The 1153433-nt window shown below is 39.7% G+C and overlaps 7 protein-coding genes, 7 long non-coding RNA genes and 3 pseudogenes across 22 annotated transcripts; 8 read left to right on the top strand and 9 right to left on the bottom strand.

Moving 5' to 3' along the window:
* Nucleotides 1–197641: 197641 nt before the first annotated feature.
* On the bottom strand, nucleotides 197642–293695 carry LOC306659824. Its single transcript, XR_013763461.1, has 6 exons — nucleotides 293556–293695; nucleotides 247217–247315; nucleotides 239127–239166; nucleotides 227489–227634; nucleotides 226059–226161; nucleotides 197642–198215 (listed from the first exon to the last, which is right to left on the bottom strand). It is a non-coding gene; the product is annotated as an uncharacterized lncRNA (long non-coding RNA).
* Nucleotides 293696–321534: 27839 nt separating this feature from the next.
* On the bottom strand, nucleotides 321535–324240 carry LOC306659805 (signal peptidase complex subunit 2-like; annotated as a pseudogene). Its single transcript has one exon. The product of its transcript is annotated as a signal peptidase complex subunit 2-like (transcript).
* A 6786-nt stretch (nucleotides 324241–331026) lies between these two features.
* On the top strand, nucleotides 331027–1115447 carry LOC306659826. Its single transcript, XR_013763463.1, has 3 exons — nucleotides 331027–332323; nucleotides 1095048–1095095; nucleotides 1114453–1115447. It is a non-coding gene; the product is annotated as an uncharacterized lncRNA (long non-coding RNA).
* On the bottom strand, nucleotides 469045–475975 carry LOC306659827. The gene is made up of 2 exons (XR_013763464.1): nucleotides 471058–475975; nucleotides 469045–470746 (listed from the first exon to the last, which is right to left on the bottom strand). It is a non-coding gene; the product is annotated as an uncharacterized lncRNA (long non-coding RNA).
* Nucleotides 483646–495792, bottom strand: CXCL12 (C-X-C motif chemokine ligand 12). The gene is made up of 4 exons (XM_079137609.1): nucleotides 495568–495792; nucleotides 491453–491570; nucleotides 489084–489170; nucleotides 483646–486471 (listed from the first exon to the last, which is right to left on the bottom strand). Exons 1-4 carry the CDS (start codon nucleotides 495626–495628, stop codon nucleotides 486378–486380), a joined length of 360 nt encoding a protein of 119 aa, XP_078993735.1. The 5' UTR covers nucleotides 495629–495792; the 3' UTR covers nucleotides 483646–486377.
* Nucleotides 502462–504704, top strand: LOC306660263 (solute carrier family 2, facilitated glucose transporter member 10-like; annotated as a pseudogene). Its single transcript has one exon. The product of its transcript is annotated as a solute carrier family 2, facilitated glucose transporter member 10-like (transcript).
* Nucleotides 782981–805136, top strand: LOC306659335. Its single transcript, XR_013763273.1, has 5 exons — nucleotides 782981–783309; nucleotides 787509–787608; nucleotides 793078–793164; nucleotides 803184–803316; nucleotides 805015–805136. It is a non-coding gene; the product is annotated as an uncharacterized lncRNA (long non-coding RNA).
* LOC306659232 lies at nucleotides 874685–882060 on the bottom strand. The gene is made up of 4 exons (XR_013763248.1): nucleotides 881995–882060; nucleotides 878967–879158; nucleotides 875171–875208; nucleotides 874685–874925 (listed from the first exon to the last, which is right to left on the bottom strand). It is a non-coding gene; the product is annotated as an uncharacterized lncRNA (long non-coding RNA).
* On the top strand, nucleotides 969967–998584 carry TMEM72 (transmembrane protein 72). Of its 2 annotated transcripts, XM_079137495.1 has the most exons (5): nucleotides 969967–970335; nucleotides 990385–990451; nucleotides 993930–994001; nucleotides 995459–995598; nucleotides 997033–998584. In XM_079137495.1, the coding sequence occupies exons 1-5, from the start codon at nucleotides 970029–970031 to the stop codon at nucleotides 997509–997511; spliced, it is 1065 nt and encodes a 354-aa protein (XP_078993621.1). In that variant the 5' UTR covers nucleotides 969967–970028; the 3' UTR covers nucleotides 997512–998584. The 2 variants fall into 2 exon arrangements, with proteins under 2 accessions (XP_078993621.1, XP_078993622.1); XM_079137496.1 differs by lacking the exons at nucleotides 969967–970335; nucleotides 990385–990451; nucleotides 993930–994001 and having other exon boundaries at nucleotides 995466–995598; nucleotides 997022–998584.
* On the top strand, nucleotides 1005953–1007671 carry LOC306660494 (ADP-ribosylation factor-like protein 6-interacting protein 1; annotated as a pseudogene). Its single transcript has one exon. The product of its transcript is annotated as an ADP-ribosylation factor-like protein 6-interacting protein 1 (transcript).
* RASSF4 (Ras association domain family member 4) lies at nucleotides 1020403–1059874 on the top strand. 4 transcript variants are annotated; one of them, XM_079136485.1, is made up of 12 exons: nucleotides 1020403–1020534; nucleotides 1023808–1023902; nucleotides 1029997–1030090; nucleotides 1032014–1032089; nucleotides 1043538–1043680; nucleotides 1044993–1045084; nucleotides 1045746–1045903; nucleotides 1050394–1050495; nucleotides 1050812–1050863; nucleotides 1052045–1052166; nucleotides 1052992–1053089; nucleotides 1054268–1059831. In XM_079136485.1, exons 3-12 carry the CDS (start codon nucleotides 1030023–1030025, stop codon nucleotides 1054326–1054328), a joined length of 972 nt encoding a protein of 323 aa, XP_078992611.1. In that variant the 5' UTR covers nucleotides 1020403–1020534; nucleotides 1023808–1023902; nucleotides 1029997–1030022; the 3' UTR covers nucleotides 1054329–1059831. The 4 variants fall into 4 exon arrangements, with proteins under 4 accessions (XP_078992611.1, XP_078992610.1, XP_078992609.1 ...); XM_079136484.1 differs by lacking the exon at nucleotides 1023808–1023902; XM_079136483.1 differs by lacking the exons at nucleotides 1020403–1020534; nucleotides 1023808–1023902; nucleotides 1029997–1030090 and adding an exon at nucleotides 1030119–1031113 and having other exon boundaries at nucleotides 1054268–1059873.
* Nucleotides 1037749–1039393, bottom strand: DEPP1 (DEPP autophagy regulator 1). Its single transcript, XM_079136487.1, has 2 exons — nucleotides 1039040–1039393; nucleotides 1037749–1038445 (listed from the first exon to the last, which is right to left on the bottom strand). The coding sequence occupies exon 2, from the start codon at nucleotides 1038416–1038418 to the stop codon at nucleotides 1037780–1037782; it is 639 nt and encodes a 212-aa protein (XP_078992613.1). The 5' UTR covers nucleotides 1038419–1038445; nucleotides 1039040–1039393; the 3' UTR covers nucleotides 1037749–1037779.
* Nucleotides 1060266–1065651, top strand: LOC306658814. 2 transcript variants are annotated; one of them, XR_013763157.1, is made up of 3 exons: nucleotides 1060266–1060685; nucleotides 1060785–1061494; nucleotides 1063703–1065651. It is a non-coding gene; the product is annotated as an uncharacterized lncRNA (long non-coding RNA). The 2 variants fall into 2 exon arrangements; XR_013763158.1 differs by lacking the exon at nucleotides 1060266–1060685 and having other exon boundaries at nucleotides 1060695–1061494.
* A 1314-nt stretch (nucleotides 1115448–1116761) lies between the features above and the next one.
* Nucleotides 1116762–1118834, bottom strand: LOC306659823. The gene is made up of 2 exons (XR_013763460.1): nucleotides 1117790–1118834; nucleotides 1116762–1117436 (listed from the first exon to the last, which is right to left on the bottom strand). It is a non-coding gene; the product is annotated as an uncharacterized lncRNA (long non-coding RNA).
* Nucleotides 1118835–1132237: 13403 nt separating this feature from the next.
* On the top strand, nucleotides 1132238–1133932 carry LOC306659818 (uncharacterized protein). Its single transcript, XM_079137623.1, has one exon. The coding sequence runs from the start codon at nucleotides 1133122–1133124 to the stop codon at nucleotides 1133449–1133451; it is 330 nt and encodes a 109-aa protein (XP_078993749.1). The 5' UTR covers nucleotides 1132238–1133121; the 3' UTR covers nucleotides 1133452–1133932.
* Nucleotides 1133933–1134702: 770 nt separating this feature from the next.
* On the bottom strand, nucleotides 1134703–1144510 carry LOC306659811 (olfactory receptor 6C74-like). The gene has a single exon (XM_079137605.1). It carries the CDS (start codon nucleotides 1139448–1139450, stop codon nucleotides 1138512–1138514), a length of 939 nt encoding a protein of 312 aa, XP_078993731.1. The 5' UTR covers nucleotides 1139451–1144510; the 3' UTR covers nucleotides 1134703–1138511.
* A 3483-nt stretch (nucleotides 1144511–1147993) lies between these two features.
* Nucleotides 1147994–1148950, bottom strand: LOC306660634 (olfactory receptor 6C74-like; the record flags this gene model as incomplete). The annotated part of the gene is made up of 1 exon (XM_079138998.1): nucleotides 1147994–1148950. One exon carries the CDS (start codon nucleotides 1148948–1148950, stop codon nucleotides 1147994–1147996), a length of 957 nt encoding a protein of 318 aa, XP_078995124.1.
* Between the last annotated feature and the right edge of the window lie 4483 nt (nucleotides 1148951–1153433).

The raw sequence follows: 1153433 nt of genomic DNA, 5'->3' as shown, positions 1-1153433 counted from the left end.
GGGGGAATATAGACAATCAGTTCATAGCACCTGGCCTTCAGCCCTGGAGCCAGCACTGTGCCCTGGCACTGGCATCACCTGGCACACTCATCCTACTATGACCCTACCCTATGCTCATGGATGGTTTGCTGTCCAATTGGGACATCACTTTCTCACCTTTCCCTACATCTGGCTCCAAAGCCAGCTTTTCCACACCTCAGGTTCCTGTGGTTAAAACACAACTATTGTTACATCATCCCCAGACCTCCTCTTTCTTGGTTCTCCCAACTCTGCCTGGTTCTCTTTGTTGCGTGGTGACCTTGTTGAGTATGGATTTCATCACAACAGACTCAACATCCTTTGCTGACTCCCAGCTATTCAAGGATGCAGCCCGTGGCCCGCCCTTACTGCCCAGACCCCATCTCTCTCTCTCCACTCTCACATTTCATCCTCCTACCCCTCACTGCTTCCCTAGCACTGACACCTGCAAGCTGCTCACTCAGTGCCCTGGTTCTTCTCTTTCATCTCTCTCTGCCTGGCAAATCTCATTCATTTTTTAAGTTCCAGGACACAGGACTCCACCTTAAAATGCTACAATGCTTTCACAACTTGGGAAGATTAATTGCTTTGTATTGGGGTTTTGGAAGTTTCTTGGCCATTCTCCTATAGAAAAACATCCTGGATTTGAGTTTCAGTACTGTCCCACATTTGCTGGTGACTCTGGGTAAGTTATGATGGCCCCTGGTTAACTGAATCTATTAGAATCTCAGTGTCCTCATCTGTAAAGTAAGGACAATAGTGATTAATTCAGGGTCATGGATTGAATTGTAGGTCCCCAATTCATATGTTTAAGCCCTAATACCCAGTGTGATGGTATTGGAGATGGGACTTTTGGAGGTGATTAGGTTCAGGTGAGGGTGTGTAGGGATGGGGTCCTCATGATGGAATTAGTGCCCTTTCAAGAAGAGGCACCATAGAGCTTTCTTACTCTGTCTGCCATATGAAGAAACAGTGAGAAGGTGGCTATTTCCAAGCCTAGAGTAGAGACCTTATCAGGATCCAACCCTGCTGGAATCTTGACCCATGGTTTTCAGTCTCCAGAATTAAGAGAAAAATTTTTCTTGTTTAAGCAAGTCAGCTTGGGGTATTTGGTTATGGCAGCCAGAGCAAATTAAGACACAAGTTACTTATTGTGTGGTTTAAATATAATTATAAATGTTGTATACTCTAGTACAATCAACGGCCCATATACCACAAAAACTGATATCTACTGATACTCTAAGTTATTGTTTTTCTTATTATTATTTCAGGTAAGTGCAACTTTTTTTCTTTCCCATTACTAGCTCTTGGAAGATAGTTCTTATATCTTAGTAATTTTTCTATAACCCAGAACTAGCCTAGAGTTTTGGCACATAATAGTTGACTACTGAATATACTACATAAATAAACTTACTTTTAATACAACATACTATTGGTTACAGGAAGATCATCAACATAATGAAGTAGCTGAGAGGTAATAATAAAATAATGAGCAATTATTAATTGCTTCCTTTGAGCTAGGTACGTTACATGTGGTACTGAACTTTCTCTCATAGTTGACTCACATAGTTAGAGGAAGAAACTACTAACTTCATTCTGCAAATGGAAACATTGAGGCTCAGCACTAAGACAAACTAACTAAAAACCTTAGCCTAGATTTGGCCCCTTCCTCAACTCAGGGTGTCTCACACCAAAGCCCGTGTTCCTCACTACCAAGCTGCCAGACACTGGAGCAGATGCTGTGGCATCCGGTTTCAGAGGTGTGGTGAGAATGGTCCCCAATCCCGAGCCACTTCCTGATCTGATGGTAATATTTAACCCTTAACCTGGAGCCCTGGGTTCCTTAGCCTAGATTCTAATCAATAGCCTCACACTTCATGCACATCCACCCTGAGTGTGACCACTTAGGGAGCATCTGTTCTGGAGACAGCCACCCCCATGGGCGCCTCTGCTTCCTGTTGCCCTTAAGGCACTGATTTACAGCATGTAGCAGAGGAGGATTTGGCTGCCTGTGACTTGATAACTATCAGTATCATTTTGGTTGCAGTGAAATTAAAGATTAAGTGGAGCTTTTTATGTGATTCAGGAGTGTCACTCCTTTGAAAGTAAAAATGCACTGTGACTAACTTACAGTAATCTCTAGGAAGTGCATAGGAAAATGATATTTGACTGGGAAGACATCTTAAATATCAATTAATTTGGATATGTTTACTGGGCTTGAATTAACCTAATTAAATATAGAATTAACATTTAAGTTATACATGGTAGTTTTGTTTTATCCTCATTGATAAAAATAGGCCCATTTATTTCTGCTTGCTTTGAAGCCACAGAGCTCAACAGCAGGGCTGCCCATGGAATTTCAACTATTGTGGTCTTATTGAATGTATTTCCAATGTCATTTTTTTTTTTTTTTTTGTGGTGCTGGGGATTGAACCCAGGGCCTTGTTGCTACAAGGCAAGCACTCTACCAACTGAGCTATATCTTACGTATACTACTTTAGTTAAATGGTCTGTAGTTAACCAGGATAAAAAAGAAGGGGGGAAAAAAGCCTAAAAATTTTTTAAAAATGCAATTAAATGTACTTAAAATTGTAAAATTTATTTTCAAAACAGTCTTCTTTGATGTTTGTTATGATTTGGAGCTCAAAAGCTCATGTGTTGAAAGCATGGTCTCCAATGCAGCAAGGTTAGAGGTGGGGCTTTTAGGCAATGATTGAATCCTAGGGTGCTCTGACCCCATCAGTGGATTGATCCATTGATAGCTGAAAGGACTACTGGGAGATGGAACCTAGTAGGAGGAAGTAGGTTGCTTCATGGTGGTGCCCTGTAAGGGTTTATCTTCTTCTGCTACTTTCCTCTGCCATACTCTTCTGCCATGATGTTTCTGCCTTAGAGTCAACCAACCATGAACTGAATCCTCTGAAACCATGAACCAAATCCATGTTTCCTTCCCTAAATTGTTCTTGTCAGATATTTTTGTCACAGAGCCAACTAATATTGTTCCAGTGACAAAACAGTTTTGTACTTAGAGTTCCCAATTTACGTGTTCTTTCTTTTTTATACAAAGCCTTCTTCTCCCCTTTCAGCAAAACACAATTTGGATGCATTTGTTGAGATGATAGTCTTCCCAAGGGCTCGTACAAAGTCAAAGGCAAGGGTTGCAAACGTTTTCATAAAAGGCCATAACTATTTCAGCCTTGCAGCCATATGCTAGTCAAAGTTGTTCTTATAGTGTAAAAAGCATCTGTAAACAATACATAAAAGAATAAACTGAGACTTGTTTCAATAAAACTTTATTTGCAAAAATAGCAAGCAGATCGGGACATTAGGTCAGACTTTGCCAATTCCTATTTTATTTTATTTATTTTTTAACTCAAAATTCAGGTGAGGTCTTTTAATATTGAGGTATTATGAAGAAATTTGAAATAAAATAGATTTGCTTTACAGTCTATCTATTACAAGTGAAAAGAGAAAGCACTTAGATTTTTAAAAATTTGTTTCAATTAATTATACATGGTAGAAGAGCGCATTTTGACTTATTGTACACAAATGGATCACAACTTTCATTTCTTTGGTCATACATGATGTAGAGTCATACCATTCATGCAATCATACAAAGGGTAATAATGTCCATCTCATCATCTCATTCCACCATCTTTCCCATCCCTAGACCCCCTCCCTTGCCTCACTAGCCTCTGCCCAATCTAAAGTTCCTCCATTCTTCCATTGCCCACCCCACCATTATGAATCAGAGAAAGCCTTTGACCTTTGGGTTTTTGATATTGGCTTATTTCTCTTAGCATGTTATTCTCCAACTCCGTCCATGTACCTGCAAATGCAATCATTTTATTCTTCTTTAAGGTTCAATAATATTCCTCTGTGTATATATACCACAGTTTCTTTATCCATTCATCTATTGAAGGGCATCTAGGTTGGTTCCACAGTTTAGCTGTTGTGAATTGAGCTGGTATAAAACATTGATGTGGCTGTGCCACTGTAATATGCTGATTTTAAGTCCTTTAGGTATAGACTGAGGAGTGGGATAGCTGGGTCAAATGGTGTTTCCATTCCAAGTTTTCTAAGGAATCTCCATACTGCTTTCTAAAGTGGTTGTATCAATATGCAGTACAATATGGTTGTACCTTTTCCCCCCAATCCTTGTCAACACTTATTATTGTTTGTATTCTTGATAATTGCCATTCTGACTAGAGTGAGATGAAATCTTAGAGTAGTTTTGATTTGCATTTCTCTTAATTGCTAGAGATGATGAACATTTTTTCATGTATTTGTTGATCGATTGTATATCTTCTGTGAAGTGTATTTTTAGTTCCTTAGCCCATTTATTGATTAGGTTATTTGTTTTTTAGTGTTAAGTTTTTTGAGTTCTTTATACATTCTGGAGATTAGTGCTCTATCTGAGGTGCATGTTGTAAAGATTTTCTCCCATTTGTAGGTCTCTCTTCACATTACTGATTGTTTCCTTTCCTGAGAAGAAGCTTTTTAGTTTGAATCCATCCCTTTTATTGACTCTTGATTTTATGTCTTGTGCTTTAGGAGTCTTGTTAAGGAACTCAAATCCTAGGCTGACATGATGAAGATATGGGTCTACTTTTTCTTCTACTAGGTGCAGGGTCTCTGGTCTAATTCCTAGGTCCTTGATCCACTTTGAGTTGATTTTTGTGCAGGGTGAGAGATAGGGGTTTAGTTTTATTTTGCTGCATATGGATTTCCAATTGTCCCAGCACCATTTGTTGAAGAGGCTATCTTTTCTCCAGCATATGTTTTTGGTTCCTTTGTCTAGTATAAGATAGCTGTATGTGGGTTTGTCTCTGTGTCTTCTGTTCTGTACCATTGGTCTACCTGTCTATATTGGTGCCACTATCATGCTATTTTTGTTACTATAGCTCTGTAGTATAGTTTAAGGTCTGGTATTGTGATGCCTCCTGCTTCACTTTTCTTGCTAAGGATTGCTTTGGCTATTCTAGGTCTCTTATTTTCCCAAATGAATTTCATGATTGCTTTTTCTATTTCCACGAGGAACGTCTTTGGGATTTTAATTGGAATTGCATTAAATATGTATAATGCTTTCAGTAGTATGGCCATTTTGACAATCTTAATTCTGTCTTTCCAAGAATATTGGAGATCTTTCTGTCTTCTAAGGTCTTCTACAATTCTTTCTTTGGTGTTCTGTAGTTTTCATTGTAGAGATGTTTTACCTCTTTTGCTAGATTGATTCCCAAGTATTTTTTTTATTTCAGGCTATTATGAATGGAGTAATTTTTAAAATTTCTCTTTCAGAGGATCCATCACTGATGTACAGAAATGCATTTGATTTATTGACTTTATTTCCTGCTATTTTGCTGAATTCATTTATTAGTTTTAGAAGTTTTCTGGTGGAATTTTTTGAGTCCTCTATAGAATCATGTTATCAGCAAATAGTGATAGTTTGAGTTCTTCTTTTCCTATTTGTATCCCTTTTGTCTACTTTCTCTGGCTAGAGTTTCAAGAACTATGTTGAATACAAGTGATGAAAGAGGGCATCCCTGTCTTGTTCCACCAACTCCTATTTTGAAGAGTCAAATAGATGTTACTTCAAGCCTTGTCTACCACCTAACAGATCTGTGAGTGCAGGCTATGAGCCTCTGTAAAATGGGCATTAATACAAGTACTTTGAAGAACCACCAAGGTTTAGATGGAGTGTTTCATTTCCAAAGACTAATTAAATGTGTGCCTTAAAATAAAGAAGAAAGAGAACATGACCCACACTGTAAATGTCACCAATGCAAGAACTTTCTGGCAGATGTGAGGCTACATTAGAAATAATTCCTACTTCATGACTATTCTTTGGAATTTTAACTTTAGTTTCTTGAAAGGATTAAAGAAGAGATGACTGCATCAGACTTGGTTATTTATTTACCACAAAGATAGCATTAAACATATTTTATCCAATATGATCTGACAAAATAAGTGCTCAGTAATCTTATCTTACCCTGAAGAGTTTCTGTGTTTTTACTTTGTGAATAATATGAATCATAATATTTTCTTGTTTTTCCATGGCCACTGTGAAGCTCCAAATGATATAAAAATCTGTGGTTCAGTTTTGGAAAACCCGCAGTTCCAACTTCATATTAATCAAATAATAGCGACTATCTTTCACGAATTACTATGTGCTTGGCGGTGTTCTAGGGACCAGGAATGTGGTAAGATACAAGACAATCATGTTCCTAATCTCCTGGATCTTACCCCTTAGTGAGGGAACTAGATTTAAAAAAATGGTAACAAATTCTATACAATTTCAGAAAGTAATGAAGTGTTGTGATGAAGATAAAGCATCTTGACATGATGATAATCAAGGAGGGGCATATTTTAGAGGTCATGCAGAGGTAAAAGACCATGGGGAGGAGCCATGTGATGAGGCAGAAGAAAGGAAGCACAAAGTTCCCGTGTGCAAAGTCTACTGCTTGTGCAAAGTGTGTGCTGTGTGCAGAGCTTGCCCACCTGTGGAACACTCTGTGTATGCAGAGAACACATGTAGCATGTGGGGGCTCAGCAAGAAGTCTGGGGGTGCTTGAGAGAGTGGGCAGAAGATTGGGCCAAGTGGAGGCGGAGGAGTTTATCGATTTCCTGCTGGGTCATTCTCAGTGTAATGAGGAGCCACTGGGAGTTTTGAACTGGGGAGTCTGAAGCAGCCTGAAAGATTCCCCACCCCAAAACTTGTATTTCCACCAGAACCACTTCTCTTTCCCCACCTGTAACTCCTCTTGAGGTGCTTCTCTTGGGATCACTGATGCTTCCCTAATGGCAAATCTAGTGGACTTGTTTCTCAATTTATTGAAAAAAATATATAAATTTCACTTTTGTTTTGGTATGCTGTGCTATTGAGTTTTGATGAGTGCATAGACATGTAACCTTCCTCCCCCAATCTAATAGAGCTCATGGTGAGTCCTGATTTTATTAATATAAGAAGCATCCACACATTACCCACTTTCTTTCCTGACCCCTTCCTACCTATCTGGCTGTTCCTCCTCGTGCCCTTTAGCTTCTTGTTAAAATGTTGGATTTCTCAACATTTCACCCCATCACCTTCTCTTCTCAATCTTTGCTTTCCGCTAGGAATGCTTATGTGCTCCTGCTCCAGTTGCTGGTCCCCGTGTAGAGACACAGGAGTACCAACTTGCTTCACTCTAGTGAGATTACCTGTGTCATCCCAGCTCCTTAGCTTGTTCTGCTCTTCTCCTGTATCATGCAAATTTGCTAATTTAGTTGTTTTTTGTCTATATCCACCAATTAAATTCCATGTGGACAGGAGATTTTACCTATCAGTTCCCATTTATAGCATCTAGAACCTTGCTTGGCACAGAATGAAGACTTAACAGCCATTCTGGAATAATTGACCTGTACTCATTCGACACCTCACTCTGATGTTCCTGACTCCTCAAAGGCTGGGCAGTTCTCATGTCAAACTTCCCTTTGACGTCAAGAAGAAGCTAAGGGCTCAGTCAGTATTGTTCGTGTCTTCGTTCATTTGTGTGGATGTAACAGACTACTGTAGACTGGGTAATTTACAGAGAAAGGAAATTTATTTCTCTCAGTTCTGAAGGCTGAGAAGCCCAAGATCAAGACTAAATAGCTTTGAAGTCTGCACTCTCCAAAAGAGAGGAAGGCTGTGTCCTCACATGGTGGAAGGTAAAAGAACAGACAATGCTGTGTGAAGTCTCTTTTATGAGGATCTTATTCCTACTCCTGAGGGTGGAGCCCTCTTGGCCCAATCATCTTGTGAAGACCTCACCTCTTAGTGCACATTGGCAACTTCTGAATTCTGGAGGGGACACGTTCAAACCACAGCAGTTCCTGAAGCTGGGCTTGGTCTGAGGAGACAGGTACAGGGAACTGAAACTGAGTCCAAGTGTGTGCACTAGGAATGGGTGGCATCTATCAGGGAAGGGCCTGGGATGTAGAACAGGATGTTATACTGGGGCCTGTCTCTCCTTTTGACCCAGAGTGAGACCGTGGATCACTTTCTTGGGAACAGTGAGTTTAAAAGATTGAGAAATCATTTAGATTCAGAAAAGACATTGGTGAGTGATTTTATTTCATCTCTTCATCATATACTCTTTCTTCAAGCCATGGGAAGGAACTTCAAGTAGAATAATCAGAAATCTTTAATTTGAATCTTCTATGGCTAAGGCCCCAAAGCCCTATCTGGCTGCCTCAGGAATGTCCTAAAGTTTTAGATTTTGTCAGTACAAAGGGTATACAAGTCTGTCCCATCCATCATAGGAGACCAGACTGGAGACACCTTCCACGGATTTTGCCTAGGTGGACTGACCCCAAGGGCTGTGGGGCCCAACATAGGGGGTCTGTATAGGGGGATTACCAAAGCCTAGCAGCTTTACTGGTCAAGGGGCGAGAGAGAGGGTCTTCCTGATCTGGGTTTAGACACTAGGGAGAAACAACATCAGATGATGACAGATTATTCAGTAGGACCTCAGCTGCCTTCCTCTTTTCTTTCTTTCCTCCCTAAATGTGGAGGAGTGAAAACCTGACTAGCAAAAGCAAGAAGGGGTGTGGAAGAATCACACAAGGCATCCATGGTGGCCTCAGCCTGAGACATAACTGAGCTGAGGATAAGATTTCCCTTCAGTAAAATTCATGGTTGGGTTTACTACAGGTGATTGCACCTCCACAGATTGAGAAGAGACTGTTTCTATAAGTAGTAGTGATCAGAGAACTTTATTATCTTAGATAACCTGAGAAACACCAAGACTTTCTCCAGGCACAGCAGATTGGGAGGAACAGTTGGGATGTTGTCTTAGTCTGTTTCTGTTGCTATAACAAAATACCTGATACTGGGTGATTAATTTGTAAGGGACAGGTACTTATTTCTCACAATTCTGGAGGCCGGAGCCTAGAAATCCAAGATCAAGGTGTTAACAAGTTGAGTTTGGTGAGGGTCTGGCCTCTACTTCCAAGATGATGTCTTATGACTGCATCCTCTGTTGGAGACAAATCCCATGACCTCACAAAGCAGAAGGAATGGAAGGGCAGAGGGCCTAGCTAGTTCTCTTAAGTCTTTATTAAAAGGATATCCATACCACTCATGAAGGCTACTTCCTAAGGGCCTCAACTCTATCACATGCAGCTCCTACATGCAATTTTTTTTTTTTTTTTTTTTTTTTTTTTTTTTTTTTTTTTTTTTTTTGGTGGGGAGGTACCATTCAAATGGCACAGGCAAATCCTGATGCTTTCAGGTCTCAGTGACTGAAGTCTGACATTTTCCACCCAGCTGACTGAGGTGAAGGGGCCGGGAATGTAAAGACCTGTGGTAGAGAGGTTTGAGAATGTGGGCAGAAGCTTGGGGAGGAGTGGGGGAAGTGGATCCTGGAGCAGGGAAGGGATTACAACAGCATGAAAGGGTGTTATGGACTGAATTTCCAAGTTGCTATGTTGAATCCTTAACCCCTGGTACTTCAGAATGTGACTGTATTTGGAGATGGAGAGTCTATAAAGAGGTGATTAAGTTAAAATGGGTTTGCTAGGATGGGCTCTAATCTAATATAACTTATAAGAAATGGAGATCAGGACACACAGATGCACACAGAGGGTAGGCTACATGTGGTCACAGGGAGGAGACGCCATGTGTAAACTAAGGAGATTGGTTTTCTGGCCTCCATAACTGTGAGAAAATACATTTCTGCAGTTCAAGTTACTCAGTCTGGTACTTTGTCTTGGCAGACGAAGGGCATTTGGAAAGTTGCTTTCCTCACCCACTCTCCCAGCTCTATTGAGCAACTGCTGCCTCATATTCTGTGGACCTCCAGAATGAAGACTTAACATGACTTGCTCCTCTTGGTCAGACCCTTCTTTCCTAACTCAACTTGCCAAGGCCTGTGAGTTTCTGCCTTCTAAATATCACTAGGAATAGTGTGGCAACATAATTTACTATCAAACCAAGATACTCAGGAAGGGAAAATAGTTAATAATTACACAGGACAACAAGTATCTCTTCTAAGACCCAAGGTCAGTGTGCTCTGATCACCTCAGTGTTTGGCCAGGAACAGAGTAAACCATGATCCAGGCCACACCTTCCTTCTGGCAGTGGAAGCTTCCTGAGCTTCATGAAGCCATGGCAATGCCTGTTCATTACTTTATTCATTCATTCATGTACCAAAACAATTTATTAAACTTTCACTGAGGACTGGGAGACAAGAGACTCAATCTCTGCACTTAAGAAGTTCAGTGTTTAAAGGGGAAATGAATCAAGTAAAAAGACTATTGTTTTATTTATGTACTTAAGAAAATACATGAAGTTGATTAATGGATTTAGGAGTCAGTGTTACTTGGGGGATGAGGGCCTAAAAGACAGAAAACCATTTGGGGCTAGGAATGTTTGTTCTAGTTACACTGAACCTGCTTTTGCTTTGGCTAATGGTCCAGCCCTTTCTAATTTCTGGGACTTTCTACCACATCACTTGGACTATTTTTCCCATCCCCTTCACTTGCAGAACCTGACTTCTTCAGGTGCTAGATCTCCCAACCAAATGCTTCCAAATTGTCTGACACAAACACTTCCAGGATGATACCAGGGTGGAGATGTGTGTGATTTTGAAGCTTCCACAGGTCTACTCCAGTGTCCATGAGACATCTGACAATGAAGCAACTTGAATTAAATCTGTATGTTCCATGTGCTAGACCTGAGAGTGCCCCAGACTGATTCCCATCTGCAGTCTTTGGAAAAGGTTTGTTATCAGCCTTGCCTCACTTTCTGTCACCAAAACATGTCCTGATACATGAGCACAACCAAATTCTGAAGTCGATCAGTGAACATGACTGCTCTGGGTCTCTGTTGTTCCCTGAGGTCATGGGTAGGGTTGTTTTTCATTGGCTGCAGATTTCTTTGTGTGCTTATAATGCTGGGGTCTCTAAACTATAAGATTGTTAACCAAAGGATTAGGTTTTCCACTTTTGTATCCTTCCTCAGAGATTAGATCATTATGCATATTTATAATTTCCCCTCTGTTGTACATCTTGGACAGTAGGGATGAAGCTTACTTCTTCCTGCTTTTCAATTCCATTGCCAACTACTGATCTGGGGCTCATTAGGCAGGAAAGTAATTTTAAAAGAAAATTATGTTAGAAGTCTCTTGAATTACCTTAAACATAAAGATTAAATAAGAGTACAATGAAACTGTAGTATGTATAGTGGAAAGATATAAGGATGGGGTTGGTGGGGGAGGGTTATTCAGTATTGTTCTGCAGTGTACTGAGTTCTATACACTTGAGGGCATTTAATTAGTGGGGAAGTTTCATATCATGACTCTAAGATAGGTATCAGGGGAAAACATCTATATTGTTGGGCCACAATTTTCAGAATGCACATCATGGCCCCAGGACTGACTTTATGGGCCTGTACTTAGATAGACATTGAGTTTGACTTAGTTCTCTGATTGCCATTGTCTTGAAATTCTTCACAATTTTTAAACAAGGAGCTTGAATTTTGATTTTGCACTGGGTCTTTAAAATTATGTAGTGATTCCTGCATTGCTTTCATGTTAGACCTATTGAAGTCTCCAAATGTGGTCCCAGGTGGATATCCTTTGAAAGGAGCCCACTAGGTGGCTTATCTCCTGAGCTGTCTTGGTTAGGAACTGGGAACACAAACTTAGGTGAAAACTTCTATTCCTAGTCATGGCTTCCTGAGGGACTCCAGTCTTCTAAGGCTCCCCTGTGACCATTTGCTTTTCTGTAAGTACTTGTGGTAACTAAGAAGAACATGTCTTTGAATTATGACTTCCCAGTTTACTCCCACTGAACTAAAAAACAGTATGCTAAGGAACCATTGGTTTCTTCTGAGAGTCCAGTTATTGCCCTTGGTTCTCAGGCTCCAATTCTCATTTAGTTTCTCTATGTTAGTACCAGCATGTCGCACATCTTGGAACTTGGTTGGCCTTAGTTTCCAAATATTCTGCAGCTGTTTATAATTTCCTGATGATTTTGAAAATTAGTAATTCTATATTTGATTCTAACGATGTTTATGGCACTGTGCCTTCGATGAAGATACCGTGCCGTCAGAAGAGCACCATGGTCTCTGACTCTGGAAACTATGGAATCTGTGGGGAAAGACAATGGTGCGTCAGATAAGGTCAAATCAGGTGGCTGACTTGGGGTGAGAGGAAGCCTGGGGTTACATAGGAGGAGACAGAGTGATATGTAGACTGGGCACTAGGGAGTGAAGTTTAAAAGGGTATTAAAGATTAGTAGAGTTTTGGGTGAGCTTGGGCCATAGCTGAGCACTTCCAACAGAGCAAGCAGGACTCCGTGAAGCTTGGAGGAGACCCTTCTGAGCAAGTTCTATATGGCCAGAATGTAGGGTTTGCTGGGAGAATGGGAGGGGATAAGAATAAGAGATGCACAGTGACTGAATCCTGGGGCAAAAGGCTGGTTCCTTTACTTAGGACAGATTTTGAGGGGAAGCTATTGCAAGGCTTAAGAAGTGATGTGAATTGATCCACACTCTGGCTGCAGAGTGAAGAGCTGATTCCATACAAGCAGGGTTGAGGGAATAAAGGGACACAGGAAGAGTGGATTCTGGGTTTTGCAAAGTTGGCATTTGTATTTTACTTATTAGGTGGCTTGATCTGGAATGATGGCAAGAGAGTGACAGCTAACAGAAAGTTCTACATTTGTTTAGAACTAGAACTTGGAGACTGAACTTAGGGAGACTGAAAGCAAGAGAGGGACTGGTGACCTGTTACCTGCTTGGGACTGTGTGGAGGGCCTTGCTATCAGGTGAATACAACCTCCAATAGAGCAGGTGTGTGTGAGGGGGAAGGGGAGCGAGTCCCACATTGAAAGAGACATCCAACAGGTAGCCTGGAAGCTGAGACAGGAGGGGCTGAGGTGTGGGAGCAATCAGCAGGCAGGTGTGCATTGCATTCATTCTGCCCTGGAGACTGTGCACCTGAGAGGGAGGGTCCAGTCAGCACATACAGGTATACCACCTTGTGGAAGGGTAATGAAAGAAAGAAGGAAGTTTCTGGAAGTTTCTTTGAAGCTTCTAAGCTTCCAAGGAAGTTTTCATTTATTCTACTCTTTTCTGACATGTCAGCAGATGCCCTCTTCAACATTGCCTCCTTTTGCCTGGGTCTTCTTGTCTCAAATGTTTAAACTGATCCCAGTGTCTTTAGTGGGGGTACCTACTCAGTGGTCCTGCACACAGAAGTCCCATTAGCATATTAATTTCCCCAGAATATCAAGAAATAAGATGGCTATCATGTGCAAGGATTAATAGGGATTCTTCCAACCATGAGTGCAGTAGTCATTCAGTAACTATTCATCCAATAAATGAATATGTGCTTAGCAATTTTAGATATTTCCAGTGTAAAACTGACTCATCCTCAAATATGATCTGGGTACTTAGTTCCTTCCTTTGGGACTGAGGACAGCTGACTTGGCTCCAGTCATCCATCAGCTTTTCCTGCCTGGAGCTTACATTTCTCAGAAGGGTTCAGTGTGGTTAACATTTCCCTCTGAGTAACAACCAGGGCCCTAAAGGACAGATACAGCTGCTTTGAATCATAGCACAGACAGGAGAACAAATGATACTTACATTCCTGTGTGATCAGCAGGGTGCCTGGCTACTGACCTGAGCCAAGACACTGCCCTGGACCAGACAAATTTTTCTGAAGTAACAGTGTCTTTATTTTTTCCAATTAAAAAAATTGTGGTAAGATATACATAACACCATCTCTATCAATTTAAGGTATGCAGTTCAGTGGCATTAAGCCCATTCACACTGATGTGCTACCAGCACCACCATCCATCTCCAGACCTTGTCATTTTCCCACATTGAGGCTGTGTACCCATCAAATAATTCATTCCATATTATACCAGCCTCTGATAACCACCATGCTACTTTACACCTGTATAAAATTAACTACAGTAAGTACCTCATAGAAGTGAAGTCACACAGCATTTGTTCTTTTGTGGCAGGCTTATTTCACTTAGCATAATATCCTCACAATGGTGCATGTGTCAGAATTGCCTTCCTTTTATGGCTGAATGACATTTCATTTGTATTATACACTGCTTTTTGTTTATCATTTCCTCTGTTGATGGACATTTGGATTGCTTTCTCATTTTAGCTATTGTGAATAATGCTCCTATGAACATGGGTGTACAAATATCTCTTGGATACCCTGACTTGCTTTGGGTATATGCCCAGGAGTGGAATTGTTGTTTAAAATTTTGAGGAAATTCCTTATTGCTTTCCACTGTAGCAGCACCATTTTACATTTTCATCAACAGGATACAAGGGGTCCAATTCCCACAAACCCTTGATAACTCCTATTATTATCCATTTTTGAGAGTAATGATTACTCCTTATTATTAATAATCATCTTAATGATGTGAGGTGCTATCTCATTGTAGTTTGCATTCCCTGAGAGTTAGTGATATTGAATATATTTTCATGATATTCACCTGGATACCAAATGTCTCTTCGAGTACCTATCAGGGTGTGTCAGAAAGCCAGATGGACAATATTCTGCCCAAATATGGGGCAAATATTAAAAATAAAGGTACAAATAAGTAAGAATGGAAAAAAAATACCATTACAGCACAAATCAAAAGAAACCAGTAATGGTTATTTGAACATGAGGCATAGTAGATTTCAGAACAATAAATATTAGAGATGAAATACATTTAAAAATATAGGATTGTTATATCCTCTAGATAATTGGACATAATCCTACATTTTTGTGCATGCCATGAGAAATTCAATATGCATAAAGTGAAAGGTGGTGGAACTTCAAAGAGATAAATCTATAGGTATAGTTAGAGATTTCTACTGCTTTTTTCAGTAATGGATAGATTATGTAGATTATGTAAACAGAAAATCAATAGGATATTGAAAATTTGAATGCACCAACCAAATTGAACTGACACAGAATATTCTTGTCAATGACAGAATTCAGAATTTTCAACACTGACAGAATTCTCCTGAAGTGTGCCTAGGACACTTACCAAGTTAGATAACATTCTGACCACAAATTAAGTGTCCATTGACTTAAAAAACATTCAAGTCATATAACGTATGTTCTTGATGACAAGATATTAAATTAGAAATAAATAAAGAAGTCTCTGTGAACTTCTCAAGTATTTGGAAACTGAATAACATACTTCAAAATAAAGCATTTATAAAAAGAAGCCTAAGATGAAATTATAAATTATTTCAAACTGAATGAAAAAGAAAACACTACATATCAAAATTAGTGGGAAGTCACTGAAATAAGCACCATAAGCATTATGACTCTACTATAGAAAAGAAGGTCTCAAGTCAATGACAACAGTGTCCACAATTAGAAACTGGGGAAAGAAGAACAAATTAGAAACAATTTAAGTAAAAGTAAAACAGGATCAGAGTAGAAATCAGCGAAATCCAGAATAGAAATAGAATAAATACAAGAAATCTATACACGGTTAAGAATATTAATCAAATCTATAAACATTATTTTGAACTGATTAGGAAAGAGGAAACAAGTTACTAGTCTTAGGAATGAGAGAAATGGCATCGCTACAGATTCTACAGAACCCAGTGGCTTGGGAGGCTGAGGCCAGAAGTCGCAAGTTTGAGGCCAACCTCAGCAACTTAGTGAGGCTCTGAGCAATTTAGTAAGACCCTGTCTCTAAATACAAAATAAAAAAAGGGCTGGGGATGTAGCTTAGTAGTAAAGTGTCCCTAGTTTCTATTCCCAGTTCTCTCCCCCCAAGAAAGGAACGTTTGGAACAATTTTAGGCCAATAAATCAATAAAAGCTCACCAAAGTAGAAATAGCTCTAAGTCAAAGAAAATTAATTTGTTATTAAAACCTTCCACAAAGAAAATTCTTGTACCATTCTGGCAATTCTTCTAAACATTGAAATAAGAAATGATACCAATCTATACATATTATTCCTTTAACTTGAAGAGGAGTGGATACTTCCCAATTTATTCTTTAAGGCCAACTTTACCCTGATATCAAAATCAAAGACTGTTAGGAAAGAAAACTACAGATCAACATGTGAACATAAATGCTGTATGAGTTTCCGTAGGCTGCCATATCAAAATTTCACAGATGTGTTTCTGAAATCACAGACATGATCTTTTTTCACAGTTATGGAGGTTGGACATCTAAGATCAAAGTGCCAGAAGGGTTCTGATGAGGCCTCTCACCGTGGCATACAGAAGACTGTCTTCTCACTGTGTCCCCACGTGACGTTCTCCTTACATGCACTACTGGTATCTCTTCCCTCTTGTAAGTGCACTGATCCCATTGGATTAGGGTTCCACCCTTATGAGCTCATTTAACCCCAATTCCCTCATCAAAGGCTGCTGTATCCAAATATAATTGGAGGTTAAACATCAGCATGTTAATTTTGGGGAGGTACAATTCAGTCCATAACTAGTATAAAAATCTTAAAAAGGTTTTTGGTCTTTTTTTCTTAAGCAAATTGAATCTAACAATATATAAAACATATCATGGCCAAGTAGATTAATCTCAGGAATGCAGGTTTGATGTAACATTTGTAAATCAATGAATTCAATTAATCATATTAAAAGACCCCAAAAGAAAAACTCACGTGATCATCTCAAACACACACAAAATATTTGACAAAACCCAACATATAATCTCAACAAATTTGGAATAAAGAGGAACTTTCCTAACTCCACAAAAGATAGCTAGGGAAAAAGCCTACAGGCAGCATTCCTCTTTAATACTGAAAGACTTGAGGCTTTCCTACTGTGATCCTACACAAAACAAGGTTGTCTACTTCTGCCACTTGTATCTGACATTGTACCAAAGGTTTCTTGTCAAGGAAATTAGGCAATAAAATAGATAAAATTATCTAGAGTGGTAAAGAAGAATGGTAATCATTCAGCAGATAACGTGATGATCCAGGTAGGTTTGATGGCGTCTACAAAGCCTAATGTATACATAATAAAGAATATACTTCAGTAGAAGGAGGTTTTGAGATCAGAAGGCAGATTCCTCCAATGAAACAAAGTTCAGAGCGGGAAAAATTAAAGCAATTCTTTTGGGAATTTTTCAAATGAGTAAGATTAGAGTTTAAAAAAAATAAGCTTGAAGGAAAACCCTAGACAATACTATAAGTTGGCAGATGAAAGAAGGAGATACATTGGGATAATAAGCATTCTAAAGTTCTTGTATTGTCTGGGAGGAAGTTAAAAATATTAACTTTGAAACTTTGTAGGGTCTAGTGTGCCCATTAAAATGTAATGGTGGCTAATAAAAATAATACAAATAGAAATGTAATACTAAACCAGTAGAGAGCAAGGAGGAAGGTGAGCTAAGCCTGAATAAAAAACAATGGTGAGTAGAAAGGGGAAAATACAGAAAGAAAAATGGGCTGGGGTTGTAGCTCAGGAGTAGAGTACTTGCTTAACAGGCTTCAGACCCTGGGTGTGATCTCCACACAGCAGAACAAGAAAAGACAGGAAAACACTTAAAAGTGAAAAATCTAATGGCAAAATATGTCTAAATATATCAATATTTTAAAAAAGTAAAATCAGTTAATTAAAAAACAACTTTTTTCCAAGTTAGATTTTTCAAAATGTAATTTTATTGTATTTACAAGAGAATCATCTATACCTAAAGCCTAAAATAAAAGCGAAGAGAAGAAATATGTCCATATGGAAATTATGTAAAAATAAAGCAATACTCAGACAAAATTTACTTTTACATCAGAAAGCACTAATAGGAATATTATTATATTCCTATTAATGTTAATATATTAATATTAATATTAATTAATCATGAAGAAAAAGAAAGTACTGATCATGAAGGCAAAACAAAATATTTCTCAAAATCAAAGCACAGCAACAAATAGAAAATTGTGGAATCAGATCAAATTTGGTTAAACTGGTGCATTGAAATTGATAAATCTATGATATAATAGATTTTTACACAACGTTGTCATCTTGGTGTGTTAACTGAATAAGCTTAATCTGGGAAATTCTGAGAGAACTCTGTTATAAAACTAAGAAAGAAATAATGATTTTTGACCACCTGAAAAGTACACAAAAGTGGAAAACTCAGTAAATACCAGTGACTGCAGAAGTCCAACCAAGAATCTCCAAAATTTATAAAGAACTTTAAAAACTTACACCAAAAATACAAAGACCCAATCAATAAATGGCCTAAGGAACTGGGAAGACACTTCACAGAAGAATATATACGGGTGATCAACAAATATATGAAAAAGTGCTTATCATCTCTAGTAATTAGAGAAATACAAATTAAAACCACCCTAAGATTTCATCTCACTCCAATAGGAATTGCTATTATTAAGAACACAATAATAAGTGTTGATGTGGATGTTGGGGGAAAGGTACACTCATACATTGCTGGTGGGGTTGCAAATTGGTGCAGCCACTCTGGAAAGCAGTGTGGAGATTCCTCAGAAAACTTGGAATGGACCCACCATATGACCCAGCTATCCCATTCCTTAGTTTATACCCAAAGGACTTAAAATCAGCATACTACAGTGATGCAGCCACATCAGTATTCATAGCAGCTCAATTCACAATAGCTAGATTGTGGAACCAACCCAGATGCCCTTTGATTGATGAATGGATAAAGAAAATGTGGTATATATACACAATGGAATATTACTTAGCCATAAAGAAGAATAAAATTATGGCATTTGCTGGTAAATAGACGGAATTGGAAAATGCCATGCTAAGTGAAATAGGCCAAGCCCAAAAAACCAAAGGCCGAATGTTTTCTCTGATAAGTGGATGATGATATATAATGAGGAGGGGGTGTGGGGGGGGAGAAGAATGAAGGAACTTTGAATGGTGTAGAGGAAAATGGGGCTGGAGGAGGTGGGGGAAGGAAAGATAGTAGAATGAGACAGTATTATCCTATGTATATGTATGAATCTACATTGTGTACAACCATAGAAATGAAAAGTTGTACCCCATTTGTGTACAATGAATCAACATGCAGTCTGTAAAAATAAAAAATTAAATAAAAAAATGGAGTCCAACAAAGAGGGGGCGGGGGATGGATGTAGCTCAGTTGTAGAGTGCTTGTCTAGCATGTGCAAGATCCTGGGTTCAATCTCCAGAACTGGAAGGGAAAAAAAGTAGAGAAGTCTGACCAAGAAATGACTGTAGCTTTAATAAGGCAAGAGAAAAAGAAGAAAAGGGGGCTTAACAGAAATTTGGATGGTAGTAATAAGCTTTGGTGCTTGAGAATAAGTACATTAGTTAGGGTCTTGATCAGAAGACAGAAATCACACAATAATTTGGGCTGAGAATGTTTAATATAAAAATTCTTAGATATAAAAGTTGGCACTAGAATGAAAATGACCAAGAATACAAACAATAACAAGTGTTGGTGAGGAAAAAAGTACACTCATACATTGCTGGTGGGACGGCAAATTGTTGTAACCACTCTGGAAAGCAGTGTGTAGATACCTTAGAAAATTTGGAATGGAACCACCATTTGACCCAGTTATCCCACTCCTTGTTTTGTACCCAAAGGACTTAAAATTCAGCATACTATGGTGATGCAGCCACATCAATGTTTATAGCTATTCAATTCACAATAGCTAAACTATGGAACCAACCTAGATGCCCTTCAACAGATGAATGGATAAAGAAACTGTGGTACATATACACAATGGAATATTACTCAGCCTTAAAGAAGAATAAAATTATGGCATTTGCAGGTGAATGGATGGAATTAGAGATTATCAAGCTAAGTGAAATAAGCCAATCCCAAAAAACCAAAGGCCCAATGTTTTCTCTGATAAGCGAATGTTGATCCATAGCGAGTGTGGGTAGGGAAAAATGAAGGAACTTTGGATGGTGCAGAGGGGAGTGAGGGGAGGGTTGGGGCAGTGGGGATGAGAAGGATGGTAGAATGAGACAGACATTATGACCCTACATACCTGTATGATTACACTACTGGTGTGACTCAGCACCATGTACAGCCAGAGGAAGGAGAAGTCACGCTCCATTGGGGAAAATGTGTCAGAATGCTTTCTACTGTCATGTACAACCAATTAGAACAAATAAAAAAAAAAATAAGAAAAGGCTGGCACTACAAAGGATTGAAACAACAACTTTAAAGAAATGCTCAGGAGATGAGGGAAAGTACCTGGGAAAACTTGGAAACGGGCCCCTCCGAAAGGCTGGGATCCAGACTCCACTGGAGAGGGTGTGGTTACTGCCACTGCATGGCAGGAAGGAGGTGGGTGACAAGGTGCCACTGGTCTGGTCCAAGGCTATGAGTTCACTGAAAGTCGATGTGCCCTGGCTGTGTGGCAGAACAGAGAGCGACTGGGCCCCAGCGCTCACCTCTGCTTGCACATCCCTGATGTTGTGCCACACGGTAGCAGGGAGAATAAGCCAGCCGAAACGTTCTGGCACCGGGAAGAGGGCCACTTCTCTCTGCAGAGTCTCTACAGTGTCATCTACTGATGGTTTGACTCGGTGTCCCCTTGAAGATGAGAACTGCTTATAGCTCCTTCTTTTGCTGAGGAAGAAATAAAGCATGGATTTCGAACTGAGAGGCCGTCACCTGGTAACTGGTACAGATGGGATCCGGGGATGAAGAACCAGTTAAGACTCCCAGGGAACCCACTGAGCCACTGGAGGTTGTTCCTAGAGATGGGAGCCACAGGAAAAGAGGTTCGGAGCAAAGCAGATGAACGTCACTTTGAAATTGCGGGTTTAATAACACCCCGAAACGCCCAGTGAAACGACAGGCAGTCAGTTTGTTTCTCCAAGCTCTGGTGCCTGGAGGGAGGCTGGGCTGGCGGGGATGGGGTGGGTGCGGGCTCGTACGTGACTGCAGCGTGAAGTAGGTGGAGCACCGACAAAGGACGGAGAACCCTGGAGCAATCAAGCTTTTGAGGTTTTGGTAGAAGAGTTTGAGCAGAACAGTTAAGATGGTTGGAGGAAGAGAGAGGAGAGAGAATGAGGGTCACAGGTGGGTGAGTTCTATGGAGGATGCGATGGCGCACAGTGTCACGTTAGAGAAAGGTTGAAAAGGGGTCGTGAGCCTTAGTAACCCTGTGGTCCTGGATGACCTGTGGCTAGAGGATTTTCAGTGGAGGGGTGCAGAAACGAGTGTGGTGGAGAGGTGGGTGGGGGCTGAGGGAACAGTCAGCGATGATTTATGGATGAGTTTGCCTGTGAATGGGAGGAGGAAGGATGAGAATCGCTGGGGGAGGGGCGGGGTTGAGACATAGTTTTATTGTCGCTGGAGAGGGGGAGTGTGTTTATGTTGGTGAGGGGACTGCAAAGAGGGGCACGTGGAAGTTACATATGGTTATCTGTGTGAGTGAAGGAGGAAAGGACCAGGCAGCAAGACTCCTCCAGAAGCTGGCAGTCAAGGAATGGCTTAATGTGCTTGCCTTCCAGCTGGGAGGCCTATAAATGTCTTTCGGATGTCTTCCAGGAATGAGCCAAGGGACACAGAGGGATTTAGAAAAAGATGCTAGTAGATAATTCTCCTTTGAAGCAAGGTCACATGGAAGTGCATTGTGTGTGTGTGTGTGTGTGTGTGTGTGCCAGAGCTAAGGTTTTAAACTGAAGTCACTTGTAAAAGGTGAGTGTGGAGTGTGGATGTGGGGGTAGGGGTGGAATCAGAAGGTGGAAGACCAAACATTTAACAGGATCTTTGGTTCTGACATGTGAGCAGTAAGAAGATATCATTATCAAAGTCTGACTTTCTTTCTCCTACTTTAATTTCCATCCATGATGAGGCTTCTAACAGTCCACTGTGTCTTTAGCACTGACCATCCATCTCATTTCACATACAAAATACATAATCCCCATATCTGCTTTCCAGAATGCTTCCTTGGGTTTCCAGTTCCCTCTGGATAGCAGGTTTATTTGTTTTGCACTTATAATTTTGTTGACTTATTTTCCACTGTATCAGTCTGTTAGTGTTTTTCTTTCCCTTACTTGTTCTCAGATGTGACCAAGCCAGGTCTTCTACCAGGAGGGTTTTCACATGGCTGTTGGAACCTTAGGAAGGTTGTGCTCATATCCCTGCAGCATGGGCAACTGGATAGTAGCTCCTTTCTTCCAAGAATCTTTCAGGAGAGGCAGTGAAGGAAGTGTGAAGATGTTGTGTTTGCAAAGTGCTCTGCACACCTCAGGTTAAAGATGCTACATTGATAGTTCAGAATTAATAAGGCACTGGGGGCTCCATTTGTATTATAGCAGGCATTTTGCATTGTAGTGGACAAAAAAACATTGCCAGAGCTGCCTTGAGGCATGTCCTTTGCATTTTGGTTTGTGGGAGCATGTCAGCTTGAGCAGAGCAGCTGCTGAGGACCTACTTTCTGACTGTTTCTGGAGGCAAACTGCATTGTTGGACTTCCAGGTGTCTGGGTAAGATTACCCTGTACCTGGTAAGATTGTTACCATTTCAAGACTCTCCCTAATAATTTATTTCCAGAAAAGACTAAAAATGGACTGAATGCAGATGCCAAGAGCCCTGCTGCCTGCCCCTCTAGGCTTTAGGACCCTGATCTTTCCCTAACTTTATCTTCCTAATACCCTTCCTCCACCATTTGTTCAACAATGCTGCCTTTGCTCAGTGTGAGCATCTAGCCAAATCTTGCATGTTTGTATTCCTCTGATAACATTCAAGGGAATCTGGCACCGCTAATTGGAGTTAATGCTCCATTTAATTAACTGAGGTCCTAGGGGGTGCCAGGGACTTTCCTTGGAGTTGGAGAGCAAAGATGGAGTGGATGTGACTTCTGCCCTTGAGTGGCTCACAATGCAATGGAGGAGATGGTTCACAAGGTGTTGAAGTAAGTGACCTAGGGGAGGTATGTGCAAAAGCCATGGGGACACAGACAAAAAGAGCAATTTGATGAGATAGAAAAATGGAATGAGAGAGGGAGTCAGGGAAGACATTCTGGGCCTAGAGGAATGATTAGGAGCTCATCAGGTAAAGAAGGGAAAAAGGGAAAGATTATTTCAGGCAAAGGGAAAAAAAGACAAAGAAGCAGAGGTGGAAATGTGTACCAAGAGTATGGAGAAGAGGTAGTGTCCTATGAGGCAGGGAGGAGGGGGAGACGGAAGGGTGTGGTGAGAGGGGCCGATGGGGATTAACACCAAAGGGAATGTTGGGTGCCTAGTTTGGACCAGACCTCAATGCTGAGTTCCCACCTTGTCTGTGGGAGCCATAAAAGGATTCTGAGCAAGGGAGTGATCAGAGGAAGCTGTGGATGCAGCAGTTGGAGAAAGTGAAGTTGCTGGAAGCAGGGCACAGCTGCAGGACTCCTGGCTCACCTGTTGGTGGGTGAGCTGGCGGGTCAGCAGGCACAGTCACCGTAGAGTTCTTGCCACTTTCCACGAGGCCAGGTGTTTCTGAAAGCTGCTCTGTTGTTCAGGCACTTTCTGGAAGAGCACAGAATACTCAAGAACCTGGATCAACTATGCAAAATCCACATTCTTGGGCACTGAGCTGGGTAAAGTTGATTGTAAGCACTTTGCAGAGATCCTGCAGGCCAGGGATACTGTGGCTCCCTCTGGTAGCGGGGTCTGTCTGAGAGCACTCTTGTTAGCAGGAAGGCCCTGAAACATCCCCCGGGGAAGGACGGACCCAGAGTGGTGGAGGCCTGGCCATGCCCTTCTTAGCACCTTCAGGTTAGCATGTGATTTAAAGAGAACCCTCTTATCCTCATTGATGGGAGGCTGTTGCCTTATGAGGCAGAAGCTGATTATTTATTTATTTATTTATTTATTTATTTATTTATTTATTTTTGTGTGGTGCTGGGATTGAACCCAAGGCCTTGCTCATGCAAGGCATGCACTCTACCAGCTGGGCTATATCCCCAGCCCAGGAGCTGATTTTGAAGCAATTTTCAAACTCTGATCCTATCAGCCTCTAGCTTGCACTGTTGGTTTTAAACTCTTACAACCAACTTAACCCAGCAGTGGCAAAGAATACTTTCTTTTGGCTCAGTGCCCCAGAATATGTGGATTTTGCATAATTAATACAAGATGAGGTCATGACCCTTTCTTGCCAAATGGTGAGTGCTTCCTCCTGGGATCCCTTCAGACTGAAACTTCCTGCTCTCTTCCGCCCACGGGACCTCTAAGCAAACTCAGAATACAACTTAAAAACCTGTGGCCCTAAGACTGATCCTGAGACACCAGATGATACCACAGGGTTGCCTACCTCGCTGAAGATTAATTCAGTATAATTTAGTTTTAGCAGCAATTGACTATTCTACATTTTTGTAAATCAGTGTTCCCTGGAAAGACTGTCTGTGGAAAGTCTCTAAAAAGACTGGGCACAAGAATGTGAGTAGCTTGAGTGCCATTCAGCAGGGCTGTTGGGTGGTGATATTTAGAGGGTGGCATCCCCTGACTCCTACCATGTGCCAGTGCTACCGCAGGTTGGGCAGTGGGGATGGAATGACTATTCTGTGGTTGCAGTAGGCAAGAACATGAAATTAACTCCATTCTTTTTTTAAATGTTACTTTTTAAAATTTGTTCTAATTAGTTATACATGACAGTAGAATGCATTTTGAAATATCACACATAAATGGAGTATAATTTCTCATTCTTCTGGTTGTACATGATGTGGAATTACACTGGTTGTGTAATCATATATGCACATAGGGTCATAATGTCTGATTCATTCTATCCTTCCTACCTTCATACCCCCTCCCCTCCCTTCACTCCCCTCTGTCTAATCCAAGGTATCTCTATTCTTCCCTAGCACCTCCTCATTGTGAATTTGCATCTGCATATCAGAGAAAACATTCAGCCTTTGATTTTGGGGGGTTGGCTTATTTCACTTAGCATGATAATCTCCAGCTCCATCCATTTACTGGCAAATGCCATAATTTCATTCTTTTTTAAGGTTGAGTAATATTCTGTAGTGTATATGTACCACATTTTCTTTATCCATTTGTCTGTTGAAGTGCATCTAGGTTGGTTCCATAGTTTAGCTATTGTGAATTGAGCTGCTATAAACATTGATGTGACTGTCACTCCACTGTAGTATGCATATTTTAAGTCCTTTGGGTATAAATGGAGGAGTGGGATAGTTGGGTCAGATGGTAGTTCCATTCCAGGTTTTCTGAGGAGTCTGCATACTGCTTTCCAGAGTGGCTGCACCAATTTGCAACCCTACCAACAATGTATAAATGTGCATTTTTCCCCACATTCTTGCCAACATGTATTGTTGCTTTTAACTACATTCATAATGAAAGAAAATTGTGTTTGTATTTTTTCCTGCCAATATAGACCATCACAAATTTAAGATTTTCAATGAAAAGAAGAAAGAGGAACATGAATGTCAGGTGATAGCAGCGGCTGCCATGGCCTCCCCGACCCATGCTCTGCTGGTTTCATCACCCTGGTAGGGCTGGAGTTGTGTAGGAGTGTGGGGGCCTGATGCCAGGGACTCTGCTTTCCCCAAGCTGTGCTGCTTCTGGATCCTGACTCCATGGATAATCAGAAGTTCTCTTTGTCCAGAGTGAATTGAAATAAATGAAGTTCCAGCTCCTCAGGCAGATTCTAGTTGAGAAGTACTTTGGAGGCACTTTCTTTAGGAAAGGAATATTTTTTCTGTTTTCTTTTTTTTTCACAAACCACCACTGATTTAGCCTTGAGGTACCCAGCAAGGGACCAACTGATTGTCCCTACTCCCATCCAAGAGGGAGCCTCAGGCCACCTATTTCAAGCCTTTCTGTCATGAAAAGCACTGGAAGAGTTCTGGACCTGAAAGCAAATTCTAGTCTAAGAAGGTGCCCAAGAGCAGCAGGGACTGACCAAAAGTCAGCCAAGGGTGACGCTCTGTCTCAGGAGGTGGGCCTGTCTTGTGAGAAGGACCAAGGAGGGGTTGTACAGCTGCTTTCATGTCCCCCAATGCCCTGCATCCCCGTATGTATGCAACGTCCACTGAGAGTCTGGTATTGGTAAGGGATGTGAATGACCACAGCTGCCAGGGTCACGCCCTGTGGGGTGAGGGGGACAGTGAATCACCCAGACCTCAGTGCTTGGGACCACACTGCATGCTCATCAGGGGAGATTGTTATGGTTTAGATATGAGGTGTCCTCCAAAAGCTTGTGTGTGAGACAATGCAAGACGGTTTAGAGGTGAAGTGATCGGGTCAGGAGAGCCTCGACCTAAAGACGCGTCAGTCCTCTGACAGGGATTATTGACTGGGTGGTAGCTGTAGGCAGGTAGGGTGTGGCTGGAGGAGGCGGGTCCCTTGGAGTGTGTCTTCGGGGTTTATATTTTGTCTGTGGTGAGGGGAGCTGTTTCTCTCTGTTTCCTGGTTCCACGTCCTGAGCTGCTTTCCTCCTTCACACCCGTCCACCATGATGTTCTGCCTCACCTCAGGCCCAGAGCAATGGAGGCAGCCATCTATAGACTGAGACCTCTGAAACTCTGAGCCCCTAAGTAAACTTTTCCTCCTCTAATTGTTCTTGTCAGGTCTTTTGGTCGCAGTGGTGGAAAAGCCAGCTCAAACAGAGGTGCAGTGGGGCACATATGCCTGACCACTCATGGAGTGAGTGCCACAGAATTTACCATCAGGGTTAAAATGCACTGGACCCAAAACCCTTCAGACTGTGATCCTGCCTCATCAGGAAGTGAATGTGATTTCAGTTGCGGTTTCTTCCCATTTCTTTTGTCCTCAGTAAGGATAGAGAACTGCTGGCTAGCTCCCAGAGGAATCGTGCTCATCGTTAGCAATGTCAACCTTAATCTGAAAAGTGCCTTGCAAAAAAGGTACCAGACAAATTGCACATAGTTATTTCCAGCCGCACACATTTACTTCTCTATTTGTCTCCACATCTTGGCTCCTTTTCTCTGAGATAAGCATAAGGAACCCAGAGAGACACATAAATTATCTGGCTCTTTTACTACTCTGGTTCTCATAATAGGCTACATTGTGTGACCCGACCATATCTTTTCCAGGAAATTTATGTTGTGGCAAGAAGAATTCTCCCAACAGAAACAGCCCACACCAGGGGAGGCTTATTAAGAGAGTATTTATGGCTAATCAAGCTGCCACAAACACTCTTTTCACTCTCAGGATGTCATGGAGCAGATGTACATGGGGACAGTAGGCATGTAAGGAAAGGGGTCGATTCGAAGGCAGGAGACCCACTAGGGGCCTGAGGCCTCAGCACCCATGACATGGTAACCATGGATGAGGCACTTCCCGTCTCCTAACCAAGCTTTGTCAACAGGAAATAGATGGCTTGAATTAGACGACCTTCATGCTCTGTAATTGTGAATCTGAGGGTGGAGGAGAAGCTGTTTGTATAGGGATGTGATATGAGTAAAGGATCCCAGGACTTTGAGACTTCAGCCCCCACCACTCACCAGTCGTAAAGGTGACAGATGTCTTAAGCTATTCCAGCAGCCAAACCTGAAAGTAAAAATAAATCGCACAACCCAGAGAATCATGTCCTGTGTATGCGTGTGTGTGTGAGCTCCCAGCATCTGTCCCTGATCCACGCTGAGAACACCATTAGGTAAAAGCATACCAAGTGACCTAGCCAGAGGCCATCTGTTAGCAGCAAAGTGCCCATCATTCATCACCTCCCTTAAGTGTGTTTGCTTCCACACTGGGGAGGTGCATGACAGTCTTCCTGCTCAGGGATCCTCTCTCTCTCCTGTCTCAAACCCTCCAGACAGATTGAGTTGGAAAGAAATTATTCTCATTTGGGAATGAAACATCTTTCTTGATAAACTTCTTAGCACATAGAGGCAGGATTCTGCCCACTTGTTGAGGTGTTGAATATGTCCCAACCTCAGGGAGTCCAGTTGCAAATGACCTACCTCTCCCCACCCCATGCGTCTACCTGGAAAAGTGACTCCAGCTCTTGTTTTCTCAGTAAGTCTCCCATGTCCAGTGATGGTCTGATGCATAGTATTCATAACAATTCTGAGCAGACTGGACTGACAAGCCATTTTAACCAAATCCACAAACAACCTCTGACCTCTGGTTGATGATGGCTTCATCACCGTCGCCTTGGAGGTGCAGTCTGTGTGCCTGCCACCCATGGGCAGGCTGTTGCAGGTATTTGCAAAATTACTTAAGATATGGCTCAGACCCTGAGGAGGCTTGCTGATTGAGAAACTTCCTCTTAAAGAGAAAAAAATATCAATATAATTTTTACTGCTATCTGCTGTAGGAGGTGATCTTTGGCCAGGTCGGGAGTAAGGATGAGGGAGTCTGCACTGTGGGCTTGCTGGTCTGACACTGGTTTCCACTTCTCCGTGTGTTCTCACCCACATCCTTGAACCTCTCCACCCCTGTGTCTACAATGGGAAGGCAGTAAATGACCTGACCCTAATTAATAGTCAAGGAGCAAACATTTGGAAAGGTTGTACCTTTTCTTACAGCTACCAGAAAATCCAACTGCTCATTTCAACTGGATGCCTAGCAGATCCTTGGCTATGAAGAGCCTCTGTGGACTAGTCCAGCAATAAATCCCAAATGTATTTTCTCATAATTTTCTAATAACACTTCAAAGAGTAGAGTTAGAGGTACTTTTCAAAAAGATTCTGAAGACTTCTAAAGTGCAAGAAGTAAAATCAAGAATCAATAAATGGAATGGTTTCAAACGAAAAAGATTCTTTTCAGCAAAGGAAACAATAACATGAAGAGAGAGCCTACAGATGGGGAGAAAATCTTTACCACACGCACCTCAGGTAGAGCATTCATCTCCAGTATATATAAAGAACTCAAAAAACTTATCGCCAAAAAAAAAAAATAATAATAACCCAATCAATAAATGGGCTAAGGAACTGAGCAGCCACCTCCCAGAAGAAGAAATACAGTCGATCAACAAACATGAAAAAATGTTCAACATCTCTAGCAATTAGAGAAATGCAAATCAAAACTACTCTAAGATTCCATCTCACTCCAGTCAGAGTTGAAACTATCAAGAATACAAGGAATATTGTTGGTGAGGATGTGGGGAAAACAGTACACTCATACATTGGTGGGACTGTAAATTGGTGCAACCACTCTGGAAAGCAGTATAAAGATTCCTTAGAAAACTTGTAATGGAATCCCCATTTAACTCAGCTATCCAACTCCTTGGTTTATACCCAAAGGACTTAGAATCAGCATACTACAGTGGTACAGCCACATTAGTGTTTATAGCTGTTCAGTTCACAGTAGCTAAACTATGGAACCAACCTAGATGCCCTTACAGATGAATGGAAAAAGAAAGTGTGGCATATATACACAATGGAATATTACTCAGCCTTAAAGAAGAATGAAATTATGACATTTGTGAGTAAATGGATAGAGCTGGATGATATCATCCTAAGCTAAATAAGCCAACCAAAGGCTGAATATTTTCTCTGATAAGCAGATGCTGGAGGTGGGGTAGCGGAAAATGAAGGAACTCTGGATTGGGTAGTGGGAAGTGAGGGGAGTGGAGTGGGTGTGGGGGTAGGAAGGATGGTGGAATTAACTGGACATTATTACCCTATATACATGTATGACTACACATCTGATGTGACTCTGTACCATGTACAGCCAGAGGAATGAGAAGTTGTGCTCCATTTGTGTACAATGTGTCAAAATGCATTCTACTGCATGTATGACTGTTTAGAACAAAAAATAAAAAAAGATTCTGTAGATATTTGAAAGATTAACAAATGAAAACCAACTCTTCTCAGTAAATTTAAGGCAAAATTTCTTAGAATGAAATAAAAATATGAACGACTGCACTCTAAATAACTGGATGATTGCACCCTATACATAGCCCTTGGGTGCTTGTAACCATTGGGTGCTCAAATATTTGCTATGGTCCAATCTTGTCCTGTAGTAATGATGATAACAGTAATACTATTAAATAGTTATCAGTTACTGAGGTTTATCATTTAACAGGTGTTATGCTAAACACATTAAGCATGGGACCTACTTGAATACTTTCAATGACTATGAAATAGACACTAATTTCTCTAGAGAGGCACAGAGAATTAAGTGACTTAGAAGCATCAGAACTGGGGTTTGAACCCAGGTTCTTGAGCCCATCATCTGGGCTGCTTTACCCTGAGTTCATCCATGCAGTCCTGATGTTGTATTGATCGAGATTTCATAAAATGCTAGAGGTGTATACTCCGTTTTAATTCAAAATCTTTTGAAGGCTAATATGCAGTGTCACACCTTTATTTTTAACATGCACACACCCATAGACACATATAAACATATACAACACTATTCACTCATTTAAAATGTACCTTTAATGATTTGATATATTCACAGAGTTATGCAACCATCACCACAATCTATAGGATTTTTGGCTTTCCCCAAAGAATTCCTGTATCCTGAGTAGTGCTGCTGTGGACATTCATGTACAAGTTTTGTTTGAACATGTTTTCATTTCTCTTGATATTTAGCTAGGAGTGGAATTGCTGGTAACATGCTTACTCTATATTTAATTGTTTGAAGAACTGCCAAAATGTTTTTCAAGGTGGCTGCACTATTTTACATTGTCATCAGCAACATATGAGAGTTCCAGTGTCTTTACTTCCTTGCCAACTCTTATTGACTTGTTTTGATTATAGCTGTTCCAGTTGGTGTGAAGCATCATCTCATTTTGGTTTTGATTTGCATTTCCCTAGGAGCTGAGTATGTTGATCACTTTTTCATGTGGCTATTTGGTATACCTTTGTTGGAGGAATGTCTATTTAATATCCCTTGTCAATTTTTAATTGATTAGTTTGTCTTTTCATTATTGGTTTATAGAGCAGATTATACATATTCTTGATATGTCCCTTATGAAATTATGATTTACAAATATTTTCTGTCATTCTGACATTGTCTTTTCACATTTTTCATTATGTTCATTGAAGCAGAAAGATTTTTAACGTTGATAAAGTCCAATTTACCTATTTTATCTTTTGTTATTTGTGTTTTTGGTGTTGTATTAAAGATATTGTTCGCTTAACCCATTACTATGAAGATTTATCTCCAAGTTTTCTTCCGAGTTTTGTAATTTTAGTTTTTACATTTAAGATGTAAATGTAAAAACATTGAGTTGATATTTTTGACATTGAGTTGATATTTTTGAATGGAGTAAAGTGGAGTCCCAATTCTTTTGCATTGGATATTCAGTTGTCTGAGGACCATTTGCTGAAAAGATTCTTCTTTCTCTCATATGAATTATCTTGACCCTTAAGAATTTTCAATTGAATTGTTGAAAATCAATTAACCATAAATGTAAGGGTCTATGTTTTGGACTTTCAGTTCTATTCCATTATCCTATATATCCTTACATGAATATAACCTTGATGTAATTGCTATAAGTAGCTTTGTAGTAGACCTTGAATGAAATTGAAGTATGTGTCCTCCAACTTCATTTTTCATTTACAAGATGATTTTGGGTTTTCTGGGTAATTTATAATTTTTCTACAAATTTTAGGATCAACTTGACAATTTTTGCGAAAAAAAGTCAGCTGGTATTTTGAAAGAGATTACCTTAAATTTGAAGAACAGTTGAGAAATATTGCCATATTATGAATATTAAGTCTTCCAATTCATAAATATGGGCTGTTTCTCAATTGTTATGCCATTTGTTTTATTTGGTGATGTTCTGATAGTTTTAATCTATCAGATTACACTCTTTCTGCAAAATTATTCCCAAATATCTTATTTCTTTTGATGTTATTATAATTGGATTTTTAAAAAAATTTGCATTGTTCACTATATATATTATATTCTGTAATCTTGAATGACTCATCTATTAGATATAGTAGTGTTTGAGCATTTTTTTTTTTTGGAATTTTCCATATACAAGATATGATATATGCACATGGAGGCAATTTTACTGACTTCATCCCAATCTGAGTATCATTTCTTTCTGTTTCTTTCTCTTTTCCCTTCATTGCCTAGATGATAACCCAGTACATTATAAAAAAAAAAAGGTGATGAGAGTGCATACCTCTGTTTAGTTTCCTGAATTTAAGAAAAGCACATTCAGTTTCTTGCTATTAACTGTGAAGTGGAATTTTCATAGATGGAATTCATTATATATAGAGACAATTTCTGTCTATTCCTAGTTTATTGAGTCTTTTTAAAATGAATCATTGGAGTTTTCAAATGCTTTTTCCTTACCTATTAATTATGTGATTCTTTCTATTCTGTTAATTGGATTACTACATGAATCAATGTTCAGATGTTAAATGGACTGTACATTCAATGGAGTATCCCATTTGGTCCTGGTGTTTAATCTTTTGAAAAGTATATTTGCTGGATACAATTTTCTATTTTTCTGTTAAGGATTTTAATACCTATATAAAGTGATATTGACTGTAGTTTTTTTTTTTATGTGTGATGACCTTGTTTGGTTTTGACATCAAAAGCTGGCCTCATAAAATATGTTGAAGTGTTCCATTTTATTCTATTTGTTTGTGAAGGACTGGCATTATTGATTCTTCTTTAAATGTTTGATAGCATTCACTAATGAATCCATGTGGAACTCTATGAAGTTTAAGTTAATGAATCAATCTTTTCCTTTTACAGGGCTCTTCTGATTTTCTATTTCTTGTTGTTAGTCTTAGTAGTTTGTGAGTTTCTAGAAGTTTGTTCCTTTTGTTTAAGTTATCTAATTTGTTGCCATGGAGTTGTATATAAAATTCATCTGTAATTTTGTTTATTTCTGTGTCAGAATGATGTCCTGTCATTCTTGATTTTAGTGATTTGAATCTTCTTTATTTTTTATTTGGTCAGTTTAGCTAATCATTTGTTAATATTATTGATCTTTTCAAGGAACTGACTTTGAGTTTCACTTATCTTTCTCTTTTTTTTCTATTCTATATTTTATTTATTTCTTCAGTTTACTTATTTATTGTTTTTTTTTTTTTAATTTCCTCTTTCTGTCTTCTTTGGGGTTTCATTTTGTTTTTCTTCTTTTTCACTTTATAGATATTTAGAGCTATCAAGTCTCCCCACCAAGCACTACTTTCACTGCATCCCATGAGCTTTTCTATGTTGTGTTTTTATTTTCATTTATTTCAAGTATTTTCCAATTTCCCTTGTGATTTCTTCTTTGATCTATTGATTACTTAATAGTATATTATATTTCCACATATTTGTGAATTACCCAAATTTATTTATGTTATTGCTTTCTATTTTCATTTTATTGTGGTCAAAGAAATATTTCATATGTATTTAAACCCGTTTAAGTTTATTGGTTCTTGTTTTTGGGTCTAGTAAATTCTGAGAATGTTACATGTGCACTTAAGAATGTTATGCATTCTGTTATTTTGGGTGGATTGTTTTATAAATGTTAAGTCTAGTTGGCTTGTCTTATTTTCTAGTGTTCTATATGTTCTTTGATCTTCTGCCTGCTTATCCTATTCTTCACTGAAAGTAGCATATTGAAAGCTTCAGCTATTATCAAATTGCTAATTTCTTCTGTTTCGTCAGGTTTTGATTCATCTGTTGTTAGGTGCCTGGATTTATAATTGCTATTTTATCCTGATGCATTGATCCTTTTATCTTTACTGAATTTCTCTTTTTAGCTCCAGTAACTTTTTCTTTGCCCTACAGTCTATATTTTCTGACACTAGCATAGCCACTCCAGTTCCATTATTGTTGCTATTTGCATAGTACATATGTTCTACCATCTTGCCTTCAGCTCGTTTGTATCTTTCAATCTAAAGTGTCTCCTGAACCAACATAGAGGCAAATCTTCTTTTTCTTCCAGTTTTATAATCTCTGTCATTTGATTGTTCTTTCTGGTTCTCTTTATTCCTTCTTGAAGACTCAAGATACTATCTGGTGTTATCTTCTTTCCAATACATATTTTTTCTCTTTGTCTAAATATTTTCGAATATAATACTCTTCTGTATGTTATAGACCCAGCAACATGATTATATGCATAGTTTTATGCAACTGGTTTTTAATCCACTAGAAGAAAATATGCAATTATACAATCTTTTAAAATTATCTAAATAATTACCTTACTGGCACTGTTTGTTTTATTGTGTGGATTTAATTACTAGCTTATATCACTTGTTTTAGGCCTGGACAGTTCTATTAGCATTCCTTTCAAGGAAGGTCTTTCAACAATGAATATTTTTATTTCTTTTACTTGGAATTTTCTTTAATTAGCCTTTATTTTGAAGAAAAGCTTTCCTAGCTATAAGGATCTTGGTTGATTTTTTAAAAAATTAGAGCATTATAGTTATACATAATAGTTGAGTTCATCCCAACAAAATCATATGTGCATGGAATTCAGTTTCAATTCAGGACCCACCCTTCTCTCCCTCCTCCCCACTCCCCAATCTCCTACCTCAACTCTATTAGACTTCCTTTTGCTCATTTGTTTATTTTTGATTGGTTCTTTATACTTATACATAAAGGTTAAATTCCTGTGGTATATTTATTTATGCACATAACATGATTTTTAAGAACTCATTCGGCATTTCTCTCCTTTTCTGCCCCTCCACTCTGCCTCTCTATCTCTTCATTTTACACAACTGATCTTCCCTTAATTTTTATGATATCCTATCTTTCCCTTGTCCTTTCCTTTCTTTTACTCTAGCTTCCAAATATGAGGGAAAACAACTGACTTTTGATTTTCTGAATCTGGTTTATTTCACTAAGCATGATTTTCTTCATTTCCATTGTACCAGCAAATGCAATAATTTTGTTCTTCTCTACGTCTGAGTAGAACTCCACTGACTTTTTTTTTTTTCTTTCTGTAGTTCGAATCCAACCATCTCCTGTCAACTTTTTTTGTTCCCTTGTGTGTCATTTTTCTTGTGCTGTATTCAAGATTTTCTCTTTCTTTTGCCTCTCAATTAGTTCAGTGGAGTCTATTTTACCTGAACCGTACAGTCTCTGATGACTCTTCTCTGAGCACACAGACCTGGCATGGTAAACAGTCTGTGGTTTATTTGGGCTCTCTTTGACTTTCTCTTTCCCTGATTTGCCAGTTAAGCTTCTGACTGTTCTGCCTCTATTGGCATCTCACACGAATTAACAGTCTTTAACAATCACTAGCTGTTTATTCTGTGGTTTTTGACAATACCTCGATGTGTAATACTCGTTATTCTGGTTCAATTAAAGTCATGCCTCTTCATAGGAGCAAAGATTCATAATTTATATCTTCCTTTGACTGTAGGAGGGCTTTTCTTAGTCATCTTTTCCTCTAGTTACTTCTGGTAAACTTCTAGCTGGTATACCATCATGCTTACTACTACCATTCTTCCCAGAGAGCCACCATCCTCCTCTTATTTGCCACTAAGATCTCTATTGTTTTTAAAAATGTCATTAGACATGATATTCCTGAGCTATGTTGTAAATAAAGCTAGCTCCTCTGGGGAAAGCCGAGGACCTCCCTGTTCTTAAAACTGCTTCTTTCTCTAGTTAGAATCCCCATGCCACTAAACATGAATAAAGAATGGGGACAGTGGCCCTCTACTAAGCAGTAAGGAGAGACCTTACTGCTCCTTAAACGAGAGAACTTCTCCCCTTGCCTCTCCTGGCTTTGAGCCTTTATCCTATAGGTGATTCTGGACGGGGGTATCGAGTTCCAGTATTCTCAGCTGCAGGACTTGCTGCAGGAAGGGAGCCCCCGTCCTTGTAGTCATGCCTCCCTGGAATAGAATTCCTGCAGCATGTACCTAGGGTAGGGGATGAAATTTGCTGAAAACGTTCCTGTTCTAGGGTAAACTCATGATCCTATACTGGGATCTTGAGGGAGAGGGAGCCTCCTTTGTTTGACCACACCCACCTGGAGTAGAGTTTCCATCACACTGAGTTGAGCCCAGGGATGTGAGCTGGTTGTGGCTCAAATGCCACAGACTCTGTTTTTACTGAGATTTTGTAGATTTTTTTTGAACAAATGTTTATCTACTGTATGCCCCTAGGACAATTCCCAGGGCCTTTAAATAACTGTTTATATAACTTTCTCCACTTGATTGGTTGTTTTGCTACAAAGAAGGTTTCCCAAGCTTCTCTTAGCACAATTCTTTTTTCAGTGTCTCCTATTGCTACACCTTTTATACATTGAAGATGAACCTGAATCATCTTCTTGATCTTTCAAAAATCACAATAATACAGTTCCATATTGAATGTTACAAATGCTGTGTTTCTTCCTTTACACAGTAAGAACCCAGTTGTTTCTTTTTATTTTGGCAGCCACTAGGTTTATAGTCTCCCTCTTTCATGACTTCTAGTTTTCTCCTAAAAGGAGATTGGAATCTTATCAGCACTGTGGGACCATTACACTGAAATTATTCTGACTGAATTCTTAGAGACATGTCCAATGAATCAAGTGTCCACATCATGTCACCCTATGAAGACTGCTGATAGCCTTTGTTGGGCCCTGTTTACTTCTAGTATTGATGACTTTACAGATGTGGTGGGGGACACCAGGTAGCTGAAAACCTGGTACCTAAGAGACCTTGGCAACTAGTCCAGCTTCAGCAGTGATTATTGGGTCAAGCACGGGCTTTGTCTATCCCATGGCAAAAAGTATCCCAATTCTCATTATCCAGTCATTGAATTTTCTCTGCATCTGAATATTGCACTGGAAGACTACTATTTTCAGAACATCTCTACCCTGGAGAAATATTTCACCTTTCCTTAAGTCCTTGTTAGCGATTTGCAAAAACAGCATGTCTTGACTGAACTCTGCTACTTGATGACCAGCTTTCCTAATGCTCACTGCTAGCTGTCCAACCATATGAGTTTCTGGCTCATATCTGTGCCTGGTGATTTTTCTGCTGGGTCTTACTATCTTCTGTGTTCTACTAGCTCATTGTGAAGGTCTCCTACAACCTTCCTATTGCTGGTCTGTTGGCCTGTGAACGCTCAGTCTCAGTCCAGCAGTACTTTTTTTTTTTTTCTTTTTCTTTTTTTTTTAATCTTGGCCTTTTTCAGCTTATTCCTCCACAGTTTAATCCAGCTGTAGTTAATGGAGACCTGGCAGAAATAATCACAGTGCTTCTCAAACTTCGGCATTCATCAGAATCACCTGGGGAGTTGTTAGTACACAGGTTTCAGGGCTTTCTGATTCAGTGTATCTAAAGCAGGGCCAGGAATTTGAATTTCAAAGAACTTGCTAGGTGATGCTCAATGCTGTCAGTCTGTTCGGGGGTCACACTGTGGAAACCACTGAACTAGAAGGTAACATTGCTAACATGGTTCTAGTTGTCATCCCTGGAGAGATTGCTGAAACTGATTTTTAATATTGTGCTGAAGTTTTAAATTAGCATTTCTATTTTCATAATTTAAAAAGTAATTAAAAGTAACAAAGTAACATAAATACCTACTCAAAAGGCATGTCCTCATATTCTCCCCTCAACCTCTTGACTTTGGCCTGTTGAACTCTCTTCCTACTTGACCAAAACATTCTTGTTCTTTCGTCAGCGATGGTGACCAAGCTGTTCTCTCTGCCTGTAGAGAACCTCCCAGAATGTCACTGTCAGTCACATTGAATAATTTTCTTCATAGGGAATTATCCTAACATATGCCACTTTCTGCCATCTGAGATTTTATATCTTATAGTACAGGTTGAGTATCCCTTATGAGTATCCCTTAATGCTCGAGACCAGAAGTATTTCAGATTTCAGATTTTGGAATATTTGCATATACCTAATAAGATATTGTTGGGATAGGATCCTAGTCTGAACATAAAATTCATGTATGTTTCATAGTCATCTTATACATGTAGCTTCAAGGAGATTTTATATAGTATTTTAAACTTTGTACATGTAACACAATTTCATGGTATGGAATTTTCCACTTCTAGCATCATGTTGTCACTCAAAAAATTTTGAGTTCGGAAGCATTTTGTTGTTTATATTTTCAGATCACAGATGTTCAAAATGTACTTTTCATAACTGTAGAGTATCTAATTTCTTTGTTTAGTGTGTTTTCTGTTCCTAACCTGCTATTTTTCCTTACCACAGCCACCTAAACACGGGATCAGTAAATCTTCCCAGTTTTTACTGAATCTCAAGGGCTTCCAACAGTGACTGTCACATAGCAGATGCTCAATAAATATCAACTGAGTAGCTAAATAGCAGTAAGAACAAAAATGTGTTCTGAAAACAACAGAACCAGTTCTCCACCGTGCTTTTGGTACATTTATTAAGCTAGAGTGTGTCTGTGTGGAGATGCTGTACTATGGCTGGAATATGCTTCCCAAAGGTCATGAGTCAGAAACTAATACTCAAACTCACATGTTGATAGTATTTGGAGGTGAGTCCTTTGTGAGTTCATTATAGTTAGATTGGGGTCATGAGGGTAGAGGCCCTCATGATGGCATTGGTGGCTTCATAAGAAGAGGAAGAGAGACCCTATCTCATGGCTTGTTAGTGGTAAAGCGGGGTCTTTGTGCTCTGCTCAGGTGATCTTTGCATTACGCATGGCAAGTTTATTTTATTGGAACATGCTTACCATCAGTGAACCTTTTGTCCAAGGCTGGAAGGCATCAGATGGAGGCTGGAGTATAGGCAGTGAACTCAGTGTGGAGGACCCTCTGTCCTTCAGAGGTCATTCATTCATCTGTATATAGTTCATGAATGTTAGTTAAGTGCATATAAAACACATACAAAGTACGGCAAGGACACTATCCCCACGAAGCTTTCAGTCTCATAGTTTCAGGCATTTGCATTCAACATTATGACCTTAAGCAGAGGAATTCTGGGGATAGCCAGTTCATGCAGACAAAAGGCTCTTGCTTGAGGATGAGCCCACTGAGCCAAATACAGAAGGTGTCTAAGAGCTAGGCATATCATGGACAAAATTCTGGAAGAGTCAAGGAATTGTCTCCAGGAGTTTGGACCATGAGGAAAAAGGAGTCACAGGGATGACTTGGTGGTCATCAGAGGTGAGACTTCTAGGAGCCTCAAGGTTATGTGAGGAACAAGACTTTTCATTCAAGTGCTCAGAGAGTTGGGGGGTCGTTGAGGGAGCAAATGAGATGGGGCAGTAGATAACCAAATACTCCACCCTGCCAGACAGCTTCCCATTCACCGTGCCTGTGATCCAGGGCCTGGCATTTCTCAGGGTCACCTTGGGCTTCCCACCCTGCAGCTACAGTTGGGTTGTGCTCTTTTATAGCTGGGGTTACACTTTATTGGGGCCATGAACCCTGTAGGATCCTTTTTTTCTAAATCTGTGATCAGAAACATGCCATGCCTGGCAGAACAGGGGGGAGAAGCCTTGTTATCTCAGCAGCCTAGCGAGCGGGGTGTGCACTCTAAGCTCTTGATCTGTGCCTTCAACATGGTCACGAAGACTATGGGGTCTGTATGTAAAGAAACTAAGATTTCCTGAGATATGGTGGGGTTTTATAGGGTCCTTATCTGAGGCATCCATTCCACCATTCACTCAAGCATTAAATAATTATCATGTATCAACCATGTGCTGGGTGCCTGCTTACTACAGGGAAACAGAGGTAGAGAAAGATATCCCCAGGCTTCAACTTGCCCACAGTGCAAAGAAGCAGATGTTCAGAAGGGTTTCAACACACATAATTTTTGTGATAGAGGAGGGTATAAATGCAGATGAAGGAGTCCATATCAGAGAGTAGTCAAGTTAGATGCTGAGTCCTCAGTCAATGAACAGCAACATGGATTCGGCCCAGTTTTGTCTGAAGTTGATTGAATTACTGCTCTAGGGCAGGGTTCTACAATGAGAAGCTCCTTATTCCACTCCTTAGAGTCTACTTCACACAAATTGAGATGATGGTTTAGAGGAAAGATGCATCTCACAGCAATCCCTTAGCTTCAGACCCACAAAGTGAGAGAAAAATTTCTCAGAGAGGTGGCAATTAATGTTACAGATGTCAAAGCAGACTATGGACATTTATCTTCATATACCCAGTTACTGAAATTAGTTTGACTTCTTGTTTACCCTCCCTTTATGAAGGGCTGGAAAGTGACTAGGACATTTCAAGCCTACAGAATAGAGACTCTGCTGCTGAGAAATTCTCACAACTTAGCCAAAAAATAATGAATCTTAGTCCACACAAGATCTAACCCCACTTAAGCCTAAACATACCTTCAAACAGTGGGAAGAAAAAAGTCTCCAAAGCAAAAATTAAGGCACAAGTGCAGGACCCCTGAAAACATGAGGAAACAGGCAAATGAATCTCCCCTCAAAACTCAGAACTCTCCAACAAAGAATCTCACAGGTACAGAAGTGGATGAGATTCTAGAATGATTATAAAAAACTGATTATTAAAATGTTCAATGAACTAAAAGATGATCTAAGGACTAAATTAACAGAGAAAATTCAGGAGATGAATGACCATTTAAACAAAGACATAGAAATAGTAAAAACAAATCTATCAGAACTTCTGAAAATGAAAGAGACAATGAGTCAAATTAAAATTCACTTAGAAACATCACCAACAGATTAGATTGTGTAGAAAATAGAACTTCAGCCCCGAAAACAGAACCTCAGGCTTTGAAGACATTGTACGTGAATTTGAATTTATGGAATACAATAAAGGAAAAAAATGATAGAACATGATGAAAATATACAAGAAATCTGGGACAACATTGAGACTAAATGTGAGAATCACTGGAGTAGAAGAGAAAATGGAGATAGACACTAAAAGCATTAAGAACATATTCAATGAGATCATTGCAGAAAACTTTCTCCACCTCAGAAACAAGAAAGACTTACACATACGAGAGGCATGAAGGACCCCAAATACACTGGACTGAAAGAAAAGTTTTCCAAAACACATTATAATCAAATGTCTAACATAGAAAATAAGGAAAGAATATTAGAAGCTAGAAGAGAGAATATCATGTAACATTTAGAGGCAAACCAATAAGGCTCACTTTTGACCTCAACACAGACTCTAAAATCAAGGAAAGTTTGGAATAAAATATTCCAAGCTCCAAAAGAAAACAACTGCTAACCAAAGTTGTACCCAGCAAAACTCTTTTCTGTATTTGATGAGGAAATAAAAACTTTACATGACAAATATGAATTAAAATAATACTTAACAATCAAGACAACACTATGAAGAATCCTCAAAGATTAATTACACATAGACAAACCCCACAAAAATCCAATCCTCTCAAACAAGGGATGTGTAATAGAAGACCAACCAGCTAAATGAGAATTAAGGCAGAATTAAATATAACAAAAAATGTTGGCAAACCACAAACACCTATCCATGATAACACTGAATATAAATGGCATCAACTCTCCAATTAAAAGACTCATATTAGCAGAATGAATCAGAAAACAAGATCCAATTATGTTTTGGTTTCAAGAGACTCATCTCATAGGCAAAAATGCTCACAAGCTAAAGGTAAAAGAATGGAAAAAAAGTATTTTATGCAAATGGAATTCATAAACAAGCTAGAGTAGCTATTCTTATCTGATAAAGCTGATTTCATGCAAAAATTAATCTGAAGAGACAAAAAAGACCATTATGTCCTGGTAAAGGGAAAAATCCATCAAGAAGATATAACAATAATAAATACATATGCTCCAAATGTCAATGCACACAGTTATACTAAAAATGATCCTTGATATTAGATCCCAGATAGATCCCAATACAGTAATACTGGGTGATTTCAACACACCCTTATTACCAATAGACAGGTCATCAAAGCATACAATCAATAAAAGTACATCCAACTTAAATAATATAACAAATCAAATGGACCTGAAAGACACAGAATATTTCACCCCCAAATTGCTGAATTCACCTATTAGCAGCTCATGGAATCTTTTCCAAAATAGACCATATTCTATGTCACAATACAAGTCCTACAAATACAAAAAATAGATATAATTCCATCTCACCCCAATTAGGATGGCGATTATCAAGAATACGAGCAACAACAGGTGTTGGCGAAGATGTGGGGAGAAAGGTACACTCATACATTGCTGGTGGGACTGCAAATTAGTGCAGCCACTCTGGAAAGCAGTGTGGAGATTCCTTAGAAAACTTGGAATGGACCCTCCATTTGACCCAGCTATCCCACTCCTTGGCCTATACCCAAAGGACTTAAAATCAGCATACTACAGAGATACAGCCACATCAATGTTCATAGCTGCTCAATTCACAATAGCCAGACTGCGGAACCAACCTAGATGCCCTTCAATTGATGAGTGGATAAAGAAACTGTGGTATATATATACAATGGAATATTACTCAGCCATAAAAAATGATAAAATTATGGCATTTGCAGGCAAATGGATGAAATTGGAGAATATCATGCTAAGTGAGATAAGCCAATCTCAAAAAGCCAAAGGACGAATGATATCGCTAATAAGTGGAGGATGACACATAATGGGGGGGGAGGGAAGGGTTAGAGTTAGGGTTAGGGAGGGGGGCAAGTATGGAGGAAGGAAATACGGTATAGAGGGAAAAGAGGGGTGGGAGAGGTGGGGGAAGGGAAAAATAACAGAATGAGTCAAACAACCTTGTTCTATGTAAATTTATGATTACACAAATGGTATGCCTTTACGCCATGTACAAACAGAGAAACAACATGTATCCCATTTGTTTACGATAAAAAAAATAGATATAATCCTAAGCATTATTGAATCATAATGGAATGAAGCTAGAAATCAATAGTAGGAAAAATAAATAGAAACCACATAAATACATAGAAATTAAGCAATACTTTTTAAAGTGAAAAATGCATCAAAAATGAAAGAAGAAATCGAAAAACTCTTAGAAACAATTGAAAACAAAGATATATCAAATCTTTGGAACAGAATGAATGCAATACTAAGAGGAAAATTCATTTCTTTGAATACATACATTAAAAAACATAGAGAAATCCCAAATAAATAAGCTTATGCTCCACCTCAAAGCCTTAGAAAAAGTAGAACTAAATAAGGGATAAGGAGGGAGGTAAGAATGGAGGAAGGAAGGACTGTATAGAGGGAAAAGTGGGCTGGGAGGGGTGGGGGGAAGGGAAAACATAAACAGAATGAATCAAACAATATTGCCCTATGTAAATTTATGATTTTTAATTAAAATAAATAAATAAAAAATAACTCAAAAGTCAGTAGAAGGCAAGAAAAAAATAAGAATCAGAGCTGGAATTAGTGAAATTGAGAAAAAAATACACAAAGTCAATGCAACAAAAAGCAAAAAGTTGGTCTTCAAAAAGGTGAATAAGCTTGATAAACATTAGCCACACTAACCAAGAGAAAGGAAGAGGAAACCCAAATCAAGATTAGAGATGAAAAAGGAGAGATTAGTATAGGCACTTCTGAAATTCAGAAGATCATTAGAAACTATTTTGAGAATGTATACTCCAATAAATCTAGAAGACATTGACAGATTTCTAGACACATATAACTTGCCCAAATTGAACCAGGGAGATATATAAGCTTAAACAGAACAATCAAATAATAAAATTGAAATGGCAATTAAAAGCCTACCAACAAAGAAAAGCCCAGGACCAGATGGATTCTCAGCAGAGTTCTACCTGATTGTTAAAGAAGAAATAGTCCCAGTATTTCTCAAATTATTCCATGAAATTGAAAGGGAAGTAACACTCCCAAACACATTGAATAAAGTATGTATAACCCTGAGAACCAAAACCAGACAATGACCCATCTAGGAAAGAACACTATAGATCAATATCCATCACATACATAGATGAAAAATCCTTAATAAAATATTAGCGAACCACATTAAAAAACATATTAAGAAGATAAAATAACATATTGAGAAGATGAAACTTCATCTCAGGGATGCATGTCTGTTTCAACATATGCAAATAAATAAATGTAATTTACCACCAAATAGAATTAAGAACAAGAATAGATGCAGAAAAGGCCTTTAACGACAATCATTCATGTTAAAAACACTGGAGAAACTAGGGATAGAAGGAACTTACCTCAAAATTATAAAGGTTATATACAATAAACCCACAGTCAACATCAAGTTGAATGGAGAAACAATGTAAGTTTTTCCTCTAAAATCAGGAACAAGACAAGGATGTCTACTCTTATCATTTCTATTCTATATAGTCCTTAAAATTCTAGCCAGTGCAATCAGGCAAGAGAAGGAAATTAAAGAGATACAGATTAGAAGAATTAAACTATCACTGTTTACTGATGATATGATCCTATGTCTAGAAGACCCAAAAAATCTACCAGAAGACTTCTACAGCTGATAAGTAAGTTTAGCAAAGTAGAAGAATACAATATCAACACTCATAAATCAATGGATTTTCTATATTCCAACAGTGACTCACCTGAAAAAGAAATCAGGAAAACCAACCCCTTCACAACAACCTCAAAACAAAACAAAACAAAACTCAAATCCTGGGAATTAATCTAACCAAGTAGGTGAAGGATCTTTACCATGAAAACTATAGAACACTGAAGAAAGAAATTGAAGACAACCCCAGAAAGTGGAAAGACCTCCAAAATGTTCTTGAGTAGGCAGAATTAATAAAGTCAAATTGGTCATATGCCAAAAGCAATATACACATTCAATAAACTCAACATCAAAATACTAATGTCATTCTTCACAGAGCTAGAAAAATAGTCCTAAAATTCATTTGGAAGAATATGAGAGCCAAAATAGCTAAAGAAATTTTGAGCAAGAAAAGTGATAAAGGAGGAATCACAATACCTGATCTCAAATTATACTACAGAGCTATAGTAGCAAAAACAGCATGAAAATATACATTAAGACCAATGGAACAGAATAGAAGACAGAGACAAATTTACATACCTATAGAAGTTTGATATTTAACCAAGGTGCTAAAAATATATCTTGGAGAAAAGATAGCCTTTTAAAAATGGTGCTGAGAAAACTGGATATATAGAAAAATGAAATTAGATTCCTATCACTCAGCTGGCACAAAACTTTAATTGAAATAGATTACAGACTTATGGTCAGACCAGAAACTTTATAATTGCTAGAAGAAAACATAGGTCAACACTCCATCATTTAGGTGCTTGTACCAGCTTCCTTAACAAGACCCCAAAAGTACAAGAAACAAAACTAAGTAAGTGGAGCACCATCAAATTAAACAGCTTCTGTACAGAGAAAGGAAATCATTAAGAGAGTGAAGAGGGCTTGTGTAATGGGAGAAAATCTTTGCCAGATATTCCTCTGACAAGGGTCTAATATCTAGAATAAGTAAAGAACTAAAAAATTCAATGCCCAAACCCCTAATAGCTCAATCATTAAATGGGAAAAAGAACAGAAATTTCTCAAAAGAAGAAGCACAAATGGCCAACAAATATATGAAGAAATGTTTAGCACCTCTAGCAATTAGGAAAATGCAAATCAAAACTACACTAAGTTTTCATCTCATTCCAGTCAGAATAGAAATTATCAAGAACACAATAATAAATGAGGATGTGGAGAAAAAGGTACAATCATACTTTTTTTGGTGGGACTGCAAATTAGTACAACCATTCTGGAAAGCAGTGTGGAGAGTTCTTAAAATACTAGGAGTGGAACAACCACAAGACCCATATATCCCACTTCTCAATGTGTTTATTCAAAAGATCTAAAATCAGCACACCATAGTAATCCAGCTACTACAATGTTTACAGCAGCAAGATTCACAATAGCCAAATTATGGAATCAGTCCAGATGCTTCTCAATAGATGAATATATTAAGAAAATGTGGCATAAAAACACAACAGAGTTTTACTCAGCCGTAAAGAAGAATAAAATAATGGCATTTGCTAGTAAATGGATGGAGATGAAGAAAATCATGCTACGTGAAATAAGCCAGACTCAGAAATCAATTGTCAAATGTTTTCTCTCATGTATAGAAGCTAAAGAAAAACCAAGGGAATGAAGGCAGTGGGGGAGAGGGATTGGATATCATAAAGATACCGGAAAGATCAGTGGAGTAGCTATAGGAGAATGAGAGGGAGGAAGGGAAAGAGGAAGTTAAATGAAATAAATTTTACAAAATCATGTTATATTTGTATATAAAGATGCCAAAGGGAATGCCCAGTTATTACATATAATTATGATGCTCCAATAAAAATCTCCTTCAGACCGTTCCCAAACCTTTAGCTTAAGTCTTCCTACCTTACTATTCTAACATGACCAAGGAGACAAAACCAGCCTGCAAATGTTGATACGCCCAAACACCTTAGCCTTCAGCCTTGGGTCCCCAAGTTCTATCTTCTATCTACAAGTTGATGACTCACAGGAGGATATCTTCAGTCCCAACTATGTCCCAGACTCTTCATCTGCCCCTCACTCACATGATACTTTAAACTCAACTTGCCTCAAATTCAATATTTTCTCACACCAAAGAAACATGCTCAGCTCTCTGAATTTCATAATCTTGTTAATGGTGGGGATGCTCACTCAGCTCACTAATTCAAAAATTTGAGCATCGTCTATGAATTTCCTATGTGGTCCTTCAGATGGAAGAAGTAACTGAGTATCCCTCCCTTCTCTCCTCTCCTCCTCACCTCACTTCCTGTGTTACAGCCACATCATCTTTCTCCTGAATTATTGTCATTGTTTGACTGTTGATTCCTTGCTATAATTTCTCCTTGCTAGTTTACCTCCATGCAGTCTTAAGGACGAGTTTTCTAAAAGTGCAAAAATTAAATCCAGCCTTACTTTCCATTAAAACAAAAACAGAGATGGTCCTTCAGAATTTGCTCCCTGCCTACCTGTACTCTGATGTCCCTAACTTTCCTCACGCCCTTCCTCCCCACCTGTATCTTCAGCAGTCCAGATATACTGGTTATGGGCACCATTGACAGCTTGCCCCATGCCTGCTCCCACCCTCTCCATTCTTTCCAAGACCACATCAGACTATCACCTATCCAGCTCCTGGGAGGAGGATCACTTTTCTTCAAATGCCTCTGCACGTGGGATCCTCCTGCTACAGAATTGGCTTTGAGTGCACAGACAGGCTAAAGGGAAAGTTGACTTTCTCTTTGTGTTACTGGGTGAAAGTAACCAAGTTTTACTGGGTGTGAGTAAAATAGCTCATTGATGAAACCTCTTGCCACCATCATAAGACCACTTAGGAGACAGACCTGGGAGAAGCTGATGGTGAGGACAGCAAAACACATAAGAGGTAAAGCACTGGGTCTCTCGTGGAAACATTAAACTGCTGAATGACACCTTATCTGAGACAAGAATGGACTCTAGTTACATGAACTTAGCAGTCCTGATCTGATAGGTGCTATTCAAATCTTCAATTCATGTGCATAGTTTGCTTAAATGTAGGGTGAGCACATGGTCCATATGGATGAAGAGAGTATGTTTACATGTCCATCATTTGAGCATAATTAGAAACAGATCCCTTTCACTTTCCAGAGTCCTGAGATCTGAATAATAGAATATTGGTTCATACTCATGGAATTACTTTCCACAGAATACTTCTGTCTGGAGAACTCCTACTTATCTAGAACATGATTAAGCATTGTCTCCAGCTTATCCAGTTCCCTCTATTCATCTCTGTTTGCCCAGAGGGACTCCTTCCACCCCTTTGTAACAACCGTGGTTATATGAACTTGACTGGTACTGCAAGTACTAGACTGCAACAAAATTATTTATAAGTATTTCCATTAGATTGTGAGTTTTAGAGGAAGTATCAGATGTGCTCAATAAATGCTTGCTAAAGGCACAAATGATTTGTTCAAAGTATGTTATTTTCATATAGTAGGTTCAGAGAGAGATCTCTGAGTCACTAAGTGGCTACTGAAGGGGTCTCAGTGAAGGTGACTGAGACAGTGCTGTCAAAGACATCCCAACATTCTCCTAAAGGTGACACTACCTGTGAGACTGGCAGAACCATGGTCACGGAGACATGTGGTGTGTGTCCTGTGGCCAAATAGCAGCTCAGTTCCTGGGAGAGGTGTCCTGCCCAGGTTGCTCTGCCTATGGTTCCTTGTTTAGTTCTCAAAGCTCGTAAGTGTAGGGGCTGGAGATTTTGCAGAGGGTTATCAGAAGTAGGATACACTCATTAAATTAAAAGCCTAACTCCGTAACATGCACTGAAAGTCCTTTCCTAGCATTGTCTCTGCACACAGAGCCTTCTGGTCCTGGATGCAGGTGCTTCTGTTATCTCAGTATCACCAAGTATCCACACAATTCTCAACCTATCTTTGCTCATCCATCTAATTTGACCTGGAATGTTTCCCTTTCTTTCCTCTACAGCAAAACTGTGAACAAACTTGAAAGCCCAGTTGAGATACCTTCTCCTGAGGGGTCCTACTGTTATTGTTTGGATCTGGAATGTCCCCCAAAATCTCACAGGTTGAAGACTTGATTCCCCAGCTGATGGTGCTATTGGGAGATGGTAGAGCCTATTTGGAGGAAGGAGGTCACTGGAGGCATGTCATTGAAGGAGTAATCTTGTCTCCACTCCTCCCTCTCTCTCTTTTTTGCTTCTGGTTGCCATGAGGTGAGAAGCTCTGCTCTGCTATGTGCTCCCTGCCATGATGTCTGCCTCACCACAGGCCCATAGCAATGGAGCCAAGCAACAATAGACTGAGATCTCTTAAACTGTGAGCCAAAATAAATCTTTCCCTCTTTAAGTTGTTTGCTCAGTTTTTTTTTTTTTTTTTTTTTTTTGTTACAGAAACAGAGAGATGATTGACACATCTTTCTTCTAGGAGTACACAAACTTAAAATAAAAAGAAGGGGTGTTTTTCACTGCTAAAACCTTTGTATACACATTGACTATAGATGTTGAGGTACTAGAATGACTGTGTGCATGTCTGTGTGAACATGTGCATGTGTACACATGTACATCCCAGCTACTACCTGAAATTCCTTAGGGAGGAGATGCTGACCTGTCCACACTTCCAGAATATTCTTGTCTATACACTGAAATGTCGAATGAGTTGATTACTTGGCCTAGTGCTGTGAGGAAACTGTGATTGTCAGGCAGATAAATTTCAAAATGATGAAAAATTGTCTTTTTTCCCTTCTGGTTTGGCAAATAACTTTCACTCTCTAATGAGAAGCTTTAATTGGGACCTTGACTCTGTATTTGGAGGTAATAGGCCTTACTAAAAATGGATTCAAGCAGTTCATAAACTCTCCCTAAACATTAACATATTACAGGGCCTACAAAGGTCACTTAGCTTGGCACGAAAACTAGTATTAAAGATCAAAATAACAATTTCCTGGATTCCTGTGTAGGCTGCTAACTTGTCCCAGTATCCTTGGGCCATGTGTGAACAGCTGTGATATAATCAGTAACTGCTGAAAATCGACAGGAACCCGAAAATCTTGCAAGGAAGATGGAGGAAGAAACAGGATCGGTGAGAACCTAGGAATAATTACTGATAGCAGCCATCTTTTAGACTCCCTGTTGGCTTGTCTCCTTGTGGGTTTTACCTATTGACATTGGTAGCCCTCCTCTGGGCTTCTTTTTGCCTGAGATGGTGGTTGGGCCCCTTCCCTAGGTCATAGAACTAAAGTCTAATTGGTCACATTTGAATTTGGAGTCTATGTTCCTAACTATCTGCTACTATCTCCTTAATTAGAAACAATAGTTGGTTGAGTTTCAAGTTCAGAGAGCTCAGTCGAAACAGACAAAAAGATGTGTTCTGCAGGCTTGGATTTCATGTTCTTTAGTCCAAGACAGGGACCATAGTTCCCCAGACCCAGAGCAGCTGGGCCCCAGAACAGGCTTGGACAGGGATCAAACCCGGCTCTGTTGAGAGACAGGGTGTGCTTCTTGAGCCCTCGATGCATCACTTTCCTCATTTGTAAAACACAGTTGCTCTGAGGGTTGCTATGGTTTGGATATTGAGCATCCCTGAAAGATCCATGTGTTAAAGACTTGGTCCCCAGGGTGGTGCAATTGGGAGGTAATAGGATCTTTAGGAGTGGGACTTTATGGAAGTCCTTAGGTCATTGGGTGCATGCCTTGAAGGGGAGGGAGACCCCTACCCTCTTTCATTCTCTTTTGATTCCTGGCCACCAGGTGAGCCGTTTGCTCTGACGTGTACACCTGTAAAAATGTGCCACCCATGCCACAGGCCCAAAGACACGGAACCACTCCAGAACCATGAGCCAAAAATAAACCTTTTTTATAAGTTAATTGCCTCAGGTATTTTGTTATAGTAACCTAAAAACTGACTAATACAGGTTAATTGAGATACTTCTTATGTAGAGTTCAGCATGGTACCTAAAGAAATGAAAAGAGAAGAGAAAGAGGAGGGAGAGAGTAGTGCTGAAAGGCGATCTTCTAGGGCTGGGCAAGGGCACTGTCTGCCATTCTAAATGAGTTCCCAGTTCTGTGATCATATGAGTGTCCTAAAAAAAAAAGAAAGAAAGAAAGAAAAAATTCCAGATAAACACAGGAATCTGTGTCTTTCTATTGGTCACTCTGCCTTTTAGCAGTTCTTGGAGCTGATGATGACCAGTTGCCACTAGTCACTTATCTTGTTCCCTCACCGACTGCCTTGCTCACCTCCAGGACTGTGGACTGACAGTATTGACCCTTGAGTCTGAGTGCAGCCCTGGGTTGAACCCAAATCTTGAGCATGGCATAGACACAGCTGTGTACAAGTCATCTTTCCCAACCTGCAGTCCAGCTGAGTGTTATCTCACCAGCCTGCATCCATAGGGGGACAGAACACTGAAGCCTCTCATCGGAGTGTCCTGAGCCCTCGTGGGTGGGGGCCAGCAAAGCAAGGCTCACCTGTGAGCAAAGTCATTGGGAAATTTTCTATGAGGGAGGAGGCTTGGGGCAATTTCACTGAGCCAGCACATTGACCTATAAAGCAGATGGAGTGATTTATGGATTTCCAGAAAAAGTCTCAAAGTTAATGATGCTCAGACACTAGTGACCAGAGCTACAGTGGTAGGTATGGTCCTTCTTGTATCCACAGCTCTGCCACTTTCACAGCTTGAGCCAAGGTGACCAAATTCCTCACATAACCATAACACTCATTCATCATGTATGTTTATAATAACTGACACACATCAAAGCCATTGACAAAAAGCAGCCTGCTGATGGCCCAGGGTCTCGCCGGTCACACAATGGGAAAGGCCATTGGCCAAGCCCCCAGATCTGGGTAATATGTGACTTATCTCAGGAACGCCCGGCTTTGAAAAATATACACAGTGTGACCCACAATGGACCTTTAAAGCCCTGTTGCTGGCCCCCGTGCATTCTCTGCCTCATTAAAAATGTTGGTGTTTAAAATTGCGGAGGGATAATTAAATAGGCCTGCAGTTGATTTATGGGAGACAAACAGTACTATGAATGCACAGAAATATTGTGCTGTGGGGGAGGTAATTTATGAAGATAAAGTTAAATGCTGACAGGGGTAAGCCTGACTCAAAGTTGGCCATAAGAAGTTCTATGACTCGACAACCATCCAAATCCATCGGGGCCAACGGCGTCCAGGTGAGTGTAACATGTTGACATCCTAGCCTATGTTTTGAGTTTAGTGGCTTTGTAATCTCAATATCTGAATAAGAACAAAAAAAAAAAAAAAAAAGGAAAACAGACAAACATGCTCTCTCTCACACACACATGCAAATGTGCACATTTGGAATTCCAAATGGAATCAAAGGGAATGAGGTCTGAGTGAATGGCCTTGACTTTCAGTCTAGCCTTTCCTAGCAGTATGGGCAATACTCCCACAAGATTGTTTATACAGCTATGACTTCAAGGGTGTGGAGGCTGCTCAGGTGTGTCTAGGCCTTCACTGTGGGCATTCTTTAGAGCTGGTGGGAGGGGAATCATTCTCTCATTGTGTTGAAACTCACAGTAAGAGAAAGAAACGGAGAATGGGACTGAAGCTGAATGCCACAGGGAAAATTATCTTGGAAGGCAGAGCACTTGACTTTCTTAGAGCACTACTGGTCCCAGAGTAGATTTGGTGAGTGGTCAGGTGTCCTGATGTTGGCCCACATCCTGTGGCTCCTGGCTATGGCACAGGCTTCAGCAGGTGAGCATGGGTTTAGTGTTTTGAGGCTGCAGACTCTTGTGCTCTTTCAGTCCCTCAGTGGTCAGTTGACACAAAGCACTGACTTACCACTACTTTGAAGGGATGGCACTCCTCTGCTTCAAAGTCTAGGTCCCTTCACCTTGAGAGCTGGTCCCAGGGAAGCCAGCTAGGACCAGCCTCCACCTGAACACCTTCATGCCCTTATCCATTGCTCACTTTTGGTTGCTTTTATTCTCTTCAACTTGACCCTGAGCATATAGTTTTGCATTCTGAGAAATGCATAATTTTTAAAATTTTTTTTAAAAAAATTTATTCTACTTAGTTATGCATGACAGCAGAATGCATTTCAACTCACGGTCCACAAATGGAGCATAACTTCTCATTTCTCTGGCTGTACACAAAGCAGAGTCACAGTGTTCATGCAATCATACATGTACATAGTGTAATAATGTCCATCTCATTCCACCATCCTTCCGACCCCCACATCCTCTCCCCTCTGCTCACTCCCTTCTGCCCAATCCAAAGTTCCTCCATTTTTCCCTAGCAGCTCCCCCCATAATGGATCAGCATCCACATATCAGAGAAAATATTTGTCCTTTGTTGTTTTGGGATTGACTTAGAGAAATGTACCTTTATGTGATTTTGTTATTGTGTGAACATAATAGCATGTCCCTACACAAACCTAAATGGGACAGGTCAATCACTTGATGTGGTCTCTTGCTGCAATCACAAGATGTGTAAGGCTGCTGCTGGAGTCACAGAGCACACAGTTTCACAGTTAACATTTGTGTCATAAGTAGAAGGAGTACACTCTAAAATAATGACAGAGTTATGATATAGTAAATACTTAAGCCAGGAACACAATTAGTTTCTTATCATCAAGTATGATGTACTACATGTAATCACATATACTCTACTTTTATACAGCTGGCAGTGCAGTAGGTTTATTTATGCCTACATCATCACAACCACATGAGTAACGCCTGGCATTACGACATGAGTGCTTCCACATCACTAGGCAGTTCCATTATAATCTTATGAGATCACCATTGTATATTCACCCTGTCCTGCAGTGCATGGCTCTATCTCAATCCTTGACACCCTCAGAGACTTACCCTAGAGTCACTTGGGTTCACTACCTGAACTCTGGGATCCCAGCTCCACTTTCTCTGCCTTGGTATTCTCTGGGATTATACCTGAGTGCCTCATAACTTCCAATGGAAAAAAAGAAAACTGAGCTCTAGGACCCACTGAAGAGGACAACTTCATTTATTAAATATTTTCCTGGCATGTGGCCTTTTATGAAGGTGCTCCTAACAAAATCAGGATAATACCAGAAAGTGCACTGGTCCCAACTTCCTTTGTGGTCTCATCTCTCTCCCTTCTGTTTACCAAGTCAGACACCCCATCATTTGACACCCACATTTCTGCTTCTGTGACTTTTTAAATGTCACTCTCTTCATTGGGAATGAACTTTCCCCAGGTTCTGATTAATTAAAAATGTCAGCTCCAGCATTAAGTCCTCCCCATTTCCTCCTGTCAGAAACTACTTCAGAATCTAAATTGCTGTCTGATCTGAACCCTAAAGCCATCCACAAATCGCCACCAAAGACCTCTTTGTTTTAGTGAAGGAAACACATTAGCAACCTGCTTTGAGTTACATGAGTGCTTAGAAATGCTTGAAATGCTCAAAATGCTTTTTCATATAGAATTTAAGTTGATTTAAACTGTCCTTGTCCTCAGTTTGTCTGGATTGGTAAATTTATTGTATGGAAATATTAAAATCAATGACTCTACCTTGCACTCCTTCCTCTCCCCAAATAAGAGTAGCAAATGGCTTACTTTATCCTAGGGAAGCATGAGACTTAATATGGCAATTGCAAACTTGAGGTTTTAATGTTTCTGTCATATATATCAGTAATTCTAACCCGAGAGTCATTAAAAGTAGAACTTATTGTTTAGATTGGAAATTGAAGTGACTCCTGTTCTAAAAATCACCAAGGCCACTCCTGTTCCTGCCCATAGTGTCCTGAGCTTCTCCAGCCAGACTTGGGAAAAAAGTTGTTTCCTTTTGAAATAAATGAGAAAGTTCTACTGCTGTGCATGTGACCCTGCAGACTGGCTTCTGCAGTTCCCTCTCAACTGGTAAAAATGTCCTTCTCTCCACAAATGTTAAAGTATTTGGAAGGGCAATAAGCTAGAACGTGAAGCAGAGTCAGAATCATCAACATTTGTTTTAATAAAATCAAATTGGTGATTCAGGGAGTACTGGCTCTGAGGTTCCCAGGAAAATCAGAATTGTCCAGACTGAGCCTTTGTGCTCTGGTTGTCCCCACAAGGTCTGAATTGTATCTGGGGGTGGGTGAGAATTGGGGATGTGTAAGGGGAAGGGTGCAGTGTGGGGTGGAGAAGTATTTATGACTTTTAAGATTTAAAGAAGAGAAACCTCACATTGTCATCTGGAAGAAGATAAACAGCAAATTGTTGAAGCAGTAGTTCTCCAGGGGCTAATTCAAGGGTGCCCTAGTGACTTACATTGACTTGACATGTCAAAAGTCAGTTCTGTGTTATGGAATAACAAAAATACATGTTCTTTCAGTGTAAACAATACAGAAACATTCCCAAATGTCCCAAGTCATTAGTCACCTTGGACACATTCAGAGCCCTACGATGGATCCCCATGACTCTATGACAAGAGGTCACCAAGCATAAAAGTAGTTGACCAATGCATCCACATTGGTAAGTCTAGGTAGGTGCCTCATTCACCTGGGCTGAGGATCATCCAACAACCCCTCAGACACACCAGGATTTGCCTGCCACATGTTTCTACACTTTTAGAATCAATGTATGATTTGAAATAAATGTCCCCAAAACTTGCTATCTCTATTCTGCTTTGGTTTTGTGTAGGTTGTTGCAGGAGACTGACAGGGAGGCTGCTGGCTAACTGGTGCACCTGGTAGGGTTTGAGCTTGCAGTAGAGGGATAATAAACAGCTTGGTGTTCTCATCACACTGTCTGGTTTCCTGGTGCTACTCTACACTGTATGAGCTGCCTTTGTTTCTTATGGAATATTATGTGGATTAAATTCAACATATATGTAAAGCAGGCCAGGAAGCAGGTACATAGTGCACACCTGGTACAAACTAGCTCTATTTAAATGCCTTTCAGCAACAAACATGCACTGATGCTTGTTCTGTACCAGGCTTTGAGCAGGGTGAAGAGTGAGGTCATGTGTTCAGGAGTACAGGTCCCTGCCCAGCTGCTTTACTCTGTCACTTGGCTCAAATTCTTAAAAATAAATAAATAAATAAAAAGAAACCAGAAACCCCCAAATATTGTTTGGCTTGCTTTTCATAATTCAAAAGCAAATAATATTAGTTATCCAAGGTACAACTGGGGAGAGAGAGGCCAATTCAGAACAGAGAACATTGATTACCCAGGTGATAAGAAGTCTATGAGGCCAGAGCACAGTGACTTTGGAGGAAGCTGCAGCCCTCTGTGGGCTGGAGGTGCTATGGGGTCAAGGAGCAAGGGTCACCCTTGGGAAAAGGGGGACCTTGGCTTACTTGGCAGGAGCAGGAGCCCTTCAAAGGTTCCCAGAGACACTGTTTTGGTGTAGGAGAAATGGTGATGAAGAAATACCCTGACTTCTCACACTCTCTTCACCAGCGACTCTCTCTGGATGAATCCTGTCAGAAGCTAATTGGCATGGGATCCAGGAATCACAGCCTGAAAGGGTCAGCCCCTCTTTCCCTGAGGTCCATTCCCATAATGCAGAGGGAGAGGGATTGGAATGGCTCTGAGGACCTTAACAGAATTGGCACATCTTATGTTGGCTAGCCCTCCATAGCCTATTATCAATTTCCTGAATGTACATCATCCTGGAAATCCCACAAAAGCTCTGTGAATGGTGCATTCTCACTTTATTTCATGTGTGAAGAAATTAAGGTTCAGAAGCTTCTGGTAAATTATTTTTTGCCTTCCCCCCACCCCTACCACCCTTCTTTTCCCTCTATACAGTCCCTCCTTCCTCCATTCTTGCCCCCCTCCCTAACCCTTACCCTAAACCTAACCCTAACCCTAACACTAACCCCTCCCACCCCCCATTATGTGTCATCATCTGCTTATCAGCGAGATCATTCGTCAGGTAATGCATGGCCCAGCAGGACTCAGGGTGGGTCCCTGGCCTCTAACACTGCTTGATCTCCACATAACTCTCAAAGAGTTACTTTTCTTCTCCGAAGAACTTGTAAAGTGTTTCTTTTACTTACAAAGGTTTTACCTTTTATAGTGTTGTTCAAGTCCTCTATTTTCTTGTGATCTTCTGCCTAGATGTTTTAATTATAAAAGATAAATTTTGATGTCTCCCTTCATCTTATAGAAGAAAAAGTAGGTCCAAATCTTCAACATGTCAGCTTAGGATCAGACTTCCTTAACAGAACTCCCATAGCACAAGAAATAAAAGCAAGAATCAACAACTGGGATAGATTCAAACTATAAAGCTTTCTCTCAGCAAAGGAAACCATCAGCAATGTGAAGAGAGAGCCTACAGAGGGAGAAAATCTTGGCCACTCATACTTCGGATAGAGCACTAATTTCCAGAATATATAAGGAACTCAAAAAACTCTACACCAAGAATACAAATAACCCAATCAATAAATGGGCTAAGGAAATGAACAGGCACTTCACAGAAGAAGATCTACGAGCAATCAACAGATATATGAAAAAATGTTCAACATCTCTAGTAATAAGAGAAATGCAAATCAAAACTATCCTAAGATTCCATCTCACCCCAATTAGAATGGCTATTATCAAGAACACAAGCAACAATAGTTGTTGGCAAGGATGTGGGGAAAAAGGTACACTCATACATTGCTGGTGGGGTTGCAAATTGGTGCAGCCACACTGGAAAGCAGTATGGAGATTCCTCAGAAAGCTTGGAATGGAACCACCATTGACCCAGCTATCCCACTCCTCGGCCTATACCCAAAGGACTTAAAATCAGCATACTACAGAGATACAGCCACATCAATGTTCATTGCTGCTCAATTCACCATAGCCAGATTGTGGGACCAACCTAGATGTCCTTCAATTGATGAATGGATAAGGAAACTGTGGTGTATATATATACACACAATGGAATATTACTCTGCCATAAAGAATGATAAAATTATGGCATTTGCAGGCAAATGGGCGAAATTGGAGAATATCATGCTAAGTGAGATAAGCCAATCTCAAAAATCCAAAGGATGAATGATCTCACTGATAAGCGGATGATGACACATAATGGGGGGTGGGAGGGGTTAGTGTTAGGGTTAGGGTTAGGTTTAGGGTTAGGGTTAGGGAGGGGGGCAAGAATGGAGGAAGGAGGGACTGTATAGAGGGAAAAGAAGGGTGGGAAGGGTGGGGGGAAGGGAAAAATAACAGAATGAATCAAACAACATTACCCTATGTAAATTTATGATTACACAAATGGTATGCCTTTAACCCATGTACAAACAGAGAAACAACATGTATCCCATTTGTTTACAATAAAAAAAATAAAAATAAATAAAAAGGGCTGCAAGGAAGCATCTGAGGATAATGAAAACGTTTTATGCTGATGTGGTAATGGTTTATATATTGTCAAATTTTATAATTTAAATATATGCATTTTTTTGGATTTCAATTATACTTCAATGAAGTTCACCAAAAAATAAAAAAAATTTTGATGTCTCCAACTATTTTTGTTGAATAATTTCTCCCTTCATTTCGGTCAGTTTTCATGTATTTTGGGAGCTCTCTTGTTAGGAACATATGTATTTATTTATAATTATCATATTTTCATGGATTGACCCTTTATCATTATAAAACATTTCTGTTTATCTCTGTTATGGTTGAGATATGAGGTATCCCCCAAAAGCTCATGTGTGAGATGATGTAGGAAAGTTCAGAGTTGAAGTGATTGGATTACAAGAATCTTAACCTAATCAGTGCATTAACCCACTGATATGGATAAACCGTAGGCAGGTGGGGAATGGCTGGAGGAGATGGATCACTGGGGGCCTGCCTTTGGGTTTTATAAAAATAAAAAGCGAGTGGAGTTTTCTTTGCTTCCTGATTGTCATGCCCTGAGCTGCTTTCCTCCACCACACCCTTCTGCCATGATGTTCTGCCTCACCCTGGTCTCAGAGCAAAGGAATCAGCTGTCTATGGACTGAGATGTCTGAAACTATGAGTGCCAAATGAAATTTTCCTCTAAAATTGTTCTTGTGAGGTCTTTCAGTCGCAGCAATAAAATAGCTGACTAAAATAATCTTAATAATAAAAGTCTTTAGTTATAATATTTTGTTTTAAAGTCTATTTTGTCTGATAGTCACTTCAGCTTCTTTATCTTTGCTGTTTGAATGGTATATATTTGCTCTTGCTTTCAATCTGTATCTTTAAAGTTTCTCTTGTAGACAACATATATTTGGATCTTGTTTTCTTATTCGATCTGACAATTTCTGCATTTTGATTGTGTTGCTTGATCTAATATTCACTCTTATTATAGATGAGTCGGATTTACAGCCAATGATTTGCTTTATGTTCTCTATATAGCTCATGTCTTTGTCCCAGCATAAAAGGGCATATTATAAAATGTAACATTTGGGTTTTGAATTCTAAAATTTACTAGTATAAAGTATCATTTTGCTTTCCTTCCTTGTGCATAACCCTGCTTCAAAGTCTGCCTTATGAGTAACACAGGCACCTCTTCTCTACCTTGCAGGTCCTGGTGAGCTTCTCTAAGCAGGGGTACAAAAAGGGAGGTCAGGAGTGTTACATGTGTCTGGTACAGGAAGTAAGATGTGATTGGGAAACTGCTTAGTAGCACCTCAGTCAATACTCTCTTTTCTTGTATCCCTTTAAGGAACTATCATGTCAGTTCAAGTGCCCTGAGAGGGTGGTATCTGAATGGCAAAGATATTCTCCTTGGATTTGGTTATCAGTGTCTACAAGGAACAGAAGGGCAATTCTCTGACCAAAAGGGCAGATCACAGTGAGTCTAGAGCATTCCCCACAAATTCCAACACCAAGGCACCAGCCAAGGCTGTCCTATCCTGGGCCATAGGCCTCTTCCTGAAAATCACAGGCTTGTAGCCAATGGCAACAGAAAGCTGATTTGGCAAAGTACAAAACATGCTTATGAAATCATGGTATAAATAAGGCAAAGCTCACCATCTACTCATTGCTGGAACTACCAGGTGCAAGTAAGGAGGCCTGTGGATAGGACCAATGGGGAACAATCTTGGAAGACAGTTTTTGTCACAGTTTAACAAAAAGAATGCTGCTTTTCTTTTATTACATATTCTTTATTATTGTTATGATCTTTTTGTGTAATAAGCAATAGAAAATAAGAAAAGAAAAATTAGGGAAATCCTGGTAGGAAAGAGGAGGGAGATATGAGATAGGGAAGGAGAAAAGACAAGAAAAGGGAGGTTCGATTTCATTGGGACTGTAGGAAAGAGATAATCCCCTCAAGTTTTAGGCCAGCTATGGTTGATGAGTAGTGAAAGGAGATCTGAACCTCATTTGTGTTTTAATATTTACTTAGTGTAGTAAAAAGTTGGGGAAAAGTAAAGTGAAGTGTCATGGGGAGTTCAAGACCTAAAATGGACCATCTGAAATGTGATCTAAAAAAAGAACACTGTGAATTCAATCCAAGGGCTTTAATTCCACATAAGGGAGTAGGAAACCTCTTGGCCTTTAAAACATATTTTATGTTTGGTTATTTGCCCTGGGGGAGGAAGCTGAAGGCTCATCTCTTCATCCCTCGTCCACTCTAAACTTTAGGTGTCTGACACTGGTCCTGCACTGCAACACCCTGTCCACTGCATCTGTCACTGAATCCTTGTCCTTTAACTTGTTCCCCTGCCTTTGCCTCCATGCCCCCTCTACATTGGATCTCCTATATCTAAGCTTCCAAATCTAGATACTACTTTATTTCCCAAACCACTGTGTATGAAACCACCTCCTTGACCTTGGACTCTATTTCAAATGGGCAATTGAGTTTCCTACATTAAATTCCCAGAGCTCCTGGACTGTCTTCCTCAGAGAAATGAGGACTGCTAAGGTTGTGTCATGGAATTATATTGTTGTCTGGATTTATATTGTGGTTTCTCAGCTCATCTGAGCTCTTATTCCTCAGAATTGTCTTCTCTGAATGGGTCCAAGGGAACTTGGACCACACATCACATGATGAGGAAGGCCACAGTGAAGGAGCAGCCTATTCCCTTAGAGGTCAGGGCAGGCTTACCAACTTACTTGGTCAGCATGGGGCAGCCTCTGGTGGCTATTCACATGTCCTTCTGTGCCTTTGCTCCAGCTCCTCTTACTAGAGACCAAAACAGTTCCTTCAGGTCCTTGTAGGTCTGATGCAGCTTTGGGGCCCACTAAGCCTTGTAGCCCATACTTGGCACCTGTCATCTCTCTTGACTGCCTGCATCATGCTACAGGCTCTGGGCTGTGGCAGCTGATAAAGAAGTTGCATCCTCACAGACTGAGTGGCCAGCCCCATGACTGCTTGCCACCAAATATCTGCAGAAATCATCTTATTCCATAGCCCAGGCATTCTGCTGAGTAGTGGGCCCTGATTGAGGTCCACCTGTGAGCTGCCAACTTCCTTTCAGGCTGGGCCACAGCTCCACTCTTATTCTTCTTCCTTTGCAAGTTCAGGCATGCACCAGCTGCTCACAGCACGACAGGCTCCCTTGAGGCTTCCATATGTTCAAGCAGAGATGACGTTGCAGGATCCTGCTAAATAAGTCTGGGCAAAGCAAGGACAGGCTGTTATCCACAGCTGGGAGACACCTGCTCTCTTTTAGTTCCCCTCTTATTGGGACCAGTTCCCAGGGCAGGTGCTTGGTGAAAGGATGTATCCTGATGGCAGTGATTTCTCAGATGCCTTTATCTCATCAAATGGTATTCATATGTGTCCTGGGGCTAGGATGGACACCTCCTGTACAGTGTGGCTCTGCAGACTGCCTTGTTGCTCCCTCCTGGAGCCCCAGGAAGGGAGCTGCTCCTTTGCTCCCTTTGGAAGAGATATCTTTTCCTCTCTGGTCTTTCTAATTTGGCCCTAAGCTCTTCCACAGAAGGGCAGACTATGGCTGCCGGCCTTGTTTGTGGCTCCTAATAATAAGGTCTGTATGATGCCCCGGGTCCTACTGACATGTTTCTTCTCACATAACCCTGGGTCAGTGCAGCCAACACAAATCCTGAAGATCAGTCGCCCACCATGTTAAGCATCTTCTGTAGCCCAGTGCATGTCTGTGTTTGGGACAAGAAGAATCATGGGGACCCTAATTAAATCAAACCCCGAACTACCCTGAACTAGTCCTCCCTCAGTTGGAAACTCCCAGTGTAAGCTAGTACCTTTAATTAAAGGAGGATGTCCAAATGACAACAGGAAAAAGCCATCAGCACCTGTGTCTTGCCTCTGCTACTAGGGCCTGAGGACAGCACAGGTATCCCTGAGGTCACAGACAACAGTGCCTAGCTGGTTAACCGGTGTTAATCTCATCCTTCCTGCCATCAGTGCTCCAAATGATTAGAGACTTTCTCCTGTCTAGTGACTTTCTGTCACTATAGAAAGGGACCTGGGTGTCCATAAAGGAGAAGCATTATGATAGACATGGGTCAATCCTTCCAATGGTGCTGCACTTCCAGATTTGGGACTCTCAGGTCTGGAGTGGGGTCAAGGGCTGAGTCATTTTCTCCAAAACCTCAGATGTAGAAGGCCTTATTTTCAGTGCTCCAGAATGTGACTGTATTTGGAGACTGAGTTTTCAAGGCACTTAAGTTAAATGAGGTCATAAGGGTGGACCCTTATCCCTAAGACTGGTGTCCTAAGTAAAGATCAAAACACAGGTACAGAGGGAGGACCATTTGAGGACACAGGGAGAAGTTGCCATCTATAAGCCAAGGAGAAGCTTCAGGAGAAACCAACCCTGCTGAGACCTTGAACTTAAACCTCCAGCCTCCAGAACTGAGACAATAGATTTCTGCTGTTTAATCCTCCCAGTCTGTGAAATTTGTTATGGCGGCAGGAACTGACTAATAGAGGTGGTGAGTTAACCCCCCTCAGTTTCCTCTAATGATCCTGCCAGGGACTTTAATGTATTTAGTATCTACACAGTGAGGGCTCTTTTAGCAAAATGACACTGCACGCACATGGCTGTCTTCCCTTCCCACACTTTGTGTGTTCCCACACACCCAACCCACACATCCCCATGCTCCCAGCCTTTTAGCCAGTGGTTTTGGAGGCTGCTGCTATTTGCCACCATTGTTGGCCCCAGCTGTGTGTGGCTTGCACTGGGCCTCCTCTCCGCAGTTGCAGCTTGCATTGGCATTTCCTCCTGAAGGACATGGAAGAATGAGGACAGGGGTGAAATGCACTGAGAGTAGCAGCCTGCAAGGTTGTCCACTCTGTGGAATCCTTTCCCTACACCTTGGCCCAGCACTTGCTCATGCAGTTTATGGTCCTGTCCTCCTTCCTCCCTGCCTCTGCCTCAGCCCAAGGAATCCAAAGGCCCAGAGTAGGGATAGATGGGAAACCAGGTTTCCAGGGCAACCCGCCTCACAGACTTGGAGGGAACTGTGCCTTGAATATGGATTTCACTGATTCAGGATCTTCCTCATCTTAATTTCTAGAGGCAGCAAGTAGTACTTGCCATCTTCAATGTTTTGGCACAGGAATATGAAACGCACACACACAAACTAAAAAACAATGTCTACTTTCTATTGAGTCACATGGATGGTTGAAGGAGCAATGTGACAATTTGTCTACAAATAAATCAGAGTATTTCTAGTCACTGAAGCTGCCCACTTATGAATATTCGGTGATTTCTGCAAGATGGTTTATGGTTATAAGCATTTAAGAACTCTCCCAGAGTTCACCCAGCTGTGCTGACTGCTGATCCAGGGTGGACACCTCCTTGTCCACCTCTGGCCTCTGCCATGGCATCATTCCAGTCACAATCACCTCTGGGATGCTCATTCTACCCGTCAGACCCCATGTAGCTCAGCACAGCATGTTGCTTTTCAGATGTCCTACAGGAAAAGGCCTCCCCCCAAATGTGTGACAGCAGGAGTGTGCTTTTTCAGGGAAGCCTGCTTTTGACCTCACTGGCATCTACCCAACTTCACAGTTCCTAGGGCCCCAGTCTGCAAGGAGCCACACTGCTCTGCCATCTTCAGGCCTCAGGCAGCCCATATTAGCCTAAGCCTCCAGTTTTGACAGGGGCTCAGGACATCAGCTGCTGCCTTTCTCAGCCAAGATCATACTCTTTCTCCAAGTCCAGGCCACACACTGGAGAGTAGAAAGGAGTGCCCATTTCTGAGAATTTTGGCACCTTTTTTTACCTGCAGTGCTGAGAAACTATGGTCTTCCTTTCTGAGGAAGTTTGGTGATTTATGTGTGAAATTCTAGTATGGTCCAGAAATTCTCAAGAATTCTGATTATCTGCTCATGCTCTGTCTTTTTTTTTTTTTTTTTTTCCTTTTCTGTCTTTTGCTGGACAGTCCTGCTGCATTCTTGCCCTGGGCTCCAGCCAGGGCTGGACCAAGAATTGCCAAATCTTCTAGGACCCCACACCTGCAGCTGGGAGAATTCCACATAATCCTCTCTCCTGGATGGAGACAGAACTGAGAGCAAGATGGCCTTTCCTATAGGAATTTGGTTTCAAAGGCAGAGACTTTGCAGATGTAATGAATCTCCCCAATCAGTTGACTCTGAGATAATCAAAAGGAAGATCATCTGAGCCATTAAAAAAAATCATGCTCTTTCTAAAGACAGAGATTCCAAACATAAGAGAAAACCACCTCCTGGCCTTGAGGAAGTAAGCTGCTCCTTCTGCCCCTGGCAGGGAGCTGAGTCACCTACAGGAACTGAGAACAACCCTTGGGAAGTGTCAGGCAACAAGCCTAGACCCAGTCCTACCATCACAAGGAAACTGAATTTGACCAACCACCATGTGAGCTTAGAAGGGAACCCAGAGCTCCAGAAGGGGACACATCCCAGGCAATGCTTTGATTTTGCCTAATGAGATCTTAAGTAGAGTACCCAACCCAGACTTCTGATCTACACAGACTAGGGGTTAAACATGTTGTTTTCAGCTGTTGAGTTTGTGGTAGTTTGTAAGACAGCAACAGGAAACTAATACAGCTACCCTGCTTCTATCTCCCTTGCCATATGGGTCAGTCTTTTGGCCCAGTTGTTAGAATTTCTTCACTCTTTCTGCCATTTCATGGCTTATTTTACTTTTTTGTTTCTTAGTTTTTTTTAATTTAAAAAAATTTAATGGGAACTTGATTTTTGTACATGGTTATGAAGCATAATTCAATAATTTAATACATTTATATAATGTATAATAATCAAATCAGGGTAATTTGCATTCCCATTTCCTCAAATATTTATAATTCTATGTGATAATAAATTTGGACTCTTCCAGTTATTTTGAAATATATTGTAATTTGTTGCAGAATATAGTTACCCTACTGTGCTATACAGCACCAGAAGAACTTCTACCTATCTCTATTTTGATACCAGTTGGTTGGCCTAGTCCTGTAATTCCATCCTTATTCAACCTGTACATTAGGCTCATGGTCCCAATGGCAACCCAGGGCCTTGAGTTATAGCCTTCCCCACCAAGTTGGACCCTTTTGCCCCAAGTACCTGAGCTAGCAGGGAGGAAGTAGCAGGTTGGGGTCCTAATGGTCCCTCTCCAGCAAACTCTGATCCCCATGGCTCTGTGTTTTGTTCCCATTTGGTCCTTTCTAGGAGTTTATAGAGACCACAAAACTTAGAAATGATCTCCTGAGGCTTCTCTAAATAAAATTAAAAAGTCACCTTTCCTCTAAGCCTAGACCATAGTAACTTGAGAACAGAGAGGAGTGAACATTTAATAAAATTAAAGTACCTTCAACCATCTGTAGGGTTGAGAATTTGTTATCATTTTGCAGAGGACTGGTGATTTATTTGTGAAATTCTAGGGAGGGATTGCAATGAGAAGAGAAATCTCACCAAGTCTCAAAGCTGCTGACCAGCTTGTTTAAAAGTATGTAATATATTCAACAAACACTTAAGGCAAGCCAGAGGAAAAATATGGGAGAAAAATTCATTCATTTTCAAAAACAATTAGAAATGTTAAGTTCAAAAATGTGTCAACAGAAATGGAAAATGCCTTAAGATCCCCACTTGATCTCTGTTTAATGGAGTACAAACTTTTTTACTAAAAGTCTTTTTACTTTGATGTAATTATAGACTCATAGGAAGTTGCAAAAGTGATACACAGAATACCAAGCCCTTTAACCCAACTTTCCCCAATGGAGGCATTTTAGATAACTGCAGTACAATATCAGAAATAGGACATTGACATCAGCACATGTTACTGGTTGAATTGTGTATCCCCTATTCTCCTCAGCTAAAGCACCTGTTGAAGCCCTAATCCCCAGTATCTCAGAATGTAACCTGGGATAGTCATTAGAGACACCATTAGTTAAGGTGAGGTCATATTGGGGCACGGAAGACCCTAAGCCAACATGATTGGTCTCATGTGGAGACCGAGACACACAGGAAAAACGCCATGTAATGATAAAGGCAGGGGGGATTCAAGTTTTGCACTTGAAAGCAGAAATGCCAAAGATTATCAGAAAACAACCAGAAGCGCAGAAGAGGCAAGGAAAGATTATGACTTGCAGGTCTCAGAAGGATGCTCAGCTCCCAATCAGCCTCACCGACACTGTAGCAGCATGTTTTCCATTGGTGTATGGCCGTGGCAGAACAGTCATTGTCAAAAAGACTTTCTGTTCTATTGGATTGACCTTTCCCAGTCCCATGACTACAGTATGTGGGCTTCTTTTAAAATTGGTTCTTTTTAGTTATATGTGACAATTCAATCATCTTGACATCATTATACAAGCGTGGAATATTTCTTATTCTCATTAGGACCCCAGTCTTTCGGATGTATGTGATGGGATTCACTGTGGTATATTCATATAAGTTCATAGGAAAGATATGTCAGATTCATTCCACTGCCTTTCCTTTTCTTATCCCCTCCACTCTTCATTCCCCTTTGTCTAATCCAGTGAACATCTATTCCACCCCGACCCCATCCTCACTTATTGTGGGGCATTTTTGCCTGTATCTGTTGGTGGTTGCAGGTTGCAGGCTTGTCTGGTGCTTTGACTGAATTACATGGATGCCTAAAGAAAACACAGACACCTCACTGTGGTGTCATTCTTCACATCTCTAAGAAGTTGCTGGGTTCTTTTCACTTTTCACACACAATCTTCCTAAGTTTGACACTTTTTCCACCCCCTTGTGCTGGAGATCCAGCCTAAGGCTTTGTGCATGGTAGGCAAGCACTCTATCATTGAGGTACATCCTCAGTCAAGCGTTTATCTTATTTTTTAAAAAGAAAGACTAGGAAGAAAGTGTGGCTACTCTACCGTGTCTGGAACTGGCAGGCTAAATAAATTTTAAAAATCATTTTGTCAAATAAACCACATTTCTAACATAACAAATAAGTATCCTTTGAATTTTATTTCAAGAGCACCATCATCCCAGTGGCTCAGGAGTCTGAGGCAGGGGGATTGCAAGTTCAAAGCCAGTCTTAGCAACTCAGGGAACTTAGTGAGACCCTGTATCAAAATAAAAAATAAAAAGAGCTGAGGATGTGGATCAGTGGTTAAGCACCCTTGGGTTAGATCCCTGGTTAAAACAAAAATAAAAACAAAATATAAAAAATGAACAAAAACACATCTCCTTAGAATCCTTTCTTGCTTCTGAAACTCAGGATCGTTTTCCAAAGAATGATTAGTTTCCAGGCCTTGTGGTCAACCATGGAGGACAAATCTAGTGAGACAAATTAGTTTCTTCTTTAGTGTGAGCCTCTGCCCCCTTTTAGAACTGCCACTATGAAAAACGTAGTTGTTACAATAGAGGTCATAATCTTTTTCATTTTTCAAGAAACATCCATTTGTGTTACCTTTTTGATCCTCACAACATCACTGTGGAGGAAACAGGGTCAAGATTTTTTATCTTTACTTTATAGACAAAGAATCAGGCTCAGGAAGATTTAGAATGAAAATTCTAAAACTTCAGATGCTTAAGCTAATGCTCTTTCTTTTAAACATAGTGTCTATGACATTTTATTAAATTAGTGATAGTAGGACCATTTTAGCCTTGTAGATTATCAGTCCCATCTCTATCAATAGAGAATATCCTATTAATGGGGCTGTACCTTATTTTCTAGCCTGGAGTCTGTAGGGACAGGGGAAGGATGGAGGGAACACATTGAATTGAGAACATCTGGTTTTCATTTGACACTGAAAGGGATAATGACTTTGTTACCCAGGCCTGTAATTTCTTTCTGATTTATCATTGTATACCCTGGAGTAGGACATTAGCCTTATTATGAACTGAAGTTCCTTTATTGTGAGCATTTGGAGCTTACAGTCACCTACAGCTGATTGTGTGTGTGGATGGTTTAGTGATGGGACTGCTTATGCTGGAACAGGGATAATGAAGAGAAAGACAGCAGGAGGGGGTTAGAAAATTTCACCGGGCACTTTTACCAGTGGATACACTTGAGTCTCAAAGTTATTTGCTTTGCTTGGACCTGGGATTTCTGGTGGGCCATTGGCCAAATTACCTCATGCAACTCCTCAAATAAAAGGTCAGATAAAGACTCAGAGCACTACACCCCAGAGCATGATAAGATTAGGATGTCCTGAAACCCCTGCATGCTGCTAGGCTACATAGTCCAAGGGTCCCTGTTGACTGACAGCCTCTCTTTGGAGCCTCTAGCTTCCCTAGATTGCAACATGAAGTTCTCATGGAAGTGCCCAGGGACCAAGTCAACTCCATGAGCAGATTTTATACTAACATCAGTGTTCTCACCTGATTTCTTATGAACCATTCCAAACAGAGGCAGCAGAGCATCGACATTCAGCTCTGGGAAGATGAGCAAGATATGGGATCACTGCCTGAAGGCTTTACTTGGCCATCCGCCCTTTTAAAAATCATTCAGATAGTTTATCTTCTTTGTTCCTCTTGCTGGACACACAGTAAGTTTGACAGCAACATGATTGGGTTGTGTAATTTTCTTTACCCTAATTTTCCATGCAGTGGGATAATTTAGTTCTGTCTTTAATGGCTTTGTCAAATGAACAGTTTGGGGTTGATGCATTTGCTACTCTGTGCTTCTCTGGCAATAGGAAACCAATAGGAATGGAAATTTAGCTTCTATTAGAATCTTTACACTTAGAAGGTTATTGTTAAAATATTAAGGGCTGGGGAGATAGCTCAGTTGGTAGAGTGCTTGCCTTCCAAGTACAAGGCCCTGGGTTCGATCCTCAGCACCGCAAAAAAAAAAACCAAAAAACAAAAAAATTAAGAAAACATGTGCTACCTCTGAATGAAGGAAATAGCAAAAGACTCATGTCAGAGTGACATGACTGAGAAGAACTCAGCTGGCCTTTGCTGGCTTTGAAGATGAAGGACAGGATCACATATCATTAGTCACATGTTTAGGCTCTGAGAACTTCAATCACATTAGCCTCTTAAGGACTACTCAGAGCCCTACCACTAAACAGTCTACACGCACCCTGTTAAACCATCCACACACACAACCCTCCAATGTAGATGACCTCGAGTCCTAGTAGTCATGAGAAATATGCTTCATTTCATTATAAGGTTAATGTCCTACTCCCAGTATACCACTGCCACTTGCAATGACAAATCTGATAGAAACTACGTGCCTGGGCAACAGTCATCATCCCTTCCAGTGTCAACCGTCATCATCCCTACCTGAGAAAAGGGTAGCAGGCACTAGCAAGAGAACATTCACATTAGTGTCTAGATTTGGTTTCTAGGAGTGGCACCCAGACATTAGGCTGAAGAACTAGCTCAACTCCATAGTAAGAATGGGGACTCTACCCATTTCTTCCCCTGTAATTGTAGTAGGTACTGACATGTTCTAGGCTCCTGTCTCATTCTAGTCCTTCAGACTAAAATTTATGGACATTTTGCAGAGGAGATTCCCTTAGATTCTCCTGGATACTAGTTTTTAAAAATTGTATATGTCTAAAATGTCTAAAAAGTTTAGCAGTCTCAAATGGAACAAAAGCTAAATATTTATGGGATAAATTTTTTACAAAATATTGTTCAAAATGATTAGGAGGTTTTAAAAATTACTGGGAATGATAACTGTGCATAATTGCTCTTGAAAAATATCCACATCCTGCTCCCCAACACCTGTAAGTATATTGTTACATGGTGCTATGGTTTGATCCCATAAAAACTCATTTTGAGGAGTGTTGGGACACTTTAGGACTTGTTTTTGGATCATGGATTATCACCCTTGGAAGACAGTGGGTTATCTTGGGATTGTATTAGTTACCTTGAGGGTGGACTGTTCCTCATTTGCTTCTCTGCCATGTTATGTCATACCCAGGGGACTCTTGCCAGACCCTGTGCCATGCTGTTTGGCTTCTTAGTCACCAGAATAATCAGTCCAATAAACTTCTTTTCTCGATTCATTGCCCAATATCAGGTACTCTGTTATAACAACACAAACTGGACTAAAACAAATGACAAAAAGGAATTAGGGCAGAAATTGTTTGCCAATCAGGTGACCCTGAAATGGAGAGATTATCCTGGATTACCCAGATGGGCCCTTGTTATCATGAGGGTCCTTGTTATAGTTTAGATATGAAGTGTGCCCCAAAAGCTTATTGTGAGACAATGCAAGAAAGTTTAGAGGTGAAGTAATCAGGTTATGAAAGCCTTAACCTAATCAGTACATTAATACACCTAAATGGATTAACTGGGTGGTACCTGTAGGCAGGTAAGGTGTGAATAGATGAGGTGGGAGCATGACTTTGGAGTTTATATTTTGTCTGAGGTGCTTGGTGCTTCCTCTTTCCTTAGTAGTGGCCATGTCCTGAGCTGCTTTCCTCTGCCATGCCCATCAGCTATGATGTTCTGCCTCACCTCAGGCCCAGAGCAATGGAGGCAGCTGTCTATGGACTGAGACCTCTGAAACTTTGCGCCCCCCCCGGAAAATTTTTCCTCCTCTAAAATTGTTCTTGTCAGTCATTTGAACACAGTGGCACAAACAAATAAACAAACAAAACTGACCAAAATAGTCTTCCAAGTGGAAGAGAGGCCGAAGACTTGGGTTAGAGTGAAGTGGCTGAGAAGCACTTCATAAGCCTTGGCTGGAGGAAAGGGCAACCCATTATGGAACATGGAAGTCCTCTAAAAGCTGGAATAGGCAAGGAAATTGGTTCTTCACTAGAGGCTTGGGAAGGATCCAGCTCTTAGACATCTTGTTTTCATGCCAGTGAAATTTATTTTAAACTCCCAATCTCTGGTACTGTAATATAATAAGTTTGTGGTAATTTGTCATAGGAGCAATAGAAAACTCTTACAGTAACATAACAAAACACCTAATTTTCCAAGTCCTCTGGGATAGGTGAGAATATAATTGTAGATTATGCAGGGATACCAGAGATTGGGTCACCTGCAGCAGTGGTCAGTGTGCACAGAGTGCTGACATCCAGCCTTATCAAAGGATAGAATCTATTTCCTTTCTTGCTTTTATAAAAGAATGGAGCAGAATCAACCCGAAACTGCTAGACAATTTACACCCTCTTGGAAGCAGCTGTTGTGTAGGAAGTCTGAACATCTTTCTGGAGGTGGAGGTCTGATGGCAACCGAAGGCAAGTAGGGAGCCCCAGCAAGGGCTCCAGACAAGGGTGAAGCCCTCATGACCTCCAGCCCCAATGTACCTGCAATGCAACGTGCAGCAGCAACAACCAAGCATCCTGTGCCATGCATGGCCCCAAATGCCGTCTTCTGAACAAATGATGCCAATCATGCACACTGAATCATTAATTGAGTTTCTCCCTGGGCCACAGGCTTGTTAGATTCTGTTCATGAGGGTAGAGAACTGATGAGATGCTTGTTCTGTGTCTCCTCCTGCCTGCTGAGGTGGAAGCACAATGAGTTAGTAAACATTCAAACATGTGTCAGTTCAGGGGAAACTGAACTCCAAGGAGTCAAAATCACTTTCTCAAGGCCACACAGCTAAGTGAAAATAAGACTTCATACTCAGGCTTAGGGCTCCAAGCCTGCTGGGTAGGTTGTTTGCTACTGTAAATCATTTCTTTTATCCAAAAATGATCTGGGACAAGCACCAAAGGATGTTCCATAGTTCTGCTTCAGTAAGGTTTAATGAAGTTAATGTTCATACTTTCCACATACCGTATTTTTCCATTCTTCAAGAATCCAGATTTTCTTGGTGTAGCCTTATATAAAAGTGTAACTGTTATAAAGATAAACCACAAAATTTGATTAAGTTTCAATGGGTGGAAAACTATGTAGTCCAAATAAATGGTTTTGAAACCAATGAATAAAATGCTCCCACTGCAGTAATGCCTACTCTACCTCTTTAAAATAATTTATAACATAGAAAGAGGCTGAAGAAGCAGAGATGTCAATTAAAATGTGTTTTCACTTCTGAGACTCATACTGATGAAACATATAATACAGTCATGCTTAATTACTATGTGTAAGCATTTTGTGAAATGTCTTCTATTTCTTGGGGTTATGTTTCATTTTGTTTTAGTATAGGGATGAGATTGCTCTTTTTCTAAATCCACAGAATTCTCTTTGGTGACCTACCACCAAATTTCAAACATTAAATAATAATTCAGGGAGATAATGGGATTTTGTTTTCCCTTTGCTTCCTGCAGTTGGAGAGCACCACCAAGAACAGAGATAATGAGCATACATGTTGGCATCTGGGTCATATTTGAGAACATTTTTTTTCCCACTTCAAAGCAGCATTTAACTGTGTGTATTGGTCTGCTATGGCTGCTGTAACAAATTACTGCAGACTCAATGGCCATTACTTCCAGGGATTTTAAGGAAGCCTACCAAAGTTGATTGTATGCATCAACATTTAGACAACTTTGCTGTTGACTGTGGCATTCATTCCAGGCTGCTTTGTTCTGCAATGGCCCCTTCACCTCAAGAGGAAGGATCTTCCAAGGCATATCGGAGACACAGTCTTCTCTGATCCCTTACCTGTACTGGCTTCTTTTTAAAAATTTTTACGGTAAAATACACATAAAATTTACTATTTTTTAAATAATTTTAAAGTATACAGTTAGTGATGTTAAATACATTCATATTGTGCAATCATTACAACCATCCATCTCCAGAACCCTTTTCAAACTATAAAACTGAAACTCTACACCCATTGAACAGCTCTCTATCCCTCCCTCCCCAAAGCCCCTGGAAACCATCATTCTACTTTCTGTCTCAATGAATTTGACTACTCTAAGAACTTCAGAAATACAATTACACGGTATTTTTTTTTTTGTGACTGACTTATTTTGCTTAGCATAATGTCCTTAAGGTTCATCCATGTGACAGCTTATATCAGAATTTATTTCCTTTCTAAGGCTGAGCAACATTCTACTGTATGTATGTATCACTTTTTTCTTAGGTTGGATTGATGGACTCTTGGGTTGTTTCTGCCCCTGCCCTGCCCCTGCTTTTAATGCTTGGGGTACAAGCAGAATTGATGGTGATTTTTGTTTAATATTTTTGAGGCCCCAACATACCATTTTCCACAGTGGCCAGATCATTTCACATTCCCACCAGCAATGCACAGTGGTTCTGGCTTCTCCACATCTTAGTTGACACAATTTCTTTCTTTCTTCTTTCTTTCGACAGTGGCCATCCTAGTGGGTGTAAGGTTGTTTCTTGCTCCTTATTTACATAAGTCTCATTAAAGTTTTCACCTGCCTGCTGGAATCTACTGACTGCTCCTTGGCCCTGTGAAGTTAACTCCTGTACCCTGCCAGATACGCACCCTTTAAATCTCTGTATGGGCTGCTGAGTGGCTCCTGTTAGCTCACTTAAGTCTGGCAGGATGAACCCACCTGTTTCCTCTAGGGCCTGCCCTACCCTGATAAGTTCTTAGCCCAGATCCTATCTCCTCCTGGGATGGGCATAGCTTGCTGCCTCTCTTGGTGCTCACAGCTGAGCAAGCAAAAAGCAAGCCAGGTTTTGCACTTCTTGGATGAAAAAATACATGCTGGCATGAAAAATATAAAAGTATTAAATTGAAAAATAAATGAGTTAGCAATAATTTATAAGAAAATCATCTGAGATGGTACTTTGAAGTATCAATCTATATTTATTCCATATGGTATGACAAGTCAAATGTAAAAGTAAAGTAATGAAAAAAATTTAGATAGAGATGAATATTTGTCAGACTCCAGGGTGAACTTGATCTTTGTAATTGTAATGCTTTGGGGAAAATTAATTACCCAGTTCCACTCCTAAAATCCAAGAAGAGCATGGCTAATTGTTTGGAAAAAATGCCTGATAAGCTACTAGAGGGGGAAGTCTACCCCTCAGGGAAGGTAAGGGGACTACAGAGCTGCCTTCCAGAAAGCAGGAGACCTTGCTGGTGAACTAGCTTTATTTCTGCTGAGGACTAGGAGACAGTTTAGGGACACATATCAGACCCAGTACCATGCAGGGGAGGGAATTTGAGATTTCTGTGGGATTAGGGAAGATATTCTGGGGGGATTGATTTAAATTTTATAAAAATTGGAAACAAAAAAATGTACAATCAGCAGAAATAAAAGTACATAATGAACCAGGGGAATGTTTGCAACAAATATGATCAAGATTTAGTTGATATATTTTTACTGTTTTCTATGAAAATAACCAATACTCTAAAAGGAAAGTGACCAAGGGTCAGTTGGGCCTCTGAGAAAAAGGGAAGAAGGTGGGATAAACCAGAGCCCTTTATTAGGGAAAATAAATACAGGAGAGAATAGAGGGAGATGTCAAACTGGAAGGAAAGAGAATGGGAAGGTTGAGATGGAGCGTTCTGAGTATTCTGGGAATCCAGATGCCAAAGTCAGAGGAGCAGTTTTTTTGGAACAAGTTGGGGCTTGATGTCCTTGATACACTCTAGTGGGTGACATGCCCTCCTCCCCAGTGCAGTTTGGGCTTCAGAGCTGGCAACTGGGCATTTGGCCATCTGCACTCTGTGTAGCTGGAGCACATAGTACATTTTCAAGGTCACCTCAGATGTGACAAGCATCCCAAAGAAAGGCCTGAGGATGTCCCAGAAGCAATTTGTGTAGGGTGCTCTCACAGCCTTCTGATAAGTCAGGACTGGGAATGGAGTGCTACAGGTGCACAACTTTCTACTGTCTTCTCTGCTATGGTTTGATTGTATTCCCCAATTTTGATTGTGTTGGAAACCTCATCTGCAAATACATAGGTTGATGGTATTTGGAGATAGGAGCTTGGAAAGGGAGGATTGGATGAGGTCATGAGGATGGGGCTCACATGATGGGATTAGTGGCCTTCTAAGAAGAGGAAGAGAGACCTGAACTAGCATGCTTGGAAGTTCAGGTCTGAGCCAACACTCTTGCCCTGTCTCTCCAAGTGATGTCCCCTACCATGTGGTCATGCAGAAGGAAGGCCCTTACTAGATGCTGGCACCTTGATATTAGATTTCTTAGTCTCTAGAACTATGAGCTGAGTAACTTCTATTGTTTATAAATGAGGCTGTGGTATTCTGTTATCGCAATTGAAAATGGACTAATATTCTCCATGCAGCAGAATAGAGAATTTCCATGCTGTCAGAACCCAAGTCTAACCCCAGCAGAATGATGAATCTCTGCATCTCAAACAGGGATCTTCTCTTCATGTAAAAATTGAAAACAACAAAAATATACCATGAGCAGAAATAAAAGTATAAAACAAACTAGGAACCCCTTTATCTTTCTCCATGGCCATCCTATGTGTGCTTGAATATCACCATAGGGTGCTCATTCATATCTGAAAAACTTCTGGACAGGACTTGAAGAACCACTCAAAGTGGAGAAGATAGGCCACAGCATCTGCATAATCATTTCAGAAATGCAGAGCTTCAGTCCCACTCTGGACCAGCAGAGTGAGAATCTGTGTCTTGGTAGACACCAGGAGTGTTGCTAGCACATTCCAGAGTGAGAAACAGTGCCTCAAAGCAGCTTCTGTAGATGGAAATAACATAAGCTTTTCTCTAACTCCTAACATTGTTTAGCATCACTGTTTCACAAGAAAGGAAACAGGGTCCTGGAATGAAATTTCACAAAGCAAAACTAAGAACAACCTATGACTAAGAACAATCTATCTACTGATAGCACTGCCCTGGCTGGGAATCTGCTATTGTTTGAAAATGGGTCTTTCCTCTCCAAAACCCATATTGACTACAAGACTGGTATAATTCCACATCAGGTACAACCAGAAGAATGAGAAGTTCTAGAATTTTTCTAGTGGAGTTTTTTTTTTTTTTTGGTTCTTCTAAATATAGAATCATGTCACTGGCAAATAGTGACTGCTTGAGTTCTTCTTTTCCTATTCATATCCCTTTAATTTTTTGGTTTGTCTAATTGCTCTGGCTAGAGTTTCAAGTACAATGTTGAATAGAAGTGGTGAAAGAGGGCGTCCCTGTCTTGTTCCAGTTTTTAGAGAAAATGCACAGTTTTTCTGTTTAGAATGATGTTGGCTGTGGGATTAGCACAGATAGCCTTTACAATGTTGAGGTATGTTCCCACTATCCCTATTTTTCCTAGTGCTTTAAGCATGAGGGGGTGCTGTATTTCATCTATTGAAATAACTATATGATTCTTAACTTTAAGTATGATATGATGAATTGTGTTTATTGGTTTCTGGATATTGAACCAACCTTGCATCCCTGGGATAAACACCATTTGATCATGGCGCACTATCTTTTTTTTTTTTTTTTCACTGAGCCACATCCCCAGCCCTTTTATTTTTTTTTAAATCATTATTATTTCTTACAAATTATTCAACTGTTTATCATACATAAGACCACATAACTATAATACAAAGGGGAGTTCTTTTTCATTTAACTTTACAATATACACAGCAAGTCTGGACTAGATCTTACAATCTGAACACAGGTATTTAACCTTTTCCATGCTATTTATGTTTACAATGCGCAGAAGTCCTATTAGCAAACTGTGTAGTAAAGCACAAAACTGGACTGTAACATAATAGAGTATGCAGAAGCATTGGATTTTATGATTTTCTTTATAAATATTGGTTTTTTTTTTTTAAATTCAGCATCTATTTTGGATGCACTTCTTTTTTTTTTCTTTTTTTTTTATTGTCAACAAATGGGATACATGTTGTTTCTCTGTTTGTACATGGCGTAAAGGCATACCATTTGAGTAATCATAAATTTACATAGAGTAATGTTGTTTGATTCATTCTGTTATTTTTTCCCTTCCCCCCACCCCTCCCACCCCTCTTTACCCTCTATACAGTACTTCCTTCCTCCATACTTGCCCCCCACCCTAACCCTAACTCTAACCCTAACACTAACCCGTCCCTCCCCCCCATTATGTGTCATCCTCCACTTATTAGTGATATCATTCGTCCTTTGGCTTTTTGAGATTGGCTTATCTCACTTAGCATGATATTCTCCAATTTTATCCATTTGCCTGCAAATGCCATAATTTTATCATTCTTTATGGCTGAGTAATATTCCATTGTATATATATACCACAGTTTCTTTATCCACTCATCAATTGAAGGGCATCTAGGTTGGTTCCACAGTCTGGCTATTGTGAATTGAGCAGCTATGAACATTGATGTGGCTGTATCTCTGTAGTATGCAGATTTTAAGTCCTTTGGGTATAGGCCAAGGAGTGGGATAGCTGGGTCAAATGGAGGGTCCATTCCAAGTTTCCTAAGGAATCTCCACACTGCTTTCCAGAGTGGCTGCACTAATTTGCAGTCCCACCAGCAGTGTATGAGTGTACCTTTCTCCCCACATCCTTGCCAACACCTGTTGTTGCTCGTATTCTTGATAATCGCCATTCTAATTGGGGTCAGATGGAATCTTAGGGTGGTTTTGATTTGCATTTCTCTTATTACTAGAGATGTTGAACATTTTTCCATATGTTTGTTGATTGCTTGTAGATCTTCTGTGAAGTGTCTATTCATTTCCTTAGCCCATTTGTTGACTGGATTATTTGAATTCTTGGAGTAGAGTTTTTTGAGTTCTTTATAGATTCTGGAGATTAGTGCTCTATCTGAAGTATGATTGGCAAAGATATTCTCCCACTCTGTAGGCTCTTTCTTCGCATTGCTGATAGTTTCCTTTGCTGAGAGAAAGCTTTTTAGTTTGAATCTATCCCAGTGGTTGATTCTAGCTTTTATTTCTTGTGCTATGGGAGTCCTGTTAAGGAAGTCTGGTCCTAGACCAACAAGGTGAAGATTTGGACCTACTTTTTCTTCTATAATCTGCAGGGTCTCTGGTCTGATTCCGAGGTCCTTAATCCATTTTGAGTTTAGTTTCGTGCATGGTGAGAGATATGGGTTTAGTTTCATTCTGTTGCATATGGATTTCCAATTCTCCCAGCACCATTTGTTGAAGAGGCTATCTTTTCTCCATTGCATATTTTTGGCCCCTTTATCTAGTATGAGAAAATTGTATTTATTTGGGTTTGTGTCCGTGTCCTCTATTCTGTACCATTGATCTACCTTTGTATTTTGGTACCAATACCATGCCGTTTTTGTTACTATTGCTTTGTAGTAGAGTTGAAGATCTGGTATTGCAATACCCCCTGTTTCACTCTTCCTGCTAAGGATTGCTTTAGCTATTCTGGGTTTCTTATTCTTCCAGATGAATTTCATAATTGCTTGCTCTATTTCTGTAAGGTACGACATTGGGATTTTAATTGGAATTGCATTGAATTTGTATAGCACTTTAGGTAGTATGGCCATTTTGACAATATTAATTCTTCCTATCCAAGAACATGGAAGATCTTTCCATCTTCTAAGGTGTTCTTTAATTTCTTTCTTTAGTGTTGTATAGTTCTCATTGTAGAGGTCTTTCACCTCTTTTGTGAGATTGATTCCCAAGTATTTTATTTTTTTCGAGGCTATTGTGAAAGGGGTAGTTTTCCTAATTTCTCTTTCTGAAGATTCTTCACTTATGCATAAAAATGCGTTGGATTTATGGGCATTGATCTTGTAACCTGCTACTTTACTGAAATCACTTATGAGTTCTAAGAGTTTTCTGGTGGAATTTCCAGGTTCCTCTAAATATATAATCATGTCATCAGCGAACAGGGATAGTTTGAGTTCTTCTTTTCCAATTCGTATCCCTTTAATTTCTTTGGTTTGTCTAATTGCTCTGGCCAGAGTCTCAAGAACGTTGTTGAATAGAAGTGGTGAAAGAGGGCATCCCTGCCTTGTTCCCGTTTTTAGGGGGAATGCTTTCAGTTTTTCACCATTTAGAATGATATTAGCCATGGGCTTAGCATAAATGGCCTTTACAATGTTAAGGAATGTTCCCACTATCCTGATTTTTTCTAGTGTTTTGAGCATGAAGGGGTGCTGTATTTTATCAAATACTTTTTCTGCATCTATTGAAATAATCATGTGATTCTTGACTTTAAGTCTATTAATATGGTGAATTACGTTTATTGATTTCCTGATGTTGAACCAACCTTGCATCCCTGGGATGAAACTCACTTGATCATGGTGCACTATCTTTTTAATATGTTTTTGTATGCGATTTGCTAAAATTTTGTTGAGAATTTTTGCGTCGATGTTCATTAAGGATATTGGTCTGAAATTTTCTTTCCTTGATGAGTCTCTGTCTGGTTTAGGTATCAGTGTGATATTGGCTTCATAGAATGAGTTTGGGAGGGTTCCCTCCTCTTCTATTTTATGGAATACTTTGAGAAGTATTGGAATGAGCTCTTCTTTAAAGGTTTTGTAGAACTCGGCTGAGAACCCATCTGGTCCCGGACTTTTCTTTGTTGGTAGGCTTTTGATGACTTCTTCTATTTCAGTACTTGAAATTGGTCTATTTAAGTTGTTTATGTCCTCCTCGTTCAGTTTAGGCAATTCATATGTCTCTAGAAACCTGTTGATGTCTTCGAAATTTTCTATTTTGTTGGAGTATAGATTTTCAAAATAGCTTCTAATTATGTTTTGTATTTCAATCCTGTCTGTTGTGATATTTCCTTGTTCATTCCGAATTTTAGTGATTTGGGTTTTCTCTCGTCTTCTCTTTGTTAGTGTGGCTAAAGGTTTATCAATTTTGTTTATTTTTTCGAAGAACCAACTATTTATTTTGTCAATTTTTTGTATTGTTTCTTTTGTTTCAATTTCGTTGATTTAAGCTCTGAGTTTAACTATTTCCTGTCTTCTACTACTTTTGGTGCTGTTCTGTTCTTCTTTTTCTAGGGCTTTGAGCTGTAGTGTTAGGTTGTTTATTTGTTGAGTTTTACTTCTTTTATTAAATGCGCTCCATGAAATAAATTTCCCTCTAAGTACTGCTTTCATAGTGTCCCAGAGATTTTGATATGATGTTTCTTTGTTCTCATTTACCTCTAAGAATTTTTTAATTTCCTTCCTAATATCTTCTGTTATCCATTCATCATATAATAGCATATTGTTTAATCTCCAAATGTTGGAATAGTTTCTGTGTTTTACTCTTTCATTTATTTCTAACTTCAATCCATTATGATCTGATAGAATACAAGGTAGTGTCTCTATCTTCTTGTATTTGCTAACATTAGCTTTGTGGCATAATATATGGTCTATTTTAGAGAAGGATCCATGTGCTGCTGAGAAGAAAGTGTATTCACTCTTGGTTGGATGGTATATTCTATAAATGTCCGTTAAGTCTAAATTATTGATTGTGTTATTGAGCTCTATGGTTTCTTTGTTCAATTTTTGTCTGGAAGATCTGTCCAGTGGTGAGAGAGGCGTGTTAAAATCACCTAGTATTATTGTGTTGTGGTCTATTTGGTTTCTGAAATTGAGAAGGATTTGTTTGACATACATAGATGAGCCACTGTTTGGGGCATAGATGTTTATGATTGTTATATCTTGCTGATTTATGCTTCCCTTAAGCATTATGAAATGACCTTCTTTATCCCTTCTGACTAACTTTGGCTTGAAGTCCACATTATCGGAAATGAGGATGGATACTCCAGCTTTTTTGCTGAGTCCATGTGCATGGTATGTTTTTCCCCATCCTTTCACCTTTAGTCTATGGGTATCTTTTTCTATGAGGTGAGTCTCTTGCAGGCAACATATTGTTGGATCTTTCTTTTTAATCCAGTCTGCCAGTCTATGTCTTTTGATTGATGAATTCAGGCCATTAACATTCAGGGTTATTATAGAGAAATGATTTGGTTTCCCGGTCATTTGGTTCATTTTTTAAATTTTGTTTATTTATTTGTTTGACACAACTTGTTTCCTCCTTTATTTGACAATTCCTTTAGGATAATTCCTCCCTTTGCTGATTTGCTTCTTTGTTTTTCATCTCTTCCTCATGGAATATTTTGTTGAGAATGTTCTGTAATGCTGGCTTTCTTTTTGTAAATTCTTTTAGCTTTTGTTTATCATGGAAGGATTTTATTTCATCGTCAAATTTGAAGGTAAGTTTTGCTGGGTATAAGATTCTTGGTTGGCATCCATTTTCTTTCAGGGCTTGAAAAATGTTGTTCCAGGACCTTCTAGCTTTTAGGGTCTGGATTGAAAAATCTGCTGATATGCGTATTGGTTTCCCCCTGAATGTAATTTGGTTCTTTTCTCTCACAGCCTTTAAAATTCTGTCTTTATTTTGTATGTTAGGTATTTTCATTATAATGTGCCTTGGTGTGGGTCTGTTGTAATTTTGTGTATTTGGAGTCCTATAAGCCTCTTGAACTTGATTTTCCATTTCATTCTTCAGATTTGGGAAATTTTTTGATATTATTTCATTGAATAAGTTGTTCATTCCTTTGGCTTGTTTCTCTAGGCCTTCCTCAATCCCAATAATTCTTAAATTTGGCCTTTTCATGATATCCCATAGTTCTTGTAGATTCTGTTCATGATTTCTTACCATCTTCTCTGTTTGTTCAACTTTGTTTTCAAGGTTAAATATTTTGTCTTCAATGTCTGAGGTTCTGTCTTCCAGGTGTTCTATCCTATTGGATATGCTTTCTATGGAGTTCTTAATTTGGTTTATTGTTTCCTTCATGTCAAGGATTTCTGTTTGGTTTTTTTTCAATATCTCTAACTCTTTATTGAAATGATCTTTTGCTTCCTGTATTTGCTCTTTTAACTGTCGATTGGTGCGATCATTCAATGCTTGCATTTGCTCTTTCATCTCATCGTTTGCTTCTCTGATCATTTTAATTATGTACATTCTGAACTCCTTTTCTGTCATTTCTTCTGCCATGCTGTCATTGGGTTTTATTGATGTAACATCTAGATTTGTTTGCAGCATTTTCTTTCCTTGTTTTCTCATATTGTTCAGGTATCAGTGGACCGCTGAGATATTGCAGATTTCCTCTATTGACTTACAATGTTCCTGAAGATTTCTATATATATCCCCCCTTAGCCTTCAGTAGGCTGAAGTCTTGGAGGAAGTTGATAATGCGGTGCTCCACAAGGAAGCTGCCTCTCTAGGAGTGGTGGCCTTCAGGTGGGGTATAATCCCTGCTAGTGGGCAGAGGTGCCTCCACTTGTTGACCAATGGTCATCCAAAGGGGACCTAGGCTGCGGGCTGAGGCAAGGCCTGTTTGGGCTTGAGTCTCTGGTTTTACCGTCCTTGTGGGGAAACCTCACCCAGCAGGGAAGACTCACCCAGTGGGGAGGTCTCGCTGGTCAGTTCCCTCCTAGAGGTTCCCCTCAATTTACAGCTACCACCTGGGCTGGGCTGCCTTCCTCTGCAAAGTTCCCAGGGACCCGGCCCTACCTCCTGGGCCTGGGAGCCTCACCCTTCGCAGATGAATCTCCTTAGGCTGCCCCTCCTCAGAGAATTTGCCCACAGGCCTGGAACCTTCGCTCCTCCCTAAGCCTGTCTCTGTGTGGCTCTACCACCCAGAAGCCTCCTAGATCCTGGGACCCTGCTCTGCACCTAATCGCCTGGCTGTGTGGCCCCTCCTCTGAGCAGCCATCTGTGGCCCCAAACAATCGCTCTGAGTCCCAGAGACCCGCCACAGGCCTCTTCCTCCAGACAGCCGCCCAGTATTCCGGTGCGGTCACTAGGAGTCCAAGAAACTCACTTCGTGCCTCCTCCTCCCACCAACCACGCGTAGCCCGGGGCAATCAATCACTCCGAGTCGAAGTGACCCTCCCCGTTCCTCCTCCTTCTCCAGATAACCCCCCGGGTGTTCAGGAGCGGTCCCTCTGAGTGGCTCTGAATCCACGTGACCCGCTTCACGGGTCCTCTGGGCAACCGCCCGGAACTCTGGTGCGGCCACTCAAGACCAAGCGTCCCACCATGCTTCTCCTCCAGGCAGCCCCCCTGTGTTCAGGAGCTGTCACTTTAAGACCAAACAACTCACCACTCGCCTTCTCCTCTGAGCAGCCGCCTGGAGCGCTAATGCAGTCACTGCGAGTCCAAAGGACCCGCCGAGCTCCTCCTCCTCCTACTCCTACTCCTCCGGGCAGGCCCTGGGGTTCAGAAGTGGTCAGAGTCCAAACAGCTCGCCACGCAGCCCCTTCTCTGGCAACCGCCTGTAGCTCTGGTGTAGTCACCCGAATCCAAGCGGCCGTGCTCCTCTTCTTTCTCCTCGTCCTCACAGCACGCCCCGGGGTTCAGAAGCATCGTTCTGAGTCCTAACAGCTTGCCGCGCGGCTTCTCCTCTGGCAACCGCCTGTAGCTCTGGTGTAGTCACTCCGAATCCAAGTGGCCACGCTCCTCCTCCTCCTCCTCCTCCTCAGGGCAGGCCCCGGTGTCCTGAGTCCACACAGCTCTCCTCGCCACTCTTCCCCTGGGCAGCCGCCGGAGCCCCAGTGGTTGCTCCGAGTCCCAGCGCTGTGCCGAGCGGCCTCCTTTACGGCGCTCCCAGCTGTCCGAGTTCACTGCTCCAGCGGGGGGAGGGGCGTCTCGCCGGCAGTTCTACTTCACAAAGTTTCCTGCGTTCTGGGACCACCGTCCCATCCGGGATGCCTCCCCAGGGGATGAGAGTCACCCGGCTGCTTTGAGTTGGTCCCAAGCGTCTCAATATCTCCTCTTTTGAATCCTGAGTCCTGGAGCAACATGAAATGCAGCCTCCCTCTAGGCCGCCATCTTGAAAACCGCACTATCTTTTTAATATATTTTTGTATGCAATTTGCCAGAATTTTGTTAAGGAGTTTTGCCTTTTTGTTTATCAGGGACATTGGTCTAAAGTTTTCTTTCCTCCATGTGTCTTTGTCTGGTTTTGATATCAGAGTGATACCAGCTTCATAGAATGAGTTTGGAAGGGTTCCCTCCTTTTCTATTTCATGGAATACTTTGAGGAGTTTTGATATTAGTTCTTCTTTAAAGGTCTTGTAGAATTCGATTGAGAATCCATCTGGTCCTGGGCTTTTCTTGGTTGGTATGCTTTTGATGGTTTCTTCTATTTTGGTGATTGAAATTAATCTGTTTAAATTGTGTATGTCTTCCTGATTCAGTTTGGGAGGATCATATGTCTCTAAAAATTTGTCAATGTGTTCGACATTTTCTATTTTGTTGGAGTATAGATTTTCAAAGTAGCTTCTAATTATGTTATATATTTCAATGGTGTTTGTCATGATCTTTCCTTTTTCATCAGCAAAATAGCAGGATATAAGATCAATACTCATAAATATAAAGCATTTCTATTTATAAGTGATGAATCCTCTGAATGAAAAATTAGGAAAACTACTCCATTCATAATAGCCTCAAAAAAAAAAAAAAAAACCTGGGAATCAATCTAACAAAAGAGGTGAAAGAACTCTAAAATGAAAATGAAAACTATAGAACACTAAAGAAAGAAATTGAAGAAAACCTTAGAAGATGGAAAGATCTCCCATGTTTTTGGATAGGCAGAATTAATATTGTCAAAACGGCCATTCTACCAAAGGCACTATACAAATTCAATGCAATTCCAATTAAAATCCTAATGACATTCCTCATAGAAATAGAGAAAGCAATCATGAACTTCATCTGGAAGAATAAGAAACCTCAAATAGCCAAAACAATCCTGAGCAGAAAAAGTGAAGCAGAAGGTATCACAATACCAGATCTTAAATTATACTACAGAGAAATTTTAACAAAAATGGCATGGTATTGGCATCAAAATAGACAGGTAGATCAATGGTACAGAATAGAAGACATAGAGATGAACCCACATAAATACAGTTACCTCATACTAGACAAAGGAGCCAAAAACATACAATGGAGAAAAGATATCCTGTTCAATAAATGGTGCTGGCAAAATGGGAAATCCATATGCAGTAAAATGAAATTAAACCTCTATCTCTCACCCTGCACAAAACTCAACTCAGAATGGATCAAGGACTTAGGAATTAGACCAGAGACCCTGCACCAAATAGAAGACAAAGTAGGCCTGAATCTTCATCATGTTGGCTTAGGATCAGAATTCCTTAACAAGACTCCCAAAGCACAAGAAATCAAAACAAGAATCAATAAATGGGATGGATTCAAACTAAAAAGCTTTTTCTCAGCAAAGCATATAATCAATAATGTGAAAAGAGAGCCCACAGAGTGGGAGAAAAATCTTTTCCACACACACTTCAGATAGAGCACTTATCTCCAAAATTTATAAAAACTTACAAAACTTTACACCAAAAATACAAAGAACCCAATCAATAAATGGGCCAAGGAACTGGACAGACACTTTATAGAAGAAGATATACAGGCGATTAATAAACATATGAAAAAGTGTTCAATATCTCTAGTAATTAGAGAAATGCAAATTAAAACAACTGTAAGATTTCATCTTACTCCAATTAGAATGGCTATTATCAAGAACACAAGCAATAGTAGGTGTTGGCGTCAATGTGGGGAAAAAGGCACACTTGTACATTACTGGTGGAGTTGCAAATTGGTCCAGCCACTCTGGAAAACCATGTGGAGAATCCTTGAAAACTTTGGAACGGACCCACCTTTTGACCCAGTTATCCCACTCCTCAGTTTATACTCAAAGGACTTAAAATTAGTATACTGCAGTAACACAGCCACATCAATGTTTATAGCAGCTCAATTCACAATAGATAGATTGTGGAACCAACATAGATGCCCTTCAACAGATGACTGGATAAAGAAACTGTGGTACATATACACAATGGAATATTATTCAGCCATAAAGAAGAATAATATTATGGTATTTGCAGATAAATCGGAGAATATTATACTAAGTGAAATAAGACAATCCCAAAAAACCAAATGCTGAATGTTTTCCCTGATAAGTGGATGATGATATATAGTGGGGATGTAGGGGTTGGGGGTGAGAGAAGAATGGAAGAACTTTAGATTAAGTAGAAGGAAATGAGAGGGAAGCGGGTATGAAAAATGGTGGAATGAGACAGACATCATTACCCTATGTACATGTATGATTACATGAATGGTATGAATCTACATCATGCACAACCATAGAAATGAAAAGATGTACCCCATTTAGGTACAATGAATCAAAATGCATCTGTAAAAACAAAAAAATAATTTAAAAAAAGAAAGAGAAGTTGTACTCCATTCAAGTATGATGTGTCAAAATGCATTCTACTGTCATGTACAACTAATTAGAGCAAACAAAAAGAAAAAAATAAAAAAAGAAACATACACACACAAAACAAAACCTATATTGAAACTTTTTCCCTGGTTAACAGTGTTGAGATGTGGTGGGACCTTTAAGAGGTTGTTAGGTCATTAAGAGATATTAATGACTTTCCCACTGGAGTGGATTTTGGGGTTTTTTATAATACACTTTTCCTTTGTGGTTTGTCTCTTCTACCCACATTTGCTTTTCTTTGCATTTTTCATCTTGTTATAACTGCAGCCTGAGGATCTTACTAGATGGCAGTCACTTGATCTTGTACTTCCAGCCTTTGCAACAATTAGCTAAATAAACCTCTATTCTTTATAAATGATCTAGTCTCAGGTATTCTGTCATAGCAATAGAAAATTGGCTAAGATAGTGTCCTAACCCGGGGCAGTGAGTAGTTCATGGAGGAGTTCACATTTCATATGGGCAGAGGAGGGAAGGAATGGCTGTCAGGGACAAGGTAGGAAGACTTTGTGCTTATGATTTAAGGTTTGCTAAACCTTAAATTGCTCAGAGTGTCAAGGTCTTTGAATGTCAATCTGAGGACTTTATTCTGTGAACAAAAGATGGGTAAATTGTGGGGGAGTGCATTAATTGTGGGCATCACTCCACAGCCGGAATCTTCCTTCCTCTGTCCTAGATCTAAATCCTCTGTTGCAGGATTCACTTGGATGGCTCCCAAGTTAACCATGTTCTCAAATTTATACGAAGCCCAAATCACCATATAACTGCACAGTTATGAATTGCTTAATGAAGGGAAGTTCTGAGAAATGTGTCATTAGGTGAATTTCCTTTAGTGTGTATATCTTACCATGTGTGCACTTACACAAGCTAGATGGCATATGTCAATCACCTGACATGGTCTCTTGATGTATTCAAGAGATGCAGTAATTAAGAGATGCAGTTAGCATGAGATGGACAAGGCTATTGCTGGCATAACAAACAAAAGTTTTTTAAACTTTTTTAAAAAAATAAGAATATGCTCGACCGTAACGATAAAAGTATAAATATAAATCAGAACAATAATCATTGATTGTCATCAAGTGTTATATACTGGAGGAAATTGGATGTGCTGTACTTTTATATGACTGGTAGTGCAATAGGTTTGTTTATACCAGCATGACCACAAACACAGGGTTACATGCTGCCCATCAGGGTTATAATGACTATGATGTTACTAGCAATTTCTCAGCTCCGTTATACTCTTATGAGACCACTATCATTCTATGTGGTCTATCCTTGCCTGACACGTTGTTATGTGGCACACAACTCTATTGGAGATATGACTTATACGAAGGTAATTAAGGTAAATGAGACCATAAGTGTGGGGCCCTTATCTGATAGGATTGGTGTTCTTATAGAAGGGACAACAGAGCACCTCTGTCTCTGTCTGTCTCTCCAACATGAAGACAGTGAGAACGTGGCTTGCATTAGTCGGGAAATGTTCCTCACTAAAAACCAAATTAGCTTGTACCTTGATCTTGGATTTCCACCCTCTGAAACTGTGAGGAATAAATAACTGTTGTTTAAAACACCTAGTCTGTAGTATTTTCTTATGCAGCCTAAGTTGACCAAGAAAAATCTCAAATGCAGTATTTTCTTAGGAAGACAATGATTTCTCCCACAAAACCTGTCTTCTTTATTCACCATTTCATAGACTTGTACCATCACACACCCATTTTCCAAGCCGAGACGCTCTGACTTTTCCTCTGTTACATCAGATCAGTCATCTGATTATTTTGCTTTCAATTGTTTGCATCCTCTTGAATCCATCCAATGGAACCCTCAACCCCTACCATAGAACAAGATAGTAATCTCAGGATACTATCCAGGATAGTATCCTGGATAGTATCTATCCAGATAGTATTACTATCAGGATAATATCCAGGATAGTAATCTCAGCTGCTTTCCAGGTGATGGATGTTCTGCCTCTAAGTCCCGCCTGCATAGCTCGTCATTCCACTCTGCACACCAGGGCATCTTTCTAGATCTTTCTATAAATGCCCTTCTGACTAATTCCCCTCATTGTCCACATAATTCCTGGGCCCCTGACACTGGAGTACATGCAGGCTTATGCTCTCGAGACCCTGCTTGGTGCTTGCTGGCTCTTCAGCTCACATTGGTCATTTTCCTTGTTCCCTGCCTGACCTCCCCAGAACCTCAAGGTGAGCATCCGAATCCAACCAGGCTCCCTGATCCATGTGGAGCCTCTGCACATGTGCTTCATTCTCCTTGGTGTGTCCTTTCAACTTTCCTTGTCACCCTCTTACCCTCTCATGTTTTAAGCTCACCTAAGCTCCTTTAGGAAACATCTCCCATTTCCCTGAATGCAGCTCCCCAGGACAATAACTTTTAGATCCATGTGGCTTCCAGGTCCTTGAAATGTGACTAATGCCACTGAAGAATGGAATTTCCAAGCTTTAAGTATGAAGTATGCAGCAGATTTAGCATACATTTTTTTTTATCAATTACATGTGGAATCTAGAATCACATTTTTATACATTTAGTTAAAATAAATTATTAAAATTAATTCCACATTTTTACACTTTTAAAAAAATGTAGCCACGAGACAATTCAAGATAATGTTTGAGGCTCATGTTGGTGGTTCCCTTTATGTTTCTATTGGACAGTACTGCCCGAAGGGGCTCTCCTGTGTGCTCCCAAAAGTCTCCAATTCCTGGTATAACACATATTTAACTGCCTTGTAATCACTGATCTGACTTCCTGATTATCTTCTTCAATAAGGTCTGATTTTTGAAGGGAGATGTCACAGTTTGGATCTGGAATGTGCCCTTGGTCTAAGCCTCAGTTCTCAGTGTGGTACTATTGGGAGGTGGTGGAACATTTATGAGGTGGGGCCTACTGGAAGGAAGTTGAATTGTTGTGGGCATGCACTTCAAGGAATTTGGGGATCTTGGCCCCTATTATCTCTCTCTTTTGCTTCCTGGCCATCATGAAGTGAGCTTCTTTGCTCTACCATGTGCTCCCCACCATGATGTGCTGCTTCAGCACAGACCCCAAAGCAACAGTGCCAGTGTACCATGGACCGAAACCCCCAAAACCATGATGAGCCAAAACAAACTTTTCTTACTTGTAAGTTTATGTATCTCAAGTGTTTTTTCACAGTGCTAGAAAGCTGACTCTCACTGGTGTCCTGGGTCCTGACACAAGGAACATCCTCACTCAGAAATGATACACAGAAGCTGCTGAGGAAAGATTGATGGGAAGAAGAAAAGAGGGAATGAAGGAAGAAAGGAGAAAAGAATGGAGGGAGGAGGAAGTTAGGATTTCAGGAGGAAGTAACATGAATCCTAGCACATGGAATCTGTCAGCTATATACCCAGGGCACTCTGATCAGAAAAGGGTCCTTTTCCAGGTTAAGAGGATGTGAAGCTCTTATTATCCTGGATCTAGGGAGGGAAGATGGCAGAATAATGATGTTGCTATCACTGGAACTAGAGTGGGTTTTGTGTCAGTGATGGCTACCTATGGCAGTGAACAGCTAAGTAGTGTTAGATGTTCTTTTCTGTACATCCCCAGAGGTCTGCAACAGATATGCTTGATAGCCTAACATAATGTAAAAAGTCATCTTCCATTCACTATTATTTCAGAGGAAAGCACCTTCTCTATCATCTTTGAGTTCATATGATGAGAGCATAATGGATTTTATGATTTATCTGCCTGGCAGTACTTTTTATATTTCTTGTCTCATTGGCCATAAATCACACCAAGTTTATTGAAGTATGGAAAGTTCAATTTTTGAAGGAAGGTGGTGCTCAGGTGCAGCACTGCCTCTGCAGTCATATCAGGGGAGGAAGCTCACTGTGTTGACAGCTCTTGCTGTGAACAGAGCATTCCATGTGGTGTTATTAAATGCATGCCCTCCATATCCAAGTAAGGTAAGTTGGATAAGTTAATGGAGTCCATGCAATAGGTAAGATATCAAACAAAACTGTTCCTATCATTCTAACATAGTGGACTCAGTTCATTTATAACTCATACATATAATTCTCCTAAAAATGAGAAGACAAGACGTATTTTGAACATACCTAAATTTGATAACACCTCTTTACTCTTCTTCCACTATTTCCAAATTGTCCAATTCTACATATGGTCTCCAGTTACCAGTGCTTGGTAAATTCTTTCCCTGTGAGTGGAGTATATAAAAATTTTTTTTCAGTTGATGTTTAGTCAAGAATCCTAATCTAGATATGTTAAAGATTAAAATGTTAATGTCAGGATCCTGCAGTGCCAAGGGCCAGGGCAAATCCTGAAGGGTGGAGCTCTTTGTGGTCTCAGCTGCCTTCAAGGTCCAGTTGAATCCTCTCAGGAAGATGCCCAAAGTGTTAAGTAGGTCTGGGTGGAGTCCAGGGGCCAAGAGCCTTGATGTGTGGAATTTACAAATGATGCTTCATGGCATAGGAAAAATCCCATGATCTCCATGTGTCGAAGGCACAAGCCTGCCCTCAGCTGCAGTGGGAAAATTAGATGGTGCTGTGGTTTGAAAATTCCTACCCAAACTCTCATTGAAATTTAATTGCCCCTAAGATGGTTTTGGGAAGTGAGACCTTTAAGAGGTCATTCACTCATGAGGACTCCTTCCTCATGAATGGATTGATGCTGTTATCAAGGGAGTAGTTTACTTAATGAAGGTTTGGCTGTTACAGAAGCAAGCTCTCTTGCATGTTTATACTCTTACTTGCCTTCCCACCATCTTATGGTGTAACATGAAGGCCCTTGCCAGATACCAGTGGTATTCTCCTGGATTTCTCCATTCTGCCCTGGCATATATATTCATAAAACTAATAGAAAAATTTTTGTTCAAAATAGGAGTCATGGCCTGCTAATTTCATCCTTAAGTATGTTCTGAGTTGGAGGAGAAGATAGGAAGTTGAGGAAGTTCTTGCCCTGTATCTATCAGATTCTTTAGGAAATAAGAAATATTTACATGCAAGAGACTTCTTGGTATGATTTCAGGAACAACACCTTGAAGTATGTGGGAACTGAAAAAGAAGGAGATGTTGAACTGTGATGCAGCTGCAACAGAGAACTGAAGAAATCCTACTGGGAGTTCTGGCCTAGGATGACCCTTCAGAGTTGTCCTGCCTGAGGCAGGGGATCTGGACTTTTATACCCGTGTTTCAAATAGTCACTGGATTCCAGCCATTTCTGGGAAGAAGCACGATCTTGGGAGAGGAAGTTCTCTGTGCACTGGGGATATTCCTTGAGAGGAATTCAGTTCAGAGCCATCAGCTGCCAACACTACTAGAAGTCAGGACAATGAAAACATTAATCCTGGAAGAAAGGTCTGAATTGCAGATATCAAATCTCCACTACACCTTTTGTTGACGATGGGAGTGAAGAGGGACGATATGAGTATAGAGAACTTAAAAGGAGTGGTTAAGATTAGAAATAGTTTTGTTTTGAATAATCTTTCAAGGGGATAGTTATGGAAACAAAGTTGTAGAACAAGAATTCTATGGGCATCAGTGTTAAGTTTGTGTAAGTTCATTGGGAGAACTCAGAATTTCAGGTGTAGGTGTAAGGAGAATAAGAGAGATGGATTCATTTAAGGTCAGGTGAAGCAGAAATTTAAAGGTTCGATAAAATTGAGTATATTCTCAAAAGATCTCTAAGAATTATGGCATCCAATGGAAACAAGAAGGTATCGTAGATGGTGGATCATCTACAACATATTCTCAAATTGTTGGGAATCCTCAGGTTCAAGACATTTTATCTTCTTCTGTATGGTTCTGCTAATTCATTTTAAATACTATCAATTCAAATTTATTAATTTTATTGTTAAATTTGAATCCTAAATGTATATTTTCTGTTCAAAGAAGACCTCTTGATAATCCTACCTATGCAGAAATTCTGGTGGCAAATCACCCCATTATTTACCTAAAAATGTATATATTCTACCCACATTCTTGAAAAATATTTTTGCTAGATATGGAATGCTAGTTGTTAGTTATTTTCTTTCATCATATTGAGGAAATCATTCCATGTTTTCTACTAATCATTGTTTCCATTGAAAATTGAGCCATCAATTTCATGGTTTGCTTTTTTTGAAGTAATCGCATTTATCATTTTAAAATTCTTCAGCTTCTCTATTTGGTGCTCTTTAGATCTGCTACATTTCTTTATAATTTCCAGTTCTCTTGAAAATTTCAGGCTTGTCAAAATGTCAGTCTTTAATGTTGGAATTCAGGTGTCTGAAGTGAGATGGTACCAGGCAAGGACACGCCGTCTGGACGACAAGAGTGGGTATCTGGAGGAGAATGCAATGGAGAGCATTAGACTGGGTAGGCATGTGAAACCCCATGACCCTGAGGTAAGGGAGGATGGAGAATAGTGATTAAGTCAATTGGTAGGAGGGGGAATGAGGAAGTGAATGAGAGAAAGGCAACCACACAGATGTGATCCTGAATGAATGAATAATGAAGTATGCAGGTAAGGGAGAAGTAGAAGGGAGGAGTTATGGTAGCCAGTGAATAACATATGCTGCATAAAAGAAGGAAAAAAGAACATAGTGAAAAGAATGTCAACTTCTCATCTGTCCCTGAAGTGAGTTGGGGTATTTCTCTGTCCATTTGAGAACACCATGGGAGAAGTGGGTTTTCCAGTGTAGTGTCACATTTCAGTGCAGGCAGGAGAGCTGATCTGTTCTGTAGAGAGGGCAGGGGTACAGTGGAGACTATCTAGCAAAAAGAGGATTTATTAGGCACAGTGGCAAAGATAGGGTCTGAGGAATGAGGTGGGGAAAGAAGCAGAGCATTATAACCGGATGACATATGATCAAAAAGGAGTAAGGGAGAAGGGCTCTGCCATGGTCAGGGTTTGAAGGTGACAATAATGTAAGAAGGTGAGTTGCCGTGGGATCATTGGTCTTGTGCTTTTTGGTTGTTATGAAGCCAGAGAAAGTTTGCTGTGAGCATATGGGCTGGTGGATACATTAGCTCCAAATACACTGAGCTCATGCTGGAAGCAGCAGTGGTCCCAGGTGAGTGAAAGAGAAGAAAGGTTCATTCCACAATTCCTTACCTCATGTCAAAAGAGCAGCCAGAGTCCTTGTGGGCTTGAGATGCAACTCAAGTCTTGCTTTGTGTGGGAAACAATGCAGAAGAACTCAGGTTATTAATGAGTTGGCAAACTCAACTTCTTCAATAAAATAGAAAGTTAAATTCATGTCCAAGATTAATTGTGATTAAAACTTGAGATAACATAGATGACTGCATTTTAAAGACTGTATTACACAAGTGGCAGGAATCACCTTCTCATTTTAGAAAAGCATACTTTATAAACCAATCAATAGTTTTTTAAAATAATTTTAGAATGAAGGGTCTTAGAAATGCCAAATTCCTTCTATAATGCTATTTTAACGTAAGTATAATTTTCATTGAGAAAATATCTACATATATGAATAACAATTCAAATACCTACTAAAGAGAATAAGAGGAGGACAAATCCCTGTCCTCTATGAACCACCATTTCCCTAAAGATGATTCCTCAAAGCAGCTACTTTTAGAATTTTCTTACATAGCCTTTCAAAAAAATTTTAAATAGATGAAGTCAAACATTTCAATCTTTTAAAAATGTTGTCAGGAATACTCTGTAAAGAATTTTGTATGTGCCTTTCATTTTACAATATTAGGTTTCATTTTCTTTTCTTTTTTTTAATTTATAAAATTTTTATTTATAAAATTTTATTTTTATTGTAAACAAATGGGATACATCTTGTTTCTCTGTTTGTAATGAAGAAGAAGCATACTATTTGTGTAATCATACATTTACATAGGTTAGTGGTGTTTGATTAATTGTTATTTTTTCCTTCCTCCACACCCCACCCATCCCTCTTTTCCTTCTATACAGTCCCACCTTCCTCCATTCTTGCCCCACTCCTGCCCCCCATTATGTGTCATCATCCGCTTATCAGTGAGATCATTCGTCCTTTGGTTTTTTGAGATTGGCTTATCTCACTTAGCACGATATTCTCCAATTTCATCCATTTGCCTGCAAATGCCATAATTTTATAATTCTTTATGTCTGAGTAATATTCCATTGTATATATATACCATTGTTTCTTTGTCCATTCATCAATTGAAGGGCATCTAGGTTGGTTCCACAATTTGGCTATTGTGAATTGAGCAGCACTGAACATTGATGTGGCTGTATCTCTGTAGTATGCTGATTTTAAATCCTTTGGGTACAGGCCAAGGAGGGTAAAATGGTGGTTAGGTTTCATTTTCGATTATGACATTGTAGTGTTTGTTTTCTGTTGCTGTGATATAATACCTGAGATGTGGTACTTTATACATAAAAGAGACTTATTTAGCACATAGTTTGGAAAGCTGAAAGTTCAAGATTGGGAAACCCTATCTGTTCAGCCTCTGTTGAGGGCCTTCTTGCTACCTCACAATATGGCACATGACATCATAGTGGGAATATATTCAAAAGGTAAGTGGGTGTCACACGGCAAGATAGGAAGACAAAGGGACTCAGAGGATAGGATTGCTCTTTTATAATGACTTGCTTTATAGGAAATAACTGGGAACCCTCAGAAACTACATTAATCCCTCTGAGAACAGGACCCTCTTGACCTAACCTACTAGACTATATCTCTTAAAAGGTTCCACCACTTAACATCACCACACTGAGAAGTGAACTTCCAGCATATGACCCTTTTGGCGACACTCAGACAATACCCAAACCATAGCAAACACATATGACTAATTTATTCTTTTTGGGGGGTCAGGTACTCAGGATTGAATCCAATGGTAGCTTTACCACTGAGCTACATTTCCAGATGTTGTAATTTTTTAATTTTGAAAAAGGGTCTCCACTAAGTCGCTTAGCACCTTACTAAGTTGTTGAGGCTTGCTTTGAACCTGTGATCCTGCTGCTTTAGTCTCCTGAGTCATTGGGATTATAGGCATATACCTCTCCAACTGTCTCTAATTTATTATTCTACATGTATTTCCTTGGGGACCATACTGTTATTTCTCTCATCCGATCTTTACTAATAAACTTTGTTTCCAGCCTTTGTATTGCTATGAAAGTCAGAGTCAATATCAGTATACTTGGAACTTGCACACAAGCAAAGTCTTATCCATGTCTGTAGGCTAGGAGACTTGCAGCACCTGAGCTGCAATAAATTATAATTTATTTAGATGAAGACATATGACCTCCAATGAGATCAGTTGGATTTCTATATAACCATAAGTTGTATATAATCAAAATTTTCTTAGGTGAACAAGGGGAAAATGAGGTTTTAACTTGCAAATATTTAATTATGAGGTATTGAGTTTCTTTTTAATTATTTATTTGTATTTTGTATATTTATATTAATAGAAATAGCTCATTTCCTCCTAATTTTCCACTGTTTTTGTTGATTTGCAGAGTTTTCATATATTAAGAATAGTTTCCTCTTTCTTTCACTATTTACATATTTTCTATTTTCTTCTTGTTGGCTTTCTGATTTTGATTTTCTTGTCAAACTTATCTCTTTTTCTTTATTAGATCTGACTACTGAGTTTCTGGTTTAAAATACTTTCTGTATCAAAAGTTTATGTGTATCTGTTTTTTCCTAATGTATTTACATATTTAAACATTTGAGTCTTTGATTTGTGGTAATTATTTAAACAAAGGGGAAGAGGTAAGGACTGAGCTTCATTTCCCCCATAACTTCTGTTATCCCCTTGTTATTTATTTAATAGTCCATGTTTGTCCAATGATTTTAAATTCTGACATTAAATTATGTTACAATGCTACAGGTAGTCAGTTCTGAATTGTCCTTCTAATTATCAATTTGTCTTTGTGTATTTCAGAACAAAACTTTTGATTACTACCCCTTTAGAATATGTTTCGATATTTAACAGATCCTGACCTGATTACTCTCTTTTTTCCCTTCAAAATTTTCTGACTGTACATGTGTAATATTTCCAGATGAACTTTAGAAACAGGTTCCATGGTCTTCAAAAAAGTTAATATGAAGGATGAAAGCTGACATTTTTATAATGGTCAAGGTTAGGGTGCAACTTCCATGTATTAGGTCTTCTTTTCTGTTCCTCAGAAATTTGTTTCTCATCAAGATTCTTTAATTTTTCTATTTAGTTTATTCTAGACTTATTTTTTAAAATTTTTATTTCTTTTAGTTATACATAACAATAGAGTATATTTTGACATATTTATACAAACATGGATTATATTTTTTATTATTGTTTTTATATGTGGGATGCCCCCTAATATTTTATTTTCCAAATACTTGTTTATGTTTAAGCAATGTCCTTTGATGTTTTGTAAACTGCTCTTTTACTCAAGGGCGTTTTACTAAATCCCATGTTGTTTCTAATGATTCTACTTCATTGGAATGATTTTCTTGGGTGAAGGCTCAAAAATAAAGTCCTTTATAAAACTCTTTATGAAGTATTCACTCATTCTGTCATCATCACCTTCATCATCATCATCATCATTACCACCACCCTCATCAGTAGTGGTGGTAGGAAAGCAGTAAGAGCAATAATAAGAGCATCAACTGTCAGGTCTGACTTAACCCTATTCTGCCCATGTAAAATCAGAGCAATGCAGAATGAGTGACTACTCAGGAGAGGTGGATCCCACTACTAATAATACAGAAAAATACTCATTCAATAAAATATTTATAGATGGACTACTCATTTACTTGTTGCCAAATATACACAAATAATCAAAAAATAGGATGAAAAAGGGATAGGCTTTATTTTATTTTATGCACTTTATCTCATACATTTCTCCCCCAAGAAATTTATTGGATATATTGCTAATCCTGTTAATCCTTAGGCTACCAGAGGCAGAGCGAGTATGGTTTTATTTAGACTTTGGGTACCTGTAAAATCCTAACTATGTCTGTAGATCAGCAGGATCACAGTATCTCAACAATTATAATTTATTCAGATTATTTATGAACATGTAACTGAGGCCCAAAGAAGCTAATTCCCTTGACCAAGAGAATATAATGACACATTTGGAATTGAAATTAAAATCTGTCTAATTTATAGTCTTTGTCTTTCTTTTGCCTCTTTTCCTTTCATTTAGGGGAAGCCCAGGACTTGCATTATTAAATGGTGCCATGACAGAAGTGGTGTAAAGGAACTGCATGCAGGGGAAGGTCAAAGGCCACCTGGTTGGAAGAGGTGCTGGAGAATGGGCATTCATCAGACAACAATAATTTGGAGAGAAAGAGATCCCAGTGATGGGAAATAATATGCACCAATAATAGGGACCATTAGGAAACACTGAAGTTAAGGAACTACTGTAAGCTCTCATGAATTTCCAGATCCGAGATGTAGCATGCAGAAATAGAGGAGAGTTGAAGTTGCAACTGTGGCTGGAGGCTACAGAGGTTAATATGCCACGTGTGGTAGAGTAGTGCATCAGTGAGCTGACATTGACTTCTTTCTTCTTAACATCCTTATTAAGATATAATTTATAGACCATAAAGTTCATCCATTTGAAGTATGCAACTGGGGATGTACATCCAGAGGAAGAAGTATAGTTCTAACCTGGAGGAAGAAGTATAGTTCTAACCTGGAGATATGGATTTAAGAGTCATTGCGGCATATGGAGGAGTGGAGTGAATAAAAACACTGGAGCAGTGTGAAGGACAGGAATGGACTATATGGGAGCCTAGAATTGTAGGCAGGCACGGGAAGAAAAGAAAAGCTCATGAAGGATGTAAAGAAGGAGTAATGGGAGAGGAGGAAGAGGAGAGGCTGTGTGACACAGAAGCATAGATCTAAAAGGGTAGCATCTATTATTTCAGAGAAGACTGGCACAAAGAGGACTGGAAATTCTCCAAAGGACATCATGGCCAGGAAACCCTGAGAGCACTTGGTGAAAATGGGTCTGTGGGTAATGATGCCCAATTAGAATGGAGAGGCTTGGAAGAGAGAAAGAAAATTGAATCAGCATGGAGATCTGTCCTCTGGGGACGACTTCATAGTGAGATTCAGAACCTTTTCTTAGCCTCTGTGTTCATGAACTTGGGACAAGCTGGAGGAACTTAAAGTAGTCCTGTCCCCTTTCTGGCTTAACTTAGATGGTACATGGGACCTGAGCTTGCCTCTGGGTGGGCCTCACATAGGCCATCTCTGTTGGTTTCAGGAATCCAAGATAAAAAGGGAGGAATTCTGGTGACACACAGCAGATAGTGCAAAGAAATTTAGCAAGATCTCACTTTGGTTCTGAGCTATATTCACTAAGATAGTGTTCTTGGGATCCATTAAAATAGGTGGGCCCTGTTTTACCTAGAACCTAAACTATGATGAAGGCCAGTAGCTAATCAATTCAAGATATTCTGTGGATTTACTCAGAAGAAGGCTTCTTCACCAAATTTAATTCATCAATACTTTTAGAGCAAGGAGTACTGAGCCCTGGGTCTGATACCTTTTACCACAGTTTAGGGTGATGTGTTTATTCCTTGGCAATTGCAGTTGGATTCCATAAAAAGCCCTTCTCCTCGCCAGTGACCCAGAATCAGCAGAGTTGGATGAGGCCTAGTCCTAGAACTCTGGACCTCTCTGGCGGCAAGCATTCAAACAATGGTGATCCACTACCATCATCATGGAGCAGATCTAGAGTCACTCTGGGAAAATGTGAAATCTTCTCTGGGCTCAGAGACAGGAATGATCTTGCCATGCCACAGGGTCTGGAAGACATGTCAAGACTTTTCCACTGCCCAGATCTTTGACCACTGTGTTCTCAGTAACCTGGACCAGTTGGGCTGGGACAGAGGTCATTTGTAGACAACCCACCTAATTAAGCCTGACTTCTCATTTATAGACCCCAAGGGCATACAGAGCCACCCAGAAATGTGTAATTCCAGAAATGTTACTCCTCTTCTCTCAAGAAAATTTGGCAAGTGCTCCTGTCTTTTTTTCTAGCCTCTTGTCATTCTGGCACTGATTATTCTTATTTTCCAGATTTTAATAAAAATCATATAACATTCAGATCTAGGCCCTGTTGTGCAAAGTTTCTATGCTTTCCTGCATAAAAATTCACATTCAATTATATGTGTGTGTGTACTTTAAATAATTACAATGAACTTTTTTTATCATAAATCCTGATTAAAAAAAAAAAAACACACACAAATCTACATTGCCCAAAAAGTTTGGTTTGGCAAAAAAGAAAAAAATTCAGCCATTGATTTAAAACAACTTGAAAACTTTGAGGAGTTGCTTCATTCCTTTGCTCATATTGTTTCCTATATGTAAATAGCCTTCTGTGGCCTCATTTATCACAGTGACTCCTCCAGGGAGCTGCCACTTCCTGCCACCTCAGACTCCTACTTTTACAAAAACATTAGAATAGGGAACTAGAAACCCCAAATTGAACAATTCAATGAAAATAAAAAAGCAATCAATTACATGTGTAAATAATCTATGAGTAGGCAGGGTTGTTTATTCAAGGGAATCTCAGGGAGAGTAGGGGTAAAAGATTTGTATAGTATAATACTACAAGAAATTCCATGCAGTCCAGCACTCTGGCCTATCTCCTCCATTCAAGCGATGACTGGAATTCTTGGAAGTGCTGTCTGGCTGTGGAGGAAAACCAGGTGGTAGTAACTGCTTCACCATGTGGCACTGAGGGGCAAGGCTTGGGGACCAGCATGAATTAATCACAGGCTTTTAGAATGTCATCACGTTCCTTGGGTCTATCCTTTGGTGAATTCCAAAGTGAAAGCTGGGAGAGAAAACCCATTTTGCTTTTAGCATTTTCTTTTTTAAATGCCAGCATTACAGTCGCAGGCTTCCTTTGATGTTAGGAGCTCAGAGCCTTTGGAGAGCAGGAATCCACTGCACCTGGTAGATGCTGTGTCTTCTTGGAGAAGGGGCCCTGAGCGACAGGTGGCCTGAGATAAGGTCTCCACCAGTGAAAAAGCCAATGAGCATGCGGGGCTTCACTGTTGAGCAGCGGGGCTCAGATCTTCCTACTGAGTCATTTGGCCTAAAATAATCAACACAAAGAAGTCCAATTAACGTTCTGCCCCGTCAGCCTTTTAAAAAAGAGACACATTTTATACATCTCTACAGGTCAGCACAGAATGAATTTGGCACTGCAATTTCAAATTGCCAGTTTGCTGAGTGACCTTAAGCATGTGAATGAACAAGAATATAATAATCTGTCTCTCTTCAAAACATACCACAGGGAGATATGCTCAGGTAAGTTAGTCTGTTGATGAGCCAAACAAAAGTCCCATTTAGATAATCTACCTTAAGGAAAACACTGAATGGAATTTAACAGAGCTTATATTACATTAACAAGATAAAGAATAGATACAGTTAAGTGTTTTGGAAAATTGCTTCTGTCTTTAGCAAGTACTACAGTCTTGGTTTTCTGAGACTTAGTTTTAATTATTTTGTTCATGTATAGCATATGTCATTCAATGAAGTTTTTGATGCCATTTACACACCATGTAAGATAAAGTATACATAATAGGAAACTTCCAGGCTGTAAATGAAAATTGCTACCTATGCTTAAATAAATCTCTTCCACCTTCCACTGGAATTCTCAGGAAATGAAGAAGGTGCAAAGCCTGTAGCACTAGAAACAAGAAGTTTGCTCATTGAGCCCAGCTGTGGAACTTTCACACATGATTTATATACAATTCATATCTAAAAGCTCTGAAACAGTATGAGACTGAGAAGAAGGTGGAAGGAGACTATTTGCATTCACCCCATCTGTTCTACCATGGAAGCCAGGTCCCAGGGGATCAACCAAAAAGCCTGACCACCAACACCTAGTAAAAGGGTTTGCTTTGGAGATGCCCAAGTATTTTCTTATTCAACCTCTCCCTTAGTTACACTTTCTCTCTGATCACATCTATAAAGGGTTTTACTTGGAGTGAGAGTGTTTGCACAGTGAGTAGCATTGCATTGTGGAATTGAACTCAATAGGAGAGATGATGGAAGCAATACACTAGCCCTCTAGGAACCAATAGTCTGAGTGAAGTATCTCCAGAAAAGATGAATAAAAGGACAGTGTGTGTGTCCACCTAACCAGGAACACTCTCTCCTTTATATTGACCACACTTGGTAATGTCAACAGAGGACTGTTAATACCACTTCAACAGAGGTGAGTGAATTAGATGCCTACTAGGCAAGAGTAGCATAGCATATCCTGCCCCTCAACTTCAGATCTCACAGATGAGCAGGGTATTAAATACTTCCTAGTTGCTGGCAAAAATCCTGAGGGCATTTTTCTTGCTGTTATGACTTCAATGAATAATGGGAAGACATTGAGACTAAAAGAGGGAAATAATTATCCTAAGGAATGGAGAAATGATTTACCTCCTACAACAAAAGACATACTTATTATATACAAGTTCTATGCTCAGAATAACATATAAGAAATGAAGCTTAAGAAATAGAAATTAACATCAGAAAGATGATGAGGTAGAATGAGATTAAAAAAAAAAAGACTAGACAAAAAGTAAAAGAAATCTAGGAATGCCAAAGACTCCACTCTGGAATTAAATTAAAGTCTATATGGTGACGAGGGAAGAAAAGAGTTGGCAATGGAAGTCAGCCACCTGGAGGCCAAATTACACAGGCTAAGAAAGCACAATGAATACACAAAGTAGAAATAAAATGAAAGGGAATATAATAGAAGTCAGAAATGGAATATTCAATTTATGACTATTTGAATTTGGCAAAATATAAGCTAAAAGAAATGGCACAGAATAAAAATCATCACACAAGAGAAAGCTTTCCTGAAGTAACAAAAGAAAATCTGTACTTTCTGAACAAAATGGATGATCTTGTAAATAGAAACTTGTACAGAGATCTAAGTGTTGTACTGAGATCTAAGTGTTTTGATTTCAACGATACCAAATAATGACTCCAAATCACCCTTGCAGGAAGAAAGAAAAATTACAGGGAAAATATTTAGAAAAAATATCTTTCTGAGATTTTTAGAAATCTCTTCCAACATTGAACATTAAAAGATGATACAGGGATTCCTCTGGACTTTCTTGGGGAAAGAGAAATTCAAACTTCCCATAGCCAGCCGGTAGAAAGCCATGCTTGGTTATCTAAGACCTATGTGCCTTTTGGGGAAAACTTACTATTAGAGTGAGAAATAAATCAAAGGTAAATATTTAGATATGGGCAAATCATAACATAAGAGGCCTGTAATTAACATTTTTGCCAGTTACACGCTTAGAGTTAGATATTGAATAGATTTGTAAATCAAGAGTCAAATTTGTTTAAAAAAATCAAAAAAATCTTAAATTATAATATATATGACATTTAAGTAGTAAGTTAGTAAAAAGAATCATACCAGTATAAGCAAATGGATAGCATGAGTGACACTGGTGTTCCTCATCTAACAGGGAAGTAAAAAGTGATTAAATGCTCTTAAAAATTTACAATTAAAAAACAAAGAAAGTTGTATATCTTGGGAAATCTTAAAAGGTACAAGAAGTAAATTGAAAACAGGATAGATGCTTACAAATCACTGGAGAAAATAAAAACAAAGGAAATGTTCTTAATAAAGGCAGAAGGGAAATAGTGAAAGCACACCAAAGTAGAGAGCATAAAACTAGATAATAGAAATAAGTAAAAAAATAAGTTGTGTGTGTGTATAGATTACATATACATATATACACACACACACATGCACACACATATATTTGAATTCTATTTTTAACCTAACCTGAATGATTAGATATACATAAATATGTATATACACATATACATATTCATGTATATATGCTTACATGCATATATATAAATATACACATGTAAATATACAAATATATATACATATAAATATATGTATATATGTGTATGTAATCATTCAGGTTAGGTTAAAAATAGAATTCAGTTATAGTCAATATAAGATAAAACACTTAGAACAAAAAAAAAAATGACAAAACTAGGCAAAAATACCCACCTCTTTCACTGCTGTCCCAAAGGCAACCTCTCTCCAAAAAAGAGTATAAAGATTATTTTCATAAAAAATCAGCACTCAGTGCAAAAAAACATAAAAACTAAATTAACTGGCATAAAGAAAGGTATATTATTGATGGAAGGTACAAGTAGCAATAACAAAACAATATGAATAGACTTTTGTGTTTCAAAAAAGACATCATAAAAATAAAGTGAAAATTCCTAGGAAGCTTGTAGATGAAGTATTATTTATATAACTTCCATCTTGGTATGAACCCAAATGAACAAAAAGCCCCCAAAATATAGAGAAAAATTGTTGGTCATTGATGAAACTAAGAAAGAACCAATCCCTGTAATGGATGGGGGAAAAGATGCAAAATACAGCATGTTTTAGACCAAATTAAAGAAGGATGGGTATTTCTTATGGTTTGGATGTGAGGTGTGCCCCCAAAACTCATGTGTGAAACAAAGCAAGAAAGTTTAGAGAAATGATCCAATTATAAGAGTCTTAACTCAATCAGTGAATTTATCCCCTGAGGGGATTAACTGAGTGTTACCTGTAGGCAGGTTAGGGTGTGGCAGGAGGAGGTGGGCATTGGGGCATGCCTTGGGATATATATTTTGTATCTGGAGGGTGGAGTCTCTATCTGCTTTCTGACCATCACGTGAGCTGCTTGCCTCCACCATACTCTTCTGTCATGTTGTTCCACCTTGCCTGGTGCCCTGAGGAATGGAGCAGACTATCTGTGGACTGAGACCTCTGAAACCACGAGTCCCCAAGTAAACTTTTCCTCCCTTAAAATTCTTCTGGTTGGATCTTTTAGTAACAGCAGCAAAAAAGCTGACTAAAACAGTATCTCTTCTAATCCAGAGGAACATTCAACTCCTGTTTGGGACCCTACAAATATCTTTATATTTGGATAGGGAGTACTGGGTTATGGATGTCCTAGGATCTATTTCCATAGCATTAAAGAAATCAGGAAGGTGTAGCTGAAGAGGTCTCACCATTTAAACTTTTTCTGATTGGGAGGAATGATTGGAGCTGTAGTGGAACAGAAGAAAAATGGGGAAAATACCTGGGAATCAGTTGCATCCATGGGACCCAGTTGCATCCATGGTACCAAGTCCAATCAGAAGAAATAGATTGGCATTGGCCCCCTCCTCCCCAAACGGGATGTTTGTACTTCATGCTTGTGGCCTGCATTTGCAAGAGAAATGGTTGAAATTGGAAGGGAGACTTTAATATATACATGTACACCATCAACCTGCAAAAGGAACCAGCTCCTGGGGCTGAGGGTTCTGCATGTTAAGTGGAAAATTCTCTGAGATAATATTCAGAAAGTCTTCAACACTCTATTCCAAGGTTTCTAACAGGTTCTTCATCTATATCTACCTGCCTTTTTGTGGGGTTCATCTAAGATTTCTGCACTGGGAACATTGGGCAACTTCTAAGAAAATTTCAAAAGGAATTTTCTAACAGCTTTGCTCCTTCTTGTTCCTTCCAAAGGGACTAAAGGCCAAAAGCCAGGAGGAGTTGGAGTTCAGCTAAACAAAAAGAAAACCACAATAGTGAGGAATGTGCAAAGATGGCAGGTTCTGCCAGGGAGGGACCAAAGTCCCCAAGGTTGAAAATTTATAAGCAGAGGCTAGCCACCTAAGTGTTTAGAATTCCATCTCTCCAGCTTAATTTTTGCTGGAACTATAAAAACTGGGACACAGGAGTTGAATGTGACAAGAGCAACTTCAGTCCACCTTCTGCATCTCAGAAATACACTTGTGTGTTGAATCAGAGCTCTGCAATGCTCCTCCACCATGGAGTATGAAGGCACATGCTCCAGTCTTTCCCCAGAGTTGTGGTGAGGACGGAACCCTCCCTGCCTGTGGAGTGTGGGTGGTCCCCTCTTCCCTGGCTCTGGAAGTCCACTGTCCAAGGTAAATTAGCATCCACTGAACCTTAAATCTGCAAGGCAGAACTCTGGATACATTTGCCACCTCCTTTCTCCATCAACATTTAAGACTGATGGAAAAGGAACTGTTTATTTTGTTTCCTTTAATTTTACATCTTTGGGTTACCTTTATTGCTATGGATAAGTAAGATAAATGGCCCCATAGTTATGGAGAATGACTAGTGCAAAGAACAAAACATGTGCCAAGTTTATGAACAGAAAGTTGGAACTAGGTGTGCTTCTCAGTGACCTGGATACCCCAGCCCTCTGCATCTGAATTTCCTCTTTTTTCTATTTGGTCCTATAAAAGCACATGTGAAGGATAGAACTTCATCTTATAAGAAAATATTTGTCCCTTGTTTGTTGACATTATATCATAGCTATCTCAAGGCCACCTGCAACTCCCATTTCTATATTATCACTTGCAAGAGGAGAGTTATGGTGCATCCGCCCTGCAGGTTCCCCTCTTCTCTCATCCCATTGCTGATTCCCTGGCAATGACAGGCACTTACTGATGTGCACACTGGCGGGAAGCCCTGGATAACATCCGTTCTGCATAGCCGATGCCCACGTTGTCACAGTGATCAGGTGTTGGAAATGTTTCTGCTGTTATGTACAGCCCTCACTGTCTTTCCCATCACCCCAAGACCTTTGTACACCTATTTCCTGGTTCTCCACATGTTGTCAGGTACTCTACATAAAATTCTTCATCTAGTTGAATTCCACAATGTTCCTTAGAGTTGTGGACCTGGGCTCATCCAACTCATAAAACTCTGCCTTTCAAACTTCTTCGTTACTCACAAGGTGGAACCACTTCTTTTTCTTGTCTCAGTTTCCATGACTTCTTCACTTGACCCTTGGCTTTAGGTGAATCTGAGTACTCATACTTTCCCTCTACCTCCTCTACCTGGTATTCCCAAAAGGTGTTGTCCTGCCTTCCCTGTTAGACTGTAAGCTCTGCAGAGAAAGAAAAACATCTGATTAATCTCAAAATCCCCAACTGTCTCAGGAAGCCAGAATTTGTTGGTTTTTCTCTTTGTCCTTTCCTTCCTATGCTTTTCCTTTGGCCCCTTGCAAGGTCAATGCATCTCAGTCATCTTTGGCACAGGTCTTCCCTAAACAGTGGACTTACTGTCTTCCTCAGCATCTCCTGTCAGATGGTCCACAGGCACATCAAAGTCACACACTCCAGACACAAACAAAGAGTCTTTTTCGTTCTTCCCCCACTTCATGTTTGCATTGATTCTCCTTTATTCCTTACCCAAGTGGAGGAAATCAAAGCCAATATTCACATTCCTTACTTCCCCATTTGTCTCCTCCACCTCCATTTTCTACTGTTTGCTAAGACCTAACAGAGTCCTTCCTTGACATCTTTTATATTGCCCAACTCATCATCAACCCCCAATTTCATGATCTACTGGATTCTCAATGTACTAAAATACTTTCACTTCTTAAATTTCTTTGAAGACTTCCACTTGCTTGCAAACATTCTCAAACTGAGATACATGAACCCCTGTGGGGTAGGTACTTTTTTGGGTTCTATGAAACTGAAGACTCTTGAGAGATGTTATTATTCTGTAGTATCAATTTTACTTGATACTTAAAACTGTTTTAAATATTAAAACAAATCTCAACATACTAGAGTGTAGAAGATAAAATTGGAATATTTTAAGGTATTTAAAATTAATCATGTGTACAGGAGTTCCCTTTGACTATGACCAAAGACCCATAGTGGGTACAAGATCATTCTTCTTAGACATGTTGAAGGTTTGAAGGACACCATTCTGTCCCAACACAAACATCTTGCATGGCCTCTTAATTCTTCCAATCTTACTTCTTATTGTCTTTTCTTTGACCTATGCTCTGGTCTCACTTCCTTCTGCCATATTTTTTTTTTTCTGTTTTGTTTCTATTCAGTTTCCTCTGCCAAGATTGTTCTTTCTCTGTGACCCTCAGATATTCTTTCTTCTAAGTTCAGTGTCATGCTAACCTCCTTTCTGAAACTGCTATCTTTTCTTCCCCAAATGGGGAAGGGGTTGTTCCCTCCTTGCCTTGTTCCTAATGTCTCCCTTACCCCAGATTCCCAGTAGATTTATTTTGGTAAAGTTGATGTTTTGCATTCTGCATCTAAAGCATTGGTGAGGAATTCTTTCCCAACTGTGTGTGTTTCTGGAGATTGAGGAAAACCAGCATCCAGCTCAAGAGGCTCCCTGCCTAAAATCCCTCAGTGGTGACCCTTCATGCACAAATGCCATGTCTTACTCTTGTAGTCTTGTCTCTCCCATTTGGGGGATAGTGCTAGGGTTCTCATTCAAGGTTAAACCCCTAGATGATCTTTTTCACACTATACCACCTATTCCCACCCAGGTCTTTTGGGGGAATCCTACTTTCTTGCTGTCACCCTTGATAAATACTCAGGCCACTGGGGATCCTCTCCTCACTTGTCTGCATTGTTCATTGTGTTTTGAATTTGAGAAAACCTCTCAACAATGCCTCTTTCATAATCCTTTGGGAGAACTTTTACTCCAAGCGTTCAGGTATTTGCACTCCACCCTTAGAACCTAGTACTGTTCCCACCCACAACAGGTGCTTCTGAAATGCTAGTCAGTCAGCCCCAGAGAACCTACATCTCTATCTGGTTCCTTGAAAGCAGGGAGCCTCTGGGAGTCACGGTGTTTTCCTCCTTTCTGTAGTTGTGCCTTCTCAGAAAGAACAGCACAAAATTCATGAAGAACCCCAGGTTGAGAAGTTAACTTTGGCTTTTCGCTGGCTTGTGTAATATAGGAATGAATGTGGCCTGACCCAGTCAGGGCACTTGACCCCACATGCATATCTGAAATCTAGCCAAATACCTAATGTTTCTCTCCAGATCACTCCCTGTATTCTCATTTACCCAGCTACCTGGATCAATCCATCTGGCCTCCAACCCGACCTCCTAGACACTATGGTTTTCTCTGTCTTGTGGTTTCCAGGCTTAGTTTTTGCTTTTCTCTTTTCAGGACCAGCAGCCTTCCTATTATATCAGCATTTCAGGTCTTCATGAAGTACTTGATTGACTTGAAAAGTGTGGTTTATGTAGATAATTAAGGGATAATCAATGCTATAGCTATGGCAAATGAAACAAGTTATATAGCTATCAACAGAGCATTACTGATTCTTTTGGGGAGGAATTGTAGAGTTGGGAACATTATCCACAAAGTGGCATTATTGGAATACAAAGATGGGTCGTGGTAGCAGAAGAAAGTAGAAAAAGATGAAGTAATCTTCTAAATAGAAGGAAGAAGCATGAAAAGAAACAAAAACATGCCTAAATTGCAAACACAGTGACTTTTCCCCACAGTGCTGGGAATTGAACCCAGGGTCCTGTACATCCCAGGCCCTGTACATCTACCACTGAGTTTTACACCCACCCTAGAATATATTTCTTTACACACATAACTGTTCTTTTCTCTTTTCAGGGGTAATTCTATACTTTTATGGAAAACTATTTAGAAGAATTTATTTATGAGAATTACAAAATCTAGAAGAGAAACACAATAGCAGTAAAGCAATGCTATCTCAGATAATCCAGAACAATTTAAATTGCCATTTGGAAAGCTCATCAGGGACAGAGCCTTCTGTTGCTCCCTCACTCCTTCTTTTCTGACATCAGGGTTTTCTGTTACCTAGATACATGTGTACACATGCTAAGTGTGGCAGGGAAGGTCATTACATTAGCAGGTTGAACGGTGACTTGAAGTTGGCAATAGTCACAGTATGTGACTTGGAATTCCCCTGCACAAGTGGGGTGACATCATGCACATTCTGCATTGTGATATGGTTGGAGTATGTGAGTGTGAACTTTCTTTATGCACAGGAAGCAAAGGAAGGAAAGTGAATTTAATAATACAATGGTCATCTTAAAAAGGTGGTCAGATTTTAAACAAAAGTATGCCAACCTGTTCCAAATTTCTACTTATTTGGAAAGAGTGCTGTTGAGTGGACTTGAAAGGCTTCTCACACTGAACTGGAGTCCTTCTGGTGCCTTCTTATGCAATCCTTTATGGAGAAGTTTGATGCAATGAATCCCTTGGAGTCCACAGCCTACACAGTACAGGGAAGTCAGAGAAAACTCTCTTCTTATAAAGGGCTCTTTTGGATAATGGCATTAATCTTAACTATCTTTCATAATCCTGATAGGTAGGTTTTAACTTCCAATATGAAAAAGGCTCAGAAAATTGCTCCTCACATGAGCTGTCAGCATGGTGAGGGGCAGAACTTTACTAAGATTCATCCAAAGCCAAATACTCTTAACAATAGAGTTTGGACAAAGAAAAGAATGGGATTGGGAAGAGAACCAGTAAGTAGGTGACTGGGGTCAAAGTTTTCAATTGTCCTGTGGTAGGTTAGCCAAGACTGTCCTGCTCATGAGTATGTATGACCAACAATTGATCCCAATTAAAGTACCTGGGAAGATAGGGGGAAAAAAAGCAGTCATGTGTAAAAGTGTTAGGATTTGCAGATGCAATGAATCAATGACAGAAGAAAATAGTCAAGTTGGAAGATGAGAAATAGCTTCCCCAACTTGCAAACTTAACAAATTTGCCTTTGGTTCAGGCTTCCACTCTTGAGTCCAAATACTACATCATGTCAGAATGTTCTTGTCTTGAAATGGTAATCTAATAATCTCCAAAACCTTTAGGGAGATGGAGCATCATTTGTTCCTTCACCTTTGGCCCTAAGACAATATAGCCTTTTAGAAAATTCTCTCTGATTCCTTAGATTTAGGCACCAAGGAGATGGCAGACTTGCTGTGGTTCAGAAAAAACACATGGGCTCTCCTCAGGCCTGTTCAGCCCCAGCTCCAGGCAGCTACATCTTGGCCTCAAACTTTTAATCTTGGCGGGTTAAACTGGACCCTTAACCTTCTTTACAAATCATGAGGGGTATGCAAACAGGGAGGTGATCCTATGTAAGCTGGAAATAATGTTCTTGGCTGCCGCTTCCCTCTCTTTCTATTTTAGTCCTAAGGGACGTGGCTTTTTTACTTCTTTGAGACTTAGGAGTCTTGAGGTTTTATTGCAAAAAGAAGAATTCTGTGTGGTTTTAGAAAGCAAGTCACTTTGAGTAATTCAAACCCTCCTTTATCCAAACACAGGGGCTGAGGAACTCTTAGCAAACTGGGTCCCATGTGATATAGTTTTTGGCAAAGATATGTCATCTGTTCTGTGCACTGCCTGTATTTTTACCTAGCAAGTCAGTCTTCATCTTTCCAAGTCAGTTTGGCCCTGCTGGTTTATCTTCACAGGTGTGCATGTATGTATGTATGTGCAGGTGCCTATGCACGTGAACATGAGTGTGTACATGGGGTCATGTTAGAGAGAGGAAAGGCACTGGCTGTTTACTCAGCCCTGCAGCAAATGAGGTTCTGGGATAATTAAGAGAAATCTCCCTTGGCAGAAATGTGCCTCTTTGGGTCTGCTTCTCATTTTGGACAATTGGAAAAGGCAATCACTCAAGTTTTATTGATGCCAAAGAGTTTTTCATAGTAATCAATATGGGCTACAAAAACGAAGTTGTTGACATCTTATTTCTGGGATTTTTTTCTTTCAGATAATTGTGGGTCCTCAGGCATCATATATTTTGAAATAAGGCAGTTCCACTCCATAACTGAGAATTTTCAATGCATGCCTGCAGTTGATCTTACATTCTGCCAAATCCTGGGCCAATGACATCTGTATCTATCAAGCCCATTCAGATTTCTCCTCTGTTGTAAGATTTATCTCTCTATTTTTAATCTTACTCAAAGGGGCAAGAGATAAAATTTAAATCACTCATGAATGCTTTCAGCTATTTCTTAACCAGGATGTATATATTTTGGAGATCAGTTCCTAAGTTGTTGGTTTGCTCTCTCAAGCGCCATTTCACAGGTCTTCTGGGCTATTTTGTTTTTTCTCTGGATAGAACTAGGCTGGTACCTCAGGTGGATAGGAGTTCACACTCAGCTCAGTTCAGCAACTGTGAGCACTGATAATTGTTTTCTGCAAGTCCTTGGACCCTCTGATGTCTACCAGAATTCCCAGCAAATGCTCACCTATCTCTATAGATTGGAAGAAGACCTCATTCCTTTCCAATTGCAGAGTGACAGTAGCTGGACCTGTGCCCTTGGCAGAAGCCTTTTGTCCCTGTCATAAGAAGGCTGGCTGAATGTCAAATATGGTTAAGATGGGAGCCCGAGGCTGGCTAGTCAATGGAGAGCTGCCCACAGCAAACTCAGGGCAGATTTGAGTTCAGCATGCTACAGAGGTCCAGCAGGGTCTTGTTGCCCACCCTCAGGGTTGGAAGCCAGGCTGAACTCATTAAGGGGGTACCACTTCCTTCAGGTTACCTCCCCCAAGGGATCAGACTTGACACCAGGTGCACAGGAAGCTGAGTCATGAGTGGTAGCCATGGTTGTTCTCAGCTCAGGAGAACATAGGGGAGCTCACTGTGGCTTCCAGAAGTCCACACCATAAAAGTATAGGTATTCACTATCCCAGGAAGGAAATGGAGTGACCCATACAATAATATTAGCTACTGAGTAACTCCATGAAGGTCACAATGTAAGCCATCTCTTGTTTAAAATCAAAGAGCTAAGTGGAATAATGGGGTAAATAGGAGGTATGTGTCAGGTCATAGGGATGATTTCATTTGCTTTCTATCATTACTAAAACTGAAGCCAGTTTCAGAAACTGAAGCCTCTTCTTGCCAAATTACCCTCCACAGGCATTTTATTCATTAGCAGATAAATAACATTGCAGACTGCTCTTATCAATCTCCATTGAAATCCGTGTGCACATTATGTGAACATCTATATCTCATTTTCATGGAGGGGAAGCTGAAGGCTAAATAAGATTCCCAAGACCAAAATAGATTTTAACAAGATCTGGACATTTTTCTCAAACCACCTCCTCCATCACCCACCTAAATATGGGTTTCTACCTCCAGATGTGTGTAATGGGCCATCAGTTACCATGGAGACCACACTCTGGCCCCTTACCCTCAATACCACAGTCAAATAAATGGTAAGTTAGACATCTTGAAACATCTTTGCAGCCTGGATCCACGTCCCAGAACTCTAGCCAGCATAGGCATAGCCAGCGTGGGAGCTGTGCTGGGAGCTGGGGAGCCTGGGTGGTCCAGAACATCCCTGCTCAGAGTTTAAATGCTCACTTCATGAGAGGGGCTGCCCTGGAAGGCTGGGGTGGAGAAACCCCTTCAGTGAACTGCTGATAGGAAAAGAACATTGTAAAAATTAATTGTAAATGTCTGATGTAAGAAATTCTTACTCTGCTTGTTAATAGGTCTGGATTCATGATATGCAGAATGACCATGACAAGGATTTCATAATCCAGCAAGGTCCCAAACTGTGTTCATGAGCTTTTGTTCTTTGTCTTCCTCTTGCCCTTCTGATACCACTTACACAATGTCCATGCAATGAGTTATTCTCTTGAATACCCAACCCACTGAAGTCACACCCAATGAATTAAAATCTGGAAGTATTCATGAGTATGTTGACCGCTGAAGGTCAACAAAGATCTTTTTAAATATGATTTTTCTATAAATGATGAAACTGTGGGTTTGAACAGCAGTCTTTAGGTTCTCTGTGCAGTAGTCTTTTGCAACAGCCTTGGCCAGCCAGGTTGCTCCATAGGGCACTATATTGACCCACTTAAACCCTCTTTCTTCTACATTTTAAAAACGAGACCCACACAGAGAGATGCCAGCATTAGATCAGTACAAGCCAAATGACTAGCAGAAAGAGGCTTTAAGCAGAAGACTTCAGACAGCAGAGGCCCTGGGAGCAGAAGTTCATTTAACTATGAGCAACCAAAGATGATGCAGAGTCAGAGAGAAGCCAAATTGCCATGGGTGGGATGCAGGAGCAGAGTGCAGTAGACCCTTACTGCAACCAGGCTGTGGTGTGCTTACTTGTGGTTGGTGGGGTCTGGCTTATTATTTTCTCCACTTTATTCCTCTGTCAAGGTGAACTACCAGTAGTGTGGGCATCTGAAGCTATTTCCATTTTCATTGCCACAGTGAGATTTCCTTAAGAGAGCCACCAATTGATAATAACTTCATGAACCCACATTGAGACAGATCAACAGCACTTGAGGATCTATGGCATGTGGGAGAAGAGAGGACAGACCTGGAAAGATGAGGTGCCTTTCCCTCTGCTTGATCATGGCCACAGAGGATGGGTCATGAGGGTAAAGATGGAGCGGAAGGCCTGGATGTGCCTCGAAAGACAGTTTTCAACTTTGTGTGACAATAAAATGCATCTGAAGTTCCTTTAAAACTTTTTTGGTTTTCTTCCACTTGCTGTCTATTTTCTTCCCTTCCCCTCCTCTTCTTACCCTTGTCCATGACACCACATCCATTCATCGTTTTATCAACTACTCTGGTGTTCTCAAAGAAAACAGTCCATCCTAGTCCATCCCTCTCAGGAGAATCTGTGTGATCGCATTTCTGGCTCAGAGCAAGGCATGTTCAATATAATTAGTTGGCGACTTTGTGGAGTGGAAATGTTCTGCCAGAAATGCTCTGAGTTCAGGGTGAGTGCCTGGATCATTTCTGAGCTCTGATCTACATGCTCAAGGGCAAGAGATCACAGAAAATAATAATTTGCCTCTTTTCTGAAGTCAATTTTCCTCTGAAGGTCAGCAGTGAAAAGATTTGCCTCGGGAGCAGATTTGTAAAGCCCAATAAGATACAAATACCTCATGTAGTGCTGCACTCTCTGGTCTAAGCTCTATTTACTTTTCAAGACATTCATGTGAAGAGGTACTCTTATTATTCCATTTCATGAATGAGGAAACTGAGACACAGAAAGGTTAAGTGGCTTGCATAAAGACACAGAGCTAATAAGAGCTGTTTTCTGAGTTCAAGCTCTGTGATCATGGCCACAGCACCTCTCCCTGCCTCTCTGAGAATCTCTGCATCTTTCTTTGCTCTTCATTTGATGAACCACATGCTTGGCTACATTTGCAGTACTCTCAGACTGCAGTCAAGTTAATTTGCTTTTCCAGAAGAAGATAAACCATGAGACCAACATCTAGGATAGACTTCAAGATTTAGAGGGGACTGAAATGAAATTGAAGACAGTAGAGGAAAAAGAACAGGGGGAGGGAGAAACAGAGGGAAAGAGAAAGCACTGGGGACTGAGGTGGAGCAAATTACATTTCATGTGTGTGATTATACCAAAATCAACCCTAAATTTATGTTTAACTATAATACACTAATACAAACATTTAAAAATAAACATAAAAAGATTTTAGGGTGAAAAATTTCCTCTAGACTTAAACCACAAGAAATATCTGCTCAGAGAATACCCTTTGCCTAAGTTCTAGTTTCATGAGCCACTGTCTGGTGAGTGAAGAAAAGGCTGAACTTGACCCTTCTCTGCTGGTTATAGCACACCGAGAGATATAATCACCTCTGTGCTGCCATGCCCTTGCTATGGACACCAGATCACCAGTTGAAACAGGGCTGCCTGTGTACATGAGATCATTTGGTCTTCATGGGAATGCAGTATTCAGCACGAGGGTGGAAACTTTGGGATCATCCTCCATCTTCACACCTCCATATTCCTCCCTCCCGTTTTTCCATTTTTTCTTCCTTTCCCATCCCATTATGATGCATATATCCTTTGCCCATACAACTCACTGAAACTATATATGCTCAAAGACACCAGTCTGGTAAGTCTGGATTAAGGGCATATTCTCCTGAGCTGGGAACTGCCACCTTCCTCTAGTGAAGACACCTCCAGATTTAGGGTGGACAGCAGAATGAAATTGACCAAATTAGACCATGTACATGTATGAATACACCACAGTGAATTTTGCTTCTATGTATATAAATTGCCAATTAAAAAACAATAAATAAATAGAAGGAAGACCAGTAAAGTAGAGGAAGAGGAACAGAAGTGGGGGAATTGTCTTTGCTCAAGACAGGCTGCTACAGGTTCCTATGGCCCTTAGCAAACTGCCAAATCAGCCCCCCTCTCCTTCTATAAGCTTTTGCCCTTCTGGGAAAGCTGAGCTCTCGCTTGTTCATTTTTCTGTCTGAGTGCACAGGATTTGGTGCCTTGACCTGTCTTGTGATCCACCATTCTTTGCCTTACACACAGGGACTGAAATTTTGCTTTCAAAATAGAGCAGTATATAGTTCAATTCTGCCTCTTTAGGGGGGAAAAAAAACCCCACCATTCTTATCTTTTCATAACTCATTTTCTCCTTCCAGGACATCTTTTTTCTTACATAGTCTTCTTAATACTCCCAAGTTTAAGCCCAATTTTGTACATCCTCATCCTACATAATATACATTCACTAAGAACAGGATAAAGATGCTCCTCAATTTATGAGGGACCATATCCTGAAAATCCCATTGTTAAATTGAAGATATTGTGAGTCAAAAATGCATTGAGTTCACCTGACCTACTGAATATCTTAGCTTAGCAACACTGCACACTGTAGAATCCCATTGTTCACCCTTAAGATTATGTGGCTGTGGGGGGCTGTGGCTCTCTGCCATGGCTCAGCTTTGTAAGAGAAGATTGGATCACAGATTGCTAGCTTAGGAAGAGATCCAAATTCAAAGGTGGTATATAGTTTCTAGTGGCTGAATATTGTTTTTGCATCATTGTAAAGTTGAAAAATTATAAGTGGACTCATTGTAAGTCAAGAGTTGTCTGTATATTGTTCATGTGACAGGAGACTAGATATTGTTAGTACAAAACTTTCTCCAGATTAATCAATAGAGTCAAGCGTATCACTGTTGTTGTTATGGTTTAGAAATGAGGTGCTTCCCTGAAGCTCATGTGTGAGACAATGCAGCAGTGGAATGGTTGGATTGTGAGAATTATAATCTAATCAATATATTAATCCACTGATATGGATTAACCATGTGGTAACTGTAGGCAGGTGGGGAGTTGTCTGCAAGAAGCAGGTCGCTGGGCTTTGTTTAGGGGTTTATATTTTTTACCTGGTGAGAGGAGCTCTCTCTCTCTCTCCTTCTTGTTGTCATGTCCTGAGTTGCTTTCCTCTGCCTTGCCCTTCTGCTATGATGTTCTCTTTCATTTGGGCCCACAGCTGTGGAGTAGGCTGTCTATGGACCGAGACCTCTTAAACTGTGATCCCCAAATAAACAGCTCCTCCTCTAATTTGTTCTTGTCGGGTATTTTGATAATAGTTATACAAAAGCTGACTAAAACACCAGTAAAACTCTCAGCAGGCTTCTTTTTGGTGAGTGAGGGAAAAATTGGTTAAGTCGATTCTAAAATTCAAGTCAAAATTTAAAGTTCATAGACTAGCCAAAACAATTTTGAAAAAAAAAAAAAAACAAATTTGGAAAACAACACTATCTGATTAAGAAACTTTTTATGAAGTTATAGTTATAAAAATGTGTGGTGTTGGCATCAAGATAGATAAATAGGTCAATGGAACACAGTAAAATGTCAAGGAACAGGAACAAATCTTTGTGAACAACTGATTTTCAAGGAAGGTACTAAGGCATTTCAGTGGAGAAAGGATTGTCTTTCCAATGAATGGTGCAGAAACAATGGAAATTCATATGCAAAATAAAGTGAAATTTGATTCATATCTTGTAACATAAAAAAGTTAAAATGGATCATAGAGTTAAAAGTGAACTCAAAAATTGTAAATCTTCTTGTAGAAAACAGGAGTCTCAATGATTTGGAGAAGGGAAAGATTTTTCTATGTTATTATGTCAAAACCTCAATCCATAAAATAAAAAAAAATAGTTGTAGTGCATCAAAATTAAAACTCTTGTCCTTCAAAGGCAGAGTTAGTGGAATGGAAAAACAAATCACTGTCCAGGACAAAGCATTTACAAATCCAAATATCTGAAAAATTATTGAATCCTAAGTATGTAAAGAGCTCTCAATACTCAATACTAAAAAAAAAAGAACAAAACAAAAAAATAAAAAACAAAAACAAAAAAAACCCCTCAATGTGCAAAACAATTGAATAGACCACAGAATGTATAGGACAGTGAATAAGCACCTGGAAAGATGTTTAGTATCTTAGGGAAATGCACATTAAAACCACAAAGAAATATCACTACTCATCTATTAACTAAGTCAAAATGAGAAAGGTTGAACATATCATGTTGTTGCCAAGGATGTTGGAGTAAAGTAGTCTGGTAGTTTCCTGAAAAAGTTAAATATGGATGTCTGAAAATAATCCACCCATCACACTCTTATATGTACCCAAGAGAAATGAAAGCATATGTCCATACAAAGCAAACTAAAACAACTCTAAGATTTCATCTTACTCCAATTAGAATGGCTATTATCAAGAACCAAACAATAATAGATGTTGGTGTGGATGTGGGGAAAAAGGCACACTTTTACATTGCTGGTGGAGTTGCAAATTGGTGCAGCCACTCTGGAACACCATGTGGAGAATCCTCAGAACATATGGAATGGACCCACCTTTCAACCCAGTTATCCCACTCCTTGGTTTATACCCAAATGACTTAAAATTAGCATACTACAGTAATGCAGCCACATCAATATTTACAGCAGCTCAATTCACAATAGCTAGATTGTGGAACCAACCTAGATGCCCTTCAACAGATGAATGGATAAAGAAACTGTGGTACATATACACAATGGAATATTACTCAGCCTTAAAGAAGAATAAAATTATGGCATTTGCAAATAAATGGATGGAATTGGAGAATATTATACTAAGTGAAATAAGCCAATCCCCAAAAAACCAAAGGCTGTATGTTTTTCCTGATAAGTGGAGGATGATATATAATGGGGGTGGGGGATATGGGGGAGTGAGAGAAGAATAGAGGAACTTTAGATTATGTAGAAGGAAATGAGAGGGAGGAGTGTATGAAATATTGTGGAATGAGACAGACATCATTACCCTATGTACATGTGTGATTACACCAATGGTATGAATCTACATTGTGTACAACCACAGAAATGAAATGATGTACCCCATTTGTGTACAATGAATCAAAAGGCAGTCTGCAAAAAATAAAAGTAAATTAAAAAAATAATTATACTATAAGTTCACAGTGTCTTTAATGCCCAACAACAGGTTAATGGATAAACAATCTATAGTGTATACATACATTGGATTACTAATCACAATAAAATGAACTACTGATATGAGCAAAATGTGTGAATCTCAAGATAATTATACTGAATGAAATAAGCCTGGGCAAAAAAAAAAAAAAAAAAAAAAAAGAGATACCACATGATCTATTAATTTGCATTCCACGTCCCTTCGCACTCTGTGCTATGGTCCCTGGTGACAAATCTTTTGTGGACAGTGATACAAAGTAAATGTTCAGTTCCTGGACTCAATTACCATTTTTTTGGCACCTCTGATGAAATATTTAACTTCACTATTTCCCTAAATCCCAATCCAACTTTCCTAACAGAAAAAAATTTACTCAAGAATCAAATAAAGGATGGTTCAGGAAACATACCAGGTACTTTTCACATGGTGCTGGATTGATGGAAGGAATCTCCTACAGCTTCCAGCTTCTGAAGACAACTAAGTCGGCATAAACAATTGTCAACTTGAACAGCAAATAAGTGCCAGTGCCAGTCTGAATATGGCTTGTCCCCTCCAAAATTCATGTTGAAACTTATTTCCATTATGGGATATTCATAGGATAGGTGGGGTCAGCTGGATCTTTAAGAGCTGATTATAGCTCTGCCCTCATGACTGATTGATCCATTCAGGTAATTAGTAGATTAATAGGTTAATGGATCATCTCGAGGGCAGGTCTACTATAAAAAGCCAGTTTGGCTAGATCTCTCAAGTGTCCCTGCCTTTCACCATGGGTTGCCCTGTGCTGCCTGGGGAATCTGACAGCAAGAACATCATCACTAGATGCAGTCCCTTGACCTTGGACTACAAGCATGAGGCAAACTAAACACACTTCCTTTTCTTTATAACTGAAAGCTGTCTGTGATAGTATGTTATCAGCAACAGAAAATGGAAAATCCAACTTCCCTCAGCTGTTAATGGTGCCTTCACTTCATTTTATTGCCTGTAGCTTTGTCAATTTCCTTGGCTAAAAAGAAGGTTGAGGCATCCTTGAGATCCAACAGACATCGGCAAAGCTGGCTGTGCAGGGAGAATCATCCTCCTATCTCTGAGATTCACCTTTACCTTGGTTTTTTATTTTATTTTATTTTATTTTTTGTGGCTATCCTTACTTTCCTAATTTTCTGCAGAGTACTTCCCATTCTTGAACAAGTCAGGTTTAATGAAGACAGATGCCCCTCCCCCTGCTGCAGGATGGAGCCAAGCCCATGTCATCTAGGCAAGCTTATGCCATTTAGTTGGGGATAACATAAGGAAGACAAATAGAAAGAATGGCATGAAGTTCTGGATGTTTAGGGGGCTTTTGCGTTTAAGCCCCTGATATCCTGTCAGTGGGCTACTTTGAGCTCCCTAGTCAGAAGCCCACGCTTGGTGATCAATTCTCCAAGTCCAAAAAAAAAAACCAGTGAGCTCAGTGAGATGCAAGAGAGCTATTACCTGTCTGCCTTAGTAGAGAGAGGAAGTTCTTATTTCTTTTCTGATAAACTCTTTCTCCCAATTACTGATGTCAGGAATGCTGGACAGCCTCATTCCCTTTAGGGGAAATCTCATGTAACCACCTGACTTTTCAGGTCTTGCCATTATAACCATAAAAGGACTTAATTCAAAAGGCTCAAATTTTATGGCCTTGACAGAAATCTATAGGCCCAGGGCCTATCACATGTCACAGAGGAGCAACAGGGTGTGGCCTGGTAGAAATGGTATCTACATAATCAAACTAGCCAGCCTCATACTTTATCAGTTGGACAGGACAAAGGCAGGCACATTTGCACTAAGATCCCATAAACACTGGATTCCTTTACAATGGTACAGCCCTCCCTTCACATCCTCCTGAGCAGTAAGAGTTCCAGTATTGCCCTGGGACTCCACTCCATAGATATTCCCAGGAGTCCTGAAAGGGAGCACACCCTTGACTTGGGATCTGGCCAGCTTGTCTGGGACGGGTGTTTTGGACTTGGACATGCCTCAGAAATTCAGGCCTGAAGGGTGGGAGCACGGGAATTTGCCCCTCTCTCTGGCAGCTGTCACAACACCAAGTTGCTGCATAACTTTGCCATCTCTGATAAAGTATTCCTGAGAACCCTGCACTTTTCCCCTCAGATCTGTGAGTTCCTGATATTGCCAGCTGTACAGGGGTGTCTCAGTCAATGACCTCTGACCCTCAGGATCTAGCATCCTTTGGGTTCACCATTAAGGAGGTATCTCAAAGGCAATCATTCCCCTTCCTTTTGGGATGAGTGGTTTCAGCACCCATCCCTGAGTCCTGAAAGATTATTGTTAGATTTTTTTCCTTTAACTAAAAGATGTACATTTTCCCCTGGGTCCACAGGTGTTATGAATCATGTTGTATCAAGATGGAATCTAAGGTAGGTTTGAAGTAAGATGTCCCCCTCAAATGACCCTGGGTAGGTCATTGCACATAAAGTGATTTCCTTTGTTCTTTCTGGCAACTTGTCATAGGGTGGGACATCAGGGTCTGCCACCTCGGGGAAAGGATGGAAGGGCCCTTTTTCTGGCCATTTCTTCCCAGGGGTCCCCTCTGTTTCTAAATTCATGGAAGTGTGTGGATAAAGGGGGAAGAATCCTGATCTAATTTTATTGGCCTCTGAGTGTGTCTAGAGCAGTCAGTTCTGAATCAGAGACCCTTGAGAGGTTGGAGCCTCATCTCTCCAATAACTAAGGATAAGGAGGTACCCAGAGTCCCAATTTAGGTTTGATTTTATATGGTAAGAAAAGGCTGACACAACACTTTGGAGAGATAAGCTGTCTGGAAATATCATTGTCAGCAAACTCAACTGAGGTGAAAGAAGAAAAATGTAGTTTCTTTTATTTTTTCCAGTGGTGGGGTGAGAATCTTCATTTTTTAATAATTTACTTATTTTGATTTGTTGTAAACAAATGGGATAAAACTTATTTCTCCGGTTGTACATGAAGTAGAGTCATACCATTTGTGTAGTCATATATGTACATAAGATAATGATATTTGTCTCAATCTGTTATTTTTCCCTTCCCCCCACCCCTCTTTCTTCTACACAATCCATCCTTCCTCCATTCTTGCCTCCCTCCCAACCCCCATTATATATTATCATCCACTTATCAGAGAGATCATTCAGCCTTTGGTTTTTTGGGATTGGCTTATCTCACTTAGCATGATATTCTCCAAATTCATCCATTTGCCTGTGAATGCCATACTTTTATTTTTTTTTGGCTGAGTAATATTCCATTGTGTATATATACCACAGTTTCTTTATCCATTCATCAATTGAAGGGCATCTAGGTTGTTTCCACAATCTAGCTATTGTGAACTGAGCAGCTATGAACATTGATGTAGTATGTTGATTTTAAGTCCTTTGGGTATAGGCCAAGGAGTGGGATAGCCGGATCAAATGGTGGTTCCATTCCAAGTTTTCTAAGGAATCTCCACACTGCCTTCCAGAGTGGCTGCATTAATTTGCATCCCCACCAGCAATATATGAGTGTACCTTTTTCCCCACATCCTCGCCAACACCTATTGTTGCTTGTGTTCTTGATAATAGCCATTCTAATTGGGGTGAGATGGAATCTTAGGGTAGTTTTGATTTGCATTTCTCTTATTACTAGAGATGTTGAACATTTTTTCATATATCTATTAATTGCTTGTAGATCTTCTGTGAAGTGTCTGCTCATTTCTTTAGCACATTTATTGATTGGGTTATTTGTATTCTTGGTGTAAAGTTTTTTGAGTTCTTTATAGATTGTGGAGATTAGTGCTGCATCTGAAGTATGTGTGGTAAAGATTTTCTCCCACTCTGTAGGCTCTCTTTTCACATTGCTGATGGTTTCCTTTGCTGAGAGAAAGCTTTTTAGTTTGAATCTATCCCAGTTGTTGATTCTTGCTTTTATTTTTTGTGCTTTGGAAGTCATGTTAAGGAAGTCTGATCCTAAGCCAACATGATGAAGATTTGGACCTATTTTTTTCTCCTATAAAGTGTAGGGTCTCTGGTCTGATTCCAAGATCCTTGATCCATTTTAAGTTGAGTTTTGTGCAGGGTGAGAGATAGGGGTTTAATTTCATTCTGCTGCATATGGATTTCCAGTTTTCCCAGCACCATGTGTTGAAGAGGCTATCTTTTCTCCATTGCATGTTTTTGGCACCTTTGTCTAGTATGAGAAAACTGTATTTATGTGGGTTTGTCTCTGTGTCCTCTATTCCTGTACTATTGGTCTACCTGTCTATTTTGGTGCCAATACCATGCCATTTTTGTTACCATTGCTCTGTAATATAGTTGGAGTTCTGGTATTGTGATACCCCCTGCTTCACTCTTCCTGCTAAGGATTTCTTTAGCTATTCTGGTCTCTTATATTTCCAAATGAATTTCATGATTGCTTGCTCTATTTCTATGAGATATGTCATTGGAATTTTAATTGGAATTGCATTGAATTTGTATAGCGCTTTTTGTAGTATGGCCATTTTGACAATATTAATTCTGTCTATCCAAGAACATGGGAGATCTTTCCATCTTCTAAGGTTTTCTTTAATTTCTTTCTTTAGCGTTCTGTAGTTCTCATTGTAGAGGTCTTTCACCTCTGTTGTTAGATTGATTCCCAATTATTTAATTATTTTTGAGGTGATTGTGAATGGGGTAGTTTTCCTAAATTCACTTTCAGAGGATTCATCACTTATGAATAAAAATGCATTAGATTTATGAGCATTGATTTTATATCCTGCTACTTTACTGAATTCTTTTATGAATTCTAAAAGATTTATGGTGGAATTTTTTGGTTCCTCTAAATATAGAATCATGTCATCTCCAAACAGGGATGGTTTGAGTTCTTCTTTTCCTATTTGTATCCCTTTAAATTCTTTGGTCTGTCTAATTTCTCTGGCTAGAGTTTCAAGGACAATGTTGAATAGAAGTGGTGAAAGAGGGGATCCCTGCCTTGTTCCAGTTTTTCGGGGGAATTCTTTCAGTTTTTCACCTTTTAGAATGATATTAGCCATGGGCTTAGTGTAGATGGCCTTTACAATGTTGAGGAATGTTCCCACTATCCCTCTTTTTTTTCTAGTGTTTGGAGTATGAAGGGATGCTCTATTTTATCAAATGCTTTTTCTGCATCTATCAAAATAATCATGTGATTCTTGATTGTGAGTCCGATAATATGATGAACTATATTTATTGATTTCCGGATGTTGAAGCAACCTTGCATTCCTGGGATAAAACCCACTTGATTGTAGTGCACTGTCTTTTAAATATGTTTTTTGTATGCAATTTGCTAAAACTTTGTTGAGAATTTTTGCATCAATGTTCATTAGGGATATTGGTCTGAAATTTTCTTTCCTTGATGTGTCTCTGTCTGGTATTGGTATCAGGGTGATATTAGTTTCATAGAATGAGTTTGGAAGGGTTCCCTCCTCCTTTATTTCATGGAATACTTTGAGAAGTATTGGAATGAGCTCTTCTTTGAAGGTCTTGTAGAACTGTGCTGAGAATCTATCTGGTTCTGGACTTTTCTTTTGATGACTTCTTTTATTTCATTGCTTGAAATTGATCTATTTAAATTGTGTATGTCCTCCTGGTTCAGTTTGTGTGGATCATATGTCTCTAGAAACCTTTTTGATGTCTTTGAGATTTTCCATTTTGTTGGAGTATAGTTTTTCAAAATAGCTTCTAATTTTATTTTGTATTTCAATTGTGTCTGTCATGATATTTCCTTGTTCATCCTGAATTTTAGTAATTTGAATTCACTCTCTCCTTCTCTTTGTTAGTGTGGCTAAGGGTTTATCAATTTTGCTTATTTTTTCAAAGAACCAACTTTTTACTTTGTCAATTGTTTGTTTCAATTTCATTGATTTCAGCTCTGATTTTTAACTATTTCCTGTCTTCTACTACTTTTGGTGTCGATCTGTTCTTCTTTTTCTAGGCTTTGAGCTGTAGCGTTAGGTAATTTATTTGTTGACTTTTTCTTCTTTTATTAAATGCGCTCCATGAAATGAATTTTCCTCTGAGTACTGCTTTCATAGTGTCCCAGAGAATTGGAAATGTTGTATCTTTGTTCTCATTTATCTCTAAGAATTTTTTTATTTTCCCTCCTGATTTCTTCTGTTATGCATGTATCATTCAGTAGCATATTATTTAATCTCCAGGTGTTGGAGTAGTTTCTGTTTTTTATTTTGTCATTGGTTTGTAATTTCATTCCAATATGATCTGATAGAATACAAGGTAGTATCTCTATCTTTTTGTATTTGCTAAGAGTAACTTTGTGGCATAACATAAGATCTATTTTAGAGTAGGATCCATGTGCTGCTGAGAAGAAAGTGTATTCACTCAATGATGGATGGAATATTCTATATATGTCCGTTAAGTCTAAATTATTGATTGCATTCTTGAGATCTATGGTTTCTTTGTTCAATTTTTGTTTGGAAGATCTGTCCAGTGGTGAGAGAGGTGTGTTAAAGTCACTAGTATTATCGTGTTGTGGTCTATTTGGTTCCTGGAATTAAGAAGGATTTGTTTGACATACATGGGTGAGCCGTTGTTTGGGGCATAAATATTTATGATTGTTATGTCTTGCTGGTTTATGCTTCTCTTAAGCAGTATGAAATATCCTTCTTTATCCCTTCTAACTTTGGCTTGAAGTCCACATTATCTGATATGAGGATGGATACTGCGGCTTTTTTGCTGAGTCCATGTGCATTATGTTTTTCCCCATCCTTTCACCTTTAGTCTGTGGGTATCTTTTTCTGTGAGATGATTCTCTTGAAGGCAGCATATTGTTGGGTCTTTCTTTTTAATCCAATCTGCCAGTCTATGTCTTTTGATTGATGATTTCAGGCCATTAATATTCAGGGTTATTATTGAGATGTGATTTGTATTCCTGGTCATTTTGGCTTATTTTTGGCTTTTAGCTTAACTTGGTTTGTCCTTTATTTGGCTATTTCTGTAGGGTAGTTCCCTCCTTTGCTGATTTACATGGTTGATTTTCATCTCTTCCTCATGGAATATTTTACTTAGAATGTTCTGTAGTGTCGGCTTTCTATTTGTAAATTCTTTTAGTTTTCATTTATCATGGAAGGATTTTATTTTGTCATCAAATCTGAAGGTACGTTTTGCTGGGTGTAACATTCTTGGTTGGCATCCATTTTCTTTCAGAACTTGAAAAATGCTGTTCCAGACCCTTCTAACTCTTAGGGTCTGGGTTGAGAAATCTGCTAATATCTGTATTGGTTTCCCCTGAATGTAATTTGATTGTTTTCTCTCACAGTCTTTAAAAGTCTATCTTTATTTTGTATGTTAGGTATTTTCATTATAATGTGCCTTGGTGTGGGTCTGTCGGAATTTTGTACATTTGGAGTCCTATAAGCCTCTTGTACTTTCCATTTCATTCTTCAGATTTGGGAAATTTTCTGATATTATTTCATTGAATAGATTGTTCATTTGTTTGTTTCTCTAAGCCTTCCTCAATCCCAATAATTCTTAAATTTGGCCTTTTCATGATATCCTATAATTCTTGTAGATTTTGTTCATGATTTCTTACTCTCTTCTCTGTTTGATCAACTTTGTTTTCAAGATTAAATATTTTATCTTCAATGTCTGAGTTTCTGTCTTCCAGGTGTTGTATCCTATTGGTTATGCTTTCTATGGAGTTTTTAATTTGTTTTTTTTTCCTTTATTTCAAGAATTTGTTTGTTTGTTTTTTTTCTTCCAGAATCTCTATCTCTTTATTGAAATGATACTTTGTTTCCTGCATTTATTCTTTTAACTCTTGATTGGTGCGATCATTCAATGTCTGCATTTGCTCTCTCATCTCATAATTTGCTCTCTGATCATTTTAACTATGCACATTCTGAACTCCTTTTCATATATTTCCTCTGCCATGCTGTCATTGGATTTTATTGATGTAGCATCTAGATTTGTTTGGGACACTTTCTTCTCTTGTTTTCTCATGTTGCTCATATATCTTCCCCTCTCCTAATCTTCAGTAACCTAAAGTCTTGGAGGAACTTGATAATGCAATGACCCAAAAAGTATGCTGCCCCTTTATGGATGGTGGACTCCAGGTGGGGTATATTCCCTGCTAGTGGGCAGAGGCACCTCCATGTGTTGACAGATGGTCAATTGCAGGGGTACTAGACTGTGGGCTGGGGCCTGGCTGGTCTGGTCCCGGCTCTGCTGGCTTACCTCCCCGGCGGAGAAGTCTCACCTGGAGGCTCTGTGCTGGTCTGAAAAATGCAATTTCTATTACCATCCCCTGAATAAAGAAGGAAGCTCACTGGGAGAGGTAGAGAGCTGCTCTCCAGCATACTTGGGTTGGTACTAGTGAATCCAGAGGGTTCCATCTACAAAGCAGAAAGGCCTTTGATGAGTTGAGCAGAGGGGCTGGCTTTATAGGCAGCAAAGGTAGAGGGAAGCAGAAACAAATACCAAAAAACAGATGATTTGTTTCAAAGTAGCTTTCTTGTGAGATTAAACCAAAAGAGACTTCCTTATCATGCAGGCTCAAGTTGACTGGGTTCATTTTGACTGGTCACTGTGGCTTTTCTGTTCTTTTGGAATCTCTGTTTCTTAATTGATGATGTGGCACCTGTGCAAGATACATCATTCTGCTTTGGTCTGGTCCCCTGGGCCAAATGCAGGAACTTTACCAAACCAGCGCTTCCTATAAATTTTATTGAACACTTATAAAGTCTGACATGGCCTGATTATCTCTCTTTTTCCATGACTATCTGATCAAATCCTACATTTTAGGGACAGGATCAAAGCTGGATAAGTAATTGGTAATGTGTGCCTTTGATCATTATTTAACATCACTGATAAGAGAGGCACTGTCACCCAATGGCTGGCATGGCCCTTAGCCCATCCTCATGTGGCACATATGATGGAAAGGGAGTGCTTCACTTCCCCTGGCTTCTGCCTGCTTGGAGAGTTTTCTGTTCAATTGCCAGAATGACTTCAGGTGATTGTCCTGATCTTACTGCTTGGAGACTCTTGGGTGCAATGTCATATTATCGCTTAAGTAGCAAAGGTGCTTCCCTAACTTGGAAACCAGCCTCCTTTCCTTTCTTTCAAGTTAGGAAAGAAACACATTCTTCTTTTTTTAAATGCTTTTATTAGTACTTTATAGCAATACATAATAGTTGTGTTCATTTTGACATAATCATGAATGCATGGAATTTAATTTGCTCAGTTTCAATGCCTGGTGCCTCTTCTACCCCTTACCCCATTCTTCTTTAAACTCCACTCTCCCAGCTTGTCACTATCTATCATAATTTGCTCCAAGCTTAATCTCAGTTCTTTTTAATCTTCCTAGGTAACTGCATTCTAACCCTGAGGTACTAATAAATAGTGCCAGCATTGGGGAGAAACCAAAACAAATTTGATAAAAGCATTTCATAGTCATTGGAGCTTGAGCATTGGAAACTACAGATGATATTCATTTTCAGATTTAGCCAAGGGGTATATTTGAAGACTATATCATCTTTTCCAAACATATTTCTGCCAGTCCCTCATGTAAGCAAGAACATAATGAACCTAGGACTTTCACTTACAGACAGTGGATTTTAAAAATGTATCTTTGAAATATTTTTTCACGAGTGTTTGAATACCTGCTGGTAGACTGTATATGGGGTCAAAATGAACACACTAGGTTCAAAACAACAAAAAGGACACTGGATTGAAGTGTATCCTGAACTGAAGGGACATATTGTTCTAGGGACTGCAGCAGCTGCAAACATACCCTAGAGCAGAAGCTGGGACTACTACAGATTTTCTTAGAGGAAAACACTAGGTTTGACCAAAAAGAAAACATTGGAATCCTCACATGTCTTTCTCTTTTCTTCACATTCCTCACCCACCTCCTCTCCCATTGATGCAGCTCAGTGAGGACATAGCAGATAAAACATTAGAGAAAACAGTCACTGCTGAATACAGCATGCAGGAAGAAGTCACTTTCCAGACCCCCTTTCTCTGTGGAAAGTGGGAACCCACAAGTGCTGAGTTGTTCCCTCCCAAATCCAGATGTTGCAGTCCTAACCCCCAGTACCCCAGAAGGTGGCTATATTTAGGGATGGGGTTCTTTAAAAAGGTGATTAAAACACCTTTAGCTTAGGTATTAGGGTATTAGGGTGACTTTAATACGATAGAATGGTTGACCTTGTTGGAAGAGGCGATTAGGACACAGTCATGCACAGATGGTGTGTGAAGATGCAGGGAGAAGACTGTTGTCTACAAGCCAAGGAGAGAGGCCTCAGGAGAAAGCAGCCCTGCTGATGCCTTGAGCCTGGACCTCCAGCTTCCAGCACTGAGAAAATGCATTTCTGCTACTAAAGCCTGTCAGTCAGTGATATATGCTGTGGCAGCCCAAGCTGGAGAGTAGAGGTGATAACTTAATCACTGTCAGTTTCTTCTAATGCTCCTGCCCTGGATTTTGTTGTGTTTAGTATCTACACAGTGAGGGCTCTTTTCCCAAAATGATACCATGTGCATATGGCTCATGTCCCTTTTCATACTTGCTGTGTTTCCCCTATATTCCCAACTTTCACAGGTCTTGGAGGCTATTGCCATTTGCCATCTTTGCAGGGCCCTGTATAGGCCCTTCTGAACTCAATTCTGGAGTCACAGGGGAATTGGTACCTACTATAGCACAAGAAGAAAATCTGGGCCCAGGACGGCCACAGAGGGACTTCTGAATTCAGCACAATCCTCAGAAAGTCCTTTGGGACAGGGTACCGTGAGGAAGAAGTCCATTGTTGTAGTGACAAAGGCATCAGGAATGCTCAGTTTGGAGAACTAGCTAAAATCTAAAGTCTGGGTACAGACTGAGGTTAATTAATGTTTGGCATGTGGGACTTTCAAAGGGACTATGAAAGAATGTTGGGAGTGGTGAGAGAGAAGTGTGAACCCTGAATTGTTCTCCCAGACCTGCCTCAAGCCAATTCTCCTACACACCTGACTTCAGGTTCTTGCATTCAAATTGAAGGTTGCTTGTAGGCCAACACTTCTGAAACTTCACTGTGTTGTGAATCTCATGGGGATTTTGTTAAATTGAAGATTCTAATTCAGTAGTTTGGAGTGGGTTTCATGAACTTGCATTTCCAATCAGCCTCAAGAGACACTGATGCTGTGGGATGAAAAGGTCAGGTTTATGTAACAGAACACAGTCTCCATGCACATTCTAAGCTGCATGCACATCCAGTGCAGTGGTGGTCCTCATTCCACCTTCTGCTCCATAAACACTAATGATTCCCAGTGTGCTCCAGACCCTGGGGTCAGGAACACATGAATAGGACAACAAGCCATCGGTGCAAGTGTGGAAAGAGAATGCATGGAGTTAGATGGGTTTGCAGCCGGACCCTAAAGAACACCTCACTAGCTCAACAATATTACCTGAGAGTTTTAACCACTTGGTGATGTAGTTTTACTTTCTGAAAAAGGGTCAATAGATCAACTTAGAGCATTTTTGTAAGGATTGATGAGATGACATATATACAGATCCCTAAAACAGGACCAGGAAAAAGAGGAAAGCACAATAAGTGTTGGCCCTTTCTTTTCCTATCTACAAATAAGAAACTCACAATTCATGTGGGAAAGTCTTGAGGGCATAATATTTCAGGAAATGCAGTCACTGATGTGCATATGGGGTCACACAAAAAAAGGGGAGGAAGGTCTGCCCTCCCCTCCAATGAGAGCCTGGGCATTGGGCAGACTGGGCTCTGTGTAGCATCCCGCATCACCAAGGAGTGTGAAGAATGTAGGAGGTGATCACACAGCACATGAAGGTGTCCAGGATCTGTTTCAGCTGCTAGACCTAAAGAGGGAACAAGATTAAAATCTCTGTCCTCCAGGATCTTAGCTTCTGTTGAAAAAATCAATAGAAATACTCTGATAAGGTGAGTGCAGGGACCTGGGGACACTGGCAAAGGAACTTTCTACTGCCTGCGGAGTACGGGAGGTCAGGGCAAGGTTCAGGGAGAAAAGTGTGTGTGTGTGTGTGTGTGTGTGTGAGAGAGAGAGAGGGGGGGGGAGAGGCGGGGAGAGAAGGAGAGATCGAGAATATGGGGGATATCTGGTGGAAAAATTGCAAAGAACATTATGCTTAATAGAACTAAAAATTTTGATACTTCACTAACTTTAAACAAAAAAAAAAAAAAAGAAAGAAAAGAAAAAGTAAAGAAAAAGAAATCTTTAGGTGTCCACTGAGGGGGGCGCGTTCCACCCCAGTGTTGAATGGGAGATGGGATACTGAACTATAGTAAAAGGGTAGTTGGAATTGTGGCCGGAGTCCAGTCCAGAGCTTCATCAAGTCCCTTAGTTTAAGTAGAAACTCAAAACTCAAGAATTCTGTAAGAAAATTATTTGCTATCTGGGGGAGGGGAGACAGAAACTCACCCATGAAAAATTGAATCGCTAGGTCTATGCACACACAGATGTGCAATTCACATTTGTATAGTCAGTCTGGTGTGGGAATTCCAAGTGGAGAAATTAAAATAACTGTTCAGCATCATTAAAGTTCTATGTTCTTAGCAGAAGCAAATGTGAAATTATTGCTGTAGGGAAACTTTTGCAGCCCAGGGGTCAAGAGGTCCCATAGAAAAACCAACCTCATTGAATATGAGCTGACAATCAGAATTACAGACCCACCACTCAAGAAAATGAACCACAATGAGGAGAGCTGACAAGTGCCATAAACACAATCAGCACCTTCAAAATTGGACCTTAACTGTGAATTAATCTGAAAAGAATAATGATGCAAGGATATTTCAAAGTATTAAAGAGATAAGAGAATGGACAAAAAACATACTCAAAGCATATTAGTCAGTGTGGAAAGTGATTTGAATGATTGCCATATAGAAGTTATTAAATGAAACGTGTAGCCATTAATAATAAAATGGAAGGATCTAGCCAGAATTAAGCACAGTTGAAGGACTCAAACTGCAAGAAAGGACTAACAACGTTAAACAGAATTCAGCAAAGGAAAGGGAAAAAAAAAAAAAAAAAAAAGGAGCAGTTAAGAGATGCCGAGGGAAGAGGGATTGATTTCTTGAAATGTGAGTTCTCAAATGAAAGGACAAAGTAAACTAAGGACCAATGATATTCATAGAGAAAATAACCAAGGATCTTCAGATTTGGAAGAAAGCACACATTTTCATTTTAAAGAAACAAGGAGTTCTGAGATGAATGAATAAAACTAGAACTATTGAAGATGTATTAAAACTGGAAAATATTAGAGAAAAAGATAATCCTTTTTACAAAGACAATTATATTGGCAGAAGATTTTTCACCACAACAATTAGGGCCAAAATAGGGGAATAATGACATCAGAAAAACAGAGATTAAGAGTTTCTCCTATATGTTCCCATTAAGAGGAAACTATGAAAAATGGGTTACAATCAGATGGAATTGGCTGTGAAATAGGAGTCATTTGCCGGCATCAATGGTGACAAAAACAAATAAGCGAACCAGGCAACACATGAGGAAATACAGAGGAGAGTTCTATGGGGAGAAAGAGACAAATTTTGAGAATGTTTATAGAAAAAGAGGTATGATTAAGATCCTGCTACAGTTTGGATGTTGAATGTCCCCCAAAGGCCCATGTATTAAAGCCCTGGTCACCACGGTGGTGATTTGGGGAACAGCTGAGGACCTGCAGGAGGTGGAGCCTGGTGGGAGGTCCTTAGGCCACTGGAGGTGTGCCCTCACAGGGGATTGTGGGAATTCCGTTTCTCTCTCTTCCTTCTTGCTTCCTGGTCTATGAGGTGAGTGGTTCGCTGCTCCATGTTCTCTTGCCAGAGGCCCAAAGCCAGGGGGAGACTTGATCATGAGATGGAAACTCCAAAACTGTGAGCCAAAATAACCTTTTTATAATTTAATTGCTTCAGGTATTTTGTAACAGTTATAGAAAGCCAATTAACACACATTAAAAAGCAAAAGTATAGTAGGTGGAAGGTAGAATTCAGAAATAATTGTATTTCAATAGCTTTGTATCGTTCAGGAAGAAAATAAAAGTGGTTTACTAATTGATGTATATAAAATGGAAATTTGGGGAGAAATCATTAAATGGAAAAATGAGTTAAGAAAACTTAATCGATTTGAAAGAAGACAAAATATGACAGAAAGAAAACACCAAATAAGATGGTAAAGATAATTATAAATAGAAATAATTGCCATGTAAGCATCTAAATTTGGATTACTAATTGAGGGATTTTATATTTTTCCCCATATTTTTTATTGATGTATTATAGTTGTACATAATGATGGGATGTGTTATTACATATTTGTATATGCACATGATATAACAATGTAATTTGGCCAATATTATTTTATATTTTATTATAACAAATAAAATGAAAGAAAGATCAGTCCTAACTTTCCATTTAAAATAAAATGGTAAAGAAAAAATTAAAAGTAAAAAGCTGGAAAAATATGCTCTGGAATTCTAAACAACAGGAAGTATTAACCTGAGGCAGAACTAGTATTTAAAGTGAAACCTTTTAAATATTAAACAATTTATTACTTATTAATAAAATACATATTTTAGTAAGATACAGTAATCCTCAGATAAACATCACTAACAGCATAGCCTCAAAATCTGTAAGCCAAAATTCATTAAATTATAATTAGAACTAATAATGAAAATTAGAAATAAATTATGAAAATTAAAAATAAAATATGGTCACAGTGGGAGAAATAATGAAACCAACTAGAAGTGGTAGCAAGGATGGACAAAATTAGAAAACTGTTAGTAATTTGATCTAATGGATATTATATAAATTCTACATCTAACAATGAAAGAGCATATTTTAAAGAATTATAAGCATGTTTTTGATTTATGTTTTTGAAGAATTAGTTTTAAAAGATGCCACTTTAAAGTGTCATTAATTTCAGTAAGAGCAGTAATGGCTCAGCCTATCCAAACAGTAAGTCTCCACTTAATCTGGGGAAGGATGCGACGCACAGGATGTGTGAAGGGGTGTTTTAATGAAGTAAGAATAGAAGTCAAGACAAGAGTGACAGTCAGAGTCAGAAACATCTGTGTTTGAATCTTGGCCTCACTGTTTTCAGTTCTGTGACTTCAGGCAATTCACTTAACCTCTTTGAACCTCAGTTTCCTCATCTGTGTGACAGATCTAACAAAAGCACCTACATGAATTGAATATTATGCTGTATTTTAAGAGTCCAGTGCCATGTCTTTCCCCACCTACCTGTGCAGTAAGTTAGCCATTTTCATATTTGTTGTTACTATTCTCATGTTCTCCCCTCCCATGTCAAATCATTTGAATATACTATGTTATTTACAGGATAACTTATTTTCATTTTCTCAGCTATCTTCTTTCAAAGAATCTAGAGGATGAGATAAATATTGGTGGCCTGAACATCCTTTGTTTTCAGGTATTTTCTCAATATTATAAGATTAGGGCACTTTTATTTATGTAAGAGAAGTGAGGAGTCACAGAAAAAAAAATACCAGATATATCTGGGGACTATATCAATGAGAATATGAAACAAAGTGAACCTTTAAAAATATATAAGGATTCTACACATTATCAAGCAGCTATTGAGATTTTCAGAGGCAAATATTAACCAGAAGATGTTTCCAATTCTAATATAGTGAGTAACTCAGAGTTTGGGAACATCTCAATTTTTTTAATGGTACTGGGGATTGAACCAAGGGTCACTTTACCACTGAGCTACATCTCCAGCACTTTTTATTTTTCACTTTGAAACAGGGTCTTGCTAAGTTACCCAGACTGGCCTCGAATTTGTGGTCACCTGCCTCAGCCTCCCAGAGGACATCTCAATCTGTCAAAGAATCACAAACACATTACAGTACCTCTGCAGAACTATCAGAACTAAGGAAAGAATTTTTTGCAAAGTTTCTTTCTATGTTAACACCAAACTCCTCATGTAAAATACTGCTTTGCCCTCCAGGGTGATATAAGTTCATTAGATAAAAATTGTAAAAATTTCTCCTGAAATGCATATAGTTTGACTTTCATGTCTGCAAGTTCCACATCCTCAGATTCAACCAAATTAGGATAAAAATATTTAAAAAAAATTACCTCTGTATGGAACATAGACTTTTTTCTTGTCATTATTCCCTAAATAGTATAGTAGGTATAGTAGACATAATAAGTATCTACATGAGCTAGATATAATAAGCAATCTGGTGATGGTTTGAAGTATGCAGAAAGACATGTGTAGGTTATAGGCATATACTGCAGCATTTTATACAAGGGGATTGAACATCCATGGATTTTTTTATCTGGAGAGGTTCTGAAATCAATCTCCTGTGGACACCTTTGGCGACTGCCTTGCCTCTCAGGAACTGCACTAGCAGTGACCTACTGCTTTAGTGCAGATACCAATGTGGTCTTAGCTAGAACTGGGTACTGAGTGCAGGGCTTAAGGCAAAAGGAAGGGATCTGTCAATGTCCTTGCAACTGCTGGGGCCTAAAGGTCAGTTAGTGCATACAAGATTTCTTTCAGGACAGCCCTGGGCTGTCCTTTAGGAACCTGGGGTGGTGACTGCAGACAGGGCTCCTGGTACCTTGAGTGAGCTGCAGCCTAGAGGGCTAGAACACCCTTGATGTATAGGACAAAAAGGGCATGACACAGGGAGGGGCGTCCTCGGTGCATCTAGGGAATATGTGCATGACTGCTTTGGCACTATTATATAGTTGGGCCTCCTAAAATGCCAGGTCCTTGTGGTGACTTCCTAGGGTGGGGAGCCATGGACAGGTATCATGCAGCGAGTGGTCATGATGCTGTGTGCTACTTTCAGGCTCAGCCTGAGGATAAGTGATGGTGGGGGACTTTAACTGAGAAGCCAGTGGACATTCTGTGGTCTTCTGCTTGTCAAATCTGGATTTATTGGATAAACACACTCAATTACATGATTTAGGTGCACACACAGAGATACACTAAGCCATGTTATGCTGTAATTCCTAGCATCTATTGTGGGAGTCAGTCATCTCCAAAGTGGGGTTACATGCATCTTGGGGTGCTTGAGATAAACTTATCACTTTCTTTCTTTCATGTAAGGAAATACATTAGACTTTAACAATATTTAATTTGTGGAATGGCCTTGGCTGCCTGCCCTTGGACACTCTGCAGAAAGGGTGTCACACACGCTTGAGGAGGGGCTTCAGCACATGTGGGATGGCTGCTTCTTCACACATTTGTTTGCGTCCAGCACACCAGAATTTATCTACTTCCTTGCACCTAGTTATAGATTTATAGATTATGTTATCTGGGGCCATGGAGCAAAGTTAGGTGATTTGGGGTGGGCAGAGACTTAGGATCCCACTGCTAACAACTGTGCTAACATCTGACTGCTGAGTATCAGTCTTACTTTAGTTTTCAGAAACTTGTGATGACTCCAAACTGCACTGTAGTCTGTGAACACAGCTCAACTCAGAAGTCTACTGAAAACATCATCCAAAAGCTTTCATCTTCATTAGTAGTCAAGATGTCTGACCTTTTCCAGGCTGGGACTTGTTTCAGGCAAAGGATGCGATCAACTTTACCCTCCTTTCCCATTCTCCCACTTGCTAAATGCTGGGAGAGAAGTCTAGGGTGGCAGCATTGTTCTCTCAGATTCTAGAATGTGGTAGGAGTGGTCTCTTGGTCTCCACGGCACCATTGACAATTCTGTAGGGAGTCTTTGCATGTGATGTTTCTTTTTAACCAAGAAAGATGCACCTGATACTCCTTCCTCAGCCCCTAAAATTCAGGAGCTTCTCGCTATTGGATTCCTCTGTCTTCCCAGGTGATCCTTTGGACAGAAACTAACGACTGCTTCATCTCTTTCTTTTTGGTGACCCACATCTAGTCCTCAAGAAGCATGGTAGTGTCTAGTCACTGAAATCTTTGTAAGTGGGCTCACCTTCTCTTGTCTTGTCTGTCCTATGTACAGGTCACTTTAGATGTCTCAGTGTAGTCAGGCAGCGAGCCCACGTACTCTCTGACTTTCAGGAAGCATTTTGAGGCTTCACATGGAGGACAGGCACCATCTGCTCCTTAACTAGGATTTCTCTGCCAAGAAGTGAGATCAGTATGCCTGTGCCTTGGTCTCTGAACCCTTCTGATCCTTTGTCAGGTTGCAGGTTGGTCAAAATGGAGCCATTTCTTGGAAGTTTACTTTATAAATTATGGTGTTGTTGTTCCAGTTTGCAACTTCATATTCATGGTAACTTCAAAACATCGGTGATGACTCTGTGTTACATGTAAACTAGGGTAGCAGTTGCCTAACTTTCATTTTTATTTGATTGATAGGAGTCAATTGGAAAGGGCTGGGTACCACTGGTCTAGTGTATTTGCTGCTTACCTTAATTCTCCATTCTAAGAGAATTTGGCACTCAATAAAAAAAGCAGAGCTCAGGTTTTCAGACAAAATCCATCATTTAATAGCCCAGCCTCCAAAAGAACATTCCAAATAATTCTCCTTCAAGACTCAGACATTCCAGGCCCTATCACAGCTTAAAACGTGCCTTTTCTGTTTGGTCAGTCTGAGTTAAATTACTCTGGGCATTTTTTAGTTTCACGAGCAGGAAAAAAATAAACTTTTTCGGCTTGAAAAATAAATGGAAGCCATTCTTTTTGGCCGCAGATAACTCCAAAAGATGTGACCTTTCTAAGTTCATACTACCCAAGTGGATTATTTCCTTGGAGTAACAATCTGCATGAGTTCAATCAAATAATGTCAAGCAGAAAATGTTAAGTGATGGAAGAAGAAAAAATATTTATAAGACAAGTAAACTTTGGAGCCAATTATTCTCCTTGATTTCCTGTAACCTACTCTATGCCTGGATTTCAGTGTTGTTCAGGATGTTTTATATCATTTTAGAATCCAAATTCATTTGGCTGAATACATACAATGATTTGATTTAGAAGGAGTGATCATAATGGTGACTAGAAAAATAAGTTTCTACAGAAATAGGATAATTCAATAGCTGCTGGGTAAGACAGATTTGTGTCAAAGCTTGCAAAAACAAATCCAAATGGCACTTTTCCCCTTGGTGGATTCCTCTGGTAATCAACCTGCTAGGTTCTGGAAATGAACCATTATGCAAATTCACAAAATACAACTAGATCTTTTCACCTTGGGATATTTATAATTCTTTCCCTTGGAAATAAGATCCTTAAATGAAAACCTCAGTGGTCATGCTTCACGAAGAGTAAGATCATAACTGCCTCGCTAGGCAAAAGAAAATACAAAAAATTAGGCTACTCAGAGAAATAGTAACTCAATTTCGTGGCTGAGGTATTATGGATTCTCTTAAGGGCTATATTTTACAGATATTTTACTATAATATTGCAGTGGACATTGCTATTTTTATTGCTCCTGATGGCCCAGTGGTAGGTGTAGGAGATGAGATCAGGAACAAGCGTTGTTTTCTTGCCTCTGAGAGCTGAGGTACCCCTGTTTGCTGGATGAGGCAGACAAGTACCTTGATAGCTACAGCCCAGAGTGCATTCTTGCAATGGTATGGGTAAGGTGTACTGAAAGTGGAGAGGAGTATTATTAGCCAAAATTTTAAAGGCATCTTGAAGCTTACAAAACACTCTCACATTCTGCAAATATTTATTGGATGCCCTCTATAAACTAGTTGCCATACAAATTCATTTTAATTACAAATGCATCTTCCAATATTATAAAGTAAAATTCTACAAAGATTAAAACACACACACACACACACACACACACACAACTACAACTTTCATAATTAACTTTTGTCTTTACTGGCATCATGTGTGAGAAATTCTCACGGCCTGCAAAATCAAAGCAAGTGGTCAGATGTCAAAGGAGACACTTCCAGGAGATACCAGGAAAAACATTGGGGGGAAAAAAGAAAAAGAAAAGAAAATCTTTCTTAAGATTGTTCTTAAAAACAAGCAAAATATGCCCGAAAGCAAAGTACAGAACCCAAGGGTCCAATAAAATATTTTGCAACTTCAGGAAATTTCAAAGCAGAGCATCTTGAGAAATTCCCATGTTTCCAAGGCTGAACCACAACTAAAACTTAGGGAATGATTCCAATCCCTTAAGAACTGAATGCAATGAGACAGACAGCATTGCCCAAGGGCCAAGAAGAAAACTCTGTGACTCTGCAACCAGAGGATATTGAGGGTACTCTTGGAAGTCAGGAAAATACCAGAGACCCCACCAAACAGTTAGGGAAAAATTGGAAACATGAAACCAGAAGAAAAGCATTAAGTCAATAGTTGATGTCAAGTGAAGTTGATTATGAAACAGGTGATATGGCAAACAGTAATATGGACTTGCTGAGAACATGGGATGAAGAGAAGGAAAGAATGACATCCTTCTAAATCCACCTGATCTACTCACCTATGGGAGCAGTTGTTATGCTTTGCTTTTAATATTCAGGGGTTTTACCTTATGTGCATACATAATAACCTACATATTTTGACAAATGAATGTTAACATTTTAATGTGTCTTTTTCAGGTCTTATCACCAAGACCTTAATCTACCATGGATTTCTTCACAAATCTAATCTAATCTATCTTGACTGTACTTCACAAATATTTTTATTTTTTTCATCTTCACCCCCTGCACATTCCCATAGAGCTATAACCAGCGTGAGTGTGGAGTGCTAAACGAGTTAATGTTATTTTTCATCTAGAAATGGAAGCTAAACAAACCATTGCCAACCCAAGTTCTTGTTGAAGTCATCTATAGACTCTTTAATAATGAACTGACATCCTTCCAGACTCTGATCACTGGAAGTTCTTACCCACTCACTCACTGACCAGCAGTCTGTGGCTCCGAACTTAATACCTGGGTCTCTTGGAATGAAATGAAATCTGCATAGACCTGCAGACCCTCCATGTGAATTAGGTACACTGCTTGCTCTCTGCTCTGGTTTCTAGCTTTCTCTTAATTATCTGATAATCTCCAAACCACATGCCTGTTAAGACCCACAATTCTTATTCTAGCTGCCTTTCATCCAATCCACCCAACTCTAAGTCATCTATCTGCCTTTGGAAATAGCCCCTTCTCTTGAATAATTGTCCTCATTGTAAGTAGAAAACCAAATTTTCCCCAGCCTCCACATCTCTGTGTGCCCAGAAATGTTTGTTCTCAGGATGATTAGGTAATTTACTTTCTTCTTTCCACACTATCACTGACCTTTACACAAAGTTAAGGGGATGCTTGATAGGTCAATTGGCTTGCTTAGCTTGCCCCTTCTTCTAAACTCTGTTTTGGAGTCACCCGCTCCCAGGATCCATGCACATCCACGTCTCAGTCACCAGTCCCTTCAGGTCTTTACTTAAATGCTACCTTCTCAGTGAGCTCTTCCTTGGTCACCTTATCCAAAATTTTGTTTCATCTCTAACCCTTAACATTCCCTACCCCAATATGCTGCCTTAGTTAACATTCTTTACCCACTTCACTGTTTTAATATTTTGTTAACACACAGTACTATTTAATATATATACAACACTCATATACACACATACACACACACACAATAAGAATCTTTGAACATAAATTGTCAGTTATAGTGATATATGATTTAAGATTAACCAAATTATGCTAGAAGGGTCTGGGAAATAAATTTATGAGGATTTTGATGATATTCCTAAAACCAAAGTGATATGAAGATGCTTGACCAAGTTTATCTAATATTAGAATCTTAGATATTAATTTTCTTAAATTAATTAATGTTTTAATTTTTAAAGAATGATACTATGGACCAGTGGAATAGAACCCAAAACATTGCTTTCTTTAGATACATACAAATTTAATATGTAAATTAATAATCATCAACATAGAATGGCAGTTAAAATGAATTGTGGATAATGTGTAACAATATGAAGAAAAATTAATTTAGATTCATACTTCACATTATACAGAAAATAAAGTCCATATGAGTAAACTAATAAAAATAAAGTACCTAAAAATTAGAAAATACATTTAATCTTAAGATTGTTAGGAATGAGAATTTTCCAGGGGTTAAAGCAATAGAAAAGATTATGAAGAAGCACAACAAATTTAAGATTAACTAGAGTTTTAAAAATTCTGTTCCATAAACACAAACTGAGTTAAAACAAAAAGCAAGTTTTCACAACTATGACAAATATAATTCTGTTAAAATTATCCCAAACTATAAAAGCACTGTGAAGTCAGAGGCTAAAGACTATAATAAGTAATGTTTTTAAAATATAAAGCATTGTACAAATGATGGACACACACTAGGGAAAACAAAAATCAGTTCAACCTGCTTATTAATTAAAGCAATGCAAAGAGGGATTTTATTAGGAGATTATTACTTAGTTCAAGTCTCTTTTCCTTTGTTGCACCACCTGGATGGTCTCTATTTTAATTCTCCCATGCTTTCATTGAGTTATTCATTGATCCAAATGTGGATCTCAATTTGTCCATTCCCAATTCAGTTATAGAGATGCCAAAGGAAATATCAGAAGCTTGCCAAGGTAACCAACAGATCCTAGAGCTGATGTGTGATTGTATTGTCCTGAGAGATATTAGAATAACATTTTCTTGTTCTTCCTAAAGAAAAGCAAAGCCTCAAAGAGGCAATAAGCCAGAAGCAAATATATTTCAAATCCAAGGGCATTGCCTTGAGGTCATATCACTTTTGGTCCCTATGTAAAGTTTAAACACAGATTTTATATACGCTTTATATGCATTTATGTACTTCATATGCGTTATGATCCTCTAGTGCAATTTTATCATAATAGCAATGTCACTGGTGTGTACTGAACTTCAGTGGTGGCCGTAAGTCATTGAATCATAGACTGACAGGGGTTAGGAAGAGAGTCAGGTTAGCTCTGATTGATTCAAACCTCCGTAGAGGGGCTATTCACTAACCTGGTAAATTAAACATCCAAGGTACTTCCTTGGCATTTCATTTTCTGTCCTCTCATCAACAGGCTTTTTGGTTGTCATGATTCTGAATTGTAGCTGATGAGATTCAAAGGATTTAGGGAGGAAAGAAGCACTTATAATATTTTGAAAAGTAATGACCATGGTGATAAATAGCTGGCTATGATTTTTGAGAGAAGGAACATGGGGTAAACTTGGTGTTCTCTTGAATTTTTACATAGAGGCACTTTCTAAAATGTGACAGAAGGAAGTAGAGCCAAGCAGACAGCTGTGGTCACACTAGTCAGAGGAAGCAGTTTGATGTTGAGGGCCATGGAGAAGGCTTAGATTCTGTGGAGGATGAAACTGGAGCAGAGAGAACTTCACAGAAAAGGAGCAATAATTGCCATTCTACAATATATATACATTTCAAAACATTATGTTTTATAGCATAGATATAATTTTATTTGTAAATAAGCAAATAAAAATACAACTATATGGGAATCAAAAGAGAAAGAAAAGAAAGTGGGCATGAAAATTTTTTCTGGGGAACCCTCTGAGTTTTGACTGAACACTAACCTTCATAGGCCATAAGGCAAAAATGAGAGACCTGATTGCTCCTGGGAGACAATGAACTAAAAGGAGGTTTCAGAAATCATATAGTCTGGGAGATATGGAAATTCTAACCAGCAAGGTTATAAAGATCTCACTATATGAGAGCCCAGATAGTCAATGCCTTAAAAGTAGGCCTTTTAAACCTTTTTAATAAGAGCTACATGCCTTTACATGGCTTGAGATACTTAAGATTCATCCTGGACAGGCTGGAGCATATCTTTCAGTAAATAAACTTCCTGCCCCAACAAAAAACAGTTTTTGAAGTATGAAAAACTAAATTTATTTCCTCACATGATCAAAAATTACTAGACCTGAGAATGAGCAGAAAAATGTGATGCATAACAAAAAGAAGTAAATATAAACAGACCTAGAAGTGAGTTAGATTTTTTTAATGAGCAGGTAAGGACTTTAAAATATAATATAAATGTAATAAAATATAGAAATGAGAAGGTAGACAGAATGATTGCACAGAAAGGGAAATACGGAAACTAAAATGTGAACCAGTGGTTAAGTGTCCCTGAGTTCAATCCTTGGTACCAAAAAAAAAAAAAAAAAAAAAGTGAACCAAATGATGTTATAAAACTAAAACATTGTATCTCAGGTGAAAATGTCAATGAATGAGTGTTTTAGTCCACGTTTTTCACATCTGTGACTTAAAGACATGACAAGAAAAACAGAGAGGAGGAAAAGTTTATTTTGGTTCACAGTTCCAGAGGTTCAGTTCATGCTCAGCTGAGTACATAGTTCTGGGCCCAAGGTTAGGCAGAACATCAAGGTGGAAGGGCCTGACAGAGCAAAATAGCATAGGACATGGCAACCAGAAAGCAGAGAGAGCGTTCCACTCAGTAGGAACAAAATATAAACCTCAAAAGCATGACCCCAGTGACCCACCTTCTCTTGCCACTCACCACCTGCCTGCAGTTACCACCCAATTAATCCATGTCAGTGGATTAATACACTGATTAGGTTACAACTCTCACAATCCAACCATCCCATCCCTGAGCATTCCTTCATTGTCTCACATGTGGGCTTTGGGGGGATACCTCATATTCAAACCACAACAATGAGTTTAAGATAAGGCTGTATACATTACGCACTAAAACATGAGTAAACTGAAAGAAGAGCTATATAAACTATCCAAACTGAAGCACAAAGAGAATAACTTAAAAGAGAGAGATAGAGAAAGAAAGAAGAGCCTCCTTATTGAGAAATAAACAAACATTGATGTAGTGAAAAGAGTATGGGCTTGGTTGAGTTGGGACTTCAAGTTTTCATACCTAGACATACCAGTTAACTTCTCTGACCTGATTTTTAGGTGGAAATATTGAGAGGTGGAGAGAAGGCACTTATTAAATGAAAAGTGAGGTAATAACAGATATAGACAGAATTAAAAGGACTATCTCAAAATCATGGAAGCAGAAATAAAAGATTTATTTTTCTATTCTCAGTCTAGTAATTTTGTCTAAAGAAATGTCATAGGTCAAGGCAATGAATGTGTTGATGCTCTTTGGTTGGTTTGACCAGTTAGGGTTGTGTTCAACCTGATATGTAATGCAGCAACTATATAGTATTTCTTCCAGAAAAGGTTTTGAAGAACTGTGACATTCTAAATGCAGAGCTATACAAAAATTCTAAGTCTTGCTACTGGTTAGAAGTTGATGACATTTATGTGAAATAGACATCAGCTACTATATGCATGGAATTTGATTAATATCAAGTAGAAACACATAGGAGCAGCCAGCCTCCATCATGTTAGTCTTTTTGAACTCTGGATCAAGAATATGGAAACACTATCCATCAGCACACTAAGCTCCTGAGACCCAGGGGCAGATGTTCTGTAACATTTTCTTATTCTGCAAAAAAAAAAAAAAAAAAAAAAAAAAAAAAAAAATCATTATCACTAAATAAGAGTTGAAGTGGATGTGGGTAAATGAGTCTTCTATAGTAGTTCCAAAACCCTTTGGCACAGAACATATGCCACTCAACAAGGTCCAGGTTCCCAGATCACACCATAGCATCTTTACTCCACCCCAGTGCTGAGGCAGGTATACCAAGCTGAGTGTCAATAGAAACACAGGAAGCTGACACCTCCCAGTTTCTCTATTAAGGTAATATGAGAAGATGAAAAGACTGGTCAGATTTTAGATCCATCTGGAAAAGCATGGGAAAGGATGGTAGTAGTTGTGTCTGCTGCATGTTCCAAAACCTCAAGAGGTGAGTGGCCCACAAGTACCCGTTGGTTCAATCAACACTCACTCATTCAGTGCCAGCACTGTGCCAGGTGCTGCACCAGGACTTGGAGGAACAGCAGTGGAGAGGGCACATCTAGTTCTTGCTCTTATGATCTATCACATTGTGACCAGTAATTCCCTTAATGATCTGGAAGCTTGGTTTCCAATATTCTTTCCTCCCTTTTGCCAGACTTCTAATGATAAGCGGAAATGTGCAAACATAAAGCATCAATTAAGAGGTGAAGAGAAGTTTCAGGGACAGAACTTTAGGGGTCTGGAGGACCATATTTAGAGGTCATATATTCAGTCCCCACAGGTGGTCCAGCAGTGCTCACCCAGTGTGGACACCTGATGATGTAGCACTGCTCCCGTCGAGTCCCACTTCTTGGCAGCTCCTGCTATTATTCCTCTAGTTCCATCCCCTGTGCCTGGCATGGTTCACACCCAACTCTGAACATCCCAGGCTCCCTTTCAAGCATCCCGATACAGATAAAGGAAGTGCATGTGAAACAAACATAAGCCAGTGATGAGATGAGTCCACATTTTGAAGGCATGTTTTGGTCCGTGTTAGGGAGGCCATCTGCTCCCCACAACTGATTGTGTCTGACTTCATAAGGTGAGTTTAGCCCCAGAGAGCCTGTAAACGAAGGTTTAATGCCTTGCCAGTCTAGCTGCCCTGTCCTCAAAGTGTTCTAAGATACTGCATTCTCTCCATCACTGTGTGTGGATTTAAAAAGAGAAATTTTCATCTTTTGATCTGATGAGGAAACTGGGTCAAACAAGGAGCCTCAGTGATGCACCTGGTAAGACAGAGAGGGAGAGCTGTGGTCTTTCTCAGAAAGCCTATAGTTCCTAGCTGTGGCTTTCCCTCCCCAGGCCAGGATCTGCTCTGTGGAGGGCAGCAAAGTATTCTCTGGTGTTAATTTGGCACATCTTCTGATAAAAGCATGGCTTCTGACTTGTTTCTTCTGCCCAGATCCTATTTTGAGCCCTTCTTTTGGATGAAACAAGCAGGTGCCTGTGCCATGACTCTGCATTTGGTGGGACCTGGGTGGCTTCTGGCTCCCACTCTCTTCTCACCGAGGGAGCCAGTGATGCTATCGCAGGCCCATTGAATGCTGGGCTAGCTGCCAGGCACCCGCTCTGCACAGGGCTGTGCCACATCCCCACTTTCCTGGAATTCAAGGAGTAAGAATCAAACTGACTCCTGATTCACTCCCCAATTATTTCTAGCTTCGTTTTTCAGGCTCCCCCTATGACATTGTTTTTCCAGGAACTCTGGAGCAATGAAACTATGAAAAATTCAAATGCTGTGGATGGACTGTTTATCAAGAAAACAATCATAGAAAAAAGATCCTGCAAATTTGTGCAACCAAAGTCTCAGTGTGGAGAGAAGGACATAGGAATGGCTTTGGAGAGGGTCAGTTCTCTCCCAGAAATGTTGACCCACTGGACTGAGCCAAGGGTGATGCTTCCTTAGAGACTGGTCCATGCACCCAGTGTTATATATGTCCTGCTGTCCTTGTAGGACTCTTTTAAGAACTAGAAAGATTTGAATTTCCCTTTGATAATTTATAAAGAAGAATTTTAAACACAACTAATGCCTTGGAGATTTTTTTAAAGCAAATCTCTTTTGTTAATAGATTTTTGGATGTTAAGGGACATTAATTCAGTATGATTCAGTATGAGTGTTCAGTTGAAGGGAACAGGGTATGCCCAGCTTGCTCAGTAGAGAGACACCTAAATTAAGCAAGTCCTGGGCTGCTATTGTCTTCCCAGGTCCTTCCTGGGCTCCTTCCCTTTTGAGTGCAGGTCTGGTTGTCTTCCTTGAGAGGTGTCACATTTGTGAGAGGTATTTCCTGACCTCCTTTTTTCCCTGTGTGGTAATTACTCCTCTCATCTTCACTCTGTTCGTTTAAATCAAAGTGGACAACAGGACCCCAGTCTTAGACCAGGTATACCTCCCTAGGAGTGGCTCACAGGGGATGAGGTAGACCTAGAGACCAGGTTGGGTTGGGCCATTATATCAGTGCTTGCTGATTCATCTGCACTGGTGTTTAGATGCTGTGGCACACAGAGCTCCAGGGGTGGATGAATGGGCCACTTGAGGCCCAGAGGATTTTGTGGCCTTTCCTCCTCCAGTTCATCTATTTGTGTCACAGGGATGCTACCTGTGACCAGCAGCTCAGCCACTACAGTAGAGTACAATTGTGATAGGGAGCTTTACCACCTCAGCTTGTAGAAACCTAAGGCTCTCCCAGAGTACAAAAGGAAAAAGCAAGGAAACACTCAGGAATGTAATTAGAAGACTTGAGTCTCTCCCACCACTGGTAATCCAGTCCTCCCCATCAGATCCTCAAGTGACTGGGTGGGTGCTGGTAGGCTCCCATTGAAACACACAATTCCTCTGCAAATCTCCTCTATCCTGTGGCTTCAGTGGCTCAAAACCTTAGCCTTCCCTTGGAGTAGCATCCAGATGGCCTGCATGTTGTTCCCAGGCCCTGAGGCTCCACACTGCTTGAACTGCCGCTTTTCCTCATTTGGGAGAGTAAAAACACGGGCTCCAACCATCTCTGAGCCTTCTAATTGGGCCACCAGCTGATCCACTCAGCTTTTTTCCTTTGAACCAACTTGACCTTCTAACATGAATAGGGAAATGCCTATTTGCTTAAGCTTATATTTTCCATCATTATATAGCAAAATCCCATTTTTATAAGCATAGTTTAGCTTATAGCATAATGAGGCCCCATTGAGCTGTCCAAAAAAAAGTCAGTCAGGCTTCCTTCCAGTTTGGGTATGAGGATGTTGGGAGGAGGTGGAGGTCCTGGGAAGAGAGGTGGCCCCTTTTGGAATGCATGTGAGGGTCTTTCCTCTTGCACATAAAAAAGGTGGGAATCATATGACATGGACGAACCTGTAAGAAATTATTATAAATGAATCAAGCCAGTCACAGAAGGGCAAGTAACGTGTGATTCCACTTTTAGGACATATCTAGGGTCCTCAGAGACATAGAGAAAGGGTATGGGGGTTTCCAGAAGCTGGGGAGGGGCCAAAAAGCAAGGGGTTCCTGTTCAGTGGGGACAGTGTGTCAGTTTTGCTAGATGAAGAGTCCTGGAGGTTGTTTGCACAATAACAGGAATGCGTATACCACTCCTGAACTTAATGCTTAAACATGATTAAGATGGTAAATTTTATGTTATGTATTTTTTATCACAATTTAAAAGATGGGAGGGGATTGACTTAACCTAGCCAGATACCATTTTACTAAGGAGGGTGGAAAATGTCACTAGGCTTTGTGAATCTCTGACAAAGTAGTAGTAGTAGAATCCACTACTTTCTGCTTCTTCTCAAAGGCAAGGTTGACATTGTAAATTCTCATTTGTTAGGGATATTAAGTTATGATTCTTGTGTAAAATAAAGGACAAGCAATCAGTAGGACCATTACTCAGGAATGGAATCTGGGCTTGGTTAGATTGTCCCAAGTTTTGACTTCAGCATGAGCTGCCACTCATTACCTAGTTGCTTGAATTATACTTTCTTTTGTTCAATTATTCATTCTTTCCTTCATCATCTAGCTTGCTCTTCCTGGGAACAGAGTCAGGCCAGCACAGCTAGGGAAAGGCAGTGAAATGCCTTGGTCCTAGTTTGGAAGTGATGTGGAGTCTGACATTCACTTGCCCCATCCAAGGCTACAAACGTTCTGACTTCAAATTTTTAATTTGTTCATAGAAAATAAATAGGATTTTGGTAGATGAGTTTGAAGAGTGAAGAGCATGGATCTGCAGGTGCCTCTTGTGTGGGAACACTTACAAATGAAAAATTGCTATTTCGTCCATACCCTCCCACTGTTCTGCCCTGAGAGGCAGCAAGGCTGATCAGCTCACAGGGTCCTGGTGCCCCTCTCTTCATTAGGATGTCAATTTTGGGAAAGCATGAAGAAATTCTTTCAGGTATACAACGAGGGAGGGGCATACTCAAAGTTGGTAACACATGTTTGGTATAAAACCTTACTAATTCACTGCTAACAATGACTCAGTTCAGCTAGCAGGAGCCAGAAAAGCCCCTGGCGAGCTCTCAGTTGGAACTGGCATCTGCTCAAGTAGAAGAATTGCTTCTTTGAAAAAAAGAAAACACACGTGAATAACAGGAGGCAGACAGACCGCCTCTACAGCTCCTCTGCGCCTGAGAAGGAAGGGCTCCCAGGGAGTCTTGGGATTATAACGGTGATAGCATCTTGTCCACTTGTGGAATTGGCTCTGCCAATGTGGAGCTATTTAGCCATTGCACAGACAAAATAGGAAACATACATTTTCTATACTAGGAGGCAACGGTTTATTTCCGCTGGCTTCATCATAAAAACCTCAAATGCTTCAAATGTATAGAATAAGAATATTTGTATTCTGTATGAACCTTATCATCTCAGTACACAAAGGCCAACTCCAGAAGCCTAAAGTCCCCTAACAATTTTGGCAAAAAATCTCCATTCAGGCAGAAGTCTCTGTTTGGAGCAGGAAGGTTGTAAGTGTTTATGTTCTTCTATCTAGACCAAAGACTTTTGTGGAGCTGTTGTTTATTTTTCCGGCTCAAAGAGCAGAGCCTCCTATATAATAAAATAGGTAATATAATAAAAATACTTTATAAATCAGAAGCTCTGTCCGGTTAGGCCCATGCCCTGTCAACTCTGAAATAAACACACAGGAACCCTCGCTGACTTCATTTCCTCATCAATTGCTGCCAAAGCCTCTTTTTGGTTTGTTTTTGTTCATTCCCCCTGGTCCGTCCTACCCCAGGTCGTTCCTGCTGCAATTACGAGTGAACCTTGTCCTGATCTGCAGTGTGGCATGGAGGGCCATGTTTTTCTTCTTCTCCTGGCCAGTGGAAGGGACAGGGCTGCACAGCAGACAGCACAACTGGTCCATCAAACACACATCCATCAGCTTGTACCAGGAAGGTCTTCTCACAACAGCACTCTCTCTCTCTTGGCCTTCTCCCCTCTGTAAACACTTCCTTTAGAAAGTGGTACTTTGCATAATAAACAGTTGTCTTTAAGTAAGGAACACCTTGAATGCTAAGTATATGGGGTCATCATCCTGCTTCTTTGGCATAAGGAAAATAGACCCAGGAAAGGAAGCCATTTGTTCAGCAAATTACTGAACTGAGCTGAGAGTCTGGACTTCCATGTTTGAAAGAGAACTTTGGGGAAAGCTACTGCAAATACTGAGGCACTGTGGGGCCCCACCCCTGTAACACATGTTCTGCTTTCCCATTATTTCATCCCCTGGACTTATTGATGTTATTGTGGTTTGGAATCTTTTTGCATTAGTTGCAGATCTACCCAGATCCTTAGCTGCTAATCACTATGATTTGGTTTGAATCTCATATGTCTCCCAAACGCTTGGTTACCAGTTAGTGGCATTACTGGAAGATGGTAGAACCTTCAGGAGGTGAGGCCTAGTGGAAGGGAGTTAGGTCATTGGTGTGTGCTTGAAGGGAATATTGGACCCTAGCACCTTCCTCTCTCTCTTCTTTGCTTCCTAGATGCCATGAAGTAAGCAGACCCTCTCTGCCATGTGCTCCTGTCATTGTATACTGTGCCTTCATAACCAAAGCAATGGGGCCAAGTGTCCACTTACTGAAACCTCTGAAACTGTGAGCCAAAATAAATCTTTTCTGCTTTAATGTTGATATCTCCACTATTTTGTCTCAGCAATAGGGAATTAACTAACACACACTGGTTCTAGTTCTATTGCCTGAACTGAAACAGAATAAGTACATTCTTTCCTCCATGTGATTGCTCTTCAAAAGTCCAAAGACCATTATAATATTCTCTGGAATCTTTTCTTTTACAGTCTGGGCACCTCTTCAGTGCTTCCTCACTTTCCAGATGATTCTCCTATCTTCTCTTCTTCTGATGTGTTTGAGGTCATCTGTCATTATCCCTAAAACATGTCTGGAACAAATCACAATATTTTAGGTAATGATCTGACCAGTATTGGTAAAGATGTCCTGAAACATCTGACGTAGATTGTGCAGGCACTTTCAGCTTACAGGGTCTTAGATCCTCTCATTTTATAAACATGAACTATTATTTGTGCTTATTTGTTAAACTATTACTTCTTCTCATTTCTAAATGAATTTAAGGTGACATTAAAAATATGATGCAGCCATATATATAAATATTAATTTACAAAGTAAAGAGATAGAGAATAGGGAAAATAGAGAAAGAAGTTATAGCTCTGCTATGGGCCCATTTGACTGAATTTCCTAGTGGCAAGTAGAAAGATGGTAACATTGTCATTTGCATGTCAGGGTTCATAGAAGGAAGCACAAGTCAGTGATTCAAGGCAAGCATAGTTATTTCTGGCACTGGCACCTGATAGAGGACACTATGTGATGTAGCCCTCAGGACATTCCTTTAGCAAGCCCAGTGCATTTCCTAAGACTCTGCTTGCTTTCAAAGTCCCTGAGCTTCTGCTGATTTCATGCCACATCCAACAGGATGCTCTTTGGCATTTTTTTAACTACATTCTTATCTCTGCCACATTTTAATGTGTAGATTGAGAAATTCTTATTGAAAAAAAAAAAGATGGAGAAACTGCACGGGAGTACCTGTTTTACCCAATGTTCTCTAAGGTGTCCCTTGATTTGGAAGTTCTGTGATATTCGACCCTTTTGCAATTGGATTATATCCTTGTAATTTTCTCCTAGGACCTGTTATAATGATTATATTTTAAAATAAAAGATGTTTTTAAGTCAGAGACATTTAAAGGAAAATAGTTCTGAATTCAGGTGTCTCCATTGAGGTACAGAGAGGGGAAGGAAAGGCCACATCTCACACATCAGCCTGAGAAGATTAAATGACAGGGAGAGAGGAGAACTTCATGGGTGTTCCTCTGGTGAAGGATGTGATTGGGGATTCCACTGAAGGAATTCACTTAAGACAATGAATGGTCATAGGCTTTCATATGCTGGGCACCCAGCCTCCTTCATCCAGGTTGACTGGCAATGAGGCTTGGGTAGCTTCACCTCCATGATTGTTTTAGTTAGTTTCTTGGTTGTTGTGACCAAAAGACCTGGAAAGAACAACTCAGAGGAGGAAAGTTTTCTTTTGGTTCATGGTTTCAGAGTTACAGTCCAAGTAGGTCAACTCCATAGTTCAGGGTCCAAGGTGGGACAGACCATCATGGAAGAAGTATGTGGCAGAAGGAAGCAGCTCAGGACATAGCATCCAGGAAGCAGAGAGAACTCTGCTCACCAGGGACAAAATACAAGCCTTAATGGTACATCCAGTGACCTACTTCCTTCAGCCATGCCCTACTTGCCTACAGTTACCACCTAGATAATCCACATCCATAGATTAACCCACTGATTAGATTATACCTTTTATAATCTTTTACCTTTGAAACTTCTTGCTTTCTCTCACAGATGAACTTTTGGGGGATACCACATATCTAAACCTTAGTAGTTGTCTATCCCAGAGCTACTTAAATGTATATCACATGTCATTCAGTCTTTCTAACAGCTTGTCCTTGGATTCTGGCCTCTGCATTGGTTAATTTTACCTGTCAATTTGGGTCTTGGATTGGCAGATTTTGACAAAACATTATTCTGGAGAGTATTTTGGTATGAACCTAACAGTTAAATTGACAGAATGAGTAAAAGAGATTGGCTTCTCTAATTTGGGTGATTTTCATCCAGTCAGTTGAAGGCAGGAGTAGAACAGGATGTCTGATTCTCCTAGAGTAGGAGAGAATTCTTCCTGCTTGATGCCCTTCAAATTGGGCCACTGCCTTTTTCTGTCTTCAGACTTGAACTGAAGCATAATGTCTTCCTTCATTTCAACTTTCAGGTGGCAACCATCAGCTTTCTTAGGTCTCCAGCTTGCCAACCTCTGATCTTGGTATTTGACACCTGCCACAGTTGCATGAGTTCCCTATAAAACCTTTCTCTGTGTTTCTCCTTGTGCCTGTCTGTCTTTGTCTGTTTCTCTCTATATAAACATAATACTGGTTCTACTTCTCTGGGGGACCCTTACTAATATAGTCTCTAATTGCCTTTTGTAACCTCCTTGCCACCTCGCTCCCCACCACCACCACAGCAAAGTTCCAGGTCACTTCATGGTTACCCAATCTACAAACAAACCTCAATTTTGTATGCAGTCAGTCAGTGTGGAAGGAGAGGTTCAGACTTGGGTTTGGAAACGTTTTTCATTATTATCTGAGCTTTTTCTTTGCTTTGCTTTCGGGTTCCTCTATTCCTATTTGTGTCTGCAGGGGCCATCCTGAAGCACTGTATTTTCCTTCTTGATATTAATATCACCCACATAGGCAAGCATTCATATACTCTCTCAGTCAAGAATTCACAGGTAACATTTGTGAATTCTAACTCTAAACATCAATATCTTTAGACTATTTTTCATCTCCATGATTATCTGAACACTTTACAAATTGTGTTTTCAGTATAGATCAGTGAATTCCCATGAAGAAAGTGCATTTTTGATGGCTTTTAATTTCTGGGTTTTTACCCCCATATGGTAAAGAAATTAGCAAAAAAGATTACATAAAATTTGAGTCCAGAACTTGACCAAACAAATTACCTAGTTTTCCAATGAAACTAGCCAAGATTTTAATTTCCATTTTGTAGATAAGGTCACCCAGGCACAAATCAGCCAGGCAGTTTTCCCAATTAAGGGTGAGGTTAAAAACAAAACTCCAGTAGTGTCTGGGTCTGGAAATGAAATGAGATACAATTTCCAGTATTGGACTAGGTCATTCCAATCTCCAACCTGCAATAACAAAGGAACAGTGATAGCTTCCCTTTTGTTTTCATTTAATGATGACCCAAGCCAAGACATAAAAAGTGAGGAGAAAGGGTTTATTTATTCTGATGGACCCAGCTGGTGAGTTTGTCTCTGTGTATCTGAAAACCCCACCTGGCTTTAGTCTTCAGATCCAGGAGTACTGTGTAAGGATGACAGGGTCAGTGAGTGTCACAGATTTGCTCTTCATGTTTGAAGAGGGTATTTTGCCTTGATCCCAAACAAAAACATGTTACAAAAGTTTTAAGGGAATCATCCATCTAAAACTGTTATGTATGCACTAAGTATGTAAACAGTAATTTTTGAAATTATAAACACCTTGAGTAAATTGTGTTTCATTTAATCTCACACACCTCTGTGATGTAAGAATTATTAACAGTAGCATGATTGATACTATTTCCCAGATAAGAGGTTTGAAGATAAGAGGTGTTACATTTACATTTGCCATAAGGGTCTTGAACCTTCCCTGAGACCGTATGGTTCCACTTGCTCATAGACCTGCCTCTGACTATTGCTCTCTGTCACTTGCCTCACCCTGGATATTAGGCTGGGATGACCCAATGCTGAATGCAGCCTGAATCATTGCTCCTTCTTTGAATGTGGGATTCCTTTATCTTGAAGGTAGCCACATTCAGACACATTGGGCCTCCTAGAAGCAGCTTTAGCTTTGGAGAAGGGATTCTGTGGCTCCTGGTAGCTGTCCACCTGGAAGAATGGGAGAGAATGGGAACTTTTAAAAAGATGACACATACTTTGTTATTTCTGGCACTGGTGGTGCTGAGTCTGTTTCAGCTGAGTAAGCACTAGTGACTCATTCCTAAGGCACACGTGGACTTCAGCCCACACTATGTGGAAGGTTTAAGGGTTATTGAGTGCTCTCTACATGGCCCCTTAGATCTCTGAAATAAATCTCTGTCCTTGGCAAACACACTGAGGGCTTTTCAGTTTCTGTGCCCCACTGCAATGTTAAACGTATAACAGGAAGACTCAGTTCTTTTGTATGGAAGGCTTGATAGAGCAAATCAATGATGTGTGCAACTGGAGGCTTTTCTAGGCATTTTCATAAAAACGCACAGACTACTACTGAATATTGCCTTTGATATGTTAGCATGAAAATGAGTTTAAGTTATAAGTCTAAGCATCTGATAGATGTGTATTTACTCTAAAATAGGAGACTGAGTTTACAGTCTCTATTCTCTGTGGAAGAACTATTAGAATTGCTCTTTCTAGGCAGCTCACTTGCTCAGAGCAATCATTGCCAGGAACCTTTTGATTTGGGACAGCACATTGGGTTTCTTTCCTCCCTTAAACCCTTTTGAGTTAGGTCACACTTTAAGTTTAGCCAGATCTTCCTAATGGCTGTTCTGTGAGAGAAAGTAGGACCTGGAACATGTTGCTTTTTATAAGGCAGAAGAGCAAGAATCAATGTGGGAGACATCCAAAGAGGAAAGGTCACCTCCACCTATGTGTTTCACTAAGGGAATGAGCAATGGGAGGCAAATGTTGAGTGGGAGAGGTAACATTGAAATGTATATGATGTTTGTAGGCACTGCATGAACACAGGGCTACCTGGCTGTCATAGCTGAGTGGAGAGACATCCTAGAGATTCTGGTTCCTGTATGGGATTGTGGGCAACATGTCATGCTTGGTATCATCTGAGTTAGGGTAAAAGGCAGATGAGAGTGTGCAGGGGATCTCAGAAGAGCACTTGAGGAATCTGGAGAGGTGGGGACATGACAAGTGACTGGGATTAGGTAGTGATTTTCAACCAAATATCAAGCGATTCCCCAGTGGGAATATTTGACAATATCTGTTCTCGCTCTCACAACTGGCTGGGGTGGAAGGTGGTTGAGGATGGCTTCCAGAACAAGGAATCATCAAAATATCAATTGTGTATAACCTAAGAAACTGTGATTGAGGAGTTTGTGTTAGTGAATGTCTCCATTGGAATACCATGTCACTTTTGATTTGCATTTATCAGTTAGTTCTACCATCTTGATTTGAGAATCATGCTCTCAACTTTACAGAGTCATTTCCCAGAGAAGATAATGGCATCATTGTATAAGGGGAAAATGGTTTGGAAATAGTCAAGTTCATTCTGCCATAGTATTTAAGGTCCAGCTCTTTTCCCCATGCTCTCTCTCCTTGATGCTCCTTAGAACTCCATCTGTCCTACTAGGGACCTTGAAGACTTTGAGTTACCTGGGCCTGATTAATGTTGTACCTTTCCTGGTAACCAGCCAACACCTTGTCAATAGAAAAGTTTACTGGATACTTGCAATCTGCAGTGGCCACTGAGGCCCACCTAAACCTCAGTTTCCAGGCATTAATTCCACTAAAGATAAATTCCTAAGTTTATCTTTGACTTGGGAAGAAAGGTCATATGTAACTTCAGGGCCTCTCTCCACTGGAAAAACTCTCAGCAAGGACAGAGTCACATTAGTGTTCTTTCCTTGTCTCAGCATTTTATCTCTTTGAGACTCCAGCAGTTTGTCAAGTTTATGACCTTGAGACCCCATTGGGAACTGAATATGATACACTTCTCACCCTCCCACCCCCTTGGACTCTGCCCACATGCGAACACTTGTTGTATACCTCTATACACTCAGAAAATGATTCTGAACTTGTATATGTCTCTGAGGCTGCATGTTAGATGATGGGGACATGAGAGATGAATTAAATTCCATGGTGGAAACACATACCTGGAGTAGGTACAAGTAGAGAGAATGCAGATTGTCACTGTGATTGGCAGAAGGGAAAGGACAGAGAGTTGGGGAAGGCTACATTTTGACTGATTTCAAAGGAGACACAGCAGGTGATCATTCAGAATGATGTGCCTAGAAGGAAGATCTTCATGTATTTAGCCAAGAAAAGAAGACTTGACATCTACATTGCTGACAAGGCAGGCTGGCCAGTTCTTCCTGTGGCTTTCACATTCTGGACAGGTCCACTGTTGAGAGTTTGAAAACAGTGGAGTAATATCCAACTCCCTGAATCAGAAGACACTCCACAGCCTGGGTGCCATTGAGCTGCCCCATCATCTCCCCTCTTGCCAACAATCCAGTTGCCCCTTCTAATTCCTGGCTATGGTAGATTATTCTCCTCTCCTTGATGGCTATGTGCTGAGCTTGATTATGGTGTTTCCTTATTTGGAAAGCACCTTCATCCATGGGCAGTTTTTCTTATTTATCAGTTGGAATGTCAAAGGCCAATTTCTTCTGAGGTTGCAGGGTTGGTGGAGGGGGGAATACTTACCTACCTTTGTAGTAGTTCATCACTCTGGGGCTTTGTGTCACACCAGTGCTAAGGATGTTGAGTTCTGTCTCTATCTCTCATATGCTCCTTGTGTCCATGCAGTGTTTGAAAAATGTATTTGCATATTTGTACCATAATATCCACCCAGTGGTAGTACATAGTAGATAGTAGGTGCTGGATTAATGTTAAGACAGTAAGTAAATATAGTAAGGCTTCATTATATTTTTCAGGAACGAGTACATCTTCCTACCTAAAGGACTCAAATGCTTAAAAGGAGGGGTGGAAATGGGGGTGTGGTTTAGTGGTAGAACATGTGCTTAGCATTCATGAGCCCTGGATTCAATCCTCAGGACAACCCTCCCCAAAAAACAGAAGAAAAGAAAAAGTTGAATCTTTCGAACTCTACCAGCATTCAGCTTTTAATGGTGTTCCTAAACACATAGACTCCTGTGGTGTGGAGGGGATATTAGAGTTCAAAGAGACCTAGGAATCAGGTTGAAGATGGAAAGTGATCAGGCTCTTAAGGGAATAAGAGCATTTCCTCATTTTTGGACTGAAGCAGAAATGTCTGTAATCCAGATATTTAAAACTTGTCTGGGTGAATAGGTGCAGGGGGGTTCACTGAATAGCCTGGGGTAGGGCCCTCAGGGATAAAACTGATGTGATCGTAAAGGTCATATCTAACCCGGCACTCGGATTCTATGATAGCACATCTGCTTTTGATTGTAGCAGGTTCTGAGCACAGGGCTTAGGGCGCGACGCCATCTGAAGGAGGAAACACTCAGCCTGTCTGCAAGTCTGGATGTTCCCACAACAGGAGACCACTAAACCCTGTGGCTGCAGGAGAGAGACGCTGCAGCTTTGTCTGGGGCTGGGTTCGCTCTTCACGGCCCCACACGTGGAGGACTTTGCAGCCCACTCAGACCTCTGTCAGAACAAATGAATTGGAGCAGGTGGGATGCAAGGTGCACCCAACTGGAACTGGATATGGCCGTTTGACATTCAGAAGAAAGGTCTGGAATCAGAATCAGACCTACAATAAAATCCTGGTAGCACCACTCACTGGACCTAGCCGTGATCTCAGGAGGTCCCCCAGTTCCTCATTTGTGAAGTGCAGGTTTATTGAGATACTGCTCCTAAGCATTCAGTGCTGTGTGGAAGACCTACTGTTCAGTTACGTTTGGCTATATTATTTTACAATTTAACTCTGGCTTCCTCCATCTGTGGAGACAAAATGACCCTCAGTGCTTTCTTTTCTAAGAAAAAAAAAAAAAAAAAAAGGAGGAAAAACCCACCCCAGAGTATTGTTTAGAATAGTAGAAACCTTACTAGGGTGAGCAGTGCTTATTCCCTGCTGGGCCCAGATGTGAGGGACCCACAGCCTCCTCCATCCAGCAAGTGCACTGACTACACAGCCTGAGCAAAGGCCCCAGTCACGTGAACGGAGGCTGTGAAAGCTGCAAAAACACAAATGGCAGGAACAGGCACACGGAGGAGAGGCCAGCCCCAGGAGGTCCCTGAGGCTGCCTGGGACACAGATTCCTTGGAATGCTGCAGAGCAAAGGACTGTGTAAACAAGAGATCAAAACAACGGCCTTGCTGGCCCTTCGGTGTGATAAATGTTTGTCCTGAATGTTCAACAGAAGTCAGACCACCACCATCTTTTTGTAGTCTGAGTTTTAAGAGGACCCTGGAGAAAATTCACTGGTATGGGTTGGGGGACTCCTTACAAGTTTGCATGTCTGCTTGGTGACTGGACCCACCTTCCCAGGGCAGACAACCCCCTGCATTTTCAAAGCCCAGCGTGCCCAACTGACCCCTCCAAAGCAAGGGGGGTGGCACTGAGCAAGCTGCTAGGAGGCTTTTCATCATTTTGAGGCAACTCTGGACCCTTCCCCCACAGCGTGGGAACAAGGGGCACGCTTAGTCCAAATTACACCCATTGTCCCCAGACCACCGAGGAGCCTGTCTGTGAGCTCAGCAAAGGGAAATTTAATGAGAAGAAAAACAGCTCACCCAGGTGTGCCCAGTGTCGTAAACCCCAAATAAGTTTCAACAGCTCTTCCTTCCACATTTGCTACTGATCATGGTTGCAGGAAGACCAAAACCCTTTCACCATGGCTGTTACTGACTCTGTACCTCACTGTTTAACCTCGGGGATCTTTTCTTGCATGCAGAAGATACGGGAGAAAAATGCTTCCTGTTAAATATGGAAAAACATAGGGCTTCTCTGGATCCTGCCTTATCACATGAAACTGACAGGTGATTACAGCAGTCTCCTGGATAGACAGACAGACAGACAAATTGACACAAAAGCAGATGGTATACCAACTGATAGGTAATTTACTGACTGGCAAGGTCCCCACCATGATTGGAACAATTCTCTAAGATCTAACCGTCTTCTTTATTTTGAGGACTGAAAACCTTATCATCTCTTTGACCATTTATCATTTCTGTCTTTTTTGTCACAAGTTCCAAATTAATGTTAAAACCATTGCTATGTTTGTTATTTTGTTTGGAAGGTATTAACAAGAAAGCCATTTGTCTGAGAATGTTTGACTTGCTTTGTTTTTGTTGTCGTCTGGCCCCTATGTTGTAGTGTTTAGGGACAGAAAGTGATTACCAACATCATGCCTGGAAGGAAGTGCTCAGATTGACTCCAATAAGGGACCAAAAGAGAGAGGAGAGCCAGTGGAAAAGCTTGTGTGAGGGCTGTGGGTGGAAATGGTCTGGAGGGATCTCAGAGAGATGTGTGTCTCCAGATGTGTTTGTGCAGGTGTGTGCATGTGTATGTATACTTGTGTATGTGTGTGTAAGTGCATGTGTGGCATAGCTGGGGGATGATGATGATGTTGACCTGTGACTTGGTTGTCAGGATGGTGTATGAGCATTCCTGAGGGTGTCTACCCTGGTAGACTCAGTGTCTGTATGTGTGGAGCCCTACATTGTCTTCCATGAACTCCAATAAACCACTGCACCATTTAGTACTGTTGGCTGCAGAACCTTGACAAGGTAGCTGCCTTGGCTTCCTTTGAGGGTTCCTTTCTTTCTTTCTGGTTCTTTTTGGTGTTTGGGCACCTCTCAGGACTGGAGTACTTGCATAGGTCCTGACACCAGAGTAGCTCAGCAAACTTCAGATCTCAACAAATCTTAGACTTCACTGGGCTGAAGGAGCTTCAGGCCTGAGCTGGGGAAGGAGCTTGGCTGGCACCCTCTGTTGAGTGCCTTTTGGACAAGCCCTCCTCTCTGTACTCAGTTTCCTTACTTGTTAGTTTGCAGATAGCTACTTCTCAGTGTGAACACAATAAAGTAAATGAAATCATGAATGTGACACCTTCTTAGAAAGTAATGAATTCTGTTCTGTATTTGGATTAGTTAAGGGCAAATGTTATCCACAACTGAAATCAGTCTACCACCAAAGAAGACACAACTGAATGAGGAAACCTTGGGGATTTGGATGTAAGGCACTTTACTTCATTCACTACTTCTAGATGTTTCTATATGATGTTGACTCTGTACCCTGCATTGTGCCTGAAAGATACAAAGATGAAGGGGGGGGGGCTGGTTTCTGTGCTCCAAGGTGTCATAGTTTCATTGAGAAAACTGACAAACTGACAATATCTCAGTCTTGGTTTACCAGAAAGCAGAAGATTTAGGGGTTATCATTGTGTTGGAAGTTGTTAGGGTCTGATATGTGACCCCTAACAATTCATACTTTGAAGCCCTAACCTCCAGTACTTCATAATGTGACTTTATTTGCAGAAGGGGATCTTTAAAGAAGGATTAAAATTAAAGTCATTAGGGTGGGCACTTCTTCCTGTGACTGGTGTCCTTTTAAGAAAAGGAGATCAGGACACAAGTTCACACAGAGGAGGACAAAGCGGGGAGAAGGATGCTTGCAAGCCAAGGAGAGAGGGCCCAGGAGAAACCAGCCCTTCTGACACCTGGATCTTGGACCTCCAGTCTCCAGCACTGTGAGACAACATGTTTCTGTTCTTTAAGCCACCCCATCTGTGGTATTTGTTATGTCAGCCCAAGTTGCCCGACCAAGGTCAACCTGCTCTCTGGGCCTGTTGCTTCCTGACTCTGAAATGGGCTAGAGAAGTCAACCTGGCTCCCAGGGCACCAGAGGCTTCTTCAAGAGCTTCTGGGCAGGCAGGAGGTGGGAGCCCAGCAGGTGGTATTTGGTGTGACCAGGATTGCTGGGAGGGTGGGATCAGTGGGACCAGATTATTGGATTCATGGGCGGAGAATATGTTTAGGTTCTATTGTGAAAACAATGAGCTGTCTTTAAAGTATCTTTAAGCAGGGGATGTCTGGCTTCAGTTGGTGAAGAACTATGGTGGATGTGTGTTCAGTAAGGGACCCCAGGAAGGTGCACTCAACAGAGTCCAGGAACCAGAAGCAGAGTGGATCCAGGAATCCCCTGCCCTTCTCTCCATCATCCTCTCCTTTGCAGGAAGGAGAGAAGATGGAGCAGGTAGCTTAGCCTCAGCCTTGCATCATGGTGTTGAGATTTACTGATGAAGGGTGAGATATAGGTGGGTCCAAGAAGCTTTTGATTCAGTAGAAGCCAGAAAGAGAAGGGAAGGACTTCAGTAGAAGCTAGAAAGAGGAGGGACTCCTTTTTCAGAGACCTGAGAGAGGGAGAAAGTGGTAATAAATAATATTTACTTTCAATTATTCCCTCTCTGGAGAAGGTATTCCCCATGATCATGTCTTCTCAAAGCCCCATATCTCCTTAAAACAGCCACATGCAGAGCTCACCTTCCTATAGACTTCAATATTGAATATCATTCACTTCTTTCTCCAGGCAAATACATTTGATCAGTTATTTCTCCAATTTTCGGCCCCAGCTTTCTCCTATCCCTGGGAATGAGGGTCCAGGTTAGGTTGAATAGATGAAAAGGACACCAAAGGTCATTTCTGTATCTGGGGGTTTGGCAGGAAGGGCACCTGGGAAGATCATTGAGGAAGGGACAGGAGACCCCCAGAGTGATATAAGCTGTGGTGGCAAAAGCAACTAGTTCACAGAGTGTTCATGATAGGCAAGATGTTCTGGTCCCTGGGCCCCCACAGAAATCCCATTCCTGAGGACGGTGCAGACATCCAGGCCTACCTGGACTTCCTACTCTCAGATCTATCCAGTGCCAGGACTGCAGGGTGCTGGCTCCTATCAACTCACAGCCAGGTTCCACCCTGCTCTCCTGGAGCCAAAATCTAGACCCAAATATCCAGCTGCCCTCTCTGTTCCAAGAGTTCAAGTGTCAAGCCATGCACAAACTGATGCTGTGAGCAAGAAGCCTCTGGCTTTAGTTCTAAGGACCATTCAGGTCTTGAGGAGACAATTAGAAGTGGGGCAAAACCGCTTTGTACAAGCCCTATGGGCTCCATTCTCTTTAACTTCTTTGTGACTCTCTCCAGTATTCCACAAAAGCAAAACAAACCACCAATAGCAAACTGGCCAAGGAGCCTCAGGCAGGTTACTTCTAAATTTGAAGTCTGTTCACTTACTTAATTTAAATAAAAGAGAATTTTTTTTTCCAGTTTCCCTCCTGAACCTCTAAGGACTGAGTGGTATTTCGGTTGTGAAATTTGAAAAGCTTAAGGACAGAAGTTATGGTTAGGAACACTAGGACCATACTTGAGATTGTGGCATCAAGTGGGCAGCTTGGGAAGGGAAGAGTCACATGCCAAGTTCCTGAGGTTTCCATCATGTTAAGCACCCATCCACTTGTCCAGAACTAGGAACCTATTATGACCTGCCCCTTGTTATTTTTAGAATTTAAAATGATATTTTCCTATTTTAGTTAATGGCCTGAGAATGAGATTTTGGTTGTTTGCAATAAATTGCCTATTTGGGAGTATTGGTGCAGAGGGACTCTATAATTCAAAGTCTTTTTATAGCTCGTTTTTTTTTTTTTCTTTTTTTCTTTTTTTTTCCTGGTCTGGAGAAATCCTTTAATCAGGTGGTGGGAGTGATTAATGACCCCATGTGCCTATGTGCACATGGGGGCCCACGTGTTCTCAGAATGAGGAGCTCAGGGATCCCGGGTAACAACACTGTTGCAGAAAAGGAAATCCCAATACCACATTATCTACCGGAAAATGAATGCATCCAATTAAAGCCTTGCCAAGTCCCACCCTAATGCAAATTGGGATGAATAGATTAATTGGTGAAATGTGCTTGAGAGGCTATATCCTCAGATGTGCTAGCCCAACATCCCTCTCTCTGACTCAGAAATGCAAAGGAAGCGAAAGGTGTAGAATATTCCACATCTTTTAATTTTTTTTTTTTCCTTCCTTCCTTCCTCTGGTTATTTCGAAAGGAAAATACTTGACACTGTCAATCAACATCTACTGAGCACTTATCATGTGCTAGACACTAAATGGCAGAAGTCCTGTTCTGGAGTGTTCTGGGGGAGAATGGAAGAACTCCACAGACATGCATCAGGCTGGGAAGAGGGGAAGGGGGTTCTCAGCAGCATTAACAAGAGGCACAATTGCCTTGAAGCATGAAAAGCAAGAACATCCCTGTGCCTGAAGGGAGCAGGTATAGAGTCTGAGGCAGCCCAGAGGATGGAGCAGTGGGCAGGGACAGGACGGGCAGGTTGGGACTGGAACCTGTGGGATTCATAGGATGCTCTGGAGCAGAGGAATTGAGATAGGATTGATGTTTGAGAACTGACACTGTAAGGATGTGAGTCAAAGCCAGTGCAGTTGTGATAGAACCAAAGGCACACAGTCAGTGGATGGCAGAGTCTGTTTGAGAACTCAGAGATCCTGAAAGGAGCCTGAACTGAGGTTCAATCGGGGGGGGGGGGGTTCTCATGCACTCTCTTATTCTGATTAATTTATTGTGCCCCTCTTTCTCTTTAATGGCATTTCTCATGGAAGCCTCCCTTATCTTTTGGGGTTGTGTTCCAAGATCTCCAGTGGATGCCTGAAACTGGACAGCACTGGACCTTTTAGATATTATGTTTTTCCCTATACATACATAACTATGATAAAGTTCAGTTCATAAATTAGGCAAAATAACATCTTAGCAGAACAATAATAAAATATAATAAAATAGAATAAGTATTAACTATAAACTGTAATGAAAGTTGTGAATCTTTATCTTTCACCCTCTTCCTTTCTCTGTCCCCCTCTCAAAATATCCTGAAAATCCTGTCATACTGTAAATCTTTGTAACCCCACATTCTGGTTTTTTTTTTTTTTTTTGCCTTATTAAGTCAAGAACTTTCACCCTTTCACCTAAAGAAAACACTTTATAGATTCTCTGTTATTTCCAAACTGCCAATTTTGCGACTCTTTTGCTTTGGGGCCATTATTATTGTTATTATTATTTATTTTTATTGGTTCTTTTGAGCTACACATAGCATTAGGATCCATTTAGACAAAATTATAAAAGCACAGAATATAATTTGCTCTAATTCATTCCCAGTACTTCTCCTTTCTCTTTCCTCCCCCATCCCCTGTTCCTTTCCCTCTGCTCTACTGATGATCTTTCTGCTATTTACTTATAGTTTGGTTTTTGAAATTAGTGTCTTGTGGATATACCTGATGGTGAGATTCACTGTGGTAGATTCATATATGTATATAGGAAAATGAGGCCAGCTTCATCCCACTGTTCTTCCCTGATCACATCCTCCTCCATCCCTTTCAACCTCCTTCCTCTACTCCATTGTTCTTTCTTCTATTTTTTATCCCTCCTTATTTTTGATTAGCTTTTAAATGTCAGATAAAATATTCAACCTTTGACTTTTGGGGGGTGGCTTATTTCACTTAGCATGATAGTTTCTAGTTCTATCCATTTGCTGGCAAACTACAGGAGATGCAGCCACATCAATGGTTATGGTAGCTCAATGAACAGTAGCCAAGCTATGGAACAAGCTTAGGTGCCCTTCAACAGAGAAATGGAAAAGAAAATGTGGTATAAATATAGAATGGAGTATTACTCAGCCATAAAGAAGAATGACATTATGGGGTCATTATTAATAAGTTAAAGTAAGAGTTACTTGAATACAAGTACTACAACTCTACAATAGTCAATCTAATAACTAAGATGGCCAGAAGATGACTAAAGGTCAGGTAGCAAATATGGTATAGATACTTGTGAATTGTTCATTTCTGGAATTTTCTGTTGAGTATTTTTTGACCTAGGTTGACTACAGATCACTGAAACCTTAGAAAGGGAAACTATTGATAAAGGGGGAACTACTACTATATGTGCTAGCTGCAATTTCATTATACAAATCCCACTTTTCATATTTGTTCTGCTTTTACTGGATATGCTGATGTGGACTGATGATATTTGCAACTGAAAGAACAACAAAACAGTCAAGTTCTTCACAAGGATAACACAAAATTTTCAAGGGGGGTGGATTTATGTTGGCACTCTGTCTGGGACAGCATTCTGGAATGTTCCTGAAAGGGCTTTGATTCTGTTCCAACCCTGTCAAAAGGCTTCTCACAATAGTTGGGGTGTAGATTCCCCCAGACATCCTCACCAGTGGGACAGATATGGAGTCCCTTTCACCTCTGACTCATTCTTCCCATTGCTCAGGAACTCAGCTCCAACCTCACAGTTGAAGCAACTTATTTCCAGAACACAACTTCATGCATCCCAGTTTTTTTGGACACCAGAGGGTTTTACTGACCATGATTAGCAATTAACCTTGAACTAGACACGGACAGACCCTGAATCACAGATAAACCCTTATCAGAATGGGGAGCCTGGTTACCTGCTATAGCAGGATCCTATATTTTTCCCAGGCCTGGGCACTGGACATGGCTTACTATCCCCTGATCCTGGCAGATCATATCTTCTCCAGGGGAAATGGCCAAGCCATGAGCAAGAGCTGTGCTGAGTAGGATGCTCACCCTGAAAGGAGATAAGCAAATCATTGTGGTAATCTTATGGGGTAACCTGGGTTTTAAAATGAAATAGGCCTGAGTTCAAAAAACAATTCTTCATAACAGGAAAATGCAAATTGAAAATAAAGGAGATACCACTACAACCTGGCCAGGACAACTGGAATGGAAAGGACTGATGATGGTAGATGCTGGGAGGATGTGGTGTGCTTAAACTTTCACCCATTGCTCAGGGAGAATAAAGTGATATGTGATATAACTGCTTTGGGAAACTGAAATTATCTCTGAAGTTAAATGTTCATTCCCAGCATGACCCAGAAGGTTTAGGCCTACATGTACCTCCAACAGATGGGACAATGTACCACCAAGGGAACACCAACATGTTCCTGCAATTTCATTCAATGTAGTAAAAATGGACAGAATCCAAATGTCTGACAGCAGGAAAGGAATAAACAAATTATAAATTATCCATCAATATAAGACAAAAAAATATTGCCCTGTGCATCAATCTGGATGAATCTCACATAATATACAACATAGGTAACACATGGGTGCAGATGCTGAATCCTGTTTACGTGTAAGACTCATATATGGAAGTAGAATACCCTGGGCCCCTGCAGGCAGAAGTGTAATTAGAGCCCTCTGGGAACTGGATGGCAGCTCCTGGTCTTAGTTTCTCCATTATAAAATGGGATAATAAAATGTGACTTGGGGAGCTTAAGAAATAAATGAGTTGATAGATGACAGGATTCAGCACTCTGTGTGGTAAAACATAATCCTAAATGGTTATAAGGCAAGTGTTTGTTCCCTCCTGTCCTTTGGTCCTAGATCAGAAAGACTTGGGGTAGAATACTGAGTCTAGAGACTGTATGTGGGTCTGATTGATAGAAGGGCATCTCCTGCAATTCCATAGCCAGAGAAGCTCCAGAAATAGCTTCCTCACAGGGCTCCACTGCTTTGCAGCTGGGGAGCTCAGGCACTATTATCAGCTCATCCTCCCTGCACACCCCCATGACCTGTTGCCACCAGACACTATGGGGAGTCACCTCTCAGCAAATGGGACATGTGGAGGGAAGGATTCACTCTGCGAGGGAAGCCTGAGGCCCAGCTGGCCCCACATGGCCTCTTGCTCACCTTGTAACATCATCATTAACCTCTGACAGGTAGGTCTAGTAGGTGCATCTGCCCATAGTTAGACATTCCCCTGACCAGTGCACCTGGACTTGAGTCCCATAGTTAGGGGCAATGATTCCTTGAAAAGACCAAATACTCTTGGTTCAGTCCAGTCTCGTGCCTTAGCATTTTGGGCCTTTTTCTAGGATACTCCAAGTGCTTCAAGGAGTTGAAGTAAATGACGCAGTGGGCTTCTCTCCAGAATCTCATCATTAATGGAAACACATAGATCTGAGATCCATCTCTGGTTTTCACTCTCTCTTCTGCTTGTTAACAAGAACCCGAACACACAGTCAGCATCCATGTGCCATGGATAGGCACATGTGTCATCATGTGAATTTATATAAATCATGCTTGTAGGATTCCTAGACACCAACATGGATCTGTCAAATCCTTGATTAGAGGGAATAGTTAAGGGCTGCAGTACATAAAGAGTCAGACCACTCCTTTCTGAGTGAATCAGGACTCTGAGCTGCCTTCCCCTCCATATTACAGCTCCCCAGAGCACAACCTGTCCTCCTTTCTCCTGCAAAACAGGGTAGATACAAAAAGGGGCACACAGTCCACTTCCAGAACCCAGAAAAGCAGTCCCCATCAGGCACGGTGGTGTTAGGATGTTCTGGTGGCAGAACTCATCTACCCCCAGGCATAAGCCAGGTCACCAAATAACTCCGAAGCTTCACCTTCAGCAGAAGACACTGGGATGTGCTGATGTGTTGATTAAACAGATGGCATATTTGTCTTTAGAAGGCAAAAAGTGATTGATGGCTTTTTATCTGCTGTGTGTTACATGTAACTCAGTAAGTAGAATGATTTCCACATGGATAAGTGGTAATATTTGTATATTCAATTGTTATAGCTCTGCCATGTACATAATTTCATGTATTTATGTATTTTTTATTATCTGTATGTTCAAATGTGTGCATGCCTTCTACTGAAGTATATTCAGTCAAGAGAAAGGGGAAAGAGAACTATTATTTATTGAGTGTTTAACCTCTACTTAAATGCTTTATATAGATACCAGTTCATCTTCACAGTAACACATTCCAGTAGAGTCTCAAACGTGGGCATGGGCCTTCAAATCACCTGGGGGCTTAATAGAACACAGGTTTCTGAGTTCCATCCCCAGTATTTCAGTAGGTGAAAGTTGGGGTCTGAGAAGTTACACTGCTGACAAGTTTTCAGGTGAGACTGCAGATACTGGTCCAGGGACCCCACTTTGAGAAGTACAACTTTAAAGTAGTAACCTGAATTTTCAATGAAGAATTTGAGGCTCAGAGATGTAAAGTCACACAGCTAGTGACAGTACTGGGATGAGGGCCAACAACCTTCTGCCAGCCTACTTAGCACAGAGTTAATTGACTATTTTTTAAATATGCAAGTGGACTGCCAGGTTGCAGGACTTGTGTTGTCTAGTATAATGTACAGAGGTTGACAATTTGGCTGAACAATGTGGTTTGAAGTTCCACAGCTATGGTTACCCTCTGGGCATCTGACTATATCTGTCAGCTTTAGCCTCATAACTTAGTGGTTTATAAACAACTATTTATTATTGCTCACAAGTCTGTGTGGGCTGCAGGGCAGTTTTGCTGATCAGAGCTAGGCTCAAGTGATGCAATCTGGGCTTGCTCACGTCTGTGGTCAGCAGGCAGGTGGGGTGGGCTCTGCTGTTCTGGGTGGCCTCTTCACTTGTCTGGAGTTTGACTTTATTTTGGCTGAGGAATAAATAGGGGAGAGCAGGCCACCAGCTTCTCATATAACCCAGCAGGTGACCTGGACTTGTGTGGCTGCAGGATTCCAAAAATGAGAATGGAACCTTTAGTGGCTTGCTGAGGGTTTGATGCAAATCTGTCAACCCACTTGTGCCCTGTAATGTTTGACTTAAACATTAGATGAGCCAAGATCCAAGGTTAGAAAAAGAAGTCTCATTTCTTGATGGTGATTATAGGAAGGGAGAGAATTTGTAGCTGTTTATAAAAATGGACCCTAATTTGTGTTTTACATGATACTGTATGTTAACCTCCTTGTATCTCTGTTTCTTACCTGGTTCAGAAGCTCAAAATACGAAAGAGGACAGCTCTGCACCTTGCATTTTGCTCTCTATATGGAAGTCAGGAAGACAAAAATCTCTCTTTAACAACAGCATGCTACCAGGTTTTCCCCCGAGAAATAAGTTTTTCATTTTTCATGGAAAGTTTCTAAAATGACGTTTCCTTGGAATGTCAGTTAGAAGCATAAATATAGAGCTCAAATGGAATATCCAGTTTTCACAGCTGTATCTGTACTAAATTAAAAAAGAACAGAAAAACAAAGAGAAACAAAAAAAGTGACCTCTGGCTTTTCGTAACAGAATGGGGGCACCAGGAAGGAACCATTCCAATACCATGCTGCCTGTTTGGCGACCCCATCATTTCCAGATTGGATTCTTAATTAATCATGGCTGGATTTTTGCACTTTTACTCTCAGGCTGGTGTTTTATTTTCTTGTTCTAGTGCCCACAAGAGCATCCTCTAGCAATAAAACATCCAGGGAGAAGTTATAAAAACATGTCATCTTGGTTACAACATGTGGCTAATTGATTTTTGAGAATCGCTTAATTGTGCGACTTTAGTTAACTAAACAACAATGCCTGTTTTCACACCCCTGATATTAGCTCATACTATTTCATGACCTGCTCCCGCTGAGACACACTCCATATTTCTGACCGTAAATCTGGCCTCTGCCTAGGCTTGCATATTTGTTTCAGCTTTGTTGTGATGGTTTTACAGCATTGGGTGCCTTTTTAAAAAAATTTATAGTGGGCAATAAACATGGAGAAAGGTTTAAGAGTAGAAAGTAGGGTTTTTTTTGTCCAATCGATGTAAGCTGTATTTTTAATTTCTTCCTTAAATAAAATAATAAAAGGTGGTTTTCTTCACTACTTGGCCCAACATGGATCTCTGTAGGCTCCACTTAAATGGTATGTGAGAGAAACTTGAGCTGTAACTTATTTTTTTTTTTTTTTTAACAGATGTTCCCAAAGGCTCTGGTGAGTTAGATTAATTGCTGAAGTTTCACAGGGGTCCTCGTCAGATACGGGGAGGGGGGGTGGTTAATGCAGGAAAATCAAGGTGATAGGCATGTGGGAAGAAGGAAAGGATGGGCCTGGGAGGAAGGAGTCAGGGGAGGAAAATGAAGCATTGGAGAGCAGCTGGAGAAACCCATTTGGCAGATACTAAGAAAGTGGGACAGAGGACTGCAGAGCTTGTCCCAGATTATGATTCAAGCTACGAAGATGGGGGAAGGAAGAGATCACATTCCAGCTTAGCCTCTCTGGAAAATGCCTGATGGATCCAAAGGCTGCCCCCATGGTTATTCAATAGTGTCAAGATCCTCAGAAAGTCACAAGTTGGATGTGAGAGGCAGACCTCAACTTTCCCAAGCTAAACCTGAGACAACTGACTTTTAATTTTCTTCCACATTATAAAAGAGACCCAGAGTAACAATCACGACCTCTGTGTAGCTGACACTTTCATGATCCTTACCACATGGCAGGATGCTTGCTGTGGTTTGCCCCTCCTAAATCATACAGGAGTTTAATCCCCAATGTCTTATGTTAATGATATTGAGTTATTGGAAACTTGATGCAATTATGGTGTTGAGAGGTGGAACCTTTGGGAAATGATTGGATTAGATGAAGTCGTTAGAGTGGAGTCCCCATGGTTAAATCCTGGTGACCTTAGAAGAGAGACAGAGACACTAATGGATGCACATGATTCCTGTCTCATATCATGAGATGTGCAACCTCTGGACTCTGCCAGCAAGAGGCCATTACTGGAACCAAGCCAAGTCAGTACCATGCCCTTGAACCTCCAAGACTGTGAGCTAAATAAACTTTATTTCTTTATAAAGTTAGCGTGCCTCAGCTATTTCATGATAGTAATGAAAAATTGATTAGTGTTTGGGGTACTTTAATTCCTTAAAGTCGCATAAGGACCCTATGATACAGGCATTATTATTACACCACTTCATAGATGAGATTACCAAGTCACACTGAGTTAAGTGACTTGCATGAAGTCACCGAGGTGCTGCTAGCTCCTGAAGCCTGGCTCCAACCTGGTTTCCAACCCTGATAAATAATTGCTACCTTTTTTCCTAGTGTGGATGATTTCCAGACAAAGGTTTCAAAAAAAGTCCTTACATGTTGGACCCATGAAATTTTTGGTGCTAGGAAAATACACTGGGCCCAATTCTTGAGGTAGAGAAATAGATGCCTTTTATTTCCTTTGCTTGACTTACGGCCCTGACTAGAATTTGTTGGTGATTTTGAGTAGCAGTCCTAACCTTACTCCCAACACATGGAGGAAGTGTTCAATCTTTAACCATCAGAAATGATGTTAGTTGTAAAATCTTTGTTGATAGTCTTTATCAAGTTGAGGAAAGTTTCTAGGAGTTTTTAATCATAAAATGTGTTAATTTTTTTCAATGCTTATTCTGCTTCTATTTATTTATTAATTTTTCTTTTCACATTTTTTATCAGTGCATTATAGTTGTATATGATGATGGGATTTCTTATTGTTTATTTGTACATGCACACAACATCCCAACATAATTTGACCAATATCACTCCCCAGTACATCCTGCCTTCCTACCCACTTCCCAATGCTTGGCCCCTTACCTCTGCTGATCTCCCTCAAACTTTCATGCTATCCTCATCCCCCACCTACTTTTTCATTTTTACTTCATAGCTTCCACATTCAAGAAAACATAGGACCCTTGATATTCTGAGTTTGATTTATTTTGCTTCTATCCATTTTCCTGCAAATGACATAATTTCATTTTGGTTTATGGTTGAATAAATCTCTCTCTCTCTCTCTCTCTCTCTCTCTCTCTCTCTCTCTCTCTCACACACACACACACACACACACACACACACCACATTTTCTTTATCCATTCATTTGTCGATGAACACCTAGTTTGGTTTCATAGTTCATTGTGAACTGTGCTGCTATAAACATGGGTTATACATGTATCATTATAGGATGATGACCTTAATTTTTTAGGAAAAATACTGAGGAGTTGTATATCTGGGTCACAGGATGACTCCATGCCTAGTCTTTTAAGGAACTTCCACAGCAGTCTAATTTACACTCCCACCAACAGTGTAAAAGGATTCCTTTTTCTCCATATCCTCTTCAGCTTTTTTTTTTTTTTTTTTTTTTTTTTTTTTGTATTCTTAGCTGCCATTCTGACTGGAGTAAGATGAAATCTCAGTTAGTTTATATTTTTTAACCAGATTTTATTTCAGACTGTAACTAGCATCATTTGTCTAAAACTGATCTATTTTTTTTAATTGTAAACAAATGGGATGCATGTTGTTTCTCTATTTGTACATGGAGTCAAGGCATACCATTTGTGTAATCATAAATTTACATAGGGTAATGTTGTTTGATTCATTCTGTTATTTTTCCCTTCCCCTCACCCCTCCCACCCCTCTTTTCCCTCTATACAATCCTTCCTTCCTCCATTCTTGTCCCCCTCCCTAACCTTAACACTAACCCCTCCCTCCCCCCATTATGTGTCATCATCCACTTATTAGCGATATCATTCATTCTTTGGTTTTTTGAGATTGGCTTATCTCACTTAGCATGATATTCTCCAATTTCATCCATTTGCCGGCAAATGCCATAATTTTATCATTCTTTATGGCTGAGTAATATTCCATTGTATATATATACCACAGTTTCTTTATCCATTCATCAATTGCAGGGCATCTAGGTTGGTTCCACAATCTGGCTATGGTGAATTGAGCAGCTATGAACATTGATGTGGCTGTATCTCTGTAGTATGCTGATTTTAAGTCCTTTGGGTATAGGCCAAGGAGTGGGATAGCTGGGTCAAATGGTGGTTCCATTCCAAGTTTTCTAAGGAATCTCCACACTGCTTTCCAGAGTGGCTGCACTAATTTGCAGCCCCACCAGCAATGTATGAATGTACCTTTCTCCCCACATCCTTGCCAACACCTATTGTTGCATGTATTCTTGATAATCGCCATTCTAATTGGAGTGAGATGGAATCTTAGTGTAGTTTTGATTTGCATTTCTCTTATTACTAGAGATGTTGAACATTTTTTCATATATCTGTTGATTGCTTGTACATCTTCTTCTGTGAAGTGTCTATTCATTTCCTTAGCCCATTTCTTGATTGGATTATTTGTATTCTTGGAGTAGAGTTTTTTGAGTTCTTTATAGATTCTGGAGATTAGTGCTCTATCTGAAGTATGAGTGGCAAAGATATTCTCCCACTCTGGAGGCTCTCTCTTCACATTGCTGATAGTTTCCTTTGCTGAGAGAAAGCTTTTTAGTTTGAATCTATCCCAGTTATTGATTCTTGCTTTTGTTTCTTGTGCTATGGGAGTCCTGTTGAGGAAGTCTGATCCTAAGCTGACATGTTGAAGATCTGGACCTACCTTTTCCTCTATAATCTGCAGGGTCTCTGGTCTGATTCCGAGGTCCTTGATCCATTTTGAGTTGAGTTTCGTGCATGGTGAGAGATATGGGTTTAGTTTCACTCTGTTGCATATGGATTTCCAATTCTCCCAGCATCATTTGTTGAAGAGGCTATCTTTTCTCCATTGCATATTTTTGGTACCTTTGTCTAGTATGAGAAAATTGTATTTATTTGGGCTTGTGTATGTGTCCTCTATTCTGTACCATGGATTAACCTTTCTATTTTGGTACCAATACCATACTGTTTTGTAGTAGAGTTGAAGATCTGGTATTGCGATACCCCCTGTTTCACTCTTCCTGCTTAGGATTGCTTTAGCTATTCAGGGTTTCTTATTCTTCCAGATGAATTTCATAATTGCTTGCTCTATTTCTGTAAGGTACGTCATTGGGATTTTATTGGAATTGTAGTGAATCTGTATAGCACTTTAGGTAGTATGGCCATTTTGACAATATTAATTCTTCCTATCCAAGAACATGGGAGATCTTTCCATCTTCTAAGATTTTCATCAATTTCTTTCTTTAGTGTTCTGTAGTTCTCATTGTAGAGGTCTTTCACCTCTTTTGTGAGATTGATTCCCGAGTATTTTATTTTTTTCGATGCTATTGTGAAAGGGGTAGTTTTCCTAATTTCTCTTTCTGAAGATTCATCACTTATGTGTAAAAATGCATTAGATTTATGTACATTGATCTTATATCCCGCTACTTTACTGAATTCACTTATGAGTTCTAAAAGTTTTCTGGTGGAATTTCCTGGTTCCTCTAAGTATATATCGTCAGCAAATAGGGATAGTTTGAGTTCTTCTTTTCCTATTTGTATCCCTTTAATTTCCTTGGTCTGTCTAATTGCTCTGGCTAGAGTTTCGAGGACAATGTTGAATAGAAGTGATGAAAGAGGGCATCCCTGCCTTGTTCCAGTTTTTAGGGGGAATGCTTTCAGTTTTTCACCATTTAGAATGATATTAGCCATGGGCTTAGCATAGATGGCCTTTACAATGTTAAGGAATGTTCCCACTATCCCTATTTTTTCTAGTGTTTTGATCATGAAGGGGTGCTGTATTTTATCAAATGTTTTTTCTGCATCTATTGAAATAATCATGTGATTCTTGACTTTAAGTCTATTGATATGGTGAATGACATTTATTGATTTCCTGATGTTGAACCAACCTTGCATCCCTGGGATGAAACCCACTTGATCATGGTGCACTATCTTTTTAATATGTTTTTGTATGCGATTTGCTAAAATTTTGTTGAAAATTTTTGCGTTGATGTTCATTAAGGATATTGGTCTGAAATTTTCTTTCCTTGATGAGTCTCTGTCTGGTTTAGGTATCAGGGTGATATTGGCTTCATAGAATGAGTTTGGGAGGGTTCCCTCCTCTTCTATTTTATGGGATACTTTGAGAAGTATTGGAATGAGCTCTTCTTTAAAGGTTTTGTAGTACTCGGCTGAGAACCCATCTGGTCCCAGACTTTTCTTTGTTGGTAGGCTTTTGATGATTTCTTCTATTTCAGTACTTGAAATTGGTCTATTTAAATTGTGTATGTCCTCCTCGTTCAGTTTAGGCAATTCATATGTCTCTAGAAACCCATTGATGTCTTCAAAATTTCTATTTTGTTGGAGTATAGATTTTCAAAATAGCTTCTAATTATGTTTTGTATTTCAATCGTGTCTGTTGTGATATTTCCTTGTTCATTCCGAATTTTAGTGATTTGGGTTTTCTCTCGTCTTCTCTTTGTTAGTGTGGCTAAAGGTTTATCAATTTTGTTTAGTTTTTTGAAGAACCAACTATTTATTTTGTCAATTTTTTGTATTGTTTCTTTTGTTTCAATTTTGTTGATTTCAGCTCTGAGTTTAACTATTTCCTGTCTTCTACTACTTTTGGTTCTGGTCTGTTCTTTTTCTAGGGCTTTGAGCTGTAGTGTTAGGTTGTTTATTTGTTGATTTTTACTTCTTTTATTGAATGCGCTCCATGAAATAAATTTTCCTCTAAGTACTGCTTTCATAGTGTCCCAAAGATTTTGATATGATGTTTCTTTGTTCTCATTTACCTCTAAGAATTTTTTAATTTCCTTCCTAATATCTTCTGTTATCCATTCATCATGTAGTAGCATATTGTTTAATCTCCAGGTGTTGGAGTAGCTTCTGTTTTTTACCCTTTCATTTATTTCTAATTTCAATCCATTATGATCTGATAGAATACAAGGTAGTGTCTCTATCTTCTTGTATTTGCTTACATTAACTGTGTGGCATAATATATGGTCTATTTTAGAGAAGGCTCCATGTGCTGCTGAGAAGAAAGTGTATTCGCTCTTGGTTGGATGGTATATTCTATAAATGTCCGTTAAGTCTAAATTATTGATTGTGTTATTGAGATCTATGGTTTCTTTGTTCAATTTTTGTTTGGAAGATCTGTCCAGTGGTGAGAGAGGTGTGTTAAAATCACCTAGTATTATTGTGTTATGGTCTATTTGGTTTCTGAAATTGAGAAGGATTTGTTTGACATACATGGATGAGCCACTGTTTGGGGCATAGATGTTTATGATTGTTATATCTTGCTGATTTATGCTTCCCTTAAGCAGTATGAAATGTCCTTTTTTATCCCTTCTGACTAACTTTGGCTTGAAGTCCACATTATCTGAAATGAGGATGGATACTCCAGCTTTTTCGCTGAGTCCATGTGCATGGTATGTTTTTCCCCATCCTTTCACCTTTAGTCTATGGGTATCTTTTTCTATGAGGTGAGTCTCTTGCAGGCAACATATTGTTGGATCTTTCTTTTTAATCTAATCTGCCAGTCTATGTCTTTTCATTGATGAATTCAGGCCATTAACATTCAGGGTTATTATTGAGATATGATTTGTATTCCCGGTCATTTGGTTCATTTTTAAATTTTATTTATTTATTTATTTATTTATTTGACACGACTTGGTTCCTCCTTTATTTGACAATTCCTTTAGGATAAGTCCTCCCTTTGCTAATTTGCTTCTTTGTTTTTCATCTCTTCCTCATGGAATATTTTGCTGAGAATATTCTGTAATGCTGGCTTTCTTTTTGTAAATTCTTTTAGCTTTTGTTTATCATGGAAGGATCTTATTTCATCGTCAAATTTGAAGGTAAGTTTTGCTGGGTATAAGATTCTTTGTTGGCATCCATTTTCTTTCAGGGCTTGAAAAATGTTGTTCCAGGCCGTTCTAACTTTTAGGGTCTGGATTGAAAAGTCTGCTGATATCCGTATTGGTTTCCCCCTGAATGTAATTTAGTTGTTTTCTCTCACAGCCTTTAAAATTCTGTCTTTATTTTGTATGTTAGGTATTTTCATTATAATGTGCCTTGGTGTGGGTCTGTTGTAATTTTGTGTATTTGGAGTCCTATAAGCCTCTTGAACTTGATTATCCATTTCATTCTTCAGATTTGGGAAGTTTTCTGATATTATTTCATTGAATAGTTTGTTCATTCCTTTGGTTTGTTTCTCTAAGCCTTCCTCGATCCCAATAATTCTTAAATTTGGCCTTTTCATGATATTCCATAGTTCTTATAGATTCTGTTCATGATTTCTTACCATCTTCTCTGTTTGTTCAACTTTGTTTTCACTGTTAAATATTTTGTTTTCAATGTCTGAGGTTCTGTCTTCCAGGTGTCTATCCTATTGGATATGCTTTCTATGGAGTTCTTAATTTGGTTTATTGTTTCCTTCATTTCAAGGATTTCTGTTTGTTTTTTTTTTTCAACATCTCTAACTCTTTATTGCAATGATCTTTTGCTTCCTGTATTTGCTCTTTTAACTGTCGATTGGTGCGATCATTCAATGCCTGCATTTGCTCTTTCATCTCATCATTCAGTGCCTGCATTTGCTCTTTCATCTCATCATTCAGTGCCTGCATTTGCTCTTTCATCTCATCATTTGCTTCCCTGATCATTTTAATTATTTACATTCTGAACTCCTTTTCTGTCATTTCTTCTGCCATGCTGTCATTGGGTTTTATTCATGTAACATCTAGATTTGTTTGGGGCATTTTCTTCCCTTGTTTTCTCATATTGTTCAGGTATCAGTGGTCCACTGAAATATTGCAGATTTCCTCTATTGACTTATCATGTCCCTGAAGATTTCTAGTATATCCCCTTTTCGCCTTCAGTAGGCTGAAGTCTTGGAGGAAGTTGATAGTGTGGTGCTCCATGAGGAAGCTGCCTCTCTAGGGGTGGTGGCCTTCAGGTGGGGTATATTCCATGTTAGTGGGCAGAGGTGCCTCCACTTGTTGACCAGTGGTCATCCAAAGGGGAACTAGGCTGTGGGCTGAGGCAAGGTCTGTTTGGGCCTGTGTCTCTGGTTTTACCGTCCTTGTGGGAAAACCTCACCTGGCAGGGAAGACTCACCCGGTGGGGAGGTCTCGCTGGTCAGTTCCCCTCCTAAAGGTTCCCCTCAATCTACAACTACTGCCTGGGCTGGGCTGTCTTCCTCTGCAAAGTTCCCAGGTGCCCAGACCTACCTCCTGGGCTTGGGAGCCTCACCCTTTGCAGATGAGTCTCCTTAGGCTGCCTCTCCTCAGAGAATCTGCCTGCAGTCCTGGAACCTTCGCTCCACCCCTAAGTGTGTCTCTGTGCAGCTCTTCTACCAAGAAGCCTCCTAGGTCCTGGGACCCTGCTCTGCACCTAATCGCCTGGCTATGCAGCCCCTCCTCTGAGCAGCCACCTGGAGCCCCATACATTCGCTCTGAGTCCCAGCGACCCACCACACACAACTCAGTGCATGCCTCCTCCTCCCGCCAACCGCCCGTAGCCCTGGACAGTCACTCTGAGTCCAAGTGACCCGCCCCATTCCTCCTCCTCCTCTTCCGGACAGGCCCCGGTGTTCAGGGGTGGTCCTTCTGAGTCCACACAGCTCTCCTCGCAGCTCCTCCTCTGGGCAGCCGCCCGGAGCCCCAGTGGTTGCTCCGTGTCCAAGTGCTGTGCTGCGTGGCCTCCTCTACGATGCTCCCAGTTGTCCGAGTTCACTGCTCCAGCAGGGGGAGGGGTGTCTCGCCAGGCAGCTCTACTTCACAAAGTTCCCTGCATTCCGGGACTACCGCCCCATCTGGGATGCCTCCCCAACGGGAGAGACTCACCCGGCTGCTTTGAGTTGGTCCCAAGTCTCTCAATATCTCTTCTTTTGAATCTTGAGTCCTCTGAAAACTTTCTGTTTAAAGTTCCCTGCTTTCATTCAGGGTAGTGTCTCTCCAGTTTTCTGAACCATTTCTGGGTGTTCAGGAGCCAGTCCTTATCCCTGGGGTTCTTCAGCCCCTGCACAGCAGAGCAGCATGGGGTTCCTAAGGAGGAGAGTGAAGCCTAGAGCCTCAGTTAGTTTTGATTTGCATTTCCCCAAGTGTCAATGATGTTGAGCTTCTTTTTCATATATTTGTTGACCATTTGCATTTCTTATTTTTGGAAGTGTCTCTTTAATTCATTTGCACATTTATTAATTAGGTTATATGATTTTTGATTTAAAGTTTTTTAGTTCTTTATGTATTCTAGATATTAATTCTCTGTCAGAAGAAGAGGTAGCAAAGATTTTCTCCCATTCTATAGGTTCTCTCTTCACATTCCTAATTGTTTACATTGCTGTGCAGAAACTTTTTAATTTGATATCATTCCATTTATTACCTCTTGACATTATTTCCTGAGTTTTAGGCTCCTACTGAGAAAGTCATTTCATTTGCCTATATACTATTATAGCATATTGACCCTACAATTTTCTTCTAGAAGTTAAATGATTTCTGGTCTAATTCTGAGGTCTTTGATCCATGTTTATTTACTTTTTGTGCAGGTTGAGAGATAAAGATTTAGTTCCATTCTTCTATACATTATAACCAGTTTTCCCAGAACCATTTGTTTAAAAGACTGTTTTTTCTCCAATATATATTTTTGGCAACTTTGTCAAGGATCAGATGACTATAGATGTCTAGGTTTGTCTCTGTGTCTTCAATTTTGTAACATTGGTCTATGTGTGTGTTTTATCCAGTGCCATGCAGTTTTTGTTATTATAGCTCTGAAGTATAATTTGAAGTCTGTTATTATGATGCCTCCAGCATTTCTTTTTGGGGGTTAGAATTGCTTTGGCTATTATGGGTCTTTTATTCTTTCAAATAAATTTTGGACTGTTTCTTTTAGTTTTGTGAGGAATGTCATTGATATTTTGATGGGGATTGCATTAACTGTGTATATTCCTTTTGGCAGTATGGCCGTTTTAAGAATATTAATTCTGCCTATCCACAAACATAGGAAATCTTCCCATATTGTGAGTCCATCTTCTATTTCTTTCTTCAATGTTCTGTAGTTGTCATTGTAGAATTATTTCAGCTCTGTGGTTGGATTTCTTCTGAGGTATTTTATTTTGGTGTTTTTTTTGTTTTTTTTTTTTTTTTGTTGAGGCTATTTTGAATGGAATTTTTTTCACAATTTCCTTCTCAGTGAATTGGTTGTTAGTATATAGGAAAGCTATTTATTTTTGTAACCTGCCACTCTGCCAAATTTGTTGATTAGCTCTAGTCTTTCAGTGAAGTTTTTTTTTTCTCTTCTAAGTATAAGATCATATCTTCTGCAGTGATAATTCGACTTTACTTTTGTTCCTTTGATTTCCTTCTCTCTTCTAATTGCTCTGGATAGAATTTCTAGCACTATATTAAATAGGAGAGGTGAGAGTTGACTTTCTTTCCTTGTGTCCAGATTTTAAAGGTATGGTTTTAAGTTTTCTTAAATTTTCTTATGGTTTTAAGTATGAGGTTGGTTTTGAGTTTTTTGTAGATAGACTTTATGATGATGAGATAGGTTCTATCAATCCCATTTCTTCAGTGTTTCTATCATGAATGGATGTTGTTTTTTGTCAAAGATCTTCTCTGCATCTATTGAGATGACTAAGTAATTTTTGCCCTTAATTCTATGTATGTGATAAATTATATTTATTGATTTGCATATGTTAAACCATCCTTGCATCTCTGGAATAAAACCAACTTGGTTGTAATGCAACATCTTCTTAACATATTGTTGAACATGATTTGATAATGTTTTGGTAAGTATGTTTTTGCACCTGAGTTCATTAGGGATATTGGTTTATAATTTTTTTCCTTGATGTGTCATTATCTGGTTTGGTATGAGTGTGATATTGACTTTATAGAATGAATTTGGATGTATTCCTTCCCTTTGAATTTCATGGACTATTTTGAGGAATATTTGCATTAGTTTGTTAGTTGTGTGGTAGAATTCAGCTAAGAATACATGTGGTCCTGGAATTTTCTTTGTTGGCAGTCTTTTCATTAATTCTTCTACTTCAATACAAGTTTTTGTTCTGTTTAGGTTTTCTATTCCCCTTGATTCACTTTGGGAAATCATATTTGTATAGAAATACAACCATTTCTTCTATGTTTTCCAATTTATTGGAGTATAAGTTTTCAAAATAGTCCCTAATGATCTGAATGAGATGTCTATGGTGATTTCTCCTTTCCAAAAATTTTTAAAATTTTTATTTCTACTTTTTTATTTTTAGTTATCTATTACAATGGAATCTATTTTGATACAATTACTCAAGAATGGAATATATCTTATTCTTATTAGGATTCCATTCTTCTGGATGTACATGATGATGGGAGTCAACTATGATGTATTTATATATGTACAAAGGAAATTATGTCAGATGCATTCCCCATCTTTCCTTCTCCTATCCCTTCCCTTTATTTCCCTTTGTCTAATTTACTGAACTTTTGTTCTTCCCTTTATTGTGGGTTAACTTCCATGTATCAAACAAAACATTGGACCTTTGGTTTTTGGAAATTGGCTTATTTCACTTAGCCCAACAGTCTCCAGAGCCATCTATTTACTGGCAAATGTCATAAAGTCATTCTTCTTAATGACTAATAATTCATTGGGTATATATACTGCATTTTCCTTATCCATTCATCTGTTGAAGGGCACCTAAATTGGCTCCAGAGCTTAGCTACTTTTTTCCATTTTTATTTTTAAAGACTGTATTTTGATTCATAGTACACAAATGGGGTACAATTTTTCATTTCTATGGTTGTACACAATGTAGATTCACACCATTCTTTCAATCATACATATACATAGGGTAATATTGTCTGTCTCAGTCTACTATCTTTCCTCCCCCAGCCCCTCCTGCCCCATTTTCCTCTACACCATCCAAAGTTCCTCCATTCTTCTCTTCCCCCCTGCCACAACCCCTTGTTATGTATCATCATCCACTGATCATAGAAATTTGACCTTTGGTTTTTTGGGCTTGGCCTGTTTCACTTAGCATGATATTCTCCAACTCCATCCATTTACCAACAAATGCCATAATTTTATTCTTCTTTATGGCTGAGTAATATTTCATTGTGTATATATACCATAGTTTCTTTATCCATTCATCAATTGAAGGGCATCTCGGTTGGTTCCACAATCTAGCTATTGTGAATTGAGCAGTTATGAACATTGATGTGGCTGCATCACTGTAGTATGCTGATTTTAAGTCCTTTGGGTATAAACCAAGGAGTGGGATAGCTGGATCAAATGCTGGGTCCATTCCAAGTTTTTTGAGTAATCCTTTACTGATTTCCATGGTGGGTACCCCAATTTTCAACTCCACCAGCAATGTATGAGTGTACCTTTCCCCCCACATCCACACCAACTCTTATTATTGCTTGTGTTCTTGATAATAGCCTTTCTAATTGGAGTTAGATGAAATCTTAGTGTGGTTTTATTTGCATTTCGCTAATTGCTAGAGATGATGAAAACTTCTCAAATGAATTCAGCAAAATAGCAGAATATAAAATCAACACACATAAATCTACAGCATTTCATAAGCAATGAATCATCTGAAAGGGAAAACAACTTCATTCACAATAATCTCAAAAAAAAAAAAAAAAACCTTGGGAATCAATCTAACCAAAGAGGTGAATGTTATCTACAATGAGAACTACAGAACATTAAAGAAAAAAATTGAAGAAGACCTTAGAAGATGGAAAGATCTCCCATGTTCTTGGATAGTCAGAATTAATACTATCAAAATGGCCATACTTTCAAAGGCGCTATACAGATTTAATGCAATTCCAAGTAAAATCCCAATGACATTTCTCATAGAAATAGAGAAAGAAATAATGAAACTTGTCTGAAAGAACAAAAGTCCCAGAATAGCCAAAGCAATCCTGGGCAGGAAGAGTGATGCAGGAGGTATCAAAATACCAGACCTTAAATTCTACTACAGATAGTAACAAAACGGCATGGTATTGGTACCAAAATAGACAGGTAGACCAATGGTACAGGATAGAAGTCACAGAGATAAACCCACATAAGTACAGTTATCTCCTAGTAGACAAAGGTGCCAAAAACATACAATGGAGAAAGATAGCCTCTTCAAGAAATGGTGCTGGCAAACTGGAAATCCATATGCAATAAAATGAAGTTAAACCCCTATCTCTCACCTTGTACAAAATTCAACTCAAAATGGATCAAGGATCTAGGAATTAGACCTAACACCCTTTACCAAATAGAATAAAAAGTTTGCCTGAATCTCCATCATGTTGGCCTAGGACCAGACTTCCTTAACAAGACCCCCATAGCACAAAAATAAAAGGAAGAATCAATAAATGGGATGAATTCAAACTAAAAACCTTTTTCTCAGCCAAGGAAACAATCAGTAATGTGAAAAGAGAGCCTACAGAGTGGGAGAAAATTTTTTCCACACACACTTCAGACAGAGCACTAATCTCCACTGAGGTAGTCAATGAGAATGGATGGTTACTGCCTATGCCCAACTGTCTTTCTTTTTGTTTCTCATATACATATATATATATATGTAATATATATGGAAAGGGAGGTGGGTGGGGAGAGAGAGAGGGGACTGGTGGTTGTGAACACCTTCCTCTTTTAGTGTTGCTCACGGAGCTGTCAGTTGGAATGGTCTAAAACTGAAGCTGGTTGAAATAAATCTCAGTTTCCCTTCTTATCAGTATAAGGCAGGATGAAATGGGAAGTACCTTCGTTGGAGTTTTGTCTGCAAGACCAGATCAATGCATTCCCAGGGTGGGGCTGCTGCAGAGGAGTTCCCTTGACTGGGACCTAGGTATAATCAGGCCTTAGGGGATTTGTTGGATGATATCTGTTCTGAAGAGACCCCCTAGGGCCTGGCAGTTACCCACATCTGTTGGGAATCTGGATCTTAGGAGCCTCCCAAGAGTTCTACTTGTGAAGCAGGGGAGTCAATCCTGCACACACAGGAACATAACCTTCCTAGGTTTAGTCCCTGAGTACATTCACACCTGCCTTTTCAGATACCCAGCCTACTTCAATTGGTCACTTGAGTCACCAGACTTAAAGGAAAAGAAGGTTGGCCTCCCTTTCACTTTTCCAACTTGAACCCTCCTGGGTACAATCTTCTCTATGCCCATGTCACTCATTTTCTGCTAGGTACACCCTAGGTTGCCTGGTAGGTGCTTATTGGGACACTGTGACAAAGTTTGCTATGATCTCCCAGCTCCCACAGCAATAGCTTCAGTGGTGACCGCCTCAACATGGTTCCCACCTCAGCTCTCTGAGGCCAGTTGAGAAACACAGAGCACTTTTCAAACACCAGTTTGCAGTGCACTTTCTGGATCAGCTAAGTACAGGCTGCTTTTCTGACCTCAGATTTCCATACCAAATCTGTCCATTGTATTTCTTTCTGTTATCCACCCATAACCCCTGCCCTGTGGTGGACCAGCACCACTACTGCTGTTACTGCCACAATTGACTTGCTCCCAAGTGCTCTCTCTTCTTTGTTCAATCTATCAAATTTCTGAGTTTCTAAGACACTCTGACTGCCCAATATTGAATTTTTCTCTTTCACGCACTTCATGGAGAAGCACTACTTCCACTACTTAAACCCCCAGCCTCAGAGCAACTAGAATGCAGCCTTCTCTAAACTGCCATCTAGAATCTCTTTATCCATTTATTTTTTGGATGTGGCTTCTTTCTTCCAATAATGTGGTTATATGAATTGATTTTTTGGTATTGAAGTAGCCTTGCTTCCCTGGAATAAGCCTTCTTGGTCATGGTGTATGTTCTTTCTACATATTGCTGAATTCTGTTTGCTAATATTTTATTAAGGGCTATTGCAACAGCAAAAGGAGAAAAGCTGTACTCAGAATGAAGCTATCTGAACTGTAGGTACACCCAGGACTGCCTGAAGTTTCTGGCTATTGGGACCTTGTCCAGCCAGATTCCATTGAGGAACCCCACTGTGCCACTGTGCCCAAAGGGCTATACCACACAATGAAAGAAAACAGAACACACATGATGACGAAGACAAACTGAAGCATTCTCCTGTGGACCATTCCGTTCTTGTAAAAACAAATAAACAAAAAAGTTCAAGGCCTTGTATGCTTCTAAGGGAAAGGTCTTGGCCAGAGTGCTAGGACTGCATTCCATGCTGGATGCCAAGCAAGACCCAGAGAAAAACCAAGTAAGTCCACTTTTCTACCCTTATGTATTAAAATAAAAAATTCCAGCAATTTCCATTGAACAGAGATGAAACTCACTATAGGCATTCAATCCCCTCAGTGATTAATACTTCCCTCAACCCCACCATGACCCCATTGTGAGGGTCAAATGTGCCGCAGGTTTTGTGACTGGCTCCAAATGTAGGGGAGAAAATCTCTGGGGCCCCTGGGTAGGGGACCAGGAAGATTTTCTTTCCATGTCTAGCCAAGCATATATCTGACCTTCCTGGGCAACACAGGCATTGCTCTGTGCATTTGGCCTAATTCTTCATGCTAACCCTTGTATTAGTAACCTCCCTTAATAATATCTAAGGTGACTATATCATTTATCTTCCCAACCAAGAAAATGTCGTTCCACAACAACAGGCCTAACATTGAATTGTTTAAGGTAAACTGGAGCTTAAATATTTTGAGCAAACTGGAACTTACATTTTTCAGGTTCTCTGGAACTGAGTTCTAGATGATGATTTTCAGACTTTTTAGCCACCATGTTGGGCATGGAAGTTTTACCTGCTCCATGCTCTAGCTGGGTCCCTTCCCCTGTCTTCCAAAAGCCTCTACTGCTATCTTGCTCTGGGGTCTCTAATAACTGATTGCCTGACCCTTGAACTGCACTGTGAAATCTTGCTGGCCAATACAGAACTCATTTTCCTGACTGGACTGTGACCTTCTGGTACCTGAACTTTGACTTTTGTCTTAGGTGGCCTCTAGTGATCTTTTGGATTTCATGTCACTCCCAGTGAGGAATCCAACTTGGCACCTCCAGGCACACCCTCTTGGAAATTATTCCTCACTGTTGGTTATATGGTGGTGGACTGAATGAGCCTTCATGGGTTTGTAAGCCAAGGGTCTCAGCAAACCAAAATGTGACTTTACTAGTTTCTCTACTATTTACACTGGTTGTATCATGATTTTCCTTTTATAGATTTGATGATGAGGCTTAGAGAGATTAAGGAAACAAGGTCCCTTGGAAGTAGTCTCAGATTGGAAAACTAGGTATAGCTAAGGCATTTCTAGGTCTTCATTGCCAAGAGGACTATTAAGAATGTTCTGGGCATGTCAGATACCTGTACAACAGTGTGCATAGAGGGTACAAGCAACCCAGTGTCCATTGATGGATGAACTGATAAAATTCAGCACTTTGATAGAATGGAATATTAGTCAGCCTTAAAAGGAAGAACATTTTGACACTTTCTACAACATACATGAATCTTTCTTTTGTCTTCAAATGACTTTTCATTACTTTATCAAACTTTTGTAATTATTGCAGTTTGGGGAGTTGAACCAAATTACCTAGTTTACCGTTATGGGAAGTAAATTCCAAATTGGTACCTCTTTATCATAGCCCGATATGTATCACTCAATTATTTTGTTCATTTTGTTTACTCTTGCATACTACATAGATCATATCCCATAATATTTTGATATATTCATTTTTCAAAATCATGAGAATTGAAAAGTTTTCTCATTCTCTACATCAATAAGTGCTATTTTTATGTTTGAAAAAGTGTTATATATACATAATGGAATATTATTTAGCCATAAATAAGAATAATATTATGGCATGTACAGATAAATGAATGGAATTGGAGACTATCATGCTAAGTGAAATAAGCCAATCCCAAAAAAACAAAGGTCAAATGTTTTCCCTGATAAGTGGATGATTATATATAATGGGGGTGGGGGGTGGGGGTGAGAGAAGAATGGAGGAACTATAGATTACATAGAGGGAAATGAGGGGGGTATGAAAAATGGTGGAATGAGAAAGACATCACTACCCTATTTACACGAATGGTATGAATCTACATCGTGTACAACCATGGAAATGAAATGACGTACCCCATTTGTGTACAATGAATCAAAATGCAGTCTGTAAAAATAAATAAATAAATAAATACTGGATTTTAGATGTCAATGCTAGCAGAGGCAGACAAAATAATTGTATCATGAAAGAATGTTTCATGCTTATCTTTAAGATGTAATACTGTTTCATATGTGAACATTAAACGAGTGTTATTTTAAACTGAAAAAAAACTGCATTACTTAGTACGATTTATTTTAAAAGATGTTTCGTTTATAGTATTATTGTTATACAGCCTGAAGTAACAAAGATCTGAGTGTGCTAGAGCCATAGAAGTTTAATTGATGAGAACATACACGACTCTTGATGACATTAGGTGAAATAAGTCAGACACAAAAGGACAGAGGTGGCATGACTGTATACAAAGTACCTAGTGGAGTCAAATTCATAGGGACAGAAAGTGGAACTCTGGTCCCAGGGCCTGGGGGTAGACAAGAGTTAAAGCTAATGTTTAATGGGCACAGAGTGCTGGAGATGGAGGGTGGTGGTGACTGGACAACAATGTGGATGCACTTATTGTCCCTGAAATGTACACTTAAAAAAGAGTTAACACAGTAAACTTTATGTCATGTATGTTTTACCACAGTTAAAAAAAATATGAAGAGTGTTCTGGGACATTCTACTTCATGGGGCACAGTCTCGTTTGCTTGTTACAGGCATCCACCCCACCCCACCCCATTCTTCCCTTCCTGCCTGGGAGCCCTCACCTTCTGACCTCAATCTGATGATCAGCAGCACGTGCTGATAATGGGCTGCTCTGGTCTGGTTATGACCGTGCAGGAAAGTCGTGGTACCCTTCCTCTGAGGAGCCATAGGCAGGAGTAGGAGATTGCTCTCGATCCCAGGAAGTTTGGAGAGGCCTGGCAGAAGTGATGCGTTCCAACCAAAGTTTCAAGACACGATGTACTCTTCCAGTCCAGCTGCATACTGCCAGTGATGTTCATTTCCTGCAGCAGGTCTGGGGTCCAGGGACAGGCTATTTCTCTGTGCCACTCTGTGCCTGGTGCTGCTGCAGCGGACCAAGGAAGGCAGAGGATAGATGAGCATGGCGCTCTTAGACTTGTGGACCCTCTGCCTCTGAGTGCGAGGAGGAAAGGCAGCCACTTTCTACCAGGCATCTGCACAGATGTCGGGAGCTTTGGCCAGAAGAGGACCCTACCCAGTTCTCCTGATGTCATGTCCTGGATGTTGTGTGCAGCTATGAGGTCCTTGTGCAGCTGGCTCTGGGAAACAACTCAGGAGACTAAGACCTCTTTTCTCTTCACAACCAGCTTCTACTTAGCTTTACTTCTACTTTTTGGTGTTCTAATTTTCTTCAAATAGAGTGCATCTAGGGCTCTGATTAAATAGCCTGATGCCTTTCCTATTCCTAACATCTTTCAGACAAAAATCCAAAGCTTTCACTATATGTGAAAAGCTTATATATATAATGTATATAGCTTATACATATAAGATATATTATAACTATATATTAACTTTTAAAATATTATTATATATTCATGGAACATTGCAAAGACTGTACTTATCAGATTTTGTGTGCCCTTCACCCAAGGCTTACAATTCACATGAGATAGTTTGACATCAGAACCAAGACTTTGGCACTGGTGCAAAGTGTGTGTGTGTGTGTGGTTGTGTGTCATTTTATCGCATGTGTGGTTTGTTGAAACCACCACTGCTTTCAAATGCAGACTGTGTTCCATCACAGAAATCTCCCTCCAACTCCTTCTAAAATTTACAGTCTCCCTCAGCCTTCCTTTAACTCTTAGTAACCACTAACCTGATGTCCAATTCTATGATTTTGTCAATTTGAGAACTGATGGAATAGAATGATGCAGTATGTAATCTTTTGAGATCAGCATTTTTTTCTCATTCATATTGCTCTTAAAATCCATCCAGGTTGCATGTACTAGTAATTTCTTTTAATTGCTCAATAATATTCCCGGGTTCTACAATTTGTTCAACCATACTCATCCATTGAAAAGCATTTATGGTAAGTTTTGACTATGACAAATACAGTAGCTGTGAATGTTTAGGTACACATTTGTGCTATGAATGTTTTTGTAGACTTTTTATTTTTGGTACCAGGGATTGAACACAGGGGTGCTTAAACACACCTGGAGCTACATCTCCAACCCTTTTTAATATTTTATTTACAGACAGGGTCTCACTAAGTTGCTTGGGGCCTCACTAAATTGCTGAGTCTGGCTTTGAACTCACCATCCTCCTTCCCAGCTGCTGGGATTATAGGCATGCTCCACCAAGCCCAGCATACACACATTGTCATTTATCTGGGACTAATACCCAAGGAGCATGATCCTGGTTTACAGGGCAAGTGGATGTCTGTCTAGTTTTCAGAGAAGCTGCCAGACTATTTTCTAGAGTGACTAAGATTTTACATTTCCATCAGTCATGTATGAGTAATCTAGTTTCTCCACATCTTCATTGCATTTTATATTATCAATATTTTGATATTTACAATCTTTTACAAATATTATGTGTATGTACAGCACGATATTGTTAGCCATGAGCACAGTGCTGCACAGCAGATCTCTAGAACTCATTCATCTAGCATAACTGAAAATTTTGCCTATTGAATATAAACTCCCCATTTTTCTCTTTCTGCATCTGCTGGAAACTCCATTCTCTTCTCTGCTTCTATGAAGTTGACTATTTTAGGTACTTATATGAGTGAAATTCAGCAATATTATCCTTTTGTGATGGGCTTATTTTGCTTGGCATGATGTCATAATGGTCTGTTTATTCATGTTGTCAAATATGGCAGGATTTCCTTTTTAAAGCTCAATAGTATGCCATTGTATATGTATATTGCCTTTTCTCTATCCATTCATCCATTGGTAGGCATTTTATGTTGTTTACATATCTTATTTCTTGTGAATATTACTGCAATGAATATAGAAGTAGGTCTCTTTGAGACACTACTTTCAATTGTTTTGGATGAATACTCAGATGTGGAATTACTGGATCATATAATAGTACTATTTTTTAAAAATGTTCGAGGAATCTACTGTTTTCCACAGCAGCTACACCATTTTATATTTTCAATAGTGCACAAAGGTTCTAATTTCTCCACATGCTTATTATTATGATTTGGATCTATAAATGTCCCCTGAAAAGTTCATATGTTAGACAAAGCTAGAGATGAACACATTAGATTATGAGAGCTGTAACATCACCAGTGGATTAATAAATAAGTGGTAACTGTAGGCAGGTGGGAATGGCTGAAGAGGTAAGTCACTGGGATATGTCTTTGATGACTGTCTTATCCCTGGCTCCTCTGTCTCTCTTTGCTGACTGCCATAAGCTGAGCAGCTTTCTCTCCCACATATTTCTGCCATGATGTTCTGCTCTCCTCAGACTCAGAGCAATGGAGTTGCCCAGCCATGGACTGAGACCTCTGAAACCGTGAACTCAAGGTAAACTTCCTCCTCTAAGATACTCTTGTCAGGTAACTTGGTCACAGTGATTAAAAGTTGATGAAAACACTCACCAACAACTATTATCATTTTTAATGTTTTAATTAAATGTATTAAATTATATATGTATCCATCCTAAGAGGTGTGAGATGATGCCACATTGTGGTTTTAATGTGCATTTCTCCTGATTAGTGACATTAGGCATCTTTTTGTATATCTATTAGGTATTTGTATGTGTTCTTTGAAGACATATATATTCAAATCATTTTCCCACTTTAAAATCAGGTTATTTAATTTTTTTCTTTTGAATTGTAGAAATTCCTTATATCTTTTGGGTTTTAACTTCTTATTATATATATGGTTTGCAAATGTTCTCTCCCATTCTATGGGTTTCCTCTTCACTCTGTTACTCTCTGTGCTGTGCAGAAACTTTTTAGTTTGAGGTAGTCTGTTTTGTCTATTTTTGCTTCTGTTGCTTATGTCTTTGGCATCAAATCCTACAAATCATTGCCAAGATAGATGGAATGATGCTTTTCATCTGTGGATTTTTCTAGGACTTTCAGGTCTTATGTTTAAGCCTTTAATCCATTTTGAGTTTACTCTTGTGTTTGGTATAAGATAGATATCTAATTTCAATGTTTTGCTCACCAATATTCAATTTTTCCAACACAATTTGTTGAAGAGACAATTCTTTCCTCATTGAGTAGCCTTGGTGCCCTTGTCAAAGATCAGTGGTCTGTATATGCATGGGTTCATTTTATTTTTTCCTTTTAGCTAGCTTAATGTGTATAGTGATCTCAGTGTAGCTTTAATTTGCATTTCCATATGGTAGTGATTTTGAAGATCTTTTCACAGCCTACATCTACATATGCATTTTCATCTACATATGCATTTTGGCATACCTTTTTGCCTATGTTTAATTGAAATACTTGTTTTTTAATGTTAAAATCTTAGACCCATATTGCAGATAAATTCTTTGTCAGATGACTTAGTTTCCAAGTATTTTCTTCCAGTATGAGTCTTGTCTTTTCATTCTTTTAACAGGGACATTGGCAGAGCAAAACTTTTAGATTTTGATGAATTCCAATTTATGGTTTTTTAAATGTACTATTCTTTTGGTATTATGTCTAAGATATTTCACCAAGTCTTAAGTCTCAAAGCTTTTCTTCTTGGTTACCTTCTAAAAGTTTTACATTTTTTGTTTTACATTTGAATATATGATGCATTCTGAGGTAATTTTTGTATAAGATGTGAAGTTTAGGGTGAAATTTATGTTCTTTTTTTTTTTTTTTTTTCTAATTGCTCCAGTACCATTTGCCGAACTCTCTAATGAGTTACTTTTACACCTTTGTCTAACAACAGGTAGGCTTATTCCTGGGTTCTGTATTTTGTTCCGTTGACCTATGTGCACATCTCTTACCAATACTATATAGTCTTGATTACTTTTACATTTTATTTGAGTATTTAATATTTTGAGGTTTAAATGAGGTTCCTTGTAAAATTTTAGTTCCTGTATATTTGTTGGTCGTATATAGAAGTAAATTTTTCAAAATATTTCTCTTGTCTATTAGTCTGACTTTGATTACTATAGTGAAATATCAGTGGCAGGCTCTGTTATAAAGAAAAGAGGTTTATTTGGGGTCATGTTTCTGGTCCATGATCAGTCTTTAATGTTGGCAGTGTTCTAAGTTGACAAAGAGTGTCATATGGCAAGAGATGAAAAGTGAGTGAGTCTGGCCATGTGGTCAATCTCCCTCTTCAAATCATGATGGCTTGATGCTAACTACTGAATCTAATTCTAGATGACACTCAAATTATACTTTTTGTTATGGTCACAAATGTCCATGAGGCTTTGCTAGTTTTTCAGCCCATTATCTCTTCATTATTCTGACTGCATAATTTCTATTGTTCAGCATCCAAGTTTATTGATTTTTTTTCCTTTGTCCTTTCCTTTCTGCTGTTGTGCCCATTCACTGAATATTAGTTATTGCATTTCTCAGTTCTGAAATTTCATTTGGTTCTTCTATCTTCTTTTTTCATTGTGATTTAAAAAATTTCTTTGAACTATCTATATTTTCATTTGTTTCACACTAGTATTTAATGGCTAGTTCAAGCATTTTGTACAAAGACTGTGATAATTCTAGTCAGATTATTCTAACACTTGTATCATCTTGTGGGTTGGCATCTATTAGATGACCTTATCATGCACCTTGATATTTTTATTGGTTATTGGAATGATAAGTGATTTTGTACAATTGAAATATGGACATTTTGGTTATTTTTAGGCTACAACCCTTATCTAAATTATGTGTTTTGATAGACTTCCCTTGACATTTCTCCAGTGGATAGAAGAGGAGGTGCTGCCTCTTTATTGCCTGTCAGGGATGGAATGCAGGTTCTCCATTTGACTTGCTTTGGTACCTGGTTTGGGGAAGGGGATCTTTGTTGCTGCTGGAAAGTAGTGGCACTCAAGCTCCCAACATGGTCTCCACTGGCAGGACAGGACAGGAGACTTGTTACTGCCCAGCAGGTTGTCAGTCATGGCTCTCAACTCAGCCTTCATTGACAGCACCTGACAAGGGTGTTGGGCTGCCTCAGGTCTGCATAGCAAGAGTGTAGGCCCCATGCTCAGCCTTTTTGGTTTGCGGGGAGGTAGGGCCATAGATTTTTCTGTAGAATAGAGATTTATTCTAAACGTCTTTTGCCTTGCTTGGCTTCCCCTTTTCTGACTTTTTGGATATAAAGAGAGTCCTGTTATGGTTTTAATGTGAAGTGTCCTTCAAAAGCTCATGTGTGAGACAATGAAAGAAGGTTTAGAGAAAAACTGGGTTATAAGAGACTTAACCCAATCAGTGAAATAATCACCTGATGGAATTAATTGAGTGGTAATTGAAGGCAGGTGGGGTGTGAGTGGAGGAGGTCAGGCATTGGGGGCATGGCTTTGGGGTATATATTTGTAAATGGCAAGTGGATACCTCTCTCTCCACTTTCTGATCATCATGTGAACTGCTTCCCTGTCCCAGACTCTTCTGCCATTAATGTTCTGTCTTACCTCGAGCTCTGAGGAATGGAGACCTGAGGAATGGAAACCTCTGATATTGTGAGCCCCTAAATAAACTTTTCCTCTTCTATAGTTGTTCTGGTTGGGTTCTTTAGTCACAATGGTGAAAAAGCTAACTAAAACAGGTACAGACTTTTCTTATGTCTCTTTTGGTCTCCATTCATTGGTGCTTCTAGGTTGCTGGATTTTCACTACCCAATCTGGGATATATGACACAGTAAGCAAACAGGAAATTTACAGCTTTGTCATTCCTTTTGTCCCAAGTTCCCCGGTTAATCTTCCTTCTTTTCCCCGATTTTTAGTTTATTAATATTTGTTTTAAGTACAGTGTCCAGGGGTCTTTGCTCTACTTTGCAACAGGAATAGGGAAATGTTTACTTACTTCATCATCTTTGAAAATTGAAGTCTTCTTTCATAGACTTCTAGAGTTGGGATGGCCTCATGGGATAGGGGGGAGTCCCATCCTGTGAGATTCTTGAGTCTTCCCAAATGAATGTGGAATGTTCTAACTTCTGTTACCATGGGAGGCAACCCTGCAGGGCCCCTCAGACAGACAAATCCTTTGTCTTTGTGCTTGTTCCCTTTTACCTTAAAATGTGTTTCCTTTGTCTAAGTCCTGCTCACATACCTGCAGGTGTGTTGTCAGGATGCCTTCCTGGTACCAGTGTGGCCCTCTACAGCACAGTCCTGTATTCCAGGTATGCTTACAAAAGATGCAGGGCAGTTTAAAACTCCTCTGGAATTGCTTAAACACTTGGAAAACTGCCCATTTTCTTATATACTTGTTTACCCCTTTTCTCAAAGTCCAAATAAGAGGATCAAGGATTTTGCTCAGCAGAGGACAGCTTAGTCTGATTCTGATTGGGAATTTTTATGTCTTAAGAAATGAACCTTTGTGTTAAAAAGATTTAGCATGTACCAAAATTACAGGAAGCCCCAGGTGGAAAAAAAAAAAATAAGATAACATGCAATGTGTTTGGTTTCTTGGGCCTCCAGGACCGTATCGTGAACAGTGGAATCTAAAGAATCAGCTTTCCTGACATCTGCATTAGACTTGGGTGAGGTCTTTGGGAAATAGAAGCTGGGTTTTCACATAATTAGATTTCCCATATCATGGGCCAACTAAGATCAGTTCCCACCATCTCTGTTGGTCCCATGCCTAGTGCTCATTTAGTGAAGAACTTTTGATAAATTCTCAAACCTGTGAGCCTCAGGTGTGGGGAGGATAGAGCAGAGCATGTGTTGCCCTAGGGATTGTCAGTTGCATCATGAATTCCCTAATGCCTGGCTCATGCCAGTGGGCCTAGCAATCCCATAGACCTGAGTTGAATTCTACAGACTAGCTATCCTCGGCTTCCAGCAATGTTTCCTGGCATGGAAAGCCTGCCCCCATTAACTCCCTTATTCAATTCTACCTCCTCTCTCCCTTCCCTGTGAAAGGCTCAAATAAGCAGACCAGTCCATAGGCATGCAAAGAAATTCCCTTGTCTTAGTTTTCTGTTGCTATAAAAAATGGCCAAGGCTGGAAGTTATATATATATATAAAGTATATATATATAGGTTTATTTGGAGAATTTGAGTGGCTGGAGGGTCCAAACAGTATTGTATGGATATCCTGTCAAGGTTTTCCCTGATTACATCACAACATGGTAAATGGAATCATGAGTGGAAGAGATCACACATAAGACAGGAAGCCAGAGAGATTCAGGGGCCAGGCTTAGAACAACCTGCTCTCATGGATCTAGGTCCCATGAGAACCACGTTAATCCCTTCTGAGGCATGCACCTAATGATCACTTTCTACTAGCCCCAGCTCTTAAAGGCTCCACCACCTTTTAATACTGCCTCATTGGAAACCAAGCTGCCAATATGTGAACTTTGGGAAACATACTTAAGCAGTATCCAAACCATAGCAGCTTCCCAATCTTTGGGGTAGTATCAGCACTCTTTCAAGGGCAAAAGGAGATGGAGTCTCAGGCTTTGCTTTATTTTTCCTAACTTAAACACCTGTACCTGAGGAGGATCCCTTTGGACATTATACTCCAATTATGTAGCAAGAGCTGGGTTGGAGGAGCTGAGTTCTAGGACAGACTTTTCTTTCAGAATGGACAGGTCCCTGGCAACAGACCTGAAGTTTCTGGTAGGATGTAGGTAGATAGGAGAGGTACAGAACTGGAGGTAGCCAGTTGTTTTTCCAGGCCAGCAAAATCAAATATGTGTGCCATGGATTAAATATGGTTTAGAAAATACAGAGCACTTCACATTTCTAATAGCCTGTGGTGGTCACATGCTTATGTGTTGGGGAGGTGGGTAAGGAGTGGGGGGAGGACACTAACACCTCACAATAGCAGTCCCTTTCTTGCTCGTTGTCTTTTCCAAAATCCTCAGAGGAATTTGAGGGGAAGCATTACCCCAATACTTTGTCAGAGAAAACTGAAAGTCAGAGCAATTAAATAACCAGTTAGCAAAATGTTAAGCCAAGGGTTCCCAGGTTCTGACTAATTAAATGTTTGATAGGGTTCTTTCTCCTTAGCAGACCTACCCAATTAGGCTGTGACATGGGCACCTGGGTGGAGATTGGGACAGACTAATATTTCATTGGCTTCTCAAAATGCTTTCTGAACTATGCTGGGGTTGGCCATCTGCAGAGGTTCTTGACAGCAGGCAATGCTTGGGAACTTGCCTGGAGAGGAAAGCAGGCTTCTGAGGGCAGCACTCAGATACACAGAGCCCTCCCTGGCTCCGAGAGCCATTACCAGCGGCACCATTCTCAACCACACAATCCAGAAGAATGACTTCTGCAGTTGTATTTTTATCATTTGTATAGTAGGCATAGGGAATGCTTATCTCATGGGAATGCTGCGAAGAATACTAAATGTAGTAATCACAAGGCACCCAGTCAAGTTTATAAAGTGCTATGAAGAACAAACACAGAAGTAAATACAGAAACGCACATTCTTTTTCCAGGAAATTGGTTATTTTGGAGGTTAAGAAAGAATGAAGTCAGTGAAGACTTTTAACAATGGGCTGTCTGACTGAAAGGACTGTCCCTAGTGCCGCCTTCATTTACAAACCTTTCTTCCAGGGTTCGCAGACTGAAGAGGGTCAGCTGAAACCTGTGGTAGTTAAATGTCCCAACAGAGCTCATTGCATCCCGCTCCCCCATATATGGAATATTTTCCCTCTTTATATTTTGCTCAGATTTTAATTCCCTTTGAACTATGGACCATTCCCTTCTGGTTTTAATTACATTTGTCTCTGATTAATCCCTTGGTGTTCTTCGCCTTCTCTGTTATCACTGGCAGAATATGCTGCAAAGTGCAAATGCATTTTGGTGTGTTTACTTGTTTAACTGATCCCAAATGTCAAGAAGAGTGTCCTCCTGTAGTTGAGAACTGGGATTTTCACCTAACCACTTGAATTTGACAGGTGTTTTTTGTTTTTGTTTCTGTTTTTTTTTCTCCCCCTGCCCACCCGTGTCTTCAATTAAGGCTTTTGGGATATGCTTTGGCATTGTGGTTTTTGTAATTAGGTGTTTCTCTATATCTTCTTATGTTTTTATCAACAAGAATATGATACAAGTCAAAGGCTTCATCTGCTTTTTCTTCTCATGAAAATTTTAGTTACTATCTGTGCCTCATAAACTGGTGCTGCTAGGTGAATAAGCATGCAAGTTTTGACTTTCTTGCAGTCTGAATCATGTCCCTCTCCTTCACCATAGAGTCTAGGGAGAATCTGCTGCACATAGTTTCAGGAACAAAAAATCAGCATGCAGGTCTTATATGGGTGTTAATAAAGGAGATGGACTGAATTGTAAATGCTTTGAATTACTTGTATGTACTTTATCCTGGCTACTTAAGAGACTGAGGCAGGAGGATCACTTGAGCCCACGAGTTCAAGGCCAGCTTGGGCAACACAGTGAGACCCCCCCTTTTTAAAATGAATTTACTAAGATACTGTTTGACTCTTTGCGTGTCTGTTTCTCCCTTTTCTTCTCTTTTTCCACAAACACACACACACACACACACGCATCCACAGGGGCCCCTTTATTAAGCTGATATCAGAAGTTAAATTGTCAATTGACTTAGAAGTAAAGTTTGTAATTGTTTACAGGTATTATGCTTTAGGGAATTTGATAATAATATTTATTTATATGTTATTTGAAAGTGAATCCATGTGAAAATGCTGTATCCACATAGAACTATACCATAGCCATGAAATGATTTTTTTCATATTATTTTGTTTCTCAAATAATTTTATTGTTCTTTACTACTGATTACTTCTGAAAGAAAAATTTCAAACCCCTTGCATATCCACACGTCATGATATTGTGTTACCTATATGTATGATTATTTTTGGAAACTAGATGTCAGACTTCATAGTGTTTAATGCAAAACTTGGTATTAATCATCTATGAGTTCTTTAATTCCATTCAGTTTTTCATTTATTTCACAAGAATGTTATTAGTATATCACAAGATAGTTCACTATAATGTCTTATATTATCTGAAACAAGATCAAGTAATCATACTTAAAGTAAAGAAAACTAATTTATCTCAGCCTATTGTCTAGGAATGTAGACTGGATCCTTGTTATAACCATTCTCTTTTCTAAATGCTAATGGGTAATTTGTATGTTAGAACATCAGTGTGGAATCCACTTTATGATCCTAAATTTTTACTTTTGAATGTATATAAAAACCAAATAAATGAATTTTGTGAGTTTAAATTGGTAAGAAACACCAATAGGAATTTATGATGTATGTATTTTTTTTCTCTAAAAGGAAAACACATTTTCTACCTCTATCCACTGAAAACACCTAGAAACAATGAGAAATACATCATAATTATTATCCTTGGGATCCAGCTTTTGAAAACTAAGTATAATTTTTCAGTAAATCAATTCTGGGTTTCTTGCAGAAACAGTTGATTACAAATTTGTGACAGAAAATGTGAAAAATAAGCTTTCATGTGCTTTCAACTTGAAAGACTTAGTGGCCCAAGAAGAGATGATTTGAGCACCAAACAAACAAACAAACAAACAAAAATGCTGTAATTGATTGAAATCCAGTAGTGAAGTTTAAAATTTTTATAAATTCTAATAATAGAAAAATATTTTAAAAAATGTCCTGGGTCACTTTTCAGTATTGCAAGGTCACAAATACATTATTCTGAAAGTTTATAACTGAAGTAAAGGAATAAAACATTTATCCTGAATTTTTTACACATACTATAGTCAAATAATTTCTTCTTTATAGATGATGCTTGTTCATGCAAGTTTAAGAAATGAGAGAAACAGAAAATCACATCTTTGTAACACCTACTGAAATAATGGAGGTGAATCACCCTTTTAGGCAATGATAATCCATAGTTGTTGAAAACTTCAAGTGAAATTTTGCCACAAAAATTGTCATGATAGATAAAAGTGACAGTACCTGAGATCACTGATCAATCCATATATCACAACATGAAAGGAAATCAGATCTCCAGTTTCTGCTGGTGTAACAGGAAGTACATAGGAAATATTCTTTACAAAAAAAAAAAGTTGAACCTGTATATGATTTCAACTAGATTTTTCTACCATTTACAGGAAATCAGAGGTTGGAGTAATGAGTTAAGTGACACTACAAGGATGTCAAATATAGACCATGGTAATCTTTATAGGACAGTTGACGTGCATTTTCTAATAAACTAGTGGCAAGAAAAAAATGAGAGGTAAGTAAAAGTTAAAAAGGGGAGAAGGTGGGACTTAATGGGAATCTTAATGAACATACTGATCAAATGTAATGTGTGAACCTCATCTGGATCCTAACTTATCTAAGTCTACTGTAGAAAAGAATTTTGGAGACGGAAAACTTTGTACCCTGCCTAGACATTTTACAATATAAAGTAATTATTTTGGTAAGTGGGATACAGGTATTGCATTTATTTATTCAGGTACTAATCTATTGGACATTAAAATAACTGAGGCGTTTTCTGAGAAAAAGTGATTCCTAGCACTTGATTTTAAATGTTCCACTCTGTAATGGAGATAACAAAAATTTGTGGGAGGCATATATCATTTACCATCCTAATTGGAACACTTGAGAATAATGTGGGTGCTAGTCATAATTCAGGCATAAACAGGCATCTACAGGTCTTGGCCATGTGTGTATGTCTGCTCAGACATGCAGAATTCTGTTCTAGATGTGTATATTTAAGTTCTCATTGGAGCATCTCCTGGGATGCTCCAAGAAACGTTGCTCCTTCTAGATGGTCCAATAGCCATGAGATGTCTGGCTGCAGATGAGATGGCCCCCAGACAAAGGAGAGGCTATGTGTGGTTTGCAGATCTCTAAGCTTGTCTTCTTTCTTCTTTTGGCTTAGCTGAAATAGAGAACCCCCTGTCTTAGTGAGGAAGATGAATGAAGAAGGATGATTTCATGTTCCTCTCAAGTTGGTGGGATACTGGTCTTGGCCACTGGCTCTTCATTATAGACTAATGACAGAATTTGAGGGTAGCTGTGTCCTGGTCCTAATGAAGGGATAGGAAGAACAGGAAAGCAATTAAATATCTCCATAGCTGATCTGTGATATGAGGTTCTCCACCAAAGTACCCTCAGCACTATCTGTCTTAGCAATTTTGTATTTATTCCACAAATATTTATTGAGTCTTCATTATTACATTTTGGGCTCCAAGCTAGGTTATAGGAAGACTGAAATAAGAGACACATTCACTGTTTCCAAAGAGCTCATGGTCTAGTGAGGCAGGTGGGCAAATTATACAGACAATTTCCTGCAGAGTATAAGCTCAGACACACATATTTCATTAGTTCAGCCAAAGATATCTATGAGTGTGGGTATCTGGAAAGCTTGAGCATCATTTCACACACAGGAGAAACAGTACTGGGCCAGACATCCACTCATCTTCCCTAAGGGAAGATTAACATCGGGCTTGTATGGTCAGGAAGGGCTTCAGAGATAATGAAAATGCTGGCCAAATAATTAAAGGAGAAAACCTGGGAAAGGAAATGAGAGTCAGAAATTCTAATCAGAGGGAATAACCCAGTCCAAAAGACAGAGTCAGAGAAAAGCTCATGCAAATGTCAGAGGGGGGAAATGTTAAATTCTCACCCTTGGATGGATTCTGGACTTTCAGCTAATAGCCAAATGTGCTAATTGATTGTTTTATGAGCTGATTATTCCATGGACACAAGCTTCTTTCATTGAGTTGAGCAGAAGCTCACATCTAACCTGTGTGCCTCCCCCAGCCTGGGAAAGAAGTCAGAATGAGTAAGACAAGCCTAGGCAGCGCCAGACTTTCCATAAAGTTGGGGCAAGCCTTTTGGTTAGTATTGCCTTCAGGGTAGTTGCTGGGCTTTAGGAAAATCTAAACATTTTCACAGGAAATGGATTCTTACAAATGATAAAGGAGTTATTGTCAATAGCATAGTTTCAGTTACCATAATTGATCCCATATAATCGGGGGACTCCCTAGCTAGGTTTCCAGTTTTATAAACATTGTTTAATTCATGCCTACTAAATCTGGATGTGGGGACTTGGATTCAATTGCTAACTCCGTGGGTCACTAGAGATGATCAACATTAAATAAATGGTCTGGCCAGAATCCATCACTTCTATCACATTTCTCCTAGGACCTGTTTTTATAAAGCACCCATCCTTCGAATGACACTTAAATGCAGTCTGATAACCTGGAAAAGGTAAAGCAAGTGGCATAAACTGAACATTTAAGCCTATGGTAAAAGCAAAGAGAAAAATAACCATTTGCATAGATTTATATCTTAAGGTCCAAGTAATTCTTAATGGAAGTGTAGAAAAAGCTGGGCATGTGGTGACATCTGTAATCCCACTAACTCTGGAGTCTAAGGCAGGAGGATCATAAATTTGAGGTCAACCTTGGCAACTTAGGAAGATCCTGTCTCAACAAAATTTAAAAAGGGGGACTGACGATGTAGCTCAGTGGTAGAGTGCCCCTAGGTTCAATCCCAATTACTTAAAACAAAAATAGAAAAATGAATAAGTATGATTATAGAGCAACATTTTGTCTATCATTTAGTTAGGGGATCACAAAGAATGGACAGGTTCTGGTTTTTGCTCTGTATATAAGTCATTACATCCACACTTACGAAAAGAAAAAACAAACAAACCTGAACTACCAAAATCAACATCTCAGTTTACACTTAACAGAGAACTAAGGTCACATGGAAAAATGACACCTGTCTTCCAAATTGGGGAGATAATTACAGCAGAAGTTGCTTACAGTTAACAGAGATGTGATGCTCAGACACTATTTTAGAGGAGTATCTAGGGAAACTCAAAGATAACAAAGAAAACAAAAATAAAGACTAAAGGAAATCAAAGCCTCAGTTACCTGCAGCTAAAGCACAAGGTAAACACAGACACAATAGCTTCTAAATTTTTAATAAAGATAAACCCTTACCCAAATTCTTATAAATCTCAGTTCCTATTATGCAATGCACAATGAACAGGTTTTGACGAAAATTTGCAAAGTATGCTAAAAGGCAAAAAAGAATTGAACACAGTAGGGAGAGAAAAATCAAACAACAGAGCCAGATTTAGGTATAGTTCAGATTTTGGAGTTATCAGAGCAATAATTTAAAATAGTAATGACTGCCAGGGATGGTGGTACAAGTGTGTAATTCCAGTGACTCTGTAGATTGAGGAAGGATCACAAGTTAAAGACCAACCTGGGCCATTTGGTGAGAACCCATCTAAAATATGAATTTAAAAGGTCTGGAGATGTAGCTTAGTGGTAAAGCACCACTGAAATCAATCCTCAGTACCACAAAAGTAAATAAATAAATAATAAATAAAATAGCAATAGTTAAAATATGCTAAGAGCTCTAGTGGAAAAAGTGTACAATATACAAGAGCTGGGTAATGAAAGCAGAGAAATGAAAAGACTATAAAAGAATTCACAGGATATTCTGGAAATTAGAGACATTATAGCAGAAAGAATGCCTTTGATGGACTCATCAGTACATTGACACAGTAGAGGAAAGAGTCAGTGAGCTTGAAAATTTATCAATAGAAACTTCCTAAACTGAAGTGCAAAGGAAAAAAGAATAAAAATTAAAAAATGTTTAGAACACCTAAGAATAATGAGACAATTACAAAAGATTTTAATATATGCATAATAGGAACCAGAATTTTAGAAAAAGAGAAAGAAACAGAAAAAATATTTGAAATAAAAATAACTGAGAATTTTCCAAAATTAAGGACATACTCCAAACAGGTTCAGGAAACTCCAAGAACACTAAGTAAGATAAATATTACATCTTAGGTATATTGTATTCAAGCTGCAGAAAACCAAAGACAAAGATAAAATCTTGAAGTCAAAAGAAAAAATACCCTATGTTCATAGACAAGCAAGATAAGAAGTAATCAGACTTCCTTGTAGAAACCACATAAATAAGAAGAGAATGAAATGAAATACATTAAGTGATGAAAGGAAAAACAAAACTCCATCAAGCAAGAATTTTGTATTTAGCAAAATTATCCTTCAAAAATGAAAAGGAAATACTTTTCCATACAAAAAAAGAAGGAATTTGTCTTCAGTAGACTTCCTTGAATGAATTATCAAAAGAATACTTCAGAGAGAGGAAAAATGATATAGGTTAGGAATTTGAATGTGCCTAAAGAAAGAATGAATGCTAATGCTGGAAAAATAAAATAATTTAAAACATTTTACTTATCTTATTCTTAATTGTTATAAAGAATATTCATTGAAAATAATATTAATGCACTGATTATAGTGATTATAGCGTATGGATAAATGAAATGAATGGCAGCAATGTTATAAGCCATGGGAGGAATAATGGGGGATATTTTGCTATAAGGCAACTGCACTACCTGTGAAGCGGCAGTGTTATTTGAAAATGGATTTAGTTTTAAATATATACTGCAAATTCAAGGGCAGTTACCCAAAATGTGTAGAAATAGGGGTATGGATTTGCTAGAAAAGGATTAAGTGAAATTATATAAAATCTCTTTTAAAATAGTTAAAATCAACAATAATGAAAAGAGAAAGAACAAAGACAACAAATAGAAATAGTAATAAACATGAGAGAAATAAGTCAAACTATATCAATCATCACTTTAAACATCAATGATCTAAATTTGTCAATTAGAAAAGAGGAACATGCAGAAGAGATAAAATACAAGACTAAAATACATGTTCTCCACAATAAACCTATTTTAGAGACACAGAGAGATTAAGAGTAAAGTTGGAGAAAAATATGCCATGCTAACACAACTCTTAAGAAGGCTAGAGTAACTTTATTAATTTCAGAAAGGAAAGTTATCAGGGGTAAAGATGGACATACATAATGGCAGAGAGTCAATTCTTCATGAAGACACGGTACCCAACCTGAATACACCTAACAGCAATATATGTCAAAATACAGGAGGAAAATGCTGATAGACGGGCATGGAGAAATAGATGGATCCATTATTATAACTGAAGATTTAATAGCCTTCTATCAGTATTGACAGATCCAGCAGGCAGAAAATCAGTAAGAAATAGTTGAACTGAATAGCACCATCAATTAACTGGACTGAACTGACGTCTATAAAATATTTCATCCAATGACTGCAGTAGAATACACATTTTTTCCAAGCTCTCAAGGAACATTTATCAAGATAGATCCCATTCTGGGCTATAAACTGCATTAAACAAATTTCAAAGAATATAATTCATACAACATATGCTCTCAGGCCATGATGGAATTATCTAGAAATAAGTAACAGAAAAATAGCTGGGAAATCTCCAAATATTTGGAGATTAAACAACACACTTATTACTAACACATGAGTCAGAGAAGAAATTTCAAAGGAAATTAAAAATATTTTGAACTAAAGTGAAAAAAAAAAAAGACAACACATCAGAATTTATGAAATACAGCAAAAGGAGTGTTTAGAGGGAAATTTATAGCATTGGATGCATATAACAGAAAAGAAGAAATAAATAAAACATAAGATTCTACCTTAGGAAACTAGAGCAAAAGCAATATAACTCAAAGCAAGCCAAAGAAATAACAGAAATTAAAGCAGAAATAAATGAAATTGAAAACAGGGAAATAACAAAAAAAAATCAATAAGACCTGAATTTTTGAAAAGATCAATAAAATTGGTCACTTATAGCTGGGTTACAAGGAAATAAGTGAGAGATACAAAATATTAGATGAAATGAAAGAGGGCCAATCACTACTGATCCTGTGGACACAAAAAAGATAATAAAGGAATACTGTGAACAGTTTTTGACCACAAATTTGATAACTTAAATGAAATGAACTGATTCTTTCCAAAGAATGCAGAAGACAAGAGGTGAGGAAATGATTATTTAAGTGAGAAATAGCATAAAATAAAACTAAGATACAAATAGATATAATAAAAACATTTCAGTACATAATTAGTTTCTTATCATTTGTAATAAAATAATCATCTGTGATGATTACAAAGAGGAATCATGAAGCTCAGTAAGAGTAAATAGCACTAGGATATCTCCAGTTATTTTAACAATATAACTACATATGGGAAAAATGAGAATGCTTTGGACTATATGTCTTAATTTTCTAAGTGACAACAATCTCCTAGGAAATACTAGAGAACAATATAATGAAATATATTCTTTTCAATACTACTCAAGGAAAAATATGTAACCAGTTTAGCGACAACAGTTAGTTTGATTGATAGCTTAGTCTTTACACAGTCTTAATATAATACTATGTTTTGACTTTCTCATGTAAAACTATTATCAAATAATGGAGTTAAAATCAAGAAGAACTATATATATATGAAATATATATATGTTAAGATGTATATATAATTTTAAATCCTCTTTTAATACTGAGAGAGAAAAAAAGATTTGAAATGATTAAGTTTAACAGGAACAAACAACATATACACCCTGTGTTGGGGGTCCCCAAGACCACCCCCAGGTTCAGTGGTTTCCTAGAAGACTCAGAGGAATAAGCATGTAGTCATATTATGGAAATGATTTATTGTAGTGAAAGGACACAAGCAAAATCAGCAAAGAGAAAAGGCATATGGTACAAAATCCGAAGAAACCAGGCACTAGCTTCCAAGAGTCCTCTCCTAGAGAAGCCACACAGGATGAACTCAAGTCCTTCAGCAATCGTGTGTGTGTGTGAGACAACATGTGCTCCATTCTACTAGGGGAATTCTCAGTGCTTTTGATATGAAGTGGCCATGTTGGTATCCCCTCTGCCTAATTTATACCCAAATTCCACACACCAGAAAGGAAAGCACATATTTAGCATAAACCTGTTCAGACCAAACAAACAATGGGAGCCATTTTTATAAAAGAATGATGGTAACCCTCACGAAATCTAAGTTCCCAGAAACTTGGTCCCCATTAAGGGCCAACTTTGCAAACAAGTCTTTCTAAGGACCTCACTCTCAGGTTTGATGTATTATTTTCTACACGTCCCACATTAAGAAGAATTCACTGTACAAGTAGACAGTGTGAACAAAGCAGTTTATACCTATTTAAATGAAGTAGATCTGATGATTTCAGTTGACCTTAACAATGGAACATGGACTACAAATCAAAGATATCTGAGGTCAGATGCCAATTTGATCACTGACTAATTCTAAGGTATTTTCCAAGTTTCAGCTTCGTTGCTTGCCTGTAAAATGGTTTATTAATGATAATTAATTTTGAGAATTACCGTAGAAATTATAAAAAGTTATCTAAAAATTCTGGTACTTAACCTTAGCTTATGTTGTTAAGCTTACTATTAACCAAAATAGAAATGTGACTGGTAAAAATTAACTGACTTTGGGGTTTACTATTGGGAGTGATAAGCAAATTTTAATCCATATTTAGAAACTATTTCCAATACTTGAGACATTAAATTATTTGATGGTATAATATATACAAGGAAGTGAAGTTCAAGAGATCTGTGGAGTCAATTGAAGCTGAAAATAATATCCTTGATCTGAGATGGATATTTTATCAAAAATCTTCAAAAGGTGCTGGGAAGGTAGAACATGTAATATCATGAGATTTGTAACATTTAGATTTGTCTCAAATGTATCAAGCACCCTTTGGGTAAAATGAGATTATAATTTTATCTTGTCCAGTTATGAAAGATAGAGTGAAGACAGTTCTTTAGAAATTACTGTAAATAGGGGTGGGTAGGGAAGAATGAAGAAACTTTGGATTATGCAGAGTGGAGATTATGAGTGGGGAGGTGGGGATGGGAGAGACAGTAGAATGAGACAGACATTATTATCCTGTATACATATATAATTACACTACTTGTGTGACTCAGCACTAGTGACTCAGTATAGCCAGAGGAATGAGAAGTTATGCTCCACTTTTTACAATGTATGAAAATGTATTCTGCTGTCATATATAAACAATCAGAACAATAAAAAAAATTTAAAAAAAATAAATTACAGGAAAATTCAGACTGACTGAAATAAAGAATGCTTTTTTCTGATAACTGACTCTGTCTCACATTGGAATGGAAGTAACTGGTGGTGAGTTCTTCATTCTGGAATATTCTCAAAGAGAAACCAGATGAAACATCTTGAGGAGAATATTGAAGAAGCTATTCCTCTACTAGGGAAAATGAGGTCCCTATTCTTTAGAAACCTTTTTAAGAATGTGTACAGAAAATTAGGAATTTTCCCCTCCTTGCTCTCCCTTTCTACTCTCAATACACTCTAATTTTCTAACCCCATGCTCTGTCCATGAAATTTAGTGTCATAACTCAGGCTTCAGCATTGAGGAAGCCATGTGACTCAGAACTGACTATCCAGAATGCATTCATTCTGCTGGACTAAGTGGTCCAGCATTAGGAACATCCAGCAGGACAGGCAAAGGAGAGCATCCCTGAGGTTAGGCTGGACCCACTGGGATTTCCAAAGAGGTGTCCTACAAATTGGCCCTTCCAGGATCAGTTTTTTAACTGATGGAGGAACCTACTGAGAAAATCACCAGTACAGAGGAATGAAAAGCTATAGAGATACAAAATGAGAGAGACAACCCAGGTAATATCTTGTAAAGGCCAGAAGTTGAGCCATTCATCCCAGTTTTATGAGCCAATAAAATCCCCCCACCTTTTTGTTTAGTTTGAATCCAGATCTGTAAGAGGCAACCAAGTAAGTCTTTTTTATAAATATTTTTTTGTTGATGAACCTTTATTTATTTATTTATATGTGGTGTTGAGAATCAAACCCAGTGTCTCACATGCTATGCTGCCACTGAGCCACAATGCCAGCCCCCAAGCAAGTCTTAATAATGAATATGTTCTTTTAGCTGACTGAAATAGATATTTTAAGAAATGAAGCACAGCCAGACCCCTGTATCTGCTCTTTCACATCTGCAGATTCAACCAATTTATGATTGAAAATATTAGGGAATAAATGAACTGCATCTGTATGAATATGAACAGACTTTTTTTTTAATCACAATTTCCTAAACAATAGAGTACCATGACTATTTAGATAACATTTACATTGTATTAAGTATTATAAATAAATATTCTAGAGTTGATTTAATGTATGTAGGAGAATGTGCATAAACTATATGTGAATACTAAGTCATTTTATACAAAGAACTTGAGCTTCTGATGAGTTTGGTATCTGTGCGTGTCCTTGAACAAATCCCCCATGGATTACAAGGGATGACTATGTATGTGCAAACCTCCTCTCATTCCAAAGAGTTTGGATGCCACTTACAAATAGTATAGGGCAGTCTAATTGGTACTCAAAAAGTTATACCAGAAAGTCCTGCACATTTGCCACAGCTGGATTGCACATTTACCTTGAAGTTTCTAAGGATTAAGAGAAACACATAAAGATCATCTGTTACAAGACCAGCAAAAGAGGATTACTTTCAGTGTTCATGTAATGCAAGCAGTGCTTGGGGAGATATTTGTTTCAGAGCACTAATGTTAGAGACAAGTTTCTCCTGTGGGTAGTGATGAGGATACCATATCCTCAGCAACTCCCTATAACAAGAATAACTATCAAATGAGGTTAGTAGGTCTTCATAGTAATCTTTTAGCATATACTGTGGGAGCCACAGAAAAGCTAAGGGCAAGCAATGCCCATCTATAAAACATCAAACCACTTTGTACATTTCAATTTTTAATTCATAAGGGATGGTCAAGAGTTATGATGATTGGAGCTGGGGAGATAGCTCAGTCGGTAGAGTGCTTGCTTTGCAAGCATAAGGCCCTGGGTTCGATCCCCAGCACCCAAAAAAAAAAAAAAAAAAAAAAAAGAGTTACGATGATTGACTTCATAAAGAGCAGAACTGATATAATCTAGAAGGCTGAATCACTCAGATGTCCCTTAGGCAGTATTTGGTGAGTAGCAGGGCCTCCATATCTGACTGTTCAGACAGGTCCCCTCAAATAGTTTCTCAGGTTAGGGGCCAGTGTTGCTCAGTATGCTCTGGCACAAGGCTGCATCCCAGAGGGAACAAATGCCTTTTCCTTATTCACTACAAGTTCAGTCTCTCTGAATAGTCAAATCTGTCTTAAAGGAACAAAGTTGGAGGTGTTATCCTTCCTATTTCAAAACTTATTACAAAGCCACAATAATCAAAATGCTGTGGTACTGGTATAAAGACATGCATGTAGACCATGGACTAGTATAGAAAGCCTCACATATTTGATTCAGTAATTTGGACAAGGGAGCCAAGACTATTCACTGTGAGACTCAGGAATGGTTTGGGGAATGCATATCTATGTACGAATGGCTGAGGTTAAATCCTCATCCTATATACCTTGCACAGATTTACTCAAAATGGACTATAGGCCTAAAGTCAAGTTAAAACTATAAAACTCTGGGAAGAGAGGAAAAATATCAAAGCATTGAATCTAATGATCTCTTTGGCAAGACAGGAAAAGAACAGGCAACAAAAGCAAAAATAGGTTAATTGGACTCTATCAAAGTTGAAAATGCATCATCAAAGGATCCACTGAACAGAATAAAAAAGAATCCTATGAAATGGAAGAAAGTATTTGCAAATCATATCTCAGATAAGGGATTTCTATCCAGAATATAAAAAAAAATGTTTTATAACTCAACAGTTAAAAAGCAAACAACCTGATTTTAAAAGATGTGCAAAGAACTTGAATAGACAATTTTTCCAAAGAAGATATAAAATGGTCAATAAGCATATGGAAAAGTGTTCAACATTACTAATCCTTTAGGAAATGTCAAACAAAACCATAATGAAATATTACCTCACACCAATTAGGATGCCTGCTATATAAACAACAACAACAACCAGGAAATAACAAGTTGGCAAGGATGTAAATCAGAATCCTTGTGCTCTGAATGTGAATAGACACCATGAAAAACACTACTGTGGTTCATCAAAAAAATTAAAAATACAATTACCATTTGACCCAGCAATACCACTCCTGCGTATATAGCTAAAATACTGGAAAGCAGCATCTCAAGGAGATATTTGTACACCCATATTCATAGCAGCATTGTTCACAACTGCCAAAAGGTGGACGCAATAAGTAGATAAGTAGAAAAACGAAATGTGGTATATCCATCCACACAATGCAATATCATTCATTCTTTCAAAGGAAGTAAATTTGACACATGCTAAAACATGGATGAACCTGAAATACATTATGGTAAGTCAACCACAAAACGATAAATACTATGTGATTATACCAATACAAGGTATCTATAGTCAAATTCACAGAAAGTATAGTGATGGTTTCTGCAGGCTGGAGAGAGAGGGAAGTGAGTTGTTTAATAGGTACTGTTTTAGTTTTAAAAGATGAAAAAAATTGGAGATTGACTGTACAGTGATATGATTCTATTAACACTACTGAACTGTATACTTTAAAGTCATTAAGATGATAAATCTTATTATATACATTTTACACTTTACACATCTCTCCAAGCCATGCTTTTATGGAACTGTGTCCATCAGGGGTGTCCCTCACCAAATTTGTGCAACTGTGTCCTGTAAGATACCAGTGGGTCAGGGAATATGTTTCATGATGAAAATTTGAACAAACTTTGGGGAACAGGTTGAAGTTATAGTATGGAAAGATTGGGAGCAAAATTAATGTTTGTTCCAAAGGAGATCATATCCAAAAGTGCAGAAACACAAACAGTGGGTTGACTTATTTTAAGGAAAACTGTGGTGTCTGAAAAGACTTGTTCCTGAAAAAGGCCATTCAGTTATTACATAGATGAAACAAAGAATCATATTTGAGCAGGATTAAAAAAACAGTACTGATATGCTTGAAGCGCAGGACAAACAGGGGCCAAGGCCCCTGCAATGATTCAGAAAATGTTCTGAATAAGTATTTACAGTCTCCCACCATGACCATGAAACCTTCCAATAATTCACCCAGAAAATGATTAATTTTAAGCAATATCATTTCCTAATGAAACTTCAAGATAAATTAGTTGCAAAAATGTACATTCAGGTACTAAATGAGTTGACCTACAGAGCACAAATATTAGATCTAAGTCAATTAAATGTTGGCAGATGGCTGATTTATAGTGTAGAGAAGTTGTTCTTAATACATTCTTTCAAACTGAAATTAGACACAAGGGACGATGGTCTCTTGGGGTCACTCCAAATTTATGACTATTAATGAGAGAACAGTTCCAGTTTACCTAACGGGGCTTAGGTAAAATTTAAATAGAATGTAGTAAAAAACACATTTCTCTTTTACCCCCATGTAAGATAATGTCTCACTGATAACATTCCCGTAGACCACATTTGTTTCAGTGACATTGAAGGATATTTTTATGTATAAGCATCAGTGTTTAGGTACATGCTATTAAATGCCTAAAGGAAAAGACATTATGAAAGATGTTGATTCTTCCTACTTTTCTATATATTAAAGAGATTTCAATAAAATACCACATGACTACTTTTTTGTGTATGTTGGGCATGAGATGCTAGGGATCAAACCCAGGGCATTATGAATGCTATGCAAGTTCTATAAAACTGAGCTACATAACCAGCCCTTATAAGTACTTTTCTAAAGCATAGCAAAAATAAATAAACAAATAAAAAATAAAACCCAAAGTCACAATTGCTACAAGCTAAGAAAGTACTGTATAAAAGTAAAGAATATTATTAACAAATGTGAAACATTATGTAACTCATAAATGAAAGTATATTGATAGGGTTTACTCTTCTAGAATGAAATTAGGTGAAAGAGAAAAAAGGTGGATTCATCATTTAGAAACCAAATTTGAACTGGATGATCCTTTAAAAAAAATTGGATGTAGGATGCTACCTCAGGTTAAATTTAATTCAAAGTTGATTCATGTTTTAAATAGAAAACACAAAATATTAGTTATATTGTATTAATCATCTCTCCATCACTGTGACAAAATGCCTGAGAAAATCAAGTTAAAAGCAGGAAAACTTTATCTTGGCTTCATTTTCAGAGTTCTCATTCCATGGTCGCTTGACCTTGTTGCTTTGGGCCTGTAGTGGCCTAGTGCGTTATGGCAGGAGCTTGTAGCAGAGAATGCTGCTCATCCCACAGAGGGCAGGAAGCAGACAGAGAAACAGGGAGAGGCTGGGGTTCCATTACCTCTTGCGGCACACCCCCAGTGAGCTAATTTTCTTCTGCGAGGCTCCACCTCATAAAGGTTCCACCACTTCCCCAAAGTGCCACAGACTGGGCACCAATCCTTTAACCCATGGACCTTTAGGGGATACTAACAATCAATAGCAGTCCTAAAACAATGTAATGTGTCTTCATATAATGTTGAGGGGATGGTGTCTCTAAACATGGCCACGGAAGTAGACTCCTCAAAGGGAGGACTTTGAAAGTTTTTACTCATATTTATACACATTAGTACACATTCTTTTCAAATACTCTTGAAAAGTTATAAAACAGACTATGAATAGTACACAAATGACATCTTCATAAATCCCCAAATGTCCTTTGACTATAATTGTGTGTTTCTAGAAAAAAATATATTTTTACTCCCAACTCCCATTCCCAACCAAAACAAAAAATCTCCAACACTTAACACTTATAAAGCAACTTCATATGAAATTTTTGGCTTAAAATAAAGATTGAAACAGAAGTTGAGAAATGATCAATAATTATAGGACTAGACAGTTACACTTATGAGTGCACATTACTGTAGGGATATTTCACAACTGAAAAAGTTTTTTGTTAGTCATGACAATAAATGGCAGCCAGAGCACATTTTTTGTCCTCCCCTGGCTTCATTAATGAAGTCTCAAGTTGACACATCACCCAAAGTGAAGAGAGTGGAATGAAACGACCCAGTGCAGGTCACCAGCTGACATGGAGTTTCAGCAAATTTTCAGGTGATAAAAAGAAAAAGAATGTCTAAGAATATGAAAAAGTTAAAACCGAGAATCAGGTCACAACAGGGGACACAGTGGAGGTGGGCACCCCTTATCCTTACATCTCTCTGGGACTCTCAAGCTCTCAGCACCTGGTCTAGAGACCAGGTCAGTAACCTGACCCTTATGCAAATTTATTTCTTCCTACACCTCCAATCACAGAATGAATACCTGTCTAGCATTTATGTCAATGCTAGCGAATAAAACCAAAAGACAAAACATGAGTTCCTTTGAAGAAAATGTAAACAGTGAGCCTGATCCATTAGAATATGGGTTCTGACATCCCAAATCAAAGCCATCTTCATTTAGGGGCTCCTCTGTGCACAACTCACTTCCTACTCCTAGATGTTATCTTAAGGAATGAAGAAGGGAAAAGCTAGTAAGAGGCTTAGCTCTGCCTTCCGCACCCAACTCCATAAAAACTATTTGGATTAAAGACTGAATCAGATTTAAATTCACTTGAACACATGGAGTTTTATTTACCCCACTTACCAGAAGTCGGGTCTTATGAAGAGCAGTTCAGCTGGAGACGAACTCAGTACTTTCAGTGTGAGTTAGGGAGGAGTGTGCAGTATCTCAACCCATCTAGTTGCTTTCCTCTCTCTATACTTGCACAAAGGCCTTTGAGCAGCCATCTCCACAGACTGGTGTACCTAATAACTTATGTTTTCCAGTCTCTAGAAAACACATAAAAACTGTGTGGCTTGCCACGTTTTCCCTCATTCCAGCTTTGTTGGATAGTTCTCTCTTGTTTCAGTGATCAGATGGTCACCACTCTTGATCCCATGGCTACCACCTTTGAACCATGGTCACCAACCTTTCTTTCTATGATGCCATCATCTCTTGCCTTCTCATTCTTTAAAAACAGGACATGTGGGGACAACGATTTTTGCCCAATCTCCTTTCAATGTCACTTTTCTACATTCAGATCCATGAAACTTTTTCAGTGGTTAGGAGCTACTACAAGGCCCTGCTGCTCCCCAGTTGATTAAGCGTTGGGCTAAGCAAGGTAGATAGCAAGTAGGGAAGGGGCAAAAGCCAGCCCAGATAGCCTGCACTGCAGGTGGAGACAGTTAATTGCTACGCAAATGACGTTCTGAGACTTGTCTCCAATGCTGCTTCCTTCTAACTGGATTGATTCTGACTAACACTCGGGAATAAGGAAAGTGGAGAATATGTTTTCTAGTTGAACTCAAAGTTCAAGTAGAGGCCAGAGCTCCAGAAATCCATCTCCAGAGATGCATGCAAACTGCAAACTGCTTAACACCTCTATTCTCTTATATTTTCTTTTGTCTGAAGACTGGTGGGGTTGTTTATTTCTTTCTCTTTCTCTTTCTCTTTCTCTTTCTCTCTCTCTCTCTGTGACTTAGTATGAACAATTCCTAGCAGGAGTTGGGTGTGGTCATCATTCATACAGATAGATTGACTGCTATGGAATTTCAACCAGGGAATGAAATATGGAGATTCATTCCATCCATCCATCCATCCATCCATCCATCCATCCATCCATCCATCCGTGAGCAGTTATTTCTTCATGTACATGTAGAAAAAACAACTTTAAAATTTTATTTCTAAAAAAAGAAGAAGTTGATTTATGGAAAAAGTGAGTGATCAAAGGTAGAAAAGAGTAGAAAAAACATCTGTACTTCTAGGAGGTGTTTTCCAGGAGGAAAGATGAAGGGGACACATGGAGCCACAGTGGGAGTGAGAGGCACCGGCAGCATGTTAGCCTCACTGCATATCCAGAAAGAGGAACAGATCTTAGTGTACTGAGCCTCCAGCTTCTTTGTCTTCCAGAAGGCTTTAGGCAAACTGTACTCCAGGAAGTTTCTGGAGATACACATTTGTCCAGATCATTTTCATATATTTTTAATTTGAAAGAATAAGTTCATTAAAAACAAGAGCTTTGACTACCTGGAAATTATACATAAATGAACAGAATAGATCATCAGTGGCAGCAATCAAGGCTATTTATAGAGCAATTAATGAAAGCAGCATACCCACATGATTATGGAAGCATTTCCTGGAGGATGGGGAAGTGGAGGAGAAAGATCAGGGACTCTCTGAGCCACAGAAGAAACAATCCTGCAGGGTTCTGGAAGTAAAGGTGAATCAAGCCTTTACTCACCACTTTTTAAACATGTATTCTTCTGGGTTGTTGGAAATGTCCTATGTCCATGCTGTCTAACACAATACCCAGTAGTTATGTGTGGCTATTGAGTAGATGAAATATGACTAGTGATACAGGAAAATCAAATTTTTAACTTTATTTCATTTTAATTACTTTGCATTTAAAATAAAATAGCAACCTATAGGCACAGTCACCAACAAGATATATTGAAAGGTCTTTATGAATGTTAAAATGAATAGGAGCTTATTTTAATAAATAAGAGGGAATTTTAAAATGTTTTGTATATTTGTTGATACACAATCCCACAAAGTCTTTCATAGGCAAGCCAAACAAAACAGAAAAAAAAAACAAAAAAACAATTATTGGCATACCAAGTGTTATTGGCATATCATTTTAAAACCAGAAGCTGCTTGGCCTCAGGATTAGTCAGCTTTAGCTGAAGTTTTCAAATGCAATAAGAGAGTCAATAGTGGTTATTTTACACATGGGTTTGAAGGAGACAGTGCAGAGCACAGAGATCATAAAAAAGGTCATGGGACAAAAAAAAGGCTGGTGGTGCTAACAGAAAAAAGCAGTTGTTTTTTCCTTTGAAGTGAGATTGTGCTTTGCTATGGCTTAGATAAATGTCTCCAAAGGCCTGTGTGTTAAAGTATTGGTATCCAGTGGCACTGTTGTGTGGTTGTGGGACCTTTAAGAAGAAGAACCTAATGGGGGTTATTAAGAGTGTTCAATTGAAGGGGATATTGGGACTCTTGCCCCTTTGCCTCTTTTTTCTTCCTGCCCACCATAAGGTAAGCAGCTTCCTCCACTATATGCTCCTTTCTGTGATGTACTGCCTGGTCACAGGACCAAAGGCAAAGGGGCCATGAGTTACAGACAGAAGCCTCTGAAACTGTGAGCTAAAATAAATCTTTTCTCTTTTTAAGTTGATTATCTCAGGTGTATTTTGTTACAGTAAAGGGAAGCTGACCAACATATTCTCTTCATTCTCCCCACCTGATGTCCTTTCCTAATCCTTATGATGGCACCTTGGGCTACCTTAATGAACTGGGAGACAACAAACCTAGGGGGCAGCAGCATTTCAAGTATTGGAAGTCAACTTGGAAATACATGGTTTCAGATCATTCTCTAATCCAACAGAACAAAGAGAGGTAAGAGATATAGTCATAGTGTCTAGGGCTGCAGACATGGGAGACTGAAGATGGTAAGAGAAAGGCAGGAGGCAGGGTGAGAGGTTCTTTGGGGTTTCCAACCTGAAATATCGAAAGTTTCCATTCATCTTATTCCACTGATACTTATTGAATACAATAACATTTGTGTGAGTCTAGGTGCTAGGAATGAAGGGGTAAACAGACGAGATAATTCTTGCCCTTGATCAACTATAAATCTACTAAGCAAGAAAGCAACTAGATACACCCTCATACTAAGAGTGAATTCATCAGGATTGTATCAGAAGCTATGAAAACACATGATTAGCAAAGCTGACCTAATGGTGATGGGGGGAAGAGTAGAGCCACATGGAGTTCTTGACCCAGAAATGTCAGTTGTTACCTGAAATATTAGTAGGTGTTTTCCAGAAGAAAGGAGAGTAGGATACCTGGAAAGGAAATCACATATAGTGCCCTCTAAAATTCATGTTGAAGTTTAAATGCTGACAAAACAATATTAAAAGGTGGAGCCTTTAAGAGGTGACTTGGTCATGAAAAGGCTTTGCCCTCATCATCGGTGAACACCATTACTACAGGAGTGGGTTTGTTCTCCGAAGAGTGGCTTGTTCTAAAAGTAACTTTGGCTTCTTCATTTTTCTTTTCCTTGTGCCTCTTCTCTCTTGTGTGTTTTCTTGCCATGTGATGCCTTCCACCATTTTAGGACTCAATGAAATGGCCCTTCAATCTTTGACTTACCAGTCTTCGTGACTAATAAATTTCTTTTCTTTATGAATCACCCAGTCTGTGGTATTCTGTTATAGCAGCAGAGAACAGACTAAGACATATAGGAAGTCTCAGGCTCCTGTGGGGATCTGAAAGACCAGTGTGCTTGGAGAAAAGGCAGGGCTACCCACAGTGCGTGGCATGTCCTGGGGTTTGGGCACTTTATTTCCAGAGGCTTTCAGTGGACTTTGCCTTGAGAATGTGCCTGTGTTTGGAGGGCCTGAAGAGCTTTCTGGGAGGAGCACATCCTCTTCTCTAGCTACTGCCTCACAGAAGGGATGAGGGAGAGCCCTGCAGCATTGTGACTCGGCACGCTGTAGGCTAGCAGTGGTGTCCATCTGTCCTGGTCAACTTTGTTTGACACAAAAAATAAATTTTGAGTCCACATAGCCCAGTTTAGGGTTGTGGCTAATTTGTCCACCCCATGGCTTCCATCCAAGTCATTATACACCAAATCTTGGTGGGTTTCTTCAGGGGCAGATGGAGGACAAAAGAAGGTGAGTCTGTAAAGGAGACTTTGCCACAGAAAATCCACAGAACACCTGGTCTCCACACTCTAAAGGAAAAGAAGTAAGTTGTCTAACTGTAGTATTTACCCAAGGTAGAGAAGGGGGTTTCAGTTTAGGGTCAGCCAAACCTCTAACTTCCCTGGTATTGACTTAATTCATGGTAGAATCACAATACTGAACATTTCCGTAATTTAAGTTCCATATCCATTTTAAATGTTGTGAAGAACTCAGAAATGTTAGTCTGCTCAGTTCTTCAAAAACTGGTGTAGAGAGAGTTTTATGTATTTTAATCCATACTCAATGGATGCTCAATTAATTTGCATTTCAGATAAACAGCAAACTGTTGGAGCTTAATAATGTCCCAGGATGAGGAGATATTGCATGAGACAAATTTATACTAACAAAATTAGTTTTTGTTTCTCTAAAACACAAATTTGACTGAGAAGTCTATGTTTTATTTGTCAATTCTATGTGTGGGTGACATGGTATTATCATAAATAAGGGTGGAAAAGTCTTCTGGGAACAGTTTGCAAAGGATCTGATAGAGCTGGGGATAACTTAGATGATTGCTGACTTCTGTAATCAGGTGGATCTGAAATAAAACTCTAAGAAAAGGCAATATTAAAATATCAGGATGCAGATATCCTGAAATATCAATGTTAGGATATGGAGGTGTGGAAAGAACAGGATGTGGGGGCCAGTCAGCCTAGTTGGGCACTTTAGTTCTATCATTGTTTGATCTTATGCAAATTCCTACATTTCTCTGTGACTCAGGCCTCTTATTTACAAATAAGAACTAACAAAGCCTGCTTATCAGAGTTTAAGTAAAGATTAAGGCTCATTCATGTCAAGGATGAGGCATCTTATAAAACATGAATTGAAAAAAGAAAATACCTTAAAACTGGCCTTAAGTATTCCACACAAAGATTAACTTGATTGAAGAGATTAGGCCTAATTAGAAAACGAAAGACCAGATGAAGTCAGCCAGCCAGGCAGGTGTAAGGAAAACTCAGGTGGACTGGGGTTTCATGGGGAAGGTTTTAGGTGCAGCCTCATCTGGTCTAGGGGTTTTGAAAGTTGCATCTTGTCTATTGCAGTGGATTTTCATCATCAGGCTGCCCTGTATCCCCAAGGACATTGAAGATGCTTTTGTACTAAAATGAAGAAATTTGAAATAGATTGTATTGAAACAAATTTTGTGTTTGCCTAGTTTTAAAAATACGTGGTTTGATTTAGCATAAAATTGGAACTAACAGAATTCTTGTGTGCATCTAGTCATGATGAAGACGATCTGGATTTGTAGAAATAGGATAAGGTTCACCAAAGACATATCAGTAAACAAATATTCTGGAATACTTTCTTGGTGCAAACCATATACTGAGAGAGTCCTAAGGTGGGGTGGGGGTATTCCCAAAGTTGGGCATTGTGAGGGTTCCTTCTGCATCTATGCAGTGTTTTACAGAATATGTACAAATTCTTTGATACTAATTCTCCTTTCCTTAAATGAAAATTTCCTTTCCTTGATGACTTGATGACTCAATTTTAAGAAATAAATTCGAGCAAAAGTAGTGGTGTGTGATTTCTCCAGAATCACTTGCTCCCAGAGGAATCAGACACCACTCTGTAAGAACACTCCATCAACCCTACAAAAAAGCCCATGGTATGAGATACTGAGATTTCCTGCCAACAAGTGCCATGTGAATATTTTGTACCATTTTAGAAGCAGATCCTTCAGTCTAAGTCAAGCCTTCAAGAGACTGCAGCCCTGGCCAGCATCTTGACTGCAGCCTTTTGAGACACCTGAAATTGATAAATGCTTGTTATTTGAAACTGACAAACGGTGTGGTAATTCATTATGCAGCAATAAAAAAATGAATATAAACAATAGATAAAATGCATTGAGTTTTAAATATGTGTCAAGGACCAGTCTAAGTAATATATACATATTGACTATTTTCTTTACTTCATGGATAAGTAAACTGAGGTACTTGGAGAGGTTACACAACTTTCTCAGGGTAAATAATACTAAGAGAACCACATATAGCAAGATTCTCCTATATGCATACTCTTTCATGTATGTTTATACTGTGTTTCTTGCTAAAGTATAAATATAAGGTAGGGGAAGATACTCTACCAATATCACCAGAATCTAGCAGAATGCTTAGAATACAATAGGCCTGAAATAAATATTTAGATAAATTGAGTAAATGCATGATGAGGAAGTAAATTTAAAAGTCATTAAACACCAATTCTTTGCCCATGAGGTTTAAGCTTTGGCCTAACCTAGAGCCACATGTGGGAATTTAATTCTTGGGTGATAATAGTGTTCTTTCATTCAGAATCTAAAAAATTGAACTACATTTGGTTGCCAATATTAGAGGCCCAGATTAGGGCTAGATTAAGCCCAGAAATCCAATGTTTTACCAGTTCACATTTAAATCTAATGAATATTGGAAATAACCTAAATACCCAACATTGGAGTTTAATAAATCATGGCACTTCAGTGCAGTGAAATTTTATGCAACCACTTAGTTATAAATTTATGTTGAATCAAGAAAAATGTTTCAAACAATATTTAATTGAAAACAGCAAAAACAAAGTACATTTTAGAAGAATTCATTGTATGTGTGTTATGTAGTTACTAAGTGATAAAGCATCTTTATTTCATCTCCAGGGATGGAGAGATCTCAAAGACATTTTTCTAAGTTCTAATTTGAGTACATATGGATAGTATTGTGTAAAATGCTATTTGCACAAAAAATAGAATTCTTTCTAAGAGTGGCCCCTACAGTAAATGATAATTCACAAGAAACTTGACTCTCATGTGTAAACTTTGAAGCAAGGAGGCATGTTGGTGAATGTGGTATGTCATGCAAATGGCATGACATGTTAATGAGCACATAACCTAGTACAAAGTAAATGGACTGGATATTAACAGATGTGAACTATTAGACTTGCTGGAAGGGTGCCTGAGGTAGTATTTTCTGGTTAAGACCCTTACTTTATAGATGTAGAAACTGAGGCACAGAGAGGTAAAGTGTTGAATCCTATGACAAACTACTAATAAGTGCAAGAGGTAAAACAAATAATACTCAGGTCATGGGAATCTCACTTGAATGCCACACATTCTATAACTGTCTTATATATCTCATGTACAACATATACTATGATGATAATATACTTATTACATGTGTTTTGCAGATGGTAAAATGAGGTGGAGAGAGTTTAAATAATAATTTGTTGGTCCAAATGTGAATTTGTTGGATTCACATGTTCTAGTGCTAATGTTCAAATCTTTCCCATACCTTTAACAAATATGCAGCTTGGGAAAGTTGTTTAGTCTCTTTAAGACTTGGAGTTATCAGTGACCCTGGTTGCAAAATAAAGGAAGATATTCATAAAACATCTGAAGAAAGCCACCTGCACAGTGGGCATACAACCTATCCTATATATTTCCCCTGTTTGTAGGCATAGTGTGGTTGTTTAGTGCTAAAGAGTAAATAATAAAATATTCAAAGTATCTCTCCTTTAAAAAAAAAAGACTTGGAGTTTCTATGAAGTGGAGGCAAAAGTAGTTCTAAGTTCTAGGATTATTCTGGGAATCAAATGAGAAACTTTACCTAGAGTTCCTGGCAGAGCACCTGCCCAACATGATAATTCCATCAAAGTTAACTGTTTTTGTTTGTTTATGTATAAATGAGGAAGACTCAGAGTTGGGATTTCAAATTGATTCAGTGACTCCAAACTCAAAATTCTTTTGGTAATAACTTAGCTGTTATCTGATACTAAGGCTGCCAAAAATAAGGGATGTGACCTTGTGTATTTGTGTGGGTTTTTTCTCTGAAGGTTTATCTCACCTGCACAATGGACTGTGGGTACCTGGGGCTGTACTTCATCAACTCTGAGACTGCTTTTAGCTGTAGGACACTATTCATTCATTTATTTATTCTTTCCCTTGTGCATTCCTTCCTGAATGTCCATCATGTAAAATGAATAACCTCAGGACCATACAGGACACAGAAATGGTCTTGTATCTCAGAAAAGATGTGTGACATGCACTATTGCAGGATCAGGTAGAAAATGAAACTTGCTATTAGAGGGAGAGAAGGAGAAACAAGTGTGGATCTTTGCTACTTCAGAGGGGAGTAATGGGCTTTCAGCATGTGGAATTAAGGGAGGTTAAGTGGAAAAGATAACTTTCAGGCATAGAAATGAAAAGTTGTACCCCATTTGTGTACAATGAATCAAAATGCAGTCTGTAAAACTTAAAAAAAATTTAAAAAAAAAGATAACTTTCAGGAAGGGCCTTGAAAAGTAAGTGGATATGGGTGCATGGAATTTCAGACAGAAAGAACAGAAACCCATGGAAACCCTTGGTTCATGCAGGAAGAACAATGGAGAATGAACCTAGAAAGGAAGGCCTAGGTCATGAGGATTCAAATGCAGATAAGGTAGAATTACATGAAATGATGCTGAGAAGAGATGGACAGTCCAGAGCTGCGGGTGTGGGCTAGAATAGATGTGTAAGAAGGGAGAATAAGGAGAAAAAAGAAAGAAGAAGAATTCGGAGAGACTCTTTTCTTCTGACTGTGGGTCCTGGGTCCCAGGGATGTGCTGACATTGTTTGTTAGCCCCAAGGAGGAGCAGACTGGAGAAAGGGGCTTACAGAGTTCTGCCAAGAACCTGTTAAGTGTGGGTGGGACATCAGGCTGGCAACGGACAGGAGAAAAACAGGCAAAAGGAACTAAATCACTGCAGGGAGGCCCTGGCCTTCCTTGAAATTCATATTTTAGATTAATGCTCTTAGAATCACAAAACTATTGTAAGGATGTTTCAGAAATTTTCCATATACTCCACAACCAATTTTCCCCAATATTAACATTGTATATTAGTGTGGTGCATTTGCCACAACTAATGATATGATATTGATTCATTATCGTTAACTTAAGTCATATTTTATTTATGTTTCCTTGTTTTTTATTTAATCTCCTTTCTGTTCAGTGTTCCATCCAGGACATTGCATGATATTGAGTCTTCATTTTTCCTTAGTCTCCTCTTGGCTGTGACACTTTCTTAGGCTTTCCTTGTTTCTGATGATCCTGACCATATTGAGGAGTACCAGCCAGATATTTTGTAGGATGGTCCTCTTTTGGCATTTGTATGGTGTTTTTCTCATGATTAGATTGTGGTTATGGGTTTTGGGGAGGAAGATCACAGGGCTAAGTGCCATTTTCATCATCCTATCAAGGCTATATACTGTCAACATGACTTGTCACTGCTGATGTTGACCTTGACAACCTGGCTCAGGTAATATTTATCAGATTTCTTTGTTGTAAAATTACTAATTTTCCCTCTTTTATACTGTAGTTTTTGGAAGAAATTCACTATGTGCAGCCCACAGTTAAGGAATGAGAGTTATATTCCACCTCTTTGAGAGCCAAATATTTACATAATTTATTAGAATTCAGCAAAGGACATTTGTCTCTTCTCAACCATATGTTTATTTATTCAATAATTTATTTACATCAGAATGAACTCATTCATGTTTACATTACACTTTGAGTTATAATATGGTGCTACTTTATTTATTTTTGTTATTCAAATTGTTACATCTTTGACCATCAGGAATTCTTTCAGAATTCTTCTGTGCATCTTTGACATACCATTATCATTGTAGTTTTGTTAGAACATTTTCTCATTTTCTGGAATTCAAAGGATACTCTTTCAGCTCATCTTTATGCTTCCTTCCCTAGTCTTAAAATGTGCTATTTCTTTAAGGAAACTTGAATCTATTTGTTGATTTTTGTGGAGAATGGTTTCAGAAAACAAGGTGTGGATACTAGGTATGCTCTTTCACACTGGGACATCCTTGCTTCCAGTCCCTTTTAGCTGACAGAACAAGAAATATATATTAGTACACTAGCAGGTTGCCCCCCACCACAGACCTATGAATAGCAAGTTGTGAATGTAAATATAAACCTATAAATAGTAGACTGTAGATTATTTGTATGTATTCACCTGTATCTATATTAAGCTAAATATTAATTCAAAATGATTTCCCCAACTCTAGTCCATTACCACATGGTTCATTTTAGACTCCTCCCCTTCTTTATTTGTAAATTCCCACTCCAATTGTGAGGGATCTGGCTCTCCTCATCTACGTTCAGCAAAAATTATCCTTCAAAAGTTAAGAAGAAACAAAAACTTTCCCAGACAAACAAAAACTAAAGAAATTAATCACTGGTAGACCAGTCCTGCCAAAAAGATGTCTAAAATATTTTTCAGGTGGAAGGGAAATGATATAAACAGGAAACTAGGATGTACATTAAGAAGAGAATTGAGGAAGAAATGCATGAATGTAAAATAAAATCTTTTATTTTTCTTATTCCTAATTGATCTAAAGGACAACTCTTTAAAATAGTAAAAGTAACAATTACTGGGTTGTGTTAGCATGCAAATAAATGAAATAAATGCCTGCAATCTCATATAAAGGACCGGGATCTCCTTGATAATAGCTTGGATCTACTTATTCTCCATGGAGAGCAGTCTCTATGGTAATACTTGCAGTATTTGATAAATCTGGGGCCACTGGCACAGGGACTTTCCACTGTGGGATTTCTTCCCAGTGTATACCATGATTTTTCTGAGGCAACTTGCTGTATTCACCTCAGCTGTGTTTGTTCTGGTATCTTCTCTTGAATGAGTGACTTGGAGTTAAGTTCTTTCATGTCCAAGAGCTGAAGCCATGTAAATCTGAAATTTAGCTCAATTAAAAGATGGAAAGGGTTGGCCCTAGGATGTTCTACCAGAGAAGTTAGGGAAGAAGAAACTGGTCTACTACCTCACTTGATGCATATCATGCAATGTGTTCTTCTTGGTGAGTACATAGAGGAATGACTGCAGAGACTCATGAATCTATTTGAAGCAAAAACATTTACAATAAACCCTATACCCATTGTGGATTTTGTTGTATGGACTTTCACTTCTGACAAAACCCTGAGGGCTAGGATGAAATGTCCCGGGAACCTGAAAACAAATATCTCTTCTGAGATTCACATGTCATAAATTGAAGAAATACTTTCTTTTTTAAGCATTTGTTACAAGAATTTTTTACTCAGAAGGGACTTGGCTTTTTTGGGAGGAGAAATTAGTTTTATAAGTCTACTGAGGCGATAGATTCAAGCTTCCAGGACCTGGGTTTTGGGCTGGTGCCTAGTTTCCATGAGGAAGAGAAAAACTTCTCTGCTTAATAAATAGGAGTGGGGGTATTTGATGTTCCTCCAGAGAAAAATACAGGCAGCTAAGTGGAGGGAGCAAGAATGATCAAATCTCATGGGAAGTATGATTGAGAACAAAAGGCTACTCTGGAGTAACAGCAAATCAAAAAAGGACAGAGTTGTTTTGTTGTGTGTGTGTGTGTGTGTGTGTGTGTGTGTGTGTGTGTGCACGCGTGCATGTGTGTGCTTTTGGTTTTGTTTTTATCATGATGAGTTTGGATGATAAGCCTGCCATTGTCTTGTCAGAATTTCTCTTGCTTTTGGCTATGTAGATTGGGAGTGGGGAAATATGAAGCCAAGAAGGGGTTCCAGACATCAGTCTGCACCTGGGCAATTGATAAGATAGGGGCTCCACAAATGTCAGTAGGAAGAACCAGCTGGTTTGTCTTTTGATTCTTCATCAAGGCACAATGGGTGAAGCCTTAAACTCCTTTCAGTCTTGACTGAATGTGAAAAGCAGCTGCAACCATTATAAACTTACCTAACAATTATAAACTTACCTATGTGAACCTAAGTGTAAAAATTCAAACAGTACCAGAGTATTTCTCAGTGCTTATGAGAGGTGGATAAATTTTCTCTTACATCAGGGAAATGTGTGATTGTCCAATTTATACATTCTGGATGTCTGTTTTCATGATCCTGTAAATAAAATAGGCTCACCCAGAAAAGAATAGGTGAGAGCCAGAGAAAGCCATGATTTCAGAAAGGAATAGTCTCTTTTGAAGAGTTTTCCATAACAATTGAAAGTTAAATGACTTTTCCTTTAATCTTTCAAGAAGTTGTTTTTGAAGTGTGGAACTTTAACACCACAGAAGCTTCACCTGAAATTTATTGTCAATGTCAATTACTCACCACCATCCTGAACCTACTGAATCAAAAACTGGAAAGGGGTCCAGAAATCTGTGGTATAACAAGTCCTTCTATTATATGGTAATGTTTGAGAACAGATGCTCTAAAGCAGTTCTCTTAAACTGGTTTTAGGACTTTAGGAATCAGAAAGGAAACATATACCATTATTTTCACTAACATTTAACTGAAAGTTAGCATGTCTTCTGTTGCAAATATGTAGGTAGTTCTCTACTTAAAATGGTTGGTCTTAAAAAATTTTTCAACCATATGATGGATCTGTTGGAGTATTAAATGCCTTCTGGGCTTATGTTTTCAACTTACGATGCGTTTATCAGGAAGTAACCCTATTATAAGTCAAGGTGCACCTGTACCTCAAAAAGCACTGTGGTATGAACAGCACCTGGAATTTCTTTTTTTTTTTTTTCAGTACTAAGGATTGAAGTCAGAGGTGCTCTGCCACTGAGCTCCATCCCCAGCCCTTTTTATTTTTATATTTTGAGGCAGGATCTTGCTAAGTTGCAGAGGTTGGTCTTAAATTTGTGATCTTCCTGCTTCAGTCTCCAGAGTTGCTTATAGGCCTGGATCACCATGCTTTGGTGATTAGGTCAGGGTATATCCTAGTGTTGTAAATAACTAAAAAGAATAAATAAAAATATAGTGAACAGTATAAACATAGCAATTAAAAGACAGAGATTTTCAGAATGGATAAACATGTGACCCAACTACATTATATCTACAATAATGATACAAGTATAATATGAAGAAAAAGAAAATGTAGACCATGGGAACTCTAATGCTGGAATGACTATATTTATACTGATATCAAAACAGACTTCAAAGTAAAGAAAATTAGCAGGATCAGAGGGACATTACCTAATTATAAGAGTCAACTTACCAAGAAGACATAAGAACCCAAATAATATTGGCCAAATTATATTGTTATATTGTTATATTGTGTGCATGTATTGTGTGCATGTATGAATATGTAACAATAAATTCCACCATTATGTACAACTATAATGAACCAGTAAAACTATAGAAAAAAATAAAAGCTAAAACCAGCTTCCAAAAGCATCATGCAAAACTTATAGAACTGAAGGATTAATAAAGAAACTCACAATCAAAATTGGAAACTTCAACATTCTGTTAATAATAAATAAAACTAATAGAAAGAAAATCAGCAAGGATATAAAAGATCTGAATATGCAATTAACCAAATAGATCTAATTGACACATAAAAATTTCCATTCAAACACAGCCAAATATACATAACTATTCTGAGCTGAGCAAAAATGAAAATGCAATATAGCCAATGTGTGGAATGTAGATAAAGGAGTGCCGAGAGGGAAATTTTGAGAATGAAATGCTTACATTGGAAAAGAAGAACAATTTTGAATAAATTATCTAATCATCCATCTTAAGATGTTCAGAAGAGTAAAATAATTCCGAAGGAAATAGAAGGAAAAAAATAAAAAGGAACAGAAATCAGTGGAATTTAAAACAGATAATAGAAAGAAATCAATAAAACCTGAAGCTTGTTCTATAAGATAAACTTGTAGAAAGACTGACAGAAATGAAAGGAAAGAAGATACACATTATCAATCTCAGAAGGAAGAGGGTTATCACTATAGACCCTATGGATATTAAAAGAATAAAAAGTGAATAATGTGAACAACTTTATCTTCATAAATTTGATGACTTAAAAGAAATGCATCGAGAAGGGGATGTGCAAAGAGCCACAATACAGAGCAAAGCTTCTCTCCAGAGGACCTTTCTTTCTCAGACCTTCCAGTGGATAAAAGTGCAATCATATCTGAGGAAATAGTAAACAGTCTCTCAGCACCAAAAGCCTACAGAACCAACCATTCTCCTCTTCTGCAATTCCTTGTAAACCATAAATTACCAACTCACTTAAAATTAGATAATCTGTATAAAAACAAGTTGACTTTGTATATAAACCCTTCTGAAGAAAGAATTGCCCAGGTTTATTTATTTTTTATTTGTTCTTTTTAGTTACACATGACAGTAAAGTGTATTTTGACATATCATACATACATGGAGTATAACTTCTCATTTTGTGATTGTACATGATGTAGAGTTACATTGGTCATGTATTCATATATGAACATAAGGGAGTAATGTCCAATACATTCTACTGTCTTTCCCATTCCCATTCCCTTTTCCTTCCCCCTATTTCCTTCTTGTTCAATCCCCCACCCCTGCCTATGCAGGGAACATCCAGCCTTTGGTTTTTTGGATTGGCTTATTTCACTTACCATGATAGTTTCTAGTTCCAATGAAATGCCATAACTTCATTCTTCTTGACGGCTTAGTTAAATTCCATGGTGCATATATATCACATTTTCTTTATCCATTCATCTATTAAGAATTTTCAAGGTTTAAATGGTTTCTAATAAGCATTTGAAGTAGAAATAACATGAGGTTTACAAAATGTCTTTCAGGAAGCAGAAGAGGGGGCAACGTTTCCAAACTCATTTTATAAATGGTGGTATTGCCAGAACCCAAGTTTGTCCCAAGGTTGGAAGGGATAGGACAAGAAATCTTTTTTTTTTTTTAATATTAAGCCTTTATTGTTCAGAGGGGTATGTGATTTTAATTGTGTACCTACATTACTTTAATTATACTTGTAATTAAATGTAAGCATCTTGGTTGCAGGTCAAAGAAATGCCCAGCACAAACCTACAGGTTGTATTACCCTGGACTCTACCCTGGGAAGCTAGGTAATCTTGCTGTCATTTTCACCTACTAAAATCTGTTCTTCCTTGCAACTGCAGGGCCATTCCAAGGTACTTTCAGTTGAAGGTCATCTGGCATGTCTCATCTCAGCTCTTATTAATTTATTAATTTCCTCCAAATGAGGTCCTTGGTCCACCAAAATAGGGTGAGTTCAGAGTTTTGTTTTTTTTCCACAATCTGCCTCAGGAGAACAATCAATGAGGTTCTCAGAAAAGAATGTCATTGAGGAAACCCCCTTTGAGCTGACTGTCCATGAACTCTAGCTGTGCTTGTGGTTTTTGTATTTGCCAAGCACCCAGTGTGTATCAGGGGAATCAGAGATAACATGTGGGTTGCTCTTGGGAGGTCATGACACCATGAATTGGGAAATGCACTGGCTGGCAGTGTGATTGACCTTGGGAAAAATTAGTTTCTGGTAGGTGAGAGGACCCTGGCCCATGCCATGCATCCCACTTGGGAGAACGATGATAGCATGGGGACAGGATGGAGTTAAAAGTTCTGAGGTCATGAAATAATCCCATGGCTCTTGCACAACTTGGATGGAACCTGGAATAAAGGAGTCAGAGCCACATAGAATGGATCTAGGGGTTTTAAAGGAGGAGAATTGGTTGGCAAAAGTCTGGTCTGTGTCAAGAACAAGATGTTTTAAAAAACATTCTGAGCCTTTTGTTCAGGCCAGATGTCTCTGGACAGAGCTCAGTTTTATTTCTTGCTAGTCTTTTGCAGAGGCTTATGGGACGTTTCACAGTGTTTGAGATTGTCGATTGTTTTCTGATTATCTGAAATATGTAATGACAATTGTAGGAGGTAGGGTTTCACAACTGGGAACTGATTTCTCCCATGTCTTGTCCCAAAACTGACTGTTGGGCATGATTGGAGGTCCTTGAACATCTCTCTGTGAGAACTCAGCACCAGCCACACCACCAATAGCCCAGTGAGCATAGACTACCTCTTGGGGGTCTGGTGTGAGTCCCTGTCTCTTCTGCCCAGGAGCATCCAGAAGGGGATGCGCAAAGAGCCACAATGCAGAGCAAAGCTTCTCTCCAAAGGACCTTTCTTTCTCAGAGTGTCCAGTGGATAAAAGTGCAATCACATCTGAGGAAACAATAAACAGGCTCTCAGCATCAAAACCCTACAGAACCAACCATTCTCCTCTTCTGCAAGCATAGATAAATTAGAATATAAAAAATTAACAATTTTAGTAGCAAATGCATATGGTGTATACCCTAATCTGTGACCTTTGGAACCCTACGATTTGTAACTATCACCATCTGTTAGACAAGAGGACTAAAGAGCATAGGAATTCAACTTGCTAGTAGAAATCCCTCAATTAATAAATGGCAGAGCCAGGGTTCAAAATTTGATGGGTTTACATCAGTTCAACTCACAATAGCCAAGCTATGGAAACAACCAAGGTATCCTTACACAGATGAATGGATAAAGAAAATGTGGTATATATACATAGTGGAATATTACTCAGTCATAAAGAAAAATGAAATTATGGCATTTGCTAATAAATGGATGGAACTGGAGAATATCATGCTAAGTGAAATAAGCTAATCCCCCCAAACCAAAGGCTTCTCTCTGATATGTGGATGCTAACCCAAAATAAAGAGAGTTGGGGAGGGGAATAATAGAAATCCACTGGACTAGACAAAGGGAAATGAAGGGTAGGGAGGGGGAAGAGGAATAGGAAAGACAGTAGAATTAATTGGTCATAACTTTCCTAGCCTTGCATTTGTATACAGGACCAGGGTAACTCTACATCACGCACGACCATAAGAGTGGGAATCTAAATAGAATAAGTTGTACTTTATGTATGTATATTCTTCCAAATTACAAATAAATATATAAAAACAGTTGTATGGACTGGTCCTAGAGTCTGCACACAATGCCTGGTGTAAATGTCCTCTCTCCTTGCACAAAGCAGTGCCCACTAGGATGTTCAAAAGCCCCTCTCCACTAACATCATGGTTTATTTTTGTGTAGGATAATCACATTGTAACTTGAGCAGTGTGGTAGTGCTTAGAGAACACTTCCATTTAAAATTATTGGTCCCTGATGATGCTCAGGCATATGTGAGCAAAGCTTTATTCTCAAGTGGTATTTAGCACTATTATTGCACCCTGAAGACTTGCTGTGCTTTCAAGTCTTGCCTCTTTCTGTCCCTCCACCAGAGGGCTGGGTTGAGAGTAAGGTCGTGGGACAGGATTCCAGGGCTTAAGTGTTCTTGGGAGAAACTCTGATCCTTGTGGGGTGTAAGTCAAGGCAGATGTGAATGCCTGGGTTGAAATACAGAGGCAAAAGCATAACTAGGAGAGCAACGAGTGCCAAGCTGACAACAGAAACACATGCACAAAGCTGGGAGGAAGAACGGACAGACAATAAACCAGTCGATGGTAACTTAGAAGTCCAGATGGGGAATGAGGAGCAAGTTGCAAACAGATAAGATGGCTGGTTCTCAGTGTCAACTCATCTCCAGGAGGGCTCAGAGTGGCCTGCCCCAGACCACCTTCCTTACAGTCGGTGGTGAGGTGGATGTGGCCACAGTAAACACAAACAAAATTTAAATGAAGCTACTTTCTTTTGCATAATGGTCTGCAGCATTTTCCCCACTTAGCTGATGCTCCTCTTCCTCTTTTTCTCTCTTTCTCCCCCTCTCACTTTCTGTCTTTCTCTTTCCCTCACACCTTCACTTTAAGTGCATACCATCATTTTTGGTTTGTTACATTATCATCACTGGTTAACAAGTGACCCTCTTTATTCGTATGTTTATGTATTTAGTTTCTAATTTTTATGATTATATGAATTTATATAATTTTATAACACCCATGAGATACTATCTAACATAGAAAGCAGGACCTCATCAATACCTATATCTACTGGCCACCCCATCCTTTTACTCACTTTGTGCAGACTTTGGTGGGCTCTCAACACTTTGTTTTAGTGAGTCCCTTTCCTTAAAAATTGTATATGTGCATATAAGAATATGTAATAATTGTAATGTAATACATATGAAACATGTGTGGGTACATATAGAGTTATATTTTACAACTGCTTTGTTAAAAAGATGCATAAAAGGACTAGGTATGGAACACAGGGACAAAGTGCTTGCCTTGCATGTGTGAGAGGCCCGAGGCTCAATTCTGAGCACTACCTTAAAAATTAATAAACAAACATGAGTAAATCCAAGCTGAGTTTATTACCATTATATAAATTTCTCTCTTCTGATCCTAAAAGGAAGTAAAAACATTTTCATGGGACCTTAATATTATCATGGACTCTATTGTGCTTATTGAGTTTGATGAAGAAGTTCACTCTGTATCAACCTCATTTAACCATCTTTCTACATTTGGTTTAATTATTAATTTCTTGCCTTCTTTTTTCTTTTTTAAAATTTGTTCTAATTGGTTATACATGACATTAGTATGCATTTTGACATACTGTATACAAATGGAGCATAACTTCTCAATTCTCTGGCTGTACATGGTGCTGAATCATACCAGTAGTGTAATCATATGTGTATATAAAGTAATTATGCCTGTCTTAGTCTACCATCCTTCCCATCCCCACCACCCCAACCTTCCCCTCACTCCCCTCTGCACAATCCAAAGTTCCTTCATTCTTCCCTCCCCACCCCCCACTACGGATCAGCATTTGCTTATCAGAGAAAACATTTTGCCTTTGGTTCTTTAGGATTGGCTTATTTCACTTAGCATGATATTCTCTAGTTCCATCCATTTACCTTCTTGCCTTCTTTTTAATTTGACTTAATTTACGTATTTGTGTGTGTGTGTGTGTGTGTGTGTGTGTGTGTGTGCGTGTGTGTTGTGTGTGTGTAAATAGTTATGGATAAAGAGAGCATGTGAAATGTCCAAAATGTAAAAAAGTTTGGAAATTATCTTCCCTCTCCTGATGACAAGAAATAGTTGAATAAATTGAAAAACAACATTTTTTTCTTGAATGTATAAGAGAACTGAAGACACAGCAAACTACTATTCTGAAAGCTGGAGGGACCAGAAAATACAGTTACAGCCAAAATCTGCTGTGAAGCCATATGCTGGTAGGCACACGTAAACAATAATTTTGATCAATTTCTGGAAATTGAATGGGGATTAGTGTGAGTGAGAAACTCCTAAGGGCACAGTCTTGAGGTGGTTGTCTCCAAGCTTTTGTTGACTTCATCTTGTATAACCTTACCAGATTTTCATAGAGCAGGGCCAGGAAAGCTCTGCTAGCTATGGCAGAGGAAGGGGAAGAATAATCACTTAAAAGTAATCACAGAGCATTCTCCAAAAGAAAGGTGTTCTCTAGGATAAAAGACTTTATTAGAGCCTTATCAGAAGCAAAGAATGCTTCTCCAACCCCAGTTTCCCCAGCTATTCTGTTTCACTTATGGGCAGTGGATTAGCAACACTCATGAGGTCTTAGGTCAGGGACACCAGCCCAAAAGAAACTGAGAGCTAGTCACATGACTTTAGAACGCTTCTTCCCTCCCTACCACACATACCTAACCCCCCAAACTAATGGGCTCTAACATAACAGCTGAAAGAACTTCAAGCCTCAAACTCCACCTAAGGAGCAGGTCTTAGAGGAGCCTGAAGCCAACAGGAAGGACAAATGCAATGATGGCAAAGGAATTATAAGTCTCTGGTACCTATAGCTATAGAAACCATTAAGCATTATCTAACTCCTAGACAGATTAACACAAAATCTCACACTAAAAACTTATTTATCTCAGCTCCTATTACCTAATACGACATCAACATCTTTCAATGAAAAATCACAAGGCATACTAAAAGACAAAATAGTCTGAAGAAAGAAATCTGCAGAACCAGACCTAGACATGACACAAATTTTTGAATTATCAGATAGAGAATTTATAATGACTGTGATTTGGCCTGGGGATGTAGGTCAGTAACAGAGAGCTCTCCTAGCATGCACAAGTCCTGGCTTTGTCCCTCAGTACTGCGTATACATGTGCACACATACATAGGAAAACGATGGTTAATATGCTAAGAGCCATGGTGAAAGAGGTAAACAGCGTGAAAGAACAGATGGGTGATGTAAACAGGATGGGAACTTTAAAATAAAGAAAAGAAATGCTTTTCCCAAGGACATTTGAAGTACCAGGGAAGAACTGTGTCTATCAGTTGAACCAATAGTAAACATTAACATCAAGTATGTGTAAGTGAAGTCTACAAGGTTTCTATCCTTACCCTCATGAAGTAACAGTCAGGAGGAGAAATTGAGGAATATTTGAGAAGAAAATTCAAGGGATGCATGGAACTGACATCATACAAGCAAAAAGTTCATGGAGAGAGAGGTCCAACGGGCATTTTTAAACAGGTAGGATTAATTCAGGGCCATATGATATTGGAGGATAAGGTTTATTTAAAGGAAAAATGTAGTGATCCTGTAAGAGAGAATACATTGAAGTTGGTTTGGTGGTAAAGTGAAACTGATTGTCAGCAATTACAAGTTGAATTTGTCGTTACCTACAGGAGAGAGCCTTGCCACTCTGCCTTATATTTTAGGCCTATCTTTTCTAGAGCCTGGAATATAACCCATGCTCATTAGGAACTTCCTACTTTCATTAATTAAATCATCTTGGAATATGTAGAGCTATGTACCCTTATACCCTCATCTACCATAGCAACCCAGGTGCATATCTTCTTTGCTCACTCTTAGAATGTAAGGGAGCATTGTGATTGGTCCAGAGACATTGCATTTAAAATAACTTGAAATGGAACACCCACAATCTCTTGTGTCACCTTGTGAGGACATTTGAATTCTAACTCTGGGTGGTGTGGCTGTTTCCTTTCTGTTCTTAGACTGGGTTGATTCACAAATATGAACTAATTTTGACTCTGGTTAGAATAACATCCTCTTGCTATGGCCACTGAATATTGCAGATGTTGATTAGTAGTAAGCACAAAATAAGAACTCTGGCCTAAGCAAACAAGTTATTCCAGTGGTTTACACACATTTTTCAGTAGTGGTTAACTTTTTAAACAAAACTTTAGGGGAAATCCCATTATAATCACAAGAGCTAATAGATTTTGCACCCCAACTATATGCCAAGGGTATGATAAGAAGTCTCTTCATTAATCAATTAATTTCATCTTTACAACAGTCTCATGAAAATAGAGTACTACTGTCATTCCCAAATTACAGTTGTGGAAACTGAAGCCAAAATAAGTAAACTGGCATGCCCTAGGATACCCAGAGAGTCAGACTACTGAGACAGAGCTACGATGTCTCCCAAGTCAGCACTAGTAATCATTACACACTACTCTCCCTCTTTTGCTAGGTGTCTTAGTCAGAACACTCCCGAGAAATACAGCTAACAGAGAGGGGGGGTGGGGAAAGAAAGAGAGCGAGAGTGAGAGTGAAAGAGAGAGAGAGAGTGCTGTATGTGCTATTTAAATTACATATAGGTCTTATTTTTTTCTATGTAAATTGGGGAATAAATATAACAATAGGGTTACATCCTGATAAGACCTTCATAAATTGAAAATTATAAATTGAAAATGCATTTAAGATACCTAACCTACTGAATGTCATTAGCCTCACCTACCTTTCACATTCTTAGAACAATTATATTCACCTACTGTTGGATAAAATCCTCTAATTTTATAATGATGTGTTGAATATCTCAGGTGATTTATTGAATATACTTTTGAAAATGAAAAACAGCAAGGGGCGTCACTGCTTATCATGAACGTACATAGAAGAAGACAGGCAGGTGTTTTTATGGACATGATGGGACATGAAAACAAAACAGCAAAAACAGCAATGAAAAACCTCAGCAATATCCAAAAATGCTGGCATGCTGCCACTCTCCACCATTCTGAGAGCATTGTAAAACATATTGGCAAACTAGGAAAAGATCAAAATTAAAAATATGATTTTTACTGGCATATTGATTTTACCACCATTGTAAAGTCAAAAAATCATAAGCCAAACCATTAATTTGGGGACCGTGTGTGTGTGTGTGTGTATGTGTGTGTGCACATGCACATTTATTATAAGGAATTGTTCCACACAATTATGGAGGCTGACAAAATCTGCAGTGTGGACTGGCAGGCTGGAAACTCAGGAGACTCAGGAGGTGATGTCCAAAGACCATCTAATGGATAACCCTCTCTTGCTTGAGAAGGGCAGTCTTTCCATACTGTTCAGATGTTCAACTGATTGGATGAGTATCACATTATGGAGGTCAACTGACTTTACCCCAAACTCACCAATTTAAAAGTTAATCTCGTACAAAGATACCTTCTAAGTTGACAAATAAAATTAACACTCACACCAGCTTAAAGAATAAAGGGGTTCTATAGATGGTTCAATTTCTCTCCAGTAAAAAGTATTTTAATATACACATAAACCCTGAACCATCCTGCCTAGAATATAGGTGCTATTTCTCTTCCATTTCTTCTACTCCCATCAGCCTGACTTTTCTCTCTGAATGTCTTTGTCTTTTAATCTTGGACAGTGCTTGCTTTTCTATGCTGGGCTGCCAAGGCCATTTAGATCCATGGCTTCCAAAGTTTCTGGTTCCTCATCAATATCAATAAAAAATAGCTTGGAACACATACTCCTACTATTTCAAAATACATAAAAATACCCCCTCCAAATGTCATAAAGCATACATAATAGAAAACCATGAAGAAAGAAACAGTCTTTTAAAATATCTAATTTTGAAGGTCTTATCTCAAGCTCAATACACAATTGGCTAGATGGTCACTCTTAATGACACTCTTAATGAAATTATTTTAATAATTTTAGTTTGACTTCTTGATGAATTTAAATAAATTTTGGCTAACTATATGTCACATATGATTATATCTTTATTGTTTTACTTCCAAAAGTGGCTGATAATGAGCTCTTCTGAGAAGTATAAGAAATGACAGCTTTGACATTTTCTTATTTCCTTGGCATTTCCAGTCCACAGAGTCTTTATCCTTGTGTTAGTTCATTTAAAAGTGTATAATTTTATCTGTAATTCTACTTGTCAGGATAAATTGTGAAAGACTTTGCAATGGGCAAGAAAAAAATTTACTGGGTATCCTGCCTAATGCTACATTTCTTTACCATTGAACCATTCTACAACCCTGAGTTGTAGAAACCTGGTAAGTACACATACAATTCTCTTCTATAAGAAATGAAAATGATTATGTCCAATAACAAGCACTTGATTATTGACCTAAAGATGAGAGCTGCATCTAGTTGTAAATTTGTTTCAGAAAATTTCCCCAATGGCCTATATATGTGTTCTTCGAGTTCTTCTTTGAAGGATTCTGAAAGATAGTAGGTAGAAGGCGAGATGGTTTGGTACCCAGGCTGGGGGAGCAGTTCAGTGCAGGATATCCTGTACTTGTCACCTGACAAAGGAAGCATTCTAAGACAACAATGGGCCATTCCTTCCTGAGATCAACTGGAGTTCTTGTGCCACAGCAGGTATGGATGACATTGCTGGCTAGAGTCAACCATGTGGAGCCCTGACATCAATCAGCAGCCCTCTAATTTCCTACACTTCTACCAGACATACTCAGGCTGCTGGAGGGCAAAGCAGACCTGAGAGACCTGGCTACCCCAGGTAGCCTGCTCAGTAAGCCTCTGTGTCCCATGGGAAGAGACCCCTTTCCCCACCTAGAGATACTGTGTTGACAAATTGAACTGGAGGAAAATAACTAGGTACAGCAAGCACCTGACTCAGAAGGTCTTTTGATCTTTGAGTATCTAAGACTTTTAACCTTACACATCCAGAAACATCAGGACAGACAGGAGAAGGACCCAGACATAGTAGGCAATATGGTCCAGGAAGCCTCTTTGTTCCTGCAGGTATGAGAGTGTCTTCCTTCCTGCTGGAAGTAACTGGGGCTGAAGTGGGGAGTCCTACCACATTTCTTCCCACCAAGAAACCCTCAGGCCTGGCCTGAAGAAATCACTTCTACTTTCTTAAGCAGGAACCTGGAAACGCCAGATAAAGTAACAGATGAAGATAACACTCAGAGATACTGAAAATGGAATTGCATTTGGAACCTCAGCCCAGATGTTGACCTAAACAAGGTGATAGCATACTAAAACAAAAGTATTAATGACAACTCACAGTCTCCTAAAGTAATAGATAATACTCCAGACTATCTGTTGATATTTATTTATCTATCTATATTTATTATTACCCATAACGCCAAGATGTAAGAAAGTCATAATTTGAATAGAAGAAGAAAAGACATCTGACGTGGAGATAAACCGTATGTTGGCATTAAATGATAAGGGTTTGAAAGCGGAGGTCTAATAAATGCTTCAATAATCAATGAAATTTTTTCTTAAAATGAAATAGTATGGAGTCTCAACAAAGAAATAAAAGTAATAATAAAAAATTAAAATAATTGAACTGAAAATATAATAGCATGTTTTTTCTATTAAAAATGGTAATAAACTTTTATTGAAGGGTTTATATCATAAACTAAACATTTTAAATAAAGTGAATAAATTCCTAGACAGACACATGGTACTAGAATTTCTTTCCTTTTTAGTTTTTTTAATTTGTTCTAAGAAGTTACACATGACAGAATGCATTTCGATTCATTGTACACAAATGGAGCCCAACTTTTAATTTCTCAGTTTGTACACAATGTAGTCATACCATTTGTGTGATCATGCATGTACCTAGAGTAATGATGTCAATCTCATTCCATCATCTTTAATAACATGTTTTTTAAGAAACTTGCTGAATTAACTCAGAAGTACAGTGGAGATGTTAGAATATTGAATATTTGAGGATAAGATGTAGATTTATCTTACCTAATTTGAACAACAGAGAAAGATTATGCTGAAAAATATTAATAGAGTCTTAGGGATCTGTGGGACATGTAATGAATGATTTGACATTTGTATCATTGTTATGCAAAAAGAAAAGACAGGCTGAAAGAGTAACCGGAAAAATGATGGCTAAAATTTTCACCAAATTTGGTAAAAGACAAAGTCTCAGACCTGGGCTTGCAAACTTGAACTCAGGCAAAGTCAAATCTATGCCAAACCACATCATAATGAAACTTTTGAAAACTAAACATAAAGAAAATGTCTTGAAAGCAGCCAGAGTGGGAAAAAAACATATTACATATGGGGAAACACCAGAGTTCAGAAGGAAGTGCCAACTATTTTTCAAGTTCTGAAAGAAAAGAAATATCAACCATAAAGTCTATTTATAGCAAAATTACCCTTCAGAAATCAAGTGGGACTAAACATTCTCATATGGAATAAAACTAACAACTTTTTGTTAGCAGATCTATCTATAAAGATGGGCCAAAGGAAGCTCTTCAAACAGAAAGAAGATGATAAAGGGGGAATCTTTGAATACCAGGAAGGAAGAGGAAATCACAGAAAAGAAGCAGAAATAAGGCAGAATGGACTATTTCCTTGAGAGATTTATAAATCTTTTTTTTTTTTTTTTTTTTTTTTTTTTTTTCAGTGCCAGGGATTGAACCTAGGGCCTTATATTTGCAGGGCAAGCACTCTACCGACTGAGCTATCTCCCCAGCCCATAAATCATTTTTGATAAAAAGTAAAAATCTCAGTCACCTTCTGATACCCAAGATATGGTGGGAAGATAAAGGAATGTAAGTGGAAGGGAAGCCTCCACATTTCATCTGGGGTGGTAATATTGCAATATCCACAGGATGCTGTAGGCCCCATTAGTGTCTTGTAATTCTCAGAGAAACCACTACAGAAATGATGCAAAAACATTGAAAATCACTGTGAACATATCAAAATGGAAAACTAAAAAATGGTCAAGACACCCACAGAAAGGCACAAAGGGAAACAAGAACATGAGGAAACAGATAAAAAACAAAAATAAAATTGTCCCAGACTTAAGTGTTAATGTGTCAGTTATTATCTTAAATGTAAATGGTTTAAATACACCAATCAAAAGACAGAGTTCACCTGAATGGGTCAGAAGACATCAACTAATTATGTGCTACTTAAAGGAGACTCACTTAAAATTCAATGAAATACTTATGTTGAAAATAAAAGAATAAATGAAATAAACCCCGAAAACATTTTTTACAAAAGAATTGATTACAGTAATATTTAATAAAATTGTCTTCAGAGGAAAAAAAATATTAGAAACAAAGAGGGACATCACATAATGATAAACTGTTAATCTACCAGAAGACACAATCTCAAATGTGTGTGTTCTACACAAAAAAAAATCCTCAAAATATATGAAACAAAAACTGATAGAGCTAAAAGGAGAAGTAAACCAATCACACGTGTTGAATATTTAACATCTCCCTCTAGGCAAGACAGAAAATCAGAAAGTGTATAGAAGAGCTGAACAATTCAATCAAGAGAAATCAATTGATGTATGTGGGATGTGCCATCCAATAGCTACAGCATATATAGTTTCTTCAAGTGTCTATGAAATGATCACCAAGATACACCATGGTCCCTAATACAAACTTCAATGAATTTAATGGAAGTGAGACCACACAGAGAGCATGTTGTCTTAGAACTAGAACTAAAGCTAGAAATAAATAAAGCAAGCAATAGGATCATCTCTAAACATGGATGTTAAATGACACATTAGTACATAATCATGTGGATCAAAGAGTTAGTCTAAAAGGGAATTTAAAAACACGTATAACGGAATGAAAACACAACATGGAAAAATAAATGAGGTGTAGCAAAAGCAGGGCTGTGAGGAAAATTTATACCACAAAATGCTTCCATTAGAAATAAAGAAAATCCTATTCATAGGTTTTCATCTCAAGACACCAGAAAAAGAAGAGTGAAATAGTTCCAAACAAGGTAGAAGAAGAGAAATAGTGAAAATAACTGCAAACAATTAAAAGAAGGGAAATAATGAAAATAAGAACAAACAAAAAATGAAAGAGAACATCAGTAAAACACAAAGCTGTTTCCTTTAAACATATCAATAAAATAAATAGCCCTCTAGCAATACTGACAGAAATAAAGACACACATCATCAATATCAGAAAAAAAATATGACTGTCATTACAGAACATTCAGTCATTGAAAAAACAATAAAGTTACAATTTCACACTCACTAATATGATAACTTATAAGAAGTGAAGAAATCCTTTAAAAACAACAAGCTACCAAAGCATGTAAAAAGGTAAAGAGGATTCTATCCCATGACCAAATGGGAATGTACATCGAATTGTTTAACATTAAAAAAAAATCAAACAATATAATTAATCATATCAATAAAGTAAAGCAGAAAACTCAAGTGATCAGATCAATCACATTATTTGCCTTATTGGATGATTTTGAGAATGAAATAAATTAGTGAATATGGCTGGTAATAAATATGCTAGCTAGTATTATTTACTCTTTAGGACCACTCTTAAATGGGCCTGATTGTGTTCTCCAGAGAGAGAGGAAGGATTAATTACAAAGGGATATTAAAGAAATATTTTCATGCAGAGATCTCCAAGAGGGAAAGGGAAAACTACCTACAAGCTCCCAACTCTCACCAAATTCTTAGGGCATCCAGAGAGCACACAGCCAACTGACCCATCTGTAGTCTACCAGCAAAATGCAGAGATAGTATCTACCATGAAAACCCAAGGACTTCACCATACCAGAGAGCTGGTCCTGCAGATTGGGAGGAGATAAAGATGGTGATTTGGGTATTATCATTTAACATCATTCCATCTTCTTAGGGATGTCACATGTGTTAGTAGATTTTGGACCCTGGAGAATAGATATCAACAGAGACATTAGGAAAGGTCCAATGGAGTGAAAATACCAACCATTATGTTGGCACCAAGGGATGTGGTAACATAACATCTCAGAACTCCCCAGGGATTTTTAGAATTGGTTCAGGAACTGTGCAGTCAGAGGTGGTAACAGAGGCAAAGAGAAACACTTCAGTTTTGTAAATGCAGCCCCAGTTCTACCCTAGACTGAACTAGCCTGCAGAATTGCAAGTGATACTTTTGATTTGCAATCAAAACTAACCACTTTTCCACTTTTCTGATCAGCTCTGTTTCTATTAGCTTCTCTTCTTACAGGACTCCTTCATTTCCTCTTTTCTTCATATACATTTTTCACTAGAATTGATTGAGTTATTTACTTAATTTCATTTTTGATACTTTACTATTGCTAGTAAGTATGAATCAATTGATTTTTGTATTCTGATCTCATATCATACAGACTTGGCTGAATTTGTCTACAAATTCTAATCATTTTATGTGTAATTCTTGGTATTTAAAATGTATAAGATCATGCCAATGGCAAATATTGATACTTTCCCTTCTTCCTTTCCAATTTGAACACATTTTACTTCATTTTCATGCCTAATTAATTGCCCTATCTGGAACCTCCATTACAATGTTAGAGAAGTTGTTAGAATGAACATCCTTGTCTTATTCCTGATCTTAGTAAAAAGCATCCATTACGCATGATGCTATTGGTGGATTTTGTAGACATGCTTCATCAGGAAGAACTACCCTTCCATTCTCAGTTTATTGACTGTTTTTTATCATGAAAGAGCATTTGATTTTGTGCATTGCTTTTTCTATGACATAAATTATTTGGGTTTTATGCTTTAATCTATTGATATGGTGCATTATGCTTATTTTTATTAGTTAAAATACCTTGCAATTCATGGATAAGCCCCACTTGCTTATGGTGTACAGTTCTTTTTATATGTTGCTGGATTTGGTTAGCTTGTACTTTGGTGAGGATTGCTGTACCTATATTCACAAGATACATTAACCAACAATTTTCTTTCTTTTGACATCTCTGTTTGATTCTAATATCAAGACAATATTGGCCTCGTAGAATAAGTTAGAAAGTGTATGCTTCTCATATATTTTGGAAGAGTTTGTGAAGGATTGTTATCAATTCTCCTTCAGATGTTTTGTAAAATTCCTCAGTGAAGTTTTGTTTTTTTCTTTGGGTGGGTGAAGTTGATTAATGGCTAATTCCATTTCTTTATGTGTTACAGGGCAATTTTAACTTCCCATTTTTTTCATGAGTCATTTTCAGTAGTGCATATCTTTCCAAGATTTTGCCATGTGATTGAGATTGTCTCATCTTTTTGGCATAGAGCTGCTGTAGGATTTCTTCATAAGAAGATTGTTAGTCATATGCTTTCATTCCTATTATTAGTAAGTTGCGTTTTCTCTCTATTATTTTTGGTTGATGTAACTAAATCTTTTTCAATTTTATTAATCTTTTCAGAGAATCTGCTTTTGATTTCATTGATGTTCTCTAAACATTTTCTATTTCATTTGTTTCTATTCTAATCTCCATTGTTTTCATTCTTTTGCATTCCGAGCTCGCTATAGTTGTCTTTTCTAATTTTTAAGGTGGAAGTTTAGGTTATTGATTGGAGACTTCTGATGTTTGCTTCAGCTTTATCCCATCAATTGATACATCATATTTTCATTTGCACTCATCTCTACCTATTTTCTAACTGCCCTGTGATTCCTTCTTTGATCCATTGGTTATTTAGGAGAGTGTCATTTAATTGTCACATCATTGTGAATTTCCCACATCTTCTCCTGTTATCAATTTCTAATTTTATTTCATTGTGATTTTCTAATTTACTTTGAATGATTTCATCCCTTTGTAATTACTGAATATTTTTTATGACCTGATAAATGCTTTACTCTGGAGGATGTTTCAAGCACATTTGAGAAGAATGTACAAACTACAGTTCTTGATTGGAGTTATTTATAAGTACCTGCTATGTCTAGTTGGCTTATAGTGTTGTTGAAGTCTTCTTTTTCCTGTATATCTATTTGTCATGCCCATTACGTAAAAAGATGTGTCAGTGTTTCTATCATTGTTGAATTATCTAGTTTTTCTTTGTTTCTTTAGGTTTTATTTCATGTATTTAGGAGTTGTGCTGTGAGGTACATGTGTATTTGTAAATTTTACGTCATTGATAAAATGACACTTTTATCATAAAATAGTCTTCTTTGTCTATAGTAACAATTTTGTCTGAAGTCTATTTTGTCTGTTATTTGTGAGAACACTTTCACTCTCTTTCGGTTACTATTTCCATAATATAACTTTCTGCACACATTTATTTTCAACCTATTTATTTATTGTTGTTTATTGAACCTAAGCATGTCTCTCCTAGGCAATACCTAGTTGTCTTATGTGCTTTTTAAAATCTATTTGGTTAACTTCTGCCTTTTATTTATTTTCCCCTCATTTTTATTGGTGGATTATAATTTTACACAATCATGGAATTTGTTGTTATATATTCATGCATACAATATAACAATGAAATTTGGTCAATATCAGTCAGCAGCAATCCCCCATTCCCTTACCCCTCTCATCCTCTACTGATCTAATCTCTGCCTTTTTTATTGAAACATTACAATTATTTGTTTATGTAATGACTGATGACTTTTTTTGCTTCTGAATTCCTTCATTACTACCCTCTTCTGTGCCAAATATATATTTTTTCATTAGGTCATCTTATTCTTCTTGTGTTTGATTTTATTATGTCTTATCGAGTTATTTTCTTAGTGGTTGTCCTAGGGATTAAAATTAATAAACTAACTTAAAACAATATAGTTTGAGTTTACAAATATGAAAAAAAATTAGGGAAGGTTTAATGGATCCTGGTAGTAGTTGTACAATGATATGAATGCATTCAATCCTACTGAACTTAACTAATTTGAATTAATGTGATATGGCAACTTTGCCAAACAGTTCAGACCCCTTTCCTGGGTGTGTAGCAAACAGCCTTCTGATGTTGTTGATGCGGTTGGTTAAGTGACTTCTTTATAAAGTCTCTATTCTTTATGTAGAGACTGAAAACTCTACTGAGTTGACATCTTGGACAGCTTAGGACTGGAAGTAGATTTCCTTAAATGTTTGAATCAAGTCGTCAACCTTTTGCCAAATTATGTTGGGCATGCCTTCAAAGCTCTGGCATCTTATGACCCTTACCTTCTCTTTCTGATTGCACAGCTTGTTAAGGTCTGCTGGAGGTGAGAGACAGGTCCTTTTCAGGTCTTCCCTGGGCATGCAGATAGCCCTGCCCAGGCACTGGCCTTCTTAGTTCTCAGAAATGTGTCAGAGCTTTCCAAAGCTCTTCTGACCCAGATTTTCTTTTGAAATTTTTTAGCTGTTTTTGCATTTGCCACAGCTGTCGTTCCTACCTTAGGTTTCTTGGATGCCAAATAATTGCAATTAATGTTTTTCAACAAATACCCTGGGGATGGGATTCTATGCACTGAGTTAACCTTGAACCGGATCAAAAAAATAAATAAATAAATAAAAATGAAAAGCTTTGTTATTGGAACTTTGTCAGAGAGCTATCAAGTCAAGTAGCAACAATTTCTCAGAATGTGGGGTTTTGGAGAGCTCCGAAACTATTCTTTTACCTGATGTGTGTTAAGCACCTGTTTCCCACATGCACCATGACCCTGTATCTTCTGGTTTTCAAGGCTACAGTAGACCTGAATGTAGAAGGATGGGAACAGGGCAAATTACGATGCTCCAAAGCTTGCCATTTTGATTGAGCTTTAGACATTTTTTAAAATAAATAATCCTTGGGGAGTTTCAAGCCTTTAGGTAATTTCCAAAGTTCTGAAAAATGTTGATTTTGACATATTTTGCCAATATTCTAGTCTGCCTTAGGAGGAACATACATAGGTGATCTTTCTCCATCATTTTGGACATACTTTTTATGAGGGATGTTTTATAATAATAAAAATATTACTTTATTAGGAAGAAATTGTAGTCATTAATATGAGTTTCAAAATACATGAAACAAAACTGAGTCAATTGAAAGAGTAATGGAGAAAAATCATAATAATATTCAAGATTTCTAAACACTGTACTTTCAGCAATTCATAAAGCAATGAGATAAAATGCATTAAGAATATTTTGATTTGTATAGAACGAGAAGTGGGATAACTGGGTCAAATGGTGGGTCTATTCCAAACTTTTTGAGGAATCTCCACACTGCTTTCCAGAATGATTGCACCAATTTGAAACTCTACCAGCAATGTATGAGTGTACCTTTTCCCCCACACCTTGCCAACACCCACTGTTGCTTATATTCTTGAAAATATCCATTCTAATTGGAGTGAGATGAAATCTTAGGGTAGTTTTGAAAAAAAAAAAAAAAAATTTTCCAATTAAACACTCTATGCTTGCTAGTTATTAAAAAAAAAGATTTTTTTAACAATTGGAAAAACACAGTCAATACACTTGATTGAATGAATTTTCCTAGGCTAATTCATCCAACAGTTGCTGAGTACATTTTGTTTAAAAGCACACACAGGATGTTTATCAAGAGAGACAGGAGAGTGAGACAGACATTATTACCTCATGTACATATATGACTGCATGACTGATGTGATCCTACAATATGTACCATCAGAAAAATGAGAAATTACACCTCATTTATATATGATTTATCAAAATGTATAAATGCATTCTACTGTCATGTACAGCTAATTAGAACAAATAAAAATAAAAAGAGAGACCATCTGTAGGATCCCAAGTATTAATAAATATATAAAAATTAAAATAAAAAAATATTGAACCACAGCAGGATTAATTAGATAGAAAAATCTTTGGAAAAAACTTTAAATAGTTGACAATTAAACAACAGCTTAAAAATAATTCCTGGTTAGAGAAGGGAATTTATAAAATGTTTTCACTTTTGTAACAATGAAAATATAATGTATCAATATTTGTGGATGCAGCAAAAGTAGGAGTTGAGCAAAATGTATACCTTTAAATGACTATGGTACAAAAGAAGAAAGATATAAAACAAATCTTAAAAGTAACTTTAAAAAGTTGGAAAAGGGAGAGGAGCCAAGTAAAGCCAAAAGTAGTAGACAGAGGGACATAGTAAAGAACAGAAATCAATCAAACAGAAAATAAGCACACAGTAGAGAAAACAAAGTCAAGATATGTCCTTTGACAATATTAATAAAATTAGGAATTTTCTGGCAAGACCAGAAAGAAAAAGAGAGTCAGTACAAATTACCAATATCAGGAATAATAAAGATACTATCACTATAAGTCCTAAAATCATCAAAAAGATAATAAGAGAACTTAATGAATAATATTACACTATTTAATTTGATGAAATGGAAAAATTATGTAGAAAATACAACTTGCCAAAAGCAACAAGAGATAAAATAGGAAATCTAAATATATTCATATGTACCTTTGAAAATTGAATTAATCATGAAAAATTCCCACTAAGAAATTTGAGTCTAGATAGACTCACTGATAAATTCTGTCAAACATACAAAAAAGAAACTTACTCAAACTTTTATTGAAAATGAATGTGAGAAAACTTACCAAGTGTTGAGGTCAGTGTAACCCTGATACCCAAACCAAAGAAAAACATTACAAGAGAAGGAAACTACCATGTCCCTTCTAACACAGACACAAAATTCTTAACAAAACCAAAGGAAATTAATCCAACAATATATAAAAAATATAACCACAATCAATGTGGTTCTACCCTGGGAATTTGGATTCATTAATATTTAAAAATTAATCCATGTAATTCATCACATTAACAGAATAAAAGAACATTATTCTGACAGATTCAGAGAAACCTCTGACAAAATTCAACTATCACTTATGATTTGAAATTGGACTCTCAGCAAAATAGAAACAGTAGGTAAGGACATCAATATGAAAAAGGGCTAATGTGATATTTAATGGTGAAATGTATCTGTTCTTGTTAATTCGAGTCAACACTGTTCAGGAGAACCTATCATGAACAATAAGGCAGTTAAAATAAATATTTAGCAAAAAAGAATGGATAAAAAAGGAAACTATAATGATCCATTATTATTCATGATAGTAAATGGATATTGCTTAAAAACTAGAGGATCAGATATAGTTTTATGGAGAGTAATTTGGGATACCTATCAAAATTTAAATGTGCATATCATTTGACTGTATTTACTTATTTATTTTTATTTTTAAAATTGATATATAAAAATGGTACAAATTTATGGAGTATTATGTGATATTTCAATAAAAATTCCATGTCTAAAAGTTTTTCCCAGAGATATACTTGGCACACATGGGAAATGATGTACGTACAAGAATATCATTGTTCTTTCTCTAACTTCAGCTCTTTAAATCTAGCAAATGTTTGGAAGCAAGCTAAATATTCATTGCCATGAAACCATCTAAAATATATTAGGAGATAATCTGCAGCTGTAAAAAAAAATAGCAATAGGCACCTCAATGTGTTCTGATATGGAACAATCTGTGAGACATTTTTATAGTTTAAAAAACTCCAGTTGAAAAATAGTGAATAGATTCTGGCTCACTTCTCATTGAACTATGCACATCTAGTCCAATTTCACATCAAGACTCTCTAAGATCTTTGGTAGAAACATATTCTCTCTCCATCCCTGCTCTCTTCCCCATATATTGTAATGCATACTTAAAAGATGAATGAATGAATTAATGCTATAAATCCCATTTTATTTCTTCTCCCACAGGGTTCTGAAATGTTTCTGCTTCATTGTTCACAGTCAACCAGCAACTATACTTTGTGTACTTCACAGCTCACGGCAACCAATGCTGTGCAAAGGTAGTGTGACCACTAGCCAAAGGGCAAGATGCCCTTCTGTTTTTGGCTTAAGTATGACATGGAAATGTGATGTCCTACATGACATTTCTTTTCTGTGCTTTTGTTCATGCATCTGCTCAATGGGTAAAATGACACCCCAGGGAGAAAATATAGAACCCAGTGAATTTTTTTCTTAAATTTCTGATTTCAGATTATGTGCTAAGTACTTTTTTTTTCTTTTATTTATCTTTTAGTTTTTACAGACTGCATTTTGATTCATTGTACACAAATGGGGTACATCATTTCGTTTCTATGGTTGTACATGATGTAGATTCATACCATTCGTGTACAATTCAGAATGCTCTTTGAAGAAACAAAGTACCACTTCTCAGTTTGTTGGGCTGATTAATCCACCTTTTAAATTAAATTTTGTTTTCTTTATTGCTTAGGGTTTCATTGTAAACCACAAGTGAAACAACTCTTTGCATTGAAAACTCACCCCGTATTCATTCCAATAAAACCAGTACCTGGATGCATTGACTGTTCACTACTGTTAGGTGAAATGTTGGGCTCGGTACAATGGGAATGTCAAGGTAAGTGAGGAAGACATAAGCTCAGTTCACAGAAAAACTTCTAGTAAGAGAAAGGCTCATGACCTAAATAAAGGCAGAATCTGACAGCTGTAAGAACAGTCAAAGGTACAGGAAACCTCCACTACTAATGTGAAGAGAAGGACTTGAACTCCATTGAGGGGAAGTTCAGACAATGGAGGACCTGAGCTCAGCCTCACAGTTAGACAGGCTTCAGGAGGGCAGCTGAGTATCAGGGCAAAGGGAACATATCACAAAAGAAAATCATGAAGTGTATTCAGGATCTAGTACTTTGGAATACATTGTTGTTGTTGTTGTTATTATTATTATTATTATTATTATTATTATTATTATTATTATTATTATTATTTTGGCACCAAGGATTAAACTCAGGGATATTTAACCACTGATCCACATTCCCAGCCCATTTTTTAATTTTATCTGTGTTTTTGAGATATGGTCTTGCCAAGTTGCTTAGGGTCTCACTAAGTTGCTGAGGCCAGTCTTGAACTTGTGATCCTCCTACCTCAGTCTCCCAAGATGCTGGGATTACCGGAATGCACCACTGTGCCCAACACATGGAACATTTGAATAGATATCTGGTCAGGGTTTGTGTAGGAGAGAACTGAAAGATAAAGATAAAATGGACAGGGTTTTAGGTGGAGACTTCTTTCAACTTTGTGAAAAGCACTTAATTAGATCTATGACATACAAAACTAGGAGAAAAGATTCCCAATGATGAACCATCTTTGTTGTGTTTTCTCCCATGCCACCAGTAAGTTTAAGCACCAAAAGGGAGAGAAAATAAAATACTTCTTGTGATCCTCATTGTGTACAGTTGGCGTTCAACAAGTGTTTGTCAAACCATTAGAGAAATAGAAACAAAAGTTGCAAGTCAGAGATCTGCTGCTTAGTGTCATACTGTGTCACTGAACAAGCTGTCACCACTGCAATCCAGAGTTCTCCCAAAAGTGGGCAAAGAAAGGATGAGTGGCAGAGTCAATTTTAAAGGGAGAAGTTTGATTATAACATATTGTCTTCAAATACAGTACTGCAGAAGAAGGGTCCATGTTTGAGAGGAAATACACTGAGCATCCTGGAGCTTTCAGGATTGCTTTGCCGATGTCACTTTAGAAATTGGACTTGAACAGGAGGAGGCCAGAGGAGCTCCATGCTGTTCTGTTCTCCACATCCTGGTTAAAAGGAAGCAAATGACTGTTGCTTCATAGAATACAGTCATCCTTCATATCTTCGGGGGATTGTTCCAGGATCCCTGCAGATACCAAAAATCTGCAGAAGCTCAAGCTGTTTATAGGAAGTGGTATAGTGTTTGTATATAACCTACATCTTCCCAAATGCTTTAAATCATCTCTAGATTACTTATAATACCCAATACAAGGTAAATATTATGCATATAGTTGTTCACTGTATTTTTAGGGAACAATAAAAAACTTCGTGTATGTTCAGTCCAGAGCACACAGATATGGATGCCTGATTATACTATTTTTCCCAGTAATAATAACCACTTTAGTATCTTTCATATCACTAGAGCTTTGTGGCTTTTAAAAGTTCTTTTGTAACGTTATTTCATGAATTTTCATGATCTACTATTTGTAGTAGCAAGGGGAAGAATTGTTTTCACTTGGTTTGACCATGAAGAAGTTGAGGTCTAAAGGAATTTCATGGCTTTTCTAAAATACAGTTGCCAAATGGAGAAGGTGAGATTCATCTTAGGTTTTTATTTATTTAATAGTCAAAAAAATCTAAGTATCTTCTACATTAAAGGCATTTATAAGAGGCTGCAAAGCCTCAGAGTCCAGTGGGAAGATTCTAGTTCATACAACTGGAGGACAGAAGTAATGTGTTGGATATTTCCAGACATATATGCATAAAAATATTAGATAAAAAAATAAAATTTTTTCCAGACACATAGCTGAGCTTTGTGAAAGAAAGAAAAATCCCTGTATGCCAGGAATAAAAAATAACCTAAAACTAGAAAAGTAAACTTGTGGTCAGATGTTTTAATTGATAAGAAAGTGAAATCTGGATGCAGGTTCTAGCAGCTAAAGATGGGAATCAGATGCCTTTGCAGGATGGAAGATAGGGTGGAACATCTGCAGAAAGCTGAAACCTGGGGTGGAATGTTCCACCCAAAGTCTGAAATCTGAAAAGGCGGTTGTCCTTCCGTAAAGGGAAAATCATAGCATAGAAGTGATAAGGAAGCCCATTGTCAGCCTAGATCTCTCAGAGGTAAAAAAGAAAAAAAAAAAAAAAACATGTATCCTATATGGTATCAAAATATCAGAACTGTACCATGTATAGGGGTGGCATAGAGTTCAAGTGCATGGTATGGGGATTCCTAAGAAATGAGCATGAAACCAGACCAGACCTGGGCAGGTGCCCTGCAGTAGTGAAAGCCGAGCCACCCTTACAGAACCTTCCACAGTGCAGGTGCCTGGAGAATCCATAGATAAAGAAATCCTTTACAAGATGAACTTTAAAACATAATTATGAATTCCCAAAAACCTGTCAGCTATGAGTAAGAATCAGCAGATACAAACACCAAAGAAATAGTACACATGACCTTGAAAGAGCGGAGTACCCAAATGAGAATAAAAGCAAGCATATTTCAATGCATTAAAGAGATGAAGAAAGGACTGGAAGTCTAAATGGAGTAATAAAGTGTATGTAGAAAAACAAAACAAATAACTGAAAATTAAGCAAACTGATTTTCCAGAAATAAAAATTTGATAATCAAGATAAATGAAAAGATAATGTACCAACAGGCTGGACTTAACTCAAGAAAGAATGAATGTTGGTTGATTGAATGAGGAAACTATCCAGAGATAGATAACAGGAACCAACATGTTAGATATATGGAGTAGACAATAAGAATATCCAAAGTACACCTAATGCGAGTTCTGAGCATAGACAAAAGCAAGCATGTGGGAGGGGCTTTATGAAAGTTGCTGTACCTGAGAACTTTTCTGACATCATAAATCCTTAGTTGACTTTGTATCCCAAGTCTTGAGAATAGCGAACACAAATCTAAAAATAGCACGATGGTAGTTATACCATAGAACACTTCAAACTAGCAGATATGAAGAGGAGACAGATGGTTAAAGGACGAAGGAAATGAGTTGCATGGTTGACCCACAAAGGAAGGAGAGAGCAGCCTCCAGGGGATGTTGGAAACAAGCTGTATTAGTCAGGTTTCATTACCTCTCTTTTTAATACCCAATGTCAAACATCATTGATTAACAATGATTAATTCACTATCATGAATCATTTTGAAAGAAAATCCTTGTTTAGTTTGGGGTTGGTGGTGAATATGATGTTCTTTGTAGGTAATATTACATAAACGGGTAGCAGCAGAATGTTTAAACTGTTTCTTTGCTATGTAGGGATGCCTCATTAAAAAGGAAAACTATTTCTTATAAGTATGTAGATTCCTAGAACATGAAAACAATGGTATTTGAGGTGGAGGATTGTAGGGAAGATTATGTTTACAGTAAGAGCGATTTCTTAGCATACTTAAGAGGAATGACAAGGGAAGACATGACAGGATTTGACTGAAATCTCATCTACTCTTACAAGGAGATACTAGTTTGGCCCTGTTCATTCTCCCCTGGCTTCCTGCTGGGCTCATGGCAGATGCTGGGTTCTTAATCCAGAAGTAAGAGTAAAAAATATTCTTCTAGCTGTGAGAAGTTGCAATGTCAGAGGTGGACAGCATCGCTGAACCCCCATTATGTATTAGAGATTTTTCATATATGAGTCTAAAGGAAAAGAATTCAAAGACCATTATGAATTTAACTATTTTAAAAGTGAGGAAATGGGATTCAGAAAAGTACCTTGGCCAGAGCCCTGAGTAGAGAGAGATGCTTGAAGGCAGTAATGTGGAGTTCCTGCTATCACCTCACTGAGTTGAGTCCCCTGCCATTGGCAGTGTGGTGTGTGCCCCTCCAGCCAGCCACCACTTCTTCATGAGGCAACTAGTGGATACAGCCAGTGGAGCTCAGGGCAGGGGCCAGGCCTGGCTCCTCCATACCCTCGCTGTGTGGGCTCCAAAAATCAATCAACCTCTTGCTGCCTTGTCCTCCTCATCTGTGAAACGGGGATCAAATTACTTCACTGCAAATCTTTCTGCCCAACTGAAGTTTTGATGAGTAATCATATAAGGGAGGGTTGTGTCACCTCGGGGCAGACCCATTTATTATGGAGCAGGTCCACCTTTCTTCTTTCCTCCACATTCTGCAAAAGAACTTTAAAAAAAAAAAAGTAAAATAAGCTAAGGGGGAAATTTTTCAGAATTTCATTGTATAATATTTAATAATTCCAACCTAATTTAATCTAAAACCCTTTATCTTAGTTAATAATGTCAGATTACTCTGAGAAAAACTGACTTGGTTTTGGCACTGGCATAATTTCCAAGAGCTTAACCAGACTTAGTTCTTTTATTTCCTACATAAAAGGGATTATGTGCAAAGTGACATTTCAGATTACCATAGTTTCCAAACACCTATAGGGCTCTGAGGTTTAGTCATTTCTCTAGGGAGCATGTGGGGAATAACTTAAACAATTCCAAGCCAACTTCAGCTTGCTATGACATTTCCATATATTAGTACTGCATAAATTTGTATGTTTCTCTATAAAACTAAGACTAAGAGTTAAGCACAGAGCAGTGTTACTAATCTTTAGAAATATTAACAGATACTCATAAGAGTCATTAGATTGAATACTTAGTCATTGTTCTATGTGGGGCGAGGTAAATACTGTCTTTCTGGGGTTAATTCAGAACCTACAGGGACATATATGCACATTTGTCTCTTTAGTATCTACAGGGGATTGGCTCTAAACCCTGGCCAGAATAACAAAATCTGAGGATTTTGATGTAATATTTACATATAATCCATACACATCCTCCTATGTACTTTAAATCATCTCTAAATTATTTATAATACTTAATACAATGTAAATGCTGTGACAATAGTTGCACTGTTTAATTTAGGAAGAAAAAAATGTCTGTACATATTCCATACAGATGCTATTTTTTCCCAATATTTTCCATCCAGTCGACTGAATCTGTGGATGTAGAACTTATGAGACATTAGTTGTTGACCATAGACAGATCATATTAATCCAAGGTACCCCAAGAACAAGCTGCTTTAAGAGGAAAACATGAGATTAGAATTTTGAGGGGAATTGTCTGCGAGTGATTTTGGTCTGAGGACCAATTTTTGCAAGTGGCATCTGAATCTTTACTGGATACCACAGATTCTTTCAAACTTTTAACATACTTGATGGAAGTGTTGATTGTGCGCCAGAGCGGGTTGTGAAGACCAATGGGCACCAGACTTGTAGAAGACCCAGAAGCCTACAGATGGGATGATGGGTGGGGGCTGGGCAGCGGCACTCTCGTGAAGAGGACAGCCAAGTCTCTGTGCTGGCAATACCATAACCAAAGTGAGAAGTGCTTCCAAGAGACCACAAAAGTTTGAAGTTTTCTATGAAGCAGCCCGATTTTTAAATATTGGTATTGATGGCAAAACCACAATACTTTTAGCACTGTTCACTGTTTAGGGCCAAATAAAGCTAGTTAGCTACCTCTGGATGTTATTCCTGTCCCCAAACAGTTGACTTCCATCAACTACTTTCATCATTGCTAACTGGTGACCATGAGACCTCTGAGTAGAGATGCTGCACATGCATTTGAACACGTGAGGACTCACTTGTGGTTCTTATATGCTGACATAGCTGCATCATTTCATAAAGAGAGAAATTCCATTTTTAAGTAAGAGAAGGCATTCTGATCCGAACATATTATTCGAGGGAACCAAACTCAAAATGAATATACTTCAGGAATCCAGTCAAACACTCTGCTGTGCAATATTTTTACTTTTTCCTTCTTCCTTCCACAGAAGCCCATAATGCATTATTTAAACTCTCAATCTGTCCATTCTAAGAACTTTTTCTTTAACAAAAGATAGAGAGAGGGAAGTTTGGAGTCCTTATTATGTTATGGGGCGCAACTTAAGAACAGACCGATCACCACTGAGAAGTCCAAATTTGAGAGTCTTTATTAAGCTGGCCAGCTGACTGTCTCACACAATGCCCCAAAAAATAGTTATTGGGAGAACAGCCCCGACCACAGGGTTGTAGGGGTTCTTATACCAAAAATCACATTAATCATAAGTGTCTGTTGCTATGATTTGAAATTACACATTAACATCATGAGATCATCCACAGAGGGGGAAGTGGGTCAAAATGACCCTTACCTATGTACAAACTAAAGAATGGTTACTAACATCCACACAATCACTGTTCACATGGTATATTGTTTAGGAGCAATGGGAATCAAAAGAGAGCAATTCTTTACTACATAGGAGTTGCCATTGTATATTATTAAACAAGTCACACCAAGTAACTGATGATGGGCACAGAGGTGGGGTATTCCCATGGGAGAAGCTTATTTCCTACATAACATGGAGTCTCAGAACAAAATAGAGTCTATTTAGTCATTTCCTGTAGAGTCTGGCCTATAACATTCTCATGGAGCCAGATCTGTCAGCCCTTCACAATTAGAAGATGGTTTCCTATGCATTTCTGTTATCTCCCTCTGTGAACAAGCAGATAAAGACAAAAGGAAAGGCAGAATCCCCCATCAGCAAGTCCATCAGTCCAGAATGAGACATATGTCTCCTAAACTGCAGTCCAACCCACTGTGGCAATCCTGGGATTCTGGTGGCCTTGGCTCACCATCTTTCAGTGACTATGCCTGCCAGTGTGGCCAAAGCAGACAACTATGTTGAAGGACATTGCACACATCCGCCAGCACCAGTTAGGCCAGCAAGTATCTGTAATCTTGTGTGGGGGATGCAAAGAAGCAAAAGATTCAGCAATGTGATCAGGAAAAAATATCTTTTTTCATTCTGCTGCTTATTTAGGTACACTGGGCAGAATACCCTGGGAGGTCATAGCACTTTCCCACAACTCACAAGCTAATAAACAGTAAATGCTCTTGAAGGACTCTTACACATATTCCCAAAGGCAAGTCTAAGTGAGGCAGAGAAAAACAGAAGGCATTGCCTGTGCCTCCTTTGAGACTGGAAGACCACCCTGGTCTCATGGAAACACAGCTGGTCAAGGTCTCTGGGCCTCTAAGTTAGAGGTGAGGAAGGGCAATTTGCAAGATGGCAGCAGTTTGATGTTAGCTATTCTGTCAAGGGAGAATATTTGCTGAATTGATGCTGTCTTTCTTTTTGAGTAACACCATTTCCTGCCTTGAGAAGCTATGGGTGTAAAAGAGAGTTCAGAAATATTTCAAAGTAGTGATAGTTTATTTGGGTGCAAGTGAAACCAGAATATATATTCATATTTGAAAACCACAAACCTGATTTGTTAGTCTTATTTTGAATTTGTCTGTGATTTGGGCACTCACTATATAACATTGCAACTGAATGTAGATATTGACAGAGACCTCTGAGAAACCTAGGCTATCCAAATATGTTCTAAGACTTTCTTAATGAGAGCTAATGGGGATTTAGACTAGCAGAAACTGCTCATGATCTAACCAGTTTCTCCAGGAAATAGATTTACTGAAAGGCGCTCTAGATGGTTGCTTATTCTCTGTGTTGCTTAGACATCTTTCCTCTTTTGGTTTTCACAGGGAAAATCCAATGATACTAATATTTCATTTAAGACTTAGCTACCTTATAGAGAATCAATAGCAGATTTAATCACAAATGACAATATTATCAGTCTTTGCTTAAATAGTGGACTTTGCATAAGAGCTAGCTATTCATGCATAGGTCTACCTTTATTTGAGTAAATGGGAAAATATAAAAAATGGATTTTAAGGTCTTCAGAGGATTAATGCAGGGACAGGAATAGAAAGATTTGTGCTTATTTAGGTTATTTCTGAGCATGCTTTTAAGAGCAAATGCCCAATCTTTGGAAAAAGCCCTTACTCAGGGGGATTTTAATATCTTGTGGTTTCAATCTCTCACATTCTACTTGCCTAAGTCCTCATTAGGGTCTCAAGTTTCCCAGTCACCAGACAGCTACTACAGCTCAGATTTAATCAGCAGCAGATGCCCCTGACGAGGAAGGAAGGGCCATCCCTGCCCTCTGGTAGCCCTCTCATTAATGAAATATTCACCAAGAAAACAGTGTTCAAATGCAAACAAACAGCATGGACCATATCCTTGCTCCACTTCTAACCTCCTATGATCTTTGGCTTCTGTTCAGTAATGGCATTTATTTTTACTTCATTAAAAATGTGAGAGATGGAATTTCATTTAGGTCTAAAGTTCAAAGATTTACAGCACTGATATAGCAGAGAGAGTTGTCTTGGCATTTGTATCAATTTGGGGTTAGAAGTCCTGGTCTATTTAAGATGTTTTCTTGCAAAGGAGCTAGCAAAGTCTCCTCATATTTTGTCAGCAATTTACCAACAATTTAGAACATTCTGTCACAATCATTTTCCTCACTTGATCTTTTCAATCACTCTGAGTTAACTGTGGTCATTTTCCTTTTATAGATTTCAAGTCACCTCATTTTCCCAGACTTTGTGAGATTAAAGATAAAGTGCTTCTAAGGCATCCCAGATTGAAATAAGCACTATTTCCATTTATAGGTGTCTATAAACTCAAAGTGCCCCTTCCTTGTACCAAGTCCTACATGCTGCACCTACAAATACAAATATTTAAAGCCTTAAGTCCAAACAGTGTTAATTATAATGAACATGTCAAAGAAGAGGGAAGACATTGACAATTTTACTATTACATATTAAATTGAAAATCCAATTTGAAAATAATTCATAAATCTATGTTTCTAGATATAGTTTAAAAACTGTAATATGTTTTTGAATTATTATTTTCACCATTGCCAGATGTCACCCATTCTTTCTATCCCCCTGTTTTTACATGTAATGGAGCAATGTCATATGAAGGCTCTACCACTAAATGGGCAATGTATCTTTGTCCTGAGTCTAATCTGACAGGACTCTATCAACTATGGGAAGCCATATGTTTGTCCCTGACAGTGCAACATTCTGAAGAAATTACTGTATCACTAAAATGTTGTAAAATATCTACCAAACTCCCAAACAGAAATGCTAAATCTAAGGTTTAGAAAGGTTAAGTGTTTAAACCAAGTTAGGATTACTATATGTGACAAAATTGGAGGGGAATCTAGGTTAGCTTGATGCATGACAGACTTGATGGACAAGTCAAGAGCACAGTAGAGAACATGAAATGGGACATGAGATGTGTTCTGGGGACAAGAAAAAGGCAAGTGCTAACCACAGCAGATGTGGACTGAAGACACTGAGTACAACAAACATTTATTGCAAATGGGGACATTTGTTGAGGAAGGAAGGACACTGCGCTGTGCAAGAAGTGTATTTTGTGAACTTGTATTTTAAGCATCTTGAAGTCCTCAGTGGCCAACTTAGTGCCTGACTCAGAAGAGCATTAATAATAAAGGTTATGAATTCTAGGTCAGCTGAATGACTACGACACCTGGGTCAGAATCTTTTTTCAATAGAAACAATGCATGTATGTTCAGGTCTTTTCCATTATGGTCGTCAGACTGACACACTCAATGATAGTTGTGTGGTACTTAAATTACTATTATTCTCTACTTCAAAATGTTTACCTTTTCTTTCCATTGTGAATTGAAAGCAAAGTCCCTAAACGTTGATCTTAGTGATTTTTTTTCTTGTTTACTGCTTTTACAGCTCCCAAGAGTGGCTCTGAAATTCAGTATGAATGTGATTGTTTTTTATTTCCTCGGCTTATTTCTATCAGATGACAATAAAAAGCTTGTCCTTGCTCATCTAGATTAAAAAAAAATTGTTCAGATCAGGCATGGTATTAGCACCAGTTTATGACTCTGTATTAATGTGTCTCACATTTAGGATGACAAATTTCTTTGAAATTCAGGACTGTATGAGACATAAATAATGGTGTCATGGAGACTAGTGGAGATTGTCAGTGTCTCACCCTGTGAAGATTCACAAGGTTGAGCTCATTGAGACTCCAGCCAGAGAGAACTGGCCTGATGTTTCTTTCCTCTTCATGTTGACAACTCTTTCACCATTTCTCCAAGAACTTACAGAAACATAAGAGTTGGCACTTTAGGGAAAAGAAAAATCACAATTATATGAACACACTTGACTAGTACGAAAGAAGAAAGGGGGGACATAAATCTGAAAAGCTAAGGACACAAAAGAATACTAACCACAGACCTCAAAATTTAAAAAAAGAATAAATCCAAATTAATGTGTTTTAAAATATTCGTGAAGTGAGCTATTTCCCAGGAAAAGAGAAATGACTAAGATAAGCTAAAGAAACATAGAACTTGAAAGAATTATAGTAATAGAGATAAGGGTGACAAGAACATGGTAAGAATGTCTCTCTGGTAGCAATATTGATAATTTTTTAAAAAAATACTTGTAACATTTACATTATATTAACTGTTCCAGAAAATACAGAAATGTGTAAATTTTTCCAAATCACTTTTCATGTTAGCATAACTGTGGTATCTAAATCTGAAAAACTAAAACAAATAAGAAAACGTCAGTCATGCTTCAGTTATAAAAGGCAAGATACAAATTTTATATTGAAGACTAGCAAATAGCATTCAGCAACAGATTTCAAAAATAACACCCAGGTCTAAATTTTCCTTGGGAATGCATTGCTGACATTAAAAGTAAACCCATTAGTAGACTTTTTACTATAAGTTGGCAAAACGGGAAATTATACGTTTATTTAAAAAATTATCAAGGGCCATTCAAAAAATTTCAACACATATTCTTTTTTCTTGTTCATTCAGTTTAGTTATACATGAGAGAAGAATGCATTTTGATTCATTGTACAAAAATGGAATACAACTTTTCTTTTATCTGTTTGTATATGATGTAGAGTAATACCATTTGTGTAATCATACATGTACATAGGGTAATGATGTTTTCTCATTCCAAAATCTTTCCTTCCCCTCTTCCCCTTCCCTCATTTCCCTCTACACAATTCAATGTTCCTCCATTTTTCCCTTACGCCCTCCCCCTCATTATGAATCAGCATCCACTTATCAAAGAAAACATTTTGCCTTTGGTTTTTTTGGGGATTGGCTTATTTCACTTAGCATGATATTCCCCAACTCCATCCATTTACCTGCAAATGCCATAATTTTATTCTTCTTTATGGCTAAGTGATATTCCATTGTGTATACATACCATAGTTTCTTTATCTGTTCATCTATTGAAGGACATCTAGGTTGGTTCCACAATCTAGCTATTGTAAATTGATCTGCTGTGAACATTGATGTAGCTTTGTCTCTGTAGTATGTGGATTTTAAGCCCTTTGACTATAAACAAGGTATGGGATAGCTGGGTCAAATGAGTTCATTCTAAATTTTCTAAGGAATCTCCGTACTGCTTTCCAGAGTGGCTGCACCAATTTGTAACTCCACCAGCAATGTATGAGTACCTTTTTCCCCACATCCTCACCAACACCTGTGGTTGCTTATATTTTTGATAATAGCCATTCTAGTTGGAGTGAGGTGAAATCTTAGGGTAATTTTGATTTGCATTTCTCTAATTACTGGAGATGTTGAATATTTTTTCATATATTTGTTGATTGCTTGTATATCTTCTTCTATTAGGTGTCTGCTCAGTTTCTTAGCCCATTTATTGATTGGGTTATTTGTATTTTTGGTGTTAAGTTTTTTGAGTTCTTTATAAATTCTGGAGATTAGTGCTCTATCTGAAGTGTGTGTGCCAAAGATTTTCTCCCATTCTGTAAGCTCTCTCTTCACATTATTGATTATTTCCTTTGCTGATGAAAAACTTTTTAGTTTGAGTTCATCCCAATTATTGATTCTTCCTTTTATTTCTTGTTAAAAATAACTCTGGGAGTCTTGTTAAGGAAGTCTGATCCTAAGCCAACATGATGAAGATTTGGGCCTACTTTTTCTTCTATTTGGGGAAGGGTCTCTCGTCTAATTCCTAGGTCTTTGATTCATTTTGAGTTGAGTTTTGTGCAGGGTGAGAGATAGAGGTTTAATTCCATTTTGCTGCATGTGGATTTCCAGTTTTTCCAGCACAATTTATTGAAGAGGTTATCTTTTCTCCATTGTATGTTTTTGGAACCTTTGTCTAGTATGAGATAACTGTATTCATGTGGGTTTTTCTCTGTGTCTTCTATTCTGTACCATAGGTCTACCTGTCTATTTTGGTGCCAATATCATTTTTGTTACTATTGCTCTGTAATATAGTTTAAGTTCTGGTATTTGATACCTTCTGGTTCACTCTTCCTGCTAAGGATTGCTCTGGCTATCTTAGGTCTCTTATTATTCCAAATGAATTTCAAGATTGCTTTCTCTATTTCTATAAGGAATGTCATTGGGATTTTAATTGGAATTGCATTGAATCTGTATAGCACTTTTGGTAGTGTGACCATTTTGACAATATTAATTCTGCCTATCCAAGAACATAGGAGATCTTTCCATCTTCTAAGGTTTTCTTTAATTTTTTTCTTTAGTGTTCTGTAGTTTTCATTGTAGAGGACTTTCACCTCTTTTGTGAGATTGATTCCCATGTATTTCATGTTTTGGGGAGGGCTATTGTGAATGGGGTAGTTTTCCTATTTCTCTTTCATTTATGAATAGAAGTGCATTGAATTTATGAGTGTTGATTTTATATCCTGCTATTTTGCTGAATTCATTTATTAGTTCTGGAAGTTTTCTGGTGGAATTTTTTGAGTCCTCTAAATATAGAATCATGTTATTGGCAAATAGTGACTGCTTGAGTTCTTCTTTTCATATTCATATCCCTTTAATTTCTTGGTCTGTCTGATTGCTCTGGCTAGGTTTCAAGTACAATGTTGAATAGAAATGGTGAAAGAGGACAGCCCTGTCTTGTTCCAGTTTTTAGAGAAAATGCACAGTTTTTCTCCATTTAGAATGATGTTGGCCTTGGGCTTAGCATAGATAGCCTTTACAATGTTGAGGTATGTTCCTATTATCCATGCTTTTTCTAGTGTTTTGAGCATAAAGGTGTTCTGTAGTTTATCAAATGCTTTTTCTGCTTCTATTGAAATAATCATGTGATTTGTAACTTTAAGTCTATTGATGTGATGAATTACATTTATTGATTTCCAGATGTTGAACCAACCTTGCATCCCTGGGATGAACCCCATTTGATTATAGTGCACTATCTTTTTAATATGTTTTTGTATGTGATTTGCCAGAATTTTAAAAAGAATTTTTGCATCTATGTTCATCAGAGATATTGTTCTGAAGTTTTCTGGTTTTGTTTTGTTTTTTTTTTTCCCCCCGGCTATACTAAGGATCGAACTCAGGGCCTTGTGCTTGTGAGGCAAACACTCTACCAGCTGAGCTATCTCCCCAGCCCTAAGTTTTCTGTTTTTGATGTGTCTTTGTCTGGTTTTGGTATCAGGGTGATACTAGCTTCATAGAATGAGTTTGGAAAGATTTCTCTTTTTCTATTTCATGGAATACTTTGAGGAGTATTGGTATTAGTTATTCTTTGAAGGTCTTATAGAACTTGCGTAAGAATTCATCTGGTCCCGGGCTTTTCTTGGTTGGTAGGCTGTTGATGGCTTCTTTTATTTCATTGCTTGAAATTGATCTGTTTAAATTGCGTATGTCCTCCTGATTCAGTTTGGGTAGATCATATGTCTCTAGAAACCTGTTGATGTCTTTGAGATTTTCTATTTTTTTGGAATATAGATTTTCAAAATAGCTTCTAATTACGTTTTGTATTTCAATTGTGTCTGTCATTGTATTTCCTTTTTCATAACAAATTTTAGTAATTTGAGTTTTCTCTTTCTCTTTGTTAGTGTGGCTAAGGGTTTAACAATTTTGTTCATTTTTTTCAAAGAATCAACTTTTTGTTTTGTCAATTTTTTCAATTGTTTCTTTTGTTTCAATTTCATTGATTTCAGCTCTGATTTTAATTATTTTCTGTCTTCTGCTATTTTTGGTGTTGATCTGTTCTTCTTTTCCTAGGGCTTTGAGATGTAAAGTTAGGTTATTTAGTAAATGTTGACTTTTTATTCTTTTATTGAATGCACTCCATGCAATGTATTTTCCTCTTAGTACTGCTTTCATAGTGTCCCAGAGATTTTGATTTGTTGTATTGGTATTCCTTTCTACTTCTATGAATTTTATCTCATCCCTAATGTCTTCTGTTACCAATGCATCATTCAATAGAGTATTATTTAATCTCCAGATGTTGGAATAGATTGTATTTTTTCATTTTATCATTGATTTCTAATTTCATTTCATTATGATCTGATAGAATATAAGGTAGTATCTCTACTTTTTTGTATCTGCTAAGAGTTGCTTTGTGGAAGAACATATGATCTATTTTACACAAGGATCCATGTGCTGCTGAGAAAAAACTGTATTCACTTGTTGATGGATGGAATATTCTATATATGTTTGTTAAGTCTAAATTATTGATTGCATTATTGAGTCCTATGGGTTTTTTTTCTTTTTCAGTGTTTGTTTGGAAGATCTATCCAGTGGTGAGAGAGGTATGTTAAAATCACCCAGTATTATTGTGTTGTGGTCTATTTGATTCCTGAAATTGAAAAATGTTTGTTTGATGTACAAAGATGCTCAATTGTTTGGGGCATACATATTTATGATTGTTATGGCTTGTTGATTTATGGTTCCCTTAAGCAGTATGAAAAGTCCTTCCTGATACTCTCTGACTAATTTGACTTGAAGTCCACTTTATCTGATATGAGGATGTAAACCCCTGCTTTTTTATTGAGCATGTGTGCATGATATGTTTTCTTCCATCCTTTCACCTTCAGTTTGTGGATATCTTTTCCTATGAGATGAATCTCTTGAAGGCAGCATATTGTTGGGTCTTTTTAAAAATCCCATTTGCCAGTCTATGTCTTTTAATTAATTAGTTTAGGTCATTAATATTTGGGGTTATCATTGAGAAATGATTTGTATTCCCTGTCATTTGGCTTATTTTGGGGTTTTAACTTGACTTGGTTTCTCCTTTGATTTGTTTTTCCTTTAGTGTAGTTTCTCCCTTTGCTAACTTTCATTGTTGTTTTTCACTTCCTCCTGATGGAATATTTTGCTGAGAATGTTCTGTAGTGCAGGCTTTCTATTTGTAAATTCTTTTAACTTATGTTTATCATGGATTTTATTTTGTCATCAAATCTGAAGGTTAGTTTTGCTATGTATAAGATTCTTGGTTGGCATCCATGTTCTTGCAGAGTTTGAAATATGTTATTCCAGGCCCTCCCAGTTTTTAGGGTCTGGACTGAGAAATCTCCTGATATCCATATTCTTTTCCCCCTATAGATATTCTGGACTTTTCTCTCATTACCTTTAAAATTGTATCTTTATTTTTTGTGTTGGGCATTTTCATTATAATATGTCTTGGTGAGAATCTGTTGTAATTTTATACATTTGATATCCTGTAAGCCTCTTGTATTTGATTTTCTAGTTCATTCTTCAGGTTTGGGAAATTTTCTGATATTATTTCATTGAACAGATTGTTCATTCCTTTGGTTTGTATTCCCAATAATTCTTAAATGTAGACTTTTCATATTATCCCATAATTCTTGGAGGTTCTGTTCATGATTTCTTACCATCTTCTCTGTGTGGTCAACTCTATTTTCAAGATTAAATATTTTGTCTGAAGGTCTGTCTTCCAAGTGATCTAGTCTGTTGGTGGTGCTTTCTATTGAGTTTTTAATTTGGTTTATTATTTCCCTCATTTCAAGGATTTCTGGTTTTTGTTTTCAGAGTCTCTATCTCTTTATTGAAACAATCTTTTGCTTCCTGAATTTGCTCTTTTAACTGTTTATTAAAGTGATCATTCATTGCCTGCCTTTACTCTCGGATCATTCTTTACTTCACAGATCATTTTAATTATGTACATTTTGAATTCCTTTTCTGACATTTCTTCTGTGCTGTCAATGGATTCCATTAATATAACATCTTGTTTTGTTTGGGGTGCTTTATTCCCTTGTTTTTTCATGTTGTTCATGTATCTGCCCCTCTAGCAGTGTGGATCTGAGGTATTACAGCCTTCCCCCTATAGGTTTATAGTGTCCCTAAAGATTATCAGTACCTCACCATTAAGGAGGAGATAAATATTTACAGAAACCAGTACAAACAATATACAGTCTTAAACCAAACAGCCCTTATTAAGATGTTAACAGTTTTGTTGTAATAAACAGAAATGATGAATTCAATTATTATCTATAGCATAAAAAATAGGTTTGCAATAAGGTCTACAATTTCTAATGGTGGACAAAGAGATTGGGGGAGGAGTGTAGGGTGTAATGTTAATGAGGTAAGAAGTGAGAATATAGAGGTACTACATCATACAAAGAGTGAAAGTGGATTCAAAAGAAGTTATTTGTTAGCATGAGGAAAGGGAGAAAGATACTTTGAGGAAATAAGAGAAAAACAAAGAGAGTGAGAAAAATAAAAACATATAAAATTTAAAAAAATCTATAACAAACCTCCCAGTCTTCAGTTACCTGATGCATGAAAGGTCCTTGATTTCAAAGATGATGGAGATGTGAGAGTGGGAAATGAAAAAATAAAAATGAAAAAGAAGAGGGGAAAGGAAAAAAAAAAAAAGAAAGAGTCTTGAAGGAAATTTGAACAATTATTTCTGTTGGATTTCAATATCTTCTCTCCCTCCCTTCTCTTCTGGTAGGCAGAGTTGTCTGGAGTTTGCTGGTAACTCCACACTCAGGATGATGACAGTTACTAAGGTAGGAGGATTAGACTTGGAGACAAGACTCCTGGAGGAAGGGTGTACCAATTGCCAGTCCCTCTGGAAGACTGCACCCCAGGATTCTCCTTTGGGGTCCACTCATGTGATATAGGAGCCTAGTCTTAGCCCCTTCCCTCACTTGTGGACCCCACAATTCCTGGTCTATAATTTAGTCTCTAAATGGTATCTCTCCTCTCCCTTCCCTTTTGATTTCCCAATCAGGGAAATTGAGTGGGGTTGATGCTACTTTGTTGTGTCACAATCATGATTCCAGTGAGAGGAGAAAAACAGTCTCTTCCTTTTCAAATTCACCCTACTCTCTGTGCTTCCACATTCTCTCTCAGAGCCATTTATCTCTGATGACTCGTATTGTGGCAAGCGACTGGTGGCTGCAGTGCCGTGGGTTCTCCTTCCAAAAGTCATGTGGATCAGTGCCTTGTCAAGCTCCACAGGCTCTGCGTACTCCCTGATCCCATAAAGTCCGTTCTGCCAGTCTCTCAAGATCCTGAGGCTCCTTGTGTTTCTGGAATAGCTCTGACACTGATGGTGTCAAAAAAAAAAAAAAAAAAAAAAAAAAAAAAAAAAAAAAACAAAAAAGTTTCTCTTATGCTCTGAAACCCCTCCCAAAATGAGAGACAATGTTGTTCTAATGAGGAACAGATGAAGGGCACCAATGTTTAAGCCAAAACTCTGAGAAAGTTGAGAAAGAGGAAAATACCAATATTGCTAAATCCTTATGAGCTACAAGTTCAAAAGCAGGTCTCATTCAGCTATTGATTTTCACTTTGGTAATTCAATAAGAATAACATGCTTTTTTAATTATGTGAAAATGGATTCTACTGTCATGTATGACTGAAAAGAACCAATTAAAAAAAGAAGAATAGCATTGCCCCATTAAGGAGTGCTGAATCATGTAGGCTTGAGGCAGAAATGAATTTAATCAAGAAACTGCCATTTGGATACATTGAGGAGAAGGCATCTTTACTTGTTCATAGAGCTTAAGATTCACTCTAAGAAAAACTACAGTAATCCAAACAAAAACCCCAAAACCCGTGACTAATCACCATGTTTTAGCCGGGTGGGGAAAATACAATGTAGCAAGAAGCCAATTGAGAGTGTGATGTCTTTGTTCAGGCAATGTCACACATAATTATTTTGCCACCGGGGCTCTGAGCCAAATAGACACATAACAATAGATCCCTTCACGTCGCTCTTCACTTGCTTAGCTTACAATAGCCTCTGATCCTTGTTTGGGCTTTGCCCTGTGAAAGTGCACTGCTTTGTTGCTGGAGGGACTCTGATGACAACAACAAAAATAACAAAGCTGTGAAGTTTCTTCTCAACGCTCTGTGCAGGATCACAAAGACATGTACATAAATTGGTATAATGCAAAACCCAATCATTGGATATTCAACAACAATACCGGTTTTTATCAATTGACAGAGGAGGAAGTGATATCAGAGACCTAGATTTAGGGCTGAGGATATGGCTCTGTGGTAGAGCACTTGCCCAGCATTGCAAAACAAACAAACAAATAAACAAATAAGATGGGGGGTGGGGCCAGGCCCAGGTTTGCCTTTTTTAAAATTCTGCTTAAGTCTGTCTCTTCTTTTTCGCCAGTCTCTCCACCTCAGTTCTGATCCTGAATTCTGAAATGTTTTCCCAGAAGCCATAAACATTGGCTTAAAATGAATTGAAAATATTTTTATAAAGAAAATGTTCTTTAAACAGTTCTTAAGGTCCAGATCCTTTCCTTTTGTAGTGTCTTTTTTTACTAATACAAAAGTAAATCAAATTCATTAAGAAAATTAGAAAAATGCAAAAAAGCAAATGAACAACAGTAAATAATTCTATAGTCTCACTAAGATGGTTGACATCCACTAGGACTCAGGTTGGATATGTCCTTACATACCTTTCTTATTAAAATTAAATTATATGGACTGGGACTGTAGCTCAGTGGCAAAGTGCTTGCCTAGTATGTGTGAGGCACTGGGTTTGATCCTTAGCACCACATAAAAATAAATAAAAGAGAGGCATGCTGTCTGTCTACAAAAATAATTTTAATATTAAATTATATATATATATATATATATATATATATATATATATATATATATATAGGATTATTTGTCTGAGAGATTGTCCCAGAAAATCTACTGAGGGACATCCTTAGTTCTATCTTTTCACTACTTAAAATTTCTATACAGAATGGAGAGTAAGCTAAAATGTAATTAGATTTATAAACATTAGGAAAAGTTTCTGAAAAACCAGTAAAACTCTTTTAGAGATTGTGATAGTGTATAATATGTGTATTTGGTGTTCATCTCAGTTTCCTGGCATACAACTCCTAAAATCTTCAGACATAAGTGATTTTTGTATGCTAATGATTGACTGGAAGCTCTGAGGTAGCTCTAAGATGGGACTGGTCACTAGAAAGACCACTAGGATTAGAGAGCTGGGACTTTCAGCCCTGTTCCTAGACTCGGGAAGAAGACAGTGACTGAAGGGTCAATTGATCACAAATGGTCAAAGATTAATCAGTCTTGCTTTTCTAATGAAGTCTCCATAAAACCCCAAAAGGACAGGAATCAGAGAGCTTTCAGTTTGCTGAGCATGTGGAGGTAGAGGATGGCACCTGGGGAGGGTGGGAAAGTTCTGTCCCTTCCCACATAACCTCACCCTATGCACCTCTCCATCAGTATCTTTGTGATACTCTTTATGTCTTCGGTGCTTACTCTAGTAAATTAGTTAAATTTGAGGGGGATTGCTGGAATGCCTATTTATAGCGAATCAGTCAAAACCACAGGTAAAATAACCTGGGACTTGCAATTGGTATTTAAAGTGTGTTGAGGGGTGATCTTGGGAACTGAGCCCTCAATCCGTTAGGTGTAATGTAATCTTCAAGTAGGTAGTGTTAGGACTGAATTGAATTAGAGAACACACACTTTTTGTTCACTGTAGGGGCCTTGTGTGGAAAACCTCAGTGTATCTGAGGTCACAGAAGTGTTTTGTGGCCTGAGGATACGGGAAAAAAACTGAGTTTGCTATTTCTATATTCTCAGAGAGATGGATCAAGGTTTACAAAACTACCTACCAGTATGCATCCAAAATGACCCAGAAGTTAGATGTTTCTTTCTGAACCAGAGGTTGTTTGATCAAATTGTGTTTCTAACTTGAATACGCCGGTTTGTTAAGCCAACACACCTAAGATTGAACAAAATTGCCATAATTTTGTGCAACACATCTAAGACTTTCTCAATTTTTATAGTAGTATTCTTTTCTAGAAAATTTGATCCCCTTTGTCTCTGCCTTCTCCTTGGCCCCTTGGAAACATCCCCTGATTCTCCACCTGGCTTTCTGTTTTAATTTGTTTCTTCAAAGTCCCTGCTCCTGAGAAAGTCAAATCTGTTGGAGAGAAACCTAGGGATGTATGTGAAAGGATGTACCTAGTAAGTACCACCTTCCCCCCGCCAAAAAAAAAAAAAAAAAAAAAAAAACCCAAAACATCATGTACCTACTGTTATTTTATCAGTCTCTTTTTCAAGAATGTACTTTTAAAATCTCATTTAGAATTTAAAAATCATGATATAAGCTCCTTTCCCCCATGTAAGAATGGAGGATACCAAGATGGGGAGGATGCATGTGATTTGCCTGTGTACAGAGGTAGATTTTAAATAGATCTAACTATTAGAAAGTCATTTTCTATACAGAACTGGTTGCACGATAAGTATATGGCAGTTAGTTTTGTATGAAAATGAACAAAATTTTAAAAACTAAACACAAAGCTAAAAACTTACTGAGTTTTCAAATTCGATTATGGCAAATTCTTTCACAAACCTTAAATTTACAAATGTAAATAACATTCCTCTGGGCAATGCAGAGCTATTATTTAGTAGTTAAGAAAACAGACTTCCAGAGGAGCAATTGTTTTTGTGAACTTGGTTGGCATAACAGTATGTGTTTGTAAAAAGTCAAAGCAACATATTTACAGGGAGCCTGCTGCTCAACGTGGCTTCGCATGTGTGTTCACACAGTTGAGGTTCAAAGGACACAGAGGAAGTGCTCATATCAGGATCGGATGGGGCCAGAGTGCTAGACACCAACAGCTTTGGATGTGAGCTAATAGAGGATAATCAATAGTGTTACTCTGAGAGGCAGTTATTACTGGGTGCATTTCACTTACTCTTCAAAACAAACCCGGGGTACACATCATTGTGATTTTGGGAGATGGACAGATTGAGGCATAGAAAGGATAAGGACCCAGCCCAAGATCACCAGCTAATCCATGGAGTTCAGCCTAGGCAACCTGGTTTAGAGTCATCCTAAGACATTGCTTTTTCTTGTGTTCCAGTGCTGTCAGGCATTCGTACAGAAAAATAGTCCCTCTAGTTCTTATAAATAAAAGAAAATAATTTTCGCTAAAGAAGGAGAGGGAAATATACTGTACTCATTCCATGTCCATGTGAATTCTGTGGCTAGTCCCAAGCACCCTCTTCCAACTGCACGGTTAGTAGGAGGGAGATGGCCCTCTGTTGAAGCCATGAGTATGGCCCCTTTGTCCATCTACATCATCAGATCCATGCTCTCAGTCTTTGCAGTTTTCCACTTGCACCTATCTCCTGCTCCTGCACTGGAGGCCCTTCCACACCCAGAGTATAGTTTCACCTGTTTGTTAGAATCAGAACAGCAAATTCTGGGAATGCCACTGTAATTCCAGGAGGAAGCCATAAACTTCTGCTGGGGAGGGTCAGGGAGAACTGCTGAAGGAGGAGACTTGGTCCTTGACTACAGGTAGGATTTCCATCAGACAGCAATGAGTGAGGAAAGGTTTACTTTAAGAAGGGCAAAAGATATCATGAGCAGAAATCCCAACCCTGAAGGGCTGGCATAGTTAGAAGCAGAGGCATGAGAGCTCATCAGAGCCCAGAAGGGTAGGAAAGGAGCCACTGGAGAACAGTGGAACAAAGAGTGATATGGTTTTCCACCTCTCTGTCTTCTGCATCCCGTCTTTTCCACACCTACATAAAACATATGCTTTCATGCTCTGTTATGGAGCGATCCTTAACTTCCCACCCTTCTAACAAGGTGATGAGGTTAGGAGGGCACACAGTGGAGGAAACCAAATGCCAACCTAAAAAGTTTTAAGATCCTATAATGGAAGCAGAAGTGTGGTGGGCACAGTGTGGCATGATGTAGGCAGGTATTATAGACCCGAGGGCTGTCAAATGAATGGAAAAGGGAGAAAGGAAGGGGAGGAAGTGAGGGGAGAAAGGGAGACAGTGAAGGAGGGAGGCAGGAAAGAAGGGATAGGGAGGAAAGAAGACAGTAAGGAAAGTGGAGAGGATGGGAAGAAGGAAGAAAGGAAGGAAATCAGGCAGAAAGGAAAGAAGAAAGGAAGAAGAGGAAAGAAGGATAATGGAAAACGGAGACAGGAGTCCTGTGCAGAGGCAAAGGGCGTATTCAGGCTGTGGTGAGGGAATGGAAGGGACCAGAATATTCTGGAGCTCATCCCTTGTAGAACTTGCTCTATCACAGGTTGACCACTCCACTTCCACTTTCCTCTCAACATCTCATAGGGGAAAAGGGGAAATTTTCTATTTTGCAAAAGAAGAAATAATCTCATAGGAAGAAGGACAAAATAAGTGTTGAAACTGGCAAAAGATGGGTTAGTCAAGCAAATGCTTGAGGAAAAAAAATAAGATTCTTTTAGGTTCCATCATGAACACTGAATTCAACTCTTCTGAGATTATTCAGTTTTGATTGTCTTGAAATATATAACAAAAAAATCCAATTTATATCCCTAACCTCTGTCCAGCCCCAACTTTGTGCATTTGCTGTACTGGGCATGGCAGGAAACACAGTGATAAATAAGACGCAGGCCCTTGATTCATGCCAAAAAAGGGAAGGGTGCTCTGAAGTGGTGGGAGAATGAACCTCTCAAAGTCTAACCACTGTCAATGCCCACTGAACTCATTCACTCACGTGCGTTGTGGTTTCATTGTGGGTAAGGATAGAGAACATTTTGAAATATTTATATAAGACACTCTGCAGCTTTGCAACCTTCACCTACATATTTGCCAATGTCGGTCTGATCCGTGTGTTAAGCTAATTGCACATGTTGGTCTCTGGCGAGACATACAGGATCCAATGTCAACCGCTGGCAACTGTACAAATGGAGAAAAACCTCAGCACAAACATTGTCTTTTTCTGTCCATGGGAAGAGGCTTTTACAAAGAATTGGAGGGGACAATGATTCTGGCCAAACTATGGGAGTATGTTGCAAGACAGGAAAAAGTCTGCAATTCCAGCTGGAGATCCCACCACCTTATCCCAGGATTATGCTGGTTTCCCATTTCAAACCCTGGCCCCAGGTCTGTAGCTTTTGAATTTTAATGAGAATGTCAGAGCCTAGAGTATTGTTTGCTCAATGCAAAGCCCAGTGTCACAGGCTGGGTAGATCTGCTCAGAAAATGGACATCATCTTGCAGAGACTTCAACTCACCTGGAGGAGTAGGTACAGAATGGGCATTGCCTCTTGTGCACGGAGCACCATTTATATTTATTCTGAAGTAGTATCTCTATAGACAGTGGTTTTAAAATTTCCCTTTTCTATACACATTATAAAAGGAAAAATTGTCTTTGATTTCTTAAAGAACAAGTCTGGCTACAACCATTTCAGTGACCTATTGTGAAGTTGTTCCTTCAAACAAAGACAATTGTGATCTTTGTACATCTTTTTAAAACAATTTTAAAATTTGTTCTGATTTGTTGTACATGACAATAGAATGCATTTATACATTTTGATAGATCATACATAAATGGAGTGTAATCTCTCATTTTTCTGATTATATATTGTAGGATCACATTGGTCATGCAGTCATATATGTACATGAGGTAATAATGTCTCACTTTGTACATCTTAAGATCATGAACTCATCTAGACAGTCCTTGGCCAGGGGCCTTTTCTTCTTTATAAGAACTTGAGAAAAGGAAGTTCACCCCCAGAAATAGGCTGAAGTTGTCTGCTATTTGTCAGTTTCTTGTACTGCATGAGAATTCCCCACCACCAGTGGGCACACACACACACACACACACACACACACACACACCTCATACTATGCACCTTACTGCATCATGGTGTCAGGAAAGCAAGTTACCTTAAGGCCAGAGGCAAAAGCAGCATTAGGGGAAATCTCTCTACCTGCATCACCCATCACCAGAGGCTTTATTTTGGAAGGAATCTTAGGGAAACGTCAAGGGTACGGATGCTGATTGACTCCCCTGAGAAAGAGGGTTTGTGTAAATGGTGGCAAGGCCTGACACTCTCAAAGAGGCTCCACAACCTTATACAATCTCCTTTCCCATGGAACCTTTGATCTCTATCACCTGGGTACCAGATGAGAATCCACTCTAATTAAGGGCATCCTGAGGCCCTATTGCCAGTAGGCGCAGGGTCCCTAAGGAAAGGGAGAGGGTGAGGATCACTGGGCAAGGACCTCTCAGATACTTCCTACTGCAACCCCAGCAGAGCAGCTGGTGTATGTAAATACATACTGTAAAGTGGGCACCAGCTTCACCAGTTCATCCAGAAGATTTCCTTTCTAATTCTAGGACTTTTTACTGCTCTGCTGCAAAGAGATACATAAACAGACTTACCCAACAATGGGTCACTTGTTCCTCCCTCCTTTCATTTGCCCATTCTTCCCTATACTCAAATCCATATAGAGCATCATAGTGCACCAACCGCTAAATCTCCCTCAGGAAAACAGATAATCTCAATCTAGTAGAGGAACTGAATGTGTGGTGAAAACCTTTCCACAAAGAAAACTCCAATACCAGAAAGTTTTACTGGTGAATTCCACCAAGAAAGAACTAATATTCTATCTATAAAAATCACTTTCAGGAAAGGGATGAGGATGTAGTTCTTAACTCAGTCTTTGAGGTCAGTGGTGATTCCAACTCAAACAAAGGAAAGACAAAAAAGAAAATAAAACTGCCTATCAATACACTCCATGAAATAAGATACAGGAATTCTAAACAAAATGTCAGCAAACAAAATCAATGATATGCAAAACAGACATACACGATGGTAAGGTAAAATAAGGTTCATCTCAGGAAAGCTGTGTTGGTTAGTGTTTTGAAATCTATCAGTTAATTCACCATACCAATAAGTTAGAAAGGAAAAACTATATGGTCATTTAAATAGATGTCCATTTTTTAGAAAAATTGTTAGAAAGTTTTACACCCCTTCCTGATAAACTTTTAACAAACTGGAATAGAAGGGAATTCCTCAATTTTATAAAGAACATCTACAAACCTCATGCTATTATCATACTAATGAGTGAAAAATTGAATGAAGCTCTGTCTCAGAAGTGCCACTGAGAGCCATACATAAGTTTCTAGCCTATGCATCCATGTTGGAAAGAAAGAAGCAAAATGATTTTCTGTTTTGTTTAGTTTAGTGATTTTATACACAATTTGATTGACTAAGTAGAAAATCTAATGGAATCTACAAAAAGCTACTAGAACTAACAAGTGTGGTTAAGAATACTTGTATAGAACAAGATAATACACCAGTTGTAAAAATCTCTCATATTTCTATACACTAACATGAACAATAAGATATTTTTTAAAATTTAAAAATAGGGCTGTTATACTACAGTGATGCAGTCACATCAATGTTTATAGCAGCACGATTCACAACACCTAAACTATGGAGCCAACTTAGGTGTCCTTCAACAGATGAATGGATAAAGAAAATGTGGCATATATACACAATGAAATATTGCTCAGTCATAAAGAGGTAACTTTATGACATTTGTCAGTAAATGGATGGATCTGAAGGATATCATGCTAAGTGAAATAAGCCAATCCCAAAAAACCAAATGTCAAATGTTTTCTCTGTTATGTAGTTGTTAACCCACAATAAGGGGGCAGCAAGAATAGAAGTTCAGTTGATTAGACAAAGGGGAATAAAGGAAGGGAGGGGTAATAGTAAAAGGAAAGACAAGGGAAAATCTGATGTAAGCTTCCTATGTATATATATGAATACACCATAGTGAATCTTACTATTGTGTACATCCACAAAAATGGAGTCCTAATTAGAATAAGATATATTCCATACTTGTATAATTGTATAAACATGGATTCCACTGTCATTTATTACTAAAGAGAACCAATAAAAGAAAGAATAAATTCCATATTAATTTAAAAAACAATACTGTTTATAATGACATTGAACAATGTCAATAAATCTAACAAAAGATGTGAGAAATCTACACATTGAAAATTGTAGAGGTGTAATTTGTTCATATTAGAAGGTTCTATATTGTTACGATATCAGCTTTCCCCAAATTGATTCATAGATTCAAAGTAATTACAATAATAATCCCAGAAGGTTAAATTTTGTAAAATTTACAAACTACTTCTTAGAATTCTTATGGTAACACACAGGATCTAATATTACTCAAACACTAAAACACAGGTGACTGGACAGTGCAAACTAATTTAAAGATTCATTACAGAGTTAGGGTAATCAGAACAATGTAGTATTGGGAAAAAGGTAGAGAAGTACTTCAAATGTAACATACTAGAGTTCAGAGACAGACTGAAAACTATAGGAAGTGACTGATTTTTGAGAAACATGCACAATCAATTCAGAGGAGAAAAGATCACCTTTCCCACAAGTGGTGCTAGAATGAGTGGGTCCTCATATGCAAAAAATGAACTTTGATTCATATACAAAAACTAACTCAAAATGGGTCTTAGATCTAAATGTAAAACTCCACATTAAAAAAATTCTAGAAAAGAACATCGAAGAAAATCTTTGTGAAATTGTGTTTTGTAAATCTTTCTTAGGTATAATAGCAGAAACACACCCCCACTAATAAAAAGAAAGATGAATTTACTCCTTTAGTGTTCTGCTCTTCAAAAGACACTGTGAAGAGAATGAAAACATGCTACTTTTTAAAATATTTTATTTTTACAGACAGCATTTTGATTCATTGTACACCTGCTATTCTTGTGTGAAAATGCTTGCAGAGAAAATATCTGATGAAGGAAAATATCCAGTATATAAAGGACTCTCAAAAGTTAGTAATAAGAAAGCTGAGAACCCAGTCAAAAGATAGGTAAAAGATCTGAACAGATTCTTTTCCAAAGACCAAATAACGCAAGAAAAAATGCTCAACATAGCCATTTGAAAAACACAAATTAAAGTCATGAGAATCCACTGTACACAGATTAGAATGGCTCGCAGAGAAGAGTGACGGCACCACGTGCCGGGTGTGTGTGGGGAGGCTGGGACTTCCACGCGTTGCTGGGTGTGAGATGATGAAGCCACTTTGGAAACAGTTCCAGTTTCATACAAAGTTAAACACACACCTGCCAAATGATTCGTCCATTTTGTGCCTAGGTATTGGTTCAAAAGAAATGAATGTATGTATCTATAGAAAGACTTGTACATACCTGTGGACATAGCTTTATTTTATTTATTTTTTTTAAAATTTTTTTATTTAAATTTTTTTTATTGTGAACAAATGGGATACATGTTGCTTCTCTGTTTGTACATGGCATAAGGCATACCATTTGTGTAATCATAAATTTACATAGGTTAATGTTGTTTGATTCATTCTGTTATTTTTTCCCTTCCCCCACCACCCCACCCCTCTTTTCCCTCTATACAGTCCTTCCTTCCTCCATTCTTGCCCCCCTCCCTAACCCTAACTCTAACCCTAACACTAACCCCTCCCTCCCCCCATTATGTGTCATCATCCACTTATTAGCGATATCATTCGTCCTATAGTTTTTTGAGATTGGCTTATCTCACTTAGCATGATATTCTCCAATTTCATCCATTTGCCTGCAAATGCCATAATTTTATCATTCTTTATGGCTGAGTAATATTCCATTGTATATATATACCACAGTTTCTTTATCCATTCATCAATTGAAGGACATCTAGGTTGTTTCCACAATCTGGCTTTATTTTTAACAGTTAACAACTGCAAACAATTCAACTCTCTATCAACATATCAGTGGATAAGCAGATTGTGGTATATCTGCAGGGTAATACTACTTCACAGTAAAAAGGACTGAACGATTTACCTATTATTTACAAAAATAATACACTGAGTACAAGAAGCCAGAATATAAAGGTTTCTTTTAGTGTAGGATTTTATTTACAGAAACTCTAGGAAAAACAAACTAATTATTAATGACAGAAAGAAGATCAGTTGGATTGCCTAGGCATAGGCAGGGGTTTAAATGGATATAAAGAAACTTTTGGGGTGATGGATGTGTTCACTATTTGACTGTGATGGTGCTTCATGAATACATACTAGGTCAAAACTTATCAAGTTGTACATTTTCAATATGTGCAGTTTTTGGTATATGAATTATATTTTAATAAAGGTGCTAAAAATAAGAGAGAATTAAAACAATAGTGAGATACCATCACACACCTATTAGAATGGCCAAAATACAGAATACTGATAACATCAAGTGCTGGTGAGGAGGTAAAGCAACAGGGCTCTCATTTATTGCTGGCGGGAATGCAAAATGGTCCCCACACTTTGGAAGATGGTTTGGTGGCTTCTCACAAAACTAAGCACGCTCTTGTCACATGATCCTGTATCTGTGTTTCTTGGCATTTGCCTGGGAGTTGAAAACTCATGAACTTAAAACCACATAAAAACCTGTACTTGTATGTGTACAGCAGTTTTGTCTATAATGGCCCAAACTTGGGATCAACCAAGATGTCTTGACTAGATGAAAAGATAAATAAACTGTGGGATATCCAGACAGAGGAATATTATTTAGTTAAAAAAAAAAAAAAAAAAAAGAAATGAACTATCGAACCAGGAAAAAAACATGGAAGAAGCTTCATGGCATATTATTAAGTAAAAAAGTCAGTTTGTATGATTCGAGCTATGTGGCATTTTGGAAAAGGCAAAACTATAGAGATAGTAAAAAAAGATCATAGTTAGCAAGAGGCAAGTGAAGGGATGAATGGGCAAAAGCATGGAGGAATTCTCAGAGCAGTGAAATCACACTGGGTGACACCATAATGGTGCATGAACATCACCATGCATGTTTCCACATCCTAGCAAGTACAACACCAAGAGTGAACCCTCATGTGAACTAAGGACTCTGGGTGATGCTGATGTTTCAATGCAGGCTCACCAGTTGTAACCAATGTGCGCCTATGGGGGGAGATGCTGATAATGGAGACCTCTGAGTACACCCGGGTAGGGGGTATATGTGCCAACCTTCTGCTCAGTTTTCCTATAAACTGAAAAATAAATTCCATTGAAAAGTAAAATAAAATAAAAGGGGAAGAAAGGAAGAAAAGGAGAGATGGATAAAGAGGGCCAGAGGAAGAGGAAGACAGGAAGAAAATAAAGAAAGGTGGGGAAAGGTACAGAAAGGATTCTCTGGATTAGGTGACTCTCATTTCTTCTACGGGCTCTGTTCCTAGGCTTGGGCACAGCTTTCCCAACATCTTTGTGGCCTCTGAAGAGACATTTCATATGTACTGATCTCTGTAACATGCCCAGACCATGATAGGGAACTTTCTTTTATTTCTTAGTGTGGCTTACAAGAAAAAACTATGAGATCCAGTCCACTTCTTTAGCTCTTTCTCTGCTATCTCAATGCTCTTATTTAATGGGCTTTGACCTTCTCTCTGCCTGAAGTCAGCTAAACTCTCTGCCTCAGGACATTTGCATCTGTAGTTCTTATGCCTGGAATACTTTCTTCAACATTTTAAATTCTATCTACATCTAAAGGTCAAAGGTATATATTACAGACATGGGAACCTTTTCTTTACCCTCAGATGCATTTAAATGCTTGACATCAGCCACAAACTTCAGTTTCTGATATACCACTAATTTGAAATCACAGTGCTGCCTTAAAACAAAAGGTGAAACTTGGCCTTTTCACTTCATCTCATTTTCAAAACCACCCCAAGGTGTTATGTTGGTCTGAGTAAAAGCCAATGCCAACCTGCATGGGTGCCTGTCCCTGTTTTGCATCAGGTGCCAGCTACCCTTAAAAGTATCTCTTCAGTGAATACAAATCTTGCAGCAAATCACCTGCCCTGCATAGTTTTGAACTCAAGGGGAAGGAATTCCCTAGATCCCCCTGACTCGCTGGGTTCATAACGGGGTTGCTGCCCACTGCATTATAATGAAATGAGTGACTGTGATTTTGAAATCTGAGAGCAAAGAGCAGCAACTTCAACAGTGAAACACAAACTCAACACAGTTCCCCCTGGAGGCTTGTGGGTTCTTCCCTAAAATCCACAGGCTCAGCTTCCCAGCTTTGCCTTGAATCTGTCTATAAATTACTTTTATAGGAACGTTATCACATTATTGAAAAATAATAAAAATCCTCCTGGACATGTAGTTCTCCTGTTTTTGTAATCTCGCTGTGAATGAGCGCCTGTGCACTGCCTCTCTTGTCCTCATCCAAGCTACTCTAGCCTTTTAAAGCCTCCTTCTAGATCTATCCCATAGTCACCTTTTAGCTAAGGAACATAAAATATGCTCCAAATGAAATAATATTACCACCAGATTATTTCTATATCTCAATATCTATAGGGAGCTAACAGTTAGCTGGGTCAAAGAACGCAATAACATGTGGATTTTATTTGAGAGTGGATTCTTATCAACAGGAAAGCTGCCTCCCTCTTCTAGTTGCTATAAAATGCTTTCAAATGCTTGAGGTCTTCAGTGCTCTCCCAACTTTGCACACTACTTTGCTCTTTCGTTCTGAGAGTTAGAGAATCATCCCCAGGGCTGGGCTTTCCCCACTCCCAGGGACTGGGCAAGTTCACCTGGAGATGTGGTTGCTGAACCTACCTGCATCCCCTATTCTGACTCTTTACTCAGCTACTGTGGAGAGCAGCCCTGAATTAGAAAGGACAGTATGGCATGTGGTTGTCCCAGACCTGTAGCATGCCATCATTGTTCCTGGGGGGTCCACTGGAGCCATCTCCCCCAAGGCGTGCTCTGTAAGTCTCCACCCCAAAATCCATGTCTCTGTTGCCAGAATGCACTGCCCAACACTAAATCTGATCATGTCACTCCATATCTCAAATCCTCAGGACGCCTGCTATTTGCTGGATAAAATCCCACATCCTTCCCTGGGAAGCCAGATGCACCAAGATCTGGCCCTGCCTACTCCTCACCTAACTCCTGACCCACTCTATCTTGTGTATCCCAGAGCTGTGAGACTTCTAGTGACCCCTAGCTCCTGCCAGGCTGGCAGTGCCCCACATGAAACACACACACACACACACACGCACACACACACTCTCTTTTTTCCCCCCACACTTGAAGAGAATACAAATCCATCCAGGTAAAAATGAGAGGGTGGAAGTCTTGAGCAGTGGACAGAGCAGAGACCCGAAGGCCCAGGAGCATTCCACTGACCACATCCTGCTGTGTAATTTAGAGTGTGAGAGTCTGCTAGGGCCATGGCAACAAAGTGTCATACACTGGGTGACCTTAACATCACAAATTTATTTTTTTATAATTCTAGAGTCTGGGTGGGGACCCAAGATTAAGGTGTTGGCAGGGTTGGTTTTTCCTAAGGACTCTTTCCTTGGACTGTAGATGGTGTCTTCTTGTGTCTCCACATGGTCTTCCCTGTGTGTGTCTGTGTCCTGATCTCCTCTTCTTATAAGGGCACCATTCATGTTGGATTAGGCTCACCCATAAGACCTCACTTTATCTTAGTCATCTCCAAACTGAGTTCTGGGACTTCAACCTAGGAATTTTGGTGTTTTTTTTTTTTTTTTTTTTTTTTTTTTTTTTTTTTTTTTTTGGTGATGTCGGGTGCACAGTTCTGCCCAAAATGACTGTATATGGGTCCTTTTACTCACTAGTCTCAATTAAATATCTTTATCTATAATATGGAGGAGGCAATTATACAGGAAATCTTGTGGGTCTTTTACATCTTTAGATTTTTCTGGATTAAAAATCAAACAATGTGAAATAGAAGTTTACATATTTAGATTCTTGTGTGTTAGAAAACAAACCAGGTGTTCCAGGGCCAAGTTTCTTGTGTAGGTGCTTAAATTGTTTTTCTTTTCATGTTATATAGTTTTCCTGCTCATGTGGGGATATGAAAGAGAGAGAGAGAGTATGAGGGGGAGAGAGAGAGAGAGAGAGAGAGAGAGAGAGAGAGAGAGAGAGAGAGGGAGAGAGAGAGAGGGAGAGAGAGAGAGGGAGAGAGAGAGACAGACAGAGAGGAGATGGGGAAATGCCCAGATTTGCAAGTGATCCACATGCAGGAGAACCAACCTTTAACAGTTTAAGAGACAGAGCAGGTAAAGGAAAGAAGGCAACAGTGCTAGCAATATCCATGCCCCAAAGGGATCACAAAATTCCATTTGAGATCCACAATGGCTGAGGAAGTGGCTACTCAAGAGGAGCCTTAGTCAATTCCTTCCTCTCTCCAGTCTTATGGGATTGCTCTAACACTGCCTCTGTCAACAAGAGAGAGAGTCCTCCCTCTCTGCAGGGGATAGCCCTCTGGAGTGCACAAGGTTTGCAAGCCGTGGGCTAGGGAAAAATCTCTTTTTGGATTTCTTTGAGTCATCCTGGGTGGGTATCTGCCCTGGAGCATGTGAGGCATGGAGCCCAGGGGCTATGATATGCTTTTTTGGATGAGAAGTACCTAACACTGCTTTTCAAAAAAGGTTTTGGTGTATTTACTTTCGAAACTATTTTCTAGTCCATTGATTGGAAATAACTTGCTGGTTTTGGAAATAGGTGGAACTCTGCTTCTACTTCAGGTCTAATTGGAAACATGTTCCTAACAAAGGCCAAGGGAGTGACTGTGGATTCTGTCATGAATAGTATCGATATAGCCATGGTCACATAGATGCCCATTATTAATTTTATTAACAATTTTATTTTCCTCCATTCAAGCCCATATGTGAACTAAGCATAGAATACTCTGCTAAGGTTATACAAAGGAAGGGCTAACTTGGCACCTCCTGAGGTTTCCTCCCAAGGAAACCTTTTTGACCGTTCGCCAAGCTTGCACAATCCTCTCTGCCTCTCATGTTCCTTCCTGAGGTCTCCGTGTATTGTATTGGGGACTGTGCACAGAGCACAGTTCACATCCATATATCACATACTGTGAAATGACTTGTTTTCCATGGATGGTAGTTACATGTCTGTGACTGGGGGGCAGTCTAACCATCGTAATTAATTCTAACCAAGATATCTGTGGGCTGCCTGTAGAGCTGAGAACCTGGTGACTTGTCAGTCTCCTTATGGACTGTGAGCCCGGCAAGCATCAGCTACATCTGCAAGACTCATGGTGGGTCCCAGTTTGTACACAGGGCCTTCAATGAAACGAATAGATTGATCTGAGTGAGAGAAGAGTCTCTGAAGTTGGTACAGGAGAGGGGATGAGTGGGGCTCCAAGGCTTGAGTTGAAAGCAGAGGAGAGAAGGCTTAATAGGGTGCTTGAAAGCATGGGACCCATGTGTGACCTCCGGCAATATCCTCACTTGGTGTCCTTGGGTTTTCTCATTTAAGAAAAATGTACAGGAATAGCAACATTGGCAAGGAGTCTTTAGGAGAATTAATTGAGTTAATATTCCTTTTTTCACTGGTCAAGTTTTACTGAAATTAACAGTATGTATTCATTGTGTACAATGCGATGCTTTGAAGCATACAAATTGTAGAATGACTAAATCTATGCATATTAACATATGCATTACGTCACATAGTTATGATTTTGTGATGAGAATTCTTTGCATCTATTCACTTACCTTTTTGAAGAACACAATGTTTTACATTGTTATTGACTATAGTCACTGTGTTGTTGAACATGTCTCTGGAACTTATTCCTCTTGTCTAACTGAAAGTTTGAATCCTTGCATCAAGTTCTTCCCAATCCCATCCCTCATAACCACCCCACCACCTGACAACCACCATTCTACTCTGTTTCTGTGAGCTCAATTTTTTAAGATTCCACATATGAGTTAATATTTCTAAAGTGCATAAAACACCACTTGGCATAGAGATGGAAGGATACAAGTGTTGAATAAAGAAATAAATAAAATAAAGAGAAAAAATAATATTAGCCTTGACAATGTAAAGTTTAGCAGGAGCTAACAGGGAACTGGAAGGCAGAATGCAGTGGGGTGGTTGAGGGAGAAGGAAGTGCAGATGAATCTTCTTCAGAAAGGCCTGTGAGGAGACCCTGATGATGGGCTTAGCTCTCTTGGGCATTTCTAGCCTCCAGGATAGATATCAATCTTTTGAGCACCTTTATCACCTCTACTGCCCTAACTGGAGAAGGTGCTAATTAAATGAACTTTTTCCCCAAATGTATTTAGGCAAGAAACTTAAGCCTATCTAATTGTAAAAAGTCACTTATCTCCCTGAGTCTCCAGGTGGTAGGATGACTACTGCCTCCCTCCCTTCCTGTGATCTTCTTCCTGACTCCTGACACCACTCATGTGATTTCTGGGTCTCCCACATAAAGAATCTTATAACCAACCCACCTCTGAACAAAGCAATTGCTAGATTCCAAGGCCAAAATTCATGTAATTTGTGAGGACTGGATTTTCTAGTTTGTAAGAGGTAGATAAGAGGCAGAGACAGATGTGCCAGGAAAATTGTGAGGTCTCAGAACCAGCAACTGTGGCCAGTAAACCTTCTTTCCCTGCCCCCAGGTGACTGAGACCCCTGCAGGACCCTGCAGGACCCTGCAGGATGTAGCCCAGAGGTCATGAAGGTAGGGCATGGCAGCTGGCTTAGGTTCTCTCCTTCAGGATATGTATCATGTTAACCAGGAAGACACTCTCCATCCTTTTCATGGCATACTTCCATCCTGTGTCAGACACTGTAGCACATCCTCTAAAGAGAATGGTATCTGTCGTTCATAGTTGAGGAGATTTATCCTTTTGGAATGCAATTGTTTCTTCTCATAAGAGAAGAGAGAGCGGTATCCTCTGACCATGCCATGGTGGGTCCCAGACTCAGGGCAGGCCAGAAGCTGGGGCTCTGAAAAGAAGAGTTGGCCTCAGATCACATTGGTGTTTGCTTAAACTTCTAGAGCACCTGGGTACATGGAGTGAGGAGGTCATGCTATAGTTTGAATAGGGGTTGTCCTCTCCAAAAATTATATTGAAGTTTAATTCCCATAAGAGATAGTAAGAGGTAGGTCCTTCAAAGGGTGTTTAACCCACTCATATGATTAACAGATTAATAGGTTAGTGGGTTATCTCCAGAGTGTTTTTGCTATAAAAACCAATTTGTCTAGGCCTCCTGTGTGTTTCCTGCCTCTTGCCATGATGCCCTGTGTTGCCTTAGAACTCTGCTAGCAAGAATGCCATCACCAGATGTGGCCCTTTGACCTGGGACTAGAAACAAGAGCCAAAATAAACCTCTTCTCTTTATAATTTACCCAATCGGTGGTATAGTGTCATTAGCAATAGGAAATGGGCTAAGATAGGTGGAAAGGAGCTTCGTATACCCACAACCATAACCTGTTTTTGAAATACCTGAGTTGTTTTAAAAACTTACATTGAGGGAAAAATGATACAAATACTATAAAAACATCAAGGGGGTTGTCAGAATGAGGAAATAAAAGCCCAATGCAAGAGCCTGGTTCATTCAGTTCTCTGTGGTGCTGCCTCACTGTGTGGGGCAGCTGTGTGGGTGAGTGGGAAGGGTTGTGTCACACAGGCTGAATACTCCAGAAAGTCCCTACTCATTCTGCAGGAAATGTAACAGACAAGTAGCTTCTAATATCACAAAAGTACAACCTGTGAGTTGGGGCAGCTGGGCCCTGGATTTAGCAGTGAGGGAGCAGTTGTTAGCCCTGAGTCTCTCAGCCAGGAATGGCTGTCACTGACCTCCAAGACCATACTACCTTGCTTAGGGGACATGGGGTCATTGCCCACCTTTGCGTTTGTTGTAAATGATAGTGGGTAACATTCTGCCTGACCCATATCCTGCTTCTTCCCTGCACTTCCTTTAGAGCAGTCTGGAGGTCTTCCTACCTCATGGGTGGATAGGTAGAACCCCTCAGGGATGCTGTTCTGGCTTTGTTTGCCCTTCCCCAAAGAAAGTGCCCATCCATGGCCTACTTTTCCTTCTATCTCACCCCAGTGAGCATGCAAATAGTCCTTGGTGAATAGTGCAGATATGTGTGAATGTGGGTAGTGACCTTGGCTCCCTCCTGTTGGATGCTGTAGACTCCGTTGAACTGAGAGGGTAAAGACATCTCCTTTCTCTCTTCTTGCTTCTCCCAAAGGTAGGTTAACAGAGGACAGGAAGGGAAGAAGGACACCTTAGCGGAGCTAAGGCAGATCTTCTGTTTTTAGTCTTGGACAAGAAGTCTACTTAGATCTCTTCAAGTAGCCCTGAGGACATTTTTCATGTACTTTATGGGAATAGGGTTCAAACTAGGGATGTAACAGATCCCCTCCCCAATACTGAGTTTGTTACCTGACTCCCTCAACCTTAGCAACTCAGCCCAGAGCCAAATGAGCTTAGAGACAGGAATATTTTCCTAAAATTAGTGGCTTTCTGTACTTAGAAAATTCAGACAGTGTCTGGTGGATACAGAGCTGGATGGTACTGGGTAAGTAGGTATGCTTGGGGTTGGAGGCATTACACCAGGGGACCCTGATAGGGCTGGAGCAAGGCCTAGAAAGAAGCCTTTTGTATGTGAGATGTCAATTTGTCTATGAACAACTTTATCTTGACCCTGAGTTCTGCATTCTAAGTGAGCATCTCCACTCTAAGAAGGGGAACCCTCCTTATGGAGTCTTCCCCTGGTACCTGGCTGGGGACTTCATGGCAGAAAAAAAGGACGACCCACCATCAATAGCGATAGTGTTTGTGGTGCAGTGATGTGGGCCCTGGGGAAAATGGGACAATGAGGTAAAGTCAGGTGGTAGAAAAGAAGGAAGAAGGCACCAGCAGGTGGGAAGGAATGGGGTAACTCCATCATTACATACAACATCCTCCACCCTATTCCATCCTTAAGCAGGTACCCTCCTGGCACAAGTGTGCATGGTTTTGAGTGTAAGGACAATATGCACATGGATATTGGTGGTGGTAGCATAGCTGAGTTTGGGGAATGTGATCTTGGTGCCTTTATATAGTCACACTTGATGACAACATACCAGATCTTGTCCTTGATACAGTTTGCCAATTGGGGTTGGGTCTCTATCTCACAATTTTCACTCACTTGGAAAAGTCCATAGCAGATGAGATCTTAGGTAGGTTCTGGATCATGTGCTGAGTGGTCCTGGGCTTTCCCTGGCCTTTACTCAGCTCTTTGGATTTGACCCAGTCATTGTCACCTAATATCCTCCAAGTCACTTCCTCCGTTAGGCCAAGCTGGGTGGCTGCTTACAAAGAAGGTACTACAGAAGTTGGAGCCACTAAAAAATGAGGCAAAGGTGTATGTGGGTTCCTCTGATGGGAGCCCAACCCTTGAACTGAATATTTAAGAAAGATTCACCCTCTTCTATCTCCTGGTTCATGGCGGTTGCTAGCTCTGCCAGGGTCAGGTGGGCTGATACGGTGAGAAAGTCCTTCGGTTCACAGAAGTTCTGTCCTTCATCATCTAATTCTATGCTACATCCATGTATAACATGAGTTGTGTTTTCCCGAATTGAAGTTCAGGGGAACCTAATTAATTAGTAGGTGAACAAGTCAGGGTTGGAGACCTTGGGAGATGCAGTTCTCAGTCCTGTGATGTTTTCTTGTATGTGAGACTAAGACTTCATGTTATAGAGAGGTGATGGCTACAAAGGGTGGAGGGACTGGTTTGGGCCACAGAGAAAATCATTCCTGAATTTTATGTTTTGCTTATCTCCAGAGACCTAGAACCTGAGGCAATGAAACAGGATTAACACATGAGGACAATATTAAGGGTGACATTGCACCCTCCCCCCAAATTTATATGTTGAAGTTCTCACCCTCACTACTTCAGAAGATAGGGTCTTTACAGAGGCAATTAGGTTAAAATGAGGTCATTATGGTGTACACTAATTCAACATGACTGATGTCTTCATAAAATGGTGACTTTGGACACAGATATACACAGAGGGAAGACGATCTCCAGTTCTCAAATGGTTTTCAGCAAATAGCTTTTCTTATTGTCATTTGAATTCCTCTCTCCTAGAGCTGAGTAGTTCACATGGTTCAGGCCAATATACACATAGAAGAGTCCACCAGACTGGGTTCAAAACCACCTCTCACTGCCACACTGGATCACATCCTTGCTCCAAGTTGTCATGGTCCATTCAACATTCATGTGAAATGGAAATAGACAAAATGACCCTGCAGGTGCAGCCAGTTAAGCCTGAATTAAAGAACAAACAGGCTTAGCCTACCAAGTTGGAGTTATTATTATATCTCTATTGCAAAAACAGAATTTAGCACCTATAATAAAAAGAAACAGACAAAATGTTTTTAGCAGGTAGAATGTATAGAGGTGATAGGACTCTGTCCTGGATGAGAAAAAAAGTGAAGTGTGAAGGTAAAGCAAAGTGATTTCTAAACCTTGTGCATTTGTTTATTTCTTTGCATAAAAATACCTTTATTTGGAGCCTGTAGCACATGCCTGTAATTCCAGCAGCTGGGGAGGCCTGGGTAGGAGGATAGGGAGTTCAAACCCAGCCTCAGCAATAGCAAGGTGCTAAGCAACTCAGTGAGACCCTGTCTCTAAGTAAAATACAAAATAGTGCTAGGGATGTGGCTCAGTGGCTGAGTGCCCCTGAGTGCCTGGTTCTACCACCCAAAAATAGATTAAAAAAAAAAAATCCTTATTTGGACATTATGCAAAGTATACATGAATTGAAACATCACAGAGTGCCCCATAAATATGTATAAGTTTTATTTATCAATTTTTAAAAAGATAACTCCATGAAATGGATGTGTTAATTAGCTTGGTTTGGTAATCACTTTACAGTCTATACATCTATCAAAACATCATGCTGTATACCTTAAATATATACAATTTTTATTTGTCCATTATGCATCAATAAAGCCAGAAAATAAATTTTTAAGAACAGCAGTGGCTATTTATTAGTTCTCGTTCATGTGCCAGGCTCTCTTCTAGGCATTCCTCCATACTTTATATACTTTATATGATGCCAGAAGGAAAATGTTATTATTATCTTGTAAGTGAAGAAAAGCACGGCTTACAGAAGTCACAAGGTTTGCCCAAAGTCACAATTAGTAAGAAGTGGATCCTGGATTAGTGTGGCCCTATAACACATCTGTTTTTCTTCGCACCCTTCAACAAATGCTTGCAGAATGAGTTCCCCTAATTCCAGATGGCAGAGCGAGAAACAATGGCCATTCTTGCTAGAATCTAGGAGCTGCTACACAGAAGTTTTAGCTTGAGGAATCTGCAATTCAAGCAGAACCTGGGGTCCCTGTGGATTGTGACAGTGAAGACAATTCAGCATAAGGTCAGGCAGAGACTGCGGAATTTATAGAAGAGGGTCACTGAAGCCTAAACAACACAGGATCTTGGGAGACTGCCACTTGGCTTAGAAACCCAGCATGGGGCAGCTGCCTGCACTGCAGAGGGCCAACGGGGGCATCAGAAAGCCTGGCCAGCATAGGCAGCTCTTCTTTGGCTAGAATCTAATATTTCAGAGAAACTTCCCAGTGGACCTCAACAAATATGGCAAGCCTTGTGTGCAATCTACACCTCTGTCCCTAAATTTAAAGTGCTAGGTACATTAAAATATGGGAGGGAGAAATGTTTGGGAGTTTGGAGTGCTCAGGACCCTGAAAAGATTTAGTGCCGATACTGGAAAATTCGGAAGGGGTACAGATGGTGCCCTACAGTTGAAAAGAAAGTCCAGTGTCACATATTTCAGCATATAGCATTTTCAATCCTGTTGAAATGCTGTATCACAAGTCGGAAACTGAGACTCAGAGATTTCAGTAGTTTACTCCATGGGCTGCTCATGCCTGGTAGAGAGTAGCAGTTTCTCAAGGACAATATCAAACTGTAAACTGGGCACAGCTAAAAGGAATTTCCCCTGCCACTGAGAATATCCCTCAGAGCAAAACTGGCTATTGGGGTTGGAAAGAATGAACCATTTCAGCTTGCTTTTTCTTGTTTTGATTCATAAAAGGTGTAGTGAATCTGGGGTAGAAGATGGGAAATCCCTGTGTCTGGGGCTAGACTTTAAGGATAATGGAGTCCAATGAAGCTCTATGAAGGAGACTAGCAAACTATGAGCCCAGGGTTTCTTTGAGGAGAGCAGGGCTTCTGGGATGGAGCAAAGGTGGGAATGTCAGCTCTTCAGGATTCTGAGGTACAGTGATAATATAAGCAAATGCCTGACCTCCGGCAAATTCTTAAACCTCTCTATGCTTCCATTTCCTCCTTGTAATTGGGAATTATTGTTCATTCCTGATATGTGTATGAAAAATTTAAATAAATTAGCATATGATAATATAAGTATACTAATACAGTAACATGTAAATTTATATATGAGCTGACAACCCTAAATTTTAGGCCCTGCAGTGGTGAGAGGTGGTGGAGCTAGGATTTGACCCCTGGAATTTGAACTCCAGAGTCTGTGATCTTTGCCTCTGTCAGTTCTTCCCTAAGCTCAGGTTTTCCCTTTCTGTATCAGAATGAGTCAGAGATGGGCAGAGAAAAGTGTACCAGAGGTTTGCATTGCAGCTGACCCTTGACCACAGTTGGCATATGTGAGGAATTGGGCATTGTGGAATGGGAAGAAGGGAAGGCCGTGTCTCTTGACCTATGTATGCAGCTAGAATTCTCATCTGCTGCTCGCTAGCATAGAACTTGAGTGAGTGTGGTATATCTCTGTGGCTCAGTTTGCCACCTGTCAAGCATGCTGATATCCAACCTTAAAGGTCCCTGACAAGATGAAGGGATGTGTGTACAAAGTAGTAGCTGCTTCTGGCATGTGACAGGTGCTCGGTGAATTCCCAAGGAGCTAGCTGCCTCTCCTCTTTTTTTTCACATCTTCTTTCCTTTTATTTAAAAATAAAATTAGAAAACAGCAGTTAGTAAAGGGCACAAACAAATTGACAGAGATAAACAGTGGAAAACAGACAACACCACAAACTAAAAATGCCACTCCACTGCTGTCTTCAATTGGTTAAGAGCACAAATATAACGGGCAGGTTGGTTTCAAACAAATTAAAAAACTGTATTTTTTTTTGTAATTCCCTAAGTCAGATATATACAAAAATTCATAAGATAATGTGTGAAAGAAAGCTGTCATACACAGAAGTTGTATCCTGAATTCTTCAGAGAAACAGTTATTGAAACAGGAATTAACACAAAGTCAGCAACAGGTTAACTATTTTTTAAAAAAATGGAGTCTTGAAATGGTACAAAGTTATACTATGGAAAGTACTACTAGGTACAAAAGACTTATATAGCCCTTAACAAGAATGCTTTCCCAAAGCAAATCAAAACAACACAATCAGCAGACCAAGGAAGCTACAGCTAGACATAAGAGCTACAACTTCTTATATCTGTGCTAGAAAATCCTATTTTTCCAGAATAGAAAAAAGGGACATTTTAAACATTTCTTACTTTATCCATTTTAAGTTCTGTTTCTTCCCCTACCCAAACAGTAATTCAGCATAAATCAGCAGGAAGAGGGTTGCTTTTAGAATTGCCATTTTATTTTTCTTTCTGTGGCAAGACTGTCATGGAGCCTGGGAATTTCAAGCCCGTATGCATCCATGACCAATGTCCCCTTGTGGTCAAAAATCTTAACGATAGACTTGGAGAATTTGGCTTCCTTCTACTGCTTTGTTCTCCCACTGATGAAGGTCAGGTTTAGGGTATATTTGTCATGGAGCCTTTTGAGACTGGAGGACAGTTGCCAGATATTATCAGGATCCATCCCAGTAGGATCTTTCCTGTGAGCCACAAGAAAGATGCTCTTCTCACTATGTTGGTATAAATGGTCAGAATTCCCATCATCACAAAATAGGATATGACTGCAAAGAACCAAAACTGGCTTGTATTCTGGAAAAAGGTGCATATAATCCCAAATTAAGTCACTATGGCAAAGACACAGGGAGATGGTACTGATAGTGAGGCAACCAGCAATTAGCCCAAAATTCCCCACATACTTGTACTTTTCCAGAAGTACCATTTTGGCAGAATTGTCCAAAGAGTTTACACAGCTGATCTATCCCATTTGTCAGTTTTTGCAAGCTTATCATCAATTTCCATTTATCTAACAAGGCAGTGTCATTGATGCCTGTCCCACAGCTGGTGCCACCACCTGCCCAATACTGCTTTCACTGCTACCATTTCGCCTGCCCTGCGCTCCTGCCACTGCCACCTTACCTGCTTCTGCATCTCCCTCCCCAGCTTCACCTCTTCCCAGTATCCCTGCTCCCTATTCATTACCAGCATGGGGCTTTCTCTCAATTATCCTTGCTCACTTTTTCTATCCAGGAAATTTCTTCAGAGTTCCCCCTCATTTGCTCTCCTCATTGGCTCACTCCCCTCATCTCTTTCTCGAGCAACCTTTGCAGGCTCTTTCTCTTGCGTTCATTCTTGAACACTGGGGTTCTCTGTAGTTCTACCCTTCGTCATCTTCTCTAGCCCCACCCTTTACACCATCCCCTCATAATCTGCATATCCGTATTCTGACAGCTCCTAATCTTACACACTTAGCCCTGGCTGTCTTCTGAATGACTGACTTGTATTTCCCATGAGCATTGCTACTCTGATATCCTCTTTGTTATGTCTGAATGGAGACCCTCTTTCTCACCCCTTTATTAGTGAGGGATAGAACCAATAACAGGAGACAGACTGATAGATAATAGATAGATGCAGATGAAAGGATATGTGTTACAGGAATTGGCTCACTTGGTTATGGAAGTTGGGAAATCTCACAGTAGGTCACCTGCAAGCTGTAGAACCGGGAAGATGGTAGCCTGGCTCCAATGACATTCAAGTGCCTGAGAAATGGGAAGCAGATTGTGGAACTTTCAGGTCAAAGCTGATGGCCTGAGAACAAGAAGGACAGAGATGCATGTCTCTGGTCTAAAGGTCAGAGAACCTGCAGTTCTTACATCTAAGACAAGGGAGGCTCCAAGAGAGAGGAGGTAGTGTGCCCTGGGGGCCACCTGGGGACTCTGGAAGGCAAGAGAGGCTCTGCATGGAGGCAAACTCTAGAGGCTTTCCTGGATATTTTACTCTCAGATTAGATAACATTTCTATTACCTCTTTACATTTTACGAGTAATAAAATTCTTTAAAGGAAAGTATTTATGGAGTTATGTTTTTCAACTGCATGTCTTTTCCTGCTTTTTGGACAAGGGGCCCTAATTTTCATGTTGCCCTTGGTCCCACAAATAACATAGCTAACCTTACTAGTCTAGACTTGAGAGAGAGCAGGGAAATTAAACAAAACAAAACAAAACAAAAAAAACTGGAGACCAAACAGCAAGGAATTAGAAGGTAATATGAAAATACATACTGACTTTGCAGAGGCTGAATAGAATAAAGGAAAATAAGTAAAACAGATTGTGTGAGAAAGACAGGCTGTTTCCATAAAATGTTTATTGATAAAATTTTAGCAGTAGTGATAGATAAAGAGAGAGGTTTTAAAACTGCAGAATCAGCAAAGATCCTATGAAATGAAAGGAGATACTGAGTGTAAAAATTAGCCTCGGAGGTGGAAAATACATTTTTTAGTTGATTTCATCAAAGTGAATGATACCTAAGGGATAGGAAGAATGAGTTGTCAATAGAAAGAAACATTATTTCCAGAAGGAGAGAAACTTGGGAAAGGAAGAAGTAAGGAGATATATATGTATGTATGTATGTATGTATGTATATATATAAATCTGTATTCCAGTTGATTAAAAAGGGAAAAAGAAAAATATTTACATAGTCAACACTTGAATGTTTAGTTCCTTAAGGCATTTAAATAGATTGGTAAGGTTTAGATAGATAAAGATAAAAATATCTTATAAAGAACTCAAAAAACTTAACACCAAAAAACCAAACAACCCAATCAATAAATGGCCTAAGGAACTGAACAGACACTTCACAGAAGAAGAAATACAATCATATACTTCCCTGCCGGGTCAGTGGATCCGGACAGCAGGGAACTTCCCAGAGTCCAGCTGTCTAGCAAGGCTTCCCCGCTGGAGAGGAAGAATAAGAGACCCAGGCCCAGACCAGCTGGGACACAGCCTAGAGTCTAGTGCCCCTACAGCTGACCATCTGTCAACATGTGGAGGTGCCTCTGCCCACTAGCAGGGAATATACCCCAACTGGAGGCCACCACACTTAGAGGGGCAGCTTCCTTTGTGGATCACTGCATTATCAAGTTCCTCCAAGACTTCAGGATACCGAAGGCTAGGAGGTGAGTTATTGGAAACCCACAGGGACATTATAAGTCAATAGGGGGAAAACTGCAATATCTCAGATTTTCACTACTAGAGGGGAAGATACCTGAGCAATATGAGAAAAGGAGGGAAAAAAAGTCCCAAACAAACCTAGATGCTACATATTAAAATCCAATGACAGCATGGCAGAAGAAATGTTGGAAAGGGAGTTCAGAATATACATAATTGAAATGATCAGAGAAGCAAACAATGAGATGAGAGAGCAAATGCAGGCACTGAGTGATTGCACCACTCAACAGTTAAAAGAGCAAATGCAGGGATCAAAGGATCATTTCAATAAAGAGACAGAGATTTTGAAAAAAAAAAAAAAAAACAAAGAAAATTTCTTGAAATGAAGGAAACAATAAACCAAATTAAAAACTCCATAGAAAGCATAACCAAAAGGGTAGAACAACTGGAAGACAGAACCTCAGACACTGAAGATAAAATATTTAATCTTGAAAACAAAATTGACCAAACAGAGAAGATGGTAAGAAATCATGAAGAGAATCTACAAGAATTATGGGCTATCATGAAAATGCCAAATAAAAGAATTATTGGGATTGAGGAAGGCACAGAGAAACAAACCAAAGGAATGAACAATCTATTCAATGAAATAATATCAGAGAATTTCCCAAATCTGAAGAATGAAATGGAAAATCAAGTACAAGAGACATATGGGACTCCAAATATACAAAATTACAACAGACCCACACCAAGGCACATTAAAATGGAAATACCTAACATACAAAATAAAGATAGAATTTTAAAGGCTGCAAGAGAAAAAGTCAAATTACATTCAGGGGGAAACCAATATGGATATCAGCAGATTTTTCAACCCAGACCCGAAAAGCTAGAAGGGCCTGGAACAACAGTTTCAAGCTGTAAAAGAAAATGGATGCCAACTGAGAATCTTATACCCAGCAAAACTTACATTCAGATTTGATGATGAAATAAAATACTTCCATGATAAACAAAAGCTAAAAAAGTTACAAATAGAAAGCCGACACTCCAGAATAGTCTCAGCAAAATATTACATGAAGAAGTGATGAAAAACGACAATTCAAATCAGCAAAGGGAAGAAGTACCCTAAAGAAATAACTGAAGGGGAAACCAAGTCATGTTAAAAAAGAAAAACAAAACGGGGAAATCCCACCAGAAAACATTTAGAACTCATAAGTGAATTCAGCAAGTAGCAGGATATAAGATCAATGCTCATAAATCTAATGCATTTTTATACATAAGTGATGAATCTTCAGAAAGAGAAATTAGAAAAACTACTCTATTCACAGTAGCTTCAAAAAAAAAATACATGGGAATCAATTTAACAAAAGAGGCAAAAGCCCTCTACAATGAGAACTACAGAACACTAAAAGAAATTAAAGAAAATCTTAGAAGATGGAAAGATCTCCCATGTTCTTGGATAGGCAGAATTAATATTGTCAAAATGGCCATACTACCAAAAGTGCTAGACAGATTCAAAGCAATTCCATTTAAAATCCCAATGGTGTACCATACAGAAATAGAGCAAGCAATCATGAAATCCATCTGGAGGAATAAGAAACCCAGAATAGCTAAAGCAATCCTTAGCAGGAAGAGTGAAGCAGGGGGTATCGCAATACCAGATCTTCAACTATAGAAGAAGATGAATGGATAAAGAAACTGTGGTATGTATATACAATGGAATATTACTCAGCCATAAAGAATTGTAAAATTATAGCATTTGCAGGCGAATGGATGAAATTGGAGAATAATATGCTAAGTGAGATAAGCCAATCTCAAAAAACCAAAGGACGAATGATCTCGCTGATAAGCAGATAATGACACACAATGGGGGATGTGAGGGGGGCAAGAATGGAGGAAAGAGAGACTGTATAGAGGGAAAAGAGGGGTAGGAGGTATAGGGGGAAGGAAAAATGTAACAGAATGAATTAAAAACTATTACCCTATGTAAATGTATGAGTACACAAATGGTATGCCTCTACTTCATATACAAACAGAGAAACAAGATGTATCCCATTTGTTTACAATAAAAATAAATTTTTAAAAAAGCATCATGGAGCAGCATACTAAATAAAATGACAACAACAAAACAAAACAAACAAACAAACAAAAAAATACAAAAACAAAAATAAGCCTAATGAACAAGAATACAAAACATATCTCAATAAGAACCCTGAATGTTAATGGCCTGAACTCATCAATCAAAAGACATACACTGGCAGATTGGATTAAAAAGAAAGACCCAACAATAGGCTGTCTGCAAGAGACTCATCTCACAGAAAAAGATACCCACAGACTAAAGGTGAAAGGATGGGAGAAAACATACCATGCACATGGACTCAGCATAAAAGCTGGAGTATCCATCCTCATATCAGAAAATGTGGACTTCAAGCCAAAGGTAGAAGAATAAAGAAGGACCTTTCATATTGCTTAAGGGAAGCATAAATCAGCAAGACATAACAATCATAAATGTGCCCCCAAAAGTGGGTCACCCCTGTATGTCAAACAAATCCTTTTCAATTCCAGGAACCAAATAGACCACAACACAATAATACTAGGTGATTTTAACACACCCATCTCAACCTGGACAGATCATCCAAACAAAAATTGAACATAGAAACACCAAAGATCTCAATAACACAATTGATAATTTAGACTTACCAGACATATATAGAATATTCCATCCAACAATGAGCGAATACAGTCTCTTCTCAGCAGCACATGGATCCTTCTCTAAAATAGACCATATATTATGACACAAAGCTACTCTTAGCAAATACAAAAAGATAAAGATCCTACTTGTATTCTATCAGATCATGAGGGATTGAAATAAGAAATAAATGACAAAAAAACAAAACTTCTCCAACACCTGTAGGTTAAATAATATGCTATTGAATGATGAATGGATAACAGAAGACATCAGGGGGGGAAATTAAAAAATTCTTAGAGGGAAACAAGAACAAAGACACAACATATCAAAATCTCTGGGACACAATGAAAGCAATACTTAGAGGAAAACTCATTTCATGGAGCACATTCAATAAAAGAAGAAAAAGTCAACAAATAAACATGACCTAACACTACAGCTCAAAGTCCTAGAAAAAGAACAGATCAATACCAAAAGTAGTAGAAGACAGGAAATAGTTAAAATCAGAGCTGAAATCAATGAAACTGAAAAACAAAAGAAACAACTGAAAAAATTGACAAAATAAAAAGTTGGTTCTTTGAAAAAATAAACAAATTTGATAAACCCTTAGCCACACTAACAAAGAGAAGGAGAGAGAAAACTCAAATTACTAAACTTTGGGATGAAAAAGGAAATATCATGAAAGACACTATTGAAATACAAAACATAATTAAAAACTATTTTAAAAATCTATACTCAAAAAAAATAGTAAATCTCAAAGATATGAACAGATTTCTAGAGAGATATGATCCTCCCAAACTGAATCAGGAGGACATACACAATTTAAATAGATCAATTTCAAGTAATGAAATAGAAGAAGTTATCAAAAACCTACCAACAAAGAAAAGTCCAGGACCAGATCGATTCTCAGCTGAGTTCTACAAAACCTTTAAAGAAGAGCTCATTCCAATACGCCTCAAAGTATTCCATAAAATAGAAAAGGAGGGACCCTTCCAAACTCACTCTATGAAGCCAATAGCACCCTGATACCTAAGCCAGACAGAGACACATTGAAGAAAGAAAATTTCAGACCAACATCCTTAATGAACATTGATGCAAAAATTCTCAACAAAATTTTAGCAAATTTAATACAAAAACATTAAAAGATAGTGCACCACGATCAAGTGAGTTTTATCTCAGGGATGCAAGGTTGGTTCAACATCCAGAAATCAATAAATGTAATTCACCATATCAACAGACTTACGGTCAATAATCACGTGATTATTGTGATAGATGCAGAAAAAGCATTTGATAAAATACAGCACCCCTTCATGCTCAAAACACTAGAAAAAATAGGGATAGTGGGAACATTCCTCAACACCGTAAAGGCTATCTATGCTAAGCCCATGGCCAATATCAATTTAAATGGTAAAAAACTGAAAGCATTCCCCCTAAAACCTGGAACAAGGCAGAGATGCCCTCTTTCACCACTTCTATTCAACATTGTCCTAGAAACTCTAGCCAGAGCAATTAGACAGACCAAAGAAATTAAAGGGATACAAAGAGGAAAAGAAGAACTCAAACTATCCCTATTTGCTGATGACATGATTCTATATTTAGAGGAGCCGGAAATTCCACCAGAAAACTTTTAGAACTCATAAGTGAATTCAGTAAAGTAGCAAGATATAAAATCAATGCTCATAAATCCAATGCATTTTATTCATAAGTGCTTAATTCTCAGAAAGATAATTTAGGAAAACTACTCCATTCACAATAGCCTCGAAAAAAATAAAATACTTGAGAATCAATCTAACAAAAGAGGTGAACGACCTCTACAATGAGAACTACAGAACACTAAAGAAAGAAATTAAAGAAAACCTTAGAAGATGGAAAGATCTCCCATGTTCTTGGATAGGAAGAATTAATATTGTCAAAATGGCCATACTACCAAAAGTGCTATACAGATACAATGCAATTCCAATTAAAATCCCAATGGTGTACCTTACAGAAATAGAGCAAGCAATCATGAATCCATCTGGAAGAATAAGAGACCCAGTATAGCTAAAGCAATCCTTAGCAGGAAGAGTGAAGCAGGGGGTATCGCAATACCAGAACTTCAACTATACTACAAAGCAATAGTAACAATAACGGCATGGTATTGGCACCAAAATAGACAGGTAGATCAATGGTACAGAATAGAGGATACAGACACAAACCCAAATAAAATACAATTTTCTCATACTAGACAAAGGTACCAAAAATATGCAATGGAGAAAAGATAGCTTCTTCAACAAATGGTGCTGGGAAAACTGGAAATCCATATGCAGCAGAATGAAACTAAACCCCTATCTTTCATCCTGCACAAAACTCAACTCAAAATGGATCAAGGACCTTGGAATCAGACCAGAGACCCTGCATCTTATAGAAGAAAAAGTAGGTCCAAATCTTTACCTGTCAGCTTAGGATCAGACTTCTTTAACAGGACTCCCATAGCACAAGAAATAAAAGCAAGAATCAACAACTGGGATAGATTCAAACTAAAAAGCTTTCTCTCAGCAAAGGAAACTATCAGTAATGTCAAGAGAGAGCCTACAGAGTTGGAGAAAATCTTGGCCACTCATACTTCAGATAGAGCACTAATTTCCAGAATATATAAAGAACTCAAAAAACTCTACACCAAGGATACAAATAACCAAATCAACAAATGGGCTAAGGAAATGAACAAATACTTCACAGACGATCTACAAGCAATCAACAGATATATGAAAAAATGTTCAACATCTCCAGTAGTAAGAGAAATGCAAATCAAAACTACCCTAAGATTCCATCTCACCACAATTAGAATGGCGATTATCAAGAATACAAGCAACAATAGGTGTTGGCGAGGATGTGGGGAGAAAGGTACACTCATACATTGCTGGTGGGACTGCAAATTAGGGCAGCCACTCTGGAAAGCAGTGTGGAGATTCCTTAGAAAACTTGGAATGGAACCACCATTTGACCCAACTATCCCATTCCTCGGCCTATACACAAAGGACTTAAAATCAGCATACTACAGAGATGCAGCCACATCAATGTTCACAGCTGCTCAATTCACCATAGCCAGATTGTGGAACCAACCTAGATGCCCTTCAATTGATGAATGGATAAAGAAAACTGTGATATATATATATATATATATATATATATATATATATATATATATATATATATATACAATGGAATATTACTCAGCCATAAAGAATAATAAAATTATGGCATTTACAAGCAAATGGCTGAAGTTGGAGAATATCATGCTAAGTAAGATAAGCCAATCTCAAAAAACCAAAGGACGAATGATCTTGCTGATAATCAGACGATGATAAATAATGCGGGGTGGGAGGGAGGCAAAGATGGAAGAAGGAGGGACTGTATAGAGGGAAAAGAGGGGTGGGAGTGGTGGGGGGAAGGAAAAAAATAACAGAATGAATCAAACACCATTACCCTATGTAAATGTATGAGTACACAAATGGTATGCCTCTACTTCATGTACGATCAGAGAAATAAGTTGTACCCCATTTGTTTGCAATTAAAAAAAATATAATTAATCAACAAATATGTGAAAAAAATGTTCAACATCTCTAGCAATTAGAGAAATTTAAATAAAAACTACTCTAAGATTTCATCTTACTCCAGTCAGGATGGCAATTATCAAGAATACAAGCAATAATAAATGCTGGCAAGGATGTGGGCAAAAATGACTCATACATTGCTGGTAGGACTGCAAATTGGTGCAACCACTCTGGAAAGCAGTATGGAGATTTATCAGAAAACTTGAAGTGGAACCACTATTTGATCCAGCTATTCCACTCCTTGGTTTATACCCAAAGGACCTAAAATCAGCATACTACAGTGACACAGCCACATCAAGGTTTATAGCAGCTCATATTTGACTACACAACTGGTGTGTTCTACATCATGTACAACCAGAAGAATGAGAAACTACTCCATTTATGTATGATGTGTCAAAATGCATTCTGCTGTATGTATAACTAATTAGAACAAATATTTTAAGATACAAATATGTATATAAATGCATACACATTTGTCCACGCACATAGATGAATATATCTCAAGATGAAATAAATAAGATACATTTAAAATTATAAAATTGATATGTAAATGTGTAATTTATGTATAACCTATATGAATCTATATGGGGAAATCAATATAAATTTATATATGTATAAATAATGAAATGGAACTAAAATTTATTAATTAATAAATTGTCCTAGATGAAACACAGAAACTGGAGTTCAACTCAGGATTCTCTGGTTCAGAATTCTGCAGATGCTGCTTCTCTGGTGATCTAGCTCCTTTGAATCTGCCATAGGATCTCTACAGTTTGACTACATTTTTTTTTTTTTTTATTTTTTGTGGTCAGATAAAACTTTATTTTATGAGTTAATACTGAGCTTACATTGTTTTAGAAGAGATAATTTTAATATTTTGGAAAGTTTAGATGATTTTAAAATCACCTAGTTTATCTCACGTAACCACAACCTGAAAAAAAAAAAAATGCAGTTCAACTAGAGTTAAATATTGAGAATTCTGAAACACAGAAAATACTAGGCACAAGGAAAGGAGAGGAGCTGCATGAATGAACAGCAAAATAAAGGGCCCAGGGGAAAAGATGAAGCAAAGACAAACCATCACTGAGATTGGGGAGCCTGATGGTCAATGAGCTGGAAAGGCCCAGGTCTCCAGAAGCACTCTGCTGAGACTTGGTAAGCACAGTCCCACTTCCTGCTCTCTCCACATGACTAAACTTGAAAAGGATTTCTGTGTTTCTTTTTTTTCACTCTTCAGCTCCCCATTATTGTCTACAAAAACCTACTGAAACTGTTTCTAGTCAAGGCTTCCAATAATTTTCATATTACCAAATCTAATGGTTGATTTTTTTTGCCTTGTCTTACTCTGTAGCTTAGCAGTATTTGACAGAACTGGCTACCTCCATGTTCTAGAAATGCTCTCCTTTCCCAGATTCTGTGATGCCCCATTACACGGATTTTTCACCTGTTCTCATTTGCAACTTTTTCTACTTAATCCTGTTTTTGTAAAGGATGCTATAAATTCCATTCATTACAATAACATTAACTAAAATGAGTATGTCAATTTTATAGCTGCAATGCCTTCATATTAGTAAACATATTTTATAAATTGTTTGCTTTTTCTTATTACTTTTTTCTCCAGTAAAATATAAGCTCCAACAATCATATGACTATAAATTTGGTCACTCAGATGTAAAGTAAACAGGTTCAAGTTTTTAAAATTAGTAAGTGGTAATTCCAGAAATGGATCACGGATCTTCTTAATTCTAGGGTCTTTGCTGTGTTTCATTCTACCACTCATAAAACAAAAATTAGAGGGGATTTCTGTGCTTGGCCATACAGAGTAGCTTGAAGTAGACTACCACTCTTGCCAAGAAAAAATTTAAAAATCCAGATACAATGCAAAATAAATAGCTGTTGAAGGCATTGAAGAGATGCCAACATAGCAAAGAATTAAGTGGGAAAAATCCCTGAGAGAAGGAAACCACATAAAATAAGCTCAACACTTGGTGGTTTTCCCTTTAAGGTATCTGCTGAAATCTTAAACTTGAACAAGTTAAGAGATCAAGAATTGAAGCAGAAAGAATTGTATAACAGAGAAAAAAATTTCAGAACTTATACTGGGCCAAGCAAACAAACAAAAGGAAAGTAGTTAAGGATCTAACAAAGATGAGGGGATCTGGAAATACCCAGTCTCTTTATTGGGGTAAATGTAAGGCTACCAAGGAAAGGTGGGAAAACAGATCTGAGAATGACTGCCACCCTCTCTCATGATGGCTATTCCCTGGTTGAACTAAAGTATTGCATCCTATTCTAGTTTCCTGCCTAAAGAAAGGGCGATTCATTGTCTCTGGGAGAAAATGGCAGCATTCAGAACATATTCAGTGTTTCATACTAAATTTTTTCTATTTAACCAAATTGTCAGAGATACCAAAAAATAAGATCAATAAAAAAGTAACACAATTAATATAGATCCTAAAGTGTTAGAAACATTGGAGTTAAACAGCATGGATTTTAACATACTTATGATTATCATTTTCTAAATAAATAGATTATAAAATGGAAAATGCCACTGGACAACAGAAATTTTTGCTTAAAAAATATGAAAAGGAAAATCAAAATAAAATAAATAAAAAAAACTTACTGGGATAAAAGCAGATCTGACACAGCTGAAGAGAATATTAGTGAACTGGAAGATAGATCAATAGAAAAATGCTGGTATACAAAGAAAACTCACATGAAACACAGAAAGATTAATAAAAGACATGTGAGACTCAATGTAAAAGTTGGATCCAGTGGTGTGTTCACTGGCCCATACAAGCTGGTCAGAACTGACTGGTAATTTTCATGAATTTGGTGAGTGCCTTGTTAAATTGTTGGTATTTTGAAATCAGAATGGAGAGAGTATATATTCAAATGTTACTTATTCTAATTCTGTTTTTCTTTAAAGAAAGTCAGCTAAGGATATTGCTTAGTGGTAAAGCACTTGCCTAACATTCACAAGGCCCTGAGTTTGACCCTATTACCCTTACCACCAAAAAAGTAATACCAAAAGCAGAAATAAAGTAAAATGATCTCATTTGAAAAGATATAAATGGAGGAAGGTCTGAAAAATAATGTAAGGCTAGATATGTGGCGAACACAAATGAAAATTGACTACATAACACAACAAAATGAATAATGAAAACACAAAAAAAGCAAATAGAGTTCAATGAAATAAAAGTGATTAAATTCTATTATCAGCAAGTGAGCAAATTTGTCACATATAAGACTCTTATTAAAAGTATATGTTTTAAAAAATAAAAAAAGTATATGTTTTAATCTGTAGAATAATCACAAACAAGATAATGAAAGAACACATAGCAACAAGTTAACAGAAGAAAAAAAAAAAAAAAACCTGAACATAAACTAGGTAGAACAAATTAAAAAAGAAATAGATAATTAACATAAACCCAATGTATCAGTAATGATGATTAATGTTAATAAAATCTAAATAGCACATTTAAAAGATAAGATTCACCCTGGTATCACGGCATATACCTGTAATGCCAGCTATTTGGAAGACTGAGGAAGGAGGATTACAAGTTTGAAGCCAGCCTGGGCAATTTAGTGAGATCCTGCCTCAAAATAAAATCACAAAGGAGTGTGGTTGTACATCAGAGGCAGGGCACTTGCCTAGCGTGTGCAAGGCTGCCAGATAGGTTTGAAAAAATCTGTGTGCTACAAAATTGAGACTCACCATATGAGACAGAAATAAATCTTGAATCTTGCTTTCCATAATAGGAAGTCCATCAATATTAGATAAAGATGTAACTCTAAAACATAATTTCTAGAAGAAAATTATATTAACTCTTCATAAAACTGGATTGAGAATCATGTTCTAAACAATTACAAAAATTGGTGTCAAAAAAGTAAAGGATGAATTGATCTATGCAATATGATTAAGAATTTATGACTAAAACACTCCTTTAATATGGCAAAGCCACAGTTTTGAGGACATTTTCACTATTTATGTATCTGACAAAGTTCTCATATCCAAAATACATAAAGAACTCATACATAAAATAATACAAAGCTTTAAAAAATGGTTAAAAGTCTTGAAGAGGAGCTTCATACAAAAAATAATTAAATGGCCAATAGACGTGAAAAGGCACTTAGCTTCATTAGTCATGAGGAAAAGGTAAAGACCATAAAAGCTACTGAGAGAATGGTTAATACTAAAATACTAATAACATCCCTTCTAGGTATTACAGAAAGACATATATGTGCATATGAGAGGATATCTTAAGGATATTTATTGTAAATTGTAATAATAAAAAAATAAACAAAATGTCCATCACAACAGAATGGATAAATAAAATGTGGTAAAATCATACAAAGATGTGTTTGTAAAAAGTCAAAGCAACATATTTACAGGGAGCCTGCTGCTCAACGTGGCTTCGCATGTGTGTTCACACAGTTGAGGTTCAAAGGACACAGAGGAAGTGCTCATATCAGGATCGGATGGGGCCAGAGTGCTAGACACCAACAGCTTTGGATGTGAGCTAATAGAGGATAATCAATAGTGTTACTCTGAGAGGCAGTTATTACTGGGTGCATTTCACTTACTCTTCAAAACAAACCCGGGGTACACATCATTGTGATTTTGGGAGATGGACAGATTGAGGCATAGAAAGGACAAGGACCCAGCCCAAGATCACCAGCTAATCCATGGAGTTCAGCCTAGGCAACCTGGTTTAGAGTCATCCTAAGACATTGCTTTTTCTTGTGTTCCAGTGCTGTCAGGCATTCGTACAGAAAAATAGTCCCTCTAGTTCTTATATAAAAAAGAAAATAATTTTCGCTAAAGAAGGAGAGGGAAATATACTGTACTCATTCCATGTCCATGTGAATTCTGTGGCTAGTCCCAAGCACCCTCTTCCAACTGCACGGTTAGTAGGAGGGAGATGGCCCTCTGTTGAAGCCATGAGTATGGCCCCTTTGTCCATCTACATCATCAGATCCATGCTCTCAGTCTTTGCAGTTTTCCACTTGCACCTATCTCCTGCTCCTGCACTGGAGGCCCTTCCACACCCAGAGTATAGTTTCACCTGTTTGTTAGAATCAGAACAGCAAATTCTGGGAATGCCACTGTAATTCCAGGAGGAAGCCATAAACTTCTGCTGGGGAGGGTCAGGGAGAACTGCTGAAGGAGGAGACTTGGTCCTTGACTACAGGTAGGATTTCCATCAGACAGCAATGAGTGAGGAAAGGTTTACTTTAAGAAGGGCAAAAGATATCATGAGCAGAAATCCCAACCCTGAAGGGCTGGCATAGTTAGAAGCAGAGGCATGAGAGCTCATCAGAGCCCAGAAGGGTAGGAAAGGAGCCACTGGAGAACAGTGGAACAAAGAGTGATATGGTTTTCCACCTCTCTGTCTTCTGCATCCCGTCTTTTCCACACCTACATAAAACATATGCTTTCATGCTCTGTTATGGAGCGATCCTTAACTTCCCACCCTTCTAACAAGGTGATGAGGTTAGGAGGGCACACAGTGGAGGAAACCAAATGCCAACCTAAAAAGTTTTAAGATCCTATAATGGAAGCAGAAGTGTGGTGGGCACAGTGTGGCATGATGTAGGCAGGTATTATAGACCCGAGGGCTGTCAAATGAATGGAAAAGGGAGAAAGGAAGGGGAGGAAGTGAGGGGAGAAAGGGAGACAGTGAAGGAGGGAGGCAGGAAAGAAGGGATAGGGAGGAAAGAAGACAGTAAGGAAAGTGGAGAGGATGGGAAGAAGGAAGAAAGGAAGGAAATCAGGCAGAAAGGAAAGAAGAAAGGAAGAAGAGGAAAGAAGGATAATGGAAAACGGAGACAGGAGTCCTGTGCAGAGGCAAAGGGCGTATTCAGGCTGTGGTGAGGGAATGGAAGGGACCAGAATATTCTGGAGCTCATCCCTTGTAGAACTTGCTCTATCACAGGTTGACCACTCCACTTCCACTTTCCTCTCAACATCTCATAGGGGAAAAGGGGAAATTTTCTATTTTGCAAAAGAAGAAATAATCTCATAGGAAGAAGGAGAAAATAAGTGTTGAAACTGGCAAAAGATGGGTTAGTCAAGCAAATGCTTGAGGAAAAAAAATAAGATTCTTTTAGGTTCCATCATGAACACTGAATTCAACTCTTCTGAGATTATTCAGTTTTGATTGTCTTGAAATATATAACAAAAAAATCCAATTTATATCCCTAACCTCTGTCCAGCCCCAACTTTGTGCATTTGCTGTACTGGGCATGGCAGGAAACACAGTGATAAATAAGACGCAGGCCCTTGATTCATGCCAAAAAAGGGAAGGGTGCTCTGAAGTGGTGGGAGAATGAACCTCTCAAAGTCTAACCACTGTCAATGCCCACTGAACTCATTCACTCACGTGCGTTGTGGTTTCATTGTGGGTAAGGATAGAGAACATTTTGAAATATTTATATAAGACACTCTGCAGCTTTGCAACCTTCACCTACATATTTGCCAATGTCGGTCTGATCCGTGTGTTAAGCTAATTGCACATGTTGGTCTCTGGCGAGACATACAGGATCCAATGTCAACCGCTGGCAACTGTACAAAGGGAAAGAAAAACCTCAGCACAAACATTGTCTTTTCTGTCCATGGGAAGAGGCTTTTACAAAGAATTGGAGGGGACAATGATTCTGGCCAAACTATGGGAGTATGTTGCAAGACAGGAAAAAGTCTGCAATTCCAGCTGGAGATCCCACCACCTATCCCAGGATTATGCTGGTTTCCCATTTCAAACCCTGGCCCCAGGTCTGTAGCTTTTGAATTTTAATGAGAATGTCAGAGCCTAGAGTATTGTTTGCTCAATGCAAAGCCCAGTGTCACAGGCTGGGTAGATCTGCTCAGAAAATGGACATCATCTTGCAGAGACTTCAACTCACCTGGAGGAGTAGGTACAGAATGGGCATTGCCTCTTGTGCACGGAGCACCATTTATATTTATTCTGAAGTAGTATCTCTATAGACAGTGGTTTTAAAATTTCCCTTTTCTATACACATTATAAAAGGAAAAATTGTCTTTGATTTCTTAAAGAACAAGTCTGGCTACAACCATTTCAGTGACCTATTGTGAAGTTGTTCCTTCAAACAAAGACAATTGTGATCTTTGTACATCTTTTTAAAACAATTTTAAAATTTGTTCTGATTTGTTGTACATGACAATAGAATGCATTTATACATTTTGATAGATCATACATAAATGGAGTGTAATCTCTCATTTTCTGATTATATATTGTAGGATCACATTGGTCATGCAGTCATATATGTACATGAGGTAATAATGTCTCACTTTGTACATCTTAAGATCATGAACTCATCTAGACAGTCCTTGGCCAGGGGCCTTTTCTTCTTTATAAGAACTTGAGAAAAGGAAGTTCACCCCCAGAAATAGGCTGAAGTTGTCTGCTATTTGTCAGTTTCTTGTACTGCATGAGAATTCCCCACCACCAGTGGGCACACACACACACACACACACACACACACACACACCTCATACTATGCACCTTACTGCATCATGGTGTCAGGAAAGCAAGTACCTTAAGGCCAGAGGCAAAAGCAGCATTAGGGGAAATCTCTCTACCTGCATCACCCATCACCAGAGGCTTTATTTTGGAAGGAATCTTAGGGAAACGGTCAAGGGTACGGATGCTGATTGACTCCCCTGAGAAAGAGGGGTTTGTTGTAAATGGTGGCAAGGCCTGACACTCTCAAAGAGGCTCCACAACCTTATACAATCTCCTTTCCCATGGAACCTTTGATCTCTATCACCTGGGTACCAGATGAGAATCCACTCTAATTAAGGGCATCCTGAGGCCTATTGCCAGTAGGCGCAGGGTCCCTAAGGAAAGGGAGAGGGTGAGGATCACTGGGCAAGGACCTCTCAGATACTTCCTACTGCACCCCAGCAGAGCAGCTGGTGTATGTAAATACATACTGTAAAGTGGGCACCAGCTTCACCCAGTTCATCCAGAAGATTTCCTTTCTAATTCTAGGACTTTTTACTGCTCTGCTGCAAAGAGATACATAAACAGGACTTACCCAACAATGGGTCACTTGTTCCTCCCTCCTTTCATTTGCCATTTCTTCCCTATACTCAAATCCATATAGAGCATCATAGTGCACCAACCGCTAAATTCTCCCTCAGGAAAACAGATAATCTCAATCTAGTAGAGGAACTGAATGTGTGGTGAAAACCTTTCCACAAAGAAAACTCCAATACCAGAAAGTTTTACTGGTGAATTCCACCAAGAAAGAACTAATATTCTATCTATAAAAATCACTTTCAGGAAAGGGATGAGGATGTAGTTCTTAACTCAGTCTTTGAGGTCAGTGGTGATTCCAACTCAAACAAAGGAAAGACAAAAAAGAAAATAAAACTGCCTATCAATACACTCCATGAAATAAGATACAGGAATTCTAAACAAAATGTCAGCAAACAAAATCAATGATATGCAAAACAGACATACACGATGGTAAGGTAAAATAAGGTTCATCTCAGGAAAGCTGTGTTGGTTAGTGTTTTGAAATCTATCAGTTAATTCACATACCAATAAGTTAGAAAGGAAAAACTATATGGTCATTTAAATAGATGTCCATTTTTAGAAAAATTGTTAGAAAGTTTTACACCCCTTCCTGATAAACTTTTAACAAACTGGACTAGAAGGGAATTCCTCAATTTTATAAAGAACATCTACAAACCTCATGCTATTATCATACTAATGAGTGAAAAATTGAATGAAGCTCTGTCTCAGAAGTGCCACTGAGAGCCATACATAAGTTTCTAGCCTATGCATCCATGTTGGAAAGAAAGAAGCAAAATGATTTTCTGTTTTGTTTAGTTTAGTGATTTTATACACAATTTGATTGACTAAGTAGAAAATCTAATGGAATCTACAAAAAGCTACTAGAACTAACAAGTGTGGTTAAGAATACTTGTATAGAACAAGATAATACACCAGTTGTAAAAATCTCTCATATTTCTATACACTAACATGAACAATAAGATATTTTTTAAAATTTAAAAATAGGGCTGTTATACTACAGTGATGCAGTCACATCAATGTTTATAGCAGCACGATTCACAACACCTAAACTATGGAGCCAACTTAGGTGTCCTTCAACAGATGAATGGATAAAGAAAATGTGGCATATATACACAATGAAATATTGCTCAGTCATAAAGAGGTAACTTTATGACATTTGTCAGTAAATGGATGGATCTGAAGGATATCATGCTAAGTGAAATAAGCCAATCCCAAAAAACCAAATGTCAAATGTTTTCTCTGTTATGTAGTTGTTAACCCACATAAGGGGGCAGCAAGAATAGAAGTTCAGTTGATTAGACAAAGGGGAATAAAGGAAGGGAGGGGTAATAGTAAAAGGAAAGACAAGGGAAAATCTGATGTAAGCTTCCTATGTATATATATGAATACACCATAGTGAATCTTACTATTGTGTACATCCACAAAAATGGAGTCCTAATTAGAATAAGATATATTCCATACTTGTATAATTGTATAACATGGATTCCACTGTCATTTATTACTAAAGAGAACCAATAAAAGAAAGAATAAATTCCATATTAATTTAAAAAACAATACTGTTTATAATGACATTGAACAATGTCAATAAATCTAACAAAAGATGTGAGAAATCTACACATTGAAAATTGTAGAGGTGTAATTTGTTCATATTAGAAGGTTCTATATTGTTACGATATCAGCTTTCCCCAAATTGATTCATAGATTCAAAGTAATTACAATAATAATCCCAGAAGGTTAAATTTTGTAAAATTTACAAACTACTTCTTAGAATTCTTATGGTAACACACAGGATCTAATATTACTCAAACACTAAAACACAGGTGACTGGACAGTGCAAACTAATTTAAAGATTCATTACAGAGTTAGGGTAATCAGAACAATGTAGTATTGGGAAAAAGGTAGAGAAGTACTTCAAATGTAACATACTAGAGTTCAGAGACAGACTGAAAACTATAGGAAGTGACTGATTTTTGAGAAACATGCACAATCAATTCAGAGGAGAAAAGATCACCTTTCCCACAAGTGGTGCTAGAATGAGTGGGTCCTCATATGCAAAAAATGAACTTTGATTCATATACAAAAACTAACTCAAATGGGTCTTAGATCTAAATGTAAAACTCCACATTAAAAAAATTCTAGAAAAGAACATCGAAGAAAATCTTTGTGAAATTGTGTTTTGTAAATCTTTCTTAGGTATAATAGCAGAAACACACCCCCACTAATAAAAAGAAAGATGAATTTACTCCTTTAGTGTTCTGCTCTTCAAAAGACACTGTGAAGAGAATGAAAACATGCTACTTTTTAAAATATTTTATTTTTACAGACAGCATTTTGATTCATTGTACACCTGCTATTCTTGTGTGAAAATGCTTGCAGAGAAAATATCTGATGAAGGAAAATATCCAGTATATAAAGGACTCTCAAAAGTTAGTAATAAGAAAGCTGAGAACCCAGTCAAAAGATAGGTAAAAGATCTGAACAGATTCTTTTCCAAAGACCAAATAACGCCAAGAAAAAATGCTCAACATAGCCATTTGAAAAACACAAATTAAAGTCATGAGAATCCACTGTACACAGATTAGAATGGCTCGCAGAGAAGAGTGACGGCACCACGTGCCGGGTGTGTGTGGGGAGGCTGGGACTTCCACGCGTTGCTGGGTGTGAGATGATGAAGCCACTTTGGAAACAGTTCCAGTTTCATACAAAGTTAAACACACACCTGCCAAATGATTCGTCCATTTTGTGCCTAGGTATTGGTTCAAAAGAAATGAATGTATGTATCTATAGAAAGACTTGTACATACCTGTGGACATAGCTTTATTTTATTTATTTTTTTTAAAATTTTTTTATTTAAATTTTTTTTATTGTGAACAAATGGGATACATGTTGCTTCTCTGTTTGTACATGGCATAAGGCATACCATTTGTGTAATCATAAATTTACATAGGTTAATGTTGTTTGATTCATTCTGTTATTTTTTCCCTTCCCCCACCACCCCCCCCCTCTTTTCCCTCTATACAGTCCTTCCTTCCTCCATTCTTGCCCCCCTCCCTAACCCTAACTCTAACCCTAACACTAACCCCTCCCTCCCCCCATTATGTGTCATCATCCACTTATTAGCGATATCATTCGTCCTATAGTTTTTTGAGATTGGCTTATCTCACTTAGCATGATATTCTCCAATTTCATCCATTTGCCTGCAAATGCCATAATTTTATCATTCTTTATGGCTGAGTAATATTCCATTGTATATATATACCACAGTTTCTTTATCCATTCATCAATTGAAGGACATCTAGGTTGTTTCCACAATCTGGCTTTATTTTTAACAGTTAACAACTGCAAACAATTCAACTCTCTATCAACATATCAGTGGATAAGCAGATTGTGGTATATCTGCAGGGTAATACTACTTCACAGTAAAAAGGACTGAACGATTTACCTATTATTTACAAAAATAATACACTGAGTACAAGAAGCCAGAATATAAAGGTTTCTTTTAGTGTAGGATTTTATTTACAGAAACTCTAGGAAAAACAAACTAATTATTAATGACAGAAAGAAGATCAGTTGGATTGCCTAGGCATAGGCAGGGGTTTAAATGGATATAAAGAAACTTTTGGGGTGATGGATGTGTTCACTATTTGACTGTGATGGTGCTTCATGAATACATACTAGGTCAAAACTTATCAAGTTGTACATTTTCAATATGTGCAGTTTTTGGTATATGAATTATATTTTAATAAAGGTGCTAAAATAAGAGAGAATTAAAACAATAGTGAGATACCATCACACACCTATTAGAATGGCCAAAATACAGAATACTGATAACATCAAGTGCTGGTGAGGAGGTAAAGCAACAGGGCTCTCATTTATTGCTGGCGGGAATGCAAAATGGTCCCCACACTTTGGAAGATGGTTTGGTGGCTTCTCACAAAACTAAGCACGCTCTTGTCACATGATCCTGTATCTGTGTTTCTTGGCATTTGCCTGGGAGTTGAAAACTCATGAACTTAAAACCACATAAAAACCTGTACTTGTATGTGTACAGCAGTTTTGTCTATAATGGCCCAAACTTGGGATCAACCAAGATGTCTTGACTAGATGAAAAGATAAATAAACTGTGGGATATCCAGACAGAGGAATATTATTTAGTTAAAAAAAAAAAAAAAAAAAAGAAATGAACTATCGAACCAGGAAAAAAACATGGAAGAAGCTTCATGGCATATTATTAAGTAAAAAAGTCAGTTTGTATGATTCGAGCTATGTGGCATTTTGGAAAAGGCAAAACTATAGAGATAGTAAAAAAGATCATAGTTAGCAAGAGGCAAGTGAAGGGATGAATGGGCAAAAGCATGGAGGAATTCTCAGAGCAGTGAAATCACACTGGGTGACACCATAATGGTGCATGAACATCACCATGCATGTTTCCACATCCTAGCAAGTACAACACCAAGAGTGAACCCTCATGTGAACTAAGGACTCTGGGTGATGCTGATGTTTCAATGCAGGCTCACCAGTTGTAACCAATGTGCGCCTATGGGGGGAGATGCTGATAATGGAGACCTCTGAGTACACCCGGGTAGGGGGTATATGTGCCAACCTTCTGCTCAGTTTTCCTATAAACTGAAAAATAAATTCCATTGAAAAGTAAAATAAAATAAAAGGGGAAGAAAGGAAGAAAAGGAGAGATGGATAAAGAGGGCCAGAGGAAGAGGAAGACAGGAAGAAAATAAAGAAAGGTGGGGAAAGGTACAGAAAGGATTCTCTGGATTAGGTGACTCTCATTTCTTCTACGGGCTCTGTTCCTAGGCTTGGGCACAGCTTTCCCAACATCTTTGTGGCCTCTGAAGAGACATTTCATATGTACTGATCTCTGTAACATGCCCAGACCATGATAGGGAACTTTCTTTTATTTCTTAGTGTGGCTTACAAGAAAAAACTATGAGATCCAGTCCACTTCTTTAGCTCTTTCTCTGCTATCTCAATGCTCTTATTTAATGGGCTTTGACCTTCTCTCTGCCTGAAGTCAGCTAAACTCTCTGCCTCAGGACATTTGCATCTGTAGTTCTTATGCCTGGAATACTTTCTTCAACATTTTAAATTCTATCTACATCTAAAGGTCAAAGGTATATATTACAGACATGGGAACCTTTTCTTTACCCTCAGATGCATTTAAATGCTTGACATCAGCCACAAACTTCAGTTTCTGATATACCACTAATTTGAAATCACAGTGCTGCCTTAAAACAAAAGGTGAAACTTGGCCTTTTCACTTCATCTCATTTTCAAAACCACCCCAAGGTGTTATGTTGGTCTGAGTAAAAGCCAATGCCAACCTGCATGGGTGCCTGTCCCTGTTTTGCATCAGGTGCCAGCTACCCTTAAAAGTATCTCTTCAGTGAATACAAATCTTGCAGCAAATCACCTGCCCTGCATAGTTTTGAACTCAAGGGGAAGGAATTCCCTAGATCCCCCTGACTCGCTGGGTTCATAACGGGGTTGCTGCCCACTGCATTATAATGAAATGAGTGACTGTGATTTTGAAATCTGAGAGCAAAGAGCAGCAACTTCAACAGTGAAACACAAACTCAACACAGTTCCCCCTGGAGGCTTGTGGGTTCTTCCCTAAAATCCACAGGCTCAGCTTCCCAGCTTTGCCTTGAATCTGTCTATAAATTACTTTTATAGGAACGTTATCACATTATTGAAAAATAATAAAAATCCTCCTGGACATGTAGTTCTCCTGTTTTTGTAATCTCGCTGTGAATGAGCGCCTGTGCACTGCCTCTCTTGTCCTCATCCAAGCTACTCTAGCCTTTTAAAGCCTCCTTCTAGATCTATCCCATAGTCACCTTTTAGCTAAGGAACATAAAATATGCTCCAAATGAAATAATATTACCACCAGATTATTTCTATATCTCAATATCTATAGGGAGCTAACAGTTAGCTGGGTCAAAGAACGCAATAACATGTGGATTTTATTTGAGAGTGGATTCTTATCAACAGGAAAGCTGCCTCCCTCTTCTAGTTGCTATAAAATGCTTTCAAATGCTTGAGGTCTTCAGTGCTCTCCCAACTTTGCACACTACTTTGCTCTTTCGTTCTGAGAGTTAGAGAATCATCCCCAGGGCTGGGCTTTCCCCACTCCCAGGGACTGGGCAAGTTCACCTGGAGATGTGGTTGCTGAACCTACCTGCATCCCCTATTCTGACTCTTTACTCAGCTACTGTGGAGAGCAGCCCTGAATTAGAAAGGACAGTATGGCATGTGGTTGTCCCAGACCTGTAGCATGCCATCATTGTTCCTGGGGGGTCCACTGGAGCCATCTCCCCCAAGGCGTGCTCTGTAAGTCTCCACCCCAAAATCCATGTCTCTGTTGCCAGAATGCACTGCCCAACACTAAATCTGATCATGTCACTCCATATCTCAAATCCTCAGGACGCCTGCTATTTGCTGGATAAAATCCCACATCCTTCCCTGGGAAGCCAGATGCACCAAGATCTGGCCCTGCCTACTCCTCACCTAACTCCTGACCCACTCTATCTTGTGTATCCCAGAGCTGTGAGACTTCTAGTGACCCCTAGCTCCTGCCAGGCTGGCAGTGCCCCACATGAAACACACACACACACACACACGCACACACACACTCTCTTTTTTCCCCCCACACTTGAAGAGAATACAAATCCATCCAGGTAAAAATGAGAGGGTGGAAGTCTTGAGCAGTGGACAGAGCAGAGACCCGAAGGCCCAGGAGCATTCCACTGACCACATCCTGCTGTGTAATTTAGAGTGTGAGAGTCTGCTAGGGCCATGGCAACAAAGTGTCATACACTGGGTGACCTTAACATCACAAATTTATTTTTTTATAATTCTAGAGTCTGGGTGGGGACCCAAGATTAAGGTGTTGGCAGGGTTGGTTTTTCCTAAGGACTCTTTCCTTGGACTGTAGATGGTGTCTTCTTGTGTCTCCACATGGTCTTCCCTGTGTGTGTCTGTGTCCTGATCTCCTCTTCTTATAAGGGCACCATTCATGTTGGATTAGGCTCACCCATAAGACCTCACTTTATCTTAGTCATCTCCAAACCCAGATACATTCTGAGTTCTGGGACTTCAACCTAGGAATTTTGGGTGTTTTTTTTTTTTTTTTTTTTTTTTTTTTTTTTTTTTTTTTTGGTGATGTCGGGTGCACAGTTCTGCCCAAAATGACTGTATATGGGTCCTTTTACTCACTAGTCTCAATTAAATATCTTTATCTATAATATGGAGGAGGCAATTATACAGGAAATCTTGTGGGTCTTTTACATCTTTAGATTTTTCTGGATTAAAAATCAAACAATGTGAAATAGAAGTTTACATATTTAGATTCTTGTGTGTTAGAAAACAAACCAGGTGTTCCAGGGCCAAGTTTCTTGTGTAGGTGCTTAAATTGTTTTTCTTTTCATGTTATATAGTTTTCCTGCTCATGTGGGGATATGAAAGAGAGAGAGAGAGTATGAGGGGGAGAGAGAGAGAGAGAGAGAGAGAGAGAGAGAGAGAGAGAGAGAGAGAGAGAGAGAGAGGGAGAGAGAGAGAGGGAGAGAGAGAGAGGGAGAGAGAGAGACAGACAGAGAGGAGATGGGGAAATGCCCAGATTTGCAAGTGATCCACATGCAGGAGAACCAACCTTTAACAGTTTAAGAGACAGAGCAGGTAAAGGAAAGAAGGCAACAGTGCTAGCAATATCCATGCCCCAAAGGGATCACAAAATTCCATTTGAGATCCACAATGGCTGAGGAAGTGGCTACTCAAGAGGAGCCTTAGTCAATTCCTTCCTCTCTCCAGTCTTATGGGATTGCTCTAACACTGCCTCTGTCAACAAGAGAGAGAGTCCTCCCTCTCTGCAGGGGATAGCCCTCTGGAGTGCACAAGGTTGCAAGCCGTGGGCTAGGGAAAAATCTCTTTTTGGATTTCTTTGAGTCATCCTGGGTGGGTATCTGCCCTGGAGCATGTGAGGCATGGAGCCCAGGGGCTATGATATGCTTTTTTGGATGAGAAGTACCTAACACTGCTTTTCAAAAAAAGGTTTTGGTGTATTTACTTTCGAAACTATTTTCTAGTCCATTGATTGGAAATAACTTGCTGGTTTTGGAAATAGGTGGAACTCTGCTTCTACTTCAGGTCTAATTGGAAACATGTTCCTAACAAAGGCCAAGGGAGTGACTGTGGATTCTGTCATGAATAGTATCGATATAGCCATGGTCACATAGATGCCCATTATTAATTTTATTAACAATTTTATTTTCCTCCATTCAAGCCCATATGTGAACTAAGCATAGAATACTCTGCTAAGGTTATACAAAGGAAGGGCTAACTTGGCACCTCCTGAGGTTTCCTCCCAAGGAAACCTTTTTGACCGTTCGCCAAGCTTGCACAATCCTCTCTGCCTCTCATGTTCCTTCCTGAGGTCTCCGTGTATTGTATTGGGGACTGTGCACAGAGCACAGTTCACATCCATATATCACATACTGTGAAATGACTTGTTTTCCATGGATGGTAGTTACATGTCTGTGACTGGGGGGCAGTCTAACCATCGTAATTAATTCTAACCAAGATATCTGTGGGCTGCCTGTAGAGCTGAGAACCTGGTGACTTGTCAGTCTCCTTATGGACTGTGAGCCCGGCAAGCATCAGCTACATCTGCAAGACTCATGGTGGGTCCCAGTTTGTACACAGGGCCTTCAATGAAACGAATAGATTGATCTGAGTGAGAGAAGAGTCTCTGAAGTTGGTACAGGAGAGGGGATGAGTGGGGCTCCAAGGCTTGAGTTGAAAGCAGAGGAGAGAAGGCTTAATAGGGTGCTTGAAAGCATGGGACCCATGTGTGACCTCCGGCAATATCCTCACTTGGTGTCCTTGGGTTTTCTCATTTAAGAAAAATGTACAGGAATAGCAACATTGGCAAGGAGTCTTTAGGAGAATTAATTGAGTTAATATTCCTTTTTTCACTGGTCAAGTTTTACTGAAATTAACAGTATGTATTCATTGTGTACAATGCGATGCTTTGAAGCATACAAATTGTAGAATGACTAAATCTATGCATATTAACATATGCATTACGTCACATAGTTATGATTTTGTGATGAGAATTCTTTGCATCTATTCACTTACCTTTTTGAAGAACACAATGTTTTACATTGTTATTGACTATAGTCACTGTGTTGTTGAACATGTCTCTGGAACTTATTCCTCTTGTCTAACTGAAAGTTTGAATCCTTGCATCAAGTTCTTCCCAATCCCATCCCTCATAACCACCCCACCACCTGACAACCACCATTCTACTCTGTTTCTGTGAGCTCAATTTTTTAAGATTCCACATATGAGTTAATATTTCTAAAGTGCATAAACACCACTTGGCATAGAGATGGAAGGATACAAGTGTTGAATAAAGAAATAAATAAAATAAAGAGAAAAAATAATATTAGCCTTGACAATGTAAAGTTTAGCAGGAGCTAACAGGGAACTGGAAGGCAGAATGCAGTGGGGTGGTTGAGGGAGAAGGAAGTGCAGATGAATCTTCTTCAGAAAGGCCTGTGAGGAGACCCTGATGATGGGCTTAGCTCTCTTGGGCATTTCTAGCCTCCAGGATAGATATCAATCTTTTGAGCACCTTTATCACCTCTACTGCCCTAACTGGAGAAGGTGCTAATTAAATGAACTTTTTCCCCAAATGTATTTAGGCAAGAAACTTAAGCCTATCTAATTGTAAAAAGTCACTTATCTCCCTGAGTCTCCAGGTGGTAGGATGACTACTGCCTCCCTCCCTTCCTGTGATCTTCTTCCTGACTCCTGACACCACTCATGTGATTTCTGGGTCTCCCACATAAAGAATCTTATAACCAACCCACCTCTGAACAAAGCAAATTGCTAGATTCCAAGGCCAAAATTCATGTAATTTGTGAGGACTGGATTTTCTAGTTTGTAAGAGGTAGATAAGAGGCAGAGACAGATGTGCCAGGAAAATTGTGAGGTCTCAGAACCAGCAACTGTGGCCAGTAAACCTTCTTTCCCTGCCCCCAGGTGACTGAGACCCCTGCAGGACCCTGCAGGACCCTGCAGGATGTAGCCCAGAGGTCATGAAGGTAGGGCATGGCAGCTGGCTTAGGTTCTCTCCTTCAGGATATGTATCATGTTAACCAGGAAGACTCTCTCCATCCTTTTCATGGCATACTTCCATCCTGTGTCAGACACTGTAGCACATCCTCTAAAGAGAATGGTATCTGTCGTTCATAGTTGAGGAGATTTATCCTTTTGGAATGCAATTGTTTCTTCTCATAAGAGAAGAGAGAGCGGTATCCTCTGACCATGCCATGGTGGGTCCCAGACTCAGGGCAGGCCAGAAGCTGGGGCTCTGAAAAGAAGAGTTGGCCTCAGATCACATTGGTGTTTGCTTAAACTTCTAGAGCACCTGGGTACATGGAGTGAGGAGGTCATGCTATAGTTTGAATAGGGGTTGTCCTCTCCAAAATTATATTGAAGTTTAATTCCCATAAGAGATAGTAAGAGGTAGGTCCTTCAAAGGGTGTTAACCCACTCCTATGATTAACAGATTAATAGGTTAGTGGGTTATCTCCAGAGTGTTTTTGCTATAAAAACCAATTTGTCTAGGCCTCCTGTGTGTTTCCTGCCTCTTGCCATGATTCCCTGTGTTGCCTTAGAACTCTGCTAGCAAGAATGCCATCACCAGATGTGGCCCCTTTTGACCTGGGACTAGAAACAAGAGCCAAATAAACCTCTTCTCTTTATAATTTACCCAATCGGTGGTATATAGTGTCATTAGCAATAGGAAATGGGCTAAGATAGGTGGAAAGGAGCTTCGTATACCCACCAACCATAACCTGTTTTTGAAATACCCTGAGTTGTTTAAAACTTACATGAGGGAAAAATGATACAAATACTATAAAAACATCAAGGGGGTTGTCAGAATGAGGAAATAAAAGCCCAATGCAAGAGCCTGGTTCATTCAGTTCTCTGTGGTGCTGCCTCACTGTGTGGGGCAGCTGTGTGGCGTGAGTGGGAAGGGTTTGTGTCACACAGGCTGAATACTCCAGAAAGTCCCTACTCATTCTGCAGGAAATGTAACAGACAAGTAGCTTCTAATATCACAAAGTACAACCTGTGAGTTGGGGCAGCTGGGCCCTGGATTTAGCAGTGAGGGAGCAGTGTAGCCCTGAGTCTCTCAGCCAGGAATGGCTGTCACTGACCTCCAAGACCATACTACCTTGCTTAGGGGACATGGGGTCATTGCCCACCTTTGCGTTTGTTGTAAATGATAGTGGGTAACATTCTGCCTGACCCATATCCTGCTTCTTCCCTGCACTTCCTTTAGAGCAGTCTGGAGGTCTTCCTACCTCATGGGTGATAGGTAGAACCCCTCAGGGATGCTGTTCTGGCTTTGTTTGCCCTTCCCCAAAGAAAGTGCCCATCCATGGCCTACTTTCCTTCTATCTCACCCCAGTGAGCATGCAAATAGTCCTGGTGAATAGTGCAGATATGTGTGAATGTGGGTAGTGACCTTGGCTCCCTCCTGTTGGATGCTGTAGACTCCGTTTGAACTGAGAGGGTAAGACATCTCCTTCTTCTTTGCTTCTCCCAAAGGTAGGTTAACAGAGGACAGGAAGGGAAGAAGGACACCTTAGCGGAGCTAAGGCAGATCCTTCTTTTTTAGTCTTGGACAAGAAGTTCTACTTAGATCTCTTCAAGTAGCCCTGAGGACATTTTTCATGTACTTTATGGGGAATAGGGTTCAAACTAGGGATGTAACAGATCCCCTCCCCAATACTGAGTTTGTACCTGACTCCCTCAACCTAGCAACTCAGCCCAGAGCCAAATGAGCTTAGAGACAGGAATATTTTCCTAAAATTATTGGGGCTTTCTGTACTTAGAAAATCAGAACAGTGTCTGGTGGATACAGAGCTGGATGGTACTGGGTAAGTAGGTATGCTTGGGGTTTGGCGGCATTACACCAGGGACCCTGATAGGGCTGGAGCAAGGCCTAGAAAGAAGCCTTTGTATGTGAGATGTCAATTTGTCTATGAAACAACTTTATCTTGACCTGAGTCTGCATTCTAAGTGAGGCATACTCCACTCTAAGAAGGGGAACCCTCCTTATGGAGTCTTCCCCTGGTACCTGGCTGGGGACTTCATGGCAGAAAAAGGACGACCCACCATCAATAGCGATAGTGTTTGTGGTGCAGTGATGTGGGCCCTGGGGAAAATGGGACAATGAGGTAAAGTCAGGTGGTAGAAAAGAAGGAAGAAGGCACCAGCAGGTGGGAAGGAATGGGGTAACTCCCTCATTAACATACAAACATCCTCCACCCTATTCCATCCTTAGCAGGTACCCTCATGGCACAAGTGGTGCATGGTTTTGAGTGTAAGGACAATATGCACATGGATATTGGTGGTGGTAGCATAGCTGGAGTTTGGGGAATGTGATCTTGGTGCCTTTATATAGTCACACTGATGACAACATACCAGATCTTGTCCTTGATACAGTTTGCCAATTGGGGTTGGGTCTCTATCTCACAATTTTCACTCACTTGGAAAAGTCCATAGCAGATGAGATCTTAGGTAGGTTCTGGATCATGTGCTGAGTGGTCCTGGCTTTCCCTGGCCTTTACTCAGCTCTTTGGATTTGACCCAGTCATTGTCACCTAATATCCTCCAGTCACTTCCTCCGTTAGGCCAAGCTGGTGGCTGCTTACAAAGAAGGTACTACAGAAGTTGGAGCCACTAAAAAATGAGGCAAAGGTGTATGTGGGTTCCTCTGATGGGAGCCCAACCCTGAACTGAATATTTAAGAAAGATTCACCCTCTTCTATCTCCTGGTTCATGGCGGGTTGCTAGCTCTGCCAGGGTCAGGTGGGCTGATACGGTGAGAAAGTCCTTCGGTTCACAGGAAGTTCTGTCCTTCATCATCTAATTCTATGCTACATCCATGTATAACATGAGTTGTGTTTTCCCGAATGAAGTTCAGGGGAACCTAATTAATTAGTAGGTGAACAAGTCAGGGTTGGAGACCTTGGAGATGCAGTTCTCAGTCCTGTGATGTTTTCTTTGTATGTGAGACTAAGATCATGTTATAGAGAGGTGATGGCTACAAAGGGTGGAGGGACTGGTTTGGGCCACAGAAGAAAATCATTCCTGAATTTTATGTTTTGCTTATCTCCAGAGACCTAGAACCTGAGGCAATGAAACAGGATTAAACACATGAGGACAATATTAAGGGTGACATTGCACCCTCCCCCCAAATTTATATGTGAAGTTCTCACCCTCACTACTTCAGAAGATAGGGTCTTTACAGAGGCAATTAGGTTAAAATGAGGTCATTATGGTGTACACTAATTCAACATGACTGATGTCTTCATAAAATGGTGACTTTGGACACAGATATACACAGAGGGAAGACGATCTCCAGTTCTCAAATGGTTTTCAGCAAATAGCTTTTCTTATTGTCATTTGAATTCCTCTCTCCTAGAGCTGAGTAGTTCACATGGTTCAGGCCAATATACACATAGAAGAGTCCACCAGACTGGGTTTCAAAACCACCTCTCACTGCCACACTGGATCACATCCTTGCTCCAAGTTGTCATGGTCCATTCAACATTCATGTGAATGGAAATAGACAAATGACCCTGCAGGTGCAGCCAGTTAAGCCTGAATTAAAGAACAAACAGGCTTAGCCTACCAAGTTGGAGTTTATTATTAATCTCTATTGCAAAAACAGAATTTAGCACCTATAATAAAAGAAACAGACAACATGTTTTTAGCAGGTAGAATGTATAGAGGTGATAGGGACTCTGTCCTGGATGAGAAAAAAGTGAAGTGTGAAGGTAAAGCAAAGTGATTTCTAAACTTGTGCATTTGTTATTTCTTTGCATAAAATACCTTTATTTGGAGCCTGTAGCACATGCCTGTAATTCCAGCAGCTGGGGAGGCCTGGGTAGGAGGATAGGGAGTTCAAACCCAGCCTCAGCAATAGCAAGTGCTAAGCAACTCAGTGAGACCCTGTCTCTAAGTAAAATACAAAATAGTGCTAGGGATGGTGCTCAGTGGCTGAGTGCCCCTGAGTGCCTGGTTCTACCACCCAAAATAGATTAAAAAAAAAATCCTTATTTGGACATTATGCAAAGTATACATGAATTGAAACATCACAGAGTGCCCCATAAATATGTATAAGTTTTATTTATCAATTTTTAAAAAGATACTCCATGAAATGGATGTGTTAATTAGCTTGGTTTGGTAATCACTTTACAGTCTATACATCTATCAACAACATCATGCTGTATACCTTAAATATATACAATTTTTATTTGTCCATTATGCATCAATAAAGCCAGAAAATAAATTTTTAAGAACAGCAGTGGCTATTTATTAGTCTCGTCATGTGCCAGGCTTCTCTTCTAGGCATTCCTCCATACTTTAATTACTTATATGATGCCAGAAGGAAAATGTTTATTATTATCTTGTAAGTGAAGAAAAGCACGGCTTACAGAAGTCACAAGGTTTGCCCAAAGTCACAATTAGTAAGAAGTGGATACCTGGATTAGTGTGGCCCTATAACACATCTGTTTTTCTTCGCACCCTTCAACAAATGCTTGCAGAATGAGTTCCCCTAATTCCAGATGGCAGAGCGAGAAACAATGGCCATTCTTGCTAGAATCTAGGAGCTGCTACACAGAAGTTTTAGCTTGAGGAATCTGCAATTCAAGCAGAACCTGGGGTCCCTGTGGATTGTGACAGTGAAGACAATTCAGCATAAGGTCAGGCAGAGACTGCGGAATTTATAGAAGAGGGTCACTGAAGCCTAAACAACACAGGATCTTGGAGGACTGCCACTTGGCTTAGAAACCCAGCATGGGGCAGCTGCCTGCACTGCAGAGGGCCAACGGGGGCATCAGAAAGCTGGCCAGCATAGGCAGCTCTTCTTTGGCTAGAATCTAATATTTCAGAGAAACTTCCCAGTGGACCTCAACAAATATGGCAAGCCTTGTGTGCAATCTACACCTCTGTCCCTAAATTTAAAGTGCTAGGTACATTAAATATGGGAGGGAGAAATGTTTGGGAGTTGGAGTGCTCAGGACCTGAAAAGATTTAGTGCCGATACTGGAAAATCGGAAGGGGTACAGATGGTGCCCTACAGTTGAAAAGAAAGTCCAGTGGTCACATATTTCAGCATATAGCATTTTCAATCCTGTTGAAATGCTGTATCACAAGTCGGAAACTGAGACTCAGAGATTTCAGTAGTTTACTCCATGGGCTGCTCATGCCTGGTAGAGAGTAGCAGTTCTCAAGGACAATATCAAACTGTAAACTGGCACAGCTAAAAGGAATTTCCCCTGCCACTGAGAATATCCCCTCAGAGCCAAAACTGGTATGGGGTTGGAAAGAATGAACCATTTCAGCTTGCTTTTCTTGTTTTGATTCATAAAAGGTGTAGTGAATCTGGGGTAGAAGATGGGAAATCCCTGTGTCTGGGGCTAGACTTTAAGGATAATGGAGTCAATGAAGCTCTATGAAGGAGACTAGCAAACTATGAGCCCAGGGTTTCTTTGAGGAGAGCAGGGCTTCTGGGATGGAGCAAAGGTGGGAATGTCAGCTCTTTCAGGATTCTGAGGTACAGTGATAATATAAGCAAATGCCTGACCTCCGGCAAATTCTTAAACCTCTCTATGCTTCCATTTCCTCCTTGTAATTGGGAATTATTGTTCATTCCTGATATGTGTATGAAAAATTTAAATAAATTAGCATATGATAATATAAGTATACTAATACAGTAACATGTAATTATATATGAGCTGACAACCCTAAATTTTAGGCCCTGCAGTGGTGAGAGGTGGTGGAGCTAGGATTGACCCCTGGAATTTGAACTCCAGAGTCTGTGATCTTTGCCTCTGTCAGTTCTTCCCTAAGCTCAGGTTTTCCCTTTCTGTATCAGAATGAGTCAGAGATGGGCAGAGAAAAGTGTACCAGAGGTTTGCATTGCAGCTGACCCTTGACCACAGTTGGCATATGTGAGGAATTGGGCATTGTGGAATGGGAAGAAGGGAAGGCCGTGTCTCTTGACCTATGTATGCAGCTAGAATTCTCATCTGCTGCTCGCTAGCATAGAACTTGAGTGAGTGTGGTATATCTCTGTGGCTCAGTTTGCCACCTGTCAAGCATGCTGATATCCAACCTTAAAGGTCCCTGACAAGATGAAGGGATGTGTGTACAAAGTAGTAGCTGCTTCTGGCATGTGACAGGTGCTCGGTGAATTCCCAAGGAGCTAGCTGCCTCTCCTCTTTTTTTTCACATCTTCTTTCCTTTTATTTAAAAATAAAATTAGAAAACAGCAGTTAGTAAAGGGCACAAACAAATTGACAGAGATAAACAGTGGAAAACAGACAACACAAAACTAAAAATGCCACTCCACTGCTGTCTTCAATTGGTTAAGAGCACAAAATATAACGGGCAGGTTGGTTTCAAACAAATTAAAAAACTGTATTTTTTTTTGTAATTCCCTAAGTCAGATATATACAAAATTCATAAGATAATGTGTGAAAGAAAGCTGTCATACACAGAAGTTGTATCCTGAATTCTTCAGAGAAACAGTTATTGAAACAGGAATTAACACAAAGTCAGCAACAGGTTAACTATTTTTTAAAAAAATGGAGTCTTGAAATGGTACAAAGTTATACTATGGAAAGTACTACTAGGTACAAAAGACTTATATAGCCCTTAACAAGAATGCTTTCCCAAAGCAAATCAAAACAACACAATCAGCAGACCAAGGAAGCTACAGCTAGACATAAGAGCTACAACTTCTTATATCTGTGCTAGAAAATCCTATTTTTCCAGAATAGAAAAAAGGGACATTTTAAACATTTCTTACTTTATCCATTTTAAGTTCTGTTTCTTCCCCTACCCAAACAGTAATTCAGCATAAATCAGCAGGAAGAGGGTTGCTTTTAGAATTGCCATTTTATTTTTCTTTCTGTGGCAAGACTGTCATGGAGCCTGGGAATTTCAAGCCCGTATGCATCCATGACCAATGTCCCCTTGTGGTCAAAAATCTTAACGATAGACTTGGAGAATTTGGCTTCCTTCTACTGCTTTGTTCTCCCACTGATGAAGGTCAGGTTTAGGGTATATTTGTCATGGAGCCTTTTGAGACTGGAGGACAGTTGCCAGATATTATCAGGATCCATCCCAGTAGGATCTTTCCTGTGAGCCACAAGAAAGATGCTCTTCTCACTATGTTGGGTATAAATGGTCAGAATTCCCATCATCACAAAATAGGATATGACTGCAAAGAACCAAAACTGGCTTGTATTCTGGAAAAAGGTGCATATAATCCCAAATTAAGTCACTATGGCAAAGACACAGGAGATGGTACTGATAGTGAGGCAACCAGCAATTAGCCCAAAATTCCCCACATACTTGTACTTTTCCAGAAGTACCATTTTGGCAGAATTGTCCAAAGAGTTTACACAGCTGATCTATCCCATTTGTCAGTTTTTGCAAGCTTATCATCAATTTCCATTTATCTAACAAGGCAGTGTCATTGATGCCTGTCCCACAGCTGGTGCCACCACCTGCCCAATACTGCTTTCACTGCTACCATTTCGCCTGCCCTGCGCTCCTGCCACTGCCACCTTACCTGCTTCTGCATCTCCCTCCCCAGCTTCACCTCTTCCCAGTATCCCTGCTCCCTATTCATTACCAGCATGGGGCTTTCTCTCAATTATCCTTGCTCACTTTTTCTATCCAGGAAATTTCTTCAGAGTTCCCCCTCATTTGCTCTCCTCATTGGCTCACTCCCCTCATCTCTTTCTCGAGCAACCTTTGCAGGCTCTTTCTCTTGCGTTCATTCTTGAACACTGGGGTTTCTCTGTATTCTACCCTTCGTCATCTTCTCTAGCCCCACCCTTTACACCATCCCCTCATAATCTGCATATCCGTATTCTGACAGCTCCTAATCTTACACACTTAGCCCTGGCTGTCTTCTGAATGACTGACTTGTATTTCCCATGAGCATTGCTACTCTGATATCCTCTTTGTTATGTCTGAATGGAGACCCTCTTTCTCACCCCTTTATTAGTGAGGGATAGAACCAATAACAGGAGACAGACTGATAGATAATAGATAGATGCAGATGAAAGGATATGTGTTACAGGAATTGGCTCACTTGGTTATGGAAGTTGGGAAATCTCACAGTAGGTCACCTGCAAGCTGTAGAACCAGGGAAGATGGTAGCCTGGCTCCAATGACATTCAAGTGCCTGAGAAATGGGAAGCAGATTGTGGAACTTTCAGGTCAAAGCTGATGGCCTGAGAACAAGAAGGACAGAGATGCATGTCTCTGGTCTAAAGGTCAGAGAACCTGCAGTTCTTACATCTAAGGACAAGGGAGGCTCCAAGAGAGAGGAGGTAGTGTGCCCTGGGGGCCACCTGGGGACTCTGGAAGGCAAGAGAGGCTCTGCATGGAGGCAAACTCTAGAGGCTTTCCTGGATATTTTACTCTCAGATTAGATAACATTTCTATTACCTCTTTACATTTTACGAGTAATAAAATTCTTTAAAGGAAAGTATTTATGGAGTTATGTTTTTCAACTGCATGTCTTTTCCTGCTTTTTGGACAAGGGGCCCTAATTTTCATGTTGCCCTTGGTCCCACAAATAACATAGCTAACCTTACTAGTCTAGACTTGAGAGAGAGCAGGGAAATTAAACAAAACAAAACAAAACAAAAAAAACTGGAGACCAAACAGCAAGGAATTAGAAGGTAATATGAAAATACATACTGACTTTGCAGAGGCTGAATAGAATAAAGGAAAATAAGTAAAACAGATTGTGTGAGAAAGACAGGCTGTTTCCATAAAATGTTTATTGATAAAATTTTAGCAGTAGTGATAGATAAAGAGAGAGGTTTTAAAACTGCAGAATCAGCAAAGATCCTATGAAATGAAAGGAGATACTGAGTGTAAAAATTAGCCTCGGAGGTGGAAAATACATTTTTAGTTGATTTCATCAAAGTGAATGATACCTAAGGGATAGGAAGAATGAGTTGTCAATAGAAAGAAACATTATTTCCAGAAGGAGAGAAACTTGGGAAAGGAAGAAGTAAGGAGATATATATGTATGTATGTATGTATGTATGTATATATATAAATCTGTATTCCAGTTGATTAAAAAGGGAAAAAGAAAAATATTTACATAGTCAACACTTGAATGTTTAGTTCCTTAAGGCATTTAAATAGATTGGTAAGGTTTAGATAGATAAAGATAAAAATATCTTATAAAGAACTCAAAAAACTTAACACCAAAAAACCAAACAACCCAATCAATAAATGGCCTAAGGAACTGAACAGACACTTCACAGAAGAAGAAATACAATCATATACTTCCCTGCCGGGTCAGTGGATCCGGACAGCAGGGAACTTCCCAGAGTCCAGCTGTCTAGCAAGGCTTCCCCGCTGGAGAGGAAGAATAAGAGACCCAGGCCCAGACCAGCTGGGACACAGCCTAGAGTCTAGTGCCCCTACAGCTGACCATCTGTCAACATGTGGAGGTGCCTCTGCCCACTAGCAGGGAATATACCCCAACTGGAGGCCACCACACTTAGAGGGGCAGCTTCCTTTGTGGATCACTGCATTATCAAGTTCCTCCAAGACTTCAGGATACCGAAGGCTAGGAGGTGAGTTATTGGAAACCCACAGGGACATTATAAGTCAATAGGGGGAAAACTGCAATATCTCAGATTTTCACTACTAGAGGGGAAGATACCTGAGCAATATGAGAAAAGGAGGGAAAAAAAGTCCCAAACAAACCTAGATGCTACATATTAAAATCCAATGACAGCATGGCAGAAGAAATGTTGGAAAGGGAGTTCAGAATATACATAATTGAAATGATCAGAGAAGCAAACAATGAGATGAGAGAGCAAATGCAGGCACTGAGTGATTGCACCACTCAACAGTTAAAAGAGCAAATGCAGGGATCAAAGGATCATTTCAATAAAGAGACAGAGATTTTGAAAAAAAAAAAAAAAACAAAGAAAATTTCTTGAAATGAAGGAAACAATAAACCAAATTAAAAACTCCATAGAAAGCATAACCAAAAGGGTAGAACAACTGGAAGACAGAACCTCAGACACTGAAGATAAAATATTTAATCTTGAAAACAAAATTGACCAAACAGAGAAGATGGTAAGAAATCATGAAGAGAATCTACAAGAATTATGGGCTATCATGAAAATGCCAAATAAAAGAATTATTGGGATTGAGGAAGGCACAGAGAAACAAACCAAAGGAATGAACAATCTATTCAATGAAATAATATCAGAGAATTTCCCAAATCTGAAGAATGAAATGGAAAATCAAGTACAAGAGACATATGGGACTCCAAATATACAAAATTACAACAGACCCACACCAAGGCACATTAAAATGGAAATACCTAACATACAAAATAAAGATAGAATTTTAAAGGCTGCAAGAGAAAAAGTCAAATTACATTCAGGGGGAAACCAATATGGATATCAGCAGATTTTTCAACCCAGACCCGAAAAGCTAGAAGGGCCTGGAACAACAGTTTCAAGCTGTAAAAGAAAATGGATGCCAACTGAGAATCTTATACCCAGCAAAACTTACATTCAGATTTGATGATGAAATAAAATACTTCCATGATAAACAAAAGCTAAAAAAGTTACAAATAGAAAGCCGACACTCCAGAATAGTCTCAGCAAAATATTACATGAAGAAGTGATGAAAAACGACAATTCAAATCAGCAAAGGGAAGAAGTACCCTAAAGAAATAACTGAAGGGGAAACCAAGTCATGTTAAAAAAGAAAAACAAAACGGGGAAATCCCACCAGAAAACATTTAGAACTCATAAGTGAATTCAGCAAGTAGCAGGATATAAGATCAATGCTCATAAATCTAATGCATTTTTATACATAAGTGATGAATCTTCAGAAAGAGAAATTAGAAAAACTACTCTATTCACAGTAGCTTCAAAAAAAAAATACATGGGAATCAATTTAACAAAAGAGGCAAAAGCCCTCTACAATGAGAACTACAGAACACTAAAAGAAATTAAAGAAAATCTTAGAAGATGGAAAGATCTCCCATGTTCTTGGATAGGCAGAATTAATATTGTCAAAATGGCCATACTACCAAAAGTGCTAGACAGATTCAAAGCAATTCCATTTAAATCCCAATGGTGTACCATACAGAAATAGAGCAAGCAATCATGAAATCCATCTGGAGGAATAAGAAACCCAGAATAGCTAAAGCAATCCTTAGCAGGAAGAGTGAAGCAGGGGGTATCGCAATACCAGATCTTCAACTATAGAAGAAGATGAATGGATAAAGAAACTGTGGTATGTATATACAATGGAATATTACTCAGCCATAAAGAATTGTAAAATTATAGCATTTGCAGGCGAATGGATGAAATTGGAGAATAATATGCTAAGTGAGATAAGCCAATCTCAAAAAACCAAAGGACGAATGATCTCGCTGATAAGCAGATAATGACACACAATGGGGGATGTGAGGGGGGCAAGAATGGAGGAAAGAGAGACTGTATAGAGGGAAAAGAGGGGTAGGAGGTATAGGGGGAAGGAAAAATGTAACAGAATGAATTAAAAACTATTACCCTATGTAAATGTATGAGTACACAAATGGTATGCCTCTACTTCATATACAAACAGAGAAACAAGATGTATCCCATTTGTTTACAATAAAAATAAATTTTTAAAAAAGCATCATGGAGCAGCATACTAAATAAAATGACAACAACAAAACAAAACAAACAAACAAACAAAAAATACAAAAACAAAATAAGCCTAATGAACAAGAATACAAAACATATCTCAATAAGAACCCTGAATGTTAATGGCCTGAACTCATCAATCAAAAGACATACACTGGCAGATTGGATTAAAAAGAAAGACCCAACAATAGGCTGTCTGCAAGAGACTCATCTCACAGAAAAAGATACCCACAGACTAAAGGTGAAAGGATGGGAGAAAACATACCATGCACATGGACTCAGCATAAAAGCTGGAGTATCCATCCTCATATCAGAAAATGTGGACTTCAAGCCAAAGGTAGAAGAATAAAGAAGGACCTTTCATATTGCTTAAGGGAAGCATAAATCAGCAAGACATAACAATCATAAATGTGCCCCCAAAAGTGGGTCACCCCTGTATGTCAAACAAATCCTTTTCAATTCCAGGAACCAAATAGACCACAACACAATAATACTAGGTGATTTTAACACACCCATCTCAACCTGGACAGATCATCCAAACAAAAATTGAACATAGAAACACCAAAGATCTCAATAACACAATTGATAATTTAGACTTACCAGACATATATAGAATATTCCATCCAACAATGAGCGAATACAGTCTCTTCTCAGCAGCACATGGATCCTTCTCTAAAATAGACCATATATTATGACACAAAGCTACTCTTAGCAAATACAAAAAGATAAAGATCCTACTTGTATTCTATCAGATCATGAGGGATTGAAATAAGAAATAAATGACAAAAAACAAAACTTCTCCAACACCTGTAGGTTAAATAATATGCTATTGAATGATGAATGGATAACAGAAGACATCAGGGGGGAAATTAAAAAATTCTTAGAGGGAAACAAGAACAAAGACACAACATATCAAAATCTCTGGGACACAATGAAAGCAATACTTAGAGGAAAACTCATTTCATGGAGCACATTCAATAAAAGAAGAAAAAGTCAACAAATAAACATGACCTAACACTACAGCTCAAAGTCCTAGAAAAAGAACAGATCAATACCAAAAGTAGTAGAAGACAGGAAATAGTTAAAATCAGAGCTGAAATCAATGAAACTGAAAAACAAAAGAAACAACTGAAAAAATTGACAAAATAAAAAGTTGGTTCTTTGAAAAAATAAACAAATTTGATAAACCCTTAGCCACACTAACAAAGAGAAGGAGAGAGAAAACTCAAATTACTAAACTTTGGGATGAAAAAGGAAATATCATGAAAGACACTATTGAAATACAAAACATAATTAAAAACTATTTTAAAAATCTATACTCAAAAAAAATAGTAAATCTCAAAGATATGAACAGATTTCTAGAGAGATATGATCCTCCCAAACTGAATCAGGAGGACATACACAATTTAAATAGATCAATTTCAAGTAATGAAATAGAAGAAGTTATCAAAAACCTACCAACAAAGAAAAGTCCAGGACCAGATCGATTCTCAGCTGAGTTCTACAAAACCTTTAAAGAAGAGCTCATTCCAATACGCCTCAAAGTATTCCATAAAATAGAAAAGGAGGGACCCTTCCAAACTCACTCTATGAAGCCAATAGCACCCTGATACCTAAGCCAGACAGAGACACATTGAAGAAAGAAAATTTCAGACCAACATCCTTAATGAACATTGATGCAAAAATTCTCAACAAAATTTTAGCAAATTTAATACAAAAACATTAAAAGATAGTGCACCACGATCAAGTGAGTTTTATCTCAGGGATGCAAGGTTGGTTCAACATCCAGAAATCAATAAATGTAATTCACCATATCAACAGACTTACGGTCAATAATCACGTGATTATTGTGATAGATGCAGAAAAAGCATTTGATAAAATACAGCACCCCTTCATGCTCAAAACACTAGAAAAAATAGGGATAGTGGGAACATTCCTCAACACCGTAAAGGCTATCTATGCTAAGCCCATGGCCAATATCAATTTAAATGGTAAAAAACTGAAAGCATTCCCCCTAAAACCTGGAACAAGGCAGAGATGCCCTCTTTCACCACTTCTATTCAACATTGTCCTAGAAACTCTAGCCAGAGCAATTAGACAGACCAAAGAAATTAAAGGGATACAAAGAGGAAAAGAAGAACTCAAACTATCCCTATTTGCTGATGACATGATTCTATATTTAGAGGAGCCGGAAATTCCACCAGAAAACTTTTAGAACTCATAAGTGAATTCAGTAAAGTAGCAAGATATAAAATCAATGCTCATAAATCCAATGCATTTTATTCATAAGTGCTTAATTCTCAGAAAGATAATTTAGGAAAACTACTCCATTCACAATAGCCTCGAAAAAAATAAAATACTTGAGAATCAATCTAACAAAAGAGGTGAACGACCTCTACAATGAGAACTACAGAACACTAAAGAAAGAAATTAAAGAAAACCTTAGAAGATGGAAAGATCTCCCATGTTCTTGGATAGGAAGAATTAATATTGTCAAAATGGCCATACTACCAAAAGTGCTATACAGATACAATGCAATTCCAATTAAAATCCCAATGGTGTACCTTACAGAAATAGAGCAAGCAATCATGAATCCATCTGGAAGAATAAGAGACCCAGTATAGCTAAAGCAATCCTTAGCAGGAAGAGTGAAGCAGGGGGTATCGCAATACCAGAACTTCAACTATACTACAAAGCAATAGTAACAATAACGGCATGGTATTGGCACCAAAATAGACAGGTAGATCAATGGTACAGAATAGAGGATACAGACACAAACCCAAATAAAATACAATTTTCTCATACTAGACAAAGGTACCAAAAATATGCAATGGAGAAAAGATAGCTTCTTCAACAAATGGTGCTGGGAAAACTGGAAATCCATATGCAGCAGAATGAAACTAAACCCCTATCTTTCATCCTGCACAAAACTCAACTCAAAATGGATCAAGGACCTTGGAATCAGACCAGAGACCCTGCATCTTATAGAAGAAAAAGTAGGTCCAAATCTTTACCTGTCAGCTTAGGATCAGACTTCTTTAACAGGACTCCCATAGCACAAGAAATAAAAGCAAGAATCAACAACTGGGATAGATTCAAACTAAAAAGCTTTCTCTCAGCAAAGGAAACTATCAGTAATGTCAAGAGAGAGCCTACAGAGTTGGAGAAAATCTTGGCCACTCATACTTCAGATAGAGCACTAATTTCCAGAATATATAAAGAACTCAAAAAACTCTACACCAAGGATACAAATAACCAAATCAACAAATGGGCTAAGGAAATGAACAAATACTTCACAGACGATCTACAAGCAATCAACAGATATATGAAAAAATGTTCAACATCTCCAGTAGTAAGAGAAATGCAAATCAAAACTACCCTAAGATTCCATCTCACCACAATTAGAATGGCGATTATCAAGAATACAAGCAACAATAGGTGTTGGCGAGGATGTGGGGAGAAAGGTACACTCATACATTGCTGGTGGGACTGCAAATTAGGGCAGCCACTCTGGAAAGCAGTGTGGAGATTCCTTAGAAAACTTGGAATGGAACCACCATTTGACCCAACTATCCCATTCCTCGGCCTATACACAAAGGACTTAAAATCAGCATACTACAGAGATGCAGCCACATCAATGTTCACAGCTGCTCAATTCACCATAGCCAGATTGTGGAACCAACCTAGATGCCCTTCAATTGATGAATGGATAAAGAAACTGTGATATATATATATATATATATATATATATATATATATATATATATATATATATACAATGGAATATTACTCAGCCATAAAGAATAATAAAATTATGGCATTTACAAGCAAATGGCTGAAGTTGGAGAATATCATGCTAAGTAAGATAAGCCAATCTCAAAAAACCAAAGGACGAATGATCTTGCTGATAATCAGACGATGATAAATAATGCGGGGTGGGAGGGAGGCAAAGATGGAAGAAGGAGGGACTGTATAGAGGGAAAAGAGGGGTGGGAGTGGTGGGGGGAAGGAAAAAAATAACAGAATGAATCAAACACCATTACCCTATGTAAATGTATGAGTACACAAATGGTATGCCTCTACTTCATGTACGATCAGAGAAATAAGTTGTACCCCATTTGTTTGCAATTAAAAAAAATATAATTAATCAACAAATATGTGAAAAAAATGTTCAACATCTCTAGCAATTAGAGAAATTTAAATAAAAACTACTCTAAGATTTCATCTTACTCCAGTCAGGATGGCAATTATCAAGAATACAAGCAATAATAAATGCTGGCAAGGATGTGGGCAAAAATGACTCATACATTGCTGGTAGGACTGCAAATTGGTGCAACCACTCTGGAAAGCAGTATGGAGATTTATCAGAAAACTTGAAGTGGAACCACTATTTGATCCAGCTATTCCACTCCTTGGTTTATACCCAAAGGACCTAAAATCAGCATACTACAGTGACACAGCCACATCAAGGTTTATAGCAGCTCATATTTGACTACACAACTGGTGTGTTCTACATCATGTACAACCAGAAGAATGAGAAACTACTCCATTTATGTATGATGTGTCAAAATGCATTCTGCTGTATGTATAACTAATTAGAACAAATATTTTAAGATACAAATATGTATATAAATGCATACACATTTGTCCACGCACATAGATGAATATATCTCAAGATGAAATAAATAAGATACATTTAAAATTATAAAATTGATATGTAAATGTGTAATTTATGTATAACCTATATGAATCTATATGGGGAAATCAATATAAATTTATATATGTATAAATAATGAAATGGAACTAAAATTTATTAATTAATAAATTGTCCTAGATGAAACACAGAAACTGGAGTTCAACTCAGGATTCTCTGGTTCAGAATTCTGCAGATGCTGCTTCTCTGGTGATCTAGCTCCTTTGAATCTGCCATAGGATCTCTACAGTTTGACTACATTTTTTTTTTTTTTATTTTTTGTGGTCAGATAAAACTTTATTTTATGAGTTAATACTGAGCTTACATTGTTTTAGAAGAGATAATTTTAATATTTTGGAAAGTTTAGATGATTTTTAAAATCACCTAGTTTATCTCACGTAACCACAACCTGAAAAAAAAAAAATGCAGTTCAACTAGAGTTAAATATTGAGAATTCTGAAACACAGAAAATACTAGGCACAAGGAAAGGAGAGGAGCTGCATGAATGAACAGCAAAATAAAGGGCCCAGGGGAAAAGATGAAGCAAAGACAAACCATCACTGAGATTGGGGGAGCCTGATGGTCAATGAGCTGGAAAGGCCCAGGTCTCCAGAAGCACTCTGCTGAGACTTGGTAAGCACAGTCCCACTTCCTGCTCTCTCCACATGACTAAACTTGAAAAGGATTTCTGTGTTTCTTTTTTTTCACTCTTCAGCTCCCCATTATTGTCTACAAAAACCTACTGAAACTGTTCTAGTCAAGGCTTCCAATAATTTTCATATTACCAAATCTAATGGTTGATTTTTTTTGCCCTTGTCTTACTCTGTAGCTTAGCAGTATTTGACAGAACTGGCTACCTCCATGTTCTAGAAATGCTCTCCTTTCCCAGATTCTGTGATGCCCCATTACACGGATTTTCACCTGTTCTCATTTGCAACTTTTTCTACTTAATCCTGTTTTTGTAAAGGATGCTATAAATTCCATTCATTACAATAACATTAACTAAAATGAGTATGTCAATTTTATAGCTGCAATGCCTTCATATTAGTAAACATATTTTATAAATTGTTTGCTTTTTCTTATTACTTTTTTCTCCAGTAAAATATAAGCTCCAACAATCATATGACTATAAATTTGGTCACTCAGATGTAAAGTAAACAGGTTCAAGTTTTTAAAATTAGTAAGTGGTAATTCCAGAAATGGATCACGGATCTTCTTAATTCTAGGGTCTTTGCTGTGTTTCATTCTACCACTCATAAAACAAAAATTAGAGGGGATTTCTGTGCTTGGCCATACAGAGTAGCTTGAAGTAGACTACCACTCTTGCCAAGAAAAATTTAAAAATCCAGATACAATGCAAAATAAATAGCTGTTGAAGGCATTGAAGAGATGCCAACATAGCAAAGAATTAAGTGGGAAAAATCCCTGAGAGAAGGAAACCACATAAAATAAGCTCAACACTTGGTGGTTTTCCCTTTAAGGTATCTGCTGAAATCTTAAACTTGAACAAGTTAAGAGATCAAGAATTGAAGCAGAAAGAATTGTATAACAGAGAAAAAAATTTCAGAACTTATACTGGGCCAAGCAAACAAACAAAAGGAAAGTAGTTAAGGATCTAACAAAGATGAGGGGATCTGGAAATACCCAGTCTCTTTATTGGGGTAAATGTAAGGCTACCAAGGAAAGGTGGGAAAACAGATCTGAGAATGACTGCCACCCTCTCTCATGATGGCTATTCCCTGGTTGAACTAAAGTATTGCATCCTATTCTAGTTTCCTGCCTAAAGAAAGGGCGATTCATTGTCTCTGGGAGAAAATGGCAGCATTCAGAACATATTCAGTGTTTCATACTAAATTTTTTCTATTTAACCAAATTGTCAGAGATACCAAAAAATAAGATCAATAAAAAGTAACACAATTAATATAGATCCTAAAGTGTTAGAAACATTGGAGTTAAACAGCATGGATTTTAACATACTTATGATTATCATTTTCTAAATAAATAGATTATAAAATGGAAAATGCCACTGGACAACAGAAATTTTTGCTTAAAAAATATGAAAGGAAAATCAAAATAAAATAAATAAAAAAAACTTACTGGGATAAAAGCAGATCTGACACAGCTGAAGAGAATATTAGTGAACTGGAAGATAGATCAATAGAAAAATGCTGGTATACAAAGAAAACTCACATGAAACACAGAAAGATTAATAAAAGACATGTGAGACTCAATGTAAAAGTTGGATCCAGTGGTGTGTTCACTGGCCCATACAAGCTGGTCAGAACTGACTGGTAATTTTCATGAATTTGGTGAGTGCCTTGTTAAATTGTTGGTATTTTGAAATCAGAATGGAGAGAGTATATATTCAAATGTTACTTATTCTAATTCTGTTTTTCTTTAAAGAAAGTCAGCTAAGGATATTGCTTAGTGGTAAAGCACTTGCCTAACATTCACAAGGCCCTGAGTTTGACCCCTATTACCCTTACCACCAAAAAAGTAATACCAAAAGCAGAAATAAAGTAAAATGATCTCATTTGAAAAGATATAAATGGAGGAAGGTCTGAAAAATAATGTAAGGCTAGATATGTGGCGAACACAAATGAAAATTGACTACATAACACAACAAAATGAATAATGAAAACACAAAAAAAGCAAATAGAGTTCAAATGAAATAAAAGTGATTAAATTCTATTATCAGCAAGTGAGCAAAATTTGTCACATATAAGACTCTTATTAAAAGTATATGTTTTAAAAAAATAAAAAAAGTATATGTTTTAATCTGTAGAATAATCACAAACAAGATAATGAAAGAACACATAGCAACAAAGTTAACAGAAGAAAAAAAAAAAAAAACCTGAACATAAACTAGGTAGAACAAATTAAAAAAGAAATAGATAATTAACATAAACCCAAATGTATCAGTAATGATGATTAATGTTAATAAAATCTAAATAGCACATTTAAAAGATGAAGATTCACCCTGGTATCACGGCATATACCTGTAATGCCAGCTATTTGGAAGACTGAGGAAGGAGGATTACAAGTTTGAAGCCAGCCTGGGCAATTTAGTGAGATCCTGCCTCAAAATAAAATCACAAAGGAGTGTGGTTGTACATCAGAGGCAGGGCACTTGCCTAGCGTGTGCAAGGCTGCCAGATAGGTTTGAAAAAATCTGTGTGCTACAAAATTGAGACTCACCATATGAGACAGAAATAAATCTTGAATCTTGCTTTCCATAATAGGAAGTCCATCAATATTAGATAAAGATGTAACTCTAAAACATAATTTCTAGAAGAAAATTATATTAACTCTTCATAAAACTGGATTGAGAATCATGTTCTAAACAATTACAAAAATTGGTGTCAAAAAAGTAAAGGATGAATTGATCTATGCAATATGATTAAGAATTTATGACTAAAACACTCCTTTAATATGGCAAAGCCACAGTTTTGAGGACATTTTCACTATTTATGTATCTGACAAAGTTCTCATATCCAAAATACATAAAGAACTCATACATAAAATAATACAAAGCTTTAAAAAATGGTTAAAAGTCTTGAAGAGGAGCTTCATACAAAAAATAATTAAATGGCCAATAGACGTGAAAAGGCACTTAGCTTCATTAGTCATGAGGAAAAGGTAAAGACCATAAAAGCTACTGAGAGAATGGTTAATACTAAAATACTAATAACATCCCTTCTAGGTATTACAGAAAGACATATATGTGCATATGAGAGGATATCTTAAGGATATTTATTGTAAATTTGTAATAATAAAAAAATAAACAAAATGTCCATCACAACAGAATGGATAAATAAAATGTGGTAAAATCATACAAAGAAATAATAGGTAGCGATAAGAAAGAATGAAATATTGCTACATGCACCAATGTGCAGGCATCTCAAAGACACAATGTTGAGTGAAGGCAGCCAGGCCCTAAACAATATGACCAGTATGATTTCATTTTTCTCAGTGGAGGAGATAATAAGTGGGCATTTATGGTGCTGGTAATATTTTTTTTATCTTGGTGGTGATAATATAACACATTCATTTTGTGAAAATTCAGTGAGTTGGACACCTATGGTTTATACACTTGTAATTGTGATATTCTTCAATAAAAATTATTTCTAGAAGTGTAGAAAGAATTAGAGAAAATATGAAGTAACAGCATTTGTTTCAAAATCTGGAACCCCAGTGGGCAGAAGGCTGAATAATTCCACACAGGTACATACAGTCAGCATTTCTCCATTTACAGAAGCAAAGATGGTGAGCATCTCTGAAAACATAAGTTGAATTCTGCAAATGAGCATTTTGATCTTTCAATTTTTAGCTCAACTGCGTATTTCAAATATGCCATGCCTTTGTTGTCTGAGCAGGAAAAAAATTCAGGCTTCATCAGGTAATCTTTTGTCTTAGCACCACAGAGAAGAACTGGTGCTCAATTACTTGTCTTTCTTCTCCTATTGAGATACACAGGAAAGGGAGGGCAGGCTTTCTCACCAACACAATCCCAAGTGTGCAAATGAAAATGCTTATCTCCAGTCAATTTTCTAAAAGTCTAGGTTAAAAATAATCTCTCTGGTAACCAGTATTGAGGCTGGGAAGATGAGGGGAGGATGTTGGAGAGAGGATGGTTAACAGGTACAGGGGTGCAGTTAGAAAGGAGGAAAAAACTCTCATGTTCCTAGTAAGGTAACTCTGATTGACAACTTTTAAATATGGTAGTTAAAAATAACAAGTTATTATGATTTGGATGTGAAGTATTCCCCCAAAGACTAGTGTGTCGAAGGCTTACTCTCCAATGAACAATGTCTAGAGGTGGGGTTTCAGGGAAGTGATTAGATCAGTAGGTCTCATCCTTAACCTTATCAGTGGATTAATGCACATAGCTGAATGAACTACCGGGAGATGGCAGAGACTGTGGGAGATGGAACCTGGCTGCAGAAAGTGGGTCACTGGGGGTCATGCCCTGGAAAGGTATTTCTTGTCTTTGGCCTCTTTCTCTCTCTGTTTCCAGTTTGCTAGGAGACAAAAAGCTTTCCTACACCATGCCTTTCCACCATGATATTCTGCCTCACCTCAGGTCCAAAGCAGTGGAGCCAGCCAAACATAGACTGAAACTTCTGAAACTGAGCCAAATAAATCTTTTCTCCTCTAAGTTGTTTTCTCAGATATTTGTCATAGTGACAAAAAGCTAACTACTATGAATGAAGAGGAGTTTGAATGTCTCTAACACAAAGGAATGATAAATGTTTTGAGGTGATGGGTATACCAATTAACATAATAAGATGATCATTGTAGATTTTATACAGGTATCAAAATATCACATAGTACTACATCATGTACTTATTATATAATTGCACATGATGTACAATTTTCATGTTCTAATTTTAAAAAAAGTTAAAAAATAACTTTTCCACCATTTGTTCTCATGGTCAGGGTCTTTGAGACATCAACAGGTTAAACTACATAACAAAATTCATTCAGGTTTTGGGGGTTGGAGACAGTTCCAGGTAGAAGCTCCTGCTGTCACTCAAGTGATAGGTATTTGACAGGTTAGACCTAAGTTGAGGCTCTTGAGTTTCAAAAATGGTGAGGATGATCCAGAGGGGCTTCCTGAACTCAGCTCTTTCTCATGGCATGTTGTAATAGTTCATGTATTCAAGATCTGAAACCTGATCCTGATACTGGGGTTTGATTCAGTTGCTTATGGCTTGTGACCTTGAGTTAGTTCCTTAACTTCAACTACAGTTCCCATTGAAGAATTATTCACTCTCATCAAAGGTGGAAAAATATCTCAGGAACTTCTATTTAATCTTGGGACAAAGACCAAAAATGTTAACAGAATCTTCAAATTTCTACATAGGGAGGGATCATGGAGAATATGTGCACATACCTTGGGGCAGGTGGCTCTCTGCCACACAAGTTCCTGGGCTGACCAAGGGGCTGGATAATGTGATAATCCAGGTTTGGCCTGGTTTTGCTTGCTTTGAAACTTCTTTGTCATCTCTGAAACTTGCTGTCAAAAAAGGACCTGGTTGTATCATTCCAAACCAGGTATGACCCAGGTTGCTGTCAGATCTATTGTCAATGAAAACATTATCCCAATGTCTATACCCCAGTTTTTATCTGGGTCCTTAACTGTAACTAACTGTCCTCATCCCGACTGGTGGATTTGGGTGCTCTTACTCTGGCAAGCTCTGAAGAGTGGACTTTATAAGGGGGAAGAATTTGGGGGATCATACATCTACTATATGGTGAGTGCTTTATATAGAGATCGGCTATTTCAACATTTAGCATTTTTGGTGTATCATACATGTTATTAGCCCCCACTTACAAAGAAGGAAACAGTTTTACAATAGATGAGTAGAATAGCTGGTAGGTGCAGGCCTCGGAATCCAGCCCAGACCTGGGTAACCTAAAGCCAGTTTCTCTATTGTACTGCCTGGCCATGCCACTAGGCAAAAGAGCTGCTGATAGTTGAGAGCTTAACTGAGACTTCCTCTCCCTCCTTCCTATCATATTTTCTGTATTCCTTAGAAAGACTGCTCTGTGAAGAGAATTAAACTGCCATGAAGATCTAATCTTTGCCTGACAAAACCTGTGGTGCTGCTTAGAAGATTCATAATAGTGCTGAGGGTTGAGAGTGGCCTTTCCTTTGGTCCATAGGTAATGCTTAGGTCTGGTGTTAATAAGTACTGGGATTTAAAACACATGGTGAATGGGGTCAAGGCTACACCATCATCCCAGCCAGAAACATTGCAAAATGTTCTTCCAGCAATCAGGCTGACTCTGAAAACTTGACAGCAAAATAGCTCTGGGAGTCTGCTGTACTTCGGGTGGTCAATACCATCACCTTCATGGTCTGAAAGCAAGCACAGCCTTGTTGCAGAACTTCTCACAAGGACTAGGCAGAGAATGATGGAGTCCCAAAGGAGGCTTGCCTGCCTCTATTCTAGATGAAGTCCCTGGAGAATCTACTCTGACAGTCTAGTGAATGCATCTCAGCCCAGATTCCTAACATCTGTCCAACTGTGTGGTCACAAGGGCTTCAAGCTGCCAGTCACATGGGAACTTCAAAGGCTGTGTGACCTTCAGATAAACAAAGCAAGAGTTGAGGTAAGAACAAAAATCAGGCAAATATTTGCCATAGGAACTGTTTCTGAACTTTGCCCTGTTGTATAGGTCCTAATTTGCCAGCACAACCTGACCTCAGCAACCTTGCTCTCTGCTCTCTATTTTGAGATAATTTGTATTATTGCAGGGGTTTTCCATGGGCTTAGTCTGAGTCAACAAGTGATCTTGTGACCCCCAAAGCATGCCATTTGGAGATCCTCTATAGGGAGTACAGTGTATCTCCTAGACAGATTGGTAATGGTTTTGTCTTTTCTGCTCTGGTCAGAGCAGTTAGATACTTTAGCTCTTGTACCCATATGTTAGAAAGGTTGTAATAAACTGGAAAATGGCCCAAGAACTCTTCTGAATTATCAGGTGGCTCAAATGAATGAACTTATATAAAATATAACCCATAGCCTTTGCCCATTACTTCTTTGTTCTTACACTGTAGCTTTTATTTTATTTATTTATGTCTGTTAGAAAAGAATCTTGATCCTTAAAAGATGTGGGTTTATTATGAATACCATCATTAAGAAGAAAGAAGGCTGGGGGTGTATCTCAGTGGTAGAACACTTGCCTAGCACATGTGAGACTCTGGGTCCTATTCCCAGCACTGAAAAAACCCCACCCAAACCAAAACAACAACACACTAAAAGCAAAACAAAACAAAACAAAACAAAAACTCCCAGAAGAAGAAGATTGGGAAGAGGAAGAAAGAAGGATGAGGAGGGGAGAAGGACATGGAAGATGAGAAGGAGAGGAAGACAAGGGCAGGAAGAGGGAGGTGGAAGAGGAGAATGGGAAGAGGAAGACAGAAGGAGGAGGAGGGAGGGGAAGAAGAGAACTATTATTTACTGAGTGCTCAATCATCAAAACAATCTTATGAGGTAATACTAGTATTTCTCAGTTTTTCAGATGAGAAATTCAATCCTAGAGAGGTTTGATAACTTCCCCCAGGCCAGGCATGCCGGAGTGATGGGTCTGGAGATGAGCCAGCAGGGCGCTGTGACTCCAGAGCTGTACCACTGCCCTGTTCTTTTTGTAGTGTCTCTGTCTACACAGGGTGGCACTGTGAGGGTGGTAAGATCACCCTTAGAGGGAGAAATCAATAAAGGAGCACACAGGACCCCCATCATTATTAGCTGAGTAAAAATAAAAAGTAGACCCACAAAGAGATGGAGGGGACCCACAGAGAAGTGGGAGAATGAGGGGACTGTGGTATTGCAGAGTTAAGAGGGCATTTCTCAAAGGCTGAGGACAGGAGGGACATTTTACCAAGCTATGAATGTTATGAAGCAGCTATGAGGACCAGTTTCCCTCTGCCTCACATCCTTTCTCCCGAGTAATGCCTACTGGGCTCTCAGTGAGAAAGTTTGAATAATTCCATTGAAGTCGATCTAGAATAGAATAGAATATCCTATTCTAGAATATTCTAGAATATAGTATTCTAGAATATTCTATAGAATATAAATAGAATAGATATAGAATAAAAATAGAATAGAAAAATATTATAGAAACTTGTTCTGTGTAGAATCTTAAAACTTCTCACCAGAGCCTCAGAGTTGGTTGTACCACAAGTTTCTCTGCAGCCAGACAAGGTCTTCCAAGGCCAGATGGGGTCTCCTCTGAGGCAGGAGGCACTGAGGACCTCAGACTCCTGCTCTCCTCTCTACCTTGAATATCTCTGAGGTCACCAGCTCGAACTTCCTGAATGACCAGGGTTGCTTTACTTTAGGAAAAATTGAATAAATAAAACAAAGCAAAACAATGGATAATAAGCCTGATGAGATCATCAGGTATATTAATAGTGACAAGAACTAGTTGGTTACCTGTTTGGCACACTTTAGGTGCATAAGGTGGATATTTCCACTCTTCGAAGGCAAGAACCCAAGTCGTGGTGCCATTGAGTGGAGGCAAAGTTGTTTGTAAAACGGGTCTACTCTTCCAGTCTACCTTGCTGTGACTCATAAGTGTGCAGGCTCTGCTGAAAATTAAGCCCTGGTTCCTGAGTGATGGGTAGAGATTCTGGGGTGAACCTGGGTCTATTCATTTCCATAAACATTCATTGACCTCCTCTAGCCAGGCATGTTGGCATTTGATCAGCAATACAGACACAGAGGACAATTCAGTCAGGTTACCTTCTGGATGACAGAAACAATAAGTTAATGGGCAAATGATTTCAGAATGTGATAAATGCTATGAAGCAAATAAGGTGAGGTGATGAAAAATCACCAGGTCAAAGGGCTGTTGAAAACTGAGCTGTCCAAGAAAGTCTCCTCTTGGACATTGCCTAGGACAAGACATAACAATTTTACCTGAAAGATAATCTTAGAGACTAAAGAGACCCAAATTCTAGGAATCAACCCGGATGCTCAAGCCACTGTGGAACTTCCTCCAGGCTTTTGACTTGTTCTGATTCATTAGTTCTGCATTCTGATGCTAAGCCCTAGTAGGGGCATTAACACCTGGCCAGGGACCTGGGGTCTTCTCACCTGTAGTATTGCCAGAGGGACTGAATGGATTTCATTTCTAAATCAAGGTAAATACTTCAATAGTCAAACAGAGCTTACCTATAATAAAGAAGACGTGAAAATATAATGAAAACAATAGGATGGGTTGACTTATCCTTAGTGATTTCCAAGCTCTTTACACCATGAGAACTTTCAAAAACATCTTACTGCTAAGACATTGACTAGAACCAAGACATCACAATTTTACCTGAAGGAAAATCTTGGAGACTGAAGAGACCATACAGTGGCCATACAGTGCCTTCTAAGCATAGATGGCACCTGTGAGAGAAATCATTTGTGTGACAAAAATCCATATGAAGGGGTCAGAGCTGAGATGGATCCTCAGCTAAACTAAGAAAGGCACATGGATTGGAGTCTCCTGGGGTAGGAATAATGTGTGAGGAAAGAGAAGAGTTAATGATTTCAGATAGAAGATCCCTCTGCAGAGCTCGGTGCAAATGGAATAAGTTTTTCCTTCTTAGTTTCACAGAAAGGAAGGGAAGGAAAGAAAAGAAAAATAAGGAAAGGAAAGAAAAAAGAAAAGAAGAAAAAAGAAGAAAGAAAAGAAAAGGAGAATGAATTCTCAGTAGCAAAGATGCCAGGATTGGCTTGGGGGGATTTCTGACTTTAATGAAATGAGCTCTGAGAACTGCACTGATTACTGGGAGAGGCAGGAGTTTGTGGGAAAGCCTTGGGACTTGCTGATGAGGAAATTGGGGCTCACACACACTAGGCACTTGTGGGAGGTTCAGCAGGTATCTCCTCGGTGGATGAGCCTCCTAGACGCTCAAGTCCCTGTAAAGATCCATCATTTCTTTGGGGCTAGAGATGTCCTGGCAGGCTCAGGCCTGAGAGAGTGGGGAGGGAACCCATGGTCCAGCCTGGCAAGGGCTAGGGTCATCTATGTGCAGGTGGAGGACACACTTGGGCAGGGTTTGAAGACTCCCCCTCAGGAGATCAGGAAATCCCCTCCTAAAGAAATTGTGTCTCCTGTAGGAGAATTGTATTCTTTCCTCAGAGAGCATGTATCTGTCCTGGTACAGGTGGGGGGATGCTTCCCACGATTTGATGATCTAAGCCATTACAGTTAGAGGAAGTGAACAGAGTAAGCAGGCTCAGTGCTGTGGGAATGTATGGAAAGGATGATGCTGAAACTTCCCTCCCAGGCCTAGCAGTTTTCCTGGAAGAGGGACAGGTGAAAACAGAGACAAGGAACCTGGGCACTGTTCCTACATCTACGTTTCTGGGGATTATATCCACCTGCTTGAGGATCTTGCCATGACAGGGAGCACCAGGAAGGAGAGGTCCCATTGCCTCATGTGGACCTTTCAGGCCTTGCACATAGAGGTATGTTAAATCAATCACAGGCTCTGGTTTTCAGGAAGTCCAGGGAATGTCCTGACTTAGCCTTACTGGCTTTGGCAAGGTCTTGCCTCTATCTCTCCATCTAGAGTCAGACTCAGTTTTGTCATGGAGATAATTCTTTGCTAAATGGACCTACCTATGCTGACCCTGGAGGTGCTCACAAATGGAACATACCTGCATCCTGCCTGCCTCCACCTGGAAGTTTGAATGAAAAGTTGCTCAGATGTGTTCCTCCGTGTCATCTGACTGGTGGTCTTGCTCACCTTTCCTCTTCCATGATCTCTCCCTGCTTCCACTTTCCTCCCCTCAAACCCTCATTCTCTAACCTCATTAAGCTTATGAGGGCTGCTCACGTGTTCCACTGATGCCTCACTGCCTCCCATGAATGCTCTTGGGTGCCAGCCAGTCCCCAGTCTCCTGGGGTTCTGACTACCATCTCTAGCTTTTTACCTCACAATCTGTTTGCCTTGGCCAAGGTCTTTTCCCAAATCATGGTGGGTAACTGAAGGTGCCCCTGCTGGCCTTTCTCCTGGTCCCATTTCCCCCTGAGATCTTTCCCTGAAGTCTTACAGTTGGTTCTACTGGGTTATTAATTTAACATGTAACTCACATTGTCTTATCTCCTTCCTTAAATAGAAATCTCTTGAGATCAGGGGTCAGTGATTTCATCTTTAAGTCATCAGCCAATTGCCCACAAGACACATCCATGTCAAAAGAAGGGTCCTAGTGAATTTGACAATCCCTAGGAGAAAGAAAACAAAGTGTCCCAGAAAATTATAAGTTAACAAATGAAGATTCATTTGAAGAAGTTGGGGATATTTGTAGAAGAAAGAAAATAATACAGATGAGAACAAAAGTTAATGAAATAGAAAAATATACCCTAGAGAGGGTAAGTAGAACCAAGGTTGTTTTGAAAAGACTATGAAAAATGATGCATGCCAGCAAGATAGACCAAGGGATCAGTGAGCAGCTCTTGATGGTTCTTCATCCAAATGCCATCCAGATGCTGGGCTTAATTTGTCAAAACAAGTCTGAAATCCCTGAAAGACATTCCACTGGGAACCTGCTGGTTCATTAACATTTACTTGGCACTCCTCTCCAGGCATCTCATCCCATTGCTCCAGGGTCTCAGACTCCCAAACCCGTGTGCTGAAGAGAAGCGGGGGCAGGAAGGGAGCTGGGAGGAAGAGGAGAAGAAGGAAGGGGATGAGGAGGAGGGGAAGAGGAGGTACAACTGGCAGAGCTCTGGAGTACATTAAGCTCTAACCTTTCCTGGATTCAGAAATCTTAAGCAACTTGGAAGATAGAGATCCATCCCCAAGTCCCTAAATGACTACAGGTCATGAAAGATCAGAGAGGAGGCCAACCAACTTTTAAGTAGAGAATGTAACTCAATTCCACACTTGGACACAAATGCCTGGCAGGCATGCGAGGAGGTGACCCGCTGAAATGCCCCTAGAAGACAACACTGCCTTGGAAAGAGGAAACCAAGATCAGAGTTCCGGCCTGCCACCAAGCTGAATAATGAGCTCCCACTGACTGAGATATGATAGCAAAATTTCAAATCTCTATTTTCTAAATGGATAATTTGCCTTAGTGAAACACGTGCACGTTTTACTAAATATTTATTGAAATACTGTGAGCATCTACTCCAGGACTAATGGAGATGTTTCTTAATTTGTTAAAAGTAAAATAAAGGGTATCATCAGGAAAGAACAACTCTAGCAAGCTGCTTGGATGTGGGTAACATGAGAGAGAAACTTCAACTGAGGTCCTTCCTTTCCCCTTGATAATCTGTCCACCAAATTAAGGAGACCCTGAAGTCTCCCTTCTCCCTCCATACACAGAGAGCACAGAGGAAAGGACTTTTTGAGTGTTCAACACAAATTCCTGACTTTCAGTTGAAACTAGGACATCTTGCAGTTCAGCAAATATCTGCTGGGTACCAGACATGTGCCAGGGCTGGGAACTGAGGACACTAGATGAAGCAGGTGTAAGTTTGCCCTTGAGCAACTGTGGTCCATCTGGGACAATGGTCATCTTAATACAAATATAGGGTTCAGGGTAGACATACACAGGTGTACTTTGTAAGTGAGTAGATGAAGGAGTAATGGATGGACGAAGATTCTGGCACAATGTGCTTTCCAGTGCCAAGTTCTTTTGCTATCCTCTCCTACCAAGGCATATTGCATAAAGTGAACAAAAAAATATCACCCACAACACTTTTAAGAGCAAAGGAGGGGCTGGAGTTGTGATTCAGTGGTAGAGTGATTGCCTGGCATGTGTGAGGCCCTGGGTTCAATCTTCAGCACCACGTATAAATAAATAAGTAAAATAAAAGATCCATTGACAACTAAAAAAATATTTTTAAAAAAAAAGAGCAAAAGAATACCTGGGAATTATTTCACAAGGACAACAGAAGTGAACTGGGACTATCTTGAGCAAACTGGTATATATGGTAATCCTAAGTATAGAAAAGTGAAAATAAAGAAATACAGGACAGCTTAGCACAGAAAGACCTCTCTCTCTCTCTCTCTCTCTCTCTCTCTCTCTCTCTCTCTCTCTCTCTCTCTCTCTCTCTCTCAGCAGTGTTGGGGATCTAACCCAGGGGCTAATGTATGGTAGGCGAGTATTTATACCACTGGGCTGTACCCAATGTCTTATTTTTAACTTTTTAAAAGTTTTAATTGGTAAAACATATATAACATAAAAATTTACCATCAAAACCATTGTTAAATGCTTTGTCCAGTAGTGCCTGGTACATTCACATTGTTGTACATCCAATCTCCAAAATGATAACTTGCAAAACTACAACTCTATATCCATTAAACAACTCTCCATTTCCTCCTCCTCCCAGACCCTGGTATCCACCATTCTATTTTGTTTCTATGACTTTGACTACTGTAGAGCTCTCATGCAATTGGAATCATACAGTATTGGTTTGTGTGTGTGTATGTGTGTGTCTGGTTTATTTCACTTAGCATCATGTCCTCAAGGTGCTTCTACTGATTCTTGATAAGTATTAACACAACATCAAGTTCACATATGCCATGACTTCACTGAGAACTAAATACTGAAAGTCATTGCATCATTGTTACTCTCTACTGATTAGATTTGGTTTGGGCTTTCTTCACTTTTATTTCATTTGTTTCCAGTGGGCTATCTATGTTTCAGGAATTCCTAGACTCTTAGGGTGCAGGTTCCACTGTGGAAAACTTCAAGTCATGCAAAGCTCTAAATATCTCATAGTCTAGAAACTATTCAAAGAAGAATCAAATCAATGCTCCTGGGCTTGGCATGCTGGACCCATGGACATGTTTTGGTTTTGATGATAGTCTGTGGGAGATTTTGTTTGTTTAGAGACTCCTAAAATTTAGGGCTCATGGCTATTTTTATAAGTCTATGTAATCCTCAACTTTTCTATGGATTGTACAACTCTGTTTTATTTGAAAGTATAATGTATCAGAGCAGATTATAGAAATAGTATATACAACATGTAGATAGATAAGTAGTATGATTGCATATATATTTGTAGGTCTGTATAGTTACAATCTAAACTATAACAGTACCTAACTCTAGGGAGTTGAGGTTTTTTTTTTATTTTTAATTCCATATTATTTTACATTGTTTTATGAACAACTGTGTATTTTAAATGGAAAAGTCTACACAAGGCAGTCATTTGGAGTCCAGGATGCACTTACCCTAAAATTGTTCACTCATCCAAACAGCAAACAAATGCTACATGCCAAAGACTAGTACAGATATCAAAATGTGATAACAGCAAGATAAACAAACAAACTTGCCCTGGCAGAACTGACATTTGAAGGAGGGGATTAGATACAATATTTTCTTAAAAATCAAAAATGCTCCACTTAAAAAAGAAGCAAAAAAGTTTTTCACTTAAAGTAATGATCAATGTTTTCTTCCAGAATATTGAAAAATTAAAATTAAGTGATAAGTATCCTTCATTAGAATTTTTGTTATGGTAATAATAAAGTTTCAAAATCTGAACAGAAGAACAGCAAGTTAAATCTTTTGAGAAAATGAAGAATATATTTTGAATTTATATGTTGTTAAATTGTAGTAAGACCTGTGCTCATAACAAGTATTATGTAGCAAATTTTCAGAAACAAATCTGTCTTAATTTTAGTAACAGTATTTGAAACTTCCTACCCTAACCAGTAAAAAAAAAAAGAAAAAAGATTTCATAGTAAATTAATTTTGTACACAATTATTGAGAAAACCTGTAGAATTATTGAAAAAACCTTAATAACTACCAATTCATAAGATATCATTGGTTCATCTGAATCAATAAAATACTTAAATTTCCTACTTATTTCATAAATATGTTTTTGACCTCTTTGTACTGGCCTTTAATGCGTATATATTTGAAAAATTTGTTTAAACACAAACAGAACTATTAAGTATTAATTGGCTGTATTTAAACAAAATTCCCATTAGTAGTTATGTAATATCTTTATCAAGCAGCATTTATTCCGTATTCCAAATTTTTGTATATAACTAGTTTGTTTGAAGTGACACAAAGGATAGATAATAAAGTGAAGCTATTTAATAATATGTTTTACAGGGGATAGTGAGCAGATAATAATTCAATTTATGAGAGTGATAAATGCTATTCCGACAATAAAACAGTTTAATGTGTTACAAAGCAGCTGGAAGTGGGATATAGGGAAAGGATTCTTCGGAGATTGTTAGGAAAGAATTTTCTGAAGATGTGAATGCAGAAGGAGTTAGTAGATGGAGCCGTGGAAGAAGAATATTCCAGGCAGGCAAAATGGTGTGCCTAATGTCAAAGTTGAAAAAGTTGGCATGGGCGAGGACGAGTAGGGCAGAAACTGGTGAATAATGAGTGGGGTCCCTGAGTGAGATGGAGCTTGTCTGAAGAATTTGTAAGGAAGACAAGGACTAGGGATCACAGAAGTGGTGGTTTAAGCATCCAAGTTAATGCCTTGTGGTGGACGGTGCCTGAGATGGGATGCGGAGACAGGGGCAGGACAACGTCAGGGCCCTCCAGTAGCCAACATTGAAAACATCAGGAGTTTGTGCACTTTTCATTTCCATGAGTATTTAGTTTCCAAGCTTGCTGAGTTGCTCTGTTATCTTGTTCTTTCTTTAACCTCAGAGGTGCCAGTATATGAAACACACCAGCTCTCCAGTCCTGGAAGGCATACTGATTCCATTGAGCTGAGTGATGTGATCTCCTAAGACTGTGGAGCCTGGGAAGGGGAAGTGGGAAATGGATGTAATATGAAGAACACTGTGCATGGGTTCGATTCCTGGCTTTGACTGGGAAATCACCAGACATATCTATTTTCTCATTTATAAAATGGGAGTGATCATGATGTAGATTTTATAGGGTGAGGATGAGTTTTAAATAAGTCAATGTGTCCACAGTGCTCAGATCTCACACACACAGTAACTATTTTCTGATGCTAAGACTTATTTCTCAGGGGGATAACTAACCTGGGGGTTCATAGTGATGGTGACAGTGAGGAAGTTTGCTGGATGAGTGTAAGGAGACTAAGCTGTGTCATGTTGTTCTGTCCATATTTGTAAAATTTCAACAGGACTTCCCTATCCTGGAAAATGAAACCAAATAACCATATAGAGATCACTAGAAACCTGGTACTGGAGAAATCTGGCCTGTAGACATGGATATTACAGAGTTTTTGAGCCAATGGGTTTGACTTTAAACATCTGTGTTAATTTTGTTTTTTACCCATACATTCACACGGGCTCCTGTATTGCTTTAGTATCTCTGTACTCTGTCTGCATTTGGAGCCATGAAAGAAGCTACTGTCTATTAATAGAAAAAGAGGCAGGGTTTCTGGGTGTCTCTTGTGTATAGAGAAAAATGGTGACAGGCAAAGGAAAAGTTCATGGATAGGTGAATGTTCATAGGAGAGATATGTGCATGGAGAGGTAACTGTCCACAGGAAGGCATAACCAGGAATAAATTCAGTGCATGTGAACCAATCTTCATATGTAGTGAAGAAATTACATTCATAAGAACAATTATTTTGACTCTTCAAACTTATTGGTTTGTGACTTGATTGAGTTAATTGACAGCGTGGCCCTTGGTTTCCAAATCTTTAAAATATGGATAGCACTTCAATATACTGTCATTGTGAGAGTTCCTGGATAATTATCTTGCAGTTCTTATAAGAGTACTGGTACTCCAATAAAAGTAATATTATCCATAACTGAGTGCATTTCATACCATGGTTACATGAACATTATCATCTTTGCTTTAGATGTGAGCAAATAGAGGTAAGCTAAGTAACTGTCTAGCATAGAAAGCTGCCAAGTGGCAGATGCAGGTCTTCAGCCCAGATCTGTCCCCAAACCTATGTTCTTTATGTGGGTCATGTCTCTCAAACTCAAATTTGAGCACTAAAAGAGAGAAAAAAAAGTGTTTTAAGGTGATATGGTGAAAGTGCTTGGGCTGTTGTGATGAAGTAGGAGATAGGCATTGTTCATAATCTCTTACCAGTACAAGACTCTTCCTGGAGGCAGAAGCAGGGTCCTCATGTTGGTAGGTAGACATGCAATTTACATTCAATATCTAATACTGCTTGTTTGTGAAAAATACCCAGTGGGGAAATTTTCTCAGGTCAGGTTGTCCTGGCCTCACCAGTCTTCAGGACTGTGTGGGAAAGGGGCTTGCTCTCTACATGTGTTCTAGAGTATTCAGGACCCCATCTAACAGCCTCTGCTTCATCTATGACCTGACCCTGAGATCTTAACACTGCTAACACAACTTAGTGTCTTTCTCTGCAACCAGCCATCCTGATGGAGCGTTGCTATCCCCCAGACCACCCCCCCACCAACACCCTCCCCGCTGACTAGCACATGCACTCAATCTCAGGGTGACTTGATTTTCTGCTTATGCTCTTTTAAAGCTAGATCTCAATGCCTGGAAAGTTTCTCCCATCTAGTGGGTGTGGGCTCTGTGGTTGGTTTGTTAATCAAAAAATCAATTAAGCAAAAAACCACAAAAATAATTTCGGGTATCATAAGCATTTTATCTTACTTTGAAATATACACATGAACATTTGTTCACTAATCTTTGATGTCAAGCCAAAGCCTCTTCTTATGCTGTGGGCCCTGATGGGGATCCCATGGTGTCTTTCTCATATAAATCATATCTATAGTGTATCCTGTACAAATTCCATTGTTGGTTTCTTTAGAAAAGGCTCCAAGCTTTAAAACTGGTGCAACAGATCCTGCTTGTAGACTCTTAGAGGCTTTGTACTACTTTACGTTCTTAATAGTTTACAGCCGCTCAGAAACCACTCCATTCGGTAGCATTGTTTTTATACTAGTTCAACTTCAGCATGTCTTTGCAAAACTGACAATTGAATTTCCACAGAAATATCAACTCTTTCTGTACCCATGATTCATCACTTTGAATAAATTCACTTAAATTAAGTAACTTTAATAACAAGTATGACAGTTATAAACAGATTTGGGGAAAATATAAAACTGGTCCTTGACAAGAATCCAGTTTAGATTTGGAAAGATGGGGTAAGTACAGCCTGTGAGCAGTGGCTCTCCATATGCCTTCTTCATGTTGCAGTGGGAGTGGGTACAGTGTCCAGGAATCCAGAGAACTGGTCAAGGGGCAGGTAAGAAGTAAGCTCCTGGTGTCCATGCTGATCCTTTTCTTAGAATATACCCCCCACTGATGTTCTAATATGCTGTTCATTCTTCAGCTTACACAACATCTCCTCTGTTAAACCTTTCCTTCTCTCCTGCCAGGACTGTCTGTCCTAGATACATCAATTGCACCCAGAACTTTTTATTACCATAGAACTTAAGACGCCATTTGTAGTTGGTTTTCCATTTGTTGTCTCCACTACTAAATTAGAATTTCCTTTAAGTCAAGCCCTTGGGATTATTTTTCATCGTTTACATGGAGTCCAGCACAATGCCTATTTCCAGCAAATATAAAGGTTAATTGAAAGAATAAACAAATCTGAAGTGGTGGGGTCTTAATCAGCTCTGGGAAAATACACACTCACGCACACACACACACACAAATTGTAGGCTAAGTGCTCAAGGTTTGTCCATCAGACTTGCCCAAATACATGTGCTCTATAATCAATAAAGAAATGCTGCTTTACATTTTTAGAACATTCTCACTGGAATCCATCCAGTGAGTTTCCTCTTGACTGAAATCTTGGCTGCAAATCATGTTGATGAGCCCACCAGAACCTCTCCTTTGACTGGTCCTGGGATCTGCTGTGCTAGAGTGTCTGAATTGAATCCATGCTTTGATATCCTCCCACTCTGGAAAGGTTTACATGAGGTCAGGGCCAGACTGCCTCCTATGTAAACCTTTCCAGAGTGGTATGGGTCTGTAGGAAGACAGATGTAGGAAGGCTGGAGAGGTCTTCAGTGACACCATTCCTGGTGATCTTATACAAGTGTCCCAGAAGCAAGCTCATGTCTTGTGACATCTTTCCAAGGGTGGAGCTTTTTAATTTCCTAAGGAAATTTCTCTCCAGTCCAAAGTCCTAGAGACCAAACAGGAGTTTCACAATTCCCTGTACTGTCTACCAAAAGGTTGGGGAACTTGTTTGCTAAAAAGGCTTGTCTCCTACCCTGTTCTTTCAGGGTTCTCATGATGGAGTCAGGTCCTCATGATAAGTGGATATTGCAGTTATTATTGTCCACAAATTGAACAGTCAGGTAACTATGAAGACAATGTGATCAGGTTATGCAGAAATAATTCCTTGTAGCAAATATTAAAGCCTAGGCAACCACATTTCTATGCAATCCAGGTGTTTAAATTTGATGAACATAAATGGCAACCTAATACCTCTCATATTCCCAATAGGCAACTTTCCCTCTAATTACCCACAGGTTTGTGTGTATTATTGAGTTCTCCATATCCATCACATAGCATGTCTAATATGTATTACTCTTGATTTCTTAGATTGGTTGCTTTTAGTTAGGATGTTGGCCTTGGGGCAGTTTTAAATGAATGTCTTGTAATCTAATCAGGTGTAAACATCTGGGAAATATTTTCCATTTTTAATTGTCAGTGATTATGCAAATAATTCTTGGTTAAAACACTCAAGCCAAGATTCCCATTCTCATTTGCATTCTGTTTATATTTCATAGTAACCTAGTAACACTCAATTTGAGAAGTTTTGCCCTGAGCAAAGGAGAAAGGAAGGAACTAAACTGGATAACTCTCCAAAAAGGGAAATGGTAGCTGATCTTCCTGATTTCCACTTCACACATTATAATTCCAAACAAAACAGAATGAAAACTTACAATACACACGTACACACACACACAAAGATAACTGTAACAACAGCCTTCATGAGGAAAAGCCATGCCTCAATGAGCAGGGTTAGAAGGTTTGTGAACCTTAGACCAGACAGAAGCCTGGTTTTCAGTCATTGTGTCCCTGGTACCCTCAAGACAGCTGTGAGCAGAAAGGTTCACTCACATGGCATCCCCAGGCCCAGCCCAGCGCCATTGCAATAATAAGAACCCTGCCACATGTGCACAGATACAGAGAGAAATGACACCTGGGCAAGAACAAGTTACCTTGAGTTGTGGAGAACTTGTGGTGGCAGAGGGACTGACTGGAACAGAGCCAGAATCACCACTAGGACCTCCTCTGGAGGTGTCAACTGGACTCGTTAGGTCAGCATCTCCCAAAGACATTGACCATAAGATCCTTTTAAACTTAGTATACTAATAGAACACAAATAAGTGTTAACAAAGACAGACAACATACTTACCTTAAAGTAGGAAAGATCAAATTTAAAATTTTTGAGTCTATCATAGGAAAAAACTCACATCAATAAACAAAAGTTATTTTTTTTTCACATAATACCTTTTTTGGTTGTTTATATTATTTGTGTCTCTCTGCATATTCCTGTCCATTATAAGAAGCAGTCACACCAGTCAAAATCTGTTGGGGGCGGTGCCATGTTGACCGCGCCAGGGCGGCGTCTGATCAAATCGGCAGCGAGGAGGTTAATTGACATAAGCACACTCAGGTGATTTATCGTCCACGTACACAATGTAAGCGCATGTGTTCTCGAGCGCTCCTAATTGTGCCTACTCAGACATCTAGCGTCTTGCTAATCTTTGCGTAAGAGGTGTGGCCCTGTTCTCCGCCTCCTGGAGGTGATATAAGCGTAGGCGGAGCGAGAGACACAGCAGCCATTAGCAGAAAAGGAGTAGAAGAAGACACACGCACGGAAGCAGCTAGACACGAACAGCAGCCAGAAGAAAGGAAAGACACGCTGGGCAGCAGCTAGTAGAACACGCACGGCAGCAGCGAGTAGGGGCAGCCGTGGAAGGCAGATCGCAGAGCAGAGAACTGAGACCCATCACCGAAGCACCTTAGGTAGACGCACCCTTATTTCGCAGGATGCAGGACGCACCAGTAAGAAGCAGTAGAACTTAAGTGAGGCGTAGCAAGTCTCTCTTCCTCTAAGCTCTAAGCAAAGTCTGTCTTTCTCAAAGTCTCTCTTAAGCAAAGTCTCTCTCTCTCTCCTCTCAAAGCAAGTAAACCTCATTTCCTCTATCCTCTATAAACAAACAAGCAAGAAAGCAGTGCACTAAAGAGAAAGATAGAAGTAGCTCAGTTTCCACTCCACCACCCATAAGACCCGTGCAAGTTGTTGCTGCAGGCGGTGACAAATATCCACGGATTTTGTACCGCAGAGCCAGTGACAAAAATCTGAGCTATTTTTTCCTGTAAGGTTCAGAGAACTGGTTACTAGCTGGACAGATGGGTGTGGCCCTTGTCTACGTCATCTCCCTCCACGGGGCTGAAGCCAGGACTCTCCCTGTGTGAGAAGGGCACTGTGTGGATAGCCCTCAGCTTCTGGGGAGCTCCTCCTGCAGACTCACTCTCACCCCATCACTTTCCCAGCTTCCCCCTTCATTACACCGTTCTCTGTTAAATCGGCACAGCAACGTCAGACTTCCACAAGGTTTCCCATGTTGAAATGTTAGACTCAGCATTCACCTTGTGACCACATGAGCTCACTGTCCAAATTGGCCTCTCTCCTGGCCCCATAGAGGGAAGCTGGGCCTCAGTTCTGCAGCATGGAGAATTGAGGAAAGGGGCAGACAGGTGGGTTTTAATCCTGAGACCCCAGGAAGGGACACAGCAAAGAAGCAAGAAGCTTTCATGGAAGTGGGCTTCAGCTGCTCATTTCTTAACTTAAATGCACTTCATACTGTAAGAATTATTATTTTTTAAATTTTTATTTTAAGGTATTTGTAGGTTCACATACAATTGTAAAAAATACAGAGATTCCTAATTACCCCAATGGTAACATCTTGTATAAGAATAGTGCACTGACACAACCAGAAAACTTACATTGATATAATCATGGACCATACTGATTTCACTATATTTCAGTGTTTGTGTGTGTGTTTGTGTGTGTGTGTGTGTCTATGTACTTGTTATATGTGTTAATTTCCATGACCACTACAAGTGGAGATAGAGAGCAGTTCCATTACCACAAGGGCTTTTTGTGTCACCATTTATAATAGGGGTTCTTTCAGCCAGATACATGCCTGGTGAGACCTAAGAAGCACTGTGTGTCACTACGTCATGATGAAATGTCAGCTAATGCATGGACCAAAAGTTTGTGTCTCCTCAAAATTCACAGGTGATGGTGTTAGGAAGTAGGGTCTTTGGTAAGTGATTAGGACATGGGAACGGAGTCCTCATGGAATTAATGCCCTTATAGAAGGAAATACAGGTGAGAAGAGAGAGAAAAGACATCATTTATGAATCAGGAAGCAGGCCCTCACCAGACACCATGGCTACCAGTGCCTTTACCTTGGACTTACTAGCCTCCAGAATTGTGAAAAATAAGTGTCTGTTGTTTCTAAGCCACCCAATTTATTATTATTTTTTTTTTACCACAGCCCAAGTAGACCAAAATAGCACATGGTATTTTCTCTCCTCCCCTGCAGGAGATTCCTCAGGGCCTAAGGAAGGAATTAAATAGTCACCCTGCCCCTCAATATCAGCTGACAAGAGGTCACAGGAAAAGGCAAAATGGGTGTTTCAAGAAATCATTCCCCTCAGTTAGCATCTTCCCTTTTGCCACAATCTGTCATTTGCTTGTAGAAAGTCACAAAACTTCCCATACTGTTTCCATACCTGTAAAATAGGCATAAGAACATAGCCTGTTGCAGAGCGTGGAGCTTCTGGGGATGGCTGGCACTGTGGGTCCAGTGGGTAATTCATTCTGCCTGCCAGAATGGCCCATCCAGCCTCCTGAGAGGCCTCTTGTAGGTCCCAGTTTCCCCCGCTTTCTTTCTGTGTCCTAATCAAAACCCAGAGTGCCTCAACTGCTCTGTGACCCAGTCACATTCAGGTTTTTTCCTGTAGGATTGAGCTCAAACTAGGACCTTGAACATTCCTAAGCACTGATTAAAGTATTTAGGTTGTAAATGAAAACACTAAAAGAAAACTGGAAACAGCTCTGAGCCGCAAATCCTCAAATCCTCATATAAACTCCATATCCCAACCTCCTCACTGGAGATACACTAAGTAGAACATCTTTTTCTCTTGCTGTCCTTTGAGAGGATGAGCTGTGGCACTCTGTAGGTTCTTCTAATAAATTTCTTGTCATTTAGTGTTTCTTTGGAACCCCATCTAGCCCCAGTCTGAGACAGTTTGGGGTATGCCCTTGGGGGAAGTCCCCTGCTGCCATTTTTGAGGTGACTGACTATAGCTCCAGGTTTGGCAGGATGAAATATATCTCTGAGCAGATAGGCTTTCAGCATCAAACCCATTATCCTCCTAGGCTAGTACGAGGATCTACAATGCACTGGAGCCATATTCCCTGATCACTTCATATCAACCATGTGTAGCTACCAGCCAACATGGAGACAGAGGGCTTTTCATGGCTGTCTTTTCATGTTAACCCAAGGATTCTCCAAAACTTTCTGAGGCCAGCTCTCGGAGACCTTGGAGAAGGAGGTGGATGGGACAGGTACCATGGGGCTTTCCTCTTGGTGCAGAACCTCCTCAATATGAATTTTGAGGAACTATTCTGAGAGGCCCCACCAATGACGTTTGATGAGCTCCTGCTCACTGTTATATTGTGATTCCCACAATCACTGCATCAGCATACCACGGGCTTGTTGCTCCTTACAGCTGGAAGCAAGCTAATGCCACCCCTTGGCACACAGATCTTAGAAAGATGTAAGGTATTTGGTTTTTACAAATGCCTTACAAAGTTTGATCTTTTTAAATTCTGGGAAGGTGCCAAAGAGTGGCATGGCTATCCACACTACACAGGCTCAGATGGAAGTGATTTCTAACACCTACTGACTCATGGTAGAGTAAAAAGAATCACTCTTCATCTGGGGAAGGCCTTGCCAAGTCCCCAAACACTTGCCAAAGGAGGTATTTAATTGAGTCCAAGTCACATAATTTAGAGATATTCACTCCTTTCTCAGAATTGTCTTAAAAAATCAGGTGCTTGGTGGTACTTTTGAAGCTTTTTGGGGAACAAACACAAATCTCTTTGGAACCAGAGTCACACTAAAATGAAACCCCAAGAAATTTTGTGTGGAAAAGATACCACCAGTTCACAGAGTTAAGCAGTGGCAATTATCTCTTAATTCTGCCACCCATTTCCTGACAGATTCTGTAGTTTTGCTGTGGCCACTTCTCTTAGTATTATATTCTGTTCATCCAGAATATCAATGACCTCTGACACCCAACCAACACCTGGTTTATTACTTAGAGCCTGCACAATGAGGATAATGCAGAGCTGTCTTTTTGCTCAGCTGGAGTATAAAAGTGTTGGGAAGCTGCAATGAGGACCAAGTTTCTTTACCCTCTTTTTTGGGGGGAGATAAGCTGCCATTATTTAAGGAACAGTATTCCACATAGATTCCTTGGATTGGTCTGTCCTTTCTAATGTGGACTCTAATTTTCTTACACAGCCTTTACATTCATTCTCTTCTGATATATTTATCTTTGTTAGATTTCTTTGTGTGCTGACCAAAAAGAAAATACCTGGTTAGAACAGCAGCCAAGAGATGATATGAATGATCCCATCAAGGCAACAAGTTGCCAAGATGCCAGCTCTGAGCACATGCATGCCCATCCACTGGTATGTTCATGTGTAGGTATATGAATACACACATATTTATGCACATATACCTTTGCATATGGATGTAAGACTCAGTCAAAGTCAGTGTTAATACCAAATCCTTTCTGTAATACACATTCCTTTATAACCCCACTGTTCAGTAAGGTAGCACTAGCCACATGTGACAACAAACATTTAACCCTAAACTAAAAACAAAATTTAAAATTTGGCCATACTATAAGAATTTCTAGTCTTTGTAGTCACATGTGGCTAGTGGTTGCACATCAGGTACTGCAGATTGAGAACAATTCATCACTGCAGAAAGTGTTTTGTATAGCACTGCCATAGAAAGTTCTGAATAAAGACAGATATGACTTTCTTGCCTTGAAACATTTTCATCTAAGGCCTGGGAGAGAAAATTTGAGTTCTACTTTCTTTTTTTTTTTTTTTTTTGAGCAAAAAAAGCCTTTAATAATTGATTAATAGGAGAAGAAAAATTTGGGGGAAAAATGAGAGTAAATGTTTTCATTGCATAATTTGACAATTTTTGTACCATGGAGTCTTGCTTTTTAAAAAAATTTTAATTTGTTTTAATTAGTTATACATGACAGTAGAATGCACTTTGACATCATATATAATGGAGTATAATTTCTCATTCTTCTGGTTGTACATGATGTAGAATCCCACTGGTCGTATAGTTATATATGTACGTCAGGTAATAATGTCTGATTCAATCTAATATCCTTCCTACTTTCATATCCCCTCCCCTCCTTTCACTCACCTCTACCTAATCTAAAGTGACTCCATTCTTCCCTAGCCCTCCCTTATTGTGGATTAGCATCTGCATATCAGAGAAAAGGAATCTCGTTTTTTTCTCTTAGTATCTTTATTGTCAGTTTTCACTAACCTCTGAGCTCCTAGACCATGGTCCATGGTGCCCACATCCACCCACCTTGGTCACTCAGGTAATATTATAATTGCGGATGCTTGAGTTTATCTCTCCCAAGCTGTATCTTTAAAGGAACTTTAGGGTATGAAGTGGCTAGTAGTGAGTCCAGCTCCTGATCCAACATTAGGCTCTGTAATCCCAAGAAGAGAAAAAAAGAACAGAAGGGGAAATGCATGCAGACTTTCGGAAAGCTAAGACCAGGTATGAAGTAAGCATCTCCTCTAGAAAAAGCCCTCCTAATTCTTGATGTTACTGGAGAGAACACTCTGTGGAGCCTGAGATCCCTGACAATTCAAGCCTCCTGAAATATTTGCAGCTAGGTCCCAAAGAGCATCTCACCTTTTCCTCTCATCTGGTTTCCAGTCCTCTTCCTCAGTCTTGAGCCCACAGTGCTTTCCTGTGGCCTTGTCTCTGTAGTTTCTCCCTCTGACCACAATGCCAGAACGGTTGGAACATCTGCCCACCTGCAGGCTGGGACTCACAGGATGTTGTTGGTTCCATGCTCTGCAGCCATCACTTCCTCCCCTCCTCAGTCAGAACCCCCCCAAGGCCAGCACTGCTCTTTTTCCATGAAAACAATCCTGCTAGTTGATACCATCTCCTATTCTGGCATTTTAGAAATTTGTCCTTCATCTCTGACTCAGCTCCCTATAACCCATATCCTAGATTATTTATGTGGAACCAGGCTGGGTTCTACCTGTGGCTGTATATTCTCTTAAATCTTCACAGCATCCTAATGAGGTAGATGCTGTCATTATCCACATTGTGTAGCTGAGGGATACTTAAGCACAGAGAAGTTAAGCAAGTGATACTAATTACAGAACTAATTGTGAGTGGAGCCAGGATTCAAACCCAAAGAGACTCACCCAAATCATGTTGATCAATTATGTTACAGCAATGGTTATTAGTTGCTTCAGATTCTTATTCAAAATTATGTGTAAGATACATGTTTTTTCTCTTTCTCTCTCTGACAACGCCTTAGCCTATGAATAACAATTTCGAGAGAAAACTAAATGAGCCAGAGGATTTTATCACCCTCCGACTGCACATCTCAGCACAGGGCATGGCGCTGGAGGGCAGCCCCACACAGAATTCAGTGCAGGATCCTAAATGAGCATCCAGATTGCTCTTGGAGTGTTTCGACTTAGCCCAGAAGCAAACAGACACGTGTTCTCATTAGAATTTCCTCATCTCCTGCCTAAAAACCCAAGCCAGGACTCCCTAGACTGCCGAGAGTCCAACCTGCTCAAGATGGGGTAGGTTCTGCAGCTGCCTGAAGAGGAGGTTCATGTTCACATGAGACCTAATCCGCTGCCCATTAACCAGCAGGGCTGCTCTGATTCTGCTCCTTACCGGGTGTCTAATCATGCCTTCAGGAAAAAGACACCCTGCTGCTAACAGGCAGACTCAAAACCTCAAAACCAACACATCCAATAGCAGTGAGTTGTGCTCAGAGAGGGGTTTCCATGGCCAGTGCTGCCAGGCTCAGGATGGGTTGAGTATAGCAGGGACAGCCTGGGCTGAAAGTGGGCCTGAAACAGGTAGATACTCTTCAGGGGCAGAAGGAAGATCATGGGGTGAATTTGTGACTTTCCAGTCAGGTCTAGAGTGTCTGCATACAGTGAGAGGAGCAATTTCGAAGGAGAGACATAGACTGGCCAGAGAAAAATCAAGTGCTGGTGGGAAAAAGTGGGGTAGCTCAATCAGGGACTCAGTTCTCTCCCATTGAGCTCAGTCAGTCTACTTTCATCTTTTTAGGTGCCACAGATGACTCCCATTCTGTCTAAAAAATGTGGGAAGAACGGCTGTGTTGACTGTGCCTTGGCATCTTCATCCTCTCACCCTCTTTATGGGGTATAATGTCTCTCTCAGCAGTCCACTTCTGCTCCTGGGATCGGGTGAGTAATGAGTAGGCAGTTTCCTCATGAGCTGGAGAATCTGATTTCTCGGTTGTTCCCTCAGTCCCCAATAGGTGCATCATCCCAGCTGGTGGTGGTGCTGGGAAGCACAGCATCTTGCCACACACCTGGGAGGGTAGAAAGTACAAGACCCCCAGCTGCAGGAATTGGACAATTCCAGAGCCTTCTTCTTTTAAGTGCTAGAGCCTAGGCAGGCTTCCACTGGTCGAATAAAGTAATTGAGCTCAGGTTAGATTAAATCCAGACACATGTAGTGTTTAGTACCAATTATTCACCCAGGCAGGGGAGGGCAAGGAGTCTGGACTATGTCACATCATGCCTTTTGGCGACTGACAGGTTCTTTGAGCTCAAGGTGAGCTAACCTAAAATAATAATAGTCATAGTCCTAGTTTTGTTTCCCCTGGAGTTGGCACTTTGCTTAAGTCTGCTACTGCTCAGAAGGACAGCTTCTCTTTACCCTATTTACAATGGAGGATGGGGCATGCAGGACCATTTGTCCCCACCTCTGTGCTCTGGTTCAGCCACAGATCCCAGTGGGAAGTAAGGAGTGGAGGAACTGAAGCCCATTCACCTCATTCATCCAGGCATACAGCACGGGCTGGGTGTCTGGCCCTCTGCATGCCCTTGGGATTCCCCATCACTGTCACCGTCTGGAGCTTGCTGTGTGGGTGCAAGCTTGGTAGGGAGGGGGGATGCAGAGATGCTGTGATTTGTCATGTAGTGCTGAGTTCACAGCTTGGGAGGACAACAATCCAGACTTAAAACTCTGCTTCCCACTGTGAAATGCCTTAAATCAAGCCATGGCCTTAAGCCCAGGGCTGGGAAATCCCAGCTACACCCTCCTCAGGACCACCCGACCTTAGTCTGCATGTCAGCCTCAATTCACACTCCTCGCTCAAAAGCACACGCAGGAACAAGGCCAATGAGAAAAAAAGCAGAGTCCTGAGAAGGGCACTTGGAGTGGTGAACTTGGTACTGAGAGTGGAACAAAACATGAATCAGAACCAGGAAAGGCACTGGGAAGAACCTCAGAATAAACCAGGAAGTGGCAGGGCCCCAGGCAAAGAATCTGACTGTTTGGCAAAATGGCTTGTAACCCACAGAGAGGGAAGGTATCCATTGGTGACCCCAGCATAATTGAGACTGTGACAAAGGACCAGAAGAGAACCCTGTCTTTGAGCTTATGTGGGCAGGAGAGCACTTTTGCTGGAATTTTTCTTTGGTTTCAGTGTAGCATTTTCTCACTTTTTAAAATAGAGCTAGTGCTAGTTTAATTTTTAACATCTTTAATATCATGACAATGTTTTCTCAAAGTTCAAATCAAGACAAAACAGAGCAAGTATAATATCACCAGCATGACCCAGATATCACTGGGAAAGTGCACTGAATGACTGTTTTCTTAATGGAAAGAGAAGAACATGTGCAACTGAATTAGAGAGGAAAATAGCCAAAACAGCATGCTATACAATATGTAGAAAATGATTATTAATTGTTCTCTTAGCAAAGAAAGGCCATGTTAGTTATTTATTGCTACGTAACCAATTGCCTTAAACTAAATCAAACATCAATACTCAAACATTTATTGTGTCACATAGGTTTCCAGGTTTAGGAATCTGAAAGCAATTTGGTTGTGTGGTTGTGACTCAGGGTCTGTGGAGAAGTTAGAGTGAGGATGAAACTAGGGCTGCATCATTGAACTGGGACTAAAAATCTTGCTCTCAGGAGGTTGTCTGCATGGTTATTGGTTGGAAACCTTGGGTCCTGGCTGACTGCTGACAAGAGACCACATTACCAACCATGAGGACCTCTCTCTCCACAAGACTGAATGTCCTTGCTATATGGCAGCTGGCTTTCTCCAGAGTAGGAGGTCCTAATGATTTAGGGTGATTAGAATAATTCTGAGATGATCTCATAGATCCTAAGAGAGAGTATCCTCCTGGGTTTGCCATATTCAAGTCATCTCTTAACATAGATTAGAGATATTTGAAGCCAGGGATGTTTTTGTTGACCTTAAAGGAGCAAAGTACCATATTGTGGGTGGGGTCCAGGTGCAAGATCCCAAGAACAGCTTCTAAAAACCAAGAGTATCCATAGTGAATAGGTTAAAAGATCTCATTTCTCTAACTCTAGGACTTGAATTCTTCCAAGAACCTGCATGTTTGCAGAAGAAGACCCCAAACTTCAGTTGAGATCTCAGTCCTGGCCCATTCCTGCATTTCAGCCTTATGAGACTCTGAGAAGAAGACTCAGTCACATAATGCCTGGACTTCTGGCCAACAGAACCGTGACATAATCAATTTGTGTTATTTAGGATAAGTTCATGGTAATTTGTTGCACAGTAATACAAAATTAATATGCTCCATTTCTGAAGTTGCTCCCATCACTAATCCCTTTATTCTGTTTGTCCAAAGTGAGTCACTAAGTCCACCCATACTTAAAGGGAGAGGTTCATTTTTGAAGGGACTGTTTAAGAATTTGTGGACTTACTCTGAACCAGCACAGGCCAGCAATGAGTGGCATGGGGTCATGTTGATACACTCATCACGGAGATGAAACCCATGCTTCTAACATCCAAAGTGAATTCACATGAGTTGACTTAACAGGCTTAGGTGAGGCAAGAGGGAATTTTCTTTAAGGGAGTGACAATCCCAGCTAAAATGTGGGAGGTTGGTGCTCATTTCCCCCCTTTTTGATGTTCCCTTGTGAGCAATCCACAGAGTAATCCAATAGAAACAGGATGAGGATGAAGTATTCCTGTCTTTAATTCGAAAGTTACAACGTGTTAATCAGCCCCAGTCTGAACCTTGTGGGAGAGTTAAATTTGGGAATTATTAGCATCTTCCAGATGCCATGGGGTGAGGGGGACTAGGGTGGAGTTCAGATGACAGGCCACAGACAAAATCTTTTGGGACATTTTTAGCAGGACAAAGCTCACTATCCCCAAAGCTGCATTCTATTTCTTTGTCTTAAAGCAACTTGTGTCTTTTTGATGATCCAATCTCTAGTGCTTGCCATTAAGTGAGACCTTGAAGCAGTTGGGTGTTTTCTGAATCAACACGGACCATTAGAAATCGTCCTGAAAAAGCACAAATGCTGCTGGGATATTCCTTTAATTTCTACAAAATTTTCTATTTTATGGCTACATAGATGGAATGAATAGATATCTTTACCTCCCCTCTTCTCCATTCTGCTTTCTGTGCTCGTAGGGGCTAAATGTTTCTGAGGGCTGAATTGAGGTGGTGGGTGAAAGTGTCCCAGAGAAGCCATCACCTTGTGAACAGACAGGACTCACATGCCTGAGGCTTTATCTTCCCAACCAGCAAAGAAGGAAAAACAAAACTGAATAATTTAAGAATATGTCAGCAATTTGGCAAAAGTCAGAGAAGTCAAAAAGTTGTGTGAGTTCATAAATAAGCCACAGACCCTGGCTGGATTTAGTCAAAATCCCCAAAGGCTTTGCCTATTGACACCAGCTCAGTTTGGTTTTATTTAATTTTTAGCTGTGGCTGGTGGCCTGTGGGGAGCTGTGGGGGTGGAAAGGTGATCTCATGCAGACTGCTGTAGGCAGGGGGTCAGAATGGAGACCCCCAAAGGGGCTCAGAGCTGTAGGTGGGAGTCAGGAGGAGGTAGACTACCTCTGGGGGCTGGGCCTGGCATGGAGTCTTAATGAGGCTGCATTATTGTGATGATGATGGTAATGGAGCAAGAATCCAAAAGAAAGAGGGCCCAGGCCCAGGGACTGGGCTTGAATTATTTGCTCTGAGCCCCTAAGAATAGGCATTCCTGCTGTGTAGCTACCCTTCAGATTTCAGTGCAGAACAGAGTGCTGATACCCCAAGTGGTCTGCTTTGGCCTATTCTTGCACATGTCTTAGTATCTTTGCTTATTACAGACATAGGAAACATGGAGAAGAAATCATCTTGCACCATGGGGCATCCATCTTCTGCCAGAGGTAAGTTTCTTGCCATCAACATTAGAGAAACCTCCGATTTTTGCCACTTTCTCAAATTGGGCAGGGGAAGGTAGGTGATGCCTGTTGAGTTGTTCTCAGAACTTCTGGAAACAAGCTTGGAAAAAATAGTGGAGAGCTAAGGCTTAATCTAGACTTCTCCATAGAGAGCAGGTGTCAGGATAGCCAGCAGCCTGTCCTTCTCCTATCCCCTGACCTGGGTCATTAATTCTCAGCTGGGGTTGGTACACTAAAGAGTTAAAGGTATTACATACATGCATTTTATTGTTTAATCCTTGAAACAATCTTGAGAGCTAAGGGTTCTTCTTGTCCCCTTAGCAGGTTAGAATCCAAGCAGCAAAAGTCTTGTCAAGCACAGAAGTCAAAAAAGTAGCTGAACCAGAACTTGAAACGACCACATCAGACAATAGCACCTTCATATCCATCCACTTCCCTTAATAGGGGTATAGACCTTTTCTCCAAGGAATCTCTGGAACAAAACCTGGCACAGAGATCTCGAAGTGGTCTAGCAGGCATACACCAGAGCCAGGGCAGCATGGAAGTATTGAGTCTAAGTGACAGAGAAACAGCTTACCTGGCTATTGGTTCACTGATGGACTTGCCTATCTTTAGAGAATTTGTGTAAGTTGTGTCTTTGTCCCCCCTCCCCCGACCCTTTGTTGTACTGAGGCTTGAACTCAGGCCTTGAACATTCTAGGCAAGTTCTCTACCATTAAGCCACACCCCAGCCTGTGGGTTATTTTGGACACCCCTTTAAAACTTGATATCTGACACCTGTCATTCACTACCTCAATACCATATGTGGTGCAGTGGAGAAAATAGGAGTCCCCCCAAAGATTTATCTGTATCTAATCCCCAATGTACATCTGTAAATATCACATTATATGGCTACAGACATGATTATATTAAGGACTTTGTGAGGAGGAGCCTATTCACCCAGGTGCCTAATGCTATCACGTGTGTTCTTACAAGAGAGATACAGAAGAAGTTTTGACTCAGGTCTTCATAGGGAGAAACCCTTACAAAGCCAGAGGGAAAACATCCATGTGACGAGGCCATAGCCAGGAATGCTACAACAGCCACAGAAGGTGGAAGAGGAAGGGTTCTTCCCTAGAGTCTCCTGAGGGAGTATGGCCTTGCTGACACCTTGCCAGAATAAATGTCTGTTGTCCAAAGTTTCTGAGTTTGTGGTCATTTATTATAGCTACTCACAGTGTGTAAAGCCCCTTTTCCTCTTAACACCCCACCTACTTTTAACTTAACCCAGGAAGGGAGATATGATGGCTGACTACCGCTTGCTTGCACCTGGGTGGAGAAGTGAGCAGAAAAAATCAGGAAGTGGTTGTTCAGACCAGCTCTGAAGATTAACCCACAGTTGGAGCAAACTGCCCAGATAGACAGTTGCAGAGATTTTATAGAGATGCTATACAGGACCTTGTACCCAGGGCTTAGAAACCACTGTGCCCAGGTGTTGGGCCTGGGTGGAAACTAGGAAATTGGATCCTTCTAAATATGCTTTTTTGCACCTTTGTTTTAAAATTAACATTATATCTGGGACTATTTCCCACTAGAGCAGGATATGTTCTCATTCCTTGCACCAGCTGTATAGTATCTCATTGCAGAAAATCTCAAGAAAGAAGAAAGGGAAGGTTCTGTTTAAGCTGATGTTAAGTTTAAAATTCAGATTCAAAGCTAGTGTTGACACATGGAAACTGGTCTAAAATAATCTGAATGACAGCCTTTGTCCAAGAAGAGGGTGTATCTTATGAAAATTAGAGAGAACACATTCTGCCCAGAGAAATGCTAATTTAATCAATATGACATTGAACTGAAAAAAAAAAAAAAAGGTGCATAAGGAGCCAAAGCCTCAGACCACACATGAAAAGCAGTTACTCAGGAGGGTATCAGGTGATGTCCCTAACTAAGAATGGCAGGAAAGGAATGTTCAGGAATTCACAGGGGATAAAAATGATTAGGACATGAATTTGAAATAATCCTCACCCCTCAGGTGCCTAAGTGCCTGTACATGAAACCAGAAAGGAAATGGGAGGCTTGAGACCATCACGAGGAATAAAAGCAAGCTCAGGCGTTGTTGAGACTGGTGTAGTGGGGGTATCAACACCTGCATACTGCAGTGGCAGTGGCTGGGTTGACGGCCAGAGCCTGCACATTGCTGAAAGGTGAGGTTTTGTGGGTGAAAAGCCTGAATGAAGGAGCTTCCTGAAAGGGCCCCTAGCAAACCCATTCCACCTGCTGTGCTCTCTGAGGCCCATCAAACACCCCAAGAGCCTCCCCTCTGGTCGGAGCCCTTTGCCTTTGTGCCTGTGAGGAGCCTAGGAGCCGGCAGTTTCTACAGCACAGCGGGGGTGGGGCGGGTATTCCCAGGTTCTGTGAGATGCTTAGGTTTACTTTTCTGACAGGGTTTCAGAGAGACCAACCATTGTGAGCCCAGTCTTTCCTATGTAAAAGTTCTGCTTTGGTCTTCGCCCTTGTATCATTGCTTCCTGAGGCTGGTCATTACCTACCTCTTGTTTATGGCATCTTGAAAGGGACTTCTCAATGTTGTCTGGGTTCATTTCTCAGTGTCCATGTGGGATTGACTCCATGACCCACAACAGATACCAAAATCATAGGATGCTCAATTCCCTCATATAAAATGACAAAGTATTTGCAAATAACTTCCACACATCCTCCTATATAATTAAAACATTTCTAAATTACTTATAATACCTCCTACAATGTAAATGCTATGTAAATGATGGCTACACTGTATTGTGTGGAAAACAAGGATAAGGAAAAATTCTAGGCATGTCACATACATGTAGTGCTTTTTAATATTTTTGGTTGGTGTTTAATTTAACCTGTGGATTTAGGACCCACGGATATGAGAGTGGGGTTGTATAACACAGGGGTTTTGCGGACTCCCAGGTTGTCCTTCCTCCTCAGAGAATTTCAAGGACCCAAGACTTAAGATGACTGTGTCCTGGGAACCTGCATATGTGATTAGTAAAACAGGTAACTTCTATTCTGCGCCTCCATTTTCCCATTTGTTTGATCCTTGTGATAATAAGTCTTATACAACTAACCAAATATTATAAACACAAATTGAACTGTTAGCTCAGTTGCTAATCTTCCGTTTTTAATCCACTACCTTCTCTCCTAGTTTTAACCTTTCCCTATTCACGCATATTTATTTCTTGAAGAATGGGATGTAATACGGCAGGTAAGAAAGACGCAGATTTTTTCTGGACTTTGTCACAGTCCCAAAGGAGGCAGCTGAGCAGAATTGAGTGGAAACACCTTGATGAATGATACAGTAGCTCCAAGAGTTAAACACACCCCTCTAGGATGCATGAGGAGGGTGAAAATCCTCTGTAATCTCATGTGCCCTTTCCTAGGTCCCAGAACTACCATTAGCATTTGGAGCATGTTCTTTGAGACTGTATCTATGCAAATACTGCTTTCTTTTTTTTTTTTTTTATTGTAAACAAATGGGATACATGTTGTTTCTCTGTTTGTACATGGCGTAAAGGCATACCATTTGTGTAATCATAAATTTACATAGAGCAATGTTGTTTGATTCATTGTGTTATTTTTTTCCCTTCCCCCCACCCCTCCCACCCCTCTTTACCCTCTATACAGTAGTTCCTTCCTCTATACTTGCCCCCCTCCCTAACCCTAACTCTAACCCTTCCCTCCCCCCCATTATGTGTCAACCTCCACTTATTAGCGATATCATTCGTCCTTTGGCTTTTTGAGATTGGCTTATCTCACTTAGCATGATATTCTCCAATTTCATCCATTTGCCTGCAAATGTCATAATTTTATCATTCTTTATGGCTGAGTAATATTCCATAGTATATATATACCACAGTTTCTTTATCCACTCATCAATTGAAGGGCATCTAGGTTGGTTCCACAGTCTGGCTATTGTGAATTGAGCAGCTATGAACATTGATGTGGCTGTATTTCTGTAGTATGCAGATTTTAAGTCCTTTGGGTATAGGCCAAGGAGTGGGATAGCTGGGTCAAATGGTAGTTCCATTCCAAGTTTTCTAAGGAATCTCCACACTGCTTTCCATAGCGGCTGCACTAATTTACAGCCCCACCAGCAGTGTATGAGTGTACCTTTCTCCCCACATCCTCGCCAACACCTGTTGTTGCTCGTATTCTTGATAATCGCCATTCTAATTGGGGTGAGATGGAACCTTAGGGTGGTTTTGATTTGCATTTCTCTTATTACTAGAGATGTTGAACATTTTTCCATATGTTTGTTGATTGCTTGTAGATCTTCTTCTGTGAAGTGTCTATTCATTTCCTTAGCCCATTTGTTGACTGGACTGTTTGAATTCTTGGAGTAGAGTTTTTTGAGTTCTTTATAGATTCTGGAGATTAGTGCTCTATCTGAAGTATGATTGGCAAAGATATTCTCCCACTCTGTAGGCTCTTTCTTCACATTGCTGATAGTTTCCTTTGCTGAGAGAAAGCTTTTTAGTTTGAATCTATCCCAGTGGTTGATTCTAGCTTTTATTTCTTGTGCTATGGGAGTCCTGTTAAGGAAGTCTGGTCCTAGACCAACAAGATGAAGATTTGGACCTACTTTTTCTTCTATAATCTGCAGGGTCTCTGGTCTGATTCCGAGGTCCTTAATCCATTTTGAGTTTAGTTTCGTGCATGGTGAGAGATATGGGTTTAGTTTCATTCTGTTGCATATGGATTTCCAATTCTCCCAGCACCATTTGTTGAAGAGGCTATCTTTTCTCCATTGCATATTTTTGGCACCTTTGTCTAGTATGAGAAAATTGTATTTATTTGGGTTTGTGTCCGTGTCCTCTATTCTGTACCATTGATCTACCTTTCTATTTTGGTACCAATACCATGCCGTTTTTGTTACTATTGCTTTGTAGTAGAGTTGAAGATCTGGTATTGCAATACCCCCTGTTTCACTCTTCCTGCTAAGGATTGCTTTAGCTATTCTGGGTTTCTTATTCTTCCAGATGAATTTCATAATTGCCTGCTCTATTTCTGTAAGGTACGTCATTGGGATTTTAATTGGAATTGCATTGAATTTGTATAGCACTTTAGGTAGTATGGCCATTTTGACAATATTAATTCTTCCTATCCAAGAACATGGAAGATCTTTCCATCTTCTAAGGTGTTCTTTAATTTCTTTCTTTAGTGTTGTATAGTTCTCATTGTAGAGGTCTTTCACCTCTTTTGTGAGATTGATTCCCAAGTATTTTATTTTTTTCGAGGCTATTGTGAATGGGGTAGTTTTCCTAATTTCTCTTTCTGAAGATTCATCACTTATGTATAAAAATGCGTTGGATTTATGGGCATTGATCTTGTAACCTGCTACTTTACTGAAATCACTTATGAGTTCTAAGAGTTTTCTGGTGGAATTTCCAGGTTCCTCTAAATATATAATCATGTCATCAGTGAACAGGGATAGTTTGAGTTCTTCTTTTCCAATTCGTATCCCTTTAATTTCTTTGGTTTGTCTAATTGCTCTGGCCAGAGTCTCAAGAACGATGTTGAATAGAAGTGGTGAAAGAGGGCATCCCTGCCTTGTTCCAGTTTTTAGGGGGAATGCTTTCAGCTTTTCACCATTTAGAATGATATTAGCCATGGGCTTAGCATAAATGGCCTTTACAATATTAAGGAATGTTCCCACTATCCCTATTTGTTCTAGTGTTTTGAGCATGAAGGGGTGCTGTATTTTATCAAATGCTTTTTTCTGCGTCTATTGAAATAATCATGTGATTCTTGACTTTAAGTCTATTAATATGGTGAATTACGTTTATTGATTTCCTGATGTTGAACCAACCTTGCATCCCTGGGATGAAACCCACTTGATCATGGTGCACTATCTTTTTAATATGTTTTTGTATGCGATTTGCTAAAATTTTGTTGAGAATTTTTGCGTCGATGTTCATTAAGGATATTGGTCTGAAATTTTCTTTCCTTGATGAGTCTCTGTCTGGTTTAGGTATCAGTGTGATATTGGCTTCATAGAATGAGTTTGGGAGGGTTCCCTCTTCTTCTATTTTATGGAATACTTTGAGAAGTATTGGAATGAGCTCTTCCTTAAAGGTTTTGTAGAACTCGGCTGAGAACCCATCTGGTCCCGGACTTTTCTTTGTTGGTAGGCTTTTGATGACTTCTTCTATTTCAGTACTTGAAATTGGTCTATTTAAATTGTTTATGTCCTCCTCATTCAGTTTAGGCAATTCATATGTCTCTAGAAACCTGTTGATGTCTTCGAAATTTTCTATTTTGTTGGAGTATAGATTTTCAAAATAGCTTCTAATTATGTTTTGTATTTCCATCCTGTCTGTAGTGATATTTCCTTGTTCATTCTGAATTTTAGTGATTTGGGTTTTCTCTCGTCTTCTCTTTGTTAGTGTGGCTAAAGGTTTATCAATTTTGTTTATTTTTTCGAAGAACCAACTATTTATTTTGTCAATTTTTTGTATTGTTTCTTTTGTTTCAATTTCATTGATTTCAGCTCTGAGTTTAACAATTTCCTGTCTTCTACTACTTTTGGTGCTGTTCTGTTCTTCTTTTTCTAAGGCTTTGAGCTGTAGTGTTAGGTTGTTTATTTGTTGAGTTTTACTTCTTTTATTAAATGCGCTCCATGAAATAAATTTCCCTCTAAGTACTGCTTTCATAGTGTCCCAGAGGTTTTGATATGATGTTTCTTTGTTCTCGTTTACCTCTAAGAATTTTTTAATTTCCTTCTTAATATCTTCTGTTATCCATTCATCATATAATAGCATATTGTTTAACCTCCAAATGTTGGAATAGTTTCTGTGTTTTACTCTTTCATTTATTTCTAACTTCAATCCATTATGATCTGATAGAATACATGCTAGTGTCTCTATCTTCTTGTATTTGCTAACATTAGCTTTGTGGCATAATATATGGTCTATTTTAGAGAAGGATCCATGTGCTGCTGAGAAGAAAGTGTATTCACTCTTGGTTGGATGGAATATTCTATAAATGTCCGTTAAGTCTAAATTATTGATTGTGTTGTTGAGATCTATGGTTTCTTTGCTCAATTTTTGTCTGGAAGATCTGTCCAGTGGTGAGAGCGGCGTGTTAAAATCACCTAGTATTATTGTGTTGTGGTCTATTTGGTTTCTGAAATTGAGAAGGATTTGTTTGACATACATAGATGAGCCACTATTTGGGGCATAGATGTTTATGATTGTTATATCTTGCTGATTTATGCTTCCCTTAAGCAGTATGAAATAACCTTCTTTATCCCTTCTGACTAACTTTGGCTTGAAGTCCACATTATCGGAAATGAGGATGGATACTCCAGCTTTTTTGCTGAGTCCATGTGCATGGTATGTTTTTCCCCATCCTTTCACCTTTAATCTATGGGTATCTTTTTCTATGAGGTGAGTCTCTTGCAGGCAACATATTGTTGGATCTTTCTTTTTAATCCAGTCTGCCAGTCTATGTCTTTTGATTGATGAATTCAGGCCATTAACGTTCAGGGTTATTATAGAGAAATGATTTGGTTTCCCGGTCATTTGGTTCATTTTTAAAATTTTGTTTATTTATTTGTTTGACACAACTTGTTTCCTCCTTTATTTGACAATTCCTTTAGGATAATTCCTCCCTTTGCTGATTTGCTTCTTTGTTTTTCATCTCTTCCTCATGGAATATTTTGTTGAGAATGTTCTGTAATGCTGGCTTTCTTTTTGTAAATTCTTTTAGCTTTTGTTTATCATGGAAGGATTTTATTTCATCGTCAAATTTGAAGGTAAGTTTTGCTGGGTATAAGATTCTTGGTTGGCATCCATTTTCTTTCAGGGCTTGAAAAATGTTGTTCCAGGACCTTCTAGCTTTTAGGGTCTGGATTGAAAAATCTGCTGATATGCGTATTGGTTTCCCCCTGAATGTAATTTGGTTCTTTTCTCTCACAGCCTTTAAAATTCTGTCTTTATTTTGTATGTTAGGTATTTTCATTATAATGTGCCTTGGTGTGGGTCTGTTGTAATTTTGTGTATTTGGAGTCCTGTAAGCCTCTTGAACTTGATTTTCCATTTCATTCTTCAGATTTGGGAAATTTTCTGATATTATTTCATTGAATAGGTTGTTCATTCCTTTGGCTTGTTTCTCTAGGCCTTCCTCAATCCCAATAATTCTTAAATTTGGCCTTTTCATGATATCCCATAGTTCTTGTAGATTCTGTTCATGATTTCTTACCATCTTCTCTGTTTGTTCAGCTTTGTTTTCAAGGTTAAATATTTTGTCTTCAATGTCTGAGGTTCTGTCTTCCAGGTGTTCTATCCTATTGGATATGCTTTCTATGGAGTTCTTAATTTGGTTTATTGTTTCCTTCATGTCAAGGATTTCTGTTTGGTTTTTTTTCAATATCTCTAACTCTTTATTGAAATGATCTTTTGCTTCCTGTATTTGCTCTTTTAACTGTCGATTGGTGCGATCAATCAATGCTTGCATTTGCTCTTTCATCTCATCATTCAATGCTTGCATTTGCTCTTTCATCTCCTCGTTTGCTTCTCTGATCATTTTAATTATGTACATTCTGAACTCCTTTTCTGTCATTTCTTCTGCCATGCTGTCATTGGGTTTTATTGATGTAACATCTAGATTTGTTTGCAGCATTTTCTTTCCTTGTTTTCTCATGTTGTTCAGATATCAGTGTACCGCTGAGATATTGCAGATTTCCTCTGTTGATTTACAATGACCCTGAAGATTTCTATATATATCCCCTCTTAGCCTTCAGTAGGCTGAAGTCTTGGAGGAGGTTGATAATGCGGTTCTCCACAAGGAAGCTGCCTCTCTAGGAGTGGTGGCCTTCAGGTGGGGTATATTCCCTGCTAGTGGGCAGAGGTGCCTCCACTTGTTGACCAATGGTCATCCAAAGGGGACCTAGGCTGTGGGCTGAGGCAAGGCCTGTTTGGGCCTGAGCCTCTGGTTTTACCGTCCTTGTGGGAAACCTCACCCAGCAGGGAAGACTCACCCGGTGGGGAGGTCTCGCTGGTCAGTTTCCTCCTAGAGGTTCCCCTCAATTTACATCTACTGCCTGGGCTGGGCTGCCTTCCTCTGCAAAGTTTCCAGGGGCCCGGCCCTACCTCCTGGGCCTGGGAGCCTCACCCTTCGCAGATGAATCTCCTTAGGCTGCCCCTCCTCAGAGAATTTGCCCATAGGCCTGGAACCTTCGCTCCGCCCTAAGCCTGTCTCTGTGCGGCTCTTCCACCCAGAAGCCTCCTAGATCCTGGGACCCTGTTCTGCACCTAATCGCCTGGCTGCGTGGCCCCTCCTCTGAGCAGCCACCTGTGGCCCCGAACAATCGCTCTGAGTCCCAGAGACCCGCCACAGGCCTCTTCCTCCAGACAGCTGCCCAGTATGCCGGTGCGGTCACTAGGAGTCCAAGAAACTCACTTCGTGCCTCCTCCTCCCACCAACCACCCGTAGCCCGGGGCAATCAATCACTCCGAGTCGAAGTGACCCTGCCCGTTCCTCCTCCTTCTCCAGATAACCCCCCGGGTGTTCAGGAGCAGTCCCTCTGAGTGGCTCTGAATCCACGTGACCCGCTGCACGGGTCCTCTGGGCCACCGCCCGGAGCTCTGGTGTGGTCCCTCAAGACCAAGCGTCCCACCACGCTTCTCCTCCAGGCAGCCCCCCTGTGTTCAGGAGCTGTCACTTTAAGACCAAATAACTCACCACTCGCCTTCTCCTCTGAGCAGCCGCCTGGAGCGCTAATGCAGTCACTGCGAGTCCAAAGGACCCGCCGCGCTCCTTCTCCTCCTTCTCCTACTCCTCCGGGCAGGCCCCGGGGTTCAGAAGTGGTCAGGGTCCAAACAGCTCGCCACGCAGCCCCTTCTCTGGCAACCGCCTGTAGTTCCCGTATAGTCGCCCGAATCCAAGCGGCTGCTCCTCTTCCTCCTCGTCCTCAGGGCAGGCCCCGGGGTTCAGAAGCGTCGTTCTGATTCCAAACAGCTCGCCGCGCGGCTTCTCCTCTGGCAACCGCCTGCAGCTCTGGCGCAGTCTCTCCGAATCCAAGTGGCCACGCTCCTCTCCTCCTCCTCAGGGCAGGCCCCGGTGTCCTGAGTCCACACAGTTCTCCCCGCCTCTCCTCCCCCGGGCAGCCGCCGGAGCCCCAGTGGCTGCTCCGAGAGTCCCAGCGCTGTGCCGACCGGCCTCCTCTATGGCGCTCCAGCGGGGGGAGGGGCGTCTCGCCGGCAGTTCTACTTCACAAAGTTTCCTGCGTTCCGGGACCCCCGTCCCATCCGGGATGCCCCCCCAGGGGGTGAGAGTCACCCGGCTACTTTGAGTTGGTCCCAAGCGTCTCAATATCTCCTCTCTTGAATCCTGAGTTCTGGAGCAACACGTAATGCAGCCACCCTCTAGGCCGCCATCTTGAAAACCCCCCCAAATACTGCTTTCTGAAGATAATGTTTACTATATGTGTTGTACTGAAATTTAATTTTTCACTTAAGATTTAAAGGGTATCTTCCCATTGTCAATCCATCCCAGTGTTTTCAATGGCAGTATTTAATTCCATAGTATTCTAGTGCTTGATTGTAAGCATAATTTATTGAACAAATCTCCTCTTATTAAAATTTGCAGTTTTGCAAACAGGTTGTGTGATTTATCTCTTGTATGGAACATCTTCCACCTACAATTATTCGTGATTTTTCAATTTTAACATGGTACAAAAATGTACACATAATAACTATTCCATTTTTCACTTTTAATGCTGTTCAATATATTACACAAGATATTATAAAACAGGCTTTGTGTTAGATGATTTTGCCCAACTGTGGGCTAATGTAAGTGTTCTGAGCACAGTTAAGGTAAGTAAGCTATAAGGTTTGGTAGTAAGGTGTATTAAATTCATTTTGACTTAAGATGTTTTTAACTTAAAATGGATGTATCAGGTCATAACCTCATCATAAGTTGAGGAACATCTGTATATACATCTTTAAGTACCTGAGAACATGTTTCTATATTATAAATTCATAAAGTAGAACCTTTGTCACATTATATTTTATTTTATTTTTTATTTTTGTGGTGCTGGGGATTGAAAGTATATTTTATTTTAATAGATCGATGACATTTCCCTCCATTAAGTTTGCATCAGTTTATAGCCCCACTCATGGTATGTAAGAGTTTCAGACTGAGCTTTTCAGAAGTTCAGAAAACCAAAATCGAGACTTAGGAACTTGCCCAGTGCAGATGAGGCCATCAAAATCCTCCATTGACCCATGTGTAAGGGGAGTTTCCTAAGGGGATTGTGATATTTCAGGACTGAACGGAGATTGAGAAGAGTAAAGGGGTAAAGATTAAGTGACTTGGGCCAGAAACCCTTAGTTAGCTACCATGACAGGAGGAAAACATTCATGCAACTAAGTTAATTAAACCAAGCTGTATTATTTTTCTTGGCATTCTTTGCTTCTCCTTTATAACTAGTCTTTCTGGAAGGCAGCCTATGCTCTGTCCCTTGTAAGAAGCTGATATGTCACCCAGGAAGGGGGCACAGGCTCCCCCTTTTCCCCTTGATGGTGGATTCACCCACCAGATTCCTTGATAGTTCTGTAACTGGTTTTTAAATTTCATTTCACACATGCTACAGAGGGCTTTTACTTTTTCATGTGTCTTTTATTAAAATGATTTCTGGAAAACATGCTGAGCTGTGGTTTTTGGAAACAACAGGGGTGGAATGCCGCCTGCCTCATAAAAACATAACCAAAAGCATGTTGATGAGTAAAAGGCTGGGCTTCCAGGGCTGGCCCAGTGCATCCTTGGAGCGGGTCCTTCTGAGCAACGGTAGGATCACTGTTATTGGCCAATGTGGTATTGATGAAGCAATAGCAAAACATGCATTTTTTTTTTTTTTAAGTCTGAAAGAACCAACTCCTTGACAATTTTTTTTTCTTTTTTTTTTTTTTTTTTTTTTGTTATAAACCTGCTGCCACAGAAAGAACTAACAGGCAGAAATCATGTCTTGCAGTTTATGCAGTGTGCATGATACCTGGACTTGGCAAGAATTTTATATTCTATTTTCTTCCATGAAATATGTTGGTGATCCACAGACACAGCTAAATGCATCAGAGGAGCCCAGGCCTGGAGGGTCATGGGCCCTGGACTTTCCTTCACTGCTGGATACATAGCACCTTGGCTGAGGCCCAATACACTGCCAAGGTCCCTGCTTGGTGAAGTCTAGAGATCCTTTAGATGGTTCCCTGGACCTGTGTCAAATAATCTATAGCATAACACCTCTTCAGGAAGTGCCTGCCAGAGCTGTGCTTGTGCAGGCTGAAGGAGAGGCAACTGTGTGGACAATGAAATGAACAACCATTGTCCACACAGGGCTAAAATCTATGGAGGAGGCAAAGCCAGGTGGAATGATGAGAAAGGGAAAAAGAGAGAGAGAAGAGAACGAAAGAAGGAAGCAATTAGTGGTATGGCACCCTGCCACTGGGATAAATGAGAAGAAAGGAAAAGGTTTCTCTGTGGTTAGCAAATAGGAGGTTACTTAGGTGTTGCCCAAAGTGACCTCAGTTGAATGGTAATGGCAGGAGTCAGAGCTCTCCCTGCTGCAGTTGGCTCCTTTATGGTTTTCATGCCTGGCCTTCTCCTGTCCCCCACGGAGGCCTCTTGGAAATGATGCTGGTTTCTGAAAGAGTTTGGTTCATCAGCATGTGTCACAGTGAGCCACTGAGGACACAGTTGCAGGAACCCCATGCCTGCCTTTGCAGGTGACTGGGATGGGTACGGGGAAAGAGGCATTTTGATATCTTGCCTTGGGGATTTCTGTACATAACAGGACCCTGGTGGGGACTTATCTCTGTTAAGAAGTGAGTTTGAAACTTCAGGCAGAGATGGGCTATCCACTGTCCAGTTGCGACACACTGTTTATCTCTCTTCTCTGGAGCATGGGGACCACTAATGCTCTATCTCTTGCTCTTTCATTTCTTTTCTCCACTGCCCTTTGGTCTTCCTGCCACTGAAAAGCATTTAGAGGAGGCTACGCTCCATTATCACTTTTTAAACTCAGTCCAGAGACATAGTTAAGGAACAGCAGACTCCCCAAAAACAGGATGGTGTTCTGAGGATGCTGCATGGATGTGGAGCCAGGCCTTGCCCATCGACACTCAGAACACATTCTGAGGCTCTGAGGGCCTCCGGAAGACAGATCGGAAGCCGAGGACATTTAAGTTTGTCCTCTAAGGCTGACAGATGGTCTCTAATTATGGTTCAACTTACAATGTTTCAACTTTATGACAGTGCAAAAATGATAGGTATTTCACAGAAATTGCACTTTGAATTTTGATCTTTGCTTGGGGGTAGTGATGTGCAGTACAGTATTCTTTCAAAATCTAGGCTACTCTAAGTGATCTGAGCATGTTTAAGGTAGGATAGGCTAAGCTGTGATGTTTAGTAGGTTGGTATATTAAAATCATTTTCAACTTGAGATATTTTCAACTTAATGCTGAGTTTATCAGGATGCAGCCCCATCATAAGTGAAAGAGCATCCATGTGAATAATCACTAAAACCATGTAGTGCTTGCGGTGTTCATGCTTCTAACTCTGTTTATGCATTCTGAAGTTAGAGCTCACAAGGATAGAGAGTTAACTACTTTTGCCCACTTTAGTGATGAAGAAATTGAGACACAAGAATAAAATTGACTTGCCTGAGATCTTTAACCAGTCAGAGGCTGGGTTGTATTCTTATCTTAAGTATTTCACCATGGAGATAGCAGAGTCCTTGAAGTAAAACAAAAATCGGTCTCTGCTTGGACCTGACAACTGACTAAATATGTTATAATATGTACAGGCAAGCTTTGCATGATTGCTCTTTACTTACTGCACTTTGAAGATACTTTGATAGTGTTAGTCAACTTTTCATTGCTTTGACCAAAATAATCTCACAAGAATGATTTAGCAGAGGAAAATTTATTTTCCTCACAGTTTCAGAGGCTCAGTTTATGTTTGGCTAACTCTATCACTCTGGGTCTACGGTGAGGCAGAGCGTCCTGGCAGAAGGGCATGGAAGAGAAAAGCTACTCAGCTCATGGCAGCTTGGAAGAAGAGAGAAATAAGGAAGAGCCAGGAAGGCAAGATTTAATCCCCCAGGGCAAATTGCCAGTGACCTATTTCCTCTAGTAAAATCCCCATCAGCCTAGAGTTACCACCCAGTACAGTAGTCCTTTCAAATTATGAATCCCTCAAATGAATTAATCCATTGATTAGATTACAGCTTTTACCTTCTGCATTAACACAGGAGTTTTGGAGGACACCTCATATCTAAACCATAACAGTGATTTTTTTTTTTCCAACTTAAGTTCCTGGAACCCTGTGTTGAGTGTTTATCAATGCCATTTTCTAACAGATGATCATTAGCTTTTTTCATAATGGAGTGATTTTTTTCAGTACTGGGGATTGAACCCATGGCCTGCACATGCTAAGCAAATGCTCTACTACTAAGCTACATCTCAGCCCTAATGATGTATTTTTTAATTAGGGCATGCACGTATTTTTAGACATAATTCTATTGCACACTTCGTATATGACAGTACTATGTAACCTTAACTTTTGGTGCACTGGAAAAGAAAAAAAATTTATGTGACTCACTTCATTTGATATTCACTTTATTTTTGTAGCCTGGAAACATATCTGCAGTACCTCTGAGGTGTACCAGTAGATTATCCACACACACATGCTATGTATATTATAACATGTTTGTCACAACATAAAGTATATGATATGCCAAAGCATATACACATTTCCACACATAAATCATACATTTTAAATCTTTTCTATCTCCCTTAACTGGGTACTGTAGCAAGACCTTTCAGGCATGTATGTGTGCACACACATGCATGCCAAGGACAGGGAAAGCACAAAGCCCTGCTTCCCCATTTTACACCATTCTGTGATGTTGAGAGTGCATTGGACCCCCAAAGGCAGCCTTAACAGAAGAAGCATCTGCAGGCCTCACATGCACTCAGATGCAGGTGATACAGAACTTGGCTTTGACTCCCAGTTTTCCCCTGTTCTTCCCACAAAGGAGAAGCAGATGAGAGACATTAGACATGTTGATATAATCAAGTGATTTTCCATGTAAACCCAACTACTTTTCACTTTGTGGTTTGTGTCTTGGAGAAGCTAACTCCTCAGGGCAAATAAAATAAACTCTGAACCATAGGCAGCCAGGAAGTTTACAAATGCCATCCCACTGGGCCAACTTCCTTTCTCAGAGTTACGTCATGTCCTCTGGGAACCCAGCCCTGCACACTGCCCAGCCTTTTGCCTTAAACTTAGATCTCCTTGCCTGGTTATGACTGCCATAACCTCCTGTGGAGGTGTGCTTCCTGGCGTCTTTGACTCTGGTAGCTTTGACTTTGCAAAGTTGCTGTGACGGTGATAATGCAGTGTCACAAAAAACAAAGGAAGCAGAAGATTCCAAAGATCAGGGCCAGCTGCTGGGGGAGCCTTTGTCTCCCTGTCCACAATTTCATCCAGGCCTGGAGAACAGGCAAGTCCAGCAGGAGACACCTTTCTCCTAGCCTCAGCTCTGTCCCCAGTGTGCTCTGTGACTTGACAAAAGTAATTTTTTTTCCAGACATGAGTTTCCCGTCTGTAAAAGTGGGAAGACGGCTGCAGCTTTCCTGTCCTTAATGCTGACATTACAGAACTTTGAGAACCAGCACTGAGGGCAATATTACACACTATGGCAAGCTAAAACTTTTCTGTGTGGATTCTAAATTAAAGGATGGAATCCTTGCTTAATTTTTGCCAGTTTTGTATAGATTTTTTCATGCAATAATATAAAATACAAAGGAAGTGGCTTAATACCTTCTGGTAATACACTTCTTCATCTTCATAAGTAGCTACAAATTGACTATCATATTAATTAGATGTAAGGTCTGTGGGCCTTTTCATGAATAGATTTGGAGGTGTATGCTAGCAATGGATGGTCAGTGGTCGCTATCTGATCTTTTTACCTTGTTACTAGTTTCTGAAAAACAAATTAGAAAATGGATATAGGAAGAAACTGAAGTTTTACAATCTTTATTATCATTCTTTATCAAAGTAAATCATGAATAGATCTAGATTATGAATAGTTATGCCTGGGAACCTATTTCTATGGATTTAATCTCATTTGTTCTTTATACTAACCTTGTGAAATAAATTCCATTATTCTAGCCTATTGGGATCCTCAGTTAAGTAAACCAAGGTGTGACTGGGTTTGGGACCTTGCTCAAGGTCACTTAGTGAAGAAGTGATAAAAATGTGCAGAAGTAGAGAATGAATAGGGATTACCAGAGGGACCACCTCTGGTAGGAAGGCAGGGGAAAGTGAAAATGAAGAAAGATTGGTTAAGAATAAAAAAATACAACTAGATAGAAGAAATAAGTTCTGGTGTTTTATTATATAGAACAGTGTAATTAACAGTATTATATTGTATAATTATAATATAATTAATAATACTGTATTATATAATTCAAAGTAGCTAGAATACTTAAAATAAAGATATAAATGTTTGAGATAATGTATGACCAAGTATCCTGAGTCAATCACTACACAATGTACACATGTCACCCTGTAGCCCATTATGTATACTTATGATATGTCTATTAAAATAGATTCATGTTTAAAAAGAAGTGATGGGGATGGACATCCCAAGTCTGCTTGACTTCAGCTCAGTGGTTCTCAAAGTGCATCCCTCATCAGCAGGGATAGCATCATCTAGGATATTGTTAGAAATGCACATTTGCAAGGCCCACCCAGATCCCATGAAATCAGGAATGTTGCAGGGAACCAGCAGTCTTTTTCAATAACAAGCTATCTAAGTGATTTGGGGCACTCTCAAGTTCAAGAATTGCTGGTCTAGAATCAAGGCTTTCACCATTAAACAACCCACTTCTCCAGAAACATACTCTATGGAAAACAAATCATACTTCGTTGTGCTAAATGAGTCACTAAGCTTCTGCATCTCTCAGTGGATTGATGAGCTCATCATCCTGGGTGTGGGCTTCTTGTATCCAGATGCTTTGGTTTGGATATGGTTTGTCTCCTAAGGGTTCATTGCTGGAAACTTGTACCCATTGTGGACCTTTAAGAGGTGGTGCATGATTAGGTCATGGGTGCACGACCCTGAGAGGGGATTAATGGAGTTCTCACCAGGCAGATTTTCACACAAGTGGATTGTTATAAAGAGAAGCCACATCACACTAGGTCCCTTATGCAGGCAGTTGTTTCCTTCCCCACTATGTTGTGACAACCAGGCAGCCCTTGTTAGAATGCTGGTACTATGTTGTTTGAAACCTCCAGATACCAAGGTTCATGAGGCAATAAACCTCTTTGTTTTATGTTAACCAGCCTTAAGTATTTTGTTATAGTTACACTAAATGATCTAAAACACCAAACAGGCAAATGAAACTATTCTTCTGCCCTCTGCCAATCACATTGACTCTCCTCAGTGTTAACTATTGTCTTTTGGCCCAATTCCATGGATAATTATTTCAATTCTACTTGACTTTGCCTGTGTATATAAGATCCATATCCTTAAATCTACTTTGATTAGTAAATAGTTAAGAACCAGTCTCCAACTTAATGTGGTTGACACACAGAACAAGTAACCTGAGAGCAGACAAAGATTAGAGACAAATATTTATTGCTAACTGAAAATTTTCAGTGAATGTAACCTGCTACATCCACAATGCAATTAACCTACTATCAAAACAAATTCAGTAGACCTAAGAAATTAACCTGGAACATAAAGAAACAAGTAGGAGAGAAAATAGATAAAGATCGTAAAGTACATATACTTATTTCCACTCCAAATCCTGAAAAATTTCAGAGTAAGCATTTTATAAAATCAACAATAGATCTACAAAACAAAAGTAAAACAATATACTAGAAACTATAAAGAATGCTTAAAAGATGGAAAATAGATGGGATCAACTTGATGAAGAAACTATTGGCCAAATTCACCTAGGAAAGGACTTTTGCAAAAGGTGACCCATCTCAGACATCTGCTAGGTCATAGCAAATATGTCCTAGCATATCGTGTGTTATGTTCTGGCTGAGAAGTTGCCTGCATTTTGCTTGTGTCCAGAGACTTTCTATGAGACTGATTTTAGAAACAATGGACTTCTAAATCTGGAGAAAGAAATGTCTAGGCAGCACAGCATTCAGGAAATGGCATGGATATTAGTGGCAGCTTTTAGCCAAATTTATTGGGATAATCAGGAGCAGAAAACAGAATAGAAAGATTTTTAAAACATGAATTTTAAAGGCAGGAGTAAAACTAGGGATAAGGAAATTGCAGTTGTTAACGACTTTACTGACACTGAAGGAATGCTAAAGACTATGCCTAGAGACAATGAGAAGGATGATTTGAGGGCATCTCAGGAGCTGGCAAGAACGTACCATCTCAGGCTCAAGGGTATAAAAGAGAAAATTCTCTTGAGAAGAGACCAGTGGGGCACCCTTCTTGCACAAGGGGGCCTAGGAAGTTTTTTCAACATGCTCAGCCACCCAGACACTTAGAGGCTACTTGTAGCAAGGGTCTCTGTAGACTTGGCTACTACTCGAGATGGCAGTAGACCTTGGCATCAAACACGTGATACTGGTTCTACAGGAATGCAGGATGCTGTAGTTAGGGGATCATGGAGGCTTCCACCAAGATTTTAAAGTAGGGCAAAGTGTAGAGCTTTGAAGAAGAAGCTGAAGCTACGGTACAGAACCCCAAGATTAAGAAATGCCAGTAACGTGGGACATCATCCTAGGAAAGCTGCAGGAATAGAGCAGAGACAAGTCAACAGGGAGGCAACATGGGCTGCAGCCAATAAGGAGAGAACATCAAGATACCATGTGCCCCAGATGCTGGACATGGAGCTACTGGACTTGTTTGCCCAGCTAGATTTTAGTCTTGCTTTGGTCCTATCACTTCTTTCTATGCCCCTATTTTTGTAAATGGAAATGTTTGCTCAGTACCTTGTATGTTGGACATTTGTAAATTGCTTTTAATTTTATAGGAGCTCACAATTGATGGTAGTAATGAATGGCCTTTGAAGAGAAATTTGACATTACATGCTAAATTTTAAATTTATTTTGACATTTTGAATTCTTATTTGACATTTTAAATTTTAGGTAGGAACTCTGGAGAAATGTTATAAATGTACACAAAGAGATGTGCATGAAGATGGTCATGGCACTATTAAGATAAGATTAAAAGGAAAAAATAGCTGTCTTAGAATGAAATGGACTTCTGAAGATCCCAAAATCCATGGATGCTCAATTCCTTCCATATAAAAAGATGTCATATTTTCATATACCCTATGCACTTTCTCCTGTATACTTTTAACTACCTCTAAAATACTAAACATTGGGTAAATAGCTTTTATACTGTATTGTTCAGGAAATTATGACAAGAAAAATTGTCTGAACATGTTCAATACAGAAGCTACTTTTTCTTTTTTCTTCTTTTTTTTTTTTTTCTGGGGACCAAAATTCTCTAATTTCCATATACTTTTAACCACTGAGTTCTCCAGGCTGCACAAGGTCATGGAAGCACAGAAGCTACTTTTTCTTTGAGTCTTTCTGATTGGCGGTTGTTTGAATTTCCAGATGCATAACCTGTGGCTGTGGAAGGCTGACTGTATTCAAACATTCACCCACGGAGACAGTATCACATGAAATTCAAGTGTATCTGTGCCACACAACACAACACAGCAGTCGAATTGACTAAGAAACTCTATTTTCTGACTTAGAATTATCTCTATGGCACAGATCAAAAGAAATTTGGAGATGACGTATGATATGATGCTGTGTATGTTAAAAAAAAAGCTAAATGTTTTGTATGTGAAAATGTACATAAAATGATATACATCTAACTGATAACCCTTGAGAATGGAGGCACATGATTAAAAGTGGGAAATTTTACTTTATGGGTAATTAAGACTATTTCGGAAATAACATAAAAGAGCACATTCATGTATTCATGTGATTACTTTAACAAATGATAGAAATCGTTACAGAGTAGTCAAAGGCAGTGGGACAGGTCTAGGAGAGCTGCTGTATTTGTTTGCAGGAGTAGAGTTGAGCCCAGCCCTCCAAGGCTACACTGAGAGTGGGCAGTGCCCCTGACTCCTGGCCCCATCTTAGGCAGGCTCTTGTGTCCTCTCTGCAGTCTTGCTCCAGGGATTCTGGTTACCGGTATTTTCCTCTGTGCCCCTTGAAAGAATGCAGCCCCCTGGAGCTGGTCTTGGAGAGATGTAGGGCAGCCAGAGCTTCCCTCCCTTTTCATTCTGTCCCCCAAATGGACACACTAGCCTGTCACTAGTGCCCGTGGGTCCAGTGAAGGCCAGATTCCTGAAGGCTTGAGATTTGTGAGTGAACATGAGAGAACAAATACACAAACCAAGAAACACTGAGGATAGAGAGTCTACAGGGAAATCCTTCCACCTGAGGGAGTTTACACCTGCTGCTATAGTTTAAATATTCCCCCCAGAGTTGGTGTGTTGAAAACTTAGTGCCCAATGCAACAGTGTTGAGAGATGATGTGATTACTTCATGAATTAATGCTGTTATTATGGAAGTGGGTTTATCAGGGGAGTGGGTTGATTAGAAAAGCACGTTTGGCCTGCTCTTGTGCTCTCTTGCCCTTTTGACATCTGCCATGGGTTGATGCAGCACAGAGGACCTCACCAAATATGAATTCCTGGACCTTATGTGTCCAGCCTCTAGAACTGTAAGAAAAAAAAAAATTCTGCTCTTTCCAATTTACCCAGTCTCAGATATTCTTTTATAGAAGTTCAGAATGGACCAAGACACCTGACCAACCCTGGCCAACTTCTGCCCTCCCATCGACCAGGGAGAAAGTGAGTCTTTGGACACCTCCTTTCTACAGTGTCTCCAGCCCTACCAGCTGTTCCTATGCCTGTGCCCAGAGATCACTCTCTGTCTTGCATTTATCATCTTTCCAGGCATTACAGGAGGAAATTCCACAATTATTAGGGAAAAATGAGTCCACCCCTAACCCATTGAATCTGAATACTGGGCTCCAGTCAGCTCCTGGGCAGCTCATCAGAAGACCATGGCTTTGACCTTTTGACCTCTCCAGATCTGAGGGCAATTTGTCAGCTCTGAAGAGTGCCTTCTGTGGAGACCAGAGGAAGTAGGGGCTGGCTGGTACTGGTAGAACCTGCCAAGTGAGCAGTGAAAATGCATTTTGTTGCTTTTCCTTCTGACTCCCAGTGTGAGACTCCATGACACATATTCAACACACACTCGCACACACTCACACACGCATGTACCCACACATACACACCCAGTGCATCACACATGGACAAACTACACAATAATGCAACATCCCATACCATACCATGCTCACATTGAATGTATCACCCACAGACACAAGCCATGCACAGATACAATATCACAATGGTATGCACACCAGACACACCACACACATCATGCATCTTACCATACCAGACACACACAACATACAAACATGCCAATACATATATACACATAGTAATGCTACATCAGGTACACTCACCATATTCACATACATGCCAAACATATCACAGTAAACACCCCCAAATACACCTACACATGTCACAAACCATGCCATATCACACATGTTATTGCATGATATACCAAACACACTTACCAGGCATACCAAACATACCATACACCCAGACACCCCCCCCACTCCCACACAAATCACCTCATGTACACCTACCACCCTACATACACATACACACATGTCCACACACATACCAGACACACCACATACAAGTAGATATTAAATCACACACATACTATCCCATACACACATATCATACATATGTACTTCACATGTGTGCATGGCATATTACACACAAATGCATATCACAAACATTCACTTGTCAAACTCACCACACTAGACACACCACACACATATCATAGGCACACATACTATCTACACAAATGCCACATCGCACATCCACACACCAATATAACCGCGCACAACTCACACACTCCCTGCTCCCATCACAGACATGCATGCACATACACATACACAAACATTGCAAATGCACCTCACAGTTCTGCACAAACTGCACACACGTACCACATACATAGACATGAACCACAGAATGTCACAAAGAATGCATTCCAAATACCAAACATGTACCATCTATACCACAAACATACTCACATGACCACATCACATAAACTTTTAAAAATAAATAGCTTTCATAATGTAAACCTACATCAGTTAAAAGAACAATTTAATTCTAAAAGAAATGGACTTGAAATGTGTTCACTTTATCTCTCCACCAAATAATAACGTTTTATATGTGCTTAGCTCCTCATTTTCTTTCTTAAATAAGGTCTTGGAGGCCCAGACAAAGCCACACTGAATGAATTTCTCCACAAAAAAAGAGCAGATTTAAACTTCTTCCCTGGCCATCCCTGACTGTGGGCTACCCAGATCTGATACGGGAAGACTGGTGGATGGAAGCAAACCCAAGATCTGTATTTCTTTTCCAAAACTTGTTGCATGGACACCACTTCACTTTTTTTTTTTTTTTTTTTTACAAATAAAGCAAAATATAAGTTCAAGGTTGTTTTGCATTGTGTTTTGTTTTTAAAAATGGAAAATAGAAATGTCTACCTCGCCAAATTCTGAACTCACAAAAATGGACAGATGTTTCTGGATCAACCCACTGGGGAAAACAGATAAAACAGGAAATGCCACATATATGATAAAAGTAAAAGATAAAATAAGATAGCAAGAATATGACTGAACATATTAGTTACCAGGATATAGCCAGCAAATAAATGGGCTAAATATTTATATCCATGTACAAGGTATCATACAGAGCTTTAAAAGGTAAAAGTAAATCCAAGCAGAAAGTCTGAGGCTTTGACACCTAGAAGATGGGCAAGGATCTACCAGATAAAGTAAAATATAAACATAGAGAGACTGGCACATTAATATCAAATGTAGATAAAAGTCTAAACATAGTAAGTGGGGCTATTTTTATTAATAACATGCAATCTACAATGATGGAGATACAGTCAGGAATAATTTTATTTCAAATACCAGTCTCAGAAGAAATTACACAAAATATAAAACATGTAAGACAATTTGATGGAATTATTTGATTTTGAGTAGTTTTAGCACATTGCACAGGATATTTCAGGTACAAAAAAAAAGATCTGAATAATGTAATTAACAAATCTGAAAATCTGAATAATATAATTAATGAACGTTGCATACCAGCTACAAGAAACATGTTGTAATCCACAAAGAGATAAATCACACTTTTAAAGTATTACTGTATGAATGCAATCTTTGTAAATATTGATCTTGAAGCAACCTTTATAAGCTCTATTTTCAATCTTCATACTTCTATTTTAAATAAAGCAATCTATAAACTTTTTTCTCTGATGGTGTGTGATAAAATTAGAAAATAATGACAAAAGGATAGCAAAAATATTTCATCACATGGGATGATAAAGTTATTCTTTCTGTCAGAGTCCAAATTTCAGGGAGGATGAACTTCTTAAAAATGCAAATTACTGCCCACCCTCCTCCGGGCCCTTTAAAAATAATCTAGGTTATACATGATTTTATCAGACATTGTTGGAAAAATTAAATATGAGGCTATTTTAAAGGTCACAAAACATAGAAAACCTAGCTACTATCTTAAGCTGATTATATAAGGCGAACATCATATTTAAACCTAAGCTCAACAAAGATAACAACATAAATCATCTATAGAACTTCTTTATGAATACAGGTGTAATGCTTGTTGACAATAATATACTTGCACATCAAACCCAGGAAAAAATTCAGAGAATAATATACCACCAACTACCCAGGATTTAGTCCTAGGAGTACAGACACATTATTAGTATAAAATATACTAATAAAATTTAATTTATATTAACATATATTAAGTTAGTAGAATTAATATAAATATAATTTATAGTAATATATTTTTAATATGTTAATATAATCAAAGGAGAAAAGCTAGGTAATTATCTCATCAGTTGCTTAAGTGGTAGATAAACAAAATTCAACAAAGGCTCCTTGCTCTCTTTTTCCCACTTTATGGAAAATTTTGGAGAATATTCATCAGAAATACTCATTGATCATTATACTTTCTGGAGAAATACAATAGGGATCCATGGGAACGTTAGGAATGAGATAAGGATGTCCACACTCAGTATTGTGTCTCAGCCATTATCTAGCAACTTCAAGTTGGAAAGAGTGGATTGGAGATATAGCTCAGTGGTAGAGCACTTGCCAGAAATGCATGAGACCCTGAGTTTAATTCCCAGTACTACCAAAACAAACAAACAAACAAATTATTTGCTGTATTTAGATAATGGTACTATTATAATACTCTGCAAAGTAACCCACAACTTTAACAAAATGCCAGTTGCATCCCAACAGCATGTATTCCAAATTTCATCTGGAAGAATGACTTTCAGAATTAGCCATGTGAATGTTGAGGAAAGAACACAGGCACAGAGAGGTTGTTGCCTGAGCAGGGTTCACAATCTCTCATCACACCATGATATGTTAAGAAGCCATGAGAAATACCACAGAGGCACACATGAGCTTATATACATGCAAGCATGTAAGTCTCTTTAAATCTATGGAAAGGACAGATCGGCCAGGGAATGTGTTGTGTCAACCTCCTATCCATCTTAGGGGAAAATAGTGTTACATTCCTACCTCATACCAAAATGAATTCCAGATGGGCTAAGTATTTTAATGTTAAAAAGAAAGAAATCATAAAGGCAATAGAAGAAAACATCTAGTGAAAAGTTGTGTGAAGATACAGTTATGAAAGTTCTTTCTGAGCACACAAGCAAAATCTGAAGAAACATAAAGAGGAGATTAATAGATGTTAATACACAAAATTTAAAGTATTTTTTGCAATAAAACAAAAACCTGCCATTTGCAATGTTAAGAGATTAAAAAAAAACTTGAGGGAAGAGTGGGCAGGGAATTGAAAATATAGGAATAAGGGAATTGGAAATATATACAAAAAGATTAATATTGCTGTTACAAAAAATATCTTACAAAACAGTAAGAAAAGTTAAACATGCTGACTTTTAAAAGCAAGAAGAGAATACAAACAGGCAATTCAAATAAAATAAGATACAAACGATCAATAAATATGAGAAAAGCATCAATGAGATATAATTCATAACTCTGAATCAACCTCAATTAAAAAGAATGATAAATGTTTTCAAGGATTATGGATATTATTGCTCATTAACTGCTACTTGGAATAATATTAGGATTGATGTGCAGGCAATGGACAGGAATTCAGATTTCAAAGCAAGCACTCTGCAGACTACTTCAGGAACCCCAGCCTCAGAAACCAGTTCTTGTTTTGCTTTTGTTTTGTTTATTTAATTTTGAGATGGAGTGTCCCTACATGGTCCATATTGGCCTCAAACTTCTGGGCTCAGCCTCCAGAGTAGCTGGGACTGCAGGGGAAGTAGCTGGGACTACAGGTGGAAAAGCTGGGACTGCAGATGTGATCACCATGGTCAGCTCCTGGGCACCTGTTTCAAGAAATAATTCCACTCTGCACAGCTTCACATTCAGATAACCATTGTGTGCTTTTATTTCTCATTTTTCTTCTTAACTAAAAAAAGAAAAAAATTAAATATTCACTTACTAAGGATTAAGGAGAACCTATAACTTCTAATCTATAAAACACAAAAATTTACACATGAACATAAGCCTATGCTTACTAACATGAAAACTATCTGTAATGACTATTAAAGAAAGAGATCTGGTTAAAGAACAGTATGTATAAGTAAATAGTAGTGTGGGCCTGTTTAGAAAAGTGTGACCCTAAATATTACCAGTGTTTTTAAATCACGGCACACCATAATGCTAAAAGCATTGTTAGTGTATTGCTCTAAGGTACTGTTCATAATGTAAAGCAGCAAGTCAGATATAGAAAATGATCTCTAGCCTCTGTCATCCCCAATTTCTCTCTATATACAGTATGGATTTAAAAACCACTAAAATGTTAACAGAAATTTTCTTTGGATGGAGAGATTTAGAAACATTATTTCTCCTTTCAGATTTGTATTTCCTCAATTTTCCATGGTAAGTATAGTAGTCATGTAGGACTGCCATAATTAAATACCACAGTCTGGGCAGCTTAAACAACAGAAATTTATGTTTCCACAATTCTGGAGGTTACAAGTCTAAGATCCAGGAGTCAGCAGGGTTGATTTTTCCTGAGGCCTCTCTCCTTGGCTTGCAAGTGGTATCTACCCTATGTCTTCATATGGTCCTTTTCATGTACATACTCATTTCCAGTGTTTTCCTCTCTGTGTCCAAATTTCCTCTTTTAATAAGGACACCAGTCATATTGGATTAGGGCCCACCCTACCTACCTCATTTAACTTAATTTCCTCTTTAAAGACTTCCTGTCTTTCCTCTTTAGAGACTCGGCTTCCAAACACAGTTTCATTCTGAGGTCCCCAGGGTTAGGACTTCAGTGCATGACTTTGAGGAGAGAACAGAATTCAGCACAGTAGAATGTGTTAATTCCATATAGCAGTCCCTGCTTCTCCTCAGTTTTACTTTGTGGTTTTGGTTACCTGCTATCGACCAAGGACCCAAAATATTAAATGGAAATTTTGAGGACTAAATAATTCATACATTTAAAAAACAGCTTTTATTACAGTGTATTGTTACAATTGCTCTATTTGAGGCATTGTTAACCTCTTACTGCTTCTATATCACAGATATGTATGTATAAGAAAAAAACAGTATATAGAGGGTTCAGTACTCTCTGTGGTTTCAGGGATCCACTGGGGGTCTTGGACCATGCACAGTGGATAGGGAGATTCCTGTAATCTGAGGAAAATGTTTAAAACAAAAGAAGAAAAATGAGAACAGAGGGACAGGTTGGAGCCTTCCTGACGCCAGCACCCATCCATGCCCTTGTCCCATTGCAGAGCTGCAGGCTCTGGAGTCAGGAGCGATAATCATGGCGCATGCTGTGCCTGAGTGATGAACACAGGTGCATGGCCCGGGTCACCCCTGGTGTGCAGCAGCCCCTGCTGACACTCCTGCCCACCACTGGCATGCGTCTGGTGGCCTGTGCCAGGAAGGCATCTGTCCAGAGTTCTGACCATGCTTTGAACCTTTTCCCAGAGAAGCCTTGGCATCTCAGAGAGAATTCCTGAAGCACTGTTCAGAGCAATCCAATTCTGAGAGGTCCAGTTCTTTAGAAAAGTATGTATTCACAAGACTGGGGTCCTAATGAAAATAATATTTATTCTATGCTTGTATGATTACATAAGAATGGACTCAACTGCCATGTATAACTAAAAAGAACCAATAAAAATGTATGTATTCAGGTAAAAACTGATGGCAACTATGCTTTTAGTTCATCCCAAAGATTTTTTTCTGTGCCACATTATACATCTATGCATTAAGAATTCTGACTGAAATGTTCTAGACATGAGTTCTGCTATCTCCCCTGGAGACATTATGAAGTTCATCAGCTCAGGGGATGCTCTGGGCATGGAGGGATACTGGGAGGCCACTCTGTGATGTGCACACCTCCAAACTGACTCCAGGCCAGGAAAGGAAGCCAGGGTCCTGCGTCTTTCTGGGGTTCCTTGAGGATTTCTGGTGCTGGATAAAAATGAGATCACTCAGCCATGCTGGAAATAAAGAGACTAATTGATGTAGAGATCAAGATTAACCTGAAGCAACATATCCAGAAGAATTATTCTTGAACTTCTCAATTGCCTGATGGTGTTTGCATGGCCCCTGGTGTAATAAATAGAATCATGCCATTTTAATGATATGCTAAGGGTTCTTATGTTTATATCATGGCCCAAGAGACTCTGAGTTCCTGATGTTGAGGAAAATCTCTATAGCATAGGTCCCAGCATAGTACTTCCCTCATCTTTTGAGCTCAGAGATGTCCATTGAATGAAAAAATGAACTCATGCATAACCACATAAATAAATAAATAGAGGTGTTTTAAAATGCAAATCAATTATTGTCATTCATATTATTATTTGAGGCTTACCTCACCCTGTATTCATCTGGCTCCTTTTTTCTTGAGCAGAAGATGACTAATTGCTGGAAACTACGTTACTCAGCACCTTGCCAGCCTTAGTGACAGACATACCCTCAGGCTGGGGCCCTGGCTCTGCTCCCTGGAATTATGTGTGTTCAGTAGTTCTGACTCTTTGGAGCTGGTTCATTGACTTGTCCTTCTTGATTTGAAATCGTACCTGACCTAACAGCCCATCATTCTTGGAGTTAAGACCCTGTGGCCGTGATCTGAGGGGTCCTGGTGGTCATCATGATTCTAGGAATCTGTGTGTATGTGCTCATTTACATTCTAGCATAGAAAAAGAATAGCCAATAGATTGCCACATCCCTCACAGCCACCTGCTTCCCACTGCCCTGGACCTAATTAATCTCCTTGTGTCAGAAATCTGTTGGTTCTGAGCCAATTGCAGAGGAGGGTGGTGCCAACTCATTCAACCATATAGAGCTGGGAGTCAGTGGCCAGCACAAAGGTATCAAGGCTGGGACTATGAAAAGAGGAAGAAAAGCAGAGCACCTGGAATGTTCCTAGACTTCTGGGCAGATTAGCAGTATTAAATAGGCAATCCTTGAGAGGAGAACTAACCCTAAGATTTCCAAATAAGGAAATAAAAAAGTCTACACCAAAGGTGGCCAATACAACACCAATGTTTAAGGCAGTACATCAGGGAAATATTTGAGATATTACAAAGTGGGAACATGTTGCTATAGTGGGGCTCAGAGTTCTCATCTGATGGCACATGAATCCTTCCAGATCACAGCAATGTGCCTACATTGTAGTCATTTAAAAATCCCTGTTAACACAACACATCAAGAGGAACATGACATGAGAAAACGCACCAGGACAAACCATCTATTGTGTGACACATATGCTGCTTGGCATTATTCCAACTTTCTGCATCTATCACCAAATGAATTAAAAATTGAGAAATAAAGATATTTCAATAAACTCACTGTTCTCTTTTCTGCCCCACCCCACCTCCCCACTCCTGTTAAAGCCCTAGCGCAGGTCCCCCTGTGCTGTGAGGTTAGGGGTATTTCTGAGGAGGTGGTAGAAGGGAACTAATAGGATTACCGTCAGAATGGTCTTCTGCCAAGAGCGATTCATTGTTAGAGAAGTGCTCCTACCGCTCTCGCCATTTAGGACAGGCTTTTTCCCTACGTGGTGACATGGCTTTAGTAAGTTATGTATAACCAAGCATTACTAAATAAGTTATGCCAATCAAGGGCTCTGTTTGGGTGGGCCTCAAATCAGCCCCACTTTGGGGTTCAGCAGAGGGGAAGTTAAGATGCATCTCATCAGAAATACCATGTGCCCTTTGGCACTGTCTTAACCCCAGCTTGTTGAATCATCAGGAGTCTTGGTTCCCCACATGTGAAATGAGAATAACCCGGTAATTGTTCAAGGAGTTAACAGGTGCAAGTCCCTTTGGGTGGTGTCTTGTCACATACAGGGCACTCACTCAGGTTTGCTGTTACTGTCATCGCTATTATTGCTGTCATTAGGTTGTCATTCTTTGAACAGGGTAATAATACAAAGTATCATGTGCCTAAGTTAAATGTGTTGAGTGATGAATACTTGGAAGAGAATGAAAACAACAACGGCATTTCCCCAATTAGGAGGGTTACAGTTCCAAAAAAGAGAAAATGATTCCTAGTGGGAAATTAAAAAAAAAGGAAGAAAGGGGGGGTGCGAAGTGCTGAATATGAATAGAGCCAGGTCTAGAATATTCCTTTCTAGACTTTGTCAGTGTAAATCGAGGTCACATATAATTTCTTTTCTCGGGTAGTCAAGGTTTTACCGCAAATCCAGTAAAGGGATTCAAATGCAAACCACCAAGAATATTAAGAAAAAAAAATGTATTGCATTTTATTATCAGTAAATGAGAACATTTTACTCCAGGGAGGTGAGTAATGATGAAATTGCTCCCTTTGCCCATTTAAAATTCACAAAACATAACTAACAAGTTCAAATACACACATCAAAAAAGCATGAGAAAGAGAAAATACTTATGAGAGTTGTGTGATGGGATGTGACATGAAAGGAACCCATACAGTGTTCCTTCCCCAGCAGCAGTGCCCACAGGACTTTGCTCCATCTCCATAGCAACAGTGCCCTCAATGCCAGGGAAGAGAGGTCACTCTTGAGGAGCTGCTGTGCATCTGGGAGGGCAATGAGAACAGTCGCCCACCTTCCTTGTGGACAGCAGCATGGGGTGTAAGCATGTTTCACTCACATGATCTCAATCTATCCCACTTCACTTCATTTTAAACCTAAGAAGAAAGTCTTAGAGCAGTCTTGGGGCAGTGTTGGGTTCACGAGATCAAGCAAGTTATGCAGGAAAGCCGAGAAAGTCACCAGTGGACATTGACCTTCTTGATACCTCCTGGTCTGGCCATAGGTCACACTGACATTGGACTTGGACGACTAGCAGCAGGTATGAGCTGGGTTGTATTCATCAGCGCCAATAAAGAGGAAGCCAGCAGGAGGCGGGGTGGCAGGGGAAAGTAGAAGAATGGGAGAATAAAAATAAATGGAAGTGCCAAGAAACTAATAATATTGTTTTACCAAGTTCAGTGTTAAGAGCAAGTTAATGGAGTATAAATAAAAGAATGAGTGTATTATTTAAAATTACACTATTACCAACAGAAGGGCTAGAAATATTCTAATTCTCAAACATTTCAAAGTACAGAGAAAAAGTTTTGGTTGTAAGGAGCCAAATCTCCTACATCCCTGACAGGATGTGGATAAATGGATCTATAGAGATAAAGCATATTATTTGGTTATGGAAGTATCCTTCAGAAAGAGTGAAAAATCTCTGAACAGATGCTCTTTGACCTCTGATGGGACTGTCCAGAAAATAAGAGCATTGTAAACTCAAAATGTCATAAATTAGAAATGCTTTTAATGCTTCTTCTTACAGAATACCCCAGTTTAGCTATCCAGCAGTTCATTCCCAAGATTATGCGGCTGATGGGAAAGGGGATCGCTGCTGCCACCCACCATTGAGAGAGGATTGTATCACTTATTCCTAGCCTGCAGAAAGATATAAATTCAATTTTTGAAGTACAGTTTCTACTAAATGTGTACCACTTTCACACCATGGCACAGTTGAAAAATCCTTGAAAAAACCATGTAAGTCAGGGACCAACCGTAGTGTGGTTGCAGACTGTGGAAGCATCTAGGAATTTGCATTTAAGCCCATCTTAATATTTGATTTATTGTAATGACTGTGCATTATGTTGATTTAAAAATGGACATAGAACCAATTTGCTGTATTTTCAGTCCAGAGGTATTTGCTATCTTCTTCTCACAAAGAACATTTAAAAGAGAAATCCCCACAAAAATTATAAATAGCAGGCTTATCGATCTGAATCTCAATTGTTTGTGGCCTTTTGTTTTAAAATACAGTTTTTGTTATTATTTAGGCTTGGAGCAGGTGAGAGATCAGGATATAACTGCCATTGGAAAGTCAATTTGTTGCTCACAGATCCCAAGAGGAGAGAGCCCACCATGCCAAGGAGGACGGTGGGGAAAGACCCAGGGTTGGATAGAAGGCAGGGAAGGAAACTGAGAGCATTTCTGTGGTTTCTTTGGGAAGGAATGGACAAGGCAGGGTAGGCAGGTTTAGGATTGGCTAGTTTGATGATTTCAGAGGACTCTGGGGCACAGGAAGTTCCTATTGGTTGGTCTGCACTTCAGAGATGCATTGGCAGATGAATTGTTCTAACCCTGGGAGGGGCAGTCCCTCCAGGACAAGCAAGACCCTGGGATATCAAAGCATCAGAGCCCAGAAAATAAAACACATGTTTAAAAACACCCTTTGAAATAGTTTCTCTGGTTAAAACACACCCAGCATCTATCACCTACATCAGGAAAATAACACTAAAAAGGAAGTACTGATTGCTACATATCGTCAACCTGGGTAGTGGTTACAAAGACCACTAGCCCATTTGATGTCAGTCTAGCATTTCCTGTCAACCCCTCATCTGCCTCTGAGCCAGAACAACACATTTGGCCCTTCTCTGAGTAATGTGTCCTCAAGAGGGATAACTCTGCTGGTTCTAAGGCCTTGCACAGTGAGCAACCATCTGGCTTGGATTTGGCCAACTCAGAGAAGAGAGATCACATTAACAATTTAGACTTTCTCTTTTCTTTCTATTTTTTTTTTTTTTTTTTTTTTTTTTTTGGAGCTGGGTATTGAACCTGGAGCCTTCACATGCTAAACACCTGCTCTATCACTGAGTTACACCCCAAATCCTAGCTCTTTGCCTTTTTCATTAGCACAGCCTAACTCCCACTCCAGTGCCATCTCCTAGCTCTGTCACAAACAGGGAATACCTTTTGTATCTCTGAGCAGTTGGCCCAACTAAGCTTCTGCAGTCTGCCTGAACTTTGATTGCTGTCACTTCAATGTTAATAATAGTTTTAATCAAACACCTGACCATATGGTAATTAGATAAAGCTTGGAAACTGGATATACAGAGCAAAGGTCTCAATACCAGGAAAGGGAAGCTAAGTGACAGTTTTTGCTTGGGACCTAGCTAGCTTAGTTAAATTTTCATAATAATAATACTCTGCTGTTGAAAAAAAAATCTGGGATACATCAGCCCTCTTCACTTTTCCCAGTAAATAGTTGGCAGAAATCTTGCAAGTTGTTTACTTAATAATTTGTTTAAAAGTATAGTTTTGCAACTGTGCAATTTGTTTGCTTTTTTCTGAGAATCAAGTGTTACAATCAAGCATTGCTTGTTATGATGGAAGCCGTGTGGACAATTTGGACTTTGAGTGATGCCCACCCTGGCCTGCAGGCAACTGGCTTTACAGGCCTGCTCTGGCTCCCTTCTTCACTCTGCCTCCCTTTGGCCTACTCTCTGGTTTACACAGCTCTGCCAGCGGGAAGGGGAACCACTGGACATAAACAATTGAGCTACTCTATCCAGGTACAAATGGGTTTTGTGTTGCTGCTCATTAGGGGGTTGCTGGCTTCCTAGGAAAAGTGAAATAACACAAGTTTATAACAAGCAGTCTTATGAACTGTGGTCTCTTTTAATCATAAACAGACAATTTATCCACTGGAAACATCACATGGCTCAAAGAATCAGAGCCTTTAGAAGAGTAATTCATCTGGTTTCATATTTGAGGGGCTAGAGAGAGAGAGAGAGAAGAGAGCAAGAGAGAGAATATGAGAATACTAGAGGTCCTCAGAGAATCAAAATCAACAGTGTGTGTGTGTTTGTGTATGATTATATATATATAGAGATACATAAGGGGAGATTTATTGTGGAAATTTGTTTTCTTGATTATGGAGACTGAACAAATTTAGGATACACCAACTTGCAAGTTGGAGAATGAGGAGATTGGGAAGTGTAATTCAAAGTTCAAAGAGCTGAAAACCATTGTTGGATTGGGAACATCAAATGGAATTTGGAGGGATCAAATGGCAGATGTCCACGAGTCTAAAGGTCCTAGAACCAGAAACTCCAATGTTTGAGGACACAGATGCCTCAGTTCCAGATGGACAAAGAATTTGTCATTCTTCAGCCATTGTGTTCTACCTGGGCCTTCAGTGCTTTGGCAGGTGCTCACCATGTTGGTGGGATTGGAATTTCTTTACTCAGTCCACTGATTCACATGCTAATCTCTAATTGAAACACTTCATAGACAAACTCAAATAATGTTTTGCCAGCAATCTGGGTGTTGCGTAGTGCAGTCAATCTGACACCTAAATTAATCAGAGTCAGATACCTATCTATTCAGAGATGGAGAGAGAGAGTGAGAGAGACAGACAGAGAGAGAGAGAGAGAGAACCCCCCCCCCCAAAACCCCCTAAGCAGATGATAATGCACTTGGAGAACTTTCATGTGTTCTACCTCCACATCAGCTCCTGATCTCAGGAGAAGCCACCTGGACTGCTCTGCCTGTGTGACTAATCACTGATGATTCTGAGCAACGGAGAAAACTCCCCTGGCTGCTCCATCCACAGATGAAGGACTGGAAATTTCATAAGCTGGATCTCTCACAGCATTGCTGATCAGTGGGGATATGATGGAGGAGGGTGGACAGGGAGACAGGGGGAATGTCCATATTTCAAAACTCTGAACCATGCCCAGACTTCTCTGTAAAACACTGGCTGCCTCCTGTGATGGAGAGAGACCAGAGACTTGACCCTTTGTCTGTGGGTGTCAGTTTGTCTTATCCCTCTTTCTCCTGTGGGGAAGTCACTTGAGATTGTTATATTTGACAGGCTTGTAGGAAGCAGTCTAACAGAGCAACCCACTTGTGATTCAACTGAGTTTACCCCACGGAAACCTGTGGGGGAATTTTCACCTCATTGTGTGAAAAGCCACTATGGATAATAAGAAGATTTGGCATGAAAAATATGATTTTGTGTGTGTTTGATTGTTTTATATCCAGGGCTGGTTGGGTTTCACTTCATCACCAACTGAAGCACACAGAGCCCTTGGATGGCTCATTTCTGAGCAGCTGATCCTCAAGGGTGAGGCAGAAAAAGGACCCTCTGTCTAGCTCTTGTTGCATGTCGGTAGTCCCTTGTAAGGTGAAAGGTGAGCAGATGGGCACAGGCCCCAAACAGGAGGTCAGGAGAACAGGCTTGGGGAGAGGGAGGAACCTCCAGGAGGTGTCAGGGAAAACTCCAAGCACCAAGTCGGAATGTGAGAAATGCCAGGGCTGTGGTATAGCCAGGCTTCCTGACATATTGCACAGAGAAAGGGGCAGAGATGGGGTGCTGTGGAATGGCCACTATGCTTTCTATAGAGGACCCTTCCCTAGGTAGGGTCCATAGCCCCTCCCATCCAGCCTGCCTCACTCATCTCCTCTGCCAGCCTCCTGCAAGGCTTTGCGTTTGCACAGGTGGAGAAACCTATGATTCTCATTTCAGGTAAACGTGTTGTTTCTCCCCACATCCTACCTGCTTTCTCAGCTTTCCACCCGGCTCCATCACCAAGCCCCTGCCATCTGCTTGTACTACATACACATCGCACTACCTCGCCGGAGGATCAGCGTGTGCCGTCCAGGCAGCCGGCCAGCGCCCATCGGTGAGAGCGCCCTCTGCTGACCCTGTTAGAACTGGCAGGTGGCTGTGTCTCTAGGCTCAACCCCAGGCAGGATGCGTCAAGCCAAACCATTCACCCACTTATGAATCATCTTATGCCATCCAAAGAAAGTAGCTGTTCAGGCTCTGCTTGAATACTTGTAGTGACAAAGCAGCAGTCCACTCTGCTGTTGTCAATACAGAACACTAGAAATGTCTTTCTTATGCAGAACCCTTGGCCTTTACTCCATGTCTCCTATCTCTGCCCTTTCAGATCACCCAGAGCAAGGACTGCTCTATTTCCCATCACAACCCTCTGTTATTTGTGTGTGGCATAATCTTCCCACTTCTCATACACTTTGAGTTTATGTTCAATTTTAATTCTCTTTTATGTATGTTACTAATTAATTCCATCAAGTCATCCAGTCAGCAATTCCCACTAAGTGCACATGCTATTACTATTTTGTTCCATCCAAGAGTATATTTTCATGATTTATGCATTAAATTTTGTCCTGTTTTATTATGTCCATAATTTTATTATATCCATAATTCTTATCTGCATTCCTAATACAAAAATTCTAGATCCCAGATGATCCAAGATCCAAACTTAATTTTGTAGCATTTTGGATTTCTGGATTTTGAAATATTTTGGATTTCAGATTTTCAGATTAGAGATGTTTGACCTGTAAAGTCTCAGAAAATATTCCAAAATCTGAAACACTTCTTGTCCCCAGCATTGGAAGAAGGATCATTTGTATGTAGATCATTTGTACATTAAATTTGTTGATCTCAATTTGTAGGTCAATCAAAATCATGTTTTTATACAACCAATATATCTTCAAATAGCTTGCAGATCAATTTAATTGTAGTGTTTTGCAGTAACATTTTTATGTCCTAGTGCTTCTGAATACCACAACCTCTCTTAACAATCTTTTAAAAAATTGGAGAAACTCCTACAGAGCTGCCTGAAGTTTCTCCTTTGTGAAAGATTATTCAACCAAATGCCAAGTCTTTTAGAAAGTACCCAAGAGGATCTTGCCCCATCATCTTTAGATTGATCAAAAAGCTTCCACGTCACCTTGTCACATGTCAAGAAATCCAGAAACACAAGGCCATCATATTCCCCTGATGTGCAGACTAGTAATTGCATTAGCGTTCTCCTTGCCTTGCTGTGTGGTTTTGACACGACACCCTTCATTGCCTCTTGTCTCTGAACCTGCTGCTGGCTGGGCTAGACATTGAGGTCCCACTGCTGCATACAGAGGCATTCTCAATTCTGGCTCAAAAGTCTGTTCCACACTCCTGATTTGGGCAGGAGATTGGGACTCCAGCATTGTCTTTGGGCATCCCCTGAGAGGTGGATACTTTGTTTCTCTCCTGTGCGTGGGCAGTGCCTTGTCTTGGCTGAAATGCCTCAAGTCATGGGATTTCCCTTGTGTCCCTGGGGAAGCTACTTTAGTCTAATAATAGATGACATTCTTAACAAGGACTTCCTATTAATTATCTTGCACTGATTTTATATTCTTATTCTTGTACCTTTTGTTTTTAATGTAAGTAATTCCTAGCTCTTCAGACTGTCCCTGAACATGTGTGTTATGTGTATGGTATGTGGAACAAGGGTTCTATACAAGATGGTTACTGTTTTTCAACTATATTATATGTTATATTCACGTGGAAGTCAGCAGTTTCATCACACTTTAAAATTACTGAAGTGATGACTGAGGCCTAGATGTATCCTTGGGGAGGTGGAGGAGTGTGTGGGAGGGAGAGGTTGGAGAGGGGTGTCTGCTCCCTGCTGCTCTCTAGGCCTCAACTTTCTAGTTCATGAAATGATGCTAGGACTGTATTTATCCAACTATTCCTCCCAACTCTGCCACAACATACGGGGCTAATCACTTACACCAGAGATGCATTTCCTCTGAGACCTGGAATGGATGTTTATAGTAATATTTCAGGTTGAGTATTATTTTTCCAAAATGCTTAGGAGCAAAAGTGTTTTGGATTTTGGACTTTTTCAGATTTTAGAATATATGGGGATGGGACTCAAGTCTAAGGTAATTTCATACAATACTTTTAGTGTGTCTGTATTTTAACTATGACCTATCACATGAGGTCAGATACAGAACTTTCCACTTTTGGTGACAAAAAAAAATTGGATTTTGGAGCATTTAGGGGGTCAGATATTTGGATTAGAGATGCTTGACCTGTACTGCTCTACCGGCAATAATAGTAATTGATATCTGTGACTTTGCATTTGGCAGTTTGCTAAATTCTTAAAAACAAATCTATGAGGTAGATATATAATTCTCATTTACAGCTGAAAAAGATTGAGGCCTGGTGTGCTCAAGTCACTTTCTCACATGAACACTTCATTATGTGGCAGCCAGGAAGCCAAGTTTCTCTGAATCCATTACATTCTCCTGTCAAGGGCTGCCTCATGGGGAGTCCACCTGAATGGACAAAGGGAACCTAGGACTGTGCAGTCCAGTGTCCAATACAGAAGCTGCTAGCCATATGTGGCTATTAAGCACTTGAAATGCAGTCAGTCTGAATTCAGAGGTGTTATGTGAAATAGACACTGAATTTTACATAAATGTAAAATACCTCATTAATAAATTTTTATATTTATACCATGTAGAAAAGATGTTTTCAATGTGTCAACTGAATCATATATACTTTGAACATTAATTTTACCTTTTAAGAATTCTAGGTGTGGTTACTATAAAACTGAAAATGACAAGTGGCTCTCATTTATGGCACCTGCTCCATTTCCATCCAACAGTGCTCATCAAAAGTATTCACTTAGAATGTGATCTCCATGTTGTTGTTCAGCTATTCAGGAAGAGGAAGGCAAAGAGGGCAGAAATGCCAAAAGAAAAGAAAAATTTCCATCCATGTGAGATGTCAGAGGGGAATATTGTCTATGTAGCTTGGTCTCTTGAGCCCTTGTGGGAAAAATTATGCCATTTTATTAAGAGTGAAGGAGAAAGTGCTGGTAGTGTAACTTAGTGGTATAGTACTTACCTAACATGTGTAAGCCCTGGGTTCAATCACACACACACACACACACACACACACACACACACACAGTGAGGAGAAAGAGAGGTAAAGGAAAAAAATCTTAAATTCATGCTAGCAAAATAGAAAAATAATGTAAAAACACAACTCTGAGAACTTTTTCATATTTACTTTAGGAGCACACACAACTCACATCTAGGTGATATAAATTCTTCCTTCACTCAGCTCTGAGCCACCTGGTACCTGTAACCCCTCCCAACGCCAGAAACCAAGTCCTTGGTCTGCAGGTTGACCTCCCTGCTTGACCTTTTCCACTAGACAGCTAGTGGCTGCTCCATGACAACTCCACACTTCAACAACTTCCAAAGAACCAAAACATCATTAAGTCATTTAATAGCAATCAGGGGTTGGCTGGTTGCTCAGATGTGGCCCCAGAGTTTCCTGTCTGGCCAATAATGAAAAAGGAGTCAAGGTCTCGGAGGGGCCCAGCACTGGGCTGAGGGCACCAGTACTGGGTCTACAGCCCAGCACAGTTCCTGCTGAAGCCTTGGCAATGATCCCAGTACAGTGTCTGGAGAAAGCTATGAATATTCTAGAAGCAGGAAGGAGCATGTCTCTCTTGGAGAGACTGCCTGCTACTGTTTTTGCACAAAGGCACCCTCTAGGCTGTTGCAGAAAATTAGATGAGTAGAACCTCAGAGAATGATTTTCACTTGTGGAAACCACCTGCAGATAGTGCTGGGGCAGGGGGATCTAGGGGGAGAGGTGAGAAGTTTCCTAATTAATAATAATAAACAGGTGTGCATAACTGCAAGGAACGAGAAGATTTGTGGAAATAGCTCCTCACATAGAAAAATGACAGGACAATCTAGGACAACTTGACTTGGTTAGGGACAAATAAGAAAGAGAGAGATCATGATTTTCCCAGAGCAGCACAGGGATCAGGTGAAGGAGGAACAGAGATATCCCTCTTAGGGTTGCACAATTTTGAGAATGGGTGTGAAGAGCATGTGTCTCCTAAATGTTGGCTCTGGGAGAGAGGCACCCAGCTGGCTTCCTCCAGTCCAAGCTCCAAACAGGAGGTTTGTCAAGAATTCCTTATAGGGGCTGGGGCTGTAGCTCAGTGGCAGAACACTTGCCTAGCATGTGTAAGGCACTGGGTTTGATCCATAGCACCACATTAAAATAAAACAAATAAGGCATACAGCCCATCGATAACTACAAGATTTTTTTCTAAAAGAATTACTTACATTCAGTTTTCTAATCCATAGAAAAGCTTTGTGGTTCAAAATTGCTATCCCATTTCTATAGATAGGAGAAACTGAGGCTCAGGCTCAAAGTCACACAGCAAGAAAGCTCACACACTTACCCCGTCATTCTACTCAGCCCCTACACTCTGCTTAAAACAGTTTCAAAAATTTTTCCCGACATTAAAAATAACTCTGGAGGCAGATGGATGAATCTGGTCAGAGTCTTGGCTCGGCCACTTATTAGCTGTTTGACTTGAAGCCAAGTACTTAATTTCTCTAACACTCAAGTTTCTTGGTTTTAAATTGGGGGCAATAATAGGACATATACATTTATTATAGGATGAAATGAGAAAATGCACATAAAACGCTCAGCAAAGTTCCCGACACATGGCGAAGACAGTAAACACTGACGAATGCCTCTGTGCGCGTGCTTGTGGCCCATGAACAAGAACCAGGAAGAGTCACTCGCTTGACAAAATGCTTCCATCCCCAGGTGCCTCCAGCATTCAGCTCTCCTTAATGAGCTCATAATCTAAAGGCAAGACAGAAAAAGTAAAGCACCTGGTGAGCATAGCATGAACAGAAGCCTGCCGAAGCAGGAAGAGGAAGTTTTGGAGATGAGGGTGTTCCCTGGGAAGGTGATTTGGGAGAGTAGTCTCCAAGGGCCAGTCTGAGTTTCTCAGGCAGGAAATGTACCCCAGGAGCTACCTGTCAGTCTGTGACCCCATTTAGGAAGTGTGAGCCATCCTCAGGATGTCTGGTGTGAACAGAGGTGGGAAGAGTCGGGAGAGAACTGAGCAGGTACAGAACAGCAGCAAGGAAGACAGTCATTTTCAAGCAAGGTTTTTAATGGAAGGCTGACCAGGTTACATTTGGTCAGGAAAAATGTGGTTTGCAATGAGGATTCACCCCTCCCACACGTGGGGTCCTTGTTTATTCTGATTTTAGTTTGTTTAATTTTGGCATCCAAAACCCAGGGAGTGGTGAGAACACAGGGTCTGTCTCAGAATATCCTTTCACTAGAACCAGACCATCATGGTTCCTTGGCTGTCTTTTCCCCACAAAGAGGGGACCCTCCTACCTCCCCCTACCCATCCACTTCCTATGTTTCCAAATACATTGCTGGAATCAATGAGGACCAACCCCTGTTGGTGTCGGAATCCATCATGGATTCACTTCTGAGCCCTACTCTGGAGGTACAGGTCTGTGTGGTGTTGGAGGGAGAGGGGAGAGTGAGTTCACACTGTTGGGGAAGGAAATCCCAGGAAGCCATGAGCTCAGAGGGATGTTGTTAGCCTTCCAAGGAAGAACCAGTTCAGGAGACAAGGACTACAGAGGCACCCAGAAATCCTGATTTGGATTCCCTGGATCCCTTAATGTCTGTGCTGGCCATGTTAGACTAAGAGATAGCTTCTTTTTGTGAGTGGAAGAAGGGCATGACTACTGGAAGGATCTTTGCTTTCACCTCCATTTCTTAGTTGAAGAGACTTGATCCAGTGAAGTTCTGTTCTGTTCAAGGTGACCCAGCTTAAAGGGGACACAGTAGGGTTTACATTCAATTTTTACTGCCATAAAAGTCACAGCAAAATTCAGAATTTCTTATAGTCACTTAGCCATAAAACAACCAGCACCTGTTTTCCAAGCTTCCTCAGCTTACTTTGAATCCATTCTCTATCTACATTGCTTTGAGACACTAAGGAAAGGAGATAGGTCTCACCTGTCCCTCACACTTTCTCCCTATCACCTTACTCCTGTAATAAGACAAGTCTTAAAGCTGGGGCTGAGGATATAGCTCATGGGTTGGGGATGTAGCTCAGTTGGTAGAGTGCTTGCCTTGCATGCACAGAGGCCCTGGGTTCAATCCCCAGCACCACACAAAAAAAAAACAAAACAAAAAAACCCAAAAACTTCTCCTAGTTAGTCACTTGGCAGTTGCTCTTCCTATAGCCCTAGCCACCAGACCTGATTCCTCCCACCATCTTTGGCCCCTCCCACCAGTACTGGCTCCTCCTATCAGTGTCAGCCTCTCCTACAATGTCCAACCCTTTTTACCTGCCTTTCTCCCTCCTATCAGTATCATCTCTGTTCAGTGGCATTAGACCCTTCCACAAGCTTTGTCATCACCCACCTGCATTGCTCCTCCTGTTGGTACTGACCCTATCTACTAATACTGGTCCTTCCCATCAGCCCTGTCTCCTTTATGGACTTCCATAACTCTTTGCTGCTGGTGACCATAGAGCCTTTCAAGACTTCTGACCTCTTCTGTGAACACTGTTCTCTGAAACTATGACCCCAAATGAGGTAAAGGTGGAGACCTTCCACTCCTTTGCGGCTGACATCTGTGTCAGACTACCACCTCATACAACCACCCTAAAGGAAGCAGAGGTCTAGAAGGTTTAAAGGTTTGAGAAGATGATAAAATGCCAGCAGCATATAGGAAACAAATAACACGGAACCTGTGCCAACATGTTTTTCAAATAATTCAGCCTCTCTGTGCCTCTGGGAGTGTCTCACTGAACACATTTAAATGGGTCATGTAACTCTACCTCCCTGCCAAAACATCATCTCTTGCCTTCTCTGACCCCCACATTCCTTTTTATTTATCAGAGAACGTGTTTCCACTATGTCTTCAGTTGTGTCTTTCCAAACATACTTTTGGAAACCCCATTTTCCACACTGTAATGGCATACCAAGGTACTTTGCTAAGCAAGTTCATCTAGATTACTCGACTAACTCAGGTGCCAGTCAACAAAATAAGTTTAGGGATTTTTTTGTTTGTTCGTTTTTACTAAATTTTACACTCATTAAAAACAAACAAACAAACAACAAACAAAAAAACCAAAAAACAATGATTTACTACATCTGAGAAGGTGAAGGGTGAGAGCACTATCCCAAACATGACCCCATCATACATCCCTCTGGTGTCCTTGTCCCTATCTCTGACATGAGGGGCATCACTGGGATCCCATCTTGGTGCAGCATGAAATAGCTGGGAAAAGCAAGCCTTTCTATTCTCTGAAGTTTGGGGCTGTTACTATGCCAAGATCTGTGGACACTAGGCTTGTGGTCCTAGGTTTAAGAAGTCCTCTGGCTCCATCTTTTAAATGAGGCAGCTGTGAGTGCTATAATTACAGTGACAGGCTCCAACAACTTCCAGATTTCCTCTTTAAAATATTTTTTCAATTATAACTCAAGTTTATCATTTCATCATCAAATCACTTAATAGAAAACGCTACATTTGGGTCCCATCATGGATAATCGCCCCCCCAAAGAAAGGATTTTATTCCAGTAAAGACTGACTTCAAGAAAGTCTCTGGCGAACTCAAGGCTCTTGAAATCCAACTGCCTTGGCAGACTGAGCTGCATGAAGTCAACCTGGCCGGGAGGGAGTAGGCACCAACTTTCCCCACTTCTCTTTCCCTCTGCCCTGTGGCAGTCTGTGCAGAGGAAAGAGTGCTTCCATTTTCAATGCGTGACTTCGCTGCACCTAGCCCTGGAATGGAAGGACCACAGACTCTTCGTGGCTGCAGTTACTGGTGGCTTCCTCCCAGCAGCTGTGAAGGGAAGCAAACCTGAAGAGCCTCTCCTTCCAGATGGAGGAGAGGTCCTCCATCTTCTCCCATTGTTGTCTTATCACCATAATCTCCCCTGGCCAGAGACCACTGCCCACTCTAGGCATAAATTCTTTTATCTGATGCCCTGTATCAGTTCATGGAGACATCGATCACATGCGTTCTGCACCCAGAATATGAACATCAGAGACCTAGAACACAGTTCTAGCTCCTCCCGCCATGCTGCAGAAGGCAAAATTGGTCCTTATGTGTTCTTCAAGGTGTACCTTTATCACCAACCTCATCATCTGTAGATAGGTGCAGTACTTTAAAGGTTACCAACCATTTTCACATCTACACTTCTTATTTGATATTCACATAACCGGTAAGCAGATACAGTTTCCCCACAATCCAGAGGGAGAAATGAATGCTAAAGCAGGCAAAATGCCTTTTTCAAAGAAAGGAAGTGCTGGGTTTTCTGACTTCTGGTCTAAACTATTTCAGCTTTACCAGAATGTATCAAAGGGAATATATTTGCATATTCATCTATTAAATCCTAGGATATCATTATTTAGGTTTAAATATATTATACAGACATAATGGGGAAAGTTGTCTGAAACTTTGATTATACCAATATAGCTTTGAACAGCAATTGAGGTGTGAGAGGTCTAGCAAATGAAGCTAACTGATAGTGAGAACCACAGAAAAAGCATCTGCAAAAGACTCACAGGGTCATCATATTGGATGCTTTCCCCCTAAAATCAGTTTCAATGCCAGGATGTCTGCACTCATCACTCCTATTTACTGGAGAGTCTATCGGAGTGGAAATTCAGCAATTAAAAGAAACAAAGGATCCTGGTTGGAACAGAGAATTAAAATTATATGTGTTTATAGATGACATGATCTTGTATTTTAAAAATCCTAAGGAGTTCACTAGAAATCCAGTAAAACTATTATAAATAAATTGAGCAAGTTTTCTGGATACTAATTTATAATGACTATAATATGCATTATTGCAATATAATGAATAATTTCATTGCTCCCTAAAATCTCCGTCCTCCTCTTCCCTAACCCCTAGGCCCCCTAATACTCCTCCCGCCTCGCCTCCATACTTTTTTTAGGATGTCATCTAGTTGTTCACCAAGTGATATGCATTTATATGACCTCCTTGTCTTTTCATGTTTAATGGCCATTGTCTGGATGAACCACAGTTTTTTAATCTGTTCACTTACTGAAGGTATCTTGATTTCTACCAAACAAGACTGTGCTTTAGCAACTATAAATAAAAGTTAATTTTTAATGGAAAAGATACAAGGTCATTCCCAATACTATGCCTCTCATTCCCTGCCATCTCTTGATCAGGCAGGGGGTAGAGGCAGCACCAGGGTTCTGAGTACCCATGAGGTTAAAGACTTTTACTTGGTAAATGGGCCATGATTGCAAAATGTTGAGAAAATTAGCTATGGACAACAGACTCATCTGGCATTCTTTCTTTTTCTGTAATCCTATGAATTTCCATTGACATGAAGGTCAATGAAATTCCTAACAAAAACAGAGACATGCATTTTAGGAGGATCTAGGAAATGTGTATCTATGACAGTCCCCAGGTCAGAAGTTTGTAAGTGTCTGGCTGATTGTGTGATGGATCTGTGCAGCTTGTGAGTACAATTTCAGTTGTACTCCTAGGTAGCAGTTGGCTTTTACCATCCTGGCTCCGAGCCGCTCCTGAGATTTTTGCAAAACCTAGGCATGTACTTTAGCCCAACAATGTGACCTCCCAGGTCTGTCCTGGCCCACCCTTCAGACTTTTCTCTGTAGTGTTCTGGAAGGTAACTTCATACTGACCCCTGTTGCTGGGGGTCTGGAAGGGGAGGAACAATAGAAATGAGAAAGGGCAAGGATTCTGAATCAGAATCTCCAGTTTTCCCATTTTGCCTGTTGGCACATGGATGAACCAATTAGTTCACTTTCTGGTAAAACCAGAATAATTATATTACACTCGTCCTTCAGTGTTTTCTGGAATTAATTTCAGAATCTCCCATGTCTGCCCCAATCCACAGATACTCAAGTTCCTTATATAAAATGTAGAAATAATTTCATATAACCTATCTGTGATATGCTTTAAATCATAATACTATTTCAAATACTGTGTACAATGTAAAGGACATATAAATAGTTGTTGTACTGTATTGTTTAATGGCCTAAAATAACAAAAAAGAAGTCCGTACATGTTCAGAAAAGAGAAAAATTTTCCTGATATTTTGATTTATGGTAGATAGAATCCACAGATGCTAACTCCATGGATATAAAGTGTTGACTGAACTTACTTGGAAAATTGTTTTGAAGATTAAAAAATACATATGTGCACAAAGGACATAGAAATGTGCCAAGTGAAAAGTTGTCATTAAAATAATCTTTAAATAAGATTCAAGAAATTCTTTTTCCTCTAAATGTTCAAAACTTGGTTCATTGGGCAATTCTATGATTCCTAAGAAAGGAACAGTCCTTGGAAAAATTCTGAAAAGTTGTATTCTTTAAGGAAATGTTTTGAGGGAGAAAATAGGACATTATTCTTTTTTTATGAAAGACTTTTAAAAATAATGTGGGCAATCTCTCCAAACCAGTCCTTTCTACATCCTCTGAAACCAATCAGGTTTTATTATTAAATATTTATGAATATTTACTACATTTGCTAGAATCTTCATTTTAGATATAAAATGTGAGTGAAGTCTGGTTATATATATTTATAAAGTATTTTCCATAAATTTTTAAAGAATTTGAGATAGTTTGTAGTAAAGGCCACATTTATAATTCAATTAGTGATATAGTGAGGATGGATTTTTACATACACTGAACATTTTTTAAAATGTAGATTGTTCTCTTGTATATTAATGGTGCATCCCCAGCTACCGTTTTAGTGAGCTGCACTGCAAAATCCATTTTCCAGCAAGACTGAAAATTGGGTCCAATTTGGCCTCTATCTTTAAGTAGCTGGGTGACTTTAGATAAGCTTTACTTGTTCTAAAGTTCAATTTTGTTTTTTAAAACTTGGCCCCAGAGAGAGCTCCATGTTATTAGTTATCCCTCCAAAATATAAGAATGAAAGTCATTAGTTGAGATTATTGCAAGAATTTCAAACTGCTATGTTTATAGTCTTGTCTTAAGACATGTTTTTATTTCTATGATACATACATAAATATGTATGCATTGTGTGTGTGTGCACACACACATGTATAGAAAGACTGGTCAGGAGTACAATTCCAGGGTACTGTGGTCATTGTATCTCTGGTTTTGCTATCAAAATAAATGATTCTTAGGTAGAGGGAGCGAAGGGAGGGGAATGGGTAAGGAGATAGGAAGAACAGTAGAGTGAAACAGACATCATTACCTCGTATACATATATGACTGCATGACCCATGTGATCCTACAATATGTATAATCAGAAAAATGAGAAATTACACTCCATTTATGTATGAGCTATCAAAACGTATAAATGCATTTTACTGTCATGTACAACTAATTAGAACAAATAAAAAAATTTTTAAAATGATTCAATTATTGACTGTGTGTCATTAAGCAAATGACTTAGCCACTCTTACTCCATAATGCAAGAGGTCTTTCTATATACACTTATCCATACTTGCGTTCCATTCAACATTTTCTCCAAGGTCTAGTCACCAAAAATTGTTCATTTTGATTTTTACCAGAGCTGAACAAAGCTTGTACAACGCAGAGTTGTTTTCTGGTGAAGAAGAATTTTACTTTCTTTTCTTGTCAAAATTTTTTTCTTTCTTTTTATTTATAGTTTGCATTAAATGATAGGATCATATGGTTTTTGCCCTTTCGTCTGCTGTTATGTTGGATTCCATTGATTTTTAAATGTTGAACCAGTCTTGTATACCTGCAATATATTTCACTTAGTTATGGTTTATAATTCTTTTTATACATTACTGGATTCGCTTTGTGGGTGTTTTGTTGAGGAATTTTGCATCAAAGTTCATGAGCGGTATCAGTCTGTTGGATTTTATTTTTATACAGATTTTGGTATTACAAACCAAAATAATTTTGTTTTACAAACCAGTATAATATCAAACTCAAAATGAATTGTGTGTTCTCTCCTCTGGAAAAATTGTGTAAAATGGATACTAATTTTTCTTTAAATCTTGGGTGGAAGTCTCCAGAAAATTCATCTGGTTCTGGAGATTTTTTGAGAAACTTTTAATTTACAAATTCAATTTCTTTACTGGGTACAGGATTATCAATGTTATCTATTTCACACTCGTTAAATTTTTGCTAGTTTGTGCTTTTTGAGGAGTAGGTATTTTTCTTCTAATTTATTGAATTAATGAATGTGAATTTGTTCATAATATTTTTTTATTATCCTTTTCAATGGCTTCAGAATCAATAGTGCCGTTTTTTCATTTCTTATATGTGTGATTTGCATCATATCTTTTCTCTGTCATCTTTAGTAGAGGTCTGTCCTGTTTGTTTTAGTGATATACTTTTCAAACCAGCTTTTTGTTTAACTGATTTTTTTCTTATTATTTTCCTGTTTTCAACTTTGTGAATTTACGTTCTTCATGCTTTCCTTTATTCCACTTGCTTTGGGTTTATTTTGAACTTTTCCTCCTCCAGTTTCTTGAGATAGATACTTTAAGTATTGAGATTGTTTTGCTTTTTTAAACTAATAATTTAGGGCTAAAAATCCCCTCTAGCACTGTGTTGCTGCACCCCACATATTTTGATGTGTTGGCTTTTCACTTTAATTTAATTATGTATTTTTCATATTTCCTTTGAGACTTTCTCTTTGTCCCAAGGGTTATTTACAACTAAGTGCGTGATTTCATTTCCATGTGGTTGGAGATTTTCCTGTTGTCTTTCTGTTATTGATGTTTAGTTTGATTCCATTATGGTTAGAGCACATACTCTGTATTAATGTAATTATCTTAAATACCTTGAGGTTTGTTTTATGACAAAAGATTATTCCATCTTGGTTAATGTTCCAGGGACACTTGAAAAGAATGTTTGTTCTGCTCTTATTGAATAGAGTGGTCTATAAACAGAATCAGGTCCTATTGCTGATGGTATTATTCAGTGCTTCTCTATCACTGAGATTTTATGTCTAGGGGTTCTGTTCTTGCTAAGAGTAGGGTGTTGAAGTTTGTAACCATAATTGCAGACAGTCTATTTCTTCTTTCAATTCCATAAGTGTCTTACCTGTTTTTTTGAGGCTTTATTTTTTGGTACATGTGCATGTAGGATCTTTATGTCTTCCTAGTGGATTAATATTTTTATCATTATGCAAACTCCCATTTTGTCTCTAGTTACCCTTTTCCTTTTCTCCGAAGTCTCATTTATCTGTCATTTATATAACTACTACTACTTTTTAAAAATTAATGTTTTCATAGTATAACTTTTTAATTCTTTTATATTCAATCTATCTAGGTCATTGTATATTAGATTCATATGTCATTGTACATTTTATTACTTTCATTTTGCAGACAACATATTTTTGGCCTTGTATTTTTAAACAATGATATATATAAAGCTTTAGTTAATCATTTGTAAATAGTCATACTCCAGCAGAGTGCATTCTTTAACTAGGTAGAAAGCCAACAATGTATCTAAAAACTCTTTCCCAGGACTCAGAGCCATGAAATCCTAAGCTTATATCTCTATACTCCCATAGGCTGGGGTCTTACTTTGGCAGTTGGGCTTCATGGTTCTTTCCTCTTCCTCCCAGTGACACGCTCTGGGTGAGAGACCCCCTCATATAACAGTAGACAGGAAGCCAAAAGCAATTTTACCTCAGCAGGACAGCCCATTATGTTAATGGCTGTTCTTCTCTCTCCTCTCATTTACTCACCATCTCCATAACTTTTAGGCCATTCCTATTCCTTCTGCAGGGACGGAGGGATGGAGAACACTCTCTATCATGGGCTTGGTAAGCACTTCTTGAAGATAAGTGGTACCAAACACTGTAATGACAGCAGTTTTGATTTGCTGAGCAGAGACCTGGCATTTTGTTCTCCACTCTTCTTTTGCTGAGAGTCCAGTAATTAAGCCGTACTCACTCCTTGGAAAAAAATCCCATATTGTTTTAGAACCTTATCTGTCATGGGTCTCTACAGAACATATCCCTCCCTTTTATTTATAGAAATGTAGTGTGAATGGATTTAGACAGAGGAGGTGGCTGGCCACTCTGTCTGCCTCTCTATATAAAAGACACCCTTTCACTATTGTTCACAAGCAAGCAACAAAAATAGTAATTATTATCTTCCATGTTCCTCATAGATGCCCCTTCCTGAAATGTCTCTGAAAAAGTCTTATTGAGCAATTTGGAACCAAAAGAAAAGGCAGTGGCCTATTCAACCAAGAACAGTGTTCTGCACATTTCCCATAAAAATACCATTGAGAATTCAAAGACATTCCTGTTTTGTGGTTCACAGGAGCACTTCAAGAAGGCATGTCTAAAATCGCAGAACTAGGTACACACATACAGTGACACATGTGCTTGCACACACATGAAGTTGAGACCAGTCTTATTAGATACATATTTAGAGTGCAGGGAAAAGCTGGCATGAGAAGACAGAGAATCAGATCAGCCAAAGGTATTAGAATGTTAAAATAATGGCATAGAAGTAATTTTAGGTACATACAGGATAAAAAGAGGTAGGGGACATTGTGGATACAAAGAAGGTTAAATTCAGAATGCTAGAGAGTTTCAGTGATCATGCACACATCAAAGATAGTGGAGGCCAGTGTATGGGATGGAGTTATATTATGGAAGATGGATGTGCATGATCCAGGGGAGAAGTATCTCCTTAGCAGGACAGCTCCATGGTTTGGTATCAGCCCTCAGCATCAAGGGACTCAGGATATTTTTAGTTATATCTTAATGATTGCTGATGACAGACTGGATGAAGAAACTTTCTCCAAAGCCAGTGATACTTGAAGTAGAGTGGGTTCATCATGGGGTGAACTGGGTCATGCTGGCAGTTGGAAGTAGCCCATTCCCTTCAGAAAGTATCTGAAGGATCAGTGAGATTCCCAGTCTGAACTCTTGGTACAGTCCCCCACAGTCCACCATTGTTAGTAAAATTTTTATAGATTTTGGATAGTAATTGCAATCAACCAGAGCCTCAACTGCTGGTCAGTTTTCCCTACTATCAGTAAAGTCAGCATTTGAATGTTTTAAACCTGATATCGTTTTGGCCCTGTATGTGTTTTTCAATCTCCAGGCCTCTGAGTCTGTTGTAGGAACCCAGGAAGAGCCATGGATTTTCTTGATTGATGTTTTGTGCAATATGCAGACTGTAACTTTAAATCAGGTCCAGGTTGGCCTGTAATTCTTCCTATCCAAAGTAACAAGTCAAAATAATATCCACAACATTGGTTATCAAGCCTGAGAGTTTGGAAGCTGCCCAGTCAATCCAACCTTTAGCACAAGGGTCAATGTTAATGAGCACAAGTCCTTCCACAAGCTCTGGATGACTGAATGCAAATCCGCTAAGGATGTAAGCTCCAGTTCTAGCTTCAATCCTAATAAAAACAGGAGGCAGCATCTTGGTCAGTTCATCCATCAGAGTATAAGGTATACTGTTGGGAAGAAGGTTTCATCTTTCTGCTGGGAAGGGGCATTCACAAAAGTCCTGGAACATCTCTTGCATATCCTCAATACAATCCTTTAAAGAAGGCATTGAAACAGGATTTGTGGTTAAGGTCAATGGCATTCTATTTCACCATAACTGGTCTGTTACCCACCAGTAATCGTCTTTTAGCTACATAACCGCCACAAAATGTTTCTATGTCTTGTTCCTGACAGTCAAAGTTTCCTAGAAGTTTCATGTGTAATTCTGAGGTACAGACACCTGCCTTTAGTGCACTGGCAGTGATGGTGGCAGCAAGAGCAGCCCTGATAGCCTTGACTTTGTGTTTAGTCCATCTTTCCAATTTCTAACTTTCAATTGGTGTACTTAGATCACTTACATTTAAGGCAATTATTGACATGATATGGCTTAAGTCTGTTAGTTCCTTTTGTTTCTTGTTCCTTTGTTTTTGTGGGAAAGGCTCATTTCAGTCACCCCCTGTCATGAAGGCAAAAGCCACAGCACCCAGGACCCAGGCTTCTTTCAGGGTAGAGCTCTCATATTCCAGTGCAAGACTCTTTCCACCTTTAAGTGGGAACAATTTGTAGAATTTAGTACCTGAACCAGTGGGGACTTGGGATGATAATAATCATCAAGTCCCACCATCTGGGTCTGGAAAACAAGTTCTTGAATATATCATTGGAGGAGTACCCAAGAGAAAAGACACTGTGGTGGCTTCACCTTATACCCATGCTACTGAAAACTTATTCCAGAGACTTCAACTCTGTCTCTTCCTTGCTCAGAATCATCTACTTGAAACCTCCCCACAGTGATTTGTTGAACCCTATGATCTGCCTTACCTGGTGAAAAAGAGGAGGCAACTTTCACGGCCCTGTGTGCCCCAAGTGAAATGAAAGTTCATGGTCATGAGTCCTGAGGCAAAGATTTTTCCTAAGATGTTCAGAGCTCCCACAACTATGATCTCATTAATCCTTGAGGTAGACATCAAAGCCTTTATTGCTCTGCCATGAGTAAGAAGATTAAACAATGGAAACTTGCTCAAAGTCACATGGTAAGCCAGTACTAATTGAATGAGAAAACTCAATTCTTGGATATATGAAATAATTGGATATGCTACTTGATATCTGCAATACTAATTATTTTTGATGCTTAGTTTATAATCCAACTGGACTTCTGCCTTCTCAGAAAGACATGTGTAGCCTGGTTTGGGGAGAGCTGGCTGGCTCAGAGGGTCTATGTAGCATGATAAACAATCGTGTGTGTGAGATGTAAGGATAGTAGTTCACTCAACCCAAGGCCTTCAGACTTTTGTAGAGGTCTTTCAGTGGATTTGTTCACTCATTGCTTCCTGCATTCATTGAACAATTTTTGTCAAAAGCCACTAAACCTGAGCATTGCTTGAGTAGGGAGCTGCAGAGGTGAAAGTACAGCTTGTTGAGAGAGGCAGCCAGACAGGCAGACAATCAGAGATTGAGGGAGAAGGGCTAATGAAAATAGAGGGATGAGAAGCCAGGAGATTTTTTTTTAAAGTGATTTAGATAAAACTTTTGAGAAGTGACTATCCTTTATTTAGAATTGGGAAGGCAGCCAAGAGGTCAAAAGCTATTCTAAGTAGAGAATGTTCCAGATTGCAGGGAGGGACAGCAAATGCAAAGGCATTGACTTAGCACTAATGGTGCATCCATGAAAGGCAAGGAATTCAGCGTTGCTGGAGACCTGGATGGCAAGTGTAGATTTATGGAAAAGTAGATCAAGGGGAGAATCTAGGATGAGACTGAGAGGCCTTGAGTATCTGACACCTCCAGGACAGTGCACTGCAGTAGAAAGAGAGCATTCATTGAAATCAGAAGATCTAGTTTCAGTACCCACACTGACTTGTTTATGGAATTCCTGGCTTTCCCCTCCTCCCAGCAACCCAACCAGTTGTCCAAGGTGTCCAAGGCATTAAGCAAAGAATGGATTTACAAAGCCATAAAAATACCAATGCAATGTCTCCTAATAGTTTGTGTATGTGTCTGGATTTAAAATCAGCCAAGTGGAGCTTGAAGTCACTTTGCTCTGGTTATAGGATCTGGCGAAGCTTAAGAAACTGGCTGGGGACCAGGCCCTGCAGAGTAATTGTTTGCCAACATCTGCTTCCAAGGTACCTGGAGCCACTGCCTTCAGCAGCTCCTTCCCACTGTTCCTTTACACGTCTTGGGAACACATTCTCCAGGGACACAGCTCAGTGTTAGGAAAACTGACAAATAAATCTGAGGACAGGTTAACTGTGTCTACTAATAGCGATTTTCTTCATATACTCTCCCTAAACTGCTCCCTGGGAAAGAAGCGTCTGGGATCATTATCAGTTAAGATTGATGCTTTTCCTCTTCTTCCTTTCCTTTTTTATTCCTTTTTATTTCCTCCAGGGAAGATGATTTATTGAGTACAGTAGCCAGAACTGGAATACATCTAATACCATGTCTATTAAGCCAGAACCAATGCACTTACCACTCGGTTTAGAAAGCTGTCTACACCTAGACCCAGTAACAGCTGTGTTGACAGTCCCAGGATAAATGAGGAAAATGTTAGGGAGATTTAAAATGTGTGACTAAGTGACTTAATTCTTTGATGCTTCACTCTCAGAGTGCTTGAAAAGCTTTGATACTGCTGGAGTTAAATTCTATAACTGTCAAGGGTGATCATGATTTTTCAGGTTTATTTAAAGATAGCCATTTGATGTACACACTTCACAAAGAAAAGTCCACATATTGCACTGGCACATACCCATATTTCATAAAATGTGCATGCCCCTTCAGAGAGGCAGCATGGGTGTTACAGTTATGTCCTTCCGCTTGAAAAGAGAGTGGGGCTGAATTTACATCATAACAACCATGAGCCATGATTAAACAGATGACCAATATTCTCATTAACTTCTCAAGGAAAGCATTGTCCTCTTCACTTGCAGGTGAGGAAACAAAGTCTCAGTGAGGCTGGGTCACTGGCTGAAAGATACTCAGCAACTGATACTAGATTTGTCTATGACAACCCATATTATCTTCCATAAAGATAATATGGGTTGAAGTCTTATACCCACAAAGAGATATAATCATTTCCTCTTCCTCCCATATTCTTCATTTATAAATTTATTTATTCATTCAGCCTGTTTATATTTGCAGAATCTACTGTATACCAGGCAGCACTCATTTTGAGACACCTGCCACAGTTCAGACTAAACACAATGAGAAGCAGCTCCATCCAGCTCCAAGTTTTTGTTTCATCCCACACGCAGAGAAACATCAACCATTGTACAAGTCAGGTAATTAAGTCAGGTAAAAAAAGAATCAGAAATTATCAATATCTTTAAATGTCACTTCAATGATATCAACAGGGACTTTCTTGTTCCTAAGGAGGTTCATTCACTTCTCAGGATTATTGTCACAAACCAAGTGGCTTAAAATGATGGAATTTTATTTTTTCAGTCTTTGAGGCCAGAAGTCAGAAATCAAGGTGTTGGCAGAGTCACACTTGCTCAAAGTCTGCAAGGAAGGATCCTTTCTTCTTCTTCCAGCTGTTAGCAGTTGCTGGCAATCCTTGGCACTCCTTGACTCGTGGCAGCATACTCTTGGGTCTGTCATCACATGGCCTTCTTCCCTCTGTGTCTGTCTCTGAGTCCTTTCCTTATAAGGACAATAGTCATTGGATTTAGTGAGGGATACCTGTATTAGTTATCTTTATGTTACTATAAAAATACTGGAGTCAATTAATTTATACAAGAGGAAAGGTTTATTTTGGCTCATAAGTCTGGAAACTCCAGTTCAAGATTGGATGCCTCCATTGCCTTTGGTAAAGATGGTAGATGGCAATGGCGAGGAGTGTCTATTATAACCAAATTCTTATATCTCATAAACCAGAAAGCAAAGAGAGGGGCCTCCTTAGGGTATCACAATACCCTTTGAAGTCATACCCCCAATGACCCTAGGACCTCCCATTAGGTCCCACTTCCTACAGATTTTACTGCCTCCCAATAGCACTACTCTGGGAACCAAGCCATCAATATGCGAGTCTTCGGGGGATATTCAACATCTAAACCATAGCAATTCCTAATCCAGTATGAACTTATTTTAACTTAACTATATCTGCAAAGACTCTATTTCCAAACAGTGTTATATTCTAAGGTTCCAGATATACATAAACTTAAGGGAGATACTATTCAACATACTACAATAGAAATGCAGTCAAGAAACACCTGGTATGTCTTTTCATCCACTTCTTTGCTACTAACACCACTGTTTTCCAAGGTTGTGCCCTGCTGCCCACCATCTCACCCTACTGGCTTAACAAAAGTCTTTGTCAGAAAGTCTCTTGAGTGATGCTCTTGCTCAGTAAGTCCTTTTTCTTCAGACATGGATGCCCAGAACAATGGATCAGTGCTTTAAAACTCTTAATTAGCTAGGAGAAAAGAATGTCAGTGGAGCATAAGATCTGGAGACAGACCAACCTGGGTTGATGCTCAGCTTCTTTACCAACTAATGCCATCTTGGAAAAGTTCTGTAAGTTCTGTGAACCTGTTTCCTCATCTGTAAAATGGGAATGTTTAACTCACAGGACTCTTTAAATTAGGTCACAATTTAATGCTATTAAATGGTAGCTAGTAGTAATAGTAGTAAATGGAAAGAAATACAAATTCTGGGGAAGTAAAGTAAGCTCTACTGCCTGGTACACTGGAAAAGTATGACTTGAATGAATGAAAGTGGGAACTTTCTTCATGTTCAATTTGCTCCAAAAAATGATAGGACCTTCTAATCACTGGATCAAGAAGATTGCTTTGAAAAAGAAATATGAAGAGATCAGATTGCCTTGTAGCTCTATCCCTATCCATGAGCACCATGGCCTTGACACTTTATGGCTTGGCTTCCGACTATTCATAAAATTTTCTTTCACTATCTGTTTTTCTTCCTGGAGGAAGAGTAAAATTAAATGGATAGCTAAGAGTGTTCCAAAACAGAAAAATAAAGGGAAACATATCATAAAACCATAATAATTAAAACAAGTTGAAACAATAAAAAATAAGGTGAAAACAACAACTGCATTCTATTTATGCCAAAAGATGATGTTGGAAAGTTAGATATAAAAAGATGCCATTTAGAATAGTGTCAAGACACACCAGATATCTAGGAATAAATTTAATGAAAGATGTGTAAGACATTTATACAGAAAACTCTAATCATTATTAAGAGAAATTTTTGTGTATGAAAATTCACAAACTAAGATGAAAATTTACATGCAAAAAGGTCAAGAGTAGAAGATCAAAGTGTGAGGAGCTGTTCTGTTGAGTATCATGTTTTACAAAGCTTCGGTAATGAAGACTTTGTGATATTAAGAAAGAGAACACAAATAGATAAATGACAAAAAAAAAAAAAAAACCAAACAAACCCAGAAATAAACTTGATTTGATTTATGATAAAAGTGGCAGAGCAATAGTAAGCAAAGTATTTCAATAAAATGGTGCTAAATCAGCTCAAACTTTTATTGGAAAAAATGCTTGCAAAAAATACTTTGCAGATGAATTAAGAATCTCAATGTAAAAAGTAAAGTAATAAAGTTTTGAGAAGATAATAAAAAAGAATATTAAATTATTTGGGAGATGCAAACCTCAGTTAAACGAGAAATAAAATCATTAATTATGAAATAACTTGGTTAAATTTTAAAAAGTTTTTTCATTTAAACATGCAGTTAACAAAATTATAAGGCAATTTATAAATTGGGAAATGAGTTGCTACCCATAAAACAAAACAAAACAAAACAAAAATGGCTTTTATCTAGAGTACACAAAAAATTTCTACAAATTTGTAGGGAAAAAAGGCATATAATACAATCAACAAAAAATTTGGCAAAAGATTCAAACACAGAATAGAATATCAATGTGGCCAAAAAGAATAAGAATTTTCAACAGCATTAGTAAGCAGGGAAATGCAAATAAAAACCACACACCAGCAATGTAAAAGTGTGCCTTTTCCCCCATATCCATGCCAAAATCTATTATTGTTTGTGTTCTTGATAATAGCCATTCTAATTGGATTTAGATGAAATCTTAGGGTGGTTTTAATTTGCATTTCTCTAATTACTAGAGATGTTCAACACTTTTTCATATATTTATTAATTGCCTGTATTTATTCTGTAAAGTGTCTGTCTAGTTTCTTGGCCCATTTATTGATTGGGTTCTTTGTATTTTTGGTATAAAGTTTTGTAAGATCTTTATAAATTTTGGAGATTAGACCTCTATCTGAAGTGTGTATAGAAAAGATTTTCTGAGTTGCAAATTGGTGCAGCCACTCTGGAAAGCAGCATGGAGATTCCACGGAAAACTTGGAATGGACCCACCATTTGACCCAGTTATCCCACTCCTAGGTATACCCAAAAGACACAGTGATGCAGACACATCAGTGTTCATAGCTGTTCAATTTCACAATAGCTGGATTGTAGAACTAACCTAGATGCTCATCAACAGATGAATGGATAAAGAAACTGTGGTATATATGCACAATAAAATATTATTCAATCATATAGAAGAATAATATTATGATATTTGCAGACAAATGGATGGAATTGGAGAATATCATGCTAAGTGAGTAAGCCAATCCCAAAAAACCAAAGGCTGAATGTTTTTCCTGATAAGTGGATGATGATACATAATGGAGGTGAAGGGGTGGGGAGTGAGAGAAGAATGGAGGAATTTTAGATTACGTAGAGGGAAAGGAGAGGGAGGAGGGAACAAGGGTATGAACGATGGTGGAATGAAACAGACATCATTACCCTATGTACATGATCACACGAATGGTCTACATTGTGTACAACCATAGAAATGAGAAGTTGTACCCCATTTGTGTACAATGAATCAAAATGCAGTCTGTAAAAATAAAAAAAATTTTAAAAAGGGGAAAAAAACCCACACGCCAAAATGATTAAGAAGACATCCAGTGTTACCTGAGAAGTGGAATAACTTGACATCTTAAAATCGATACAACCAACTTAAGAAATTTGCATGTAATTTTCATATAAGAGAATCGAGGGACATAAATAAAATGAACTGTATCATATATGCTGACATGAGTGATTCCTCAAAACATTGGTACAAAAAACAATATAAAGATTAAGTATATGAAACAATGTCATTTATATAAATTAAAAACTCACCCATACATAAAGAAATCAGTATTATATATTGGTTATGGAGATATCTGTTTGTAAAAATATAAAAGAAATGACTGGTGTTATGGTTTGGATATTAAATGTTCCCCCAAAACTCATATGCCAATATCTCAGGTCTTCAGTCTATGGTGCTATTGAGAAGGGGTAGAACCTTTAGGAGGTTAAGTCATTGTGGGTATGCCTTTGAAGGGGATATTGGGATCTCATCCCTCTTTTCCCTCTCTCTTTGCTTCCCAGGTGAGCAGCTTTGCTCCTTCCCGGGCTCCCTGCCATTATGTTCTGCCTTGTAACAGGCTCAAAAGCAATGGAACTAATTGACCATTCACTGAAACCTCTGAAATCATGAGCCAAAATATATATTTCCTCTGTTTAAGTGGATTATATCAGATGTTTTGTCATAATGACACAAAGCTGATTAACACAACTGGAAAACATAGGCCATGCTAATAGTAGTTGCCACAGAGAGGGGAGAACATAAATAAGAAAGAATCAGGTAGCTATAGATTTTGGTTAATTTGGAAATGTTTGCTCTCCTTAAAAAGAAAAGAATACAAAGTACATTTTCTAAGATTGGGTTGTGAAAGTATGTTTGTTTACATTTTGATTTTTAGGAATTTTCCCTACTTTGAACTTTTTTTCACAAAATATATCAATGAGTAATATCTAGCTCCAATTTCTCTGACATTTACAGAGATTCCCTTTTTCCATCTCTCTTCTCCACAGTGACTGTCATCACAACCCCTATTTGAAAATTCTATTCTTGTCTTTTTACTCCATGTGTGTTTTTCTGTATCATAGCAGGGTTCTTTACTTCTTTTTCCAAGCCTGTGATGAATACTTGGTTGGATGGTCCAGATACTGATAGTCTTCCCTACCTGGCCTGACCTGGGCTTTTGTGACATCTTGCCCTTGTTCAGATGCTGGTCCCCAAGGCTCTTACTTTCTGGAAAAGATCAGTTTGATTAGGTGGTATCACCCAGAATTCAGACTTCATAAGAGACCCCAAGAGGGTGAGGGCCAGCTACAAATTAGTGTTGTCCTTTTCATTGGAAACCTGTTCAGATTGACCAAAATCTAAATTTTTGGTTACTCAGATCTAAATGCTGTTTTGTTAAATGTACAGTTCATGTACTTCTCAACTGTGTTGAGGAACATTTTCATTAGAAGTGAGTGAAGTTTTCTGTTTGCCTATTTCATTTCTGGGTGGAGAAATCAAGGTTAGGTTGAACTAACAGATTTCACCCTATCCTCTTCTAATTGTGTACCATGACAGCCCAACACTCTTGTTTCTTCCTTATCCACTAACCAGGGGCATGGTGTGCATTCTACTGTTCACTTTACTCCTTCACTAAATTATGTGTTAGATTTGCTGGGTATGAAATTTTGGTGCTCATTCAATCCATTGACTCTTGATACAACAAAAGATGCAAATGAGACCCCTAAAACTGGAGTCTTGAGCAAAGCCCAGATTTAGAGAACTCAGTAGGACTCCTGCAAGAGGTGAGAAAAGCTAAGAGAGGAAGAAAACTTTTTCCTCTCAAGGAATTCTAAAGGTAGGAATTCTAGAGGTAGGAATTTTTCCTAGCAAAGTTCTGAAAGGAAAAATTTAAGAACATCATTGGATCAGAAAGAGGTTTCTATCTTAGTTGAAATCTGAGACTTATGTAAGTAGATGAATGGAAAATGCAGCCAGAAAGTTATGTCAGGAGCCTATTGTGGAGACTTAAGAATGTTAGTCTTTTGAATTGATACTTTTATCAGTTGGTAGTGCAAAACACACACATTTTCAGAGCAAAGGAGAAACACCATAGGGATTGACTAACATACATGCTCATTGAACTGTCTTTCTGGCTACCAGGAGACAGGCACTATCCTCTGTCTTACAGAATCACTCTATCGATTGCATGAATGTCCCTGTGGGGCATCTATGTACTCACGTCTTGTGGAGGAGGGGCTAATGCTGACCAGTGTTCACTGTTCTTAAACCAAACTCCATATTGTCTGCATGTCACTTCTGTCCATCTCATATTCCATGTCTTTGTGTTACCTTCTCCTATTGATTTAAAAATGATTAAGAGGCACAGATTGCTGAGTACTCAAAGAACTTAACATTCCTGAAGGTGTGCTGTGAACTGTGACCAAGTCATAGAAACCTATCTGCACCATCCTTCAAGTGATCCTCAGTGTAATGAGAATCTAGTCCCCCCTCTTTCACTCACTGCCAAGAAACGAGCCTGAAGAACCTTAAGAAGATATGATGGCTCGTGTATGATGCCACTTACAGCAATGTTTACAAGATGATAAATTGCAAGGAATTCTACCACTCTTGAAGATGTAATTTTTTTCTGAGAAACTTCAATACAGAGAAAACATTTCTATTAAAATAAGTAAAAAATTACATGTAAATGAAACTACATATATGGGAATCTATCTATCTATCTATCTATCTATCTATCTATCTATCTATCTATCTATCTACCTACCTACCTATCAATCATCTGTGATATAGTAGTTTTTACCCTTATCCCTGGAGGTTATGTTCCAACATCTGCAATGAACACCTGAAACCATGAACCCTATATATATAGTACTGAACCCTATATATACTATATTTTTCTTGTATGCATTATGATAACGTGTTGGGCCTTGTGCTATGATAAGATTTAATTTACAAATTAGGCCCAATGAGAGATCAACAATAGTACAACTAATAAATAGAATGATTGTAGTAATATGCTGTAATGAAAGCTATGTTAATGTTGTTTTTCTCTTTCTCCCAAATTACCTTCATTGTTCTGTACTCCCCTTTTTCCTACAGTGATGTGAGATGATACAATGACTATACAGTGAGATGAAGTGAGATGAAGGATATAGGCATTGAGATATAGCAAGAAGCTTCTACCTACATAAGGTTTTCCATGAACATAAGCTCTGCAATGCCATGACAATCTGATAACTGATATGGCAGCTACTAACTGACTTTTGGAAGGTGGTATATGAACAAAGGGATGAGTCACATCCCAAGTGGAATGGAATGCAATGGTGTGAGATCTCATCATGTTCCTTAGAATGATAGACAATTTAAAACTTATGAATTGTGTATTTCTGGAATTTTCCACTAAATATTTTCAGACTGTGGTTGATTATGGGTAACTGAAACTGTGGAAAGTAAAACTGAAAAGATAATGAGAAACTACTCTAGAAATCATGGACCCAATTTTATTAACTATACATGTGAACATATGCATCTATGAAAGTCTGGGAGAAGATATACTTAAATGTTAGTACATGTTTGTCTGAGTTGTGGATATTTAAAGTATTTTTATTTTCCTCTCACACTTTTCCTTATTTTTAAGACTTCTTACAGTTGAACTGATGTTAATTCCCTATTAATAAAAAAATGTTATTAATAGGAAAGTAGTATATCTAACTATTGTGTACTTAATATCTGTCTGAGGTTGATCTATTCAAATGAAGAAATAGAGAAAGAGAAAGGAAAACAAGCAAAGTCTGCTTTTCTTCAGAATGGAAAAATCGTGTCTTTTTTAGCCCTGGATGTGCAGGTGAACCACAAGGCTGACAGAAAGATGAGAAACAAATTGGCTGCACAGGCTGAGTCAACCCCACACCGAGTATTTGATGGGGTCTCTCAAGGCACCAGGGTGGGAGGCAGGCCTTTACATTGCATGTCCAGCCCTGCCTCTGCATGTGAGTGACCAGGAGCCATTCCGTAAGCTTCAGATACTCCATTGTTTCTTCCATGACCTGCAAATTCAGACATTGAACTGTTCTCCTGAAATCTCACAGCCATGAGATTGTCCTATGCAAGAGAGATTTGCATCCTGCCTTTTAGTAAGAATGTTTTTCTCCAAGATCCCATTGTCAATTCAGATTTCACCACAGACACAGTTTACAGGATATGGATGCAGTCAGAAGGCCAAATGTCACAAAGGGTGACCCAATCATTGGAGCATGGATTTTCTCTCTTCTGACTTGCTCAGCTATAAATGTCACTGTTCTGAATAATAATCTGGGAATAATAACTTTCAAACTCCGTCACTGCCCACAGCACCACCACCTGCTTGATTTCCCCTGGGTGTAAGGTGATCCCTGAAGGCTTCAATCACTTGCACATGTCTGTGAGCCATGCCACCTCCCTTCTGCTCTGTGTTTTGTCTTTTTACTCTCTGCATCTTTTTTGGAAACCATGTTCTGTCCCTTTTGCAATTACCTACATTGCAGGCAGCATTTGTTCCATGTGTGTTGTCTCTGTAGGTCCAAACAGAGACAGAGCTCTATTCAGATTCTGTGAGCTCCATTTCATGCTGAAGTTTCCTCAGGTTTCCAGACACAAAGCTAAAGAGGCAACACCTGTCCCTTTGCCTGGTCCTTCGATTACCTGGAAACCAAGACTCATCACAACTACCCACTTTCCAGGTCAGGTGATGAGAAGGATCAACTGAACTCTTCCAGGTCAAGGAACTCTGTGATTTGCAAGGTCTTGCACAAGGGTGAGCTGTGATTATTATTATCTGGGGCATGTCCATAATTCACAGAGCACAATTAGACTACTCCTTAGCTAAATCCATGGTCCCTACAGCTGCAGTGAAAGATCAGATGATCAGGCCGTCGAGGAGATGGTGATTTGGGACTGAATGGTCAGCATTACATCTGAGTGCACTCCTGGTCGAGCAGGCACATTCCTTCGTTTGGACAAGCTTGGGCAGTGCAGTCTGACAGGCGTACATGTGTATAAGCTCTCAGCTTGAGATTTTTCATTTAAATTATAGTGTAGAGTGGAGAATAACTTGAAGAGTATTACAGGAGGTTGTCAGGGGACCTGAGAGTTAATATGGGAAAATTCTAGTCTACCATTGCCGCCTCATCTGTGTTCTGAGAGGGAAATCTCTAATTTTCCTTTTTTTTTTTTTTTTTTTTTTTTTTTGGTGCCAGGGATTGAACCCAGCAGTACTTAACCACAAAGCCACATCCCCAGTCCCCATTTATATATATATATATATATATATATATATTTTTTTTTTTTTTTTTTTTTTTTTTTTTTTTTTTTCTTCATTAGAGACAGGGTTTTGTTGATTTGCTAAGGGCCTGGCTAAGTTGCTGAGACTGCTTTGAACTTGCGATCCTCCTGCCTCAGCCTCTCTAGTCACTGGGATAACAGGCATGCCCCATCACACCAGGCAGAAATTTAATCTTTCAAACCTCAGTTTTCTCATCTGCAATGTAACAAAAGAATCAGCTTATTGGGTTGTATTAAGTGTAATTGGGTTAATACATGGGAATCTCTTTGCATAGGGTCTGGTATAGAGAGAATAAACATTAGCTATTATTACTACAATGACTATAAATTTAGACCCAACCATGACAGTCTTCAGTTATAGACCAAGAGCCCTCAAAATTCTCTAAACATTCTAAAATGAATGCAGCTTTCCTTATACCACAGATGGGTACAGAGAAGGTAACAAAAATTAGTCAGGAGATTCTAGGGACATGTCTTATGAGACTGTACCTGAGCCACGGTCAATTCGTAGAAGAGCTGGAGACCTCCACCCTTTGAACCCAAGATAGTGAGAGATTTGAATGATGCCTAAAAAATATAAGGCAGGATGGAGCAGATTGGGCCCAGACATCAGAAGGCTGTGTCCAGGGAAGAGTCTAGCAGCTGGTGGCAGATTTGCAAGCTGAAGAAGGACTTCTCAGTTCCACCTTTTCCCCCTTATTGTTGTGTGACCTGCTCAGGTCATTTATCCTCTCTGGGCCTCACTTCCTGTTCTGCTTTGATTTCATCCTCAGGTTCTTGAGAGGACTGAGAGCAACCCAAGATGCAAGTGAGTTTTGTGACCTGCTTTTGCTGTGACTGAGAGTTGTTATTGTGATGGTGCGATGGACATGGTTCTTGCTATCCAGTCTTTGGAGAGGATGAGACAGAAGAATGGCCAGTCCTCCTCCCATGTGGTCAATCCTCCTACATAACTATACCAAAAGCAGAGGGCACAAGATGGTAGGGCTCTGTATCCAGAGGATGGAGAAACCATCCTAGTCAGTTCTGATAGAAGAATCTGAAAAGTTTTTCTACATTAGATATAGGTCTTTATCCTAGATCCTATGTAAAAAGACTGGAAGTTAAATGGGAAGGAGGAAACACATTCCAGGAAGAGGCATGAGGAGATGAAGGATCAGGAACATCCTCAAGAGCATTTATTTATTTATTTTTGCACATATTAGCACCTACTATATTCTAGGAGTTGGGTACAAAGGTGAGGAAGAAACAGCCCCTAAGCTCAAGAAGTTTCTAGGGAGCAGACAGGGACTCAGAAGAGCCAGAAGAGCCACTCAGAAGAGCAGAATTTGTGGTCTAGTAAAATACTGGTGCATGTGGTTATGTTGGAGATATAGTGAGATGAAAACCATGATAAGGAAGCTGAGGGAACATCAAACACATGTGAGGCCTGCAGGGATGGAGCCAGGCTAACAGTTATAGACCAAGAGTCTATAACTACCCCAGTTTGTTTAGGACAGTCCAGGTTTAGCAGTTTGATTTGGGGCTTTGCATTATGGACTGAATTGTGTCCCTGTCAAAATTCATATGCTGAGGCCATAAAATATGACTGTATTGGGAGAGAGGGTCTCTAAAGAGTAGATTAAGTTGAAATGAGGTCATTAGGATGGACCTCGATCTGAGATGACTGGTATTCTTATAATTAGGACACAGACATTAGGACACAGACGCCAGAGGGAAGACCTTGTAAAGACACAGGTAGAGGACACCATTTGAAAACCTAGGAGAGAGGCTTAATGAGAAACTAATCCTGCCAACACCTTGATTTTGGATGTCTAACCTCAAGAACTGTAAGAAGATACATTTCTGTTGGATAAGACACGAGGTCTCTGGCACATTATTATGGCAGCCCAAGCAGACTAGAGCACTTGGTAAGACCTGGCCTTGAAATAAGAGGGGGTAATCATTCATTCAAGGGGTACAACTTGTGCAAAAACACAGAATTAGATTTCTCATCTAGTAAAATACTGGTGCACATGGTTACATTGGAGATATAGGCAGGTCCCTGATAATAAAGTCCTCATATGTTAAACTGGGGAGTTTGGAAATTGTCTTCAAGGTCAAGGGGAAACTGGGATGTTAAATGACTTGAGATATATGATCAGGTTTGAATTTTAGCCAATTACTGTGCTGAGTACAACAGCGGCCTGTAGGCCCAAAGAGACTGGATGCTGACAGAGAGTTCCCAAGTGGTTACTGCTCAGGATCCTATCTTGGAGGGGACCAGCTGCACAGAGGCATTTGCTTTCACTTTTGTCCGTAAAGACATGTGTCTAAGACAAGTTCCTTTGGCCTATGGCTCTCAGTTTCCCCAAAGGTAAACTAAAATTATAAGTCATTACCTTCTCAGCCCACCCACATTTGCAGGCCTGGGTCCTCCCCCAGAGCTCCGAGTAAAGATTGTGAGGAGTCAACCTTTTATGAGACCCTCCTGCTCCTGCCCTGCCTCCTCTCCTTCTCTTCCTCCCTACACAGGAGTGAGATGGGTGAGTGTGACATTTTCAGGCCCACCCACTCTATATCCAACAGAAGCTCCTGGCCACCTCCATGCTGGGTGCTCCCTCCTTATTCCTAGAGGAGAAATGACACAGCAGTAAGTACAAGCATGCTCAGTGAAACTGCAGCTGACATGTCACACAGTGCAAGCCCCAGGGCAGCTAACATAAGCACAGGTGCAAAGCAGAAAAAAGTGAGGGGCGAAGGTCAGTCATGCATCTGTACTGAGTCCAGGCTGAAAGCTGAACATTCACAGAGGACATTTGCTAATGGGGAAAGTTCTCCAACCCTTATCCTGGGCTGGGAAAAACAAACATCGTTGAAACAGGTGGGGAAGGTCTTAGCTTTGGGGAAGGTTCAGAAGAAGATGTTTGGGATAGAGATGCTATCCCAAACATTCACAGGCTGGATCCTTCCAGATGGTGCTGAATCACACATCCAGGACTGGAGAGGGGCCCCTCTCCCTTCACCTCCAAGGACTCTGCTGGGATGTTGGTAAGTATGCTGAGCTATGGGTTCAAGTCAAAGGGCAGGTGACTGTCAGAGACAACATTAATCCTGATTCATTTAAGACTAGTGCTTGACCATATGTGCTCACACATGACTGAAATCCATTTGGAAGGACCCATCTGAGCCTCAACAAATCTCTAAAGGCCAGTGGACCTCACACTTATTAGTGAATGGATATTCAATGCTGAATGGCTAATTTATTCAATGACCAGTTTGCAGATTTACCAAAAACATTTAAAAATATGTGTAGTAAAGTCTACATCAATTTACACTGGATGGATTGGCAGGGCCTTAGGAGTCAGGGGTCAGGGAGCTGGGGTTTCCATATTTCCTTCTCCCTAGGCCTCTTTCCAACTCTAAGTTAGAGGTCCAGGCAGAGTTATGCGCTGACCATCCTCTGCCTCTCCTCCATCAGAGAATTCCTCTGTGCTCTGAAACCTTCTAGGTCCCTAAAACAACACAAAAGCAACATTCCTTAAATATTGATAAGCTGATAAAATCATCACATCATTAAGAACCGTCAAATTCTGTACAGTCAAAATAAACAAATTGTTGCCAAATCTATATATTTGACATATTCACTGAACTGGCCATTTGGGAAATGGGCTTTGTCTTTTATTGACTTGGAAGAGCAGTTAGGAACAAGCCAGCAGGAGACAATGAAATTGCAGTACAGCAGGGAACTGGACCTAGAGAAGGAGAAAGGGAGTGCTCCATGAATTGGACCAAGCACAGGAGGTGGAGGGAAGTAGCAGAGAGGGAAAGAGAGAAGAGAATAAATCTGTGACCTAAGTTGAGGATGGAGAGCCTTTGCCATTCTCAAAATGTCTTCCCATCCCTTTTCTTATTTGGTCCCCACACAACCTTGTGATGTGCAAGACAAATTTCAGATCACATTTTCAGATGACTCAACATGCCTAGAGATGTGATTTTCCAAGATTATAGTTAGTACTTTATAGAATTTAGAGTTCAAACCCAATTCTTGAGATTCTAAGATCCATGTTCTTGTCCATCTCACAGATGGACTGACAATGAAGAAGGACAGAGAAACCCAAAGGAAGGGTCATAAGTGTATAATTCATCACTTTGTTTTCAGTGCCTTGCACATAGTAGCAAATACCAATATAGCAAATATTGAATTAATGCATGAATTAGCAATAACAAGAGAGATAATAATAAATATAGCTAATACATATCGAATGTGCCAAAAATTATCTCATTTAATTTTCAAGCATCTGTGGTCCATCCTAGTATTAAACTTATCCTTCCTTGCTCTTGGAAGGGCCAGGGAAATCAATGGGCTTCATAACAATGCAATGAGACTTGCAATGAAGCATGGAAGTCCCAAAGAAAATGCTTGACCAAGCAATGCTTAGCCAAAGGCAAAGTTCGGAATAGCTTGATGTTGTAACAGGAAACGGAGTCTGTAACTGAATCCTTGAGTTCTGTTTATACTAAGATTCCTGGGCCATTTGGCTCAATATTTAGAGAAACTCTAAATAGGTGACTGTGCTTGGTGAGCAGATGCTGTGAGGGAGGGCGCACACTTCTTATGATCACCAAAGTCCAAGGCCTTGTGCATCGCTCCTGCCCTCTGTCCTTTCTCCTGCAGTAGTTCAGTCATGCATCAACTCTGATTGCCTCTCCCCTGGAGACAGTCTGTTCTCATTGCAGCCTACTTAATAATCACAGCCAGGTGATATGACCCTTCACAATACCTGGTAGTAGAGAGGCTCAAACCTGAGCCCGCAGGGTTTATTAAAACACAAGTTGCTGGGTTCATCTCAAAGGTTTCCGCTTTGTTAAGTCTAGGGTGGAGCTAAGAATTTTCCTTCCTTGCAAATTTCCAGGTGATGCTTATACTGATGATCCAGGGAACACACTTAAATAAATAGAAATTTAAATGGAAATAAAAGTCTTCACCTGGCATTTGCATATTTAAGGATCAGGTGGCAATTCATTCCTCCTTACGATTTCTTAGTTTCTTCACAAATCTCCTATGTGTACTCAGATATTATTTATCAAGGTTATGTGTGTGTTACTGCCTCCACATATCCTAGACTCCATTTGGAATGCCTACCTTGTGCTTCCCCTCCCTGCAGTGTCTCTGCCCATCCTCATCTTACACAGACCCTTCCCTACTCTGCTAAATCCACTACTCCAGGAAGCATTTTCTGACCTCTTGTAGCAAGACGTTTTCATTCCTTGTTTGCTTCTGGAATTTTGTTTTTTTAATCTTCTGGCTTTTGGGCTCAGATTCTGTTCCTGCTACATCTACATCTTATATGCACTAAGATGTGGGCTTGCTGATGGGCACTGTGCAGTGGTTTAGTGTATTAACTTGGGACTCTGACTGAGTTGGTTTCAAGCCTCATTTCTGCCCCTTTGAGCTGTGTGCATGCTCACGGTCACTTCAGTCTCCCTGGGACTTGGTTTTCTCATCTGTAAAAGAGAGAAATTCAGACTGCCTGGCATGTGAAAATTCTTTGCTACTTCTCCTCTTCAATGTGAACTGTTCTTCATGACTTTGTAACAAATAGAATGTTTGGAAGTGATTCTATGAGATTCTGAAGTGAGTCATAAGGGGCAATATGGTTTCTGTCTGGCTCCTTGGAGTTTGGAACCCAGTCTTTCTACATGAAAGAACCAAGCAAACACTTGGAGATCCCATGTAGGCCTTCTAGCCAATAACCCCAGTGGATGACCACAGTGAGTGAAACTCAAGGTGACTCCAGATCTCATCAAGATCTGTCTTAGTTTGTTCTGTATTGTGGTAACAAAACATCCAAGGCTGAATACATTATAGAGGATAAAAGTTTACTTAGCTCACGGTTTGAGGGGACTAAGCATGTGGTGTCAACATCTGCTTAGAGCTGGCAAAGGCCCTCTGGCTATTTCATGACATGGCAGGTGACATTAAGGTGGGAGTACATGCAAGAGGGAGTGATCACATGTCAAGATAGGAAGGAAGAGAGAGTGGAGACAGACAAACTTGCTTTATAGCAACCCATTTTCACAAGAAATAGTCTATTCCACCAGAATAGCATTAATCTATTCTCAGGGGAATGCCTGTCACTATGACCTAATTACCTTGCATTAGACCCTGCCTTTTAAAGATTCTACCGCCTCATTATCACAACGTTGGTGAACCAAGCTTCCAGCACATGAACCTTTGAGGAACACCTGCAAACCACATCCAAACCACAGCACCATTTGAACACAACCTCATGAGACACACTGAGTAGAGGATTTATGAGGAAATGATTATTACTATTTTGCATCATTAGATTTTGCAATGATTTGTTCTGCCACAGTACATGACAGGGATGCTACTTCACATGCTTATTTTGAAAGTTAGATGAGACAATGAAAGAATTTAGTACATAAGCACAGAGCAAGCACGCAGAGAAAAGTCACCTTTCTGCCCTTGTACTCTACTGTCGCACCTACCTCAGCCACAAAATTTAGGTTTTGCTTGTACATTCTTTTCAAGTCACCTACTCTGTCATCCAGGCATTCAGATTCCATGTGAAACCATGGGTTTCTTCCAAAGCTCAGAGACAATATGTCACATGATGACTTGGTTCTACAGAAGCCCTAGGAAAAATGTGACTGTGAATGTCCCTTCTCTTATCTCCAGTGGGAGATGCTCTTAGAAGCTATGCAGTGGAGCTGGGCTCTTAGCACTGATATGTTCTTCGAGTCTGCCATTCCTCAAGCCCCTAGACAGCTGCTAGGAATCTCTGTCTTTTGTGTGATTCTAGTCAAAGTGACATTGTAATTTCACCTCCCTAAATCTGTGTTTCACCAACGCAATGCCAGGGACCAATGCTCTATGATTTCTGGGACTGAGTCAAAGAAGGCCTGGATACTTCATCTTCCACTCTTGGGACTGTCCCTTTCAGGACTCCAAATATTAGTCAGCATTCGCTAGACAAACAGTGAATAGGATGTGTGTATGTATGTACATGGAGAGATCCACTTTAATAAACTAGCTTCAGTGATTGTGGCTGCTGGCTAGCCTGAAATCAATAGAGCAGACTGGCAGGCTGGAGTTTCAAGGAGAATTGGTGCTGCAGTTAGAGTCAGACACAGTCTGGAGGTAGAAATCTGCCTTCCTCAGGGAATTTTTCCCTATAAAGGTCTTCAACTGACTGGATAAGGCCCACTATATTATGGAGGGCAATCTGCTTTCTCAGAGTATACAGATTTAAATGTTAATTTCATATAAAAATCACCTTTAGACTGGTGTTTGACAGAATATCTCTCCCAGTCACCATGCTGTGAACCATTTAAGCCACATGGAAAGGCAAGAAGTATGCACTATAATCAGCAGTTCCAGAGGAACCTAGCCTGCCAGCCATTGAGCCCAGACACTGGGTGCAGTCACCTGCAGAGGATGGGTCCAGCCCCTAGCTCTAGGTGTCACTCTGTTTCAAGTCTTTCCAGCAGAGGCCCTAGAGATCACCGTAGGAGACAAGCCATCCCCATTCAGCCTTGTTAAGACAAGCGACACCATAGAACCCATGAGCACAGAGAAATAGTGGTGGCTTCATGACACTATACTTTGGGAAGGTTTGCTACGCAGTCATGCATTACTGGAGTATTAAATCTTTAGGAGAAAAATTCAGATGTAGTCCTGAGATTCAGAGGGAGGATTTTTGTAGTACAGCTACAAGGCACAGCTTGCAAAGCAATTCTCATTAAACCACATCACAGGACCTCTCACCTCTTCCTGTCTCATCTTTCTTTGTTTTCCTTCTCCAGAAATAAAGCCTTCTCTGAACCAGTCCCAAGAAGTGTCAGTTTTAAAGCATTAACTCACTGATGTCCTTCATTTCATTTTCTCATATGTCATTGAGTTCTTATTCACCAGGTCCATAGGACAGACAGGTCAAAACTTACAAAGAAATCAAATTATGCCTAGGACACAACATTCTTATTTGATGAGAAAGCAACTTAGTTGAGGACACTTGAGGGCTACTCTCTTAGGAAAAAATGTCAATCAGTAGAGTTATTGAGTGATTCTATTCATCTAAAAGGCCTCTCTTATGAAATTTTTTGAGATGCTAATGATTAAACTCAAGGCTTTGCACATGCTAAGTACATTCTGTATCACTGAACTTCACCCCCAACCCTTTCTGTGAGTTTTTATGAATTGGACTTGAGCTGACTTGGAGCTACCTGTCATTCAGGAGAGAAGGAACATATGCAAATGATGAGGTTGCTTATGAGGAAAATGCATTTCTTTAGGAAGAAAAGAGAAACTGGCTATTTGCTTCCCAGACTATAGTGCTCAACCTGGGAAGGGAGGATAGGTCTAGAAAACCTGGCTCTCTTTTCATATACTGACTGCTCTTCCCACTAAACTTTTCTGGGAAAGAATGAGAGACTGCCATTAGAACCTTGGCATATCTCTAACATCTGAAAATGTCCATGGGGTTATGGATGTAGCGTGCAAAGTGGTCCATCACTTCCACCTGGGACATAAAGGATGCAATCCAGTGGAGAGAACCAGGCATGACTGTCAAATGGATAAGATGAAGGAGAATCCTAATTTCATTTGTTTCCCTAGGAGAATCTCAACGCCCTAATTCTATGTTCAAATTCAGTCAGAGGAACCATTCATTAAAAGGGACCCCCAAAATCCCTGGAATAGTACAGAAGGAAGCTAAGGCAAAAGTAGAGAAATTAGAAGACAAATTCAAAGAAGAAGTAGGAGATGGAATGCAATTAGTCCACAGGTCTGCTCATCTCCTCTGGATGTGGAAATGAGCTTATGAAAGGGCTTATTTGGATGTTGGCCAATTCAGACCCTGATGAAGACAAAGAATAAAAGAAGCTGGGAGTATTTCAAATGCTTTGGGAGTGACAAAACCTAGATCCAAAATTAACCAACCCAGAAAAATGGACAAAATTTAACACAATGAAGACCCAAAGAGGAAATATTTGAGCTTGACTGTATCTCCCAAACCCTGCTGCAGAGGAAGGCAGGTAAGAACTTTATAACCTTAGGCAAACCAGCCACCAGGTTAGCAGGGAGTTAATGAAATCCTGGGTTGTGTAAATAGCTACAGTCCTTAGAGTATGTGGGTATTCACTTTTCTGCTTGGGACACAGCACTGTCACCCATGTTTCAGAGACTACTGGTCTAAAAGGGCAGAACAACAATCCAGTGTCAGAGGACAAGGCAGCTCTGAACCCAGGGGCAATTAAGGATTCCTCCACTGCCCTGAGGTGGGCAGGGCTGAGGAGCAGGTAGGATACCAACCACATCATGGACCCCTGCTTCTGGCTTGGGAGTTGCAGAGACTTAGCTTCCTAACTGGACCTGCTACATCTCTTTTCTTAGTTACCAGCATAGTACAGGGGAGTGAACATCAATAGATTCATGGATGAGGCCCCTGTAACAAAAGACAGACTCACAAGAGAAAAGTATACACATTTATTTAGTAAGTTCAGAAATGTGGCCACCAAAGAAATAGGTAATCCTAAGTATTTTTATATTTACTTTTGATGGAAAGTAGATGGCCATGCAGAGGTAAGATTGAAGGACAAAGGGTCTGATCTAACAGTGATAAACTGGGGGAGCTTGTTTGTTCTTCTCTGTGTCCTTGTGTCTTCAGATATAAGGATGTTCCTTGGCTACATGTGTAGAGATGACACCTTTTGAATGAGGGTCAGATGACTTTCTGCACAAGAGAAAGGTGAGGAGAAGGTAAGAGCGATTTCTACAATTTGTGTAAGTGTCCCCGAAAGACCCAGGTGTTAAAATCTTGGTTGCCAACAGTGGTAGTATCAGAGGTGGTGGAACTTTAAAGAGGTAAACCTAGTGTTAAGGAAATTAGGTCACTGCAGTTGTGTCCTTGAAGTGGATATTGGGACCCCAGTCTCTTCTTTTCCTCCTTTTCTTCCGACTGCCATGAGGTGAGTAGCTTCCTCTCCCATGTGCTCCAGTCATGATGTGTCGTTGCCATCCCAAGTCCAAAATTAACAGGGCAACAAAACATAGACTGAGACCTCTGAAATGGTTAGCACAAATAAACCTTAACCTCTTTTTGTTCTCTAATTTAAAAATTTTATTTATTCTAATTAGTTGTACATGATAGTAGAATGCATTTATACATTTTGATAGATCATATGTAAATGGAGTATAATCTCTCATTTTTCTGATTATACATTTTGTAGGATCACATTGGTCATGCAGTACATGCATGTACATGAGGTAATAATGTCTGTTTTACTCTTCTATCATTCCTTCCCCCATACCCCTTCCCCTCCCTTCAGCTCCCCTCTAAACCTTTCCCTTTTTAAGTTGATTACCTCAGATAATTTGGTACAAGGGCAGAAAGTGTATTAACACAGTGATGTTCCTGCTTCTTCTGTTTCTTAAATGCTGAATTGTGCTTGGGAATAGTGTATCCCCAATGCCATCAATAACTTCAGGGCATAGCTTTTCTTTGCATCTAAATTGCTGTACTTCCTTCCAAGTTAGGGCATGGAAACTTCAAACTAGCACAGAATCCTTTGGATATTTCGAAAAATTTTAAGTTGCTCCTGGAACTCTTTTGAGGAAGACTCTCAAAGATTTGGTGGTGGTTGGGTCGGGGAAGACAGAAGAAAGAGGGAGTTTCCCATGATTAAAAGTAGATATAGTGCTATATTTTTTAAGTATTGATTCATCTTCATTTATATAGAAAATAATGTATTTTTAATGATGATGAAATAATTTCTTATCTCAAGAAAATCATCTCACAGCATATTTAAGGTATATTTTGTAAGGAGTAAAGACTTAAATGAGTAAGATATTAAAAGAGAATCCAAGAACTGTACATAAAAATAAGACGACTTTTTTGTTTAAAATTGAAAATTTTTAAATAAGAATTTTTTTAGAAGTAACCATTTAACTATAAAATAAACCTGGCAAAAGAGATCTTAAATTCAGACAAATGGTACAGAGTGAAAATTCCACTGCTTGTGATTAAGAATTGATAGAAAGATTTCACAGACAACTCTTCCAAATGACAGAAAATGGAATGCAACTAAGATTCAGATGAGTAAAAGCTATGAATATCCTGTTGACAGGTAAACACATCTAAATTGTCAAAAAAGAAAGCACCCAACTACACTCCATCATATGTACCTTTTTTGTTTCCATTCTTATCGATGCAATTTCTCCTTGGTTCAATTTATTGTCGGTGCAGTTGTTTTATTCCTAAAACTGAATTTTGTTTTGTTTGTATTTGAACCATAAATCCAACATCAGAAGCTCCTTCATTCACTGTTAATCAAATCTGCCTTTTTCCAAGTGTTTGTCCCATGGATCCATCAAGACTTGTAAATATCACTAAAAAGAGAAACAGTAGCAAAACCACACCCAAATACCTGTCAATGGAAGAAATTGCCAGGGACTGGGGCCATGGAGCAGATGCCTTTCCAGTATCTTGGCTGACTAATATTCCAAATGTTATTTGAATTGCTATTGAAGAATATAATTCAATAACAGAATAGACCATGACTGCAGCTTACTATCATATGATTCAGAAAAATAAAGTATGTTTAGTAAGTTGTAGATTTATGTATGTCAATGTATGAGTAGGGTAGAGGGAGAGAGCACAAACATGGGAATATGCTAATAATGGATGCGTCTGATGGAAGCTATTTAGGCGTTCTTCATAGGATTCCTTGAGTTCCTTGAATTTCAAATCATTTCAAACTAAGAATTAAAAACAAAAATGAGAGGCGTTTGCAGTACTTTAATCACATTTTTGTATCTATGGACAATGTGTGGCTAATGATTTTATGCATTTAACTATGGTCTGTCATCCAAAAATTTTTTAAAAAGGCTATAGTATATTTACTATTAACTGTATTGCATTGTATGTTCCCAGAATAAAATTAATGTTTCTTTTTTCTGATTAAAAATAAAAAAAAGTATTGATTCATCTTTCTTGTAATCAGTCCTATACAAATGCTTATTATGTACAAGCCTAAAAAGTGACTCTTTAAAACAAGATCATCCCAACACCGAGGTAGGTCGCCATCGTGGAGCAAGCTGGTGGGTGAGCCAGCCTGCCTGACCCCAACATCCGCTGGGTCACCTTTGCAGAGAGAGCTTTCTGGTGAGCCAGCCGGCTCGACCCCCACACCGAGGTCGGACAACTTCACTGAGCAACCCTGCCTGACCTCCACACTGAGGTTGGGTGCCATTGCTAAGCCTGCCTGTCTGCACCCCCTACTGCTGAGGGACACTGCAATTGCCTCCGTGCTGACTAAATGCACCGTTGCTGGTGCTCCCAGCTTCTTTATAGGCTGGTGCAGGCATTTTGAATTATTCCTGAGGGTGTGGCCATCATCATTGGAAGGGCACCTCCTTTCCTGAGATACCTACAGGAGACTGGAGGACCTTTGACAGATCCCAGGAGTCAAGAAGATTAGGTATTGAGAGACTAGGGACCAACTCAGAGCCACCGGGTGAGTCTCTCCCACTGGGCAGGCTTCCCGGATGGGGCAGTAGTCCTGAAACGCAGGGAACTTGGTGGAGTAGAGTGGCCCAGTGAGACTCCCCTGTTGGAGCCTTGAACCCGGTCAACTGGGAGCATTGCAGAGGAGGGCTACACAGTGAGAGGCTTCGACACAGAGTGAGGGTCCCAGGCCCAAGTGGCAAGACCAGACTGCAGGCAGCTTCTCAGAGGAGGGCCGCACAGCTAGAGGATTTGGTGCAGGTTGAGGCTCCCTGGCCCATGCGGTAGCTCTAGTCCCCAGAGAACATAGCAGAGGAGGGCCGCTCAGTGAGGGGTCCCTCGCAGGGTCAGGCTCCCCAGCCCAGGTGGTAGGTCTGGACTCCTGGGCACATTGCAGAGGAGGGCTGCCCAGTCCAGGCGTTAGTTCTGGACCAAAGGAAACTTGTCGGAGGAGGGCTACCCAGCAAAACTTCCCCACTGGGTGAGGCTTTCCCACCAGGGCAGCAGAACCAGAGACACAGGCCCAAACCAGACGTGCCCCAGTCTGCAGTCTAGTCCCCCTTTGGCTGACCATCAGTCAACAAGTGGAGGCGCCTCTGATCACTGACAGGGAATATACCCCACCTGAAGGGCACCACCCCTAGAGGGGCAGCTTCCTTGTGTATCACTGCATTATCAAGTTCCTCCAAGACTTCAGGATACTGAAGGCTAGGAGGTGAGTTATTGGAAATCTACAGAGACAATATTAGTCAATAGAGGAAATCTGCAATATCTCAGAGTTTCACTACTAAAGGGGTAGATACCTGAGCAATATGAGAAAACAAGGGAAGAAAATGTCCCAAACAAACCTAGATGCTGCATCAATAATATCCCATGACAGCATGGCAGAAGAAATGTCAGAAAGGGAGTTCAGAATGTACATAATTAAAATGATCAGGGTCAGGTTTCAAGATGGCGGCCTAGAGGGTGGCTGCATTTCATGTTGCTCCAGGACTCAGGATTCAAAAGAGGAGATATTGAGACGCTTGGGACCAACTCAAAGCAGCCGGGTGACTCTCACCCCCTGGGGAGGCATCCCGGATGGGACCGTGGTCCCGGAACGCAGGAAACTTTGTGAAGCAGAACTGCCGGCGAGACGCCCCTACCCCTGCTGGAGCAGTGAACGCGGACAGCTGGGAGCGCCGTAAAGGAGGCCGCTCAGCACAGCGCTGGGACTCGGAGCAACCACTGGGGCTCCGGCGGCTGCCCAGGAGAAGAGTGGCGAGGAGAGCTGTGTGGACTCAGGACACTGGGGTCTGCCCTGAGGAGGAGGAAGAGGAGTGCGGCCGCTTGGATTCGGGGTGACTACACCAGAGCTACAGGCGGTTGCCAGAGGAGAAGCTGCGCAGCGAGCTGTTTGGACTCAGACCACTTCTAAACCCCGGGGCCTGCCCGGAGGAGTAGGAGTAGGAGGAGGAGGAGCGCGGCGGGTCCTTTGGACTCACAGTGACTGCATTAGCGCTCCAGGCGGCTGCTCAAAGGAGAAGGCGAGTGGTGAGTTGTTTGGACTTAAAGGGACAGCTCCTGAACACAGGGGGGCTGCCTGGAGGAGAAGCATGGTGGGACGCTTGGTCTTGAGTGGCCGCACCACAGCTCCGGGCGGTTGCCCAGAGGACCCGTGCTGCGGGTCACGTGGACTCAGAGCCACTCAGAGCGACCGCTCCTGAACACCCGGGGGGTTATTTGGACAAGGAGGAGGAACAGGGAGGGTCACTTCGACTAGGAGTGGTTGATTGCCCAGGGCTACGGGTGGTTGGTGGAGGTGGAGGCACGCAGTGAGTTTCTTGGACTCCTAGTGACCCCACCGGAATACTGGGCAGCTGTCCGGAGGAAGAGGCGTGTGGCGGGTCTCTGGGATTCATAGCGATTGTACAGGGCCCCAGGTGGCTGCTCAGAGGAGGGGCCGCATAGCCAGGCTATTAGGCGCAGAGCAGGGTCCCAGGATCTAGGAAGCTTCTTGGTGGAAGAGCCGCACAGAGACAGGCTTAGGGCGGAGTGAAGGTTCCAGGCCTGCGGGCAGATTCTCTGAGGAAGGGCAGCCTAAGGAGAGTCATCTGCAAAGGGTGAGGCTCCCAGGCCCAGGAGGTAGGGCCGGGCCTCTGGAAACTTTGCAGAGGAAGGCAGCCCAGCCCAGGCAGTAGCTGTAAATTGAGGGGAACCTCTAGGAGGGAACTGACCAGCGAGACCTCCCCACCGGGTGAGTCTTCCCTGCCGGGTGAGGTTTCCCCACAAGGACGGTAAAACCAGAGACTCAGGCCCAAACAGGCCTTGCCTCAGCCCGCAGCCTAGGTCCCCTTTGGATGACCATTGGTCAACAAGTGGAGGCACCTCTGCCCACTAGCAGGGATTATACCCCACCTGAAGGCCACCACTCCTAGAGAGGCAGCTTCCTTGTGGAGCACCGCATTATCAACTTCCTCCAAGACTTCAGCCTACTGAAGGCTAAGGGGGGATATATATAGAAATCTTCAGGGACATTGTAAGTCAATAGAGGAAATCTGCAATATCTCAGTGGTCCTCTGATACCTGAACAATATGAGAAAACAAGGAAAGAAAATGCTGCAAGCAAATCTAGATGTTACATCAATAAAACCCAGTGACAGCATGGCAGAAGAAATGACAGAAAAGGTGTTCAGAATGTACATAATTACAATGATCAGAGAAGCAAACGATGAGATGAAAGAGCAAATGCAAGCATTGAATGATCGCACCAATCGACAGTTAAAAGAGCAAATACAGGAAGCAAAAGATCATTTCAATAAAGAGTTAGAGATATTGAAAAAAAACCAAACAGAAATCCTTGACATGAAGGAAACAATAAACCAAATTAAGAACTCCATAGAAAGCATATCCAATAGGATAGAACACCTGGAAGACAGAACCTCAGACATTGAAGACAAAATATTTAACCTTGAAAACAAAGTTGAACAAACAGAGAAGATGGTAAGAAATCATGAACAGAATCTACAAGAACTATGGGATATCATGAAAAGGCCAAATTTAAGAATTATTGGGATTGAGGAAGGCCTAGAGAAACAAGCCAAAGGAATGAACAACCTATTCAATGAAATAATATCAGAAAATTTCCCAAATCTGAAGAATAAAATGGAAAATCAAGTTCAAGAGGCTTATAGGACTCCAAATACACAAAATTACAACAGACCCACACCAAGGCACATTATAATGAAAATACCGAACATACAAAATAAAGACAGAATTTTAAAGGCTGTGAGAGAAAAGAACCAAATTACATTCAGGGGGAAACCAATACGGATATCAGCAGATTTTTCAATCCAGACCCTAAAAGCTAGAAGGGCCTGGAACAACATTTTTCAAGCCCTGAAAGAAAATGGATGCCAACCAAGAATCTTATACCCAGCAAAACTTACCTTCAAATTTGACGATGAAATAAAATCCTTCCATGATAAACAAAAGCTAAAAGAATTTACAAAAAGAAAGCCAGCATTACAGAACATTCTCAGCAAAATATTCCATGAGGAAGAGATGAAAAACAAAGAAGCAAATCAGCAAAGGGAGGAATTATCCTAAAGGAATTGTCAAATAAAGGAGGAAACAAGTTGTGTCAAACAAATAAATAAATAAAATTTAAAAAATGAACCAAATGACCGGGAAACCAAATCATATCTCTATAATAACCCTGAATGTTAATGGCCTGAATTCATCAATCAAAAGACATAGACTGGCAGATTGGATTAAAAAGAAAGATCCAACAATATGTTGCCTGCAAGAGACTCACCTCATAGAAAAAGATACCCATAGACTAAAGGTGAAAGGATGTGGAAAAACATACCATGCGCATGGACTCAGCAAAAAAGCTGGAGTATCCATCCTCATTTCCGATAATGTGGACTTCAAGCCAAAGTTAGTCAGAAGGGATAAAGAAGGTCATTTCATACTGCTTAAGGGAAGCATAAATCAGCAAGATATAACAATCATAAACATCTATGCCCCAAACAGTGGCTCATCCATGTATGTCAAACAAATCCTTCTCAATTTCAGAAACCAAATAGACCATAACACAGTAATACTAGGTGATTTTAACACGCCTCTCTCACCACTGGACAGATCTTCCAGACAAAAATTGAACAAAGAAACCATAGATCTCAATAACACAATCAATAATTTAGACTTAACGGACATTTATAGAATATACCATCCAACCAAGAGCGAATACACTTTCTTCTCAGCAGCACATGGATCCTTCTCTAAAATAGACCATATATTATGCCACAAAGCTAATGTTAGCAAATACAAGAAGATAGAGACACTACCTTGTATTCTATCAGATCATAATGGATTGAAGTTAGAAATAAATGAAAGAGTAAAACACAGAAACTATTCCAACATCTGGAGATTGAACAATATGCTATTATATGATGAATGGATAACAGAAGATATTAGGAAGGAAATTAAAAAATTCTTAGAGGTAAATGAGAACAAAGAAACATCATATCAAAATCTCTGGGACACTATGAAAGCAGTACTTAGAGGGAAATTTATTTCATGGAGCGCATTTAATAAAAGAAGTAAAACTCAACAAATAAACGACCTAACACTACAGCTCAAAGCCCTAGAAAAAGAAGAACAGAACAGCACCAAAAGTAGTAGAAGACAGGGAATAGTTAAACTCAGAGGTGAAATCAATGAAATTGAAACAAAAGAAACAATACAAAAAATTGACAAAATAAATAGTTGGTTCTTCGAAAAAATAAACAAAATTGATAAACCTTTAGCCACACTAACAAAGAGAAGATGAGAGAAAACCCAAATCACTAAAATTCGGAATGAACAAGGAAATAGCACAACAGACAGGATTGAAATACAAAACATAATTAGAAGCTATTTTGAAAATCAATACTCCAACAAAATAGAAAATTTCGAAGACATCAACAGGTTTCTAGAGACATATGAATTGCCTAAACTGAACGAGGAGGACATAAACAATTTAAATAGACCAATTTCAAGTAATGAAATAGAAGAAGTCATCAAAAGCCTACCAACAAAGAAAAGTCCGGGACCAGATGGGTTCTCAGCCGAGTTCTACAAAACCTTTAAAGAAGAGCTCATTCTAATACTTCTCAAAGTATTCCATAAAATAGAAGAGGAGGGAACCCTCCCAAACTCATTCTATGAAGCCAATATCACCCTGATACCTAAACCAGACAGAGACTCATCAAGGAAGAAAATTTCAGACCAATATCCTTAATGAACATCGACGCAAAAATTCTCAACAAAAGTTTAGCAAATCGCATACAAAAACATATTAAAAAGATAGTGCACCATGGTCAAGTTGGTTTCATCCCAGGGATGCAAGGTTGGTTCAACATCAGGAAATCAATAAACATAATTCACCACATTAATAGACTTAAAGTCAAGAATCACATGATTATTTCAATAGATGCAGAAAAAGCATTTGATAAAATACAGCACCCCTTCATGCTCAAAACTATAGAAAAAATAGGGATAGTGGGAACATTCCTTAACATTGTAAAGGCCATTTATGCTAAGCCCATGGCTAATATCATTCTAAATGGTGAAAAACTGAAAGCATTCCCCCTAAAAACTGGAACAAGGCAGGGATGTCCTCTTTCACCACTTCTATTCAACATCGTTCTTGAGACTCTGGCCAGAGCAATTAGACAAACCAAAGAGATTAAAGGGATACGAATTGGGAAAGAAGAACTCAAACTATCCCTGTTCACTGATGACATGATTATATATTTAGAGGAACCAGGAAATTCCACCAGAAAACTCTTAGAACTCATAAGTGAATTCAGTAAAGTAGCAGGTTACAAGATTAATGCCCATAAATCCAACACATTTTTATACATAAGTGATGAATCTTCAGAAAGAGAAATTAGGAAAACTACCCCATTCACAATAGCCTCGAAAAAAAAATAAAATACTTGGGAATCAATCTCACAAAAGAGGTGAAAGACCTCTACAATGAGAACTATACAACACTAAAGAAAGAAATTAAAGAACACCTTAGAAGATGGAAAGATCTTCCATGTTCTTGGATAGGAAGAATTAATATTGTCAAAATGGCCATACTACCTAAAGTGCTATACAAATTCAATGCAATACCAATTAAAATCCCAATGATGTACCTTACAGAAATAGAGCAAGCAATTATGAAATTCATCTGGAAGAATAAGAAACCCAGAATAGCTAAAGCAATCCTTAGCAGGAAGAGTGAAACAGGGGGTATTGCAATACCAGATTTTCAACTCTACTACAAAGCAATAGTAACAAAAACGGCATGGTATTGGAACCAAAATAGAAAGGTAGATCAATGGTATAGAATAGAGGACACGGACACAAACCCAAATAAATACAATTTTCTCATACTAGACAAAGGTGCCAAAAATATGCAATGGAGAAAAGATAACCTCTTCAACAAATGGTGCTGGGAGAATTGGAAATCCATATGCAACAGAATGAAACTAAACCCATATCTCTCACCATGCACGAAACTAAACTCAAAATAGATTAAGGACCTCGGAATCAGACCAGAGACCCTGCAGATTATAGAAGAAAAAGTAGGTCCAAATCTTCACCTTGTTGGTCTAGGATCAGACTTCCTTAACAGGACTCCCATAGCACAAGAAATAAAAGCTAGAATCAACCACTGGGATAGATTCAAACTAAATAGCTTTCTCTCAGCAAAGGAAACTATAAGCAATGCGAAGAAAGAGCCTACAGAGTGGGAGAATATCTTTGCCAATCATACTTCAGATAGAGCACTAATCTCCAGAATCTATAAAGAACTCAAAAAACTTTACTCCAAGAATTCAAATAATCCTGTCGACAAATGGGCTAAGGAAATGAATAGACACTTCACAGAAGAAGATCTACAAGCAATCAACAAACATATGGAAAAATGTTCAACATCTCTAGTAATAAGAGAAATGCAAATCAAAACCACCCTAAGATTCCATCTCACCCCAATTAGAATGGCGATTATCAAGAATACGAGCAACAACAGGTGTTGGCGAGGATGTGGGGAGAAAGGTACACTCATACATTGCTGGTGGGGCTGCAAATTAGTGCAGCCACTCTGGAAAGCAGTGTGGAGATTCCTTAGAAAACTTGGAATGGACCCGCCATTTGACCCAGCTATCTCACTCCTTGGCCTATACCCAAAGGACTTACAATCAGCATATTACAGAGACACAGCCACATCAATGTTCATAGCTGCTCAATTCACAATAGCCAGACTGTGGAACCAACCTAGATGCCCTTCAATTGATGAGTGGATAAAGAAACTGTGGTATATATATACAATGGAATATTACTCAGCCATAAAGAATGATTAAATTATGGCATTTGCAGGCAAATGGATGAAATTGGAGAATATCATGCTAAGTGAGATAAGCCAATCTCAAAAAGCCAAAGGACGAATGATATCACTAATAATTGGAGGATGACACATAATGGGGGGGAGGGAAGGGTTAGTGTTAGGGTTAGAGTTAGGGTTAGGGAGGGGGGCAAGTATGGAGGAAGGAAGTACTGTATAGAGGGTAAAGAGGGGTGGGAGGGGTGGGGGGAAGGGAAAAAATAACAGAATGAATCAAACAACATTACTCTATGTAAATTTATGATTACACAAATGGTATGCCTTTACGCCATGTACAAACAGAGAAACAACATGTATCCCATTTGTTTACAATAAAAAAAAAAGAAAAAAAATAAATAAAATAAAAAGGGGTGGCAGTGTAGCCCAGTGGTAAGACACCCTTCAGTTCAGTCCCCTGTACCAAAAATAACAACAACAACAACAACAACAAGGGGTTAACAATGATTATTTATGGGTGATGGGATTGTTAATGTTTTTCTACATTCTGTATACTTATATTTATTGTTAACTGCTGCTGATAAAAAATTCTTTTCAACATGAAAAAAATAAAAATAAAAAAAAAATAAAATGATCAGGGAAGAAAACGATGAGATGAAAGAGCAAATGCAGGGTTTGAATGATCACACCACTCAACAGGTAAAAGAGCAAATGCGGGAAGCAAAAGATCATTTCAATAAAGAGTTAGAGATACTGAAAAAAACCAAACAAACAGAAATCCTTGAAATGAAGGAAACAATAAACCAAATTAAAAACTCCATAGAAAGCATAACCAATAGGATAGAACACCTGGAAGACAGAACCTCAGACATTGAAGACAAAATATTTAACCTTGAAAACAAAGTTGACCAAACAGAGAAGATGGTAAGAAATCATGAACAGAATCTTCAAGAATTATGGGACATCATGAAAATGCCAAATTGAAGAATTATTAGGATTGAGGAAAGCACAGAGAAACAAATGAAAGGAATGAACAATCTATTCAATGAAGTAATATCGGAAAATTTCTCAAATGTAAAGAATAAAATGGAAAATCAAGTACAAAAGGCTTATAGAACTGCAAATACACAAAATTATGATAGACCCACACCAAGGCACATTATAATGAAAATACCTAACATACAAAATAAAGAGAATTTTAAGGGCTGTGAGAGAAAAGAATCAAATTACATTCAGGGTAAAACCAATAAGATATCAGCAGATTTTTCAACCCAGACCCTAAAACCTAGAAGGGCCTAGAACAACATTGTTCAAGCTCTGAAAGAAAATGGATGCCAACCAAGAATCTTATACCCAGCAAAACTTACCTTCAGATTTGACAACGAAATAAAATCCTTCCATGATAAACAAAAGCTAAAAGAATTTACAAAAAGAAAGGTGGTGCTACAGAACATTCTCAGCAAAATATTCCATGAGGAAGAGATGAAAAACAATGATGTAAATCAGCAAAGGGAGGAACTACCCTAAAGGAACAGCCAAATAAAGGAGAAATTAAGTCGTGTCAAAAAAATAAAAAGGAGCCAAATGATCAGAAATACAAATCATATTTCAATAATAATGCTGAATGTTAATGGCCTGAACTCCTCAATCAAAAGACATAGGCTGGAAGATTGGATTAAAAAGAAAGATCCAACAATATGCTGACTGCAAGAGACTCATCTCATAGAAAGAGATACCCACAGACCAAAGGTGAAAGGAAGGGAAAAAACATACCATGCACGTGGACACAGCAAAAAAGCTGGAGCATCCATCCTCATATCAGATAGTGTGGACTTCAAGCCAAAGTTACTCAGAAGGGATAAAGAAGGACATTTCATACTGCTTAAGGGAAGCATAAATCAGCAAGACATAACAATCATAAATATCTATGCCCCAAACAGTGGCTCATCCATGTACGTCAAACAAATCTTTCTCAATTCCAAAAATCAAATAGACCAGAGCACAATAATACTAGGTGATTTTAACACACCTCTCTCATGACTGGACAAATCTTCCAAACAAAAATTGAACAAAGAAACCACAGATCTCAAGAACACAATCAATAATTAGACTTAATGGACATAAAGAATATACTATCCAACAAAGAGCAGATACACTTTCTTCTCAGCAGTACATGGATCCTTCTCTAAAATAGACCATATTTTATGCCACAAAGCTAATGTTAGCAAATACAAGAAGATAGAGACACTACCTTGTATTCTATCAAATCATAATGGATTGAAAATAGAAATAAATGACAGACTAAAAAACAGAAACTATTCCAGCACCTGGAGATTAAATAATATGCTATTATATGATGAATGGATAACAGAAGATATTAGGAAGGAAATTAAAAAATTCTTAGAGGTAAATGAGAACAAAGAAACATCATATCAAAATCTCTGGGACACTATGAAAACAGTACTTAGATGAAAATTTATTTCATGGAGCACATTCATTAAAAGAAGAAAAAATCACAAATAAACAACCTAACACTACAGCTCAAAGCCCTAGAAAGAGAAGAACAGAGAAAAACCAAAAGTAGTAGAAGACAGGTAATGTTAAAATTAGAGCTGAAATCAATGAAATTGAACAAATGAAACAATCAAAATATTTGACAAAATAATAGTTGGTTCATTGAAAAAATAAACAAAATTGATAAACCCTTAGCCACACTAACAAAGAGAAGGAGAGAGAAAACTCAAATTACTAAAATTCAGAATGACAAAGGACATATCACAACAGAAACTAGTGAAATACAAAACATAATTAGAAGCTCTTTTGAAAATCTCTACTCCAACCAAATAGAAAATCTCGAAGGCATCAACAGGTTTCTAGAGACATATGTATGACCTAACCTGAACCAGGAGGACATACACAATTTAAATAGATCAATTTCAAGTAAAGAAATAGAAGAAGTCATCATAAGCCTATCAACAAAGAAAAAGACCAGGACCAGATGGGTTCTCAGCTGAGTTCTACAAAACCTTTAAAGAAGAGCTCATTCCAATATTTCTCAAAGTATTCCATGAAATAGAAGAGGAGGTAACCCTCCCAAACTCATTCTTTGAAGCCAATTTCATCCTGATACCTAAACCAGACAGAGACACATTGAGGAAAGAAAATTTCAGACCAATGTCTTCTATGAACATTGATGCAAAAATTCTCAGCAAAATTTTAGCAAATCGCATACAAAAATATATTAAAAAGATAGTGCACCACGATCAAGTGAGTTTTATCCCAGGGATGCAATGTTGGTTCAACATCCAGAAATCAATAAATGTCATTCACCATATCAACAGACTTAATGTTAAGAATCACATGATTATTGTGATAGATGCAGAAAAAACATTTGATAAAATACAGCATCCCTTCATGCTCAAAACACTAGAAAAAATAGAGATAGTGGGAATATTCCTTAACATTGTAAAGGCCATCTATGATAAGCCCATGGCTAATATCATTCTAAATGGTGAAAAACTGAAAGCATTCCCCTTAAAAACTGGAACAAGACAGGGATGCCCTCTTTCACCACTTCTATTCAACATTGTCCTTGAAACTCTAGCCAGAGCAATTAGACAGATGAAGGAAATTAAAGGAATACAAATAGGAAAAGACAAACTCAAAGTATCCCTATTTGCTGATGACATGATTATATATTTAGAGGAACCAGGATATTACACTAGAAAACTTTTAGAACTCATAAGTGAATTCAGTAAAGTAGCAGGATATAAGATCAATGCTCATAAATCTATTGCATTTTTATACATAAGTGTTGAATCCTCAGAAAGAGAAGTTAAAAAAACTACCCCATTCACAATAGCCTCGAAAAAAATAAAATACTTGAGAATCAATTTAACAGAAGAGGTGAAAGACCTCTACAATGAGAACTACAGAGCACTAAAGAAAAAAATTAAAGAAAACCTTAGAAGATGGAAGCTCTCCCATGTTCTTGGATAACATTGCAGAATTAACATTGTCAAAATGGCCATACTACCAAAAGTGCTATACAGATTCAATGCAATTCCAATTAAAATCCCAATGATGTACCTCATAGAAATAGAGCACGCAATCATTAAATTCATCTGAAAAAAAAAATAAGAAACCAGAATAGCTAAAGCAATCCTTAGGAGGAAGAGTGAAGCAGACAGTATTGCAATACCAGACCTTCAACTCTACTACAAAGCAATAGTAACAAAAATGGTATGGTATTGGCACCAAACTAGACAGGTAGATCAATGGTACAGAATAGAGGACACGGACACAAACCCAAATAAATACAATTTTCTCATACTAGACAAAGATGCCAAAAATATGCAATGGAGAAAAGATAGCCTCTTCAACAAATGGTGCTGGGAAAACTGGAAATCCATATGCAGCAGAATGAAACTAAACCCCTATCTCTCATCCTGCACAAAACACAACTCAAAATGGATCAAGGACCTTGGAATTAGACCAAAGACCTTGCATCTTATAGAAGAAAAAGTAGGTCCAAATCTTCAACATGTCGGCTTAGGATCAGACTTCCTTAATAGGACTCCTGTAGCACAAGAAATAGAAGCAAGAATCAGCAACTGGGATAGATTCAAACTAAAAAGGTTTCTCTCAGCAAGGGAACCTATCAGCAATGTGAAGAGAGAGCCAACAGAGTGGGAGAAAATCTTTGCACTCATACTTCAGATAGAGCACTAATTTCCAGAATATATAAAGAACTCAAAAATCTCTACACCAAGAATACAAATAACCCAATCAACAAATGGGCTAAGGAAATAAACAGACTCTTCACAGAAGAAGATCTATAAGCAATCAACAGATATATGAAAAAATGTTCAACATCTCTAGTAATAAGAGAAATGCAAATCAAAACTACCCTACAATTCCATCCCATCCCAATTAGAATGGTGATTATCAAGAATACTAGCAATAATAGGTGTTGGCGAGGATGTGGGGAAAAAGGTACACTCATACATTGCTGGTGGGGCTGCAAATTAGTGCAGCCACTCTGGAAAGCAGTGTGGAGATTCCTTAGAAAACTTGGAATGGAACCACCATTTGACCCAGCTATCCTACTCGGCCTATACCCAAAGGACTTAAAATCAGCATACTACAGAGATACAGTCACATCAATGTTCATAGCTGCTCAATTCACAATAGCCAGATTGTGGAACCAACCTGGATGCCCTTCAGTTGATGAATGGATAAAGAAACTGTGGTACATATATATATATATATATATATACCATGGAATATTACTCAGCCATAAAGAATTGTAAAATGATGGCATTTGCAGGCAAATGGATGAAATTGGAGAATATCATGCTAAGTGAGATAAGCCAATCTCAAAAAACCAAAGGATGAATGATCTCGCTGATAATCAGATGATGAAACATAATGAGGGGTGGGAGGGGGACAAGAATGGAGGAAAGAGGGACTGTATATAGGGAAAAGGGGGTGGGAGGGGTGTGGGGGGAGGAAAAAATAACAGAATGAGTCAAAAACTATTACCGTAGGTAAATGTATGATTACACAAATGGTATGCCTCTACTTCACGTACAAGCAGAGAAACAAGATGTATCCCATTTGTTTATAATAAAAATAAATTAAAAAAAAACAAAAAAAAAACAAGGTCACCTGCAACCCAATGGACACTAATACATGACATGCTTCTAAATTTCAGTCAACTAGGGAAAGAGAATTTGAATTTCAGAGATTTAAAAGACATAGAAGAGTGTGTAAATCATTTATTTTTTTATGATGTTTCTAAGTGTGTAAATCATTTATTTATTTATTTTCACATGCATTTCTTTTATTTTTTTATTTTTTATTTTTAATTAAAAATCATAAATTTACATAGGGCAATGTTGTTTGATTCATTGTTATTTTTTCCTCTTTCCTCCCATTCCTCCCACCCCTCTTTTCCCTCTGTACAGTCCTTCCTTCCTCCATTCTTACCACCCTCCTTATCCCTAACCCTAAACCTAACCCTAACCCTAATGCTAACCCCTCCTAACCCCCATTATATGTTCTCATCCACTTATCAGCGAGATCATTCGTCCTTTAGTTTTTTTGAGTTTGGCTTATCTCACTTAGCATGATATCCTCCAATTTCATCCATTTGCCTGCAAATGCCATAATTTTATCATTCTTCATGGTGGAGTAATATTCCATTGTATATATATGCCACAGTTTCTTTATCCATTCATCAACTGAAGGGCATCCAGGTTGGTTCCACAATCTGGCTATAGTGAATTGAGCAGCTATGAACAAAAAACTAATTATAAACAAAAGTATATACACAGAAACCACATGATAGCCATACTAATTCAAGTGCCTCTAGGATATAGCACTCTTACTAAACACTCTTGGTGAGAAATATTCTAAGGACAAAAAAGAGTAGAAAAGATCTTAAACATAATTTGGCAATTTTTAAAATAGTAGTAATATTGATGTTATTGTCTTGAAACTATTTTTATACAACAAAGCTAAGTAATTATGTCACTATTATGAGAAACCAAAATGAGTGTAACTGAAAAAGAGAAAAAAGTTTTAATAAAAACATTAAAATTCTATAATGTTAAATATGTATAAGAAATATCAATAGCAACTTATGGTTCTTATTATGGTCTTGTTTTCAAAATAATTTTTAGAAGTATATGATAAGTTAGGAAAATGTATTTAGATGTAAGCATTCATCATATGATATGTGCATCTTACAATTAAATTATATATACTATAATTTTATTATTAATTTGGCACAGAGAATGTTGACTAAGGGTAAAGAGTGCTGTGAAGTATATTCAGATATTTACTAATATCAAAAAAAAAACATAGAAGAACTTTGCCTATGAACTTATAATTATTATATTCAGCATTACAGCTCATGATTATTTTTTAATGATCTGGATTAATGAATTTGAAGTTTTTCAAAAGCCAAAGTTACTTAACAGTGAAGAGGGTCGTAATGCATGTTGGAGAAGTGATTCATTATTTCTGTTGTGGGATTCTTAGGAACTGAGGACATGCTGACCCCTTGAGATCAGGTTGGAGAGATAGAGCTGTTCCAGCTGAGGAAGAAGAGCAAAGTTGACCTCTCTTTAAAGATGGTTCACAGTGGACTGAGTAATGACTTCCCTTTTAGTCATTTGCCTGATGCCAATGAAAATGTACAGAAGAGTGGAGAGGCCCCCTGCAGCCTGAGATCATGAGAGTGAATATTCCTCCTTACTGTGGAGCCTGGTGCTGCTGGGAGGCACCTTCTCAGGTGGCTATTGTCAGCACACGAGTGCCAAGTATTGGGCACAGTTAAGAGTGACCTGGAAGTATTTTCAAAAGGAGAAACCTTACCTTAGCCCTTAACAATGGGTAGGATTTAAACCTGCCAAGAATTGACAGTTTAAGGATGGAGACAGCAAATGCCAACGTGGGTGGAAGAAGCCCAAGGAGGCTGACTGGGAGCTAAGGGACAGATTCTTCTGGAAAGAGGCTGGTAACAGATATGGACACCCTGGAATGCCAGATTTAAGGACCTACCATTCTTTTTTCACTAGGCTTCAGGTAGCTGTCAAAAACATTTGCATGAGAGCTTATTGTATATTCTTTGGTGAGATAGCTAGGTCTCACAAAAGAACAACTTACAGGTGTATAAGGTGACATGCAGGGCCACATGGGCAAGCACCAGAATGATCAGGAGGAAGAAGACAAAGCCAATGGTATCCTTATGCCATGGTCTTTATTGGGATTTCTGTGGGAATGGTAAGATAAGGAAGGGTGAATAGTTTCAGACTGACCAGTATGAATAACTTTGGTGGGCTTTGGGCTGTAGGGATAGACTCTATACCTGGCTGTCTTAGCTCATCTGGACTGCTATAACAAAATAACATATACTGGATGACTTGAAAATAACAAATTTACAGATCTCACAGATCTAGTGACTGGGAAGCCAAAGACCAAGGCACCAGCAGAGTCAGTGTCTGTGAGGGCTTAATTCCTGGTTCATGGATGGCACCTTCTCTTTTGTCTTTACATGGTGGAATGAACCAATGAGTTCCTTTGGCCCTCTTTTCTAAGGGTACTAATACCATTCACGGGGTCTCTGCCTTGAAGATCTAAACACATTAAAAAGACTTCATTCACTAATACTGACAGTTAAGGTATAAATATACAAACTTAAGGGCATAGACATCCAAATTGTAGCTCTGTCCCTGGGATGAGAAAAGTAGATGGGTATTGCCTCCTTGGGTGTATGACCAGATAGAGGAGGTAGGGTTCTATGTTTGTCAGACTTCCATCACTTTAACAAAATACCAGAGCTAATCAACCTGTAAAGAGCAAAGTTTTGAAGATCCCAGCACTTGGAGATCCCAGCATATGTCTGATGGGCCTCTTGCTTTGGACTTGTGCCAAGGCAGCTCATCATGGCTTGGAGCAAAATAAATCACCTCATGGCCAGAAAACAAGCAAATAAACAACAGCAGCAAAACACAGTAAGGAGGGGGAAGGGGTCTCACAGTCTCTTGCAAGTCATGCCTCCAATGACCTAAAGACCTTCTAGAGATTCCATCGCTTCTTAATGGTGCCATGCTGGTGGTCAAGGCTTTAACACATGGGTCTTTTGGTGATATTCCAGAGGCAAACTACAGTAGGCTCTGACTCGTTAGTTTTCATGTCAAAGGCATGTTCCCTGCTGGGCACTTTGCTCTCTCCAAGAATTGTCTAGTCCCAGGAGAAGCAGTTACTCCCCAGGAAGAGTGGTTTTTAGGATGTCAAGGGTGACAATATATATAAAATTAAAATATAAATAATACAGAGCACAAGAGAAGGTGCAGTGATGCAGTGATCAGGAGCCCAGTTGTGGAGCTAAGGTAGATCTTGCTTCTTGTCATAGCTGTACCATGTTGAAACTCATGGTGAGTCAGGGACCTTCTGTCATACAATATAGGTTGGGGGTAGTAAGGATCTAAGTTAGGGCTTTGCAGAAAGAACAGGGAGGATGGTGGGGGAGAACTGCAGGGACTTGCTGAGTTTCTCAATGAAGAGATTTTCAGGGGAGCAGATGGAGATGTCCTCCATCAGTTCATTCACTTAGTTAACAGCTAGTGAGCACCTATTGCCTATATTCCCTTTTATCCTTGTACATCACTTGATGCTCAAAGGTCAAATTTTAGTAAGTCTGAGGTGTCTGACAGGTATCAAGTTGACTTTAACAATAAAAAGTGTGAGACTGAATTTTGGAAGCAGTCTGGGAGCAACAGACATGAATCAGTTGAAAATGATGAGCTTTATAAGAGGGGCAATGTAGGGAGGAGGGAGAAGTGGTTGGAGAGACCTATAAGGTGAAGTTCACCCCTTTCATTCTCCTGTCTAGCTGTACATGAATCTCCTCAGGGGATAGCTTATGTTTTGTTTACTGGAGAGCCCAAGGCTAGATTGCATCAGCTGATGAAGTGGGACCCTCAATCTCAAAGGCTTAAAATGCCCATCCAGCCGTGACCCACAGATGCTTCTATGCTCAGCAACCACCAAAGTTCTTGTTCAATTTTTAAATCAAACATACCTATATACTTCAGTGAATGTAGGTATTTGATCCTATAAATTTTTGATTTGGAACTTCTGGTTGGCATCCATAGTTGAAGTCATGCAGGTCTGAGCTACCAACTAGAAATGCATATTCTCCATTCCCACCACCTTCTTCTCACTCAGGCAGCAGGATGCTCACTAAAGTGTTATACTATAGATTTCTAGATGAAAAGAACCCTGGAGAATAAGATTCAGAACCAGAAAAACAGGCAGGATGAGAACCAGGGTTGCCATGAGTTGGGGCATGGGGGCCAGAGCTCCATTCTTCCCTCTTAGACACCACCTACAGAAGGACTATAAGCCAGATACTTTTCCTGTCCTTGTCACTCTGCACTTGAGGGTCACATCTCCTGCAGAGTGGCCCTTGGCCTAGCTTGGAAGGCAAAAACACAGTGAATGGGATCAGTAATGGGAACAGAAGATTCTACAAAATGGAGAGACTCTGCTGTTTGGGAGTGGGAGTAGGTGCCAGGAAGCCAGAAAGCAATCATGTTAACTACAGATGTCAGGAAGTCTGGTGTAGACACTCAGGGTCCTGTATGTACCCAAGGACTAGATGACTTTGGTGTCCCACAGAATTTCAGGGATGTCTGAAATGTTTGCAACTTTTAGGGAAGTAGCACATAAGCATCATGGGGAGCCCAACAGCAAAATCTGCACTATCAGGAAGTCATCTTAGGGAGGAGTGTTCATTTTCTTTGAGAGGTCCCAGGAATTATTTGGAAAACACCACAATGTCATTAACTGGGTCCCTCTCTAACTCCCTTCTCATAAAGCCTCTGTTCAACAAAAGCACTGAGCCATTCAGCAAGGACTTTGTCAATAATGGAAACACAGCTTAGAGGTCACTATTTTCCCAGGTATGCAGCTGAGTTCTGGGCCTCACCTGTGTTCCCTGGGAGCTCCACATCCTGGAGAGAGACCCCTGATGGGTTAGGGAAGGAAACAGACCCTGAACATAGGCTCCAGCCCCTGGGTCTGAGTGGAGAAAGTGTTCTGTGTCCCTCCCCAATAGTCTGCTTGACTGTGAGGAAATTACCCAGCCCTGGATGCCTCACCTGAGGGCTGTGCACTGCAGTTGGGTGAGGATCATCCTTCAGCCCACCAGAGGAAGAAGCTTCTGGGTTATTTTTCTCACAGTAAACATGACCAGCTTTCCTTAAAGGGGCCTGCAGAAAGGGTGGACATCAGGTATTCTGTTCCTTAGCTACGTTGACAGCACTTTTTGCTTCTTTCAGGGAGAAGTGAGTGTCAATATATGATTTGAATCTGCTTTGTTCAGATTGTGCTGGAAAAATTTTACTGTCCTTTATTCGTTATAAATAAAATTAATGGTGAATCCGAGTCCCTACTTATCAGGAAAAGCAAGATATCCAGACTCAACCTCAGGGTTCAGCCTGCTGGGATCACAGTTCTGGCCACAGTCCCCTCATTGTCCTGTCCAGAAAAGGATGGGCAGGGCTGACCCAGGATCCACAGTGACTGCCCTGGACCTCCACACAATCGGCTGGGCAGTTGCTTTACTCCTCTAACCAGTTACCTCGTTCAGTCAAGAAGGTTGTGGTCAAGAGGACAGAGGACTCTGTTGTACTTATTGTCTTCATTGGACACTAGTACTCATTGTTTCTTGATATTATAATTTCCTTTCCATCCTCACTACTCAAATGCAGTTGCCCCTCAGTATCCACAGTTTCCACATCTATAGATTGAAGCAAAGAAGGATCAAAAATATATTTTAAAAGAAATTGCTTTAGTATTGAACACATACATTTTTTCTTGTCATTATTCCCTAAACAATGCAGCATCACATCTATTTACACAGCATTTTTATTTCCTTAGTTAATGTAATTAATCTAGAGATGACTTAAAGTGTGCAGGAGAATGTATGTACGTTTGATACGAAATGATACCATTTTGTATAAGGGACTTGAACGTCCATGGGTTTTGATGTCTGCAGGTGTTCTAGAACCAATTCTCTGAAGACATACTATTGCCCCTGGTGTGGGGACCCTTATCTGCACTCCCTGGGACTGTATCATGAAGCATCGATAGAAGAAGGATGACTGCATATGCTTCCTGGTGTCTGGCTCCACCATAGTTCTAATAGCTCCCAAGTTGGTCTTCCTACTTGTGTTGTAATCCTTCCAATTCAGCTCTACATTTTAATCAGATAAATCTTTCTCAAGCATAAATTTGATGCTGTTATTCTCCTGTTCATAAAAGTGTCAGGCTTCCTTGTAAGACAGTTAATTTTACTGTAACAGTTTTTGAATGACAGTCCAGGGGATTCCGTGACAAGAGTCATAATTTCACCCATGAGGAGTTCCTAATCTAGAAATATCAGATAATATGCACACTACACTTATTCCATGCTATGGAACAGACAGACACATAGGGATATAGGGACTCAAGGAAAGCATCTAACTATTCCCATGAGGTATTTCTTCCTTACTCAGAGGAAAGGAGAAAGAAATGTCATTTTGATCTGGCTAGCATCCACTCCTGCTAACAGTACCCACTTTACCTCTGAGCAACTGACCCTTACCCATTTGTATGGTCTTCAGACCATTAGTACTCAAGGTGCTCCAGCATCCAGGACTGAGTACATATTCCTGTATGGCTGGTCATATTGTGTCTATCTTCCTCATTCTAAGAACTAAATGCCCTTGGCATGGATTATTATGCACTGTGGCCCCATTCCTTCCCCATTCCTCCAGCTCTTATACGCATGATGTCTTGCTCATTTTTACATCTATTTTCTTCCTTAAAGCCAGGGGTGTCATATTTTTATTCTGAGACAGTCCCACAGGTCACCTATGAGCAAAGACTTAGGAACCAGTAGAGCTAGCAGGTTCTGTGACATAATGATTGAATGGACTTTAGACTTGGCTCTATCTAACTGAGCCTTAGGTTTTCAGTCTGTAAAATGGGAACAAGACTCACCTTACAGGACTATGAAAGAGTAGAGGAGGTAGATTTATAAAGAAACCATTCAATAATGTGTGAGACCCAAAGAGTCCCTGAACACACTGCATCAGACCCAGCATGCAGCATGAACCCAGTTCAACAAATTAGTCTTGGAAAGGAAATACACCTTTGTTCTGTGCTGGGTCCTTGAAACAGGTGTAAAGTTTTCCTTCACCTCTCTTCTCCCAGGGAGTTTTTTTGTGAGTCCACTAGACATGTGAACTGCGCACACTTCACTTGAGGGTTCCACTAAGATGGGTGTGTATTATCTACGGATAACTTTGCTGCCTGATTTGTGGTGTGTTCCATTTACAGATACCCTGGTCTTCCCTTATCCCTTCTGAGTTCTGACGATACCCTCAAAAGGTAGATGTTCTCACTCTCCCTGTTTTATTGAAGTTCAAAATGGTGAATGACTCCCTGAAGGTCATGTAGCTAGCGGCTACTGGTTGGTATAGCCTGAATTGCAAACAATGTTTCTTTCCACCATTCAGCAATGCCTTTTTCACTTGAAAATTCTAGCATGCCCAGCCTTAGCATAGCAGAAACTCTCTAGGTAGGGCCTCTATTTTGAGGGATCACCAAACTAGAAAGCAACAGGGAGGCTGCTGGGTGGTGATTCCTAGGGGAACAGCTGTCTTTTTTGGAGAGTAGAGCCCAGGTGAGGATATGGAAGTTCTGATATCCGTTTCTTTAAGGATGATGCTCCCGACTTGGTGTTTTGCAGGCAGGGAGCCAACAGAAGAGGAGGTCTGAAATGTGGTAGGCCTCTAGCTTTTAAAAGCTCCATTCTGTTTAGTTGGTTTATATTAAGGAAATTACACCATAACTTTAGCACGCCCTTTGTGTCTTCCTCTGTATCACACTTTCTCTCTTCCTTTCCTCTTCGTATTTTCTCTTCTTGCTCACTCTTTCTTCCTAGAATTTCTCTCCTCTGTTCCTCATCTTTCCTTTCTCTCTCTACCTCTGTCTCTCTGCCTCAGCTGCATGGTGATCGAGTTAGGAAGACATGTAATCTATTCTCTTGCCCCAGAGCTGTGACTTCAGAACCATAGAGAAACTTTTGGGGAAAGAGACCCAGAAGAGTTTAGCACTTATCAAAAGCACATCAGAGTCTGCGAAGTAGACTTCCTGTTTATATAGTCCTTCTCCTCCCAAGAGGCTCAGCTGAGCCTGACCAGCTGTGGCCTGGGCAAGCCGCCTCACTCCAAAACCCAGTATCTCACTGAATCTGTCAGACCCCTGCCTTTTACCCTTGGCTACAGGTTCTCTGGGAACCCTGAGTTTTGGTGCATCCCACACCTGCATCTTGCTTTCTTTGTGCACTTTATTCTTCCACTTCTCCAGTCTTTCTCCATTAGGGGAATCCTGTGGGTATATTTTCTGCGGAAAGGTCCCGGGGTGTCTCATGTTCACCCCTACTGTGCAGCTAGTAACAGAGAGGCATAACTGACTGGGAGTCTCCTAATCCCCTGTCCTTGAGGCAAGAGTCTTTGTCTCTGACCTGAGACAGCACCCAAATTCATGCACCTACCAGCCCCATGCATTTATTAAATACCTACTATGTTCTCCATGCCATTCAAGGGACCTAGTGACAAAAATGGAAAAAACAAGGATTCCTTCCTTTACAGTCTTGTGAAACTCACATGCTAACGAGGACTATAGGTCTAAAAACAAACTTTGAAGAAACTGTCACCTTATGGTCAATTGTGAGAGGGTGATAGGTCAGGGACAAAGACGAGTTTGAGCACTGGCTGTTGTCTGCTCAGGGAGACTAGGAACTACTGGAGGAGATTCCACTGAGTTGAGACCTCAAAGAGTGAGGAAGAGTCAGCAATGGTAGATACAGGGAGCTCTGGGAGGAATTTGAGTTTTATTCTAATGGTGTGGAAAAGCCATTAGAGATTAACCCTCAGGGGAAAGGATAGAAACAAATTTATTTTTTTAAAGATAAAATAAACTGGCAGGAGCTGTTAGATTCCTGATTGGTAGAGTCTTTCACCATAAAAGACCCTGTTGCATGGCATGTGCCATATGACTAGGGGCTGGGCCCTGTCAGTGATGACCTTGGACTAAGCCCCAAGGTACTAGGAGTCACACAGTGAGCTCCTCAGTCCTCCCAGGAATGGGGCCATTGTTGAACAGAGACCATGGCACAGTCTACGGGCTGACATCTGTTTCAACAAGGAAGCAGCTTCAGTCTCTCAGTCTCATGCCTGATGACTTCCTTCTCATTGGCACCAAATATGTTGTGTTGACCCACAAAGGAGGGAAAGCTGTCTACCATGGCTGCAAAACAGTTAAATGAAAATAGGGCATACAGCAAGGACAGGCACCATCACAGAGGAATTGTCCAAGACAGGGCCTACTGGGTGACTCAGCCTAACTCCATTTGGGAGAATGGGAAACAATAAATTGTCAAAACAACTCCATGTTAAATGAACCCAATCTTGGGGCCCTCAGGTGACCCACAGAAAATGCTTATCTTATGTCAACCACCTGGGATGGCAGGCAGCTCTCTGGAGACCTTATTAGAGGAAACTTTCTTCCTTGGACATCAGGCAATAGTGTACTAAGTGAACTATGAATGATTTTCCAAAGCAAGACTGGACATTCCATCACCCATGATAAAGATGTTGATAAGCTGACTTTACCACCCTAACAGGAACCAACTTGAATCTTGGAGTCCTACAGCAGAGGACAAACAGAATACAATCTGAAAACAATGAGAGGAGTCGTGGCTAGGTTGAACTGAAAAGCACCTTATTTCCATCCTTGCTCCATTAAAATAAAGTTAGAAGTTAATAGAGTAGTCCCTCCTTATCTCAGATTTCTCTTCCTATGATTTCAGTTATTCCACAATCAACAATGGTTTGAAAACATCAAATGGAAAATTCCAGAAACAATTTGCAAATTTAAAATTTTTTTCCATCTGAGTAATATGATGACACCTTTGCACTGTCCCACTCCATCACTCCTGGAATGTGAATCATTCCTTTGTCCAGTGTATTCTTACTCATTAGTTACTTAGTAGCCATCTTGGTTATCAGTTTGATTGGTCACAGTATTGCAGTACTTGTGTACAAGTAACCCTTACATAGTGTCCTAATGCTACCTCAAAATGACTATGTCGGTCACCTCACTTCATCTTATCACATAGACGTACCATATCACATCATCCTAAAATGATGGTACACACAGTATAAGGTATTTTAAGAGAGAGACCACATTAACTTTTATTATAGTATATTTTATTATTAGTTTTTAATTAACCTCACACTGTACCTAATTGACAAAATTTGCCAAAGGTTTGTATGTATAGGGAAAAAACATAGTATACATAAGATTCAGTACCAACTGAAGTTTCAGGCATCTATTGGGGGATCTTGGAACATATTCCCTAACAGATAAGCAGGTACTACTCTATGTCATAACCTATCATACTGTACTTATTAATTGCCCTATGCATGAACTAGTTTTTGTAATAGGTATGAGAATCATCACCATGTTGTGAGGATATATTGAGTTTATTATATTAAACATTTTTTCACGTATTAACTCTCCCCAGAGGTAATATTTTGAGACGATAAGGTTGGGACTCAGAGAAGTTGACTTGCCTGAGGAGACACAGACTAAGCCTGGACTGTAGCTCTGCTTAACTGTACGTCTGCTTAAATCCAAAGCAAGGGCTTGAAACCTCCAAACTTAATGCAGAGTACACTTATGAAGTTTCCACTGCAGAGGGTGAATTGAGTTCTTTTCAGCAAATTCTTTAGGCATTCTTATAACTCACATAATTAAATTTCCCCCTAGGAATTTTTATACAGAGATGCTAGAGCTGGGACAGATTATGTCCCTGGTCAGGGTTGAAACCTGGACCCAGAATGAACCAAATAAGGGATCAGCTCCCCTTCAGAGTGCTTAATACTGCTGTTCTATATCTCAGCTATTTACTTTTACTATAAAAGTAGCACAAATTTGTTGCAAGAAATGCTAACATCATGAAAAAAATGTAATTTGAAAGCAGGACAGTCTATATCATTAAGGGTCCCAACAGAAAACAGATGGCACACTTAGAGAAGGATCTTCTCAGAAAAGACTAATAAAGGCACTCAGTGCAAGCAGATACAAGGAGGGGAAGAAGTTATCCAATACAAAGTCAGGGTGTGCTGTACCAAGGGCATCCCTGGACAGAGCTCTAACCTTCAACCATCAGAGACCTGGGCAATCTGGTCAGAAGGTTCCAGGACATAGACCTCCTGACCTCATCTCTTCCCACTATGCCCATAGGCTGCTGATGATGCAGAGAACAGTGCCTGAGGGTTGGGTCCCAGGCAGAGTTCAGGGTCAAGGGAGTGGAGATGAGGTCCAGAGGGGACACCGGGTATTCCATACAGTCTCCTAGAATTTCATTCCATAAAGCAACCTCTGTTCACTGCAATGTCTCTAACATCCTTAAAGAACTGATTCTTGGATCACTCACCAAACCTAGATTTTCCTCCCCACCAAAGTCCCTGAAAGCCAGCTTGCTCCCCATGACTTTCACAGGGATTGCTTGAGTAGAATAAAGTCTGCTGCACACACAGACAAATGAGAACAATGAAGACATAAAAGTGGGACAGAAGGAGGCAGCAGCACAGAGACTGAGCCCTCAGTAATGGCTGAGAGATGGAAGGGAGGATGGGGCAGGCATGCTCACCCAGCTGCTTAGAAACCCTCCCCTCCACTTACTGCCTCTCCTAGTTGACCCCACCCCCACATGCCCTGCATCCTCCTCTCCCCAGCGTGCGCGCGCGCACACACACAGACACACACACAGACACACACACACACACACGCACACTCACACACAGATATCTCCTTGTGCAGGAGTAAGCTGCTTTGTCCAGTGCAAAGTCAGGGTGTATTGTGCCTAGGGAGAGGAAAAAAGGGAAAGAGGGAAAAGGAGAGAGGGAAAGGAGAAAGGGAAAAAGGAGAAGGGGCTGGTGTGATCAAGTGTGGAGGCCCTGAGGGTTCTGAGAAGTTATTAGAGTTTGACTTCATTTTTCCAAGGTCATGTAACCTTGCTGATGGTGTGTGTGTGTGTATGTGTGTGTGTTGGTTGGCGTGGAACAGTTGAGGAATCACGAGTGATTTAGGTTTTGGACTTGAACTGGATGATAAATAAGACTCAGAGACTGGGACTTGAATGGGCTTACATGGAATAAGGTAGATGTGAGTCAAGATTTCTGCTTGTCTGTGTGAAGTTTGAGGTGATTGGATCAATGCATTTGCAGTTTAGGTGAAAAGTCAAGAAGAATGATACAAATGTGGGATCCCAGCTGGACTCTAGATTAGTCTTCAGTGGGTGGGTTTGGGTAGGTTCGCCTTTAGCACTAGATGGGGATCTCTCCTTCTTTCGCTTTCTTTTGCTTTTTTTTTTTTTCCCTCTTCCTTTCTCTGTTTCTATCTGTATCTCTTACACCCCTCCTCTCTGCATCTCTTTCTGTTTCTCTCTCTCTGTCTCTAAATCTCTCTATCTGACTTTCTCTGTCTCTGTCTCCCTCTCTCTATCACCATCCCCGGACAAGTGGAATGGGGAGTCGGAGGACACACAGAATGACCCAGAATGCCTTGCCTCTAGGACTGGAGTAGAGTGAAGATGTGGAAGAATCAGAGAAACAAGGCTAGCAGCAGCTTCAGGGCTGAGGCTGGTTCAGCACTCCCCTGCCCAACCCTAGGTCTGGGCAGGCTGGAATGGGGCCACCCTCCAGGACTTCTCCAGGACAGCCTCCAAGAAATATGGGCTTAGTTCCACCTGACCCCAGCCCTTTTCTTGAGAGAGAGAAAATGATTTAAAGAGTCAACTACTCTGTGATAGTGGGAACAGCAACAGGAGAAATTTTCATCAATGACAAAGGTGTTTGTCTAGATACCAGCCAGTGAGGAAGACTGTTGAAGGTCACGGGGCTCAGAGGCAGAGTCTTTTTAGGGTGTCTATTGACAGAAACAGGATACAATCTTGCATGTCTTGGGATGCCCAACTTTACATGGCCTCCCCCTATCACCTTGGCCACATCTTGTTTGTTTTTGTGGAGGGCTAGTTGGGAATGGGCATGAGCTTCCCCCTTGTAGAATGAAAGCAGAATTTGAGGTGATATCTGAAAATAGGCAGCTGAAGACAGGCCTGGCTTGTCTGTGTGGTAGGAACTAGGAAACAGCTTTGGGGGACTTTCCCAGAGGCATTGGGGAGATGTTTGAATAAGAATCGAAGACAATAACTCCCGGCCTTGTCGCCTGTATAATACAACCGTTACTGTCAAGGACACTGAGGTCAATGAGGAGACAATAGGGCAGGGCAAACTCAACTCCACATAAGGGAGAATTTCAGAGTACAGTGGTCACCATTTATCCTCTGGGGCTACCTCTTAAGACCCCAGTGGATTCTTGAAACTGTGTGTAGCACCAAACCTTACGTATGCCCATTCTTTCTATACATGTGTACATATATAGAGTGAAGAATTTTCACTTTGTCACCTTAAGGAAGAAATTGATTTCTCTTGGGCAAATGTGAATGGCCAGCATCACTTCTTTTCTGCCTTGGGGAAATTACTAAGTAGAATAAGGGTTATTAGAACACAAGCACCACGACTGTTACAGTTGAGTTGCTGCTCAGAGTGGCACCCAATTTAAACTTATGAATTTTTCTGGAATTTTCCATCTTATATTTTCAGACCTTGGCTGACCAGAGGTAACTGAGACCACATAAAGCAAAACTGAGAATAAGAGAGCACTTATGTTATTAAACCTGGAAGAGGGGTTCCTCCACTCTTAGAGGAGGGGATACCTATGGAAGTGGGTGACCAAGGGGCAGATTAATATCCCAGAGGTTGAGCATTTCTTTCTATCTAGTGATCTCATGGTTCTCTTGCCCTATGGCCCCAGGATCTTACATGGCCCCCACCAGCACAGTTCCACACCTTGTAACAAGGCAAATGTCCAGGGTCCAGAGCACATGCTCTCTCCCTGTGGTCCTGAGTGTGTAGCATCACATCACCCTGGTCCTGATAGAAATGTGCATGCTGAGATCTCACCCAGATTTGTGGAATCAGGAACTGTGGGGTGCAAACAGAAAACCATGCTTCAAAAAGCCCTTGGATAAATTCTGATGTTCCCTCAAGTTAATGAACCACTGACCTAGAGCAGTGATTTCCCACCCAGCTGAGCATTGAAATCGCTACACAGTTTTGAAAAGTACTGCTTTCCATACCCACCCCTGATTCTGATTTCACTGGTCTTAAGGTGTTAGGGTTGGAATCCTAAATATCCCCCAAAAGCCAATGTATTAAAAGTCTTAGGCCCTAGAGAGGTGCTACTAGGGGTGGGACTGGACTCTTTGGGAGCCCCTCCTTAGTGGAGGTCCTTAGGTCATTAGAAGCATGACTTCACAGGGCATTGTGGCACTTGGGTCTCTCTCACCTCCTCGCCACGAGGAGAGCAGTTTTGTTTCTCCACGTTCTCCTCCATGAAGTCTGCCTTGTCACAGGCACAAAGCAATGGTGCCAATGGAGTATGGACTGAAATCTCCACAACTGTGAGTCAAAATGATCCTTTCTCTTTGAGAATTAATTGCCTCAGATACTTTGTTATTTTTATATTTGTTATATTTTTGTCATGGTGACTAACACACAGGGCCTGGAATTCGGGATCCTAATGGCAGCCCAGGTTGAGAGCGCCGGTACCTATCCCCCAAACCTATCAGGACTGTGTTATTTCTAGACTTGCTGTTCACATCTCTTTGCTGTTCTGTATTTCTTTACTAAAACTTCCTCTTGGATTTGCCTTTTTTCTTTCATACACTGCAAGTAGGTTAGAGGAGTAATTGTCCATTTTAAACTTTTGTGGGATAAAAGTGAGTAAAGTAAGAGACTAGTGAGTAAATCTTTTTTCTGGAAATTTTGCACATGTATAGTGAATATAGTATATTCTATGTTTGCCAATGTTGCAGTCTTTTATCCTGAGAGTTATAGTGTTCTATATTAAGCTGAATATAACTATATTATTTTGAAATAAATATTATATTTTATGTATATGTACTATAGTTTATGTTAATAAAATATTTTCCTTGCAAATGTAACCACACTAGTCTTTTTAGAGAAATGTTAGCTGACCACATTATTCACATTATAATATGACCAATGTAAAATCCTCGGGGCGTATGGATGACACCAACAAAAGCAGGACACCATTTGTAAATATCCAACATGTGAGGGGTTTGCTGCCTCCCTTCTTAGGATAGCAAATCAGGCTTTGACCAATGAGAAGGCCAATGGACTTGGAGTTGCCTAAAATATGGAAGAGGTGAAGCTGTGCAAGGGCCTGCTGCCCTCAGATGGCCTCCTGGCAGGGTCATCTGCAGGTGTGACATGGAGAAAGTTTTTACCTGAGCTCCTGGAGCTCACATCCAGGAGAGGGACAGATATTGTATACACAATCAAATATGAATGCAGCAGAGACCTGGGGTCATGAAGAGAGTGGAGTGCAGCAGAAAACATGGCCACTTATTAGAGGAAAGCATCCAGCTGCAGGACAAACCAGGTTGAAAAGAAGTCTTGGGCAGAGGAAAAATGCATGAGAAGACCCTGCGGGAGGCAGGAATGAGAGGTGTGATTGAGGATGAGACTGGAGATGAGTACTTTGGAACGTTCAAATGAAGGACTGATAAGTTCTCATGTCCTATGGCATAATAAGGTGGTTATAGTTAATAATGATGAAGCTCAAAATAGTTATAGGAAGGGATTTTTAATATATTCATCATAAAGAAATGATAGAAGTTTAAGGTGATGGATATGTTAATGACTCAGAATTGATCATTATTCTATGCATGCATGAAGTAAAACATTACCTTATACTTCATAAATATTAACACATTATGTGCCAACCAAAAAATTAAAATTGAATAAATAAACTATGTAGAACATTTTTTTAATTTAGTGCCTACAATGAGCATCTACTTTATTAGGCACCAGTGGGGAACCCAAAAACATAATAAGATGTATCTTTTTGATCCAGAATCTAACATTTGCCTGCCTTTGAGGGAACTTTCAATCTTCCTGAAGAAAGAAATGATCAGATCCAAAATTCTAAATAGTGCAAGATGGTTATTAAGACCTATCTCATGTTGTTTAAAATTAAATGTTCAATATTATTTAATAAATCTATCTTCCATCCTTTTAGAATATTTATATGTTTGGTTTTTTTCCCCTCCAGACTCTCCTCCAATCTTGCATATTTTTCACACTATAGATGACCTTGAAGGGACATATCCAGGGAATTAGGCATCTTCTGTGTTTCTGGTTCTGGTTGCTGCAAAATGCAAAGTCCCTGAACCTGCTTTCATTACACTGAGTCTCAGGGACATGACCAAAGAGTCACCATTCAAAGTCAGAAATTTCCCCAAAGCTGGCAGCTCCCTCTGGTTCTTCTGAAGGTTTGGACTTAGTTGAGTCCTTGAGATGGAATTTCTCATAGCATCTTTAGATTTTGCCTCAAACCCTAGCTCAAACCTGCAAAGATGCTTTTTTCTGTTGCCATGGTTCAAATATGGTTTGTCCTCTCCAAAACTCATGTGAAAATTTGATTGCCATGTGGTAGTTTCAGAGGTTGGGGGCCTTTAAGAGATGACTGGGTCATAATGAGGGAAGAAATGCCTTTCTCACAGGACTGGCTCAGTTACCTTGAGAGTGGATCATTGCAACATGAGCTCATCCTTTCTTGCTTTCTCTCTTCTGTGTATACCCCCCCCCCCCGCCCTTCCACTTTTCTGTCATGTTATGACACAACACAAAAGCCTCCCTAGATGAGACTGTCAATCGTGGACTTACAACCTCCAGAACTGTGAGCTAGATAAACTTTTCTTTTTCCTTAATAAATTACCCAGTCTGAGGTATTCTATAATAGCAACAGAAAGCAGATGAAGACATCTGTCCTGCTTTGCTTATATTTGATGCTGAGTGGTGTGAATATGTGAACAAAAATAATGGGGAAGGAACATTTCAGTGCTGGGACCTTCTAAAATTTGCTCCACTTTGATATAACTCCTGTAAAACAGCTTTCAGTGTGTGTTGGGGGAAAAGGCAATGGCAATCTTATTTTCAAACTGCATGAGACATTTCTATTTATCATTCTAAGCAAACTCTGGATGGCAGTCAGGTTGAGAGGTGAGTGTGGAGGGACCTGGGTGGAGAGTTCTGTCTGTCTGTCATTTTACTTGGAATCTTTATTTTCTTGGTTGGGAGACCATCTGCTTCTGCTGTCACTGTTACACTGGCATGAGGTGGTGTGGGGCCCTCTGGCAGGACAACTGTGGGATGAATTTTCTGAGGCTGGAACAATTGGGATTGAAGGATGGAATATGGAACTCTAAACTCCCAAGAACACATGTGTTCAAAACAGTGGAAATTTGTGGTTTGTGATTTTGTCAGCAGAATTAAGAAAGGGTAAAATACTCAGAAAAGATTTTCTGTTCATAGGTAAAGGAGCAAAAATGATTTCCAACCACAACTTTGGCAACAGACTTAAAATTAGGCATGCTTTCCCCTTCAGGTTGTTATGGGGACATATGGCTCTAAGGATCCCTGGGTTCTGGGTCCAGAAAAGTGACCTTCCCAGCCTTCCTTAAACTACAGCTCAGAGAGCTGCAGTGGGTGGCAATTTACATAACCTCAGGCTGTTTGTTTAAACATTATGTTCAACAAGTAATTAAAATGTCTTGTAATGAGTTTATGGGGTTTAGGATTGAGTCTTAGGATCTGGAAATTTCCATGAAATTGGAAAAAGTTGATGACTTTTGCTAATGAAATCAGGACTATGGGGAATGTGGCTCAAAGTCCAGCTCAAGTAGGGCATCTTGGGGGAAGCAGAGATAGAAGCTAGCTGGGTCCCTGTGTGCCCTAAGTTCAAGACCCCTGACCATAAGAAATTGGGATGATTTCTGAAACCTGACTTCCTAAAAGTATCCCACCCTTGGTTACTTCAAAGCTCTCACGTCATTCCTGCCAGAGCACACTGGGAGAAAGTCTTCAGGAAAAAGACCAAATGAAGGAGCTGCAATTCACCTGCCAGCTTCCAATGAAGGATGATCGTCAATACAGACAGCTGAAGGGACATCACTGAGAGCACCTGTCACTTCACTAAGAAATGGACCTGCTTACAGATAGAGGCAGAAAGAGAGACTTAAAAATGAAGGAAGGATATGCCTGCTTTCAGGCTTTCAGGGAAGAACAAAGGGAGGGATCCCAACTTATTCTGGGCTCCCTGGACACAATAGTTTATAGATCCTCAAAGCCCTGATGCTTGCCCTCAAGCCAACACCATACAGAGACAGAGGGGAGCCATGTAGTGTGACTGACGATTGATCTAGATCTGCTCTTGATCTTGTGTGGCCCTGTCTGTGAGAAGTGTGGCAAGTTTAATGATATCGTGTGTCTGGAGCAGCCAGACCTTTGGTACATAGTTAGCACTTGGAAAATATTAGCTGGCATCATTTTTGCTATTATTCCTCTTACTTTTTATCAGCCTCTGCCCTGACTCCTTCATTTGTGCCGAAAAGATCTAACTCTTCCTTTTCCAATTCCAGGATGCACTTCTGCCACCCACCCTTTTGAACTCAAGGTTGCTCATGATTTATGGACAGGGTGGTGTGTCACTGAGCGCATGCCTGTGCATGCCAGGTCCTAAAGTACAAGTCATGGCACACTGTACCCCAGGAAAGCCCATAGGCATGCAGAAGGCAAAGATGTGTATGATCCCCTTTGGGCTCAAGGTGACCCTTACTATTGTTGCCACAACCCCTTCTACTCCCTGATTGTGGCGGGCGACGCCCAGGGTCGCACCACAAAGACCAAGCTAAGATGGCGGCTGGCACAGTGCCAGTGGGTGTGTAGTTTGTCTCTCACTGTAAACAGGAAAATGAGCACACTGGCTATCCCTGTCAGACCATGCCTAAGCTACCAATAGTAATATTCCAAGACCCACTTCCCCTTGGCAACAAGTTTCTGATTGGTTTGTTCACTGTATATAAGTGAGCGTTCTTCCTGTAATAAAGGTCCTTTCCGTCCAAGCAAGTAGAGTGTGGAGCCTGTTTCACTTTGTGTCCTGCTGGTCGTCGACACCTGACATCTTTACCAGATGCCTGTTGTGTCCGAGACACAGAGGAAGGAGGAACTAACTGGTTTTAGATAGCTCAATAAAAAAAACCATGGAGATTAGCTGGACATGGTGGTATGCACCTGGAATCTCAGTGACTTGGGAGGCTGAGTGAGGAAGATCACATATTTGAGGGCAGCATCAGCAACTTAGTGATACACTATCTCAAATAAAATATGGACTGAAGATGTAGCTCAATGACAGAGCACCCCTGGGTTTAATCTGCAGTATTGCCAAAAAACAACAACAACAACAACAACAACAACAACAACAACAAAAAACTAAAACAGAGCACAAGTGGAGACAGAGGTCCTGCTGCTTTATATACATGGCCAGGAAAGTGCTTAACTGCTTAACTTGCCTGTTTACTCATCTGCAAACAGAAATAGCACCTCTTTGCAGGGACCAGGGAACCTTAACAGTGTGTGTTAAGCAGATGGCACATGCATGGGTACAATGAATGTTGGCTTAGCTGTCCTTACCTGGGCTCAGGCTCCTGCTCCGCCCCACCTCTAAAGCAGTCAAGGGATGACCCCAAGCCCTGTGCAGCATGTTGTGGATGAAGAGCCAAAGACAAGACCAGGGTTCAGAACTCAGAACCTCACAGACTGCACAGTGTTCCAGTGTGGATTGTGATGAATAGGTATTGACCACATGCCCAATATTCCTTTTCAGACTCCATGGATTCCAATCTCTCCTCTTCCCAGCCTCCCTATCTTACACCTGGCTCCCAGGGAGAATGAGAAGTCCAGCTCCAGGCTGAGGATCCAGATGTCCCCAGAAAGCAGCAAGTTCACGTGAAGAGAGGAAATGGGGGCCAGAGGAGGAAGTACAGAAAGGATCTATGACTTTTCCTGGAAAAAGAGGAGAGTAGGGAGAAAGATCTGGGAAGAGGTAGACCCTCTGCCTTTCTACCCATAAGCTTAGTAGGCCCCCCAAACTCACCTACTGTTTGATGGTGCTGCCATACAATTTATCATCCAAACTAGGACATTCAGAAAAGGAAAGAGGACACCTTCAGTTGTTTTTCTTGGACAGGTAAACATACATGGGGCCATCCTAGGCATCTCAGAATGCGTGGTCACTCCATGCTTTGAGAACTTTGAAAGGGCACCTGAACATCATCATGAACCCCTTGGTTCTTGATTTCTCCTTTGGGAATCTTGAAGTTCTGGTCTTCCCCTTTCAAGAACTTCATGTTCCAGGCACCATTCCTTTCAACTTTCGGAGTGTAGACCCAGATCATGGTGCACAGTGACCAGGCTTAAGAAGTCAGCAGTGTCTCAGTGAACCCACTCCACTGGCATAGACTACCCTACAGGTTCCTTGATGGGATAAGTCTCCCAGTCCTTGTTCTCAAATAGAACAAGGACTATGGCAACTATAGGGAGACAAGGTTTCCTTATTCTAGCACAGAGTGAGGACTGCACTCTTCCTATGATGATTTAGACTTTTCTACTAAAGGCACAAAAAAGTTTGGGAGTCAGAGATAAATGGGTTTAGATCCAGAGCTTCAGCTTCATGTGCTCAATGGAATCCACATGAGCCTGAGCATCCTTGTCTCTGAGTGTGGTCAGTAGTGTCTTGATAACATGCATTAGACACATGACTTACTCTGGAAGACTGAATGAGATACTGATACAAGAGCACAGAGCAAGAGGCTTAATCATTTGCAATTACTTCCATATGGTTCGAGTCTGAGATATCTCCATTTAATCATAAAGCCTACAGCTCCTTGAGAGGAAAATGTAGCCATTAGATGTATACCTTAACAGCAAAGTGTATTCTGATTTTAAAAAGATTTTTTAAAAAGTGCTTCTCAAATTAAGTAAATTTTCTCTGCCTTTTCATTATTTCCTTTCCACTTAAGATGGATGCACTGGGCTCATCATTGGGTCTGTGTACACTACCTTTTTCTGACAAACTACAATAAAATTTGTTTTATATTGTGATGTGCACACAGAGACATGCACACACACAGACTGACCTTCCATTTAGTAGTTATGATGTATGACCACATGTTCCATTTTATTTTCTTCTTTCTTTTCTATTTTATGTTTTAGAATTGCTGCTTCTGACAAGCTACTTGGATTCTACAGTCTGAATATGCCTAGTATTTCCTCTCAGTGGACTCTCATTTAAACCTTGGATATATCCTTGGGTCCTAGAGTCTACAAACTCTGTCCCTTCCTGACACCTCTGCCTGGGATGATGCTGCTATGCAAAGTGCAAGGAAGGTGTTTTGGTGTGTCACTGTCAGACAGACCTAGGGTGAACCCCTGCCTCCCCACATCTGAGCTCTGAGATGTGGAGTAGCTTCCACTGCTGCTCTGAAGTTCAGGCATTATGTCCCTCTCATGGGACAGTGCTGGGTATCTGTGGAATTGTCTCGACAACTAAAGACCTAGCAGAAAGTACTCTGGACATAAACTTTCCCTGGTAATGTCAGCTGGACAGAAAGCACCTGACCAGTCTGTACCCTTTCCCTCATGGGAATGTGCATGGAATGTGTTAGCCTCCAGTTTCCCCTTGGCCTCCTGAGCAGGTGCAGCCCACACAGCCTGCTGTGCTTGTGCTCCCTCAGAGGAAGAACTGGAAAGAGCTGGTCCATGGTGGGCCTCATTCTCCAGTGCCTAGGCTCCTTCATGGTGGCTGGAAGGAGAGCCGCAGCCCCTGAGGCTCAGGAATGTCCAGAATGGTTGTTCACTCACGGCTTACAAGCCCATGTGAGCAGGGCCAATGGTCCCATGTTCAGGAAAATGCCTGGGAAAAGGGAAGAACAAGGTCAGCTTGTGGTTGCTTCTAGGGCCTTCCAGACTGGCCAAGACTAACCATTTCTCTTCCCGAATCACTTCTTTGAGTATGGCTCAGAGCTTGGGTGCTACATGGGAACACTGGGCACAGCCAACACTGCCAGCAATTCCTTCTGAGCTATTAGCCCCCTCCCTCTGCTTCTTCTCAGGGGTTGGGTTTCCCTCCCAGGTTGGCTGTGAGCAGCTGCTTTTAGGCCACACCAGCAGCAGTCTGGTGGACTGAGGCCTGCACCTCGCAGGGCAGTAGGAATAGCACAGAGAATGCTGGAAAAGAAGCAGAAAAACTGCATGGTTATGGGCTTATATTTTAAGCCAAACAAGTCTGGGTCTGAATCCCCTCTGTCCCTTTCTGGCTGTGTCCATTGGTGGAAGGACAATGCCTTGGCTTCTAGTAGCTGATTATATATAGTACTCCCTATTGGTTGCTTTATACTACTTGGTAGTGTCTCCGGAATTATGCATCTCCAGGGCTCTGGCTGTCTAGCCTTCCACTGCTCCATGTCAGATCTGTGCCCAAACAGACATCTGGCCCAGAGACTTGCATTGGCTCTGGCTGTCACCCCTTCCCACTCAGTTACCAGTTGCAAAGTTCAGATGGGCTGAGTCCCAGTTCAGTGCCAATCATCTTCTGTAGTCTACTCAGGTCTTGTGCACAGAGCCCCAGGGCAGGGAGGAACCCTGGGAAGGAGGTCTTTCTGGGGAAAGGGATGATTTTTAAAATCTATACTTAACAGTAAATGAACCGCTCTAGTGCATTATGGTCTGGGACTCTGGAGGAAGGGTCAGACACACAGGATTGCAGAGAAAGGGCAATATGTGACTGATGATACATGAACTGGAGTGAGCTGAATTTGGGTCCAGAGATTGGACCCAAAGTGTGGCCCTGAGTGTGCAAAGGAATGTGCAATCCTGGGAGGCAGGTGTTGCTACCTTTATTAGAGACATGAGCCAAGAAAGAGTCCAACATGTTCACATCCTATTGATTTATCATGCAGTCATTCAAAAATTGTTTCTTTAGTACACTCCATGAGCCAACCAGAAAAATAATTAGTGAAAAACATGGGCCACATCCTTCTCTTGTGGTATAACATGGGAAAGCAGACAATAAATAAGTGGACATGGTCGGGGGTGATGTGGAGAACAGCAGAAGGCAGGGCGTGCCAACAGGGAGAAGCAAGGCCATGATGGGCAAGGACTGTAGGAAAGGGATGGGCGAGCCATGTGGAACATAGGCAAAGGGACCACCTTGTACAAAACTTGTCTGCCAAGGCTAGTGTCCTGCCCAGTTTAGGGATAGAAGGAGTTCTGTATGGTTGGAGCAGAGAGAGGTCAGAGAAATGATAGGGGTCAAGTGTACAAACTTTTATAGGGTATTGTTCTTTATGAACTGGAACTGCAGTGTTTGAGTTTAGGTGCCATCCCTGCCATCATCACAAGCCACTCTGGTGTCAGTTGAGAGGTGTTATGTTGAAAGGGCTTGAAGATAGACTAGTTGGGAGTCTACTGACACCTGTGTCTTGAACCAGGACAGTAGCAGTGAGAAGTGATTGGATTTTGGAAGTATTTGGAAAGAACTCATTGAGTTTATTAATGGGTTAGCTCAGGGTTGGAGGAGATAATACATTAAATCTAAGATATATATAAGGGTCTCTGATTCCCTGAAAGGATAAAGCTGCCATTTATAAAAATGAAAATAAGCATATTGTGGGAGAGTAGGATTCTTGTTTCATTTTGCATGTGATACATTTCAAAGAAAGAGCCAGGTGAGCATGTCTATAGCCCAGGAGAGGGGTCTGGCCTGCGGGCAGCACTATGGGATGGACAGCTTCACAAAAAACATGGTGTTCGAGGCCAAGAGAGCAAGTAAGTTCACCTGATTTGAAACAGGAGTGACCAAGGACTGAGCTCTGGATGTCCTTATGCTTAGATGTCTGGAGGAGGAAAAGGAAAGAGCATAGGGCATGGAGAAATAGCGAAGCTGAAAAACAGTCGTAACGGGGGACACCTAAAATTCAAGAACAAAATGTTTCCAGGAAGATGATTAACAAGGTCAAATGATGCTGACAGGCTGAATAGATTGTGAAGTGATAAATGACTTTCAGATTTGTCAAGACGGGGCTTCCTGATGATCTTGAAAAATAGTAGTTCTAGTGGTGTGAACATTAAAATTCTAATTGCAATAGAGTCAAGGGTTGGGTAAGGAGTTGGGGAGGAGATAAGGGTTGGGGAGGAGAGAGATTGGACACAGGAAATAGAGACCACTCTTTTGAGGATTATTGTGAGATGAGGAGCAAAGGAATATTGCAGAAGCACTAGGGGAACATCAGGGTAGAAGAACAATGTAGAGACTGTTTCACACTTAGTTTTTCATCCGACATTAAAGCATGTGGCATGTTGAGTAGACTGAAAAATCTGCAGAGGTGAAGGGAGAGTCAGGAGAGATGTTCTTTTGCAGACAAGCAGTGCTAGACTCCACATGCCAGGTGCAGGGTGGCTAATCAACATGGCCTCCACACAGGTGACAATAATAACAGATCAGACAGAAAGGTACATAAGAGCTGAAGCCTGTGGAAGTCTCCTTATTTTTCCCTTTTATTCTACAATGTGGGAATCCAGATTGTCAGCTGAGAGTGGGGAGAGAGAAGAGGACGAAGGTTTAAAGAAACAGAAAAATGTGTGGAACAAGTACCTAGGAGAAGGGAGAGAGAATGGAACAGGGAAGTGTGGTAGGGTCACCTAGAGCACTTATGATTCTCTGGAGGTGTCATGAATTTAAAGAGACCAGGCAGGAGAAATTTTTTGGTTTTTTGTTTGTTTGTTAGTTTTCTGAGCTCTAATCAACTCTAGAGGTGCAGATGCAACATGGATTGAGTTTAATTGGAGATGAATTGTCAAGAAATTAATAGCTACCAATAGTTGGTTCAAGTCTAAGGCTCCTCCCGCTCAGTCATCTATTACATAAGTACATTTTACTATCCTACCCAATACCCTTCCATTTGCGGAAATAATAGAAGGGCTGAGTTTCATGTTGTTTTGCTTATTTGGTCTCATGGACCAAGGAGTAGATGCAACACTGTTTGCTCCAAAAGTTAACAGCATGGTCCCAGAAAATTAAGAGCAGCTCTTGACACAGGTAAGAGGATCAAAGCTTGGATGGACTTTCCCAGAGTTTGCCACTCACAGGCTTGTCCTTGGCTGACAACAGCTCTCATCTAGTGTTTGTTAAACATCAATTGTGACCAGGCACAAAGAATAAAGCCTCATGCAGGGCATCTGGGGCTTACAGGAGAGTGGGATGTCCTAGGAATGGACTCTGCCTGAAAACATTGTCTCCAGAGTATGTTTTCCTCAATGGACACACTGCACACTGACTGTTGGGTGGACCCCATATCCCCACCTCATGCCTGTTGACTAGACTCAAGGTCTGTACAGGCTGATGTTGCTCGGTCCTCTCACCACAGCTGTTTTGGGTCAGTCAAATTGGTGATGGTAGGTGCCTTCAGCAAGGGAGGAGTGTCCTGACCATTAAGGTATTCTGCACCTTTTATGCAGGGAGGGGTCTGGGAGATGCTTCTAGGTCTTTGATCCATCCCAATAGGGTAGCAAGCAGCAGGCACAGGCTAGTTCACCCATGTGGACTAAAAGGCCTTTCCTTGGAGTTCAAGTTGAAGCCAGGGAGAAGGCTTAGGGCCAGCCCAGGGGAGGCTTGACAGAAGGGCTGGGAGGTCCACAAACTCCCTATGTAAGTGGCAGCCTATGGTTCAAAGCCTCCTTGCTTATCACCATCCTTGGGCGTGTTGCCTTACAGGCCTTGTGATGGTTATTTGGGTATAATAGCCTAAATCTTAATTTGTACCTTGAGGGACATTTGTTTGGAATACATAAACCCAGGGCAGGGTTAGGGAGGACCTCTTGAGGGATCCATGCCTCTCCAGCCTCTCCATGTACAGCCACTTTTGTCCTTCCTCTTGGACTCCCTGGTCTCTTGTCCGTGTCTCTCTAGAAGTCTGTTTCATCAAGTTGTGTTTCCCTCCACTCTTGGGTCTTCCTGCTGTCCACAGTCCTGAGTGCCAAGTCCTTAGTTGTGGGCAAAGAGAAACAGAAGCAGAACTTAAGGCTCACTAAATCATGGCTCTGTACTCTTAGGACAGAAAATCCAATTGGCCCACAAGGCACTTTGGGTATCCACACAGTCCAATCAGTTGTGACAAAGAGACTCTCTCATGGTACTTCCTGGCCTTCAGGACCCTATCAGTGTGGGAGGTCCAGCTCATCTTAGCTGCTTTTGTTCAGTTTGTGCCTCACATAAAGGTGTAGTGAGGGGAGCAAGGAGAAACCCTGGTCTCTGCCCACCATGCCCCGCTCCTTGTGTGAGCTGTATGATCCCGGGAAGGCAAGCCCCCTTTTCTAACTCACACGAGGATACCGCATCGGCTCTCAGTGGCAGTCCTCATGGGCTCAGTAGACCACCCCTCAGAGTCTCACCCTCTTGAGTCTCAGCTTCACTTATACTTTTTAAATGGAGCCTTCAATGATGCTTAAATTAGGGGCATTTCTGTTCTAAGATTTCCTGATGTTCAGATGCTCTATTCTTTTATGAAAATGCCCACCTCCCTGCATTCCCCAAGACCCCAGAGGAACAGAGGAAAAAAAAAAAAAAAGGTCTGCTCACTATAGTACCCATAACACCTAGTGGCAGGACTGGTATCAGAACAGTTGCTGATTGAATAAATGAGGGTTGCAGGTATGGGCAGTTTTATTTGTTTGTTTATTTTTTGACACCACATCATTCTGAAGGACCAATTTGTTGTCAATTCTTGTGCTGCAGAGGTGGCACGGTGTGCTAGAAACATGACTTCACAGGCACCAAGGACCCTGCAGGGGCTATAACCAAGAAGCTTCTCCCCATTAATCAGGAAGTCAGGCTCAACTTGTATGTCACTTCTAGCTCTACTTGGTATCTGGGCTTTATTGAGGGGCTGAGTTGGTAGGTGGATGTGATTTCTATTTCAGCTCTGTGGCATCCACCCTATAAGTGGCATCCACTCTGTATGTAATGGGGAGGTTCTGAGGTTCTGAGCATAGGAATGACGTGATCATTTCTGGATTGAAAACAATCTGGACACAGACATTTGGGGCTTTTGTGCCAGTCTCTCCTTTGCAATGTGTTTGTGGACTAGGGAGAATGTGGATCTCAGGGCATCAGAGGTGGAGAGAGGGCACTGTTTGTGGTAGAGGGTGAGTTTTCCTATCCCTCGAATGCTAGCTGCTTGGTCTAATAATCTCAGTTCTTGGTGGCACTAAGCTTCCATGTAGTAGCTAGGGAGACTGAGACACACACCAAGTGATGTGTCTCAAATCAGAGGGCAGGCAGAGAGAACAGGATTCAAGTTCTTCTCTACTCATCTTCATACCCTTGCAGGTTGTTGTGACCCCATGCCATCTCTCCCGGGGCTGCCTCTAACCCTTCCTTTCTCCAGTGCACGTGCAACTGAAAGAGGACAGTTTCTGTCCTAACTCACTCCATTTTGCTCCTTTTGCCAGCAAATGAGTTCTTCCCAGCCTATCTCAAATTCTAAGAACAGCAAACCCTGCAGGCCTATACCTTATGATGGAAACCAGGTTGCTCACATAGGCAGGAGCAATCATCTCATGATGGGAACTGAATTGGCCCCACAAGCAATAATGATTCTCCAGATGCCAGCAGGACCTTGCATAACTAGACCTGAGATAATGATCAACCAGACTACTGTTTGGCCAAGACTGTTTGACTATGCATACTTCTTGCCCCTCCTTCCACCCTGCTTTTGTCCTTACCCTATACAATCCTAAAGCTGTTGCCAGTACCCTGAAGACAGAGTTTAGAATGTTAGTCCCCTCTTTCTTCCCAGTGTGTCCACAGTGAATGAATTCCTTTCTGACTTCATCACCACTGTATCTCTTACTGGATTCTTGAGGCAGTGGGTTGCAGAATCTGGTCTGTTGGGACCCCCAGAGTCAGGTCTGTGGCCTAGGTCTCTGGTAACATAATTTAGCATCTATGTGGCGTCCACCTTATAAATAATGGAGAGGTTCTGAGCATAGGAGTGACATAGTCGTGTCTAGGCCAAAAACAATCTGGACTTAAACATTTAGGGCTTTTTTCTGTCCTCTCCTTTGCAATTGCAGTTGACTGCAGATTGTAGAGAATGTGATAGAAAGTGTTAAGGAACAAACTTCAAGAGGACAAGGGCCCTGTCTATTGAATTCACACCATGGTTCCCAGGGTCCAGGACAGGGCTGATCTGACATTTCCTGTTCAGGACAGGAAATGGCAGAGTCCCAGCAACAACTTTAGGGATGCGGACCTCTGTTACCTTCTGCCAAGACTGACAAGGGCAGAGCAGAGGTTTTCTTCCTGACAACTGTTGGGAAAATACTTGGGACCCTTGCTCAAAATCCCCCTTCTGGAGCTTGCCTTTAAGAACTGATCCCAGCAAAACCCAGAGAAAAGGAAGTACCTCTACTCTGCTAAGGGTCAGGAGTGGCAATTGTGACCCCAGAATTCTTGCTTGTGATTACATGAATGGCCTGTTCCCACTAACCAGTGCAGTTAGGGATTGGGTTTGAGGAAGAGAAACCAAGACTGAAAAATTTTATGCAGTAATGCTCATTTCAAATTCTTGGTGGCTACATTTGAATACAGATCTTTATTAGGAAAATTATAAGTGCAGATACATCTTTTCCATTGATATGACTTCAAAGTAGAAATTGTTGTTTCTCAAAGAGTTGTTACTTATTTAAAAAAAAAAAAAAAAAAAGCACACACTGCATACAGGAAGCTGCCTTCTCCAGGACCAATTTCACATTATCTGGGAGATGCAATTTAAACAATATAAAATACAGTATTTATCACATTTAACACTGAACCCATCACTGCTCAAAGACTGAGAGCCTGGCGAGGTTGGTTTTGTCAGTGGTCTGCTTAAGGGATTTAGAGATTTCTAGGCAGCATTTCCAGGAATGGGGGTCCCTCAGAGTGGATCAGGAGATCTGGGCAGAGGGATTAGGACCCCCCAAATTTTCATCCAGCTGGAAAATGGTGCACTAATATGGGGAAGATGATCAACTCTCAGCTGGGGAGACCCCGGTGATAATTCCAGAGAGAAAATCACACCATGGAAGGATCAATAGGATACAATGGAGAGCTTTAGGTCTCCAGATATCCCCCAGGGAAGACTGGGAAGACTGCAAACCTTTTGCAATGCAGACCCTCTGCTCGAAGCTGAACCAACTCTCTTAGGAGGTGATCTCTGGTGAACAGGTAGACAAGCAGAGGGCCCTCCTGTATCTCCTCGCTAGTGTCTCAGTGCCTTGGCCAGAGGGCGACAAACAACAGTGCAAACAACACATGGCACAAATTTGGATTCCAACACACAGCACATCTGTGAGCCCCCAGCCCGGCTTCCCAGTCCTAATGCAAAGGCTAGTGTCAGGGGTGAAGGACAATCCAGGAGGCTGCATGGAGCCCAAGGGAATGTCAGGGTATAGGCAGCACCAGGACTAGGAGGGACAGCTGGTGTTCCTAGTCAACAACTCAGTGATGCATTTGATTTGTATTTTGAAAGCAAAAGTGGGATTAGGATGGGGAGAGAAGTTTCCTTTGCAAATTGGGTATTTAAATGCATATTTCCTTCAGTCAGGCAGTCTCCATTTAGGAGCCCATTGTTAGTACAGAACTGTTATCTCCCTGGAGTTTCTACTCTTACCCATTTCTCCCTCTATGTAGAAGAGACAAATGACTCCTTACTTAAGTATAGTTGAGATTTAGGGTCAAGCTTGTTTCTTTTGAAGCAGGAGATTTAATGGTCCTAGTTCCTGGATACCAGAGGGAAGATGCTTCCAAATTTTCCATGAGGCATATCTTGAATTATCTGGCAAATTAATGTCCCACTGGATATTCAATTATTTCATGTATAATTCAGAAGCCTTGTAGTGATGGACTAATTGCAAAAGAGGATTTTGAAATTAGTTCTGTATTTTTATAATTAATGAAGATCTCCTACACTTCACTTTTTTCCAGTATAACATAACTGGTTTGAGAATTTTAATTTTTGTTTGAATTGGGAGAATTTTTTGATGGATGGATTTATTTCTTCTATGAAGAGCTAATTTAAAGGAATATTTATGGAAATGCCTGACATACATACGTTACTAATTAAAGATTATGAACTCTCACAACACCCACAAGTGAAGTTTCTTTTTAACTTCCTTTTTCCATGTTACATACAGTGTCCTGTCAAATGATAACTTTCCTTGCTTTTTCCATCTTCTTCATTAAAGTGGCTCACTGGAGTCTTCAACCAAATGAGAAAAGTATCAGTGAGACTGAATGAAAAACAAAACATACGAAAAACCTCAAGTGCTTACATTTGAAAGAAGTTTAATGTAAATCTACGGTCGGCTTTTAAAGGGAAAATCCCAAATGTCAGGTATTTTATCCTACTTTCTTAGAAGAATGCCCTGCTGTACCTCCTGGAAGCACATATTAACATGTGCCAGGAGAGAAGTCCAGGGTAAAGTAAGATATGATGTCCAAATGGTGAAGACATGCCAAATGATGAAGAAGATGATTAGATTTTAATTGGGAAGGGATTTTCATATCTAGGATTATTTTATGATTTGCATTTTGAAAATAATAATAGAAATTGAGAATTTATTTTCCTTGTTATTCTCAGAACAATGCTGAGGTTGGCACCCCAGGGACAAAATTCTGCAGTTTTAAGATATCAACAACTATAGAGACATTAAGGGTTAGCAGTCCTCAGAGATCAGTGCTGCTGCAAACAACATTCCCATGGGTTCTGTCTGATGATCCACCTGGTTTTGTGACCAGTGGGGAAACCAGGCTGCTCACCTTGATCACAGGCCTAATCAGGAACTGTTCACAGGTTCTGAGGGGGTGGCTCCTGACACTCAGCCTTTGCACAGGAGTAAGGGACAGTGCATGCACCAAGATGTTGGTCACGGATGAGGACATTGGCTTTGAACAAAACATAGGATTGGACAACGGACAATATTCCAAACAAGACATAGATGAGCACAGTGTTTTCAGGGAACACCAGGTATTTTGCTTTCCTTCTTGGTGCCCAGTTTCAGTGAAAGCTTTCATCTTGAGAGAGTCCTTTTTCAGGATCATGGAGACAGTCTTGGAGACACATGATGATGGATGAGAGAGAGAATGATGAGAAGAACGTGATGGGGTGTGGAGGAGAGCACGGGATGAGGAGTGGGTCTCATTCTGCCCTGGCCTCACGTTCCTGCCTCAGCCCAGGGAAGCCCTGCCATCCTCAGGGAGGAAGCAGACCCCGGCTCCCATTTGGAAAGGGAGTGAGCCTCCTGTCTCAGCTTAGAAAGATAAAAAAGTCAGGAACCCCAGATCAGAAGAGAGGGGCTCCTTGGGAAAGATACTATAATAAGGCAAATAACATAAAAGCCTTAGCCTAAGTTCCTATCAGTCACCAATGACATTGGATAATCAAACTAAATGAAAAATAAACACCATGTACTTTTGCTACATAATCAAATGGTGAAAGTAAAGCAAACTGTGCAAAACAAGGCCCTTGGAAATGCATTCAGCCCTGCCCAGGAGCAGGAGAAGTGGCTGTAGGCCCTTCCCTAACACTGACTTCAGACCTGGGCTCCTTCTGTAAGGTTTCCTCAGGCGTCTGACCCACCTCTCACATCTTGAACCTCCTGTTAACAAGAACAGAGGAGACACCATTAAGGACGGTTCCCCCAGCATGCCTGGGACTCAGCCCTACTCCAGCAGGCGGTTGCCTGGCAGAAGCCATGGGGCCCTTACTTCTTACTTCCAAATCATGGCCAAGTGTCTTCCGTCAGAGGCCTGAGACAGCAGGGGTGCAGGGGAAGACAAGGCCAGGGTTGAAGCAGAGGAATCAGACGTAAGGCAGGAAGCAGAGACAGATGGTTGCAGCAAGCACAGGGTGTGGCAGATGCACAATGGCACAGGGAGGCATGGCACGAGAGTACATGACAGACAGGTCATACTGCATTAGCCTCAGAGACATCAGTGCTGTGTGGCCTCCCTGCCCGAGAGCAACAGGACTTACGCTGAAGTCACACATCCATTGCAGCAATGACAGGTGCTCTGCGCCACTAGGCATCCCCAGGTCTGAGTCTCCTGAAAAGAGGCACTTCACACAGCTTTCACCATCCACCCACATTCGTTCTTGAGAGCTCTCTGCCAATGCCATGCCAATCCCAGTGGCCTCAGGTAGCCAGGGGGTGGGTGCAGGGGCAGTGGGACTTTCCAGGAGTCACCTGTGCTGGGTAGTGTACAGTGACCCACACCTCTCACCTGGCTGCCAATTTGCGCAGGCAATTCCTAATTTCAATCAGTCATGGAATCCAGGACAGGCTCTTCGGCTCTTCCATCATGACTCTGTCTTCAGCAGGCTGGGGCCTGCCCCTTGTAAGAGCTTCAGAAGCCTCTTGTAAGATACAGAGAGGCCCCCTGGAGTGTCATAAAGACCGATGGTGCTTTCTTGTGTTTGTTAATGTGGTGCTCATTTTTAGTCCCCACAGCCATGGTTCCCCCATGAGTGGGGTGGGTTGGAGGTGGCATCCCTGGGGCACTGCAGAAAACTGTCTGCCACCTCGGAACAGCCTTAGCTCGACCCTCAACTGCCAGAGGGCCACAGGGATGCCCTAGGATGAGCTAACCACCACTCTCCAGACACAGAGCTGCTGTCTGGGGCACAGGTCTGGCCTTCTGGGCTGCTTTTGTAACAGTAGGAATTTCCCAGCCAAAGTTCTACACACCAAAACTAAGCTGGCTTCCACAGAAAGGATGGCAGTCCTGAGCAGCCCAGCCAATAGACCGATGCCCGAAGCAATGGAGAGGGCAGGAGGAGGAGGACATCCTGCACACCCAAAGGCTCAGTCATATGTCCTCAGAACTGACGAGAAGGAAATGGGCTGGGACAGCTATCCAGATAAAAAATATGGCAGTGGGAAATGCAAGGTCTTTGTTCTAGTGCCCTGATAAGACATTCAGGCCATGAGGAAAGTGGACTGTTCTACTTACTTAGTGCTGGAATCATAAGGCAGCACACAAAGACACAGTGTGCACCTCACCAAGGAACCCAGGAGTGTCTGATCATAGGGACCTTGTTGGGTTGTCCTCTCCTGAAGTCTGCTTGCTCCACATTCCAACCACTTCTTTCTGTATCAATTTATTGAAATTATGACCAGGGTGTGTGTGTGTGTGTGTGTGTGTGTGTGTGTGTGTGTGTGTGTGTGTGTGTGTATGCATGTGCGTCCGAGCGCATGCACATTTCTGTGCAGAAAAGGGTTGAGGAATTCAAGGCATCCTTTTTCAAAGTACTACTGAAATTGGGGCCTTGTCCTCTCATGTGGTCCCCATCCTTCTAGTCCAAATTAGAGTAACTTGGAAAAAAAATCTGAGATATAAATCCACAGGGGAGGGAGAGCAGGGTGGAGGAAAGTTCTAGTACTTAAGCCATATTTGCTATAGGCAGATATTTCCTGTGAGTGACGCAGCTGTGCCCTGGAGCCTGGATGGCACACCTTCATAAAGACCTTCCCAGGAAAAGTGTGGAGGGGACAAGCTAGGAGTCCCCAAAGCTGCAGGCCCTTCACACAGTTCCAGAACACATCTGTCCTCCACGTGGGAAACCCGTTTAAAGACTTTAAAGTGAACTGCCCGAAGACGAGGCTCCCTGAGAAGCATTTCACATCTGTTCTCCAGGAATGCAGCATTCCTTCCTGCTCACCCCACACAGTCTGCAGAAACCCACGTGTGTGAGGTAAGCCTGCTCATGCTCACGCAGATCAGGGAGGAAGGAGGGGCTGAAGAAGTCCCTTCCCTGATTACAGAGTGGTGAAGCACCAGGCAACAGGTGCTTGGGAAAGCACTGGCTGGGGCTAAGAGCAAGTCAGTCATCAATCGTCCTGGGAACTTTGACAGGGACAGCGTGGCTGTGGGGAAGACTAGGCATAAGACACATACTCCTCTTGGTGAGGGCACCTCTGCTGGACTACCGGGCTTCTACGGGCACTGGCCAGGTGGCCACACCCTGGTCTCAACAGGACTGCAGGCTGCAAGTGTGTGGAGCTGTGGGAGTTCCAGCTGGAGGGCTCAGCAGCCAGGGTGATGCTGGAGACCTGGGCCAGGCTCGGAGGTCCTGAGCACACAGGTTCCACGCCGCGGGTCCCTACCCCAGTCTCTCAACAACTATTTTCTTCATAACTTAGCAGACCAAAAAGGGCCTTAAAAAGCACATAAATACAGGAGCTGGTGTGGCCATCAGGATGGCAAAGCGCTGCTCCCCCACAAAGTCTGAGCACCTGCCCAGTGCGCCTCGGGTCTGCCCTGGAGCAGGGTTAGAGCGAATTTACAAAGCGCGGAGAGCAGAGTATACTGCGGTCCATCTGGAGGTGGCAGATAACTAGTTTTTCCTTTTCTGAGCAGCCTTTCTCTTCTTCTGTCGCTTCTTTTTTCCTATCTTTTCTTTTTTCCCCACTTTTTCTTCTCTGCGCCCCCTTAGATAAAATTAGTAGAACCATTAATCATGTTGAAATACACAGGAGTTTGTCTCAGTCTGCACAATATTTAACACAGGCTCATGTGACTGTTTAACTCTGTCTTTAGTCTCAGGCCTGGAGGCCCCTGAGCAAAGTGCTATTCATAGGTAATTCATTAAAATAAATTAGACATTTTCCCCTATTCAGACATATGGGTTAAATGGGCTTCCACATAATACTTTTGAAATAGTTATAGCAATAGCCAATAGGAGAAGCTGAGCCCGGTTCTTACAACCCCCTGAGGCTCTCACTGGTGACAAGGAATCCACACCACAAAGGGTGTGGAAGGATGCCCAGGACCAAGCAGTTGGTCTTCTCTCTCACCCCTCCCTGCCTCTCCTCAGGCTTCCTTCTTTCTCAGTGCAGAGTTGAAGTCTGTTCACTTTCTCTTAAAATAAAATAAAAAATCTCTGCTTTTCAAGTCAAATAACATTTTGGAGATTGGAGGCCCAGAATTCAGATGACCTTTCAGGAGAGTAAGAAGGCAGCCTGATCCCACCTTCTCCTTTCTGGATGCTGGGGAACACCCCCTGGGAATGACTGGGATTGTTCTGGAGAGCAAGGGAGAGAGCTGGTTAGCAGAATTTTATTAGAGCAACTGGCTCATGACTGTCACATTAAAATGATTCAAGCTGAATGGTATTTAATGATTTATGGGGTAAGGCCACCTGTTCTTGTGAAAGCCTAATATTAACCATGGCCTGGAGTCATGGGATTTTTACATGGGAAAATGGGATAGCTTGATATTACTAGGGTTGAGTCTCTGGGGATTACATGAGGATGTTAGGAGAACTGAGGAGGAGGAGGAGGGAGGGGAAGAGGAATTAGTGAGTCAAATATTATTCATCAGAAAACTAGCACTCTACTTCATTGGGTTAAAAAAAAAAAAAAAAAAAAAAAAAAAAAGACACAAAAACTTGAGCTGCAGCTTTAATCTGCTCTTGAGAAAAAGTCCCATGCAGTGTCATTCACATATGGACTCTGCAGAAGGGATCTACAGCACCTGCCCAGCAGGCCAGCTCTTTAAAATAATCTTCAGAAATGCTTATGAGCTCATCTCTAACAACTAATGAATTTTATTTCAGGTAAATAAATTCCCACATACAGTAGGAGGTTTATACCCATGAAAACAATTGGCATTTTATTGCTAGTGCATATAATGTCACATTTGATACAATTTCAGTACAAGTGAAAAAATACACTGTGGCTAACATTGGAACGCTGCAATAACATTTATATATCATATATATTTCTTTACAAATTGCCAGTAGTTTATAATCATAGATAAAGGTCACCTACTGACATTCATATGGCTCCACTTCAAATATATGAATTGTTCAACTACAAATATATTCTGAAATACACTTGTTTTCTAAAGAAACGTAAAAAAATGTGCACAAAAATATATATAAAAAATGCCTTGCAAAAAGTTACAAATACCACTAGGACCATCTGTGGACCACATTTATGCACAGAAATTTCATCTTGCCCACACTTCTGATTGGAACAGGAGGGCTGTTTTGTGGCAAGGTTATTCATTTTTTTTATTTGATTTCATAAACCTCAGAGATTGTAGAACTGCCACAGTTACATAGGCTTTAGAGGCAATCAGAGAAACCAAATTCCTTAAATCAAATACTCAGATTTAAAATTGCATTTATTAAAATCTTGCAAAGACTTGTCTTTTGTGGGAAAGTGGGGGAATGATTTCACATCCTCCAGAAGGGGGTTGACTCCATTCTGGAGGAGACCAAAGTGGGATCTCACAGAGGGTCCAAGTTGGTGGGGAGGCAAAGAAAGGAGAGTGGGGCAGGGCGAGAGCCCAATGATCACCCTCCTCCCTGCCAGTGTGGCATCGATCAGGTTACAGAAATGAGAAGCAGAAGCGAGATGCAGCATGCTTTTGGAGGCAGGAAGAGGGCAGGAATGGCCAGGAGGGCGTCTCTATGCACAGTCCCCAGTGATAGTGGCTTCTAGGTGGAGGCCCCAGGTCCAATCTCTGAACCTGAAAGAGGAGGTAAAGGCAGCGGCTTCTGCCTGGACCTGCGGTGTGAGAGCCACACGGAGGCGTCTTTGGAGGAGCACCCCTGTAGGAGTGTTCTGCACTCTTCCTCCAGCCTCAGTCATTGGCAGGAAGAAAACTTTTGAACTCCCTGTGAAGCCATCACCCCACTGTGCCCAGAGACCCCAGGGGAGGAGAGGAAGAGCTCCAAAACAAACCAAATACAGATTCTGAAGTAATCATTGGTTTAAAAAATGATAATGAGGATGATGATGATTGTGATGATCATGAGGGAACTGACTGGTTGGGATAATACAATTTCTTAGACAAACCCATTATAAAAGCTGTAATGGATGAATACAAGCTGCAATATCATATCATACACTTTAAATGCAATGTCTATATGCTGGCAAACTTCAGGCCTAACCCCAGATCAATGCTGCCTCACAGGCTCACCTCCTCTGGGGGTTCAGGCCCACCTCCCACCAACTCTGCCCTTTTATCCCTCACAGGTTTTAGCCTTCCTCAAGTGGGTCTAGTGGAAAGTCCTTTTGGCTGTTGTGCTTACTTGTTTAAAGCTTTCTCCAGGTATTCCTGAATCCACTTTAATTTTGGATCAATGCACACTTGTCTGTTGTTGCTCTTCAGTCTTGCACTGCCAAAACAGAAGAGGCCACAGGATATAATTGAATGGAAGAAGGCATTGCTACACTTTGCATGTGTGCTCAGTCACCCAATTTAGGACCTTCCCTGAAGGGAAGAGCTGTCAGAGGTTGAGGTTGGAGAGCAGCTCGACAGGTGCTGGGGAAAATACAATACTAGCAGTATGGAAGGTTCCATAGCAGAGATGGAGAAACATGAAAAACCTCTTTACAGGGGAGTCCAGGGAGAATTCACAGCAGGGAACATTTGAGTTGGCCTTTGAAGGGTAAGTAGGAGCCTGGCAAGTGAAGAAAGGAGAAGGGGAAAACAACAGCAAACACACCGAAGGGGTCAAAGTTGTATAGAAGATGTGCTGGAGAGTGGAAGCAGGCTGCTAAAGGACTTGTGGCCAGATGTAAGGGGCAAAGAAGTGGGGACTTCATTTAGAAGTTTATGGAAGCTTCCAAGGAGCATAGAGGGTGACAGAAGCAGATTTTTATTTTGATGGAGCATCTTGATAGCCCATGGAACAGATTACAATATTTTGTGGGGGTGAGGGGAGTTCCAAGAGAGGAGGGATAGTGCAGATTGGGGAGGAACGGTACAGGTTGAGAGGGAAGAGTGCAGGTGATTTGCTAGAAAATGGTTTCAGAAATATTTTACAAGTTCACCGAATATTTCATGGTCTTTTTCTTTTTTCTTTTTATCAGCGCTGGGGATCAAACCCAGGGCCTTGCACTACCATTGAGTTATACCCCTAACCTTCATTTATTTTTTAGAAGTAGACTGAACTTTCCACTTCTCAGTTCCACTCAAAGCTTCCATATATGAAAACTCCTGGAGAGGAGCTGGATTTCTCTTTGGACCCCTCTTCATAAAGGCCTGGGTAAGGACAATCTCCAACACCCCTGGCCTCACTGTCTGTGAGGACAACTAAGCTCCAGTACAGTGATTAAGGGACAGCCACTGAGTCTTCAAATAGCTTGCCCATGAATTGAACAAGTTTGCAAAGAAGGGGTGTGGCTTGCAGCAAATCAGACTGAGAATCCTTTAGCCTGTGAATCTCCTCGAAACAGCCATTTATTAATTTAGTGTTTGCCCAGACCTGAGAATTGTATTTGATCTCTTCAACTTACAAGGGACATTCACAAGCAAACGAACCCGTATATCTTTGCTACAAAGCTTAGCAAATTCACTATCTCCAAAATACCCTGCATAGGAGATATATTTTTTGGTAAACAAGTAGTGAAAAAAATTCCACCTTTTGTGGCCCTAACACATGCTGTAAATGGCAAACACAGTCAAAACAGCAAAGGTTAGAAAAAGAAGAAAGATGAAGAAAATCAAATCTAAAACAGTTGATGTCGAGTGAAAAAATTGGGGAAGTTGCAGCTTTTGTTTTAACTGCTGTGTCCTTAGCCCATTTTTAGCACTGGGACTTTTGAGAAAGCAAAGAGTTCCTAAAGAATTCCTAGCCCTAATCTCCCCAGGTGTAGACACAGGATTACCTGAGGGCAGGATAGCCAAGGAATGGATTCCTAGGCATGTGGCTTTCATCTGTACTAGGCAAGATCTTTGTGCCTTACAGATGTGTGATTTTGAGTTTTTCTTATTTCTCATATGAATTAAATCAAATGTTGGTAGCTGCCATCAATATCGAAGTACAGGGTGGGGAACCAGCAATAACAAACAAATAAAACTCACAGGTTGGACTTGAGAAAAAAGAATGCAGTTAAATGAGCTGAAAATTTTGAGGTTTTATCAAATGATTAAAGATGACCTCAAGGCTGGGGAGATAGCTCTCAGCTGGTAGAGTGCTTTCCTTGCAAGCACAAGGCCCTGAGTTCGATCCCTAGTATGGCCAAAAAAAAAAAAAAAAAAAAAGATGACTTCAACTGAATTTGAATCTTATGATCTTTTCCTATGAGAAAGGATTAATTCAAGGTCCTGAAGCTGATAGGAGAAATAGAACCATTACTAGCAAAGGGCTGGCTAATTTATTGGACTTTGGCTAATCATGGTTAGCCATAGTTTCTCCAGTTCAGAGGCAGCCAGCTGTGCTGTGCTAGAAAGGAGAAAGTTTGGAAGGTGAAACAAGAACAACTATGAGCCCAGAAGGGTGCCAAGGACAAGATTGGCTTTCAAATCTCACATCTGATGGCATTTTCAAAGTCCTCATGGTAAAAGTAGTTGTCACAAATTACACCAAGTTCAAGTCTGAGTGTCCAGCATCTATATTTTCTATACTATAGCAATTAGATGCAAAATCACTGGAGGATGATATTTAAGACTTACACAATCTGGAGGGCACAATTCGGAGTGTTGAGAATTTTGAGATGCTTGACATTGGCTCTGGCAACATGGCTTTCGAAGAATCGGCACGGACATCTGTAGCTCAGGCTGACAGGTTTTCCTAGAAGAGGTAAGGAGAACAAGGCACCTTGTTACCTTGCCGGGCATTATTGAAGATCCAAGGAGGGAGATGGTGGGATCTCCTTCCTTGGATGGGAGGCATAGGTTCAGGATCAAGAGAAATGTGATGAATTACACATTACAGGGCATTCTGGCAAAAACCATCTCATGAGGCAGCACTGAGTTCTAGGCGGTCTCTGAATCAGCTTCCACAGCACAATTGTTCTCAAGGGAGCAAGAGGTGGACCCTAGGGGAATAAGGAGATTAAAGGAAAAGACACCTGCTTGAAGTGTCTGAAGATAAAGGTAGGAATTAAAGGAGATAACAGTTTCAGTCAAAAACACTGAGATTCCCAGTTTTTCTTGGCAAAGCAAACTTCTCCAGGACTACTGGTAGACTATTTCAGGGAAGGGGGAAGGGGAAGAATAAGACTGAAGGCTTCCTCCCCTCCCCCTCTGGCACAAGCTTTTGGTCCAGAACTGCAAAGCTCAGGGGAATGCTGTCCTCCCCCACCTGCAGTTTTCCCTGTCACATTCACCTTAAGCCCTGAAAACCACAAAAGAATCTCAGCCGGGTTCCTACCTGGGAGTCCTCAGAGTGCAGGCTAAGTGCTTACCTTCTCCCTAGTACTTCCCAGAAGGCTGGAGTCAAATGTGGCTTTTATTGCCCGTGCAGGGATGACAGTCTCCTGGATCCTATTACAGTCTTTGTTTGCCAATTCACCAATTCGCAAAATGCCATAATTGACACTCATTAGTGTAAATTAGCGAGGAGCTCCTGCTGAATGGAACTCCTTTAAGACTCACCCTTTAAGTCTAGAATTGCAAACCCTGGGGGGATGGGATTTATCTTTTTTTTTTTTTTTTCCTGAAGATTTTTAAGAAGCCCTGCTTAATAACCCAAATTATTTGAATTTGTGGATATTTTCATCCAGAATCACATGTATGTCTGAGAATATTAAGTTCAGAGATTTAAGGTTTTGTTTGACAGTTTAGGGTTCCACGAGACCTCAGGGTGTTTACTGTATCTTTGGGAAATAGCTGTGGAAGTGGGTCAAGTCTTGTGCATGAGGGGCTTATGTTTTCTACAGGCTACATTCAGTTGAGGGATGATGTGGCCTGGGAATAGCAGTGTATTTAGTCACCAGTCAGGGAAAAAGCAGACACCTCTACCTGCCAGGACCAACAATGAAAACCATGAGGAGAAAACCTGGCAAAAAGATACAGAAAACCACCAACACAGGGTTGATTCCAGCAACTGCACGGGTCCCTGCAGGGGAAGTCAGTGCTGCTCTGTAATCAGATCACCTGGGAAAGTGAACTCAGAGAATGGGACCTGTCAGGCTGGGGTTGAAGATCCCTGAGTGCTATCTCTGGCTTTCCCTCTTTCCCTGCATTTCTCTTGGGTTCTTCTGAGTTGCATGGGGGCTGGCAAACTGAAGCCTGTTAGTGAGGCAGGACTAGCCCCAACCCCAGAGCAACAAGGAGCTTGAAGGGACACAGCACCAAGTGCTAGGCTACAGCAGCAGCAGCAGCAGCAGCAGCAGCAATAACAGCAGTGCTGGGGTGATTGAGGGCTGCTTCTCTCCCACCTCCCCATAAGTTTTCTGGCACCTCTAACCAGTGGATATCAGGCCAGAAATCAGAGCCGACTCTGTGCTCAAAACACAGGCTTTTTCTCTTTCTGCCCGCCCCCCCAGTCCTCCGCCCCTGCTACCCCCTTGAGATTATCCATTTCCTTCAAAGGCAATTCTTATTCCTACCCTCAGGACCCCACTGTCTGTCTGTCAAGCAGAGAGTTTCAACAGGTTTTTAAAGTGATAGAGCTCCCAGGTGTTCTTAGTAGGAAAACTTGATGCTGGTTCAACCGTGTGTCCTTTCCTCCAGTTGTTTTTCTTGTTTTGTTTTGTCACTATTACTAAATCTTCCAACTATTCTGACTGTGAATCCATGTAAAAGCAAAAGTCCTGACCAGTTTCAATGACACCTGGATTTGGAACCTAGTGAGCTTAGCTCCCAGAGCAGTGTCCAGAGAGTATTCCACTCTAATGCAGAGACAAGAGCCCTGGCCACCTTCTCCAAACAGGACTGGGAGTTGGGACCACCTCAGGAAGTCCAGGGTACTCTCGGACCCAGTTACTTGACCCAGTCAGTCAATAAGAGGAGGGTAGACGCCCTAACAGAGATATCTAGGCAGTGTAGCTTTGGGACTGCATAGTCAGAGAGCACATAGACACTAGGAGGTAAAGGGGGGCGGGGGGGGGGGGGGTACTCTGGTGATGCATCAAGGAGAAACTGGACCTGCCTGGAACACTTGACCTGGCCACTTGGCTGCCAAGAGGGCAACTCTGAGGGGCAGGCAAACTAACCTTCCCAAGGTCAGGAGTTGTCTATGAGGCACTTGACTTCCTGTGCTTCCCCTCAGGTCAGATGCACTCAGGACTCAAGGACCTGGGTCCCTGAATTTCTGTATTCTCAAAGCCCCCTCCACCCCAAGGGAGAGGGCAGCACCATTTACCAGAAAGTCTGGTATTATCATACCGGACTATGATACCTCCACCTTCACCAGATTCCTCAATCATTAACACCCAAACTGAATGAATGTCCCGTGACCCAGGGCAGTCGGTATGAAGATGTAGACTGCGATACATTTTTAGCAAAGTAAAAAATCCAAAATTGCCTGTCGTCTGGGCCCTCTCCAGCTCTGACAAACGACTCATGTTTTTCAAGAACACTTCCCGTATAGTCAGCATTCACCGGGTTAGCCCTCTTCTCTCGCCAGGCTCAGCGGTGCGCTGGCCAGACTCACACCCACAGTGACTGTCCGCAGTCAGGTGAGAAACCAGTCTAGCGCTGGGTACCACACAGACCGCTGTGACACTAAGAGCACTCAGAATGTCCTTCAACCCTCTGCAGAAAACCTTGCAGCCAAGGAAGGAGAGCAGTCTGACTGACAAAAGTTTTGTTTTGTGCTAAGAGGCGACAGTTTATTTTGGTTTGCAGCAGTGGTGTCCTCTAACAGTGCAGCGAGTTTTCTCTTCAGAGGCAAAAGAGGGCGGGGGGGCTCTCCCAGTGAAACGGGACACCATCATTCCCAGTGGCCCAAGGCCTTGGCGATTGAACTATGCTGCAGCTCCTATTCCGCAGCAGAGGGCTGAGCTGGCCCGTGACAAAGGCGCCAGTCTGCAGGTGTGTTTGGGGGATGGGGTGAGGACGAGAGTGCATGGCCTGGACGGCCCCTAGGCCTCTCTCTCTCTTGATCCCAGGAAGAGTCATGGAGGCAGTAGGCAGACGCTGCCTCAGGTCCGCGTGGATACGGACCGTCGAGCTGTGCAGAGGAGCTGCCTGGCTGTTGGCGCGAGCGGGACAGCTGCTCTGGGCCGCCAGCCGGCCCTGGCAGAGAGCCCCGCGAGGGTGCGGGAAGAGGACCCACTTCACTTGGAGTGGACGCAACACTGCTGCACCCCACCTCACAGCCAAGATAAGTCCTTCGCAATACTTAACTGGCCGTGCAAAGATGTCTCTCCTACAGTCACTGTCTGATCTCTCCCACCATGCGCAGCGGGACTTGGAGCCCTTTTGCTGCTGGAAACCGACCTCGTTGCCCAAAGGCATTAGCTGGGGGAAGGAGCCTAGGGCCAGTATCTCCACATGCCGCTCCCCAAAACCGCTCACTCAAGCGCCAGTTCCGCACGCGCCACCAGCTCGCTCTTGCCCAGTTATCCTGTCCGACCCAACTCTGCAGCCCGCTGGAAGTTTGGCGGCAGCTTTTTGCCCAGCGCAAAGCAAAGCCTTGGTGCGATGCTTAGAGCTTAGGACGTGGCACTCGGAGCGGGTGAGCACGCAAAGTGAGCTGCCTCGGGTTCCCCTTTGCCAAGCGGCGGGAACTAGGTTCGCTCAGGGCAGCGCGGGCGCAGGCAGAAAAGCTACGGACCTTCACGGAGCGGGAATCCCAGAGTCCAGAGCCCTACCCGGACTTGGCCGCAGAGCGCACTCACCATCGCTGAGACAGAGCGCAGCCAGCACTAGGGCCAGTACGGCGACGACTTTGGCGTCCATGGCGGGGGCGGGAGGACGCTCGGGTGGCAGGGGACACACAGGGGCCAGACACCGAGCGGGTGTAGCGGCGGACGGAGAGTGAAAGTGCGGCGGCTGGAGGCGCTCGCCGGGCGCTTTAGAGGCGAAAGCCACCCGGGGCGGGGCATTGCGTTCAGCAAGGGGCGGGCCTGGAGCCGAATCCTGGCTGTGGTGGGGGTCTCTGACGCGCGTCCTTCTCCAGTACTGAGGTTCCTTCTGTCCCCACCCTCCCGCTCCTCCTCCGCTCCCGTGGTGCTGCTGGGACCGTAGTGTGCCCCAGTCTTTGATCATCTCAGGCCCCGCTGGGTCCTGCTTGGCGCGCCATTCCTGCAAAGAGGCTCCCAGCCGCGCATTCCCATTATGCAGATGAAGAGACTGAGAAAAAATGGGGGATCTGGGAAAAGCTGCGAGACTTTGCCTTTCTATGGCAGAAACTAGGTGAGAACGAATAAAAAACAAACCGCTTGGTTTTGGGGGTGACAGTCGGTTGTGCTGCAGCCTCATTCCAGAGCAGCCAAGAGCTACCTGTTCTCTGAGAACATTCACCCAGCCTCACTGCTCTGCAACTGGTCAGAGCCACACGGATTCCAAGTCAGTACCATTGCTCACCCAGACTCTGTGTCCACCTGTAAAGTTCTAACAGTGTTGGCCGCGTCGAAAGGAAACAAAACAGTTCACCCCGGGGCTCTCAGTAAACGTGAATTTATTTATCCCTCTGCACCTCTGTTCTCTCGACTGTGGAAGGGACTATTCACAGTTTGCACCCCGCAATGTGGAACTAGGGAAATTGAATGAGAATCCCCCGCCCCACCGTGAAGTCCTCCTCATCATGTCTGACACATAGTCAATACTCAAATAATGGAAGCTGGAAACAATTTTTAAAATTTCAGTATTTCCTGCCTCTCCCTCATGAAAGTCCAACGCGACCCAAAGCGGTGAAAGAACTCCCACCCTCTTCTGCCTCTTAGGACAGTGCTCCTGGCGGTGGCCGTTCGGGTCCAGAGAACTTCACCTTCGGATCTGTCCATTGGCGGTGTTCAGCTTCCAAGTAGGTCGCCACGCCTGGACACCCAGTGACAGACCCAGTCAAGTAGGGAAAGGGTGCAGGCAGACAGTCCAGAAGGCGCTGGAATGAGAAAAGCATCTTTTGGGGCCTTGCTTGAGCCAGGTGACACCGGTCACCTCTTTTGTTCCTTTCTCAGAGTGCCAGCCTGTGAATTGTGTTCGCTGTCCGCATCTATTCGTGGGGCACTCTGTGGGAACAGACCTCTGACCCTGGGGAACGCCGAAATCTTAGCCATCGGGCAGTGGGCGGGGCCCGAGGGACTTGGGTTCAGCGGCTCCCTCGAAAGAACAAGGATGGGGCAGGTGTGTGTGTGTGTTGGGAGTCGGGAAGCCGTCAACAGGGGGCTTCCAGGGTTTTGGTAATCTAGCGGGAGAAATGAGTGTCTTCTGCACCCCCCCAAACACGCACGCACACACACACACACACACACACACACACACACACACACACACTTCGGCTCTCAGTTAAAAATTTTGTGGGCCTGAATTCATTCCTCCATTCACCTCAGCCAAGCCCACTCAGGGCACTGAACTTCGAGTCGAAACCCCACTGACTTGGTCCCTGTCCTGAAAAGACTAACGATCTATGGAAGAAGGCAGTCCTTGGGGACTCCGAGGCCTTCATTTGGTCCAGAAACTCGCAGGCCAGTCATCTCCCAAGTCCCCGAATTCAGCCTGCAGTTGACTGACCTATTGCAGCGGCTGGGTTCCGGCGCCCTCTTGTGGCGGCACCTTCCCCCTCCCCCGCTCCGGGAATTTTGATAACCTGAGACTGCTAAGTTTAGGTAAGGTCAGGATGCCTGCACAGCCTGGTCGAAGACCAGGCTTGGCGGCAAATCCCAGGACTGGGTTTAGTGACTTGTGCTGGAGGCCCAAGTCTCTTGCACCACCAGAGCCAAGCGTAGCTTCTCCCTTAAGTCTGAGCAAAACAAATACCAAAGCCTCTTGACATAAAATCTGGCAGGTAGGACCCATTCTCAGCTTGAAGGGGCTCTGTGAGGGTCTGCCTTGGGCTGAGGATGTGACCAAGGTGAACCAGGACTTCAGGACTGGCCACCACGGATCCCCCAGACTTCAGTTAGTGTGGGACCCATCAATGCTCACTCCTCCCCCATTCATAAAAATAGTTATTGAACACCTTCTATGTGCTAAACATTGGCTATTTAAAATATATAAGAAAAGGAAGCCGCTGGACACAGTAGTGGTGCATGCCTGTAATCCCAGCAACTCTGGAAGCAGAGGCAAGAGGATTGCAAGTTCAAAGCCAGCCTCAGCAAATTAGCGAGGCCCTAAGTTATTGAACTTAGAGAAAACCTATTTTGAAGTAAAAAATAATAATAATAATAATAATAAACCAAAAAAATTAAAAAGGATTTGGAATATGGCTCAGTGGTTAAGTACCCCTAGGTTCAATCCCCAAAACCTAAATAAATAAGTAAATGAAAATGAAGCAAAAATCCCCACATCCTGGAACTGGGTGTGGGTGTGTTGAGGGTGTGGGTGTGTTGAGGGTGGCAGAAGGAACAAATGACACTAAACATAAGTAAATAAGCATGTAATATGCAGACAGTCACTAAGTGCCATAGGGAATGAAGCAGAGAAAAAGGAGGTGTTAACTTTTAAATATGATAACCAATGATCTGTGTTTAAGATAAAATCTCCACAATTGTACAGTTGGTAAATGATTTAAATTTAAACCCTGTGCACTGTGGAGGACTCAACAAACCACAGATAGATGGGGCCATCAGCCTTTTTAACTTGCTCAGTCACAGGGGCAACCCCCAAATTTCAGAGAGTAGAGCTCAACATCCTTTCCCCACTTGCTCTTGCTACTATCTCTGCTCAAAAATGCTCCAACCTGATCTCTGTGCAGGAAGTCCCATCAAGGCCCAAGCAACTGATCTCTGTCAGATTTTTCCAACTCCTTCCCACAAGGAATGCTGGGAACTGTTTTTCTTCAGTGGCCATCTTTGTTATGCAAAGTTCAAGGGGGCAGGCAGGGGTCTGACTGCTGAGTTACAAGGCAAGTGCAGCTGTATGGCCAGGAACAAGGACACCTGGCACAGTCACCTGTCCACTCCCCTCTTTCTAGCTGATTCACACTTTCAGGGTTCAAAGGCTATGTTTACTAGTGGACCCTCAGCACAAGGTTGAAAATTTACACTAAATCCATATTGTACAGTGTATAAATGACAAAGTGACTTCAGTTGGTAATCTTTTTAAGAACTTTATTTTTGAAAAATAGATTTATGTATTCAGTTTTTAAAGTAATAAAAAATATCACTAGTACCTTAAAGCCATACATTTCAGATATTGTGCAAGGTCTGTTTTATTTTTTCAAATACATGATTTGAGTTATTTAAAGTGAGTCTAGGTGGTCGGGGACATTGCAAAATATGTTGACAATGATACAAAAAAAAATTCTGAAGTTTGAAAATGCTGTCTAAATGAGGAACTTTTTTTATATTATTGAACAGTGCCCCACTCCAACCCTCTTTTTTAAATTAATAATTAGAACTTAAAGCAGTAAAAGGTAAAATCCAAAAAAAGAAGTAAGGCATATTTCTCCTTTACCTATCAGGCTAGTCTGGAGAATGCTGTTCCAGGAGTGTTAATTCCTAGGAAAGGAATGGGAACATGTGGGATTCTGGGATACCCCTGCCAACCCCCAGCAGAGTGCTTCCTGAAGGCTCAGGGGAAGGCCCAAAAGGGTTCAGTGAAGAGGTGGCAACATGTGCTCTGCCCCTCTGTCCCATCCACCTCAGCTCTTGCACTTTTGACACCTTGCATTGAGGTTTAGGTGTCCTACTCAGAACAAGGAGGTCTAGGCAGGAAGATAAATCCTCAGAGCTTAGCTGCTATCATATGTGCAGTGGGTATACGAGCCATTATGGTTGGCATTGGACTTAGTAAGTATGAAACTACTTGGCAGAGAAAGTCCTTTGGAAGATATCTAACAATTCTATTTTTTAGTACTTCAGTTTGCTGTCTTTGGATTTATCACAGTTCGTTCTTACAAAGACTAAGCGGAATAAGTGCTCCTGCCTCAGTTTTGAAGTCAAGACATTCAAAGCTTAGCATGTTTTAAGGCTTTGGCCAACATGGTAGAGGCAGCCAGGGACAAAAGTATGATAGTATGGGACCAGCATCTTTGGATTCTGGACCATCAGCAAGCCACAGGAGTGTGTTTAGAGACGTGAGTAACTTCTGCAGTAGTCATCAGGTGACATCTTCGAGTCTTATACCCAAGATCCAGGACTCGTCGTCTTCTGGGCTGGTCATGTTTTCCTTAACTGAATCACAAACTGCTTTAGGAGACAGTTCCAAAAAACCCCAGTCCACCCTTGCACCCTGGTTTTATTTTCAGGCCATACTCATTTTCAGAGACCATACACTGTCAGCAATAAATGGCTCTGCCTGGAGACTTTCCTTCAATGGACACCATAATATTACAGCAGTGTTTTCCAGGCCATCTGCTAGGAGTATCAGACTACCAGGGTGTTTCTAGGAAAAGATTAGACCTAAGGGTCAGGTCTGTGACCCTGCCCTGATACCAGGTCCCAAGACATGATTTGATTCAACTCTGCATGGGCCTCAGCACCAAAATCAGAGAAGGCAGGTCTGGATTTGTTCTGCCATTCCATTCCTGGCCACACTGTCCTTTTATCTCTACCTCTGGATAGATTGGGCTCAGTTTCTGGGGCTTCACTAAAGTATCTAAAATCAGAGTACTATAGTTCTTCCTTACCTGAGGATTCACTTTCTATGGTTTTAGTTACCTGTGATCAACTGAGATCTAAAACTATTAGATGGAAAATTACAGAAATAAAAAAAAAATGTGTTCTAAATTGTGTGCCAAGCTGGATAGCATGATGACATCTCTTGTCATCCATTTCACTGGGCCTAGAATATGAATCATCCTTTTGCACAACATATTGACATTGTCTGTGCTATCTGCTCATTTGTCACTTAGTGGATCTTAGTTATCAGATGGAAAAACTATAGTTTATGGAGGGCTTGGTACTATCTGTGGTTTTAGACATCCACTGGGGGTCTTGGAATGTATTCTCTGAAGAAAAGGTGGGATTACTATATACTCCTAGGTCTACTTATCATATTGAGAAATAGTGTGAATGTGAGAGTGTAACTAGCATGGTCACAGGTATTAATCAACATTGTGCACCTTTTGCCTCCTTTATCCTCACATCTACCCTGTGAAATATGTTTAATGCTAACTCCATTCCTGGGACTCGAGACCTGAAATCCCCAATCTTGACAGAACTGGGATTTAAATACATTAGGAATAAGTTCTACTCCATGTATGTATAATATGTCAAAATACACTTTACTGTCACGTAAAAGGAAAAAAAAATTAGAGAAGTACATCTGCAGAAAACAAACAAACAAACAAACAAATAAATCCATTCTGAAACAGGGCTTTTCCTGGTGAAGGAAGAGAGTGACTTTGCCATTTAAAATTCAGGACATAACTGTGGTATATATATATACAATGGAATATTACTCAGCTATAAAGAATAATAAAATTATGGCATTTGCAGGCAGATGGATGAAATTGGAGAATATCATGCTAAGTGAGATAAGCCAATCTCAAAAATCCAAAGGACGAATGATCTCACTGATAAGCAGATGATGACACATAATGGGGGGGTGGTAGGGGGGCAAGAATGGAGGAAGGAGGGACTGTATAGAGGGAAAAGAGAGGTGGGGGGGTGGGGGGGAAGGAAAAAAATAACAGAATGAATCAAACATCATTACCCTATGTAAATGTATGATTACGCAAATGGTATGCTGTTACTCCAGGTACAAGCAGAAAAAACATGTATCCCATTTATTTACAATAAAAATAAAGTAAAATAAAAAAAAAATTAAAATTAGATCATCTTACTCCCAGCTCAAGACATCAGAGGCTTCCACCCACCGAGAAGGAAACCTGTTACTGTCCTGGTGACCCACAAAGCCCACAGGGTCTGGCCCCTGCCTCCCCACCCCCTCCTCTGCCATCTCTCACCCCTGGCCTCCATCCACTCTGAACTCCTCACTGATTAGTACAGTGATCAAAACCTTCACTCTCTAACCATGACAGCTCTGCCTCTTACTTGCTGTGAGACTGTAAGAAAGTTGCTTGACCTCTCTGCACCCTGGAGGATGATGCTAATGATACACTGAGAATAACATGCACACAACTCTTGAAACAGGGTCTGGCATTTAGTAAATGTCATGTGTAAGTACGAGCTGTAAATATTCATAGTTGTTCACACATACCTCAAGGCCTCCCCCCCACCATGTTCCCTCTGTCCTGTCAGCTCTTTGCCACATTTTCCCCATGGCCTCCACTCCCCCTTTACTTGGATCTCTGCTCAAACGTCCCCTCCTCTGAGAGGCCTTAGCTGACTACTTAAATCGATGCTCCTCAGCACCCCCAAGCGTGTGTCCCTGTGCTGTCATTCCATGGCACCTGAAGGCATATTACGTGCTTACCTATCGTCTGCCTATTTCTGCCAGCACGTCAGGTCCTTGGAGACACCACACTGCCAGCCTCAGGGACACAGCCTGGCATGTGGCTGTGGATGGAGAGAGAGATGCGTGGGTGGATGGCACAGAGGAAATGGATAGGAAGATGGGTGGAGGGACCGGTGGATTTGTGGGTGGGTGGGTCAGTCAGTCCGCAGGTGCTCGGGTGGATTAAGGGGTCGATAAACGGACAGACGGATGGACGATCAGATAAATGGATGGAGGGCAGATGGGTGAGGGGCATTGGACACAGGTGCTTGGGCAGGAAACATCCTGAGCTCCTTTACTTGTCTTCCCCTCCTGTGCTGCCCCTGTGTGCCTCTGTGTCCTTGCTGGGCAGCTTGACCTTTGGCTACGAACTGGCTGTCATATCGGGCATGCTGCTGCCCCTGCAGTGTGACTTTGGGCTCATCTGCTCGGAGCAGGAACTTCTGGTGGGCAGCCTGCTCCTGGGGGCTCTGCTGGCCTCCCTGGCAGGGGCATCCTCATTGACCGTTGCCGCAGGAAACGCACCATCCTGGGGAGCAACCTGGTGCTGCTGGCGGGAAGCCTGAGCCTGGGCCTGGCAGGCTCTCTGCCCTGGCTGGTGCTAGGCCCCATGGCCATCAGCTCTGCCATCTCCCTGTCCTCCATGGCCTGCTGCATCTACGTGTCCGAGCTAGTGGGGCCTTGGCGGAGGGGAGTGCTGGTGTCCCTCTGTGAGGTGGGCATCACCGTGGCCATCCTGCTGTCCTACACTGTCAACTATGCCCTGGCCTGTGCCCCCAGGGGATGGCGGCACATGTTCGGCTGGGCCGTGGTGCCCACTCTTCTGCAGAACCTGGGCCTCCTCTTCCTCCCCGCTGCTGTGGATGAGACGGCCAGCCACAAGGAGAGGTCCCGCTCCAGGGGGGTGCAGCCTCCAAGCTGGGCCTGGAGAGGCCACGCTACACCTTTCTGGACCTCTTCAGGGCCCAGGACAACATGCGAGGCCACAGTGTGGTGAGGCTGGGGCTGGTCCTCTTCCGGCAGCTGACAGGGCAGCCCAACGTGCTGTGCTACGCCTCCACCATCTTCCACTTGGCTGGCCTCCGTGGGGGAGCCTCTTCTGTGCTGGCCTCCATGGGGCTCAGGGCAGTGAAGGTGGCAGCGACCTTGACCACCATGGGGCTGGTGGACCGGTTGGGCTGCAGGGCCCTGCTGCTGGCTGGCTGTGCTCTCATGGTGCTGTCGGTCAGTGGCATAGGCCTCATCAGCTTTGCAGTGCCCATGGACTCTGGTCCCAGCTGCCTGGCCATGCCCAATGCCACCTGGCAGGCTGGCCTCCTGGAGGCTCTGTTCTGCTAAAGGACTCATCTCCAACTCCAATGCCAAGAACCAGGGGGGACCAATGGGAGCCTGTCTTGTCAAGGTCTAAGGAAACCAAGTCCCATCCAGGAGGCAAAGATGTCAGCGTCCCACCCCCGTCAGCCCTGAGCACCTCCCCCGCAGTGACCCTCAGTCCGGCGCCAGAGCCTGCCCTGCTGTGCTGGGCTGCCCTGATCTGCTTGATGGCCTTCTCCTTCCGGTTTGGCCCAGTGACCTGGCTGGTCCTCAGCGAGATCTACCCTGTGGAGGTCTGAGGGAGAGCCTTCGCCTTCTGCAACAGCTTCAACTGGGCCACCAACCTCTTCATCAGCCTCTCCTTCCGTGATCTCATCGGTGCCATCTGCCTGTCCTGGACCTTCCTGCTCTATGGACTGACAGCTGTCCTCGGCCTGGGCTTCATCTACTTAGTTGTTCTGGAAACCAAAGGCCAGTCGTTGGCTGAGATAGACCAGCAGTTCCAGAACAGTCGGTTCGCCCTGTGCTTTGGCCACGGGCAGAACTCGGCTGGTGTCCAGTACAGCCACATAGGTGTCCCTGTGGCCTCCTGAAGAGTCCCTCTGCCTGGAACATGCTGGAGCATTGACTTCAGCTGGGCCCCAGAGCTCAAGTTGCAGAGGGTCCTTGGAGAGTCACCCCGGCCCCAGAGGAGGTCATTTTTGCTGGGGTGAGAGAGACGAAAGTCTGAGAACCCCAGACTCCTCATTCTGAGTGTAGGACCCCGAGGGCCCAGAGTACCTGCCTCGGCTTCCTCATCGACACTTTGCAATGAGAACATTTTGTGGAGTCTTGGTTGCGCTCTGGGCCTTTTCAGATAATCTCTGAGGTGCCAGTCCTGGCAGGAAGTGTTTCCTGGAATCGCCCCTACATCCAGCTGAGGATTCCATCATCTCGGTTCTCTTTCCACCTACCTGGGACTTAGGCAAGGGGAATGCCACCTGTGGGCGCCCATGTCTCAGTGTTGTTGACCCCTCTGACCCTCTCGCCCTGAATGTTTATCCTTCACCACAACCCTGACTATTTTACAGGAGGCCTGTCCCGCTCGGTGGTTTCAGTGATGTGCCCATGACCGTGGTCTCCGTGTCCCTACACATGCAATGGGAGGCCTGGACCAAATTCCTCTGATGACAGTGGGCTGGATTCTAAAAGCTGGTCGCACATCAGATTCTCAGCCCGGGCTCTGCCCTCACGGAGCTGGCCATCACTCTGGGGGGATGCATGTTTTAGTCAGCAGAAAGGTAGATGGGATTCCACAGTTGTGCACACAGAAATCCAAGAGTCAGCCCGGGGCCATTTCCAGGGTGGCACAGGAGGCTCTCCAGGAAGGACGGGGTTTGGGGCCTGTGGACCTGGATGTCAGTGGGTGTGGCCTGCACTCGGGCAGCTATTGACCTTGAGTAAGTAACAACTCAGCTCTCTTCAGCCTCAATTTCCTCATCTGTAAAATGGGGGCAGTTGTGCCCTAGGGGTCTCCCCTGTCTCCCTCAGGAGGGTCTTTGGTGGGCCCCATTCAGCTAACCAGAGCCTGTGGAACTTCTGCTACCCAGGGCCCCTCCGTGGGTGTGTTGTCAAGGACTGGGTTTCAGGGGCAGGTCACATGAGATGAGCAGGTAGCCAAGGCCAGAGGTCACTTAGGGAGGGACTGACTAGACAGTTCCCAGATGCTGGGGAGCACAAGGACTGAAGCAGACCTGAGGAGCTGGTGTCGTTCATCCATACTGTTCATGGGCGCCCACGTGGCCCCCAGGACCCTGGCCCAGAGTTCTCCTCTCTTCTCTGTTTCTAGACATTATTTCCCTTATACCCAGTGCTGTGCCAGAGCTGGCTGGTTAAGTTTTAACAATATTTTGTTAAATTGTCAAGAGTTTTGCAAACTGGTCTTTTGTAAAAATAAAATAGAGGACGAATGATATCGCTAATAAGTGGATGATGACACATAACGGGGGGGAGGGAAGGGTTAGTGTTAGGGTTAGAGTTAGGGTTAGGGAGGGGGGCAAGAATGGAGGAAGGAAGGACTGTATAGAGGAAAAAGAGGGGTGGGAGGGGTGGGGGGAAGGGAAAAAATAACAATGAATCAAACAACATTGCTCTATGTAAATTTATGATTACACAAATGGTATGCCTTTACGCCATGTACAAACAGAGAAACAACATGTATCCCATTTGTTTACAATAAAAAAAAATAGAAAACAAAACAAAACAAAAAATAAAGTTTAGGACATTAAATTTGAATTTCAGATAACAAGTTGGTGTTTATTTGTTGTTTTAATTTTTGCTTTATGATAAGTATGTTCCAAATATCTCATGGGGCATTCTTACAAGTAGTTCTGAAATGCAAGAATACATGGGCATCCTGTATTTTTCTTTAGCAAGTCTGGCAATCATAGTCCAGAGTCTATAAGCCCACTCTGTGGGCTTTCTGACTTGGCTTTTGGAACTTGTAGGCAGAGACTGGAAAGGCAGGTTCTGGAATCACCCACTTTCTCATTGAGGGGATATAGGGAATCCTGTTGTTGTTTTTATATAGACATACTGGAAAGTGGTGTATTAAAGCAATAGGGGAATGATCTTTCTTTGCTCTCTTTCTTTAGGAGCAGCTTAACATAGAATCTCCTCCAATCCTACCCTTCCAGAAATAGTCCTGGCCTTGCCCAAAGGTAGGCCCATCAGGTGTCTAAGCATCACCATCCCTGATCTTCCTCTGGTCCCAGCAGTGGTATATGAAGCCCAACTACTGACAGTCTTTCCTTCTGTTTTGGGTAGTATAAGCTGTATATGGGGGATCAGGAAAGTGATACCCCAGAAGGAGAACCACACGAGCAGTCTTCTGAAATGGAATTCTGCACATAAAGAAACAGACCAAGAGCTGTTGTGGGTTGTGGAGGGGATCTGGGACCACTGCCTGCATAGCTGCCTCTGCTCCATCAATCCAGTCAGAGAAGCCATAATTCAGTCCCACTGGTCCTTCTTTTTCAATGAAGGAGCTTATACTTCTTTCTTCACCCTACAACCCTGTGGTCAGTCTCTAGAGTCTTATTGCATAGGTGTACTAGACCACATTACACTCAGAGGCTTCCCAGAGAAAGACTTTAAAGCTAGGTGCAAAGCTAGGCCCCAATGATAACCTGTCCAGAGAATGTAAGTGGAAGATGCATTCGGGTGGGAAGGACTTTCTAGTAGTTTAACCATCTACCTACCTGCTCATCCATTATCATTTCATATATTCACCCATCTATCTATATGCCTAATTATCCATCTATTTATCCCTTTCCCTCTGTCCATCTATTTACCACCCCCACCCATTGTGTTAGCTAGTTTTCAAGTCACTATGACAAAATATCTGAGAAAATCAGCTTCAAAGGAGGAAAGGTTTATGTTGGTTCATGGTGTCAGAGGGTTTCAGTCCATGGTTGTTTGTCTGTGTTTCCTTGGGTCTGTGGCAAGGCAGTTGTTATGGTTTGTATCTGGAGTGTTCTTCCAAGGCTCATGTGTTGAAGGCTTGGTCCTCAGTGCAGCAATGTTCAGAGGTGGAGATTTAGGCTATGATTGGATCATGAGGGCTCTAATCTTATCAAAGAATTAACCTATTGATAAATTCATAACTGAAAGGATTATTGGGTTGTAACAGAAAATGGAGGATGTAGGCCACAGTGAAAGGAGAGGGGCCTTGGGGGTGTACATTTAGGGACTATATCTTGTCCCTGGACCTCTCTTTCTCTCTTTTCTTTCTGACTATGAAGTTAACACCTTATCTCCATGATGACCTTCTACCATAATGCTATGCCTCTCCACAAGTCCAAAAATCAACAAAGTCAAGTGACTATAGATTAAAACCTCTGAAACTGTGAACTAAGTAAATCTTCCCTCTTTTGTTTTTTTCTCAGGCATTTTGTTACAGCAATGGAAAACCAACTAATACTACATGGCAGAAGAACAAGGCAGAGAAAACTGCCCACCTCTTGGCAGCCAGGAAGCAAAGAGAGACAAGGGTTCCAATATTCCCTTTAAGGGCATATCCCCAGTGACCTCATTTCCTTCCACTAAGTGCCCCCTCCTATACACCATCTCCCAACAGTGCCATCAACTGAGGAATATCCTTCAACACATGAGTATTTGGGGCACTTTAAAATACAAACAATAACACTCATGCATCCATCCATTCATCTATCCGTATATCCACCACCATCTACCTACCCACCCATTCATTCTTCCATCCATCGTCATTCATCCATCAAACATTCACCCATTCACCTATTCATCCATCTGCCTACCATCATCCAACTATCCATTCATCCACCCACCCACCCACCATCATTTACTCATCTACTTACCATCTCTTTGGCTCTCCCCCTTCAACCTCTCCACATGTACTTCCCAGGTACTCAAAATCTGAGAAGCCTTTTCCATAAGGAAGAGAAAGACATGCTTTCCAGACTGCAGGGGAAAAGAACCAAGTATCAAGGGCCCTCAACCCTGGAGATCATACAGAAAGCCTTGTACTCAAAGCAAATGAAAACTTTTACCTTTCTCTTTGTGAAACAATGGTCTTCTCTGGAAGGTAAGGAGGTCTTCCTGGGGAATGCCCACCCAGGTAGGAGGTGAAGAGAGCAACATCTGAACACACTTCATCCCCCATGCCCATCTATGAGTTTCCTCTATAAATTAATAAAAAAGAAAAAAAGAAGGAAATAAAGGAAGAAAGAAAAAATGGGAAAAAGAAAACCTTTATTTCTCTGTTTACTCCTCTGCATTTAATGAGCAGTTGTTAACATGACTGAAACCATCTGATGATTTTTACCAAATGGAAAAATCTCCCTACAGGGGCAATAAAGCAAATATTCAGGACACAGAGAGGCAGTCATAAAAGGCATTACCCCGTTGTAAACAGAGGCGGGTTGTGGTGATCTATTACCCCTGCCTTGGCAGCTTTCAGCAGTTCTGGGATTCCAGGAGGGGCTTTGACCCGAGGCAATATTTACTTCTGTGGCTTCTTCGGCAGGTCAGTGTGGGTATAATTCTGTCTACCAGTTGACTGAATTTGAGGTTGTGAGCAGGAAGCCCAAGCCCTGAGCACTCATAATTCAGGAGGAGTGAGGCACCCCTACCTGCTGTGTGCCAAGAAAAGCACATCACACTGTCCCAGCTGGATGGGGTGAAGGTCCCTGTATACCCAGGGAATTATCAACTGGGATGTATTGCCTCAGTTTGTACTTGAGCCAACAGTGCCACTGGTTGGTGCATTTGTCACCTATATTTTACCCCAGAGCTCTTGGAAGGCCTGTCCTTGTTTGGTGTACCACCACGAGATTGGTAGTCTTATTTGAAATCCCCCTTGTGCATTTAGGCACATCGGGCCCCACAAAGAATTCCCTAGCCCCATATCCTAGGAATAGGCACTTGTTCCCCAGGGACCAAGTGCCAGGCTTCCTCTTCAGGTAGCCACAGTTAGCCAACAGGTCTCATGTGCCAGGCCCTGTAACAACCTCAGGGAGGCCAAATGTGGAACAAATGTGGAATGATCACATAGATAACCACACCATCATCTCTGCAAGCTTCCCAGTGGCATTTCAGGATAAGTGTGCTTATGCCAGTTTCCACAGGCAACCATCCAGGCTCAGAGAGAGAGGTCACTTCCCAACACAATGTGAGTCAGCTGTACAGTAGGAGCTCTGACCAGGGTTCCCAGTGTGGGCTTTGCAGTTCTCCTTGATGTGTCCTCATCGGACTGTGGAAGTGTTTGGTCTTTTGGCTACTTTGAACTCAAAAGCGCAGACTCCCTCCTGCCCCTGAGGCTGCATTTGCTAATGTGGACGGGAGTCTCTGCATCACAGTCAGGCTCTGCTCAATTGCCAAGAAGAAGGCAGTTTAAACCCACAGGACAACTGATGACAAAGACTGGAATGAAGCCCTTGACCCTCATTCTATGTCCACAGTTTACCATGGGGTCTGCAGGGCCTGGAGGCCCAGGCTGGCCAGAGTAGCAGCATAGGACTGGCTAGGCACCTGGATATGTCACAGAACCAGCTCCTAATGTTTCATGTCAACCAGTGCTTTCCTAGGGAGCTCCAGGCCAGGCTCTCTGGGCTTCTGAAGAGGAACTCCCTCAGCTCTGCCCTCACAGACCTGTATGATCTTTATGGCTAAGATCATACAGAGGCACCAGGATCTAGAAAGGAATAATGCAGATGGACTTTGGAAGGTGGGGACAGGGAGCTGCTCTTCTTATGGTGACATGAAAAGCTTTGAAATTTATATTTTTCTACCCTGCAAAAATGCAGGAAGTGACAGTATTTATTATTTGCTTCTTCTTAATTTACAGTTCTAGTTCCTTTATGTGCACTTATCTCTGCCACGGACCTGTAGTGAGGCAGGGTACTCATCTTTATCATGCACATGAGAAATCTTGGGCTGAAGACCCAAGGGAGGTTGTTCAGGTGGAGTTGGAGTCAGGGTTCTTGGGAGCATCAACCTCTTGGCTGTGTGGTCTCTGAAGGCTGGTGCAGAGTTGGGGGTGCTGGGAGTATTGTCAGTTTTCTTCCACATCCAGGGATTTAACCTTAGAAAGTATATTAGTCTGCTTTCTATTACTATAAAAATAAGCCTGAGATATAATCACCTTATAAAAAGAGGAGATTTATTTTGGTTCACAGTTTTGGAGGTTTCAGTTCATGGTCCATTGGCCCCATTGCTTTTAAACCTATGGTGAAGCAAGCACATAATGGCAGGGAGTATGTGGTTGGAATATGCTCACCTCATAACTGGAAAGCCAAAAAGTGAGAAAGAAGAAGGGACTGGGGTCACACTATCCTCTTTGAGGTCGTGACTGGAAGACCTTTCTCTAACCCCCATCTCTCTCTCTCTCTTTGGATAACAGGGATTGAACCTAGGGGTGATCAACCACTGAGTCACACCCAGACCTATTTTTTAAATTTTTAAATTTAGAGACAGGGCCTCACTAAGTTGCTGAGGCTGGCTTTGAACTTGCCATCCTCCTGCTTCAGCCTCCCAAGCTGCTGGGATTCTAGCTCCATGTCTTAAAGTTCCTACCACCATTCAATAGCACCACACTAGGTGCCAAGTCCTAAACACATGAACCTTTGAGGGACATTAAAGATTCAAACTACAGGAGCAACACAATGGAAAAGTAATCACCTTCCTACGGTCACTGTTGGACCCTTAGAGGCTCCCTGAAGATCTGAAGCTTCCTCAGCCTCAACACAAGGCCTTTATATGCAGGTATCTGCAGGCAGACAGATCCTGAGTCCAGCCAGAATGTCAAGGAAAGCAGTTTTGAAACTCACATCCCCTTGCTGCTTTTTGCTCATCTCCCTTAACAGGTCCTCAAATGGGAGCTTGTGATCTGTAAATTCAGCCCCTGGAATTAGAGCCTTCATAGTCTCTGTAAGAATCATCCTGTGTGTCAAACCAGAAACTCATGAGAGAAAAAGGAAAGTTGGTTTCTTTATCCAGGAGCCAATTCTCCATTACCATTGTGAAAGGGAAGCGGGAGGCAGAAGGAGAAAGGAGGAAAGAGAGAGAGGGGAGCTGCACTGAGGTCAGGGGAGGGAATGTGTGTTCCTGGAGTGGGTTCTTGGTAGGAAAAAGAGGGTGCATGTCATGATGCGTCTGTCTGCATCACTGGAGAAATCCTCCAATTCCACGACCCCTGTGAAAGTAAATGAGGGCAAGAAGGCTGGGAGCTGGTTCCACCTGTTCCTCCCTCTCTTCTCAGTCAGAGAAGCGAGGTGAGGCCCTCCTCTTCCCTTCCCCCACCCAGTCAGTCCAGATGTGTGTCATCCCTGCTCCAGAGAACATCTGGGGTGAGGTGGTAGCCCAGGTTGTGAACAGCTGGGCAAATTCCAGGAAAGACAGGGGACCAAGGGGAAAAGGGAACTTGTTTATTCAGGGAGAAATGTCTCATGTGTGCAAAATTTGACCTCCATTTCTCCAGGTTGTCAGATGGTGGATGTGTTTAGTTTGCAGATAAGAAAAAGGAAGAAACTGGATGGAGAACCACTGTTTAGGCCTCACCGTGGCACACTCCCCACCTTGGGCTTCGAGAAATACCACCTGTTTTAGTTAGCTTTTTTTGCTGCTATGACCAAAAGACCTGGCAAGAACAATTTTAGAGAAGGAAAAGTTTAGCTGCTGCTCAAGGTTTTAGATCTTGTAGTACATAGATGACTAACTCCATTACTCTGGGCTAGAGGTGAGGCAGAACACATGTTGGAAGGATATAACAGAGGAAAGCATCTCAGTACATTGTACCAGGAAGCAGAGAGAGCTCAACTCAACATGAACAAAGTATATACCCCAGGATCCTAACTCTTCCAGTCACACCCTACCTGCCTACAGTTACCACCCAATTAATCTCTATCAGGGAATTAATGCACTGATTAGGTCAAAACTACCATAACCCAATCATTTCACCACTAAACTTTCTTGCATTGTCTCAAACATGAGTTTTTTGGGGATACCTCATGTCTAAACCATAACACCATCCATGCCCAATGTGTTCCCAGGAAAATCTTTCCCTTCCTCAGCCTGACCTGGGTGATGTGTCCGCTGCAGGACCAAGAAAGCAGCTTGGCAGATGCTGAGTTCAACTTAGATGATGACAAGGAGGGAAGAGGTCCACTGGCACTGTGGCCAGTCAGAATCTCTGCCCAACACCTCTAAGGACAGAACTCATTTGGCCTATTTGGTTACAGATTTGGGGACCTTGGAGTCCAGAACAGATGTGGGATTCCTACTTTCCACTTCTGACAGGTCAGATCAGAAAGGGTAGGTTAATGTGGAGCAAGGCCACAGCTCTAGGATCCTGACCCCCTCCCTATACTGTGACCCCCTCCCCTCCCTATATACAGTTTATATTCCTGAGTGACCAAGCCACACCAAGTCATCAATGACACACCTCTCATCCTCTCAGGGCTCTGAGCTTCAGAACTCCCACATCTCCACCACACCTGCACCTTTCAGGTGTCTAGTAATGTCCTTGACACAACACTCCCTTGCTGTGGTAAGGACACACTTCCTCTGCAGGGGTCTCCACGTATCCCTTTTCTTTCATGGGTTGTTATAGTTTGGATCTTGAATGTTAAGAACCATGTATTGAAGGTTTAGTCCATAGCCTGTGGCATTATTGGGAAGTGGTGGAACCTTTAGGAGGTGAGGCCTACTGGGAAGAAGTGAGGTCACTGGGTCATGACTTTGAAGGGGATGTTGGGAATCTGGCCTTCCTCTTTCTCATTTTGTTTCCTGGCTGCCATGAAACAAACAGATCTCTACCACACACTCCTGCCATGATGAACTGTGTCTCCACAGGCCCAATGCAACAAGGCCAAACAATAGACTGATACCATAATTCTAAATAAACCTTTCCTTCTTTCTTTTTTTGTGGGGCAGAATTTCCTGGGGATTGAACCTCACACATGCTAGGTATGCACTGTTCCACTGAGCTATATTTCTAGCCGCTTGCATTTTATTTTGAGACTAGTTATAGCTAAGCTGCCTAGGTTGACCTTGAACTTGTAATCCTCCTGCCTCAGCCTCCTCAGTAGCTGGGATCATAGGTATTCACCAACATGCCTGGTTTCCTTTCCTCCTTTTTAGTTTTGTCTTTCTCAGGTATTTTGTCACAGTGATGGCACATTGACTAAAACATGGAATGACTGGAGATCTTGGTGGAAGCCATCCAGCTCTCATATAGAAGTCTGAGTAGACACCCCATATGCCCAGAAAGTTTATCTTCTTTCTGGAGAAGCAGTTCCTGAGAATCCAAGGAATAAATAGTAGGCCAGGAGAAGGGACCTGACTTGACACCCATGGGACTTCATGTTGATGCACAACCCTCTCTGCCATACAAGGAAATAGAGACTCACGGAATTTGTCACCTGTAAACAGAAGGGATACGATTTTCACACAGTGAACTATCCATCCTGACTTTCCCTTTTCTTCTTGCTGCCATCATGCTGTCAGACTGGATGAGAGAGGCATTTCAATGTGATTGGCTGTTTCTTGCCTGGGTCTGGAATCTTGAGCTACAACCAGCACATGCAGGTGTCCCAGAGAGGAGCCAGGGAGGGGTTGCAGAGCAGAGAGGGTGGCCTCTTAGGGGCAATTCAAAAGACTTGGTAAAGGAGACATATCTTAGCTAAATGTGGAAGGATGAAAGATTTTGAAAAAAAATAGAGATGAAGTGGGCGGCCAAAGAGGGTTTGAGGAGCAGAGGAATGAGGGTGAGGCCTGGGGTCATGTTGGGGCTACAAGAATTACAGTTAGGAGTAGCAAATGCATGAGGGGAAATCACCAGGCCAAATGGGGAGCATGTAGTGACCAGGTGAGAGCTGAGTGTCAGACCAGGGAGTAGCGAGGTACTCTTCAGGCCTTGGTGCCCTTATATCCCCAGCGAGTGGGCACCACTAGATTTGCAGTGAAGGAAATGGTAACTTCTTCATTTTACTGAAGCCCACCTCCCTGTGACCCTGCTCCTGAGGTTGCCTTAGGGTGCCTAGGGAGTCTGGCTCATACAGTCATTTGAGGGATGCTGACCCTGGTTTCACTGCTGGGGCCAACTCCAAAGCCACTGTCAGTGCCCTGGGCTGAGCTCCTTTTTGCTCAAGTTACCCAGTTAGGAGTTTTGCACTTTTTGTACACAGTGTGCATCTGGCCCTTCTTTCTCATCTGTGCTGTGCCCTCAGATAGTATCACATGCCTTCTGAACTTCTATCCATTTTCAGTCCCCACATTGACCATATCAGACTCAGGCAGAGGGCCTTGATCAGGAACCAAACACTTTGTGCAGCCTTCCTGCCCAGTTTAATGCTACTTTGCTCTTTTCTCCAGACATCCTCTCATTTATCACTTGAGCCTGGCAGGACATGCCCAGGATAAACCAAGATTGGCCTAGATGGACCATAGCTGGGAAGGTTGCTGAACTTTGCAGGCAAGGAGATCCCTGAAAGTTTTGAGAACAGGATGACTGATGTCTTCTCTCTCTCTGTCTCTCTCTGTCTCTCTCTCTCTGTCTCTCTCTGTCTCTCTCTGTCTCTCTCTGTCTCTCTCTCTCTCTCTCTCTCTCTCTGTGTGTGTGTGTGTATGTGTGTGTGTTAGCATGCAGCAAGTGTTTTGGGGGAGTGCTTCAAGGGTCACCTGTGGAGAGGGAGAGAAGGAAGCAGGATTGTGCAGAGGGGACACTGGGCTGTGATGTAGCCTTAGAAAGGCCCCAGTCAACCCAAGGGAGCCCTGGCCTTTGAGGAAGTGGGGCTCTTACGCTCCTGCCCTGATGGGTTGCTGGATGCTGCTACCCTGGGAAAAGGACTTACCCTGGGCAAAGTCGCTCTTTCCAGTTCAGGGCAGCCTCCAGTGGGGTGGCTGGGAAGGGTTGCCAGGTGGTTATCAGACATGGACACTTGCAGCACTTTGGAGAAACTAATCCCTCAAGCCTTAATGGGGTGTTGGTGGGTATCCCGTTAAGAATTTTCTATAGCCTACCCCTTGCCTCACCAAACCATGTCTCAGGAGGTACTTTGTGTTAGAAGAGGTGTTTGGCCAGTGAAGGTGCCAGACATGTTCTTGGAGGAATCCTTCCAAACCAGAGCCTTCCGCATGTGGGTGGCCAGCTTGGACAAGCTGGGTGGACAGGACATGACATCTCAGGGTTTTTAGTGGAATTTCATGGGACACCTTTAGGCTAGTGGTTTGTCTGGGTTTAAGAAATTTTCAGAAACCTTTATCATGGAAATAGTAGGAATATAAAAATTCCACCAGCTTGTTGGAACACAGTGTCTACAAACCCTTTGCAAGGGATATTGTATTAGTCAAACATTTTTATAGTCACAAGTGACTGAAATGCAACTGAGTTAAAACAGGCCACAGTGGAGGAATTTACTAGTTCTCATAAATAGACTGAGGAAGGAAAGGGAGGGGAAGGGAAGAGGAGGAGGGGAACAGAAGAGGAAGGAGGACTGGCTTCAGGGGAGACTAGATCTCCCACTCTTCTGCTTCCCTCTCCCCTGTCACAGCTGAGGAGCAGGTGCTCCTGGAAGCAGAGGGGGAGAGCTCTAGCATTCCCACAGGGTCCGCCTGGGCATAACAGAGCTTTGTGATATGACCTGCCTTGGTCCTGGTGAAAGGCCCTTGCTCTTAACTTTCTCCATCCCAGCTCCTGGGATGTCACTGAGTCCTGTCAGAAATAAGACATGATTGTTCATTGAGAAACTTCAGACAATACATCAAAAACATGGAAAATAAAATACCTGTGAGATTATGGGAAGAGTTTTCCTAGCATCTCCTTTTCTGTTTTTTCCTGTATGTTGTCACTGGCCCAGTCACAAAGGCCAATGTTTCCAACTGAGATTTCTATAGGAAGAAGAATAGGAGTTGCTGAGATTTCTCTAGGCCCTATCAATTGGGCTCTTTCTCCAAATTAATCTTTTCTATTCAGAAGCTACATAGTTTAAAAATAAAATGTTCAAGTGTTACTAAGAGTTACTTACAAGAAAGGAAAATTCTTAGGTTGACACTCAAAATTCCACAAAATTCAAAACATACATTCATCACTATGAAACGCTTAAAACTCTTCAAAACCTCCCTATTGCAGTTAGAAGAAAACACACGGGAATCGGCAAGCACAGAAGCCGGATTCTGGCCAGGTTTGGAATCCCACCCAGGCTCTCGCAGCTGGCCAGAGGCTAGAATCTAGCTCCAAGACGAGTAATGTCCCTCTATTCCTTACTGCTGGCTTTTTCCACAGCCCAATAGGATACCTGGAACATCTGGGCAGAGGCAGTGATGCCGTTCTTCTGGGAATACATCCTGGGCAGGCCCAGCGTAGCTGAAGGGTGGGTTAGGAGGCTCACACGGCTGCTTTGTGAGTTCTGGAATTCTAGTCCACACAGTCCCCTCCACTAGGAGCTCACAATAGACAGAGCCAGACAAGGATGGCTTGGATGACACCAGCCACCACATGACCCAGTAGTCATGTCCAAGTGTTGCCAGCCTTCACACAGATGTTCCACCAAGTCCATGATGACGCCTCTCATCACTGTCTTCTGGTGTCTGTAATGAAACTTCAGTTGCATGAAACACAGTGGTGGACAGAAATGGGGGTTGATGTCAGGATTATTGAGCACTTACTATGTGTCAGTGCACTCCTGAGAAATAGACATACCTTATCTATATTAATTGACACTCTGTGAAGCAGGTAATTGTATCATCATTTGTTAACCTAAGAAAGAAATGAGCTCAGGAGACATTAATGACTCGTCAAACCCTAGAACTGTTAAGAGAGCAGATGAAAATTTAGGCCGTCTCATGGGATCCTGTGAAGGCCACACTGCCTGGATCAGACAGGCAGCAGCTCCTCCTGTGTTCCAGGGAAAGTCCCTTCCTACTCAGCCTGTGAGCCAGCATCCTCACGTGCAAACAGAGCTGAGTAAAGACTTTCACTGCAAGGATTAAGTATGTGCAAAGGTTCCTCATAAACTGTGTGGTAGTATCCCTTTGCACTTTGAGGTGATGCTTACCGTCTCAGCTGGTCACTCTCCAGAGCTGTACAGGTGACAAGGGAAAGTCCCTTTGCTTGCTTTACATTCATTTTAAAAGCTCCTCTGGCATATGAGAATCATGTGAGCCACAGAATCCTCATCCTTCTCCCCTGATGCAGTGCCTATTTTTATCTATAGGCAGTTTTACAAACAAATCTCCCAGTTTGAAGCACAGAGAGTCAACTAGCTCTCAGGCTACCCCAACCAGGTCTCTGCTTTCCCCATTTTGGTGTCCACATGCCCAGGCATGTAAAGCACTTAGAACTCTCTAAGGCCAACTCAGTTCTCTGGTGCTCACTAAATGGACTGAGGGGTAGATGTGAGAAGAGAGTTAGGAGACCTGCGCCAAGTTAATAAGAGTCAGAGATGGAACCTGACCCAAGAGGTCCAGGAGAGCTGTGAAAAGAGAGGAAGCTGATCCCCAACCTCATGACCTCGTTTTTAATCAACCCTGGTGGCCCCAATGGCAAAAGGAACTGAATTTCTTGTTGTGAGGACCTCAGAAATCCTACTCTTCTGCCAACCTATAAACAGCAAAAGTCCAGGGACGATACAGGTGCCAGATCCTTTTCTACCCCTAATGAGGCCAGCAAGACCCAGTTCATTGACATCTCTTTCACGAAAGACTGAGCTCAGATGCACTTTAAGGTAGATATTTCTGTTTGCTTCCTCCTCAAGCGAGGCAGGACTGAAGGGCCCCTGTATTCCACACCCTCCTTTCAAGGTCCATTAATAAGGAGCCTGGGGCTGGATCATAAACATGGCCAACTCCACAACCCACCAAGGCCAGCAGAACAGCAAGGGCTGCATTAAGGGAGAGTTTCAGTGAAATGCTGCATGGTTCCTAAATTCATACCAGATGAGTTCCAGAAGATTAAAGTTATTACAATAAAGCCCCAGGGAATCAATCAAGCTCTGCCTTATAACCTTCTTGGTTTACCATGTCATTCACACAAATCACTTTCTACAGGGCCTTGAGGAGGACATGGAGCCCATGCAGTTAATACAGGTTCAGACAATGCAGTGGCATTCCTAAGCTGGACCTAGGGGACCCCAAGAGAGCTCACTAGGTTGGAGAGCTCCAAAAGCAAGGATGTGCTTATTTTTGGGGTGCTGAAGTCCGGCATGTGGCTTTTTTATGACCCGTTACAATGTGGAAGGATAGGAACTCAGGAGGGGAGGGTGGGCTCTCACCCCCAGCCTGCCTGAGGCACAAAGCCTGTGGGGGTGGTCATTGTCCAAACCTTTATAAAAAACAGGCTAAAAGCTGAAAAGCGACTTGGTAAACTGAAGGCTGGCACAGTTCTTTGTCCTTTGATGCTACTTTGATGTTTTCCCTTTTGATACCTTTTATTTATTTATTTTTTTTTTGCCTTCTCAAAGTGCTTTCCAGCCCTGAAGGATAAATCTTTCTAATTCTTGCCTCTGGTATTTAGCATGGTCAGGAACTGGTGAAACCCCAACTTTGTCCCAGGTTCCTGTCTTTGGGTCATCGATCCCCTGGCTGCTTCAAGGAGAGCTGGCAGTCATCAGCACTTTCTCTGGACCACTGAACCCTGAGTGTGATCCAGTTCTCATTCCCCACTGCACCTCTGAGACCAAGTGGCTCTCACCTTCACTTTCTAGGGGAGTCTCAAATGAGGAAGGTGCAGAATAATTCACAGAAGAGCCTTCATACCTAGGGGTCTCTTCCTGTTCCATCTGCAGTCTCCCAGTCAGTCACAAGCTCTGCAGACATCCCACACTGTCCACACTCCAGTGTGCAAGCAAGTCTTCTGCCTCCTCCTTCCTGCTCCTTCCTGCTCATTGAGTGCGACCATCTATTCTCTTATGATGAGTTCCATGTTCAGCCTCAGAAGCATAGATCGGAGCTCACAGAATTGACCAACATAGGAGCATTTCCCAATTTTCACTTCTACTTCCCCTTCCCCTACCCTCTCTCCTTTTCTTCACCTTCTTCTCCTTCTCTTTCTCTTCTTTCTTCTGTTTTTGTGATTTTGAAGTCAGGATTACATTAGCTTTCCAAAGAAATAATCTAGGGACACCTCTGCCACCCATATCCATCCTCTGGGTCAACTCAAATAAAGCTCAGCTTTTGAAACAGCCCACCTGGGGGAGGCTGGAGCGGGCGCGGTCTGAGGCCTAGTTCTCTGACGACTGTTTTGATTCGCACTTCAGGCATTCCTCTCTCCCTGATCCTACTTCGGTCATTTGCCTGTTCCTAGGAGACAGGAAATTTCATTCAGGTTTCAGTCTTCATTTGTTAGTATATTTCTGTTTTCTTTTTCATACCTAAGTCTGGATATTTGTACTTTCTTGTTCTCTATTTTTTTCTCACTTCATTGGTTTCTCTTTCCTTTTCTCCTTTCTCTTTCTTTTTCTCCTCCCTTCCTTCCTTTTTCTTTCTCTTTCTGTTTTTTTTTTATTGTAAACAAATGGGATACATGTTGTTTCTCTGTACATGGAGTAAAGACATAATCATAAATTTACATAGGATAATATTGTTTGATTCATTCTGTTATTTTTTCCCTTCCCCCCCCCCCCCCCTTTTTTTTTTTTTTTTTTTTTTTTTTTTTTTTTGTGGTGCTGGGGATCAAACCCAGGGCCTTGTGCATGCAAGGCAAGCACTCTACCAACTGAGCTATCTCCCCAGTCCCCCTTCCTCCATTCTTGCCACCCTCCCTAACCCTAACCCTAAACTTAACCCTAACCCTAACGGGGTGGTGGGGTGGTAGGAGGGGTTAGTGTTAGGGTTAGGTTAGGTTTAGAGTTCTCTTTCTGTTTTTATAGCTGTCTTTTTGTCTTTGTTTTTCTTTTTTTTTTTTTGAACTGGGCTAATTACTACATTATTATACTCCCTTCCCTTCCCCTCCCTTCTGTTTGCCCACTTCCCTCCCCCCTCCTCCTTCCCTTCCCCCTTCCCCTCTCCTCCTTCCCTCCTCTCCTAGACTGCCCTCCCCACCAAAAGACATGTTCCCACTACTATCAGTTGTACACTGCTTTTCTGCTTTCACTTCTGACTTATAAATATTCTTGTTGGTGGCATTAATAATAAAATAATTAAAGTAGAATTCTTAAGTTTGTTTTTCTTGTTTCATATTTGTTACTAAAAATAAGAATGGCCATGGATTTTTCTGTGAATACAGTTTTAACAGTATCCCGAAGACATTGACTAGGAGGATTGTTTTTAAGAAAAATTCCATGAGTGATTTTAAGTTTTTCTTTGACCAAAGTGTTGTTTAGGAAAGAACTTTTAAAATTTTCGAAATTGTTCTTTGTGATTGTTGCCATGATTACACTTCCATAAGTATTCCTAGGCATGGAGACATGTGTATAAATAAGCATATTTATATAAATGTGCATTATATATATGATTAACCTAATTAATTATATTGTTTAGATGTTCTGAATTTCATTTTTTTTTAATTTCTTAAGGAAAAGCATACAACATTAAGTGAAGGAGCCACAGAAAGGTCCTCCAATGACTTTGTGTTTTGTCAAATATTTTCTTTCATTTGCTCTATTTTTGCTTCATTTATTACTGCCATGATGCTGTTGAGTAAATAAAGGTTCTTGATAGCTATATCGCTGAGTCAGTTGAACAAAAAAATTATAAAATGTTGTATATTTTGAATTGAATATTAATATTGATTATAATTTATTATGTTGAATAGAGTTGAATATTATAACATAGTCCTCTTCTTGGTTTATACTATGGCTGTGGATTATAATACCATTCAACTTTCTATTTATCAACACTGAACTAGGATATTTTTGTTCTTTATTTGCTTCTACCTTCTTAAATTTGTTCATTTTAGTTGCGTGTTTTTTAGAATGCAAGTGACTTGGTTGGGGTTATTTTGTTTTGGTCTTGACAGCATTTCTTATAAGAGTTAGGCTTATACACATTTATTATGAATATGTGCTGTTCAACTTTTTTTGTATTTATTTTTGATGCTTCCTTGGCCTTTTGAAGTACTGTCTGTTCTTCCACCTCTAAAAGACATCGGCAATAATTTGGAGGCAATACTGTTGGGTTTTCATTTTATTTTGTCACTTAAAATGATGAAAGTGTGTATATGACAATGCTATGACATTTGAAATGGTGAGAAGTCAGATAAGAAAAAAGCTCAGGGCTCAAAAACTTTGTGATTTGATTTCAGTGGGGTTTTTTCTTTTTCTATGGTGTTACCTGTGATCAATTGCTATGATGATGTGTCTCCTGACCTTGGCCCTTCCTTCTATGAAACCTGCTCATAGAAAATAAAAACTCCATTTGGTGAAAAGCTGCTGCTTTTGTCCTTCTGCCCATGCTGATCAGCAGTGCGCAGGAGAAGAAGGCGTGGAGATTTGCTCTCCCTACACCACTCAGCTCCTGCTTCCCCTCCATTGGGACATCCAGAATGCCTTTCCCTAACCAGACACTGTCTCTGAGCTCAGTCCCAGCTCCGCGTATGTGAGAGTTGGTCTTCAGAGATTGTGGAATGAGGTCAGACGTTCCTCATTTCATGTAGATGATAAGTTTTCTTTTTGTCTGCCTTGGTTCATTTGAGAAGTTACTCGGCTGGAGGCTTGTTAACATTTACTTGAAATGCCATCTTTTATTACCTTTAAATCTGTCTGTCTTCTCCAGGAAGTGAACTCTTTGAAACAGGAGTGTAGTAGTCCCCCCTTATCTGTGGTTTAGCTTTCTGCAGTTCCAGTTACCCATGGTCAACCACAGTCCAAAAATATTAAATGGAAAATTCCAAAAATAATTAATAAGTTTCAAATTGCATGCTGTTCTGAGTAGCAAAATACTGTCCCACTCTGTCCTTCATGAAACACAAAACATCCCTTTGTCCAGCATATCCACACTGTATATGTTACCTGCCTGATATTCACTTAGTCATCATCTTGGTCATCATTGTCACAATGTCACAGGGCTTGTGTCCAAATAACCTTTGTGTAGTAATCTAACATATGTCACAATGCCTATGTCATTCATCTCACTTCATCTCATCACACAAACATCCTATTTTCTTACATTACAAGGAGAAGGATGAATATAATACAATAAGATATTTTGAGAGAAGCCACATTCACATAACTTTTATTAAAGTAACTGGTTATAATTGTTCTGTTTTATTATTATGCTGTTAATCTTTTACTGTGCTTAATTTATAGATTAAAATTTATCATAAATATATATGTATAGGAAAAACTGGTGTGTGTAGAGTTCAATACTATCCATTGTTTAAGCATTCACTAAACAGATACCCATGGGGATTCATGGATGGGGCTGTAACACCTTGCCTAGTGCCTGGCAGACAGGGATAGAAGGTCATGTTTGTGGAGACTCAACAGAATGTGAAACTGGTTAAGGACCAGAAGCTTCTGCTCTTCAGCACAGTGTTGGCCAGGTTCTGAATTCCTGTCACCATGGTTACCAGCCAGGCTATATGCACTTATGCCCCAGAGTGCCGCCTTTGTTATAAATACCCAATGTGGACACTGTGGCCCTTTGTCTCACTTTCATCTCATAGTACTTCTTTTGAGATTTAAAAAAAAAGCTTTATTTTAAAAACAAAATGATAAGATACTTCTTTAAAGTAAGTATTTAAAAATATCTACAGTGTATTTTCTTGGGATCTTGATTTTATTATGAAAAAGTCCAGAAATTCCTTGGGAAAAATAATTAATGGTTAATGTTGAGAATAAGAAATTTAACTTTCATTGAAGAAGAACCATTTCAAGTTCTTATAGACAACAAATTAGCCTCTGGAGCCAAGACGCCATACTCAAGAGCCTCAGCCATCTGGAGAAGTGGTTTCCATGTGAAAATTTACAGTTGCATGATTGTATTTTAGTGCTTTCAGTTTGGTTTCTCATGAGAAACTTCCTTCTTTTGGTGAAGTTATTTAAATGTGAACTTGGCTTACATGGTGTCCGGAATTCCAAATTCTCATTAGAAGGGAGTCAATGCCTTGGCCATATGTGGAGGGTCTATTCTTTTGATGGAATGGCCTCATAAATGGATGTATATTTTTGGCTGAAAGAAATTGTTATTCCAAGCTTGATAAAATTACTTCTAGATTCTCCTTCAATAACCGTGAAATCTTTGGTAGGGAAATTATTTTCTTTCTTTTTTTTTTTTTAATAGTCAGAAGTGGTCAATATGATCAATGAATTAATAAATTTAGAGGAATAAGGTTGTATCAGTAAGAAGATAATTTTTTACATGTCTATGTTCCTACTTGGTAATTTTTTTATTGAGAAGCAAAAGATGGATTACAAAAGCGAAAGCTATTAATTTAATATATAATGTGGGGTGTAGTTTATCATTTTACATTATGTTAGTTTTGGTTTGGTCATCCAAGTTTCATCACATACGTTTGGTATTTTTGTTGAAACCCTTTGGCCACCGTTGATTGGATTATTTATAAAACAGAAAGGTAAAGGAAATTAAGGTTGTTTCAAGGATTTTAGAATATTTAATATTCGTTCTTGGAGGTACTGGGTTTAATTCTTTTTATTTTTTCTTTCTTCACATTTCCACTTAGCTGATTTCCATTGATGTATCTTCAAAATCACTGATTCTTTCCTCAGCTGTGTCATATTACTAATGAGGATGTTGAAGGCATTTTTCAACTATGTTGCTGCTTTTCATTTTTCACACTTCTCTTTGATCCTTTCTTAGAATTCCTCTCTTGGCAGAAACCACCCATCTGTTCTTGCATGTTGTATTTTTTCCATTAGAACCTCTAACATTTTAATTGTAGAAAATTTACATTCCCTATCTGATCGTTCCAACATCTGTGTCATATTTGATTCTGGTTTAAATACTCCATCTCCTGCAGTGAGCTCTTCTTGCCTTTTCATGTGTCTCTTATTTTTTTTTTTTTTTCTGTTGCTAAAAGTTGAACATCTTTTGTAAATATTTTTTCTACACTTGCTTGCTGTTCTCTGGCTACCCTCAGTGCACCAAAGACTTCAGATTCTGCTGGTCATACCTGTATTTAGAATGCAGGCCCTTTTCCATATAGTTTTTCTCACTGCCTGCCTTCTGGTTGGCTTGGGGTCTCACTGGTTGGATTTATGTGATCTCCTGTGTCGTCTCCAGAGACAATCTGTCTGCTGTACCTCTCCCAACTGTGTTCCGCTGCTGCCTTTGCTCCATGTCTGTTAGCATGGTGTTGGGGGAAGGGGAAGAAGGACCATTTTAGATGCCTCAGTCTCAGGTAGACACAGGGAAGCTGGGTGTTCAGTGACGACTTTCATGAGTGTTCTTGCACCTCTACTGGCTATAATGCTGACCCTCTTCAGGCAGAGAACTTTACTTTGCCCTTCCGTCCCCTGACTGTCATGGGTTTCTACCAGCGCCTTATGGTGGCTCTGTTCATTGCTCCTCTTTCAAAGATCAAGGATGCTGTTCTCTTCCCTATCCAGCACCATGAAGAATGCTGTCTCAGGATTGTCCTAGGTTTTCCTATGAATGCCTTTTGGTGTTTGTGCAGTAAAATCATGCAAAAGACTGCTAATGCTCTGGTATTCCATTCCCCCAAGGAGTTTACTTTCTCATGCTTGTCCACCTGTGCTGTTGATCAACTCATTAAAATTTCTTGGCTGTGTTTTCTTACCAGTTCTTTTAGCACCTGGTGGTGTTGGTCCAGGTAAACAAACACTCAAATCCCTTTTCTCTCTTCATGAATCTGTCTCTCCCCAGATTCTGGGTTAGTTGGTTGATCTGTGGCCTCAGTTCTCTGTTGGGTTTATGACAAGTCATTCCTTTGCAGTATGTTTGACTTCGTCTTTTTCTTTTTCAGGTTTAAAGGGCAGTGATTTCTTCACATGCTCTCCCTCTCCTGAGCTGACATGGGAAGCCCTTTCCTGAGGCCTACACACATAGAAAGTGACACTTTCTCAGATATATGTGCCAAAGCTACTGCTTTCCTCTTTTCCTAGAGGGAAGACCTGCAGAAACTAGCTTGCAAGGCCCTGCTCTTGTTTTGAAAAGCACATCTGCACATGTTTGTGCTTGCCAGAAACCTCAAGTTGTTCAGCCAGTCTCCTGAGCACTGTAGATTCCCATTTTGGAAAAGGCTTTGGAAAATAAGAATGAAGATTGAGTTGTACGTTAACCAGGACTTATGTACTCCAGAATGAGGGGTGCCGGCTGGAAGAATCATTATGGATGGGATGAGGCCACCGAAGAAACCAAGTTGCACCTCGGGGATTATCAGAGGGAACCCTGGTTGGGGTGTTAGTGCCCTGGTGAGGGGCTAAGGGCTTCCAACTCGCTGGAGAAGTTCTTAAAATAGTGGTCTTAGAGAGGAAGTAAAACCTTCCCTTTTAAAGCCAGGTCATAAACTCTCCCAGAAAAGTTGTTTGTAAGAAATGGTAGAACAAATGTTATTTAAGGAAGAGTGTGGGGAGATTAGGATTGTGCCCAGTCATGGAACTTAATCTTACCTGAGGGAAGTGATTATGTCCAGTTACTGAGGAATATTAAATAAGCCAGCTTGGGAAGGGACCTGAGACTGTCACACATTCTCCCCAGAGAATGATAGAAAATTCTTTCCCCATAGGACCCAAGGAGAGCAGAAAATGGAGGCAGCTTGGAGATGATCTTCTATGCTGCTTGTATGTTTCCTAAAGTTATAGTAACAGACAAGTGGGTGTCTTCAACAACAGAAATTTGTCATCTCATGTTTTTAGAGACTGAAAAGTGCAAAAGTTGAGATACTAGCAAGGCTGGTCCCTTCTAAGGTCTGTGAGGGTGGATCTATTCCAAGCTTCTCTCATTTCTTCTCTCTGTGTCTCTTCACATTGTCTTCTCTCTCTGTGTATCTCTGTCCACATTTCTTCCTTTTGTAAGAACCCAACATAATCCACATTAGTCAATTACATCTACAAAGACCTTATTTCCAAAAAGGTCACATACTGAGAACTGGGTGTTAAGACTACAACTTAAGACTTTTAGGGAAGGGACACAACTCATCCCACACTCTTCCTCATTTTAGATATGCACTATTGAGGCCCAGAAGCAGGACTGAGATGGGCAGGGAGTGCTCAACAACAGCTATTCATTGAAGTCAACCATGTGACACGGTCTGGGTTAGCACCCTGATTAAATCTACCTTGCTTCTTGTTTGCCTAGAGGTCATGTTTTAATGAGGAGATGGAGATAATCCACAAGAAAACAGGGGCAGTTCTAGGGAGGGATAGGTATTTTGAAAAATATGAGAGTGATAATTTCAATGTAGAGCTGGTCCTGAATCACAAGAGACAGTCGCAAAACGATCCACACAAAGTGTTCCAGAGAGCGAGAATACCACAGCAAGGCCCTGAAGTGGGAACACACAGCCATGCAGAGGCCACCAGGGCAAGTGAAGCCATTCCTGTTAGCTAGAGCATTCAGCGGGGTTGGGGGCCGGGGAGGGAGGGACGGCCAATTCCTTTCCTCATGGAAGGGCTTGGCACAGGACAGATGGGCAAACCATGTGTGTTCTCTTCTTGTTGCCCACTTTCTTCCCTGGGAGATGTTCTTCTGCCCCTACTTTGTCTTTGGCTGCTGGCACAGCTCTGCCTCCAGGACAGGTCCTATGAGGCCTGGTTGTGATACTAGATATCTGGTCTGTCCCCAAAAGGTAGCCCTCTGGGTCCCTGGAAATAATTCTAGGCCTCCATGACCTGCGCTTGAGCTGCTGGTCTCACTGAAGCCAGGGCCTCATGGAGAGATGTGAAGGGTCATCTATTTATATCTCTGGTTAAGCCTGGGCAACATGTTGCCGGATTGTTGTGGCAGGAATTTTCCATGAGCATGGAGAAGGCTATTTTTTCCATGGCTTAAAAGAATACATCTGATGGGCTTGCCCTGGGGTATCAAGCACAGGTGTCTGTGCCAAGACTAAGCCAGGGAATCAACACTTACCCTTTGGAGAGAAAAATGGAGCAGGCTCAGATTGGGCCACTGTTGAAGGGCATGCACTAGAGAGGGCTGCCTGCATTCCCAGCCTCCCTGAGTTGTGTTGAAGGGAGGCAAGCGTGGGCTTGGTTGAAAATTTCCCAGAAGGCTGGCAGACAGGGCATCACAAGCCCACATGTCCAAAGAGCCAGAGTAATTCAGCCTAACCTACCTATGTGCAACTTTCTTGGGTGACAGATGGAGGAGACTGGGGGTGCATTGAGGTTGCAGAAATGGCCAGGGCATTATACAGAAGTCCCTGCATGCCAGGATTTACCACCTTGCTTTACAATATAAATAATTTCAGGGAAAGTGAGTGAATTTTGCAGACTGAATGTGATGTATACTTAATATTTGCTGTTTGTATTATGGTATGGTTTCTGCTTAGGAAACCTCTTAGTAGAGACTTTGCAGGATTTAGCTTGATCCTCTCTGTTAGATAGTCTCAGAACAACCTGAAAGAAACAAAATCATGGGAGTGGTGATCACATTCCATCCTACAGTGTTGCATAAGGTAGTCACCGTAGGGAAAGTTAATAAAAATTGTATTCTCTCTATACTTACAGGTTGCCCCAAATCAGGAAGGCATATCCAAAATGCATAATGCTTCTTTTCATTGTGATCAATTCTCTTTGCTCTTTATTTATTGACATTTTCTTCTCAGACCTGTTAAATTGATTGCTCCCTATCAACATGTATACCTTGATGTACTTTGTAACAAAACAATAATAAGAAATATACACTTTTCCCTTGGTATACAAATATAATTGGTTCCAGGATCTTCTACATATACCAAAGTTCATGGATACTCAAGCTCCTTGTATAAATAGCACAGTATTTGCATATAAATCATGTATATCCTCTCATATGCATTAAATCATCTCTACGTTACTTATAATACTTAGTACAATGTAAATGCTATGTAAATAGTTGATATGCTATATTGATTTGGGAATAATGGCAAGAAAAAAGTCTGTACATGTTTTGTACAGACACTGCTTTTTTCCCCGAACATTTTCTATTTATGATCTGTTGAATCAATGGTTGACTCCATACCCATGGAGGACCGAATGTAACTACCATTTACTGAGAACTGCCATATGGTAGAAACTGTGTGTAGGGGCTTACATAAATCATCTCTCTCAATTCTTAGAGTAACTTTTTAATGCAGGCACTATAATACTCCCCATATTGTAGATGTGGTGACTGAGGCTCAGAGAGACTAATTAAGTTGTCCAAAATCATACAGTAACTAAATAAATGGCAGAACCCGCGTTTGCACTAATGCCTGGTTTCCTTTGCCATCAGCCCAGGAAACCATGGGGCTGAAGCTCAGCACTATGCAGGACTTACAGAACTGGTGTAAATGCAGTGTGCCCAATGCCCTGGCTATCTTCATTTTAAAGGAAGAGATTATTAATCATGGACTGCAGGATGTGTGTGAGGATGATAACCACTACTGCACTACAAAACCAGAAGAGAGCCCATGCATAGGCAGTCTGCAGGGGCAGGTGGAAGGGGTTCCAGGATCTGATTTCCTAAAGCACAATGAAGTGTTCAGATTATGCCTCTTCATGCAGTGTAGAGAGAGAACCACAGGCATGGGAGGCGACAGGGGTTTTTTGAAGCTTGGTGTGTTTGATGTTGCATTTCTCTCCCTACCAGTCTCCTCGTCAGGGTCTTTACAGCCGTGCACATCTGCCAGCCACCTCCTTCCATTTATGAAACACAGCAGCACTTTCTTATTAGAGTCATAGTGCTGGTTGCCCGGGGCACTTGACCAGGCTCCAACTTTCTCTGCATGTTGACTGTTTAGGTTTCCAGGTGGAAACACTAAGCAAGACATGATTGTTGTTTGTATATGGAAAGCTGAATTTGGAACTGTAACTATACAGCGAGGAAACGGGAAGAGAAATGCAGAGCTCAAGGCCATGGCAAGAGCCAGTTGCACTGAGCTGTCTTGGCCTGGACATCTGAGATATCAGGACTAGAAAGTTTCTTGCTCAGCTTCTTAGAATGCTGTCAGTCCAGCCACAATAAGCCAAGTTCCAGGCCCCAAGAGCAGCAAGGAGCAGGAGAGGGCATGTCCTCCACCATCTTTCCACATATTGTCAAAGATCCCCAGCTTTCAGAAGCAGCAGATGTTTTGTCGGCACAGAAGTCTCCAGGTGGGAGACACGGAGACACTACATTACCTTTCCATGAGTTAGTTCTTTCGAACTGTGCCCCTAATAAGTCCACCGCTGTCCATAGTAAAGCTATTGTTTTCATATTGTTGATATGTTTACACATTCTTTGGCTGCCAGTAGATTTGGTTTGGCATCAAAGATAAAGAAAAATAGATGTTTGATTGTTGCCAGGGAGTAGTCCATTGATTTTTTTTTTTTTTTTTTTATGTTCCAAGGAAACTTTATTAACCAAAATAAGCAGCAACTTGATTTTTGAAGGCAGGAGAAACTACTCTTTGGAATAGTTGATCCAGAAGGATTGTCAGAAAAAGGAAGAGTTCTGTGTGGCAAAGTCAGAGTTAGTAAAACAGGGTCAGGTCTGTCCATGCTGGCAGGGCCCTCATATGAGAGTCAGTGCTGCCTGTCACTGCCCCACTCAGGGCAAGCCAGAGACCTAGATAGCCTCAGGGTCCACAGCTCAAGGGTTCTTCCCAGAGCATGCCCTCATTCCTAACAGGGTAGCCTCTGGGCTCCAGGCTCATTTCCTCTTGTTGTGTTTCTTTTACTTGTCTGTCTCTCTCACCAAACATTCTTCCTGGGGAACAGATCACCCATCTTTTTCCTCTGAAAACATGAGGTCCTGCCATCGCTCAGCTTTGACAGAGATTAACGGCGTCTGGTGTTTTCCATTTCAGGATTTGCCATTAGGGTCAGATCATGGCCCTCATGTTCAGATGAGCCCAGCCCCAGTTGCTCCAGGTGCCTTCCTCTTACTACTGAGGAGTCCCTGGGAGAGGGCACCCGTCCTTCCTTCCTGAGCTTTCTTGTAGACCTTCTGAGCATGTTTCTGCCCCTCTCGTCACTCCGTGCTTACACGAGACTGCATTTGTACACGTCATCACTGACTCAACACCTTTTAAAGGAAGAGAAAATACAATGGATAAAGTTGGAAGCCTGTGAATAAAATCAACCTTGCAAACCCACATGGGGGAGAGGACAGGCAGGGAGGGATGTTTACAGTTTGGAGACAACTATTGGATGCTTCCCTGGTATTCGAGGAGAAGAACACACTTAGCTTACAAAGAGTGATGATGTTTCTGGGTCTTCCCACCCTCCCTGATTCTGCAAAGACTTATGTGTGTTGGTGGGGCAGTGGGTGGGGGCGCTCACCAAGGCGGGGGAGACATTTGGGTTCTGGCCAATGCTTGGGTCAAATCCATCTGCAGCATTCACCCCTACAGCAAATCCCATCAATGTGTCTCCAAACAGTCGTTGAAATTTCATGTTCTCAATTTAAGTAGTTCTTATCCAGTTTCGAAACCTGAGTCATTATCAAGTTTAAATAAAGGGTTGTTTTCTCTTTCTAATGAACGATCCTCCAAACACTCTTATGTCTTCATGTCTGTCTCTAAATCTCAGGGAAAGTTACTGCAGAAGATTTATGTTAGAAAACAGTGCAGACAGGGGAGGGGGATCCAAGAGAACCTTTCTTGGGGACATGACCAGTGTGTAAATCTGATTTGAGGGTGTGCTGGATCCTTCCTGTGTCACTGCCCCCCCCTGAGTTCTGTACATATTCTGTGGGAGACAGGGAGCCTGCTTTCACATCCAAGGCTCCAAACACTGTTGTATCCAATTATTGAACCAGTCAAGGAAAGAGTTTATACCCAAGTGTGGAAGTCTTTATTTTCTTTTCTACTCCAGTTTACAATTGTACTATGGCAGAGGTGTCAGAAGAGAGTTCCACATAAATCAAAGCTTCTTGTTTTTCTCTCGGAGCTGCTAGGGCCAGCTCTGTAGCTACTGCTCCTTTTTCATTCATTCATTCATTCCACAAACATGACTAAGCACTTACTTACTGTGGGCCTGATGTATCGTGTGAGCTGATGCCACCCATGAGCAGTGTGGACTAGACCCAAGCCCAGGAAACAGACTACCAAGGTGCACAGAGAGGTGATAAGGGTGCCCTGAGGAAGGTGCAGGGACCCGGGATGCACCGGGAGTGGCCACGAACATTTTTGGGGACCTCCCAGTGGATGAGATACCTAGGTTTTTGTCTAACAAAGAGGCTGAGTGCCTAATAAGGGGTTCTGGAAAGATTCTTAAGGTGTTCTAGTGGGATTGAGATGCCCCATCAACCCTTTACCCACTCCACACAGTGCCCCCTCACACAGACAGTGGGACTGCTCATGGGAGGACAGGGCAGGTGGGTTCTGCTCTGACAGCCTCCCACAGATTCCCACGGAGCCCATCTGTTCCTCTCCCAGGATGCACCAAGGCCCTGCATCTTCTTGATACTCTGCCCTGGAGGCTGCCTCCCAGCTAGATTTTCATTGACTTCTTAGGTGTTCTTTACCTCCAATCCTGGACTCTCACCTTTGGTTTCTGCTTCTTGGACAGGAGTTGCAGCGAGAGATGAATTTCCCAAATCTTCATATGTCCCATCCCATTCTCCCACCCCTAAGCAGCCCAGCTGCCCCCTGCACATGCCCCATAATGACCACGACACCTATGACCCTCAACATGCTTGTTGCACATAAGAGAGAGGAAGAATCTTGGCTCTGGGGACTCAGTCTTCAAAGCCTGTGCTCTGGGAAGCCAAGGCGTGATTCAACGGAGCCCAGTTTCTTTAGGGCTAAAGAAGAGCCTTCTGCGGGCTGTGCTCCCCTGACAGTTTTCATATTTGGACAATAAAATCCCCTATGATGTCTGACCCTGATGTTTACCAGAGACCCATTACTGCCACCTCATTGCTTATTAAGAAAACAAGGCGAGGCGTCGACTTGGGAGTCCCTGTGCGTCCTTGTCGGGGATGGAGCATTTGTCAGGTCGGGGTGCTGACAGATGGGCCCGAGGAGGAATTCCTCAGCTCACCCCCCACTGCCTTGGTGGCCCGTGGCTGCTCCCCTCCATCAGGGTCAATCTTAAAAAATGATTATTACTTTGGCCATAAGCCCAGGGACAAATGTGGCTTTTGTCCAACAGCAGCCCACAGGCAGAAGTGTTGTTTCTTCTTCACCTCTGATGCCATAACTTGATTAAAAAGGACATGGTAGATGCAGAAGAACCTGATTTCAGATCCAAGCACTCCCCTTGGTGGCTTGAAAGTGACACCCCAGGAGATGCTGCTGAGTTTCTCCCGCAGTGTCCGTGGGTTCCAGAAACAGTTTCTAGGGGGTCGGCTCTGACAGAGAAGGAGGGAATAGGGGCAGGGTCACACTGGGCTTCTTGTGGATGTTATAAGGGGGCAACTCTATCTGGTAAGATCTGAGGTCACACCTAGCCCCTTACCTGGAGTGCTAGCAAGGGGTAGGGACTACTGTGGCTTTAGGGACAAGGGTCTGTGAAGATGATCCACAGCTCAGCCCTTATGAGATGTGTTATCCTGGGTGGATGTTCAGGCGCCACGTACCAGTTTTCTCTGTAAACTGTGGGACTGATGCTCACCTTACAGCCATCATAGGTGGTGAGGCCCCATGGCCTTGGTGCCCAGGAAATGCAGATAAATGCCAGCTTCCCTGTATTCATCTCTACCCAGATCATTGTGTCCTCATAATATTCATCTTTTTCTGTGTCCCATTTGTCTATCTTACTAGAAAGTGTGAATTTCCACCTGTCAGCTTCCTTGGACAGCCCCAACTCCAAGTGGCCTTGCCCACCTCACAGAGAGACCAGCTGCTCCCTGTGCTGTGGCTGGGGTGGGAAACAGCACTTCAGAGAAATGAGAGCTGCTCCAGGGATGGGGAGGTGGGCCTGGTCCTGAGATGTGCATGAAGCTGGACTGGTGGAACCACAGCTGGAACCCACAGGTGAAGTGATCCCACCTGGCCTAGCGGGGTACAGCAGAACTGGGACAGGTTTGATGTCCAGGATCTGGGCTTGTATCTCTTTTTTTTATGGTATTGGGTATTGAACCTAGGGGTCCTTAAGCACTGAGCCACATCCCCAGCTCTTTTTAATATTTTATTTAGAGACAGCATCTCGCCAAGTTGCTTAGGGCCTTGCTAAATTGTTGAGGCTGATTTTGAACCCATAATTCTCCAGTCTCAGTCTCCCAATCCACTGGTATTAAGGTGTTGCCACTGTGAGTGACAAGTTTTGTATCTCCTTTTATGTCCCTCTGTCTTGACCAAGGATGAGGGCATTCCAGGGACAGCTGGCAGCTGCCCTGTTTCTTATGTCATAGTAGAGAAATCTGAGGAAGCCCATGAACTCATAGGAGGCACGTCTGTCTCTCTTCAGGTCAATGGCACTGAGCCAGGCATGGAGAGGGCTGACATCCACAAGAGTGCTGGGTAGATCAGGGAGGGGAAGCTCAGCTGCACATGGGAGGGTTGGGGAGGGGGCTGGACTAACATCAGCTCTGCCAGGTGGGAAAATGCTACCAATTCCCATATCAGTCCTGGACTTGCAGTGAGGAGTTACTTCCCTGTGTCCCATAAATAATGTGTGCTCAATTGGTGTCATGCCCACATGAATATACATCATAATTGCAACTGGAGACCAACCTGGCATCTTGCAGTGGCCTGGGGATTTGGGGTTGGGTTCTAGGAATGAACATCAGTCTCTACCCTGGGCTCTATCCTGCTTGGCTATCCTGGCTCTAAATGGGGACAGACATGAGTAGCGGAAACATGAGGCTAAAGAAATGATTCTATGAAATAGGCCCACTGAACTGACCCCCTCGTGCTCTTTTAAAAAGCAATTTACCTAGAGTCCTGTCTGGCTTTCACAGGTATGTTATATTCTTCAGCAAACTATATATTATCTGCAGGAAAAATGTAAGCCCCAAAATCCTGATAAGAACACAAGTTATCAACGCTTTTAAAATTACGTCAAAAGGAATCATAACATTATATATTACTAAAGGTAGCCAATAAAAATATTAAAAAATAATAAAAAAACACAAGTTACCCATGGTAAAGGCACTTTGTAAACTTAACAGAGACCAAATTCCAGAACTGCGTGAAATAAGGATAATTTCTCCCAATCATAAAATCTGTGAGAACAGGTCCCAGATGGAACCCATCGGCATGGGCCAAAGTGACCTAGAATTGTCATGATGATGGGAACTTGAAAGTTTGATGTCCTCCTGTTGTCAGTCAAAAGTCAAGAGGAAGACCTAGGTGGGACTCTGGAAACTTCTCTGGGACCCCTAATAAAACTGGAGGGCAGGAGAGGCATGTCAACCTTCTCTTCTCTGAGAGGACCCACTTTTCCCTGAGAGAGTCTCCTTTTCCCTTTTCCTATCCATTTTAAGAAACTCATGCCTATAACTTTGTGTGACATGTCTGAGATCTTTCTGACTGGATCACAATTGGGGGGAAGGGAGGGGGCACTTTGCATGCCTCAGTTTGCCAGAGGATCCCAGCACTGTAACAGTTCCAACTGTGTCTGGCTGAATGCTACATATTCCTCTATGTCCCACCTTAAAGTCCAGGTCCTGGATCATGGACTTCTCACTGTAAGATGGCGCCAGGCAAGGAGGGCCAGGGGACCTAGGAGCCTTAGCTCCAAGACCTGGGTAACCTCACAGGCTTGCTCCAGGGCAGCATTTATGACATCACAGGAAAGCCTGATGTGGCAAGTGACATAAACAGTTGATGGGGCTGGGCAGGCCCCATCATCACCACTCCCAGGGGAGCTAAGGCTACTCCTGTGTCCTTCATCCCTCTCCAGTTAACCTTTCTAGTGATTTCATGGACCTCCTGTCTTGGCCTCTCTTGGGGCCACAGGACTCAAGTTCAAGGCTGGATCTTGAGCTGGACCCTAGCCCTCTGTGACAGAAGTTTGAAGTCCCTCATTTCCCTAGGGATAACTTACTACCCTTTAGCATGGACAGCCTCCTCACCTCCTTTCCTCAACCCTTGGCTCTGAGATTGCTTGTGAAGTATTCAGTGGATAGCAGAGGGCTGGTGTGTCTCTGCCCATGCAGGATCCAGGGAGTCTCCCCTCCTTCTTTTGGATGAGAAGAGAGTCTCCTGTCACTGGGGCCCATGGCCCTTTGTTCAGATCTCCTGGTTAACACTTGGCAGACTACAATACCAAAAGGTAATACTTGTGACAACAATAACTACTCTTGTTATTCTCTTGCTCCATAAAATTCCTATCTGTATCCCTGAGTCTGTGCAGCCTGGTGATCAGGAGCTTCTCATTTTCTCTTTAACATCTGGGGAAACTGAGATTCAAGGCAGGAAAATTGCCAAGATAAGGTCACCCACCAGGAAGTAAGTGGACAGAGTTGTGACCACATCCACCCAACCCCAGCTGTGGGGCTGCCCATGCCCCACAGGATTGAAGAGTTTCCTACATAGGACTGGACCTCCCTCTGCCAGAAAAGGGCCACTGGTTCCTGCCTGCAACTGTAGTAAATGGAACAACCTGGTCCCCAGGAGGAGTGGAGAATGGAGGGCTAGTAGTTAGTTAACGAGTGGGACTGTGAGAGGGCAGAGGTGTTGGGGGAGAGCTAACAAAGTGTGCTGATGATCTTCCCATGAGGAACCTGGGGCTACTTTTAGCCCAAAACTACTTTCAGCCCTTCCCAAGGCTCTTCATTAGCCTAAGCTGAATGTGCACAACTTCTTTTCCATTAAATTGGGTCATTTTTTGTGATTTTAATTTGTAATCCTCAAATTTCACAAAATGTGCACAAAAGCCATGCCTAATCTTTCTTCTACATGATCTCATGTTAAGGAGCACTGAATAGGGGCTGGAGTTGGACCCAGACAGAGGTGGGTGCCAAGCACAACTCTGCCACTTCCTAGGTTTGCAACTTTGGCAATCATATAACTTCCTAAAGTTAACTTCCTGTAAATGGAGGATGGTCATAATAACCACAGGTTGTGGGTTGTGAGGTTTGAGATAACAGAAGACCTTTGGAAAGTAGAAATCAAACTATAAATACAAATGGGGACTCATTCATGTACATTTTCTGTGTGCCTTGCATTGGTCCTGGTTGCCACAGAGATGAACGCCCAGCACCTGCCTTTGCAGGGAACAAATTGCAAGAGGAGAGAAAGATGGAATCTTGAATACATGGCCTGAGGGTTTGTGCACCTAAAGCCCTTGGAAGGAGATTGCATGCCTTGGGCCTGGAGAGGTGCTGTCTATGGTGCAGGTGCCACAGTGCTTATGTGATAGTAGAATAGCCCCTGCTTTCCTTGTGCCTTAAGTTCCTTCAACAAACGGCGGAAGGAAATGTTAAATGGAAATGAAAATGTTTAATGGAAAACTCCAGAAATTAACAGTTCATAATTTTTAAACAACTTTTATTACAGTACATTGTTATACTTATTCTATTTTATCATTAGTTATTGTCATTAATCTATGCATTATTTATCAATTAAGCTTTAATATAGGTATGTATAGGTAAAACCTAGTTTGGTACTCTCTGTAGTTTCAGGCATCCTTGGATAAGTGGGAACTATTGGCTATGGGAGCCCAGAGAGTCCTGTGGGCTAGAGCAGGGAGGAGCTGAGGAAGCAAATGTGGAGCCACCCACATACAATTCAGGGTTTGGAGAGTGTTCTTGTCACTTTGTATCCCTCTCTGTTTCTGGAAATATCTAGAAATATTCTGCCCTCCTCTCCCCAGGAAGCTGAGGGACAGTGCATCTTGCTGTCAGGTTGTGCCCTGGCTCAGCACCTTGCCTGTCCATTCAGCATGTTCCTGTCGGGTGCAGGGAAATGCCACTGTGTGCTGGCTCTCACCAGCCTTGCCTCAGGGTAGATCTGGGGTTTCTCATCTGGAGTCCAGCCAGTCAGAGCCAACCCTGACCTGGGCAGTGAATTCATAGAATACTCTTCTTCATGGAAGATGGCATTTAGTTTTGGAACCCTGGACCTGGTGTCCATTGGGTCTGGACTTCACTTTGTACACCCCAACGCTTACCTGTGGTCTATATGATTATCCCAACCCAGCTCCTGCAGGCCAGAGTCCTCGTTCTGACTCAGCTTGCTCAGCCAGGGCCCTGCCTTCTGCCCATGGTGAGGTTTCTTATTTCATTTACTCCTGGCAGTGGCCAAAGTCCTGTTCCCTACACACAGATCTTTGAGAGCATGATGTGCTCTGACCACATTTGTAATTTCAGGTAACCTGCTTATCTCCTCTGAGATCCCCCCAGCAACAGAACCCTGGCTGGGGCCATGAGCATCTTCCCCAAACCTGCCCCTCCGCACACTGCTACAGGCCCAGGGATGACCCCTGCAAAGTTCTTATCACAGAGCATCCTCATCAAGGAATCTGGTGAGCCCCTTGCACACTGCCTGGGTCCTGAGGCCAGCTTTGGACTAAGACAGAGGCAAAAAGAAGGGCTCTAGCCACCTGTACTCTGCCTGCCTCACTGGCAGGACCTCCAGGCCCTGTGCTGTATAGGCCCAGAGCCCCACTCTCACTCATCACTCCTTGGAAGTAGTGCTGGAGACCAGGGCTTGCAGCCTCAGTTTCCTGCCTGCACAGCTGCCTCGGCTGGAAGATAGGGAAGAACTGGGTCATTTTCCACTCAGGTCAATGCGCAGTGTCCCCAGAGCATCAGTGGGCCTTAGGTAAGAATCCCATGGGCTAAGGGAGACCACTGACCCAGGTCCCCAACATCTAGGACTGAGTTTATCACACCAGCCCTATGCAGAATCTGCTCTCTCCTCTGCTCTGTTCCACCTCCCCCTATTTCTGATAAGCCACAGAGACATTTGGGACTCACTGCAATGACACCATCCTGTTGCCAGTCTTTGCCTTGCCTGGCTTGTTTGTACATCCCGACCCTGCCCCTCTCTGTGGCCCACCTCCTCCTCTCCTCACTCCAGGCTGCACCCTCTCAGATCTGGGCTTCTTTCCTCCCACCCACAGTTTTAACTACTGCCTATGGGCCCCCGGTCTCCAGGCTCCAGGGCACCCTTTCCATAGTAGGCAGAAGACCTTCCTAAAGCATAGCTTATTTTCTACCCCCAGGACCTTTGCATGGGCCCCACCTATTCCTTTTTGACCTTCCTTAAGGGCTTCTCTGGGTTAGTCTCCATGCCACATCATTTCCTTTGCCCCCATCCCACTTCTTGCTTCTCTTTGAAGGAATATTCTTAGAAGCAGCATGTCTAATGAACTTTTGGTCCTTGCTCCACTGCTGCCCTGTCCCCAGAATGCCCTGTGCAACATAGGCAGTGCCTCCATTTCACTGAGGGTGCTGTCATTCATCCTGTAATTTGAGTCACAGCCCATACTTCTGCCTATTCCCCACAGTGTTATGTTTACGGTTTCCTGCTCAGAACCAACAATGGCTTCCTATCCCTATCCAGACCCCAAATCACAGCTCTTGTTAAATTAACCTAAATCGGGTCTGAGGATGCCTCTGCACTTGGGCAGTTACATACTTAACTGCAGCCTGGTTTAGTTCATACACTAACTGAAAACCCAACTTTGGCGTGCACTCTCATAACAAACAGCTGAGCTTCAGCCTATCGCTGCAGCTGAGCTCCAATCTCAGGTGACCAACTGATTCCAATCAGGCAAACACAATTAAATTGCCTCTGTACCTCACTTCCATTTTCTGTCCATAAATACCACCTGACCACATTGCTGGCTGGAGTTCTTTGAACCTATTCTGGTTATGAGGACTGCTGATTCCAAAATCATGAATTCAAAGCAAACAAGAACCTATTAAGACCTTTAAATATGTTATAATTTTATCTTTCTATAATCGTAAGGTCCTCACTACCTTTTGTTCTGTCCTTGTTCACCCTGTTCTAACTATACTGACCTTGAGATTTCTGCAATAAGAATCTTTTTTTCCTACTCCAGGACTTTTATACCAGTTTTATCCTCCTGGAACAGGTTTCTAGGCTTATCACAGAGAGTAGCTCTTCTCAGGATGCATGCCTTCTATCCCTGGAGCACGTTCCCTCAGAGCAGCCGTCCATTCAATTTGAACCTGATGTCTCCCCTGCCCTGCCACTCACCCTCCTAATCACAGCAAGCTACATCCTATTCATATTACTTCTCAGGATCTGAAATGATCAATTCACCCACTTTTTACTCGCCATCTCTCCTGGAAATGTAAATGTCCCAGGCAGGTGCCTCATGTGACGACTTATTTATCTCTAAGACCAGTACCCAGCTGGACACAGGCATGCACTGGCTTTCAGGGGATGGGTGAAGGAGCTGAGGAGCCCTGGGTGTTCATTTCAGTTTCAGGACATGAGCCACCATCCACCTTCTGCATTGACATCTGCATATATTGCAGAAAAAATGAATATCTTCTCATTAACATGGAATTAATAAAATAATGTCTATATATGGTGGCAGATATATATAAAATATAAAAATGACATTCTTCAGAAAGAGTGAGCAAAAGAGAACCCCAAAATTTGTTTTTCCTGCATTCTTACACTTTACTTTTACAAGTTTTGTTTAAAACTGCTGGTTTGCAGACTAGTTTTAAATTCTGCTAAGATCCTAAGAGAAGGGAGGCTGAGGCAGGAGGATCACAAGTTCAAGGCTAGCCTGGGCAATTTAGAGAGACCCTGTCTCAAAATTAAACAAAGGACTGGAGATGTAGCTCAGTGTCAAGCACCCTTGAGTTCAAGTCACAGTATTAGTAAATAAAGTCCCGTAAGTAGTGTATAAGTAGGCTTTTCAGCTGGGACCCATGAAGAGCACCCCAGCAGGGACAGCGACCATCGCTGCAGGGCAGCGTTCCCTTGTGAACTCTGGGGGTGGAACCTTGCCCTGTTATCCACAGCTGCTTAGGACCCTGCTCCACACAGTCAGTAATTCCTTATGGAAGCGTGCTTAATTCATGATCACACATTACAAAACATCCACTAAATGACCCACCCTCTCAGTGACAGCCTCGTAAAGCTTTGCCACTCAAGGTATTTGTGGATCTCTTGGGAAAGGAAATGAAAAATTTCTATGTAATTATAAACAAACAAACAGGAAATGGAGGCCCTTAAAAATATGTGCTAGGAGTTGCTAAACCAGTTGTGTGTCTTTGTATGCCCTGGAACGTTCTGATACTTTAAAAACTTATTTTGTGGGTTATTTATTTATTTACTTATTTATTTGGGTACTGGGGATTGAACCCAGGGGCCCTTACCCACTGAGCCACATTCCTATCCCTTTTTTAATTTTTATTTTTTGACACAGGGTCTTGCTGAGTTGCTTAGGGTCTCACTACATTGCTGAGGCTGGCTTTGAATTTACAATCCTCCTGAGCTGCTGGGATTACAGGTGTGCATCACTGTACCTGGCAGGTTGTTCACTTCTCACTTTGAAGAGGGAATGAAGTATTGGTAGTTCATGCTGCTGTCAGCGGTTTTGGGAGGCAAGGGTTTTGCTTCTTATTTTCATGCTGAAAAAGAACAGTTTCTTACAACGTTTAGGAATTACCACTTTGCACTTTTGTGCTTACTTTGGCACTGTCCCAGGAGTGCCTGAGGGGTCCAGCCTGGCCTCCTTCCCTGGAAGGAGTCTTGGGCCCAGGGTGGGCTGGCATTTGCACCCTGTGCAGTACTTGTTAGTCACCTGGAGGCGGCCAGCCACTTGGCTATTCCTGCAGATTGCACAAAAGGACACTTTTCCTTCTCCACTCTCCACATTGCAGATTCTTTTCTGCAAATGGAGTTGATGGAAAAAAAAATGCTGCAGTGACGTGATGAGCTGAAGGAACATAGTTGTGTCGTTTCCAGTCAGCTGCCCCTCCTCCGTGGATGTGCCACACACACTCTGGGGCAGATCAGGGGTTCCCAGGGACCAGGGCTGGCTCCCTCGGATCAGGAGTCCCTGGGATGGGCTGCTCCCCTGGAAGATGGACTCTGGGGTAGGTGGCCTTTCTGGGGAGAGGAAGGACTCCAGGGAGACAGGCTGCCTGGAATAACTGGGCTTTCAGGGATGGGAGCTCTCCAGACTGCTGCTGTCAAGGGCGGGTGTTTGCAAGGCAAGAGCAGAGGCTGGCACCTTAGAGTCCCGGAACCAGCTCTGCTGCTGCTGCTGCTTCTGCATTACACATCATCTTTTTCATTTTTATTATTATTATTTTTTGTATCAGGGATTGAAACTAGGGGCACTTAAACACTGAGCCACATCCCCAGCCCTTTTTAATTTTGTGATAGGGTCTTACTAGTTACTTACAGTCTTGCTAAATTGCTGGGGCTTGCTTTGAACCTGTGATCCTCCTGCCTCAGTCTCCTGAGCACCTGGGATTACGGGGGGCGCAGGGGGGGGGGGCACCATTGCAACCAGCTGCTCTACGCATCTTCTGATCTTTTCTTTTCCATTCATAAAACAGAGGTAAACCACCATGCCTGCTCCACAGGGGGTGGGGAGTCACTGGGCAGAGAACATGGGAGCAATTCCTCCTACCCTGGGAAAGTGCCTGGCAGAGCTGAGATGGGGCAGGGCACTGTCAGGAACCCTCCCTACCTTCCTTGGGGCTGTCTCACAAGACCTCATTTTCTCGTAGGAAAACAACCTGGATTGAAATGATCTTGGGTCCACCTCCTTATTGGCTCCTCTTCCTTCAAAGTCTTTCGGACCTGGTAATGTAAATTCAGGCATGATTCTGGCAACCAGATTCTTGTATTGGGCCACCAGTGGCCACCATGCCTGGAATCACAGTGGTTCTGCACAGATACCTGACTGAGGAACCACCGCACACATCTGGGTGCTCCTACCTGCAGATATACCACCACACCTCTGCATGCCCTTCTCTCCCAACCCTGCTTTGGGGGCACCTTGGCATGTTCTAGGTGGTCTGGTCTGGTTTTAGGAAGGACCACTGAGATGGACAATCCAAGCAGAGTTCAAATGTACAATCATAATTCTGGGACCTGCTGGTCATCTGGCCCAACACCACTCTTTCCAGCTCCCACCTCACACACCCAGAGCCTGGGTCCTGCTCCAAGCAGAGAAAGGGGTGCTGATTGCCGAAGTCTCTCGGACATCACTAAAGTGCCCTTGGGCTGGTCCACTGTGCCAGGAGCAGCATTCCTAAAGACCTTCTGCAGGGCTTGGAGTCCTGCCTCCTGGGTGGTCTAATGGTCCCGGGTTGGTGTTTGGGCTAACTGCACCCGCTTCCATCTGATGCTCCTGGCAGAGGAATTCACCAGGCCCCTGGGCCTCATTAGCCCTCAGAATGGGACCTCGTAGGCCCCAGTGTGGGTCATTACTTGTGTACTTTGTTGCTGTGACCTTAGGACCTTAGTCCAGGTGGCCCTGATGCAGAGTTTGGAAGGTTCTAGACTGGGCAGGAAATGCCACCCAGCTGGCTCCGGCTGGTGCTCTATACTCATCTGCATGAAGGTGGGAATGTGGTAGCAATTATTCGAGACCCTAGACATGAGGGGAGCCATGGGAATAAAATTTTGGAGCTTCAGGTCTCAGCTTTTCCAAGCAGTCTGGCCTTGGGGAGGACCTCTATCTTGCTGAACCTCAGTCTCCTCCTGTGTCATGGCCAAGGAGGACACAGAGTATGTGAGGACTCACCCACTGGACAAAAATTGATCCTCAGTAAATGAGAGCTATTGTCATGGTGAATGTGGAGATCCAAGCAAGAAAATAGGACTGAGTTATTTGTTGAACTGAACTTAATAAAATAAAAAGTAAAGTTAAAAAATCAGTCCCTGTTCTACCCATCAAACCCCAGTCCAGCACACCATTCTTTTTGCAAACCACAGTGGGGCTCCCCCCGGGAGGTGTGGAGTGCCTTCTTTGCTGAGCTGTGCTGTGTGCCTGCTGCTGTCCTAAGCGCTGTGCAGGCTCCCCCCAGCCTTCGAGTGTTGGAGCTTTGGCAGTCTAGGACCTGTTAGTGACCCAGACAGGGATATGAACTCTTGCAATTTCATCTTCTGTGAGAAGAGTGTAATGCCTGTTGTGGTCAAAGCTGCTGAGAGAGTTCACATGGTGTCCTGCAGGCCTGGCATTCCTCACAGCGCACAGCTGGCTCTCAGGAGACAGGAGGGGGACCTGGGAATCTTTTGTTGTAAGCTACCTGCATTACACATAAAGTAGTATATAAATGTGGAGTTAGATTACTAAAAGCATATATTGCAAGCTCAGAGTCAGTCACAGAAAATCTTAAGGAATATTAATCATATACTAAGAAAGATTTTTATATGGAATCATGTAAAATACACAATTAAAAACAGAGAAAGCCAAAAGGAAAAAAAAAAAAAAAAGCAAGGAAAAAAGAAAGATAAATACAAAGAATACAAGTTGCAAATAAAGTAGGCGTTAAACCAAGTATTTAAGTAAACCAGTTTAAATATGAATGTTCTAATTAGCCCAATTAAAAGACAGATGATCAGAGTGTATTGAAAGAAGGCCAACTTCTTCCAATTTGTGTATAGGAAACTCACTTTAAATATCAAGGCTCATAATAGTTAAAAAAATGAAGGTTCGAGAGAAAAACATATCATGCTAATATTAATCAGAAAGATATTAAAGAAAACTGTAGTAGCTGTGTGAATTTCAGACAGAAAAAAAAAATACAAGGAAGATTTTTAGGAATGGGCATAGTCTTAACAACAGAACATCATAATATATGAGGCAAAAATGGACAAACCTGAAAGATTAACTAGACAAAGCCACTGCTATAAATGGAAACTTCAACGTCCCTATATCAGCAATTAATAAATCAGGAAAAACAAAAAATCAGTAAGATAGAAATGACCTGAATAGCACTATGAATCAGCTTGTTCCTCTTGATATTTTTAGAACATAGCACCCAAAGATGGCAGAATATACATTTCTCTCAAGTTCACATGAAATATTCATCAGTACATGCAGGTTTAGATCATAAAATATACCTTAACGATTTAAGAGTTAAAAATAAAAATTGTGACTTTGTTACTGTAGAATGCTAATTTTAAGTCCTTTGGGTATAAACCTAGGAGTGGGATAACTGGGTCAAAAAGTGAGTCCATTTCACATTTTCTGAGGATTCTCCACACTGCTTTCCAGAGTGGCTGCACCAATTTGCAACTCCACCAGCAAAGTGTGACTTTTTCCCCACACCCATGCCAACATCTGTTATTGTTTATGTTCTTGATAATAGCCATTCTAATTGGAGTACGATGAAATCTTAGAGTTGTTTTAATTTACATTTCTCTAATTACTAGAGATGTTGAACACTTTTTCATATATTTATTAATCATCTGTATTTCTTCTTCTATAAAGTGTCCAGTTCCTGACCCTTTTATTGATTGGGTTCTTTGTATTTTTGGTGTAAAGTTTTGTAAGTTCTAGCAGCTCAGTTCACAATAGCTAGATTGTGGAACCAACCTAAATGTCCTTCAACAGAAGAATAGATAAAGAAACTGTGGTATAGATACACAATGGAAAATTATTCAGCCATAAAGAAGAATAATATGGCATTTGCAGACAAATGGATGGAATTAGAGAATATCATGCTAAGTGAAATAAGCCAATCCCAAAAAACCAAAGGCTGAATGTTTTTCCTGATAAGTAGATGATGATACGTAATGGGGGTGGGAGGGTGGGGGTAAGAGAAGAATGGAGAAACTTTAGATTATGTAGACGGGTATGAAAAATGGTGGAATGAGACAGACATCATTACCCTATGTACATGTATGATTACATGAATGGTATGAATCTACATCATGTACAACCATAGAAACAAAATGATGTACCCCATTTATATATAATGAATCAAAATGCAGTCTGTAAAAAATAAAAATAATTAAATAAAAAAATTACTGTCACATTAAAAAAATGAGAAGAAAACAATAAGAATTGTGTTTTCATACCATAATACAATTAAACTCAGGTGAAAGACCTCTACAATGAAAACTACAGAACATTAAAGAAAGAAATTGAAGAAAACCTTAGAAGATGGAAAGATCTCCCATGTTCTTGGATAGGCAGAATTAACATTGTCAAAATGATCATTCTACCAAAGGCACTATACAGATTCAACGCAATTCCAATTAAAATCCCAATGACATTCCTCATAGAAATAGAGAAAGCAATCATGAACTCCATCTGGAAGAACAAGAGACCTCGAAAGCCAAAACAATCCTGAATAGAGAAAGTGAAACAGGAGGTATCACAATACCAGACATTAAACTATACTACAGAGTAATAGTAACAAAAACAGCATGGTATTGGCACCAAAATAGACAGGTAGACCAATGGTACAGAATAGAAGGCACAGAGAAAAAAACACATAAATACAGTCACCTCATACTAGACAAAGGAGCCAAAAACATACAATGGAGAAAAGATAGCCTGTTGAACATATGGTGCTGGGAAAACTGGAAATCCATATGCAGTAAAATGAAATTAAACCTCTACCTCTCACCCTGCACAAAACTCAACTCAAAATGGATCAAAGATATAGGAATTAGACCAGAGACCCTGCATCTAATAGAAGACAAAGTAGGCCCAAATCTTCATCCTGTTGGATTAGGATCAGACTTCCTCAATAAGACTCTCAAAGCACAAGAAATCAAAGCAGGAATCAATAAATGGGATGGACTCAAACTAAAAACTTTTTCTCAGCAAAGGATAGGATTAAAATGTGAAGAGAGAGCCTACAGGGTGGGAGAAAATCTTTTCCACACACACTTCAGATAGAGCACTTATTTCCAAAATTTATAAAGAGCTTACAAAACTTCACAACAAAAATACAAAGAACCCAATCAATAAATGGGCCAAGGAACTGGACAGACACTTTACAGAAGAAGACATACAGGCAATTAATAAATATATGAAAAAGTGTTCAACATCTCTGGTAATTAGAGAAATGCAAATTAAAACAACTCTAAGATTTCATCTTACTCCAATTAGAATGACTTTTATCAAGAACACAAATAATAATAGATGTTGGCGTGGATGTGGGGAAAAAGGCACACTTTTACATTGCTGGTGGAGTTGCAAATTGGTGCAGCCACTCTGGAAAGCAGTACGGAGAATCCTAAGAAAACGGAATGGACCCACCTTTTGACCCAGTTATCCCGCTCCTCAGTTTATACCCAAAGGACCTAAAATCAGCAAACTACAGTAACACAGCCACGTCAATGTTTATAGCAGCTTAGTTCATAATAGCTAGATAGTGGAACCAACCTAGATGCCCTTCAACAGATGAATGGATAAAGAAACTCTGGTATATATAAAAAATGGTATACTATTCAGTCATAAAGAAGAAGAATATTATGGCATTTGCAAATAAATGGATGGAATTGGAGAATATCATGCTACGTGAAATAAGCCAAGCCCAAAAAAACCAAAGGCTGAATGTTTTCCCTGAAGTGGAGGATGATTTATAATGAGGGTGGGGGTGGGGAATGAGAGAATAATGGGGGAACTTTAGAATATGTAGAAGAAAATGAGAGGGAGGGGGGTATGAAAAATGGTGGAATGAGACAGACTCATTACCCATGTGCATGTATGATTACACGAATGGTATGAATTTACATTGTGTACAACCATAGAAACAAAATTATGTACCCCATTTGTGTATAATTTTGATTATGCAGTCTGTAAAAAATTAAAAACTAAATTAAAAAAATTTCAAAAATTCTCAGATATTTGGAAATGGAACAGTAACTTTTAAATAACCCATAGATGAAGTAAAAGGTTGCAAATTTTTTTAAAAAACCTATGTTTTGAACTAAATAAAAATTGAAATACAACTTCTAAAAATTTTGTGGAATAGAGGTAAAGTGGTTCTAAAAGAAATAGTAAGGACTTCCAGTGGCCAATGATGGAAAAACTTGAGCAAAAACATTAAGTATTTTTGGATTGTAACCCAAAGTATAAAACAAGCAGAAAAAAGAAAATGCAAAATTAGAGAAAATTATCCATGAAATTGAAAAGAGAGAAAGAATAAAATCAACAGAAACAAAAGCTAGTTCCTTGAAAAGATCAAGTGGAAAGCTTTAGCCAAAAAATAAAGAGAAAATATCCAATGACCAATTTCACTGCTGATGATGGGAAAAGGATACTGACATGGGCAACTTTGGAAGTGAATGGAATTTTATAAGTTTAAAAGCAAAGGAATTGCACATATCTGCTGTGCCCTTGCTGGTAAAGTGTTTACTAGAGGGATATGAACTAGTTTCTGAAACTACAACATGTGTCCTGGGATTCAATAACAAATAGTTGGCAGAGAGCAGGAGCCATATTTCTCATTGTAGGAGAGGTTACAGATAAGCAAGGGTCAGGGGATGATTGGTATGACCCATGGGTACTGGGTTAGAGCAGGAGACATTAGTAGTAACATAGGTCTAGCTTAATATAGATGCAGAGGACTACACCTGGGGTGTTCAGTGATGATGTATACATGCATGGGTTAGTGTACTAACATATTTCCTTGCTCTGTCAGTGAGAGGGCCTGGGCGCAATGGCATCCCAGTCCTAATGAGCACACACCTCACCCAGCTCTTGATTTTAAATACCATTCTCTAATGAAAGGAACTAAATTTCTTAAGGCTGGAGAAGGGGATACAGAAGAAGAAACTGGGGTGTCTCAGTGTCAGAATACAAAAACTCATACACAATCACACTCACACTAGTGATGGCGTGTGTCAGAGGGACACAGGAGGCAACTGAAAGAGTTCCCAGTGGCCAGTGCTGGAAAAACTTGAGCAAAAAAATTAAGTATTATTGGATTGTAACCCAAAGTATAAAATTAATATCCATGAGGTCATACTAGCACCCAAATATGATTGAATGAATAACTAAAATTGAGGGGGAACAGACTAACCTCCCATGTACATACTCAGAATAGTTTATGTAGATCCTATCCTTTCAAGGAGGCTGCTATAGTTTGAATGTGCAGTATCCCCTAAAAGTTTGCCCAAAGCAGGAATGGTTGGAGGTGAAGGGATTGTGTTGTGAGAGCTGGAACCTAGTTAGTCTGTGGATGGCAGCTGTAGACAGGTGGGTCAAGGCTGGAGGAGTTGGCTCACTGGGGTTGGCCCTGGAAGGGTGTTTCTCCCCTGCAGCCCCTTCCTCCCTCTTCCTTTCTTGACTTCCAGCTACCATGAACTGAGAAGCTTTTCTCCACCATGCCTTTTAGCCATTATGTCCTGTCTCACCTTGGACCCAGGGCAGTGGAGTCTGCCATCTATGGACTAAGACCTCTGAAACTGTGAGCTCCGGATAAAGTCTTCCTTCTCTAAGTTGTTCTTTCAGCTACTCTGGTCACAGCGATGAAAGGCTGACTCCCAAATCCTCGCCTTCCAGTGTGGGTTGTATATAGCGACGTACCTTCAACGAGTACAATAGCAGAAATGGGGGGAAGAGTGACAAAGACCTCAGCAAGGTGATCCAGGCAAACAAGGTTGATAGCAGGTACCCGTAATAGGGTGTGATACAAATGGCACTTTTACCTTAGTGCCTTTCTTCTCAAAGCTCCACAACCCCAATCTAATAAGGAAAGTACTAGAAAAGCCCACTTGATAGATATTCTACAAAACAGCTGCTGCCTCAAACTGTAATGGTATTTAGCCAGGAACCTTGTTGCATCCATACAATCCCAGTGACTCAGGAGGCTGAGGCAAGAGGATTTCAAGTTCAGCCTCAGCAACTTAACAAGACCTTGTCTGAAAAATTTTAAAAAATAAAATAAAAATTAAAAAGGGCTAGGGCTGTAGCTCAGGGGTAAAGTACCCCTGGTTTCAATCTCCAATACACTCACCCTCCCAAAACAAAAGAAAGCAAAACAAAATAAAATATGTCATGGTCATTCAAACAAGATCATGCTAGCAAGGACAGTCTGAGAATGTGACTAAATGGTATCCAGGATGGCATCTGGCACAGAAAAAGGACATTAGGTAAAAACTGAAAATGTGTGATGAAGTATGGACTTCAGCTGGTAGTAACATGTCAACAGTGACACTCCTGACAAAATTATTCATCATAACAAATGAACCAGAGTAACATGAAACCCATAGGGGAAACTAGATGTAGGGCATATGGGGACTCCCTGAACTATCTTCCTGACATTTTTGTTAATCCAAAACTATTCTAAAATTGAAGGGTTCTTTTTGAAAAGGTGAATAGAGATTATGCAAGTGAAGGGAGAGAGTGGGAATAAACTGAAGTTTGGGAGAAGCCGGTATGCACAAAAGCCAAGCTCAGAGAGATGGGGAGAGAAGAGAAAGAAAATAGCAATTCTTCAAAAACTTGGATTTAGGGTCTGGGGTGTGACAGTGGTAGAGCATTTGCCTAATATATGCAAGGCCCTGAGTTCAATCCCTAGTTCTGGAAAAATAAAATAAAATAATAAAAAACTTGGATTTAGGGACTATTTGAGGATTGATTTAAATACAACTTAGTGCTACTGCTCATTAAAATGTTATCATATTCCATTATTTTTGCTTTTAGTGGAAAGTTTCCCTACTACTAACCAAGTATACAGGCCAGCAAAATGATTTGTGTTCTTAACTGGCAACATCCGTGGGTTGTCTGTTGTTAAAGGCACTAGAAACTACTTTGAAGAAGCAGAATCCTCTGCTGAAGGATGGGTAGGTGAGTCCGGAAATCCCCAGGTGTGGAGGAAGCTGACTGAGCCTGTTGAGAGGTCACTACTCTGACCTCTCTCCTGTGCAGTCAGAGCCAAATACCATGACTCCAGCGGCAAATTCTGTATGTGGAAGAGTGTTTTAGTCTCTTTTCTGTTATGATAATGAAATAGCAGAGGTTGAGTACTTTATAGAGAAAGGAAGTCTATTTAACTCACAGTTCTAGAGATTCAAGGGCATGGTGCCAACATCAGCTCTGCTCTGGAGAGAACCTCATGGTGATGCTATCACAATGGTGGGGGCTTGTGTGAAGTGAAGAGATCATATAGTAAGAAAGGAATCCAGAGTACAGGGAGTGGGCAGGCTCACTCTTGTGTAACAACTCCCTCTAATGGAACTAACCCAACACATACTCCCTATAGCCTGAAATGAAGACAGTGTGGTCTATAAGGTAGATGAGGATGTCAGATTGACATGTTCAATGAGAGAAGAGTTGTCTAAGTTCTTAGACCATAGGACACACCCTGTGGGCCTGTATCCCAGGCATTAATCTCAGCCTCTGTGCTGCACAAACATCCACAGGCCCAGCTGGTGAAGGCTGGTGTTCATCACTGAACTTCTCTCAAATTCTTGGCTTCAACTCCCTAGCAGAGACCTTGGCCTAAAGATATGCCTTTTAAGGGTTGAATCACATTCAATTTCAGCAGCTGCTTTATGAGGTTATATTTTTGGTCAGCTTAGGCTAATTATTGTGTGATCATAAAAAGTCACCTACAGAGCTTGTTAAATTTACAGATGTTCCTGGGTCTCATCTCAAAGGAGAGTTCCAGGGATAAGTATTTTTAATATGCTTCCTTGGAGATTTTGTGATGTAGATTTAAGTGTCTAGGAAATGAAATAGAAAGTTAGCGCAAAATGTTTGTGTTTTTTCTTTCTATGTTTTAGTTCCCACACTTCTTAAAAGTTATTAGAATGGAGATGAAAAGGAGGATGGGAATCTGAAACTGAATGTTAAAAAATGTCATCTAGAAGGAACCAAGAGGTGGAGTTCTCCAGCCCACTCTGCACAGAGAAGGGTGCTAGGTTCAGTAAGGGGAAAGGGTCTAATCAAGGTCATTCAACTACAGAATCTCAAGGCAGGATTAGAGGCCCTGTCCTCAGTCTCTAGTTCATGACATCAGGTTAAAAGACCTCCCTAGGTAGATACTAATTCCCATTTGAACTAAAATAAGGACCTTCAGTTTTTTAAGAGTACACCTCCATTGAGCAGCATGTTATATTTTGTAGGGTTCTGCACACACTTCTAAAAATGCCCCCCAACAAAAATATATGTAGTAATCATTCCTCTGGTTGGGGTGACATGCTCTTCCCTTCCCTAAATTCTCCTTCGCCCCAAAGGTCTTCCTCCCCTTGACATTCATTGGTTGACTTTCCAGGTCCTTTCAAAGTTTAGTTCTGGCCTCCTGCTCTTTCCCCCACTTTCCTCCAAGATGACTCTCCCTTTGTTGTTGGCAGTCTCAGTTTTGTCAGGGACTAGGGCTCCTGAAAAACTGGGCAGGACCAAGGAGGGGGTTCTACTGGGGCCCAGGACATTCTTCTTTTGTCTCTAAGGAGGCACCACTTCCCAAACAGGGGTCAGTCCACAGAGCTTCCCCTGGGTTATAGCACTCACCCCAGAATCAGAGAGGGAGGCTGAGGTTAATTGAGCTGATTATCATTAAGGTCCTCCCTGCCTCCATCTTAATAATGGCAGAACACCATAGTACTGTTTTCTGAATAGTTGCTGTGAGTCACCTACTGGGTTGGTCAGCTTATAGATATTATTTCCAATTCTCACAACAGCCCCCATGAGACAATGGGGTTCAGGTGGGAGAAGTAATTTGTCACAGACTACACAGCCTGTCTGTGATGGAGCCAGGAATCAATTGTGAGAACAAAGCTCAGGCTTATTCCACAACCTCAAGCTCACTCCCATCTGTAAATTGTAAAGCACATTGTTTAAATACTATATACATTCTCTTAGAACATTTTTGGCTCTATGTCCTTCCTGGAGGTTCCCATTAGAAATACAGGTTCTCGATGACATTCCAATGTCTTATGATTACTCAAGCCATAAGGAACCCTGGTGAACCACGCATGTTCCTCTCAATTACATCATAATTTTGTGGTTACCTTGGGGTAAAAGAATGGTGGTAGAGGCTAGGGCTTCTCAAATTCATAAATTCCTTTGGTCTGTTCTCAGGAGGAGGGGAATGGTCCGTCAGAAAGGCAGGGTGGCCTCTGAAGACTAACCATGATGATTGATCTTGTTCTGAGACCCCGTGTGCTGGATGCTTTCCACAAGTGACCTCAGTGAATCATCAGGGTGACTCCATTGTGGTGATGCCTTTGCTCTACCAAAAACATGAACCTTAGATAATATAAAAGTTTCCCTAAGTTAACAGAGCTGCTGCTTAGCAGAGCCAGGATTCAAATGCAGGTCTGTCTGATTTCAAAGTCTGCACACTTGATTCTAGCAGTAGACTCCAACAACTTCCCTTGAAGAGCCCATACGATGTGCTTTTTTCCCTCAGATATTTCTTGAGCACCTGCACTTTGAGATAGGCTCTATAAGGCTTTGGAAATTGATGTCAACTTCTGGACTTACTTTATAGCAGTGGGGCAGACGTGGGTAACTAAATGCAGAGTATCATCCTCTGTATGACACATTATGTATGCTGAGAGTCTGGATTCATTTTGTTTTCCCTGGGGGGTGACATGTAGGCACAAAAAGGGAGGCAAATTGGAGATTGACAGGTATGGGCACACCTTGGGCAGGGGCAGCACCAAACTTTCTCTCACAACCCATCCTTGCCGTGTTCTCTGCACCAGGTGGACCAGGCATGGCCCGTATCAAGAAGCATGGGGTGTCTGGCACCTGCTTTACAGAAAGCAGAATAAATAGAGTCAGTGACTGCCTGGTGTATGTGTGTGTGTGTGTGTGTGTGTGTGTGTGTGTGTGTGTGTGTGTGTGTATGTGTGCATGCACATACCACAGGGAAAGACAGGAGTGTATGTGATGAAGCTGGACAGAGAGAGAGATTTGGATGATTTTTGAGTGTCAACATCAAAAGTTGGCATTTTGATTGTAGACATTAGACTTCTTAAAAAGCAGAGGATAGACATTATTAATATCAACACTTTTTCTTCTAGTTTAAAAGATGGGCTCAGTGATGTTATCATGGCCCACTATCCCTCACCCTTTCCTCTCCACAAAAGGTTTTTCCCTTTGACCCCATAGCCCTGAGCTGGACATAGCAGCCCTGTTATCCAACCTCCCCTCCCATCACTGGGTTCTGCTGGGCCTCCTTTACCATCGAATCCCTTTTTCCCCATCTGTGCTATTGGTCAGTTGCAAATGTCTTCTAATTATTCTCTGTTACAAGTTGTATTATGTCTCTCAAAAAGATATATCAAGTCCTAATCCCTGGTATCTGAAACTGTAACCTTATTTGGAAACAAGGTTTTGTAGGTGTGATTAAGTTACCATGAGGTAGTGTGGGAGTAGGGTGGGCCTAAATACTTTGTTATAGTTTGTTCTATTTAGTTATACATGACAGCAGAATGCATTTTGATTTATTGTACACAATGGACTACAACTTTTCTCTGGCCTTACATGACATAGATACACACCATTTGTGTAATGATACATGTACATAGAGTAATGTCAGTCCATTCTACCATCTTTCCTACCCTCTGCTCCCTCCCCTCCTTTCATTTACATCTACACAAACCAAAGTCCCTTCTCTCTTCCCTTACCTCCCATTCTGTTCCCCCTTTATGTATCATCATACACTTATCAGAGAAAACATTTGATCTTTGGATTTGGGGGACTGGCTTATTCCACTTAGCATAATATTTCCCAACTCCATTCATTTACCTGCAAATGCCACAAATTTATTCTTTATGGTTGAGTAATATTTCATTGTGTATATATACCACAGTATCTTTATTCATTCATCTGTTGAAGGGCATGTAGTTTGCTTCCATGGTTTAGCTATTATGAATTGAGCAGCTATAAACATTGATGTGGCTGTATCTCTGCAGTATGCTGATTTTAAGTCCTTTGGGTAAAGGCCAAGGAGTGGGATAGCTGGGTCAAATGGTGATTGCATTCCAAGTTTTCTGAGGATTCTCCATACTGCTTTCCAGAGTGGCAGGGGTGGGCCTAAATCTGATAACTGGTGTCTGTTCATGAAGAAAAGTGACCTTGAAGGCAACCACTGAGCCATGAGTCTACAAGCGAGGGAATGCCAACGGTTGCCAGCACCACCGTATGTTACGAGAAAGGCATTGGGCAGATTTTCTCCTAGAAACCTCTGAAAGAATGTGCAGGATGGAATTTTGGAATTCTATCCTCCGTAAGTGTAAGAGAATAAACTTCTTTCATTTTAAGCCACTCTGTTGTCATGTGAAGGCGGCGTTGGAGAACACTTCTGCATTTGCCTTTCACCTCCCTCTCCACCCTTCACAGAATTATTAGGGTGGCCTTTCTAAATTGCAAAATTTGCTCCTGTCATTTTCTTATTTAAGAATATTTGGGGTTCTCTGCCTATTTATCTCAGGATACTTTTACCATGCCCCTTACTTACCCCGTTGCTGCCCTGCCCTCATATCCCACATCTGCTCTGAGAGTACTGTGGGGGAATTTTGGGGTTCTTTTTCTGTGATTAAATGCCTGCTTTTCACTTTTCCTCCCTTTGACTCCTTCTTATCCTTAGCTTATAGGTACGGTGGCCTGTATCACACCTCGCCTTGGCATGGCCTCTCAGACCTGTGCTCACCTCTGCAGTCACACCAAACTGCAGTTTCTTGCCTGAACTTTCCAGTCACAATCATTGAATTTTCCAGCAGTAGCACCAGACCACTTTATGTCCATGTCTGTGGAGGTGCTCACTGTGTCTGAAACATAGGAAGTAATTTAGGACGTAATTAATAATTGTTTATCAAATGCATGAATAAATATATGTATGAACAAGACAGATTCAGGAAAAGTCAAGGTTGCTTATCACTATGCAGAGTTCAGAAGAGCATGAAAGGAGTTGATGTTAGAGCAAACCATGACTTTTCATTCTTCTAGCTGTACTGCTCAGGACAAATTACTTAACTTCTCTGAGATCCATCAATAAAGAAAGAAAAAAAAAAAAAAAAAACAGATACATCACAGAATTACTAAGAAAATTAAGTGAGGTGGTGTGGATGAATGAGAGAAGATGAAATGCCAGCAGCCTGCTCCAGGGCTATTTTTTCCTTTTCCCAACTGAACCTGTGTTCATTACTGAACTGTGAATTAGAATATTCCAAGTCTGAAATCTCATAAACGCTAAGCAGAAATTGCCCTTTGTTTTCCCTCCACGTGGACATGCAAAAGAATGACCTCGGCAGTGGAAACTTCCCTAATTACTTGTGCAGAACAATAGCAAAAGCCATGTGGAGGCCCATTTAAACACGGGCGGAGCAATTAATCACAGCCCATTGGAATATTGCTCTTGGTCCTGAACTCAGTTCACTTTATACACAGGAAATGAAATGCAGTAATTATGGCGGTCACTTGAGACTCCAGAGTCCTGGCTTCAATTCCCCAATACTTCATCATTTCATTTTGGCGATGTCAATATGACGCCAAAACATCTGGCTAAAGAGTGAAAAATGCCATCCATTCTTCAACTGATATCTCACTGACTAGTCCCCCCTCCCTCCTTTTATGGTGGTAGAGTAGACAGAAAATTCGCTGTTTAGCTGTGTTCCAGTGCCGGGTTGAGAGTGGTGAGCACCTTCCCATTGATGTGCAGACATCACCACCATCTTCTCCAGAAAATTTTCATCATCCTCAACATCAGCTGTGTACCCATTAAATGCTAACTCTCCTTCTCCCAGACTCCAGCAACCACAGCTCTACAGTCTGTCTCTAAGAGTTTGACTCCTTTAGGTATTTGCCTTTTTGTGACTGGCTAATTTCGCTCAGCATATTATCTTTGAGGTCCCTCCATGTTGCAGCATGAGTCGGAATTTTCTTCCTTTTTAAGGTTGACTAATATTCCATTTTGTTGCTATTATTATTATTGTGGTGTGGGTGAGGATTTTGCCCAGGACCTTACTGATGCTAAGCACATGCTCTACCACTGAGTCACATCCCCAGCCCTTTCTTCTTCCATTATTTTTTATACAACTTCCTTATCCATTCATCTGTTAATGGACACTTAGGTTGTTTCTACCTTTTGTCTGTTGTGGATAGCACTGTTGTGAACTTTGATTCATAAATACCTGTTCAAGACCTTCCTTTCAATTCTTTTGGGTATAACTAGAAGTGGGATTACTGCATCATATGACAATTCTTTTTCTGTTGTTGTTTTATTTGTTCTTTTTAGATATGCACAAAAGTATGTATTTTGGTATATTATACATATGTGTAGTATGACTTATTCTTATGATATGATTCTTGTGGTTGTACATAATAGGGAATTTACTGATGGTGTATTCATATATAAACATAGGAAAGTTACATCTAATTCATTCAACTATCTTTCCTATTCCCTTCCCCTCTTTCCCTTCATTCCCTTTGGCCTAATCCGCTGAACTTCTATTCTTCCCTTCTCCCACTTGTTGGGTGTTAGTATCCGCATATCAGAGAGAACATTTGACCTTTGGTTTTTGGGATTGACTTATTTCACTCAGCATGATAATCTCCAGATCCATCCATTTTCCAGCAAATGCCATAATTTCATTCTTATTTATGGCTAAGTAATATTCTATTGTGTTTCTTTATCCATTCATCTGTTGAAGGGTAACTAGCTTGGTTCCATAGTTTAGCTAATGTGAACTATGCTGCTATAAACATTGACATGGCTGCATCACTGTAGTATGCTGATTTTAAATCCTTGTGATATATACCAGGGGTGGGATAATTGAGTCAAATGGCAGTTCCATTCCTAGTTTTCTGAGGAATCTCCATACTGCTTTCCATAGTGGCTGCACCAATTTGCAGTCCCACCAGCAATGTACGAGTAAACATTTTTAAAAATTTTTTATTAAAATTTCTTTATTTTTACAGACTGCATACTGCATTTTGATTCATCGTACACAAATGGGGTACTACTTTTCATTTCTATGGTTATACACAAGGTAGATTTACTACCATTCATGTAATAGCTAGATTGTGGAATCAATTGAGATGCCTTTCAATTGATGAATGAATAAAGAAACTGTAGTATATATACACAATGGAATATTACTCAGTCATAAAGAAGAATAAAATTATGGCATTTGCTGTAAATGGATGAAGTTGGAAAATATCATGCTAAGTGAAATAGGCCATGTTTTCTCTGATGAGTGGATGACGATATATAACGAGGGGAGGTGGGGGGAAGAGAAGAATGAAGGAAATTTGGATGGTGTAGAGGAAAATGGGGCAGGAGGGGTGGGGAATGGAAAGATAGTAGAATGAAACAGACAGTATTACCCTATGTATATGAGTAAACCTGTTTTAAATATTTTTGCAAAAACATCATACCCTTTGCCATAACAGTTACAACATTTCTCATTCCTATTAGTGTTGCACAGGATTCCAATTTCTCTATATCCTTGCCAACACTTGTTATTTTTTGTTTTGGTCTTTTCATAATAATTGTCATTGGTGGTGGAATTCAGCTTCGTGTGTGTGTGTGTGTGTGTGTGTGTGTGTGTGTGTGTAATGTGTTGAAAGAATTCAAATTTTTGCATCATGCAATTATTCTCTCAATTTCTCCAGCTATTATATGTATAGATTTATCTTTACACATTACCCAATGTTTATTTGGCACTCTGAGTATACTGTGTAATTCTGGATTTCCATGTTTCTGTAAAGCTCACCCTAAAGATTTCTGCAACCTATATTTGTAGGTCACAGTGCAATCAGAACCAGAGAAAGAGGTGGCAGTAAGGGACAAGAAACCAGGGTGAAGTGAACCACACCAAGCAGGGAGACATCTGTGCTCCTGTGTCTGAGTCAGCCTTTGGTTCCCGCCCTCAGCTCTGACATTTTCTGCACCCTTCCATAATTGCCCCTTCATGTGGCTTCATAGCTGAGAGAACTCTGGGCTCCTTGAGGAAATGGGTGGCCATTCTTTGTGGCCACTCTCTCTGGATACGTCTCTGTGTGTCTTTAGCTCTTAGCCAAGACTAACTCACAGTAAATGTTGATAATTTTTTTCACTTAACTAAATTAAAAGATTATTGAATCATTATGATTCTTATACAAGCAGAGGTACCATAAGGAAAGCAAACTGAATTTTCTTGTCCAGATCATTCTATCAGCAGAATTAAATACAAACTTTTCTCTGTGCAGTTGTAGTTCATAAGATTTTATGGATAGTAGCTCACTTGGTCTCCCAGGGTACTGAAAGCTTCCCCAAGGTTGTTTTAAATGTTGATTTGAATCTAAACACCTAATTACTGCTCTGTGCCTGGAGATGTGGCTCCCGAGGCATGCTGGCTGCCTGGAGAGCTGCCTGTCAGTGATGGATTGAGCTGCTTGCTGAGCCGCCAGCCAGGGGCCAATGACTTCCTACAGAAGTGCCCTTTGGGGACGAATATTCCAGTTGCTGATCTCCTTATCTAGCCTGTGTTTTTTGTTGGGCCATTTTTTACTCTTGAGGCAGTACTGGAGATGGAAAAGCCAAGTTCATCTTTTAGCGACAGAAGCATGGTGTTCAGCTTTTTATTTTTTATTCTTTCTCACCAAGAACAGGAACTGAGGGATGACAGTGACCCATTTCTGAATCTCCTCAAAGTCACTGAATGAATTCTTCCTTCTCCTGTTGGAAGATGAGTCTCTGTGTATTTCTCATGTTGTTTGGTGGTAGAGATACTGGCTGCTTTTCTTCCAGACTGCCTTTTTAATAATGTTTATATAGCGATCAGCCTTAGAAGATAGTGTGCATCTCCAGAGCAAAGGGCAGGCTTGTTCCATAAAATAAAAAGCAATGTCTCCCTCTTGAGCAAAGTTTAGGAAGATTTGCTTATTACTTATTATAAAATATCCAGACTTGTGTTTTCTAAGTTCAGGATTCTCAGTCATGATGTAAACTCACTTACATGTGCAGGACCCATCTGGGGCCCTCTGAATCATCTGGGATGTTGGGGGCCACGGGAATTGTTGCTCATTCTGCTTATTGTGCTGTGAGTAATAAAGTCCTTTGTCTCTGAACCAGGAGTCTTACATTTTTAAATGACAGATTAACTTGTTACTTTGTAAGTAAGGCAAAATCTCAAACCCTCCATGATTCTCCACATAGGTTGCCTTTATCTGATGTCAATTTGTTATGTCTTGATCTTTTCTTTTCTCATGCTCCCTTCATTTGCTCATGACTGAATTCAAGTAGTCTCTATGCACATCTTTTATTCTGTCTAACACTAATTTCTAGGAACAACCTGAAAATAGCCAGAAAGGCCTTGGTCATGAGGTGAGATAAGGTAGGAAATTATTTTAAGACTCAAATTGGACTTTGTAGGCTGTTCTGAAAATATTGGTAATAGGAATAATACTTTCGTTTCCTTCCTCCATCTATCATGTACTTTCCACCACCATACCTGAAGCATGTTATCCCAGGGAAGATTAGCAATGGTACTTTTAAAACACAGCTCGTTGATCTATGTGGAGTCTCAAAGTTGACTTTCTCAAATCCTTAGGGAAGCAGTAGTCTTGGTCTTCACCCAGGTACGGTCCTCCTTTCTTATTGAGGAGACATGGGGGGAAGGGACAGAAATCCATTCTGAGGTGGGCTTGCCATGATGCATACCATGGTGCATGGTTGCATCCCCTGAGAGGTGGCAACATTTTCAGGTTCTCATAAGGTACCTTATGGAATAGCAGAGGCAAAGTCAGCCCTATCAAAAGAAAAACACAAGGGATTTCTGAATTCCCAAGTTACCAGTGTTAGACATAAAGATTGAGACTTTCCAAGGCTCTGATCATAGAATTTTATTACAAGTCATATCACAAAGAGAATGAACTCAGGATTTAAAGAGAGAGTTTTCCAACTAGACAGAAGAAGGAATAGGGTGTGATTTTCTTAATAGCATCTATCACCTTTTGACACCGTACATTTTACTTATTTGCTTGTCTCTTTTTGATTGCATCAGACTGAGGACTTTGTTTTGTTTTCTGTTTCATCTCCAGTGCCTCACACAGAATGAACACTTGATAAGTATTGTGTAATTAATATATGAGTGAATGATACTTCAACTCTTGAGAAAAGTCTCACTTGGCTCACTGTGGGCTTCAATACAAGTTGGGAGTAACTGACGTGTTTATATGGTCTATATGAGCTGTCCTCCTGGTCTCTGCTTATGCAGTGCATGCAACCCAGGCCAAGCACATATGATGTCTGGGAGCTTCCATTTGCCAAGTAAGAGCATGTGAAGTGCAATGTGGACTAGTGACAAATCTAGGGTCTGGAAGAGAGAGACCCCAGGGCCACAGTGGCTGGAGGCATGGTCAGGAAAGCTAGGATGACGTTGAATAGCTCCTTCCCTGCTGTGAAAGCATCCAGGACCATTAGTTGGTCAGCATTCTTCAAACAGACTAGAGCAGACCTCATGGACCATTGATGGTTGCTGCTTTTCTTGTCCCTAGGACTCACATCCAGACTTCATTTGAAGATGAAGGGAGGAAGCCACAACCTGATTGGAGAGCTGAATTTGGAATGGGATATTTATTAATATTTATTAAAACAGACTTTTTAAGCCAGAAACAAATTGCAAAGTGTTTACAAATAGTTTACTGGAAAGCCACAGTGACCTTCCCTAGTTTCTCAACTTCCTTCACAAGCTGATGCGGTGTCATGTAAATTTAAGCAGTTGTAGGACAATGTAAACAAACCACATGGTCTCTGCACATGTGAGTACAGTGTGTTAACTTTGGGACCAGTTACTACCCTTGAGCCTGATTCAATCTTGAGAACCCTCTTGGATGTGCCCCAGAAGCCAGGAGGTACGCGGCATGCTTCTTTCCCAAAGCTCCTGCTTAGATGAAGCTGGCTTTGTTCAACTTGCCAAGAGCAGATCATAACTGATTCATAACTGATTCCTTCAGATGCCTTGGAGATTTTCCTAGCAAACATGAGTGGCAAAAAACGGAAGCAATTCCTGACTAGGTACTTCCTACTAGATCCTTCTTTGATACTTGACACAGACTCCCAGTACTCTGGGGATTCTGAATTTCAGATGTAAACTCCAAAGACTTTCTACTGCTCTTTGAGTGGAGGAAAGGACATCTGAGGCAAGGCAGAGCCTATGGGCACTGCCAGGAGCAGTGAGCTTCTAGTTCATTCTCATGTGAATAAGACTGAAACAAACACAGAGGCAGTCAGTGTGGATTTTGAAATTCAGACCTGTTAAATAATTAAAATGGTGACTACTATAGTTTTTATGACAACTAGCACATTCTTGTAGAGCAGTAGTCCTCAAAGGAAACAATTCTGCCCCTGCTCTAGGGACATTTGGCAGTGGGTGTAAGCACTTTAAGTTGCCACAGCTCAAGGGATAGATACTGAAGAGCAGTGGACCAGAATCAGGCCTACTGTTCAGCACAACTCAATCTCCATAGCCAAGAGTGAGCTACCCCAAATGTTAATTGTGCAGAGGTTGAGAAATCAGGCCACAGAGCCTATTAGCTTTTACAAGTCATTTAAGAATTCATTCTTTTGTTGGTATCTCCAAACATCCAAAGACGTGAGTTTGATACATATAATTGCACCAATTTTACAGAGGGGGCTGAGGCTCAGAGAAGGCATGTGACCTGCCTAGGCCAACAGCTCTGGGTCCATGGTCTGGCTCTGTTAGTATTAACTTGTCAGTTGCATGTCCTTTTTTTTGCCCACTCCATATCTCTTTGTTTACCCAGAAAAGAATAAAAATTTCAGTATTTATTTATTTACTTATTCATTCATTCATTCATTTTGGGGTACTAGGGATTGAACTCAGGGCCACTCAATCATTGAGCCACATCCTCAGGACTATTTTGTATTTTATTTAGAGACAGGGTCTCACTGAGTTGCTTAGTGCCTTGCCATTGTTGAGGCTGGCTTTGAACTCAAGATTCTCCTGCCTCAGCCTTCCGAGCTGCTGAGATTACAGTCCTGGGCCACCATGTCCAGCTCAGCATTTATTAATAGCCTATGTGGTACCAAGCATTTACACTGAATCTTTGCTCTCAGAGAGGTTATATTCAGATAGGAAAGGAGTTAATAGATAATATGTAATATGTAAGACATGTGGTATACCAGATAATGATAAGGGTTAAGGAGACCCAGAGGTGGTGGAGTTGGAAGAAGAATGACTTAATAAGGTAACAGTTGGACAGACTGGAAAAACTTGAAGAAGCCAGGCTTAAAGGCTTTCTGGAAAGGGATGAGATTTCAGGTGATGTGTGGCAAGTGGCAAGACCCTGAGGTCGAGTGGGCTTGGCCTGCTTGAGGGATTATATGGCTGCCTGAGGCCATCAGGGAAGGAGAGAGAGCAGGAGATGAGGTCACAGATGTAAGTGGGGTGGGGAGGTGGAGTGGAGGCAGATCCTAGATACCCAAAGGTCATGTGAAGGACTTTGGCTTTTATCAGAGAAGCAGAGAGCCACTGCAGGCTAGCCAGCTCTGTGGGAATGGATTACAGAAGGGAGGCAAAGGATTTGGCCAACTTTGCCATTTGTCTCAATTTCTTCAATTCTATTTGTAAAAATTTCTATATGGATGAGTAAAGGAGAAAAATATGGTTGTCCAGAAAACTAAAGAGACCCAAGTTATAGGGCTTACTGGTGAGGGAAGAAAAGAAAACTAGGAGAAGGGATATAAGGGAGGAGGATGCAGGTAGAAAGCTCAGTGTGCTAACCAAGACTCCCTCACCACATTTTAGACCTCTAGGCATCCATGGTGCACATGGTAGGTGCAAAACTCATGGTCTCAGAGCATCTGCATCTGTCCCAGGTAGACAGAGTTTGAGTACCGGAGGGTGATAGCAATTCTTTGAGGATTAACAGGGATTCTCAGGGGAAAAAAAAAACAAAAACAAACAAACAAAAAAAAAACCAGAAAATTATTCTCCTCTGATAAATTTTCCTTTCATCATGGTCTGTTATCTTGACTTTACCTGTCTTAGTCAAACATTCATATCCTGTTTCTATTGAGATACAAGCCCCTGAACTTGGGGTTCTCAATGACATAGTTTAAATTCCCATTAACTAGTACTGATGTGTGTTAAGAAAACCATGCTGCCAATTTAACAAGATAGTGTTTTTGAACAAATTTTATTATTCTTGCATCTTTGGGGATGAGGAATTTTGATTTACTTCCTATTATGAAACTAAAAACATAGAAGAACAAGATCAGTTAATCCACATCCATTTCATCAGGAAAAAAAAAGCAGTAAGTATATATTTATATGGCTGATCTTTGGAGTAGGTGTAAGATGGAGAGAGACTAGGCTGACCTCTGAATGTTCTCAGAAAAGTGAGACTTTGGGACCTCCCTGTGTCCTCTCCCAGGTCTTTGGAGCATGTTTGTAGGGGGTAAAATTGGCTTGTAGTCTGAGAACGAGTGGAATCTTCCAGTAGAGACATTTAGAGTTAGTGTAATGTAACACTTAAGGCCGACCTCCAAATTCAGAAACCAAATTTGGCTACCAATGCATTTTGCACTGTTGGTTCCCATGGAGTTTCAGAAGAAACCAGCATTTTCTTTTCTTGTGAAAATGGAGTAGTGGCATATCAAAATACACTTTTCCAGGTTCCCTTGAATACTCAGACCACTTAAGAAACTGGACTCAGCTTCCAGTATGCGGATAATGATGCAGAAATGAAAAGCAGCCCCCATTTCACCCCTGTGTCCTCAGCTAAGGAGTTCAGGGTCAGTGCTCATTCTTTATCATACCTGCATTTTCCTCCCTTTTAGTAGAGAAATATTTCTCTACATCTGTTTTTATTGAAAGTGGGGAATTAAAAGAATCAAGTGTTTCCCAATGAATACTAGTAGTCTCTTCTTTGTGGAAAGGAAGAATATCCCCACTTCCTGGTGCATGTTAAGTTTGCCTAGATTTTTCTTTCTGTTCAGCTGGTTCCTTCATTTACTTCCAGGATCCTGCAGCACCCAGGGTATGTGATCAGTGATCCATTGGCCCTGGGATGCCAAAGATCCTTCAGTGAACAGTTCAGGTCCTTAGATGGGGACTCTCTGGATTACTAGGTGTCTGGTTCATGAGTAGCACTCAGACCTTCTGCAAAGTCATTGAGACCCAAGAGGACTGGGACTAGCAGCTGGAGCAGTACTTCAGAGCAGAAAGAATGTACAGGCTCCAGGGTGGTTTGTAGCCTGGTTTCAGCATTCTGTGTGTTAGCAGAAGGGTAATAGGGCCTCTCACTGTGGAAAGTCACCCACTGTGACCTTCCATGACACATCAGATCATGAGGGATGTGCAATGTCAACCAAATTCCTCCGAACCTCTTTTTCTCCCTTTATACACTGTTTATGCTCATGTGTGCCCATCCAACCTCAGTGGTACATTGAGTCACCAAATGCGAGCGGCTCATTGGGCCTAAAAACTGCCTATCAAGAGCAATTCCTAGGAAAGCAGGAGTTAGAATGTGGGGCTTCAGTGAAGTCTGGGTTGAACAAAGGGGACAGAGCAGGCAGGGCTGGTCTGCTTCCTTCTGGAGGATACCTCTCTTTCTGTTACCTCAGGTGGCCCCTGAGTAAGACACCCCCAAAATGAGAAGACTTCATAGTTTCCAAAATGTTTCCCAGGACATTTTCTCATCTTCATCTCTTGAGAATGGCAAGCACGGAAAGGTAGATGAATTGAAAAGATAAGATTGTTTTAAGTCATTTCTGTTTGAATTGAGAATCCTTATTACATATTCTTGGTCTCCTACAAAAAAATTCTCTTTCTAATTGCTTCTTTTAAGTGATTTCCAAATACAGAATGAATTGCTGATACGTGTTAGTTACCTGGTGAGGTTGGGGTGTCACGAACAAGTCCCCAAGTCAGCAGACTTCTTGGATTCCTGGAATCCCATGCTGCCTCTGTACCCTTGCATGGGCACTTGCATTAGCTCAATGTGACAGAAATTCTCTTTTTGTAGGAAGATTCAAACCTCTCTTCTGTTCTCCACCTTTAACTCATCATAAAATCATTTACTTCCCTTTGCTGTTTGTATCCTGTGGTGGGTGCAAGTCAACAGGACAGGCTATTTCAGAAAAGCAAGCCCTCAAGCCTAATCTTCACTCCTGCTGCACTTCTCTCCCGCCCCAGGGAACCTGGGTGGAGGGTGGCCCTGGCAAATTCCCCAGAGTTCTGCCTGGTCTTGCTTTCCTCCGGTTCAGAGATAGGGTTTCCGCCATTTCCTACAGGATATTTGTCCCCAGTTTATCATCTCTGACGTTTATAACAGGGAGATTGGGGTTGTTGAGATTCCTGGGCTAAGAAATGGGTTTGGCTGACTTGCATAGAGCAACTTATTGGGCAAGTAGGAAAGTTTCAAGCAGATCAATACCCAGAAGCTATTTGAGTATCAATAGAACAATAATCATAGCTATTCTCTGGAAGTTCACAACATACCTGAGGCCAGTTGGGTGCATGTTTATGGGCCTGTTCTTTGGCCAATGATTTAGGGTTGTCCTTGGCTCAGAAGAGGCAATGAGGCCAGAGCTCTGTGACTCCCAGGAACTAAAACAACTGTCCCTGGGGGAAGCAAAGGGCAGAGCCAGGCCTGTTGCTCACACCAGCTGTCTTCCTCCCTCTTTTTTTCTTTTTGAATAATAGCCTTTTTGAGATATAATTCATATGCCATACAATTCTGCTATTTAAAGTACACAATTTAAAAGTTTTTAGTATATTCATAGGCTTGTGAAAACATCAATGTCATCAATTTTAGAACATTTCATCACTTCATGTGCATATGTAGTCACTCCCTTCCCCAGCTCTGGCCCCTTTTCTGGGCAACCATTTTTTGTCTCTTATGTGCTTGCCTACTTTGGACATTTGATATAAGTGGAATCCATCACAATGTGGCCCTTTATGGTTGGCTTCTTTTACTTAATGTTTTCAAGGGCCTCAGCAGGCATTATGGTCTTCTATCTGACTGTAGATCTTTATCCATCCATTAATCCAACATTTACTTAGCACCTGTTGTATTGTGCCCAGAGCAAGTAGCTCAAAAGTAACTGAGGCAATATTTACAACAATGTCAGCCAATACTGTACATCTGCTCAAAATAATATGGAAAAAGCGTATGATGATTTGGAGAGGGTGTATATTCTATGAGAAAAAAGCATGCTACAAATAAGTTGAACAGAAAAATATTTTTATTAGAAACAATTTCTCTGTACATATAAAGACATGGAATCTGGAAGGATATGTGGAGAGTGCATCCTTATAAACATATCTCCATTTATCCATCCATCCATGCATATGTTCATATATTCTTTCTGAGTGATAGGATTAGAGTGGTGGGGCATTTCATGTGTCCCAACCTGGCCCAATAAAGGAAGCAAGAGCCTGACACCTGGCTTGAGAGAAACTACCAAGAAGGATCATGGCTCCCATGTGGAAGGTGCTTCAGCGTTTCTAAATGGAGGCTTATCCTTGGTCCTCCATATCCTGCAAGGAGGAAGACCCACTTCCGGCACACCCAGAGAAGGCTTATTGCAAGACACCTTGCACTCTGGCAAACAGCCCAACTCCTTCCTGCTCCTCCAGACCATCACACATTTGCTCTAGTTATTTTTCAGTCTGAAACAGCCATCCCACATTTTCCACTGGAAAACTCTAATCTGACTTTAGTACCCTGCTGCAGAGACAGGACCCTGCAGGGCCCTACTGGATCTTCTTTGACCGCCCACCCTCACACGTCCCCTCCTTCTGAGCTCAATACAAGCATCAGACAGAAGCCTTGGCCATCTGTTGGGCAAATGTGATCTTGCATCTGCCTTGTTCCTTAGACTTCAGATTTCCAGCTGGGCCACCACCCTCCTTGAATGCTTGTGGAAGGATTAATTGGCAGGGTGGGATCAGCCTGACTCCAGAGAAGGGCAGAGAGCTTCACGCCCGGCAGCAACTGACCTCACAGCCACTGGAGAAGGGAGCGTGATGGCAGCTGCCTGGACGGCACTGTTGTCCCCGGGGATCATTTGCCCCTGCCTTGCCTCCTCTGAGATGCCAGAAAGTTGCCCTCACAGGGAGAAGACAGGATCCCTTGGCATGCTTCCTAACCATGCTTACGAAAGGGAAAGTCATCTTTATTACATTTCATTTAGAGAAAGGGGTTATAGGCACTTCATCTGGTGCTCACTTCTGAGCAGCTGTTCAGTATTACCCAGGAGAAAGATGAGTGACTTGAGCTCCCTGCTTCATGCCAGAGAATCCAAATAAATAGACACAATGGCGTCTCTTGTGACAGGCAGAGTTCCTGGAGCTGGGAAGTTTTCTTCCAAATTCCCTAGATCTAAGTCCCAATTTTTTTTTTCTTTTATCCTGAGGTTTCATTTAGTCAATAGCTTTTTTCCTTCTCCTGATTCTGAGCCTGGTTCAGGTCCAGCGTTGAACTCAGAGGTGAGTCAAACAGGACCTGCCAGGTTGCAATGAATTTTCCACTAAGAGACAGGACACAGGGACAGAGGTTTAGTGGCAAGCAACTGATACTGATTCTGGCAAGCTCAAGCAGCAGAGGAATGTACTGGATATGTATATGGACACGCCCAGAATCCATGGGAAGCCTGGCAGACAAGACTTGGAGAACCCACTGGAACCAGATGATGTTAAGTAACAGGAAAAGCCACCCAGATCAGACACGAGAACATTTTTCAGATGCCATCATTGGGACTTTGAGTGTCCTGAATATTTCCTCAAATGTCTCTAAATATGTGTCACTTTCTCAAGATTCAATGTACTGATAGCAAGTAACCTGCCAACATCCAGGTGGAGTGCAGAGAGGAAAAACTGACTCTAATAATTAAAAAAAAAAAAAAAAAAGAATTTTTTTTCTCTTTTACTCATTTTCAATAATAGTCAACACAGAATATTTATGTGCCTACTGCCCCCACTTCCCCAAGGTTGGAAGATTTCTTTCCACCATCAAACAAACGAGCGATTCTGCAGCAGATGCCATCTGGGTGTTCTTTAAGCCAACTACATTCTGATACTGTTTACCTGGAGGTAGCCTCAGATCCCACAGTTGAGGGCACAGTCCCCAAGATTCCCTACACACTACCCCTACTTCAGATGCCAATCACACGCCCCAGGCTGTTTACCTGTGCTTCTGATCAAGGGACTATAATTGGGGTTTCTATATTCCCTCATTGGGTTGGATTAATTTGCTAGATCTGTTCACAGAACTCAGGAAACACTGACTTACATTTACCAGTTTATTACAAAGGATATTTTATAGGAATCAAACACAATCAGATGAAGAGATATATAAAGCAAGGTCAGGAAGGGTCCTAAGCCCAGGAACTTCCATCTCTAAGGAGACACAAGTTGGGATACACAATCTTCTCAGCACATAAACATGTTCTTGCTCACCTTCCTTGAAGCTTTCACAAGTTCCACGCTATAAGCTTCTGGACCTGTCCTTTCTGTTTTTATAGAGGTTTCATCTCACTTCAATTGAATAAGAAAATGCCTTATTTCCATGCCACATAGGTATGATTGATTACATCACTAGGCAACTCCATCCACTCCACTGCTTCCTGGAGGTTGGTGCTGGGCTGAATGTCCCAACCCTTTAATCTGACTTGGCCTTTCTGGGAATCACCTCCCATCCTAAAACTGCCTAGGGGTTGCTAGTCATCAGTTGGTTAATTAACTTAAAAAGACATTTATCATTTTTAAAGATTCTAATGAATTTAGGAGTTGGATGCCAGGAAATGAGGATGAAGACCAAATATATGTTTCATAATATCACACTAGTCGTTTTGGATTCCAAGAAGAAAGCAGTAGGCAGTGGGGTTTTGTCCTCAGCTAAACTTCTGTCCAGATTTCTTCTTTTAATATTGTTCTTCTGGTGATAGAGGAGGGACACCTGCCTCTTCATAGGTAAGGGTAATGTTTTATGTCTTAAGCTGGATGTGAATTTTGGTGATCATAGGGAGGCATTATTTATCTCAATTCAGTGACATAAATAACTGTATTATTCTCAGGCCTCTGTAGAAAGTAAGTCTTGGACATGTTATAGGAAAATTTATCTGCAAATTCCAGATTTTGAAGCAAGATGCCTTTTAAAGGTGTTTGCATTTTAAATCTTTCATTTTCAAATGACATCATTTTACATTCAAATAGTAGTCAAGGTTATCTTGTTTTTCTGGGCACTGTTAAGGCAAAATATGTTTAAATCTTGCAAAGAAATACTTTGACCTGCCAGTAACTGGAAGAAATACATTTATACTCTCAAGAAAACTTGAAGTCAATTCTTGTGGGGTTTCCAGCCAAGTAACAAGGATTTGGAGTCCAGAGGATGGAGCAACCTCGTCACATTTTCCTTAAATTACAGCTGAACCGCAAAGCTACTCTGCAGAGTGAAGAATGATCGCCAAGCTTTTGGTAAAGTTCTCATGACTCCTTCCTTCACCCCTGTATGGTGAGATTCCTCAGGAGAACATATCTGACTAATGTCAAAGCACATTTAGGATCACACATTGTTTTTTTAACTATCATCTATTTTTTCCCTGGATAACCCAAACATACAGTCTTACCTGACAATTGTGAGAGTTTCACATTGCTGCCACAAATATTCACTTATTCAACATGTGTGTGTGTGTTTGTGTGTGTGTGGGTATTACATGCAGACACATGCACACATGTGCACACACAGACAGAAGTATACATATATATGTGTGTGTGTGTGTGTGTGTGTGTGTGTGTATGTGTATATATATATATATATATATATATATATATATATATATATATAAACTGTCTACCGAGATCTGTAGCCTAGAGAATGAGGGCAAATGAGACTTTCATTTTTCCTTGAGATGATGCTCTGGGGAGGAGAGAGATCCCACAAAGAGCAATCAGAATGCAGGGTAGTCAATGTTCTGAGTGAGTTAATCACAGGATCCCTTAGGAGTGTGAGCCAGGGTGTCACTACCTCAGCCTGGGAAATTGAGGCAAATGGCCTAAGCCAGGCTGCTGTGGAAAGAAAGCAAAGGAAGCATGAGAGAGAATTCAGGGCAGAACTGCTTGGCCCTGGGACTGTGTGTATACGTGGGCTACAGTGATGTAGGAGATGTTGCTTAGACTACTTTGTGTTCGTGTTCCTGTCATTGATCTAACAATCAGGAGGATGAATGAGCTGTTTGGAGGAGCAGGGCAAGAGAGAGAGTGAATTCAGTTCTAGAAATATTGGTTTTGTTGCCAAAGTCACATTCAAGTGGAGCTTTCCATTTGAGAGCTTGAATCCTGAGACTGCTGGAAGGGAGATTTCTATTTCGATGTCTTCAGCACCAACATAATCTGCAAGGCAGGAGTAGAGGAGTCGTCCAGAGACTAGGTTCACTGAGGAAAAAAAAAGCTATTTTAGGACAGGACTCAAAGTCTATCCACTGGGGGCTAGGGAGATAGCTCAGCTGGTAGAGTGCTTGCCTCGCAAGCACAAGGCCCTGAGTTCATTCCCAGTACTGCAAAAAAAAAAAAAAAAAAAAAAAAAAAAAAAAAGTCTATCCACTGCTATCAAGCAGGGGGTCTCAAAAGTTCCTCAGAGAGATAGTTCCTAGAAGACAGTCAATATTCTGTTGCAAAATACAGCTCCCTAGTGAAATTCTCTATTCTCAGAGTGCAGTGGAGATTTGATTTGCCTCTCAGCTCAGCTCAGCTTAGCTGGGGTACAGGGTAGCAAGAGGGGGCCAATTTCCAGGAAATTACTGAACCAAAAGCGAACTTCTGGCAACAACTTAGCTACCTAACGCTCTGCTCTGCTGTGCTTAGACAGGCTCTGATTTCATGCAGGGAAAATAAGAACCTGATTGGGAACTTAAAAGCAATTCCTGGATAAACAGACTACCATAGCAACTTTGAAAAGCTCTAACATATCCTGGGGATCTGTAAGAAGACCTGGGAAGGATTAGTCTCCACTCACCTCTGACTAACAAGAGACTCTACCGAAGCAGGACATGAAAGGAAATGTTACCCTAAAATTTGCCCTCTCACACAGATCTCCTTGGACTTATGATCACAGAATTAAAAAAAAAAAAAAAAAAAAAAAAAAATCTTCTGACCATTAAATTACATTTAACCCTCATATGAGTCCCAAGAATGAAGGCTTAAAATTAGGAATAAGAATATTAAAAAAAGGCCAGCAAAGAACTCAGTAGTTACACATTACAAGGAATATCTGTGAATATTTTTTGGACTACAAATGTAGTCCAGAAAAGTTGTTAAACAAATAATCAGCAAAAAGAGAAAATAACAATGAACCAGCAAAGACAACAAAACAACAAGAAATCTTGGGGAAGGAATCTGATACAAAGGTTGTTATATTATCTAACATTTCCAACATTGAATAAAAATTGATGATATACCCAAAGAAAGTAGGCCACATATAAAGGAACAGAAGCAAATGACATCAAATGTCCCTAAGGGGCACAGATTTTGAACTTACTATAGAAAGCCTTTTAATCAGTTATTATAAATACATTCCAAGTTTCATATTTATAATAAAAACTTCTATAAGTATATATCTATATAATACAAATATATTTACATGCTACATCTACAAAATTAAAAGAAAGTATGCTAATGATATCTTACCAAATAGAAACTATTAGTAAAAAGAAAGAAATGCAGATGTCCAGAAATGTATGTAGATTCAAATAGAAATTTTGGGGTAGGAATTAAAGAGTCACCAGAGGAGCTCAACTACAGCTGTCAGCTGGCAAAAGAATCAGTGAAATTAATAATAAGTCAACAGAGATTCTTCCAGTCTGTGAAGCAGAAATAAAAAATAACGAAGAAAACTGAACAGAATTTCAGAGGCTTGTGGAACAAAAATATCTGAAAAGCAGTCAGAGAGAAACAACATATTACCTAGAGGAGAGCATCAATTGTAATGAAGGTGTATTTGTCATCTGAAACAAGAGACCAGAAGCAAGTAGCATTTTATTCATTTAAGCTATTTATTTATTTATTCATGTCATATGCATGTATTGAATTATCATACTGTACTCCATAAATATGCACAAATATTATATGTTGATTAAAAACCAAATGATAAATATGTGAGATGGTGGATATGTTACTTTCACAATGTATACATATTGAAGCATCATATTATACCCCATAAATATATGCAACTATCATTTATCAATTAAAGATAAAAATAAAAAATAATTTGAGATATAATTTACACAGCATACTCTTTTATAGTTATGAGGTTGTGCCACCATCACCCCTATTTAATCCCAGAATATGGTCATCACCACCCAAAGAAACCCTATGCCTTTAGCAGTCACTCCCCATTTCCTGTCCTCTTTCTCCTTGGCAATCACTCATTGACTTTTGGTCTCTATGTATTTTCATATTCTGGATATTTTATATAATCAGAATCATGTAATATGTGGCCTTTCTCATCAGGCTCCTTTCACATAGAATAATGTTTCAAGGCTCATTCATGTTATAGCATGTTGATACTGAACTTCATTTCTTATTATGACTGAGTAATATTCCATGTATAGAAATAGTACATTTTGTTTATCACTTGATGGACATTTGGGTTGTTTCCACTTTTTAGCTATTATGAATAATGCTGCTATGAACATTCATGTAAATGTTTTTGTATAAATATATATTTTCAGTTCTCTGGTGTATATACTTAGGATTTGAATTTCTGGCTCTCATGTAACTGTATCTCTATGTTAAACATTTTGAGGAACTGCCAAAATGTTTTTCTCAAATGACTGCACCATTTATATTCCCACCCATAATGAATGAGGATTCCAACTTCTTCATATCCTCTCCAATACTTTTTATTGTCTATTTCTGTTGTAATTATGGCTATCTTACTTGTGTAAAACAATATATCATTTTGGTTTTGATTAACAATTCCCTAATGGCTAATATCTGCTTTAAGGGAGATTTATTCAAATCCTTTGCCCATTTTTATTTGTTTATTTATTCTAATTTTTTCCTTAGCCTATTTTAAAATTGTCCTTTATATTTTTTTTAAACTTAAGTGTTCTTTGTATATTCTGGATCAGATATTCTTGCCAGATATATTACATGGGCTTTCTTTACACTTTTCTTTGAGGTACACTATTTAATTTAGATGAAGTAGCTTATCTGATTTTACTTTGGCTGGTTGCCTTTGGGTGTCATATTTAAGAAAATATTGCCTAATTTAAAGTGCAATTATTTACACCTGTTTTCTTATAAAAGTTTTATAGTTTTTGATTTTACATTTAGGTATTTCATCCATTTTGAATTAACATTTACATATGGTGTGAGGTAATGGTTCAACTTAATTCTTTTGCATGTAAATATCCAGTTGTCCCTGAACTATTTGTTGAAAAGACTATTTTTCTCTCCATTGAATGGTCTTGGCACCCTTGTGGAAAACCAATTGACAATAAATGTGAGGGTTTATTTCTGGACTCTGAACTACAGTCCATTGATCCATATGTCTACATTTTTGCCAGTGCCATATTGTTTTGGTTACTGTACCTTTGTAGTAAGTTTGGAAATAAGGGAGTTTTTAAATTTTGTTGTTTTTCAGGATTATTTTGACTATAATTGGTCCTTTGCATTTGCATATAAATTTTAGAATAAGTGTGCCCATTTTCTCTAAAAGTTTGTTAAAGATCCAGCTAATATTTTCATAAATATTCCTTTTAAACTATTGATGGATTTGGGATCTGGTGCCAGGTAAAAATAGTAACTCCTCCAATTATGTGTGCAGTGTGTCTTTTTCTTTCCTTAGGCCTTTAATTTCTTTCAGCAATGTTTCATACTTTGTAGTTACACAAATCTTCCATATCTTGTGTGAAATTTATTTCTACATATTTTATTCTTTTTCATACTATCATAAAATAAATTTTGTTCTTAATTCAATTTTCAGAATTTCTATCACTGGTGAATAGAAATGTAATTGCTTTTTGTACATGGATCTGCAAACTTGCTGAATTTATTTATAATTTCTAGGAGATTTTTAGTTGATTTTGGGGGATTTTCCATGCAGACAATCTAAAATAGGAGTGGTTTTATTTATGCCTTTCTCTCTTCTTGCTCCTCTGTTCAGATCTTTCTGCACTGATGGGAATGAGTGGTGAAAGACATTTTTCACGTGTTCCTTAAGTTAGGGTAAAAGCATTGACTTTTACTATTATACAAAAAGCCTAGGTGTAAGTTTTCTCATAGTTTTCCTTTTCAGAAAGCTTCCTCAAGACTGGTGTGTAGAATGATATCTAAAAGTGAGGAAGTTAAAGCAACCCAAGTGGAAGTGAGGTCCTGACAGACATTTCACTTGAAGTGGGACCATGTTGGTGCTAGTCCTAAGTCACACATGTATACTCTAGTGCCCAAGCAACCACTCTGAGAACTTTATAGAGAGGTACTCTTGAAAACATTGTAAATAAATAAAATCGAATCCTGAAAAATGTTGAAGAGACTCAAGGAATCACAAGACCAGAAGAAAAAAAACAAACAAACAAAAATAATAATTACTAAAATGATAGAAGACTTGTTGCTAACTTAGCAATAATTACTCTGAATACAAATTGTCAAAAAACAACAATCGAAAGACAGATCTTAGCAAAGTGAATTAAAAACAATCTCAGGAAATACTATTTCTCATAAAGTCATTTAAATTTCAGTGACTAGCGGATCAAAAGTAAATGATGGAAACAATATTTTATGTAAACCTTAATAAAAAGTGAGAATGACTTATTACTATCTGATAAAGTAGATACAGTTCTAGAGATACAGAGAGTTATAACATGGTGATGAGAAAACAATATAGTAGAGAAATAGTAAACCCAAATGTGCACAAACAGCAAAGCCTTAAATACATTAGGTAAAAAAGAGAGAACTGAAAGGAAGACAGAAAAATCTTCATTGACATATAAACCTTTGCCTAAATCTTACAGTTTATGCAAAAATTGACTCAAAATTAGCTCTCAGTGTTAAATATAAAATGCAAAACAATAAAACTTTAAGTAAAATAAAACATGCAAGAAGATAGTTGGGACCAAGCGTAGGCAAAGAATTCTTAGTTTGGGCCCCAACTCATAAAAGTGTAGTGATCTATACATCAAACTTCACACAAAAGAAAACATTTTGCTTTGTGAAGATGAAAAGACAAGGTACAGATTGGAGAAAATGTTTGCAATTCACCTACATGACTAAATACTAATATATAGAACATTGTCAAAATGCAACAGTAATAAAGACCTCACAATCTAGTTAGAAAATAGATAAAACGCATTATAAAATTTCACTGAAAGGGACTATAGATAGTAAATAATCACATTGAAAGATACACAGTATCATTTGCCTGTAGAGAAATACATGTTAAAACCACAATGAGATATCATGACACACTATAAGAATGGCTCAAAAAAAAAAAAGAGTGGTAGTGACACCAAATGCTGGTGAAGATCTGCTGAAACTACATCACTCTTATGTTACTTGTGGGAATGTAAAATGGTTCTGCCACTCTGGAAAACCACTGTCAACATGCAACTACTGTATGGCACAACTATTAAAACTCTCAGGTATTTATACTGGGTCACTGGGAACTTATATGCTTGTAAAAAGTTGCACTGAATGTACATAGTAGCATTATTTATATTAGTCAAAAGCTAGAAATACTCAGATGGCCTTCAGTGGGTGATTAGTTAAACTGTGAAACATCCATACTGCGAAATAGTGCTCAGCAAATGACACAAATTAGCACAAATGACAATTTGACAAATGATATTATGAGGATTATGAAAAAGTCAATCCAAAAGGATGCATGAAAAAGTCAATCCAAAAGGTTGCATGAAATGATTCCATTTATATGATATGAGAATGATAAAATTACAGTCTTGGAGAACATAATTAGTGGTTACCTGGGGTTAGAGTCAGGGAATCGGAGGGGTGTGGGTGTGGTTGCAACAGAATTACACCAGGTTCCTCATGTTGATAGAACAAATAGCCCAGGGTTGTGCTGTCCTGCTTCCTTCTGAGCTGGGAGAGAGGGTCTTATCACCTGATTTAACTTTGCAGGTTATAGAGCAGAGTTCAGGACTTGGCCCTTTTGATGGTATCTATGAATACCTGATCTCATGTTTGTGAACCTAATGCTAACAGCATCCATTATGGTCATGGGGAACTTGAGAATCAGAGGTATTTAAATACTCTAAGTTCACACAAAAACAAGAAAGTGGAATGCGGATTTGATTCCAGCTCTTTCTGCTTTTGAGACATCCCAGGTAAGCCTTCACTGGCCAGGAAGAAGGCAGAAAGAAGAGCTCGGGGAGATGGAAGAGGATGGGAGAGGCCTGCGCGCAGATGACGTATAAGCCACAAGTCAATGGAGGAGTGAAAGGAACATGGAGAGAGATATGGTGTTTGACTGTGAACCTTCTGAAAAGGCTGAAATAAACCAGGCTGAAGGCTGGGGATTGTGGGTGCAGAAATGAACAATCCAGTGGGGCAATAGAAACTGGCTCCAGCAGAACAGCATGATTGACATTCCACACAGGGGAGCCTCCTACAGAGAAGGAGAATTTGGGGCAGGCTGCTTGGAGGAGGATAACCTGGAATCCACTTTGAAGAAAAAGTCAAAGGGGCAGGGAGGGGAACCAGAGGAAACTGAGAGGCTGAGAGCTAGATTTTCTTCTGAGGAAAAATAAGAAGGGAAAGAAGAGGAGGATGAGATGCATAGTCTCTGGTTTTCTGAAGTTTTCTGAAGTTTCCTTTATGAGGTATGCAGGATTCTGTTCAATAAACTTTGACTGTTTCCCACCCACCCCACCCTCTACCCACCCTACTGCCAGCATCCATGTGCTGGGAACTTCATATTCAAGGCAAACTATTTTTTTTTTTTTTTTTTTTTTTTGGTGGTGCTGGGGATTGAACCCAGGGCTTTGTGCTTGCAAGGCAAGCACTCTACCAACTGAGCTACATCCCCAGCCCTCAAGGCAAACTATTGAGAGGAGGTACCTTTAATAGGTCATTAGGTTAAGAGAGTTCTGCCCTTATGAATGGAGTAATGTTAATTGCATGCGAGTGGGTTTATTAGTTATAAAAGTAAATTTGAACTTTTATTAGTTATAAAAGCATATTTGTTTCTCAGGCTTTCCTGTCCTTTATTTTCTACCATGCCATGATGTAGCAAGAGGTCCCTTAATAGAGGCAAGTCTCTTAACTTTTCATTTATTTATATTTTTGGTACCAGGGATTGAACCCAGGGGCACTTAACCACTGAGTCACACTCCCAGTCCTTCAGGAAATTTATTTTTTTATTTTAAGGCATGGTCAAGTTGCTTAGGTCCTTGCTAAGTTGTTGAGGCTGACTTTGAACTTGCAATCCTCTTGTCTCAGCCCTCTAAGCCGCTGGGATTACAGGCATGCACCACTGCACCCTGTACTGCTTAACATTTTTGTCCCTTAACTTTTGAATTCCAACTTTCAGAACTGTAAGAAGTAAATATCTTTTTTTTTTTAAATAAATATTTAGTTATTTCAATATAGCTCAAAAAGGACTAAGACACTGTCCCTCTTCCAGTGCATACTAAGGGCAGTATCCCTGGTTGCACCTCAGGTCTGAGCCTCCTCTAGCTTTCTTGTCTCAGATTCATCCTGCCCTCTTGCTTCCTTTTCTGGCAGTTTACTTCCAGATCAGAGCCCTCCCATAAGAACTTCCTGTGAGGTTAGCACTGGCCAACAGGGCCAGAGAAACCCAGCTGGAGATTTATCTGTCTGATCTGTATATAAGCAGGAAGAGAGTGGAAGGATGTCTTCTGGCAGAAAGGAAGTCAGGGTCTGCCTGGAAGCCACACAAGCCGGAAGAAAGCATTTTTTCTCTGTCACAAAAAGTCTGATAGCTGTTACTAGATTTGGACTCATTTAACCAGGAATAGTGACATTCTTGGCCCAGATGAAAAGGGAAACCATGGCTGGTTGAGAAGCCTACTACCCCTTCCTGGCATCTGGGACCAATAGGAAGCTCAGGGTCTTCACGACCTTGTGGAAGTGGGGACTTCTGCATTATCAAGGACTTGGGCAGGACATTCGGGCTGAGTTACTTGGTAAGAACCGGCATCTTGAGGAAATAAGGTTCTTTATTGATTTTCTTCTGTAAAGGCTTTGTCACCATTGGAGGTGAGTTCTGGACTTGGTAGTAGGTGCTGGAAATGAGAGGAAATGCTGCCTCTGGAAGGATTTGAAAGTAGGATATAAGGACACAGCAAGACCTTAGTGAGCTAGTGGGAGGGAGTGTGCCCCTGGGGAGCGGGGCGGTGCTCTCCCGCCTCAGCTGCCATCAAGATGATGGAGAACCCTGGGCATCATTAGGATAATACAGGGCCTGGGCATGGGGGATCCCCCCAGGGGCTGTTTATTTTCTTAGCTGCCCACTGGTGTCTCTGCTAGGCTGGAGCTTTGCCAAGATAAGAGCTCAGATACTTCTAGGGTTTCTTTTGTTCTTTCTTTAATTTCCAGGGTGGTAAAGACAGAAGGCCTGGGATTAAGCAGGGAGAAAACAGTGATTAGAAAGTGACATGACAGATGCCCTGGTGTCTGTGTATCTGCAGAGGAAGCGTGGAGTCCAGCAGCAGTGAGTGCCTGTAAGGTGGAGGGGATCGGCACTCCCTAGGAGAGGAGGTGTGTGCAGAGGGTGTCTCACAGGACTGGACTGAGATCCCTTTTCTCCTTAGAGTTCTCAGATGGAGGAATTTGTCAAATGAAAGCAGAGACCAGCTTCAGTTACACTTGCATTTTCCACTCTTGTGTACCCCAGAGCTTCCTGCTGCAGTGTTCTGGTCTGAACCGCAGTCCTTGGATCAGGGCATCCCAATAGGCTACTGAGGATGGCCAAGGTGAATTTCATGGAGTGGGGATATGTAATTCTATTTTGAATTTTAAAAATAAATAGGAAATTATAGAAGTAGAGAGTGGATCAGTGACTACCAGGGGTTGTGGTGTTTGGGAGGGTGGGATTTCACTGAGGAGAGATAAGTTCAAGAGACCTATTGCATAACACAGTGATGATCATTAACAAAATCATATACTGAATACTGAAAAGTTACCAAAGAGTAGATTTTTCATATTCTCTTCACAAATATATAACAAATTAATATAATATATTAATATGTTTGATTCAATCATTTCACAGTGTATGCATATTTCAAAACATCATGTTTATGCAACAAATATAAATTTAGTCAATTAAAAATAAATTAAAATAAATAGATAAATGATGCTATTTCCCTGGTAACTTAGGAAATTAATTCTATCTCAACAAATAAATTTTGTATAACTTAAAAAATGGAAAATAATAAAGATGAAGAAGGCTCCTCTTCTAGCAGTACATTCAAGAACATCTTCTTACATGTCAGTCTGGCTGTAGTGTGGTCTCTACTACAGTCACTTCAGACTCCAGTTTGCACCTACTGGAAAAGTAAAGCTGTACCCAGAAAACAAAATGTACCTAGGAGCCTAATGAAGTCCTCCCAGAAGCACTTTCAGGCAAACACTGCTCAGTGGAACCATGGTGGAGAGAGAACAAGAAGATCCCTGGGAAAGGACTTCATAGGAAAAGAATCCAATTTAACATTTATCAAGCATTTTCTTGGTGCCTGGCATTGTCCAAGTTGCTTTATAGGACTGACTCAATCATACTAGATGATAGTCTTCAAATTTGCTCAAGTTTTCCTAGCCAGAGACTCATTCTTCTGAAGCTTTGTTCTGAACTGGTCCTTGAAAAATGCTGGTTGGGTATTTAGTGAGGACTTACCCTGTGGAAAGCTGAGTTCCTTATGCAAGTGGTCACAGTGAATTCTTTAAAAACATTATGAATATGCCTATTTTATAGATGGGACAACTCAGATTCAGAGAGGAGAGGGAATTCCAGGGAAGGTCATATAGGCATCCAGAAGAAGAGAACAAAATTGGGGTAGAAGATAAGGAGATGTATTGGGCATGGAGTGGGGACTCATCATTGACAAATAGGAGCTCTCAAATGTTAGATGGATAAGATAGAACAGTCTGTTAGGAAAGGGGTTCTTTGGGGAACCCTAGGTTGGTATGTTACAACCCAGGAAAGCAATTTGGAAGCAGTTTTTCCTCTTCATAATGTTGACATTAGACAAGGAGATTGTGTTGACTGGCCAGCTGTGCCCTCCTGCAGCCTTCTTTTTGTAGGACAAAGAATTAGTATTGAAAACCATCTGAGAACAAGACTTAGATATACAGCCTTCAAGAATAGTCAAACACATAGTGCTGAGATCTCATGATGATAATGACCCTAACACCCCTGAAGTTGTTCAACACCAACCCTCCAGACGACCAAGTCCAGTGTGTCGCTTAGGACTCAGGAAAGAAAGACATGGCCTCACAAGTCTTGGAGTTGTTAATTGGTCACTTTCAAATTTAAGTTTCAGGTCTGAGTTTTGCATGGGCAGAGGTCTTACACAGATCTACAAACTTTGAAACACAAGTCATATACTAAGGGGGGAAAAAAAGCAGTAAAAATTCTAGATGCTTTCGCTTGACAAAGTGAAACATCTGGATATGTAGAAAAAAGATTTTTAATGGAGCTTTTTGGGTTTCTCATGGATATTTGAACTCATGTAGCCATAAATGTGAATCAAGGGCTAGAAATAATAATGTGAATTTGCCCTGCAAGTTCAGTAGGCATTGAGCTGGAACTGTCAAAATTAAGGGTCCACACCAGTCCAAGTTAACATCTTGGTTTTGCGTTATTGGGAGATGATGACAGCATGTATGTGTGTTATATTACAACAATCTGCCATGGCATTAATAGCTTTGGTTTGTGATAAATGCAAGAGATCCCTAAGGAAGTCCATACAGAGGTTAACTCCATCCAAACAAGTTATATATAGCTTCCCTCTTACTGAATTCTATCAAGTCTCTGACTTTCGAACAGCACCAAAAATCAGAGCAATATTTTGGTATAATTTTGTCTATGTGATGAGTGTTTCTAGTGCAGAATTTCATGTTACCCTGGATAATATGTCCTGTGATGTTGAGGGTGATTAGGAGTGAATGCATAGCAAACCTGTCTCTGAGGATTCCTTGAAGATTATTACATCGAAGCTGTGGAATGGTTGAGCCTAATGGGGCTGGATTTAGGAGCCAATTGTGGACCATCTCCAAAGCAGAAAGAATATGGAACAATCTGTGGCAGAGAACACACATTGATTCCCTCATTGCTCATAAACATGTGGCCTCTGGGCTCAATGCCACTTATAGAGAATATGAAGATGAATACAGCATATTATAGAGTTTGTGGCAGTGTGGGAGATTTGAAGGGTGTAGAAAAAGCTGGAGAGGAAAGCTACTCTCTGCCACTAGGTGAGTGCTGAGTGATAATCCCCACTCCATGCTGGGTTTACTTAGCCATCTGCTATACCCTTCTAAGTTACCCCAAAGTAACATCTTGCAGCGAGGACAAGAGGGATTGTGAAAACTCTTGCTGGGACCTCTCCCCAAATATTTACCTCTTCTAATACAGCTTTTATCTGCTCTGTTTCAGAAAGGAAGAGAACATTTTGTGTCCCAAAGGACTTATAGTCATTCTTTAAGTCATCTGCTCAGGGAATCTGTGTCTGTAAAGTTGGTGAGCAATGGTGGGATTCACAAAGCATGTGGAGGAAGCACACTTGCTCTTCTGCAGTATACACCCAAGAGACCTCCATTGAACATCTGCTGAAGGTGACATTCCACTGTGGGGATGCTCCCTAAGGGACCTGCTGAATTTATCACACACCAGAAGGATGAAGGTGCGCCAGACGATTATCTGTATTTCTGAGTCTGTGACTGTAGCTCCAGAGGAGGGTGTGTGTTCAAGACCATCTATCTAAATGGCACATTGTGCCTCTCACTTTCATCCTGAAGACTTGCTGCAGCTTTCCTGTTTGAAGAGAGGAAGAATCCTCATTAAGAAGCAGATAAAGAAATGTGGTCTGGATGGAAGAGCTATTTGGAAAAAAACAAATTGGATGCTATTGTTGAGGGAGGGTCTTGGAGTATGCCCCAGGATTTCTTCTCTGCTCTTTATTTTCAACATAAAAGAAAAAAAGAAAAGTTGGGTGAAGGTTGAGAAGGAAAGCTCAAGTCACATACGGGGAAGAAGCAAAATTGATAGGCCAGATTGGTGAAATAATTACAAAAATTGGCAATTTTTTATCCAGTTCTCCTTTTACTGAAGAAGTGATCTTTGCACATGGTAATATTTTTAAAAGTATTAAAATATCATCTAATCTCAGATCCTGTAATTGTACTTACCTGAGGCAGCAATTTACTAATAATCTCTTGCGTTTGCTTCCAGAAATTTTTATGCATATGCTAATGCATAAAATATACATTAAATATGTAAATGCATATGTGGATGTGTGTGTATACACACATCTGAATTTTTTCAACAAATGGAGCATATTTATGCAATTCTTCTTTGTATTTATTTTCTCTTTTAGTTAAGCTAGTTACACTAAGCCTTGGGGAAAAAAGGTGGAATCTGACACTGATTCCTCCAAAGCCTTGAGTTTACAATGTGCCAATCCATGAGAGGATGTAAAGGGGGAAGATCCAGCTTAGCTATTCCCTCTCTTGGAGTATTATATAGATGTTGAGAGCTCAATTTGATATATTATAACAGCTATGGCACTGGTGTTATAAATATATCCATGACCTTAAAATTGTATTAACAATATTATGGTTTCCAGGACAGAGCCAGCTATAGCTCAAAGCTTACACTTGAAAAAAGATGTAGATAAATTAGAATGTAGATTGAAGTGAACGGCCAAGATGGTGAAGGAAATTAGAAATCATGTCAACTGAGCTCTGAGTGATAAACTGACAAAATAAAAACATTAAACAACAAACCAATCTCCCAAAAGTAGAGCTCCCTGGATTGGATGGCGGGAGTTAATTTATGTAATTTTGTTTTATTTTGGTTAGAGTGTGAAGGGTTTTGGCAGCTACATGAATGTGGGAGAAGTAACTTGGAGTTCCTGTTATGCAGAATTATCATCACGAACTGAAAGCTACAGAAAAGCTTGAATGAATGAAGAGCTTTCTAAGGATGTTACCTTCTGTAGGTGGCATCTTCAGTGTTATGAAGTAATGGGTTCCCTGGCACTGCAAATATTCAAATATCAGTTGCATAGTCACATGAAAGGTCATGAAAGGATGTATCTCAATTACTTCTTTTAGCAAAACCAAAGTTCTCTATAATAACACTGGTTGCTTAGAAAATGTTCCATAGAATATGGAATATGATTTTAAACCAAGATCAGCAGGTATCTTTAGTGCAGACTTTCTCAGGAAGGTGATAGAATGTCCTATCTTGCATATAGATTTAATAATATGACATCTTTTAAGGTGTCATAACTGCCTTTCACATAAACTGATTGAGGATATATGCTTCAGAATTCCATGGTATTCCCTGAGACATAGTTTGGAAAATACTGTCCCATCAGCATGGAGGGAGCGCTGGATGATCATCTGTCATTTTGCATCCATAACTGTGGCTCCAGGGGAAGACATGTATTTAAGACAATGTATCTAGTACATTACCCCTCAGGTTAAGAATCAACAACCTCAGTTGCATGCTTCCCTTGTTGCACCCCCTGTTGGACACATTCACAGAATTATCTGATTTCATGATCACAACAAATCTTGGAGGTAGGTACTGTTGTTTGCACTCATTCTAGCTTATCCCTCCAAATCACCATGATTATGAATCCCTGGTAAGGACAGAGGTTAGGAGGAAATGTGAAAAGAAGGTGAGGATGGTCAGAGAGGACTTTATTTAAAGCTCACTACGGGTTCAGTGTGATCTGCTCAGGTCAGCAGAAGAAGCAGGAATAAGACAAATGTCCTATCAGTCCCAGGAGAACTTCTACCAGATGTGCTAAGGTTCTAAGTAAACCCAGTCCCTCCAGCCTGCTGTTTGCATCTTAGGTTCCTGTACTGAGCCCATCCCTCCCAATTCAACACATATAGGCAGGCACTCCTGACCATGTGCCCAGGAGAGAAAATGAACAGACCCTATGGCTCAAGAATTCTGAAGCATATGTCTGGCAAGGTAAGATGAACTTATGGGTAGGTGCCTGTTACCTAGGAGGGAAGCAGCACACAGTAGGAGCTCTGCTAGTGTCAGTGTTTCCCATGACCATCTCTCCACCACACCTGATCCTGGGCCTCAGCTTGACACCAGCTTCCAGAACCAGCATAGTATAATGATGTCTCATGTGAGGCCATTTTTCTTAGGCCTGCTCAGATTAATACCAGACTTTGTATGAGAGCCAAGAAAATGTATATTGGCTTTACCATCATCATTGCAACCCATGTTTATCTTAATGATGTAAAGGGAAAATCTGGAACATGCCCCTCTTCTCCTGCTTTTGCAAAGTGTTGGTGTCGTTAAATATTACCAGACTTTTGATCATCTTGGGCCCTATCCCTGTGCACAAATCTTAGTGCTCAGGAAGGGACATGGGCCTGCCAGGCTACTGATAGATTTATCCCTTGGAGCTCACGGGGACTGGCCAGGCTGTAGCCAGTCTCCGCACAGAACACCTCCCTTGAACAGGAACTGTCAAGATGTGTGAATGAAGCACAGAGGGGGACTCTGAAAGACTGTGGAGATTTATGGAGTATTTCAGACCACAGAATCCCATAAAGTAAGATGCAAAAGCCTCTTTGAGTGAAACAAGAGAATCAGCCATCAGAGACAGCTTATCGGAAACTGATTGATTTTCTCTCCCCCTACATCAGGTCTGGACAGTCTCTGTTATGTGGTATCCCTGTCCACTCTACAGTCCCTTCCCAAGTCCTGTCCTTTAGGTAGAGTGGCTGAATGACAGCACAGCTTATTTCCTGCAAAGAGTCCTTCAAAGTCCACAGTACAGGCAGCATGATTTCTGGGGCAACTAACTCTGATGAAGCTAGAAGAGCAGGTCCTGGACTGCACATATCACCAGGCCCAAGGGACTACAGGTCTCATGTTCCATTGGTCACAACAGCTGTGGAGGGGTGGTCTCCATATTTGCGTGGAGAGAAGGGGACCTGGGCTCTAGGAGGAGGAGCTTTTATGTACTGTCTTACAGATGGACTGGTAACAAACTCTGATGTCATGAGGGGAATGGCTTAACAGTAGTCTATGAGCAGCCTGTACAAGGAGGTCCTCATCATTAACAAACATCAGTGTCTTCCCCTTGAGGAAGACATAAGCACACCATGTCACCTTGTCCTGGCCATGTGGGTCCTCACAACAGACCCCTCAGGGGAACTGAAGAAAGTAGAGAAAAGTTTGAGAGAGTCACTGTTCCATAACAGATTTTCCTAAAATGGGCTTAAGATAACCATTTTATTATAGCCCCTGGTCTTGTAAGTGAGGAATTTGCTTCAAGATTAATTGGCATGTTTACTTCACATGGTGCTACCTGGTTGGATTGTTACAAGGGTTCAAGATGTCTTTCCTTACATGCCTGGTCACTAGGTGGGATCATATAGAAGGATAAATTCATCTGGGACTCCTCTTCCTCTCTAACAGAGTAGCTGGATATGTTACACGGTGAATTTGGGGTTCCCAGAACTGACACCATACCATTTACTCCATTGGCCAGTCTGAATTCAAGGGGTGGGAACATTCTCCTCTAGATAGAAGGAAGTGTTGATAGGAAGAGTGTCAGCCACTTTGCAGGCATCATGAATCCACCACACTCACCTTCACATCCACGTTTACCTATGCATTTGGAACAGCCTGGATCCTTACAATACATCTGATGCTAAGTTGAATAATAGGGAAAATAATAAGACAACATTGATATGTACTAAGTGTTCATTGTGTCAGTCACTGATCTAAATGCTTTACAAATATTAATTCATTTCATTCTTGCAATAACCCATTTTACAGATCAGGAAAGTGGAATATAGGAAAATAGAATGCCACAATTATATATCTAGGAAATGACACAACCCAAATTTGGCCCAAGTAGTATGATTTATGTACTACTACTCATATCAACAATGCCTCTAGTATCTAGAGGTTCTGTCTTGGACAACTCATGTTTTATGACATCTTAGTATATCTTACAATAACTATAATATAGCAGTAAGAGGTAAGTGCACCAGTAATTAGAGTAAGGCTCAGTGGCATGTCACAAAAAATAAAGTACTGCTAATTGTAAATGGCAGGGCTAGGCTTTATAGAAGAGTGTCTCAATTTTCTATTTCTGGGTATTGAATCAATTTAGTGGCTTAAAATACTGTTGGATTATCTCTTACATTCTATGGGTAGCTTCTTTTTCCAAGTAGTGTTGGTCAGGGCAAAGGGATAGCAAAAACCATCTGGAGGTCTCACTGAGGGCTTTTGAGGGACTCTCAGGTGGGACCCTCTGTTCTCCTTATGGCAACTTTGGCTGCCTCGGGGCATGGTGGCTGGGTTCCAAAAAGGAGTGTCTCAAGAGAGGAGAAGCAGAAACTTCAGGATCAAATACATGCCATTCTCAGAACTGGCCCAGTGTCACTTCTGTTATATTCTCTTGGTCACAGCAGTGACCCTTCCAGTCAAGAGATAGTGTGGAAGGGAACTTCACAGGGACATGAATATCAGGATGTGTGTTTCAGTGGAGAAGATGGAATCCATCACAAGGGAAAAGGATATGAGCTAGAATTTCAATTTACTATGTTCTCTTCTTTTTTATTTTTTCTCCCAGGAATGTCTATTATAAGTATTTAGTGACTAGTTAAAAGTAAATGGTTAAGAATCTGAAAATGGAGATAAAACGGTGAGCACAAGGAAGAACCTATTGATGATACTCCTCATCTAGTCTTTACCTGACCACTTCCAGAAGAAAGCAGTATGCTGCTGCTAGGTGACAGGGTGGGGTCCCCACCCCATGCATGCCTGTGATGCTGCTGGGGGTGCTATGGCTGTGGTATGGATTCAAATCTGATGCTGTTGAAGAATGGGAAATGAGGTCCCCCATCCGGTTGTCTCTGGCATTGCCCATGCAAGTGACACAGCCGATGAGCTGCCACTGGGTATGGAGCAGGAGTGGGCTCTCCAGCCTAACTTTGCTAGCATCTCTTTCTCTGACTTTTGGCCTGAGAAAGCAAGCTTTCTGGGGGGTCTTTCTCTCTGTGCCTGTTGGCAACTGCACATCATATGCCTCTCCAAGTGTTCACTCAGATTCACAGTAAACTGAAGACTCAGTTGACAAACTGCCATCTTATTCCTCAAGTCCTGAGGTGCCTGGTCATCCTGCTTTCCTCTTTCCACTTTACAGAGACACGTTTTAGTTGAAGGTTGAACTATTGCAAGATTGTTTTGTTCTTTTTAGCATAGAGTCTATGCCATCTTATCTGGAATCAACAGGCTTCAGCTTACAGAACTTTTACTTAACCTCACTAATCTTATTTTCATAACTTCATTCTCTCACACTAAAATTCCCAGTTCCCAGTAACTCCAACAAAATTGCTCATTTGCTTTATCTTCCAACACATCAATGGATAGTTTCAGAACAACAGCGACCAAACTATCTATCTCCAACAAAATTACTGAAGATATTTACGTTTTCCAATTACATAGGATTTCACTCCTATTTATATCACAAGTCGATAGAATCATATATATTTCTTTCAATGGGCTTTTTCTTTGTGGTGTTTTCATATTTAGTTGTATTATAATTATGCAAAAGAAGCTTTACACAGTTAATCCACCAAAATAAAGCATATTGTAAAAAGGCAATCTTCTACCCCTATTCCAAGTCATGTTGTCTTCCTCACCAAGTTGTAATCTAATTTTTTTCTCTTATTTTTTTTGGGGGGGTGTGGTTTAGGGGAGGTTCCTTTTCTAAATTGTGGTAAAATATACATAAATGTTACCACTTTATTTTAATTATACCATTCATTGACACAAATTAACTTTACAGTTTTATGCAACCCTCATTGCTATACATTCCCAGAATTTTTTTCATCTTGCGATGAAACTCTGCACTCATTCAATAATAATCCCCTATTTTCCACCCTTTTCCCAGATTGCCATTTTTCTATTTTTTGTCTAAGAATTTGAATACTTGAGGTACTTCATGTGAATGGAATCATACAATATCTCTCCTTTTGTATATGACTTTTTCATTTTGCATAGTATCTTCAAGGTTCATGCATAGTGTAGTATGCATCAGAATTTCCTTCCTCTTTAAGGCTGAATAATATTCTACTGTAGGTAAGTACTGCATTTTGTTTAGTAATTTATCTATGGGCAAATATTTGAATTGTTTCCACCGCTGATATTATAAATATTATACTTTTTATTTAAAATAATTGTGGGTTCACATGCAGTTACAAGAAATACCTTAGAGAAATGATATATACACTTTATTTAGGCTCCACCAAAGATAAAATCATTCAAGTCACAACAGGATTCAGTAAAGCATAATATACACAATATGGTACCATAATGTGCAGTAATATACTATAATGTTATGTAAAATACAGTGTAATCCACTACAACTCTACAACGAGGATACTAACATTGGTAGAGTCAAAATACAGAATATTTCCATCTCCAGAAGCATTCCTCACATGTACTTTATACTTCCCTCTTTCTCTCACTCATTCTTAGTCCCTGGAAACTATTGGTTTCTGTACTTACAATTGTCATTTCAATAATATCATATTTTGGAATCATATAACATGTAACTATTTGGAACTAAGTTTTTCCATTTGGCCTAGTACTCTTGAGATCAATCCAAACTGTTGCATATATCACCAGTAGTTTTCTTTTTATTGTTGAATACTATTCCACAGTATGACTATAACATAGTATTTCACCTTTCACTCATTGAAGGACACTGGGACTGTTGCCAGGTTTTTTTGACTATTTTGAACAACTGTACTGTGAAAATCCATATGTGATTTTCACATGCATGGGTTGCATAACAGTTGCAAGTTTAATTCCATAAGACACTGCCAAACTGTTTTCCAGAGTAGCTTTACTATTTAATATTCCCACAAGCAATGTATGATAATCCAATTTCTTGTATCCTCACTAGCATTTGGTGATATCATTATTTTTTATTTTAGCCAAACTGATGGTTTGCAATGATATCTAATTGTGGTTTTCATTTGTATATCTTTAATGGCCAACAGTGTTTAATATCTTTCCATTTGCTTGTTCTTCCATCTGTTTATCCTCTTTAGTAAAATATTCTTTGGCCTATTTTCTAATTAGATTTTTTTTTTACTGTTGAATTTTCAGAGTCCAGATATTAGCCATTTGTTGGGTTTGTGTTTTGCAAATATGTTATTCCATTTTATCAGTTTTTTTTCATACTCTAAACAGGATCTTTCATAGAGTAAAACTTTTTCATTTTCACAAAGTCCAATTAATATATTTTTATGGATTGTGTTTTTTGGTGCTCACTCTCTTTTTTGTACTGGACTTTGAAACTTTTCTCAAACACTTTTTGAAAGTTTTATGGTTTACATTCCACATTTATGTCTGTGCCCTCTTTTGAGTTTATTTTTGTAGAAGATGGAGTTTACGTCAGGTCTTCCTTTCTTTGCATCAGTACCATTTATTGAAGGGCTGTCTTTCCTCTACTGAATTGCTTTTGCACTTTCATCAAAAATAGGTTGGGCATGTCTGTGGATATATTTGTGGGCTACCTGTTCAGTTTCATTGATCTGGGTCTATTTCTCTTCTAGTACCACAGAATCTTGATGACTATTAGCTATATAAATCTTGAAACTAGGCAGATAGGCAGATTCCTTTCACTTTATTTTTCAAAATATTTCAGCCACTGTAGTTCTTTTACCTTTACAAATTATGCAACAGTTTTTCTTATATCTGAAGGTCTTGTGACAGTTTCGATAGGAATGGTGTTAAACTTGTACATCACATTGGGAAAACTGACATTTTTTGCTCCTGGACTCTTCCAACCCAGGGATTTGACAAGGTTCTCCGTTTACTGAAATTTTCTTTGATTTCTTGCATCAGAGTTCTATAGTTTTCAGCCTATAAGCTTTGTCTATATTTTGTGATATTTATACTTAACTTTTTTACAAGCGGTTGTTAATTGTAGTATATTTAATTTTGGTTCCATATGTTACTTGCTCATATGAAGTAATATAGTTGATTTTTGTATTATCCTGTGTCCTGTCACCTGTTGAACTCATGTTGGTTCTAGAAGTTCTTTGCTAGATTGCTAGGGATTCTCCCTGTAGACAATCATGGCATATGGCAAGAGGAAGGGTTTTATTTCTTACTTTCCAATCTGTATTCCTCTTACTTTCTTTTCTTGATTATTCCACGTCAGGACATCCAGCACCATGTTGCATAAGAGCAGGGAGAGAAAACCTCCTTTCTTTGTCTTGCTACTTATGGGGATAGCAGGCAGTGTTTACCATTACGTATGATGCTTGCTGGAAGGTTTTTGCAGATTATCAAGTTAAGGAAGTTCTGTATTCCTAGTTTTTCTTCTTTTGAGAATTTTTACATTAACAGATGTTAGCTTCAAATAATTTTATGCATAAGTTTATATGAACATGTGATTTTTCTAATTTTTACCTGTTGATACAGTAGATTATATTGGTAAATTTTCTAATATCATAAATACTTATATTTATGTTTATTGACCTTGTTCTTGGAAAAGTAGCAGCATAATGCATATTACTTCTTGTCCGTTTTGTTACTTCATACTATATCATGGTGAGCACATGAAAACAGTATGGAGAGTTATTCCTCATTTTTTTTCATTGCTTCAGATGACTCTTTGTGTGATTGAATCAAAGTTTATTGCACCACTAACTTATTGACAGTCATATGTATTCATTTTACTCTTTTTCTCTTGTAAATAGTACCATTCTGAAGAACCTTGTATCTATACCAACATCTTTTCCTATTTTTGGGATGGATTACCAAAGCATATGTAATTTTGCTACATAGTCATAGCGTCTTTTTTATACTTGTAATTCACATACTGAGAAGGTCTTGGACATTAGCATTAGTAAAAACATTACTTGCACTGACAACTTGTTTCTGGTGTAGTCTAGACCAAGTCTATTATCCTTATAGACTTCAGGTTTTTTTCATCTCTATAATAAGAGCTAGCATTAAGTTCTGGGCATTGTTTTAATTGCTTTTCTTATTTCACAACCATCTAGTGAGGTCATCATCAAAATGCGTTTTATGAAAGTGATTTGGAAGGACATAGAAGAGGTTAAGTAAATAAAGGACAAAGTATGGGAGCAAGCTGTGATTTGCCTGATGGAGAAACTCATAATTTTTCTTTTATTTGTCTTCTGTCTTACAAAACAAAATTAGACTACCCAACTCTCATGATGTTCCAAGAATCAAATGAAAGAATATGAAAGCATTTTTAAACCATGATTTGCCAAGTATATATTCTTTATTATAATCATTTTACTGTCCTTGGGGGCAGGATTGTGAACACCAGTATCAATTCTCATCATGGCTTTCAGTAACCTTCCCTTACAACATCTCTTGTCCAGGTGGTTAAGATGACTTATTTCACAGTGACCCACAAATCTTTGTAGAAGTGGTTCTCTTGAAATTTTCCCTTCTCCCCAGGATATTGTCCCTGTCCTCTTCTCAGTCTCTGGGTTGTGATGTCAGTTTCCCTAGGGATGCTATCTTCCCAGGGGTCTTCTCATGGCCACCTGGTAATCATGTACCCAATACCTGTCCAAGCAACTCCTACATTTTTCAAGGTGGAAAACTATGTGGGTGAGATTCAGGGTACTCAAGGGAATACAAGAGAATGTAATGAGGAGGGCAGTACTTCTGCCAGACTGAGAGGAGGCGCCTAAGCTCCTGACGGGCTCTCCTGAAGGCACTCATTCTTTCCCAATAATATACTAAACATGTGTTTCTACCCACCCTCAATCAGCCCAAAAACAGGGGAGGAGAGATTACTGTTATTGGATATTAAAAAAAAGCTGGTTAAAGCATGATTCTAATTAATTCAACATTAAGTCCTGCTTTAAATATTGAGAACATCATGATGGTTCTCCAGATGTCATTTTCAAGTGTAGGAGAAATGACAAACATGGCAATTTAAGCACGTTGTGGAGGAAAAAATAGTCAAGAGGTTTGTCTCAATTAGAACAGCCTGTTATTGTTTTCTGTTTTCAGCTAAGCTCTTTATTTTTCAAATGTTAAAATGAAACCTACGCAGCATCAGTTTGGCACTCGCTATCCTCTCCTCACTACCAAAAGTGCTGCAGATGGTCTGGTGAGTAAGACTGTGGCTCATCATGTCCTCGTTTTAAGAGTTCAACCCTCCTCCTCATTCACTCCTTTGTTGCCAAATGACTTATGTTTGTGGTGGTTGTTGAAGAGAATGCAACATAAGTAGATCAATACTTTTCTCTTTTCTAACTGCTGACTCTGAGTTCCCCTCCTCTGTATTGCCTGGACTGCACCCATTGGATGAGTGATTGATCCTTGGGTGAGCCCAAGGATCTACAGTTCTACCTCATAGAAATTAAACAGCATGCATGACTTATTGTAAATTGTTTAGCCTCCTGGCTCTTTCCTGTTCCTGCTTAGTTCCATAATATTCTGATGGAGCAGAAGACACACAAGATGGGGCCTTTTGTGTAGTTCCAGAAGGTTCCTCTGATGGATGAAAATTTGCATTTTTTTACATACACCCAGTATTTTATTATTTTTAAACATAGGCAATCATCTTCCTGCCAAGTTAAATAAGAATTGACTGTAATTTCCAAATACAGTTTACTCCTTCCTTATACATGAAGCAGGGTTCCCTGATGAAGCTTCCTATGGTTTTTGTTTTGTTTACCTTTTCTTGGTTGTCATTGTTTGTTTTGCTTTCTTTTAGTGAACAAAAATGGATAGTATATGAAGGGAAATGCTGTTTTGAATCTGGAAGTATTTTTCAGTATTTACCAGAGGATAAGATATGAATACTCCTATGGTTCAAGGTATAATACTCAGGAAACCACTAGAAGGGAGAGCATGTGAACTGAAGTTCACATTATGCTGAAGGAACCAACTGGAAGAGGGAATGAACTAGGAGGAAAACTTGAATTTTGACAGTGCTTTTACAGGCTCCTCTCCCACCATCCACCTGCCTCCAGGGGTTGCAATAGAGGGGAAATAGGAATGGAGACCAAAGAGAGAGTATATCTTGTGCCCTGCTAGGACAAGTTCTCTGTGATATGATAGGATGAAGACAGTTTAACATCACCAGGTTGATTTATGTCTATATAATAGTAATCTTCTCTTTCCACCAATTGCCATTGACCTTCTAGGCATTAACTAAGGACATTTTGGAGATTGCCATCTGGGAGACTGGACTTCAGTTACTCAGTATTTCCTGGAAACTAATGGAGATGAGAGAATTTCCATCATACTAAATGGTATAAGAAGGTTCTTCCAGTGGGAGGGAAGCATGGTGAAGAAGGCTAAGAGGTCCTACACACACAAACTCCCCTAAGATGGGCAATCCATGAAAAACACTAGGATAGCTGCAGGCCCACAGGTAGGCAAAGCTGAGAGCAGGAGCCAGGAAAGAAGATTTCACCATGGATGGGGCATTTTAGAGAAAGGTACAAGAATAGATGACCCAGGATAGAAGCTCAGGTAGGATGTCAACAGTATAGGGTCTTACCCAGGGGTTGTGTGTATCGAGAGACACTAGAGGGCTTGATTCACTACTGATATTTAAAAAAAAGCTTTGGCGAGGTAGAACTTGATTAGAAAATACACGTTACTATTATTATTATTATTATTATTATTATTTTTACTTTAAGTGTGAGAGAGAATGAGAAGATGAGAGTAAAAAAATTCTGGCTTTGGGAAGAGATTGAGGACATCTGTACTTAAGCCAGTGGAGAGAGAATAGAGTACTTAAGTAATGGAAGGCAGGGAGACGAGGATTCTACATTGCTGGTGGGAAACCTTTCACCTAATTCCTGCTAGCAAATCATGGGTTGTTAGAAGGCCCTGGGGATGACTGGGTTTGTCTTTTGGTTTTAGTTAATTTAGTGGAAGAGAAGAAAGCCAAGACTTTTGAGAATCGGGAAAAAATATATAGGGTGTAGTGCTACAATCACTTCTCTGACTCAAGTCCATCACCTTGACATTGGGGTGCAATGGCAGCAGCTAGATTATGACAGGTGTATTAATACAATATTCAATATTCAGGACCATTAGTATAACTAGCCCAGTAGAGCCCACTGGAAGAGGTCTTAGACTCCATGGTGGACCAGCATAAATCCACAATGGTGGATGCAGAGGGAGGCCACAGGTAGGGCCGCGAGGGCAGCACACTCAACCAAGTGTCACCCATGAGAAGGCCGGCAAAGAGGGAACTGAGTCCATGCTGGAGCACTGATGTTCACAGTGTGTTTGGATAATGTACAAGTGCACCACCCAGAGCCCAAGAAGTGTTGGCATTCTCCTCGCAGGAGATGAGAAAGAGCAGAAAATGGGTAAAGAAATCTAAGTGAGGATTCAGAGACATGGAGCCTCAAGTAGTATCCATAACTATGCTGGCACAAATCGCTATGTTTTTTCTGTAGATCTTAGTGATTCAGTTCTAGGACCCAGAAAGAGATTCAAGATGAATATATAACTGCCTTGATAATTGTGGAGTGCTCACCATGTGTGCATGTGTGCGTGCACATGCATGTATGCATTAGGAGCTGGGAGTGGAAATTTTAACATCTGGAGAATGCATATGTGACTCAGCTTCAATGGGATTGCATCCTGACAAATGCATTGTAAGGTGAAAATAAAAGTAAAAAATGCATCTAATGCCTCCACCCTGCTGAATATTTTAGCTCAGCAACATAGCACACTGTAGTGTGGGTTGCTTCACTTGTGTTCTTGTGGTTGACAGGTAGTTTTGGCTCACTGTGCTGGCCAGCATTTCAAAAAAGAATCATACTGCATATTTCTAGCCTGGGAAAAGATCAACATTCAACATTTTAAGTAAAGTTTCCACTAAATGCCCATTGCTTTCACACCATGGTAAAGTGGAAAAATCATGAGTTGAATGATAATATTGCATGGTCTGTGTTGGAGAGCTGTCATGGCACAGGAGAAAGCTATGTATTGCAAGTCTTGAGCAGTCATCTCACGGTCAGGGAAGTAAGTGAGCAAATAGTGCTCCTCTTTGCAGACCACAGCTTCCACTGCAGGGTGGGGGAACTGTGGCAGAACATAGTTCTCCCCTCTAGGAGGCTGGTCCTTGAAAAACTGAAGTTAGAGATAGAAACACTGGGAGCTTCATCCCATGTCTACAAAGTGCCAAAGGAGAGTCAATAGTGAATAGATCAGTTTGTTTCCCTTCTGCAGAGGATTCTTCAGAAAATCTTCACCCACAGCTCAAGCATATACATATAACATGGCACCAATTTCTGGAGGAGGGAAGGGAAATCTTAGAGGGATTTCTCTTAATGAGAGAAGCAGTCACAAGATAAAAGGGGAAAATAAAGAGACGTGATTCTCTGTCACCCATCCTGGTGGGCTCCATGGAAATCACAGTTTGTTAGAAAAAGGAAGAATGCATTTGGTACTGCCTTCTGAACCTTGTGAGACGTACGCCCTTTCCTCCTTAGGGTTTTCTTTCAGCAATTCCATCACTCAGGGATATCAACTTCTCTGACTACAGAGGTACTGTTCAGAGAAAAGGAAGTATGAATAATCCTCTTTTAGCCAAAGACAAGCAGAAGGACAGTCATGATGTTTATGGATAAACATAAGACCATTTGGCAAGGGCTGGGCCCATGCAGGGTACCCTCAGGAGTCTTGCCTGATGGGTGCTCCTTTCTAGGAAGGCTGGGCATCAGCTGTGCCTGTCATTGGGACAGTTGCTGGGGACAGGCTGTACCTCCTGGCACACTGTACTTGCTTCTATTTTCCCTTTCTTAGTCAGTGTAAATTCGTGCAAATGTCAGACCCCAAAATCAGACTCAAACCACCACGATGTGCCAATTTAGAAAGCAAGATATTACAGGAAAAGGTTGTTCTAAACACAGTTCCCAGCTGAGCTGCAATTCTTTCCAGATGCCTACATGGCCCCACAGAGGCCACATACTAGCACTTTTTGATTTTAATCCGTGGCATAACCTCAGCTTTCCCTCAGCATGAACTCTTCAGGGGGCACTGTGTTTTGCACAAGCAGAGTGGTTTGGACTGGTGTTTGAACTGGGTCTAGCCTTCCTTGCTCAGCTCCTCACCTGTGAAAAGAGGAAGCTGGACTGATCTTGGTCTTTAGATAATTTTTACATTGCTATGTATTGTAAATAAGCTTCAGCCTAGACCATTCTGCAAAAGATGCTTTTATCCAGTCAGTTCCCAAGGGCAAATCTGGCCTTGTTTACTCATATCCCTCTAGCCTAGTGCCTAGGACTCAGTGTTCTCAGACTGTTGAGACCCCTGGATAGAGACTGTGCTAATGGTCACTGGGAAGTTAGGTGGACCAAAGTGACCAGATGCAGAGGTCTATACCAGTCTAGAAGTGGGATGTGATCTGTATCAGCCAGAACTGTCTCTTGACCATTCATAACAGCAAGGATCTGGCAAACACAGTTGAGTTGTGCTCTCAGGAGGAATACAGATTGGGTTTGGGCATTCAATCCATATTGCCATAGAAACCGAGAGAAGTCTTTGGATTTCACATGAGGATATCACTGGTGATTTGAGTGGGCATTACTCTAGGGTCTTGTGGGCCAAAGCTGATGGCAGCAAGCTGAATGAAGGTAGGGAGATGAGTGGGATCTAAGTAGGTGGGTTACAAGTGTGAGGCAGGAGGTTCCTGTCCTTGGTCAGGAGGTGAGAACATTACAGGGAAGCACTGACCTGAGCTAGCTTCAGTGTAAGAAACCTTGGTGCAGTTGAGGGGACAGACCAGCAGAAGCCAGAGGAATGTTTCCAGCTCTTACAGCTTGAGGGGAGTTGGTAAGGCTCTGACAACCAGCCTCTCTCTGTATGAGAGGGCTTGGGGATCTAGGGGGAGTGCTGGGTTTACCCTTAAAAAGTCTGCCTAAATTTCTGCTACAAAGATGATACTGAGCAGTAGGTCAGCTTCCCAATTACCTTCTGTTTTGAGACTGAACTCTGGAAACCCAGTGGACCCGGATTCAGGGAGTATCACCAGGTGATAGAACTTCATTATGGAAGGAAACTCAGGAAGAAAGAGAGCCCTCCAAGACTTTGCCCATGTTACTGTCCCTAGGGTAGGCAGACATGAAGCTGGATAGCATCTGGCTAGCACTGAAATTGAGGTGAGGACAAGTGAATTCATAGAAACAGCAAAATCTGAGGGTCCATCTGGATTTTGTACAAAATAGAAATTCCTGCTTTTGAAGATATCCTTCCATGAGTCTGACCCCAGGTTCTATCTGTCTCACTTTCCACTACAGGAACAAAACAGTATTGAGCTGAACGAGCTCAGAGTTGAAGGAAGCAACCTTGAAGAACTTTTAGTGACCATTCATCCTATGCATCTGTCAGTTCAGGATTTGTCTTTACTGCTTACCCAATTTCATGGGCAAAGTATGGAGGACTGAGTATGTTGGTGTGATGAGGAGCAGTGACCACATCTATGTGGCTAGAAAGTTGGGTGTGTTAGGAGTTCTGGAAATTATATTTGGTCTATCTTGGTTCTATATCAGAACCGCAAGTTATATTAGGTCTAGATTTTTTCCTAAAAAAGAAGGAAATCTGATTCCCTGAGATAGTGAATCCCTTGACCAACATCAGATCAGATGGTAGAAAAACCAGAAGTCAAACCCAGTTCAGTGATTTCCACTGCACTTTTCCACCTTTCCATGTTAACTGTATTACCTGGTGTGGCTAACCCACATTCAAGGTCCTCATGGAAGATATTGGTCTTAGGAATTTACACAATATCTATGTAGGGGGCAAAAATATTCCTCACAGTTCCTGGGAAGGAACATATACTGCCTGCATGTATTATTTAATCATGCCATCACTCTTAAGAGCAGGTAAAGCAAGACCCAAGGGCTGTCTAGCTGGTGGGTCATTCTGCAGTACAGATGTTATCTCAGGTCATATGGGGCCAGAAAAACCATCTTTCACTCTGTAATGTGCTTTTATGGCTAACCTGAGGGCTCACCCTCCATCACTGCCCACATTCAGCCATGACATTCCTATAGCTAGCTCCTCAAATAATCCTGATCTTTGCCCCTGCACCCGACTGCCTCTACAAAGAACATCAGGACAGATTTTGAGGAGCCTGCATATCAAGCTAAAGGAAGGATTCTGTATGTGGGTGAAGAGAAAGATTTGACTTTGAGAAATGCTAGAGGTAATATGGAGCAAAGACAAGAGTAAGAGGAAGCAGGGATGCAAGTTAGGAGGCCACTGCAGTGAGCACGGAGGAAACATGGAAAGGATTGCTCAAGGGTAGGCTCCAGTGTTTGACACCAAGTGAATCAGATTTTAATACCTTCCTTCCATTTTACATGATATGTGGAAGCTAATTCACAATAAGGTGGGGGGTAGGGAAGAATAGAGTTACTTTACATTAGGTAGAGAGGAATGAAGGAAGAGGAAGGGGTATGAGGGAAGGAATGATAGTAGAGTGAAACAGACACTATTATCTCTTGTACATGTATAACTGCATGACCAATGTGATTCTGCAATATGTATAATCAGAAAAGTGAGAGATTACACTGTATTTATGTATGATCTATCAAATCATATAAATGCATTCTACTATCATGCACAACTAATTAGAACAAATGAAATTAAAATTTTTTAAAAATTATTTTCTTAGTAGTGAAACCCGTTATATTTCTTGACTTATTCTTTATTGTTCAATTAAAATTTTAAGAATAATACATTCTCATTTTGAAAATATTTCTCAAAATCAATGTAATATTTAATGAAGAATCTAAAATCAGAACTCATCACATAAAAAAAAATCAAGCCTTGCATTTTCTATTTTTTGTTTCATTGTTTTTATCTTTAAGGACTTTTAAATATTCCGAGTAAGCATGTGAGAGATACAGATGACCTAAGGGAAGTAGCTAAAATTCTGTTTCCTTAAGTGCAAGACCATCCGCAGTTAATATGTGTTTGATACACATTATTAAACTTAACGGACAAGTATGGAGACATAAAAAGCACCTTAAACAATCTCCAATGATTCCAAATTGTTACATATCTACTCTACTACCAAGTCAAAGTGGGTCAGAGGCCAATTATAGAACTGAAAGCTTCCAAATTACTGAAATGCAGTATGAAATGCTTATTAAAATACATGTTGTTTCAGAATGTACTATTCTGAAACCTAGAAATACATTACTCAAATCAGTAGTAACGATAGGAATTGTTTAGTATTTAGACCAAGAAAATACTTCTGTGGAAAGGAGTGTCTCTCACTGATATCTAGAATTATCAGAGACTGTAAGCCAATTTTATTCTTAATTTTGAAGTCAACATCTCCCCTCGTAGTCTGCACCAGGTCGACCATTCCTACTATATGCACTTGGATGGGGGTTGAGATTGAGCGAGTAGGGTGGTTTAGAGAGTTACTTGGGGCTAAATGAAGAGGACTTCTTAGTAGCAAAAAGAATTTCCCAACCCCCTATACCATGTGAAGGTTCACTATTTGATTTTGCTGAAATAAAATGACAATAGACAGAGTACAGGAGAAAAGGGATACCATTTTATTACTAGCACATGTGCACAGGAGCCAGACAAACTGAGACTCAAAGAACAGCCAGATGGCTGAAACTTGTATACCTTACAAAAAGAGATAAAAAGAGCAAATGGTCTGAATAGATACTTCTCAAAAGAAGAAAGACAAATGGTCAACAAATAAATGAATAAGGGGTCAATAATCAGCTACCAGAGAAACACAAATCAGAATTACAATGAGATACCATCTCGACCCAGTTAGAATGACTATTATAAAAAAATCCAAAGAGTAACATTTGTTACTGGTGAGGATGTGAAGAGGAAGGAACTCAAACACTGAGGTAGGAATGTTAACTAGTATAGTCACTATGGAAAGCATTATGGAGGTTCCTGAAGAAACTAAAACTAGATCCACCATATTATCCAGCTACCCCACTTCTAGATATATATTCAAAGAAATTGGAATTAACATACCAAACAGATACCTGCCTTCCCAGGTTTACTGGAGCACCATTCACAATAGCTAAGATATGGAATCAACATAGGTGCCCTTGAATAGAGGAATGATTAAAGAAAGTGTTATGTATATATCTAATGGAGGTTTTTTCAGTGATAAAGAAGAATGAAATTCTTTTATTTGTAGGAAAATGAATAGAAATAGAGGTCATTGTGTTAAGTGAAATAAGCCAGACTCAGAAAGACAAGTATGGGTTGCTCTCATATATGAAAAATAAAAAGTCAATCTGAAGGTAGAATATTGATTGTTAGAGTTGGAAAAGGTGTGAGGGAGAAGGTGATTAAAGGGTGCATAGATATGATCAAAGCACATCATATGCATGTATTAAAATATCACACTGGATCCCATTAATATGTATAATTAACATATGTTTAAAAAAAACTAAAATTTTTAAAACAGAGAATAGGAGTTGGGGTTCCTGGAGGGTGGTGACCACAAGAAATAAGAGGGTGAGGGAGGAAGTGCTTTTTGAACAAAGGTCATCATCTTATAATGCAGATAAAGTCTCCCAGGTAAGGGCCTTCAGAAGAATATGTAATATTCTGTGATAATCTCTAGGAGCTAACAGGTCCATGTGGTCTTCCCTAGATCCAGAGGAGTGGACTCAGAGAAAGCAGGTTTGCATCAGCTATTTACTTCACTAACTAGATGTCTTCTACAGAAGTAGATTTCCCCCATAAAAGGTCAGATTTTCAGAGCTATTCCAGAGTAACCAGCCTCTAAATAGCCATTTGCAAACATGCCCAAGAAGCACAGCATGGGATGGCATAGCTTAATCTCCCACAACTTCGTCATGGCTGAATGTGGGCAGTGAAGGATGAGGAAGGAAGGAAGCCTCACCCTTTTGAGGGCTGATCACTTGCCAAACACCGCCTAGTAGAACACACTTGTCTCAAGGATAACTCAAAGCTCTCTGCTCATCATCCATAAGCGGAGATAGTTCCAGAAGGAGTAGGAGGAATTGCTGAGTGTGTAAGACCTACATATATCTTCAGGGGCATGTCTGGTTCCCAGCTAGAGCTCAGAGATTTGTGTCAGGGATGAGCAGTCAGCAGTGAGCAGGAAAAAGTGCTCAGGGGGAGAAATGAAGCCAGGGCCCAAGAGCTTAATGCCAGTGCTCATTTTCTGTTCTTTCAAAACCAGTCATCTCCTATTCCAGAACTCCTCCATTCATAAAGATCTAAGGACAAATTGTATAAAATTCAGATTATCCCTCCACTCCAGGGTAAAACTTGTTAATACTTTATCTTCAAAGAGAAAGCCTTAAAAGCATCATCCAAAAAACCCTCCTTAAGAAGAAGAGATTTGGGATATGTTTGACAAAAGCAAGGCAAATCTCCAGCAGTGGGAGTCTCCCTACTCACATTTCTGCCATGAAAATGATGACCTCTGCTCTGCTATCTGCCAAACCACTGTTCTGGGCCTTTACACCAAGTAAGTATATTGCACTCTAGATGCTGGGCACCTAAGGAAGGGGCCTGACTGTGACTCCCTTGGACAGGAAGCTGGGAGTGCCCTCAATTTGAGCCTCTCTTCACTAGAATGCAATAAAGATAATTTGAGAAAGAAAACTGAGTCACACCACAGAAGCAAAGCACAGTTGGCAGGTTGCTAGAAGCTCAGCTCGGGAGGTTATAGTAGAAAAAGGCTGTATATCCATACAGAATCAGGATTTCTATTCTTGGCTGCATGTTCAACTTGCCTGGCTAGCATTAAAATAAAAACAATAATAACAAGAACAAAATGAACTTGAAGTCTGGGTTTACTGCAGACCAACTCAACGTGATTTTCTGGAATGAGAGCTCAGGTCTAGTAATTTTTCACATATTTCCTAAATGATCCTAACCCATGGCCTGTGCTACTCAGGCGAGACACCTGTGAATTTCACAGCTGTGCTAACTCCTGTACCTAAAAACTTGCAAGGTCCTCTAATGATTTAAGAATTAAATTTAAGCTTTTTACCAGCCCCAGGGACTCCCAGGTTCCAAACAAAGAAAGACCTCTGTATCCGTTCTCCTGATCTCTGGGCTCAGACTCCTTCCTCCTCCCTCTAGACCTCTCTCCAGAATAACCCCCATGGCTGAAAACACGCTTCCCAAAGCTCAGAGAAGTGGCTTCATTCTAATCCTTCAGCCTCAGGCCAAATGTTCCCCTGCAGTATTCCTTGAATGCCCTAGCTAAACTATGCACCCAGGAACTGCCAGTCCCCATGGTATATGCCACATTCCTGTATCATCCTGTTGATTTACCCTTTAGCTTGTTGATTGTCTGGTTCTGGCTTCAAGATCTTAAGCTGTGCAAAGTCATGGATCTTGTCCATCTTTTCCATTGTTGCTTTCCCTAGCAATAAAATATAATTTTATTTTTAGGTATTCAATGAACATTTCTCTTGTGAAAGAATGACAATCTCCCTAAAACTCTCACCCTGTTTCTCTCCTCCCAGAAAATAGAGGCCAACAGGCAGGCACCTGCTCAACATCTCATCCCACAACTCCCCTGCAAAGGGCCCTCACCTGCTCCCTGCCCTACTCAGCAACAATTTGATCCACCTTCCCAAAGCCACTTCCCATGGGCTTCTACCCTAGCTACTCCCTGCCCTTCAAGAAGTTGACTCTCAAACGTTATGGTGCTCCAGAGTCACCCAGAGGTATTGCTAGATTGCAAGATTCTGGGCTTCCCCTCCTCACCTACCCCATATCTCTCTGATTCAGTAGATACGGATTTGGGGCTGAAAACCTGAATGTATACCCACTTCCAGGGTGTTGCTGATGCTGATGTTACTGGTCAGGGACCACACTGAGAACATCTACTTTAAGGTAGGTAGTTCCACCCAGTGCTTCTGATTAATCTTTTTCCTTTCCTAATCTTCAACTTCTCACCCTTTAGTGGCTCTTTGTTCGTAGCATTTAAATGTCTGTGTTTTATTCACTTAGAACATTAAAAGAAAATCAAGAATGGGATCCTAACTAGAATAAGTTACTCTGCATAGATGTATAATATGTCAAAATACACTCTACTGTCATATATCCCTAAAAAGAAAAAATAAAAATAAATAATTTTTTTAAAAAGCAAATGACAAGTAAAATGCTCCATCTGCCCAAGCTGAACTACCACCTTTTCCATCTTTGGAGCTCAGGTCAGCTGAGGACAAACTGTACAGCTTTGCTTGTTGTTCTCTGGAAATGGTCACCAGCTTCAGTGGGGCCTTCACTGTCCAACATACAGAAATTTTTCAGCTACTTTTAATTCTCATTCTTTCTAGGTCTATTTCAAATTTCTCCTACTCCTGTAGAAATCCCCACCTTACCTACTCTCTTGAATACTTCTTATTAGAGAAAATAGAAACCACTAGTATGCTTCAATTACTCAGCACAAGTTCCCCCTGAAACATCTTCTCTGTCTGTCCCTTTTCTGTTTCTGCTTCGTACCAGATGGAGACTACATTCTTTCTCTTCTCAGACTGATGCTCCAGGCTTACACGTGCAGTTCCCTACCCAGTTCTGGAATTATCTGTTTCCCAAGGAGGCTAATATATTTTCATGGGAAATAGTATTCAGAAGTCACAATTTAAGGGTAGGTGCCATTGCAGCTGTTTATGATTGTTTCTAGGTCTTTTTAGTGGACAGCAATAGAAAAGATGTATCTTCTAGAAATGTATGTTTATCCTGATATTGCCAACTCGAATTCAAAGCTTTAAGTTATTACTTACATGTTGTTGATCTTCCATCTTAAATCCAAAACAGGCTAGCATAAATAATCATTTGATAAATTTTATAATATTCACACATTTACTACAAAGTAAAAATACCACATTGTCCCTTAGGATTTCTGAAAATACTTTAAGAATTATGTTTGCTTTAGTTCTGCTGCCCTTAAGCTATAATCCACTAGGGATGTTTAGTCAGATGACTGTCTTCAGGTTTCTTGTGGTTATGTTCTCAACTGTACATATTTCTAGAAATCTGTTTCACTTTATATTTTTTAGGGAGCTTTTTGCATTTAATTTTCTTCTTAATTCTGTAAAATATTTATATGGTTAAAAATCTGTAAAACATGGTACATTTAGAGAAATCTAGCATCTACCTTACACCTTCCAATCTATTCCCTTCCTTCCCCACCAGTGACCATTCAAAAATGATTGTGATTTATTTTATTTTTTAATAATCTGTTATTTGTTCTAATTAGTTATATATGACAGAAGAATGCATTTTGACACATCATATAAAGATGGAGTATAACTTCTCATTCTTCTGGTTGTACATGATGTAGAGTTCTACCAGTTCTCTAATCATATATGCACATAGGGTATTAATATACAATTCATTCTACAATCCTTCCTACCCCCAAGACCCCTCTCCTCCCTTCACTCCCCTCTATCTAATCCAAAATACCTCTATTCTTCCTTAAGCCCCCACTCCCTTATTGTAAATTAACATCAATGTATCAGGGAAAACATTCCACTTTTGATTCTTTGGGATTGACTTATTTGGCTTAGTATGATATCCTCCAGTTCCATCCATTTATGGGCAAATGCCATAATTTCATTTTTTAAGACTAAGTAATATTCCATTGTGTATATATACCGCAATTTCTTTAACCATTTATCTGTTCAGGGGTACTTAGGTTGGTTCCATCATTTAGCTATTGTGAATTGAGCTGCTATGAACATTTATGTGGCTGCATCACTGAAGTATGCTGATTTTAAGTCCTTTGGGTATAAACTGAGGAGTGGGATAACTGGGTTAAATGGTGGTTCCATTTCAAGTTTTCTAAGGAATCTCCATACTGCTTTCCACAACTTCTTTCCATAGTGGCTGCACCAATTTGCAGTCCCACTAGCAACACATGAGTGTACCTTTTTCCCTACATCCTATCCAACATTTAATGTTGTTTGTATTCTTTTTTTTTTTTTTTTTTTTTGATCCCATTTTGACTGGAGTGAGGTGGAATCTCAGTGTAATTTTCATTTGCATTTCTCTAATTGCTGGAGATATTGGACATTTTTTTCATATATTTGCATTGATTTTATTTCTTCTGTGAAGTGTCTGTTCAGTTCCTTAGCCCATTTATTGATTGGGTTTTTTTTTGGGGGGGGTGACTTATTTTGATTGCTTTTTCTTAATTCTGATAAAATATATGTTTTATACACACATTCACAGCACTTACTTTTCTTGTCTATATGGTAACATACTGTGTACTTTATTTTTTCATTAAAGGTAAATACTGGAGATTATTCACATAGTATATAGGGAGATTTCTAATTTTTATAGCTACATAGTATTCCATTGTGTAGATGTATGATGGTTTGTTAAACTATTTCAGTATTAATAGACATTTAAGTTGTATCCAATTGTGGAGGGAACTTTTCTTATTACAAATAGCAATGTAATGAATATTTCTGTGTACAATCACTTTTTAAAAATTTCTGTTGGTGCATCATTAGTAGATCCCTGGCATTGGAATTTCTGGGTCAAATACCAAATGCATAAGTATTTTTGCTAGATATTACTAAGTTCCTCTCCAAACAATTTGTATCATTTTACATACTTAAGAGTTTTCTTAGTCTGCTCTGGCTGCTATTACAAAACACTATAGTCTAGGTGGTTTACAGAGCAGACATCTATTTCTCACAGTTCTGCTGGCTACAAGTTCAAAATCAATGTGCAGACTGATTCAGTTCCTGGTGTGGGCTCTCTTTCTGGCTTACAGTTGTACGTGGCAGAGAGAGGAAGAGGAAGTAACCTCTCTTGTGTATATTCTTATAAGGGTATTAATTCCATCATATCCACCCCCATGACCTCATCTAACCTAATTACCTCCCAATGACCCTGAGGGTTAAGGCTTCAACATATGAGTTTGGTTCTGGGGGTGGGTGGACAAACACATTTAGTGCATAACACTAGGGATTCATAAGAATGTTTCTTTTTTCAGAGCCTCCGCAACAACATGTGTAATTTTGCAATATTTGCTCTTCCCATGTAGTTTTAATTTTTATTTCTCTTATTAAAAACGAAGTTGAAGAGTCATTTCAATTTCTTTTCCTATGAATTGTCCCCTTCATAACTCTATCCCAAGAGCTCTTTTCTTCTATTTTTAGAAACTTTATCAATTAAAGGCACTAACCCTTTGTGATATAAGTTGTATGTTTCAGTTTATAATTTGTCTTGTTTTGTTTATAATTTTTAGCATGTAGTCAGAGTATCAATATTTCCTCCTATTGCTTCTGGATTTTGAATAATTAGTTATGTTTTTTCAACTTTGAAATTATAAAAGGTTTACCCACTTTAATACTTGTGTTGCAACTTTGCTTCTTAAGAAAGCTGTTCATTCAAACTCTTGATTTCTGAGTTCCTGCATACTGCCATGTCATTTCAGCTTAGTTTTCTGGCTCCTCTCCCTCCATCCACCTTCAGTTTAGACTTTGCTTTAGATGCATCTGATCTTGTCACTATCACACATCACAACTCAGTTTTGTTTCTCTACTCCTCCTTAAGGGCAAAAGCCTGCTTTGCCTCTTTGAGTCTCTGGTGCCTTGTGCTATGTTTCGTTTATAGTTAGTGTTCCACAAATGCTTTTGAATGCCTGGATAAATTAATGGGATTGTTAATTATTTGTTGAAAGATTCTGAGAGCTCGATACTGCTTTTTAAGTGTGATTTCAATTATTGTGAATTCTACTCCTGCTTCTGTCAGACTAGACATTTGACCCTAAATTTTGAACACTTACTTCTCTGTATCTCAGATGTAGAATGAGGTCATTGGGCTCAGTGGCACTTCTGAATCCTAAAAAAAATGATATTCTGGACTTGATATCAAAGGAGCACAATTCTGACCATCTAAAAGATATACTTCAACTCATACCTAGGAGAGGAAATAACTTGTCTTTCCTATGTGCATCTTTGAAACATTTTTCTTCATGACTTGGAACAATAAGAACATCTGCAAAGAGCACATCAGGCTTGGGCAAGGAGCAGCTGTGCATGTTTCTCATCACTTGTGACTTGATTGTCCTATTGGACTTTTGTTCTGTAGCCTAGTACACACAGCTGGCAATGACATAGAAGTCATGCTGTGGACACATTTACAGGCACTTATGGGATGTAGCTTCCTTTTGTAAATTACCAAATTTAATGTCCTGGCACATGCTTTCCAGGGAAAAAAATCTAACTTTGCCAAAACCCAGCTTTGAAAGTTTTAACTACAATGCTTCAGGGCATGAAAAAATGTTGTGTAAATCAGACCAGCTCACTGGGTCCTCTTCCCTAGGGATGGAGATTTTCAGGTCAAAGCACATGAAGGATGAGCATGACCCCTTTCCCAAAGAGGCCTATCTTCATCCAAAGCAGTGAGCTACCCCCATTTTCTCCCTTTGCATCTATAAATATGACCCCATGACCTGAGTGTTCCAGGAAGATTATGATCAATTTCTTCTTGTCTCATTTAGTTGGTATTTATTAATTGTCTATACATGAGGTTTTGTTTTGGAAGTAGGAATGCAGTGTTGATAGGTACACTTGGAAGCTTTAGAAGAGAAGTTCTCAAAATCACCTGGGGCGCTTTAAAATATTCCAATGTCCAGAATATCCCTGAGACCACTTAAATCAGAAAAAAATCTGGTGGCCAGCTCTCCAAGTGATTCCTATGTATGGCCAAGAATGAGATTGTTGGATTTAGACTCTAGAGCCCAGAGGGGAATTAAAAGTGAGATAAAACATGGTAGCACCTTTAATGGAATGTACTAGTAGACTGATAGTGCATGGTGGCACATTCAGCTAGATGTGTTGGAAGAAATGATGGATAAACTGAGATCCAGAAGATGAGCAGGAGTGTGGAGATGAAAGTACAAGGCTAAGAGGTGAGCGAAGGCGTAGGGAGTAAGGAAAGAATGTTCAGCACAAGGAAACAGTGACTGGAAATTCAGATATAAAGTAAAAGGGAGGAAAGGTTTCCCAAGGCAGGTTACTGAGAGGAAGGTGGTGCCACCAAAAAATTCCAAGAAAAATAGGTGAAAGAGAAATTTGAGTGAGGAACACATCTCCACTATAGTCACCTCAAATTTAAAATATGGAATCAGATGAAAGTATTCAGTAAGCAACTAGATGCATTTACTGCAAGAAAAGAAGAGATTGGCTGGAAGAAATAGAATTAGAAATAGGTTGGAGCAGAAGAGCTGATTACTCACCTAACAACCAGGCTTCTTCTTTCAGTGACTTTGGAGTCTTGATGTGCACAGCCAGTTCTAATGAGAGGTGATTGAATCTCAGTGGAGGCCTAGATCCTGAAATTGTTGCAGATTCATTCTTTTTGCCAGTCATTTATTTATTTATTTTGAAACTAAATGTCTTATTTTGAGACAACTAGATTCATATGAAAATGTAGAAAAAAAAAAAAAAAAGAAAATGTAGAAATAATACAGAAAATTGCTTTTTGGTCTTCATCCCATTTCCCCAATGGTATTATTTTGCAAAACCAAAATACAGTATCAAAATGAGGATATTGACATTGACACAATGCATCAATGCAAGAATACTGGGTGAGGGATCATAGCTTCTCTGCTGTGACCTATTTCTACTTCTTCTATTTCTTCTCCAGTCAGGTTTATCAGCTTTGTCTGTACTCATGTGTATGTGTGTGTGTTTACTTCCATAAAATTTTAGTACATGCATAGGCTCCTGACTCTACCAAGATGCTCAAGATATAGAATAGTGCTTTGAGCACAAATTATTCCTTGTGCTTGGTACACAAATTATTCTCAAATTATTCCTTTATAATTGTACCCTTTCCCTCCTGTAGCCAGCATCACTGAACTTAGTACCAAGCAACCACTAATATGTTTTACAACTCCATCATTTTTCCATTTCAAGAATATTATATAGAAGCTGGGGTTGTGGCTCAGTGGTAGAGTGCTTGCCTCATATGTGTGGGCTCTGGGTTTAATCCTCAGCACCACATAAAACAAATAAATAAAATAAAGGAATTGGGTCCATCTACAACTAAAAATATTTTTAAAAGAATATGATGTAAATGTAATCATACAGTATGTAATCTTTTGTGATTTTTTTTTTGCTCATCATAATTCTCTTCAGATTCACCCAAGTTTTCTGTCAGTTTTTTCTATTACCCCATGTATATACATAACTATATGACTGGTGGTATTCTATATCATATATAGCCAGAATAATGAGAAATTATACTCTATTATATGTGATGTATTAAAGTGCATTCTAATGTCATGTATAACTAATTAAAACAAATAAAACTGTTTCCTAAAAAGATTACTTTAAAAGATTTTGTGTCTATTATAGTCGATAAAACATTACCAAGCTGGTTATTTCACAACTTCTGGAAAACTATTAATAATTACAAAGGTCACAGATTATTTTTGTTTTGAGTTTTTGTGACAAAAACATTCCAAATATAAAAAGAAATACTTATGTCAAAAGCATAAGAATTCTACTTGTAGTTTTGAAATATAGATAATAATTTTTTATTTTTATTTTTTGTGGTACTAGGGATTAAACCCAGGACTTCATTCATTCTAGGTAAGCACTCTGCCACTGAACTACATCTCCAGCTCAAATTCTCAGTTTCAAATATCAAAAAACAAATCTTATAGCTTCATAAAACCAATATACGGGATCATATGCTTTAGTTTTCAAAGGGATTTGTCATTTAATCATTAATCTATTTTCAGCCCTTATTCTTATGTACAGTTTTGTGAAATTAATGCTAAAGTAAGATTACCCATTGCCATATTTTTATAATCATAGGTATATATGTATTAACTATTCTTTATAAAACAGAAAATGTTGATCTAAGATTCATAAAACATTTCATATTAAGAGATTTAAAAAAATCTTTCCTTTTAATTACAGTGTCCTTCCACAGTGTGAAGGTTAACTTAATGTATTAATCTGACTGGGCTATAGGGTGCCCAGACATTTAGTTGAACACTGTTTTGAGTGTGTTATGAGTATTTGGGGATGAAACTAACATTGAGAGACGAAGATCCTTTCAAAAAGACTAACTTCCACAATGGGGGAGGACCTTGTTCAAACAGTTGAGGACCTGATTAGAACAAAAAGGCTGTCTCAGAAGTAGGAGAGATCGATTTCCATCTGATGGTCTTCAAACAGCAATACTGAATTTTTTCTGACCTTCAGATTTGAACTGAACCATCTGGTCTTACTGATTCTGAAGCCCACCAACCTTCAGACTGGAACAATACCATAGCTCTCCTGGTTCTGTGGCTTTGGCATTTGTAACTAAACCATCGTCTCTTTTTCCCTTTCTCTTTCTCTCCCTCCCTCTCTTCCTTTTTATTGGTTCTATCCCTCTTGGGAACCTTGACTAACACACAAAGTATGGGCTTACTGCTATTTAACTATCTTCCCTTGCAGGTCAACAGGACTGTTTCCAGGTGTAAAGTTGTTATAGAACACAGCTTTTTATTTCTCAGAGATAAATGCCCAAGATGTAACCGCTGAGTCAGGTGGTTGCTAGTTTTGTTAAAAAAAAAAATTCATCCTCCTTTCCAGAGAAGCTGTATCATTTTACATTCCCAAACAATAATGTATGAAAGAAGCAGTTTCTCTACATTCTCACCAGATTTATATGATAAGAGTGATTTTTATATTAGCCATTAGGATTAGAATATGGTGAGGTCCCATTTTGATTTTTATTAGCATTCCTCTAGTGGCTACAAATGTTGAATATCTTTTCATGGACTGTTTGCTGTCCAAATATCATCTTTGGTGAAATATAAGTCTATTTTTTTGGTTCATTTCCTAATTAGATTTTTTTTTTTTTTTACTGTTGAGTTTTAAGAGTTCTTTCCATATTTTAGACACCAGTACTTGTCAGACTATTACAAATATTTTCTCCCAATTGCAGTTTGTCTTTGTGTCCTTAACAGGTGATGAGGGGGATCTAGCTGGGAAACCAGAGTGGTAGAAAATGAACATGACTGGTTTTAAGAATTCAGAGCTATGATTTTTGTGCTTAGATCATGTTTTCTGGTTGAACAATGCCTCAGCATCAGAAAAGTTTATTGCGTGGTTGTGCAAAAGAAGCACATACCCTGATGCTGCTGCTTTGCATGCTGTGGCCATGGATGATTAGCAACATCTGATTTGGCCTACAGCCTTGGCCTCTGGCATTGCAAGTGTTGATCATGGAATCACACAAAAGGGGGCTTGGAGGGCACTCAGCACCTTCCCTGCAGAGAAGCGGAAATGGAGCTAGTGACACTGAGTGAGTTGTCAAAGGCCGCAGAGCTCAGCCAGAGCCAGGACTGAATTCCTGACACTGACACAGGGTTCTTTGCAGGGCAGAGCAATGGTTTTTTCACAGACCGGCGATTCTGCTGTCACATACACTGAATAGTAGGAGGCTTAGTCACAGCTAAGCATGAGCCAGGTTCCAAAGTCAGCCTCAGGTTCCACTTTTTTTCCTGTTTGTGGTTAGAAGGCCAAGGGAAGAGGAAAGTGAGCTCCTGGTGACAGGGAGAGGAGAGAAATTGGGACAACAGAGTGGTCTTCTGGCTCTAGTATAGACCCCTTCTTAGATTGCACCCCTCCTCCAGGGTGGTTGATTCCACTGATTCTCAAAACTGTATAGACTTCCCATTCCAGGAACCTATTGCTGACCAACCCATCTCCTATCTACCAACACTAGACAAAGCCCCTCTTTTCTTGGCTCTCATAGCATTCTGTTCTGGCCACTGCTGGGCAGTTTCTCCGGGGTCAGATGACAACCATCAGACTGAAGGGCAAGGACTGTGCTTTGAGGCTTTGTGTGCTGTTGGTGCTTGAAAACTGCCAGGTACAAAGTAGGCACTTGAAGGAAGATGGAAGATGGTGGGGTTTTGGAACCTTCTTCCTAACTCCATGGTCCAGGGTTTCTCTGTATGGCCTTCTGGTTAACAGTGGTTAACAATTGTACCCATATCCTTGGGTTCTGAGTGCAGAGGCCATTCTGGTGAAGGAGGGATTTCAAAGTCCTGATTACAAGGAAAGGTCACCAGGCAGCCCCTGTGGGATGTTACTGCTATAAACCCCAGCAGGAATGACTTTAACTTCTGTTTTGACCATTCCCATGTGACCCTGACATACCCAGTCCATACTAATTTTTGTCATTTTGAGTCTTGTGTAGGGGCTGCTCTTACTGGGGAACAAGAAATATAAATGGAAGGCATCCTGGTCATAGGCTTAACAACATATCTGTTCTTCTCTGTGCTCACCACCATGGGCTGTAGAAAAGTGCTCAGTTGGGAAACAAAGCACTTGTGGGCTTTATAAGTTCTTGTCTGTAGCCACTGCAAGGAAAGGATTCTGTGCAGAAACTGTGGCTATAATTTTCATGTCAGGGACATCTCCCTATATTTCTGTTATCTCAAAAGTGAGCAGCTATTGAGAGCTAATGTCTCTTGAGGAACAATTCACTAGTAGGCACTCCCCACACATGGCACCTAAATGGATGGAGACAGGAGAGTAGATGTAATACAGGAAAGAATGATTTTTTTCCCTTCTATTCACCAAAGCAAGGTATCCTGGTACCAGAAATGTACTTTAAATTCATTTAATGTAGCAAATGTGTTTGAAAAGCTATAATGTCCTGGGTATTGGGGGTACAGCTACACATAAAATGTGTTTCTAGCTCCTATGTAGTTCATGGTTCTTTATTACCTATTTGCCTAGAACAAGTCCAAAGTTGGTTAATGCTATTCAGAGCTGTGTGCTAAGTGCTAAGGAAGAAAGAACATAAGTTTTGACTGAATGGAAACAGTAGATTCTTGAAGGGTTGAAAGATTCAAAGCCCTCTCGGTCTTTTAAGGATATGGAGTTCCTATAATGCATATGATGGCTTGATCCTTTCTCTTCTCTCTCAATGATAGCACCTTGGTTTTCTATTAAGGAAATTGTTTCTTTTCTCATCTCTATATACATGGGCTTTTGCTCCACCCTTTCCATCTCCCTTGTCCCTCAGATCCAGTAGTAACTATATGAGTACAGACAACCCTCTGATCACATTGACTTCTTCAGTGATGGGAGCTGTGAATACATTGATGTAATGAAATTCAACCATGATAATTTTGCAAGAATTCTTAGAAAAGAGAAGATATTTGTTGGCTATTATTGCTAAATCAGTGAGATGAAAATCTTTTGATTATAATCCTGACATCACAGAAAGTGAAAGGAGAATTGAGAGATTCATTATTTTTTTGAGCATCTGGATTGAGCAATGCCTGAAGCCTACCTTTTTACATTACTTGAACCAATACATTCATCTTACAATTAAACCATTTTGATTTAGGAATATTTCATTCACATGCAAAAGAATCCCAACCAAGGCAACCTGCTCTGATTCAAAGGTATATCACAGAAACGATTAATGGCAAGTCTCTTTGGGAAGATCAGTACAGAAAGGTGTGACCTATCAAGAAGCACTGTTTTCTGGCCTATAAGAAACAGAGATGACCCCTTTATCTTCCTTGCCATTCAGTCCTCTTTGTTCTGTATCAATAATTTTGTTCTTTCTTATGGTTAAAGGCAAACTTTTGTGAAAAGATCACTGTCTTTGGCAAGGATCCTGAGGCATACACCCTGCAAAGAAAATATATGTGCTGTAGTTTTGGGGAGAGACCTTGGAAACGAGAGGCAGGACAGAAAATGTGTGCACTGCAACACAGCTGAAACAGGACTGTGCAGAGTCACAAAGGGGTACTGTGGCCAGTGTGGTCCCTGAGACCTGTCACTGCCTGAAGCATGGGATCTGAGCCTTTGTCTTCCTGCCCCTTCAAACAAGCAGTGGATGTGCCCTAACTGTCCCCTGGATGGAGGCAGATCTGTCCCAGCTCATGGCATCTGGAATCCATTTTTCTAGTAAGAGGAACATGCTAGTTCCCAATCAGTGGCAAGAACTGTAGGGGTGTGTCTGCATGTTCTGCATCAGGCCCTGGGCAAAGCATTCTTTACACATGCAACTCCGTTCATCTCCCAGCTGTCCTGGGAGGTTGATGTCAGAGTAAGAAACTCACACTTAGGTGGGATTTAGGTGACTTGCTCAAGTCACTGCTGGACAGGGGGCAAGCAAGGGCTGTCTTTGCTTTGCACTCACAGCTGGTGCCTTGCTCTTCTCCCTCCCTGTATGTGATGATGACAGACATACAGGGTATAGAGGAATGCCATCAAGGGCTGTCAGACACTATGGACTGGGGATGGTGGCCAGGGACTTTAGTGATGTGTCAACCCTTCCAGGGTCTGGGAGGGTGTCAAGGCACACATGCTCCACAGTGATGTCAGAAGCTGTCTCAGGATGGTGATGCCCAAGGTGCTAGTTCTTTGCCAAGAGGTCTGAAGAGAGGCTGAGATTCTAAACAAGTATCAGTTAGGCTCCCCCAGGAGTCCTGTTAACACAGAGCACCTGAACATGGTGGCATTATTCTCCATCCAATACTGTATCTAGTGCCCTGCTTCCTACTGGCAGAATATGGGGCTCCTGGTTTGCTGGAGGAAGCTCATTCCCAGGGTTCTCCCTTGCAGAGTTGCCAAGTAGGGGAGTTACCAGTCAACAGGCCCTGGGAGGTACTGTGGTCCCAGGAAATGGGCTCAGTTTCCTTCATCTTCCTAGGTTTGCTTTATTCTCTGACCTGTCTCCAGGGCAGACATTAGCAAAGAGGCTGACAGTACACACAACTCTGCTTGCCCTTGGAACTTGTGTGAATGTGGGCCTTAAGGTAGAGAACAAGCTGCTTCATATCAGGTCTGGCCCCAGGATGCCTTATGTGGCCAGAGCATGAGGTTCCTAGATAACATGCTGTGACACCCAGGTGTTCTTGTGAGGGTTGTAAAAACTGACAGGAAGAAAGCATACACATACATGGAAAGGCTAGTGACAACACAAGCTTTGAAGGACATTTCAAGGCAGTGATGGGCCCAGCAGCCTCAGGCCATGTCCAGCCCAGGATCAGGCACCACAAGAAGAACAGATGCTGTCATCATAATGCACACATTGTGTCCTTATTTTACTCTGATCACACAGCTAGCCCCATGGCAGGTAAGCAGCAGAAAGCAAATGAAGACAGTCACCAGAGAGAAACAATGACACACACAGGGCACACTTGGGTCCTCTGTCTCTTGAGTCTGCTTTTACCTACTGCTCCTTCAACCCAACCTGCTCTCAGGTTCAAATCCAAGGTCAGGAACTTTCTCCTCCTGATCTCACCCACCTCCCACCTCTGGTACATCTGTCAGTAGCCATTTCATCCCCACATCCAAAATCATGGTGATTATTCTGGCCTCAGGTCTGTTTGCTGCCGGCCCTATGCCTGAGTTGGATGTCCCTTTTTGCTCATCCAATTAATCCCCCCTCTTCACTCTTAAGGGCACAGCCCATGTCACTTCCTTGTAAATTCTTCTCTAACTTCCCAGCTGAATGCACTTTTCCCTTCCTGGAAGGCAAACAGCATTTCTGTGTTAATTCTCTGATACTACATCAGGCACTTCACACTGTGTTACTCAGATGGCTACAACAGCTTCTCGACACTGCATCAGCTCCTCCCCTCATTCCTGGTAAAGGGGTTGAAGCAAGGCCCCCAGGGCACAGCACAGCAAGACATGAATAAATGAGAGAGATATCTAGCTATTGGATACATAATAGGGACACTTTGAATCCCAGAAATCATTTGTAAGGATTGCTAGGGACAGTGTCCATAGTAACTGAAGAATTAATGGTCTCTGTGGAAACTTCTGGAAACATTGAGTGACTGGCTTAGATTCCTGGAGAGAGGAAGATGTCTGCTTCTGTTTGGTGAGGATAGAGGAAGGCTCTGTGACTATGTCTCAAAGTGGTGACACAGGAGTGTCTATCTACATTGGTACTAGAGGAAGATGGGTGCTAGGCAATCTTGGGTGTCCCTCCCATGATCTGGAGACAGTGGAGGGAGATTTGTGATTTCCTTGGGGCCAAAAGGTCAGCAACTTCATGGTCCACACCCTCATCTGGTGGCTTCATGGGGAGTTACAAAGTTACAACCCTATCCTTTTTCCGGTCTGCAAAGATTCTTGTGTCCTGACCTAATTTCAGACCTAGTTACTGGGTCTATGAGCAAAGACAAAAATATGGGGTGATGTGATTACAAGTATACAGAGAACCAGAAAGAGGCCTGTTGACAGTTTTAAAGGGGAACCAGAGCTGAAGCTCGTCACCGGAACCTGAGGTTGGCTCTACTCACACCACTACTCAGAAGGCAGTGGAACAAGAGTTTGTGCTGGGTGACTCCAGGGCAGACTTTAACCACCCTATTATTTAGATTTTCTTTTTCCCTATTAAAAAAAAAGGGAGTATTATTTCACCTAATAATTATACAAAAACCCTGCCCTTGTTCATGCCAGGATTGTGAAAGGAGATAATACACATGAAATAGGATTCTTTCATAAAAAAAGGAAGAGCTTAGCAAATTCTGTAAAGGTTAGTCATTCTTACTAAGAAATGGTAAGACTATTATGGAATTGTGAGGTTTGGCCTAACTATGAAGTTCTAGTACTCTCTTTTCTTAAAACTTCAAGGCAGATGGAAACACAATCTTTTTATAAGCCAAAGAATGACAAAAAATGATGGAGGAAGCATGGCTGCCCATTTGTTTATGAGTGTCTGTGAGAAACCTGCAGGAACCAGTTGTCTTCAAACATAAGCATGGACCGCTTCTGTGCTTATCCTGTTTAGTAAATTCAATTCTGAAGCAGATTGGATTCAGATGGTGATCTTTGATTTGCTCATCTGATTTAGATTGTAGTTCTTTCCTGTGGTGTAAGTGGAGGATCAGTTAGAAAATAAACTCTTCAGTGGTGGCTCGTTGAAGTTTAGCAATAATTATTCAGGACATTGGGATAGGTTTTGAGATCTCTACAATGAGGTCTTCCAGTGAAGAAGATTAATTCTAAAGTCTTAATTCTAAATATGCCTTGGGCCATGGGATTTGTGAACAAGGAGCAGGGTGGGGTGTGGTGGAGAGAAAATGACTCACCAAGGCATCAGGGATAAGGAGGGTTCTGGGTAAACTGATCTAGCGGGAGACTCATTGAAGATAGGCAGAGTGACCAGGCATCACCTGGGGGATGGTAAGGCACAGGAACTTCTTCAGATCTTGAGGGGGAGGATTTCTTGATGAAACTGGATTGTACAATGAACACACAGATGGGCCTAGGAGAGGTTGCATGAGGCTGGCTGAAGTTTGGCCAATATCAGAACCTGCCATCATGTGGATGCCCTGAGCATGCCAGAGTACAGCCAGGTTATGAGAAGCTCCCTATGATCTAGTTGTAAGGGCTACTGTGGAAGATGTTGACAAGTTCTAGAACTCTTCAATCACCTTTATTTGTAGACAGAGACCCTGCAAAAGTTCTTACGCAGGGTCCCTCATATCCAGAGCTCCTTGAATGGGCTTCTCAGACTGACCACCCATGGTTCAGCTTAAATCCCACCTTGATGTGTCCTGGGGGAGGAAAGATTCCCCTCCCTTCTCAGACCGATTTTCCTGCCACGAGTTTTTAAATATTTCTGAAGGCACAGATGTCCCAATATCTGTCCATCAGGACTATAAATTTGGGGAGGAAATAGTTTTTGTTCCATTTTTTTCTAGCCTCTGCTCTGGATCAAAGGCAAAAGCTAACATTCTCTGGTGATTTATTTAGTCCCAAAACTATCCTAGTTTATGTAAGACTTGCCAGCTTTGCCTTGCAAAGGTGTGCTGGCATCATTTTAATATCTATGTCTTGGTACATCGGTTAAAAACGTGTGACCACAAATAATAATTCTTTTAGACATTCATTTCATTTTTTTCTAAAAAAACTATTGAGTGCTTCTATGTTCTCGACTCTGTCTTGGATATTGGGGCTTCAGCAAGCATCTAAACTAGCAAAAACTCTTAAACTACTTGTTTACAAGTAGCTTTTGTGCTACAGAGGACAGACAGATCACAGGTGAGTAAAATATGTAAGATATCAGAGGGAAAAAAATAAAGCAGAGAAAGCAATGAGGGAGTGTTTAGAGTAGGGTTTGCTATTTTAGGGTTGGTCAAGGAATGCCTCCTTTATTTAAATAAAGACCAAGAGGTGAAGGATGGAGTCACACAGTCATCAGAACACCATCTGGTTTTTCAGGGGCTCACATTATAATGCTCACTTTGTGGCTGACATCACTCTTGGCAAATGGGACCCAGAGACCCACAAGCTAGAGCTAGAGGCCGCCTTCTCCTGCTGCACACACAAAAGGTCACAGTTGTCCTCATGTGACGATCCTGTGATGGTACCCCCAGCTGTCCAAAGTATGGCTGATCAGTAATGAAAGGTGATGATCAGGTAGTATCTTTTAAGTGCTCCAAACTACAACAGGCTTTCAGGGTAGGAAGAAAGTATTCCGACAGCATGATTCAAAAGTTTGAACAATTATTCACAATTTCTTTCAACTCTAAGTGATACAAGTTACAAAAGTCTCTCCTTCCTAATGTTATTCTAGTCCTCTAAGATCCAAGAAGATGGGATGGTGTGAGAGAGGAGCTGAGACTTGGGCATGTCTCACTTGAGGCTCAGCACTGGGTGGGGGTCTGCATGGGCAGCATCAAGATCCTTGCATTTTGGGATGGCCCACTCCAGGCATGCTCTTCAGGACAAAGACCAGAGCCTGACCCAGGTCTCTGGAGGATGGGTGTTTTAAAGGTATCTGTGATGGCACGCAGAACAGCAGGACTTCAGGAACGAAGTGAGCTCTCCAGACTGCTCATGTTTTCTAAGTTTTCTATTCATTTGTATCATTGATTAAAGCAACTTCACCATATAGTCTGCAGACTTAGTTAGGAATTGTTTTACTGAGTACTTTCTCTGATGCAAAGATCTCTTATGAAATGGAGAATTCAGCTTTTAAAAAGTCACCATAGGAATTCTGTTCATAGCAGAGGCTTCAACACTACACTATGCCTCCTGTGTTCAGCAGCAGCTGTGGGGATGGCTCACTTGGCTGATGTCAGGTTCACACTTGAAGGTATGACTTTACTCTTGGGCTCACTTTGCTACTGGGCTCTACTGCCCTGACTCAGCCTGCACACAGGGCTTTCCAGAAGAGCTGGCAGCCTTCAAGCAGTGAGAATACCATATCAGCATCAATCCTCTGCCTCCCCATCTCTCTGAAGGGCCATTCTGAATCATGTTCTACAAATTTCTCAGGTCCCAGCTGGACTGAGACCCAGTTGTCCCCAGAGATAAGCAGTGGTTAACTTACCTTTGTCTGGTTTTTCTACTTTCTTTGCTTCCTCCCCATCTCTGACCTCTTTCTCCTGGGATCATGCCTCAAGTGCCAAAATACTCATAGCCAAATACTCATCTCAGGATCTGCTTTCAGGGAAATGCAAACAAGGACAGTGACCACACCTATATTGAAAGGATGCTCTCTCAAGAAACAAACGTTACAAGGTTCACATATGATTCATAAGAAGGCTAAGTTCTACTAACATTATTGAGAAATAGTAGGTGATAAAGGCACATAAGTGCCTTTTCTGATTTTGTAGGGAAAATCTGGGGATTTCTGATAGAGTCCAGGTGTATTTCATGATTTTCAAATGTCTATCATAGATGTAAAAATCTTAATAAAAATAGAAATAACAACTTGAATTCTATAGTTGATAAAAATTATTATTTGCCAGAGCCAAATATGATATATTTAAAAAGGTTTAAATTAACAAATATAAGAAATAGAATGTAAGTAAAGAAAAAATACTCAGTGATTTAATGACAATCGACCTCTATTTTTTCATTACAAAAAATTTCCAGAAAAAAAAGAAGGAAGTATTTTACTCTTTTGGCCATAAACTAGTAAAAGTGTACTTTTATAAGCAATTTATAATATAGTTCTTAAAACAAAAATCAGGAAAGATACCAGGACAGATTTCTATTGCCATAATGATTTTATAATATCTTGAAAGTCAATCAATTAAAAAATCAATTATGAATAAAAATATTGCCTTGCATGCACAAGGCCACCATTTGACCCAGCTATCCCACTCATTGGTTTATACCCAAAGGACTTATAATCAGCATCCTGAAGTTACACAGCCACATCAATGTTTACAGCAGCTCAATTGACAATAGCTAGATTGTGGAACCAACCTAGATGCCCTTCCACAAATGAATGGATAAAGACACTGTGGAATATATACACAATGGATATTACTCAGCCATAAAGAAGAATAAAATTATGGCATTTTCAGCTAAATGGATGGAGTTGGAGAATATCATACTATGTGAAATAATCCAATCTCAAACAACCAAAGGCCAAATGTTTTCTCTGACAAGTGGATGCTGATACATATGGAGGGTGGGAGGTGGTAAGGGAAGACTAGAGGAATGTTGGAATGTATAGAAGGAAATAAGGGGAGGGCAGGATGTGTGTTGGGGAGGAAAGATGGTGGAATGATACATCATTAACCCTATATGCATGTATGATTAAACAAATGGTGTGATTCTACATGGTGTAGAACCAGAGAAATGAAAAGTAGTACTCCATTTGTGTACAATGAATCAAAATGCATTTTGCTGTCATACATAACTAAATAGAACAAACAATAAAAAATAAATATATAAAATATAAATTTGGAAAAGAACACTGAAGATTTTTAGTTTAATAATGTCATGAAACAGAAATCAGGATTATTATAACTCTGATAATGAATTTAATAAAATGGCCCAGATTGTTTTAAAACAAAAGTTTTTCCACATACAAGCAGTAATTAGTTAGGAAATATAGTGAAAATGGAGATATCTTTTGTCAGGTCAAAAATTCCTCAATCTCTAGTGAAAAATCTAGGGAAGTATGTACAGGATCTAAGGGATAAAAACTAAGAAGGCATTTCTCCAGAGATGTAAAAGAGGGTTAAGATAAATGCAGAATTACCAAAGGTATCTGAATACTATGCTGATGGTAGTTTTTTCCAATTCAGTTCCTATTTTTTCATGTAATTTCCATGAAAACATTGATAGAAAATTTTTGGGAAAAGCAATCCATGTAAAGAATTCATGTCTATGATATAAATCTACAAAGGAGAAGGATCAACAAGTCAGATTGTCCACACTGTGAGGGCTGAGCAGGGACTGGGGACACTCAGCAAGAGCAGCTGTCTGTCCATCACAGGGAGACAGTTGAAGAACAAAGATGTTGAGATGATGGGGTGAGTTTAGCATCTTGGAATAACAACCAATCATGGAAAGAGGGACAATTCTTTATCTGGAAGAAAGGTAAATGCAGATGGCTACAGGGCTGAGGGTCAGAATGTTGGAGAAGTTTTTCAGCTGAGTCTACTCTATTCAAGTTACATGTGAGAGTATCTTTGAAAAAAAACTAGGTAATACAGACAAAATGAAGATTCTCATGGACCATATTATCTCCTTGACCTTTAACCTACTATATAGCTTTTATTTTTAACCCATAGACTACCAAAAATATATATTTTTGTACTGTTTTCCTTTTAAACATATTTTCCTAATAAGATCATAATGTGCCTACTCTCTGTAACTTTTTTTTCTTACAAAATGTATTAGGAGTCATTCATATGAGCACATTTAGAACCACCTTGTTACTTACCTGCTGCATGACATTCTGAAGGAGGCATGTATGAGGGCCTATTCAGTCATTCCCCCATTGATAAGATAGATAATGTTTCCAGCTGTTTGATTTTACAGTGTTGTAAGGAATATTCATGGGTCTGTGTCTGGGTACAGATGTGCAATTATCTTCTTGATAGTTGATGGGAAACTACATTTTTTTTTCAGGCAAAGAGGAAGTAAGATTCACTGGGAGGAAGGGAAAATGAGGGAGAAATGTTGAGTGGAGAAGAGTTGGATTAGTTCTGTGGAGCAGCAGATGGATAACCAAAGCAAGCAGAAGGGCTAGTCCATATCAAATCACAGCATCTGGGCAAAAGGGTCTGGTGGTTATAGATTCCAACTGTAACAGGTCCCTGGTCCTGCACTCAGCTCCTCTGAGCACCATAGGGGCCCTTCCATCCTACCCAGGGTAGATGCCATCTCATTTCTTTCTCCAGGCAGGCAGACAAGTGCTTTAGGGTAGTGGTTCTCCAAGTGTGGGCCCTGGGCCTGCAATGCCAAATTTCCCAGTGAACTTGTTGGAAGTGCACATTCTCAGATCCCAACGAGACCTGCTAATTCAGAATCTGTGTGATACCTACTACACACCATGTATCTTTTAATGAGCTCTCCAGGTGATTTATATACACACTAAAGTCAGAACCAATGGCTCCAATATATGCACCCAGCAGTACACCACTGTAGACATTGTGATTATTTCTTTCTGAAGGTGACTTTTCCCAACCTTTTCCTTATTTTTTTCTGTGTTTAGTTGCTTAGGGTTTAGAAAATACTGCTCAGATACATGTCCTCAGTTGTTAACACAAAATTTCTGAGCAGGGATCATTATCTCTATAGTTGGGGATCCAGGAAATTAAGCACTTTCTCCAGATGTCACAGATCATCAGGAGTTTCAGGGCTGGATCTATGTCCTGGTCAGAGGGTCCCACATCTCACCACAGCATCTAGGAGCTGGTAAGTCCCCAGCCACACCCAGTATACATAGCCTGATCACCCGGAGCTTCCTACCCAGACCTGGTTGAACTACAATAATAAAGACACCAATCTTTCTGCACCATACTGTGAAATTGCAAAGAGGAACTTCCTTCCACTATGTCCCAGCTCTTGGAGTAACATGCATAGGACAGGGTGTAGATATTTGATCATTTCCAGGGGACAGGGACAATGACCATGTCCATCTAGCAGTTCTGTCTCTGTGGTCTGTTTCTTTTCCCAGGATCACCAGGTTGAACTGAGGCAACCCTGAGATGTGTCCCTTAGATTCATGGGCAAGTCTCCTGGCATGGCAAGACTGTGAAGGGATTCATTTTATGCAGAGCCTCAGGTGCTGTCAATACTTCATACTCATTCTGCCTATGCATACTTAGAAAGTTCACTCCATTTTAATTCTGTGCGAGGAGAGGGGATTCACTGGCTTGGTGGACCACTCTGTTTTTCTCCTGCCATGCATTCTCATTCAGCTGAGAATTCCTTGTCCAAACAGTTCTGGGGCACTAGGTGCAGGACTAATAGACCCCACTGCTCTGTTTTCCCTGCTAGACATGAAGCATGGCCCCTGGGCACTCATCAGATCAAGAACCCTGTTGTTCTTGTTCTTGTTCCTGGGGTGAGGAGCACAGGAGAGCTGCTGGAGCATCAGGCAGATCATGTCATCTGCAGATCAGTCTTGCTGGGCTGTGTGGGTGTTGTTGAGGTGTCTGTGGGAGGTTGTTTCCTTAGGAAACTCTAACTGCAGAGCAGCAGGGCTTCTGGAAGTGGTTTCAATCTCTCTGTGAAGTCTGCTAATCCCTAGGCGAACATTTTTCTGATGCTGCTGCTCAGCATTGCTTAGGAGAGACAGTCTTGGCCAGCAGCTAGAGATAAGCAGGTAACAAATAACCTGCTGTAAGAATATGTACAAGAAGCGGGAGAGAGGAAAAGGGAGAAATAGGAAGTGGAGGTTAAAGGAGGGGGACAAAGAAAATTCATCATTGTCTTATAAAAACACTTAGTGACATAGCAGATGTTTAGGTTTGAATTTGGGAGGTGACATGAAGAAATGGATCCAAGATTGATAAATGCCCAGTGTCTACACAGCATGGAGAACTGCCACAGTCTTGAGGATGTGAGGTAACTGTGTAGGGGTAGGGGCAGTTGGGCTATTAATTGTCTGAAATGGAAAAACATCCAGATCCCCAGACCACTGGCAGAGGAAAACCTACAGGCAGGTGTACCTTCAGACCTAGGCTTTTTGCAGACAGAAGAGCTTCTGTTTTTCAGACGAGTGAACCTACCTGCATAGCTGACTGACCTATCCAGATATAAGGATGGTGCATCTGATGGAGGCATTGAGGAACAGTGACACAAAGAATGTAGGCCCAGCCAGGTGCCATGGTGCACACCTGTAATCCCAGTGACTCACAAGGTTGAGACAGGAAGATTGCAAGTTCAAAGCCAGCCTCAGCAACTTAGTGAGGCCCTAAGCAACTTAGTGAGACCCTGTCTCAAAAATAAAAAAAATAAATAAAAAGAGCTGGTGATGTGACTCAGTGGTTAAGTGCCCCTGGGTTGAATCCTGGGTACCAAAAGTATATTTTGAAAAAGAACACAGGTCCGTGACTTTACTGATAGAGACTGATGATTACGTGTGCCTCTGATACAGCTAACAGAGGCCCGGTAGTCCTGTCCTTCTCAGGTTACTGCCTTTGTTCCTAAAATGAGGCCCAAAATCTAGACTTTCCTTTATAAAAAATAATAATTCTTTTTTTTTTTTTTTTAATTGTAAACAAATGGGATACATGTTGTTTCTCTGTTTGTACATGGCGTAAAGGCATACCAAAATATTAAAAAGGGAATCAAAGGTCAAGAGATGTTTCACAGCCAGGAAAATTAATTCCAAAGTTCTTGAACCAGCTGGTTCAAGTTTGAAGCTGACTGAAATGGGTAGGTTTGCAGGAATAGTGTGCATTGGTAACCAAATAGATTATTTGAATTTTAATTAAAAGAGAAGAACAAGGAAAAGAATAATTTGTCATTGGGATACAATTTAAATTATTTATACACTCCTTTAAGCACTTGCATTGGTGTAGCCCAGGGATCCCACTGCATCCTCTGTTAATGGAAGATGGAGAGGGGAGACTCTTTTGATTCCTGACTGGCTTCCAGAGCTACCCCAGGCATTTCAAATGTGCTAATGTTTTTCTAAAGAGATAAAACTGGGTGGTCTGGAGGGGAAGTTAAGCTCTAGTTTACACAACTCTCCAGAGGGCAAGCAGGCCTGCTACCCTTGCCTCTTCTTCCCCCCTCCTTGGCAATTCGATTACAGGCACTTTGCTACTTTTCAGATTTTCTCCAGGCCATGGGGGTGGCTCTCCTGGTGAACTTGAGTTATTTTCTTGTAGGTGAGCTTAAACCTTGAACTCAATTACCCATAGAATACCCATGATTTAAGTTGGGCAGCTGTTGGAGTGACTAGGACCTAAGAAAACAGAGTCCTAGAGACGGCCCATTGACACTGATCAAATAGCAAAAGCACAGATGCTAGTCCTGAGCACAGGAGCATGCTCCACCCCTGGACGGAACCCCCAGCTAGCCTGCTTCCCTGGGAGGAGCTCTGGGGTTAGCGTTAAAGCACAGGCTGGATAGCTCTTGTCACCAGACCAACTCTGGGACTTGTGTTTATTTTGGTTCCTGCGTTTCAATTAAAACATAATGCATTGTCCCATTCTTTCAGTCGCTTGTTTAATTGTGAGATTAGGGGCTATCATAAAACCTTCATTGCTCTCATATTTCTTCTTGGCAGGGTACAGAAAAGTTAATTTGGGATTAGCTCCAAAAGCATTTTGACCAAGCCTTCCCGCCATTTATCATTCCAAAGGCACTGACAGTGCTAATGAATGTCTGGAGTTGTATATCATTTTATAAACACACAGCGCCCCCAAGGTGGTGCCAATTAAATTCTCAATAAAGGATTAACGAGAACCCATCTGAAAGAGAGGCAGTGACCCCTTTTGACAATTTACCCGAGGCTTGGCCTGAACTCAGCAATGGTGTGTGGCTTTCCAGGAGGAATCTGCTCCTTCGTGCCCATCCCCCACAGGTACCAAGACTTGCGCAGGGGCTTCTGCTCCCCATGATTGTATTTATCTCAGCTAAGGCTAAAGATCGGAGGCATAACCCCACGCAGCCATGAAGGAACACTTGCAATCAAAGGCAGTCCTGATGCTGGCAGGCAGGGGTAAGGAGTTGTTACTGTCTGCTCGGAGAAGGCCGAGGAAAGATCAGGTAAACACAGGTCAGATTGCTAAGATCTAAGGTCCTCTAAGCAGGTCCATTCTCCAGAGAGATATGTTAAATCTGCCTTTAACAATCAAAGAGACAAACGGTAGTGTAGGCAGCTGGGGATCTGTCACTCCACTGATTCAGGGAGAGGCAGCCCTGAGGAGCTGTGTGTGTAGACTGTTTATTTTCAAATTTGGATTTATGCCTTGCTATTTATTTGTAGCTCTACTCTGTAAAAACAGTGGTCTCCAACCTTGTCTCCCCATTCAGGCACCAAAGGACAAACAGCAATGATATCTTGAAACTCTTGTCATGAAGGCTAGGCCGCGGTCAACCAACTGCCAACGTCTGTGAGGAGTGTTCTCCTAAAATAAATCAACATGATGAGCTCGGGCAGCATGTTTGGCAGGCTGTTTTCTTTTGCATCCAGAAACAAAGCAAACCTCTCAGATTCCATAAATTTATGTAATAATGAATTTATTTTCACAAGCATTTTGTTGGGATGCTGGAAGAGGTTACCCCAAGCACTTCTTACCAGATACCAATTCAGACTGGAACCTGCTTCGTGCAATTGCAATGTGACCAATTTGAATTGATACAATCCATGAGCCGGGTTCTCTTGATCAAATGCTGAGTGTGAGACACCACTCACTTTCTCAAAATATAAGACTGCCTCAATCCCTGCCTTATATTTTACTTTAACATTTATCCTGCAGTCAGAAAACTATTGTTCCCTGTGCTTCCTCCATGTGGTCAGAACCTTGGATATGTGTTGGGGTTGACTCTTCAGGGGCTATTAGAGGGTGAGAAGCAAAATCAGAGAGCTGGAAGTTCCCATCACCCTGTTAGATAGTGGCAACTGTAGGTCCCAATCTTAACATCACTTTTTCTATGTCCTGGTAAGGAAAATCACATCTTATCCTACCAGAAAAGATGCTAAAGGACATGCTACCTTGGTTTAGGAGAGAGAGAGAGAGAAAGAGGGAAGGTGGAAGAGAAGGAGAGAAAGGAGGGAGGAAAAGAGGGAATATCTTTTTCATATGAATTTAGTTATAAAATAAATATGTTGAACATTTTTATAAAAATGAAAATGATAACCATAAGGTCAAGTAACTTCTACTAGTCCTGTCTCTTCTGACTTCCCTAGCAGTTGAAGCCATGGCTGTTTGTACTTGTATTTGGATAGCAGACTCAGCACAGCATCAGGGTTTGTTTGTGTTGTAGACAGAGTCTCAGTGTGCAAAAGGGGGTCCTGAACTGCTTGGCTGTGTGCCCTTCCTTTGGATTCAGGGATGTCCCAGAATAAAGGGTTACTTCTTCCCAGGACCATTGCTCATTGCATCTTCAGTACAGCCTTATGAATATGTCACTTGCTTACATATCATCATTCCTTTCATACAGCTGTCAGCATATGCAGTGTGTTAGCACCACAAACCTCTGGGAAAGGTTTGAAAGAAAGTGGTTATGATTGCATCCTAGGACTTTGACTCATCTATTCATAGATAAGTATTAAGGAAACATGAATTTATAGGATCCTTCTAATGTTCACATTTTTGCTGGTGTGGAAAATTAGGCCAACAGATTAGAAATGTCATGTCTATGGTTATATGAATGTTGCATGACCATCATTCATTCTTGTATTTTTTGTTTACATGAATAATAACTATTCATATAATGACAATGCACATAATCCTCAGATTAAGAGCCTCATCTATAGGGATGTGACATTTCTGAAACAATGGCAAGGAACTCATTGTGAATGCTGAAAACAGAGACTGTCTGACGTAGTGGAAATTTGGCTTGATGTCTGCCTTTCCTTGCTTCTTCCTTTGACACTCAATAAAAGGTGATCTCCCACAAAGAGATATTATTCCTTTGAGGAGTCAGGTGATATTTTGATAAGATTAGATGGTCATATGGATTTTTATCTTTCAGTGCTGGGGATCAAACCCAGGGCCTCACATGTGCTAAGCATGAGCTCTACCACTTAGATGGTATTGATATCTGAGACAGAAATTCTCAGATTCTGTCTCAAAGCACATCAGTGCCTCCCTGTGAAATTCCGAAGAGCAGTATACACTCAAGGATTTACCAGCTAGTAGCATGTAGGTTGTTAAACTCCCATGAAAGACTGTCTGGACAAAATTGTGTCAGAGCCAATGGCACAGTGTTCTCTTCTTCTTTATGTGCAAACTGTGCTTTAAGTTACCCAGTGAGTCCAAATCCTTGAGAAGCCATGAGAAGAAGAAAGGTGTATAAGCAGAGAGTGAGGAGAGGTCTAGATAATGACATGTGGGCTGAAAAGTGTTACTAGACCTGCAGGGAGAGGAGGAAAGGAGGATAGAGCAGAGGAGAAGAAGAAAAAGAAGAGGGGAGGTAAGACTATGACCATACTATAAAATGTGTATGGCAAGTGGGGGCATAAAATCTTGTCCCACATTCAGCTCTCCAAAAAGATTCTGAGGAAGAATCAAAATGAGAGCCTCAGGAACAGGCCATTGAACTATCTGAAAGCAGATTCACCTTTCTTCATAAACTTGTTTTTAAAAACTTAGCATTTATTGCTCGTGAAAGACAAATAGGAAAGGTATGGTATCCCTCTTCCTACAGAGGTAGCCTTGGAAAACACGTTTCATCAGCAGTCTTCTCTTTAACTTGTCCCAGTCATCCAACATCTTTTCTTTGTCTTAACTGAGTGGAAGTTCTCACCTGCTTAGATTGCCCTCTCTCTCTCTCACATACACACACACACACACACACACACACACACACACATACACACACACAAACATACTTCCCTGGAAAGGGAAATGGGGGAATTGGTGCCAGATGTGCACATGTGCCACAGGATGGATGTGTTAGGTATACTTGTCTCTGCACACCTTATGACACAGCTGCTACCCTCTCCATACTGGCCATCTGCAACTCAGTGACAGTAGAGTGGTCCTGCATTGTCAGCCTTTTCTGACTGAATATTGTGCTCAATTACATAGTTGAATTGTATTCTTGGTTGACTATGTTCCTTCTATGAAAGCATACTAAAAAAAAAAAAAAATGCTTTTGAATAGTGTCCAAGAAGGAAAGATTGGACATTAAATTGTGGAAAGAATGGATGGTAATATTTGGGACATATAAACTCAGCCTTTCCAATTCAGAAATTGGTAACTAACTTCTTCCTGACCCTCATTCCTGTACATAAGCATTTGGAAATATAAAACTGTCTTTGGAAAACAAAAGGTAATAAGTAGGTAGAAGTGGAATTGGAGAGATGAGTAAAGTAAGTAGAGTAATTGATGTCTTAGGCATGGAAAGAAGAGAGAGATCACTTTGTATGACCATCTTCTTCCCCCTCTTCCCCAATCATACAGATAAAGAAATAGAGGTTCAAAGTTGGAAATAATGAAAATAATATTTTAAAAATTTATTGGAGTTCATGCTTAGAATCAGGGAAATTGGAGGAAAACCTATTACAAATAAAATGTGATACATGAGGCCACTGATTGTACACCATTTGCCCATTTGCCTGCTTTTTGACTGCCCATGGCCCACCATTAGGCTGCAGACCACCCATGGATTGCCCTGCTGCCCACTGCTGCTGGAAGTCCATTATCAGAACACTCACAGGTTTGATTACATGCAGCCGCTGCCATCTTGGTACACCAGACAGGGCCTGGGAGTTCAGGACCAAGGGGCCTGCGGGTTTGCTGCCACCACCACTACTATCTTGGGTTTAGCCACCTCAGTCTGTGGTCACTGGCCAGGGCCTGAGGTATATTGTCAGGTTACCTGCAGGTCTGCTTGCACCCGAGGTCTTTCTGCTGGGTTTGCTGGTCACCATCTGGCTGCCTCTTTACAAGGTCACTACTTATTGTGAATGCATTTCTGGTGGTCTCTGCAAATTAAAACAGCATTGAGATCTTGGGAATACAGTGAGGCAGAGCCTTAGGAAATCTGAAACCCAGAACCATCAGATTGCAGCTGAGTCCGCGTGGACCAGTCTGGGCCTGGCAAACCTGTGGTAAGCCAGGGACTGGGGTCAATTCCCCAGGGGGAGCACAGGTTGTAGAAACTGGAGAAAACCAGGCTCTCTCCAGCTCAGTGAGTCCTGAAGTGCATGGGGATGAAAGGGGCAGCTACAATGGGCAGGAATACTGGGAAAGTGTGAGGGCATCTTGCTATCAGCTCACCCGGCAAACTAGTCCTACACCCACTGGACTGGAGCTACCATCAAACCTCAGACAACCCCAACCCCACCTACTGGCAGAGAAGGAAAGCTGAGAAAATATTTGAAAGTCAGTGGAAGCAATCATTCAATTTTCCATTCAGACTTCCCTGTTTTTCTTTCCCTTTCAAATCGCTACCATCTTTGAATCCAAATATTTTTCATGCATCAATTTATTGAGAATGGGATGTCTGAATAGTATATTACAATTTTGTTGTGTAGTCTTATATTTTTATTCTTTTTCATAATCTGTATATATTTTTTCTATCTCCCTGGATTCTTTTTCTCACTTCTCTTATGCTAACAGTCAACCTTTATTAATCTCTATTAATTCCTCCTTCACTCTTCCTATAAATTTTTACTTCTATCTTCTTTTCTTCTCCCTCATAAACATCACATCGTACACTACTTCTGTTCCCTCATTGTCATTTGAAATGGTAAACCATTTTAGCGAACTTACTGTTTATATTACAGACAATAGTTGAACGTGTCATTTCTGTTTATTGGGACAAAACTGTAGATGCGTTAATAGGTGCTATTTGGTTTAAGGTTGTATATTATTTGCATTAGATGCTCTTAATATTGGTCTCCTCCTTAAAGGTGAGGTATTCGAAGACTTCAGGGACACTATAAGCCTACAGGGTACAAATTGTCCTGCCTTAGATCCATAATGCTAGATGAGAAGACACACAAACAATATGAAAAACAAAGGGAACAAAGTGTCTCAAATGAACCAAGATGTTCCAAGAATAGAATCCATAGACAACAGAGTAGAAGAAATGTCAGAGGAGTTTAGAAGGTACATGCTTAGACTGATCTTCAAAATAAAGGATGGTATTGGAGAGAAAATCCAGGAAGTGAAAGATCACTTCAATAAAGAGGCAGAGATTATAAAAAAGAATCAAGCAGAAATTCTCAAAATGAAGAAAATATAAGCCAAATTAAAAATTCAATGCAAAGCATCACCAACAGACTAGGACACTTAGAAGACAGAACTTCAGGTGATGAAGACAAAATACATACTATTGAAAATAAAGTTGACCATACAGAGAAAATGGTAAAAAACCATGAACAGAACTTCCAAGAAAGATTGTACAACATGAAAAGACCAAATTTAAGAGTTGTTGGAATAGACAAAGGCATGGAAATGCAAATCAAAGGAATGTACAACCTCCTCAGTGACACATCAGAAAACTTCCTAAATCTAAAGAATGAAATAGAAAATCAACTATAAGAGGCTTACAGGACCCCAGATGTACAGAACTACAGCAGACCTGCACCAAGGCACATTATAATGAAAATGTATAACATACAGAATAAGGATAGAATTTTAAAGTTGTGAGAGAAAAAAAAAAAATCAAGCTACATATAAGGAGAAACCAATTTGGATTTTAGTTGATTTCTCAACCCAGACACTCAATGCCAAGAGGTCCTGGAATAGCGTATATCAAGCTCTGAAAGAATATGGGTACCAACTGAGAATTTTATATCCAGTAAATTTAAGCTTCAGATTTGAAGATGAAATAAAAACTTTCCATTATAAACAAAAGTTAAAAGGACTCACAACTAGAAAAGCTGCACTATAGAACATTCTCAGCAAAATATTCCATGAGGAGGAAATGAAGGAAAAACAATGAAAACCAGCAAAGGGAGGAACTACACTAAAGGAAATGTTAATCAAAGGAGAAAGTAAGTCAAGTTGAAAACCAAAATTAAACCAAAATGACCAGGAATATGAATCATATCTCAATAATAACCCTGAATGTTAATAGCCTAAACTCATTAATCAAAAGACATAGATTGGCAAATTGGATTAAAAAAAAAACAATAATACGCAACCTTCAAGAGGCTCATTTCCTAGGAAAAGACATCCACAGACTAAAGGTGAAAGGTTGTAAAAAAAAAAAATAACACTCACATGAACTGCATAAACAAGCAGAGGGTTCCATCCTCATATCAGATAAAGTGGACTTCAAACCAAAGTTAATCAGAAGAAATAAAGGAGAATATTTCATACTGCTTAAGGGAAGCACACATCAAGAAGACATAACAATTGTAAATATATATTCCCCAAACAATGGAGCATCCATGTACATCAAACAAACTCTTCTCAATTTCATGAATCAAATAGACCACAACACAATAATATTGGGTAACTTTAACACACCTCTCTCACCACTGGATAGATCTTCCAAACAAAAACTGAATGCAGAAACTATAGAAGTAAATAATACAATCAATAATTTAGACTTAATGGACACATATACAATATTTCATTCAACATCAAGTGAATATACTTTCTTCTTAGCAGCATATGGATCCTTCTCTAAAACAGACCATATGTTATGCCACAAAACAACTCTTAGAAAATACAAAACAATAGAAATACTACCCTGCCATCTATCAGATCATAATGGAATGAAAGTATAAATTAATAATAAAATAAAAATAGAAGCTATTCCAACACCCAGAGACTAAATAATATTGAATGACAAATGGATAGCTGAAGAAATATGAGAGGAAATAAAAAAATACATAGAGGTAAATGAGAATACCGATAAAACATATCAAAATCTCTGGGACACTAAGGAGGTAGTACTGAGAGGAAAGTTCACTGCATTAAGCTCATTTGTTAAAAGAATAAAAAGTTAACAAATAAATGACCTAAAATTACATCTCAAAGCCCTAGAAAAAGAAAAACAAATCAACATCAAAAGCAGTAGAAGATAGGAAATAATTAAAATAAGAGGTGAAATCAATGAAATTGAAACAAAAGAAACAATTTTTAAAAAATGACAAAATGAAAATTTGGTTCTTTGAAAAAATAAATAAAATTGATAAACCCTTAGCAACACTAAAAAAGAGGAAGAGAGAGAAAACTCAAAAACTAAAATTCGTGATGAAAAAGAAATATCATGATGGATACTACTGAAATATGGAACATAATTAGAAACTATTTTGAAAATTTATACTCAAATAAAATAGAAACTTGAAAATATTGACAAATTTCTAGAGACATATGGTCTACCCATACTGAATCGGGAGATACACATGATTTAAATAGATCAATTCCAAGCAATGAAATAGAAAACACCATGAAAAGCCTACCAACCAAGAAAAGCCCAGGACCAGACAGATTCTCAACTGAGTTCTACAAGACCTTCAAAGAATAATTAAAAAAAAAATACTCCTCAAATTATTCCATGAAATAGAAAAGGAGGGAACCTTTCCAAAATCATCCTATGAGGCTAATTTCACCTTGATACCAAAATCAGACAAAGACAAATTAAGGAAAGAAAACTTCAGACCAATATCCAAGATGAACACAGATGCAAAAATTCTCAATAAAATTCTGGCAAATCACATACAAAAACATATTTAAAAGATAGTGCACCATAATCAAGTAGGGTTCATCTCAGGGACTGGAGGTTGGTTCAACATACAGAAATTAATAAATTTAATTCATCACATAAATAGACTTAAAGACAAAATCATATGATCATCTCAATAGATGAAAAAAAATTCAACAAAATAAAGCACCCCTTCATGCTCAAAACACTAGAAAAGCTAGGGATAGTAGAAACATACCTCAACATTGTAAAGGCTATCTATGCTAAACCCAAAGCCAACATCATTCTAAATGGAGAAAAATTGAAAGCATTCCCCTTAAAAACTGGAACAAGACAGGGATGCTCTCTTTTACCACTTCTATTCAACATAATGCTTGTATCTCTAGCCAGAACAAAGATAGATGAAAAACTTAAAGGGGTACAAATAGAAAAAGAATAACTCAAACGATCACTGTTGGCTGACCACATTATTCTATACTTAGAAGATCCAAACAATTCCATCAGAAAATTTCTAGAACTCATAAATGAATTCAACAAAGTAGCAAGATATAAAATCAACACTAATAAATCAAATGCATTTCTCTACATCAGTGATGAAGCACTGAAAAAGAAATTAGGAAAACCACTATATTCACAAGAGCCTCAAAAAAATAAAATAAAATACTTGGGGAATCAGTCTAACAAAAGAGGTGAAAGACCTCTACAATAAAAACTATAGAACACTAAAGAAAGCAATTGAAGAAGACCTTAGAGGATGGAAAGATCTCCCATGTTCTTGGATAGGCAGAATTAATATTGTCCAAATGGCCATACTACCAAAAGTATTATACAGACTTAATGCAATTTCTATTAAAATCCCAGTGACATTCTTCATGGAAAATAGAGAAAGCAATCATGAAATATATTTGGAAAAAATAAGAGACCCAGAATAGCCAAAGCAATTCTTAGCAAGAAGAGTGAAGAAGGAGGCATCACAACACCAGACCTTAAATTATATATAAAGCTATAGTAACTAAAACAGTATGGTATTAGAAAAAAAAAAAAAAAAAAAACAGATATGTAGACCAGTGGTACAGTACAGAAGACACAGAGACAAACCTACATAATTACAGTTATCTCATACTAGACAAAAGAGCCAAAAAACATACCTTGGAGAAAAGATAGCCTCTTCAACAAATGATGCTGGGAAAACTGGAAATCCACATATAGAAAAGTGAAATTAGACATCTATCTCTTCCCCTGCACAAAACTCAACTCAAAGTGGATCAAAGATTAGACACTAGAAGAGAGACCCTGGGCCTAATAGAAGAAAGAGTAGGCCCAAATCTTCATCATGTCTGCTTAGGAACTGACTTCCTTAACAAGACTCCTAAAGTGTAAGAAGTAAAATCAACTATCAATAAATGGGATGGAATCAAACTAAAACGTTTCTTCTCAGCAAAGGAAACAATTATGTGAGGAGACAGCCTACAGAATGTAAGAAAATTTTACCACATGCACTTCGGATAGGACATTAATCTCCAGTATATATAAAGCACTCAAAATACTAAACACCCCCCAAAATTAATAATAATTACCCAGTCAATAAATGGGCTAAGGAACTGAACATACACTTCACAAAAGAAGAAATACAATCAATCAACAAACATTAAAAAATGTTCATCATCTCTAGCAATTAGACAAAAGCAAATCAAAACTAAGATTTCATCTTACTCCAGTCAGAATGACAATGATCAAGAATACAAGCAATAGTGTCGACAAGGATGTAGGGGAAAAAGTACACTCATACATTGGGGGTGGAAATGCAAATTGGTGCAACCATTATGGAAAACAGTATGGAGATTCCTTAAAAAACTTGGAATGGAACCACCATTTGATCTAGCTATTCCACTCCTTGGTTTATAACCAAAGGACTTAAAATCGGCATGCTACAGTGACATAGCCACATTAATTTTTATAGCAGCTCAATCCTAATTTTGTTTGTTATGAAGCTTATGTATATTAGCTCACAAAATATGTACATTACTGGGCCTAGCTCCACTTGCTTAATATAACATCTGTGAGAGTCATTCATACATTGCTTGTAGTAATAATAAATCATTTCCAGGTTTGGGCTATTATTTATATATAGCTGCTATGAAAATTCTTGATGAAGTTTTGAGGGATAGATAATTTCTCTTGGGCTATTTACTTTCAACCTCTTTCATCTGTTTAAAGCACATGTATTAGTCAGCTTCTCATCACTATGACCAAAATAGCTGACAAAGACAACTTAGGAGGAAAGGTGTATTTTGGTTCACGGTTTCAGGTGTCTCAGTCTACAGTTGGTTGACTCTATTGATCTGGGTGTGAGGTGAGGCACAACATCTGGTGGAAGGGTGGAAGGGTATGGTAGAGGAAAAGTACTCAGTTCATAGCAGCCAGGAGAGAGAGAGAGAGAGAGAGAGAGAGAGAGAGAGAGAGAGAGAGAGAGAGAACCCTTCCAGGGCATGCCTCCAGTGACCTACTTCCTCCAACTACATCTCAGCTTCCATTAGTACATTCAGCTATCAGTTGATTAACACAAGAAATGAATTTTTTTCCACTGTCCTGATGATGAAGCCCTTATAATTCATTACCTGAAAGCCCCACTGAGCCTCACTGAACCTCACTGTATTGTAAACATGATCCATTTGAGGAACATTCAAAATCCAACCATAACAGTATGTCTCTTATAAACAATATATACTTGGGTCTTATTTTTTTTAGTCCAGTTGAAAATCTCAGTCTTTTAATTAAAGGTTTACTATAATTTACATTTAATATTATATATATATATATATAATTGGGTTTAGATCTTTAATTTTTTGATGTTTTCTAATTATTATGTCTATACATTTGTCTCTGACTCTACTTTCCAGACTTCCTTTAGAATAATCAAGGTTTTTTAAATCACCTGTATCAAATCTTTAGTTATTTTAGTTGTATTACTCAGTTAGTGATTTTCATGATTTCAATATTCATCATTAAACAGTGTACTTTAAATTGAAATTTTATTATGTCAAAGTAATGCAAAAGTCACAAATATTACTCGTATATTTTCTAACACTTTTTGTGCTGTTGTTATCATATATTTTACTTCACATTACAAAAGCCACAAGATGTTATTATTATTGCTTTAACTAGTCAATATTTTTTTCATATTTATCCACACTTTTCTTGTTTCTGTTATTCTTTATTCCTTTTAGCAAATCTGATTAAAATAAAATCATCTGGAATGATTTTCCTCTAGACTGAAGAATTTCCTTTAGTATTTTCTTTAGTAAAGATTTCACATCATAAAATTTTTCTAGATTTTGTTTGCAGGAAAGTATTTTACCTCTTCTTTATTTTTGGAGTATATTTTCATGAGTATAAATCTCTTAGTTGATGGTGGTCATCCCTGGACACACACACACACCCTGTATTCTTTTAAAGACCTCATTCCATTTTTTATGATTTAAATACATTTGCTTGAAGAGTCATTTTTCAATCTTAGTATTGGCTCTTTGTAGGTAATGAATGTACCTCTTCTCCTGTCTATTTAAAATTTTTATTTTCTGCATCTGTGGTTTCAGAAATCGAACTATAATTCACCTTTCTAAAAACTGCCTAAACTTTGTTCAATAGCTTGAATCTGAAGTTTGATATCTTACATAAAATTTTGAAAATTTTGTGCCATTTCTCCTTGTTTTTGCCCATTCATTCTCTCCTTCTGTATTCTAATTAAAGACACATTAGGTCATCTGGAAGATTACTAATGTTACTTATACTCTGTTCTTTATTTCCAACATTTTTTTCTGTGTTTCAGTTTGAATGTTTTCTTCCTTCTGTGTTTTCAGTTTTGGATGTTTTTAGTTTCTTTGAGTCCACTACTTCAGTCTTCTACTATGTCCAGTCTGTTCTCATGACTCTCAAGCTTGATATTGTGTTTTAAATTTCTATAGTGATAATTTGGTTTATTCATGTACTACAATGGTATCTTAAGCTCTCCTCTTTCATTATTTCTGTTCATTTATTCTTTTCCTTATGTATTTACAATTGCTTTTTATTTATTTATTTTTATTGTAAACAAATGGGATACATGTTGTTTCTCTGTTTGTACATGGCGTAAAGGCACACCATTTGTGTAATCATAAATTTACATAGGGTAATGTTGTTTGATTCATTCTGTTATTTTTTTCCCTTCTCCCCACCCCCTTCACCCCTCTTTTCCCTCTATACAGTCCTTCCTTCCTCCATTCTTGCCCCCCTCCCTAACCCTAACTCTAACCCTAACACTAACCCCTCCCTCCCCCCATTATGTGTCATCATCCACTTGTTAGTGATATCATTTGTCCTTTGGTTTTTTGAAATTGGCTTATCTCACTTAGCATGATATTCTCCAATTTCATCCATTTGCCTGAAAATGCCATAATTTTATCATTCTTTATGGCTGAGTAATATTCCATTGTATATATATGCCACAGTTTCTTTATCCATTCATCAACTGAAGGATATCTAGGTTGGTTCCACAATCTGGCTATTGTGAATTGAGCAGCTATGAATGTGGCTGTATCTCTGTAGTATGCTGATTTTAAGTCCTTTGGGTATAGGCCAAGGGCTGCAAATTAGTGCAGCCACTCTGGGAAGCAGTGTGGAGATTCCTTAGAAAACTTGGAATGGAACCACCATTTGACCCAGCTATCCAACTCCTTGGCCTATACCCAAAGGACTTAAAATCAGCATACTACAATTGCTTTTTAAAAGTCCGAGTGTTCTTACTCAAACATTTGAATAATAACTGGATCTGATTCTGTTTTCAAATTTTTGTTAGGACTATTAGTAATATTCCCTTCTATTCTTTTATCTCCTTTAAAAATATTCCAGAAATTATAAGGAAAATTATTTTCAAGACCAAAATTGATATTCTTCTCCCCAGAATGCTCATTCTTTCCTTGGTTGGGGAGATAGTGTGAAGAACTGATCACTTCAGTTGGATCAGAAATTGAACGCTGTTGAGAGAAGATTGCAGTTCTAGACTAGGTCAACCTCTATTTTATTATTTATAAAACTGGGGTGAATTCATCGTTGCAACTGCATATTTTAATAATAAATATATGGGTTTACTTCTCCATTTTCAATTATGTCTATTGATTACTTTTTCTATCTTTATGGCAGTATCAAATGGTCTTGACAACTGTAGTTTCATAGTAAGTTTAAAAACCAAGAATTGATAGTACCCCAACTTTTCTTTCAAAATTATTTTGGATATTCTAGATTTTTGCATAACCATTCAAATTTCATTATCTGATTGTAAGTTTATGCAAAAAAGTCCTGCTGGAATTTTTGTTTGGTTTGCTTAGACATCAATATGTGAAACGTCAGCCTATCTTTATGGCAGTATCAAATGGTCTTGACAACTGTAGTTTCATAGTAAGTTTAAAAACCAAGAATTGATAGTACCCCAACTTTTCTTTCAAAATTATTTTGGATATTCTAGATTTTTGCATAACCATTCAAATTTCATTATCTGATTGTAAGTTTATGCAAAAAAGTCCTGCTGGAATTTTTGTTTGGTTTGCTTAGACATCAATATGTGAAACGTCAGCCTATCTTTATGGCAGTATCAAATGGTCTTGACAACTGTAGTTTCATAGTAAGTTTAAAAACCAAGAATTGATAGTACCCCAACTTTTCTTTCAAAATTATTTTGGATATTCTAGATTTTTGCATAACCATTCAAATTTCATTATCTGATTGTAAGTTTATGCAAAAAAGTCCTGCTGGAATTTTTGTTTGGTTTGCTTAGACATCAATATGTGAAACGTCAGCCTAAAAATATTGACTCTTCCAATCAACAAACATGGAATTTCTCTCCATTTATTTGGTTCTTCTATAATATCACTTAAAGAGCTGTTGAAGTTTTCAATATAATATTCTTTATAAAGTTTATTCTTAAATATTTTGTTCTGTTTGATGCTGCAGTGAAAAATAGTATTTTTTAATTTTATATTTGTATTTTTCTTAATCATTCATAATTGAAATAATACCAAGCTAACAATAAAAAGAAATGCATTTTTTTTGTATCAATCTTGTATCTTTAACTTGTGTTTCCTTATTATAGTATAGTTCTATTAGGATTTTTGGTGAATTCTTTAAGATTTTCTATGTGCAGGACATGTAATCTGTTAATAAGTACAGTTTTGTTTCTTCCTTTCCAATAAGAATGCCTTCTGTTTCTTTTCCTTGTGTAATTGCCTTGTCTAGTACCCAAGTACAAAGTTAAATAGAAGAATTGAAATTAGTCATTCTTTCCTTATTCCTGATTTTAGGGGAAAATCTTTTAGTCTTTTACCATCGAGTATAATGTTCTCTTCAGGTTTTTTCCTAGATACCCTTTCCCAGTTTGAGAATATTTCCTTCTACTTCAAATTTGTTTCCAGTTTTGATCTTGAAATGAATGTTCAATGTTGGTAAATGCTTTTTCTTTAGTGTTTATTGGAATGGTTTCCTTCATCTTCTTAATTTGGTTTATAATATTAATTTTTGGATAATTTTTTGCCTTCTTGGGATAAATCTTTCTTGAACATGGTGTGTAATCATTTATATGTTCTTGGATTTTGTTTGCTAATATTTTTAAAAGAATGTTTGTGTTATATTCAGGAGGAAAGGGGTATATAGTATTCTTTGCTTGTGATATCTTTGTTTGGCTTTAATATCACAGCAATAATGTCTCATAGAACAAGCTGGGTAGTGTCCCTTTATCCTCTACTTTGTGGAAGAGTTTGTGCAGTAAAACAATATTTCTCAGAACTGCTGTGGAATTATAGTTTTTCCCATTATTTCCATTATTCTCAATACCACAAATGATACTTTTCATTGGGTTTAAAAATAGTCCTTTTTACATAAAAATCTCAAATGTCCATCCAAACCAGAAATATAGAATAATGTTTGCATAGCAAAAATGTTAGCTGCATTTGCTATAGGTATTTTTTTTTATTGTAAACAAATGGGATACATGTTGTTTCTCTGTTTCTCTGTTTGTACATGGAGTAAAGGCATACCATTTGTGTAATCGTAAATTTACATAGGGTAATGTTGTTTGATTCATTCTGTTATTTTTTCCCTCCTACCCACCCTTCTCACCCCTCCCACCCCTCTTTTCCCTCTATACTGTCCTTCCTTCCTCCATTCTTGCCCCCTCCCTAACCCGTACCCTAACCCTTACCTAACCCTAACACTAACCCCTCCCACCCCCTATTATGTGTCATCATCTGCTTATCAGCGAGATCATTCGTCCTTTGGTTTTTTGAGTTTTCAGCTCAAATATTGCATTTTTCATCTTGAGAAGTTCAACTTGGATCTTTAAAAAATATATGTATCTTTTCCTAACACGCTCCTGCTTTATATGGAGCATAATTATAATTACTATTTTAATGTAGTTGTCTGCCAATTTTATCACCTGTGGTATATCTAGGTTTGTTTCTCTTACTTATTTTACCTCATTATGGGTTATATTTTCCTGCTTCTTTGTATTCCTGATAATTTTTTATTGGATTCTTACTATAAATTTCATCTTGTTGGAGGCTAGGTATTGTTTTGTTTTTTGTTTTTGTATTCCTTTAAATATTTTTGAGTTATGTTCTGGGACACAATTCAAGCTACTTGAAAACAGTTTGAGCCTTTTGAGTCTTGCACTTAAACTCTGATAGGCAGAAGGAGAACAACCTTAGAAAAAACAAAACAATATTTCTCCTTTAAGTGCTTGGCTGATTTTACCATTGAAGCCATGCGGATGCTGATAACAATCCCCCATATACCCTTTCCAGGTCTTCATTACTTATTTGTTTAGTACTTGGCTGGCTCTTTAAGTGAGGTCTGTTCTCTGCATAGTGTGAAATTGCTGATGTCCTTTCTCAGAGGATAGAAATTTGGGCATATACACTCTGGGACGATAGACGTTTGATCAGAGTTCCTGTCTTTATTTCTTGTTCTCCCTGTTAAGCTTTCTGCCTCTGTACATGTTATACCTAGCAGTTAGCTATCACTAGTAATAGGCTAATTTCTCTACTGTTTTCCACAAAGACATGGGGCATAAACTGTTCCACAGCCTGATCCAATTATTTTGGATCCCTTTACAGCAGTAGTTTTTAAGGTTTCTTTTGACTCTTGGAAGTATTCTCTTCTCTACCTTTTTTTTTTGTTTGTTTGTTTTGTTTTGTTTTCTCTGATAAGTTAGTTCATGTATGGTTTAGAAGGGACTATCAGTCTCTGTTTATTGTCTTAACTTCCCCAAGCAGTTTCAAATGTTTTAAGCTCCTCTGAGAAAAGTTTCAGAAATTTGTTTTCATGTATCTTTCCCATTCCCAGAAAAAAAAAAATCTAGGAGTCATAGATATTTTGGAGCTCTGGGTAAGCACAGTGTTCTCACTGAGTGACACCCTGCCTTACAGGTGGGGTGTTGGGTTGTAGTCTAGAATGTTCTCAATTTGTTTATCCCAGTGTAGAGCCTTTGTCTATGAGATATCTGGGGTGAGGGTAATATGGGTACACAATGTTCTTGGATTTCTCTAGCTAGAATAGGGTCTCCATCCTATGAATGGAGAGTCTTGATGGAAAAAGGACTCTCAACCTCTCAGTCATACTCAAGTAGAGTTTGTCCTCTAACACAAGCCGGAGGGAACAGGTTTGGTGATGGAAAATACTGGAAACTTACTCTTTTCAAGGAAATACTGTGGCCCCTGACTGGGATCTGGGAGAGAGGGAACCCTAACTTCTTGGCTATAGCTTTCCATAAGGAATAGAGACAGGAAAAGGCAAGAGGGTAGGGCTCCATGGTTCATAGGCCACAGATGCTCACTGTTTAAGTAGATCAGCTTGAATCTGTGTTTCTTCCCTTGCTGTCTGCCTAAGAACAATTTCAAGAACCTTTAAATGGTTGTTTTGAAATGCTTTTGACATGATTGTTTCACCAGGAATGTGTTTTTAGAACTCTTCACAGCACAGTTTTGCAAGAGATAATGTGTTTGAAAATGTCTTACCCTGGCAAATAAATGTTATTTTCTCTAGTATCTGAGCAGCAGGGTTTTGAACAAAGTCTTTATATGAATACTATGTGCACTTGTAGGGCAGATTAAAACATCTCAAGATTTTCCAAGGTCTGTTCCTTTAATCATCATTGTCATGAGATAGGTAGATCCAGGAGTATTTTTCATCTTTCGAAAATAAAGAGACAATGACTGAAAGAAACCTGAGAAAGTAATTCAATGGAGGAGTAACTTATAACTGAACCCTTTGCGATCTCCTCTTCCCAGCAGGTTCCTAGTTATTACTGTATGCCTATATTACAAAGCAGCTCTGTCTATTCTGTGGAAGGCTATGGAGTCATGACATGGTTTCTAGGACACATATTAAGGACTTACATCCTCTGTATCTAATCTCAGTCCTGACCATATACACCAACTATACAATTGCTGGATTTATTATTGGGTTAAAAAGAGTCAAGAGAGACAAAATAAATTTCTGTTCTCATAGATAATAGGTTTTAAACGTTGTAAGGAAAGAATGCATTTGACATCTAAAATTGGTATAATTTTTGGAATAATAACATTTTTCTGCTATTGTATCCTCTAGGGAAACTTATTAATGAGGTTCTCCAAGAGCAGGTGGAAGAGATGCAAACTCAACATTATAATTCATTCTCATTGTGTCATTTTATCTACTGGCTAATAATCCTCTTTCAGCACCTTCACAGAAGTTTAAAGTAAAATGATGTGGAAGTGAAATTAGTTTCTTGTTGTTCAAACTCAATGAGTTGATAGCAATTGTAGTTAAATATTGTTCCCACAATATATGTTCCCTACCAGAAGAAAAGTTCAGGAATTGTTCCTTTATTTTGACAAATAAGACATTATGTTGTATTTATATGAAACTATATATAAATGGAATCCTGAGTATGTGCTATGTGAGAAGAAATTTCTATATTCTTATCAGGAATAACAATAGAAACAAGAACAGAGAATTCCTGCAGTTACAGTTTGATGGTTGACTTTGAGGACATACATGACTACAACCAAGCCTGTCACCAGGCAGATGGGTCTAGAGACTCTTTAAAGATGTAAGTGCAGAGCTGGTTCAAAACTAGACCAAGTCTCTGTGGGAGGGGATAAATATTGTTGGAGTATACATGGTCACAGCCTGCCCATCTGTCTCCCTTCCATTGGACTTCTATGGAGAACTTGCTGGCTTCCCATTTGACCTAAGGAACCAAAGCTAGGCAGAGTGACGGGGTGGGAGTACATGTTACAATGGAAGAGACTTTGAGAGAGAAGATGGAGAGAGTATGGAGTTGGGACTGAGTAGAAACTCATTTAGGCTGGATTTAAGAGTCTTTTTTGGGGGGCGGTTAGAGAATGCATTTAGAGAAGAAATGAAATTTTAGGGGGTTACTGTCTTTAAAGAGATGATTTCGAGGATGACAGCGGTGAGAGATTTTTTTAAGTTGATTTTATTATGAGTCTTTGTAAACATAGTATGATTGCTTTTATTTCATATTTTTAAACATATCATTATTGTTTATTTGTTATTGAATTTTATTTTGGCAATAAGGACCTCCAGTTTTAGCTATCTTATCTGTGGCTTTGGAGTATGTGACTGTATATTGTTCTTTGAGGAAAAAATTAGGCACAATCCTTGCTAACTGGTGTCACCCTCTCTATGTATAGTAAAAATACAATTATTGAAATAATTACCCCAGAAATTCCACAAGTGGAAGTGATTTTTATAAGGAAATGACATTATGCCTATAAAGTGATTTACACTGAAGAAGGAACTGTAACATTTATAGTTACATCCTCCATTGACATCCTGGAAAGATGTCAGGGATGCATAGGATGACAGAGTAAAGTACTGGATGCAAGGGAAGCATAGTTAAAATGCAAAAATCAATCTGAGTTCTCAAATACTATGCAAAATCTTGACATGGAAATGATTTTTCATGTGGTGGCATTTAATATCAGATAATATCAAATTTTTGTAAAACTTCCAAGTACAGGAGAAGCAAACAAAATCTTTGGAACTGATTTCCTTGGATTGAAAAGTAGAGATTTTCAGAATGTGCAGAGAACTCTATGCTAAAATATCTGATTCAAATATCTTCTAAAGAAGTCACATCAGCAAAATAGCAGAGTAAGCATATCTGCCCTCATCTCCCCTACAAAAAAGAATTTTAAAAAACAAGCAGAAGCTTTCATAACTAACTTTGTCAGAACTCTGAAAAACAGTAAGATTTCCAGCAACCAAAAAAAGACTGACTAAAGAAAAATAAAATAACTTCAAATAAGAGAAAAAACTCTGTGACATTTTCACTTGCCTTTTCTCTGTCCCCTCTCCACATGACAGTGGTTTTGAAGTGGTGACAGTCGTATTTTTAGTGTGGGATCTTGGACTTTGTTTCCAAGGGGAGGAGAGCAGACCTTGCTCAGAAACTATTACGTATGTTTACTCTGACCTGACAAGGAGCTACCTGAAATATTATGAAAGGTGTTCATCTGTTTTCCTAACTTAGAACTTGGGTTGAAAAAGTGATAGGTACTGCTAGAAAACAGTACAAGCCAAGTTAATAATCCTCAGACACCTACAGCAGAACATTAGGGTTGAAATATGAAATAGATTACTCAAGTCCTAGGATAAAAAGCTGCGGAAAGTTTCTGTGGAAAATTAAGGCATACATAATCAGCTATGTATTCAGGGGATTTCAAAAGCCACACATACCCGCAGGGCAAGAAGAGAGGTAACCCTGAGTTTTCACCTCAGGTCGATCCCTAGGCTTGAAGTAAGCTTGGCAAAATGTAAAAGGAGTTGTCTGGCACAGAAAAATTTTCAAAGAAAATTGAGGGAGAATCTAGTTTGTTTTAGCTTTTTACATTTAAGAAAATCTCTGTTAAAATTCAAAGTAAAAATAAATTAAGGAATACAGACTTTAGTGACTACATGTAGCAAGGGAAATAATCTTTGCAAAAGTAGTTTTGGAGAGTCACTGAACAAATGGACTACTAATACTTTCATCAGTATAATAAAAATAATAACATAAAGGAAGCCAAGTCCAAAGAAATGAATATTATTTCCTGGAAAAATATCATATAATATTCAAATATTCACTCTTCATCAAAAATTACAAGTCATGCAAAGAAACAAGAGGGTATGATTCATGCCAAAAAATAAAATAAAAACACAAACTGTCCAATATCTGGGCCTATTAGTCAAAGGCTTTAGAACAACTACTATATATTCAGGGGCTGAAAGTATTATTAAAATAAAATATTCACTAAAGGAGTTCAAGAGAAGGTTTGAGTTGGCAGAGAAAAGAATCAATAAACTTGAAGGCAGGACAACTGAAAATATTGAATGCAAAGAATCAAAAAGGAAAGATAATAAAGAAAATGAACAGAATCTAAGTAATTTGTAGGATGCCATTGAGAAATGTAGGAACAAAATGTGCATTATGAAGCTCCAGGAGAAGACCAACAGGGACAGAAAAAAAATTTTTTGAACAAATAATAGATAAAAACTTTCTAGATGTGATGAAATGCATGAATATACAAATCCAAAAATTTTAATGAACTACAAGTAGAATAAAATTAAAGTGATCCATTATGAGATATATCATTATCAAATTATCAAAAGCCAAGAAACAAATAGAATTTTGAAATCAACCAGACAGAAGTGACTTTTCACTTTTCTTATACATGGATCATTAATAAGCCTAACAAACTTTTCTTCATCAGAGGAAGTGGGATGACTTATTTAAAATGCTGAAATAAAAATCTTATAATCAAGAATATTACATCTGGCAAAACTATCCTCCGCAACTGAAGGAGAAATTAAGATGCTCTGAGAAAATGGGAAACTAAGGAAGGCTATGACCAAGAGAACTTGCCTTATAAAAATGCTAATGAGATTCCTTCAAAGAGAAGATCATGAAAAAGGGCACTGGACAATAAGTCAAACCTGTATGAAGAAATAGAAATCTCCAGTAAAGTTTACTACATGGACAATTTATAAAAAGCTAGTATTAATGTTATTTGGTAACTGTGAAACTTTGTATTTAATACATGATTTAAATATGAATACACAAAAGTATGTAGCTAAATTATTGGACACACATATTCTAAAAATGTAATTTGTGACAATGATAACATAAAGTGAGAGGACAAAGACATATAGTAGGATTTTTATGCTATTGAAGTTAAGTTGGTATCAATTTTAAGTAGATCATTATAAATTAAGGATGTTAAGTATAATCCCCATGGTGGCAAAACAAAATGTCTAATGAGTGTACACAAAAGAAAATGAAAGGGTGACCAATCAAAGGTGTTCATTATAAAAGTTAACTAGTTGCAAAGTAAGGTAATAATTGAGGAAATGAGTGACAAAAGAAGGTGTGACACAATGACAACAAATAAATAGCAGAAGTCCTTTATTAGTAAATGTGAATTGATTAAATTCTTCAACAAAAGGGCTGAGACTAGCAAAATGGATTTTTAAAAAGTGATACAATTATGTGTCATCTATAACCATCTATAAAATACTCACTTCATATCTAAAGCCATGAATAGTTAAAGCAAAAGACTGAAAAGAGGTATCTCATGAAAATAGTAACCCAAAGAGAGCTGATTGGCTCTACTTCATATGAGAAAATATAGATTTTAATTTTAAAATGTTGCCAGTGACAAAAGACATTGCATATTGATAAAAGGGTAAATTCACAAATAATTTAAAATATTGTAGATATTTATACACCAAAAGCACAATCCCTAAATGTATGAAGCTAACACTGAAAGAATTGATAAAAGTAATAGTTTACAATAATCATTAGAAGTTTCAATACCACACTTTCAATCATAGGTAGAATAACTAAACAGATCAGTGACAAAATGAAGGAGTTGAATGACATAAATCAATTAGTTCTAATAGACATTAAAAAATTCTATTCGACAGTAGGAAAATTCTTGTTTTTCTCAAATATACATAGAATGTTCTCCAGTACAGATTATATGTTAGACTTAAATAAGAATTCTTATTACATTTTAAAACATTGCAATCATACAAAGTATATTCTGTCACCACAATGGAACAAAGCTATAAATTAATAACAGAAAGAAAAGTGAAAGAGTCACAAATATGTAGAAATTATCACACTATTAAACAACCAATAGGTCTGAAAGGGTATCACAAAGGAAATAGAAAATATTTAGAGACAAATTAAAATAAAATTACCACATACCAAAACTTAATGGGATGCAATAAAATCAATGCTCAGAGGAAAATTCATCATGGCAAATGCTACATGAACAAAAAAGATAGGGTCGGGTATGAAGTTCAGTGGGAGAGCATGCTCTTAGAATGTGTGAGGCCTGGGGTTGGATCTCCAGCATCAATCAATCAAACAAAAGAGAAAGATCTCAAATCACTAACCTAACTTTACACCTTAATGCTTAATGATCACAGAATTTCTGGTTCTGGCTCATAAAAAATTTTGGAAAAGTGCTGATAGGTGCACAAGACTGCTAGTATAAGTAATGGATTATATACTTAAAATCGGCCAAAACAGCAAATTTTATCTTATATACATTTCACTTCCCAAAATTAACAAAGCACCTTCTCAATAAAAAGAAGGCTCCTATGGTGGAAGAAATTATACCACAAGGAACATTGTTTCCCATGATACTCTTCATCCTAACTCTGTGAACTTGGGCATGTCACTTACCTCTTCTGAGTCAGCTTTATTAAATACAGCCTGGATTTAATGAGTGCTAAATGTGCAAGTATTTAATAGACTTTGGTTAATATATATGATATATTATCTCCAATATTCCCTCTCACTAATGTGGATATGAGGAGTGGAGTATAATATTAACTGCACTACAATTCCTATTTTTCTGTTTTAACTAATTTTACTTTTACAGAATTTTTTGTTTTATTGTGTTTTGTTTTTGCCTACCTGCCCCCCACTGCCCGCCCCGTGGCTCTTAACCTACATGTAATTCAGCTTACAGAGAGGGACCTAATTGCCAAGATCACTTTTTCCTCATTGACATCATAGAAGGCCTTATTTTCCATTGCTACCCTGAGGGCCCATTTCATTTCCTCTACATCTCCAAAGTGGTCCCCAAACATTAGCTGGACCTGCCTGACTTCTACTGAGGCCATTGAAGGAATTTTTTCTTGTAATGTTGCTGGTGAAGATTTATTTCAAGTTCCTGAAGACAGGGCAGGCAAACTGACCTCCAACATCCCCTTTAGCCAAGCGAGTCTATGGCTCTCAGATTCTCTAAACCACTGAAGGAATGAGATATGACCCACTTCCCTCCCCATCTGTCCCCCAATAAAATGAAGTTGACAGGACTAACTGATTTCAAATTTCTTTTAATGGAAAATGGAATTCAGGTTTTTGTAGACTGATCTTTATGACTCTTTTTATGGAGACTGAAAAGGTCTAACCTATTATTTGGACCAAAATCTCCTGTCAACCACCTTGCATCTGATTTACATCCAGCTGAGACACGTGCTTGGCTGGGAGAGAAAGAAAATCTGAACTGTGACGTGTTAGAAATGCCTTCCACTATATTTGCCAAGCCTGCGGAAGGCATACAGGACCAATGCTGACCATGTGTTGCCCAGGTTACTACATCTTTTTGAACCTCTCAATCTCACAGTCTTGGTACTAGAAAAACCCTGAATATAACCATCCCCCCACCTGAGGCCAGGTATCCCTGCAGCCTTCTCTCTGTCCAGCTGCAAACTACTCTGGAGTTTCCATGGTGATGTATCCATACTAAGACCTGACTTCTTGCTCATCTGCCAAAATGTGACTCTCATATGAAAAAACAAACTCCATTTTACCCCAACTGTCTCCTTTTTGTTTTTCAGGAGTCCTCTTAATCATTATGGTCTAATCAGAACTATTATCAATGCAGCTTTCCATAGTATTAATTGGGTAATTAAAATCAGATTATGTCACTTGTTAGCATCAGTTCTTTACATTTTTCTGTCTTTGGGATAAAACTCCTAATCCCAGCAACTCTGGAGGCTATGGCAGGAGGATAGGAAGCTCAAGACCAGGCTCAGCCACATAATGAGGCCCTAAGCAACTCAGTGAGACCCTGTTTTTTTAAATAAAATAAAATAAAATAAAGGGCACTGGGGATGTGGATCAGTGGTTAAGTGCCCCTTAGTTCAGTCCCCAGTATGTAAATAAATAAGTAAATAAGTAAATAGGGCTGGGGAGGTAGCCCAGTGGTAAAGCAACCCTGTATTCAATCTGCAGTACCAAAACAAATAAACAATCAAAACCAACCTCCCTCCAGAAAACCAAGGGCTTCCATGGTGTACCCCACCCCAGGTTTCAACCACACAAGGTGGAGGTTGGTTGGTTGCATTTTGGTCTCACTACCTTTTCACACTGCCTCTTGTCTGGAATGCTGTTCCTGTATTCTTCACCTGTTTAATTCCTCTGAATTGTCTAAAGTTTAACTCAGAACCTTCCTTAAATCTGTGCTCTCAGCTCTTTCCTTCCCTCTGTTAGATAATCTTCTGTTTCCATAATAGTCTCTGAATGATTTTATCACTGAATTTACCACATTTTGTTGTAACTTCTTGTCTGTCTCAATTAGGATATGAGCCTTTGAAGGCTTTGAAAATTTTCATACATATAATTTTACCCCCAGGGTCCAGCACAAAATTGACACATGAAAGGGCTCCATGAAGGTTTGTTAAAAGGAATGAATGAGTCAGTGAGTGATGACCTGACTTGGCACTGCTTTTTCCCTCATGGCTCTTCCACACTTCCCCCACACTCACTGAGTTACTTTGCAGATGGTCCTGAGGCTCATTCAACTTTGTGCTTCCTCACCCATCTCCCAGTGAAAGTACACAACAGGAAATCAGCAAATGTTTGCTGCATCAGCAACACTATTGCTTAGGCTCTATGACTTGGTGTGAAAAAACAGAATGAATGAGAGCAAACAACCTATCTGTGTCCGTAAAGGAGAAGAAAAGAAGATTTTTCATGTGAATGAAATTGGCTGCTTTCAGTTGAACTCATTCATGGCTAATTCGCTGTGAGACAGATTCAATGCCCTCTTGAAACCTTCACTGGTCCTGTCTTGCAGGCACTAGTCTTTCCTGTTTCCTAAGGAATAGAAGATCTTTACAGCCTGATTGCCTGGCTTCCTTGCCCCAGGCCATACAACAGGTCTTTGTGCACTGCCTGCTGTCCAGTGTCCCTAGGACAGCTCCCTTTAGGTGGATGTTCTACCTGCCCTGCTTCCACACTGCTACCTTACTGAAGCAGCCCCATCTGGCACCATCTAAGTGGGAGTTGATCAGATTCACCTGTATTCAGACATCTTTGCTTTTTTGTTATTATTTTGACTGTGTAATAAAGTGTCTATTATCATATTCAATTTTAAATATTTGCTATAAATAAAATCACAAATATAAAAGTCATGGCATATAAATATCAGCATTTTAAAAAAATGATAATAATAATAACAGTAGAATGAGCATCCATGTATTTAATACCTAAAATTAGCAATAAGACATTAAGGAAACTTTTATTTCCATTCCTTAGCCATATCCTGCTCCTCCCACCCAGGGATAGCCATAATTCTGAAAATCACCATTCCTATGCTTTTCTTTATGAATACATAGTATATGTAACTAAATAGCACATTGTTAATTTTACGTTTTAAACTTTATAGAAATGAAATGCACATGTTCTTCTAAACTTGCTTTTTCACTTGATATTTCATTTGTGAGTCATATGTGCTGATAGGTGCTGCTGTAGTTAATTCATTTCCCTGCCATTTTATGATATACCATCTTTCATACATTTCCTCTTAGTGGAATTTTTGTTCCTAGACATTTTAAGTACAAACAGCACTATGAAGAACAGTCATGAATATATACCTTAGGAAAAAATATAAAAGTTTCTCAAATCTTGAAAGGGAATTGCTGAGCTCTAGATTAGGCAACTCTTAAATTTACTGAACTCCTATTATTCTACATACTCATCAATGCTTGATATTAAGAGACATTTATGATAATACACAGTGTAGAAAACAGTACATTGTAGATTGACTATTTATTTGATTATATGAAATTGAATACATATCTTTATTATATCCATGTATTACTTTATAACAGGGATGACTTCTGATAATGTGTCATAGCCATTTTATCATTATGCAAACATCATGGAGTATAATTATACAAACCTCAATGAGATAGCCTATGAAATACCCAGGCTATATGGTACAGCCTGTTGCTCCTAGGCTATAGATGTGCACAGAATGTTTACTGAATACTGTAGGCAATAGTAGCACAATGATAAGTAGTTATAAGTCTAAACATATCTACACATAGAAAGGGTACAGTAGAAATACAATATAAAAAATAAGAAAGTGGTTCACCTGTATGGGGAAGTTATCATGAATGGAGTTTTCAGGACATAAAGTCACTCGGGAAAGATCAGTGAGTAAGCGCTGAGTGAAAATGAGGGCCTACGATATCACTGTCCACTCCTACAGTCTTTATAAACATTGTCACAGGCTATGCTAAATTTGATTAAAACTATTTTTTCTTCGATCATAAATTAACTTACTATGACATGTTTTACTTCATAGAATTTTTTAAAAACTTCTTGGCTTCTTTGTGACACTTAGCTTAAAACACAAATACATTGTGCAGTTAACTGTATGTACATATTTTTCTTTTTATATTGTACTTCTTCAACCTTTCTGTTAAAAACAAAAAGACACGAGCTTGGGCGTGCACAGGGTCAGGATCATCAGGATCGCCGTCTTCCACTCCACATCTTGTCCCACTGGAAGTTCCTCAAGGGCAGTAACACACATGGAGCCCCCACCTTCTATGACAACAAACCCTTTTGCTGGAACACTCCTGAATGTTCTGCCTGAGGTGCTTCCTGAGGAAGTGGCACTCTTTTTAGAAATATGTCCACTATGGTTTGTTTCTTTTTTCACCAGACACTTGCTTATAAGTAGATAATTCACCCTGAACGTCTCTCTATTAATAAAACCTTTCAGTGTTGGGGTCCATGTTGTCACACTTTTTAAGGAACATGTTGAGCTCTGCAAAAGGTTTTGCTGAATTCTTCACTGTGAATTTCTTGGGGATTCTTCTTTTTCTTCTGAAATTTTCTTTTCTCTTGCCTCTTCATTTGCTATGTATTCCTGTTCCAGTTCCAGCAATTCCTTATTAGTTAATTCTTCAGGATCCTCCTCTAGGTATTCTCAATGTCATTTTCATACACACCAGGTTAGCACTCTTCCATCACAACCCCAGTATTGTTGATTTTTGCAACCTCCTCATCCTTGTTAAACCATTGGAAGACATGATTGAACCTCTTGAGTGACTTCCAGATACCATTCATTCAATTCTGGATGACATCACCGAAGCCAAAACAAGGTTGTTGATGCAATCACAGATGTTGTAGTTCTTCCAGAATTGCGTACCTTTTCAGTATCTTCTTCAGTTGCAGAAATGATCTAGACAAAGCTCCTCCTTAGATATAATCCTTGAAAACTGCTCTAAATTCTTTGATCTATTGCTTATACCAAAGAGGAGATGTTTAGAGGGAGAAACACCACTTTGATATTGGGATAAAGAAATAATGTAGAATAACATTATCTATTCTGTTCATTTATTATACAGTTTTAATAAATTGTTTTATAATATTTTTTTTAAATAAGCAAAATCTTGAAAGATATATTACTCTCCAAATAATACTTCACCATTTACCGGTACTTCAGGAGGACATCATGGAAGAGGAACTAGGATGTCCATGACTTCTCACTGCTCCCACACTACACTGGCAATGTGTACTTATTGATATGTTTGAAATTTCCAGGGTTCTCACTCTGCCAAATCACAAGGGGTTTCATTTTGTAGGCTGCAATGTGGCCCTCAAGCAAAGCTGTTATCCTGTTCTTAAAAGGCTTGAAAACTGGCATTGACGTGACCTCCTTGTGGATGAAAGTCCTGTCAGATAGAACAGGGCAGTTTCATCCATATTGAAAATTTGCTGTGATAAGTAATTTTCTCCATACTCAGCTTATCTAGAGTTCCCAAATATCCTTTAGTTGTCTTCACATCAGCACTTATAGGCTCACCATGAACTTTCACATTATGTAATGAAAAATTATTCTTGAATATGTTAAACCACCTAGAGATAGTAGTAAATTCAACATTGTGGTGAGTTCCAGCCTTTTCTTTCAACATTGCAGACACACATTTTACTCTGGGTGTGATCATTATGGTGCTAAGCGAAATATACTTCTGTGCCTGACCTTTGCTCCAGGTCAGAAGAAGTTTCCCCATCTCTGGTATAGAAACTTCTGTTAGTCTCTTTGCTTTTAATGAAGCAGATCCTTTAACAGCTTTCGTCACTTTGTTCTTGTTCTTCAGGATCATAGCTATGGTGGAATGGGACATGCCTGACCAGAGGACTATATCACTGATACTTCACATACATGGTCTCAAGGTGGAATATCATTTTTAGCTCCAGGTCAACCACTGACAATACTAGCAGTAGACGTTTATGCTTTGGAGTGTGGTAAATAAAACAACAGAAGATTAAATAAAGCACAAGAAATAACGATGCAGTCAAGAAATTTAGTAAACAGGAAATTCAAAAGGCTTCTGCCTGCATAAGACAGCATTTTTATGATATACTTTTTGTTATAAATAGAACACTCTAAAATGATGATAGAAGTATAATATAGTAAATACATCAGTCAGTAGCATAGTCATTTATTGTCATTATCAAGCATTATGTACTGTACACAATTCTACGTGACACACTTTTACACAACTGCCAGCACAATTGGTTTGTTTACACTAGCATCTTTACAACAGGCGAGTAATGCATTGCACCATAATGTGATACTGGTCACCACATCATTACTAGGCAATAGGCATCTTTCAGCTCCATGATAATCTTATGGGATCACCATCGTACATATAGTCTGTCATTGCCTATAAAGGCATTATGTGGCACATGATGGTCTTCATATTTCTTTCAGTGTGGAATGTATACGCATACTTTATCCACTTCTGTGCTGGGACATTTGTATTTTTCTGTCCAATATTTTGTATTTTTCTGTCCAATTTTTGGTTCTTTATGTCATCTGAATACTTTCCTTTGACATTGTTTAACAATAGACCACTATATTAAAAAGTCATCATCCCTAGGCATGGTTGTGCACACCTGTAATCCCAGCAGCTTGGGAGGCTCAGGCAAATGGGTTGCAAGTTCAGAACCAGCCTCAGCAACTTAGTGAGGTCCTAAGCAACTCAACTAGACTGTCTCTAAATAAAATCCAAAAAAGGACTACCCATGTGGCTTAGTGGTAAAATGGCCCTGAGTTCAGTCCCCAGTACCCAAAACAAACAAACAAGAAAAAAACAAAATATTCATTCTCTATTAATTTCCTTAATAAAGATTTAGTTTCTTGAGTATCCTTATTCATAGGCAGGGCACTTATGCAAATCTTTTTCTAATTATGTGTTCCAAATACATCCTCCAAGCTTATGATTCATATCTTTGACCTCTTTAACTGAAATTATTTTAATTATTTAACATTTTAGTGTGAAAATTTTCAAAAGCATGTCAAACAGAATAGCGAACACCTGTTATGAACAAGTATCAACTCATGACCGACCTTGTTTCATCTTAATCTTCATTCACTTTTTCTTTCTCTGGCTCATTTTAAGTCAATTGCAATCATTATATTCCTGAAATCCAAAAATATTTTAGTATGTATCTATAAAGGAAGCAGTTCTTTAAAAATATTACCATGAGCTAAGGATATAGGTCAGTGGTAGAGATTAATGTGCCCAAGGTCCTGAGTTCAATTCTTAACACCAATATATAAATCATCAATATGTCCTTCATACATCAAAATAATCAGACAATGGCCAAATTTCCCCATTTTATTTTCTTATCTCAATTTATTTGTTCAAGATTCAAATCAAGTTTGTACTTTGGTTAATGTTGTGTAGTCTATAGCCTCTCTTTGCTTGAAATTTATTAAAGAAAATGAGTCAACTTCACATAGATTTTTACATTACAGAATAATCTTGATGATGCTAATTTAATTTCAGTAATGTTTTAAAATACAGTGTACTCTATAAATTGGTCATAGATCTGAAGGATGAGACTCAAACTTTCTGTTGTTTTTCTTTTAGTCATGATGACCTCATATGTAACATTGTGTGCTTTCATCAGAAGGTACACAATTTCTGGTTACCTTTCTTTGGATCCATTATGTAATAAATGGTAACTAAATGAAGATGTTCTGATTCTAACATCCCTTCTTTGCTTATTGTCTGGAATACTTCCATAAAGAGAAATTTCTTCCCATCAACAATTTTAATATGCTGAAGTAAGATTCATGTAAGAAATGGTGGATACGCTTCATAATTTTTTCTTTAACAGTCTTAAAAATAAGAAATTGATTCATAAAGTGATCAATTAAGGTACTCCCAGAATTGTTATTGATTTAAATAGATGTAGTGGTTCTCAATCTAACAGAACTATAATTTGTATACATGGTAAAATTTTTGCATGTTTGATCAATAGGGGCATTTTCAAGGTGGTTACTAAGTTTGTGGAGATAAACTCATTCATTCTTATAGCTTTTTTGCTTTCTAGATACTCTAGATTCATGTTGCACATTTCTTGTCCCAGATCTTGAAACACAATTTATTCAAAAAGTCCTAGTTCCATTTCATTGAAAATGATGACATCCACAGACCATTTTCTATGGGATAATGATGCCTTGTACAAGTCAGTAATCATCTCCAGGCCTCTTCATTGCAAATAATTAGAAAATAAGCATTTTTATCATTTAAAATAAAATAGAGTAAGAATGAAATTGAAAGGAAGAATTTTGGAAGTCATCACTCCATCCTAATAACAAGTAAAAATCTGAATGAACTAAATGATCAACTACTGTTTTTGGATATGTAAGAGAAGTAAGGTCTGAGGGAAATTCACCCCCAAATTGGAAAGATTGACAGACTAAGAATCATGACTTACTGGAACAGAAATTTTTGTGCTGGAACATTATGAGAACCAGCCTCAGGGCAGGAGGGCAGCCTCAGGGCAAACTGTAACTGGAAAATTGCTGGCAGCTCTGTATGGACAAGCCTGAGGGTAGAAAATGCCAGAGGCACCTGGTCATGGAAAAGCCTTCACACTTTTGTGAGTCTTATCTCTAGTTTTCCCAGCTTCCCTGGTGAATATTAGAAACAAATTTCCCATGCTCCTGGTGGGAGGATGGATACATGGGCCATTTTGAAATATGCCAGAACATTTTGCTCTTAACAAAGATTGTCATCAGGAGAAACTATTTCACAAAAGCATAACCTCCAGGGGTTTTATCCAAGTCCAACTGATGGAGAGGAAGGAAAATACATAACTCCAGTCCACTCTAGATATCCTGCCCCACCTAAGTGGGAGGGAAGTCGAGACTGAGAAGGGTGTGTGAAGTTCACAGTCTAGGGGCAAGGAATTACTAAAAGACAGAGACCTGATCATAGAATATTCGGAATACTTCTCCTCACTCTTCACCTCACCACCTCACCACTAAAGGCCTACTTGTACCAGCTTCTTTTACTTAGAACATCATGTCTATCAGCCAAGAAAAAAAAAATTTTAAATACTAAAAAGAGAGTAAATTTCAGACCCAGTTTCAGATATAGAAAGGAATATTGGAATTATCAGACCGTAAGTTCAAAACAATTATGATAAATGACATTAGGGGTTCTAACGGACAAAGTATACAGCACACAGCAGCATGGATAAAGTAAGCAGAGAGATGGTAATTCCAGAAACAAATCCAAAGAAATGTTGGCTGTTAAAGTCATTATGACAGAAATGAAGAATATCTTTGATAGGCTTATTAATTGGCAGATCTGACTGAAGAAAGAATTACTGAACTTTTGGACATCTCAGTAGAAACCTCCAACTCTGAAAAGAAAACAGAAAAAAAAGTTCAAGAAAGAAAAGCAGTAACAACAAAAAATGGAACAGAGTGTCCAGGACTGCGGGACAACCATTAAATGTGTAAGTTTACATACTGGGAAGGCCAGACAGAAAGGAAAGAGAATTAAGAAATATTTGAAATAATGATTGAGAACTTCCCCAAATTAACATCAGATGCCAAACCACAGACCAGAAAGCTCAGAGAACATCAAGAAGATTAAACACAAAACAAAAACAACAATAACAAAACCCACATAAAAATAATATTTGGGCATATTGTTTCAAATTACAGAAAATCAAAGATAAAGAAAAACCCTAACAGAAATTGAAGTGGGTAGGACCCCTATTGGAACAAGGATCAGATTTTCATATAGTTTATCTTCAGAAACTTGCAAGCAAGAAAACTGTGTAGTGATGTATATAAAGTATTGAGAGAGGGGGAAAAAATCCACGAAGTTAGAATCCTTAACCCTGTGAAATTATCCTTCAAAAATGAAGTGGAAATTCTTAAGGAAACAAAAATCAACAAAATTTGTTGATAGTTGACCTGTCTTGCAAAAACTCATTAAATAATGTTGTTAAGAGAGAAGGAAAATGATAGAAGTCAGAAACTGAGACCTACATGAAGAAAAGAATAGCACTGAAGAAAGAATAAATGAAAGTAAAATAAAACTTTATTTTTCTCACTCTAAATTCTTCTAACAGATAACGGTTTTACAAAATAATAATACAATGTATTAAAATACATATACATATATTCTTATGTATAAGTAAAATGAATGCATGCACAGATAAAAGGGACATGAGAGAATAATTAGGATTATTTCATTAAAATGTACCTGTACTACTTATGTAGTATAGTGTTATTGAAAGTGGACTTGAATTGATTGTAAATGTCTATCATAAACTGTAGATAAACCGCTAATTTTTTAAAGTACAACTTACATGCTGAGAGAAGAGGGGAAATGAAACTGTATAAAATATCCAGTTCAAAAATCACAAAAATCAGAAAGAGTAAAACACAAAAATAGGGGAAAAATAAGGGCAACAAATAGAAAACAGGAACAAGTAAGGCCAGAGTTAAGCCAACTGTGTCAGTAATTACTCTGAATGTCAGTGGTCTAAATGCACCAAATAGGGTTAAAGAATGTAAGAATGGAATAAAAAGCCAACTACATCAATAAACAAGAACCCACTTTATATATGAAGATACATACAGATTACAAGTAAGTGGTTGGAGAAAGATATACCATGCGAACACTAGTCAAAAGAAAAAGGCTGGAGTAACTATATTATTTCCAGAAAGAGATACTTCATAGCAAGGAAAGTTATCAGGAATGAAAGGGGCATTGCATATTGATAAAGGGGTAAATTTTCCAAAAGACATAAAAGTCCTTAGTGTGTATGCACCTAATAATAGCATCAAACTATGTAAGGCAGAAACTGACAATACTTTAATGAGAAAAGTTAATCCACTATTGTAGTTGGAGATTTCAATATCCCTGTATCATAAATGGATATTTCTAGCTATCAGAAAACCTATCAAGACATAGTTGAACTCAAAAGCATCACCTATCAACTGGATATAATGGGCATGTGTGAACTATTTCATGAAACAACCAGAGAATATATATTCTTCTCAAGCTTACACAGAAAATTCACCAAGACATACCACATTCTGGACCATAAAACACACCTGAACAAATTTAAAAGAATAGACATTATATAATGTCTGTTTTCTGAACATAATGAAATTAAACTAGAAATGAAAAACAAGGATGTCTAGAAAATCTCAAAATAATTGTGTATTAAACAACCACTTCTAAATGAAACTTGTATCTAATAAGAAGTCTCTAGAAATATTTAAAAATATTTTGAATAAAATGGATATATTGAAATGAAAATGAAAACAAAATTTACCAAAATTTGTATAATCACAGCAAAAACAGAGATTAAAAGGAAATTTGTAGCTCTGAATGCACATATTAGAAAAGTAGAAAAATTTTAAATCAATTATCTAAACTTGTACCCTAAAAACTGAAAAAAGAACAATTAAATCCCAAGAACAAAAAATAGAACATGAATCAAAGAAGCTGAAAATAGAAAATCAATAGAGAAAAGCAACAAATCCAAAAGCTATTTCTTTGAAAAGATCAATATAATTAATAAAACTGAAGCCATATAGAATTAAATGAGAGGCTAATGGTTATTGGTGATGACTAATAATGTCTGTCACAACATTTTCAATTTATCTGTGTAGCCATGTTAGAGACTGAATTGTGCCCCCCACCAAAGTCACATGTTGAAGCCCTAACTCCCAGTACCTTAGAATGTGGCTGTGTTTGGAGACAGGACCCATAAAGAGGTAATTAAGGTTAAATGAGGTTATAGGATAAAACACTAATCCCATATGCACAGTGTCTTTATAAGAAGAGGAAGAGACATCAGGGATGCGTGCATACATAGAAAAGAGACCATGTGAGGACAGAGAAAGAAGGTGGTCACCTGTAATCCAGGAAGGCAGGCCTCACAGAATCCAACCCTTCTGGCACAGAAATTTATTTTAGACTTTCGGTGTCTAGAATTGTGAGGAAATATTTCTATTATTTAAACCACCCAGTCTGCAGTATTCTGTTATGGCAGCCCTAGACAAAAATATACTATCCTTCTCAGTAATTACAGAAAAGGTGACCCCAGTCCATCTTCTACCCTCATACCTAACCCACCACAGTTATCTAGCTTAGGTTGGAGACACTAGAGATGGAGAGAAAGTTTGGGCAGCTGGCCATTCCTGCTTTCAAACTTTCTCAGAGCTCATCTCTGTCCCTGACTTTGGATTTTGTGATACCTCTATATTCTTCAAATAAATACCCTTTTCCTCAAGTTCATATCAGATGTTTGAAACCAGAATTCAACAGAGGAAGTAGGAGATTCATGGAGAAAGAAAATCTTTGAAATAAATGGATCTCTTATGATAAAAAAAAAATTCTTACAAGCTAAAAGAAGAAAAAAGAAAAAAGGACACAAATAGAGTGAAAGAGGGGATGTCACCTCAGATTCCATGGAAATTAAAAAGAGAATCAAGAAATACACTGAACAACTCCATGCTCACAAATCTGTTAATAAAATGGACCAATTCCTTGAAAGACATAATCTTCTAAACCTCCCACAAGAGGAAATACACAATCCTAGTGGGGTGATATTTATAAAAGAAATTGAATTAATAATTAATAATTTCACAAAGCAGAAAGCACCAGGCCCAAGTGACTCATGGATGAATTCTACCAATTCAAATTGAGGTCTACAGGACTTCACTGGACCTCATCAATCTTAAATCAGTATATTCTCTCTCAAGACAAATCCTGGCTGCTGCTGAGTTAACAATTACACATTTGTTTTATTTCACCATATATAGACATCAGTCTTAAAAAGCAGCTACCCTACCCCAAGCAATGTTTCCTTGAAACCTGTTTCAGATTGTTTTCATGTCTTTTTGTCCTTTGAGTTTATCTTACCAAAGTCAAATTGCAGTGTTTAAAGTTGCTTGAAATAGTTTATCTGTACATGCAATACATAGGTAAAAATATAGTTGTTTCATTTTGCATTCATTTTTAAGGGTTGCTTTTTTCCAAGTATAATTTGTTTTATAGTTATGTACAATATTTACATGATGCCAAAGTCAAATTTATAAAACCAGATGTATTTTAAATCAGGTAGATTTTAATTTTGTTCCCTGCTCATGTTTCCTTCCACCTTGACAGGAAGTTTCTTTAAAAAGTTTTAAAAATTATTCTAATGTAAGAAAATATGTGTATATATTCATGATTTAATTTAATCGATTTCTTGGGTAAAATAGCATATAATTTTTTATTCATTCTTATTAGTTATATATGACAGTAGGACATATTTTGACATACATACATGGAGTATGTCTTCTCATTCTTCTGGTTGTACATGATGTAGAATTACATTGGTCATGTAGTCATACATGCACATAGGAAAGTAATGTCTGATTCATTCTACTATTTTTCCTATTCCCATTCTTCCACCCTTCCCTTCATTCCCCTTTACTAATCCTAAGTACTTCTATTCTTCCCTAACTGTATCCCCTTATTGTGAGTTAGCATTCTCATATCAGAGAGAACATTTCGTCTTTGTTTTTGGGGGATTAGTTTATTTCACTTAGCATGATAATCTCAAGTTCCATCCATTTACTAGCAAATGCCATAATTTCATTTCTTTCTCTTTATGGCTTAGTAGTATTCCATTATATATATATATATATATATATATATATATATATATATATATATTTATCCATTCATCTGTTGAAAGGTATTTAGGCTGGTTCCATAGTTTAGCTGTTGTGAATTGAGCTGCTATAAACATTGATGTGACTGTATCACTGTAGTATGCTGATTTTAAGTCCTTTGGGTATATGCCCAGGAGTGGGATAGCTGGGTCAAATGGTGGCTCCATTCCAAGTTTTCTGATGAATCTCCATACTGCTTTCCAGAGTGATTATACCAATTTGCAGTCTCACCAGCAATGTATGAGTGCACCTCTTTGCCCACATCCTTGCCAACATTTATTGTTACTTGTATTCTTGATAATTGCCATTCTGACTAAATTTTCTTTACTCTGTTTCTATCACTTACATATCCTTCAGTTTTTTCTGTAGCTTTTTGTAAGAATATCATTCTACAGAGTACATATGTAATATGACTTATTCAATCAATGACCTTCCAATGAATGTTTACTTTATTTTTCACATTTTACAAATATGCTGAAAAAAAGACCACTATGCAGATACCTTTCAGAATTTTAGAATTTACTTAATTGTTGTAATGAGTAGATTTCCAACTTTTTCAAATGCCTTTTCTGCCTTCCAAATATATTTACTGCTTTTATTTTATTTAAAACTTCTGTATTCACATTCATCAGTGAGATTGATCTGTGGTTTTCTATGTTGGTTTAGTTTGGGGCAGGTTTGGAGATAGATGTTGTATTTATGTTCTAGTTTTAGACATAATCTATCAACTGATCCTGCACAATGTTTGCCTCCAGCCTAGACCTCTGCCCTCGGCTTCAGACCCATCTATTCAGCTGTCTTTTAACTTCCTGCCCCCAGATGTGTGTGTGACAAGCACTTAGAATAGCATGTCCCAGAATGAGCTCCTGACCATCTCTGATACTTGTTCCTCTGCAGTCTGGGTATCTCCAAAAATGTTGATTCCACCATTGTAGTTGCTCAGGTCATGAAATCCTTGGAGCTTTCTCTTGATCCACATTAGACACATCAGCACATCCAAGCACTACATGATCTAGATCCAGAAGAAGGTTTCATCACACCTCTTGTACCTCCCCCTTGCCAAATTGCTATCTCTTTTCCCTTGGATAGTTGCATTCCTTACCCATTTTTCTCTCTACTTCTTCCCAGATAATTCTCAACACAGTAACAAGACAATCCTTTATTAATCAAGTTGTGTAGTGTCTCTTTTAATTTCAGCTCTCAAATGACTTCCTAGCTAATGCTCTTATTCTTGGCATTAGCCTTCAAGGACCTGATCCCATGTCATCTCACAGACTTTTTCCTCAACTTCTTCTCTCTACTTCGTAGCTCCAAATGCTCTGGTTGTCTAGTTACTGGCTAAATGTGACTACTGCTCTCCCTGGAAGACTCTTTACTCCACCCTCCACACTGTTCTCTTCTGCCTACCCTGAAGGTGTTTACTCAAGTGTTGCTTTCTCAGTGCGGTGGCTATCTTCTTTCCCTGTTTTCATTCTCCAATGCATTGATCATGTTGTGCAGATGATGGATTGCATTCACTGAATGTGTGAATTGATTTTCATTACTGTGACAAAGCACCTGAGAAAAATTAACTTTAAAGGAGAAGAGGTTAATTTTGGCTTGTGGTTTTAGAGGTTTTAGTTCATGGTCAGTTGACTCTATTATTACAAGGCCTGTGATGGGGCAAAATATTATGGAGAGGAACATGAGGAGCATGAGGCAGAGGAGGTCTGTTCACCTCATGGCAGCTTGGAAACAGAGAAAGAAAGGATGGAGCAAGTCCCCAAATCCTCATCAAGGGCATGTCCCTGATAATCTAACTTTCCCCTTACTATGTCCTATCTCCTAAAGTTTCCACCACTTCCCGAGAGTGTTATAGACTGCAGATCAGGCTGTCAGCATATGGATCTTCAAGAGACATTTAAGATTCAAACCATAACACTTGTTTTGTCACCTCCATGAAAGCAAAGGTGTTTGATTTTCCTGTTTTGTTCACGTACCATTTTCTAGTACCAGCAGAGTACTTAATTCACAGTGGCATTTAGAAATTATTTATTGACTTGCTTTCCAGAGATTAATCTACCTCAGTCACTATCAGATTGATAATTATTGCGGGATTAGGTTTAAGATTTTTTTTTCTGTGTTTGTGAGTAAAATTGGTCTGTAAAATGTCTCTTTCTTGCTGAGTGTGGTGGTGCATGCTTGTTATCTCTGCAAGTCAGAGGGCTGAGCCAGGGGGATTACAAGTTTGAGGACAGTTTGGTCAACTTAGTGAGACTCTGTGTCAAAATTTAAAACATATTACTAGGACTGGAATGTATGTCAGTGGTAGAGTGCTCCTAAGTTCAATCCCCAGTCCTGCAAGGAAAAAGAAAGAAAGAAACAACAACAAAAACAACAACAACAACAACTCTCCTTAAATGTTTCCTGCTTTGTTATCAAAGGAATATGTACTTTATCTTTACTCTTCTTGAACATTCTGTAAGAATAGAAATGAAAGTTCTAGCAGGCCTGGTGTCTCCTTCATAGGAATATTTTTTAATGAAGATAGAATATAATCCTTTCTTTCTTGTTCATGAATAGTTTAGTATGTTTCTCTACAAATGTGGTTTTTAAAATTAATGTTTTATATTTATTGACACATATGACCATGTAAATTCATATTTATTAAAATTAACTCAGTTCTTTTGACACTAGACATATTTCAAGTGCTCAATAGCCACATGTGGTGAGTAGCTACCACATTGGGCAACACAAATATAGAATCTTCCATCATCTCAGGGAGTCTGTAATATTCTTCCCTGATATTATCATAGCTGGTTATTTTGACCCATCATAACCTGGCACACTCACTTCCACCTGTGAGAGGCTTTCCTGGCCATGCAGATTGAGGTAGCACCCCCACATTTTCATGACATCACATTTTTTTTATTGTAAACAAATGGGATACATGCTGTTTCTCTGTACGTGGCGTAAAGGCATACCATTTGTGTAATCATAAATTTACATAGGGTAATGTTGTTTGATTCATTCTGTTATTTTTCCCTTCCCCCACCCTTCCCACTCCTCTTTTCCCTCTATACAGTCTCTACTACAAAGCAATAGTAACAAAAACGGCATGGTATTGGTACCAAAATAGAAAGGTAGATCAATGGTACAGAATAGAGGACAAGGACACAAATCCAAATAAATACAATTTTCTCATACTAGACAAAGGGGCCAAAAATATGCAATGGAGAAAAGATAGCCTCTTCAACAAATGGTGCTGGGAGAATTGGAAATCCATATGCAACAGAATGAAACTAAACCCATATCTCTCACCATGCACAAAACTAAACTCAAAATGGATTAAGGACCTCGGAATTAGACCAGAGACCCTGCAGATTATAGAAGAAATAGTAGGTCCAGATCTTCAACATGTCGGCTTAGGACCAGACTTCCTCAACAGGACTCCCATAGCACAAGAAATAAAAGCAAGAATCAATAACTGGGATAGATTCAAACTAAAAAGCTTTCTCTCAGCAAAGGAAACTATCAGCAATGCAAAGAAAAAGCCTACAGAGTGGGAGAAAATCTTTGCCACTCATACTTCAGATAGAGCACTGATCTCCAGAATCTATAAAGAACTCAGAAAACTTTACACCAAGAATACAAATAATCCAATGGACAAATGGGCTAAGGAAATGAATAGACACTTCAGAGAAGAAGATCTACAAGCAATCAACAAACATATGGAAAAATGTTCAACATCTTTAGTAATAAGAGAAATGCAAATCAAAACTACCCTAAGATTCCATCTCACCCCAATTAGAATGGTGATTATCAAGAATACAAGCAACAACAGGTGTTGGTGAGGATGTGGGGAGAAAGGTACACTCATACATTGCTGGTGGGGCTGCAAATTAGTGCAGCCACTCTGGAAAGCAATGTGGAGATTCCTTAGAAAACTTGGAATGGAACCACCATTTGACCCAGCTATCCCACTCCTTGGCCTATACCCAAAGGACTTGAAATCAGCATACTACAGAGATACAGCCACATCAATGTTCATAGCTGCTCAATTCACAATAGCCAGATTGTGGAACCAACCTAGATGCCCTTCAATTGATGAGTGGATTAAGAAGCTGTGGTATATATATACAATGGAATATTACTCAGCCATAAAGAATGATAAAATCACGGCATTTTCAGGCAAATGGATGGAATTGGAGAATACCATGCTAAGTGAGATAAGCCAATGGAGGAAGGAATGACATCACATTTTTAATTTAAAAATTTTCAGTATGGGGATCGAACCCAGTTGTGCTGTATCATGAGCTATAATCTTAGTCCTTTAAAAAAAAAAAAAAAACAACTTGAGACAGAGTCTCACTAAGCTGGTGATGCTACCCTTAAATTTGTGATGCTCCAGTCTCAGCCTCCCAAGCAACTGGGATTAGAGGTGTGTACTGCCAGTCCTGGTGACATCACTTCTTAAATTTTCTTATTTTGTTATAGTCCTTCACCTCCTGAAACAACCTTATTTCTGTCTCCCTAACACTGATATGAACAGTCTCTAAGAATAGGGACCCTTGAGTATGGAACAGTGTTTTGGACAGAGTGGGTGTTCATATATTAAATGAATGAAGCAGATTGAAGGTCAGGGAAACTTCATCATTGACAAGGTGGAAATTATAACTAAGAGAAGAAATAAAATTTTACACAATATTATGTTATTCTTTTCATTGCTAATGTCCCCTTTTGATTATTTTTCATCTATGCCTTCTCATTCTCTAATTAAATATATAATTAAATATATGTATATATACATGTATATATCATTATATTATGTAATATTATCTCACACACACACACACACACACACACACACACACACACACAGTACAGAGGATCAAACCCAGGGCCTTGCACAACTAGGCAAGCACTATACCACTAAGCTATATCTCTAGCCCAACATTCTCTCATTTTCATCTGAGAACATTCTCTCATTTTCATCTTGTTACTCAGACTCACAGGAGGTTTTCTTATTACAGTTTTTTTCACAAATACGATTTTTAATTTGTTGATGATCTCTATTGTGTATTTGTTTCACTTTATTACTTCCTTTCTTCCATCATCTTTGGGTTTATTTTGTTGCTCTCATGAGTACTTGTCTTTCAACTTAATTGTAAAGCCTTTTACTTAATAGAAACAAAAATATTTAAATCCTTTCAATGTAATGTTTTCCTTGGATGTTATATATCTAGACATGTTGTATTTTAATTTTTACTAAAGTTTAAGTTGTTTTAAAATTTTCATGTCTTCTATGATGCATGAGATGGAAGAATGGTAGTTATTGAACGGGGATGGCAGACAGTTTCCTTATTCTTATTACAATTACAAAATGTAAGAGACTGTTTTTAATTATCCTGCATCATGGTAACAGAAAACTTTTCCTGAATGTTATAGATTGTTTGGAATTTGTTGGAGTTCGCTTTAAAGCTTGAGATGTAGATAGATGGATAGATAGTATGATATATACATATTTTATACTCACGTATAAACAGAGAATATGTGAGTGTGTATGTTTAAGAAAAATGCTAGCTCTATAGTTATTGGGTAGAGTGTTCCATGTCTGCATTAAAAATTTAATCAGGAATGTATTGCTGCTCCTCACCCAGGTAGGAGACTGAGCCCTGATAGGAGAGAGCAAACGGGAGAAAGGGGCCTGTTCTCCAGCCTTGCAGTCCTCCTCCAGCGCCACCTGTTGGCCAAGCCCAACAGAGAGGCTGTGACCAGAGAGTAGCATAGTATATTCCCTACCCAGCATTGCCAAGCAGAGTGTAGAAGGGCAGGTTTTGAGCAGAGAGAGTGTCTTAATAACTGTCATCTAACGTTAAAATTAAGATTGTGATCAACTTATTTATGTGCATCAGAGGTTCCAACATATGGTACAGATACTATCAAGCCATGATTAATTCATAGTGGCCTTATCTCTAATCTGGATTTGTTAATAGCACCTGAGGGAAATGAAAGGGCAATGCTATTTAAAGAAATCTTTGGTAAGTTTTGTCTTTTCTGTTTCTGGTCTTTTTAAGTATCTGTCAGCCTACACCTATTTGAATTATTTCACAGTTGCTTTACGTGACCCTTGTTCCATGAAGTGCACAGAATGCCCACAAGGTGGAACAACCACCCACAGAGCCAGTTTGATTCATCCATGTGTTCTGTGCCATTCTGCCCACGTGGTGTCTCTTGGATCAGTCACTCATAGTTGATGAATGGAGTCATCACCATGGTGATGTTGTGAGCTGCAACAACAGTTGTTTTAGTATACTCTGGAACCCTGAGCTAGGAATGAGAGCTACACAGACACAACAGAAACTGCCTCTGGGGGACCTACAGTCAGACATGTGAGGCAAGACATACTCATTGCAGACTACAGCAGAATTACTCCCATCAGTTCTCAAGGTACCATCACATTACATCTTGCTTTGGAAGAAGATCTCTGAGTTACACAGCTGTCTCTTATCACTATAATCAGCCAGATGTAGATAACCATCAGGTGTAGATAATCTTCTCTATGCATCTTCAAGCTCCAGCCCACTGGTCCTCAACAACCCCTTGCTCTCTACTTTCAGACTCCCCTTTCTTCAACAATCCCCTTCACACTTCAACATGACTCAACACTGTCATCACCTTCCTGAGGGTTTTCTGCTCCCTGGACACCTCCCAACAGCAAGTATACTAATACTAATTAGTATACTAATACTAATTTAATAATTAGTAATAGTAATAATTACTAATTAGTAATAGTATACTAATACTAATTAGTAATAGTATACTAATACTAATTAGTATACTAATACTAATTTAGACATTTTTGGAAAGAAATTTTAATCTAGTCCCAAGGTACCCTTATGTTCAGAAATGATTTATCCTGGTTATGTTACCCAATGTTATGATTTTTATTTCTAGACTAGTTAATGAGTTTGTTTCTTTATCCTCTGGGAAGAAAATGTAGTTATTATTACGACTTGTACCCAAATAGTTAAGGAAATTTTCCTTTGAAATTTTGTACCCTTTCTAAGAACACATAATTTTTTCTGCCATGTGATAAATAAAACACAAAGACTCTTTTTCAAAAGTTATTAAGAATGCAATGATAGAACATTAAATTACTGATCTCAGGGTTATGTGTTCACAAAGCCAGCCCTGATCCTTTCACTGAATATTTTGAATAAGAAACATGAATTAAATGCATGCTTAAACACATAAATGTTATCACCTATGACTTTGGATATTTCTGATAGAGGAATATGACAATATTGACTAAGAGTACAAACTAGGAAAATGATTGTGTGCATATATTCCTGATGCCACCACTTCCTAAAAGGTTTCTTAATTTCGCCATGGCTCAAGTTCCTTGTCTGTAAAGTTGGGGTAACAACAATACCTACATCATAGGATTCTTCCAAATATCTAATATATTAACAGAGGTAAAGTGGTCAGGACAATGCCTGCCATACAAAATGGTCTATAGAATAATCTCTTTGAAAATGTTTCTGCTTTTTAGTTAAATTGTTTCTATATTATTTATATTTTACCACAAGGCAATGAAGTATAAATTAGAAAGAAAAACAAACACACAAATTGCAAAGTAACACGAATACTACTAAGGATACTACAATTGTGCATAGTACAAAAAGAAAAGAAGTATGCAAATTTTGGGACATTGCCTAAATCAATCAAATCAATTGGTTGATTGATTCGATTATTTAGTCTTTCAAACAGTATTTACTTTTGCTTACTCATTTTCAAGAACCTGGAAAGGAATCTATTATAAGATCCTAGTCCTAACTCTTCTGTAATGTGCAATGTCACAGGAAAAGTAAGCAAAGATAGTTTGGCATGCCTGTAGGAAAGAATCTGGATCCAGTGTTGGATGGGTGTTATGGTAGAGAGAATTTGGGAATTCTTTTTATAGAAGGTGGTGGTTATCTCTAAAACAATGAACAGGTGTTTCCCATGAAGGTGCATTCAAGGTAAAAGTGCACTTGAATGGTTAATAAAGCAAAAGAACAAGGAATGACCAGGATTCACAGGAAGTTTAGTGAGTAGAGCTTTAATATATAGCTTAGGAATGGGTGCAAACAAATAAGACATTGAGATTCAACTAATAGGTTGTCAACCTCAGAAATGGCTTCATACATCACCCTAAGGAAAAGGATTCTCAGTCCATGCACCAGGGGAAGACTGCCAGTTTTGCAGCAAGGGGAGCAGTCTGCTGGTGGGCAGTGATGTATTTAATAGATAACCTGCTTATGTGTCTGCTTAGAAGGAAATGGGCTCTCCTTGCTACATAGGGTGATGACGCATTGAGATCTTGTGCACTGAAGGTCACTCTATGCTACTCCAATACCCAGATGATCCAAGGGCAGATGTCTGATCTGGATCAAACCAGGTTGAAAGGAAGTACTCTTTCTTGGACTCTTATTACGTTGGATTTGATACCAAATACAATATTGAATTAAAATGCCCATCTTAATTAATGTTACCTCAATATGACAAATAAATTTGAGAATCTGTCCATTGGTGGGCTGTATATAATATATTTTCTTTCATCATAATACTTAAACAGGAATTTTAGCCTGAAGTGGTGACTTGGGGTTATTGCTTAATATGTACTTGCATTGGAGACGGGTATGTTCTTTCATCAGGCATTAACAAACATAGATTATTTGAGTCTATGTTTACATTGCACATTTGCCTACAAAACTTTTTTTTTTTTTTTTAAGGAAAGAATGCATGGAAGAGATCCAATGTTCTTGCCAATGATGGATGGTTTCTACTGTGGATCTGTGCCCTAGCACTCAACTCCCTGAGAGCTTCCATACTGGCTTTAAACCCCATCAATTCGCTTTACAGTGGACAGTTTGATATAAGCCTGCATTTTGAATTTTGGAAAAGTTTTCAGTTTGCTTCATAGTCATCTTTTTTGGTGGAATTTTATCCAATATTACTCTCAAAATCAGGCAAAACATGAGGTATCAGGGCAGAGAGAAAGTATGGAAATGTAGTTACATGGAACAGAGGTATCCAAGGGCATAGGATAAGGGAACCATGGGTGAATAACTGATGCTGAGTTCCTTTCTGTGAGATCCCCAAAGCTCTCGGGCAAAGTTTGCAATACCAAACCCTTGTTAGTGTTGGGCTTTGTACTCATTGGAAGTCACAATTAGTTAGCCATGGCTGTTTGCTATCAGATCAGTTTTGACATTAGTTAAGAAAAACCCCTTTTGGGGTGGTTTTATACTGGTGATGCCAAATGCCTGTGAGATTAAATAACTGCACAAATATCTGTCTATATACACAAAAGATAAAGATCCTATATGTACATTTCCAGTTTTCAATTATCTTTGACAGAATTGTGGCACAGTTAATACAAGTTATTTATGTTTGCATTTATATTGCATTAGATAAACTTCTGTGTTTATAAGGAGGCGAAGCTTGAACTTGGAAACCGATACCTGGATCTACTCACTTGTTTACTGCTTCCTGGCATTCTGATCTAGATTTTTTTTGTGATGAAATTTCTTCATCTGTAAAATAGAAATAATAGCACTCATTTCATATGGTGCTCTGAAGGATAAAATCATTAAGAGGAAAATTTTAACTTTACTGAAGCCTAATTTATCATATTTTTTTCTTATAATGTATCCTTTTGTTTTCTAAGATTTATTTCCCCTAATATGAGATACAAAGATTTTTCTCTTGTTTTATCTTAGAATTTTGCAGTTCCAGGTTTTAAGTCTATAATTCATTTCAAATTGATTTCTGCATGTGGTCCAAGTAAGAATTAAGAGTTTGGTTTTGTTTCATGAAGTTGATATTTTAGCATCATTTGTTGAAAATACTATCATTTCTCATTTAATTACCTTACAAGTTTATTGAATATCAAATGACTATTTATTCCCTTTCGTCTATTTGCTCATCTAATTCCACACTGTCTTTATGGCTATAGTTTTACAGTAAGTCTTAAAATTGGGTAGTGTGAGTTATACAACTTGGCTCTTCAAAAGACATTGTTAAGAAAGTGCAAAGAGAAGTCTCTGCTTAGGAGATAATATTTGCAAGGCATACATTATATCTTTGTTTTTTGTCTACTCACATTTCTTTTTATAAGTCTCAACATTTTAGACTTATTGCTTGGCAGAGTGTTTGAAGATCCACCAAATAATTCAAGGCCTTAGATATCATTATCATCATTTGGAGATGATTGCTTTTGCTTTTTGCATAACTAGGCTAAGGTTTGGTCATATTTAATGATGATCTCAAAAATGTGTTTTATACATCTCAATGAAGTTCAACCAACTTCATGTGTACAATGAAGTATTATTTCACCCTCCTTCTATCCATACAAAATTTAAAAAAAAAATTACACTTCTTTCTGGAAATGTCATTCCCCTTGATTATCTTCGTGTGTGTGTGTGTGTGTGTGTGTGTGTGTGTGTGCGAGAGAGAGAGAGAGAGAGAGAGAGAGAGAGAGAAAGACCAGTTTTTAGCTCACTTACCTTTAAGTTATCCTAACACAATATTTTAGGATATAAATTTAGCCTATATTTATGCATTAATATTTATAAATGCTTGCTGATATCCCATGATTTCTCTTTCACTTCCCTTCTCAAGTCATTCTTTCTTAAACATCTGTAACATTTTGATCTTCTTTTTGGTCATTGACAATTTAAACTAATCCCATCACAATTGGAACATGTACTCTGAGTGATAAGAAGTCTTTATAATTTTTTTGATAATTTCTTTACTAGCCTAGCACATAGTCAATCAAAAATTATCTTGTATTCTCTAATTTTTGGGCACAATATATCCTTTAGATCAATGAGTTATATGTGTTATCACCTACATATTCAATATATTTCAATGTCTAACATCATTAATAAATAAGGAAAAATCAATCTTGTGTATAATGAAGTATTATTTTACCTCATTCTATCCATAGGAAATCACTAAAAATGAAACCTGAATAGTGTGTGGTTCCACAAAATCTTTCCTTCATTGACGGCCATATAAGTTGCTGAAAGCATCTGGGAAAACGGGGTCTCGCTGTGTTAATCTGCTTCCTGCTACTGTAGAAAAATGCCTGAGATAATTTACTTAAAAAGCAGAAAATTTTTTTTGATTCATGGTTTCAGTCTATGGTTAGTTGACCCTGTTGCCTTTGGGCCTATGAAGCAGAACATCTGGCAGGTTGGAAAGAGTATATGGTGGATAAAGCTGTTTACTTCATGGTGACAGGGAAGCAAAGAGAGAACAAGAGATGGGCATTGCACATTCCCTTTTGAGGGCATGCCCCCAATGACCTAAGAACTCCATGAGTCCCACATCCTACAGGTTCTACCGCCTCTCAATAGTTGCATGGGATGAGGACCAAATCTCCATCTTGTGGGCCTTTGGGGGACATTTAAAATCCACATTAAAGCACTCATTATTTGTTGGAGTTAAATATTCATACACTTTATCATCTATAATTTCACGTTTTGTAGATCTTTAAGCAAAATATTCACACAAGAATATTGATAGTAATGGTATTTACAAATACTCTAAAAACAATCCACATGCTTTTATCAACAAGAAAGAATGTGAGTAAACTCTGGTGTGTGCATATAATGAAATCTAAACAAACTAGAGAGAGAGACATACTACAATATGAATAAAACTTAGTGATGTACAGTTAAATAAGAGAATAAACCCAGGATACAATATACAGCATCATACCTTTTATATAAAATAAAAAATGTAAATACAAACTATAAGGAACACATAGGGAAACAATAAAACTTCATCCATCCCTCTTTATCTGTGGGGTTCACATCCATGGATTAAACTAATTGAAGACTGAAAATATTTATAGAAATATTGTCTATAATAAACATGCACAGATATTCTTCTTGTCATTATTTCTTAAGCTATACAGCATGGCAACTATTTTTATATCATTTACAGATTATTAGATATTTAAGTAATCTAGAGATGATTTAAAGTAATAGAAGGATGTGCATAGGTTACTTGCAAATATGCCCTTTTATATAAAGGATTTGCATATCTGAGGATTTTGATACACTGGGTGAATAACTGATGCTGAGTTCCTTTCTGTGAGATCCCTAAAGGTCTCTGTCAAAGTTTGCAATACCAAGCCCTTATTAGTGTTGGGCTTTGTACTCATTGGAAGCCACAATTAGTTAGCCATGGCTGTTTGCTATCAGTTTGGATGATTATATAAAATGGTCCCTTATTATAAAATTATATGCCATGAGTCCTAGAGTCATTCCCCCAGGGGATACCAGCAGGAGAACTGTATATAAAGGAAATCACGCCGAAGTCCAATAGTGGTGGCAGCAAGGGTCTTAACTGGGGAGTACAGGCCCTTCTTCTACTGACAGAAACTGCCAAGCCTAGTGCTGGCAGCATACCCACAGTGGCATCTGCTTCTCCAGCTTCATGATTGGACTCATGCAACTTCTAATACCTGGACTACTCACTCTTCTCCTTTCTCTGCTTTATTTTGTCCAACTGATTTGTATTAAAATTCCATCCTCAGAAGAGTCTAGGAAAATTTTACTTCCTGGATTAGACATTTTGCACACAAAGGATGTAAAATGACATGTCAGGAAATTGTTACAAAAAAAGTTTGTGCAGAAAGATGAACTTAAACAATTGTTAGGCATCAAGAAAATAACTACACAGGGATAAAATATTCAAGTGTCAAGATGATATAAAATTTTAAAATATGTTTAAATTTAGTGAAATACTCTCAAAATGTGCAAGGCAAAGACTGATAGAGTTCCAGGAAGGTTTGAAAATCCCCGATAGATTATTAACTTCAAAATACTTTCTTGATTATAAATACATCAAGCAGGGAAAAAAACTTGAAATATTCTGATAGGCTAGTAACATTGTGGAAAAAAATTGAATTTATTTTTCAATATTTAGAGAATATACATGATTCTCAAGTATACAAGGAGCATTAAAAAATTTGGTCAGATACTATCTCATAAACCAATCCTCAAAAAATCCACAGCATATGTATTACAGAGTTCATGTTTATTGACCATTATAATTAAATTGAAGCTAAAATTAAACATCTAAGCTTAGAGTCTTTGTATATCTTGAAATTTAAAAAATCTTCTAAGAGTTTAAATAATAAATTATAATGGAAATTAAAAATTCCTAGAATTACATGATAATAAACACACTACATGTCAGCATTTACAGATATAGACAAAAATTTCAACCTCAAAATGCTTTAAAAATGGAAGAATAAAGGCAAAAATATGATTATGAAATAATCATAAAATTTCATAATCATGAAATTAGGGAAAGAACTAAAGAATGATGCCAAAGAAAAGTGCTATAGAGAAGATTAATATGGCTAAGAATTGTTTCATTGATTATTAAAATAAAGAAACACAAAGCTAAAATAACAGCATTTTTTAAATAGCAATATAGATCATGGGATAAATGAAAGAGAGGACATAATACTGTAAGAGAAGATATAAATAAACAGATTTAAAAGCAAATATGACAGTGCTATCAACAAGCAAATGTCCACAATTTTCAAAACAGAAAATAGGAAAAATTATAAAAACATAACTTACTGAAATAGACACTAGAAGAACTAAAATTGATGCAATAGTTATAAATTTTCTGATGAAAAAATACCAAAATATTCAAATAACTTTATGAGCATGCTTTTCAGGTACACATCATCTCAATTTTTTTATCAACATTCCAAGGAATGGAAGGGAGGTATCCTTTCAGTTCACTTTTTAAGATTAGTGTAATCTCAGTACTATCAAACATTGCCATTTTGAAAAAGAGAACTTATAATTGCTTTGCTCATTCATATAGATCTAAAAAATTATGTAATAGTAGATTAAATCAAATCCCATTGAAAGAAAACAATTAAGAGAAACCTGACTATACTACTTGTGTATAAAGCACATACTTTATCTTATTAAAGGCTTTAAAATCTATCATAATTTCAATAAATCAAGAAAAACCCTAAGATAACATTGAATATGCATTCTTGATTACAAACTTTTAGTAAAATAGGAGTATAAATGTGACTGTATAATCTGAGAAAGTTCAAGTACTACAGCAAATGTCAGATCAAATGAGGAAACATTGGAAATCTTACCATTATTCTTGCTTCTGTTTGACATAATATTGGATGTCTTCAATACTACAAGAATCAATGAAGAACAAAAATATGATGATGAAAATAAAAGTTACTATTTTCAGATAATGTGATTCTTTATATGGACAAATTGAAAGATCATATATAAATAAATTAGAAATGATACACACAATTTTTAATTTTGTTTTTATGTTGTATTCAAATTTAGCATAACTTTAACCACCAACCAAAAAATTATAATGTTTAAGTTAAAAGACAGTACCATTTAAAATGGCAAATGTAGGGACATCCAAACTAATAATAATTTCAACAAGAAGTGTAATCTATGGGAAAATTTTAAATGATCTTGAGGTATTAAAGATGGCCTAAGTAATGAGGAAAACCAGCTGAGATCATACAAATTTAATGAATCCTTAAGATATCAATAATCTAAAAGTAAATCTATAGATCCCAAGTAGCTCCCATCTGAATTCCAGCAAGTTTTTTTCTTTAAATTTGATATACATTGATCCTGAAATTTATGTGGAAGAATAATGATCCTTGAATAACCAGGATAGTAAAAAAAAGAACAAGGAAGAGGAAACTTGTGTAACTTAGTATTAATCCCATAACAGTGTGATATAGGTAACAAAATAAATTATCATAGAGAAAAAAGAAAGAACTCAGACAGAAGTCTGTGCACCCTTGGAAGGGAAGAGGTGAAATATACCAGATCCATGGGGGAAAGAAAGGAGCATTAGAAATGGTTTGACAAGTTGACAAAGGGACAATTGTATCCTGACATTGCATCACTTTTGTACATAAAAACACTTTTGATTGACTGGGCTTGGTGGTGCACACCTGTAATCCCAGTGGCTTGGGAGACTGAGGCAGGAGGAGCCAGCCTCAGCAACTGAGAGGGGCCCTAAACACCTTAGTGACACCCTGTCTAAAAATAAAAAACAAAAAAAGGGCTGGTGATGTTGCTCACTGATTAAACACCCCTGGGTAGAACCCCTCAAATAATTATATATAGTTGATTGATTAATAATTTAAATAGAACACTTTAGTGGAACATATAATTAAATGATTTTGAGATATTGCAATACACAAGAAGATTTTACTGAATGATTTTGTGTGTGTGTACGTATATGTTGGTGAGGATTGAACTCAGGGCCTTGCACATGCTAGGAGAGTACTCCATTGCATCTACATCCTTAGACCAACAAGAAAATTTGAGCAAGAACCAAACATACTATGCATAGAAGAAATTATTTAAATATGACCATACAAAAATGTTAAGTTTTTATTCATCAAAGGATAACTTAAATGAAATAAAGTTACAAACAGGGAAGCTATGTATATTATATATAAAACAGACAAAGGGTCAGACTATAATGTCTAAAGAGTTCCTTTAAATCTATTAGAAAAGTATATACAGACACTTTTTAAAAAAAAAGAGGAATAGATGTGAACAGGTTTCAGGAGTCACTTTTGGACCATGAACTATGAAGAGGTGTTTACTTTCATTGTGAGAAGTAAAACTCAAAGGAAGACAAAATAAAATACCATGCCACACCTCACAAAATTACAAATTCCCAGGTGTCTAAAAGTTTTCAGCTTTAGGGGCAAAAACTGATGGGTGAACTCGTATCTTCATAATTCATGGTATTTGTTTAATTGTACTAAAGATGCTTTATAGTTAAATCACTTTCGTCAAATGGCCCGTGTTCTGAAGGTGGGAGTGCACTTCCCTGGAGGCTCAGTTCTGCAGATATAGTTACCTTTTAGGATGCACTCCACTCCCTTCCTCCACCTGTGCCTCAATCCCCACTTGACTTGTCACACCACTCTACTTGCCCCAAACCTGCCTCACAGGCCTTCCCTGTTCCACCTTCCCAATATCAGGTCCAGGTTCCCCCGCCTCTCTCCACACCTTGCCCATTCCCAGGCCTAGGCGTCCATGCCCCTTACCACACACTGTCCAAGACCCTGCCCCACTTTTCAGGCTCTCTTGTCCCTTCTCTTCCCCTGTCCATTCTTCAACTGTTGTTCTTGTGTTACTTTCCTCAAGGAGATTAGTGGACTTCTAGAAGGGAGGAAGGGAAAGCTGCACCTTGACACCCTCTATCCCTCATGGGCTGTTCCAGTCTAGGCAGAGCCCACTCAGTTTTCAAAGTAGCTGTGACTCAACTAAAGTCAGTATTTCCTGGATCCAACATGGAAAATTTAAATTTTGTCAAGAGAAAAAAATTAACTTCTATTAACTTTTAATTAGTAGCAGGAGCAGTTTTAGTTATTGTCACTTCCTGCTTTTTATTTAGTTGGGGTGGGGTTTCCTAACAAAATATTCATTTTTAATTATTTAAAAGACATATAATTTATGTTCCTTCTTAACAGATCCATGTGTCAGATTCAGCAATTCTGCTATAGATAGACACAGAAAAGTCAGTAAGAGATGACAGAGACCAGAAGCTGCAGCTGTTGTTGCTAAATCCTTGAATGCATGGCACGGTCCCAGTGATAAACTCACACACTTCCCTGTGCACGAAATTGTGCTCTTCCTTGTGGCCCTGACCAGCAAGGTGTGATGTAGGTAGAAAGTTTCCACAAACTTCCCATCTGGGTTCTTTTCAAAGCTCATATTTCTCTTCTCAAAAATCCTGCCATTCAAATGGATGAAATTGGAGAATATCATGCTAAGTGAGATAAGCCAATCTCAAAAAACTAAAGGACGAATGATCTCGCTGATAAGTGGATGAGGACATATAATGGGGGGTGGGAGGGGTTAGCGTTAGGGTTAGGGTTAGGGTTAGGGTTAGGTTTAGGGTTAGGGTTAAGGAGGGTGGTAAGAATGGAGGAAGGAAGGACTGTATAGAGGGAAAAGAGGGGTGGGAGTGGTGGGGGGAAGGAAAAAAAACAATGAATCAAACAACATTACCCTATGTAAATTTATGATTACACAAATGGTATGCCTTGACTCCATGTACAAATAGAGAAACAACATGTATCTCATTTGTTTACAATAAAAAAAACAATAATAGAGATAAAAAATAAAATAAATAAATAAATAAAGTCCTTGCCCAAAATAATTCAACCAGTACTAATATTATTGGGTCCTTATTCAAAATCTAATGTAGCTCCTTTCCTCTCCCTAAGTAAAACCACCAATGTTGCGAGGATAGGAGTATTTTCTGTAGATATTTATTCTAATTCTGTATTTATGAAATAAAAGTTAAAAAGAAATCCTGCTATTGGCATCAGTTTGGAAGGAGAGATCTTGTCACTACTAGGCAAAAGTCTCCTTCCCAGCCTCTAGGTAAAGGCCATGGGTTGATCTCCCCTTCCAAAGGCTCTGAAATTATCATTTTCTTCCAGGGTAACTGTGAAATCTGTGACCACAACCAATGTCCCCATGCATAAACTATCGGAAAACCCAGATTCCTCTATGTTTAGCCCATTCATTCATCCTCCTATTTGTGATTCATTTTGTCAGTCACTCAATAAGCATATATTGAGTTTTAATGTAGCTGTGTCCAAATCTGGAAAATGGAGGAATTATGCCATAATACAAAACTTCATCACTCCTAATTCATCAAACCAGGAAGGGGTCAACCTACTGAATTACCATGGAAGCCAACGAAAGTGGAGCTCCTTCACAAGATCACATATGACCCGAGTGCCTCGGGGGGCAGAAATCTCACCGCCCAGCACAGGAGATCCATAGCACTGAGTTGTTACCTCCATTGAACCAGTGGAATTCTCATCACCTCCCCTCCTCCCTCCCCAACAACCAGGAAGTGCCAGGTCCTCCCGAAGCTTTGATATCTTTTGATACTTAGAAAAAATCTTTTCAGAGATATTTGTGTCCCTGTGTGTGGGTCTGGGTTTAATAAAAGCCTGTATGAAAGCCAAACTATCAAAACTTTAAGAACCCACAAATATGTGGCATGGCTCCTAGAATTTTTCTTCTGTTTTTCATGTCATCAATGATTGAGATGTTAGAATCGCCAAGCTAACTGTGAGAGACAGTCATAGTATAGTGGGGTGAGCCCTTGACTTGGTATCAGACAGAGCACTAGGTATTACTGAATTTCCCGACTTCCATGGTGCCCCCAAACTCCTGTGATCTCCTATGCTCCCCAAAGAAAAGAGCCATCACAGGGTGCTGTGCTAGCACACATACCCAGTAACATGTTCTCTTGAATTCAAAGAGCTTTGCTAAATATGGTCCCCCTCCATTCACTGATTCAAAACAAGACCAAGAGATGCTTGAGGTCCTCCCTCTCTCACCTGTTCTCCTGCATTATCCCAGGTGTGTGAACCTTGTATCTCTTTTGACCACAGTCATTGGTCAACCATTCTTTGATCTTCCTTTCAGACTTGCCTAGGCCACATCATGGCTCACTGGTCTCAGGTACTTAAAGTCATCCTGGTAGCCCCACATCTTTTTCAGTGCCTTATCCTCTTTACTAGTTTCTTCTTGCAATGCCATTTCGTTTTCTAAGACCAACTATTCTTTCTCTTTTAGGATGCCCCGTTTGTCTGTCCCTTCCCATTTTAAGGGGAAAATCAGCCTTCCTAGTAAGATGCTGAGGATTTGTTCACTCCATATCCCAAAGACTGAGCTAATTGGAGGATTGCAGGGGACAAGTCCAGGATATATCTGCCAGAGGATGGTGCAGAGGCAGTCACGGGAGTTCATAGGAAGACAGAAAAGAGGTGTGAGAGGTTGACTGAATGCAAAATGTTGGGGAGAAAAAAATCTAAAAAATATTTTGGTAAAGATTCTGTGTGGTTTGCTATGTCAGATCTGTACTCTGTCTACCATATGATTTATGATAAAGAACTGGATCTTTTCTAGTGGTTTGGGGGAATAGCAGACACTTGTTTGGTGGAGACACCAGACACCATGTGCTACATTTTTTCCTCTTCTTCTTTTTCTTTCCCCCCTCCCTCTTTCCTTTCCTTCTTTCTTCTCTCTTTCTTTTTTACTTTCTCTCTTTTCTTCTACAATGTTAAAAAGCAATAGTGGGAAATTGGGGTTGGGTCATGTAGCTGAGATCCCTTCTGAGATCCTGGAAGACCAGAAATAGTGAAACAGCTGCTTTATGCCCTATGCATCTTGGTTGCTCTGCATTTTTAGATAAATCCCTCAGCTTCCATAAGTCTCATTTTATTCATGTTAGGTGAGGATAATGAATGTTTCCTTACATGGTTACTCAGAGGGTTGAATAATAAAATAGATGCATGTCTTTTAAATTAAAAAGTGCTATTCTTAATTGATTAGACTTCCTCTTCTCACTGAATCACAGTGATTTGCAGAAGACATAAAGGACCACTGTAACTGTGATGTTTTATTCCAGCCTCAGTGAATCTGTGTCTGCATATGAGCTCTGGCCTCATCCCTTTGTCTCAGCTCCTGGCACTGCTGGTGGGTCGCTGGCATGTCACTGTGATCAGTGGAAGGAGGAGGATGCACAGAGCCTGGCGTGGAAGTAGGGAATAATGCCAAAGCCATCTGCTTCAAGAAGTCAGAGGCCACAGACAGAGAAATCTGGTTTTCATTTTCTTTAAGCTAAGAAGTTTTAGAAAATAATTTTCTTTGTTTTCTTGATGTGATGCCCGAAGGAAAAATAATAATAAAACAAAACTGGAGGAGGGAAGGTTATCTGCCAAATGACATTTTCCCTATCCTTTCTGCTTCTTTTCCTAGAAAAGAGGAATTGAAAACTGCAGGGAAAGTGTTGGTGGTGTACCAGAATTTCTTGTTTTGTCACTAATCACATGACAGCAAATTTGTTTTTTGAAGAGGCCAGTGCTTCTCCTGACCCCACTGTTGTCTTTAGACAAGGGGGAAAGATAGTTCTAGTGGCATTTATTTGGTGCTTACTATATGCAGGGACCATGAAAAATACCTATCCAGAATGACTGTGGTTAGCTCAGTACTCTGGAACTGACACAAAGTAGGGATTGCCAAGGCTCCACATGGGAATAATAGAGCCAGGATGTGGATGTGCAGCTCTCACTCCTAGACACACATCATGCAGCTTTATTCTGCCTTCCTGATTTGGAAACCTTAAAACAAGTTTAAATATTCCATTTAAAAGTTTCAAAACCCTCATCCCAGAACCACAGGCTGGAAGCCACAGGGAAAGCCCTGCAGCTCCACCTGTGTGCCTTATTCCCATTGCCCCAGCACTTAGAAGCTGGTATATTTGAGAATAGGAACCCAATTGTGTTAGCCAGCTTTCCATTACTATAACAAATACCTGAGATAATCAACTTACAAAGAGGAAAGGTTTATTTTGGCTCATTATTTTGGAGGTTTCAACTGATAATTTGTTGGTCCTGTTGTCTTTGACTTGTGGTGGGACATCATGATGAGAATGCACACTGGAGCATTGACCTGATGGCAGGGAGGCAAAAGAAAGAAAGAAGAAGGGGCAGGTCCTACAATCCCTTTCAAAGGCACGCCCCCAGTGACCAGAAGACCTCTCACTAAGCTCCACTTCTTAAAGGCTCCATAACCTCCAAAAAGCACCAACATGGGGACCAAGACTTTAATACTTGGAGCTTGGAGAGATATTCCAGCTCCAAAATAGAGAACTAATGCATGTCTTAAAACTTCTCTGAAGATTGTTTTTTCAAAGAAGAAAAAATAAGGTTATGCTAAAATCCAGTTATAGTCCTTCCCTTGAATACTGCTGGCATAAGACTTAAAGAATCTTAAGATTCTTCTTGGTTCTTGAAGAAATAAAATAGGAAGTGATTTGGTGATTAGATCTGTTTATGGCCCAAGCACATTGAAATAAGGCAAGCAGAACAGAAGACCCTTTATAAGTAGAACAGACCAATGTGCTGAATTGCTTGCCACCCCATCTGGCATGGCGAGAGCTCAGGCTAATGTGTGAAAAGAGAAGGTTCACACAGCTTTTCATTAAGGAAAGATGACAAAGAGTCATACAAGTTTGTGCATGACACTCAACGGTTCATAGTAATTTGGGATGTTGTGCAAACCCTCCACTACTCTGCACTCAGGCCCCTTGCAGTTGGATGCTCTCTCCCTTCTCTATAGACATACTCGCTGGTGCCAGGACAGGAGAGCGTGGCCAGCATGTCTCCTCTTCAGCACCTGTCCCCATTCCTGCAACCAGTTCCAAGAACCAGCTGTCTTTCCCTCAACACTTGATCATGCCACTTAGGCTTGTTATTTTTATTAAATAGTTTAATGTTTTGTAAACTGACCCAGTAATGAGGATAGATGAAGTTCGAGTATGAAAGAGATGTTTCTGTGAGAATTATATTTGTCAAATTTAAGATACCAATGATTTAAGGCAGATCACGCTTTGATATCTTATTTAGAAAGAAACAATAATTAAATCATGATAAACCACTGATTGTAAAAATATTTCAGAGAATTTAAATGTAAAATAAAGTGCATATTAGGAATGATAAAATATGGTAAGTTCCATTTTTTTGGAAAAACTATGAAGAAAGATAATTGCTGGATTCAAAACAAATATATAGTTGAATATTTGCATATACTATGATACAGGACACATATTCAAGGGGAAATCATACATCTATTCATAATAGGAGACACATACAAGAATGTTCTTAGCACACCATTCATGATAGCAAAGGTATGGAACTAATCTCATGTCCATAGGAAGAAATAGATGCACAAAGTGTGGCATAATCATAGAATGGAACATTTCACAGCAGACCAAACAGAAATGACAACAAAAGTTTGGGTGAGTCTTAAAAATGTAATATTAAGTGGTAAAAGTAAAAAATTATTTTCAGCATGATACTCTTCATATGAAGCTGAGTAATTAAAATAAAATTAGATACATGTTTTAAAATAATAATTGATGAAACAAAAATCAAATAAAAAGGAAAGTAGGATAAAGGGACACATTATTCAAGATAATGGGAAGAGGGAAGAAAACATGGTTACATTTGATGGAATTCAAAGTTATTAAAGGTTGGTTGTATGAGTGTGTTACACTAAATAGTGTAAAGGGTTCTTACATTATGAAATAAATATTATATTTTGTAATTATAAAATGTATACTTTAAATTATAAAATAAATAATTGAATATCTAGCTAAATAAAAGAAAGTTGTGCATCAATCAATGACCAGAAATTTTGGACCAGAAATTTTGAGGAAATGCAATTTTATGCAACTGAGGTCCAATTAAAATATGTCAAATACAGGATGAGTTGATTTCTAAATGGCAGTATTTGATAATTGCAATGAAAATACTGTCTTCTGTTAGTAACTTATAGGATTTAAAAAATATTTTGGATATAGGTCCTTTGCTGATTGTGAGTATGTGAATAGCCCTTCTTATTATAAAAATTGTCTTTGGGGAAATAAAGTTCTTAAATTTGAATATAGATTGATTTATCACATTTTTCACAATAAAATTTGTGACTATTTTTAAAGAGCAGCATAGTAAAATTTAATATGGATTAAGTAATTTTGAATTCTTAGAATCAGACGTCAACTATATGAAACTATAATCAATCTGAGTAATTTTAGAAAGGGTTCAACTGAAACATTTTAATTTGCTCATTTCTATGTGAATTTTCTCTGATTTTTAAAGAAGTTGGAAGCAGTGAGTTTCAGAGGGCAACTGAACAATTTAGGCAGGAGTTAGAGGAAGATTTGTATTTTTTTGTTCTAATTAGTTGTATATGACAGTAGAATACATTTATACATTTTGATAGATCATACCTAACTGAAGAGTAATCTCTCATTTTTCTGATTATACATATTGCAGGCTCTCATTGGTCATGTAGTCATGTACGTACACAAGGTAATAATGTCTGTTTCCCTCTACTATCGTTCCTTCCCCCATACCCTTGTCCTCCCTTCACTCCCCCTACCTAACATAAAGTAACTCTATCCTTCCTATCTCCCCACCCCTTATTGTGAATTCACTTCCAAGTACCAGAGAAGGCATTCGACCTTTGTTTTTTTGGGATCTGGCATTAATTGATGTACAACTTTCTTTTATTTAGCTAGATATTTCACTTAGCATGATTTTCCATCAATATGTGTGAGCTTGATTTTAGAATCTCCTCTCCAGTCTATTGTTCGGTTTGTATTTTTATGACCAAAAATATATTTGTACTATCTCATGATCATTTTCCAACTTTATTTTTCTTCTTGAAGGTGGTTGTGATTGTTCTTTATTCTCTGCATTCTAGATGAAGTTTAGATTCAGTCTGTCGATTTACTCCCCACCTCAATAATATTAAAAATGAATGGACTTTCCCCACAACAAACATAATACATCCTTCAGTTTATTTATGCCTAATTTGATTTCTTCTGTAAAAATCTTAATTTTAGTGTAGAAATTTTTACATATTTCAGAGATTCATTATTAAGTACTTGGTATTTTGAAGTTATTATAAATTTCATCTTTTAAGTTTAATTTTATACTTCTTTTTGGTTGTTGGATATAAAAATACAACTTATTTCTGTACATTAGTCATATCTCCAAAGACCTTGCTAAATTCTCATGGCTAGTTCTAACAGATTTTCTCTAAATTCACTTGAGTTTTCTGGGTAAATAACATAGTGTTCTTTGCAAATAATAAAAATTTTCTTCTTTCAATTACTTTCAATTCTTAAAAAGTTTTTTTTTTCTTGCTCATTGTACTGCCTCCAGTATGATGTTGTATGTTGAATAAAAGTGGTGTAGCACACACCACTTAATCTTAATTGCAGGGATATTTCGCTATGGAGTATAATTCCAACTGCAAATATTGTTTTTATTTTTTATTGCTTTATCAAATTAAGTAACTTATTTATCTCTAATTTATTAGGACTTTTATCACTAATGAACATTGGATTGGACAAATACCTTTGCTGAAACTATCAAAGTGACCATATTTCTCCCCCTTATCTGTTGCATATATGGTTTTGCATTGCTTATTTTTAGTATGGCAGCCCAAACTTGCATACCCAAAAGAGTCCACCTGGTTATAATGTATTATCCTTTTTTTTTATATGGTTGAATTTACTTTGCTAAAACTGGATTAAGGATTTTTCCATCTATGTTCATGAGAATGATTAGGCTTTGCTTTTCCCCTCTCATAATATTCTTGTCAGGCTTCAGAATCAATATTATGCTGACTTCATAAAAAGAGTTCCATCTGTTCCCTCCTTCTCTGTTTTGTGGAAGAGTTTTATGCAAGATTATGACATTTGTTCCTTCAGTTTCTGAAAGAAGTCATAGGTGAAGCTATCTATTGCCAGGGTTTTCTTTATGGAAAGATGGATTCAATTTCATGCTTATCAGAATACTCATGTATTCAGGCATATCTCAATAGTCATATATCAGAATATTCAGTAATAATGTATATCAGAATTTTCAGATCTTTATAAAATGTGCAATGATGCTTTCTTTTATTCTGTATATTGGTAATTTGCATCACTTTTTCTGTATGTCAGTTTTCCAAGGTTTAACTAGATTTGTTAGTCTTAAATAACATCAGATTTGCTCATTTTCTGTGGTATGCTTGTTTTCTAGTTTACTGATGAAAAGTTTATGTTTATTATTTATTTCCTTTTCCTTTCCATGGACTTGCTTTAATGAGTTTTTGCTTTTTGAAACAGAATCTTAAATAATTGGTTTCAGTCTTTTTCTCTTTTCTAATATATGCATTTAATGCTATAAGATCTGTTATACATACTTTTGATTGAAAACATTTAATCTTGGATCAAACAGATTATTTAGTAGAGTATTAACTTCTAAATATTTGAGGTGTTTGTAATTATCTTCCTATTAATAATTTCTAGCTTAATTCCATTGTTAAAAATATATATAATTTTGATTTTTTCCAGACTACATAGCCATTACATAAAAAACTTTAACTCTTTTAACTTTCACTTAATCTTAGTGCTGCCTGAAAATTTGTTAACATGCCAGTTCTTCATGAGGCATGTATTTTACAGATATCTTCTCCTAACTTGCAGGTTATCTTTTAATTATATTGACAGTCTCTTCCACAGACAATAACTCTTTAATTTTAATAAAATCCAACTTAATTTTTGTCTTTTATGGATCATCCCCAAACCAAGTTCAACTAGATTTTCTTCTGTTACTAGAAATTCACAATTTTGCATTTTTCCATTTGCTTAACCATTCAATATGATCATTTTGAATTAATTTTTGTGAAAATTATAAACTTTGTGCCTAGGTTCCCTGTTCTGCATATGGAGGTTCACTTGTCCAGATCATTTGTTGAATAAACTGTCCTTTCTCCTCTGAATTACCTTTTCTCCTTTATCAGTTGATTACTTTAGTACAGATTCATTTCTGGGTTTTCTATTCTGTTCCTTGATCTATATGCAATTGATCTATGTTCCATGCTATTCTGATCACTGTAACTTTATAATAAATCTTGAATTCAGGTAATGTGAGTCTTCCTATTTTGTTCTTATCTTCAGTTTTGTGTTAGTCACCCTAGATATTTTGCCTTTTCCTGTTACCTTTGTATCAGTTTGTTAATATTTACAATGCAATTTCCTAGGATTTCTAGTGGGATCATATTTAATCTATAAATCAAATTAGGAAGTACTGATAGATAAAGAATGTTGAGTCTTCCAATCTATGAACATGAAACATCTCTTTGTTGATTTAGATATTCCTTATTTCTTTCATCAGCTCAATTCAGGAATTTTCTTCCATGTGGAGTTTGGGGTAATATAATCCTTTTTGCTTCCATAGCACGCTGATGTTTTCAAATAGAGTTTATAATAATAGATAAGGTTTGTTTTCTAATTATTGTAGCAGGAGTGTTGGCAAATCCAGAAAAAGGCAAGTAATCACTTCTATTAGTATTGGGAATTTATCTTTCCATTAAAAATATGTAGAAATACATATACACATATAAACACACACACACACACACACACACACACACATATACACACACACTGTGTATTTGTCTGCCCTTTCTTCATAAACAGTGCCTATTATATTCATGTTCTTTAATTATTAGAAGTCACTTTATAGCACTGTGTATGAATATAACTCATTCGTTTTTTCCAGTGGATGTCCATAGTTTGTCCACTATGTCCACAATTTGTTCTGTCTTTTGCTACGATGAAGAGTACAACCATGCAAGCCTTGTGTAAAAGTTCCAGGTGGAAAGGGCTTTATATTTTCAAGTAAATTTTAAGTGTTTTATGTTCTGAAAATTCTGTTTGTATTTTTGTATTTTAGTTTGTCCCTTGGAATGTATAGAAGTTTCTTTGTGGCCTAGAATATGGATAAATTTCATGTGTACTAGGAAAGTTAAGATATTATATATTATAAGGGCTTTGAGTCAGTGATAGATCAATAAATTCCAGTTTACTCATTATATTGATTAGGTCATATTTGTCTTTAAGAGTGTTTTATCCATTTGATCTGCCTTGAATACAGAGTGAGCTTAAATATCTTATTATTAGTGTGATTTTATTTTCTCTTTCATGAAATTTCATTGTTTTTGAAAATTACAACTTTGCTGTCAGTTGTATTTTTTTGTTGTTGTTGTTGTTGTTTTTTGTTTTTTGCCATGCTAGGGATTGAACCCAAGGCCTTGGGCTTGTAAGGCAAGCACTCTACCAACTGAGCTATATCCCCAGCCCCAGCTGTCAGTTTTAAGAATGAACAACTATTATATATTCATATAATATGAATATAATATAACATATTCTTTTAAAAATAATTTTCATGCAAATGTTGCTTGATAAGGTATCAAGATTATAACTCCTACTTTTCTTTTTCTTTGCATTTGACTGATATAAATTTGCCCATCACTTTTTTATTGCTCATATTTCAGAATTGCTTGGGTTTAACTTTATCTTTTGTATATAATATGTTATTGGATTTAGCTTTATTAGCCAATCTGAAAGTCTTTTACTTTTGATGACTCTGAATAGACAAAACAATTTTGATCAAAAACAGCAAAGCATTACTGTAGTATTGCTAATTTTAAGTCCTTTGGGTATAAACCAAGGAGTGGGATAACTGGGTCAAAAGGTGTTCCATTCCAAGTTTTCTGAGGATTCTCCACACTGCTTTCCAGTGTAGCTGCACCAATTTGCAACTCCACCAACAATGTAAAAGTGTGCCTTTTCCCCCACATCCACATCAACATCTATTATTGTTTGTATTCTTGATAATAGCCATTCTAATTGGAGTAAGATGAAATCTTGGAGTTGTTTTATTTTGCATTTCTCTAATTACTAGAGATGTTGAACACCTTTTCATATATTTATTAATCACCTGTATATCTTCTTCTTTAAAGTGTCTGTCTAGTTCCTTGGCCCATTCATTGATTGTGTTCTTTGTATTTTTAATGTAAAGTTTTGTAAGTTCTTTATACATTTTGGAGATAACTGCTCTATCTGAGGTGCATGTGGAAAAGATTTTTCCCACTCTGTAGTCTCTCTTTTCACATTATTGATTGTATCCTTTGCTGAGAAATAGCTTTTTTTTTTTTTTTTGAGTCCATCCCATTTATTGACTCTTGCTTTCATTTCTTATGTTTGGGAGTCATGTACAGTAATGCAGTCACATAAATGTTTATAGCAGCTCAATTCACAATAGCTAGATGGTGGAACCAACCTAGATGCCCTTCAACAGATGAATGGATAAAGAAACTGTGGTATATATACACAATGAAATCTTATTCAGCCATAAAGAAGAATAATATTATGGCATTTGCAAATAAATGGATGGAATTGAAGAATATCATGCTAAGTGAAATAAGCCAATCCCAAAAAACCAAAGGCCGAATGTTTTCCCTGATAAGTGGAGGATGATATATAATGGGGGTGGGGGTGGAGAGTGAGAGAAGAATGGAGAAACTTTAGAATATGTAGAAGGAAATGAGAGGGAGAGGGGTTATGAAAAATCGTGGATGAGACAGACATCATTACCCTATGTGCATGTATGATTACACGAATGGTATGAATCTACATCATGTACAACCGTAGAAACAAAATGATATACACCATTTGTGGACAATGAATCAAAATGCAGTCTGCAAAAAAATATAAATAAATAAATAACTTTTAAAAAACAGCAAAACTGGAAACATCATAATACCCATATACAAATTATATTACAGAGACATAGGAACAAAAACAACATAATACTGGCATAAAAACAGACACACAGAGTAATAGAATAGATTAGAGGACACTTAGCAAACACACAGAGCTACAACCATATGATTCTTAATAACAATGGCCAAAGCCTACACTAGAGAAAGGACAGTCTAAAATGGTGCTGGGAAAACTGGACATCCATAATAGAAGATAAAAACAAAATCTCTATTTCTCATCCTGTACAAAAACCAACTTAAAATGAATCAAATATCTAAATGTTAGACCTAAAACTTTGAAATTGCTAGAAGAAAGCACAGGGTGAAACACTTTAAGACACAGGCCCAGGTAACAACTTCCTGAATGGAATTCCTATAAGAATCAACACATGGGATCATGTCTAATTAAAAGCTTTCTGCACAACAAAGGAAAAAATTAAGAGTGAAGAGACAGCCTGCAGAATGGGATAAAATCTTTTCCAACTGCTCACTTCACAGAGCATTAATTTCCAAAATAAATAAAGAACTCAAAAACCTTAGTACCAAAGGAACAAGCCACCCAATTAATATATATGAAAATGAAACGGAGAGATATTTTTCAAAAGAAGAAGTACAAATGGCCTGTAGATATATGAAACAATGTTCAAAATCTTCAGCTCTCAGGGAAATGAAAATCAAAGCTGCATGAGATTTCATCTCACCTCAGTCAGAATAGCTATCATCAAGAACACAATGAGATAAGCCAATTGCAAAAAACCAAAGGATGAATGATCTTGCTGATAAGCGGATGATGATACATAATGGGGGGTGGGAGGGAGGCAAGAATGGAGGAAGGAGGGACTGTATAGAGGGAAAAGAGGGGTGGGAGGTGTGGGAGGGAGGAAAAAAATAACAGAATGAATCAAACGCCATTACCCTATGTAAATGTATGATTACACAAAAGGTATGCCTCTACTTCATGTACAACCAGAGAAACAAGTTGTACCCCATTTGTTTACAATAAAAAAAAAACACAAAGAAAAATGAGTAAATGCTGAGAGAATGCAAGGAAAAATAATTCTTAGACACTGTTGGTAGAAATGTAAATTAATATAGCCACTATGCAAATCAGTATGTGGTTTCTCAAAAAATTAAAAATATAACTACTATATGATCCAGTTTTTCCTTAATATATATATAAATGAATTAAGTCAGAATACTAGGAGACATTTCCATTCCCATGTATATTGCAGTACTATTCACAATAGCTTATAGAAACAGTCTAGGTGCCCATGAATAGATGAGTGGATAAAGATAATGTTTTATATATACACACAATAGAGTACTATTCAGTCATAAACAATTGTACAATCATATAATATGCAGGAAAATGGATGGAACAAGAGATCATAATGCTAAGCAAAATAAGCCAGACACAAAAAGACAAATATTGTGTGTTTTCCCTCATATGGAGAATCTAGATACAGCAACAACACAAAGATGATAAAAAAGTAGAAGGGAGATTATTAGAGAAGAGGATTAGAGGGAGAGGAGGGGAGGTGATAGAGGACAGTTTGGAGTGAGTGTGATCAAAGTATGTTATTTACAAGTGTGAATCTGTGCACTCCAGCTTCTCATTTACTTGATTTTCCTGGCCTTCCCATTAGTCTCTCAAGGTCAAGAGACTCTCCTGAGAGATGGGTGCTTTCCAAGCCTCTTTGCTTACCTTGTCCCTCCTGACTTCACCACACATTTTGTCTAAAAGTCTACACCAACTAAGCACATTTGATTTGGTAACAGTCTGGTTACCTCTTCAGTCCTCAGTTTTCTCACTTATTTTGGGAGGGGTTGAGACTAAGGGGGTCACTCTCAGAACCAACAGCATCTAAAAGAGCTCCTTTAATGGCTAGAAGATGGTACCCGTATACCCGACTTCTCCCAGAGATGGATGCAGAGGAGTCCTTGCACTGTGTCCTGGGTCTCCTTTCTGTTCACATCCTCAAACTTCTCAAGACACCTTATTTTCTACAAGCACAAGATAAATCAGGTGTAGACAGAAATTCGCCAAATATTTGCCCTTTTGGGCAGTGGGAAATGAAGGGGGAACCTTGGGTTAAACTTCCCAACCTGAAGGACAGTCTGGAGCCAGGCTGAAGGAGACAAACAGGGAAGGGGTCAAGAGACCCTTCCCCTGGGGAGCCTATGAAAGCACATCCAGGGCTAGCTTGTCTCTCCATTTCCAGGGTTTTCACCATCAATCCCCTGGTTAAAACACCACAGTACATGTTAAAACAAACAACACTGTTGCCAGGTATCATTAGCCCTGAAACAAAAGCAAATCAGCTACTGTCCTCTGCTAATTGATTCCAGGAATCAAACATTCATTCTCTTATCCTCAGAACTGGGGGCGACTGCCACAGGCAACTGGGAAAATACTTTAGCTTTTGGCACCTTAGGGCTTGACTTAGAGGTAAAGCTTCTAATCCCTGAGTATTTGAGACCTTTGCCCTTGGGTCCCTGTTTACATCATCACCTGCCTCACAGGCCTCTCTTCCTCACCATGGCCCGAGTCATGCACAGGCACATCATGCCCAGCCCACTGGTGTCCACTTCGTTCCTCATGCTAATGCTCCATGCCCTCATTCCCTTTCTCTCCCTCTGTCTCTCTCTGTCTCTCTCTGTCTCTCTCTCTCTCTCTCTCTCTCTCTCTCTCTCTCTCTCTCTCTCTCTCTCTCTCTCTCTCTCTCTCTCTCCCTCTCTCTCTCTCCCTCTCGGGTCTCTGTCTCAGCATAGACTTTTACGTCTTTATCCCAGATCCTGTCCAGGCCCCTCCAACCACTTTTCAGGCCCCATCTCTCCCTCACTTTCACTCCTGTCAAATTTTATTCATCATACAAGGATAAAGCCCAACGTTTTATGTATTGGTTCACTGTTTACTCATCTGTTCCCCAACCAGACATTGAACTTGTCAAGGGCAGGAATCATTCTGCCTTGTTTCCCCAGCACATAGTGCAGGACCCAGGACACTGCGGTCAGGGATGGATATTTGCGGAATTGGATCATTCTTACTCAACCCTTCATCCTGGGAAATGGCTCAGGAGCAGCTGCTCCCTGAGCACATAGATGGTGTTTTGGAAAAGATCATTGGACAGGCTCATCGTACAGAGCTCGGCTGCAGGTTCTTTTTGGTGGCTGCTCCAAATGTAGATGCAGCACTTGCAACTCCGCTTCAGCGTGCAGATCAGTTCCTGGCACACAGTCCCCTCTGAGGCTGCCAGGCTCCTTCCTGCAGACCCAGAACTTAAGAGCATCTCAACACTACCTCAAATTGGAAAACACAAATGTGACTCTGCAGATGAAACAGCCAGGACAGGAAGTGAAGATGATTTGCTCTAGAGAAAACACAGGAAATTGTTCCCTCAGCTCTAGAGAGAGCCCTGGCTGAAGAGCAAAGGACACAAGTTCAGGCTCTGCTCAGCCACCAAGGGGCTGGCAGTGAGTGGACACTGGATCATGGAGGGATGAGAAAGGGGATGAGAATCATGGGGCCCTCCTGCAAGTTTTTGGGCTCCAAGTTCAATAACTGCAAAAACATACAAACTTGCAACCTGAAATTCTAAGTTTCTAACCCAAATAATTTTATTCCCATATGTGAGGCTGAGATAACTTTTATCTTGACCCACTTTTTCTAACATGTCTTTTTATTTAATGGACCAGAAAGCAGATCCACATAAATTCACTCCTGTGCCAGTCATCTGGATTAACAGAGGCAGGTGGAGGAGTGCTTAGTCTCCCAGAGGTAGAAACCACAGAATCTCTTGGGCCTAAGTTCTCAGTCAGGTTCAGATCCTTAGAGTTTAAGACCGTTATTTGCGTTCATATACATTTTAAAAATAGAGACTTCCTGTGCTTTTGAAGGTTAAATTCAGCATTCTGGATTTCTGATGCACTCCAAAGAAAGAATAAATTCATCAAAAAAGCCCAAAGTTCACAGAATCAATTTTTCTATAAGCATGCACACCTGTGTTTGCCCTTGAAGGAGAACAGAGTATGAAAGAAATGGCAGTCAGACTCTACCTAAGAAAAAATTGTAAGACCTATTTTGGAAGTATTGGTTGAATCCAAAGTCATAAATATATTGCCCTGGAGGCATTCTTTACCTGAGTCTTTTCTTGAAAATAAAAGGTTTAGGGGCTTTATTCTCTATTCCAACTCTAAATGTGAAGTAAACTTTTAGTCAAAAACATTTATGCAATGTATGCTCTGGGTATGGCCTTCTATCAGGTGTTGGGGATATAGAAAGACTTAAGAGACTCAGAATGAGGATTAACGAAGCAGGCAGGACTTACCCAGGCTGAGATTACTGCACACACTGGACGTGTGTCTGGAGGCAGGAGCCAGAATGGTATCAGCAAAGCTTCCAGAAAAGACTCTCCCAAAGACTCTTAAAGGACAAGGCAAGAAAGTAGGTGTTTGCCAGGTAGAGAAAGAGAATGGCATTCCAGGGAAAAGAAACAGATCAGACACAGCACAGGGATGTGAAATTACAAGTGATTTCAGAGAAGGGTGATGGGTGGATGTAAACAGATGATAGAATGGGTGAAAATACACTATTGAAAAAAAACAAGTTATGGAGTAAAATTTCCAGACTAAGGTGTTAGGAACAGATGCTCTGGGCAATGGGGAGACAAACCAGGTTTTTAAGCAATGACATATTCAGACTTCATTGTAGAATGATCTCCCTGCAGCTGTGTAAGTGCAGGGAAGATGTCAGTCACAGAAGACCAGACAGGAAACTGCTGCAATCATGAGGTGGAATGTAGCAAATATAATAGCAATAGACTGGGGAGAAGAGATGAAATCAAGAAACATTTAGTATGTTCTGGTGGAGTCCCAGAACATTTTATAAGGCTTCCTTTGGATAATGCCATTAATAATATCAAATGATGGCCAGCTTTTACAGTATTAATAATATGTACCAAGTACAATTTTAAGTACTTTATACATTGAAGCCTCACAAGCCCTATAAGTAGGTACATACTCATTCCTATTTTACAGGCAAGGAAGCTGAGACTCAGAGAGTTAGAAAAATCTGCTCAAGGTCACACAGTAAATTTTGGACCCAGGATTAAAATTCAGTCTATGTGTCTCTGGCAGCCATAACTTAGCTCTTTCCCATGCATTTAATTGAAGAAAATGTATAATGAAGAAGGAGATGCAAGCTGAGGAACAGACTATCATGTCAGTTCTGCACAAGTGAGGTCCAAGTTCCATACACCCAGGAGGACATGTGTCAGGACCAAGAAGAATGCTTCGGAGCCTCTAGGTCTGCAGAAATGCCAGATTCCCAGAGAAGAATTCCCTAGAGAGGCAGCACAGTGTGACTATGCCAAGCCAGTACAGTTCCCTCCTCGATTCTGTCAGGTACTACCTGGGTCAAATCACTCCCTGTTTCTGGACCATTTTCCTTATCTATGATATTATCATAATCATATACCTTCATGATTCTGTGCAGACTAAATAAGACAACTCATATGAAGCTCCAGGTATAGGCTTTGGTACCTAAATACAATTTGTTGAATACTTATCTCCCTTCTTAGATTGTGTCCATGCCTAACATGGTACTTGACAGAAGTGATGGGGAAATGTCAATATTCTATGTAATTTCTTTGTGATTAAGAGATGTGTGGTGTGAATTATCTCCTCAAAGCCTAGGAAAGACAGAGGGTGGTTTAGGAACAACTTATACTGAACATTGTGCTCCCCATCCCCAGTCAAATGTATGGGGTGGTGGACTCTGGACCTGATAGATTTCCTTATGTTCATGGAGAAACTACTGCTTGCCTATCATTACCACTAGGCTCTGGGGTGGGAAAGGTGATCATTTTCACCTTGGAGGGAGTAAGACAAAAAATGTTGCAAGAGGAGGTGTCCTAGAAACAACTGTTCACCAAATACATTTTGAGATGGAGTTAATGCCATTCCTCACCCAGAGAGAAAGGAGGAAAGATCATGTCAACTTGCGTTAACACAGTGGGTGCTTTACAAATGAAGCATAGCATGACAGTGCAAAAAAATGCTCTCTCTCAGAACACAGCAGATGTTGTTTTTAGAATTGTTCTCAGTTCTTACATCCCATGAGTCATACATACAAGGATTTAAAGAATTGAAACTGAATGGAAGAAACACAATTTGAAAGTCTAGAGGGAACATCCAGCTCAAATGACTTGCACCTTTAAAATAGCAACATTCGTAGTTGCTAAAATGAAAGTTACATAGGGTTGGGTAAAACAATACATCACCTTGGCAAGTGTCAGTCTGGTTGGTGGGAGAGGAGCTGGGCCTTACCCCTGGGTCTCGGTCTCCGGCTCTGGAAGCATGGTGCTCAGGCCACCTTGCTCTTCCTTGGTGGTGGGCCCAGGGACACACCTTGGTGAAGTCCTTTGTGAATATCTAAGGGAATAATTAGACTAGGTTTCTCCTTCTATGCTGCATTTGTTCAAAGCAGGTATGATCTTTCTCTTCAGAAGTTTCCTTTCATGTGTTTCTTGGAAGGCAACGAGGAACACCTGCTCCTTTGAGCCAGTTTTCTGCTTTAACCCTCGGGGAGGCACTTTGAAGAGATTTTCATTTTCATTCCTAGGAAGCCATACCCTTTTGAATATCTACAGGAGAATTAAATTACTCCTTAAATATATCTATTATGAATACTTGCTTTGTTAGTGCAATTACAGTGGAAATTAATATCATTTTGCTAATATCAGTTTAGCTTTGTCATTATACCAGTACTTTTCTTAAAAGGATGCTATCTTTTCATGAGGTTTACTTGCTCAACTTACCCATCAGTCTCCCCAAAGTTTGTTATTTTGGAAAGGTTGCTTTTTCCTCTCTGTTCAATAGCACTTTGTTCAGTCCACTATGTAGGACTTATATCTGTAATAATCAGTAGTTAATATGACTTCTCCTAGGAATCTATGTTGTAAGCCCACTCATCATAAATGGACTGCCTTTTATTGACACAACCTCAGGAATGGATACAATAATCACCTCCAATTATGGCCTCATTCTTGCAAGAACTGACTGCATAATTGTATTCTACAACTAGGTACTGCTAGCTGTTAGCCATCACCACTATGCCCAAACCATGTCATCTGTCTCAGTGGCTGGCTTGAAAACTACCAAGTCTATATTTGCTTCTTTATTTAAGATCTTTTGTTTACAGAAAAATGAAAAAAAAAATCCAACTTAAGCAAATGAGTATGGAGTTCAATGTTCAAGAAATAGTTTATATTAACAGCCTGGAAAGCTGGGCTGGCAAGACATACCAAGTGCAGCTTTTGGAATGTGCTCCTCCTTCTAAAAAAGAAATCCTAAGCACGCAATGGGTGGTCCCTTCCACATGTAATGACTTAGACTTTAAGATACCCAGCTACATTTGGAACCCTCTTTTAAAAGGACTGTAAAATGAATGCTTGGCCGGTACATTTCACGGGCCACTTGGGCAAAAGCCAATTGTCAACCATAAATGGGTCTTGTTATTCCAGTGCATGTTGAAGGTCAACTGTCCCCAAACAACCACTCCAATCCCTAGCTAATGGCTTCCCACCAAGGGGGAGTGTGGAGGGGGCTTTCTTTGGGAAGCTCCATCTTCCTGATTCTCAGAAAGGTCTGTGTTCAGGAAGTTGTTGCTTTATCCCTGAAACGTTTGCAGAGGAATGCAATTATATTCAGCTTATTTGGCAGTAAATTTTATTTTGGCAGGGCAAGAGGCGTTTCCACAGAGTTTTCCTTCTAGTATTAGTGCTATTATTATCACCATAACCACACTACTAATAAGAAATACCATTATTGGATTGCCAACCAGTGCCAAACCTTATGTGTTTTGCCACAACTGGCAGAAAAATATACTTATTGCAATTTAGAGATAGGGAACTTTAGGGAAGTTTGGAGAAGTTAGACATGTTAACAAACGTCAGACATCTAACAAGAATGAAAGCTAGTGTTATAGGCTTAAAATTTTTATCGCTTTGACATATACATGTTGACCTAACCCCCAAGGTGATGGTATTAGGAAGTGGGGACTTTGGCCGGTGTTTTGGTCATGGGGGAAGAGCCCTCATGAATGGGATTAGTGCTCTTCTTAGTTTTAGAGAACTCCCTTGACTCTTCCATCATGTGAGAATGCAATGATAAACAGGCTCTCACTAGACACTGAATTTGCTGGAAAACTGTTCTTGAATTTCCCAGACTCCAGAACTATGAGAAGTAAATGCTTGTTGTTTCAATCATTCTATTTTAGCAACCTGAACCAAAAAAAACAGCTAGTGTTTGGGTCAATGCTATTTACTCTGAATATCACAGTCTTGATCATTATGCCACACTCCTCCAACACATGGCAATCGCAGACACAGTTTGAGGATCCAGGATTACAAAGGTGTGAACCGTCCCTAGAGGTGCTAAGACCCCATATTCTGGCCCGCAATCTTTGCCTGTGTCATGTGCTACTCACTAAATCCATGATGGTACTGGTAATGAGAAAAATGAGACAAGAAAATACTGAATTATTGGGAAACAATGGAAAAAATGTTATTTTACTGCATGTTTCCAGGGCTTCATCCTCTGTTATACACATTCAAATTTGTAGGTAAGGTGGGAACCTGAGCCCTGACACCCATATCAACAATTTCCAAATTTCCTTAGTAAGAATTAGCAGAGTATAAAAACAGACAAGGTCTTTCTTTGACAATTAAATGGAGTGTTATCTATGCAGAGACATTTCTGCTATAAATAGAGCAGGTGGGTTTGGATTAACAAAGGCAAAGGGGGTGTTATGGTTTGAATCTGGAATGCTCCCCAAAAGTTCATGTGTTGAAAGCATGGTTACCCAAAGCAGCAAGGTTCACAGGCAGAACATTTAGGAAATGATTAAATCATGAGGGCTCTGAATGAATCAATGGATTAATATAACAAGAGGATTAATCCATTTATAGATGAATGGCCTACTGGGAGGTGGGACCTAGTTGGAGGGAGTGGTGACTGTGGTCATGCCTTGAAAGGATATGACTTTTCCTTGAATCTTCTCTCTCTCTCTCTCTCTCTCTCTCTCTCTCCCCTTTCTGGCTACTATGAGCTGAGCGACCTTCCTCTGCCATGTCCCTCTGCCATGATATTCCTGCAGTGGAGTCATCTGACTGAGACTAAGACTTCTGAAACCATGAGCCAAAGTGAATCTTTCCTCCTCTAAGCTGTTTTTATCAGTTATTTTGGTCACAACAGTAAAAAATTGAGTAACACAGGAAGGCAACCTAAATTTCCCACTTCTCAATGAAGACATCAGGAAAAGACTCCTAACATCTCCCAACTCAGAGGTGTGAAGTGTTGGATAGAAGGAGAAGGGCAGTAAACCTATTCTATGAACTTTCTTTTCAGAACAAATGATCAATCTACACAGAAATTCAGAAAGCAAAGCCTCCTTTTCAATGAGTAGTTAGGAGGACATAAGGTCAATGTATATTTCATGGTTATTTTGTGATTTTTCATTTCTTCAATATTCAACATGCAGGAAGTTGTAAGAAACATCAGATTAGATTGATTATTGAAATGAAGAAGATACATCTTGTGGTCAGATTTAAGACCTTGATACAAAGAGAAGAAACATGGAACCTAAGAAAGATGCCTCAGATCAAAAAGTGCATCCTTCCCTGAAGAGTCAGAAAAACTTCCTGTCCAATTATAGGAAAAGAAAATAATTCTGAATCATATTCTCAAAAAGATCTGAAAGGGTATTGAAACTATATGCCAGATTCAATATTTCCTGGATTATTCCAAGGAATAATCTAAGATACATTTTTAAAATTCATATGGAAATGAGAAGTATAATCTACTTCTCTCATTTCCATATCACAGAGAACTATGTCTATATCTTGGTATCAACTTGTCCAGATATAAGATAATATGTATATATAATTAAACTAAAGATGAAAGAGTTTCAGGTGGACAATGTAGTTCTCTCTCACAGGGCTGTTTGGATGATGATGTGGACTCACCACTAGCCCCATCCTCATTCATAGTGGTTATTCTGGGCTAAATGTGTGACTTAACGTTACACACTCAGGAGGGATCAGGACTTCTGTTCAATGGTTGTGGGGAGAAATCTGCCTGGTTGTGAATGTAGAAGATGATCGCTCTGAATGTTGCTGGAAGTCATCTGATATTATGAAAGATGCCAGCCTGAAAATGAAGTCAGGAAGAGGCCAAGGGAATTAAAAAAAAAAAAAAAATCCATCAGGGATCCTAATTCCACAGTTCAAGCATGATTCTCTCTGAATTTTCAGAAACACATACCAAGATATTTCATTAACTATTTAAGCTAGTTTAAGTTGAACTTTCTGTCACATTTAATGGACACATAAGTAGAAGATAGATCTAGAAGATTATCTATTTAATAGGAAAACTATAATGAGAAAATAGAATAAATAGATGCAGCTTATAGGTTGATGTGGGCATAGACAACTTAGTTGAGTTGAAAAAACTTTAGTGTGAAAAATTTCGCTAAGAACTAGAAAAATTAAAGTGAAATAAACTAATCCCCAAAAACCAAAGGCCAAATATTCTCTCTGCTATGTAGATGATGACAGGAGTGGGTGGAGGATGGAGATTCATCAAATTGGACAGGGGGGATGGGGGGAAAATGGGGGTATGGGAATGGAAAGATAGTATGAACTGGACATAACTTTCCTATGTTCATATATGAATAAACGGCCAGTGTAAGTCCATATAATGTACAATCACAAGAATGGGAAGTTATGCCCCATGTATGTATGAAATGTCAAAATACACTCTACTGTCATGTATAACTAAAAAGAACAAATAAAAATTGAAAAACTGAACAAAATTAAAAGAATCTAGTGTCTAAACATTTACTTACTAAACATTTAGTTTTTTAAGAATCTCAGAAGCATTTAAGAAAGTAAAAAGAGGAGCAGAGGTATAAGAAAAAGTAGAGAAAAAGAAAGTAGGAGGAAAGGGAAGAAATTAACAAAAGGAGGAAGAAGAAAATTATAATGGAACAAATGAAAATGTTGGCTCAAATTTTTTTTTTCAATTTGGAAAAAAAAAAAAATTGAAACAAGTCTAGTATCCAAAGGAAAGAAAGTCTTGATGGGAGAATCAGAAGAGCCTACAAACAAATTGTCTAAACAAATTGTCAGGGTTGTTTAACAGATTTAAATTTTCATTTATGAAAAACCCCAGGAAAATAGCAAACCTCATGGACAATAACCAAAACAGGACTCCAGCTAACTAGACAATGATTCCTGTACTAAAAACCCCAATAAATCACAATAAATCTTGGTGGAAAAACAAAACTCATTTTGTTTGTCTAGAGTTCAGTCTAAATAATTCTTATTTGAATATTCATTAAATAATTATAAGTTATGAAAAATAACATTTATTTTTTTATTTTTTTGGTACAGGAGAATGAACCCAGGGTACTTTACCACTGAGCTACATCTCCAATTCTTTCTAGTTTTTATTTTGAGAAAGGGTCTTGCTAAGTTGCTAAGGTTGCTAAGACTTGCCTTAAATGTGAAATTCTTCTGTCATAGCCTCCCAAGTAGCGGGGATTATAGGCATCTTGTATTGTGCCTGATAAAAAATAATATTTTAATGATAATTGCCATCTGTATATAAAGTAGAAAAAAATTAAAAAGAGGCACGGTGCTGAAACAATTTTGATTCTTCTTCATACACTATTGAAAAATAAATTGAAGAGGATAGGAGAAAGCATTGCAAATCATGGCCAATAATAAATCCTTCACCAAAACAGAAAAACAACTAGCCAATCTGGTTTGCTGTTTGTAGAAACACATGACAGTAGAATGTATTTTGATGTATTTGAATCAATATCTAATGCTCTATCTAACCAGAGGGCAGAAAGTTGAACTCTGTAGATTATTCAAAGAATATTACATATAGGAAAGGCCCAAAAGAGACCATGCTGCGTGTTCACAAAATTCCATTTCCTTTTTCTCCTGAGCACACAACTGTACTACATTTCCCAGCCTCCATTGCACTTAAAGTAATCATATAACCAGTCCTCACAAATGGAGCATAAGTATGGTAAGGAGTGCCACTGACCTCAGGAGTATAGTCTCATCCCTCTTAATCTCTTCCCTGTTCACTGGCTGGATGCAGGGTATCCAGACTCTGGGCCCTGGGAAGATGATGGTACCAGCAATGGAAGATTATTGATGTCTGAGTGTTGAGTGGAGTACAGGTCCTCACCAATCAGTACTGGGCTGGGAGAAGAACAGAAAATAAGCCTTTATTGTACTAAGCCACTGAGAAGTTGGAGTTGTGTTACAGTAGGCTTACTCTAAAAGAAAAGCATTGATCTTGACATTTTAAGGATAGTTTACATGGGAGGCAAGAGAAGAAAAGAGCTATAAAAATCACAAGAAATGAGAGGGAAAGAAGAAAATACATAATTATTTCAACAGATTAAAAGAAATAATTTGATAAGATTTAATATCATGAATACATTTAAGCTATTCTTAAAAATTCAGAAAAACTATAAGTAAATGAATACATTCTTTCAATTTATATAGCAATATTCACTTGAAAGTAAAACTTAAACCAATTGTTCAATACAATGGTGCAGTGCCAGAGATATTTCAGTTAAAGACAAGATTATAATGACGAAAAATTCAAGCCATTAATGACAAGAAACAATATGGTTATAATTACTAGAAAGGAGACAAATGCATCTTTCAGACAGCTGAAAACAAAATTAACTGAAATATTTGAGTTAAAAATAAAATTCAGCAGCTGTAAACTTATAATTAACTGATATATTTGAAATAAAAATAAAATACAGCCTGGTGGTTAAATAAAAAACAAACATACAAAATTCTTGGGGTTTCTTATACATCAGAAGTGATCAATGATCTACTTTAGGAAAGACAAGGAATAAATAAGAAGGGAGAAAGGACCTGGGGTGAAAACAGACAGGCAAGTGCAGGATCCACATGAGAAAATTCAAAAATGTTATTATTGGCATTGGATCTGCCATTTTGCTACCACCAGTATCCTCCCCGCCCCACCGTTTTACACCCCAGATTGTCAGTCTGTGAACATTCTTGCCAGTCATTGGTCCAGATTGTTAGCCTGCAAACTTCCTAATCAGTCACTGATCTGTTGTTATTAGCCCTTAAAATTCCACTACTTAAGAATAGCTCTCCCTCTCTCCTCACTTGCACTTGCTTTCTCTCTCTCTCTTCTCTCTCTCTCTCTCTCTCTCTCTCTCTCTCTCTCTCTCTCTCTCTCTCTCTCTCTCTCTCTCTCCCTCTCTCTCTCTCTCACTCTGTGGGCAGACACTCTGCCTGTCCACTTAATAAAATCTCTTGTGTGAGTTCCCATGTCCAGAGTGGTTTCTGGGTGCTTTCAGTGATTGAGTGACAAAGCAGAAAACTAGACTATATTGTGAAACATGGTATGCTAAATTCTAAAAATAGAACATAATCTCAAGTCTCAAAGAATATGCATAATGGTATCCTGAAGTTTTTCTCTGAATGGTAGGATTATACCTGGATATATTTTCTTCTAATGATTTTTATATATTTGTTCACATTTTTCTTAACTGAATATGTAGTTGTTTTTTTTTAATCTGAAAAACTGAACTAAATAATAAAGAAGAGTTGGAAGTATACCCAATGCCAAAGGGAGACAAATGTTTTTGGAAAATAGTATTTGTGATCTGCCTGAGTTAAGGGTGCCTGTTCTGATTCCACTCCACAGTGCAATCAACACTGACCAATGTCCTCAGAAACCTGTTACAGGTTAAGGGTGTGTCCCCACCATACCTCTGGCCCCTTGATTTTGCTACTGCCGTGCAGCCTTCTTGGTTTTTTGATTCCCTTTCCTTGATCAATGTTCTGTTCTCTAAGAGTTCTTTGAATTCTGATAGGTTCTTATTCTGTGTGCACGAGCCTGTCAAATCATCAAACCAGAAAATGTCTGTGCTTTCAACCAAGTCCTGCATTTCCTTAGGAATCAGAGGGGTTAAAAGAAGAACATGTACATCTATGTAAAAAGGAGTTTCTGTTCCTGCCCAGGTCTCAGGATAGTTTGCCTTTGGCAGCAGAGGGATTCTGAATGTACACTTTGGCCCAAATCTGCTCTAACTCTGGACATCCCAAACTGCTTCCAGAAGACTGTTCCAAGATGAACTATTCTGATTTCTGGGGAAAACAAATGCTCCATGACCCCTAAACACACCTACCATGCCATCAACATTGGTGTGTGTTCCCCTTATCCTGACCCTGGGAAGCATCCTCTAAATATGCAATGGATTTATTATGAGTTGAACTGAATGGCTCTACAGTATAGATTCTTAGCTGAACTGCACCATGTAAATTGCCTGGATTACTTAAATATTCTGTTGAGATGAGGTGATCCAAAAAGCAACTGGATGTTACAGCCAGAATAAACTCCATTGTGATTTAATATTATATTTTAATTAAGTTTTACTTGAATATATATTTTTGGCATCCTAATATTCTTGAATAGTTCTTTCATAGAATTAGAGTTGTTTTAGGGCTTCAGTGGGAATACAATTTCTGGCCCACATTCCTCATTTTCCAATGAGTTGACTGTGGCTTGGAGAGGTTAAGTGGCTTTCCCAGAGCCACACAGTGAGTGGCAAGGTGACTCTAACATCAAGTTTCTGTCCCATTTGGGAAGTGGGGATTTTGCAAATTGTGGGCAAAAGTGACAACATGGCTACCATAGTCATAAGGTCATCATAGACCCAACCTGTAACAGTCCATGTATTTCTGTCTTTTCTTGGCTAGAATGTGATCCTCACTTATCTGTTCCCATTGTTCCATGAATGTGACCCTCCCTGGATGGTATCTTTTTTTTTTTTCCCTGACACATTAACTGTTCCCATTATCCTGATCTTGGCTTGTCTCCTTTCTTATGGTATGCTACTTGCGTTTGTCTCTAATCTTTGTGAGCTACTCATTTTGCATGACTTGGACCCCTCTTCTCCATATTGTAGGCTGGGGGCATAATTTCCAGATTCCTGCTTCATTTTAAGGCTGAGATTAGACGCCAGGCCTCCTAATTTTCTGTTTACACTACATTCTTATCTTTTAAAAAAAACTGGTTACAAATTTGAACCTCTAGGAGGAAGCTTTCCAAAGCCCTGCTCTTGGTTTAGTTAGATGTAATTAAAATATAGTCTTTCTTGATGTTATTCTAAGAGGCTTGTTTTCTTGTAACTGAAACTGTATTTTATATATGTAATGTAGACTATCAGAACTGGTTGCTTTCGGTTCACAAAGGTGACAGCAAATAGTCACAGTCTCAGCAGACCACTGAGGAAGCTCCTTAGGGAAGGATAATCCTGCAATGTCTGGTCCTCTGAGCTTGAGAAATTGGTGATGGGCATGGAGCCATTCATATTCAATTACTGTGCAATCATAGGTAGGGTAGGTGGTACCCTTTATAAGAATATCAACATGCCAGATAACAAAATGCCAGCCAGGGCAGGTCTCCAGGTGTTGAAGTTAAAGGGTACTTGAAGATACCCCTGACAAGCTTGCTGCATACACACACATACACAAAGTTTGTGTATTGGAAACTGGTCAATGAAGACTGTGGAGGACCAGCTCAGGAAGGAACATTCAACTGACCAGATCTAGAAAGGCACTTGGAGATAGTTAGACCACCATGATTTACCTCATAAATCTGGGACATGTATATACTGCTCATAGACATATTTCAATGGCTTGTGGAACTTGGAACTTTGCAAATAAATTCTCTTGACTACTCCTAACCAGTGATCCATGTGACCCAGTCTGCTGGCTAGACTATAGACTGGCTACCTTTCAGTTCCTTTGCTACTGCTTGAAATAACAACATTAGGGCTTCCTGAGCCTTTTATTAAAAAGCAAGCACCAAAGGAAGAGTTATAATTTACAAAGGCATTGGCTAAAATCTTAAGTTGGAGCTACTTAAAGAGCATAAGAGTGGTGTAAAATACAGAGCATGGAGAGAAGGTGCTTATGGAAAGTCTGGAAGATAAATCCAGTGATTTCTCATTGCCTTAGACAAGAACAAGGACACCGGGCTGATCACACTCAGATGCATCAAGGTGGGGAAAGAGGGGGATGAAACAGATGACATAACCAGGTACAGCATGGTTTCTGAGGCCCCCAATTGATCAATTGAGTATAAGATGTAAATTCAGCAGGGTGGAGGGATTCACTCAAAATGCAGATGAGTGTTAAATGTTATTGATGAGGATTGTCACAAGAAAAGGAAGGTAATAAAATAGTTTTTTTAACTGTACTAGTTAGATCTAGGCTGAGATTGATATTAAAAAAAAACTTATAATAATAAATACACAGAAAGGGGCATGAAAAGGTCAAAGATGTTTAATTTTTAAAATAAACTATTTGGAAGACATGAGAACAAACAGCTGAAGGAAGAGGACCAGATCATGGTCAGCCAACAATTAACTGTGCTACCCTCTCCTCTGTCTCTGTGATAGATGTGGCTGCTGGACCCCAGAATTCTTCAAAAGGACCCCTGAGGTGGCCTCCCTCACCTTCCTCACACACTCCAGATAGCCACTGACAAATCAACAGAACCGAGAAGGGACTCATATGCCATTGTAATGCCGGCATAGTCTTTGCCAGTCAAGAGGGAAGAATCAAGTAAGGTCAATGGAGAGTTTATATGGGGAGGCAGATTTTGCTTGATACAAGGATAAGCTTTTTAAAATAAAGTTATTAAAATTGCCCCACAATGGGATGAGTTTACCTTGTGAAGTAAGGAGTCCCCCTTCTCTGCATGTTCAAGGAGAGGCTGTTCAATTATTTTTCAGAGGGAATCCTGTTTGGGCGGGATATTGGTGAAAGACCCCAGCACCCCAGCGTGGCTACTGCAACGCCATCTTACAAAGTGTAACACCATTTCACAAGGCTTTGAAACGAACAAATAGAGTTCAAAAAAAGGTCAGTACCCCTAGGTTGCCAAACGGGATATCTGTGGTTGAACATCTGGCCTAAGGAGGGAACACGAGCTCATAAGAGAAACATCTTGTATCCTAGATAGAGCCCCGCCAGCCCATATCTGATTTCCTGGTACCCGCGCTTCCTAGTACCCGCGCTTTTTGAACCATGGCCTCATTTAAACTTACCAATGGGAACTCTGTCATTTAAACTGACCATTAGGAACTCTGTAACTATGCATCTCGCTTCTGTACCCGCGCTTTTTGCTATATAAACCCCCTGAAAACTCGGCCAGGCGCGCAAGTCTACCGAGAGACTTTGTCGCCCCAGGTACCTGTGTTCCTGAATAAACCTCTTGCCGTTTGCATCCGTACGAGTGGTCTCGCTGTTCCTTGGGAAGGGTCTCCCTAGACGAAAGACCTGCTACGAGGGTCTTTCATTTGGGGGCTCGTCCGGGATCCGGAGACCCTCCCCCAGGGACCACCGACCCATTCCTCGGGAGGTAAGCTGGCCAGCCTTTTGATTCTTGTCGCGTTTCGTGTCTGTCTTTGTGTCATCGCGCCGCGTTCGTAGGACTCAGCTGTGTCCCTCAGTATCAGGCGGTACCGTGGAGGAACCGACGGGTTCAGACTCCCGGCCGCAGCCCTGGAAGACGTTCCAGTGGCGTTCGGGGCCCAATACTCGGCCCGTCCGTACTCTGTGAATCCTGTAACCCGAGTCAGACTTTTTGGGGAAGCCCCAGTGTCTGAGGGATACGTGGTTCTTTTGGGAGACGAGAGATCCGGACTCTCATCACAGTCTCCATCCGACTTTCTGTTTTCGGTTTTACGCCGGAGCCGCGCAGCGAAGTTATTCTGTGTCTGTGTCTGTCTGTGCTTTGTTGGACTAGTGTTTGGTGTGACTCTGTTCGAAATCATGGGACAGTCCCTTACCACCCCCCTAAGTCTTACTTTACAGCATTGGAAGGACATCCAGGCCACGGCGCACAACCTATCCGTGGGCGTTCACAAAAAGAAATGGACTACCCTTACCTCGTCAGAATGGCCCACCTTCAATGTGGGGTGGCCACAGGGCGGAGCTTTTACTCTTGATACTATTTTACAGGTCAAGGCCCGGATAATGGATCCTGGGCCTCAGGGCCACCCGGACCAAGTCGCCTACATTGTCACCTGGGAAGCCTTAGCTCGTGACCCTCTTCCATGGGTCAAACCCTTTATTACCCCAAAACCCCCTTCAGTCTCTTCCCTCACAGTCCCTTCCTCGTTCCCCTCTGTTACACCCTCTGCACCCTCTCTTCCCCTCCCTTTGCTTCCTACCCCAGCTCAGACCCCTGCTAAATCTTCCCTATACCCAACTCTCAGGAAACCCTTACAGGCAGAGAAAAAGAAACCAGTACTGCCGCCGGGAGAGGAACTTCTGGTTGACTTACTAGCGGAGGGACCACCTCCCTACCAGGAGCCTGAGCCACAACAACAGTTAGAGCAAGTTGAGTCCCCAGAGCCCCCAACCGATCCAGCCCCCTCCCCTATGGTAGGGCGGCTAAGAGGGCGCAAAGAGCAACAATCAAATTCTACCCAAGTCTTTCCTCTGCGTACAGGACCTGGCGGCCAGCCCCAATACTGGCCTTTTTCTGCATCTGACCTTTACAACTGGAAAAATAACAACCCGTCCTTCACTAAAGACCCCTCAATACTAACCTCTTTGATAGAGTCTATTTTAGTAACACACCAGCCCACCTGGGATGACTGTCAGCAATTACTGCAAGCGCTGTTAACCACAGAGGAGAAACAGCGGGTCTTCCTGGAAGCTCGGAAAAATGTGCCCGGGGAGAATGGCCGCCCCACTCAATTACCCAATGAGATTGAGGCAGCATTCCCCCTGGAGCGTCCAAATTGGGACTTCACCACGGTTGAAGGTAGGAATCACCTACGCCTCTATCGCCAGTTGCTCATAGCGTGTCTCCGCGGGCCGGTAGACGCCCCACTAATTTGGCTCAGGTTAAACAGGTAACGCAGGGACCTGAGGAATCTCCTTCGGCATTCCTAGAGAGGTTAAAAGAAGCCTACCGTATGTACACTCCATATGATCCAGAAGACCCAGGTCAGGCCACTAATATCTCTATGTCTTTTATATGGCAATCAGCCCCAGATATTAGAAAGAAGCTAGAAAAGCTTGATAATCTTAGAGAAAGCACACTGCAAGATTTGCTGAAGGAAGCAGAGAGAATTTTTAATAAGAGAGAAACCCCGGAGGAACGGGAAGAAAGGCTCAAAAAAGAGGCAGAAGAAAGGGAGAACATAAGGGATCGGAAAAGAAATAAGGAGTTTAGTAGACTGCTGGCCACCGTAGTGTCAGGGCAGAAACAGGATAGGCAGGTAGAAAATCGAGGAGGCCCTCGGGTAAACAGAGACCAATGCGCCTATTGCAAAGAAAAGGGACATTGGATCAAAGACTGCCCAAAGAGACCAAGAGGGCCAAGGCGGCCTCAACCCCAAGCCTCCTTGCTGACGCTGGAGGACTAGGGAAGTCGAGGCCAGGAGCCCCCCCCTGAGCCCAGGATAACCCTTGAAGTTGGGGGGCAACCGGTCACCTTCCTAGTAGACACTGGAGCCCAACATTCGGTATTAACTCGTACATCTGGACCCTTGAGCGAAAAATCGGCGTGGGTCCAAGGAGCTACCGGAGGAAAAAGATATCGATGGACAACGGAACGGAAGGTACAACTTGCGACCGGTAAGGTCACCCACTCTTTCCTACATGTCCCCGATTGCCCATATCCTTTGTTAGGAAGAGACTTACTTACTAAATTGAAAGCACATATACATTTTGAGGGAACGAGAGCACACATCACAGGGCCCCAGGGTCAACCTCTCCATGTGCTCACTCTCAACTTGGAAGATGAGTACCGGCTGTTTGAACCCAAAAGGGATCAAAATTCAGCAATGACTAATTGGCTAAAAGAATTTCCCCAAGCATGGGCTGAAACTGGGGGCATGGGACTGGCCAAACAGCAGGCACCACTAGTAATCCCACTAAAGGCCACAGCAACACCTGTATCCATTAAGCAATACCCCATGTCCCAAGAGGCTTATCAGGGAATCCGTACTCATATCAGGAGACTGTTAGATCAAGGAATATTGGTGCCCTGTCAATCGCCCTGGAATACTCCCCTCCTTCCTGTGAAGAAGCCGGGAACAGGAGATTACCGTCCAGTGCAGGACCTCAGAGAGGTCAACAGGCGGGTAGAAGACATCCACCCTACGGTCCCCAACCCATACAATCTGTTAAGCGGGCTATCTCCTAGCCACACTTGGTACACAGTGCTAGATCTCAAGGATGCCTTTTTCTGCTTGAGGCTACACCCCAGGAGCCAATCCATCTTTGCTTTCGAATGGAAGGACCCTGAACTGGGGATATCCGGACAGCTAATATGGACTCGGCTCCCCCAGGGGTTTAAAAATAGCCCCACGCTTTTTGATGAGGCTCTACATCGAGACCTAGCTGATTTTAGAATCCAGCACCCTACTCTGACACTGCTCCAATATGTTGATGACCTTTTACTGGCAGCAACTTCGGAGGAAAGCTGTAAGGAAGGCACCAAAGCCCTCCTGCAAGTATTAGGTGAGCTGGGATACCGGGCCTCCGCAAAGAAAGCCCAAATCTGTCAAAGACAAGTCACTTATTTGGGTTACCAAATAAAGAATGGGCAAAGATGGTTAACCGAAGCCCGCAAACAAACAATCATGAACATTCCCGTCCTCCAGAATCCCCGCCAGCTGCGGGAATTCTTAGGAACAGCGGGATTCTGTCGCCTCTGGATTCCAGGGTTTGCCGATACCCTCTTACTAGACAGGGGACCCTCTTCATCTGGGAAGAAGCCCAGCAGAAAGCCTTTAAAAACATCAAGGAGGCCTTGCTAAAGTCCCCCGCGCTGGGACTCCCTGACTTAACTAAGCCCTTTGAACTGTTTGTGGACGAAAAACAGGGCTATGCCAAGGGAGTTCTAACACAAAGACTGGGCCCATGGAAACGCCCCATCGCGTATCTCTCAAAGAAATTGGACCCAGTAGCAGCGGGATGGCCCCCGTGTCTCAGAATGGTAGCTGCTGTAGCTGTCCTAACTAAGGACGCCAGTAAATTGACCCTGGGACAACCATTGACTATCCTGGCGCCCCATGCAATGGAGGCACTAGTCAAACAGCCTCCCGACCGCTGGCTCTCCAATGCCCGCATGACTCATTACCAAGCTTTACTCCTGGACTCAGATCGGGTACGCTTTGGGCCAGTAGTCACCCTAAACCCAGCAACCCTGCTCCCGTCGCCAGAGGAAATAGAACACCATGACTGCCTCCAAATCCTCGCGGAAGTGCATGGGACCAGACCGGACCTAACAGACCAGCCTATGCAGGACGCCGACCTCACCTGGTACACGGATGGGAGCAGTTTCCTGAAAGACGGGGAGCGAAAGGCCGGAGCGGCAGTAACTACTGAAACCGAGGTAATCTGGGCTAAAGCCCTTCCACCTGGAACCTCTGCCCAGCGAGCTGAGCTCATCGCCCTAACCCAGGCGCTTAAGATGGCAAAAGGTAAGAAACTCAATGTCTATACGGACAGCCGATATGCCTTTGCCACAGCCCACATCCATGGGGAAATCTATCGAAGGAGAGGGCTATTAACCTCAGAGGGTAAAGAAATTAAGAACAAACCTGAGATCTTGGCCCTACTCAAGGCCTTATTCCTGCCCCAAAAGTTGAGCATAATCCACTGCCCGGGGCATCAAAAAGGAACCAGCCCTGAGGCAAGAGGCAACCGACTGGCGGATGCCACAGCTCGGGAAGTAGCACTGCAGGAAGTGGCTCCCTCCTCACAAGCCCTCCCCTTAACTGCAGAAGAAACCCAGCCCGCACCACACTGCATCCTCCCTTATAGTCAGGAGGACGTAAATCTTCTAAGAAAAATGGGGGCCAAACATAATCCTGAGAGCAGACAATGGACCTTTAAGGGCAAACCTGTCATGCCCAAGAATCAAACTCATGAACTGATCTCTTACCTGCACAAACTAACCCATCTCTGCCCCAGAAAGATGAAGGTCCTTCTTGATCGAGAGGAAAGTAGCTACTATTTACTGGGAAAAGATGAAATTTTACAAACTGTGGCAGATAAGTGTGCAGCCTGCGCGCAAGTAAATGCTGGAAAAGCTAAGTTGGGATCAGGAGTTCGGGTACGGGGACATCGCCCGGGTACGGGGACATCGCCCGGGTACTCATTGGGAAATTGACTTTACTGAAATAAAACCGGGACAATATGGATATAAGTACTTGTTAGTGTTTGTGGACACCTTTTCAGGATGGGTGGAGGCCTATCCTACCAAGCACGAAACTGCCAAAATAGTAACAAAAAAACTCTTAGAAGAAATCTTCCCCAGATATGGTATGCCTCAAGCACTGGGCACCGATAATGGGCCTGCCTTCGTCTCTCAGGTAAGTCAGTTGGTGGCTAAGCTATTGGGGATTAATTGGAGATTACATTGTGCATACCGGCCCCAAAGTTCAGGACAGGTAGAGAGAATGAATAGAACCATCAAGGAGACTTTAACAAAATTAACGCTTGCAACTGGCACTAGGGACTGGGTGAACCTCCTCCCTTTAGCCCTTTATCGGGCCCGAAATACACTGGGCCCTCATGGACTTACCCCGTTTGAAATATTGTATGGGGCACCTCCACCATTTACTAAGTTCTTTAACTCTAACATCGCTGATTTTGTCAATAACCCATCTTTGGAAGCTCATTTACAGGCACTGCAGATTGTCCAGAGAGAGGTCTGGAAACCCCTAGCTGCAGCCTATCAGGAGCAACTGACCAAGCCAGTGTTACCCCACCCCTTTCAGATAGGAGACACTGTTTGGGTCCGCAGACATCAGACCAAAAATCTGGAACCCCGCTGGAAGGGACCATACACCGTACTGCTGACCACCCCCACGGCACTAAAGGTCGACGGCATCGCCGCCTGGGTCCACGCATCCCACGTCAAGGCAGCCCACCATCAGGGAGAAGAAACATCAAACGCAGACGCTCCATGGAAAATCCAACGCACTCAAAACCCATTAAAGCTAAGACTCATTCGGGGAACCCCCTAATTATTCTGTGGGCCCTGCTAAAAATAGGAGCAGCCACCTCCCCACATCAAACTTTTAACCTTACATGGGAAGTATATAATGAAGCCACAGGACAAGTATTAAATTCCTCCTCGCGGGTGGCAGCCCTTGGGACCTGGTTCCCAAACTTAACCTTTGATCTTGGGAGACTGCTCCAAATAACTTGGGATGATGCCTTCATCCAACGTCTCAATTTCTATGTTTGTCCTGGATACCGAGGACGAGAAGGTTATAAGCAATGTGGAGGAGGACAACATTATTTTTGTGCTTCCTGGTCTTGTGTTTCAACGGGGCACATTTGGTGGAACCCCCCTTATACTGAGGATTTGATCACCGTATCCCGGCCCCGAGAGGAATCCCAGGCCAAACCCCCGTGTAACAAACAAAAGCAGTCGGATGGGACTATTGAAGGTAATTGCAACCCTGTGATACTTACATTTACAGACAGAGGCAAAAAGGATGTAAGGTGGTACCAGGGACTAACGTGGGGTGTCCGTCTTTATCAAAAAACAAGATTAGGAGCTACAGACCCCGGAGCCGTTTTCGTTGTACGGCAAACCAAAACAGAACTAATCCCGGCCGTACCAATTGGACCCAATTTAGTCCTGCCGGATCAAAAGTCTCTCTCAGATCAACCAAAGCCAGCACTAAACGTGCACCCCATCCCAACTATGGCCCCCACAACAACACCCCAAACCGCGAATAGTACGTCTTTAGTATCTCACCAACAACCAGGAACAGGGGACAGACTGTTCAATTTAGTACGAGGAGCCTATATGGCCCTCAACAGCACCAACCCAAACCAAACTGTAAATTGCTGGCTATGCTTAGTTTCAATGCCTCCTTATTATGAGGGGGTAGCCATCTCTGGTAATTATACCAGTACCACATCCCCGCCTAGTAAATGTGCCTCTAACTCCCAGCATAAGCTAACTCTGTCCGCAGTATCCGGAAAGGGAATTTGCATAGGATCAGTTCCTGGAACCCACCGGGCTCTATGTAACTCCACTACCACCCTTCCCCAAGGGAGTCAATATCTAGTCGCCCCTAATGGAACCTACTGGGCATGTAGTACTGGCTTGACTCCATGTGTGTCCACTGAAGTGCTGAACAGGTCTACTGATTACTGTGTTCTGGTCGAACTGTGGCCCAGAATTACATATCACACCCCTGAGGATATTTATAGTCATTATGAAAGAAAGCCCCGCTTCAAGAGAGAACCAGTCTCTCTAACTCTGGCAATACTATTAGGAGGCATCTCGGTGGGAGGAATTGCAGCCGGAGTAGGTACAGGGACTGCCGCTCTCTTAGACACCAGTCAGTTTAAACAGCTTCAAGCCGCCATGCATACTGATATTAAAGCCCTAGAAGAATCAGTTAGTGCCCTCGAGAAGTCACTAACCTCCCTCTCTGAAGTAGTCTTACAAAATAGAAGGGGACTCGATATGCTGCTTTTAAAGGAAGGAGGATTATGCGTAGCACTTAAAGAAGAATGTTGTTTCTATGCAGATCACACAGGGATAGTAAGGGACAGCATGGCCAAGCTTAGGGAAAGACTTAATCAGAGACAGAAAATGTTTGAATCACAACAAGGATGGTTCGAGGGATGGTTTAACAGATCACCCTGGTTCACCACCCTAGTGTCATCTATAATAGGACCCCTGATTATCCTCCTCCTAATCCTTCTGTTCGGACCCTGTATCCTCAATCGATTAGTCCAGTTTATTAAGGACAGACTATCTGTTATTCAGGCTCTAGTGTTAACTCAACAGTATCATCAGCTGAAACAATATGATTAGAAAGATTCTAGGTCCTCCTAGCAGTCGAATGGAAGATTCCATTCGAAGTTAAGAGAAAAATGGGGGAATGAAAGACCCCAGCACCCCAGCGTGGCTACTGCAACGCCATCTTACAAAGTGTAACACCATTTCACAAGGCTTTGAAACGAACAAATAGAGTTCAAAAAAAGGTCAGTACCCCTAGGTTGCCAAACGGGATATCTGTGGTTGAACATCTGGCCTAAGGAGGGAACACGAGCTCATAAGAGAAACATCTTGTATCCTAGATAGAGCCCCGCCAGCCCATATCTGATTTCCTGGTACCCGCGCTTCCTAGTACCCGCGCTTTTTGAACCATGGCCTCATTTAAACTTACCAATGGGAACTCTGTCATTTAAACTGACCATTAGGAACTCTGTAACTATGCATCTCGCTTCTGTACCCGCGCTTTTTGCTATATAAACCCCCTGAAAACTCGGCCAGGCGCGCAAGTCTACCGAGAGACTTTGTCGCCCCAGGTACCTGTGTTCCTGAATAAACCTCTTGCCGTTTGCATCCATACGAGTGGTCTCGCTGTTCCTTGGGAAGGGTCTCCCTAGACGAAAGACCTGCTACGAGGGTCTTTCATTGGAATGTGACCATCAAGCCTTCTTCCAACTACAATATATCCCAACCCCTCTGATTAAAAAGAAGAAAATATAATCTGCTGCAATTCTTCCATGTAGAAGTCCAAGCCTCTGACTTCAGACACTAAGGATCTCCACATCCCTGTGCTCAGAGACCATCTGAGAGGGTTTGAAATCCTCAAAAGAGGAACCCTGAGGGCTTCTTCATAACTTACAGAGAATAAGGTCAACTATAGAAAAGGAAGATGAGTCAGTGTGTTCTAGATTCTTCTAAGCACTGAGGAGAATGAGACTGTTTAAATGCAAATGGTCACTTAAATACTATTAGCTATTGTTTGCCAAGTGCTTTTTCTTTGGACTGCCCTATGCTCACACTTAATTCTCCTGAGAAGCCTAAATGGTAGTGGTGCTATCACTGACCAAGGTCGCAGAGTCAGCCTCTGTACCAGATCGGGCTAATACTTGAGCACCTTCTGGTGGTAGGATCAGAGAGGGAAAGAGTACAACCTGGTTTTGGAAGGAACTGAACTTAATAGTTGGCTCAGGAGATCTGGATTTGAAAGAGTGGATTTGAAAAGTCACAACAACCTTCTCCCTGTCCCATGAGCTACACAAATTTCTCAGTCACGGAGATCTGCAGGAACCACTTGGGTTCACATCTGTGTCCTAGACCATGACAGAATTCACAGAAAAGGTGAGAAATCAAAAGAGTCTTCCAGTGACTTATTGTAGATGCCTAAGTTCATGTTGATGTGAGAACAGGGCTGGGGGAAGGGCTTGCTCTGCACGTAAATCAAGATTTCTTGAGTGAAAAAAGCAAAAGTTAATTTCTGGCCTGGTGGTTGTCCATATCAGCAGCACATAAATTTCATTAGGATGAGCTTTGGTAGACGTTCACACCAGGGCAGTGTGAATTCTCCCCTAAAAGGTGGTGCCAGGCTTGAGTTTCTTTTATAACTTGCCAGTTACTTCTAAAGAACCCAACTGCAAGTCCAGCTGTACCAAAGAAACTGTTCCATCATCTTCCAACACTGATTTTTCTCACTTCAGTCCACGGAAGTATCTAAATCTGTGTACAGAGAAGAACATGCCAACTAAACACACTGAAGAGGGTGAGCAGTATGTTCTAACATGTATCTATCTTTACCTATTGCATCTTCAAATTTGGGGAGAAATTTGTGCTTTACCTTTGGAGCCACTGTTCACACTCATTCCTTTATGAACAGTCTGTCAGGTTTTGGGCTTCTCTCCTGGTCAGCAAAATTTAATTTCCTGTTTGTAAGAGTAAAAATAATTTACTAGAATAGAAAACAAAATTTAGTGTTCTGTTCAATAATCTCACTGGGTCTTTGAGACCTCTGAATGTTAGATGACTGTTGCAACCTGATATTCTTATCACTTTAGAGAATTAAAAAATTCCCTAAAGGAATAGACATTTGGCAGCTTTGACTCTGTTGTATCTTTCCACAAAATGAAAATGAAGGTGAATATGAGCAGAGATGATTGAAACAGCTTAGATACCTAGGCCCTGGATACCTGGGACCACATTCTGGAGATTTTTCTGTTACTCATTTTCTCTGTGAACTTGCCCAAACCACATGGACTCTTGGGACTATTGACCCCTTTAAAGAATAGAGATGATGTCGGGGGCCTTCCAGCTTTAGCATCATAACATGACTCTCTATTGATGAAGAAATCATAAGAGTAATCAGGCATGTAGCAAAGTTGTTGGGGGGTTATCGACAAGATGTGGGATCAAAATAAATTTTTTCTGGCTATGGATAGATGACTTTGAGCAAATACTTAGTTCTATTTTGCATATCAATTCAATCGTGAGGGTTTTTAAGTGTGAGAAACTGACAGAATAATGTTTTGTCTTTAATGAGACTGGAAATGCCTTTCAGATATTGAAGTTGTTTCCTGCTTCCTAAATGCCCCTGTGGGATGCTTGACAGAGAAGCCCAAGGTCTTGTTTGGCAGAGAAAACCAATTGCTACATTTATGACAACTTTTGCATTTTGGGGGGAAATTATTTTTTTCTCAGGACCTAAGATGATGTTAGATTATTGGTTATTTGGGGGGAAGAATTTGTGTGTGCGTGTGTATGAGAGAGATAGAGATAGAGATAGAGATAGAGATAGAGATAGATAGAGATAGAGAGAGAGAGAGAGAGAGAGAGAGAGAGAGAGAGAGAGAGAGAGAGAGAGAATGCTTGGACAAACACATATTTATGCCGATGCAGGCTATTCCAAAAAACCCAAGCACATGAAGCTGTATCATGGGATGTACTGGTTTTCATGACGTTAGCTCAAACTGAAGGTCAAACTGTGAAGAAAGTAGAGGGCTTGCTATTCAGGTTGAGAGGTTGAGTATCCCTAATCTGAAAATCCAACATTCAAATGCTCAGAAATTTTAAAAGAAAAATTTAAAAGTTGACATTAACTCAGAATTTTCAAATTTCAGAACATTTTGGATTTCAGATTTTCAGACTGACTCTTGAACTGGTAAAATTAATGCAAATATTATAAAATCTCAAAATCTCTGAATTCTGAGACACTTCTGGTCTCAAGCATTTCTCATAAGGCATATTCAACCAGTACCACACTCAGACTAGACTACTCTCAATCTCCAGATAAAGGTATTAAATACTGAGAATTCTTAATAATGTTTTTTTAATTTGTTATAATTAGTTATACATGATAGCAGAATTCATTTCAACTCATTGTACACAAATGAAGCAAACTGCTCATTTCTCTGACTGTACATAATGCAGAGTGACACCGTTCATGAAATTATACATGTACATCGGGTAATAATGTCCTCCTCATTCCACCATCCTTTCCACCCCCACACTCCCTCCCCTCCCCTCGTTCCCCTCTGCCCAATCCAACGTTCCTCCATTCTTTTTAATCTTATATGTGCAAGATTACAGTCCTCTTTTTAAGGGAGAAAGTTTCTCCTCCAAAGTACAGATATTCCTGTGCCAATCACTTAGCCACTTAGCCAACCTGAACTTCTTTGTTGAGTTAAAGGGAGACAATACTCATCCAATGGAAGAGATTCAGACTCAGCATGATACTGAGAGTCCCACAGGAAAATGATGGGGAAGGAGCAGCAGTGCCATAAAAGTCAGCTGGAATCCAACAACCCAGAACTGGGCTCAGCCTTTGGCTATTCCTCATGTCAACATCAACAGATTTCTTGGGAGATAAAAATGCTGCCAGATAAACCTATAGACCATTTGTGCTCTCCCCAGGCTGCATATGGATATGGAGCCAGTTGGGCCAGAGTGGTGGCCCTTTATTTTTGGGCCTAAAAGACCCAAGCCTTGGCAGATTTTTGACTCATGAGAACAGGGGTTGAACTAGTTCCTAGACTTTCATTTAAAAATGTTTTCGCTGAAACTGTCATGCCAAGTTTCCTTATTTTCCTGTGAAAGGGGAGACTCTTGGTACAAAGTGTGAGATTTGTACCTGTTTCCTGTATGTCAGGAGTTGGGTCTATGTTGTCCTTGGGTTCCCAAAGGCTGTTGGAATGGGGACCCTGGGAAACATGGTAGAAACTGTCTTTTGAAGTCAATTCTTTTCCCGTAGTATAGTGCTCAGCAAACAACATAATTTGAAAAATGTGATTATTTTCAAACCAAGTTTGGTTATCTCAGCCTTAATAGGAAGATGATTTGTAAAACATCTGTGCTTCACATGAACAAAGCCAGAGAAAATATTCTGCTAGAAGCTGCATTCATTCCACATCTGCTACTAAAATGCTACACTATTATGCTGTCTCTTGGGAAGAATTTATCCACATGGCCACACGGGAGAGTTGAATAAAATATATCATACCTTCTATTCCTATTATGTACTTTATTTTCATTAAGATTTCATAGACCTAATTGTCGTGATTTATTAAATGGCCTCCATATTTCTCAAGGAAGACATCACTGGGATGTATTTAGTTCTGTCTATGAGACAGATAAGGAAATTAACACATAGAGCCTGAAAATTGCTTCTCTCAACACAATTCAAGCGATCTAAGGCAAAACCCCCTTGAGTTCTCCTGATCTCAGGACAGTTGATCTATGCACTTCAATGTCAAACACAATCTCATGAGCATAAAATCAAAAGGTAAACAACGTGGCTTCATACTATATAATAAATTTATTAGTTTCCTAACAGAACACTGATTCAGCATAGTGAGTGAGCAAGCCTGTGCTCAAATTAGTTTCATGCAAAATCAGTTTTATTGTATGTAATAACCCTTGGTATTTTTTTATTCAAAACAATTACAAAATGCAGGATTCAGAAGTTTAAAAGCACCCTGATGTTCCATAACAAATTACAGTTTCAAGATCAGTCCTTCAAATATCCTCACACAATAAACTGCCTATAATCTAAATATTAGTAGATAATATTTCCACTCTATTCATCTACTTCTCTTTCATGGAAAACTCTGATGAAGAAACTTTATCAATATCAAACTAACAATTAGCATTAGAATAGCAATTGACGCTTAACTCAATGGTCCATGCCTGTAATCCCAGTGGCTCCAGAAGATGAGGCAGGAGGATTGCGAGTTCAAAGCCAGCCTCAGTAATTTAGCAAAGTCCTAAACAACTCAGTGAGACCCTGTCGCTAACACAAAAGGGCTGGGAATGTGGCTCAGTGGTTGACTGCTCCTGGGTTCAATACCCAATACCAAAAAAAACAAAAACAAAAACAAAAAAAAAACAACAACGATGACAACAAACACAAAACAAATAGTAGTTGACGTTTAGTGAGTATTTCCTATGCGCTGGACATTTGCTCAAGAAATTTATTCCTCGTGAAAACCATATAGTTGGCAGGAAGATGGGGTTGCAGTCTGAGAGTAATTTTCCTGAAAACCTAGATGTCAAAGAGCCGGTATCTGAATCTAGATTTATGTGGTATACCTTAGACTCTAGACCTACACTCCTCAATACAAGAGCTACTAGCCACATGTGGCTACTTACATTTAAATTTCATTAAAACTGTTCTTCAGTTACACTAGCAACACTTTGAAAATAAGTGCATCAGCAAATCCCAAATCTTTCCTGTCCTCTAAGTCAACATCCTCTAAGATATTTCCCCAAATTTTCTTCATTCAACCAGAGGATGAGAGGAAAGATGGGAAATGGGAACTAGTATATATTGATTTCTAAAGGAGCACACACAATCTCCTTTAATCTCTTCATTAGTATACAAAATGGAATTATTAATTACTAATTGTTATCCACCATTTCCAAGGAAAGAACTTAAGGGTACTTGTACAAATTCCCAAATTTACTTCAGTATAATTCAGAGTATTGAAAAGACAAGAGTTCTTCCTTTCACCTTCCTTAGTACACACAGTGGGGCCTGTTCTAGATATGAGATCTACATGGTGTGGACTAGGAGTCACAAATGTAAATGTCAAGGAAGATTGGGTAAGAAAAGTAGATGAACATGCTTACCAGGACCAAAAACAGCAGCAGCACTTGGAAACTTGCTAGTAATGCAAATTTTCAGACTATTCCTGGCCTCTTGGATCAAAACTCTTGGATTGTGGCCCTGCAATCTTATTTTTACAAGCTACAATGGAAATTCTCATTTGAGTTTAAGTTTGAGTGCCCCTTATTTAAGAAGTAGAAATAGGTGGAGTGTAAAAAATAGGGAATGGAAACCCCATCCAAGGGATCAGCCTCTACCCAGCTCATTCATTTGTTGCATTATCGGAATTAAGACCAGATCTTCCTATGTCTAAATGTGACTAATAGGGCTGGGAGAGCTACATGCTATTTATCAACATATGTGATTTGTATCTTGTAACTTAGTGATGCTGTGCTATTTTATTTAATAAACCCAATGGTATACATACTCTACATTTTATTTTCTCATTATCTCTAATATTTTGGAGTACACTTGTTTAATAGTATCACAGAAATTCTTGGTCCTCTTTATAATTTTTTATTACATCTAAATTCTGTTCCTAACTTATGAGTTTTTAGTACATTATTTTCAGGATTATAATAACACAGTTAATGAAGTTGAAAATGATATTGATGCATGATATAAACTAATTTGTCATATCCTAACAGGGAATGCTTAAATAAAAATACCACTATGCTTAAATTTTCTCACAGAAGATTTTGGAGGTGATGTTCTGAAAGAAAACACCAGAAATTGCCACACATTAGCTGAAGTACTGCTACTGTGAAAAAAATAAAATAAAAGTTTGTCAGGTGTTTGGTGCCCCCTAGGATAGAACTTACTTCTTTTTTGACTTGCATTAATATTTTGAGTTTCTCAGTACTTTTATGTACATCAATTAATACTTCTAAGTGGAACTATTTCAAATTGGCCTAATTTGTTTAGGCTGCATAAGAGTTTTTCTTCTATAAAATGTTTCAGGCCTACAAAATGTATAAAGAGTAATAAAATAAATTTTATATATTAACCTTTCAGGTTAATAAATAAAATAATTTAAATATCATTGAGTCTGTTTATGTCTCCATCCTTTATCTCAGGCTTCCTTTCTACCAGAGGTAATTACTACTCTGAATCAGCATTTGTCATTCTTTTTATTCCTTTAAGTTTTACCACAGACAAGTATATATTTCTAGAAAACATAATCATGTTTTGTACATTTTTAAACATTTTGTAAATGGAAGCATTCTGTACATACATTTCTATAACCCTTTTTTTTACTATTATGTTTATGATATTTATGGTAGTTGATAACTGTAGATCTAAATCATTTGTTTCCATTGCTGGGAAAGATTCTATTACAGTCTATCAGAATTTAATTGTGATCTCTTTTCTTGGTAGACATTTGAGGTGATTCCACTTTTTGTGCTCTCAGAAACACCAGTGCCTGTCTTTTATGCCTCTATGTGCACAGGTGTTTTTCCAAATTGCATATTCAGGAGATGAATTGCTTGGCCATAGAGAGCTGTAAGTCTATTTTCACAATTACTAATGATTGCCCTATTCTTTCCCAAGGAGTAATAACAGTTTTTAGCACTATGATACAATATGAGTGTTCCCATTTCAATGTTTATTTGCTAATACCTGGCATTGTCAGACTTTAAAAGACTTTTGTCAGTCTTATAGGTATGAAATTGTGTTTCATTAAACTATAAACATAATTTTATTTTTATACTCAAGTCAAACTTCACTTTGGGAGTTAAACACAAATTTGACCACAGTGAATTTTGCAATAAATTGTATTTGGTGCTTTTTTACACAATATAATAGAAAATATATGATCTGTTTTTAATAATCAATGTTAAGATCTGTTATAATGCTATCCACATTTGATGTTATATACAAAAATATGCATCATCCTTCTTGTGATCTAAGAACTTAGGCAAGTGCTATAGTGAAATTCGCCTTCCTCTTTGGAAGGAAGAGGAAAAGCATCTTCCTCTCACTTATGGGGCTTTTTACCATCTGTGACCATATCGGATCTATCAGTAATTACCTTCTGATAAGATATCCCTTCCTCCCACTCCCTTACTTAAAATCATGAGGAAAAGGAAGAGCAATGGCAGATATCCAATAAACACCAAACTGATTTCTTATTATGTCTTAATCTTGAAAACCCCAGAGTAAATAAAAGTTTTGAGGGAGGCAGATGGCTTTTTTTAAAAGGGTTACCACACAATGTTTCTTTAGTATGAAGTTTAGTTTAATACTTTAGTTTGTGATTAAATAGAAAGCCCTTGAAAACCCCACAAAAGGATGAAGAAATTGCAGTGGAAGTTATCTGGAGATCAATGGCCATGCTCAATTGACTCAGGAAGACAGACTTTTCCTGAATGTTGAGGAGGGTCTCACAGGATGCCCAGAGACAGTGTTTGATGTAGTCCCATAATCTCTGAGACTCTGTCCTTTTTCCTCTATATTTTTCTCTTAAATTTTTATATCACATAAATTTCTATATATCTATCATTGAATTCAGTTTAAATACTTTTCAGATTATATAGTCTTTCAAGTTTGCTATTATAATTTCCATTTGCTTCTTTTGCTATGATTTAAATTTCTTGGCTGAGATAGAGTATTTGTAAAATTATTGTCACTATATTTTCCTTTAATTCTTTAAACATCATTTCCCTTTACCTTTTAACATATAATAGATGTAAGTCTTTGATTGTCTAAAGTAACACGTTGTACCATATGGAGACAGTTTCTATTGACTATAATTTTTAAAATTTTTCTTTCTTCCCCTGAGTATGGGTTCCACTCTCCTGTTTTTCACATCTTATAATTTTGTAGACTCTGATTCCCTGATAATGCATGACAACTGATGCTTGCTGTGGATTGCCTGTGTCTGAATATCTTTCTGATCAGTCAAGGATTGTTCTCAAATGTCTAGAGAGTGTAAGGCTTTCAAATTCTGTGGATGCATCTGTGTAGGGGAAGGGGAACGTGAGCACAGACTGGGCTGTTACCAAGCCCAACCTGGCTTTGCTTTCTCCTGGGCTTTCTAGGGTCTTCCATTTGTGTGCAGTTTATGTGAAGAGCTTATCTAACCATTTGATGACATTCTGGTTGCCAGAGTATTCTCCTTAAATTTCAGGCTGGTCTAAATGCAATTAGTACTAACAACTTTAGCCTAATGTACACATATGACTTGTACATAAGAAAAAAATAAAATTAAAACCTGTATCATTTTATGTAAATTGTCAGTTCCAAATGGATTAAAACTAAAATTAGTAATGTAGCATAAAATCTAAAAGAAATTATTAGAGGCTATACTTAACAACTAAGAAAGGAAGAGAAGGATTTCTTTTAGAAAACCACAATCCTACAAACCATAAAAAGAAAATTAGTAAAGTTTTGGGTTTTCCCCCACTTTTTAAAAATTTCCCTACTTACTTTTCTACTTTCATAGGTTTTCACTCTCCATTCCAAATCAGGTTAACCACCTCTGACTAATCCCCAACTCTGATAAATCTACAGCAACTGAGATCAGGAGTTATAGAAATGTAAGAATGGGATCAGCTCCAGACAAGTAGCCTCAGACTTCCATTGTTTTTACTCCAAGTTCCAGCATTATTTAAGAGGAGATATATATATATATATATATATATTCATATATATGTATAAGAGTATATATACATATATATATTATTATTATATTATTTTTGCTTCAGTCACTCTCCAGAGGCCTGAAATGCTTGTTTTTGACAATTTTGTTCAGTTTTATGCCTATTTTTTCAGGAAAAATTTGCCATTCTCTTTACCATAGCCACAAGTATCACTTATTTTCAGCTATAATATGGGAAAATTTACTAAGTTTTCCTTTATGATTTGTAGTGTTGTGGTTTTCTAAAAGAAATCTTTCTCTTCCTTAGTTGTTAAATATACCCTCCAATATTTTCTTTTAGATTTATGCTACTTTATTGATTTTATTTTTAATCCATTTGGAATTGATAATTAATACAGAATGACACAGGTTTCGATTTTATTCTTGTGTACAAGTTACATGTGTGTGCGTATGTATATATACATTACATATACATGCACATAATAATTGGATCCAATTGAATAATTGGATTCAAATACTGATTCCCCTACTTAATGCATTATAATCATATATATATATATATACACACACACACACACACACAAATGTCCACATGCACACATGTGTGTGTTTATGTGTGTATTTGTGTATACATATTTGATCCAGATTGGCATGCTCTCTATTTTGCTAAAATCCTCCTTAGAAGTCTTTATATCTGAAAAAATGCATTTTCTGTTTTCTTCCTTCCTGAATATTTTGACTATTTCTAACTATATGCTCTTGCTTTTAAGTTTCAGAAACATTGTCAAATCTGTATTAAATCTTGTCTTGACTTTTTAATGAAATTATTTTAAATCCATAGATTAATCTAGGAAAATTTATATTACTATAATAAATATCTTTTAAATTTATTATTAGTTTTATAAGACTCCATCTTCTAGCCAATGCCTATATAAGAAAATGCCAATAATGATGTTCACCAACTCTTGATCATAATGGTGTGTCTTTGTGGGATTTTGGCCAACTCATTTTAAGATTTTCTCTTGTGCTTTGAGATTTTTTTATTTTATTTTTATAATAGGTGTGTAGCAATTTTTTTTTAAAAAGATAGTTATTATTTTTTAAATATGTGAAAAGGAAAGCAGTATAGGATATAGACTAAATCAGGATTTGTGTTTTCTGTGATGTGGTAAAATGTACACAGTTGTCGTGTCTCTCTAGGCCATGTTCCCAGACCAAAAGCACAGGTAGTTTTGTGATCCTGACAAGTCACACATCTTCTCACTGAGAAAAATGGGATTCAAATACTGATTGCCCTGCTTAGTGCATTTTCTTTTTCACTTTTGATCTTCAATTTCCCAATAACATAGGACCAATAACCTCTAACTGTAGGATGTTTGTCAGTCTTAATGAAGTAAAATATGGGTACCAAAGCCATGCTGGTTTTACATAAGCTAAACTCTCAAATTCACAGCCTGTAGAAGTCAAATCCTTCCTCATGATTCCTGCCAATGCTGTAAACTCTTATGCTTTTCCTACATTCAGTTTCTATTATGCTGTCTCTGTTTTAAGCCTACATCAGTCAACCCAGACATGAAATTGCAATTATTTATGAATTTTCATGCTGTTGAGTCAGAGTTAATTTTATGATCATTTAGGATGGTCTCAGAGCAAACAGTCGTCTGTTGTTTCTATTGATTCTCTAGTGTCTAAACTTTTCTTACCTCCACATCATTGGGATTGACCCCAAAAACTCGACAGTAATTTGGAACCTGCCAAAAAAACAAAACAAAATGAAGCCAAAACCTACAATGAAAAACAAACACAAAACCCTCTACTGCCTGGATTTACCCTAATTGGAAGGAGGTTGACATTATAAAATGGTGAGCATATATATATATACACACACACACAGATAAAACACATGACAGCGGAGGTCTAGACACTAGCTCAGTAAATAAATGTTTACCTTCTTCTTCCCCATTATGGTTTAGCTGAACCTTCTAGCAGAATCAATTTTATGAACCCATTCAGATAGATACCTCTTAGGTGCTTGTCAGAGCCATGTCCAGCCCCCTTTCTCTCTTCATACACCTCATTTTCATCCTGCTAGGGGCAGCCAGTGGAAATATCTTAGCATGGCAGAAGCATAAACACATCTTCGGGCCATGCTCTGTTTCCTGTTAGCTATCTTCCCCAGTCTCACCAGAGCTTATAGGGACTGAAAAGTAAAGTGAAAACAGGATTCAGAGTTTACAGAACAAAACTACATTTTTGGAGACAGTGTTTTGGGGTCTTTCCTTGCCAGCCCATCTGTTCACCATTAGCCTCCACTCAAATGAAGTCGTCATGTTTTGTTCATAATGAACCGCTGTGGGTGGAACAAGGCTTTTGGGTTTCATCATTCTAATGGGCTTGCTCACCACAGAGGATGTCCCTCAGCATGTGTCAATGTTAACAGTCCGCAGGTTCACTTAGAATCCCCTCTGTGGGTTGACGGAGGCCCAGGGCCCTAGATGCATCCACAGGCTTCTCCTTTGACTACACTTAGTGGCTGAACTCTGATCTGACTGACACTGAAAAGCGGCTACCTCTTTCTAGAACAAATGAAATCAGAAATTATTCTTGTTCCTGTTCTCAAGTTGCAAACTAACTACTTTCTGAGATGTTATTTAGTAAGTGTCTACTGTGTCCCCACAGCTATGAATCATTATTTATAATCTTCACAACAGACTTGGTACAACAGAATGGTATTATGAGAGCTCCTTTTTGCACCAAGGAAACGGAAGCTCTGAAAGTAAGGGAAACTTGTTCAAAACCCCACAGCTGAGAGCTCAGTTTCCGCCTTAGTAGAGCGTGCTTTCTTTTCACTCAGCATGTTTCCTGCCATGGACATTTTGAGCACAAGCAAGCATGTTTCTTGTCCTTTCTGACAAAAGGATGTGCTGGACCCAGACTCACAGGTTCCTCACTGGGCTTGCTGGGACCTCAGCCCAGAGGTTTACAATGAATGTTGAACTGGAGCCTTAAATAAGAGATTATTTTTTGTATTTTTTAAGGAGTTTGGGGAAGAGATTCAATTTGGGTTAAAACTTGACATTTTCTAGCTGTTTGTGGACAAGTCACTTTGTTTGAATATCAGAATTCTATATGTGACCTCGCTTAGAGTCCAATTCTTTACTCATTAAGATATCAGATAACATGGAGTACAGGAATCAGCTACATTTGAGATCTAATGAGAAAACATATATTAAAAGTCCTGGTAAAACCATAAAAATGGTCTTATGGTTTTATGCTATGAACCATTCAAACTGTTCCCTGATACTTAGGCACACAAAACATTTTATATAATAGTCTATGTACAATCACGTCTGGAAAAACTTAGTCTCAATCATTTTGTTGGGTAGATTATCCTCCCTTCCCTGGCATTGTTTGCAGATGGGCCTACTGTCCTGTCAATCACTCATTTCTCTAAAGTTATCCTGGGTGTCAAGTGCATCATCCTTCACCTCTCACCTGTCAGGTCAAACTCAGTCATCTACCTCTTCATCACAACTCCCATGGCTGTGGGATTCAGTGTCCAGACACCTAAATTCTTGGCCTTACAGATTTGAACCCATAATTTCTTTGTTATTTATCCTTTGAAATCCAACTACTTCCTAGGTTTGTCTTGCTCATTTTCTTATCCCTGTAGTACAAAAGCTGTCATTTCTTGCCCTTCTCAGATGATAACCATTCTTCTGAAAAAGGAGCACTGACCCAAATGTTCACATGGACCAAACAGAAACCATAATGAGCTGGTAACCACTCTGTTGGAGCCACATGGAGCTCCCTGGGCAACCACAGAGTTGGTGGCTATTTGGGAGGCATCCAACCTCAGCAGCATCTGATGGTTTCCTTGGGGGAATGTGTCCCAGTGTTCTCTGATATTCCAAATAAATGTAAAAGCTGCTAACTTTGGGAGAAAGGAGCCCAGAACATACACACAATACCCTACTGAGTATCCCAGAAGAAGAAGAAAAGTAGTTTTTGTTCTTTTAGTAGATAATATCACAGCATCCAAAAGGAAAAAAAAAATCAAACCAACAAATAAAAAGACAACTTATTGATTGCATAATTCACTTTATTGCAAGGACTTTTCATAGTAGAAAAAACAATTTTCTGGACTTATATTAGATCATATATACAATAATTTTATCAGAAGGGATCTAGAGGGCCCATCAATGTCACTGTAACTGCCAAAAAAGAGAGAACTGGAGGAGCACATGAGCACTGACTGATTTCCATTCTGTAGAGAGTCCTGTGGTGGGTTTCCCTCACTGCCCTGTGCTTGAGGCTTCCAATTTGTGCAGGTGCAGGTGCCTTCACCCACAGTCCTAGGTCAGCTACATATCTGAATCCCCAGAATAGAGTTTGCTTATATATGGATAACTAGGTTTGGGAAAATGCCCTGATTTTTTTTTAGTTTAAATTTATTTAAACTGATATATATAAACATAAAACATATATGAATTAATGGAGTAACATGATGTTTCAATACATTTCAATACAAGCATTTTGTAATGTTTAAATCAGGTTAAGCACATCTATCAACTCAAACATTAATTATGTGTTTATGGTGAAAACTTTCAAAATACTTCCTTCTAGTTTTTTTTAATGTACAGTTCATTATTGTTATCGACAATAATGCTATCTTGCGATTCAAGAGCACGCCAAACTTCTGGTCCCTGTCTAACCATAACTAACTATCATTGGTTAACTTTTCCCTATTCTTCCCTCCCCACACTCCAGCTTCTGGTAACAACCATTCTACTTCCAACTTCTATGTGATCAACTTCATTTATATTCCACTTATGAGTGAGATTATGTGGTACTTGTCTTTCTGTGTCTGGCTTATTTCACTTAGCATAACCATCTCCAGTTCTGTTCATATTCTTGCAAATGACTGGATTTCATTCTTTTTATGGTGGGATAGTAGTCTATTGTATACGTGTAGCACATTTTCTCTATCCACTCATCAGGTAGTGGACACTTGGTTGTTTCCATTTCTTGGCTATTGTAGCAGTGCTGCAGTGAACCTGGAAGTGCAGATACTGATGCTCTGATACTGATTTCATCACCTTTGCAGAGACTCAGTGGTGGAATTTGCTGAACTGTATAGTGTCTTTATTTTTAGGTTTTTTTTTTTTTTTTTTGAGGAAACTGTACATAATGGCTGTACTAATTTACATTCACACAAATGGTGTTTAAGGGTTCTCTTTCTTCCACAATCTTGTCAGCACATATTATCTTTAGTCTTTTTGATAATAACCATTTTAATAAGTGATATTTTATTGTGAGTTTGATTTGCATCTCCCTGATGGTTAGTGATGTTGAGCATTTTTGCATATACCTGTTGGCTATATTTGTATGTCCTTTTTTAGAAATTTCTGTCCAGGTCTTATTTTAAAGCTACCCTGGTGATTCTAATGAATAACTGGTGCAGACCTATGGACTTATGTAAGGCTTGTTGATCTAACATCCCTCTTCTATCTGCGCTGCCTCAGACTTAAGACTGACACTTGCTTCTTTCATCATGAAGGTTCAGAGGAAAGAGAACACAGTTAGGGGCCAGGTGAGTTTTGTCATGGCTCTATCACTAACTAGTTGTGTGATTTAGGATGGCCTGAGCTATCTGGGCCTCAGTTTTCTGCCTCCTTAGAGCTCAGGGCTATTGGGAAAATACCATAGGGCATGAAGAAAGAGAAGAATGAATCCGAGAGAGTAACCTATAAGGCAGGAAGCTTTTTAAAATCCATTCCGGGACCTCTCCTCAAATCTGTTTTTCCACATGAGCAATGCAGGAGTTGTCTAGATAGGCCCTAAGTAACTCTTCAACTCATACATTCTGCAGTTCTGAGATTCCAAGACCAAAGTTCAGAATTTCCTGGAAAAGGCTGGTCTGTCAGGGTCAGCTGAATGGGTCTGGGAGGAAGTGCTGGTGGCACAGGATAGGGAGGTTGGAAGCAGACACCTTGAGTGTCATTAAGGACAAAATTCTCAATATGTATCTACTCATTTAAATCCCAAATAGCCCAGGAAAATAAATAACATCATTCCTACTCTGGAGAGGAAGATACTGAGATTTAGGGCCATGCCACTGGTGAAGGGTGCTGAGGGACTTGAACTCAGGTTAGTTTGACTCTAAAGCTGTCAGTGGTTCTCAAAAGAGAGTTTGTAGTAGAGAATCTTACCCCCAAGAGCACTTCTGTTAATTTTTGGAGACGCTTTTGATTGCTTCAAATGGGAAAACTGGGAGCTACTACAAAGTAGTGGATGAATTCCATGGATGAAGTTAAAATATCCTACAATGCACAGGGTAGCCCTTCCACAGTAAATACACTGGAGTGTCGGTAGTGTGGAGGCTGAGAAAACCTGGTTTGAAGGAAGGTATGGACTACTAGACTGCCCTTTACTGTGCCCAACACCCAACCACATCTCCTGCTGTACTCTCCACTCATCCTGAGCTAGATTTGTACTTGTTGGCTATAGAAAAAAAGCATTGCTTTCCACTGATAAGCAATGATACAGTATGACTTGAGAAAAGTCAACAAAAAGACACATCTGCACAGAATTAAATGCAGGAGGAGCCACACACGAGTTCATGCTGGTGGCCTGGAAAAGCCACTTTTGTAGAGGCAACTCAGTTCCAGGAAGTTGGAGGGGAGATAGGAGGGTGTGGGCTCCCTGCCTGCCATTCACAGGGCTGGCTGAGCTGCTTGCAGGCTTCTATGGAATTCCTATTCCTCCTCCTCTCTTTCTGTCACTTTTCTATATAAATCAGAAAGGACTCTGTGCCTTCACCAGCATAATCCCTAGCTAGGCCATTTTCTGTTCTATCTGATATATTTTCTTCCTTGACAGAAAGTCATGGTACTTTTCTCATAGCAGCCATTAAGAAGGGAGGTGAGCAGGGGCTGGGACAAGATATACCCATCCAGGGAACAACCCTAGTGACTTACTTCCTCCAACTAGGACTTATCTTCTGTAGTTTCTGCTACCTCCCCCAAAATAGTAACAAATTATTAATGCATCAATTTATTCATTCATTGATGAGGTCAGAGTTTTCATGATCCAGTTGCTTTCCAAGAGTCCCACATCTGAATACAGCTGGCTCCATTGCTTTTAGGCCTGTGACGAGACAGAAACCAATGGTGAATGGCATGGTCCTGGAAAAATGCTTACCTCATGGCAACCTGGAAGCAGAGAGAAAGAAAAAGAAAGGGTCTTTAGTTTCCAAAGCCATGCCCCCCAAGGATCCACTCCCTCCAACTAGACCCTGCCTTCTAAGTTTCTACCATCTCCCCATGGTTCATTCAGTTATGAGCCCATTGATGGGTTAATCCATGATTCAATCACTTCTGAAAAGCCCCACATTTGAACAGCTAAAGACTTCTTAACTTCTCTTACAACTTCATTGACTCATTGGTTATCTACGAGTGTGTTAATTCCATATATTTGAAAATTCCCCACATTTCCTACTCTTATTGATTGATAACTTTATTCCACTTTGATCTGAAAAACTATTTACATGATTTCATTTTTTTAAATTCATTGAGACTAATCTTAGGGCCCCACATAAGGAGAATGTACCATGTGTACTCAAGAAGAATTCGTATCCTACTCTTGCTAGGTGCAGTGTTTTATACATGTCAGTCAAATCTAGTTACTTTATAGTTACTCAAGTCTTCTGTATTTTTGTTTATCATCTGATTAGTTGTTTTATTTTTTATTTGAAGTGGACTATTAAAGCCTCCAATTTTTATGGATAAATTGTCTATTTTTCCTTAACTTTTGTCAGAATTTGCATTGTTTATTTTGTGATTCTCTTTTTGGGTTTGTATGTATATTTGTTATATCTTCCCAGAGGGTTAATTCTGTCATCAACATGAATGTCCTTCTTTAGTAATTTTTAAACATTTTAAGATCTATATTCTCTGATTTTACTATAGCTAATCTGGCTCTTTCATGATTACTAATTTTATGTTATATATTCTCTTTTAACTTTTGCTTATTTATATTATTGAATCCAAGAATGTCTCTGGTAGACAACATGTAATTGAACCTTCTTTTTTCCACTGCAGTCTATTTTTACATTTGATCGAATTATTTAATCCATTCAATATTTTATTAATGATATGATGGGATTTACCTCTGCCATTTTGCTTTTGGTTTTGTACAGGTCACACATTTTTCTTTAGTTCCTATGTTCTTCATTTACCACTTTCTTTTGTATTATCCCCAAAAAACTTTTAATTCATTTTATGATATTTTATTCTATCAGTTATTTTCTTAATTGGGTTTGCAATAATCAAATTTATTTATCAGAATCTATTTTGAATATCCACTAACTTAATTCCAGTGCCATAATTTCATTCCTATATAGTCACATTACTTCTCCGAGCCTTTTTTGTGCTTTAACTCTAGCACAGTTTACATCTTTATTGGTGACAAACACAACACACTGCTATTATTATCACTTTACATAACCCTATATCTTTTGAAGAATTTGAAGTAAAAAAATAGAAAGATACATTTGTATAATTTGCTTCATTACATTTTATTTGTCATTTTTGGGTTCTTTTCAATTATTCCTGAGGATTTGAGTTACCATCTAGTGTCACTTCCTTATTCCAATATAGTTTTATTCCCACCTGCCTTCTTTGTGCTGCCCCTATAAAGATATTGCATTTCTAGATATTGTAGGGACAATAGTACAATCACATATATTGTTAAATTTTAAAAATTAGTTAAAAGAAACATGTGCCACATAATTACTTTAATCAGTGTTCGTGGTTTGGTTTTTCTATGCATTGATTGATTTACTGCAAAATCTGTTTAAGGCCTAGTATCACTTATTTTCAGTCTAAAGAATTGCTTTAGTATTATTTGCAAGGCAGTTCTAAATTCTGCATTTTTTTTTTTTTTTTTTTTTTTTTTGTGGTGCTGGGGATTTGAACCCAGGGCCTCGTGCTTGCAAAGCAAGCACTCTACTAACTGAGCTATATCCCCAGCCCTCTGCTTTTTGTTTACTTGAGAATATCTTTAGTTTAACATCATTTTTGAAAGAGTTTTGAGCTTTGCTGGATGTAAGTTTCTTGCTTGACACAGGCTTTAAAAAAACTTCCATGCTTTATGTCATTTGGTCTCCATAGTTTCTAATCAGAAATCAGGTATATTCTTACTGGGGTGTTCTTGAACATGATGAGTCCTTTCTTCCTTCTCTTGAGGTATTCTTTTTCTTTGTATTTCAACATTTCACATGTGATATGGCTGCAAGTATTTCTATGCTTATCCAACTTCTTATTTGTTGAACTTCTTAAATGTGCCAATTAATGTTTCCCATCAAATTTGGGAAGTTTTCAACCATTTTATTTTTTATTTTCTCTCTTTTCTATCCTCTTCTTATAACAATTCTATTACAAATGTATTGGGGTGCTTCATGGTATTATGTTTCTTTGAGGCTGTTTTTCTTGATTCTTTTTATCTCTGTGCTCCTCACATTGCTTGATGTTTATCACTCTGTCTTCCAATTCACTTATTCCTGATTATGCCATTTACTAAATAGCTCCTCTAGTAAATATCCATTTGATTCTTTATTTTTTCACAATTTCAACTTTGTAGCTATTTACTATTTAATGAAACGTTGCCATCATACTTTCCTTTATTTCAATACAACTCCTTAGTTTTTGAATGTATTTAATTCCTACATTGATGTCTGAGTATGCTGAAATCCAACATTTGTGCTTCCTCAGAAGTAATCTTTAGGGCCTTTTTTTTTTTTTTTTTTTTTTCCTACTGTGTATAATTTCTAAGTCTAGGATTCCTGTTTCTTTCCATGTGTTACACTTTTTTTTCCAACTGAACATTTTATATAATACATTATAGACTTCACCAGGCTTGTTTCTGTTTCCATGGTCATTTGCCATTTGTTTAGGGGCTTATCTGTGCTGCTCTCCATCCCCATGTGCTGTCTCTTTTGTTTCTTTTCAGTTTTTTTTTCCAGTTTTTTTTTTTTTTTTTTTTTTTTTTTTTTTTTTAGCCTAGTGGTTATCCCTGGATCAGTATAAGCCATGTACTGGTCAAATGATGTGTTCATTCCTCTTAAGCTATTAGATTTTCACCCTTTTCCATAGATGTATGTTTGACTTGAAGGCTGTTTCTGAGATCCAGGGAATTTACCATTTGTCTCCAAGGTAAGGCAGGAACTATTCTGTGAAATATTCCTCTTTAGTTACTGTGGAAAGGACATAGCGTCAGAATGCACATCATCTTACAACTGTCAGGGATGCTTGTGATTTAATTTTTAAGGTTGGCTTCATAGTAGTGCCCCACAGATTAGACTAGCTTATTGTTAAATCAGTGTTTGGTCTCTCCCCAAAGATCTCCATTGCTTTTGACAACACCCTGAGGCATGAAATTCTCCACACTCTTTTCAAAGAATTCAATCCCCCACGCACAGCTATGGAACTAAGGCCTGCCTCTTCTCCTGTGCAGAACCCCTGTGCCACACTTGGGACAGTGGACAGAACTAGAGTTTGCTTTTCCTAAGGTGATACACTGCCCTGTAAGCAGTCACTGGTCAGGCCTGATAACCCATGTCTTCTAGGAGTCCCTCTCCAGGTATGGAATCTTCACCACTGAGTATGCACGGGCACCTGGAGTTCCAGTGTTTTTTACTTGCTCTACTCTTACCCTACAAATGGAGGAGGGGAGCTCCAATCCTCCTAGCCACACCTACCAAGAGTAAAGCTTCTATAATATGGAGCAGAGAGGGGTGAGACAGGTTGGTAATCTGCTCCTCTCTGGATGAAACTAAAGCTGTAGACTGGAAGCTAAAGGGAAAAGGGACCTGTGCCTTCTTGGCTAAACAGATTTGGAATACTGTTCCCCAAGTAGAGTTTCTTTCACATGAAGCTGTGGGTGGGATAGAGGTGGCAGGAGTTCATGATTCATATTCCATGGCCTCTTGTTATTCTTACCAAGATTTAAGAGATGTTTTTTTTAACAAATTTTTCTTCAATTTCTAAATGTCCTTAAGACAATTTTTAGAGAAGAAAAAAATTTTTGGTCATATAATTTTCACCAGTTTCAATTGTTATTTTAAAGGGGACAGGGTCCACTGAGCTGCTTCTATTGCTCACCAACATACCTCTCAACATACACATTTTAAAGCAAAATTTTACACTGTTATCTAAATCATAGTTTTTCATATTTGATGTTTGTAGCCTTACTTTAAGATGTAGACATATCTCATGAAACTCATCAAATTTAAATAATGTTATAACAGGTACCTTTTTACATGGAGGTCAAGAAGTATCCTTGAACTGTGAGGGAATCCAAGCCAATTTCAAAGGTGCAACACATCTTGTACACTTTGGGGAGATTTAACTCATTCTGTGAGGGGAAAGAGTCCTGGAAGAATTCGACCCAAGCTTAACTCAGAATCAGATTAGTAGCTCTTACTCTACTATGATGTAAAAGTGACCCCAAATTTCATGTTGGAAACTTAATCCGCTAACTCATATGTTAGTTGTATTTGGAGATGTGACCTTTTTTTTTTTTTTCATTTACTTTGTTTTATTATTTTTTATTATTTTACTTTTACAGACTGCATTTTGATTCATTGTACACATCTGGGGTACTTCATTTCGTTTCTATGACTGTGCACTATTCATACCATTTGTGTAATCATACATGTAAACAGGGTAGTGATGTCTGTCTCATTCCACCATTTTTCATACCCCTCTCCCTCTTATTTCCTTCTATGTAATCTAAAGTTCCTCCATTCTTTTCTCATCCCCCACCCCCATTACATATCATCATCCACTTCTCAGGGAAAACATTTGGTTTTTGGTTTTATGGGATTGACTTATTTCACTTAGCATGATATTGAGCACTAGTCTCCAAAATTTATAAAGAACTCACAAAACTTTATACAAAAAATACAAAGAACCCAATCAGTAAATGAGCCAAGGAACTGTACACTTTATCTTTAATTAGAATGGCTATTATCAAGAACACAAACAGTAATAGGTGTTGGCATGGATGTGGGGAAAAAGGTACACTTTTACATTGCTGGTGGAGTTGCAAATTTGTGCAGCCACTCTGGAAAGCAGTGTAGAGAATCCTCAGAAAACTTGAAATGGACCCACTTTTTGACACAGCTATCCCACTCCTCGGTTTATACCCAAAGGACTTAAAATTAGCATACTACAGTAACACAACCACATCAATGTTTATAGCAGTTCAATTCACATTAGCTTGATTGTGGAACCAACCTAGATGTCCTTCAAAATATGAATGGATAAAGAAACTCTGGTATATATACACAATGGAATATTATTCAGCCATAAAGAAGAATAATATTATGGCACTTGCAGAAAATGGATGGAATTAGAGATGTGGCCTTTGATAGGTGATAAATCATTCATGGATTGATAGATTAATGAGTTAGTGAGGAAGTGACTTTGTTACAAAATCAAGGTCTGTCTGGCATATTAGTTCTGTTACTATGTGCACCAACTCCTGCACCAACTCAGTACCCTGTGGATACATTAAGAAGACCCTCACCAGATGCTGCCCCTCAATATTGGATTGGACTTCCTAACCTTCAGAATGATAAAAATAAGTTCTTTTCTTTATAAATTATCTAGTTGAAGATATTCTGTGATAGCAAAAGGAAAAGGACTGAGGCATCCTTGAACATAGGGAAGAGACCATACTACATAAAACACAGCATCTGTCACTTGAGGGTCGCAACCCAATGACCAGCATACCCATATACTAGCAAGAAAATGCTCCCTTCTAGTCCAGAGACCCACAACTTGATGACTCCTGGCAGCCTTAGCATCCCTAGTAAGGAATTATTGTACCAGATGTAGCAGAAGGGGGAACTATGTTGTCCAGAGGAGACATGGGAATGCTGTGAGTATCTCAGAGAAATGTTCAGCTCTGAACAGTTAGTTTTCTTCCTCAGGCAAGATTTCCTGGAAGAGTAACAGCTGAGCATTGAGGTGATGTGGGGCAGTGATCCCCAACAGAGAAAGGGAATTTGATGGTAAGCTTAAAATGGAAACTATTTCCAGATGCTCCCAGAAATGCTGAGAAGGGAGAGTGTGGAGGCTGGCAATCCCACAAGTAGCTGGGATGCTGAGTCAGTAGATTGTGAACTATGGGTGTTAATGGAATCTCATAGGGAAGTCTAAGTTGGCGGGTCCTGCAGAAATTCTGTTGATAAACCAAGACTCTTAGACCAAACCTGACCTGTGCTTAGAAAACAAAGGGTCTGTATGCCACACACACCCACACAAACACAACTTAAACTCTGTCCCCCTGCTTCCACAAATAAATAGAAAACATGAATCCTGATCTCCTTATTGCTCAGATTCATTCTCTTGGCCATGGTACAAATCATAATGCTGTGGCTGTGGGGCCACAGATTGCCTAGTGTGGCAGAGATGCGATCTTAATCATCATTTGTGTAGATTCTCTTCAACCCCCTTAGATTCTGTAGGGATTTTTCCTTGGAACCAGTGAATAAATGCACATCTGATACCACCTTGGGAGTGATTCTGGGACTAATAACGTGGGATAGCTAAAGAAGTCCTGTGCGACAGAAAAGCAGCTTCTTGTTTGCCTCGATGAACTCAACTGCTGGTAGCTGACTGCACTGAGAAGGATTCTGAGGTCTAGCCAGGGCTTACAAGGATGAAACGATACAATGACTGTTTAACTACAATAACCCTAGACATGAGAGAGACTGCAGGTGGCACCTCTCCCACTTGTAAGGTATAAAGCTGACCGCCTCTTCCGTTACAGGAATTTCCCGCCTCCCAACCACTTGTCAATCTGCGCTCAGCCCGCCTTTTCCGTTACAGGAATTTCCAGCCTTCCCACCACCTGTCAATCTATGCTCTGCCCACCTCTTACATTACAGGAATTTCTGGCTTACCCTGTCGTCATCTTCCTGCCTCCCACGTTATGTCCTAACATGCTATTGGTTCCTCCAAGCCAGCAAGATTCCAATATCTGGGAGAAGCCCTGCGCCATCTTTCTCTTTTGCCCCTTCTTTTCTCCCTAAGCAGACTGCATAAATAAAGTCCTTGTATGAGACCTCGTGTCTGTGGAGCGTTTTTCTGGGAGCTATCGGTGAGCCACAACTGCCCCTAACATCTGGTGATGCATTTTGCATTTTTTTATTTTTCCTAACACCACTTATCTTCTGTGCCAATTTAAAATGATTTTTTTTTTTTTTTTTTTACATTCACATCTAGAGATTAGGAGGTAAGATTTTTGCCCAAGGTCACATGGCAATTCCAAGATTTGTCTCTTTTCTGGGTGATAGATCCTTGGCAGTGGGGAAAAATTCTTCAGGGTATAGTAAGATTCAATCCCAAACATCTATAGAGAGGTGGAGCCCACAGGACCACCTACCTATATACATGAACTCCACACCCATGCACATGCTTACACACACACAACACACACACTCATACACACATTCACATTTGTACATGCATACACATAGAGACTCATATAAACCACTCACACACAAGCACACATACACTCATCACTTACAGATCCCCTCCCAGCATGTTTATTCAGTCTTCTGGTCTCTACAATCAAGATAATGGCCCTGATTCCAAGGGCCAAAGATTGAAGGAAGAGAAACTAGTTTGGATGAAGGAACTTATCATCTCTTTCCTGTCTGTTCCACACTTGCCCTGCTTTGCATTGGTGTCAAATGAAGTTGTGACAGCTTCAGCCTTGACACTCCTACCAGTTACCATGCCTGGGCTGCACAGCTGACAAGTGGCACAGTCAGGACTGAGATGTGGGTCTGTCCTTCTCTTGGGCACACTGTGGTTAGCCGGGGTGTTTGCTGGGTTAAATCTCAGGAATGTGAGAGGCAGGTTGTGTGTGGTTTATTCTAGGGAAAGAGGACCCTCAATGGGAGGAGAGAGCAGTTTGAGCTTCAGTAAAACCCTGAAAACCTGAAAGGGAAAGAGGTTTCTGATTCTCCAGCAAGTCTGACCATGGACACAGTGGGGGCTGCTCAGTGTCTCAGAACACAGGGGGAGGGGTAAGCAAGTCTCTGCAATTATTGTGACACCTCCTCAACTATTGTGACACCTCTCAATTTCAGAACAACTAATGGCCAGGTGGGAGAACATAGGTGTTTAAAGAAGAGAGACTGAAGGGAAATAGAAGTGGAAGAAAAATCAAGAAATCATGAGCAAATTCTCAGGATAGATCTGCAGAACACAAACAGGAATTGACTTTTACTGGGAAACCTGTGTGCCCAGTGCTTTCCATTACTCACTTACGGATGCCAGATGGTTATGCAATTCCACCAGGAAGTATTCCAAAGGAAGAGAAAGCCTGTGTTAGACACTGAGGAGGAAAGCTTTCTGGCACAGAGACTTGTGACTCATCTCAGTTGGTTGGAATCAGTGAAGACCATTGTTAAGACCTTTATTGTTGAAGCTGAGAAGGGTGGGATCACCCTCAATGCCCCCACATGAGGCCTGGGCTCTGACAGGCTGTTCGTCTCTCTCCATCACTCCTATAGGGCAACTCCAGTAGTGGCAGAACACCTGGACCAAGACTTGAGCTCTCTGGGAGCCCTCATTCAAAGTCTATTTCTGCTCCCCAGCCAGCCACTAGACTCTGTCAGGCATGAGCACAAAGCAAGTTTGAGAAGTGTTTATCCTGGGGTCAGGGGGCCGCCCTATTCCCATTGTACCTCTCACTTCTCCTTTGCCGTATCAGGGAGATTGCACTTTTATAGCCCGGTGGGTATTTATGGCACCTCTGTGAGTTGATTAGGCTCAGCTGGTTCCATTTTACCTCTTCAAAAAGATACATGGAGACTTTCACATATTTTTTTTTTTTTTTTTTAATCCTTCAACCAAAAGACAAAGCCAACAGGAGGAAAAATGTGGTCCTGGAAAAAATCAAAGGGTGTTCTCCAATGCTGTGGAATGCCTTTGCATGCTCTCATGATTCAGTGCCCCCTGGGGGATATCTCTTTATGGTGTCTCACTTCCAAAGAGTGGGGAAAGGGATGGAGGGGCTTGACTTGTGCTGGAGCCCATAAAAAGGCTACAGAAGAGGAACCGGTGACACTAGAGAGATCTATCTGGCCGCCTCAACCCTCCACAGGGGAACTAGGCAAGTCCTCTGCAAGGTGTCTACATTAAAGCCTGGTGAGTGCCCTGATTTATCCAGGAGGATTGGTAGGATTAGTGGACTGGGAGAAGAATCTCCCTTTTCCAGAGAGAAATACTACAGAAACAGTGGAAGACTTTCCAAGGATTAGTACTAGTCGTAGAAAAGCAATAATAGCACTATGTTAATTGTGGTAATGACTATAAGTAACAGGTGCTTATGACATGCCTCATGCTCTAGTAGGCCCTTTACTCATACGATCTTATGTGATCTTCACAACAATATTCAGACTTAGGAATTAACACTATGTTTACTGTGTGGATGAGAAAACAGAATCTGAGGAATTTTCAAACTTGCTCAAGATCATCTTTTTTTTTTTTTTTTATAACTAGCAAAGATAGAACTGTAGGCCAAAGCCCTTAATTTCAGAACCAAGGTCATATTCTACTGCCACTAATTAATCAATACCAGTAATGGTTGAGATGCTCAGGGCTCACTGTGAGTTCTAAAGCTCTCACTAGCCCGGGATGTCCATGCTGGTGTGGTGATGTCTGCTTGCCAGCTGTGCTCTGAACTCCTCTGGTGCAGCCCGGTTGTGGCTCAGCACTTTATGAGAAGCTGCTGTCATTGTCTCCTCTGGCACTGGAACCATTCCAGCTCAGCTTCTCACCTTTCACTCCATACTTGCTCCCTCTTCATCCCCAACGTGTCCCAATGGAGTCCATAAGTTCTCCATCTGTCTAGCCTCTCTCCCAGGCCTGAGCCTATTTGAACCTTTTCACTTGGCTGTGCCTGGAGACACTGTCCTCAGGGCAGTAGCCTCTGCCCCAGACACAAATCACCTCCTGTCCAAAGCTTCTGGCCTCCCAGCCTCTCCTCACCCTGCAGTTTGATGGATCTCCTCCAAGATCTTGATTGTCTCATGGTTCCTTGTTCTGTACCTATAAATATGGTTCCTTTTCTACCTGAAACACTCTCCCTGAAATGGTTTACCTGATATCAATTGAATTTTAGTTTGGTTTTGAAACCAAATCCAGCTCTGAACTCATAAGCTGGGTTGTTGATCCCGTGTGGGATCCTACAGTGTTCTGCTATTACCTCGGCTGTCCACCTGTCATGCTCTATAAAGGATCATGGGGACCTCTCGGGCTGGGTCCAGATCTTACTGCCTCAAATGCTAGCATAGACCTGACACACAGTGAGTACTTGTTGGATAATTAACAAACGGCAAAATATGAATTCTGCACTCCACATCAAGCCTCAAACTCCAGTCCCTACTTACTTGGGTTGACAATCAGCCAAGAGTCAAATTCATTCCTTCATCAGGTATCCTCACCAGAGAATAAGGGAAGACTAAGAAAAGGCTGCCTCCTGTGGGCAGGCAGCTCCCTGCAGCCTGTGAAACAATGAGTCCAAACTCACAGTTCACATCTTAGAGGGTTAAAAAATTTTAAAAGATGTTTTATTTTAAATTATAGAGTTACAGGGAATTGCAAAGAGTGTACAGGAAATTTCAATGCACTCCTCATTCAGTTTTCTCCAATGGTAATATCTTGCACATCTATAATAAAATATTAAAAACCAGGAAATCAACATTGGTAGAGAACACAGCCCATATTTGAATTTATCAGTTTTGCATGCTTTTACTTATGTGTGTGCATGTATGTTCTATGAAATTTTGCCACATCTGTAGACTGGGGTACCCACCACAATATTCAGACCGTTCTACCACCACAGGATCTCTGTGCTATCTCTTTATAATAGTATTCACCCCTCTCCCCATTCCCAGGTCCTAGAAACCACTACTTTGTTTCCCATCTCTCTGATTTTGTTATTTTAAAGATGCTATAATTCCTTTGATATCATCCATGTTTTACAGGTATAAATAGTTTGCTCCTTTTCATCACTGGGTAGTATTAAAAGAAATAAAGTGACCTGATGATTCCAGGACACACATTTTGAGGGTGATTTCATACCCCTGCTCTAAGTTGTAGACTGGGCTGCTGAAGGCTGGGGCATATGAATAATACAGCCTGAGCTCATCTGTCTAATGCACAATGTATGCAAGCATCAGCACAAAACTCATCTCTGCTAACCTGCTATCACTTTAATTTTGTCTTTAAAATACTCAGAAGAGCAAGTAATTGCCAAAAAGAGGATCAGCTCCACATAAAAGTCAGATTTCAGGTGCTGACTATTCTCTGGGAGGTATAAATATCATATTCCAAGACTCTGTTCTATATCATTACATTGATTTCAGTGCAGAAATTTCTGCACTGTTGGACATTAACCTCAGTCACTGGTTTATGACATAATAGATTAATATTTCTGCAAAAGCATAATATTAATTTCTACTTTAGGATTTTTAGTTTTTGCAAAAGCCTTGATGTGTGCTTCTGTCATTATGTAGCTGAAATGGTCACACCAATCTCAATCAATTATTAATATATTTTATTTTTAATTGATGTATAATAATTGTGCATATTTATGGGGTACAGTGAATTTTCAATACATGTATACAATGTGTGGTGGTCAAATCAGGGTAATTAACATATCTACTACCTCAGAATTTCATCATTTATTTGTGTTGGGGACATTTGAAACCCTCTATTTTATCTATTCTGAAATATTCAATTGTTGTCAACCATTATTATCCTACTGTGCTGTGGAACATTAGAAGTTATTCCTTCTAACCAACTGTTTAGTTGTTATTTTAATCATCAGAATTGCTTTTCCCTAATTTTCTTGGGATGATTGGTCAATTAGGAAAAACTAAGAGAAGAAATGAAACATAAATATGAATACCTTCCTCTGCCAGCACAAAGGGTACGACAAAAGTAGTTTCTATTTGTGGATTGGTAAGAGGCATTCTATTCTAGAAGGGAAACTGGCAAACTGGATAAATTTCAAATTATCCCCAGATACCATTTCTAGTTTTTCCAAATTTCACTTCTTTGGAATATATCTGCATTTTCCCCCTTTCCTTAAGCTTACTGTTTAGTGTTAATATTCCTTAGTATAAGACCCAAACGTTCTGAATTTGGAACCTCTCCTTCTGATGGGAGTGTTAGCCTCACAGATGAGACAGGAGGTAAAAGGGGAGCTCCCCCACACACTATCACCTCTCCTCCCATGGATTTACTGTCACATCACAGGTCACATGTTTTAAGTAAAAATGTTTCTAATAATAAAAGCATGACTGAGTTTATTTGAGGGTCAGCACTGCTACCTGTGTGAGGAAGGTTAGGGTTTGACTGCTGCATTCAAACCCCCAGGTCAGGGAGACTGAGGCAGGAGGATCCCAGGTTTGAGGTCAACCTCAGCAACTCAGCAAGGTCCTAAGCAATTTAGCAAGACCAGACCCTGTATTAAAATAAAATAAATAAAAAGGGCTGGGGAGGTAGTTCAGTGGTTAAGCATCCCTGGGTTCAATCCCCAGTACCAAAAACAAAACAAAATAAAAAATTGCCAGGGATCTGAGACAACCCAGGTAGTGCCCTCTGCTCAGGAAGCAGTGGTCTCTCCAGACAGATTCTCTACTCCGTGTGATAAACTGACCTTGCTGAATCCTCAATGCCCAGTTTGCAAAACTGTATGGTCATAATGAGGAGCTAGAGTTAGTGAACTTTGTATCTATTTTTCAATGTGCCTCAGCCATTACTAGTATATCCAAAGTAAGCAATGTGTGTACATAAACATGTAGTTATGTGTTTATTTTTATATGCATATGCCTGTGGGTATGCTTGTATATATGTATCTGTGTACATGTATGTGTATGTATATACACATACATGCATATATATACATGCACATATTTTTGTAAGCACATATGTGTAGACGTGTGTACATAGCATGTGAATATACATACATACCCAGCTTATCACACAGTTGTCCTTATAAACTCATCGTAAGTTGAAAATACTATATGTAAAAATGTGTTTAATACACCTGAACTACTGAATATCATAGCCTAGCCTACTCAACATGCTCAGAACACTTAATAGTAGTCTAAATTTAGGCAAATTCATCTAACACAAACCGTAATTTATAGTCAAGTGTTGAATATCTCATAGTTTTTTAAAATACCGTATTTGGGTGAAAAACAGAAGGACTGTGTGGGTTTGTTTTGTGACCGTTGTGAGGTTGAAAAATCTTAAGTCAAACCATTTTTAAGACGGGGACCATCTGTACTTGCATGCACATGCGCACACACACGCTTACAGAAATCAAATGGTAGTTTGATGTATTTATTTGTTCCCTTTACATTCCAAGGCTCGAAAGAGCATGTTTTCAATCATGTGTGCAGAGGGGCTCTGTGGAGCTTATGAACATGTAGTTCCGAGGCAAGCAGGTCTGATTGAGAAAGCATATTGGCCTCTTGTGATCTGTTCCTTTTGACCCCTGAGGGCACCACATTCCACCAGTGAAACATAAGCCCCCATGAAGCTCCATCATGTCACTGGAGACAATACCCACATCGCTACTCTGGGGAAGCAAAGACACAGAGCACAACAGGAATATGAATGCCTTGTGTGGAGATCTGGAAAGTGTTACCAAGCTCACATTGATTCTGTCCTCTACAACTAAAGTGTCAGCAGGAAAACCATACAAGGAAATCTTTAGATGTATTATTTTTGGAGCTCAAGACCCAGCTAGGTTCCTAGGGTGGGATTTGAAGGCTATCACCCAACTATAGAATGACGCAGTCCTGAAGGCAATTAGGAATCCCAACCTATGTTGAGAAAGGTGGAAGATGTCTCCCACACTGCACTTCCAGTTCTAGGTTTCTGGAGACAAACTGCTTTTCTATGAATTACTTTGACATGTTTGATCTTTGCAAGTGTGGAGGTCCAGGCCATATCATTGTACAATTTGGCCTGGAAATAGAGACCTCAGCACTTCGTGGGTCAGCTCCATGTGAGCACCACTCTGCATACTTCACTTCTTACTGGTCTTCATAAATTCCACTGCTGTCTGCTCAGGTTTTATCTGGGGGAATTAACACAGGCAGTGGCCAGGAAGGAGCGGAACGAGCCAAATTGTCCATCCGAATCTATTTAGCATCTAATGCTGAAAAGTGAAGAAACAGAGAGGGGGAAGGAAGATGAGATTCTCTTGTGGAAACCTGTTAAACATTGCAAACACTTACTTGGCAGGGGAACCCCGAATAAATCACCAGTGGTTTACACCTCACAAGGAGACTTTTTAGTCCCTAGAAACCTCAAATGAGGGAGGCAGGGGACACAAAATAGCGAAGCCTATCAGTTCCCAGAGAGTGTGGTGAAAGAGGAGGCATCTCCAGTGTCCTCACAAAAATCTCCATCCTCTGCACTTCTCAAGTCAGCAAGACACCAATCTACCATCTGTAAGCCATGTCCCCAGTGCTAAGTTAAAGCAGATCACACAGAGTGTCATTGCTAACTGCCATGGACTCCAGTTGATGATCCTGGACCCTACTGCTGGTCATGCTACCTCTGGGATGATCAGTTTTAGGAAACATTCTTTGGAGTGGAATACAGGCTGCTAAGTCCAGAAACATCAGCTGTAAGTGTAGGTTAAATGTTTCTCAATTCTCCTGAGGCAGAGAACATCAGACAGCCTCACACTTAATATGGAGATAGTCACAGTAACAATACTGGCTAATATTTATTGGGTTCTATGTGCTTGTTATGGTTTAGATCTATAATGTCCCCCAAAGGCTCATGTGTTAAAGGCTTGGTCCCCAAAGCAGCAATATTCAGAGAAGGGGCTCTTGGGAAGTAATTGGATCATGAGGGTTCTTTCCCCATCAGTCCATCAATCCATGGATGAATTAATAATCTGATGTCATTATTGAGAGGTGGTGGAATCTGTAGGAGGTGGGGTCTAGCTGGAGGAAGTAGGTCACAAGGGGACTGTCCTGGAAGGGTCTGTCTTTCCCCCAGCCCTTCTGTGCCTTGTTCCCTCTCTTTCTCTCCCTCTCTCCTTTCTTTATGACTGCCATGAGGTAAGCTGCTTCTCTCCACCACACATCTCCATCATGAAGTTTCTGCCTTGAATACAGCCAACCATGGGCTGAAACCTCTGAGACCAAGAGCCAAGATAAATCTTTCCTCCTCAAAGTTGTTTTCCTCAGGTACTTCTCACAGAAACGAGAAGCTGTCTTACACACCATATTAAACAACTGCATATGACAGCAAGTTTGTTAATGATAAAATATATTTAACACCAATCTAAAATGTCATTTAAACCTGAATAAATAATTGACATTTTTTTCTATACTATACTGTATTTTATAGCATATCCTAATTTACACAAGTCACATTTCAAGGGCTGTCACCATAAACCTATGGCTTCCCTGAGCTTCACTTCCAGGGCAAACTCATAGCTTTCTAGAATTTTCTGGAAACAGGATAAAACTCTGAAGAACTCATGCTAAAAGTTTCTCCTATTTCCAAGAATAGCAACAATATTTACAAAAGTAGCAACATAAACAATAGCAACTATTTTTTTCAAAGGCATAGATAGAAGTAGATATATATTCAAGGGAGAAGGGGACAATCTCAAGAGAGATGCTTGTGGGGTAAAGCAAGCAAGAATGCAAGCCACCTTCAGAGAGGGAGACAGCAACTTGTTGCTGTGGGGTGTTAATATGTATAGTGTGCCAGTGCCAGGGGCTGCACTTGAGGAGGAGCCCAGGTGGGAGTTATACAATTTCATACCAGAGTCCCTGAGCTGGCCCACTTCCCTCATTTCCCAAAGGCATAATTGTTCAGGAGTTACAATTATTCCTGAGCACTTTCTGTATCTCAATGGTTCATGGATATTTCATTTAAGACCTCATCTCTCTCTCTTTAACGTAAAACTTATTGCCTACACACATGCACACACACTGTGACTTTGGTCCCTCATTCTTAAGGGTTGTTGAGAAGTGAAGATCCATTTTCTATGGCTGCTTCAAGCTGGCCAGAAGCTATGACTGCCTAGTCAGGAATTTAAGTCTCATCCTGGTTGTTCTAAAGGACGTAGACTCTGGTCTCACTTGTGGGATGGGGTGGAATTCTCATGATTCCATCCTCTTAACATGGAATGACTGTGATCTTGAAGATATAAACTGTATTAGGATATTAAAAGCAAGGGCTGATCAATAACAGCCAAAGTATAGTTACCAGAGGTCCTAATAGTGGTAACAGTCAGATGAGACTAAGTGAATAAACTTTGTTTTCAATTACCTGTACACATCTCAATATCTAGAGCATGCTTTCAAAAATAGTAGCATTTAGTGTGTATCTACTAATATTGATAACTCTCTTAAGAACTTTACATGACAGATCTCAAGGAATTCTCCACCAGACCTTGGGATACCTCTGCTCTTATATCATTTAGAGTTGAACAACTTGAGACTTGAAGTCATCCTGCAACTTATATACTACCAGGACAGCTAATACGTAAGAAGACCCACTCTGATTTTAGGTTCTCCTATTTCAACAATTAACAGAAAGGAATAAAGGAAGGAAGGCATAGGGATGATTCTCTCAGTCTTCCTGGCATTATATTGGATGTAAGAAAGCAGAATGTCAAGAGGATGCAGAGTGTGACTCAGGGATGTTCTAGAGCAATAAGTACCTGTTTGCTTAGAGTTAGTAAAGCTAGGAAGAAACACCCAACATGTTTATGTAAGTAACAAAACAAGAGCTAAGCAGAACTTGGGTATTTATTAAGAATCCTTTTGTAATAGAACTCAGAGGTGGATGGAGACTTGATAGGGTTTGGAATCACATGAGCAAGTAAGCCAAATGTATAGGAATATTCATTATGTTTCTATTAAAATCACATAATACAGTAACTGGTAAAACTATAAAACTTATTTCTTCACTTTGCAATATTGATTGAAAGTATAACTATATTCACAAATGATTAAATCGGTAGTTTTATTTAGGTTGCTTAGACCTACTGTTAATCTGAGGATGACATTAGAGAAAATCTGCCTGAAAATTACAAGGGAAATTTGAATTGGATGTAGTGATTTTTTATCCATATGCTATTTGAGAACTGAACCTTTCACATACTCTTAACTCCAATATCCAAGACTATGTACATACTTTTAAATTAATGCTGTGGTTATTACAAAGAGACGATGTTTGTCAAGACCTTATCATCATACTATCTCCATGATGTTTTGCTTTGTTGACTCACTGAAGTATCACAAATTTAGTATTTTTACTTAAATTGATTTGATAATCTTTGACTACTTTTAATAACTTCTTAGACCATTGACATCCAGTATACAGTCTAACTACACTAAAATAATAACAATGATATTAACAAGTATTATTATTATTGATGTGCTGCATTTCAATCTGCTATTTCACCATTTTGTTTCCATTTGTATTTCTTCTTTTGAGACGTGTCTGTTTAGTTCTTCTGCACATTTACTGATTGGGATATTTGAGGTTTTTGTTTGTTTGTTTTGGTGTTAAGCTTTTTCTTTATTATTAATATGCATTTTAATAATAATATATATTAACCCTCTGTCAGAGGAGTAGCTGACAAAGATTTTCTCTCATTTTGTAGATCCTCTCTTCATGCTCTCAATTGATTCCTTTGCTGTGCATAAGCTTTTTCAATTCAATGCTTTCCCACTTGTTCATTGTTGCTGTTATTTCTTGAGCTTCAGAAGGCTCGTTAAGGAAGTCATTTTCTGTTTCAATATGTTGAAGTGTTTATTTCATCTTTACACATGAAAGATATTCAACTGGGCATAGTATTCTACATTTACAGTTTTATTTTTTTCCAATACACCATAATTATTGCTTCATTCTGTTTGGACTTGTATGATTTCTGAGAGAAAAAATCAGTTGTTGTTTTTATTATTAGTCCTATATATGTAATATCTGTCTATCCATCTCTTGAACTTCTTTTAGGAAAGTTTCTCTTTATACTTGGCTACCAAAAATTTGATTACTATGTGCTTTTTCTGAGCATTTATCCTTCTTTGGATTAATTGAGTTTACTGGACTTCTAGGTTTATAGTTTTTCATCAAAACTGTAAAATGCTCATCATTTAAAATTTCTAATGTTTTCTGTGTTCCTCCTTCTACCTCTTCCTTATCTGTGATTCTTATTACATATATGTTAGTCTATCATACCAAAGATCACTGAATCTCTTTTATCCATATTTATATCATTCATGTGAATCAAATCATATTTTAATGATGTTTTGTCTTTTAATTTGCTGATTTTTTTATTCTGCAGTGTCTAATATGTAGTTATCTCTACCTCATAAAACTATCTTTTTTAGTATTTCATTTTCCATGCCTAGGATTTCCAGTTGACTCTTTTTTATCTCTCTTATCTTTTATATTACATCATGTTTTCTTTAAACACTTGAGCACATAGTGCATACTTAAAAAAAATTGTTTAAACATCTTTGACATCATCTCTGCCATAATTTCTCAGCAACAACACATATTGATTAATTGATTGATTTTTTTCAGCTCTGGTCACACTTCTCTACACTTATCTAGCAATTTTTTTTTTTTTTTATTGAGTGTCAGATAGTATAGTTTTTGTTTCTTAGCTCTCTGGATTTTGTTGTATTTCTTTAATAAGACCTAGAAAATTTTCAGTTACAGAACCCCTAGCATTGTTCTTTACGTGGCCTTGTAAAGTTTTGCCATATGCACATTTAGATTGGTATTCAATCAATTATTCTATACAACTTTCTGGATCTGTTTTACTGTACAAATCCTAACTTTATTGTACTTTGTCCTACCATTTATAACTGCCTAAGTCTTCCTGAACCATCAATTCAGGGAGACCAGCTATAGTTGTGTTTCTCCTCTTCCTTGTGTTGTGGTCCAGAACTCAGTGCCAGGCAGGAGACTAGGGTGTTCATTAGCCTCACCTCCTTCCTTTGCCTTTTCTCAGATGTCATAATCTGATGCTGCCCCTGCTCAGAGTCTGAAAGCAGATATAGCATCCATTTTGCCAGGTTTTCTAGTGTTGCTGCTATTTAAATATCATGATTCTCTTAAGAGTCATTCTCTTATGGGTGAATTCACAAGTATTTTTATCTAAATCAAACCCCTTTAAAAACGTATTCAAACTTATTTTAACCCAAATCAGTTAAATTAACATTTAATATGCTATTTTTTATTTTACTATACATATTTAAATAATAATTCATAACTATACAATTGTGCATATTAAAATAATGTTATAATTATCAAAAGAAAAGTATGGATTCATATGCCATTTAAAATTATCCGTAAGCCTACTGGGGACATAAATATGTTTGGAACACATTGTATAAAGTGCTTTTGGGGATATATAGAGAATTAAGTAGCATTTTACACAATAGCAGGTTCTAAATCAAAGGATGAGATGAAGGCATTCACTTGGGGAAAAAATGGATTTCAAGACCAAGAACGAAGAGGTGAAAGATGAAATATAGATTTTCTTATTTTTAAAGGAAAAGTGTGTTAGTCAGCTTTTCCTTGCTGTGACTAAAATACCTGACATGAGCAATTTAGAGGAGGAAAGATTCATTTTGGCTTACAATTCAGAGCATTCAGTCCATGGTTAGCTGGCTCCATTGCTCTGGGCCTGAGGTAAGGCAGAACATCTTGACAGAGTGGTGTGGTACAGAAAGCTGCTCAGCTCAGAGAAGGTGAGAGAGAGAGAGAGGCACACACAAGGAACCAAAAACAAAGTAAGCCCTTTCAGCACATGGTCTCAATTACACTTCCTCCAGCTAGGAACCTACCTCCAGTGTTCCATTCAGTAATCAATGGATTAGTTCAATGATGAAGTCAGAGCCCTCATGATTCAATCATTGCCTAAAAGACCCACTTTTAAACCTTGCTTCACTGGGGACAATGCTTTAAACAGGAGACTTTGAAGGAAATTTTAGGTCCAAATTGTAACTAAAGGTTAAGATCTCTCTAAAGCTGTCCCTGTTTTTATTATATGATTTGGAGCAGGTACTTAAACATTAACCAAGATGTAGGGCCTGTTATTCCAGTAATTCCTGACTACAGAGTAGACTGTCTTGTAACAGCAGATAGAATGGCCATGAACAGGGTCTAGTAGAACATAAATCTTGGGCCTTCCAAGAGGAACTACTGTATTTCTCCTGTGCTTCGTGTTTATTCCATTGACTTTGTCAGTAGTATTTTTTGGAAAGACTTTGGAAGGAACAAGGCTGTCTTGGCTATTTTTAGGGAATCCAAGGTCTGAGCTTGCTATTAGTTGAAAAAAATAACATGGAGCCCGATGTGCTAATAAGTAGTCTCCCCAAAATCAGGTGAGACCAAGAAATATGACTGTAACTGTTCCATACATATCTCACCCTCCTGGAGATCTTCCTTTGTTTAGCAAGCCTCAACAATTAAAATACAAAATAAGGCTTTCCTGTTTTCAATAGTGCATTTGTTCTTATGGTTGCAGGTAGTACTCTTGGATACTCATATGTAAGAACTTGTAAGTATAGCAACAGTATGTGGGGGTGAAGAGAGAGAAACTCAGCTTTGAAATCTGGGTAAAAAGTGATGCTTGAGATAATCATTTATAAAAGGCTAGTTCTCTGTGAAGAGACAAGGAAAAAGCCTATCATTCTAATGAAAAAAGTTCTCAGAGGTAGAAGAAATATGTAATGGCAACCCCTCCCATATTACTGTCATGTACACAATAAAATTTCCCCCAAATATTTTAAGTATAGAGTAAGGAGAGGGATTAACTAGTCAAACCATGATATGTGGAGTCAAGAAGACCTGGATTTAGTGTAGTGTTATTTCCTAATTTTCCTCTCTGAATGTCTTTTGTATTCATAAAATGAAAGCAATAATGCATATTTCACTAGGTTACTTTTAGTTTTTTAAAACAAGGAAAACAATGTATAGACCATAAGTGATGTCCAAATTGTTAATTCCCTTTCTTAGAACTCTCTGAGGAAACATCTTCTATTTTTTAGTACAGTATTAGTTTTCTATTGCTGCCATAATATATCACTAATTTAGTATCCTAAGCAATATAAACTGATTATTTAACAGTTCAGGACAGATCAGAGTCCAGTATAAGTTTCACCAAAATATAATCAGGGGATTGACAGGATGCATTTCATTCTGGAGGGAGAATTCCATTTTGCTTATCAAAGTTGTTGGAAGAGTTTAACTCCTTGCAGTTCTAGGATTAAGATCTCTATTTTCTTGGTGGACATAAGCTAAGAATCATTCTTATCTTCTGACAACCCATGCATTTCTTGGATTCTGGACCTTTCCCTTCAAACTCAAAGCCACCAACACTGACACATTGAGTCTTCCTCATGTCCCATATTTATGGTCCACTCTTCTGCTTACTTCTCCCACAATTAAGAGACTGTATAATTCAATTAACCTCAACCAGACAATCCAGAATAATGTCCCCATCATATGATTCATCATATTAATATATCATCAAAGTCCCTTTTGCTCTGTAAGGTAACATATACAAAAATTTCAGGGATAAGGTGTGGATATACTTGGGGGTATTATTCTGCTAACTGCAGAAAGCTATCAGAGAGAGTTTTCTAATTAATGTATATTAGTGGAACATATTAAGGAGGTTTCAGTATTTCAATACATGCAGACAGCATGCATTGATCAAATCCATCTTTCTTTGATCCACCTTGCTCCTCTACCCTTTTCAATGTCAGTAATTATTACATTTAGATCTACAATTTTTTACTTCCATATATACAAGAGAACATTGGTACTTTCCCTGATTTATTTTGCTTGGCATAATGCCTTCCAGTTCCATCTATTTATCTAGTTTGCTACAAATGACAAGATTTTATTTTTTATGTATATATATATATATATATATATATCATATATATATATCATATATATGTCATGTTTTCTTTATCCATTCATGCACTTATGGGCACCCACTTTGATTCCGTATCTTAGCTACTGTGAATACTGCTGAAGATAAACATAGATGGGTGTAGAGAAATCTCTTTGATATACTGTCTTCATTGATTTTGAATGTGTACCCAGAAGTGGGATGGCTGGATCATGTGACAGATCTATTTTTAGTTTTGTGAGACATCTCCATCTACTGATTTTTACCTGAATTCTTGTAATTCCTTTTTTGTTAAAAGGCAATATTTTTTAAAAGCAAGATCATATCCTGCAGAGTGTACTCCACTTGTTTATTTAGCTGCATTACCTCTTTTTGCAAATTATTTTCATTTTATACATTATTAATGTCCCTCTTGAAGTAATAAATTTTATTTTTAGAAATAAGATGTGTCATGGTATATTTAGAAATAAGATGTGTCATGGCAGTGAGATGATGATGATGATGATAACTAGTATTAGTGGTGCTTCTTCTTGTGTGTCATGCCTGATGCCAAGCATCATTTATACTTACATGTGACATGCATAGTCTGATTTATTCCTCATGCCAATCCTGTGAGGAAGCATCTCATTCTCATTTTGTGGATAAAGAAACAGACAGTTAGAGTTAGGTAGAATCTCAAGGTTACCAAGGCTGCACTCTTGTCTGACAAACACTGGGCCCTTTTGTCTCTTCATTGTTCAGCATTCAAACCCATTCCTTGACTACTCCTTCCTCCTTCCACTTTTCCTTGGAATTTCCTACTTTGACCTCATCTAAGCTGCCTCTCTTCCATAGTCATCTCAACCACCTTGAAATCTTTAATAGTAACAATTATCCAGCAATATTTTCTCCTTTTTTTTCTTCTAGTAGAGGTTTTGTGGGGGTAAATTCAATTTTAAAAATTGGTAATTAGAAAAAAAAATCAGCTTCTTTGACCAAGTGTGATCATGGGCCCTGGAGTCTAATATCATTGATTTTGGATTGCAGATACTTCTCTCTTTTTCAACCACAGGTCCTAATCATTAGCATTTTGTTTCTTTGGAAATAGCTTGAATCTTCTTAGATAATAAAATTTCCTTCAAATACCATACATATTTTCTAGCCATTTCAATTTACATCTTAGTAAGAGTGGTTGTTTGGTTTGGTTTGGTTTGGTTTGGTTTGGTTTGGTTTTGGCATGTGAAGACCTTGCCTTAGTTTGCAACTCACAGAATGGAGTGCTTTTTTTTGTTTGTTTGTTTGTTTTTGTTTTTTAGTCCAACATAATGTTTTCTCACCACTTGGGACATCATTATTCAAAGGAGAGGTGCTATGGAAATGAATTTCAGTATTGCAATATGAGAAAAGTTTACATATATCAAAAGATGTTCCAAATCCATGGACAATTGAAAAATGCTGGAGCCAATGTGGAGCCATTGGAGTGAAGCCTTCTACCTCCCCCTCAGGCCAGTCAGGTCAAGTGAAGGGTGTCAGGAGGTTCAGTCCAGAGCCTGTTTATTCATTTGTTTTCCCCAGAGCATTCCTCAGACACCTCATCTATTTGAAACTGAACTCATTGGGTCTGAAATCATAGTCACCATGTCCTTTTGAGAAGGGGCTAAGGACTCAATAGCTGCCAAGCGTAATTCCTGGACTGGAATGTTCTCAGAGGAAAGTCCTGTGGTCGTGGGGTGGGGTGGGAAAGGACCAATACAGATTGTTTGATGGAAGTTCTATGAGCTTTTTGTGTGGTTCCTGAAGTAGGAGAATAGTTCAACTTCAACTTTCATAATAATAACTATTTTTTTTTTTTACTATTCCTGATAAATGTGAAAGAGCCCATTTATAATATTATGTAAAGGTGATGATTTCTGACATTGGTGGAGTAACTGGAACCTTGTACACCTGTCACAAACAAGCACACCAGTGAGTGAAATGTGTGAGGCAATGGTGCTGAGACCCTGGACCACAGGCAGTGCAAGGTGGTGATCCCTGACAATGGAACTGTGCTGTGAGCCTCACAGTTGCTAAGCTGTCTGCTTGGGGCAAGTTCCTGACCTCAGTGTAGTGAGCTTGAGTACAAACAGACATGGTAGTCCATCTCAACTGAGGAGGGAAAGGATAAAGTGACTGAAATCTATAAGTCTGGACCCCAAAGGAGGAAGCCACATGGAGAAGGGATCTTGAAACTTTGTGATGGAGTTCCTCGTGAGTCTTTAACCAAAGCCCAAGCTATGTATGGTCAGAATGGTACTGTACATGGCTGACTAGAAGGCAGCTCCTATAGCATTCAACATGGAAAATAGATATTAATGGTTTAGCACTAATTGTTAAAGTGCTGTTAACACCTTAGATATTCTCCAGAAATCATGAAAGGCTACTTCTTAGAGGTGAGGACCATGTACTATTTTAATGATAACTTTTTGGAGGCAGGATATTTTTGAGCCATTCTGAACAGGCCATGGTGTGGAGTCTCAATTTCTATACATGTAGATCTCACCTCTTGGCCTGAGTATCCAGGGATTCCACACTCCATTGTGCAGAAAGAGTCATTTCAACTTCATTTTTGACTCACAGTTAGAGAGATGCCCTTAATTGTGTTTATTTTGGGATTTGAGAAGAAAAATGGCAGTCAGTGTGTCTATATTGTCTATTTGGGCTACTATAACAAAATACCATAAAGTAGGTAGATTTTAAACAATAAGAATTTAGTTCTCACAGTTCTGGAGGCTTTAAAGTTCAAGATCAAAATTTCTGTGGATTTATTGTATGATAAGGGTCTGCTTCCTCAGAGATGGGTCCTTCTCTCTACATCCTCACATAGTGGAAGGGACCTCTCTGTAGCTTTTATTTAAATCATGGTATTAATCAATTCTGCCAATATATTTATTTAGGTGTTTGAATCATTTATATTTAATTTCATTACTGATAAAGTAGAATTTACACCTATCAGTTTGCTATTTGTATTCTGTATGTCCCATTTTTTTGGTTTCTGTATTCCTTAAGAGTATTTTTTTTTTTTTTTTTTTTTTTTTCTAAATAGATACTTTTAGTGTATTTTCCAAATCACAGACACTTCTCAAAAAAGTGTAAATGGCCAGAATATACATACAAAAACGTTTAATATGTTTAACCATCAGGGAAATGCAAATCAAAACTACACTGAGATTCCTTTTCACTCTGGTCAGAATGGTAATCATCAAGAATAAAAACAACAATAAATGCTGGTGAGGATGCAGGGAAAAAAGGAACTCTTATACACTGTTGTTGGGAATGTAAATCAGTATGGAAATTTCCAAAAAACTAAGAATGAAACTACCATATGGCCAAGTTATACCACTCCTTGGTATTTGTCCAAAAGAATTAAAGTCAGAATAGTGTAGAGATACATATGTCCCATGTCTATAGTAGCACAATTAAGCATAGCCAAGTTACGGAACCAGCCTGTATCCAAAAACAGATGAATAGATAAAGAAAATGTGGTATGTATACAATGGTTTTATTCAACCATAAAGAAGAACAAAATTGTGTTGTTGGCAGGAAAATGTATGGAACTTGAGAGCATTCTGTTAAGCAAAAATAAGAACGAATCAGAAATCCAAGGGTCATATGTTTTCTCTCATATAGACACTACAAAGAAAAAATAGGGGTGGAATTTCAGGATATTAGGAGGAAAACTAGTAAGAGCAGAAGAAGGGGGAAGGAAGAGGAGAGGGAAAGGTTCTGGATAATGAAATTGACAAAACTATGTTATGTTCAGGTACAAATACATCATAATGAATCCCACTGTTACATATAATTATAATGCACCAGTACAAAAATTTAAAATCCTTAGTTCCCCTGGTTTTTGCTGTACATTTTTATATATCCTTAGACATTGTCCTAGGAATTACAATTAGCATATTAATTTATATAAATCAGATTTTGAGATGGTTGGATAAATATATGCATATTTGGTTAACATAACCAATGCTCTTTTATTTCTTCATGTAGATTAAAGTTTCATTTTAGTCACACCTGAAAGATTTACTTTAGATTTCTTATATGACAGGACTTGAAGTGGCAGATTCTCTCAGTTATTGTTTAACTGAAAAGTGTCCTTAATTTTCTTTCACTGTTGAAGGAGAGTTTAGATGTGTGAGCATTTTTGTTTGCTAGTCTTTTCTTTCCAACAGTTGGTCATTTTTTTTTTTTTTTTTTTTTTTTTTTTAGGATTCTCTTTCATGATAAATTTCTTTCTCTTGCTGCTTCTGAGATTTCTTTTTATGTTTAACACTTGTCAAATTAACTCTAATTATTCTACTTGGAAATCATTGAGAATCTTAATGCTTAGCTTCATATTTTTATTAAATTTGGGAAGTAATTATTTCTTCAAGTATATTTTCTGCCCCTTTTCCTTCCTCTTCTTCAAAGCCTTTAATCACCTATATTGTTATTCATGATACTGTCCTACTGGCCTCTGAGATTCTGTTCTTTTCATTCTTTTCTTTTCCTGCTCTGAAGACTAGATAACATTTATTAACCTACATCAAGTTTACAGATTTACTTTTTCCCTCTTTCAGCTAAAATTTTCTACTGAGCCTCTTTTTTTCAATTTTTGTTTTTGAAATTTACTGTAATGTATTCATATATGTACATAGCATAGTTTGCTCAATTTCATTCTATCATTCCATTCCTCTTTTCCAATCTCTTCTCCCTCCTTCTCAATCTCCTTCCTCTTCTTCACTGATTTTCTTGGAATTTCCCACCTTTTCCTTATTTTAACATAACTTGTGCATATGAGAGAAAATATTTAACCCTTGGTTTTCTGAAATTGGCCTATTACACTTAGCATGATGTTCTCCAGGTCTATCTATTTACCAGCAAATACCATAATTTCATTTTTTGTTATGACAGAGTAAAGCTCCATTGTGTATATATATATCACTTTTTCTTTATTCTCTCTTCTTTTGATGGGCACATGGGCTGGTTCCATAACTCAGCTATTGTGAGCTGCTCTGCTATAAACATTGATGTGACTTTATCACTGTTAGTATGCTTATTTTAGTTCTTTTGGATAAATACCAAGGAGTGGGATAGCTGGGTCATGCAGTGGTTCTATTCCTATTCTATTGAAGATTCTCTATACTGCTTTCCAGAATGGCTGTACTAACTTGCAGTTCCACCAACAATGTATGAGTGTACTTTTTCCTTCACATTCTTACCATCATTTATTATTTATTGTTATAAATAATCATTTATTATTATGTGTATTCTTGATAATGGTCATTCTGACTGGAATGAGATGAAATCTCACTGAATCTCAATGTAGTTTTGATTTTTCTTTCCCTGATTGCTAAGAAGTTGAAAATCTTTTCGTATGTTTGTTGCCCATTTGTATTTCTTCTTTAAAGAAGTGTCTATTTAGTTCCCTTGCCCATTTGTGAATTGGCTATTTGTTTTATTGGTATTGAGGTTTTTTGAGTTATTTATATATTCTGGATATTAATCCTCTGTCAGAGAAGAAGTTGGCAAATCTTCTCCCGTTCTCTAGGTTGTCTCTTCATGCTCTTAATCACTTTCTTTGCTGTGCAGAAGTTTTTTTAATTTGATGCCATCCCATATGTTGATTCTTGATTTTATTCTGCTTTTATCTCTGTTTGCTGAGGACATCATCTTATATTTAGAAGACCCAAAAAAAATCTCACTTTAAGATTTCTAGAGCTGATAAACAAATCAAGCAAAATAGCAGGATACAATATTAACATACACAAACCAATCGCTTTCTATACTCCAATAATGAATCTGTTGAGAAAGAAATCGGGAACATGATCCCATTCACTATAGCATCCAAAACCAAAAAAACAAAAATACTTGGAAATAAGTCTAACCAAAATGGTGAAAGACCTCTACAATGAAAACTATAGAACACTGAAGAAATTGAGAAAGACCTTAGAAAATGGAAAGACCTCCCATGTTCTTGGATAGGCAGAATTAATATTGTCAAAATGACCATACTAACAAAAGTGCTATACAGATTCAATGTAATTCCATCAAAATACCAATGATATTCTTTGCTGAACTGGAAAAAATAGTCCTAAAATTCATTTGGAAGAATAAGAGACCTAGAATAACCAAAGCAATCCTGAGTAAGAGTATTGCTGGAAGCATCGCAATACAGATTTTAAAGTTTACTGTGTAGCTATATTAAAAAAAAAATGACAATGGCACAAAAACAGACATGAAGATATGGAGACAAATCCGCACAGAAACAGTTATCTGATACTCAACAAAGGTGCCAGAAATCTACATTGGATAAAAGATAGCTTACAGGATAGCTGTTTTTTGTTTGTTCGGTTGGGGTTTCTGTTGTTGTTGTTTTGTTTTGTTAATACTGAGGATTGAACCCAGTGATACTTTACCACTAAGCTGTATCACCACTTTTTATTTTTTATTTTGAGATGGGGTCTCACTATGTTGCTGAGGCTGCCCTCAAACTTTTAATCCTCCTGCCTCAGCCTCCAAAATCATTAGAATTATAAATGAATGCCACCACAATTTTAACAAATGGTGCTGGGAAAACTGGAAATCCATATGTAGAAGAATAAAACTCCATCTCTTTCACCTTGCATGAAATTCAACTCAAAGTTGATCGAAGACCTAGGAATTAGACCAGAAACTCTACAACTGCTGCATGAAAACAGGCTCAACACTCCGATGTGTTGGTTCTGGTATCAACTTCCTTAACAAGACTTCTAAAATGCAAGAACTAAAACTAAGACCCATTAATCGAGTCTCTATTTAATTGCTCATTTTAGTTATAATACTTTTCTACTCCAAATTTCTGAGGTTTTATAAATAATTTCTGTATCTTTATTGATATTTTATTTTGGGTGAAGACATTGCTGTCATCCTTTTATTTTGTTCTTTAGATGTAATTTCCTTTAATTCTTTGAAAATATTTAAGATAGCTGGTTTAAATCTTTTTCTACTAAGTCTACTAGGGACATTTTCTGTTGGTTGCCTTTTTTACTATATATATGACAAACCTCTTTCTTTGCATCTCTTATTTATTTATTTTTTGCTGTCGAAAGGTAGACTTTTTAGTTAATACATGGTAAAAATACTGGTATCAGATTATTCTACCCCCACCTGCATTTATTTTTGTGCCTGCTTTATTGTTCTTTTTCTTATTTTTCCTTATTTATTAAATATCTTTTCTGAAGTAATTCTTTATTTCTGAGACCATGAGGTTTCAGCTATTTTTTATTTCAAGTCCTTGTTTTGGTTTATTAGTGTGACTTCCTATAGGATTCATATGATCTAATGGCTAGCCAACAATTGGTCAGAAGTTAGTGAGTATTTAATGCTTTACCTGCAGGTCTTCTACCCTTCGCCCAGGCTGTGTAAGAAGGCATGCCTTAAAGTTGCAGGCACTTTACAGGACGGACTTAGCTCTCAATCCCACTTGAGCAAGAACTTCAGCTCTTTCTCAGATGAGTACCTGCTGCCTTGTCCTTTCCTTGGTCATTCACCCAGCCTTACACATATGCAGTATTTTATATCCTTGTTTACCTTAACAAGATGACATCCTGACACCTCTAGGGCAGCTTAGATGTTGACAGCAGTTTGGTATTGTTTAGCTCATGTCCCTCAGGGTAGGTCCTCCCCATCTCCCTGTGAGCTCTGAGTCTAATTACTTTGACCCTATACTCTCAAGATACACATTTCTCAGGTAATTTCAAATTGGGACAAAATCTTGACTGTTTTCCATGGATGATACATCTAGAAACCTCCAGTTGCTCTCAGATCTCTTTATTGTCTGCAAAACTACTGGTTTGTGGTTCTCATGGCAATGAACAGAGTACTCTAGGGAGGGACTTGAGTTACAATGGCACAGACCTCACCTTCTTTTGTATAATAACCCTTTTGCAACTTCACTGTCTTACCAAGGCACAGCAGTTTCTAGAAATATACTCTTGAGCTCTATGGTTGTACTTTATTGTCTGCATTCTGAAATGGCCACGTTCACCTATATCTTTACTTCACCTTTCAGGAAGTTGAGGCCTAAATCTGTATTTTTTGAAGAGAGATATTTTTGGTTCATCCATAAATAAAATTGAATTTTAATTAAATAATTTATTAAATGAATTAATTGATAGCAATAATTGAATAATAATTCTTTTAACATTTAGAAAGTGAGATTCCATGTCATAATAAAGGTGAGGAAAAAAACCATATCGACAAACCAAGATTAAATTAAGGAAAGATATTTTGATATAATAACGTTTTCCAGTTCAGGACAATTTGTTTTTTATTAGCCTCAAAATGTATCAATGTTTGAAATTATATTTAGTGCAGTAGAATAAGATATCCTGGAGGACAGACATTTGGAACAGTCCAAAACTTATATATAACAGGCAATAGCTGTGTATGACTGCTTTATAGCTGTCTCTGTTAGGAAAATTTGTTCTTTCTCCTGGCCATCTCTTATTCTGTTAGTGCCTCATAAAATTCAGATATGAAACATAAATATCTATAACCATTATGTGGTGATTCCATGGAAAGCAGAATATGGTTAAGCTATTCTTCAGCATCTCTGCCTGCTCCAAAAATGGTACACATTTGCCCTGGCACCTGTTTAAAATCCCTCCTGGACAACTAAGGAAAATTAAAATTCACAGTGAAAGAGGCATTTTCCAAAACAGATTGACTTCAAATTAAGTATCAGTGTGCCTGTAGGTAATATAAAAATGAAATTACCCAGAAAGCAATTTATATCTATAGTGAACTCCAGAATGTATAATAAATTCTGTGCATTGGAACATTTCAATGTAAGGCTTTTGGAAAGAGGATGTTCAGGAACATCAGGACTACTGAGCAGCTGTTCTTGAGGACTGGTTTAAAGATGACACTAGCACTCCCCATTCCAACCTCCGGCAGATAGTTTAACATACAGCTCCTACCCTATGTGTGAAAATCCTTCCCTCTCTTTCTGCAGCCAAACTTATTTGAAGGAATATGGAAGAAGCCCAGAAGGTCTCCTCAGAGGTAAAAGGAAAACATTTGTAAATATTTTTCCATCACCTTGGTCATCTTGGACTACCACTGGGGTTGCTTGTAGAGGAAAAATAAGAGCAGTTATTCTTTCTAAGGACAAGTAAAGAGCGTGGTGAGATGGGTGACTTCCCTCCAATTCACTACTGGAAACCTCGACTTTATGAAAAATACTGCCAGACAGTATTTCTATTCTATCAAGAAAGTCTAGATGAAGGTTCGCTGCCATTAATCTCCCCACTGACCTCCTTCCCTAACACACACACACACACACACACACACACACACACACACACACACAGATTAAACATGGCATTTAGTGTAGCAGGTATTTTTCCCAAAAATTGTGTGAGGTAGTGTATTGATTGGGAAATTGGGATGGCAAACTCTTATTAAATGTTAACTATGAAAGAGAAGGACTGGCATGTCTTTTTTTGGACAATAAAATAAACAACCTTTCTTTCTTAAACATTTGCTGAGGGTCCAGTGTGAGTCTGGCAACGTGAAATTACAAAAACATAGTGTCTTCCCTCCAGGATCTTGTTATTTGAGGGAGTACATGACCATGGGGAGATGAGTTGTTAAATAGCCAAATAATTTTAACACAAAGACTCAAAATCTCAAGGTCAGGAGAAAGTAGTTTATTGGGTTCTTTGTTCTTCTTTTCCTACACTCTTGGTGGTTTCCAAGAACTGAAAAGAGGGGGATTAGGGTGCTTGATTAATGAATATGGGGTTTAATTTGGGGGTTAGGAAAATGTTGGAGGTCAGAGAGTGGTGGTAACTGTACAATATTGTGAATATGCCCAATGTCTGTAAACTATTCACTTTATTTACTTTTATTTTGTATGAATTTCACCTTAATGTTCAACATCTCTAATAATAAGAGAAACTACCCTAAGATTCCATCTCACCCCAATTAGAATGGCGATTATCAAGAACACAAGCAACTATATGTGTTGGCGAGAATGTGGGGGAAAAGGTACACTCATACATTGCTGGTGGGGTTGCAAATTAGTGCAGCCGCTCTGGAAAGCAGTGTGGAGATTCCTTAGAAAACTTGGAATGCAACCACCATTTGACCCAGCTGTCCCACTCCTTGGCCTATACCCAAAGGACTTAAAATCAGCATACTACAGAGACACAGCCACATCAATGTTCATAGCTGCTCAATTCACAATAGCCAGATTGTGGAATCAACCTAGATGCCCTTCAATTGATAAAGAAACTGTGGTATATATATATACACACACACACACAATGGAATATTATTCAGCCATAAAGAATAATAAAATTATGGCATTTGCAGGCAAAAGGATGAAATTGGAGAATATCATACTAAGTGAGATAAGCCGACCTCAAAAAACCAAAGGACGAATGATCTCGCTGATAAGCAGATGATGACACGTAATGGGGGGTGGGAGGTGGGTAAGAATGGAGGAAGGAGGAACTGTATAGAGAGAAAAGAGGGGTGGGTGGCGTGGGGGGGTGAGGAAAAAATAACAGAATGAATCAAACACCATTACCCTATGTAAATGTGTGATTACATAAATGGTATGCCTCTACTTCATGTACAAATAGAGAAACAAGATGTATCCCATTTGTTTACAATAAAAAAAAATTAAAAAAAGAACAAAGTGTAGCCATGGCCATGATTTATAATGTCATATGAACTGTAGTTTCTTTAGCTTCATGTATTTGTCAAGACTTGGCAGGTGGGGAGGACTCCTAACAATGCTATCAAAAAATGACAGCTTGTGTCCTTAATCTAAAATAAAGTAACTCAAAGAGACAAAGAGGGTGAGGTCAGACTGAGAAAAATTATCTATAGTCTACTGATCATTTCTATTATAAAATAGAGTAGCCATGATTTTTTGGAGGAAAGGAATGAAACACTTCATTGAAAAATAGGATCTGTAATATCTTGCAATATGTAAAGAAGCAAATCAGGATTTTCACTGAAGAAAATTACTATTTTTAAAAAATTAAAAAGTTGAGAAGCCTTAGAATTTTTTCTAAGAATGCAAAAGCAATAACTGATGAGTAAGATGAAGGCATAAATAATAGTTCTGAAATAAGAATAAAGGAATTCTCCAGGAAAAAAAGAAAACAATAACGAAGAATAAAAGAACACAATTGTAATACATAAACAAAGTCACAAACAAAATCACCATTCTTTTTTACTGAAAAATGGAATTATCTCTTAGGTGCAACTAAATGAATAAAAAGCAAATTGTGCATGTAGGATTAAATTTAAAATCCCACTTGTAGTCTGGGGGTGTAGCTTGGTAGTAAAATGCTTGCCTAACATGTGCAAAGCTGGCTCTCCAGGATGAAAGGAAGAAAGAAATCTCACTTTCATCCAGAAGTTCAAATAAGTTGCTCTAAAAGGAAAACAATATTAACAATAAAAACACAGAATTCTCAGACTGTTCCTCTACAATAGCCAATCGCATAAAGAAATAGAGTTATACATACTGGGCTTTGAGGAGTAAGTATTTTGACTCAGAATGTAATACATAGTCAAGATGTTATTCATACATAACAGTGACCAAAAGAAATTCCAAATAAATGTGGTTCAGAGAGCTTACAACCCACAGATTCTTTTTGAAACTCCTTCAAGATGAGTCAGGAGTCGAAATAATGAAATCAAGCCAACATAAAACCAGTCAACAATTTAAATAAATTTCCAAAAATCAGCTTGTATGACTGTTTAGAAGTAATCATACTTCCAAAAATAATGAATGCAAAAGAAACCAGTTAATGTACAAATAGTAATTTGGTGACAATAATTTAAAGTCAAAATATTAGGTTATAATAATAAACAGAGGAAGGGAAACATTGGCACATCACATCATGGTTTTTTAAAAAAAAGATGGCCCTATAATCAAATTGACAGGGTTAAACTGTGACTCTGTTTTTAAAATTTACCTAACTATTCCACGTCTAATTTTTCCAATATGTAAAAAAGCGGATAAAATTAGTTCCTATCTCAAATATTAAAGGAAGAAATAAATGAGATAGATATTAAATGTCTTGGGATATAATAAGTACTCATAAAGATTAACTATCACAATTGGGGTTTAACTTTTTATTGAGAGTCATATCTGGAAAGGATCTGAGGTTTTATTACAGCATACTGGTGGTTCTGTTCAGATTTGCTATAAACTTTATATTTGAGAAGTGTTTGTAAGTCTGAACTTTTTTAAGCATGAACTGCATTTATGCTGAATTTTTTCTAAAACCTCTGTGAAACTTACACTGGAGATGTACAGCCAACCTTTTGCATCTTTGGGTTCTGTACCTGTTGATTTAACCAATCGTGGATCAACAATATTTAGAATAAAACATATGTCTACTGAATATGTTCAGACTTTTTTTTGCTATTATTCCCTACACAATACTGTATAACACAGAATATATACATTTTACATAGCATTTACACTTTATTATAAGTGGTCTAGAGATGATTTAAAGTATACAGGAAGATGTACAGAGGTTCTAATGCAAATACTGTGCTTTTTAATAGAAGAGATTTGAGAATTCACAGATTTTGTTATCTGTGGTGTTCCTGGAACCAATTCCCTGGTGATACCCAGAGAAGATTGTATTTGACTTTTTATTCATGGATTCTGTTTGAATATATTTAGATTTGCTCTAACTCTGTGAAAATGACATTGAAGGGTATCTGATCTTTTATGTATAAATGTATTTTGACTTCCAGCAAATTGTCTGTAACTTTAACTTTCCATTGCAGAAAGGTCTGAGCATTTGTTTAGGAATGGTGCTATGTTCATCTGATAGGCTCTAACTTTTGTTTAAAGTTACATTGGAGAATCACATGTGAGTTTCCTTGATACAAATTATTTTTTATCTTGAATTTTTAAAATTTTAAGAATTTTAACTGATACATAAAAACATAATTATCATACCTGTTTTTGTAGTACCAGGTACTTTTTATTTTCAGCATTGGGATGGAACCCAGGGATTTGCATATGCTAGGCAAGTTCTCTACCACTGAGTTACACCCCGGCCTATGTGCTATTGCTATGCATGTATACCTTGTGTAATGTTTCAGTCAGGTTAAATTACAAAAAGTTACCCTAGAGAAGTATCTGAATTTCGTTTGTGGATGTAGCTTGATTCCATCCAGAAATCTAAGTTCAAAACTGACCTTTCTAACCCTTAGAAAGGTACAGTTGTCAAAGTAAAAAAGAACAAAAAATTTTGTTTAGTAACATATTTATCTTCTAAATATTTCAACTTGTGGTAGATAAAGTTCCATTTGTATTTTTCTCCTGAACTCTACAAATATAGAATGAATGAAAGAGGTTCAGGTGGAGGAATTCAAGTAACACTAACCTTGGAAAGTGAGTCACAGAACATAGTAGTAATGGGGAAAATATGAGCTTTTATAATTATATCATTTGTAATACTGGAAGTGTCTGGTATTGCTAAGATTAGCAGATTTACAAAGGAAAGTTTGAATAGGTGACATGGCTCAAGTAAACAAAATCCTCATTTATAATAACAGGGAATTCGTTAATGTTGTTTAAATGATTAAATAAACAAATGGTAATATGAAGCATAGTATTTAGAAAAACAAAACTTTTAGAGGCTCTAAAAATATAAACATGTAGAAGTTGTTGCCTTTTATGGATTGTATTGGGGCAGGGATATGCCAGATATATTTCTTTTCATTATAAAACTTTGTATTTAATTTTTAAAATATATTTTATTTTTTAAAAATTATATGTACATATATATGTATAATTATTCAAACATAACTACCAAAGTATTTCAAGTAGACTTAAGTATTGAAACTTTAGAAGACTATTTTGACTATTGAGCTTATCTCAGAATGGGAAAGAATTTCTACATAGGAAATAAACATTGAGAGAAATAAAGATAGAATTCCATCATCACACTGATACCGCCATTTACCGGTGACGAGTTCTGCTCCTTCTAATGTTGAAGATTGAACACTAGAGAAGCACGCCAAGGCAAGCATATTAAGCAGGTTTTATTTAAAGCTAATAATACAGACTTCTCCCGGCAGGGAGAAGGGGGCCATGGCTGATGTTCAAAAGTCCCAAGAAGTGAGCGCACCCTACATCTTTTATAGGTTAAATTCCCAGTTCTCTCCTCCCCTTATCTCTCTTTCCTGCCTACGTGACTAGGCCTGGTTTTGCATTAAGTGCAAAGCCGTGGGCAGGGGGAGGGCCAAGGTGATTCAGGCAGGCAAGGGCCCAGGGGGCATTAATTAGCAGTTCCTGGCTTGCAGTCCTTGATAAAGGCAGGCAAATTTGGTAATCAATGGGCTCTGGAGATCCTTGACATTCCATTCATTCCAGGGGCAGTTTCCAACTTCCAGAGGCAGATGATTTTATGGCCTCCATTTCCTCGATTTGACCCGATCCCCTATTTCTACACTAACTACCTGTTCCCAATTCTGGCTTCAACATTATGAAAATACAGGATTAAAATGCAAACAACATATCAAGAAATAATGATGATACATAAAGTAATATTATTAAAGTGGAAAAGGATTATAAAATTCAATAAAATAATGACATTTATTATCAGTGAGTAAAGAAATGGACAAAATAATTTACAAAAAGAAAAAGCGTAGTAATCTAAGAAGTGAAAATTAAAACTCCAAGTGATATCATTTTCTCATGTTGTATCCCCTAAGATATTGAATGAGAAGATAGAATTGGCAATTGTAATTAATATAACCATTTTTACAATGCAAATTATCAACTTATGAGTTTTAAAACTTCACCTTTTAACCTAGTGATTCTAATTTTAGTAATTTTTCTTAAGAAAGATCATTATCAGAGGAAAAGATAAAATTACAATAGATCTTGTCTTATGGATCTCAACTATCTTTATTTGTGATTTTAGGGTTGAGCAGCAGTCCAAGCCAAAAATTGTTCAGAATGCTTCACTTTGCTGTATCAGCAGGTTACAGAAAAGGAAAGTGAAAAGGAAGTGACATAAGAAAATGCAGGTGAGTAAAAGCCGTATTGCTTACAACATACATGTGTCTGACTTGAACAAAGATCAGTTGGTGGTTTGTTGATAGGTTGAGATTCAGATACTTGCTATAATAAGTAGGTTACAGCCTGTTAGCACATCAAATAAAGCTACAGGTCACTATATACAAAGAAATGTTAGGCCAAACAATTCAATTTAACAAATAGATCTACAGATGATAGGTAGACAGAGTATTTTGTTATGAATATTTTCTAGTATATAATTTTAATAATGGAAGCATATTAAGTTTGAAATAGTGGATTAAATAGCGAAATATATGATAGAATATTGTATCAAATTATATGATAAAATATTAAACACCCCCTAGGTATCATCTGTACAATAAAAGATTGAGTGTAAAAAACCAGCAAGCCATAAAAGAGAAAGAACATGGCACCAAAACAAACAATAAAGTCAATTCGTTTTCCTGGATAATGTGATTATAGGAAATTTGTATATCATTATTTGTTACTTTCCACATATTCCAAAACAGGAACATATTAATTTTATGATCCAAAACCAAGAAATTTTTATAACAAAATGAAGAAAGAAATGTATTTTGGGATAAATTTCTTACCAAAGAGTTAACTGGAGCACAAATATGTTTCAAAAATTATATTAAAATACATATCAAACACTCACAAAAGAGATTTTATAATTTTGGTGTCAACTCTTTCCTTTTCTTAAAATATTAGCAAAGGACATAGCTAATAAGACTCAAGGGAGCTTCTGAGTTCCAGTCTCATTTCAGGTCCACCTCCTCTGGTGTATCCATCCACTGTCTGTTTACAACACCATGCACAATGAATCACGAAGACCTGATTGCTTCTTGAAATCAGAGCTGTAGAACAAATTAAGAAAGCTTCAGATTGTCATTACCCAAATCCACCATTCTCAAAATAAATATACTACATTCCTCAACCAAAAATATATGTGGGAAGAAAAGTATCTTTCAATAGCCACAAGCAGAATTTTTTCCCAGGGAAAAATTGAATACACTTTTTAAAATTTATTTAATTATGAAAACAAGGACTTCTGATCATTTATTCATTTATTCAAATACTGAATATTTATTCAATATTCCAAATATTCATAAAATTATAATCTCTGTTGGGGACTGAGCAAGGCTCCAGTTATAAGACAGCAACCAAAAGCAATAAATCACAAGTTCAACAAAGCTTACAGTCTACTTTTGAGGTGAGTGTTAAGCAAAGAAACAAAGCATGGTTACCTGCTGTGGGAAATCCCTTGAAACCCAGGATGACTTTGGAAAGAAGCGTTCAAGGCAGGGAGATTAAACTGGTTGTTCTTGGTAGTGACAGACTCTTGAAACCAAAGGAAGTCATGAGATGGATACCAAAACGGAAGTCTCTGGAGGCTGGACCTCAATACAGTGACAAGCAGGGGCTGGGAGAAGGGATAGTCACTGGAAGTTTCTCAGTGGTGGAAGTGTCTCAATGGTGGAAGTGTCTACAGGACTTTTAATAACAGGAAAATCTAATATGCAAGTTTAAGTGGTTTAGTGTAATTCTCTCTGCTGTAATCCCCTCTATTAACTCACTCTTGGTGAAGCTGGCTTTACACACAGCTTCTTGGTTGTGGCATTTTGGGGAATAAAGGCACCAATATATTGTCCAATGAGAAAACGTGATGTGGGTAAAAATCAAAAGATGGAACTAAGATCCAGTCAGAGGGGTAAAGTGGAGTACCTGTGAATCCCTTGAAATGTTGGAAGAAACTCATAAACAGTGTTAAGGGGAGGGAACAGGAAAGAATTGTACCTAAGGCTGAAGCGTGGGGTGATTTAGGTAGCCAAAAGATTTGTTTTTTTCCTGTAGCTGATATCTTTGGGTGACATGACCAGAAACAATTGTTTTTTATTAAATTATTTTCTAATATGAATCATTTACCCAGGAAATATATGTAGATTTTAAAGAATAAAACAAAACTCCCATTTACTTTAAGAAAAATGACATTCTTGGGACCAGTCATGCATCACTTAATAAGATGGGAATAAATTCTGAGAAATGTGCCATTAGGCAGTTTCACTGTTGTGAACCTCGGAGAGTGAGTATATGAACACAAACCTAATGTGCCTATTGATGCAGCTGAGAGAAACAGTAAACCCAAGATGTGTGAGGCTGTTTCTGGCATGACATGGCATAGTGTTTACAGTAAACATGCTTTTGTATGAATAACACTCTAAAAAAACAAAAGAATTGCATGGTAGACACACAAACCAATAACACATTTATTACCATTATTCACTACTATATACTGGACATAGCTACACTGCTATACTTCAATCCCTTTGGTAACTTGGTAGGTTCGTTTAAACCAACATCACAACAAACATGTAAGAAATACCTTGCACTATGATGTAAGGAGAGCTACAATGTCACTTAGTGGCAGATCCTTTCAGCTCCATTAAAGTCTTATGGAATCACTATCCTATATGCCCCCTGTCATTGACTGAAACATTATTGTGTTGTGCATGACTTGACAAGAATTCTGAGATGCTCAGTTAGACATTTTTCTAGCAGTTGTCTGACCCAGATGTTGGTTGATTAAGGAATTTCCAAAACCAGTCCTTTTTATTTTTGGATACCATCTGTAACAGCTTAATAAAGAATTTTTATTTTAAAGATCTTTTGGTCTCAAAATTTTGACATGATGCTGTACTTGAAAAGCCCTGCTGTGCCATTTATATTGCTTTCTCTAGCCAGACGTAATCATTATCTTAACATATATTTCTTCTCTTTTCATTTTGTTACCTGTGCACATTTCTTTAAACAATGCATTGTCTAGTTGTGAAAATAAGGGTCAACCTCCAGCCAACTCTTTAAAGGCACTCAGTCTATGTTAGCTGCACCTCTTAAGAGGAGACAGGATGAAAACAGTTTCTGCTCAGTGAATGACCTCCCTCCCCCAAGCACTTGCTGAAGCCCCTAGTGGCTCTTCTTATTTGTAAGTGTACTGAATGGACAGTACACAAAATTTTCAAACTTCCTCCATGGAAAAGTGGGATCAGGCTTTAATCCAGACTGAGGTCCTAGGAATCAAAGCTGAGACTGGGTTACCACTTGTTGTAGTGTGTGGCAGGGTACACATTGGAGACAGTGTGATCTGGGAGAGAATAAACCTGCCTCAAAAGAAGCAGCCCAACAAGAGAGCTGATTGCAGGGTGGCTACTGGCCTAACCCCTTGAACATAGAGAAAATCCTATATTCAGGTCACTATTGAATCCAAGGGTTCTCACTCAGGGAACTGAAGAAGTAAGCTTTGCTTTCTCCCTGTGATGTTCAGTAACAGAACAGGTTGGGCCATTTGGATATGCCAACGGCATGATTTATTCCTTAGACTGACTTTCCCAGAGTCAGCAGGAGATGCAATCAGACTGAAGCACCCAGGAAATGTCCAGGCACTTTTATACACAGCTGGAGGTCCCTCCCCATTTTCTCTCCTGCTCCCTCAGCGCTCCTTTGGAGTGGTCTGTCTTGTAACCTGACTCATGCTTGATGTAGGGTAGACCCTTATTTCAGGTCCTTCCTTTGTGTCTTGATGATCAATGGGTTTACGTGTTTCCTTCCATGATAAATTCTGTGGCAATGGTTGAAATTAAACTGACGCATCTGTTTCACTTGTTCTGCTTCACAGAAGAGGGATCTTGGTTTGATTATCTTTTCTGTGTGTTTATTTGTTTCTAAAATACTGTGAAATGTGAAACTTCAATTGTTATATCACATTTTTCTCTGTAGACAGTGTGGTCATTGAAATATTGACCTAATATTGTCAACCCAAATTAAAAAACAATCAGAGAATCTCCAGAGACTACTGGTATTTATTTAGGAACAGCAGAGCATTGAGTGGGAATATACCTGCCTCATAAACTAGGGGTGTATTCAAGAAGGTTGGGACAGGGAGTTTTCAAACAGGAAAAGGAAGAGAATTGCATCAAGCATTTTGAAGCAGTCATAATGATATTACCAAGAGTGGCATCAGTCGGAGGTTACTCAGAGACTTGCTGGGCAGATGTCCTAATAGAAGTGCCTTTTGTATAAAGTTGTTGCATCCTCTCTGCAGGCTTGTGGTTCTGGCAGAGTCTTTTGTAATACCTACTATCAGGCAATTGTACATAAGAACACTTCTTTCATAACCTCCTGACTTTGTTTTTGGTTAGGGTTGGCATAACTGACTGCATTTTGAATTTGGCAACTTTAGCATTTCTTTCACATTATCAACAAATCTTATCATTGTTTTCTAGTCATTGTATTTGTTTGTTGGTTCTTTTCTCCTAATTTTTCTGCCTTCTCTGGTTTTAATTGAGGATTTCTCATAATTCTACTTTATATCCTCCATCAGCATATGAGTTATAATCAATTCTATTTGGTATCTAATAGATATTGCCATATACTTTCCAAATGTATCTTTATCTAGGACAAGTTTGTCTTTATTCAAATCACTCTACATAGCTTCACATGTAGTATAGATAATAGAATATTTCAGGTTTCTTGCTCCTACAATTTATAATATTACTAACATTCATGGACATGTAGTATATAAATATTTTGAACTCAGTTGTGATATTTGTACATGAACACACTAAAAGCCACTAAATTGTGTACTTTAAAAGGTTAAATTTTGTGTTATATGAATTATATTTCAATAAAGTTGTTATCAATAAAAACTTTCATACTGTATGATTCTGCTTTTAAGAAAATTTGAAACAACACTATTACAGAAATGGAAAACAAATGAGTGGCTCCCAGGTGCTATGGTGGGGGAGGGAGGGAGAGGGAACCAGACAGTGGACTTTAAAGGGGCTAAAGAGAGGAACTTTTGGTGATAGAGCTGTTCAAGATCTGGACTGTGACGGTGGATACATGTAATTACACATATGACAAAACTGTGTAAAACTAAGTACACAGATGAGTACAAGTAAAACTGAAGAAACCTGAATATGACTGGTAGATTAGATCATTATTATTACCCTGATTGTGACATACTATAATTTTGCAAGTGTTTTCCATGAAAAAAAACTTTTATAAAGGGTTCAGACAATATCTTTGTACTATTTTTAATAATTGTGTGTGAATCTAAAAGTATCTCAAAAAAATTGTAATTAAAAGTGCATAAAGTAACCAAGACATTCTTCCAGGTATATAGATACATAAGCTGTGGTGTGGCTATACAGTGGAATATTATTTAGTGCTAAAAAGAAATGAGCCAGTTTCCAAGTCACCAAAAGACTGGAGGAAGAAGAAAGATGTTTAATTAAGTCAAAGAAGCCAATCCAAAAAGACTGTATACTGCTTGATTCCAACTACATGACTTCCTGAGAAACACAAAACTGCAGAGGCAGAAAAGAAACAGTGGTTTCCAGGTGTGAGAGGGGAAGTATAACACAGTGGAGTTTAAGGGCAGTGAACCCCCTCTCGTATATTCATACTATAATGATGAGTACATGTATCATACATTGTCAAAACTCACAGACTGTATACTGAGAGTGAGCCTTGAGGTACACCATGAACTCTGATTGATAATGGGATATCAATATTGAATTATTATTTGTATACAATCTGCCTCTCTGGAAGAGGATGTGAGAAGCACGGAAGATGATGGGGGTGTGGTGAGGAGGTCTATCATGCATGTGGGAAGACTCGGTGCTATAAAGTGATCTGAAAATTTTAACTCTATTATCTTTTTAAATGTGTAAAGTTAAAAACTACCTCTTTTCTTCTTTCATTCTTCCTCCCTTTTTCCTTTCTTTCTTTCTTTCTTTCTCTTTCTTTCTTTTCTCTTTCTTTCTCTCTCTCTTTCCTTCCTTCTTTCTCTCTCTCTCTCATTCTTAAAAACACTATCACAGCATAAGTTACTCACCTGTATTTGAATTTGCTGAATTAATCAATGCTTCTTCTCCCTCTCTTTTTAAACACATTGATCAACATACATGGCAATGCAGAAAGCTTAGGACTAGCAAACTATTCTTTAGCATGTGTAATCATTTATGAACCATCCAAAACTGTTTTTTATCATTTGTATCTGTACTGTACAATAATCAAATATTATTAATGTACAGTGAGAAAAGAGAGCTGCTACATGTAATAAGATTAAGCTGGAGATTTTGGAAGAACTCCATAGACTCAACTCATTAAGAAATTTCTTTCAAATGGAGACTAGGAGAAACATCTGCAAAGTATTGGGAATTTTTCATTTATAAAATTCTAGCAATATTCTGCACTCTGATTTGTAAGAATTCAACTTTAAATAACTGCAAATTATTATAGATATATTTTAGTCAAGAAAGATGATAAGGCAAATCCTGGTTCAAGTCACTTTTTTAACTTAAAAGAAACTGGTGAAGTTAATGTCTTGAATTTTCATGATTCCCGTCTTGCCAATGAATTCTGACTGGCCAGTCCTAGGCATGGTAACTGTAAGGATTTATACTTGATATTCTGTACATGGAAAGTCTAATTGTGCTGAAATGTGGATGTGGTGTATCTACAGATGATGGATTTAGAAATCTGTCAAATTTGTGTAGAAACATTCCTAAAAGAATCTGGAGAATGTCATATGAACCGTGAGTAATTCACAGTTTATAAATTACAGTGTTGTGGTTCTGTGAGAAGAGGGGGCTTCAGGCCTCAAAATCAACTGTGGGACAGATTCTGAAGGATTTAGCACACAATTTTCCAACACACAACATAGAGATGAGATGGCATATGCCCACATATATGGAAGGAGCAGTGGTGGAGAGGAGAAGAAAGTTTTATTTCATGGCTTTATACCACCATCTACATCTTTTTAACAACATCCTTCTACAGTTTTTAGAGCCATGGAAATGTGATCCATTGTTCTTTCTACTTGCTTTCCAAAGCTTATTGACATTTCTTCCACAATGGCAGAATATGATTTTTAATGGGCTGGTAGGCGACATCACTCATATCCAAATGGAGGGCTGCTGGTATATTTGTCATGCAACTTGGCCTTGCAGTTGCAGTTGAAAGCTGCTGCTGTCAAAGGAAATGTTTGGACGATTCAGCCAAGTAGGTGGTTTATTGGTTTTGGCAACAGACAACAGGTGAATATTTCATGGAGGAGAGAGGTTTTAATAGTTGTTTATACAATCTTCCCAGCCATAGCCATGGTTATTTAGATTGGTGAATTGAACAATATTTCATTCCTCATGAGCCTGCTGACTTTTGTTGATGGGTTGATGTTGCCACTATTTGCATTACATGATTGGAATAAAGTTCTCACTTCACCAATATAGTCTCCAGCTCCCTTGAGGAGCAACATCTAGGCTTTGGGGCATCTGTATTAGACAAACTCCTCTAGTCCTCTGCCAATTTGGCAGGAGCCTGCAAAAAATTACTGCTGCACCTTTTTAATGAGGTTGGAAGTCTACAGAGCCCCAGTGACTCTGGCTACAGCATGCATTTAGTCACAAGAGCTTGCCTGTTAGCAAGTCTGTAACAGCATGTTGAATACCCACTTCCCCAGGGATTCTGAATATACTAGATGTGCACAGTACAGACACCTTGTCCATTCTGATGGGAAAATCAGGCCCATTGTATGCAGCGTCTGAAGTCACATTATTTACACTTACAATATGCAAAACACTTTCACACACAAAAACAAAAGAACAAGTCAGTGGGTCTGAGAAGCCATGTGGTACGTTAAAAAGACAATTTCCTTAAAACATATGCCATCTCTATTCTGCTATCAATATTTACTAGCTATGTAATTCTAAGGATTCCTCTTGTAGGAGAAAACATTAGTTTCTAGCATGATAAGTAATGGGGTTTGGAGAGTCGGCCTCTCAGTCATACTCAGATTTGATGTTCAATGACAAAAAAGAAAAAATATTTTGAAGCAAGATAATTTTATCATACAACTAAGAAAAGTAAGATTCAAATTGTGAATGATTTGGTGAAATATTAGAAAATAGTAGGTATTTATGCTGCAAAGTGAGCATAAGATGGAGAAAGAGAAAAATCCTCTTTGTTATCCATATGGCCAAGGGCATATCACTGAAACTATCTGAGCTTTGGTGTCTATATTAGTGCAATGAAAACAACACCTGCCTCACCTTGACACAGGGACTATAGGAGATCGTTGGTAAGTATACACTCTGTAGAGGAGAAAATATCATGCATATAGGAGGGGTTACTATTTGGAGCACAAAAATGGCCCAATTCAGTCCACAGTGATTTCATGTACCAGTTATCAACTTTATCTGGGCTTTACATAGAATATATTCTATAATTCTAAAATAATAATAATATTCTAGTAATAATTTTCTAATAATTATCTCCCTATATTAATGGAACTCCTAAAGGCTCCTTTTATTACAATCTGCCATGTACTAAGCAATGTGCCAAGCATTTAAATGCACAATTTCATTTAATTCTCACAATCTAACAAAGAATGTCATCAATCACATTTTACATTTGAGGAAATTAAGATTTATGGAGGCAAAATCCTGTGTGAGATCCTAAAGTTAAGACAGGCCAGTTCCTGACTCCAGCACAGGTCTTTAGGAGACAGATGAAGCTAACCATCATATCCATCCATGTCAAAGAGAGTTCCCCCAAAGTAAGACAAGCTTCCAGACTTTTGAATCAGACTCTTTTAATAGCTTCCAATATCATTTAAATGGTGCATTGCATTCTCAGAGACTGATAGTTAATAAAGTGTTCTCCAAAGGACTATGCAATGACTTCTCTCCCCTGGCACCTCCGGATGATGGTCTGCTTAGGATGCAGGCAGGTGGTGCAGGACAGGGGCACTAAGTTACATCTCTCTCATTTGTTCTCTACAACAGTCCTGTAACTTGAGTAGATGTGATTTTCAATCCTATTTTTAGAAATGGAAAAACTTGGACTCAAAAAGTGTTCTTTTGATATCTCATCACTTCTCCCCTCCTGAACACACTCAATTCCTACCAATTATTGCTCCGTGGGAAAGAGTTTTATCTTGAGGGCTTGGAGTAATAGCAAGTCATCACCCAGCCCCTTGCTGACTCTGTTGCCCACTGCTTTCCCCATCATTTCCAGTGACCCTTTCAGAGGAGAAAGTGAAATTCTGGAATGAACCAGATTAACTTAGTCATTTCCATTATTCATTTCAGATTAGTTTAGTCAGTCATAATTCATGTTCAAACCTTCCCATAGTGCCATACTTCTTCTCAACTTTGGCTATAAATTTCAGTTGAGATTGGTTTTCTGGTTGCTCAAGGTATGAGAGTGAAACAGTCTGAAACTATGGTCAACCCTAGTCACTGTCCTGCCTGCAAATGGTCACCTGCCTCCGAGCCTACCAGAGGGACTCATGTTATCCTCCTTCTATTATATTTCTATTATATTCTATATATGATAGTATTATGTATCTAACACACATATATGCAGAAAACTACGACATAATTGATAATCTTTTGTAGCCATAGGATGTTCTATGTGCATATGTATGCTTATATGTATGGCAGTGCACATATAGGCATGCCATGATCATGGCAACTTTGCATGTGTTCACATCAATCATGCACAAAGAAAGGTTTAAATCACTGATTTGCATCTTGGCAGAGCATGGGAAGCTTGTGAGGAGCTGCTTCCAGGCCACCTCCCTCTCACCTTCTCAATTTCGTCTCTCACCTCCCCATCTCCCTGGGAAGGCTGTCACCAGACTGTTTCTCATCTCCTCTCAAGTTTTGAGGAGGCTGAGATCTTTGCTCTCATTCCCTGAATGACCCAGCTGCAGACTGCAGTCAGTCTAAGACTGCCTCCTCAGCCAAGGGGGACCTGTCATGCCACTGTCAGCTGGCCACTTTTGTCTTGGTGTCACCCTGGGTAAGTGTCTCAAGAAACTGCCATCTTTAGTTGCCCTTCCTTCTGCTGTTTATAAAAGAAATAAACAGTCTTTACCTTAAAAGATTATTTGTTCTTTGTGGGTTAAGTCTGCCAGGCTTGGGTCCTCCTTCTGCCTTATACTTGACAATGTGTGTGCGTGTTTGTGTGTGTATTTTATACAAAAAAAAGAGGTACTCTTGCACCTCATCTCTCTGCATGCTCAGGCTTGTTCCTAAACTCTCCTCTTTAATCTTCTCTGGTTTTAGAGCCTCTTCATAAATCTAGAGACATACAACATTTCAGTCCTTTTCCTTCAGCTCCAGGCTGGAGCACACAGTGAATGTGATGACTCAGCTCCCTGAGCACACCACTACCAGTCTTTCTCTCCGCCTCTTTCCAAACTTGATGGTTTATTTATGCAATGCTGATGTGTAATATTGCCAGGCACTGTCTGAGTACTATACACACTTTTACTTTGAAACAAACTTGAAGTATTTCTTACAGATGAGGAGTAAAAGGAACAGGGAATTTAACTAATTTGCTGAAGATCAGAAAGTGCCAGAGGTGAGATTTAAACCACTGGCATCGGAGAATGAACTGAAAACCATTCACATATGCTCCATCTCTGCTCTGGTCTACAGTGCTATTAATTTAAAATGGCATGTGTACTTCTATTGCTTATGCATTCATTAGATTATCCTAATGAAAAATGAAACTGTTTATCTCATTTCCACTTTTTAACTTCTCTAAATTTTCTTTTCTTAAACTTAATTTAATCGACACATAATAACTATAAATCTGATGTATGATGCTCTGTTTCATTATAAGGATGCATTGTGTACTGATAAAAATAAGAGTAATTAGCAAATTTGTCACCTCAAACATTTATCATTTCTTTTTGGTGAGACATTCAAAATCCTCTCTTCTAGTTATTTTAAAATAGATAATCCATTACTGAGAAGAGTCACCCTACCATACAATAACTTCAGAATTTTTTTATTCTGTCTTACTATACCTGTACCTGTATATCAACTTCTACGTACCTCCTTCCCCTTCTCCTACTTTGCCACTGGTAACCACTATTTTACTCTCTACTTCAATGTAGATTCTGTATACCATATTTGTTTTTCTGTGCCTACTTTATTTCACTTAACATAATATCCTCTAGGTGCTCCCATGTAGTTGGAAATGATATAATTTTATATTTATGGCTGTATAGTATTCCACTGTGTATGTACATATTTTCTTTATCTATTCACCCAGTGATGGACATTTAGTTTAGTAGTTCCCATATCTTTCCTATTGTGAATAATGCTGCAGAAAACATGTAAGTGCAGCTATATCTTCAACATATTGATTGTATTTACTTAGAGTATATACCCAGTAGTGCAATTGCTGGGTTACATGGTCAAGGTTTAACAGTTTCAGTCTGTTTTGTAATCATAATTATGTTTTAAATACTTTGTTTATGGTTGAATTCAAAAGTTTAAAAGTTAAGTAACAGTATTAACATTGTTATGACTGAAAATATTGTTCATTTCATGGTAAAGTAGTCTGCTAGAATTATAAGCTCTTATGATCCCATGATATAATCCCTGGATGGCAAGTGTTTATAGCACTTAGATAAAATATGTTGTTTTCTTATTCTGCATCAGTTGCTTAAGACATGGTGCATTTGGCTTTGTTTTTATTTGGACCACCATTTTTAGAGCTTTCTTGTTTTTCTTGGCATTTCAAATTGCCTTTCTTGTTTCTTTTGTCTAAAGAATAATATGCCTTAACATTTTTTCAAATTCATCCAAAGCCCTAACTATAAGGTCTATAGCATGAAATATTCTATTTTTCCCCTAGACACATTTTTCCTGGAGTTTTCTGCTTTGCTGCCCCAATTTCAAAGGTTGTTCTCTCGATAAATTGTAGAGTTGTCATCCCAGGACTTTTATTTACAACCTCTCTGTTTTCAGGATCTCCTTTCTGTTTTGTATCTGGTTACTTATTTTAGTGAAGCAGATCTTCAAGCCACATTAGCTGCCAAGTGTGTCTTAGGTCTCTGTATGGAACCACTGTTCAGTCGTTTCCTACATCTCATACATTTTATCCCATATCATCTCTCTTCCTGTCGTTTTTGTTCTGCATCTTAAAGTTTAATTTACTCTTTCCTCATTTTTTTTTTTTTGCGTTTTAAAAAATTTAAAGAAAAGTGTAGGTTTCTAGGTAGCTGTAAGAAACAATAGGAGATATCCTGTGAACCGTTTGCTCAGGCCTCCCAACGATAAATCTTGCTTCACCACAGTGCCTTACCTCAGCAGAGAATTGACATTAATAGAATAATCAATCTTTCATTCCTATTGCGTCAATGTAATATGTACTCCTGCATGTATGTAGTAGTTCTGTACAATTCTACTGCATATGTTGACATGTGTGACCAATATCACAGGCAAGACAAGGAACCATTTCCTTACAAGGATCCTCAGTGCTATCTTTCATAGTAACAGATGCCTGCTCTGTGCCTTGCACCTAACAGTTATGGTTAAGGTCTCTATCACTAAACTTTTGTCATTTCAAAAATGCTACATAAATAGGATCATACAGTATTCAGTCTTTGGCAAGTGCCTATCTACTTTTGCTATAATTTTCCGTACTCTTTCCATAGTGTCTGTATCACTTTATGTTCCCTCCAGAAATGTAGATGAGATCTGGTTTCTCTGTATCATCACCAGCATTTGGTATTGATAATTTTTAAGTTTTTTCTAGGTGTGTAGTGAAACTCCATGGAGGTGTTAATATACACTTAGTTAATGGCTACTGATGTGAAACATATTTCCTTGTATTCATTTGTTATTTGTTTATCATCAACAGTGAGATATTTGTTATGCCTTTTGCTCATTTTCTAACTTGATTGCTTTCTTTTATGGGTGAACTTTGGACTTTTTAAATATTCTAGGTACAGTCTTTGTCAGATATGTGGTTTGCAAATACTCTTTCCCACTCTACAGCAGTCTCTTAATACTTGTCACAGAGTCTTGCACCAGATTTTTAGTTGTGATGAAGTCAGTTTATCTATATTTATATCTATAAATAGTCTTCAGCTAACTGTGTGTCCATTCTGACGTTGATGAACATTTGGGTTGTTTCCAGTTTGGTGCTCTTACTCATAAAGTTGTATTAAAGTATGCTTTAATTAAAATCTTGAATATCCCTCAAAGTCCCGTGTGTTGAAAACTCGATTGCCAGCCTGCCGTGCTGTTGGAAGTGGGTGGGACCTTTAGGAGGTGAGACCTACTGAAAGGAAGTTAGGTCATTGGACACTGAATAATATTTTGAGACCTTAGCTCCTCATTTCTGTATTTGCTTCATGGTCACCACAAATTGAGTGGCCTCCTCTGCCATATGCTTGAGCCATGATATTCTGCCTCACCACAGACCCCAAAGCAATAGGCCAACCAAATGAAACTTCCCAAACTGTGAGTCAAAAATAAACTTTTCCTCCTTATAAGTTGATTTTCTCAGGTATCTTGCCACAGTGATGGAAAGCTAACTAACATGAAGCATTTTATAAGTTAGTCTGACCTATATTCTGAGTTAATTTTTGCATGTTAACGTTAAGATTCATTTTCTTTCTCATGGATCCCCAAGTGCTCATATACGTCTTCCTTTGAACAGCTTTGTTGCCTTTGTCAAAAATCAATTAGATGTATTTGTATGAATCTAATCCTTAGTTCTCTACTCTGTTCCACTGATCTATTTATTTCAGAATGCATCTTCACTCATGAGTTCTATGTCCCTCCACATCAAGGTAGGCAGGTATTGTGTTTCTAATTTCACTGACATAGACACTGAAGGGCAGAAGGTAGAAGTGATATCCCCTGGGCCTGTCAAGAGGGTATTTTCTGTTCTTCAATTTCATTCTCATTCTGCAGCATACAGATGCCTACCATCCTGATATTTCATTAAATCTTTCTTTTAATGATAAAGGAATAGCATCATCAATATTAAAAGAGAAGATATAAAGAGTCAAGGAGAAACATTCCTGCCAACTTTGAACACGAGACTATGCATGATTGCAGACCATGTTTGCTACCGAAAGTTTGAATATCAGTCACCACACAATCTTTATCTAATTGCTGATTGCCCATTTACCCAAAACATGTTCCAGTATTTTGACCAATTCAGAAACCCTTGCATCCTCCTTTTAATGAGCTAGATGTCCAGAATTCTGTTGTTATAAGCAGGCAGCTGTTAGTGTCATAGACAGGACAAGGCACAAAATGTTCAGTCCAAGATCCTTTCCCATGTTCCCATGGAGAAGTTGTGGAAATCAGGGGCACTGTTCCAGCAGTCGTGGGGGTGCTATGCGGACAAGTCAGGAAGAACCACAGCTATTTCAGCCATGATCAATGCTGACTACACAGACAGCTGGAAGGAAGAGATCTTCTGGCTGTGATTTATTTTTCTGCTGCATCTCCCTTGGTAAGTCTAAAAACATAGCATAGACCATTTTCACTATCTGGAAGAACAGTGAACACACAGAAGCATTTTCTTTTGAATAACTCAATTCCAGTAGTGGTCAGCTTAAATTATACTTTTCATTTAATCAACATTATTTTTTTTTACTAGAAAAAAGGAAGTGTCAGCTTAGTTTTGTTCTCATGAAATTGAAACAATTCTGAAAGTTGCTTTGAAACTATTTAAATTAATAAAAAGCTAAAACCATGAAACAACGGTTAAGAAATCCTCTGTTTTACTTGAATTATAAATGGAAACACAATTAGTGATTTACCAATCGCTTTAATTTAGACATTAGCCAGTGTTCTCTCATTTTCATTTTTAAGATTCTTTAAGCAGTTCAGGTAAGTTTAAGGGAGGCATATATTATGCATTCTGGCCATGGAGTGTTTGCAAATCTGTGCACATTGGAAGCTTTACGTGTTTGTTTTTGCAGTCTGAAAAGCATTAATATATGAACTGCTTGATAATAATTTTGTAAAGAATAGCTACATATCATAATTCAGAAATTCCCTTGCAAGAGTTCTTCTTGAATTACCTGACAGTCCTTAATTCACACCTTGAGGCCAGATGATTTCCATCTAGGCATGGTGGTGAATCCATCACACTGTCATAAACAGCCAAAGCATGAAGTGTGGTTCAGTGCCATTAATAAAGCCTAGGCCTCTATTTCTCATGCCACTTTGAAATTTTCTGCAAGTCCAATTTTATGACCAGAGATATATTCCAGATTTTCATTTTTGAAGTAAACTTCCTTATAGTTTTGCAGAGAACATTGCCAAGAAACTGAGTTCTAATGAAATGTCATCCTTAGGGGCCAGTCTTGCTTTGGGAAATGTCCACTGAAAAGATGCGCTCTGAGGAATTCAGACATCTTTAGATCTCTGGATCCAGTCCAAGTTGCACACAGGCCCATTTGGCACTAGTCACACTCAGGCTTTCCCACAAGGCTCTGGAAGGGCTCCAGGACCTCATTTAGGCTTCCACCTCAACACAGGAGTCTGAGCCCAAAAGAAGACTCACAAAGGAGACCAGCCTCAGGAGCCAGAGTCAGAGAAGAAATCTAGAAATGCACGTTTGCTGGGGTGCTCTACAGGGGAATCCAGGAAGCTAACTCTAGGAAGAAGGTGTCTGCAACACCAGGAGGGAAGTGCCAGGTGCTCACCTGGTGTTGCATCTGCCAGAGTACACCACAAACTGAACATGACAGCTAGGGAAAACTAGAAGCAATGTTTTCCTCTACGTGCACATAAGGAAAAATTTCATAGAAAGATGTGCAACTATTCCTCTCTAGCCAGTGAAGGGATTGGATAGAAGGAAATCTGAATTTTAATTATCTGAAAGCAGTTATGATCCTCAGCGGGTTTTTATATGCTCTATGCCTTAATTTTCCCATTCATACAGTAAGGATATTGAATGAGGAGGTTTCATAAATCTCATCTAGCTTTTTCATTTGTATGGAATTAAGAACAATTGAAAGGAGTCACACTGCTAATTGCCATTGCAATTACATATGGTCAGAAGGAAATGGATTACCAGAAATAGAAATTCAATATGTGGTACGGATATGTATCCCAAAATTACAAGTACTTTCCTCTCAAGAAAGCAGGTAAACTGCCGCTTTTTAAAGTGTGTGTGTGTGTGTGCTGCTAGGGCTTGAACCCAGGGACCTCCCACATGCTAGGCAAGCTCCCTATCTGAACTACTCCCATAGCCTTCTTTCATAGATTATTAGTAACTCCAAAATGTAGGTAAGAAGATAAGGAATTTGATAAGATTAATTATTTGGAAACATAAAAGTTACCTCCATGTCAATAAGAGTTGAATACCCTAGAAAATGAGCAAAACACAAAAACAGGAAATTAATCTCATATACAAATGGTTGTTTAATACACACATATTCAATCTTCACAGTCATCATGTTTGATAATTAATAAAATAGTAAATCCTTAAGATTTCAGTGAAATACATCAGTCAAATAGTGCAAAACTGTTATTTCTGTTTCAAACTTTAGAGAGAAATTAGATAATCTAAAACAAGAGCTTTGCATGTATTTAAGTCCTTAGACTCAGAAATTTTGTGTTTCAAAATGTATTCTGGTGAAATAATCAGAAGTGTGGATAAAACATTTGTAATAATGTTCACAATAATAGAAAAAAAACATTTTAAATCATCAAATTAATTTTGATATATCCAAATGCTGTCATTAAAACTTTTGTATTTGAAAATATTTAATAATATTGGGAATGTGACAACATGAAATAAAAATAGCAAATTGAAGTACATATGTACCATGATCCCAAGCCTGTAATTATAAAAATAAAAGACTAATATGTGGTTTTATTTTCTTTTACTTTACTCTTTTCCAAATTCCCAACAACAAATATGTATTACTTCTATTATTATAAAAAACATTATTTTAAAATTAATCAACATCAGAAAAACTCTTTAGAAGCATTTACTTCATTTTCACATACTCCCTATCTGCACTGAGCAATTGCATTCCTAGGCATATATATGTGCGACAAAAATGAATACATATGTTAACCAAATTTCACATCCTAAAACATTCATAGCAGCATAACTTATAATATCCCAATGCTGGAAACTGCCCAAGAGCCCATTAGTAATAGAATAAATAATCAAATTGTGATATATTCCCTCAACTGAAGAGCATACAACAATGAGAATGAACAAGGCACATAGCCCTGCAAAGACATGAAGGAACCTCAGCAGCAGGTAAAACTCACGGAAAGAAGTCAGACAGAAAAGAGTGCAAGTTTTATTATTCCATTCTTATAGACTACAAAAAAAACTGGCCAAATTAATCCAAGCTGTTCACCATTTGAAGTACCAAGGTGGCAGGGACTGTAAGAATGTTCTGGAGCCCTGTTATGTGCAGCATCCACATCAGGTCCATGAGAATCCATCTGATGTTCATGCTTTTTCTGTGTGCTTGCTATACCTCAATAAGATATTTAAATTGAGTTAATAAAACATTCAGACTACATAATGGGGGAAGTGTGGAAAGACAGGAGGAAGAGGAGAAAACCAAGGAAGAGGCCAAGCATGTTGGTTGAGCCTGGGAGGACAGTGCTTCTTACACAGGAAACAGGGAGAGGTAGGGATAGCCAATGCCCTCCAGCAGGGGGTGAGGAGGTGAAGAGGGGAGAAGACCTCTCCACCACCATCCTGCAGTTTGCACAAGAGCCTTGGATAATGATCTATCCTCCTGATCTATCCTCCACTTGTTTCCCCTGGCTCTCTCACTTCAGCTACCTCCTATCACCCTTGCCATTCTCTTCACCTATCAGACGTTTTCCCCAAATGAAACACAGTTCATTCCATTCATGTGTGTTTGCATATTGCTTTTTCCAAAGGTCAATTCACTCACCACTTATTTAAAATAATTTAACCTCACACCAACCTCATACCCTAATCCTGCTTTACCTCTCCTTGTAAGACTTATTGCTATGTATAAGTAAATTACACACACACATCTATGCATGGATATATACATGCATATAGTGAGGCACACACACATATGCATATACATATATATGCATATAGTGAGGCGCGCACGTGCACACACACACACACACACACACACACACACACATTGCATAAAGATTTTTTGGTCCACCAAGTTCATCCCATAGGATTATATTGCCTAGTTGCTTCGTAGCCATCTTAGTTTGTATCCATATACCCTATGAGGTTTGCATAAGGATGAAATCTCCTAAGGGTGCATTTCTCAGAATATATCCCCATCATTAAGCAATGCATAATTGTATACCTATACAGATGGATATGTAGGTATGGGTACCATAGTTAGTATAGGTATAGGCCCACGGGTCGAATTAGAAATATAGATAAAGTGCTTGCCTCACCAGAATGTAAGCCTCACAAGGACAGGAGTTTTATCTTCTACTTTCCTTTAACTAATGCCTTCAATAGTTTTCAAAACAACAAAGTACTCAACAAATTCATGTTGAAGAAATACATTTCCCCTTGTGCCTATTATTCCAAGGTCACAAATGGTGAAGGTACAGATGGTGAGGTAAATAAAAACATCCACTTGTTGACACCTCTCTCTCTCTCTCTCTCTCTCTCTCTCTCTCTCTCTCTCTCTCTCTCTCTCTCTCTCTCCCTCTCCCCAACAGTATTCTGAGAAAGGAGTAAGTCACAGATGCAGCCTCCCAGGATAATTGGAAACAGACAGAGCAACTGCATGCTTTAAAGAAAGTAATTGTTTGGAGAATGGTAAGTGCCTTTGTGTTTTTGTTGAGCAATCTGAGATGCTGGGCCCATTTCATGAGAAGGGTCAGATCCATACTTTCAAGAACTTCACTTGAGAAATAGTAGGTGAACAAAGGTCAAGATAATTTGAGTCCATATGGACCTCTTTAATACAGGGACCCGGTATAAAATGTTGTGAAGCATTCTCACAGGCTCATGTACAGTTGAGATTCAAAAATTCCCAGGGTGTTTGATTCACATGTGATTTCCTTACTTTCCTATCGAATTACAGCAGATTGAAGGCAGCATTCTGAGGCCCTCCTTGCAGCTGGCTGAGCTCGACTGATCTGTCCCAGTTCTGGGAGATAATGTTAAAAATCACCTACGTGTTGACTTTCTTGTAGCTTAAGTAGCTACCTTACTCAACTAACCACAAGCCATTGACTTGGACCAGTCAGGCTTTTAAGTATTCCCTATGGCGATGAGGGAGCTGAAGTTCACAAATGAGGGATGTCACTAGTTCAACTGTTAATGTCATCCCTACTAGGACAGCTGTCCTATGTGGCCACACATATCTTTTGGTCATCACCTTTTGAGATCATAAGTCTGGTAAATGGTGCAATTGGACCTCAAATCTAACCATTTTAAGAAAATGATAAAATTATTAATATTTTGTCTGTTTTTCTTTTCTTTTTCAGTCTGGCCTTTCACTTCACAATCTATATTTACTAGTTCCTGGATTTTGTCTTTATTTCGAGACTTCCTATACTACCCATGAGTCAGACTCACCTTAAAACAAGACAAAAATAGAGCTGAAGACAAGAGTCTAGTCATTTATTAAGATTCCAGTCTTATTCTTGGTGAATATATCTGGACATCATTATTTTCATGATTCTGACAAATTTCTGTGTGGCTAACAGCCTGGAAAGTCAGTAAGATTCCCCAAGATTTCATCAGATGCCATGAACTTGGGCAGGTTTGACTGTGAAACTCACATCTGTCCGACTCCTTGACTGCGTCAGTTTCTTTAAAAGATCAGTTGGTTCTTTCTTGTTTGACTATCAAATGCTGTAATATTATAAACCAGCAGAGTATTCTCTGGCTAGTCCTGCTTTTAAAAGGGGCCATGATTCCTGCCCCATGACTTGGTTCATGCCGAGTTTGTGCTATGCTTTCAACACCACCAGACTGTCCAACTGTCACCTGGAGTCTCATCACACTCTAGGACTTCTGCAGCTCCAGTGTGTTGGGACACCAACAAGAAGACATTGACATTAATCATGCTGTCTGGAGTTCTGTATCTGTTAACCATTTGGTGCAGACTTCACTAACCTCCAAGGGCCTGGCTGTTAAGGCTGGGCAACAATTCTGACTTCCACAATAGGATGCAATACTTTGCCTGTTTTTAGGACCCTACATTGAAGGTCATTTGAGACTCAAGGTACCTTTCTCACACCTGTCTTTTCCACATCCTAGCACCTGTTCTCACCATAGTAGTTCAGATCATGAGCCTCACTTAACTACTGATACCACCAGTGATGAGAATCAAGCAGGGCTAAGTTCCATTTCCCCAGATGAAAAGCTTGACCACCAGAGAAAAGCCTGGGCAAGCCTAGAAAGCAGGTTTTATTTAAAGGGTAGAACAGAAATAGACTTCTCCACAGAGGAGAGGCTCCAGAGCTGATATCCGAGGATGTGGGGGTATCCTGCCACTTTTATACTTTTTAGATTTCCTGTGTTCTTATGGCCTCTCATTCTCCCCCATCCTGTATAAGTGAAAAATGATCCAAAAGGTGGGCCAAAGGTGGAGTGATCCTGGGCAGGAAAGAAAGGCCCAGAAGGCATTCATTAACAGCCCCTAGTAGGGAAGAACAATTCCCTGGAGGCAGGTTACCTTGGCAACAGGTGGAGGTAGTTCCCCTGCTCTGGAGATATTAGAATTTGATTTCCTTTCCTTTCCAACCAGCCCCCATTTCCCCAATAGAACCCGATTATTTTTTATCTACACTGACTGCATTTTTCTCCCAGCTTTACTACTATCTATGGTCTCCACCCAGAGATTCCTGCTGCTGTGACACTCATGACCATTATCTGGAGCTCTGGAGATACCAACACCAATATGGACCACTATCTTAGAGTATGTTCTGCAGCTAATAGCACTTTACCACGTACCAGGAAGTTACAAAGAAAAGATGTTTATTTTGGTTTCACAATTTTGGCCCAAGGTCAGGGGGTCATTTCTGGTGATGTTCTGCTTATTGGCAGACTACTAAGAAGGTGCAGGCATCATATAATGGGACAAGAGATTCACAGGAGACCTACCCAGACTGGCTGTTAGAGCAAACCCACTCTCAAGATAACCTGTTACCCCATCGCTCTCTTAATTCAACAGTTGCAATAATGCATTAGTTCATTTATGATGGTAAAGCTCTAAAAACCTTTTAAGGGAATTATCTGGTCCCATCTCTTAATATATTTTAATGGGAATTTAATTCTAACTTGAGTTTCAGAGGGAACAAACTATTTTCAAACCACAGTGGTTTGAAATGAACTTGTCCTGCTCTCTTCAAAATTGTGATATGATTACTGAATATTCCTTTTATGGGTAGTAGCTAGAACCATAACTGAAAATATTCTCTTAATTGTAATTCCAGATACCACTTGCTCCTCATGCCCAGCAAGCCTTGTAGACAAGTCTACATCTGGCATAATAATTATAGCCCCCATTCCTTTGTAGCCTGAGGAACCCTCAGTATCCTAAAGCACTAAGCCAGAAATGTCTCTTGCAGAAAGTTGTTGCTGCTGAGTCCTTTGACAGCCCTGAGATCTCATAGCCTTTAAGTTACACCTTAGTCCTTATATCACCATCACTATTTCATACATTTTGTTTGACCATCTTACCTGAGAAGAAGACATTTACCTATCTAGTAATTTTCCATGTTTATCTCATCCTATCTGTTCTTAATTAATGCCCCATTACTTCAGGTTCTCTCATTGTGCTCATCAACTTTCCGTTACTATAACAAAATACCTGAAATAATTAACTTATAAAGATTAATGATTTATATTGGTTTACAGTTTTTTTTTTAATTGTAAACAAATGGGATACATGTTGTTTCTCTGTTTGTACATGGAGTAAAGGCATACCATTTGTGTAATCATAAATTTACATAGGGTAATGTTGTTTGATTCATTCTGTTATTTTTGGTTTACAGTTTTAAAGGTTCCAGTCAATGATTGGTTTGTTCCGTTGTTTTGGGTCTGTGACAATTTGGCACATCATGGTGGGCACACAAGGCCGTGCAAAACTGTCCACCTCATGGACAGGAAGTGAGAGAGAGAGAGAGAGAATCCTGTAGCTTCATGATCCCTTCACGGGCACACCCATAGTGACCTAAAGACCTCTCACTGGGCCCTGTCCCTTACAAGTTCCACCATCTCCCAAAAACATAAAGCTGGGGACTAATCTTTTTAATACATAGGCCTTTGGGGGATATTCAAAATCCAAACTATAGCATTCATCTTCCAGTGGAAAGCAAATAGAAAATGTTAGGTTAGTATATAAAAGTATTCACCCTGTTAAACAAGGGGGTTTGGACATTGTATGCCTACCAGGCAAGTGGATGCTCCTTTGTAGTATCAATACTAACTGGAAAACCTCATGAGGAACCTGGCTACCAATGTGGCCATGTGGTCAGGGTATCTTAGATAGCTGACTCCAAACATTTAGCACTTCTTCATTCTTCATTCTGCTTCTTGCAAATGTGTCTGAGGATACAGACATGTTCTTCACATGGTCTCATGGTTAGCAAGGGGTGCATACATACACAGTTCTCACTATGATACAGTATGTGCAGAAATGGAGGAAACTCGGGGTGTGTACGGGGCAGATAAAGAAGAGGATTCAGTGCAACTGGGAGGTTTGGAAATGTTTTCTTGAAGAAGTCACACCTCAGGTGAGGTTTTACAGGATGGTTAAGACTTAAATGAAGGGTACTATGAGAAGTTTCCACAGTATTGTGGGTTGAACTGGTTTCCCCCAAAAGGAGACACTCAGTCCTAATCATACCTCAGAATGGGAACTCATTTGGAGACAAGATCTTTACAGAGATAATCAAGCTAAGGTGGGATATTAGGATGTGATATAATCTAATATCACTAGTCCTTATGAGAAGGGAAAATTTGAAGACAATCACAAAGAGAACACCAGTATAGTCACCTGCACACCAAGGGGAGACGAAGAACCAGCCCCGCTGACACCTCATTTTTAAACTTCGACCTGTTGCTTAGTCACCCAATCTGTGGTGCTTTATCACAGTAGTACTAGCAAACTAAATCGCAGCGAAAACAATTTTGTGCAGTTACCCAGACACCTGATCCTGAATCAGTGTTCTGCCCTCTCAAGGCAGTGAACCTAACCCACTCCAGGAGCTGCTCTGTACCTTCCCCTCACACCCACTGCCTGGTTTGGGCAGAGCCCCAACCAGGACTCTGTATCGGCTCAGTGCACTCCCTGGCTTCTCTGTGCCAGGTTTCTCTTCGAGGCAGTCACACCTCTTTTTGCAATAATACCTCCATACTGTCGGAGTCACACAGGCTAAGTGTGTGCTGAGAAGTCACCACCCTGGGCAAAGTTTCATCAGTGGACACTCTCATTAACCACCTGCAGCATTTGATTCACTTAGAAACAGAGTGCTTCCTCATTCCCATTTCTGTTATCAGTCATGTGCACAGCAGCAGTGCAGTGGAGAGCACTTAGCACTTTGTACAAAATATTCTGATGAGGAGCATTCAGCTTTTAAGTTTATTCCCTGAGGCCGGATTCTGTTTTTGAGAAAGATGATGAATTCAGGATGTTGTTGTCTATGGGTTTTGGCTTATTAAATCTGATCTTTTTATTATCATCAGGAATGCAGAAATAAATAAACAAACACATGTCTGTTCCTACTTAGAGCTGGATGGTTGGTCTCTATAAAACAGTCAATGCGATTTCTTTCTGTTCTTTTTTTTTTTTTTTTTATGTGGTGCTTAGGAAGTGTAGAGGCTTTCTTCCTCATTAAATCCAACTGCCTGAGTCCTCTCATTGGTCTGCAGAGCACAGTAGGGTCACTGAAGGGAACCCCCCCCCACCACACAACATGCTGGCTTTGATCTGTCTCCACTGAATGCATGTCAATAATCCATCCAAACAAAGTACTTGATGAAACAGGATGAATGGAAGCCACTTATTTAAATAAATGTGCACTGTGATAGTGCACCTCAGTCACCATGAGCCGTCCTAAAGTCACGGACTTTCACGATAAGAAGGTGCCATGGATGCATCAAGATGTCATTTTCCCAGTCTCCCAAGGTGTCATTCTCACAGTCTCACAGAGATGGACCCTATCACTTTATCTTCCTGACTCCATCTAACTCTTCTTACCCTCTGGTTTTCAGACATACCCTCACCTTTTATTTGGTTGCTAATGCAGGTCTTTCTTGTTTGGCCCACAGAATCTACAGACACTTCTGCTCCTCCTGTTCTGCCTGCTCAGCACCAGGCTTCCTTGGCCACACCAGTATCAATATGAGGATTGACGGGTTGGTCACTCATCACATTTCCAGGGGTATCCCATGACTACAGATATGAGATGCCACTAGTAATAAAATTTATTTGGTTTTGTTCTGTAAGAGATTGTGTATATCTTTTAAAAAGTCTTGACTTTTGATTTTAAAACATTCCTTTTCCAACGACCCAAGTGATACTAGAATATACTCATATGATAAAATTCTACATTTGAATGTAGTCTGCCATCAATGATTTAACATTTATGTGTCCATCTAGTCAGGAGCCACTAGCCACATGAAACCATTCAAATTTAAAGGAGTTATAATTAAATAAAATTTAAAATTCAACTCTTAGCCACACTTGCCACATTTTAAGTGCTTAAAGTCACAAGTGGCCAGTGTCTCCCATACTGGATAGCATAGATTATAAGACATTTCCATCATTGTTAAAGGTTCTGTAGACAGCCCTGAGTTATAGAAATGAATGGCACTGCGCTTGTGTGATGTGTGTGCTACTTTTGTTCTACACAGATTTACTACACTACACATATTGTATTGCAACTCTTTGTCGCTGATCAACACACCTCTAAGACCTGCTAGTGTCACTGCATTTGTATCACCATAACCTTACCATTTCTAGACTGATAAAGTTTACGTTGTTTCCATTTTTATTTTATGTTTGCACTTACCACAAATGATATAATTAGCATCTATTTACAACCTTGTACCTGTCCTTCCATGACACTTTATCATTATTTTTCTGGAAAAATTAACAAGAAATGGAATTTCTAAGTTGAAATGTTTGCCCATACAACTACAGTCGTAAAAATGCCCTTAAAGCAGTTATTTTAGTATAGACTTCCATTACACCATTACACCACCATTACACCATTACACTGTTATCAATTTTATCAAACTAGGAAAATTTTGCCATGCTTATGACTTTAAATGACCTCATTGTGGTTTCTAATGAATTGTCCCCAACAAGAGTTTGTCTTGTGTTTAAATGTGTCTTGTATGGAGAAACAGTCATATGTTAACTGGCAATTTGTATTTTCAGTTTGGTAAACTGCCTCCTCAAATATTTTGTCGATTTTTCTATTTGTCATTTGTCTTTGATTGAATAAAGGCAGTCTTTACATATTTAGAGTGTTGGCCTTTTATCTACTACATATGTTACAAATATTAACTTATTGCATGTTTTTTCAATTTTTAAAGTAATAAGCTTATTACTTATTTAACCTTTGATCTTATAGAGTTTGAAATTTTGATGTCATCGTACTTGTCAATCTTTATGAGTTTAGAATGCATTTCTTATTTTTGGCCTTCTTACTCCCAAGTCATAAACATTATTCCTCCTAATATTTTTTTTCTGTTTTTAAATTTTTTTGTATCGCTGTTGTTTAACTCTGTAACCCATCTGGAACTTATTTTTAGGAATAGTATTTGAGGCAGAAATTTAAATTTTTTTCCAAGTATATAGCTAACAGTTCATACACTATTATATTGTACAGTCAATTTTTTCATACTTATTTTGAATACTCTTTTATTACATACAAACTACACACATATATGAAGATGCCCATACTTTCTATTCTTTGATACATTTGTCTATTTTTACACATTGTTTTATATTCCTCACCTTTATATACATGTTGACAGGCAATATGGATAATAATTGCCTATTTTCTTTTTTAAATTGCCTGTGCATATATATTTCAGAATTAGAATTGTATATTCCACATTGCAATATTCAAATGACTACTGTATTAAAATTATAGACTCATTAAGAAGGTGCTGACACTCATACATTGTTGGCAGGACTTCAAATTGGTAAAACTACTCTGGAATGCAATATGGAGATTCCTCAAAAAACTAGGAATGGAATCACCATATGACCCAGCTATCTCACTCCTTGGTATTTATCCAAAAGTTTTTAAATCAGCATACTGCAATGATTCAGTCACATCAATGTTTATAGCACCACAATTCACAATAGCCAAGCTATGGAATCAACCTAGGTGCTCTACAAAAGATGGATAAATAAATAAAATGTGGTATATATACACAGCAAAGTATTACTCAACCATAAAGAAGAAAATTATGGCATTTGCTGGTAAATGAATGGAACTAGAGACTATTATGCTGTGTGATGTAAGCCAATCCCCAAAAGTCAAAGATTGAATATATTATCCGATATGTGGAAGATAATACAAAATAGGGGCCTGAGGGAAAAATAAAATAATAAAGAGAAAGGGGAAAAAAGGGAGAGGAAATTTCATCAAAATAGAGGAAAGTTCAGATGAGTAGAAAAAGGGAATTGAGGAGGATGAAGAAGGAACAGGAAAGGAAAGAACAGTAGAATGAATCTGATCAAACTTTCTTATGCACATGCATTGATGTGGTAGGGTGGGTCCCAGCACACACACATTCTTATGTCCATGGAATACTAATTTTTTTTAAAAAGGTAAGATGTAAATGGATTAACGAGGGATTGGTGGAGTGGAAGGAGAGGAATAATGAGAATTCAGGGTGTGGGGTGGTGCTGGGGACTGAACTGGAGCTGCTTGTGTCCCATGCTTTTGTGATAAAACCAGGGTATATCCTGGTGATGTGGATGAATAAAAAGAATCGATTTTTTCAAAAGAAGACATTGACACAATGTTGAGTTTTCCCTTGAATAAAAATGGCTTATCTTTTCATTTATTTAGTTCTTATTTATGTCTTTCAGTACAATTTTTAATTTATACATTTTATTTAGAGAGATCTGGCATTTCTGTCTAGGGTTATTCTGTTTTGTTGTTGTTAGAAACTAACTATATTTATATTTTCTAATTGTTTTTTTTTCTTTTTTTTTTTAAAGAAAATAAATTTTATTAACAACAAAGAAATGATAAATCACATTATTCTAAATCAATCAACCACAAATTCTGGAACATTCATGAGTTTCTATCTAAAATAGCACTTCCACATTACCTCAGGTGTCCATAATATTGATAGAATAGTTGACTCCGCCCCTTTCCCTTCACACATTTAATGTCAGTCACTGAGAATGAGTCCAACCAAAGAAAGCTGATAATGTGCCACTTAAGTATTCAGCAGACATGCCCTACAGAATAGCTCATGAAGATTTCCTTTATTTACATCTTTGACTCTACACATGGAATGAAAGGTCTGATTACAGAGCACTGATGAAATGCTATTTGACTCTAGCCACTCTTAATCTGTATAAAGTACTACTCTTTCCACTTCTCTTTCATTTGATGGAAAGGAAATTGCTGCCCTATTTTGTGCCACCAACACAGGCCTTCCTAAATGGGTGAGTTACTACAATTATGCTGCCTTATTCTGCATTTTTCTATCTTGTATCTCCTTTCCATACCGGAAAGCAAAAGCAGAACATAAAGAATGGATTGTTTGAGTTGATGCACTTGACAATTCTTGCTCGCACAGCCCACCTTGTAACATCCCTGCATAATTTCCGAAGACTAAAACATATTTAATACATCCTGACAGGATTCCAAGTTGTGCTATTAGCAGACAGGATATAGTAGGTTATTTTGCTCTTTCCTTAGTCACAAATAATGAATAAATCCAAGAACTAGAATTAAGAAATAATTGACTCATTATTCTATACTGCACAATATAATCAAGAATCTCCTTATTCCTAATTATTTTTTATTAATGACAGAGACAGAGTGAGTTCGATTCTGTTATTGCTTATTACATACTAAGTGTTAGGTTTCATAATATAAAAGCTGATTGACAACATGAAATATCTTTTTTTTATAATTCTTTTTTTTAAGTTCAATTTATTTTTATTATTAGAACTTCATAGTTAAAGTTCTATTTTTCTTTTTTTTAATTTTTAATTTTAATTAAAAATCATAAATTTACATAGGGCAATGTTGTTTGATTCATTTTGTTATTTTTTTCCCTTCCCCCCTCCCCTCCCACCGCTCTTTTCCCTCTATACATTCCTTTCTTCCTCATTCTTACCACCCTCCTCATCTCTAACCCTAAATCTAACCCTAACCCTAACACTAACCCCTCCTACCCCCCACCCCCGTATGTCCTCATCCGCTTATCAGCGAGATCATTCGTCCTTTAGTTTTTTGAGATTGGCTTATCTCACTTAGCATGATACCCTCCAATTTCATCCATTTGCCTGCGAATGCCATAATTTTGTCATTCCTCATGGCGGAGTAATATTCCATTGTATATATATATATGCCACAGTTTCTTTATCCATTCATCAACTGAAGGGCATCTGGGTTGGTTCCACAATCTGCCTATAGTGAATTGAGCAGCTATGAACATTGATGTGGCTCTATCTCTGTAGTATGCTGATTTTAAGTCCTTTGGGTATAGGCCAAGGAGTGGGATAGCTGGGTCAAATGGTGGTTCCATTCCAAGCTTTCTGAGGAATCTCCATACTGCTTTCCAGAGTGGCTGCACTAGTTTGCAACCCCACCAGCAATGTATGAGTGTACCTTTTTCCCCAAATCCTTGCCAACACCTATTGTTGCTTATGTTCTTGATAATCGCCATTCTAATTGGGGTGAGATGAAATATTAGGGTAGTTTTGATTTGCATTTCTCTTATTACTAGAGATGTAGAACATTTTTTCATATATCTGTGGATTGCTTGTACATCTTCTTCTGTGAAGTGTCTGTTCATTTCCTTAGCCCATTTGTTGATTGGATTATTTGTATTCTTGGTATAGAGTTTTTTGAGTTCTTTATAGATTCTGGATATTAGCGATCTATCTGAAGTATGAGTGGCAAAGATTTTCTCCCACTCTGTAGGCTCTCTCTTCACATTACTGATAGTTTCCTTTGCTGAGAGAAAGCTTTTTAGTTTGAATCTATCCCAGTTGTTGATTCTGGCTTTTATTTCTTGGGCTATGGGAGTCCTGTTAAGGAAGTCTGCTCCTAAGCTGACAAGTTGAAGATTTGGACCTACTTTTTCTTCTATAATCTGCAGGGTCTCTGGTCTGATTCCAAGGTCCTTGAGCCATTGTGAGTTGAGTTTTGTGCAGGGTGAGAGATAGGGGTTTAATTTCATTCTGTTGCATATGGTTTTCCAGTTTTCCCAGCACCATTTGTTGAAGAGGCTATCTTTTCTCCATTGCATATTTTTGGCCCCTTTGTCTAGTAAGAGAAAATTGTATTTATTTGGGTTTGTGTCCATGTCCTCTATTCTGTACCATTGATCTACCTGTCTATTTTGGTACCAATACCATGCCGTTTTTCTTATTGCTTTGTAATAGAGTTGAAGATCTGGTATTGCAATACCCCCTGCTTCGCTCTTTCTACTGAGGATTGCTTTAGCTATTCTGGGTTTCTTATTCTTCCAGATGAATTTCATAATTGCTTGTTCTATTTCTGTAAGGTACATCATTGGGATTATAATTGGAATTACATTGAATCTATATAGCACTTTTGGTAGTATGGCCGTTTTGACAATATTAATTCTTCCTATCCATGAACATGGGAGATCTTTCCATCTTCTAAGGTTTTCTTTAATTTCTTTCTTTAGTGTTCTGTAGTTCTCATTGTAAAGGTCTTTCACCTCTTTTGTGAGATTGATTCCCAAGTATTTTATTTTTTTCAAGGCTATTGTGAATGGGGTAGTTTTCGTAATTTCTCTTTCTGAAGATTCATCACTTATGTATAAAAATGCATTGGATTTATGAGCATTGATCTTGTAACCTGCTACTTTACTGAATTCACTATGAGTTCTAAGAGTTTTCTGGTGGAATTTCCAGGTTCCTCTAAATATATAATCATGTCATCAGTGAACAGGGATAGTTTGAGTTCCTCTTTTCCAATTCGTATCCCTTTAATTTCTTTGGTTTGTCTAATTGCTCTGGCTAGAGTCTCAAGAACAATGTTGAATAGAAGTGGTGCAAGAGGGCATCCCTGCCTTGTTCCAGTTTTTAGGGGGAATGCTTTCAGTTTTTCACCATTTAGAATGATATTGGCCATGGGCTTAGAATAGATGGCCTTCACAATGTTAAGGAATGATCCCACTACCCCAATTTTTTCTAGTGTTTTGAGCATGAATGGATGCTGTATTTTATCGAATGTTTTTTCTGCATCTATTGAAATAATCATGTGATTCTTAACTTTTAGTCTGTTGATATGGTGAATGACATTTATTGATTTCCTGATGTTGAACCAAACTTGCATCCCTAAGATAAAACCCACTTGATCATGATGCACTATCTTTTTAATATATTTTTGTATGCGATTTGCTAAAATTTTGTTGAGAATTTTTGCGTCGATGTTCATTAAGGATATTGGTCGGAAATTTTCTTTCCTCGATGTATCTCTGTCTGGTTTAGGTATCAGGGTGATATTGGCTTCATAGAATGAGTTTAGGAGGGTTCCCTCCTCTTCTATTTTATGGAATACTTTGAGAAGTATTGGAATGAGCTCTTCTTTAAAGGTTTTGTAGAACTCGGCTGAGAACCCATCTGGTCCCGGACTTTTCTTTGTTGGTAGGCTTTTGATGACCTCTTCTATTTCATTGCTTGAAATTGATTCATTTAAGTTCTGTATGTCTTCCTTGTTCAGTTTAGGTAATTCATATGTCTCTAGAAACTTGTTGATGTCTTCGAGGTTTTCTGTTTTGTTGGAGTACAGATTTTCAAAATAGCTTCTAATTATGTTTTGTATTTCACTTGTGTCTGTTGCAATATTTCCTTGTTCATTCCGAATTTTAGTAATTTGAGTTTTCTCCCTTTTTCTCTTTGTTAGCGTGGCTAAGTGTTTATCAATTTTGTTTATTTTTTCAAAGAACCAACTATTTATTTTGTTAATTTTTCCGTTGTTTCTTTTGTTTCAATTTCATTGATTTCAGCTCTGATTTTAACTATTTCCTGTCTTCTACTACTTTTGCTGTTGGTCTGCTCTTCTTTTTCTAGGGCATTAAGCTGTAGTGTTAAGTCGTTTATTTGTTGATTTCTACTTCTTTTGTTGAATGCACCCCATGAAATAAATCTTCCTCTCAGTACTGCTTTCATAGTGTCCCAGAGATTTTGATATGATGTGTCTTTGTTCTCATTTACGTCTAAGAATTTTTTAATTTCCCTCCTGATGTCTTCTGTTATCCATTCATCGTATAATAGTGTATTATTTAGTCTCCAAGTATTGGAGAAGTTTCTCTTTTTTATTCTGTCATTTATTTCTAATTTCAGTCCATTATGATCTGATAGAGTACAAGGTAGTATCTCTATCTTCTTGTATTTGCTAACAGTAGCTTTGTGGCAAGGGACATGGTCTAGTTTAGAGAAGGATGCATGTGCTGCTGAGAAGAAAGTGTATTCGTTCTTTGTTGGATGGTATATTCTATATAAGTCGGTTAAGTCTAAATTGTTGATTGTGTTATTGAGATCTATGGTTTCTTTATTCAATTTTTGTTTGGACGATCTATCCAGCGGTGAGAGAGGTGTGTTAAAATCGCCTAGTATTATTGTGTTGTGGTCTATTTGATTTCTGGAATTGAGAAGGATTTGTTTGACGTACATGGATGAGCCAATGTTCGGGGCATAGATATTTATGTTTGTTATGTCTTGCTGATATATGCTTCCCTTAAGCAGTATGTAATGTCCTTCTTAATCCCTTCTGACTAGTTTTGGCTTGAAGTCCACATTATCTGAAATGAGGATGGATACTCCAGCTTTTTTGCTGTGTCCCTGTGCATGGTATGTTTTTTCCCATCCTTTCACCTTTAGTCTATGGGTATCTCTTTCTATGAGATGGGTCTCTTGCATTCAGCATATTGTTGGATTTTTCTTTTTAATCCAATCTGCCAGTCTATGTCTTTTGATTGATGAGTTCAGGCCATTAACATTCACAGTTATTATTGTGATATGATTTGTATTCCTAGTCATTGGACTCATTTTTTGTTTTTTTGACATGATTTGGTTTCTCCTTTATTTGGCTATTCCTTTAGGCTAGTTCCTCCAGTTGCTGATTTACATCGTTGTTTTTCATCTCTTCCTCATGGAATATTTTGCTGAGAATTTTCTGTAATGCCGGCTTTCTTTTAGTAAATTCCTTTAGCTTTTGTTTATCGTGGAAGGATTTTATCTCATCGTCAAATCTGAAAGTAAGTTTTGCTGGGTATAAAATTCTTGGTTGGCATTCATTTTCTTTCAGGGCTTGGTAAATGTTGTTCCAGGCCCTTCTAGCTTTTAGGGTCTGGACTGAAAAATCTGCTGATATTCTTATTGGTTTCCCCCTGAATGTAATCTGATTCTTTTCTCTCGCGGCCTTTAAAATTCTGTCTTTATTTTGAATGTTAGGTATTTTCATAATAATGTGCCTTGGTGTAGGTCTGTTGTAATTTTGCATATTTGGAGTCCTATAAGTCTCTTGTACTTGGTTTTCCATTTCATTCTTGAGATTTGGGAAATTTTCTGATATTATTTCATTGAATAGATTGTTCATTCCTTTGGTTTGTTTCTCTAAGCCTTCCTCAATCCCAATTATTCTTAAATTTGGCCTCTTCATGATATCCCATAATTCTTGTAGATTCTGTTCATGATTTCTTACCATCTTCTCTGTTTGGTCAACCTTGTTTTCAAGATTAAATATTTTGTCTTCAATATCTGAAGTTCTGTCTTCCAGGTGTTCTATCCTATTGTTTATGCTCTCTATGGCGTTTTTAACTTGGTTTATTGTTTCTTTCATTTCAAGGATTTCTGTTTGTTTTTTTTTTTCAGTATCTCTAACTCTTTATTGAAATGCTCTTTTGCTTCCGTTATTTGTTCTTTTAACTGTTGATTAGTGCGTTCATTTAATGCCTGCATTTGTTCTTTCATCTCCTCGTTTGCTTCCCTGATTGTTTTAATTATGTACATTCTGAACTCCCTTTCGGACATTTCTTGTGCTGTGCTGTCATTGGGTTTTATTGATATAGTATCTAGGTTTGTTTCGGGCATTTTCTTCCCTTGTTTTCTCATATTGGTCAGATGTCAATGGGACTCTGTGATATTGTAGATTTCCTCTATTGGCTTATAGTGACCCTGTAGATTTCCAGTGTATCACCTACCAGCCTTCAGTAGTCAGAAGTCTTGGATTAATTTGATAATGCAGTGCTTCCGAGGAACGCTGTCCCTAGCCCGCTACTGGTTCCAGGGAGAGAGACCTGGAGAGGTCTCTTGCTGCCCAGCCCTGGTTCCAGAGGCTGGTTGTAGGTTGGAGGTCTCCACTGGCTTGGGGACTTGTGGTTGGCTCTGTGTAGACAGGCTCTCACTGGGTGATTTGCCCCGAGAAGCTAGCCTAGAGAGGGGCTTCCCGCTGGAGGGGGGCTGGGCTACTTGGGGAAGTCCCTGGCACCCTGTGCTGGTCACTGATGAAATCTGCGGGCGGGCTGGAGCTGGCAGTGGGGCGGGCTGGAGCTGGCCAGGGCGGGCCGAAGCTGGCTGCGTTTCTTCTGTGCAGAAGGGCTGTCACTGGGGGGCCTGTTCCGAGAGGCTGGAGGATCTGTCCCTGTGGGCGGAGTCCACCGCCAGAGTGCACCGATCTGCCTGAGGGAGACTCTATCTTCCCTGTCCCACTCTAATAAGCCACTAGAATCCGGGCCTGCCGCCCAGCTGAGCTTTGCTGGGTGGGGGAGACTCACCCCGTGGTTCTATTTCTGTCCGAGACTCTCAATGCCTCCCCTTCTTGAATCCTGGGTTCTGGGGCAACTGGAGATGCAGTCACCCTCTAGTCTGCCATCTTGGATCGCCCCGTGGAAAAAGCCTGCAGCTGGAGGGGACAATGCTGCCTGGAGAGGTCTCTGGCTGCCAAGCCCTGGTCCCAGAAGCTGCTTGCGTGTCGAATATCTCCACTGGCTTGGTGACTTGTGGCTGGCTCTGCGTCGAGAGGCTCTCAGTGGGCGGTCTGCCCTGGGAAGCTCTATATTTTCTAATTGTTAATTGAAGATATATTGAAATACTATTAATACACATTCTTGTTGCTATTGCTTACTATTATCTGGACACTTTAATAAAATCTCTTATTCTAACTGTCAGTTGAATCTTTTGGGTGTTAAAGGTATATAATCATAATTGAGAAGAAATGTCGGCTTGGTTCATCACCCTTTGGAAACAGGACATCTATACCCACAGAGCCTAAAGTTGCAGGGACAGAAAACCCAAATTCCACAAGTGGATCCATGGAAGTGATGGTAACAGTTACCTTTGGTACATAAAGTGTCATGGATTTATAGTAAATACCATATCCTGGGGAAAGGTTGCCCTTTATCGTAGTGGGTCATGTCTAAGCAGATGCTTCATCTATATTTCCAAGAGGTATTTTCCTGAGACATGTGGCCTGTGCAGTAGAGGTGCTTCTTCCACTGTTTGGACTATTTACAACACCTCCAATCCCTCTGGCTCACACAGCCTTCTGTGCTACCAATGAGTGCCTTTGAGCGGTATTTCAAGTGAGCTACATGCTGCAGAACCAATGAGGTCTGACAAACAGTGTTTCTTTCTTATAGATATGAGCTGTGTTAATTGCATTTATACTTCAGAAGGCATGTTTTGGCATGTTCTAGACCATGGGAACCCTAAAAACTTCATTGAGAGTGAAACTTCATAAAGCTTATCTTTCATTTTTAAAGTCATTATGTCTTACCAAAATCAGAATGTAATTTTCGCTTCTTATTTACCTTTTATATAGGCTGCCATTGATATAATGCAATGTTATTATCCAAATGGCCGATCCCTTTGAAATTTACTATCACAGAGGATGGGAGAATTAACATATCTCTGGAGTAAAACCATAACTGTATGTATAGCATTTCCTACCCCATGTGGTTGTGAACCACCTCCAATCCTACTTTCTGATGGGGATGAAAGAAAAAGCATTTGCCACTTGGCAGAGGATGTGTTGGGTGGCTCTAGCTCAGGTGCCACTCCTTGAACTTCACTTGCTATAAAGGCAAATGATGCCAATAGTGAAGTTTGTAGCAGTTTGCTTTTATCCCCCATGATCACTGAGGTTATTGTAGAGTCCGGGCTACTGAATGTGAACAGAGATGAGGACCACCAACACTGTGTGCTTTAGGTCATTCAATGTGGTTCTAGCCTGAGATACAACATTGGTTTTATTCAGTATCTTACCTGGGTGAAGGTGGTGTGGTAACAAGGGGCTTCAAGAGGCTTCTCCTTGACCTAATCTACTATGATAATTCCTATCCTCAGACCCAATATGAAATCTTCCAACTATCAAATATATGAAATTTCCAAGTATACATTCAGGGTTGAGAGAAGTGGCCACCAAGTTGCTCTGTAGAATCACAAACCTGCTATGAACTGGGCCATGGCTTGGAATTCATTTGCTTTCTGTTTTGTTTTTGCTGTCATGAAATTCTACTCTAACAGGCAGACTTTGGTGACATTTATGATTCTTGGGTGTCATAGTGAGTTTGAACCCTATATCCAACAATCTTTGAAATGTATGGATATTCCCCTCTTCCCATTGCATGATTACCTGAAAAAACTGTCAAAGTTTCCTCTGGGAAAGCACTATAGGAATCACTACTGGAAACAGTTGTCAGGAAATATCAGGGTCCTTCCTAATTCTTCTTTCACCAAGGGATTCCAGGTCTGAGTAACAGCTCACACCTTGAAACAAGAGGTTATGATTGTTTATTCAGGCATAAGACTCAGTCTTCTGACTTAATTGAGTGCATACATTACCCAATGCACAGTTTAGCCACCATCCATCTTGTCCCTAGAAGCAATATTTTTTATTAACTATCTCCCTTTCTACAATTCAGTGTCCCAAGGTTACTCTCATCTTGTTGATCATTGTGATAGTACTGACTTTGGCTCTGATGTCACTAAATCAATTGTTTCCTGACCTCTGTTGTTTTCAGAATTCTATAGTCCCCATTGTCACCAGGGAGGAGAATCCATCGAGTCTCCCTATCCACACTCCTAGTACCTACCACTGCATCTCAACCAGTGTCTGTGTCTCCTTCAGCATACACTACCCATCGTAATTCCTGATTCCCAAATGGGGCTGTGATGAGATTTGATACTTGTTTTCAGTCTGTAATCCAGGAAGGAAGGTACAGTTAGATCCTAATAAAATTAGAATCTCCTGGTAACACTTCTACTACATTGAAATGTAGTAGATTGTGAAGTGAAAGGAGGTTAAAGAGGCATAGATTTCCAAGGACCATAGGAAAGTAGATAGATGATTAATTAAATGAAATATTGTGTGTAGTAGTAGATAATTCTTATAATACAAGTATGGGAAATGATGAGCCAGTCTTAATACATAGAAAGTATACAATTTTGACATTTGTCTTTAAGATTTGTTTTATAGCAGCACAATTCACAATAGCCAAGTTATGGAATAAACCTAGGTACCCTTCAACAGATGAATCAATGAAAACAAATGTGGCATATATACACAATGGAATGTTATGCAGCCATAAAGAGGAATGACATTATGGCATTTGCTGGTAAATGGATAGAACTGGAGACTGTCATACTAAGTGAAATAAGCCAGCCCCCAAAAGTCAAATGTTGAATGTTTTGTCTGATATGAAAAAGCTAACATAAAAAACGGGGGAATAAAAAATAGGAGAAAGATCAGTGGAGTAGATGAAAGGGATTGAAGAGAAGGGAGGACACATGAGATAAGGGAAGAACAGTGGAATGAATCTAACCTAACTTTCCCTTGTACATATATAAACATACCATCGTGAATCTCACCGTCATGTACATCCATAAGACAAATGTATAAAAAAAAAAGTTCAACATCTCTAGAAATTAAAGAAATGCAAATCAAAACTACTCTAAAATTTCATCTCACTCCAATCAGAATAGCAATTATCAAGAATACAAGCCAAAAATAAAAGTAGGAGTACATGTGGAGAAAAAAGTACACTCATACATTGCAGGTGGGAGTGCAAAATGGTGGAACCATTATGGAAAGCAGTATGGAGATTCCTCAGAAAACTTGGAATGGAACCATCATTTGACCCAGCTATCCCACTCCCTGGTTTATACCCAAAGGACTTAAAATCAGCATACTACAGTGATGCAGCCACGTCAATGTTTATAGCTGTTCAATTCACCATAGCTAAAATATGGAACCAACCTAGATGTCCTTCAACAGATGAATGAATAAAGAAAATGTAAGATATATATATATATATATATATATATATATATATATGATGGAATATTACTTAGCTTTAAAGAATAATGAAACTATGGCATTTGCTGGTAGATGAATGGAGTTAAAGAACACCATGCTATGCAAAATAAGTCTAACCCCCAAAACCAAAGGCCGATGTTTTCTCTGATATGCAGATGCTAATTCATAATAAGGGTGATGGGGATAGGGAAGAATAGAGTTACTTTATATTAGTAGAAGGAACTGAAGGGAGGGGAAGGGGTATGGAGTAAGGAAAGATAGTAGAGTGAAACAGACATTATTACTTCATATACATATATGACTGATATGGGCCTACAATATGTATAACAGAAAAAAATGAGAAATAACACTCCATGTATATATGGTCTATCAAAACATATAAATGCATTCTACTGTCATGTACAACTAATTAGAACACTTAAAAATTTTTTTTTAATTTTACTTATAAGTAAATAGCAGGAAAATCAGTAGAGGAGAGGGAAGGGAACAGGGGGAGAATAAAGAGGAGGGAAAGGGAAGGTACTGGGGACTGAATTAGAACAAATCACATTTCACGCTTTTATAATTATGCCAAAATGAATCCTAATGTTATGTATAACCAAAAAGAACCAATAAAAAGTAAAAAAATATGAAGAAAAATATTTGTTTTCAATTCTAATGTCTTAGAGGAAAATCTTAATGTAAGTACATCTTTTTAAATTTATTCTTTTTAGTTATATACAACATTAGGATACACTCTGACATTACAAAGGTATGGAACTCAACTTGTTCTATAGCAATCCTCAGCACTTTCCCAGAATTCACAAGGAAATTTGAATTTTCTCTACATAAATTTGATAAGAACATTCAATGTCTAATCTATTCTTTCTAGATGTTCTCCAATTATTAAAATAGCTTAATAGCAATAATTACAATAATAGAAAACTTATTTAGTCCTTTCTGTGTGGCAGCACTGTGCTAAATTATTTTAATTGCATGATTTTTGAGATATTAAGATACTTGCAGAATGAAAAAGCCACAGCAGAGTTAACAATGACCATTGCCCTTTGCTGGATACTGTCTGACTTCATAAAGTGAACAAGGCATTTTGGAGTTATGGATGAATGAGTGGAAGATTAGAAGAATGAGAACCCCGTGAGAAAGTACAGATCCCATCTAGTAATGAGAAGCCTTCTCGTAACCCATGTCCTCTGGAAAGGTGATTTATTTTCATTATAAAATACAGCCTTTCTTTCTGGAGAGCCATGAATCACTATACCTGAAATTTCTGTCCACCTATTACAAACAGTGTCTCAGGAAAAACTACCAGATTTTTGATACGGAAGGGATGTGTGCCTAAATTGTAAATTAGTCAATTATTTTAAATTCATTCTGAAGTGATATGGGTGCATCTTTTAACACTCTGGTGAGATTTTAGAGCAGCAGAAATGAAGGTCTAAGGAGACTCCCAGGTCACTGTCAGGTCAGAGAAGGACAGGTAGTGGAAATGGTGATCCTGGGTGAGAAACAGGCCAACTTGTTTCAATATTAGTTATTTTTCTCTTGAGAAATGCTCAACCAGCTTACTTGTAATATATAACTCTAGAATTGTATTTCCACATTGTTCTGTTCCTTCAACATAAGGTATCTTTCAAGTTCTGGAGAGAGGACAATAAAGAAGTTATTTTAATATAACCCCAACACATTGCTGCAGCATAATTAGCTGAAAAAAAGAAGAAAGCAAGTCCCTTTTCATTGGAGAGAGGCAATTTCATAAAGACGGGTGCAGTGGCACGTGCATGAAGTTCCAGCTATTCAGGAAGCTTAGGCAGGATGATCACCTAACCCCAGAGGCTCAAGGATAGTCTGAGCTTCATAGTGAGTCCCTGTCTCAAAATAAAAATTTTAAAAAAAAATTGCTTTGGGGCAAACACAAATTGAAGATAACCATGTAGTATGAGTTTCTGAATGCAAAAAGATGAAGATAAACATATAATATAGTTTTTGAATGGAAAAAGATGAGAAGGAGCAGAAAAGATGAGAAGGAGCAGGTTCTGTAGCACAGAGAAAGAGAGCAGCTTTTATATATTAGTACAGGGAAGAACAGTCTGAACCAAGGGAATGACACCTGGTTCCACCTCACCTGGATTAAAGACTGTAGCTGCCTTAACAAATTATATACATTTCAGTGTTTTATAAAATATAGTTTTGTAGAGAGGAAGTCTGACATGGCTCTCAAGGGGCTAAAATCAAAGTGTTGACATGGCTGCCGTCTCTCTGGATGCTTGAGAGGACAATCCTTTTTCTTGCTTTCTCAGACTTCAAGAAGCTGTGTGGCTCGTGCCCCTCCTCCAAGATACACTTTGGATAAGTGTCCCCAATGTTCCATGTATGAAAGGCTTTGTCTCCAGCCTGTGGCATTATTGGAAGGTGGTGGAAATTTCCAGCCATATGGGGGGTGTGCCTTTGAAGGAGATATTGGAACACTAGGCTATTGTACTCTCTCTGGTTTTCTTCCTGGTTACCATGAGGTGAGCAGCTTTGCTCTACCTCTTGCTCCTGCCATGATGTGCTGCCTAGCCTCAGACCCAAGAGCAGTGGGGCCAAGCAGTCATGGACTAGAATCTTTAAAACTGTGAGCTAAAATAAAAGTTTCCTCTTTATAAATTGATTATCTTGGGTATTTTATTACAGTTAACAGAAAGCTGACTGGTGTACACCAAATTCAAAGGAAGTAATGGTACATCTATCCCTGCTTGGGTCAGAATAGGTCTTTGGTTAATCAGAACTGGGAAAGATACTCCAATTTTAAAGACCTATGTGATTACATTGGGCCCATCTAGGCAATCCAGGATAATCTCCCCATCTCAAATTTGCAAAATTCCTTTTGCTACCTAAGATGACCTATTTACTGGTTCCAAGAATTAGGATATGTTTGACTTTGGAAGGTCATTACTCTGTCTACTACCTCCTCCAATATGTGAGTCATGATAAGCTGATGGTGAGAATTAAATGGAAAATAATTACATTTTGAAAACTAACTATGGTGCCTTGGTTTTCTTTATGCCCAAACTCCAGATGCCTTCAAGTGTTCCAGTTTCACATAGGATACAGATATTGCATCATTTAGATCCATCTCTCTGAGGAGGAATCTGCCAATGTTTTCCTGAAAGAAAATAAATTCTTTCCTGGTGCAAGTACTTAAAGGAAGTTCTGAAGCAAACAGACACCACTGGGACGCTAGGAACTGAGGAGTGGTGATCCCTTGCTGCTGTGACTGAGAAGCAATAACTCATCTTCAAGTGTCCCAACACCAAGAAGACCATGCCTGCTAGTGTGTTGCCTTTCTCCCAATCATCAATGAAAAAGCTCAACTGTTCTCTCATGGTTTCTTAGGCACCCATGTGTCTACATAGAGAATGAGAATGCAGGAAACTTTGTTATTTCAAGATCTGGGTCAACATCAGAACTCAATTGTCACATATTTTTCTCTTAAATGAAACAGTATAATTAGGATGCATTAATTAAAAAAATTAGAAGGGAGACTGTTGGAATAGAGAAAAGGGATGGGGGAGGAAGGAGGGAAAGAAAAGGGACAGTGATAGGGAATGAGATTAATCAAACTATGTTACATGCATGTATGAATAGGTCACCACAAATCCCACTATTGTGTATAATTATAATGCACCGATTAAAACCATAAGAAAAGAAAATAGTCCAAGTTCATTTGTTCCCAAACAGATATTTCAAACATGGCTAGAACAATTATTTTTTTCAGATTATCTCCTTTTAGCATAAATTTTAGGCAACTTGATACCCCATTAGTGTGAATCTCTAAAAATATTTTCCCACAAAGCCAAATCTGCATTTCCCACCAAACAGACCTAAAAATGATTTGTAACTATTGATTAGTACCCAGATCAAATTCACCTTTCCTCAAATGATATTTCTGGAATGTATATCTAAACTATTTTAATCCAGGGTGTCACATTGCACCCAGTGGATCTGCACCTTGTGCAAAAATACAAATTACGTAGAATGGCAAAATGGTGTTAGCCTGGTTTACACAGAGCTAGGCTTCATGGCAATACCTGTGGAATGTCTGAGAGGTTTTGTTTTAATCCCTTATAGTAATGGTGGGCTCATGTTGAGGATCTGAGGTCATTTCAAAAGTAATAAAACAATGACATGGTTCTGGGAGGTTGGGCCTCGATAGATAACCAATTCTGAGTACTTCTTTTGATTCCTCTTTGAAACCTCTTGGAGCCGTTGTACTCACCTGAGTACCATTCCAACCTCAGGGTGTCCAATGTTCTACCTGGAGTTTATTCCTATATCTTACCTTAGAAATTCTAAAGTTGTCTGCCTTGTGAAGGAAGAGGGGGTATCCTGAAAAGACCATTTGATGAATTTTGGATGACTTTGGAAGGAAAATGCTACTGAACTAAGAGTCTGGACCAGCATGCGGTGTGTGCTGAAAGACCAGGAAAGGCCGGGGAATCCTGAGTAGTCTAAAGTATAAGGGAGGTGACAGATGCTGATGGATTTCAGGACAAGTTCATTCCAGGGTCAGAGACTAAGGCATCTGAATTGACAACCTTCCCTTATATATACTGAGAGGTACACTATATCCCAACTGCAAAGGAAAACAGAAGTGTGCCTACATTGCCTTCTGTTAAATTTTCTACAATGCTGTTTCCCCAAACTGGAGAATAATTCAGGGCTGACATAAGGATTCATTTGGCCAAAGATAAGGTCTATGGATGGGAACCCAAGGTCCCCTGAATTCATACCAAACCTTACTGCTTGGTCAGTGGTTTCGTGTTGCTGGTGCCCAGCTGGCTTCTGAGATGAAAGCCAGGAACCTGTTTGCCCTGTGGCAAGGCTGAAAGAGACCAACCTGGGCTGGACCACGGAAAAGGTTATTCTGTGGTTGACATCTTTCCCTTAGAACTGTCTCTACCGAGCCAATTATGCTCAGGGTCTGCAAGCCTGTGTGGGGCTCGTGTTTCTGGGCCTTTGGGTAATTCTTTCCACACCCAGATCTAATTAATCAGCCACAGTGGTGAGCGTGGTGGGAGGTCGCTGCAGGAGACAAGGAAACCCAGATTGTGAGGGGTGGGTGCAGAGTTCAGCACCAGTCAGGACAGCCGTCTGCCATGCCCTGTGAGAGAGTCCCCTGAGCTCCCCATGGCTGAAAGATGCTGGGGGAATTATAAACAGAAGACTGAGCACTAAACCTTTCACAGGCTCAAAGGTACAAGCCTGTAAGGAGCCAGAGTAGGACACAGGGAATGTACGAAAAGAAAGCAGGTGCCTGAGAAGGATTGGCCTGGACCCACTTTTCCCATTCTATATCTGCCAAATTGAACAAGTATCTTGGGCGTGGGGTACAAGATAAAGAGTAACTGGGACCACACAGGGTAAGACAGCAGCTTGGAAGGGAAAGAACATGGGCTAGGAATCAAAGATGGGACAGTATGCATCCTTCCTACTTCTGGCTGAGGGCCTTGGCCACAGGCCACTGCATCTCCAAAATCTAACTTTAAAAGATTGCCACTGGTCAGCCTACCATGGGGATACTGTCACGCATTAATGAGAGGGCATGTGAGCCAGATCCCTGGAGACTATGATGGTCACATTGCAAATTTAAGTCCTCACTATGGGATGCAATTCCAGAGGGATCAGGAGAACACTTCATATGTCTTTCTTGGCTTTATTTTCTACTTTGCCTAACCCCAAGAACACACACACACACACCACTTGCATAAATATACACACCAACTTACGTATAAACCCTTTAAACATGCTCTAAGTTTGACTGCTTCAATGCAATTTTTGCAAGAGTGAAAAACACATTATGTCTAATGATTACAAAATCAGTGAACATATGTGTTCACCTAAAGATGTTTTACAAAATAAAAATGTAGTCAGAAATAAATATGTGAGACCAGCATCCTAGCATACACAATGGAAAGAAAAGTAGTGCCAAAAATTATTCTAATTGAATATTTGTAGATAATTTCCAACTGGCAGAGGATGCCACAAATAAAGAGATTGGAGATAAGGCATTACTCTTTGCTGGAATTGGACAATACCCACAAAATCTGCTTCTCATATAATCTCAAGCTATGATACTTAGAATTTTTACTTTTTGTTCTTGACATTTGAACATGAATTGTTCACAGCTATGAAGTCCTGAAATGCTCATCCTTGGGATTAATAACATTTTTCCTTTTCAGAAGAGTCTCCAAAGTTCCTTCTACGAGCCCATTGAGACTAAAAAATAGTTTCAATGACTAGATAAAACTTTAAATGCGTGTACATTGAGATAGTTCTTGAACCCCACTAGGGAACATACAGATTGCTGTCATTTTTCTGGAAAGGAATCTGAAATGTCCATCAAGAACCTTAAAAATCTTCATTTCTTTTCACATTAATTCTACCTCTAGGAACCTAGAAGCTTGTGCCAATACACATGAATAATTCATTACATGTCTGTATGATGCTTTACCATCTAACCATCTCATGAAAGCAATAAGTTAGATCTGCATGTACTCAAAGAGAATGATAATATTTTGATAATTGAGAAACAAAACAGTAAAAAACCTGGAAATCCTGTGCCCTTAGAATACTAGAGGTATAGGTTTCATTCTACATTTATAACTGAGTTGTCATTTCTCCATTTCCAATGTTCCTTGTGCATTTGCTCCATATCACGTTTCCCTCACTGACCTGATTCATTTCCAAACAATGAAAATAACCGTCCAACTGATTTTGTCTTTCACCAGCATCTCAACCATGTTAGGAGTCTTGATTGTAGTTTTTGAGTGTCCCAAACACTGTGCTATGGGATCTAGAATGTATAGGTATTCTAGGTCAAAGATCAAGTGTTCTAGGGAAATAGTTTCTCAAAGAAAAAAGGAATGAGACAAACACAAACTTTTAAATTAAGTGTTCTTTATTTTCCAGGCATTTAAAATGCTTCCTTTCATGATCACATTATGTATTTGAGGTATTATTCCCGTTTTAAAGATGTGGAACACTAAGATCAGAGAGGTTAGATAACTTGTCTATGGTGACACAGTTTGTAAATGATGGAGCACGTATACAAACCAGGTACAATTTTCTCTAAAAGTGGATGTTCTTTCCACTACTACTCCCTGCCTTTCTGAGTCTCATAAGGAAATTTGTCTAGATTTTATTGAGGATGAAGGGAGTGGTTTTGATGGGCATTATTTACTATTATAAGGTGGAATGAAATTTTTTTCTCCTTTCCCTTAGTGCACAGAATATAATTATTTCAATGTATTAGGTAATTTATGGTGGTTTCATGCTTTCAGAGCTTCAGCAAGAGATTTCAGAGATTTAGCAAGATATTTTAACCACTTTGATTTGAATTTTAAACAATGGACTTGTGTTAAAGTCACTTAAGAAGGATCAACAGGGAGAGACTGATTTCTGCCAGAAGCTATTCAATGGGATACAGAGTGAATTAATTCCAACATTAGGAGACAAGGCTTCAGTCCAGGCCCCACCAAAGAAGTCTTTGTAAATCCTGCATTACTGGACTTCAATGATCCCCTCTGTAAAACTGGAGAGGAACTGACTATCTAGAGGACAAGCAGGTTTTAATTTCTATGTCAAATTCTGTGAGTGTGATCACAGATCTCCCTAGACAACTGGGTTGAGGAGTCTCTAAGACCCAAAGGGAAAAGCCTTGTGATAGCAACCGAAGTGTTTTGCACACAAATCAAGGTGGTAGATGAGGCATGCAACTTTCATTCTTTGAATCAGGAAGCCACTAAGACCCCTTTAAGTCATGACATTTGTACCACACAGACCTGTCCCTTTGGCCTAATATTCGTTCAACAGCATCATGAGCATAAATCCACATGGGTCACCTAGATGCCAGCCACCATGGAAGATGAGAACAGTGGCATGGCTGAGCTGGTCTGCAATGGGGGTGCAGGAGAGTTAATGTGAGATATGCTTTGAAACTCTCTACCCTCTACCTGGAGCCTGGGTTGGCAGAAATATAATTTAAATTACAAAATATACACATTTCAGAAATGCTTATTTTCTTCAGCAATTAAAATTATAAAAATGTCTTGGGCTTTTACATTAAAATAAACATCTTCTAGCGTGGAATAAAACCTATCTACATGGATTTTGAAAGTAAGGTAGGGAACTTCGAAGAAATTTAGTGTTTGACCAACCTGCTCTACTCCCAAAACCGTATGGGAACTCCCTTTTCTGCCATCGGGGTAATTCCATGGAAGAAAGGAACCAATGGAACAGCACAGGAGAGTGAGAACCAAGCAGAAATTCAGAAGGGAAAGAGGTTCATGACACTACAGAGGAACATCGACACTTGACACTTAACACTGAAAGCCGAGCCAGAACTGGCACTGATTGTGCTGGTGGAGATGGTGGGAGGTGGGTGGGGATCCCTTTTACTTCTTTTCTATGGTCTCTCCATGGTGAAACACTTAGTATTCATGTGCTACAGTCTCTGTCTTCCAAGTAGTCTTCAAGCAGCTTTATTCACTGGACAACTGTTTACTGAGCATCTGCTATGTTCAAACAAAATGCGCATTCAACAATCCTTTGAGCATCCCAAACCGATTTTGCCCATGACTTCCTCATGCCTGAACCTCCTCATATGTCCCATCTTAATAAGTATACCCTCATCTCCCAGCAATCAAAGCCAAACACTGAGTTCATTCTCTTCCTTCCTCTGACTCACTCTTCATCACTTGGCTCATCTCTGTCTTGTCACAGGAAAGAAACAAGGACCCAGTCTAGGACCAACCCAAACCCCTGGGTCACCTCCTCCCTGTGCCTTTTTAAGTAAAGTTCATCCAACCTTGAAATATCTGCCTCCTACTCCAAAGGCAGAATCCTCCTCTGGCAAGTGAGCCATTTTTCTCTAGAGTAGCCCCATGTCAGCAGGGCTGGGATCCTTGGTGCAGTTGTACTGGAGTTCAACCTTTCTGAGCATGGCCAGTGCAGACGAGACCCAGGGATAGTGAACTGGCTGTAGGGCTCTTGCCCAGCTGACTGACAGTGTGATGCTGGCAGTCATCCTGCTTGTGGCTTAGCATCCCTTATGCCTGACAGTGAGCTCAGCATTGTCGTATGGTCTTCCCAAAGGTTGTCTGAGTTGCTCAATATCCTTTCAACAAGTCCTTCCTCTCAATATGATCGTCCAGGGTTGCTTCATGTTGCGTGTAAATAAGAACCCTGCCCAAATGCCTAGCAAGTTTCCAGGTATCATTTCCTGGTGAGAAGGGAAAGGATAGAATCACGGGTGATTCTTGGGAAGTTGTCTCAGGAACAAGGACTGGGACTGAAAGGCAGAGGCCTGGAGTTTGGAGCAGCAGGGGAAGTACAGGGAACTGTGAAATCTGTCCATGGAGGAAGGCTCACAGCCCAGACAGAAGGGGGTTGAAGTAAGCGAGGGGAATCAGCAGTCGGTAAAGACTGGAGAGGAAAGCTAATGACTAGAGAAATGGGTTGGCAGACATCAAAACCAAGGAACTGAGAGCAGAAGCTGGGAATCCTAGAGCACCCTAGTCAAGGCTATGGGGTCTGCTGGAAATTCAGAAACTAGTGAAACTCCTGGCATTCTTAGTTCCTGTTACTCCCCTGGGTTCACCTGTCTGGATTACTGCACCTTCCTCATTTTCCCATAAAACATAATCCTCTGATTCTTCTGTGCACAACCTTCCTCTCTTTTCCTGTTCCCAGTCACTGTGAGCATGTGGGCTTTATTTTCCCCTTCCAGGCCACACAGACATGTGTTTTTCTCTGTGTCTTGACTGAACGTTCACTTCTGTCCTGGATGAGCTGAGCTATAGCCAGTCACCTTCCAATTCCCAACCCTGGTCAGTCTCTTCAAGCTCCCAATCCTTCTATTCCACTCAGCCCTGTCTCTGCCTCGCCTCAGTCCTTCTCTTCCTTCCCACCAGCCCCCACAATTGATTCCTGAACAAGTATTTAAGTTCTCTTTTCTTTCACACATTTCAGGCAAAATAGAAGAGGGAGGATGTAAAGGTGGTTTTGTGGAGACATTAAAGGAGGTGACAGCAACATACAGTCTGTTCCCAGAATGCTTAATTCTATGGCCGTGGACAAGTGACCATCTTGACCAATTCTGTTAACACAGGTTGCAGACCACAAATGCATGTTAGGAGAAAGCAAGGGCAAAATTACCTGCTTGCTAATTCCCCTTTACAAAGCCTTTAAAAAAAAAAAAAAAGCCTTCTTTGACTCCCCAAGCTAATGTGGAGTCCTTGTACACATCACTCTATGTTATTATCCTGGCTCATCTCCCTCTCCAAAACCTGTTCACTGCTTTAGTGTTACATAAATTACATAAAAGGCAAGACTGGAGTTTTTCAGCTTGTGTTCCCAGAATCTGGCTCTCATTGTTTTTCCATAAATATTTACTGAAAGAAAGAAGTTGTGGTAATGGTGCCTAGGTCTGTTTTGTGCTGTTATAACAAAGTACCTGATACTGGCTAAGTAATAAAGAGAAAAAAATTGTTTTTGGTTCATAGTTTGGGAGACTGAAAAGGCCTAGAGGCCTAGCGAATGGATCCAATATCTTCTGGGCATCTGGTGGGGGCTTTCTTACTGTATCATGACATGGCAGAGAGCATTGTATGTTGATACAGAACAAGGATGCAAGCTTGGGTCTCTCTTCTTATTATAAAGCCACTAAAGCCATCATGGGGGCTCAACTCTGATACCCTCATTTAATCCTAGTGACTTTCCAAAGGTCCCACTTTCAAATATCACATGACTTTCAAGGTTAAGTTTCCAACACACAAAATTTGTGTGTGGGGGGGCACACTCAAACCATAGCAGACATCTACAGGGTTTTAGAGTTAGATATGCAGAGAGTTTAGACCCTTTTCCCACCTTTTACATGAACCTTGTTGCTCTTCTGCTTTCTGCCCTGAGTTGAAGCACAAGGCTCTTACCAGAAGTCAAACCGATTCTGGCACCATGTTCTTGAACTTCCCAGCCTCTAGAAACATGGACCAAAATCCATCTACCTTTACCTACATTTTTATATAAATCATTCAGTCTTGGGTATTCTCTTATAGCAACAGAAAACAGACAGACTGAGACAGATGGGATGTATGAGGAGAAGACTACTGAATTCAAGGCAATGAGAGGGTGACAATAGGGGTGTTCTATGTTCACCATTCCCTCTGTAGGGTAAGATTCCTGCCCAAAGTCCACTCATCATTCACTTCCTCAAGGAAGTTCCTCTTGGCCTGGACAAATCACCTCTACCCATTTGGGGTTCTTTATATCCCAGCCACAGCTACAATCTTCTACTTGCTTGTGTGGTCATTTTAGAAATGGACTCAGAGATGCCAACGGGAAGAAACCTTGATTGGTTGAATCACTACCACATCCCAAGTGCAGGTTGCATAGCAGGTGCTAAGTAGTCATTAAATTAATTTCTAAAGTTCAATTTTTATAATAATTGATGTAGTCTTAATATTCCGTCCATACAACTCAGTGAGAAATCTTTGCTCCTGTCTTACTATTGAGAAATCTCACACTAAAAAGGCAAAACCTTAGCTCAAGTTCACATGAGCTTGAGCAGGCTCTATCTTCACTTGTATTTTACAACTTTCTGTGGCCTGTGTACTACGGTGTGATGCAATGCAAGGGGCCAGGACTCAAATTAGGCCGCAGCTCTCTCTACCCATGTGATGGGAAGCTTCTTCCCGACTCATGTTCTAATCCACAGCCAGGAAGTTAGAATGGAGTAGGGTCCAAGTCTCATGACAAATGCTGCCACCAGATGTTTTATTTGATCACTACTGTTTTGAATGCCCTTGAGTAAGCAAGAGGGCTATAATTTTTAAACTACTCATCCCATGAAATCTTCCATTTTTAATTCTCAGGACCCAATTAAGCATTAATGGTACTTGCTTAAGTTTGTAAGTTTTCAAACCCCTGGACTTGCTGCCTCCATGCCCCAATTATTCAGGACTGTACAGTTATTCTCGTTCCTTTCCTTCCCTCCCCCACATACTTTTCAGTGAACCCAGCATCTGCTAGAACTAGGGTCCCCTGGCCCAACAAGATGATGTTACAGTATAACATTCTCATTTGCTGTGTCAGTATATGTAAGGGATATTTTGAGTATTTTTAGAATAAGTACTCAAAGATGTGTTGAGACCCTCAGGAAAATAAGAAAAAAAAAAGATGCCTACAAAATACCTTGTATTATTCAGAAAAATTTAAACCATATGTTTCTGCTTCTTTTACTGATTCTTTTACAAGTAAACCATTAAAATACACTCCTTCAAGAGCTGTTTGATGTCCCAAGAGCTCCCAAATATTTTACAAGCTGTTTTCCTTAGAACCAAAAGGATATGTTTAAACTTACCTAAGAGGTGTGGAAAGCACCCAAGTCTAAAGGATTCTTTTGTAACCTTTGAATTGGGCCCAACAAATTGCCTGTCTCTAATTCTCCATAGTGGATGAAATTTGTAACTGTCATGGCGAAACCAGCCTGACTTGATTTCTGGATGCATTAGAAAGAATCTTCATGAAAGGAATCAGGATCTTAGGAAAATTATAAAGTTTGTAAATGTGGCTTTGTGATGTTGGGTCTCTTTCTCTCAACTGAAAGTTACCAATGACTAGGTGCAAAACCTTTGAAGACTAATATTAATAACCCCCATCTGGAGAACCTCCTCTCATGTTTTCTTTTATAAATTTGTTTTTCAAAAAATAACATTTTCCCCATTCTGATGGGTAGACAATGATGATCTCAACTTACTGAATGGATGTAAGTCCAGCAGAAAGCAGCAACACTTTACATATTCATCAGCCTGTACTATCTTATGGAGACTAGATTTCAACTTGGCTCATGCAAAAGACCTTGCCAATCTCCCATTCTCCAGTTTCAGGGGTTCTTAATAGACATGTTTTCCTCCCATAGGATTATTTTTATTTTGAAGAAAATACAATAGTAGCTTAAACATCTCTATTTGTAAAATGGTTTGCTTTATACAAATTCCCACAATTAATTATATCTCCTAATTCTTGCTTAGTATTCTTACAAAATCCATAGGACAACATTTAACCATCCTCATCATTCAAAGATGAGTGATGCCTGAGGTGAGAGGTCACTAAAAAGCTGAGACTCAGTTTCCTTCATCAAAACAACAAATGCTCTTTCTTTTGGGGGTTTTCAAGTAGAAAATACTTCAGTACTTCAATGATCACCACAGCACAGTAAATCTACCCCATCGAACATGTGTGATTAAATTAGTGCACTAACAACTGAACCTTGGGCACCAAGGAAACAGTGGTGGGGAGGAGAGCTGCCGGAGGGTGGTCATCTAATCAGCCTGTTAGGTAGCTTTTGGCAGAACTAGCCTTTCCAGGGAGCTGATGAGAACCTGCCAAGCTGAAAAGAAAGAACAGGTTCATTATACTTGAGGAAAAATAAACTAGTCAAAGTAAGAGACTTCTAGAAATGCATAATTATCCAGGGTAAAAGACAGCCTTGGGCACCTGATTGTTTTCCCTGTGAAAGCACAGTTAAGACATAAGCCAGTGCCATGCTGTAATTACTGGTTATCCAATACTTTCTGGAAGGCCACAGGTTTGCAGAGTTGGGGTGACTCCACATGGAATATAGCTTAGGTTGTCCTTTGGCACAGTGAGACAAGTGAATATGGGGGTTCCCTCTGGAGCCAATAACACTCCTACCCTCCTACATGTCCAGAGCAGGAAGAGAGTGACTCGGTGAAGTGATACATTCCCCAGGGCCTTGAAGATTCAGAAAAGAGACCTGCTGAACCACAGGCAAGAGTTCCCACAGGACAGCACTGAATCCTTTTACTAAAGTTCCACCACTTGAGCTTCAGCTGATTATGCACCCAGTCATTTTGGTGTAATGCCTCTTGACAAATAAGCAGAAGCTTTCCAGAAGGTGAGGAGTTCTGCTTTCTGTCTGTCATCCATCAGAATTTCCCTGGTAACCTCTAGGAACAGGCTTATCAAAATAGCTTGCTTAAAATCCTTGTGCAATATCAACTTTACAAAAAACGGGGACAGGCTTTTTGACATCGTAACATGGTCACAATCAAATGATCAGAGTTCAATATTGCTGATAGCAGGCCACAGATCACCTCACTCTTTCTTGTGGTTAGCTTTGTATAAAAGGGAATTTTCAAAACTACATTTTTGTCCCCAGTCTCAGCCTTGAACTTCCTTATTCTTCACTCGGCACTATGTCTCTCAGCTAGTTCCCCATTCTCTTATAATTCTGCTTATAATGATTTCCTTGTTCAGAATCTCACCTGTCCCTTTCTACCTAACACCAAGTGTATACATGCACACACACTTCTGAGAATCCTTCCTCTGTGTGTAATCTGGTGGCACTTATTGCTGAAAGAAAGCTCTGTTTCATCCTGGTTTCAACTGCAAATCTCGATCAAGATTTCCTTCTAGCAGATTGTGCTCCCTTTCTTATTCTCCCTTTTCCCAACCCATGACATAACTCTAAACTCTCCAGCACTGCATGTCAATCCCAGGTACAGAAATCTGTCTATGGTACCCCCACTGCAAATAATATCTGAGAGACCTTGAGTAAGTTCTCAGTTCTCTGGCCCAGTTTTAAATTAACAGGAAGACTTACTTATTTACTTATCTCAAAGGACTGTTGACAGGGATTAAATTTGATTTTCCATACCAGGACTTGACATTTTTGCAAGAACTGAAATCATCTGTCTCTTATAACTCTGTATGCATGATGACTACACTTCACCTTCTATCTCATGGAAGGTCTTTAAACATCAGGCAGGACTGGGTTGCTCTGGTTTCTCACAGACAAGGCAATTTCTTGTAATGTTGAACCATGTCAGAACCTTCCAGATACTTGGAATTTGCTTCTCCTCCAAAGTCATGTCCTGCACAACTCAGGACCAGCCCTCTGGCTTCAGAGAGACTTCCTTCCTCATATCTCAGGGACATGCACACTGAACCACACCAGGTGTTCTCTGCTCCATCCGTCTGGAAATCATGACCTTGACAAACATGGGTCAGGCAGCCCCTGCGGTGGTTCCAATGCACTCTCATCTTAGCACCACCAGTTTAATTCATATCTGGGGACACAAAGGCATTTCCAAGGTAAAAAAGCTTCCTACTAATGGTTTCAAAGACAAAGCAGAGTATCTGAATCTTGCTAATTTCATTAAATTCTGTCAACATATCTTCTGAGAAATGACAGTAGAGGGAAACTGTATTTTTATTACTAATTATTATTTACCATAGTTTGATTACCTGCTCCCCAATCCTTACTCCATCTCATTAGTAGCTTGGGCTGCTGTAACAGTACCATTGACTACTGGCTTGAACAACAGAAATGTATTGCCTCACAGTCCTAGAAGCTGGAAGTCCAAGATCAACATGGTTGGCTTCTCCTGAGGTCACTCTCTTGGCTTGCAGATGAGATCTTTATCTTATACAGTCACATCATTTTTCCTCTATGACTATCTTTGTCCTTTATATAAGGACACCAGTAATATTAGATTAGGGCACAACTCAGTGACTTCATTTTAACTTGTTTGCCTCTGGAAAGACCTCTTCTTCAAATAAAATCACATTCTGAGGTTCTAGGGGTTAGGATCTTAGGTATATCTTCCAAAGGACACAATTTAACCAATGAGCCTACCCTATCGCTTGAAAAGCTTATACTATTCCTGATCCTCTCCTTATCTCCTATGTTATCCCAAATCTGAGAGGCCTTCCCTATACCCACCCCTTCAAAATATCACCAAATAAATTTTCTAATTTTGAAAATAGTCTAGTCAGTCTCTAATGAGCTGAATCACCTCCCAACCATAACAAACCATGGAAGAGCAGTACAGAGGTAGGCTCCCTAATGATCATGTTCTACATGATTGGGAAGGAAGGCCAGAAATAAGTCTTACAAAATACCAGAAGTTAAAAACCATGGATACGGGATAGCAACCAGCACAAAACTAGAAGGAATCTCAGGGACACTGAGTTTGGCAGATAAAGAATGCGTCCAGAAACGGCCCTGATGCCTCAGAAGATGTTTGACTGGTGGCAAAAATCCCAAGTGCCAAGATCCATCAGTGCACATAGAAAGGCCACCTGTTTAAGAAATCAAAGCTCCCTGGGACTGTTCCCACTGCCAGGCATTGCTTTCCTCTCCTTGATGACTATGCAAACCAGGTTTGGGCCACAATTCTGAAAGACACAATCTAAATGCCATAATCACAAATATTGAAATCCAAAAAGATCAATATCCCTGATCTTTTGAAATCCCAAAGGATCAATATCCCTAAAATCTCACAAATCACAATCATGAAAGATAAAAATCTTAAATACTGAAATTCTAAAACCCCAATCTCTAAAACCTCAATTACCATTAAAAATACAGGTTATACAGGAGAGGTAGAAAGTTGATTTCTGGAGAGCAGATTAGTGCATTTCAGCTCCACATAGGATAGGTGAACCATGTTAGGTGAAATAAATACCTAGAATTATTTTGGTTATGTCTGTGAGGATTGTCACAGATTAGTATGTAAATCCTGCAAAGCAATAACCAGACTTTCAATTGGACAGCATATACTTACAAAATTTGTAGGCCATGTCAATTCTCCATGTCACATACACACACAAACGCAAATAAGACTTCACACTGCATGGAACACATAGGTTTTCAGGTCCTCTGTGACGTTCATTGATTTCAGGTCCTCTTGGAATGCATCCTCCTACTTCTCAATGGTGAAATAGCTTCAGATATGTTTTATGTGAAAGGAAGCTCTCTGTTCCATGGGAAACTAAATTTGAAAATTGACTTCCAGGGCAATCCTGAGTGCATTGGTGAGGCAGAATCTCCTGAGCCCACTAAAATTAATCAATGTGCTGATCATCCCTCCATACCCATAGGTCTCACATCTAGAGATTCAAACAACCACAGATAAATATATTCTGAAAAAAAAAATTGTGTCTATATTGGACATATGCAGAATTATTTTCTTGTCATTAAAATTCCCTAAACAATAGAGTATAAAAACTATTTGCATATCATTTACATTGTATTCAGTATAGTGAGTGATTTAGAGAATATCTCGATTATGTGGGAGGTTTGCATAGATTATATGCAAATATTATGCCATTTAATGTAAGGAACTTGACCATCCATGGATTTTGGTGTCCTCAAGGGTCCTAGAACCAATCTCCCATGAATACCAAAGGAGGACTATATATGAAAATCCAAACTTTTGGAGGCCCAAGCCAAAGAGAAACTCAGCAATGTTTGCATTTTCCTATGGAACCGTTCCTTCGAATTGACAGAAGACAGAGTTGGCAGCTCATTCAGTAATCACATGCCTCATCCTGCCTGGCCTTGAGAGGGACCAGAGAGAGCAGATCCAGAGACTTTCTCAAATGATCCATGGAAGCTGGCTTTCATGTGTCTATTTCATTCAATAGTCACTCAGATTTCTTACAACCAAAGGTTTAGCTCCAAGTTAGAGATTCTGAAAACAAAATATCTCAACTTTCCCTTTTGTTCCCATCGCTCCCATTTTCTTCCCTCCCACTCCCAGAAGCCAGGTATCCACTTAACCACGTAAACTGTAAGCAGATTCATGCTTAAATTGACCAAAGGATTGCTGTAAGTCCTGGCTTTAAAGATCTGCAGGGTTCAACCATATATCTTGCCTGCATGTCCCAGGGTTCCTAGGTCCTCAACCAAACCATGTATGCAGGCCTTAATGAAACCTCTAGGCAAGGGCAACACTATGTTTTAACTCTGAGTGCTCTTAAAGGGTAGAAAGTGACCCTCCCTATGGTCCCAGGGAAGACCACAAACCCTTTTGTCTGTTCTTCTAAGCTTTATTTTTCCAGTCTCAGTAATTTCTGAGGCCATTCCCAAGACATCCTCTGGATTCTCTCAATCTCTCCTGGAAACCTTACTTTTGTACAAAATAAAAAGAAAGCTGAAACATTCCCTGAACCTAGAAGGTTCTTGCTTTGTATGTCCTGTAATTTTTCAGGCATGAAAAAAATAATAATACAAAGCCAAAAAACTTTGAGAAGTGACTCAGAGGCATTAAGTGAACTCCCCACGCAGTGGATTTTGTCTCCATGGGTTTGATACCTTGGCTCTAATTTAGACATTTCACATACTGGGGAAAGGTCTGAAATGTTAATGCCTGGAGACCCTGCCACAGTTTACAAAAAGCACCTTCGCCTTCAAAAGCTTCTGTGTTAATCAAAGGTGATTAAAACCAGGTCCCCACCGGGGGCATTCTTTCACAGTTCTGAACAAGTAAGGAAAAGCAGAGATGATTATCTGGCCAGCACAGCAGAGATTTGCTCCTTTCTATAAAAATATACATGCTGACAAAACAAGCACTGTAGATTTACAATTTGTCTGATTTGATCACCTTTCAGCACAGGAAAACCTGGCTTATATATTCCATTAGAGGGGCCGCTATGGGGTTTGTCCATGGAAGATGAATCCCTGCCTGGGACAAGACCTGAGATCAAACTCTGATGTCACCCTGGATGTCACCTTCAAGGTTCAGTTTCAATGTTCCAGCCCCCCTCCAAACCCCAGAGAGAAGTGGCCTTCTATTCTCTGTACTTCTGCCACCCTCTATTTGGCCCTTTGCAGCATGAGATCTCTTGTAATACATGCATCCATCCTAGACCATAAGCTCAAGAAACCTTCCTAGTTCCTATGGGCTTCTCCTTAGAAAACCCTAAAGCTGTTATTTCTTTAATGGCGACATGAAATGGAATGAATCAGTATCAACATTTCTGTTTAGACACAGCAGTGACCTTTGAGGCTTTTGACAAGGTAATTAATTGTAAGACAGATTCAAAGCATACCTTTCTTCATGGGGAGGGCACAGTCAGGAATCCCAGCCTCATGAGATGGAGGAGTCATATGAGCCGGAGAAGTGATAGGATGCTCATGGCTGGCACCTCCAGTGCTCTAATAGTTGCCCCCTCTTAACCTGCAAGGCCTCAGGAAAGGATATCTTCAACCTCATCAGAAATTTTAAATTATGCAAATTAAGATAGTGAGATGCTATTTAAATCTGTAGATTAATAAAATTATTTAGATAATTATTTTGATAAGACCAAGAGCTGATGGTTACTCAGACATGATTTTGTGTATATCAGATAGAAGATGCGTTGTTACACATTTTCCAAAATCAGAATTTTCTGAGGAAAGAAGTTAAAATAAAAGAGACATGTTTTAATATGATCACTGAAGCTCTATTTTATAGTTAAGTAATTGAAAACAAATTTAAAGATGCAATAGTGTAGTAATGTATCAGTAGATGCTAAGATATGTACCCATAACAAATAAATGTTGAAATTGAAGGGACTCAACAAAAAAGTTTAGTTCTCATTTGAAGTCTGAAGTAGGCTGGTTTCTTCAGGCAGCTTTCTCCCAAGTGACTTTTGGATCCAGGCTGCTCCTTGGAATGTGGTTTGCCATTTATTGGTGCTGATGAAGGGAAAGATAGGCTAGGTATAGACTCAGTCTCCATCATTTCTCCTCAGATCTATTGGCCAGAAGTCAAACTGTAAGGAAGATTTGTATATACAGGTATACCAAATGTTCAGAGAAAGGAAGTAGTTTAGAGAACTCATGGCATTGACTCTCCCATGGACTTAGTTCATTTTGGTTAATACAAACAAAATACCTGAGACTGGGACTTTATAAAGAGGTTTATTAACTCACAGTTTTGGAAGAAAAAATTCCACGATCATCCAGGGGGCTTTATCTGTTGGGCCTCTAGTGAGGGACTACTGGCTGCATCACAGCATGACAGATGGTATCATGTGATAAAAATGCATGTGAGAGTGATACATAGTGATAGAAGAAAGACACTAGTGAGGAGCCAGACTCATTCTTTGATAACAACCCACTCTTACAGAAAACAATCTACTCCTGTGAGACCCAACTAACTCCATAAAACTAACATGAGTTCACAAAGGCACTTATGACCCGACCCAATCACCTTCTATTAGGCACCATCCCTAAGGTTCCACCACCTTTCAATACTATTATATTGGAACCAAACCTCAGTATGAGTTTTGGTGGAATCAAATCACACTCAAACCATAGCAACCAACAAAGACTGGGTGAAATGATACATTTTCATTCAGGGGAGCTTCATGCAGCCATTCGAAGTCTGCTTAAAGAGCATTTAATGAGATGTGTGAACATCTTTACAAGCTGTGATGTTCAAAATAGGAAAAAAGTCAGATCAAAATAGAAACATCATGTTAAATAACTGTGGACAGGGCATTGTTCCCCAAAATATGCAAATACACATATGTGAATATGTACTATTGATACCAACATGTTAACTGGGTTAATTTTTGTTGAAATTTTTTTTTCATTTTTCATTCTTTTCCAATTGTTCCCCAAATTCGCTTCAACAAGCACACATCATTCCCTAAATTAAAAATTGGTAAAAGTTAATTAAATGTGCTAATTATGATACATGTAACAAGAAGTAATAACAGAGTGACTATGAGGCAGTGAGATATGAAAATACATTTATCCCAATTCTTAGGCCAGTGTTGGGGAACTTTTCAAAGAACTCCTCTGGCACTCTGAGAATGCCAGCTGAAGTAAGTCATTGTTACTGATGAAAATATGTGTATTTGGGAGGCAGAGGAGTTTTAGAAAGAACTGATAGTGTGGTAGCCTGGGGAAAGGACCAAGCCTGGAGTGGGAAGGTGAAGATAATTTTTCACACTTGTACATATATCACGACTCCTGGGAGAGAGAGATCTTTACCGCTTATAGCCTAAGTTTTTTTCCTCCAGGGTTGTCATGAATATATAAAGCAGTGTTTCTAAAATGAGCTCTCAAGGTAACCACTGATAAAAGCATTCCATAATCTAGGGACAAGCTGGATTAAGTCAAGATAAGCAGACTTCTTTATTGCAGAGCTTATTTGAGCTCTGAATACAATAATGTGTTTCCTAAGTCACAGACAGAATCAGATATAAATGTGTAACATGTTCCAAATGACTTCACCAAGGAAGCCTTCTTCCAGGAACATTCTATAGAACTTGAACTCTGCCAAACACCATGGAAATGTTCATTTAATGAGATAGTGTTTTAGTCAGTTTTTTTAAATCACTATGGCCAAAATACCCAACAAGAACAATTTAGAGGAAGAAAAACTTATTTTGGCTCATAGTTTCAGAGGTTTAGTTCATGGTTGACTGACTCCATAGCTCTGGGTCCAATGTGAGGCAGAACATCATAGCCAAAAGGTGTGGTGGAGGAAAGCAATTCAGGACATGGCAATAAGGAAGCAGAGAGAGAGAGAGAGAGAGAGAGAGAGAGAGAGAGAGAGAGAGAGCGCTCTGCTCATGAGGAACAAAAGCAGGTCTTGTCCCAAGTGACCTATTTCCTGTAACCACATTCTACCTGCCTATACTTACCACCCAGCTCATCCATATCAGTGGATGAATACACTGATCAGGTTAAAGCACTCATAAACTAATCAGTTCACCTCTGAATATTCTGCAGGATTGTCATGCATGACAATCCTGGGGGGGCACCTCACATCTAAATCATAATAGATACTTACATAAAAGGCTTATGTAACTGTAATATATTAGCTTTAGTGAGAATTTGCAGTTTTTGCATTGTTCAAGGGTATTTTATAGTACTAGAAAGTCACGTGGCATGGCATGGTCTCAGTTTCCAACTCTGCTTTATTCACTCATTGATTCAGTCTTGGCATATCTGGAGGTTGATAGAAACAGAATGTTGGGACTATTTTCATAATGGACCATGGATCCTTCTAGAAGGAACTGTGTTCTAAGGAAAAGACTGAGGAAATTGCAGACCAGGAGTGATTCAGAAATTGCCATAATGCCCCTTGCTGGAATTTTCCTCCAGTTCACAGAATCCACCTATGTCTAAGAGACTTGTAATAAGGCCATGTGCCAACTGAATGGGATGAGGCATTGTGAGCAGGAGACATGAACAACATCGATTCTAGCCATAACATCATGGGACAGATCACAGGCATTGGGAGATACAGGGAAGGGTGACACTACACAGTGGCTCAGAAACCACAAGTCATAACCTGGGTCTCCTAACTATAGGGAAGAAGGAAGAGGAGGGCAGGAGCTTCTGTATAGCCAGAAGAGCAGAAGTTTGGACATCCATTTTTTTCTGACTATTTTCCTCACTTTGGGCCACCCCTGCTGGTTTGACCAGAAACACAAGTGAGGGTCAGAGTTCTTAACAGTAAGCATACATAGAAGAACACGTGGAAGTATCTAATACAGCATCCATAAAAACAATAACAACAAATTCAATGACTGCAGGGATTAGGCAGCAGTGTAATGAACAAAAGGAATAAGGTAACAATAAGGGGAGTAGGGACTGTGGAAAACACATCAACCCAGAGAAAGAAAGCAGCACCTTACCTGTAGCAAATCGTTGTTATGTAACATCTTAGACCCATTGGTGTCGGGTCTTCCAATTGTTCACGAAAAGTCAGAAATCCAGGTTTTTAGAATAAAATGTACCTACAGCCAGTTGCACTCTACATTTCATGAGTTTTCGATGTGAGTTTCCATTTGCTCTGTCAGACCTTCCAAGTCACCTTTCACTCCTCTATTTTTCTCTGCACAATACGTCATCATAGCTATCCATATCCAATACAGAATGCTTCCAGAATCTGACCTCTTATGATCACTGCAGCCTAGCCAATCCTGTCACCTCCACCTACATTTCTGAAATAGCCACTTCAGTATTGTCCCCATTTCCACCCTTAGCATCTCATATCTTACACTTCACAGTGTGACCAGAGATAACTTGTTAAAAGACAAAAAAATGGGTCAAGACACTCTCAAGAGTCTTCAATGACTTCTCTTCAGACACAAAGTCAAATTCAAAATCCTTACTATTTCTCATGAGGTCTCTATACTTAACCTGCCCTTCCCAACCAACCATAATCCCCAGCTGACCACCTCCCTTCCTCATTTCCCACCATCTGCTCCTTGCTCACTTTGCTCCACTTTGCAGGACCTCTGACACCCCGGGTTTGCTTCAGCTCAGAGATTGACCACTTGCTGTTTCCTCTGCTAGGGATGCTCTTTTCCTCCTTCACCTGCTTCAGCTCTCTGCTCAACTGCTGTCCTTCTCTGAGTGACCTATTTAAAGTTGTGTCTCCCTCCTGGTTCTTTCCAGCCTTTCTTATCTCCTTTTCTTGACTTACCTTTCTCCACAACACTTAGCACTACCTGAAATACCTGATATATTTATTATTTATTTCTTGATATTAGTTCTCCTAAAGTGAGAATGCAAGGCTTCACAAGAAAAGGAATGTTATGGTTTGGATATGAGGTGTCCCCCAGAAGCTCATGTGTGAGACCATGAAAGGTTTGGAGGAGAAATGATTAGGTTATAACGTTAACCTAATTAGAGAATTGATCCCTGATGGGATTAACTGAGTGGTGACTGGAGGCAGGTGGGGTGTAGCTGGAGGAAGTGGTTCTTTGGGGGTATAGCTATCGGGTATATATTTTGTACCTGAAAAGTGGAGACCTCTCTTTCTCTGCTGATCATCATGTGAGCTGCTTCCCTCTGCAATACTCTTCTGCCATGATGTTTAGCCTCACCTTGAGCCCCAAGGAATAGAGTCTGCTATCTATCGATTGAGACCTCTGAAACCATGAGTTTCCAAATGAACTTTTACTCCTAAAACTGTTTTCAGATCTTTCAAGTCACAGCAGTGGAAAAGCTGACTAAAACAAAGAAGTTTATACGTGTTGTTCGCTGCTGTTTCCAACCCACAGGAACTGAAAAATAATTGATGGAAAGATGGAAGGAAGAGAAATAAATAAACAAATATTCAGCAAAAGGGTTCAGGGTCTCCAAATTAGAGCTCATAACATAATTCCTTGGACAAAATTCTGGTCAGAAAAAAATCGTATTCTGATACCAAGCTCAGAAGGGAAAGGGATTTTTCTTTGTGTAAAATTCCTTGCTTACATCTCTTCTTGTGTCCTCATGATAACTCTGTGATTAGTCAGGCAGATCTGTGAGCTGGATTTAGAGGAAAGAGTTATAGACTACAGCCACCTGGTTGTTCAATATTTTTCTGCCTTCCTTCCCTCCTCAGTCATTTTTTAGCTTCTGTGGGCTGGAAACATAACCAGGTGACCCTGAACCAGTCATAGTCATTTGGGCTTTGACTTGGGCTTTGAGTTTATGATTTTCCTGCTGTGAAATAAAATAGATAGCTTCTCTCAAGTTCCTTTGGGCTCTAGTAAGACATCAAAGTTCTAAAATTCTTTAGGAACTCAATTTTATAAGTACAAGTGAGATATTTCTATTGAAAAATGTATTCCATGGAGATTAAGCAAATTCATTACATCTCATACAAACTGTGGTAGCACTCTCCTGTGTATCAGCATTCAATGGGAAAATGATCACCATGTTGGAAAAGTGGGACACATCCATGATTCTCTAGTCAGTGTTGGGATACATTTTCACATGATTGCTCAGCTAATCTTGGATTGCTGAAAACAGGGTCCCAAGGGGAACATTGAGGCACAGAAAGCCTGAGCCAGTGCTCAGCATCAGATGGAATACAGGTTAATCTTCATCCTTCTGTGTTTTCACATAATTTAAGTGAATACTGGGACTTGTGAGGCATGGCCTTTCTGGAGGTGGTGCTGCTTCAGAAAATAAACAAACACAAAATCGCCACAACTCTTTACTTCGTTTTATTAACTATGGCTAAAACATAAGGCACCTTTAGAAGATAACTGTAAGGACAGATAAGTGCCGGGTGGAGATAATTAATCCAACATCTTAGGTCTAGGTGACTCCAGACCCAGGCATTTCATCTCCATTCATCAAGTCATTATGATGGATGGTGAAAGTTTATCCCCAGAAGACAGACATTTGAGATTCTTTGAGATTTTAGGCCATGCCCTTATGTCACCTTTTAAGAGGAACCATCTTAAGGTCAGAGGGCCTTCTTTGAAATTCTTATTCCTATCTCAAACTACCCAAAGTGGACTCTCTTTAGGCTGTGACCAGTTGGGTTCATTTAATACAGCACAGAATCAGATGATGATAGTGGGAGGTTTTAGTGCCGTTCCTACCTTAATTTATAGGGACTGTCGTTTTGGTCAGAGAAAGTAGCTGTGTTCACATGTCCTTAGAGTCTATGTGGTTCACCTCCTCTGCTTCCTGCCTCTACCATTTAGTTCCTTAATGTTCTTTCAGAGAAGCACATAGACCCATTCCAAAGAACAGATTGAGAAGCCACAGTTTCTGTTCCTGGTGAAAGCCACTGAGGGATCTCAAAATATTGACAAGAAGATCAATGGAACTCTTAAATAGAAGCTGTGAACCACTTAAGAAGCCTCTCCCAATGAAATTAAAATGCATGATATACCATCCAAGTTAAAGGGACTGGGGGCATAGAGAAGAAAAATAATTTCATCTGACTGAATCTTCAAACTAAGGAAGGAACAAAATCACTACAAATTACAAAGGCAATGAATAAAATGAAAATTCATTGTTCTGCATGGTTACTTGAAATCAGTGTGAATGAGCTGAATTTCCTTATCCAAAGTTGAAGAAATTCAGATAGAATAACAATGTAAAATTCAGCAATGAACTTCTCAGAAAGAAGATACTAAAAACAAAATGGCAGAGGGTACACAAAGATAGAGTAGAGGTCTATATTCATACTCTTCCTGTGGGTACAGCCCAAAATCTGGACAATATAAAATAAACAGTAGAAGAATGAAAGTATAAAGAAAAAAGGTACCATCTAGGGAAATCATATTCCCAAAATGGTATGGTGGTGGATTCTCAAGTTACTTCGCAGTCAAATTTCTGAAAACTAAAAACAAAAAACAAGTCTTGAAAACATTCAGAGCGACAGAGTAACTTAAAAATAAAGAGGAAACAACTCAAAATTCCATGAACTTCTCTTCAGAACCTATGGAGGCCAGCGGGAAGTGGCACATTTTTTGAATGCTGAAAGAAAAGAGCTGCAAACTCAGCATTCTATATTAAGAGTAAATATCTTTCAGGCAATAAGGGGGAAATAAAGACCTTTTTAGAGAGTCTTTCCTTCCCTTTTATTTCCTAAATTATGTTTAACAATTGAAGCAAAACTTATAATAACATCTAATGTTTTTCTTAATGTGTGTAGAGAAAATATTGAAGACAACTTTATTATGAATGGAAAAGTATAAAGGATAAAAAGGTAAAGTTTCTATACCTTCACTGTCAAAATATCGAAAGTAGTGAACTATGAGTGCAGGCCATTTAGCTCATCTCGTAGAGTTCTTGACTCTCATGCTGGAGGCCTGGGTTCGAGTCCCAGCACTCTGGGATTGTGGAAATTACAAACAAAGTAGTGAACTATGATGTTATCTATATGTAGTACAGTACCTAAGTAATCACTAAAAATGCCATATATAGGATTCCTCAAATAAAAATATTATAGATGAGTCAAAATGCAATTCTAAAATACGCCCAAGTATCTGGGTGTGGTGGTAAATGACTGTAATCCTACCAGTTTGGAGGGCTGAGGCAGGAGGATCACAAGTCCAAAGCTGGCCTCAGCAACTTAGCAAGGTCCTAAGCAACTCAGGGAGACTCTGTATCTAAATAAAATACAAAAAGGGCTGGGATGTGGCTCAGGGGTTAAGTGTCCCTGAGTTCAATTCCTGGTTTAAAAAAATGCACACACACACACACACACACACACACACACACACACACCACATATATGTATATTATGAAGTGAATAAACAAAAATAGAAAAACAAAAATCAGAATAGTCAGAAAACAAGAAACAAAATAGATATATTAAATATTATTTTGATATAATATATCTATGATTATTATGAATATACATAGTCTAAGTATACCAAATAGAAAGAAGAGATTGACAGAGTGGGTCAAATAAAAGTATGACACAACTATACAACGTCCTCAAGAAACTCACTTCAGATAGACAAACATAGATAAGTTGAAAGTGAAAGAATAAAAATATTTGCCATATAGATGTTAATCAAAAGAAATCAGGAATGACTGTATTTATATCAAAGTAGACTTACTTAAAGAAAAGTACTGGGGTCAGAGAGGCACAGTATACAATGAAACAAAAGTCAATCCAAGATGACATAGCAATCCTAACATGGTCATACAGAAGAACAGAGCTGAAAGATATATGAGGAAAAATTCTGATATAACTGAAAGGAGAAAAAGACAAGAATACAATGATATTGCAATGTCAACACCACTCTGTGAAAAATTGAGAGAGCAGTTAGAAAACGATCAAGAGTGCATAGGAACACAAACATATTATCAACAGGTTCTTTAGTACTATGCTACATTTCCTATTGACTGCTACTTTAAGGCTACAAATTTCTCTCTCAGTATTCCTTTGGTTACATTTTTCAAATTTTGATATGTTATTTATATATATTATATATATAAAAGTATATATTTATAAATGAAAACATTTTATATAAATATATATAATACATTATATGATACATAAATATATATTTATATACATAAGATATATTAAAACGTGCATATATATATATGGGTTTTATATATATATCCATATATATATATGGGTTTTTGGTACTAGAGATTGTACCCAGGTGCACTCAACTACTAAGTCACATCCTAGGCCCTTTTTTTTTTTTTTTTTTACTATTATTGGTTTTTATTTAAGGACAGGGTCTCACTAAGTTGCTGAGGGCCTCCCTAAGTGGCTGAGGCTGGTCTTGAACTTGCACTCCTCCCACCTCAGCCTCCCAAGTCACTGGGATTACTGATGCATACCACCACACCCAGCTTCAACATATATTTTTTATTAGTCCTGAAACATTCTCTTTGACCCATGGGTCATTTAGAAGTGTGCTCTCTGTACCAACTGTACCAACTGTTTGGGAATTTTTATGTTATCTTTCTTTTATTGAGATTTCTAGTTTGACTCCCATTGGGTCAGAGAACAATTACTGCATAACTTTAATTCTTTTAAATTTGTTAAGTGTGTTTTATGCACCAGACTAAGGTCTATCTTAGTATATGTTCTCTAGAGTCTATAATCCACTTTTAGGTGAAGTATTTTTCTGTCATTTAGAACCTGTTGGTTATATTGTTGAGTTCTTCTGCAGTCTGGATTTATATGCTGAAAACTATAATGCTAATAAAAGGAATAAAAGATTAGCACAAATGGAGAGCTGCACTATGTTCATGCAGAGAAGACTCACCATAGTGAAAATGTTATTTTCAAAGTCCCAGAAATATATTTTTGTAGATGAAGACATGATCATCCAGAAATTTAAATTAAGCAAAGACACTTAAATTTTAAAATATTGAAATTAAAAAGAATCAAGTAAGAGAAACTACTATACATATGATAGATCTTTGTTTCTCAAAATATGTTATATTGTGAGAGTAATCAATGAACAGGATAAAGAGTCAATAATATAAGCTCACAGAACACAGAAAACACACTTGGCAAAACCAAAAAGCAATTCAATAAAGAAGGGTAGTCTTTGTAACAAATATTGCTGAAGCAATTTGGCATTTATAGGCAAGAAAAATTAAACTCAACTTAAAACTCACACTTTATACAAAATTAACTCAAAATGCATCATAGATTTTGCTGTAAAATTGAATTATAAAACATTTGGAAGGTAACAGGAAAGCATCAGTACAGAAAGCTTGATGAAGAGTTCTTAGACATGACACCAAAACTACAATCCATCAAAAAAAAAAAAATTCAATGAACTGGACTTTATCAAAATAAAATACTTTTGCTCTGTGAAAGACCCTGATGAAAAGCCAAATATTCTGATTAGAAAATTTAAAGAGACATGACAAGATATTTCACCAAGAAGGTCTATGGTTTACAAACAAGCATGTGAGAAGATATTCAGCACCACTAGCCACAGGGGAAAAGCAAATTAAGGCCATATGAAATAAGCTACATACCCTTGAAAACAGTTAAAATTTGAAATAGTAATAATAGCAAAATGTGGAAACTGAATATTTCATAAATTGCTAATGCAAATGTAAAGTGGAACAGTAACTAGCAAATAGTTTGGCAGTTTCTTTCAAAACTAAACATCTAAACATATGTAATTGAAATTGTACTTCTAGGCATTTATTACAATGAAATAAAAATTTATGTACACACAAAAACCTATATGTGAATTAAAATTCATAGCATTCTTATTTTTAATAGACAAACACTGGAAACAACCCAGATGTTCTTCAACAGGTAAAAGGTTAAGCAAAGTGCAGAACACTCGTACCACAGAATACATCTCAGCAACAAAAAAGGGGAATGAAGGGAAGAGGTGAGGTATAGGTAAAGGAAATAAAGTGGAATGAATCTGACATAACGTTCTCATGTACATATATGAATACACCCCAATGAATCTCACCATCATGGATCCTAATTAGAACTGTCTAATTAGGATGTGAGTCCTAATTAGAATAAGATATATTCCATGTTTGTATAATTAAATAAAAATGGATTTGACAGTCATGTGTAATAAAAAAGAACAAACAAACAAAAAGGAAAAAAAAAGAATGAGCTATTGATACACATACCTTTTAGATGAACCTGACGGGCATTATGAAAAAGTCAATGAAAAAGTCTATTTGAAAAGGCCATATATTGCATGATTCCATTTATACAGCCTTCTTGAAATTACAAAATTATAGAAAGAAAAAAAAGTGAGTAGTTGTGGTCAGGTATTTGGGATGACAAGGCAAAAGGGAATAAAGGTGACTATAAAGTCCCAGCACAAGGGTGATGTTATGATGAGGATCTAGTTCTGTATCTTGAATGATCTAGTGGTTTTATGAATCTACAAGTGGAACAAAGTGACACAAAACTATATACACATTGTACATATGTAACTCCTTTCCCAATCTTGATAAATTATAACCATTCTTTGAAACTGGGTAAAGGATATAAAGAACCTCCCTGTACTATCTTTGCAACTTCCAGTGAACTTATAATCATTTCAAAATAAATCTTTAAAAAGTGCAACAACAACAAAACCCAACAAAGATGGGTTGAAAATGAAGGAAGGGGTAAAAATATAAGTAGGGATTAACACAAAAGAAAGAGAACTATTGATATTAAAATCAGATAAAATGAAATTCAACACCAAAAACCTTAAATAGAGATACTGATAAAAGCACCAGTAGTAAATATATCACCCATGAAAATATAAAATAATCATTAAATGATGAGTAAAATAAATAAAACTTTCTATGAATACTTCTAAAACCTTTAGAAGAAGCTTACTCATAGCAGATTTTAGCACGTCCCTGCACTTCAAGTATAGATATTGGTAATATAATATGTGAACCTGATTTCATTGAATATAAAAAGTGCTATGGTCTCACAGAGTATGTTTTATTATCTTATTGTATGAAATATTTACAAAAATAAACTAAGCAAGTGATTACAAAAAAATACAGAATTTCCAGAAATAGAGCATATACAAATTGAGTTTATAGTCATTATTCAATAAAATAAAATAAAATAAAAAAAGGTTGGACTTAATTGTGCACACCTGTAATCCCAGCAACTCAGAAGACTGAGGCAGGTGGATCATAAGTTGGAGGCCAGTCTGGGATACTTAGCGAGACCCTATCTCAAAATAAAAAATAAAAAGAACTGTGGTATAGCTCAGTGACAGAGCATTCCTGGGTTCAATCCTTAGTACTGCAAAAAAAAAAATCAAAAGATGATTAAAATATCTGTTTTGAAAATGCAAAAAATAGTCTTTAAATTATCCTTTGTGTCAAAGAGAAAATTACACATAAAATGGAAAATTACCTATAATTCAATGAAAAAGCAGCCCTTTCATATCAAGAGCTTTCATACATACGATTAAAACTGTATTCAAGCACAATGTTTGTCTTTGAATGTTTTTAGTTTTAAAAGGCACCCTAAAAATAATTAAGCCAACAACAAAATAACATTCTGCATCTATATGAAAAGATCTAGAAAGCAACACACAAAACTGTAATTAAAACTGACAGCTGAGGAAAACTTTAGCTAATCTATTATGTCTGATGCTTTACTTTACATATAACCCATGATTATGTAACAAATTCATAGTTTTTAAAGGAAAGAAGGATTGATGAGTATATTGCATGCCTAATTAAAAAATTAAAGAGTAGACAAAAACAAAGACTTTATAAGAATAACCCTGGTTGATTTTTAAAGAATCGTAGGAGAATGTAAAATATAGAAGTCAATCCCAATCAAGTGTTGGCAATTCACATTGGTGGGACTGACAGAGTCTAGCACGTCTCCTGAGTCACCTATCCATGATCACAAGTCTTCCTTGATTCCACTAACTCAAGGACCCTCATAATCAGAAAAGGTAACTCATATAACTGTAGGAAAAGTGGTTGGATTTGAATAACTATGCCTGGGTTGAATCCCAGTTCCATCACTTAGCAGTTTTGTGTCCTTTGACAAGTTACTTAAATTCTCTTAACTTCCATTGTGCTTCTTTTTTAAATTTAGCATAAGAATAAGAGCTACTCACAGAGTGGCTGTGAAGATGAACTGTGACCATTTATACAAAATTTATGGGCATAATTTTGCACATACATTTTCACATATATGTATACACATATGTAAGGGTATTTCTACATGTGGATACACACATACACATACATATATGTTTGAGCTCCTCAGTTAGATAGGTTTTTAAATAGATATTGAAGTTTGTTTCTAGAATACTAATGGTGTTAAAATAACTAAATGGGGGATAAATAGTCTGAAGTGACTCTAATGCCCTGGGTTCCTACAAAAATAAACCACCAAAACTTAACTAGGACTCATATCCTGCAAATAACTAATTTAAAAGAAATGAAACATGTTCAGCCAATCACCGTAGCACCGTAGTCAACTAGATATAATTGTCTCAAACTTCCTGACTGTATAATCCAAATAAGGCAATTGCTCAAGCTTTAACCAATCAAATAGCTTCAATGTTATATTCCCTTAACCCGCCAATGGAGTCCTGACCACTCTAGATTGGAGTTTCCTGTTTCATGAATTGCTATCTGCTCAAATAGATTCTTAAATTTTAATGTGTGGAAGTTTACCTTTGTAACAGTGGTAACACTCTTATCTTCATGGAAATTCACTCTCTCTTTGTCTCCAAGCCCTCTTTTTTTTTTTTTCTTTTTTGTTTTTGTTTGTTTTGTTTTAATATTTTTATTTATTTATTTTTATTGTAAACAAATGGGATACATCTTGTTTCTCATTTGTACATGGAGTCAAGGCATACCATTTGTGTAATCATAAATTTACATAGGGTAATGGTGTTTGATTCATTCTGTTACTTTTTCTCTTCCCCCCTTCCCTCCCACCCCTCTTTTCCCTCTATACATTCATTCTTCCTCCATTCTTACCACCCTCCTTATCCCAAATCCTAAACTTAACCCTAACCCTAACACGAACCCCTCCTAACCCCCCCATAGGTCCTCATCTGCTTATCAGCGAGATCATTCGTCCTTTAGTTTTTTGAGATTGGCTTATCTCACTTAGCATGATATCCTCCAATTTCATCCATTTGCCTGTGAATGTCATAATTTTGTCATTCCTCATGGCGGAGTAATATTCCATTGTATATATATGCCACAGTTTCTTTATCCATTCATCAACTGAAGGGCATCTGGGTTGGTTCCACAATCTGCCTATAGTGAATCGAGCAGCTATGAACATTGATGTGGCTGTATCTCTGTAGTTTGCTGATTTTAAGTCCTTTGGGTATAGGCCAAGGAGTGGGATAGCTGGGTCAAATGGTGGTTCCATTCCAAGCTTTCTGAGGAATCTCCATACTGCTTTCCAGAGTGGCTGCACTAGTTTGCAACCCCACCAGCAATGTATGAGTGTACCTTTTTCCCCACATCCTCGCCAACACCTATTGTTGCTTATGTTCTTGATAATCGCCATTCTAATTGGGGTGAGATGAAATATTAGGGTAGTTTTGATTTGCATTTCTCTTATTACTAGAGATGTTGAACATTTTTTCATATATCTGTTGATTGCTTGTACATCTTCTTCTGTGAAGTGTCCATTTCCTTAGCCCGTTTGTTGATTGGATTATTTGTATTCTTGGTGTAGAGTTTTTTGAGTTCTTTATAGATTCGGGATATTAGCGATCTCTCTGAAGTATGAGTGGCAAAGATATTCTCCCACTCTGTAGGCTCTCTCTTCACATTACTGATAGTTTCCTTTGCTGAGAGAAAGCTTTTTAGTTTGAATCTATCCCAGTTGTTGATTCTGGCTTTTATTTCTTGTGCTATGGGAGTCCTGTTAAGGAAGTCTGCTCCTAAGCTGACAAGTTGAAGGTTTGGACCTACTTTTTCTTCTATAAGATGCAGGGTCTCTGGTCTGATTCCAAGGTCCTTGAGCCATTGTGAGTTGAGTTTTGTGCAGGGTGAGAGATAGGGGTTTAATTTCATTCTGTTGCATATGGTTTTCCAGTTTTCCCAGCACCATTTGTTGAAGAGGCTATCTTTTCTACATTGCATATTTTGGCCCCTTTGTCTAGTATGAGAAAATTGTATTTATTTGGGTTTGTGTCCGTGTCCTCTATTCTATACCATTGATCTACCTGTCTATTTTGGTACCAATACCATGCCGTTTTTGTTACTATTGCTTTGTAATAGAGTTGAGGATCTGGTATTGCGATACCCCTGGCTTCGCTCTTTCTACTGAGAATTGCTTTACCTATTCTGGGTTTCTTATTCTTCCAGATGAATTTCATAATTGCTTGTTCTATTTCTGTAAGGTACATCATTGGGATTTTAATTGGAATTGCATTGAATCTGTATAGCACTTTTGGTAGTATGGCCATTTTGACAATATTAATTCTTCCTATCCATGAACATGGGAGATCTTTCCATCTTCTAAGGTTTTCTTTAATTTCTTTCTTTAGTGTTCTGTAGTTCTCATTGTAGTGGTCTTTCACCTCTTTTGTGAGATTGATTCCCAAGTATTTTATCTTTTATGATGCTATTGTGAATGGGGTACTTTTCCTAATTTCTCTTTCTGAAGATTCATCACTTACGTATAGAAATGCATTGAATTTATGGGCATCGATCTTGTAACCTTCTACTTTACTGAATTCTAAGAGTTTTCTGGTGGAATTTCCAGGTTCCTCTAAGTATATAATCATGTCATCAGTGAACAGGGATAGTTTGAGTTCCTCTTTTCCAATTCGTATCCCTTTAAATTCTTTGGTTTGTCTAATTGCTCTGGCTAGAGTCTCAAGAACAGTGTTGAATAGAAGTGGTGAAAGAGGGCATCCCTGCCTTGTTCCAGTTTTTACGGGGAATGCTTTCAGTTTTTCACCATTTAAAATGGTATTGGCCATGGGCTTAGCATAGATGGCCTTCACAATGTTAAGGAATGATCCCACTTCCCCAATTTTCTCTAGTGTTTTGAGCATGAAGGGATGCTGTATTTAATCAAATGCTTTTTCTGTATCTATTGAAATAATCATGTGATTCTTAACTTTTAGTCTGTTGATATGGTGAATGACATTTATTGATTTCTGGATGTTGAACCAACCTTGCATCCCTGGGATAAAACCCAGTGGATCGTGGTGCACTATCTTTTTAGTATATTTTTGTATGCGATTTGCTAAAATTTTGTTGAGAATTTTTGCATCAATGTTCATTAAGGATATTGGTCTGAAATTTTCTTTCCTCAATGTGTCTCTGTCTGGTTTAGGTATCAGTGTGATATTGGCTTCATAGAATGAGTTTGGGAGGGTTCCCTCCTCTTCTATTTTATGGAATACTTTGAGAAGTATTGGAATGAGCTCTTCTTTAAAGGTTTTGTAGAACTCGGCTGAGAACCCATCTGGTCCCGGACTTTTCTTTGTTGGTAGGCTTTTGATGACCTCTTCTATTTCATTGCTTGAAATTGACTTATTTAAGTTGTGTGTGTCCTCCTCATTCAGTTTAGGTAATTCATATGTCTCTAGAAACTTGTTGATGTCTTAGAGGTTTTCTGTTTTGTTGGAGTACAGATTTTCAAAATAGCTTCTAATTATGTTTTGTATTTCACTCGTGTCTGTTGTGATATTTCCTTGTTCATTCCGAATTTTAGTAATTTGAGTTTTCTCCCTCTTTCTCTTTGTTAGCGTGGCTAAGGGTTTATCAATTTTGTTTATTTTTTCAAAGAACCAACTATTTATTTTGTTAATTTTTCCGATTGTTTCCTTTGTTTCAATTTTGTTGATTTTGGCTCTGATTTTAACTATTTCCTGTCTTCTACTACTTTTGGTGTTGGTCTGATCTTCTTTTTCTAGGGCTTTGATGTGTAGTGTTAAGTCGTTTATTTGTTGATTTCTACTTCTTTTGTTGAATGCGCCCCATGAAATAAATCTTCCTCTCAGTACTGCTTTCATATGGTCCCGGAGATTTTGATATGATGTGTCTTTGTTCTCATTTACTTCTAAGAATTTTTTAATTTGCCTCCGGATGTCTTCTGTTATCCATTCATCGTATAATAGTGTATTATTTAATCTCCAAGTATTGGAGAAGTTTCTGTTTTTTATTCTGTCATTTATTTCTAATTTCAATCCATTATGATCTGATAGGGTACAAGATACTATCTCTATCTTCTTGTATTTGCTAACAGTAGCTTTGTGGCAAGGGACATGGTCTATTTTAGAGAAGGATCCATGTGCTGCTGAGAAGAAAGTGTATTCGTTCTTTGTTGGATGGTATATTCTATATAAGTCAGTTAAGTCTAAATTGTTGATTGTGTTATTGAGATCTATGGTTTCTTTATTCAATTTTTGTTTGGACGATCTATCCAGCGGTGAGAGAGGTGTGTTAAAATCACCTACTATTATTATGTTGTGGTCTATTTGACTTCTGGAATTGAGAAGGATTTGTTTGACGCACATGGATGAGCCAATGTTCGGGGCATAGATATTTATGATTGTTATGTCTTGCTGATTTATGCTTCCCTTAAGCAGTATGTAATGTCCTTCTTTATCCCTTCTGACTAGTTTTGGCTTAAAGTCCACATTATCTGAAATGAGGATGGATACTCCAGCTTTTTTGCTGTGTCCCTGTGCATGGTATGTTTTTTCCCATCCTTTCACCTTTAGTCTATGGGTATCTCTTTCTATGAGATGGGTCTCTTCCAGGCAGCATATTGTTGGATTTTTCTTTTTAATCCAATCTGCCAGTCTATGTCTTTTGATTGATGAGTTCAGGCCATTAACATTCACAGTTATTATTGTGATATGATTTGTATTCCTAGTCATTGGACTCATTTTTTTTTTTTTTTTGACATGATTTGGTTTCTCCTTTATTTGGCTATTCCTTTAGGCTAGATCCTCCGGTTGCTGATTTGCATCGTTGTTTTTCATCTCTTCCTCATGGAATATTTTGCTGAGAATTATCTGTAATGCTGGCTTTCTCTTTGTAAATTCCTTTAGCTTTTGTTTATCATGGAAGGATCTTATCTCATCATCAAATCTGAAAGTACGTTTTGCTGGGTATAAAATTCTTGGTTGGCATTCATTTTCTTTCAGGGCTTGGTAAATGTTGTTCCAGGCCCTTCTAGCTTTTAGGGTCTGGACTGAAAAATCTGCTGATATTCTTATTGGTTTCCCCCTGAATGTAATCTGATTCTTTTCTCTCGCGGCCTTTAAAATTCTGTCTTTATTTTGAATGTTAGGTATTTTCATAATAATGTGCCTTGGTGTAGGTCTGTTGTAATTTTGCATATTTGGAGTCCTATTAGCCTCTTGTACTTGGTTTTCCATTTCATTCTTCAGATTTGGAAAATTTTCTGATATTATTTCATTGAATAGATTGTTCATTCCTTTGGTTTGTTTCTTTAAGCCTTCCTCAATCCCAATAATTCTTAAATTTGGCCTCTTTATGATATCCCATAATTCTTGTAGATTCTGTTCATGATTTCTTACCATCTTCTCTGTTTGGTCAACCTTATTTTCAAGATTAAATATTTTGTCTTCAGTATTTGAGGTTCTGTCTTCCAGTTGATCTATCCTATTGGTTATGCTTTCTATGGCATTTTTAACTTGGTTTATTGTTTCCTTCATTTCAAGGATTTCTGTTTGGTTTTTTTTCAGTATCTCTAACTCTTTATTGAAATGCTCTTTTGCTTCCCTTATTTGCTCTTTTAACTGTTGTTTGGTGCGATCATTTAATGCCTGCATTTGTTCTTTCATCTCCTCATTTCCTTCCCTGATTGTTTTAATTATGTACATTCTGAACTCCCTTTCGGACATTTCTTGTGCTGTGCTGTCATTGGGTTTTATTGATATAGTATCTAGGTTTGTTTCGGACATTTTCTTCCCTTGTTTTCTCATATTGGTCAGATGTCAGTGGGACTCTGTGATATTGTAGATATCCTCTATTGACTTATAGTGTCCCTGTAGATTTCCAGTGTATCACCTACCAGCCTTCAGTAGTCAGAAGTCTTGGATTAATTTGATAATGCAGTGCTTCCAAAGAATGCTGCCCCTAGCCTGCTACTGGTTCCAGGGAGAGAGACCTGGAGAGGTCTCTTGCTGCCCAGTCCTGGTCCCAGAGGCTGGTTGTAGGTTGGAAGTCTCCACTGGCTTGGGGACTTGTGGCTGGCTCTGTGTAGACAGGCTCTCACTGGGCGGTTTGCCCCAAGAAGCTAGTCTAGAGAGACTGAAGGAACCTGCGGGCAGGCCGGAGCTGGCAGTGGGGCGGGCCGAGCTGGCTGGGGCGGGCCGGACCCGGCCGTGCTGCTTCTGTGCAGAAGGGCTCTCACTGGGGGGCCTGTTCCGGTAGGCTGGAGGATCTGACCCTGTGGGAGGAGCCCACCGCCAGAGTGCACAGAGCTGCGTGGGGGAGACTCTATCTGCCCTGTCCTACTCTAATAAGCCACTCGAATCCGGGCCTGCTGCCCAGCTGAGCTTCACTGGGTGGGGGAGACTCACCCCGTGGTTCTATTTTAGTCCGAGTCTCTCAATGCCTCCGCTTCTTGAATCCTGGGTTCTGGGGCAACTGGAGATGCAGTCACCCTCTAGTCCACCATCTTGGATTGCCCCGTGGAAAAAGCCTGCAGCTGGAGGGGACAATGCTGCCTGGAGAGGTCTCTGGCTGCCCAGCCCTGGTCCCAGAAGCTGCTTGCGTGTCGAATATCTCCACTGGCTTGGGGACTTGTGGCTGGCTCTGCGTCGAGAGGCTCTCACTGGGCGGTCTGCCCTGAGAAGCTCTATATTTTCTAATTGTTAATTGAAGATATATTGAAATACTATTAATGTACATTCTTGTTGCTATTGCTTACTATTATCTGGACACTTTAATAAAGTCTTTTATTCTAACTGTCAGATGTCTCCGCTGGCTTGGGGGCTTGTGACTGGCTCTGCGTCGAGAGGCTCTCACTGGGCGGTCTGCCCCAGGAAGCTAGCCTAGAGAGGCGCTTCCCGCCAGAGGGGGCTGGGCTGCTTGGGGGAGTCCCTGGCGCCCTGTGCTGGTCTCTGAAGCAACCTGCGGGCGGGCCAGAGCTGGCAGCGTGGCAGGCCGGAGCAGGCCGGGGTGGGCCGGAGCTGGCCGGAGCTGGCCATGCTGCTTCTGTGCAGAAGGGCTCTCACTCCCCATGTCCTCTTGATAGTGACTTTCTTGTGCTCCAGGATCCTGAGAAATGATGTCTGCAGTTGTACTGCAGCAAGAATAACATGCTTAGTGGACAAGATACATACTTTTCTGTTGGGGCCACTTGAACAACACTAAAATTGGCACTGAGAACTTGTCTCTGAGAAATGGCACATTTTATTTTCCCACAGCTGGGGCCATGCCAGAAGCATTCATGCTTCACTTGCTAAATACCTCAAAGGCCAGCTAGGGCCCTAGCCAAGTCAGGAAAACAGCTGGCTGGGTGCCAGTCTCCCCAGGGTAATGTCTAGATCTCTGTCTGAATGCTCAGAGTTCAGTATCCCTATACCCCAGGGGAAGCAAGACAAGGCTGAGTGAAAGAGGCTAGGGGCAGGGTGACAGATCAGGTCCACACTAACCTTATTATCCACGTGTTTTTCTGAAGACCCCTCAAGTCCAATCCCTGCTCCTGAGGCTTCAACCAACATAGTCAACACAGTATTAAAGCTCTGGTTGTCAATCAAATATCCTCCTCTTTTGGGAGTCAACCTAGAAAGTAGATTAAGTACAGGAGCAGAAACTGAACGACCCTGGAAGAGAAATGGGGCGATAGGTGTAGTGCAGACACTGGGGATAGGTTTCCCAAAGTATAGGCCACTGGGAAACTACAATCAGTCAGTCTCTCATCAATCAAAAGCTGTACCATCACATGGGGTGGGTTAGTTCACTTTCCAACACTGGCAAAACTCCTGAGATAAACAACTTTTAAGAAGTAAGGGATAATTTTGGCTCATAGTTTCAGTGGTTTCAGATCACAGTTATGTATCTTCACTGCTTTTGGACTTGCAAAAAGGCTGAACATCATGACAGAGTACATGGTGGAGCAAAGCTCACAGTAGCCAGGAAGCAAAGGCAGAATCAGGAAGCACTGTATCCTGACTGTTTTAGTCAGCTTTTTTACTGCTGTGACTAAATGATCTGACCAGCACAATTATAGAGGAAGAAAGGTTTATTTGCAGGCTTACAGTTTCAAAGATCTTACTCCATAGAAGACTGGCTCCATTCCTTGGGGCTTGAGGTGAGGCTGAACATCATGGCAGAAGATTGTTGCAGAGGGAAGCAGCTCTCATCATCAGCAAGCAGAGAGAGTCTCTGCTCTCCCTATACAAAATATATATATATATATATATATATATATATATATATATATACCCCAAAGCCAGGCTCCAATTCCAATCTCCTCCAGCCACACCCTACCACTTCAATTAATCCCATAATTCACTGATTGGGTTAAGACTTTTACAACCCAATAATTTCTCCTGTGAACCTTCCTGCATTGTCTCACAAGTGAGGTTTTAGGGGATACCTCACATCCAAAACATAGCACCAATATTCCCTTCAAGGGCACTCCTGTAATGGCCAAGTGTCAGAAGTTTCAGGACTCAACCTGCATGACATTTCTTCTGTGGGTACTTGGATGCTGGGACAGCATTCAAGTGAACCTGATCACATGACCATCGGTGTCACTGAGCAGAGCATCAGGAGTGGGAGCCATGCTGGCACAAATCCACAGAGCTGAAAAACAACCACAGAAGTGAAGAGCTTGACCAGAAGGGAGAGCTCAGACATGCTGAAGATTCCAGTAAAACACAATTTTTAAATATAGTTATCAGATCAGAAATCCAAACAGTGAGCACTTAAGAGCAAAGAGGTGCATTTAAAAAGAAAGCGCTGTGCTCAGCACTTTCTGGATGGGTGATAGTTATGGTCATTGTGCTTTTAGTCCTCAAGGAGGGTTATAAATAGCCAAGGGAAAGAGATTTTCTCATCTGTTCTTTTTGTTCTTGCAAAATATGCATGTGTGAGAGCATGCACGTGCGCACACAGACACACACACAGACACATACTTTAAGACTAGCTTAAAACTTCAGATAACATCAAAATCTACATTCAATGAATTACTCAAAGGAAAGGTTGAATGTACCAAGTTTTATCCAGCAGAGAATTATATCAAAGGATCTAAAACTTGAACATGTTAAATAACTTCATGATATAACGTAGGATTCTCAACCTTGGTGGAAGAGAACAGACTCCCCCTCCAATCTGGGTGCCCAATGGCACAGCACATGAGGAAGAAAGAGCAAATAAACACATAACTAAGCTAGATAACCATCCATCTGAAGTAACAGGTCAACAAGGTAGATATCTAGGAGAATCTCCTTCACAAAGAAAGGAATCTGCAGTAAATTATCAAGTTTAAGAAGGAAGTTGTCACCTAAAGAGCCTATATAATCATATTTCAAGTGGAGAAAACAATGCAAAGTTCAGAGGGGAGAAAGGCCTTGGTATCTTCATCAGAGGTGGCATGGCTAGGGGTGGTGAAAGGTGAGAGGCACTGGGCTTAAGGATGGAACACAGGGAGAGACAGGTGTGCGGATCTGTTGTAGGTATGGTGGGCAGTTCTAGGGCCTTGAAGGGTGTTGAATCTTGTTACTGATTGAAAGATTACAGAACTTCTGTGTGGAGTAGAAGAGAAAAAGTAGAGAAAGCAGCTTGGAGGTCAATGCAAAGGAGGGGAGAGAGAATGATGACAATTAGCACAAAAATACATGGAGGAGTACGGGGTGTGTTTGCATCTGACTGGGGACTCATTGCAGGAAGGGAGTGAAAGAATTAGGCCAACTCTTAGTTTTTTTGGATTGAGCAAATAATGGGAGGAGTCACTTCCTGAGATGAGGATAGGAAGCCACAAAGTGGCGAAGCAGGAATGTCAGTTGCTGCCTTATCAGAGCTAATGGTTCTGTGGATGATGTAGATGTGAATTGTAAGTCATGGTGACAGGTGTCCTCCATGGGTGAGTGTGGATGTGACTTGAGTCCCTCAGAGGAAACACAATTTACTTCCTTACTCCTACCATGGCTCATTCCAACTCCCACTGAAGACCGGGTGGGGCTTTCTGTAAACATCCATCAACAAAGTGGTGACAGAAAGCCCTGATGGGGCTCCAAGCCTGCAGCTCAGATATTTATCATGGTCTTCTTGGTATAGCCAAAGAGAAACTGGAGGAGCCAAGTCAGTATATCTGGAGAAAGTATGCATCTCTCTCACTTTTCAGCAGTGTCAAAGATTCATATACAGGCCTCTCCCAAGCTAGACTGATAATAGACCAGGCACAAATAGAATGATTGTTATGAAATTCACTTGGAAGTGAGTGTAACTGTTTTCCAGGAGAAGATGGGCAGTCCACAATGGAAGCATGTTTAGAGGTAGTGAGGTTTCCAAGATCCCATAGTAACTACATGAACCAATCCAAGGATCAGAAGGACTCACTATGGTGAAAGAACCATATTTTGTAAGAAGCACAATGTTTCCAAGGGAACCTCAGGAAAACTGCAAAATCCATAACTTTAGTAATGGTGGGAACCTATTTGTCGTGGCAAAAGAAAAAATCATAAATATTATCGGTGTCACTAATATAGGATTACTACAACCTTCAGCTTCCAAAGGCAACGTGGCTTGAGTTCTCAGAAAAAGCATGTCCTGCCAAATAAAAGCCTTATACTCCCCTATACCCAGCACTGCTGGAAGACCCAGCCTGCAGTTCCGTGGTGTGAAACTGGATCATGCTTGCAGTCCTTCATCAAGAAAAAATGTAAAATTGGTGTCTAGCCCAGTCAGATGATGAGAGTATTCGTGCCCAAATGTTAACAATGAAGTTTACTTTTTTGTGAACAATTTAAATAAAATTGCAAATAAATCACATTTATAAAAAAGGAAATTGTATTATCACTTGTACTCCAGCCACATAAGAGAGTTGTCCAGGTTGCAGAGAGTAAGGATGTATGTTCAATAGTGAGGCTAGACCTGGCCCTCACATTCATGAACCTCAAGCAGTTTTAGCCAACCATTTCTCTGAGCCAGATAATGTTATGATACAATTGAATGAAAGGTCACTGCTGTGTTATAACAGCTAGAACAGTGTGGATAAGATAGGAACTTCCTGGTATGGGGAGCAAATTCTGTAACAAATGGAGAAAATGTTTGAATTCATTCAATTACCAAAACATAGTCCCATTTACGTTATAATTTGGAATTCTGGTTTTACTGAGTTTTATGCTACTTATTTTATATGCTTGCCAAAGCTGTGATTTTCCACTTGACATGAGATCCTGTGTTTGACTTTGGAACTGGTGCTGTAAGGCAGCCTCCTTAGTCCTCATGGCCATAGATTAATGCTGGCTGGATTTGGAAATCTGAGAGACAAACTGAAGTATGGGATTTTAAAAACTACAAATTCATTTCCAAAACAGTAGTCCCTGATCCTACATAATTTGCTTGGTGCCTAGCTGGGGAACACATTTTAATAGTGTCATGTGCTCCCAAGTTTCATGTTGATGATAGATACAAGCTCTGGAATATACCAGCCCTATTTTGCACAAGGATGATATGTCATCAAGAGGAGATATATGTCAGGGTTCTTGGCAGCCATTTTTTGATGGACTATTTCCAAAAAGTCAATAACTTACAAAGGAATGCTAAGTGATGCGCCCAATGAGAAACCTAAACTTGGAATATTTGATAGACTCGAAGCTGTAAGAAATAAACCAATCACCAATTCCAAGCTACATGAAGAGAAACAACATCAGAATAAGAAATCACAACCAGGAGAAGACAAGCCATTATCAAAATCAGCTCCTAAAAATCAAAGGAAATATAAAGCTAAGAAAGCTGCAAAGTATAGAAAGTAAGACAGGACTAGAGCCAGGATTTGGAACCTTCCCCTAACCCCAAAAGCACACCCCAAGACATAATGTCACAATTAACATCTGAAGACCCTGAGATAGATGAAAAATTCAAGAGCCTAAGGAGTAAAAGCTACTAAACCTTGAAAGAACAAGCAGCAACTGAGCACAGTTAGAAGAGCAATGAACTGGAAAACATTTTAAGAGACTTTCCTCTACAGAAGCTGGAAGATTTGGAACTGGTTACTTAAAGATCCACAGGCAGCAAGTTGGTTGCACAAAGTAGTGGAAATCCATCTGTATTAAACCCAGGGGAGCACCCTGCATATCCAATACCCACATTTCATGCTCATCTATCATCCTAAGCATTTATCCAAACCTTGAAACATATGTGAAATTATTTAATGACGTCCATTAAGTTGACTTCTCCTTTCAATGCATGTTAGAGAAAAGACACAAGAATTCCTTAGCTGAACAAACTGAAAGACAAATGTCATTGTCATTGAACCAATTGCCCTCAGGTACCAAGAGGATGGTATTTAACATATAAATGAATAAGGCATTTCAAATTAAATAAAGGCAGACTCATTAGGTTGGTTAAAAGAAGTCAGTATAAAACCAGTAAACAAATGTTTATTCCTGTAACCTTAGAATGCTCCTTTCTTCTCTCGACTTTGTCTCAAGATATTTTCAATCCATAATTTTGAGGAAAATTGAATTGCTTTCTAGTTCAGTCCCTTAGGGAGGCCTTAATGTTTCCATGATTTATTTTTAAGCCCAGATTCAGGATTTCTTTATCCAGTGCATTTGGATGGTCTAGGACACCCAGAAAGCCTGGACATGCATTCAGGTATTACCATTGCTCCTCACATAAAGAAATTTGGGAGATCTTTTGGTGGTCTGAAAGAGTCAGGGATGAAGCTGACACAGAACTCTGGTGTGCCAACCCTCCCATTTATTTATGCATATTTATTTTTGTGCTTCCTACACCTTTGTCTAAACATAGTGAAGATATAATAAAAACTAAAAGTACATTTGAGATTTCTCTGTAAGTACATTGATAATATATAAGAAAGTTTGCAGCAGGTAACAAAAATGTTAAAAAGAAAGAGAGAAAGAAAAGAGAGAAAGGAAGGAAGGAAGGAAGGAAGGAAGGAAGGAAGGAAGGAAGGAAGGAAGGAAGGAAGGAAGGAAGGAAGGAAGGAAGGAAACTAGAATACAAAGAGAACACAGTCTTCCTTGGCACCCAGGGAAATTGGTTCCAGGACCTCCCAGAGATATCAAAATCCAGAATGCCCAAGCCCTTCACTGTAGCAAACTGTATTTATAACTGGGAAAACACAGAGATTAACGATTGGTGCAGTTTGGTGTTTGCCTTATTTGGTCATAAATTGGTCATCTTCAGCCTGGGATTGGCTGAGAGTTCAGCTACTATGATTGGTTGAGGATCTGTTGCTTGGTTACCAGGGTACATTCTTTGTTAGGTTATCATTTGCTTGTCCCAAGAATTAAGTTGCTTTATCATGTATGGAGACTACTTGGAACAGAATTTTATCAGCCAGGTATGGAGACTGATTTATACCAAACTTAAACTCTAATCTGGAGAACGATCCCACTATTCTCACTGCCTCCATTCCTACACCCCCACTCCTGTGGGGTGACAGGTACTATAGTACTCAAACTTTATTAAGCGGAAATAGGCATTGACTTGGGGAGCATGTTCATGCTTCCATGGTTTTTAATGATACTTTGATGGTGGCTGGTGAAATAAGTGTCTAAGGATCAGATATTTGATGCCACAGATGCCATCATACTCAGAGATCTCATTCAATGATTAATAAGGGCAATAGCAGCTGAAAAGTGGGAACCGTTCCCATGCAGAGAAGGCAATAACGCATCCATGAAATAAAGTCTCTAAAAGACATTGCTTGCCATTGCAATAAGAGGGTTAATAGAGACGGCTTCTTTTTCTTCTCATAATTATTCCTTTAGAATAACCTGCCCAGTTAAGCAGTGCCACTGGCATTGCCAGACAGAACCTTGTGCAAACATGGCTCTCAAAAGGTGAGCAGGCACCACCAAGAACGCTGAGGGAAACTTCCACATGATGAGAAACAGGCCTTCCACAGAGTCCTAGAGAAAAGTCTTGGAAATCCTCCTCCTGCTGCTGTCTCTATGACCCTCACCCTTTCCTTAATCCTTTGGCTGGAGAAAGTGTAGGAAAAACCCTTCCTTCCCACAGCTCCTAGAAACCCACTTGAAGCCTGGTTCCTGTCATTCCTGCAGTTCTGCCCTTCCTCTGGGAGAAACTGATTGAAGAGAGTGACCAAGAGATTTATTCTTAGGACTGAAACTAGAGATGAAGGAAAGACCTAGGAATACCATGGAGAATTAGAAGTTTCAAAATGCAACTGAATTTCACAGGTTGTATTTGTTCTTAGGTCTGGGGGGAAAAGAAAAGATGCTTTTCATTGGCTTCTGTTGCATTCAGCTGAGAAACCATACAGAGTCCCTCCTGCCTGGGGACCCAGGTAGCATACATGTCATTCACAGTCATAGAATCAGCATTATACAACCACCAGCTGCCTTGAAATCTGCTTTCTATCCATTCTGTAATAAAAATATATTTTGTTCACATCAATATACAGTCTACTGAGTCTTTCCATATCTCATTCAATTAATTTACTAGGAAAATACCACATGAGATTCGGGGAACAAGACAGGGAATGGTAGTGAACAAGACAGGGATGGCTACTTTCTTCAGGAACTTGCAATCTAGTGAGGAAACAAGAATGAGCCAATCCAATAACTCAATGATAGTAAAATGCAGTTGTCTTTTGTTATCAGCAGGGACTTGGCTTAATATCCAACAGCTACCAAAATCCAAGGATGTTCAACTCCCTTATACAAAATGGTGTCACTTCTCCAAGTAACTTGCACATACCTTTCCATATACCTTAAATCATCTCTAGAGTACTTATAATATCTAATACAATGTAAAAGTTCTGTAAACAATTGTTTGCTGTATTGTTTAGAGAATAATAACAAGAAAAAAGGTTGTGCACACTCAGTACAGATGCAACTTTTTTCTTAGTATTTTAGACCTGCAATTGGTTGAGTTCACAGATATGTACCATACAGACATGGTGGTCTGACTATAATTATACATTGTAGTAAGCATTATGAAGAAAACATGTAAAACCTGAGGTAGAGCATATTCTATTAATAATTATATCAACTGCAAATGAATATGATTCCCAAACTGAAAAGCAAGAGGGGAAATGTTGGGAGGGAGTGATTGATTTGTACAGGTCTCTTTTAAAAGTAATGAGAAATTTTTGGAATAGTTAGAAGTGATAGTTGTACAACCCGTGAATGTACTAAATGCCACTGAATTGTTCACTTTAAAATAGTTAAACTGAAGCACATTCTTTGATTGAGTTGTGTTACCAACTTGCTAAATGCAACGAAGACATCCAGTGTAGGGAACTTCAGAGTCTGTGGGACGCTGTTGATTAATAATGTACATGTAAGTGATATTTTAACTCTGATTTTACATTTTAAAGTTAAAATATGGACATTCTGTCAGCAAACTTAAGGGCATTATGTCAGCAAGTTAAAACACTTTTTCCCCTTGTGTTTTTCGTGTATGTCTACATAATCTGAGGGAGGACTTCAGGATTCAGAGAGAAACAGCTGAGGGAAAGGGGAAACATCTTGAGATGAAGCTTGTCCTTATGGTGATAGTTCAATTACAGATTAAAAAATTAGAAGGAAATTTCAGTGGATTAAGTGTATAGCTTTCATATCTACATTTCAAGAAATTACCATTGTAACTTGATAAGAGATGATTTATTTTTTACAAACATTACAAAGCCAGGTGTAGAAGCTCAGCTAGTTTTATTACTGTGCATGAGAGTACCTATCTCAATTATTCTTTTTCTTTTCCAATATAAAGTTTGATGAATATACAAGAAGAGTATATCACTTAGGATATAGAATTTTTTTAGGGGTTGTGGGGAGGGGCTCTGTCAGAAAATTGTTACCTGTAAACAAAGACTGTATTGATTTGATCCAAAAAAATAAAACTTGAAACATCTTAAACTAACATGAAAAAAAATAAAATGGCTCTTGTTTTAAAAAGATAGAAAATAAATAAATAAATAAAAATGGTTAAACGATGTTTTAGCTTATCTGTTCACATAACTGTGATCATCCACCATAATCACATACATTTACAAAAGAACTGCAAGTTTATGTATTGTACTACAAGATCTATTTATATTTGAAGTTAATCTAAAATCTTCTATCTTCAGTATAAACACATATATAACATGCTAGATATGCAATCTTTTTCCTTTTTGTTTTTTTTTTAATTTTTTTAAATTTTTACAGACTACATTTTGATTCACTGTACACAAATGGGGTACAACTTTTCGTTTCTATGACCTGTTTTGCTCTGTATGAGGGTGGCAGCCATCCTGTGTGGAATCCTTTGATTTTAGTGTATATATATGAAGTTTTCCTTAACTTTCTTTTTCTCCAGGATAACTTACCCCAGTTCTTACTATCTTTTCTACCTGGTCAAGTTTCCTATCCCTTAAACCCTCACTGTGATTCTCTCCAGAGCCCACCCCATGGTCTTCACAGAAGTCCCATCCGGGGGCCCTGTACAGCATCCCTTCCTACAACGGAACCCCTGGCGTACGTCAGATAGGCACTTGCACTGAGCACAGTGACTCCTCAATCATTGTTCTGCCACGATCTCTGACTCCCTCTTCTTTTGCACTCACCCAGCACTTCTCAACTTTGGTTCTACATGTTCAATCAAGCTCCACACTTGTCTCTTATGGAATGTCTTTATTTCTGGTCTCTCCTCTGAACAAAGTACTTCAACTATTGATCCCAAAAGATAAATGTCTTACTTAGGAAGCAGACTGTCTTCGTCCATTTTCTGTTGCTATAATAAAATGTCTGATACTGGGTACTTGTCAAGAAAACAGGATCAATTAGCTCACAGTTCTGGGGATTGAAGAGCAGAGCACCAGCATCTGCTCAGCCTTCATGAGAACCTTGGAGCAGAGAGCATTGCACTGGTAAGAGCAAATGCAAGAGTGGCATGTGACACATGTGGAAGAGGAATTCAGGGAAGGCGCAAGGCTCCCTTAAAACAACTCATTCTCAAGGAAACTAACCTAAAGACCTGCATTAATTCCTTCCAACAGTAGTACCCCATTACTCAATTGTCTTCTACCATCCATCTCCCACCTTTTAAAGGTCCCACAACCTCAACATCACAATAGAGACAAGGCTTCCAGCATGCAAAACTTTGGAGGCCAAGATAAAACCATATCTAAATCATAGCACAGACTCCATAGAAACAATCCATCAGCAGATCATCAATGACTTACCCTGCATGCATCAGGGTTCCTGCCACGAGCCCCTGGCTTGAACATCTATCCTGGAGAGCCTCTTACAGACCTGTTTGATATCCCTCTTTTATCTCCTTAATTTCTCATTTTTAGCTGACTTAATGCCCTTAGTTTCCATATCTACTCTTCCTATTTTTTTTTTTTTTTAATGATCTGCTGGAGGTTCTTTTCCTCAGCTGAAGAATTCTTTTTTCTACATGTTTATTCCTTACCTTTACATGTTCCTCTGGTTTGAGTAAACCCTCTGGCTGCTTTGGCACATAAGAAGTTGACAGAGTTTCCTTTTCACAGAACAGTTTCATCATCTGAAGAGAGGAATTGAGTTATATACAGTCTTTGCAATATTCCAAAACAAACATGTTTGCCTAAGAAAATGAAAAAAACTCATTGATAGGTTGACCAGATCACAATGGAAAAGCTTAGAAAATGATTTCCAACAAATATTGATAGTTTGAGTTCTTCTTTACCTATTCGAATACCTTTAACTTCTAATCTCTCTGGCTAGAGTTTCAAGGACAATGTAGAACAGAAGTGATGAAAGAGGGCATCCTTGTTTTGTTCTGAATTTTAGAGGGAATGCTTTCAATTTTTCTGTGTTTAGAATGATGTTGGCTTAGTATGTATGGCTTAGTATATATGGTTTTTTATCCCTAGTTTTCCTAGTGTTTTGAACATGAAGAGGTGCTATATTTTGTCAAATGCTTTTTCTACATCTTTTGAGATGATCATTAGATTCTTGCTTTTAAGTCTATTGATATGGTGAACTACATTTATTGATTTCTGTATATCAAACCAACCCTGCATCCCTGGAATGAACCCCACTTGATTGTAGTGCACTATCTTTTTAATATGTTTTTGTACATGAGTTGCCAGAATTTTATTGAGAATTTTTGCATCTATGTTCATCAGGAATACTGGTCTGAAGCATTCTTTCCTTGATGTGTCTTTGTCTGATTTTGGTATCAAGGTAATACTAACCTCATAGAATGAGTTTGGAAGAGTTCCCTCCTTTTCTATTTCAAGGAGTAATTTGAGGAGTATTGGTGTGTTAACTCTTCTTTGAAGGTCTTATAAAACTCTGATGAGAATCTGTCCTGTCCTGGGATTTTCTTAATTGGTAGGCTTTTAATGGCATTTTCTATTTCATTATTTGAAGTTATTCTGTTTAAATCACACGTGACCTCCTGATTCAGTTTGGGTAGGTCATATGTCTCTAGAAATGTGTCCATGTCTTCAATATTTTCTATTTTGAAGTATAAATTTTCAAAATAGTTTCTAATTGTCTTCTACATTTCAGTTGTGTTCATTGCAATATTTCCCTTTTTATCACATATTTTAGTAATTTGGGTTTTCTCTCTTTGTTAATGTGGCAAGGGGTTTATCAATTTTATTTTTTCGAAGAACTAACTTTTTGTCAATTTTTTCAATTTTTTCTTTTGTTTCCATTCCATGGAGTTCAACTCCATTTTTAATTATATTCTGTCTTCTACTATTTTTTGGTGTTTATTCTTCTTTTTCTAAGGCTTTGAGATGTAATGTTAGGTCATTGATGACTTTTTATTCTTTTTATAAATGAGCTCAATGCAATGAACTTTCCTCTTAGCACTGCCTTCATAGTGTCCCAGAGAGTTTGGCGTGTTGTATCCATATTCTCATTTAAATCTAAGTATTTTTTCATATCATCCTTGATTTCTTCTACTATCCATTTTGTCATTCAATAGTGTATTATTTAGTCTCCATGTGTTAGAGTAACTTCTATTTTTTTTATTTTATGGTTGATTTCCAATTTCAGTCCATTATGAACTGATAGAATGCAGGGTATAATCTCCATTTTTTTCTATCAACTAAGAGTTGCTTTGTGACATAAGATATGGTCTACTTTATAGAAGTATCCATGTGCTGCTGAGAAAAAAATGTATTCCCTTATTGATGAATGAAATATTCTATATATGTCTGTTAAGTCTAAATTATTGATTGTATTGTTTCATTCTATAGTCTCTTTATTTAGTTTTTGTTTAGAGGATCTGTTCAGCAGTGAGAGGAGTGTGTTAAGTCACCCAGTATTATTGTGTTGTGGTCTATTTGATTCTTGAAATTGAGAAGATTTTGTGTGTGCTGGTGATGTAGCGCATCACGTAGAGTGCCTGACTCCAATGCTCGAGGCCCGGGTTCCAGTCCCCAGCACTGTGGGATTGCGGAAGTAACAAACAAATGAGACGGTTTTGTTTGATATACATAGATGTTTCATTGTTTGGGGCATAAATATTCACAATTTTTATGTCTTACTGCTGTATAATTCCCTTCAGTAGAATTAAATGACCTTCTTGGTTCCTTCTGATTAACTTTGGCTTGAAGTCCCCTTTATCTGATATGAGAATGGAAACTCCTGCTTTTTTACGAAATCTGTATGAGTGAAATGTTTTTTCCCTCACCTTCAGTCTGTGAATTTCTTTGCCTATGAGTTGAGTCTTTTGGAGACAGCATATTGTTGGGTCTTTTTTAAATCCAATCTCCAAGTCTATGTCTTTTGAATTCACAATGGGGTTGCAGATAGGAAAGAATAGAGTTACTTTATATTAGGTAGAGGGGAGTGGAGGTAGAGGGGAGTGGAGGGAGAGGAAGGGGTATAGGGGTAGGAATGATAGTAGAGTGAAACAAACATTATTACTTAATGTATATTTATGACTGCATGACCTGTGTGATGCTGCAATATGAATAATCAGAAAAATTAGAGATTACACTCCATTTATGTATGATCTATTAGAATGTATAAATGCATTCTCCTGTCATGTACAAATTAGAACAAATTACAAAAAGAAAAAAAAAAAAAGAAAATGGTTTCCCAGGTGAATTATTATTATTTTTTAGCTGGACAAGGATGCAGATATTTCTCTCTTCTGTCCTTGATGACTTTCACCAGGTTCCCACAGATATGTGACCTGTACTGCGTTGGCACATGGTATCTTAAAACCCTGTGATGTGAATGGGACATTGTAACTGTTCTTTCCAACAGAGGTGAAAATAAAGGCCTGGGAAGTGAAAGGATTAGGCCTCTGTTATATAGGAATGCACTGTTATGGTTTGAGTCTGGTTGTTAGAAAATATTTTCCCAAACTTGCAAAGGCATTCTCCATTGCTCTCCATCTTCCATTGTTTTCTATCAAGTCAGCATTTCTAACCATAGTACTTTATATCTCCCACACCCCACCCCCATCTTACAATCATCTTTTAATTTCTGAGTGATCACAATGATGTGTTGATGTATTGGGGTATTTTTGTTGTTGGTTGTTTGTTTGCGTGTTTGAGTTCATAATACTGTGGTCAGAGATTTTCAGTCTGAAATCTCAAGCCTACTGGTTCTGGGGATTTGTCAAGTATTATTTCTCCAATACTTTCCTCTCATTTGTTCTCTTGGTTGTCCATTTCTGAGGATTTTTCTTGGTTAAATATTGTTGTTCTGGATTAGTCCTCTAAGTTTTTCACCTTCTTATTCCCTATTAATCATTGCTATGTCTTTCTGTCTCTGTTACTCTACATATTTAGCTACCACCACACAGTAAAGTTTTTTAAAATCATTTATTGGTTCTTTTTAGTTATACGTGGTAGTAGAGTCCATTTTGACATAATTATAAAAGCATGGAATATATCTGGTTCTCAATCAGTCCCCAGCACCCTCTTCTCCCCCACTCCCTGTCATCTTCCCTTTACTCCACTGATCTTTCTGCCATTTGTCCATAGCCATTTTTTAATTAATTTCTTGTGGATGTACACGATGTGAAATTCACTGTGATTTATTCATTTATGTACATAGGGAAGTTATACTTTCTCACATGGTAAAGTTTTTTCTGTTCAAGGTCTTTTTAATATCTGTTATCTTTCCTGTTTAGTCATCCTTTTTTAGCAACTTGATTGATATACTGTGGTGAGATCCCTGACCACGAGGAATCAACCTGCTCTGAGTCTTGAATTCATAATTGGTCCATTCGTCAGTTGAACAGCTTGAAGAAAATGAGTCAACACAAATTGTGTTTAGACAATTTCAAAACACAAAAACTAAATGTTCATGGAGAAGAGCTTCTTAGACTCCCTAGTACTCTGAAAATATTAATGATTATGAATTCCAGATCTTGTTATAATTATTTCAAAAATAAATATCTACTTAGAATCAATACTTAACTACTATTAATCTAATCACTACTTCCTATATCCCAAATCTTCCTCAATTTGTCAGTACTTTTGCTTTATTTTGCTAGAAAAGCTTCTCCTGAAATTTCTTTTTTTTTTTTTTTTTTATTGTAAACAAATGGGATACATGTTGTTTCTCTGTTTGTACATGGCGTAAAGGCATACCATTTGTGTAATCATAAATTTACATAGAGCAATGTTGTTTGATTCATTCTGTTATTTTTTCCCTTCCCCCCACCCCTCCCACCCCTCTTTACCCTCTATACAGTAGTTCCTTCCTCCATACTTGCCCCCCTCCCTAACCCTAACTCTAACCCTTCCCTCCCCCCCATTATGTGTCAACCTCCACTTATTAGACATATCATTCGTCCTTTGGCTTTTTGAGATTGGCTTATCTCACTTAGCATGATATTCTCCAATTTCATCCATTTGCCTGCAAATGTCATAATTTTATCATTCTTTATGGCTGAGTAATATTCCATAGTATATATATACCACAGTTTCTTTATCCACTCATCAATTGAAGGGCATCTAGGTTGGTTCCACAGTCTGGCTATTGTGAATTGAGCAGCTATGAACATTGATGTGGCTGTATTTCTGTAGTATGCAGATTTTAAGTCGTTTGGGTATAGGCCAAGGAGTGGGAGAGCTGGGTCAAATGGTGGTTCCATTCCAAGTTTTCTAAGGAATCTCCACACTGCTTTCCATAGTGGCTGCACTAATTTGCAGCCCCACCAGCAGTGTATGAGTATACCTTTCTCCCCACATCCTCGCCAACACCTGTTGTTGCTCGTATTCTTGATAATCGCCATTCTAATTGGGGTGAGATGGAATCTTAGGGTGGTTTTGATTTGCATTTCTCTTATTACTAGAGATGTTGAACATTTTTCCATATGTTTGTTGATTGCTTGTAGATCTTTTTCTGTGAAGTGTCTATTCATTTCCTTAGCCCATTTGTTGACTGGACTGTTTGAATTCTTGGAGTAGAGTTTTTTGAGTTCTTTATAGATTCTGGAGATTAGTGCTCTATCTGAAGTATGATTGGCAAAGATATTCTCCCACTCTGTAGGCTCTTTCTTCGCATTGCTGATAGTTTCCTTTGCTGAGAGAAAGCTTTTTAGTTTGAATCTATCCCAGTTATTGATTCTAGCTTTTATTTCTTGTGCTATGGGAGTCCTGTTAAGGAAGTCTGGTCCTAGACCAACAAGGTGAAGATTTGGACCTACTTTTTCTTCTATAATCTGCAGGGTCTCTGGTCTGATTCCGAGGTCCTTAATCCATTTTGAGTTTAGTTTCGTGCATGGTGAGAGATATGGGTTTAGTTTCATTCTGTTGCATATGGATTTCCAATTCTCCCAGCACCATTTGTTGAAGAGGCTATCTTTTCTCCATTGCATATTTTTGGCCCCTTTGTCTAGTATTAGAAAGTTGTATTTATTTGGGTTTGTGTCCATGTCCTCTATTCTGTACCATTGATCTACCTTTCTATTTTGGTACCAATACCATGCCGTTTTTGTTACTATTGCTTTGTAGTAGAGTTGAAGATCTGGTATTGCAATACCCCCTGTTTCACTCTTCCTGCTATGGATTGCTTTAGGTATTCTGGGTTTCTTATTCTTCAAGATGAATTTCATAATTGCCTGCTCTATTTCTGTAAGGTACGTCATTGGGATTTTAATTGGAATTGCATTGAATTTGTATAGCACTTTAGGTAGTATGGCCATTTTGACAATATTAATTCTTCCTATCCAAGAACATGGAAGATCTTTCCATCTTCTAAGGTGTTCTTTAATTTCTTTCTTTAGTGTTGTATAGTTCTCATTGTAGAGGTCTTTCACCTCTTTTGTGAGATTGATTCCCAAGTATTTTATTTTTTTCGAGGCTATTGTGAATGGGGTAGTTTTCCTAATTTCTCTTTCTGAAGATTCATCACTTATGTATAAAAATGCGTTGGATTTATGGGCATTGATCTTGTAACCTGCTAATTTACTGAAATCACTTATGAGTTCTAAGAGTTTTCTGGTGGAATTTCCTGGTTCCTCTAAATATATAATCATGTCATCAGCGAACAGGGATAGTTTGAGTTCTTCTTTTCCAATTCGTATCCCTTTAATTTCTTTGGTTTGTCTAGTTGCTCTGGCCAGAGTCTCAAGAACGATGTTGAATAGAAGTGGTGAAAGAGGGCATCCCTGCCTTGTTCCAGTTTTTAGGGGGAATGCTTTCAGTTTTTCACCATTTAGAATGATATTAGCCATGGGCTTAGCATAAATGGCCTTTACAATGTTAAGGAATGTTCCCACTATCCCTATTTTTTCTAGTGTTTTGAGCATGAAGGGGTGCTGTATTTTATCAAATGCTTTTTCTGCATCTATTGAAATAATCATGTGATTCTTGACTTTAAGTCTATTAATATGGTGAATTACGTTTATTGATTTCCTGATGTTGAACCAACCTTGCATCCCTGGGATGAAACCCACTTGATCATGGTGCACTATCTTTTTAATATGTTTTTTTATGCGATTTGCTAAAATTTTGTTGAGAATTTTAGCGTCGATGTTCATTAAGGATATTGGTCTGAAATTTTCTTTCCTTGATGAGTCTCTGTCTGGTTTAGGTATCAGTGTGATATTGGCTTCATAGAATGAGTTTGGGAGGGTTCCCTCCTCTTCTATTTTATGGAATACTTTGAGAAGTATTGGAATGAGCTCTTCCTTAAAGGTTTTGTAGAACTCGGCTGAGAACCCATCTGGTCCCGGACTTTTCTTTGTTGGTAGGCTTTTGATGACTTCTTCTATTTCAGTACTTGAAATTGGTCTATTTAAATTGTTTATGTCCTCCTCATTCAGTTTAGGCAATTCATATGTCTCTAGAAACCTGTTGATGTCTTCGAAATTTTCTATTTTGTTGGAGTATAGATTTTCAAAATAGCTTCTAATTATGTTTTGTATTTCCATCCTGTCTGTTGTGATATTTCCTTGTTCATTCCGAATTTTAGTGATTTGGGTTTTCTCTCGTCTTCTCTTTGTTAGTGTGGCTAAAGGTTTATCAATTTTGTTTATTTTTTCGAAGAACCAACTATTTATTTTGTCAATTTTTTGTATTGTTTCTTTTGTTTCAATTTCATTGATTTCAGCTCTGAGTTTAACTATTTCCTGTCTTCTACTACTTTTGGTGCTGGTCTGTTCTTCTTTTTCTAAGGCTTTGAGCTGTAGTGTTAGGTTGTTTATTTGTTGAGTTTTACTTCTTTTATTAAATGCGCTCCATGAAATAAATTTCCCTCTAAGTACTGCTTTCATAGTGTCCCAGAGATTTTGATATGATGTTTCTTTGTTCTCATTTACCTCTAAGAATTTTTTAATTTCCTTCCTAATATCTTCTGTTATCCATTCATCATATAATAGCATATTGTTTAATCTCCAGATGTTGGAATAGTTTCTGTGTTTTACTCTTTCATTTATTTCTAACTTCAATCCATTATGATCTGATAGAATACATGCTAGTGTCTCTATCTTCTTGTATTTGCTAACATTAGCTTTGTGGCATAATATATGGTCTATTTTAGAGAAGGATCCATGTGCTGCTGAGAAGAAAGTGTATTCACTCTTGGTTGGATGGAATATTCTATAAATGTCCGTTAAGTCTAAATTATTGATTGTGTTGTTGAGATCTATGGTTTCTTTGCTCAATTTTTGTCTGGAAGATCTGTCCAGTGGTGAGAGCGGCGTGTTAAAATCACCTAGTATTATTGTGTTGTGGTCTATTTGGTTTCTGAAATTGAGAAGGATTTGTTTGACATACATAGATGAGCCACTGTTTGGGGCATAGATGTTTATGATTGTTATATCTTGCTGATTTATGCTTCCCTTAAGCAGTATGAAATGACCTTCTTTATCCCTTCTGACTAACTTTGGCTTGAAGTCCACATTATCGGAAATGAGGATGGATACTCCAGCTTTTTTGCTGAGTCCATGTGCATGGTATGTTTTTCCCCATCCTTTCACCTTTAATCTATGGGTATCTTTTTCTATGAGGTGAGTCTCTTGCAGGCAACATATTGTTGGATCTTTCTTTTTAATCCAGTCTGCCAGTCTATGTCTTTTGATTGATGAATTCAGGCCATTAACATTCAGGGTTATTATAGAGAAATGATTTGGTTTCCCGGTCATTTGGTTCATTTTTAAAATTTTGTTTATTTATTTGTTTGACACAACTTGTTTCCTCCTTTATTTGACAATTCCTTTAGGATAATTCCTCCCTTTGCTGATTTGCTTCTTTGTTTTTCATCTCTTCCTCATGGAATATTTTGTTGAGAATGTTCTGTAATGCTGGCTTTCTTTTTGTAAATTCTTTTAGCTTTTGTTTATCATGGAAGGATTTTATTTCATCGTCAAATTTGAAGGTAAGTTTTGCTGGGTATAAGATTCTTGGTTGGCATCCATTTTCTTTCAGGGCTTGAAAAATGTTGTTCCAGGACCTTCTAGCTTTTAGGGTCTGGATTGAAAAATCTGCTGATATGCGTATTGGTTTCCCCCTGAATGTAATTTGGTTCTTTTCTCTCACAGCCTTTAAAATTCTGTCTTTATTTTGTATGTTAGGTATTTTCATTATAATGTGCCTTGGTGTGGGTCTGTTGTAATTTTGTGTATTTGGAGTCCTGTAAGCCTCTTGAACTTGATTTTCCATTTCATTCTTCAGATTTGGGAAATTTTCTGATATTATTTCATTGAATAGGTTGTTCATTCCTTTGGCTTGTTTCTCTAGGCCTTCCTCAATCCCAATAATTCTTAAATTTGGCCTTTTCATGATATCCCATAGTTCTTGTAGATTCTGTTCATGATTTCTTACCATCTTCTCTGTTTGTTCAGCTTTGTTTTCAAGGTTAAATATTTTGTCTTCAATGTCTGAGGTTCTGTCTTCCAGGTGTTCTATCCTATTGGATATGCTTTCTATGGAGTTCTTAATTTGGTTTATTGTTTCCTTCATGTCAAGGATTTCTGTTTGGTTTTTTTTCAATATCTCTAACTCTTTATTGAAATGATCTTTTGCTTCCTGTATTTGCTCTTTTAACTGTCGATTGGTGCGATCAATCAATGCTTGCATTTGCTCTTTCATCTCATCATTCAATGCTTGCATTTGCTCTTTCATCTCCTCGTTTGCTTCTCTGATCATTTTAATTATGTACATTCTGAACTCCTTTTCTGTCATTTCTTCTGCCATGCTGTCATTGGGTTTTATTGATGTAACATCTAGATTTGTTTGCAGCATTTTCTTTCCTTGCTTTCTCATGTTGTTCAGATATCAGTGGACCGCTGAGATATTGCAGATTTCCTCTGTTGATTTACAATGACCCTGAAGATTTCTATATATATCCCCTCTTAGCCTTCAGTAGGCTGAAGTCTTGGAGGAGGTTGATAATGCGGTGCTCCACAAGGAAGCTGCCTCTCTAGGAGTGGTGGCCTTCAGGTGGGGTATATTCCCTGCTAGTGGGCAGAGGTGCCTCCACTTGTTGACCAATGGTCATCCAAAGGGGACCTAGGCTGTGGGCTGAGGCAAGGCCTGTTTGGGCCTGTGTCTCTGGTTTTACCGTCCTTGTGGGGAAACCTCACCAGGCAGGGAAGACTCACCCAGTGGGGAGGTCTCGCTGGTCAGTTTCCTCCTAGAGGTTCCCCTCAATTTACAGCTACTGCCTGGGCTGGGCTGCCTTCCTCTACAAAGTTTCCAGGGGCCCGGCCCTACCTCCTGGGCCTGGGAGCCTCACCCTTCGCAGATGAATCTCCTTAGGCTGCCCCTCCTCAGAGAATTTGCCCATAGGCCTGGAACCTTCGCTCCGCCCTAAGCCTGTCTCTGTGCGGCTCTTCCACCCAGAAGCCTCCTAGATCCTGGGACCCTGTTCTGCACCTAATCGCCTGGCTGTGTGGCCCCTCCTCTGGGCAGCCACCTGTGGCCCCGAACAATCGCTCTGAGTCCCAGAGACCCGCCACAGGCCTCTTCCTCCAGACAGCCGCCCAGTATGCCGGTGCGGTCACTAGGAGTCCAAGAAACTCACTTCGTGGCTCCTCCTCCCACCAACCACCCGTAGCCCAGGGCAATCAATCACTCCGAGTCGAAGTGACCCTCCCCGTTCCTCCTCCTTCTCCAGATAACCCCCCGGGTGTTCAGGAGCAGTCCCTCTGAGTGGCTCTGAATCCACGTGACCCGCTGCACGGGTCCTCTGGGCACCGCCCGGAGCTCTGGTGTGGCTCCGCAAGACCAAGCGTCCCACCACGCTTCTCCTCCAGGCAGCCCCCCTGTGTTCAGGAGCTGTCACTTTAAGACCAAACAACTCACCACTCGCCTTCTCCTCTGAGCAGCCGCCTGGAGCGCTAATGCAGTCACTGCGAGTCCAAAGGACCCGCCGCGCTCCTTCTCCTCCTTCTCCTACTCCTCCGGGCAGGCCCCGGGGTTCAGAAGTGGTCAGAGTCCAAACAGCTCGCCACGCAGCCCCTTCTCTGGCAACCGCCTGTAGTTCCCGTGTAGTCACCCGAATCCAAGCGGCCGCTCCTCTTCCTCCTTGTCCTCAGGGCAGGCCCCGGTGTTCAGAAGCGTCGTTCTGATTCCAAACAGCTCGCCGCGCGGCTTCTCCTCTGGCAACCGCCTGCAGCTCTGGTGCAGTCTCTCCGAATCCAAGTGGCCACGCTCCTCTCCTCCTCCTCAGGGCAGGCCCCGGTGTCCTGAGTCCACACAGTTCTCCCCGCCACTCCTCCCCCGGGCAGCCGCCGGAGCCCCAGTGGCTGCTCCGAGTCCCAGCGCTGTGCCGAGCGGCCTCCTCTATGGCGCTCCAGTGGGGGGAGGGGCGTCTCGCCGGCAGTTCTACTTCACAAAGTTTCCTGCGTTCCGGGACCCCCGTCCCATCCGGGATGCCCCCCCAGGGGGTGAGAGTCACCCGGCTACTTTGAGTTGGTCCCAAGCGTCTCAATATCTCCTCTCTTGAATCCTGAGTTCTGGAGCAACACGTAATGCAGCCACCCTCTAGGCCGCCATCTTGAAAAACCCCTGAAATTTCTGATAGGTGTCTGATTGATAAACAGAGTAAAGGACTTAGGATAATTATTTTTATGTTGCACTTATTAATTAGAATAGAATTCTAGAATTCTAGTTCTAAATCACATATTGTAGAACTTTAAAGATACACTAACCATCTCCCCATCCATTCTAAGATCCCCAGTAAATTCCTTAAAACCTGGATAATACTGACTCTATAATTCCATAGTTTTCCTTTTCCATTTTAACTAAACACTGTGGCTATAACTTTTGCAGTCTGAAGTACAGCAGTGTGAATTCATCTTTCTTGTGCACAATTTCACAATAAAAACTTGTCCTTACTATAGATCTCAGCAAGTCTAGCATATGACTTTTTGTTTGTATCCTTATTAAGTTAAAAACTTTTGCATTCACATTTAAAGAAAGCACTTCTCTTTGGCATGTCCACATTGCCAGCATGTCCCTCTAGTACGTTAGGGGCATTATCACATTACTAGAACACAAGCACTGTGATACCATGATGGTTGATCTGAGATGTGAGATGGCTATTAAGTGCCTAGGGGGCAGGTAGCATATGTAATGGGGCACACTAAGTAAAGTGATGATTCACATATGTAATGGGGGGTATACTGACCAAATGATGGGGTGAGATAAAGAAGGACCCATGAAATTCCATCATACTATTCAAAACAGCATGAAATTGAACACTTAGGAATTATTTCTGGATTTATCCATTTAGTATTTTCAGATCATGGATGACTGTGGGTAACTGAAGCCATGGAAAGCAGGGGAGACTGCTCTATATCTCTATTGCTTTCAGAGAACCTCTCCTGGTTTTCAGAAGTCTGACTCTAATCTGATGGAAATTATTTTCTGGATAATCTACATTCTCTTTATTTATTTGTTTTGTTATCTTTTAGAGCATACTTTTCATCACTGATTTTTCTGAAATATCACCATAATATGTGCATATGTTTTATCTGCTACATTTATTCTACTTAATACTCAATGGGCTCATACACTTTGAGGGCTCCTATCTTCATTTATGAAAAATTTGTCTTCTGTTAACTTCTTTCCTTAAATTCTTTGGGTTCCCCAACACTCCACTTTTACAAGTTCAATTAGACATAATTGGAACTCTTTGATAAATCTTTTCTCGCAGTGTATTTTTATCATTTTTCATCTCTTCATTCTTTGGGGCTACATTTTGGAAGAATTTTCTGTTGCCATCTTCCAGCTTACAAATACATTTTTCAGCTATGTTAATTCTGCTTTTTAACCCCCTAATTTTGTTTTATTTATCTCCAGATCTCTGTTTTGTTTTAATTTATATATAAAGTATTCTCATTTATTTCTTTGAGATTATTTTACCCTATGTTAACATGAATTATACTTATTCTAGAATTTCCTGATGCTCTCAATTTTTCCCTAAAGCAATATCTTTTTCATATAAGTTTTAATTTCAATGTAATTTAGCATTTTCCTCTGATGATGCTAATTTCTCTCCACTGTTTTGTTTCATGGCCATCTTTGTGTTGGTTTCTTTGACTTGGGGTGGAGTGGGGTGGAAGGAAATAGATATATTTCTGCTGGCTATGTTTGCTTCACATATCTATTGATATATATATATATAATATATATATCACATATATATGTAAACATATATATGTATGTGTATATATATATTCCTACTTATATTTATGTCTTGAATAAATAAAAAAAATGAGTCCTTGTCTTCTCAATAACTTATGATACCAGTGAGACCAGAAGGCAGTTTATCCTGATATTTAAGTAATTTTTGGTGAGGGACTAACCAGCAACACCAATTATTAACTCTCCGCTTTGTTTAAAATTTTGACCTCCGTGAGCCTCAACTTTCCAACCTATAAAATGTGCATAACACAAGAGTACTGGGAGAATTAAGCACGACCTGGTAAATATGCATACTCATCGTGCCTAGCACAGAAAGCAATAACTCAAATGTTAATGTCTGTTTAGGTAGTTTAGATTAAATCCCACTAATGGAGAAATCAACACTCAAAAAAATGAGTCACTTGTGGCAGAATTAGCAATGTGAGGTGGACGAAACATTTTTTATCCAGGAAATTTGAACCCTTCTCACTGCTGCCTCATGGAAACTTATCATTCTATCTGTGTCTCATATCCTGAAGGGTTTGATGGGAGGAGCCCTGAAAAACATCCCGTGTAACTCTGCAGTGTGGAGGTGAGCACCGGAGGCCAGAGATGGACATGAGAACACTATACCCTTAGGAGTTTGCAGCTTACTACAAAAGATGAGAACCACAATGCCCCTGGGGAGTTTTCTATCCTGCAGGCCCATCTGGTCTTGTGTTTTTTATTTTGATTTCCACTGGTAGCTCTTGAGGACAGCTGAGCATCTTCTTTCTTCCTAAGAACTGAGTGAGACCTACTATAGCCAAAATCGGCAGCTGTTCTCTTAATAGGGAAACTATCTCCCAGAGCTGCCAAGGCTACATGATGGAAAGAGATTGGAGAAACTTGAGGCTCTTTTCCCAAGAAATAAAGAAAATTGTAACATACACACACACACACACATACACACGTGCGCGCGCACACAAAACTTTCACATGACTCACTTCTTACCTTGGATCCTGGGTCGAGGACCCCCAACTCATTTTCCAGAAATACTGCCCAGCCATTTGTGGTGGACTTTGTTGATCGGTCAGTGCACAGGGATATTGTTTACTGCTTGTCTGTGCTCCTTCTCCATGACCACAGGCTCAATGGGACTGTGTTCCAAGCTCTACTGACAGCAGTAGTGCACACTCCCCAGGCTGGACTATGACCTTTCTTAGACTTGCCATCTTTCCTACCTCTCCAGTCTCAAATCAGATCAATCTGTGGGCAATGGGTTTGCCAGACCTGGGACCTCTGGGATCTTCTGAGAAGCAAAGTAGGGAAAACAGTTCTGGCGAGTTGAGCAGGTGGCCTTGAAAGTCATTTAAAACTACCTGATTGCAGCCAACCCCTCAGTTACAATTCTAGCAGATGAGAAACTAGGGCAGGGCAAGTCATTTCCCCAGTCATCACATTCCAAATCCTTTTTTTAACACTCTCCCCTATTTTAATTGCCCCATCCTGAAGGATTTAGCTGATCCAGATTCCCCCTGTCGGCCCCAACATCCCCCTCCAGCTGAGCAGCCAAGGGGCTGTTAGGCCAGAGCAGACTTCCGACTCTGCAGTGCTGGAGGGAGGGGAAGAGTCCAGCTGAGACCTCTACTTCTCAAGTGCTTCCAGCCCAGTCAGCCAAGACAGAGCAGGTCTACACACGGGCGGATATGGGTCAGAAAGGAAGAGACACCTCTCTAAACATCAACAAGACCCCCTGGAGCTGGGGCCTGAGCTGGAACCTGGCCACATTCCTCTCAGTTGTTCAAGAACAAGATCCTGAATGAGGATGAGAAGGAAGCCTCAGGACTGAGATTCTCCCCTGATTCAGTCATGCTTCTCTGAGAGCCCAGGACTGCCCTGGCTGGATTCTGCTTGCCAGAGGTCAACCCTGCTTCCAAGCCAGTTCTAGTGTGACCATCCTCCCTGCTATGACTTCAACCCTGTTCCCTGGACCTTATCTTCCTATTTTCCCTTGTAGGGCTTATAGGGAGGGACTTTTCCTGATGACTAGGGCATTTTCTGATGCTAATGACCATTTCAAACTTCCAACTCTAATTTTCCTCTTTGTTCCTTCCATCCAGACATCACCTCCATACCCTTACCTGGATTTCATGAGTTTCCCAGGCTGTAGTAGTTTTCATTTGATATCAGGTGGCAGAGAGCAGAGGAAGGAGCAAGGGCTTTGGAGTCAACACTTAGTCCAAGTCCTTGCTCTATACTACCTGAGAGACCTTGAGCATGTTACAACCTCTCAGAGCCCCAGGCTCCCCAGTTCTGAATGGGAGAAGGAAGCTGTGACAGTAGCTTCCATTTAGAAGCAATAATTCCCATTCCTTCTCTGATAGGCTAGAGGAATAGGATGCTATCTTAGTTTGTTGAAGTAACAGAATACCACAAGCTACATAATTGATAAAGAAGAGAGAGATTTATTTCTAAAAATTGTGGAGGATGAGAGATGCAATATTGAGGTGCCTGCATCTGGTGGGGGTCATTGGGCTGCATCATAACATGATGGAGGGCATTATGTGGTGAGACAGAACCAAGTGTACTAATTGGGTCTCTCTTCAGCTCCATGACTAACTGGGTTCCATACCCTGCACTGGGGGGAAAAAGTCACTAATCTCATCATGAGGACTCGCTCTCATCTATCCTCATGACCTCATCTAACTCTGTTTATCTCTCATGGGCCCCCCTGGCAAACACCATTAACATATAAATTTGGGCATTAGGCTTCTAATACCTGAACTTTAAGAGACACATTGAAATCATAATAGATGTGCCTGAATCACTCTCTGGCATTTGCCTTAGTTCTGACTTTCCAGCCAGGTGCTGATTGTGTCATGACACTCAGTTCCTTCTACTCTCAGTACCCCACTCTACAGTGTTTTGGACAAATCTGTTCATCAACAGTGCCTTCCTGATCCCAGCTCATCCAGGCTTTCTTGTTCTCTGAGCCAGATATGATCTCAACAGAAACTGTCCAGGCTTTGGCCTCCATGGACCACTTTTATCATAAGGCAAGTTGGTCTCCAACTGTAGGCTCCCAGAGTAGACACTGTGGTACACAGCTACATCTGAGGATCGCCTGTACATTTTATACCTGTAGCTGCTCCATTAAGACTTGCAGGATTGACAGTAATTGGGAGGCATGGCAACATTTCAACAGCCCTGGACTGAGCATCAAGAGAACCTCAACTTCTCTCTCAAACTTTTTGCACTCACCCAACACTCTGGCTTAAAAATGGCCTCAAAACTATTCTTTCAGTTGTGTCTTAATAGGGACTCCAGCTTCGTTTGGTTATAAAGCTTTGATTTCATCTTCCACTGCATCCCTCCCTCAATCTATCATCCTTCCCGTCACCTTCTGTCATTCTCTATCATTCTCTCCCTCACCTACTTCATTCTCCCTCTCCTTCCAACCAGTCCTTATGACCTTTTGCTTTTGCCTCACCATATCTCAGACTTGCTCACTCTTCTCTATGCCCATGGTTTTGACCAACATCATCTCTTGTCTGGATTGTTCTAATTGTTGCTCTTTTTTCTAGGATTGCTTCATCTCCCACTCTTCACTCTCATAGTCACACTTCTGTCAGAGTAGTCTTAAAACACAAATCTGAAAAAAAAAAAAAAAAGACACAAATCTGATCATCATACTCATTAAAGAACAAAAACAAAAATGAAACTTCAGGGTCTCTCCATCACTCTATGGTGGACAACGAGCCCTTACCATGACTCCCAAGGCCACTTCCTGCCTCTGCCTACCCCACACCTCTCCCCACTTTCATGTCCCCAAACCCTAGAAAGAATTTCAGTTTGGTGACCAAAGTAGAGGTCTCACACCCCTGGGCCTTCACCAATGTGATTGTCACCACCTATACCATCTCATGTCAGTGGAGATCCTGGACCTTAAAAGGGACAGTCATGGAACAATTAGTGGGATCTGCATAAGCTCTATAGTTTAGACTAGGGTGCTCATGTTATTTCCCTGATTTTGCTCACTATATTTGTATGACCTAACACTTTCATATCTGGGAAATCTTGACAAAAGGTACATGGAAATTCTTTGTACAATCTTGGGACCCTTTTCAGCAGAATAAAATTATGTAAAATACAAGTTTAGACATGAAAAAAAAAATGGATGGAGTTAGAGAATATCACGCTAAGTGAAATAAGACAAACCCCCAAAACCAAAGGCCGAATGTTTTCTCCGATATGCCAATGCTAATTCACAATAAGGGTAGGGGGATAGGGAAGAATAGAATTACTTTTTATTAGGTAGAGGAGAGTGAAGGGAGGGGGACGGGGCATGGGGAAAGGAATGACAGTAGAATGAAAGAGACATTATTACCTCATATACACGTATGACTGTATGACCGATGTGATCCTGCAATATGTATAATCAGAAAAATAAGAGATTACACTTTATTTATGTTTGATCTATCAAAATGTATACATGTACTCTAGTGTCATGTACAACTAATTAAAACAAATAAAAGTTTAAAAATAAGCATGCAGATTAATTAAAAAGAAAGCAAACTAACTTCAGGATTCCCTTCGAACTTGGTGTTCTTGGTAAATTCAACATCAGTTTTCATTTTCTTCTACTTTTCCCTTTCCTATAAACAAAACAAAACAAAACAAAAAACCAAAACAGGATCTGTGTGTGAGGTGTAGGGAGGGATTCTTATTGCTGAGAGCCTGCTTATAAAGTTGTGACATGAGGGTCAGCATCAGGTACCTGCTCAGCAACATCAGACTAGTGTATCAGCTGACAGTGGAATCAGTGAAGGTGGGCAGCATCGACTCAACCCTCCTGGCCCAAGCACCTTCAACTGATGGGGTCGGGCCAAATGATTTCATCAGACTTGGGTAAACAGTGGAACTGCTTCCTACAGTGCTGGCTTAGCTTTTAACCTTCTGAAGACATTCCCTAGACATCCATGGGAATAGCTTTCACAAACAGAAAAGAACCCCAGGAAAAAAAAAGCCTGACCCGGAGTGTCTGTAGCTCAGAGATCATCTCTGCAGCCCCTGCTTCTCATTCTCAGGCCAATGCGGCTCATTCTCCACCTAGTCCTTCCAGCGTAGATGAGACTGTCTGAGTCATGGGGCTGCAGTCTTTTCTTCAGATGTTAGCAGTGAAGGAGGAGTTGCAGTGAAACCCCAGCCTCATTCCAAGTTTGAGACACAAAGCTGAGCAAACAACCCCTGCGGGCCATGTTAGACCAGTGCTCTCCATGACAGCTGGTCTTCCTGCTTTCCATCTAGGCCTCAACAGCCATAAGAAGTGCCGTTGCCTCTTGCTCCTACAGCTGTAAAATCCTCCATGCTCAGAGGCAGGAAACCCAGAACTTGTCTAACAACCTCCAGGAGAAGGAGAGGCAACCTTGACTTGGGCACTTGGGTGATGTGGTGACCACTTTACCATGCAGCTTAAAAGAAAAGAAAAGAAAAGAAAAGGAAAGGAAAAAGAAAGAAATACTCTTTGGAAGGAAATGTAATCTGCCCCCTGCAACTTCCACCTACAGATCAAAGTTCCACCCTATGGTGATGACATAGAATTGGTTTGTTTTCTCTACCACATTGAAGTCCTTTAAACATCTGGAGAAAGCATCTTCTTCCACCCCCCAAAACACTTTTTCTTTCCTGCAGATTAGGCAGACCGTTCTGATTAGACAATTCTTTGAATCATCTTCATAAGTGACTTAGATCCCTGAAGATGTTAATTACTGCTTCACATATTCATTTTCAAAGTCCTTTCTACAATGCCACAGACAGAACACAATGCTCCAGACAAAGTACCTGCCCCAAAGACAACAGGACTATGACCTCCTTCCCTGATCCACACTCCATTTCTCTTGACAATGCAGCCCAATTGTCTAGTAGCAATGTGTGACATTGCTGGCTCCCACTGAAGCTGCAAGACACCAGAAACATTCACTCTCTGATATTTGTATAATTAACTATTGAATGCAAGACATTTTATGGTAATCACTATCACTTCTAATTCTTGACTGTTAATTTTGTCTCTGCCGGTAAACACACAACTTACTAACTCTTCCTGGGACTCCCAAGAGCTTTGAAAGGCCCTTCCTAATGATAAGCACTGTTTTAATCTGGTTTTTTTTTTTTTTTTTTTTTTTTTTTTTTTTTTTTTTTTTTTCCTGCTATAACAAGATCCCACAGATCGTTTGCCTTTTAAAAGAGAGATAGAGAAAATATTTATTTCTCAAAGTTCTGGAGTCTAGGTAGTCCAAGGTCAAAATGTGTGCACCTGGTTTCTGAGGAGGGCTTTCTTGCTGTGTCCTCACATAGCAGAAGAGCAAAAGGAGGAGAACCCTTTACCACTGCCCTTTTTATAGCAGCATTTTCCACTCGTGATGATGGAGTCCTCATGACCCAATGCTTCCTATTGGGCCCCAACTCCCAGTATTGTTTCATTGGGAATTAAGCACTAATGGGAATTTTGTAGGGTACATAAACATTCAAACCACAAGTGCTATGATGGATCCATATACACTGCTTGAGATGGAAGGACACAAAAGAAGGTAAAGTATTTGTAGGGATCAACTTACTTAAAGGGCTTATTTATTCCTAGTGAAATAAAGTGGAGAAGACATCAAAGCACAGGAACACGGAGATAAGGTGGTGTGAAAGCAGTGTCTGCTCAAGAGGAAATCTGAGAGGATGAGAGAGACACTGGAGGTGAAAGACACCCCTGAATATGTAGGTACTTGAAAGTCAACTGAGAACTGGCAAGTCCATGCACTGGAGGAAGGTCCTTGCAACACTGACATCCTTCAGCATCTCCATCTGCAGCAGTTAATACAAAGGCATTGCTCTGGCTTAGCTGCTTCTAAAAGAAAGAAAGACAAGAATATTGAATGTGCAAGGGACATGACTTACTGCTCCTGAAACAAACACTGAAATATTCAAATATTCAAACTCCAAGAAGGGCATCCATTCACTTTAGTGCAAGTCAACAACATGTCTGCTCTGGAACTTTAAGTCAAATTCTGAAGTAAAAATCTCTCCCAGGAATGTGGCCCCAAGAAAATGCTCTCTACAAAAGACAAAGAATGCATTAAATAGATCACTTACAAACACATCTCAACTGGGGGTATTTCTGCAACAGCAAACTGTTAAAAAAGGAAGGTAATGTGTTAGATTTCCTTTCATCACATAAAGGAAGTCTATAATGTGGAGTACTAGGATTTTACTAGCAAATTCAGCAGCAGCAGCAGACACAAGGTAACCTTAACCTCATGAAGGATTCCATAGATTTCAAAGTGTGTATGAATTGAGTCAGCTGTGGTCAAGTGGTTCTATAGTTAAGCCATCCTCGAATTAGAACATGGATAGTCCGAGGCTCATGGGGCGCAACTACTGGGTGGTAATTAAAACAGTTTGGAGATTTAAGGTACAGCCTGTGTCTGAGAAGGTATGTGTAGGCTCTTGGCACATACAGTACTCAGTTGTCTCACACAGACCCAAAGGCATGGTATTTGGCAGATGTTTTACATCATTTCTGCTTTGAAGTTGTAGAAATTTGTTGTTGAAGATATTCATTTTCTCTTCTCTTTTACTTTAGGTTTTTGTTGTTTTCAATAATATTCAAAACATCTTTAATCATAAATCTCGGTGCCTTGATTTTATTTTTCATTAATAAGAAAACTTACAGCATTTTTCACATAGAACAAATGTATATTACTTGGGGGCTGGGACTGTAGCTGAGTGGTAAAGCACTCAGCTAGCACATGTGAGGCATGGGGTTTGATCCTTAGCACCACATAAAAATAAATAAATAAAATAAAAGTATAAAAAGTGTATATTAATTAAAAATCTGAGGACATCCTTAATTGAAAATAGAACTTTCAAACAAAGCCAGTAAGGGAAAGAGAACCAATAAAAATTTAAGAAATATTGAAAATTTTTGGAAATAAATAACCAATAATAATAGCACTATTCTAAACAATATAAATATTGAATCACTTAATTTTTGGACAATTCTACGAATTTTGCTTCCTAAGATAGGAACCTTAGGTTGGAAAAGATTAAATGAGTGTTTTATGGTGACCCTTCTAGCAGTTTTAAGAGCTGAAATTTGAACACAGATCCCAAATCTTAAATAATGTGCTATACTGCTTTTCCTTTGATATAAAGTATATTAAATAGAAGTCATAAAATTATATTGTATAAATAAAACTAAATATGTCACATCACTGATTACAGTGACAATTACTACGTAAAATTTCACTTTTGAAAGGCATAGACTATCATGATGTCAAATCAAATGCATAGTTTACTTAATACAAAAACCACATACAGGCCAGGTACATTCCTGTAATTCCAGAGACTTGGGAGGATGAAGCAAAAGGATCATGAGTTCAAAGCCAGCCTCAGCAATTTAGTGAGGCCCTACACAACTGCAAGGGCTGGGGATGTGGCTCAGTTGTTGAGTGCCCCTGGGTTCAGTCCCCAGAATTTAAAAAAAAAAAAAAAAAAAAATCACATACAAACACAAGAGTAAAGTTAAGATACACAACAGAATCAAAATTATCATGGAGTCCTATAAGTCTTGCTTCTTACATTTCTAGAGATGTTAAGGGAGTTGTTCCAGTCATTGGTTGATTTCCCTTTCTATTCCCTCTTGTGCAGATCTCTATCCAGGTGGGAATAATCTAACTAATGAAATACAGAAATGATAACATCTAACGTATCCCAGTAACCCTGTTGATGAGTTCCCTACATGAAAATTCAAATGGTCAGGCATAGCAGTGCAGGCCTATAACCCCAGCTACTTAGCAGGCTGAGGCAGGAAGATTACAAGCTCTAGGACAGCCTGGGTAATTTAGCAAGACTCTGTCTCAAAAGCAAAGAACATATTAAAAAGGGCTAGAGATGTAGCTCATGGTAAAACAGCCCTGGGTTCAATCCTCAGTACTACCAAAAATAAAAAGATATGCAGGAAGGGAGGATATCTTCTACTTTCCCTTGTGTCTTATAGTACCTGTTTGTGCTTTATGACTACAGGCTTAGCACATTTCCTCTCAAAGGCCAAACTGGTGTTCCAGTCCCATGTGACTGGCTTTCTAATCTGTATTTAAGTAACTTGGTCATTTCAATTTACAGAACTAAGACTCTCCATTTCAGAGAAGAAGAATAAGGAAAATTCCATTTTACTTCTAGCACAAGACTAGTTCTGAAAATAAAGCCACTGTTGTTCTTGGGACTCACTCAGTTCTCTTCACAGTGCTGATTAGGATCCCAGGAGAGAGAATGTGCATGTACTTAGCTCTCTCTAAGTGTCAAAGACAGGGTGAGATGGTAACAAACTTACTTAGGAAATCGAGAGACCAAGAACACAAAGGATGGCATTTAAATTAAAACCCATTGTTCTATAAAATGAAAGGCACACAGTAAGATTCCTCATCATCAATTCGTAACTGCCTTTTCAAGTCACCTCTATCTCCTTTCAGAATATATTTAACATATGTTGGGTTTTTCACATTTCATTCTCCTTTTCCATCTCCATCTCTATCTCTAACTCTATCGTTCTTAATTTGAGCTGTAATTTTGGCAGTTTCCTAAGACTTATCTTTTTGTTTGCAAACTTTCTATTTAGTTTTTATCTAACTTACTATTTAACCTATGTATTGTAATTTAAAATTTCAATTACCATGTTTTAATTTTTAGAAATTCATTCTGACTCTTTAAAAACTCGTCCTGGTTTTCAGTTTAACAGGGTCATTTTATTATATTTTAATTTCTTATTTTATGTTCAATAAATTTATGCATACTTAATAAAACAAACTTGATCATATGGCTAGAGATACAAAATAAACAAAGATACAGAGATGCTATTTCTACCAAAAACAATATCATTTTCAAAAGCGAATTGAAATTTTATAAAAATTTATTATATACTTTGCTCTTCACAAAGTTTCAATGAACTTGGAAGAGGAAGAATTGTAACAAGTCCAGTTACAGACCAACCCAGGGACTAAGAATAAAAAGGCAGCATTTCTGCCCAAAATAAGGTTAGCATTTCAAAATATAAAACAACTTGAAAATAATATTTTGATTAAAAAAAGAAATAAATGGTAAAAGTAAAGAATTTTAAAATATGATTGTAATTTAAAACATAAACAAAATCTCTGATGCATATGGTGGCATATGACTGTAATCCAAGGTACTCAAGAGCCTGAGGCAGAAGGATTGTAAATTCTAGGCTAGTCTTTGGCAACTTAGAGATGCTCTGCTTCAAAATAAAATGTATTTTAAAAGGGCTGGGAATGTAGCACAGTAGTAGGGCACCCTTGGGTTCATTCCCTAGTATTAAAAAAAAAAAAAAAATCTAAGATTTGGACAAAAAAGTACTCTGAGGAAATTTTATAGCTTAAAGTGTTTTGACTTAAAAAACTACTAAAAATAATAAAATAATAGTCAAGTCTAAAAAGAACTCCAAAGAAAAACAAAAACAGCTGATTTTTTAAAAGCCAAGGAAGGAATTCATGAAGTTAAAAGGTAAGTTAATAAAGCAAGAATGATATAAAATAAGAATGAAATGAAATAAGAAGATGGTAAAATAATGAATTCTCTCTGAATGGAGGTCTCACACCTACCTCACCCCTCACAGTGTCCCCTCTGAGATGGAGGTTTCAATCTTACCAATTCACAGGAGTGCTCCCTCAAGTTTAAGGTTCAGACTCACCTGACACATCACAATAGCTTGGTGTCATGTCATGCTCTCGGATTCTGAACTCCATATCTCAGCAGCAGCTCACTCTATTTTTCCCCAACCCTACTCAGCAGGTTCTTCCTCTAAATGCCACATTTTGGCATTACTTCAAGTGGGAAGAAAAGTTGTACATGTGGAAGAAGTGGTATTTCTTACCCTGTGAGAATATGACCCTCAGGCAGTGGCCACTCCAGAATGACCAGAAAGGAGGATGCCATTCCACAGGAATTGACTTTTGGGTGCCTGACTTCCCACCAGCACAGGTCAGTGGCAACCAAAGTCATAAACATTCATCTTTCCCTGCCAACACCTTATGGAGGAAGTACCTGTGAGTTCTGCGTTTGAGTTCTGGGTTCCCCTGTTGAGAAGAAGAAGAAGGGACAACGACAACCAGGGTCTGCTTCTTCAGGCAAAGTCCCCACTAAAAACAATCCTACACATGGAAACTGGCCACACTCTGACCATTGATATGGCCTGTATTGTGTCTTCCCAATACAAGCTTGGCCTGCCCACTCCATTGTGACTATAATTGGAAATAAGGCCTTTAGGAGGTAAACAAGATTAAATAAGGTCATAAGGATGAGGCTCTAATCAAATGCAACCAGTGTGCAATAAGAACAGGAAGAGACAACAGAAGTGCATGTGCACAGAGCAAAGGTCCTGTGAGGATATAGCAAGAAGGCGGCCATCTGCAAGCCAAGAAGAGAGGCCTTACAGAAACCAATCCCAACCACATCTTGATCTTGGACTTCAGAACTGTGAGAAAACAGATATCTGTTGTTGAAGCCACCATATCTGTGATACTTTGAGCAGATTAATACAGGTAAATGAATGTGTAACAAAACACAAAAACTTCTTCTAAAATATTCAAGATTTTTCTCTTTGCATGTCATTTTTTAAAAATAAAAAAGAGATTTGGTGGGCTCATACCGTCTCAAAGCTAACGAAAAACTGTATTGACCTTTTAAATTGTAACTTGTGCTCAGCAAGTCTAAAAGGCTATAACTCACAGAATGTCAAAGTTAAAGAGAATGGTCAAAGACATCAGATAGGGCCCCTCATTGGATACCTGAAGCCTGAATGGGAAGGAAGATCTGACCCAAGGTGATGCCACATAGGTGAGCCATAACACTGATCCCAGCTCACCACCTTTCCAAGCAAACCATGTCCTCCATGGGTTTGTAGAATCCAGTTTTTCTGGAAGTCACTCCAGGGTTTGTACTTTTTGAGAACAGTGGCATCTCCTTCATTCCTCTTGATCCACATGCCTGACACAGCATGGTTCTCAGGAGCTAGCGAGGCCCTGAGAGAACTGCCTCGAAAGAGGATCCTCAGCTCCAAATCAACACAGGGCGTGTATGAAACCAGAGGGAGCCCCATCCAGTGAGCAGCAGAACAGTCCCCCAGGGAGTGTTGGCCTAGTCCAGGAGGACCGTTCAGGCACGAGGATCAGGGAGCATAGGGCCACCCAAAACTGAGCTCAGGTGCTCTCCCTGCTGCCTGGCCCAATGATCCCTTCACAAAGCAAGTAGAGCCTTTTCCATGTGGTGAATGTATCACTGGGCCCATCACGTAACAGTGTAACCAGTGACTTCTTCTGTCTGAACCTCCATTCTCACCTCATTCAACAAATGTTTGAGCAGTTATTTGATGACAGATCCTGCAGATTTGACACATATTTTTCCTTTGCTAATATAGTATATCTTACATGTGCGCGCGCGCACACACATACACACACACAAAACCTCCATCAAATGAGTGTTAATTCTGAAAGATCTGGCAATATGCACACTCTAAATTGTTAGCAGTGGTGATTTCTGCAGAGGGAAGTCAGATTAGGAGGATAGGTAGAAAAAAGGGCTTGGGATCAATGATCAGACTAACCAAGGCTTTTGGTCTTGCTGGAAGAAGAAAAGCCTTGGCCCCTGTCATCTTTAGGGTCTCCAGTGCTGTGATTCTGTGCTTCCATATTGTGACCTTACAGTCCCACCTGCCCAACAGCCCTGCAGACAACCCCAAGGGGTTGCAGGACTTTGGCCTCAGTAGAGCAGGAGGACTCTGGCCTAAGTAAGTATCTGTGCTTTCTCTGCTCTCTTCACAGGAAGAATGGGACTACATTTAGCTGCTAAAGACTCTTCCCCCATGAGCTGAATATTAAGAGATGAAGTCCAGCTAGATAAATAAACCAAGTCCCTGCAGCAGAGACCTTCACCAGCTTCCATAGTCAAGAGAAGTTTCCCATACATGGACAGCTCTGCAGGGCAGCTGAGAGGCCTCCTCATGTTTCAAATTTTGGGGGAGGTGGGGCCACAAAGGACAAAGTATGATCAGTCCTGTATCATATCCCAAATCACCATTTCTCACTGTGCTAAAACCACAGGAGACCTGGGGATTCTCATTTGCAAAGGAGGACAAGTGTTTGCTCACAGCTGGCTGGATCCTGAAGAATGGGAGAGGAGGAGGCAGAGGATCAACCCATGTGGAGACCCTAAGAGGCCCCGAGCAGAGGCCACAGGAAGGCCAAAGCCTGGCTCTGTTACTAATGTGCATACAGAGCTGTTGGGGAAAGACAGACCTGTCTCAGGGGAGGACAATCTCTCAGCAAAGGAGACAACATATTATGTCTCTCTTGGCTCCTGACTGTCTGACAAGGGAAAGAAACTGAAGGGGAGGGTCAAGGTCATATCTTGGTATAAAATGATGGCTTTGTCAGATGTGTATGCCATCATTTCTTAAGATGGGGACAGGTGGCAAAATAAGCACCATTTAAGAATGAGCCTCAATCCAAGTTCTCATTGTGCTCTGCACAGGGGAGCCATGTCCTCCTTCCAGAGGCCAAGCATGGTGGGTTTGTGCCACAGACCTGCTAGGAGGCAGAATACATCCAGGTTCTGTGAAAATCAGGAAAAAACAAAATTGTCAGCTGACCGCATTACCCCAGGACCCTGGTGGGTGCCACTTAGTTGGAAATATTATCAGGAAAGAGAGGCAGATGGAAAAATGGAACAAAAACAACAGAGAAATATGGAATACATGATTAGAAACAAGAATGGCTTACAAACCCTGTTCAAATATATTGAATTTATGCTCCTACTCTGGGCCCCACGATAAAGCTAAGGAGCTGCTCCCTGAACTAAATCTCCATGCCCAATGTCTCAGCAAGGTCTGCATCCTCTGTTCCTACAGTGAACTCACACCACTTTCTCCAGGTTGTTCCTCGCATGAAGGCAGGGACCTGCTTGCAGTGTTCACTAGTCCAGTGTCTGGAACACAGAAGACCCCAGTGAATACTGGTTAGAATGAATTAATCTGGACAACTATGGTAAAGGACAAGAACAGTATCCCCATTTTTGGATAAATAAACCAAGGCTATGATTTTTTTTTTTTTTCTAATCATAACTATAAAAGCTGAAGTGGTCCTAGATCTTCTTATTCTAAATGTCTTTCCTGTACTACATTTTCAGAGGTAAGTCAGATCCTAAATTGGGTAAGTCTGCCTTGATCACTTTCGATTGGTCCACACCAGAAGTATGAGGTATGAGGTATGTTCTGGTTCTGCATCAAACGACAGCAAAAGGAGTGAATTCCCTGCTGAGAGCTCTTCGAATAGGGCAGTCCATGGTCAGCACTTGTGAAGGTAAGCTGGGAGCTATGAGGTTTCATGGCATTTTGAAACATTGGATAAGAACCTGGAGGATCCACATTGACTATGTGCAGAGCATCCTTCAGTGCACTTGACAAATGGTAAAAAGATAAACTGAGGTTGAAATTCTAGAGTTTAATTGAACATTTAGCAATTCATAAATCAGGCAGCTCCAGGTCAGAAGTGGCTCTGGATCTCCACTGGGGGAAGTAGAGATGAGGAGGTTTTCATGAGACAAACACAGAAGTAAAGCAAAGAAAACAACTGATTGGTTAGATATATGGTTTCCTTATTTGGTCTAGCCTACTCAAAATGCCCTAGTTATATAAGTTTATTGGATGCTTCTGACTGGTTGAATTTAAGGTCTGTTTTTCTTTAATGCAGGCATTTACAAGAAATAGCTCAGGATTCGTTTCACCAATATGCAAAGCAAACAAGGTTAAAGTCACTTACAAGGATTAACTGGCCGTGCCTGCTCAGGAAGTCTTCAGGCCTGGTGCCCATTTTCTTTAAGAGGAGATTGTGGTAGCTGCCTCTGAGATGACCCCTATGATCCTCTCTCCATGTGTCAGGGTTTGACTTCTGATGCTACCTTATCAGAGACATCACTGCTTCTCCTTCCTCGCACAGTTATTGACTCATGGGGGTGGAAGGCTGATGCTATTCTAGGACTACACTCAAGCAGACCATTGAGAGACCCCTGTACAACTTGCCAACCACATGAATGCACCACATGGAAGAGGAGGCCAACATTTCTGCAACAGCATGGGACATATAAAGCAAGAATGCCCTGCTGAGCTTTGCCCTGTTCTCTGACCAACGAAAATCATGAAAGTTCATAAGTTACTCTTGATATTTTAAAACCACTAAATTTAGGGTATTTTTTATGCAGCAATAGATAACAAAATGCACATTAGTAAATGATCTAATCATCATAAAAAATAGGATAGACATATATTATCCCTTGATAAATAAAGAAATTGGGGCAAAGGGCCAACCTATATTTGAATGAGCCAAGTTTGGGATCCATATGATTTGTTTCTCATAGGGCTATCCAAGACAGTAGTCGAAATTCTTTTAAAAATTTTTTTTTAATGAAAAGTTCAGTTTATTAGTCATACCTCAAACATTTAGTGTGGTAGAGGTCACCATGGTAAAAAGAATGAGTATAGGAAATTTCCATCACTGAAGAAATTTTGACTTGACATCTCTTGTATAGAGCATGTACTATCAATCAGTAAACCTACCAACTAAAAATCACTTGAGATACTTGCTTGAATTGACTGACAGGTTTACCATTATCAGTTGATCTGGGAAGTGTACCCAGCTGAACATTACAGAGAGGCCTCTGGACATTGAAAGTTTCATTCCCCAATATGGATTCATTAAGATGGACAAAACACACACCTCGTGGAGACCCTCCACCTCCTTTCCATCTTTCCTTGAGTTCTCTGGCTTTCTTCTTGTCGTACAACCTACTAAAGCTCCGTATGGCAAAGGACCAACCACATGCTGGGGCACTTTTCTCTCAAGCCCTTCTGTTCTTGGTTTTATGTCCATTGAGTACAAAGTCCTCAGATGGAGCCCTCACTCAACCCATGTTCAGTGGTGCTGTCATGCAGACACCAAGGAAAATAAGATGGAGCCTCTTGCTTCACAGACTTCACAGTCCATTAGGAGGTTCCTGCAAGGTGGTACCATATTCTGAGATTGAGGAATCTCCAAGGAACTATGGAAAGACAAAGATTGGAGCAGGAAACTAGCATCTGCCTAAAATTTTTCAGAAGAGCACATCATAAGATGCTATTTAAACTGGTAGACCATTCCAGAAACAGTAGAAAACAGTAGAGAAATGTGGAAGCATTTTTCACACAAGAAATGACTACATAGAATACAGTTTATTCCAAAAGCAATGATGATTCTGAGATGTCACAATGATGAGATAGAAAAGGAGACTGATACCAGTCTACTGGAGTACCAATGCACATTAAGAAATATGGACTTAGTATAGGAAATAGGCAAGTCACTTTGGTATTTGTCTTCATTGAGGGACTGCATTCTAGGTCTAACAGATACCTGGTAATCAATACACAGGGCAATTGAGGTGGCCAGGACTATTTTGATGTGTTTTTCCACTCTCCGTCTTGCAGGACTAGGAAAAGGATTGTCAACCTGAATGTAGATGGACCTTGGTAAACTTACAGAGGAGCTCTAGGAGTTCACTGAAAATACATCTGCCAAAAGTCAATTTACAATTGTCAGATGAGTAGGTTAAACAGGGGAAGGTAGATTGCTGTTTTGCTGACAGAGGCAAAAGGGTAGAATTCTGGACAAAGGCAGCACCAACTACAGAGCCAGGAAATAGATGCACAGAGGACACAACAGCAAACTGCCTTCAAGGGAAATCTCACCATTCCAGAGCATATGCAAAATGCAGAGGGAACTAAATCTTAGAATAAGAACTTCTTTGAATAATTGAGTAGACCATTCAGTGATATGAAGTTTCAGTCATTTGATTCTCAGTGCGCTAGTCATTGGCAAGATATTTTTCAGTGAATTGATCTGCTTCCCAGAAAAAGTCCCCAAGCAGAGAAATAACTATACTGTAGCTTCCAGAGCAAATGCATCTACCCAGGTGTAAGAAAAAATTTAAAGAAAACTGAATGCATTTGCCTTTCCAAACTTCCTCTCTTTTCTCACCTCATGGTTCAAATTCTCTGAAGGGAAAGCTGAGGTCACTTTCCGTGGCATGTTTCAAGTTTTTTTTTTCCATCTTCGGTAAAAATGTCCTTTCTTCGGGGTTCTTTCTCTCATTCCCTTGCTCTTACCCTCTCTCTTTTGCTCACTTTTGCTCTTTCTTCCTATAAACAATGATATAAATCACCACTTAGCTTGAACTGCTTAGAGTATTCCCTGTTCTTTGTGGAGACGGCGTGCTCCTAATGGATCGCCTTTGTGCAAAAGAGCAATCCCAGTAATCAGGAGCACTTTGATGGGCAGCCCAAGCTCTATAACTCAGAAGATCATAAGCATTTTTACTCTGGTGAAGTTCAGTTTAATGCAAAAGAAACATGTGTTTCCTGTCCCTTATTCTAAATCGATTGAGCCATTTGTCTAATTTAAACACTCTATAAATTACACACATCCTCCAAAGATAGGGATGAGGTTGAGGTACTTGATATATGCTTTTTCACATGGCTTGAATCCATCACTGTCTCCTGCAAGGCCCCTTGGCTTTCTCCTGAGTGGATGGAGGCCCCATAATTCTCTGATCTACTCTATTTTCTCTGACACCCCTTAGAATACTGTTCAGACAATTTGGCTAGAGAATTATAGCTGGTTTTCTGAAGGTCTGGGTTGAAAGCTAAACTCTGTACTGCCTTCAAGGGAAATCTCCTCTATCCTACTTGTTCTTAGCAGAACCAGGGAATTCTTCCCAATTTCTCTTCTGACCTAGTCCATTCTTGTAAGAGATTTGACAAGAGAAAATTCAAAGTGGATAGGTCAGGTATGGTACTTGTGACATGCAATTATGCACCATTATTGATCAATTTAGTGCAACTGAGTATTAAAGGGAAAATACTCTCTTGTTTCAGTCATCACTTCCTGGTACATCAGACTTCAAGAAAGGTAAAGACCTCCCTAGAGATTTAGCATCTCTTGTCTTCACAGATCAAGGTTCTCTTGGCTTCTCAAATCTTGCTAGAGAAAAATGTAGCTTACCCTATCAATTAGACTACATTATATCATCAATCAGTCAGACTTCATTTCTCAAAGTGAATATTTCTTTGCTCTCATGCCTATCTGTTCAATTATATCTTAATAGAATATTTGAACTGAAAGAGAAATTAGAGCTCAACAAATTCATGCCTCTTGTTTTATAAATAGGCAGAAAATGACAAGAGGTGGAAACTAAGATGGAAATAGAACTAAGATCCTTGAATGCTGGTTCAGCATGTAGACAACATAACCAAGTGAGAAATAAGACAATTCTCTAATCATTGCTACCCTGTGGCATTGCCTGGAGGCTTTAACCAGTAAAATCAGAAGAATCAAATCTGTGATTCTGAACACAGCCAGAAAAATATATTTCCAAGTTGAAAAGGTCAGGTACTTAGAATACAAAAGAAATAACTAAATATTAAAACTATACTAGCATTCAGTAAGGTGGATTATTAACAATATCATAGATAAGTCAACCATTTTTATTTAAAAATATAAGAAAAACCCTCTTTTAAAAAATTCACAATCCTGGAAGATTCTAAAACTCACCAACGAGAAATGTGCATGGCATATATAAATAAAGCAATCATATATTATTGAAAATTATCCAACACCTGAGTCAGCGTAAGACAACCATGTTTCTAGCAGAAAAAGAAATTCATACTATAAAATTATCAATTCTACCAAATTCATTAGGAGATTCAATACAAATAAATAAAAATTCTCACAGGATTTTGTCATGAAATGTGACAAGCCGATTCTAAGTTGTTCTAGAGTAGAGAACATAGGTAGAAACAAAACATCTTTGAAAGGAACAGTTATGAAGAGACATTTGCTATTTCAGGGACCAAAATATATTCTGAATCATTACTAATACAGGTATTGCTCATTAACCAATAAAGCAGAAAAAGAGAAGAAATGGATCCATGTGCAATGTATTATAAAAATAGTATTTCCAAACAGTGAGAAAAGAATTAACTTTGGTTAATGATAAATGAACACATTTCTATACAACCAGCAGTCCAACTTTGGGAAAAAAAGTGAACACATTTTTGACACTATTTGCAAATGCGAATTGCAGCTTAAATAAGAAGATGAACATAAAACTATCAGTGAAATTAAAGTATATGTAGGAGATTTTTAAAATAAATTTTGGTGGAGGGATTCTTGAGCAAGGCACATAATCACAAAGAATGAAAGATTTTGTTATATAAACTTTAAAACTTCTGTAAGGCAGAAGATACTCAAAGTAAAAAGACAAGTAATGGAGTTATAGAAAGGAGGGATATTTGCAATATTATTACTAATGTACACTCATAATTCCAAGAAGATAGATGGAATACATACAAAAAAGAAGAAACAATATGATATAAATATGTACTGCAAGCAAAGCCTCTGAATATCAAATTCATAGTAAAAGGTACTAATGGCCAATAAACATATGAAAAATATAGTATTGGAGTAAATTTTAATGAAAATAATGCAAATAATGACCTAGAGGGAGAAAACAGGAGTGAAAAACTTTAAAAAAACAAACTGTATTAGTGTTGAGACAAAATATCATCCACAAATGGAATCTTCAGTACCAGTGTCCCTTGATTTATGATGGGTTACATCCTGGTAATACATTGTTAAGCTGCAAATATCCTAAACTAAAAATGTATTTTACACACCCACCTAACCTATCAGATATCATAGCTTAGCAACACAGGACATGTTCAGCACAGCTGTGAGTCTTTGATTTTCTCCATTGTCTTTTCTGCATCCTTCTCCCTCCACCAGGTGAACACCTCAGACCTTTAGTCCTCTTGACTGGTGTAAAAGCCTTGAACCCAACTTCCCTGGGCAGGAAGGCCTGCTGTAGCCTTATCTATCTGCAGGTCCCTTCAACTTTACCTGAAAGTGTGTGTGGGCTCCACCTCTGGCATTTGCTCTCCTAGACTGAGAAATCTCTCATCCAAGAGATTACACATTAGAAGCTACATTCTTTGTTTCTTACACTTCACTTTGGCCACCTCACATAGCTCTGGCCTCTAGTTGATTCTCTAGCCTGGCTAGCTGTCTAATGAATGCTGCTTCAAATTTCTTATCCAGTCTTCCGGGCTGTGAGAACAAATGACACCTCTACAGATGCATGCTAACATTGCTGTCCTCCAGAAACAGAAACTTTCAGAATTTCAGGTCCATGTGCATCAGTTCCACTTAAATATATCATTAGTGCCATGATGCCAAACTCTCTCAGAGCTTTTCATCCTTAAAGGTAGAAGATACCCAAAGTAAAGTAATGGTATAGGTGATGGGTATTTATTGGGTATCTTCTCCTTTGCCTCGGAAAAAGAAACTGCCTTTAATAAATTGGGAGATTGAATATGGTGAAAATATTAACCCCCCAAATCCATGTCTGTGGCTATTTACTGGAAAAATTCCAATGGATTAACCAATGGCCTGATAAAGAAACTACTGCAACAAAAACCACCCCTAAATACTGGAACTCATCTTGGATTCCCCACACCCTACTGACTCCCAGGAGATAGGTTGTAACCAGCACTTGAGAATGAGAACAGCACCAGTAATTGGGGCAACCCAGGGGTCTCTCAGTAGGTGTGGATCATCTCTCAGAAATGAGAGATGCCTCGCTGTTTCTGTTTTAACTTCTTATGCATATAACTGGAAAGCAAAGTTTGGAAAGTAAAAATCCACTTTCCTAAACTCTCTCACAGCTGCTATTCTGGATGATTTAGTTTCTGTTAACCAAATGAACTTTCATAGGACTCCAATTTGAAAAGAGCAAAGTAGTATACAAGAGGAAAAAATACAGAGATTGGCAGAGTAAATTTTAAAATATAACTCAAATATATGTTGTCTGTAAGAAACTCACCTCATAAAAAGATAGGTAACAAGAAATTAAAATGATGGAAATATATGTGTGTGTATAATGCAAGCATTAAGCAGCAAAAACAGAACTAACTAGTATAATGTCAGAGTTCAGAGAAAAAAATAATAACCAAGACAGACACATTATATAATGATAAAAGGATCAGTTCACTAAGACATAGGAATGCTAAAGATATATGCACCAAATGACAGAGTTACAAAAATGTGTGAGGTAAAAACAGGTAAAAGTGAATATAGAAATAGATTTAAAAAAAAAAACAAACCCTCTCCCCCAAACTGATAGAAACTATTAAAAAATCATTAAAGGATATGCCATGACACAATGGGAACCACTAACACATATAGAACACTCAACACCTGAATCCACATTGTGTTCAAGTTTTCCCCAGCACATATGCCAAGAAAGACACTATTCTTAGGCTACTCTTACTGGGTAGTAACTAGAATAGGTAGTCATTCTGGGTGTGCCTTTGTGGGTATATATTTTGTTCCTGGTGAGCCGAGCATGGTCTCTCTCTGCTTCCTGGTGCCACATCCTAGGCTGCTTTCCTCTGCCAGGTCCTTCACCCATGATTTTCTGCCTCACTTTGGGCCCAGAGTAATGGAGTTGAATGTCTATGGGCTCTGACCTCTAAAAGTGTGAGCCCCCAAATAAACTTATCCTCCTCTAAAATTGTTCTAGTCAGGTCTTTTGGTCACAGTGTCGAAAAGTGATAACAAAAAAAACTACTAAGGATATTTATAATTTAAAATTGCCACAAATAAATATTCAGGCCCAGAATTCTACCAAATTCTCCAATTCCACAGGAGAATTCTACCAAATATTTAAGGAAGTATTCAAACTAACTCTACATAATGTTTCTAGAATACAGAAAAGGACACTTGATCAAAATTAAAAATGTTTGTTAAGAGCCACAGAATGTGATAAATTAATTGCAAACCACACATTCAACAAAAGGCTAATATCTAGAATATATATATATATATATATATATACATATATATATATGCACTTTAAAATCCAACAGCAAAAAAAAAAAAAAAATCCAGCTAGGAAATGCATAAGACACAAAGAAACATTTCAACATAGAGATTATAAAATTGTAAATAAGCACTTGAAATATATGTATGAGCCCTTAAAGAAGTGCAATTTAAAAAAATGAGATATCATGATATACCTATAAGAATGACTAAATTAAAAAAGTAAGAACAACACAAAATCCTGTCACGATGCAGAGAGACCAGATCACTCATACTTTGATGGTAGGAATTTGAAATCATTCAACTACTCTGTAAAACATTTGGGCAATTTTTAAAAAACTAACCATGCAACTACTACATGATTCAGTGATTACACTCCTGGGTATTTATACCAGAGCAATGAAGACACAATCATATAAAAACATGTTCTTAGATATTTTTAGCAGTTCGTTTCTAACAATTGAAACAATTCTTATGTCCTTCAACAGGTAAATGGTTAACACAGATTGGGTATAACCATACCATAAAACAGTATTCATCAGTAAAACATAAACTATTGGCATACCAATTAACCTAAAGGGATCTCCAGAGAATGATGCTGACAGAAAAAAGCCATTCCCACAAGATTACACACGGAATGATTCCATTTACATCACATTCTCAAAATGACAAACTTATAGACTTGGAGATCAAATTTCAGGAGTTAAGCAGGATAAGCAGGAGAGAAAGTGGGTGTGCCCCTAAAGGCAGCATGAAGGATCCTGTGGAGAAGGAATTGTTCTGATCTTGAACATGTCAAGGTCAATATCCTGATGCTGTTTTGTACTGATGTGGTATCATGAATGCATTAGAATTGGTTTAAATATTGAAGGAAACTCGGTAAAGAATATGTGGGGTCTCTGTGTAACATTTCTGATAACTGTGTATGAATGTACAATTATCTCAAAATAACAAAAGATAATTTTAAAAAAGGAAAAACTATTTTAATCTAAATTTTTAATACCATAGGCAGATAGAAACAGAAAAAACATTAATGAATAAGTGAATACTCTGTTAATTCTTTTTGGCTTACAAATAGTCCTTTGTGAACTCTTCAGGTTCCTTCCTGAATGGAAATTTCTAATTTTAGCCAAATAATTCACTTCTTACACTGAAGATGGAATCAAGGTGAAGTTATCACCATCTTAATATACCACACACTGTACAATCCACCTCTACCTATGCTGAGGACAACCAATGTGTGATCTGAAAAGCTCTGTGCCAGTGTAGGCCTGAACCAATGTGACTTCCGGCATATCATTTCACTATTGATCACTAAAATAATTAAACTCCATGAAAACTTAATTGGAGGCAAAACATAATGTTTGATATTATTTGTTGAAACCTCTACACAAGATTGCCAATTGAAAGTAAGAAGGAACAGTCTCTCAGCAACTCAATGTTCCAAAATAAAACTCACTTCACTTTCACTCTTGTCCGAATAGGATTCAGCTCTCCTCATGCTCAGGTTGCACTTCCATAGGTTCAACCATGAATCAAAAATATCCCAAGAAAATTGCACCTGTGCTAAATATGTGCACATGCTTTTTTTTATCATTACTACACAAACAATATAGTATAACTATTTAGTATAACAATTTACATAGCGCTTACATTGTATTAAGTATTGTAAGTAATCTAAAGATGCTTTAAAGCATACAGGAGGCTGCATATAAGGTTATATGTAAACACTACAAATATTTCTTATAAAGGACTTGAGTATTCATTTGAGTTATATGGGGTGTCCTGGAGTCTATTCCCCAAGGAATTAAACCTGATTCAGGTTTTGGACACACTGTATGTGTGTCCATGTACCACAGCAAACTTAAAAATTGATCTATATTCCCACTTTCTGCTGATGACAAGAACCATCAGAGACCTAAAAAAAAACAGCTGAACCTGTGGGCTAACTATGCTCAGAAAGAAGAGTAAAGCATTAATCTGGCTGAAGCCTTTCTATTGCTCCTGGCAGACATTCCATAGGCTCCTATTCAGTGAATCAGTGGTTTCCACATGGGGTGTCTTTGCAGTCCACAGAACCTGTCAATCCTAGTTAGAGACAAAAATCAGAAATCCTAGTAGGGCCAGCCAGCTAATGAATTCAAACCTTAAAACTTCAGATTGATATCATATCTTCTAAGCTCTGTGGATACAATGCCTTGATTCTCAATCAAGTACTTGGCTATTCATTTGAGTTAACTTCAAAGTTCTTCCCCCAGAAACTATCTTTCATCAACCTGGAGGCCCCACAATGGCCTGCTTCCCTGCAGTGGTGGACCTGTTTCCATTTGGAGATGAATCTGTCAAAATTAATAATTTCCAAAACAATAAATTAGACCCCTGAAGATGAAAATGTTAATGGGCAGGTCGAACCCTGAGTCTAGAGTCAATGACAATGAGGCATGGCAGGTATTTCAGTGTCAGCTCTGCCAGCTGAAAGGTGCTGCCTTAGGGTCCTAAGCATTAGGCCCCTAAGACCCAATCCAGCACCTGCCCAGCCATTGGATTGCACTCACCACCAAGTATGTCCACCAAGATTGGTTTTCTGGTCTGTATCTCATTTGATATTCTAGTTCCCAATCGGCTGTGACGCACTTTTTCTGGCCTGTCCACACCCCTCTTTTGCCAATAGCTGAAAGCTGATTCCTTTACCTCCCAGCTTCTGACAATTCAAGATGTTATCACTCACCTCAGTTTCACTTTTTCCAGTTCTCAAAGATTCCAGATCATGTTTCTAGGTCAACATAAGACAGAAACTCCTGATTTTTCCACATTCAATTAACCAGACCCATCCAAAAAGAAAGTGAGACACTAGTTCTGAATCAGATGCATCTAAACAATCAGGATAATCAATACAATTTCATTCAATAAAAATGTCTTGAGTTCCTCCATGTGTCTGGCACTTTTCCAGCTGTTGGAATTACAGAGGCTAATATGACATAGTTCCTGTTCACCTGTATATTTTTGGGAAAATATACATAAAAACCCAGATCTAAAATCTAACGTGATCACTAATTACATGACTGAATGATCTAACAGAATATTAGAGTAGGACTTATATCCTCCCAGAGAAAAATAGGAGAGTTCAAGGGAGAAGGGAAGTAGTGAGGGAGAGCATCCTTAAAAAGGATTTAGCAGGTGTGAGTATGTAAGTAGTGGGCACTTGCACTAAATCACTTGCAGCACCCTGAGAGATAATAGGACCTCTGAGGAGACTGCCTGCACCCAGGCTTGCAGAAATGTGACTCAAAACTGATTTTAATCGATTTTATAAAAATAAAGCTCTATGGCTAGTTCCCCCCCAACCTCTCTTTCTCAGATAAAAAGCCCTCTACAATGATAAGCAAAAGACACAGAAAAAATACAGAGTAGAGCACTGGATATATTCGTGAAATATTTGTCCAGTGAAATACTTACAGAGAAGTTGATGAGTAAACTAAGTCTTGGAGAATGAGTTGAAAGTAATGAGGTAAAGATGTAGCATAAAGGGGATCCAAGTGAAGCAAAGCATGAGTGGGCAGAGGGTTATCTTACGAGATGAAGAAAGGACCATCAGCTGATTTGCCTCTGGATCCACGTGGATCCATGTCTATAGTCCTCTTAGGTTTGACCTGGGCCCCCAACTTCTATTTGCAAACAGCCCCTTATATCTTATTATATGTGTCTGGCTTACTCTGATCCTCTGTTTCCTATTCAAGAACTACCCCAAAACTACAAACAACAGCATTTCCACTTGCTTTACCATTCATTCCACATTCATAGTCTTTTACCACCACTAGGATGATAGAAGGTACATAAATGGCAGCTGAGCAATGACTTATTTCAAAATCATCTTATTGCAGATGGGTAAACTGAATGCCAGAGAATGGAAATGACCTATTAGTTGACATGCATCTAGAAAGTGATGGAACTGAACTCTGCCTCCAGTTTCTAGTTCTTTGCTGGAAGATTAGCAGCTTCTTTGGAAGGGGAAAATATTCACCCTGTATCCTACGGACGGGCTCCTCAGTTGACCGTATGAGTTATGTGTGATGGGAGAGTCCTGAGTTCTGACTGCACTATACCACACAAAAGGTAGCAGACACTGGTCATGAATCACAGCAGCTTCTTTCAGGCAATCATGCCTGACATATTGGACATTCATGATGATGTGCTGCAAAGTTCACCTCAGGATATGAAAGTGCCCAGTGTCAGGTGAACAGCAAGTGACCGCAGAAGTGAGCTTAGCAGGGCAAAGAATCAGAGATGACTCTGTTTCTAACAACAGCCTCCCACTCTACCTGTTACCCTGTCCAATTCTCTGCTACTGCCATCTAGAGGCCATGAGGCAGCAATGCACATGCAGAAGACCACAGGATATAAGCCAAGGGCAGAAAATGCGATTCTTTTTCACCAAAAAAGCATAGGCCCAAAGAGGAGAGGCCCTTTAACTGCTTCCGGGGCACAGATGACAGCCAGTACCCCTGGACAGGAGAGGTTTCCCTCAGATGGCAATGATCACAGTTGTGCAATGGTTGACTGAAGAACCATTTTTAAAAATGCACTTTTCCTAAGAAGGGGAAGCTTGAGAGGCATAGACTGTTGGAAAGTAATGAAAACCTTCTTGACAGAGAAGCTGATAAAAAGGAGAAGGAAGACATGTGAACAATGAGGAGGGGTTCAGTCCCAGAGTCCAAGTCAGGCTAGAGCTCTCCAGCCAAACATGCCTTCTAGCTCAGTGAGGAAAGAAGGCTTTGTGACAACTCATTTATGTTTGGGTCAGAGCCACTTTGGGTAGTCTTCAAAGAAAAGTAAAAAGTGGGCTAGTCTGCCTTTTGCCAACTGGAGATTTCCAGAAATGGACCTTGTAGATACTCCTCAAATCAGGTCTTTTTGACCTGAACCAGTTTTATGCTAAAGTCAAAGACTTGCTGCTGTCCTCAGATGGTCATGATTTCCTGTTCTGTCTAGTGTGTATATTGGTTTAGGCAGCAGAGCCAGCAGGGCAGGATTGCAGGGAAGTCTGGGCCTCACAGCTGCCCACCACTGCAGGGCCTATGATCTCTGCAGAAGTGAAAGGAAGGGACTTGGAAAGTGTTGGCATCAAAGCATGTCCACAAGAATTCTTTGACACTCCTCCTGTCAAAAGGTGGAAGCTATCCCCGCTCCCCTCCAAAATGGGCCAGTCTTAGTAACCTGTTTTTAACTAACAGAGTGCACCACAAGTAACTTGAAAGGCTAGGTCATAAACGGTGATAGCTTTGCACCTTCCAGCTGGTGTTCTCTCCCCTTCCCCCTTCTTCTCCCTCTTCATCAGGATGCTGGACTTGGTACCCAACATCATCTTGTGAGGAAGCCAGACAGATGTCTGGAAAAGCCACATAGCCACATGGGGGTGTGAAGGAGTGAGCATTCTAGCTGTTGAGCTCTCCCACATGCTGCCAAGTAGGATAGAGATGAGCTATCTCTACCCGAATATCAGATTCCTATGCAAATTAAACATTGTCATTGATTTAAGCTACTACCTGATGTTGGGAGTGTGCTATGACATATCAGAAGATAACTAGATCATAAGATTGATTGTTCAGTCTTCTCAGTTGTACATTTAGAAACCAAGGCCTATTGGAGGGCAGGGGAGAAGACAAGATGGGGCATGATCTGAAATGCAGTGGAGCTGCTGCTCAGGCTGGCTTTTAGCCTCCAAGACTGTGATGATTTGGGGTATTAACTTGACTGAACTAATGGATACCCAGATGGCTGGTAAAGCATCATTCTTAGTGCTTCAGGTGGTACTGAGCAGGTCTCTCTTCTGCTGAAATAGAAATCCAGGTGTTTTCCTTCTTAATAAAAATAATTGGGATGTGCCAGGTGTCTGTGAGGCTGTTTCTGGAGAAAAGTAGTTTTTATGTTAGGAGACCAAGTGTGGAAGATCTGCCCTTAAGGTGGGTGGGCAACTTCCAATCAGCTAGGGCCCAATGGAACAAAAGAATGGAAGCAAATTCCTGTTCTGTCTCTTCTGGAGCTTAGATGCCTTTGTTCTCCTGCTCTTGGATGTCAGAACTCCAGGTTATGCAGTCTTTGGACTCTGGGACTTGCATCAGCCATCCCCAGCCCACTCCAGGCTCATGCACCTTCTACCTCTGAATGAATTCCCCCATCTGCCTTCTTGGTTCTTAAACCTTCATGCATTTTCAGAGCCAGCTACCATCTCCCGTGGTTCCCTGGCTTTGCAGATGACCTATCACTTCTCAGCCTCCATACTCTAGGGAGCCAATTCCCCTACTAAATCCCTACTCACACGGTGGTCATGCATCACTTATCAACAGGGATAGGTTCTGAGAAGTGTGTCCTGAGGTGATTTTATCATTGTGGAAACACAGTGTACTTCACAGACATAGATGGGATAGCCTCCTACATACCTGGACCCCTGGAGTAGCTTCTTGCTCCTAGGGCCACAGGATTAAATAAACACAGAAGAATAAGGCATTCAAGAGACTAAAGATATATGAGGCTGCTGCAGGCACAATGTGGCATACTGTTTCACAGTAAATGATTTTGTTAACTGTAAAATAAGAAAAAAATTACAGTATAGTAAACATATAAATCAGTCATGCAATTTTTACTATCATTATCAAGCATGTACAGGATACAATTGCATGTGCACTACTTTTATAGGATAGGCAGCTCAGCTGGTTTGTTTACACTAGCATTGCCACAAATATGAGCAATGGGTTGCATTATGGCTTTATAACAGCTGTGATGTCACTAGGCAATAGGTATTTTTCAGCTCCATTATAACTTTATGAGACCCCACCATTGGATACATGTTGTCGACTGTTATGGTTTGAATGTGAGGCATCCCTCAAAAGCTCACATGTGAGCTTTTGCAAGAGTGTTCAGAAGGGAAATGATTGAGTTATGACAGCCTTAACCCAATCACCAGATGGGATTAATTAATGGTAATTGAAGGCAGATGAGGTGTTGCTGGAAAAGGTGGGGCATAGGGGGCATGGCTTTGGGATATATATTTGTATCTGATAAGTGGAGTCTCTCTCTTTGCTTCCTGATCTTCATCTGAGCTGCTTCCCTCTGCCACACTCTTCTGCCATGATGTTCAGCCTTACCTTGAGGCCCGAGAAATGGAGTCTGCTGCCTGTGGATTGAGACCTTTGAAACCATGAGCCCAAAATAAACTTTCTCTCCTCTACATTTGTTTTGGTCAGGCCCCTTTGTCACAACAGTGAAAAAGCTGACTAAAACATCATTATGAAGAATGTGACTATGTCTCTCTGTATTTCTCCTATCAGTCTGGTCTCTCTGGAGGGCTCCAACTAAAATACCAGCCAATGCCACTATCTTTAACTCACTGGTGGCTACATGATCTGTATTTACCTCCAGAGTGCTCCCAGAAGAAGGGGGAAGAGGAAGCAGCTTGGAAAAATAAGGCTATGTGCATTATGCAGTGGTCAAATGGACACTGCCCTCACAGGGCAGGGAAAAGGTAGGGAGGCACAATGTGGAGAGGAGGGGCAGGTCTGAAGGTGATACAGCAGAGACTCAGGGAAAAGTTATTGCACATCATCTGTGTGCAGAGCTCTGGTCTGAACCCATTGCTCTCCCACAGACCCCACATTCTTGGCAGAAAAAGACCTAAGATCTGATCCCACCAGGCCCTCACCCTCTCTGCCCATCCATGTGCCTCCAAGTCAAAGCCACAGATCTTTATCCCTTGCAGAGTTTTCTCAGGTCTAGAGTAAGTTCTGGATCTACTCTAGCTGACTGAAAGGCTCTAAAAGTCATCGAGAGTTCTCACTAGATGAAGCAAGACATACCCACAGTCCAGTGCAGGGCTCACAAGGCTCTGCATAGTCAGGTAGTGAGTGATGGACCACAGGAACGTCATGTGAGCCCAACAGAGGGAAAAAGCACCTCTTATCAGGCTGTAGGGAGATGTACTGGAGGGAGGTGCACGGGACACACTCCACAGGAGATCTATAGGATTGGAAGGGCTGACAAATGATAGGAGACTGGCTACAAATCTAGGCATATCCAGTCTAAAAGAGGCTCTAAGATGAGAGACCACCTGGAGTCATTAAGTCAGAGAAGAGCACATTGCATCTGGAGTGGGAAGAGAGTCTGTCTATACCAGCCTACTCAGGCTGCCATAACAAGTACACAGAGGGATGGCTTAATCAAAAATGCCTTTGCTCACAGTAATGGAGACTGAAAGTCTGAGATTAAGGTCTCAGCAGGGCTGGTTTCTCCTGAGGCCTGTCTCCTGGGTTTGCAGACAGCAGCCTTCTCCCTGTGTCTTCCCATGGTCATCCCTACGTCCTAATCACCTTTTCTTATAAGGATGTCAGTTCTATTGGATTAGCACCCACCCTAGTGACCTGATTTTAACTCATTCACTTCTTTAAAGGTCCCATCTCCAAATATGTCACCTTCTGAGGTGCTGGGTATCAGGGTTTCAACTTAGGGATTTGGGGGGACATGATTCAACCTATACCAGTTCTCCTCAGAGTGGCCCAGAGAAGAGGTGATGCAGAGCTGGGCCCGGCCTGGAACACTGAAAAGCAGGGTAGGGAAGGTTAGCCAGTATTTCTCTGGAAGGTGCCCTCAGCTCCTGACACAATGGCCATGGCTGTACTGCTGGGGGAAAATGCTGGGAGAGAGATTCCCTGGCCTGGGCCTGAGTCTGGCCTACCTGCTGTGATAGCCAGCACTGGGGAGGTTGACCCTGCCCTGGAGCAGCTGCATGGGTCTTAGTGGAGTTCCCCAGAGATGAGGATCATATCTATGTCAATGACTAAAGGTGTATTCCAAGGAGCCGGAGTGGGGAGATTGGAAAGGACGGGAGGAAGGAAGTCAGCTTGGGACGTGATTGCAGACCCCTAGGGTCCTGTCTCCACCAGACACAAAGAGGTGCAGAATCCCCCGGTTTCTTTCTACTCACCCAAGTTCAAGCAGCTCCAGTGCCCATGAATCCTCCTAGGAAAAGCCCTACCCTCTCGGTGCTAAAATCACACTGATGTAGGAGTGCAGGGAATGAGTGAGTGAAGAGAAACAATAGAAACAATGGTAAGAGTACTTAGAGGTCCAGGTGAGCACCAAGATCATCTGGTGTACAAATAAAGAAAGGTGCTCTGAGCAGCAAGAAACAGAAAGCCCAACACAGAAGCTCAAACAACATGGGCTTTATTAATTTACCTGACAAGAGGTCTGAGGTCTGCTGTTTATGAGGTTGGATCAAAGATATTTTGAACAATTCAAGTTCTTTCCACCTTTTCATTCTGATATTCCCAGTCTAATGACTTCTTAAACTTGTTGCCTCAAGATCATCAAACAGCTGTTAACAGTCACTGAATCACACGTACAGTCCTAGACATGAAAAGATTCAAAGAACAAATATGAATTCTCACTCTTTCAAAAACACTATACATAAACTTCCCTCCAAAGCGCTCATATTTCAATAACCAGGGTTATATCTCTGCCCAGTAGTAAATCAATCACTAGCCACAAAAATCGAATTGCTGTGATTAGTAGCCTAGAATCAGTCCTTCAGCCTTGAGTGTGGAGGAGCCCAGAATATTCTATGCAAATTACAGCCTGAGTGCTTTATACCTAAAAATAAATAATTTTTGAGTTAATAAGACAGGAAGAGAGAATGGCATTGATAGGATCTGCCCCAAGAGCTAGCACCTTAAGCTGAAAGAGAGCAATGGCTACAGTGAAGTTATAGGCATGTGTGGACCTGGAATGTGGTTGTTTGGTTTCTCTAAAAATCCTGAAATAGCAACATGTTTTTGACAAATTCTTCTCGGCTTTGTTGCCAGGCTCACTTACTGGACTTGCAGGTCTTCTACACTCTTGCCTTTAACCCCTGCCACACTGGAATCCTAGGAGGGAGGGATTTACCACTGTTGCATAGCAGTCTCCAAAACTTGGGTACAGCCAGCTTATGATGTACACAACCCCGTTCCTGCATATCTGTACAGTTTACCAAGCATGAGTCCAACACATTACCCCAACCCTGTGCTTGTGTCAGCACTTCCCCCCAAACCAGGGGTGTGTAGGGGACCAGAGGGGCCATCTACCCACACCTTGCACATAGCCTGTCACCTGATCTTCCCAGGGAGCTCATGAAGAGTGAGGAGGGTGAGCACTTGGAAGACAATGTGCAGATGCATCTTTTACCATGTAATTAGCCTCGGAAGACTCCTGTGGAATAACAGGATGGACAAGGGAGGCTGTCTAAGGCCTCCCCACTTCCTAGCTTGAGTTTCCCATTCATAAGATGGGATCAGCCCTCCAGCTCCATATGCTCCAGCAGGACCCCTGGGGCTAGATGTGGTCTCTGCGCACTGGGGTCTCTTCACATGAAGCAGAGGATATCTTGCCCATGAGTAGAGAAGTTCCAACCTCCCAGTTCTCCAGGTGTGTAAGCACTCTTAAAGCCTTTGGGTAAAAATTAAGTTGAGATGATGACTTTCCGGGGCACCAAGTGGTGAGGGGCAGCCTAAAGGAGGATACCCAAGAGCTGGAGTTGGCCTTTTGGAGCTCCCTGCTCTGGTCTTTCTAAGAGCTCATCCCAATGACTGATGAGAAGAGCCATAGAAGAGCCACGTTTAGGCGTATGTTGCAGCTTGGATCCCCACACATACCTAAGGTCCCCCAACCCTTCTCACATGCCACTCCTCTCCAGGAGTTTGCTCTGAGTTCTGAACAGGGGGCAAAGGACAAACCAGTGTTTTGAGCCTTGTACTACTTTACTGTGCTTGGATGACCAACTGTTTGGTCTTTACAGGACTGCCAGATGCTCAATTCTTCATGAAGTCTTCATCTTTTTAAAAAAATTCTTGCTTTGTCATTTCAACTTCATGGCACTATGGCAGGCAAGGGTGGGTTGTGGCAACCTGTACACAGCTTCTCCTGTATGGTCCATGTCACTCATTCTGGAGTTTGCTTCCTCATCTCCTGTGATCTCACAACACCCCCTGGGATGTTACAGGGATGAGATCCTTCTCACAGATAAAGAAATCAAGGTTAAAAGAAAGGAAACTCAAAAGTCCCATTTAGATGTGAATGATTTGCCTATTTGAACTATATGACTCCAAAGTTGGATTTTCTCAGATTTGGTGTAACTGCCTGGAGAATAAAAGAATGAAGATGGATTGGTCCACATGCTCCTCCCCACCACACACTTCTGTCTCCAATCTAAAAGCCATAGGCAAAAGCAAACAAAATTTGTCTTAGGGTTGTACCCTCTTCCTTCCAATGTGGATTCTGCAAGAAAGGCAAAATCTGTAGACAAGCATCTTCCATGGAGGGAGAGAGGCAATCCTGGTGGCAGAAGTGCCCGCTTGCTTGGGGAAAGAGCTCTCCTGCATCACTCACAGCCCTCACCCAGAAGAAGCAGGAGGGAGAGGGTCACCAGCAGCCACCTGCCCTGAATGGAAAGAGGGAATCCGAAACCAGGCAACTAGAGCCTTGGGGGTAAAGAAAATAGAATGGGGCTGCCAACTCTGCACCATAGGGCCAAGCTTCTCCCAGGGGGCCTGCTGTAGAAGAGGAGGGGGGTACAGGGAGTCAGAGCCCCCAGGGCTGCAGCTGCTGCCACAATAGAGGCATTGAGACTGGTGTGGGCAGGAGCAGGCAGGGAGAGGAGCAGAGAGGGAGGGGCTGCCAGAAGATCCACATGAGAGGATCTGATGTCCAGTCCTAGGAGCTGTAAGGAAGGAACTCCATTCTGGGGGAAGGGCCTGCTGACCTTTAAGTCTGCCCTTGGTGCCAGAAACTGGTGTTGGGGTGGGGGGGAGGACTGCAAACAGTCCCCCACCCCTCATGCCTGCATCTCATTATCTGCCCTGACCCCAAAGGCATCAAGCACCCGGTTGTTCTCAGATTCTCTACCCTGCTGCCTTCAGCATCCTTTCCTGAAACATGGATTATAGGCTTTGTGAAAGATGGAGCAGGCCTGAGTGAAGACTCCCACCCTGCTCACCTCCTCCACTCTTCCTCACCTTTCCCAAGGCACCTAAGCAGAGCCTCGGGTGTTCCATACCACCAGAGACTGGGTGCCCCTCTTCTCCCCAGAGCAAGCCCCATCACCCTGAGCCAGTTGCCCTGACCATAAATGGGTGTTGTTATGAGACCCTGCTCTGGTTTGAATGTGTTCCCAAAGTTCATGTGTTGAAAACATAATCTCCAATGTAAATATGTTGAGAAGTAGGACCTAAAAGAGGAAATTAGACCAGTTAATGTCATTATAGCAGGAGAGGGGTTGTTATAAAAGCATATTCAACACTTGTGTACACGTGTTTTCTCTCTTTCTCTGTCTCTCTGTCTCTCTGTCTCTCTGTCTCTCTCTCTCTCTCTCTCTCTCCTCTCATCCTTCATCTTCTGCCATCAGATGTCATGATAAGGAATTCCTTACCAGATGCCAATACCCAGATATTGGACTTTACAGTCAAAAGTTTCATGTGCTAAGTAAACTTCTCTGCTTATAAATTACCCAGACTGTCATATTCTGTTCTAGTAACACAAAATGGCCTAAGACAGGCCACCAGATGGTTAGTTAGTTTACATCTTCCTGGGTTCTGGCTCTGTATTTAAAGCCTCACTTCACCCTGGGACCTGCAGACCCATTTCTTATATGGCAAGGGGGTTGGGTTATGAATCAGGACAAGCATTGTCTCTTCTCTGTTGATTATTTGCATTCGGCTGAACAGATCCTCTGGCAGGGGCAGGTTTGTGGTTTTAACCTTCTAAACATCTCTCACATTCCTCTGCTGCATCCCCCCTTTACCACCTAAATCCTAGCCACCATCCTTGCCTGGACCAATACTCTCCAGATCTCCAGAGCCAGAGACCCCCTCTAATTCATTTACTTTAAAAATTGAAAGCCCAATTGTATCACTCACCTCCTTAAATCTTTTCAAAAACATTCCATTGCTTTAAAGTTAAACATCCTAATCTACCTCATGGCCCACAAGGCTTGCCTGGTCTAGTCCCACCTCTAAACCTTTTCTTTCCTACTTCTCTTCCCTGCTCTCCCAGCAGACAGAAATATTCCAAGTCAGGACCACGTCTGGTTTTGTGCATCAGACTATCTCCAGCTTGGACTATTGTTCTGAGCTCAACTTGTATAAATGAACACAAGAAGGGGCAGTTTTCTTTCTAGAAGAAAAAGAGGACAATATCCCTTGCCCAAGGAATCCCCCATTAGATGGATACAGGATGTCCCACCATCAGAATTCAAACTAGATTCCTCCCAGATCCACCTCCACCAAGTCTTTGTTACAAGAGTCCTGATGTATGTTTACAAGATTCATGCAGTCTACTCACGCTGCCACCGTGACACAGCTTCCTTCCACTGCACATTTTAAAGTGAAAAGCACTCTATATTTGGGTGTTTGGGGCAGAGCTCCTGAACAACACTGTGCTCACATTCAGATGTGTGGAACTGGGCAATGTCCTACTCCAACTACACATTGCAATGACCTGGATGGAACCATTTTCCTACCAAACAAAATTGAATGATATATCTTTCTGCCTTGAGATAAATCAAATCATAAGAGATGCAGGTTCCCTGAGAAAGATGGTCAACTAAGTTTCTCTAGCCAAGAAGACAGTCAGTTGCCTATAAAAGCCAGGGATATTAGTGATGTTCCAACATCTATAAGGTCAGGGTCTGTACTATGGTCTGGGTGTGTGTTCCCTTTAAAACTCATATTGAAATTTAACTTCCAAAGTGATGTTAATGGTATATGGAGGTGGGGCCTTTGGGAGGTAATTAGGATTAGATGAGGTCATCAGGGTGTGGTCCCCAGGAAGGCATCAGTGGCTTTAGAAGAAGATCATGCTTGCTTGCTCTGTCTTGCCATGTGACACCCTCCACCACGCTAGGACGTAGTGAGAAGGCCCCATCAGATGCTGATCAGTTTCAGTGCCATGCTCTTGGACTTTTCAGTCTCCAGAACCAGGAGCTAAATAAACTCCTTTGTAAATTACCCAGTCTGTTTTATTCAGATATAGCAACAGAAAACAGACTAAGACAGTCTTGACGTGGCCATCACCCCTGATCCTATACCAGCTGTAGGAATTACCAGGATGTCACAAATTATGTTGTGGCTCCATGGGAGAGAAGTTCTGTGGCCAGAAGTCAACAGCCCTTTCCAGCCTTTGTCAACACAAGGCCATGGAGGCTCATTTAGCACCAGGGAGGTGGGCCAAGTCAAAAGAACCTAGGCCAGAATCAGAGGAACCAGACTCTGAGGGAGCTGAGGGATGGTAGAGTCCAAGAGTTCTTACACATGCCTCCATTGAACTGCACAGAGCCATGTGCAGCTGCTGATGGCCAAGGCCAGGATGAGGAGGATGAGTTGGGGCACCATGCCTGCAAAGATGAGCGGTGATGCCCCCGGAGCCAGGCACAACCAGACCAGGAAGTGATGACACTTTTCCTGAGCACGTTCTGTTGGGGAGGCAGTGTCTTTATATGTATTTTATATGTACTAATCCATTACCTTCTCTTTGCAGCCTATATAGAAGACTATATTTCTCTTGCTAATGAGGAGACTGACGCACAGACTGACAGCCTCAGTCTTTCTAGACTAGTTTATGTGGTTACCTGGTCCTTGGTACACATTTGTCCTCCAAAAATAAATCCATGAACAAACTGATCTGCTCTCATTTTGAGGCCATCTGTGTGATCTTGAGCAACAATTTTTTTCTGTCTGAAATCCATTCCCCGTACCATGGGTAAGGCTACCCTTCCCTAGGACAACTCTAGAGATGAAGTGAGCAGGTATATCAAATGTCTCCCACAAGACTTGCACATGACCGGTGATAAAGAAATGCTCATCCCTTCCTGACTCCTTGGTTCTCTGGGGACAGTTTACCCCTGTACCAACAGCCCATTAGACTAGATGCTTTGTCCAAGCCCTTTGGATTTTGACCTCTCATGATTGTGTAAGAAAGTCCATGGGTCTTGTCAAGCCGGGTGTGGACAGGGAAGTCGATGTTGAGCCAGTAGACACAGAAGAGTCTTTATTCATTAAGACTCTTGATCCTTCACTCTGACTAGACCCATTGGTACATTTGAAGTGGATTGGGAAGGGGGGGGGGTGGTGTGAATGAAAAGAAAGGTCTTAAGGAATGCAGGGAAAGGAAGAGAAGCCAAGTGTCTAAATGGTATGACCTCAGGCGGCACTACTACAGTGACTCTCAAAATATTCCTCTTTATCAGGAAATTGGAATGCGAGTCACACTCTGTGTGCTCCCTGCAAGGATTTCTTTGCTGAGCAAGGCTACAAATTATTCAGCTAATTAGACTGCATTCTGACCTCAGCCTTAGTCCTGAGCTGGCCTCCTGCGCAGGGGTGCCACAGGACAAAGGAGGGACCTGCAGGGATTGCTGCCACCTAGAGTCAGGAGACAGAATTACAGAGTGAGAGGAGGCAGAGGTGAAGGAAGGGGGCACTCAGCCTTTCCTTGTTGCCAGCCAGACTGTGAATAAAAACACAAATGGTTCTAGTATTAAGCAATTTACAAAGAACTTTCTATCTTCAGTCATTGGGTCCTTATAACAATACTGTGAAATCAGCAGGGTAATATTTTAGTATCATTGCTGGGCATGGAAAGACACTAAGCAATGTGCATAGCTGGTGGTGGGGTTTGGGGACTTTATACAGTCTGTGGTAGAGGTTGTGGGCAGACTGTGGGAATTCTTCCTGAGTTTTTTTTTCAAAACTACCATGGGTCTAATTTAGATTGTAAATATTCCTGTAAAGAATGGGTAGAGCTAATTAGTCATGGAGTTATGGTCACTGAACTAAAGGCCAAAAGAATTGATTGATTAAAAGATGCAACAGGGTCATTGGCTTCAGAGCCCCTCATTTGGGTCTCCATTCTCTGCCAGGAGATGACTGCTGTCCCACCTTCCTCAAACATTGGCCAACCCAGGTAACGGAACTTCAGTCTCAAAGGGGAGTAGGATATCAGAAAGAAATGTGATTTCATGTATTTATTTCTCAGTTTCTGGTACATGAATGCTTTGGCTGAATGTGTGTGTCCCCAGTTCCTTGCCAATTCCCCAGAATTTCTAATCCTCCATGTGATGGTATTTGGAGGTGAGCCCTTTGAGAGGTGATTAGTCATGAATGTAGAGTCCTTGTGATTGGATTAGAGCCCCTGTATAAGAAGAGATAAGAGAGATCTTTTCTCTTTCTTCTTTCTATCATGTGAGGCCACAGTAAGAAGACAACCATTTGAAGCCAAGAAGAGAGCCCTCACAAGACCCCGAATCTAACGGCACCTTGATCTTGGACTTCCAGCCTCCAGAACTATGAGAAATTTATTTCTGTTGTTGAAGCCACCCAGTCTGCAGGGTGTATTTGTCCTAGCAGCCAACCTAACAAAAGCAATGACCACCTTGCTGGAAGGAGCATCAGGAGAGATGTTAAGAGGAACACAAGGAAATGAAATACTGCATATTCAGTTTTTCACTCCCAAATTGAGTCCTGAAACTTGTATATTAAACAATAATAAGAAAATTCAAAACTTTTTATATGCATGAGCCAAATTGTGGCAAGACAACCTGGGACTCTAAACAGAGGTGGACATTGGGGCGTTTTGTCTTTGGGGTATATTTTTGTTTCCGGCAAGTTGAGTCTCTCTCTCTCTGCTTCCTGATCAAAATGTAAGCTGCTTCCCTTGGCCACATTCTTCTGCCATGATGTCCTTCCTCACCTTGAGCCCTGAGGAAAGGAGTCAGCTGTCCATGAACTTAGACCTATGAAACAGTAAGCCTCTAAATAAACTCTTCCTCCTCTACAGTTGTTCTGGTCAGATCCTTTCATCACAGCAGCAGAAGGGCTGCCTAAAACAGGAGGGCAGGCAAGGTCTCTGCAGACCTCTCTGAGTGTCCCTCCAGGAAGCTGGGAGGGAGAGGAGGTGATGGATAGTCACATACTCTCTGTATTCGTTCACCATCTTCTCATGAGGGCTTAGGTAATATTCTGGAATCAAGTTTATAAGTACAAATCAAATAGATCCTTCCCTAGGGCAGAAGGCCTGCTGATAAAAGATTTAGCATAAGACATGAACCACTTAATTGAGGTGGAGAAAGAATACCAAGGTAACTGTGCTTATATTTGACTGGACGATACTTGAAAACTGTGGCATATATATATACAATGGAATATTACTCTGCCATGAAGAATGATAAAATTATGGCATTTGCAGGTAAATGGATGAAATTGGAGGATATCATGCTAAGTGAGATAAGCCAATCTCAAAAAACTAAAGCATGAATGATCTCGCTGATAAGCGGATGAGGACATATAATGGGGGGTAGGAGGGGTTAGCGTTAGGGTTAGGGTTAGGTTTAGGGTTAGGGATAAGGAGGGTGGTAAGAAAGGAGGACGGAAGGACTGTATAGAGGGAAAAGCGGGGTGGGAGGGGTGGGGGAAAGGGAAAAAAATAACAATGAATCAAACAACATTGCCCTATGTAAATTTATGATTTTTAATAAAAAAAAAGAAAGAAAGAAATCATCATACTATAGTGAAAAAAATTAAAAACTAAAAGGAATATTGAAATTTGAGAGACACACAGGGAGTAAAGGAGGGTAAGTGACACTTGACTGTCCTGACAGCCTCTGTATAGTCACTCATGGCCCAACCTCTTATCTTCCCTTGAAGGGGACCCATGCTGAATCAGGATGCACGGACCAGGGTTGGAATCCAGGATAAAGTGGAAAGAAGGGAGCAGACAACTCTCCTAATGGCCAGGCTTCACTCCTCTTCTGAGCAGGCACCCAGTGCAGAGAGGGTGAATGAATCAAGGAGCCAGATGGCCATGCCAAGTCTCTCTTCTCAAGCCTTGGGAGGCTATAATCACTGTGAGACTAGTACTGCCCTTGTCACTGGGCACTTTCCCTTGATCAGGCTGCTTATAGGGCCACAAGGAAGTATCACACACATGCTCAGACTCTGTCTGGAGACAGTCAACATCTGTAACCTCCTGAGGATACACTAAACCTGATCCAGTATTCTCCATGCACACCCCTTCATTTAACTATCAAAATATCATGGTAAGTCAATAATTCGCAGATGAGGAATAAAAGGCTAGGAGCCTGACCTTGGTGGACATTTCAGGAAGATAGATTTTAGTTCACTGGTTAATCAGGAGTCTCCAAAGAAATAGAAACAATGGATAACCAGGTGATTGATGGATAGATGGATATATGGAAAGATGATAAGTAGGTAGATAGATAGATAGATAGATAGATAGATAGATAGATAGATAGATAGATAGACAGATAGATTGACTGATTTTAGGAGAATTGGCTCATGGTATTATGGAATCCAATACAATCTACTATCTGCAAGCTACAAAACCAAGGGAGCCAGTGGTATAATTCTGAGTATGCAGGTCCCAGAGATAGGAGTACTAATGTCTAAGGACAGGAGAAGGTAGATGCTTCATTATCAAAAGAGAAGACTTATTCATCCTTTCTTGGGCTTATTGTTCTATCCTGGGCCTCAACAAACTGAATGAGGTCTGCCCACCTTGGTGAGGGTGAATCTTTTTAGTCTACCTACAGATCAAGTGCTCTCCTGAAATTATCCTCACAGCAGACAACCCATTCTACTAGCTCTCTAGGGATCCCTTAGGCCAGTCCAGTTGGCACCTGAAATTTACCATAACACTCCTTAGGCAGATAGGCCATTCAAGCCCTTTACAAGTTTGAGATTCTGTGATTCTGTCTGTTTTCTTTCTGTGTGTGTGTGTGTGTGTGTGTGTGTGTGTGTGTGTGTGCACGTGCACACACGCATGCACAAGTGTGTCTGAGTTTCTGAATATGTAGAAAAGAACAACATTTACCTGATTACAAAATGTCAGTGAAATCCCAAACACAGTGGCTTAATTATCAAACTCATTCAATAAGGCTTCCAATAAGATGGTAAAGGAACATTGGATAAACAGAAGACTAGTTTTGTCAGAGAGGTATCTGATGTATTTGCATGTTTAATTTCTAATCCTTAACAGGGTAGAAGGCTGATTTATCCTGCATACAGGGGATGTGCACATAAATGCACACACACAGAGTACTATACCAGGCTACTTCTGACCTACTCACATTCTTTCCTACTGAACAATCCCCCTACCCCCCGTTTCCTCCAGGCTGATTATCTTCTAGGATTCATGAATGCTTCAAAGACCCAGGAATTCTGCAGATGGGCCTTTGAAGAGGCTAAGCAATGTCCCAGCTGACCTCAGGATGATTTTAAGAGCAGGCAAATAAGAAAGTGCATGGAAGCACCTGCAGGGTGATTGATGCTTCACCCACAGCCAGTCTGCCATATCCCAGCCCTCTGACTCAGCAGCTGTGCAACCTTGAGCAGGTGATTTACCCTTTCTGAGCTTTGGTTTCTTGATTTTTAACTTGAGATAATAATAGCAGCTATTTCTGAGAGTTGGTGTGGTGATTAAATAGTTAAGACAGCATTAAGAACAGTGCCTTTTGCAAAGGAGAACAGGAACTACAGACATTAGTCCTTGGAGGCTCAGCCCCTTGGGGTGCATGCTCAGGCACTATGAGAACTTCATGCCCACCAGCAGCTGCACTCTCAAGTCTGTTGTCTGGACTTTTAGTTTCTTTGTAGTCAGACCCCTGGGTGCTGGTTCCTTTTTCAGTTTTCCAAGTCAAAGTTTCCTGTGGGGCTGCTGAATCTTAGATCCCTGCCTCGACAGCTGCCCTGTCCATGGGGCTCTATCCCATTCCTCCCCTGTGGGGTAGTCTTCCCACCAGACACTTGTATCATTTCACTGCTACCATCTCCCAGAGAAGGAGTGCAACTCTGGCTCCTGAGGCCACATGTCAGCCCCCTCCCAACATTGAGAAGGAAGTAAGCCAGGAGGGAACAGGTCCAGCAACCTCCTGGAAACTGTTCAGAGACAACATATTATTCCACTGGAACTCTACTGGACAGAGTCTTGGGAGCGGCAAATTCTCCTTGGACCAAAGTGGGAGGAATTATCCCACCCACCCCGCAGGCATCACACCCGTGGCCCATTGGAATGTGTTGAGATTCACAATAACTTGATAAAGATGTGGGGGTTGAAAGTCCCAGTAGGATGTGCTCTGAGCCTGACCCTGACCCCACCCCGGTGGTCCTGGCCACAGAGCAAGTCAACTTGGAGCCACATGGCCACTGTTCCTAGTGACACCCAAAAGCTACTGCAACTTGTTAAAAAGATGAGCACATTCCTGTCCTGTTTCTAAAATCCTTTGTCTTCAACTTTCTTTTTAATACACAATGGCAAAATAGCTCCATCAATAATACAACCAGGAATCATTGAGAACTATGTGAAATGTACATGCAAAGAACTTTACCTATGTTCCCTTGTCTAGATTTATAAGACCCATGAAGTCATCACCACTTTACAAGCAAAGGAAACCAACACCTGGAGACAGGCACACAGCCAGCAAGCAGTGAAGACAGAACATAAACTCAGTTTCTTCTCCCAAACCTATTTTTGATGGATTATCCACTGTTGCCAGCATCTCCTAGTAACTGCCACACTGTCTTCTGCTCAACAAGTATATGCCTGAGCACAGGCAGAATCACCGCTCCCTCTGGGTACAGAGGGTTGGTGAGCTGCCAGAGCTGGGAACAAGAGGGAGTTAAAGGAGAAGTAAGCATGTTTTCAGGTCCTGTCTGCACTGGTCATTGGTGGTACTTCCTTGGGCCTCTTGGGAACCACTGCTTTGGTACTGTAGCTTCCGGGTATCTGGTGAGCATCTCCCTTCAATTTCTCTTCTGAAATTCCTGAAGCAATCTTTCACATTCCAAGTCCTTCCTATGCTTGGAAAAGCCCCTGGCTCTCCCCGTGGTAAATATCTCTCTATTCAAAACACGTGGAGTGTTTCTGCTTTCCCAGGAAACCCTGACCAGAGCTCCACAGCTACCACTCACACTGTTGGATCTGGAGGCACTTCACATTCCCCTCTGCACTTCTCTGCAAGTGGCTCCTCACCCCCATGCTTCACCTACCTCCTGTCTGGGGCCCTGTCAACCTTTTCTTTTTTACATAATGATTTTTTATTTGTTCTAATTAGCTATACATGATAGTAGAATGCATTTTGACACATCATACGAAAATGGAGTAGGGCTAGGGACATAGCTCAGTTGGCAGAATGCTTGCCTCGTAAGCACAAGGCCCTGGGTTCAATCCTCAGCACTGCAAAAAAAAAAAAAAAAAAAAAAAAAAAAAAAAAAAAAAAAAAAAAAAAAGAAAAATGGAGTATAACTTCACTTCCTTCTGATTATACCTGAGATAGAGTTACATTGGTCTTGTAATCCTTTATGCACATAGGATAATAAAGTATGATTCACTCTACTATCTTTCCTACCTCTATACCCACTCCCCTTCCTTCACTCCCCTCTGCCTAATCCAAAGTACCTCTGTTTTTCCCTAGCCCCCTTTATTGTGAATTTGCAACTGCATATCAGAGAAACATTTTTTCAGTTCTTTATATATCCTGTAGATTAATGCTCTATCTGAGGTGCATGTGGTAAAGATTTTCTCTCACTCTGTAGGTTTTGGTTTTTGGGGATTGGCTTATTTCCCTTAGCATGATATTCTCCAGCTTCATTCATTTACCTGCAAATGTCATCATTTCATTCTTCTTCGAGGTTGAGTTATAATCCATTGTGTATATATACCACATTGTTTTATCCATTCATCTGTTGAAGGGAATCTAGGTTGGTTCCACAGTTTAGCTGTTGTGAATTGATCTGCTATAAAACATTGATATGGCTGTGTCACTGTAATATGCTGATTTTAAGTCCTTTGGGTATAGACTGAGGAGTGGGATAGCTGGGTCAAATGGTGTTTCCATTCCAAGTTTTCTAAGGACTCTCCATACTGCTTTCCACAGTGGTTGCACCAATATGCTGTACAATATGGTTGTACTGTTTCCCTCATATCCTTGTTAACACTTATTATTGTGTGTATTCTTGATAATTGCCATTCTGACTGGAGTGAGATGAAATCTTAGAGTAGTTTTGATTTGTATTTCTCTAATTGCAAGATATGATGAACATTTTTTCATATATTTGTTGATTGATTGTATAACTTCTGTGAAGTGTCTGTTCCATTCCTTAACTCATTTATTTATTAGGTTGTTTGTTTTCTTGGTGTTGAGTTTTTTCAGTTCTTTATATATTCTGTAGATTAATGCTCTATCTGAGGTGCATGTGGTAAATATTTTCTCTCACTCTGTAGGCTCTCTCTTCATGTTATTGATTATTTCCTTTGCTGAGAAGAAACTTTTTGTTTGAATCCATCCCATTTAATGATTCTTGATTTTATTTCTTGCACTTTAGGAGTCTTGTTAAGAAAGTCAGTTCCTAAGCCAACATCCTTTTGGCCTTTTGGCCTTTTGGCTTTTCAAACTAAGTACCCATTTCTCTAGAAAATCTTTCTTGACCTGAGGATGCAGCCAGGTCTCCTGGCTTCATGCCTCCTGTATCCTGAATCTATCTTCCTGCATGACATTAAGCACTATGGCAATTATGTTTGATATGTTATGCTTGTGTGTTACCCAGCATAGGATTTTAAAACACATTTTTTTTTTCTTCAATGGACAAATAAATTTAAAAAAACTTGAAAAGTCTTGGAGATCAGGATATTGTAGGTATAGGGAAAGAAAATATGCAGCGCCAAAACTTGTCATATTTGCGTATAACCTACATATATACTCCCATATATTTAAATCATCTCTGAATTATTTATATTTTATAAAATATAAATGCTATATAAACATTATATTGTTTAGGAAATACTAACAAGAAGAAGTCTATGAATGTTCATATAGATAAATTTGTTTTCATCTGTAATTTCAATCCAAATCCTTGGATATGGAGGGGCAGTTACATGCAGCTCAAATCCATTACATTTGATTAAAAATGCATATTGACCCATAGGTGGGTTTCATCAGTCATGAAGAAGAGCCCACCTGAAGCCCAGTGTCTAGGATCTAAACAAGTGTATGTAAGACTGCATGTAAGACAGTCTGGTGGTCCCATATAAGCTGCATTCTCTTAAAGCTCTGGTGATTTGGGGGGCATTTGGCCCTCTAGTTTCTTTATTTGTGCTGCATGTAAAGGAAGAGTCAAGAAGCAGGCTGCACCCAGATGTCAGAAAGCCTGCCTCCGTATTTAACAATGGCTTCTTTTTTCCAAACTCGAGAACTTTCTACAAGAGTAACCAGTTGATACCAATTCCCTGAACAGACTACTTAGAAAAGGTGTTTATGTCATTGAACCATTTTAGATATTTCAGCAAAGTCTATGAAAGAAAGTTTTTCCTCTTTTTCCCAGAAAGCAGATAAACTGCCTTTCCTTGCTGTCATTGGGACTGTGGAGAGAGAGGTTGCTAATGAAGCACTTAATTGCCAAACCAGGCTGAAGCTGCACCCAAATCTTAACTTGTGACTTGTCTGTGGACTTGTTTTTAAAGCCTATTCAACTTGTACCCGTTAGGAAGAGAAAAGGGAGAGCAAGCTTTTCTGTACCCACCATGCAGCCCCTGTGCATGGCCTGCCAGAGCTGCCCTTCTACTCACCTTGCTGGGGGACATTTTACCTGCTGCACTCTCCAGAGAATTCCTGGGATTTGTGGTGTGTGAGAATGCAACTAAGGAGTTTTTAGAAAACCTTTAAAAGAAAACTATTAATAGAAAACTATTAAAAGTAATGAAATGAATTAAACCTATGGTGCTAATGCTTCTTTGATTATTTTTCTTTTAAGCATCATTTCAGCATTGTATGATTGAAAATCATCAACTAACTTTGACGAATATAATAACCCTGAATTGTTTTAAAACAAAGAAAGGCTGCTCCAAATGCAACATGCTTTCTAACTGACATATGTCTTCCTGCCTCTTCCCCAAAACACTGGAAAGTTCATTTTTCCACACTCTATCTCATTTTCTTGCACATCTCTCAAATTTTAAGAATTTCCTCCTTCTGAAAGCACTTCGTAGCCTGCTTTGGTTAAGGTTGATGATCCTACTTTGTGCTCTTTGTTTCTCTCTGAAAGAAATGCTGATGCTATATTGCATTTATTGGCTTTTTGTTTGTTTGTTTCTCTCCATAGGAAAGAATACATTTTTTATATCTTTTTGGTAGTTATTCAATCCTAGCATAATGCCTGGTCGATCATTTATCCATTTTGAGAAAATGAACTAGGCTGTGTTTTCAAATGAGTCAGACCCCAACTTTCACCACCCTTGTTTTGCAGGGCAGAGACTACAAAACCTTGGTGCCCATGGGCTATGTCAGCTTCAGCACAGTGAGCATTGAGAGCAAGAGTCATCTGTCAGCTACTGTCCTACGTTTCGGTGCTCCCCTCCCTGGATTCTGAACTCTTTTGTTCTTGCTGATATCTTGAATACTAATGGTAGGGTCCCTAACATATACTTCAGCTGCTGTTCCAATCTGGCATGGGTGTGGTTTGAGGGAGTTTGTCTCATCCCAGCCCCAGGGGTAAGTTCCCACTAGCTTGCACTAATTAGAAAAATCTCATTCTGTTTAGTACACTCATGAATTCTGGAATGATTATTTGAGCCAAGTCAGCCCTTCCTGCAGCAAGTGGCTGCTATGGGGTTTGGGTGAGACCTTAGCATGTGTCCCATAGTGAATCCAATCTAATGAAGCAGGACTCCTACTTGATGATTTGGGAAAGAGGCTTTCTTTTGTTTTTAAAAGGTATGAATTGTGAGGCTGAAATCACAGCGGCCATCTGAGCAACCATAAGGTATGCCAGCTTAAAAGCACAGCCAAATCAGAAAGGAGACAGAGCCAAAAGAAAATAAGCTCGAGTCTGCAACAAGCTTGAAATCTGACTTTACACGTCTCCTCTATTACAGAGTTGGTACGACTTCTATTCTCTGTTACAACAGAAAGCATTGAGAAGTGTCCCAGTACACTATTAAAGAGGCAAACTTGTGGGGCAACCAAGCTGAGAGCTAAGAAATCGGCCAGTGTGGAGACAAAAGCAGTGACAGCATAGGAGCCAAGAACAAGTATCCAGGGAAAGAGGCCATAAGGAAAAGGCCAGGGGGTTACCCAAACAATACTAGACCTCTGCCGCCCCCTAGCAGGCACTGTTGGTACCACACCCTTTGCTATCAGAGCACTAAAGTGAAAGTGCACTGTGAAGCTAGGCTCCACTGCCGACTCCACCACTTCACAGGGAGACCCTAGGAAGTTATTTAAAGCAGTTGTATGTGAACAATTGTCCATCTGCAAAGAGGAATAATAGTACCAAGAGGTTCAAATTGCCAAGATGGAGTAAGAGGACCAGAGTTGTCCCTCACCCAAAGAACTGAGAGGAGAAACTGAAAGTTACTGAAATAACAGTTTTCGAAACACAGTATAAAGAACAATGATTCCGATAATTGACCCATCAAGTTGCACAGAGTTTTCAGGCCATGACACAAGAGAGTGTGGGGGTCCTGGTAGAGCTAGGCAGACAGTGTTAAGAAGACAAAGCCAAGAGTCAACCAGGGCAGATACAGAATACCTGAAAGAAGAAGGCGCTCGGAGACAACTTCAGAGAACTGAAAAAGGTCCCCTGTAAGCTTAGGGCTTGCCCCTCAGGAAATTACCAGAGTTCCAGAAATAGCCAGCTCACAGAATTGGAGGGAAGAATAGCCTGCATTCAACCCCACAAGAGTAGAATAACAGGGCAGGAGTGGTATCTCTGCCCTGCAGCCAGATTGAAAACCCTGAGACATTCAGCAGAGTCTTACTTCAGAATTCTGATTCCACCTAAGAAATTTTAAAAGAAGAAACTGAATGGATCAAACTGTTACTATGTAACTTAACTGAATCCCAAAACAAAGCTCAAAAGTACATATATGAAAACAAAAATATCCAGGACAAAGAATGAAAAAAGTAACAATGTCTAGCATCCAATAAAAAATAATTACCATACATGAAAAGAAGTTGGAAAATGATCCATAATGGAAAAAAAAAAAAAAAATTTCATTCAATGAACTAATTGCCAAAACACAACATATCCAAATTTGTGGGAAAAAATTCTTGGAGGGAAAATCATAGTGCTAAATTAGATGAGAATGGAAGAATGACCTCAAATCGATGGCCTCAGATTCTACCCTAAAAAACTAGAAGAATAAATCAAATCCAGTGTAAGCAGAAGAAAAGAAACAATGCATACCAGAACTTAAATCAATGGAATAAAGAATATAAAGACAAGAATAAAAATCAGTGAAATTAAAAGCTGGAGTTTTGTTTGTTTTTAAGATAATAGAATTGATAAATCCCTGTTCAAATTGATCATTATAAGAAGAGAAAAAAGACTCAACTTATTAACGTAGGAATGGGAATTGTGATGTCACTGTAGATTCTTCAGGTGTTAAAAAGAAAATAAAGAATATTAGGAAAAATTGGAGGACAATACACTTGACAATTTCTTGAAAGACACAATCAATAGTTACTGAAAATGAAACAGATAACCTGAAAGACATGTCTATTTTTTACACTGAATTTGTACTTTAAAATTCCCTTATCAAGAAAACACCAAGACAAGATGGCTCCATTACCTGACCTTTAAGGAAAAATTAATTCCAGTTCTTTACAATCTTCTATAAAATTGTAAAGGACAGAATATATCTCACATCATTCTAAGAGGACAGTTTTACCCTGATACCACAACCAAAGACATTACAAGAAATCTACAAACTAATGTCCTTATAAACATGACTGCAAACACACACGCACACACACACACACTCACACACACACACAACACAAAAATTTAGCAAACTGATACTTATATTAATGTGATAATATATCATGACCAAGTAGAGTACTTCCCAAGAATGTGAGATTGGTTTATAAGTTGAAAAATCGATCAATGTGCTTCACCATATTTTTAAACTGAAAAAGAAAAACAGTAAGAATCACAATAGACACAGTAAAGACATTATTAACATTCATTCTGAATATGGCAAACTAGAATAGAAAGAACTTGTTTAACCTGACAAACGACCTCGTCAAAAAACTTCTGTTCACATTACAATTAATTGTGGAAGACTGAATACTTTTCCCCTAAGATGAGAATAAGATCAAATGTCTACTTTTATGATTCCTATTCAATATTTTGCTGGAAATTCTAGAAAATACAAGGCAAGAGAAAGAAAGTTTTTGATATTAACAGGAAGGACAATATTCTTTATTCATAGTTGACATGAGTATTTATGTTGAATATCCAGTTCTGTCTATTTAAAAGAACACTAGAATTAATAAGTGAATTTGACAAGGTTACAAGAAAGAGGATCAATATACAATTGTTTCATATTTATGTTAGCAATGAACAATCAGAAAATAGAATTTTAAAACAACACCATTTACAATAACATCAAGAATGTTAAACGGGAATAAATCTGACAAAAGGTGTTCAACATTGCTCAGAAATATTGCTCATATAAAATTTTAAAACCTCAAAAAATGTACTCTTAGATCAGAAAACATAGTATCACTAAAATATCAGTTTTCCAAATTTATCTATAGATTCAAGTAATCCAAATATACATCCAAAAACCAGGGGGTATTTGTAGAAACTGATAAGATTATTCTAAATTTCAGATATACCTAAATAAGAACAGCTAAACATGAGATGCACACAATAAGAACAGCTGAGATTTGACAAACTTACAAAGGTAATTCAAAGTGCCAAAAATAGTCCATTCACAAATGGTGCTCACAGAATTCTCTATCTATATTTAAAAAGGAAGTCAAATTCATACATTTCAGCATCTATAAAATTAAGTTAAAATAAAACTGTTAAACTTCTAGGAGAAAATATGGTGATAAATTAGCTCTGGTGCGTTCTTTCAATGACTACCAAGTGATCTATCCGTATAAGCAACAACTTGGATAAACCTGAGAATTAAGCTGAATGCATGTAGAAAAGCAAAAAAAAAAAAAAAAAAAAAATTACAAAATTTTATATAAAAAAAAGTTTATTTACATAAAATCCCAGAAAACTAGTCTACACTGATGGAAAGAAAACAGCCTGTTTAAGAATTCCCCATGTGAGGAGAGGAGGTGAGCAGGAGTGGGGAATTACAAAGGAGGGAATGTTTGGGGTGGTAGGGTCACTGTATGGATTGTGGTGGTGATTTCATAGATGCATACATATGTCAAGATTTATCAGATTGTGTGCTTTACATATATGCAATATTTTCCATGTCATTTACACCTCAGTAAAGCTGTAAAACTACATGCGGGCAGAAGGAAGACAAAGAGGAAGTAAAGAGGTAATATTAGGCACAGGAAGGATTGGAACCCAGATTCATAGAGCAAATACTTAATAAGTTTTGCTATTCTTGTTATTCACTCCCTTTCATCGTTTGTTCAGATGAACAGTGAATAATGTTATTGAGTGGCTGTCCTTCACTAAAGCTTTTTCCACTTGACCTTTGGGACACAACACTTCTGTGGTTTTCCTGGTACTTTTGTGGCTGCTCTTCCTTGTTCCTTCAAAACTATCCCAACTTCTTAACTTGTAGCATCCTTAAGCTCACCCCTCTCACCTCTTTTCTCTAAGTCAACTGCTTTTGTGCGTTCACTCAATTTCAGAGCTTGTCTATTATATATACACTGATAGCTAACTGCCCAATGCCTATTTCTAGCTCAAACCTCCTCCCTCCACCTTGGACTCCTTTCTCCCTCCTGGCATTTACATTGCAAAACTAATAAAGATCTTAAATTTAGCATTTTCAGAACTGACTCTGGCTTTTCCACGCACACTGTTCGTCATGTTGTGTCCCCATTTTCGTAATTCCCACAGGTTGAGTTAAACACATACACACAAAAGAAAATAAAAAAAAAAAAAGGAATATGGAATTCCCCTTGATACCTCTCTTTTCCTCCTTCTGAACTTCTAAATCCTTAACAAAATTGCCAACACTCCCTTCAAAATTTATCCAAAATTCAACTGCCTCTCACCATAGATAGCTATCACTCTGGCCCAAGCTGCTGGGATTATTTAGTCTCTTGTCTGATCTCCCAGTCACAGCCCTGCCTTCCTCTGGACTCCTAGTAGAACATAGAGAATCTCTATTCCACACGGACTCCTCTCTCTCTCTCTCTCTCTCTCTCTCTCTCTCTCTCTCTCTCTCTCTCTCTCTCTCTCTCTCTCTCTCTCTTTCTCTCTCACTGCATTGGCCATAACTTTTAACAATATGTCAAACAAAAAGAGTGATGGTGGATATCTTGGTCCATCCAGACTGTTATAAAAAAATATCACAAACTGAATTGCTTATAAACCACAGGAATTCATTTCTCAGAGCCCTGGAGGTTAGGAAGTCCAAGGTCAAAAGACCAGGTCTGATATGGGTCCACTTTTGGGACACAGCCTTCTCACTAAGTCCTCACATGGTAGAAGGAGTAAAGGGTCTCGCTCAGCCTTTTTTTATATGAGCTCTACTCCCACTCAGGAGATCTACCTCCATGACCCCATCACCTCCCAAATTCCCCACCTCCAAATACCTTTGCCTTGAGGATTTCAACATATGAATTTGGGGGACACAAAAATCAGACTACAGCTTGAGCATCCTTACCTTCTTCCTAATTTTAGAGAAAATGGATGTAATGTTTCTTTATTAAATATTAACTTTTCGGTACAGTTTTGAAATGTAACTTTGGCTAAGTTAAGGAAATTTTCTCCCATTTCTAGTTTTCTATGCTTTTAAATACATTTTTGAATTTTTTAAAATTTATTTTTATTGTAAACTAATGGGATACATGTTGTTTCTGTTTGTACATGGAGTAACAGCATACCATTTGCATAATCATACATTTACATAGGGTAATGATGTTTGATTCATTCCGTTATCTTTCCTTCCCCCCACCCCTCCCACCTCTCTTTTCCCTCTATACAGTCCCTTTTACCTCCATTCTTGCCCCCCTTCCACCCCCCATTATGTGTCATCATCTGCTTATCAGTGATCATTCATCTTTTGGATTCTTGAGATTGGCTTATCTCACTTAACATGATATTCTCCAATTTCATCCATTTGCCTGCTAATGCCATAATTTTATTATTCTTTATAGCTGAGTAATATTCCATTGTATATATATCACAGTTTCTTTATCCATTAATCAATTGAAGGGCATCTATGTTGGTTCCACAGTCTGGCTATTGTGAATTGAGCAGCTATGAACATAGATGTGGCTGTGTCTCTGTAGTATGCTGATTTTAAGTCCTTTGGGTATAGGCCAAGGGGTGGGATAGCTGAGCCAAATGGTGGTTCCATTCCAAGTTTTCTAAGGAATCTCCATACTGCTTTCCAGAGTGGCTGCACTAATTTGCAACCCCACCAGCAATGTATGAGTGTTCCTTTTTCCCCACATCCTCTCCAACACCTATTGTTGCTTGTATTCTTGATAATCGCCATTCTAATTGGGGTGAGATGGAATCTTAGGGTGGTTTTGATTTGCATTTCTCTTATTAATAAGATGGTGAACATTTTTTCATATGTTTGTTTTTTTATTGTTTATTTATTTTAATGAAAAATCATAAATTTACACAGGGCAATGTTGTTCGATTCATTCTGTTATTATTTTCTCTTTCCCCCCACCCCTCCCACCCCTCTTTTCCCTCTATACAGTCCTTCCTTCCTCCATTGTTGCCACCCTATTATCCCTAACCCTAAATCTAACCCTAACCCTAATACTAACCCCTCCTACCCACCCCCCTTATATGTCCTCATCCGCTTATCAGCGAGATCATTTGTCCTTTAGTTTTTTGAGATTGGCTTATCTCACTTAGCATGATATCTTCCAATTTCATCCATTTTGCCTGCAAATGCCATAATTTTATCATTCTTCATGGCGGAGTAATATTCCATTGTATATATATGCCACAGTTTCTTTATCCATTCATCAACTGAAGGGCATTTAGGTTGGTTCCACAATCTGGCTATAGTGAATTGAGCAGCTATGAACATTGATGTGGCTGTATCTCTGTAGTATGCTGATTTTAAGCCTTTGGGTATAGGCCAAGGAGTGGGATAGCTGGGTCAAATGGTGGTTCCATTCCAAGCTTTCTGAGGAATCTCCATACTGCTTTCCAGAGTGGCTGTGCTAATTTGCAACCCCACCAGCAATGTATGAGTGTACCTTTTTCCCCACATCCTCGCCAACACCTATTGTTGTTTGTGTTCTTGATAATCGCCATTCTAATTGGGGTGAGATGGAATCTTAGGGTAGTTTTCATTTGCATGTCTCTTATTATTAGAGATGGTGAACATTTTTTCATATATCTGTTGATTGCTTGTAGATCTTCTTCTGTGAAGTGTCTATTCATTTCCTTAGCCCATTTGTTGATTGGATTATTTGTATTCCTGATGTAGTTTTTTAAGTTCTTTATAGGTTCTGGAAATTAGCGCTCTATCTGAAGTATGAGTGGCAAAGATATTCTCCCACTCTGTAGGCTCTCTCTTCACATTACTGATAGTTTCCTTTGCTGAGAGAAAGCTTTTTAGTTTGAATCTATCCCAGTGGTTGATTCTAGCTTTTATTTCTTGTGCTATGGGAGTCCTGTTAAGGAAGTCTGATCCTAAGCCAACAAGTTGAAGGTTTGGACCTACTTTTTCTTCTTTAAGATGCAGGGTCTCTGGTCTGATTCCGAGGTCCTTGATCCATTTTGAGTTGAGTTTTGTGCAGGTTAAGAGATAGGGATTTAGTTTCATTCCGTTGCATATATATTTCCAGTTTTCCCAGCACCATTTGTTGAAGAGGCTGTCTTTTCTCCATTGCATATTTTTGGCACCTTTGTCTAGTATGAGAAAATTGCATTTATTTGGGTTTGTGTCCATGTCCTCTATTCTGTACCATTGATCTACCTGTCTATTTTGGTACCAATACCATGCCATTTTTGTTATTGCTTTGTAATAGAGTTGAAGATCTGGTATTGCAATACCCCCTGCTTCGCTCTTTCTACTGAGGATTGCTTTAGCTATTCTGGGTTTCTTATTCTTACAGATGAATTTCATAATTGCTTGCTCTATTTCTGTAAGGTACATCATTGGGATTTTAATTGGAATTGCATTGAATCTATATAGCACTTTTGGTAGTATGGCCATTTTGACAATATTAATTCTTCCTATCCATGAACATGGGAGATCTTTCCATCTTCTAAGGTTTTCTTTAATTTCTTTCTTTAGTGTTCTGTAGTTCTCATTGTAAAGGTCTTTCACCTCTTTTGTGAGATTGATTCCCAAGTATTTTATTTTTTTCAATGCTATTGTGAATGGGGTAGTTTTCCTAATTTCTCTTTCTGAAGATTCATCACTTATGTATAAAAATGCATTGGATTTATGAGCATTGATCTTGTAACCTGCTTCTTTACGGAATTCACTTATGAGTTCTAAAAGTTTTCTGGTGGAATTTCCAGGTTCCTCTAAACATATAATCATGTCATCAGCGAACAGGGATAGATTGAGTTCCTCTTTTCCAATTCGTATCCCTTTAATTTCTTTGGTTTATCTAATTGCTCTGGCTAGAGTCTCCAGAAGGATGTTGAATAGAAGTGGTGAAAGAGGGCATCCCTGCCTTGTTCCCATTTTTAGGGGGAATGCTTTCAGTTTTTCACCATTTAGAATGATATTGGCCATGGGCTTAGCGTAGATGGCCTTTACAATGTTAAGGAATGTTCCCACTATCCCAATTTTTTCTAGTGTTTTCAGCATGAAGCAATGCTGTATTTTATCAAATGCTTTTTCTGCATCTATTGAAATAATCATGTGATTCTTAACTTTTAGTCTGTTGATATGGTGAATGACATTTACTGATTTTCAGATGTTGAACCAACCTTGCATCCCTGGGATACAACCCACTTGATCGTGGTGCACTATCTTTTTAATATATTTTTGTATGCGATTTACTAAAATTTTGTTGAGAATTTTTGCATCAATGTTCATTAAGGATATTGGTCTGAAATTTTCCTTCCTCGATGTGTCTCTGTCTGGTTTAGGTATCAGGGTGATATTGGCTTCATAGAATGAGTTTGGGAGGGTTCCCTCCTCTTCTATTTTATAGAATACTTTGAGAAGTATTGGAATGAGCTCTTCTTTAAAGGTTTTGTAGAACTCGGCTGAGAATCCATCTGGTCCCGGACTTTTCTTTGTTGGTAGACTTTTGATGACCTCTTCTATTTCATTGCTTGAAATTGATTTATTTAAGTTGTGTATGTCCTCCTCATTCAGTTTAGGTAATTCATATGTCTCTAGAAACTTGTTGATGTCTTCGAGGTTTTCTGTTTTGTTGGAGTATAGATTTTCAAAATAGCTTCTAATTATGTTTTGTATTTCACTCGTGTCTGTTGTGATATTTCCTTGTTCATTCTGAATTTTAGTGATTTGAGTTTTCTCCCTCTTTCTCTTTGTTAGTGTGGCTAAGGGTTTATCAATTTTGTTTATTTTTTCAAAGAACCAACTATTTACTTTGTTAATTTTTCCAATTGTTTCTTTTGTTTCAATTTCGTTGATTTTGGCTCTGATTTTAACTATTTCCTGTCTTCTACTACTTTTGGTGTTGGTCTGCTCTTCTTTTTCTAGGGCTTTGAGCTGTAGTGTTAAGTCGTTTATTTGTTGATTTCTACTTCTTTTGTTGAATGTGCCCCATGAAATAAATGTTCCTCTAAGTACTGCTTTCATAGTGTCCCAGAGATTTTGATATGATGTGTCTTTGTTCTCATTTACTTCTAAGAATTTTTTTTATTTCCCTCCTGATGTCTTCTGCTATCCATTCATCATATAGTAGTGTATTTTTAATCTCCAGGTATTGGAGAAGTTTCTGTTTTTTATTCTGTCATTTATTTCTAATTTCAGTCCATTATTATCTGATAGAGTACAAGGTAGTATCTCTATCTTCTTGTATTTGCTAACAGTAGCTTTGTGGCATAAGACATGGTCTATTTTAGAGAAGGATGCATGTGCTGCTGAGAAGAAAGTATATTCGTTCTTTGTTGGATGGTATATTCTATATAAGTCTGTTAAGTCTAAATTGTTGATTGTGTTATTGAGATCTATGGTTTCTTTATTCAATTTTTGTTTGGACGATGTATCCTGCTGTGAGAGAGGTGTTTTAAAATCGCCTAGTATTATTGTGTTGTGGTATATTTGATTTCTGGAATTGAGAAGGATTTGTTTGACGTACATGGATGAGCCAATGTTCGGGGCATAGATATTTATGATTGTTATGTCTTGCTGATTTATGCTTCCCTTAAGCAGTATGTAATGTTCTTCTTTATCCCTTCTGACTAGTTTTGGCTTGAAGTCCACATTATCTGAAATGAGGATGGATATTCCAGCTTTTTTGCTGTGTTCGTGTGCATGGTATGTTTTTTCCCATCCTTTCACCTTTAGTCTATGGGTATCTCTTTCTATGAGATGAGTCTCTTGCAGGCAGCGTATTGTTGGATTTTTCTTTTTAATCCATTCTGCCAGTCTATGTCTTTTGATTGATGAGTTCAGGCCATTAACATTCAGGGTTATTATTGTGATGTGATTTGTATTCCCAGTCATTGGACTCATTTTTGTTTTTTGACATGATTTGGTTTCTCCTTTATTTGGGTATTCCTTTAGGCTAGTTCCTCCCATTGCTGATTTGTATCGTTGTTTTTCATCTCTTCCTCATGGAATATTTTCCTGAGAATGTTCTGCAATGCTGGCTTTCTTTTTGTAAATTCCTTTAGCTTTTGTTTATCATGGAAGGATCTTATTTCATCGTCAAATCTGAAACTAAGTTTTGCTCGGTATAAGATTCTTGGTTGGCATCCATTTTCTTTCAGGGCTTGGTAAATGTTGTTCCAGGCCCTTCTAGATTTTAGGGTCTGGATTGAAAAATCTGCTGATATTCTTATTGGTTTCCCCCTGAATGTAATCTGATTCTTTTCTCTCTCAACCTTTAAAATTCTGTCTTTATTTTGTATGTTACATATTTTCATAATAATGTGCCTTGGTGTGGGTCTGCTGTAATTTTGTATATTTGGAGTGGTATAAGCCTCTTGTACTTGGTTTTCCATTTCATTCTTCAGATTTGGGAAATTTTCTGATATTATTTCATCTCTAAGCCTTCCTCAATCCCAATAATTCTTAAATTTGGCCTCTTCATGATATCCCATAATTCTTGTAGATTCTGTTCATGATTTCTTACCATCTTTTCTGTTTGGTCAACATTGTTTTCAAGATTAAATATTTTGTCTTCAGTATCTGAGGTTCTGTCTTCCAGGTGTTCTGTCCTATTGGTTATGCTTTCTATGGAATTTTTAACTTGGTTTATTGTTTCCTTCATTTCAAGGATTTCTGTTTTTTTTTTTTCAATATCTCTAACTCTTTATTGAAATGATCTCTTGCTTCCCGTATTTGTTCCTGTAGCTGTTGATTGGTGCGATCATTTAATGCCTGCATTTGCTCTTTCATCTCCTCCTTCAATGCCTGCATTTGCTCTTTCATCTCCTTGTTTGCTTCCCTGATTGTTTTAATTATGTACATTCTGAACTCCCTTTCTGACATTTCTTCTGCTGTGCTGTCATTGGGTTTTATTGATATAGTATCTAGGTTTGTTTGGGACATTTTCTTCCCTTGTTTTCTCATATTGGTCAGGTGTCAGTGGGACTTTGTGATATTGCAGAATTCTTCTATTGGCTTATATTTTCCCTGTAGATTTCCAGTGTATCACCTTCCTGCCTTCAGTAGCCTGAAGTCTTGGAGTAACTTGATAATGCGGTGCTTCCAAGGAAAGCTGCCCCTAGCCTGCTACTGGTTCCAGGACTTGTAGCTGGCTCTGTGTGGAAAGGCTCTCACTGGGGGCCTGCTCCGAGAAGCTAGCCTGAAAAGGAGCTTCCCTCTGGAGGGGGCCGGGCTGCGGCTGCTTGGGGAAGTCCCTGGCTGCCCTGCCCTGGTCCCTGAAGCAATCTGCGGGCAGGAACTCGCTGCCCTGGTTCAGGGACTTGAAGCTTGGTTCTGTGCAGAAAGGCTCTCACTGGGGGGCCTGCTCCAAAATGCTGGAGAATCTGGCCCTGTGGGAGGAGCCCACCGCCGGAGTGCACAGGGCTGCCTGGGGAAGACTCTAGCTGCCCAACCCTACTCTAATAAGCCACCCGAATCCGGGCCTGCCACCTGGGCAGCGCTTCACCGGGTGGGGGAGACTCACCCCGTGGCTCTATTTTAGTCCGAGTCTCTCAGTGCCTCCCCTTCTTGAATCCTGGGTTCTGCAGCGACTGGAGATGCAGTCACCCTCTAGTCCACCATCTTGGATCGCCCTGTGAAAAACTCATATATTTGTTGATTGCTTGTACATCTTCTTCTGTGAAGTGTCTGTTCATATCCTTAGCCCATTTGTTGATTGAGTTATTTGCATTCTTGGTGTAGAGTTTTTTGAGTTCTTTATATATTCTGGAAATTAGTGCTCTATCTGAAGTATGAGTGGCAAAGATATTCTCCCACTCTGTAGGCTCTCTCTTCACATTGCTGATAGTTTCCTTTGCTGAGAGAAAGCATTTTAGTTTGAATCTATCCCAGTTGTTGATTCTTGCTTTTATTTCTTGTGCTATGGGAGTCCTGTTAAGGAAGTCTGATCCTAAGCCAACAAGTTGAAGGTTTGGACCTACTTTTTCTTCTATAAGATGCAGGGTCTCTGGTCTGATTTCAAGGTCCTTGATCCATTTTGAGTTGAGTTTTGTGGAGGGTGAGAGATAGGGGTTTAGTTTCATTCTGTTGCATATGTATTTCCAGTTTTCCCAGCACCATTTGTTGAAGAGGCTATCTTTTCACGTTTTTGAATTTTTGAACAGATAACACTATATGTGTTTCTCATGAGCAACATGATGTCTGGAAAGTCATATACACTGTGCAACCATTAAATCCAGCTAATTAGCAAATGCATCACCTCACACGGTTATCATTTTTGTGGTGAGAGCACTTACTATCCATTCTCTTGGCATATAATATATCATCATTAACTAAATATAATCACCTTGCTGTACAATAGAGCTATTGGCTTTATTCCTTTTAACCGTAATTTTGTATCCTTTAACTAGTATCTCCTCTTCCCTCATTGCTCTAAATACCCCTGCCCCTTGAGAGCATTATTCCACTCTCTTCTTCTGTGAGATCACCTTTTTTTTAAGATTCCACTTGTGAGATCATACAGTATTTGTCTTTCTGTGACTGGCTTATTTCACTAAATTTAATGTCCTTCGGGTTCATTCATGTTACAAATAATAGGATTTCATTCCTTTTGTGACTGAACAGTACATCATTGTGTATCCACATCACATTTTCTTTATTCATTCATGGTTGATTCTGGATCTTGGTCCTTTGCAATAGTGCTACAAATAAACATGAGTGTAAATATATTTTCTACATGCTGATTTCATTTCTTTTGAATATGCACCGAAGGATGGGCTTGTTGGATCACACACTAGTTCTGCTTTTAATTTTGAGGGAAAGTTCTATCCTATTTTTAAATCATAAAAATTACTGAATTTCATGGAATACTTTTTCCTGGGTCATGTGATTTTTCTTTAGTAGTCTTTTATTATAGTAAATATTTTACAAAGCTCTTTATGGTAATTTTTTCAGTAATGAGTCACTCTTGTATTCCTAGGTTATACTGTACCTGATTATGACATATTTTGTAACACTATTTGATTCATTTGGATAAGATTTAAGTGTCCTATATTGATACAGTTATCAATTGGAATACTATTTTCTTCATATTTATCATTATTACCTGATTCTTGGATTGTAAATTACATTAGAGCAATAAAATGAGCTGGGGAATTTTCCTTTTTCTGTTTTATGGAATATTAACAATTAACTCTTCCATGAAAGTTTTCATCTATCACCCATCTGGGCGTGGGGCTTTGAAGAAGAGGAATCTAAATTTCACTTTAATTTCCTTAATAGTTAATGGTTGAAATAAATCTTCTTTAATTATTATTTTATTTTTAATTGACACATAGAAATTGTACACATTTATAGACTACTTTATTATTTCAATTTATGTAAAAAAAATGCATAATGATCAGATCAGCGTAATTACCATATCTATCACTCAAGTACTTATCACTTCTTTGTGTTGCATATAACCTTTAATTTCTTCATAAATCAGTTTTGGCACTTAGTCCTCCGAACTTTATCCATTTCATTCAGGTTTTCAAATATATTAAAATGTAACTGAATATAATAAGTTATGCTGTTCCATAACCATAAGATGTTGGTCCTTCGGGCTATGTTCACATTCTGATCTGTGCTCATTTGAAGCTAGACTTCCTCTCAGTTGAAAACAGAAAACTATGTTGTTTGAAATGTTCCTAGAATTACATACAATTAATAATGTCTCCAATAGATTGTTTACCCCATATCCTCCCTTGAAATGCTGTATTGTCTTAAGGGAAATTTCAAAAACCTATGGCTACTAGGTTCTATCTACATAAAATGTGGGTGAAGCTTTCACATTCTTTTTAGTAAGTGTTCTTTTTAAATATACATGACAGTAGAGTGTATTTTGACATATTATGCATATGTGGAATATAACTTTCATTCCTGAGGTTGTACATGAAATGGATTTACATTGGTCATGTATTCATATATGAACATAAGAAAGTTATGTCCAAAGCTTTCACATTCTTCTTCATTGCCTTGGTCTTTCATGTTGCCAAACACTGACTTAGCCCATCTACCAAGAGCCATGATATTAAGAGTCATTCCCCACCCTCCCAAAAGAAAAGTCATTCCCTCCCAGGAAATAGGGCCTAGTTCCTCATTCAAATAATCGTGCTGACATAATGATTGCCATTGGACATGTTATCTCTGCTACAGTAGGATAAATCTAAGGTTAACCAGAGCATAGTTCCCTGAACTCCCAGTTAATAGTAATAACCTGCTGGTAGAGCCTTCTTTTAGAAGATACAAGCTACCACTTACTGAGCACCTACTGTAAGATTGACATAAATTAGCATTGGTTATGACACCCAGAATCTTTATTAAAACACAAAAGGAAAAGGAAAGTGTTAGAAATCCTATTTCATTGGTAAGGAAAATATGATTCACGCGAGTTAAGTGACTTGCCTAAGACCACTCAGAGAGTAAGTTACTGAGTATTCACATTTAGATCCATCTGGTTTATCATTGCCCACTGAAAGCTAGAATTTCTCAAATAAAGAAGATTACAAGGAGTAATGACCTACAGTTAAATGGTTTCTGCAAAAATCAGATGTGTCTACAAATTTCTAAGTGTCTAGTTAGTATTGTAAGTCCTGGGTGACTGTTAAGTTCCATGCCTGTGCTAATTCCTGCCTAGGGAAAGAAGCCATCTGGAGCCCTGAGCTGAGAAGGATTGTGCAGCCGAGTTTGGACTGATGAGAAGGACTGCAGAGATGCAAACCTAGTGCTTGCTAAGCTCTGGGTTCTCCATAGAAACAGAGTGAAAAGGAGATCTATGTATGTATGGGAGGGGAGGGGGAATTAAAGAGTTGGCTTACAATGTTGGGGGCTGACAATTCTGCAAATTATCAAAGCAGGCCAGCAAGCTGGAGATTCTGGCAGGAAGTGATGTTGCAGTCTTGAGCTCCAGGGTAGTCTGCAGGTAGCATTCCATTCTCTCAAGAGGATCTCAGTCATTTCTATTAAGGTCTTCAACAATGAGGCTTACCCACATTGTGAAGTTTATTCTGCTTTACTCAAAGTCTACTGAATCTTTTTAAAAATTATTTATTTATTTTATTTTTTACATACTACATTTTGATTCATTGTACACGAATGGGGTACATCATTTTGTTTCTTTGGTTATACATGATGTAGATTCATACCATTGGTGTAATCATACATGTACATGGGGTAATGATGTCTGTCTCATTCCATGATTTTTCATATCCCCCCTCTCATTTCCTTCTACATAATCTAAAGTTCCTCCATTCTTATCTCACTCCCAACCCCCTACCCCCATTATATATCATCATCCACTTACCAGGGAAAACATTCGGCCTTTGGTTTTTTGGTATTGGCTTATTTTACTTAGCATGATATTCTCCAATTCCACCACCCATTTATTTGCAAATGCCATAATATTCTTCGTCTTTATGACTGAATAATATTCCATTGTGTATATATACCACAGTTTCTTTATCCATTCATCTTTTGAAGGGCATTCAGGTTGGTTCCACAATCAAGCTATTGTGAATTGAGCTGCTAAAAACATTGATGTGGCTGTGTTACTGTAGTATGCTAATTTGAAGTCTGCTTAAAAAATACCTTCACAGCAATATCTAGACAAGTATTTGACCAATCAATGTAACATCATATTCTAGCCATAATGACACATAAAATTAACAATTATACTATTACATACCAGAAAGACTAGGCATCCATGGGCTCCACATCCACAGGTGACTCACCATGGACTGAACATATTCAGAAAAGAATTGTTTCTATATGAAGATGTACAGACCTTATTTTTCTTCTCATTATTTCCTAAGTAATGCAGTACAACAAATACTTACATAACATTTACATATTATTTGGTATTATAAGTAATCTAGAGATGATTTAAAGTATATGGGAGGATATACATAGATTATATGCAAATATTATGCCATTTTATATAAGGAACTTGAACATCTTCAGATTTAGGTATTTGGGGGAAGTCCTGGAACCAATCCTGTGTGGATAGCAAGGGATGACTATATCCCGTAGAGCAGCAGGTCTCAAACTTTAGCTTGTATAGGAACCCCGGGAAGGCTTGTTAGAACACAGATTGCTGGGCCACCCCTTGAGCTTCTAACCCAGCAGAGCAGGGCTATCCTTGTAACAAGTTCCTCATGATGCTGATGTGCCAGACCAGGGACCACACTTTGAGAACCTCTGCTGTAGTGTGTCATCTCTACTTTGCCCTAAGTAATGACACCAAGGTATCATGAACAATAATCACAGAAATATATGCTTCTGATCTGTATAATAGAATAGAATAATTTTTTCCAACATCTAAATTTTCAGTAAGGATTCTTTTAACCCCTAAAAAAATATCCATTCAGCCTTTGAATTCCTCTTAAGATTATAATAAAAAGTTGAAATTAGATATCTCTAATTCGTATTCTAAATTAATGGGGACATGCCCTACTGGTCTTCCTGGACATGCCTGAGGTGTAGTGAAGGGCCTGCGAGTTGAGTTACCTGGGTTGGGTGAGGTCATAATATTCATATTTTGTACAACTGATCAGAGTCAACTCTTCTCATTCCTCATATTTCCCTCCATTTTGCCTCAATTTTCACATCAACAAAATGGGGGAGTCAATTTAGACCTGATAGTTTTTCTATTCAGGTGTTACATTTTTTGATTTAGTTCAACACTACACGTTCAATTAGTACTCTAAGAGAGAAAAAGCCCTGCTCTGTGAAGCAGGGAGATTTCTGTGAATAGAGGAGCCCAAACCAGAGGAAACTTGGTAGAAATTTCAGGGAGACGATTCAGAAAGCAGATAGGACACTTCTACCAACTCACTGTGAAGTTCTGAGCTCCTGAGTTCCAGAACAAATTCCTGAGACCAAGCTTTGATCTCAAACAAATCTTTGAGAAAAATAGGAAAGTGCCATTATTAGTATAACTATTGTGGGTATCTGTTGTAAAAATAACATTGTGCTCATGCATCTTATGTGTCTTATGTGCAGAAATTCAAAACCATTACAGCTATTTGGAGGTTTCAGAAAACAAATAAATAGTCTCTCCATCTTCAGCAAATGATTCCAACTTGAATTAATCTGGAACTGAATGTCACATTGAATCCTGCCAAGAGTTGGCAGGGCCCCAGGCAAGGGAATGGTTTGCATTCCATCAAGAAAAGCAGCTTTGGGCACTGGAGAAGTCAGGAGGCTTAGTACAGTCCAAACCAGGATAGATAGAAGGTGGCGTGTTCCTCTGGGTGGACTCAGATAATGCAAGTGAAATAAGTGTCACCCAGTATGAGTCCCAAAAGTCATGTTCATCCCTCAGTCAGTGTTTCTGCAAGAAATGACACAAATTTGTGCATGAACAAATCCACATTTATGCCTCACATACACATGTTTTCCAGTGTACCATGCACTACCCAAGGATCAATGACAAAGATCAGTTCCAGTTTGGGGAATTAGTGAAAATAATCTTAAACTTGGAGTCAGAAGAGCTAGGTTTAAGGATAGTCTCCACCCCTGGAGAGTTCTATGATTTGGGCAAGACAAGTTGCCCCTCTGAACCTTCATTTCTTCATCAGTAAATGAGACTGAAATTCCTACTGATGTGTATGTACCCCAAGGGAAACCCTGCCAGGGATAATTAAGGTGCATTTTCCCACAGTGTTCAATACATACAACATATGCCATCCAAAGAGAACTTAAGGTCCAACTTGAACTGGTTTTATAGAATAAGTCACAAAAACAAAATAAGGCATAAAGCTTTGGTAACCTTTCCTATACTCCATTTTCAATGGATCCTAAATTGTGATATTGAAGGAAGCCCAAGAGGTTCACCCTGAGCCCAGGAGTTACTTAAGGGACTGACAGGAGAGTTGTAAGAGGTGGAAAGTGGCCCTCAAGGCAAGACTGATCATAGCTTTCAGGGGAAACTAGAGAAAGGACTGTCACTCTTGAAAGTGGAGGAGGAAGAGGGCCACGTTGACAAGGACTCTGATGAGCATTTCTAAGGAACTTTGGGGGTTTGTTGCTGTGTTGTGTTCCCCATAGTCTAGCCCATTAAAAGGCTTCAAGTCCTGTGTTATCCCAAGACAATTTTGCGGTTGAAATTTTATTTCCTTTGATGCATTACGGTACAAAGATGAAAAGTTAAGGACAAGTTAGGTGGACCAGGTAACTTTTTGGTCACATTTACTTTAGGGTCAGTGCATTTTAGGGCTACTTCATATATACACATGCACATATACAAGAATAATCACAAAACAATTCCCAACATTTATACATATTCTATCATTTTGAAAACATTTTTATACTTTTCCCATGTTTATGCAGTAACATAGTCCCACATAGACAAAAATGCATTTATCTTTATGCCTACATATATATTTCATTTAAGTAGGGTTGGGGATATAACTCAGCTAGTAGAGTGCTTGCCTTGCATGGAAAAGGCCCTGGGTTCAATGCCCAGCACTACACACACACACACTATACACACACAAAATAGAGATAATTCCTCTCATCCTATCAGATCACAATGGAGTAAAATTAAAAATCAATGATAAGATAAAAAACAGAAACCACTCTAAAACCTAGAGACTAAACAATACACTTTTGAATGATGAATGGATTGCAGAAGAAATCAGGGGAGAATTAAAAAAATTCTTACAAACTAATGAGAATAGTGATACAACATATCAAAATATCTGGGACAGTATGAAGGAAGAGGAAACTTTCTAATAAGAAAGATCATAGCACTGAGTTCATACATTACAAAGAATAGAAAGATACCATATAAATAATCTAACATTATTCCTCAAGGCCCTAGAAGAAGAAGAACAAAACAACACCAAAGTCAGAGGAAGGCAGGAAATAATTAAAATCAGAGGTGAAATTAATGAAATTGAGAATTTAAAAAAATGCAAAGGATCAACCAGAGTTGGTTTTTTGAAAGGATAAACGAGATTGATAATCCCCCAGCCAAATTAACCAAAATAAAGAAACAAAAGATTCAAATACATAAAATTAGAGATTAAAAAGGAAATGTCACCACAGACACCACTGAAATTCATAGGATCATCAGAAATTATTTGGAAAATCTAGAAAATCTTGAAAATATTAACAAGTTGTTAGAGGCATATGACCTACCCAAATTAAACCATGAAGATACAGAAAACCTAAACAGATCAATATTAAGTAATGAAATTGAAGCAGCTATCAAAAGCCTTCCAAGAAAGAAAAATCCAAAACTGGATAGATTCTCAGTCAAGTTCTACCAGACCTTTAAAGAAGAACTAATACCAATTCTCCTAAAATTATTCCATGAAACAGAAAAGGAGGTAATACTGTCAAGCTCATTCTGTGAAACCAAAATCACCCTGATACCAAAACCAGACAAAGACACGCCAAGGATAGAAAACTTCAGGTTAAACATAGATGAACATAATAAACATGGATTCAAAAATTCTTAATAAAATATTGGCAAACCACATACAAAAACACATTAAAAAGATAGTGTGCCACAATCAAGTGGGTTTCATTTCAGGGATGCAATTTTGGTTTAACATACACAAATCAAAAAATGTAATCCACCATACAAATAGACTCCAGGATGAAAGTCATTTGATTATCTCAATAGATGTAGAAAAGGCATTTGACAAAATGCAACACCCAATCATTTTTAAAACACTGAAGAAAGTAGGGATACAAGAAACTTGTCTCAACATTGTAAATACTATATATGACAAGCCCAAATCCAACATCATACTGAATAGAGAAAAACTGAAAGAGTTCCCTCTAAAGGCAAGGATACCCACTTTTACCACTTCTATTCAACATAGTCTTCAAAACTCAAGCCAAAACAAAAATTAAAGAGATACAAATAGGAAAAGAAGGGCTCAAGTTATCTCCATTTGCTGACAACATGGTCTAAAACTCTACCTGAAGACTTCCATAGCTGATAAATAATTAAAATAGCAGGATACAACATCAATATACATAAATCATCGCTTTCCTATATTACAATAAAGACCTTTGTGGAAAAGAATTAGGAAAATAATTCCATTCACAGTAAACTAAAAATAAATAAAATAGTTAGGAATTAATCTAATGAAATATATCAAGGACCTCTACAATATAAACTATAGAACACTGAAGAAGACCTTAGAAGATGGGACAAATTCCCATGTTCTAGGCAGAATCAATACTATTACATACCCACATTACCAAAAGTATTAAAAGATTCAACACAATCCCCATCAAATTACCAATGACATGCTTCACAGAACTAGAAAAGCAATTTTAAAGTTTATTTGGGGAAAAAAAAGAGATCTAGAATAGTCAAAGCAATGATGAGCAAATAGTAATGCTGAATGCATCACAATACCCGACCTCAAAATGTACTACAGAGCTGTAGTAACAGAAACAGCAAGGTACTGGCACCAAAACAGACGTGAAAACCGATGGAACAGAATAAAACTCATGGAGACAATCCCACCTAAATACAATTATCTGATACTGGACAAAGGTGCCAAAATATTTGTTGGATAAAAGATGGCTTTTTAAACAAATGGTGCTAGGAAAACTGAAAATCAATATATAGAAAAACAAAATTTGACCTCTATCTCTTACCTTATACAAAACTAAATTCAAAGTATATCCAAGATCAAGGAATTAGACTAGAAACTCTGCAACTGCTAGAAGAAAATGTAGGTCCAATAATCCAACACGTTGGAACAGGAACTGACTTCCTTAACAAGACTCCTAAAATTCAAGAAATAAAACCAAAAATCCATAAGAAGGATGGCATCAAATTAAAAAGCTTCTGCAGAGTAAAGCAAACAATTTAGAACATGAACATAGAAACTACAGAATTGGAGAAGGTCTTTGCCACCTGCTCCTTAGATAGGGTATTAATATCAAGAATATATAAAGAACTCAAAAAACTTGACAGAAAAAAAATAATTAATAAATGGGCAAAACAATTAATAATGGGCAATTCTTCAAAAGAAGACATACAACTGGACAGTAAATAAATGAAAAAATGTTCAACGTCTCTAACAATCAGGGAAATGCAAAACTAGTATACTGAGATTTCATCTCACTCCAGAGTAGCAATTATCAAGAATGCAAATAACTGGTGTTGGTGAGGATGTTGGTGGTACTTCAAATTAATGTAACCACTCTGAAAAGCATTATGGAGATTTGTCCAAAAAATAGGAATGGAACTACCATATGACCCAGCTTCCCCACTCCTTGTTATATATCCAAAAGATCTAAAATCAACATGTCACATCCACATCAATGTTTATAGCAACACAATGCACAATAACCAAGCTATGGAACCAACCTAGGTGCCCTTCAACAGATGAATGGTAAAGAAAATGTGATATATATACAAAATGGAATATTCCTCAACCATAATGAAGAATGATATTATGCCATTTGCTGGTAAATGAATAGAAATGAAGAACATCATGGTAAGTAATAAACCAGACTCAGAAAACCAAGAGTTGAATGTTTTCTCTGGTATGTGGAAGCAAGTCCAAAATAAGGAAGAAAAAGTGGAGAAAAAGAGAGAGGAAAAAAAAGGGAAACATGGAGTGAATTCCATTAAAAATGAAGGAAGATCAGTTGTCTAGATGAAGGGGACTAAGAGGGAGGGAGAAGAGATGGGATAGGGGAAGAAAAGAGGAATGAATCTACATAACTTTTTCATGTACATTTATGAATATATCACAGTGAATCTCACCATCATGTAAATTCACAAGTCACTAACCAAAAAGAAAAAAAAAATCTAAAAGTAAATAGCAGAAAGATCAGTAGAGTAGGGGAAAGAGAACACAGAGAGCAAGGAGGGGAGGGAAAAGGAAAACACTGGGGATTGAATTTGAGCAAATCATATTCCATGCTTTTTCGATTTTGTCAAAGCGAATCCTATTGTTAGGGATAATTAAAAGAATGATTTTTAAAAAAGCAAGAGTGAGCTCTTCTTTCTACCTAAAGGTGCCTTCTTCCAATACACTTGTACTTCTGACAGTCTGCACATCAACCTGGGCCTGGCTCCATCTACACGAGCACTGTCTGTCTACAAGTCATCCTTCTGTTCTCAAGGTGCTGTGAGTGAGCACAACAGCAGGACTCATGTGTGCAGAGGCCATATGGTTATATTATGAGAGTAGAACAAGAACGGCCAGGAGGAGAAGATGGTGATGGGGAAAGAGGACTGGAAGGTGGGCCAAGGCAATGGAACCTAAAATCACACCAACGCTGAAACTGTCCTCCTAGGCCAGGATGGTTCCTGAAAAATGCCAACTGTGTTACAAGTAAAGGAAGAAGACTGTGAAACAAGAGCAAGAGAGTCAACTGGGCAAAACATTCTCCACACTAACTGGAACCATACAGAAAATGTGTATGAGTATAAAAATTCATAGAATGATCTCCCTGGTCTGCAGACCTGCTGCTACAATATGGACCAGAGGAACAAGCAACCTACCAGGTCACAGTGACCCTCAGTTCCTCTATGCTTTCTAAGGCAGCTTTTCCTTCCACTTCCCAACACACTCCTCACACAAGATAGAGGATCAATAAACAAATATTAATTGTATTTTATACTTATACCAGTCATGAACAATCAGAAGTTAAAATTCAAAAACAATACCATTTATAATAGCATCAGAAGTACAAAACAGGAATAAATCCAATGTATTGATGTTTGAAAACTGTATACTAAAATTTTTAAAACACTGCTTGTAAAAATTTTTAAAAATCTCAAAAAATAGAGCAATATATTGTATTCATCGATCAGAAAATATAATATCACTAAAATGTTAATTCTCCCCCAAATTGATCTATAGACTCAATGTAATCCCAACATAAACCCCAAAAATGGGGTCAGGGGGTAAGGTTACAGAAACTAATTCACTCATTTTACAACTCAGGTGTACCCAAGTAAAAATAGCTGCACATGAGACACCCACACATAAGATAGTCAACATTCGACAGAAGTGCAAAGGTAATCCAGTGCGGAAAGGAAAACCTGTTCATAATTTATCCATATAAATAAAAAGAAAGCTAATTCACAATAGGATGTGGGATACTAGGAAACAATAGAGTTACGTTATATTAGGTAGAAGGGAGTGAAGGGAGGGGAAGGGGTGTGGGGGTAGGAAGGATAGTAGAGTGAAACAGACATTATTACCTCATGTACATGTATGACTAAATGACCAATGTGATCCTACAGTATGTGCAATCAGAAAAATGAGAAATTATACTCCATTTATGTATGATTTGTCAAAATGCATAAATGTATTCTTCTGTCATGTGTAACTAATTAGAGCAAATAAAAAACTAAATTAAAAAATGGAATTCAGGTCTTGGACTCTGGGTCCAACAGTTCAGTGTCTATCTGCATGCTCACTGCAGCAGAGGATCACCTATTTAGTGGAAATTTCTTTAGTCTATCTCCCCAGCATCTAGGTGCTTTGCTGTTAGAGTTACTACTCCTTGCAGTCCCAAGGGATATTGCATTCTCAGGTGGACAGGAGAAATATCTGTCATCATCCTCTCTGTGTCACCAAGTACAGTTTCATTTCTACATTCCACATGGAAAATTTGCATTTCCCAGTCTCCTCCAAAAGAAAGGAAAAGCTAACAATTACCCTATTAACCCAAGCAGAAGTCAACACAGAGAATTCAATGAAAGCACACTGAGAGTTGAATTATCTTTTGTGAGAGATCACATTATTTTAACTGACAACATCAAACAAATAACTAAATAATTTCTTTTATGGTTTAGATCTGGACTGTCCCCCAAAGTGTCATACGTACAGAGGCAGGACTTTAAGGTAATGATTAGATCATGAGGACTCCAACCTTATCAGTGGATTAGTCCATTGGTAACTGAATGGGGAGCTGTCTATGACTAGCAAAAACAGGATTGGTTTAGTCATCAGACATGGAAATCTGGTTTTCAGGAACTGGCAATCATTGAGAGATTGTTCCAGATGACCTGAGGCATGTGGTATCCATGCAGAGTGGCTAATCACCAGAATTTGCATGTCCTGGATGCATCACATGACCTGCTAGAGCAAATGACTTCCGCTGCATCCTGTTTCTCACAGAAGAAGCTCCTCCTGGTCCCCCTTTGTACTTGTACAACTATAAATAATGAAGAAGTGGGATCTTCCTTTCATTAGAGACAGATTGGTATGGCTCAATTGGTCATGCTCCTGATTCAAAAGAGATAATTGTCTTCTGTGGTTTTTCTATTAAATAAGTTTCTTACCAATTAATTTACAGCCAGCCCATCCCTCCAACATAAACCCTTTCCCTCATCCAAGCTGGATGTGGAAGAAACTCAATAAACTATTAGGAATTGGAACATATTTGAAGGAAGAAGATGACGGGGCTTGCCCTGGATGGGTTTATCTTCTCTCCAGCCTCTTCAAAATATAATCTCTTTCTGACCCACCTTTTCTCTCTCTATCACTATCTCTAGATCTCTCTCTCTCTCTCTCTCCATATATATATATATATATATATATATATATATATATATATGCTTGTATGTGTGTGTGTGTGTGTGTGTGTGTGTGTGTGTGTGTGTGTCTCCCTCTATCTCTGTTTCCTGACTGCTAGGAGCTGAGTAGCTTTCCTCCACCATACCCTTCCAACATAATGTTCTGTCTTATCTCCGATTCAGAGTAATGGAGTAAGCCCAACATAAAATGAATCCTCTGCAACCATAAGCCAAAATAAATCTTTCCTCTAAGTTGTTTTTGTCAGGTATTTTGGTCACAGCAATGCAAAGTTGAACAACATACTTTCCAATACTTATTTATTTGTGGAGCTGGGCCAAGATCCAGGAAACACCTAAATGGAAATTCACATTCATCTAAACTTGGCATTTTCAGTTGATCTAATGGTTTATTTATATTCAGTCCACTGGCTTGTTGACACTTTATTAGAAGACAAGCTGGAGAATTCCAAGTCATAAATTACTATTCCAGGTACCTTATATTTCAGAAAGATTAAAGGAGTTCCAGATGACATATTAGAAGTGGTGACAAATAGAGGCTGGCCTGGAAATGTGATAAAATAAGGGCACTAGACAGCCAAAATCAGTTACCTCTGTGGCAAGGTTTGAGTTAATAGCAGTGGCAGAAAACAAAACAAACCTTTTTGGCTATGCTGAGTTGAGGAGAAAAAGTCAAGACAGAGCTTGTCCCTGAAGACCATGGAGCAAAGAATGACTGGGAAAGTATGGAACCTGGGAACAGGGAAAGGCCAGCAGGTGGATGCTGGGAAGGACCCTACACTACTGCACACCTGTGGCAGAGATGAGGTGTTAGAGGAGCCCAGAGTGATGGGAAGTCACCTTGATGCAGTGGTCCTTCTGCCAGTGCACATGTTCCTTTGCCCATGAAGCCCCCACCTGGGATTGAATCCACTTTTCTCAGCTTAACTGAGCCAATGATTCAGAGAGCCAGTAGAGGTACTGAGAAGACATGCTGTGTTTTAGAAGTGCAGAACAGGATGATGTGCCACCCCAAATCTGCCATTTTGGCACAGGATTATGTTAATCTGAAGGCCGGTGAGAAGAAACAGATATAATAAAACTCTATATTCTGCTCCTATTTGCCTAAAATAGATCATAAATTTGTCAAGGTGTCCCCTCCTCTCTCTAACAAGAAGGACAGAAGTTAATCACCAGAGGCAACTCTAGATTTTTTCAGTCCAGAGATAGCACCAGATAAATCTACTAATGAATCTTGATATAACTAGTTCTCATTTTCCATTACCATTCCTGACATATTGACCTTTCAACTATTTGCCACCCTGGAAACTCAACATCCTTCATCGTTATCGTGTTTCTTTTCTAAAAGCTGGCTGTTCTTTTGTTACAGTGTTGTATGAAGACCTGATTCCAAATCCAACTCTCCACCTCATATCCCCTCAAAAGGCAAGTCACATATGCTTCTAAGCATCCATCTGCCCATCTGTAGAAGGGGGAGAGAACATCTCTCTCACATCTCCATCTAGGAGAATGATGAACATGAACTGACTCTCAGACCCCAAGAGTAGAGATTAGTACCAAAGGCCAAACAGGTCATGAAGGAGAAAGGACAATTTTATATCATTGTTGGGGCTCCAGGGATGAAGAGTAAAAAGTTAAGGTCCTTGACATGGGACATTGCCATGACATTTTATTAATGGTGAACCACATTGAACAACTAGATAAATACATCATGAAACCTGAAATGTCCTTCTCTTCCCAATCAAATTCAAAAGTTCACCAGAAACTAACCTTGACCTCTGAGTCCTTGCACATGCACTATTTTCCTCTCCATAAATATAAATTTAAATCTAAGGTAAGGAAAGTATTATTAAAGGCACTTGTGTTCTGGTTCCTGGGACTAGGCTCAGGAGGGAAAAGATGGCTTCAAGAACTCATCGATGAGCCAAAGATGTTCCCTTCTGAGGCTGGTGGTCTGAGTCTGAGAAACTTCTCTATGTTTGGATGACAACACAGATCCCAGGCCTGGCTGTTACTGGGAGAGTCTGTGGAAGACACAGAGTGTGAGCTATTCTATTATCATCTACTTCTGCAATCCTTGGAAAATGGCACCATTGACCAGACCAAGATGAAGCAACTTACATGCTATGTACACAGAAGTCCAAATTGAACACCATAACCCTGAGATAGCAGCATTTTATGTGTGATGTTCCCTTTTCTGAACTTCACTGAAGGCCAGAGCAAATGGAAGTGCCAATTCAGGGCCAGCTTGAGCATTCTCCACAAGGGCAAAGTGGAAGTGGTTCTTAGGTGATCAGAGACCAACATAAAATAAAACTGACAATAATTTGGAATATTGAGGCTGGGAAGGACCCCAAATCAGGTCATCATCTGGACAGGCCAAACCATCTGAACCAGAGGGAGGGATCACTTACTGCACTAACTGTACCGCTGTCAGAGCCTGTGGTTCTCATGATGTTGGGGGCTGTGCCATGTTGGCAGCGCCGGGATGGCGCCTGATCACATCGGCAGTGAGGAGGTTGATTGACATAAGCACACTCAGGTGATTTTCTCGTCCACGCACACAATGTATGCACATGTGTCCTCGAGCACTAATTGCCTGCTCCCAGCGTCTCACCTAATCTTTGCGTGAGAGGCGTGGCCCTGCTCTCCGCCTCCTGGAGGTGATATAAGCGTAGGCAGAGTGAGACAGACACACAGCAGCCATTAGAAGCAGCCAGAGGGAAAAACACGCTACAGCAGCCATTAGCAGAAAAGTAGTAGAAGAAGACTCAAACACGAAAGCACCTAGGAAATGCGCAATGGCAGCTAGTAGGGAAAAACAGTACAGCAGCTAGCAGGCAGCGGCGGAAGGCAGATTGCAGAATGGAGAACTGAGACACATCACCAGGACACCTTAGGTAGACATACCCTTAGTTCACAGGATGCAGGACTTTAAGGCATGGCAAGTCTCTCTTCTTCTAAGCTCTAAGAAAAGCCTGTCCTTCTTTCAAAATCTCTCTTAAGCAAAGTCTCTGTCTCTGATAAGCAAACTCTCTCTCTCTCCTATCAAAGCAAACCTCATTTCCTCTATCCTCTATAAATGAGCAAGCAAGAAAGCAGTGCACTAAAGAGAAAGATAGAAGTGCCTCAGTTTCCACTCCACCACCCATAAGACCCGTGCAAGTTGTTGCTGCAGGCGGTGACAAATATTTTGGAACCGCAAAGAGCCAGCGACAACATGACAGATGCCTGCCTGCTTGATCTTTGATATTCCTGCTCTCTTCTTTTCTTTCCCTTCTATATGTGAGATCTACAGATCCTTCACCCTGGACAGCAGCAAAAGTCCAATGAAACAGGGCTCTCCTCACAACCTCTGCCAGTGATCAGCTTAACTTAGGCAAGGCTCAACAACCCTAGGGCTCAGCTTCTCATTGCCAACAGATGGTGAAATAGATGAAGTGTGGAATCACTTCTTGAAAATACCTACAAACTGAATGTTCAACACTGCACCAGTCTCCACAATAAGTGCCCATGTTTCTAGGTAGTTGTGTTAGTCAGCTTTTCACTTCTGTGACTAAAAAGACCTGGCAAGAACAATTTTAAGGGAGGAAAAGTTTATTTGGGGGAATCATAATTTCAGAGACCTCAGGCTACAGATAGTGGGCTCCATTCCTCAGGGCTCGAAGTGAGGCAGAAGATCATGGCAGAAGAGTGTGGTGGTGGGAAACAGCTCACATGATGATCAGAAAGCAGAGAGGCTAAACTCAGATCACTAAATATATACCCCCAAAGGCATGCTCCCATTGACCCACCTCTTCAGCTACACCCTACCCACCTTTAGTTACCACTCAATTAATCCCTGTCAGGGAATTAACTCACTGATTGGGTTAAGGCTCTTATAAGCCCATCATTTCACCTTGAATGTTCTTGCATTGTTTCACACATGAGCTTTTGGAGACTCCTCACATCTAAACCATAACAGTGGTGTCAATGTACCTGGAATTTTCTCATCTTCTTTATAGGGGGATAAGGAAGGGTTGCCTTAGCAGTTTAGTATTCTGGCCTAAGCTTCTCCTTGATAAAATCAGCTAAAGACTCTACCCTGCAACAGACCTCAGGGCTAAGAAATCAGCATGAGAGAGGGAGTCTGAGATATTATATCGGAAAAAACTCAAATACGAAAATAATCTAAATAACCATAATAGATATGTTTAATATGTCTAAATAATAATGAGAAGAAAACTGTGATAGTGTCCCTTCATTCCTGCTTAGCAGCATTTTAAAATCACAGAATGCATGAAACATCTCTAAATATTACTCCATTGCCATTTGATCTTGCTCATTGATGATATCAATGTTATAATGATACAATGTTAATGTCCATGTTAAAGTGTTCTTTCATGACTTCCCCACGTCACTTCACAGTTGGCAATTTGTTTTCTGCCTTTACCTCCTTGGCTCTGTGACATATTCTGGAATCCAGTCTTTCTGAGTCTGTCCTGAGAAGATGGATAGTGTCTGGCAAATGCATGGAGGCAATGGGCTCACATCCTGAGAGAGCTGGTTTAACATGAGCATCAGCACATTTCACATGGCCTCCAAGGAGGTCTCTCTCATCCTTCCTCAGTCTAATGCTGGCAGGTCCTGTCATTGAAAGAGCAACTCAGTTTAATGGGTCCACAGAAAACAGAAGGGCAGTGGGAGGGAGTATCTAAGAGTCAGCATGGGTGCATTTTTCCTAGCACAAATAAATCACTCCAACATTAATTCTCTGATTCTCTGACACCAATAATTCAATTCCATTCTGATGCTAACTACCCAGAGATAGAGCAGATCCTCTAAGGGCTCAGCACTGCAAAATGGCCCCCACTTCAGAAACCAGCTATAAATGGAGTCCCCAGGCTGCCTGCACTTCTGCCCACCTAACTATAAATTTAAGGGTCCCTCTGATTCTCCCTCAAGTTTAATAATCTGCTAGAGTGCCTTACCACTGAACACAACTACGATTACAATTAATTACAATTTTATTGTAAAGGATGTAAAAGAACAGACAAATGGAAAAGATGTACAGGATACACCAGGTCTGAAGGGGAGGTGGTTGTGAAACAGACTGAATTTGGGGACAGAATTAAGATAATTAAGAGAATTTCCTGCTGCTGAGAGAAGGAAACTAAAGAGCTATAGCTTCCCACCCTGGCAGGTGCCAAAGAATCTAGAAGCCATTCTAACACAATCTAAATCTTCCTTTCATCTCTCTTCCCTACCACTGTCTCTCCTTCCCTGCCTTCTGTCCTTCAATAATTCTGAATTTCAGGAATTTCCAAAGATGAAATACTTGGAAACAATTAAGTTTCTTCTATGTTCCTTCATAGCTGGCTTGGAACAAAACTATCTTCCTACCAATTTGACTCCAAGTATTTCTGGAGCAGTGAGCATTGTAGACCAGCCTCCTTCCCCCAAGGCAGTATTAGATCCACTCAGTAACAACTGCATGGAGCTTCCACGCCTTCTGGCACACCACCCTCCCTGCACGCAGATGTGTCCCCAAACCCAGAAGCTCTGTTAGTTCCTCATTTCAAAGTTTTTCTAGTTTTATTACATAGGTATTATTGACTTAATCATTGGCTGTTGGTAATTGTGTTAAAGTAGGTAGCTAGAGTTGAGCAGAGAGAGGTATGGGGAGAGGGAAAATAGAACTCTCTCCATCTTGAGGTACTAAGGAACATTCCACCTCGGGTGGCAAAACCCCAGCCATAAACCTGCCTTTTTCATGGTCAGATACTACCCTGTTAAAATTTAAAAGAAATAGGTATAACCTGCCTAAGGGACTTTCCAGGTTTGGAGTGCGTCCAGAGCACCAAGGCTCTAAGCCATGGGGAGAAACCATAGCAACCTCCCCAAATACACAACGTGTGAAGAGGGAAGTTTCCAGACCAAATGTAAAAACCTGCTACTGGTGGTGGATAACCCCACAACTATTTCCTCTCTTAAAGGCAGGTCTTTGGAGCATACTTCCATTTCACTAAATAAGTGTTTTATGCATTTCTATCTAAATCTTTTGACAAAAATCTTTCTTTCAAGAAGACAAAAAATGAGAATGAAATCATCAGGTAACAACCAAACTCCATCTCCAACCTCTCTCTTTGCCCTGAAGGTCAGGAAATGGGGCTGAAAGTTCCAGTCCTCTAATCTGTGGTTGATCCCTCTGGTGATACCCTCTCTTCCAGGGCTCCCCAGGGGCCTGTCAAGAAACACCTCATTAACATAAATTCAGGTGTAATCAAAAAGAGCTCCTTATGAATAAAAAGAAAACTCTTAATCATTTAGGAAATTCCAGGGAGTTTCAGAAGCTCTGTACTAGAAACTGGGCACAAATATCAAATGTAGTTTTTTTTAGCTGATTCAGAGGTGGTGCTGTGGAGAGTTAACTGGCTGACTCTAGTCAAGGCACTTTCAATGAGCATCAGGTTTCTGATTTGTAAAGTGAATATCCAAAAACATCCTCAAACCTACCCAAGGAAAGGCTGTTCTCACTGGGGTGGAAGTGTGAAAGGCACATGCAAACAAGTGTGTGTTTGCCAACAAGTGGTGCCAAACAAGTTGAATTGAAACTCGTGGTTGAATAGACTGCTCTCAGGATGCAATCCCCTTTCACACCCCAAGTCTGGCTGAAGTGGGAACCAGCTGGAACTCCCAGTTATAAAATGGCACAGCTTCATAACATTGTTTGTTCATTTCTATAAACATACATCTGTCTTATGACTCATCAATTCTGTTTGTAGATATTTACCCCCACAGTACTAAAGACATTTACAAAAGAGAATTGTACCCAAATGTTCATAACAGCTTTCTTCATATTAGTAAAAAACAAACAAACTTGGAAACAACAGGTAAACAGATAATCAAATAATAAATAATTGTGGTACAATGTTTAAAAATGAACTACGATTATAAAAAAACCAAAAAAACAAATTGAATGAATCTTAGCATATAAAGGAGTCAGACAAAGGGTCCATACTTTGTGTTCATCTAAATGAAATCTAGAATAGTCACAGCTAATCTAGAGAGGCAGAGGAACATGCTGTGAGTGATTGGGTCACCAGAATGCGGGTCTTGAGGAAGTCCCACAAAAGGGAGGTGGACCTCAACTCAGGCCATGAGGGCCCTTCACAGCATCGCAAAATGTGTTACAGAAATCACGTTCAGAAAGAGACCAAGCACCACTTGAAGAGTTAGAGAGTTCAGGGTTATTACACCAGCAGACCCAGATGAGCTATTACTCTGAAATTCTGGGCCCGAGCAGTGGGGTTACAGGGTTTTCATAGAGCGGTGCAGGAGATAGGTTACAAGGGCAGTACTGGTTGCTCACAGGTGGTTTTGAAATTAGGAGTTGCTCAAGCAGGAACAGCAGTTAAGACAGGGTGGGAAGCTTGTGGTGGGAATTCTTGCAGTAAGCAGTTTACTAAAGCAGAACAAAGGCAGAGGAACATCAGCAAGTGATATCAGTGACCTTTATTCTGGCCTCAGTTTCTCAAGATAACTGCAAGCTTACACTCCTTGGAGATATAATTCAAACATAGCATCAAATGTTACAATTTAAATGAGTATTTAAACAACTCTTTAAAAGAACAGTAATTAAGTAACACTCTTACAAAGACCATAGCTATGAAGTAATATTTCCCTTGAGGCTGAGGCAGGAGGATCACCAGTTCAAAGCCAGCCTCAGCAACAGCAAGGCACTAATTAACTCAGTGAGACTCTGTCTTTAAATAAAATAGAAAAATGGGGGTGGGGGGATGGGCTGGGAATGTGGCTCAGTGATTGAGTGCCCCTGAGTTCAATCTCCAATACCAAAAAAAAAAAAAAAGGAATTTGAGACAGGTCAAAATGAGGCACTGGTTGAATTTATGAGAAAAAGAAGTACATACTCTGAGAGACAGGCTAGAGTGTGGGTAAGGAGCACAGCAGCTACGTCTTAGCTGAGCCTGTCTACGTGTAAGATCAATCATGCAGGTGTTACCTTTGGGATGTTCATTTGAACTCCAGGTCCTTGGTGTCCAGAACAAAGAATTTCATAAGACACACACAAATAATGGGAAAAGTACAGATTTATTGAAGGTGAAGGTAGCACTCCATTAGATAGAGCAGAGAGGGCCCAGCAAGAGAGAGGCAGGCCCCAATGTCAGAAAATTACAATTTTATGTGCTGAGGTGTAGGGCATTCTCTTTCCTATAAGAACCTAATTGAAGACCTTTCCCCATTTGCCCCCATTGGTTACTTTATGATAACTGATTAAAATATTTTCCAATCCCTGCCCCCATTTTTCTAGAATGCTGGGTTCATTGTCTCTGCTTAGCAAAGAATCAAAAAACTGTACACAGAGATAGCAAGCAAGGAGCGGGTTTGTTGCAAAAGGAACAATAACGTACTTCTCTGAAGAGAAGGGGCCCCAGAGCCGGGAAAGTTTGGTTCTATTCTTTTCCTGGTCTCTGGAATTCCCTCCTTTCCTATCTTCTCCCTGATCCATGCTCTCCTTTGTATTATTGATTGGTGCCCCCTGTGTCCATGCATCTATTTTAGATTTTCTATTGGATCCCCCTGCTTAGGGGCACAAGTAGGAAAGTGCCTGACAGGGTGTCCCACTTGTGTCCCTGAGTAACTTCATCAACCAGGAAGTTGACCTCATTAGAAGACCCATGCTCCTTTTTTCTGGCCCTGCTTCTATCTTAGAACTGATCTCTACCACCTTGGTGTACCTGAACTCCTACCTAACATTGGAACATGAATCTAATAGGGTATTGAGATTTTTTGTTTGTTTTGGTTTTTGTTGTTGTTGTTGTTGTTCTTTTTGTGTTGATTCAAACTGCACATGCTGATTATTACTGGGACAGTGTGTCATTTACTGACGTGTTGACCAATTACATTTTCCTCTTATCCCTGCTCTTGAGATAATTTATGGCTCATTGTTTCTGCATGGCATGTCTCTTCCCAGCTTCACAATTTAGTGATATCATGTTGGTAGCCTGAAATACTCCTGCTGGGAGTATTTATGCCACAAAAATGGATATCTATTGTTAAATATTTCCCAGCCAATACACTCCTGTCCCAAAGCCTGGAGCAGAATGCACATATACTCCACAGAAAATAGAAAGTTGTTGCAATATTTCACTTGGATGTAACACGGTTCAACCTGTGTCTTAAAACGACCCCCTGGTTATAGTGTGGCTTCTGGAATAACAAGAAGAGGCGAGACTGATGATCAGCTAGCTGTTGATGTCACCACATCAGAAGATAAACAGGCAGGTTCTAGGGCAATGCCTTCACAGAAATGACAAGAAGAGGATGATAGCAGTGCTAAGGGGTGGAAACAGCAGGGCCTATGCCAAACTGGGAAGGGTTGAAGGAATACCAGAAGTAAAAGTTGACTCTGGGGTTTTAAGCCTAGTAATTTGGTAGAAGTTAATGTCATCAGTCAAGTTAGGAGTCTCAGAAGGAGACTTTCAAAAAGAGCAGTATTTAAAACATGAATCACTTTGAATTTCTTCAAAGCACAAGAAACTGATGGTGCCCATGACCTTGAACACAGCATGCAGGCTAAGAGGAGACAGGAAGACAGACGTCCACATCCTCATCTCCCTGCCCAGGAGTTTTCACCTGGATTTTACAATCTCCAGGTGTCAGAGTTGGAAGGATTTGTGACCCTCAGATCCACTCACCTCATTGTACAGATGAGATCCTCAAGAGTGGGGGTTGATCAGGAGATACAGAGTCTCAACCCTGCCAGGCAGCACTTGCCCATTCTGCAAAGGGCAATTTTATTTGTCATCAACATGGACTAGATAGGCACCTAATGCTGGGGAGGCAGGTGAGAAGTGAAGGTAAATGCAATCCCAGGGTACACCACCTTTTAGATAAGTAGGTGGAAAGAGAAGGCTGCTGCATGAAGGCAGGGCCATGCTCAGCCTGGGGTTAAGTGTCACCACCTTCCTCCCAAGTATGACTTCAGGCCGTGGCTCTCAGTCACTCTGAGGTAGACAAGCCCAGCTTCCTACTCTGGCCCAAGTCTGGAGAGCAGAATGTGGTTGGGCCCAGAGGTAACTAAATATAAGAAGACAAACCTGCCTGGATACCCCTGCCATCACTGGGGCAGGGTTGAGATAGGGTGGGACAGGAAGGTGGAAGGAGTTCCAACCAAGAATGTAAGATAACTCAAAGAGGGGTGCCATGTTGCTATAAACAAGCGATGAGTTCAGAGGTCATTTGCAGCATGAAGGGCCCTCACATTTATGAGGTCTACACTCACCCTTCCAGATGGTCTAAGGCAATGGGGAATTCAGAAAGCCAGAGCCAGGTGGACATGGTACTTCTCCGTGCCTGCTCCTTGCCAGCTTGGGGACCAACCTCAAAGAAGACTGTCATTTGCTTTTCCATTCAATATGTGATGAATGCCTCACCAAGTTCCTACTCTGAGAGATTGCATATGACTGTGCAGGGGAGAGAAACAATAAGTAGGAAAATGACTAAGAATACATATGTACGTGCTATGAAAAAAAAAAAAACAAGGGAGAATGATAGATCAAGAGGCAGATTCCCTGCACTTTTATTCACTCATCTATAAAATGGGCCCAATGATACCACCAGTAATACCCACCCAACAGGACCACAGGGAAGTACAGGTGAAGTTCACTGTAAGGGAGGGTAAATGAACTGAATTCAACCACAGATACTTTTGCTCACCTTTTTTTAAATTGTGGTAAAATATACATAACATAATATTTGCCATCTTAACCATTTAAAAGTATGCTGTTCTATGGCATCAAGTACATTCTTCCCCAAAAGAATCTCTATACCCATTAAATACTAGATCCCCTTGTCAATACCTGCTAACATCTATTTAACTGTCTCTATGAATATACCTCTTTTACATTCCTTATTAAAATGAATTCATATAGAATGTGTCCTTTCACTTCTGACTGATTTCACTTATCTTTACCTATAAGTGGAATTGATGAAGCACATAGTAATTCTACGTTTAGTTTTGAGGAACCACCATACTGTTTTCCACAGTGGTTGCACCATTTTTCACTTTCCATTCCTACCAGTAATGCACAAAGGTTCTTACTCTCCACATACTCACCCACACTGATTTTTTCCAATTTTTCTATTAATAGGCATCCTAATGGATCAAAGTGAGCTTTTGCTCTCTTTTTGCAATTAAGATATTTTCAGATTGCATCCTGAAAATATTTCTATTTCACACCTACACTGCTCTATGTCTCAGTCAGTTTTATATTGCTATCATAAAATACCTGAGACTTGGTAACTTTAAAGTGAAAGAGGTTTATTTGATTCATGATTCTGGTGACTGAATTGTCCCAACACCATGGGGCCATCATCCTGGCAAGGGACTCTAGCTGCATTACAGCAAAGCAGAGAAGTAGAAAGGGAAAGGGACACATACAGGAGGAACAAGTCATAAAGTGGCCTTGCTTTATAATATTAATCCATTCACGGGAGTGGTGGCCCATGTCTCTTTACTTTCCAGTACTCTCTATCTCTATAGGTCCTACCACCTCAACACTGCCACACTGAAGACCAAGCTTTCAGCACATGAAACTCTGGGGGACAAACCACGTCCAAATCTGTAGCACTCTATATAATGTTCATTTAAAGTATCATTTCTATAGTGTGCCCTACTTCTGTACTGCACACTAGCCCATGTAATCTATACTTTGTGGGCAATTTAAGATATCACCAAAGGTAATTTCAACAAATTTATAACTGTCTTGATGACAGGTGAGAGGAAGTTGCCAGCTTGTCTAAAAAGCTTGGTAATAATATGTCACTCTCAGACCTCAGGAGTCCAACAGTCAGTCCCAGCACTATCCTATACCTTGGACACTTCCAACCTGCCACTTTTGTGCACCCCAGAAGAGGAGGCATGAGTCAGTGTGCAAAGGAAGACAGCAAGCAAGGGCAACGAACCCAGATTTCACACTCATACTTATGGGCCATATTCAAAATGGTTTGGGAATACGTAAATAACAGAGGAAAATAATACAGGGCCCTGTAAGTTGTCCCTGTCCAGATTTGTCTGGTTTGCCATATCTGATTCTCCACCTTTCAACCTCAAACTATAAATTACCCACATCCTTGAGTAAGACACACAAGTGTAATTTACAACTTAAAACCCAAGTAAACACTAAACAGCATCCAATACTAAGGATATAAATTCCAGTTCATACATATGTTGACATTTACAGCCTGAAAAGAATGAACAAGAAGGTGTTCTTCCTGGCTAATGAGGTATATGCCATCATATCTCAAATTTTCATGAAAGAGATCTCTTAAGAACTTCAATGAGTGCTAAAAAGAACTGGGGATGGGAAGGGGAGGTGGTTGCATTCTTGCTAACAATAGTTTTACCCTGCACAGCTAGTTTTCACCTTGATTTTGCAATCTTATGGTGTCAGAGCAGGAAGGATGCTTGTGATCCCCATTAGGCACATGACGTCATCAAGGCCCAGGGGTCTGCTCAGAGGTGCACAGCCCCAAGGCTGTCATTCCAAGGCCCATGAGGTACCTTAAGGACAGTCCCTGCTCTTCCTCAAATGGGTGGCTTTATTTTAAGATCATCATTGACAAGCCTGTTCAAAGAAACTGATTTACTCTGCAAAATCAAAATATTGATATACAAATGTATAAGCTCTGATGAAGCAGTATAGAATATATTGTTGTGTTCCATAGGTATCAACAGAAGGGAAATCATATATGCCTATCAGAAAGGAAGGTTAGGCAGAACTAGCAACTGAACTTATCCCTGCAATACATATGGGAATTCCTTGGAAGAAGGCCCTGTGACAGAGCACACACATCCTGCCCATTCGCACACATGGGCACTCCAAGCTTATAACATATGAGAGGGGGAATGGTCCTCTAGGAAGGACCCATAGCCACTCCAGGGGGCATTCCTATCTCCACTCCATGAGCCTACTCATGTTACTGTCACTCCAAGTCCTCTCAATTCCATGGACATCAGGACCAAGAGAAGCCCTAGGAAGACTGATGCTGAGTCCCATGGACTCAGGTAACATGAAGTGTAGGATGAAGCAAGTCCAACCTGTTCCATTTCCCTTTGACAGAATGATTTGGAGGTACAATAGCCCCCACTATCCAAAAATGTTAAATGAAAAATCCAAAAATGCTAAATGAAAAATCGATAAATAAACAATTCATAAATTGCAAATTCTGTGCCATTCTGAATAATATGACTAAATCTTGAGTGGTCCTGCTTAGTCCTTCTATGACATGAATTTGTGCCTTGTCTGGAGTATCCACACTGTATATGCTACTACCCAGGTAGTCACATAATAGCTGTCTTTGTTATCAGATCAGCTGTCACATGATTTCAGTGTTTGTGTTCAAGTATCACTTATTTTGTTTAATAATGGTCCCCAAATACAAAATACTGCAATTTTATTATAGTATCTTTTTACAATCACTTTATTTTATTGTTGTTAGCCTCTTATTGTACCTAAATTATGAGTTAAATGTTATCACAATTATTTAGATGTAGCAAAAAAGTCCATATCTGCTTAAAGCAAATTAGGTTCAGCCAGTCAGACTAACTTCCCTACACACATATAGGTAGTAAATAGCTAACCCTGGACGGTCCACCAACTCTGCTTTTACCCATCACATTTTATAAATAGAGGTGGAAGGTCACTAGGTTGACTTTGACTGAGTAACAAACATTGCAAAACTACAGTTATAGGCAGATCCTCATATCTTCACAGTCCAGAATTACCTACCAAAAAGTAGAGCCTATTGAACATACACAGACTTTTTTCTTGTCATTATTCATCAAACAATACAGTATAACAACTATTTAAATTATACTTAAATTGAATTAGTTATAATGTACATGTAAGTAATCTAGAGATGATTTAAGATATACATTAAAGTGTACAGGAGGATGAGCATAGGTTATTTGCAAATACTATACCATGTTTTATGATGCACTTGAGCATCTGCATAATGGAGTATATTCAGGGATCTCAGAACCATCTCCCACAGATGAGAAGGGATGACTGTACTATTTCAAAATTCTGTGGGTTGACAATCTGAGTTAGACTTAGCCATGTGTTTTTTTTTTTTAATTGTAAACAAATGGGATACATGTTGTTTCTCTGTTTGTACATGGTGTAAAAGCATACCATTTGTGTAATCATAAATTTACATAGAGTAATGTTGTTTGATTCATTCTGTTATTTTTTCCCTTCCCCCCACCCCTCCCACCCCTCTTTTCCCTCTATACAGTACTTCCTTCCTCCATACTTGCCCCCCTCCCTAACCCTAACTCTAACCCTAACACTAACCCTTCCCTCCCCCCCATTATGTGTCATCCTCCACTTATTAGCGATATCATTCGACCTTTGGCTTTTTGAGATTGGCTTATCTCACTTAGCATGATATTCTCCAATTTCATCCATTTGCCTGCAAATGCCATAATTTTATCATTCTTTATGCCTGAGTAATATTCCATTGTATATATATATACCACAGTTTCTTTATCCACTCATCAATTGAAGGGCATCTAGGTTGGTTCCACAGTCTGGCTATTGTGAATTGAGCAGCTATGAACATTGATGTGGCTGTATCTCTGTAGTATGCTGATTTTAAGTCCTTTGGGTATAGGCCAAGGAGTGGGATAGCTGGGTCAAATGGAGGGTCCATTCCAAGTTTTCTAAGGAATCTCCACACTGCTTTCCAGAGTGGCTGCACTAATTTGCAGCCCCACCAGCAATGTATGAGTGTACCTTTCTCCCCACATCCTCGCCAACACCTGTTGTTGCTCGTATTCTTGATAATCGCCATTCTAATTGGGGTGAGATGGAATCTTAGGGTGGTTTTGATTTGCATTTCTCTTATTACTAGAGATGTTGAACATTTTTCCATATGTTTGTTGATTGCTTGTAGATCTTTTTCTGTGAAGTGTCTGTTCATTTCCTTAGCCCATTTGTCGACTGGATTATTTGAATTCTTGGAGTAGAGTTTTTTGAGTTCTTTATAGATTCTGGAGATTAGTGCTCTATCTGAAGTATGATTGGCAAAGATATTCTCCCACTCTGTAGGCTCTTTCTTCGCATTGCTGATAGTTTCCTTTGCTGAGAGAAAGCTTTTTAGTTTGAATCTATCCCAGTGGTTGATTCTAGCTTTTATTTCTTGTGCTATGGGAGTCCTGTTAAGGAAGTCTGGTCCTAGACCAACAAGGTGAAGATTTGGACCTACTTTTTCTTCTATAATCTGCAGGGTCTCTGATCTGATTCCGAGGTCCTTAATCCATTTTGAGTTTAGTTTCGTGCATGGTGAGAGATATGGGTTTAGTTTCATTCTGTTGCATATGGATTTCCAATTCTCCCAGCACCATTTGTTGAAGAGGCTATCTTTTCTCCATTGCATATTTCTTGTGCAACTGCTGCCGGATATCTGGGACTGGCTGATCTAGGATGACTTTGCAGCTGTGACAGCTCACACAGTCTTCTTTCCTCACAAAGGTTCACAGTTGATGGTTTATTTCCCAGGCTGTGCTGCTAATGGAAGGTGTTGGAAATTTAAGGTGAAGAAGAAAGTTAGTCACTGGGGTCATGATGTCCTTGAAGGGGATATTGGGACCCCCACCATTCCCTCTTGTTTTGCTTCCCAGCTGCCAGTGAACAGCTGTTTCCACTGTGCACTCCTACCATAATGTACTGTGCTATGACAGGCCCAAAGCAGCAGGGCCAGCCAATCATGGACTGAACCCTCCAAAACTAGAAACCAAAATTAATCCTTTCCTCCTTTTAAGTTTTTATCTCAGGTATTTTTTTCACAGGGACAGAAAGCTGACTAACACGTTTCCCCCAGCTGGTTAACTCAGATTGACTCCAATGGAAATGAGTTCAGAGGGGTTCAGGGAAAGAGACAACCCAGAAGCATGAAAGACCTTGAGGCCAGACCCAGAGCTGGTCCACACACTGTTGTCCAGAGCAATGCACCAGCGCAGCCCAAACCAGAGGCGGGGGAAGCTGTTGCAAAGCTACATTATGTAAAGAGAGCAGACACAGAGAGTATGGGAGGATTGTGGCCATTCTTGCACTCTGTCACTACCCTCATGAGATGACATAAGTAATACACCTGCTTTCAAGAAAACTTTGGATTTGAACAAGAGAATTTCTGTAACTGTTGTGAAGTGAATACCAGAGGGAATCTTCTGAAAATTTGAACCATTCAAAATCCCTAAGTCTCTTGCTCAATGGGACAGAGTGTGTCTTCTTCCACCAGCTTAGTGGTTAGATGCTAACAAGGATTTGCTAACCTAATTTGGAGAAATTTGATCATTTTTATTCTTGGGTGTTACAGACTAAAATCCATACTCACTAAAAACGGCTAAAGTGACCTAGGCTCAGAGAGGCAAAGTAATTTGTGTATGCACCTACAGCTAGTACATAGCTAAACCTGAACAGTCCACCAACCCTGCTTTTATCAATCACAGTTCATCTTCTAACACCTCTAAGTCTGCAGAGTGGTTGGTCAACTTTTTTATTTATCTGTTTTTTCTGAGTCATGCAGAACTGCAGGAGCAGAATGAGAAAGAAAACTAGGACACTCATTTTGCAATCTATTAAAATATGATACCACAGGTGCCCATCACTGAAGGGGAATGGTCTACTGATTTTTTTCAACCATAAAATGAGCCTCAATTGCTGATAACTGCCAACAGAATAGTTTGTGAGATGTTCTAGCTGGTCATCGGGGAAGAGCAGAGACCAGAAGCTGGGCTTTCAACCACTGCACTAGAGTGTTACTGCTTCCCTAGCCAAAGACCTAGAAGACACATGTGGCTGCTGTGCTGTCACACTTGTGTTAAAAATAATAATAATAATTAATTGGGAAGTTAGGGTGAAGTTGCTCCAGAATCCTGGGTTCTTACAAAAGTCAACTAAAACTCAACTGCTATGGGTCTCCAAAATCCCACATAGTAAAGATGTGGTCCCCAAGGTGGCATTATTGGGAGTCACTATAGATGTTTAGTAAAAAGAACCTTACAGGAGTTCCTTTGGTCATTAGAGGCATGCCCCCTAACTGGCAAACTCATTTTGCAATCTAATAAAATATGAGTACTAGACTTTCATTTTTAAGAAATCTCTATAGCCGCCCTTGAGCTACACAGGCCAACTGTAGGATAACACTAGAGTCTCATAGGTGAGGACCTGAGACTTCCTTCTGTTTCAGGTTACCTTGCTAGACACAAATAAGAACTAGTTAACAGAGGACAAAAGAAGCAAAGGAATATTCACTGAGCATTTCCATGCCTTGGAATTAAAAAATGACTACCCACTGTAAGGATGGTGGGGCTGAGCTTCACCTGACACAGCAGCCAGAGACAGTACCTCACCCCTTAGCCTGCAAGTGGGGTTCAAGGATTGTCTGATCTTAATAGAAATACCTGGGAAGTTTTAAAAAATGCAACTCCTAGGCCTATCTCTCCAGGGTCGTTGGTTCAAGGCATGGGGCAGCTTGCTGCATTTCACTTTTTAAAAATGTTTTCCAATTGATTTTAATGTGCAGTTAGGATTAATAACCTGTGGTCCTCAACATTACCTGCATTGTACATTGTATGCACATTGAATCAGTTGGGGAAACTTAAAACAGGTACTGAGCCCAGTCCTACCCACAGACATAATGATTGAATGTGTCCCAAATCCTGGGCACCAGAATTTTTGAAAGTTCCCCAGGTGATTCCTGGGCAAGCATAAGACCCAAAGTTTTAGGTGACATTTAGGAAAAGAATGAGTGTGAGAAAGGTCAAAGGACCCTATCACCTGACTGTCTGCTAACATACCCACATCATTTTCCAAAGTCAAGATTTCTGACCCTAAAGGATGGACCCCAAACAGAGAGAACCTCTATCGCTGGCCCTTCATGATTCAGCTGCTCATGTCCAGTGCTGCAGTTGTCTCAAGCCTCCTCCCTTGTAATCTTGCTTTTCCTCAACCCTGTCTGAGCCTGGAGCCCAACAAGCTTCTCAAGGGATCCCACCAAATGCTTTTTAGCTCTTCATTGTCGATTTTCTGGGTCATGTTACCTTTGCAGGGCATTATCAGCCTGACTTCTGAGGAAATTGAGTTCCCAGTCCCCCAGGGATTCCGCAGACTGGATGGAGGCACAGACTGTCCAAGAAGAACAGGGAGGCATGACAGTTCTAGAATGGGGATCTCATCAGAGTAACCTGAAGGACTTTATATGCCCATATGGCAGGTCCCAGGGCCCACCCTCAGAACCTCTGATTCCATGGGTCTGTGTGGGCACCAGGATTTGTGTGTCTAAGAAGCCTCAAGGGGAGGCTGATGCTGCTGATCGAGCAAGCATCCTTTGGGAAATCCTGGTCCACAGACTGCTTCTTTCCACCTTTCTCACCATTATAGTTTTCCTCTGACTTGAGAATTCTCTGCAAGGGCCTGATTCCTGTGCCTTGGAAGCAGAGTGGGAAGAAGGACAGAGGTGTAAGAGACCGAACAGTATCTGTGTTCTAATCCCTGGAACCTGTGAGTGTTGGGTTACATGAAAAGGGGAATTAAGGTTTTTCTAATAGAATTGAGTTTGCTCACCAGCTGACCCTGAATTCAGAAGATATGCTGGGTTAACCAAGTGAGCCCATGTCATCATAGTAAAGCTCCTTTCCTGAATGGAAGAAAAAGAAGAGGTAAAAGAAGAAAGAGGAAAGACATGAAGGTGAAGAGGACCTGACCACATTTGCTGGCATTGAAGGTACAGAAAAAGAGCCATCAATGAAGGAATGTGGGTGTCTGCCTGGAGTTGGAAGCAACCCTTGGCGGACAGCTCCTGTGATGAAACAGGGCCTCTGTCCCACAGCTGCAAGGATCTGGTTTCTACAAGCAACCTGAACGACGAAAACACAGGGAGGGAGCTGACACAGAGGATCAGAGGGAGTAATGTCAGTCCAAGTAGAAGACTTTGCAGACATAATACTAACTCAAAAACCCCCACTTCTGAGAAGTGCCCCCAGCTTCTCTTGTAAAACCTCAGTGATGGAGACCTCACTATGCCAAGGCAGTTCAGTTCCATCGCTACATACTGTTACATTCACACAATATTGAAATCACTGGAAACTTTCCAACAAGGAAAGAAAGCTTTGGGTTTGGTGTAGAGGCACATCATTATTCCTCCAGCAAGATCCAGGCACATGCTTCACTGGCAGTAGATGGCATTGGACTGACAAAGTCCTGGATCATTTTGTCTTCTCCATTGCTGAGGCCTCCCATTTATGAGTTGGACTGCTTCCTGGAAAAACTTCCTCTGACAAGCCTCCTGGATCAGCCCAACCCCCTATTTCTCTCCCACGGCCTTTGATTCTTGCAGCTTTTATCACTGTTACCTATAAACAGCTTTATTATCTTGAACAGTATCTAGCAATTGACTATATATATACTCCATATATTTTTGTTAGTAGATGGGCGATTCTAATATTTCGAGGTCAAAAAATGATTTAACAACATACAGGTAATGGAAATAAAATTTTTTCTGTATATTCTTAAAATATTTCTAAAAACTTATATTCTAATATATTAACATTTGGATAGGGTGATATTTTCTTAATGTTTCAATTTTCAAAATATACTGTTATTTTTCTCCAAGTAACATATGCATTGTTTTTAAAAATCAAGAAATAGCAATAGTCTTAAAGCAACAAAAACAACAGTAAGAAAAAATAGCCCTGTTTTATTCATTCTACTCTCCAAAGACAAACACCAACTCTCCTAGAAAATCTTCCTGATATTCTCTTTCATATTTTTGGTGATACATACTTATTGCAATATTTGAATCATCAATGTGAGCATTAACTTTTTATAAATTTGTTCTAATCAGTTATACATGACAGTAGAATGCATTTTGACACAACATACATAAATGGAGTATAACTTTTCTTTCTTCTGGTTGTATATGATATAGAGTTTCACAGGTTATATAACAATATATGCACACAGGGTAATAATGTCCAATTCATTCTACCATCATTCCTACTCCCAATACCCCCTCTTCACTCCTCTCTGTCTAATCTGAATTACCTCTGTTCTTTCTCCCAATTGTGAATTAGCATCTGCATGTCAGAGAAAATGTTCAGCCTTTGGTTTTTTGGGATTGGCTTATTTCATTTAGCATGATAGTCTCCAGTTCCATCCATTTACCAGCAAATGCCTTAGTTTCATTCTTCTTTAAAGATGAGTAATATTCCATTTTCTTTATCCACTCATCTGTTGAAGGGCATCTAGGTTGGTTCTGTAGTTTAACGATGGTGAGTTGAGCCGCTATGAACATTGATGTGACTGTGTCACTGTAGCATGCTGATTTTAAGTGCTTTGGGTATAAACTAGGAGTGAGATAGCTGGGTCAAATGGGGTTCTATTCCAAGTTTTCTGAAGAATCACCATACTGCTTTCCATAGGAAATTAACTTTTGACTTTGCCAACAATGCCCTACCTCCCATCTTCCTCAATTATAATTTTTGTGGAAACTCCTCTTCTTAGTTCTGAGTCACCTTATTGTGTTCCATCGTTGATAATTTCCTCCCTTTTATTCCCATCTTTCTGGGACTATTCCAGGTCAGCACATGGGTCTTTGGAATCAACTCCAATTTGTGTTACACTTTCTATTCTATTTTTCTTTGTCTTTTTAATCCCATCAATTCTAGCCATTCTGTTTTGTTTTTGTTTGATTTCTTTTCTTTTTGTGTTTTGTTTGTTGCTTATTTTTAACTTTGAGATTTCTATGCTCTAGTTATTTTTCCGTTGTAATTTATCTTTATTTTAAAGGCATAAAATTTTTCCTGTTTGTCCTGCATTGGTGGCACTTCCTCTCTGGATCCCCTTTTTCTGTCGTGTTGGGTTTTTTCTTTCATGCTAGAACCTTTCCTGTAGTCCCTGGTGTCCCTGGTCTGTTCTCTTTTCCAGGATAGGTACTGAAAAACTAGTTGCAAGTATTACATGTGTTGTTGAGGATTTCAAGGATTTGCTTCAACAAAGGTTCATTAGACTTTCCAGTCTCTCAAAGCTAGTATCTTTGTCTTTGCAGGGATGGTTGACTGTCCCCAGAGTGTTCTATCTGTCTACTTGAGGATAGAGGTCTACTGCTATTCTGGAGACAGGGGCAGAAGAGTCCCCTGCTTCGCCTAGTCTGCTAAGGGCTGCCACATTACCAGTTGGTTCATCTATAGAATCAACCTTTGGTCTCCCTTGTACAGGGCAGCAGAAGAGCAGGGAGGAGAGGAAGGACTGGGGTTTCCAAATTTGTGGGGTGGTGAAAGGACCTAAGGGTCTAGTTGCTCTTTATTCTTCAGTTAATGGTGTGGTTACTTTGTGATAAACCCATTGCAAGTTTAATTTATCTTAACTGGAAAATATATTTATTACACCCCCCTGCTGAATGTTATAATTTAGCAACATACCATACCATGCCGCAGAGGTTGGTTGTAGCCCCTCATGATCACGTGGTTGACTGGGTGCTATGCCTCACTGCCACTGCCCAATAATGAGAAAACTGGTACCACATATTTCTAGCCCAGGAAAAGAGCAGAGTTCAAAATTTGGAGGACTATTTCTACTGACTATGTTGCTTTCATGCCATCATATAAAGTCGAAAACATTTTTTTAAGTTGAACTATCTTAGATAGGAGCCATCTATACAGACTTTCAACTGACCCCCACTTTAAGCCTCACTCCTCATCTCTACCCCTTGGTCTTTGTTCCTCTGGGTGCTGAGTCCCTGAGGGATGAGCTCAGGATGAATGAAATTCTCACATTTCAGAGGAATAACCCACACAGTCAAGTTGATGGAACTTGCCCATGTTCTGCACAATGGATTACCATTCTTCCATCTTACTACCCTAGAATTCCCCTAGAATTGCCCTGTCTGCTCTTATCTCAGAATTAATGCCTTTAAATTCTCACACTCCATTTTGGTAAGGAGGAGTCGAATGCTTATAACTAAGTAGCCACATTTATCTAGGAGTTCCTGTGTTTTGCTTTATTCAGTCATGCCAGAAATATAAACAAAAAATTTTATATATATATATATATATATATATATATAAAAATGTGTGTGTGTTTGCTATATGAATAAACAATTGGGCAAAGTGGAGCAATGAACAGAATCAAATGAATAAAATCTGATTTTAACATTTGGGAAGTTACAAATGACTTTGGTTAACTTCTTAGCAGGATTCTCTTTTTTCTTGACAGAAACTTAGATATCTTTTTAGAACTGATTTAAACCAAAAAAAAATCAAGACTGCCCAGAGGCATTATCATTAAAAGCACTGATACTGAATGAGAATTGTAGCTTTCCCTTCCCTCTTTTATACCAGTCTTACGTTTCAGGATGACGTGCCTTTCTAGGAGAACCCAGACAGGACCCTCTTTGGAGGACCCTGAGTTCTTTCTCCTAGCCAGGCCCTGAAGTCCCTTGAGGCTCTGATTAATGAGGAAATCCCTTCCTCACAGCTACAGAAGAGGGGGATCTGTCCATTGTGTGTTGTTGCCTTTTGCTAAAATATTACTTCCTCTTCATGTTGGAATCTACTCCTGGAACACAAGGGACTTAACCTCTTATATGCTACAAACCTGGGCAGGTATTTAGTCTTACTCTGCCCCCAGGGATGACTGAGGTCAGACACCAATTTCCAGACATTTACGTTCATTCAGAGAGGCCCAGGGAATGTTTAAGATCGCCTGTGGCCACATGCTATAAATCTGCTTCTCGACAGCTTGTCTCAGGAGACTGAGCTGCACCAGGCAGGGTGCCTGATGGATGTCAGGGAGGTTTCTCAGCAAGGAGGTGGTACCCTGCTGACCCTCCTCCTGACCTGCTAATCCTTTACCCTGTCAGTCTTCTCTTTTAAGGTGGCTTAATTGAAATGGAGCTCATGGTGACGAAGGCCCCAATTTCTGTGATTGACAAGGACCTAAAGGGTTCAACTGCCTCTTTGTAAACACAGAAAATCCAATGCCCTAATGAAATGCTGTCCAAACGCACACTGACTTTTAGCAACAGTTGGAATTTACCTCCAAGTAAGAGAGCTGGAAGAACACTGCATCATCCCCTCTGCTGAAACCAAGGTGGCAAATGACAGCAATTAAATCCCTCATCTAAGCTGCTGGGGAGCAGACCCAGGATGATTGGAAGCTCCTCCCAGTCTCCCCTTGGAACAAGCATCTCATCCCACCCGACTATGGACAGGCCAACACCCATTTGACCCCAGACAGTTATAATGCCCTATAAGCCAAAGACTGAATTGCACTACAATTGTTAGCATGATCCTATACAATAGCATGGCCTTTCTTCTTTTTCTGGGAACACAAGTCTTGCACAGGCTGTGCATACTGCCTCGCTATGGGAAGAAACATGGATTGCATGTAATTCAGAGAAAGAAGAGGTGGAGTTTAGAGTTAGCTGAAAATGGACCAGCTACACCATTTCACTAGTGGACATGTGGCTTTGGCTACTTCCTATGTGTTGATTTGATTAATCCTAAAGAACTAAAATATAAATAAAGACATCCCTCCCCTTAGACAAGTCTTCTTTATTCATTCAAGCTTCTGTTATTCCTGAGTCTAGCAATCTTGCCAGCAGTTAGGAGATGCCAACACTAATTTAGGAAATTAGGAAGTAAAGAATAACAGCTTGGTAGGCTGAGGCAGAATAGTGAGTTCCAAGCCAGTCTCAGAAACTTTGTGAGACCCTAAGCAAAAAAAATAAATAAATAAAACATGAAAAAGGGGTGGGGATGTGGCTCAGCAGTTAAGTGGCCCTAGGTTCATTGATGGTACCAAAAAAAAAAAAAAGGCAAAAACTCATCAGGGAGGTGATACTGACTTTGTTATGGTTTGGATTTGAGATAACCCCCAGAAAAGCCCATGTGTGATACCATGCAAGAAGGTTTACAGGAGAAATGAAGAAATGATTGGGTTATGAGAACCTTAGCCCAATTAGAGAACTAATTCCCTGATGGAATTAACTAAGTGGTAACTAACTGTGGGTAGGGTATGGCTGGAGGAGGTGGGTATTGGGGGTTATGCCTTTGAGGTATATATTTTGTATCTGGCAAGTGGACACTCTCTCTCTCTCTCTCTCTCTCTCTCTCTCTCTCTCTCTCTCTCTCTCTCTCTCTCTCTATTTCTCCCCTTTCTGATCATCATGTGAAATACTTTCCTAAGCCACACCCGTTCTACCATGATGCTCTGCCTCACCTCAAGCCCTGAGAAATGGAGCCAGCTATCTACGGACTGAGACCTCTGAAACCAGGAACCCCCAAAATCTTCTTCTCCTCTAAAATTGTTCTTGTCAGTTCTTTGAGTCATAGCAGTGAAAATAGACTTGGGCTTTGAATAATGAATATAATGGTGGTGAGAAAAGGAAGAAGATGCAAGACATAGCAGAGAGAACATGAGCAAAAGTAGCATTAAAGCAGCTATCTAGGGAGACTGAGAGCCCTGACCACCTGGAGCGGATGGGAGGAAGCAGAGGATGAAAATGTGGCCTGTGCAGTTTCAAAAGGCTGGGATTCTAGACTAAGGAATTACAACTTTACTTTTTAGGTATTAGAAATCTATGGAAGTATTAAGGATGAATATAACCGGTGAAGATCTGCTATTTCCAACAACTCAAGGCTGCAGGATGGAGGGTTGAATGGAAAGGGATGACACTAGAGGCTAAAGACGCATTAGGAGACTGGGGCAGCAATCCACATGAGAAATATGATGGATGGAAGCTGCAGACAACAGAAAGTAGCTGAGACAAAATTATATGTAGAATTGGCAGAACTGGGGAAAGAGAACATGGAGTTGTCAAAATTGATTTTGATGTTCCTAGTTTCGGTGACTAGGATTAATATGAGGCTAGGAATCAAGATGTCAAAGTTCAGAAACTGGAAAAAAATTTAAATAGAAAGGCTAAGTTTGCTTTGGGATTTACTGACTTGATACAGAGGTGACCAGTAGACAGGTGTAAATTTAGTTCTATGGTCAAGGAAAGGGGCAGGGGCTTGAGGTCTAGACTGGGAATTATTTTCATATTTGTAATGCTTTAGCCATGGGATCAGAGAATAGCCAGAAAAAGAGTGGAGAGTGGAAAGGAGAAAAGAGGCTTATAAATGATGTATTAGCTAACTGTTGCTGAGTAACAGATTATCCTAAAACCTAGCAACTTGAAACAACAAACATTTACTGTCTCACAGTTTCTGATGGTCAGAAGTCTGGGAGGAGCAGGTTAGCTGGATAGTCCAGGCTCAGGGTCTCTCTTAGGAGGTTGCAACCAAGCTGCCAGCAGTGGCTGCATTCATCTGAAGGCTCCGTGGGGGTTTGGGGACTTGGCATCAAGCTTAATCACTTGGCTGCTGTGGGAGAGGAGACCCCAGTTCTTCATTGTGCGGGCTTCTTTCTAGAGGCCCCATGACATAATAACAGGCTTCCTTCTGAGAGAATAAGCCATAAGAATGAGAGTAACGACAGTAGTATGTTTTATAACCTAATGTCAGGATTGACATGCTGCCACTTCTGCTATGCTCTTTACACAGAGCACCCCCGTATGGTATGATCTGGGAGTGAGCACATAAGAGAGTGTCAGGAGCGGGAATCATCAGGAGGATGCCAAGCACAAATCAGCACCTCAGAAATAGTAAAGAAAGAGAACTCCATAAGGAACACTCTGAAAGAAGAAGCACCACAAGTGCTAACACATGTAGGCTGGTTACTAAAGAATAATGTTATGAGGGAGATTTTCCAGTAGGAAGGGGTGCCAACAATTCCAAGGGATGGAGTTGAATGTGCCCAAAATGACCTGGTAATGAGCGGCCAGACCCACATGGTCAGATGCAGAGATTCAGAAGCAAGTGGAAGCTACATCACAGCAGTTGGAGAAATGAATGAAAAATGAAGGCTACTTTCAAAAGTCTTGATGGTGAAGGAAAGAGAGGTCCAGTGTGGTTTGCAGGGAAAAGTGGTGCTGTGTATTGTAATTTGCTTTGTTCTTGGCTGGAGATGACCATAGGGAAAATGTGGAGGGAAAAGTTAGAAGATAGACAGAAACTGTAATTGACCCAAAGATCCTAGAGGACATTTGAAGACAGTGATGGAAAGCACAGATGAGAGGATTAATCCCTCTTCCTCCAGCAGAAAGCAAGGACAGCTGGGCTGCAGTGCAGTGAGAAAGACATGAGAGATTTGAAGGAGGCCGGTCTGAGGATCTCCATTTTATTCTACTAGCATTGAGACAAGGGATGAGGTGGCAGAAGGTAGGGGAAAGGTCTGAAGAGGTCAAAGGGTCATCTAAATCAGCTCTGGCGATGTCTCTAGAGACAGGCACTTGCTTTGAGTTACACCCATGACCTTCCTACTATTTTGCAGAAGCTTCCTTACCCACAATAACCAAAGATTAGCATATACCCACATTTCATCTTTTCTTGACTTCTCAAGCTCCCCAGAGTCATTACAGGCATCTGGAATTTTTGTGCCCTATCAATGGTGCACAATTTATGTCTACCCATCTGGGATGTCTGCAAAGCATCCATTTATAGTAACAAACAGAAGCTCTAAGCCAGTTTGGAGGAAATTCAGCCTGACAACTGGGGGCATTTGTTCCCATAGACGCACCTCGGGAAATAATGGGAGCCTTCACCAAATTTACCATCGCCTCCTCAAATCTAGGACCAGGGAGGATATCAATTTCAGTTTCACATGCAGCCATCCTGAGTCATCTGGGCAACTGGGAGAGTGCCCCCTCAGAAGATTTATACTGAAGTACCTGTAAACCCAAGTGAGTAGCAGAGGGGCCCCACCTGAGGCCTAGCCAAACTCAGTGTCCCCTCATTTCTTTTCTGATAGGTGTTGAGCTAGTATTTCTAGCACATGTGACTCTACTTTCTCATCTGTAAAATTAGAGTAATAATAAGAATAGTGTTGCATGTACATGTAACATTTTGTACCAGAAATACAGTCATGTTGAACAAACACCAACTATTATAATAGACATCATTGCTAATTTTCACAAGTCAAGGGATGAGATAGTTTATTGCCAAGTAGCTTAGATTCCTGAGGGTTTACTGAGTCAGACCTTATTCCTATTGCTCTAACACAATGCTGATTAGTATATAATGAAATAAAACAATGTGCTAAATAGATTTCTGGATGACTCCATCAACCCAAAGAATGGCTACACTTTAACCTGGTTCTCCATGAGGTCAGGGACCTGCTAGTGCCCCTGATTTGGGGTTTTGGTTCCTAAAACCTAAACAATTTCTATGGGGTAGACAGATGTTTTGTCATGTTTTTGTTTTGTTTGTTTCTTAATAATATCAACTCTCATTACCTGCCATCTGCTCTAGAAACATGCTTTGGATACTGTTCATCTGATCCAGTAAGCAAACATGCAGACACATTTTACAGATGAAGAAATTAGGACAGAAAGGGTAAGGAATGTCTCAGGCCACACTGCTGCCAACTGCAGAGTTGATCTTTGTGCCCATCCCTGCCACCCACCTTCCCTACACTGCTGCTCTGTCTGGTGCGGCATGAAGGGGCTGTGCGCAGATGGACAGAGAGAAATCAGATGAGGCATATGTCTCTCCTTGGTATTCCAGAGGCCTGAAAAGGGTTTCTTCAGAAGCATTTCTTGCCACATTCATCTGGGTTCTTTCAGGAATTTTAAAGGTCTGGAATCACAGACTGCCTGGGTCTGTTCAGAGCTTGAAAACTGTCTGTGGGAGGTGCCTCTCCTGGCATTCATGGGGGATTCAAGGAGCTCATTAACTCCTTTATAGGCCCATCCTATCCCTGGGTGACAGACTGCTAGAACGCCTTTCCCTGCTTTGAGCTCCAAACCTTCCCCCATAATACCTATCCACTGCATCCTGAAGGATGAAATTAAAATTGGAATTGTGCTTTCTTTGTTTAAGATCCACATCAGCACCATTGGCCTACCTGAGTCCTGGCACACCCTACTTCATTCACTGCTGTAATCTGAAACTGTTTTCCTGTCACTCAGAGTACTTTTCCTTTGCCCTCTGCAGGTTTTTGCTTCCCTTGCCACCTTCCAAGGCTTTTTGCCCTCCTCTGCCTCTCCCAAGCTTGCTAAAAGCCGAGCTCCCTGAGTTGGCAGATTTCTCCAAGACACACCCTTCTCTACTAAACACCCCCTTCACCCCGCCCAGTGCATTAGTGGTTGCAGGGTCAGGCTGAGATTCTGGGACTTTACTGCCTTCTCATCCTAGTTCTGTTTTAGGATCTGGCCCCTGGTTCCTGGCAATCTCTTCTCTGATCTGAGAGGTCTGAGGCTCTTGTCTGCACAGTCTTCTCCCTCCTTAGTGGGACTCTACAAATAGGTTTAATGGTTCATCACATGGGAGGCATAAGCTATGCAGAGTAGACTTTGTGGTTTCTCCAAAGGGGCTTCCCCTGGGGTTCCTCCACATTTCGCGTGTGCAATGACTCTGCTCTCTTTTAACCATCAGCCCAACAGCCCCATCTTCCAATGCTCATAAGCAGTAGACCCCAGTGAAGCAGGGTACCCTCAGGGCTTGAAGATTCCCCTAACCTTCAGGCTCATTATTTCTTTATCTTACCTGTCCAGAGCTCAGTACACAGAGAAAAGTGTTCTTCGGATAAAGCTATGGAGAGAGATCTGTTCACATACAACCCACTCTGTCAGGCAAAAATGCTTTGTGCTGTAACCAGAAACCTACAACAACTGCTTGACAATAAGGAACAGGTAAGTTTAGCAGTTTCCAATATCAGCCTGGTGTTTCTTGTATTCTCATAGGCCAGACCCAGGAAACTGGTTATGCCCTTTGCCTAGATCCTCCTTATCGCAAGATAGCTGTCCATCCTGACCAGGAGAATTCTGAGGGAGGGAATGCAGCCTGTTCTAACCCTTGTTAGAAGTGAATGATACTTTCAGTAGTCTCATTAGCACAAGCCCCTTCTGAGGTATTTGACCAGAATTAGGTCAAATACTCATTCCTAAAGCAGAGGCTGGGTAGGTAGGCCATGGCCATGACCAGTGGACTAAGGCAAATAGGGAGTGTCTCTTCTGAGCATGCAGGTGTCTGTTACAAAGCAAAATCAACTGCTCTTGGTCAGGAAGAATCAAGTGACTGCTGTGGGGAGGCCAGAGCCTCCCATCCTCTCAGACAAAAAGGGATCCAAAAGAAGGGTATAGAGCCATGGAGCTGCTCATGCCCAGTCCCTAGTGCTCCTTCTGTTCCATGCAGTGTGTAGCAGAGAGACTCTAAAACCTGCATTTGGGGGGAGGGATGCATGATGTCAAGATATGTCACTGCTTGGAAAGGTTGGAATTAGTAGTCTGCTAATGGACAAACAGTCTGATAATAAACACAATCCACTGATCCAAATAGTAAGTCAAACCATACTGGGGGGATACATGTTAGCCTCACAAATTCTAAGCTTTAGATCACATGAGCAAAGGTTCTTAAACTCATTCAAGGGGGGAAATACAAAATAAACAAATAAATAAACAAAAAAAGGGTAATCATTATGGAATGTCAAATTAATAAACAAAATGTTTTTTTTTTTTTTTTCTGTAGTACTAGGGATTGAACTCAGGACTCTGCACTTTCTAGGCAAGCACTCTACCACAAAACTGCATCCCAAACCCTTTGAATAGTTAAGAAATATCTACATCAGAGTATAGCATCCTCAACAAAGAAAGAAGCTAGACTGATCCTGAATTTTCCATCATTATGAGGAAAAAACTGGTTTGTTTGTTTTTTCTTATTTGTTTTGTTATTTATTCCACATAAGAAAAAGGAGAATAGGTTTCAGAAAAACTCCTAGCAGGAAAACTAAAACTCAATATTATTCAATCCATTACATCAATTAGTAAATTAAGAATCAGTGAAAGCCCACCATGGTCCCATTTTAGAGGCAGACTTCTCCACACAACTCTGAGGATACTCATATGCCCTGAGAACCACCAATCCAATAGCACTTTTCATTTATTTTCTGCCAAACTTACTCAGGTTCACAAATGCCTTTGGGTTTCCCCAAGGTCACCCAGTTAATTATTGACATAGCAACTTTTCTGAGAAAGAATCGTTGTGATTTCCCACATCCCATGTCACGGGTGTATGTCAGGGATAAAGGAGGGTCCCTATGTGGTGGTAGCCTGAGCTAAGCATGACTGGTCAGAATCCAAATCCACCAGACTAGAAAAGCTTTCTAATCCACCTTTGCACAGAAGAAAGGAGCTGGGAACTCATTTCAAAACTTGTTTCTACTGGTGATTTAAAGACACATCTCTCTCTCCCACAAATTCACAACACAACCTGGATCTGCATGTGCATTGCACCCTTCAGGCCCCGAGCAGGTATGAGGTCTAGGTGTAACTTCCTCCACCCTGCCTGGTAAGAAAGGACGTGGGCTCTTCATTCCTCAAGAGTTCCCTCCTCCCAACCAGAAACAGTTAATTGCCAGCTCCAGGCTGCCTCCAGCCCTGCCCTAATCGGCCTGATCTTAGGCGGCTGCGCTGTGCTGGGGCTGAAGCCTTCAGGCCAGGCTGGGGCTATGCAGAACAGCAGGAGCATTCTTTCAAGGTAATGATTAAACTGAGCGACTGTCAAGAGCACTGGCTACTGGACTGGGAAGGTGAGCCCTATTCACACCTTGGCCAGGCTGCAGTGGCCAGGACTGGTTTACAAAGGCAGAGCTCCAGGGCTCAGGGGGCCCCAGCCAGTAGCCGCAGCCTCCTGCCTGGGCACAGGGGTCCCAGAGCATCTTCAGGGCTGAGCCTCTACTGCCTGCCCCACTGGGACTTTGCCCACACCCTCAGCACCATGAAGCTCCAGGTGTTCTGGACTGGGCTGGAATATACTTGTCGGCTCCTCGGCATCACCACTGCTGCAGGTAAGATCCCACCTCCCGGCTGCCATCTCCCACTCAGGGGCATAGTAGACAGGGCCACCAGAGGTATAGGAACCAGCAAGGAGATGGCAGCCACCTCCGTCCTTCAGTTTCTTTTCTGGTACCCCTAGAAACACTGTTCTGTAGAGACGAGGCAGGTGCATTAGAGTGAACCTTGGACCTGATGCTGAATCCCTAGTTGGCAACCCACCCTCTCTGCAACCTTGGGAACCCTCAGCATCCTCATCCACACACTGCAATGAGGGAGGGGGTTTGCCCCACTTTCTCCAAGGGCTATGGGCAGAGGTGGAGCCTGAAGGTGAAAGTGTACAGGGCTAAGCAAATCAATATCTTATATGTAGTTATGAAAATGGTCAACTAAACTCAACTTGTCTTACTCCACCACTGTTCTGTCTCATGGAGAGAGAATATCCAGAAACAGAGCCGCTCCGCCATGGAACAGGTTAGGCATGGAGACAGCCAACTTCCTCAGATCCACCCCAGCACCCATTTACAGAACACACTATAGAAATTCAGGTCTATTCACTGTGAGCTCACTGCAGGAGCACACCATATAGGAACGAGGAGTTCACCTAAGCTGGTCTCTTTTCCTTCACCCAGCTAGATCACAGGGCTGGCTGGGAGGATAGGTGGTTAGCACACAACGGACTTTCCCAAAGTAGTCCCTGATCCTAGCCCCATGACCCCTGATAAATAGGATCCATGTTGGGATGTGAGTAGGCAGTGTCCTGAACCCTTAGCTTGGGGCCCCATGTCCCTTGGTAACAGAGGGAGATACACACCACCCATCAAAGTCCTTCCCTGCCTCTGGAAAAAAAAAAAACTTACTCTGGGGTATTGCCACACAGGAAGGTCCCCCAGATCAGAGCTCCAACTCAAGCAGTGCTTCTCCAAGCCCTAGTTCAATATGTGACCTTGGAGGAAACACCTGGTCCCCTGGGACTGTACTTTCTGACCTGTTTGATAAACCTGCTGGCCAGATGTTTTGGCAGATGAAGGATGCAGGAACTGAGCACAGCCAAGTGAAGCTAAGGATGAAACCTCTTGGCAGAAAACCCTATGACACACTCCAGAGTCAGTGGGAATCTGGGTCATTCCCAGGGCTCTGACCAATGGGCTCTTCTGTGAGTCAGAACAAGAAGGGCTATAGAGGTCTGACTCCACCTATCCTAGAACACTATGGAGCAGCTAAGTTCAGACAGGAGCTATGACCTTGCTCAAGGTTGCACCACAGGTCAGAGGGATAGCCAGCCTAGAGTTCTGGCCCTTAGACTTTCCCAAAGGTTAGGACTCTGACCAAAGTCCTCCCTGCATCCTAGGATAAGAGAATTAATCTGCTGAATCTCCATGCATATAATTAAAGGAAGAATCAGTTCCAGCTTCCTTCTAAACCACCATGTCACCTTCACATAAGTGAATGATGGCCAAGGCTCCCAAGAGTCCATCCTGGGGAGAGGAAGGTAACCCTACACAAGGTTTCCATGACTGGGGTTAGAGTTCTGTTCTATTGCTATTGATCTGAGTCCACTCTGTTTCCTCTGAGTTTTAGTTCCAAATATGTAAATTATATCAGTTTGGGATACCAGGAATCCCAGTGACTGATATCCCAGCCATATTCCACCCAAAACTGAGCTCTACCTCCTACCGGGAAACTGTTTTAAGATGCATGCATCTAACCTCATAATGGATTAGCTAAAGATGGTTTAAGAGGCTGGCTGATTTATCTTTATCAAGGCAGGGTTTGCAGCCCCCCACAACGTGTGCACCCACACCACACACTGTTCTCCTTAACCACAACTTTTATCTTTGCTCAGAGGGCTTCTGTTAATGCTGACGATGGGCCTTCCACTTGGTTTTGAGACAAGATCCAGGCTAAAAATAAACCATGAGTTGCCTTCTAATGGCCAGGCTTTCAAAATGTCTTGCTTGAGCTTTTCTAGAGCGCTGGGAGAGAGTGGGAAGCTAGAGAGGGACTTTGGTGCTCTTGGGAACGTCTCGGGTTTCTTCCAGCATCACTGAACTCCTGGCCTGTTTCCAGTGTATAAGATTTGCAAATTCCTTATTCCCTTAAGCCTCTTTTTTTGTTGAAATCCTCTGCTGAAAAGCCCAGGCCTCATTATAGGGGCACTGTAGCAAAGGAGGAAATGAGACTTAAAGCAGAGGCCAGCACTTTGTAGAACCAGAGGTGGGGGACCTAAGGTGGCCCCTGTCACCGCAGCATGTAGAGTGTGCCTCCTCCAAAAGCTAGGAAGTCATGTGACCAAGAGCTCCTAGGAGCTCCTAGGAGGCTGCAGCCTCTAGTCACCATCCTCCACCCTGGAAACCTACAGACATGGTCCAAGGTTGTCAAGAGTTGCTGAGGGCACCAGGCCCCAGGTGCCTCCCTCTGTTGGCAAAGCCCTGTGGCTGTGGCTGCAGCAATCCCTGCAAACAGACTGCTTACTATGCTGTCTCCTCTCCACCCAGTCCTTTTGGAAGAAGCCTTGTTAGGATGTTCAGTGGCCCTAGGGTTCATTGCTGCCCAATCCTGAGGTCCAGTCCCATACCATGAGTGGTTCCAGTACGGATGGAGCAATGCCATTACCAAACGGGTGTAAACAGGCCAGTAGACCACACTTAGCTGATTTGTTTTTAAAATTAGAAAGACCTGTCTCAGAACAGTGATGTGGTTCCAAGAGACCCACTCCCTGTTAATTGTCTTACACCATGCTCACTTACATTGCATCCTTGGACTGGGAAGACATTGGGGTGTGCATATGCCCATGTGCATGTGTATGTGTATGACCTCTAAGGTCTCTGTGGCTAAGATGTGGCACCAGGTGCTGCCCGTGAAGCAGACACACTGAGAAACTGCACATAGACCATGAATGCCCCATAATTCTCTGTGTAGATGCAAGAACACCTGCCCATCCCTCGAAGTGGGCTTTCACTGTGTTCACAGGGCAAGGACATCCTGGATGAGCAACTTGGCCCCAGCAGAGGCTCTGCCCTGTGATTTGGCTCTTACTAAAGACTAAGGGTCAGGAAAAGAGACCTGAAAAATGGGTTTTAACTGGAAGGGGCATGGTGGTCCAGGGCACTCCTCCTTTATCAGATGAAGAAGGGCCTATTTTCCAGGACTGGTCTTCAGCACCGGCTAGGAAACCAGGTTCAGCTTCCCTTTGAACTTCTATAGTCTTTATCCTCAGGGATTTTGCCAATGACTCGCTCACCACTCTGCAGCCCTGCCCCACTGGCCAGTAAAATGTGAGAAGAGCTCCCATATCAACAAATTCTAGGCCTGGAATGGAAGGAAGGAAGATGCGCATGTCCCTGGGCCCCCACCCTGAGGGAAAACCCTCTCCTCCAGTTGTGTCCTTATACACAGACAGACATGGGCTTCCTCAAAAGAAGTCTGACCAGGGAATATCTTGGGGCATTGGATGGGACCTCCCACCTTTCTTCAGAGCAAAGGGATTTAAGCCAGAGGTTTCTTCCTACTCCACTTGGGGGCTTAAGTATTTCATTCTTCCAACCTCTTCTCTGAATAGTGGTAGTTAATAATTAGCATTATTATCTGAGTCTATGGCAAGTCAAGATCTATGCTAGGGGTTTTAAAAGTAGTATCTCTTTTATCCTCCTAACTGACCATTGAAGCATCATCATACTCATCCTCACAATCATTGTACAGAGAGGGAAACTAAGGTGTGGTGAGGTGAAGCACTTTGCCCAAAATTTCATGACCAAGAAATAGGGAAGTAACTGATGAGGGTCTGCTCCTGAGACCCTGCTTTTAATTACTGTGTCCTTTGCCTACAGTGGGGTTAAAGGACATATCTCTTCATATTTTGATGACTCAAAAACGTAGGATGCCAATACATAGAGGGTAGCAGACAGGCCTATTCAGAGTTAGCCCACAGAATGTACTTTGGTGATTTTGCAGAGCTGCCTTGACCAGGGAACAGAGGTCAGGTATGGAAATCCAATTTGCCCAGTCACACAACAGCTCCTCAGGCTAGAACGTGACAGAGCCAAGGAGGAAATGAGGTGGGATGGAAGCCCTACTTGTCATGCAAACGTGCTCTTTCTCACAAATCAAGTGCCTGGGATCAACCTGGGATCACTGAAGAGTTTTGTTTTGTTTCAAGTTTTTGACCCATTAACCTGCTTCTCTTCTTAAGAGAGGCAGCCGCATGCTCCACAGTGTGTGTTGCTTGTCACCTACTGTTTGAATGTACAAATTACTTATTGATATAGATTAAGACAACAGAAGCATTTAAAACCCAGGTGTTCTCATTTCTTCAAGGGTACAGCAAAGGCATAGTTTGACCTTAGCCCTGTTCAAAGCCTTCAGGAAAACAAATATTTCAGAAGCAAACTTCTCAAACCCTGCATGCTAATTTCCACCCCTCTTAAATGCAGATCCCCATGACCACCTTCCTGCCATTTTAGAAAGAGTCACGTACTCCAATGTGTCTGCAGGGCATTTATAACCCCCGCTGTACCATCTGGTGTTTCCAGATCTTGCAAGTGACTGCTGTTTTTCTGACTTTTCTGATTGCCTTCATGAATAAACAGAATCTCCCTCCCATTTCTAAGAGGCAATAGGATGTGTCAAGTATTTTTTCCTTTACTTTGTGCCTGTATCTTCCTTCTTAGATTCCTTCTATGTACCTGGCACATAGATTCCCATTCAGTGCAGATTAATTTCAAAGGAATGTATAAGATACAAGGCCTGCAGAGCATGAGAAATCAGTAACTCTTGCAGGATGGAAAAAAGAGGATCAGAGGAAGGAGCAAAGAGGCTATGAAGAGAGAAAGGGGCTAGACTGTGAAAGACCTGATCTTCCAGTGACATTTTCTATCACTTCTTGAGCTTGCGTTGCTAAGATCTGTCCATAGGAATTTTGTTATTCCTAAGCCATCGAGCAATCCTAAAAGCAGAGGGCAGCTCTGTTCTATTTTTTATGAGCTGACAGTTCTTTCAAGATTATTCTTAGTTCTGTCCAGCCTTTTCAAGAGGGCTTTGCATAAAAAGGGATGCAGTTGGACACCAGTGCCTAATTATGGGGAGAGATTACTCAAGAAGCCTTCCATAGGTCAGGAAAAGGCCGATGAAGAAGCATGGCCTGTGTGCTGTGGATAGATGACCATTGTTTTCTGGCACCAGGGAAACTATCATGGAAGAATGAGCAGAAACATTGCCTTTGAACTCAGAAAGAATAAGAAGCAAATATCTTAGGTATCCCTTATACCAATCCAGAAGTAATTTCTCTGTGGTCCTTCCTAGGAGGATGCTCTTTCCATGGGAGACAATATCCTCCGCAGTACCAAGGAAATCTATGGATTCCCTTCTGCAAATAATGTTGTCACCAAAACTGATGTATCAGCCCAGATGGCCTCACAGAATTCTATTATACTTAAAGAAGGAATAATATCTACTCTATGTAAACTCTTCCAGAAATTTGAAATGGAGATGATACTCCTCAACTCATTTTATGAAATCAACATTTACATAGATAATCTAGGCAAAGATGTTACAAGAAAACTATAGATTAGATTAATATCCTTCATCAACATAGATGCATACATTCTAAACACTAATAGCAAACAAAATAAAAACATTTAAAAAGGATCATATATCCTAATTGAGTGGAGTTTATCACAGAAATGCAAGGGTGATTTAATATTTGACAACTCCATTTATGTAACTGACCACAGGCTATAGATACTGAATGCTTATGTGTGCCTCAAATTCTTATGATGAAATCCTAACATCCAAGATGATTGTATTCAAAGGTGAGGCCTTTGGGGTGACTAGGTCACGAAGGCAGAACCCTCACAAATGAGTGCCATCATAAGAGTCCTAGAGAGTTGCCTTGGTTGGCACCATGTGAGGTTACAGAGCAAGGACTGTCTTAGAGGAAGAGGCCCCTCAAGTGATGGATCTGCCAGCACCTAATCTTAGCCTCCAAAATTATGAGAAATAAATTTCTACTTCTATAAACCATCTCATCTATGGTGATTTACTATAGTAGCCCAAGTAGACTAAGACATCATATTAAAAAACTTAAAAAAAAAAAAAAGGAAAAGATAAGAAAAGAAAAGCTGTATTATCATCTAAATGGACTTACAGAAAACTTAAAAAAATATTTTTTTTTTTGTGGTGCTGGGGATTGAACCCAAGGTCTTGTATATGTGAGGCAAGAGGCAAGCACTTTACTAACTGAGCTATATCCCCAGCCCCTAGAGAAAACTTTTGAAAAGAGCCAAAAAATTTTTATGATAAAAATCTACCTATAAACTTGTAACAGAAAGAAATTTCCTCAACCTAACAGGATCTACAAAAAGAAGACAACTACTTAAACGACCAGATGCTTTTCTCCCATAATTTGGAATAAGACAAGGATATATCCATTCTCACCACAGAAGTCAGCCTTGTGGTAGATCTTCTAACCAAGACAATAATGCAACAAAAAGAAACAAAATGCATACAGCTTGGCAAGAAGAAAGAAAGACTCTGTTCACAGATTACATGATCATCTGTTGGAAAGCTGATGGAACCTACACAAAAAGCTACCACAACTAATAAAGGGCTTAGCAACATTGCAGGAAACAAGATTGATTTACAGCAATCAGTTATATTCCCATATACTAGCAACAATGCAAGTCATTAGAGAAAAATCTGACAAAAGGTATTTTTTTCGAAACCCTATATACTAAATAAAGCATTTCTAAGACATAGTAGACACAAAAAATGGAGAAACATATTTAGTCCATGAATCAAAAGCTTAATATTGCTAATGTGTCAATTTTCCCCCAAAATTGTTCTACAGCTTCACTGCAATTCCAGGAAAAATTTCAGGAGATTTAAGATTGAGAAAATTGACAACTCTTTCTAAAATTCACATGGAAATTAAAAAGTTCTCATATAACCAAAAGAACTTTATAAACAAAGAGCAATTAGAGACCTAACACTGCCTGATTTTAAGTCTTATATAAAGTTTCAGAAATCAAGACAGTGCTGTCCTAAAGCAAAGAAAGACAAATAGATCAATAGAACAAAACACAGCCCAGAAATAGACCCAGACATGTAGAAACAGCTGGGTTTTAACAAAAGCACAAAGGCAATTTAGTATGAAAAGAAAGCTTTTACAATGAATGACATTAGAACGATTAAATATTCATTTATTGATCAACTTCTGTCTACACTTTGTCCCATTTACAAAAAAATGACTTAAAATCAATCATAGACCTAAATATAAAATTTAAAACTATAAAACTCCCAGACAATAGGATAAAACCTCAGTAACGGGTTAAGCAGAGATTTCTTAGATAAAATACTAAAAGTTCAATCCCTAAAAAACTGGTAAATCATATGTCATCAAAATTCAACATTTCTCTTTTCAAAATATGTTAGAAGACTGAAAAGGCAAGGACACACAAAGAAGAGAAATATTGTCCAGTGAACATATGAAAAAATGTACCACGTATTCGTCATTAGGGAAATGTAAGTCAATACCACAATGAAATGCTATTGTATACCTAGCAGAATGACTACAATTAAAAAGACTGACCATATCAAGTGTTGAAGCACTGGTAAAAAATTAAAACTTTCACTCTCGTGGGGATGCAAAATGGTGCAATCACTTTGGGAAAATGGATTGACACTTTCTTAAAAAGTCAAAAATACATCTGCCATATAGTCATTCCATTCTTAAGCATTTGTCCAAGAAAAAAGAATGTATTTCTACAAATTTTGCAAATGAATATTCATAGCAGTTCTGTTTGTAATAGTCAAAAACTAAAAGCACCACAAGTGCCCATCAATGGGTGAGTTATGAACAAACTGGGGTAGATTCATACAATGGAATATTCCTCAAGAGTAGAAAAGCATGAACTATTGATAACATGCTACAACATGGACCAATCTGGAATTCATCCTACTGAATAGGATTCGACAGTAAGGGGAAAAGAGTACATACTGTTTTATTCCATTTATATAAACTTCTGGAAAATGCAAACTAACCTCTAGTGACAGAAAGCAGATCAGTGGTTGCTTAGGGATGGGTAGAAGGATGTGAGGGTAGGATTACAATGATATAATATCAAGAAACTGGGGGAAATAGAGATGCTCAATTGTAGTGATGGTTTTATGAGTTATAGACATTTGTCAGTGCTTATAAAATTGCATGTTATGTACAATTTGTTGTAGGTCAAGTATACCTCAATAAAGCTGGTTATATTTTACTTAATTTTTAAATTTTTTCTAATTAGTTATATATGACAGTAGAATGCATTTATGCATTTTGATAAATCATACATACAAAATGAAAAGTAAAATTTCTCATTTTTGATTGTACATATTGTAGGATAGCATTGGCCACGCAGACAAATATGTACATGAGGTAATAATGTCCTTTTCACTCTACTCTCCTTCCTACCCCCATACCCCTTCCCCACCCTTCACTCCCCTTGACCTAAAGTAATTCTATTCTTCCCTAGCAACCCCCTCCTTATTGTGAATTAGCATCCACATAATGGAAAGAATATTTGGCCTTTGGTTTTTTAGGGATTGGCTTATTTCACTTAGCATGATATTCTCCAACTCCATCCATTTACCAGCAAATGCCATAATTCCATTCTTCTTTAAATCTGAGTAATACTGCATCATATACTTTTTTTGCATATGTGTGTATAACTCAGCTTTCAATGCTTTCTACTTTACATTTTATTTGTTCTTTTTAGATTTATATGACATTAGAATTTATTTTGATATAATTTTATAAGAATGGACTATATCTTATTCTAATTAGAACCCCATGTGGATGTACATGATGGTGGGATTCATGATGGTGTATTCATATATGTACATAGGAAAATTATTTCTGATTCATTACTCTCTTTCCTTTTCCTATCTCCCTCCCTTTCCTTTATTCTCCTTTGTCTAACCTACTGAATATCTATTCTTCCCCTCTCCACACTTATTGTGGATTAGGTTTCAAATATTAGCAAAAATATTAAGCCTTTGGTTTTTTTGGGATTGGCTTACTTCACTTAGTATGACAGTCTCCAGATTCATCCATTTACCAGCAAATGTCACAAAGCCATTCTTCTTAATGGCTGAGTAATACTTCATTGGGTTTATATACCACATTTTCTTTATATATTCAACTGTTGAAGGGCATCTAGGTGGGCTCCATAGCTTAGCTATTGTAAATTGAGCTACTATAAACATTGACATGGCTGTATCACTGTAGTAAGCTGGTTTTAAATTCTTTGGATATATACTGAGGAGTGGGATAGCTGGGTCAAATGGCAGTTCCATTCCTAGTTTTTTGAAGAATCTCCATACTGCTTTCCATAGTGGTTGTACCAATTTGCAGTCCCACCAGCAACATGAGTGTACCTTTTCCCCACATCCTTGCCAACATTACGTGTATTCTTGATAATTGCCATTCTGACTGGAGTGAGATGAAATCTGTGTAGTTTTTTTTTTTTTTTAATTTTTACAGATTGTATTTTGATTCACTGTACACAAATGGGGTACATCTTTTCATTTCTATGGTTGTGCATAATGTAGATTCATACCATTTGTGCAATCATACATGTACACAGGATAATGATATCTGTCTCATTCCACCATTTTTCATATCCCCCTCCCTCTCATTTCCTTCTACATAATCTAAAGTTCCTACATTCTTCTCTCATGCCTCATACCCCCATTCCCATTATATATCATTATCCACTTATCAGAGAAAACATTCAGCCTTTTGTTTTTTGGAATTGACTTATTTTACTTAGCATAATATTCTCCAATTCCATCAATTTAACTTCAAATGCCATAACATTCTTCTTCTTTATGACTGAATAATATTTCATTGTGTTTTAATTTACATTTCTGTAATTGCTAATGATGTTGAACAATTTTTCATATATTTGTTGACTGATTGTATATCTTATTCTCTGAAGTGTGTGTTCAGGTCTTTAGTCCATTTATTGATTGGGTTATTTGGTTGTTTTGGTGTTAAGTTTTTTGAGTTCTTATATCCTGGAGATTAATGCTCTATCTGAGGTGCAGGTAGCAAATATTTTCTCCCATTCTGTAGGTTCTTTCTTCATGTTCTTGATTATTTGCTTTTCTGGGAAGAAGGTAATAATGTTGTTTTAAAAAGTGGATGTTTTCTGTGCCAAAATGATGCTGTGTAACAACTTGAAAACTTCAATGGCATACAGAAATAACCATGTGTTGTTCACACATTCAGATGAGTAGATGAAGCCGCTCTGTAAATGTTGACTGAGTATGCTTCCCTATCTGGAGGTCAGATAGCTGATGGCTTATCTAGACTGACCTTGGCAAGGGTGATAAAGACAACTGTGCTCTTTGTGCCTTTCATGTTTCAGCAGATTAGCTTGCTCATGTTCACATGTATAGCATATGCTCATAGTAGTGGCAGAGGCACAGGACACCAGGCCATTGTGTGTCTGTGCTTGTTTAACATCCCATCCCATTGCCCAAAGCCAAGTAACTTTGCTGAGTCCAGATTCCAGGAATGGGAAACAAACTTTGCCCTAATGTAAGGGCTGGAAAAATCAGATGGCAAAGTGTGCAGCTCTTGGGAGGGATGAAAGTTTGGGGGCACCATGCAATCCACCACAGGAACTTGAGGAGGGTCAAAACAAAACAGACCTCTTGGTTGCTCTTCTTTAGTGTATAGCTCATGTTTAAGTGATCCAGAAGAGGATAGTGGGGTAGCCCTGTGGTAAAGCACTGGCCTAGCAAGTGGGAGGTCTTGGGCTTGATCCCCAGCACTGCAAAAAGTGAATAAATAAAAATTTTAAAAAGAATCTAGTAAAGAACAAAATAGGTGAACTCTATTGCATTTAAGACATTCTCTCTGAACAGACTCATAAGAGAATTGGACAATACATATTACACTATACCATGTCCAGAAACCAAATATCCAGAAACTTCTACCATAAAATCTGGGCCTTTACTATGGCTGAACCCTGACTCATCTGTGTTCGCTGAACTGATGTCAACACACAGGTTAACCTCCCTCCCATGCTTAGAATCTGATACAACTTCTTCTGGGTTAAGAAAACTGAAGTTGCTACTTTATTGTCTCAGTGAATTCATAGCAATTGGTTCCAGGGTCTCCACATTCTTAGAAATGGAGTTAATCTATCTTTGCACTTCCACAACCAGCTGTGGTCACCTCTCCTGAACCATCCCCAGTCATTGCCATCAGGCCATGATGGATCCTTACCCAAGATGCCCTCGAAAATCCTGAAATCAGCAGGAGATATGCCATACCTGAGGATAAGGAGAAATAATAAATATGCATGTTGACTCAGGAAAGCTGCCCTCAGAAATAATATGAAATTCTCCTTGGCTCTTAGGATACCCAGGGCCACAGTCACAACTTGTCATGAAAACTCAGAGACAGTATAGCCTCTGGTGAGTCTGGGAAGCATCTCGTATTGCCACCAAGGGCAGCTCACTGAATGGAAGACTTGTCAAAATGCAACCCAGTGATGGAGTCAGAACAGACAAGCAAAGTCAATTGTGAAGTCAGCACTGAGGCAACAACAGCACCAGCCAAGGGCGACACCCCTTACAGGCAGCCCCTCAGACAGGACCCATCCCAGGAACACACGGCCTGAGCACCTCTGGGTCCCGCAGTGTCACAGCGGGTGTTACACAAGAGATGTTGAGATGGATGGGGACTTTGAGCCCTTTTACTCTAACCAGGCCTTGAGAACAGCCCTGAGACAGGAAAATCAATGAGCAGCATCATTGTCTCAGAAAGGGCTCTTTAGCCACAGTGAAAACATGTGTTAATGGAAGAAAAGGATGAAAATAAGCCTCCCCCTCCCCCTTGAGAGGACTGACGGGAACAGCCTGCCTTTTATAATGGTTCTATTAGCTATTGTCTACTTTCACACTCTATCAGTTACTAAAACTGGGTGCTTGTAGCCACAGTGTTTTCCTTGTCTTCATTTTCTAGAACAGGAAGCAGACCAGAGTGTGAAGACTTACCTGAGGGGCCAGGACTCAGCTTGTCTGTTCTTTTTGCCACAGGACGGCACCCTCATAGTTTTTGTTTACTCACACAGTGAGAGGTTGGGTGTAGTCCAGACAGGAGGATGGAATCTGGAGGGAAGGGGATGAATGTTTCTGCCCAGGCGTGATGCAAGATGTCTCCCTGGGATTGTGCAGGGAGTGGGCAGAGGAGTTGGGTACACTGAGCTGGTGGACTGAGGGGCTTCTGTTTGCCTGGGCTGAGGGCAACTGGGGATTCTGGGGTGGGGATGACGGGAAGGTTGAAAGATATCTAATAGCCTCTATAAAGTAGCACGGTGCAGTTCTGCTCAGCACTCCTTCTGCAGTGAGAAAGAGGGTGCAGCCTGGATCAAGGCAGTTCTTGGGGAAAATTCTTTCTTACAGATAATTTGTTATGAAGAGCCTCTGTTTCTGAGGATGGTGTGACGTTTGTCCTAACATTTGTCTTTATTGTCAAAAGATCAGCTCCTTTGTCAAGAGCCTAGCTCAGGACAGCACCCCGGAATCATTTGCTCCAGTGACTTACTGTTGCAGATTGGACAGGTTTGCACTGGACAAGAGGCCTGTGAAGGCACAGTTCCAGAGAAACCAGCCAGGCTGCCCCAGGAGGAGATGACTGGAGAATAGGCCAAATTCCATCAATAGATAAAAGCCTTCAAACCCTAGACCACCTACATTCCTAGTTACCAAGGCCAGTGGGGCCCACTTTTAGGGGCATGAAAAGGCTGTACTTCCTCTGCACAGCCGTAGACGTGAATACCCCCTTTCATTTAGAATGAGCCTTTCCTTAAGTTTAGAGTGAGCACATTCTTACAGAATTAATGCCATGTATTTACACAATGGGTGATACTTAATTACAAAATGAGTACCTCCTTAATTTTAGGTTGAGCACCTCCTGAATTTTAGGAAGACTCACCCTGGACCTGGTTCTGTGAATACCATAACTTCTCTGTATTTTATGACAAATTTCAAAACCTAGCACAGACCCGGAATCCAATTATGTAAAGCAAAGACAGAGTTGTCTTCATCCATGTGTGAGGTCTTTGAGAGAGCAAGAGTCCACCTATGAATTCTTGGGAGACAGACACTCAGGAGACAGGAAGTCCTGGCTCCTTCTTACATGTTAATCCCATTCTTAACTCCTCCTCTCTTATATTTGAAGCCACACTTCACATTCACTTCCTGGCTTCCAAAATGTTGATTTTAGACAATAGCTCCCTGAAAAAAAATTTGGTAAACTCTAGGCCCTCGATCAATACATTTTGGGTCCTATATCTGTGTCATGTGGTACTATGATGTTTATCCCTCCAAAAATACCATGAGTGCAGTGGAATAGGGATTCTGCAGCCAGGCCCAGTGTGGCTGTCTAGGATAAGTATTGGATATGGTTTACAAAATCCTCCTATTCAGGTAATCTAAAACCGTGGAAGGAATCTACTTTGGATGAAGCCAGGCCCTGTGGATTCTCCATGAATTCCTAAGACATAAAATCAGCAATGAGATTCCATGACCTAAATGAAATCCCCAGATACTCTCCCCAACTCCTAAGAGCCTATATCTTGCATCTCCAAGGTGTACAGATATCGTAGTGGGGTAGGGGCTGTAGTATATAGGAGCCTAGGCACTGGTTTCCTGAAAATCAGATTGAAGAGCCAGTGAGAAAGTTCAGAGGCTCAGGAATCCTTGGACAAATGTTTATTCCTAAAAGAATCAGAATATAGACCAGACCAGATACAGACTTCCATGTCAGAATTCTCAGGTAATTTGATAGCAGGATGAGATGCTTTTCCAGTTATCTGTGGCTGAATAACAAACCACTCCAAAACTTAATGGCATAACACTATAACCATGGCATTATGTTCAAAATGTTGTGACTCTGGAATTTGGACAGGCCACAGTGAAAAGAGCTCATCTCTTTCCATGATGTCAAAAGTTAAAAGTGGGGTGCCTGGCATAGCTGGCATGTAAAGTGGCTCATCTGAGGCTCACTGGGGAGTCCCTGAAGTTTACTTTTATATCATTTTACCTGAGAAGCAAGTCACTAAAGTCAAGTTAATTCAAGGGAAGAGTTTCTGGGAAGAGTTGTAAAGGCTTTAGATTTAACTGCTGACTGGGTTCATCAGTTCTCATCCATATCACATCTGTTGGGGCTGGAAGTCCAAGATGAGTCCTTCATTCATCAGTCCTGTGTTGGATAGAAACACGGAGCCAGCTTGGACTGATTGGGCATCTGTTTCTCTCTCTTCTAATCATTCCTTCATATGACTGGCTTGGGCTTCTTCACAATATTGTTGTCCCCAGAAAATCAGATTTCTTACATGCTGAGTGGCTTCCCCCAGAACAAACATTTTAAGAGGCCTGGGTAGAAAAAATTTATGAATTAGCCATGGGAGTCCCTAAAGTTTATTTCTATATTAAGGCAAGGCACTAAAACCAGCCTATATTCTAGGAGAGAACAGTTAGATTCTACCTCCCTCTAGGAAGAGTTGCAAAGGATTTGTGGCCAACTTTAACCTAACATATTTGCTACATCAAAGAGACTCCAACTTTTAAAGCAATGGTTAGGGATATTTCTTTTACTTAGCTATCTGCAAGGAAGTGAGGTCAATTCCCGTTCTTTGCCTTGGAGTCCAACAATCATCTCACAGAATTTCTGAGAACGCTGCTCCCTCGGAATAAGCAGCAGTATCTTCTTCACAATTAGACCAATTCCCAGCTTACGTTCCTTAGAAATTGAAACCAGAATATCAGAGCAGAAACTAGGAGACTTCTGGGGATACAATAGAGACTAGAGTAGAGTTTCACAGAAGCGGGCCCAGTTCCTAGGGCACTTGGTTGCACCTGGGTGGGGTTGGGGAGGGAAGGGAAGGATTGCCCAGGAACAACCACAAGCCACAGTTTTCTCATTGTCTTAGTTCTTTCGTGGGTGAGAGGGATGACAGGAAGGTTCAAGGTGAAAGAGAATTTGAGGGTGGGGTCCCAGGAAGTCACACTGCCTTTGCTCAGTGTGTCCCTCAGGACCTTGTCCAACCCTGATAACTTCTCAGATAAGCATCCAGAACCAGGCACTAGCTCTTACCAGTGCACAGAACAGTGATCTAGGACTCGTACCCATACTGCTCCATCCTTTCGGTGTCACCTTGCCTTCTTCCTGGTCAGAGCCTTGATGGGTTCCTGGCTAAAGAAAGTTCACCTTCATACCCAGAGAACTGTGGTCTATTTCTTAACATGTCTCCATTTGTGGAGTCCTGACTTTGTCCAGATTCCAATGGGCATTTCCTGTGTGTGTCCCTATGCTTTCCCATACCTAAGACAAAGGAGGTGCTGTGAATGCAATCCCTAACCACACAACTACTGGTTGCTGGAATGATCCACCCTAGCAGGGGAGATCCACTGCAGCACTGAAACTGAGGAGAGCTCTGCCTGACATGCGGGTGCTTGCTGGATGTCTGGGGTGAGGATGGGTGGGCAGTCTCCCCACTAACCAACAGTTTAGACACCAGGTGGGACATGGAAGCTTTAAAGGGATAGTACCCTGCCCGGTGCTGATTCAGACATCACAAAGACCCATTCACAGCTGGGCTTGCCAGGATTGCAGTGGCCCACCAATAACAATGTGAATCTTGTCTTTCCGCATGCCCCCTGCTGTGCTCATAAAGGCCCATGAGAAAAGGTCCTTTCCGCCTGCATGTTCTCACCCCAGTCCTTCCCTGGACCATTCCGGTGACCTTGGTACCAGTAGAAATTGCTCCAGATCACAGTTTCTCTCTATTCTTTATTACCTGTTGGCCTCGGGCAAGGTGCCTCACACCAGGAGACTTGTTTGGATTTTTCTATAAATAACAGGGTTGCCCATTCCCACCTTGGGAAATATGCAGATTAAACAAGATGCATATAGAGGGCCTACTTCAGTTTGTGATACATGGTGACACTATGTTGGAAGGCAGCTGGAGATAGGCAGGGAGCTTTTAAATTCAGATACTTTCTGTCTGTGACCCTCCCATACCACTGCTTTCCACTGCACAGAAAAAAGCCAAAAAGCAACATGAAATTACAGGGCATAACTGATCCTTTATTCCTAGAAAGATTCTTTGTCTGAGTCCTGGATAGAACACCCCCACTGCTCTCCCAGGCCCCTGTACCAACTACCCTCCTCTGCAGACAGATGAATAGGGCCATTTAGGCCACACCATCAGGAACCACAACTTAAACTTTGCTTAAATCCAAGCCCAATAAAGGAGCTAATGGATATCAGTATGCTGAGAAAGAGAGCACCCAGGAGCATCCAGAGCTGATCTCTGTCTCTTAGCCACCTCTAAATATCACCAAAGTCTCTTACCACATCTGCCTGAGGTCAGGGAGCATTCTGAAATATTAGTCTAAATATGTTCCTCTGCTGCTGCAACACACCCAAGGATTGCTCTCTGCCTACCTTGAAAATTCTGGTATTTAAGGATCCCACAATTTGGCCTCTATCTTCATACACTGACCATTGTACCCCTTCTGTGCTCCTGCTCCAAATGGAACAACCTGTTTTTATGGGACTCCCTTCCTGGAATGCTCCATCCTTCCATTTGTACTTGTCCACTTCCTGCCTCCCTTTCTAGTCCACTCTGACTTAATAGTCTTCATAAAATCTTCCCTGATATTCCCCAAGAATGGCTCCTCCCTCATCTGACCCCAAACATCAGGTGAGCCCCTCTTACAGTCTGGGTTGCTCTCCTCCCTACACATACTTCTTTCTCTCCACCCACATCACATCCCTTCTGCTGGACTGAGCACACTCCAGGGATGAGCCTGAGGCCTGACCGAAACCTACCATAGGACTTGGCCCCAAATCACCCCCACAAGAAGCCACAGATGGCAGCACTCTCTAGAAGAGCTGCCAGGGAGACTCCAAAGAGTGTGGGCATAAACAACCTGAGGATCAGGCCACACAGTGCAGGGGACAGAGAGAAGGACTTCATGTTGTTTAATATTGTCCCAACTTGGTAAGTTCTGCCTCCAAGAACACGAACCTTGGAACAGGGAATACCTGCAGAAAATGGATGATCCCTTGGCCTGGGTGTCAAAGGGTTTTAAAGCCTTGCATGAGCATCCCCCTGGGTCCCATTAATTCTTATCTGAGCCGAGGAACCAGACTCCTAGCTTCCCCATGCTCTTCTCTTCCTGCTGCAACAAAAAGGCATCCTCTGCCCTGGGGCACACAGAACCTGGCACACCATGGTTGGCAGAGAGTTTTGGAGAGAGTGGTCCCTTTTCCCTGGGTACAAAAAGGGCTAGCCAGAAGTTGGAGAAGATGCCAGGATCTAAGTCAGGAGGAGAAAGGTGCTTCTGTGCATTTGTCCTTTACATCAGACACAAAGCTGTGCTTCAGATTTGTTATTTTCTCCAATTTGAGGAATAACTTTTTGAGGTATAACTTATTTTGTCCATTCCAAAGATAAGAAATCCCAACTTGGGTGGCTGAGGTATTTACCAATATTACCCAGGTGATAACTCACAGAATGGGGATTCCAGCCCAGTTCTCCTTTCTCTATTGCAGCTATTTAAATTTGTTGTTTTTGTTAATGCAAACCAGTACTGACTGTATGGTGTTCCTTGAATGACTCTCCATTGACCCTGTTTTAATCTAAAGCGGACAAAACAAAAAATATCAAAATAGTTCTCCATATGCCAAATAGGTGCAAATCGGAAAGGGCTGAGATCACAAGACCCTTTCCTGCCATCTGCTGGTCATCTGCCACAAGCTCATGCAGACCTGCCAAGACCAGCTCTGTGAAAGGAGATCCTGACTGCACAAGAAGTGCACAATGATAATCATCAGCCCTGTGTGGAAGGTCCCTTCCTATGGCTGGGGTGGGAAGACCTGCTTTCTTGTTCTTTGTACCAAAAATAAGCAAGTAGCTTCATTGAGCTCCTATGACATACTTGGCATCAATTAGCTCTTTGAATCCTCCTAGCCAAATGTACAGGAAAATGTGATGGGAAAACTGAGGCTCAGAAAGACTGAGCAACTCAGGTATTAACTGACAAATATGAAATTGAAAGGAGATCTGACCTGGGCATCCATGGTTGGTTTTGCTTACACTTTGTGACTCAGTTTCCTCTAATGTAAAATGGAAATAACAATAGTGCTTTCACATAGGACTGTTGCAATGATTAAATAAGTTAATAAATGCTAAGTGTGGAGAACAGGACAGGACACATAATGAAAACTAAATAAATGGCAATTGCCTGCACACACACAGGATTGTATACACTTACTTTTATGCATAGTCTCACAAGCATGTACACACTCACACACAAGCACATTCAAATGCCCTCTGGCACACATATACACACTCTAAAACACACATTTACACTCACATACACAAACTCTGGTGAACAATAGACACCAAGAAACTGCCCACCCTGAAGCCAGAAGACTTGGGTGTGGTCTCTTTCTAGGGCATGTCCTTGAGTGAAATGCATGAAGTCACTGAACCTTACTTTCTAGGACGCCTGGTGCCATGGGTCTCCTAAGAGGAACGGGGACGTCTATAACCATATGTGTAAGCTCTGAAGTGCTCCTCAGTTAGGTTGACACCAGGGGGCAGTGCAGCTCAGCAGCCTCACACCTGCCTCACCCAGCACTGTTCAGCAGGGCACCAGAGTTTACCACCACTCTGCATTCAGCATAAGGGCACACAGGACCACTCCATCCAGCACTTGGAAAAATATGATCATCTTCCATCCCCTGCCTACATCAAAGCTCTCAGTCCCCTTCTGCCCTACAATTATCTCAGAAGTGAGGCGTTGGCATGCTGGTGCCTTCAGTGTGGGGCTCCTCTCAGCTTTACATCTCAGCAGGAGACAAAGGGCCCTCATTGGTTTGGGACAAGGAGGCTCACACAGCTGTCTCTGCAGGGAAGAGAGGAAGCGCTAGGACCTGGGGGGGGGGGGGGGGGCAGGGCACAAGCCTCAGAGACAAGAGCTACAAAGCAGCCAAGCACTGCCGCCCTGCCCTTTCTCTCCTGCTTTCTGAGGCCACACCCCACAGTGGGTGTCATCAGAATCCAGAGAGAGAAATGCAAAGTGCCTGGGAGTATAATTTGGGAGAGTATAATTAGGCATAGAAATAGATCTGAGCAGTGGGCTGATATACTGTCCACAGGGTGTTTCCATCACTGACTGGACAGGGCCAGAGTGGTGCTGGTTGAGGGAGGCCTGGAAGCAAGGGAATCCCTGTGAGAAGAGGACCAGGAGCCAGCAAGTCTGGAAAGGCAAGTCCAAGACCAAATCCACCCTGGAGGAGTGGAAGGTCAGATGGTCAAGCACAAACACCAACTGCCAAGAGAAGGCAGGAAGAGAGCACAGGGTGAGTGACATCTCCTGTCAGAATGAAACCCAGGGGTGTAGTTAGTCCTGGGTCCAAAGCAATGAGCCAAGAGAGTGAGATGCAGCTGCCAAATCAGCAAGTGAGAATGAGGTCATGAAAGCAGCAAGCACAGTGATCCAAGCAACAGAGAACCCATAGCCAAGCACCTCTCCCCAAGGTAGGGAGAAAACCCATGGCCAAGCACTAAAGCCAGACACAGAATACACTTTGGCCTGGACCACCAGGATTGTGAGGGTCCTTGAAACCACAACATGTGGAGGAGGATAGCCTTGTATCAGATAGGCTGGTGGCCAGTTAGTGCAAGCAATCTCTAGGGGCATTACATGGTGGCTCCATGACCAACATGGGCAGAGGAGGACAGCATCTGTGCTCTGAAAAGGCTCAGTGATATGACCTCTGGGCTCTGCTTGAGGTTCCCAGGGACAAATCTAGGAGGTGTTCTGCTCTCCTCTACCTTCCAGCCACAGCTGCCAATGTCATTGCAGAAGAATTATCCTCAATCCCAGGAAGAAGCATTCACTCCCTAGCCAAGAGACCCTCAACAGAACAATACCATGGTGTGGAGAACCCAGGTTTACTCTCCCCTCTCTTCTTGCTCCCTTAGTGTTGATCGGCGTGGGCACTGAGACCTTGTTCCAGGGCCAGTACAAAAGCCTGGCTTTCTATCTGCTGTGAGTACGTGGATATGCACCCTCCTTGCCAGCATGGAGGAGGAGCATGTTATGCTCCAGCTCATTCATTTCTCCTCAGACCAATTCAGAGCCATCCCCTTTCCTATGCTAATTCCATCCTATCCCCAAGATGGGAAAATGTTGATGATAATTCTGTGATAGCTCCTGGTTTGGGAATACCATCCCATAAATCAACCAATTATTCTTTCATATACCCATTCATATACCTACCCACTCACCCATACATCTGTCGGTCCATCCACCCACCTAACCACCTTATGCATTCACATCCTTACCCATGTATGTACCTACTCAGCCATACATCCATCTACCCCTTCACTCATCCACTAACATACCCACCTACTCACCCATACACCTATTCCCCCATCCACCCACCTGTTCACCCACCCACCCACCCATCCACCCAACCCATGCATCCATCCACCCATTCGTTCATTTATCCACCTATCTACCCACCCACTTATCCTCCCAAAACCCTATTCATCCATGCATTCCTTAAATTGTTTCTTTATTCAGCAAATATTAATGAACTCTGATTTAGGAAGAAGGGAATCAGGTCTAGGAAATATACATTTGAGTTCCCCTACATACCAAGCATAGTTAAATGTCTAAATTTTATCATTTAGTTCTCATGGCACTGTAGAAGTGCATACTGGCCTAGTTATACAGATGAGAAAATTCAAAGGGAATAAACAGTCAGTCTACATCACCAACCATATGAACAGCAAGGCTGAGATTTGGACCCAGGACTCCTTAGTTCCCCAGACAACATCCTTTCTTCTTCATGCGCTATTTCTGCAATCCCCCCAGCATGGGAAGGAGATAATTGTTCAAAGGTGTCCCAGGGGATGACGAAAGTCACAGGTCCATGCAGACTCTGATCTAGAGACCCCACATCCCATCCTGAGAGTTTACTGGCAGTTTCCTTCTGGCAGTAGAGGAATTCTGCATCTCCTAGTCCCCCAGGTGCTGACGGGGCTACTGAGCTGAGAAACAATAAGTAAGGGCTGACCAGGCGGCCTCAGTCTCAGACTGTGTCCTCCACTCCTCCCCTTCTGTCCCTGCACTTGGATTTTACCCAGGAGGCTGCCCTGTGTCCTCAGCCCTTCACACATGCCCCCTACCTCAGAGTAGACTCTGATGTGCTAAGTGGTTCACATCCATCCTCTCAGCTGCAGTTCACACTCTGAGTTCATCCCCACACTGCCATCTGGAAACACAAATCTTACAGATGACCCCAACAGTTCCTTCCAAAACTGCCTCTCCTATTCATCCTCTTATGCCATCTTCTACCTTTACCTTTTTCCTCACCAGTCACCACAGGGGCTTCTGGCTCTTTCTCAAACTCCTTTTCATGGCCTGGCCTCCAAGCTGATTCTCATCTCATTGAGCACCTGAATGCCTTCCACCTATTTTGACATTCTCCAAGTCGATTCCTTCCTAGAAATCTGCCATAGGCACACTGCCCCACCCACACCTGAAACTCCCACTGGCGGGAAGTGACTTTTTTTTTCTCTGAATATCCTCCACAACTCACTGTTTCCAACTTCTTCACTGCTTCCATGGGACTCAGAAGCAGGACTGGGCCTTCCTCTTCTCCAAAGGCTGCCTAACTTGCCAGTCAGGACCTTGGCAGGTAACGCAGTCTGCCTTCTTCCCTGTACCTTGCCTCTCCTGATTGCTCTGTCCCATCCTTAGGGGGCCCTATGCCATCTGGTCACACATCAGTCCAGTCCAGTCTCAAGTCCTCTTAAGCTATTTTGTGTTCTCCTTAAGCTATTTTGTGTTCTCCAGCCATTTCCTGCTTTCTAAACCCTGCAGACCAGAATCCACTGTCTGTTCATCCATCTTTCTATCTCACTCACTAGCATCAGACAGCAAGTCCAAAGGAGTAACTTTATTCCCTGTGTCTCCATTTTCTTCCCTGTCCTAAGATGTAGAAAAAGGCACTGCCAATGTTTATGCAAAGTACCTGCTTTGGCATGCTTCTTGGACTTAAAGACTCTGGAGTCTGAGTTCTAGATTCATATCTTACCTCTGCTACTGATCAGCTGTGTGACCATAGGCAAGGAGCTTAACCTTTCTGTGCATCAGTTTTCTCATCTATAAAATGAGAGTAATTATAGGGCTGATTATAAAAGTGGCACAAGGACCAAAAAAGTTGGTGTTTATAAAACTTTTAGAATTGTGTTTGGCATATAGTAATCATTATATAAATATTATTACAATTTTTAAACCAAAGGGTAAGAATTAGGCAGACATGGAGAGACATAAAGAGAGTAGAAGAAAGTAGATATTAGGTACTTAATAGTCATAGTGAGGGAAAAAGCATTCTTATAATAATTTAATTGTTGAGGCAATGTAATTACCCTCAGTTTTTGAGAAAACGGAGTTGCAGAAAAGTCATGCCTCTTACCTATGGTCATATAGTTGATTAATTACAATATCAAGGTCCATGACCCTAAGAAGACTTAGCCCTGAGCTGCCTTCTCCTGTACCATAGAATCTACTTTCACTCCTTCACTATTCCAAGGCACATTCATGGAACACTTACAAACAGACCCTACCCAGGGAGGACCCAGGCTGTACAAAGGAACTAGGAAACTCCCTTTAGTTGCTCACAGACTGGTGGCTCTGGTCATATGTTACAACAAGGAGAAGGAAGAAATCGCCAAACATAAAAGACAGGGAAGACAGAGGCCTTACCAGAATGAACAACTTACGCAAAGGACCCGATGGCACCTAACAGCTTCCTCTGTGTCAGGGGAATAAAGACACATAAAGTGGTGGGGGGCTAGGAATCTATGATTTTAAAGATGTCCCAGGAGGTTCTGGTTGGAGGGGCCCTAGAGCATGGGCATTCTGAATCAGAAAGAACATCAGCAGGTTTGGGTACCAGAAGAAGCCCTAGGTAGCCTGGTGGTGACAATGGAGGAATAAAAGATGGGTCAGGGAGACATGAAAGCTGGAGAGCAGAGCCTGGGCCTCCTCACACACATACAGTTGTGGTGAATACAGAAAGAATGGAACAATTCTAAAGGTATTTAAGAAAAACAGTGTTTCCTGGTGACTGGAAGGTGGGAAAAGAGAGAGAAGGAAGAGATTCTTGCAATGGGTCCAACCAGGCAGTGGGTGTCAGTTCTGGTGACTGGCAAGTAGAAGGATGCACCTGCCAGTGTGCATGCACTCAAGGTACCAGGGTGCAGGCCATCTCCCCTGTTGGCTATGGCTTCCTCCTTATCCATCTCTGCACCCCAGCCCCACCCTCTCCAGCACAGGTCCTGGCATTGGGAGAGCACCTGGAGGATGTTGTCTGGATGACGACAATAGGTCAAAATATCCTGGTCAGTCTATTGCTGGAGATGCCAGGGAGGTGAAGGTACTGTGAGAAGAAAGCCTAAGGAAACCCCAGGGAGGACCGGAGGTGCTGGCCTCCCTCACCTGTCTCCACCTATAGGTTTATAGGAGCTGCTGTCTCCGTGTGCGAAGGGGCCTACTTTGTGGCTCAGCTGCTGGCCATCTGTTTCAAGTAAGTAGCCTTCAGAAGTGACACTTCAAATACCTCTGGCCCCTAACCCCAGATGCTTCACTTATGGGGCCATAACTGGGGGATGTCCTGAAGCCACCATGAATGGGTTCCCTTCCTCTAGAGATGGGCTCAGGTCAGGGGGCTCAGTTGTCTTCTTTGCCCTATTCCCAGACAAGGGAACAAACTGATGCATTCATTCAGAGCCTGCCAACACCCAGATTCCCCCTGGAAATCAGCTTTATGTCCCCTGAGGAACAGTCAACCTGGTGTCCAAACCATCCACCACAGGGTGAGGACACCGAGGAAGGATCATTTTGCAGTGAGCAGGGCTGGGTGTGAGAACTGGCTGAGAACTAACTATGCCTCTCGCCAGTACCCAGGGATAAGTCAGGGGTCATGAGCCTCTGGCCATAGAGGCCCCACTGCTTTCCAACTGATGCTCAGTATGTAGAAACTGTCATCAGTGTGGCCTTGGCCTGGAGTCCTGGACCACAGCTCTCAACGCCTTAAGAGGATCCAGTCCCCAGGTGGTCAGTGAGAGTCAGAACTCAAATCCAGCTGCTCCAGCACCTTACAAGGCTTTCTCCCAGCATTACCAGGCCTAAGACAGCAGCCTGTCCCCTTGCTGCTGAATTCCACTGCCAAGGAATCCTTGAAACTTTACAGGAGCTTTGGACAGAGGCAGAAAGAACTGTGGATATGAAGGAGCATTTTAATCTTGGAACTCCGCAGTCCACACATTTGCACTGTGACCACCAGGGGGCACTAGTGAGCCACAGTTGCCAAGGCTGCTGGACCTGAAAGGGCTGGGTTCAGGGTGCCTGGCCTACACACTGTTTCCCCAAAGTCAGCCTGAGCATAATGCAGCTGTGCAGAGCCTCTGCTCTAGGACAGTTCAGACCATGAAGGGGATGGGTCTAAAGGCGGGCACTTTCCTCCTTTAAAACCTGGAGACAGCACCCCTGAAGAAACCTGCTCAGCATCAGGCCTCTGTCTTTGTGCTGGTTAGGAAGGAAAATCTTTCAAGACCAATTCTATTATGTGCATAGGTGAGCAGAGTACAGCTAGATTCCAGCCTGCTCATCTATGTTGCCAAGCCCTTTGTGCAATGCACACTGTGCACCATGATCTCCTATGCTACATGCATTCTCTGCTCTACAGCAGTGGGCCCTCGGCCTCACATTAACTTTTCTTCCTCTATGGCCAGAAAGGCAGGGCTGAACATTCTTTGAGAAAAACTGGGCCTTCTGGATGGAGGATCTCAAAAGAACCCATTAACTGTGGAACCCACAGTGAGGACTCCTGGAACTTTCATGAGTTCAACCCCCTGAAGGATGTTCAGCCAGGGGCCACTGCAGAGATCCTACTCATGGCAGGGCCCAACCTCAGCCTCCAATGGCCTCCTAGCACTAGTTCTTCCTGAGTACTTCCTTGTAACTCTGATCTCCTTCCCCCAGGTGCCAACCAGGGTCCCTGGCCCACAGAGCAAGGGAGAAGACCCGCTGGTTGGGCTGCTTCCAGAAGTTCCTGGCCTACATGCTGCTCTCCGTGGCCTGCTTCCTTCACCCTGTCCTGGTCTGGCATGTAACCATCCCAGGTAGGAGTGCCAGAAGGTAGAGGAGGTATGCAGCCCCCACCTCAGGTGGGTTCTAGGAAGGGGGTGCTGAGTCACCCTTTCTTAGAGCCCTCACTGGCCCCCTGTCCTCTCTGCCCTAGGGCAAGGAGCTGTTGAGTATAACCTGGATTGATGAAATGACAGGAACATCCTACACAGCCATCCAGAGGTCAGATCCTCAGGGGAACCTGGCCTTTCCTCATATTGACTACACATGATCCAAACCTTCCAAGAATGTGAAATGATCAGTTCTGACCCAAATCTCCCCAGTGCCTTCCCATTCAGGTCTAAATTCCTCAGCCTGGTTTGGAAGGCTCCCTATAATGGGACCCCAAATGAACTTTGCAGCCTCATCCCCTACTTTTCCAAAGCACCCTGCTGGGCAGCCCAGCAGAATCCATAACTCAGTGCTATCACCTCTTCAGTTCTGTCTATGACCACCTCTGCTAGGATCCCCCTCTTCCCTCCTTCCTGTCTATAAACACTAAGCTCCTGATAGGAATCCCCCTGAAATACTGGGAAGCAGGCCCTCAAGGAAACAAAGTTGAAGAAAAGAGTCCCTCATTCTTCCTGCCATTTTGTTAGCATATGTGCCATAGGCTTTCCAGAATTATGAAGAAAGATTCAGTACTGTTAAGGCCAGAACAAGCCCAATCTCCTGCTTCTTAGAGAGTGAAACATACAGGAGGCTCTGGCTTCAGCAGGCATTGACAGTTACCTCCCTCCCATCCCCCACCCTCTGGACAGGACTGGACTCTTGGCAGGAAACCCAGAGCAGAGCATCATCTCAGCCTGGTCCCAAGGAGCCCCTTCCCTGGGAACATTTTTCTCGGTGGCCACAAAGGAGATGACATGAGGCTATCCCCACCCAGACAGATTTGTACTTTACATTTACTGGGTGAGGGTTGGGAGGCTGATTGATGTGAAGGGGGATCTGGGACCAATAGGAAGCCCAATTCAGAGGTGAAAGCCCAGCGTGCAAAATAGAGTCAAGGTCCATCAAAGGCATTGCATGTTCAGTGCCAATAAACCATACTGAGAGGGAAGTTAAGTGTAGTGATGGGAGGCCAGGCAGCCAGCAGCAGGGACAACAGTCCACAAGAAGCAGTTCTAGGCACTGAGATCAGGAGTGGGTCCTCAAGAGCCAGATGGAGTTCCTTTGTGTCCAAATGGGGACCTAGTTTCCTGACTAACAGGGTGAGGACCACGGCATGACACTGGCCCTACTCATAACCCTTGGCTGGGGTCAGGCCTGACCCCTGATCTGATGTGGGTACATGGTAGCTGGAACCACAGGGGACCTAAGTGTGTCTGTACCATGCCACAGTGGTCCTGCAGAAGGATGGGCTTGAGCAACCTTTTTTTTTTTTCTCTCCATGACACATCCATCATCCTGACCTCCCAGATCTCTTCCAGGCTCCATGCTTATCATCACTGGCCTAGCATACTTTCTACTAAGCAAGCGGAAGAAGACCAAAGCTTCCCCAGAGGTTCTGGCCTCCCCAGAACAGTACACAGACCCCTCTAGCAGTGCCGTGAGCACCACTGGCTCTGGGGACACTGAGCAAACCTATACTTTCCATGAGGCCCTGAAGGAGAAGCCTGGATCTCTCTTCAACCACATGAAGAGTATCCTGAAGGGGACCAAGAAACCCAGTGCACTGCAGCCCTCAGCCACCCTTATGGAGTTGACATTGGAGTCAACTGACTCCCTGACCAAGAAGAAGCAAGTGCACTTCGAGGACAACATGGTCAGAATCATCCCATCACTCTCCGAAGGTGTGGATGATGGGGACAGTGAGGCAGAGGAGACCACCTCTGACACAACCCCTATCATCCCTGTCCCCCAAGCTCCACTCCTTCTGTCTTCACTCATGGCAACAGACCTGTTCTGAGCAGTTCAGTAAGGTGTCTACATAGACTGATGACCCTGTCCTGGAGCTTCCTCATACCCACAGACTCTCCAGGGAATTCAGGGTCTTTGTAGATCAACTCCTCAAGGGATAATCAGATATCCCCATGATGACTGGGTCTCTGGGACCATCAGGTGGTGTGACAGTCTAGCAGTCCTGTCAAGACCTCCAGGAAAGTACAGATGAGGCTCAGCCATTTAGAACCAGTTTGGGGTCCTTCTTCCTGGTCAGGGTGTAGAAATCCTTGTGCTTTGCCCCAAGGAGCCATTATTCTGACTCTACACAAGGCCACAGATACCACTGCCTCAGACACAAAGGTCAGAGGATGTCTGCGTTGGCAAAAAGCTGCAGGGCTTCCCTTACTCCTGACATGGAGTGCAGCATTGAGCAAGGACCCTATGGTCCATTTCACCTCTGATGTGACATCCCATCTCTGAAGGTTCAGGGATGCAGTGGCAACTTGAGCATCTCAAATGCAGGTGTTAAAGGTGGCCATGAGCCCTTTTTTTTGTTGTTCAGGATGGGGAATGGAGGCCTTAAACCCTCAGGGTGAGAGCAGCTGGGCAGTAAGCCACATTCCAACCATGCTCTGGGGCTGGTGCCAAGTATTAGAAGTTACAGAACCACTCAGGAAAACAATGCCACTCTATGCTCACTGCCAGGAAAGCAACACTCATTCCAGAAGCATTGCTGAGGGCTTCCTGCATCCCCACCACAGCGTTGTTTCAAGATTCCAAGTAGATGATGCAAACTCAAAGATGCTGAGAGTCTATGACGACATTCACCAGTGACTGCCAGGCACAGCACACAGTGCTTACTGTACCCCAGGACCCCAGAGAAGTGCCCTGGAGAGTCCCATGGCACAGAGAACTTGCTTTGCTATACTTAGCCACCTGGCAGTGGAATGCATGATAAATACATTTTTGTTCAAAATGAGAGAGAGGGAGGCATGGGAAGGGTAAATTGGAAGATAGTAAGTTAGCAGCAAGTTATTTGCAAAAGGAATATGGAGGTAATGGTTAACCCAGAATGAATAAATATATTTGAATAAAAGATATTTCTTAGTAAAAGAATATGCAATGTAATTTTTATTTCTAAGAAGTGTCCTTTGATCATGAGAGTGTTTCCAGGAAGAGCAGATGTGTTATTTCTCATAGACAATACCAAATCATCAACAATCTGATAAAGGAAGAGTCTTATGGCTCCCTAGTCCATGTGAGAGGGTTGGCACTAGTGCTCCTTGAGTCTTAGATCCCATGTTTGTTCATTGTTGCAGCATTTTCAACATCCCTTACAAGTTATTCTTTGGAGATAATGGCATCTGTCTGGTGCTTAATGCAATAGGTATTCCCACTAAACAGAGCTCTTTCTGCAGTCATGCAATTCTTTTCTCAAATTGAATGGCAAATGGTTAACAATCACATTCCCAGAGGCCTTGATGGTGGGAGCATTTGAGTGGTTTCCTTAGTTGCTGTGAGAAGGGAAGTCAGGATTTGACAGTTCATAGGGACAGAGAATGAATGACATGAAATGTGGATGTAGATAGGTGGGGATCGTGTCCCATTCCTCATGGGATAGAGTCCTGGGTAGTGTCATGTGCACAGAAGGAACCTTGATGCAGAGAAGCCAGTGGTCTTCCTGTCTTGGGTAGATGTGATGTGCCATGACCATAGATGCTCCACAGCATAGGCACGTCAGGCCTGGCACATCAGGTCAGACCCCTGATCAGAGTCTGAACCAGTAGAGCCAAATGACCAGGTCACAAGAAATACACCTGAAAGTGAGCTGTTGGGTCCCATGTAATGAATATTTCTATAAACCCAATGATTAAAGCATCATTTTGGATCTGTGTTAGAGGTGAGGAGTTCTAGGTGATGATGTACGAGTGATTTAGAAACATCTAGGCTTCATGATGACTGTCATCAGTTAAGGGGAGTCTTCTGTGTGTGCACAATTAGAGAGTGTTGATGATCTTTGCTATGATAGAAAAGTGAAGCTTTAAAACACTCTTACTGCTGCCCAAAATTAAGCTGTGATGAGATGATTAATCTCATCTCCTTAGGTAAACTGGAACCTTTACTCCTTCCAGTAGACCAGGCAAGAAAGTGACACCTTTCTCAGAAGCAGATACGTACCATATGTCTCCATTAGATCCTCAGCCTGTGTTTAATCAACTTTTTTGCCTCTGTGATAAAAACACCTGACAAGAACAATTTTAGAGAAGAAAAAGTTTATTTGGAGCTCACAATTTCAGAGGTCTCAGTCCATTGATGGGACTCTGTTGGTCTGGGGCCAAGGTGAGGAAGAACATCATTGTGGAAGGGTGTTGGGGAGGAAAGCAGCTCAGGACATAGCCACCAGGAAGCAGAGAGAGCTCCTTCCACCAGGGACAAAATATATATTCCAAAGGCATGCCCCAGTAACCTACCTCCTTCAGCCATACCCTACCTACCTACAGTAGTTACCCCTCAATTAATCTATCCAAGTGGACTAATGTACTGATTTGTTAAAGTTTTCATAACCAAATCATTTCACCTCTACACTTCATTGTATTGTCTCACACATGAGTTTTTGGAGGATACCATACACCCAAATCATAGCAGTCTGGGATACTTTATGCTCATATCTGTATCCCCTGTAATCCCTACAAAGCAGATATAGTAATAAGACTCATTCCTACTGAGAATCAGACTAGATGGAAGAACCCTATTTTGTCCTTCCTCCCTCTCTCAGAAGAAACCAGAGCTGACACTTTGTCTATGTAAAAGAGAGCCACTGGAATTAGAAAGAGGACTAGGCTGGGGATCATTCAGTCCTCCACTAACATGATGATTGCCTTTGACCAAGACCCTTAACATCGTTGGTAAGTGTTCCTCTATTAAGTGTAAATAATGGCAATCCTCAATAAGATATGGGGAAGAGTTTTTCAGGTTACAAGTCACGGTAAGGTCTTCTGTTTTATTGTTGTTGGGGCATAACAATGAGAACGCATGGAGGAATCACCACCCCAACTTTATCTGGGGCAAGTCTAAGACAGGTTCAACAATTTTTTCCTCAGCCTCAGATTCCAGGATTGAGTTTGGGAAGGGTATAACTGCCAATCCCAACTGAGACAAAGAGCTATATGGACCCCATAATCATGAAGAGCTATGCACTGATGTCCTTTCTTTCTCCCATCAACCCTAAGGTTTTTGTCTTCTGGGTTTTATTTGTTTGTTTGTTTGGTTGATTGGTTAGTTAGTTAGTTGATTGGTTTTGGTTTTGGTTTTCTTAAATATCTTTATTAAGACAAAATTCACATACTAGAAAATTTATCAATTAAAAGAGTACAGTTAAATGGTGTTTAATATATTTATAATCTAAGTTCACTACAGTTACCATAATCTAAATTCACATTTTCATCACCCTTGAAAAGATACCCTACCCAGTCCCCACTTTCCATCCCCTGCCCTGGGAAACCACTCCTCCACTTTTTGTCTTTTTAAATTTGCCTATTCTAGGCTTTTCATATAAATGAAATTATAAAGCACCATGTAATGTTGTCCTTTTCTCTAAGAGCTTCTATCATTTTATTGATATTCTCTGTTTAATAAGACATCATCATACTTTCCTTTAATTCTTTAGACATGGCTTCTTTTAGTTCTTTGAACATTCTTGAATTGCTTTGAAGTCTCTGTCAGTTATTGTCCTACATCTGGGTCCCCTCAAAAATGTGTCTCTTGCCTGCTTTTTTCTCCCATGTAACCCACCTTCATGTTTCTCTGCATATCTCAAAAATTTGTGTTAACAACTGAACATTTTGGATAACATACGTGGCAACTTTGGATCCTGGTTCTCCCTTCTTCTCTGCCTGGTTTCTTGTTGTCATGTGTTTGCTTAACTGACATGGCTGCACTGATTTTGTGAAATCAGTCCCTTTTCCACAGTATTCAGCTTCTGTTGTTCCTGTTCAGACTTTTTTCTTGATTTTGATCTTTTAGCATGGTTACCTATTAGTTTCTTTTTCAGTAATCTTTTTCACTGTTGTGACCAAAAGATCTGGCCAGAACAATTAGAGGAGAAAAAGTTTATTTGAGGGCTCACAGTTTCAGAGATCTCACTCCATAGACAGGCGACTCCATTCTTTGGGTTCCAAGGTGAGGCAGAACACGATGGTGGAAGAGTGCGGTAGAGGAAAGTGGCTCAAGACATGGCCAAATAGAAGCAGAGACAAAGACAGAAAGCTCCCCTCACCACTGACAAAATATAAACTCCAAGGGCATGCCCCCAGGGACCCACCTGCTCCAGCCAAACCTACAATTACCACCCGGTTAAACCCAGCAGGGGATTAATGCACTGATTAGTTTAAGAGCCACACAACCCTATCATTTCACCCCTAAACTTTTTTGCATTGTCTCACACAAGATTTTTGGTGGGTGGGGGGAACACCTCGAATCTAAGCCATAACAGTTTCCCCTGAGTGTGCATAAACCATTTGTTAGTCAATCATTGTGATTTATCCCTCTGGACCAATTAGATTCTTAAACTTCACCATTGCAATGTGAGAGTCAGGGGTGCTTACAGTCTTCTGTTGCTTATCAAAGAGTTTACATTTGTCTCTACAGTTAGCCAGGGACCAGAAGCTGTGATATCCTTTTTCTGATACTCCTGAGAAGAATCATTCTTGAACATGTAATACTGTATGCCAGTGTTATTTTACTTTTAAGTGTCTTTTCAGGACTTACCCCGGCCCAATATTTAGTTGGATAATGTGATTAAATCCCTTGTGCCCTTGAGCCATATACACTTTTTGATGAATCCATGTGCAGTCAGAGAATGTTTTCACATCTGCCCCAGCAGCCTCACCTAATTGCCCCAAAATGAATCCAGCCTAGCACTTGCATAGAGCCTTCCAAAGCCCTGGCGTTGACTGATCCCCAAAAGGCTCTTCTTGACGGTCTCTTTCCCAGTTCCCTATAAAATGTATGACTATTAAATGTCCTGCTCTTTTGCTTATTGCTTCCAGAACCATAACTTAAAACCATAACTTTTAATTGTTCTCCACCAAGATCTCCATTGTCTTCAAGAGCTCCCTGATGCATGGAATTCTCTACATCCTGTTGTAAACAGTCATTGCCCTCAGTCAGAGCTCCAAGCTCCTCATTCTTACTGTCTTCTCTTTCTTCCTGAGCAAAACCTCTACCCTTGCACAGGAGCTGGGGCTGGGGACAGCTGCCTCCTTCCCTGAAGGGACACCTTTGCTCTACAAGTAGGTACAGGAAGGAATAGCTCCTGATATTCTTGGTACACCCCTTCCAGAATGCACCAAGGAGTGAGTTGGGGCTGGATAATCAAGGCTGCCATATTTTAAGTCTGCTAAGACTGGAGTAGATTGTCCTGTGTATGAGTTTGGGCTTCGTAGGAAAAGGGAGTCTCAGCCATTTTTATATCCCTGATTGGAATACAGCTTCTGCCAGACAGGGCAAAGGGTATGAGGAACAGAGCATCTCACTCCTCTCAAAGTAAGATCATAGCCTAGACTTGGAGTTGAGGAAGAGGAAGTCCCTGTGTTTTGTACACATAGAATTTCCAAAAGGTGAAACTGACTGGAGGTAAGGGATGGATTGTGGTACAAATTGTCATAGCCCCTTCCTCACTCCTCTTACAGAGATTTAGTAGATTTTCTTGAATGAGTGTTTCTCCATTTGCTGTGTGCTCTTAGGACAATTTCCAGATATTTAAATGAGATGTTATGTATAATTTTTTCCAGTTAATTATTTTTCTGAGAAGAGTGTCCTCTGAACTACTCTAGGTCTAGAACTGTTGCTCCTAATTTTTTGAATTCTGTTTATTTGTTTTTTTTGTTTTGTTTTGTTTTGTTTTGTTTTATGGAGATCATGAAAAAAATGTAGTGCTCTGATGGGAATTTTGACCATCAAATGCATAGGCTATAGACTTGACCCCTGAGCCTACTCTTCACTGACTGTGTGGCCGGAACTTATCTAAAGTCTCTGAGCCTCCATTTCCCCATTTATAAAGAAGGAATAATAGTACCCCTATCCAAGAATAGCTGAACATCGATTTTAATGCTCTAAGTTTGTTCCCACACTGTCCTGCTCTTGAATGCCCCTTACATGGGATATGAGTGCCCACAGCTGCTCTGAAATCGCTTGTTCCCTCCCCAGTCAGCTCTGCTGGCATGCAGCTCTCTCTGCAGCCCCAAATACTGACTTCAACTCAGCCCAAAACTGACACTTTGCCAAGGGCATGTCAGTTTAAGAAACTAATCTGACCCATCCCATTCCTCACTGGCTTTTCAGTCAGTGTATATTCAAATGGATATCTGGCCCATTCCCTGTAGGCACAACATTTCAAGATTTCTCTGCAAAGAGACTGATTATTCAGTTGTCACCTGCCTCTCAAAGCCCTGGGCTCAGCTGCTGGCCTTCTGGTGAATCGTCAGCTATCTGACCACCTAGAGAGGAAAGGAAAAGGGGAGTGTTCTAGGGAGTCGAAGAGGGACTGTCCCTGTTGTCTGAAATGGGACTTTCCCTTGGGACATTCCTGACTGACCAAGTGTATTGTTATTTTTCCAGAGAAGAGGGAAGAACTAAACCATGACCTTTGTGCTGAAGAGAGAAGGGATTTTTGAGAAACAGAGTTTTATGGTGTTGTATTCTGAGTTTCATGTTATGACAAGGAAGAAACAGATGCAGAGAGAGAAAAACATCATGCTAGAAGGCAGAAGGTCAGCCAGGAATGTGGTCCCACTTGGCTTGCTGAGATTTGGGTCCATGGGCTCATATGTAACTTGAGGCGTGAGGCCATCTCTAAAGGTCCTGTCAGCTCTAAGCCTCAGAGATGTCTAGCTGTGCACATTAATGGATATTTGTTGAACAAAACCAAGGAAAATTTAGCAAGGAGTATAGCAATATGCTGTGCAAATTTTTAAATTAAATTAAGTTTAAATTTTAATCAAATTAATACTCAAATAAATTTAAATAATCACTTCGGATAGCAATCTGGGGAAATGGGAAATCTCAGAACCCAGAATAACCTGGGGTGAGTACAAGAGCCCAAGGGAATGTCTGCCATCTCATGGGTATAGAAGTTGCTTGAGTCTTAAATCAGATTGTCTTTTAAAGAGCAGATAACATCAATACCCATAAATCAAATGTGTTCCTATATATCAGTAATGAATCTACTGAAAGAAAAATTAAGAAAACTATCCCATTTACAATAACCTCAAAAAAATAATAAAATACTTGGGAATCAGTCTGACGAAAGAGGTGAAAGACCTCTACAATGAAAACTACAGAGCACTAAAAAAGAAATTGAGGAAGACCTTAGAAGATGGAAAGACCTCCCATGCTTCTGGATAGGCAGAATTAATATTGTTAAAGTAGTCATACTAACAAAAGTATTATACAAATTTAATGCAATTCCTATTAAAATCCCAATGATGTTCTTTATAGAACTAGAAAAAGCAATCATGAAATTCATTTGGAAAAATAAGAGACCCAGAATAGCCAAAGCAATCCTTAGCAAGAAAAGTAAAGCAGAAGGCAACACAATACCAGACTTCAAACTATACTACAGAGCTGTAGTAATAAGAACTGCATGGTCTGGCACCAAAACAGATACGTAGACCAATGGTACAGAAGAGAACCCACATAAATACAGGTATCTCTTACTAGACTAAGGTGCCAAAAACATTCACAGGGGAAAAGACAGCTTATTCAAATGGTGCTGGGAAAAATTGAAATCCACATGTAACAAAATGAAATTAAGCCTTTATCTCTCACCCGGCATGAAATTCAACTCAAAGTGGATCAAAGACTTAGGCACTACAACAGAGACCCTGCAACTACTAGAAGAAAAGATAGGCTCAAATCTTCACCATGTCAGTCTAGGATCTGACTTCCTTAACAAAACCCATAAACGCAAGTTAATTCAAGAATCAATAAATAGGATGGATTCAAATTTAGAAACTTCTTCTCAGCAAAATAATCAATAATGTAAAGAGAGAGCCTATGTACTGGGAGAAAATCTTTACCACATGCACCAAGATTAAGCATTACTCTCTAGGATAGATAAAGAACTCAAAAAACTTAACACCAAAAAACCAAATAACCCAGTCAATAAATGGACTAAGGAACTGAACAGACACTTCACTGAAGAAGATATACATTTGATCAACAAACATATGAAAAAATGTTCAACATCTCTAGCAATTAGAGAAAAGCATATCAAAACTAAGATTTCATGTCACTACAGTCAGAATGACAATGATCAAGAATACAAGCAGCAATAAATGTTGCCAAGGATGTGGGTAAAAAGGTACACTCATACATTATTGGTGGGAATGCAAATTGGTTCAACCATTATGGAAAGCAGTATGGAGATTCCTCAGAAAACTTGGAATGGGGCACTCCAAGGGCGGTGCGGGTGTCTGAGGGAGGTAGGCTTTGAGGGTGCTTCAGGCTTCTTGAGACTGCATCTCAGGGACGATGGCGGAAGGAGATAATCGCAGCACCAACCTGCTGGCTGCAGAGACTGCGAATCTGGAAGAGCAGCTACAAGGATGGGGAGAAATGCTGCTGATGGCTGATAAAATTCTCCGATGGGAAAGAGCCTGGTTTCCACCTGCCATCATGGGTGTGGTTTCTTTGGTGTTTCTGATTATCTATTATTTGGATCCATCTGTTCTCTCTGGTGTTTCCTGTTTTGTGATGTATTTATGCTTGGCTGACTACCTTGTTCCCATTCTAGCACCTAGAATTTTTGGCTCCAATAAATGAACCACTGAACAACAGCAAAGATTCCATGAAATTTGCAGCAATTTAGTGAAGACTCGACGCAGAGCTGTGGGCTGGTGGAAACGCCTCTTTACATTAAAGGAAGAAAAACCTAAAATGTACTTCATGACCATGATCATTTCTCTTGCTGAGGTTGCCTGGATTGGGCAGCAAGTCCACAACCTGTTTCTCACCTACCTGATAGTAACTTTCTTACTGTTGCTTCCTGGACTGAACCAACATGGAATCATTTCGAAGTACATTGGAATGGCCAAAAGGGAGATAAACAAACTTCTCAAACAAAAAGAAAAGAAAAGTGAATAATGCATCTGCTTTATTCCTGTGTTAATGGAGTATGCACCACCCCTGGGAACAGTTCCTACTATGCTGTTTGGATACCAAAATGTTACAGAAGTAGCTCTTGCTCTGCCTCACTCTGCCCTTAGTTCATAGAAATTCACACTTGCCAGGTAAGGCTTTGTGCATAGTGTCTTTGAGTCAGGTGTAGCTGGGTACATTTTCATCAGTTGGCCTTAAATGGACAACTCATTAATGAGTATGGCTTGTCTTGATTATTCCCACCCAGGGATAATTGAATTTTTACTTTTGACAACTTCCTTTAAAATAACAGTGGTGAATTTTACTTTTTAGTGAAATTAACAGTGTTGACATTTGTTTTAGCTAGGTGCAAGGTAATTGATCTGTGGCTATGAGAAGCTGGATCTACTGTCTGCTTCACAGTTTGCTTAAAAAAACTGTCTGCCTTCATGAGTATAGAGACCAAGTTTACTACTTCTAAGGAAGAGACCAATTAATTATGATTTGTTCTTTGTGCTGTTTTTTGTTTGTTTGTTTTTCACCATGGGAGAAGAATCCCCATGGAATAAAATATAGCTAATTCCATGCCCTAGTTTGTATAGACTTCTCCCTTGTGCAAAACTTAAGCCATTTCTAGGAAACATTGATTCTTTGTTCCACAGGGAATCTGACAGGCTTAGAGCTGCTGTTCCCTGCACCACTTAAATTAGTAAACCCGTAAGTCTTTTTAACAGCAGACTTTCAAAAGATTGTACTTAGGATTTTTAGCATACTTAGCATTTCATGTTTTCAGCTGACTTAAAGTCCATAGTAGAGTAAGACTTGTGTTCGATACCTTTACTCCATGACTAGCTAAACAAAGACAAAAGTCTTCCTGTGTTTAGCCAAAATTCATTACAGTAGAGAAGAAAATAATCTAATTTTTAAGACCAGAGAAAGCCTTCAAGGGTAAACCTCAAATTCCTATTCTTTGGTTGTGGCCATTACTTGGTCCCCTTTGGTTTGGCACTGAAGATAGTGATTACACTGATGACTTTTTTTCTTCAATATTTCTTTGAAAAATTCCGGGGCTGTTGGTGAGAGCAGACACGTAGTGATAGCTGGCCTCTGGTCTACATAGATTTGTGACTCTTTGGAAAGCTTGTCAGTCTTTCCTTCTCAGTAGCTAGAAATTTAGAGTAGTTGAAATCTGTAGGAATAAACCTTTGAGGGCCAAAAATGTGACATGTTGGGAACAATTCTTAAACTGATTAATTAACCGTAATGTAGTTTTGTGAATTTATTGCACTAACACTGTAAAACCTGTACCTTGTGGTATCTCTGTTCCTAATTAAGTGTTGTTTTCTCCCTTCAATATTGCTGTAAACACCTGCACCCAGTAGTATATGTTTGATTCTTTTTTTAATGTTTCATATGACAACTACCTTAATTTTACATGTGTTTCCTCATTGTAAATAAACCTGTTTTCCTATCTGGATTTTTTTTGTGTGAATACATGTTCTACCAATTAAAAAAAAAAAAAAAAAACTTGGAATGGAACCACCATTTGACCCAGTTATCCCACTCCTTAGTTTATACCCAAAGTAATTAAAATCAACATACTCAGTGACACAGCCACATCAATGTTCATAGCAGCTCAATTCACAATAAACCAACCTAGATGCCCTTCAACAGATGACGGGATAATGAAAATGTGATATATATACATACAATGGAATATTACTCAGCTTTAAAGAAGAATGGAATTCTGGTATTTGCTGATAAATGGATGAAGTTGGAGAATACCATACTAAGCAAAATAAGCCAAACCCAAGGGCTGATGTTTTCTATGATATACAGATGCTAATTCACAATAGGGGTGGGGGGCGCTCAGAAGGAATAGAATTACTTTAGCTTAGGTAGAGGGGAGTGAAGGGAGGGGAAAGTGTATGGGAGTAGGAAGGATAGTGGAGTGAAACAGACATTATTACCTCATGTACATATATGACTGTGTGACTGACGTGATCCTACAATATGTAAAATCAGAAAAATGATAAATCACACACCATTTATGTATGATTTATCAAAATGCATAAATGCATCCTACTATCCTGTATAACTAATTAGAACAAATTCAAAAGATTTTTAAAAAGAGCAGATAATAAGTGAAGTGAGCAGGCCCTGCCTTTGATGACTCATTTCTCCCTAAATAGCTGCTTCTGAGTCTGCACATGGCCCATAGGGTGAGGGTGCCACCACCAGCCCACTATCATGTTAGTTTCCAGGAAACTGGGTGAATATTTACAGGCCCAGATCTTGGTTCCTCTTTCCAGAGTGGCACATGTTCCTTTCTTTAAAACCAACAACACCAATATAAACTTAGAAACAATGTTACTAAGGACAAGACTTAGTTTAACTCAGCAAATATTTATCAAGCACCTACCGTGTGGGCTAGACACCACGCAAGCTGCTGGGGCTGAAGGAGTCAGTCTGCCATACTGTCTGGTCCCATAGATAAAGCATAAGTAAGTGTGACTGAGATAAGGCACACATAGCATTGCGATACAATTACAAAAAGTGGCCCATGAGAGATTCATTCAGGCAGAAGGAAAGCTAGGAAAGTAGTTGAATTGAGCTTCAAAATCAGGATTTTTACCAGGCACATCATTATCTATCTTGAGACAAGGGAAGCATGGCCATGTTCATCAGAGTCTGAATAGAACAGATAGTCTTTCCATCCAAAACAGAGATTTCTGTGCAGTAGAAAGAACATAAGGCCAATAACAATGACAAGAATGACTGACAGACCTGAGTGTGTTCGGTGTTTTTCATGTTCTGTCTCCTCCAATCCTCATAGCTTTGGAGACTAAATGGGATTGAAACAGTGGATGGGAAAACACAGCATGGAGAATCTGGTCCTTACTGTTATGGTTTCAATGTGGTATCCTCCAAAAACTCATGTGTAAGACAATGCAAGAAGGTTCAGAGGAGAAATGATTGGGTTATAGAAGTCTTAACCCAATCAGTGAATTAATCCCCGATGAGATTAACTGAGTGGTTACTAGAGGCAGGTAGTGTGTGACTGGAGGAGGCAGGAATGGGTAGTGGCTTTGGTGTATATATTTGTATATGGCAAGTTGAGACACTCTCTCTCTCTGCTTACTGATCATGATGTGAGCTGCTTCCCTCTGCCACTCTCTTCTATCATGATGTCCTGCCTCACCTTGTACCCTGAGGAATGAAGCCTGCTGTCTATGGATTGAGACCTTTAAAACCATGAGCTTCTAAGTCAACTTTGCCTCCCCTAAAATTGTTCTGGTCTGGTCCTTTAGTTGCAGCAGTGAAAAAGCTGACCCTAACACTTACACACTAACCTACACAGGTTAAATGGTAGAGCCTGTATTCACTCCATGCTCCAGAGCAGAGGCTCAATGCCATTAGGAGAACAAAACACCCATGCTGGCCAGCAGTCCTCACCTGCCCAATGGCCTTGACTCCTTCCTCAGGGCCTCCCTCCCCTCATTTTTTGAATGAGTGGAGTTTTGACCTAAGGTCTTATCATAGTTCCTTCTGCTGAAACAAACACTAACCAGCTTAAGCACCAGTTTATGTCTCATAATTCTGGAGGCTTCCATCCAGAGACCCAGGGCTTGCTGCCCTCCAATGCCTGGGAATTCTAGAAGAAGTTGTCAGAGAGAGACTAGCCACACACAATTTCCCCAGACCCCTTGTCTCCAACCCCAGAGCTCACTGGTTAATTCCACCAATTCCCAGCCTGCTGGTGGAGACCTTCCTTGCCCAAAACTTTAGATGTCATTCTTTATTTCTCCATGTGTATTTTCAGTTCCTGTTTCTCCAGCTTGAGTGGCTCACTGGGTCTCTGGTCATGCTGGTCTCTCTGGCTGGGTCTTTCCCAGTCACCCAGAACCTTGCTCCTCATGCATGATGTTCTATAGAGTAATTACTTTCGTGTTCTCTCTCTTCAACATGTTCCCTTCTTTCCTTGGACTCTGCCTACTCATCACATGATGAGTCCCAGTAATGACCTTGCCTTCTGGAATGGATCCACTTTATTTGCTGGTGCTTTGAGGAGTTAGAGTAGGGATTACTGAACTTCTGCTCAAGGACACCACTGATTCCTTGCTTGCAGGTACAGCCTGGATTTCATGGCTCATCTACCTTGGCCAGAAGCGTGCTTCACCCAGCCAGTCACAGCGGATCCATCCTCAGCAGGGCTTCCATATCCTAGTTCCAATCAATGGGAGCAAAGAGAAACTTCTAGGAAAGGTTTTCTTGGCATTGAGAGAAGTCTTGCTTCAGCACACCCCTCTTATTTTACCAGCTGTGGACATATCTGCAGAGAAGTATAGGAACCATTTGCAAATATCATAGGGAAATAAAACAGTCTGCTGAAGATGGCAGAGAGCAAAAATGGAAATAACGTAGGTGTTTTTAATTTTTTTTCTTTTATTAGTACATTATAATTGTACATCATCATTGGGTTCCTTTTGACACAATCATATATGCATGGAATTTAACTTACTCCAATTCAGTCCCCAGTTCCCTCCCTTTCCCTTCCCTCCCTCCTCCCCTATTCCCCTTTCTCTACTAGTCTACCTTCCACCCATTTATTTATTTCTAATTGGTACTTTATAAGTATACATACAGGTAGAATTTACTGTGGTACATTTATACATGCATATAGTGTAATTTTGTCAAGTTTATTCTTCCCCTTTCCTGTCCCTCCTCCCTCCCCCTCAATCTCCTTCTCCTACTCCACTGAACTTCCCTCTATTTTTAATGATACCCAATCCCCTCCTTTTTCTCTCTTATTTTGCTCTAGAACTTGGGTCTTCAAAGATGACTTTGAGACACTGAATAAACCATCCTTGGAACTACCCATTTCTGTTTATTTTTTTTTTTTTAAGGTGAAATAATAAAGTCCCCTTTGTTTGTTTTTTGTTTGTTTGCTTTGTGTGTGTGTGTGTTCCTCATAGCTAACTGAAACCATGCAAACCTAGTGTAGCTTAGTCATCCCTTTCAGCAAGTTTGATAGGGAGAAAAGGACTGATATCATCACAGACTCTTCTTTTACCTGCAGACCAAATCAGGCCTTCTGCTTATCTTTGTAAAAAGAAAAAGGAAAGTTTTATTGGAACACAAGCCACACTCATTGACACACTGTCCATGACTGCTTTTGCTTAAGTATTTGCAAGAAAGATGGTATAACCTGTGAATATGAAATGGTTCCTTCAGGACCTTTACAGAAAATGTTTGCCAATCCCTAATGTAGACTCATTAGGCCAGGGGGAAGAAAAAGTTTCTCAAAAATTGCCACAGGTTACACAGGTACATGAACACATGAAATCCCAGAAAAAAGGCACTGTTCCAGCCCGCGGTCTTAAATGCCCTGCTGTTGGTCCACACTCTGCCACAGAGGCTGTCCCCACAGAGATATGAGAGAAGATGAGCTACTGGTTACACTCTCTGCAGCTACTGGCATGATGGCTAATTCTATATATGGACTTGGCTAATCTATGGGGTCTGGCTGTTTGATCAAACACCAGTCTAGATGCTGCTGTGAAAGTATTTTTCAAGTGAAATTAACATATAAATGAGAAGACTTTGAATACTGAAGATGGCCCTCCATAATGCCAGTGAGCCTCAATACAATCCACTGAAGATCTTAAGAGGAGAGACTGAAGCTTTCTGAAAAAGAAGCAGTTTCACTTTAAAACTGAAACACAGAAACCCTGCCTGGATTTTCAGCTTGCTTGCTGACCTGCAGATTTCAGACTCACTGCAATATTGACTCTTATCTGAATCTTCAGCCTGTTGGGGCTTGCCCAACAGATTTCAGACTTGCCAATCCCACAACTGCATGAACCCACTATTTCTTAAAATCTCAATCTCTTGCGGGGCGCAGTGGTACATACCTGTAATCCCAGCGGGAGACTGAGGCAAGAGAATCACCAGCCTCAGCAAAAATAAGGTGCTAAACAACTCAGTGAGATCCTGACTCTAAATAAAACACAAAATAGGGCTGGGGATGTGACTCAGCCAGCGGTTGAGAGTTGAATGCCCCTGAGTTCAATCCCCAGTCCCCGCCCCCCCCACAAAAAAAAATCTCAATCTCTGTGTCTCTGTCTTTATTTTCAATCTTAATAAGATATATATAGTCATCACTGAGTGTCTGTGGGTGTTTGTTACAGGATTTCTCTTGGATACTAAAATCTGAGGATACTCAGGTCACTCACATAAAATGGTGTTGTATTTGGATATAACCTGTGCACATATATTTTAATCACCTCTAAGTTATAATAGTGACTAAGTAATTGTCATGCAAATAATTCTTGTATTTTCAGGGAATAATGACAAAGAAAAATAACTGTACATGTTTAGTACGAACATAATTTATTTTTCCCAAATACTTTTGATCCATAGTTGTTTGAATCTGTGGATGTGGAACCAGCAGACACAGAAGGCCAAGTATGTATGTGTGTGTGTGTGTGTGTGTGTGTGTGTGTGTGTGTGTGTGTGTGTATGTATAATTCTAATACATGATCATTATACTTCTATCCCTGGCTGTAATGTCCAATGCTTACTTGTGTTACCGAGAGAATTTTCAAGATGAAAAACCCAAGAGGATTCCCAATAGAGACAAAACTTTAGAATTTTAGCAATTATATGGTGCTACCATTTCTTGAACACATAGATCCTCAGTTCACATCTACAAAGACTGGTAAGTCAGTTTGGTGATGAGCAGCCCCCACCCCCCAGAGGCTACACAGAGGTGGCTTTGACAGCAGGCTAGGGGGTGAGGTCAACTCCACTGGAACATCTTTCAAACACAGGGCTCAAAGGTCGAGCCTGGCTGGCTGTACGCCAGATTGTCTCCTCCCCCTTGGGAATGTTTTGCATTCCTTCAAAGCCACAAACTTGGAAGAAAAGATGGTGAGAACTGTTTTCCTCCATGACACAGGAGCTACTCCATTCTTTTGCTTTCCAGAGTGCCTGAGGACAGTCTATTTTGAAATACAGTCCCCGAACTGGACAGACAGCCCTTGTCTGTGCAAATTTTCTGTGCTTACTCAAACTTCCTCTTTTCTGTCTGGGGGGTCTTCGCTTCCTTTGGCTGCTTCATATCCTGGCTTGAGGGAAGGTTCTGATTGCTTCCTAATTCATAGCCTTGCATCTCCTGTAGGCAGCTCACTATTGATAGGAGTTCTGGTTCCCATGCAATACCAGACTGTTTGTGTAGGATGCTCCTTCTGAAAACATTCTTCTATAATAAGACTTGCTGTCTGTACATCCTCCTGCCCTTGTACTCTTTCATGGCTAGCTCTCAGAGTCCATCAAACAGTCTTGCTATTTGTTAAGTGATCAAAATATTGAACAACATAGAGTCACTTTCTAATATTATCAAAAATATTGTTATATTGAAAATGCACTTTGTTGAGGAGTCTTGCCTTAACACATTATTTTCATCTTGGTTTTATGATAACATCAAATTATGGCTATTACAATGTTGGTTAGTAAATAATTGATTTTCTAGCAGTCCCGTATTTCCTGTGCCCTCCATGATCCCAGGTTCAAAGGGGAAGAGGGATGAAGCGTGTATATTTGGGAATGTGGTGCAGGTCTTGGGGGACACATGGGGGTGCAGGGAAGCCTAAGGAATTGGGAGATGTCCCCACCCTAACCTTCGAATTTGTACTGTTGAATGGCTCCCTGCACCCTGCCTTCACGGTTCTATATTTCCAGTATCAGGAAGATATAAAGAACTTTAGAGTTTCTAACAAACCAGCCTGTTGGTGCTCCTGGCCGTGGATCTACAGTCATCCTTGTCCCCACATGTTTTTTGAGCACATGAAGTTTAGATAGTCACACCTTTTTCTCAGAAACCAAGTGGAAAAAGGGCTTAGGTCAAGCAAATATTTCTCCCCAAAGAAATTTGCAGTAGCAATTTTTAGCTATATCACCTTTTTTTTAACATTATAATATTGTTCAATACTGTTTTTAATTAATCATTTCTTAGAAACTCTTTACCATTTAATAAAATAAATAATGACATTTCATAACATAAATGGGGCTTTATCATCTTTTCAAGCAAATCTCCTCCTGCCCAGGAAACCCTGTGCTCAAGCACTGATTAGCTCTGCAGGGTGGAATACAAAAACTTTCCCAAAGCATTAACCATAAAGAAAAAAATGTATCATTTTTTTCTCTCTCTCTGTGTGTGTGTGTGTGTGTGTGCGTATGCACATGCTTTTAATGTGAAAGCATTTATTTGCCATAAAGTCATTGATATTTATGTCCCTTTGGGGAATAAATTATGAATTCCAACCTGCCTCTTTTATGGGTTCAGTGTTCCTTATATTAACCCAAATTTATTATTTCTGTGCTAGCAAATGGAGCTGATGAAAGCAAATTCACATGAGAAAGAAAGATAGCTGGTATGCAGGCATTTGAGAAGTCACCTGAAAATTAATGACAAATCTTCATAAAATCTTCTGTATGTGAAGAACATGCAGTGGGGTGACTCTATTACTCAAGAATTCCACTAAAGCAAATAATGCAAGAAACATTCTGTAAATGACCTTGTCCTACAAATCAAGTGCAATTATCCAATTGTTTTCTCAAGAATGCTCATTTGGTCATGCACAGTGGTGCATGCCTGTTATCCCAGTGGTTTGTGAGGCTGAGGTAGGAGGATCGCGAGTTCAAAGCCAGCCTCAGTAAAAGCTAGGTGCTAAGCAACTCAGCAAAACCCTGTCTCCAAATAAAATACAAAAATAGGGCTGGGGATGTGGCTCAGTGACCGAGTACCCCTGAGTTCAACTCTGGTACTCCCCTGCCAAAAAAAGAAGAAAACTCATTTGGAATTGACAGAATAGAAGACACAAGGATAGGTAAAAAGGAGACATGTAGAACAACATAAGAGTGACCAAGGTTACATTTCCAGATTTAAAAGCCACTTTCACATACCTTAACCACAAATTGCACTATTCAATTAATTATTAAAACTTCTCCACAGCAACACCAATGTAGTATTGTGTTCATAAAGCCAAACTCACCAAAAACAAAGAAGAAAAGAAAATGACCCCCATCCTGGTAATAGTCAATACATCAATAAATGATCGGCTCAGTAATAGTTAACATGTCAGTAAATGTCCCCTTCCCTGCCACCACCAGTAGTGGTCAACAAGCCTATTTATCAACACAGAAAACTAAAAACACCCTCTTAGATCATGTCTCTGTACTATTGATTTTACGTGTATAAATATGCCTAGCTGAAAAGTAGCTGTGCATGCCTCTCCAGGGCTCACACTACCCTGTCTCTCAGAGTGTGTACTTCTTTTTCTTTTCTTTAATGAATTCAACCTGTGCCTCACTTTGATCCATCTTCCAGTTCCTTTTTGACATCAGATTAAGGACCCTCACGGCCCAAATTGAGGTCTACCTTCCTTTGAGGGGGAATCTTCTCAGGCCCCTTATCCTGGTGACAATCACACTAACTTCTTAAAAAATTGCATAAAAAATCATTTGTTCTAAATTTTATGCACATGTGATGTTTTTTGTTTGTTTGTTTGTTTGTTTGTTTTTGTGGTGCTGGGGATTGCACCCAGGGCCTTGTGCTTGCAAGGCAAGCACTCTACCAACTGAACTATCTCCCCAGTGTGATGGTTTAGATGTGAAGTGTTCCCCAGAAGTTCTTGTGTTAATGCCAGGATGATCACAGGTAAAACCATTAGATCATGAGAACTGTAACCTAATCAGTATATTATGAAATGACTGGATTATGAGAGCTGTGACCATTTGATGGATTAATAATTTGAATGGATTGACTGGGTGGTAACTTCAGATAGGGAGGCATGGCTGGAGAAGGGCAGTGGAGGCAAGCCGTGGGGATTATATCCCATCCCCCTGCCTCCTCTTTCTCTGTTTCCTGGCTGCCCTGAGCAGAGCAGCTTTCCTCCGTCTTGCCCTCTGTCATGATGCTCCACCTCACCTAGGACCCAGAGGGATGGAGTCAAGCTGTCCTTGAACTGAACCTCTGAAACTACGAGCTAAAATAAACTTTTTCTCCTCTCAGTTGCTCTTGTCAGGTATTTATATCACAGTGATGAAAAGCTGACTAACACAGTTGGAGATGGTGCAGGGGAAGAATCATGTAAAGTCATCCATAAAAGGTCTTAGGCAAGCAATAATTTAAATTAAAAATCCCACTTACTGTTCTCAGGGATTACCCTGGAAAATGACTCTCCTTATAATTCTATTTACTTTAAAATATATAAGCTTATTTTTAAAACCCACAAATCATCTCAACACTGATTATACCCAGGCGTTTTCATTATTTTTCCCTGGAAGCATCAGAAGGAGAAAGATAATTTCTCAGTTACCTTGGAGCAGCACTCTGCTGTCAAGATGCCTCTAACCAAACCAGAGTAGAGAAGCCTGTCTCCAGGGTGATCTCACATGACACACCCTGAGGCTTCTTTAAGCTTCCCTACTTACATATCAAACATAAATCCATTCTTTGTCGCTTATTAACAAAACATTAGATAGTGTTTCCATTTGGCTTTTTATGGATCTTACCAGTCTGTCTGGACTGTTCAGAAAGTAATGCCATTTTCTAAAGACTTCTGATGTCAGAATACTATAAAGAATGAGACAGCAAAGATGAACATGATGCCCTATCCCTCAAGGAATTCCCAAAAACCTCCTTTGTTGTGGTATCACCCTAGGGTAAGGAGTCCTGCAGAAACTTCTATGCAGCCCCAGAGCTCCTGAGTTTCCATTACAGGTAGGTAGTGTCCTATTCTCATTCCCTCGTGGCACAAATACAACCACATCACACAGGGCCACCAGGGTGCAAATCCTGAGTCTACCATGTAAACTACTTGTCACTTTGGAGCCTCCCTGAGTCTGTTTTCTTTCCTGAATCTGACAACAAGGGAAAAAATATCAATCACATATCAAATATTGATGAAATATTATGGTAGTCTAGGCAATCAGTATTTAAGGAAGCACAGTGCCTTCCCTTCAAAGAACTTTCAATGAAGAAGTGAAATAGCATAATAGAGAGGGGTATGTGTGGGTCAGTGACCCGTATGTTAGGGAGTGGGCCAGGAAGACCTCAAAGAGAAGCTGATTTGTGAGTCAAGACTTGAAGGAGCTGAGGGAATGAGTCTTGCATACATCTGGGGCAATGGCCTTCCATGGTGAAGGAACAGCAAATGCAAGGGCCCTGAAGCAGGAGCAGTCCTGGTGTGTGGAGGAACAGTGTGGCCAGAGCAGAAAAGAGAGGAATCAAAGGAGATGAGATCAGAGAGGCCATAAAGGGGCAAGATCATCTAGGAAAGATGTTGACAAACTATGGCTCATGTGTCACATGATATGCCACCTGTTTTTGTAAACAGTTTTTTTTTGAAGGTGTGGTGCAGAAATTCTGTGATGTTAATACAAACCCAGATCCTTTTATCTTTATGAACCACCAACCTCAGGATGTGGACATGTTGTGTCATGATCTCAAAAATGGTTGCCAATGTTCCAGACATTACACATTGTATTTATATTTGAGATAGAAAGGCAGGGCAGGTGACATCTGTTCTAGTTGTCTTCACTCTCCATCAAAGAAAGCTATGAAAAGAATCATCAAGATTGACTGAGATAGTTTTTTCCATTCTTTTGACTGTGATACACAGTGAGAAACACATTTTATGTCACAGCCTAATACACACAATTGAAACACAAATAACACAAGCAAAAGTTTTATGAACCACAACTTACAAGATGTGCTATATACAGATATTTTCTCATTATGTTTTTTAAGTACCAATCTCAATATCCACTCGATTAATCTCATGACCCATTATTGGGTTGTATGTGTAGTATGAAACAAATGCTATCGGTCTTGATCCATTGCTAGGATGGCAATGTTGCTGCTCCAACAAGTTAGCATTTCTTTCCTTCTCTCTTTCTTTCTCTCTTTCTTTCTTTCTTTCCCCCCTTTTTTTCTTCCTTCCTTCCTTTTTTTTAATCAAAGGAGGAGGGAATGGGTACTAACAGTATCTATGCCACTCACCATTAGTGAGGGGGAGGGCAGAGAAGGTTCTATTGAATAATGAAAGACAAGGTGACCTCTCCTTCTGAAGGAATTGAGGATCCTGTGATGGACACTTGTGTTCCATGTGAAATGCAAGTAGAAATACCCAATGCTTAGGGGTAATCAGGGCATTGCAAGATCCCCAGAATGAAGCACTAACAGTGTTTGACAAACAATGGGTGCAAAGGACACATCTGTTGCTGCCCAAACTAAATCATTACTCCAAGCTGGAACAGTATTAACTGTGAGAATGAGTCATGTTCAAGTGCTGGGAAACCCCAGGGAAACTGCATATCACCTGGGTGTTCTCTTTACTTCTCCTGTTGGCAGAGAATGAATTCTTGGGATCTAATACTCAGAAGTTGAGAGGTTGAATTTTATGTATTGGTTTTAAAAAACTTTTAGAAGTACCCAATTATTGGTTTCAGCTTTAATAAAGTGTCTGCTATAGAAGGACATTGAACTGTCACCAATCACAGGGAACCCTGGACCTGGTAGAGGATGGGCCACTCTTCAAGAACACAAGCAAAAGTAGAGATGGGAGGACACCTGAGTTGATCATTTTTAGAATCTTCACTTTTTGTATGTAGGGAAACAGGCCCAGAGGAGTTGCAACTTGGGCAAGATCACAGAGGCAGCGGTCGGTATAATCTCTTTGATTCCAATCCAGCAGTCCTAACAACCATTAACACAGCTTCCCACCTCCCTGAATTGAGGTCCTGGGACCAATGACTCAAATCCCAACCTGAATGGGACATGTATATACCTGCATTTTTAGACGGTCTCTATCAGATTTTTAAATGGTCATGTGACTCTAGAAAGATTAGGAAACACAGACTGAGCATAACTAAAATGATTTATGTTGAGGCTAGGGCCAAGAAGTTCGAAGGTCGGGACTCGGAATGATGAGATAAAACAGAAATTGCAAAACGTTTCCATTAGACCCACTCCCTATCCTGCCAAACTCTAATCCCAGAAACAGTGAATTCTTCCACGTTTTTCCATCCTCTCTGCTTCAATGCGGTTAAATCTGTTCCCAGGAGGCGCTGGCTGGGCGAGGAGGTTAACTTTTTCTTTTTTTCTTTTCTTTTTTTTTTAATTGACAGGACGAGATTCTTTAATGATGCATTATTGAATTGGCCCTGCCAAGCAAATACCCAGATTGCATACAGGTGCCCCTAGTACAATAAATACAAAGGCTCGAGCCTTTATTGATAAGTTCCCCCCTCCCCACCTGTCACGACCCCAAGGCGCAAAAGAGCGGCGCCTGCGCGGCGGCCTTTGTTGGAAACCAAAGGGCCCACTTTCATGCAAGGGTTCGCATTATCCAAGCGGCCCTAGTCTCCGCCCGCAGACCCGGTTCTTTGGGACCAAGTCAGGCTGCTTTTCTTCGCGCGTCCTGGAGCGCCTTCGGGGACCAGAGACCCGACGGTCTCGCAACGCGCCAAACGGTGGTCCGAGGACATCCGGGAATCAGTATGCAGACATCCCGAACCTTCCACACTAACCCTCAGGCACCGCCCGGCGCCTGGACTCCTCTAGTGCCCCGGGCTTAGCGGGGCGGTGCGCAAGGTCGGTCCCATCGGCCAGTGAGAGGTAAGGGGCTAGCCCAGGACTGGCGGGGAGGGACGGGTGGGGAGGCCCCATTGGCTGGTTAGGGGTAAAGGCGGGGAGGGGCGGGGCGAGGGGCGGGCCCGTTCCCAGCGCTGCAGAGCCAGGGGACCCCAGGCGCTGCGGGCTCGGCTCCCATGCGGGCGCAGCTCTGATTGCAGGCTGGGACGCGGCTCGAGCAGTGGCTTCTGGATGGCGTGATGACTGGACGGTGAGTGGTGCCTGGACAGGAGTGTTAGTGGGCGTCCATGGAGCGCACACACCCCGAGTCCCGGGCTGTCACCAGGCAGATGCGCTGGAGCTTGGGCACTTGTGCCCTTCGATCGCTACTGCGCGCGGAGTCTCCTCCCCCTGCCAGCCTGGCGCATTGCGGGCTTTAGGCCCAAAGCTTAGAATGGGCACTCTGCCTGGCACGCCTTCAAGAGGAAGTTACTTTAGGAGCTAAGATTTTAGCACGATAGGTGAGTGCGGTCTCAGCTTCACCTGTGCCCCCCTCATCCCTCACTTCAGCCAGTCTCCTAGAAGAATAGATCTTGGAGTGGGAAGAGAGCTTCGAAGCACTTTGGTACAACTCTCTGATTTCACAGATGGAAAACCGAGGCCAAAACGTAGGCAGAAAAAGGGGCTTGTCTCACAATTGTTATTTGTGGTGGGTTTGCCTTGTACCAAACCCAATGCTAAGGATTTCAACCCAATGTACCACTCACTCTACAGCATTGTGATATTGATACTTTGATTACCCCCATTTTCAGATGAAAAACTGAGGCTTAAAGAGTTATAGAAGTGCTTATTCTCACCCAGATGAGCCAGTGGTAAAGCAGGAACTTCAACCCAGGGCTGGCTGTGCCTCTAGGACTCCTTTACCTCACCCCCTGGCTTTGGAGCTTATACTGCCTGCTTCCCTGCTCTTCCTGTGCTCTTTACTTACATTGCTGAAAGATGCCTTAGTTTTGTCATGAGTCTGGCATAACCCTGACAAAGGAGGCCTCCTCTCATACCAGGCCAGTGCCAGGCCAGCCAACACTTTATTAAAACTTTTTAAGTAGAGATTTAGAAACCCTGTTTCACGTGGGAATTAAATGAGGTCATGCAGCAAATAAATATGGCCTAGGATTCTGGAATTCAAACCCAAGCAGGTTAGACTCCAAAGTTTGCTAACACGGTGACAGAAGGGACCCTTGCTGTCTTCATTATACTTTAGCTGCTCACTTCACATAATGTGTCAATCAAAATCTGTTGTCAGAAATCATGAAAACAAACAAACAAAAACTGTAAGTGAATTGTGTAACCAACAGGTAAATGCAATTCTGCAGACCTCCTACTCCTCTGTGTAGTTCCTGGGCTACTGTCACTGGGGCTGGAGTGGCTAGGGAGGGAGAAGGGGGAAGGGGAGGGAGGAGGTAGGGGAGAGAGGGAAAAAAGAGAAGATAAAATGCATTGCACTTAGATGAGAAAGTTGCAGCTAGAAATTGTAATAGAGTGCATTTCAGCTCTTGGTCTGTGTATGTTCAGTTTGTCTTTATTAGTTCTAGTCATAATTCTGTATAGTGTGATGGTTTCAAACTTGACATTGAAAGTAAGGTTGTTGCACTGATTAAATTGTCCATCTGAACCCCAGAAGTCTCTAGAGGTGAGGGGACCTGGAGGTAGAGAACAGAATTAAGGTCCAGTATCCTCTTGGGTCAGGGCTAACCAGATCATGACAGATAAAAGCATGACCAGAGCTTGGGCATGTGTCACAGGTTCACATTCTAATAATGCAAAGCCTCAGATGGGAGACTATGAGATCTGCCAGAAAGTCACCTAGGCTGCAGCCCTGGGGACTTGGTTCTGGTGTCAGGAGTAAACTCAGTCTCACTTACAGTCACTTCTGCAGGAAGGGCTCTCATCCTCTTTGAATTCCATATTCCAATTTCCAGGTCTTTATTTTTTTCCTGGAGCCCCTGGAGCCCCTGGAGCTCCTGACTCCCAATGTCCACAATAATGGTAATGAGAACTTCTGTTTATTATAGATGAGCCCATATTGTGCCCATCTGAAAGGTCTCATTTGCCTTCACAAAGGTCATCTAGGATTATAATTATTTGATGAATGAAAAACCTGAGAGGTTCAGAGAGGGAAAGGAACTTGCCAGGGGTCACACAGCCAGAGAACCACAGAACAGAGCTTTGAACTCAGAGCTTTACAAAGCTTGAAAGGTCATCCTCTCATAGAGTACACTGAAAAAAATATTTTGAAATTTTTTTAAAGTAAATTAACATCAAGTAGGAAGTGGCTGCACTTCCCAAAATTTCTGTAGTTTTCTCATCATTTCTGTTAAAGGGGAACTTAGAGTTTCCTGGGTCTCCTTGTCTCTGTCCAGCCCCCTTCCCCAGCATGTACAACTGAGGGAGATTTCTTGAACTCCCTCCGCCTGACTTGCTTAGTCTTGAGGAACAGAGTTGTGGTCACAGAGCCCAGGAGTGCACTGCTGAAAAGAGTCCTGAAGACATTCTAGTCCAGCTACCACTGAGCTCTGACCAGACCTGGGCCCCAGGGCTGCCTGCCAAGGTCAGACACCAAGTCGATGCCACAGCAAAACAGCCCATCTCTCTGATGTTCCCCTGCCTCCTCTTTTTTGTTGTGACACATTTCAGTAGAGATTCTCAGCCTGGGATCTAGGGATCTAGGGACACATAGAAGGAGGCTTCCTGACCCTTCTTCAGTAGTGTGCAAATTTAGTGTGTATGTGTGCACATGGACACACATGCAGTTTTTTGAGGAGAGTGTGATAAGTTTTCAAGAGACTCCAAAGGACTCCTTGAGCCAAAAGATTCTAAGATCCACTGTGCCTCCTAGAGAACCATTCCCTGGCACACTGCCCCGGCAGAGGTAGCACAGGTGGGACAGCTATGGAGAGTGCCCAGGGCAGCCAGGCTACACTTGGTAACAGGAGCTTAGAGGGTCTGCCTTCTGTACTGCACCCCTGGCTCCAGACAGTCGGATGTTGGCTGGCTATTGTTTAACCCAAAAGCTATTTCTGAGAGGATCTTTTTTTCCACAGCTCCCCTCTTCTGTAGACAGGAAGTAAGCCTTGTTTGGGATGGGGGACAGAGGGCCAGGGTTTCTGGGTATAAAGTATTAAGAAGGGACAGTAAGATTGGAAATGGTTTTCTTTCTCTAGGTTGCAGTGACTTGAGAACAAGGGTAGAAACTGGAAATCCAGCCTTGGGAGTCTGGGGAGGGGCTGCCCCAGGACTGGGCCATCAGGAAGCTTTGGGAGGATGGCCAGCCTGCTGTTCATATGCATGGGGGACAAAAATTAGGTTCTTCATTGAAAGGGGAGGTCCAGGAATTTGAATGAGCTCAGGGAAATCCTTCAGGGGAAGCCCAGGACTGTGGAGGGTTAGGGATACATTAGAGAAGAGCTAGTTTGGTCAGCTCTGAGCAAGGCAGGGAGTGGAGGGAGCGATCCATGGCGGTGCCTGCCTCTCCTCCACTTCCCAGGCCTCTGCCACTTTCATCTGACTGTGTGCTGCATCCTCCCAGCACTTCCCAGCTGGAGACTGAGACTGGAGCTGGGTCAGGAGGCTGAACCAAAGGTGGGTGATGGGTAGGGCTGGAGAGGAAGGGAGTGGGACATTGAAACTGAACAGCAGGAGAGCACAGCAGCTGCACAGTCACTGCTGCTGTCCACTCTTGAACAGCTTTGTGTTGCTAAGGGGCAGACTGCTGTCCAGCCAGACCCCCGTAGAAGCAGCTGACTTCTTCCCTTAGCCAGCCTCCTGCCATTTGCTGGCTAACAGGTGCAGGGAGGGTCCTTTTAAAGGGTCATTGTTTTCAGGGCCTCCCTGCTGTCCGTGGATAGTGTTTGAAAGTTGCTGCAGAGGAGCAGAGGACTTAGGCTTCCCGGGAATGCAAGGTAGTGCAGCCTGCCTCCTCCTGCACCCACTCATGCCCCACCCTCTGTCCTCCTTTCCTGTGCTTCCCAGGTCACTTTCTTTATTACCTGTTTGATTTCAATCATGCCCAAGTGAGAAAATAAGAGCCATGATGTCAGAAAATGTTAGAGCAGAGGTAACTCACTTAGATTTCACTGACTAGCTTTGAATCTTTTGATTTGGATGCCAGTACATTCTCCATGTTGCCAAGAGGAACCCACCATCTATGAAAAGAAGACAGTAATAATCTTAGCTGTAAAAGACTTTTCAAGTGGGATTTTTTTAGTGTCCCCAAAATCCCACTTTGTTTGGCTGCTTTTTCTCCTTTTGCAATTGACCTGTAGAAATTGGGCCCCAGTGTTTCCCTGGAGAATCACAGGGTCACCTTCTTCTGTCATAATTAGCCCCAAGACTCCAAAAAAGAAAAAGAGGGCCCAGGCATGGTAGCAGTAAAGGCCTCCCTGGCCTTTGTTCCTCCATAGCAGGCTGTCTCTGCACGGCTGGCAGAGCAGCCACTGAAGTGGAAAGTGAAAACAACTCACTGCTTGTTCACTGGGGACAGGTAGCCATGGCTGGTACACTCCTGCCCCTGGGGGGCCCCTCCTCTGAGGGGCCTGGGAAGCAAGCTTGGAGGCCTGAGTTGTGTGCCTTGGAGCCTGGGGGCAGGGAGCAGGCCAGGACAAAGAAGGCTGCTCTGGGGGAAGGGGAGGAGCCCTAGGGCAGACTGACTAGGCCTGTCCAGCTGCATCTGTCATTCTGTGTTTTGCAGACTACGCCTGGGTGGTAGGCCAGCCCCAGCCTCCTCCTCTCCTGGCTCCTGCATGCACCCAAGCACCCAAGCATCCTCACTTGAATCAACTTGTGCATTCATTCAGCTTCTGCCTTGGATTTAATTTCAAGATTGTGCTATTTTATTATAGAGGTTGAAAGAACTGTATCAGAGATGCTCAGAGGCCCTGCCCAGGGCACAAGCAGATTCGGTGCATGGGAGGTAGTTTGTGGAAATGCTCCAAATGGAGAGACATTTCTCCTCCTCTCCTGCTGGGGTATTACTTTTTTTCCCCACAGTTCTCATTCAATGGTTATTTCTTGACACCTCTTAGATACGGTTTGCAACTCACCAAGACCCAAGTATGAGAATGAATGAAAATTGGCTCCATCTTCAATCTGGTAAAGCAGCAGACACAATGTTTTCATTTGAGTAGAATTCTGCCAGCCATTTCAGAACTAGAGACTCAGAAACTCAAGGTCTGTGTTGCCTACTTGGGGTGGAGGCATGTGAGAGCCAGAGAGACCAATGGACTGACTTAAAAGCCATGCAACAAATTAAAGTCAGAGGATACAAATAAATGTGTGGTTCTCTCAAAAGAAAGACTCTTTCTGTGGGACGAGGATTCTTGTCCCATAAGGCACAGGGCCCAGTCCAGCAAATAGGAAGAGCCCTGCTTTGGTAAAGTGGGACCCATTACATCTCCCAGCCTTGCTTACTATCCTCTCTGCCTTCCCCTGGAATGGTGTCCCTGTCCTCTAGCTCTGCCAAAATTGCCTGTTTATCCTACAAGCCCATCTTCCCCTTTCTCCCCTCACTTTGCTATCTCTAGTCTAGGGCCGTCTTTTACTTTCCTCCTGATTCTTTCTCTGTGCAGTGGATGCCGCCCCACCTCAGCTAGAGACTGAGCACACCGGCCATGTCCTTATACAAACAGGCCTCAGGAGCAAAGCACTGCTAAAGGTGAGACAGGGAGGCCAGTGCTCTACAGAAAGGATTACCTGGGCTCTAGTGGAGGGCTCCATGACACACACCTTACTGTCAACTAAAGCTGCTCCTCTTAATATGATTTGCATAAATTTTCCATTTGAACAAATAGTTCTACAATCAAGAAAATGTCAAACATATTGGAGGTCAATATTCTTTATTTTACAAATGGAACAATTAAGGCTCTGAAGAAAAGGCATGCACATAGGTCTTAGCAGCTCCTAGCTCAGAGCTTTTTAGGAAATACTATTTTTAAGTAACCACCATTGGACTTACAGGGAGATTATACTTTTGGGTGTTTCTACTACATACAGCAAAATGTTGTAGGAAAAACAAAGTATTGCAATCCATGTCTTGTCATGAGTCAGAAGAGAAAAAAAAAAAACTAGAGCCCCACTAAATGCATCTGTCTCACAAGTGTGTTAGGTCTGACTATATTCCTTTTGAAATATACTTAAACATAAAATTTTAAGTTAAATGTTTATGCTGTTTTAATTGAATCATTTACCACATTAGTCAGGTGAGGCTGGGTTATGATGCAATAACAAATCTCTGAAACACCAGTGGCTTATCACTGAGGCTTCTTTCTCTTTACCAGTGCATATCTGATGTGAGTCGGCAGAGGGCTGTGATCCAGAGTCACTCAGAGACACGCGCTGTTGAGTAACGATGCCAATTAGAACAACTGGCTTTCTCAGTAATCATGTTAGGTGTGGGTTCTTAAATGCACTGGCCTGGAAGTACCCACGACACTTCTGTTTGCAGCCCAAGGGTCAGGGTTAGTCACATGACCTCACTTAGTTGCAGGGTCTGGGAAGGTTAGCAACATGGTCATTCCAAGATCAGTAAATACCTAAAATCACTGAACTTTAAGCACTGGAATATAACTTTTAAAAATCCAGATTTCTGGCTTTCTATCAAACACCAGATGATCTATGCCTTTGAAGGAGTAATGTGCCCCCCAATTTCCCACAGATTCTGTGTTTCTCAACTAAGTCACCTCCTTAGTCCCCAGATGCTGATATACTTTGTTTTCTTGCTGTGTATACACAACTCTGGAAGAGCATAGACTCCCTTAATGGGGAGTCTATGAATCTTCTTGTAGTCATTCAACAACCATTTAAGGGCCTCTGTTGATGTGCCAGGTTATGCTTGGGACTGGAAACAAGTAGTAAAGTAGAAAGGCATTGCCACCACCTCACCATGCTCCTATGCTTCTGATAGTGTCAGCACAAGAGGTGGGGACTTTGGGGCCCAGCAGGGTGGGAAGTCAGTAGGAGGTACCTGGGCAAAGAGGTGATGTGCCTATCCTGGACAGAGGGCTGCTCGGGCAAGGGTTTCTTAGAGAGCTAGCATTAGAGTATTGGAGGAGCAGCAGGCCATGTTCTGAACAGAGACCAGGACTGTAAAAGTCCTAAAGGAGGAAAAAACATGGTGCCCACTGTGAGCTACAAACAACCCAGCAAACCTGAGGTTCAGAGCAGGAAGTGGGGTCGAAGTTGGATACAGAGGAAGACAAGAGAAAAACCTACCTCCAGTTGTTTCTGGGTAAATCCAGCCCTTCCTACAATGGGCTTACTTTGAAAAACGGTTGTACCTTCTACTCACAGAAAATGTCAACCCAGAAGCCCAGTCTCAGGGTACCTCCTGCCCCAGAATTGTTTGAGGAACTACCCAGACGTGGAGCTGGTGGATCACTTTTTCCACAGGCAAGCTTAGGAACTGAGGAACTGAAACCCTATTTTGAAACCTCTGCTGCCTCACCAGGAAGAATGCAGCAGGAGGTCCCCAGCTCCTTGTCTCAGTGTAGTTTGAACCTGACCTGTGGGGTGTCTGATCTCTCTAGGTCATGGTCTGCCTCACTTTAGAGCAAGGCAGAGAGGGTGTTAACTGGATGATGCTGAGGTCACTGAGAAGCTCACCTCCTTCAGATCATTCCCCTTCTCCAAGCTAATGGTATTTTCTCGACTTCTGCAATCAAACACTCATTCCCAGCAGAGGATGGGTTCATCATGTTTGTGAGTGTCAAGCGAGGAGGAAGAGAGCTTGCTGGACTGGTCAGTGTTAGTGTCAGAGAGGACAGAATATTTTGCAGTGACAGGCCCTAAAGCCATTAATAAGTACAACAGCAGTTGGACCTCACCTTGAGACACCGGTAACATTTGCACACACACAGTTCACATTTACAGACTGTGCCGGATTCATCTGAACAAATGTTGGAGGTTTGTGAATGCGATGACCTCTGGGTGGAAAGACATGGTGTGCACCCTGACTGCATTACTTTCCAGTGTCACTCTGCCCCTTCGATGCCTAACTGCAACTTGGAAAGAGGGAGAAGAGAGAGAACTTTACCTTACTGCTCAGCATGTAGGAAGCCTTGATAAGATAGGATTCTCACCCAGAATATAATTCTCATCTGCAGTTTTGCATTCTGTGATTGTTGTTACCCAGGGTCAGTCTTAGTCTTAAAATCTTAGTCTGAAAATATTGTGAAAAAATGCTGAAAAGAAGCAAATTATGTTTTAAATACACACTGTTTTGAGTAGCATGATGAAATCTCATCATCTCACTTTTTCCCACCCAGCCATAAGTTGTCCCTTTGTCCAGCATATCCATACTGCCTGCCTGTTAGTCACTTAGTAGTTGTCTCTGTTTTCAGATCATCTGTGATGGAATCCTAGTGATTGTGTTCAAGCAATCTTTATTTTATTTTATTGAATGGTCCCTAAATGCATGAGTAGTGATACTGGCAATTCAGATATGCCAAAGAGAAGGCTTATAGTACTTTCTTTAAATGAGAAGATAAAAGTTCTTGATAAGGAATAAAAAAAATAATATACTATGTTGCTAGGATCTATGGTAAGAATGTATCTTCTCCATGAAATTGTGGAGAATGGAGAAGAAATTCATGTTTTTTTTTTTTTTTTCTTTTTCTTTTTTCTCTTTTGCACCTAAAACTGTGTAAGTTAGGTCACAATCCATAGTAAGTGCTTTGTCAGGAGGGAAAAGGCATTAAGTTACAGGATTCAGTACTATCTCAGGTTTCAGGCATCCCCTGGGGGTCTTGGAATATATCCCCTACATGTAAGGGGGTGCCATTTTAATGTGGGGAGACAGAGAAGTAGTAACCTGGGCAGAGACACCAGCAGGATAGAGAAGACTCTCCTGATTTACTCTCCATGAAAGGAACCTGGGCTGGGCTCAAGAAGCTCTTCAACCTTTCACAGTTGCGAATGGAGATACACACAGATAACTTCAAATAAGAATCCACTACTCATCCTGAAGGCTGGATATGGGCCCACTGCACAGAGGAGGAAAGGAAGGCTTGGTGGTAGTGGGGTGCTAAGTCCCTGCTCAAAAGCTATCTAGAGAAGAGGTTGAGAGACCAGAATCGGAGGTCCAAAGGCCTGTGTTCAGATAGTCACTTTGCTTATTGTTGACTGGATGATCTCAGGCAATGCGCTTCACCTCTGTCCCTTCATTCTTATGTATAAAATGGGAATATATGATCCCTACTTCGTAATGTTGTTGTAGGACTAGGTGATGTTCATAGAAAATGCTCAACAGTCTCCAGCATGTAGTTAGCACTATACTGATTAACCCCCAATTTGGAGAGCAGGCCCAGGGGAACTGGCTCCAAAGGCAGTGATAGGACCACTCTCCCAGCTTAGTGGGAAGCAAGGAGAGACCCATGGTGTTTTTGGGGACTTGGGGAGCAGCCAAGGCAGAAGCCATCATTCAGGGTGTTGTCACCAAGGAAATACAGCAACATGACCTGAAATAGTTAGAAAACTGTTCCAAATTCCTGAAGATCATGCAGTTTTTCAGAGTGGAGGACTCCATCCTCTGGGCCTAATTATTTCAACTGTAGCCACCCTACACTTGAACAGGTAAAAACCCAAGATTACAGGCTCTATTCTGGGACCTCAAGTGCTGGAACATACCAGCTGGAAATCTTCCTGGCTCACCTGTCTGTGCATTTCCCTCATCTTCTGCCAGGTAACTTCCAGTTCTGCAGACAAGAGATGATGATGAAGGAAGAGTGTCCACCCAGCTCTCACGTGCCCATCAGTGACAGCAAGTCTATCCTTAAGTAAGTTTTGGTGTGTGGGAAAGGAGATTTTGCACCTGCCATCTCTTCTTGGCCCCTTCCCTGAACAGCAGCCATGGTGGAGAGGTGGGGAACTTTTTCAGAGATAGAACATGTGCCCTAGGGACAGTGGTAGGTTTTTGTTTCAAGGTCTATTTCTTTGGAGATCAGTGTACCCTTCAGGGTATGGGTTTGAGCTCAACCTCCTAGAACTCACCAAAATAGGAAGGCAGGATGGCACCCACGGGCTCCACAAGGACTACATCTAATTTAATTTATTTACACACTAGAATGATACTAACACTCTCATTATGTTTAGTGGTTAAAAAAACTAAAAACTGGTTGTGAGTTTTTTTTAGTAAAAAAAGTGTTTTATGATGCATTTTTAACTCTGCTTATTTTTTATTTACTTTCATAAAAGTATTGGGGATATTTTCTGAAATTCATTTCTGAACTAAAGAAAAGTATCTTTTTCATTTTTTCTTGCATTTTGAGTCCTGAGCCAAATATTTTCTAATATTTTCTCCCTGCCAACTTGAAGGTGAGCCAGCATCCTTGAAATGATCAGCTTTTGCTGAGGACCTTCCCCCAGGGGGCCTCCTAGGAACAATCCAAGAAAACAGACATCGTTATGTCACATCGTTGCTTCCACAGCATTATTTTCCATATTTAAATTTTGCAATAAGATCAATGTAACAATATAATTTGAAAAAGTCATAATGACCTTAATCATGAGAAAGTTCATATAAGTATATATTTTATGTTCAGCATTTATCTACTTAGGGACAGAGTGGAGCTGTGACATTGAATTCTGCCTTCTTGATGCCATAAGTTCATGCATTGCTTCCCCTGTTGGTTCCCATCATGCCCACATCACACACAGGCTACAGACTCAGGCCCTCGAGTGGGTTCTGCTGTCCTCACTCTGTGTTGCTTGCATGTAGCTGGAGGCACTGCCTGGGAAGGAGCCAGAACCTTGGGCTTCAGCAGGGGAACCATACACCCCACAAGACTGTGGCTGGGCAGGTATGGTTCCTATAAAAGACACTCCAGAGGACAAGCACTTTGTGCAAAATAAAACAATGTACCATCTCTCACCAATGAGTTTTGTAGTGATTCTGCTGATTGGATAACAATTTAGATGTGCTGGGTTCCATAAAGGTGTCATTACTTCTAATTTACCTGTTTTGTTTTACCCTTTAATGTGGCTACTAAGGATTTAAAATTGTCTGAGTGACTTGCATCTCGTGTAGACTGGCCCATGCTGCCCTGTGGAGACTCCTCAGGTGTGGAAGCTGTCCTGGTTTTCTCTGTCCAGCACATCAGTCAGGACACTGTCACTTTCCCTTTATGCTGGGAGGAGTGTATGGGCAAAGTTGGCTCTCTGGGCCCTTCAGGATCTTACTCTCAGCCTGTTGTCTTCATCCTTTGATAGTACCTCTGGAAAGTCAAGATGTAAAAGAGGCAAGCACTCCTGGTATCCCTGCAGAAGCCACACAGGGCCTTTATAGGAATCAATTCAAGGAAAAAGCATGAATCTTTGAAATGTCAATAGTCCAAGCCCAGGGGATTTCTCTGAGGAAGTGACTCAGAGATACAGCACAGGGAAGTTGTCAGGAACTCTTATCTGTGATACTGAAAGTACACATACCCTGGATGTCCTGTGGCGGGTGGGGGCCTGCCTGCAAGTTTCGCTTCTTTCTCAGTCCCCTCTTCCCACAAGGGCCCATATGCTGAGTCTTCTACAAATTGAAAGGATGGGTGTCATGATGGTACAATCAGGGTTCTCTACTGTTCATAGGCACCTGGCAAAATGTGTATAATTATGACCATTTATGAGGGGAGAAACCTAGGCTAGTGAAACCAAGTGCCTTGTCTGGGTCCCCTCCATGCCCCAAGTGTTTGTGTGTGTCTTTACCTTTTTAGGTCAGAGCTTTTGAGCCTGCTGAAAACCTACAACTGTTACCATGAGGGCAGAAGCTTCCAGCTGAGGCACCGAGAGGTGAGACCTGTAGCTCTTCCTTATTCACAGGGTCACATCATTTATGCCGGCTTGCTGAAGACAGTCCTGACTCACACCTGTTTTGTTCAGGGTAATTATGATGACAATCCTCTTCACTCTGAGTGTCCCAGTTTGGATAATAAATTAGTGATTACCCTTGTCACTTCTGGCCAGGGACCAGGTTACCAGCAGGCAGGATTAGGTCGGATCATCCCTGAAGAGTTTAGAGAAGGTAGAAATCACCTTGTGCATCTTCTCCCTCTGCCTTTGTCAGGTAAATTGATGAGACAATGGAGTCTAAAGTCTCAGAGACTGCCAACCCCCTCTTTCCTCTGCCCATCACAATGCTTAGTGCAGTGGACCAGGGAAGAGTCAGTACCTCTTTGATCCCTACCAATCCGGCCAGGTATCCCTTTGACCTCTTACCTATGTCCCCCAGTCCTCAGTGCTCTCATCTGTAAATGAGGTATTTGGGCCACTCTGGGGGTTGCTCAGATAATTGCAGGGCCTTGCAGTCTACCCATGGTGAGTGGGTTCAAACTAAGAGTGACAGCCACCCATCAGATCCAGCCCATGGCTGTCATGCAAGAATGTGGGCCTCGTTCAGTCAAACCTACCCCGATTTTTCAAAAGAAACTAGATGTCTGGAACTTCCTGAAGAATTTCCTCAATCTTAAAAACACCACGGGGGCTTAACAAAATATGTCCAAGTTTAAATGCAGCCTCAGGCACCAGCTGCACATCAGGGAGTGCCCAGCAAGACCCAGGCTCGGTAGCCACATGAGGAACGATCAAACAGAGCCTTGGTCTTCCACCAGACATTTCACACAAGAGCATTAGTCATAGTTTTGTACCCCTATCTGGGTCTAATTCAGTGTATTTTGTACCTTAATGGTGTCTCTGACCATGTTAAGATTCTATCTGGGGAATTTCCATGTTGAGATCCTGTTGGCTGCCTGTACATTCTTCACCTGTTGATGACTGAGAAGGGCCTGTGAATTTCAAGTTGCCCTTCTGCTATCAAATATAGGAATGGAAAACCCACAAGAGACTTTATCAGGATGGAGGCCACTGACTCACTAGTCCTCCCTGTTGTTATTTATTCGTAAGTCCACATCCTTCTTTAGGTGCCAAATGAAAGTTACACAGTTACACAAAGATACAGTTAGTCTCAGTTAGGTGCCTAAGGCACCTTACTGGCCATGCCAGAGGTCACCCTCTTTAGCATCTAATTATGTAGGCTGCATAGGTGGGGAGCTTTAGGCTCCTGATCCAGGAAGGATGGGCTGCCTATGCCCACCTGGAATGGCACAAGCCTCACGCTCCACATTCCTTCCATGTCCCCTCCTCACTCCAGGCTTTGGCACTGGCTCTAAATACTTGTCCCCCTCTCCGAATGCTGTCTTACCACCTCATCTTCTTTCCCCTTTCAGGAACCACCTCTCTAATACCTCTCTTATCTGGCCTGCTCCCAGCCTACCCTGTCCACACCCAGCCCCTTACTGCCTCTATCATGGCTTCTAAACCCACTACCTTGCCCTACCTTGCCATAGTAGGTTCTGCTGGCTCATTTCTTACCTGAGCAGTGAGCCCCTTGGAGCTGGGCCTGAGCCCCACTTGGTTCTGGCCTTGGTTCCCCAGGCTGGTCCCAGGGTGTACCTGTGTGTGTATAGTTGTTGGGTGACCAGCCAGCTGGTACAGGCCTGGAGCAAGTTGGGATGAGGCACGAGAACTGAACCTGAGCTCCAGTGTGCTAGGCAGTACAGAAGTGAAGGCTGGGAAGAGTCTGGCAAATGGGACCAGAGGGTTTTTGCTCTTTGACCTGTGCTGCTAAGTGAGGAGTTGGCACCAACTTCAGATTGCTGGTAGAAGCAGGGGGTATGTTAGGATTGTCTACCTGCTGGGCTTCCATTTTTCAGTGCAGGGCTTTTCAGGAATTGAATAAGATCCTTGTTGTTCTCATCATGAGGTTCCTGCACCAGCAGTTTCAACATCACCTGGAAACTGGTTAAAAACACATTTTACCACCCCTCCCCCAGGCCTGCTGAATTAGAGACTCTAGGTCCTCCCAGCTGTGTTTTAACAAGCCCTTCATTGCATTCTGATGGAAGAACTGTTGAGAAACATCAGTAAGAACTTGGTTTTGGCACATGGGATTCCCCATGGGATTATCTTTAAGTCCCTCTCTAGGATCAGCTGTGTAAGTACAGGACTGTGAAGCACTCCCCTAATGGCCTTACCCTGTGTGTGTGTAGGACAGTCCCTGTGGAGAAGTGGGGGGACTTCACAGCCATCAAGAGGCATTTCTGATAGCCTACAGTAGTAGGAAGTGAACTCACAGTGGGGTTTTCATGTTCCTAGCGCTGAAGAGATTGTGAAGATCTGACCTGATCTTTAGAGAGCCAGAAGTACCTTTCAGGCGCTTTCTGCAGGTCTAATAGACATGGGGGTGCCAGTGTGAGCATTTGTCTTTTCAGAGTAACAACCCCCATGAAGACAAGGCTGAAGGTCTGGGAGGCTCAGCATTCTTATACTGATAAGGATGACTGGTTCTAGGGCATCATGCCTCTGAGGGTGTCTCTGAGGCCCTGTGACTTACACACCACCCATCTTAAAGACTGCAGATCTGATACTTCTTGGGCCTTTGGGATCCCCCAGTCCCAGGCAATTTGCTGTAGGGCCATCCCAGGTGAATGTTTCCTTGGGCAAAATGTCCAAAATTGCTATATAAGAGTTTTGTCCTGTGGGAATGACTATTTTTCAGGCAAAGGAATTCTGTCTCTCTGAGGTTGTCTTTAGTCCAAAGTCACATTGAAGTAAATGCAAGATGTCAGCAGGGCTCTGAAGTCTAAGCAAAGTTGTTTACAATATAGTAATTCCATTCCCATCAAAGTTCAGAGGTCTTTAGAGTTCTCTAACAGATCCCAGGAATACAGTGCTGTTTGTCGCATAGTCCCCAAGCGAAGGTGACTTTGGGCTGCAAAGGACTTTACCACCCAGGTGTGCCCTCCTAAAGCCATTCGGTATACCGAAAGAGACCTCCTCCTTGTTGCCATTGTGGCCTGAGTGCTGCACTTTGGGGGCACGGTCTTCTTCACAGTCACATCCTGTGTCTGTAGAACTTGGAGAGAAGAGGTGCTTCTGTGGACAGGGAACATACCCTGGGTAAAAGTTTCCTTCCTTAGGGTAAAGGGATAGATTTCCCCCTCTGGAGGCTAAGATACCAGTGAGTCTTGCCTTTCAGATGATTTAACTTGTATTACAATGAAAAGTGTGAGCTGCTGAGAGAAGTGTGTGCCTTTTGAGGATGGTAGTGTTAAGTAGGCTGGCTGGTGTCTCAAAAGAAAAGCTGACTACCTGGAAATGACCTGTGTGTAAACCTATCACTCTAGACTAGCAGTGGGAGCAAGAGGCAGGTTAACCCTCACCCAGGTGTCTGCACTATACCCAGGCCTCACCCTCAGCTCTCAATTGGCTCACCGGCTCCCCCTTATGGGCACAAGCATGTACTACACCCAGTCCAACTCATGGCCTCACAGGCCCTAGCAATGTAACAGAAGGAGCTTACCCTCCTCCTGGTTCTCTGTCTTCTTCAGTGGTGAAGGAAAGACAGGATCTTTCCTAGGAGGGTTGCCCAATTCCCTCTCCTAAGCCCTGGAAGACCACTGAACGCTGAAATGAGTTATTGGCTCCTTGGACATCTGTTCCCTGGGAGCAGCAAAGGGTCTCCCAGACTGCTCCTAAAGGAGGGACCTTGAGTCCCAAGCCCTCTCCTTATTTCAGAAATCAGGAATCAGGAGAATGTGACTGCTCAATAGGGGCTCCCACCAGGAGGACTTAGCATAGAGGGAAAGGATTTCTTCTAGGCTGTCCTGTCCTCAGTAGCTTGGGATACTGCCAGAAGTCCCTTCCCCAGCTTTTTAATTCTGCTGCTGGGTAGAGAGCACTTTTTGAAGGTGCCATTAAGTACTTTCACATCAAGGATTATTTGAAGCGTCCAGAGTCCAGGCATCTACTTGCCCCATCTGAGCCTCTCCCCATCCCGACCCCTTGCAACACTACAGCTGCTGAGCATGAATAGGGTATGAAGTTCTACCGGGATCCTGTGCTAGTTGAAAACTGGCCCAGTTTTCATGCTGTCTTGTAGAAGGGGCTTCAGTGAGGGTGGGTCCAGCAAACCTGGCTCATCTAGTCACTAGCCAGGAACCCACTGGGTAGGTCAGTCCTACCAGCCACTCCTGAGGACATTATGGCTAAAAGAACACCCTACATGTATTTATAGCAGGTCAGGGACCCACAGGTTGGAAGTTATTGAAGAAACACAGTAGGCTGTGATAGATGCAAACACCTGAATTTGGTGCTTATCATTCCATCTCCAAGTTCATTTGTTCAGTTTCCCTAACCTCAGTAAAGACAGATGTTGGTGTCCCCCACTTTACAGATAAGGAAATTGTGTAAATTACTTGTCTGGAACTTTTTCTTTTTAGTGTGTGGTTTACATCTGCCTTCCCAGAAAACCCACACAAACGAGGATAGATAAACATTTAACAAGTCCAAAGCAATTAAACTACACAAACACAAATAAAGAAAAAAAAAAAAAAAGAAAATAGATGGATAGATGGATAGTTCACCAAGCAAGAAGACAGAGGAAACTCAAGCCAACACAGTGAGCTTGATTGTGGGCCCCCAACTCTGTCCTTTTCTCCTCTCTCTCTGACACTCCATCTTGACCAGGGTCAGCCCACTAAGAGAATGGGGTGATTGACCAGGGTCAGCCCACTGCAAGAGAATGGGGTGATTGGTCTTTAGTCATGTTTCTCTTCAGTTCTCTGAAGCTTTATCTGCATTCTCTGAGGATGGAATCCATCCTCATTCCCTGTTCTTATCTTCATGCTTGCTAGATACATCCATCAACTGGGGTTCTCCAGACTGAGGGGACCCAGAGCTGACCAGTGTTGGTCAGAGTCTTAGAACATGTGAAATGGGTGGAGATGATGCAGGTACAGGTAGGGACCAGGCCAACAGGTCCAAGCATTTGGCACCCTGAATGGTACATTCTGTCTTGGCATGGGACTCTTCCAGTGCCACAACAGGACTTGTGAATTGGTGCCACCAGGATGCCCTGTGCCAGTTCCCCCTAGAACACAGTGGTGCCTTTGCTGAGATTCCATGTGTTATGTTGAACCTCATGGAGCAAGGGCTCTGAGGGTGGGGACCAAGTGTCTGACTTGGGTATGTCCAGGTCCTTGCTCTGAAGCCTCCTGGGAGCTGAAACCCCCCCACTAATCCTTGCCCCTGATTTCTCCACCTGTGACTGCAATAGCTACCTGGAGTTTAGGCTCATGACATGCATTCACTCATCAGGACAGCCTGAAAGTCAGGTTCCATCAGTTATTCTCACTTTACCCATGAGAAAAACAAAGAACAGAGACACAAGTCACTTGCCTAAGGTAACAGGCCAGTTAGGTGCAGAGCGAATGGCATCAGTCATGTCTCCTCATGTGAGACAGGCTGTCATCACTCCTCAGAGTAGGGGGGCGTCACTGTGAATTGCCACTACAGGCAGCTCCTGCATAAAAGCATTTCCCTCCCAAAGCCCTTCCAGGAACAGTGTCCACCACAAGGCAGGGAGGGCAGAGAGGCAATGTGAACCCAGCACTCTCTTTACAAAAGCCTTTATTGGGGAGGGGTCAGAGTTCATGGATCACAGGGAGGTGCAAATAAAGACTTCTGAGAACACTGCTCTGGCGGGGTTTGCAGGGGGAGGTTGTGACCCGGCTGGGCTGCCCAGAAGTCCAGCTTTTCAGGTTGGAGCTCTCATGTACATCCTGTAATGGTCTTGTCAGAGAGTGCCCAAGTGCCCTGGCTTCACAGACCCTCCCTCTGGGGGATGCACTGGCCTTGTCACTGTTCATCTCTCTGTGTGTACCCCAGTGTCCTGCAGAGGGGCCAGTTCTTCTGGGCAGGTCTCTCCTATTCATCTCCTTTCTCTTAGACTCCCCAAAGAGCCAGTCCAGAGGGTCAGTGGTGCCAGCAGAGGGCAGTGTGGGCTGCTGACCACTGAAGCCGGCAGTGCTGTCCTGTAGGGATGCTTCAGGATGACTCTTCTCACTGTCCTGGGCTGGCCTGTGGGGTCTGCTGGGTCGACTTCTAGCTGTGACCTTGTCAAGCACAGAGGTGGGCTGTGCCAGTTGACAGATAGACCTCACATAGTCATCCAGGCTGGGGGAGGCTGGGGGATCCTGCCAAGGTCCCCCCGGCAGCATCTCCTCTGAAGTCTCCCGAATTGTGGGCAGGTGGGCCACAGAAAGTAGGAGGCGGGACCTCATTGCTTCCAGTGAAACAGAGGCAGCAACCTGTTGGCCAATAGAGAACAGGTGGTGAAGCCCTGCCATGTCATCCTGACACCCCGGCTCCTGTGTCCCCTCCATCATCTGAGATTTTCTGTAGGAATCAGGTACCCTGAGAGCAATGTGAAATCTGCAGATCTAAGACCAGTGATCAGACTCTTGGGCTGGTCCTTCCGGCTAACATTAAAACTACACATGCTAAAGACTTTATTACTGTGGTTTAAGATTGTACACAGGTAAGAGAACTCAAATGCAGAAATGTGGAATCAGAAGAAACCTAGGTTTAAAACCAGGAACTGCCACTTACTGACCTTGAGACCTTTGGCAAGATTACCTCTCCAAGCCTCCAGTTATAAAAACACCCCTGGCAGGGGTGTTGTGAGAAACACATGAAATAACACATCTTGTGTGAAAGCCCTTTGTAAAATCAAAGCCTTCTGCAGATGTGGCTATTAGCCCTCTGCAGACTGCCATTAGCTGCACCACCCTGCTTTATATCCTGTAGTGAGATTATACAAGTCAAGGCCAAGTATTACTCTCAAAGATAAACAAAGCCCTTGTGTTTGTCTCAAATAAGACAGCATTTTTTCTTTTTCTTACCTGTAGCTCAAAGGTCTAGGAGTGGCAGGAAGGTTGGATGACCAAGGACAATCCTGTCCAAGAGAAGCTCCAGGAAGCTCTGGGGTGGAGAGGTAGGGACCCAGTAGCTGGAGCCCCGTGTCCGGTGTTGGGTTACTGGGAAGAGGACGGTGAGAACGAAGTGCCGTGAGCTGGAACCCAGTGTCTGCAGGGGAAGGCTTCTGCCTGTGCTGTCTGGCAAACATTGAGGCCTGATGGCTGCTTTTATACCTTTCCTCCAGTCATCAATTACTGTCACGAGGGCCAAAAATAGCAGTGTTCAGGAAGGCGATCTGAGGAAAACAGCTTGGCGGGAGGGGCCTGGCCCAGTTGCCAGCCTGGAGCAAGTGTTTGTGCCTGTGGGAGGCTGGGGAATGTTTACACTGCAGGGCGGGAGTGAGGGGGTGGGGGGCTGGGCAGTGTTGGCTTCACTCTTGGCCACCTTATTGTCCTGGGAGAGTCAGGGGGCTCCACAGGCTTCCTCCAGACAGACCCAGGGTCTGAAAACCCCCTCCTGGAACCTTGTGACTCCTGGAAACCCTGATGTTGTGCTATTCTTGCAGAGTGCTGGGCCAACACCTGTGAGGTTTGACCCATCAGGTCCTCAGGCATCCGTCAAGCAGAGCCCCAGCCTACAGGCTACCTGGGCCTGCTCCAAGGTGAGGCACACCCACCTTGGTCTGGGACCAAGGACAGCCTGCTGTGAGTCTGGTCCTGATCTTGCAACATCCCAGATGAGGTACTTTTAAAAGTAAATGTGTTTATTTACTTGTTCACTAAATACATAGTGCTACTGTGTGCCAGTGACTACTTCATGTGCAGTAAACATAGCAGTAGACGGTCATGCCCCCTGGAGCTTATATTCTAGGGAGGGAGACAATCAGGTCATCAGTGGACAGGTGATTGTTCACTGATGATTGTGATTTCAGGAATTGATGACAGACAGCTGCAAATAAAAGTTCAGCAGTGGCATGGGACAGGGTGTCGGACTGCTGCTGTAAGTAAAGCAGTTAGGAGTATCTTCTCTAAGAATTCACATTGATTTAGAGGTTTGAAGAAAAAATGTGGCAGCATATGCAAAGACCCTGTGATAAGAGTGTGCTTGACATGTTCAGGGGACATTATGCCTGTCCCTATGGGAGCTCAGAAGATCTTGGTATGGACACTGAATTTCCTCCAGAGGTGGATGGAAGGACACTGCAGGGTTTGCGGTGTGCAACAGTCTGGCTTACGCTCTGGCTACTGTGCCTGGGCTAAAGCTGGTGGCTAATAGGGAACAACTGGACAGCATTTGGAAACACAGGGATGACTGTGTGTGCAGTCCCTGGGAAACATCTTGGTAAAGAACAAGCACTATGCCAGCCCAGACAGGCCCAGGTCATCCACCCCAGCCTGAACCCCACCTGGAACACACCTGTCCTCAGGTGGGGGAGGAAGAGGAGTCATAGAAGGGAGAAGGCTGCCCAGTCCTGAGATCTTGGTCCCAAGTTTTTTCATTCCACTTGGGGAAAGGCGCAGGGCACCTGTGAACACTAAGCAAGATTTCAACGCCACAGTTCCACCTTGGTGGTTCTTACATCTGGAGGCTTCTGTAGAGTGTCTGTTTCTCTGGCACTTTTGACTTCATTAGTGATTAACTAATTAGTTAAGGAACTGAACAGAGGAAAGAGTTGCCTGGGACACAGACTTAGAAGACCCACAATGAATTCCTAGTATGTGAAATTTGAGGCCTTTTGTGGTTGGTGTGGGATCAGGAGACCCAGGTTCTCCTGCTTCTGCCTGCAGTTACTTCCATACCTATGTCCTGGAACCAAGTAGACTCTTCTCTGGACTTAGTTTTCAATTGATTTGATCAGAGACAGTTTCAGGCTAATAGGGCCTCCCTTCCATTCCGATGGATCCAGGAGTGTAGCCATCGTGAGTGGGCATGTTGGAAGCATAGGACACTTGTGTGTAGGGATATTCAGCATAGTCCCATTGGGTCAACCCATACCTTGCCTCCTCCTTCATTGCAAGACCCCCAGATCTTTGTTCCTGAAGGCTCAGCCCCACTGCCTGCCCGAGCTGTGCCTTTTTCTCATCTTGGAGAGGGACAAGGCATTCCATCCTCATTGAGATGCTGATTAAGCTCACTTGCCTCCCCTCCAGCAGCTTCAAGTATCTCATCTGGTCTTGAGCAGAAGTGAGCACCTGCCCAGGTATAGCCAATCACCTACCTTTTTCAGCTGTCCTGGGTTTTCTTCAGCTGACCAGGCAGCCCCTGCCTTCGTCCATGCAGGTCCTGCTGTCAGGAATACTTGCTCCCCCATCCTCTCCATCCACCTTCAACGTCCTCCAAGGACCAGTGGACAAGCACCTTCTTCAGGAGCTTCCCTCAGCTCTGTTTATTCATCCAGGTGTGAGTCCCTTGTGGCTGGGATCATGTCTGCTTCATCTCCCTCTACTCAGAGTAGAGCCAGAGGGCAGTGGGTCTTCATGAATGAGGTGACCCCACAAGCTGAGATGTTACAGATAGGGCAGAGACTTGTTATAGAAGTTCCTGAGGCCGAGACAGAAGAGCTGAATCTTACTTTGGCTTTTTTTATTTTCCCCAGGGAACTTTAACTCCATAGCTTAATACTGGCCTTTATAAGGAGTTTAGTTTCACATCTGAGTCTGCGACTCATCAGTGGGTGTCAAAGTGGCTCTGGTATTTTCTTGTTTGGTTTCTTTTTTAGCAAATAGTACAAGGTCATATCAGACAGTTATGTTTATGTTCAGTAACTTTAGAGGAGATCATTTTATCAGACTGTTTGAAAATAGAAATGATTGCTAACTGTAATTCCAAACTGTGCACAGCACCTCTGTAAATACCAGGGATATGAAGAAGTTTCCACAGTGCCCTGTTCTCATGGGACTTTCAGTGCCAGTGAGGAGAGAGTAGTGGAATTTGTGAATCTTAAATGTTGTTCAGAAATAACTGCAGGCTGGGCATGCCTATAATCCCATCCACTCTGGAGGCTGAGACAGGATTGCGAGTTCAAAGCCAGCCTCAGCAACAACGAGGTGCTAAGCAACTTAGTGAGACCTGTCTCTAAATAAAATACAAAAATAGGGTTGGAGATGTGGCTCAGTGGTTAAGTGCCCCCGAGTTCAATCTCTGGTATCCCAACCAAAAACAAAACAAAACAAAACAAAAAACCCCTGCATGATCCCATCCACTATATGAGAAATCTAAAATAAACTTGCAGACGCACAAAGAAGAACCGTGGTTACCAGGGGCAGTGGGGGGAGGTGGGGAAAATGAAGATTGTTGTTCAATGAGTATAAAGTTGCAGTTATACCAGATGGATAAGGTTAAGAGGTCTGCTGGACAACAGTGCTTAGAGTGAACAATACTGCATTGTGCACTTAAACATTCATTAAGAGGGCAGGTCCTGTGTTAAATGTTCTTACAACAAAAACAAGTAAATAAAGAAATACAATGTTGGAGGAGATTGCAATGGAAGAATGATGTTTAAGTTCACTGGCTCAGGTGGCAGGTGGGAGGGTGCTCGAGGTTCCTGAGGTGCTCTGAGGACACAAGTGATAAAGCCTGGCCAACCTCACTTACAGGGTCATGGGACTGGGTGCAGAAAGTCTGGATTGGTCACTGGGAAGCAGAGACCTGAAATAGGTCAGAGACACAGAATTAAGGATACAGAGTGTGAGCCAGCACTAACCAAGGTGCCTGTGGAGCAGAGGACTTCCAGTTGGGTGGCCGGGAAGGAGCTGTATGATCTGCAGAACTAAGGAAACCAAGGCTGGTTAGGGATAAGGGATGAAAGCTGTTTGTAGACATATTGGAGAGGGTTTTGGGACTGGCGATGTCCCAAAAGTAGTGAGAAAAGCAAGATCAGCTATCAGGAAAAAAAGCCAGCTTGGAATTCTGGGTGTAGAATGAGTTCCAACAAATGGGCACTGCTACCATCTGAAGTGTGGGGAGAAGGTCAGGGCAGAGACCCATCTGGAGGAGGACCCATCCTTTGCCTTGGTGGACATGAGATCCAGCAGGATCTGGTGAAATAGAGACCCCTGACCAGGCACAGGGTAGGCAAAGCAGTGCTTTGTGTGGACAGGTGGCCACACTGTGCTTCTTTGCAACATGCTTCCTCGCAACATGCTTCCTCACTGCAGTGTGGACGTGCCTGCTGGACAGCTGTAGGTTCCTGTAGGACATCTGACTCAGTCCTCTGTTCTGGCCCTGGCCATGCCTCTGGCCAGGCCAGAGCTTGATGGTGGAAAGCACGCCTCAGGCTTCCTCCCACAGGGCCCTGGCCTCCTGCCCTGGAGCACGTACAGTCTGGCAGCTCTTCCTTAGGGGAGGAGGGAATCCTGAGGAGAAGGCATGTTTTTTGGGGCCTGCCTGAATGTCCTGTCCCTGTGTGGGTATGGGAAGGGTGGGCAGTAACTCTGGGGGTGCTGCTTTGTGGCACAAGGTTGACGTGTGTGTGCCCCACAGGAGGAAGGGGCTCTGATCATTGAGGGACTCCTCAACATCGCCTGGGGACTCAGACGGCCCATCCGGCTCCAAATGCAAGATGACCGGGAGCGAGTGCACCTCCCCTCAGCCTCATGGACACCTGGACAGCCCAGTTGCCCACCGTGAGTACCCAGAGGGCAGAGTGGGGTCAGTGGGCCTCATGACACCTTTCATCCCTAGCATTCCTGTTTAGGGTGCTTGTGGGCTATGCTCACCCTCAAAGTGGAAAACCCACTCCAGACAGGGTTCCTGCACAGGAGCACAGCCCAGTCCGACCCCCATTGTCCTATGACTACCTCAGTTCTTCCTCACTTCATCTGCACAGTATGCAGCCTCACTCAGAATGGCCTTTCTAGATAACAACCACATCATCTCCCTCCCTCCTGCAGACTATTCCTGGGCTTCCATCACCTTCACTTTACATTGCTGGGGATCAAACCCAGGGCCAAGTGTTCTACCACTGAGCTGCATTCCCAGCCCATTCAGGCCTCATTGGTAGTGGGAGGGGGACTAAGAAGTCACACAAGTTTAACTTCCTATTACTCTACTTTTATTTTAGTATCAGATTTTATTTTTATAAATCTATTGGAATTTAAGATCAGACTTATTAAGAGAATGTTTTGATCAGAAGGAAAAAGTTTTCCTACCAATCTTACTGTTTCATGAATGTTTACCTCCCACACTCCTACCCATCAAAAGGGCAGTTAGTGGCTGAACTTTGCTTGTTTCTGCATGGAATGACACTTCCTAAGAGGCAAGCATTCAGAACTGTGCCCCCTACAAGCCTGAAGGTAAAATGGATGCTCTGTGATGACTCAACATGTTGACACACCAGCTTATCCCCTGGTGTCCCTGGTCACTTGTAGCAAATTTTGAGCCACACAGACTTAGAGCATAAAGAAAGACTCCTTGAAGCTATACTGTGACTCCTTGGAGCTATAATGTGACTCATGTTCCTTTCCTGAGGTAAAAGTGGTCCCAGATACAGTCAGCAAATGCAGACAATAATGCACGTGTTCCCTTGGACCCTACTGTCTGATCCTCTCTGGTAACCCTTTATTGCAGGCAGTTTCTCATTGCTCCTCTTCCTTCTCCATCCTGGCCCTGACTGTCCTGGCATGGGGTCAGTCCTACAAGAAACCTGGAGGATGGCTCTCTGGAGCCTGACTCCCCACTAGGCCCTTGGAAAGCTCAGAAAGCCCACTGGGCACACAGCTACATAGGGATGCACCACACTGACCCTGTGCATGTGCCTAAATGTTGCAGCCCAACATGGCCACTAGTGTCTGTGGGGCTAGACTTTTGCTCTTCCCACAGATGCTGTGGGAAAGCTTTGCATTTCTTTGGTTGTTTGCATTTGCTTGACTCCAGAGGCAGCCAGCCTCATTTTTTTTTGGCCTGAGTCACCTGAGCATTGTGATCGTCTCTTTTCAGAAAGGAGCCACCTCCCCAGGACAGCAAAGTCACTGCTGAGGAGCCAAGTGCGCAGCCTGTGCACAAGGCTGAGAGTTCCAGAGATGGCTCAGGTGTGTGGAGCCTGTTTCATCCAGGGGAGGAGGGGATTGGTGCACAATCATAGTCTCTGAAGTACAGGCTTGTGGAACAGCCCCAAGTGGCTTCATTTATCTTAGGACCCACCATTTCTAATAGGAAGCACTTTGTTTACAATCTCATTTACTCTCTTTATGGAAAAGGAAACAGAGACTTGTAGAAATGTCACAGTATGTCAGTGCCCTGAGTCCCCTGCACTGTGTCATGCCATTCAAAGGAAGAGCATCAGTAGAGGGCACCTTGCCCTCCTGGCCCTAGGGCTCTGGTGCCTCATCCATAATTGCCCACATGTCCTCTTTGTGCCCCTTCCCTCAGTAAAGGAGTGGGTATTCAGAAGGACAGGATTGAAGTGCCTAAAGGCCTTGCTGGGCTCCACGAGACAGACAGGGAGGCTTAAAGCCACATGATGTGACACAAGTTACACCTTTCTGTCTGCAATGTCTGCAGATCATCCAAGTGCTACCCCTGCCTCTAACACAGGAACAACACTAATGTTGTTGTGTATGGTAGTGCAGTGTGACCACAGGATTCTTGGGAGCCTCACAAATCCCACAGGTGGTCTAGTGGCTATACACATGGCAATTCCTCTGCTCCCATCCTCCACCCTGCCACCATCTGGTCCATTTCTCTCTATAGGGCCCCAGGAGGAAGAGGAGGAAGTACCACAGTTGATGAGGACCAAGAGTGATGCCAGCTGTATGATCCAGAGGAGGCCCAAGTGCCGTGCACCTGGGGAGGCCCAGCGGCTCCGGCGACACCGATTCTCTATCAATGGACACTTTTATAATCACAAGGTGATGTTCCCACATGGCCTTTTCCAGGGCCCTAAAGCTGAGAGCACAGGAGCCATTTCCAAGCACTGGCACTGCGGCCCCATGATCCTTGTCACCCCCCCACCCCCGTCCTGAAGGCTCAGGAGGAAAAGGATCTTGCCCAAAGCACCATTGCATAACAACTCATTCATGATCTGTGCTTTCTCTACCACACACTTACTATCTATGCATTCTCCAAGTTGTGTGGATTTTTGGCAAGTAATCTCAAGACAGATAGTAATGCCTATTTATCTTTAGTGAGGTCATACTCTATAAAGTTTCCACTCAAGCTCAATTGATCATTCCATGGGAACAGCATGTATCAGCCATTACTGTCACTTGATAAATTAAGCCTGCTAGCAGAGGTGTGTCTAGGGGCATGTGTGTTTGTTCCCAGAGAACCCAAACAGCTCCTGATTCCCAGCACCCGCCTTTTGTCCGAGTATGCATTGTACTGACCTTAGGAAAAATCACCTTCCCCAAATTACATCATTGCACAAACAAAAGGAACTAAAAGGAGAAGTTAATTGTTACTATAAATGGAATGAGTGGCAGTTTGGGTGAGGCCCTGGTTGGAGTGTCCTGCAATAAGCCATATCCTGCTGCCCTGGGAAATGAAAGCAGAGGTTTTCAGTTTGAGCAGCTGCCCTTCTTGATGGAGTATGACTCATGCGGGTGGAGGAACCTGGGTAACGGGAGGCCTAGGGGTCAGACCTTCTAGGGGCTATTCAGGCTATCCTTGGGGCACCTTGGACTTTGGGATAAAATTCAACTCTGCAAGTTGAAGGAACACTTCTTTAATCTCACTACCTCCCTCCCAGTCTTGCTAAGTTTGCAATAACTTTTTATGAATAATACTAGGATTTTGTTTGCTAAGTCCAGAAGAATTCAACACCATTTGAAAATCAAATCTCCTGAAAGAGCAAAGGTGGGCAGTCAGGGTTGAAGTTCAAGGTGATTATATAGATTAACAATAGGATCCATATTATGACTTGGGTATCCTTTAAATCTTGTTCTGAAAAGGTTTACTCTGTAAAGGTTAAGCTCCAGTTATTAGTATTTGAATAAATATTGATATGCTATTTTAAGAAATTTTTGAAAACTGTCAAAGAATTTGTACATGAGTCTAGGCATGGTGGGACACACCTATAATCCTGGTGGCTTAGGAGACTGAGGCAGGGGGATCACAAGTTCAAAGCTAACCTCAGCAATTTAACAAGGCCCTGAGCAACTTACCGAGACCCTGTCTCAAAATAAAAATAAAACAGGATGGGGATTCAGCTCAGTAGTTTAACACCCCTGGGTTCAATCTCTGGTAACAAAAAAAAAAAAAAAAAAAAAAAAAAGAATATGTACATAAGTTTAGGCTATTTCTAGTTCTGTCCTCCTAACAAAGAAGAATCTTTTGCCCCATGACTCAAGGTACCAACAGTGGGGTTGAACTCCAGTACACTGACTTCTCTAGTGTCTCATTTGTCTTTGAGAGGTATGTCTGGTACATTGAACCTTATTTTAGTCACTGCAAATATCTCAGGGACATGATGTCTCTGAGTTTAAAAGGAACAACGAGGGTTCTCATCACAGCCACAGGCTTATTTCCATTTGGACCACCCTCCCAAGAGGAGTTGCTCAGCCAGCCACATACTCAGGCCTTGGTCTATTACCCCAGGAACCTTATTAATCCATTTACCTGGGGAATGTGGATCCATTTTTCCAGGCAGATGTCCTACTTTCAGGAATACAGACTAGTGTCTTAGATATTTTGAACAGTTGTATCACATTTCCTGGGTGAGAAAAGAGCTCCAAAAGAGAAATCCCATATGAAAACCCTCTTTCTTACCTTGCTCTATATGCATACCCACTTCATATTCATAGAAATTAGGGTACAAATCCTCGAGTCACAAACAACAATTGAAGAAAAAATACAAAGAATTATAGCACTGACTTCCGGTAGGAGTTGTTCGAGGGTTTATTTCTTAGAACTATTTCGTCACATTTCACTCAGTCATTTCCCCAAACTAATTTGATTCACAGTGAGGCTGGTTTTATTTCCAGACTGGGTAAAACTTTTTAGCTGTTAATACTGCTTTGTCCCAGCCTATTGGATTTGAATGTGGTCTATTAGAGAGAAACCTTTTGTGGTTAGAGATGAGAAAGCACCCTAAGACTTTTGTTCCCCCTTGGAGTTTGTTTGTTTCGTCTTGAGTTTCTCAAGGCTTTGTGCAGAAGAAACACCAACAGTCTCTTGTTAATAAGACCTTTCAACTCCTTGAAATGGCCTAACCCCTCTATTCAATGTTTCTCGGAAACTGCTTTCTGGATAATGCGTAACCCAGAGACACTCTAGATCTCGGCTACATAAGAAGCAGGTTGGGCTTGAGGCTGACTCTGGATCTTACTGGAGTAGAGACCAGCTGGGGGTACTGAGCAGGTCCCTTAAGCACCCTGAATCTCAACTACTTCCACGAGAAAGCAAACCATGCAGGAGGACTATGCAAACTTCAACTCAGCTTGAGGGTAAAGAGACCTGACAACTTGTAGAATAATCAGTTTCTCCAGGAGGCTCCTGGACCCAGGGGTTAATGTGTGGGCTTTCAAGTATTACAGAATCCTTACATAGCACTGTCCTTTCTAGATGGGTGACCTTGACCATCTATTTCACCTTCTGTAATCCTGTGTTTTTTATCTAAGAAAAGGGAGCTTGTTATAGGCACTTCAAAGGGTTGTTATGAGGATTAAATGAAAGATTGTATATAAAATATTTAGCAGGTTCAGTGCATGGTTAGTATTTATTGAAGACTTATTAAATATCCAGCAATGTCCTGGGTGATTTCATATTCAGATGTTCCTCCACTTGTGTTTTAATCAGATTTTTCACTGCTGTGACTAGAACCTGACCAGAGCAATTGTAGAGGAGGAAAAGTTTGAGGGCTCATGATTTTAGACTTCTCAGTCGATATATAGTCAGCTCCATTCCTCAGGGCTTAAGGTGAGGCTGAACATCATGGTGGAAGAGTGTGGTATAGAGGGAGTAAGTTCATATGATGATCAGGAGGCAGAGAAAGGGGGGGGGAGGACTCTCACCTCATATAAATATATACCCTAAGCCACACCCCCATGCCCTCCCTCCTCCAGTCACACCCCACCTGCCTTTAGTTACCATTCAATTAAGCCCATCAGGTGCTTAATTTACTGATTGAGTTAAGGCTCTCATAACCCAGTCATTTCTTTACTGAACCTTCTTGCATTGTCTCACATGTGAGCTTCTGGGGGGCACCTCACATCCAAACCATAACAACTTGTAATGAGGTTATGTCCCAATAAACCCATCATATGTTGAAAATATCAGTGATGAAAATATATCTAATACACCGGAACTACCAAACATCATCCCTTAACAACAGAGCATGCTGTAGAGAGCTGGTGGTTTTCCCTTGTGATCACATAATTGACTGGGAACTGTGACTCACTGCCCTACCCATCACTGAGAGAGAAGATAGGACCATATTATCACTAGCCCAGAAAAAGATCCAAATTCCAAATTCAAAGTACAATTTCTACTGAATGTGTGTGGTTTCTGACCAATCCTAAAGTTGAAAAATTGTGAGTCAAATCATCATAAGGCAAAAGCAAGACACATGCAGGAATATAATGTCTCCCTCCTGGAGGAAAAAGCAAAACTGTGAAGAAGCCCCCGTGGCTGGAGCACAGGGTGCTTGTGAGGGGGTCTTAGTGTCATACATGCATAACAAGTAGAGGAGGTGGATGGTATTGCATAGACTGTGGGAAGTCTTCAGATCTTTTTGATTAGAACTATGCCTTTTAAAAAAGTCTCTCTGACAAAGTATACCAGAGAGATAGCATGGCCTGGTATTCTTTCCAACTGCAGATCCTAAGTGAGGAGGACTGAATTGGGTTAGGAGACGTATGAGGGTTGAGGTGGGACTTTAGGCCATGAAGCAGACTAGACCACACACTGCATTTCAGTGTTTTATAAAAAGTGGTATACATTTGGGCAACAATATGGAGACTGGTTTGGAAGGGCTGAGATGAAGAGAACATGTCGGGAACTGCTATAGTGTGACTTGAGGACTTCTGTTCAGTCAGACTGGAAGAAAGTGGAGAAATAGATTTGGGACATTTTAAGTTTTAGGATCAGAAAACATGTGGTGATTCAGTTGACACAAAGAGTGAAGGAAAAGTTGACTTCCCCTTCCCCCATGAATGACTTCCAGGACCCTGGTTCCTAGGATCCAGAGCACTGGCCCTGATGGAGTGAAGTTATCTTTCTTAGGGATCTCTGTAAAACACACACCATTACAACTTCCCTCAGTGCCCCTAGGTCTGGGAACAGTTTACCCATGGATCTGCATGAATGGACAGGTGCAGGTGTTCCTAGAACCAGGCATCTGTTACTTGAGTGTGCTCAACACTGAGATGCCAGCCCTGAGCGGTGTTCCTGCCCCACACAGACCTCTGTGTTCACTCCTGCCTATGGGTCCGTGACCAACGTGAGGGTCAACAGCACCATGACCACTCTGCAGGTGCTCACCTTGCTGCTGAACAAGTTCAGAGTAAGTCTGGCCACAGTGGAGCAGCCTTTCCCTGGGATGTTGTCGCTTTGCTCTTTTGCTGGGAGGAGGGCTGGAGAAGATGGGGAGGGCTGCATATGACTCCTGGGTAGACTGGCAGGATTTCCCCTGTGGAATTGACATTTCTGGGAAGTAAGTCTCTGGGATTTTTGTCAGGGATCTCATGGGTGTCAGAATGGGCTCAGGCTGCAAAATCAAATAGTTTTGGCTCCTTGTATATGTGGCTTTGTGGCTGTGGTTACTTTGTTCCAGCTTATCTCAAAAAGTTGCAAGACTGACTCTGTGACTTCCTGTGCAGGTGGAAGATGGCCCTGGTGAGTTTGCGCTCTACATTGTTCATGAATCTGGGGGTAAGTGCCAGCTTCAGCTTCCAGATTATAAACACAAAAAGATTCTGTTCCTATTTCAAGCTTGCCAACTGTACTTTTTCTCTGAGGACTCTGGGCTGGCCTGCCCGGCAGTAGTCAGCCCTTCTATACTGGCATATACTGCACCTCTACCACACACCTTCTTCCCCAACCCAGGCACCTTTGCCGTCACTCTCAGAATTCCACTAAAATCATGCACAAAGCCACTGTCACCAACCTCTTCAAATGAAATGGACCATTATCAAGCTTGTTGTGATTCAGTCAGGAGGGGTGGGGAGCATATGCCAGAAGCTGAGACATGGAGCTACTGCCACAGAGCCTGCATGCCCCTCTCTGCAGCACTGTCACAGCATGTCCTGTAACTGAGCAGGCCTGCACTTCTGCATTTCTGTTACCACTACTGTCCACTCAGCTCCTGTTTCTCTCCTAGCTGGACTTTGTTGAATGACACTATAGAAGAGGGCCAAAAAAGTATTTTCCCTCTACCCTCCTTGGTTCATTGGGTAGGCCTTGTAAATTAGATTGGAAAGAGAAAAACAGAAAGGGGTTTGTGAACAGGTGTGTGGTATATACCCATGGGAACTCTCAGGAATGAGTGACTCAAAAGGGTGGTTAGAAATTGGGTTTTCACAGCACCTCAGCAGAAGTATAAGTTTTTAGAAAAGTGACCAAACAAAGAAGGGATTTGAATTTCCAGGAAGGCAAATAGTGTGAAGGCCAAGATATCAGAGAATCAATGGAGGATGAGTTTCAATATTAACTATGTGGATTCCTCTGATGCCAGTTCTGGGATGTCAAGGATCTAGAGCAGCCTCAAGTGATTAACTTCTGTCCTTTCAGGTAGAGAGGGGAGGGGACACATTGATAAATTTATTTCCTGCTTTTAGGCAAATAGGAGCAGGACACAGAGCTTTTCTTGTATTCATTCCTTCTCAGTTGTCCTTAGCTCAACATATCCCTGTGCCAAAGTGGAAGATTTGGGGTTGACTTGTCCTGCTGTCCTTCCACAGGATCACACATCGCTCAGGGCAGGTACATTCAGCGAGGTCTGAAGAAGGTGCCCCGAGCTCCCTGAACATCCATTTTCTACAATGTTCCTGTCCTGGTAAAAAGAGAGGTATTTCTAACATCTTATGAATTTTGTAAATTGCCTTCTGTTTCAGAGAGGACAAAATTGAAAGACTGTGAGTATCCACTGATTTCCAGAATTCTGCATGGACCCTGTGAGAAGATCGTCAAGATCTTCCTGATGGAAGCTGACTTGGGCGAGGAAGTCCCCCACGATGTGAGTAGGGGCTGAAGCTGGGGGCCTGCTTCTTTAAAAGGGTCTAGAAGGAAACATGGGAACTCCAGAAGGCTCTAAAGATGACCTTGGCCAGAGCCCTCCATGGTGATGTCTCCTGCAGCCCCACAGATGTCCTGAATGGGCTCCAGCTCCCTCTCTTCCTATTAGTGCCCACCAGCTTTGTCAGAAGAAGAAAGAACTTGAGTCCTAGAAAACCGGGGCCCTGTCCTTTACTCTCATGCTGGTGAATCCTCTTCCTTCTTTGGAGTGTATTTTATTGTTAGTAAGTTAAAGACCCACACAAGGGCTCTTAACGAGGGCCTATGTAAGGGAAGAAGATGGTTAAGTCCTACTAACAGCCTGTGTCCTGATCCGATGATGAGCACATTTTCAAATTCCTTTGCACAGAAAAGTCCTTAAGGTTTGGACACCAGGGAGTCAGCCTAGTAGCCCATTCTCCCTCAGCCTCTTCACAGAGCTAGTACAGTTTCATTTCATTGTTTAAAACAATGCTGTCCTCAGCACCCACCCCACCCCGAACCCCAGAGAACACCCAGTGTGACAATGTTGCAGTATTGAATGCTTTTCCTAATATTCAACTCAATATTTCCTCCCAGGGATAATAGTTGCTTTTAAGATAAGAATGGTTCTCATTCTCCCATCCTATACAGCAGAGCAGTGTTGGGGGTAGGGTGGGAAGAAGGGCAGCTACTTCCATGAACAAAGGATGTTGGCTGGGTTGACCACTATGGAAGCCATGAGAAAAAGAAAATATATTTTGGGCTTCTAATTTAAAGCACATTAAAATGTTCTTGGATTTTCTAGGTTGCTCAGTACATTAAGTTTGAAATGCCGGTGCTGGACAGTTTTGTTGAAAAATTAAAAGAAGAGGAGGAAAGAGAAATAATCAAACTGACCACAAAGTAAGCAGCACTTAAACAGCCAGTTGTGGGTACTGACCATCAGGGTATGTCTGCAGGGTACACCTGTGCTGGGTGGGGAGGTGTCTCTCCTCCACATGTACCTGGTGCCCTTGCAGTTTGAAGAGGCCTATTACCCTCTGGTCTCTCAGTACTGACAGCACCCTGGGGTGACAGCCTTCCAAAATGGAGGGAACCCAGTCCAGACCGCCCACCCAGCCTTGGCATTCTCACCAGCCTGAGATATGACTGCAGAAAACTGGGATGGAAAGGCAGAGCCAAGAGCAAGAGTGGGCACTGGATCTAGTGATCTAACTCTGGAAAAGGAACCACAGAGAGGACCTGCTAGTTGCAGCTTCTGCCTGGTCTGAAACTTTTTGTACTAGTAGGAATACTAATCCTACTGGAAGGTGGCGATTCTTGGAACTCCAGCACCAGTTGCTATTGAACCAGGGATGAAATCAATGGAAAAGGGAGCAGGATCTGGCTGTCTGAGATTAGCCAGACTGCAGGTCCCCATGATCTGTCTGTCCTTCAGCAACATGTAGCAGGACATGTGGAGGCATTCCCAGGGCCTGAGGAAGGAAAGACAGGCAACTCACTGCAGGAGCTTGGGTTGGTAACTGATTTAGTTTCTGGCCTATGACTGAATGACTCTTGGGAAACCTCACTCCCTACAGCTTTCACCTGTGCATATGGGCCCCACACAGGGAGTCAGTGGAGACCCCAATCAGAGGGAAGCATCCATTTGCCATTGATCATGTCACTTTAAGGTTTTAGAGCAGGAAGGGACCTGGGGATCACCTGGTCAGTCTATTCAGTGTGCAGGAAGGAAACTGAAGCTCCAGATGAGGAAGGACATAGCACAGGTTGTTTGCAGAGCCTGGGTTGGAACACAGGGTTCCTGACCCCTGATCTATTGCCCTGTGCATCTCAGCAGGCTCCTGTCTATACTGGAGAGTCTTTGGAATAGAATCATAACATTTGGATTTGAAGCTCCACATGGTAAAGAGCTCTACTGAATTCTTCCCCCGCCTGCTTCTCAGAGGATAGGTGATGACTGCCAATCATCCTGTCAGGAGCAGTGATCTGGGTCAGGCATCTTTGTGCTCCCTCCCTTCTACTGCCATTTTACTGCTCCTCCAACCTCAATGAGTCCCCTTGTCTTTGTCTTCCCCCAGATTCCAAGCCTTGCGTCTGACAATGCTGCAACGCCTGGAGCAGCTGGTGGAGGCCAAATAGCCAGCTCGCACTTGTCTCTTCTAATGCCCACTGCAGCAAGTGCACGTGGAGTCCCAGCAACCAGGCCCTGATGGGTCACACTGATTAATGGCTGCTACCTAAGGAATCAAGCGCCTGTGTTTCTAACCTGTCTGAAGTCTAAGCTTTGTGAGTCCTGCATTCCTAGCCTTGGCTCCATAGTGAGCACACACAGGAAGCAGACCCAGGCCTGAGGAGCCAGGAACTTGCCCACTGTGGTCTGACTGGCAGGCTACCCTGGGAAGTGACTGGCACTAAAACTGTGTCAATGGCTATGTTGTATGTCTAGATGGCCAGACCAGTCCTGTTCAGGCCACACCTCTCCTGCTCAAGAGACTAGTACCTGACTAGCCCCTGGGTTGTGGGCTTCATTCACTTGCCCTGTACCTGGCTCAGACTCCCAGTAGGGCCACCAAGCACTGTCCTCATCCCCCACGTGAACCACAACATCCCTGTCTACCCCATATCATATTGCTTACTCAGTAACTCTGCTGGGGAAAGTGGGCACTACCAGAAGTTGTGAGATGTACCCTGTTTGTAGCTATCACTTCACCATAATATCCCTGGCCTCTAAACCTCCTTGTACAGCCCAGCACTTCTACTGCAGAGCTTAAATAAGGAGTAGGACCAAGAGGAACCTGTCTGCTTTCTGCAGAAATATTCTTCTTAGTGAAGCCCAAAGGAATTATTGAAAGAAGCTTGCTGAAAGAAATCCATCAATTTAATCACGTTGAGGATGTGGCTTCCATGGCGTTGAAAGGACATTGTTGGCAGTGACTTGAGAAGGCAGTATTTTGCCCTCATCACCATTGTCCTGCGGACACCTATGTGCCTCGTGTCTTCTACAGACATGTGACCTCCCATCTAGTGGACAGGGGACAACACTAAACACTTCCCTGTGTGGTAATGAGGAGAAAGGTCTGTTTGGGGAGCAAGGGCTTTAAATTCCCTGGGGCCAGATACTGAGAAATTTGTTTGTTGACTGATGGAGAATTTCTGGAATGAATGAGAAATCCCTTGCAAAACTGTAACAGTTTATATCATCCATGTGGGTGTTTGTTTAAAACAGAAAACAGAAGACCAAATTCTGCTGAGTCTGTGGATAGCACTCGTAAAAGGAAGAACCATAAAGACTTGTAAAGATAGGAGAAACTTCATCATGTAGGCATGAAGAAGCTCCTTTTGGGGTCCCAAAAAGAGCAGAGCAAGGAAACAACCATGCAGTGGAGCCGCTTGTCAGGGTGTACTTCATACCAGCTTGCCCTGACCCAGCGCTGTCATCATAGAGCCTCAGAGATTCCAGGGGAGGTGTGACTGCAGTTCTCTTGTCTTTTCTCTTGACTGGCAGTATAGTTTCTTAGGTGCTCAATAAAGGTGTGCTGTATTAAACTGAAGAAGCGAGGACCAAGATTTCTTTTTCTTTTTCTTTCTGCATATCCATATTGACCCCTTCTTCTTCTTCATTTCTTTTCATTTTTTTAGTTTTTTTAAAATTTTTGGTTCACTGTACACAAACGGGGTACAGCTTTCATTTCTCTGGTTGGACACTAAGTCACCTTCTTCCAATCTCCAAATCTCTTAGCTTGGCAGGAGAGCCACAGCCAGATGTGCTTGACATTGACAGGACTCCTTTGTTTTTGTGTATAGGCTGGGGATTGTTGTGGGACCTGAGGTGAGACTTCTGTAGGACAGGGAGGAGGAGTCACTGGTGATAGCCTGTGAGTGACCTGAGCAATTGCAGAATCAGTATCAGAAAGGTCTCAGGAATCTTCCAGGCAGAGGCTCAGGAAAGGGTAAAAAATGAATCAAGCAGGAGCTTTCAGTTAATTTTATTTACTCCCCAGTCCATATTTACAACCTTAAGTCTGATCTAGACAACTGCCTTTCTATTATTCAGTAGTAACTGAGTGACTGTCTTGTGCCAGACCTATGCTCAGTCCTGGAAGAACAAGATGGATTGACTATCTGTCCTGTGTTCAGGAGTTTCCTGGTCAGAAGAAGGCCAGACATTGGGGAATGTTAGGGGACCAGTTCAGCAAGCCAGCTAAGTTCCCAGGAAGGGGGCCTGAGGCTGAGCTGCCAATGACCAAGAGAGTGTGTGTGTTTTTGCAGACCAACAAACACATGCCAGTGAGGAGAAGGACAAGCACAATGCTTTGGAAGCCACTGAAAGGAAACTCCATAAATTCCAGTCTGATTGTTTAGTTGATTGGTTAGTTTTTGCAGTTGTTAAAGTGCTATTTTAGGTCTTTTTAGGTAAGTGACACTTTCAAAGTAGACATTATCAAAACTGATTCCTGAATATCAGAGCTAGGAAAACTCTGTAGCAAGTTGTACAGAAAAGGATGGAATTCTCTCTGGGCTCACAAACCTTTTTATCAACACACATTTGTTTTCTTGAGAGAATCAGAAAAACAGGTAACTCTAACACCCGGATTTCATGTTTTAGAGATTGTGATTTCTTGTTTGTTCGTTTGTTTTTTGTGGTGCTGGGGATTTGAACCCAGGGCCTTGTACTTGCGAGGCAAGCACTCTACCAACTGAGCTATCTCCCGAGCACAGGGATTGTGATTTCTTACTGATTTGGGGGAGTATCAGCTCCATATAATTTATAGTACTTCTCATATGCTTTTTGTTATCTTGGATAGTAAAGGTATCCAAAGATAAAGATCCCTGCCAGAATATGCTATCTTCCCAGGCCAGCCCTCAGGGACCAGCGAGTATAATAAACAGCTCAGGATGAAATCAACAGGATTGCAAAAGGACTGGACTCCAGAAAAACAGGATTGTTTGTCCAGAACAAATGACCGGAAGGGATCCAAAAGCAGCTTGTTTTTTGGCTGTGATAACGATATGCTACCTGCTTGGAGTGTTTACCAGAAAGTGGATTAAAGGCTTTCTCATTGTCAAAATAGATCCATCCACCCAGGATACATCTGACCACTGAGTTCTAGGGAAATAAAGTCCAAAGTTTGTGCAGTCTGACCAAATGATTTGTGGAGGAATCAAGAATGCCCAATGTGGCCATGTGGGTAGGGTGCAGGCACCCTGCAGCTGCAGAGGAAGTAGTGAGGTGTCTTTGTCAGGTGCAGGAGTAAGCTGCAGCGCCCCTGCCCCTTAGTTCCTCAGTGGTGCTCAGGCAGGAAGCTCAGTTGGTCAGATCCAAGCAGCTACAAGTGTAAAAACAACCAGATGCACACACTATATTTAGGAATCATGAGCTGTGATTGGAAGTGAGCCAGCTGTCGACGTGCCCAGAGATGCACAGTATGCTGGGCGGAGCTCTGGGCCCTCCTTGTGGGGCTTTAACAGAGATGTTTTCTGCAGGCACAAGAGTGGGAATTCCCAGGGTTTCCTTTCCCAAAGACCTGAGAGGAAACAGGCTCAGGCTTAGTGGACAGAAACATTGTTCAGGGACCCTGTGCTGAGGGGTCTACTTTGTGGGAAATGGACCACTCTGGGTACTGCATTCCTGTCACACCTGACTGGACTTCTTGCACTTGGGTTGTGGCTCAGTGTTGCCAAATGTAGACCCTGGCAGCAGCACTTCCTGTTGAGACAGTGCTTGTGAGTATGAGTGTGTGTGAATGTGTGTGTGTACATGCGCTCACAGGCAAACACATGTTCACACACACGTGGGAACAAGGAGTTCAAGGGACAAAGCCACAGGAAAAGGAAGCTGTCTTTCCAGGATGTTTCTCAGCTCAGAAGATACTTCTTCCTAAAAAGAACTCTTCAAATACTGCCACACTCAGAGGCACAGAGCCTCTGGTTTCCCAGAGAAGTCCCAGCCATCAAGGGGATGAACCTCTTTTGGCTCAGTTTCCCCAGAAAGATGTGCTATTAGATGCCCAGGCTGTGCACCCCACCTCCCCCTCCCCCTTCTCCTTTTTATTTTTTAAATATTATGTGTCACCACTCTTGATAATTTAATTGACTTAAAAAGTCTGGAATCCCAGACTTCCTGGCTTAAAGTCTTACTCTGTCACTTACAAATGAACTGCAGCTCAATTCTGCACCTAACTTTGGGAGTTTGGAGAAAATTGGGTCCCAGTGTTTGAGAACTGGCCGCCAAAAGCAGAAGCTGCCATGAGACTGAAGAAAGGCAGATAGATCCAGGATTGCACAAAGTGCAATTAATTAGAGGCTTGCAGACTGAAGTTTGTCTTGGGTGGCAGCAAAAATATGGATCTCTGCACAAAAAGGCAGATGGAAGGGGGTTACATGTTAAGCTAGACAAAGGTAGGTCACAACTTTTGTGCCAGAATGTACCTGGCTTTTTAAAAAACTATTAACATATCCAATATCAGTAAAGAAATAGTTTGGGTGTTAGAGACCAGAACACCATGCTCAGCTGAATATCTTAACAACTTTGTTCTGCAGAGTTTGGGATATGTGCCAGGGTCACCTGGTAAGCAAATGATAGTTATAATCAAGACTGATGTAGTAATGTCAAGCTGGATCCCTACATGGCTCAAGTTACTTGCCTCAGTTTCCCACCATAAAAATGGGGTGATAATCACAATTCCTCTATCAAGGTTGGTGAAAGGTATAAATGCTTTAGTGCACTAACAAATAGTGCCAAGAATCTCAGCCTATAAGAACATTTATTTCTCTCACATGTTCCATGGACTGTACTGATTGCAAGTTCTCCATCTGTCTTTCCATTCTGGGTCTTAGGCTGGAGGAGCAGTACCTCACAGGGATATTCTATTCTTGAAGCATAAAGAAAGAGCAGAGTGCTGGCAGAAGCACAGTGACTCAAAGCTGCCTCTGGGCTGGGAGGTGTCTCCCATAAACTCATGTGCAAGTCACATAGTAGAGTCTACATTGGTGGGATGGGCACGTCATTCACTAGGAGGCACTTAGAGTCACATGGCAATGGCCAAGAATGGAAAATCAGAGAAGAGTGGCACAAATGCACAGGTATAATCCCACCATGGGAATATTAATAAGACACTGCAAGTACTTAAATAAATTAAGGGCATAAAATTCTGCCTAATTAATCTCCTTTTTCTTTTCCCTTTATTCCCCATGTCCTTTTCCAGTTCTGGTCTCTCTTTATCCTTACCTCCTACCTCATTCACTCTTGGCCCTTTGTATATTGTATTTCATCTCTCTCCCTTTTAAAATTTGTCATTCTTATCCAGTTCTCAAATCTGCATACCCCTGGGACCTTGTGGCTGGCTCAGTCATTTTCAGAATAGGAAAAGGAAAATCCACCTTAATGTGGGACACGGCAAGACTTAGTTTTAAATTAATGACTGTCTTACAAAATGTTTTTGAAAAATTTTATTATTTTCATGTTCATAGAACAAATAGTCCAAGCAGATAATTTTTGCTCTTAAAACTTTCCCTAAGCCATCCCTGGCATCTCTGGTTATTGCCTTTCATTCCCAACCCCTCCAACTCAACATCAATAGCTTGTAATAATAATTTAATAATAAAAGTAATAACAATGGTTCACATTTCTTATGTGTTATGCATTGTGTCAAGTGCCTTACATTATCCCATCTAATCCTTACAATAGTAGAGATATTATCTGGATTACTGAGTTGATCTTCATGATCCAGGTCTCATTCATTTTTATGCTTTAACATCTGCAGAGGCAGCTCCTTGAATAGCACAAAGCCCCATTTTCAGAGTATGAAAGAGAAACAGGCCTCTTACTGATCCACCAGACAGATGTGATGGTCCCCGATTCATGAGACTGTAGTAAAGATGAATGAGCAGAACATAGATGTAAAAGCACTTTGTAAACAACGAAGCATCTTATATATTCATTCCCACAACAGATATTTATTGAGTGGCTGCTACCTGCTGAGCACTGTTCTTAGCACTGCAGTCACAAAAAAGATATATATATATATATATATATATATATATATATATATATATCTCATGGTTGATACACTTAAAATCATTGGGTTTCGCTTTCATGGGGCGGGAAGCCTTTGAAGGGTTCTGAACACACGAATGACACAATTTGACGTGGGTTTTAATTTGACTTGAGGATCATCTGGGCTGTGAGAAGACAATGGAGTCCAGTCAGGAAGTCAATGCAATAATCCAGCCAGGAGGCGATGGGTGGCTGGGTGTAGGTTACAGCAGCAGAGACACTGAAAGTAGTTTGATTCTCAATCTATTTCAGAGATAGACCCATTAGAATTTTCTGGCGGATTGGGTGTAAGTTTGGGATGAAAATAAGAAGAGACAACAACGATATCAAAGTTTTTTGCTTGTATGGCTGAAAACAATCCAATTGCCATTAATTGCTGGGATGAAGACCACTGCAGAAGAAGTGAAATGAGTATCAGGAGTTCATTTGAGGTATATTAAGTTTGAGATATTTATTACACATACAAATGGAATTCCTGAGAAACTGATTGGATGTACAAGTCTGGAGTTTCAAAATATTTGCATTCCAGGATCAGTCAGGAGTTAAAGGTGAGGGAATCCTCAGCACATTTGAAGGTATTTGAAGCCATTAGACCAGAGGGAATGCCGAGCAAATGCTGTACTGGCCAGGCTGGCTGAAGAGAAGGAGTCTGTGAAACAGCAGAAGCAAGAGAGTTCATTACTAAAGAGAAACAAGAGGGGCATGTGGAAAATTACAAGGCTTGGAGAGGAAAAGGGATGTTCCAAAACTGGGCTGTTCACTTACAATGTGAACTTGAACAAATTTAGTCTCTAAACCTTGGTTTCCTTTCCTGTAAATACAGTGTGATCATTCCCACCTTGGGGAAGCCTTTTGGTGATAAAAGACTCATGAAAAATATCAGTTAACAGTTTAAGCTCTGCAAAGGTATCTATACCAGACACTCGATATTTGAATTAAGAATACAGTTTCGAGGTTGGGCAGGCTGGTTTAAAACGCCTTGACACAGGCCACTATTTCTGCCCAGTACCCAGAGGAAGAAACAACAGGTCTTGTGGTCCTGGGGTCGCGTGATGCCTCACTAGTGGGTGGGAGAGTTTAACAAAGTCAACACAGGAAGAAGCCAATAAAACTCTGTCGGGTGGGCCCGGGACCATAGAGGGTCGTTCCGCCACATTCCTAGAGCGGCCGCGCAGCGCCAGCAAAGGGCCCGCACTTCCGGCGGCGGGAGAGGCGCGGGGAGAGCGAGGGCGGCTGCCAGCGCGGCACGGTGAGTGGGCCTGGGGCGTGGGTAGAGGCGTTGGGCGTTTTGGAGCCCTTGGGCACTGGCTCGCTGCAGCAGGAAGGTGCCGGCCCGGGCAGTGGCGTGGCGGGCGCCTCCGACCTCCTGGCCTGGCCTGGCCCTGGGAGCTGCAGGGAGGCCGCACGGGCCTTGCGCTGACCACGGCCAATGGGGCGGGCCCGTGAGGAGCGGCCCACGGCTGCCTCGGAGAGAAGTTAATTGTGACACCCAGCCAATTGGGGCCAGAAAAGGACGGAAACGAGCCTGTGAGCATCGGCCTTTGCTCCTTCCGTTGCTCGTGGCGCGATTAAACATCAGATCCATTGTACAAAAGCATGAGCTGCGCAGGATTGTTCAGAGCGATTTATAGATAATGACTCATTTCAACTTCTCATTCCTTGATGATATGCCAGCTTTTTTATCATCATCCCAGTTTTACGGATTAGGAAACAAGCTTATTCCAGTTAGTTTCACAGGAGAGTAGCTCCTGTGGCTCAGGTTCACCTGAGTACCCATACCTGCCGGGGAATGTGTGGTCTCAGCGCAGAACTTGACTTTGTGAGAGGTGACCGGTGCATCATTTCTGCCACTAAAAATGAGGCTCGGAAGTCAGGCTGTTAAGAAGTGAGAATCCTTCTGGTGTGTTAACTAGCAATGAGCCTGCGTTTCCTTAGCTTGGAATGGAGATAATTGCATATAGCTGCTATGAGAACTAAAGACCTAGCCCAGAATTAAATAAACACAGGCTGCTCACATGTTAGTATGATGTCTTCAGCGGTAGGAAGATTTGATAATCTCAAGAGTGTTTTACCAGATTTGACCTCTAATATCAAAGTAGACGTGCTTTTAAAAAAAGTATAATTAGCATTGTAATTGTTTTTTGAACGCCATGTACCTAACACAGTGTTGCCTGTGTAGTAAGTAGATGGGCTGTGAATGAGAAAGTTAAGAAATGGGTAAAGGTCTCTGTAATTTTTTTATGCATTTTGCACCTTCTGATACCATGATTATAGCATATATAATTATTAAAAATCCCCCCCCCCAAAAAAAAAAAAAAGTCCTGGACACTATTAGGCCTGGAGCTTCTTCTTGTATGAAAAAAAAAGGCAAACATTAAAAAAAAAGATGTTGGATATGTTTTCATTATTTGCTTTATATACTTGTATATAGAGAAACCCAGGATAATTATTCCTGTTTTAAAGTTTACTTTCTGATGAGATACAGAGAATAGTTTCCATAATTTCATTATTTTTGTAGTCATTGCTTCACCCACATTGCCACCTATTTGGAGTTTGTGGATTTTTGTTTGTTTTGGTTATTTTAAATAGCATTGAGGCAACCCTATAAGTAAATAAAATTATTTACTTGAAATTTTTAATTTTACAGCATTTGGCCATTTAAAAAATTCCATCCTATTTTTACAAGAATATTAATTTCTCCCCTTTCCCCTTTTCTTGTGTTCTATCATGCTTTTTCTACTCAGTTTTATTCTGCTATATTAGAAAATTCTGTTGAAGTTCTCTTGTGTCAGGTTTTCAAAGAATTGTCTTGAACTATTCAATCTAGAAAAATTATAACAAAACATCTCTTCATTGAGATTCTGCTCATCTAGTATTTAAGGGTAAGACTCCTAGTAAATTTAGAACTCCTTACAGAGTACCTCTTACTTTCAAAACTGCTTGCTGCATAGACCTAAATTGTCACCCTTAAATGTAGAAATGGAATGGCCAAACAAATAAGAATTAAGAGGAATATATCAAAGTAGTATGATTTGTCATATATTTTAAATTTGGATGCTTTAGGTAGTCACTAATTTTTTAAAAAATAGTCACTATTAAATAAAAAGTTTAACAACAGTCCATATTAAAAGGTAATGATATTCTATTACATAAATTTTGTTTGTCTTTTGAAGTTATTTCTTCCCATTAAGTGTTCATCTTCTCTCCATATTTTAGTCCTTCAAAATAGCATACTCATTTGATAGTACCTTAAAAATTGTATTTTACTGTATTTTCCCTTATCACATTACCCTCCAATTATTATGCAAATATTTTTCCCCTCAGAATTATTTTTCAATGGTATTGAATATGTTTTTAATTTAAAAGTGAAGGAAATTTTGATGGGTTGAAAAGGTATTAAAGTTGAATAACTAACAGATCATCAATAATTTGTTTTTATTTTTTATTCTACTCACAGAAAACTGAGCTTTGTAGCTCTAAGAAATGAAACCTTAGTTCAGAAGACCCTCTAACAAATACAACTTGGGAGTTCACCATGAGGTTAGGAAAACCTAAAGGGGGTATTTCTCGAAGCTCAAACCAAGGAAAATCCTATGAGAACAAACGTAAAACAGGCCGGCAGCGGCAGAAATGGGGAGTGACTGTTAGATTCGATTCAGGCTTGAGCAGACTGAGAAGAAGCTTGGATGAAAAACCCTATAAATGCACAGAATGTGAGAAGTGTTTCAGTCAGAGTTCAACTCTTTTTCAACATCAGAAGATCCATACTGGAAAGAAATCCCATAAATGTGTTGATTGTGGGAAAAGTTTCTTTCAAAGTTCTAATCTCATTCAGCATCGTCGGATCCATACTGGGGAAAAGCCCTATAAATGCGATGAGTGTGGAGAAAGATTTAAGCAGAGTTCAAATCTTATTCAGCACCAGAGAATTCATACTGGAGAAAAACCCTACCAGTGTGATGAATGTGGCAGATGTTTCAGCCAGAGTTCCCACCTTATTCAGCATCAGAGAACCCATACAGGGGAGAAACCCTACCAGTGCAGTGAATGTGGCAAGTGCTTCAGCCAGAGCTCTCATCTGAGGCAGCACATGAAGGTGCACAAAGAAGAGAAGCCACGTAAAACCCGGGGTAAAAACATCAGGGCAAAAACTCACTTAGTATCCTCTTGGAAAGCTGGTACAGGAAGGAAGTCAGTGGCTGGTCTCCGTCAAGTTAAGGGCAGTGCTTCAGCCCTCTTTAAAAAAAAATGAAGGGTAAAGATAAAGGCTATCTCTTTTAGAATTCAGGATGCTATATAGTAGAGCACTTAGATATTGTATTCTTCTCTAGCATGGAGACATTGGAAGTTTAAAATGATATTATAGGGCTGAAAGAAAGTCCAGTTGATCTTATTTTTATGTGACACGGAGCACAAAAAAATGAAAATATAAGATCCTTGATCTCACTTGAAATTGCTTCCTGCATCGTTTTGACAGAGCATCATGTTTTCATGACACGTTTGTGAAAGTGCAGGCATGCCAATGATTGCTCAGTTTTAAGACTTCTATAGAAGGAATAAAAAAAGGGAGAAGGAATTAATTTCATTAGCTTTGAAGTTATGTGGCATTAGGAAAGCTTATGTTTGTAAAAGTTTGTAGTATATTAACCATTGTTTTATAAGTGTGACTCAAGACTAAATAAAATGTATTCAAGTTCATAGATTTTTTTAATCAACAAGGCCCATGTATGTTATGTTTTGTTTTTATTGCTTTCTACTTATGTTCCTATTTTTCACCATATTCTTAGTAAGATTCTAAGGAATCCAAAGTGAGAACTGAATAAACCACAAGTCTCCTATTTCTACTAATACTGTTCTTTGTGATGGTATCACTGCTGTGTCACTTGTTTTCCAGAAGTTGGGATGGATTTATATTGATTAATGTCCGTGGCCTCTCTTGGTATGTGTTTGACAAACTGAGCCAGCCTTCTAAACCTACGTGAATGAACAACATTCTATCAGCAGAATTTCAGCTTGCTTATGGCAAAAAAACCAAACCAAAATAAAAGAGTTTAAAGGCCTCCCTGCCAGCAAGATTTATGAGCTTTTAATTACCCTGGTTATCTTAGATAAAATATTTGTCGACCGCAAAAGTCATTTAATGTCTGAGTACTTTGGAGCTCCTTTAAAATTTTAACTTTTTATACTATAGGAATTGTTTAATAAGGCTAGCAGATAACATTTTTTAACTTTCATCAGAAAGATGCCAGGTGTCACACATCTCTGATCAGCCTTTAGCTCAGGTTTTAATTTCTATTGAATGCTAACATTCTTTTGATTCTTTTGGTATCTTTTATAATCATATCAGTTTCTGCTGTATTAATGACCAATTATCCATAAAAATAAAGAATGAAATATTTTGCATAATACTACCTTCTTTTTCCTTTTTTGGGATATTGTTTTAATGATTTAGAGAGTGGATCTAAAAATCACAGCTTTTTGAAGAATCACTTGTTTTGCTGATTTCCTCAAACCTGAACTTTGCCTCCATTCTGGCCTTGCACTGTGGTTCAGGGCCATAGAACACAGCCTTGTTGACAACAGGATATCCAGAAAATGTTTTGTAAGTATTAGGCGATTATAGTTATCTTTTACAAAACACCTGATCTTTTACTCCAGGTTATTCACAGCCGAGTCACCTTGTAGCAGGGTCATGACTGTAGGGCCCTTTTAGGGATCTATTGTCAAGTTATATTCATTCTGTGTCTGGAACAGCTAATAGCTTATGACGAGAACCAACCCCACATTTTAAGTTTGTGCATTTTGATAGCAATCAGAGGGTCCTGAAATAGAAAAACCCTCTTTATTGCTGGAGTTCATAGTTTACATTTTTATCTTTAATAGATTTATATTCTTTATAAAAGTAAAGCAAGTACTCTTCAGGTTTTAATGTAATTCCAGTTTGACTTCGTTTGCATTTCTTCTTAGAGCCCTAAAGCTGAGAACAAACAGATTAGTAGCATGGTAGCTTTCTGTGATAGCTAGTGGACATTGAATAATGTACATCTGGTACGTATGGTAGACAGTGCTTCAGACAGAGTACAGTCTATTTGATGAAACTATGCTAGCTGCTCCTTTCCTAATTCTGAATTTCCAGCATTATTCAGGTGTTTACCAAATATAAAATCCTTTTGTTCTTTGGCAGACCATCCCCACTCTTTCTGCCTGTGATACTAGGGATTGAACCTAGGGACTCTGCATGCTAGGCAATTGTTCTGAGCTATATCCCCAGCGAACTCATTTTTAAATGCAACCTTTGCTGTATTTTGTATCTCGTATTTGAGGAAAACAGCTCCAAGGTTATTTTTCTTACGTATTGCTGAAATTTCTTTTGCCCTACACTAGTGAGCAAAATGTGTCAAAAGTCACCTGATTATGGGAGGTGGCACACACCTGTAATCCTAGCAGCTCAGAAGGCTGAGACAGGAGGATTGAGAGTCAAAGTCAGCCTCAGCAAAAGTGAGGTGCTAAGCAATTCAGTGAGACCCTGTCTAAATAAAAATATACAAAAGAGGGCTAGGGATGTGGTTCAGTGGTCAAGTACCCAAGTTCAATCCCCAGTACTGCTCCCCCCTCCTAGAAAAAAAAGAACCCACCTGATTACCACATTCTTTTATTTATTCATTCAATCATTTAATATAGGTGGCAGAAATAAAATTGATCAAATCAGACTTATCTTCCAGGAACTTAGGTTTAGTAGTAAAAGCAAGCACTACCTCAGTGATTCTCAATTTCAATATGCATCACAATCACCTGTGTCTACCCCCGGAGTTGCTTATTTAGTAGGTCTGGACTTAGGCAATTTGCCTTTCTAGTGAGCACCAAAGAGCTGCTGATTTGCTTATTGAGCACACATTTTTGAGGACTGCTGCAGTAACTCAGCTTTTGCTTATATAAAGCAAAAGCTTATAGAGTTAAGCTTATAAAAGCTTAGACTTATGTCTAAGTCATATTTAATACTAATTGGACAAGGATTTAACAGTGAATTTGTTTAGTCTTAGGTTGTATCTTGTTTAGCTATTAATTGGACAATGTGAATTTTTGCTCTGAACTAAATTGGAGAAGATACCTGTGATTGAGTTGTTAGGGTAAATAAGTAGTCTGAATCAGGAACTGGGCATAGAGCCTGAGAATGTTTAAAAAATTTTAGTTGTTTATTTTTTAGATCACCATAAGTGGGGAAAGCTATTGAATCAAATCTGAAATGGTCAATGGCAAAAGTTTTTCTTCAATAAATTTAAAGGTGAGTTCTTTTTTATTCTGACTGAGATAAGACTGTTGGAGAGAAAAAGATACATAAAAAGGGCAAGAATCATCTAAGATTTCAAAGGAAAACAAGAAAAGGTATGAGGCCATGGGAGTAACTTCTTCAATATGGAAGCACACAGGCAACACGGTAGTCATTCCCCATATTAGGGAAAGGTATGCAAAAACTGCATGACTTTATGTATGTGACTCTGCTTGGGGCCTGTTTTAGTCAGTTTTTTAGCCACTATGACTGAAAGACATGACCAGGACAACTATAGAAGAGGAAAGGTTTATTTGAGGGCTCATGGTTTCAGAGGTCTTAGTCCATAGAAGTCTGACTCCATTTCTTGGAGATTGAGATGAGGCCGAACATCATGGCTGAAGTAAATGGCAGAGGGAACCAGCTCACATAATGATCAGGAAGCCTTGTGAGAGAGCACTCCACGTGCCAAACACAAATATGTACCCCAAAGCCACACCCCCAATCCCCACCTCCTCCAGCCACACCATATCACTCTAATTACTCCTCAGTTAATCCCTATGAGGGAATTAATTCATTGATTGTGTTAAGACTCTTATAACTCAATCATTTCTCCTCTGAACCTTCTTGTATCGTCTCACATGAGCTTTTGAGGGATACCTCTCATCCAAACCATAATGGACAGATGGGGATAGGGGAGAGAGGTAGAAAATGGAATGGAAGCAGCAAAGTAGAATCTGCTCAGAGAACAGTGTTATTGACAATCTAGTTTCATATAGGAGTTGTGGGGGAGAAAGCTGGAATGATCCTCCAGGAGAATCTTAAATATACTTAAGAGTGAAATGTCTTTGCTCTTGAGGTGATGCCCTCTTATAATCTCTGCAGTTTGGTAGGCCGAGGCAGGAGGATTACAAATTCAAGGCCAGTCTTAGCCACTTTGCAAGGTCCTAACCACCCTACAGAGACCCTGTCTCAAAATTTAAAAAAAAGTAAAAGGGCTGAGGATGTGGCTCAGTGAGTTTAATTCCTAATAAACAAAAAAAAAAAAAAAAATTTTTTTTGACAGGATGGGATGCATGAAAGATTTGGGAGCACAGCTTAGAAGGTGATGATCTAATGGAAAATAACCACATTTCTGTGAGAAGGACTTCCCCAGCAGAGTCCTTGCTGTAGAATTGAAAATACAAGGGCTTTACCTGCTCCCTTGGGCTCCAAGTCTTTTCTTCCTCCATGTCCTGTCCCAAACTAAATGGTAGCAACTCTAAACAGTTCTGCATCTTTACTTATGAGCTTTGATCAATACCTGTTCTGAGAGTCTTTCTAGGAAGTCAGCCTTCATATCTTAGATATACTTCATCCAAACTGAAATGTACTAATCCATGTTTTGATTTCTCTCAATTTTCCTTTTTCCTACTAGACTGAACTCCTTTCTTATAGTGGTCATTCAATTTAAAGTTTTAGTGAAGAAAGGCCAGGAAGAAAGTACAAAAAGAAAAGTGGAGAAAAAGGTAAGATGTTAATTCTGGAAAGTTCCTAACCTGACCACTGGCTCTTGAAAATCTATCTAGAACCAAAACTCTCAGCCTCTGTCTTTAGTATGTCCTATTCTGTGGGAGCTCCTAGCTCACTGCATTATTCATTATTTAGCCTTGCACATGTTACACATTTATATTTTTTGACTGAATTGATGAATGAATGAAGAAATGTATAAAATGACATCAGAGATCCTCATGGTTTGAAGGAATCTAGAAAACCATTTACCTCACCCTCTTTAAAACTGGATTACTATTTTTTAATTATCTGGATTCTTCCTTTATGCCCTTAGAATTATATATACATAAAGTCTATATAGTTCTAGAAAACTAATATCACTTATTACTTTTAAAGTAAGAATACTTCGCACTTTAAAAGCAAATATGCAGCATAAAAGAGACTTTTGCAGACTTTAACATGTACACACATATTTTTTGAACATTGATTTGGAAACCTAGCAATTCCAGAGCCTCTAAAATGGGTAGCCATTGAAAGTTTTGGAAAATATTTTAAGTTAATAATTTAGAATGAGGGTTCCTGAATGGTTTGAAAGATAGACACTGGTCAAGGAGACTTATTTGCATCAGTGAGTCAAGAGATCTCTTAAAATAATCCAAGAGGAAGAAATGTTTTCAATACGGCTTGAAGTAGAAGAGCAGATGTAAGGGATACACATCATGGTGACAGAATGAGCAGACCTGGACATATGTAAGATTCAAGGTACGAGCATGATGATGGGAACATGATGATGGAGATTTCCACCTAGGTACCTAGAAGAGTCACGTTTGGAGGAGAAGATGAAACAGTGTGTTACAAATTGTTTACCTTGAGGTGCTTGTGGGAATATCTGATTGGAAAAGAGTAACAGATATTGGAATATGTAAGTGTGTCTCAAATGTGGAAGACGCTGAGGAGGGAAATTAACATTTGGATCCTTATATGCTAGATGCTTTAAATACATTGGATAATTTAATGGTTTGATTGAGTTGCCATCAATCAACACGCATGCGTGCACACACATGCACACACAGAGTTGCTTAAACAATAGAAATTTGTTTTCTCACAATTCTGGAGGCCAGAAACCCAACCAGTGGGGTTGGTTTCTGGTGAGGGCTTGCTTCCTGATTTGCAGGTGGCCACCCTCTCACATTATCTTCAGATGGCCTTTTCTTTTTTTTTTTTTTTAAACTACAAGATCTTTTTTTAAAACAGTAATAGCCTTTTTATTTATTTTTTTAATGCATATATAGCACATTTTCTTTGTCCATTCATTGACAAGCATTTGGGTTGATTTTACCTTTTGGTGATCTTTTTTGTTTATTTATTTATTAATTTTTTTTTTTTTTTTACAGACTGCATTTTGATTCATTGTACACAAATGGGGTACAACTTTTCATTTCTATGGTTGTACACAATGTAGAATCACACCATTCATGTGATCATACATATACCTAGGGTAATACTGTTTCATTCTACTATCTTTCTATCCCCCACCCCATTTTGCATGTGTGGAGTAGAAAAACTATTGTGTCTTCTTCTCATAAGGACACAAGTCCTATTGGGCCGGGGCTCCACCTTATGACCTCACTTCAAGAGTTCCCACCTTAGAGACTTTTCTCCACTCATATTGAAGGTTAGAGCTTGAACATATGAACAGGGTTAGGGACACAATATAGTTCATAAAATATTATTTTGGATCCTTTCTGGATATGAAAAGAGATCAAGTAATTTACTGAAGTTCAAATAGGACCAAATATAAATGACTTTTTGGATGCCATTTGAAAAAAATCTTATTGTCCCATACTATACTATGTGAGATAAATTTGTCTTTATGACTGTCAAAATTGAAAATAACTCTGACCTCCCTAGCATCAAAGATAAAAGACATGCCAGAATTAGATATGATAGCAGTAAGTGTTAGATTTATACACAACCTCCAGCTCTCCTGGCTCCTGGGTTGTATAGCCATCCACAAGTCTAGATGTATTTGTTCCTTAGAAACCAAAGGGATTGCAAAGAATAGAGAAATCAGGAACACAGAACCTATGAATATATTTACTAAAATAATTTTTTAAGACTAACATTTGTCTGACTTTTCTCTTGGGACTATTATGTGAAAGGACATAATGTATGAAAACTTCTGTATTTGATAATAGAATGCCAAGTGAGCCGTATTTATAGCATTTTTATTTCCAGAAAATCTCTTATATTTTTATGAATCTTTGATGTTTAAAAGAATATTTGTTTTTGGAAATTAACTCTTGGATAAAGGAAAAAAGAAAAAAAAAGAAAAAACCAAAGGGATCAAAAGCTAGGTGTTTTAGTAAGTTTGGGATGCAATAGGAAAGCCTCATAGACTGAGAAGTTTCTAAGTGACACAAACATTTCTCACAGTTCTAGAGGCTGGATATCTGAGATCATGATCTGGTTGTGGTGTTGTCCCTCTTCCTGGGTTCCAAGATGTCTGCTCATTAATTCGTCACATGGCAGAAAGAGAGTGAGGAGAGCTCTTTGGCCTTTACTTATATCTTATTCATGAGGGCTGTACCACTTCCCAAGGACTCCTTCCAATACTGCTACCTCAGAGGTTAGGGTTTCAATATATGAATTTTGGGGTGGAAAAGCATAGCACCAAATTTCTGTTTCATATATGAATCTTAGTTTTTCTTTCTGCCCTACAAGGACAGTCTTGCAAGTCTTGATGTAATAAAATGTCTAGTTGTAGGGATTTGCAGAGGGTGGTCCTCTAATTGCTGACAGGTTGGGAAAGGGTGGGGAAGTCTTCTGTTAGCTAGTATTTTGGCAGAACTGAAAAGCTATTTGGTGTTGATAAGGTTTGAAACTTGGCAGAAGAAGTGCAGCATCCTTAAGCAGCTGAGCATAAAAGGAGTCACAGCCACTGCCCCCTGTTGACCAGGCCTCTCCATGAGCCAGCAGCAGGCACCTAGAGCTGCAAGAGCAATAGTGGCACAGGGTTATTATGCATATTGATCCTCTTTCCTCATTTCATACAGTGAACCTACCCTTAGTTTCTTTGGTATTGAAATCCTAGAGGTTAGTGTGGAAAGTGAAACCTGTATGCCACAGTGAGTTTTCTGAAAGGAAAGGGCAAGGCAGTGTGGGAGAATTACAAGAAGCTTCCAAACAAGCATTTCTGGCTCTTTGAAGGAAGGGTTTAGATATGAGGGCAATGATAACTGTTTCCATGTGTTTCATTTAGAAAAAATAAACATCTCCATCAAATGCATACCTCACTTTGAGCTGTCCACAAAAGGCCAAATGGGTAAGTAGGGCTGCATCAAGCCAGAAGATTCTAATCTAGTCAATCTAGTTTTAACATTTTGGAATATTTTCAAGCCTGTTGGTAATTGGTCATTGTTCTTAGTAACCCAAGTACTCACACCCCCTCCACAATCCACCAGCATGACAACACTCCTGATTGCTTCCTTATGCATTCTGGCTCCTTCCCAAAATGGCTGGACCTCTTCAGTGATTAAAAGATTAATGTCTGAAACCACAGGCATCCACCTTGTGACTGGACAGGACCTTTGCCATATTGTGTGTTAATTATTTTGACTATCACTCCTATAGTAAGTATTTCCATTTGAGACATTTTAGAGAAAAGAGAGTATTTGTTAGAGGATCAAACAATGAGAAATGGTTATAATTGTGGAAACAAGTTTGTACTAAAGAAGAAGCAATCAGAAAAGTCAAGAATCTTGACAGTGCAATGTTTCAAATACAAAGGAAGGAAATGAGAGGGTGGTTGGCACTTCCTCTTTGCTCAATACCCCTTGAGCTGATAAGCATTAAGCCACTGTACCAGTGCTGCAGATGTATAGGAAAGCATGTTCCTACCTTCAAGGAACATATAGTTAAATTGAGGAGGAGATAGAATGGAAAGAAATATTAATGAGTATGAGGAACATGGATTATTAAGAGTTATAAACAACTCAGAGAACAGGAGTGGTTATAGCAGAAACTGTCTAATTCTGAGACCTAAATCAGGAGTTGGTTGACTTATCTGAAAAGTTGCACATTGAGCAAAATTACAAATTATAATTAATTGTAATAAAAATATTCTATTTAAACTTAAGCATAATAGTATATATTCATTCACTTTCATGTTGTAGAGTCAAAAACTGAACAAAGAAACACTTCCACTCCCAAGGAGGTATCCTCCCTTTAGGAAACCATGATGCCACAGATAAGGATCTCTGGGCATTTCTTATTCTTCCCACTGGGCAGAGTGATGCATTGCCCTCCTCCATGCCTGGAGGGACACAGAGATAGATTCTTTCTAGTTAACAAGGCTCTGGATCAGTGGGAGTCAGAACCGGGCCTAATCTGGAAACAACTCAGAGGTCTTGGATTTTCAGATTGTGGAGATGAGTCTGTGGGATTTGGGGCTGTCTTCCTTGGATAAAAGGTAAGTATATTATGTAGGGAAGAATTGGGAGAGAAAGGGATGTTTTCCAAGAAAATACCCAAGTATCTCCTCACATTTCCCAGCACTGTTGCTATTGATCGAGAAACAAGAATAGTTCTGGCCACTGAACTGAATTAACATCAATTGGGTGATTGTCCATACTCCTGAATCCCAGGCTGTAGTAGAGGGGATGTTCCAGAACTATGCCATTAGTTCAAGATGTTCCTGAGCCCAATGCCAGCATGCTTGGGACATAGAATGAGAGTGACAAACTCTATTGGTTAAGCCACAGAGACTTCATAGTATATTTCATACCACAGTATTACCTAGCCTTTCACAACTCATACACATGCCCTGCTTTTGTTCTTGTGCCTTAAGTACTCGCCTATCCAGTCTCAAAATCTGTTCCTTCAGTGTCCTAAAGAGAAAAAACCTTCTTTGTTAGGATCCACAGTAAAGAAACATTGCCTCCCCATCTTCCTTCCTATTTCTATCAGGATGCCTCTGACGGCAAGAAATAATACTTCCTCTTTGTTCCTTTCTGGGCCTTAATGGCAGCATTAAGAGTGAGAGGATGGTGAGTGGGTACTGGGAAGACTCTCCTATAAGAGCAATAACCTTCACTGCCAAAGGCACAGATCCCTGTCTCCACCTTGATATCAAATAGGTGGGCCAGCATGGACAATCAAGCATCTCAGTTGTAGTGTGATGAGCTTAAGGCCAAAGGATATCCCTCCAGTTTCTGGGTACCACATGAGGCCCTAGAATGTAAGTGTAGCTCTGGAGATGCTATGGGTATTTTAAAATAGGATTGAAGTTGGAATTTTCACCTTCCTAGTGACTGGAGATATTTATTTTAATTTTGTTTTAGGGAAAAATATAATGGGCTGTTTCTTAAATTCAGGATTCTGTAGTAAAATGCATAATCCAGAGATTTTTCTATCATTTTTAGATAAAGCACTGTGACTTTATTTTGGAAAATAATTGCTCTTTTATTTTTCTGGAGTTCTCCGTTCCATTACAACAATGATAAATTTTGCTGCTGAACAATGAGAAGAAATGAAAATGATAGAAACATAGTTCATAATTGCGTTTCTTATGGTAAAAAAACACTACTGCTTAGAATCATTGCATTTCTTTTTAAAATTTTTTAATTTTTTTATTTTAATTAGTCATGCATGACAGTAGAATACATTTAGACATTTAGTTAGAACATACATAAAGGAGTGTAATCTGACATTTTTCTGATCATACATATTGTAGGATCACATCAATCATAAGTCATATATGTACATGAGGTAATGATGTCTATTTCACTCCACTATCATTCCCTCCCCCATGCCTCTCCCCTCCTTCACGCCCCTTAGCTCTATTCTTCCTTATTCCCCACCCCCCTTATTGTGATTTAGCATTCATATATCAGAGAAAACATTCGTCCCTTGGTTCTTTGGGTTTGACTCAGTTCACTTAGCATGATATTCTCTAACTCCATCCATTTATCAGTAAATGCCAAAATTTCATTCTTCTTAGCTGAGTAATATTCCATCACATGTATATGTGTGTATGTATCACATTTTCTTTATCCTTTCATCTGTTGAAGGGCATGTAGGTTGGTTCCACAGTTTAGCTATTGTGAATTGAGCTGCTATAAACATTGATGTGGCCTGTGTTACTGCAGTATGTTGATTTTAAGTCCTTTGGGTATAAACCAAGTAGTGGAATAACTGGGTCAAATGGTGGTTCCATTCCAAGTTTTCTGAGGAATCTCCGTACTGCTTTCCATAATGGTTGCACCAATTTGCATTCCCATCAGCAGTGTATCAGTTTGCCTTTTTCCTCACATCCTTGTCAACATTTATTTTGGCTTGTATTCTTGATAATTGTCATTCTGATTGGAGTGAGATGAAATCTTAGAGTGCTTTTGATTTGCATTTCTCTAATTGCTAAAGATGTTCAACATTTTTTTTTCAAACATTTATTGATCAATTGTATAACTGCTATGAAGTATCTTTTCAGTTCCTTAGCCCATTTATTGATTGGGCTATTTGTTTTTTTGGTGTTAACTTTTTCGGGTTCTTTATCTATCCTAGAGATTAATACTTTATCTGAGGTGCATGTGGGAGATTTTCTCCCAATATATTGGCTTTCTCTTCACATTATTGATTGCTTCTTTTGCTGAAAAAAAGCTTTTTAGTTTGAGTCCATCCCATTTATTGATTCTTGATTTTACTTCTTTTGCTGTAGGGATCTGGTTAAGGAAGTCAGATCTTAGGCCAACATGGTGAAGATTTGGGTCTACTTTTTCTTTTAGTAGGAGCAAGGTCTCTGGTCTCGTGCATAAGTCTTTGATCCACAGTGATTTGAGTTTCATGCAGGGTAAGAAATAAGGGTTTAATTTCATTTTATTACATGTCATTTTCCATTTTTCCCAGCATCATTTGTTGAATAAGCTGTCTTTTCCCCATTGTATGTTTTTGAGCACCTTTGTCTAGTATGAGATAACTGTAAGTATGTGAGTTTGTCTCTGTGTCTTCTATTCTGTACCATTGGTTTACATGCCTGTTTTGGTGCCAATACCATGCTGTTTTTATTACTATAGCTTTGAAGTATAGTTCGAGTTCTGGTGTTGTGATGCCTTCTGCTTCACTTTTCTTTCTAAGGATTGCTTTGGCTATTCTTGGTCTCTCATTTTTCCAAATGAATTTCATGATTGCTTTTTCTAGTTCTATGAAGACCATCATTGAGATTTGAATAGGAATTGCATTAAATTCGTATAATGCTTTTGGTAGTATGGCCATTTTGACAATATTAATTCTGCCTATCCAGGATCATGGAGGTCTTTCTATTTCCTAAGGTCTTCCTCAATAAAAATTAAATCTCCCTTAGTTATTATATGAATTGACTTTTTTTGTATATTGGTTCAGTGGTAATATAGCCAAATAAATTCTACAATGTAGTTGTACTAAGTAATGGCATTTTATCATTTTTGCATCCATCAATTTACAGTGGTTGACTTAATTATAAATTTCTTTTTATCTGTTATCTTTGTCATACATTTTGATATTGTTTACATTTTAAAGCATTTCATTCAGAAAATGGTTTGCCTAATGTGTCACTCTGCCTCTTATTTGTCAGGAGACCTGTCATGCACAGATATTTTAAAATTTAGGATTCTGGGACGTGCATCCTGACTTGAATCAAGCTCCTGAGATGAATAACCTCCTCAGGTCCCAGTGAGTGTATAGTCATATCTTTATGTTCATGGCAATCTAAGTGGATTCCCTAGGATATAACCATCTTTTCTATTAGTGAGATTTAAAAGATGAATATCAGAATTTGAGAAGGTGAGTCAGAGATAGGAAGATATGATGATTCAAGGGGCAAATATTCCTGAAGAGAAGTTGAATTTGGATTAAAAGTTAGTGAAAAGCAAAATCACTGTATATATTCAAAGATGAAGAGTATTTTTTTTGTGGTGCTGGGATTGAACACACATACCATGCAAGCTGTCTACCACTGAGCCACAGCCCAGGTGAAGAGTTTTAATATAGCTAATTAGGCTTAGCTAATTATACTTACTTTCAGTTTTTCTCCCATGTTTCCTGTTTGCCTTGTCAAGTTTACTGATTCCTGTTTAATCTATTAACCTGTATTCAGTTTTCTCTGTTAAAATACCTCCTCTGATTTCTCTTTCCAGGAGTGAACCTTAACTGAAACAATAATAAGAGAAACAAACTATACCATTTCTTACATATCAGATTAAATATGTAGTAATATATAGTACTTACTCTATTGGTGATGCTTTGGAGGACCAAAAAAACTCATGTGTTGAGTATGATATACAGTATCCTACTGATAAGGGATATGGCAATATCTAATATTTATGAGAGTTTACTCTTCGATGCAGAAATTATGCTTCTAGAAGTTGTTTATAAGACACAGTGCCAAAAATATAAAATAAGGTACATACATAACTGCACAGTTTTATAGAACCATTCATTTCTCACTATAAGACATCTGACTGTAATGTAAATATATTTGTTCTATGAAGGATTTATTTTTCATAGCGCCCTCAAGACTGCTTGTGCTATAGTTGGGCCACAATTCTTATTTTCAGGAATGAGCTTGCTTTATCTCATATAGGCCCAGAGATATGTTAGTAAGTGCTCTTGAGCAATTTGAGTGTCACTACTGATGCAAACCTGCAGATTAAATTCCCAAGCTCTCTTGGAAACACTTCCAACTTAATGAGGTCTCTGTATGGCACTTGTGCTTTCTGTACTTTACCTCAAACTGTCCCTAGATGGCAGCAAAGGAGATATCTTGGAAACCATCCTGCAGTTTATCTCCATTCAACTTGTTTTTTTTCCTTTGAAATTCCCTTAATAAAAACATTGAAAACTTTGAGACCACTGTTCACAGTTGAGACTCAGGAGAATGTCTTTGAAGATAGAGCTTAATTTAAAAAGTCAAGCACATTTTAGTGAAATTACTTGAGTGACATTTCCATTGCCACTATTCAATAACTTATGGGGCACGGAGTAATAGGTAAGTCCCTTTCTTATTCTGGTAGAGGAAGAAAAGAAATCATTTAAAGTATTCTCTAAACAAATCATGGCTATTTTATATACTCCTGTCTGCTCTCCTCTATAGTTATTTGTCTACATTTATTTTCCCAGTTTCCTCACTTGGCATTCTCCCCTTAATTCATTCCCCATCAAGTTTTTATCCACCTCTCTGCTTATAAACATGCTTCCCAAAATTCTCCATAAAAATTTATGCAGAGAAGGGTACAGAAGAAGAAAGAACAGCTAGAACTCAAGGCCAGAGCCCTTGGGGATTCTTGAGAAATGGAATGCAGTTGCTGAGAATGATGCAGGGCCTTTAGAGTTGGAAGAACAGTTTTTTTTTTTTTCCAAAGTTATAAGTTGCTTGAACTTATTATGTATATGCATTATACTTACAACTAAAATATAATTCTAAGTAAATTACATTCCAGTAGCAAAAGGTTGAGTAGGAATGGCCTGGAAAATGGGGACATGGGTCTCAAAACAATGTTTCAGAGCTTTATTGACTTTATCTGATAGGTCTGAGAGGTCAGCATAGCACTGCATTTCATAAGCTTGTCCTCTCATCTGGTACCTATTCTTCTAATTTTTTCCATGCTGCTTTCCATTTTTCCTTGCTTCCAAAAGGCTAAATCATATCACAGAGCAAGGCTAAATCATATCACAGAGCCTATGCATGTGAATGTGCAGATCTGGCATCAGAGTCTAGAATGTAAGAGGCAGTGTGATTTAAGAGAAAAATCTGTGAATTAGAGTAGTTAGTCCTGTATTCTAGATCCAGTTCTGTTGTAAAATATTTATGTGCTTTTAGGCAAATCATTGTTCTTTCTGGTCCTAAGTCTTCTTGTCTATCTAATGGCACCAAATTTGGCAAACTTGTCATTTCAGTTATGACTGTGGCTGGAAGCTGCTGAAACAAACTAACTTAAGTAAAATAAAGAGAAATAAAAATGATTAAAGAAAGAATCGAACCATCAGAGTTTAAGGTGGAGGAGTCAGGGTAGCCTGAGGTATCTCAAGATTATGGGTAGACTCCTTAGGGAACTACCATTGGAAGCTCTCAGCTCTAACTACCTCAGCCTGAAGGCTTTAATGACAGGGCTCCTTCCTGTTCAGTGTGTTTGCAGTGGGGAGGAGTACCATTTCCAAAAATAATAAAGAAGGAAAGAAAGAAAGGATGAAGGGAAGAAAACAAAAATGAAAACAGAAAATGAATGGAATTTATACTCCTGAAACATAAATTAGCTCCAAAGGCAATTTTCAAAATTTCAAATTGGTGATCTAACAATATTTTGAATAAGTTTAGTACTGCATCATAATTTGGGGGGCTGGGAAGTGGTACCAGGGATTGAACTCAGGGACATTCAACCACTGAGTCACATCCCCAGCCCCATTTTGTATTGTATTTATAGAAAGGGTCTCACTGAGTTGCTTATGAGCTCACTTTTGCTGAGGCCGGCTTTGAGCTTGCAATCCTCCTGCCTTAGCCTCTGGAGCTACTGGGATTACAGGCATGTTCCATTGTGCCTGGTACAACATAACTTTTTGATATGAATACTTTAATTTGTCTGCATGTACCTGTGTTTTTTAGTATGTTTGTATCCATTCATAGGAAAAAATGCTTTTAAATTTTTCATATTTATTGAATCAGGTCTTCTAAGGAAGTGAATCATGTAAGTGAATCATGTCTGCTCAGAAGTAATCAAATTGAAATTATCTAAATTATTTTTACTTCATTCTTAATTGTAAAAAGTTCCCCTCAGGCAATTTCTTCTTAAAAAACAAACAAATAAAAAAGCATCAGCTAACTCAAGTAATGGCTTTAAACTTTATTCTTTGTGGCAGAATTAAGTCATATTTTCCCAACTTTACTTTCAAATTGCATCTCTGTGTCCTGACACATTATTTCACTCTCTCCCATTCACTCAGATTTTAAAAAATGCATACATGTATATTCTTTTTTTTACATATTTTTATTGTAAACAAATGGGGTACAACTTGTTTCTCTGGTTGTACACGAAGTAAAGACATACCATTTGCATAATCATACATTTACATAGGGTAATGATGTTTGATTCATTCTGTAATTTTTCCCTCCCCCAACCCCTCCCACCCCTCTTTTCCCTCTTTAAAGTCTCTCCTTCCTCCATTCTTGTCTCCCTCCCACCCCCTATATATATAAAGAACTCAAAAAGCTTTACACCAAGAATTCAAATAACCCAATCAACAAATGGGCTAAGGAAATGAACAGTCACTTCACAGAAGCAATCAACAGATATATGAAAAAATGTTCAACATTTTTTCAACATCTTACATATTCTTATATAGATATACTTAAATAATTTTTACTAACATAATTAGATAAAATCATATTAGTATTCTTATACTTATTAAAATATACATAAATTTAATCCAATTATACTCATGGTTTTGGATAGTACAGCTACTATTTTGTTACATAGTTACATAATTACAAAGTATTTTTTGAACTTATGGCCTTTCATTGACTTAACTTGTTCTAATTAAACATAATTATTATTCTGCTTTTTGATCCTCATTAATGGGACCCCTTCCCCCCAACATCTTGAAAGAACTCTAATTTTCTGTTATCTGTAAGTCTAGACCCATTCTGACTTGGCCTGAGCTATGAAATCAGCTGTCCTCCAAAGGGTCCTGGTTTCTTTTCCTGAAAAATAATATTGGAGATACAAATCTGGTTACTATGTATGGGCATGAAAGTCACAAAGCGGGAGTAGGCATGCATTTTGAGGCTGCATGTTCACACTGCTTTTTTTTTCTTTTTAGTTAAAAAAGGGAGCCATGTCCTATTTAACATATAATATATGATTTATCTGCCGCTGAATTTCTACAGTGTAGATTCCAAACTGTTCTTCTCTGATGGGACTCTGGAAGGACACCTAGCATTCCACTGTGTTTCTCTAATCAGCAGACATTCATGAGCACTGGACCATACTGCCAGTATGGGGCTCAATGGGCCATATACTCTGCTAGTAGAGCTTCACCAATTATAGAAAAGTCAACTATGAAACAAAATTTTGTCTAAGATGAGGATATGTACAAAACAGAGAACTGTGCTTGCTCTGGCAGAGCACTAAGGATGAAGAGGGCCATCTCAGGTTGGGTGGTGACTGTTACTGAGAATTTATGCAGGAAGATGAGGATGAGGAGGTAGTGAGGAGACAGGTCATGGAGGACCTCACTTGTTTAGCTAAGAAGTGTGGACTGAGTTCCCAAAGACAGTGTGGTACACAAGAGGCATTTAAGGAAGGGCAAGGTATTATCAAATTTGGATTTCTGATAAATTTTTCTGGTAGCCATGAGGAATTCTTAAGGATATAGCCTATATTGTACATTTCACAGATTACTTTTGATTTTCTCTACTTGTATAGCTTTCTTATAATGAAGGTATGTTATTCCAAATGACACCACTTGATAAAAATAATTTTTTTCTTTCTGAAATCAAAGGGAAATTGAGTGTTTCATACCTTTTCTAGAGTTACTTTTAAGCCCCAAAAGACCTGTAGCCCAGGTGAAGTTTGTGTATAAAATAATTGAAGGATTATTTCTATCACCATCTACTATCTTTATAATTGATGCCTCACATCGTTCCAGAAAAATTTATGATTGGTTTTAAAACCTTAAAACAGCAATAGTAGTCAGAAGAGTCATGCTGCATGGTTAATTTTATTTGTCAACTTCACTGATATGTAGGTAGCTGGTAAAATATTATTTTGGGTATCTGGAAAAGTGTCCCCAGAATCCAGAAGAGATAAGCAGTTGAATCTGTAAACTGGGTAAAACAGATCTGTCTTCACCTATCCTATGTTGGGAGAGAGAGAGAGAGAGAGAGAGAGAGAGAGAGAGAGAGAGAGAGAGAGAGAAGAAACAGAGGTGAATGTGAATTCACTCTCTTCTGGAGCTGAGACACTTACCTTCTGCTTGGATATTAACTTTCATGATTCTTGGGCATTCATACTCTAGAACTTATACCAGCAAACCCTCAGCTTCTCAAGCATTTGAGTTCACCCTGACGTATAAGCTCTTTGCACTTGTCTTAATTTTATCATCAGCATTCCTGGTTCTTAACCTTGCAAATGGAAGATCATGGGACTTCTTGACCTCCATAATCATGTTAGCCAACCCCCATAATAAATCTTCTTTTGTCTGTCTATCTATCTATCTATCTATCTATTTATCTATCTATCTATCTATCTATCTACCTATCTACTATCTATTCTACTCATTCATCCATCCATCACATTGGTTTTGTTTCTCTGGATAACTCTGACTAATAGAGCAGTCTCTTATAGAGATTTACCCTGAAATATTCATGAACACACAAGTAAGAATATAAGCTCATAATCTCACTGAAGCTTCAGAATGATAAGACAAACTATTAGCAGATAAGACAATTAAGCAATATAGTTCAGGCTTAGGTTGATGAAATAAGGATCACGTAGAAAAGCAGGAAGACACTTGGGATCCTATGTTAGTTTCCTAGGAATGCTATATAGCAAAGTAACAAACTGTGGGATAATAAAATAAATTTATTATCTCACAGTTCTGGGACTAGAAGTTTGAAATCAAGGGCCACGTTCTTCCTGAGAGTTCTAGGGGAGAATCTGTTCCATTTCTCTCTCTCAGGTTCTGCTGCTTCTAGTAAGCTTTAATGTTCTTTAACATATATATATATATATATATGTTATATTTTTCTACGTACACTTGAAAGATTTTGTATTTTGTTATTGTTGTATGCAGGGTTCTAGATACATCAACTGGATCATCCTTTTTAAAATTTTCAGAATTTTCATATCCATTTTTTAGATTACATAACGGGCTACTAATAATGGTGTATTGTAGTCTCCCATTTGAACTGTGAATTCATCTGCTTCCACTCTGGTCAATTTTAGTTTTATGTATTTAGAAGCTATTTTATTGATACATATAGATTGGGGATTTCCATATCCTCCTGGTAAATGGATCATTTTATCATTATGAAATAACCTTTATTTTTCTGGAGTGATTCTTTTTTTTCTTTATAAGTCTACATTGATATAAGTTTGTATACCAGTTTTTTCCCACTGTTTTCATACTGTACCTTTCCCATTATTTTGCATTCAAATTTTGGATCCTTAACAAGTGAGAAACATACAGTCTGACAAGTTTTCTACTTTTCTTATTCAGTTTGATTGTCTTATTTTTTTAATTAGAATAATTATTTTATATTTAACATAGGTCTAGATATGTATTTCTATTTATGTTTACCATTTTATGGATTTTTCAATTTAATATGTTTCTTTTCCTGTATTAATTTTCTTCCTTTTTTTGAGGGGAAGGAGTTAATTTTCCATATATGTAAATATCTACTATATAATATTTAATTATATAAATGTCTAGTGTAGATATGTATGTAAATTCTTTCGTTAGCTATAAAATATTTTATCCTTTCAGTTGTTACCCTAATAATTACAATGTATAATCTTCAATTCTTACAATTCAATATAAATTGTTACTGTTATTATTTCCCTGAAAATACTGATGCCTTAGAACAATTTCATCTTTTGTCATCCTTATGCTTTTGCCTTGTGTTTGGTGTGCATCTTTATGTGTGTTTTAAATGTGTAGAGGACTACTGTCATTTTTGTATAGCCAATTTTTATTTATATTTACTCATAGATTCTTTAATTCCTTCCTGCATTTCTGCATTTCCATCTAGCATCTACCTAAAGAACTTCATCTAGTATTTCTTTGGGAATAGTTTCTTGGTATTGTTCATTTGAAAAAATATATATATTTATCTTCATTTTTGAAGGATATGTTTTTAGTATATAATTCTAAGTTGACAGTTATTTTTTTCCCAGCAGTTTAAAGGTATAATTTCAGTTGCCATTTACCTTCCAGTTTCTATGGAGAATTTAACTTCAGTTTTATTTTTGCTAACTTGAAGTTAATTTTCTCTTGCTATTCTTCAGATTTTGTTTGTCTTTGATTTTCATAAATTTTACCAGAATATATTCCAATATGATTTTATTTCTATTTAACCTGTCATTCAAAGAGTTTCTTGATGGGTTTTTCTCAGTTCTGAGTAATTCTTGGCTATTTTTTGTGAAAGAAGTTCTGCCCCATTCTGCTTCCTTATATGTCTCTGGTTACATAAGTTAAATTTCTTTACTGCACACTTATTGTCTCTCATACGCTTTTCTGTTCTTACCATTTATTTTTCTTCAGTTTAAATATTTCCTATTTGTCTATTTTAATTTCTAAATTATTACTTCTGTTGTGTCTAATCTGCCTATTAAATCTACTCCTTTCCATGATTAATTTTGAATATTTTATGGTTCAGATTAGATGTCCCCTAAAAGGTAATGTGTGAGACAATGTAAGGAAGTTTAGAAGTGAAATGATTGGATTATGAGAACATCAACCTGATCAGTACATTGATCCACTTATAAGGATTAACTGTAGGCAAGTAGGGTGTGGCTGGAGGAGGAAGGTCATTGGAGCATGACTTTGCGGTGTATATTTTGTCCATGGAGAGAAAACTCTGTGGAGTGATAGCAAACTGCCTGGGAACTCCTTGTAGAGAATTTCTTCTCTCTGCTTCCTGGTGCTAGGTTCTCAGCTGCTTTTCTCTGCCAAACACCTCTGCCATGATGTTCTACCTCATGTCAGGTCCCAAGGAATGGAGTCAGCTGAGACCTCTGAAACCATGAGCACCCAGATAAACTGTTACTTCTAAAATTGTTCTTGTCAGGTCTTTTGGTCACAGCAGTGAAAGAGCTGACTTAGGAGGAAGCATGGATTGTATAGAGGAAAAAGGGTGGGAGGGGGTGGGGAGAAGAGAAAATAGCAGAATGAGACAAACATCATTAGCCTGTGTATATGTATGATTACACAAATGGTGCGACTCTACTTCATGTACAACCAGAGAAACAACAGTTGTACCCCATTTGTGTACAATGAATCAAAATAAATAAAAAAGGGGGAAAAATCAACATAATAAACAAATAGAAGTTAAAAAAAGGAGCTGACTTAATGAAATATCATATTTTTCTATTGTAGGACTTCATTTGTTTTTTAAATTCAAATTCTCTGAGGAAATTCTGCTTTGTTGTTTTCTCTATCTTCTTTATATCTAGAACATGTTAATTATTTTAGTTGGCCTACTTTAAAGTCCTTGTCTGCTAACTCCAATATGTAGAGCACCTGTGGATTTTTTCTCTAGGTTTTTGGACATTTGGTCCTAGAGAGTCTTGAATTTTGGACATTATGTATAAAGTAATTTGAGAGGTTCTGATTAAACTGTTCTTTTTTTTTTTAAACTAGATTGATGGATTTTGGCTATTCACTTTATTCTGATCAGGAACTGTGTTGACTGAAATGTGGTTGCAGTTTTAGGAATGATTCATTTACCTCTGGTTAATTCATGTACTTAGGGCACAGTTCTTCCAGTGATTCCAGTTATGAGCCTAATATCACCCTTCCCTTGTTGGTCCTTGAACTGCCTTATCTTCTAATTATATTTGATGGATGTGTTTCTCAATTTTCAGATTTTTAAAAAATTCTTTCCTGTGAAGCTTCAGAATTTAGCAGATGTCTTAAAAGGAAAATTGTTCATGTGTCTGACTTAATTCTTTTTATTTTTATTTTTATTTTTTTACTTAATTCTTTATTTACCCTTTCCTTCTCATTAAAGACTAATTGTTATTCCTCCATTCCATAAAATTTCTTTTATTTCTGCTGATTTCTCTGATCCTTCATAGTGACTCTCTGACTAAGCAATGCCCAGATTATTGTTTTAAAATAATTTTTAATTGTATTTGTTCTAATTAGTTGTATATGGCAGTAGAATTCAATTATTTATTTTGGTAGATTATATATAGAGTATAATCTGACATTTTTCTGATTATACATATTGCAGGATCACACTGGTCATGCAGTGATACACATACATGAAATAATAATGTCTATTTCACTCTACTGTCGTTCCTTCCCCCATGTCCCTTCCCCTCCCTTCACCCCCCATTGTTAATTAGCTTTGGCATATCAGAGAAAACATTTGACCTTTGGCTCATTCACTTAGCATGATATTATCTTAACTCCATCCATTTATTAGCAAATGCCAGAATTTCATTCTTCTTTAAAGCTGAGTAATATTCCATCATATATATAAACCACATTTTCTTTATCCATTCATCTGTTGAAGATATCTAGGTTGGTTCCACAGTTTAGCTACTGTGAATTGAGCTGCTGTAAACATTGATGTGGCCTATGTTACTGTATATTGATTTTAAGTCCTTTGGGTATCAACCAAGTAGTGGAATAACTGGGTCAAATGGTGGTTCCATTCTAAGTTTGCCGAGGAATCTCCATACTACTTTCCATAATGGTTGCACCAATTTGCACTCGCACCAGCAGTGTATAAGTTTGCCTTTTTCCCCACATCCTTGCCAACATTTATTTTGGCTTGTATTCTTGATAATTGCCATTTTATTTGAAGTGAGATGAAATCTTAGAGTAGTTTTGATTTGCATTTCTCCAATTGCTAGAGATTTTCAACATTTTTTCATACATTTATTGATTGATTGTATACCTTCTGTGAAGTGTCTGTTCAGTTCCTTTGTCCATTTGTTTATTGGGTTTCTTTTTTTATGTTTGTTTGTTTTTGGTGTTAACTTTTTTGGGTTCCTTATCTATCCTAGAGATTAATGCTTTATCTGAGGTGCATGTGGTAAAGATTTTTTCCCAATCTGTAGGCTCTCTCTCTTCACATTATTGATTGCTTCTTTTGCTTAAAGGAAGCTTTTCAGTCCAGCCCATTTATTGATTCTTGATTTTACTTCTTTTGCTGTAGGGGTCTGGTTAAGGAAGTCAGGTCCTAGACCAACATGGTGAAGATTTGGGCCTACATTTTCTTTTAGTAGTCACAGGATCTCTGTTCTAGTGCCTAAGTCTTTAATAACAGTGAGTTGAGTTTCGTGCAGGGTGAGAAATAAGGATTTAATTTCATTTTATTAATGTGGCTCTCCGTTTTTCCTAGCACCATTTGTTGAATAAGTTGTCTTTTCTCCAGTGAATGTTTTTTGCATCTTTGTCTAGTATGAGATAAATGTATGTATGTGGGTTTGTCTCTGTGTCTTCTATTCTGTACCATTGGTCTGCATGTCTGTTTTGGTACCAATACCATGCTGTTTTTATTGCTATAGCTTTGAAGTATAGTTTGAGTTCTGGTATTGTGATGCCTTCTGCTTCACTTATCTTTTAAGGATTGCTTTGACTATTCTGGGTCTCTTATTTTTCCAAGTGAATGCTTTTTCTAGTTCTATGAAGAACATCATTGGGATTTTAATAAGAATTGCATTAAACTCATATAATGCTTTTGGTAGTATGGTCATTTTGACAATATTAATTCTTCTTATTTAGGAGCATGAGCAGTCTTTCCATCTTCTAAGGTCTTCTTAAATTTCTTTTTTTTAGTGTTCTGTAGTTTTCATTTTAGAGTTTTTTCACCTCTTTTGTTAGATTGATTTCCAAGTATTTTTTTCTTTGAGGAGATTGTGAATGGGGTAGTGTTCTTTATTTCTGGTTCAGTGGATTCATTACTGATGTATAGGAATGTGTTTGATTTATGGGAATTGATTTTATATCCTCTACTTTGCTGAATACATTTATAAGTTCTAGAAGATTTTTGGTAGAATTTTTTCGATCTTCCAAATATAGAATCACATCACGAATGTCCAGATTCTTAACCTCTTTACTCTATGCTAAAAATTAACAAATGCTTCCAGGGAAAAAATGACTATAGGGCCTCATCTAATCAATCCATTACACCTTGCTCTGTGAAATGTTAGTGCTTCTAATCCTGTTTGACTTAACAGATCCCAAGTGCTTCAGATATATATGATCTGGTTTTCAAGTTGATCTCATCAAGATCTTTATTTTTTCTCTCCTGCATTACTCTATTACTCATGGTCATGAAAGTCCCTCATATAATATTTTAAACATTGAGTTGAAAATGGGTCCATTTCATCGCAGTTACAGGTGTTATAATTTGTAAAACTCAACTGCTATCAGTAGCCATGTTTAACACTGCTCAAGATAGTTTACCACAGTAAGTGACATGAAGCTAACAGAAAGATGCATTTACCAGAGGTGGAAAAAATGTCCTGATAGTATGTGATGTCCTAGTTTTAGATTTTTCTTGAGACCCTTCTTATAGTGGGACATTCTTTTATCTCTTGTGTTTGTGAGTTAATACATTTATCCTCATAAGCTAGTTTTGGTTTGAATATATATCATTTTATAACTAGTAATCTTGATTAATTGAGAAATATGATACTTGGAATTTGAGTGTTGTAAATTACAGATTATAAAATATGATGGGTTAAGAAGAGTGAAGAAAAGTGATCATCCCTTTATCTGGTGTAAATGTGGTCCCTCTTATGTAGTAGTGTGCTGGACAGAGTCTCAGAGGGTCCCCATGTTCTTCACTTCCTCATGTTTAGAACTTGTGTGATCTAGCCTGAGTAGGTAAGAACTTTAACTTACTTCTAACCAATACAATATGGCAAAGATGATGGGACATTGCTTCCATGATTACATTATGTTATATGGAGCTCTATCTTGACAATATTTCTTTCTCTTTATCTCATGCTAGCTGTGGTGAGAGGGCCAATGAAGAAGGTCAAGTGTCAAGATACTGCAGGCAGCCTCTAAGAGCTTAGGGTGGCTTCCACCAATAACCACTAAGAGGCTGGCTGGAACTCTCTGTATTGAATTATACCAATAATTAGAGTGAACTTGAAAGAGGATCTATCACCATTTGAACCTCCAGATGAGAACCAAGCCTTGACAGACACCATGACTACAGTCTTGCTGAAGACCCAGTTGAAACATGCCCAGATTCTTGACGAGCAGAAGTTGTGAGATAATAATTGGGTGCTGTTTTAATCTGGTAAATTTGTTACTGCTGTTTGATCTGGTAAACTTATTACTCAGCAATAGAAAAATAATATGGGTGAATAGTTGGGGTTGGGAAGAGACAATGGACTGTTTATCATTGGAGTGGAGGACTTTTCCCCAATTCTTGATGCTTCTTTCCATGCAGAGGCAGCACTTCCAAGTGTAGCACCTTAGCCTTCTTCTAGTTCATTCACTCTGAGGCTAGGGATGGCCTGTGTTATTGGTTAATTTTGAGAGTAAAACTGAGCAAATATATCCCAAATTCATCTTTTCCCATCCTCTTAGAAGCAAGTTGCCCTTCAGTTAGCATATGTTCTCTGTTTCCCTAGGGACAGGGAAACCATTGAGGTCATTTCTGCTCTATTTCCTAGTAGTTCATTATAGGGGTTATTGTCTGCAGTCTCACAAACACTGAATATTAATGCACATCTTGGTTTTTGACATTTTGTAGGCAACATCTAGATCATGCTCTTCTAAGTAATCAGTAGTGAGTTTGCTTTTCATACATTTACAAGCATTAGAAATTCTTCTTGTGTTATTTTCTATTTTTGTACTTTATAATTCTATTAGATTGCTTATAGTTTACTTATTGATTAAATAAGTGTTTTACATATTAAGAAATTAATTCTTCCTCCCATGTATTCCAGAATTTTTCAACATACAGAAGCTTAAAATGTTATATAATTATTAAATATGATATCACATTTATATCTCCTTCTCCTCTTCTTTTTTGTCCTCCTTCTCCTCTCTCTCCTCTTATTTTTACTTTTGAGCTAGGTTTTGCTACTAAGATATAAGTTAAATATTCTCTATTTTTTCTTTAGTTTCATTGGTTCATATTTAATTCTTTAATTCAACTAGAATTTATTTTTTGATATATTACAAAGTAACTATTTTTGGTGAAAATAATTAATTGTTCAAATACCAAAACTTATTTGTGAAGTTATATTTACTATATGTTAATTTTTTTAGTATTTTAGAGTTTCTTTGATGCCTACTTTGCTTTGTTTTATTAAGTTATCATGACTTTATTTAGCCAGATGACAAAGCCATACCACAAACTCTCAATAGCACAATTTTTATTCTAAAGGTACTGAGATCTTCTGTGGTTTTAGGTCAATTTACTCAAGAGAGATATTTTGGAGGTGGAACCACTTGTGACAAGTACATGACAGGCAAGTTATGGAATGGTGTCCTTATGTTGTCTGACTGCACATTACTTATGTCTTCTTACTTTTCTGGATAGACACAGGTTCTGATAGAATTAACTCTAGCTAAATACTAGCTAACTCACTCATTACATTAAGCACTTACTTTACACCTTATTTTTTAAAAAGAGCATGATATCCTAGTTATTGGTAATGAACTTCCAAATTTTTTATATATTAGTAAGGTAATGGTGAAGTCTGTGGGAGATGGAGTAGGGAATACATGTTAGGTTAGGGTGACAGAGAGGAAGTCCTATGAACATTATATATCTTCCCCATTAATCAAGGTAAGAATACTGATCTTGAATGATTTTATAAAAGCTTGCTCACTAACTTGGGACATCATTAGCATAAAGGTATAAGAGTATCCAAGGAAAGCGTCCTCTACAACTGCTTTTTCTCTTGACACATGATTACTCTAGCTTGTAAATTTTTCTCTTAGTTATCTTAATTCCACAAACCCTCCATTCCTTATCTACTGTAAGAGATTTAACAGAGGCTCCCATGGTCCTCTGTGGCTACAAGAAGTTCCTGAAGCACCCCAAAGGCTCTAAACTCCCCCAAGCACCCACTAGCAGACAAGCCTCCTTGAGGTTATAAAGCCAGCAGAGATAGGCATCTAATGACCAGCTCTGGGACTCCTGCAAATGCAGTCAGGGCTGTCTCTGCCTCCAGGACATAGACTTTTCTTGTCCCCTCTCCACGCTTTCTGAGAGTAATTAGTACTCAAGAGAAATAGCAACAGACTGGTAGTCAGAGTTCTAGGAAGCTGCCCTCCCGAGTGGCTATTCTGGGCTGAGGAAGCAGAACTTCTCTTTTATGTAGTTGTTCTTTCATTAATTCCTTAGAGTGCTGTCCTGTAAGGATACAGATTCAGAGGACGGTGAATGAGGAGTCAGGGTAGGAAAGCTGGGATCCTCTTTTGGAAATCCCACAGCATTTCCATATTGCCATATGTTTTAACGTTGATAACTAATTTGCAAATGCATTTTGTATATATTAGCTTAAATCCCTACAATGATTTTAAGGAATGCACTCCAAAGTCAAATATTTACTAGTTTAAGTCTGGATAAAAATCATAGCACATGGATCCTTATATACTGGAACTTTGTTCTCTAGGATAGATTCACCCAAGTGTGATGAATGGATCAAAGAGTATGTTTTGTATCCCCCGGTGCTGTAGATTCTGTGCCACAAAGATTATAGCAATTCACATACAGCAGAGGAATAGGGTCTTTTCTCCTGTATTCTCTGTTTGCACGGAGTACTATACATCTATGATAAAATTATTTCACAATTATTTATTGTTTTACTTTGCATTTTCTTGATTACCAACATGATTCACATGCACATTTCCTCGTCTGAGAATTGTCTCTTTTTGTTTTTTAAATTTTCCTATTGAACTATCTTTCTCTTAGAGAGATCTGGATATTAAGAAACCTAGCCAGGCACTTGCCTGTAAATTCCAGATACTCAGCAGGCTAAAGCAGAAGGTTGGCAAGCTTGAGACCAGCCTCATTAATTTAGAGAGACTCTGAGGAGTAAAAAGAAAAGCACAGGGAGCTACACTGGGGATATAGCTCAGTGGTAAAGGAAATCTAACCTTTGTCTGTCAGGTCCAATATGGATATTTGGGACTCTAAATCATGCTTAGAGGAATTGTGCTATTTTAAAATACAAGCAAAAGGATTATAGGTATAGGAGGCTAAATATGATTCTGCCTGGAGGTTTGGTGTGGGCACATAGAAACTCATTTTGATACAAGAGGAAGTCGTGTGTTAGCATCTAGTGGTGATTGTGAAATGTTTTAGGCTTTTGACTATAAGACTGCAATATGAATAGCCTGGAAATTATTAGTTCTGAAGCAGGAAGATTAAGAAAGAAGACCTTCTATGGTAAACAGAGAGTTTTCTTTTAAACAGACAAGAGAGACTCTTCCCAAGGAGTGTTTCCTAGAGGAAGCTTTATAGTTACAGTAGGCAAAAAGTGCCCTGACAGTATCTTCATAACTAATGGTCCCCAAAGACACTGGGCAGTGAGTTCAAAAGTTCTTTTCACTTCCCAGACTTTAAGAAGTTTCCCTTTTAACATTCACCTAGGGTTGTAGAAAGCAGAACAAAATAAAGAACAGATAACTTCAAAATTTGGCAAATAAAAATGAAAGAAAATGACTATACTACATTTTTACAGAGGTAGTATTTTTCCAAGGAAAATAAGTTTCTATAATAAAATTATTGCTAATTTATAAATTTGAAGACAAAATGCAAAACACAAATACTAAATACAATACTATGCAATACTAAATACAGTACAATACAGAAGACAAAGCATGTGAGGGTTCACAGGGGTTTAGCAATCCCAGGAACCAAAATCAGTCCAGCTAGATTCAGTGGTAGGAAGAACTATTAAAAAAAAATTCAGAGCTTAGAATTACCAAAAAGGATGCTCATTCTACCATGATCAGAAAAATAAGGATGAAGTTCACACAATAAAAAGAACTAGCAAGTTTTAGGAAAGTGTTTGATTAAAATGTTGGGCAAGAAAGTGTAAGATCAATTTCTTGTGATGCCAGAGAGTAAGGAAGTGCTTAAAAATAATGGAGAGATGTAAAAAAGACAAAGAACAAACTTGAAGGAGCTCTTAATGGAACAATCTAAGGAATAAATAAATAAATCGTAGTAGTAATAGGTTTTAAGACATTATTTAAAATAAATATCTGTGATCTATAACAATATGAATAAGAACAGAATAAATAAATGAAGTAGGGAAAACACTTTTTTTAATACAATGTTCATTGAAGTGCACAAATAATAAAGTGAATATATATGTAACCACCAAATATTACCAAGAAATACATTGCCAGAATCTCAGAACCTTTTATTCCTCTTCCAAACTCTATCCATTATCTACCCCAAAGGCTGCTACTACCTGTATTATTACCACAGACTACTTTTTGTGTATTTTGAACTTTATTTTAATAGAAATGTAGAAGATGTACTATTTAGTCTCTGGGTTCTTTTGTTTATATAATGAGATTTATTTATGTAATTTTATTTAACAGTGGTTTATGAATTATCATTACTTTATAGTATTAATTATATAACTGTATACAATTTATCAATTTTATTACTGATGGGTATTCAGTTGCTTCTGGTGGTTAACAATTATGAATAATGCTTTCATGAAAATTTTTGCATATGTCTTTTGATATATTTATGTATGACTTACAATGGGTATAAACCTAGAAGTGAAATATTTGGGTAGTACATTATTTCTAAATTCAAACAACATAAATTGCCAAACAACTTTCCAAAGTATTTGAACAAATGTATATTCCCACCACCAACAGCATTTGGCATCATTAGACTTCCCCATTCTAGTGAGTATGTTATGTGGTACCTCATTGTGACTGTGGTTTACTTTTCTTTACTAGTTGACTATGGTATTTTGTAGTGTATCTTCAGTTGAAGTTTATTTATTTCCTCATAGCTGAAGTAAAACTGTTGTCATGCATCAGGTATCTGTCTGTATAGACCTATATATTCTAGACTTTGAATTCTGTACCAAAGTTATTTTTCTGTATTCTTATGCCAATAATATGATCTCTTAATTATTTTGAGTCATAAAAATTATTGATATTCATTGCTTTAACTGTCCCAATTGTGTTACTGTTCTTTAATTTTGTGAGGCTGTTTTTCCCCCACATTTTTTATTGGTGCATAATTATAGATAATGATGGGATTTGTTGTTGCATATTTGTACATGCATATAATATAATTTGACCAATATCGCTTCCCAGCACTTTCCCTTGTTCTCCCCCTCCTGCCCCACCTTGGTCCCTTTCCTCTAAAGATCTCCCTTTGATTTTTATGAGCTCTGCCCTCATCTTCATTTTCCTTTTTCCTTTCTATCTTCCATATATGAGAGAAAACATACAATCTTTAACCTTATGAGTTTGACTTATTTCACTTAACATGATAACCTCTAGTTCCATCCATCTACTGCAAATGTCATAATTTCATTATTCTTTATAGCTGAATAAAGCTCCAATTGTGTATGTATACCACATTTTCTTTATCCATTCTTCCACTGATGGACACCTAGGCTGGTTCCATAGTTTGGCTATGGTGAATTGTGCTGCTATAAACATGAGTAAGCATGTATCGCTGTAGTATGATGACTTTAATTCTTCATGATAAATACCAAGGAGTGGTATAGCTGGGTCATATGATGTTTCCATGCTTAGTCTTTTTTTTTTTAATACCTAAACTTGAGGAGCCTCTATACTGATTTCCATAGTGGTTATACTAATATATAGTCCCACCAACTGTGTGAAAGTATCCTTTCTTCCCATATCCTCTCCAGCATTTATTAGTATTTGTATTCTCAATGACTGCCATTCTGACTGGTGTGAGATGAAATCTCAGTGTAGTTTTGATTTGCATTTCCCTAAATAGTAATGATGTTGAGCATTTTTTGTATTTGTTGGCCATTTGTATTTCTTTTGAAAAGTGTGTAATTCATTTGCCCATTTATGAATTGGGTTATTTGAATTTTTGGTGTATAGTTTTTTGAGCTCTTATATATTCTAGATATTTAATCCTTCTTGAGAAGAGTAGCTAGCGAAGACTTTTTTCCCATTCTGTGGGTTCTCTTCAATTTCTAATTGTTTCCTCTGCTCTGCAAAAGCTTTTTAATTTGATACTTTCCTTTTTATTAACTCTAAGAATTATTTTCTGAGTTTTAGGGTTCCAACTGAGAAAGTTGTTGCCTGTGGTTAAAAGCAGGAGTGTTGACCCTGTGTTTTCTTCTAGTAGTTGCAGAGTATCTGATCTACTTCCAAGGTTTTGGATCAGATTTAGGTAAGTTATATGTCTGCGAATTCGTCAATGTCTTCAAGATTTTCTAGCTTATTGCAGTATAAATTTTCAAAATAGTTTCTGATAATTCTCTGAATTTCAATAGTGTCTGTGATGATATTTCCTTTTTCATCTAGGATTTTAGTAATATGAGTTTTTTCCTCTTTTGTTAGTTTGCCTAAGGGTTTATCAATTTTATATCTTCTTTCAAAAAACTAACTTTCTGTTTTGTTGATCTTTTGTTTTTGAAATCTCAGTTTCATTGATTTTGGCTCTGATTTTAATTATTTCCTGTCTTCTACTTATTATGTTGTTGGTTTTTTCTTTTACTAGGGCTTTTAGAGGTAATGTTAGATTATTTCTTTGTGTGTGTGTGTGTGTGTGTGTAGGGGGGGAGGGTGCTGGGGATTGAACCCAGGCAAGCACTCTACAAACTGAGCTATTTTCCCAGCCCCCTAGATTATTTCTACGATATCTTTCTATTCTTTTTCTATGAGCTCAATCCTATGACCTTTCTCTTAGACCTGTCTTCATACTGTCCCAGAGATTTTGATTTGTTGTATCACTATACTCATTTACCTGTATTTTTTATTTCTCCCTCAATTTCTCTTGCTATCAAGTAATCATTCAAAAGTATATTATTTAGTCCCCAGCTTTCAGTGTTTTCTATTTTTCGTCTGATCATTGATTTTTAATTTTATTCCACTATGATCTGATAGAATGCAAGGTATTATCTCTAATTGTTTTTTGTATTTGTTACAGTTTTCTTTGTGGCCTAAAATATGGTCTGTTTAAGAAAATGTTCTACGTGTTTTTGAGAAGAAAGTGTATTCAGTTATTGCTGAATGAAATATTCTATATATCTGTTAAGTCCAAATTATTGATTTTATTTTTTAGTTCTATAAGATCTTGATTCAGTTTTTATTTTTATTTTTATTTTTTGAGATTTCTCTAGTGACAAGAGAGGTGTATTAAAGTCACCCAGTATTTTGTATTTTGGTCTATTTGATTCTTGACATTGAGAAGATTTTGTCTGAAGTACATAGATACTCCATCATTTAGGGCTAAATATTTACAAGTATTATTTCTTACTGTTGTATAATTCCCTTAAGCAGTAGGAAATGACCTTCTTTGCCTCTGATTAATTTTGGCTTATAGTCTACTTTATCTGATACAAGAATAGTAATACCATCTTGTTTACGTGATCAATGTGAATGGTATGTTTTCTCCCATCCTTTCAACCTTCGATCTGTGAATATCTTTGCCTATGAGGTGAGTCTCCTGAAAACAGCATTTTGTTGAGTCTTGTTTTTTAACCCAATCTGCTGGTCTATGTCTTTGTAAATGGTCTACCATTTACATTCAATGTCACTATTATGAGATGATTTTTTTCCTTTCATTTTGATTTAGTTCTAGTGTTTAAATTGAATTCAATTCTCCTTTGGTTGACTGTTTGTCTAGTGTAGTTCCTCCCTCTGCTGGTTTTCATTTTTATTTTTTATTTCTTCTTCATAAAATATTTTTTGAGTATGTTTTGTAGTTCATGTTTCCAGTTATGAATTCTTTTAACTTTTGTTTATTATGGAAGATTTGCATTTCATCCTCAATTCTGAAGCTTAATTTTATGGGTATAGTATTCTTGGCATGTGCAAGGCACTGGGTTTGATGTTCAGTACTGCATAGAAATAAATAAATAAAATAAAGGTATGTATCCATCTATAACTAAAAAAAAGTTAAAATAAAATCAACTGGTCCAATCCTCTCTTTTAAAAAAATAATTATGTACTTTGTCTTTGAAGACCTGAAAATCTGTCTTAAAGTGGTCTAGTCTATAAGTGATGCTTTCCATTGAATTTTTAATTTGGTTTACTGATTCATTCATTTCTAGACTTTCTGCTTGTTTTTTTTTTTTTTTTTTTAGAATCTCAATCACCTTATTGAAGTTATCCTTTACTTCCTGCTTTTTCTCTCTAATTTCACTTTTTACACCATCTTTTAGCTCATAGTACAGTTTAACTATGAACTTTTAAAATTCCTTCTCTGACATTTCCTCCACTAGTGGTGTCAATGAATCTTTTGTTGTGGCATTTTAGGTTCTTTGGTATGGTTTATTCTGTTGCTTTTTTATATTTTCTGTATGTCTACACCATCTATGAGTGTGGTTCTGACTTCTTATTTTAAATGAAGAACTATTTTGTGGGCTTCTTTTTCTTAAGAGCCCTGTGCTGAGTGAATATCCAGATATGATATTTTAATTCACTGTGTGGATGTATGCTGGTTTGTGGCCAGATTACTAAAAAAAATAAAACAAAAACAAAAACCTCTAAGAAGACATACAAATTGGACATGATATATTAGAATATGCTCACTATCCTCTAGGGAAATGCAAATCAAAACCACAAGGAGATACTATGTCACACCTGTTAGAATTACTGCACTATTTTAAAAAAGCAAGTATTAACAAGGATGTGGAAGAATTAGTACCCATGTTAACCATTGGTGGAAGAGTAAAATGGTGCAGGCACTAGGGAAAATATCATGAAGATTTCTCAGGAAATTTTAAATAGAAATAGCAGATAATCTAAAGGTCCAATCCTTGGGATTTATCCAAAATAATTTAAATGGGTTGTTGAAGAGACATTTGCCCTCTCATGTTCCTGGAAGTATTACTTACAACAGTCAACATAGGAAAACAACCTAAATATACATCAAAAGTTGAATGGATAAGAAAATGCAGTATATATACAATGGAATATTATGTAGCCTTCACCCATTTTTACTCCATCTGAGGGTCATGGAGGCCAAAAAGTCCAAAGAAGCAACGTGGATCTTCCATCTTCACATAGTGGACACAAACAGTCACACTTCACAGTCAATTCCTCCAAATCTAAGGGGATATTGGACTTCCTGAAACACACTCAGAAACGTGAGACTTCCTCTTTACAGAAAGTTTGGATTTTCTTTCATTACAAACTTAATACAATGTTTATTAATAAATTAATACAACTTAATTTTTAAAAATTTTATTGGTAAATAATAATTATACATAATAGTGGGATTCATTTTGATCTATTTGATATGGACATAACAACTTGTCAGTTTCACTCCCGAGTACCTCCCCTTTCTCACCCCTCCTCCTTTGCCCCTTTCCTTTCTCTAGTGGTCTCTCTCCTATGTTCATGAGAGATCTCTTTTATTCTTTATTCTCTCTATATAAGAGAAATCATGTGGCCCTTTACTTTCTGAGTCTGGCATATTTCACTTAATAAAAACTTTCCAGTTCCATTCATTTTCCTACAAATGACATAATTTTGTTTTTTATTGCTGAATAAAACTTCATTGTGTGTGTGTATATATATATTTATATGCATATCTATATCTATCTCTCTCTCTATATATATATTTATAACATTTTCTTTATCCATTAATCTGTTGACAGACACCTAGGTTGGGTTCATAATTTAGCTATTATAAATTGTGCTACTGTAAAAAGTAGTTGTTCCTTTATCAATATAGTATGCTGATTTCAATTCTTTTGGATAGGACACTGAGGAGAAGTATAGCAGGGTCATATCATATTTCCATACCTAGTCTTTGGAGGACACTCCATTACTGAATATCCATTTTGATTGTATTAATTACAATCCCATCAAACAACATACAAGAGTTTTCCTTCTTCCCCACACCTCACCAGTGTTTATTTTCATATTATTTGTATTCTTGATGATGTCATCCTAACTGGAATGAGATAAAAACTTAACGTTAGTTTTGATATGCATTTCTTGGATTACTAAAGATGTTAAACATTTTTTTATTTATTTGTTAGTCAATTATACTTTTTTGGGGAAGTATCTGTTTTTTTGTTTTTTTTTTTTCATTTACCCATTTATTATTGAGGGTTCTTTTTGGTGTTAAGTATTTATTCTTTATATAAATATATATATGTTTATATATATAGATATTCTGTATATATATAGGCATAGCTGGCAAATATGTTCTATTCATTCTCTCTATATGCTGTTACTCCTTTGCTATGCAGATGCTTTTTAATTTGATGGTGATCCCATTTATTAATTTTTGGGTATATTTCCTGAGCCTTAAGAATCTTATCAAGGAAAATTTTGCTTACTCATTTATGTGGAGTGTTGACTATACGTTGTCTTGGAGCAGTTGAAAAGTTTCTGATCTAATTGCTAGCTACCACTGGTCTACATCCCCAACACAATATCTGTCTTTCAATTGGTGAGTTTAGATCATTTCTATTCAATGTGATCATTGATATACTTGCATTTAGGTTTACAAATTTGTTATTTCTTTAATGTGTCTTCCTTTTGGGTTTTTAAAGTATATTTCTCTGTGTAGTTTTTTAGTTAGTTACTTTGAAAAACCATATTTATATATTTACCTTTTCATACTCTAATTGGAATCAATATTTTAGCATTTAAATGGAGTATAGAAAACTTCTGAATTTTCTATACCACATGAGTCTCTACCTTCTTCCCTTTATGTTATAGTTGTCTTATGTGTTACATTTAAATACAGGGAGAAATACTTTCAGACTATGTATTACTTTTGTTTTCAACTATTAAATATATTTTTAAAAACAAAAAAGGATAATACTAGTCTATTATATGAACAAGGTATCTGTCACTGTCTTATATCTCTGATGTACCATTTTCTTCTGGTAGCATTTCCATTAATGTCTGAAAAAACTTCATTTAGTAATTCATTTTCATCCTCTACTAGCACAAAAAAAAATGCTCTTATTTTACTTACTTCTTCATTCCTTACAGTCCTCCTAAATATAAAATTTCAAGTTGGCAATTATTTTCTTCCAGCTATTGAAAAATATCATGCCATTTATTTCTGAAGTTTCTGGCAAGAAATCTACAGTTATTCAAATTATTTCATTACAGGGAATGTGCCCCTATTTTCAGGTCACAATATTTTTCTTTGTATTAAGTTTCCAACAGTTTGATTATAATTTGAGGGTTAAATTTATTTGGGTTTACTCTGTTTAGGTTTAATTCAAATTATTGAATCTGTAGGTTTAAGTGGTTTGTTAAGTTTAGGTAGTTTTTTGCTATTTCTTAAAATTATTTTTCAGTATCTAATGCTTTCTGCTATCTGGAGACTGTGGAGACAAGAAGGTTCTATCTTTTGCTATTTTCCTAGAAGTCCCCAAGTTTCTTTTACTTTGCCTTAATCTTTTTCCTTTTCTGATTTCCAAACTGAATAATTTCTATTGACTCATTTTCAGTTTCACTCATGTTTTTAAATTTTTTTAAATTTGTTTAATTAGTTATACATGACAGTTAGAACGCAGTTTGATACATCATATATAATGGAGTAAAATTTCTCATCTTTTGGTTATACATGATGTAGAATACCACAGTCATATAGTTATATATGTATATGGGATAATAATATCTGTTTCACTCTACTACCCCTTCCTACCCCCATTCCCCTCCCATTCCTTCACTCCCCTCTACCTAATCTAAGTTACTCTTTTCTTTCTAGCACCCCCTCCTTATCTTCACTATGCTTTTGAGTACATTCAATGAGTTTCATATTTCAGTCATTGTATTTTTCAGTTCTGATATTTATATTTCATTTATACTTTATACACTATGGCTGAGTTCTATTTTTCTGTTAATTTTAAGAGCACTTACAGTTGCTTGTGCAAAATTTTTAAATATCTGATTTAAGGTCTTTCTCAGATAATTCCAACATCTGTGAATTTCTGTATTTGTGTCCATTGATCATCTTTCTCCCATGAGAATTTATATTTCTCTGGTTCTTCATGTCTAATGAATGTTTGGATTGGGATGCAATATTTAAGACTTGGAATCTGTTTTAAATAGTTTAGAAAATGTTGATATATTTTTCTTAGCAAGAAATTTACTTGATTAATTTCAGGCGATCTGTTCTATTCCATCATCTCTAAAAAGAGGTTTCAACATCAGTTCAGTTATCAAATCTTTGCTTAGCTACTCAGAGCTGCCCCATGTGTGTGTTACCCAGTGGCAGACCATTTGGCCAGAAATTTTTGTTACTTCAATTTTCCAAGTCTTTTTTATGCCAATCAGTGTAAGTTCTAATCCTGTACAGTTGTGTAGTGACCCTTCAGTTTATTTAATAATGTAATGAAATTTCTTTCTTGCATTCCAGTCTCATCAAAAATCTCCTCGGCATGTTTCATTCCCCATTTAGGTATCATAACCAGAGAAATGGGGCCTCAGTTACCTTCTCTGTAGTTCATGTTGTGACTGCACCTCATTCTTGGGCCAAAGGATAAAAAACATGATTAACGGACCACTGATTTGGTAGTATTTAGATTCTGGTTTTCTTTCCAGTCAACTTGCTACTATTTATTTTTCATGGTGTTTCAAATATTCTGCTGCAGGAGCTGTATGCAATGACAGAAGATAGGGTAGGATTTGTTTTTTCCATTTTACTTGGGACTATTCCTGTTTTTATTTATTCTTATTTAAATAACACATTTATTTTACCCAATCTCAGACCCCATTTTTTAACACCTGTGTATAGTATTAGTAATAAATAGTAGTATAATTGTGTGTGTATACACTATGTAATATATATGTATAGTTATGACTACATATACTATATATAGTTATTACTAATTCTTATTATGTTGTGATTGCCTTGTATAATGCTACTGAGTTCAAAGGACAGATTCCCTGAGATAGTTTAGGAAACACCTGATAACAACTTTCCTGCAATAATTGCTTAGCATATCAGCAAGCTAATGAAGACAAACTTTATAATTCCCCAAAGGTATATAAGTTTCACAGAAGACATTTTTCAAGTTGAACTAAACAATGGAGAAACTACTCCACAAAGAATTAATTATCTACAAATTTATTCCCTTTGGAGTGATGAGTAGGCTAGGAAATGAACTTGTCACCTTCTATCTCAAGCCCAGCTGTGCTCCTTACAGTGTTCAGGGACGGCAGGAGACTTAGGCAGCCCTTGGGAATTCTTTCAGAGCCCTGAAAGTGTTCTACCACAATTACCATTTGTGGCTTGGAAGCCACTTCTGCTTATGGCTTTCAGAGCCAATTGGCACAAAGTTGACAAAAATAAATTAGCTAACTCCTTCTCACCTCTCTCTCCTGTCTTCCATTTTTTCATCCCCACTTCCTATAAGCAACCCAATTCTAATAAGGACCTCGTTTAAGCTGTTGATTTCTGCATGGATGTACTTATCCCCTGCATTATTCCAGATGTAAGACAGCTTAGTGTTTCCCTCAAGTTTCATTTCCCTCACTGTTAATTTGATAGACTGATTCATACTTAAGAGAACTGAGATGGAGATCAAAGGAATATTTAATATGGCATTGTTTTCAAATGTGGTCCCTAGACCCAGTAGCAATTTGTCACTTGGGAATTTGTTATAAATGAATATTCTTATGCTCCACCTCCAGAATAAGAAACTCTATAGTGCAACTTATCCATCTGTGATTTAACATACTCTCCCGGTGATACTGATTGCAAGACCAAGATAAAGCTTGAGAATCATTGCAAATAGGAAGTTGATCATTGCCAGATAGTGGCATATTGAGCAAGAAAACTGTGTTCTAGGTGTAGATTGCTTGTCAAATTTTGGATATATTTAAACAAAATTTTTTGAAAAATTTGGAAAGCAATCTGTCTCAAACACCAAATGGTTGGGTAGAGTGGGTAGAATGGGCAAAATATACATGCTGGGTGTCATAGGCTGATAAGACCAAAACCTCCATTCTTTTTTTTTGTTTTGTTTTGTTTTTGTTTTTTATTGTAAACAAATGGGATACTGTTGTTTCTCTGTTTGTACATGGTATAAAGGCATACCATTTGTGTAATCATAAATTTACATAGGGTAATGTTGTTTGATTCATTCTGTTATTTTTTCCCTTCCCCCCCACCCCTCCCACCCCTCTTTTCCCTCTATATAGTCCTTCCTTCCTCCATTCTTGCCCCCCTCCCTAACCCTAACTCTAACCCTAACACTAACCCTCCATCCCCCCATTATGTGTCCTCATCAACTTATTAGCGATATCATTCAACCTTGGTTTTTTGAGATTGGCTTATCTCGCTTAGCATGATATTCTCCAATTTCATACATTTGCCTGCAAATGCCATAATCTTGTCATTCTTTATGGCTGAGTAATATTCCATTGTATATACATGCCACAGTTTCTTTATCCATTCATCAACTGAAGGGCATCTAGGTTGGTTCCACAATCTGGCTATGGTGAATTGAGCAGCAATGAACATTGATGTGGCTGTATCTCTGTAGTATGCTGATTTTAAAGTCCTTTGGGTATAGGCCAAGGAGTGGGATAGCTGGGTCAAATGGTGGTTCCATTCCAAGCTTTCTGAGGAATCGCCATACTGCTTTCCAGAGTGGCTGCACTAATTTGCAACCTCACCAGCAATGTATGAGTGTACCTTTTTCCCCACATCCTCGCCAACACCTATTGTTGCTTGTGTTCTTGATAATCGCCATTCTAATTGGGGTTGTGAAATGGAATCTTAGGGTGGTTTTCATTTGCATTCTCTATTACTAGAGATTTTGAACATTTTTTTCATATATCTGTTGATTGCTTGTACATCTTCTTCTGTGAAGTATCTTTTCATTTCCTTAGCCCATTTATTGATTGGTTATTTGTATTCTTAGTGTAAAGTTTTGTGAGTTCTTTATAGATTCTGGAGATTAGTGCTCTATCTGAAGTGTGTGTGACAAGATTTCTCCCACTCTGTAGGCTCTCTCTTCACATTGTTGATAGTTTCCTTTACTGAGAAAAAGCTTTTTAGTTTGAATCTCTCTCAATTATTGATTCCTGATTTTATTTCTTTTGCTTTGGGGAGTCATGTTAAGGAAGTCTAGTCCTAAGCCTACATAATGAAGATTTGGACCTCCTTGTTTCTTCTATAAGGTGCAGGGTGTCTCTGGTCTAATTCTGAGTTCCTTGATACATTTGTGTTGAGTTTTGTACAGGGTGAGAGATAGACGATTAGTTTCATGTCTGATGCATATGAATTTCCAATTCTCCCAGCACCATTTGTTGAAGAGGCTATCTTTTCTCCATTGTATGTTTTTGGCACCTTGGTCTAGTTATGAGAAAACTTTATTTATGTGGGTTTATCTCTGTGTCCTCTATTATGTACCATTGATCTACCTATGTATTTTGTTGCCAATACCTTGCTGTTTTTGTACTATTGTTCTGTAGTGCAGTTGAGGGTTCTGGTATTGTGATATCCTCTGCCTCACTCTTTGTGGCGGGCGGAACCTGGGGCCCAGGGTTACGCCATGTGCATCCAAAGATGGCAACTAGCAGAGAGCAAATGACGTTCTTGAATATGCATCGAGAAAGGCAGAAGAGCGTTTACAATTGACTGTATTATAATCAGTTCAGCTGCCTAGCACGTGGACAGATATACTTTGTATGTATGCTGGAGCGAGTTACTGCTTGACCTTTAACAGGATTGGATGGACATATCTGGTTACAATTGCTTATGCATGAGACTGCTTATATATTGAGGGTGTTATTTGAATAAAGGGGAAGCTGCTTCATGAACTTCTAAAGAGTATGTGTCTTCTGTCCCGCTGGTTGGGCCGAAAGCTCGAGAAGTGGCTTTCCGTAAGCGGAGCTGCTTGGAGACACTGGGCAAAGAAGCCGCGGTCTTTCCTAAGAGCGGCACGAGCCGCTTGAAGCAGCCCGTGGGCAAACAGCAGCGCCTTTCCACACTCTTCCTGCTGAGGATTGTTTTAGTATTCTGGATCTCTTATTCTTCCAAATGAGTTTTTATGATTGCTTGCTCTATTTCTATGAGGTATGTCATTGGGATTTTAATTAAACTATATGGAATTTGTATAACACTTTTGGTAATATGGCCATTTTGCCAATAGTAAATCTGCCTATCCAAGAACATGGGAGATCTTTCCATCTTCTAGGTTTTGTTTAAATTTCTTTCTTTAGTGTTGTGTAGTTCTCATCGTAGAGGTCTTTCACCCTCTTTTGTTAGATTGATTGCCAACTTTTTTTTTTTAGACTGTTGTGAATGGAGTAGTTTCCTTATTTCCATTTCAGAGAATTCATCACTTATGAATAAAAATGCATTAGATATGAGCATTGGTTTTTATATCATGTTACTTTACTGAATTCATTTATGAGTTCAAGAAGCTTTCTGGTGGAATTTCCCAGCTCCTCTAACTATAGAATCATGTCATTGGCAAATAGGGATAGTTTGATTTCTTCTTTTCCTGTTCATATCCCTTTAATTTCTTTGGTCTGTCTAATTGCTCTGGCTAGAGTTTCAAGGACAATGTTTGTACAGAAGTGATAAAAGAGGGCATCCCTGCCTTGTTTCAGTTTTTAGGGGGAATGCTTTCAGTTTTTCTCCATTTAGAATGATGTTGACCATGGGCTTAGCATAGATGGCCTTTACAATGTTAAGGAATGTTCCTATTATCCCTATTTTTTCTAGTGCTTTGAGCATGAAGGGGTGCTGTATTTTATTAAATGCTTTTTCGGCATCTATTGAAATAATCATGTGATTCTTAACTTTTAGTCTGTTGATATGGTGAATGACATTCATTGTTTTCTGGATGTTGAACCAACTTTGCATCCCAGGGATGAAACCCACTTAATTGTGGTGCACTATCTTTTTAATATGTTTTTGTATGTGATTTGTTAAATTTTTGTTAAGAATTTTTCATCTATGTTCATTAGGGTTATTGCTCTGAAATTTTCTTTCCTCAATGTGTCTTTGTCTGGTTTTGGTATCAGTGTGATATTAGCTTCATAAAATGTGTTTGGAAGGGTCCCCTCCTCTTCTATTTCATGGAATACTTTGATGAGCATTGGAAGGAGCTCTTCTTTGAAGGTCCTGTAGAATTTGACTGAGAATCCATCTGTTCTCAGACTTTTCTTTGTTTGTAGGCTTTTGGTTACTTCTGTTTCATTGCTTGAAATTGATCTATTTATATTGTGTATGTCCTCCTGATTCCGTTCGGTGGATCACGTATCTCTAGAAACCTGTTGATATCTTTGAATTTCTATTTTATTGGAGTATAGATTTTCAAATAGCTTCTAATTATGTTTTGTATTTCAATAGTGTTTGTCATGATATTCTCCTTTTCATCCTGAATTTTAGTAATTTGAGTTTTCATCTCCTTCTTCTTTGTTAGTGTGGCTAAGCATTTATCAATTTGGTTTATTGTTTTCAAATAACCAACTTTTTGTTTTGTCAACTTTTTCAGTTGTTTCTCTTGTTTCAATTTCATTGATTTCAGCTCTGATTTTAACTATTTTCTGTCTTTTACTACTTTTGGTGTTGATCTGTTCTTCTTTTTCTAGGGCTTGGATTTGTAATGTTAGGTCATTTATTTGTTGACTTTTCCTTCTTTTATTGAATTTGCTCTATGCAATGAATTTTCCTCTTAGTACTGTTTTAATAGTGTCCCAGAGATTTTGATATGTTGTATCTTTGTTCTCGTTTACCTCTAAGAATTTTTTATTTACGCCCTGATATCTTCTGTTATCTATGCATCATTCAGTAGCGTATTATTTAATCTCCATGTGTTGGAGTTTCTGTTTTTTATTTTGTCATTGATTTCTAATTTCATTCCGCTATGATGTGATAGAATACAAGGTAGTATCTCTATCTTTTTGGATTTGCTAAAAGTAGCTTTGTGGCATAACATATGGTCTATTTTGGAGAAGGATCCATGTGCTACTGAGAAAAAAGTCTATTCACTCATCAATGGATGGAATATTCTACAAAAGTCTGTTAAGTCTAAGTTATTGATTGTGTTATTGAGTTCTATAGTTTCTTTGTTCAATTTTTATTTGGAAGATCTGTCCAGTGGTGAGAGAGGTGTGTTAAAGTTACCTAGTATTATTGTGTTGTGGTCTATTTAGTTCCTGGGAGTTGAAAGGGTTTGTTTGATGTACATAAATTAGCCATTTGGGGCATAAATATTTATGATTGTTATGTCTTGCTTACTTATGCTTCCTGTAAGCAGTATGAAATGTCCTTCTTTATACCTTCCAACTAATTTTGGTTTGAAGTATGCTTTATCTGATATGAGGATGGATACCCCCACTTTTTTACTGAGTCCATGTCTGTGGTATGTTTTTTCCATCCTTTCACCTTAATCTGTGGGTATCTTTTTCTGAGATTAGTCTCTTGAAGGCAGCATATTGTTGGGTCTTTCTTTTTAATCCAACCTGTGAGTCTATATCTTTTGATTGATGAGTTCAGGTCATTAACATTCAGGGTTATTATTGAGATATGATTTGTATTCCTGGTCATTTTGGTTTCTTTTTGGTTTTTAACTTGACTTGTCTTCTCCTTTGTTTGCCTATTCCTTTAGGGTAGTTCCTCCCATGCTGACTTATATCATTGTTTTTTGTTTCTTCCTCATGGTATATTTGGCTGAGGATATTCTGTAGTGCCAGCTATCTTTTTGTAAATTCATTTAACTTTTGTTTATCATGGAAGGATTTTATTTCATCAAATCCGAAGGTAAGTTTTGCTGGGTATAAGATTCTTGGATGGCATCCATTTTCTTTCATAGCTTGAAAATGTTGTTCCAGGCCTTTCTAACTTTTAGGGTCTGGGTTGAGCAATCTGCTGATATCTGTAGTGGTTTCCCCTGAATGTAATCTGATTTTTTTTCTCTTGTAGCCTTTAAAATTCTATCTTTATTTTGTATGTTTGGCATTTTCATTATAATGTGCCTTGGTGTGGATCTGTTGTAATTTTGTATATTTGGTGTCCTGTAAAGCTCTTGTATTTGATTTTCCATTTTATTCTTCAGATTTGGGAAATTTTCTGATATTATTTTATTGAATATATTATTTTTTCCTTTGGTTTGTGTCTGTGTGTCTTCCTCAATCCCAATAATTCTTAAATTTGGTCTTTTCATGATATCCCATAATTCTTAGAGGTTCTGTTCATGATTTCTTACCACCTTCTCTGGTCAACTTTGTTTTTAAGATAAAATATTTTGTCTTCAATATCTGAGATTCTGTCTTCCAGGTGATCTAGCCTTTTGGTTATGCTTTCTATTGAGATTTTAATTTGGTTTATTGTTTCCTTCATTTCAAGGATTTCTATTTTTTTTTCAGAATCCCTATCTCCTTATTGAAATGATCTTTTGCTACCTGCATTTGCTCTTTTAACTGTTGATTGATGTGATCATTCAATCTTTGAATTTGCTCTCTTATCTCATTGTTTGCTTCTCTGATCATTTTAATTATGTACATTCTCAACTCTCTTTTAGACATTTCTTCTGCCATGATTGTCATTGAATTTTATTGATGCAGCATCTAAGTTTGTTTGGGACACTTTCTTCCCTTGTTTTCTCATGTTGTTCATGTATCTTTCCCTCTAGGAGTGCAAATCTGAGGTATTGCAGTTTCCCCCCTATAGACTTATAGTGTCCCTGCAGGATTCCAATACCTCACCTTGAAGTGAGAGATCAATATTAGCAGCACACCATACAAACAATATGCATCCTTAACTCAAATGTCCCTTTTAAGATATTAACCATATTATCTTAATAAACAGAGATTATAGTTCAATTATTATCTACAGCTTAGCCAATAGGTATGTAATAATGATCACAATTTCTAATGGTGGACAAAGAGGATGCAGAGGGGTGTAGGATATAACAATAATGAGATAAGAAGTGTTTCCTATAGAGGTACGATGTCATAGGAATAGTAAAAGCGGAATTAAAAGAAATTGGTTGTTAACAAGTGAAAAGGAAAAGAATCTCTAAGGAGACAGATAGATAAGAGGAAATAGGATGAGAAAATATTAATAAAAGAATAGAAAAGTAGGAGTAATAGTAGGTATAATAGCAATATCATAATATTACTGCTAATAAGAAAAATCTACAATAAAACTCCTAGTTTTCAATAGCCTGATGTCTGGGAGGAACTTGATAATGCAACGGCCCAAGAAGGGTACTGCTCCTCTAGGAATGGTAGCTTCCAGGTGGGGTATAATCCCTGCTAGTGGGCAGAGGCACCTCCACATGTTGACAGATGGTTAACCACAGCACATGTACTAGACCAAAGGGCTGGTGCCAGACTGGGCTGGGCCTGGTTCTCTGGGCTGGTCTTCTTGGCGTGGAAGTCTCTGGGTCTCTGGGCTTGCCTTCCTGTAGTGGAAGTCTCACCCAGTAGTGCAGCAGTACTTTAATGGGCCTAGGTCTCTGGGCCTGTCTCCCTGGAGCAGAAGTCTCACCCAACAGTGCTGGACTGGGCCTGGGTCCCTGGGCCAGTGTCCCCAGAACCTAGAAATTATCTTCTAAGTGAAATAACCCAATCCCTAAAAACTACACCTAAATGTTCTCTCTGATATATGGATGCTAAGACAAAATAAGGGTGGTGGGGCAGAATAGAAGTGCAGTAGATTAGCCAAAGAGGGATGAAAGGAAGGGAGGGGGAATGGGAATAGGAAAGATAGTAGAATGAATCAGACATAACTTTTGTATGTTCATACATGAATGTACCACCAGTGAAACGCCACATCATGTCCCACCACAAGAATGGCATCCTAATTAGAATATGTTATACTCCATGTATGTATGTCAAAATATACTCTACTCTCATGTATATCTACAAAAAACAAAAAATAAAGACTAGTTTATGCAAAAAGTCAAATATTTTTTCTAAAAGTTGTCTCAAATTATTATACAATAGATGAGATTATTTGAACATTAAAAGGTTGGAGGAAAGTATTTATAGTTAGCTCTTCACTGTCTCTGTACTGTTCCTCTCAGAGTAGAATTGGAAAGAGTTTTGCAATGTGTAGAAAAATTTTTCACATGAATACAGTGACAATACCATTAATTATAATACTTTGTTTTGTAAGCATTTTAGTTAGTCTTTTCACTGCTGTGACAAAAAGACCTGACAAGGACAATTTTAGAGGAGGAAAAATTTATTTGGTCCTCGGTATCAGAGGTCTCAGTCCATAGACAGCCAACTGCATTGGTATGGACCCAAGATGAGGCCAACCTCATGGTGGAAGAATATGGTGGAGGTAAACAGCTCAGGGCATGGCCATCAGGAAGCAGAGTGAGTGTTCTGTTCACTAGAGACAGGATATAAACCACAAAGACATGCCCTCAGTGACCTATCTCCTTTAGCCACACCCTACCTGCCTACAGTTAACCGCCAGTTAATCCCTATCAGTGGATTAATAGATTGATTAGATTTAGGGACTCATAACCCAAACATTTCACCTCTGAACTTTCTTGCATTGTTTCACACATGAGCTTTTGGGGGATACCTTATATCTACACCATAATGGCAAGATCAATTTCTGAAGAACAAATAATTTGTATTTCAGTTTTTCAGTACCTTTAAAAAAATTTTTTATTGTGTTTGTTCTAATTAGTTGTACATGACAGTAGAATGCATAAAGAAACACAGGCCCAAACAGGCCTTGCCTCAGCCCACAGCCTAGTTACCCTTTGGATGACCACTGGTCAACAAGTGGAGACACCTCTGCCCACTAGCAGGGAATATACCCCACCTGAAGGCCACCACCCCTAGAGAGGCAGTTTCCTTGTGGAGCACCGCACTATCAACTTCCTCCAAGACTTCAGCCTACTGAAGGCTAAGAGGGGATATACTGGAAATCTTCAGGGACATTATTAGTCAATAGAGGAAATCTGCAATAGCTCAGCGGTCCACTGATACCTGAACAACATGAGAAAACAAGGGAAGAATATGCCCCAAACAAATCTAGATGTTACATGAATAAAACCCAATGACAGCATGGCAGAAGAAATGACAAAAAAGGAGTTCGGAATGTACATAATTAAAATGATCAGGGAAGCAAACAATGAGATGAAAGAGCAAATGTAGGCATTGAATGATCGCACCAATCGACAGTTAAAAGAGCAAATACACTAAGAGAAACAAACCAAAGGAATGAACAATCTATTCAACGAAATACTATCAGAAAATTTTCCAAATCTGAAGAATGAAATGGAAAATCAAGTTCAAGAGGCTTATAGGACTCCAAATACACAAAATTACAACAGACCCACACCAAGGCATATTATAATGAAAATACCTAATATACAAAATAAAGACAGAATTTTAAAGGCTGTGAGAGAAAAGAACCAAATTACATTCAGGGGGAAACCAATACGGATATCAGCAGATTTTTCAATTCAGACCCTAAAAGCTAGAAGGGTCTGGAACAACATTTTTCAAGCTCTGAAAGAAAATGGATGCCAACCAAGAATCTTATACCCAGCAAAACTTACCTTCAAATTTGACGATGAAATAAAATCCTTCCATGATAAACAAAAGCTAAAAGAATTTACAAAAAGAAAGCCAGCATTACAGAACATTCTCAGCAAAATAATCCATGAGGAAGAGATGAAAAACAAAGAAGCAAATCAGCAAAGGGAGGAATTATCCTAAAGGAATTGTCAAATAAAGGAGGAACCAAGTCGTGTCAAATAAATAAATAAATAAATAAAATTTAAATAATGAACCAAACGACCGGGAAACCAAACCATATCTTAATAATAACCCTGAATGTTAATGGCCTGAATTCATCAATCAACAGACATAGACTGGCAGATTAGATTAAAAAGAAAGATCCAACAATATGTTGCCTGCAAGAGACTCACGTCATAGAAAAAGATACTCATAGACTAAAGGTGAAAGGATAGGGAAAAACATACCATGCACATGGACTCAGCAAAAAAGCTTTAGTATCCATCCTCATTTCAGATAGTGTGGACTTCGAGCCAAAGTTAGTCAGAGGGAAAAGAAGGACATTTCATACTGCTTAAGGGAAGCATAAATCAGCAAGATATAACAATCATAAACATCTATGCCCCAAACAGTGGCTCATCCATGTATGTCAAACAAATCCTTGTCAATTTCAGAAACCAAATAGACCATAACACAATAATACTAGGTGATTTTAACACACCTCTCTCACCACTGGACAGATCCTCCAAACAAAAATTGAACAAAGAAACCTCAGATCTCAATAACACAATCAATAATTTAGACTTAACGGACATTTATAGAATATACCATCCAACCAAGAGCGAATACACTTTCTTCTCAGCAGCACATGGATCCTTCTCTAAAATAGACCATATATTATGCCACAAAGCTAATGTTAGCAAATACAAGAGGATAGAGACACTACCTTGTATTCTATCAGATCATAATGGATTGAAGTTAGAAATAAATGAAAGAGTAAAAAACAGAAACTATTCCAAAACCTGGAGATTAAACAATATGCTATTATATGATGAATGGATAACAGAAGATATTAGGAAGGAAATTAAAAAATTCTTAGAGGTAAATGAGAACAAAGAAACATCATATCAAAATCTCTGGGACACTATGAAAGCAGTACTTAGAGGGAAATTTATTTCATGGAGCGCATTTAATAAAAGAAGTAAAACTCAACAAATAAACAACCTAACACTCCAGCTCAAAGCCCTAGAAAAAGAAGAACAGACCAACACCAAAAGTAGTAGAACAAAGGAAATAGTTAAACTCAGAGCTGAAATCAACGAAATTGAAACAAAAGAAATGATACAAAAAATTGACAAAATAAATAGTTGGTTCTTCAAAAAAATAAACAAAAATGATAAACCTTTAGCCACACTAACAAAGAGAAGACGAGAGAAAACCCAAATCACTAAAATTTGGAATGAACAAGGAAATGTCACAACAGACAGGATTGAAATACAAAACATAATTAGAAGCTATTTTGAAAATCTATACTCCAACAAAATAGAAAATTTCGAAGACATCAACAGGTTTCTAGAGACATATGAATTGCCTAAAGTGAACGAGGAGGACATACACAATTTAAATAGACCAATTTCAAGTAATGAAATAGAAGAGGTCATCAAAAGCCTACCAACAAAGAAAAGTCCGGGACCAGATGGGTTCTCAGTTCTATAAAACCTTTAAAGAAGAGCTCATTCCAATACTTCTCAAGGTATTCCATAAAATAGAAGAGGAGGGAACCCTCCCAAACTCATTCTGTGAAGCCAATATCACCCTGATACCTAAACCAGACAGAGACACATCGAGGAAAGAAAATTTCAGACCAATATCCTTAATGAACATCAACGCAAAAATTCTCAACAAAATTTTAGCAAATCGCATACATAAAAAAACATATGAAAAAGATAGTGCACCATGATCAAGTGGGTTTCATCCCAGGGATGCAAGGTTTGTTCAACATCAGGAAATCAATAAATGTCATTCACCATATCAATAGACTTAAAGTCAAGAATCACATGATTATTTCAATAGATGCAGAAAAAGCATTTGATAAAATACAGCATCCCTTCATGCTCAAAACGCTAGAAAAAATAGGGATAGTGGGATCATTCCTTAACATTGTAAAGGCCATCTATGCTAAGCCCATGGCTAATATCATTCTAAATGGTGAAAAACTGAAAGCATTTCCCCTAAAAACTGGAACAAGGCAGGGATGCCCTCTTTCACCACTTCTATTCAAAATCGTCCTTGAAACTCTAGCCAGAGCAATTAGACAGACCAAAGAAATTAAAGGGATACGAATAGGAAAAGAAGAACTCAAACTATCCCTATTTGCTGATGATATGATTATATACTTAGAGCAACCTGGAAATTCCACCAGAAAACTTTTAAAACTCATAAGTGAATTCAGTAAAGTAGCGAGATATAAGATCGATGCACATAAATCTAATTTGCAATACTCCTGCCTCATCCTCCAGAGCTGCTGGGATTGTAGGCATGTGCCACCATGACTGACTCATCTCTATTTTCTTAAGAAATTTTTAATACAGGCTTAAGAAATATTTATTATTTATAATTAATCACATTGATTGTCATTCTGGTTGGTTTTTTGGTGGTCTTATCTGGGATTGCTGATGTGGCTACAGATAAAGATCTTCTGGCCTGACTGGAACTAGAAATCCCAAAATGACTTTACTTACATGTCTGGAAGTTGCTGCTGGCTGTCATCTTGGAATGTCTCTTCCACTAGGAGGCCTCTCATACAGAGTAAGCTATTCTAGACTTTTTCACAATGTGGAGACCTCCAGGTTCCCAGAGGCTGAAAGCAGAAGCACTAAAGTTTTTAAATCTGAGTCTCAGAAAGAAGGTTATATCTTTTGAACTGATGTCCATATTTTAATTTTTTTTCATTGTCATTTTTTCATTCATGATGTGCTAAATTTCCTTCTGGTATCATTTACCTTATGTCTGAAGAACTTTCTTTCACAAATTTTTTTAGAGTATGTCTGCTGGTAATAAGATCTCTTAGTTTTCTTTTATCCAGTATATTGCAGGGATATTTCTGATGGGCACAGAATTCTGGATTAATGGTCTTTTCTTGTGACACTTCAAAAATGTTTTATCACTTGCTTTTGGATTCCATGGTTTCAATTGAGATGTCTGCTGTTATTCCTTATAGGTAATGTATCATTTCTCTCCACCTTCTTCCAAAAATTTGTCTTTAGTTGAAGTTAATTCCTAATATGTCTTGATGTGATTGTTTTGTTTGGAGTTTATTCTACTTCTTAACTCTTCAGGTTTATGTATTTTGACAAGTTGCAATGTTTTTATAATTTTTTTTTGTGAACTGCTTTATTCACTCATCCTCCTCTCCCCTTTCTAAGGTTGATGATACAAACATTACAGATTTTTATTACTTTCCTGTAGGGTCTTGGGTCTCATTTCTTTTCAGTCTATTTTCTCTCTCTTGTTCAGATTGGGTTATTTTTATCTTCAAGTACACCTATTCTTTCTTCTATATTAATTCTCCTCTTTAGCATTTCTGATGAATTTTTATATTGGATGTTATTTTTTTTTGGTTTTATAATTCCATTCTTATATTTTCTACTTATTTGCAGATTTTGAATGATGGAGTTAGAAATCACTATTTCTGATAACTGATTTAGGCAAGAATCATCAGGAGATGTTAACACTAATGGGTAAATATTTGAAGTAACAAAGTTTGTATACAGTCTCAAGTTATTACCTCACAAATGACTTATTAATTGATCAGTAATCTGTAAACTTAATAGGAAAGCACTTACATATATTTATATACAAATGCTTAATAATTAACTTTAACATGGAGAAACTTGGATGACACAATTTTAGCCAAGAGATAAAATTAGTAACACCAGTAATGGAATAAATCACATCATAGGCCTTTGTTACACCAAAAAGATCATAGTATCATATCTCTAGTGTTATGGTGCATGGTGCCTAAGATTAACCTAATCACAAAGTAAATTCTACAAGATATCTAATGTACACTTTCAAAATCTTAAGGTCATCAAATACTAAGAACGATTCAGTAATTATTCCAGATTAAAGGAGGTTAAGGGACAAGTAAATGTCAAATGGGATCCTAGATTGGATTCTAGAATAGAAATAAAAAGAAGAATAAAGAAACTCAGTTTTGTTATTTTACACAAAGAACATTTTTGAGACAACTGCCTGTAACCAAGTGTTAACCAACCTTTGCTTTCTATCTCTATGAGTTTGACTACGCTTGTTCTCTTGTAAGTACAATTGTAATTGTACCATTTGTTCTTCCTTTTATTCTTCTTTATGTCCTCGTATAATTCCAAATACAAATTTTATCGAAGTGTAAAATACATACTTTAAAAATTCTCACACGTGTCATGCACAGTGGTGCATGCTTTAATCTCAGTGGCTTTGGAGGCTGAGGCAGGAGGATATCAATTCAAAGCCAGCCCCAGCAAAAGTGAGGTCCTAAGCAACTCAGTGAGACCCTGTCTCTAAAAGTAAAATAAAAATAGGACTGGGGCTATGGCTCAGTGGTCGAGTGCCCCTGAGTTCAATCCCTGGTACCAAAAAAAAAAAAAAAAAAAAAAAAAAAAAAAAAAATTCCCCCTACATAAGTAATATATTTTTTCCAACTAAACATATATGAATAACTAGTAACTATCTACCCCAAAGTAACAACTCTGCTAATTAAATTAAATTAATTAATAAATTAGCCATTTAAGAAAAAAATTGTGTTAGAGGAAGCCCACATGATGGCTTTTACATCTTGCTTATTTCATTAAACATTATGTTTGTGTTTTTTACATGTCATTTCCTGAACACATATTTTGCTTGATATTCTCTTTGTAAATTATTTCCTTCAATGTTACCTTTGAGTTTTTTATACATGTCATTTCCTAAACATATATTTGTTTGGTATTCTCTGTATGAATATACTATAGTTCCATTTATTTTTTAATTCCAGTCTCAAAGGGCATGTGCACTGTTTTTTTAATCTTCAGTGAAGTAAGTCTTCAAGTCCTTTACACAGGTTTCTATTCTTCCATTGTCCTTTTCTTATTGATTTGTAGGAAATTCATTAGAATGAAAGTATCTTTTCTCGGAGGGTAGTTTCCCTTTCCATTTTCTTAATGGTGTCTTTGATAAGATGGAAGTACTAAATTTAAATGTAACCCAGCTAATTGTTTTGCATGGTAAATTGCTTCATCTTGGTCAGAAAAATTTTATCTTTCCCCAAGGATATTAAAATAGTCTGCTGTATTTTCTTCTAGACACTGAACTGTTATATTCACATTTAGATTTTAAACTCATCAGGATTATTTATCTTTCTGTGTTCTTTTTGGATATTTGAGGTAGAGTTCAATATATATTTCTCCATATTAATATCCATCTGATGTAGCACCATTTATTAAAAAGACTATAATTCTCTTTGGACTTCCTTCTGGTTAGTGTTTGCAAGATATATTTTTTCCCCATTCTTTTACTTTCAAACTTTGTGTATCCTTATTTTTTTTTAAATGGTTATTCCAGGAAACCAGGACATCCATTCTTGACTTATTACAGCCTAAACTGAATGTTTCCTTTAACCACAGCCCTAATGATACTAGGATCTCAGAACACTAAATCCATTTATTCCCTTCTATTTTTTTGCATTTTTGATTATCTGTTGTTTTATATATTTTTAAAAATTACACAAGTAATTTCAAGTATCATTTTGTACATTCAAGATTATTATGTATTTATCTACCTGTGTTTTAAGATGTCCATCTGGTATGATTTTCTTAATGCCTAAAAAACACTTTAGAAATCATTTTAATGCATATCTATTTGTGACAAATTCTCAATTTTTCTCTCTTTTTGTACCATTGTAATGTTCTTCTTGACTCTATTGAATTTTATGGGTTTATTTTTCCCTATCATGCTCACCACACTGTTTATCACTAGAGCTTTATATAAATCCTGATTTCTGAGAAGTCAAGCCTCCAACTATGTTCTTTTATTTTTTTTTTTTCTTTTTTTTTTTTGTTTTTTTTTTTTGCTGACTGAAGCTCCTTTATTTATTTATTTTTTTTATTGTAAACAAATGGGATACATGTTGTTTCTCTGTTTGTACATGGCGTAAAGGCATACCATTTGTGTAATCATAAATTTACATAGAGCAATGTTGTTTGATTCATTCTGTTATTTTTTTTCCTTCCCCCCACCCCTCCCACCCCTCTTTACCCTCTATACAGTAGTTCCTTCCTCCATACTTGCCCCCCTCCCTAACTCTAACTCTAACCCTTCCCTCCCCCCCATTATGTGTCAACCTCCACTTATTAGTGATATCATTCGTCCAACTATGTTCTTTTAATCAGTATTGACTTAACTAATCCAGTACGTTGAATTTCCACACATTTTCAAAATCACTTATCCATTTTAACAAAAATCTGAAAGGATTTTGATTAAATTAATACAATCACATTATAAAGAGTTGATGCTTTAAGAGTTTTGCATCTTCCAATAAGTGAATGTGACTAGTTCTTTTATTTATTTATATCTCATTTAATTTCTCTGTAATGTATTTATGTTTTCTACATAGATACATTGCATATTTTTTATCAGATAATTTCTCAGGCATTTCAGGTGTATTAATATCATTGTAAATGACATTATTTTATTTTTAATTAACATTCTTTTAGTTTATGCTAATATTTAGAAATATAATTAACTTTTGCATATTGACTTGTAGTCAGTAATCTCACTAAATTTATTTAATTCTAAATGTATTATTATAAATACTTTTGCATGTCCTATTTGCCAAACTCTAGAGATAATTTTATTTTATCCAAGTTTCCTTATGTTATTGCATTAGTTAACATCTCTATTGTCATGTTGGTTATCATTGGTAAACGTGTACATGCTTGTGTTGTTCTTTACCTCAGGGGAAAATAATTAAGTATCATATCCTGTTAGCTATATGTTCTCTTGATCTGAAATTTTTACAAATTAAAGAAATTACCTTCTACTTCTCAGTTATTTATTTTTCTTTTTCATTAGTTCTTTTTAGTTATATATGAAAGCAGAATCCATTTTGATATAATTATACAAGCATGAACTATAACTATTCCACATTCTTATGGATGTACATGGTGGTGGGATTCACCATGCTGTTTTCATATATGTAAATGGGAAAAACTATGTCAGATTCATTCCACTACCTTTCCTTTGCTTATCTTCCCTCTCTTCCCTCCATATCTCATTGTCTAATTTACTGCATTTCTATTCTTCCCTTCACCTCCCTGTGTTGTGGATTAGTTTCCACCTATCAGAGAAAACTTGTAACCTTTGGTTTGGGGGGCTTATTTCACTTAGGATGATAGTCTCCAGATTCATCCATTTGTTGGCAAATGTCATGAAGTCATTTTTACATCTATGCTCATGAGGGCTATCAACTTATAATTTTCTTGAAACATCCTTGTCAGTTTTTGGCATCAAGAAGATTCTGCTTCTGACTGAGAATATGACCAGGATTTCAGGTATGGCTGGGGTTAAAAGCAGAATATGCAGATCAGTAAATGTTACAGAAATAATTTTGTCTTTTTGTGGGAAGGTATGACTTCTATTAATAGTCAAGAAGATTTCTGTGATATATGAACTTGTGTGAACAGGGTTGGTGAGGGCAGATTTAGGCAGAACAGATCTCCAGGCAAATATCACATACCCAAGGTCACCTGCAATTATACTTTGGAACTTCCATCTTTCTATGGCTTTCAAAGGGAAGCCATAGGCCTTGGGAAAGTGGGTCACTCCCACTAAAACAGCCCAACTGAGGCAACCATGAGAAGCAGTACTTCAAATCAGAAGTTGTTATGCAACAGTTTCTCCACCCTGGGACTAGCATCTCTTCCTTCCACTTCTACTTTCAGAAGGAATGTAAGGATCCACTTCTCACAGCTTCCTTTTGTGATATATATGCACACACACACACACACACACACACACACACACACGTGCATGCACACACACAATGGTCTATTTTTTCAACTATAAAAGTGAATGAAAGGCTGGAGCAGTGAACTCGGACAACTGGGAGCGTCGTAAAGGAGGCCGCTCGGCACAGCACTGGGACTCGGAGCAACCACTGGGGCTCCGGAGGCTGCCCAGGGGAGGAGCGGCGAGGAGAGCTGTGTGGTCTCAGAACACCGGGGCCTGCCCTGAGGAGGAGGAGGAGGAGCATGGCCACTTGGATTCGGAGTGACTATACCAGAGCTACAGGTAGTTGCCAGAGGAGAAGCTGCTCAGCGAGCTGTTTGGACTTAGAGCGACTGCTTCTGAATACTGGGGCCTGCCCTGAGGACGAAGAGGAGGAGGAGCATGGCCGCTTGGATTCGGAGTGGCTATACCAGAGCTACAGGCGGTTGCCAGAGGAGGGGCTGCGTGGCGAGCTGTTTGGACTCAGACCACTTCTGAACACCGGGGCCTGCCCGGAGGAGGAGGAGGAGCGTGGCGGGTCACTTGGACTCTCAGTGACTGCATTAGAGCTCCAGGCGGCTGCTCAGAGGAGGAGGCGATTGGTGAGTTGTTTGGACTTAAAGCGACCGCTCCTGAACACAGGGGGGCTGCCTGGAGGAGAAGCGTGGTGGGTTGCTTGGTCTCGAGTGGCTGCACCAGAGCTCCGGGCGGTTGCCCAGAGGATGCGTGCAGCTGGTCATGTGGATTCAGAGCCACTCAGAGTGACCGCTCCTGAACACCCGGGGGGGTTACCTGGATGAGGAGGAGGAATAGGGAGGGTCATTTTGACTCGGAGTGATTGATTGCCCCGGGCTACGGGTGGTTGGTGGGAGGAGGAGGCACTCAGTGAGTTGCTTGGACTCCTAGTGACTGCACCGAAATACTGGGAGGCTGTCTGGAGAAAGAGGCGTGACTCCTAGTGACCGCACCGAAATACTGGGAAGCTGTCTGGAGGAAGAGGCGTGTGGCGGGTCTCTGGGACTCAGAGCGATTGTACGGGGCCCCAGGTGGCTGCTCAGAGGAGAGGCCGCATAGCCAGGCGATTAGGTGCAGAGCAGGGTCCCAAGATCTAGGAGGATTCTTGGTGGAAGAGCCCCACAGAGACACGCTTAGGGGCAGAGCGAAGGTTCCAGGACTGCGGGCAGATTCTCTGAGGAGGGGCAGCCTAAGGAGATTCATCTGCGAAGGGTGAGGCTCCCAGGCCCAGGAGGTAGGGCCGAGCCCCTGGGAACTTTGCAGAGGAAGGCAGCCCAGCCCAGGCGGTAGCTGTAAATTGAGGGGAACCTCTAGGAGGGAACTGACCAGCGAGACCTCCCCACCGGGTGAGTCTTTCCTGCCGGGTGAGGTTTCCCCACAAGGACGGTAAAACCAGAGACACAGGCCCAAACAGGCCTTGCCTCAGCCCGCAGCCTAGTTCCCCTTTGGATGACCATTGATCAACAAGCGGAGGCACCTCTGCCCACTAGCAGGGAATATACCCCACCTGAAGGCCACCACTCCTAGAGAGGCAGCTTCCTGTGGAGCACCGCATTATCAACTTCCTCCAAGACTTTACCCTACTGAAGGCTAAGAGGAGATATATATAGAAATCTTCAGGGACATTGTAAGTCAATAGAGGAAATCTGCAATATCTCAGCAGTCCACTGATACCTGAACAATATGAGAAAACAAGGAAAGAAAATGCTGCAAACAAATCTAGATGTTACATCAATAAAACCCAATGACAGCATGGTAGAAGAAATGACAGAAAAGGAGTTCGGAATGTACATAATTAAAATGATCAGGGAAGCTAACGATGAGATGAAAGAGCAAATGCACGCACTGAATGATGAGATGAAAGAGCAAATGCAGGCATTGAATGATCGCACCAATCGACAGTTAAAAGAGCAAATACAGGAAGCAAAAGATCATTTCAATAAAGAGTTAGAGATATTGAAAAAAAAACAAACAGAAATCCTTGACATGAAGGAAACAATAAACCAAATTAAGAACTCCATAGAAAGCATATCCAGTAGGATAGAACACCTGGAAGACAGAACCTCAGACATTGAAGACAAAATATTTAACCTTGAAAACAAAGTTGAACAAACAGAGAAGATGGTAAGAAATCATGAACAGAATCTACAAGAACTATGGGATATCATGAAAAGGCCAAATTTAAGAATTATTGGGATTGAGGAAGACTTAGAGAAACAAACCAAAGGAATGAACAATCTATTCAATGAAATAATATCTGAAAATTTCCCAAATCTGAAGAATGAAATGGAAAATCAAGTTCAAGAGGTTTATAGGACTCCAAATACACAAAATTACAACAGACCCATGCCAAGGCACATTATAATGAAAATGCCTAACATACAAAAAAAAAGACAGAATTTTAAAGGCTGTGAGAGAAAAGAACCAAATTACATTCAGGGGGAAACCAAAACGGATATCAGCAGATTTTTCAATCCAGACCCTAAAAGCTAGAAGGGCCTGGAACAACATTTTTCAAGCCCTGAAAGAAAATGAATGCCAACCAAGAATCTTATACCCAGCAAAACTTACCTTCAAATTTGACGATGAAATAAAATCCATCCATGATAAACAAAAGCTAAAAGAATTTACAAAAAGAAAGCCAGCATTACAGAACATTCTCAGCAAAATATTCCATGAGGAAGGGATGAAAAACAAAAAAGCAAATCAGCAAAGGGAGGAATTATCCTAAAGAATTGTCAAATAAAGGAGGAACCAAGTTGTGTCAAAGAAATAAATAAATAAAATTTAAAAAATGAACCAAATGACTGGGAAACCAAATCATATCTCAATAATAACCCTGAATGTTAATGGCCTGAATTCATCAATCAAAAGACATAGACTGGCAGATTGGATTAAAAAGAAAGATCCAACAATATGTTGCCTGCAAGAGACTCACCTCATAGAAAAAGATACCCATAGACTAAAGGTGAAAGGATGGGGAAAAACATACCATGCACATGGACTCAGCAAAAAAGCTGGAGTATCCATCCTCATTTCCGATAATGTGGACTTCAAGCCAAAGTTAGTCAGAAGGGATAAAGAAGGTCATTTCATACTGCTTAAGGGAAGCATAAATCAGCAAGATATGACAATCATAAACATCTATCCCCCAAGCAGTGGCTCATCCATGTATGTCAAACAAATCCTTGTCAATTTCAGAAACCAAATAGACCACAACACAATAATACTAGGCGATTTTAACACACCTCTCTCACCACTGGACAGATCTTCCAGACAAAAATTGAACAAAGAAACCATAGATCTCAATAACACAATCAATAATTTAGACTTAACGGACATTTATAGAATATACCATCCAACCAAGAGCGAATACACTTTCTTCTCAGCAGCACATGGAGCCTTCTCTAAAATAGACCATATATTATGCCACATAGCTAATGTTAGCAAGTACAAGAAGATAGAGACACTACCTTGTATTCTATCAGATCATAATGGTTTGAAGTTAGAAATAAATGAAAGAGTAAAACACAGAAACTATTCCAACATCTGGAGATTAAACAATATGCTATTATATGATTAATGGATAACAGAAGATATTAGGAAGGAAATTAAAAAATTCTTAGAGGTAAATGAGAACAAAGAAACATCATATCAAAATCTCTGGGACACTATGAAAGCAATACTTAGAGGGAAATTTATTTCATGGAGCACATTTAATAAAAGAAGTAAAACTCAACAAATAAACGACCTAACACTACAGCTCAAAGCCCTAGAAAAAGAAGAACAGAACAGCACCAAAAGTAGTAGAAGACAGGAAATAGTTAAACTCAGAGCTGAAATCAATGAAATTGAAACAAAAGAAACAATACAAAAAATTGGCAAAATAAATAGTTGGTTCTTCGAAAAAATAAACAAAATTGATAAACCTTTAGCCACACTAACAAAGAGAAGACGAGAGAAAACCCAAATCACTAAAATTTGAAATGAACAAGGAAATATCACAACAGACAGGATTGAAATACAAAACATAATTAGAAGCTATTTTGAAAATCTATACTCCAACAAAATAGAAAATTTCGAAGACATCAACATAGAGACATAGAGACATATGAATTGCCTAAACTGAACGAGGAGGACATACACAATTTAAATAGACCAATTTCAAGTACTGAAATAGAAGAAGTCATCAAAAGCCTACCAACAAAGAAAAGTCTGGGACCAGATGGGTTCTCAGCAGAGGTCTACAAAACCTTTAAAGAAGAGCTCATTCCAATACTTCTCAAAGTATTCCATAAAATAGAAGAGGAGGGAACCCTCCCAAACTCATTCTATGAAGCCAATATCACACTGATACCTAAACCAGACAGAGACTCATCAAGGAAAGAAAATTTCAGACCAGTATCCTTAATGAACATTGACGCAAAAATTCTCAACAAAATTTTAGCAAATCGCATACAAAAACATATTAAAAAGATAGTGCACCATGATCAAGTGGGTTTCATCCCAGGGATGCAAGGTTGGTTCAACATCAGGAAATCAATAAATGTCATTCACCATATCAATAGACTTAAAGTCAAGAATCACATGATTATTTCAATAGATGCAGAAAAAGCATTTGATAAAATACAGCACCCCTTCATGCTCCAAACACTAGAAAAAATAGGGATAGTGGGAACATTCCTTAACATTGTAAAGGCCATTTATGCTAAGCCCATGGCTAATATCATTCTAAATGGTGAAAAACTGAAAGCATTCCCCCTAAAAACTGGAACAAAGCAGGGATGCCCTCTTTCACCACTTCTATTCAACATCGTTCTTGAGACTCTAGCCAGAGCAATTAGACAAACCAAAGAAATTAAAGGGATACGAATTGGAAAAGAAGAACTCAAACTATCCCTGTTCGCTGATGACATGATTATATGTTTAGAGGAACCTGGAAATTCCACCAGAAAACTCTTAAAACTCATAAGTGAATTCAGTAAAGTAGCAGGTTACAAGATCAATGCTCATAAATCCAATGCATTTTTATACATAAGTGATGAATCTTCAGAAAGAGAAATTAGGAAAACTACCCCATTCACAATAGCATTGAAAAAAATAAAATACTTGGGAATCAATCTCACAAAAGAGGTGAAAGACCTCTACAATGAGAACTATACAACACTAAAGAAAGAAATTCAAGAACACCTTAGAAGATGGAAAGATCTTCCATGTTCTTGGATAGGAAGAATTAATATTGTCAAAATGGCCATACTACCCAAAGTGCTATACAAATTCAATGCAATTCCAATTAAAATCCCAATGATGTACCTTACAGAAATAGAGCAAGCAATTATGAAATTCATCTAGAAGAATAAGAAACCCAGAATAGCTAAAGCAATCCTTAGCAGGAAGAGTGAAACAGGGGGTATTGCAATACCAGATCTTCAACTCTACTACAAAGCAATAGTAACAAATGCGGCATGGTATTGGTACCAGGCTGGCCTTTGGTCTGGCTTTGTTTATCCTTTTCACATCCCTCATCATAACCATCATTGCATTTAGCAACATAGTGGTCACAGTTGTGCATCTCCCATCAGCCAAGGAGCGACAGAGAGCTTTGTCCACCTGTTCATCTCACCTCATCGTCCTCTCTCTGATGTATGGCAGTTGTGTCTTCAGATATGTGAAACCAAAGCAAGCGAGCAGGCTGGACTCCAACAGAGAGGCTGCTCTTGTGAACACAGTGGTAACCCCACTGCTGAACCCTGTCATCTACACCCTGCGCAACAAGCAGGTCCACCAGGCTCTGAGGGAGACTATAAGCAGAATGAAAATATCAAAATAAGAAGAAAATCACATGGCTTCTGAGTCATGGTAACAGAGAACCAATTTTATAAATATGGCTTGATGAATCTATTATATATAATTATAATACACCAATAATTTTTAAAATATGAATCCAATTTAACCTATATATGCAAAACCCCAGGAAAATGGAAATCTCTATTTTCTCATGGGTATATTTTCTTTGTGGTACTTATATATCTTTTCCCTCAATATTACACATATTTACAATAATAGACTCTAATTGCAAAACCTTTTACTGAATTTTTGCTTGTCCCTCTGATATAAACCATGTGCTTGAAAAAACCAAAATATATTAAATTTATGCTTTTATTTCACTTGTCTGTAGTCACAAACGTGTTTCAACAAGACTAATAATTATGTATACCAAATGGCACTAGAATAATTCAAGTGATAGAGAGGTTATGTATTGAGTTGTAATTAATGATGAAAATCGTGCCAGTGCTCAGGCCACATACCTTCTATACCTAGCCCAAGAAGGCCATAGTACCCCGCACCTGGGGATACATATGTATCTCAACAGATGTGCTGCTTGTTAATGTTACTGACCTTTCACTCAGCTACACATGTATGCATTATTCCCATGCTATAAAGAAAGAAAACTATTTTGGGGAATTAGCCCATCCTCTAATGAGAAGAAATAGTTATGGCATACCAAAGCTGAGAATATTCTTATCTTTCTAAAATTATTTATTCTAACTGTAGTACTTCAGAGCTATGTTTGATTATGATTACTATCCTAAAACAATTACTATGGGGTGTGTGTGCATCATAGGAAGGGAGCATTTATTCCACATTCACATGATTTTTTCCAAAGAATCAAGGAGATAAAATCTCAATTATTTGCTTAAGTACTTTGTATTACTAATGAAAATAATTAAACATTATTTAAGATTCCATCTCACCCCAATTAGAATGGTTATTATCAAGAATACAAGCAACAATAGGTGTTGGCGAGGATGTGGGAAAAAAGTTACATTCATACATTGCTGGTGGGGTTGCAAATTAGTGCAGCCACTCTGGAAAGCAGTATGGAGACTCCTTAGAAAACTTAGAATGGAACCACCATTTGACCCACCTATCCCACTCTTTGGCCTATACCCAAAGGACTTAAAATCAGCATACTACAGTGATGCAGCCACATCAATGTTCAGCTGCTCAATTCACAATAGCCAGATTGTAGAACCAACCTAAATACCCTTCAATTGATGAATAGATAAAGAAACTGTGTATATATATATACAATGGAATATTACTCAACCATAAGGAAGAATAAAATTATGGCATTTGCAGGTAGATGGATGCAGTTGGAGAATATCATGCTAAGTGAGATAAGCCAATCTCCAAAACATCAAAGGCCGAATGATCTCTCTGATAAGTGGATGATGATACATAATGGGGGTGGGAGGAAGGATGGATTGTATAGAGGAAAAAGAGGAGTGGGGGGGGAAGAAAAAATAACAGAACAAGACAAACATCATTACCCTATGTACATTTCATGTACAACCAGAGAAACAAGTTGTACCCGATTTGTTTACATTGCATCAAAATAAATAAATTTTTAAAAATCTCAATTATTTGCTTAACTGCTTTGTATTACTACTGAAAATAATTTAACATTTTAAAATAATTAAATTTTTCCTGGTGGATTTGTGTTATGAACTACAAAGTTTTTTCTTTTTTTTATTGTTATCCTCCTTTCACACCAACATTTCCATTAAGTAATTTATCTATGTATGCTTTTAGTTCTAAATTCCAGGACAAAAATGTGTCTGCCTTATCTCCAATTAAATTGCTCTAAAAATTAACATTTCTATTTTTTTTCTTAACCCAATATCTGATATTAGGTAATCACAAATAAAATTTTATAGAATTCTTCCTGCATCATGATTGCATCATCCTTGACCTTGAAGTTCATATTAAAAGTACAGATTTAATGTTATTGCAAATGGAAAATTATAGAAAGAGCTTTAAAAAATCAGATATGTGTCATGATTAGATCAATTTTATATTGCCTAGTGGTGGAAATTGTATGAAAGAGATCTTTTCAAGATCAGGGAAGTAAAGTAGGTATAGAGACTTGACTGTGGGTACAGAAGCTACAAATCACAAATTAGGAGAGAGAAACTGGTGACCTAAACAACTGGCAGTGGGAACAGAATACAAAGAACCAACAGTAGACTCTGAATCATTTTCCCCTAGACAAACCCTGGGTTCTAAAGTCTTCATCTTCTCAAATGATTTATCTTACCCATAAAATGAAGACATTGAACCAGTCAATCTCTAGAGTCCATGTGGAAAAAGTCACAGGTACATGGAACAGAACATCATGTAATATTAAGTATGGGCAAGTTTTACTTGTCTGTTTTATAAAAATAAAATTCCTCACTGGAGTAGAATTAAGATGCTATAGGAAAATGTAAATAATGTCCCACTTGGAGACTTACTACTGAAAAACTATATTGAAGTGGTTGAGATTCAGCAAGTATAGAAATAAATCAAGCCAAGACATTGTCACCAAATTACTGAGAATATAAGTCTCCCCAAGGTTTTAATATTTGATAGTTTACTATGCTTAAAGTAATAAAGTATACTATATATTTTCTTGAGATAAGCCATGATTGAAGAGTGAACAAAACAAATAGAAATATTAAGATCAGATCCAATAATTGAACCTATGTATCCAGAGTGGTCACTATCTACCATTGAAGGTACCCAGTGAAGGATCAACCCTGATATCAGGTAAAACGTTTTATTGAGAAAAATATCCCTAGCTAATTCTATGTCAAAGATACTATCAATCATAATTTGATATCACTTATGACCTCACACAAAAGGGGAAATGTACTTGTTATGCTTATAATTACCTTTCTCAGAATGACTTAAAATGAAGTACACCAATAATTAGGAATAAATTTAATCGAAGAGGTGAAAGATTTCCACAACAGAAACTATAAAACATTGATGAAAAAAATTGAAGAGGATATAAATAAGTGGAAAAATATTCTACATTCATGGATTAGACAAATTAGTATTGTTAAAATGTTCATAATACCCAAAGCCATCTATAAATTCAATGCAATGCATATCAAAGTAATGACATTCTTCCACATGATAGAAAAAAAAATTCTGAAATTCATGTGGACCCACAAAAATCCTGGGTAGTCAAAGCAATCTCAAGCACAAAGAGAACAAAACTGGAGACATCACATTACCTGATTTCAAAATAAACTACATGTTATGGTAAGTAAACAGCATGGTGGTTGCATAAAATCAGACACTTAGACCAATGGAATACAATAGGGATCCAAGAAATAAATCAACTCATCTGATACTAATTGATTTTTAACCAAAGTGACAAGAACACACATTGGAAAAATGTCAGTCTCTACAACAAATAATGCTGGGAAAATTGGGCATCCACATGTACAAGAATGAAAGTAGACCCCTATGTCTTACAATAAACAAATATTTACTTTTAAGACTTAAGTAGACACTATAAAGCTACTAGAAAAAAAAAACATAAGAAAAATGCTTTAAGATATTAGAATAGGCAAGAAATTTTGGAATAAGACCCCAAAAGCACAGGCAACAAAAGGAAAAACAGACAAGTTGGGTTAAATCAAACCAAAATGCTTCTGCACAGCAGAGGATAAGAGAGATAAAAGAGAATCTACTGAATTATAGAAAGCTGTCAAACTATACCTCTGATAAAGGGTTAATATCCATAATGTATAAAGAACTCAAACAACTCAATAGCAAAAATAAATAAATAAATAAATAAATAAATAAATAAATAAATAAGTAAATAAATAAATAAAGAATCTAATTTAAAAATAGGTAAATGTACATCCACAAGAATATGGTCCTAACTAGAATAAGCTATATTCCATACTTGCATAATTATATCAAAATGGATTCTACTGTCATGTATAACTAAGAAGAAACAATAGAAAAACAAGCTTGAAAACTGTAACAATTCAAAGTGTTTTTGTTGTAAGTAGAAGATGACAATGTGTCATTGTTGAAGATTAGTTTATTTAATTTAGATTAATGTAACATAATGAACTATGTTCTGATTTGAATTTATGTTTTAATCTTGATAAAACTTGAGGAGATAAAAACTTTATTTTGTATAGAAAGAAAAAAAAGAAGTTGGAATTTAAAAAAAATGTACACAAATCTGAAGTTCTGGATGCTCTCTTATATATTAGTCTTTGGCTTATATGTCTATTCACATACCACAGAATGCATAGTCACACATATGTTATATTTTATCCTACGTTGTTAAAGTAGTAAAATTAACTTTAATTTTGCTCATGATTTCCTCAGTTTCTTACTTTCAAATGTTTTTGTTTAACTTCTTTTTTCCCTCATTTGATTTGCTAAACAGATGGTCTTCGAAACTTTCTGTTTGCAAGTGTACATTTTCACCAGTGTGTATAATTTTTTAACTTCTGTGTATGAGTAAGTAATATAACCTCTCATACATTATAATATAATGTGAGCAATAATTAAAACACTTTTGAAAGTTTAGATTAAAATTATAAAATGTGCAGACATTTATTTAACCATAATTATAGGCTCCATTAAAGAATTATAATTACATCTATAGTTGAAACATTGTATCCTTATATCCATTCTATCTAGTATACATCATCCTGGTTATAATTATTGATATTGTTATTACTGTTTAAATAGCCTCACCCATTTCTTAGTGTCTGTGACTTCATAAGTGAAAATAAATTGTATTATATTGAAATAACCATGACTTTACTGTTAGAATTCCATGGTTTTCTGAGCAATACATTCTACTTGACATTAAAATTATTCTAGTGTTAAAAAAGACAGGCAAGTGCCTAAAAGGTATATGGAAAACTGCTCAACCTCAACTAATCGTCAGGAAAATTCAAATCAAAAGCACAATGAAATATCAACTTACTCCTGTAAGAGTGGCTAAATATTAAAAAGACAAAAGTGACAAGTGATATCAAGGATTATGGAGGGAAGGTACACTAATGCATTGTTGGTGGGAATGTTAATTGGTATAGCTATAATGCAAAAGAGTATGAAGGTTCCTCAAAAATTAACAATAGAACTACCAAATGACCCACTAGTCCCACTAGTACACCCAAAGGAAATGAAATCAGTATGATTAAGAAATAACTGCACTCTCATGTTCATTGCAGCACTGTTCACAGTACCAAAGATGCAAAACCAACATCTCTCCATCAACAGAATAATGAATAAACTGTGGTGCATATATATGATGAAATAGCATTCACCACTTAAAAAGATAAAATCTGGTAATTTGCAACAATGTAGTTGAAATTAGAGAACATTATATGAAGTTAAATAAGTCAGACATAGCAAATAGAAACCCCATGATTTCACTCAGGTGCAGAATCTAAACATGTTGATCTCATAGAAATAGTGAAGACAATAGTGATTAGCAGAGCCACAGGAAGGGTAGGTGGAGTCGGAGGATTTAGAGAGGTTGGTCAAAAGGTAAAAAGTTACAAGCAGATATCTGGGAGTAAAAAAAATTCTGGCATTGTATTACAATAGAGTAACCATATTGTTTATTTAAAGAGCTAGAAGTGAAAAAATGGAATGTTTCATCACATATAAACAATGCTTCAAAGGATGGATATGCTTTATCATAATCATTCTATATATAGAGAGACACATATATATTATATATATACATATATACCAATGAAAAAATTATCTCTTAATAATGTGCAATTCAGTAGGTATATTTACAAGCAGCATAAATAATTTCAGAATATTTTTATCAATTAAAAAAGAAACCTTCTTCCCATTAACAGTCTTGTCCCATTCTCCTTTTCCCCCAGCCCCTGGTACCATTAGTCAATTTTCTTTTACTATGGGTTTGCCTATTTGGGATGTTTCATATAATGCGGATTTTTGTATCTGGTTGCTTTTACTTAGAATAAAAATATCAAGGCTTATCAGTGTTGTACTTTCTGTTTGTCATTTCTTATACTGCTGCTCATAAGAGGTACTTTTATTCATTGTCTTATCTACAGAGTCTAACAGCATAATACAATGTGACAAATATTAAGTGCTTAATAAAATTTTGTTGTTTATGAAATGCATGTGTGATTTTTATTGAGGCAAAATTCATATAACAACCATTTTGAAGCATACAATTCAGTGGCATTTAGCACATCAGATGTTTTTACAACCATCTCTCTGGTTTCAAGAACAGTTTTACCCCAGAACACCTTGTGTCCATTAAGTAATCTGTGCATATTCCTTCTTCTTCCACCTCCTAAAACTTACTAATCTGCTTTGGGTGTCCATGGATTTGTCTTTTCTGGGTGTTTCATATAAAGGGAATTGTGTAACATGTGGCCTGATCTGCCTGAATTCTTTCAAACTAGCATATATTTAAGGTCTATTAACATTGTAACATATATCAGTACTTTATCCTTTTTATAGCTAATTATATTCCACTGTATAGAAATATCTTAATTTGTCTATTCATTTATCCATTAATAGATACTTGGGTACTTTCTCCTCTTTGACTATTACACACAATGCTGCTATTAACATCCATATAGACATATGTTTACCTTTCTCTGGGATGTATACTTAGGAGTAGAATTGATGTTAACTATGTTAACTATATTTAACTATTTATTTTTAGCCCCACTAAACTGTTTTCCAAAGGATCTGTACCATTTTTTGTTTCCACCAAGCAGTCCAGGAGTGTTCCGGTTTCTCTACATTCTCAATGGCACTTGTTATTTTCCATTTGTCTGAGTACAGTCATCCTAGTGGGTGAGAAATGGCATCCCATTGTGGTTTTGACTTTCGTTTCACTAATGACTAATAAGGCTGAGCACCTTTCATGTGTTTTTGGTCTTTTGTAACACTTCTTCAGAAAAATAGCTATTGAAGTTTCTTAATCATTTTAATTGGATTATTTGTGTTTTTATTTTTAAGTTGTGAATGTTGAAAGAAATTTATCATAAACCCGATAAGAAACTTGTTTCTGGAACATATAAAGTATAATGAAGTACATGTTAGTTAAAAATTTCTTTTTAGCTTTATGATTTGCAAATGTTTCCTCACATTTTATAAAATGTATGTTCACTTTCCTGTGTCCTTTGAAGGACAATCTTTTAAATTTTAATGAAGTTTAATGTGTCTGATTTTCTTTTGTTGCTGCTCTGTTAGTCCCATATCTAAGAAACATTTGCCTAATCCAAGGCCACATAGATTTATAAGTATTCTGAGAATTTTAAAATTTAAGATCTTACATTTAAATCTTTGAACCATTTTGAATTAATCTTTTGTGTATGGTGTGAGGAGGAGTCCAAATTATTGTTTTATTTTGGGGGAGGGGCAGGAGTTGCTGTCCATTTTCCCAGTGTCATTTGTTGAATAATATGCTTTACCATTGACCTAAAATCAGAATATTATAGTAATACAGCACATCAATGTTTACAGCATCACAATCTATAATAAACAAGCTATGGAACCAGCATAGGTGCCTGTCCAAAGATGCATGAATAAAGAAAATGTGGTGTATATGTACACAATGGAGAGTTAGTCATAAAAAATGAAATTGTAGCATTTGCTAGTAAATGGCTGGAACTAGAGGCTATCATGCTAAGTGAAATCGGCCAGAATCACAAAGTCAAACTTTGAATGTTTTCTTTGATGTGCAGAATCTAGTCCAAAATAAGAAAAAATAAAAGAAACCCACTGGCTGCTCTGAAAAGCCATCTTTGCATTGTTCCGGGGTCCAGCTCTTTGCTCGCTGCAACCACCTCCGCTGCCGCGGACTCCGGCAGCTTTATCGCCAGAGTCCCTGAACTCTCGTTCCCTCCTTAACCCACTGCATGGGCTCACCGGCCGTGGACACCAGCTCCGAGATCACCACCAAGGACTTAAAGGAGAAGAAGGAAGCTGTGGAGGAGGCAGAGAATGGAAGAGATGCCCCTGCTAATGGGAATGCTAATGAGGAAAATGGGGAGCAGGAGACTGACAATGAGGTAGAAGAGGAAGAGGGTGGTGAGGAAGAGGAGGAGGAGGAGGAGGAAGGTGATGGTGAGGAAGAGGATGGAGACGAAGATGAGGAGGCTGAGGCAGCTATGGGCAAACAGGCAGCTGAAGATGACGAGGATGATGATGTTGATACCAAGAAGCAGAAGACCGATGAGGCTGACTAGACCGCAAAAAAGGAAAAGTTAAACTAAACCTAAAAGGCCGCCGTGACCTATTCACCCTCCACTTCCCGTCTCAGACTCTAAACCTGGTCACCCTGGAGCAGAGAGGCGCGCCCGCCCACCCCCGCGGGCAGTGCCACCCGCAGATGACACGCGCTCTCCACCACCCAACCAAATCACAACGTGGATTTGCAACAGGGGAGGAAAAAAAAAGAATCAAAATTTCCAAGGCCCTGCTGTTTTTTTCTTAAAAGTACTTTAAAAAAGGAAAATTTGTTTGTATTTTTTATTTACATTTTATATTTTTGTACATATTGTTAGGGGTCAGCCATTTTTAATGATCTCAGATGACCAACCAGCCTGTGGAGTGTTCTGTGTCCTACTTCTGACTTTACTTGTGGTGTGACCATGTTCATTATGATCTCAAAGGAGAAATAAAAATCTTGTAAATAAAAGCAAAAACAACAACAACAACAACAACAAAGCCCCAATCTTATTCCGAGCATTCCAGTAACTCTTTTTGTGTATGTACTTTAGCAGTACTATAAGTAGTTGGTTTGTATGAGATGGTTAAAAAGGCCAAAGATAAAAAGGTTTCTTTTTTTTTTTTTTTTCTTTTTTTGTCTGTGAAATTGCTGTTTATTTTTTCCGCCTGTTTGATGTATGTGAGAAACAATGTTGTCCAACAATAAGCGGGAATTTTATTTTGCTGAGTTGTTCTAAAAATAAAAAAGAAAAGAAAAGAAAAGACAGGGCAAATTCCATCAAAATAGAAGAAAAATCAGTGGAGTAGAAGAAAGGGATTAAAGAAGAAGGAGGAGGGATGGTGTGAAAGAACAGTGAAATGAATCTCACATAACTTTCCTATTATGTATTTAAATATACTACAGTGACTATCACTATTATATATATCAACAAGGCACTTATTAAGAATATCCAAAAGTATATAACAGAAAGATCAGTAGAGTAGAGGGAATGATACAAGGAGAGGGAGCAGAGGAAGGAAAGGGGGAAATAATGAGGACTGAATTAGATCAAATCATATTCCATGCTTTATAATCATCAAAATAAATTGTAATATTGTGTATAACTATAAAGAAATAATGTGAAGATTGGGGATGCCAAGGTTTTAGTCTCACTGAAATCTTGGCTAATAAAATTAAAACAAACAAGACAAGGTTCAAACTGGCCACATTGAGAGTATTTCCTTGGAACTCCAAAACAAATCCATTCTGACTTACACCAGCCCTGTAAATGGGAAAAGATTCTCAGGCTGTAGTCAGAAATGAAAGGTCAAGTGGATATGGTGGTGCACACCTATAATCCCAGCCACCTGGGAAACTGAGGCAGGAGGATTGCAAGTTGGAGGGCAGCCTGGGCAATTTAGTGAGACTTTATCTCAAAAATAAAGAAATAAATAAAAAGGATTTATATGGGAATAGGAAAGTCAGTAAAATGAGGTGGACATTACTCTCCTATGTTCTTATAAGAATACATGAATGGTATAACTCCACATCATGTACAACCACAAAAAAATGGGAAGTTATACTCCATGTATGTATGATATGTCAGAATGCATCCTACTGTCCTGTAGAAGTAAAAATAACAAACAAAAATTTTTTTAAGATTTTTAAAAAAGGTTTTGAGATATAGCCAAGTGGTAGAATGCCCAAGTGTTCAACAGTACTGAAAAAAATGTTTAAAATTTTAATAAATTAAAAAATAAAGTATCAACAAAAATCAACAAATCTTTAGTTAGAGAGAAATAACCAAGAACCAGAATCATCCTTTAATCTGTGAATTTTAAATATAAAAATGATGCTAAAAAGGAAAATTTGGTAAATTGAATGTTATTAAAATTAAAATATTTTCTTTGTGAGAGTCCTTGTTTTTAAAAGTGAATCTCAAAGTTTGCATATTTCTTCCATTTGCATAGCAATTTTTAAATAAAAATATTTAAAAAATGGAGAACAGAATGGTCATAGCTGGTTTGGAAGACCTGAAGAGACAAACAGAAGCAGTTATGTAAAGGTATAGGAGCAAACTTTGGTGTTGAAAATGTCCAGTCTCTTCACTCTGGTTTGAAAGAAAATATGATGAAATTATGAATAAGTCTATACACACACACACACACACACACACACACACACACACACGTGTAAGTGGGAGATGTGATAAAAAGTTTTGATGTACTGTATTAATGTCAGCATCTGGATTGTGATATTGAATTATAGCTTTTAATGGGTGAAGCATATACGGATCTATTTTTTACAACTCCCTGTGACACTACAAGTATTTCAATAAAATTTTTAATTATAGAAAAATTGATAATTTTGAAATTTTGTCATATTTTATACAGTTACATTCATTACTACAAAATGGACAATTAATTTTATATCATAGTAAACAAAAATATTAACATCAAATGCTTAAAGGAATGCAAAAAAATGAATTACTCATGCATTAGTGGTGAGAAAAATGACACAGTCATTCTGGAAAGCAACTTGTCATTTTGTCATAAAACTAACAGGCAACTACCATACAAACCAAGAATTACATTCTTAGATATTTATCTCAGAGAAAAAAAAGATCTTATGTTTGTACAAAAACTTATATACAAATCTTTACAAAACTTTACTTGGAAGAGCTGAAACCTGTTTAAAGCCCATGTCTACCAGGCAAATTAAAAAAAAAATGTGGCACCTACATATTGTGGAATGATCCTCAGCAATAAAAAGGAATGAGCTACTGACAACAGTAGTTTGGATGAATCTCCAAATAATTATGCTGAGTAGTCCCAAAGACTACTTCTTGTATGTGCATACACACATATATATACACACATATACATTAATGTATATATTTTATTTAATATATACATATACATATCTTTTTTTTTAAAACTGGAAAAGTCACAGAAATGGCAAAAAGTAGTTGCAGCAGGAGATAAGTGGGTATGGCTGTGAAAGGCTATAAAAGATCAACAGAAGTCATCTTTGTCAGGATAGAAATGTCATCTTGACATCATCAATGTCAATATCCTGGCTATGACATTTTATTATATTTTTAAGATGGTCCCATTGAAGGAAACTAGGTAAAGGTGACATGGGATCTCTCTACATTAGTTCTTCAAACTGTATGTGAATGTACACTTATCCTAAAATTAGATATTTAATTTTGTTTAGGATGAATTAGGGAAAACCCACCCTCTGAGAACCTAGTTTTATTCACTGGGATACTGTCTATAGGTTACACTCAGAATTCTGCCTAGCTGTTCAGAACACTTCACAAAGAATTGTATAATCTAGTGTGGACTTTGTGACCCTGAGTGATACCCAGGTAAAGATATCCTATGGATACCTTGTGAAATAGTTAATTTTTCATAAAGAGTGCACAGAGCAAGGCAAGTTGAAATGATAGAGTCTCCCATGGGTTCTTATGGAAACTTTCTCCAGCTGGATTGTTTGTCTACTAGATTGCTGCTCAGAGTTCTGAAGTAAACATCTGAATCAGTCAATGGACGGTTTTTGCCGTGATGGGGATTGAACTAAGCCCCTTATGTATGCTAGGCAAGCACTCTATCATTGAATCACATCTCCAACCCAGCCAACACTCTTGAAAGTCTAAAATTCTTATGAGATTAAGCTTTAGTACAATTAATTGCAAAATCAAGATGGAAGGGAATAAATGCACTAATATCTGATGCACAGAAAATCAAAAATACACCATGCACATGGGGAATCAGGAGTGAAAAAAACCACTTCTTGATGAAAGTGTAAACACATTACTTGATTCGGTTTAACTCCTTTTTCATTATCAATGCACACATTTTCCTTGTAATTGTTTCTAATTAGGAGATCTGCTATTTTTTGCTGTATGAAATATCAACCAGGATTTAGCTTTTCCTGAAAGATACTGACACCTCTAAAATCACAGTAGGAGAAAATTTCTCTTAGATGAGAAGACAGAATTTGGTGCCAGGCCCACCTATCATCCAGCCATCAGAAACATCAATTGGCAGCATAGATTACAAGAAAAAGCACAAATAAAAGGTTTTATTTTGTTTATGTTTTTAAAAGTGTTAAAGCAATTTCATTAATAACATTTGCCAAAAGTGAAAGATGATAAAGTAAAAGTGCCAATCTTAACTACCTGGAACACTAAGCTATTTATATCTCTAAGAAAACAGACCCAAATAGGTAAATTAGAAAGCTTACTACTTGTTAATTTACATAAACAAAAACAATGAGTTGGCATTAATTCTCACAAGGCAATCGTATTATGATTTTCATAAGCAATTTTCTTCTAAACTTTCAAAACATGCTTGAATAAATACAGTGTAAATAGAGGTTTATATATTTTTTTGTAGGTATCAGAAAATTCAAGTTCAAGAATGTCATGAACATCAATTGTTAAATCTGATAACACTTTTATTCTTAGCCTAAGGAGTTTGCATTGCAGTCATCCCTCAGTATCTCTGGGGGATTGTTTCCAATGCCTCCGTGGATACCAAAATCCATGGATGTTCAAGTCCCTCAGTAAAATAGTACAGTATTTGTTTATAAACTGCTTGGATAGTCCATATCCTTTAAATCATTTCTAGATGGTTTATAATATCCAATACAATATAAATGCCATGCAAGTTGTTGTTATACTGTATTGTTTAAGGAAAAAAATGACCAAAGAATGTACGTGTTCAATACACACATGCAATTTTTTTCCAAATATTCCCCATCCAGAGTTGGTTGAATGTACAGATGCAGAACACACAAATATGGAAGATAAATTATTTGATTTGTATATGTCAGCCTCACCATAAATGTTCTCTGAATTAAACTTATATAAGACCAATGGAAAAAAAGCAAGGAAGATACTTTACAGCACAATATAGGGAACTATCTTTCAAACAGTGAAAGGAGATGCAAGATCAGGTAGCTTCCATCTAAGTGAAAGTTCACATAAGTTAGGTCACTATATGTAGTAGTTCTATGGAGCAGACTTACCCCAGAGTGGGAAATTGAAGTAGATGGACAGATTTAGCTTTCCTAGAAAGCTCTTCAATCCTATTTCTGTATTTTCATCCTGGACAGAACGTCCCTCAGAGCCTGGTGGACCTGCTTATTGCGCAGGGTGTAGATGACAGGGTTCAGCAGTGGGGTCAATACTGTGTTCACAAGAGCAGCCTCTCTGTTGGAGTCCAGCCTGCTCGCTTGCTTTGGTTTCACATATATGAAGACACAACTGCCATACATCAGAGAGAGGACGATGAGGTGAGATGAACAGGTGGAGAATGCTTTCTGTCGCTCCTTGGCTGATGGGAGACGCATGATTGTGAACATTATGTTGCTATATGCAATGATGGTTATGATGAGGGATGTGAAAAGGATAAACAAAGCCAGACCAAAGGCCAGCATTTCAATAGATCTGGTATCAGAACAGGAGAGATGAATCAGTGGGCCGAGATCACAGAAAAAGTGAGGGATGACGTGTGGACCACAGAAGGACAGCTGGGAAACCTTCAGGATCAGACCAGTGATAATAATGGAGGACACAGTGTAGCAGAAGAAAACCAGGAAGAAACAAACCCTCAGGTTCATGATAGTTGGGTAGTGTAAAGGCTTGCAAATAGCCAAGTATCGATCCAAGGACATCACAGTCATGAGGAAGAAAATTGTTGACCCAAGAAATAAAAAAGAAAAGGCTTGTGTGAGACAAGATGTAAAATTAATTGTCTGCTGTCCTAAAAGAAAGATGGACAGCAGTTTAGGAATAACGGTGGTGATGAAACAGAATTCACAGAAAGAAAAACTGCTGAGGAAGAAGTACATAGGTGTTTGCAGGCGATGGTCAGTCCAGGTGATGGTGATTATGAACATGTTTCCTGTGACAGAGGCTAGGTACACCAGCAAGTGCACCAGGAAGAGGACCTTTCCCAGATGCTGAACTGCAGGAAACCCCTCCAGGGTGAACTCTGCAATGGTTGTCTCATTTCCAAGCCCCATGTTTTCTCCAATTCTTTGTCTGTCATCAACCCTCTTTCATCTGTTAGGCAGAAAATACTACCACCCATGAAGAAAGGATTTAATAGATAGTCACTCTTCAAAACAATGATGACAGCAACAAAACTGCTTGTGGTTACTATTCTGAATGACTTGTTTTCTATTTTTTAAATAATTCATTATGAATTATATTGAACTTTTCCCATTGTCAAATTATAAATCTTGAATATTTTTCTGGTATTTTCATTTTTGTTTGGTTGTTTTTGAGAATAATTTTATAAACAACGTAACTTTTGTGAAAAATAGTATTTTGGAAATACTTTGTAAAGTAAGACAAATGCAGTATGAAAATCATAATTTTTTGCAGACAAAATATACAGCTAGTGGATGACAAAGGTGAACACCCCACAGAAAATATCTTTTCATGGTGTAAAAATATTAGTTTCTATATTTATGGGATATGCATTCTATGGATCCTCATATGTATTGACTGCAGCTCTCCAATAATTGGGCAAAAATCCATGCTATGTTGTCATGCTCCAACCCAGTTATTTTTCTGAAATCTGTTTAACCTGAGTCCTTTAACCAAGGCCCATGAGTATGCAAGAAAGCTCACAAGTATAGAATCTCATAATTATCCTGTACACAGATTTAAAAAACTATGTCTAGAGATGGGAAAAAATTGTTATGTAAGTTTATTGTTCAAGCTCAATGAATAAACATACAGGAGGCAAATCAGTGTTCCTTTCATTGTAGCAACCTCATAGAATGGAAGTGTTTCCTTCTGCCATCAGTCATAACTTGCACATTCCTTTCTCTGTGAACATCACTGTTACATTGGAAGATTCTGGTGTAGATGGAATCACACCTAGATGCTCTGAGCAGTCACCAGAGAAACATTAATATTTTTAAGCCACTACCCAGCTAGAAAGCAGATGAAGTGATATTGAATCTGGTGAAATGATTCCACAAATGTTTTGAAATCAGGCTCTAATTAATAAGTCACTGTAATTAAATTGTGTTTGATGTGATTTTTTGATTTGGCCAAACCTATTGCTTTAACTATGTATGCTCTACAATAGTAGCTTAATCATAACCAGTCTGGTTTAAATATTTGAGACATTAGATTGCAAATCATCCCCATGGTCAGTACTCACCAAGAAGTAGTTCACTGGGAACAGAGATTCCTTATTGATGTGCTGCTTTTATCTTCCAACAAACCAGGTTCTTTCTCCTAGATTCAAGGATAGGAAAAAAAAAAAAAAAAAAAGAACACTTAACTGAGATCTACCCATCCTTGATCTATAAAACAACCAATGGATGTCTTAAGTCTTATTCGGTACACAATTATTAAGGTTAGTTGTTTTGAAGGAAGGCAGAAATTTCCATCAGTGGAACACTGTCAGTTTTCCCTGTGGTAATCTGGCTGATAAATCCTAGGGCATGAAGACAGTACCAAATACCTCAAACCTGTGCCAGTATTTGTGGGTATAGTTATTTAGAATTCCTGAACATATTTTTGTTCATTCTATAGTGCATATTTAGTCACACTGGGACATTTATTTTGTATGGGACATGATGATACAGTCCATCAAGAACACCAAACTTGGTTGGTTGTGCATCCATACCAAAAGAGACTCAGGAAAAGAAGACAGTGAAGGTCAAATTTCCTTACTCATGGACCTGTTTGTTCATTTTGCTTCAATTTTTGCGGGGAGGTGCTGGGGATTGAACCCAGGGACTGCGCTTGCAAGGCAACAATCTACCAACTGATTTATATGGGCAGCCCCAGGATTTTTTTTTTTTTTTTTTTTTTTTTTTTGCGGTACTGGGGATTGAACCCAAGGCCTTATGTTTTTGAGGCAAGCACTCTACCAACTGAGCTACACCCCTGGCCCCAATTTTGCTTCGAATAGTGTGGCCCACCTTTCTGAGTTGGTGAGGATCATTGCAGTCATAAATGAAAACTATATTTAAATGACTCTATGCAATATTGCTACAGGATATTTGAAAATCATCTGTGAGGTCACACGAATTCCAAAAGGACAAACCCCTAGAACACTCATTAGAGGAGTATAAAAAAGGAAGTAGGAACTAAAAATCACAATTGATACCCAGGAGACCTTTAATTGCTTATTGTCAGAAATAGAAAATTTAGGTAGAAATTTATTGTTAATTACTATTTCAGTGCATATGGAAACACACTGTCATTCTCAATAATCTACATGGTCCTCTGTGACAGTTTTAGAAGTAGATTTTGCATCACAGGCCCAGGGGTATAAAACTTGTAAAATCACAAATTATGTATGTCAAGAAAGACAGTCTTAAACATCCGAAATACTTTTTACAATTAAGTTTCCTTTTTTAAAACTCTTTAATCTGGCATTTTATTTATTGAGATATAATTTGAATATTATAAAATGCCTTTTTTACATATGTAAACAGACATTTCAACCACACAAATCGAACTATAAAACAACTCTTTTACCATAAATTTCCTCTGCCCTTCTCAGTCAGAAAATAATTCATTTATACCAACAAAAAGCACTTTTGTTTGTTCTTGAATGAAATAGAGCATGCATTTCTTGTTTGACTTTTGTTGTTCAACATGTTTCTGAGATTACGCTCTTTCATGTGTCAGTGATCTATTATTTTATATGCTTTGTGGTAGTCTGCTGTTGCAGTATACCATTTTTCCATCCTTCCTTTGGAGGATGTTTATATCCTTTCCGTTTTGAGGTTATTACGAATTAAAGATGCTATGAATATTCTTGGACAATCTTTTTGATGATATAAACTCTTTGTTAGAAAACTTGGAGTGAAAGTGTTGAACTGACAGGCTTGATCTCAACAATCTTAAGAAATCCTAAAACAGATTCCAAAATTGGATTTAGTCTCTCAAGAGCAAGGCATGAGAAACCTAAGTTGTATCATATTCTCACAAACACTCTTGGAAGCACTCTTGTTGATGTCTAGTAGTGTCTTTGTGTGTGTGTGTGTGTGTGTGTGTGTGTGTGTGTGTGTATGTGTGTGTGTGTAGCTATATAAGGACTGAACCTAGGGTTTTCTTCATGCTAAGCACTACCATAGTAAGCTCTACCACTGAGTTTACTACCCCAGTTTTCCAGTGGTATCTTATTTTGGTTTTACCTTGCATTTTCCTGGTACTGCTAATGTCAAACCCCTTTTCATATGTTTATTAGACACTTGAAATTCTCTTTCATGAAGTACCTGTTAAAGTCTTTTACTCACTTTTAATTGCCCCACTCCCTTTTTTCTTTACCCTTAGGATTTCTTTTTATATTCCAGATGTTTGCCTATGTAAGAATTCTAGTTGGGGCATACTTTAAAATTTTTTTTTTAATGAAGTATTGAATGGGCAGAATTCTTTTTTCAATTGGATGAAATCCAATGGATCAAGTTATTTCTTTTGTGGTTCGTAGTCCATCTTCTGCCGGGGAAGGCATCACCCTCGCCAAGGAAAGAAAAACATCCTGTGTTTTCTTCCAGAAACTCTAACATATTGTAAACATTTTAAGTCTATATTCTTTTCCAAATTAATGTTATATGCACCACCTGAAGTAGAGTTTAAGGTTATTGTATGAATATCTAGGTGCTTTGGACACATTCTTGAAAGATCATTTTCTCCAATCAAAGTACATCAAAATTAGTCTATTCATATAGGCCTATTTCTGTACTGTTTTTTCTGTTCCTTTTGTGTGTTTTTTCATCCTAACTCAAATACTATACTGTCTCAATTTATGTAGTTTAGAAACATTTCTTCCTGCTGCATTTCTGTCTATGATTAATATTATTTTTAATAATACCAAATATTTTCTTAATATTTGATAATGTTCAACAGTCAAGCCTGGAATTTTCTTTGCAGGAAGATTTTTTTTCCCACTTTTTAAAATTGCCGCATTATAATTGTACATACTAATGGGATTTGTTCTTCTGTATTCATACTTGCACATAATACAACAATATAATTTGGTCAGTACTTCCCCCCATCCCTCATTGACACACACCCCCTTGGACTCTTTTCACTACTGATCTCTTTTTGCTTTTTAGGAGATCCATCCCCTCTGTTGGTTTTCTTTTTTTCCCTCTGGTTTCCACATATGAGAGAAAACATACAACCCTTAACCTTCTGAGTTTGACTGATTTCACTTAACATGATGACCTCTAGTTCCATCCATCTTACTGTAAATGCCATAATTTCATTTTTCTTTGTGGCTGAATAAAGCTCCATTGTGTACGTATACCACATTTTCTTTATCCATTCATCCACTGATGGACATCCAGGCTGGTTCCATAGATTGGCTATCGTGAATTGTGCTGCTATAAACATGGGTAAGCATGTATCACTGCAGTATGATGACTTTAATTCTTCAGGATAAATACCAAGGAGTGGTATAGCTGGGTCATATGATGGTTCCATGCTTAGTCTTGTTTTTTTAATACCTAGACTTGAGGAGCCTCTATACTGATTTCCATGGTGGTTATGCTAATTTATAGTCCCACCAACTGTGTGAAAGTATCCTTTCTTCCCATATCCTCTCCAGTATTTATTAGTATTTGTATTCTCAATGACTGCCATTCTGACTGGTGTGAGATGAAATCTCAGTGTAGTTTTGATTTGCATTTCCCTAAATAGTAATGATGTTGAGCATTTTTTGTATTTGTTGGCCATTTGTATTTCTTTTGAAAAGTGTGTAATTCATTTGTCCATTTATGAATCGGGTTATTTGAATTTTTGGTGTAAAGTTTTTTGAGCTCTTTTATAGTCTAGATATTTAATCCTCTGTGAGAAGAGTAGCTAGCAAAGACTTTCTCCCATTCTGTGGGTTCTCTCTTCACATTTCTAATAGTTTCCTTTGCTGTGCAAACCTTTTTAATTAAATGTCCCATTTATTAACTCTTAGCATTATTTAGTTAGTTTTAGGGGTCCTACTGAGAAAGTTGTTGCCTGTGCCTAAAAACTGGAGTTTTGACCCTACATTTTCTTCTAGGAATTTCATAATTTCTGTTTTATTCCAAGGTCTTGGATCCATTTTGAGTTGGTTTTTTTTTTTTTTTTTTTTTTTTTTTTTGTGCAGGATGAGAGAAAAGGGTCTAGTTTCATTCTTATACATATGGATGTCCTAGCACCATTTGTATAAAAGATTGTCTTTTCTCCAACATATGTTTTTGGTACCATTGACAAGGATGAGATGTCTGTGTATGTGTGGGTTCGTCTCTGTGTCTTCTGTACCATTGATTTAGGTGTCTGTTTTCATGCCAGTAGCATGCATGCAGTTATTGATACTCTAGCTCTGTCATATAATTTGAAGACAGGTACTTTGATATCTCTAGCATTGCTTTTTTTATTAATATTGCTTTACCCAAAATATTGGGTAAAAATATCTGTGTCTTTTGTTCTTCCAAATGAATTTTAGGTCTGGTTTTTCTAAGTTCTGTGAAGTATGTTATTGGTATTTTGATGGGGATTGCATTGAATCCAAAATTTTCTTTTGGTGGTACGACCATTTTAGTAATATTAATTCTGCTATTCATGAACATCATGAATGTTCATGTCCAACTTCTGAAGTTTTCTTTAATGATCTATAGTTTTCATTGTATAGGCTTTTCTCTTCTTTGGTTAGATTTATTCTCAGGTATTTTACTTAATTTCTTTTTGAAGGTATTGTGAATGAAAATATTTTACTAATATCCTTCTCAACAGAATAGTTGTTGGTATATAGGAAAGCTGTTGATTTTGATATATTTATTTTTGTAGCCTGGTACTTTGCCAAATTTATTTATTAACTCTAGCAATTTTGGATCTTTTAGGTATTAGGATCATAGCATCTGAAAACAGTGATAATTTGACTTCTTCCTTTCCTATTTTTATGCCTTTTATTTCTTTCTCTTGCCTAATTTCTCTCATTTGAATTTCTAGCACTATATTAAGTAGGAGTGGTGACAGTGGGTATTCTTGTCTTGTCTCAAAAACTGTTTCAATCTATTTCTTCTGTTAGTTTGGTAAGTTGAATCTGTGAAGGCAGTAGTCCATTTCATCTTAGTTATCAAATTTACTAACATTAAGTTGATCATTATATTACATTATTGCTTTTTTAGTATATGTAGGATTTGCAGTGATGTGCCCTTTCAGTCTTGACACAATTATCATTTTTTTCCATTTCTTTTATCTTGACCATTCCTATTAAAAGTTTAAAAAATTTAAGAATCATTTCAAAGAATGAATTTTTACCCTTTTGTTTTCTATTTAATTGATTCGTCTATATGTATAAGTTTATACAAGCTTACATGCCTACTTTGTATTTAACTTCCATTTCTTAACATCAAAAGTTAGAAACATAAGTAATTTACTTTATACATTCTTCTTTTCAAATAATAGTATTTCTTTATACTACAGTCCATAAATCATGATATGTTCTATTGTAGGTTTGTTTTTTTGCAACATATTTTCCAATATTATCTCTAATTCAAGAAATTTAGACAATTGTTAATATCCAAATATTGATAATATTCTAGATAAATTATTGTTATTGATTTCTTATTTAATTTAGTTTTGATTGGAGAACATATTCTGCATATTTCAGGCCCTCAAAATGTTTCAAGATTTATTTTATAACACACCATAAGATCTGTCTTGTTGAAATTCCCATTTGTCCATAAAATAATGTTTATTCTGCAGATATTAGATATAATTGTGATTATTAATTAAATCCAATTAGTTAAGAGAATTGTAAAAATATTCTATACTGTTACTAACATTTTTGTGTTTTTCTCTATAAATTACTGAAGCAATGATTTTAACACCTCTAACAATGGCTATGGATATTTTTTGTCTTCTTTTACTTCTTCCAATTTTTCTTTCAAGTATTTTTAAGCTCTACCATTATGTACATGTATGTGTGTGTGTGTGTGTGTGTGTGTGTGTGTGTGTGTGTTATGTGTATGATTTTGTATCCTATATTTTTTGCTGAGATACTGGGGAATTGAACACAGAGCATTGTATATGGTAAGCAAATGCTCTATTACTGAGCTGTACCTCAACCTTTTTTATTTTAGTTTTGAGGCAGATTCTCCTTAAGTCTCTCCTTGAATTTCTGATCCACCTATCTCAACCTCCAAAAGAACTGGGGTTACAGTTGTGAACCATACAGCATGGCTCATTATTACATGTCCTTGATTATTTCATTCATTTATAAATTAACCCACTAACCTATAAAAAAACTTATTGTTATGAAGTCTATTTTATTTGATAATACTGTAGTCACATCATCTTTCTTTTGACTGATTTTTGTTCTTTCATTTTAACCTCTGTCTACATATTTCAATGTTAAGCTTTAATGAGTACTGAAGATTTCCTTTTCACCCAATATAGTAATATCTGCCTTTTAATTAGAATGCTTAATCCATTTACACTTAATGTCATTGTTGTAAAAGTAGATTAAACTCTATTATCTACATGTTTTCCACTACTACCCTCTATTTTTATATTCTTTCATTTCTTCTTTGCTATCTTATTTTGAATTAATTGAGAATTTTAATATTCCATTATAATCAGCTTTATTGTATTTTAAACAGTTTTGTTGAGGTATCCTTGATAAATAATGAACTATACTTATCTGTTATAGTTTGACATATTTAAGGTCCAATTGTCTAGGTGAACAGATTTAAACACCTGTAAAATTACCACGACAATAAACATAATGAGATTATACATCAACCACAAAATTTCCTAGTGTCCAATTGTGATGATTCCATTTTCTTTGTTGGTTCTCTAACTATAGCAAACCACATTTTGTCACTCAAATTGGCTTGTTATACATAGATAGTGTTTTTCTAAAATGCATTAGAGGGCACCAGATATTGTCCTTCATCTTCAAGTCTTCAGGTACTGAAATCAGTCTTGTAAACTAATGAAGTTAATGGGAACTTTCAATCGTAACTAAAGACATTTATATGCCTTCATCATAGTGAGAACTAGAATTGTGAAGATTTCTATTTATATACAGAATACTCAGTATTGAAACAATTGTATTGGTATTTTTTGTAATGTTTTGATATCATGAAAATTATGTAGATGTAAATTTCCTTCAAAATTCAGTATAATAACCATGTTACATCTGTCCTTGAATCATTTTGATATTCTTAAAACTAATGAATTTCCTTCTGTTCTCCTCTACTTACCATAAGTATATACTTGAAACCGTATCTTTCCAGTTTTAAGATTTCACATGCAACAAATAAAGTCATTCATTTGTGGGTCTTCATTAAAACTTTTCAAGTTCTATTGATTTAAAACTAATAAAAAAGGTTCAGGGAGATATCATCTCAATATAAGAACTATTAGAACTTTCAGATTGGATTATTGGATAAATTAAATACTACTTTAAGGATAAACAAGTAGAACCTGAAAAATGATATGTATGCAAATTTGTATAGAAGATATAAATTAAAATTTATATAAGAATTAAAAGGGAATTTGATCACATCAAGGAGAAGGTTTATTACTCCTCTGAGAAGTTGTGGTTCTATTTCTGCAATTGCACTCTGGACAGAACATCCCTCAGTGCCTGGTGGACCTGCTTGTTGCGCAGGGTGTAGATGACAGGGTTCAGCAGCGGGGTCACCACTGTGTTCACAAGAGCAGCCTCTCTATTGGAGTCCAGCCTGCTCGCTTGCTTTGGTTTCACATATATGAAGACACAACTGCCATACATTAGGGAGAGGACCATGAGATGAGATGAGCAGGTGGAGAAAGCTCTCTGTCGCTCCCTGGCTGATGGGAGACGCATGATTGTTACTACTATGTTGCTATATGCAATGATGGTTATAACCAGGGATGAGCAAAGGACAAATAAAGCAAGGTTGAAGAACAATATTTCAATAGAACTGGTTTCAGAACAGGAGAGATTTGTCAAAGGTCCAAAATCACAGAAAAAGTGAGGGATGACATTGGGGCCACAGAAAGATAACTGGGAAAGCATCACAACTGGAACTAACATAAAGAGGAACCCTAAAGCAAAGCAGCCAGAGACCAGCAGGAAACACATCTTTGGGTTCATGAAAGTGGCATAATGTAAAGGTTTGCAAATGGCCATGTACCGATCCATGGATAATACAGACAAAAGAAAGAAAACAGTTGCCCCCAGAAAAAGAATGATAAAATCTTGTGTGAAGCAGGCAGCAAAGGAAATTGTTTGTCTCCCTGACAGAAAAATGGTCAGCAGTTTTGGAATAACAGTGGTTATAAGGCAGCATTCCACGAAGGAGAAACTGCTGAGGAAGAAGTACATAGGTGTCTGGAGATGATGGTCTACCCAGATTATTGTGATTATGGTCATGTTTCCCATGACGGAGGTCAGATATGCAAGCAAGTGCACCAGGAAGAAGATGTGACCCAAATGCTGGACTGCAGGAAACCCCTCCAGAATGAACTCCTGGACTGTTGTCTGGTTCCTTAGTGGCTCCACCACCAACTTTTCCATTTCTTCAATCAACTGTTATTGAGTTCTTTTGCAGTGTCATGACTAAAGAATGGTGAACATGTAAAATAATAAGTCCTTGGCAACTGGGCTTGTTCATTCTTTTAAAACATTGTACTTAATGTTATGATTTTTGCCCACTGTTAAGTAAAAATAAGTGATTTTTATCTGTGACTATCTTTATATTACATGCATCCTAAAGTACTGGATAAATAAGAACTGTACATGTAATTACTCATGTTCATAAAGAATAATGTAATTCTAACAATATTAGTATTTTTCCTCTATAGTTTATTGCCGAGTTGGAAAAAGTCTATCTCTTTTAGTTAAATATTTGATCATGCAATATATTTCTGGTAAGATAACACATCATGTAGCCACAAGATGAATACTGTGAAAAGAAAATTATACCTTAACAAAACAAACTGTGGCAGTGAGTATAGCTCTATGGTAGAAAGTTTTTTTAGCATACGTAAAGAGGCCCTGGGTTTAATGTTCAGCACTACAGCAAACAAACACAATAAACTTATGATCATGGTCTGCCATCACCCTAAAATATTCCTTTACCCTATCTTGGTGTCTGCTTCCATATTTGGGGCCATAATATTCTTAGAAGGAAAATTTTCTGAGGTTCCAACTGTAGCCCTCTGATTTAGTTTAAAGGAGTCACATACCAACTCTAATCAGATTGTTGGGAACAAAGCCCAGGTCTTTTTGATTTAGATCCTTAGATAGATCAATAAAAAAGAAGTATTTTACCTTTATACCATGCTAAATGGTCAGTCTAGAGGAGAATTTCTATCTTCTGATCCTTCTAGTTTATATATTTATGGAATGCCTACAAAAAGAAAAAAAAAGAAAGAAAGAAAAGAAACAGAAAGAAGGATTGCATGACTCACTCCAGCAATTGTTTTCTGACACATTCTTCCTCTTATTATTTACAAAGTAGAATAGGTATTCTACCCGCTTCAAATTCATAACATTCTCTTTTATGAGCCCTTGTCATTCTGGTCAATTAGTATTCTGAGATCTTGGAACTAGCTGTCTGATTTAACCAAATGAAATACTGTTACATTTTTAGTGTGAGATATCAGCTTAAAGAGAAAGAAACTGCTTCAGTTTAAAATGAATGAATGGCAAGATTATCCAATCACACTAAGTCCACATACTCACCCACAGGCAGCTCACAGTAAAAAAAAGATCTATCCTCTCCTCTTTTTCTCTTCAGGAAAAAAACCTAAAATTCTGGACTAAGCAGATGAAATGTAAGTGAATAAACACTTGAGACTGGCATGTCCTTAATTTGCCTAAGTGATCCTCTCCTCTTTTACTCTTCAGAAAAAAACCTAAAATTCTGGATTAAGCAGATGAAATGTAAGTGAATAAACACTTGAGACTGGCATGTCCTTAATTTGCCAAAGTGAAAATTCAAATGTGGATCACCTCTACTAATCACCCTTAAATGAATTCACTTTCCAAGACTGAGATAAACCAAAGTGACAGCTCAATGGAAATCTTGCCTGATGAAATTCTGAAGAAGAAAGAAAACCATATATTTCCTAAGGTTCTGCTGGAACTTGAGAGTGAGTTCATTTGGAAATCTAACAGCTTTCATACCCTCCTTGCATCCTCAGTGTCCCCAGCCTCCCATTCTGTTCCTGCTCTTACATCAGACCTAGCAGGAAATCCTACATTTGGGCATGTAAATACTCAAGGACAGCTTGGAGACAACAGATTCATATTCAAATTGGCCCCTTATACATAGATAGTGTTTTTCTAAAATGCATTCCAGGGCATTCTCCAGACTAGGGAGAATACCTACACCACTGGGAACAGAAATGACAGTGATAGGATTTTGCCCTAACATACTGTATATATCTCTTGACACTGGTCAGGATCCACTAGGAACAGTGGGCAGTGCCAAGACACAACAGACATCATTAGGAGAAGATGGAACAAAAACATCCAGAGACCAATGTTCCTGTAAGATCCCTAGTAGGCATGTTGTAAAAAGAAAATTACTATTACTATTCATAGTTACTCTCTCATCATTATATATATAAATAATGTGAACCAAATATAATAATTGTCTAAATGGTTCTCTATGAAAATCTTTAAAAGTGGAGTATATCTAGTCTCCACAAGGCTTATGAAGTCCCAAACTATTGCTAAGATGAGGACAAAAGGCCAAGTGTGGAGAACTGGACTCCCACACAGCAGTAATGAAGTGAAACTCTCCCTTAATCTACCAAAGCAATATCATAGAAAGTCAGATAAAGCATGAAGTTTAAATAAGAGTCAGAGTCTCATAATACCCCAAATGTCCATTTTCAGTTGAAAATCATTTGTCATACCAACAAATAGGAAGATCTCAACTTTAATTGAAAAAGACAATCAATAAATACCAATATCACAATGATAGAGTGATTAGAATTATATGCAAGAATTCAAAGCAGCCATCATAAAAATGCCCTACTGAATTACAAATATACTGAAACAATTTTTTTAAATAGAAAGTCTTAGTAAACAAATAGTTTCAGTCAACCAGTAGAAGAAATAAAGAAGAATCAATTTAAAATTTTGGAACTGAAAAATCTCATAAATGAAAATTTTAAAAATTGCTAAGTTTAATAATAGAATGGAGGAAATGGAGAAATAAATGAACTAAAAGATAGAACAATGGAAACCACCCCATCTCAGCAAAAGAAAGAGAAGATGCAAACAAAAAGTAAATAGAGTCTCATGGATCTTTGGGACAAAATGTCTACTATTTATGTGGGCCTGGAGTCTGGAAAAGAGGAGAAAGAGGGCAGAGATGTTCCCAAATTTTGCATATCACTTAACTGACCCATTCTAGGAGATAGATGAATCCCAAATAGGACAAAACTGAAGTATCCTAACCAAGACAAAATGCAGTCAAACTTTTGATAATCAAAGACAAAAATATTTTAATTGTGCAAAAGGGAAACAACATATTACCTAAGTGGAAAAGAAATTCAAATGATGATTGATTTCTCATCAAAAAGCATGGAATTCAGAAAGAAATGTCACAATATTTTTCAATTGCTGAAGAAAGAACTGTCAATACATAGAATTCTGTGTCCAGAAGCATATATTAAGTGAAAATATTCTCCAGGAATTAAGTATAAATTAAATTAATTAAAATATAAATTAAGACATTCTCAGATAAATGAAAAGTAAGAATTTGTCACTAGCATGACTTTCCAAAAAGAATGGCCAAAGGAAGTTCTCTAAAACAAATAAATAGTATCTAAAGAAAAATCACTAAACTTGCTATATAAAGTGATACACTCAAAAACCTTATAGATAAATCAAAATGGAAATCTAGAAACAAAAGAAAACAGAGAAATTAAAAACAGAAAAATAGTAAAGAGGGAAAAAATGGCAGCCTAAGCCCTAAAGCACCAAAAATTACATAATTATACTGAAGGTGAATGTCTAGCTACACCTATTACAAAGACTGATTGAATAAACTAAAAATCTGTGTGTTGAAACACAATGTATATAAAAATACAGGGAATCTGATAGAGTATGAAAAAATATGGAAAGAAAAATGGGTGTGGTTATAAAAGGGAAACATTGAAGAGTAATAGTAATGAAGATGTTCAGTATCCGGACTCATATTAATGTGACATGGTACTGTATTTTTACAAGATGTTACTATTTGAGGAAACTAGAGAAAGGGAACATGGGATCACTGTACAATTGCATGTGAATATACAAATACAAATTTCATCTCAAATTTTTAATGAAAAATTGTAATGATAATTAGATAATACACTGTAACATGTTTTACTGTATTTTCTCCTACTCTTTCTTTTACACTGAAATAAAAGTGAATTTATTCTCTACAGCCCATCATCTGTAGAGTTACATTTATTGAATGTTGAACAAACCTTGCATCCCTGGGATAAAACCCACTTGATCGTGGTGCACTATCTTTTTAATAGTAATACTTGGGAATCAATCTAACTAAAGAGGTGAAAGACCACTACAATAAGAACTGCAGAACACTAAAGAAAGAAATGAAACAAAACCTAAGAAGATGGAAAGATCTCCCATGTTCTTGGATAGGCAGAATTAATATTGTCAAAACAGTCATTCTACCAAAAGTGCTACACAAATTCAATGCAATTCCAATTAAAATTCCAATGACATACTTCATAGAAACAGAACAAACAATCATGAAATTCATTTGGAAAAATAAGAGACCCAGAGTAGCTAAAGCAATCCTTAGCAGGAAGAGTGAAGCAGGGGGTATCACAATACCAGAATTTCAACTATACTACAGAGCAATAGTAACGGCATGGTATTGGCACCAAAATAGACAGGTAGATCAATGGTACAGAATAGAGAACACAGAGACAAACCCAAATAAATACAGTTTTCTCATAATAGGTGCCAAAAACATAAAATGGGGAAAAGACAGCCTGTTCAACAGATGGTGCTGGGAAAACTGGAAAAC

Source organism: Sciurus vulgaris (genome assembly GCF_902686455.1).
Source record: "Sciurus vulgaris genome assembly, chromosome: 4".
Taxonomy (NCBI): domain Eukaryota; kingdom Metazoa; phylum Chordata; class Mammalia; order Rodentia; family Sciuridae; genus Sciurus; species Sciurus vulgaris.
Note: the sequence above shows the minus strand (reverse complement) of the source record. Positions and strands in the feature narration are given on the sequence as shown.

Excerpts from the sequence above, each read along its gene's own strand:
- CXCL12 (XM_079137609.1), bottom strand. The coding sequence starts at position 495,628 with ATGGACGCCAAAGTCGTCGCCGTACTGGCCCTAGTGCTGGCTGCGCTC. Across the intron at positions 491,571-495,567 it reads TGCGCTCTGTCTCAGCGATG|GAAAACCTGTCAGCCTGAGC; the intron begins GTGAGTGCGCTC and ends TACCTCTTCTAG. Across the intron at positions 486,472-489,083 it reads CTGGAGAAAGCTTTAAACAA|GGGGCGCAGAGAAGAAAAAG; the intron begins GTAAGCACAACA and ends ATTTTATCTAAG.
- TMEM72 (XM_079137495.1), top strand. The coding sequence starts at position 970,029 with ATGATTAAACTGAGCGACTGTCAAGAGCACTGGCTACTGGACTGGGAA. Across the intron at positions 970,336-990,384 it reads CGGCATCACCACTGCTGCAG|TGTTGATCGGCGTGGGCACT; the intron begins GTAAGATCCCAC and ends TTGCTCCCTTAG. Across the intron at positions 990,452-993,929 it reads AGCCTGGCTTTCTATCTGCT|GTTTATAGGAGCTGCTGTCT; the intron begins GTGAGTACGTGG and ends CTCCACCTATAG.
- RASSF4 (XM_079136483.1), top strand. The coding sequence starts at position 1,030,923 with ATGCATTGCTTCCCCTGTTGGTTCCCATCATGCCCACATCACACACAG. Across the intron at positions 1,031,114-1,032,013 it reads ACAAGACTGTGGCTGGGCAG|GTCAGAGCTTTTGAGCCTGC; the intron begins GTATGGTTCCTA and ends TTACCTTTTTAG. Across the intron at positions 1,032,090-1,043,537 it reads TCCAGCTGAGGCACCGAGAG|GAGGAAGGGGCTCTGATCAT; the intron begins GTGAGACCTGTA and ends TGTGCCCCACAG.
- DEPP1 (XM_079136487.1), bottom strand. The coding sequence starts at position 1,038,418 with ATGAGGTCCCGCCTCCTACTTTCTGTGGCCCACCTGCCCACAATTCGG.
- LOC306659818 (XM_079137623.1), top strand. The coding sequence starts at position 1,133,122 with ATGGGCTCACCGGCCGTGGACACCAGCTCCGAGATCACCACCAAGGAC.
- LOC306659811 (XM_079137605.1), bottom strand. The coding sequence starts at position 1,139,450 with ATGGGGCTTGGAAATGAGACAACCATTGCAGAGTTCACCCTGGAGGGG.